At 47.9% G+C, this 1,153,433-nt stretch overlaps 6 protein-coding genes and 2 long non-coding RNA genes across 19 annotated transcripts; 3 read left to right on the top strand and 5 right to left on the bottom strand.

The window, feature by feature from the left end:
* Positions 1-345,183: 345,183 nt before the first annotated feature.
* On the bottom strand, positions 345,184-1,069,701 carry GRIN2A (glutamate ionotropic receptor NMDA type subunit 2A). Of its 7 annotated transcripts, none has more exons than XM_059155289.1 (16): positions 1,069,687-1,069,701; positions 939,213-940,663; positions 807,760-807,840; positions 716,074-716,264; positions 714,232-714,663; positions 499,200-499,792; positions 461,764-461,878; positions 425,003-425,208; positions 419,122-419,290; positions 418,860-419,013; positions 413,832-413,957; positions 410,137-410,366; positions 402,273-402,433; positions 382,158-382,345; positions 356,280-356,518; positions 345,184-349,305 (listed from the first exon to the last, which is right to left on the bottom strand). In XM_059155289.1, the coding sequence occupies exons 5-16, from the start codon at positions 714,643-714,645 to the stop codon at positions 347,506-347,508; spliced, it is 4,395 nt and encodes a 1,464-aa protein (XP_059011272.1). In that variant the 5' UTR covers positions 714,646-714,663; positions 716,074-716,264; positions 807,760-807,840; positions 939,213-940,663; positions 1,069,687-1,069,701; the 3' UTR covers positions 345,184-347,505. The 7 variants fall into 7 exon arrangements, with proteins under 7 accessions (XP_059011272.1, XP_059011274.1, XP_059011270.1 ...); XM_059155291.1 differs by lacking the exon at positions 1,069,687-1,069,701 and having other exon boundaries at positions 345,184-347,478; positions 347,592-349,305; positions 939,213-944,611; XM_059155287.1 differs by lacking the exon at positions 1,069,687-1,069,701 and adding an exon at positions 942,262-944,611 and having other exon boundaries at positions 939,213-942,117.
* ATF7IP2 (activating transcription factor 7 interacting protein 2) lies at positions 874,046-928,199 on the top strand. 4 transcript variants are annotated; one of them, XM_059155292.1, is made up of 11 exons: positions 874,046-874,212; positions 888,035-888,882; positions 889,980-890,104; positions 893,842-893,976; positions 894,749-894,847; positions 897,519-897,679; positions 915,689-915,762; positions 916,860-916,921; positions 917,498-917,567; positions 926,088-926,173; positions 926,745-928,199. In XM_059155292.1, the coding sequence occupies exons 2-11, from the start codon at positions 888,045-888,047 to the stop codon at positions 927,156-927,158; spliced, it is 2,064 nt and encodes a 687-aa protein (XP_059011275.1). In that variant the 5' UTR covers positions 874,046-874,212; positions 888,035-888,044; the 3' UTR covers positions 927,159-928,199. The 4 variants fall into 4 exon arrangements, with proteins under 4 accessions (XP_059011275.1, XP_059011277.1, XP_059011276.1 ...); XM_059155293.1 differs by lacking the exon at positions 874,046-874,212 and adding an exon at positions 874,437-874,535; XM_059155294.1 differs by lacking the exon at positions 888,035-888,882 and having other exon boundaries at positions 874,109-874,212; positions 926,745-928,198.
* EMP2 (epithelial membrane protein 2) lies at positions 944,757-974,883 on the bottom strand. The gene is made up of 5 exons (XM_059155301.1): positions 974,724-974,883; positions 953,479-953,621; positions 951,359-951,449; positions 948,897-949,043; positions 944,757-947,671 (listed from the first exon to the last, which is right to left on the bottom strand). Exons 2-5 carry the CDS (start codon positions 953,554-953,556, stop codon positions 947,484-947,486), a joined length of 504 nt encoding a protein of 167 aa, XP_059011284.1. The 5' UTR covers positions 953,557-953,621; positions 974,724-974,883; the 3' UTR covers positions 944,757-947,483.
* TEKT5 (tektin 5) lies at positions 1,019,658-1,055,906 on the bottom strand. The gene is made up of 7 exons (XM_059155297.1): positions 1,055,192-1,055,906; positions 1,052,364-1,052,447; positions 1,051,665-1,051,735; positions 1,047,487-1,047,630; positions 1,043,202-1,043,424; positions 1,022,474-1,022,628; positions 1,019,658-1,020,304 (listed from the first exon to the last, which is right to left on the bottom strand). Exons 1-7 carry the CDS (start codon positions 1,055,765-1,055,767, stop codon positions 1,020,088-1,020,090), a joined length of 1,470 nt encoding a protein of 489 aa, XP_059011280.1. The 5' UTR covers positions 1,055,768-1,055,906; the 3' UTR covers positions 1,019,658-1,020,087.
* LOC131819888 (uncharacterized) lies at positions 1,034,534-1,036,005 on the top strand. Its single transcript, XR_009349375.1, has 3 exons — positions 1,034,534-1,034,786; positions 1,035,056-1,035,159; positions 1,035,633-1,036,005. It is a non-coding gene; the product is annotated as an uncharacterized LOC131819888 (long non-coding RNA).
* A 1,221-nt stretch (positions 1,069,702-1,070,922) lies between the features above and the next one.
* Positions 1,070,923-1,090,597, top strand: NUBP1 (NUBP iron-sulfur cluster assembly factor 1, cytosolic). 2 transcript variants are annotated; one of them, XR_009349374.1, is made up of 12 exons: positions 1,070,923-1,070,998; positions 1,071,077-1,071,181; positions 1,073,918-1,074,051; positions 1,080,032-1,080,100; positions 1,082,418-1,082,450; positions 1,083,051-1,083,141; positions 1,083,808-1,083,962; positions 1,086,506-1,086,616; positions 1,086,898-1,087,000; positions 1,089,299-1,089,382; positions 1,090,024-1,090,162; positions 1,090,294-1,090,597. XR_009349374.1 is itself a non-coding variant. In XM_059155298.1 (11 exons), exons 1-11 carry the CDS (start codon positions 1,070,980-1,070,982, stop codon positions 1,090,080-1,090,082), a joined length of 963 nt encoding a protein of 320 aa, XP_059011281.1. In that variant the 5' UTR covers positions 1,070,923-1,070,979; the 3' UTR covers positions 1,090,083-1,090,249. The 2 variants fall into 2 exon arrangements, 1 of the variants encoding a protein (XP_059011281.1); XM_059155298.1 differs by lacking the exon at positions 1,090,294-1,090,597 and having other exon boundaries at positions 1,090,024-1,090,249.
* TVP23A (trans-golgi network vesicle protein 23 homolog A) lies at positions 1,090,176-1,123,769 on the bottom strand. Of its 2 annotated transcripts, XM_059155300.1 has the most exons (8): positions 1,123,516-1,123,754; positions 1,123,178-1,123,257; positions 1,093,685-1,093,829; positions 1,093,244-1,093,333; positions 1,092,913-1,093,041; positions 1,091,687-1,091,815; positions 1,090,989-1,091,048; positions 1,090,176-1,090,401 (listed from the first exon to the last, which is right to left on the bottom strand). In XM_059155300.1, exons 1-7 carry the CDS (start codon positions 1,123,522-1,123,524, stop codon positions 1,090,989-1,090,991), a joined length of 642 nt encoding a protein of 213 aa, XP_059011283.1. In that variant the 5' UTR covers positions 1,123,525-1,123,754; the 3' UTR covers positions 1,090,176-1,090,401. The 2 variants fall into 2 exon arrangements, with proteins under 2 accessions (XP_059011283.1, XP_059011282.1); XM_059155299.1 differs by lacking the exon at positions 1,090,989-1,091,048 and having other exon boundaries at positions 1,123,516-1,123,769.
* A 407-nt stretch (positions 1,123,770-1,124,176) lies between these two features.
* Positions 1,124,177-1,130,470, bottom strand: LOC131819889 (uncharacterized). The gene is made up of 6 exons (XR_009349376.1): positions 1,129,892-1,130,470; positions 1,129,553-1,129,702; positions 1,128,844-1,128,945; positions 1,127,047-1,127,199; positions 1,125,546-1,125,633; positions 1,124,177-1,124,298 (listed from the first exon to the last, which is right to left on the bottom strand). It is a non-coding gene; the product is annotated as an uncharacterized LOC131819889 (long non-coding RNA).
* Positions 1,130,471-1,153,433: the final 22,963 nt, after the last annotated feature.

Below are 1,153,433 nucleotides of genomic sequence, written 5' to 3'. Positions count from 1 at the left end.
TGATTTTAAAAGTGGGTGTAGGGCGGGCAGAGGGAAGGCTTTCTGGAGTCAGCCGGCCTGAGTCTGAGTCTCATTTGGTGACCTCGGACGAACATCTCTGAGCACCCGCGACTTCACCTGGAAATGGAAAAGACGAGAGTCATCATCATGGTAAAAACGAGAAGAGAGAATTCATGTCGAAGCTTGGCAGATTGTAAACCCTCAAATGTCAGTTACCATTTGGAAGCTAAAAATGCCTTCCCATTACGGTCTGAATGCGTTTTAGCTTTGGAAATAGCTCCAAATTCCATTTATGTTAAGAATCGCCTTCTGTTCTCCAGGCCTGTGTGTGCAATGGTCCCTGGGACTTGGGTGACCATCAACTGTGGCCGGGATGAGGTCCTGCGTGCTCTGGAGGCCACGGAGGGAGACTGGGGGACCCCGAGCGACTCCCTTCTGCTCTGTGCTAATGGATTTGGAGACCTGGAGGTCAAAAACCTGTGATGCTTCGACACATCTAATAGACACTCTTTCCGCATCTTGAGTGCGATGGAATTAGCCGGTGCGGATGTATTTCAGGAAATTCCTAGAATTCCCGGGTTATAGGAGAATATATTTGGACCATTCTAACAATGCTTGCGCATTCTTTGTGATAGTCTGCTGAAACAGTCATCCCTGTTTAAAAGGCCCAGAGATAGCAACTGTACTCTCTTTTAAATTAAGAAAAAAATGAATAGGTAATCCAGGCACATGGCGTAAAATTTAAAAGGGTTCGCAGCCTCCGCATGGCAGCTTCCCTGTCCAGAGTCAGCTACTGATACTGGTCTCTCCTATGTCTTTCCAGAAACAGCTGCACACGCGTGCGTTATCCGCTGCCCGCCCTCCCTCCCCCGCGCCCGGCGGACGCTGACTACAGTCACCATTCTGTACTGGCCCCCTCCCACCCTGGTCAATTTTAACAATATGTCTGGGCGATTGTTCTATATTGCTCCAAAGCAGTATTCCATTTCCAGGATGTACCATAATCTATCTACCCCAAAACTTATTTATAGCTTTTAGGTTATCCTTGCTGTTTCGCTCCTGCCAGCAATACCGCCCATAACCTCTGTGTTTGCAGCATCTCCCACGAGTCCGAGTGGGACTGCAGGATAACTTTCCCCGGGGGAGTTTCTGGGTCACCGAGTATGTGCATTTTTAATTTTGAGAGTTTGGGCCACTGTTGGTAGGACTGCAAACCGGTGCAGCCACCATGGGAAAGAGTATGGAGGTTCCTCAAGGAAGTAAAAATAAAACGGCCCTATGATGCAGCAATCCCACTTCTGGGCATTTATGTAAAGGAAACGAAATCACTCTGTTGGAGAGAGATCGGTAGCCCCCATGTCTACATTATTCCCAATAGTCAAGACACGGAGACAATGTCAGTTGTCCATCGCCAGATGCGCGGATAAAGAAAACGTGATAGACACGCACACAGAGACAGACAATGGAGTATAATTCAGCCATAAAAGAAGAAATTGCTAGGGGCACCTGGTGGCTCAGTGGGTTAAAGCCTCTGCCTTCTGCTCAGGTCATGATCCCAGGGTCTTGGGATCGAGCCCCGCGTCGGGCTCTCTGCTCAGCGGGGAGCCTGCTTCCTCCTCTCTGCCTGCCTCTCTGCCTACTTATGATCTCTCTGTCAAATAAATAAATAAATAAAATCTTTAAAAAGAAAGACAACATGGCTGGACCTTGAGGGTATGAGGCTAAGTGAGATAAGTCAAAGACAAATACTGTATGATTTCACTTACACGGGGAATCTAAAAAAAAAAAAAAAAAGCCAAACTTACAGAAACAGAGTAAAATGGCAGTTGCCAGGGGTAGGGGTGAGGGAAGTGGGGAGAGCGTGGTACAAACTGCAAGTTCTAAGATCAACGCCTCAGGGAATCTAGTGCAGAACACAGTGGCAACGGAGAAGTTCGAGACGAGATTCCAGCTTTGATGTCTATGTGTTTTATAACTTAGCGAGTGAGCGTATTTTCAGGTGTTAAAGAGCTATTAATATTTTATTTTAGTTTTTAGAGATTTTGTTTATTTATTAGACAGAGCTCACAAGTAGGCAGAGAGAGAGGAGGAAGCAGGCTCCCTGCTGAGCAGAGAGCCCGATGTGGGGCTTGATCCCAGGACCCTGAGATCATGACCTGAGCTGAAGGCAGAGGCTTAACCCACTGAGCCACCCAGGTGCCCCCTGATATTTTATTTTTAAATGAAGGACATTTGGTCCATTTTTTCATTGAGCTGCTGGCCTTTTTTGAACGGATGTACAGGATTTCTTTCCATTTAGCAAATGACCTTTCCTTCCGCTTTGCATAAATATTTTCCCCACTATGTCGTAAATCTTTTTAAACTCGGTGGCTTTTAAAGGCAGACATTGCTTATCTATTTGTTCAAAGGCATCTCTCTTTTATAAATGGATGCTAACATGTAGTAGTGCTTCATGTTTTCTTTTCAACAAGATTTTATTAAAAAAAGAAAAAAAGAAAACCCTTTATGTTTTCTGTTCGTATTTTAATGGCTGCATTATGTTATGTTTAAGTCTCGGCTCTCCATCGGGGATTTCAGTGCAAGGTGCGGAATGAGGATCCCCCTTTCTCTCTCTCCAGATGCTTTCCCAGTGGTTACCTTTATGGAGTAATCAGTCTCTCTCCCACTGATGGGAGTGTGATATTCGTATACGCTAATGTTCTGTACGTACTGGGGTCTGCTGCTGGCGTTTCTCCTCTGACATTCTCCACCCTTGGTCTCTACAGACCTCCCGTCTTTTCGTCCCGACTCCTCTAAAACACGAGAAAGGAAGTTCCTGCCTATTTGCCTGGATTCTGCCTTTGCGATGGCTTCTCTCTGGGACCCAACTCAGGTGAGAAGGGAGGACATACGGATCGAGAAATGCATCCCCTCCATTAGGCGCAACCACAGTCTCTCAGAATTCAGAGGTTCCAAACTGCTGCACTGGACTGGAAAGACAGGATGAAAAGCGGGCTGACCTCCTCTCTTGTAGAGAACCAGCTGATGATAATAATGATGACGTCAATGATTATAAACTACCATCCCGGTGTGCTCGGCAGGCTACATATGTTATTTCATCGATCCCTCGGGCAACTGCTAAGTTCGCGTTTTTGTATCCGCATAGTACAGAGGAGAGAAGTGAAGGGACGGGTGCCCAAGACAACGCGACATAGAGATGGGGTCTGGACGCAGGTGTAATGGATTCCAAAGCGAGGGTCTTCCTCTTTCTGGAATGTGGGATCTCGGTTGCAACACATCCAAGGAGATCACATCCCTTTACTTGTCCCCTCCTTCATAAATCTATCCCCCCCCCTTTTTAAAGATTTTATTTATTTGAGAGCGACAGAGACAGAGACAAGGACAGTGAGGGGGAGCACAGATGGGGAGGAGAGGGAGATGGAGCACAGTGAGAGGGAGCACAGATGCGACAGAGACAGAGACAAGGACAGTGAGAGGGAGCACAGATGCGGAGCAGGGAGCCCGACGTAGGGCTCAAGCCCAGGACTCTGGGATCATGACCTGAGTCAAAGGCAGATGCTTAACCGGCTGAGCCACCCAGGCGCTCCTTATGATCACTTTGGAGCACTTGGTCCCTACTGACAAGAGTCAGAAAATCATCTACCTTTGGGGCAGACAGGGGACGTAAATGAATGAAGTTGCCCAGACGGGATGAGTAGGGAGCTTTGAGGACCACAGGAAGGTGAGGAGAGGGAGAAGTAGGCTCCCTGCCGAGCATGGACCTGACACAGAGCTTGATCCCATGACCCATGAGATCATGACCTGAGCCCAAACCAAGAGTCAGACACTCAACCGACTGAGCTACCCAGGGCCCCCTCTAGATTTTTTTGTGAAAGCTCCCAATTTTTAGATGTCAGTGAATTAGAAAAACAATCAATGTATGTTCTTTAATTGGGGCGCCTGGGTGGCTCAGTGGGTTAAGCCGCTGCCTTCGGCTCAGGTCATGATCTCAGGGTCCTGGGATCGAGTGCCGCATCAGCCTCTCTGCTCAGCAGGGAGCCTGCTTCTCTCTCTCTCTCTCTCTCTCTCTCTCTCTCTCTGCCTCTCCGTCTACTTGTGATCTTTGTCTGTCAAATAAATAAAATCTTTAAAAAATAAAATAAAATAAAATAAAATAAAATGTAAAGCTTAATTCTGAAAGTTGCCTTGTACAAAGTGCATTAAACAAACATTTATTCCACCAAACATGACTCAGCAACGGAAGGGAACGAATTACTGGTACACTTAGAAAACGAATGACTCTCGGAAACAAAGTGCTGAGCAGAAGGCAGGCACATAAAGGGACATGTGGAGTACATCCACTTCTTTGAAATTCTAGAACAAGCAACACTCAGCAGCGACAAGGGCAAGGATTGACCGGGAAGGGAGAGAGGACCCTTTCAGATCTCCCGTATCTTCAGAGGGGTTTGGATTATGTCGATAGATGGTTTTGTCAAAGCCGAGGGAACGTATGCCTGACACGTGTCTATTTCAAAGGATGTAAATTCTACACACAAAAAAATGCAGAGACAAATATTAAACTCTACTGAATGACGATCGTGCCGTCGTGTTTAGGAGGAAGGATCCTGATGTCTGCAACTTACTTTGAAATGAACGAAGAATTAGAGGGACTCAGGGATGGACAGATGAATGGAGGGAAGGAAAGATCAGTACCAGATCACGACTAGGAGAATGTTAATGAATCAACATTGCTGTGCACTTGACATAATAACCTGGTGGGGAAAATGAGCCAAACGAATGAAACTACTTGTGGGCTGGTACGCACCCCTAAACCTCTCTGACTTTTCGCCGTCACACGTCCCCACCATCCCATGACGTTACGTCATCGCAGCAAGTTCATCACCCACGGACTTTCCCTGAAGCCAAGCTCTTTGTCCTTCCATCCACCTTGCACAAGGCTTGACAGAGCCGGCACGGTTCAGTGAGCGAAGGAACGAGAAAATCCATCCCCCGATCACATCACGAACGCTTCTCCACCACGACCTGCCTCAGACGGAAGCGAGCCCGGCCACCTTCTCATTCATCAGCGGGAAAGAAGAAAACCATTCTGGCCACAGCTCCCTAGCGCCTTCTGCTAACCCAGCTTGCCACATTGGCAGTCTCTCTCCATGGGGCATTTCAGTTCAGAGGGGACAGGGATGAGCCCAGAGCAGTCCCTTCGTTAGAGATCAGGGTTCAGGAAGAATGTCTGCTGGGCGGGTGTGGATGCTGCCTTCAGAGGTGAGCAAATGGGCAGCTTTTCGGGGCGAGTGGCTGTGTCTGTGTTGCACAGCCACTGTGTGTCCTGGGCCATGGTTGGGACAACAGAGACGACGAACAAGGAGTATTAAGAGTCTCATATCAGAGTCTCAGAGGTGCCGCCTTTCAGAGCCGAGGGGGGAAGGGAACAGGGGAGGAGCTTTCTGCTCTAAACACACTCTCTGAAAGTGGCAATATTAAAGATATTATTTATTTATTTGACAGAGAGAGATCACAAGTAGACAGGCACAGAGAGAAAGAGAGGGGGAAGCAGGCTCCTTGCCGAGCAGAGAGCCCAATGCAGGGGCTCGATCCCAGGACCCTGAGATCATGACCCGAGCTGAAGGCAGAGGCTTTAACCCACTGAGCCACCCAGGCGCCCCTGAAAGCGGCAATAATTTTAAAAGGCAATTTGCCGTCATCACAGTTGTTAAGGTTATGATGCACGCAGATCAGAGGCAGCAGGGTCGGTCTTGTAAATATGGGATTGATCGCCGGAGGTCAAACCTGCAGCCATCTAGCTTGTAGTCAGAAGGGAGCCCCTTTCTCTGTGCTTTCCCCCAAACTAGCTGCATCACTTACTAGCATCTTGGCTTCCTCGCCCTCCCCCAAAGATACCACACTTTGGACTTGCCTTGGCCAATGAAACATGAGTAGGAGTGCCCCGAGTCCCGTCCGAGCGGAAGGTTTAAGAGCGAAGTTCTTTTTTCTCCTCGGCCAAAAGACGGTGGCCAAGATTGTGCCCCAGATTGTGGGGGCTTGTAGGTCCTAGAGAGAAGCCACAGAACACAGCCCCGGCGGGCTCTGAGAGACACGGAACATGAGCGAGAGACAAATATTTTTGCTGTCAAGTCTTTGGGCTTTTGGGGTCATTTGTTTTTGCAGCATACCTCACGGGTCCTAACTGATACGCTCTAGCCAGACAAGACGGCTTCTGTCCCAGTGCCATGGACATGGTCCTCTAGATATTAAGACTTCCCCATCAAACTTCGGTCTCCTTCTGGAGTAATGAAAACTGCACAGAATAAACTACCTTGGATAAAGATAAAGATAAGCCAATTTGGGTGTCACGACGCTTTGGGAGGGTGGCTGTTAAGCAGAGAGACCAGGCGGGCTGGTGAGGACAGGATGGCTGTCAGAGGCCGGGGGGCCACGGGGCAACGTGGAGCCCTGGACATACTCGTCGCTAGCTGTGTAGCTTGGGCCCAAACCCTTGGCCTCTTTACTCCTCTAAACCCGCCAGACGGGGTGGATGTGAGCTCCTAGGGAAGAACTAGGTCAGCTGCAAGGCGTACTGTTGGGGTTCTTGTTGCTTTTTTTTCCCCCCTCCTTCTCCTCCTCCTCCTCCTCTTAATTGGCCTGGATAACACGGGGGAAGGGCAGGAGACGTAAGTGGAGCATCAACAAGGCGGGATGAGCTTGGAGACTGAGGGGGCCCTAGGAAGGGGCCCCGTGCTCAGAGTTCCTGGCAGACACATTCGGAAGGCAGCGTAGCCTTTCGCTAATGTTAACTTTTTTTTGGCAGCATGGGGCAAAGGTAAGATGGGTGAAGACAGATCTCTTCTCAAAAAAGTTCTTTTTAAAAAAAATACATAAAATAAAAGAATCAGAATCACATAGGGAACCAATTTTACTGCTGCTGAAGTATTTAAAAATACCAATTTGTGACAGAATTAATATACATACTTCCTCGCTAGTACATTAAACGACTAGATCCATTGACAGATCTAATAAATACCAAGACTTCAGAGCTGTACTGAGCACAGATGATGTTTTACAATGTCTACAACTATTTTAACGTGACGGGAAGGTGTGTTTGATTTCCCTTGGGAACAAAGTCATGATAAAGTAAGTCCTACCATGCCTGGTTGTCTCTGTTCAGTTGAAGGAAATGGAAACATCCAGGTAGAGGTCACTGAAAATGTTTTCCTAATTTGTTCCCATTCAAGTCCATGGACTCCCAAAATTAGAGCCAGGACACCTAGAGGCTCTGTGGATCCCAGGGGAAGGAACCCTGTTCTAGATGCATTTTCTCAAGGGGTTCACATCCTTTCTCTGAAGCCTCAAGGTCCTCATGACCAAGATGGCGTTCTCTGTTCCTGGTGTTCTTGTTAGGGGTGGAATTTATTTATCCTACAGTGAGCTGCCCTCGTGGGGCCTTATTCCCTGGCTCATCGGTTTCAGGGGATAGCACCAAGATAAGGAAGGAGCACACCCAGCCCCTCCTCCTCTTCCCTGAGGTCCCATAGAGGGACAAGAGACGGGGAGGGACAGGAGAAGCAGTGAGAGTACACGGAACAACAGACCAGGGAACAAGCAAGCGCGACACCCACAAAGCAGAATTCTTGAGGCATTCCTGACAGATCAAAACCACATCACATACTTCTGGAAGGCCAGCCATTGGAAATCACGGCCTAGAATATATTTCAAAGAATATCTAACAGTAGGGAGCATTTCCATCGCGCCAAAGCTTCTGAATTGGAATCCTCATAATAAGTCCTTTGCCTGAGATCACACAACCAGGCATCTTCAAAGCCCCATAATCTTGTCTCCTGCCCTCTGCTGGCAGGCAACTCCTGCATTTAATTCTTACTCAGGAAGAACCTTTCCTTTCTCCTTCTCTTATTTTTAAAAGTCCTTCTAGCATCTGGAGGCTTCAGAATGAGGATATAAACTCTTTGGGCTCCCTTCTGGGCTGGGAAAAGCTTAAGCAGCTCCATTCCATTTTAAGGGGGTGATGCTAATGAACCCCTCTCCAGGTCAGCACTGCAGGCTGGAGCCTACTGCCTTTGGGGACTGGGTATGTGGGGGCGGCTGGGGTGTTGAGGTAGGAACCCCCCGCTAATCCATTCGGGAATATCCACGCTTGAACACAATTTCCTCACAGTTTCTCTTCATCTCTCCTCTGAACACCATTTTCCCTAAAAATACTCCTTAACATTATGCACAAACATTGGAGAGATACTTACTTGGCCCCGACCTTTGCCTGCTTCCTGCTGAAAGAGATTCAGTGACACACAAATGGGGCTGAATTATTTATAGGCCTGAGGGGAAACCAAAGTTGCTTTTATTACTACGGGAAGTGTAGGAGGAAGGCCAAAAGGCACCAAATTAGCTCTGGCTCCTCCCAGAGGGACTCCAGCCAGGCCCAAGGGTGGCTGGGCATACTCCATGGCTGGGTCTTTGGAAACCCCCATAAATCCGGGCTGTTCTTTTCCCATGTCTTGTTGGGCGACAGTGGTCCACACCCTCCTTGGCCAGAAGGTACCAAGACAAGAGAGTAGAGGCCTCAAGAGTGTCTGGGAGCTCAACACGCCCATGAGGTGGGTCACTTATGAATGTCAAGTGATACGGATATGGATTGAGCATCTGCTCGAGGCTGGGTGATGGAGAGGGACAGAGAAGTTCTTCAACTCATCTGTCCAATGATTCAACAAATATTTCTATGGCATCTTCTCTTGTGAGGGACTGTTCCAGGTGCCTGGGAAGGTAGGGCAAGACTGATGAGGTCCTACGCTTGTAAGACACTGTTCCTGTCCTCAGGGAACGCAGCTTAATGATGCCTCCTCCTTCTCCTTGCCAGGCACCATCTTGATCCCATTCATCACCATCACCACCATCATCACCATCATCACCATCATCACCATCATTATCACCACCATCACCACCATCACCACCATCACCACCATCACCATTACCACCACCATCACCATCACCACCATCATCATGACCATCATGAACATCACCACCATCATCAACACCACCATCACCATCACCATCTCCATCATCACCATCATCATCACCATCACCACCATCAAGACCACCATCATCACCATCACCATCATCATGACCATCATGACCATCATCACCATCACCACCATCATCATGACCATCATGAACATCACCACCATCATCATCAACACCATCACCACCATCACCATCACCACCATCATCATGACCATCATGAATGTCACCACCATCATCACCATCATCACCACCATCATCATCACCATCACCACCCCACCATCATCACCATCATCACCATCATCATCATCTTCGATGTTTACTCAATCCTTACTACTTGTCAGGCCCCCGTAAGGTTCTTAAAAGGAATAAATGAGAAACCAGGACAGTCATGCTTTCTTGGAGGTACGTGAAGGCGGGGCTGAGGAGCCCACTCTCCCCCTCTCTCTGTTCCTCTGTGATGTGTTCGGTCCTGAGCCGGATGCCCCCCAGCATGCCACACTCAGCCTCAGATGCCAATCCTCTTGGCCAGCAGGGCTGCCGGGCTTTGCATGAAGATTCTGATTCTTTACCTGAGCCGTATGCGGAAAGCCCTAACGGGAAGACAGAAGGCACCCCGTTCGTGCTTTCTGAGTGTTTATTTCTCTTAGAAGCGCAGGGTGGTACAGAAATTTGCGACGGGATCAAAGTCTTGGCTCTGTCAATGGAGGGGGGGCCCTGACCAGAGCTGGACCGGGGCAGCGTCAACGCATGACTTTGAGCTCACCAGCCTGGGTGACCATTCTAGGGTAACCCCCTCTGACACCAGGTTTGGGCTTCATTCCATTTGGCTTTTTGGTGAACACAGATCAGAACAATGGGGGTTTCTTTCTGGAAAATCGCACTGCATTTCCAGTCATTTCAATGCACCAACAGAGCTTCCTGGGGAGGGATGGGGGCCGGCCCTGAGCTCCAGAGAAGTGTGTACGTGCAGACTCGAAGCATCAGTTCATGACAGAGACGGGGTGACGACTAATCCTGGGCTTCTATTTTGTGGGTGAGCAGCAATGTGAAGGGACAGAACTCGGGTCTTTTCTCCCAAAGCAGGAAGAGAACCCAAGTTCTTTGCATGGATGTGGGGGTACCTGTTGGGGTGAAACGCCACCCAGTCATCTTTCTGGGGAAACCCAGAGAGAAGGGTTTCATCCAGGCTGGCACTCCTTTGAGACAAGGGGTCTGAGAATTATGCCCGTTTTGCCCTGTTGCTTTTGGCCGAAGTACCAGGGAGTGGGAACTTCATGAGAGCTGGTGTTTTATGTGTGTTAGGGGTGGGGTGATGGTGACCCAGGAGAAAGCAGTTACCAAGGACCAGAGTGTGTAAATATGTATGTGTGTGTGTGTGTTGGTGGCAATTCCAAAATAAAATCAAGATAACACACACCGGGGGCGCCTGGGTAGCTCAGGTCATGATTTCAGGGTCCTGGGATCGAGCCCTGCATCAGGCTCTCTGTTCAGCGGGGAGCCTGCTTCCCCCTCTCTCTCTGCCTGCCTCTCCATCTACTTGTGATTTCTCTGTCAAATAAATAAATAAAATTAAAAAAAAAAAAAAGATAACACACACCGGGGCACCTGGGTGGCTCAGTGGGTTAAAGCCTCTGCCTTCAGCTCATGTCATGATCTCAGGGTCCTGGGATCGAGTCCCACATTGGGCTCTCTGCTCAGCAGGGGGCCTGCTTCCCTTCCTCTCTCTCTGCCTGCCTCTCTGCCTACTTGTGATCTCTTTCTCTCTGTCAAATAAATAAATAAAATCTTAAAAAAAAAAAAAAAAAGATAACACACACCAAGCTGTGGTCAAGCAACACTTTCCTGGGGGTGCCTGGGTGGCTCAGTGGGTTAAGCTGCTGTCTTTAGCTCAGGTCATGATTTCAGGGTCCTGGGATCGAGCCCTGCATCGGGCTCTCTGTTCAGCGGGGAGCCTGCTTCCCCCTCTCTCTCTGCCTGCCTCTCTGCCTACTTGTGATCTCTATCTGTCAAATAAATAAATAAAGTCTTAAAAAAAAAAAAAAACAAGAAACAATTTTCCTGGTTTCTCCTGGTACGTTGCAGGCATTCAAACATGTCTTGAATGAATGAATGGTTAGAACAGAGCAAAGGGATAATCACATTAGTGAATTAGTATTACAGTTCTCAGATGCACTAGGAATTGTGTAACATGCTCACTCCTGGGTGACCCCATGAAGCATTATTATCAGCGCCGTGTGAGAGACGTTGAAACGGAAGCTCAGAGACTTTACAGGCCGCACCCGAGGGCCACGGAGCTCGAGCGTGGGCTGGGTTTCCACCCCCGGCTCGTCTGACTCTGGAATTCTGCTCTTTGCTGCCAGGCCACAAGGCTGAACAGATACACCCGGAAACAGATCTAATTTCAGATGAATCGAGGAGCTACACCCAACATAAACACCCGCCTAAAAGCCCTTACCTGTGACTAGGAAGGTAAGAAGGAACTACAGAAAAGTGTAAGGAGGATTGTATGTGACTTAATTTATTTTTATTTATTTTTTTTAAATAAGCACCTATTTTGAAACTGGGAAAGACACAGCAGCCCATCCCCCCTTCCGTTTCTCCCTGTTGCTTTCTTCCGTTCCACTCCCTGCTCCTGGTTCTTCCCTCTTTTTCCTGCTTGCCTGTCCTGATAGGAAACGAGAAGCCCCCAGAAGCTCTGGGAGCGGGGTCTGGACACCGGCCGAGAGATGGAGCAGGAGGAGGGGGGCAGGGGGCGCGGAGCCCCTCGCTGGGTGTTTTATGCTTTCCTCATTGACGTCCCAACCCTGCAGTTTCCTGACCCCCTGCTCACAGCCCCCTTTCTTCTAGCAGCCGAGGGCTTGGAGGCTAAGGGTGGGACACCTTTCCGATGACCAGCAGAAGAGCCTCTGCACCCTGGTCTTGGCACCACAGACCCTGTGCTGTCCTCACTCCTCAAAGACTGACAGCCTTGGGAGCCTCTCAGTCCCGGCTCCTGAGAGCTGCGATCCTCCGGAGCAAGTCCCCCTTCTTCCGGCGTACACACGTGGTCCCTACCTGCCTGTCGGCGTCGCCCGTGCGATGTCCTGCTCCTCCTCCTCGAGCGTGGGGCTCCTGGATTTGATCCGACAGTTTGACCGTAATGTTTACATCTCAGCTAAAAATGAAAAAAAAAAAAAAGGTGTAAATCTCCCTGAACAGATAGTTGGCCTAGATTCTTCCAGGCAGGGACCAGCCCACATAGAAATGCTGTCAGAGATAGGGCCTGAATGGGAGCGACCGAGGGACTGGAGGAGAAACTGTCCCGCTGGCCGGGCGTGGGACCACGGGGAGGGTGGTTTCTGCGCAACGCGGGGGCTCATCTATTTACGGGGTGTCTATCCTTGATTGATTTACTGTCTGTGACAGCCGGCCACCACGGCCCGACTCCCAGCCTCTGGGGGAGGGTAGCCCAGTAACTTCCAGAAGCTTCAGGAAGCAAACCCACATGGGTTCCCACGGACCGACGACCTCCCTTCCCTCTTCGTATACATTTTCACTTCCCCGTCTCTGCTCAAGCTCCTGCCATCTCCCGGCCACCTCGGCACAACCGGGAGGAGACCCGGCTCTTCCCCTACTGGCAGTGGTTTCGGAATGAAATCTGTTCCCACCACTTGAGCTCATGTCCACGCCTTTGATCCCTGCTGGGGGACAGCGTGGTCAGGAAGGATGTGTGAAGGAAGAAGTGCCAAACTGGGGCCCCCGGCGGGGGTGGGGTGGGGTGGGGTGGGGTGGGGAGAACATTCTGGGCAAAGGCTAGCTCGTGCGCATGGCATGGGGAGTCTGCGGAACTGGAAGACGTTTGATGAGGGTGAGTTGGGAAGAGAATCCGCCGGCTTCCCCAGCACGTGATTCCCCATGAGTTCATTTTCCCCTTTCTGTTCGCCACGCACCTACCACGAGGGGCCCTGCGGACTCCTTCTGGCTCGTCTGCACCAGGAAGGGGACTTGAGATCCATGGAGTTCCTTGCTCTTCTTGGAGAGCCTCTTGTCACACTTCTCTTGGCATGCCCAATCCTAGGGTGCCCTTGACTATCGTACTCGGCTTGACTAAGCTTCTGCTGAATTTCTTCCCGGTATTTTCAGACACGCGCGCTCCTCATTTTAAGAAAACCACATTTAAGAAAACCACGTTGTGAAGGATGAGCCTGTGGAATTGGTAACTAGGCCTTAGAACTCTTTTTTACACACACTGAAGCAATTTGGGGACTGGAACACATTTTTACAAGGTGGTCCCTCCCGGCAAAGTGTAATATTAGTGCCCACTTCTGGCAGTGCTAGCAAATTATGTAAGCAGAGAGAGAGAGAGAGCGAGAGAGCCGAACTCCCGAATTTGAAAATGGGAGTGCCAGGAGACTTGTGGCCTGCAAGATAATTTTGTTGCATGAATAAGATAATTCTTTTCCTGGCAAGAGAGAAAAGGGATTTTGGAATTCATGCAAGATAGTGCAACGCTCTGGAAAAGTCCTCCAAATCACCTGTTCTATTAACACCACCAACAAAAGAGCCAGAAACCTGGCCGCCCATGGTAATTTTTTTTTTTTTAATTGATGTTGAATTGTTTTTGGGCTTTGTTTCTGCAGGGAAAACCTATCTACAATTTCATAAGAACGTCAACAGAGAAGCTGGATTTACTTTACAGATCACTTTCCGAAAATACATCTCTTTGCTAAGGCAACAACAAGCCTACACGGAGATGAATAGAAATCAGTTGCTCCAAAGTCAACATTATCGAAACTGTCTGAAGCAGTGTCTTTTGATTGTCACTTCTTCTCCAAGCTGTTCTGGAGACCCGGTGAGGGAACCAGGGCACTCCTCAAGGGGATGTCCTGTTGCAAACATCAAGTTATCATCTGGCTATGTTCAGAGATCAGCTGCTAAAAATACCTCCAGTCACCCATGTTTGGAGCGTGTCAGGTTCCTCTTCAATAACACCCCGGGCTTGAAGCGTGCAGGGGACAACTGAAATTCTACTGGTGGTCCAAGAACCAAGAGCCCAAGGAACCCAGGGAGCACCATTGCTGGCGCCCCCTGGAGGATGGCGTGCAGTTCTGCAGATGTAATTGGTCTCCTGTGACTTCTTTTTCTCCCCCCACTATGGGGCCCATACATAGGTCCTGCCTTAGAGCTCCCGTGGGATTTGATGATGTCTCCCACTGTGGGCTGTGAGCTTCATGGAATTTTGGGAACATTTTCAGCTAGGATTCCACTGGCCAATGAGCTGTTCACTCCTAGGGTGCTGTGCTTAGTATCTGATACGTACCATCCCGTTTAACTCTGCCTTGACCTAAAGGGTTAGCTGTTTGTTACCTCCGTCTTACAGACAAGAACATGGAGGGACCAAGAGATTAAGGACTGTGACTCAGAGGTACAGCTGCAGCTGGAACATGGCTCATTCTGACTTCAGAGAAAAGGTACTGCGTGTGTAGGGCTATCCAATTTTTCCATAAGTATCCATAAAGTGAAGTTGGCTGATGGCATTCTTCAAATCCTCTAATACCTTTGAAATTTCCTGTCTACTTGTCACATTAATTACTGAGAAGACCTCTGAGTATAATTATAGATTTGTCTATTTTTCTTATAATTCTATCAGTTTTGGTTCATATGTTTTGAGCTCCATTTTTGGGAATGATAGCTTAGTACTGTTATGTCCTCTTGACGAAGCAACCCTTCCATCTTTCTGGAATGAACTTTTTTCTCCTGGGTAATGGGCTTTGCTCTGAAATCTACATCGTGTGATATTCTGACTCTCTCCTTTTTTTTTTTTTAATTTTTTTAAAAAAGATTTTATTTACTTATTTGACAGACAGAGATCACAAGTAGGCAGATAGAGAGGGGGAAGCAGGCTCCCTGCAGAGCAGAGAGCCCTATGCAGGGCTCGATCCCAGGACCCTGAGATCATGACCTGAGCCGAAAGCAGAGGCTTTAATCCACTGAGCCACCCAGGTGCCCCAATATTCTGACTTTCTTGATGGAAGATCTTTTCCTGTTCATTTACCTTTATATTTATCGTTTCATTCTTGTAGGCAGCATGTAGTTAAGGTTTTTTTTTTTTTTTTTTAAACCCAATCTGATAATCTCTGCCCTTTAACTAGGGTTTTAGATTATTTACATTAATGTGATTATTGGTATTCCAGGTCTGTTCTATCTTCTATTTATTTTCCATTCAGCTCACCTAGGGACTGTTCATTTCCTTTTTCTATTTTTCTGCCTCACTTGGGGTACCCTTTATGATTTGATTTTATTTCCTTTGTTGGCTTCTTAGCTATAATGCTGTCATTTTATGGTTATACTTCTGACATGAGAACAGTCTGGTCTCCAGTAGCCGGAACCTCACTCTTCACCTTGACAATGCCCAGCGAGTGGCAGACTGGCTTCCGGTCCTGCTGACCTCACCCCCACACCCGCCCATGTACAGTTATTAAAATGTTGCCATGTTTCCTCTGAGTCCCATCAAAGCTCTCCTTTACGTCCTATGTTTTCACTGTTTTTTCTAGAGCGACTTTTTACCACTGTGACATTTTGTTTCTCCTTTCCCCCAGAGCCTTCCCTATCCTTCAGTTTTTTCTCTTTCATGGTTACACAGACTTTTCTTGGAACTTTTCCTTACTTCTAATGTTAAGGTATCTCTTATCGCCATCATTTTGTGGGGATCGCAGAGAACTCATCTTCTGTTTCCTTGGTTGATTTTTCTTGAAATTGATATTTTTGAAAAAGTTCCTTTCATCATGCACCCCCCCCCCACTTTTTTTGGGGGAGGGATAGATGTCATGATCTTTATTTTCTTATTGATTGTAAACTTGAACACCCAGAGCTGGATCAATGTGCAGCTCCGATTTCTTCTGACATCTCAAACTCTCCCATGAAAAACTCTGGTTGCTTTTCTACCTTTTGGCTCTGCAGCCGTGTTCTCCACCATGTTCTGTGCTCACTGCCGAGCTGTTTTGTTCCCAACCTCTCCGTGTGATCATCTGGGAATGTCTGTGCCTCCTGTGCGCTTCATTCACCTCCAGCCCAGCGGTGTCTCTGGCTCGGTCACGGGCCATGAAAATGGCCCATCTGCTACGTCTCACCTTCAACGTCACCTTCCTGACCACCTGGAAGGGTCCACTGGGTCAGCCCAGGACCCATTCTGGGGACTTAACCATTCTCCTGGGTGTCATCCTGATTTGAGATTTTGTATTTATTTTTGGATCAGCCCTTTCATATCTGTGACATTTATTTTCAAGGAAATTGGTTTCCTGCTCGATGTCTGAGAAGGTATTTGCTGAGATTCAGCTTCACCAAAAATAATAATAACGGCCATTGCGTCTGCCAGGTGCTTTGCCTACATTATCTCTAATTCCCCAGCAGCCTCGCATGGTAAATATTATCTCTGTTCTGCAGATACATTTTATTTATACCGCACCACGTTCCAGGAAGGCTTCTAGAAGACTTTATAAGGATTCATAAAATACAGCATCGTCATGAAAGGTAAAGGTAGAGAAAAGAGTTTTATAAAAAAAATCAGTGTGGAAATGGATTCTCATTGCATTTAAGAATCTCGCCTGCAACCACAGGAAATGTTAAGTAGGAGGATTGTGATTTGAACCTGGCTCTTGTGGCGGCTCAACACTCCGGGGTTTGTGCAAGGCTGGACTGATTCAGACTGAGTCACAGGAAGGCACAGGCAAATGTCGGGGGTCAAAGCTCATGGGGGACAGTCCGAAGGTGGGTCATGAGCCATGCGAGACGCGCTGGGGTGTGGCATCACTCTAGCACTGCTGACCACAGCCGTGAGCGGGATGGCTATTTCTCCTGTGCACTGGGCTGGGCTGGGTCTCAGGAGACCCAGCTCTGCACATCCCTGGAACGAATAATCTCCGAGTTCCTTTTTTTTTTTTTTTTTTTTTAAAGATTTTATTTATTCATTTGATACAGAGAGAGATCACAAGCAGGCAGAGAGAGGGAGGGAGAAACAGGCTCCCTGCTGAGCAGAGAGCCCGATGCGGGGCTCAATCCCAAGACCCTGAGACCATGACCAGAGTCAAAGGCAGAGGCCTAACCCTCTGAGCCACCCAGGCACCTCCCGAGTTCCTTTATAAAAGCCAGGCAACGGGGGCACCAGGGGGGCTCAGGTCATGATCTCAGGGTCCTGGGATCGAGCCCCGCGTCAGGCTCTCTGCTCACCAGGGAGCCTGCTTTCCTCACTCTGTCTCTGCCTGCCTCTCTGCCTACTTGTGATCTCTGTTTGTCAAATGGATAAATAAAATCTTAAAAAAAAAAAAAAAAAAAAAAAAGCCGGGCAACGATCGAGTGGCTACTGTGGTCTAAGCATGTGCTGACACGGGTGGGCTCCAGAGGTGAAGGCATCGCCTCTGTCTTCAGGGAGCTCATAGTTCAGTAGGTAAGACAGGTGGTAGAGAAAGAAATATGAGCACAATAAACAAGTTACAGGTGCTTATGAGGGAAGAGAAGTGGATTCGCGGGACGAACACAGGGCTGAACGGCGATAAGAACAGAGGTCAGGGGAGGGCTCTCTGAAGACATACCATAGGATTGGACTTTTTGGTTAACACCTAATTTTTGCTCGAACCTTCTCCCTTTCTTTGATAACAGAGGTTCTTTTAGGGAGACTCCTTCCTTCCCTGTGGACTAGGTGAAGCTGTCTCTTCTCAGCTGTAGGAATGTGACGCAGACCTGGTCTAGCACGATAATCCTCTGGCCATGGTGATGGTCCAGGCAGACACACATGGTCTGAGAGAAGTCGGAATCCATTCTAGGCTCTTCCTTCAGAGCCAATGGGAGAGGATGTTGCCTTTCCCCTGTGGTTCCACCATAACCATGGGCCTGGGGCTTCGGACAACAATCCTGGACCCACATGTCTGAGAGTCAGAGAAAAACCGAACACCGAGGGCATGCTTCAAATCCCCAAATCCAGCCTTCCCTGGAGCCTTTTTAGTTATGAGAACCAATGAGTTTCCTCTTTGGGGGGGGGGGACTAAACTACTGTGAATTGGGTTTCTGTTCCTTGTATCTGAAAGGAGCCTACGACAGATCTGAAGCGGCAGAGACTAGCCTTGTGGATATTAGGAGGAAGCATATCACAGGCAGAGGGAACAGCACGTGCGAGGGGCTGTCACGGAGTTGAGGAGGCCAGTGTGGCTAGAGGGAGTGGATGGTGGAGCAGGACAGCTGTTGGCCTTGCGCACTTTACAAGGCTGCCTGGGTAAGGGGCAAGGGGGTTGGTGGAGGTATGCAGGGTTGAATGGTATCCCCCCCCGCTGCAAATTCATGTCCTCTGCAGCCAGAGAGTGTCATTTGGCAATAGGTCTTGGAGATACCATTAGTTTAGAGAAAGTCACTTGGTGTTTGATGTGATGTAATTTTCGCTGTGATGTCTGGTGTTTGGAGGAGGCAGTGGGAAGACAGAGAGGGACTCATGGGGTGGGGTAGTGGGGGGTATGCCATGTGTCACAGAGACAGAGACGGGTGCGGTATGGCTGCATGCCAGGAACACCCAGAATTTTCAGCAACCGCCAGACCCTTGAAGAGGTCAAGGACGAGCCCCACCCCGCCCCCAACCCCCGGAGCCTCCAGAGGGAGAAAGGCCCTGCCAACAGCTTAACTTCTAGCCTCCAGAGCTGAGAGAGAAGTTGCTTTAAGCCACCATGTTAGTGGTACTTTGTGGGCAGTCCTAGGAAATGACAACGGTGGGTGGATATCCCAGACTCCTTGTGCCCTGGTGGGAGGACTCTGAGGCCCGGCTGGAGTCACGGTCATGGTCTCCAGCAGGACCCAGAGGGGAGCCTGCTCGTCACTGCATCTGATGCTGACTCTTCTTTCTTCTCCATCACTGTGTCTCCTGAGATCACTTCCCGAACAAATGACTCCTGTCCAAATCCTTGTCCCAGGGTCTGCTTTCAGGGAATCCCAAACTCAGAGTGAGGCCACGGAAGCCAGCAGTGGCCTGGTGGAGAGGGGCTCAGGAGGAAGCTTGGGCAGTTGGCAGGAGACACATCACAGACAGATTAATGAGCTTGGCTTTAATCCTGAGTGTTTTCAGGAGAGCGGGAGCAGGGAGGGATGTCGGATGCTCCTTCCTCAAGGAGCCCACTGGCGGTTATTCCAACAATGGCTTGGCGGGGGGGTGAAGCCTCGGTAGGAGACCAATCACACTGGCTCTTCTCCTTTTTCTAATTCAAGATCCAGGGTCAAGGTCCCCACTGGGGATGGAGTGAGATGCTCAGGAGGCTCTCAGCAGGATGTAATTTTCTCCCCATGAATCTCAGGGACCTCTCGTTCTGCCGTTCTGCCGCAGACTCTCTTAGTTAACACTCAATTGCTGAGTATTTCTCATCGTCTCTCCTCACCGACAACGGGCAGCTGTCAAGCTTGTCTTACAAAACAAGACAATTTTTTCCCCCTGTGAACGTGGCTTAGGATCGGAGCAAGAGGGGGAGCCCACATGGCCGTCATGAACCGCTCCTGCGGTGTCTCTGTTTTCAGGTGATGGACAATTTCCCTGCTGTCGAGGGGGCGCAGAGGGGACCTGGGTGCAAGGCAGAGGTGACCTTTTGGATCTGCTTCCCCGCTCTGGTTCCTGTTGCCCTTTCAGAAAGGAACCTCGTTGCAACCCCTTTGGAATTTGTGGTGAATTTGCATTTGTGGCCACATGGGACGTGTGGGACACACTTTGACCTGAGACTGTACTTTAATTGCAAGTAGATGGAAAATGGTCTCATTCAGTGTCTAAATCCGGAAGGGGACAGAAAGGTAATGCGGCCATCGACGGAGGCCCAGCGCACAGTGGGCACACAGTAAGTCCGTCTGTCTGTCCTTCTCTTCCTCTGTTCTTTGCTTTCTCCCCGCCTCCAAACTTTATTTCTGAGGCCTGTGCAATGGCATCCAGTCTCAGTTTGATTACTGCCAGTGACAGGGAAGTCACTCCTTCTCATTCCCTTCCAGTTTGGCTCTGACAACGAGAACATTCAGCTTTTAGATGCTGAGGGGTTATTTACCTCTCTGTATCTCCCACCTACTGGCTCTAATCGTACTTCCCAGTGGAGCCACAAAATAAATCTTGTTTCTCTTCCCTTAGTGCCACTCAGGCATATGAAGACAGTGCTTATATTCCTGACAAGTCTTTTTTTGTGGGTGAGGGGTATAAAAGAATAAGGACAATGCCTCAACCTTTCTGTCTGGTCTTCTACAAATAAATTCCAATCATCTTTATCTTTTTTGAAATGGTGGCCTTGACTTCAGGTGTAAGATCTCACAGTGCGGACCAGACATGGAATATAACCTCCTTTTTCCTGGACAACATACCTCTATTGATGCAACCCAAAATACACTTAAGTCTTTCAAATGTTTCATGTTTCGTTTCTATGTGGCAGCCACATTATACTGCTTAAATCAGGAGCTGAAAAGATCCTTGAATCTGGAGCTGAAAAATCAAATACTGTCAGAGGCCAAGCAGGTAAAACAAATGAGTAAAACATTATGCGTGAGGCCTGTGGTGACCTGAAGAATTCATCCCCCTTTCAAAAATGGGCAGCAGCTCTTAGCTACAGCTGATTGTTGCCATGCAGGGTGTAGGCTTGGTGTTAAAAATTAGGAACTTTCACATAAAAATCCAGACTTGCAACTTCTTTAAAAGGAATAAAAAAAACCAAAACACCCAAACATCTGGCAACTTGTGCTCAGATTCTAACGTGACTAGGGCTGAGCTGTGGCTGCCAGAGGCTCTTGGGCGATCCTTCAGAAACAGCCAAGACGGCACCGGACACTTGCATGTGACCACGCTGACCTCTTCTGTCAAATGGCGTGGGTCAAACTGTATACCCAGTCTCCCGGTGCAGCAAGGTTCAGATGCTCTGTTTTCAGAGGTCATTTATGGAAGTGATAACAAAGGGGGAGGCCCCATCTGGGAGGTTTTGGAGGCTTTCCATCTTGCACTATATTATGAAAACTTCTGCAAGCTCATTACTTCAGTATCTCTGGTACAAAAAGGTTTATGGAACACAAAACCAGAGAGGAGGAGGGAGTAGGGGTGGCGTGGGGGCACTATGCAGTTAGAGAGGTCAGGGAAGGCTGCTCTGACAAGGTGACTTTGACTAACTAGAAGCCTGAGTGAAGGGAGCAAATAAGCCATGACGATGGTGGGGGAAGAGAATGTTCAGGCAGCTAGTGCAAAGGTCCTGAGGTCAGAGTATTCTTGGCATGTTTGAGAAGCGGCGAGGGATCTGTGACTGTAGAGCACAAGGAGGGCTGAGCAGTGCTGGAGGATGAGGTGAGGGGAGAGGGTGGGGGGCTCTGTCATGTACGGCTGACGGGCCACGTGGGGATCTGGGCTGTCAGTGCGGTGTCAGTATTCAACAAAGATGCATGAGCTCCTTCTACATGCTAGGTATCGTGCAAGGTGTTAGAGACCTATCGGTGAACAAAATGGATAAAATCCTTGCACTCACAGGGCTTAAATTCTAGTGGAGGGAATGCGTGTGTGTGTGTGTGTGTGTGATATAAAATAAGCAAGGAGCTTATGTAGTATGCGCACGAGAAAAATAAAGCATGGAGGGGAGACCGGCATGACCTAAGGTCAGTGTTTCTGACTCTCAGAAACCCAGTGTACTAGTTTTTGAGAGTTTCCCCTTGCTGTCAGGTCTACCCGACTCTGAAGACTTGTGTTCATCCTTCCAAGATCCAGCAGACCTCCGAATCAGGGGTTCTCAATGGCGGCATCATTGCCATCTGGGGCTGGATCGTTCTCGGCGGTGGGGCCACCCTGAGCTCCGCAGGAGGGTGAGCAGTGTCTCTGGGCCACCCCGTCGATGCCAGGAGCACCTCCCCCCTCTGCGCGGACGACCAGAAATGCGTCCGTCTATCTCCATGTGTTCAGACGCGGCCGAAACCAGCCCCTTTGAGAAGCACCGGCCTACGGGGAACTGTTTCTGACTTTACACGGGTCATTATAAAATCAGGTGGGTCTCAAGTTGTCCACAGAGTGGACAGTACGTCCCCTACTCCTGCCTGTCCATGGAGAGCCTGGTGTCTTTCCAGGGAGTGGGAAGGAGATGAAGGTACCAACACGTCATCAGGGGGTTAACAAGAAAACAATTGCTTCTTGATTCGACATCCCGGGGACACTGCCTTCCCCATCCGGGAATGGTGCCTCTTCTAACGTCTATCGTGGAAACTTCCAAACACGCACAACGACGGAGCGAACATGGCCCAGCGCCGACAGCGATCATTGTAGGGCCAATCTTGTTTCGCTCCCATTCCTTCTCCGCCTCCCCCCCCACAAAGCCTTCCTCTCCCACGTTATCTTGGACTTTCATTTCAGCACTCGATCTTTTAATTTATAAAGCTTTCAGGACGGACCTCTAAAAGGTAAGGACAATTAAGAACGTAGCCACAATACCATGATCACAGCTAAGGGATTAATAATTCTTTAAGACCATCCAATATCCTGTCAGTGTCTAGGAGCTATAATTGCTTCCTCTTTCTTCTCCATCCTCCTACACGCAATCTGGGAGCCCCGTCATCCTGTCAACTCCAGACCCATCCCGAGCCCGGCCGTTCTGCCGCCTTTCGGCAAATGCCAAGCCAGCCTCGTCCAGGACGCTCTCTGGCCTCTGTCCACTTCCTGAGCCCACCTGCTGTTTCTGCTCCTCCCCCCCCCGCCCCCCGCCAGCCATACTGGCCTCCAAACACGCCCAGTGCTCTCTATCTCTCTCTCTCCTCGGGGCCTCACACTGGCTCTCACGTGCTCCCTGGTGCCCAAACTCTCTTCAATCAGGGTCTGTCCCCAGTTTATCCAGTCTCTAGAGCACGTCAGGGGTTCATGGTGTAAGCACCAGACTCTCCCAGGAAATCCATTGAAAAACGCAGTGGCCCCAACTGCCCCGCTCAGACACAGGCCCAGGGGACTCATGCAGGGGTCTCTGCGTGGAGCCGGCGCCCCGGAGCCTGCTGAGCTAAGTGGTCCCCCGACCCCACAGTGAGAAACCACGGACCGGAGCCAGTTCTGAGCGGGGGTCCCGTCTCTGTGCAACGTTGCCTCCCAGCAAACACAGGAGACGAGTTATGCAGTGCTGTCGAGACCTTCCAGAGATGCTCAGCTACCTTGTTAATCGAAGCTCAACAAAACTGGGGCCGGAGGTTGGGATAAAAATAGCTTTGTGCGGGTTAAAAGGTAAAATGAGCCTTTGGCATCAGGGATTTACTTCTCAAGTGTGGGGGGGGGGCGGTTGGGGGTTGGTCCGAGGTGTGAATACTCGTGTCCTAGTATTTGAGTTGGTCATTTGAACCAGCTACGCTGTGTCGCACACGCTGCCCTGACAATGAGATCATCTCAGCAACGTCACGTAGGAGTTTCCAGGGGCTGCCGTGACAAATGACCAGGAATGGCTGAGAGCAACAGAAATTTTTTCTGTCACAGTCGTGCAGGTTGGAAGCCTGAAAGAAGGGGCTGGGAGGGCCCTGCTTTCTTTGAAGCCTCGAGGGAAGACTGTGCTCCGTGTTTCTTGCTTAATTTCTGGTGCTGCTGGAAATCCAGGGGGTTCCTTGGCTTGCAGACACATCATTCACTCCAATCTCTGCCTGCTGTCCCCAAGTGGCTTGATTTATCCTGATGTGTTTGCATCTGTGTCCAGATGCCCCTCTTCTTGTGGGATCAAGGCTTTCCCTAATGATCGTGTCTTCACCTGATCCACTCTGTGGCAACCCTATTTCCAGCAAGGTCCCATCACAGGTGCGGGCGCGGGTGCAGGGTTACAGGTGGGGCTGTGTGTGGCGCCCTTATGTACACGGGGAACCTTGCTCAGCCCTATCCCCCTCACAGGTGGGCAAAATCCTCTGTCACACCCACCTGGGTTTGCAGCCACTTGGGCTCTGGTCCCGAGATCTTGGGAGTCTCAAAATTGAAGGCAGATGATTCAATGTCAGTGTCTTAGGAGATTTTGGTAATTACATGACAGCTCTCCCATCGGGAAACTCAAAGTTGGGTTCTGGACTAAACCATAGAGAAATAGGGGCTTTTCCAAAGACTGTACATTTCCAAATTCGGTCATTTCTCGGGTTCTCCCCCACCGTTCTGTGCCCTTCCCCAAAAAAGATCCTATGACGAGACCGGTGGGAGGTGTGTGTGGCGGGGAAGATGAGGGCTTGTCCGAACCCTCCAGCTACGTGGCCTTGTGTGATCTAACCCTTGTCTAATTCTGTTACTCTCTATTTATCGCTGAACTGACTCATTCAACGTTGGCCCAGGAACGAGGCGAGGTTTTGCTCTAGGCCACCTGCTAGGTAGCCACATGGGGGCTGAGGCTACAGACCAGAGTGAACAGAACACACCAAATCTGTCTACTTACGGAGCCTTCGTTACAGAGGACCAGACGGCGAACCAAGGAATGAATCAGCCGCCGCTGTCGGCTTCCACTGTGTCTTTTGGTTCTAAGAAGTCTGACATTCCAACAGGCCATGACCATGGGTCCCATATCGTCCAGACCTGAGAGGGGGGAAGAGACATGAGTCTCTTGCACACACACCTAGATGTGGGGAGGGCTGTGTGCCAGCCCTGTTCCAGCCCCGGGCAGGGCTGTCCGTGCAAAGGACAGCCAGTAGGCAGGGGCTCTCTCTTCGAAGCCACCTTTTCTTAAAGCGACTAGCAGCCATTTGGGAGCAGGGACTCAAGGACAAATGTTTTCCATCTTCTCTAATTTCACTATCGATTCTATTTTCCATCCCAGAACTCATTCCGATTCGTAACGTTCCAACCGCACAGAGGACGGCAGGCAGGGAGAGGGCAGGGAGAGGCAGGAGCGCACCCGCTCTTCAATGGGCCCCTCCGGGGCCGAGTGGAAGGTGAGGTGCGTGAGGCACTTGTCTGGGGTGCAGAATTTAAGAGGATGCTCCCAAACACAGCAATCACGGGAAGTACTATTTTAACGCGGTATTTTAACAGATCAATATTAACGCAGAACATCTCGAAAGAGAGACTGTATCGGCAAAACTCCTCGCCCCAGGCCTGGCACGTAGTAGGCATTCAGGAAATCAAACACAAGAAGGGGGAGACAGTAATCATGCTAAGTCCGTCCAGTGTTCTTTTAAAAACTCTGCTTCTCTATGTTCATCTAATCCCCATGATAATACCCGTGAGGTGACTTTCACCCCATTTTACAGATGGGGAAAATGAAGGCACGCAGATGGGAAAGGCTAATTTACATTCCTACAGTGAACAAGGGCTGGAATCTTCCTAGGTACAGGGGATTAGGGCTTTAATGTATTTTTGGGGAGAAGACACAAAGCACCCCACGGCACGAAGATTTTCCCTGGAGAAAGATGGGAATGGAACCCCGGGTCATCTGGTGCCAGCATCTGTGGGAAGAACCATTTTCACCGCTGACCCTCAAAGCGGAAGAAAAGGGACCCCAACGTTTCCACTGTTTCTCTGAGTCTTGTTTTGGGCTCATCTGAACAGACTAAGGCCTACGGGGACATTGCCTAATGCTCGTGAATAAATAAATCAGAGAAGCCATCTCTCTGGGACCCGAGAGCTTCAGAATACCTGTTCAACGTGGAAGGAAGAAAAACCAGCTCCTCGGCTCCTCTTGGGCTCAATGTCAGCCTCATTAATGACACTACTGATCTCCCCTCACTGGGAGGCCCATGGCAGCGGGAAAGATGACACCAGCCCGGAGAAGGAGGAGGGGGCAAAGCGGGAGAGCGCCCCGATGTCACCGCCCTTGACGGCAATTCCTGGGAAGACATGACCAGCTCTCCTCAGGAAAGATCCTTCGGACAACTCCGGCAGCCCTTTAGGTGGCCCTAAAGCAATGAGGACGAAAGAAAGAGGTGTCAGAACCAATAAGTCTCTGAGATCAATAACACGGCTTAATTTGGATGGAAAAATTCCATTATGGCCTCTTTGGAAAGCAGAGCGCTATGCAGAGCTAGGAGCTTAAACGGGATGTCCCTATCTCTCTGTCGGAGCTCCCCGCTTAGCAACTTCCCAGAACCCGCGGCGTTATGACTCAACCTAATGCGATTTCTTCACCTGCTTGCTGGTCTGCTGACCCCGCTACCTACAAGCGTCTTCCCAATGCTCTCATGGGGGGATGGGCAGCTCCAGACGCTGCCTGGGAGCCTTTACACCTTGGCCATTGGACGTGCTGCTGCTCAGGCCCCGCCCCCTTAGATGCCCCACCCCCTGCCGTCCATAAGGATGTGAATGATCCTTCCCTGGTTGTGTGACTGAGCTCCTGGGGAATGGGCAGCACATCCTCTTGTCTTCTGGGTGCTGCTTTGCCTCTGGCTTAGGGCCAGGCATGCGATCGGTGCTTGGGGACGTATCCAAGTCAGGGGGCTTGAAAAGGCCACTGGAGGAGGGTTTGGACCGTGGAGATCAGCAACCCGACAGATGGCTCATTTGGCCCTGCACATTCCCTCCCCACATCTGGCAAGGTTAGTAACCCAGTGCAAGTGCATCACAGCCCTGATGCTTCTGCACTGGGAACTGTGGCTTTCAGTCACCAGGACATTTGGGCAGCACAAAGACAAAGCCACACATATACGCACACACACACATATATATATACACACTGGCAGAACTCGCACACAAGCACATACACAGAAACACACACAAGAGATAGCAGGTCTCACGCTTTTTTGAACGGGCAGGGAAATATCCAAGGCATGACAGGAACAGTGAAAAGGGAGGCTCTAAGTCCAGGAAGACTCAGAGACGCCCGGTGGTGGCACTAAGCCTGGCCTTTGTCTTCAGGGGTGAGAATGTGATCACTGGGCTGGGGTTCAAGGACACGGCCTGGCTGTGCCAGATGTTATCTGCACCTGCCCCAGTATTGTGTAGCGGACTGGAATTCACACATCAAGGCGACTTCTTCCCAAGACGCCCTCAGTAAATCACAGGTAGATGGGTGGGCATGGAAAAAAAGAGAGAGACCTGTGTCTGGTAAGGTGCTGACTTCCCAGAGCTTTTCCCAGGGGCTGTAGGCACGTCTGGGTCTCCTTGGTGCCTTCCGTGGTCTATTTCTGTCTTCTGCTTAGAAAATGGGAAGTCGACAGCAGGGCAAGTCCCAGAGCACCCTAGATCAGGAAAAGGAAAAAAATAAAAAGCTCTTTATAGCCTAGTTCTTTTCCTACCTTATATAAATCAACTCCAAAGATTTGGTCTCCGTGATTTCTCGCTGGGGCTGAGCTGGGCACCTTGGCCTCTCATGTCTGGTCTTGAGTAAACAGGTCATCGCCACAAAGACAGAGCCCGTGCCAGTGCAGCTTGCATTTCTTCTCCTGGTCCCCCTTTGGCTGCCACCTCCCACACACTGGCACAAGGATCACGTGAGCCACGGTGCACAGGCATCCGAGGGCCTGGATCCAGTCCCAGCCCCGCTGCCGCCAAGCTGTGAGAATTTGGGTGATTCACTTAACCTGTCTGAGCCTCTGTCCACCCACTGGGAAAACAATGTGTCTACTTCACAGGGTCCTGGTTAGGATTAAATTAAACAACGAGCCATTAAACTGTTGGACGCAGAGCTGAGGCTCAATAAATGGTGATTATTATGATTACTGATAAATGCTTCTATCAATCTCAAACCAATTGCTTGGTGTAGTAGAAAGACACCACCACTGCTGTCAGATGGGCCTGAGTGAGAATCCAGACTCTACCATTTATTAGTTAGGTGAGTCACTTAATAACTCTGGACCTTGGTTTCTTCATCTGTAAAGTGGGTAGGATAACCTCTCGCCCCAGGACAGATGTGTCCCCTCACCTTCCTCATCACTTGCTCTGGGGAAACCAGCTGCCATATTGTGAAAAGCAAACAGGTAGCCTATGCAGAGTCCCCCTTGCAGAGGTGAGGAAATGACCTCTCCAGCCAGCTGGTGAGATCTCCAGTCCTGCCAACAGCCACGTGACTCATCTGGGAAGCACACGGCTTCCCAGTGGAGCCTTCAAATGGTTACAGCTCCTGCTGACATCTTGAACTGAAACCTTATGAGACACTCTGAGCCTCAACCACCCTGCTAAGTTGCTTCCAGATCCCTGCCCCACAGAAACCGTGAGATAGTAACTATCTATTATTTCAAGCTGCTAGGTTTTGAGGGTGCTTTGTTAGGCAGCAACAGATAACTAACACATGCACCCATTAACTTCTGCTTCTTATTGGTTGGCCTGTGTCACATGGTCATTCCAGCCTCAAGGGAGGCTGGGAAATGTAGTTTTAAACCAGAGAGAAGGCCAACGGGATCAAACAGAGGGCTCTGCTTAGCAAGGAAGAAGGGGAAAATGGATATTGTATCAGGCTATTTCTTTCCTGCTGCTTTATTACATTTCTTATAGCATAAAGTGACAGGGAGTTGAAATTTTCTCCCCCTCACCTTTTTTTCTTTTCCTTTACTAGTTTGGGGTAGAGAGGCAGTAATTCAGTTTATATAAAATAGGAGCATTATGGCTTCAGTTGCATTGTTTCAAATAAATTTTGGGGACAAGAAAAGTATGCAGAAGTCTTATCTCCCCCCTGTAAATACGTCAGTTACAAAAGACATCTGCGTCATCCATCAACCATTTAATTTCTTAAGAGGATGTTAATTTAAGAACCTTTCTACTGGCCAACTGTACGGCTGTGCACAGATTTGGAAGGAAGGATTTATAGTCTCTTAATTTTTCTAACTGGCACATTCCCTTTTATTCCTTTTCAAGAGGAGAAGACCAAGATGCCATCATAATATTTTATGTCATGTACTTGAATATCTGCCACAAGAACATTTTACTTTCTTTTCCTAATTAAATAAGGGAGTGCAATCCAGTTTTTAATGTTCTCATAAAATACATTCATCACACCAAAAGCCTTTTTTGTACTGCTTTCTAGTGGGAAGGAAACTAACATTCACTGAAGACCTACTGTGCACCAGGTGCTCTACGTGCATTAGCTGCTTTATATGCACATAGTAGGTCTACAATAGAGGTCACTATTGTTATGTCTATTTTGGGGGTGAAATTCACAGAATTTCTTGCCCAGGGGAGAGTTGAGGTTTGCATCCATCTGGTTTCTTTTTCTCTCTCTCTCTCTTTTTCTTTCTTTTTTTTAAAAAAGATTTTGTTTATTTGAGAGAGAGTGAGTGAGAAAGATTGCGCACAAGCAGGAGGAATGGCAGAAGGAGAGGGAGAAGAGGTCTCCCCTCTGAGCAGGAAGCCTGACGTGGGTCCTGATCTCAGGACCCCAGGATCATGACCTGAGCTGAAGGCAGACGCTTAACCGATTGAGCCACTCAGGTGCCCCAGAGGGCTCTGGTTTCAAAGTCTTTCCATGCCACTAAATTGTCACTTACCCCTGCTCTCTCTAGGCACCCCCCAACACTTAAGAAGGACAAATCGATCCTTCATGACTAACATTTAACTTCCTTCTATTTGTTGGTTCTTTGACCCAGTTAAAAGAAAAGTTAATGCCAAAACTTTTAGGCACTTACACAGTGCCTAATTGGATTTTTAATATTTGATGTGCTCAGAAATCTATGAAGAATTTGTGCTAATTCTGAGCTGATTATCACATTCTGACATGTTTTATGGTTTGTGAACTGTAGCCTTCAGGACATTCTTGAACTTTTCCCTCTAATTATCACTGTGTGACTGTGAATGATGCCACTGTCCAAGGATCCTATCAGGACTTCATTTTTCGTCCTTTTTTTTTTTTTAAGGAATTTAGGGGAAGACGGATCTGGCTTTTCTGAAGATGTTGGCTCAATGACTAATTGGTGGTATTCTGTTGCCCATGATGGGTTTTCACTGGATTCCATCAAAAGCCAACCAGTGACCACAATGAATTTGGGTGACAGGGTCATCTTCAGTCAAGATTTTGTTTTCTACTCTTTTTTTTTTTTAAATTAGAAATTGTTGGGGAGGTTATTTTAGATTCACATTCAGTTGTAAGAAATAATACAGAGCGATCCCTTGGATCTTCTACCCAGATTCCCTCAATAGCAACATCCTGCAAAAGTAGGACAATATCACGACCAGAATATTGGCACTGATTGAGTCCAGATACAGAGTAACTCCATCACCACGGAGGTTCCTCCTGTTCTCCTTTTATGGCCATATCCAGTGAAGGGATTTTGACTGCAAAGAATGAAGTCAACTGGGGAGAGTTTCAGTTAAAAAAAAAAATGTCTTGGACGTAGTTAATACCTGCTGTTGTCTGCACAGGATTTCCTGTTCCGTCTCTTCTTTTTCCATCACGTGACTCTGGTGCAGCTGTCGGTCACAGACCTTGGTTCAGAGACCAGTTGGGTGACCCCAGCCCAGCCAATCACAGTAGACCATGTCTCGGCTCACAGGGATTGGTGGTGGGCGACCACGTCTTTGATTCTGGCCTAAAGACGTTCCTTGGGGCTTTCTGATGTGGAGCTGGAAAAGGGTTTGCTTCTGGGGTCCTGGAGCTAAAATGATGGGGAGCTGCGGCTTGCAACCTATTTCCTACCATGTAGGAAAATTTTGGAGGAAAAGAGAATGAAGTCCCCCACACAAATCCTGGGGACGTGGGAGATGAGCCAGCGGTAGAGAAGGCGACATTGTTTCCTCTCTGGGCACAGTTCTGCCGGAGATCACCTCCTTCTCTGTACTTACTGGTATATAAATCAGTAACATCCTTATTTTAAGTTGTTTTGAGTTCTAGCACTTTCCACCCAAAGAATGCCATGAATGCTGGAGAGTCCCATGAAGTTTCCTGGGCCCAAGCACTTGAGGATTCTTGAAGGCTTGGAATCAGGAACTGAAGGCATGAGCACCCAGCAGGTCTCTCTACCTGGTTGTGTCCTGCTTCTTCTTCCTGGGTACCACTCTCTTCCCACCTTAGAGGGCTGCTGGGGATCCATCTGAAATTTGCTCTAGAGGGATCCCTACCCCAATCTTGGGGTACAGAGTTCTCCCATGTTGGCCATGCATATTAAAACCCATTGGGGAATCTGAAAATATTTATTTTGGTCACCACCACCAGAGACTCTCATTTTATTGATCTGGGCTGGCGTCTAGAAACCGGTGTTTTTAAACAGAACTTCCAAGATGATGCCTGTAGGAGGCCATGGCACAGAGTCACAGGGGCAGGTTTAAAGGGGATCCAGTGGTAAATCTGGACCTGGCCTGGACCACCTGGTAAAGCCACAGGGAGCCTGAGTGCATGCTCCTGGTTCAACTTTTCTTCTTTTCTCAGTTTAGAGGATGAACACAGATAACCACGATTAAAGATGGCCAACTGGTACTCCTGCGTCTTCTATAACTCCTTCTCCACGTCTTCTTTCAGCCAACTTGTGTGATTTATGTAATTTGGGCGTTCTATCTATTACCGCTGCTGGAACCAACATTTCAAGCAACATCCGGGTCCACCAGGAATGATGGGAGCTCAGAGGGTTCGAAGAGCTCATAAGAAGGAGAAATAAATCATTAGATGAGATTTCCAGGTACCCATACCCCTGAGATGAAAACAAAGGTCGTATTTCCAAGGTAGGGTCTTCTCTTCTGATCATGCCCCTGCTGGTTGTCATGGGATATTGGTTGTTATGGCGATGGAGCGCAGACCGAACCGGGACTGCGAGAAGTGGTTTTCAGAAACTGACGTGTGCCTTGTCCAAATTCAGCTCCCCAAGATAGGCATGGCCCAGCCATAGCTGGGCCTATGGTGTTTACTTACTTGATGTCTTCTATGATGGAGGAAGGACTGGGGTTCGTTTAGTTGTGTGACTCAGATGGCTGGGATGCCTTGTTTGAAGCTGTCTGTCTGGAGGGATGTACGTCTGAGGCTACGTGTGAGAGACAGGATACAGGTAGGGCTAGAATGCCCACAGGATGTCTTCAGACACTCATCTGGAGCCTGGGCCGGGCTGGATGGAACAGCAGGGAGCCTGGCCACCACTGCCCTCTCCCCACAGCCTCCCGACATGGTGAGGTCAGGACACCTGGACTTGTCACGTGGCAGCCGGCTCCCTCCAGACCAGTCATTCCAACACCAAGGAAGTGGAAGTTGCCAGTCTCTTCAAATCAAGGGCCAGAAACTGGGACCCTATCACCGCCATAATGTATTGGTCACATGCCCCCAGAAACCACCCAAAGTCTGGGCAGACACCTCCGATCTCTTGAAGAGAAAAGTGTGAAAGATTTTGTAGCCCCTTAAAACCTATCTTTAGTACTTAGGAAAGGACTTTCATAAAACACTCCTGTGTTTTCTGTTGAGTGGGGGATTCGGAAGGTCCACAAATGCCCCACATACTAGGAGCTGGCCTGGGCTTTATCTCTGTCATGTTAACTCAATCCTCCAGGAGACCACGATCCCCAAGGGGGTGGGGGAGTTCTCGTGCCAAAGGAGAAGGGAAGGCTTTGGGGTCTTATCGACCACGGGTCTGATACTTACTTCTCGCGTAACTTGGTGGAAATCACATCGGCACTCAGCGCCCCAGTTTCTTCAAAATGAAATGAAGATAATGATGGTGACCTCTCAGCGCTGTGTGGGTGAAGTAAGGTCATATACAGAGAGCCCCAAGCTTCTAGAATCTCTGGTGGGTTGAACACATCAAAGCCACTGCTCTATCTACCGGCTGCTTCCCAACAAGGCAAATGACTGGACTTCTCTGAGCCTCTGTTTCCCCATCTGCAAAACAGGTGTAGGGGGAGGGCTGCTGTGACGACAACGTAGGGTGGAATTTGGGGTGTCCCCATCCAGCCACACTTCTCTTTCTCAGTGTACCCTCAGCGCCTCTGCACCTCCTAACCTTGTTTTATAAATGGTCACCAACCTAACATGGTATTGGTTATCAAGAATGTAAGGCGGAGGGGCGCCTGGGTGGCTCAGTGGGTTAAAGCCTCTGCCTTCAGCTCACGTCATGATCCCAGGGTCCTGGGATCGAGCCCCGCATCGGGCTCTCTGCTCAGCGGGGAGCCTGCTTCCTCCTCTCTCTCTGCCTGCCTCTCAGCCTACTTGTGATCTCTGCCTGTCAAATAAATAAATAAATAAAATCTTTAAAAAAAAAAAAAAAAGAATGTAAGGCGGAAACTTCTCTTTCTGAAAATGGAGACTCATTAAACATGTCCTTGTTGCTACTGACTCCCTTGACACCAACTAGTAACTGACAGGCCATCTGGAGACTGGCCAAGGGGCACCTCTCTACCGCGGACTATGATATGCGGTGTTGGGTTCCACCAAGCCCTTAAAAATGGTCAGGTTCCCCTCCTTCTCTCTTTTCTTCCTCTCTCCCCTTCCTCCCTGCACCCCTCCATCTCTTTCCTCCATCTCTCCCTCTTCCTTCCTACTCACCCGTCCAACGAAAGCATCTCTTCAGCTGTCCTGGACATTCTGAGTGAGAAACAGAGTCCAGAAATGACAAAGGTAGAGGTGGACGGAGAAGGGCAGTAGAAGGACAGGAGGGAGACACTTGCCCATTTATTAGGGTGTGAGGACAAGGGCTTCCTTCTCCTTCACAACAAGAAGGAGCCCTTTCCTCACCACAGACATCCACTATTGCTATAAATTGATAAATTCTTTTTTTTTTTTTAAAGATTTTATTTATTTGACAGGCAGAGATCACAAGCAGGCAGAGAGAGAGAGAGCAGGAAGCAGGTTCCCTGAGAGCCCGATGCGGGGCTTGATCCCAGGACCATGGGATCATGACCTGAGCCAAAGGCAGAGGCTTTAGCCCACTGAGCCACTCAGGTGCCCCTAAATTGATAAATTCTTTAACAGAAATTAGTCCTTCCCTGGGTGCTCAGCGAGCCACGTATCCACTGGGTCCCCTTGGCTCTGGTGGGGAACTATTTTTATTTAAAAGAATCAAGTTGGGGGGGGGTTGCCTTTTCTCTGCTGTCCAAAGGAATGTGAAGCTGGCTTTCTAGTCTACTCCCGCACCAGGGATATAACTGGGTTCCATTCCTGATAAGGATATTTTAAGAAATTCTAAAAATCAGTAATGAAAACTGTTCCCCTTTCTCTAAAGTTCTGCAACGAACACAATTTTTTTTTTTTTCCTGGCCAACCAGACTACATGTGGCTGAGTTTGGGATTTTCTTATTATGCCCCAATCCCAGTCCTGTTTAAACAGCACGTTCCGTGTTTAATGGCAGCAAACACAGACCCAAAGCCTTCACACACGGGTGAGACTACATGAATCACCTTACCTCGGGAGGAAAATGCGTTAGTGCTTGGTGCTGAGTTTCAGAAATGGGGCCCCTGGGAACGAGGAGATGGCCAGAGGTGGGGCCTCCAGGCCTGGAGAAATGCCCACACCAGCCCTCTGCGCCCGTCTTCTTCCCAGGGTCACCTGCCCAGAACACCGAGGAAGCATCTTTCAGCAGAGCAAAGGCTAGGAGATGCCAGGCTCCTTTATCCCGCGGTTACACCACCAGGGGCAGCAGACACAGCGAGATACACGGACTTATGAGTATACACTCACCTACGATATGCCAGGCACTGTGCTAAATCCCAGGGATCCCCGGGAGGGACTCTCCAGCCTGACAGGCGAGACTTGGGAGGCAGGCGCTGAGTCTGAAAATGGACTTTGCTTGTGCTGTCCTCATGGCTGGCGCGCCCGCCCCAGTCCAGCCTAGGGAGCTTCTATTTACTTGTAAAACCTCACTTGACATCACTTCCTCCCGGACAAATTTCCCCTGACGCGGGGAACATTCCTCTTCTTCCTTCCTTTTCCTGTGTCCCACCACGGACTCGGATCCATTCTCTTTCCCTGTCTCCCTGTCTCTGTCTCTCTCTCTCTCTCACACACACACGGTGCCGTTCATACTCTGTGGCATCTGTTTGCTTACATGTCAGTCTCCGCCACGAGGCTTCCATGGGCTTTTTGAGGACAAGGCTAGTCTCTTATTTATTTCTGTATCCCTATTTTTAAAACTTGGTTCCTGGGATGTAGCAGGCACTCAAAAATGTTTGTTAAAGGAATGAATAAAAGTGTAATTTTGGACCCGTCCCATCCATTTCTGGATTTTTATGTCCTCAACTGCCCCAAATAAAACTTGTGATAATGCTGAGGCCCTTGTAAGGCCCAACATTCTCTGACTTTACAAAGTGCCAGCTTACAGGGCACTGTTGTGTGCTGGAGTCAACGGGGATGCGTTCGTGGATCCAGGAGGACAGGAGACATTTCGGTTTGTGATGGCGAAAAACAAAGAAAAAGGTGGTGCTGCGGGGTGACCTCAGGCTTAGCGATGCCTCCTGGTGCACGGGTTCCAACCTTGGTGATGATCCCAGGGGCACCGGGGGAGACACTGCTGGTGTTCCCCAATGCTGGCTTTTCTTTTCCTTCCTAGACACGGCGAAGGCCACTTTTCTAGACCCCTTGGAGTTATGTGGGACCATGCTGCTCATTGAGGCTGGAAAGGGCGTATGGAACTTCTAGGCTGGAGAGCTTTGGAGATAGAGGCTGCTTCTCTCTCCCAGTTGTAGTGAGGGAGGAGTCCTCCTGTCTCGAGGGTGCGGCTTCACGTTGGTGGGACCTCTGATGGCCCGAGTGACTGTGTGGAGCAGAGATCCCCAACGACCCAGCAGAACGTGTTGCACAACGGGAAATCAAATTCTGCTGTGTCAGACCACTGAGATCTGGGGCTGTTTGTTACTGTAGCAAGACCTGGTCTACGCTGACTGATAGATGAAGCTGTTTATTGGTTCTTAACTAATGGGCTTGAAAGCCCTGAGCCTCTCCAGGGGTACTCTTCATGCTACAGCTAGAGCATCTCTGAAGATGCCTTCATGACTTACCACCACCCTCTGTTGGCAAACTGCCAAACCCAGAGAGGGGAGCTTCTGATAGCTTGGGAGAGATGGACCAGGCATGATCTCTGAGCTAGTGCCAGTCCAACAGGGAGTTTTGATCTGCCCCCTGCGAGTCTGCTGATAGACGAGGACCATTCTAGCCAAGCATTGGCTTTATCTCTAAGTGGCTGTGGCATTCCTTATCTCTCCTTTATGAACAAGGAGGGGCGGACCATTTTGTTAACAAATGAATAAATCACCTGGTTAGTGAATCAGGGTTCCAGAAAACAAGATCCAGAATTAATGGGGGTCTTAGGCCTGGGTCTAAGCTCGTACCCCCAAATGGGAGTCCTTGCAGACTCTTAAGAATCAGAAGTAGGGAAATGGACTAGAGCCTCATGCTCCAGGGAGGGACCAGGGAGGGCAGAGAAGGCAGCACATGGTAGCAGGTATGAGCTGGAGTTCACGGTCAAATGACTCATGCTCAGATCTCAGGCTCCTGTTTCCCAGCTGTGTGACTTTACAGAAGCTGCTTCAACTCTCTGAGCAGGGTTTCTGCAGGCGTCCAAGTGTTCAGAGGATAAAACCGATGTGCTTGGATTGCTGTGGCTGTTGCCGGCGGTGATGTCTTTGTGGCAGTTGGAAATCCACAGCTGTGCTTTGACCATGCAGATATGTACCCTTTTCTCGATCTCAGTTTCATCTTCGTGACATATGCCTCATCATGGCAGAGTTTCTCCGCTTTTCCAGCCCTGACTGACATGCCTGTACTAACCTCATCTCAAAGGAAATCATCTGGCTATTTCCAGGGCCATGCTATGGTAGATGGGGGCTCAGAGGCAGCCTCAAGCCTCTGGCTGGGTACCTTTCATGCCATAATAGTTAACCTATCACTGCAGAAAATGTTGCCCCAAACTTACCAGCTTAAAAAAAAAAGGACTTGAACATGAATTATTATCATCTCATGGTTTCTGAGAGTCAGAAATCTGCATGCAGCTGAGCTGGCAGCCCCTGGCTCTGGCTCGGGGTCTCAGAGAAGCTGCAGGTGGTGGTGGTGGGGGGGCACTGCAGACACCTCAACCTCATCCGCAGCCCCAAGCCCTTGCCGGCTGTTGGCCAGAGGCAGTTCTTTGCACGTGGACCTCTGCAGAGGGCAGCTCTAACATGGCAGCTGGCTTCCATGGGCATGGGGAGGAGAGAACCCAAGACTGAAGCCACAGTCTTTTAATGACCCGACCTTGGATGTGGCATATCTTAGCTTCTGCTAAGTCCTATTCATTAGAAGCAGGTCAATAATTCTAGCCAGATTCAAGGGGGAGGGGCTTACACAAGGGCTCGAACTCGGGGACACAAAAATAGATGGCGGGGGGAGGGTGTTTCAGGACTCACTTTCCCCCAATCTGCACCTGGGGAATAAGGTACAGGTGCACTCTTATTCTCTCTCAGCTCCCCAGACCCGTCATCTTCCTTCAGGTCTCTCCCCTGGGACTGGACCTGGGCCAGGGAGGGATTCAGGGTTCTCTCACAGAGAGAGCCGCATCTAATGCTCCCTCTTCCTCGCCATCCAACTCCTTGAAGGCAGGAAAACTCACCCTGATTGATTACGAATTCTCCCCAATCTATTATTAATGACATCATTTCTATGCCCAGAGTCTGTCAGGGTCCTGACTTGTAATGCTCAAATCATCTGAAACTCAGAAAATGATTCTCTCCCGTTCTCGTTTCTGCCACGAGATTTAAAAGCTTGTCTTGGAACTTGAAAGTGGAGAACTGATTCTTCTCCCCGTCCTGGCTTTCAGCTATGACCTCCTTTTCCAGAAGCAGGGAACACAGAAAACCCTAGTATCCTGGGCGGCGGAGGGGTCGGCAGGAATTGGGGGAGGCATTAGTAGCGTGCCTGTTATTACATGCGAATATTATTTTGCTAAACAGAGGAAACCCTTAGCACACTGTCATGTGCTCAGCACATACATTGTTTCTTCTTTGTCATCTTTGTTGGAAGTTGGACAGATTCTCAGAGTGAGCAGAGAGGTCCAGAGTATGAATGAAACTTTAGGGTCTCATGTAATAACGGATTACTGGGCTTCTGTGTCCACAGGTAGGGGGTTTAGCTGATTGCTGGCAGCACGGTGGGCTGGCCAAGTGACGCTGAAGCCCACCTCCTCAAACTGATGACCAGCCCGAAGACGCCCCCTTTATGGGCTTCTCTCTTTCCCTGTCTCATTATTCTCTGCACCCCATTCCTATCCCCCACAGTCACTCCCCGAAAGAACCACCTACCGGAAAGCTCGTGTCTCAGGGTTGACTTTGGGGGGTGGCCTGGGAACCCTTGGCCAAAGCAGCTTCTTTTCGCACACAAGGTCCTACAGAAAGCTTTTACGCATAACAACAGTCCATTCAGTTGGCTATAACAAAAAATTCCATGGGCCAGGCTATTTATAAATAACAGAAATGGAGTCTTCCCAGTTCTGGAAGGCTAGGAAGTCGCGATGACATCTGCTGAGAGCCCCGCTTCATGGGTCAGAGATGGCTTCTTCTAGCTGGATCCTCACATGGTGGGAGAGGCAGAGGTGCTCCATGGGGTCTCTTAGAAGAGCAAAGATCCTGTGCATGAGGTCCCCTCACCACCCAGTCGCCCCCCACCTCCAAATATTATCCCACTGGGGACTCGGTTTCAGGATACGAATTTGGTGGGGAGGACACAAATATTTAGTTTTTAGCAATAGCCTATTCAGTCTCCATGACCCCCAATGCAATAGGTGTTCCATTTCACAGATGTGGAAGCAGAGGCTCAGAACGGAAATGACCTGGCCAAGGTCACCCGGCCGGCAAGTGTCAAAACTGGGTTTTGACAGCCTCACTCCGGAAAGCATTGCTCTGAGTCTGTTCTGCTCGGACTCCCATGTCCAGTGGGAGTCCAGGGGGTTCCAGTGGGTGCCATGATGTGCCCTTCTCTGGGCTCTCGAGGACCCTCTCGCCATGGCTGTACGTGATTGCTGCCTTTGTCTTACACCTGTGGCCTGCACCTGCTCCCTGGGACTTGATGTTCTACAATTACAGATTCAGGACCACAGCCAAGGGTTGTGAGGCTCCCACCCTCCTGAATTCTAAGTACTTTGAAACTCATTTGAGATTCATTGGCTGCTGAAAAAGGGGAAAATGTGCTTGACTTGCGCTTTTATTTTTCTTTTCTTAAAGAGACTCCAAAGTTATTCTGGTAGCAAGCCCGAGGGCCCCGGGCCCGGCACTTCCCACTTCCCGGCTGCAGAAAGGGCTGCTGGCGTCCACGGAGGCCGGCTTTGTTTTGCTGTTGCAAAGACCAAGGGAGTTTCGTTTTTAAAAGCCTCTTCGTGTCCTGTTCTTCTGCAGTGCTGACCTCTGGGATTCGAATCTCGTCCTGGCTAGACTTGGGATTCAGTCCTTGGCATCTGCCTTGGAGTGTGATTTAAAAGGCACCAGGAAACCTCCCGCTTCCCCGGTGGTTCCCTTGCGTGCTGCGGGGACTAGAATCCCACCTTTCCTTGAAGCAGAATATACCAGAACGTATAGAAGACATCAAACTGGCCAGGCACTGGGGGTTTTATAGGAAATTTCTCATTCCTGCCTACAATGTTCCCATTATACAGACAAGAACACAGAAGCCCAGAGGGGAGACCAGTGAGCCAGGGGTCAGCCTCTGACCTAGAACCCTCAGCTTTCAGAGTCTAGACCTATTCCACTTGCCCTCGACTTTGGATTAAGCCTTGCTCTCTCCCTGGGGGACTGTGAAGAGGAACTGACGAGTGAAGCCCTTTGAGGTCACCGATTAGGGAACGAGGATCCCCATACCGAGGCCAGTGGCTGGCTCAGCAATCGCACGAGGGGCAGGCTCAGTTAGCCTTTGCCGGCGCGCCGGTCCTGTTGCATTGCAGATCTTTCAAAGCCTGTGAGACAACGGCGGGCACTTTCCAGGAAGGGGTGATGCAATGCAGATAATGGATTGGAGCCTCGGGAGGGGTGAGGAGCCTTCTGGAAAGGAACCCGCAATGCAGACCGCTGATCCAAGCCCTGGGAGCGGGGAGGAGCGTGCTCTGGTCCCAAAGTAGCCGAGTATGCAAACACTGGCAGCATCTCCCTCACCTGGGAGCTTGCTAGAAATACAGACCCTCTCCCGAGGGCCCCTGACCCGCTGCATCAGAATCTGCATTTTAACCAGGCCCCTGGGTGACTTGAATGCACAAAAAGGTCTGAGATGCTCTAAGTGTCTGCACCAGCAACCCCCCGACCCCCGGGCTCCGGTCTGAGGCTGCGTGTGCTCCAAGGAGCTCCCGCACCTTGCCCAGCGGTCAAGGGCTGAGTCTACGGGTGAATTATGTGACACGGAGGAAGAACATCACACCCCGCCCCGCCCCCTTCCGTTTTTACTCCACTGGTTTGACCTTACGTACAATGTTAAAAGCACACACCGATGTGACGGTTCTAGCGACACTTTCTGCAACAACGTGTTTCAGGGAGCACATTCCATTAAGTCATTTTAATCCAGGATTTAATTTTCTCTACAGCTGGACTAAACGGTTTCCATTTTTTCCCATTAAAATCTGTATTTGTCATAAAACTGTTTTCATGGGATCAATTATTTTCGGTGTGAAATTTACAACCAACGTTTGAGCCATCCGTCTTTCCCCTCACGCTGACTTTCTGCTGACTGTCACTTCTGAGGTCTTTGGGTTTTTCGCCGGCGTCCTTGTTTTGTTCGGGGCCTTTGTGGGTGGTCAGTCTATCAAGTTCACATCCCCTGAACCAAGTCCGGCAGATTTAAATTTTGTTGGCAATGTTGTTTTACTTATTTCTCTATTTTCAGCCTCTTCTAAATTCTTGTGTGCGTCATTTCAGACCTGTTAGTTTCACTTGTCACTGATTATTTCTGCCAGGGATCTACAGTAGAAATCAACGCTAGGATGTGAGTGAGGGAGGCTTTCTGTCTCCTCTACCTCCTCCCCTTCCTCCTCCTCCTCCTCCTCCTTCTTCCTGCCTTAACTTCAGGTCCTAGAACAGTGCCTGGTACATAGCGGGAGCTCCCTAAATATTTGCAGGCAGCATGAATAATATTCACTCGCAACTGAATCACAGACGGATGGTTTGTCTGTGTTTGTAAGAAGCCCGTGAGCCGCTTTAAGGGAGAGAGATGGGCAGAGAGCGTGGGAAAGCAGAGGAGAGGGTGCAGAGTCCACGTGCATGTGCTCACACACAGGCTTGCACACACACACACAGAACAATGCACACGCCCTTAAAGGCATAAGTGTGTACAGAGGCTCAAGTCAGACATATTCACGTGTGTACAAACACACGTGTGCACAGAGACATGGATCTGCTCACAGTCACACACATGCACAGCCTACGTGAATACACAGGCGCACGCATTACCCATGTACACAGATGGGCAGACGTGGACATACAGACGTATAGAGATGCATGCACACAGACCCAGACGCTCACATACACATATGCACCCAAGCTCCCAGCCGGTGGATCGCTCATCTCTTTAATGCAGGGTAGAGCAAAATACCTCTGGTGCGAGAACAACCGAATGGAAATTCAAGGTCAAAACCCGCTTAACACACTCCTCTCTGCAGTGTTTGGTGTCTCTGTTCTACAACTGGTACTTCATTAAACATATATCGAGGTGAACCGGGTATTGGAAAACCAGCTGCCACCTTTGTGTGAATTAATTCAAAAACCATGCTCGGTCCTTCCGGTGGGTCAGAGCCTGTGAAAATCACAGGATCCTGGAGAGGAAGAGGGCTTGGCCCTTCTCTGCACAAGCCTGCGGTTGGCTGCGGGAGGAGGATGTGGGAGCCGAGCAATTAAGATGCAGCCCCGGTAAGTGCGAGGCAGGAAAATCCTCAGGGGCGCAGCGGGAGCCAGAGCAGGGCGTTTGTGCCGATGAGGAGTGCGGTTGGTGCTGTTAACTTCATGTCTGTGCCATCACGCGTTTCTGCCCGGTTCCTTTTGGCGTGTTTGTTACTTAATTATAAAATAATTCTAATGAACGCGGCGGGGGAGGCAAAGGCCGCTGAAAGGCAGGAGGGAGAGGAGAAGGGGGAGAGACTTCAGTGGCCCGCTCAGCCTGCAGGAATGGAGCCAGGATGCCCGGCTCCTCTGGACCTTGGCACCTCAATTTATAAAACAGGGAATAAAAGCATCTCCTGCATAGGTTGGTTGTCAAGGCTAAATGAGAAAATGCATCCAGAAAAGCTCTGGAAACCGAACCACCACCAGCAACGCCGGTGTTACTAGTATTCAGATGGGGCTGCAAAAGTGGGGTGGGGGTGGGGGGTCTGTTCTTCGAACCGTCTGTATCTGCCACAGCAGCAGCGTGTAACAAACATGCCCCAGATCTCGAGCATTAATTTCCCTCCCTCCTGAGTGTGCAGCTCAATCACGATTCGGCGGAGCCTGCCTCCAGACTGGGCACTAGATCCAAATCTTCTCTGCATGTGTCCTGGTTCTCCTTAACCTGGAATTTTCATCTCACGGTGGTGGGAGAAGTGTAAGAGGGGGAGCCAAACGGCACACTGATCATAGACACCGAACCCAACAAACCCGACTCAGGGCACGGAAGAACACGCGTCACCTCCTTTGGCTGAGGGAATGGCAAAGTCATGCGACCTAAGGAAGGCGGGAGGGACATGACGCCACCTACCACACCTCCCAGGAAGGACTGGTGATGCTTAGGCACCCGAGGTTGACAGACCTCATTGACAGGTCCTCATTCCTGGCACTTCTCCCCCACTTCCTAGCCCCAAGACTTCCGGTGAGTCGACCCCTCTGACCCTCAGTTTCTTCATCTGTGAGATGGGCATCATAACAGCTCCCATCTCAAAGAGTTTCGGTGAAGACCGATTTTTTTCCAAGAGCCTTGGATTGGGTCCCCTACCTTTTACCTGGGACCTCCCATACATAATCTCCTCTCCACCCATTAGCTGGGGACAGCCAGCTTCTGATACAGAAGTCATCCACAAAGAGACCTCGGGCCCATTTAAGCAGATAACTCGTTGCCAGTTATTTGCCAACTAGCTGGATGGGAGAAAAGAAATGGGGAGTGACTGGTAACCAGTAGGAGGTTTCTTTGTAGGGGGACGAAAGCGTGCTGACGTTGGTTGTATAACGCAGCGAATACGCAATTTCTCTGCCTGGCCCTCCCCTCCTCACCCCTCCCGCTCCCCGCGCCACACCCCCGCCCCACCCCAGTTAGTCAGCTCTAAGTGTCAGGACCTCTCCTCGTCCACCTTGACTCCTCACCGCCCCTCGCTGGCTCCTGCTCTACCTCCTCTAGTGTTTGTAACTATCTGACGTGCTTTCTAACTCGGTTCTGCGCCGTCTTTATTACCTGCTCCCTCCTCCTCCTCCTGGTCCCCGTAAGGCACCAGGAGAACGTAAACTTCATCAAGACAGGACTAATTATCTATTTGCTCCAGGGCTGACCCCCAGATGCTGCCTGGCACGTATCAAGCCCTCTGTATGTATCTGTAGAACGGGTGACGTAAACAGCATAATGCTTTCAAGTGCCCGGGATCCGGTAGGTGGGCAAGTTTGCTTTTGTCATCGCCATTTGCTGCCAATAACCTACTTTGTTGCCAAATTTTCTGTCTGAAGTGACTCCGAGCTTGAGTCAAATATATTCCCCCCACCCCGGGAATCCTTTCTTGCACACACGTGTGGGACAGGCTCCTGCCGTGTCTGTGGATGCAACTTTCCAGCCCCAGACTCCTTCCTGCCGGGCATAGCGAGCCGTGACATTTATAAATCTCTGGGCTCTTAATCTCCCGCTGATCCTCTGAGAGAAGCAGTGGTTTGTGGCTAAACACGTTCCCCCCCACCCCCCGCCTTCAACTGCAGGAATGAAGAGATATCCAGGCACTGATCCGGCTGCGGAGGGACTGAACCGGGCTAGGAAACAGGGGTCTGGGTGCTCCCACGGCAATCCGGAGGTTTTGGGCAGATCTGTTTGTTTCAAGGCCTTTCCCGTCCACTGAGCTGAGGTTAGTACCTCCTCTGTGTAATTCCTGCAAATTCTTCACTGTCTCGCCTCTGAATCCATCTCTGAAGCAAGATGCTCCGCAGAATGAGGCCCGGAAGCCCCAGTTAGCATGCAAATATGCTACTTTGGAGCACATCCGTGGTTGTAATTCACGGTGCACAGTGTGGAGCGTGAGCGTGTCGCGTCCCCCTACAATCAGTCACCGTTAAACAGGAACCGTGCGGCTGTGGATGGGCAAGTTAGGGCTACGGAGGGTGGCGGTCCCCAGTGTGATGAGGACAAGGGTGGGTGCCCTCGACGGGCAAACTTAGCCTTGTACAGGCTCCCCAGAGCCCACAGCAGTCACAGGAACCACAGCAAATAAGTATGTGGATACTAATGGACACACAGGAGCCTGCGTCTGCAAACCCACCGTCTATGGCAAGACCCAAGGCACATGTCCTTGGCCATCAGGGGATTTCCTCTCGCAGGACATGAAGCGGTGGAGAAAGTTGTTTTAAAGGGGGATCAGACCCCACACCGCCTGCCTGCGAGTGGCCGGCCTGTATCAAAGAGCAAGCCACCTGCCACGGGACAAGAGGGCCACGCTATGCCACAGGTTCCTTTCCTTTGTTGGCAGGAAGGGAGCCATCTTCAGGGCAGTTCAGCAAAACTTGCTGTGGGCCAGCAAAGGGCTGGGACTATAGACAAAGTCAGCTTCTCAAGCCACCCCTCCCCCCGCCCCGCCAAAATTCACAGCCCCCAACAACATAAAGACTTCCCAAAGGGACACCAGCAAAAGGACAGCGTGCTGTGACCACCACCGCCATCCTTTTTTTTTTTTTTTTTTTTTTTTTTTAACAATTTCCATCACCCCAGAAAGAAAACTCTCTCTCTCCTCCCTCAGCCCAAGGGAACCACCCATCTATGTCTTGTGTTTACAGATTTTGCTTCTCTGGACACTTTGTATAATGAAATGATACAACATGAGGCCTTTTGTGTCCGGTTTCGTTCACAGAGCCTAGTGTTTTTGCGTCCTATCCATTTAGACACTCAGAAGCAAAGTTTCCAGCATCAACGCAGACTTTCATTAGGTCCTTTTCCTTCACAGTTGAAGCATGATTAACTGCCGCAAATCCGGCGAAGCAGAAGACTTGTCGTGTGTGGCGTGCCCGCTCATTTCAATCTTGGGATGGAGATTTGATCCGTGATCCTTAATAATGGAGCTTTCACTTTTCTCGTTTCCAGCCGTTTCTCATAATGAGTCAAACGCGATGAAACGGCTAAACGATCATCTCAATCAAGACGGCCGTGGTGCTGGGGCCGCTGGTTGGCAAGCCCAGGGAACTTACCAGGTAACTAGTCCCACGGGGTGTGAAGTCGGCCTCTGACTTCAGGGTCACCGACAGACACAGTGGATGGAAAGGTGGCTTGCTCAGAGCTTGGAAGCGGGAGTGTTAGGAGACCGCCTGTCAATGTCATGGTCTCCTTTCCCCTCCTCTGTCGACTTCCTTGTTCTGTTCAGGCCCTCAGCAGATCAGATGAGGCCCACCCACGTCAGGGAGGGGTCTCTGCCTCCCTGAGGGCACTGGTTCAAAAGCTAAACTCATCCCCAAAGACCCTTGCATTCTCTCCCAGAAACTCTCTTTAGTCTGAGCACCCCAAGGCCAGAGAATCTGACTCACAAAATTAATAGCCATCAGTGAGTGGGCAGACAGGGGAGGGAAAAGCACTTTGGGCAGAGGAGACATCCTGGAGGTATGAGCCCGCCAAGGGTAAGTCTGGAATTACAGGAGGGTGGCCGGAGGGTAAAGGATGGGAGGAGCCAAGGGGATGACCCCGGGGGAGGTAGAAGCACGATCTGAATGTAATCAGACCCTGCTGAGGAGTGTACCTTTACCGTGAGGGCCACAGGGAGCTACAGAAGAATTTAATGTGCAGGCGCAACATGAACAGATTTGAGTTTTATAAAGATGAGTTCCAAGCGGGGATCCTGGTGCCTTGGATCAAGGGTAGCTATTCCAAGTAGCAGATATGGGTCTCAAAATCCTTCAGAGCTGTGGCCAGGTCTCCCCAGAAGACCGTCACGGTCTGGGGAGGAAGGAGGCTAAGACTTGCCATGGAGGTCTTCAGGCTTCTAGAATCCCAGGCGGACAACTGTCAGGGCAGAACCTGACAGGGAGCTAGGACTGGCTGTTCGACCGAGCAGCCTTCAGCAACAAACTCTCATTCCCTTAGCTGGCAGAACCTTTTGGTACAAAGAGGTGTTCCTGATATCTTTTATTAGAAGGGCACTTAGAGGTCCTGGGTTGGAACGGCAGGTGTAAGGAACGTGACACTCCTTTCCTTGTAAATGTTGAGGCCTCCTTCCCACTTCATAAATTGGCTCTGTTGATGACGAAAGGGAAATCGTCCGGTATCTTTGCCTTCTGGGACCTGCTACCTCCGTGAGCAAGGATGCATTCCAGTAAACGCGGGTGATCTCAGGGTTCTACGGTTTTACCAGGACTCTTCTCATGCACCGTGTGGCCTCAGGCACATCATTTAACGTCTCCAGGCCTCAGCTGCTTAGTCTGTGAGATGGAAAGGCGACCACGGCCGCCACCTGCCTCTCGGACGTGTTGTGGGCTTCTTATGAATGAATATTCACAGGGCATTTACAGTAGTGTCTTGAATGCAAGAATTCTAGAAGTGTTAGTTCAATCAAAAAATCAATAGATTCTGAGCCACAGATGGCTGCTGTTACAGAGAGCGAGTTAAGGACCCGGCGGAGGGACGTTGTGGCATTCCCTCCAGCTTCACCCCCTGGAGAAGGAGGAGGCTGGCCTGGGGCGTCTCCAAGACCTCTGGGTCTCTCAGCTCCGCCTCGTTTCTCCCACCATCCAGTGAAAGAGAGAAGGTTTGTTTATAGGCCGTGGAAGCCAGTAACAAAACAGACACAGAGAGGTAATAGAACTTGCCAGAAGACTGGGATCGGAGCCAGTTCGAGATGAGATTTCTCAACCCTTTCTGCACAACCCCCCCTCCCCAACAACAGAGAAACATTTTGGGAAGCTTCAAACACGCCGGTGCCTGAGCCTCACCCCAGAACCATTGACATAGCGTCTCCGGGTGAGGCAGGGCCCCAGTATACTTGGCAAAGGCACTCTAGATGATTCTAACAGCAGCCCGAGTTGGTTCTCGTGAGCTTGGATTAAAATCCGGGTCTGACCCAGCGTGCTTTCCTGCAGCCACGCATTTCTTGGGATCCGTCATGCCGGTCTGCAGCATGATGGCTGGTGCTGCCCGAGAGCTGAGCATTTCTCGGAGCGAGTGCCGCGCACCGGACCCCACCGTGTGCAACAAGCCTGTGTTACCTCCGAAGGAAAGACTGAGCGTTTTACAGATGATGCTCTGAGAGGGGACGCGCACTTCTCCGGGTCGGGGAAGGGGGGGTTAGGGAGTGGTGAGACCAGGTCCGCCTGACCCGAAGCTGCTTAGGGACTCATCACCTCTCACCACCTGGGCAGATAAAGCGGAGTGAGCCCCTTGGGGGCAGGGATCACACCCTTCACTTTTGGGCAGTCTGGGTTGCATGGGTATCTCCTGGGAATTTGTTAGAAATGCTGATTCTGGGGCACCTGGGTGGCTCAGTGGGTTAAAGCCTCTGCCTTCAGCTCAGGTCATGATCTCAGGGTCCTGAGATCAAGCTCCGCATCGGGCTCTCTGCTCAGCGGGGAACCTGCTTCCCTTCCCCTCTCTCTGCCTGCCTCTCTGCCTGCTTGTGATCTCTGTCTGTCAAATAAATAAATAAGTAAAATCTTAAAAAAAAAAAAAAAAGAAAAGAAAAGAAAAAAAAAAAGAAAAGAAATGCCGATTCTCAGGCTCCATCCAGGACTGCTGACTCAGAAACTCTGGGGGTAGGGCCCTGTGCTCTGTGTTTTGATGACCCTTCTGGGGAACACTTAAATACTGGCTGAAGTTGGAAGGCCACTGTTTCACACGTGGCTGCAAATTATAATCACCCGGGAGCTTCTGCACATACTCAGGCCTAGACCAGCTGGGATCTCGGAGATGCTGCCTGGGCACCGGAATTAAGAGAAATATCTCGGGTAATTTTAACATGCAACAAGTCTTGCCCAGCAATGGCAGGCGAGAACACCAAGAGTGCGCCCGTTCAATTTGAATTTCAGATACACAGCGGATGCTTTTTTAGTCTGAGGATGGGCCATGCGACGTTTGGAACAATGCTATGTGTCATCAATGGTAAGAACCGCCAGGCTCAGGATCTGAAGCTACTGAAACTTTAGAAAGACAGAGCTAGAGCATCAAAAGAGGAAATGCGTGAGTCTTATGTGTGCAGCTCAATGCATTTTTACTTATAAACCCCTGTGTAGGGGCGCCTGGGTGGCTCAGTCGATAGAGAGACCAACTCCTGATTTTGGCTCAGGTCATGATCTCAGGGTTGTGAGATCGAACCCCACGTCGGGCTCTGTGCTCAGGACAGAGTCTGCTTGTCCCTCTCCCTCTGCTCCTCCCCCTGCTTGTGCTCTCTCTGTGAAATAAATAAATAAATAAAATCTTAAAAACAAAACAAAACAAAACACACAAAAAAAACCAAGAACCGGGGCGCCTGGGTGGCTCAGTGGGTTAAGCCGCTGCCTTCGGCTCAGGTCATGATCTCAGAGTCCTGGGATCGAGTCCCGCATCGGGCTCTCTGCTCAGCGGAGAAGCCTGCTTCCCTCTCTCTCTCTGCCTGCCTCTCCATCTACTTGTGATTTCTCTCTGTCGAATAAATAAATAAAATCTTTAAAACAAAAAACAAAAAACAAAAAACAAACAAACAAAAAAAAAAAAAACCAAGAACCAAGAACTGGACTGCCCAAAATGGTAGCTAGTATCCCTGTAGGGCTATTTAAGTGAAAATTAATTAAAATGAAATAAATCTTAAAAGTTAGTTCCTCCACCATGGAAGCCATATTTTAAGTGCTCAGAAAATATGTGGCTAGGGGCTACCATCCTGGGCAGATATAGGACGTTTCCATCACAGTAGAAAGTTCTGGATGGCGCCGCTGTGGAAAAAGTCACCCAAAGTACTTTTGTTGTAGGCCCAAAAAAGACAAACAAAAGCGGCAACGGGTCAGAGAAGCAGAAGAAGCCGCCGTTCGGAAGAAACGCCTGAGTCATCTGGAAAAGGTGGAAGAAAACCCCAGAAACCTCCTCTCAGGATGGCAGAGCTCCTGGGCGAGCGTGTCCCCGCGTGGCTGGCGGAAGTACATGAGGGCCGATGACATCACATCACTACCCGATAAATTCCTTAGGACGGATACGATCACAGTGAACAGCGAATGAAGAGGCAGAAGTAGGACAATATTACTATCATGTGACACAAACACAGTAGTCTCACCCAGTGGGACGCCTCCCTCTGGCTCTCTTTGCCCGTCCGCAGGTGGCACGGGGGCAGGGAACGTATCCGAGGGCCGGCCACTGAAATGTCACAGCGCCTTGTTACGTACGGCGGGGACGTGAAGACGTTTGGAAACCCAAAAGGCTCTGGAGAATTTGGATCCCAGCCTCTGGGGCTACAGCAAGACGGCTGGGGTTGTCAAAGGGCAATGGAAACACGGAAATGCACAGCTTTTCATCCCATCGACCTCCCGCTAGGGCTCCTGGGCGGAGCGTTCCTGCAACGTGATGTCTGACTTGGCCCAGAGCAAGTGATCCAAGACGGAGCAAGGCCGAAGCTGCAATGCTTACTGTGTCCCGGCCCTGGGAGTCCCACTTGTCATTTCAGCCAGATCTTTTTGGTGACACAAGCTCTAGCCCCCCTAGGAGGGGGCTCCCCAGGCTGGTGAGTGTCAGGAGACAAAAGTCAGTGGGGCCATCTTGGAGGTTGGCTCCCTCCAGTAAGATGAGGGATTACACCCCTGCCCTCTTTTCGCCAACGAGACAGAGGTGTGAGGCTGAGTGATTTGACCCAAGGATGCGGCAATTAGCCATCGACAGCATTTGGTACCCTGCTGCCTCCTGATGAGCTCTCTCTTCTCCTTTCATTCAAAGTCATTTCATCAGGACAGAAATCAGGACAGAGGGGTAGCTGGAATGGCAGAGAACTCAGAATTCTCTGTGGGGCAGTCTAGGGCAATTACCACTCGCAGAAGAACATCTGATTCTCCTGCCCAGAAACCACGCGCTCAGACAAAACCCAAGTGAGAGGTTCAGAGGGCGGGTGGTCTGCGGGTCAATGTTCGTTTTTTAAAGGTTACTGTGTCACTGTTGATTTTCAGGGATTCACGAGGAAGCTAGAAAAAGAACCCGTCTCATTGTCTATCTGCGTCTACAGATGGCGCGGAACTCAGAGGAAACCCCGAATCGGGGTTACGTATCATAAAGAGGCAGCCGGCCACTGTTGGCTCTTTGTCAGTCCGTCTCCTGCCGCATCTGCCCTGATGGAGACACTCGGGCCTCTGCGCTTCTTCGTGCTCTCCTGCTCTGTTCCCTCTCCGGCATCCTTGCTAATCCCTCTGCCTGACATGTTCCTGCCCAGATACGGCCGCCTCCTCAGGGAAGCCTTCCCTGCCAACGTGGCTCAATGCTTCACCCCCAGTGGTGTACACGCACACACACACACACACACACGCAAACACACATCACATCACATCTACCTTATCCGTCCATCTACTGATGGACACTCTGGCTGCTTCCAGACCTTGGCTATGGTACCTCATGCTCCAAGAACACAGGGGCACATATACCTCTTCATATTTGTCTTTTCACTAATTTGGGGCAAAATCCCCAATAGTGGAATTCCCGGATCATATTTCTGTTTCGAATTTTTGGAAGGCCCTCCATTCCGTCCCCCACAGTGATGGCACCGATCTACGCCCCCACCGGGGCGCACGAGGGCTCCTTCTCCCTCAACTGTGTTTGGTTCGTGGCCCCAAGCCCAGCCTCTGGAAGCAGTGTGGCCGCAGAGTCAGCCTTCAGTCTTTATTCACCGAAAGGACAAACAAATGAGCAATTAATAATATTCAATTAATATTTACGTTTGCCTGCTCATTTAATCCAACAAATCCATGATTTATTACCATCCCCACTTTGGAGGAGGAAGCCAGAGTCTCGAGAGATTCACTGGCTCGTGGCTAAGAGTAAAACCCAACCCTGTGTGCCTCCCAGGCCAGTCTGCCGTTTGCCTCTGAGCACCCTGTGGCGTCGTCTGGGAGAGGAGACTTCTGCCTCTGGGTCGCGGGGATTCTGGGGGATTCTGGAATGCCAACTTCAGATTCTGATTTTTCCCCTAATTGACCGAGGTGTCAGAGAGGGGACAGCTGGAGGCAGCAGGGAGAGGAGAAAGCTGTTTACTCTGCGTTTCCTATTTTTATTCCACGGTCCCGAGTTTCTTACCGAACGTCCCCTCACCAGGCAGGGAGCAATGGCATTCCCCTCACGCACGTCGCCCCGAACACGCTTGTGGAGACCTTGCTGGCGGAGAACTGTCAGCTCCGGCCGCCTCCCGACGCTGGCTCCTCCTCCTCCTGCTCGGAGGTGACAAAGCCATTCAGCCTTCTCCATAGTAGCTGTGACACACAATCGCTGAGTCGCGGCTTTCTCCACTTTTCACGTTAAGGACGGCGTGACTGCATTCTAGAAAGACCTTCGAGTGGAGGGGCAAAGGTATTCCTAATTCTGCCCGGTATCTCGGCAGCCACGGTGAATCACAAGCACTTTCCGAGTGAGCAGATCTCTCCCTGTGACAGGCCTGGATGGAATTTTTGCTGAGCAGGGTCAGGGAGGGAGGCGGGGGTAAGAGATCACTAACGCACGTGTGCACACGCGCTCACACAATCTGGAACGCACGCCCAAGCCAGGTGGAGCCAGGACTGGTCTTACCTGGTACATGACTCCCCCCGACACAGAGAATAAGACAACAAGTGATTAATAGTAGCTTTTGCCCCCCGTCAAGATATTCCCACTCACCATCTCATGTAATCTGGCGCAGTAGCTAGTACTTCTTACTACCCCCATTTTACAGATGGGAAAACTGAACCTGACGAAATTAATTTGTTGGTGTAGTCGGTGGCTGAGCCGAAATTCTGTGGTTGCACTTGGCACGGGGAAGCCCCCAGACTCTAAACATCTGTGTCACGCGTGCGGTTCAGGTTCATTAGCAGCCCATTCTCTTGTGTTTGCAGCCTGGCTCTTAATCTGGGGAGGTTTTCTCCAATGTCCATGCCCGGGCCCCACCCTCCACGGTTTTGACGGAGTTAGCGTGGGTCCGGGCAAGGGTTATAGGTTGCAACGTGGAGGCGGTGTTGCAATCCACTGGGTTCGGTCTTCGCCAACCTGGAGAGGCCCCCGGCGAGATGCAAAGCCTCGGTCAGCTGTGAGTGTGGGTGAGGTTCCCGACACTTAACATTTGGGGGATTTCCTTTAGAAATCTAGATTTCGGACTTCTTCTGAAAATCTAGCAGCTCCTGCAGTCCTTGGCTAGAATTCCCAGTAGCAGTAACTGGTTATTACCATTTTTATTACCAACCTGGCATCTGTAGGTGTTTGTGTTTGAGCTTCCATGTGTTATTTCTTTGCGTCTATCTGGTCCCCTCAGCTCCTTTATGAAGGACGTATTCTGGGGCTCCTTTCTTCACTGGGCACTTGGCCCTCAGCCGGCTTGTTTCTCACCATCTCCAGGTGGTTGCGTCACACCCAACCCAGCATCTGACAGGTTCACTTGCCCCTCGTGGCATGTACCGTTGGGCATTTTGCCCAACAAACATTCCCTCATCTTTGTCGTTGCTGTTAAAGGAAGAGGCAGTGTGTTCAGCCTCTGAAGATGAGCCTCAATGGGTTCAAGTTATTTGTGGAAATTTCCTTTCCCTTTGCCTAGGATTGGCTTACGGGTGGGCATCTGACTCTGGAGATTCTGGCCAAGATATTTCTCCTTTATAAAAGACAGATTCTTTCCTTTTGTGAAGCTGTCGTGTGGAGATGTGATATTTGGAGATGTGGCAACCATCTTGTGACCATGAGGCAAGAGCTCATTCTCACACTGACAATAACAGAAGTCAGGAAGATCCAGGACCCTCATGACACACCGAACTGCTTAACCAAACGTAGGCCTCCTTCTTATGGACTTCTTATTTTAGAAGCCACAAACGCACTTATGGTTTAAGACCGTGTGGGACTTCAAAGAATATCAGTTAAAGCCAAAAATATTTCTAACCCTCACAACTCCCTTGCCAAATAGATTGTAAGCTCCAGGAAGGCAGGGCTACATCTGTTTGTCCGCCGGTATATAAGCGTAAGCTCCAGGAAGGCAGGGCTACATCTATTTGTCCGCTGGTATATGAGCTTAGCACATATATAAGTGTCTAGCATATGCCTGACGCCCTATCAATGTTTGTTTCATGGGTGAATTAATCCATTTCAGACATTTTGAACTAACTAGGTACGGAGAACAGAAACATCCAATTTATGTGCTCTGGTCCAAGTATATAATATACATAAACAAAATTCAGGTAGTAATTTCAGAGAAGTAATGTGAGGTAGCATTTTTTACTTCATTTCACAGGGGAGAGTTCCGGGGCTCAGAGAGGAGAAATTCTTGCCATTATCCCCAGCTAAAGCCGCAGCGGGGCATGGTGAGGTCTGGCTGATTGGAGTCCAAAATCTGTACTCCGCGGGCTCTGGCCAGCATGCTGAGCTCTGCTGCCTGCCATCCTCAGGGGAAGGCATGATGTCTGCAGCAAATGAGATCGCTCCTACAGGTTTTGTCTTGCAAAATCCAACAGATGACAGAACTACCCAGCCGAACTTGGTTCCCATGAGCCCTGATTCACCAGATGCTATTTTTGTGCCATTTATGAGCAGAGCCACAAAAACTGGCATCATGGAACCTGACAGAAGACGACTTTGGCTTCTATCCCTTTTAGCTGCCAGCCCACGAGCCCACGCTGTGGCAGCTAGAATGCAGACCGTGGAGGCCCATGGGCTTGATTGCAAATTCCAGCTCTGCCGCTCCGAGCTGGGTGACCTTGGTCGTACAAAGTCAGCCCTTGGAGCCTTGGTTTCAGCCTCCATAAAAGGCAGGGTGGCCATAAGGAGAGAAAATGTGAGGTGCTTTGCACCATACTCAACACACAGTAGGTGCTCAGCACCTCTAAGTTTCGGTCTGCTCCACTGTTCCATCTAGGTCCTGAGGTCAACTCAAGGTTAAAAAAATTTTTAAAGAAGATTTTATTTATTTGACAGAGAGAGACACAGCGATAGAAAGAACACAAGCAGGGGGAGAGGGAGAGAGTGAAGCAGGCTTCCTGCTGAGCAGGGAGCCTGATGCGGGGCTGGATCCCAGGACTCTGAGACCATGACCTGAGTTGAAGGCAGATGCTTAACAACGGAGCCACCCAGGCGCCCCAACTCTAAGTAAGTTTTTACTTTTAGAAAAGTTACTGCATTTTATACAGAAGGCAGATATAAAGGATGTGGAAAATTCTATGGAAGATTTCATAACCCTTCTTTCCAGGTTCTGTGCCAGAGAAGTAAGCCTCAGTTCACCCCACTGTAAAAGAGGAAGAACTAAAAACCACCTTCCACCTAACGCACAGCAAAGCTGAGAGATTCGGTGACTTAATTAAAAGCTGCAGACTATCTTTCTATGTGCAGATGAATGACATTTAAATAGAAACCAGTGTTCGGCAACATCATTACCTGCTTAGGTAACATGCCCCCAGACAGCACGCCTTCGTAATTACTGTACGCTTTTCTTAAATACTCTATTTACTGATTGTCTCCTAACAGGATAACATACATAGGTAATGTCATATTTATGGATAAGCGTTCTTTCCTGGCAACTTGAACATCTAAATCAGGCAATGCAAAATCAGATAATTGCAGAGAAACATTTGCGTCTGGCATGTGCGATCTCCAGGTAAACAGCATAATTATGCGGTATCTGTTTGGAATCAATCAAAGGTGGGTGGCTATCATTTGTGTTTCTGTCATCGTCTCGTTTTTGAAAGTGAAATTTGAATTTACCTTAAGGACCGACTTCTGGTTTTGATAGCTCGCATCAAACATTCATGCCCTTACTTTCATAACCGGATATTCTCGAGCCTGTGGGTACAAATGAGCACATTTCACTGATGTAGCTAGGGTTGAAACAAGACGACCCATCAGATTTCATGTGTTAACAAAGCTGACCAATGAGATTGTCGTGTGTCTCAGGTCTGACCAATCACTGCGCTCTATTCCTCAGGCATCACTAATTGGCTCAGTAAGAGAACATGTGACCTTAGTAGAGCCAATGAGTATTCTTCCCTGGAATTGATGTATAGATTGATGGAGCTTGCTTTTGGCTGGAAATATAAAGGGGGATGTAAATTGCAGGTACTGGCAGTTAGCTTTTCCCCATCATGTAGAGAAGACCTGTCTTAATGGGAGGTAATGAAAATAAGGAGAGAAGAGGGAAGTGATCAACTGATGGGGGAGGAGAGAGAGGGAGAAGGGGAGAGAGAGATGGATGGATAGATAGATTCTGGCAATGTAAGTCCAGGCTGGTCACCAGTGCCACTGCCTGGGGTCTTCATCCCTGTACTTCTGCTTTCAATGCTTTGCAAAGTATTCTTCCCAAACCACACAAACCAATAAATTCTGTTCTCTAGTACATGGTGTGAGTTTAGTTTTGGTCCCATTTCCTGCAATAAAAGGAAGTTCTGACTTCTCTCACAAATTCCCCAGGCCAGTTTGAGGGTGGGCGGACGCTCCTTCCACACTGCTCTCTGGGGGTGATCTGCTCTGAGCCCACTGGTTCAGAAGATCTTTGCATGGTCTGCAAAAACGCAGGATCAGCGGGTCCTTATTCATTTTCCCAGGGTCCCTGGCCACCCCTTGGGATGGAGCCTGGAGAACAGAAACGCGGCCCCTGGGACCATGTTGGCAAGGTCATATCTTTCCTTACAAGTCTCGCAGGGCGGGCCAAGGGCTTCACACATATCCCTGCCCCTGGACTCAGTAACTCTAATTCTTGGTCTCTATTCTGGAAACAGTGTAAGATGGAGCAAAGACTTATCCATAACAAGGGAGAGCAGGGCCCTACTGTGTGGCATATGGCATTTAACTTGTCCCATGAAGAATCTGAAACGAAACTGTAAATATTTAGCTATCCTATTGAATGAAAAAAGTAGGGCGGAGGAACTGTGACAGACACTCTACATTATGTAAGGAGCCCTGACAACAAAGCCTGGAAGGAAACGGGCTGTTACTTGACAGTGGCTGAACAGCAGGATGGAAATGCCTATGTGGTCTGGCTTCCTTACCTTCTCCGTCGCCTTTCAAACTTCCTCTAATGATGATGTATTACTTCTATAATCAGAAAGAGGAAATAAAGCAAAAATATAATAAAGCAGAACAAACCTTGGCTAGACTACACGCCACCTTCTCCCCTCTGGTTGAGCGAAGATGTCTGACCGCTTGCTTGTGCTTTTAGCTTGGGAAGGGGATCTAGGAAAGCAAATATCCTCTGTGACCTTTCAGCAAGCTCCTTGACATTTCTCTTCCTGGTCTTTTGCCTATAAGTGGGGTTATGAATTCCTTCATGATTACCCTTCAGAAACACCAGAAGAATGAAAAGGACCATCACTGAAATATGGAGCCTGAAGGGATTGCATTTTGGGAGTTGCTCTGCTGGAGGGGCTGGGACGTTTACGGTGTCCCCAAGAAGGTCGCTGGGCTGAGCAACAGGTGACATGTTTCCAGGATGGATTCTGAGGACGTTGTCAAAATACTCCCCCTGGTATGCGGCATGGCGATTTCACAGAGAACGCACGAGATGAGGACAGAGGGTTCAGACGAGAGAGGGGGGCAGGTGTAGCACCTGATGGCAGTTCCCAGCCTGGTCAAGGGCTCACCTGTCTGGCTGGTCTCCTGTTCATCCAGCAAACATTGACTAAAGCATCCGCTCTGTACTGGGGATGGTGACCGGCTCGGGGCTGCAGAGGAGCGAGATGGCCAGCACTCCCAAGGGCCGGCGGAGGACAACAGCTCTGTGGAAACCAACCGATCAGACCAGCACCGTCAAATAGCAATATCGAGTGAGCCGCAGATCTAATTTTACGTAATTATAGAATTACATAATTTTATATGACTTAAAATTCTCTTAGACACACGAAAAAAAAGTAAAAAAGAAACAGACATCAACATTTGAGTAATGCGTTTTATTTAGCTTAATATATCTAAAATATTATCATCACCACATGGAACCGACATAAAAACATTATCTTTCCTTCTCTGTTTATAGCGTTTTAAAAATAGACATTACTTTTTGGGCGCCTGGGTGGTGCAGTCGGTTAGGCGTCCAAGTCTTGGTTTCCGCTCAGCTCATGAGCTCACGGAGTGTGAGATCGAGCCCTGCGTCAGGGTCTGTGCTCAGCAGGAATCCTTCTAGAAGAGTCTCTCCCTCTGCCCCTCAACCCACTCATGCGTGTGATCCCTCTCAAGTAAGTAAAATAAACCTTTAATTTAAAAAGATCCAGACATTATCTTTTAGAGGCGCTTTGGGTTTGTAGCATTATTGAGGGGAAGGTATAGAAATCCCCCACTCAGCCCCTGACCCCACAAGGGCACAGCCAGCCCCACTACCAACATCCCCCACCAGCGTGGGGTCTGTTACACCAGATATCCCTATGTGGACACATCATAGTCACCCAAGGCCCCTAACTGGTCTCAGGTTCATTCGTGGTCTTGTGCGTTCTATGGGTTACTGTTCATTCTATCAGGCAGATGTAGAGTCACATATCTTCATTATTACAGCACCATACAGGGTCGTTCCACTGCCCTGAAAAGCCTGTGCTCCCCGTTTGTCCCTCCCCTAACCCCTTTATGAATGTTTTGCCTTTTCGAGAATGCCGTATGGCTGCAATCAGATAGTACGGAGCCTTTTCAGCCTGGCTTCTCTCGCATGTTGCTGTGCATCTAAGGTTCCCCCACATCTTTTTCATGGTCCTTCATTCTTACTTGGAGTAAATCTTCAAAATCTGGTGTGGATTTGGCACTCGAAGCCCATCTCCATTTGGAAGAGCCACGTTTCTAGGGCTTGAGAGCCACACGTGGCCTGTGGCTCCAGGACTGGACCCTGCAGGATGAGATGGTCCTTGTGTCGCCTCTGAAGGTTTGCTGCTGTGATGACCATGACAAGCGCAGGAGGAAAAAGACGCACCAGGTGCTGCTGTGGTCGCTGAGGGACATACGTGCGGTTCCTGGCCCCTGGGGAGTCTAGGTGGGAAGGCTAGCAATAGGTAGGGGCTTCCTAGAGGAATATTCTACTCTGCCCGCCTCAAATATGTCATTGGGCTCGCCATCCGCTCCCTCACCCAGCCAGGGATCCCAACCCCGTCCCCAGCCACTGGAGCCACTCTCATCTCCAGGAAGACCCGCCACCAACTGGCGTTGGAGTAACGGGTGGTGGACAGACCGACCCACTGGACGAACTTCTAACCGAGTGATGAAGTCAAGGGTCTTGAAATGGGGAGATGCTTCTGGATCATCTGAGAGGGTCCCATGTGATTGATCATTACGGTCCTTGTTAAGAGGAAGGCAGGAGAGCAGAGCAGAGAATGGGACAGGGGGCAGATGTGAGAAAGGGAGGGCAGGAGACAGAGGGAGAAAGAGAGATGGATGGGAAGATGCTTCACTAGCCCCGAAGACAGAGGAGGGGTGTGTGAGCTGAGGTATGCAGGTACCCAGAGATGCTCCAAAACATAGAGAAATGGACCCTTCCAGAGCCCCCACAAGGGGATAGCTCTGGTGACTGCTTGACTTCAGCCCAATGGGACTCATTTCAGACTTCCGACTGCCAGAACTGTAAGACAATACATTTGCAATGTTTTATTTATTTATTTATTTATTAAAGATTTTGTTTATTTGACAGAGGGAAACACAGCAGAGGGAGGGAGTGGGAGAGGGAAAAGCAAGCTCCCAGGGAGCCTGATGCAGGGCTCGATCCCAGGGCCCTGGAACCATGACCCGAGCCAAAGGCAGATGCTTAACGACTGAGCCACTCAGGCGCCCCACATTTGTGTTCTAAACCACTAAGTTTGTGGTCATCTGTGACAGTGGCCCCAGGACACTACTCCGCCAAACGAGCCTTGTGAATGACGGAACAAGCAGCCTTTGAATGATGATGGAGCTTCCTTGGGAAGCCTCGAATTCCTTGGGAAGAGCCGGCAAGACTTTGTTTTCTAGTTTTACCTCCTTCTGAGGTGACAGAGGTGGGTCTTCTGAAAAAGAGAGCCTCCAGAACTGGAAGAGATGAGAGTGGCTCCAGTGGCTGGGGACGGGGTTGGGATCCCTGGCTGGGTGAGGGAGCGGATGGCGAGCCCAATGACATATTTGAGGCGGGCAGAGTAGAATATTCCTCTAGGAAGCCCCTACCTATCCTCACGTTAATGCCTTGGGAACAGCAACCTTAACTTGACAATGGCAAGGCTTCGGTATCCTAGGAGTCTTCTTTAACATATGAAAATCCTTTTGAAAGCTCCCTTTTCCTTACCTTCCCTAACCCCATAGTATGTATATGAGCAGCCACTGCTCACAACCCAGGGGCAGTCCCTGTGTTTTAATAAACCACCATTCTGCACCAAAGACATCTCAAGGGTTCTTTCTTGGTCACTGGCTCTGGACCTCACCCCACTGAACCTCACCTATATTCCAAAACCCCATCATCGAAGACCAGTGGTCCTCTCAGGGTATCTCTGCAAAGGTGAACAGTGAAAGCTGTGGAGAGAGCCTGTGCGATCCATGCACAAGACACCCCGGGCCGTTGCTTCTGGAGACCCACCTGGGCGTCAGCATCCAGGAGCGGCTGAGAATGGGGTTCAGCAGGTGTCTTAAAGCAGAAAGAGCAGTGCAGGTTCCGAGCCCAACATCTGCGGGCAGGTCCCCGCCCCTCCCCCGTTTCCCAGGCACCTGGCAACGGGGAGAAATTCTCACAGAGGAGAGACGGCAGAACACCTCGAAATTTCATTTCTCGCTCCCTCGGCAAACGGGAGCTCAGAGTCCGATTCCGTTTGATTTGGAGAAAATAAATTTTTGTGACCACTTTGCCCCTGAGGTTGCGGAGCCTTTTCCAATGGATTTTGACATTATTTTCTGTCTGCCAGGCTTCTGTCTTGATAACCTGACACCGGAAGGGTTCGAAAGGGCATCCCTGGCCCTGTGCCTGCGGGTCTTCCCGGCAGCGCTAGGAAAAGGGCTGCGGTGAGTGATTCACTGGAGGGGCACAGGGGGCGTCTGAACGAGCATTTGCTGGAACAAAGAGGGAAACGGGTGTATGCTGTGAGATGATGGACTCCCTTGAAATCGCTTTGAAGACGGAGTCTAGTACCTCCCTGTATTTCCTGGCTGTGTGGCCTTGGGTGAATCACACCACCTCTCTGAGCTCCTGTTTTATTTTGTTATGCAGCCTAGAGGTGAAAAAATCTACTGTGGTGGGTCAGATTCTCTGGAAAAGACTCTGAGGTGGGGATCCACATGCAGGTTTACTGGGGAATGTTCTAGAAGTCTACGGTTAGGGAGAATGAGGGGAAGTGGATGGGGCACAGGGAGGAGTTCAGCCATTATTAGGCAGTTGTGACAAAAACCTCATCCTGTCACAACATCACCAGCTACTTGGAGCTGGGACACAGGCACTGGTTTCAGGAGGGCACCCCAGGGGGTGGGGTGGGACCTTGGGGAACCGGGTCCCTTCTACCTGTGGGGGGGGTGTGTAATTCCTGGGAAAGAGTCTGGCCAAGGGTTATCAGCCAGCAATACTCCTGGGAGCAGGAGCCATGAGGGCATCGGGCCCCAAAAGGAGAGACGTGGGCGGCACACCCCTGTATCCGCTACAAGTACCAGTCTCAAGGGCTACGTGGGAGGGTGAGAAGCATCAAAGACCTGCACATGATTGTCACAGAGCACGCACATACCGGGGTCTCAATTAATGGTGGTTGTGATATTGCTATGACGATGGGGATGATTCCAGTATCAAGACTGTTTATGAAGATACTAATGGATAAAGGTGAATACCAAGCAGCCCCGAGGTCTGGGAGATTCGGAGGAAATAATCATCCTGGGAGAGAGTTCACCGGCCTTTGCAAAGCCTCTAATCACCGAGGAGCTGACAGTCGATTTCTGTCCTGAAAAAGCCTGGAGTCTGCAAACAAAGGAACCGGCTGGCCTTTGAAGGAGAAAGCCAGAAGGAAGCGGAGGCTGGAGGTTTCCACAAAGCCGTTTTTTTGCAGGTGAAACCAGCCCAGGCTGAGGCTTCTCTGGAGACAGCAACACTCCTGCAACCAAACGGAATGTGCTGCTTGGTTTTCCTTGCAGCCGTCTAGCTCTGCAGCCTTGCCAGGCCTGTGCTGCCTGGGACGGGGCAGATGACTGGTGAAAGCTTTGCATCTCCGCAGGACACCTCGAGGACCCTGCCGCAGGCTTTGTCCCCCACTCTCCGCCCACTCCGTGAAAAGCTGCTGGGTCAGCAGGATTTGCTGCTGGAGCCTCTGGAGACCCAGAGAAGTCCGTGAGAGCCACTAGGAATATGTCCTTAAAGCCACTGCCTTGTCCCCTCCTCTGGGAGCTCCCAGGAGCCTGGCCTAGAGGACTGGGGGGAGGGGGGCGCTTGTCATCCATGGGGATGCGAGGGCTGACTGCGAGTTCCGGGAGGAAATACCTTGCAGGTTTGCTTTGCCATTTTATCCCCAGAATTATCTCGGGGCTTGGTCTATAGGAGACGCTCAGTGAATGTTTATGCATTAGATGAACAAATGAACCAAAGGATGAATTCTCCCCTGGAAGGTGCTGGAAGGTTCCAAACTCACCCTCCCGATTCTTGGGCCCTGGGGAGCTGAGCGTGCAGGCAGGCATGGAGATGTGACCGTCCCTGTATTTATGTCCTGGTGCTACACCTCCTGACTCCTTGCCCCCGGGGCTGGGTGTATTCTGGGTGGGGGGGGGGGGAGTCTCCCATGTGTGAGTGTTCTGTAGTGATGGAGAGCCAGAATGTTCTGTGTTCTTCCACGTGCCAGAGGCTTTATGCATCCCCCTGCCTCACCAGCTTCCCTTCTCCTCACTCCTTCTCACTCCGATAAGCCCTGATCGTCCTGGGCCCAGAGGAGCCCCTCCTCCCGGACCCCTCAGACCCTGGGTCTGTCTCGACTTCCCAACCCACACACATCTTCGGTTCTTTGAGGAGGGACAGACTTGGATTGATCTCAGAGGCCCAGCACCCCACAGAGGACCTGAATGGAGCGGGTACTCTGTAAGAGGTGTCCCCCTCCACCCCCCCTTCAAGGAATGCATGAATGAATGAAATCAGAATGGTGTCCGGAAATCCTTAACCTGCCAGTGATCTGAAAGGCAAGAGCCAGGGACATTCCCAGAGGTCAGAGACAAACCCTTCCGAGCACGACCCTAGCAAAACAGGACCGGGGAGGGAGGAGGTCTGTGGACCGCCCCCGCTTCCAGGAGTTCAGCGTCAGGCCTGCCAGCAATTAAAAAACGGTCCTTCCCTCTCGCTCATACTTTTTGAACTTAAAGAGTGAGTGGAAAGGGTTTAGGCTCCATCAAACAGGCCATCTTCCCAAACGTACTCTTCTGATGCTAGACAGCAGGAAGAGAGCAGATTCCTTGCAGGGAGCGCAGAGGGCACGTGGGAGGGACAGTCTGCCATGGGGGTGAGCAGGAGGGGGTGGGCCTGGCAGAGGGTGGAGGGAACACCCAGCCCGGCAGTTCACAGCGGAGAGAAGACGGGGACAGAGGTGCGGGGAGGTCTCGGAGCTGTAGAGTTTCTCCCGGACCCGGAGCGAGGTGGCATTTCCGTGTGAGTGCACACATGAGCCACATCAGAACTGCACAAACGGGACACAGACGCAGACATACCATGTTCACGCTGCCTCGTCTTGACCCAAGAACTGCTTCCCGTTCTGTCATCTGCAGTGAAACCCAAGGGGGTGGGGGTCTCTGGGACGTTCATATTACGGAAAGCTCCGCGTCTGTGCAGCCCAGCTCCCAAGCTCCGTAATAAACCAGTGAAGTCATCCCCCCATCCCCCCTCTCATCCTGCCCCCTGCCCAAAGAAGGAAAAACGACCTCTGTGCCAGAACGCACAGTGGGTGATCGGTCCCACTCCTGTGGCAGGCATTGCTGATGGACCATTGTCCCCAGCCTGATAGCCTTGACCTTGGTCCAGGCAGTCGCTCTGAAGGCAACAGATGAAATCTCTCTGCCTTCTCCCAGACCGAAAGCAAGGCGAGGTTCATACCCTGCCCTGTGCTGTACTGACCAGCAGCTACTGGCCTCCCGGGGACTCTGGACCCCTGCTCACCTTCACCCCATGCTCCCCCCCTCTCCTTTCTTCTCCTGTGGGACCTTGCCCTGGATCCTGTCTTTCCGCTGTGCCTTGGTCCCCTTGGCCAGGAGGCCACATGGCTGGGTCGTGCCTTCCTGCAGACTCCCTTTCAGCACGGCATCTCAGGCTTGGCCCTCAGGGGTGTTTGGGGCAGAGCATTCTCTGCTGCCTTGTGCCTTGGAGGCTGCGTAGCAGCATTCCTGGTCTCCACCCACTAGATGCCAGTAGCAGTCCCTGGCAGACTCGTGGAGATCAAAAACACCTCCAGACCTTGCCGGATATCCCGGAAGGGTTAGTTAGGCCAATATACCCCTGCTTGAAGTTCTGCTTCAGAAAGACTTCTCCTCGGCCATGAACCCCTTGCCGTCTGTGCTGTGAACACCCCGGGGGCCCACGCGGGCGATTCGCCGCAGAGGGGTCCCGCTGACGTTTTCCAAGCGCTGATCAGATGATGTCCGCTTAGGATTTAGAACCCAGCAGAAGCTTCCCGCTGCCCGCAGAGCCAGCTCCAAAGCATCACCTTGTCCTTCCAGAACCCTTCTGTCCTCCGTGTCGTCTCGGACCACTCTTTACCGGCACCATGTGGCATGGATCCTGGCGTAGGGTGTACTCAGGGCGGTGGCGCTGGTCACAGGTCCTTCTCGGGGAACCGGGACAGCTAGCAAGCAGATGTGAGCACTTGACCTCCTGTTGCAGAAGCCAGTGGCTTTGGCCTGGGTCCCAGTTCCCATGCATGCCAGCGCTTTCCTGTGATACCCAGAGGTGCTTGGGGGCCGCCCGCTGGGTATCCTACACCTGCGCCCTGGACGGGCAGGCATGCCAGGGTGTGAATGCGCAGGCGCAATCCCCGACGGGGGAGGGCTGCGGGGTGGTGGGTACGCAGCCAGCTTCCTTACAGCTTAGTGGGATCGTGGATGGTTCCCACGGGACGGAGCCCCCGATGCCCATCACAGGTCCTGTTTGAGCGCACTCCGTGTTGGTTTTCTCCCTGCCTCACCTCGCTTCTTAGCCGTCCCACCAGAGCTTCCTCTCACCCCTCATAAAGGATTGGCACTCAGGTCCTGTCTCTGGCTTGATGTGGACATTCGTCATTGAAGGGTGACAAATGCTGAGGGTCCTATGGACGTGACCCAGCCCAGCCATGGGGCTTGTGACCAGCAGCCCTTCAGGGACCCCTTCGCCCCCTGTGGTCCTAAGAATGACCTTGTACTTCTCCCGTGGGGCCCACGTGGCCCGGAGCCCTACCAGAGCCCTACCAGAGCCTCTTCCAAGGACACTGAGGGTAACTGCAGAAGGGGAAGTTGAGGCAAGGGTGTTGGGAAGGGGAGAGCACGGAGCCCAGTGCTGGGTGTGAGCCCTATAGCTCTGTTACATGATTTGAGGCAATGTTACTTTTCTCACCCCAATGTTTTCTTCTCGGGGATCATTACAGGATGTGTTCTCTGGACAGGGACATGGGGCATGTGAGGGGGACATTAAATCATTAAATAATTACATCAGAACCACAGGCATGAGCAGGGGATATGGGGTCCTCTGCCTTGTCTGCTGAGTGGCGGTAACGACACTGCCTTTGCGGAACCCGCACTCAGACTGTGTGACTATTATACTTCCTGTGCACACAGCATGAAGTGGGGCACCATCATCACCCCATTCGACAGATGAGTAAACTGACACTGAGGGGAGTTCACTGACTGGCCCAGGCTCCAGAACTTGCTCAAGTCCCGGTACATGTTTGGTGTTCTTGACCATGACGCAGCAACGGTGGGGGGAGGGGCGGTGCTGCTGGCCCTGCCTGGTGCCCATTGGCTCTCCAAGCTCTAGGCCACACTTACCGATGACGTCATCCCGGCTGTCCTCACCACTGCCCTAGGAGGTCCAGACGCGATGATCATCTCCACTTGGGAATTCCTCCCGGCATTCCTGGGTACGAGGCTCTAGCAGTGCCCGGGGCGGTGGTCTTGGAACCTTTTGGAGGAATTCTCGGGGCTCCCTGGAGTCACAGAGGGGACTGTCCTCACGGGGCATGTGGGTGGGCTGAGTTCACATGAGTCGTGCTTTCAATCTGAAGGTAGAAATTGAGCCTCTTTGAGTTTTCCAGGCGGTAAAACTATTTGTTTAAAATAGCTCCTGCTCAGCCCATCCTCACGGATAAACATAAATAAATCATACCCCTTTGTCATGAATTATGCATTCAATACGTATCTGTAAAGCTTCCCCGTCCATGGGAGGACTTCGAACATATGGGCTTTTAATTGGACACTAAATCAATTTTCCTAGCTCCATTGATGGAATTTAAAAACGATTCCTAGCTTTAGTTCAAATGTCTATCCTTGTTACACGATAAAAAAAAATAAATAAATAAAACCCCGCCTCAAATCCCCGTCCTCTGGATCCCCATGGGCGTGCGCTTACTTTCCATCATTCAAATTTCGGCCCAGACACTGATAGTGAGATTAAAACGGTTCTCGGCGAGCAGAGCGGCACAGCGTTCCGATAGCATCGGAGTGAGAGGTAGAAAAGCAAGCGGATTGCCGAGCAGTGCGCGCACGGGGTGTGAGCAGAGGCTCTGTGGTGGAAAAGTCTGGATGGGGAGGGAGGAAAGAAGAGCAGGGGGGTAGGGGAGGGACAGCAGCGGGCATGTGTTGGTGGGGGTGGGGGGCGCGAGATGGTCGCATCTTTGCCCCATTCTTCCACTACGGCAGGGCATTTTACTCATTCTTTCGTCCTATGAGGCGTTGGCTCCATTCCACAGATGAGGCAACTCAGATTCAGCAAGGTCATGGGATTTTCCCAAGGTCGCACCACCAAGTGGCAAAGCCAGGGTTCTGCCCCCGAGGGTTCTGGGTCCTGAGCACTTGCTTCTTCTCCAATGAGGAGGCCTTGATGCGCCATTGCGTAAAATCTTGTTGGAGCCACAGCCCCCTGGAAGAGGACAAGGTATCCCCGCTTCATGAGCTGTGGGGAGCGGATGAGTGAGAATCCACTTTGTTGGGGAGTTTCCTACGTAAATGCTATCGTTTCTCAGGGGATCTCTGGGGTGAGATATAAGATCTTCTATCTTGTGAGGGGATGAGCTCTCCGTCAATGGAAGTAATCAAGAGCAGCCTTCTGGTAACTCCTCTGGATATTACTGAATGGACTCAGACATCCTTATAAGTGCACTAACAGTAGCAGCTTAGGCTCTGTGTCCAACCACAGGGGAGAAAGACTGTTCTTCGGGGTCCCTTCAAATCAGAGCCCTTTGCACATCACTTAGGACATTTGTTCCATTCACCTTCATACTTGGGCGGCGTCAGGTATGTAAAGAACAAGCCAGAGAGTCAAAATGGTAAAGGCCCAGCTGTGACTCTCAGCTGTGTGACTGGAGACAGGTTCCTAGGCATCTCCAAGACTCAGTTTCCAATCTGTAAAATGGGGGGACAAAAGTACTTACCGTCTCTTACGACACACACATGTATCTCCCAAATTCACATGTGGATGTGAGAACCTCCCAGGACCTCAGATAGTGACTGTATGTGGAGATCGGGCCTTTACAGAGCTGAGTGAGGTTAAACAAGGTCATATGGGGGAGCCCTGATCCAATCGGACTGGTGTCCTTCTAAGAGGAGGAAATTTGGACGTGGTAGGCACCAGGATGCACGCACACAGAGAAAGAACCATGTGAGGTCACAGTGGGAAGATGGTCAGCCAAAGAGAGAGGCGTGAGGAGAAACCAGTCCTGCCAGCATCTTGAGTTTGGACTTCCTGTCTTCAGAGCTGTGGGGACATAAATTTCTGTTGTTTAAGCCACCAGGGTGTGCTCTCGCAGAAGACTCATATGCCATCTCAAAGGGCTGTTATGGGAATTTGGTAGGTCAAGGTATATATATGACCCTCTCCCGGGGAGGCCCAGAGAGGCAGAGTATCCGGACGTCACACAACAGGAGAGTGGCCAAGTTATGACTCTGAGCCCCTTGGGTCCCGAGCCTTCCTGCTGTACGGGTGTGTGTTCCTCTTATAGCACTGTCACTTGATCTGGACTCCTAGCTGCTCCCAGGCGGCCTTGAGGGCCTTTCTATCCCGGAGGTGGAAGCTTCTGGAAGTGGCTGGCAGGCCGGGCATTCACAGAGGAACCGGCCTGCCAGGGGCCCCATGCTTATCGTTCCTCATTATTTCCATTCTGAGCTTCTGCAAATTGAAGACTCAGCAGAATGGGGCTGAGGGAATTTTCTTGCCTCCTGAAAGGTACTTTCTCTGAATCGGTTCTTCCGAGACCATGACCTGAGGTCCCTAGATTCTTCCCGCAGGCAGGCTGAGGGAGGCAGCCTGGGCGGCTTCACACTGAACATGGCCCAGGGCTCCCTTCATCCTTTGCGTGGACTCACCAACCTGGGAAGGGGAAGGCAGAGCAGCAGGGAAAGTGGCTTCTTAGACCAGAGTGAGGGTCCTGCAAATGCAAACCTTCTGGGCAAAAGGTGTGCATTGAGCCCCCCTGGGCTCTCGCCTCTCGTCCTCCTAAAACCTCACGCTGACGCAGGCACTATCATGTGAGTTTTTCAACCGAATAAAACCGAGCATCGCAGAGGTGAAACAGAATGTCCCAGGTAAGCGAACAAGAGGTAAACTGCCTCTTTCCTCGTTTGGCACTTAATATAGATGGAGCCTTATCTTTTATTTCCCTGTTCTGGAGAAGCAGCAGGGTGCACAGGTTAACAAGGATAAGCTTTTGCATCGGGAGAGAGACGTGGGTTTGGATCCTGGCTCTGCTTCCTACTAACGTCACCTATTAGCTACTTCACTGCTCCGAGCGGGTTTCCTCTTCTGTAAAATGGGAATGAAAAGGCAACTTAACCTGTGGAGTCCTTCAGGGGAGAATGATGTATTTCAGGTAGGAAGAATATTTCCTTTAGGAGTGCGGAGCCTGCCTTGCGCCCGTGCCCATCTGCCAGCTCGCTTATAAAGAAGGTGGGGTTGGCTCTCTGGGTCTCGGATCTGTGGTTGCAAATACCAGCTGTGTGGCTTTGAGCAAGACACGCACCTTCTCTGAGTTTCAGCGTTTATGCAGATTATGTCCAATGCGGATAGGAAGTTTGGCTCTGCTAGCTCGACGGGAGGTTTGTGGGCGTTCCGAGGGCTCTGAGTGCCTGGGACAGCCCCCAGCGGCCAGGAGAGGTTTACTCCAAGTGTGCTGGATGATGGATGGATTAACTCAGTTTACGTGAATATTTCTTAAAAATCCCCAAGTGCTGTAGAGGTGTAAAGGACTTCTAGACCAACCGCCGATACCAGGAGGGAAGGAGGATTAGAGGAAATCTTAAGTGAGGAGAGGGACGCCTGCTTGAGCATCTCACGGTGGTCCCTGAGAGTCAGACCCGAAATCGGACGGTTTGGCTTGATTCCCCGAGTAGTCACTTTCCAACTGAGCTCTCAGATACACAGCCTGTCCTTTCTGGGACTTTGTTTCCCCAACTTGAAAAATGCACCAGGAATACTTCTATCAGAAGGCTGCCGTGAGGATTAAGAAGACCGTAACCATGAATTGTCTGCCACGGAGCCCCGTACAGAGCAAGGACTCAGTATCGTCATCAGCACCGTCACAGGTGCTGAACGCTGTGCCGGGGGTGTTCTTTGGAAACTAGCATTTATTAAAACTTTTTTTTTTTTTTAAAGATTTTATTGATTTATTTGACGGAGATCACAAGTAGGCAGAGAAGCAGGCAGAGGGAGAGGGGGAAGCAGGCTCCCTGCTGAGCAGAGAGCCCGCAGGATCCTGAGACCACGACCTGAGCCGACCTGAGCCGAAGGCACTGAGCCACCCAGGCGCCCCTAAAGCTTTGTAAAATTCGTATTTTTATTCACACATTTTGAATCCTACAGTAATGCAAGAAGGAGATGATGCCATGCGGATATTCTGGGTATTTACAGAGGAGGCTCCAAGGCTTAGGGAAATGGAGTAACTAACCCACGGAGGCACGAGTGGAAAGTGGGCGAGCCTCAGTTTGACCTCGGGGCTGTCTGACTCCAATGACCTTGCTCCCTGATGCAAGGACAGGAGCCGAGGAGAAGGAGGGCAAAGACGGGGGACCAGAACGGCCCACGCAAAGGCAGCTGCTGAGGCCATTCTTGGGTCACAGCAGAAAAGACTTCAATTGCTCCGAGCAAACTGCCAGATCTGTGATATTTTAAATGCTTTCCTTTTTTAAAAGAGTCAATTAGACTTTTGCAACTTTTTGACCTTGGGAAGGCTCCTACAAAGTCTTTGGAGCATGGCCTGTGAGGAAAAGATCTGCTTTTCAAGCCTCAGTTGGAATCAGGGAGACCAAGCGGTTCTTGGTGTTGGTTCGCCAAGAAAGGTCTTCCTTTACGGACCACCTGTCCTTGACAAGGTCTCCACGAGTGGATCCTGACACCGCCCTGGGCTGCCTTGTAGTCCCGAGTCAGGCCAACTGTTTTGATTTTTTCCCCCATAGCTGTTATGTATCAAGATTTACAATGACTGAGGGCTGTGGCCATAGGCATTATAACCTATGTTACAGTTTACAGTGACAGTCTTTTTGGAAGCATGTTTGAAAGCATAACAGGAGGCTGTTCCCCTGCTTTCATTCAGAAATGTAAACAGAGAATGTCCCTGCATCAAAGTGTTGAAAGAAGGGGATTTAAAGGCTCTGTGTCCACTTCCAAGAGACTGCCCCAAGCCTCGCTCGGAGTTCAAGTACGATGTTGCCACCTCCATGCGGCTGGGCCTTCTAGAGCGGAGGGACTGACTCAGTATGTAGGCTGTGTCTTCTTTGTGCCCGGGACTTGGGCTAACTCCCTGAAGTTCACGAGTCCCTGTAAAGAAGGCATTGATAGTCCCCAATTCCTGATGGGGAGACTGGCTTCTGGCGCAGGGAACGGACTTGCCCTAGGACACACAGTGGGCAAGGGAAAGACGCGTGCTTGAACCCAAATGTGGACGTAATGTTTCTTGGCCCTGCAAGGAACTGGCCAGGTGGCTAGCTGAGTGGGCACTAGGGCAGGGGTTCCGGCCATCCTGACCAGCAGTGACCTCTGGGGAACAACATTATACAGTGTCCTCTTTCAAGTGGGAACTGATTCTAGAAGCTGTGATTGGATACGAGGTAGAGAGAAAGGAGAGATGCATTGCTTTCCTGCCTGATCTGTAAATCCTGAATAGCTTGGGATTCTGGCGTAGGGTGCTGGAGGAAAACCCCAGTATCCTGAACAGTCGTAGCTGGGAGAAAATAGGAGGGCAGCTGCTGGGGCCATCTGGGGGGCCTGGACATCTCCATCGGAGGGTACGGTTATGCTGCCAGATGTTTTAAGAATAAGAGAAGGATATGAATTGTACCCCTAACAATCCAAGTATCCAATTTGTTTCTACCTAACTTGCTATTGGCTTTTTTTTTTTTTTTTAAATTGGATGTGGTTTTTCAGTAACAGGATTTGAGTGCATGGGGAGACGTTTTGAGACCCTAAGTCAATGTGGGTCAGAGTTCCTCTATGAAATCTTTGTAGTAAGTCTCCACGGAGTGTGTTGAAGGGCTTTGGTTCTGACACCGGAAGACCTGGGCTGGGATCTCGGCTGGTCCAACCCGACAGCCACACCTCCTTGGGCCAAATGCTTAATCGCCCCTGGCCTCTGTGACCTCATCTCTAAAATGGGTAGAATGGCACACCGCTCCCACAATAAATACAGGAAGGAAGGGAGAAAGGCATGTTCAATGCTGGGCTTGGCATCTGGCATCCGGTAAGATGAGCATTAGATGTGTTGGCTCTTGTTATTTTTGTTACTTTCAAGGACTCAGGTTTTAGAGTCAAGACGGATTTGTGTTCCGATAAAGCCGTGTCGTTTGCCTGGCAGCGGAAGGGTGAGTTAATGACCCGCTCTGAACCCCAGCCTCCCTAACGCGACAACAACAACTATAAACAGATCACTTATAGGCCTCTTGTTAATTTCCATGAAAGGCAGAGCTTGTTACATGCTTTAAAAAAAACTCCTTGAACCCTGAAAGGACTAAATACGTCACTGGTATTATTTTCCTTACTCTCTGGGTCTTGCTGGAGAAGGGGCCTAAAACCTCAAGGTTTAAGGAAGTACTGAGGGTCAGTAAACGTGCAGAAAATAGGAAGGTGAATGGTCTGTGTTCTTAGCACTGGCTGAAGAGCCCAAGAGACCTCCGGGGCGGTCCAGGGTCCTTACGGCAGCCGGGAAGACGGCGTGGGGGATACTCAGAGTTTGCTGTACGTACCTCAGTGGGGCTCCGGGGACTGGGAGGAGGGTCACGGATCTGAGGCACAGCGCGGAGGCCGGTTGGAGGAAATTCTGCCCATCTTCCACATCTCAGCTCAAGAGTCACCTTTGGAGGAGAGGAGGATCCCACCAGGGGGATGGATGGTCCTGTTGAGAAGAACAGTGCATCACGTAAATATGGGATCCTGATTAACCACCTGAGGATAAGGACATGACACAGGATGGAGCAAGGGTTCTTCTAGCTTTAAAGGGGCATGAACTCTCAAGGCCTACTCCAGGGCAATTATTTCTGGAATAGCCTTGAAGATTTTGGTCTTTACAACTCAACATCTGAACCGTGTTGAGGGTGTTGGTAGGGCGCGCGTGTGCGTGCGTGTGTGCACGTCTGTGCGTGCGTGTGAAAACTCAGTTATTTTCAATTCCTGCTCCCCGGAGCGTCTCCTCTCTTGGCAGGAGCCCTCAGGGGCCACTTGGCAGATGGCTGCTGGTCCTTATCTGCAAAGAGCTGTCAGTCACGAGGCAACTCAGGGCTGACAATGTTCCACGAGGGTCCTCCTGCCATCTCAGGGCAATCGGATCTAGGAGGCTCCAGAGAAAAATTCGAAAACGAGAAACGGACTCAGACACACTGTAGGTTCTTCATCTGACACATTTCCAGAAACCAGTAAGGTGGCTTCTGCTGCACGCGGGTCTAACAGCACTAATAACAGCACAGCGGCGCTCTCCCTGAATCCTAGGGTCACTCCCGCACGGCAGGTTCAGTTACCTTGGGATTGAGCTTGGGGGTCAAGGGCCTTCATCAGGGAAGGTCTGTCCTGCACGCGTTTGGGGATGGCAGAAGGGAAGCCAAATTTAAACGAGTTACGTTCAAGAGAGCGGAGAAGCAATTTTAACAAACAAAACAAAATCTCATAGAACGGGGTGCTGAGACCTGGGGTCTGAGGTCCCTGTAGGGCCAGTGGCTTTACGGCAATCACAATGGTGATTATTTACTCATCAGTTCACGCAAAAGAACAAAACAAATAAACACCCCCCCCCCCCCCAAAACCGTATGTTGAAAACCTGCTTTGTACCAGGTCCTGTTCTCTGCCCTGGGGTTGCAGGCGTGTGCCAAGAGCATGAGCTTAGTTAATCTGAAGCTTAACTAATGAAGCAGGCACTATCGCTGCCTTTCCTTTAAGACGAGGAGTCTGAGCTGGAGAGGGGGTACGCAGTTTCTTCAAGGTCAACAGACAGAACTGAGATTGAAACCTGGCTCTGATTCACTTTGGTGACTAAACCCTTAACGGGGTACATAAGGGCCGAATGTGGCCCTTGATTATGTTTGTTTGACTCTTTGTTTTTTTTTTAAATTATTTGCCACTAGCTCCAAAAAATGGAAGATTTTACAAAACTTCGATCTCATCACTCCTCCTAAAAAAATACGACTCTCGGCTAACACTGCATCTTTCCACCTGGCAACATGGTGTGGTCGCTCATCTATGTCACCTGCTTGGTCTCTGCAGGTCCCTGGGATTTCAACCTATGGTCAAAACCACTCTGGCATGTAGGTGGAGAGGGGGAAGGGGGATCCATGCCCGCATGTGTTTTGAACATTTTCCCCCTTTGGATCCTCCACGGTGGGCAACACGACCCAACTTGACCTTGAACTCGACCAACCCGTCCTTGGGCTTGAAGGATGGCAGACTTCATTGCCCATCCCTGGGACTTCAGAGTTGTAGAAAAGGCAGGAGTCAAGGCTTCCTTAGAAACCAGTGAAAAGGCTCAAGCCCTCTCTCCAGATCTTCCTTTAGCCGTTAAAAGGTTCTGAGTTCCAGAATTCCTGTAAGTATTGTGAAGCTGGATGTCGACCGTCTATCGCAGCCATGATTCTGGTGGCTGGAGGGAAGAAAGCCAGGTAAAGAGCCCCCCATCCCCAACCCCGTGGCAGAATTCTGACTTCACAAGGCTTATTTATGTCTCTGTGTGCTACAGGTTACAGGCTACAGTAGCATCGTCTTCTGTGTACATAAATAATGTATAATTTGTGTTAAGTCTCTGTGTGTGCTTTTCAGTCCTTGGGGAGGCGGAAGGACAAAGGAATCAACCTTACACAGATACTTAGAGGATACACATCTCTACCCTTCTTGCATTTAATGTAGCATCTGGCCCCATCCTGGAGAGAAGTCCTAGGAGGATGCTTTTACCTACTGTTGGGGATTCAGTGCGGCTGCCAGTTAAAGACCATAAACTCACTGCTGGGTGAGCTCCACCCCCCACTGGGAGCACCTGTTACGCCACTATGTTGGAAGCTTTCTATGCATCACCTCCAAACTTCCTAACAACCCTCGGTGGTTGGTCCTACTGTTTACACTTTGCAAGTGAGGAAGAGTTTATGTGCCAGAGGCTGCAAGCTTGAGAAAGAGTCATTGTTGCTATTCTAGAAGCTCCCACCACATATGTAGCTTCTCCAGCAATTTAAACTAAACTGTCTGGGCTGCCCAAGAGGACAATTTGGAAGAACTCCATCTACCTCATCTCCTAATTATCCAGTGAAAATCTGAGTCCAGGAGACTTCAAGCATTCATCACTGGAAAAGGTTTGGGCAGCTTCAAGAGGGAAGGTTTACCAATTCGTTTAGAATGAGCGTGGTGAATTAGGGAGCTAGTGAGCGGTGGTGGGCCATTCCCAGCTCCTGAGATCAACCTCCCACCCACTTCGTCCAGCCCCTGACAACACATAAGCCCCTCTCCCTGACAGTGCTTTAATTAGGCAAAGCACAGAGAATGCGTTCTGAAAATTGCTAAATGGTTTAGTGGCTGCTCTGTATTAAGAAATGTTAACCTTTTATCCGGAGGAGCTCAATTAGCACGAGTTAACCAGTGGTTAATAATAATAATAACACGGAATGATCGCTGAATGAAAGGCTTTTATTTTCATGTCTCAGAGATCATTTGTTAAGTGGGAAAAGGCTTTGGTTTCTCTCTAATTGAAGAGAGACGAGATGCCGTGAGTGGATCTCAAGATGACAGGGGAGTTGGGGAGGGCACTCTGTGAAATCTTTGCAGCTCAGGATGGAAGCAGGGGCTAAGTACATCCTTCTTCCTCGCTATTTTCTTCCCCTTGTGTATTTCGGATTCACCACACATGGCTGCCTCTCTCCAGGGCTCGGGGCATGAACAAACACAAGGAGTCTTGGCTCCAGAAGCTCAATGGAACGTCACAGTCTTGAGTAGCAAGATCTGAAGAGGGAGGGTGAAGAGTATGGGGCTTTCCTCGGTCCCGAACGGGTCAGGAACAGAGATGTGAGTGAGAGAGGTGTAGACGTCAGGCAGGTGAGGCTCCTCCTGACCCAGTCCTGGGGGGAAGCGAAAGGCTCCGGTTTCCTGACCACGTGCTCAATGCTGGGCTCTCCGTGTTTCAGAGACATGGTGCAAGGTGCTCTTATCCAGAAGTTACGGATAAGAAAGCGGAGACTGGGCGCCTGGGTGGCTCAGTGGGTTAAAGCCTCTGCCTTCGGCTCGGGTCATGATCTCGGGGTCCTGGGATCGAGTCCCACGTCAGGCTCTCTGCTCAGTGGGGAGCCTGCTTCCTCCTCTCTGTTTGCTTCTCTGCCTACTTGTGATCTTTCTCTGTCAAATAATAAATAAAATCTTAAAAAAAAAAGAAAAAGAAAAAAAGAAAGCAGAGATTTGTTTATCCCTGGTGTCTCAGCTAAAGAAAAATGGAGCTGGATTCAAGTTCAGGTCTTTTTCTGTGATTTAGTTCCCTTGAGCCTTTCAAGGGATGCCTTCAGCTAGAGCTGTGCCCTGTCCTAACCTCAGCCATAGAAGGCATAAAGTACATGGAGAAACAGGAGTGAATCTCAAAAACATCAGGTCGAGCAAAAGAAACCTTACAAAAAGAGTGCATGTGCACTATTCCATTTGTACAAAGTTCTAGAATGGAGATGACTAACCGAGAGGAGAAAGATTGAGAGTCGTGTTGGGGGTGGCTATGGACTGGGCGGGGGCATGAGAGAATGTTCCGGGGGATAATGATGTTTTACTTTTTGACAGGAGCTTAGTTACACAGATGAATGCATTTGTTAAACCGGGTGTATGGCTTTGCTGGGGCTGCTATAGCCAAGCAGAACAGCCCGAGGAGATTAAGCAACAGGAAGTTATTGTCTGGTAATTACGGCCGCCAGCAGTTCAAGATCAAGATGTCAGCAGGGTTGGTTTCTTCTGGGGGCTCTCTCCTGTTCTTGTAGATGACCGTCTTCTCCCTGATTCCCCTCTGTAGGTGACTGTGTCTTAATTTCCCTTCTTTTGAAGACACCAGTCACACCGAATCAGGGCCCATCCATAAGGTCCCATTTTAACTAAATTACCCCCTCCTTTTTTGTTTAACATTTTATTTATTTATTTGACAGAGAGAGAGAATGCACAAGCAGGGGGAGCAGCAGAGGGAGAGAGAGAAGCAGGCTCCTCATGGAGCAGGGAGCCTGATGTGGGGCTCAATCCTAGGACCCTGGGATCATGACCTGAGCTGAAGTCAGATGCTTAAGTGAGTCATCCAGGCGCCCCTAAATCGGCTCTTTAAAGACACTGTCCCCAAATACAGTCACATCTATGGAACCAGGGGCTAGGACAATTCAACCTATGAATCTGGGGGAGACACAGTACAGCCCTTAACAAGCAGCAAATGTACTCTTAAGATGTGTACACTATGCTGCATGTAAATTTTCATCATAAGAAAAAAAAAACCCTGAGAACAAATATTGAAGTTAATGATGTGTATGCTGAAGTATTTAAGGGGAAGTGTACTGATATTTGCAATTTGCTTTGAAATGCTTCGGAGCATAAGACAGATGAATGGATGGACAGATCACAGGATAGTTACATGATAAAGCAAATAAAATAACATTTTAACGGTAGAATCTAGGTAGCGAGTATATGGTTTTTGACTTTAAAATTCTTCCAACTTTGCTACGTTTGAGAATTTTTATAATGAAATTGGAAAAATGTTAATGGATTGTCTAATCTGTGTCAGGCACTGAGCAAGGCGGTAAGAACTGAAAAATAAGGGGCGCCTGGGGGGGCTCAGTGGGTTAAGTGTCTGCCTTCAGCTCAGATCATGATCTCAGGGTCCTAGGACTGAAACCTGCAACAGGTTCTCTGCTCAGCGGGGAGCCTGCTTCCCCCTCAGTGCGTTCTCTCTCTCTCTCTCAAATAAATAAAATCTTTAAAAAAAAAAGAGTTGAAAAATGAACAATACAGACAGGATTTCTGTCTTAATCCATTTCAACTGCTATACCCATAGACTGGGGGGCTTACACAATAAACACTTGCTTTCTCATAGTTTTGGAAGCTGAAGTCCAGGACCAGTGTGTTGGAAGATCCCATGTCTCGTAAGAAACTGCTTCCATCTCGCCGTGTCCCATTCGTGGGGGCCCAACCCTCAAGATGTCATCACCTCCCAAAGGCCCCAGCTTGGGGGTTAGGATTTCAACACGTGAATTTGGGGAGGACACAAACACTCCCTCTAAACTAGTCTCAATTCATCACGAGGCTTGCATTTTGGAGGAATTCTTTAGCACTTGTGTTTCCAGGGACGCATCCGGTGGTCCATTCATTCATGAGTTAGTCAGACTTGGTCTGACCTCCACGTGGACCAGACACTTCACATTTAGCCCCTCGGTGAACACCAGCCCATTGCTTCTCTGCCTCCACTTGGATGATGAATGTCACGGCAACTTCTAGCTGAGCAAAGATAAATCACTCCAGGTCCAAGTGGTAAACCACAGAAGTAACAGCCATTTATATACACTCCAGGAGTCCCCCGTGAGCACTCCTTGGCTATTTATGATGCATAGTGATGAAAGTTCAAGGCAAAAATGGGAGTGGCGGCTTTATTTTATTACCATCTGCACACCACCAAAGAAACCCACATGGAAATACACGTCGGAGAGCCAGTTGGGGAGGAAATCACCATGACGCCAAATTAATCATGGAGAAAAATGGGCAACCACACAAAGCCGTGGCAATATTTCCATTACTGGCAGACCGTTTCGGAATTGGAACAAAGGGATTTTTCAATGCTCTCTGATGACGTCCAGGCTTCCAGTCCACAACACAGTGAGAAAATGTTGCTCCACTCCAAGTCATGATAATAGGAAAGGAATCATTCTTCTGCCAGTGTTTACATTCAGGGGATGTGGAAAACCTGGGCTGGAAAAACGAATCCTTGCATGATGAAGTATGAGTTTTTTGTGATGTTGTAACCTATGGGTTTGAATTCTGATTTTCCCTAGGTGCGGTTAGGCAAGATGCTTTGTCTCTTTAAGTCTCTTTCTTTACCTGTGAAATGGGGATAAAACATACCCATTCAGAGTGTCCTGATAATTTGAAAGAAGGCATGGCAGATACTTACTGCATCCTTAGTTTTTAGTCTGGTTCATCATTAATGTTCATGCTAATGATGGTGATGATGGTGATGATGCTGCTGATGATATGATGATGATGAAGGCAAGGACGACGATGACGGTGAGGATGACGATGGTGTTGGTGATGATGACAGTGATGAAGACAGCGATGATGGTGATGATGGGGATGGTGATGGTGAAGACAAGGATGATGATGATGGTGAGGATGACGATGGTGTTGATGACAACAGTGAAGATGAAGGCAATGATGGTGATGATATGATGATGAAGACAAGGATGATGATGACGGTGAGGATGACGATGGTGATGATGATGATGACGGTGATGATATGCTGACGAAGACAAGGATGATGGTGATGATGATGATGGTGATGATATGATGATGAAGACAAGGATGATGATGATGGTGAGGATGATGATGGTTTTGATGATGACGACAGTGAAGATGAAGGCAAGGATGGTGATATGCTGATGAAGACAGTGATGATGGTGATGATGATGATGATGATGGTGATGATATGATGATGAAGATGAGGATGATGATGATGATGATGACAGTGATGATGACGACAATGATGGTGATGATGGTGATGATGATGGCAATGGTGATGGTGATGACCACCATGGCAATGCTGCTAATGGCACACACCATGGTGGTTAAGAAGACCAGGAGGACATGCAGTTGGAAATTGCCTGAAGCAAACAAGAGTCAGCTACTCTGTCTCTTGAAGAGTGAAATGGCAAGGCGCCAACCAAGCTAGTTCGGGCACCGGAACTGTTTTAAAGGCCTGAGTTTCGGCTGAAAAGAAGCAACAGAAGGAGACCATCTGATGGCCACGGTGCATGTGATTTCTCCTCAAACAATCATCGGTCTGCTTGACCCACAGTGTGCCGCATGCCATGGGTTGGAGCCAGCGGCGCGGCAACTTACGTGAACTTCCGGAGTCCACTGAAGGAATCCCAAGTGAGGTTTTGCACTGTGGATACTCTCCCAGTTTCATATTTTTGGGGGTGTCTACTTCTTAAAGAGAATGGGGATTTGTTACTTTAATATAAATATTAATAACGAGTTATTAAAACCTTGGTTCCCTTTTAATCTTCAGCACAAGGAGAATTCTTTGGTGCCTAGTGGATGTCAGATCAAATTAGAAACATCTCTCTGATATGATTAGTTAGCATTTATAATATTATGTTCTGTTTGGAGTGGCAGATGTTAAGAACAGTGAAACTTTCATTCCTATGCATGGATGCATGAGGGAAAAAGAACACGCCGCTCTATTTAAAAAATAATGTGGAGTGTATCCTGTTCTTTGTGCTTTAGCAGTGAATCTTTGTAAAGTCCCGGTAAGGTCGTTCCAGATGTAACCCAGTGACTGGGTTTGCCATTCACCTTCCCAAGCTGTTTATTTGCTTCTCAAAAAGCCACCGTTGTTCTAGGGGGAGTTTGACTCAAAAGGGGAGTTTTCAGTAAGATTCTACATGCAATAATGTTATAAGGTTTCCCAATTTCTTTCCAATCGTTGCAATCTGTGTGGCAAGTCGAGGGGGAATTGTTTATGATGCTGTTGTATCTAGGGGATGTTTATCTCTTAGCATTCAAGATTTACAGCATCATTAAGACCGAGGCAAGACCCTTCTGAAGGAATGTGCCCAATGCCCCACCCATCACGAGATGCTGCAGGCTGACAGGTAGCCACAGGCAGCATTTCCAGGCCTGTTTGTGTGTCAGGCACTGTTTTCTCTCATGCCCGGGAGCTCAGTGCCCAAGGGGACCCTCTGGAGATCTTTGGGGCAGGTCTCCACTCTCTGGTCTGTCCTGCAAACTTGAGCTATCTTGTATTTGTGAACTCATGACTCCATCTTTCAACTGTGAGTCCCTGAGGCTCTGCCTGGCTCCCCGTCCGTCAGGTCCATCCTGGAAAGTCTCTCAAGGCCATGAGGACCATAGGGCTGACCTCATTCATTCGTTTCTGGCCCCAGAGGGATTGTCAGACTTGATTGTCTGCTGTCCGCTGTCTCTAAAACCACTGTTTCTTATACCCTGTCTGGTTTTTACAGTTACTTCTGCCACAAGGGTCTATCCGACCTGTGTTATTCCATCTCGGCCAGAAGCGGACTCAGGAGTCACAGAGTGTATGAATCTTTTCCAAGTTATGGGCCAATAAAGATTTGTTGATTTGGTTACATTTTCAATTTTATTGAAACAAACTGCTTTGTGGATTTCTTTAGAAACCATCCCAGAAAGACAGTCTCTGAAGGAAGCTTCAAGGTCAGTGTGCCCTGTCCTCTGAGGAGCTCACAGACACATTATGAATGTTAGATTCTGCTGTTTGTGGCAGGCTTTTAAAACACACACACAAAGACGTCGGGTATAAAACAGTGGCTTCCCTTCTTGCCTTCACTGTCCTCATCTAAGGGATGGGGGAGAAGAATATGGAAGGAGTGGAGTGTGCTGTGATGCTAAAACACCAGGCTCCCATGCTAGTTCCTCTACTTAGGAGCTGTGCACCCCTAGACAATGTACTTAGCCTCTCTGAATCTCTGTGAGATGCAGAAAAAATGCCTCCTTGGAAGAGTGGTCAGGGGTTCCAGGTTTGAAAGAGGCAACGCAATCATCTGAGGCTATGCCTGGAGCATAGCGGGTTCTCAACAGATAGTAGCTTCTTTCTGGTATTAAAGTGAGATGGGGGGAAGCGGGGGAGGGTGGGGAGGTGCCCAGCCTGACCCTGGAAGAGTCTGGAACTCTGGAAGTAGGCAGATTGCTTCTGTGTGCCCTCCTTGTAGCTACCGAAGGGGCCACAGTACAGATGGTCTCTGTGAAGGAAACAGCCGAGTGAGTCAGCACCCCTCCTCGAGAGGGCAGGAATCGGGGCCCGGCCTAGCAGTAGGTAATGAGGGAAGCCAGGGAAAGGATGCTTCCTCGTCACTAAACTTCACAACTGCATCCGCCAAGGCAGGGAGCTTTAATAAGCTCGGCTGGATTGGATTTTCTGCTCCTGAGTCAGGTGCCCCAGATCTGGGGGCCTGGTGCCGCTGGCCATGCCTGGAACCTTTCTCTGGGTTCAGGGAAGTGAGCCTTTTAGCAATAACCCACACACGGGGTGATGTCAGATTGTGACGACAGTTACCTCTTCCCGAACTCCTACTACGCACTTCTGCCTCCCTCTGCTGTATAATCTATTCAAGAAGCATTACTGAGCCAATGCCCCCACGGCTACCCTGCAAGAAGTCAGATGATGTCACTTCCTCACTTCAAGACCCTTCAAAACCCCCTACAAACTGTTATACTTGAAATAAGATCCAAATTCCTAACCATGCCCTAAAAGTCCTTGCAGGATCAGACCCCTGCCCCAAACTCATTTTCTCCTGCCTCCCCTGTTTCAGCCGCACTGTCCTCCCTCGTTCTTGAATGCACGACTCTTTCCTGCCCCAGGACCTCTGCACATGCTGTCTCCTTCCCACCTGGGAAAGGCTTCCACGCGGCTCCGTATGCCTGACCTGGTCTCATCCCTCCTGTCTTGCTCTGGTGTTAACTGCGTCAAGAGGTCTTCTCTGGGCCTCTGAAGTTGCCGGGTGAGTTGACAGACACTGTGCTATTGGGAGCCATGGTTATTTCCATTTTACAGGTGACAAAACTGAGGTTCGGAGAATTGAAAGAACCTGCTGAAGGCCCCACAACTCCGGGGCATTGTAGTTGAGTCAGAAGGCAAGTGACTTTCCCATTTTTTTTTTTAATATTAGGCTTACATTTTTTTTTATTTTATATTTTTATTTATTTTATTTTTTTAAAATATTGTATTTATTTTCTCTTTTTTTTTTTTTTTTAAGATTTTATTTATTTATTTGACAGAGAGAAATCACAAGTAGGCAGAGAAGCAGGCAGAGAGAGAGAGAGAGGAGGAAGCAGGCTCCCTGCTGAGCAGAGAGCCCGATGCGGGACTCGATCCCAGGACCCTGAGATCATGACCTGAGCCGAAGGCAGCGGCTTAACCCACTGAGCCACCCAGGCACCCGATTTTCTCTTTTTTCTATTAGGTTTTATATCAGGTTTAATCCTCTTCCCCATGCTCCTCCTCTTCCGCTGAGTCACACTGAGTCTCCCTCCCCGAGTATGTACGGACGTACTCAGACCCTGTTGGAACACGGGGGTCAGCGAACTTCCCACGCCTCCTGTCCCGCCTGCCAGTGCGCCTGTCCCTTCTCTTATTACCGACAGGAACGGAACAGCTCGAGTCGTGGAGCTGCCTGCCTTCTAAAGCAGTCTGTGAAATAAAATGGGCAATTTCCTTCTCCAGGCCACCCCCGTATGGTATAAAAACAGATCTTAACTCCAAGTCCTAGGACTCCTTGACTCCAAACTTCCTTATCTGAGGGGCCATCACCGTAGGACCCCCATCCATTTCTGAGCCCACTCAAGCCCAGATGCCGCCTCTTCTCCACATCTCCTTACTGCTACCAAGGTGCGTCAACAGAGGAGACCGTCACTGCCAGATGCTGCAAGGAGGTACATGCAGATGCACGTCTCCTCTTGCTGGACCCCTGGGGCTGCTGGGCTCTTGGGGGGGGGCAGCGCGGTCAGAGTCAAGAGCACTGGATTGAGATCAGAAAAGCCCAAGTTCAAAGCTCAGTGCTTCTACGCACCAGGGGAAGAGACTGAGAAAGTGAATTTTTCCTCTTTCTTGGCTTTAGCTCCCTCATCTGTATTACTAGGTAATTGAAAGCGATAAAGGAGACATACATTTGAAATTTCCTGGTATATACTGTACTGAGATTGGGGGTCCAGAAAGGTGGCCAGAGGCATACGGACTCTACTTGTACTAATGAGGTTGGTTGACTATGGGCATTACTAACTTTCTTACCACCTTGGATAAGCTCATCTGCAAAGCTGGGAGAGCAACAGAACTTTTGTCATCAGGTTATTGTGTGAATTATATGAGCTAATGCATAGAACATCCTTTCAAGTATGTCTGGGATACAGTAAATATTATTATTATGGCGGATACCAACATTTTGCAAAAATGTCAACAAATGATTTTTTTGGTTGTCATTCCCTCTGATCACATTCTCTCTTGCCAGGAGGTCAAGATCTGTCCCCACTGCTAGGATGGAAGGAGATTTGAATGACAGAGACTCATGTCCCCTCACCAAATCTGGAACTCTGCCTAAGTACTCTGTTTGCTTAGGGTGAGTTGTTTCTCAGAGGACACCTTGTCCCCCCTGCAAGTAGACCCCAGCCTGACCATCCGGACAGATCCTGACATACCAGATCCCAACAGGGGCCTCCAACCTATAATACCGGTGCTCAACGTAACTTGGAAAGAGAGGGAGTGGCTTCTTTGAGAAGACTGCCTTCACCCTGAATCAAAATGTCACTAATCATTCCGCATGCAGCCCTGAGAGGAGGAACTAACTTGGATTAGCTCCCCTTTCTATACACACTATAGAACAAAACAAAATGTACGAATCAACTGCTTTCATGCACTTGGGTGCATCAGTATCCCAAGTCCGGGATGCCTGAGTACAGGCACGAATTCAGGAAGTGATGGTCTTACTCCACGCAGTGCTGCCTGTGGTCCAGAGCTGGCTCTTGGAGAGCGGAGTGGTGCTGCTGAGCCAATGAGGAGACATCAGAGTTCAGGGCGGCAGGAGAGGAAGCCGCACAGAGAACACTCCAGAAATCTGTGCAGGGATTCCCAAGACCATCTTGGGTGGAAGACAAAGCTATGCAAGATTTACCAGGATTCATGCCCTAGGCGGAGAGGAGAAGAGAGTGCTGGAGGTCAAGGAGTCCTCAGAGATGTTGGGATTCTGGTATGCCCAGAGGAAGAGACCTTGACATCATGGCCTACCAGTTAACAAACTAGGAAGTTGATTCCTCAGCAATAAAGAACACCCCCCAGAGTATGGTCTACTTTAGACCTGAGCTGACCGAACAAAAACCCAGCCTGCCCAAGATCTGCCGAGAAGTCCACATTTGGAAATTGGGTCCTTTTATGTTAGAAGGGCTCTAGAAACATCCTAAGCTTTTATAGATCTGTGCCTCTAGAGCATAAAACCAAGACAGCATGTGCTCAAGGTGACTAGTCAGCAAAAAGAGATGCTCCTTAGAGAGCGAAAAATGAATTCTGAGTGTCTAGGCTTTTCTTCTTTGATGTCCAGTGTGCACTATAAAATTATTAGGCATGCAAAGAAGTGGGAAAATGTGAACCATAATCAAGACAAAATGTAGTCAGTAGAAAGCAGCACTGAGACAGGATGGATACTGTGCAGAGAATATAAAGCAACAATTTCAGTATGCTCAAGGTCTTGAGGGGAAACACAGTTTTCATGAGTAAACAGATATGGAATATCAAAAGACAAGTGGAAATCACATAAAAGAATAAAATAGAAATTCTGAATTAAAGACGCAGTAATCAAAACTGAAAGTGTACCAGATGGGTTTTATAACAGATTGGAAACCCGTTTATGATTAAAATCACTCAGGAAACTTGAAACAGAAGGGAAGGTACATAATCTATTTGTTTAAAGGACATCTATGAAAGACATACAATTAGCACAATATTTAATGGTGAAAGAGTAAATGCCTTCCCCTCTAATATGAGCAACAAGAGAACAGTGTCTGACCAGTTCTACTAAATATTTTACTGGGTGGAGGAATTAGTGCAATAAAGCATCAAAACCAAAAACAAAAAATAAAGAAATTTGAAAGAGATAAATAAAAAAATTGTTTTTTCTTTCAGATGACATGATCATCAAGGTGGAAAATCCTACAGAAGGTTCTGGAATTAATAAATGAGTTCAGTGAGGACACAGAATTCAAGGTCAATATACAAAATGATCTTTACTTCTGGGGCTCAGGTCATGATCTAAGGTCCTGGGGTTGAGCCCCACATTAGGCCCTCTGCTCAGCAAAGAGTCTGCTTCCCTCCTCTCTCTCTGCCTGCCTCTCTGCCTACTTGTGATCTCTCTCTCACTGTCCAATAAATAAAATATTTTAAAAATATTCTCTACTTCTATTTACTAATAATAAGGAATTAGAAAATGAAATTTAGAATATTGGTTTAAATCTAACATAAGATTGTATGTTAACTAACTGTAACTAAAATGAAAACTCAAAAAAAAGTCTTAATATTTAAAAAAAAATACCAAAAACCCAAGTTTTGCTCACAGCTATGTGACCTTACGTATTTGTTTTTGAGATCTTTTATCATGACTTTGGTTAAATGGATAATTATTTTTTCATAATAAAAAAATGTTAGTTTCAGGAACATCAACAATAAAACACTTGGGAATAAATTTGATGAAAGATATGCAAAACTTTAGTGTTAAAAGTAATAAGCATTGGGCGCCTGGGTGGCTCAGTGGGTTAAGCCGCTGCCTTCGGCTCAGGTCATGATCTCAGGGTCCTGGGATCGAGTCCCGCGTCGGGCTCTCTGCTCAGCAGGGAGCCTGCTTCCTCCTCTCTCTCTCTGCCTGCCTCTCTGCCTACTTGTGATCTCTGTCTGTCAAATGGATAGATAAAATCTTAAAAAAAAAAGAAAAAAAGAGTAATAAGCATTGTTAGGAGGAAGAGAGGGAGGAGGAGGGGGAAGAAGAGGAGGAGAGAGAGATCCCATTCGAGGACTGGCATACCCAGCATTACTATGGTGACTCACTTCTAAGATGCTTCCTGGTGGTCTCCACATCCTGTTAAATCACCTAGTGTTATCTTCTTCCTTTAGTGTGGGCTGGACTTAGTGAATTATTTCTAACAAATAGAATACAGCAAAGGTGATAGGATGGTACTGCTGAGGTGAGGTTAAAGAAGAGAAGACCATGTCTTCTATTTCTTCTAACTCACCTCCTTTCTCTCTTGCTTATTTTAATGAAATCACCCACCATGTTGTGAACTTCCCCAGGGGATGACCCACATAGCCAGGAACTGAGGGTGGCCTCCAGCCAACAGCCGGCAAGGATAAGGTTCTCAGTCCAACAGTTTGCGAGGACCAGAATCTGGCCAACAACTATGGACTGAACTTGGGAATGGATCTGGTCAAACATGGAAGTGGCTGTGCCCTTGTGGGGGACCCTGAGCTGAGGACCCTGCTAGGTCACGGCCAGATTACTGACCCACACAAACTGCGGGATTAGGAGTATCGTTGTTTTTAAGTTTTGCGATGATTTGTTGCGCAGCAATATATACCTAATAAAATCATGTTTGTTCTCCCCAAACTTATCTATAGATTCAAAATAATCTCAGTCAAAACCCAAGCAGGCTTTTTCGAGCTCAAAAGGCCTAGAATAGCCAAAACACTTTTGAAAAAAGAAGGGTAAAATTAGAGGAATTATAAGACTTGATTTCAAGACTTATTATAAAATGACAGTAATCAAGTCAGTGCAGTATTGGTGTAAAGATAGAGTCCAAAAATAAGCCGCATGTATATAAGCAATTTTGGACAAAGGCACCCACATCATTCACTTGGGGGGGGGATGTTTTTTTCAAGAAACGGTGACGGTAAAGAAGGATATTTTGAACCTCAATCTCTGCCTCACATTGTACATAAAATTTCATTTAAAATGGACCACGGATCTGAATATCAAAGCTAAAATTATAAACCTTTAAGAAGAAAACAGGAGAAAAAAAATTCTATGACCTTGAGGTAGGCAAAGATTTCTCAAGACGGAACACAAAGAACATTGACCATTAAAAAGAGGAGAAAATCCTGGCAGGGCCTATATCTGATAAAGGATTTGTGTCCAGAATAGGAAAAGAATCCTTACAACTCGATATGAGGTAAAAAATCCAATTAAAAAACAGGGAAGCGATTTGAAGAGACACTTCTTAAAGAAGATATACAAATAGACAGTAAACACATAAAAAGGTGCCCAACTGTCTTACTTGGTGGAAATAAGCAAATGAGAATCACAAGCTGCAGACCTACCAGAATGTCAAGCATTAAACAGACTGACGGCACTAAGCGTTGGTGAGTGTGTGGGACAGCGCTAACTCAACCGTATACTTCTGGTGGGAATGTAAAATGGGTGCAACCACTTTGGAAAAGACTTGTCACTGCATTTAACAGTTCAACATACCCTGTCATAAGACTCAGCGATTCCTTCTTTAGCTATTCTTATAGGAGAAGTGAAAATGTGAGCCTGCAAACAGACTTCTACAGGAATGTCCATACCAGCCTTATTTATAATAGTAAAAAAAAAAAACCCCAAACACCTGTCAGCAGGTGAATGCAGAAACAAATTCTGGAGCATCGCTCTACAGTTAAAAGGTGCAAACCACACTCAGTAACATGGCTGGATCCCCAAAACACGCTGGGTAGAAGATGCGTGACATTGAAAAGTAAATACTGCATGATTCCATTATAAGAAGTTCTAGAGTAAGTCAAACTAATCTATTCTGATGGAATTAACACCAATGGTTGCCTGGGTGGAGGGTTGGGGAATCTTTTCATTTTTTGTTTGTTTGTTTGCCTTTTTCTAAAAAAAATTATTTATTTCAGAGAGAGAGAGAAAAGGAGAGTATGCAAGTATAAGGGAGGGGCAGAAAGAGAGTAGACTCCCCACTGAGTTCAGAGTCCAATGTGGGGCTCGAACTCACAACCCTGAGATCATGACCTGAGCCAAAACCAACAGTTGGAGGCTCAACCAAATGAGCCACGCAGATGCCCCTTTTTGTTCTTTTTCTCTTTTCTGGGGGAAGGGGATTCATTTCAAAGGGTCCCATGGCAATTTTCCAGAGAAAATATTGCTTACTTTGATTAGGGTAATAGTGACTGTTCAGGAAATACAATTTAAATCAAAATCTGATCCCAACCTAGAACACTTCTGCACAAAGGCAGAAGAGAAAGAACACGATTTTATCACCAAATAGCCACTAACCCAGACAATATACATCACAGACGATCTGTTAAGAGACTGCAAACAAAAACATCTCTCCGTGTTCTACAGCTGAGCAGGTACAACCCATGACTTACGTGTTCTCAAGATAAATGGTAACTATGTTCCAGTAAGAGGACCTGACGGTACCGTTTGTCACACACAATCCGTCCTAGATTCACTGGGAACTGAGGTGGCCATCTGGGTGTGCTAATTGGCTTTATCCAGAGGAAAAATGAGCTTCTTATTCTGAGCCTTTATGACAGAAGGTAGAAGTGCGCTTGGAGGCGGGCTCCTACCCTCCCACAAAAAATGGGGAGATGGAGGCTCCGTCTTCCTTGATGATGGGTATTTCAAAGAGGTGGTTCCCATGACTGTGAGAAGGACACTGATGCTTCCTAAAGCTGGCAAGAGACGTATTTAGTCAATTTACGCACGATTCAGAGTCCGAGAAGGAACGAGATTTCTGAAGTAAATTTATATGCTAAGAAAAGGGACTGGAGAGAAGTCCCTTATTTCTAACAGGGAGAATTAAGCCTCTTGGTTTTAACTGGTATTTGCCCTTACATGGCATATGTGTATGTGTTTGTCCAAATTATTATCAGATCGTACACCTCATGTACACGTATGTCGATGACATCGGTAATATACAGAAGTGTTGAATCACAATATCGTACATCTGACACTAACGTAACACTGTGTGTTCATTATATGGGAATTTAAAAAATTTTAAAAAATACATACTGTACCCTTACAATACGTACACATCTGTATATGAAAGTTGTATCTCAAAAAAGGTGACGAAAAATACGCCACAAATCATCTGGAACACGTGCCTGCTTTTCCCTAGACTAGAGCCCTTTATGCTTTCCTCAAAATGTTCACAGATTTCTCGGAGTTCTTTTCACTGTCGTAACAATTAGAGAAGAAACTGTAGCTGCATTAAGCCAGGTATGTATAACTCACGTGAAAGAAATCCCCTTACGATTTTGGGGTAATAGAGCCCAGATCCTTGAAATAACAACGCAGAAAGACAATGCAAAGGGAATATAGTGAACATTCTTAAAATAATACCTACAATCTGAGGAAACATACTGTAAACCGGGAGCTGTCTTTTTCTTTCTCCCCTAAAAAGAATTGTGTACCTACCATGGTCTAGCTTTTGGTGGGGAGGGAAGCGTATAGTGGTGAACAACGCAGATATGGTCTCTGCCCTCACGGAGTTTACAGGCCAGGTGCCAAGGTATACGGATATTAAATGATAGTTGTTCTAATACTTATTTGCTTGTACTAGAATAAGTGCCTGGAAGAATTTTACGGTGCAGTACAAGTGTTTAAAGTGTGTGTGTGTATGTATGACGGAGAGAGAGACAGACACAGAGAGAGAGAGAGAAAGAGAGAGAGAGAGAGAGAGAGAGACCGACCACCCTGGGAACTCTGAAAATCTCCCCTGAAGGACTGAGAAAAACGACCTTAATCTCGTCCTTGCTTACCTTCTCAACCTCCTCAAACCTCACTCTTTAATCCTGCTCACTCCCAGGGAATCCAGACACCACGTTTTCTTCTGGTCCTTGAACTCCTGAAGCTGTTCCTGCCACGGGCCTTTGCACATTCTGTTCTCTCCGTCTGCAAGACCTTCCACCTCCACTGGAACTCATCTCAAAGGGCCCAGGAAGGATTTCTCTGCCCATCCTAGGTGAAGACTTCCCCCTGGGCACTTTTGCCCTCCAGGCTACTTCCTTGAGCCAAGAGATGCTGACGCTGTCACACGAAGACCACAGTTTGAGTAGCAAGATTCCAAGGAAGTCTCTCCCCTGGACGGAGAGAGAGAAAGACATGAGGTTGGCACTTTTGCCAGTGGTTACTGTGACCACAGGACATGACATTGGGCTCTCATTTTGTGGGGGAATAGCTCCTCCAGTCTCCCAACACTTCCATCAAGTGTTGAGTGATGTGCTTTTCTTAGACTACTCTGTAAAATCCTCAGGACATCTCTCACTCACCCTGGAGAAATCCAAAGGTCAGAGAGGTTCAGAGATTTGCTTGGGATCTCGCAGCGAGGAAGAGGTTGAGCAGGGATTAATTCTGGTTTGGGTTAGGGTTAGGGTTAGGTTAGGTTAGGTTAGGTTAGGGTTAGGTTGGGTTAGGTTAGAACTTTCTTCTTTTTACCATAGTCCACAGTTTCTTTGGACGTTGTATTTTAACACTGCTTTTTCTCCTCAGAGTCAAACTGCTGAACAATCTTCCAGGAAACACAGAAAATATTTGGAAAACATCTCCCTGGGATTTACCAAACAGGGTCACACCTGTGCCTCCACCGGCAGGACAGCCTGTGAGGTGGGCTTGGACAGCAGGATCAAATCCCACCTGGTGGGCACCTGGGTGGCTCAGTCGGTTAAGCGACTGCCTTCCGCGCTGGTCATGATCCTGGAGTCCTGGGATCGAGTCCAGTATCAGGCTCCCTGCTTGACACGGACTCTGCTTCTTCCTCTGACCCTCCCTCTCCTTATGCTCTCTCTTTCATTCTCTCTCTCTCAAATAAATAAAATCTTTTAAAAAAAGTAAATCCCACTTGGTGAAAAAGTCACATAACTCTTCCATCTTGAATTCACCACCTTCAGAATGAGACTGCTAAGAGCCATTTCAAGATGTGCAAATATTAGGGTGCCTGGGTGGCTCAGTGGGGTAAGCCTCTGCCTTTGGCTCAGGTCATGATCTCAGGGTCCTGGGATCGAGCCCCGCATTGCATCGGGCTCTCTGCTCAGCAGGGAGCCTGCTTCCTCCCTCTCTCTCTGCCTGCCTCTCTGCCTACTTGTGATCTCTGACTGTCCAATAAATAAACAAAATCCTTTAAAAAATGTGCAAATATTAAATAGAAATGCGGGTCCACCATTAGGCCCAGTGTGGGCTTTGGATGGGGATTAGTGATCATTAACTTCACAGTTAATGGTCATCATTATGGTTAATGGTCAGCATCAATCCCACGCTCATTAGCAGAATCTCTCAGCCAATGTGCTGAGCGAGGAGGACCCCGGGGGCATGGGTCAATGGGAGGTGAGTTGACAGAGCCTGGGCCACCTGATCTCACTAGCCAAGCTGCACCATGGCTCAGATCTTATTTCCCTTTGGGTACCAGATGTCAACCCTTGGAACGAGACAGTCAGTCACACGAAAGAACCGCGATGCTCTTGTGTTGAATTTGCAAGACTCCGATCATTTCTGGCCCCCGTAGACACTACCACAATCTGTCTAAGTGAACTCTTTGGCAAGACGGTGATTTGTTCTCATCTTTGCCATCTGAATCAGAGGCACCCACGGATCAACCTGGCATTGTCTCAGGAGAAGCCGGGATGATTGATAAAGACAGCGACCACACAACCATCTCTACGACCCGACATGCCTCTCATCTCTTCTCATTTGTCAAACAAATTAATCTGGAAGTGTCTTTAAAACACAACAGCGATGCTCGCTCATAGAGGTGAGGATGGGTAAGATGGAGGAGATGTCCATTCTCCGGCAGGGGAGAGGGAAGCCTTGCCAAGTCCTACACCATGACGAATCTTTCCAGTCTTTTATTCTTCTCGGACTGTTAAAGGATGTTCACTTTTTTTTTTTTTTTAAGATTTTATTTATTTGTCAGAGAGAGAAGAAGAGAGAGCAGAAGCAAGGGGAGCACCAGGCAGTGGGAGAAGCAGTCTCCCCGCTGAGCAGGGAGCCCGATGCAGGACTCGATCCCGGGACCCCAGGATTCTGACCTGAGCCGAAGGCAGACACCTAACCAACTGAGCCACCAAGGTGCTCCCGTAGATGTGTTTCTGGCTTATTTTCTTTGATGGTCTTCTTCCCTCCTCTTCCACTCCCTGACAGTGTCTGTGGTTTTTTTTTTTTTTTTTTTTTTTTTAAATTTTCCTGATTTCCCAGCTTCTTCCTCTCAACATTTTTGTCAAGATGTCAGTGTTTAAGTTGATCCCAATTTCCTCCTGGCTGGGCTTGTGGGGGTGGAAAGAAGGAAGGAAGGGAGATCCTTCTAGTGCTGTTGGAAGAAAAGGTGAGGGTCTTTCCAGGTCAGCTTTGGGAAACTAATTTAAGACAAAGCTTTTCCCCAGGAATGACTGACCACCTCTTCGCTTAATTCCAGTTTTTCCCAGCCCTCCACAGGTCTCTGTCTTCTCTGCCTTCCCCTATGCACACCTCTTTATCTCAGTTTGAAGAAGGTCAGGAGCCCAGAATTCTACCCAGTGGAAAGAATTTCATGTACTGGGAATGGAATGAGTTGGGGAGCTGGAAGTCTTCATCATGTCCTAGTATAAGCTTTGGAAAATATGAAAAAGATTGAAAAGCAGAAAAAAAAATCATTCTTAAGCACAAAGCAAAGTGTTGGCCACTCTAGTAATTTCCTGCAGTGTATTTTCATTTCTTTCCTCTACCCAGTTGAGGACACAAGTAATACAATTTTGCATCTTCATTATTTTGCTTGTCATTGCTGAATAAGTATTTCCCCATGAAATTAAAAATGCTCATAAACATAATTTTAATGACTGCAAAACTGTTCACCACATTAATGTGCCCTCATTTGTTTAACCAGCACCTTGCTCCTGGACAGTTGGGCTGTTTCCCGTTCTCTATGTTGTAAATAACATGGTCTGCAAAACTGCCTGTGTTTCAGAATATTTCCTTATATTTTCTAGAGGGAGGGTTTCCCAATGAAAGAGTTCGATCTCATAAAATTTCTAGTTACTTTTGCCAAAGTGAAGCTCACATTTTGGTGTCTGTGGGCAGTATCCTAGTTGTATAGATACTGTAAAAGTTTGTTATAATCCCCCAATGGTCTAGATGAGCAAGAATGATTAAGAGGGTTGCCGGCATTGGGATAATGGATGAGGGACACTGGACCTTTCTTGAATGGAAAGGATAGCCAGATCCTGAGGTCCTCCATGGAAGCTCCTTCCATTTCTGGTTAAATGATTTCCTGAACTTGACTTCTGTTAGTTTCCTCTATGGTAAGCATGTAGCCAAAGGAGGCATGTCAGATCAATTCTGAAGTCATTCCCCATGTCTGCCTGAATCTTGACAGAAATTTTTCCTTCTTTCCTTCCTCTTTCCTTCCCTCCTTTCCTTCCTCCTTTCTTTCCTTCTGCAGGATGGTTTAGGCCATCGCCATATGTTGAGTGCCTACAAAAGGCCAGGTCTATGCATGGGTCTTTGCACCATTATTCATTCTATCCTTTGCACAATAGTATTGGGTGCCTTTCTCCAATCCAGTTTTATGTGCAGGGAAGCTGAAGCTTGCAGAAGTCTCCCAGCATGTGAAATGCAATACTTCTGCCAGGTGAGGAGAAGTGGACTCAACTTTCGGCTGGAGCCCAGGCTGGCCCCCCAAGCCCACCAATAAAACAGCCACAGATCCAGCCTGGGCTGGGTTAACTGACAGAGAGTTGCCTCTCATCGCTTCCTGGAGTGATGTGTTACCGATGGGTCTAGTACAGGGGATCCTGTCTGATCTCCCTGAGAACAGAGGCTTGGTGTTACCATTTCCATATCCAGCACGTAGTAGGTACTTTTAAATACATATGAAATGAATTCTGTTGGAGTACCTCAAAAACCCCACTCATCATGCCCTGTAAGCCTCTTGATTGATTGGTTGATTGATCGGTAAGCATGACGTCTAAAGCTTTCTGCTCAACAAGGCACATGGCAACTTCTGGAAGTTTTTCAACTTTTTTGCCTCCAGTACCAGGAAGACCAAAAATGCTAAAGACCCAGAATTAATGGGATCTTAGCAGCATGACAATGATAGACACATCTCAGTTTCATGTTTTACACCATTCCCCTTTCCTAAAAATAAGAGACTCTGGAATGCATTGGCATTCGCAACCACAGACAAAATCCTTCTATTTAGGGAGCACGCAGCAGTCAGTGGTGGCTGAAATGACTGTACATGCGCTTTTGATTTTCCTCCCAGATTTCTCCCAACAGGGGAGATCGTGAAGCTAATGCTGTCAGCTAGACTGTGCCTGGTGCACGGTCTTCGAGATGAAGCCAGTCCACGTTTAGGCTTTGTCACTTCCCAGAGTGGTCACCTTGGGACAACCAAGCCTCAGTTTCTTTATATCTAAAATGGGGACAAACATCTGTGGCTACTACCCAAAATCTATAAAGAACTTCTCAAACTCAACACCCAAAGAACAAATAATCCAATCAAGAAATGGGCAGAAGAGATGAACAGACATTTTGGCAAAGAAGACATCCGGATGGCCAACAGACACATGGAAAAGTGCTTCACGTCACTTGGCATCAGGAAAATACAAATTCAAACCATAATGAGATACCACCTCACACCAGTCATAAAGGCTGAAATTAACAAGTCAGAAAACGACGGGTGTTGGTGAGGATGCAGAGAAAGGGTACGCTGTTGGTGGGAATGCAAGCTGGTGCAGCCACTCTAGAAAACAGTATGGAGGTTCCTCAAAAAGTTAAAAATAGAGCTACCCTACAACCCAGCAATCGCACTACTGGGTATTTACCGCAAAGATACAGATATGAAAAGAAGGGGCACGTGACCCCAATGTTGATAGCAGTGATGTCCATAATAGCCAAATTATAGAGAGAACCTAGATGTCCATCAACAGATGAATGGATAAAGAAGATGTGGTATATATATACAGTGGAATACTATGCAGCCATCAAAACCAGAAATCTTGCCATTTGCAATGATGTGGATGGAACTAGAGGGTATTCTGCTAAGCGAAATAAGTCAATCAGAGAAGGACAAGTACCATATGATCTCAACGATATGAGGAACTTGAGAAACAAGAGAGAAGATCATGGGGGAAAGGAGGGAAAAATGAAACGAGATGAAAAATGAAACAAGATGAAACCAGAGAGGGAGACAAACCATGAGAGACTCTTAAGTTCAGGAAACAGACGGAGGGTTGCTGGAGGGGGGAGGGGTAGGAGGGACGGGGCGGTTGGGTGATGGACACCAGGGAGGGCATGTGCTGGGTGATGGACCCTGGGGAGGGTATGTGCTATGGTGAGTGCTGTGAAGTGTGTAAGACTGATGAATCACAGACCTGTACCTCTGAAACAAATAATATATTATACGGTAAAAAAACAAAAAAATTCAAAAACCTAAGTAAATAAAATAGATTATCTTTAAAAAATGTTGAATTACTGTAATACAGACGGGATGTAATAAATGTGATTTATTAGCAGGAGTCTGGCATTATTTATTGATATGATATTCCTACTACGGTATCTACCTACCTACCTACCTACCTACCTAGGCATTTGCTTCACAACATTCTTTTGGGTGGTTTGTCCCCCAATATTTTCTCTCCACTTGGTGGTATTTTTTTGCAGAGGGATAAACTCTGTCTATAGGTGTTAAAACCCGGTGTTGCTTACCGAGCTCCTAACCTCCTACTGGCACCTTCTTACATATAATGTAAAGAAATGACAAATAAATAGATCACATAATGTTATGAGCTGATGGTGTTATGGACCAAAAATCAAGACAAAGGGATGAAGGTGGTGGAGGATGAGATTTTATTTTATTTTATTTTTTGGAGGGTGGGTATTTTAGATCGCGTGATCAAAGAAGGCTTCTCAGAGGAGGCGGCCTTTGAGCAAAGGCTGGCATGAAGGGAGGGAAGCAAGCCAGGTGGCTACTTGCTGCAAGCCTGTTCCGGGTTGGTGGAATAGAAGACACAGAGGCACTGAGGCAGAAGTGGAACTGGGGGGGTGTTCTGGAAATATCCACGAGGCAAGCGTGGCTGAAGTGGCGTAATTAAAGAGGATGTCCGAAAGGAAGGCCGGGGCCAGATCCATTCAGGTTGGGTCTTGTAGGGCATGGGGAGGACTTGGTCTGCACATGAGGAGGGGCCGGTGAGGGCTCTGGGAGGGAGGATTGGGTGGGACTCTGTATGAGCGTGCTGGTGGGCGGATGGGGCCGAGTGGGTCCTCCAGGGATCCAGACAGAAGATGAGGAGGGGAGGGGCGCCTGGGTGGCTCAGTGGGTTAAAGCCTCTGCTTCGGCTTGGGTCATGGTCCCAGGGTGCTGGGATCGAGCCCCGCATCGGGCTCTCTGCTCAGCAGGGGGCCTGCTTCCCTTCCACTCTCTCTGCCTACTTGTGATCTCTGTCTGCCAAATAAAAATTAAATTAAAAAAAAAAAAAAAGAATGTGAGGAGTGGATCTGGCCACAGTGTTGTGATACCGCTGGTAAGGAGTGGTCAGGCTGGGCATCTGTTTTTGCTCTTTTGTGTGTGCATGTGTGTGAGAGAGAGAGAGAGAGAGGGAGGGAGAGAGAGAGAGAAATGTGGTGGGACTTGGAATCACACCACAGGAGAAGGGAGGAAGAGTTCAGCCAGTCTAAGGAGAGTTGATATTCATGAATCCAGAAAAATGAAGAAACCCATCAAACCATGTCTTCCCCAAAATGCAATATAAATTGAGCAAATGGATCAGCGAATGCTACTTTTGTTTTCTATTCAACGGGAGAACAATTATAGCTAAACACCTTGGAGAAAGTTACCCAGCCTCCAAGTTTGCTAATTCCGTTTCTAAAATGGCTCTAAAGTCTTCGCTCACTCGTGGTGGGGATAATTAAGTCTAATGGAGTGAATTTCGGGGTGTGCATCAGAGACTGAGCAGAGAGAATGTGACCGTGATTACAGGCGCGGTGGCTTCTTTGAAGGGAACTGTCGAGCAACCCTTCTTCATTTGTATTCACGGACACGAGGAGCCACCTCTGCGAGGCTGGTAAACATCTCAGAGAAGCCATCCACGTGTTACGTTTTGGAGTTTAGAATTCTTCATTACGTTTGAAGATTCCAGGATTTTACATACGGGTTACAGCGGACCAAGCACGAGACATACTGTGTCTTCTATCCTTATTCTGAGGATGGACTGAAGACATGAGAAGCCAGATGGGAAGAACCAGAGGGAGACAAGAAACCCATGTAGGGATCTGAGGTGGAAATATTTATTGAGCACTTACCTGCTAGACGCCACTGTGTGCCCGATTGTGTACAAGGTGGTGAGGACACAAGAAGAGCACGGAGAAGGTGCATCCTTCACACACTTACACTCTAGCTGGGAAAAGCACAGAGAGCAAGAATGCTGGTGACAGAGGTGGGCAGGAATAAGAAAAGGGAATGGCTCAGAGGGAGTGAGGTGCTCAGGGCGGTCCTTTCAGAGGCGGTGACTTCTAGCCTGAGATTCAGGGACGTGGAGAAAACCAGAGGCAGCTACCAATCAAAGGGAGAGCCTTGGAGGCTAAAGTAGGAGGAGGCGTGCCACCGCCCCCCCCATGGGGCAAGGGGACCTGAGCGCAGGTGCCAGGAAGCCGTGGCTGATGGAGAGCGAGTTAGCGCACGCGTGGACAGGATGAACGTGGCCTTGGAAGGGGAAGGAGTTTGGATTTTATTACAAATGCAATGACAAGGGGTGCCTGGGTGGCTCAGTGGGTTAAAGCCTCTGCCTTCAGCTCAGGTCATGATCTCGGGGTCCTGGGATCGAGCCCCGCATCGGCTCTCTGCTCAGCGGGGAGCCTGCTTCCCCCTCTCTCTCTTTGCCTGCCTCTCTGCCTACTTGTGATCTCTGTCAGTCAAATAAATAAATAAAATATTTTAAAAAATTGCAATGACAAGATGTGTTTTGTTTTCTGAAGCTCTTTTTGGTGTGGTGTGGAGGGTAGACTGTATGGGGCAGGGGCGGGGTGCGGGAAGACCACTGAGGACGCTCCCGCGGCCGTGCGGCTGGGAGGTGATGGGGTAGAAGCCACGGAGGGAAGTGAGCAGCCCGCGTCCCCGGCTGGAAGGTGGGGTTGCCATGGAAACCCCCGAAGTGTCCGTCCACAGATGAACCGCTAACGAAGATGGGATCTACACATGCACCTGTATTTATACGAATGTTACTCAGTCATTAGAAAGAGGGCAATGCTGACATTTGCAACAACACGGGCGGACCTCGAAGGCATTCTCTCCACTCATCTCCGTGAGATAAGTCAGACAGAGAAAGACACATACTGTATGACCTCGCTCGTATGTGGAAATAAGAAAGCCAAGCCGAAAAAGCTGAACCCATTAGAAGGAGAGAGTCTAACAGAGTTACCACGGTCAGGAGGCCAGGGGCGGGTGGGGGGGTTTGGAACTGGAGAGGTGTTGTCTAGGACACAAACTAGTAACTAGTAAACAAAAAATGCTGGGAAGCTAATCCCAGCTTGGTGATTATGGTCAACTATACCGCATTACAACAAGCAAATGTACTGTGAGAGGTTTTTTTTTCTTCTTTTTGAGAGAGGGAGACGGTGAGGGAAGAGGAAGAGAAACTCTTAAGCAGGCTCCACACTCAGCCCAGCCTGATGCAGGGCTCGATCTCAACACCCCAAGATCATGACCTGAGCCAAAACCAAGAATTGGTGGCTTAAATGACTGGGTCCCCGAGGTGCCTCGCTAAGAGATTAGATCTTCATTATTCCCGCCACAAAAAGAAAGGATAATAATGTGATGGGATAGAGGGACGCCTGGGTGGCTCAGTGAGTTAAGCCTCTGCCTTCAGCTCAGGTCATGATCTCAGGGTCCTGAGATCGAGCCCCGCATCGGGCTCTCTGCTCAGCAGAGAGCCTGCTTCTCTCTCTCTCTCTCTCTCTCTGCCTGCCTGTCTGCCTACTTGTGATCTCCCTCTGTCAAATAAATAAAATCGTTTAAAAAAATAATGTGATGGGATAGAGACCTTAGCTAAGGCTACAATGACAATCACATTGCAATGTATAAATGTATCGGATCAACACATTGGGCACCTGGGTGGCTCAGTGGGTTAAACCGCGGCCTTTGGCTCAGGTCATGATCTCAGGGTCCTGGGATGGAGTCCTGCATCGGGCTCTCTGCTCAGCAGGGAGCCTGCTTCCCTCTCTCTCTCTCTCTCTCTCTCTGCCTGCCTCTCTGCCTACTTGTGATCTCTCTCTGTCAAATAAATAAATAAAATCTTTAAAAAAAAATCAACACGTTGTAGGTCTTAAACTTATACAATGTCCCGTGTCAAATATATTTTAGTAAAAAGACCAGTGGAGTGGTCACATTTTGCTGATGAGAAAAAGAGGCATCAGGACAGTTTGTAAGTGTTTGGTGGTGGGTGTACAGTGGCAGGGGACCTCTGGGGAAAGAGCACTCTGGGGAGGGGGTATTCCAACCTTCCCCTCCCCCATCTGGGTTTGGTTATCTCAAGCCTCAGGTGCTACTTAGACATTCAAGTGGGCAAGGGGAAGCGAGACAATGGTGATTCAGAGTGACAGGAACACAAGGAGCAGAGAGGAAGAAAGAAATGAGCCAGAGACGCTAAGATTCCCTAAGCGCTAAGATCCTGGGGCACAGGGGTCCCTTGGCTTTACACTGCAGGATATAGCATAGAGATTTAGGCTGTTCCTTCAAAGGCTCTGTCTTTATTCTCCCCCCTAATATATTTAGTTCTTTCCTGGTAAACCCCACTCAGAAACCTGGCTTTGGTACCCTTGCAGCCTGGGTTCAAATCCAAAGATTAGCATTCACTAGAGTGAGTAATATAATCTCTCTGGGCCTCAGCTTCCTCATCTGCAAAATGGGAATAAGAAGAAGACCTACCTCCTAGGACTCCTGAGATGGCCTACCAGCCTTTAGGAGGCCTGTATGGCTTCATGTGTGTTGTTGCATGTAATTCTGCATACAGCGCTAGGAGGGAGGGGCTGCCTTAGCGCTGCCATGGTTCCCATTCTACGAGAGGAAATTGAGGCTCAGAGAGGTTGTGTGACTGATCCAAGGCTCCACGTCCAGAAACAAGGACAGATAAAGTGACCCTCCCAAGTTGACATCACGAGTCGGTCTCCGAGCTGGTATTCAAACGGGACAGTTCCTCCTTTTTAGCAGGGCACAGAATAAGGGCTTAAAACACAAGAGTTGCCCGTTTTTCATCATGTCATATGGAAAATGCACTGACGGGTTTGCTTCCCCAGCAGACTCAGCGACTGTTTGAGGGCAGGGGCTGTGACTTCCTCACATCCCCGGGTCACCGGCGCCCCGCCCTGGAGGTGGCACTCGGCAGGTGCCTGGTGGCAGATGTGGCGCAGAGGGCAAACCGGACGGCAGGAAGGACTGCTGCGCAGAATTCCGTCCTCCGGGTGCGTGGGATTTCCGAGCAAGTCAACTCCCTTTGTTCTTTAGAGAACGCTTCCTCCTTCCCCAGCTGGAACGAGCCGCACCAGTCTGCAGCCGGTGAGGCAGGCAATGGAATGTTCCAGCAAGTTCTTCCACCCCTCGGTGGAGAAAGAGTTTCCTCAAAACAGGAATGGAAGCAGTACGTAGCATGAGCCAAGAGCCCACACAAAGGCTAAACATAGCAGAGGGGAGGGAAAGACTCGGGGAGGCAGAACAGGAAACTCCTAATCCGTTCCGTTGCCAGCATGTGAGACAGTGAGGGTGTCGTGGGCAGGACAATGACACTGAAATATGGCCCAGCTTAGCATGAGAGCTGTCCTAAGGGGAAAGTCAAGAAACCTCAGGCCAAATTTCTGGGGGAGGTAGGCGGAATGAGGGCCTTGAGGTGAGTCTAATGATCTTGGCTGAGTCCATTTCAGACCTGGCGGCCGGCCTCGACATACCCCCAGCCCCCAAGTCCTGGTGAGATGGTTCTTTTTTTTTTTTTTTTTTGAAGATTTTATTTATTTGACAGAGATCACAAGTAGGCAGAGAGGCAGGCAGAGAGAGAGAGGGGAAAGCAGGCTCCCCACTGAGCAGAGGCCTGATGTGGGTCTTGATCCCAGGACCCTAAGATCATGACCTGAGCCAAAGGCAGAGGCATTAATGCACTGAGCCACCCAGGCGCCCCAAGACCGTTCTTTAAGAGTAAGAGGAATGGTGGTGGTTTAGAGCAGCTTTGCAATCTGTCTCTGCGTCCTGGACTGAGCCTGTGAAAAAGCAGGCCATGTCTGTGTGCATCTCTCCTCCTACGATGTGGAGGTCTAGGAGGATGGTGTTAGTTGTGTGTGTGTGTGTGTGGGGGGTCCTAAGGCAGGGAGGGGCAGAGTTGTGGCTGCCCCCTTTCTCTCGTCTCCCGAGATCCTTCAAGCACTTCAGAGAGGAAGTGGACTGCCCTGAAGCAGAGAGGAGAGCTTTTGAATGCCAGGAGTAGGGCATCGCTCTAACGATGACTCCTGGTGTTTGGAGACATGGGAGCACAGAAGCAGCAGGGAGAGGTACAAAGCTCAGAGATGCACCTGCTCCTTGGAAGAGAAAGGATAAATGTCTCTGAGGCCACTTGGGGGACACGCAGCCACCTGGTACTGGCTACACTCATCTGTTGCTATGAATTGCAAACTCCTACATGAGCCTCTTCTTTCCTCCCACACCCCACCGAGCCCCTACCAGGCTCGATGTGGGGATGAGGGAAGAGGAACAACTTGGTTGGTGTTTGGGGGGGGGGCAAATCCACTTGGCCTGGATTCTAAGCCCTTCCTGTTCCTGCCTCCCTTCTCTTTCCAGAGTCACACCACCACCACCACTGACTTAAAAACTGTTTTTCTGATGTTGTAGGATTTTATAGTATCCAGGGAGTTTAGAATGTGGTTCAAGTTCGCATCCAGCACTTGAACTTGGGGACCGTGACACGAGTGCTCACCTTCTGCTCGACTGAGAAAGCAGTCTCAGCCGGGGTGGTCTGGATCCCCCAGGGACATTTGGTGGCAGAATCTGGAGACGTATTTTGGTTGTCATGAGCGAGGGAGGCAGGAGGGCGGCTGTTGGCACCCAGAGGACAGAGACCAGGGAGGCTGTTAACCATCCTACAGTGCACAGGGCAATCCCCCACAAAGACTTATCTGGCCCCAAAGTCAATAGTGGTGAGGTTGAGAGGCTCTCCTGGGGACGGAGCTTACCACCAGGAACAGCACCCCCCACCCCTTACTTTCAGGTATTTCTAGTTAGTAAGAGGCTGGCAGGTGGAGCTCCGATACAAATTTATAAGGAGAAAGTCGAGACCCCACAATTCTGGGTATTCACAACAGGATCCAAGAGATCCCTACCGGTGATAGGAGAATGATACAAGACTGCCCGAAGCTATTTGCAAGGCAAGTATCCAAATGACACAGGATCTCTGGGAACACAGCTGGCCCCAAGAATGAGAAGCCAGTATCTGAAATCAGAAATGTGGTGGACAGTAGAATAAAAACAGCAGACAGAAATGCAGCTTTTCCTGGAGAACTGCACAGTAAAAGGATTACAAAATGAAATGACACGCATTGTTGAAAGCCAGGGTTTGAAAGCGGGGGCTCATGAGGAGATAGCTGATGAGAATGATCTGTACACCAGCCATAATTACATAATTACTGATTTATTATGTATTAAACGTCCCTGACATTTTTTCCTTCTCTCTTTCAGGTGCCGTCTTTATTGTCGTGTTTTGGTGAGTGTGAAATTTATTAGGAGCAAGATGAGATTTCCTCCACTCTTGGTGGGGAGGCAGTCTTCTGTAGGACAGGATAAAGATACGGAGGTGTTATTAACACGGATGTGACAACTATATGATGCTCAGAGAGAAAGTCAATGTTAACAAGAGACAGGTGGGTTCTGATTATCTACAAATGATTTTGTTTTTAAAAGAAAGGGTTATTTGTTTCTAGACCAACAGCCCCCATTAGATCGGGCACCCCATTAGAATTTTTTGAGTGTTCTCCCAAAATATTAATGATTATTTATACATTGTAGACATGTATTATTGTATTCATGTAGTGTATGTTTTATATAACAGATGCATAAAAAGAAATTAAAAAGGAATTAACAGATATTTTCTTTATGCATTCCAATAAACTGTCCCGCCCTACTCCAATCTCCAACCTAGTGTGGATGCTCACCTGTGAGTTCAAAGAGATGTTTGGGTTGCACTTACATGTGACAGCCACTGTCTTGAGACTATATATACATATATATATATGTGTATATATATATATACACATATATATATATGTGTGTATATATATATATATATATATATATATATGCATATAGGCTCATTTGACCCTCAAAACAACCCTAAGGAAGTAGGCACAACTGTCACTCCCACTTTGCAGATAAGGAAATGGAAGCACAGAGAGGGTAAGTAACTTTCCCAGAGTCACACAGCCAAATGCATGGAAGATCAGGGATTCAAGCCCAATCAAGCTCGTTCCAGAATGTTGGTTCTAACTGCTGTACTGACTGGTCTCACCTGAGGGCAGGGGAAGTCTTGAAGTCTCCTCCTATGACACAGGAAGGAATTCAGGCATGATTCAGAAGCTGAAGGCATTAAGGGCTTCCTTTATGGTAGAGCAAGATGCTGGCAGTGGAACACTAAGAACCAGGAGTTTGAGGGAGAGGAGAGAAAGAGGCTAGAGAAGAGGCAGACTCCCAGAAGTGGCTGTGAATATGCCGAAAGGTGTTTTTTTGTAGTCTTCTGTGCTTCCCAAGATGACAAGATTGGGGTGTAGTTTTTGCTGTTGTTGTTTTTCCTGCTAACAATCTGATCCTGTCACCAACTCGCCCGACAAGAGGGAAGAATCACAGCGACAGTGACGTGCACGAGTTTTCTCACAACCTTGATAGCACCCTTCCTGCTTTCAAAAAGATCTTGTTTATTTATTTTATTTTAGAAAGAGTGCATGAGCAGAGGGAGGGGCAGAGGGAGAGAAGTAGACTCTGCCCTGAGTGCTGAGCCTAACGAGGGGCTCGACCTCTAGACCTCGAGATCATGACCTGAGCTGAAATCAGAAGTCAGATGTCCAGCTGACTGAGCCACCCAGGTGTCCCCTTGACACCCTGACTTCTTGTTGTTCTTTTTCTCACATGATTTTGGGGTCCTCTACCACCTGCCCACTACCATGAAGAGCTCCAGAAACCAGCTCCTCACTCTAGCGGTGGCGGCAGCAGGGTTGGTGGGGGGGTCGGGCAACAAACTCATATTTTGTGTATAAATCTTCACAGATCCTTCGGGAGCCTTGAGTGACCTCAGAGCTAGAGCCTTAGCAGATGGGATCGTGGGTACCATGTGGTGCAATCCAGTCCTAAGTGAGGAATACGGAGAAGAGAGATACTTGGCTGAGATCTTATGCAGCCGGCTGGGGGTGGAGCCAAGACTAGGGCCCAGATCCCTGGTCTGCCGCTGTCTCTGCCTGTGAACAGATCTATGTTGACAAACTAGTCTTTCAGGTCAACCATTTTGCAAGGGTGAGCTCCGCTCTGGGCCAGTGGGAAGGCAAATATTTGTCTTCTCTTAACCTAGTAACTCAAAATATGAAGAGAATGAAGGTCTCAGTGGGAGGCTGAATTGCGCCCCTCTAAAATTCATACGTCAAAGCCCTAATGCCCAGGACTTCAGTCTATGTCTGGAGACAGGTCCTCAAGAGAGGTAATTAAGTTAAAATGAGGCTGTTAGCGTGGCCTTTATCCAAGCTGACCTGAGTCCTTGTAAGAGGAGATATGGACACAGAGGGGGCCCCAGAAAGGGGAGAGACCTCACCAGAAAGCAACCTTGCCAGGACCTCGATCTTGGACTTCCAACGTCCAGAACAGTTAGAAAGAAATGTCTGTCTGGTCTGTGGTGTTTTGCTATTGCAACCCTAGCAGAGACCAAGACCAAGACCAAGACCAATTTGCACAGGAATCATAGCAGGAGCAACCATATCCTTTCACATGGATTTCCCATTTAATATCCATAAAAACTCTACGATGCAGATGTGATGATTAGTGTCTTTCTCACACATGAAGAAGAAACCAAGGTTGATAGGAGTTAGGGCAAAGCAACAGTTTGGAACTGTTGGAGTTCCAAAGCTATGGGCTTTATCATTACTGGACTGCTGCAGTAATAATCTGGGTTAGAGGCTCAGGAAGGTTTAGAGCAGGGGGATCAAGCCAGGCGTCACTACCGGTCTTTCGGGAAGTGATGGAGGGCAGTGGAAGCTAGTAAGAGGTCTGGGCCATCAGTCTCACTCCTGCCAACTGCCCCCTTTAGGATCTTTAGTCAACTCAAGACCTTTTGGATCTTTTTTTTTTTTTTTTTTTTTTTTTTTTAGAGATTTTATTTACTTATTTATTTATTTGAAAGACAGAGATCACAAGTAGGCAGAGAGACGGGCAGAGAGAGACGGGCAGAGAGAGAGGGAAGCAGGCTCCCCGCTGAGCAGAGAGCCCGACACGGGGCTCGATCCCAGGACCCTGGGATCATGACCCGAGCTGAAGGCAGAAGCTTCAATCCACTGAGCCACCCAGGCACCCCTAGACCTTTTGGATCTTTAGTCAACTCAAGAAATGCTTCTGGCTACTACTGTGTGGCAAGCCATGTGTTGTGCCTTGGGGCCCCAGCAATGAACACAACCAAAATGGCGGGCGTTACTGTCACGGAGCTTGGGTCTAGGATCACTGCTGGTTTCTCCCGCTCTCTGCATTCTCCGAGTTCTTAACGCTTTTCTTTCCCCCAGTTAGAGGAGAGAACATGAGACAGCAGTCCTGCTACTCTGAGTGTTTTCCTTTCTTTCCATATTCTGACAGCCATACTTCATGTCTGTCAGGAGAAATGATTCTTTTCGACAGTGATAAATTTATGAGTTTTGACTGTTTGTGAAGTTCCCTAATTAATTCTTTATAGACTTCTATTGGCAACCAAATTTGTGTTTTGAGTTAAAAATGGGAGTTCAGATGAATTATCGTTGAACATTCTGCTCCCTTTGGAGAGCTCACCCCCCGCGCTGTATGTTGTTTATCTCTCGGCTTTCTAGTAGGACCATTTGTCTTGCAAGGACGCCTGGCAGGTGGTTACTGTGGCATGAGGTGAGTGAGCCAGCATTCACCCCGCCCTCGCTGAACCCCTGAGGCACCTCCTGAACAACCTGGAGAGGGCTCCCCAGCTGTCAGTGACCCCTCAGCACTACCAGGGTTGCTTCAACATTTCTTGTGGGTGGTCCGAGATCTAGCCCTGATCAGAAGGCCGATGTGGCTAAACAGATCTGGGGAAAGAGCTGCCGTGAATCCCTGTCCAGAAAGACCAGGAGTGAGAGGGAGAGAAAAGGGGAGAAAGAGAGGATATGGAGAGAGACAGAGATACACACACACACACAGTCAGAAATACAGAGAAAGAGAAAAGAAGACAATGCACCTGAAATAGAAAGATAGAGAGATCAAAGAAGGTAGGAAAAATAAATGATGATGGTGATGTTGGGGATTATGGTGATGACAATGGTGATGATGACGGTGGTGGTGATAATAATGGTGATAATGGTGATGATGATGGTGATGATGGTGATAGATGATGCTGGTGGTGATGATGATGATAGTGATAATGGTGATGGTAGTGATCATGGTGACGATGACATAGATGACGTGGGTGGTGATGATGATGATAGTGATTACGGTGATGGTAGTGATGATGGTGACGATGGTGATATAGATGACGTGGGTGGTGATGATGATAGTGATAATGGTGATGGTAGTGATGGTGACGGTGATACAGATGACATGGGTGGTGATGATGATGATAGTGATAATGGTGATGGTAGTGATGGTGACGGTGATACAGATGACATGGGTGGTGATGATGATGACAGTGATAATGGTGATAATGTTGACAATGATGATGATAACGGAGATAACGATGATGATGATGATGGTGATGGTGATGACAGTATGGTGGTGACAGTGATGGTGATGATAAAGGAAAGACTAACATTTATTGAGTGATCCATCTGTCCCAGGCACTATGTTAGGTTCTCTACCTAAATTATCTCATTTATCCTTCATGACAACTCCAAGACGTAAATTCTGTTATTTGCCTTATGTTTGAAGCAAGGAAATGAGCTCAGAGGGACTAAATGAATTGTCCATGTTCACACAGTTCTTCAAGTGGGGAGCCAGTCTGCAAATTCAGACAGATGGACCCAGAGGCTATCCTTTTAATTACTATGATTGAGCGAAGATTCTAGAGATACAGAGACACTGAGAGAATTTACACACACACACACACACACACACACACACACACACACACGGAGGGAGAGAATGGTTAGAAGAGATAGAGTTAGACACAGAAATCCCAAAAAAAGACAGAGAGGTAGAGACATGTGCAGAAACAGATTGTGGTAATTGACTGTGGAGACAGGGAGACACAGACAGAGGTGGAGAGAAAGGACATTCACAAAGAGAACACTATCCCTTCATGAAGGATGAAGATATCTGGGCACAGCAATAGCAGGTATTGTGTGATCCTCGTATGCCAGACACTGATAGGCACTTCTGTCTTCTTTTGATTCCACTCACATTATCCTTCAAGTTCTAGAAAACTTAAACGCACTGCACAGCTTGTAGAGCGCACGGGCAGCTTTCAGAGGCATGGGAGTCTGAATCCAGAGCTCTGACCCCACAGCACACGTTCCCCCGCTCCCCCGCCATGGTTCTGACTCTGTAGAAGGGAGGCCTGGGAGAAGCAGTATGACATTTTGCAGGGGTGTGATGGGTGATGGAGGTGAAGGAGGAATGGCAGGTTGGTCATCTGAGCTCCTCTTTCCCCTGCAGAGGCCAACCTAGCTGGTAACCAAAGAGCTCTGGGAGGCGGGGTGGGGGGCACTGATGGCCAGTCTACACGAGCACCTCATCTACTCCTCACAACAGACCACGGCATTTGGAATATCATCCTTATTATGTAAATGAGGGGACTGAGGCTCAGAGGGGTTAACCAACCTAGTTGAACACAGCTTGTAGGTGGCAGAAGTGGGACTGGAGCCCAGGTAGCTGAGATCAAGAGCTCTTGGCCATGAGCCTCCACTGAAGCCAAAGAACAGGAGCAACAGGAGGGTGTGTAGACCCTAGAGAAGCAGCCCCAGCACTTTTGGCCTCCCTGGCCCTGATTGCAAGAGACTCTGGAGGATGTGGGGATCTATCATGTCAGCAGGGCAAAATCAGAACGCAAACACTAGGAAATTCCTTTTTTTAAAAAAATTAATTAAGTCTTAGAGAGAAAGAGAGATGCAGGGGGGAACAGCAGAGGGAGAGGGAGAGGCAGAGAGAATCCTTAATAGGGCTCCCTGCTGAGCACACAGCCTGATGCAGAGTTTGAACCCAGAACCCCAAAATTATGACCTGAGCTGAAATCAAGAGTCAGACATGTAAGGGTGTTTGATATAATGAACCTTAGGTGTTATATGTAACAGATGAATCACTAAATTCTATCTCTGAGACTAACAAAAAAATTAAATTAAAAATTTGTTTTAAATTAAAAAAGAGAGAGAGAGACATTTAATCAACTGAACCATCCAGGCACCCGAACACTAGCAAATTTCTAATCTGCACCTACCAGGTGTAGCTCAGCAACACGGAGGCTTCCACAAATGTTGTCCAACATCATCCTTGACATCAAATGGAACAGACTGGGTATTGCCAGACAGTTTCCAGTTGAATTCTGTGATGCTGAATCCACAATGCAGGGGCTCAAAGAAGGGCAAGAATCCATTCCATGTGTACCTGACACTGACTGGAGACGTAATTGATCAAAAGGTCCCTATCATATATCAACATGGGTTTTGGAAACACAAGACTATCGTCATCATCAACAAGAAGAATGGGGCCCGATATTAAGTTTAATTAACCTACAACATACTAAGGAGGAAAGATAGATAGAAGGTGGGCACTGGGCAGTAGGAAAGACCTGTTCTTGGACTTGTTGGACTCTGCCACTTATTAGCTGTGTGATCTCTGACATGTGGCTAAACCTCTCTGAAATGCCACTTGGTTTCTAATCTTATGCTTTTAGCATCCCATGATACATGAAAGCTACCTGAAACACGGTCCTTGCTCCTGTGCAAACAGGTAATTATCTACTTAACTGTGGAGGTGAGGACCCCATCAAGGCCACCCTGAAAGTGAGCATGAACTACCACCTCTTGAATGTTCGTGATGGGCCACCATGACACTAAATGGTCCCCACTGTCTACCTTTCTCTCTCAGACCCGCCCTGAATTCTTTCTCTCACCTTATGCAAGTGGAGCCTGAAGCTCCAAGATGGAAGCTGCCCTCCTTGCTCAAGGTCACAGAGATGGAAAACAGGGGAGAGAAAAGTTCAGATCCATTTGTGAAGTTCAAGTAGACCTCAGAACACATGCTTATTCATTGCTTTACTCTCTAGCTGAACTCCCATGGTGTCTGGATGCCTTTCTGCCTTGAAATTGAATTGTACTTCACTATTGGCTTCTGTGATAATCTTGGAGATAATACATCATCATCACTGAAATCTCTTCAACTTTTGAACTCTCTTCAGCTTTTCCAGCTTCAGAGTGTGTTTGTGGTCACGGTGTTCTCTCGGCCCTTCTGCCAAGTGGTTAATGGTGTATAAACATGTTTAAGTGCGCCCGGGATCATGAGGATAGGTTTCCCCTTGGTGGAGAGACAATTTCCATTGCTCTGGAAGTACAGGTCCCTGAGTTATCAGAAGAGCAGGTCTATTTATCGAGGCCACATTTAACTGACGCCAATCCACCACTGCTGCCCCACAGGAGAACATTTACTGGTTCTCTCAGTAGAGAGGTCCCTCTACATTCGCTAATAAGATTCTTTACGGTTTTTTTGTTATTGTTGGTGTCGCTGTCATTTTGTTTTAGACTTTATGTGACAGAGAGGGAGAGATAGTGAGCACAAGTAGGGGGAGTGGTAGAGGATCCAAGAGAATCCAAGAATCCAACTGGGTTTCCAAAAAAAAAAAAAAAAGTGCGTTGGAGAATGGGCTACTCCAAGGACCTAAGTCCAAGGAGTTCATGGCTCCTTTTTCTTGAGTTCTGGAACAGAGTGAGCCGAACTGGGAGGGGTGGGCTTCTCCTCTGGATTGTTCAGTATTTCCTATTAACCCTCAGTCACATGCTGGAGCCTAGCCTATCCCAGTTCACAAGAACCAATGATTAAATTTTCCAGAATTTTGTGACTGTCATTACACCACTGCTGGCTTCCAATCAGCCACAGTGGGAGTATCCACACCCCAGAAGCTGGAAAATGCTATGAAGCAGGGCTTTTTCTTTCTTGGAGTGATGGTTTGTCAGCACTCCCTTCCCCCCAGCTATGACCACTATGTGCCTTAATTGTCCAGAATCATGTTTAAGAATAGGAACTTTGAGTCAGCCTCTGTGGGTTTGAGGTAAGCATGTTTCTTAGCCTGTCTGGACCTCAGTATCCTTACTTGTAAGATGCAGACAATAATTCTACACCAAGTGGGGTTTGTTGGGAGGACTGAGCGAGCTAATCCATGGTGCCTGGCACACAGAAAGCACTATGTTAGCTTTTTTCCACACTTTCCATGCTTGGCTGTCCTCCGTCTACTTGTTTACTCTTTTCTGGGGCCTTGGTGCCCTACACAGTTCTTGGTAATGGCAAACACTGAAAATCTTGATAGATGAATGAATAAAGATGGAAAGAAAGAGAGCACTGGACCATGGGACCATTGGAAATATGCCCATTTGGCTCAGTGGTATGTTCCCAGCTTCTAGAACATTTTTTTTTTAAGGAGTTATCAGGTGCATAAGCCATAAATCTTCTTTTGGATACTTTGTTATGTTCTTAATGTCAAGCGGACATCCTTCCCTTGTGTAAATTCTATTCATTATTCATGTTCCTGCTCTTTAAATAACATGCATCGGGTCATTTCCTATCTTTGCATATCTTCATGTTTTGATATCTCTGGGATGAGATTTCCAGGCTCCGTGCAGAGTCGGGGGAAGGAAATGTCGGTCTTTGAGGGTTGGACTTTGTAATGGTGCCTTCATGGCCTCGTAGATCTGGGCTTCCAAGGCTACATCTCTGGCTACATTGAGTCTACATTTCTTCACCCCATAGTCTTCCCCGAGGCCCGCTCATGGGGCCAGGTGGATGGACATGCAGAGACTTCTGATCTCAGCCCCCCTCCTTATCTGGAACTAGACACACAACCAGTGCATCCTCTCTGTCCCAGCGTGAAGAGCGAAGGCACATTTTGTGACAAAGGCCCAATGGAGAGGTTTCCCAGGAGAGGATTATAAACCCGGAAAGATGAGAGGAAGATAAGAAATGGACGTCTGTGGCACAGGGGTGTCACAGCTTCGAGCGCGTGACATGCCAGGACCTTTCCTCTCACTAAGTGGACTCTCAAGGCTCCTCAGAAACTTGAAAAGACCCAGATAAAGCTTGTTCATAATGGTGGGGGAAACTGACTATCTTTATCAAGTCTCTGGAGAGCCACAGGACGTCTTCACAAAGAATATTTCTAGTCGGGCGTCAGTGGATTCAGAAGTCCCTCTCCACACAGGCACAACGTGGGGGGCAGTTTGAGGTCATTCTTAGCAGACTCAGATCTTCTTTCCCTCAGTATGCTGCCTTTCCTGATCATCTCCGTCTTTCTGGGGCCAGGAGAGACATCTGACTTTTCAAGATCTCATTTAAATAAAAAAAAAAAACAAAACAAAAAACTTTTACAGACCTGGAAGACAAGTAGGACCCTAGTGGGGGCACAGAGTGCTACAGGTGAATAGGACATTAAACATTATTAGGGAAATCCTCAAACCATTAGGATGGAACAAAAGGAAAGCGTGTGTGCTGACCTCTGGGTCTTTGCGCTGGATTCCTTCATGTGCTGTTTCAGTCCCTAGGAGAACACTGACCAGGTGCTCAGTCTGGGCTGGGAACCTCCACCTTAACCTCCTTACCTGGTTACAGGAGCCCCATGAAGTCAATATTCCCGCCTCCATTGTATAGATTAGGAAACTGAGGCACGGGGAGTTTAAATAACTTTTCAAGGAAACACAGCCGGCACAAGGCAGAGCCAGACGCTGAACACAGACATGTCCGTCTGACTCTAAAATCCGTTATTTTTTTCTCCTCTTCCCGGCGGCTTCTCTGTACTTCCTACACCACCCACGTTCCAGAGAATTCTCTGACTCCTTTGATGAAGACCCAGAGGCAGACTCTATAGAACAAAAGAAGCGTGTACCTTCTGCATTCAGAGCTTTATACTCCAATGAAGCCTCGGGGTGGCTGTGGCTGATGTTTTTCCTTCCGTGAAGAATGGAGAGCCGAGATGCAAACACGGCGGCCATCGTGTATGACGTGGCACCTGTTACTTCCTGTGGGCAGCAGCTACATCTGGCATCATGCCGAATGCTCCCCAGGAGCGTCTTCCAGGGAAGCCCCTTCCACATCCAGAACTCAACCCGGCAGCCCCTTGGGACGTGTTTCCATCCAACGAGTAGCGATGGCAGAAGCAGCTCCAACACTCAGTGGAGAATCTGGTAGTGCGCTGGGGCTTGCGAAAGTGGGAAAGGAACTGCCACGCTGGCGACGGTCACCCTGATGGAAAGGACATGATGGAATCCTCCACCTCAGCCTTCTGGATGGGCAGCTGGGACGCAGAGAAGAAAGGTGGCCTCTGCTTGCTGAGGCGCAGTGTGAGCCCATGGTCAACGCTCGTCAAGTCAGTTACGGGTAGGACTTCCATGGTGATGGCGCATAGCCTTGCACGTGGCCCGGCGAGGTGCCACCCTGGTGCCTTCTTCACCGGTGCACAGCTCTGGGGGCCTATCCACGGTGCCGCTCTGGAAGGGCAGCCACCCGCAAACCAGGCATCCAGTCAGACTTGCCATCTTGCTGCTCATATTTATTCTTGGGTTGTCGCCTTGGAAATGGATTAGCCCGAGGAGGAAGGGTTTTGGTTTTGGTTTTTCTCCTCCAAAAAATGAACTTGTAGGCAACGAGGCAGGCCGCAAAGCTCATGTCAGCCTAGACTGATTTTTCTGGACATAGAATCTGGGCTTACAGGTGAGGGGGTGAAAATGTGGCGTGAACCCATGCCCAAACACGGGTTTGCACGCATAGGTCAGTCTTTAGGGGCAGAGCACGTTCTGCCTTAGCTAATGCTTCCTCTGCTCTCAATACCTCAAGGTTTAGTGGGATTCACTGAGAGACTGCTGTTCTGCCTTGTTCCGGATGGACAGGAGGCCACCATGGAATGTGCTGGAACCTACTGGCTCCAGCTTACAGAAGCCCACTGTCACCTTGTCAGGAGTTTTGTGAAACCACGGATGGTTTCACATGGACCACGGTGAAAGTCTGTACATTGTAGGGCTTGGCAAATGACACAAATTTGGGCTTCCTGGTATTGGCTGGAGAGGTGGTTTACTACCATTTCCTCCTCTGCTGAATATGAGTGCCTAAGCTACAGGGTCACGTTTAAGAATATCAGCTTTGGTACCTGGGTGGCTCAGTCAGTTAAGCGTAGCACTCTTGGTTTCCACTCAGGTCATGATCTCACGGCTGTGATGTTGAGCCCTGCACTGGGCTCTGCGCTGGGCATGGGGCCTGCTTGAGGTTCTCTCTCCCTCTCCCACTGTCCTCCCCCTGCTTGTGTGTGAGCACGTGTGCTCTCTTTTTCTCTTAAAAAAAAAAAATATGAACTCTGGGATTAAACTCTATGAATTTGATCCTTAGCTTTGGAGACATTAAAAAAAATGGGATTTGAGGATTTTTAGATATGGGGTTCATTATCTGGTGCTATCATTTAAACATGTGACTTCAGGGGCACCTGGGTGGCTCAGTGGGTTAAGGCCTCTGCCTTCAGCTCAGGTCGTGATCTCAGGGTCCTGGGATCGAGCCCCGTATCAGGCTCTCTGCTCAGCAGGGAGCCTGCTTCCTCCTCTGTGCCTGCTTCTCTGCCTACCTGTGATCTCTGTCTATCAAATATACAAACAGAATCTTTAAAAAAACAAAAACATGTGACTTCAGGAAACGTATTTAGCCTCGCCGAGCCTGTGTGTGTTCCACGGCAGGAGGGTACCGAGCCTTCAAGGGTGGTCGTGACGTCAGGGTGAAGTGACTGCCCAGATCCCCTTCTTGGCGCCAGGTACTGTTCCTGGGTCTTGAAGAATACCCAAGGAACACCTGATTCCTTTTTTCTTTTTTTTTAATTTTTATTTTTTTTACAGATTTTATTTTTTTGACAGAGAGACATAGCGAGAAAGGGAACACAAGCAGGGGGAGTGAGAGAGGGAGAAGCAGGCTCCCCGCTGAGCAGGGAGCCCAATGCAGGGCTCGATCCCAGGACCCTGGGATCATGCCTGAGCCGAAGGCAGACGCTTAACGACTGAGCCACCCAGGCGCCCCTGGAACACCGGGATCTTGCCAGACGTCCGGGGTGTTGGGAAGGATTCAGGGATCCTGCCCAAGGGCATCAGAAACAGGGCTAGGATTGATGAGCCATGTCTGTGTGGGAGGTGTGAAAAGGCAGGGACACGGGGCCCCAAGCGGCAGGCACAGTAAACGTAAATAAACGTAAATAACGTTTAGTAGATGCTTATGACATGCCAAACCCTCTTCCAAGTGATTCATCATCGACAGCATCACCCTGGCTTATCCTCGCAAGAATCTCATAAAGCTGCGGTTCTCAGGGTAATTCCGCCATCCCCCTGCCCCCCACCCCCACCTCATTCCCTCAGGATACTTAGCAACGTCTGAAGGCTTTCTTGGCCCTCATGACTAGGGGTTGGGGGGCCCGTCAGCGCTACTGGCATCTGGGAGGCAGGAACATCCTGCAACACGCCCCAGGCAGACCAGCACAGCAAAGGACCGTCGGGCTCCAAGGGTCACAGTGCCAAGGTCGAGAAAGCCTTGAGTGAGGTTATGAAGTACAATCACCCCCATTGCACTGATGGGGCAAAGTGAGGCACAGAGAAGCTAAAGCACGTTCTCTAGGCGATTCAGGCCACATAGCGCAGATGTCGGATTCAGACCCGAAGGTCGGGCTCTTCCCCTTGGAGGTTGCACAGCCTCTCGAGATGAGTAAAGCAGGAGATAGGGAGGAGGAACAGAAAGAGGAGATTCAGGGCGAGTTCAGGAAATGAAAGGCAGGCTGCAGCAACGGTGAGTGATTAGCATTAGATTTGCCTTGCCTGTACCTACATCAGCACCCCTCCCCCCAACGCTGGCTCCTCTGAGCCCCTGCTGAGAGAGCTGGGTTCTCTCTCAGATGTCCCCAGGCATCAGGGTCCCCCTTCCAGCGGCCCGTGGCTCTCCTTCCTCACCAGCAGGCTCGGGGGCCCTGAGTGTCATCTGTTCTGACATGCTGCTGCTTTCTGGGCGAACCAAAGCAGAGAGTTGCTGCAGCTTTGGGGGAGCAAATGAACATCGTGCTGTGCTTTCCCCCAGAGGAAGGCAAGGCCGGGCAGCCCTCTGGAGCCGCTCCTCCTCGTGGCGCCTCTGAGCAGTGTGGCAGGCCGCTGAGTGCAGGCCCAGTGAGTCCCCTGGGGTCTTGGGAGGCGGGAAGTGGGAGCCAGCCTCAACTTGGGGCTGTCATCAAGCTCTGAGCCTTTGCTCTATACCTTGCCCTCCTGGGGGAGCAGGCGGCTTTAAATATCCGCTGTTTTTAAAACGCACAGAGGAGGAGGCGTGGGATAGTACCTGGGAGCTGTGTGATAGTCCGTGAGCTGCTGTACCTCTCTGAGCCTCATTCTTCATCTGTACCACGGGGACAACAATGCCTAATATGGAGGGGGGTGCGGTTGTTGTGAGGTTGACAACTTGTTATGAATGGAGCTAAATGCAGGTGTCGCCAAAATGTGAGAAGGCATCTAGTTTCCTTAGTTACGAATGAAACCAATTCCCTTCTCTTCGTCACGGCTGCTGAACTGAGAAGGTCCCTGACAGAGATCAGGCCCAGCTCTGTCAGGGAAGAGTGTCTGATTGATTAGTGATGTCTGCCATGGGGGTAGGCATGGGGAGGGGAGGCAGGTGCATCTGCTGTGTCCCTGCGAGGTCCAGCCACAAGTTAATAGTCAGTGGAAACCAAATGACAGCTGCTGTTGGTTGTTTAAGTCACCATAAGGTGAAGGCAAGGGATACTTTCTTTAAGGTGCGCTAGGAATCAGAGAGGGAAGAGAAGCAGCCAATATTCTCTTACATTGGTGACTCCTCGTGAGGGAATGGCTAAGCTTCCAAGATGGCTTTAACACGTTTTAACAGTGGGTGATGGGGAGCTGTGTGAAGGCTGCAATTAGCAGCCTCCCTGACGATTCTCCTTTCCATGCAGGTTGGCGGGGAGGTGTCTGGCTGTTGCCTTAGGGACAGACGTCTGGTGTGTCCTCCAGGGAGGCCAAGGCTGCTGATCCAAGAGAAACTCTTCAGTTAACAGTTGGCTCATGGGGGAGGTTGTTGATACGGAGGGGACAGAAACTGAAGAAGACCCAGAGTTAGTGAACATGAACGGGGTTTTCTCGATTTCTGGGTACTGCTCTTCCGGTGAGGGTACCCACGTTTCAGCTGGAGACTGGCTCCTCTCCCAATAAGGTGTGGGCTCCTGGCGCAGGGCTGGCCGATCAGAACATGACATCCCTGGACCCTGGGACAGGCTGAGGGCCACAAGAGCCAAGTCAGTCTGAGCATCAGGTTCAGGAATTTTTCTGGAACAATGGGAAAGACAGTGACTTTCTTTCTGTCAGCTTCACTGAACTGGCACTCTTTTACCTTGGCGTTGCTAAAGGCCGTTTTGGTCAGTACTAGGGGAGACCGGCCTGAAAATTAGCCAGAGCAGAGCAAAACGGAGGTGAGGGATGGCGGGAAGCAGACCTGTGACAACGTTGGGCCTCTGGAACCAGCCAAGCCTGAAGCTCACAATAGCTGGGTTTTTGTGCTCTTCTGCGTTAACCAATTAATGATGAGTATTTTTTTTTTTAATCACTGAAAAAAAAAAAAGAGTTCTGCTGAGTTCTAGCTAGTGCAATATCCATGCTTGAAACAGCATTTCCTGAAAGCCAAGCAAACCTTCTACATTGGCGGGAGAGAGAAGGTAGAAACTCAAGACATAAATAAGACAAAATAGGGGCGCCTGAGTGGCTCAGTGGGTTAAAGCCTCTGCCTTCAGCCCAGGTCATGATCTCAGGGTCGTGGGATTGAGTCCCGCATCGGGCTCTCTGCTCGCTAGGGAGCCACTTCCTTCTCCTCTCTCTCTCTGCCTGCCTCTCTGCCTACTTGTGATCTCTGTCAAATAAATAAATAAAATCTTTAAACAAAAAGAAAGAAAGAAAGAAAGAAAGAAGACAGAATAATTCTAGGGTATTGGGGCACCTGGGTGGCTCAGCAGATTAGGTGTCTGCCTTTAGCTCAGGTCATGTTCTCAGGGTCCTGGGATCGAGCCCTGAGTCAGGCTCCCTGCTCAGGGGGGAGTCTGCTTCTCCCTTTCCCTCTGTCCTTCCTTCCTGCTTGTGCATGCTCTCTCTGCTCAAATAAATAAAATCTTAAAAAGAAAAAATTCTAGCATATTAACAATGAGAATAACTTCCACAAACCTAATACCTATTCCTAAGGAAGCCCGGGCCAGGTGATTTTCAGTGTTTACTATTTGAACAACCATTCCAGAGTGTGCTCTGTTTTCCAGTTAAAAAAAATCAAGAATCAGGGAAATTAATGAATCATGCCTCACGTCCAATAGCTGGTTAAGTGACAGACCTTAAACTCGGGGCTGGCTCTGTCTAGTTCCAAGATCTAGGCTTTTCACTTTGCTCTGTACAGCCTCTTGGCCAACCCGCTAAACTCTAAGAGACTTACTATGGGCTCCCTACAAGCCAGGAGCAGGATCGGGGCCCCGGGCTAGCTTTATTTATTTCCAGCGAGACAACACTCAGGCCCCAGAGATCCACAACACAAAAGATGAAGGAAAGAAAAAGCTGTAGGCAGGAAGCACAAAATCTGCTCGCCCAGGAGCATAGAGCTCCTTATGCAAGTTATATTAAAATAACTGATCAAATGCGTGTTATCAGCTGTTGGAAGATACAGCGAATACTAGTGGACCACGGAGCGCCACCTCCATTCCCCACAGAAAACTCCCGGGAAATGCACGAGGGGTGTTACTCCATAAAGCCACTCAAGGCATTCCTGGAGAGACGGAGGGCACGGAGGGAGCGGCAACCGTGTCCCCAGCAGCACTTTCATCGATCAGTTGGGATAACACCCACTGATAACCTCCCAGGGCGCACGCAGGCTGGAACCGCTCTTCACTCTAGAAAAAGCCTGTCTCCGTGGCTGGCCGTGACAGCTCTTTGACAGCTAACATGTCACTCCATGGTGAGTAATTTGTCCCGGGTTTGAATGAAAGCCAACCTTTCTTTCTTGAGACCTCCATTAAGCTCCAAGCACCAGTCTTAAAACTGTACCGGACGGGTTGGGAGGGGGGATTGTGTTACATGATGAATAGGTTAAAGCATCTTGAAGATTAGGAAACAAGTGATCTAGTTAGTATCTTCTTGCATTTCCTTTTCTCACCCATGTGTAGTTTAACTTCAGAGGAGACAGCTGTTGTGCACAGCGGAGGACGAGGGGTTCCAGGCCCTGGAGACACTGCTGGGTCATTTTTCCTCCTTATGACCTCGCCTCTTGGGGTCTTTGCTAGCGTACGTCCCTCTGCCTCGACTTCCCCTTCCTCCCCAGCTTCCCCCCACCCTCCCTCCTTCCTTTGCATCCATTCCTTCAAAGTCCAGCCTCATTTCCCAGATGGGCTCTCCCATTATGCATTTCTTAGTTCCTGCTGTTCCTCCTACATAGACAAATCCCTTGGTAATTACAGAATCCCGATTCTGTCATTTTTCGTTACAGCACGGGCTGCGTATACACATGGGTATGTAGGCATGGGTGTGTGCTTACTTATGTCATTTTTTTTTCTTTTCTTTTTTTTTTTTTTAACAATCGCCTGTGGTGACTGACGGACGTCCAGCCCCTTCTTTGGAAGGGAAGCTCCACAAGAATGAGCATTGTCATGTTTCTTGTTCACTATGACATTCCCAGGGCTTATCCGAGAACCTGATCTGCAATAAGTCCTCAATAAAAATTTGACAACACCCCTATCCTGTGCAATAGGCAGACATTACTGGTCCGATACTAGAGCGGAGGAAAGAGAGGCACGCGGAGAAGTTTGAATAACGCACCAGAGCCTGAATCCAGTTGTGTTTCCCACAGGCTCCGCCCCTCACCCTACACCATTCCACCTCCTTCCAGATTCCACCTCCTGTCTGGTAGCTGTCAAAGAGCAAGGTGGCCGTTGGTGGGCCTGGAGACCTATTGAAATAGGTCTGACACTATAACGATCTTCCTTGGCTCTAATTATCCACATGAGGTCAGAAGTCTTTTTTTTTTTTTTTTCTTTTTTAAATTCAAAGTCCGAGCTCTTTAGATTGCCAGTAAGACACTGGATACCCTGGTCCAGTGTTTCTCAACCCAGCGATTCACTGAAATCACCTGGAGAAGAGTTTCCCCTCGCTGCCCCAAATACTGAGTTCTTATCCAATGTAATACCCAAACTGTCTATGATATTAACAAGTTTGACACGCGAACAACAACAAAAAAGTGAGTGAATGAAGAAATACATGGAACGCAGGAATGATTTCATCTATTTGCTATTTTTCACCCTTTCCCACCTGAAACACATGTTCCCAACGTCCAGGTGTGTATCTAAGGCCACTGAGATAAAAGACTTTTGCAGAACAGCTCCCTCTACTCACGCATTCAAACAAATCTCCGAGCTAAAATCAGCATCTGTGTTTGGAAAGATGACCAGGGGCCCACCGATTATTCAGAAGGCATCTTGCCCAGAGACCTCATCTAGCGCAGTGGCTGGTTCCCAGACGGGCTCCCCCTGGAATGGGCTAGCAGGGACAGCGGTCACCATCCACCCAACGGCCCTACACACGCCCCGCGGGCCCACCGTGCACCATGAACCGTTATTTCATGAGTTTGCCGAGGAATTCCTCACTACACAGCCCGAGCTCCAACCATACCTTCGTCTCCTTTTCTTATCACACATCATCCTACAGACACATTCTAGAAACTGCAGTGGGCTTTCTTTTCAAAAATGGAAAAGAAAACCCCCACTCTGAAACATCATATTTTCTAGGTTTTTCTAACTGATTCTTTCTCATCTCCATATGCTAAACACATTCATCACGCCTTTCACTGAACAGCAAGAAAGGGAAGGAGAACTTTTTTTAAAAGAAAAAAATTGGATTTTTTCAGTTGCCGTCTGGCATAAATGTTTTGTCGCTGTTGTTTGGGGGATAAGACCCCAAAAAAAGTCAAGTATGGAAATATATTATTGATTCCTGCCTGTTTCTCAGGAGCATGCACTATTGATGAAAGCCCTCCACAGCCCTAACCTTTGCTCCCTCATCTCGAGGGAGCAAATTTGTAGAGCTGCCAATAACCAACGGAAACTCTAGCATGGAGATGTGGAGACTTCACAGGCCAGCTCGCCCGGAGATGCTCAGAAAATTCTTACCAGTGGTCTGAGAGGCCTCAGTAAGGAGACGTGAGGGGCATAGACAAAGCTCACAGAAAGTTCTCAGGTGCTCACAAAGCGTACTCCCGCCCAACGATGGCCAGTCTTGGGGTCTGGAGTGGCGGCGGTGTGATGCATAACTCCAGTCCCATTGAGGGCGACAGACAGTTGACTCCAGCTGGCCCTGGGGAAGTCAACTGGGACTTTCTTGGCTTATGTAACTAGGGATAACAGGCTACAGCCAGGTGCCTTAGGCACCGTTGGATCCAGGAATCTGAAGACCTCAGTGCTCTTTTCCCCCTTTCTCTATATTTTGATTGCATTTTCTCCCGCTGCTGACAGGCTTCCTCTAGCAGGGGTTCTTGCTTTATGAGACTTCCAGATGCAATCGTTCCGTCTCCTTGCTTGTGAACAAACCCCTCACTCAAGTCCTCTGCCTATCACGGCTTACCAACGACATCAGCTTTCTAACTGGTGGCTCAGAACCCATCTCTTTCCCTTGGGAGATGATGTACAAAGAGCAATGTCAGGTTCACGTTCTGGCATGGCCACAAATGAGCTCTGAACCACTGAGGGGGCCGCCTAACTTCTCTGGGCTTTGGTTTCCCTCTTTCTTTGCCCACTTCCCATGGCTGCCATGAGGATCAGGAGGAAACGCATGTTTGCAAGTAGCTTAGTGATGAAAACAAGAGATCTTCCTATCCCCTCCCAACAACTAACCTGGATGCTCGAAAAGAGGCCGTCCTTTGGGAATCAAACTATGTGATCGATGGACGGAGATCAGGGCAGAGACAGACTACAAAGAAAGAGCTCAAGTTTCTACGCTGGAGAAAGACTTAGTGAGGTTGTTAATAACTAAAGACAATGTGTCAATCAAACAATGCCCTGGTCTGAAATAAAAAAGTAAAAAAAGACAGTCAGAAAGGCAATCAGTCCTAGCGACACAAAAACAGGGTATAGAGTGTTCTCACTGGTAGACATTGAGTATTTGGGCTGGGTATGAAAATGGATGCAGTCACTCCAAGGGGGCCTGGTGCCATTACTTGTGGACAATAATGCAAGGGACCTGCCCATGCTTGCCTTCGACCTTCTGTTAATGCTCAGTCCCGGTCAGGCTGAGATGAAATGTGAATCTTCAGGCGTGGCTGGGAAGCATACACATCTTCCCAGAAGGACAATTCGCAATGTGTGTCAAAAGACTTGAAAATGTTCTTACTTTGTGGCCCAGGGTTCCACTGCTGGGGGATAGATCACCAACGGGGATGACAGTTTTATATGGGAGACCATCCATCACAGAGTCATTTATAACAGCAAAAAAGTTGAAATGATCTAATCGTCTGACCACTGGGGAATGAGTAAAATTCATTATGGGACAGTCTGAAGGTCAAGTAGTGTAATTTTGGAGAACACCATATGACATGTGGAGATACTCATGAACTATGCTACCTAAAGGTAATCTGTATAATTTTAATCCAAAAAAACCCCAAGTAGCAAGAATGTTAAGCAAATACAAGATAGATATAATCCAGCTGTATACCAGGATCTAGAACTTCATCAGTGATTTCCACTGGGAACAGTTAAACTTTTTGTTTCCCAAAGTGACCATCATCTACTGTCAGATGTCAGTGTGTTTATGTAGGCGTGTTGGTGTACAAATGGAAGGAAGTAACAACTTACACTTCTCTGTATTTGCCAGAATTTCTATAATGAATGTATTACTTTTGCAATAGAAATATATGATTTTCAATTGTGTGATTATAAACCTTTATGTAATTACCCCCTCAAGGTTCATGATTCTTTATGAGTCTCAGACTCATGTACTCTGGCTAGAATTCAGTTGCCCTCCATCAATAGCACCTAGATCTCTTCCTCCCCACCACCCCACAAACATTCTTCGATTCAGATGGGCTCCTTGCCATTTGATCTTTCAACACAGACCCTTATTAGACACACTTTGTGGTGTTTTCCCAGCCCAGAAACCACTGACCCTTTACTGAGAACAGCCCTCAGACTCACCAGTTGCCTTCTCCAGCCACAGTGTTGGTGATCCATTGGAGAAGCTCGCTGTATGAAAGGGGGGCTGTTGTCTCAATCTGGGCCAATCAGATTTACTCTGTTGGGAGCCTGGAGTTGCATGGAGAGGCAGCTGTGTTCCACTCTGTAGAACAAGAAGCAAAGGAAGCTTGTTTGCCATGAAATAACCAAGCAAGGAGGAAAGACAGAGGGTGCTGTCATGGCTTTGGAGCCCATGATTCCAATCAATGCTGGCTTTCCTGGTGCACTGTCATCTTGGGTAATCTTTGATTCTTATATTCAAATTAAAAGCCTATCTGTTTGGCTTCAGTTGGCGTGAGTTGTCTACTGTCCCCCAAAGTTCAAGAGACCCAACCATGATGAATCCCATGCTTAATGTTTTTCTCTCAGAGATGCAAGTCTAAAAAAGATTATTCCTTTTTTTTTCTTAGGCAATCCAAATCCCACTCTTCCTGCTGCCCACCTCCTCTGGGGAGTCTTCCCTGATTAACCCTGTTCACATTCATCTTCCCATGGCTCATGACTGCCTCCATCTGTCTACACATCCACCTACTTCATTGTGTGTTGGCATCTGCTGTTTCCTAACTGTGCACTTTGTAGGCATCCTGGGAGCTAAAAATTTGTCTTTTTCATTTCCTCCGAATGCCACAACACCTACCACTCTGCCAGGCAGAAATTAATTTCCTGAATGGGAATAAAGCTTCAGGGCAATAGCTGGGAAGTGGCGAGGGAAGACTTCAGCCTGTGCTGACAACCCTGCATAAGTCCTCTCTTGCTTTCTGAACACATATTCTGAAAGTGGTCCCTGGTCGGGGCTTCGGCGCGCAGGTGGATTCCCCACGCACAGGTGGGTATTGGCGTGACACAGTGGAGACACACAGTTTTTATGAGTCAGATTTCCCCATTTCCTAGCTTTGTGATTTTTTTTTTTTTTTTTTTTTTTTAAAGATTTTATTTATTTATTTGACAGACGGAGATCACAAGTAGGCAGAGAGGCAGGCAGAGAGAGAGAGAGGAGGAAGCAGGCTCCCTGCTGAGCAGAGAGCCCGATGCGGGACTCGATCCCAGGACCCTGAGATCATGACCTGAGCCGAAGGCAGCGGCTTAACCCACTGAGCCACCCAGGCACCCCGCTTTGTGATTTTTTAAAAAAGATTTTATTTATTTATTTGACAGAAAGACAGCGAGAGCGGGAGAGGGAGAAGCAGGCTTCCTGTCGAGCAGGGAGCCAAATGCAGGGCTCAATCCCAGAACTGTGGGATCACAACCTGAGCAGAAGGTAGATGCTTAACCACAGAGCCACCCAGGCACCCCTAGCTTTTGGATTATTTAACCTCACTGAGGTCCAACTGTTTTTTAAAAGTAAAAAAGAGCTACTAATGACCTTTTCTTTGCCTTTTTTTTTTTTTAAATTAAGTGAAATAATGTATATATTGTCAAAAAGCATGGTACTTAGGAATGCAAGTTCTGGGGGCGCCTAGGTGTCTCAGTCGGTTAAGCATCAGACTCTTGATTTCAGCTCAGGTCGTGATCTTGGGGTTTAGAGATTGAGCCCTACGTCAGGCTCCATGCTGGGCATGGAACCTGCTTGGGATTCTCTCTCCCCACTTCTGTCCATGCCGCTCTCTCCACAAAAGAATGCAGATTCTGGTGTCAGAATATCTGGATTGAAATCCTGTCCCCATCACTCGCTAGCTGTGAGATCTTAAATAAGTGGCGTAACCTCTCTGTGGCAGACCAAGGCACCGATGGCCCCAGTGTATTCAGGCTTCTCTCTCTCTTTCTCCATGCAATTAAGTAATCCCTTCTGCTGGGTGTCTGGGATTATTAGCCATGCATCTTGCTTTGGATAATGGACCACAGCAAGCGTGATGCCAACAGAGACTGAAGAAGTGCTGGTCCCCCCTTTGCTGCTTTGGGACATGGGTGTCACATGAAGGAGCTCAGGCTAGCTGGCTGCAGGGTGAGAGGGTCAGTATATTTTGTCCCTTGGCCAACAGCCTTCCAAATCCACTCACATCAAAGTGAGTGAGGCTGTTCTAGATCATCCAGCCATCAGCCAACCAAAGATGAGTGGGAGAGCCCAGCCAAGACCAGCTGAGCTGGCTTCAATCAGAAAACCAATGAGTCACAGAATCATGAGCTAAGTCAACGCTTGAGTTTTAAACCATAGTGGTTTGGGGATGTTTCTTAGCAGTCAGAGATAACGGATATGCTCTCCATGCCCCATTTTTCCTCATCTCAGTAAATAATAATAGTACTTACTATATAAAATTTTGTGAGGATGGAATGAATTACTATGTGCGCAAGAGAAAAACGGTGCATACGACATGTTACACATCATTCCATGAAAGCATGCACAGCTTGGGGTGCCTAGTGTCTACTCAAGGAGTATTCATTCCCTTTTCTCTTAAAATGTGTTCATCGATGACTCGAAGTCCAAGTTAAACCTCAGGCTGATCGTCTTCAACTCTTTTTAGCCTAAGAGAAACCATGGAATTTCCCCCAATGATGTTTAAACAAACGTGCTCTGAAAGCATCCGTCATCTTCCGACAAGACCCTTGAACCAAGATCTTGAAGAGAGTCTGATGTGATAAATGTCCACCCAGCTGTTTCTTCTCCTTGCTTCAGAGACGGCGGAGTGAAGTGTGTGCCACCACCTTGGGGCCTCTGGGCAGCGGGCCTCTGGGATGAGCGGAGGGGAGGTGTCAATCCGCCCTTTCATACCTCTGGTAGGTTTTCCTGGGAGAACGCTCGCAGTGAGCAAGAAGGACTTTTTTTTTTTTTTTTTTTTTTTTTTTTTGGTAACAAAAGATAAGGCAAGATAGCTATCTTAAAATCAAAGGGAGTTGACAGACAGGAAGCACAAGTGTCTTTGACCAGAGGTGTCTCCCTATAGGCAGAGGGAGACAATGACCACTGGAAGGTCCTGACAGATGCAGAGCTACTCCTTTTTCAGCCAACACACACACACACGCACGCGCGCACACACGGGGAGATTTACAACACCTTCTGTTTATTTGGTGGCTGTAAAGTCCCTCTGTTTCTGAGATTTAAAGTCATTGTTTTCAATTTGCCAAGAGGTCCTTTTCTCCAATGAAGTGTGGTGAAGTCGCCCCAGAAGAATGGACTATTTATAAACCATAGTGACATCAAGAAGATGAGGAAGTCTGTCTCCCTGACCTATGAAAGGCAGCTTCCAGTCAGATGCAGCTGGACAACAGGGAGACACAAGAGCTTGGACCTTACGAGCCTTGTCTTTGAAGTCTGACAAATCTAGACTTGAGGGCTGGTTCCGCCCTTCATTGGTTTAATGACCTTGGGCTACCCTTCATTGGTTTAATGACCTTGGGCTAGTTTGTTCAATGTCAGCAAGCTCTGGTCTCTCCATTTGTGGAGGGAAGAGGCAGGAGTTCTGACTAATTGAGGCTGTGTGCAGATTAAATAAGATAAACGTAGAGCGTGGAGCTCAGCACCTGGCAAACAGTTAGTGATTAATAAATGACAGCTAATAATACTATTACATCCTATAATTATAGCGTGCCTATTGGGTACCAGCTCTGACTTTACTGAGGACGTAAATAAGACATAAGTTGTAACTTCTGTCCTAAAGCAGAGAGTTGTTAATTTTTGTTCAATAAAGGGCCAGAGAGCAAATATTTTAGGCCTTGTGGGCCAGAGGATCTCTCAGAAATACTCAACTCGGACACTATAACAGAACAGCAGCCATAGACAACAAACAAATGGGCATGGCCGTGTCCCAATAAAACTTTATTTACAAAAACAAATGGGCATGGCTGTATCCTAATAAAACTTTATTACAAAAATAAAATAAATTCACAAAAATAAATGGATTTAGACCATGAGTTATAAATTTGCCAACCCCTGTTCTAGAAAACAGCACAGTTCTACAAATTGACTACAAGTAACAGGAAACCCCACCCTTACAAAATCTTGAGGTAGGCAGCTACTGGTGTTGGTTCACTGATCCAAAGATGTCAACTAGAATTTCTAGGATTCTCTATGTATGTCCTTTGTGCTTGTCAACCATATCACATCCATATTCAAGACAGGATTTGCTCTAGAGCACAGACTTTTTCTAAGATTTTCTTGCAGATTTCTGCTAGGTCTGACTGGCTGGACCGTGTCACACTCTTAGCCGCAGTGCAAGCTGAGGAGGTAAATCTTTGTCACCTCTGTCATTTACAATGAAGCTGGGCCGTGGAAAGAGGGAGGTAAAAATGGCATTAGGTAAGTCAATGAAACGGTCTGTTATACCACTAGGTAACGTCACTCATCCTGAGAGAGATGCACACAGAATTACAATTACAATACAGCATGCTTAATCATTTCTCTCTCTCTCTCTCCCTCCCTCTTACTCCCTCTCTCTCTCTCTCATACACACCCCAAAATGAAAGATATAATGGGAACTGAAAAGGGAGAACCTAATTCCTTGTTCGTTCACAATATCATAATTAAGTATTCATTAAGAAGTCTATTTGAACAAGGAGATGTCGCAGGTTTCTAAATGGACAATAAAACATTTGATAAGCAAAATGAATTATAGCAAGACTGAGCGTGATTGTGTTAGGTCAATGATGTACTGTTCAAAATACCCACTCCCTCCAGCTCCAGGGGAAGACGATGCTCACTGGACCCATTAATGTTGAACTTGGTTGTGTGGCTTGCCTGGCCTCAGGAAGCACCATGTGCACTTGGACCCTGAGCTCAGTCATCTAACTCGGTCAACAAGAGAGTAGCAGGTGGGGAGTCGTAAAAGAGACAGAGAGAGCTGAAATGGGTTTTAGAAGATAAGCTTGTCCTCTTGCAGAAGTGGGAGCTACTGGCCCTTCAACGTGGGCCCAGAATGAACGTGCCTAGAGTAGACCTAAGTGGAACCAGCACCGAGAAGTTGAGCGCATCTGAACCAAGGCTTCGGTCGAGTTTGATAAACTCCGACCCTACCTACAGATACAGATACAAGAAGGAGAATGAACGATTTTGATTTTAAACCGAGGTGGGGCAGTTTGTCACACGGCACCACCCGGCAGATGCGACCGTGGGAGAGTAGGCGAATTCCAAAGCCACGGATTCCAAACCCGTGTTAGTGCGGATGGCTCATTCCTTCGCCCTATTTTTGAGGGGCACATGACATTCTAGACCCTCTACTAGGGAAACTAAGATGAACGACATATTGTAAATTTCAACACACGTGGGGATGAAATACAGATCTCTGAGAAAAGAGAGAGGATTACTGATTCTCTAGAAAAGAGGAAAAAGAACCAGCCGGTAGGGAAGGCTTCTTCGAGGAAAGGAGCACTCTATTTGCCATCTGAAAGTCAAGGAGAAGATCACGAGGCAGATGAGAGGTGGGGAGACAGCGGGAGAGGGCCTTCCCAAGGAGAGGGGCCCGTGTTTTGCACAGACCAGAGGCAACAAGGAGTAACCTAAATGTGGGGGAACTGCTAGCAAGTTGGTATTTCCAGAAGGTCAGGGGTGAGGGACAAAGTGGCTAGGGAAGAATATCTTGAGGAGGGTCTCCTACACAATGCCAAGGAATGTCTGCTTACCCGTGAGGTAACAGAGAGAATGTTCATGTTTTCCCTTATTCAAATTCATAATAATGATAATAGCTACGACAACATTTGTTGAGTGCTCCCCATGGTGCTGGGCACATGTACTTCTCCCAACAACTGTTAAGTGGTAGGTGTCATTACTATCCCCTTTCCACAGGTGCGAACCGGAGGCTTTCGAGAGGTAAAGGGTCTTGTCTGAAGTCACAGGGTAACTCAGGAATGGGGATTTGACCAAGGCCTCTCAACTCCAGATTCCTCCTCCTGAACCACCGCTATGAGTGCTTTTCTCTGAACCAAGGCTAGGGAGGTCAGATCACTTAGGAAATTATTGCCAAGCACGCTGGAACTCCTATCCCTCAGAACCACAATTCCAACATGGCTTTTTGACTCCTGTTACATGACAGTCCCTGTGCTAGTCAATGACGGGTTCAAGTATGGACAAGACTTGACCCTGGCCCTTAAGAAATTTGAGTGACAGAAAACAACGTACAGCACCAGGACTTCGTATCTATTTGTGAAGGTCCCTTGCTTGAGGCCGTGGTTCCTGAACATGGCTCTGGGTCAAAATACTTGAGCGGAGAAGGGTTTGGGGGGGTTGTTTTGTTTTAAATACAGAGTTTTCAGGTGTCACCCCAGATCCACGGGAGCAGAATCTCTGGGATGTGAGTCTTGGAAACTCTCTCTCTGTCCCTCCCTCCTGCTGTCTCTCTCTTCTCTTCTCAGATGATTCCGTAGTTCCTATGGAGCTAGACCCTGCCGGGTCTACTCAGACTCCTACAATATGGCGTGCTTCCGGCCAGAGTCTCCTCCAGCACTGGTCATGGACAGCCAGTTGGACACTTTCTCTTGGTTGAGTGGGGACTAGCAGCGGATTATCATTCCAAGGCTCTCCAACAGATTCTAAGAACTGCCAAGCTTTACCCTCTTTCCCCGGACCAGTTCTTTCAAAGCGCCCACTACCGCAAGCCATGTCAAACCTACAGTGAGACATGCAGCAAGACGTTCCTCCGAGATTCACTTGCGGATCCTCCAGCCATTTCGGGTCAGCAGTGTTCACCAGAGGAGGGATAATGGTAGAAGTTTCATCTGCAGGGGGCGCTGGGGGGCTCAGTCGGTTAAGTGTCTGCCTTCGGCTCAGGTCCCCATCCCAGGGTCCTGGGATCGAGTTCTGCACTGGCTCCCTGCTCTGCGGAGAGCCTGCTTCTCTCCCTCTCCCTCTGCTGCTCACCCTGCTTGTATTCTCTCTCTGTGTCAAATAAATAAAATATATATTTTTTAAAGTCTCATATGCAGTGCCATGAACAGACAGAGCTGTATCCAAATTGAGGTTCGCCAAAGTTCACTGGACAAAGGAGGGACCAAATCCCTCTGGATGGAGATAACATACGCTCACTCTGTTATTCTGGTCCACTGTCCTAGAGAGGGGGGACTAAATTACCTCCGCTCACTTTCTGTCCATGACTGTGGTGGATTTGAAAGTATCTTCTTTTTTCATATTAAAATATTTCTGGGATGAATAGCTTACTAACCAGTCAGTATTTTCTAAGATCATCCTAAATGATGCAAGCCAGTACATGAAAACATCGAGTCTGCATTTTCTTAAAAACAGCCTCACAGCAACTAAAAGAAATAAAAGGCATCCAAATTGACAAAGAAGAAGTCAAACTCTCACTCTCTGCAGATGAAATGATACTTTATGTGGGAAACACAAAAGACTCCACTCCAAATCTGCTAGAACTTGTACAGAAATTCAGTAGAATCTCAGGATATAAAATCAATGCACAGAAATCAGGTGCATTTCTATACACCAACAACAATACAGAAGAAAAGAAATTAAGGTATCAATCCCATTTAAAATTGCACCCAAAACTGTAAGATACCTAGGAATAAACCTAACCAAAGAGGCAAAGAATCTGTACTCAGAAAACTATAAAGTACTTATGAAAGAAATTGAGGAAGACACAAAGAAATGGAAAAATGTTCCATGCTCCTGGATCAGAAGAACAAATATTGTGAAAATGTCTATGCTACCTAGAGCAATCTATACATTTAATGTAATTCCTATCAAAATACCATCAACTTTTTTCCAAAAAAAAAAAAGGAACAAATAATCCTAAAATTTATATGGAACCAGAAAAGACCCGGAATAGCAGAGGGATGTTGAAAAAGAAAGCCAAAGTTGGTGGCATCACAAGTCCAGACTTCAAGCTCTGTTACAAAGCTGTCATCATCAAGACAGTATGGTACTGGCACAGAAACAGACACATAGATCCATGGAACAGAACACAGAGCCCAGAAATGGACCCTCAACTCTGTGGTCCACGAATCTTCAACAAAGCAGGAAAGAATGTCCAATGGAAAAAAGACAGCCTTTTCAACAAATGGTGTTGGGAAAACTGGACAGCCACGTGCAGAAAAATGGAACTGGTCCATTTCCTTACACCACACACAAAAATAGACTCCAAATGAATGAAAGACCTCAATGTGAGACAGGAATCCATCAAAATCCTTGAGAAGAACATAGGCAGCAACCTCTTCGACCTCAGCCGTTGCAACTTCTTCCTAGAAACACTGCCAAAGGCAAGGGAAGCAAGGGCAAAAATGAACCACTGGGACTTCATCAAGATCAAAAGCTTCTGCACAGCAAAGGACACAGTCAACAAAACCAAAGGACAACTGACAGAATGGGAGAAGATATTTGCAAATGACATATCAGATAAAGGGCTGGCATCCAAAATCTATAACTTATCAAACTCAACACCCAAAGAACAAATAATCCAATTAAGAAATGGGCAAAGGACATGAACAGACATTTCTGCAAAGAAGACATCCAGATGGCCAACAGACACATGAGAAAGTGCTCCACATCACTTGCCATCATGGAAATACAAATCAATAGCACAATGAGATACCACCTCACACCAGTCAGAATGGCTAAAATTAACCGGTCAGGAAGCGACAGATGCTGGTGAGGATGCGGAGAAAGGGGAACCCTCCTACACTGTTGGTGGGAATGCAAGCTGGTGCAGCCACTCTGGAAAACAGCATGGAGGTTCAAAAAAGTTGAAAATAGAGCTAACCTCCGACCCAGCAATCGCACTACTGGGTATTTACTCTAAAGATACAAATGTAGTGATCCAAAGGGGCATGTGCACCCGAATGTTTATAGCAGCAATGTCTGCAATAGCCAAACTATGGAGAGAACCTAGATGTCCATCAACAGATGAATGGATAAAGAAGACGTAGTGTATGTATGTGTATGTACACACACACACACACACACACACACACACACAGGAATACTATGTAACAATAAAAAATGAAATCCTGCCATTTGCAACAATGTGGATGGAACTAGAGGGTATGATGCTAGACAAAATACGGCAATCAGAGAAAGACAATTATCATATGATCTCTCTGATATGAGGAATTTGAGAGGTAGGGCGTGGGGGTCATGGGGGAAAGGAGGGAAAAATGAAACAAGATGGGACAGGGGAGGGAGATAAACCGTAAGAGACTCTTAATCTCAGGAAACAAACTGAGGGTTGCTGGGAGGTTGGGCTGAGAGGGATGGGGTGGCTGGGTGATGGACACTGGGGAGGGTATGTGCTATGGTGGGTGCTGTGAATTGTGTAAGACTGATGATTCACAGACCTGTACCCCTGGGGCAAACAATACATTATATGTTAATAAAAAACAACAAAACAAAAAAACAGTCTCAGAACACCATCATTTCAGAAAAAGTCCTGTCCGAGAAGTTGAAATGGAGGAGACTTTCCCATTATTTCACCAGCTTCCTGAATGTGGGACTCACAGTTGCCTGACTGGTGTCTCCCCTCCCCCAAAATGTCCATGTCCGAATCCCTGAAACCTGTGAATTTCATCCTATTCAGGAAAAGAGGTTTTGTAGATATACCCGAGTTACGCTTATCTTGGATTATCTGGGGTGTCCCTAAATCCAATGACAGGTGTCATCTTATAAGTGTGAGGCAGAGGGAGATGTGACAGAAGAAGAGGAAGTGACAGGACCACAAGTCCAGGGACACTGATGGCCACCAGACCCTGAAAAACCAAAGAGCAGATCCTCTCTCCAGCCTCTGAAGGAGGCGTGACCCCGCTGACCACCTGGTTTTGGATTTCCAACCTCCAGAGCTTTGAGAGGACGCATGTTTTGTTTGAGCCACCCAATTTATGGTTATTTGTTATAGACACCACAAGAAACCTCTCCAGGGGCGCCTGGGTGGCTCAGTGGGTTAAAGCCTCTGCCTTCAGCTCAGGTCATGATCCCAGAGTCCTGGGATCGAGCCCCGCATCGGGCTCACTGCTCCTCAGGGAGCCTGCTTCCCCCTCTCTCTCTGCCTGCCTCTCTGCCTACTTGTGATCTCTGTCTGTCAAATAAATAAATAAAATCTTTAAAAAAAAAAAAAAAAAAAGAAACCTCTCCAGGAACTGAATGTATCCCATGTCCAGACCAGAAAGGGCTCAAAGAGTATACAGGAGAGCTGGGAGGGGTTTGGGGGTCCAACGGAGGCCCCCAATAATGATAAAGAACAACCAGACGAGGAGAACGGCAGAGTCCTTGATGGAGAGAGGATCTTCTGTCCGGCTGTGTCAACCCAGAGCTGTGTCAGACTTCTCTTGCACGGCCTCAGCATCCCAGCTCTGGATCCTGCTGCTTTCTCAAACAGGATCAAGTAGGGCAATCCGCTTCTGCCTGGATACTTCCATCTACGGTTAGGCCTGATTTCCGCTGATGCAATGAAAAACATCTCCGAAAGATCCCACATCTGTACTCGGTTGTATATTCGCAGGAGGATGGTTTTAGCTCGGGTTCAAGTGTGTGGGCCTGTGTTCAGTCAAGCTGAACGGGATTTTGCTAAATGTCTACTCTTTTTCAGTCCCTGCCCTGGAGTCCTAGAGCTACTGAGATGGGTAAGATATGGTTTCCGCTTTAAGTAACCCGCAGAGCGGTGAGGAAAGGGATCGCTCAGGGGGGGTACAGTACGTTAGAGGCATATCTGTGCATATAATACGGTATGCACACGTAACTACACGTGTGATTTTTGTATGTGTGTGTCTGTATGTGCAGTCACATACCTATTACCGCATGGCACACATCTGCCTGCCTGTGTGCGGACATATTCGTGCTTGGTGTGCAGACTTATGTGTATCTGCTTTTGGGCACGCAAGTGTGTGTACATCCATGTGGAAACTGCGTGTGCATTTACCAGGATGAATATTTGATCTGACCTTAGAAAAGGTTCTGTGGTCTGTGCATGAAGACTAATTGCTTTCCTCTTTTTTTCCCCCAGTACTTAAACTTGGTCCAACCAGAGCTGAGCACAGTCATCAATACCAGCCCACCGTCGGCGAGAAGTTCGCCTATAGAATGTTGCAGGAAGTGACTGGATGGGCTGGTTACCAGCCCTTTCTGGCCTGCTCCAGTGATAAGCCTCCCAGATAACCTCTTTTTTCCCCTCTTCCCAAGATGCCCCTTCACCTGCTGGTGTTTCTAGAAGGTGCAGAATCTACCTTTTGTCCCACTGTCCTCGCTGTGTCCTGGATAGGCTCCAGCATCTTTGCCCTTGGGATTTTCGTTGCTGCTGTTGTTTTGTTCTTTTGTGCTGTTGTTGGTTTTTTGTTTTTTTGTTTTTTCCCCCTGCTAATCTTCAGTTAGGAAGGGATGGATATCCTGCCATTGAACCCACGGAAGTTAGAGCCTTTGAGCCCCCAGCTCTGAGCCTATACATTATATTGTGGGTTGTTGGTGAAGGGAAGCCATAATGCAAACAAGGCCAGCCAAGGACATCCAACTGAGGACCCTAAGGTCACTTGTGGGTCTTTAAAATGCCAAAGCCACTGAAAGAACTTGCTGTTTGACATTTCAAAGTTTAAAAAAAAAAAAAAAGAAAAGAAAAGCAGAGGGGAGAGAAACCAAGAAGGAGCAGATCTTTGTCAGGAAATAGCACCAGCTAGAAGTCTGCTCTACTCTTGGCCCTGCTTTGCATTGCTGTGTGACCTTGAGCTCGACATATCCCTCTCTGAGCTTTACAGGGGTTAGGCTAACCCAGCTAAGCCACCTGTTAAACTGTTGGTTAAATAGAAAACTGCCTGGGTCCCACTCCAGGAGCACTGCATCAGAATCCTTGGGGATGAAGTCCAAGACCCTGCATTTTTAATATGCTTTGCCCACGATTCCTTTTGCCCTCTGGAGTTGGGAAACACATGGACAAGTCAGACTCTCAAGTCCCTTTCAGATCCTCAGACCATTATTCTGGGAGAGAAAATATTGGCAGAGAACATACGGGATTTTCTCAGGGAAAGGAAATGAAAACCTTGTATCTTGCAAGAAACATGGGGCGGGGCGGTGTGCATGGGGGGAATAAACTGAGGAAAAAAATCACATTAGGCCAGCAGGAGAGAGCCCAGGGCTGGGTGTCTGACCCAGAACAGTAAAGCCAGGCTGGCTGGGCTCCAGGACTGACAACACTGCCAGCCTCTCCCTATTGATCCATTTCCCCAGCTCCCAGATCAGGGCAGTATTCTGCTCCTGGAAGCATTTTGCAGCTATAAATTAGAAGCTCTGCCATTTAATAAACAGCTGTATCGTCCTGATTTGTGCAACATACCGAAGTCTCATTTTCCGAGTGCTGGTCTGCAAACTGGGTCACACAGGTGAGCCAGTCCCTCTGCATCATTAAACACTACTAATAATAACAATGACTCGAGATTTACTGAACTTTCTATCCTACACCAGATGCCATGCCTGGCTTTCTGCAGGAATGAACCCACTTAGTCTTTGCAACAATTCTTTGAGATAGGTGCTACTGCCATCCATTTTCCAAAGACGTGAATACTGAGGTCCAGAGAGTTTAAGTAACTCTCTGAACTGTGCAGGTAACCCAGCACAAGGCCTCTGCTAGCCTCTAAGAGCATACGTGCAAATCCAAAAAAGGCGTCTTCCCTTATGAACTGGAACAAAATGCCTTTCTGGGCAGGTAACAGCTCAATGGGTATATAGCTTGGTAAGTGATTAGCACCTTTCTGTAAGGGATAAGCATCCCCTTGCTTGGTGGAGCCAATATCAAGCCAGTTCACATAGCTTAGCAAATACAGGGCAAACTGGATATCAGCCCCCAGTCACTTTCTCATCTGTATGCATATGAGCAGTGTACAACCTGCACAACTGTACTGACTAGACCTAATACCACTATCAACTGGGGAAGCTGAGGTTTGGTCCTAAGCTGTGTGACTCAAAACCTAGACTTTTGACCATAACAAATTTCTACTCTTAGCAATATGTAAAAGCAATGGATACTTTTCTTTTACAACAGGGAGACAGAGAAGACTTTTTTGGTGCCTATGAGTTGGGCATGGAAGAGAGAAAAGATCAGATGGGGGTACTCATGCTTAGTCACCAGGTGGATAATCACTTGGCAATATGCTGGCTGCCAGAGAATTTGGCCATTGTAGTTTTAAATTGTGTGTGTATGTGCTTTTTAAAAATCAGGTATTTTTAAAGAGATACCCACTGGACTGCTGACTTCAAGTACGATATAAAAGAGATTCTGAGACTGAACTATGCATCACCAAGAGGCATGATAATTCTGCAAGGGAGGCTCCAACTGGTCTCTCCCAATGTCCATAGATAGCATCTGTCTGATCAGAATTCTGATTTGGCCCATCCAGGATTCCAAAATGAACGTTAGCGAAACTTTTCCTAAGAACTCTCAAACTCCACAGGAGTGAAACAAACAGTCCCATTAGAAAATGGGCAAAAGACCTAAAGAGCCATTTCCCCAAAGAAGAGATACAGATGGCAAATATGCTCATGAAAAGATGCTTGGCATCATTAGCTAATAGGGAAATGCAAATTAAAACCATAATGAGGTTTCATTACAAGTCTATCAACATGGCTAAACAAAAAATAGGGACAAAACCAAATGCTGGAGAAGATGCAGAGAAACTGGATCGCTCATATATTGCTGGTGGGAGTGTAACATGGTGCAGCCACTCTAGAAAATAGTTGGGTAGTTTGCTATAGACTAAACATACACTCACCTTTTAATCCTACAGCTGATCTATGGGCAATTATTACAGCGAAATGAAAATATGTTTATATAGAAACCTACATGTGAATGTTCATAGAAGCTTTATTTATATTAGCTCCAAACTGGAAACAATCCCATGTTCTTCAATGAGTCAATAGTTAAGTAGACTGTGGTTCACCCATACCATGGAATAGTATTCAGCAATAAAAAGGAATAACCTATTGAGGCAAACAACACACTGAATGGATCTTAAGAGAATTATACTAAGTTTAAAAGGCCAATCTCAAAAGACTATGTACCATATGGTTACATTTAAAGATTTTACTTATTTATCTAGAGAGAGAGCATGAATTGGGGGAGGCAGAGGGAGAGGAAGAAATTTAAACAGACCCCTCGCTGAGCACAGAGCCTGATGTGGGGCTCAATTCTAGGAGCCTAAGATGATGATCTGAGCTGAAATCAGGAGTCAGATGCTTAACCGACTGAGCCATCCAGGTGCCCTGAATGAAGATTTTTACGTATAAGTATAGAAAGTTGCCAAAGATGTCCTTGGGTGAAATAGAGGCATGATATTTTTAATTAAAGAAAAGTAATTTGTAGAATAAATTTTGTATGCAATATACATATATAGTTATACATAAATACATATTATTTTGCATACATAATATATAATTATGTATAACTCATATGCATAGATTATATATGTACAAAAAGGTATACATATATAATTGGTTTTTTTTATGAGAAAAGGAGGAAAAACACCCATGTGTGTATACCTGTCAGTGTGAAGGAGGAGAAACATTATCTGGAGAGATGTGCCTCAAACTGATAGTAAATATTCAAAGATTAGATCAAATATTTGCTAAGTACCAAGCCATGCACTTTACAAATGTTATGTCCTTCAATCCTTGCAACCACCCCAGGAAGCAAGCGCTGCTACTGTGGGAGGCCATTTTCCAATATGGCAGCATGGAGGTGGGAAGTACCACTCAAAGTCACACATCTGAGCTGGGACTAGTCCTCAAGTCAGTGCACGTATCTCCTCACCGCGCTGCTCCTGGACTCTTCTGTTGGTCAGTCCCGGGTCTGAGAGAGAAGGACTCTCCACTAGGTCCAATGTGGAGCTAGTTGTGGCAACAGGGGCTGAATGGGAGTCCGCACCCCCTCCCCCGAGCACTTAGGCCAGAGCTGCAGTGTGACAGGCTACCGTCTACTCAATGAAAGCCAATGACAGCACAGAGGTGTCCCCCTCAAACATCCCTGCTGAGGCTAGGACACTGATGCTAAACCGTGTCTGTGTGAAGTCTTAGAAGGGTTGGCGGGAGAAGGGAAAGCTCCATGCCTCTCCTCTTTGAAGCATTGCTCTCTAATGGAAACAGAGTCTCAGGAGGGCAAGAGAGGACAGGGGAGGGCAGAACGGAGGGGGTTTCTGTTCAGTGCTGCCATATGGGGGACTCCCCCCAATCTGGGAGAGGGGACAGAACTAACCAGTAGCTGGGTGTTCTTCGCAGCCAGCCCTCACAGCAATTCTCCCAAAGCTGCTTCTCTACAGCTAAGAAGCCAGAACATCAGGGAGATCAGAAGACTTGCTTTCTGGCACCTGGGTGGCTCGATCCTGGGATCGAGCCCCGCATCGGGCTCTCTGCTCAGCAGGGAGCCTGCTTCCTCCTCTCTCTCTGCCTGCCTCTCTGACTACTTGTGATCTCTCTGTCTCTGTCAAGTAAATAAATAAAAATCTTAAAAAAAAAAAAAAAAGAAGACTTGCTTTCTGAATTTTTAAAAGAACTCTCACCCATTAAAAAAAATTCCCCATTTCCCCTTCCCCGCAGCCCCTGGCAATCACCATGTTACTCTCTGCTCCCAGGACTCTATCTGAGATACAGAAATGGAATCACATGGTGTTTGTCCTGATTTGACTGGCTTGTCTCACTCAGCGTAATGCCCTCCCGTTGCATCCTTGCTGTCGCAAACGGCAGGATTTCCTTCTTTTTTAAGGCTGTATAATATTCCTTAATCTTCATTTTCTCCCCAACCCCCATTTCAGCTTCATTATTGTCTCACATGGAAGAAGCCTTTCCCCTCCAGGCCCCACCCGGCTCATCCTTCTACCGTACAGGCTCTCTGCCTAATGCCAACTTTTCCTTTGTAAACCTTCCTCCGCCTTAAACAGTAACTCAGAACGATAAGTGGAGTTAGCTATGTGATTCCTTTCTCTCCCTCTGGAATGTGCGCTCCCTGAAGACAGAGGCCAAATTTGCACTGCGAATTATGGAATCTCCAGGACCCCACGCTCAGCCCTCCACAAAGCAGGTACCCAACAAACACGGATACACAGATCCCACATTAAAAATAACATTTTCGGGGTGCCTGGGTGGCTCAGTGCGTTAAGCCTCTGCCTTCGGCTCAGGTCAGGATCTCAGGGTCCTGGGATTGAGCCCCGTCTCAGGCTGTCTGCTCAGCAGGGAGCCTGCTTCCCTTCCACTCTCTGCCTGCCTCTCTGCCTACTTGTGATCTCTGTTAAATTAAAAAAAAATTATAAAAAATTTATTAAAAAATAACATTTTCATGGTATTACCAGTATAATGAATATGAAGAAACATTTGATGATTTGGGGTCTTGCTTTGCTTATTCACCTGTTTTTCATCTTATTTACTCCCTACAGTAATCTAGGCTTCTCTAAGCACGGGAGGGCTGTGGTGACAAAAAAGACACCATCCTTGTCTTTAAAGGCAGAGCTCACCATCCAGGATGGGGGGGCCCAGGGGGGGGCTTCAGAGGCTGAGATCTTGTACAAACATTGCCGGGGGAGGTGCACAATCTGGTGGGTGGGCCGATGGGTTGCTGAGGCTGGCACCTGGCGCAGGGTCCACTGGGCACCTTTCCAAAGCCCCTCAAAGGCTCTCAAGAAAGCCCATGTCTAGTCCGCCTCTCTCCCCTGGTCCCTGATAATTGGAGCATTTCACTGCAGCCTCAAAGCCCCCCTCAAGGGAGCCCATTTGGCACCATGGAAAATCACTCAAGTTTAAGCCAGAGAAGACCCGTTCCCTGACCCAGCCAACCCCTCTTGGAGCTAGGTGACCTGGGGGAGTCACTCAGACCCTCGGAGCCTTTCTTTCTTCATCATCAGCAGAAGCAGACTCACATCTCTATCACAGAGTTTTTGTGATGATTAAAAAAGGCAACACACATGATGTGCTGGGCTCGTGGCGGAGCCCACGGAAACTACTCCATAGAAGGAAGGAGAACTTCTCTTTCCCTTTCTCAACTGCGCAATTCCATTAGGAGCTCTTGCGTAATTTCAAGCCTCAGGGAGGACCCCGGACATCCTGTTATCCACAGGATAATGAGGCTTCCGTGATTTCTGACAGAGTTCACTCCTAGATCAGCACTTGCCTAGGTTTTGAGAAACCGACAAATTCATGCATTCATTTGGCCACGATTTTAACCACCCCCGCCCCACCCTTGCCCCAGACGCTGACTTTCCCTTAGGACAAAGAATCACTCTGTCATTTGACTGTCTAAAGACGGTGTTTCTCTCCCTCCTTCCATTCCTCTCTTCTTCCTTTGTTCACCGGTTCATTCCTTCGTTTTCTCTGGTCATTTCCTGTCTCTGAGCTGCTTGCTAATGTCCTGCGGTCACCACCGCCATCGTCTTTGGCTCTTCCATTAGACACATTTTTCAGGGAGTCCCAGCACATAATACTCTACACGAAAGGCACAACTCACAGGTGGGCACGACCTAGATCAATCTGTTGGTGCATTTTTACGTTCCCCCCCTACTTCCCCCAGGGTTCACGAGGAGAGAAAGAACTGAAGCCAGGAACAAAAAGAAGAGAATTGAAGAAGACACCTTTTCCAGACTGCCTGCTTGGCATCTCCCCTGGGAGGTCCAACAGGTATAACAAGTACAAGGAGCCCCAAACTAGACCCCCACGCACCTGCTCCACCATGTCCTGCCCATCTTTGAGGGCAACCACACCTTCCCAGGGGTCTGGTCTCCCCTTTGATTTCACTTTATTCATATCCAACATCTGGCCCATTAGTGTGCCCTGTAGGCTCTACTTTCAAAATGGGATCAGAATCCACCTCTTTTCACCATTTTCTCGGCTCTTACCATTCCCACCTGCTCTTATCCCTCACTCGGGGTCCTAAAAGCCTCCCAAAAGGTTTCCCTGTGGCCTTCTTTAGTTCTTCCCTTCGCCTTGTTCTCGGCCCCACACCTGGAGCACACCATTGAAGACAGAAGTCAAATCACATTTTTCCTTATTACCGTTCCTTGGCTTAAAACCTCCCAACGTCGCCCCAACTCGCTCAGGGTGAAAACCCAATTTCTTACAACATCTGGTGCCTCATTATCTCCCTGACCCATTTCTCACCCTCTGTAGTCATAATAATAGAATAATAGTAACACCTAAAGTTTATCATATGATTATTATGTGCCAGGTGCGGTGCTCAATCCCATAATAATCCTATAATGCAGGGACTACGGTCGCCCCAGTTTTACAGATAAGGAAACAGAGTCACAGAGCAAGTAGGCAGCCTGCTTACAACCTACTTCTTGGAAGTGATGGGCCAGGAGCGACCCTCAACACCCGCACTATTTTTAGCACTCATGTGGTACACATCACTGTCACGTAAGAGGAACAGGTTTTGGGAAACCTGGGTGGTTCAGTGGGTTATAAAGCCTCTGCTTTCAGCTCAGGTCACAGTCCTAGGGTCCTGGGATCGAGTCCCGCATCAGGCACTCTGTTCAGCGGGGAGCCTGCTTCCTCCTCTCTCTCTGCCTGCCTCTTTGCCTACTTGTGATCTCTGTCCGTCAAATAAATAAATAAAATCTTAAAAAAAAAAAAAAAAAGAGGAGCAGGTTTTGAACACTAGCTTTGCCACTCACTCCCGGTGTGACCTTAAGCACGTCGCCTAACCTTTCTGCATCCTTCGCGCATACAAAAAGGTCTTATAAGAGGGTGGTATCACCACGATGATAAATGAGACCATTGGAGGAAACAGTGGTCACACATTACGGATTCCATTAATACAAGTTCTCTCTTGGCTCCTCTCTCCTTCTCCAAAGAAATGATAAAATGTTATAACCGTCCAAGAGACAAGATACTAAAAAGAACATCGTTCAGATACCAGCTGCCAGGGTGCATGGAGATTTCCAGACTTCCAGCAACACGAAGCACCCCCGAGCTGCAAAGAGCTGCAGGAGACTTCTCGCATCTTTGACAGGAGGACACTGGCGGCTTCCGGTCCGTGCACCATAACGCACATTTTCTAGGGGGCATATCAATTATGCATTCCCTCGCCTCCATTAATATTTCAGGCTTCATGAGCATAAATAAAACATACATTAATTACGAGTTTGCAATCAGCCCCTCCTTTCCCAGTCCTCTCCCACCACCAGGCTCATTTCCAAAGCCAAATACTTAGGCGCACGGTCCATGGCCATAAATCACGGAGTACTCTTCTTCTAGGACAGGGTGCGCTCCCCTGACGGGTCAGAACAATTGGTTCAAAGAACCTTGGTGTGCAGTCGCCAGGCACCAACAGCGACCGGATTCCACGGTGTTTCTTTTTTAGAAGAAATTAAAATTATTCACGAGGTGGCGCTTAGCTCAACATTTGGACCTTTCTCCCCCACAGCAGGGACAGGTCTCCTGGCCAGAACTTGGCTGCCGAAGAATTTCACATTGGTTAAAAGTGAACATCTCCTCCAAGGGAGGGGGGTATTAATACACTTAATGTTCCGGGGAGTCTTGGCGTCCCTCACGGAGAGGCGGCCAAACAAATTACATTAGGTAGGTACTTTTGTTCCTGATGGGATTAACAGGTGGCCAGGGTACGTCACGCACATTGATTCACTGGACGCGGGTGCAAGCAAGTGTGCACTATTCCCGTCTCCAAAGTGTGGACTGACCGGCATCCTACACAGGCCTTTGGACAATACATGCGCAGGTCACCAGGTACATCGGAACTTGGGCGTGGTTCTTACTTGTACTAACAAAGGTCTGGGCACCTGTCACGGTTTTCACCCAATTCGTGAACCTGGCAGAGGACAGGAAGGAGGCGGATTCTTGGACTGCTCTGGGAGAGCCCCGATGTAAGGGTTGCTAACTCGGATGCCCACAGGCACACAATGGGAGCGAGCAAATTAGGCCAAGGGAGGAATTCGAGAACAAGACATCTCAGGAAGGCAGAGCAGCCAGGACACCCTGACTGTACGTGATGGAGCTCAACTTTGAACGCAGACCTGTCTGGCTCCAGAGTTTTCAAGAACGCTTTTGTGCACGACCTGGATCATGAGATAAAGCAAGACAAGCTTCATCAATCAACAATCGGCCAGGGGAGCTCTGTTGTAAATCATTTCATGTGTCCCACTCTCTGTGGACAGATGAATGGTTATCTCCATTGCAGGAGAAAAAAGACAGGGTTTGGGGGACTGCGGGATGCATCCACGTTCTTCTGCTTCTGTGTCTTGCTCCTCTAAAGCTCTGTGCTCTGGGGATTCCAACAAAGGCAGCTCTGCCACCTGCCATGCTCTTTCCCTAACGGCCTTCAGACTTACGAACTCTTCCGTGCACAGACCTCAGCTTCAGTCAGTCCTGCACTGAGCGGATGCTGGATCGAGCCTGAAATTGCAAATTTCAGAGTTCCGGGTCTGACCAAAGAAGCCCAAGAGTCCTTCTCTGTGCACCCATCACACGGGAGGCAAAGCGTTTGGACAGCCGCCCTGCGCGCAGCCCTGTGGTTGGATGAAACCTGGGTGAATCCTTTATCATTTCGCAACCCCCCCCCCCCCACCGGTTGACTGACCACACGATCCCCATCTGCAGACCTGCCATTCCACTGCCCAGTGACCCACGCCGGTTGGCAAGGACCTGGCTAAAATTCTTTACAAGACGGGTGCTTTTAGAAATGGCCAGTGGCTGTGAAAATCGGCACAAACTTTTAGGGGGGAAAAAAGTTGGAATATAAACCAAGAATTCTGAAGGCTCTTGCATCACTTTTACTTGGCAGTCCTGGGAATCTATCTGAAGGGAATCCTTCTTATGTCCTTATGCTATTTTCGAGCACCTGTTCTGTGCCAAGCCATAGTTTACGCAAACATCTCGTTCATAACCTCAACACAGACAGGGGGTCAGATATAAATACCCCAGTTCCTGAGAGCCAAGGAAAGGACTATTCAGAGAGGTCGAGTTACCTGCCCAAGTCCTTCAGCTGCTGGGTAAGAAAGGAGCCAGGGTTCAGCCACCAAGCCCTTTCCCTTGAGACAGACTGCCCATGCATTTGGCTGCACTCCACAGCAATGCTATTTTGGAAGCTCCATTTAATAAGTTAAAATGAATTTTATGGGCAGCTGAGTAATTATCTGACTCGAACCCAATTAAAAATTGAGTCCATTCTGCCCGAGTTTCAGGGCTTCTTTTGATTGATGCTGGGCAAATGGATGTCTTCTTTTAACCAGAACTCCGAGGTCCAGATGGCCAGGCTGGCTTCAGCACAGAGCAGCCACAAAGAGGCTTGCGCGACGGACGCACGCGCGTCCTCAGGTCCACGTGACCACGCAGCATACGTGTCCACCGAGCAGGGAGAGGGCTCCCAACTTCTGCAGCCAGACATCTGATTTGCATTCTTAGCAGCCAAGGGGTTTAGTGCAAACACACTTCTTTCCAGGAGGTCAGCAAAGCTCGGAGCACATGGGGTACGGAATCCCCAGATCTGAGCTTATAGACATGCCTGGCCGCTTGGCAGCTGTGTGAACTTGGGTGAGTCACCTCACCTTCTTGGCAACATTCTTCCACTGGAAAGTGATGGAATGAGTGACGGGGACTCTGGTTTCAGGCAGCAGAAGCTAAGCACGGGCGCTGGAAGGAAGCTCACTACCAGAGGACCAGAGTCAGGTTCAAAACCGCACAGGTGGCATCACCTCCCCCAAACTCCCAGAATGGGTAGTGGTCACTCCTAGCATTGCACTATGTACGGCCTGCAGGGCCCCCAGTGCCAGCCCTGGACGAGGGGCGTGCTATTGCCCCAGCGCTCTTCCTGCCTGAGAAATCGGAAGAAGCTACCACCATGGCCACCATTCGTTTTCAAAATGATTGCAAAATGTTCCTTTTTTTTTTTTTTTTTTTTTTTTTTTTTGGTGCCTGTAGCCCCAATCCCACTCCGGAGCAAATACAACAGATTGGAAGAGCCTGGCAGCCACCGAGTCTGGAAAAAAGCAGGTTTTTAGCATTTTCACCTCGAGCGGGGTTGGACTTTGCTTCAAAAGGTGGGGAAAATGCACGTACTCCAGGTGGGAATAATCATACCCACCTGCGTGGTCCCATCATTCCTTCCCTCCCTACAGAAGCGCTCATTGGGCACCTATTATGGGCTAAGCACGGGGAAGCAGCCCAGGCCGGGGCTTATGCGGGAGATTTGCATTACTGCTCAGGTCGACAGCATCACCAGCCCAGACTCTGGGCTTCGAGCTCCCAGCTTTATGCCGGCACGGGGCTAGTCCCTGGACGCAGTGGGTCTCCCTCTGCAAGTTCACGAACGTGACGGCTCAAAGACCATGGCACGGTGCTACGGTGCCATGCACGAGACCTACTAGCCGACTGAAGTGAATTCTCTTTCTCCTAGGCCCGACGGGTCAACTTTTCTGGCTTTCCTTTGAGACAGCAATAAGCTCCCAGATCGAAACCCGGGAACCTGGTGACTGGGTCTAAGTGTGTGATGTCAGCCGTTCCGGCTCCGTCGCGGGTCACAGCTGCCAAGCAGGTGACAAACGGGCTGGAGGACACCAGTGGCGCTGATGCGAAGCCTGCAAAAGCTTGCCGCGTGCAGACTTGGATCGCCGGTCACCGGACCCCCTCCCTGTGCTGAGTTAAACTGATGTAATTACAGGCATGTTTCTGGTTCGGGAAGCGATGGACCCCGCTGGCTTCTGGGACTATCACCCCCATTGTCCTGGCCTGATGCTGTCTTGGGACCCGGGCTCTGAGCCCTGTTCTTCCTAAACCTTTAACCATACCAGGACACAGTTAACTTCTTCATACGGTCGTCCCAAGCATCAGTTGCCACAATTGTATCAAACATACGACTGATACCTCGGTGCTGTGGTTGATGAGAACTTTAAAGGGGTGGGGGGGGATGACCGCAGAGCGCCACTGGTGATTGAGGGTTGTTCCTGCAGCTGTCCTGACTATCACAAGTCTGTCTGTCCCCAGCTCTGCCTCTTGTGGTACCCGTACAGTCAAATCACTCGTCCCTTCTGTGCCTCAGTTTCCTCACCTGAAACCGAGATGCACCATCTAGACCATCTCAGAAACACCATCGGGACAAGCAGGGAAAGCGGGTAAGTCAACATCTAAAAAATTACCGTACGAGGACAAAGTTACTCCTCTGTGTGACAAAATGTGAAGGGAGAGGCTGCCTTGGACAGTGTCCTCACTCGAGAGCAGCTTGGTACGGCGGGTCACCTGCTTCCTGAGCACCCCTTTGCTCATCCATGAAACAGGGCTCCCTGCCTACCTCTTAGGTCACCAGGAAGACAAGTAAAGGGAACCCATGAGAAAGTTCCAGAAATTTCTGGGTGTTACCCTAAGGAAGGGCAGTTTGAAGTCTGTGGGCAACGCTGCTGCTGCTGCTTTTTTTTTTTTTTAAGATTTTATATATTTTTTAAAGATTTTATTGGGCTCTGCTTTTTGTTGTTGTTGTTTTAAAGATTTTATTTATTTACTTGACAGACAGAGATCACAAGTAGGCAGAGAAGCAGGCAGAGAGGAGGAAGCAGGCTCCCTGCTGAGCTGAGAGCCCCATGCGGGACTCGATCCCAGGACTCCGGGATCATGACCCGAGCCAAAGGCAGAGGCTTTAACCCACTGAGCCACCCAGGCGCCCCTGGCCTTACTTGTAAGGGTAGCAGTTTCCTGGAGCAGAAATGCAGGCAGCCCAGTGCGCGGTTTTCTGAACCTCGGAACCCAGCCCCTGGCCACCACAGAAGCCTCATCCCCACCCCTGCCTCTGGTCAGCCTCTCTCCCCAGATTCCGGGAGTGTTTGCCTTTTCCTGAACGCGCTGTGCTCTACGTTACCCTTGGTTATGCAATTCCTTCCACTAGAAAGCCTTCGCTTGGCACACCCCTCCCCAGGCCTTGCCCTCGGCACGGCACCCACCTTTCTGGGCCCACCTGCCCTGCTGGTTTCTCTCCTTCCAACGTGAGGCTGCCAGCCACTGGAGGGCAAGGTCCTTCCTCATTTACCCGAGCCAGGAACGCCACCCATGCGAGTCTGCGCAATCGATTGGTGGACCCCCCGCCCTGGGTTCAGAGTTCACCTTGCTCCTTTCTTAGCGGGTTATTCAAACAACCTGAACCTCACCGCAAGGGTGTCTGATTGGCCCCGCCTTCAATTCCTTCTTCAGTTCCACGAGGGCTCCTTCAATTCTATGAGCATCTGAAACACCTGGGCATCTTGGGGACTAGGTAGACTCTGGTTTAGGAAGTCGGGGGGGTGCCCTCAGAGTTTGCATTTCTTAGAACCTTTGAGTCAGGCAGATGCACAGGCCTGTGGACCATGGAGTAGCCTGGGGGTAAAGATTGGTGATGGGAGCATTGGAGCATCAGGGGGCATTTGGTTCGAGGGAACCCGCTGACAAAGGGGAAGGCCATGCATTCCAAGCCCGAAATCCACAGATCCTGGCTATTCAAAGCACTTCCCGTAGTAGCTGTCACTGGCCCGTTCGGGATGGGGTCAGGTAATGCAAGCAGGAAAAAAGGACCAGCGCTGTGTCAGGCTGATCGATGACCACCTCCTCGCTAATGAAAAGACCCCAGGGCTGTCACGATTCTAAGCTCACTTTCCTGCTGTTCTTTTTTAAACACCATCGATGTGATGGGAATGCTGATATTTACCACCGATAATGGTATTGCGGATATGACCAGGCTGTTTTGGACGCAAGCAGCCAGCCCGTGGTGGGTGTCCCACCGGGAATGCCATTTCTCATCCCACCTGGAACAACAGGCAGCAAAGGTATCAGGTTCTAATCCCTTGTAACCTGTAAATGCGACTTAAGTTGGGAAGAAGGTCTTTGCAGATGTGATTTAGCTAAGGATCTTTTGATAGGGAGAATGCCAGCGGCGGGGTGGGGGTGGGGGTGAGGGGACCTAAATGCAATCACCGTGTCCTTACAGGAGAGAGGCAAAGGGAGAGCACACACATAGGAGATGGGGGGCACTGTGACCCGGGAGGCAGAGAGATTGGCAGGTGTTGCCCTTGAAGACTGGAGGGGTGGCTGGCAGCCGCCACGGGGAGCTGGAAGAGGCAGGGGGGGATCCTCCCCCAGAGCCTCCGGAGGGAGCACGGCCCAGCCTGGCACCTTGATGTCAGCCCAGCAACATGTCCCAAAAAGCCCGAAAGTGTAAGAAAATGCATTTCTGTTGCTTTAGGCTACCAAGTTTGCAGTAACTTGTTAGAACAGCCACAGAAAACAAAGTATCCCCTTCTGTCTGGCAGCTTTCTGCAGCCTCACCGCACTGCAGCAAAGAAAGGCATGGGCGGTAAGAATGCAAATCCGTGGTCTCCTAGGAACGCGTGCACTGTAGGAGAGAGCGACGCTCAGCCCAAACAGGGATCCTTCTAAGTGAATATCTCAGATCTGAGATGTGCACGTGTTGAGTTTATCAGCCATAAAGCCCATTTGAAACATGTGCTGCATTGCCTGGAGCCACGGGCAGATACCGGGAAGATTCCTGGGATCTGGTCCAGGTAAAACCATCATCTGAGTCTGTCTTCATGACGGCGCTGGGATGGTGAGGCAGAGGCAGCATCCGGAAGAAGCCAGCTTGTTTACGGAATTCAGCTCCACCGAGAAAATACGAGGAGCGAGGCATGGAAGAAATAGAAAAGTCAGGAGGGAGAGGTCATTCCTAACATAATGGGCAGAATGAGGTTACCAGAGGTGGGGTAGTGTGCCAAGAAGTCATGCTCCTTAGATCATCTCATTTTTTTTTTTATTAAAGATTTAATTTATTCATTTGAGAGAGACAGGGTGTGTATGTAAGCGAGAGCATCAGCAAGGGGGATTCGATCCCAGAACCCTGGGACCATGACCTGAGCTGAAGGCAGATGCTTAACCAACTGAGCCACCCACGCGCCCCAGATCATCTCATTCTTAATTCTCTAAGGGAAGCCCGTTTCTCAATGAGGACTCTTAGGCTCACTAAACCCGCCCAAGGTCACAGAGCTGGAAGGGTCAGAGCTGAGATTTATACCCGGGTCTTCCAGATTGGAGCTGGCTCCAACTGGAGCCTGGGGGAAGGTCTTCCAGGTTCACCTGCCTGCGGTCACATTTCTGTGTCCTTCTGCTAGCGTGCACATAGGCTCTCTATGCAGAAGCCTGGCTCTAGTGCTAATATTTTCCAGTGTGGTTTATTTATTTTTTTTTAATGTGGACTCATGCCAACACCGAGGTCCAATTTTTTTTCCTGCAAGTCCTTTTGGGCTAATTTATTACACCTGAACAAAGGAAGAGCTCATGCGTGAGTGTGTATACATGTGCACACACATTCAGTCTTATCAGCTCCCTTGTCTGGGGCTGTGCTAACTACCGTCTTTTGGAAAAGAACAACATTGCCGCTCGGTGTCAAGCTGATTAATTCCTGTTGCAGCTATAATGAAAAACAAACCACATTTCTCTCCCAGCCTTGTTATATCCCGCCCTTTCTGTGATTTTTTTTCCCCCTTCTTAATCTAGCCTTGGAATCTTAACAGCTTGTGTAATCTTCATAGAATTCTGTTGGACCTGCCGATGTGGCTTCTTCCGAGAAAATGGGGGGAAAATTACATTTCCCTGGCTTTTTACAAATTCTCAGAGGTTGCACATCACTCCTCTAAATTATGGGCCATTTTGAAGGCAGTCTGATGTTATCATAACTTCCTAAACCCTCAGTCTCATTCTGGCAGCTCCCGAAGTAATTCATGCAAAAAGATTATCACAGCTCACCAAGTGTCAGTTGCCGTCACTGTTCTGTGCATTTTATCTATTTTGACTCATTTTTATTTTTCTAAAGCTTTTATTTATTTATTTGCCAGAGAGAGAGAGAGAGAGAGTGTGTGTGTGTGTGTGTGTGTGTGTGTGTGTGTGAGCAAGCACGAGCAGGGGGAACAGCGAGCAGAGGGAGAAACAGGTTCCCCTTCAAGCAAGAAGCCCAATGGGGGACTCATCCCAGGACCCTGAGCTGAAAGCAGATGATTAACCGACTGAGTCACCCAGGTGTCCCCGATATTGACTCCTGTGAAACGACACAACAACTCTGCGAGGAAGGTACTATTATTAACACCATATTAAAGATGATACAGTGGAGGTTCTGAGAAGTTAAGAAACTTTCCCAAGGCCACACAGTTATTAATTCTAGGATGGGAATTCAGGTGTTCTAAGAGTCCACACTCCTGAGCATGCAGTTAAGGTCCTAGGTTTACTCTAAAGCTGTTTTATTATATCATAAACCAGTTAACATGAGTGAGTCTTTATTATGTGCCAAATATCTTGCAGGGTGCTTTATATACATTTTGCAGTCAAATATTCTACCACTGAGCTATACCCCTGCTTTACATGCATTTTGGCTTTTCCAAATCTGGTGGATTTGGAATCTGGTGGATTATCATAACTACTAGGAACTAAAAAAAAAAAAAAAATTCAGATTCTCTGGGTTCCATTCCTAACCTCCTCAATCAGCTGGTACTAGTGAGAACGGGAGTCTGTATTTTGAGTTCTAGTTTAGCCTGCCTGCCAGACCAGTCCTGGGCAACTCAGGAGGGAGAATGACATAGTTTTCCTTCCTTCTGTTTTCAGGAAGAAAAATCATAGTCCCTCAATCACCCGCCATTGGCTTAACTTGAAGAGGCCACAGATTGAACACTCTGCCCCTGGCCCCTTGTGCCTCAGGGCCTTTGCACTTGTTCCTGCTCCTCCAGATTTCAGCTTAAACGTTGCATCCTCAGAGAGGCCTCCCTGGTCACTCTGCCTACATACATCCTTCCCCTGTTTCTTTCTTCTCCCTTCCAGGGGTTAGCAAATACTCTGCAAAGGGCCAGACAATAAATATTTTAGGCTCTGTGGGCTTTGTTCATGTTGCACTTTATTACTTTGGTTTGCAACCCTTTAAAAGTGGAAAAAAAAAAAAAAAACACCAAACATCATTTTTAGCTTATGGTTTGCTGACCCTTGGTTTGACTAATTCAGCATCCAGTTCATATTCTACCCGGCACGGCCCTTCTCCGCTTGGTTCTCTGAGAACTCATTACTCTATGTTTACTGCTCACCTTCCCCGCGAGACTAAGGGCTTCATGAGGGCAGACTCTGGGTCAGGATCACTCGTGAGCATCAGGCCTTAGTCCAATGTCTGCCTATAGAGGATGCTTAACAGATACTGATTATATAAAGGGATGGATGTGAGAATTTTAAATCTGCTGCCCTCCCCCCCCCCCAAACACCGATGGGAAGTTTCAAGCCAGGATGGCTTAAGTAACCAGAAATCTCTGTTTCTCTGACCCCCTTTCATTTCGTGCTAAAGGCCTTAGATACTCTATCGAACAAATAGGTTCCCAGCCTTCAGGCTCAAAGAAAGCTGCCCACCTCCGTAAACACAGGTAGAAGTGGGAAAAGGGGAACATAGACATCGGTCCCCCACCCACCCCTGCCAACACATCGATTTAGATGTCAACAACAAATTCTCAACTGACCTCCAACCTCCACGTATTTGAAAACCACACAGTCAAGTCCCTGACTTCCCCAGTGGCCTTCCTACAGTGGCCACCACTAGACTCCAGACGACCAACGCTGCCACAGATACGACAAAATTCAAGCATCCCAACCCTGGCACTAACTGATTTTCCTGGCAATGATGGAGAGAAGGATGATGGTAGTGACAGTAAGGATGAAGACTTTCCCCACCTTTGGAAGTGAAAATAACAATTTTTTATGACACAGATAATTTGGGGGACTTTTGGAAACTTCAGTACAGGAAAGAATAAAAAAACGGAAAAGTCACCCAGATTCCCATCGGACCTACATAACCTGTTGGCCACTTTCATTATTTCATTTTTTTTTTAAGATTTTATTTATTTATTTGACACAGATAGAGAGATCACAAGTAGGCAGAAAGGCAAGCAGAGAGAAAGGGGGAAGCAGGATTCCCACCCAGCAGAGAGCCTGATGCGGGGCTTGATCCCAGGACCCTGAGATCATGACCTGAGCCAAAGGCAGAGGTTTTAACCCACTGAGCCACCCAGGCGCCCCACTTTCAGTATTTTAAAGAGCGTATTTCCAGACGTCTTTCTAGTGCTTAAAGAGACCTACAGCTCTATAGTTTTCATGAGTGGGATTATATGATGTAAGATTTTCTGTAATTTTTTTTTTTTTTTGCTTTGATGATGGTGACTTTAATGGACAAGTAAAGCAGAACCGGAATAGGGGAAATATGTCCTCTATCAAAACGATGAATGCAAGCTCAGGGCTCTCGGTCTGAATAGAAGCACAGACCCCGCGTTGGGTGGGGGGGTGTCCATCCAAGAAGAAAAGGAATATGTGCCAATTCCCCAGACCATACGCTCTTGGTTGTTTGACAAGCCAAGTATCTGTACCTGCACAAATGTCTTCCCAGCTGCCCTCTCTCCGTGACCACACAAGCCCACATCCTATTTACATACAGCGTGAACACGGATCCTTTTCTTATCACGGCCCACAGCTTCCAGAATTACCCTGGGCCAGCAGAAGCTGGCATCAGAGATAAAACGGTGGACGTGACTGCTGTCCCTTCGACTCCGACGAAACCGCCACGGACCGCGTCATTGCCAAGTGTCAACGGGAAAGGTCAGAGGTGACACCAGGGAGGACCAGTCATTCAGGCCAGTCGCTGGATTCTTCTGCCTAACGCAATTCCTCTCTGCACCACGGTTGCATGGTTCACAGATCTGAGTAACCGATCTGTATTGCCACGTGGGCGTGGGGCGCTTGGAAAGCATCCAGCGTCTCGCTCCCAGGACAGCTGGTGTGGCGGCGGTGCCCTCACTTTGCACGCGGCACTGGGGACAACGCTCAGGCTAGGAGCAGGCAGGGGGCTTTGGGCTGGGCACCGGCCAGCAAGCGGCAGAGCCAGAAGTGGGGCTCAGGCCTGCGTGAGTCTGAGCTGCGCTAAGCTAGATGTTGTAGGTACGCCCTCAAGTTTCCCTCCCTTCCCTGTATAGTAGGACTCGATTCCACCTTGACCCGGCCATTCTGGCTGCTGTGTGTGTACGCGTGTGTACGTGTACGTGTGTGCACGCGTGTGGGCTGGGGCTGGAGCCAGGGCCCAGAGACCACCAAGGGCCCTACTGCAATTTCCAGAAGCACCACAAAGGGATCCGTGGCCAGAGTGTGCGCCGCGGGTGAGCCCTGAGCGAGAAGCGGTGGGATCCTCTTTGGACTTTGAAAAAGACTCCATGGGGATTTCTGGTAAGACGGTTGTAGAAAGAGAGGGGGATAAAGAGAAGATTTAGGTCTAAAACACTCCGCGGTATCCAGGCGCAAACAATAAAAGAGCGGTTTGATAGCCTAATCGCGGGAGCTACGGCTACGCCCCGTCTCCTCCGGGCCACAAGGCAGCCCTGATTTGCAGTTCTGTTTTCCTGAGACTTTCTCTCTCTGAACCATTTCTCCACCTGCTCAATCGGGGTTGGAATATCCACGGTCGCCCCCATCAGAGCATCTCAGTGTGGCTTCCATGAGACGGTGCCTGCTGGTAGCTTGGGGACACACCCGGTGCTAATTCTCCATCCTTTTTGGAGTCGTACAGGCCCATGCTTTGGGCACGAGCTGGACTCCCTCCCATGAGGTCCCGGCAGCCCCCAAGGAAGTGTCAGCCCAGCACCGTGGCTAAAGTCCACAATCAGAGGTGGCCCCGGTCATAACTGCTCAGCCGCTGGGTCAGGGCATTCGGGTTCTTTATGCCTCAGTTTGCTCACCTAGGAAATGGGAGAGTAACAGCTTCCCTGAGGGATGGCCGCGAGCATTAAAGGAGGTGACTTGTAACTGAGGGCAGAGCTATCCCTCCATCATGCCTGCTTCTCGTCTCCTTCCAGGTTGCCACTCTTGGTTGGCAAAAAGCTGCACTGAAATTTGCCCTCAGGTGTCGTGCCCGCTCTGGGTTCTAGGAAATTAGGCTCCTGTCTGCTTGCAGGCGGAGCTACAGCTACGCGGGGGGCACTGGGGACTTAGCATGTTTGCAGATGGTCCGATTCTGACACGTACTGTCCTCTGCTTGTCCTGGGCTGGTTCCCGTGTAGATGGACAGCGGCACACTGCCATGTCTTCATGTGGCGTAAGTGAGAGGAAGGACTGGGACTTTTTTTTTTTTTAAAGATTTTATTTATTTATTTGAGAGAAAGACAGTGAGAAAGAGCATGAGCGAGGAGAAGGTCAGAGGGAGAAGCAGACTCCCCATCGAGCTGGGAGCCTGATGCGGGACTCGATCCCGGGACTCTGGGATCATGACCTGAGCCGAAGGCAGCCGTCCAACCAACTGAGCCACCCAAGCGTCCCCTGGGACTTTTTTTTAAAGTCGCAGTAGTGAGTCCCCTCTTTCTCTCTCATCTGAATATTGTCTCTAGTCTAACTCTGGGTCCACACTGGCTCCTTCCATTCCCTTCCCCATACGGCTGCCAGACGTCTGGGGCACACGTGAAAACACCCGCTGGCCCCAGGAAGCTGCTCGCGGTCTTGCAGTGGCTTCCCCTGGTCTCAGATGAAGACATGTCGAGTCCCTCCCAGGGCTCACGGGGCTGGCTCCACACCTCCTCCTTCCCCTCTTCCAGCCCCCCTGGCCTGCCCTTGGCAACTTGGTTTTGCGAGCTTCCTGCCACCACAGGGCCTTTCCACGTCTGGTCTGTCTTTTGGTGGAGGTGCACCAGGGCACTTAGGATTAGAGAGAGACATACAGTCAGGGAGGTACGGGTGGAAGGGCTGCTGGCTGGCTCAAGTCGGCTGAGCGCTTGACTCTTGGTTTGGGCTCCGGGCATGATCTCAGGGTCCTGGGATCAAGCCCTGCATTGGGCTCCACGTTCAGTAGGCGATCTGCTTGGGATTCTCTGTCTCCCTTGGCTCCTCCCCCTGCCCTCTTGCTTTCTCTCCCTCAAATAAATAAATAAAGTCTTTTAGGAAGAAGGAAGGTACAGTAGGACATTAAGAGGCCCAGTGCCCTGAAAATATCACACTGTTGCCATATGCAATTTAAAATAAAATAATAGTACGGGGCCCCTGGGTGGCTCAGTTGGTTAAGTGTCTGACTTGGTCTCGGCTCAGGTCATGAGGTCTGGGTTGTGAGATGGAACCTGGGTATGGAGCCCGCTTGCAATTCTCTCTTTGCCTCTCCTTCAGCCCGTCTCCCTGCCTGTTCTCTCTCCCTCTCTTTCAATAAGGAAATACATAAATAAATATTTTAATAAAATAAAATAATAGTCAGCGGCACCGAGTAATTTTCTTTTCTAAATAATAACACACATTTCCGTGTCTCTCTGGATCTCTGCTCTTCTGGTATCTTGAACCTGTACTTAACTTGCCAGTTGGGAATTCCAGCAATTGGAGGCAAGCCTGGGCTTTTTAGAAGAAGGAAGGAGGCCTTAATTAAAGGAGAGCAAAGCAAGGAGTATTCAAAGACGACCGGAGGTCTCCAGAACATCACCATCATCTTCATCATTTTAAAAATAATGATGACAAGAACGGGAAATCACCCAGGCCTTAGCAGGTGCCTCAATGAATCCTTCCCAGAACTCTTTAAGGAAGTATGGATACCCTTTATTTTACAGGTGGGAGGCGCTAAGGCTCACAGAGATTGTGTTGCTGGCTCTGCGTCCAAATTTCCTCTTCTTAGAAAGACACGCCAGTCGTTGAACGAGAAGCCTCCCCTCCACGAGGTCACATCTACAAAGACCCAATTTCCAAATAAGGGCACGTTCGCCAGTACCCGGGGGTGGGGGTGGGGGGTTCAGACTTCCACAGATCTTTCTGGGATACACAATTCAGCCCACACCACACGGGGCAAGAGGGGATCAGCCTCCAGCCTGAGCCACGCGGAGCAACCATACAACCCAAGGACATCCGTGGCTGCCACGGCTACGGCCACATGAAGCCATCCTAGAGGACCAGTGGTCCTCGCGGTCCAGAGGCTGAGGGCAGCAGGGATTTCCAGCAGTTTGAGGACAGTTTCACCCCTGGTGCCACGAAGGGGGACTGGCAATACAGCTGTGGGGCCCCCCTGTCCACACCTCCTTTGAGGAGAACCTGCTTCCAGGGCCGTGGCTGGCGGACCGCTGCTAGCCGTGGCACCTGTGGAACCAGCTGAGGCCGAGTCCCCGGGGGCCCCCGTGCTCAGCCACTGCCGACAGGGCACGGCCACCAGCGCCAGCCCCACCTGCAGATGCAGGCTTCCTCCAGAAGGACACGCATGCTTGGAAGCGCTTCACGGGCCTGGCTGAGCCTTTCGGGGTGGTGGGGGCGCACTGTAGCCTGAGGGTCTCCCTACCCACTGCCCCTTCTTCTACTTCCCTCTCTCCTCTCACCGATGTCAGACCCAAATCACGTCTCCCCGTCTGTTCCTGCCCTGTTCTTGTTCTCCTATACAGGCATTTACCCCTGCAAATCTCCTGCACATCTTAGTCCATCTGGACACCTGCTTCTCAGAGACCCCGAACGGACACAAGCAGAAAAGAGAAGAGAGACAGGCATAGTCAGTTCTCCTGGAAGCCCTGACCTGGAAACTCAAGAACCACGGGGCCTGTGCTCCCCAGATCTACACGGACACTCCGGTCCCCTTTGGAAGCCGTACGGAAGGTGGCATGGAGGTTTGAGAGCCGATGCGCTGCTCCCCGGCTGTTCCCTTCCCCTGCTTCACTTCTTTCGGCTCGAGAGCCTGGAAAAGCCAAAGAGACAGCCGTTTGCTGGTCTCCTGGCATTGAGCACCACTTTTCTGATCAAAGAGGAAAGGTTGTACCCAGCACTCCCTTTCTCCCTTGTGTTTTCCTGCCTTCAACCGGGACAGGATGCCTAGATCCTGGGCAGCCACTTGAGAATGTGCGGGAACGATCCTGAAGGAAAGACTCAGGGAATCATGGGGAGCCCAGCCCTGGCGTAATCAAGCCACTGGATAAATGCCAGCAGCCGCTTAGCCCTGGACTCGCTGTGTCCTGAGACAAAGGGACCCTCATCAAGGGACCCACGGCCTGTCGCTCGCCATCGAAAAAGCATCCCTTAATGAAACAGATGATCAAACATCTCTGGATTGGGGGCAGCAGATTTTCATGGGCAGAAGGGCCAGCAAGAGCCCAGATCCCTGTGTACCTGACGTGCAGGAGAAAAGTATATCTGGGCTTGGGCCACCAAATCCCGCCGCCCTGCCACTCTCTGTTGTAGGGGATGAGAGAGGGATTTGGGCTCTGTTGTCTCTTCCTTACTGTCTCCGATGAGCAGGAAGACAAGAGAAAGCAGCGCGGTGAGACGGTGGGCACGAATGGGTGGGACCCCCAGGGGGAGCGGGTCGGGGAGATCCCCGCCAGGGAAGGCACGCAGGGCCCAGCCGCTCACTCCCGGGTCCCGAAGGAGTTAATCTCTTTTTCTGTTTTTCAAAAATATTCAAGTCCACTTTCCACATTTCCCCCCGCCAAAGCCCGCATCTCCACCAGCTGAAAGTGAATCACCCCACACGCTCGGAGTACAATGGGGTGTCATGTTCTCTCCTTAATACCAGCAGTAGTAACACTCGAGCACCAAAAAAGCCCAAGTAATTATATGTCTGTTCCCCCCGTTGTTATTATTTGCATGTAACCGAGGCACCTGTCACGTTAATTGTGCCCTTTTAATAAACATCTTCCCCAGCCAACCGACCAAAAAAATGCATCCTGGGGCTGCGGCATGTGCCGGAGGGGAAGGGTTCATCTTTACATCACATCTGCAGGTTTTCCTTGAGCTCAGGGATGTGCTCATTCACAGGCCAAGCCCTCACCCCGACTATCAGGGACAATGATTTGCTGAACTTGAGAAAAGCAAAAAGGGGAGCAAGCACATAAAGATTCTCGGGGCCGGAGAATCTCAAAGTCAACCAACGCCCCTGCCACCCCACACCACCACCCCTAGCCTGGCATTCAAAGTCATCCTAGCATCACCATCAGGAGGAGGTTTCCAGAAGAAAAATGAAAAATAGGAAAAAAAGAAAAAAGGTGCACGTCACAGCTATATCATTTAGGAGCTGTGAACTATTCCCTGACAGCTACCCCCTCCCATTTATACATAAAAATACAACATATAACAAAGGGCATGTATCTTAAGTACAATCTGACAACTTCTTTTTTGAAGATTCTTACCATGGTAAAAGGTCTAAAGCTACCTTCTGTCATTTTCACCATTTCTGCATGTCAAAGTCAGTGGCGTTCAATTCTAATCACCGTGTTGGACAACAATCACCTCCACTATTTCCGCAATGTCTCATCATCCCAGGCAAAAACCCTGTAACCATCACGCGTGGTTAAGTGTTACATATGCATACCATACGTAGTCCCAAACCACACGGAGATAGAGACGTTTCCTGCTTCGAGCAGGTTCTCTTATGCTCCTCCCACTTAAAACCCCACTGTTCGGACATCTGTCACCGTGGATTAGTTTTGCCTGAAACTTCATATAAATGGAATCGAACGCTGAGTGCTTTTTTGTGTCTGACTTTGGTCTCTCCACAATTGCCGTGAGGTCTAGCCACTCTTTTCCCTTGACCGTTGTGTCGGTTTGCTGGGGCTGCCATAGCAAAGGACCACAGACTGGGCAGCATAAGTAACAGGCATTTATCTTCTCATGGTTCCAGAGGCTGGAAGCCAAAGATCAAGGGGTCGGTAGGGCTGGTTTCTGCAGATTCTCCCCTTGGCTTGTAGATGGTGGTCATCTCCCTGTCTCTTCACGGAGTCTTCCTTCTGTACCTGTGTCTTAATCCCCTCTTCTTTTAAGGACACCAGGAGGACTGTACTAGGTCCCACCCCAGTGACCTCATTTAACCTCATTACCTCTTTAAAAAACCATCTCTCGGGACGCCTGGGTGGCTCAGTTGGTTGGACGACTGCTTTCGGCTCAGGTCATGATCCCGGAGTCCCGGGATCGAGTCCCGCATCAGGCTCCCAGCTCCACGGGGAGTCTGCTTCTCCCTCTGACCTTCTCCTCGCTCATGCTCTCTCTCACTGTCTCTCTCTCAAATAAATAAATAAAATCTTTAAAAAAAAAAAAAAAAAAAAAAAAAAACAAAAAAAAAAAACCATCTCTCCAATGATCATCACGACCCGGGGGACTGGGAGTTAGGACGTCAACATGTGAATTTGGGGGTACAGTGAGGGAGACACAATACAGCCCCAAACAGCCACATACCTAGGAGTGGTATCAGTCAGTCATCAGTCATAAAGGGGCAAGTGTTAGGGACACCTGGGTGGCTCAGTGGGTTAAGCCTCTGCCTTTGGCTCAGGTCATGGTCTCAGGGTCCTGGGATCAAGCCCCTCGTCAGGCTCTCTGCTCAGCGGGGAGCTTTCTTCCCCCTCTCTCTGTGCCTGCCTCTATGACTATTTGTGATCTCTGTCAAGTAAGTAAATAAAATCTTAAAAAAGGGGGGGGGGCAAGTGTTAACAAACATTTCAAGTTGTCCAAGGTAACTGTCCCAATGTCAAGTCCCAGCAACAGCAGGTGAGAGTTCTGGGTCCTCTGTATCCTTGACCGTACTGGATACTGTCAAGCCCTGCTTCGCGGTGGAAATTCTGGTGAGAGAGTGGCAGCCTCTCTTTGTGGTTCCCCAAGCACCTGTGTGTCTGATTTGGAACTTCCTCTCCAGTTCATATACTATTAGAACACACTTTGTGGTCATGCCTTAGATGCTATGCTTTCTTGCAGAAGTCTGCAAAGTTGGTCTTGGTCCCTGGAAGGACGAAGAAGTTGTGGGTGATCTCAATTTACACGTTTATGAAATTTCTCAAAGCTCCTTAATTGGTGTTACTTTCCTAAGGAGGGGAGGAGAAAGTCTTATTTTAAAAAAAGGAAGGGGGACAGGGCACTTGGGTGGCTCAGTGGGTTAAAGCTTCTGCCTTTGGCTCAGGTCATGATCCCAGGGTCCTGGGATCGAGCCCCGCATCGGGCTCTCTGCTCAGCGGGGAGTCTGCTTCCTGCTCTCTCTCTCTCTGCCTGCTTGTGATCTCTGTCAAATTAAAAAAAAAAAAGGGAAGGTGGAAACATCGGGAAACATTTCTGTGTGGGTGTTCCTGGCAGGCGCTCTGGAGAGGTGGGTCTTGGGTACAGTGATGAGCCAGTGACGGGTGTGCTTTTTGGTCCGCTTCCTCTCCTGAAGAGCTCAGTCATCAGAGAACATCGGGCTCACCCACATGCTGTTGGGGAAGCATCCGGAAGAAGACAGAAAAAGACGGAGCTGATGGTTTGAGATGTGTGTGCACACATATGTCTACACGCGTGATGGTTTGGATATACACACGCACACATCATTGTTTTCTTTTCCTTTTTTTAAGATTTTATTTATTTATTTGACACAGAGACAGAGGTCACAACCAGGCAGAGAGGCAGGCAGAGAGAGAGGGGGAAGCAGGCTCCTCTCTGAGCAGAGAGCCCGATGCAGGGCTCGATCCCAGGACCCTGAGATCATGACCTGAGCCAAAGGCAGAGGCTTAACCACAGAGCCACCCAGGCTCCGACCTCATTGTTTTCAAATGACGTATACCAGATGATAAGCTGAGAATCTTCTCAGCAACCTTCACAGCATTCCTAATGAGACTGGCGTTAGCGCCTCATCCACAATAACAGTAATCATCACCATTATGATTCATTGATATTTGGAGAGGTTTAATGACTCACTCAAGGTCATACAGCTTGTGGATGGCAGAGTTAGGGGTCTGAACTCAGATCCACTCTTATTTGTTCATAGCCTACTGAGTCCATGACGTGTCCTGGCCTTTCCCAGGCTTTACCTGCAGGATCTCTAAGGTTCCTGCTGCTGAACCGTGGGGTAGACTAAAGCCCATTTTAAGGATGAAGAAACAAAGGCACTTGCCCAAAGTCGTCCGGTTGGCTGACAGTGCTAGGACGCAAACCCAGTTGGTAGGACTCCCGGCTGTGAGATTGCTATTATTATTATGTTTATTTCAAGTCTCTATCCAGCTCTGGCCCAACGAAAGGTGGCTTTGCACTGCTCTCGAGGGACAGGTCCCTCCAGTAGAAAGTTGTCTCTTAGACTGAGCCGAAATTGGCCTTCTTGCAACTTCACCCAATCGCTTCCAGTCCACAGCCCAACACTCAGCACTTAATTACATCGTGTCTTCTATTATGTACTAATCGTCTCTTGTGGTTCCTCCCTTCTCCTGGGCTCCCTTGCCAACTCCTCCAGGGCAGAGAGCGGGTCCTGTAGGCTGAACACCTTACAGAGACGCAAAGTAAGAGCTTATTAGATAAATACTTGTTGATGGAAAGTCCCACCAGACATCCCCCCCCCACCCCCCCCCACCCCCCGCCCTCATCCCAGGTGTGTGGAGGACAGCACAGCAAGGTCACCAGGGATTTGCAATTTAAATATGCATAGAGTTTGTGTTTCATTTGCATACTCCCTCAACAGACTATACAGTCAACACTCAGTAATTTGCATTTAAAATGAAATTGCTCCCCCTCCCTCCCAAAGAGGATCACTTCTTCATCTCTCTCCTCTTCACTTTCCTCAATGCTGCATTTGGATCAAATCAGGAACTGGGGAGTGGACACCCTTCGGGGAAAGTGCATAGAGCCTCGGTGGCAGCAAAAGGTCAGGGTGAATTGCCTGGGCCCCGTTTGCCCTCTCAAGGGTAACTGTCGTCTGTTTCACCGGTGCCGGCAAACACAATTACTCACTCCCACATCACTTTGTTCACACCACCTGCAGGGCCTTTATACTGAAGATCTGGGCCAGAAACCAGCATTTGCAACACTGCAACACTGTCAGCCAACTGTTTCTATTGCAAGTGTTGCAAAAACCCTCCTCCAAACAGTTTCAGCAGGGAAAAGCAGCTTGAATTTATCGCCTTCTGTAAGTGAACCGTCTGGGGACTTCAGACATGGCTGGATCTAGGGGCTGAAGCGTTGTCACCCGGGGAGTTCTTCAGAGTCCCTCTCTCCTTTACCCCACTCTGATTCCAGCCCCTGTAGAAAGAGCTTCACTTGCCCAACGGATGAAGTTAAAATCTCAAGACTACACCTCACTGGTCTGACGCGGGTTCTGTGACCATCCTTCAACCAATTACCAGCGTTGGAGGGAAATTGATTGGCTAGATGTTGCATGAGCGCCCATCTACCCACCCCCACCTTGGAGAGCTGGGGAGGAGGAGCTTCCCAAAGTACAGTCTAGGAGTTTTCATTAGTCAAAGCACAGTCATACCCACGGACGCCCACCTACGGCAGGTCCTGTATACATTTGTCTCTGTCTCTCTTGCTAGCCAGGGGGTTCCTGGAGGGCGGGATGAAGGCGGGCGGCTCCTCGGGACATTGAATGCATAAAGGGGAAGGAAGAAGCTTCGAGGCACCAGAGAGCCCTTCCTTTCCGAACCATGTATTGAGTGACAGGTATGAGGATGATAATGGACGAAGAGACACGGTTGCTGCCCGCCATGGGGCTTACCCTCTAGCTGGTGAGGAATACATGTAATTGACTTTAACACAGACCCACGTACATCCCGCAGACTCACGTACATCATGCTCGACCCGTGAACAGAGATTGCTGTCTGCAGCCTAGAACGCCTGTGACGATAGAAGGATAAGAACAATAACACCTTATATCCTCGTAAAGCCTTTTCTTACCCCTTCACGGCAGCCTCTAGGGCAGCAGACGCAGTGCTCCCCCCTCTGTAGGGAAGGAAAGGAGACACTGAAGGGAAGCATCCCCATACCCTGCCGGTAGCCAGCAGCACTACCACCTTCATAGCAATGACCCTACGCCCATGAATCTGCCCAACGCCCCTGCAAAGTGTGATCTCACTTTCTAGATGAGGAAACAGCATCACAGAAGTGAAGACACTGATTCGCTACCTAGTGACACAACTGGGGTGCCCAGAGGGATGGGTTGACCACCTGAGCCCAGGGCTCCGAGACCAGTGCTCATTCCTCAGCCCCACTGGGGACCCCGTGCCCTCAAGCCGGGCCCCTCACCGGAGGTCACCCTGATAGGTCATGAAGTAATGACTCTCCCAACCGGGCAAAGAGCTCTGGGCAGCATCACTGTCCCGGACGGACGGAGGGGCCAGATGTCCTTTCTGTGCTCCTTGCCGGAGCCTTGAAGCCCTGCTCCAGAAACGCCAACCTCCTTTTCCCCGGGAGGTATTTCTGTCCCCTGCATCACTCATCGCTAACCCTGTCCCAGAAGCCGGGCAGTGACGGCAGCGGTGGCGAGCCGCCAGCCCCCACCAGGGCTTGGCTGGGCGCGTGTGGCAGCCGAGATCTGGCCTATTTTGTGCGTGTGACGAGCAGAGGCCTGCTTGCTCTCCTGCCGGCGTGTTGTGAGGGAAAGGGAGGGGGCAAGACGGACACCCACAGTTTTTGTCTCAACAACTACGACTTGCCCTTCACTAAGATGAGGAGACACTGGCCACAGCAGATTTCTGAACAGGATGGGGGTAGGGGCAACAAGAACTCCCTTTTGTACTTGCTAAGTGGAAGAGGCTCCTTGGCCGCCCAAGAGGAGACACTTTGAGGCAACTGGATCTGGAAAGGGGACAGACAGAAGGTGACAGCTGGCCAAGACCGCAAAGCCACCCACGGTGAGCCAGGGGTGGCGCCGTGGAGGCCAAAGCGAAAAAGGTGTTTCAAGAAAGGGGCGATTCACTGCGTCGTCCAACGCTGCTGCTGAATCAGGGTCGACGGGGACCGAGCGTTTTCCTTGGTTTTAGCCCATTTTGTGTCCCTGTGACCTTGGCAGGTGGGGCTTACTGGGGAGCTGGGGGACAACGCAGGAGAGGACTGGAAGAGACGCTTCTTTTGCAGGACAAGCAAAGCAGAGCAAAGCAACGGGCCAGCAGCTGGACAGCCCAGGGATGACTTTCCTCCAGCTGACGTCCAGCAGCCTCTTTGCGCTCTGATGGGAATGACACAGCCGAGGGGGACAATTTTTATGAGGCAAGTGCAAGGATAGTGTCCTTGAGTAGACGGGGGGGAGGGGAGTGGAGTGGCCAAGCAGGGCATTCGGCGTCCATACCTGGGCTCTCTGCTCTGCCAGGCGGCCTCTCTTCCCGCCATGCTGCATTCTCCGCTTCTCTCCCCAGAAGCGCTCCAGACGTGCTGCCGAATGCTCGGGTTGGAGAGAACAAAGCCTTCGGACGGAACGTTGCTATTTCTGCTAGCGATAACCATGAATTAGAGGGAAGAGAGAAACAGGAGGTGACAGGAGACTTTGTCTGAGCTGCTGAATTTAGGTGTGTGTGCTGTGAGCGCGCTTGCGAAATCACCTTGCTGGAGATGCTGTCAAGGTTGGAGGCAGTTTCAAAAGGAACTTGAGACAAAATTAACAAACACCACCAAAATATAAGCGGCAAAGTGATCTGAGATGTTTACAAATGACGCAACATTTACATTCCTCTCTCCAACTGAAGAGCAGCTGACACGGCATAGGTTGTTTTCAAGGTCACTGATGCAACAGATGTAAACCCAGGTCTGGGTGAGGCCCCGGAGTCCGAGAGAAGAGAGGGCCCTTGTCCTCGGGCTGCCGCAAGCCCAGAAGGATTTCAGCCAACACACAACAGCAGCCTGTGTTGTTCAGAGAGAGTTACAGAGGCACAGGGCAGGGGTAGGTAACCAGGTAAGGTGGAAGGAGGCAAGGCTTAGGCAAGTATCAGGGAGATGTGGACTCTAGGACTGGAACCATAAGGACAAGTGTGCTTCTGATACAGGGAACAGCATGTGCAAAACATTCGTGGTGTGAAGTACCAGGGCCTGATCATGAAACACCAAATCGCTTCAGATGGCCGGAGTGGGGACTTTCTCCAGAGCACCATAAGGAACCGCTGCAGGATTTTAATAGGGAAACAAGTGGAGTGGGCATGTTTAGAATTCAGAAGAGGTATAAAAGCAGCGGTCCGGTTCCAAGATGTTCCCTCATGAATGGTGACGCTAGCCTGTGTATCGTGTGGCAGAGTGGGATTCCAGTACTAGCCCGGGCTTAGGGGTCTGGGGACAGATGTGGGAAAGAGGAGGAGGGGTTTTCTGTTTCACAACCCTATACCAAGCTAAGGTCTTGTGCACAACTGTAAAACAAGCATGCGTCAAACTAAGATTTAAAATTAAGAACTGGGGCAGCACCTGGGTGGCTCAGTCAGTTGAGCCTCTGCCTTCCGCTCAGGTCATGATCTCAGGGTCCTGGGATCGAGCCCCGCATCAGGTTCCCTGCTCAGCGGGGAGCCTGCTTCTTCCCCACTCGTGCTGTTTCTCTCTCTCATCCATAAATGAAATCTTTTTTAAAAAATGAAGTTAAGAACCAAGTTTTCTAAGTATAAGTCTCAATCCCAGGGAAATGCTCTTAAGCACCTGCCATGAACAAAGAAAACAGCTACTGCACAGGGCTGATCTGGGCATGCCCTAAAAATGCATGACCGAATGAGAGCACTGTTCCCTTTTCTCTTGTCTTGCCATCATTTTGAAGGCTTCAAAGAGAATGGCTCAGCTTGGTGCTAATCAGTTATCTTCTTCTTCCAACTGTTCTTTTTTTTTTTTCTTTTTGGTTGCCTGTAGGACACATATATCTGGCCATACAGTGTCCACGTCCACGGATGTAAAACGTCCAGAGAAGGCAAAGCTGAGGAAACAGATCGGTGACTGCCCAGAGCCGGGGGGAGGCAAAAGGGAGGCAATGAAATGGTCATGGTGTTTCTTTCTGGGGGACCAGGAATGTTCTAAAAGTAGGTTGTGAGGACGGCTGCGTGACTCCATTAGATAGACCAGAAATCACTGACTAGCACACTTGAAGCAAGGTATTTTTATGATAGGTAAATTAGACTTGGACAAAACCATGTAAAAACTGGCAGAGTGAGAGAGAGAGAGAGAGAGAGAGAGAGTGTGCACGCGCGTGCAAGTGTGCATGCGCGAAGCCCTGGAGTTCTAGAGGCAGTGGCCATGACTGTAGGAAGGTTTTCAAACTGTGCCCCACACTGCTGCCCGTGTCGAAGGAGAACATAGGAGGCCTGTGGCCGATTGGGGCTGGCTCAGTACCGCTCTGACTTGTCCCTTCTTGTTTTACAAACAGATCACTTAGAAACATGGAAATTGCTAGAAATGAACAAGGCTCCCACCAGCGAGAAGGGTAGTCGGCCCTGCCCAGCGTCGGCGGAGAGCATCAACCATCACGTGGGGCCATTTCAAGTCTAGGTCTCATGGTTTATGTATGAAGGTGACTCATGTCTTATTTATGATAAAAAGAAGGTCAACGTGTAAACATCTTTGAATAAGACTTCCGTGGGCACAGGGCAAGTGAGCCTGTGGAACGTGGGTTTATTCACGCGGCTGCGCTTTTGCCATTTCTGCAATGTCAGGACGGCGGCACAGACAGACCCTAACCCATCTGCAGACTGCCGAGTCTCCGATTTGGACCCGAGTCAGTGATTTCGTGGGGAGGCCAAGGTCCCTAAGCTAAAAATGTCCGAGAACCCCGGGGCTAGACGAGGCAGGGCGGACACCACCATCCCCTGAGTTTGGTCGGGTTTTCTATACTTTCTGCAAATTGTAGTAATTATCATTTGTGATTTCGTTTATGGATAAGCAGATGAGGACTCTGAAAGACAGCTGAGCGAACGGCGGGGTAGGCCAGCCTCCCTCATGGAAATTCCATCTGCAGGAGGCCAGCCCCCAGTGCAGATGGAGGGAACGGATGCGGGGGAACTCGTCCCAGCTGTGAGTCTAGCCACCTCTGCCTGCGGGGCCCGGGGTTGTTCCCCGCGGCTTCTTGTCACTCAAGTAGAGCCTCTTCCTGGGGCTTTTAGGAGAAAACTCTGCTAAAACCAAGGCGATCCTTTGAAAGCAAATAAATGAAACCACAGGGCCCAAGTCCCCTCGGAGGCCTTCCCTTGTTAAGCATAAAACCCACGGAGTAAACGCCGCGCACTAAGGTTCTCCACGATCTCAGCCTGTGCCGTCCACATGGGACAACAGAACACTCCCCATATGCCTGGTTCTACATTCAAAGACACCCTATTTGAAGGATTTCAAGAGAATACGAAAAAAAAAAAAAAAAAAAAAAAGGAATGTGAAATAGCTCATTAATACTTTTAAATATTATTCCTGCTGAAATAAAAATATTTTGACTCTACTAGCTTAAATAAAATAGAGGAAGATTAATTTCCCCCTTAAAAAAAAAATGTGGCTTCTGGAAAATTTTTAAGATTGCGTTCGTGAGCATATTGTGTTTTCGTTCAGTGGCGCGGATCTAAGTCCCTGATCAGTCCCCAACGGCTGCTCGGGCCTCTCATTGCTCCTTGAACAAGGCAGTCATGCCCTGGGCTTCTGCACCTGCTTTGCACTAATGGAGGAGAACAGTGCATTTAGAAGCTCCTGCCTCTGCCGTATCCGGGTCTGTGTTCAAATTAACCTCATTGGGCAGGCTTCCCAGACTAGACTTTCTGGAGAAGAAGCCTAATTGTTCCCAATTACCTTTCTTTTTGGCTGAGTATCTTCCCAGCGCACACCATCGCTACTACCCTGTACATCAGTGTGTCTGTTCCTTTCCGTCTCTTCCTGCCCAAACATGAATTTTAAATCAAAGGGGCTTTCTTTGCTTCACCGCCACATCTTCCCAGGACCTGGCACGGGGAGGTGAGCTGCGTGTTTGTGCAGAGCTCAATCTCGGAGGGAGTTTTAAGGGGGAATGAGCGGACTTCCTCGTTGCGTTATGGTGTTGTGAGGGTGTGGCATGCTGTGGTCTGCAGGGAAGGATGCTCTCCTTCCTCCTCCTGCTATCATTCCCCATCCTCTTTAGCAACAGAATCTCACCGTTCCCCAGGTATCCACGCCTCCCCTACGGCCAACGGACTCTTGGGGCGGAGACCCCATCCCTACAGAAGGCCCAATTCTTCTCACCAGTGATGTGTGACCCAAGTCTGGCCAATGAGGATGGGAGAGCTCACTGAGGGGACTCCAGGGGAAAATGATGTTCTTTCCAGAAAGAAGAGCTGGTCTCTCTTTTGCTTCTGAGTGTTGTCATGTCTGCATGTGACGCCTGGAGCTTCTGCAGCCACGTTGGGACGGCCTGAGTTTGAAGCCAGTGCCAAGGACCGGCGGTGTAGAGGGACCAGCATCTGGGTCTCTGTGAATGTCACCGAGCCCATGCGCTGGCCCACGGGAAGCCTGTATTACTTTCGGAGTCTCCATGAGGGACGATGAAGGTCCAAATGCTTAAGCCACTTTGAGCAAAGACTTTGGCAATGTGCAGCTAAAAGTGGTCTCGACCTGCTGTGGGAGGAAGGCTTTGGTCTTCCATCACATTCTCCGAGAGGGAGACCCTCAGTGGGAGATTTTCGGGCAGGAAATGTGGCAGGGAATGCCCTGTTGGGGGCACTTGTTGGGGAACGAGGGGGATGGAGTAAGTCAAAGGAAGCGAACCATGCTGAACTAGCAACAACACAGCTCTGAAGCAGGGATGGCCCCAAGAGCTGTGCAAACCTGAGACGAGGGGGTCGGGGTGCTGGACGGCCACGCGCGCAACCAGTGGATGCGGACTGGCCCCCGAACGGCGGAGCGACTTTGGGGGAGGGCAAGTTCCCTTTGGTCCCTGGAGAGAGACCGTAGGTGCAGTCGTCAGCCACTGGTATCCTCGTCGTGGGAGGTGGGTCTGGGTTCCCGACCACAGCCGTGATGACGGCCCTGGAGAAAGCAATTATCCAAGCTACGACCTAGATAAGTAAGGCTGAGCCCAGGGGATGGCTGGGAAAAACGGGGGCCCAACCAAAAAACAAACCGTGGTACCCGAACATCCTGGCGATATCAAAGAGCGTGGTGCATTCTGGGCAAGGAGAGGTGATCCTTTTCCTCCCCACCCTGTAGGCTCCAGTTGGGTTTTCTGTCACTTGAACCCAGTGAGGCCTGCTTGGTACATGAGGCGTCTAGTCTAGCAAGGTTTGGAGTCTGGTTCTCCGGGACTCGGGAGTCCGTGAGCTCACTCAATACGTCCTATTGTCCCTCCCGCTAAAACATTTCCCTGCATCCGAGTCACCTGGAGCGTCTCTAGGTGGTCTTTGCAGGGCCACACTTCCAAAATAAGGTGAGATGAGTCACTGCCAATGTATCGAACCCTCCATTTTTTTTAGTCCCACATGTTTGCAAAGCAGCTTTGATTCTCGTCTCTTCTAAATTTAATTCCTGTTTGTGATGTGAGCCTTTCTTTTTCCCACCCCTGTGCAGCGGGAGTCATGGGAAGGAAGGGCCGTGGAGCAAGCTAGAAGGTCAGGCACCCCATCATAGCCGGAGTTCCATAAACGGATCCTAAAGATGGAAAGAGATTATTTCACTCACAGTAAATCCGTCACTTGCAGGCAGGGCTTTTGTCACCGCTGAAGGCCAAGTGTGTTTCTGGAGTGAGTTCATCAAGTAAAAGTAGCATCTAGAGACCAAGGAACATAATGTTGAGGGAAGCAAACAGCCTGGCCCCAGCTGTAGAATTTCCGGCAGGCCCATTAGCCAAGCATGTGCCCTCAAAGCAGCCACACTCCCAGGTCAAAAGCAATTAGGTCATGACCAGACAAAGAATATGGTCATCTCTCCAGTGCAAACCAGGATCCAATAATGTCCTGCCTCTAGACTTTTGTACACAGTGGTCCATCTAGACCGCCTGTCCTCTATGCTTAGAAAACTCCTAGACATCCTTCAAGACCCAGCTTGTAGAACACCCCCCAAGGCTCCCAACGGTAAGTCAGTTGTCCTGTCCTAGGAGCCTCCTCAGCAATTTGCACAGAACCTTTGTCCAGAATTTTCCCTTTGTACATGAGACAGCATATGCTAGCTCTCAGTCTGAGTATGTGATTCCCCTCTAGACTACAGACTCCTGTGGGGGAGGGACCTGGGCCTTTTGTCTCTACGATCCCAAGGTTGCCGGATACAGGATTTGTCCTCAGTAAGGACGGTAAGGATGAATAAATGACTGGATGAGTCCGCGACAGAGGAAGTAAGTGTGACAGTACACAGGCGAATGTGTATTGCCCTAAGGGTGGGGAGTGCGACCAGGAGTGAGTGGTGGCGTGTGTGTAAATGAGAGCTTGTGTTGAACGCCACTGAGGGGGCACAGGAGGAGTCAGGGGAGGGAGGAAGGTGTCTGAGTGAGTCCCAGGCGACGGAAGTCAGTCTTCACTTCTGACCTTTTTGTGGTCTGAGTTCTGTGCGCCCAGACGGGGGCACTCCCTATAACCACCAATCACTGCGCCGTTCAGCGTAATTAAGGCAAAACCAGTTATTTTGTCTAAGGACTGGAAGAGTCTGCTTCCGATGGTGAAGCGGGAGGCGCGGAGCCGTGCCAAAGTGGGAGCTACTGTGGTTGGAGAAAAGCAAAAAGCGCAAGCGGGCTGAGAGGATAGAAAATCTGGAAATAGCTCCCGAAGTCCTTCAAGAGAAGGGCAGATACACTCTTACTCCTGGATCCACCAATGCTTACATTTTCTGGGTTTTTTGGAGGCGGGTCTTTGGCAATAGGACGAGCTCTATGGGTCTTCTCACGAAGTACCTATGATCACAGCCACATACACACACACACACACACACACACACACACACACACACGTGCGTGCGCTCACAGTCATGTATGTGACTTTAGACAGTTCACGGCGCCCCTCCAACCCAGCTACGTGACACACCGAGCCTGACGCGGGGCTTGCACGTGTCTGTTTCAGCTTCCTCTGAATTCTGAGGCTGTGTCCCAGAGCCCAACGCATGACAGAGGGCAACGCACACGTCTACTGAATTGGGTCGAACTGAAATTATCTAACTTGAGACGCGCGGTGTGGACAGCTGGCGTTCCCCAGCCTCACAGACCCCGGGTATCCCTGCACAGCACACAGTGTGGCCCGGGGCACGGGCTCTACACCGCGAAGATGATCTTGCCAGACACTTTCCATCTTCAACCCTCCGCAGGACACGCGAGGCTTTCCTCCCAAAAGCCTCCGAGGGGAAAGCACGAGAGTGTAAAATATGATTCACACCTGGATGAGCAAACAGAGCTCCGTGTTGGAACAAGCTAATTAATGGTGATGCCAAGCCCATGGCCTTGTTTCTTCAGAGCCATATGCTCTGCAAATAACACCCAGGCCTCAACTCCGAGCCAGGACTCACGGAGCCCCGATCGAGAGAGGGTGGCCCAGAACGGTGAAAAAACAAACAGCTGAAGTGGAACGGAACGAGAATCCAATTTACCCTGAACCTGGCCCTTAATGAAGAGTGTTTAATCACATTAATACAGTTTAGAGAGTCTTTCTGTTCAGAAGGCTTTCTACGAGGTCGAGATGAGGAACTGTCAAGTCACCGGGGAGGCAGAATGGCAGAGATTGAAAATGACAGCCCTGCGCCGTCTGGCCAGGGTGCGGGGAAATGGGAGGCGTCTCGCAGGCTGCTGGAAGGAGTGTGAAATAAGCCAGTATTTCGGAGAGCTATTTCGTAGTATCTGTTCAAATGGAAAGCAAAAAAAGTGTATCCTTCGATGGAGGCAACCCAGCCTTAACATGTTCTCCTACAAATGTCCTCAGACCTCGGAACGGTGGAGACAGTCACTGCTTCTAACAGCCGAGACCGGAAGCAACCTGAGCGTCCAGCTATAGGGAATGGGCTAGAGAGCCCGGCCTCACAGCGGCACACAATAGGGCATTTGCAAAGGAGGGCATCAGCCCAAATGAAAGCCCGAATGAAGAGTAATATTCATGGTAGATTCATTCAGTGGATAAGAAACCAGGGACCTGGGGTGCCTGGGTGGCTCAGTGGGTTAAAGCCTCTGCCTTGGGCTTGGGTCATGATTCTGGGGTCCTGGGATTGAGCCCTGCATTGAGCTCTCTGCTCAGTGGGGAGCCTGCTTCCCGTTCTCTCTGCCTGCCTCTCTCTGCCTACTTGGGATCTCTGCCTGTCAAGCAAATAAATAAAATCTTAAAAAAAAGAAAGAAAGAAAGAAAGAAACCAGGGGCCTCACAATGCTTATTAGACTATACTTCTAATCACGAAAACAGGACTATGTACAGGCTGGAAGTGTCTCAGGAAGGCTACACACACAACACACACACCCCATTTTTATAATAATTACGTCAAGGGGGAGGGGCTCAGAGATGGAATTAATACTTTGTTTTCACGGTACATGCTTTGTCCTGTTTGAATTTTTACTATGTGCATGTGTTGCCTTTTTGTCCTTTTTTTTTTTTTTTAAAGATTTTACTTATTTATTTGACACAGAGACAAAAAGAGAGCGAGCGAGCGAGGGCGAGGGAGAAGCAGACTCCCCGTTGTGCTGGGAGCCCCATGCAGGGCTGGATCCCAGGACCTCAGGACCGTGACCCAAGCTGAAGGCACACGCTGGACAGGCGCCCTGTGCCTGGGATGCTTTTATCCATTCAAATTTGGTTTTTGGAAGAAGGCATTCATTTGAAAAACAAGCACTGATTTCTCCTATTCATTTGTTCATTCATTCCCTTCAACATGGAACACTCACCGGGGACTGAGATTTAGAAAAAAAAAAAAAAAAAAGCGACCCACGATTCACCCGCTGAAACAGTGGAGTGGAATGACATCGGAATGACAGGCCTTTTACAACGCTCCCCAGTCGTCACAGCCCAGGGCAGGCCTGGTGCATCCCCAGGTTTGTTGGGGGAGAGAATGGAGGAGGTCGAAGCTGGTGATGTTCTCTGAGCATCTGTCGGCGTCCAGACTCTGCAGACGGGACGCAGTTTCCAACCTTAGCCACCTTGCTCTTGTCATCCCCAAACCCCAAGCACCCAAGGCAGGCCCTGCATCTGATTGGACTTTTCCATAAAGCAATGAGCGAATTTAGATGCACGGGCCCTCTAGGATGAGGGAACACGCATGGCTTGTGGGAGGGCAGGCTGCTGGCTGAGCCTGAGGTTCAGCATTCCCACTGAGCAGCCGCGGGCTGATTGAGATGGGCTGCCTTTTGGGGTGCTACCTCTGGGGAACAGCGTGGAAGAACCCCCATCCTCCAACTTTCACGTTCAGGTGTTTTTTTGTGTTTGTTTGGGTTTTTTTTAGATTTTTATTTATTTGTTTGGGTTTTTTTTAGATTTTTATTTATTTACTTGACAGAGACAGAGAGATCACAAGTAGGCAGAGAGGCAGGCAGAGAGGAGGAAGCAGGCTCCCTGCTGAGCAGAGAGCCGGATGCGAGGCTCGGTCCCAGGACCCTGAGATCATGACCTGAGCTGAAGGCAGAGGCTTTAACCCACTGAGCCACCCAGGTGCCCCGTGTTTTGTTTTGTTTTAAGATTTTATTTATTTATTTGACAGAGATCACAAGTAGGCAGAGAGGCAGGCAGAGAGAGAACGGGAAGCAGGCTCCCTGCTGAGCAGAGAGCTGGATGCAGGGCTTGATCCCAGGACCCTGAGATCATGACCTGAACCGGAGGCAGAGGCTTTAACCCACTGAGCCACCCAGGCACCCCTGTCAGGAGATTTTTGATAACTGGATGAGTCCCCTCACTAGTGGTAAGTCTAGTCAGGTTCTGTATTCCTTTGAGAAATATAAGAAGTCTCGGTAGGTTTTGTGTTTGTAGAAATTTGTCCATTTCAGCGCCTCTGGGTGGCTCAGCTGTTGGGAGTCTGCCTTCGGCTCAGGTCATGATCCCAGGGTCCTGGGACTGAGCCCCTCATCGGGCTCCCTGCTTGGAGGGAAGCCTGCTTCTCCCTCTCCCGCTCTCCCTGCTTGTGTTCTCTCTTGTTCGCTGGGTCTCTTTTTTCAAATAAGTAAATAAAATCTTTAAAACATTAAAAAAAAAAGAATTTATCCGTTTCAACTAAGTAATCCAGCTTGCTGGTGTGCTGTTGTTCGTCATACTCTATGAGAATACATTTTTATTGTAGAGTCAGTAATGATGTCCCCGCTTTCTTTCCTGATTTTAGTAATTTGATATCCTCTTGAACAGTTTTTTTTTTTTTAAGATTTATTTATTTATTGGACAGAGAGAAAGATCACAAGTAGGCAGAGAGGCAGGCAGAGAGAGAGGGGGAAGCAGGCTCCCTGCTGAGCAGAGAGCCCCATGTGGGGCTTTAACCCAGGCATCCCCACACTCAGGTTCTGATGGAGGAAACAGCATGCAGTATGTCCCTAGGAGGCCTGATTAATATTTTCTTAGTATGCATTTTGAACATACATCCCTGCTCTACACTAGTCAGTTTCTCTCCCCTCTTATGGCAGCTTGAAACCTAAGGGTTTTTGTCTACTTCCTGGAACAGGTGCTCCTGTGAGAAACAGTCTTGTTTCTTCCAACAAATATTTACTAGGTACTTTCATTAAGAATATTATTTGAGGGGCACCTAGGTGGCGCAGTGGGTTAAGCCTCTGCCTTCGGCTCAGGTCATGATCTCAGGGTCCTGGGATCCAGCCCCATATTGGGCTCTCTGCTCAGCAAGGAGCCTGCTTCCTCCTCTCTCTTTCTCTGCCTGCCTCTCTGCCTACTTGTGATCTCTCTCTCTCTCTCTCTGTCAAATAAATAAATAAAATTAAAAAAAAAAAAAGAATATTGTTTGAGGGGCACCTAGTTGGCGCAGTCAGTTAAGTGTCTGACTCTTGGCTTCAGCTGAGGTCATGATCTCAGGGTTGTGAGATCGAGCCCTGTGTTGGACTCCATGCTGAGTGTAGAGACTGCATGGGAGTCCTTCTCTCCCTCTCCCTCTGCCCCTTTTGCTCGTGTTCTCTCTCTCTCTCAAGTAAATAAATAAATCTTCAAAAAAAAAAAAAGATGGTTGCTCTAGAAATCACAACAGACCCTTTCTCTCTTTAAGGAAGGCTTTATCCCCCCTTCTGGTCTTAGTGCTTGCTCAGTGTGACTGCGTTAGTTGCTTGTAAACACAGGGAATCATGGGAGATGTTGAGGTTCTCTTTTCCCATCAGCTACTAGGAAGCTCAGTGTCCAGCTATGTTTTGCTTCTAGCAGTTTCCATTTTATCTATGTAGCTGGCTCTCGGACTTTTCTACAATTTCACATGGCCTTGTCCTTAAACTTGTTTTACGTTGTGTTTAGTGAACCCTACGAAGACCTCCTGGAACAAGGCAGGTGTATTAATTTCCCATGGCTGCCATAACAAATGCCCACTAACCAGGGGGCTTCAAACAATACACCTGTATTCGCTCATGATTCTGGAGGCCAGAAGTCCAACGTGTGGGTGTTGGCTTGGATGGTTCATTCTGGAGATTCTAAGGGGGAATCCGTTCCCTGGCACTCTCCTGGCTTCTGGTGGCTGTTGGTGATCTCTGACGACCCTTGGCTTATAGACTCAGGACCTTGGTCTCAGGCTCCCTGTCTGCAAATGGGGAGAGTAGAGAGGCTATCCCAGAATCTTCTGGTTCTAAAGTTCAGCGGCTTCCACAACGAGGGCGGGCTAGTTGACCATCACTCGACTTGGTGGGCTCATGTCCTGGAAGATGGTTTGGAAGGCAGAGTGGGGAGGACTACCTGGACCAGATTCTGGGTGGGGGCTGTGACAAGGCACCCTGGTGGCCAAGGAATGTGGGTCAAGGTAAGCAGAGGGAGGGGAGAGACAGCACAAAGATCATAATGGGCAACATCTTCCTCAGTTTTTCCAAGCGCACGCCGCGCCGGATGATTTCCCAGAGCAGAGTCTGTAATCCCCAGGCCGAGGTGGTGTCTGTCGTGTCCCCAGCTGCGTGTCCCTCACATAAAGCAGGATTTCAAATGGTATCTGCTGGCTGAATGGCTGGGGGAGTCGCACAGATCGGGCTCTGCCCCCTGGACAGATGATCTTTTCAGCCTCAGGAGACACATCTGCAAAATGGGTTCCGTGATGGCTGCCCGACAGGCCCGTTGAAACCCCCATCTACGATGTGGATGGTCTGTGTTCCAAAACTACCTCTCGTGCTTACTGGCTGTTAGATTTTAAGCAAGACTTTCTGTGCCTTGGTTTCATTATCCGTAAGAAGATGATACAACGCCCCCAAGGACGAAATGAGATGGGAGTGTGGTGTGCCCAGCCCAGGGCCTGGCACCCCGGACGTGCTCAGAGATTCTCCTCTGTTCTTGAATTTCCCCGCAGGGGCGCAGGGTGTGGGTGCCGGGGAGACCTCTATGACGGCGCCACACTTAGGGGAAGCAGAGGGAGGCTTGTCCTCTCCTGGCCCCCAGACCCCAGCCGACTCAGGATCCCCACTCACAGCCAGTAACTCTCTTGCTGGATGGGGAGGCTGGGGTAACACCCTTTTAATGAAAGCCGAGAAAAGAAAGGCTTTTTCCTTAGATGGGCTGGCTTGCTGAAGAACCCTCAGAAACCCATTAACTCCAGTATTACTGAACATCTGAATGCAATTTGCAAGCTATAATAACATCTCTCTAGTTAGCAAATGTTTATGCCTCTCTATAATTTTCTTTTCCATATGAAAATAGACCTGTCATACCAACGTGGTCGGCCAGCTGCGTCTATAATATCGTTAATCAGCAGGAAGGATCATCCGTTCTGCTGTCTGACGGGCTTCGTACGTATTTCTGTTCTGGAGGGGGCTCAAGCAAGCACGGGTCTGCAGCTCTAGGGGCCACGGCCCATGGGTCACTCGATAGGGAGAAAACAAGGGGCCGGAAGAAAAGGAATTAGGAGTCCAAGGTCTAGTTCTGGCTGGCGCAGGAGAGTAGAATTAACATGTTCTAAGTCTCTACTTCCCATGGAGCACAAGACCACGCTTTTATATATTTCAGTAAGACCCCAAGTTGGGTGTGTGTGTACTAGTCCCCGGTGGGACCTCCTACAAATCCAGATTCCCAGGCCTAACCCCCGTCTCGCTGAATTAAAGACCCTATGGGTAGTTCCTCGGCAGCCGGATTTTAAAAATGTTTCTTTGACCACCTGGCGGTGTGTATGCATTTCAGAGTGGGAAGGTGGCTGAATTCTTACAGCCCAGGGGGAAAATAAAGTTCTATTGCAGGGGAAAGGTTCCTTTTATACAACAGATAGAGATCCTATAAGCTTCCCCTCAACACTGACTTCCCTTAAAAATAACGATAATTTAGATCTCCTAACTGATTTGTCAGCAACACTGAGCACCTACTGAATGCACTAGGGTTGGGGCTGGAGTATAATAAAGACACCCTTGCCCGTCTGGAGCTCGCCCAAAATGTAAACCCTGCAATGAATGCCCGAGGAGGAGGGGTGCTGACCCAGTCCCGGGGGGCCAGGGCGGGCCGCGGAGAGAGCGAGTGACAGCTAAGCTGACAAGGAGGACAAGCTGAAATTTGCCAAGGGAAGGGCAGGCGTGCCAGGTGGGAGGAACGCCATGTGACTGGGTCCCCGGGCTGGAAGGAGCTTGGAAGGTCGGAGGGACGGACGGCAAACTTTCTGCATGGCTGGCATGGGGAGTGAGAGACGGATGATGGTGAAAAATGAGCTCGGGCTGGAGAGGAAGGTGTGCCATGTTGAGGAGCTCAGACTCCACCGTGAGGGCAGTGGGGAGCCCTAAGAGGGCCCCGGCCAGGGTACAACATGGTCGGGTGCTTGGGTCATGAAGATGATGGTGGCCGCTCTGAGAGATGTGGCTACAGGGGCCAGACCCCACCTCCGGGCAACCAGCTGTGGGCGGATGTTGCCACTGTCCTGGTGCAAGATGAGGGGGACCTGGGCCCCAGTACTAGCGGTGCAGTGGAGAAATCTGTACAGGCTCAGGCCACACTAATGGGGGCACAAGTCCCCATTGTGGGCTCATCATCGGACACCGGACACTATGCGAAAATCATCAGGAAGCAAAACGACCAATTGAGACCCCTCCCCAAGGCAATGACTATGACCTCTACTGAAGTTCTGATTTTTTTTTTTCATTTAATATGGTTTTACATGAATTTCCCACACCATGGTAAACGTTGCGTCAACTTTCTAGAAACCAGCTGCGCAATGCTCTCCTGTGTGGCCCCACTAGAGTTTTCAAAAATAGCCTCACGAGGGCTTTGCTGATGTACCCAGAGCGACACACATTAGCGTGTACAATGCGATGAGTTCGGACATGTGCAAACACCGGCGGTACCATCCCTACCACCAAGGTCACGGGCATATCCAGCGCCTTCCACAGCTGCCTTGTGTCCCTCTGTTTTGTTTTTGTGGCAAGAACACTTGACACGAGATCTACCCTGTTAACGTATTTTTAAGTGTTGCCAACTGTAGGTACTGTGTTGTAGGACGGATCTCTGGAACATTCATCGGGCGTAACTGAAATTTCATACCCAATGAGCAACAGCTCCCCCTGCATCCGCCCCACCTCTACCCTCCTCCTGGAAACCACCAGCGTTGTCTCTGCTTCTGCGAATCTATTTTAAGCCCCTGATCTACGTGGGACCGTGCGATATTTGTCCTTCTGCCTCTGGCTTATTTAACTTAGAATAATGTCGCCTAGTTTCATTCACGTTGTCACAAAGGGCAGCATGTCCTTCCTTTTAAGAGCTAAACAGTATTCCATCGTGTGTCTGTGTATGTGTATGTATCTATCTCTCTCTATACACCTCAGTTTCTGGATCCATTTATGTGTCGATAAATATCTGTGTTCTTTCCACTTACCACTATAATTTATTTAAACAATCCTTGCTGCCGGACGCTGAAGGAGTTCACGTATTACGTCTTACTGTTATAAAAAAATGCTAGTTATTACACTGTGACTTAAAGCTTTTCCCATATCTTAGACTCTTTTTGAGCATCCTGAGTAGAGACTATCCGAGGTTTGTTTCTAAGAGGAGGGAGCCTGAAGGGGGGGCGGGGCTTAGCGCTGGTTTTGCGGGAAGGCAGGTTCTCAAGGCAATGACCTGGGAGTGGCCTCCCTCACTCAAGTCTCTGGGGTCTTTTTAGATTTTGAGCCGGGGGGGCGGGGGTAGCAGCTGCCCACCCTGACCCTGACCTGGGGCTCCTGGGAGGTCAGTCCAGCTGGCTGTCCTCTGGCCAGCAGCTCCTCCGCTGGCCCAGAGGAAGCACCTCTGAGCCTGTCTAGGGCTCCAAGCAGCAGAGTTGTAGAGAACACTCTGTACGGTCAGCGAGACATGAATCTGAATCTACTTGCTAGCTGCATAGCCTGGGTCGGGCTATTTCGCTTCCCTGCCTCAGTTTCCTCATCAGTAAAATGGCCATAAGGACAGGACTTACACGTTTTAAGAAGGAGAAGGAGCATGTAAAACGTCTGGCTGGGGCACCCCGATGGTCTCGTCAGTGGGGCAACCAACTCCTGGCTTCAGCTCAGGTCATGATCTCAGGGTCATGGGATCGAGCCCCAAGTCGGGCTTCATGCTTAGCAGGGAGTCTGCTTGCAGATTCTCTCCCTTTGCTACTCCCCCGCACTTGGGCATGTGTGCTCTCTAATAATAAAAAAATCTTAAAAAAAAAAAAAAAAAGCCTGGCTGATATCAGGCAACCCCCTATTGGGGCTCCTATACAGCCCCCTATTACCCGTTTTTCTGGTCGCAGTACCTCTAGGGGATAAGCAGTAAGTTCTTACAGTCCTCTATTTAAGTATGCAGACTCTGGGGTTCAAGTATGAGCTCCCCTGTCGCTAGCTCTGTGACCTCAGGCAACCTTTCTGAGCCTCAGTTTCCTCGGATGTAAAAGGGAAATGATAATGTACCACATTAAGGAGTGGTGGTGAATTTTGCAACTGGTTAACAGACGGGATGCCTTTGGAGGGCCCGCCGTACCCAAAGACAGCCAGAGCCGTGTTGGTCCCAACAATGGGCCTCCCTCTCAGCCCGAGTGTCGCCTCAGTGGCTGCTACTCGCTGGGTGCCCGCCACCTCTCAGGACGCTTACACGTGCTACTCACAACCTCCAGGACAACAAGCCAGGGCAGGAATCAGAGGAATGCTCTGACGTCGAGGAGCTCTGTCTCGTCGTACACTCTGTGTCCTTCCTGTGACATCCCGCTCCTGGAGATTTTTTTTTTTTTTTTTTTGACACTGACTAGGAAGCAAGGTGGAGAGCTGCCAGGAAAATGGTGCCCTTGGAGCCGTGATGAAAAATGATCACTTTTCGCTCTCCAAAGAGCCGGGATTCTAATTAAATTACCGGCTCCCTTTGCCCGAGGCTGGTCCAGAGAACACCTGCTTAAGGAAGGACCTTCTCCACCGGGGGGGGGGGGGGGGGGGGGTCAAGGGGAGGCTTGGAATGGGCTGGATCTTTTTTGAGGCGGCGCCCGTGGTCTGATTAGCGGTCACGGACCTCTTAATAAATGGGCCGGTTTACTCAGTCGCTCGTGAGGCTGCCAGTCCTGGTAGAAGGGGGAAAAAAATAACAAAATGGTCCCCATCTTCTGTAAAGAAAGAGTTGAGCTTCTCAGCTCGGCTTTTCAGGCTGCTGACAGCAAGAGAGAGAAAGCCAAGTAGAAACAAGGCAGAAGGAGAAGGGACAGGGAAGGAAGCACGTAGTGCCACCAATGAAGCTAGTTCGAGTCTTTATTTTTTTTTCAGATCTGCTACCAAAAAACTCTCAGATGAAGTCGTCAACACAGTAAAATAGCAGCAGGGGAGTTTTTCAGCGAGAGGACTGGGTCGGAGACGCGTTTTTGAGATTCCTGACACGAAAGCAGCTTCTGCCCGCCCGCCTCTGTCCCAGCACCGGGTGTTCTGACGAACGGCTCGACGTTCAGCAGAGATCTGAATAAAGATTCGGATCAGCGGAGGCCACGCCAAGAGAATAGCTTTGGAGTTAGGGAGGCGGATTCCATCCTGGCTCCGGGGCTGCCCGGCTGGCTGGCTGACCGCGGGGCAAGTGCTGATTTACATTTTCTCCTTCACAAACTGCAGCTAATCAGACTGAGCCTTCTGGGTTGTTCTGACAATGGCACTAGTTAAGGCAAATGATGCTTGTGGTACACAGCAGGTGCCTAATAAATGTTAACAGATACCCAGAGATGCGTGGGGTGGGAGGCATTGGGGGGGGCTGTTCCCAGTTCTAATTTTTTTTTTAAAAAGATTTTATTTATTTGACAGAGATCACAAGTAGGCAGAGAGGCAGGCAGAGAGAGAGGAGGAAGCAGGCTCCCTGCTGAGCAGAGAGCCCGATGCGGGGCTCGATCCCAGGACCCTGAGATCATGACTTGAGCCAAAGGCAGAGGCTTTAACTCACTGAGCCACCCACCAGTTCTAATTTTTAAACATGGGAAGGGGACCAGAAATTCTTTAAAATTCTGGCTCCAGGAATGCAGGAGGAACAAGAGAAATGAACCCCGGGGTCCACCATCTTCCAGCCTCCTCCACCCCCCTTCCTTAACCCTTGACTCTCCCGCCATAGGGAACCCATAGGTAACGGCTCCACAGGTAACCCGAAACCTATGCAGGAAACAGAAGTATCAGGACCCCCCCACCCCATACCCTCCGATCACCACATACCCTACCATATATGGATGTGAGCCCATGCCCTGCCTTGGCCCAATAGAAGACCCCCCGCCGACTCCCTCCCAGTGCCACCTCCCCCACTCCCCTTTTCGGAGTCCAGGAACCTCCCCCCCCCCCCCGAGGGTGCCCACCTCCTCCCGGCAGGACTTTCCTGGCTCCCCTTCTCCTGAGCCCTGAAACTTTGCCAGAGAGTGCCTTTCATAAATCTTGCCTTGTGCCTACCTCACCCGGTGTCACGTTTATCTCGCCTATAAAACCTTACACTACCGTCTCTAGAAATTTCAAGACTCCAGACCCTCCTCTGCTGAGTTTATGAAATATCTGTGAAAAACAGAAAGTCGATGTCCCTTCTGCTGCCTAAGGGGTCCCTCCTCCACCCATGTCTGCCAGGCTGAGGCCTCGGGCCGGAAAGGTGTGCCAGGGCACAGCTCTGGCTCCCGCAGGCAAAAAGGAACGCGCCCGATCGGAAGGGGAGCCTCCCAAGCTGGCTGTTAAGCATCCCTGGGGTCCCCGCTTACTCATCACTTCCTCAAAGTGTCACAAAAGCCGCACCCATGGGCCTGTTATAAATGCTGACTCCTGGCCCGGCCCCGCCCCGCCCGGAGACCCTGAGACAGTGTATGCATGTTAAGAGGTCCCCGCTGAAGCACACAGGTGCCGGAGGGCCGCTGCTTCGTGCCCCAGGGGCTGGCTGCCGACAGCCTCTCAGGGATCCTGCGCATGTCCTCTGCGGCGCCCATCTCTCGGGTAAACAAGCAACCAATCTGGTGTGATTTTTGCTTGATTTCACTGCTTTTCCTTACTAGACCGTTGACTCCCCCATATCAAACCCCACGTTTGTCTTACTCAGCTCTGTATCTCCAGATGGTCGTGTTCCTAAGGACACAAAAGGAGTTGCTTCACTATTGTGGAAGGAAGGAAGGACAGACAGAGGAACGGATGAAAAGGAGGAGAAAAGGGAGGGTTTGAGTTTCCGGAAATGAGTGAGATATTTACACTCAGAGGCTTCTAAATCTTCATCGGTGGTGGACAGAGGAGCTGCCAAGACAGAAAGGGACCCAAGAATCGAGCTCCTTCCTCATCTCCAACACATGCACCCTGGAAGGCTAGAGGGTCTGAGTTTATGTGGGTGTTACTGAGGAAAACACCAGAGGACAGGACTCCTGCCCTCTCCAGTATAAAAACGGTTTGCTGGGTTTGGTCAAGGATGGGTCATGTTGGGAGAGGACCCTTGGCATGGAGATAAAAGAGCGGACAGATTTCCTAAGATCTCGAGCACATCACACGCCCTGAGTTTCTCCCCTGTCAAAACGAAACCCACACGTGCCCCCCCAAAACTTCACATGATGTTTGCAAGGGTTCAAGGCTTCGTAGGCAGTGGCAATCCTTAGTACATATATTATGTTAATACTTAATCCTTAATACTACTTCCACGATGTGGCCAAAGAAAGGGAGTTCTGATGCCTGCGGAGGGAGGGGAGGAAGACTTCTTTCTTTGGCTAATAATTAAATTGACAAAGATTGGGGCACCTGGGTGGCTCAGTGGGTTAAAGCCTCTGCCTTTGGCTCAGGTCATGATCCCAGGATCCTGGGATCGAGTCCCACATTGGGCTCTCTGCTCAGTGGGGAGCCTGCTTGCCTTCCTCTCTCTCTGCCTGCCTCTCTGCCTACTTGTGATCTCTGTCTATCCAATAAATAAATAAAGTCTTTAAATAAAATAAAATAAATTGACAACGATCGAGGGGCGGGGAAGCACATTTTAATTTCCTACAGGAGGTTGCTCATAGAAATATGAGCCTCAAGGAAGTGACCACAGTCTGCAGCTTTCACACCTTTTGGCAAAGGAACAATACGTTTGTGAGGAATCGATAAAAGACAAAGAAGTTTGATCGTGGGCTAGTAAGCTGCTAAGGGAGTGGAAAAGGTTGTTTACAGAGCCTTTTCGGCTTTGAACGCTTGGTATCGCTGGCGATAAAGATGCCCCCCCGCCCCCGCCCCGGGAGGGCAGGATTCCCACGGGAGGTTGATCTCCTGCTTTCTCGGGGGTCAGAGTGTCCTTCTCCTACCAGCTGCCTCTTAAGTAAATTTAACTGAAGATAATCAATATGGCAAAGCAGCATATTTTGGGGGCAGCCTGCCCTGAACACTGTCACCGGCTACAACACAGATGAACCTTGAGAACATGCCAGAAAGCGAAAGAAGCCCGACGCAGAAGGCCGTATACACCGCATGATTCCATCTGCAAGAAATGTCCAGAAGAGGGAAATGCACAGGGACAGAAAGCAGAATGTAGGATGCCAGGGCCTGGGAGCGGGGAAGACGGGGAAAGCGACTGCTGATGAGTCAGGGGTTCCTTTTGGGGGGCAGAAGTGTACTGAGTGTGGAAAGAGGGGCTGGATGTACGGAGTGGCCCTGAATTGTACACTTACAATGGCTGATCTGATGCTTTGTGAAGTTTACCCTAATGAAAACCAAGAATCACATGATGGGCTTTTCAAAAACGCCAGATTGATGAGGGAGCAGGAGGCCGGCTGAGGACAAAGCAAAAGCTGGCACCTTGCACCCGCTCCCCGCTCCCCGCTTCCCTCGGTCATCTGCATGACATTCCTCAGGCACCCCTGGCTGCCCTCAAGGAAAAGCAAATAGTTAACAATCCTGCAAGACAGGATCTCCCTTGGTTTACCATTGTCCTAGACATTTGCAACAAAGAAGCTATCTTAACAATAGCACAATTTCCAGAGCCAAACAACTCAGTTCCTCAAGCCCAACAGCACACTCCCCTCCATAAAACAGAAGGAGTTGGAGGTAGCAGGAAATGTAAAGTTAAGTTTCTTCTATACCGAAATCTCACTAACAAAGATGCTTGATAGCAGGACTGTGAAATTCCACCAGGAATCTCCCTACTATCTTGATGTTAATGGCTTGCCAAAAGACAACACTGATCAAGCAGCAAGACTTCCTGGAACCCTGCACCCTGTAGGCCCTCTTTAGCATATGAAATCTTCATTGACACTCCACTTTTCCCTCACCTTCCCCCAAGCCAGGGTACATAACCTGCCATCCCTCACAACCTGGGGCAGCAGCTGTCCCTGCCCTAGGGTCCTGTCCCCGTGCTTTAATAAACCACCATTTTGCACCAAATTTGTCTCAAGAATTCTTTCTTGGTCATCGGCTCCGGACCTCAGCCCACTGAACCTCACCTAGGTTCTACAACTTCATCAAGATGACCAGGCATCTGTCTACCCCATAAATTTGGATTCTTTTCACATGAAATGAGGCCCAGACATTTTTTTTTTTAATTTTTAAATTTAAAAAAAATTTTTTTTAATTTTTAAATTTAAAAAAAATTTTTTTTAATTTTTAAATTAAAAAAAAAAAAATTTTTTTTAAACAAAGTTCTCCAGGAGCTGAGAATGGGCCACCAAGGTTGAGAACTGAAGGATGAATGACATACCCTGTGCTGAACAGAGCGTGACCTCGGTGTCCCACCCACCAGCAGGTCCCGGCCCCACCCCCACCTCCTGAATGCTACTCCCCGGAAACTGTTTCCTCCTCTGAGAAAATGCAAGCCAGGATATTTACTGCTGTGGTATGAAATCACACGAGATCATGTGAGCAAAGCACAGAGGATTGGCATCTAAAAGGCACACAATAAAGTATGGTGCTAATTATGGATAGTAAATGCCCACCTTGATTATAAAGGTTAGAAAGACCCATTTAATATAAGGTGACGGGATCTTTCACTATTATTCCAGGACACTGGGCTTCGTTGGGGCTGGGAACAGGGAAAGAAGAGGTAAGGATACAAAGTTACCTAGAAAATTCCCTTCTCTGCCTATCAGTGGGTTTGGATCACCAGATGCGTGGGGTAGAAAAAAGGTAGTAGCTCTTCCTTGCAAAAAGGTTCCCGCAGGAGCTTTGTGTCTTTAGAAAAATGAAAGAAAGGAGCAAGGAGAGGGGACTCAGACTATTTAGCACTGGGTCGGCTTTTGTTTTAAGGCAATTTGCATTCCATTTTTAACGTCTGCTTTCTTTCCTCTGCTTCTGGGTGGAGGAGTTCCGCGGCAAATCCATCTCTCCCTCCGCTCAGTCCGAGGGCTCGGGGCTGCTCTCCACGTGGCTCACACGCTGCCTGATCTGAGATTCTACTCCATGGGAAGACGGCGCCCAGACTACCACCCCTTGTCCCCCTCCAGGGCTATCCCGGGGGAAGCAGGGGCTTTCTGGGCAAGGTGAGGAGACCACCTAGACCTCAGGAATAAATACCTCTAGGAGGCTTTTGGGGGGTTGAATTCTAGACCCAGTCTGTTCGTGGCCTCTCTTCCTCCACTGAAAAGGGATTTATTAAGGATAACGATAGATCATACTTCCCAAGCACAGTGAGTGGGGGACCATGCTGAGGGCTTTACATAGAACATCTCATTTAAATCTCAAAGCCCAGCCCATGAAACCGGCACTTCTATGAATCCTGTGTTTTAAAGGCAAGGAAACAGAGGAGCTAAGAGTTGTTCCCAAAAGCTGCAAAGCAAATGCATTTTAGGATGGGTTTGAACCTAGGCACCTCACCCCAGAACCTAGGCTCTTAATTATCATGCTGAGCCAGAGACAAGGACAGACCGAGAGCCAAAGCTAGAACGCACGTCCTCAGTCTTGCTTTATTTTTGCCCCTTGGTATCATCTTGTGGCCAAGTTCCAAAGTGCTGTGCCTTTCTGTGGCAGTTCCTACCTTCTGGAAGTTTGCTCAGATACTCCAAGCCCCTTCCTTCTCTGACTCGTGCTGCCAAGGCCGTAATACGCAGACTTCAGATCCACGGCCTCATGTTTGGGATTCTAACCCATTTTCCTGGGACTCTTTCTCTATTTTTTTTTTTTTTTTAAGATTTTATTTATTTGACAGAGATCACAAGTAGGCAGAGAGGCAGGCAGAGAGAGAGGAGGAAGCAGGCTCCCTACTGAGCAGAGAGCCCAATGCGGGGCTCCATCCCAGGACCCTGAGACCATGACCTGAGCAGAAGGCAGAGGCTTTAACCCACTCAGCCACCCAGGAGCCCCATTTTGCGTTTGGGGCTTTATACAAGATATGATCTATCCCCCCAGATGCCATTCAAGATGTTCTCTTCGGTCATGCCTTCTCTTGGTTCCTCAAGTCCTGAGGATTAGTTAGGGCAGGAGCTGCTATAACCAAGAGATCCACGGTTATTTATTAGCTGAAATCCAGCAGAAGCTTATTTTTTCTCACATAGCGTTCAAGGAGATTCCAAATCCATGGAGAGGTTCTATTCCTAACTGTCACTCAGGGACAGGGTCCCCTGGGTCCCACTCAGGGACCCAGGCCGGAGGAAACTCTGCCTTTTCCGCCAAGGTGTTCCAAGGTTATTCCTCACCATGAAATTCAGTTGGGGGACAGGGAATGGCTGGAGAGTTACATGTGAGAATGTGGGGGGGTAGGCCTGGAGAAGACGTGTGTCACTCACTCCTGCTTGGAACCCAGTCCTGGGGGCATCCTAACCTTTGAGAGAGGCTGGGAGAAGTGGTCTGTTTATTTAGTTTTTTAAAGATTTATGTATTTATTTTTAGGGAGACAGAGAGAGCGCGCACACGTGAGCAGGGGGAGGACTAGAGGGAGGGAGGGAAAGATAGAATCCTCAAGCAGACTCCCCACGGAGTGCAGACCCCGATGAGGGGCTCGACACCATGACACGGAGATCATGACGTGAGCTGAAATCAAGAGGTGGGTGCTTAATTAACGGAGTCACCCAGGGGCTCCGGGGAAAGGGATTTTAGTCAACAGGACACGGTCACTGCCATAGAGAACAATCTTCTTTCTTTTCTTTTGAACCCTAATTCCCTCCCCTGCATGGCGAACACCCCCGTCTTGTGACATCGTCCATCCCCAGGATTCTAGGTAGGTGGTCAGAACAGGATCTTCTACTTCCTGGCAAGACAGTCATCTTTGCTAGCTTCTAGAATCTTCTCATGGGCATTTCATTGTCTAGCAACCAACAGAGCCAAAATTCTAGCTGGGCGTGCTAGGGAGGAGAGACTCCCAAAGACTAGCGATCTAGCTATAATTTGTGAGGTGGAAATCATAGAGCATCTCGGAGAACGTCAGGATTTTGGTGCTTTGGAGAAGGATTCGGGTCTCCCAGGTTCTGAACCACTCACTATATCCTGGATCGTAATTACCAGACCACTGCTGAGGAGGAAAAATTTTCCTGCACCCTTCAAGGTTGTTTCTGCTGGCCTAGGAATCGAATGGACAGGAGACAGATGAACGGGAGAGAATCAAATTTAATCACCTAAGAAGAGGCGGCCCCCAGGCAGTCAGGAAGTGAAGGCTTCTACGTCATCCAGAGCTGAGGAGAAGGCGGTAGGCCTCTGGGACTTCAAAGAGGGAGGAAGACAATTCACAGGAAGAGGTAAATGTTTGATAAACGAATGTTTGCTGGATTATCTGTGGGGATCACTTCCTTCCTACAGCCGGGCCTCTGTCTAAATTCTTTTAGGCATTTAGGGGAAAGGAAAAAATCTCTTCCAGAGTCTTCTGTTTCTAAAAGATCAGCATTAAAAAAAAAAAAAAAAATCCACATGCTAAGGAGACACATTTTGGGGTGGCCAAGTTTGCTTCCCTATAGGGTTTAACTTTCAAGACAAAGCCAGCGACACTGGGCATCGGCCCCGAGTACAAAAACGCAGTAATTTGCCACAGCTGCTGCAGCTGGGCCCCCACTCCCTCCCAGACCTGCTCCCCTCCTCGGCTACTGGGGAAGGGGCACCCAAGTGTAAGACAACCCTGCAGGTACAGAAACAGTATCAATTCAAATTCAGAACAGAGGCGCTCCCTGAGCACGCAGAGACCTGTCATCGACACAGATTTGGAAATGAGCTCAGACTGGAAACTTCAAACTCACCAGAGTTCCCGAGCCTCTGGCAAGCCTCATTAACCGGACAGCTGTGCATCGCAGTCAAGATTTCTTTTGTTCTTTCAACTGCCCACTTCAATTGTCTTAGAGCCCTCTATGGCGACCAGCAATCTCTCCCACCTTCCCCTTCCCCAACATATAGCACCCAAACCACTGATTTGTAAATTTCAGATAAAGCACTTCCTCAAAAACCACTCTGATCTTAAAAATAATCACAGAATGAAGGAAGGGGTGGGGGGAAGCAACTGGACATGATGTCATCAGAAATACACTTAAAATGAGAATAAACACCAATGAAAAATTTCAAATACTAATAGATATCTGTTTTTCTGTTCTGATTCCCGGGCTTGAAACAAATTTCCAAATATGACCTAAGTTGCTTAACTTTCAGGGCTAGTTTCATTCAACCAATAAAGCATGGTATTTCATTTCTCTTTACCTTCTTCGCCCTTGGGAACTCACGAGTCTCTTGGTTTGGAGGGGTGGAGGCAGCTTTTACGACTGTAAGACACTTGCTCCCTTCAGTCCGGGGTCTTATTTAGGACCATTTATACCGATTTGGAGTCTTCTGCCACAAAACGTGCACAGTTTGTATTCTGTGATCGTGTACTGACATTAGTTTTTACTCTTCAAGTAAGACTTGTCCTCGCATAAAGGAAGTGTTAGACTTAATAGTTTTTACGTACTCTTTCCTCACCTGGGAATGAAGGAGGCAGAGATGGAATCTGTCCCCTTCGTGCCTGTGTTCCATGGTGGTGCGAGGGCTAGAATTTAAACACTGTTGTAATTTTGATGTTGAATAAAACCTGGTCAGAGCTTTAAGTCATGTTGGGACATCTGATTCCACAGCACAAGGGACATCTTAGGGCCTCTAACACCTGACAAATATTCTTTGTGCTCCTGGAGGCTTCCCCGGGACCATAACAGTGTGTGGAGGGTTCTGGTTTCTAGACTTTCTAAAAGCAAGGCCACGGCCCTAAAGGCCAGGGGACTATGGCCCCATCGTCGACAAAAGTCACCAGGACAGGATTTGCAGGACATGCAGAGGGTGTCAGGCATAAACCTCAGCCTCAACCTTCCAGCAGGTGTGACATTTGGGGTCCCATTCTATTCTCAGGGCCCTGCAGCCCGAGCCTCGCACACTCTGTAGATAGCGGGAGTACATTGCCAGGGCCTCTACCGGCCGCTTCCTTGTCTCCTAGCTAGACCCATACTTCTCCCTCGAGGTTCAGTTCAGGCCAAGACCACTGCTCTATGAAGCCCACAAATGATCTTCTACCCTTATCAGGCCATTCCACTCACAGTGACCCACAGCCCAGAGACCAAATACATCACAATAAAACCAAACTTTACAGAACCATGCCTAGAACAGCTTTGCTTTGAACTGATTTGCTATTTACGGATCTTAATAAAACATTTTCTCACAAGTTAACAGAAAGACTGAGCTCACGTTTCGTGGTCACCAAGAGCCTTCCGTGTCCCCCCTTCTGGGTACATCACCAATCTCTTTCCTTAGAGCGCATCTTGTAACAGGACACTTCCATTTTTCATTCTCGACTCCTCTTGCCATCAATGCACTTCTGTGCAGACCCCGAAATCGCTAAGAATAAGACTCAGTGACTCTCCTGATTCCCACGTTACAGATGAGGGTCTTACAAATCTTTGGCCTTAGACATCACGGGACTCTCTGTGGAGAAGTCTGCTCGGCTGGGAGTGGGCTCCCTTGGTAGTTTCCAGCATGGGCTGTGGACTTAAACCGCCTGATTCAAAGGCCAGCATTGTGCTGTGTGGCCTTGGGCATGCTGCCTAACCTCTCTGAGCCTTGTTCTCTCACTAGTGAAATAGGGATAATGGCAAGTATTTACCTTTGCAGCCTGAGGATCAAATGAGATGACACATTAACGTCTGGAGGTTGACCCAGCATCTGACTCACCATAAGTACCCCCCAAACATCGGCCATCACTGCCCACGCTGAATAAGGCAATGGTTAGATTGCTAGATGAGGTAAGGAGGAGCTCTCTAATCTCCAACCAGGAATCTGAAAGATGTCCCTTTCTTCACCTTAAAAAAAAGTCCAGGGAGGTGTTTAATGGCCAAGACCCTAATTTGTTCATGCTTGGGTGGCAAACGGTTGGCCCCAAACATCAATCCTGACGCATGTTAACGCGCAGAGAAAATCAACAAACTTGGAGGGGAATTACGGAACCCTTGCTGGGAGGGGGCCCGGAAAGCCACTTGTTCCTTCTTCCTATCCCTTCCTTCACGATCACGGTGGTTTGCCTCATTCTAATGACGGGGACATTAATTTAAATGAGAACTAAGATTTTTCCCAATACCACAAATGGTAGATCTTATTGTCCTCCTACGGCCCACTAAGAAACGGAGGCACAGAGAGGGTAAGCGACTTTCCCTAGGTTCCACAGCTCTGACGCAGCCCATTTGAGACCAAGCTCCAGGTGGCTCTGCCCCCGTGTATTTCACTGCATCCCGCGGTCTTCAGACAAAGTAAAGCATCACTTGCTGAGCTGAAATGAATAGCCTTTTCTGCCTTTAGAAATGGAGGCATGATAGAGCCTGAATTTCAGTAGAATGTCATTTTTAATGTCCTCTCCTGACCCCATTTAAAGCTTCTGTCCTCCACTTGCCCAAAGGCCAGGGGAGCAGTTCATAAAGCAGCATTTTCCTGGGTGACACTTTCCTCAATATAGGGGTCAAAATCCTTGGTCCCTCGGAAATAACCTGCTAACGACAGTATCCCTCTAAAGCCCGGTGGATAATAAACAGCCTTTTGTCCTTTCTCTGCAGCTCCTGCCTCCTGGGTTTTTGAGTCAGATAGCAGCTGCCCCTGATAAGGGTCTCCTGGAACCTGCCCGGAGCTCCCTACTCCCTTTCCGTCCGGGTTGAGGCTGCCGGGAGAAGAGGGCATAGGAAGCAGCTTCCAGAGGATTTCTGTCCCAGCTCTGCTGTTTCCGGGCTGTGCATCCGTGGGGAGAGTCACTTTGGCCCTCTGAGCCTGGCCTGTAATACGAGGGACGATTTAACAAGTGTGCACGTGCCTGGAGCTGTGCTGGGGGCAGGGACTGACTTGAGCCAGGAGTGAATACAATATGCCCACCCTGTTTGCAAATGCCCTTTGCTCACGGGAGCAGAATTAGGAAGGAAAGGAAAAAGAGCCCCGCAGAGGAGCAGGTAAACTTGCAGCCAAGCCAAGTCCCACAGGCGGAAGCAACATCGTGCTACGAGAACGTGTACCAGGGACACCGGCCAGGTCTGCAGGAGGCAGCGTTCATGTCTGTGAAGTTAGGATCTCAGGGATGAAGAACAGTTCGCCAAGGGTGAACTGGATGGCTCAGTTGGCTAAGCATCTGCTTTGGGGTCAGGTCGTGATCCCAGGGTCCTGGGGTGGAGTCCCACATTGGGCTCCTTGCTCATCGGGTAGCCTGCTTCTCCCTCTGCCTCTGCTGCTCCCCCTGCTTGTCTGCTCTCTGTCTTACAAATAAATAAATAAATACAATCCTAAAAAAAGAGAGAGAACAGTTTGCCAAGATGAGGTAGAAACTGAAATCACAGTTTGGCTCTGTGTATCCCGGGTCCCTCTGATGAAGTTCTAGAACACAGGTGAGGTTCGGTGGGGTGAGGTCCAGAGCCGAGGACCAAGACAGAATTCTTGAGACTTGTTTGGTGCAAAATGGTGGTTTATTAAAGCACGGGGATGGGACCCGTGGCAGGAAGAGCTGCTGCCCCGGGGAAGAGAGTCTATTATATACTTGTCAGTTGGGGAGGCGATTAGGGATGGCGGAAGTCTCTAAGGAATTTTGGAAGCAAGGTTTCCAGGACCTTGAGGGGCTAGCTATTGTCTGGGGAAAAGGTCTTTCATTACCAGCGATAAAAACTTTCTTCTAAGAACCTTCAGATGTCTATCGGTGGGTCATGTGCTTGTGAATGATCCTCGACACTATCTTGGAGGTTTAGAGATAAAGTTTCCTAATGGCATTGTTAAAGTAGACTTACAGGATCCTGGTGGGGGATAGGGGGTCGGTCAGGCTAGGATTGTCCTTTGCCCTTAGCAAAGCCTCAAGGTGAGGGTAGTTGAGTCCCTAGAGGAGAGTCACTCTGCCTGTCTCAAGGGCTTGTCAGTAAGTAAGGAAATTTATTAATTCTTCTTCCGCCTCTGTTTCCCCCATCACCTCCACTCAGGGGCTCTCTTTCTCTCTGTCTGGGCAGACGTGGGTCTGCCTGATGCTCTCCCTCTGCGATGGGGATGTCCCACTGGGGACGCGTATCTACAGCGACATAAATCAAGCTCTTTTCTTCCTGTTACTTCCCACCCCACACAAAAATGGAGAGATGCCTTTCAACAGTGTGGGTTTTGGAAGGTGAGTTTGGAGAGGGTTTGACAAAATACAGGACAGGCGGTCTCCAGGGAGTTCCTGAAGAGAGGAATGGGGGGTGTGGGGGAGCATCTCAAAGAGGGAATAGTCACGACCCAGTCACCCACCAAAGGAAGAGTCTGAGCTGTAACCAGAAGCCCACATGTCTGCAGACAGGGGAGAAACGCCGTATGAGCTTGGTGCGACCTACCAAGGACGCCACTGTGGTTTCCGATGTGACCCCTAGTCGTAGGTCAAGGGCAGGCGTCTACACTATAGGGGGTGATCTGTGATTCAGCTGCTTCTCACTAGGGGATGTCTGGGTCAAGGCTCCAAGATGTGGAGCAATAAAGCATTTTTTATTTCACAATCCCTAGAAAAGGTAGCTAGTTCCGAAGGTGTCAAACCACAGACAGACTAACTCATTTATTGGACCAACTCTTGAGCATTTCCTATGTGCCAATCCCTGGGCTGAAGGTGAAGGATCTGGAAATAAAAAGACACTGTCCCCAACTTAAAGGAGAACATAGTTTGATTCGGATATGAAGGCATTTGCCCTTCTGGAGTTGATAGTGGGACTCAAAGTCCTCACCCTAAATGAGATGGACAGACTGTCCTCTATATGTGGCTAGTCCCTACCCTAAATCACATCATGTGACCCAAGGTCCCCAGGCAAACCAAGAAGCTATCAGGCATGCCATGGCAAGGGCTTAGAAATTACCCCTCAGGGGCGCCTGGATGGCTCAGTGGGTTAAAGCCTCTGCCTTCGGGCTCTCTGCTCTGTGGGGAGCCTGCTTCCTCCTCTATCTCTGCCTGCCTCTCTGCCTACTTGTGATCTCGGTCTGTCAAGTTCCTTATCTATAAACCAGAAATGAATCAGACTACCTCACATATCTGTGATGGTGGTAACACGAGAGAGTGGGTGTGAAGTCCCAGCACATCCCAGGCACTTCAAAAATGGAACCCGTGATGACGATGATGATGATGGCGGAGACCAGGAGGAGGAGGAAGCCATATTGAAGGTACTGATGATGTTGTTTCCAAGGCTCCCTCAGGAGAGAAGAACCTGGGTAGAAGCCACTTGTCACCACCCCACCACCATCCCTTTTAAGCAACATCATAAACACTTTTCTCATCCTTCTTGGCGGGGGTGGGGTGAGGGGGTGGGGGGGAGCAGGGGTGGGGGGGTGGGGGTGGGGACCCCTGCCGGCGGGCTACTCAGGAAGCTTCCCTCTTCATCTTCTCTTCACATAACGGTTCTGGAAAACGTTTCCTCATCATGGTTCCCTCCCCCTAAGGTCAGTGACAGCTCACCCAACAAAAGCCATCTCAGAGAAACGGTCCTGTACCTTCTCACAGGAATACTGCTTCCTTTTGCCAGCCTGGCTTATCGCAGTCCACTGTCTGGCCCACACAAAGAAAGCCTTAATGGGAGACACTCTTGCCAGAGGGATTTGTGCCCGAGTGGTGTCTTTCTCTTGTTTGAAATGGGTCTGAGGAGCAGTTTCAAAGCTTTTCCCTGGAATAGGCTCGAAGACAGTCTCTGTCTTAGCTGTTGATGACATTCAAGCCCTATCGACTCCCAGCATCCCCTCCCGTGTAGCTCAGAGGAGGCCCAGAGACCTGACCACGGAGCCCAGCCGAGGCTGAGACACATGATGGACACCACCCACAATGTCCTCAGCACAACGCCAATGCCACGCCACGGACGGTCGCTCTTCAAGCTGCCGGGGGTTGCAGAGAAGACAAGAGAGGAGAAGCAGCAGGAAGCTGGCAACCACGAGACATGACCAGCCTTGTTCGGATGGGGCTGGCTTCCTACCCAAGTTCTGTAAATAACTCACGGCGCGACACGGCCGTCACCTGGTCTGTCAAACACGAAGTGTCTCACAGCATAGTGTCAAACGCTTTGCGTGGATTAACGAGTCCCCGCATCAAATCTTCGAGGAGGTAGGGGCTATCATCAGTCTCCTTTTATACATTAAAGACACTGAGGCTAGAGAGTGAAGTGACCTGCCCAAAGGCACAGCCAGTCAGTGACGGAATCGAAATCTGAACCCCGAACTGTGGGACTCCGTCAGTCCCCATTACTTCTCACATCACCTGCCTTTCCTCACAGATTGGAACTCCTGGCTATGCCCCAGCAGAGAATGCACGTTGGGGCAAACTGTCAGCTGGGAGTTGCCACCCAAACCCTGTTTTAGGCTCTGAGTCTGCAGGGATGTTATCCAAGGGCAACAGGGACACTAAAATCCGGTCAAAGGAAGATTCTGTTATTCACCAACATCTCTAGAAGTTCCTCAAACTGACCTGTGTTTCTGTATCCATCAGGGTCATTAAAGAGGTCTCGGGGTTGGGGGGGGGGGCACGTAACACCATAAAATTTCATTATACAAAACAAGATGTGTCAAGACCCAAAGCTACCGTGGTCACCCTGGAAGGGGGAGAGAGTGTTGGGGTGTGTAAGAGTGCCCCCGTAGGTCAGTCAGAGCCTCCAGCCCCAGGGGGCAGTCCAGTCCAGAAGAACAGAGCTCTGCAGTTGGGATAATTTCAGAGTGACTGGCCCTTCTCAGAATAAATCTCCTATTTCGATCAATGTTCAGGGTGGGAGGTAAAAAGAGCCTGGACCGGGGCGCCTGGGTGTCTCCGTGGGTTAAGCTTCTGCCTTTGGCTCAGGTCGTGATCTCAGGGTCCTGGGATCAAGCCCCGCATCGGGATCTCTGCTCATCGGGGAGCCTGCTTCCTCCTCTCTCTCTGCCTGCCTCTCTGCCTACTTGTGATCTCTGCCTGTCAAATAAATTAAATAAATAAATAAATAAATAAATAAATAAGAGCCTGGACCAAGATGCTCAGGGAAACCTGGGCTATCCAGAGAGTAGAACAGTGTCCCCAAAAGCAATTCGCAGGACAGTGTGTTCAGGAAAGAGGGATGTGATATCCAAGGCTGGAACAGGTTCGGTTGCAACAGAGACTCCCTCTGCCCACCCCGTCGGCGCTCCTCTGTCATCTTCCTTGCACCCCCAACCCCCCACGTGCACCTGGTGGCTTGTGTCACAGGAAGAGCCTGAGCTCCCAGGTCAGACCCGGGGAGGGCTGTGGACCAGCTGTGAGATGTTCAACATGGACTGTAACTTCTCTGAGCTCAGCTCCTTCACAGGGAACACGAAAATGGTCATATTATCTGGGTCCGGTGGGGCTCTTTTGGTTGTGACCGAAACCGAGGTCACACCAGACTTAACAAACATCGGAGGACGTTTATCCGTATGTGTAAGTGCAAAGTGCAGCAGAGGCTTCAGATGAAGTTAGATCTTTTTGTTGGCATCTCTCTGCTTCTCTGTGCTTGTCTCTTACACACACACACACACACACACACACACACCCTTCTCTTCTTGTTGGCTCAATTCGAGACAGGCTTTTTCTGCAGGGCAGCAGGCACATCCCCGCTCAAACCCTGATTGGCTCAGCAGCAGTCACATCCCCAGCCCTAAACCAATCCCTGAAGCCCAGGTTGGAGCCCTGAACCAATCACTGGAGCCAGGTGGAGTCAGGTGCTCAGCCTTGCTGTCCAGCGATGGTCCAGGTGCCCCGAGTGGGGGATGGGTGGTTCCCAAGAGGAAGATGATGCAGTGGACAGTGCCTGGTCTACCGTAGGTGCTTAACAGCATTTGGTCTCTCCCTTCGGGGTCCTTTCTAACCTCTGCTGAAAGTTCCTCCTCCTGTGTCCCATTGCCTCATTCTTCCACGAGGATGCCAGCATCAGGCTGGGCTTCACGGGCATGCCACTTGTGTGGTCACTTAGGGCCCCGGGTTTAAAGGAGACCCCCACACAGCTCCTGGGTAGGAATTTATCATAAGGAAATAGTCACGAATAAAAACAAGCTGAACATACAGAAGCATGTTCGAGAAACATGCTTTATTTGTTTAATGGGGCTGGAACGATTCTCCACGTCCAATACACTAAGACAGTAACACCAAGGAGTATTATGGGATACCCATATGCCAGGATGGTATGCAACCACTGAAAATAAAGTTTTGAATCCTTTTTATGAGGTTGGCAGTGCTTACCAGCGCTGTACAACTTACGAGCTGTGTAAAAAATATGCCCCCTAATAAAACAGGGGGGTAACAGCAGCAGTCCAATGAGACAGTAATACACGGAAGGACTGTGGTTAGTGTTTTTATTTTATTCCTTCTGTGTGTCTTGATCGCCCAAGTTTTCTCCAATAAACATATATTATTGCTTTTGTAACTTAAAAAAAGAACAGGGGTGTCTGGGTGACACGGCTGTGTGTCTGACTCTTGGTTTGGGCTCAGGTCATGATCTCAGGGTCATGAGATCGAGCCCAGCATTGGGCTCTGAGCTCAGCATGGAGTCTGCTGGAGATTCTCTCTCTTTCTCTCTCTCTCTCCCTCTGCCTCTGCCCCTCTCCTCCAGTCATGCACAATCTCTTTTTCCAATACATAACTAAGATCTTTTAAAAAAGAACAACAACAAAAAAGAGCAGATAAACATAAAACCACACACATTTCGAGTTTGGAGGAGACTCCGCAAGTGGAAAAGACACATTACCATTTTGGATCTTGAAGCAGGAAAAGGGCGGACTACATCAGGAACCACGGGGCTGATTCCACACAAGGAGGTTCCCTTTGTAAGTGATGCTGAGAAGCTCTGCCAAGAGACCTGGGGACCGGGAGGGAGGTGTGGTTTATCTGCCCTTTTCTACTGAGTAATACAGGAGCCTGACCCGGCTCAGGGACTGACCCCTTAACTCCGATTCCTCATATCCATCCAGGCCCCCACCTACTCAACACTGCGTCCAGTACCTGCTTTGAATGTCTGATGTTGTCCAAAGCCCTTGAATTCATTTATTTTTAAGATTTTATTTATTTATTTATTTAAGAGAGAGACCGTGACAGAGATAGTGAGAAAGCACAAGCGGGGAGGGGAAGGGAGAAGCAGGCTCCCCGCCAAGCAAGAAGCCCGATGTGGGACTCGATCCCAGGACCCTGGGATTATGATCTGAGCTGAAGGCAGTGGCTTACCCAACTGAGCCACCCAGGTGCCCCCCAAAGGCCTTGAATTTAAATGGGGGATCACAGAGAGAAGTCCTCACAACATAGCTAACAAAGACTGCTTGGTTCCTAATAATAGTGACTTGTGGGTTCTTCACTAAGCTACCTAACCAGCTATACCATCCAGCACGATTATATTCTGCCCTTCATTCATTTAATCCACATTCACGGAGCGCACACAGTGTTGGGCACGAAGACAGCGTTCTCAAACGCTGTACGAAGAGTACATGAAGCGGTATGGGCAGTCTTACGACGCGCCTGAGGGGCTCCATGTGGGGCAGGCTGAACCCCCCCACCCCATGATAACAACAGAGGGTACCCTCCAGGAGCTTCGAGTCTAGAGAGACATATAAACCATTGTTAATTTTATTGGACAAACTTTACTAGCGTGAAAATAATGCCAATACCTCAGCTAGAAAATCCTAATTACCTCTGACATAAGACTTAGTATGAACCAGGAATTGTACAAAACCCGCTTTACCCCGTTTAATCCCTGCACCAGCTCTAAGAGTCAGGATTATTACTCCCATTTAAAAAAAAAATGAGGAATAAATGAATTTACCCATGGTGGACGGTCTAGAAAGGGCTGATCCAAGACACAAGCTCAGGGTTTCTAACACCAACACTGTGTTCTTAAGTCCAAGAGCCTGTGTGATGAACACACTATGCTGACAAATGGTTTGAATGAGGAACCCTGGGGGGCTGGGGAGCCCGAGGGTGCTGGGGGAGGCTTCGGGGCGCTGTGTCAAGTGCCTGAGCTGAGTGCTGACGATGAATTGGAACAAGATGGGCAAAGAAGGTTTGACTTCTTTGCCGATGTGGATGCCTTTAATTTCTTTTTCTTGTCTGATTGCTGAGGCTAGGACTTCTAGTACTATGTTGAATAGCAGTGGTAATAGTGGATATCCCTGCCGTATTCCTGACCCTAGGGGGAAAGCTCTCAGTTCTTTCCATTGAGAATGACATTCACAGTGGGTTTTTCAAAGATGGCTTTGATGATACTGAGGTATGTGCCCTCTATCCCTACATTTCGAAGAGTTTTGATCAGGATGGATGGGCAAAGAAGGGAGAGGCCAGATTTGTGGCGAGGTCTGAGCTTGGCCCATGTTTGAGAAGCTTCCTTGGGCTTGGAGAGAATTGTGTTCTGATGGTTTCCAGGCAAAGGCAGCTAACAGGCTGGAGAAAGTGTGGCAAGAGCTCAGGGTACCTTCTGTAAGCTACTGCTCTGGGGCTCTGAATCTTGTACTGTAGACACTGGGGAGCAATGGAGTGAAAAATCACCAATTTTAGGTTTTTGAAGGCTCACTGGGTGATCTATCAGGATCAGAATGATCTGTTATGGAACTATCCTTGTCTACAGGGAATGGGATTATCGGACCCCAGAAAGCCACCTGAAAACATTTCGGAACCAGTAAGAAAAGACTGCAAAATGACATAAACACACAGGAATCAATAGCTTTCTTACACGTTTGCAGTCACCTGTTAGAAAACACGACGGCCAATAAGCCCATTCCCGCATCGCAGCAAAAGTAATTTGCAAAAATAATTTGCTTTTGCACCCTTAAGGAATAAACTCGACTATATGAAGAAAACCGCAAAACTTTACTGAGGATCACTCACAAATACCTCGGCTTCATGTAGAAACACACCGTCATCTTAAAAGGCAAGACGCGATATTATAAATAGGTTTCTCTTTTAATTAATTTACTGGTTTAATGCAATTACGACATAAATCCTGGCGGGATGGTTTTGGGGAAATGGGACAAAGTGAGTCTAAAATGCATTTGGAGAACTGCATGGGCAGAAGGAGCCAAGGGTGGGGGGGAGAAAGTAACAAGGTGGGATTATAATATATTTAATATCCGTGAGTGCTGGGGGGGGGGGAGACAATAAATTTAAAAGGGTGTCACTGTTGCAAAAAGGTAGATTAATGTGACAGAGGGGAGACAGCGGCAGCAGATGCTAAAGCAACACACAGAGTAAATTTGTGATCAAAGTGTTTCAAATCGTGTGGCACAGAAGGATTACTCAATCAACAGTGATGAAGCAACTGGCTAACTATTGGGGGGAAAAATAGATGGTTCTCTACCTTAGCAGTGCCCCAAGCAAAACCCCTGGCGGCTGAGCTCACCATTCTTAGGGAGTTTCTAAGCAACTTCTTCCAGCTGCCTGAATTTGATGCAGCTCTATCCTGCTCAGTAAATTGTGCTGTGTGAAGGAGTAAATTATACATCTGCCTCCTTCTGGTCCATAAACTCAAGGAGGGAAAGATGGTTTACACTTGGCAATTCCCGAGTCTCATAAACCATGCCTTAACCGTAACTCTCAACAAATATTAATTGAGTGCAAAAATCACAATCACAGGACAGCTGTTCCTCCTTTCCCCAACTTCTTTTGAGCTTTTGTGCGTTGTTTACCATCTGACCTATTGCTCTCTCATCTCCTGGATGACTCTCATCAGAGCAGAGGGGCCCCGAAAAGAGAAAACCATTTCAGGATCTAAGATACATTCTCTTAGTTCTGCATTCGACAAATGCATGTCAAGCATTTAGGATGCGCTAGGCAGAGCTTTGAGGGCCAAGGAGTCCAAGTCGTGAGAGTCTGGGTTTGGGCCACTTTTTGTGTCTTTTCCCAGCTCTTTTCCTACTGGGTGACTTACAGACAATCCTCAGTATCCCCGAGTCATTTCTGGGATATTTCTCCTCTGTGTGCCATGAGAAAGAGGAAAATCACGAGGGAAGCTCTTCATGCAGCAACAATGTCTACGTGAAATGGCATCTTCTGGAAATTGCCCTGATGGGTGTGGAAAGGCCCTCCTCCTTCAGCTGGGGAGATGGCACGGATCAAAGCCTCCGAGCCACACGGGAGATGCTGGCCGGGAAAAACAAAGATTGGGTTCTACCTTCTCTTCTTTCAATCTGCAGATCCTTCCCTTGGTGTTGGTCTGACACAGCCTGGACACCCTCAGTCAGCATGGGCTTGCCCTCCAGCTTCCCACAGCAAGACCCCTTAGTGTCTTCACTATTACTGGTTCTACAGCTCCGGCTCTCTGATCAGATCACAGCGGCTGACTTAGCAGGACACACACAGCCACGGGGGTCTCCTTTGGCAAAATGGGTTCACGACAAGTGAAGTCATTTAATAGAAATTCTTCATGTGTCTACACCGCAGTCGCCTCTACCTCTCTCGCCGCCTCCAGGGACGAAACAAGGCACCTAGGGCTCATTCTTGGAGATTTTCTTTGTCATCACCGTCATCATCTCCACCATCAGGCCACGGGCTGAGCAGTCACGTCCAGGATGACCTTCAACACATCCAGTACTGCCTCAGGACATGGACTGCTCTTGAGGCCATTAGCTTAATTTGGCCAATCTGATTTCTGACCCATTTCTGTATTACATAATACATTCAGAGCAGTGTCATTTCCTCTGATTTCTATTTTTAATTTTATTACCCTTATTCTCCTCCAGATCAATTCTTCACATAAATACTGGCGAAAAGTGTTCAGCATCACCACGATACTCCCACTTTTGACCCTGTGAATATTTAACCTCATCATTCAAAATTTTGATGTGTGGGAAATCTTTCTGTATTGCTAAATATAGATCTTCAATTAGAATTATCCCCACGTGATCAATTTATCTTGATAGGGCATTTTCTTTTATGAATTTTATTTATTTATTTTTTATTTCTTCTTTTTTGTTTGTTTGTTTTATATTTTATTTATTTGGCAGAGATACAGCGAGAGAGGGAACCCAAGCAGGGGGAGTGGGAGAGGGAAAAGTAGGTCTCCCACTGAGAAGGGAGCCCGATGCGGGGGTTTTATCCCAGGACACTGGGATCATGACCTGAGCTGAAGGTAGATGCTTAACAACTGAGCCACGAGGCACCCTCTTCTACGAATTTCATTAAATCAGTTTACATCATCATTTTTCTATGCAGTGCGGTTTTTCCCCCGAGAATTTTCCTTCTCTCTTTTCATTCTTCCCTACCCCTTCTTCTCCTCCCTGATTTCCTCCCACTGGTTTGGACTGAGCAAGTGGGGGTACACTTGGTGAGAAGGTGCAACTCTTGTGAGGATCGGAGCCTGGGTGGGATGAGAAAGTATCCATTCCGTGATGGTGGGAGATTGGCTACATGCAGGGAGTTCAACCAAATAAGTAAATGTAGTGAGCATCTTTTTTTTAATTTTTTTTTTAAAGATTTTTTTTTTTTTTTTTTTTTGTCAGAGAGAGAGAGGGAGAGAGAGCGAGCACAGGCAGACAGAATGGCAGGCAGAGGCAGAGGGAGAAGCAGGCTCCCTGCCGAGCAAGGAGCCTGATGTGGGACTTGATCCCAGGACGCTGGGATCATGACCTGAGCCGAAGGCAGCTGCCCAACCAACTGAGCCACCCAGGCGTCCCTTTAGTGAGCATCTTATGAGCCAGTTTCCACTCTATCGGATAAAGGACTTACAGACACAGAAAGGGAGAAAACCAATAGGAAAAATATATTTATATGATTAGGTATTATATTCTGTGATATATTTATAAGGAAAAAATATATATCCTGATTCTGCCTAGGAATAATAACACTCCAACAGTAATCAGCACACTTCATGCCCAGATATTGATTTGCAAAAGCCGTTAGGTTAATATCTAAAATATAATGCACCAAGAGGGATAGATCTTCATTCCTACGGTATTCCTGCCAAAGACTCACAAATCAAATCTAGCAAGCAAGCAAGCAATCTAACAAATTATATCTAGCAAGATATAAGGAAATATCTGACAAACCCAAAATGAGGGAAAGTTTACAGAATTGGTTTATAATCCTCAAAAGTATCCAGGTCACAGAGAGTCAAAGAAAGACTTTGCAATTGTTCTAGACGGAAAGAGACACTGTAACGAAAATGTAACGTGATTTTGGAGCTGCAGTCAGAGAAAGACAGTTCCATATGATTTCACTCTTATGTGGAATTTAAGAAACAAAACAGAGGATCCTAGGGGAAGGGAGGGGAAAATAAAGTAAGATGAAACCAGAGAGGGAGACAAACCATAAGAGACTCTGAACTCTAGGACACAACTGAGGGTTGCTGGAGGGGGGGGTGGGTGAGGGGATGGGGGATGGGCATGAAGGGGGACACTTGAAGGAATGAGCACCTGGTGTGATATACAAATGATGAAATCACCGAGCTCTACCTCTGAAACTAATAATAGTTAATTAACTGAATTGAAAGAAAATAAAACTAAAAATAAATAAAAGTACACATACAAAAATAAAGGACATGATTAAGACAGGTGGCGAAACTAGAATGGCATCCCTTGACTAGATGGCAAAAATAGATCAGTATTAATTTTTAGGTTTGATGGCTATGCTGTAGTTATTTAGGAGAATATCTTTGTCCTGGAAGATATTTAAGTATTTGGGAATCAGGAGGCATTATGTCGGCAAAGTATTTACAAAGGGTTCAAAAAAGTCTTACTGGACCATCCCCGTAGTGTTTCTTTATGTTTAAAATAATTTTGAAATACAAAGTCCAAAATCTGATATTTTCATTGTTAAATAAAAACTATTACATATAATATATACATACATTATACATATAAAAGGATTATATATTACATATAATAAATATATTATACATATGATGGTAATATATTTTATATATTATGGTAATACATTGCCTTATTTGATCAAACTCCCTCTATATAGCCAATCTCTGACCATCACTGAATATAAACTGTTTTATATAAACCAAGAGAGGTGCCGACAGTAACTTCACAGACAGACAAAAAAGGAACCAAATGAAAAAGCAGGCGAGGGTCGCCTGGGTGGCTCAGTGGGTTAAGCCTTTGCCTTCGGCTCAGGTCATGATCCCAGGGTCCTGGGATGGAGCCCCACATCGGGCTCTCCGCTCAGTGGGGAGCCTACTTGTGATCTCTGTCAAATAAATAAATAAAATATTGAAAAAAAAAAAAAAGAAAGAGAAAGAAGGCAAGAGTGAAATACGTATCTGAGGAATGCAAACATGGTGACCAAATTCTCTGGGTTCTCTTTTTCCATGTGCCTTTATTAGCTGTAGGATCTATCTGGGCAAGTTTCCGGAAACCCGTCCGCCTGTTTCATCACTGTAAAATGAAGCAACATTAATATCCATCTTCCCGTCTAATTTGAGAACTGAGTAAGATCAATCACACACAATGTCTGTCACACTGGCTGATCGTCAGACAGCTCCGATTAGTGCCCGCCATCTTAAAAGCATCATTACCAATCTTTTTGTAACCAAATCCAATTTTCCCAGGCCAAATTCTGCATGTCTCCGTTGTGTCAAGAATATCTGAGTCTGTCAACAATTCTTCCTCAACAAAAGATTCCACCAGGCAGGACGGTGTGAACTGTGACTACCCGTACCTTCTTTTCATCGTTCTACCACGTCTCATTCCCACCCCCCCCACCCCCCCCCCCCCCCCCGCCTCGGGTCATCCGCCCTCTGCAGTTTGCCGTGTTCTTAAAAAGCTGTGATTCTTCAGTTATTCTGGTATCGCAAATTTCACCATGTGCGGATTTAACACTTGTCAGTTTTAGTTTGCATCATGAAATTTCGCGAGTCCTGCACATTAGGAGTTGCAAAAAAGACTGGTGGTCTTTTGTCCAACTCTTGCATTGGGAAACACTCCTCTAAATACTGGGTGTGTGGGGGCACCTGGGTGGCTCAGTGGGTTAAGTCTCTGCCTTCAGCTCAGGTCATGATCTTGGAGTCCTGGGATCGAGCCCGGCATTGGGCTGAGCTCTGCTCAGCAGGGAGCCTGCTTCCAGCTCTCTCTCTCTCTCTCTCTCTCTCTGCCTGCCCCTCTGCCTACTTGTGATCTCCCTTTGTCAAATAAATAAATAAAATGTTAAAATAAAATAAAAAAAATAAAAACCAGGTGTGTGGCCTTGGATGCACACAAGAGTCAAGATGGCAGGACACAAAGCTTGACCCTTAACCTACCACTCATCTGGGATGCAGAGGACAGAACAAGTGAACATCAAGAGTCTTGTAATCTGAGATTTCACGGTGCCCGTGGGAAATTTTGCATGATCAGTGAGAAGTAGGTGATTACTGCAGAAAGAGCCCTGGCTTTCAAATCCAACAGCCTTGATCTTAGACCCCAGCTCCACTGTGCCTAAGCAGATGCCACTGGGTAAAGCAGCGGACCTTCAAAGAACTAATCACCTGAGCTGTAAGATGGGGAGGGTGCTGTTAACCTTAAGAATTTAGGGAATTGAAGGAGATAATATATGGGATGCTTTATCCCTAGTGCTTGATAGACAAGAGGTGTTCGATGACTGAACAAGAAAAAGTCCTTAAACCATCAAGGTGAGGGGATGAAGTGACTAGAGGTTGGTGACAGTAAGACGTCCTGTACTGCCCAGAATTTTCTGTGATGATAGCATGTCCTATATCAGTATTGCCCTGTACTTCTCCCGTTAGACACAGGAGACTACCGAGCATTTGAAATGTGGCCAGTATAAAAGAGGAACTGAATTTTTAATTTAATATAAACTAATTTAAATGTACACAGCCACAGTGAATTGGCTACAGCACTGAACCGCAGAGTCAAAGACGTAGACGCTTTCCAGCTTCCCTCCAACACTCTTACATAAATAATCCCCAAATATATCTGTGCTGAACCACATAGACCCTGACGGAAGGGACCGGAAGTGCCAGACACCACAATTTTGGGATTCAAATTATTTCATGAAATACATACAATTCTGCCTCCCTGTTTTCATACACAGCAATATTTTGCCGTGTGCTTGCCAGACCCGCCACAAAGTTCCAAAAAATGCCAGAAATAAAACTCCAGAGCGGCCAACTATTTCTGGGGCGCCTGGGTGTCTCGGTCAAGTAAACATCTGCCTGCAGCTCAGGTCGTGGTCTCAGGGTCCTGGGATTGAGCCCCGCATCGGGCTCTCTGCTCATGGGGGGGCAGGGCTGCTTTTCTTCCTCCCTCTGCCTCCTCCCCACAGCTTGTGCTCTCTCACAAATCAATAAATGAATAAATAAAATATTAAAAAACAAAACCAAGGGGCGCCTGGGTGGCTCAGTGGGTTAAGCCGCTGCCTTCGGCTCAGGTCATGATCTCAGGGTCCTGGGATCGAGTCCCACATCGGGCTCTCTGCTCAGCAGGGAGCCTGCTTCCTCCTCTCTCTCTCTGCCTGCCTCTCTGCCTACTTGTGATCTCTCTCTGTCAAATAAATAAAATAAAATCTTAAAAAACAAAAAACAAAAAACAAAACTCTGGAGTGGAGACTGCGTAGGATATTGTGGTAAGAATTACACCTGCCCAGCTCTTTGCTTGAGATCTATGTTTTTCTCTGTTCTCATAAGACCCTTCTCTTGATGGATCGACTGATGGATTGATTCAGTCGTGGATCCGTCCAACATTCACTGAGAGGGGATTACGTTTCATGGAGATAAATCAGAAAACCAACGGAGAGAGCCCTGCCATCGTGAAGCTTACAGTCGACTGGGGACTCGGCTTTCACAAATGCCTTTGATGCCTTGATTCCACGCATAGCTCATGTCTTAATGACGGTGAAGGGTTGCCGATCATTTGAAAACTTAGTGCCTTAAAATCGTAATTTGTTCTTTTGTGGTTTCTGTAGATCAGGAACTAGAGTACAGCTGGGCTGGGCAATCCGGTGTGTGTGTGTGTTGGGGGGAGGGATGTGGGGGGGGCGGCAGGGGGTGATGATCTCTTATGAGTTGCCCTTAGGTGGGGACTAGGTTGACAGTCACTCCTTTGCTCAGCCATTGGTACCGGAAGGACTCAGAGTGACGGAAGCTCACATACAAGGGCTCCCTGGCCATCTTTCTCTAGCTCTGAGATTCTTCCTTGGGCAGCTGTAGGCTCAGGGTCCTTGGCTTAGGCTCGAAAGGCAGGAGTGGAAAGAGAGGGAGAGAGCAGCAGCTGGAAGCACCTTTGTCATTTATGACCCGGCCTTGGAAGCCATGCAGCATGCCCTCCTGCTTGTTCTACTAGATGAGGCAGTCAAGATGATCCACCCGCCATCTTGCTTTAAGGAAAGGAAATTTGGATCCCAGTGCTTGAAAGAGGAGTGTCCATGTCCCAGGAAGAGAAGAACATATGGGGCTGGAAATATATCCACGCGGTCATCTTTAGAAAACACCATCTCCCAGAAAGGGGAACCCTCCTACACTGTCGGTGGGAATGCAAGCGGGTGCGGCCACTCTGGAAAACAGTATGGAAGTTCCTCAAAAAGTTGAAAACAGAGCTACCCTATGACACAGCAATCATTCGACTGGGTATTTACCCTAAAGATACAAATGTGATCCAAAGGGGCATGGGCACCTGAATGTTTATAGCAGCAATGTCCACAATAGCCAAACTATGGAAAGTACCTAGATGTCCATCAACAGATGAATGGATAAAGAAGATGTGGTAGATACAGACAATGGAATACTATGCAGCCATCAAAAACCAAAACCTTGCCATTTGCAACCAAATGGATGGAACTAGAGGATAGTATGGTAAGTGAAATAAGTCAATCAGAGAAAGACAATTAGCATATGATCTCCCTGATATGAGGAATCTGAGAAACAAGACAGAAGATCATGGGGGAAGGAAGGGAAAAATGAAACAAGATGAAACCAGAGAGGGCGACAAACCATCAGACTCTTAATCACAGGAAACAAACTGAGGGTTGCTGGAGGGGCGGGAGGAGGGAGAGACGGGGTGGCTGAGTGATGGACGTTGGAGAGGGTATGTGCTACGGTGAATGCTGTGAAGCGTGTAAGACTGATGATTCAGGGGGCACCTAGGTGACTCAGTCGTTAAGTGTCTGCCTTCAGCTCAGGTCATGATCCCAGGGTCCTGGGATCGAGCCCTGCATTGGGCTCCCTGCTCAGCGGGAAGCCTGCTTCTCCCTCTCCCACTCCCACTGCTTGTGTTCCTTTCCTCGCTGTGTCTCTCTGTTAAATAAATAAATAAAATCTTAAAAAAAAAAAAAAGACTGATGATTCAGAGACCTGTACCCCTGAAACAAGTAATACATTATATAACTAAAAAAAAAAAAAAAAAGGAAGTAAACACCATCCTTTTAGCCACACCTCCAACGAATAGCTCTGTGTGACCTCAGAGTCACCTTGTGGTAGAGACATTCCACCTCAAGCAAGTACCATGTGGTTTTCTGCTTTCTGGCCCAGAACCTTCTCCATTGCCGCAACTGTCTGGCTCATGTGCAAGCAAAGCCCGGAAAAGTGGGCGGTTAACATTCCTTTTGGGCACCCTCAACCACTAGCGCAGATGGAACCGATGGCTAAAAACCCCGGCCGACGTTTCTTTCTGGAAGACATTCTCTGGAGTCTTCAGAATGTCCTGCTGGAAAGGTCTGTTTGAAATGCTTGGTCATCTTCCAGTGGTGCGACCTCCCCAGCGCCCCCAGGGTCCCCATCTGCCCAATGGGGATGATAAAATGATCTACCTCCTAGAATGGCCGGCAGATCAACGGGATGGTTCATGCAAAGCCCACGGCAAGGAACTGCTCAACAGGGCTGCTGCTGTGGTGTTGATGGCCCCTGGCCTCTGGAGGGATCCCCAGGATCTCTAGCAGTTGGGAACACAGCCGTAGGGTCTAAAGCCATGTTAAGTGAGGGTTCTGGTGCATGCCCCACTAGGAGGAAGAAAATGCTCTTTCCTGGCCCCCAGCCTGCCGACCTCAGAGCCCAAAGACGTGAAAAGGGGCAGGCTGGCTCACGGGAGCGACCTCTGAATCAGACTGGAAACTTAAGAGACGCACCACCCCCCCTTCTGCTTGCTGAGAAGGAAAAACATTTCTATAAAGCAGTAGTTTATCACAATGCCTGGATTCGACAAACTCTAAGTAGCTGGTTCGTCAGAGGATGCCGTCTGCACACACGCCGTTGAGTATTTCTGCGAGACCTCCGTGACCTTGGGGACATCGCGTGGCAGCTGAGTCACAGGATTTAGCCAGAGGACCAAAGTGGGCTTTGGAAACAAAAAGGTCTGGCTCAAATCTTGGATTTACATATATTCCAGCTGTGTGGCCTTGGGCAACATACCCAGCCCTCTGTGAACCTCCCACGTGTCAGCTGGTAAGCAGAGATCAGAACACCAACATGGAATGACTGCCTTGTGGCCGCAGCACCGGAATCCCACAGGAAAGCTGCGACAGCCTTTGGCACCAATGGGGGGCTCGATGAATGTCTATCCATTTTTTTTTAAAGATTTTTATTTATTTGTTTGACAGATCACAAGTAGGCAGAGAAGCAGGCAGAGGGTGGGGGGGAAGAACAGGCTCCCCGCTGAGTAGAGAGCCCGATGTGGGGCTTGATCCCAGGACCCTGCGATCATGACCTGAGCCGAAGGCAGAGGCTTTAACCTACTGAGCCACCCAGGCGCCCCATGTCCATACATTTCAATTCTCTTTCTCTTTATCCCTGTCTGTCTCTTCATCTTAAAAATGGGGAAGTGTCTACATTTCCTTGCAACCCCAAATAATTCTGGGTAATGCCTGAGGCCGAGCACTGGGATACAGATGGGCCACGAAGACGTGCAGGTACCCTGGAAGCAGGACGGGGTGCAGATGTTAGGTACATGCGAGTGTCAGGTTGAAAGGAGGCAGCTCGTAAGTGAACTGGATCAGACATGTGAAAATAGTGACTTTTTTTTTTAATGGGGCAAAACGGACCCTTTGGCTAAGGAGTTTTGGACCTAGAGGAATAGGTGAAACACGGGGTGGAGTGGGTGGCTCATGGTAGAATTATTACTACGTTATCATTACATAATTATGCAGGTGGAGTGGGGGTGGGTGCCCCATGGAGAGGAGACAAGGGCCTGGGGTCAGCATTCTTCATCGGTTAAGGGCTCCAAAAGGAGTCTTACCTTCACAAGGGTTGAAAACCCATGTCAGAACAAGCTAGATTCTTCCATGCATAGGTGAGGCCCTGGGCAAGCCCATGATGGGCATGATGTCATTCCTGCCAATCACCTTGTAACCCGAGGACCAGTACTGTAACGGGCTACAGGAGATGATGTGGTCCAGAATCAAGGAGCTTCCACTGGGGACGGTGGGGATTTGGATCTCCCGGCTCTGGGGACCCTGCCTTTAACCACAGTTTCTGGAATGCATGGGACCTGTGCCACTTTTAGAGCCACAGTGGACTCAGGCTCAAAAGAGATCTGCGTGGATACCTGGTGGTGTTCTGTGGCATTCGGTGGGCAGCCTCGGGAAGGGTGTGGCTGGCCACATGGGCATCCACTCGGGTTGGGGCATTTGGGCTGTATCCAATTATCAAGCCGTGACGCGCCCATTCAAGCAGACAGAAGGAAAACCTGTAACCGTACCTTGCCCTTAACCATTCTGTGGTGAGGGAAGCTTCTCCCTGGTCATGGAAGTTAGTTCTAGCCAGTAGTAGCGAGTATTGGGGGGTTAGTATCAGGGGGTCATCTCTAACAAAACCAAAGCCAGATATATGCTCCCCAGATGGGTCCAGTTTCAAAGAGAAGGACGTTACCAGGAGGCCTTAAGAAACACCCCCATTTGGAAGCTTACCCTACTCCCAGTAAAATTCAGAGTTCTCATCTGTGACAAAAGACCCAGGGGAAAGATCTTTCTCTAAGCACCACATCCTTTCTGAGTGAGATTTTGCAGGACTTCAGGAAGAAAATAAAATTTTATTTATTTTTAAAAGATTTTATTTATTTATTAGAGAGAGGGAGCAAGAGAGTGAGCGAGCACGAGGAGGGGAGAAGCAGAGGGAGAGGGAGAAGCTGACTGCCCGCTCGGCAGAGAGTCTGATGTGGGGCTCGATCCCGGGACCCTGAGAACACGACCTGAGCCGAAGGCAGACACTTAACAGACAGAGCCTCCCAGGTGCCCCAGGAAATAAGATTTTTAAAAGCAAAAGTAGGGGTGCCTGGGTGGCCCAGCTGGTTAAGCATCTGCGTTGGGCTTGGGTCACGGTCCCAGGGTCCCGAGATCGAGACTCATATTGGGCTCTCTGCTCGGCGGGGAGCCTGCTTCTCCCTCTCCCTCTGCCTGTTGCTCTGCCTGCTTGTGCTCTCCATCTCTCTGTAAAATAAATAAAATCTTAAAAAAAAAAAAAAAAAAAAGGAAAACTAACTGGAGTCCTAAGAAGTGGGTGTAAGTTCCCGTTCCATTATTTGGTAACACTGAGACCCTGCTTGACTCCCGAGGAGCATCTCCCAAGTCCGATGGCACATGCAGGTGGTGGTACGCAGAAGTAGGCAGACACCTGGGGAGCTGAAGTCAGCAGAGAGAAGCCAAGTGGGGCACTCTGAGTGTTCCCCGTCAACCCCTAGACTCTAGCAGAGACCAGCCCCTTCCATCAGCTCCCCTGCAGCCAAGCTGATGACGTGACCCCATTCCTGAGCTCAGACCGCACAGCTCTGATAGATGTCACCATTCCTGGTAAACGCAGAGCGGTACTTCTTAAATTTTAATGTGCATACAAATCACCTGGGGTTTTGTTAAAATGCAAATTCTGATTCAGTCAGTGTATTCATGTCCTCGGGGGCTGTCGTAACAAATTACCGCACACTTGGCGGCTTAAAACAACAGAAATTTATTCTCTCGCAGTTCCGGAGGCGAGAAGTCTGAAATCAAGACGTTGGCGCAGCCGCCTGCTCCCGGAGGCTCTAGGGGAGAGAATCTATTCCCTGCTTCTCTCCGGCTTCTGGTGGCTGCTGGCCATCCTGGGCACGCTCTGGCTTGTGGATGCGTCTTTCCGGCTTCCCCCCTGGAGTCCTCTCTTCCTTGTTTTTTTTCTCTCCTCTTCTAAGGACACCGGGGTATACGATTTGGTCTCAAGATCCTGCAGGTAGGACACCTGCCAAGACCCTTATTCTGAATAAGGTCACCTGCTGAGGTATTAGGTGGACAGATCTTTTGGGGGGACACTATTCTGCTCCTTTGGAAGGTCAAGCATGTGGCCTGAGACCGCAGTTTGGTATTTTTTTTTTCCTTAATATGTTATGTTAGTCACCATACAGCGCGTTGTTAGTTTCTGACGCAGGGTTCCATGATTCCCGTTTGCATGTAACACCCAGCGCTCCGCGCAATCCGTGCCCTCCTTAATGCCCATCACCGGGCTACCCCATCCCCCCCACTCTCCTCCTCTCTAAAACCCTTAGATTATTTCCCGGAGTCCATAGTCTCTGACGGTTCGTCTCCCTGTCTGATTCCCCCACTTCATTTTTCCCTTCCTTCTGCTAACGCTCTCTGTGCTATTCCTTATGTTCCACAAATAAGTGAAACCATATGATAACTGTCTTTCTCTGCTTGACTTATTTCACTCAGCATAATCTCCTCCGGTCCCATCCATGTTGATGCAAAAGCTGGGTATTCATCCTTTCTGATGGCTGCGTAATATTCCATTGTATATATTGTATATATAGACCACATCTTCTTTATCCATTCATCTGCTGAAGGGCATCTTCCACAGTTTGGCTATTGAGGACACTGCTGATATGAACATTGGGGTAGGATGAGGCCCTTCTTTTCACTACATCTGTATCTTTGGGGTAAATGCCCTGTAGTGTGATTGCTGGGTCACAGGGTAGCTCTATTTTTAACTTTTTGAGGAACTTCCATGCTGTTTTTCAGAATGGCTGCACCAGCTTGCATTCTCACCAACAGTATAAGAGGTTCCCTTTTCTCCACATCCTTGCCAACATTTGTTTCCTGTCTTGTTAATTTTGTCATTCTGACTGGTGTGAGGTGGTATCTCAATGTGGTATTGATTTGAATCTCTCTGATGGCTAATGATGATGAACATTTTTTTATGTGTCTCTTAGCCATTTGGATGTCTTTGGAGAAACAGTTGTTCATGTCTTCTGCCCATTTTTGGACTGGATTATTTGTTTTTTGCGTGTTGAGTTTGAGAGGTTCTTTACACATCTTGGATACCAGTCTTGTATCTGTAGTGTCATTTATAAATATCTTCTCCCATTCTGTGGGTTGCCTCTTACTTTTTTTGACTGTTTCTTTTGCTGTGCAGAAACTCTTATTTTGATGAAGTCCCTAAAGTTTATTTTTGCTTTTGTTTCCCTTGCCTTTGGAGACGTGGCTTAGAAGAACGTGCTGTGGCCGATGTCAAAGAAGTTACTGCCTATGTTCTCCTCTAGGATTTTGATGGATTCCTGTCTCACATTAAGGTCTTTCACCCACTGAGAATTATCTTTGTGTATGGTATAAAGAAATGGTCCAGTTTCACTTTTCTGCATGTGGCTGTCCAATTTTCCCAGCATCATTTATTGAGGAGACTGTCTTTTCTCTGTTGGACATTCTTTCCTGATTTGTCAAGGATTAGTTGACCATAGAGTTGAGGGTCCATATCTGTACTCTTTATTCTGTTCTACTGATCTATGTGTCTGTTTTTGTGCCAATTCCATGCTGTCTTGGTGACTACAGCTTTGTAATATAGCCTGAAATCAGGCAACGTGATGCCCCCAGCTTCGTGTTTCTTTTTCAACATTTCCTTGGCAATTCAGGGTTATTTCTGGTTCCATACCAATTTTAGGATGGTTTGTTCCAGCTCTCTGAAAAATGCCATTGGTATTTTGATCGGGATGGCGTGGAAAGTACAGATTGCTCTGGGCAGCACAGACATTTTAACAAGGATACTTTACCCAGAAAGGCTGTCATTCAGAATGGATGAGGAGACAAGGAGCTTCCAAGACCAGCAGAAACGGAAAGAATATGTGACCACCAAGCCGGCTCTGCAAGAAATACTGAGGGGGTTTCTATAAAAGGTGAAAGACCCCAAGAGTGACATAGAATAGAAATTTAGAGACAATCTATAGAAACAAGGACTTCACAGGCAACATGATGAATGAATAAAATCATTATTTCTTAATAGTCACTGTCAATGTGAATGACCTACATGCTCCCATGAAAAGGCACAGGGTTGCAAACTGGATAAAAAGACAGGACCCATCCACACGCTGTCTACAAGAGACTCATTTTGAACCTAAAGATAGATCTAGACTGAAAGCGAAGGGATGGAGAACCATCTCTCATGCCCACGGACCTCAAAAGAAAGCTGGGAGCTAAAGACTGTAGTCAGAGATACAGAAGACACTATATCATTCTTAAAGGGTCTATCCAACAAGAAGACCTAACAATTGTAAATATTTATGCCCCCAACATGGGAGGAGCCAACTACATAAGCCAACTGTTAGCCGAAACAAAGAGGCATATTTATAATAATACATTCATAGTAAGAGACCTCAACACCCTACTCTCAGCAATAGATCATCTAAGCAGAAAATCAACAAAAAAATAAGAGCTTTGAATGACACCCTGGGCCAGAACGACCTCATAGATGTATACAGAACATTCCACCCTAAAACAACAGAATACTCATTCTTCTCAAATGTACCCGCAACTTTCTCTAGGACAGACCACAAACTGGGTCACAAATCAGGGCTCAACCGATACCGAAGACTGAGATTATTCCCTGCATATTCTCAAACCCAATGCTTTGAAACTGAACTCAATCATGAGAAAAAATTTCGAAGAAATTCAAACACCCGGAAGCTAAAGTCCATCCCACGTTAGGATGTTTGGGTCAACCAGGAAATGAAAGAAGAACTTAAGCAATTCATGGAAATCAATGAGAAAAAAAATCCATCGGTCCAAAACCTGTGGGATACTGCAAACGTGGTCCTAAGGGGGGAAATACATAGCCGTCCAAGCCTCACTCAAAAATATAGAAAAATCCTGAATATACAAATTAACTTTACACCCTGAAGAACTGGAGAAAGAACAGCCAATAAAGCCAAAGATACACACGAGAAGAGGAAATAATTAAGATTAGAGCAGAGATCAATAATTAGAAACCAGAAATACAGTAGAGCAGATCAACAAAACTAGACTGGTTGTTTGAAAGAATAAGATCAATAAATCTCTGGCCACACTTATCCAGAAGAAAAAAGAAAGGACCCAAATTGAAAAAAAAAAAAAAAAATGAATGAAAGGGGAGAGATCATGACTAAGACCAAGGAAAAAGAAACAACTGTTAGAGATTATTATCAACAACTATATGCCAATAAACTAAGTAATCTGGAAGAACTGGATGCCTTCCTGGAAACCTATAAACTACCAAGACTAAAACAGGAAGAAACTGACAACCTGAATAGACCAATAACCAGTAATGAGACCGAAACAATGATCAACCCCCCCCCACCCCTGCAAAAAAACCCCAAAAGTCCAGGGCCTGATGGATTCCTGGGGAATTCTACCAAACATTCAAAGAAGAAATAATATCTATTCCCCTGAAGCTGTTTCAAAAAATAGAAACAGAACTCAATCTATGAGGCCAACATTACCTTGATCCCCGAAACCAGGCAAAGTCTGCACCAAAAAGGAGACCTACAGACCAATATCCCTGAGGAATATCGATGCCAAAATTCTCAACAAGATTCTAGCTAATAGGATCCAACAGTACATTAGAAGGATTATCCATCACGTCCAAGTGGGATATATCCCGGGGACGCAAGGTGGTTCAACACTGTCAAATCAATCAGTGTGATAGAACACATTACTAAGAGAAGCAAAAAGAACCATATGGTCCTCTCAATTGATGCAGAAAAAGCACTTGACCAAATACAGCATCCGTTCCTGATTAAAATGCTTCAGACTATAGGGATAGAGGGAACATTCCTCAGTATCATAAAAGCCATCTAGGAAAACTCCACAGCAAATATCATTTTCAATGGGGAAAAGCTGAGAGCCTTTCCGTTAAGGTCAGGAACACGACAAGGATGCCCACTCTCACCACTATTGTTCAGCCCAGTCCCAGAAGTCCTAGCAACAGCAATTGGAAAACAAAAAGAAATGAAAGGTATTCCATTGGCAAAGAAGAAGTCAAACTCTCTCTCTTCGCAGAGGACATGATACTTTGTGTGGAAAACCCAAAAGACTCCACCCCCAAATTACCAGAACTCATACAGCACTTCAGCAGTGCGGCAGGATACAAAATCAATGCACAGAAATCAGCTGCTTTTCTATACACTAACCATGGAACTGTAGAAAGAGAAATTAAGGAATCGATTCTGTTTACAACAGCATCCAAAACCCTAAGATGCCTTGGAATAAAGCTAACCAAAGAGGTAAAGGATCTACACTCTAGAAACCACAGAATACTCATGAAAGAAATCGCGGAAGACACAAAAACATGTAAAAACATTCCATGCCCAGAGATCGGATGAGACTGCATTCCTAAGAAGCTCCCAGGCACTGTGCTGTGGTGCCACAGATCAAACGTGCAGAAGCAAAGCTCTGTGAGGGCCACGGGATTTGTTTTTCAGCATTTTGGGTGGGTTACCTATCACATGGCTGCACACGCAGACCCACTGTAGGTTCCAAGTTCTGTTAGCCAAAATTCTAGAACTTTTAAGAGTGCGGAGTGAATGCATAGGACATAGGACAGCAGACACATGATCTGAACAGGGATTTCCCTAGTTCCAGGGCGCCCCCTCCCCGTGACACTGGGCTACTGATGACAGTGTCCAAACATAAAGGTTCCTGCCAAGCAAGCAAGCAAGCACAAGCATTTTTATGCTATTGTGTCTGTATTTTGGGGGCTCCACAGAAATCTCTCTACCTGCCAGAGCAAATGTGACAAAAAATGTATGAGTTTCTATTTAAGGGGATCTTTACAGATACCCAAATCTTCCCGTTATTTGACAGAAGTCGGGGTCGGCAGCCTGCTGTCTCTCAATGAACCCACCGCCTGGGTTTGGATCCCAGCTCTGCCACTTGTTAGCTGTGTTACATCGGGCAAGCTTATTGCCTTCTCTGTTTTACTCTCTCATTGGAGAAATAGGGAAATTAATAGTACTTATTCTGTAGAACTGCTTTGCAGGTTTCAGAGCTAATATATAGAAAGCATTGGGTATAGTGCCTAGTCCGTAGTAAACATTCTCTGAAATTAGCCATTGTTATTATTTGTTGTTATTATTATTCCCTTGGAGTTCACGGTGTAGTTCTGATGTAATGCCGCCTTCTCATCTGGGTGTTTTTTAACAGAGAGTTTTGGTCCAGGGCCCATGATAACAAAATCCATTTTCCTGCACCTTTTAATATTTCGTTTTTTATCTGTTGATTTAATATCTCTCTCAGCTTGTGCCCAGAAGGGAATGAGAACAGGAAGGAGCTCTCCAATCCATAATGCTGACTATTTAGGGCCGGCTCGTGATTGTTTCCCGACCTTACCCCTTGGCACGAGTGAGTTGCTCACGGATGTTTCATCCTGAGGGGTGCTACGTGGAAGAGATGACACCGTCCCCGAGTCTTAGGGTTGACAGTGAGAAATGGGAGAAATGGGACCACTGACCCCCAGAGAGCTGGTATGGGGGAAGGGCTGTGAAAGGCCTTCCCTAAAAATCTGTCTTTAGAGGAGTATGTCCCAAGTGACAATCAGGAAGCAGCCACGTTCCAGTAAGAAGTACCCAGAAGACGACCCCACATCCCAGCCCAAATCCTTCCTATCCTCCATGGTAAAGATGACTTTCAACCTGTTATGTGTTCCATTACCCAGAATTCCTCCTTCTGGATATCGCTCCTTGCAGGGTTGGGGTAGAGTGATGGTCCATTCTTTCTTTCTTTATTTTTTTTAAAGATTTTATTTATTTTTTTGACAGACGGAGATCACAAGTAGACAGAGAAGCAGGCAGAGAGAGAGAGAGGAGGAAGCAGGCTCCCCGCTGAGCAGAGAGCCCCATGCGGGGCTCGATCCCAGGACCCTGGGATCATGACCTGAGCCGAAGGCAGAGGCTTTAACCCACTGAGCTACCCAGGCGCCCCATGGTCCATCCTTTAAACTTCAAATATTGATAAACACAGGTAGGATTTCCATAATTAAATAATCTTTTGATTTACAGAGCACAAACTGTGTATTATGGGCAACACGAGACCTCTTATATATGGATCAACAATTCATGTTCATTACAACAGGCTGGATTAGGCATCACTGTGTTCATTCTGCGGTGAAATGAATGAACGGCAGAGCATACAATAATTTCCCAAGCTCGGAGAATCCGTATATGGAGGAGCCGATTTTTTAAAAAATTGATTACTTTTATTAACATATTATTTGTTTCAGGGTAAAGGTCTGTGACTCATCAGTCCTACAGAAGTCACAGCGCTCACCACAGCACACATCCTCCCCAACGTCCATCCCCCAGCCACACACTACAAGCCGGGGGGAGGGGCAGAGGAAGAAGGAGAAGCTTGATGTGGGGTTTGATCTCAGGACGCAGAGATCACGACCTGAGCGGAAGGCAGATGCTTAACCAACTGAGCCACCCTGGGGCCCCTTTCTTTTTCACTTAAAAAAAAAAAATCTCTACTGTCAATATGGGGCTCGAACTCACAACCCCAAGATCAAGGGTCTCATGCTCTACCGACTGAGCCAACCAGGCATCCAGGGAGGAACCTATATTTGAACCTGTTGCCTTTTATGTTGTAACAGATGATGTAGTCTATAGCACCCAAAATGCCATGTACAGTATCTAACATGATATACTCTGGAGATAGCATCTCCATCATAAACTCTACATGATCATGAGTGTGCCCCATTTGCTCTCAGGTCCATTTGTTATTTTTCTAATTGTATTTTAAATATAACATATTTGAGCACGTGTGTGTGTATTTACTTACATATTCTTTTTAGTAATATTTTAAAAACTTTTTAAGATTTTTTAAAATTTATTTGACACAGAGAGAGAGAGAGAGATCACAAGCAGGTGGAGAGGCAGGCAGAGAGAGAGAAGGAAGCAGGCTCCAATCCCAGGACCTTGAGATCATGACCTGAGCCGAAGGCAGAGGCTTTAACCCAATGAGCCACCCAGGCGCCCTTCTTTTTAGTACTTTAAAGCAGTAACACAAGGTCAATGTGACAAGAGATGATGATGAATGATAAGCTTTTCATAAAACTCCAGGCAAAGGAATTCACCTGTGGAATCTGGAAATAATCTGAACAGGCCATTGGGTTTCATGACCCGCTTGAAGTCAGCCTCACGGTGCATGATGGATGCTCTTATGTATCTGTTGTATATGAGAGATCACTGGCTAACTAGGTAGGAAAATTACCTGTCCGTTCCCCGAAAGAACAGATCTCAATAAGCAAACCATACTGCTGTACAAATCGAAACTACCAGAACTTACTAGGCATGTGTTAGACAGCTGCCTTCTCTTGGAACTATAAGTTTTTAATTCAAGTTGTATTTTTATTTGTTCCATCAGGCAGACAAGAAAGGAGGGATGAGAAACATGGTTGCAAACATTTATTGAGTTTTTCTTACATGTCGGACACTGTTCTGAGAGCTTTATATATAATAAAGCATTTACTTCTCAAGAAACATCTGCTGAGTCGCTACCATTCTAGTCCCAGTTTTATATACGAGAAGACTGAGGCATGGTGGGTGTACTCGGTAGTCTCTGCTCATCCCTCCGGGTTCATTCATTCTCTGTGTTTCTCCAGCCTGCTCTGACCTGGACATTGAACACTAGGGACCACCTCCACCAAGCTTCCCGGCCAGCTGGCTTCCGATCAGGTTCAGCCAATAAGAAACATCAGCTAGGGACTGGGGTGGGAAAGGGAAGAGTAACTGGAGGTATTTCTACCCCTGCCTCCGCCGCTGGTAGGCTGCAGGTCGGCAGCGACCAAATTCCTTCGCTGCAGACCACAGTTCACGCCAGGTGGTCCTTTCCGATGGTGCCGATGGCGCTGAATTCTGGGAAAGGCTCCCTCTTCCCACGCCTGCATGGAGGGGATGGCTCTCCACACTTGCTGGCTCAGGGTGTTTCAACAACCTCATCGGGTTTTCTAAACCTTCTCAGAACTTTGCACATGACTTCCATCATTACTCTTTTCTGTGGATGCCTTTTTCTGGCTACGGCCCCCATCGCAAAGGTGAGCTTCTAGAACCTTCCCACAGTAACACAGGGAGGAAGTACAACAGGGAGCCCTGGAGAATGAGCAGATTGGTATATGAGAGGAAAGCTGAGTTAGAGTTTGGCCATGTCGGATTTGAAGTACTCCCTGAACCTAGTCAAGGGTCCGAGAGCCAGGGTCCCGAGCCCTCAGAAGGGGACTGGGCTGATGGACACTGATGGCAATGGAAGGGAAGCCATGAGATGGTATGAGAACCTCCCCAGGAACACATTCAGAAGAAGAGTAGGCAGAACCAAGTCTAGAGAAAAATCAATGTCAAGGACCAGGGATCTCAAGGACCAGGACAGATGGGTGGGTCCCGGGAGAGGGTCATAACAGACACCTTCAGGTCCTAGAAGTCATGGGAGGAGATGACATCAAAGAAGTAGGGAATAACAGAGTGGGATGTCCCTGAGAGGTCAAATACAGCAGGAGATGAGAAGGTTCCATGGCATTTAAAAAAACTGTGGTAAAATACACAGACCCTGAAATTTACCATGCCAGCCACTTTCAAGTGTACAGTTCTGTGATGTTGTACAATTAGCACATATCCTAGTTCCAGATGCATCCGGCTTTTTATCAAGCTCTGGTATCAGCACAATGAAAGACATCTAAGTCAGCGGCGTGGTTTGGAGAGCTGGGAAACAGACTTGAACTGACATGGTCACAGATGCAAAAACGTTTCATAGGGAAAGAAAACCTTGGCCTCTTCTTTAAACCATATAAAAAGAAACCAATTTGGGATGGACCACAGGCTTGGGCATAAAAGGCGAAGGTATGAGGTTTTAGAAGAAAAGATACACAAGGGGTCCGCAACCTGGAAATGGTTAAAAATTTCTTAAGTAAGATCAAAAAAAAAAAAAAAAAAAGAGGGAGAGAGACAAAGAAATGATCAGCTGACTTCATCAAAATTAAATACCAAATACCAAAAGTGGCAAGGAAATAGAAATAGTTTGCAAAACATCGATCCAACAAGCAACTTGTGTAAGAATATAGAAGGATCTTCTGCAAGTCCACAATAATTTCCAGCTGAAAAAATGGACAAAGCCTTGAGCACCCTCTCACGGGTGAGACACTTCAAATAAGCACATCACAGTGGGCTCAGCACGGTCAGTCATCAGCCAAAAGTAAAGCCCCATTGACATATGCCTGAGCTCTCACCTGAACAGAGAAAACCAAGCCAGACAGACAACACCAAGTGTTGGCAAGGACGTGGAACAGCCACAACCCTCACCCATTGCGGGCCGACGTGTAAAATGGTACATCAGCTTTGGAAAGAACAGTCAGCTTCTTTCCTACAATGAAACAATTCCACCCCTAGGTATAAACTGATGAGAAATAAAAAATATATATATCCACGAACAAACCTGTACAAGAATGCTGACAGCAGCTTCGTCGGAGCCAAAAGTTGCAAATAGCCAAACGAGGCATTAACAGGAAAATGCATAAACCACTGTCAGCATACTTACACAATGGGTAACATCTCAGCCATAAATAGGAATGAACTATTTATCTATGAAAAAATACAGATAAATCACTTCGATACGCCAGGTGAACATACTGTACGATTCCACTTACATAACGTTTTAAAATCAGTAAAACCTGTCTATGCTGAAAACCGTCAGAAAAATGGTTACTTTTTGTGAAGAGTGGGCTAGAAACTGGGGCACGAGGGAGCCTTCTGGTGTGATGAAAACGCTGTATATATTGACAGGATTACACGGTACACCGACTTGTGCATTTCATTCTATGTAAATCTTAACAAAAAAAGAATTTAAGACAATATTTGAACTCTAGTTAATTGGTTTGCTTCTTATAGTGGCAAGAGTTAGCAGGTCTGGAAAGTACTTTTTTGTGTATCTTGGAATTGAGCAAAGGAGTAAATATTTTGAAGATAATGAGATCTAGGTTTCCGTTAAAAAGGGAAGAAAAGGAAGCTGTAAATATCGGGGTGGGGAACCAGAATGGTTTTTACTTTTTTAAATTTTTTTAAAGATTTTATTTATTTGACATAGACAGAGATCACAAGTAGGCAGAGAGGCAGGCAGAGAGAGAGGGGGAAGCAGGCTCCCCGCCGAGCAGAGAGCCCAATGTGGGGCTCAATCCCAGGACCCTGAGATCATGACCTGAGCCGAAGGCAGAGGCTTAACCCACTGAGCCACCCAGGATCCCCAAAACTTGTGATTTTTAATATAGGTGTGTGTGTGTGTGTGTGTGTGTGTGTAGATATGCATGTATCCTATCCTATAGGTCTAGGAGCAATAACAATCGTAGCAGTGTGCACACCCACACTCACACTTTTTCTTCCCTTAGGCTTTATTTAAATTTCAGTTGGCTATTATACAGTGTAATATGGTGATTTAACACTTCCCCAGACCCATGTCTTGGTTTCCAAAGACGATTCTCTTCTGAAAGGCACCCGATTCCTTGCAGAAAAAGCCAAATCCGGGGCTAGAAATCCATTTTGTACCAGAAGAGAAGGAAATGCTCCAGAGTGATGCGGATATGTACAAGACATGACACCAACATGAAGGGAGTTCCTGCTGGCTCAGTCTGGTACCATTCAAGCAGGGAAATGAATCACTCTAACAGATTACAGCTCACGGAGTAAAGTAAGAATCTGCAAGTCTGGAATGATGCAAATGATAAATGAATCAACATGTAAATGCAGAAAATGGGCAGAGTTAGAAGGCCATCAATTGAGGTTAAACCATATTTGGGAACGTTTGATAAAGGAACGGGATATATAAAGAATATATCTACGCACAAATGATGAATTTTAAAGGGAATATGGTAGAGATGCCGTAGAGATTCAATAAACGACCCTTGCTGATTGGCTTTGACTCATGTCTCTAGTGGTCTTTTAAGGTGGGGGTAATATTCAATTGGCATTTCAAGAGAAGCTGGTGGCTATCACATTAACCAATGACTTTGATGAACATGTTACAAAATAACCAATTAGAACTCTTCTAAAGAATTAAGGTCAAGAAAGAAAAAGACTGGGGCACCTGGGTGGCTCAGTGGGTTAAAGCCTCTGCCTTTGGCTCAGGTCATGATCCCAGGGTCCTGGGATGGAGCTCCGCATTGGGCTCTCTGCTTGGCGGGGAGCCTCCTTCCCTCTCTCCCCCTCTGCCTGCCTCTCTGCCTACTTGTGATCTCTGTCTGTGAAATAAATTAATAAAATCTTAAAAAAAAAAAAAAAAAGAAGGAAAGGCAAAGATTGAGGAACATTCCAGATGAAAGACCAAAAAGACACAGCTGTTAACAAAATCAGTGTGTGATCCTGGATTGGAAGGTGGGCTGGAGAGGGGAGGGGGGGCTAGAGGAGATGTCACTGGGGAAACTGACAGCATTTGAATACAGACTGTGGGTTTCATGAGACAATTACTGCTACATGTCTCAAATTTGCTCATTGTACTGTATTTATGAAAATAATATTTTTTTAAATTTATTTGAGAGAGAGAGAATGAGCAGCGGGGGAGGAACAGAGGGGGAGAGAGAAGCAGACTCCCCACTGAGCAGGGAACCCAATGTGGGACTTGATCCTAGGACCCTGAGATCATGATCTGAGCTAAAGGCAGAAGCTTACTGACTGAGCCTCCCAGGTGGTCCTGAAAAAGAGTATTCTTGATCTGAAGAGATACATTGTAACGAGTAACAAAGCGGTATGATGTCTCCAGCCTCTCCAAGGCCTCAAAAAGAATACTTATGTAGTGTGATGAATGAGATGGGACACAACTTTAAGAATATGGTTACAGAGGGTTGCGGGGGGGGGGGGGAGAGGGGGTAAGGGGTAGGGATGGGGTGGTTGGGTGATGGACACTGGGGAGGGTAGGTCCTATGGTGAGTGCTTTGAACTGGGTAGATCTGATGATTCACAGACCTGTACCCCTGGGGCAAATACTACATTATATATTTTAAAAATTTTAATTAGAAAAAAAAAAAAGCATGGTTACATGGTATTGGGATTTCTCTTGGCCTCATCTTGTAGCTTTTTTTTTTTAAGTCTGACATTATATCAGAATCAAAAGTTGAGGGAATGAAAGGGAGTATGGCCCGGGTCGTGATTCCAGAAGAACACGGCCTCAAGCCAGGCCGTTAAGCTCTTGGCTAAACAAGCCCATGCAGAGCCTGGGTTGGCAGATGCTGACAGGTAGACACGGATGATGAGAGCCTGTAAATCAGAGAGCTAGTCTAGACCATAAAATCAGAAGTTAAAAGAAATGCATGTTGGGCTCCAGGCAATGTAATTCCTTTGCGTATATTATTCTGAAGGTTACTTTCTAATTACAAGCATAACTAATAAAAAGTTACATACTTCGTGGTTAAGGTTTTTGTAGGGGAAGGAAAAACAGCAGCAGCTGGAGCCAGCATCTGCACGCCTGCTGCAGGCACCCACTTCTCGGGGTCTCCCTGGCACCCCTCTCCTGTAGATGTCACCATCGGCCTCTTCCGGAGACAGGCTGTGTTTGCAAACTGGCCCCACATACCGATGGCAGGGAGAGAAGCAGGCCACCCCAGACGTGGCAGGGTGGCAGGGTTAATGATCAAGGGACCTCACTTTGGAGGCTTGTCCCAGGTGATGGAAGAGGAGTGGACGTTGCACCTGCTGCTTAGAATCTTAAAAGTTTACACAGAGGCCTTAACGGGGTTCAGTCACATCTACCTCCCAGATGTTCCCCACCACACACGGCCATCTCAAGGCTGCACCCTTGGCAACGGCTTCCGCCGTGGGACCAGGAGGTGGAACACACCTTCCAGGGACAGGGGACGGGCTGAGGAGGCTGGCATTGTCCAGAGCGTTTCGCTCAAGCAGGGGTCGCACCCTCCCCACGAATTCCTCCCATAAGGAGAAACTGAGGCACTGAAGCGTGTCTTGCCCAAGGTGAGACGGCTCGAAAGCGTTTCGAGGAGGAGGTGGGAGGAGGGCTGCAGAGAGAATGGGAGAAGCTTCCGACCTCCATCCCTCCTCTGGGAGGTAAGCTCCACGGGCGTTAGGGACCTTTGCCCATTTTGTTCAGGAGCAGATGTCACAACCCAGAGCAAACACAGCTGCAAGAAATGCTCAGTACGTTAACTGCCGAAGGAGAGAGCAAACCGTTCCTTGGCTTGGCAAAACCCAAGTCATTGCCAACTTCTGGTGACAGTCATTTGCCACGGTGTGGCTCGAGGGGAAGACGAGAGGACATGAACACGGTGAGTTAGGGCAACTCCTTTGAGGAACTCTGCTCTGACGGACAGAAGGGAAATCCGGCATTATGTGGGCAGCATAAGAGTCAATGGAAGAGCATCCTACAGGGCGTTTTATATCCTCTTTTTGTATCTATGGGATGCTCCAATTAGGGTAGAAGAATGACAAAGGAGAGAAGGGGGTTGCCAGGACCAGATATAATTCCACACTGACTCAATCTGGTCCGAAGAGCCAGCAGGAGAGCCGAGCGCGCCCGAGATCCTACATACAGACTACGGTAGAGGGTGTGTTTTGTCGGTGCCGACCGCCCGCCAAAGCAGACAGACGACACTACAAGTCCTGGTGGGAATGTTCACTGTCCCTGGGTCCCATTACGGAATTCTGCCCCACAAGTCAGAAGTTTCCTGCACATTTTCTCCTGGTGGGGGGAAAAAAACCCTCACAAAAATCTCATTTCTCTAAGAAGCTTCTGGAAACTGCCCACAGAAAGAGAGCTTCCTTCCCGAATCTGCATTTTCCTGCCACGTGTCGGGGTTGTACCAGATGCCTCGCTGAAACCCCACAGGGGTATTAGGAAGTCTGTATTATAAATCCCACTTAACAGTGTGGAATCTGGGGACTACAACGTTTCAAGAGCTTTCTGAGCATTACCTCGCTAAAAGTAACATCTGGGAACTGAACCCACGTTGTCTGTCTGGGTTCACGCTTCTCCACCCCACACATCTTACTTGGCCTGTTTCTCCAGGGAAAACCCCCGGACGTATGCTTCCATGTCCCCAGGATAGGGCAGGACAGACCCAGTGAGTTTTAACATCCCAGCGGTGGTGACATCTTTGCTTCAACAGTACGCGCTTTCTTTCTGTTCCTACAGAGAGTGTTCCAAACACCCGCATTTCATCATCTAAAAATGTGCCTCCCCCCCCATAGGGGAAAGGAGGGACCCCCTTCAAGTACCTTCGTGCATGAGAAGAACCAGCAACCTACATATAAAAATATGAGCGGGACTCGAAAATGCTGCGTGGACCAAAGGAGGGAGGAAGACCCAAGAGCAGTGTGCTCTTTGATATTTGATATTGATAGGAAGTTCAGGGAGAAGCAAAAACGACTCTTCGGTGGTGGAAGTCAGAATCGTGATTGGTACCGACTGGCAGAGAGCAGGAATGCATTTCCCGGCATGATGGAAATCTTCAATGTCCTGATCTGGGTGGTGCTTTCCAAAGAGTTCACACCTGGGGAAATTAATTGAGCTGAGCTATTAAGAATTGTGTGTCCTATGGGGCGCCTGGGTGGCTCAGTGGGTTAAAGCCTCTGCCTTTGGCTCAGGTCATGATCCCAGGGTCCTGGGATCGAGCCCCGCATCGGGCTCTCTGCTCAGCAGGGAGCCTGCTTCCCTTCTTCTCTCTTTACCTGCCTCTCTGCCTGCTTGTGATCTCTGTCAAATAAGTTGATAAAATCTTTAAAAAAAAAAAGAACTGTGTGTCCTGTAGGTCAATTATACCTCAGTTTAAAAATATGTCTTCCCATGGGGCACCTGGGTGGCTCAGTGGGTTAAGCCTCTGCCTTCAGCTCAGGTCATGATCCCAGGGTCCTGGGATCGAGCCCCGCATCGAGCTCTCTGCTCCACAGGGGGCCTGCTTCCTCCCTCTCTCTCTCTGCTTGCCTCTCTGCCTACTTGTGATATCTCTCTCTCTCTGTCAAATAAATAAATAAAACCTATAAAATAAAATAAAATAAAATAAAATAAAATAAAATAAAATAAAATATGCCTTCCCTGAGAACATGGTCTTGCTGGAAGGGGGAATATTAAAAAACAAAAACAAAAACAAAAACCAACCAACCAACCAAACAAAAAAACCCACCTGGGGCGGACTGTGTTTTGGCAAAGGAGACAGGAGCCGGACAGGGGTGGTTGGGGGAGCAACCAGTAGGGTCTGGGTGTGTGTGTGTGGGGGGGGGGTCCTCTGCCAGCCACCAGGCACTCCCAGGAACCTGGATTCCCTGAATGGGGGCTGGGGGGCTGTCCATGCTCTTAGCTCCATCACCAGCGGGGTGGCCGTCAGAACCAGAGGCCGGTGGAAGAGCTTTTCCCTTGTTTTCTCGCCCCTGTGAATTGCTGGGGGCCTTGGAGCACGGAGCTTTGCAGAAAGTCTGCCAGGTTAAAATCCATGTCTGTGTTCAGCCGACCTTGCTCCTAGGAAGTCATGGAACTGCCCCGAGGGGAAGCTGGGGCAGAGTCAGCTGCGGGCGGTCACATGCCCACACCCGGCACACAAGCCCTGCGGTCACATGCCCCGGCACACAAGCCCTGCCCCGTCCTCTCTCCCTCCGTGATCCCTCGGTCACTGAGGTGCTCTGCGTTGGGGTTCTGGCCGACATTCTCTCTTCCTCCACCTGGCAGGGCCATGATGTGGGGCTTCATTCAAGAGTGGCTTTTACAGAGCATTTCAGACAAATGGCAGGCTGTGCCCCTGGCCTCCTGAGGGAGAGGGGAGGAAGCAGGGGGCCGGGGAAGCGGGAAGGAAGGGCAGAAGGCTGCCGGCCAGCGGGATGACAGGCAGTGAGATGGTCAGAGGAAGGAAAGAAGGCGCGTGGCGGGAGAGAACGCAGAGTTTAGAGACGCATCTGCCTTCCGCTCTGCCCAAGTCCTCTGCCCATTTCTCTCTCTAACCAAGGGTACAGAAGAACTGGAGCCCACAGACCATGGACAAGAATTTCAGGGACAAGAGAGGACATCTGTCATTTGCGATGACATGGAGGGGCCTCGGAGGGCTTTATGCTGAGTGACATAAGCCAGACAGAGAGCAACAGTTATCGCAGGATCCCACCTATATGAAGACTTAAGAAAGCCAACATTATGGGGCGCTGGGTGGCTCAGTGGGTTAAAGCCTCTGCCTTCAGCTCAGGTCATGATCTCAGGTCCTGGGATTGAGCCCCATGTTGGGTTCTCTGCTCAGCGGGGAGCCTGCTTCCTCCTCTCTCCCTGCCAGCCTGCCTCTCTCTCTCTCTGCCCACTTGTGATCTTTCTCTGTCAAACAAATAAATAAAATTAAAAAAAAAAAAAGAAGAAGAAGAAAAGAATGCAAACCTCACGCTACCTCATCACTACTGCTCTCAGGAACTAAGGAATGAATGGTCCAATTCTGCTTAACTTAAAATCTCCTCTCCCAACTGATGCTGAGCACCACCAGGTGTCCTCAAGTGTGTATCGATCTCGTGCTATACACAGAGCCCCGACACGTTTCGCTATGAGGAAGTACAAAAGAAATAAAAGAAAGAATAAGATACATAAATACAATGGGGTCAGTAATGACGATAAACTTAAGTAGACACACTTCTCTTTTATAAGGCAAAAACTCCTTATAAAAACGGTCTTAAAAATCCAAGTTCTGTTGCTCGTGTCTTCAATGAGAAATCAAGATGGCAAAGAAAAGAAAAAGCAGCAAGCAAACCTCGGGAAACAAAACTGAAGACAAAAAAGAGAGCGGAGTTGGCCGTATTACAAACCAGGTGCTTTCAAGAGTGTATCAGGGTGAAAAGAATTTGGCTTTTGGACTTGGACCTCAGCTTCTGTCTTAAACTTGACTGCCCATCAAGCACCTTATGGGAAAAGTTAGGATTAAATAATACTTACATTTCACGACTGTGATAATTAAAGTGAATGATAAAGTCTTCTGCGTAGACCTCACTAAAGTATCCCGGCTTGTGGCAGCTAGCTCAATAAAGGGAGAGAGATCTATCATGTCTATTGTCACTACCTCAAAACAGATTTCTGTTCTAGAAATCAAACGCAGTAGATCACGGAGAATTTCAAGATCTAAGTCCTGAAATACGTACGATTCCTTAAATTCACACAGAACCACCACCGGACAAGCAGCTCTTGTTACAGATTTCCCGAATGATCACAAACAGACCAGACCTCAAAATGACAAGCCCTCATATGTTACTGAGTTACTGAAATCGACTGTCTACACCGGGGGCTGAAAAATCAAATCCTTACAGAGGTCAAGCTGGAAATGAAAACAAGTGAAACCGTCTGGGTAAGATGGATGCTTTCAACACAGACATAGCGCAATTGCGTACTAAACACATATGACGTATTTCAATTCCACAACCCCAAGTTTTATTGAAGTGCATGGTCTTGTCAGTCTATATTTTGATAAAGATGGGTGTAATAAATATCTCATTTTCCCTTTAGTGATTCCCAACAGCAAAAGAAGCCAAACACAGTTATAAATGTCTAGGTGTACTTGGATTTAGGCTCAGAGAGGCAACAGGGAGTGGTGGGGAGCAGGGCAAATCAGTGAGTGAGAGACACTGTCCACTCCAACAGGTGGCTGACAAGAGGGCCTAGCATTGCTAGATTTCTCAAACTTTCCAAAGACACAGGAAATTGGGGTTTTAATGGGGGAAACATTCCAATATTTAAATAACATTTTTTTAAAAAAAAACATATGTGGGCTGACCATCTGTGGGCCAAACAAAACACATTGATGGATACGTGGCCAGCAAAGGCCCTTAATCAAAATCTCCCACCCATGGAATCATCCTGTAAAAATCACAGTTATTCATGTATCCTACACATATCTACTTCCTATGGAAATCAAAGCCTTCATGCTGAACACCAGAGGAGGCCTCAACTGGAGAAAAGTGGAGTGCAGCGTTTGCAGCTATGGGCTCTGGAATCACACATCCTTCTTTCGAATCCTGGTTGTACCACCTCTGAGCTATGTGCCATTGGACGATCTTCCCATCACCAAGATGGGGATGATTCCTAATTTCCTAGGGTGCTATGACAAGTGCCACAACGCAATGATGGTTCAGAATGAACCTCCACTTGCGGACTGCCCATAGCCTGGCACAAATAAAGGCTCCCTCTTATGATAATTAACAGCCCAACGATAAGCTCCTGGCATTTTGTCCTGTGTGTCTGGAATCTCCCATCCCTGGCCAGCTTCTGCCAGCTCTGGCCGGGGCTCCTTTTTTTTTTTTTTTTTTTTTTTAAATAATGTCTAGTCATCCAGCTACCACCAAAATTAACACAGCTGATGGAGATACAGATGCCTCTTCTCTGGCCATTTCAGCTGTCATGCTGAATTACCTGGCTTGAGACTCATGGTGCCACCGTGCCTGGTAGCACAGTGTTCTATCGAATGCCGTGAATCACCCGGGCCTGTTACACCCAATTTATGTCCAGCCGCACAGTGGTATTTTCTTGTGTCATGCCATGTTACTGATTGACTCAGGTGGTGGCGGTAAGATCCCCTAAATTCAGAGCCCTGGACCGTGCTGCCACACCAAAGGGGCCATCCTCTCCTGGCCCTGGGCCTCCCTCCTCTGCTTCCCTGGAAGACTCCACCCCTCTTCTTACCGAAAAGCTCACATTCTTACGACCCCTGATTCAGGCTAGCTGCCTTTTCGACTTCAAGACTTCTCCCAGCACATGTCCGATCTGCTTAACCCACTTCAGTAAAGAATGAGGGCTGGCTGTGTTCTAGATGACACACACCCTTACATCCCCCCGAATCCTCTTTCCTGCCCTTGTGTATTTTTTTCCCTGTCCTCTGATTTAGTTTTGAGGACTTCCAGAGCTCTGCTTCTTTTTAGGACATTCCTCACTCACACGGGGGATACGGATCATTTACGTACAGCACGGCGTTAAAGACAAGTCCAACACCTCTGGGGGCCGACGGCCATGCACTTGAGCTCCACTGACCTGCCCGCTGTTTGACTTTGGGCCAGCGACGTCTCCCCTAGAGTCTGAATGGACAGTGAGGTTGGCCAGGAGCATTTCTGGCACAAAACCAGCACTCAACGAATGTCTGCTCGTTCATTATATCAGAAAAAAAAAATGCTTATTATAACAGGCCGCAGGATTTTAACTCCTGAGGGTAAGGGCTAGGACTCCATCATTTCTGGACCTGCTGGAGTGGCTAGTAAGCGAAGGAAGAGATGAGTGTGTGGACAGGGGACCCTCCTAGAAGGCATGAGCCTCTAATGCAAGCCCCTTGCTTCCTGAAGTGAATCGAGCTCTCAGAGCCTTCCCCCCTGACCCCCAGCATCCAGGAACCTCCCTCCAAGTCTGGGCTGAGTCCTTGAGACACTCACCCTGGAGAGTCCGATCACCTAGAGGGCTTGTTCAAACACAGACTGCAGGTCCCAGCCCCTAGTTTCTGCTCAGTAGTTTTCGGGGAGACCAAATGATCTGCTTGTCTAACATGTTCCCAGAGCCAACTGCTGTTCTGAGGACCACACTGAGAAAGCAACTACCTTTTTTATTACCATGCCGCTCTGCCTTGGTGGTTCTCAACTGGGGATCGATGCAAGCACCCCCCAGGGGACACCTGGCAACCCCCGGAGATGTTTTTGGTTTTCACAGCTGGGTTGGGGGCAGGTACCACTGGCCCTGGGCAGGGGCAGCCAGAGATGCTGTTGCACACCCCACAGTGCAGAGGACTGCCCCCACAACAGAGAATTATATGGTCTGAAATGTCACCTGTGTCCCGACTGAAGAGCCCTGCTTGTCTTCTCCATCCCTGGAGGTATTCAGAATGATGACGGTCCACCCGGAAGTCAGCAGGCCTCCGCCGCGGATCCTGCCTCCCTCCCTCTGCCTTAAAGAAACCACTTCAGGGCCTCAGCCCTGCAGGCTTCACCAGTCTGCAGCGCGAGCCGTCCGATCACACCGCTAGCCTGCCTAGAGCCCTTCTGTGGTTCCTCGCTGCCCCTGTGACGAAGACTGAGAACCTGCCTGTGCTCATGGGGCTAGGTTGTCTCTTCAGCCTCCTCTCCTGTGCCCACCTCCCTGACTCTATCCATCAGCCACTCAGATGCCCTCTCAGATTCTCGACACTGTGAAGCTCTCTCTTACTCTGGACCTTAGCTCATCTGTTCTAGAATATTCTTGGTCTAGAATGTTCTTCCTCATCTCTTGGTGTGTTAGTCTGCTCTGCCTGCCGTAACAAAGTCCCGTAGTCTGGGTGGGTGGCTTAAGCAACAGAAATTTATTTTCCCATAATCATGGAGGCTGAAAGTCTCCATATCAAGATCAAGATGTTGATCCAAAGTCAATCTTGACTCCAAGACAAAGGTATGGACAGAAGTGGTTTCTTCTGAGGCCTCTCTCTTTGGATGTGGAGATGGCTGTCTTTTCCCTGTGTCCTCCTGTGGTCTCCCTTCTATTGTGTGCTTGTATCCTAACTGCCCCTTATAGACACCAGTCATGCTAGATTAGGGACAACGTAAATGACCTCATTTCAACTTAACTGCCTTTAAAATTTTTTTTTATGTATTTATTTGTCAGAGAGAGAGAGAGAGAGAACACGTATACAAGCAGGCAGAGTAGCAGGCAGAGGCGGAGAGAGAAGCAGGCTCCCTGCCAAGCAAGGAGCGCGATGCGGGACTCGATCCCAGGATCCTGGGATCATGACCTGAGCTGAAGGCAAGGGCTTAACCAACTGAGCCACCCAGGTGCCCCATTAACTGCCTCTTTAAAGACCCCCAAATAGTCTCATCTGAGGTACTGGGCATTAGGTACTGCATATGAATTTGGGGGCACACAATTCAACCCGTGACAGTGGGCCACCAAAATTTCCCCTCAGTTTCAACCTCTTCATCTCTCAAATAGGAATGATGATGCATGGAAAGCCACCGTACTGAAAAGAAATCTCGTGAACAAACACATCCTTCCTAGGACCAACCCAACGACCTGTCATCCATCTTCTCTCCCAGGGGGTCAGAGGTGGGGGGAGGGTCACAGGAGGGACCAATACCTCGGGCCACATCACCATCTGGAATCTTGCCTCTTGAAGTGTGGTCACTGGACCACTGGCCTCACCTGGGAGCTCGCTGGCAATGCGGAACCCCGGGCCCCATCCCAGACCTCCGGAGCCAGAAGCTGCCTTTTCACAAGGTTGTGGCGATTTGTGTTTACATTAAAACAAAGCAGCACGGGTCCAGACAAACAACGGAGTCACTCGAGCACTGCCCACTGCCGGCACACGCCCCCAGCCCTGACAGCCTCTCCCACATGAGAACTCCTGCCTGCCCCTCTTTGCCAGGCTTCTAGAGTCGTTATATGTCTTCCCAGTGTCATTTTCTCCAGCAGACAAGAGGAGGAAACATTTTCTCAGAAGGACAAGCTTCAGCCCCGACATCTCACCTCTGCGGTCTGTGGCCCCATCAGTCAGGAGAGAGCTGGAGGTCACCTTACCTGATCTCCGTGTGGCTCAGGCTTCCCGGTCTGCTCTTGAGAAGGTCAGCGTCGGATTTATGCAGCAGAGAAGCAAAACCATCGCAATGGGTCATTAACACACATCGAGCAGACAGTGTGGGTAGGAGATCGTGGTCCGGAATGCCAAACTGTTCTTCGACCTATCAGGAGAGACGCTCGATTAATTCTGTCCTTTAACATCTTCCAGAGAAAGCTTTGCATGCCAGAAGAACCCACACTTTTAGTTCTCAGAGCTCACCTGCCTGCTTCTGGCTTTGGCATCAGTCCCTAGAACCCGACGATGCCAACTCCAGATGCACCAAGCAACATCCCACCATGGGCCAAATGCTTTCAGCTGTGGCCATGCGTTTGGAACCAGGAGAGCTTCTGGCCCTAATTTTAAAAAGGCTGCCTCATTCTTCAGCATGGCTCTGGTCCCGCTGCACCCCAGGCGCCGCCGTGCTCTCTGTAACACAGCTAACCCCACAAAGCCCATTAGCATCACAGCCTGCTACCTTCTGCTTCCCAGACTTTGCCGTCTGTACCATCAGACCAACTGCATCCACGGCAACCACAGACGGAGCAGTTTAGGAGACAGCAAAAACCACTCTGTGTCCCTGGGCGGTGGGGGCGGGGGGGTGGTTGGTGGTTCTTATCTATCTAGACCAACGGCTGGACCATTTCCCGGGCTCCTCCGTCTGTTGCCCAGACACCTGGGGATCCCATCACCATGTCCTCTGCCATGCCTCATTTCCAGCAACTCACAACACACGCGCTGTTCAATACCCACGCCCAAACGTCAGCTAGGCCTGTGCCGGAGATCTGCACCTGACGGTTTCATCCTGTGCACCACCTTCTGGCATGAAAACAGCCTCCTGACCCAGAGGATGCAGCCCTTATATATATACTTAAAAAAGTATATATATATACTTTTTTAAAGATTTATTTGGGGACGCCTGGGTGGCTCAGTTGGTTGGGCGGCTGCCTTCGGCTCAGGTCATGATCCCAGCAACCTGGGATCGAGTCCCACATTGGGCTCCTTGCTCGGCAGGGAGCCTGCTTCTCCCTCTGTCTTTAGCCTGCCACTCTGTCTGCCTGTGCTTGCGCTCTGTATCTCTCTTTCTCTCTCTAACAAATAAATAAAAATCTTTAAAAAAAAACTTTAAAGATTTATTGGTTTGAGAGAGAGAGACAGAGTGTGAGAGTGGGGACAGAGGGAGAGGGGGAGAATCGTAAGCAGACACCCCACTGAGCACAGAGCCCGACGTGGGGTTCAATCTCCCAACCCTGAGATCAGGACCTGGGCCAAAATCAAGAGTCGGACACTTAACCGACTGAGCCCCCCCGGGCACCCCCGCATCAGCTTTTTAAAAAAGTAAATGGTTTTGATTGCATTTGAGTCCTCAGCCTGTCGGAAATGTTTTGAAGTCTCGTCCGTGGCAATCCAGGAACAGCAATGACAACGGGCTGATGCCAGGTGCTTCCCAAGTGAAAACGCTTCCACGCCACTTGTTGTTGTTGTTGTTGTTGTTTTTAAATTAAACTTTTCATTCTGGGGCGCCTGGGTGGTTCAGTGGGTTAAGTCTCTGCCTTCGGCTAAGGTCATGATCTCAGGGTCCTGGCATCGAACCCTGCATCAGGCTCCCTGCTCAGCAGGGAGCCTGCTTCCCCCCCACCATGCCTGCCTCTCTGCTGCCTACTTGTGATTTCTCTGTCACATAAATAAATTAAAAAAAAAAAAACTTTTTCATTCTGAGATCATGTAAATTCACCCAAAGTCCTAAGAATTCACGCAGAAAGTTGCAGTGCTCCTTTTATCCTGTCTCCACCAAGTGCATAACATCACGCAACACTGTGTACAACATCACAACCGAGCTCTCGACACTGATACAACTTCGATACAGAACATTTCTGTCAACACACACCCTTCCCAATGCCCTTTTATAGACACACCAGGTTCCCCACTCCCCCCAGGTGATTCTGTTATAATCTGCTTCTATAACTTGATCACTTCAAGGAAGTTTTGTAAATGGGATCCCATGGTCCCTAACCTTTGGAGATGATTTTTTTTTTTTCGTTTTTCATTCACAGTCACCCTCTGGATATTCACCCAGGCTGCTTTCATACATCATTTGTGCCTTTCTACCGCTGGGCGGTGTTTCATGGCATAGATGCCCCAGTTCGTTTAACTAAGCCACCCACCGAAGGACATCTGGGCTTTTGGCTATAATAAATGAAGCTTATTAAACATCTGTGTACAGATTTTGTGGGAACGCATGTCTTCATTTGCCCAGAATAAATGCCCAGCAGTGCAACTGTGGGGTTATATGGTAGCAGCAAGTTTGATTTTTTTTTTTTTTTTTAAAGAAACTGCCAAGTAGTGGTCCAGAGTGGCTGCACCATTCTACAGTCCCGCCAGCGATGCAGGATGATCCGGTTTCCCTACAGCTTTCCCAGCATTTGGTGTCGCCACTACTGCTTTAGCCATGTTGATAGATGTACAGTGATACCTCATTGTTTTCATTCGTATTTCCCTGCTGGATATTAATGCTAGACATCTTTTCATGTGTTTACTTTTACCTGTGTATACTCTTTGGTGTAACATCTCTTTACCACTTTTGCCCATTTTATATTTCTTTTTTTTTTTAATTTTTTTTATTTTTTAAAGATTTTATTTATTTATTTGACAGACAGAGATTACAAGTAGACAGAGAAGCAGGCAGAGAGAGAGGAAGGGAAGCAGGCCCCCTGCTGAGCAGAGAGCCCGACGCGGGACTCCATCCCAGGATCCTGAGATCACGACCTGAGCCGAAGGCAGCGGCCCAACCCACTGAGCCACCCAGGCGCCCCTATATTTCTTTTTTTTAACTGTGGAATTTTGAAAGTCTTTACACATTCTAGATGTTAGTCCTTTATAAGATGTGTGGTTTGCAAATACTCCCTCTCAATCAGTGGCTTGTCTTTTCCTCCACTTACCAGGACCTTTTATAGAGCAAAAGTTCTTAATTTTTATAAAGTCCAATTTATCAAGTTTTTTTTTTAATGGATGTTTTTGGTATCAAGTCTAAGAACTCTGCCTGATCCTAGAACTTAAAGATGGTCTTTTGTTATTTTTTATGCTTTTAAACTTCACACTGTAGTTCATTTGGAATATATATAAAATATAAATAACATATTATACATACAATAATTATATTCAATATATAATTTAATATATAATTATATTACTAATATAATTATATGTATGATGCTATTTATAAATACATATTTACATATGTTATTATACATGTTATTTATATCTAATATAAAATATGTTACATATATAACACATGTTACATAGCATGTAACTTAATATATATGTTATGTATATATTTAAGAAACTTAAATATATATAAATTAAATATATTTTATATATAAAAAAGAAGACTTAGGTTGAGGTTCTTTTTTTTTTTTAATTTTTTTTTAAAGATTTTGTTTATTTATTTGACAGAGAGAGATCACAAGTAGGCAGAGAGGCAGAGAGAGAGAAAGAGGAGGAAGCAGGCTCCCTGCTGAGCAGAGAGTCCAATGCAGGGCTCGATCCCAAGACCCTGAGATCAGGACCTGAGCCAAAGGCAGCGGCTTAATCCACTGAGCCACCCAGGCACCCCAGGTTGAGGTTCTTTTTTTTATTAATTTTTACCCCAGATGTCCAATTTCTCCAGAATCTTTCATTGAAGAGTTTATTTTTTTCTGCATCAAATGAGTTTTACACTTCTGTCAAAATAAGTTATGTGTATTTGTGGAAATCTATTTCTGAGTTCTCTGTTCTGTTCCACTGGTCTCTGTATTCATCCCTCCAACACCACCACCGATTCTTAAATACTGTAATTATTACAAAATAAGTATTATTTTTTGGTAATTATTATAGGCTGTAGCTATAAAACAAATCTTGAAATCAGGCTGACTGATTCCTCCCACAGTATTCCTCTTTTTCAAAAATGGTTTCAGCTAGCCTAGCTTCTTCTCTTTTACATATAAATTTTAGAATAATCTTGTCTCTTGTAAACTTGAACTCATTTATCAGTTCTAGGAGGTTTGTTTGTGTTTTGTGGGGGGTTTTTTTGCAAATAATTTGGGTTTACATATAAATTTTAGAATAATCTTGTCTCTTGTAAACTTGAACTCATTTATCAGTTCTAGGAGGTTTGTTTGTGTTTTGTGGGGTTTTTTTTTTTTTTTTTTTACAAATAATTTGGGGTTTTCTCTACAATCATGTCATCTGAAAATAGGGACAGTTTTTTTTTTTCTTGCCTTATTACATTCACTGGAATTTGGAACACTATGTTGGTTAAGGGGAGGGAGCCAGAATGGATGGTCTTACCTTATTCCCAATCTTGAAAAAATATTCAGGATCTTCTAAAAAAACTGTGAAAGTTTGTTTTTAATCGCTGTCTTTCTGAGAGTTTTTTTTTAAATCAAAAATAAGGGTTGAGGGAGACCTGGGTGGCTCAGAGGGTTAAGCCGCTGCCTTCGGCTCAGGTCATGTTCTCAGGGTCGTGGGATCGAGTCCCACATCGGGCTCTCTGCTCAGGAGGAAGCCTGCTTCCCCTCTCTCTGCCTGCCTCTCTGCCTATTTGTGATCTGCCAAATAAATAAATAAATAAATCTTTATCAAATAAATAAGGGTTGAATCTTGTCAAATACTTTTTCTTTGCCAGTTGATATGAACATGTGATTTATCCTTACTCTGTGAATATGGTAGATGACAAGATGACATTGTCTGACCTTCAAATACTACGCCCCTGAAATAAACCCCATTTGGTCAGGTGTGTAATTCTTTCTATATAGTGTTGAATTCTGTTGATTCATATTCTGTGAAAGATTTTTTTTATCTATATTCACAAAAGATACTGGTCTGTGCTTTTCCTGTTTTGTGCTATCTTTGTCTGGTTTTGGCATTCTGGTGTCAGGGTAATACCAGCTGCTTAAAAGGAACTGGTAAATTTTCGCTCTTCTGAAGGAGACAGCATAGATTTCATGTTGTTTGTTCTTTAAATTTTGTGTATTAGAATTCTTCAGGGAAAACATCAGGGCTTGGAGGTTTCTTTTTTAGGAACTTTATATGACAAATCCAATTTCCTTAATAGCTCTGAGGCTATTCACATTATGTATTTCATATCGAGGGAGTTGTGGTAATCTGTGTTTTTCAAGGAAGTGGTGCATTTCGTCTGAGTTGTCAGATTTATGTGTATAGAGTTGTTTATACCATTTCCTTATCCTTTCGATGGCGGTGGAGTCAGTGCCCCTGTTTTATTCCTGATTATGGTAATTTGCGCCTTCTTTGGTTTTTTCCTCTGTGTCAGTATCACTAGACACTTACTGATTGATCTTTTCAAAGAACCAGCGATTTGTTTCATAGTCTCTATCGTTTTCCTACTTTCAATCTCATTGATTTGCACGGTTCTATTTATTTCTTCTTCTTTGTACTTGCTTTGGGTTTACTTTTTTCTTCTTTTCCTAGCTTTATGAAGTTGGAGCTTAAGTGATTGATACTTACTGGTTAAATTACTGATACTGACCCTGAGACGTGCATCCTGTGCTAGAATTTCCCTCTCGGCACCGCTCTAGCTGTGGGCCACAAATTCTCATGTGTTGTATTATCGTTTTCATTGAGGTCAATATGTTTTCTAAATTTCCCTTGACACTTTCTCTTTGCCCCCCTGGATTATGTAGAAGTGTGTTGTTTGGTGTCCAATTGTTTGGAGTCTTCCCATTATCTTTCTGTTACTGATAACTATTTTGAGTCCACTGTGATTGGAGGATATATGCTGCGTGATTTCAATCTTTTTCAATTAATTGAGGATTATTTTATAGCCAAGGACATAGTTGTCTTGGAACATGTCCCATGGGTACTTGAAAAGAATCTGTACTCTGTTGTCAGGTGGCATGTTATATAAATGTCAGTTAGATTTGTTAATTGATGATACTGCGTTCTCCCATATCATTGCCAATTTTCTGTTTAACTGTTCCATCAATTACAGAGGGAGAAGGGTTGACGTCTCAGCTGTAATAATGGACTTGTCTACTTCTTCTTTTACGTCTATCCATTTTCACTTCACATTCTTTGCAACTCTGTTTCTTAGTGCTGACATCTTTAGGACTGTCTTCTTGTTGGAGTAACACTTTCATATTTTAATGTCCATGTCTGTTTCTGGCTTTTTTTTTTTTTTTTTTGGTTTTGTTCTGACTTCTACTTTATCTGATATTAATACTGACATTCCTCCTTTCATTAATTTTCATAGAATATACCTTTTCCAACCACTTACTTTAAATCAGCCTCTGTTGCTGTATTTAAAATGAGTTTCTTGGGCGCCTGGGTGGCTCAGTGGGTTGGGCCGCTGCCTTCGGCTCGGGTCATGATCTCAGGGTCCTGGGATCGAGTCCCGCATCGGGCTCTCTGCTCAGCGGGGAGCCTGCTTCCTCCTCTCTCTCTCTCTGCCTACTTGTGGTCTCTCTCTGTCAAATAAATAAATAAAATCTTAAAAAAATAAAAATAAAAATAAAATGAGTTTCTTGTAGACAGCATGCATTTGGTTATACTTTTAAATCCACTCTGCTGATCTAGGTCTTTTAATTGGTATATTTAGATGATTTGCATTTAATAGAATTATTGATTGGCTGGGGTTTCCGGTATGCAATTTTTTTTCCTGCTTTTTCTTTTTGCTTTAAATTTCTCTGTTTTCCTTTCTTTCCTTCCTGTACATTACCTGAACATTTAGAATTCCATTTGGATGTATCTAGAGTGTTTCTTTGTACAGATTTTCCAGCTATGCTGTTTCACTCTCTATACAAAACTTACCACAATCTCCTGCTATCATCATTGTATGGGCTTCTGCAAAGCACAGAAATCTTGCCTACCTTTATGTACCTTTACTATCCTCATTTAGAATATCTTTATCCTCTGGTTGGGTGTTTTGTGGATTTTTTGTGGGGGGGTCTGTGCCTACTAGCATTTCTGGGATGTCAGTTTCTTCACCTCTGTATCTGAAAATAGGAGACACATTGAAGCCCCAGAGAATTCAGTCCTGTGCCATTCCTCAGGCTCCAGAGTCCTCAGCAAGCTTGTCCCCTCGCCATGTTTCAGAATCTTCTTTTACTTTTTTTCTATGTAACTTCTAGAATTTTTATCTGTACTTAATAAGAGGAATAGGAAAAAGCAGGCTTACCCCATCTTTCCAAGAACAGAGGTCTACCCTCATTATTTTTGTCATATTTCGTCGACTCTAAGAGAAATTTGTCACATATTTTTATAACAGCCCTATTGAGAACCTGATTCACATACTATAAAATTCACTGTTTTTAAGTGTACAATTTGGGGGTTTTGGTACATGGAGAGAGCTGTGCAACTATCACCACTACTTTTAGAACATTTTCATCACCCCAAAGAGAAACTCCATACCCATTAGCAGTTCTTTCCCATTTCCCAGTACCCCCCACCACTGGCAACCAGTAATCCACATTCTGTGTCTGGGAGTTTACCGTTCTTGGACATTTCATGTAACTGGAATCGTACAATATGGAGTTTTTGTGGCTGGTTTCTTTCACGCATAATATTTTCAATGTTCATTAATGAAGCTGGTGTCAGTATGTCTTTCCTTTTGTGTAGCTGAATAATAGTCCATGTATGAAGAGCCTATCTAGCTGTTCTGCAGTTGATGGATGCCTCCATTATTTCTGCTGTTTGGCTGTTAAGAATAATGCTGCCATAAATATTCACCTACAAGTTTTCATATAGATAGAAGCTTTCATTTTTCTCGAATAAATTCTCAGCAGTGGGACCGCTGGGTCATATGCTGACTTTACATTTACCACTTTGGAGAAGTGCCAAACTGCTTCCAAAGCAGTCACAATCCTATTCTGCATTCCTATCAGGAAGGTCTGAGAACCGGTTACATCAGGCATTTTTTAACATCTCTGAAGTTGGGATGTACCTTTTAATCAATGACATGATAGGGGCACCCGGGTGGCTCTGTGGGTTAAGCTTCTGCCTTCGGCTCAGGTCATGATCTCAGAGTCGTGGGATCGAGCTCCTGCTTCCCTTCCTCTCTCTCTGCCTGCCTCTCTGCCTACTTGTGATCTCTGTCAAATAAATAAATAAAATCTTTTAAAAAATCGATGACACTGTAAAAGGAGAATGGGCAATGTCTCTCTTCTTTCCTAGTGGCTAATAAAATGACCCATTTTGCGATCCATAACATCTTGGATTTGCTGGTACGTGGTAACTGTTCATCACCGTAGAAACTCGGCCAGTCTGGATAATAACGCAAAAGCCCAGGTGACATAAATTGAGCGGTGGGGCAGGGAGCAGACTTGATAAGTGGAATTCAGATCTCACCTCTGGATGACAGAACAAGGGAAGAAGATATGTGAGGAAGATTTACAATAAAGGAATTTATAAATGTGATGCATTCGAGAGGAGGAGAGAGGTGAAAGAGTTTAAATGAAGCAAATCCTCATCTGTCACAGCGAGGAATCAATAGATACCGTATAAAACTCATTGATCCGTAAATAGCAGAACCAGTACGTCGCTCAGAAATATGGGATTAATGATCCTAAGAAACAACGAAGGGGGCACAAGGGTGACTGGTCGTCTTTGCCATCATGTTCCCTGGGAGTGAGGGAAGGATACGGGGTTGGCTATGGATAGGGGCTCCTCCGCCGTAAGCCCTCTGGTTCTGCCGGGCGTTCAGCCATGTATACGGCTCTAATAAAAATGTTTAAAATCCATTCTAAAATTAATTTTTAAAGATATCTTATTAAACTAAACTCCCTGTGGCTAACGCTTAGACAGTGTGCAGAAATGTTAAGACATGGACGCTGAGGAAGATTCCAAAAAGGATGCAAGTAATGCCCGGCAATGGAAGGCTCAAACCTGTCCATTTCACAGTTGCTTTTATCCCACGTGGGTTCCACTACACGCATTACTTGGGCTCTTTCTCCAAGACCCAAGGACAGCGTAAGCTCAAGAAGAGGAAAAGCGAGAAGCATAGTAGCACGTACTAACGACTCCAAGTTTCTATTTTTTTTTTTTTAAGATTTTATTTATTTATTTGACAGACAGAGATCACAAGTAGATGGAGAGGCAGGCAGAGAGAGAGAGAGAGAGAGAGAGAGAGAGGGAAGCAGGCTCCCTGCCGAGCAGAGAGCCCCATGCAGGACTCTATCCCAGGACCCTGAGATCATGACCTGAGCCGAAGGCAATGGCTTAACCCACTGAGCCACCCAGGCGCCCCAACTCCAAGTTTCGAGGCAGAGGGAGGTTAACACCGGGATTCTGATTCTGTTCCCCACGTGACCCCGGCCTACGATCAAACTGAGCTATTCAGTCTCCCTGTGACTCGGTCTGCCCATCCCCGCGAATGGGAAAATACTTGGCTTAGTCCACAAGGGCCGTTATGAGAATTAAACAAAAGCGAGGGTATAAAAATGCCTTGGCAAGTCTGGAGTGTGGGTAGGCTCAGTCGTCTTGCACATTGGCAAAACGGGTGCTGGCAATTACGACGTGGGACTCCCCAGGCTTTCCCCGGAAATTATTAGTATCTGGTGATCCGCAAGCCCCTGAGGTCTCAGATTTGCTTCACCAACCCCCTTCCTTGAAAATATTAAATACGCAGCCTCGAAACCCTCACTGGCCTTCTCTGGAGGAGTCATGATGTAAGAAGTTGGATGCGTCACATGCCGGGTGTCCCAAAGTGTGAATCTAAGGTCTTGCGCAGCACTTCATGTACCAGAACACACGCCTTGGGCATGTGTGAAATATTTTCATGTGGCAAATGACCGGGGGCTTCTGTTTACGTACGTATTTTAGGATACTCCATCTGGTTCCCTCATCCCAACCCAAATGGACATGGAGTAGTAGCACAAGCAATCCACCGTCGCCCACAGAAGACGGAAAGCACTTTCTAGATGATGATCACTTCACTGACTTTCAGAAACATATGTCATATATGAGCACAGAGTAAGCTCGTCCTCCATGCCCTCTGGGGACCCCGAGGGCTTAGGAATCAAAGTCTGTTGACCTGCATGGTGTGCATACGAGGGCTGGGCACTGAGCTCCTTGTTGGGCTTGTGGCCTCTCCTCTTACACAGATTTAAGGCATGGCATTCACGCTTCCCACCTTACACACGAGGAAGGAGGGTTAGAAAGATCGGCCAACTTGCTCAGAGTCAACGGACTAGAAAGGCAGAAGCTGGAAGTCAAGCCAAGTGCTACCTTGGAAGTCTGAGCTCTTGACCATGGCGGGCAGGGGGAGGGGTAGGGAATGCACCCCTGCTGTGCACGCCCCCCCCACACCCCGGGGTGTACACCAGGAACTTACAGGAGATCTGAAGTGGAAGATGCTTCTGGTATCTGTCACTTCAGCTTTGCAGCAACCCCGAGGAACTGATTGAAGGATCACTGCCATTCTTTTCTCTTCGCCAATGAGAAAATCGAGAAGCAGACACACGAAGGGGACACAAGGGAGGTGAAACAGAGGCAGGGTCAGAACGGACGGCCCAGCAACCCGTGGGGGTGGGGAGGGAAGAGGAGGACCAGTCTGTGGGTGGGAAGAAGCTCGAAGGCAGGTAAGGGGAGTGGACGATCCCGGTTCAATGGCTCCTTAGGGTGATGTGCTCTGGCCTGGACGTATCCGGAGCCAACCGAATTTTGGTGACGGCTGGAGCTGTCCATGGGGCCATGAAGCTAGAAGGCAATAAAGCTGGTGCCTGACACCTCTTTGCCACTATCTGGAAAATGGGTCAAGAAGCCAACGCAGAGGGCACCAGAGCCAGGAGACGGTGTGTGATGTGACTGCTACTGACGCCACTTCGGCGCCTGGATCTGCAGATGCCTGAAGTCCCCACTGGACTCTGTCATGTTGGCCGAGGCCATTCTCCCTCGTGCTGAGTCCGAGTTTCCATGAGTCTAATGGCAAGAGTCCTGAGAACAGACACCGACAGCTTCTCACGGCACAGATTGCAACTGTTCTATCCATGGGACCACGATGATCTCTGGGAAGCTGGGGTGGACAGGAGGGATCTCCCCCAAGGTCACGCTGCCGAACACAGAGGCCGAGATCAGAGATCCGGAAGCACACTCGTGACCTCCGGCTCCAGCCCTGGCTGGGACACGGCCCGGAGGCTTTCATGGGAACTGTTCTGTACGTCGCTCTTGTGCATCTGATACTGAATTCTTTAGGCCGTGTTCCATGACTAGGGTTTCAGGAGAACCTGAAGAGTAGCTCCTTTTTGCAGGCCCTGCTGGAACTCTTTTGGGTTATTAAAAGACGAGGCACTGTGTGGGCATTTGGGGGTATATGATTTATCTCTCTCTCTTTTTTTTTTTTAAGATTTTATTTATTTATTTGACAGAGAGAAATCACAAGTAGACGGAGAGGCAGGCAGAGAGAGAGGAAGGGAAGCAGGCTCCCCGCTGAGCAGAGAGCCCGATGCGGGACTCGATCCCAGGACCCTAAGATCATGACCCGAGCCGAAGGCAGCGGCCCAACGCACTGAGCCACCCAGGCGCCCCTGATTTATCTCTTTTATTTCTGACATTAACCCTCAGAGGACGATCCTCATTTCCACTGTGTGCACAAGAAATACTAAGGGTCTAAACGCCGCTGCTGGCTCCCTATCCCATACCTGTAACAGCTTCACTGGGGGCCTTTCTACACACAGTGACACGGGGACGGAGGGTCTGCTCCTGACGAGCTCCTGTGCCTTCTGTAAGACTCAGAGTCGAACGCAGACAGCCGCGAGATGAAGCCCAGCACCTCCTTCTCTCCGGTGTGATCTGGACGAGGGACGTCCCTTCTCTGAAACCGCTCTGTTTCCTATCTGTAGGTTTCAGATCAATCAAATACCCACCGGAGTGTTGTTGACAGTTCTTGATGAAATCCATATGCAGCCTCAGGAATCCTCACCGCCACCACAAAAATAAAGCAAGGGATATGTTAATTAACTTGATTGCGGTGATCACTTCCCAGTGCATGTGTCCATCAAATCATCGCGTTGCACACTTTAAAGATATTCAATTTTTATTTGTCAATTACACCTCGCTAAGGCTCGGGGGTGGTGGGGACGCGGCTTACGGAGCATCTCTTGTGTGCCAGCAGGAGAAGGTGGAGGGCTGGACACAATGATGGGGAGCAGGTGTCCCAACATCAAGGAAATCGACAGCCAGGCTCCGGCACCCATAACGGGGGTGTGATTCTGAGTAAATTACCTGATGCCCTTAGACTTCATTCTTCTGCTATGTAATAAAATACAGGGTCAATGGAAGTTGCTTGCTTTAGGACGGTTGTTGGATGAATGAAACAATGCGTATGAATTGCAAAGCCTGGGACACACAGCAAGGGATCTCTGTTCAGTGCTGCTGCTCCTCCCCGGACCTCAGCCCTGGATGCCAGGGACCTGGTTCTCCACCTTTGGCTGCTTGCATCTGAAAGCCGCCTGGGGAGCTTTTAAAATTTTGATTCCCAGCCATACCAGGCCAAATAAATCATCACCTTAAAGGATGAAAGCCAGAGATCAATATTTTGTAAAGCTCCCCAGGTGACTCTGAGGTATAGCCAAGATGTATCTCGTGCCACGGAACGGAAGATGATTTTAGGGACGCTCGCCCTCCCGCTGGGGAGCTCCTGGTCTCCATGAGAAGCCCGGCGTAAAATGAGACCTATACAGACGGTAATTCCAGATTTCAGGGACGCATAAGGCAGGAGGAGCAAACTGTAGGAGGAATGGTCAGTCCCAAGGTGTCTTTGAACCTCAGAGGCATAAAAAGTAATGGAAAAAAGGAGCCTCATACTCTTTTTCTTGTTTGTATATAAAGGAAGGGAAGTGCCCGTGACTCATATTCTGAGTCGATGTTCACGGAAGTCACTAGGGCACTGCAACCCAGTGTGACACCCGCCAGTGGCAGTTACAAAGAGGTCCTGGGTGTCCGTTAACCTCCCCGGGCCTCGGGTTACTCTGTCGTAAGATGGGCGTATAGCTATAATGCGCTTTCTAGGGCGCGCCAGATGGTGGAAAGAAAAGATGTGGTCGGCTGCCTCGAAGAAGTGTTCAAAGATGAGCTGTGGGACCCACGAGACTCAGTGCAGTCCGCTCACTCGGGGCATCCAAGATCAGAACCATCCTCTGTGATCAACGATGCTCTCCCACCAGCACGCCCGGATTCCTCTGGTTCTTTTGGTTGGAAGACTCTTGATGAGTCAGTGCTCAATTCAGAGTTCACTCGAAGGACACAGAAGCCTGGTAAGAACAAGTTTGGTGTCGTGGATTGAATTGTGTCCTCGCTCAAGAGATCTGTTGACGTCTTAACCCCCAGGGCCTGTGACAGTGACCCTCTTTGAAAATAGAGTCTTTGCAGAAGCAGTCCGGTTAAGATGAGGTCTTACGGGATTCGGGGGGCTCTACATCCAGTGCTAAGGTGAGGGAGGTCCCGAGGCTCATGGGGAAGGGGTCATGGGACAGCTGAGGCATAATCAGAATGATATTGCTTGTGCCTCGGGCTACAGACAAGAGAGACAGGAAGGACCCTCCCCCAGATCCTTCAGGGACACCCTGACTTTGGACTTCTAGTCTCCAAATCTGGGAGCCAATCCATCCCTGTTGTTTTAAGTCACTCAGTCTTGCGGGTCATCTGTGACTGCGGCCCTTGGAAACGAATACAGCCGCTGACTTTTCCTTTTTCAAACAGGAATGGGAACCACCTCAGGCCTGCAGCTCTGCCCAGAGAGCCGCAGAGCAGAAAGATCACGGTCCTGGGGACTGAGGTTGAGGATCTCCAGTGCCCAGAGCCTCCTAAGTACCCTACAGAGGGTTCACCGCCTTTCTTTTGCTCAAGGCAAAGCTGGAACGTGGCTTTCATAGAATTTGTCTAAATTAGTCAGATTTTTAGAGACCTTTACTTTTAAGAATGAAGATTTCTATTGTATCATCTGCCCATGGGGGCACCAATACCAAGACCCTCCCCACCTCCGCCGAGTAAAGAAGGTCAAAGAACCTTCCTTTCCTTTCCATTAGCTTCTGGAAAGCAGACCATTCTTGGTTTCAGCCAGACTCACCCAGCATTATGATATTATCTGCATTTTCTTCCCACTCCTGCCCCCTTCTATGATTATATGCGGCAGAGTCCTTCATAAAATAGATGCTTGTTTCCAGCTTTCCAGCACCTCCAGATTGGCAGGAAGACAGAGTTCCCGCACTCAAAATCCACAATCTAAGTCCTGTCATTCTATTTGCACCTGACACACCCCTTTTTTTTGTTTGTTTATTCAGACATACTTGGGATGTCTTTTCTCTGCCCAGAATGGGGGTAGGTGCTGGGGTCGGATGGAACAGAGCAGAGCAGACAAGCTCTTCCTCCTCCCGGAGCTTTGTCAGGAATCCTACAATCGCAAGCCTGCAGGATAACCAAGAGGGGCCCATTAGACGGATGGAACAGAGCAGACAAGCTCTTCCTCCTCCCGGAGCTTTGTCAGGAATCCTACAATCGCAAGCCTGCAGGATAACCAAGAGGGGCCCATTAGACCCCTGTTAAGAGAGCTTTCACACAGGAGATAGGAGGAAAAGCACAGGTGGGAAAGGTATTTTAAAGCGCTTAGCTGGGGAAAGCAAAGAGAAGAGAAGAATCAATTATGGAAATAAAGGATTTGTTCCTGAGGTGCGCAGAGACGCTTGTTAGAACACAAAGATAAGGGCGCCTGGGTGGCTCAGTGGGTTAAGCCACTGCCTTCGGCTCAGGTCATGATCTCAGGGTCCTGGGATCGAGTCCCGCATCGGGCTCTCTGCTCAGCAGGGAGCCTGCTTCCTCCTCTCTCTCTCTCTGCCTGCCTCTCTGTGTACTTGTGATCTCTCTCTGTCAAATAAATAAATAAAATCTTAAAAAAAAAAAAAAAAAACCACAAAGATAAGGCAGAGAGCGGTGGGTGTTTCTGGTCCTTCCATTTGGATCATTTCCATGATGTCTGAATAGTGTTCAGGCCATTTCCGTCATGTATGAACCGGATGGTTGGGGGGATTACAGCTCGAAGACGCTGGTTTTCACCCAGAGGGAGGTAGGCAAGCAAGGTGGACAGGAAAGGCCCAGTCCGGGGCCTCACCGCTTGCCAGCCCCGTGATTTCAACCATTTCCCTCACTTCTGGATACCCTGATATTCTCATCTGTATGCAGTTTTCCCAGAAGGACCTCCTTTAAAAGGAGATAGCAACAGCTGGGAAGGTTTCAAGGAGATAATGCCTACGAGACACACCTCAGGTGGTTGGCAGAGGATGTCGGACATTCTTCGCATGAGCTATAGATGAAATATTTACCACTCACAGCACTCCTGTCGGGCGGCTTTGTCGGCCATGGTCGGGTTCACCAAACCCCCATCTGTTTTCCCTGCAGAGGCCAGGGACCCTTCTGTTTCCCTTCTCACCTGACATCCGGGATTTGAGGCGGGGGCAGCTCCTCTACTGGGCTCCCCAGGCTCCTCCATGCTTCGGTTCCCTGACAGCCTCTTCCTGGGGCTGGGGACAGAGCTCCAGATGAAAGAAACAGAGTCTCTGCGGTCTTGCGGCTTAAACCCTAGGGAGAGATAACAGGAAAACATACATCAAGTAAGGACGGGGAGCGTTCAATGCTACAAAAGACATAGGAAGCCAAAGAAGCCAGTAATTGTCGGACACCACACCGCACCGTCAGGGGCTGTGGAGCCTGGGGGAGCAGCCCCCTGATGAACACAGAAGTGACATCACAAGCCAGACTCATGCTATAATATCGAACCATCTTCACGGGGCTCTTTGCAGCTACAACAGCGCAGAAATCACCCCGGGCTTGCTGGTCAACCAGGAAAAGCAATCGTGCACAGAAAGCAAGGACTCTGCCAATTGCTCCCGTCAATTCTACCCTCCTACCTCCAGTTACCTTTACCACTTTAGTTCTGACCCTCAGACTTGAGTTTGCAAGAAGAATAAGACAGGAGGAGGAAGAGGCAACGGTGGCAGCTAGCATGGAGGTTACGGAAATAAAATCGGCCTTGGTCTCTCTCAAAGGTCAAGGCGGGCTTTTCATTTATTCTCTAAGCAGGAAATGGAGATGAAGTTTGCTTTGAGAGTGTTGATTCTTCGTTTAATTTGGAAATTCCTGCAGAATTATTTTCAGTGGAAAAAAACTCAGTTAAGTATAATCAAGAAGAGAAGCACGCAGATCCCAAAGGAGCGGGGAACTCAAAGCATGTGGGTGGAGGGAGCCTCTCAAAGGGAGAGGAGCCTTGGGAAGACTCTCTGGGGACCCATGTCTGCCTCTCCTCTCCAGCAGCCCTGCTGTGCCAATGACTGTCATCTGTCAGGAGATGGAGAGGCCAAGGGGATCTGGCAAAACGACAGGGGCCAGGGTGGTCAGTCTTGCTAGATGGATCTTGACCTTGGTGATGGGTCTCTGGGTAAAGGGCCCCAGCGATGCTTTGCCTTGGCCCAGATGACTGGGCCCCCTTTCTCCCTACCACCCTCGTAGCCCCTGGCAAATATAAGATGCTGCTGCCCTTGGACACCATGTGCTGCAAAATGCCTTCAGACTCAAAAAAATCTGCTTGGTCGTCTCCTCTGCCCAGGGGCAGTGGTATGGCCTTGGACGGTGAACCTCTCGCCTTTTGGATGGCCACGTTTCCCCCTATGGTTGGGGTCTGACCATAGGGGTTAAAGATCAGCATGTGTGTCGACGGTCTGGCCCATAGTAGGTGCTCAGCAAATGGGTTCCCGGGTCTTCATTACTGATCTCAGAGAATGAAAGTCCAGGCACAGCTGGTGGGTCCTGAAATCAGAGAGGGACTCACAGCTCGGCTGGGGGTGGGAGGGGGGTGGAGGAGATCATCAAAGTGGGAAGAAGAGAGATGCGGGAATTTGAGATTCAGTCCTTTTGTCTCTCTGGCCCCGTGTCAGTCCGGTAAGCTGCTTTAGCCTGGGCCCACCTGCTCTCATAGACACAACGAACAAGAATAAGTGGAATGAACACCACCCCTTGCCTCGCTTCTCTGAGGCTGTCATCTGACATTCACCGGTGCCACAGAACCTTCAAGTTCAGTTCCAACAGTGATCTTGAGAGCAGGACGGTTTCCACAAATATCCTTTCACTGGATCATTGCAAACATTTTTTGACATCTCATTTTCCAGATGGGTCACTGAGGTTCAGGACCACCAACGGCCCTGTGCCAGATCTCAGAGAGATGCAGAGTCGGACTTGCCCTCAATTCTAGAGGCCAAGATGTCAACTCAAAAATCCTGAATGGATGCTTCTCTGTGATGGCTGCAGCTTGCTCCAGTACCCGGCAGGTGCAGACCTCTGTTGAAGCTGAATGATGCATCCTTGCAGGGCTGGGGGAGCCAACTCCAGAGATGTGCAGGACAGCCACCGAACAACATGGTGCAACACATACCCCTTTGTGGTTCTGAGGCCAGGGAGGGTGACCAGATGCTCATCTGGGCTTACCTGCTCCTTCCTCAGTACACTTTTCACTGGTGGCCCAGCTGCCACCAGGTGGCCCAGCTGCCACGATCCATGGCTTTGCCCTATGCTATTGGCTTTGATCAACTGCACCTTTCATAATTCACACTGCCCAACTGCTTTCTAAATGGGTTATTCTGGTTGGTAACCTCACGAGGGAGGTTTGTGGATCACCAGAGTGTCTTAAGGGTGATGTTGAGCTACAACTAAATGAGGCATGATCGCCTGATGGCACAAGATAGACACAGGAAGGACACTGAGAGTTCTCCAGAGCAGTCCCGTTCCACAGAACTTTCTGTGCTGAGGGAAATATCGGATGCCATCCAATAGCTGCTAGCCACGTGTGGCCACTGATCACTTCAAATGGGGGGGGTAGGGGACTTCATTTTTCATTTCAGTGAATCAGAGTTATTTTCCATTTATACGTAAAGAGCCACACAAGTCCGGTGGCCGCCATATTGGACATGTAGCGCTAGAGTATTAAAAAGATTGATTTTGCAGGAGGAGATTCAATACCCAGTTCTGCCCATCACGGCCTGCACAACCTTGGACACGCCAGTTAAGCTCTCTAAGCTTCAGTTTTCTCGTCTATTAGGTAGGCTAAGTCAATTTTTCCCCCTGCAGCTCTCATGATAATTTAGTGATATACTGTATAGGAAGGGTCCTGATCGGGGCCAGGCACATAAGATGGAAACCATTCGGTGAGAGCGGTTATGGCTATCGTTTCAATTGCAGTCAGGAGGGGAGCCAAAGCATGAAAGAAACTTGGGTGGTAAATCTTCTGTGTCATGAGCTCTCAGGGGCTGAAGAAGGAAAGAAGGAATCCGGACCAAGCTACCTGGGATTTATCCACTGGACACTATTCACACTCCTATGGAGATTATGGAGGAAAGCTATGAAGACAGCTTACGGCAGAGACTGTCACCCATGTAGAACACAGATTAAAGTCTGGGCATGTGATGGGGCCACAAATGCACCTTAAGAATGACCTGAGGAGGCATCAGCCTTGTTCTGGAGTCCCCGACCAGGCTTTGTGCCAGGTCCTATGGCTCTCGGCCTGCACCTGGAAGGCCTGGGTCTCCATGCCTTTCCTTATCTGCAGTGTTATGTTATACTCTAAACAGCACTCTGAGTCTGTCCTACTAATGTCCTCTCCTCTTGGATCTTCTTAAAGAACTCGTTCAAACACAGCTCCTCTTGGAAGTCTTCCTCTATTTCTTCTCTCGGCCCCTGAGCAAGCCTTTGTTGTACTACTGGTTGATGTCCGCATGCCCAGCTTCCTGTTACAGGACCCTAGCCTCCAATCTCAGAGAGTCTCTGAACCTAATACAGAACCTGGCACATGAAAGAATTAAGTAAATATTTGCCAAGACAATAATGATGACTAAAACAAAGATGATGATGATGATGGTGATAATGAGGACAATGTTATAGTGACGAAGGTGATGATGCTGGTCATAATGGTGATGATGGTGGTGATGGTAGTGATGGTAATGGTGATGAAGGTGATGGTGGTGATGGTGGGGAAGGTAGTGATGGTGATGATTATGATGGTGATGAAGTTGATGATGGTGGTGGTGATGATGGTGGTGATGATGGTGGTGGTGATGGTGATGGTGGTGATGGTGGTGGTGGTAATGATGGTGATGGTGGTAATCATGGTTGGTGATGATGATGGTGGTGATGATGGTGGTGTTGATGGTGATGGTGGTGATGGTGGTTGGTGATGATGATGGTGATGATAGCGATGATGATGATGATGGTGATGGTGGTAATGTTGATGGTTGACAACGATGGTGACAGTGGTGGCAGTGATGATGGTGATAATTGCAAACACATATATAGTGGTTGCCACATTCCAGGCACTGTTCTAAATGCTTTACACAGCAGTCATTTAAACCTCACAAGTCCAGGTAGTAGCTCATACTTTTGTTTCCATTTAACATATAGGTAGAACAAAGATTAGAGAATTTAAATACTTTTTCCAAGGCTGACTGGGCTCGGAGGTAGATCCTTACACCTCCAGAGTGCCGAAGGCTCTGTTCTCCCAGGAAATCTGACCCCTGGAATCTTCCCCCTGTGGACCCCAGCAAGCGAACAAATGTTGCCCTGACTCCCGCTGATTCATGAACTGAGGGACCGAGACCCTTGCATCTAAGCATAAAGTGCTGAGCATCAGAAATAGCCCTGTGTGACTCCTGAGGGTGGGAGCACGTCCCCACATCCCTTCCCAATTCCCGGGCACTTATCACGTAGACAGCTGCAGCGGAATGATTTACAACCACTCGCAGTTTTCCAGCAGGAAGCTGAAGAATGCCGCCTACCGCAGAACACCAATTGCAGAGCCTCTCACGGAAAGTGGCCACCGGTGACTTTCGACGGACTTGCCTGCCGTCGCCCGCAGCCCGCACATACTCTTTAATGAATGGCTCAGCTGGCCCGTGGCAGTGCTGCCTTGACTTGGCTCTGAGCAGCAGGCAAGGAGGCAATGGAAACCAAGGCCGTGCAGAATAAAATGTATACCCTGGTGCATTTTCTAAGTAATGCAATCTCCCTGTATCTCCACTGGGCTTCATGCAGCTTTTCAAACCTTCACATTCTCCTTCTTTTCTGTTACAAATAGGCTTACTTAACAAATACTTACTGAGCCCCTTTCATAGGCCAGATGCTGGGATACTGGGTTGGGAAAAATCCTCAGCCTCTGCTCCGGTGTCTCGTCGGAGGGAGGGGGATGGCGCCGGGCTGTGCTGTGTGATCCGTGTTATGGCAGAATCGGGATGGCATGGGACACAAGGTGGGGTTGAGGGCGGGCTCTCACTCTGCTTGAGGAAATCTGGGAAGGCTTCACGGAGGAGGAGGGGCATTTAAGTTGTGCCTCTACAGCTTGCAAAAGTGAGCAGGCTGGGAGGGAGACCCAGGCAGAGGGAACAGAGTGGGAAAGGTTTTGCTGGGATATTGGTTTTATGTTTCCACCTGTCCAGGCTGTGGCACCCAGTCACCTGGTCGAATGCTAATCTAGGTGTTGCTTTGAAGGTGGGCTGTCGGTGTGCTTACCATCAATAACCAGCTGGTTTAGGTAAAGGGAAGAGCTGGTCGGTGGGCCTCCTTCAGTCAGTTTTAAGGACTTAGGAGCCAAACCGAAGTTTCTGGCTGAAGAAATTCTGCCTCATACTAATACCAATCTCTGCCTGGGCTTCCAACGCGATGGGCCACCTTTCAGGTTTCCTATTTACCAGCCCTGAATTCCTCGAAGTAAATCTCTTCCTAGGAGTGTGTCTACACCTCTCTTTCTCTCTCTGCTCTCACTTCTGTGTCTCTGCAGAGCCCTGGTTCCAGACTCAGGTTGGCCACCAGCTCTGACAGCCACCAGCTGTGTGACCTACGCTCTCTAGGCTTCCGTCGCCTCTCGCGCACGTGGGGGTACAACAGTCCTCGCCTACAGGGTCGCAGCAAGGATGAAACAAGATAGGGCCTGGGCAGTTGTGCTGGGCATCTCCCTCCCCCTCCTCAGCCCTCTCTGGGCTCCGAGAGCTGAAACTCCTCAGACTACGGCAGCCTAGGCTCCCTCAAAGAACTTTCTGGTTTCTCGGTGGGCTAGTGCTGGAGTACTCCATCACACCCCTTAACTTACCCCCCATCCTGGTAAGTAGTTCTCTTGCCAAACTCTCCTCACTCACCTCATTGCTGCACGCCCACCCCACACCAAGAATCCAATACACAGTACATCACCTTTAGGTATTATTGCATTGTGAGACCTGCTAGACTCCCTGCATTGCTAGTCTAGCAAGTGCATTGCTAGACTCCCTGAAGGTCCAAAAGGAGCTTCTGTTTAGCGAGAGCCCTGTGTATCCTAACCGTTCATACCCCCGGCCAACTCCGTCCCTCATTATTGGTCTCATCTCCACCAACGAGTAAGAAAACCAAGGCACAGAGAGGTGAAGACATTTCCCTGAGCTGGCACAGCTAGTCAAGGGCGGACCATGGATTCAAACCCAGAACTTTGGGACTTGCTCCGTCCCGCAGTGACATGGCCTCTTTGCTCTGGCCAGCCTGGAACACAGGCGCTGTTCTACCCCATGCTGTCCTCGGTTCTTGCTTCATCAGTCAAGACATCTCTGTTTCCCATCGCAGCCACCCCCACCTCGGAGCAGATAAAATCAGACCTCAAGTTCATCCGTCTATAGAGGCCGGGGAGGAGGGGGGTGGGGGCGCGGGGACTAGGATGTGCCTGGGGTCAGGATGCGTCCGTCTCAGCCAAATGTATCATTTATCGCCGGAAGGTTCTCTCCTCCCTTCCCCAGAATCAAATCAGAACACTGTCTCCGCATCTCCTAGAACGTCCTCCTGGTCTGCCCTCAATCGCTTCAGATTCCTGGGAGAATCTGTCCGGCAGTCAGATGCATCAGCTCCCCAGGATGGGCGCTCAGGCACCCCAGGCCCCAGCTGACTGACTCAGGGACTGGGTCTCTCATGCAAATAGTGTGGGTCAGTCCTGCGCTGTCATCGATTATGGCTCAAGGCTGGGCACTGTGTTATCCACCTGCCTGCACCAGCCTGCTGGACCTGAGCTGTCGGGGCCCCTCAGCCCTCAGTCTGCAGTCAAAATTAATAAGCTTCTGCTCTACCCCATGATTTGAAATTTCCTTGCATTTGAATTGTTGGTATTTGTTGGGTTAGAACCTCCTAAGTGCGGAATGTCAGAGTAAAAGGATTTTGAGGTCCAGAAATTCCTTTGTTTCTTTTCTTCGGATATGTTCAGGACGAAACGTATGCATGAAGGGTGAAGTCCAACATGGGTCCTGAACTCCCCACCATGAGATCAAGACCTGAGCTAAGAGCCAGATGCTCAACTGAGCCACCCAGCAGCCCCAAGAAAAAATATTATTTCCAAAAAGTCAGGATACTAAGATCCCTTTTTAAAATAATTTTGGTTCTATCTGTTGACCTTCCATCTACTAGTATATAAAAGCTTAGAAAGGTGTCTGGAGTGACCTTCTTCAAACGTTTCTAGATGGTGGGATTTGGGGTAAGCTTGGCATTTCTTCTCTGTACTTCTCTCAACTATTTAAATGTTTTATAACCATGAGTTATCATTTCCACAAAGACTGTCATAATTCTCTGGAGAGAGAGAGAGAGAGAAGCATTGGAACTCAGAAGTAAGAAGAGGGCCCTCCAGACTTTCAAGTCCACACTTCCGTATCACAGATGAAGAAACAGAGGGTCAGAGTTACCGATTAACCTCAGATCACGTGGTAACTTGATTCCTGAAGCTACACTGGCACAAAGACCTAGATCTCAGTCTGGGCTTTCTCCAGTGTTCATTCATTCATGAACGTGTACTTAAAAATAAAATGAATGCAATGCCCTCAAGGAGACAGCCCTTCCTAGGAAATGGCAGCCCTTCCTGGAAAGCCTTCTCCAACTCCCTCATCCCCCCACTGCCAAACTTAACTTCATTTCTATTTCTTGGACATTCGTCCATTTATTTTAGCACCTATAATAATCTGTGTAGGAAAAGAGGTCATTTTTTCTATGCCGGTCTTCCCCATAAAGGGTCCAGCACACAGTAGGTGCTCAATAAAAGTTTGCTTAGGAAAAAAAAAAAAAAGGAACACACCTACGATTCCAAATCTTCCCTTCCAACTTACCTGGAGCCTTTCGCTACACCTGGCCAGAGCATCTAATAGTCTACGCACTACCTAAAGGGTTCACTAGGATCTTCGGGAAGGAAGAAGGATTCTTCTGGGATGGTGAGGGTTGCAGTGGGTACACATGGGTGCCAGCCACCTGTTCAGGAATCATCCCCCTTCTCTTGGTGACCAACACCTGTTTTCCTTTGGCGAGCTACCGATCGAATACAGTTTTGGTGGGACTGTCAGCCTAGGTGACCCACCCAAACCCAACCTGTGGTTGACCAAATGTCTGGGCCACTCAGCTCCTCCCTCTCAGGATTTTTAAAAGTACACAGAGCAGTGCAAAAGATAAATTTGGAATGAATTTGGAATGAATTCACCCCTAGGTGTTTCCCCATACTTATGCAGGCAGAATCTTGCTTCAGGAATCAAGGTACCACGTGACCTGAGGTAAACTGGTAACTCTGACCCTCTGTTTCTTCATCTATGATGTGGAAGTGTGCACTTGCAACTCTGGAGGGCCCTCTTCTTACTTCTGAGCTCCAACGCTCCTCACTCTCTCTCCCTCTCTCTCTCAAGAGAATTATGGACAAAGTCAATGAGATGGAGGGATGACTGAGTTTTTGGATGGGAAAATGAACTATCACATGACCCTCAGGGCCCCTGGGCTCTCCACACTGGAAAGTCAAGCTCCTGGTGTTCACGTAGCAGATCTGTGTCACCGGTGTGACCTAGCTAGTCTTGACCCTGGAGGTGACCACCTTCTCCTCTGAGGCCAGAGAGTCTATGATATCACACTGTTGTACTGGGTCTGCACGGGGAGAGGGTAATGGGGGGAAGAGGCATACCCATAGACACAGGAAGGGTCACTGGGTAAGGACTGAGCCCCCCTTCGGCCTCCTCCACTGGCACACAGGTCATCAACAGGTTCCAAATGTGACTAAAGGGGACTGGAGCTGGCCCAAGGTTATCAAGCCTGGTCATATGTCATGGTTACAGAGCTCTGGAGCCAGCCTGCCCGCATTCGAGTCCTGGCTTGGTCAGCCCTAACAGGGGGACTCTGGGGAAGCCAGTTAATATCCCCGCACCTCAGTTTCTCCCATCTGTATTGTTTGAGTTTTAAATCAAGAATGTTAAGCAGGGGCGCCTGGGTGGCTCAGTAGGTTGAGCCGCTGCCTTCGGCTCAGGTCATGATCTCAGGGTCCTGGGATCGAGTCCCGCATCGGGCTCTCTGCTCAGCAGGGAGCCTGCTTCCTTCTCTCTCTCTCTCTGCCTGCCTCTCAGTGTACTTGTAATTTCTCTCTGTCAAATAAATAAATAAAATCTTTAAAAAAAAAAAAAAAAAAAGAATGTTAAGCACAGGGGCACCTGGGTGGCTCAGTCGTTAAGCGTCTGTCTTTGGCTCAGGTCACGATCTCGGGGTCCTGGGACTGAACCCCATATTGGGCTTCCTGCTCCATGGGAAGCCTGCTTCTCCCTCTCCCACTCCCCTGCCTGCTGCTTGTGCTACCACTCTCCCTGTGTCTGTCAAATAAATAAAATCTTTTTAAAAAACGTGTTTAGCACAGTGTGTGGTATGTAGCAAAAATTCAGTAAGCTTTAGAGGTGATTGTCATAATCACAGAAACTCCTGCCGTTCCAAGACGGAGCTCCTTCACATTTTGAAGTACTGAATGTATCTTTCAATTTATGCATTTCCTGAAAATCTAAAGTTGTCCAAAATATAGAGTTTATTTAGGAACCGATATATTAATTTCAGGTGGTAATGGAAATTTCATTAGCTTTTTTTTTTAAATTAAATGTAAATTTTTTTCAGTGTTCCAAAATTCATTGTTTGGTCACCAGACCCAGTGCTTTTTAAAGAAAAATTATGTTAATAAACCAGTAGTGTAACTTATAGTCAAGGGCATCTTGAGTATGTTGGTCAACCATGGGGGGGGTGGATAGATCACTTTGACTTAAGTATCAAAGTAGCTAAGGATTATGGGACCTAATTATTGAAGGAGATACAGAATAGTCTTTGCATTGTGTACAGATGCTCATTGACTGGAACTACACTGGCTTCTATCAATTCTTCATACACACAATGCTTCTCTCACCACAGGACCTTTGCATACGCTGTTCTTTTGAGTTTTCCAACCTTCTTCACCTAATTAACACCTCACCATCCTTTGGTTCCCAGAATTAACATCATTTCCTCAGGGAAGTCCTCTCCAACTTCCCTAGCTAGGTTAAAACTTTCTAGTATCATTTGCTACTACATTATAGCCCTTATCACATTGCCATTTTACATATACTTCACAGACAGTCTGTTACTACCTGTTTCTTCCAATAGACTCTAAGCCCCATGGAAGGAAGAGACTGGATCTTCTTGTACTAATCACCAATATCACCAGTACCCAGCAGGGTGTCGCATACAGCAGGAGCAGAATAAGTATCTTTTGTAAGAACAAACAAATCAATTAATGAGTCTGGGACGCACCCAGAATCTACTCGGGTAAGTCTGGCACTTCAGTTTTTGGCCTACATTTGAATGATAATTTGATTCCTGTCTCTTAAATTTCACTGTAACTTAAGCTCTAGGAGGACAGTGTCTTTATCTGCTTTCAACTGTTCTAATCTAACACTTGTCATCTTTTAGACCAAATTATAATTATTTTTGTCCATGCCACACCTCCTGTCCCCCACCTTGGAGACTCATGGGAGGAGGCATCAGATCCTGCCCCCTTGTGTGACAATGAGTCATAAATCTGTACCCAAAGTTCAGTGATCCTGTCTCCCTGCTAGACGGTGCCGCTTGGAGCCCGTGCCGGCATCTAACGGGGACATGATACACAAAGCTGGACTCCCCATCCCCCACAGAGCTCTCTCATCACTCAATGGAGACACACAGATTCCTCTAGAACAGGCGATCTCCCTGGCTGTGTCACAAATGGCATATAAGAGGGCATGACCTTGCTACCCCTGCCACTGTGTTGTCAGAGTGGCAGAGCGTAAAGGCTCCCGGCAGCACGGAGAGGCACAAAGAACATGGACTGGGGGATGTGGGTTCAAGCCACAATGCTCTTCAACACTACTAAAAAGAAAAAAAGAAGGGAGCAAACAGAGAGCCGTCTACGTGATATTGAGACCTTTTTATATACGGTTTCATTCCATTTCTACTCCGTCTGTGGAGCAGGCGATACAATATCACTCAAGTGACTAGGAAGAGACATTCAGAAAAATAAAAATCACTTATTTGAGGTCACTCCACTGTTTGGTAGCAGGTGGAAAAGAGAACCCAGATCTGACCTCAAAGTGGGGCTCTTTCCCGGATACCAGCTTGCCTTCTCCCCTGGCTGTGTGATCCTGAAGAAGTTGCTTACCTCCTCTGATCCTTCCCTCCCACATCTTCGTTGGTGGGGGTTACCTCCGAGGGCTCCCCTGAGGGCCCAATGATAAGATAACGTGTTTTTAAAATAATATATGAATGCCAGTTATTACTGGGATCAATATCTGCAAACAGGTAAATCAAGAATAAATTCTTGCGTTGGTGTGTTTAAGACAGAAGAGAGCTCTTATTATCCCTAAAAGAGTTCTCACAGCGGGAGAAGCAGCAATAGGATTCTTGCAATAAAAGGGAATTGGGGGAGGGGGGGCGGGTGCTGGGAATCAGACAACACAGCACTCTCTCTTCCCACCTAGCCTGGTTTTTATTTTGCACTGAAATGCAATTTCAGACTAGACTGGTTATCTCCTTCATCGGAGGTATGAGCATTTACAGCCCAGCTGCTGGGAGTAACAGCAGGGTAGTTAAATACCTCTCTGCACAGTGGCCCTCTGCCAGCCACCCAAGAGACGGCTCAGCCCACTCAGCGCAACCCGCCCCCCCACTACGTCCCCATGCTGCCCTCTGCATAGTCCCAAGGGTCCTGCCTTTCCCTTGCCCTACACAGATGTTGCTTTCCTACCTGTTCAAACAGTCAAGCCCAGTCACAAGGCAGGCAGGCAGTTGGGCAAGAAATCCTCATCGTCCCTAATGGTGGCACTTTTGCCACAGCTCCAGCCCCCTGCCTTGACTCAGTTTACCTGCTTGCTGAGATCTGCTCATGCATGAGTTCCCCCGACACTGAACCTGGGGGAACGGATGGGGTGCGGGCTGAAAAATACTCCCAATGCTTGGAAACCCAGTCTCCTTTTTGCAGCAAAGGGAAGACAAGCGAGCAAATAATAAACCCCAGGGTGGGGTTCCGAGGGGAGGGAGCCACATCAGCATGCCTCAGTGAGGCGACAGTTTACAAGGAGACAGAAATGGGAATGAATAAAAAGAACAGCCATCACTTCTCAAGCTCCATGGGGTGGGTGGGGCAGGCACTGCCCTGAGTGAGAGTTTGCCACATTTAAATCTCACAACAGGGGCGCCTGGGTGGCTCAGTGGTTTGAGCCTCTGCCTTCGGCTCAGGTCATGATCTCAGGGTCCTGGGATCGAGCCCCACATCGGGCTCTCTGCTCAGCAGGGAGTCTGCTTCCCCCTCTCTCTCTGCCTACGTGTGATCTCTATCAAATAAATAAATAAAAATCTTTTTAAAAATAAATAAATAAATCTCACAACAATTCCAAGAGGAAGGTGCCATTATCGTTCCCATCTTACAGATAAGGAAACCGAGGCTAACTAAAATTGTGGCTAGAAGTGGCAGGAGCTGGAAGATGGACATCAAGAGTCCGCGCTCCTAACCACTATGTTACAGCTTCTGTAATGACTATACCTTATAGTAATATAGCTTAAGGGACTGGGGTTTTAAAGATTGTGCACGGACAAAGGTGTTTCAGTTGGAGGCAGCCACACAAGGAAAAGCCCCTGAGGGGCCAAAGAGCCTGCACATCGAGGGAAAAACCAGCTCATTGCATGGGAGCATAACAAGGGATTGGGGGTGGGGGAGATGAGAAGATGCAGAAGGGTGTTAAGACACATCATTGGGAAGGCAGAGCCCCGAGTGCCAGGTGAGAATCTCGGACTGTGACCTAGGAAGATGGGGACCCAATGGCATGTAAGAAGCGGAATGACGTGGGTAGCTTGGAGTCAGGAACGACCTGACAGGTAGTAAGTAGCATCAAGAATGGATCTAAGGGGCGCCTGGTTGGCTCAGAGGGTTAAAGCCTCTGCCTTCTGCTCAGGTCATGATCCTTGGGTCCTGGGATCGAGTCCCACGTTGGGCTCTCTGCTCTGCAGGGAGCCTGCTTCCTCCCCTCTCTCTCTCTGCCTGCCTCTCTGCCTACTTGTGATTTCTCTCTGTCAAATAAATAAAATCTTTAAAAAAAAAAAAAAAAAAAGAATGGCTCTAAGAGGGAGACTGGGTAATAGTAAAAATGGGAGAGACTGTTCCAGGATAGTGGTGGGACGGAAGGAGTCACCATTTCCTCCTGTCTCCTTTGTTTGGAGGGATATGGGGGCCCCTAAGGATCCCCACACCCCACGCGAGTCCATCAGCCTGAAGACCATGATCTTGGCAGCAGCATGTCTGTGAGTAATCAATACGTGCTCATAAATTGAATTCTAAGTCTTCGCAGGGATTACAGTTGGCCCATGAGACCACTGACAGAGAAGCTGGGTGCCCTTCCAAGTCTGCAAAGTCTAACGAGCAAGTCAATTTTCTGCACACCTGCAAAGGAGAGAGAGCCATCCCCAGCCTCAAGGAGCTCTGGAGGGCATAAGGAACTACTCATCCTCCACTGGCAGTGAGCTTCACAGCGGCACCTGCCTGCCCCACCTCCCCTCAATTGCGGGGGTGACCGAGGCTGGTCACAGACCTTCACTTCCCCAAAGGCGCACTTTGCAGGCAAGAAAGACCAAACGAAGGTTCTTTTGTGGCATCTGACTGTGCATGCTGGGTCGGAGGCATCGCCAGCATTCTAAACGCGCGCGTGGCGAAGAAGCCTAAAAATGAAACAACATTGAGGGAAACAGGACCAGAGACGGAAGATGACAGGATCTTGACTACACAATGGAGCTTGTTGACACTGTTGAGCCCCAAGTCAACCCCATCTGTCCGCAACTTCACATCTCTTCTCCAGCACCGCCCACAAATTAGATCTGAATCTCACTGGCTTATTCCTGAGTCAATCCTTGGGACCGAGGGGGTGGAATATATGCTGATTGGTCAGGTCAGAATCACGGGACCCCTCTGGGAGGCCCGTGCTGGAGTTTGAATTGGGCAAAGAGCTGGGGGCCATTCAAGTGTGGGAGCCTTGGGGGGCTGGGGCTGGGGTCACTGGGGACCGTGGGGACCTTGGGGGGCCGGTGAAGGTGGGTAGGGAGAGCAACCACATCAGAATCCCACCAATAGAAAGTCGGGGTCAGGGGCTTCCCAAGCAAAACCAAGGTCTTACTATGAGAAGACAGAGAAATGGTTTCCAGGCTGGCAAACAAACCCAATCACTTGTACTCTACAAACTTCTGCCATACAAACGTTAACATGACACCAGTCTTCCAAACTCGGGAGTCCCTAAGCCAGCGGACTTAGACAAGACGTTCTCCAAGGCCAGAGCAGGTGGGACAGGAGGTAGCACGATGGGTGGCTGTCTTCATGCCAAGTCCCGGTTTTAACCCCACCTCCTTGTCACTCCGCCATCAAAACCCACTGGGTCAGATAAAACTCAGAGTTTTGTTCCTGTCAGCCCCAGGCCTCGGCTTCTAACTTCTCCCGACTTTGCCCTCGCATTAGCATTCATGAACTCAAACTGTCCGAGAGTCTCGGGTAATTAGAGGCAATAAACAAATGCTAATTAGCACTCCGTCTGCACCCAGAGGCTGCTACAGGCATAGACCCAAGCCTGGTGTTTGTGTTTCCAGGATTCCTTGAATTCCCACATCGAAGAACACTTCAGGAAGCTTCTTTATGAAAGAAGAAGCTCAGAGACAGAGCATGTGGTGGAAGCCTTCTCCATCTCGGCTCTGTCGCTTACCGATGCTAAATCCTGTAGGCAAGTCAGTTCGACTCCCCGCGTCTCAGTTTTCTTCATCCATGAAATGGGAATAATGATCATCTCGACTTTAACACGTTTTTATGATGTGAACTAGAGAAGGCAGCCAGTGTGGGCGGTCCTGGTCACATGACATGGGTCATTCAGCAAAGATAAAACACAATGGTGGGGGGGGGGAGGGGAGGTTACAGGTGAAACTGTGGGTGGAGAGAGTCCTCTGTGCTCCCTCCGTCCCTATCACCACTCTCTGGCTTGATGCGTTCACGGCTCCTGTGTGGAGCACTACAGTGTCCTCCTGACTGGCTGCAACTGCTTCTCCATCTTCTCCTTCCAGTTCCTTCTGTGTTGGTTTCCCAGGATGGCAGGTGACAAACTGTCACCCAACTGACAGCTTATGATGACATCAATTTACTGTCTCCTGGCTCTGGAGACTAGAAGTGTGAAGTCAGGTCGTTGGCAGGGTGGGGTCCTCCTGGAGGCTCTGAGGGACATTCTATCCCTTTCTTCTCTCCCAGCTTCTGGAGGTTGCTAGCGCTCCTTGGCATTCCTTGGTTTGCAGATGGACCCCTCCAACCTCTGCCTCCCGCCTCCATGTGGCCTTCTCCTCTCTTTTGGGGTCTCCCCCCGTCTGTCTAGCCTCCTTTAGGCTTTGCCCTGTCATCGGTTGGGGCCCACCCAGGTAATCCAGGGTAATCTCAGATCAAGGTTCTGAAATTAGGGGGCGTCTGGGTGGCTCAGTGGGTTAAAGCCCCTGCCTTTGGCTCGGTTCATGATCCCAGAGTCCTGCGATCAAGCCCCGCATTGGGCTCTCTGCTCTATTTGGAGCCTGCTTCCTCCTCTCTGTCTGCCTCTCTGCCTACTTGTGATCTCTGTCAAATAAATAAATAAAATCTTCAAAAAAAAAAAAAAAGATTCTGAAATTAATTATATCTGCAAAGACCCTTTTTCCAAAGTAGGTCATGGTCACATGGTTCTTGGGGTGAGCCTGTGGACATTCCTTTCTCTGGGTTTGGGGGGGGGTGTCAACTTTCCACCTACTACACATCCCAAACCCCACAGCCCATTTCAAGGTCAATATTCCGCAAACCCATCTGTGTTCCTGGCATCACGCCACTTCCCTGCCAAAAGGCCCACAATGCCTTTTCATTTTTGACTTAAAATCATGTTAGTCTACTACCCTGCAGACCCCAAGCCTCTCCTCACTTCCCGTGCCCTCGGCTGGAGGTGTTAAGTCCTGCCTCCCCACTATGTCCTCTTCCTGCCGCTTGGGACATCCTTCCAGCCGAGTTTCCATCCTGGACTCTGAATTTGTTCTCTGTTGCTGCTGAGCAAATAAACTGCCCATGTCAGGGCTTAACACGACATGCATTTGCTATGTCACAGTCTCTGGGCGTTGGAGGTTCAGGGACAGCATAGCTAGGCCCTCTGCTCAGAGTTTCACAAAACCCCAAGATGGGGGTCAGCCAGGCCATGTTCTCAGCAGGAGGCCTGATCGGGAAAGGGTCCACCGCCAGACTCATTCAGGCACGGGTAGAAGTCATGGCTTGCACAGAGGATGGAGGGCCTGGTGTTTTGCTGGCTGCTGGTGGGAGGCCACTTGTAGTTCACAGAGGCCCCCCCTACTGCCTAGGATATACCATACGTCCTGCCCACGTTCAAAGGGAGAAGGTCGTCCAGGACATGACAACCAGGAGCCTGGAATCTTGGGGGTCTGCCTACCACAGACTCACTTGTGTTTCAAAGGGGACCATTCCTCTCGACCTCCCCACCAAAGCCACTGGCCACACACCCCCCAAATCCACCTGGATCATCTCTCCTCTTCCCAGTTCCTGGGGGCTTCTTTTTTCCCCCTCTGACAGCACCCACTGCTTTACTTAAGAGGCAGCCGCGTGGCAGGAGACAGGAGGAAAGAACGGGTCTCGAAAGTCAGAGTCTCCTGGGCCCTGGCTCTCCACTTCCAGCCCTTGATTAGAAACCTGCCGAAGAATCGCTTCCTGGGTGATTACAATGATTAAATGTGCTAACTTTTGTATCATGTAGTTAACAGGAAGGATCCAAGATGAGGTTATTTTGTAAGAGTCAGGATGGGCTAGTTTACATTGCAGTAACAAACAGCCCCTAACCCAGAAAAACTCCGAGGCTGCAAACAAGTCTTTCTTTTTTCCACCTGTTGCATGGCCTCTGAAAGTTAGCAGGGGAATTCTGGGGCTCCCATCACACTGAATGTCACTGGTTGCAGAGCTGAAGAAGAAAGAGACCAGCGGGAGGGGGGCGCGGGGGGGGGGGAGTCTTACAAAGCAAATGAATGGTGCAGCTCAGAAGAGAAGCTCATTAGCCAGAACGAGGCACACATGAGCCCATCAGGGGGCGTGGTGATAACCGCCCCCCCATGTATCTGAAAGGAAGGAGCCCCGTATGTAGCGGTTCCTCGTGTCACTTCTGTTAACTTAAAGCTCATTTCACCATCAGGGAGCGTATGTTCTCACCACCCTTTATGCACAGAGGCGCTGACCACAGTGCCTAGCACACAGGTAGGATCGAAGAACAAAACGTCAGAAAGCTTAACTTAAAAACAGAACAGTTCCAATGCACAGAAGAGAAGCCATCGCCCTCTTTATAATTTGAAGAGACAAAAGTTTCCGTCTACCCTTAAATATTTCCCTTCCTCGTGTGCTACCACGACTCCGATTTCTGCCATTAGCTTGATCCATTAGGGACTTCACAGGTGCGTTCTGTACAGCCCCACACACTGGACTATCCTGGCAGGGCAGGGTATTGGCTAATACATCATTTATTCACTTAGCAACTGTGACCGGGGCTGCCACGCCATCCACCCAGCACCTGCTGACCTCGGGGCCAGGCAGCGCACTCCACGCCACGACAGTTCCTAATGTGGACCCACTCCTCAAGGCTCATGTACCAGCCACGATCGGGACAAGGGGACAGGAGACTAAACGCTGTAAAGGAAGAAATAATAACGCCAGCTAATAATTATAAAATGCTTTCTGGGGGCGCCTGGGTGGCTCAGTCATTAAGCATCTGACGTCGGGCCAGGTCACGATCCCGGGGGGTCCTGGGATCCAGCCCCGCATCGGGCTCCCTGCTCAGCAGGAAGCCTGCTTCTCCGTCTCCCATCCCCCCCGCTTGTGTTTCCTCTCTCACTTTGTTTCTATCAAATAAATAAAATATTTTTTTAAAGAAAAAAGTATTTTCTGGGTGCTTGGCTGGGCAAACAGATTTGTGAGGCATAATCCTCAAGGTGGCCCTCAGGACGATGGAGGCTAGAATTTGCTTCTAGAGTAGGCAGACCGGAGAGGTAAAAAGGAAGAAAATTCTGAATGAATCATTTTTTTTTTAAAGATTTTATTTATTTATTTGACAGAGAGAGATCACAAGCAGGCAGAGAGGCAGGCAGAGAGAGAGGAGGAAGCAGGCTCCCTGCTGAGCAGAGAGCCCAATGCGGGGCTCGATCACAGGACCCTGAGATCATGACCTGAGCCGAAGGCAGCGGCTTAACCACTGAGCCACCCAGGCGCCCCTGAATGAATCATTTTTTAAAAATGCATTTCTGAGGGGTGCCCAGGTGGCTCCGTCAGGTAAGCATCTACCTTCCCCTCAAGTCATGATCTCAGGGTCCCAGGATCGAGCCCCACGTCAGGCTCCCTGCTCGGGGGGCAAGCTGGGGGGGGGGGCAGTCTGCCTGTCACTGTCCCTCTGCCCGTCGCCTTCTCTTTGTGTGGGCGCTTTCTCTCTCAAATAACTAACTAACTAAATAAAATCTTTTAATAACTTCATTTCTAAGACGATTTTCAAAGTATGTTCAGTGCCAACCAATAGCACCGATTCAGACTGGGAACACGAGAGACAAAGTTTTGGAAAACATAAGCTATTAAACTCTATTAAAGACCCCTACGTGCATTTTTTATGCAGAGAAGTAATTCCAACAGTTGGGGGTCGATACATGGACAGGGCTGGGCTCCAAGCACTCGGGGTGTTGGAACCAAAAGCCCTGCGAACTGCAGAAAGCGCATCCTGTTCACCTCGAGCGGCACGCAGATAATGCACGCTCGATTGTGTGGGACTTGGCGGCAAGGAGCAGTAGAAATAATTCTTTGGGAATGAAGAGAATCAGCAAAACATGAGGCAAAAAATAGACAAACGCAGAGAGAAAATGGAACAAGAGAAAGACGTCCGGGAAAGGGCCGATTTTTCTCTGCCTCACGCGGCTTTGGTGGCTTGCGGTAAATGAGTTTCTAATGATGTTCTTAAAGAACGGGTCTTATTTAGCGGGGCTGACGCAGCGCCTGTGGCTTCATGGGCTGTGTTCTGGGGAACTCGAGGAGAGCAGGAAGGAGAAGCTTGGGCCTCGGCTCTCATTCCCTCTGTCCTCACGGGAAGGGCCCCGGCCAAACACGTGTCCCGTCCCCAGCTCTCTGCAGTGGGTTGTCGACCAGCCCCTCCTCCTGTGTGCCAGAGACCCTGACCCTGGAGGATCCCAGGGTGCAGGAAAGACACACAGACATACAGTGAAAATGCCGTGCTAGTACTATGTGTTTCGTGGAGTGCCCACGGTGTGCCAGGCAAGGTTATTTTTTGAATGAATGAACAGAGGAATGAATGAATGAATGCAGTGAAGCACAAGGAGCCCTGGGGGCCGGGAGGTAGAGCACGCTCGGCTTGGGAGGGAAGGGGTAACAGAGAAGGCTTCCTGGAGGAAGTGACGCAGGAGGGTCCAGGAAAAGACAGCACATGTATGGGGGAGTTTGAGGCAGAACAGGAGACACGAATGAATTCACGAAGGCCTGTTAAGAAGCACATCCCAGTCCAGAAATCTCTTGTTACTTCCATCGGGGCAGAAGGTGGTGGTGGGGGAAAATGGATTTTCCCTCTCCTCTTGTAGGTTCTTGGCTGAAACCCACCCCCGTGATGAAAGATTAACAGGAGACAAGCAATAGGATTTCAGTAACTCTGTAGCCATGGGACCCACCCAGGAAATACTGAGTAAGTCCCCGGAATGGCCCAAGCCACTAGCTTAAACGCCGTCTCCAGCTCAAGACAAAAGATGATGCTGGGCGGCTGGAGGGAGCCAGGATGGGGAGGTTGTCGGGAAAAGCACGGCAAACAAGGGTGAGATTAGGGCGCCTGGGTGGCTCAATCGGTTAAGCATCTGCCTTCAGCTCAGGTCAGGATCCTGGGATCGAGCCCCACATCGGGTTCCCTGCTCAGTGGGGAGCCTGCTTCTCCTCTCCCTCTGCCTGCTGCTTCCCCTGCTTGCACTTGCTCTCTCTCACAATTAAATAAATAAAACCTTAAAAAGAAAATACAAGGGTGAGGCGGTTCTGCAGTTCTAGGTCCTTCTCTGTGGAGAATTCCTAGAGATTTAGTTAACTTTTTCTTCCAGGTACCAAGAGGAAGACACCTCTACAAAGAGAGATTTTTTTCCCCCTATAAATGTAAATGTCTCTTACAAAAGGGTAACTTCTACTTGGCTTTTCAGAACTTCTCCTGTGTCTGCAGTTTCTTAAAAATAATCAGCCTAGGGTGCCTGGGTGGCTCAGTAAGGTAAAGCCTCTGCCTTTGGCTCAGGTCATGATCTCAGGGTCCTAGGATCAAGTCCCACATCGGGCTCTCTGCTCAGCGGGGAGCCTGCTTCCTCCTCTCTCTCTGCCTGCCTCCCTGCCTACTTGTGATCTCTCTCTGTCAAAAAAATAAATAAATAAAATCTTAAAAAAAAATAGCCTAAAATGACCATTATGCCAATGAGGCATACTCTGGGGTGGCACTTTCTACTCCCCTTCAAGGGTCTGAGAGGCAGACAGGTGTTGGAAGCTGATAAGCATGGCCCTAATCAAGGATGTAGTGTGCTCTTGGGGATTTCTGGGGGAAAAGGCTACAGACAGTTTTTGGTTCTCACAGCTGAAGTGAGGAGGGGGTCGGGAATGCCTCTAAGCTTCCTTCAGTGCACGAGACCACCAGCTCCCAAAGCCAGGACTGCAGAGACCGAGGAACCTTGTGCATCTCCCAGCTCAGGCTTTGAATCCTTTCCTCCTTATCAGAGCCCCGTGAGTTGTGGGTTTATCCCCATTTCTCAGAAGATGAAAACGAGGTTCTGAGCACTTCAGTCATAGGGTATGAGGCAGAGTGTGGATTAAGCTCCAGCTCCCCGGGAACAATGACTGTGACTCAGACATCCGCGGCCCTGCCTTGAAGGTCTCTGGATGCACGTTTCAGGGTTAGGGCGTACACCTGTTCCATAATCCCTAAATATTTTTCACCTACCGATTCGTCACCTTCTCACTCACTAGCACACATTGCCCTTAAGGAGTGAGCATCAGAGGCAAATGCTTTTCCCATCTGTAAGCAGAGAGATGGACCAGCAGACTTTTCAAGGCGTTCGTGGAATCACCCGCCTCCCCCTGCCCGGCCTGGCGAGCTCTGTCCCATTTCTAAATACAAGGCAAGAGCAACCATCCTTGCTTATTCAATATCGTCAATGGAAGGCTTCCCCACGCCTTCAGGTTTTCCCTCCTGGGTGGCAGGATAACCGAGTCCTAGTGTGTTCTGTTATTGTGACACTTTCTTGAAACGGTAATCATGGGCACGGCCATTTCTCTGTAGGTCCTCGCGGAGACGCGGGATTCCAAAGCTCCCCTCCAATGAAGTCACACGGGCCGGCTCTCCCCTGAGCAGCCTGGGCCCCTGCAGCTTGGAGGAGAGGAAGCTGCCTCCGGCCTCACGGCAGCAGCGAGCACCTCGGGGCTTTTGCAAGCGGACATCTAGAAACAGGGGTTCAGGACAAGGATCACTCTCACAGCCTTTGATGAGATGCCAGCTTCAAGGCGGGACCTTCTGGGGCTAAGACCTCTCATCTGAGCCACAGTCTGGAATGGCAGCAATTAACCCTCCCATGGTACAGATTCGTCAACTGATGCTTCAAGAACCTAAGCCGTAAACATTCCGTGGGCACGCCAACCTGGCCACTTGACTCAGCACAGGCTATAATGGGTCACCAAGCTGGCCATTTGTTTGTTTAAAGGCAGAGCAGAGCTTCTCCTGGTTTTGCATCCTGATCTTAGCGCAGTGCCTTTGCTCAATAAAGATTAAATCGGTCACATAAAGCAAACGTATCATAGACAAACAACCCCTACAGGGAGGTTCTTGATTCTGGTTTCATTCCTTTTTCTCTGAATATGTACTTCTAATGGAATGATAGATAATGCCAGATTTCTCTCTTTCGCAAATCATTATGAAGAACACAGGCTCTGGTGATCCCAGGCTGTGTGACACAGGGTTAGTGAGTTCACCTCTCTGAGTCTCTGTTCTGTTACCTCTAAAAGGGAGACAACAACCTCCACTGCACTTACTGCCAATTTCCGAGCTGGCTATAAGCCAAGAGGAAATTCTTCTATTGAACTTCTAGCGTATACATGAGGTGATTACTTAATTCCCCAATCATGTCTTTCTTAACGCTCTTACTCATTTCAGCACCAAGTTTTATTTTCTCTTTGACAATTGAACAAAGTTAGGCTCAGAGAGGTTATATAACTTGTCTGGAGACCAGAGCCAGAAGGTGGCATAGTTGGGATCTGAATGCAAGGCAAACCTCACATGTGCCTCTTTTGGCTATGCCTCTCAAGGCCTCCTACAAGGGCTTGAGAATCTGGAATTTTTATTTCAAATGCAGAGGTTTTTGGAGGAAGAAGGGGCCAAGGAAATATTTCAAATAAGTGAGAAGTAGAAGAGGAAATATGTCTTTTAAAAGTGAGATAAAACTCAGTCTGATAGATCTGAGTTTCTGAAAAACTGATTCTGCTCTAGGTCTGTTGGATCTACAGCTTTACTCTCTTGAGGCAGCAAGTACATTACATCAAATCCCTTCTCTGCAGGGGAAGGATTATAGAACAATAAAAAGGGACAGACAAGGTAAGAATAGAAGTCTGTTATTTCCTGGAATGAAATACTGATGTGCAGTCTGGAGAAAGAACAGGCTGAGGAGTTAAATGACTGACCTATAGAAACCCGTACCCATCATATATAAAGAACTCTTACAAATCAATAAGAAGACAACCTGATTTTTAAATTGCCAAGATATGTGAATAGACATTTCTGCAAAGATGACACAGAGATGGCCCTGAATTCATGAAAAAGCTCAACATGATTAGCCATCAGGAAAAGGCAAATCAAAACTGTGATGAGATACCACTTCACACCTAGGAAGGTGTCTTAAAAAAAGAGGGGGGGGACAATAACCAGTGTCAGAAAGGATGTGGAGAAATTAGAACCCTCACCTGCTGCTGGTGGGAATGTAAAAGGATTTACTCTACTTTGAAAAACCATACAACAGCTTCTGAAAATACAAAATACAGCACAACCACACGACTTAGCAATTTTACTCTTTGGATGGACTGAAAACATATTCGTATGAAAGCTTGTCCATGAATATTTGTAGCAGCATCCTTCATTAACCCAAACATGGGAACAACCCAAACAAATGTCCATCAGCTGATGAATGGATCAACACTGCCGGGTCCATCCATACTGCGGACTACGACCCAGCCACGAGAAGGAAGGAAGTGCTGATACGTGCCACAACACAGATGAACCCCAGAACATTTTGCTATGTAGGAGAACTGGGGCACAAAAGACCAGACATTGTTTAATTTCATTTACATGATTTTTTCAGAAAAGGCGAATTTCTTGGGTCATAAAGGAGATGAGGAGTAGCTGCCTAAGAAATGGAGGGAGGGGAGTAGAGAGGAATGAGGAGATGGGGGGGGGTGACGGCTAATGGACACCAGATTTCTTTCGGGGGAGATGGTAATATTCTAGAATATTCTAAAATTAGTTTATGGTGATGGCGGCACAATTCTGCAAATATGCTGAACATCAATGGAGTGTATGCTTAGAGTGGATAGTACATATCCAGTGGATAGTATACTATGCAAATTAGATCATAAACCAGTGGGAGTCACCCTGTGTGACCCCATCTCTTGTCCACCACACAGCACAGCCTTACTTCAGCATGCGGCTAAATTCTGAACTTACTGGGTCACAGAAGCTTTTTCTCATGGGGCCCAGGAACCCAACTCGGGAAAGGTCTGGAATGACAAGCCCCCAGTTTGTTCCTAACAGACTCAGTCACCAGCCGGCCCAGAGGCCAGCGGGGACCCGCCCTGATAACATCTCCCGTGTGATGACGTTGGCAAGGTCCGATGTGTCTTTTAGATTTGTATCAGGGCTCCCCCCCCACAAGCCCCCAGACTGGCCGGCCACTCATCCAGGACTTTGTGGGATTACATGGCTGACTGATTCATCGCTGTATCAATAAAACCCAGGTCTGGCCACCTCCTGATGAATGACATTGTTTCAATGAACTTAACAGCTGCATTAGAGAAAGAAAGCAAGGGGAATCAATAAAGGAGAATTTCCTCCAACACAGAGTCAGCATTTCTCATGTGCTGGAGGTCAGTGTGGAGAGGAGCACTTAGCGTGAAGCCGAGATGCTGTTTGTCACCGGCAAGATGGTACCGAGCTTACACGCAGCATTGTAAACGGCAGCAGGAAAATGCCAGCGCCCAGAAGCTGTAGAATGTGGGTGGCACAAAGCCCAGACTCGGGAGTCACTGAGATCTTGGTTCAGATACAGATGGCTCTACTTCCCAGCAAGGGTTTGGGCAAACCCCCTAACCTGGGCCTCAGTTTCTCTTATCCGGAAAATGGGCATTATCATAGAGCCAATATCCTAGTGATGGAAACGAAGATCCCATTCAGGAAAACGCAGCACTTCTCGCTCAAGAGAGCTCAATGTTTGCCATTCGTTGTGTGACATTTTACTCTTGTTAAGATGCTTCCAGAGCAGAACGTCCCCTTTTCCATCTTCCTCTAGGACAGGTGACACGGTAGTTGCTTTTTCAACTGAATTTCTTAAATTGAGGTGCATCAACGTGGATGTTTTCGGCATGAATTCGAATCCAAGTGTTACATCGGTATAAACCACCATCCCAATTGCTGTGTTAGTCTGCTTGGGGCTTGAACAATAGACATTCGCTTCTCACTGTTCTGGAGGCTGGAGGCCCAAGGTTGAGGTGTGGATTGGCTCTGGTTTCTGGTCTCTCTCTCTGCTTGCAGACCTTTCTTCTCACTTTGTCCTCACCTGCCAGAGAGAGGGAAGCTCTGGGGTCTCTGCCTCCTCTCGTAATGGCACTAATTCCAACCCAGAGGCTCCACCTCCTCATACTCCATTCTGCAGGGTGAAGATTCAGATATATGCATCTGGGGGCACACACAACATGCCGTCCATGGAGATCAGTATACACAGAACATATGTAACACCTGATGCTAATTCTCTCCTGCTCTTCTGCAGTGACCCCTCCACCCTCTGCCTAGCCCAGACCCCTGGCAGCCACTCTCCATCCCCATAGCTCCGTCTTCTGGACAATGCCACCGAGATGGAATCCCACAGCACGCCACACTCTGAAACCCGCTGGGTGCATGCAGTTCGACTCTTCTGACTGCGGAATAGTGTTCCCATTGTGTGTGGATATACCACACCATTGATCTGTCCATTCCCTGAAGAACATTTGGGCTGTTTAAATTTGGTCCAGGGTGAATGGAGCTATTATAAATGTTTTTTTTTGGGGGGGCGCCTGGGTGGCTCAGTGGGTTAAGCCGCTGCCTTCGGCTCAGGTCATGATCTCAGGGTCCTGGGATTGAGTCCCGCATCAGGCTCTCTGCTCAGCAGGGAGCCTGCTTCCTTCTCTCTCTCTCTCTGCCTGCCTCTCAGTGTACTTGTAATTTCTCTCTGTCAAATAAATAAATAAAATCTTAAAAAAAAAATAAAATAAATGTTTTTTTTTTAAAGATTTTATTTTTTAAAGATTTTATTTACTTGAGAGAGAACACAAACAGGCGGAAGGGTGGAGGGAGAAGCAGACACCCACCATGCGGGGCTCGATCCCGGCATCCCAGCATCATGATCTGAACTGAAGGCAGTCGCTCAACTGATTCAGCCACCCAATCGCCCTGAAGGACAGGTTTTTGTACATATCTTTTTATTTCTCTAGGATAAGTACCCAGGAGTGGGACCTCTGGGTCACATAGTTGGTACATATTTCAGTTCATTAAAATCGACTGCTGTTTTCCAAACATCTTCATTGGCCCTAGCCAACTATGAGAGTCCTACCCCCCCCCCCCCAATGTTTAAGCCACTTTTTAAAAAAATTTTATTTTTAATAGGCTCATACCCAATATGGGGCTCCAACTCAAGACCCGGAGACTGAGAGTCCCATGCTCTACCGACTGAGCCAGCTGGGCGCCCTAGTCCATCTGTCTGAATCCCCTGATTTGGTACTGGCTGTTCTGTCCACCTCAGCCATCTCTGCACTGTTTAGTTGGAGCTCATGGTGCGTTTAGGTCAAATTTCCCCACTGGCTAATGATGTCGAACATCAGTTTCCTGCGCTTAGTTGCCTTCCATCTACCTCTTCAGCAAAGTGTCTGTTCAGATGTTTCGCCCATTTTGTAACGTGACTGTCTCCCGGCGGTGGGATCTGAGAGCTCTTCCTACGTTGTGGACACAGGTCCCTCATCAACAGTGCCATCTGCAAACTCACAGTCTGGAAGTTTGCCTTCACTCTCTTCACAGCAACTTCCACAAGCAAAGGATTTAAATTCTGATGAAGGGCGATGCGTCAATTTATCTTTTATGGAGAGTGCTTTTAGCATCTTATCTATTTCTCCTTCTATTTCCCTCTAGAACTTTCACAGCTTTGCTTTTTACATCTAAATCTATCCCCCACTGTAGGTTAATTTTTGGACAAAGTTGTGAGGTGCAGGTTGAGTACTGTTTCCATGCATGTCCAACTATTCCAACACCATTCTGGTGAAAAGAGAAGGCCCTTCTCCATGGAATGTCCTTGACACCTTTTTGAAAAATCGACCAGACACATTTTTCTGGGTCTCTTTCTGAGCTCTCTATTCTTGTTCATTGATCTACATATGCCCGCTCTTTTGCCAATCCTATAGTGTGTTGACAATTCTATTTTCTCCCAAGAAATCTTAAAACAGGGTCATACAATTCCTCTAACTTTATTCTTTGTTTTCAAATTATTTTGGCTCTTTTAGGTCTTTTGACTTTCCAATTAAAATTTTAGATTTGAGGGGCGCCTGGGTGGCTCAGTGGGTTAAGCTGCTGCCTTTGGCTCAGGTCATGATCTCAGGGTCCTGGGATCGAGTCCCGCATCGGGCTCTCTGCTCAGCAGGGAGCCTGTTCCCTCTCTCTCTCTCTGCCTGCCTCTCCATCTACTTGTGATTTCTGTCAAATAAATAAATAAAATCTTTAAAAAAAAATTTAAAAAAACATTTTAGATTTGAGTTGTCAGATTATTTGTTGGAAGGCTTTACTTTATTTAAAACTTTTTATTTTTAAACTATGGATTCAACTTCTTTTATACACCTACATCCATTATGATCTGTTTCAGCTTGGGGAGTTTGGTACCTTGCACTTTTTAAGGAAATCAGTCCATTTTTTCTAAGTGTTCGAATTTATGCATATACAGTCGTTTGTGAGGTTCTCGTATTAGCCTTTTTATGGCTGTGGGGTCTGTAGTGTTACACCATCATTCATCCCTAATGTTGGTAATTCGTGTCTTCTCCCATTTTTTCTTTTCCTGTCTTAGATATTATAAAGATGCACTGATCTTTTTCAAAGAACCAGTATTTCTTGGTCTCATTGATTCTTTCCCACCACGTTCTTTTTCTGTTCTCGAGTCTTTTGAGACTGCTACTCTTCTCTTAATCATCTCCTTGTTGCAAGCAAATATGAGCGTTATTCTATTTGTTTTGGGATGTGATGCTTGTTATTTTCAAATTTCTTAAAGTGGAGGCTTAGACAGTTGTTTTGAGACATTTCGTCTTTTTCAACACTATGAAGCTGCCTCCTGCGCTGCTGTTTCCATCTCAGCAATTGTGATGCGCTGCATTTGGTTTTCATTCAGTTCCAGGTATTTTCTGATTTTCCTTGATTTGAACCTTTTGAACATCCCATTTTCATTTACAAATTGTGGTGCTGAGTGTATCTGTTGTAAAATTTTGGCCTTCGCAGTGGTTGCTTTAAAAATGCTTTAACTTCACAGCATATTTAGAATCAATTTTTACCACGTCTGGTGGAATATAGAAACATTCATGCCACACGAGTCCCCCGTTCTCTCTTTATGTTGGTGTAGCTTATGTATTACATCTCCATACACTATAAATCTCACCAGACAATGATACTTTATTGGCTTTTGGTAAGTGTACTTTATTTTTTTAAAAGATTTCATTTAGTTATGTGACAGACAGCAATCACAGGTAGGCAGAGAGGCAGGCAGAGAGAGAGGAAGGGAAGCAGGCTCCCCGGTGAGCAGAGATCCCGATGCGGGGCTCGATCCCAGGACCCTGAGATCATGCCTTGAGCCAAAGGCAGAGGCTTTAACCCACTGAGCCACCCAGAAGCCCCTCAGTAAGTCTCCTTTAAAGAATTCAAGAGGAGAACAGCTTGTTTTATTTCACCCAGATATTCTCTGATTCTGCTCTCATTACCGATGTCCCCAATTCTTGTCCAGTGTAGTTCCCTTAGACTAAAGAATTTCCTTTCACAATTTTTTCTTTTTTGAAGATCTGCTGGTGGAGAAGATTCTCTTTTCCCCTCACATAAGAATGTCTATATTTCACCTTTGTTCTTGACGGATATTTTCTCTCTATATCAAATTCGTAGTTGACAGACCCTTTCGCCCATGTTAAAAATATTGTTCTTCCTTTTGGCCTCCATGGTTTCTGATGAGAAATTCAGTCACTCAACTTGTTGCCTTATAAATAATATACCTCCCCCCTCTCTGGCTCTGTTCAAGATTTCTGTTTTATTAAAAATCAATTGTTTTAGGGGCACCTGGGTGGCTCAGTCAGTGAAGCCTCTGCCTTTGGCTCAGGTCATGATCTCAGGGTCCTGGGATCATGCCCCTTGTTGGGCTCCCTGCTCAGCGGGGAGGCTGCATTTCTGTCTCCCTCTGCCCCTCCCCACTGCTCACTCATTCCCTCTAAAATAAATTCTTTAAAAACTGAAGTGTACCTGACACACAATGTTACCTTAGTTTCAGGTGTACAATCTAGTGATTCCCAGGGTCTATGCTGCACTCACAAATATAGTTACCTTGTCACCATACCTGACTGTTACAGTATCACTGACTGTGTACATTCTCTGTGCTGTTTCTTTATTCCCTGTACTTCCAACTCCCCTTCACCCACTCTGTCCACCTGCTGTATCTGGGCAAGGTGTTTTCGGGGTTATCCTGTTTGGAGTTCAAGGTTTTGTAGGTTTATGTGGTTTGGGTGGGGGAGGAGTTTTCAGTGATTATTTGAAATATTTTTTCCAATTCCCACATTCTTCTTTTTTTTAAGATTTTATTTATTTATTTGACACAGAGAGAGAGATCACAAGTAGGCAGAGAGGCAGGCAGAAAGAGAGAGGGGGGAGCAGGCTCCCTGCTAAGCAGATAATCCAATGCGGGGCTCGATCCCAGGACCCTGAGATCATGACCTGAGCTGAAGGCAGAGGCTTTAACCCACTGAGCCACCCAGGTGCCCCTAATTCCCACTTTCTTCTGTTCACGATGAGAATGGTACACACTTTAGTATTACCTGTGCCAATGTGTTCGGTTTTTAAAAATCCTCTCTGTGGCTCAGGCTGGGCAATTTCCACGGATGTGTCTGGGGGTTCATGGACTCTTTCCTTCATTATTTCCATTCGGCTCTTACCTCCTTCCAGGAAGCTTTTTAATTTTTGTTGAATTTTCAGGTCTACGGCTTCCATTCGGCTCTTTGTTATAGCTTCTACTTCTTTGCGGGCACTTTTAATATTTTCATTCATTTCAAGAGCGTGTGCCTATCGGGGCAATTTTTGTCACAGGCGCCTGAATGTCTTTTTCAGATCATTCCAGCATTTGTGTCACTGTGCAGTTGGCATCGCAGGGTCTTCTCCCCTGCAAGCTGAGGTTTTCCGGGGTCTTCCGAGACTGAGTAATTCTGGATTGTAGCCTTGTGTTACCTTACGAGACTGAATGTTTTAGATCTTAAGAAGAATGCTGATGTTCCTGTTTTAGTAGACCACTGACTCTGTTCGACTGAGACCACAGGTTCCTACTGACCCTGTATAGCTCATGGGTTCAATGTCACCTCCACTTTCAAAGGGTCTGCAGGGCTACGTGCAGCTGGCTCTTGTGTGCGCCATGCATAGTCAGTCCAGGGTCCAGGCAGTGGTCCGTTCCACGGTGAAGACCCAGATCCATGCGTATGCAGCTCGGCGATGAGCCCAGGAGCTCCAACAACATTATGGAGGCATCTCCCCCCTGCTCCTACCCTTCTGGGATCTTCCAGTACTTCTGAACTCCTTGGTTCTCTGTCTTTGGGTCCTCCAACCGGGGAGCTAGGCTTTGTTTTCCTCACTCGGCTGAACACTCCCATGGCAGTATGGAACTAGAGGGAAAGAGCAAGTCCTTGTCTTGCTGGCCTGGGACCGCAGTTCCCCCAAACAGAGGCTCCCTGCTGCTGTTGCAGGAGCCCCCATTCCTGTTCCTAGAGCCTGACCTAGAGGACGGGTCCTAGCACTGTCTTCACTGATGCTACCCTCCTGGTCTGGGGGCTACTTTGAGTCCAGGCAAGGGGATGTCCGCAGAAACAAGGCCAAGCTTCCTGAGGTACTATGGTACCATCCAATTAAAGTCTTGACTCCATTCTGCCTGCTACTTTGTACTTTTCAGAGTCCTCAAGAGCTGATCCACAGCAAAGGCCCAGTTTTCAGAGCTCTGTTCAGTGAGAGAAGCGGGGGGGGGGGTGTACCGCAGCTCCCCCAACCCAGCCTTTGCGTCACTGTGTGGTTGGCATCGCAGGTTTCCTACGACCCAGCCGCCACTGTCCCCATCCCACTCAGAATTGGAAACTTACAGCCGTTTTCAGAGCAGGGCAATATCCTTAGAGGCTAGAGGTAGTTAAAGGCTGGTTCATTAAAGTCAATGTAATTCACCTTTGAAACCTGGTTCTTAACCTTTGGGGTTTGCCCAAGTAACTTGTGAAATTCATTATAAAGAACACACTGATGGTCATCAGAGGGGAGGTGGGGAGGGGTGCACTTGTTGTGAGCACTGGGTGATGGATGGAAGGGCTGAATCACCGTAGCGAACGTCTGAAAACAGTACGCCTGAAAACGGTATTACATAGGTTAGCGACACTGGAATTAAAAGCTTAAAAAAACGGGCAGAAGACATGAACAGACACTTCCCCAAGGAAGACATACAAATGGCCGACACATGAAAAAGTGTTCATCATTAGCCATCAGAGAGACTCAAATCAAAATCACACTGAGAAACCACCTTACACCAGTGAGAATGGCCAAAATCAACAAGACAGAAAACAGCAAGTGTTGGAGGCGATGTGGAGAAAGGGGAACCCTCTTACACCGTTGGTGGAAATCCAAGTTTATCCAGCCACTCTGGAAAACAGTGTGGGGATTCCTTAAGAAATTAAAAATAGAGCTTCCCTATGACCCCTACAATTGCCCTACTGAGTATTTATCTCAAAGATACAGATGTAGTGAACAGAAGGGCCACCTGTACCCCAATGTTCATAGCAGCAATGGCCACAGTCACCAAACTGTGGAAAGAACCAAGATGCCTTTCAACAGACGAATGGATCAAGAAGATGTGGTCCATGTACACTATGGAGTATTATTCCTCCATCAGAAAGGATGAACACCCAGTTTTTGTATCAACATGGATGGGACTGGAAGAGATTATGCTGAGTGAAATAAGCAGATAAAGTCAATTATCATATGGTTTCGCTTATTAGTGGAGCATAAGGAGTAACACGGAGGACATGGAGAGTAGGAAAGAAAAGTGAATTGGGGGAAATCGGAGGGGGAGAAGAACCATGAGAGACTGTGGACTCTGGGAAACAAACTGAGGGTTTGGGGGTGGAGGTATGGGCAAGCCTGGTGGTGGGTATTAAGGAGGGCACAGATTGCATGGAGCACTGGGTGTGGTGCATAAACAATGAATCTTGGAACACTGAAAAATTAAAATCAAATAAATAAGTAAATAAGTAAATAAATAAATAAATAAAAACTTAAAAAATTTAAAAAGAATTGCACCTTTTTATGAGGGATTACCTAAATGAAACAAATTTCCTGGGAGCACCCAACTGGTAATGACCTATGAGCAGAATCTGAACCCGTTCGTGCCAGCCCACAGACCCACTGTTCTTCCAGTATCCAGTACAGCAATCACGGAATCCACTCTCTACCTGCAAGCCCGAAGCTCCTGCTATCCTTTCTCAGATAATGGTGACTGATGGCAGCCATTAAATGCTGCAATTGGATTATCAAGACCCAACAAAATTTTGCTCAATAAAACAATAAAAACCTATGACAATTCATTGCTTCCTGAGCCTTTGTTCTCTCCCAGAGACTTGTGGGCGGGGGGGATGACCACATTCTCTGGCTTTATGCCTTACCCTTTGAAAACACAGCAGCCCTAGAATCCCAACCCTTCACTCCAATTTTGCAGATAACCGTTTCTGGAAAAGAGACAAAGCCGAGGCATCTCGTGTTGAATGCAGGGAACACACTTAAGGAAAAACAGTTCCTCCTGTACTTGTGAAAATGAGGCACATGAAGCCAGCAGCTGAGACCCAGACAGTGAGTCAGGAGTTACCATGAGCTTTATTTCTGGGCAACATCTGCCCAGTAGTTCTGCTTCCTTTGGAGTGGAAGGGTCCGACAAATATTGGTCGGTTTTAGAAGAAAAGGTTTAAGCATCCTCCTGACCCACTGGAAATTCTCAGGAGTTGATACCTATTCATCTGATGTCAGGAAAGTCCTAGTATATGCAGACTACAGAGGATGATCCTCAGGAGAACTGATGGAAAGCTCTAATGTTCTTACAGAAGAGGATGGGGCCCTGAAGTCTCTGCCAGGAAGTTTTAAAATCACAAATGCCAGGGGCAGAGCCCTAAAAGAGAAGTCAGGAGACTGCATCCATTACGATTCTTTTAGTTGGTATCAGAAACCCAATTAGCCTAAGGAGAGGAACAGAAGGTATTGACTGAAAAAAAAAAAAAAGTCTCTGCATGTTCTAGGAATGGGTACTGGCTTCAGGCATGGCTCGATCAAAGCACTCAACAACATCTGGATTCCCTCTACATACCTTTCTTTGTGCTGGCTTTATTCTCAAGATGATTGTCCATGTACCATGGCAAGGATGGTCGCCTGCAGCTCCTGACTTCCAGCCTAGCTCTCCAGCAATCCTACCAGAAAGATGGCATGTCTCTCTCAGTAATTCCAGAAAAGGCTTTAGGGAAGATTCTCATTAACTGTTCTTGACCCAGCCTGGGTTATATGCCTACTTTCAGCCCATCACTGTAGTCAGGAAGATAGATTTCTCCGATGGGCTCTGCCTGGATTATCTGGTCATTTCTGTTTACTCCCTAGGAGAGAGCAGCTCAATGGGAAATCACGAGGACAAAGAAGGGAGAGGGAGGCATCCAAGAAAGACTGAGGTCTTGTTGCCAAGTGAATGGAGAGGGCAATGGGTGCCAGGTGGGAGAATAAGAGGGAAGGGAGGGGTGGGGTGGGGGGAAAAGGAAGACAGAAAACCCCTGTCTGCCACCTCTGCTGTCCAGGACCAGTGCTGCCACGTCCTACTTCCCTGTGACCTTAAGCAGATCTGTTTCCTTACTGAGCTTCCCTTTCTTCGTGCACAGAAATGAGGGATGTGGACAAATGCTTAAGATCCCTTCCAGTTCTAAGTACTCTTGGATGACGCCTGATACACACTCAGATGCTCCTCAAATCCCACATCACAGACAGTACGGGAGCTTGAAGGAGCGCCCCGCCTGGACCTTAAGAGGAGACGGTTTGGGGAAAAACAAACAAACAAAAGAAAAACACAAGAACCACCTTCGTGGCAGAATGTATTGTTTGGAGACAATGGAGCTGAAGGCTTAGACTTCCATCCCAGATGACTTCCCGAAGTCCTATGGGACATACTCCGGTCCCGGTCCCCAACGTGTCCAGCAGGCATCGTAACAGTACCCATTTCAGGGACGCCTGGGTGGCTCAGTTGGTTAAGCAGCTGCCTTCGGCTCAGGTCATGATCCCAGCGTCCTGGGATCGAGTCCCGCATCGGGCTCCTTGCTCCGCGGGGAGCCTGCTTCTCCCTCTGACTCTGCCTTCCACTCTGTCTGCCTGTGCTCACTCTCGCTCGCTCTCTCTCTGACAAATAAATTTAAAAAAACAACAAAAAAAAAAACAGTACCCATTTCAGCGAGTGGGGATGCAGGGCACGGCAGGCAGAATCCGAAGACGGCCCCGGGGTTCCCACAACATGACACCGGTTTCCCCTGCCTCATCCCGTCCCCTGAATGAGGAGGAACCCATGACCTGCTTCTTTTTCTTTTTTAAGATTTTATTTACTTGAGAGAGAGAAAGCATGAACAGAGGGAGCAGCAGCAGGAGAGGGAGAAGCAGGCTCCCTGCTGAGGCGAGAGCCCGAGGCGGGGCTCAGTCCCAGGACCCTGGGATCATGACCTGAGCCAAAAGCAGACACTTCACTGACTGAGCCCCCCAGGCACCGCACCCCCCCCCCCCTCCGTGACTTGCTTCTATCCAACAGAGTACAGTAAAGGTGATAGGACAGTCATTCCTGCGGTTCTGTTACATTACCTAAGACCCCATCTAATACGTAAAAAAGCAATAAATCAAAAATGTCATCCTTTGAAAGAAACCTCAAACTTAGGCGGTCCAACAGGTCTAGCCAACTGGGGCTAGCGGGGGTTCTCCTTTCTCGTGCAAAGAAGCTACTCTGTTAGGAGGGTAGGGGACCAGGACAGGGACTAGAAGGCAGCCTCCAGGACCCTCAAGAGGTCTTGGGATGACAGCCAGCAAGAACACGGGGACCTCAGTCCTGCCACCACAAGAACACGAGTTCTGCCAGAAGAGCCTGGGGAAGGTCGGAATTGGGTTTTTCCCCAGTCAGGACTCCAAACAGGAAGGCAGCGTGTCCAATACCTCGAGTGCAGCCTTGCGGAAACCCCGAGGAGGGGAGCCAGCAAAGCCTCGCCTGGAATCCTAATCCATGGAAAATGGGAGACAATACACATCTGTTGTTTTAAGCCGCTAAATCCGTGGTAATTTGTTATGTAACAACAGAAAACTAATACAAGGGATAAATGAGATAATGCATGGAAAATGCACCAACTTAGATGGTACACGGCTAAGTACTCAATATTAGCTATTCTTAAGATTATAATGAAAGAGTTGGGCTTTGTAGATGTCAAACATGACAAGGCTATAAACCTCTTTGCGACCTTCCGAGACAGCCTTCTGGGCTGGAGGGAGCCTACTCTGGGGCCCTCCGTCTGTACGCAGAACGCCATCTCTTCAGACTGCTGGCCAAGCCCCAGAACCATTATTTGCAATACAATTTATTATCATCCAATTTCAGTAGAAACTGGTTTAGGAGAGGAGGAACTGGTCCAGAACATTTGTGTTGGAGAGGCATTACCTGAATGAACTTAGACGGTAATGAGATCAGGTAAGGAGGGGCAGGTGCCTCCGACAAGCTCAGCCTAAAAATTCTAAAATAGGGTTCATCCAGGCTTTGCAGAGGAAAAGACCACAAAATAATATTCGCTGAGCACCTGCCAGATGGCCTCAAACGCATTATTGCCTTTAGTACGAATAGTCTGTAGGGAAGACATTATGGTCTCCAGTCTGCGGCTGAAAAGGTGAAGCAGAAGAAGGTTGACCCGGGGACGTTCAACGACATGCCGAGGGTCACCCGGGTCTCATGAACCCTTCTTGATGACCTTGACCACTGGGAGAGACCTTGACGCCCACCAGGATGGGATGAGAACATGCATTCGGGAAAGGCAACTAGCTCACAACATGGGGACATGACAACGCGCAAACAGAACAGGAGCCAAGGAGCCTGGATTGGAAAACTCTGGCATTTGGCTCAACTTGTACCAGATAGTTTTAAGGGAGACAGCAGAGAGACGATCGATCTATTCCTGAACCCTCAAGAGGAAGACGGGGAATAAAGAGCAGGTATCTCCCTCGTTTTTAATTTGACTGTAGAAGAACCCTTAATATGAGACGTACTCTGGGAAAGCTTCAGCTGTACAGGAAGTGTGGTTACGGACGTCTCTCTGTACAGACGCAGCGTGGCACAGATAAGCTCTGGGTCTTCGTCGCCGTGCCTAACTGAAGGCTTATACCCATTTATACCCATGGGAGTGCTGATCGCTCTGGAGGATCCTGGTTTTGATTCTTTCGGGTAAACACCCAGAAGTGGGGTTGCTGGAGCATATGGTAGTTCTAGTTTGCCATGTTTCGAGGACTCTCCATACCGTTTCGCCACTGTGTCCATAATACCTTGCATTCTTATCACCAGGGCATAAGGGTCCTCAATTCTCCCCATCCTCGCCAATACATCATATTATTATTTTTTTTAATACTCGCCATCCTAACAGGTGTGGGATGACACCTCATTGGGTTCTGATTTGCATTTCCCCAATGACTAGTGACATTCCACACCATTTCATGTACTGTTGGCTATTTATACATCTTCTTCGGAGGGATGTCTGTTCAAGTTCTGGACCCATTTGTGAATCAGATTATTAAAAAGGCACAGGCAACAAAAGCAAAAATAAAAAACAGACATGTGGGACTACACCAAGCTAAAACACTTCTGCACGGCCAAGCAGATAAACAATGGAGTAAAAAGCCAACATGTGGAACGCGAGAAAATGTTTGCAAACCATGTATCTGATAAAGGGTTAATTTTCAAAAGCCATTTTCCATCCTTAGCATGGAGACGCATCATTTTCTTGCTGGTAGCCTTTAGCCTCTCAACTGAATTTTCTTCTTCCAACTTTTTTTAATTGATCATTGGAAATTGCCAGAGGCTGTCAGGATCTTTTTTTTTTTTTTTTTCCTTTAATTTTGTATGAGGATGCTTCTCTCCCAGCTTGTTTCAGATGGGATTTGAGGCAGATATGAAAGAAAATACACAACATTTCAGATGTGATACATTGTAACTAATTCATTGTAACTAATTAAGAAGTTGCAAGAGAGAGAGAGAGTGTGTGTGTATGTACACACACACAGAACCCCAACCAAAAGATCAATAAAGTGAGGGACAACCAGGGGCAAGACCTGAAGATTTCCTATACAAAATCCACACCAAGGAGTCCTGGGTGCTTGCTGGCTCCTGGCCACAGACGTGCTTTGGTACCTCCCAGCACTGAGCGGCGAGAGGCAAGGACAATTATGAGTTAGGGCTCTAAGTAGAGGTGCCAACAGTGCAATGAGTAGTTATTGAGCACAGACCGAATCCCAGGGCTGCACACACATTACCTCATCTAGTCCTTACAACTAACCTGCCAGCTGATGGTGACTGTCCATGTTGGAAGAAGCCCAAGAGAGAGGCTCAAGTTCATAGAGCTAAAAAGCAATAAGGAGGAAATTCCTATCCTATCCAGGTCGGATCTCTCCAAGACCTGCCCCTTCCCGTTGTCCCGTCCCTGCACGTCTCCACCAGCGACTGCTCAGAAGATAGCTCTCCCCTCTACCAATAACCAAACAGACCTTCTCAGAGGGCTTCTCAGAGGGACGGCCCCGTGTCAGGGGATGAGCCCTGCTGCCACCAACCGCCTCAGAGCAAACATGGAAACAAGTGTAAAGACGTTTTCTCACCGGGTCCGGGTCCCTCAAGGCAAGTGAGTGGCATCAGGCCAAGGTCGAGTTTGGCAAGAAGGCGCCCCTCCAGGGGCATATTCAAGACCTAACAGGTCATTGCTATTTTATTCTTTAAACACTGATGTGAAAACGACTCCAAGAGAGAGACTTCTGGTCCGCTGAGCCATCACGGAGCAGCCCCCTTCCCGCCCCCCGCAATCAAGAGTCCATGTTCCACGTCTGGCATCTGACTAATGAACTCCTGAAGGGTCAGTTCTGCTTCGGTGAGCCCCTGCAGGAAGGTAATGAGCTGTGGTCGGGGCCCGGAGTAATTGCCCAGGTTAGAGGCAGAGGCTGAGCTGGGCCTGATGCGGCCGGACAGAGTTGCAAGAGCCAGACGGGCGTCGGCGAGAGGTGGGGTGGGAGGGGTATAGTGAGATGAGTTTGGGAGGCTGTAGATTTCAACCAAACACAGGCTTAATTAGAACGGAAACAGCTGGAAAAGTAAAAATCATCATGTACTCCCAGAAGTACCAGATGTGCGCTTCCCCATCTCGGCCCGATTCTAGACCCGGTGCTTCTCAATCATTTGTTTACAAAATGTTTACTGTAGCAGGACTTGACTCTGGGGACACAGAGTGAGCTCTGCCCTCATAGGGGTCCCCTTCTAGAGTGTCTGGGCTCTGTCCCTCCCCCAGGCAGCTGGGCAGGGAGGGAAGCAATCTCAGGAGGAGAGGACGGAGATGTACTTTGTTCCCCCCCCCCCGCCAGATGCAGATGGAGGTGTCTATCTTGCTCGAGGGCCGTGCACTTGGCATCTCTGAGCCCCTGAACCCCAAATCCTGGGGATGAGGGACCAGCCTCCGCACGGTGCTGGTGGGTAACCAAGGCTGGAACTGGACTCCAGTCTGGTCTGGCTGGAAAGTCTGATTCACTTCACAGCATCTCAGTGCCCGTGAACAGACGATGTGAGGTCTGGGTCACGACCCAGCACGTGCATTGACAACGGGTCCCTTGAGCTATTTGTAACCTTCTCTTGAGTAAATCTTGAGCCAAATAAAGACCCAAAACTTGTTACACACACATAATGTGTGCATCTCTCTCTTGGACTCTTAGAGCTAGAGAAGATTTTGGACACCATCTTGTCAACCATTGGCGAGTGCAAGGCAAGGAATGAAGAAATGCCACGGAAAGTGGCGGAGCTTCGACTCTGTGGGAGGGGTGGGGTGGGGGGGGGAGTCACGGGGTGAGAGGTGGGGAGGCCCTCAAAGGTCACCAAGGGGCTGGTGCTCGCCTTTATCCTGAAAGCTCAAGAGTCGTGTTCTCAGATTTGTGTTTTGGAGGGTCATGATGGTAGACTTGGGTAAAATAAAACCAGTTAAGAGACAGGAAGACCATTAAACTCTAAAGTCTGATCTAAGATCACAGAGACAATTTGGGATGCAGAAAGGCCCAGCATGGGTACAGGACTATGCTGGCAGGCTCAGAGCCACCCCCCACCCCAACGTCAACCTGTCAACTTTCATGGCTCTGCAACTTATATTCCTTTCTACGCCTCCCCTGTGACCTCCAAAATTCTCAATTCCTTGGGGGTTCTGCTATGAACACTGACCTCTTCCTGATTATCCCAAACCAGGACCTCCTGCATCATTTCTCTAGCTGGGCTCTAAGAAGTACATCTCTCTAACGTCATCCAGTGGCACAGGCTCCCACAACATTAATACAAACACACTAACCTTTTGGTTCTTCTGAGTGCAAAGCTCATTTCTGCCTCAGGACATTTGCACATGCTGTCCATATTACCCACGTCTGCCTAGAATGAACTTCCACTTCACCCTGCCTCTGCAAATGTTGCTTCATCCTTCGGGGCTCAACAAATATCTTTAAAGCAGACTTTCTCAGTTAAACCTCCCCACTTTCCCATCTTCTACCCCAACTGAATTAGACTATCCCTTTTTCTTCATAGCACTGTTCACAGTCTGAAATGATATTACTCATCCTACGTTTAATAGTAGTCCCATGTACTAGACTCTACAGGGCAGAGACTGTGTCTGTTTTGTCAACTCTGTACCCCTAGTATTTACCTTTGTGCTTGACGCAGAGTCGATGCCCAGAAAACAGCTGGGCCATTCCGCAGGGTGATCCTGCTCCTTCCTTATCCGATACACAGTCGGTTACAGGAAATATCTTCAAATGGTTTCCAAATATTGGAACAGTCCCTTTAGAAAGAAACCCTGTTTAGTGGACCTTTGGCACCTCCAAGACCCGGGTTCGAATCCCAGTCCCACCTCCGGCTGGGAACCTCACTTAATCTTTGAGACTCAGGGTTCTCCTGAGCAGAACGTGAGATCTTCCCTTTATTTGTGTGGTTTCTTCATCAAATAAAAATACACAGCTGTCCCCCAGACAGTGCCCAGCATCTATCAAACATTCAGGAAATGCGAGTCTCCTCCCTCACCACCAGGTATGACTGGACAGGAAAGAGCTTCTACTTAATAGAATTAAACCTTTTGTGATAGAACGCGAAGGCTGCTTTCCCCCCTGAAAATACAAGAGTATGTGAATTCGGTTCCACCTACAACATAAAAAGCAGTTTCCGGATTTCCACAGGAAGTGCCTTAGCCACATTTTCACACACGGAATCCTTAAGTCCATTCAATTCAGTGTAAAACGTGACTCTGAGTGACCCACGGACACTGACGCGAAACAGACACATTTACGTAATTGCGTGTACTTGTAACTTCAACATCGGGGCTTGGAATCGGACTCGGCCGCTCTGCAGGTGAAGGACCTTGGGAAATTTACTCAGCCTCTCTGAGCCTGTTTCCTCGAATGCACAATGCAGACAGTTACTAACCTCATCAAAGTCGATCCACACAGGAAGCAATGAAGCAAGGCCCAGCCCCTTGCGAGTTCTACATGCATTTCGGGGACAACCATTCATACACTTTGGGACCGTGCCTGGCGTGCAGCAAACACGGACTCACGTGAGCCACGATCGATCTGCTTTTGCTCGAGTCCATTGGAGGGGACCCAGGACCAGGGGGGAAAGGTCGGGGCAAGGGGTCTCCAGGTGGCTGGGTTTTGGAACGGGGATGGTTCAGCCACACGGATGCTGACGGGCTACTGCTGCTTTAAGGGAGGAAGCCAAGGATGCTTTTCCTCCAAAATCCACAAACAAGCGAGAATGTCAATGTTTGGGAGGGGTGGGATTCAGAGGCACACGTTTCACTTGACGTGACACATTCTAACCTCACACGTCTGAGCCCACATCTACTCGGTGGTGTATTATCATGGATATATTAAGACTGTCTATCCAGGAGGCTTTTTTTTTTTTTTTTAAAGCACTTGGAAAAATTTAAGTCTTTTATGCCAGAGCAGAGAGTCTGGAGTGAGGGTAGGAAAGAGTCCTTATTTTCTCTCTGAGATCTCACAGCAGCACCTCCTCAACAGAAATAAAATGGGAATGATTCGGTGGCCCGTGTTGAGTGCAGGGCACCTCCGTCTGGTTGAAATTGTTTTCTGCTTCTAACTAGTAAATTCGCACATGCTTAGGCTTCCCAGGATGTAATTCTCCGTAATGACTGGTTTTCTTGGGCACCTCAGAGTGGCTCCTCTGAGAGAAAAATCAGAGGCGCCCAAAGAACCCTGCTGTTTGCTGGGTTCTGCCATCTTGGGTGGGAGACGGTGTGCGGTGACAAAGAGCCATTTTTCAGTTTTGCGGGGAGGAAGCTGCAGCCCGAGAGGGCCACAGGGCAGGCAAAGCAGCCAGTGCCAGGATCTGAACTCAGGACACTGGGGTCTCTGGACCCAGGTCTATTTTCTCCCACACTTAGGAGTCTTTATTTTTTGACTGTCCCACTTACAGGGCATTACCATCCAATAGTGTTTGTCTTAGTGTGTGGTTACCTGGCCAATGACCTATGGAGCCTAAGTCCACTGGGGGTGGACTCTGGGAAAGCCTTCCTTTCACAGAGAAGAGGCACAGGAGACATTTACAATCTCCTTTTTTTTTTTTTTTTTTTTTTTTAAAGATTTTATTTATTTATTTGTCAGAGAGAGCGCGAGCGAGAGCGAGCACAGGCAGACAGAGTGGAAGGCAGAGTCAGAGGGAGAAGCAGGCTCCCTGCGGAGCAAGGAGCCCGATGTGGGACTCGATCCCAGGATGCTGGGATCATGACCTGAGCCGAAGGCAGCTGCTTAACCAACTGAGCCACCCAGGCGTCCCTACAATCTCCTTTTTGACCACAGGTGAGACTGCCATTGTGTGATGCCTGGGACCGCTGCAGCCATCTTGAGGCCATGAGGTAAAAGTAAATCCTGTCTGGTGAGGGTGTATTAGAAAGGGAGAGAATATGAACCCCTGTCATCACGCTTCTTAATCTTTAAGCCCTGGAAACATCTAGAAGACCCCGCGTCCTTGGATGATGGAACATGGACCAGATCTCTGCTGCGTGACTACCAGTGGGATAATGGACAGAAAAATTACAGAAGGAGTGACATACACATTATAAGCTCTCCAAGCCACACAGGGGAAGTCTGGTCCATATCTCACAAGGACAATGCCACCCAGGGGTAGAAAACAGTACCTCTGTGTGTATCCATTTCCCCAGAATACCCCAGCTGACTTAGCTTTGTGGCTTGGTGGCCGGCTTTAAGGCACGTGCCCGGATTACGGCATCAATCACTAGATAAAGAGTGTGGAATTTCCATGATGGTCTCAGATCAGTGGTTCTCGGTCCCAGCTGCCCTCGAGCACCACACAGTGATGCCCGAAAAACACATCTGTAAGTGGGTTCTCCCTGTGGACACAGAGTTCTCTCTCCTTGTCCCTTTTCCTGTGGTCTTCCTTTGGGAAACGCCACCACCCCCATTGTGGAGGGCCAGAGAAGTCCTTACGTTACGGACCTGACTTTGTGATACCCAGGATGGCTGGGTATAGCCACAAATCCCTCAGTCACTCTCCACTGAGATCCAGAATGGGGCAGAAATGCTCCAATTGTTGCAGACGTTGTTTTCCTCACTGAGACCGTGAGGTCCACGAGCTCGCTGAACTATAATCTTATTATATATTTGTAACAAAATGAAACAAAAGCAGGTCATGGAGGGCGACTGGGGATGCGCTGCCCATTTATAGAGAGCAGTCAAGGAAGGTCCTTTGGAGACAGGGACTCTGGGACAGGCAGCTGAAGGGACAGAGGGCAGTATGCCATTCTTGGAAAAGGCACCAGCTTTCCTGACCAAGCGGGAGCCAGGTGTGTTTGAGGAAGAGTCATGAGGCGGTGCCTGGAATGAACGAGCAAAGGGACCTCGGCAGCCTACGGCCAGAGAGGTTACAGTGGGTTGAGTGATGCCCCCCTTCATAGGATATGCCCACCCAGAACCCGTGCCTGGGACCTTACTTGAAAAAAGGATCTCTTTTGATGTAATTAATCTTGAGATGATATAAGCTTGGATTAAGGTGGGCCTTCAATCCGATGACAAGTGTCCTCAGAGGAGAGAAGAAGAGAAGGTACACAGATGAGAGGGTGATGTCAAGACTGGGGAAAGATTGAAAGGATGCATCTAGAAGCCAAGGGACGCCAAAGATTGGCAACAGCGCCCAGAAGCAGCAGAGAGCTGTCCCTCGAAGTCTCCAGAAGGAACCAGCCCTGCCGACACTGTGACTTTGGACTTCTGGCCTTCAGATCTGTGAGAGAGTAAGTCTCTGCTGCATTAGGTCACTGGACGTGAGATGACTTATTACAGAAGCCACAGGAAATTCACACAGGAGTTACGACTCACAGTTGGCTTGGAGAGCCCACCCCTGCTCTGCGCCGGGCTGGCGCTTTCGGTCGGCCCCCTGTCCAGCTCCCGAAGAACCAGGCCAGACCCCCACCAGCTCGTCCCCTCCCCGGAAACATCTGCCTCTCCCTTCTGAACGTTCTAGGAATGTTCAAGAGACCATCATCCCTTGAATTCACGCGCTTGGAAGGATGACATCTGTGTGTTTGCAAATTCATCTCCATTGTTGAGCCCGCTTTGGCAGCCATCCTTGCACGGAGCTTAAATTATCTTTCTGGTATCATCAGAATTCAATGGCGCCATTAATTGTGCTGGGTCCAGCTCTCATGGCTTCAAATCATTATTAGTAATTGCTCATTATGTATTTCAGAAACCCTAAATATACACCTATTTTTTAAGACATTGGCTCATCGGGACGGGAAAAAGACTTGCGTTCTCCAGAATGATGTGACTCGGGGCATCATCGGGGAAGCGGACGTTTCTGGGTTGGTGGAAGCCAATCGGAAACACTGACAGTTGGGCTATCAGCCTCAGCCTTCAGATGTGAAGCCCAAAATAAGACACGGGGGATAAGGGAACGGTTCCACTGTGTTGTCCGAGCCATCTGACTTTCTCTTGGGGTTGTGTTCCCCTCATTTGTCATACCCCGTGGTGTCCCACCTTAGAACGAACAAACAGGTCTCACAGACGCATCCACGGTCAGCTGAGTCCGTGGCAGGGGCTGGCCAGTTTTGGATGACCTCACTCACACGCCTTGCGGTTGGCTGGCTGGTGGCTGGCCGGGAAGCGGGGTAGGGACTGGGTCACATGTCACTTGTCATTGAGCAAGCTAGCTGGGTTCACTCAGCAGGCAGCTGGGTGAGTTTCCAAGAACAGGTGCGCAAGCCCCTGAGGCCTCCTGAGACCTCGGTTTGGAATTGGCACCGGCCGTGAACCCCACCGCACGCTGTTTACTAAGGCAAATCCTCAGGCCGGCCCGCAGTCAAGGGGTACAGAACGGGACCCCACCCCTTGATGACAGAAACTGCAAGGTTGCATGGCAAAGTTATAGGTACAGAGACTGGTCAAGACTTGGGGACAATTCTGGAATCCATCTAGCATATACACAAGTTATTGATTAGGAGGGCAGGGCTCAGAGAGGCCCAAGACCCTGGAATTCCGATCCGGGCAGTCTGAGCCCGGAGCTCAAGCCTGGAATGTGACATTATCCAATGGGCACACCACTTCCCTTTATAGTCCCTGTGGGTGGGATCATCATTGCCCAGGTGGCAGAAAGTACATAAAAAAAGCCACTGATTTCTTGGTCCCTGCATCACTCACTGAGAGTCTGCAAGAGCCTTCTGTCTTGGGGAGGAGGGAGAGAACAGCTTTGGGGCTTGAATGAAAGGACCAAAATCAATTTAGGGACCTGGGGCAGAAACAGACACTGTGGTTTCTGCTCGTCCAGCCTCAAATCTTGCATCAACTTCTGGGACCCTGACTTTCCTTTGGGAAGCACCCCTAGCACACATTCCATGTCTTATCCACACTGATAGATTTAATGAAGCCGGTCAGCACCACTAAAAGTCAGCCATGGGGCTTTGGACATCTCAGGGAGGAGACACTCTCTTTCAGGTTGTTGCTCAGTGGCTACATTGAGAGGCCGGAACTCTTGGTGGCATCTTAATATCTCATACAGAGAGCACATTTGCAGATGGAGCTAGCACAGAGGAAAGCAAGGACAAGAGATGGAGGGAGATGATGGTGCCTGAGCACCTGGATCCTTCCATGCCTGAAGCTGCATATTACTGAATTTGTCAGTTACATGAGCCAATACCATTCTCTCTGTCTCCCCCTCTGTTGGTCTCTCTCTCTTTTTCTTTCAGCTTCTGAAAGCACCAAAGTGTTTCCATCCACTGAAACCAGCCACCCTACCCAACATGGAAATTCAGCCATAATTCTGTCAATCTTTTCCTAACTGCTATTAACTAAAACTCCTTCTTTCTTTTCCTAATAAAATGGCTTTGCAAATCAATAAATGCAAAGAGTCTGGGAAGGATGGGAATGAACAAGGAGGGGTGTAACATCAGGAAGACACAGTCTACCATCGGCTGTGTCTGAGCCACCCCAAGCCCGTACTTCTCACACACGCACCCACGTGCACACTCACACACAGCTTCTTTCCTCTGGATACCAAGATAAGATGAATTGGAGCATCTGGGAAGGAAGCATGGTGGGGTCCTGAGGACACCTCTGACTTCAGGATCCGGATTCTCTCAAACCACCTCTGTTCCAGTCTTTGCTGAACAGCGTGAGATGTGTGCCCTCCCAAAGTACGTGTACACACACACACACACACACACACGGAGCACTTGTGACTCTCTCAGGTGAATAAATACAGAGAAAACTGCACACCCAAGTTTACACGAACACAGATCCCTGTTCTTCCAAGTGTCCATCCTCTCCCCAGAAAACTCCCGCTAGCCCAGAGCCTCACACGGTCCTGGGGACTCCTCCCCTCTCCTTCCCCTTCCCCCTCCCTTGTCCTCCGCAGGAGGAGCACCCTCCTCCCGGAACCACGCCAATATCCCCAAGCTCATCTTCTACACCAAATAGCTCTCCAGTGGCTGATTGCAGACACTAAAAGAAATTCATTGCAGATGAATCACAGATCTGAAGATACTATTTTCCCTTTATATCCTCACGGAGAAATATCAGATAGGAAACACTGCAACATATTAGCAGTGGTTGGTTAGATTAGAGGTGGGTTTTATTTTCTTCTTTTAAAAGCTAAATTTCTAACTTGCAGTAGGTGATGTATCACATTGTTGTCTAAGTGCTCTGGAACAGAAAAATAAATTAAGGGGTTATTCTTAGACTCACAGAATGTGGACTTTGCGGACAGTAAGAGGGCTCAGGGACTGGTATCTGAAACACCAGCTTCTAGCCTCACCTTCTAGAATGACTTCAAGGACGTGTTGTCCTGTTAAATGTGGACACTCAGAGCTCAGAGAGGGTAAGCAATTTCTCCAAGGTCACACAGCTAGAAAGAGACAGAGCCCAGACTCAGACTCGCACGTCTGACTCTGAAGACAGTGGCCTTTTCTTTTCTTTTTTTTTTTTTTTAAAGAATTTATTTATTTGACAGACAGAGATTACAAGTAGATAGAGAGGCAGACAGAGAGAGGAAGGGAAGCAGGCTCCCCACTGAGCAGAGAGCCCGACATGGGGCTCGATCCCACGACCCTGGCATCATGACCCGAGCCGAAGGCAGAAGCTTTAACCCACTGAGCCACCCAGGCGCCCAACAGTGGCCTTTTCACTGTTGTCTGTCTCTGCCTGCAGAGCCTGATGCTGGAGGTTCAAGGACCTGAGCTGGAGGTTCAAGGACCTGAACCCGTGCAGAGGAACTCATCTAAAGAGGTGGATAGATCATTTGTGGTTTCTCGCAGGGCTCTCCAACAAAACAGTGAGTGGAATGTGCTGCCAGGGGGGTCAGAAGACATTTATGCTTTACCCCCAGGCAGCAAGCCCGTCTAAGAAGGTATGCCCAGCATTCCTGATCACCAACAGAAACATTTACCTGTGTGACAGGATGCTGGGAAGGGCCTTCAGAACAATTACTTCAACAAAACGTCGGGACTGAAACATGGTCTTTTCAAAATGAATGTGATCAGGCTCAATTTGGCTATAGCCTTTCGAGATACTGACTCACCGCACTTTTATTAGAACCAGAAGATGGTCGCCATGGTTTTCTGCCTGCGCGTTTATGATGAGCCCCCTCCTCCAACATTCCTGCCCCATGCGTTCGAAGCGAGAACGTAGGCTGTGGATAACGTGTGTCCATCCACGTGAACATGTGCGGTTCTGTGCCTGGCCTGGGGGCCGAGGAAACCAATCCTACCTAGGAAGTCAGGCTCTCCCTCCCCAATCCTCCCTCCAAATTTGGGCTCGAGAAGGCAATAAAGCAAGCACCAAAGCCCAAAGAGATAAGGCTCTAATAACAACTACCGTTCAGAGGACAGTAGTGCTAAGGGATGAGAACTTGACTCAGACTGGCTCCTCTGATCGTTCATTTCACAAACATTTATTATGCTCCTGCTATGTGCAGGGCACTGTTTTAGGGGCTGAGTCTCTGCCAGTCACTAAGATAGCACCCTTGCTTTCATGAGGTTTCAGGTCATGTCAAGGAAGAGAAATAGCTTATAAGCAAGAACCTACCCGAGGGTGCTGAGGAACAAGGGGCAGAGAGGGTGTGATGTGGGAGGTGTGGGGGTGTGGGGCTCGGGGCTGGGGGGGGGGGTGGTCAGGGAAGATCCCTCTGCAGAAATGGCTTTCAAGCAAGAACCTAAAGGATGAGAATCAGCTGGCACGGGAATTCCAGAGAGATGAATGCCATTCACTCGTTGTGACCTTGGGAAAGCTCTGAACCCCCGCAGGGCTCAGTGTGCTCACGTATGAAACGGGGGTAATAAAAGATCACGGTTAAGACTAAACGCCGAGGTCCATCTGCAGCCAGGGAACCCTGCATGAGCCCGAACCCCAGGGGATTAACGACGCGTGTTTCTGGCCTATAAGACGGCACACGCTACACAGTCCAACCAGATCTGCTGAATTAATGACAAATATTACTATTCACCCTCACTGCGTACGGAGCGCTGGCTGTGTGCCAGACACAGTCTTGTTTACTTTTTCTGAATATGGCTTCTAATCTCTACAATTTAACAGAGTACGCACCGTGAGCTGCATTTTCTAGAATAGGGAATCGACGTTGGGGAGATACATAATTTGCCCAGGGCCACGGGGCCAGTAACTGGGACTGTCCGCCCACCCCCCCCAGTGCCATTTTATTTTATTTTTTTAAGATTTTATTTATTTATTCGACAGACAGAGATCACAAGCAGGCAGAGAGACAGGCAGAGAGAGAGAGGAAGGGAAGCAGGCTCCCTGCTGAGCAGAGAGCCCGATGCGGGGCCTGATCCCAGGATCCTGGGATCATGACCTGAGCCGATGGCAGAGGCTTAACCCACTGAGCCACCCAGGTTCTCCCCCAGTGCCATTTTAAAATAGCTACGAAATTTCCCGTAGGTGGCACGTCACACTAGGTCTAAGATGTGTGACAAGTCCAGAACAGAAGACTCGGAACAAGTCTCAGCCCTGTGCACACGGAAGCCATCTGAGAAGCTTGAAACAGTGGGGATGCCTAGGTCCCCACTCGAGGGAGGTGGATCTGACTGGAGCCAGGATGGGTATTTTATTAAAGTTCTCTGAAAGACAACACGGTCTTAAATAAAACGTGACCAAGAGGCATCTGGCTAGGCCAGCAGGGTGTCAGGCCACGGGGCTGCGTGGGGGGGGGAGGGGACTGTCGTCTTTCAACAGGACATTTATCTACAAGAGCCAAATTACGGAAGCAGCCCCAGGGTCCATCGACTGATGAACGGATAAGGAACATACTGTGAGTGTGTGTCCACACACTGGAGTACTACTCAGCCACGAAAAAGAAAGAGATCTTGCCACTTGTAAGAGCATGGATGGGGCAAGAGAGTTGGGTGCTAACTGACATCAGTCAGTCAGAGACAGATAGCATAAGATTTCACTCAGGTGGAATTTAATAGAATAAATGAGCAAAGGAGAAGAGAGAGAAACAAATCAAGAAGCAGAGTCTATACTATAGAGAGATGGTCATGGGGGGGCAGGAGGACACGTGAAACAGGTGATGGGGATCAAGGAGTGCACTTGTCCCAGCAAGCACGGGGTCACAGAGGGCTGAATCACTCTGCTGTACACCAGAAGCTAATATTACACTGTGTGCTAACTACCTGCAATTTATTTTTTTTAAAGATTTTATTTATTTGACAGAGAGAGAGATCACAAGTAGGCAGAGAGAGAGAGAGGAGGAAGCAGACTCCCCGCTGAGCAGAGAGCCCAATGGAGGGCTCGATCCCAGGACCCTGAGATCATGACCTGAGCCGAAGGCAGAGGCTTTAACTCACTGAGCCACCCAGAGCCACCCAGGCGCCCCACTACCTGCAATTTAAATAAAAACTTAAAACAACCCAGGATATTTACTGCAAAGCTACACCAGCTCTGGATCAGCACTGCAGAACAACGCTTGTTAGTTTCTCCTCCTGACTCTCCTGAGAGAAAGCTAGCAGAGGAGAAAACGGTAGATACCCTCGGTCAGGAGCAAGAACGTGGGCTGAAAACACGTGGGTCTTTGCTCTTTACCTGCTGTGGGACCATGAGCAGTCACTGATCCTCTCAGACTTCCATTTTCTTATGTGGATAATATGGCTGGTGAAGTCTACCCCATGAGGATACTAGTGTCTCTCTCTCTCTCTGTATAGATATACAGACACATGTATATTACATTATCATCTATGCTATAATACATCAACTGCAGTGTATGTGTGTTCATATATATCACATTTTATGCTTTGTAATATTACATATTTTACATAGGTATTTAATATATGACTAATATATAATTATGTAATACTACATTACATAAATATGTAATTATAAAATAAACTATATTAAATATATAATTATGAAATACAAACTGTACTACATACAGTACATAAACAAATATAAAACAAATACTATAATCTTATATATTTATAACTCATAATACACATTATATATTTATATTTTGTACATATTATATAAAATAAACATATTATATAAAATACATATTATATAAAATAAACCTATAATAAACCTTCCTCTATGTGCCTGCCTGACACATAGCAAGTATTTAAATAACAGATGTTATTTCTTAAAAGATACAGCAGGGGTGATCAGACAGCTGGCTATCACCTCATTTCACAAATAGGGAAACTGAGGCTCAGATTGGTTTACTGGCTGCTGAGATCACACGTCTCCCAGTGGGCAAAGCTGGAAATTGGATTCTGGCAGGACTTTTTTACCCTGCCACGGAGCCATTCAAATACTCAGCTTAAAATATAAAACATGAAAATTACTCCCTGAGCTGGAGGGCGGGGTTGGCTAACTGTTCAACCCCATCTCCTGCGGCAGATCAAGAGCATTTTCACTGCCTTGCCCGACCCCAATTGTGATGCAGGAAGGGGAGTCCCGGGTTTTTTTTTTTTTTTTTAAGGTTTCCTACCATGAAGGATAACACCAGAGGATGCCCCTCTTTAATGTCCCCCGGACCCAGTTCCTGCCCCAGGACACCTCAGCAGCTGCTCTGGATTCATTTAGGACCAGAGCTAAATCCAGGTGAGTCAGAAAAAGCACAGAATTATGGGGAGGTTGAGATTCATTAGAATCACCTGTGCACGTCTTCCATCTGCTTTTTAATTCTGCACTCAATAAGGTCTTAGAAAGAGATTGGCATTCAGTACACACAGATGGGGCCCACAAGGCTGTTTTTTCATGGGCACCCTGGGGGCCCAGGCGAACAAAGGCTGCCCCACGAAAAACACTGGGCTTTCCTCTAAAGGACAGGAACGCAGCACAGCTCACACCTTTCAGTTTCCTGTCACTACTCGTGTGTGTTTATGCGGCTGCATCTTAAATCACTGACCTGGGTTAAGTTCCTTCCTGGAGAACCCTTCATTTTTTCAGCCTCACTGATATATAAAAGACACATAAGAATGGAGCGTATTTAAGATGCCCAGCCTGAGGTTTTGGTGTGTGCCCACCTTACCGAACGAGCATAATGATCAAATTAATTAAGATATGATCACCTCCATCACCCTAGACTGTCACCTTTGTGACTTTTTTTTTTTTTTTTTTGGAGTGAGAACACTTAAAATCTACCCTCTTAGCATACTTCAAATACAAAATACATTATTGAGAGCTGTAATTATATTGATTGGGAAACCGGCCCGGCGCACACAGGGAGGGCAGGGCCAGAGCAAAGACAGAGAAGCAAGCCACTCCTGACCGACAGGCAGAAGAGTTAACAAGCAAGGGACTTACTCTTGAGGCTTGTTCTTGGAGCTGCAAGACCAGCGAATGTATGCACCTGCGGCCGGAATGCTAAGGAGCTTCCAGAAAGATCCCAGCGGGGCTCTACCACGTCTATGGTGGGGATGGTCACCACCAACCTCACTCTCCAGGCTCCTTCCTTGGACCGACTCCTGACTCCCAAGCTGGGGCAATGAGCAGAGCCCACAATCCCCCACCGCCCGGGCCGGCTCCCGGGTCACCAAGATCGTGCCCTCTTCATGACCTCCTCCATCCCGTTCCCTGGGAGCCCACCTCTCCGCGGCCTGATCCCGCTTTGCAGAGGGCGGCTGAGGACTCCAGCTTCTCCTGCTCGCCTGCCCCGTGTGCAGCTGCGGAGGCGCCAGGCCTTGGCTCACGCGGCCCTCCCGCCAGCTCTCCGACGGGGCTGCAGCCCGCCCGGAGCCCCCCGGGGCAGGGAGCCCCAGGAGAGGCCCTCCCGCCCGCGCCCCGCGCCTGCCTTCCCGGCGCAGTTCCAGAAGCGCGCAGTGGCGCGGAGGCCTTCCCAGGGTCCCGGGCCTGCCGGGTCCGCCCGCACCGACGGTCGCCTCCCTCCCCGCGCAGAGGTCGCGACGGACCCAGGCTGCCCCCGCCTGCCCTGCCACTGCCCAGCACCGGTTCCTGCCCCGCCACTCGGCTCGCAGACCAGCCCCGGGACGCAGGACCAGGGAGCCTGAGCCAGGCGGGCCGCTGAGCGCGCGCAGGTGGCAGGGATCCCGAGCAAGGGGACTCACCCGGGAGGCCTGTCGAGGACGTCACCAGAGCTGCGGGTCTCAGCATCCACCACCGGGACCGTCAGAGTCTATGGAGGAGCCTTCGCGGGGCTTGGCCCCGTCCGCCAGGAGCGCGGCCTCCGGCACACCGGACGCTCCCCGGGCCCAGCGCTCGCACCGACGCCGCGCACAGGTGGGCATGGCCCGTGGAGCGTGCGTTCCAGAAGGATCCAAGCGGGAGCTGTCCATCGCGGCGTGGGCCGGGGGCACGCCCTCTCCGTGATCCTCCGACAAATCACTGTGCCGCTTCTTAGATCGGCGGAGTTCATTGGTCTTGCGTCACCGAAACTCTGTACTTTTTCCACCATCTCCCCCTCCTCCCTTTTTATTCTCTGCTTCTGCGACTGAGAGAACAGGGAGTCTTTCCTCCAAGTGAGCTCAGAAGAGCCGTCTTCCTTCTGTGTCTGCCTTGTCCCACCGAGCAAACTGTCTTAGGGATCCATGCGTGTTGTTCAAACAGCAAGAAGTCCTGCTTGCAAAATGACTGTCTATATCCGTGCGTCTGCTGATAGACGTTCGGGACGGTTCCGTCTCTTGGCTCTTGTGAACCCTACTGTAGGGAACCCGGGCATGCAAATAACTCTTTGAAATGCAGAACTCCTTTCCTTTGGATAAATACCCAGAAGGGCAGCCATGGGGTTTGATGGTAACTCAATTTTTTGAGGAACGTCCATGCTTGTTCTCCCTGTGGACAAGGGCTCCTTTTTCTCCACGTACTCACCAACACCTGTGGCCTCTCCTATTTGGAAGGCAATCTTCCTAACGAGAAGGAGGGGATGTCTCCTTGTGGTTTTGATTTGCTTTTCCTTGGTGACGAGTCCTGTCGGGCACCTTTTCATCTACCTTTTGGCTGCGTGCGTATATACTGGACATTTTGGATGTTTTCTTTTGACAAATGTCTGTTCAGGTCCTTGGCTTCTCTTTTAATGGGATTAATTATTATTATTGGGTTTTTTTGCTGTTGAATTATTTGAGTACCTTATATGTTTTGGAGATCAAGCCCTTACCAGCCAGCCCCAAGGACAGTAGATGGAAAAGCGGGGGCCACGAGTTGTCTTGTTGAACCCTTCCACGGAGAAGCTGGGGGCCAGGGTCTGTCCCTGGAGCGAGCCACGAGGACAGGTCACACTTGCACCTGGACGTTGAAAACCGCCAGTCTGTTCTCTGTGACCCTGCGGGACTAGCAAGTGATGGGGTCACTAGCTTCAAGAGATGTGTGGCTTGGGAGCCAGCCCTTGGGGAAGAGCCCAAGATGTGGGGTCCAAACCCCTCAGTTCTAAGCTACAAGTTGGGAGTGGGGGATCCACTCCCAACAGACCAGAGGGTCTGTTGGCTGCCCCCGCCCCATGGTGCATGACGTGAACTGGTGCCGCCGGGGACGGGCGAAGGAGACATGGCCTTGCCTCTAGCAGCACGCGCTGGCGTGGATGGGAGAAGAGAGGGGGTAAGTACCTGCAAAATCCCCTTGGGCATTCAGGGAGGGTAGCAGACATTGCTAGGAAACTACACGGGATCGCAAGGTGCAGAATGAGCCAGAAGCGAGCAAGGGCATGGCCAGGCCTGGCCCCTTCCTCTGCGTGGTGGGTTAGCAACAGTATCTGAGTTGTGGCGGCAGAGTTAGGATTGTACGGAACAACAGATACCTGGGCTGAATCAGTGCCCAGCCCCGGAGAGGTCCTTCGTGATAACACCTCATCCCATCGTGTGAGAGCTGGCTTTAACAGATGGGCAGTGGTGGAGATGATCTATCATTTCCAGTTAATAGAAGTCCGTAAGGCTATTTATTCCCTGAGACTATGTCACATTCAAAGCAATAATCATTACCATTTCACATAATCACTCTCAGAGTTTTCCAGCATGTTCCCTGACCATCCTCTGCACAGCCGTACGCATGCACTGTGGGCCAGGTGGAGAATGGGGTGTGGCTGTGCTTTCCAGCCCTACTTCCTCCACAGGGCCTTTGCATAGACTGTCCTCCCCATGTAGCATGGTCTGCTCCAACCAGCTTTACCCAGTTAAGTCTGCTCAGCCTTCACTTCATTACAGATGATTTCCCTGGTCTCCTTATTTAGATCAGGTTTCTTTGATCATCTTCATTCTCTAACCACGTTCTGCAATTAAATACCAGTTAGTGAAATTGGTTCCTCTCGATTAAACTGGGGACTGTCCATGGGATCAAGGACAGTGGCTCCTTGCCCTCAGAGGAAGGTTCCCAGACCATGCATGGTATTCAATTCATAGAGGATGTTTAATAAATACCAATGGAAAGAAGAAAGGAAGGGGAGGAGAGAAGAAAGTTCACAAAAGCCCTGGACACTGGGGAGCAAGACCCATTCTTCTTGCTCTTTGTTGTTTTTTTGGTTGTTGTTGTTTGTCTTTTGGTTGTGGTTTTGGTTTTTTGTTTGCGTTGGTATCTGTTTATTTTCAAGTATAATTAACATACAGTATTAGTTTCAGGTGTACAATATTTTATTCTCAGCCAACATAGAGTACATCATTAGTTTTCGATGTAGTGTTCAGTGATTGAATAGTTGCATATAACACCCAGTGCTCATCACAACAGGTGCCCTCCATAGCCATCACTGGGCTAACCCATCCCCCCACCCCCCTCCCCTGTGAAACCCTCATATTGTTTCCGTAATCTCTCCTGGTTCTTCTCCTCTGAATCCCCCCCTTTTCAGTGTTCTCTTCCTTCCCCTAATGTCCTTTGTGCTATTCCTTATGTTCTATGTACAAGCGAAACTGTGTGGTAATTGTCTTGCTCTGCTTGACTTATTTCACTCAGCTTCATCTCCTCCAGTCCCATCCAGGGATATGCAAATAGTGGCTAATCATCCTTTCTGATGGCTGAGTAGTACTCCATTGTATATATGGACCACATCTTCTTTATCCATTCATCTGTTGAAGGGCATCTCGGCTCCTTCCACAGTTTGGCTATTGACATGGCTGCTATGAGCGTTTGGGGTACATGTGCCCCTTCTTTTCAAGACATCTGTATCTTTTGGGTAAATATCCGCGAGTGCAATTGCTGGGTCATAGGGTAGCTCTGTTTTTAACTTTTTGAGGAACCTCCATGCTGATTTCTAGAGTGACTGCACCAGCTTGCATTCCCACCAACACTGTACAAGGGTTCCCCCTTCTCCACATCCTCTCCAACATTTGCTGTTTCCTGCCTTGTTAATTTTGGCCATTCTCACTGGCGTGAGGTGGTCTCTCATTGTGGTTTTGATTTGAATTTCCCTGATGGCTAATGATGATGAGCATTTTTACTTGTGTCTGTTAGCCATTGGTATGTCTTCTTTGGGGAAGCATCTGCTCATGTCTTCTGCCATTTTTTGACTGGATTGTTTGTTGCGTGTTGAGTTGGAGAAGTTCGTTATAGATCTTGGATACCAGCTCTTCCTCTCTAGTGTCATGTGTAATTATCTTCTCCCATTCTGTGAGTTGCCTCTTTGTTTTGTTGACTGTTTCCTTCACTGTGCAGAAGGTTTCTATCTTGATGAAGTCCCAAAAGTTCATTTTCCATATTTTTGTGTCTTTCTCAATTTCTTTCATAAGTGTTCTGTAGTTTCTAGAGTAGAGATCCTTTACCTCTTTGGTTAGCTTTATTCCTAGGTATCTTAGTGATTTGGGCACTGTTGTAAATGGAATCAATTCACTAATTTCTCTTACTACGGTTACATGGTTAGTATATAGAAAAGCAGCTGATTTCTGTGCATTGATTGTTGTATCCTGCTACATTGCCGAATTGCTGTATGAGTTCTAGTAATTCTGGATTTTTCACATGAAGTATGTCATCTGCAGAGAGAGAGTTTGACTTCTTTGCCAATTTGAATACCTTTTATTTCTTTTTGTTGTCCGATTGCTATTGCTAGAACTTCTAGTTCTGTGATGAACAATAATGGTGTGAGGTCATCCCTGTCCCGTTCCTGACCTTAAGGGAAAAGCTCTCAGCTATTCCCCATTGAGAATGTTAATCGCTGTGGCCTTTTCCTAGATGGCTTTTATGATACTGAGGTATGTACCCTCTATTCTACACTTTGAAGAGTTTTAATCAAGAAAGGATGCTGTGTTTTGTCAAGTGCTTTTTCTGCATCCGTTCAGAGGATCATGAGGTTCTTGTCTTTTCTTTTATTAATGTGCTCTATCACATTGATTGATGGGTGAAAATTGAACCACCCTTGCATCCCAGGAATAAATCCTACTCACAGTACATTAAAAATCCTTTTAATGTACTGTTGGAGCCTATTGCTGGGATCTTGTTGAGTATTTTGGCATCAATATTCCTCAGGGATATTGGTCTGTAATTCTCCTTTTCGATGGGGTCTTTGCCTGGTATTGGGATCAGGATAATGCTGGCCTCATAGAACGAGTTTGGAAGTTTACCTCCCATTCCATGTTTTTGAAACAGCTTCAGGAGACTCGGTATTAAATCTTTAAATGTTTGGTGGAATTCCTCTGGGAAGCCATCTGGCCCTGGGCTCTTGTTTGTTGGGAGATTTTTGATGACTGCTTCAATCTCCTTACCAGTTATGGGTTGTTCAGATTGTCTGTTTCTTCCTGTTTCAGTCTTCGTAGTTTATAAGTTTCTAGGAAGGCATCCATTTCTTCCAGGTTACTTAATTTGTTTGGCATATAGTTGTTGGTAATAATTTCTTTTTTTAAAAAAAGATTTTATTTATTTATTCGATAGTGAGAAAAAGAGAGAGAGGGGTGCCTGGGTGGCTCAGTGGGTTGAGGCCTCTGCCTTTGGCTCGGGTCATGATCCTGGGATCCCGCATCGGGCTCTGTGCTCAGCGGGAGCCTGCTTCTCTCTCTCTGCCTGTTCTCTGCCTACTTGTGATCTCCATCTGTCAAATAAATAAAATCTTAAAAAAAAAGAGTGCATGCACAAGTAGGGAAAGTAGGCAGAGGGAGATGATGAAGGACTGAGCCACCCAGGCACCCCATTGTTGTTGGTAATAATTTCTAATAATTGTTTCTATTGATTTGGGTGCTTCCCCTTTTCTTATGGATAAGTTTGGCCAGAGGTTTATCAATCTTATTAATTCTTTAAAAGGACAAACTTCTACTTTCATTGATCTCTTATACTTTTTTCTGGTTTTTATTTAATTGATCTCTGATCTTTATTATTTCTCTTCTTCTGCGTGGTTTAGGCTTTATTTGCTATTCTTTCTCCAACTTCTTTAGATGTAATGTTAGCTTGTGCATTAGGGATTTTTTCTATTACTTTTGTATTCAATAAAACAATATTTTCTTTAATTTTTTTCAGTGTTCCAAAATTCATTGTTCATGCACCACACACAGTGCTCCATGCAATCTGTGCCCTCCTTAATACCCACTACCAGGCTCACCCATACACCCACTCTCCACCCAAAACCCTAAGTTTGTCCCTCAGAGTCCACAGTCTCTCATGGTTTGCCTCTCCCTCCGATTGTCCCCAACTCCCTTTCCTTCTCCCCATGCCCTCCGTGTTATTCCTTATGCTCCACAAGTAAGCGAAACCATATGATAATGGACTCTCTCTGCTTGACTTATTTCACTCAGCATAATCTCTTCCAGTCCCATCCGTGTTGATAAAAAAAAAGTTGGGTATTCATCCTTTCTGATGGAGGCATAATACTCCATTGTATATATGGACCACATCTTCTTTATCCATTCATCTGTTGAAGGGCATCTTGGCTCTTTCAACAGTTTGGCAACTGTGGCCATTGCTGCTATGAACACTTGGGTACAGATAGTCCTTCGTTTCATTACATCTGTATCTTTGGGGTAAATACCCAGTAGTGCAATTGCAGGGTCATAGGGACTATGACTATTTTTAATTTCTTAAGGAATCTCTACACTGTTTCCCAAATTGACTGCACCAACTTGCATTCCCACTAACAGTGTAAGAGGGCTTTCTCCACATCCTCTCCAACACACATTGTTTACTGTCTTGTTCGTTTGGGCCTTTCTAACTGGTGTAAGGTGGTGTTACAATGTGGTTTTGACTGCATTCTCCCTGATGGCTAGTGACAATGAACATTTTTTCATGTGTCTGTTGGCCATCTGTATGGCTTCTCTGGAGAAGTGTCTGTTCATGTCTTCTGCCCATTTTTCAACCTGTTTTGGGTGTCATGAGTTTGAGGAATTCTTTATAGATCTTGGATATCAACCCTTGTCTGTAGTGTCATTTGCGAATATCTTCTCCCATTCCGTGGGTTGCCGCTTTGTTTTCTTGACTGTTTCCTTTGCTGTGCAGAAACTTTTGATCTTGATGAAGTCCCCAAAGGTCATATTTGCTTTTGTTTCCTTCACCTTTGGAGACGTGTCTAGAAAGAAGTTGATATGGCTGATGTCGAAGAGGTTACTGCCTGTGTTCTCCTCTAGGATATGGATAGATTCCTGCCTCATATTGAGGTCTTTTATCCATTTCAAGTTTATCTTTGTGTGTGGTGTAAGAGAATGGTCAAGTTTCATTCTCCTACACATAGCTGTCCAATTTTTCCAGCACCATTTATTGAAGAGACTGTCTTTTTTCCATTGTACATTTTTTCCTGCTTTGTCAAAGATTATTTGACCATAGAGTTGAGGGTCCATATCTGGGCTCTCTACTCTGTTCCGTTGGTCTGTGTGTCTGTTTTTATGCCAGTACCATGCTGTCTTGGTAATCACAGCCTTGTAGTAAAGATCGAAATCAGGCAATGTGATGCCTCCAGTTTTTTCTTTTTCAACATTTCCTTAGCAATTTAGGGTCTCTCCTGTTTCCATACATATTTTAGGATTGTTTGTTCCAGCTCTTTGAAAAATGCTGGTGGGATTTGATTGGAATGGCATTAAAAGTATAGATTGCTCTAGGCAGTATAGATATTTTAGATATTTAGATATTTTAGATATTCTTCCAATCCAAGAGCATGGAATGGTCTTCCATCTTTTTGTGTCTTCTTCAATTTCTTTCATGAGTGTTCTGTAGTTCCTCAAGTACAGATCCTTTACCTCTTTGGTTAGGTTTATTCCCAGATATCTTATGGTTCTTGGTGCTCTAGTAAACAGAATCAATCCTCTAATTTCCCTTTCTGTATTTTCATTGTTAGTGTATAAGAAAGCAACTGATTTCTGTACATTGACTTTGTATCCTGCCACATTGCTGAATTGCTGTATGAGTTCTAGTAGTTTGGGGGTGGAGTCTTTTGGGTTTTTCATAGAAAGTATCATGTCATCTGTGAAAAGAGAGAGTTTGACTTCTTCATTGCCAATTTGAATATCCTTTATTTCTTTTTGCTGTCTGATTGCTGTTGCTAGGACTTCTGATGGTATGTTGAACAATAAGGGCGAAAGTGGACATCCTTGTCATGTTCCTGATCTCAAAGGGAAGGCTGTCGGCTTTTCCCCAATGAGAATGATATTCGCTGTGGGTTTTTCATAGATAGATATTATGAAGTTGAGGAATGTTCCCACTATCCCTGTATGTTGAATTGTTTTAATCAGGAGCAGATGCTGTATCTTGTCAAATGCTTTTTCTGCATCAATTGAGAGGACCATGTGTTTCTTCTCTGTCTTACGGATTTCTTCTATCACATTTATTGATTTGCAAATGTTGAACCACCCTTGCATCCCAGGGATAAATCCCACCTGGTCATGGTGGATAACCTTTTTAATATACTCTTGGATCCTATTAGCTAGGATCTTGTTGAGAATCTTGGCATCCATATTCATCAGATATTGGTCTTAAATTCTCCTTTTTGGTGGGGTCTTTGCCTGTTTGCAGATCAGGATAATGTTAGATTCATAGAAAGAGTCTGGAAGTTTTCCTTCTGATTCTGTTTTTTGAAACATCTTCAGGAGAATAGGTTTTATTTCTTCTTTGAATGTTCGGTAGAATTCGCCAGGGAATCTGTCAGGTCCTGGGCTCTTGTCTTTTGGGAGGTTTTTGATCAATCTCCTTATTGGATATTGGTCTATTCAGGTTGCCAGTTTCTTTCTGATTCAGTTTTGGAAGTTTATAGGTTTCCAGGAATGCATCCATTTCCTCTAGGTTGCTTAACTCATTGGCATATAACTGTTGATGATAATTTCTGATGGTGGTTTCTATTAACTTGGCATTAGTCGTGACCTCTCCCTATTCATTCATAATTTTATTAATTTGGTCCTCTCTCTTTTCTTTTGGATTAGTTTGGCCAGTGGTTTATCAATCTTATTGATTCTTTCAAAAAACCAGCTTCTAGTTTCGTCAATGCATTCTACTGTATCTCTAGTTTCTATCTCATTGATCCCTGCTCTAATCTTGATTATTTCCCTTCTTGTGTGTGGAGTTGACTTAATTTGTTGTTGATTTTCCAGTTCTTTAAGGTGTAAAGAGAGCTGGTGTATTCTGGATTTTTCAGGTTGGTTTTTTTTTCTTTGTTTTGAGTGAGGCTTGGATGGCTATGTATTTCCATCTTAGGACCGCCTTTGCAGAATCCCCTAGGTTTTGGACCGATGTGTCTTCATTCTCATTGGTTTCCATGAACTGTTTAAGTTATTTGATTTCCTGGTTGAGCCAATCATTCTTAAAGAGGGTGGTCTTTAGCTTCCAAGTGTTTGAATTCCTTTTAAACTTTTTCTTGTGGTTGAGTTCCAGTTTCAAAGCATTGTGGTCTGAGAATATGCAGGGAATAATTTCAATCTTTTGGTATTGGTTGAGCCCTAATCTGTGACCCAGTATGTAGTCTATTCTGGAGAAAGTTCCATGTGCACTTGAGAAGAATGAGTATTCTGTTGTTTTAGGGTGAAATGTTCTGTATACATCTATGAGGTCCATCTGGTCCAATGTGGTCTTTCAGTGCTCTTATTTCTTTATTGATTTTTTTGCTCGGATGATCTGTTACTGAGAGTGGTATGTTAAGATCCCCTACTATTAATGTATCCATATCAATATGACTATCTTGATTAACAGTTGTTTTGTATAGTTGGCTGCTCCTGTATCAGGGCATAAATATTTACAATTGTTAGACCTTCTTGGTGGAGAGACCCTTTAAGAATGATGTAGTGTCCTTCTTTATCTCTGACTACACTCTTTGTTTTAAAATCTAATTTATCGGGGTGCCTGGGTGGCTCAGTGGGTTAAAGCCTCTGCCTTCGGCTCAGGTCATGATCTCGGGGTCCTGGGTTCAAGCCCCGCATCAGGCTCTCTGCTCAGCGGGGAGCATGTTTCCCCTCTCTCTCTGCCTGCCTCTCTGACTACTTGTGATCTCTCTGTCTCTGTCAAGTAAATAAATAAAATCTTTAAAAAATAAATAAAATTAAATCTGATTTATCTAATAGGAGAATCTCTACCCCAGCTTTCTTTTGAGGCCCGTTGGCATGAAAGATGCTTCTTCATTCCTTCACTTTCAGTTTGGATGTATCTTTAGGTTCCAAATGGGTCTCTTGTAGACAGCATACATATGGGTCCTCTCATTTTATCCACCTGCAACCCTGTGCCTTTTTTTTTTTTTTAAGATTTTATTTATTTGACAGACAGAGATCACAAGTAAGTGGAGAGGCAGGCAAAGAGAGGAGGAAGCAGGTTCCCTGCTGAGCAGAGAGCCCGACACTGGGCTCAATCCCAGGACCCTGGGATCATGACCTGAGCCGAAGGCAGAGGCTTTAATCCATGGAGCCACCCAGGAGCCCCTCCCTGTGCCGTTTTATGGGAGCATTTAGGCCATTCACGTTGAGAGTGATTATTGAAAGACATGTTTTTATTGACATCATGTTGCCTGTGAAGTCCTTGTTTCTATCGATTGTCTCTATAAATTTCTGTTCTATGTCACTCTTGGGTTCTTCTTTTATCGAAACCCCCCCCCCCCTTAATATTTCTTGTAGTGCCAGCTTGGTGGTCACAGACTCTTTTAAACCTTGCCGGTCTTGGAAGCTTTTTATCTCTCCATCCGTTTTGGATGTCAGCCTTGCTGGATAAAGTATTCATGGCTGCGTGTTCTTCTCATTTAGTGCCCTGAATACATCTTGCCAGCCTTTTCTGGCTTGCCAGGTTTCTGTGGACAGGTCTCATGTTATTCTGATGGGCCTTCCTCTGGATGTAAGGAATCTCTTCCCCCTAGCTGCCCTCAAAACCTCTTGTCCAAAATTAGGATTCATCAGTCTCACAATCAAGTGCCTCGAGGTCTTTCTAGATTCGTAGGTTTTTGTGGGGGGATTGTTCTCTCTGCCTCTAGGACACGAATGCTGTTCCCATTCCCCAGATTTGGAAAATTTTCATCCAGAATTTGTTCAATTATATCTTCTAGTCTTCTGTCTTTCTCCAGCCCCTTAGGAATCCCAATAATTCATGGCACATTTCATGGCATCACTTATTTCCCTAATTTTGTTTTCATGGCTTCTAAGTTGTTTCTTCCATGCCTCCTCCTCATCCTTTTTCTCTATCAGTTTGTCCTCTAGATCACTAATTCTATCTTCTGCCTCAGTTACCCTAGCTGCTAGAGTATTTGGATCAGATTGGATCTCTGTGATAGCATTTTTAACTGCTTCCAGGACAGCTTTCACTTCTGTCCTTAGAGATTCTATATTGTCACTAATGGTTTTCTCCAACCTAGCCATTGTCTGGATAATTGTTGCCCTGAATTCTCTTTCCGACATATTGTTTATGTCCATATGCAGTAGTTCTGATGGAGAGGGCACAGTCTCTGAATTTTTCCTCTGTTGGATGTTCTTCCTCTTAGTCATTTTGGTGAGAGGTGGTTGAGGGGAATGTAATGCTGCATATATCAACCACGATCCAGGCAAGGTGCACTCTCGAATGCTTCTGAGCAATCAGAAGTCACCCCCCAAAGGAAAAAGAGTGATAGGAAAAAAGAAGATCCAGCCAGAATAAACCCCAAAAGTAAGATTTATATGGTATACAAACAAAAATGGACAAACAAAAAGGCTTGACAAAAGTAAATGACAAGAAAAAAAGAACCCAGCCCAAATGAACCCCAAGACTAATAGCAGAACAAAACAAATAACCGAAAAAGATGGGACAGTGGTTATAAGTCCTCGATGGGGCTTAGGAAGGTTATTGGGATTCTCCCTGGGTGTATCTTGATATCTTTGTTAAAGGGCTCAACTTTCCAGAGACAAAGGGAGATTAAAACTGGTGTACATATAGGGGTAGTATTGATTAGGGATAGAGGATTACCTTGAAGCTTCTATCTATATGTATGTTAAAAAAATAGAAAAAGAAAAACACAGATATATGTATGAAAAAAGATCAAGTTAAAAGGTTATTTTGGAATATGTTGTATGAAACCTCTAGTTGTAATGGTAAGTAGTTTAAAAAAATTAAAAAGAACAAGAATAGTGAGAACAAATTAAAAAAAGTTATATCTATGAAATATACAGTTTTTAGGGTAATAGTGGGAGCTTAATATATTGTTTTCCTCTCATGTTGGAGTTTTACAGTTTTATGGGGACCCTATGGTGGACCCTCTCGTTTCTTCACTAACTTTCTGGGGGAGGGGCCTGGCCCTTGGTTCATCAGTCAGTGTTGCTTGGGCTGAGTCCTCCTGCTCCCTTTCAAAGGGCTGGGCTGTGTGGAAACTGGTGTTTCAGGCTTCATTCTCTGGAGATTTTGTTCTTTGGCAGCTTTTTGCAGCTTTTCAGAGGTTTAGAGGAAAGCAAACCACACCCAGACCTCCATCTCAGAGAGAAGCCTCAGTCCACTCCCCTCTGGGTGGTCCAGAACACACAGACTCTGAAAACTGCACTGATCCGTGCAACCTCCCACAGGCAGTGCACGTCCCAGCCACTGTCTCCAGGGTCGCCCAAAGCGCCTGACTTATTCCTGCACCCCCGTGCTACTAAAACCGCGAGCGATATTGGTCCAGGGAACCCACTTCCATTGGCTGCCTTTGCTGGGACCGCTGTCTGGGGTGGTTCCTTCAAGTCCAGTCTGGGAGTGTCCAGACCCTCGGCTGATCCTAGAGACCACCGGCTGGCACCCACACGGAGCTCTCTCAGGCACGGGTCAGGAGTGCAGTTCAGACCCCAGTAGCACAGTGTGTGCAGAGTGCAAAAAACTCGCACCCACACCTGTCTTCTACACGCACGTGGGAGTGCACCCAGATGAGCCGTGGTGCAAGCCGTGCAACCCTGGGGACTCAGGGACCAGGAACTGGAGGCTCTGCCACACTGTCTGTGGCACAGGGGGTCACCAATGGTGACTGTCCTGGGTCATGGGCTTAGGCCTGTGCCTGCGACTGCCCGATGTCACCAGTTCCCCTTAAGATCTTTTGCTCTCTTTGAGTGCTTTTAACCAGACTCCGAGTTAATGCTGGTCCCCAATCACAGAGCATTTTCGTATTGGGGTATTACTTTCCAATGGGTCTCTTCCGGTGGCTCCCTCCCCCTTCTGTTTATTCTCCAATATCAGTCCCAACATTCCCACTCCGCGTTACCTCTCCACTGGTGTCTTCTGCCCTCGTAGAGATCCAGAAGTGTATAATTCTACACCTCCGGCTGATTTCATAGGTGTTCAGGGTGTTCTGGTAGATAATTAGCTCACTTTAGGGGACTAGTTGAAACAGGGTCTCCTACTCCTCCGCCATCTTACCCCTCCTCAAAATAGTATATTTTTATTAACATATAATGTATTATTTGCCTGAGGGGTACAGGTCTGTAATTCATCAGTCTTATACAATTCACAGCGTTCACCATAGCACATACCCTTCCCAGTGTCCAACATCCAGCCACCACATCCCTCCCACCCCACTCCCACCAGAATTTTAGCCATTCTGACTCGTGTGAGATGGTATCTCATGATTATTTTGTTTTGTATTTCCCTGATGCCGAGGGATGTTGAGCACTTTTTCACTGTTGTGAAATGTCCTTTGGCCATTTGGATATCTTCTTTTTTTTTTTTTTTAAAGATTTATTTATTTATTTGACAGAGAGAGAGAAATCAAAAGTAGGCAGAGAGGCAGGCAGAGAGAGAGAGGGGAGGAAGCAGGCTCCCTGCGGAGCAGAGAGCCCGACGTGGGGCTCGATCCCAGGACCCTGGGATCATGACCCGAGCCGAAGGCAGAGGCTTTAACCCACTGAGCCACCCAGGTGCCCCATTTGGATATCTTCTTGGCAGAAATGTCTGTTCATGTCTTATGCCCATTTCTTGATAAGATTATTCTTTGGGTGTTGAGTTTGTTAAGTGCTTTATAGATTTTTGATACTAGCCCTTTATCTCATATGTCGTTTGCGAATATCTTCTCCCATACTATCGGTTGTCTTTTGGTCTCCTTTGCTGTACAAATATTTTGATCTTGATGAAGTCCCAGTACTTCATTTTTGCCCTTGCTTCCCTTGCCTCTGGCGATGATTCTAGGAAGAAGTTGCAGTGGCTAAGGACGAAGAGGTTACTGCCTATGTTCTTCTCCAAGATTTCGATGGATTCCTGTCTCAGATTGAAGTCTTCCATCCATTTGGAGTCTATTTTTGTGTGTGGTGTAAGGACATGGTCCAGTTTCATACTTCTGCATGTGGCTGTCCAATTTTCCCAACACTGTTGTTGGAGAGACTGTCTTTTTTCCATTGGATCTTCTTTCCTCCTTTGTTGAAGATTAGTGGACCATTGAGTTCAGGGTCCATTTCTGGGCTCTCTGTTCTGTTCCATGGATCTGTGTGTCCCTTTTTGTCCCAGTAAGATACTGTCTTGAGGACTACAGCTTTGGAATAGAACTTGAACTCTGGGGGCGCCTGGGTGGCTCAATTGGTTAATTCTCTGCCTTCGGCTCAGGTCATGATCCCAGAGCTCTGCATCTGGCTCTCTGCTCAGAAGGGAGTCTGCTTCCCTCCATCTCTCTCTCTGCCTGCCTCTCTGCCTACTTGTGATCTCTGTCTGTCAAATAAATAAAATCTAAAAACAAAAACAAAGGACTTGAAGGCTGGAATTGAGATGCTGCCTGCTCTGGTTTTCTTTTTCAGTATCCCTCTGACTATTCAGCTTCTTTTCTTGTTCCCTATACATTTTAGGATTATTTGTTCCTTTTCTTTGAAAAAAAAAAATGGATGGTATTTTGGTAGGGATTGTATCAAATGTGTAGATTACTCTAGGTGGCATAGACATTTTCACAATATTTCTTCTTCCAACCCAGGAGCATGGAATGTTTATCCATTTCTTTGTGTTTTCCTCAATTTCTTTTATGAGTATTCTCTAGTTTTCTGAGAACATATTCTTTGCTCTTTGGTTAGATTTATTCCTAGGTGTCTTACACTTTTGGGTGCAAGTGTAAATGGGATCAACTCCTTATTTCTCTTTCTTCTGTCTTGTTGTTGGTGTATAGAAATGCAACTGATTTCTGTGCATTGATTTTATATCCTGACCCTTTATGGAATTCCCGTATGAGTTTTGAGCAGTTTTGGAGTGGAGTCTTTTGGGTTTTCCACATAAAGTATATCATCTTAAGAGTGAGAGTTTGACTTCTTTCCCGATTCAGATGGCTTTCATCTTTTTATTGTCTGATTGCTGTGACTAAGACTTCTAGTACTATGTCAAATAGCAGTAGTGATAGTGAACATCTCTGCCATGTTCCTGACCTTAGGGGCAAAGTTCTCAGTTTTTCCCTATTGAAAATGATACTTGCTGAGGGCTTTTCATAGATGGCTTTGATGATATTGAGATATTTACCCTCAGTTCCTACACTGAGAAGAGTTTTGATCAAGAAAGGATGCTGTACTTTGTTAAATGCTTTTTCTGCATCTATTGAGAGTATCATATGGCTCTTGTTCTGTCTTTTATTAACATATACATTGATTGATTTGTGGATGTTGAACCAGCCTTGAAGCCCAGGAATAAATCCCACCTGGTTGTGGTGAATAATCCTTTTATTGTACTGTTGGATCGTATTGACTAGTATTTTGGTGAGAATTTTTGCATCCGTGTTCATCAAGAATATTGGTCTGTAATTCTCCTTTTTGATGGGGTCTTTATCTGGTTTGGGGTTCAAGGTAATGCTGGCCTCATAAAATGAGTTTGGAAGTTTGCCTTCCATTTCTATTTTTGGAACTGTTTCAGAAGAATAAGTATTAATTCTTCCCTAAATATTTGGTAGAATTCCCCTGGGAAGCCATCTGGCCCTGGACTCTTGTTTGTTGGGAGATTTTTGATGACTGCTTCAATCTCCTTACTGGTTTTGTTTTGTTCGGGTTTTCTCTTTCTTCCTGGTTCAGTTTTGGTAGTCTGTACGTCTCTCAGAATGCATCCATTTCTTGTAGTTTGTCTAATTGTCTTCTAGTTGTCTAATTTGCTGGCGTATAGTTGCTTATAATATGTTCTTATAATTGTTTATACTTCTTTGGTGTTGGTTGTGATTCTCCTCCTTCATTCATGATTTTATTAATTTGGGTCCTTTCTCTCTTTTTGTTGAGTCTGGCCAGGGGTTTATCAATCTTATTAATTCTTTCAAAGAACCAGCTCCTAGTTTTATTGATCAGTTCTACTGTTCTTTTGGTTTCTTTTTCATTGATATCTGCCCTGATCTTTCTTTCTGTTCTCCTGCTGGGTGTAGGCTTTATTTGCTGTTCTTTCTTGAGCCCCTTTAGTTGTAGGGTTAGGTTGTGTATTTCAGACTTGTCTTGTTTCTTGAGAAAGGCTTGTATTGCTATACACTTTCCTCTCAGGACCGCCTTTGCTGTGTCCCAAAGGTTTTTAATAGTTGTCTTTTCATTTTCCCTTGTTTCCATGGATTTTTTTTAAATTTCTTCTTTAATTTCTTGGTTGACCCATTCATTCTTTAGTAGGATGCCCTTATGCCTCCATGCATTTTGAGTTCTTTCCAACTTTCCTCTTGTGGTTGATTTCTAGCTTCAGAGCATTGTGGTCTGAAAATATGGAGGGAATTATCCCAATCTTTTGGTACCAGTGGAGACCTGATGTGTAACCCAGGATGTGATCTATTCTGGAGAATGTACCACATGCACTAGAGAAGAGTGTCTATTCTGTTGTGTTAGGATGGAATGTTCTGAAGATATCTACGATGTCCATCTGGTCCAGTGTGTCATTTAAAGCCTCTATTTCCTTGTTGATGTTATGCTTAGATGATCTGTCCATTCCAGTGAGGAGGGTGTTAAAATCTGCTATTATTATTGTATTATTGTCTATGTGTTTCTTTGATTTTGTTATTTATTGGTTTGTAGAATTGGGTGCTCCCGTGTTAGGCGCATAGATATTTAAAATTGTTAGATCTTCTTGTTGGACAAACCCTTTAAATCTGAAATAGTGTCCTTCCTCTTCTCTTATTATAGTCTTTGGCTTAAAATCTAATTTTCTGATAAAAGGATTACCACCCTGGCTTTCTTCTGATGTCCCTTACCATAGTAAATTGTTTTTCACCCCCTCACTTTAAATCTGGAGGTGTCTTTGGGTCTAAAATGAGTCTGTTGAAGACAGTGTATCAATGGGTCTTGGCTTTTTATCCAATATGATACCCTGTGTCTTTTTATTAGGGCATTTAGCCCATTTACATTCAGGGTAACTATTGGAAGATATAAATTTAGTGCCATTGTATTGCCTGTAAGGTGACTGTTACTGTATATTGTCTCTGCTCATTTCTGGTCTCTGTTATTTTTAGGCTCTCTTGTTGCTTAGAAAACCCCTTTCAGTATTTCCTGTAGGGCTGGCTTGGTGTTTGCAGATTCTTTTAGTTTTTGTTTGTCCTGGAAGCTTTTTATATCTCCTTCTATTTTCAGTGACAGCCTAGCTGGATATAGTATTCTTGACTGCATATTTTTTTGTATTTAGTGCTCTGAATATATCATGCCAGTTCTTTCTGGCCTGCCAGGTCTCTGTGGATAGGTCTGTTGACAATCTAATATTTCTACTGTTGTAGGTTACATACCTTTTGTCTGAGCTGCTTTCAGGATTTCTGCTTTGTCTCTGAGACTTGTACGATTTACTATTAGATGATGGGGTTTTGGCCTTTTTTTCTTGATTTTTGAAGGGGGTTCTCTATGCCTCCTGAATTTTGATGCCTGTTTCCTTCCCCAAATTAGAGAAAGTCTCCACTCTAATTTGCTACAGTATACCTTCTTCCCCGCCACAGAAAGATCCCAAGTATTCTAATATTGTTTTGTCTTATGGCATCAATTATCTCTTGAATTCTTCCTTTCTGATCTAGTAGTTTCTTATCTCTTTTTCTCAGCTTCTTTATTCTCTGTCATTTGGTCTTCTATATCACTAATTCTCTCTTCTGCCTCATTTATCCTAGCAGTAAGAGCCTCCATTTTTTATTGCATCTCATGAATAGCTTTTTTTTTTTTTAATTTCAAATTGGTTAGATTTTAGTTGTTTTCTTTCTCTAGAAGGGGATTCTCTAGTATCTTCTATGCTTTTTCTCAAGCCCAGCTAGTATCTTTGTAACTGTCATTCTGAACTCTAGTTCTGACATCTTACTAATGTTTATATTGATTAGGTCCCTGGCAGTGTGTACTGCCTCTTTTCCTTTTTTTTTTTTTTTTTTTTTTTTTTTTTTTTTTTTTTGGTTAGTTTTTCTGCTTTGTCATTTTGTCCAGAGAAGAATATATGAATGAGAGAACAAAATGCTAAAAGGGTAACAATGACCCCAGAAAAAGATACACTAACAAAATCAGAAGAGACCCAAAATGGGGGGAGGGGGGTAGAAAGGAAATTTAAAAAAAAAAAAAAAAAGAATATAATCAGGTTGGTTAATAGAACAGAGCCACACACTAGATTTTGGGTGTATTTTGGTCTGTTAGAAGAAACTGCCTCCCAATATTTTAAATAAAGAAAAACTTACATATATAAAAAGAAAGGGTAAATACAATGAGATGTAATATGAATCTAAAATGAAAATTAAAGATTTTTTTTTTGTCCCAGAGGGTTTTTAAAAAAATTTCTTTTCAGTGTAACAGTGTTCATTGTTTTTGCACCACACCCAGTGCTCCATGCAATACGTGCCCTCCCTAATACCCAACACCTTGTTCCCCAACCTCCCATCCCCCATCCCTTCAAGACCCTCAGGTTATTTTTCAGAGTCCATAGTCTCTCATGGTTCACCTCCCCTTCCAATTTCCCTCAACTCCCTTCTCCTCTCCATCTCCCCATATCCTCCATGTTATTTGTTTTGCTCCACAAATAAGTGAAACCATATGACTGACTCTCTCTGCTTGACTTATTTCACTCAGCATAATCTCTTCCAATCCCATCCATGTTACAAAAGTTGGGTATTCATCCTTTCTGATGGAGGTACAATACTCCGTAGTGTATATGGACCACATCTTCCTTATCCATTCGTCCATTGAAGGGCATCTTGGTTCTTCCCACAGTTTGGCGACCGTGGCCATTGCTGCTATAAACATTGGGGTACAGATGGCCCTTCTTTTCACTACATCTGTATCTTTGGGGTAAATACCCAGTAGTGCAATTGCAGGGTCATAGGGAAACTCTATTTTTAATTTCTTGAGGCATCTCCATACTGTTCTCCAAAGTGGCTGCACCAACTTGCATTCCCATCAACAGTATAAGAGGGTTCCCCTTTTACCACATCCTCTCCAACACATGTGGTTTCCTGTCTTGCAAATTTTGGCCATTCTAACTGGTGTAAGGTGGTATCTCAATGTGGTTTTAATTTGAATCTCCCTGATGGCTAGTGATGATGAACATTTTTTCATGTGTCTGATAGCCTTTTGTATGTCTTGATTGGAGAAGTGTCTGTTTGTATCTTCTGCCCATTTTTTTGACATGATTATTTGTTTTGTGTGTGTTGAGTTTGAGGAGTTCTTTATAGATCCTGGATATCAACCTTTTGTCTGTACTGTCATTTGCAAATATCTTCTCCCATTACATGGGATGCCTCTTTGTTTTGTTGACTGTTTCTGAAAATTAAAGATTTTTAGAAAGGAACTGATAAGTTGGTTGAAAAGGGGGAAGAAAGGTTTTTTTAAAATGGAGAGAATGTGATCTGGCGGGGGACTAGAACAAAGGCATACACTAGATTTAGGGTATATTTTGGTCTGTTAGAAAAAACTGCAACCCAAAATTTTAAAGAAAGAAAATCTTACATATATACAAAAATTAAAGTTAAATACAATGAAGGAATAGAATAGGACTATAAAAATGAAAATTTAAAAAGATTTTTAAAAAGGTATTGATAAGATAAAATGTTGGTTACAATAGGAATGAAGAAAATTTTTTAAAAAGAAAAAACTTAAATTTTAAAATTTTTAAAATTTAACTTTGCATGACTAAAGCATCATGGGAAAAAAGCCATGATTTTTTTTTCAAAGATTTATTTATTTATTTGACAGAGAGAGATCACAAGTAGGCAGAGAGGCAGGCAGAGAGAGAGAGGAGGAAGCAGGCTCCCTGCTGAGCAGAGAGCCCGATGCGGGACTCGATCCCAGGACCCTGAGATCACGACCTGAGCCGAAGGCAGCAGCCTAACCCACTGAGCCACCCAGGCGCCCAAAAAAGCCATGATTTTTATTTGTTGCTTTTCCCTACCTCTGGAGTTGCACAGTTCTCATTGATTGGTGAACTTGGTCTTGGCTGGATGTTCTTGCTGACCTTCTGGGGAAAGGGCCTGTTGAAGTGATTCTCAAAAGTCTTTGCCTGAGGTGGTAACAAACATCTTATCAATACCTTTTAAAAAATCTTTTTTAATGCTAAGTAATTTGTTCGGGTTTGCTCTGGCAAAGTTTTATTCCCTTAAATCTTTCCTTAAAGCTCTGGAGGACGGGAATGCAAATGGCAGCCTCCAGTCTCTAGCTCAGAGGAGCTGAGAGCTCAGGGCACCACTCCTCAGTGCGCCCTCAGAGAAAAGCTGTCAGTCCCTTCCTGTCTCCCTGGTCTCTGGGCACACTCTGAGCTCACCCGGCCTGTGACCAATCGTTTCTCTCTGTCACACACTCCCGTTTGGAGTCTCCAGACCCAGCAGATCCCTGCAGCGCGCTCCTGCACCACTCCTTGCAGTGGAGAAGGGGGTGTCTCCCCGGATCTGCCATTTGCGGGGTTCCTGCTCGAAGAGTATTGGCCCGTGTGTGCTGTGAACCATGGCTTATGGCAACCCCGAACTGAGAGCCCTTACCTCGGCTCCGTCTTTGCAGCCAGCTTCCCCACTCCAATACCTGGGAGCTCTGCTGCAGTCAGGCACCCCTGGTCATTCTGTGAGTCCAAGGGTCCTGAGACCACTCTGTCCCAGTGAGGATTTTCCACCCCCTACCACTGGAGCAACATCCCTCTGCAAAGCAGACTTCAAGTTCTAATTTTGTGCTTGGCTACTCTATCCCTTGCTGGGAGTTGGCTGATTGTGGCTCCCTTCTCCCATATCTATCTTCTCATGTACCACATCAGATTGACTTCTCTGCACATCCTACCTTCCAGAATGTGGTCACTTTTCTGTTCATAGAATTGCTGCTATTCTTTTTTTTCAACCTCCTTTGAAATTGTAGGTGTTCAGAATGGTTTGATAACTATCCAGCTGAATTCCTGGGACTGGATGAAATTTAGTTCTTCAACTCCTCTTCCATCTTGCTCCTTCCCCAGTCATATTTTTCTATTTTTATGATTTAGGCTTGGGTGACTATGTATTTCCCCCTTAGGACCGCCTTTGCAGTATCCCTTGGGTTTTGAATCAATGTGTTTTCATTATCATTAGTTTCCTGAACTGCTTAAATCCTTCTTTAATTTCCTGGTTGACCCAGTCCTTCTTTAGCAGGATACTCTTTAACTTCCAAGGGTTTGAATTCTTTCCAGATCTTTTCTTGTGACTGAGTTCCAGTTTCAAAGCATTGTGGTCTGTTAATATGCATGGAATAATCTAAGACTTTTGGTACTGGTTGAAACCTGATTTGTGACCTATTCTGAATGACCATCAGAATGATGGTCTATTCTGGAGAGAGTTCCTTGTGCACTCAAGAAGAGTAAGTATCCTGTTGTTTTAAGGTGGAATTTTCTGTCTGGATCTGCAGAGTCCATCTGGTCTAATGTGTCATTCTGAGCTCTTGTTTCTTTGTTGCTCTTCTACTTATATGATCGGTCCTTTGCTGAGAGTGGAGTGTTGAGGTCTCCTGCTATATATATATATATATATATATATATATTTAACCCATTTACATTTAGATTGATTATTGAAAGATCAGAACTTAGTGCCATTGTATTGCCAGTAAAGTCCCTGTTTATATAGATTTTCTGTTTCTTTCTTGTCTATGTAACTCTTAGGGTCTCTCTTCATTTACAGAATCCCCCTTAATATTTCCTTCAGGGCTGGCTTGGTGGCTGCCTATTCTTTCAGTTTCTGCCGGTCCTGAAAGCTCTTTATCTCCCCATCCATTCTGAATGACAGCCTTGCTGGATAAAGTATTCTTGGCTGCTTTTTCTTTTCACTTAGTTTCCTGAATGTATCTTACCAGCCCTTTCTGACTTGCCAGATTTCTGTGGACCAGTCTAATGTTACTCTGATGGTCCTCCCTCCATATGGAAGGAACCTCCTCTCCCTGGCTATTCTCAGGATTGTTTCCTTGACTATAAAATTTGCAAGCTTCACAATTATATGTCAGGGTGTTGATCTACTTTTATTGATTTTTGGGAGGGCTCCTCTGTGCCTCTTGGAACCAAATGCCAGTTTCCTTCTCCACATTAGGGAAATTCTCAGCTATGATTTGCTTACATAAACCTTCTAGCCCTCTCTCTGTCTCCACCTCCTTGGTGACCCCAATAATTTTGACACTGAAACATTTCATGGCATCATTAATCTCTGCAATCATTTTCTCACATGTTACTAGAAGCCTATCTCTGCTTTCCTCCACTTCCTACCTTTCCATCATCTTGTCTTATAGATCACTAATTTTTATCTCTGCCTCATTTACCCTGGCTGTTAGAGTGTCCAGTTTAGACTGCATCCCATTCATAGCATTTTTAAAAAATGATTTTATTTATTTATTTGAAAGAGAGAGATCACAAGCAGGTAGAGAGTCAGGCAGAGAGAGGAGGAAGCAGGCTTCTTGCTGAGCAGAGAGCCCAATGTGGGACTCGATCCCAGGACCCCGAGATCACGACCCAAGCCCAAGGCAGAGACCCAACCCACTGAGCCATCCAGATGCCCAATCATTCATCGCATTTTAAAGTTCAGTCTGATTGATATCATTTCTGCCTTTAGAGATATTATACTGTCTCTAGTGCTTCTTTCAGGCTTAGCTATTGATTTCCTGAATGCTATCCTGAATTCTGATATTTTGCTTATATCCATATGTTAGTTTTGTGGCAGATGATGTTGCCTATGTTTTCTTTTTTGAGAGTTCCTTCTCCTAGTCTTTCTGCCAAGTGATGGTTGAGTGAATGAGTGGAGTCCAAAATACCAACAATGACCCAAGCAAGATGTACCCTAGGAAAATCCCAAATGCTTGGAAGCCACCACCAAAGAAAAAAGCCAAAATGAAAATCAAGAGTTTAATTTGTAAAATTAAAAAATCTTTAAAAATTAAAAAGGGGGTGAGGCGAAGGGGGTCTGTAATCTCTTAGTGTGGTCAAAGCAGGGTGTTTCAGTTGTTCCTGAGTGTTACTTTGGTCTTTTTATTGGAGGACATTACAAGGAGAGTAAAAATGGTTGAACTTTTTTTGTGTGTCTGTTAGCCATTTGTGTGTTTTCTTTGGGGGAAGATATTCATGTCTTCTGTCCATGTTTTTTTACTTGATTATTTATTTTTGGGATCTTGAGGTTGAGAAGTTCATTGTAGATCTTGGATACCAGCCCTTTATCTATAGAATCATTTGTAAATATCTTCTTCCATTTCCTGGGTTGCCCTTTCTTTTGTTGATTATTTCCTTTTCTCTGAAGAAGTTTTTTTTATCTTAATGAAGTCCCTAAAAGTTCATTTTCTCTTCTGTTTCCCTTGCCTTTGGAGAGGTATCTTGAAAGAAGTTGCTGTGGCCGATGTCAAAGAGGTTGCTACCTGTGTTCTCATCAAGGATTTGGATGGATTCCTGTCTCACATTGAGATCTTTCATCCATTTTTGAGTCTATTTTTGTGTGTGGCGTAAGGAAATGGTCCAGTTTCATTCTTTTGCAAGTAGCTGTCCAGTTTTCCCAACACCATTTGTTGAAGAGACTGTCTTTTTTCCTTTGGACATTCTTTCCTGCTTTGTCAAAGATTAGTTGGCCGTAGAGTTGAGGGTCCATTTCTGGACTCCCTGTTCAGTTCCACTGCTCTGTGTGTCTGTTTCATGTCAGTACCATACTGTCTTGGTTATCACAGCTTTGTTATATAGCATGAAATCAGGCAACATGATGTCTGGAGCTTTGTTTTTCTTTTTCAACATTCCCTTGGTAATTCAGGTCTTTTCTGGTTCCATACAAATTTTAGGATTGTTTGTTCCAGCTCTGTAAAAAATGCCAATGGTATTTTAATAGGGATGGTGTTGAAAGTGTAGATTGCGGGGCGCCTGGGTGGCTCAGTGGGTTGAGCCGCTGCCTTTGGCTCAGGTCATGATCTCAGGGTCCTGGGATCGAGTCCCGCATCGGGCTCTCTGCTCAGCAGGGAGCCTGCTTCCCTCTCTCTCTCTCTGCCTGCCTCTCCGACTGCTTGTGATTTCTCTCTGTCAAATAAATAAATAAATAAAATCTTTAAAAAAAAAAAAAGAAAGTGTAGATTGCTCTGGGCAGCATAGATTTTTTAACAATGTTTATTTTTCCGATCCATGAGCATGGAATGGTCTTCTATCTTTTTGTATCTTTCTCAATGTCTTTCATAAGTGTTCTATAGTTTCTAGCATATAGATCCTTTACCTGTTTGGTTAGGTTTATTCCTAGGTATCTTATGGGTTTTGGTGCTATTGTAAATGGAATCAATTCCTTAATTTCTCTTGCTATAATTACATGGTTAGTGTATAGAAAAGCAGCTGATTTCTATGCATTGATTTTGTATCCTGTCACACGGCTGAATTGCTGTGAGTTCTAGTAATTTGGGCAGTGTGACCCCGCCCACTGCCGAGGTGGGGGTGGTTTGTGGTCTGGGTTCCTCGGGAACTGGTCTTTGGAGCTCTCGTTCTCTGTGGCTTTCGATGCCTCTTTGCTGGGTCGGAGCAAAAATGGCCTCCCCCAGGACGCTGTCTTCACTAAACCCTCCAGAACACAACATCTTTGTTTCTCCATATGTCCCCGAAACCACCCTTCCGAGATGTGTATAACAGTGACTCTCTTGGAAGTCACCCCAGGGACCTGGGCATGGCCCTGCCCCTTGTGCCTCTTAAACCCGCGAGTGGGCCCCACCCCTAGATCCTGACTGTCTGGGGCTCTGGAGCCCCTGCCTGGCCACTAGGGCTCTGTGAGTTGTTGCCCAGTCCCCAGCACAGGCTCCGGATTTGTCCAGGCTGCCCAAGAGAAAAGCGATTGTTAACAGGTCTGGCTTGCAGTTTCCAGCCATCCAAGCTGAGAGACCCCTCCTGGGCTTGCTGACCATAACCCGCATGCCAGCACCCCTGCTCGAGCCCTCTGCTTGTCCAGGAAGCCCCTTTGGCTAGGAGGCTTCTCGTACCCTGAGACGACGGTGCTCTCTAGGATTCTCCCTTTTCATTTCCAGAGCCCCTTGCAGAGCGGGATGTCACTCCCTAGGGCAGATTTCTAACGGTTCAGCAATGGCGCTCTGGCATTCTACCCCTTTCTAGGAGCCAGCTACAGAGCCTCCCTCCCCCTTCTGTTTATCTTCCGATATCTCCTCTCACATTCACGTCTCTGCCCTTTCTGCCTCCCGAATGGTGGCATTTTTCTCTGCTTGTAGAGCTCCAGATCTGTATTCTTACATCTCAGGCTGATTTCATGGGTGTTCAGAATGATCTGGTAGATATGCAGCTCAATTCAGGGGACCGGTAGAAATGGGGTCTCCCATGCCTCTGTCAAGCTGCCTCTCCCCTCAGGTGTTGCTTCAGGAATCATCCTTCAGTGGTCTGTATCCCACGATATCTGAGCTAGAATGACTCAGCTGGCCAGAGTGGCCATCAGGAATTGGGTACCAGATGAACAGAGAAATGGTTTTATCATTAATCAGACATCTTCGGGCAATTCTGTCTGGGGTCAGGCAGTTGGCCCTGACCCTCTGCTTGCTGTACAGTCAGCCCATTATTACGGCACTTTCCATACTGTCTAGTAATTGTTGGCTTGTCAGTCTCCCCATCTGGACTCTTGGAGCACAAAGACCTTCGTCAAGAGGGTGCTGGGCTCTGTACTGAATATCTCTGTGTGCTAAATGAATGGGAACCAGAAGGCTCTGTCTATCATCCCATAGGGTAGCCATTAAAAAAAAAAAAGAAAAGAAAAAGGGCAACCTCTCAGGGAAAGAGCCCCAGAGAAAGAGCTCCAAGTTGTTTAGTAAATAAAGACATGGTACTCTCCGTGAGCTGCCTTTTTGAACAAGCTGAGAGTTTATCTGAAAAATTCCCAGTTCTTTTTACTAGCGTGGGAGAAATGAACAGAGCAGAGAGGGCAGGGAAGGCAAACATGGGATTAAGCTTCAAGTCCCTGAGTGAGGGAGAGGGGAATGAGAGAGACGTACCTGGCCTTGAACACCTGCCATGTACCCAGGCGTCAGGCTGGTACAGTGAACAGGGCATTGGTTCTGGGGTCAGGATGACTTGGTTTCAAGTCCTGGTTCCACGACTCCTTTGTTCTGTGACCCCCGGAGAAGTTAATGAGTGGCTTAGTTTTCTCATCAAAGAGGGAAAAATATAATGTGCCAATTTCACTGCGTCATTGTGAAGAAGAGTAATAGGTAAATAGTGAATGAGAAAACAACAACAGTGATTAAACCAGGCAGTACACGGAGAGTATCTTCACACTGTACATTATGCACCTGGGGAGGGGCTCCGGGACAAGAAGACCATTAGCTTGAGATCTAGAGGGTGAACCAGAGCCAGTGGAGAAAGCAGGAGGAGAGTGGTCTTAGGAGAGTAGACGCAGGTTGGGTGAAGGTCCAACACATAACGAAGCGGGGTGTAATCAGAAGTCCGACAGTGGCGGCACCTAGAGCCCAGTGAGGAAAAGGGCTGTCTGACTCGGTTCCTTCAAGGTCATTTGCAGAGGCTGGGTTGCATTCCAAGGGTCGAGTAGGGATTAGATTCAAGAGGAGAGCAAGGGTGAAGAGAACCCCACTGTTGCAGTGCACAAGCTGGTGGAAGTGGCCGGAGGGAGGAGGGCAGGACGGGGCCGCATGGTGTGCTCATGTGAGGCCGGGAGGGAAGAACGACGTGCTGTCCGCCCTGAGTGTGGAGGAACGGAGGGGAAGGCTGCGGGGTGAGTAACTGGGCTTTGGGGATGAACTCGGGATTTTAGTTCTTGGTTCGGAGAGTGTCAAGTCTGAGATGACTGTTGGAACTCCAAGTGGAAATGTCAGGTAGGCAGATGAAAATTGCAAGTCTGAAGCTCTCTAGGAAGGTCTAGACGAGAAATACGAGTTTGGGAGTTGTCAGCCTGTGGCTCCTGGGAATGCCATGAGAGGGAGGGGGGCATGTGGACAGGATACAGGCAGAAGAGGGCATTGACCTTCATGCTCTGTAATGAAACACACACACATACACACCATGAATGACGACCTTGGGGATGCGGCTATTTGAATTCTGCCTCGACTCTAATTTACAACCGTCATGGCTTTGGACAGGTTACCCCACCTCTGGACCCCCACTTCCCTCATCCACAGAAGAGGAGGCGGTTACATCCCGAGGTCTTCACGGGTTTAGAAGTCCTAGGCCAGAGCCCCTGGGCACAGCATCAGGGCACCAAAAATGAGAGAGGGTCCTCCTAGACCCCCTCCCCGACCTCCCTGCCTGCCTCCCCAGCCCTGCAGCTCCTTGGTTCCTCCCACACTCCCTCCTGATCTCATTCCGAACCCCCAGCAGCAAAAGGCAGACCATTGATAACTCTCTGTGGGGTTCCTGTGATTTCAGATAAGTCTCCAATTTTCCTGCTGCCGTGTCCTATCGGGCTCATCTGAGCAATCTCCAAACTCCTCATGTGGAAAAAGCGTAGACTTGGGGGAATGAGCCACTTTCTGAGCTGCATGCTAATAAGTCGTGTTCTTGTTGTTATTATATTTGCTTTGAAATCAGCAAGGTTCTGATGAGATGGTGTGGCTGGGGGACAGTGTTAGCCAGTGGGGTAAAGAAAATAAAAGCTATTCTTAGCAAATCTCTCTCGATGAGACCCTGCTGCTCACTGGGTCCCGGGTGGTGTCCGAGGACGATTGGGAGACACGCTTGTGGGGAAGCCGCCGGAGACGGATGAGGGTGGGCGGGTGCGGGCAGACCGGGGCACGGCCCTCCACAGGCCGCCTTGCCCCAGCAGGCCAGGGACTCCCACCAGGCGTGTCTTACGTCTGTCTGTCTGTATGTATGTATTTTTGAAGATTTTATTTATTTGAGAGAGAGCACAAGCCAGGGGTGTGGCAGAGGGAGAGGGACAAGCTGACTCCCTGCTGAGCACAGAGCCTGACGCTTGAGCCCAGGAGCCCCAGATCCTGACCTGAGCTGAAAGCAGATGCTTGGCCAATGGAGCCACCCAGGTGCCCCACCAGGCACGTCTTAAGTGTGGGGCTCAAGGCCCAGGGAAGACGGTGAAGGGCGCAGGCTGGGGTCCACACAGGGTGGGTTTGAACATGGTCTTGTCCAGTTTCTGTGACCTTGGGCAGGGTAGGAATCACCCAAGGTTTCTACATCCTTGTCTGTAACACGGGAGACAGGAGGCCCCCTGCCTCGCAGCCTTGTCGTAAGGATTAAAGGAGACGATCATGGTAAAAACTAAGGACGTTAGTTGGAATGTGGTGACTGCTCCGCGAATGTCCTTTTTTTATCGTCTTACTATTTAGGGTGGGGACAATATCCTGTTCCCTCCAATCCCATCTTCTCTCTGCCCAACTCACCTGCCACGAAGCTCCGAGACAGGACGGACTGGTTGGGAGATCCAGAGACGATCCAAGGGACGGTGCCAGACCTGGGGTTTGAATCCGCGTCTCCCCTCCCCACGGCCAGCAGCTTTTCCTCTGTACCCATAACCCACGTATGTGTTGGGAAACCAGGGACCGTGCCACGGTGGTGATGTGTGACAGACGGAGGGTTGTGTTCTCAGGTGTGTGCGATCTGCCTGAACCCAGGCCTGCCGTGCTTGACACACACATTCCCACACTCAGAAGACACCAGCGGCGCTCCCTGAAGTGCCCCAGCCGGGCTGGACGCTGAGGGGGTCCACGTGGGGGTTAAAAGCTCCTCCTGGAGCTTACGATTGGTGGAAGGGGCTTGTATGAGGCAGAAAATCACCAGATTAGTGCAGAATTACAAAGCAGATCATTTCTACACTGGGAACGTGTAGGGTCTCTCCTTTTAACACGTGTGAGCTCACACACACACACATACACGCACACACGCACGCACGCACGGTGTTCTTGACTCCCTGGCCCAGTCTGAGGGTTCAGGGAGGATTCTCCTGAGTAATTGGAATCATTCAGTACTAATAATTACTCGTGCACGTGTAGCATGACTGCGTGCCAAGCTATGGGTTTCCTCGTTCAGCTTTACCCACTGTGCTCACGGCAGCCCTGTCCTATGTTGCTACTGCGATGTGATGCCTGTTGTAAGAGACAAGGGAAGTGAGACCCAGAAAGGTTGAGTGAATTCTTTGCCCGCGGTCCCACGGCTGGCAGATGGCGGAACCAGACCAGGCGGTTGGCTCCAGTGTCGGTGTCCTTCGTCGTGCTGGGGTCTGAAGGACGTGGAGGCATGAGGCAGGCAATGGGGGGGGGGCAGAAGACGGAGTGCACAGACCCCCCCTGTGTAGCACGGGGTGCAGAGAGTGCCCAGGGCTGAGGGCATTGGAGGGAGCTCAGGGTGACAGCTGGGGACAGTGACGACAGAGGCCGGGGTGGACCACAAAGGCCGGGTTGGAGGTTTGGGTCTTTAACCCGAGAACTGTGGGTGTTCACGAAGGGTTTGCATTTCCCCACGTTTGCTCTGGCTGCGTCGGAAAGAGCAGGTTGAAGGCACAGCAGGAGAAGCAGCAGGGAGACCAGCGTTGGGAAACTCTTGTCCTGGTCCAGGCTCAGAAGGTAGAGGCCCAGCCGGCGGGTGACCGTGGAGCTGGGGTAAAGCCGACACATGAAAACCCACCGAAGGGTGACACGGACAGCGTCTGCGGGCAGCTGGTGCGGGGCTGGGGTGGGGTGGGAGGCATGAAGGAAGCATGAACACTTGCTTGTTGGATCAAGGGTGTGGCGAGCTGGTGATCAGAGCCGACGCAGGTCCCAGGGAAAGGAATGGGGGGACAGGAGTCAACAGTCGCTGATCTACAGAGACTCGGTTCTAGTTTAATGGGAGTAAGTTTAGAATCAGGCAGAGCACGTAGTGGAAAAGAGTTTGGGCCCCAAGTCAGCTAGGAGACCAGTGAGTCCTCTGTGAGACGTGAGCACCCGAAGAAGCCCTGTTGTCCCAGCTTGTCCCCCACGTGAGGCGGGGGGACACCTACCCCTGTCTCTTCTGAGATGATCAGAAGACACAGTGGGACACACAACCCCACGTGACACGAATCCAGGGAACCGCCTCGCCCTGCGGGTCGGGACGGCGTCCGGGATCCCGACGGGGACGCGCATCCCATCATCCGGGCTCCTGTTCTGTATCCGCATTCGGGAGGCTTCACACACTGGCCCCTAATCTTTCTCCCAGTCTGGTAACACAGCATCCCCGTTGGCAGAGGGACAGTGGCAGCTCGGATGTTTAAGTGACTGACGGAAGGTGGGGCATCTCGTAAGAAACGAAGGAGAAGCTTTGATCTGGGACAGCCTGACTCTGCTGCTTTTTCTCCTCTACTGTCGACCGCGGAAGGATTTTTAGCCGTGGAAATAGACTTGGTATTTATTTTCTCCTCCGTAGAGTGGGGATGAGAAGAATACTGAGCCCATGGGGCTATTTTATTTTATCATTAAAAAATATATATTTATTTATTTATTTGACAGAGATCACAAGTAGGCAGAGAGGCAGGCAGAGAGAGAGGAGGAAGCAAGCTCCCTGCTGAGCAGAGAGCCCAACGCAGGGCTCGATGCCAGGGCCCTGGGATCACGACCGGAGCTGAAGACAGAGGCTTTAACCCACTGAGCCACCCAGGCGCCCACACGTGGGGCTCTTTTAGGGATGACTGACGTAAGGCCCCTCAAGCACCGAGCCCTGTGTCTTGACATGTAATCTTCAGAAACGTGGATGTTTATTACCATCGTTATTATTATTGGCGGCGGTGTTGTCATTGTTGTTGAAAGGGAATTGAACTCAATCTCGGGGAATCCAAAAGATAAGATCGAGGCAAATGGGGAGAAGCTATGGAGACTTCGGTTCATCTCAGTGGGGCGAGGCAGGTCTTTCACACAGGTAGGGCCGACCCCCAGTGCAAGGAGCAGCCTCGGGAAGGGGTGGTGAGCTCCCCGTCATGGGAGCTGCCCAAACCTCGGCGAGATAGCTCCTCACGGAAGGACAGATGATAGATCTGCTCATCAAATTGGGTTCGACAACCCCCAGTGGCCCTTTAAATTGAAAATCTCATCCAACCTCCCCCCACCAGCTCTAAAGTGACAATTTTCTCGTGAGGTGGAGTAAATCTAGGGCACCCGTTCCAAAAATAGCCTCCGAGGAAGGCGGGAGGAGGGGCTGGGCTTGTGTACGTCACCTTCCCTTTGACTCCCTCCTCTGGTATGTCACAAGGCCAGACGGGAGCCGGGAACTGACAAGACAGTCCTTCTGCCTCAGCCTGTGACTCCCCACAGTGTCTCACCTTGGGCCCACACCTCTCACTCCATCTGGCCCTGGGAGGCCCAGATTGGCAGTGGCCCTTAAGGGATGTCTCCCCTTCAACTTGGACCAAGGCACCTGCCCCAGGTACCCCCGGCCTGCCCTCTCTGAGGTTCTGATTCAGAACGTCCAGAAGCCATCACCCTAAAAGGATGCCTGGCTTCTGCCCTTAAGAGCTTAGGGCTGATTCCCACCCTTAGGACTTCTTGAGGCTGCACAGGGAGGGTTAATGGCTATTAAGCAAAGCGTGGGTTCCTCAAAGACACGGGCTATATCGAATTTATCGTCGCACGCCTCACAGTTTTGTCTTGGGTGTGGCACATAGTACGTGCTCAGTGCGGTAATGAGTGGACACTGGAATGGGAGAATCTGTTCATCTGACAAAACACAGATCTACTGTCTCTGGACTCAGTTCGGTGCTGACAGCGGAGGGGTGCAATTTAACGCAAGGGGTGGCGGGTGGCTGTAGGCTCAGGCCCTCTCTCTAGGTGAGGAAGAGCCCCAAGACATTGAGGGGTCCAACGGATACTTCCATTTCCATGGGCAGGGCTGGGACGGATGCCAGATCTGTTCCCACGCAGCCAAGACGGGAAACAGAGCAAGAGTTGAACCCCCGTGAATAAAGGGAGGGCAGACATGCCTGGCCTCCCGTACCTAGCTTTCTTTGTCTGGAGACTGTGCCCACAGACAACCACCAATTCTCTGACATGCCTCATCTCCAAAAGGGAAGCTCGATTCCTTCCCCTCGAAAGTGGGTTGGACTTAGGGACTATGGTGTAGACGGGGTGCGAGAGCTGGGGTGGTGGGGGCCTCCTGAGACTGTACTACAGAGGGCGGCACAGCCTCCCCTCTCTCACACGTCGCTAGTGCACCCCGGACAAGCGGGGTTCACATCGGGAGTAGCCTCAAGCAGCCTACGGAGAGGGTCGTGGGGTGAGGAAAGACCTTCCGGGGTGGGCACCACCATCTCTAGCTTGGTGACTTCCGAAAGAGCTGCATCCTTTCCCTGGGCCTCATCTGGGTCACTGTCTTTCCGGAGAAACACTTGATTAAGCTATGACCAACACCTAGAGGGCTTCACATATCGAACTCGGAAGTCTGGGGATAAGCTACACCCGTGGGAAACAACCACCACCATCAAGGCCACGGACGAATCTGCAGCCTCCCGAGTTTCCTCCTGCTCCTGCTCCGTCTCCTCGTTCCTCTGCTTCTGCTTCCTGTCTAAACATTCCTCCTCCTCCTCTTCCTTCTTAGCATCGTAAGAACGCTTACATAAGAGCCACACTCCTCTGGGCGCTTGGGTGGCTCAGTTGGTTGTGGCTGACTCTTGACTTCGGCTCAGGTCATGATCTCGGAGTCCTGGGGTCGAGCCCCGTGTCGGACTCTGTGCTCAGCGGGGAGCCTGCTTGAGAGTCTCTCTCTCCCTCTGCCCCTCCCCCTGCTCACACACACTTTCTCTTAAAGAACAGAAACAACCACCCTTCTAGGAAATTCTAAGTACCTGATAGTGTTTTTAGCTATGGGCTCCATATAGTAGAGTAGCTGTCAGGAACTTACTTACCTTGCATAAATTAAACTTCCTGTCCTTTTGATAAGCCTCTCTCCATTTCATCCCCCACCCCCCTGCCAAGCTCCCCATGCCCCTGGCGGCTACCATGCTACTCTGGGTTTCTGTGGAGTTTGACTATTTTATTTTATTTATTTTTGTTTTTTATTTTTTTAAGATTTTATTTCTTTATTTGACAGAGAGACAGGGAGAGAGGGAACACAAGCCGAGTGGGAGAGGGAAAAGCAGGCTCCCTGCTGAGCAGGGAGCCCGATGCCTGGCTCGATCCCAGAACCCTGGGGTCATGACCTGAGCTGAAGGTAGAGGCTTAATGACTGACCCCCCGCCAGGCGCCCCAGTTTGACTATCTTAGAATCTACATAAAGTTGGGATCACACGGTATGTGTCTGCCTCTGGCTTATTTCACTCAGCAAATGTCATCCAGGCCCATCCGTGTTGTCACAGTGGTAAGATTCCCTTCTTGTTGAAGGCTGAGTGATAGCCGGTTGTGTGTCTGTCCACCACCTTTTCTCTCCCCATTCACCACTGACAAACATTCCTCTTGTCCCCAGGGCTCGGCTGATGGGAACAGTGTTGCCCTGAAGATGGGTCAGCAGCCGGCACTTCAAGACAGCGAAGTCATTTCCTTTGGATCTACACCCAGGAGCTGGACTGCTGGATCAGGTGGGCCGTAGCTTTATTTTGAAGGTTTTTGGGAACCTTTGAACTGTTTTCCAGAGAGGCGGCACCTGTGCATCCCCCCGCCCTCCCAGCAGAGATCCCTTAGCTCCTCATGCCCACCAAGGGTTACCCTGTTTCTTTTAGTAACTGCCGTCCTGACGGGGTGAGGCGAGACAGCTTATCGTGGTTTCTGTGGTTTCGATGTGCATTTCCCCGAGGTTTTGTGATGCAGAGCATGTTTCCATCTCCCCACCCAGGCTCTCAGGCCTTTATCTTTAAGGGGCCCCGCACAACAGGGGAAAATAAACACCTACGGAGACATGGGACCTCCTACCTTGGAGAAGTGCGTGTCCCCCAAAGTCAGGGTCGCTTCAAAACTGGGGCCACTCTGTCTGGGAGAACCGAGACAGGGTTCCCAGAGCTGGTGTGTGAGCTGCAAGTTAAAGGACACCTGTGTGTTTGCCAGATCATTGCATGTGCTTTAGGAAGAGGCCACGGTATTTTTTGAAGACCCACTTGAGAGGTTCCGGAGGTGTGTTTCGGCTGGATCTGTGTGTGTGCGTGAGGAAGTAGTGGGAGAGAAGGTTGGGTGGGGGGGGTGGCCGGTGTTCGCAACAGCAGACCAGGAGCCTCCCGGCCAGACGGGTCGCAGGTTTCGGTCTTCACGTACTAGGTGACGGGGCACCCTTAGAAGCGTTTCAGTTGGGGATGACACGGCCAGAATTCTATTTTAGTGCAATTACTGTGGCAGGTGCATGGAGGAAGAATTCAAGGTGGGTCTGTCCTGGAGGCCGGGAGACCTGTGACCAGACTGTCGCTATCAGTCCTGAGGGTGAAGGTCAGAGACGGAGGGCAGGCAGCGTGTGGGATATGCACGGGGCGGGGAAACTCAACCGAAGCCGGGGAGGGATGGGAGACAGGAGCACAAGGAGGGTCCAGGTGGGGTGGGGGGCGGCTGACGCTGCTCCGCTCTGACTCGGGGAGACCCTAGAGGAGAAGCAGCTGTTGGCTGCAGGGGTGGGGGTGCGGGGGAAGGATGGGTTTCAATTTGAGCATGTTGAGTTTGGAGGGCCTTCAGGACATCCAAGAGATGGCAGACGTGTGTATCCGGGGTATCATTCTCGTTAATCTCATTGTCAATGAACAAATGTGAGGTTTCTGGCAATGAGCTCTGTCCCTTACAGCCAAACGTCATAAATGCCCCCCAAACCAGTTAAATGCTTTCCCGCGCTGCGGGCAATACCAAGGTTCACGCTTCTTCCTCTAGATTCCCCTCCCCTGCAGCTTCTGACGGTGGGGGGCTGGGGGGGGGGTGATGTCGAATGGGGTCTGCAGGTCTGGGGCGGGATTTGGGACGCCTGGGACTGTAAAGCCTGTTGTGTGTGTTGGTTGCACGGAAACCCGTTCCCCGTTCTGGTATCGTCTGAACATCTTCAATTCCGTTAAACATGCTATGGTTCCGGGAGCCACACTGGACCCCGGCTTCTGTATATTGCCCTGAGCACGCAGTGGTGGGGGCATGGGGAGTCTCCTGCATTCTAATTTCCCAAGTGGGAAGCCCACTGGGCTTGGTGAAAGGGGAGACAGAGGGGGATCTGGGCGCCGACTGACAGGGGCTGGCCCCTCTCCCCTCGCGTGCTGGCTCTCCCTCTCTCTCTCTAACTGCACATTTCTGTTCCTCGGCTCTTGTGGCCACGAAAGGCCCCAAGCAGCTGCGGTGAGCACGTCTGATGTCTGATGTCGTCCATCCCTGGGGCCCCCGCCTCTGCCTCAGTGACCAGGATTTCTTACCTGCTGGGGAAGGAAGCGGGGGAGGAGGAGGCTGTTGTCAGAGGGCAGGCCCCCCTGCAGCCCCGTTGAGTTCAGAAGAACAAGGCTGCTAGCTGCTCCCTCCCCGGGTGGGAGCAGAGACAGGAGACAGAGAGGGGGAAAGAAAGGGGTGCGTGGGATATGCGCTGGCCTGTCCGCAGGGACTGGGACCCGGGAGACACTTGGGCTCTTCTTCAAGGGGAAATAAGGAATTTCAAATGGGAAAGTCACGGCGCAGTCTGTTCGCGGCGTCTGCTGCTGTGCACGCAGGGCAGACCTTCTTGCCAAACCAGAGCGAGGACGCCTTTGCATCAACAGCCCCAGAAATTTTAGTACCTTGGAGCTCCCAGAGGCAGAAACGGGGAGCGCTTTTTTGTCTGCTGTCTTGGGACAGTAGTGAAGGCTTTGCACACTGAGCGCCGGAATTTCCGGGTCCCCAGAGTGCTCAGGAGCAGAGCAGGAGGCCACTTTCCATCTGCCTCCTGAGGGCGAAGGCCTGACCTGTGACCTGTGGTGCCCAGGCCATCCTCCCCTATAGGGAAAGACACTCTCTGTCCCCCAGGAAAGCTGGGGCCCTGTGGCATGGGCTTCCAGCCACTTCTTAAGGAAGCTGCTTTTCCTTGGACATGCCCTGAGCACGACTTTGAAGTTCTGGAGCTAAAACAAAGTACAGACGGAAGATATCTTTTGCTTTGTCTGGTTAGCAGTGTTTCTGCACGTGCCCGACGAGGAGGGCAAGCTCACATCACAGATCGGCGTGAGATGGTCGTGTGAAGAAGCAGGGGGCGAGGGGCTGGCCCAAGGTCGCACGGCTGGGCCGTGGCCAAGAAGCCAGACCTCCTGGCTGCTCTCTCTGCTCCTTGTTTAGGAAATACTTCCGAGGCACTTATAGGGTATAAGGCATCAGGCATGAAGGCAGACCTGTCCGCTCTCTATCAGGGTCCGTGTGGCAGCGAGCACAGGAGTAGAGATGAAAGGTCATGGGGTGGGGCGAGGGCTCCCGCTGAGCGCAGCGACAAAGCCCCTGGGGGTCCCCTTGACTCTCTGAGCCTTGCTTTCTAATCTGTAATATGGGGATTGTGATTCCTGCGACAGAGGAGGGCTGTGAAGATTTTATAAAGGTTCCTTCCAAAGTTGGGTTGGCGTCATGACCTTAGGCACATCTCATCAGGACTCTAGGAAAAGAAGGTTAAGTGGTCCCCCAGCGCCATGTCTAGCAGGAGACCGCAGGGTCTCCCGAGAGAAGGAGAGCACATCTGACGGGGAAATGAGCGTTTTGCCCTCCCGCGGGGCTGCCTGTGCCTTAGGTTTGCTCGGCTGCCCGGTCATCTGACTCCAGCCGGCACGATCTTGGGGTAGGAGAGAAAGAACCGAGCCGTTCTGGAAAGCCGCATCCCTGGCAGAAGCCAGCGTCCCAAGTTCCAAGTATAAATCGGCTGCTAATTAGGAAATAATTATGCCCCCAAATGGGGCTAGATGGATGCGAAGCCTTTTCACAAATTGCCGATTAGTTTCATAGCAGCGATGGTATTTAGTCCTACGTCAGCTCGTGGAAAAATGTGTTGGAAATGGCCCATCTTCAGCTGCTCAAAAAAGAGAGAAAAGGTCGGGGACGAGAAGTTCAGAAGGCGGGGAGGGGGGTTGAGGAAGGTGGACGGGGAAGAAACTTTGCCCTTTTTCTTGGGAGCGGGCAGTCACGGCCAAGTGTGGGACACCGAGTGATAATGGAGACGAATTTTGATCTTATGCTGGTGGTAACGGAAAGGTCAGGCAGGCTCGAGGGCGGGTGGGAGAAGTGGTCTAAGTGATCTCTTTGAAGGATTGCCCTCCTCTTTCTGGAGAATGGCTACAGGTGGAGGGGAGAGCGGGCGCAGGGGGAGGGCTGGAGAACTAGGACAGTCCTGTGCGTGGCAGGTGCGGGCCTGGAGTGACTGTGATAGCAGGGATGAAAGGCAGTGGTTCCCGAGTGCACTGTTTTTTATTATTATTTTTTTAAGATTTTATTTATTCAGTGGAGACAGAGCATGAGCAGGGGGAGAGGCAGAGGGAGGAGGAGAAGCAGGCTCTCCACTGAGGAGGGAGCCCGATGCGGGGCCCGATCCCAGGACCCTGAGATCATGACCCGAGAAGGCAGATGCTTAACCCACTGAGCCATCTGGCTTCCCCACCCCGAGTGGGCTTTAAAGATCCCGTAGACCGAGCTGGCCGCCGGGCCGCCTGTGACCAGGAGAGAGGTGCGAAGGATAACCAGCAGGGCGTGGGGTCTGAGAACTCAGGTCCGCAGCAGCGCTGCTCCCTGAGACGGGAACGCTGGGAAGCGTCAGATTTCGATTCGGGGGGAGTGGCCCAGAGTACTTTCCAAGACATTCTAGAATCTGAGTGTCTGTAACATCACTGGGTGGAGAGAGGAACGACAGGTATGGATAGATGAGTTCACAGTGTATAGAGGAGGTTGGACCCAAATATAAAACTTGGGGGGTAATCGGTGCTTTTTAGAGTCCACGGATTGGGTGAGATATGGTAGATGAGGTAGAGAGAGAGTGAGGGAAACCAAGAGGAGGTCCCCAGGTCCTCGGTCTACCTGTCCACCCGTCAACCGTCTGGCTGTCCCTGTGTCCCTCCAGCAGAGTCCCGTTAATGCCCTCTTTTGGTCAGAGGCCGGGCGCTGGGGTTCAAAGGTGAACAGTTCTCTAGCTCCTGTCCTGGAAGAGCTCACAGAGAAGGAGAAGCAGCACACATGAAAGATCCAGCAAAGCCTGGTGAATGATCCGATAGACGTGTGTGCACGGGGCGGCATCCTGGAGAAGTCCCCTGTTAACTCTGCCGCCGGGCAGAGTTTAGAAGGGGTAAGAAGAGGCGTCACTGAAGACAGCTCTCAAAGGAGGGTAGCCAGAGCCCCAGGAAGAGAGAAGGGCATGTGGGAAGAGAGCTCATGGCGGCTCTTGGGGTGGCGGCGGGGAGCGTGAAGACCTTTGGTGCAGAAGTCGTGTGAGGTCCGTGGTAGGAGGTTAACATGCCAGCGACTGGAGGCTTTGTGTGCTGGGCTGCGGAATCCGGGCTTTCCCTGGGGGCCACTGTTTTAAGCTGAGGGTTTTAAAGGGGACGCAGCTGGATCTGGGTTTCTGAAATGTCGCTTGATCTGGGGAAAGGAGTTGTCCAATAAAAATCCAATCTGGATTCAGTAAGGAGAGGTTTTATGGACAAAACTTATTTCAAGGGAGAGGAGACAAGATCTATTGTAAGAGGGGGAGAGTCAGCCCGAGGTTTTCTTCCATAGGGCAGAGTCGGGAAGGGAGGAGAAGGGGGCTGGCCTGGTAGGACAGGGAAGAGGGTATGAGGTCAGCCTCGTCCTAGAGAGAGGGGGTGTGCTGGTGCCAGCCGACCCTGTTCCGGGACACAGGAGGGCAGAAGCTTACCCCGGGTTTGGTCGACAAGCCAGTTGTTCTGACGGATGGGTGGGGAGGGGAAGTTCAGCTCATCATTTACGAACAAGGAACGGGAAGCTGGAGGGGGTGTGTCTGGCCCTGGCGTAGGGAAACAGTGGGGGGTGTCGGTGCATCCCACCAAGGTCATGTGGAAAAGGGCAGTTCTTTGCAGGAAGCAATTTCCTGGAATTCAGAAGGGAGGGGAGGTCTTTTGCCACCACTTTTCCCCACCCCTCCGAGGCACGAGTCGCAGAAGCTCGGGGAAGTTCATTACCAGAGTCAAGGCTGCAAGTGTGGGAAGTGGGCAGGAAGGCCAGGACCACGGAAGGGACGGTGGCAAAGCTTGCCGCTACCATCTGGAAGCTGAGCGGCCGGTTCGTGGAGGTTCCACGATCCCTTCTACACTCCTGCACGGCACCGAGGTGGGGGGAAATCAAGTCCTTTACCCTTCGTACGCCTTCTGAGGCTGCCGGACACGTTAGCGGCTGCGTGCCCGCCACGGCAGCCACACAGACAACAGAGACCACGACTCTATGTCTTGTTTTCGTATCAATTGGCAGAAATTAGTTTTATTAGAAAAATGAAATTTTCCCGTATTTACATTTTTACACCATAAGACTGGGCACTTCTGTTGCCTCGGGAGTTCTGTACACATCAGTTTGCACACACATTTCAAACCCCATTCCTTAAAACAGTTGATAACACGTTGAACAGAAAGAAAAGACAGGCGACAAGAAGACAACCAGAGTATATACTTCCTCTATCATAGAAAGGTGTTAAGCAAACGTGTAATTTCGTAGCTATGCTTGGAAATATTGAATACAGTTATCAGCACTTCCTCATGCAGTGGATTAAAACAGGACAGGCAGAAACTGCCGTGATTGGTAGGTGAACGTCTGTCCCCCGATGAGGACCACTGAGCAGAGCGCGCGGCTTGCCTGGGGCTCACCGTACAAGAGATCGAGCCGGTTCTGACGTGGGTTGTGGACGGTGTGTGAGTGCGTGGCTGGGAATGGGAAGCCCTCTGCATATGGAGGTCAGTCCTGCCCAGGATGGCTGAGAGGCGGAATCAGACATGGGTCCTGACTGCTGCTTTATCCCGTGACTTCCTGTGGGTGATGACCAGCTTGTGGGTAACACGGGCAACAGGGGGTCTCCTAACGGGACCTGGAAGGTGACGAGTGGATGCCCTTTTGCTGTCTGAGAAGGCCACTGTTTGTGACCCTGATGACCTCGCTCCTCCTCAAACCACTGGCGAGACTCGCCTGATTCTTCCTGGATCTTCAGTTTGAAATACATGTACTACACATAAACACAGATGCACAAACACTCTGTTGTGATCAACTCCAGGAAAGTCTACTGACGAAATAGTTTGGCAAGCAGGTGCTTTAAGTAGGCTGGAGCCAGGGAATGATCAATATTCAGAGCTCAAAGGCAACCGATAATCTTTGGGGACCCTCGGGAGTGGAAGGCATTGGAACCCCACCTAGCCACGCAATGCGTGGTATTGAGTAGTTTCCTGAATTTGATAGGGAAATGTTAATCTTCACCTTCTCTCTGATTAAAAAAAAAAAAAAAAAAAGGCAATTGGCATCCTTTCCCAGTGAAAAATACGGGGAATGTGAATGTTACAAGTGCATCCTTCATCTTTGTAAATCCACTAGAATTTTCAAAGATGATCACCTGAATTTGACCCAGAGTCATCTGAAACTTCAGTTTCTAACCTGGAACATTTCCTTAGCGGCCATGGCTTCTGAGCTGTGTCTACAAACCTAATAAACTTAAAGTTTTGTTTTTTTTTTTTTTAAATAAAATGGGTTTTAAAAAGTCAATACCGCCCATTTATTTGAGTTAGCTTAACTGAGAATAGAAATAATTCAATAGGTCTTAGATGTAATGTAATGTAAAAACGTCAGTTGGATTCGAAAGGCTATGATTATTTTTCATGGAAAAACTGACAATGTTTTTGTATTTCTGGACCTTCACTATTTGCTCAGCTATCAATAGTCTTTGATTTGAGCCCTTTAAAAGCTTGAAACAGCAAAATGTCAGATCAATGAGAAGCATTTAAAATGCCAAAGACAAACTTATGTTTGCTGGAGAACAATTAACCTTATTAATTTAAAAGGCAGCTGTGGTATTGGCTACGCGTGACGATAATATTCTTCTGAAGGCTCATCTTACGTCCTTCCCAAAAGGTTGGGAGAGAATTAACTGGGGGAGGTTATGACCCAGGGCTATGGCTAATGAGGAATGTTCTAGACTTGCAGAAACGCTAACTTCTCATTTCACGGCCCTGGCACCTAGCAGGGGTTGATGAGTGATCGTCTCCGTTTTGTCTTGTTTGTCTCTGCAATACTGCGGACACCTTATTTGAAGAAGTTAATCTGAGAAACGACTCTGCTGGAAACAGTTTGGTTCTGGCTCCCTGGAGAGCTGCGTGCTTTGAAACACAGCCCCGGAGAAGAAAGCCTACTGGCCAAATGGTTCTTTTGAATGTTCCAGTTTCCACACAGCTCCACATCCCCGGGAGCATGTGGTCACGCACTTGTAGACCCAACGACGGGATCTTAAAATAGGTATTAAAGAATGCTAACTTTTCTGGCTGAAGAGACTTTTTTACTGCCAGCCTGAGAGATGTCAACAGCTAGAGAATTCCTCAGGGACAGTGACAAGTGACACTGACCCTCCTGAAGGACTGAATCACAGAACCTCCCAGAAAAACATTCCTTCAAATTCTAGCGCCCTTTCCTCACCTCTGGAATGGGCCTAACAGGGCCCCAGTTCACAGTAAAGAGAAATGCCTGGTGGTGGGGAGGGTGGCTCAGCACAGGAGCAGGGCAGGAGAGGGGTGCACGGGCTCCGTGTCGCGCCCCCCCATGTGTTACTAAGCCTCATGGAGACCTCTCAATTCAACAGCCATTAGTGAGGCAAACTGAACACGATAACAATGGTTATCCTGCCACCAGGGATGACCTAGCAGGAACAGTCCCTTGCAAATACCATGACCTTTCTGAAAGTGGGCCGCAGTATTTAGGACCGGGGTAAGGGGGCAACACACATGGGAGGGTATACTAGTTGGACATGTTGAATGGAAAGAACCCTGATGTCTATGGAGAAAAAGGAGATTTGCAAGTGGATATTTAAAATTAGGCACATGCTAATAAAGTAGGCAGAGAAACTCCCCAGCAACCAAAAAAGTGAATGCAGAGTGCAAGCGTATGGGGAGAGACACGAAGAGCCTTCAGGTGTCGGAAGGGACGTGAACAGAGGGGAGATCCCCAGGAGTTCTCAGTACACCCCAGACCAGACGACGAGGGGTAGGGCACTGAGGAATCTGCTCCCCTCAGAAGCGGAAACTCGAGAGCGAGCCCCCAGGGGACCTCAGAACAGCAGACCTCTCTTTCCAACTTTCATTCTGACCATCCTGCCGGAGATCAGGCACTTCAAGAATATGCCCAACAGGAGGGACTGACTAGCAAACTCCTGTTGCTGTTGAGGCTGAGACCAACCTGAGCCTCAGTTTCCTAATCTGTAAAATGGGAGCAACCGTACTTCTACCCTGTAGTCATTTCTGAGGATCTCGTTCTAGGTTGTGTCTAGAATATGGTCTGCACTCAGTGCAGATCCTTTCTGCTGCTTCCAGGCTCGGGGACTGAGCCCAGGTGTGCACGTGAGATCAGCAGAGGATCCCACATCCCCGGCCATGCCCAGGGCAGGATGGATGGAGAGAGAAGGGCTCCCTCTGCACCCACCACCCTTCGGAACCACACCTTGACTCCTTCTGCCAACTCTCTGCCCCATTTTATCTTTAGGGAAACCTGATGCGCTCGCTTTCGTCAGCCGCACACAGTAGGCACTTGGGACTCAATGAGGAATTCCCCCCTCCCTTCCCTGATACATGTGTACCCTGAACGATCCAAGGTATTCTTCCTAAGACAAAAAAAAAAAAAAAAAATCAAATGAAAAAGCTTTCAGGAAACAGCCATTTTTTTTTTTTTTTTTTTTTTTTTTTTTACATCATGGTCTGTTTTCTTATCCTTTGGGGGGATTCCTTTCCACCTTTTCTGGAAGCCCACATCATAAAGCAGGGCTGGAAGGAGGCTGAATCTGGTAAGGGCTGGGGAACTCGGCGGAACCAGACCCAGGCTTCCTGCGCACAGATGCGGGAGGGCAAGTCCGGTCACCGGGTGGGATGCTCCTGGGGTTCCCAGGTGCTGTCTTTGAACATTCCAAGAATCAAGGGTATGTCTCCAGGAGAGCCAGCTGTATTTCTCCGAGGTTACCTATGGGTCTACGGAAGGGTGCATTGGGTGGTTTGATCATGGAATCAGTGTGATTATCGCTTGTATTTTTTATACTCTGTCTGTGTCTGGGTTTTGCGGGCCCTCGGTTGCCCTTTGTGTTGGAGCTGAATTTCTAGATCCTGTGTTGCTGATGGGAAGGGGCCGTGTTTTCTAGCCCCTTTGCTTCTCCCAACCCCAGAGTGGCCTTAAAAGGAGAGAAGACGCTCGGTCAAGTACGACCAGCAAATCCGGGTCCTTTGTTCATCCTTGGCTCACGAGAAATAGAACTCTCATCGCCTCAGTGATCACCACCACTTGTCTTTGGTTTGAGGCTTTAACTCTATCCCTTGTTGGCTCTTCCCGGGGAATAGGTCCCTGAGAAGAGTTTTCTCTTCTCCCGGATTCTGAGGCAGGGAGAGTGTTGGGAAGCTTAAGGGAGGAAACCAAATCTAAAAGTGAGGGAGGGGGTGTGTGGGTTTGTATAAGGCAAGAGGCAAAGAAAGCAGGGACCATTCTGTGAGGTTCTCCAGCTCTTATCCCGGAGGGAAGGGAGAGCACTTCTGAGAGAAACCTAGAACCGAGTCAGCCTGGGAAAGGGACCCAGGCGAGGAATTAATGGGACCATGCGCCAAGGTCCTGCTTTCTGGGCTTGGCTCTGGCGGTCTCCCTCCGCGATCCCATACAGCTGACGGCCCTTCTGGGGCTGCGTTTTCTCCTCTCCCTTCCTCCAAATCTCAGCGTAGTGCTAGTTCTGTTTTTCTAAGACCCTCTGGGCAGGCACCTTTAGCTGCTGCTATACTGAGAGTACTTTGGGGCACAGAACGAATGGGGATTGGAAGAGCATAAGGACTTGAACCAGGGCATCTGCCCTCCGGTGGGTTCGCGGAAATCACCCGCGTGTCCCTGTCGGCTTCGTCTTCAGAAGTCAACACGAGAGGACCGTATTCCCCACCCCGAAGCCCAGACAGCTTCTTCGAAAGGAGGCCAAGAACACCAGCACCCAAATCCCACTGGGGCCCTGCCATCCTCCCTAGAAGCGATGTTGATTTAAAAAAAATAAATAAAACCCATAGCGTCCTCTCTTCCTAAAGGATCAGCCCGTCAATCAGCAGAAGAGCTTTTCCACATGTGAATGACCCTCATCACGGTTTAATTTTTAGCATAAGCTTTACACTATATACAACCATGTTTGGAGGACGCGCTGCACGTGTGAATGGTGGAAATCAAGCGTGGAGAGTATGTACACGTGTGCACGAGCACGGCCCGCGCGGGCGGAGGGCGCTTCCTCTCCTCCAACGTCCAGCAGGGGGGCCGGCTGCCCTATCGCCTCCGACTCGGCGCGAACACAGTACGACGGGAAAGCACACCGAGTGCTGGTGCAGACCTCACTGGACCCTCGCCCAGTGCTTCCGACCGTGTTGACCGAAAGAACACGGGGCATCCGAAAGGTCTCATTTCGTCTCAAGTGAAAACACTGCTTTTGCGCTGAAAACCGCTGTGGGGTGTGGAATCCTTAAGTCCTGTTAGACACCAGCCAATGAGTTTTGTTTCTGCGGACTCAGTGTTTTTTGCTCCCCCCCCTCCCAACCCTTTCCCCGAACTCCAGTTCCGAGCGCGCTAGCCGCGGTCCACACAGACGGCTCTGTCTTCAGAAACGACTCGTGTCCCCTGTGCAAGGACATCTGTGCGCACACGGCACAGGGATGCGCCTGCAGTGAGCAAACCCGTTCGGCTCTTCTGGAAGACACTTTGGTTTCTCCAATTTGTGTTTATTTAGGTCTTGCACTGTGCGGGATTTCAGTGCAAGGTGTTTATTTATGCAACAACTGATTATTAGATCTGCACTTTTTAGGTTTAAGGAAATAAATTTTTAATCACCATTTAATTAACACCAACTTTTTCTCCCCCCCCCCTTTTTCATTAGCAATTCTATTTGCAAAGAATTCAGGGCATTTGTCATTTCCTGAGCAGGACGCAGAATATTAAGTACACATCAGCGGCAGACTTATCAAACAGAATAAACAATGTGGGACTGTATGGCCGCTGTGGCTCTTTGGACTAATTAACTGCCTTGGCTAGAGTCCCGTTTAAGTGAAACTATTTCATTTGTAAACAAGGTGCAATTTCTTGTTTCTCCCTTGAAAAGAAGCATGAGTCGACGGGACTGATTTTGCTGCCATGGGTGAATTTTGCTGGTCTGCTCAGAGCAGCCGAGTAGGGCCAGCTCGCAGGCCCTCTGGGACAGGAGAGAGAAACCAGGTAAAATCCTCCAGACCCCCGTTGCGGCACTGCCCGCAGTTACGGAGGGAGATCTGCAGAGGACAGGAGAGTGGGGAGACTGAAACCCTGCACTTGTCGTGGGAGCCTCGCTGGCAGGAAAACAGACCCATCAGGGAGCTCTCTGCTCCGAGCACTGATGTCAGGAGTGGCCGGAGACCTGCAGGGAGAACCACTGGGAAGACCGTGTTCTGGGAACTCAAGGGCTGCAGAGTAGATTTCAAGCCCAGAAGACTCGCCTCTCACCCAGTTTTCAGCTGGGCCTGTGGGTACCATCACCCACTGACCGAAACGTGAGCATCTGCATTGAGCTGTTATCCGTCAGGCCCTTCTCAAGGGGAGAAAGTCGCTTAGGGTCCCTGCAGGGTCATTACGGATGCCAGCTCTGACTTGAGTCAGGTGAAACCCAGGCACAGTTTTGGGCTCAGAGATGCTGGCTCTTGGGCTCTCAGGCTGGGAGTTTAGACGAACCCTCTGTAAGGGACCCAGAGTTGGAGGGCTTTCTGCTTACGTCTTGATACGCTTTTTCCAAAGAACAGAACTGACTCGAATCACTTTTGAATAGCTCTACGTCATTCTCTTTCACTGGGGAGATTGCCTATCTGATCAGCGGTCAGTTTTTTTTTTCACGCCTGGCATCATCACAATGAAGAGTCGATGAATTTGTGGACGAGGAAAATGATGTGTTCATTATCGAAAGCATGCCAGTCCTCAGGGTTTATTTTTAAAATTGTGTTGGGTATTAAAGGAAGCACATCACCGTTGGGTCTTCCAAAAACCCCATTTTTAGTTATTATTATTTTTTTTAATCTAAAGAAGCACAGGGTTAACAGCAGAAATAATGCTGTTGTTAGAAGAAGGGGTTTGATCTGTGGAACAGTTCTGAGTGTAATTCACATTCTCCCTGGAGGTCTCGAGTCACTTTTGGCAGCCCCCCCCACCCCACCCGGGGTTTTGAGGACACAGGAGGAAGACAGACAGCCTCTTTGGGTTGATGACATGCCCCTGCTCTGTGTGCTGGGGGAGATTTTAATTCATCTCATGTCATGACATGCCCATCGTGTCGGGGAAATGAGGTGAATTCTGGCTGGGGGAATGTAGGTCTGGAAAGCAATGGGCGGGCAAAGGCAGAGAGTTCTGAAAGATAAGACAGCCAGGAATTTGCCAAAGAATAGAAATGGGGATGAGGCCCTTGGGTCTGGGCTTCTCCATTCCTGGGTCTTGGGGCAAAAGCACAACATCTGAGAAAGAAAATGCAACGTTTGGACGTGTTTGCTCGCAGTGCCTTAGCCGTCCCTTCCGCCTCTCAGCCGCACGGTGACAGGAAGATGTCCTCGCCCGTGGCCGCCTCTGCCTCCCCACCGAAGATCCTGAAACTACGCAACCGCTTCTCATCGTTACTGGGCGCACCTGCCCAAAGATGGGGTTGTTCACGGAGTCCTCAAGATCTAAGAGAATTGCTCCTGGCACCTGCCCACTCGCCGGAAAACACTACTGACAGAACAGAACGTGCCGTCAGGAAAAGAACCAGGGTGACTCTTCAACCTGCCACTCAGGTGCCCTTCTCCAGGAACCCAGAGCAAAATGCAGGAGGAAACCAGGAGACGGGCAGGCTCTTAGCCCAGGCTGTGCTGATTGTCGCCAGGACAATTCAGCGACTCCACCAGACTTGATGGCTAGTTACCCTGGCTATTTCCAGGACATTCGTGAAGTTAAAATACGCTAAAATTTGAACTCTTAAAAAAAGGGTTAACTAATGTGGTCTGTGGGTTTTATATTTAATTTTTAAGCTACAAAATTCTGGTGTGTGGCCGCAGAACAACTACCTCCCTTGCTTTTTTTTTTTTGGCACCTGGCGTGGGTCCCTCTGTGCTGCGAGCTTCCCGTGTGGCAGACACCCCTTCTGACCCCGGTGTTTTTAAACGACTCTCATTCCAGGTCATAGAGGCACAGGTCTGAGTCTAGTAAAAAAAGGACAGTGGGGGGTGACTCGGAAATGACAAATGCTTTGGGGAGTTTCTCATAGATTCCCGTTGGTGCTGGTGAAGCGGTTTTGACTCCAGAGAGCGAACATTTTGGGAGAGAGGAATCACTTTGGCCACTAAGGCCGATCCACCACTGGGAGGATGCTCGGGGTGGGGTCAGGAGCGCGTCTCCTGTTCTGGAGGCTTTCCATCTGAGGCTGGGGTGGAATCGCGCGTCCAACGGAATCTCATGACGTGGAGGAAGACAGACGCAAAAGCTAGGGCTAGCCTTGAGCGGACGGAGGGCCCTGAACTTCTTACAGATTGTGGGACACACACGGCTGCTGGTGCGAGCCACCGCGGTAACAGCTCTGGGAATAGCAACACACACCTAATTAGACGCCACCATGGCCGTTCGGGGACGGAACGAGCGAGGGTCAGTCCGGGAGGGAAGGAGGGGTAACAGATACTATACAACCCTGAGTCGCCACCAGAAGGGCGGAGGGGACGCAAACTTACGTACGCGGGAAGTCTTCGGGATAGACTACAACAGCCGCTGGGTCAGAGACGGGAGAGCCGCAAGTCAGAGATCGGAGACAGACACATGGGAGTCTGCGGCTCCGATCAGAACCGTCGAAGCCGAGGGGGACAGAGCGTTCCGTGAGACGCGCAGGCTGATGTCTGGAGGGGTCCTCGGAGCTCTCCGCCTGAGGGCCCTTCTGGCCGCTTACTCCAGACGGGTCTTGGAAATAGACTCTAACGAAGGTAGCTTAGTGACTGTGAACACACGCTTTTGCTATTCTTTGGGGGGAAGCCTGGAGTTCGGGGGCTGGGCCTGGGCAGTGATGGGAGGCGTAACATTAAAGCTGAAAACAGGTACAAGGCCAGACTCGCTAATCTCTTGCACGTCAATCTCGCTACAGTGAAGACGCTTTCGTCACTGTTGGGTCTGAGTCAGGGGGTCCATGCATACCGTACTGCTTATTCAGAACGAGAGCGACCGCTAGGCATTTCTGATGAGAGCACATGGCGGACGGGCCGTAATGGGGTTTGGAATAGAGGAAATCACCACCGGCATCCAACGCATTCTTATTGCCAACATACCTAGTGAGCACTTCCGGGAGACCCGCCCGGGTGTGTGTTTGTGTTTTTGGTTAAGGACTCACCCATCTGGTATCTGCCATGCTCCGCTCGCACCTCCCAAGATTCCTTGAGTGGAAGACGATGGCAAGGAGCCATGTGCAAAGAACCGACAGAAAAAAAAAAAAAAAAAAGGAAAAAAAAGGAAAAAAAAATACCTTCCTAAATCCTCTTCCTCTTTGCAGGGCACCATCGGACATCCGACATTTACCCTCCAGCACGTCGGCCGCTACGTATGTTTCCCTATAGATAAAACATCAATGGAAGGTTTTAAACATCAGATTCAATACTAGGCATTTTCTTGTACACACGTCTATTGCTGCAGGGGTTCAAAACCCTGGGGTTAGAGTACATACTGTTCTTGTTTGCAGCATAAGGCATAACATGCTCTGGAATGTACACGTCGCCGGGGCCTCTGCTGTCCCTGGAGCAGTAGGATGCCGTTGACCTCAAGGACGATCGAAGGTAGCTGTCGTTCCCGGCCTGGGACGGCAGCGAGTGTTTGTAAGGGTCCGAGGGGCATCTCCCGATGACTAAGCGTCGGTCGTCCCCATAGCAACGGAGGAAAGGGTTATCGGAGGCGTGGTCGGGCAAGAGGGACTTGCTCCGCTTGCTGTCCTCCAGACCCTGCGGGAAGAGGGCGCTCTTGTGTCCCGAGAGTTTGCTGGCGGGCACGCTAAAGAGACTCCCGTACAAATTCCCCTCCAGGAGCCGTTCCCGGTCCTTGAGGCTGATGCTCCTGGACGGCCTGCTGAGGTCTAGCTCCCTGGGCTTGTCCACGATGTTATCGTAGGAGTGCTGACGGCTGATCCTGAGCTTGTTTTTCTGGAACTGGAGGGTGCTGTTCTGCGCCCAGTCCTGCTGGTAGACCTCCTCCTGGGCAGCCGGGCTGCCCGTCTCCTGGAGCATCTGGTCTTCGTCAATGTCGTACAGGTTGCCCATCCGCAGGCAGGCGTCGCACTTGAAGGGGGACCGCACGGTGAAGTGGCCCGAGTAGGCGGGCAGGTTGGACAGGCAGCTCCGGCAGTGCGTGGAGTTCTGCCGGTACCGGTCGCTGCCCTCACTGTGAGGGGAGCTCTTGTCTTTCAGGGTGAAGTGCTTGGAGTAGAATTTGTGTTTGTCGTTGTTGGGGAGCACGTCCTCGTTGTGCAGCGTGGTCCTGTTCGTGGGCAGCCCGGGGTCCCCCTTGCGGAAGTTTTCGTTGGGGTCCTGGTAGGGGTCGGGGAAGTCAACGTTCTCGGGCAGGGCCACGTTTTCCACAAACTGGGGCGGGTCCAGGTGGAAACTGGGCTCCTTCTCGCTGTCAATGGTGTAGATCTTGTCCCTGGGGGAGCTGGCTTTGGTTTTCAGGTAGGAGCGCTCAACCTCGCTGCAGTCCTTGGGGAATTTGGAGGCCACGGACCTCTTGAAGTTGTCCTTGGTCTTGTGGTTCTTGCTGTTGTCGGGCTCCCTGTGGCACGTGGGCCGACTCGAAGTTTCCGAAACGTCCGAGTGGGCCACCTCTTCCGGAAGGTACCGAGGGCTCTTCAGGGAGTGGGTCCTGTTCTCCGCCGCCCCCTCGTCCCTCTGGGAGACCGGGTTCTGGCTCATCGAGTCCTGGCGCAGCGACTCCATGGATTTCTTCCACAGCTGCCGGGGCCTCGAGTTCGCTTTGGACTCGGTGCTCACGGCCACCTCCACCGTGTTGGGGTTGGACTCATTGAGAGTCAAGGGGTGCTGTCCCTGGAACACGTAGTTGTTGAGGTTGTCCTTGTGCCTGCTGGCCACAAACGTCTGCAGCTCGTTCATGTTGTCCCCAAAAACGTTGTCTTTCCCCTGAAAGGACCTGTTGTCCGAGTAGATCATATTTCCCTTATCAGAAGCCATGTCCACGATGAGGGAGCCTCTTTGGATGAAGTCCGCAGTCCTCTTGGGGGAATCCATTCTCGAGGAGTTCACGTTGGACACGTCGGAGATGTTTTTGGCCGACCGGAGCAGCTTTAACATGTTGCTCTGGGACCCGGTCAGGTTGAAGTCTGGAGACTTCTTCTTCTCCTCGATGTGCACCCCGTGGATACAGCTGTAAATGCCCTAGGGGAAGGAACACGAGACAGGGTCAGCAGCAGCAGGAGTGCGAAACCGCCGCACGCCGGCCTTTACCTGCAGAGGGATGTGTCCTTCCTGGAGGGGCCTTGGCGGGGATCCTGAAGTCCAGTCTGAATCCCGGGAATGTTTCCTAGATCTACGAGACCAGTAAGCTCGTCTCTCTGGCTCAGGATTATCCAACACTTGTGCCAAGAATCATGTGCGGAGTCTGAGAAAAGGTCCTTATCAACTAGTGCTCGTGTATCTGATGGTGGTCCCAGGGCCTCCAGACTGACAGGAGAGGATACTGAATTGGTAGCGGGTTGCTAGCTTACGTTTCACTGCAGTTTCCCAGGATCATCTCTGAAGTCTGGATACCAGTCAGCTATTACACTTGCATAAAAGAACCACAGGTTATGAATTCTTTAGGGGAACCTGCCCCTACCAACACGCTGAAGCTAGCAGTCAAGGCATGAGACCCCAGCAGGTGAATGAGAAAACCCTTTGTGGTTACTTGAAGGCTGGGCATAAAAATCTGTGGCTGATGAGACATTTTGGGGAAGGAAAGATGGAGAAGTTAGGCCAGAAGAAGCAGTTGCAAGGAACTAGTCTTGCCACCATGTGGGGACATTAACCTGAGAGTGAAACTGTCCTAGGAAAGAGCAGAGCCCGGGATGGAGAGACAGTCATCTTTGAACCCCTGAGGCCACTTGAGACTTTTCACAGATGTCACCGAGTATATCCTTTTGTGTGCATGTGTGTCTGTTTGACACAGAGTTGGATACTAGCCACGAGGAATGGTGGAGAATCCCAAGGCCACAGTAATGCAGCCCTGAAACCCACCCAAGGACAGAGGGACTTGGGTACTACTGGGTGTCTCAGACATAAGCACCCCCGACTGTGGGTCTCTGGTTTTCCACACCGCCTCATTCCTTTCGTAAAAATAGCTGTTTACTTCAAAGTAAGTCAAGAGAGGAGCTCCTGCTTCATGGCCCAACAGTAGGCAAGGTGGCTTCGGGAACACTAATTTGTGCCCCCCTTCCCCTGCTGTGGGCCCCAGATTTTGGCAGCCGTAAAGAAGATGGTCAGAACAAGGTCCTCCCAAGACCGACAGGGAGCCAATCCAAGCAGGGGTCTGTGGTGGCCGCTGCTGACTGCGGTATGAACTAGTGGAAAGGGTGCGTGGGTAGCTGTGGACCCTGATGACCGTGACCCCGCTGGCTCCCAGCCACGGGGATGCTCACAGAACTGCAACACCCTCAATCTGTTTGCACGGCTGCATTTTTCTTGGAGCTTTCTGGAGAATGTCCACTCCGCCCTCCAGGAGCAGTACACAGGGAACCCGCAGTAGTGACTCTGAGCATCTCTTTCCCTGACCCTCTGCACCCCGGGCGGCATGGCTTGGGCTCCCCAGAGCCTGGCATTGTGCCCTTTCCCGCCTTCCTGCAGCCTGGTCTTCTGTCCCCTCTGCCTTGCTTCCATGGCTGCTGGGCGTGGCAGTCACACCAGTGCGCTGTGGGCTTCACCTAGCACAGCACTTCTGGACGGTGTATGTGAACCCATGCCTGCCCTGCCCAGCTCAGTAACAGGGTCATCCTACACCCGGACCTGGGGAGGCGTGGCCTGTATGGATGAGAACTGGTGTGTCTCCTGCATGTTTGGGTCAGCAGAGGTCTGTGCCTTTTCTTCCTTTGGTTAGTAATATAAAGAGACTTTACATTTTTTCCCCCTAAACCTGCAACTGCTCTAATGAGCTCCTGGTGCCCTGCTATAGATTTTGAGAACTTTCCTCCACCCCTCCCCTGACAGCAGTATGCCCTCACTGGCCAAGAGGAGCTGGCTGTCTACATTGGGGAAGCCCACGAAGTGGTCAGGGAGTTGAGTTATGTCTCAGGAATGGGGGGATGGTCGCTGATGGCTGTCACCCCTGGCTCTCCTGGGACTCACAGGCTGCAGCTCAGGCAGCTCCTAGGTGGTGATGTGCCTGGTGAAGCCTCGGGAAGGGGAGACCAGGTGATGGACCGAGCTCACCCCCAGGCCTGGGTGGGGGGGGCAGCCTTCTCCCACTGAGCTGACCCATTTTCTTGATGGGCTGCTGAGGAGGGGGGTGCACAGCAGAGAAAAGCAGAGAGAACGAGAGCCTGGAACCCAATGGAAGTGAGTCCCAGCTCCATGTGTCATTAGCTCTGTGACTTTGGATAAGCCACTTAGCTTTTGAGCCTCAGTTTTCACATCTGCAAAGTGGGAACCACACACTCTCCAAGGGGGTAGAGGACAGGATAATACAATGCAGACAAAGCCCCAGGTTCAGGAGAGGCTCCATGAACGTGAGCAGGATGACCTGTGCCATGGGTCGTCCCCAATGTGCCCTACAATATCTCCTCCACCCCTCACACGCTAGCACCAGCACCCGGGGCCCATGTTCCCAAAGTGGCAAGAAGCGCCGTCTGCGGTCTGCTATAGAAGGTTCGCTTTGGTTAGGGAGCAGCCCAGACTCTCTCTCGGGAGTGGGCCCCAAGCTGCAGAGCGCTTGCTCATGTCTCGTCTTGTTACATGGAGACTGAGGCCATATCCTTCCAGGGATGGGAACGAGATGCCTTCCTGGCCGCACTGTGGCCATGAGGAGACTGCACTGTGTGCTGCCCCAGACAATCTGCTCTTCTCCCCTCAAGGGCTTCTCTCAGAATGTTCTACAAGGGTCGTGGGCTCTGCAGCCTTCCATGGTTGCCTGGAGTCTGGACCTGAACCCTGAAGTATATGCTAAGGCCTAAATGTCTGTACCCTCCTCCAAGTCTACATGTTGAGATCCTCACCCTAAAAGTAGATGGTGTGAGGAGGTGGGGCCTTTGGGAGGGGATGAGGTCCTGTGGGTGGGGCGCTCGTGAGTGGGATCAGTGCCCTTAGAAGAGAAACCCCAGGGAGCACCCTCCCCCCCTCCATGTTGTGAGGAAACAAGGGGTAGTCTGTGGCCCAGAGGACGACCTTCACCTGACCTTGCTGGCACCCCAGCCTCCAGAACTCTGAGAAGCGAATGTCTTCTGTTGGTGAGCCACATAGTTATTGTGGCGCTAACGGACTGAGGCAGTATCTGACTTCTGCTCTCTTGGTCCCGGGTGTGGCTGAGCCAGAAGCTCCCTTCACTGTCCCCAGACGCCCTCAGGGGAGCCCACCGGGCAGGCCAGGCCGCACAATTTCCATCCCCCTGGCCTCTGTCTTTGCTGTCTCCAGTTCCTCATGACCGAAAACCGAGGCAGTTCTTTCTGCTGGTGAGAGTGAATACTGTGTTGTATGTGAGAGGGAGAGCATTTTGGAGAGAAAAATTAAGAGCCTCCCATAGAGTAGAGGACAGTTTTTTTTGTTGTTGTTGTTTTTTAAAAAGTCAAAATCAAGGCAAAGGCCATGGCTGTGGGAGAAAGTGGGTTCTAATCACTTCTTGGAGCTCTCCTACGCAGGAGCGTCCAGGAGCATCCAGGAGCGGCCGTATGTCTGGTCTGTATTCCATTTTACGATCCAGCAGCTTCCCAAGGGACATCCAGCCCACAGGGAGGACTGCCCATGTCTGCTGCGGTGACAGCCAGCTTATGGGCTGGGTGTTGCAGCTGCCGCAGGAGCTGGTTCAGAGAGACCTGGCTCATGGGCAGATGGGAACGTGACTCGGGGGCAAGCGCATTTCAGAGCAGCAGACATCTCTGTCCCCCGGAAGGGAACCTACCCTCAGAACCGGCTTGAAGCCCAGGACCCAGCCCTGCGCAAGTGACAGGCTTCCCCTTTCCTACCTTTTTCTGGCCTGCTCCGTGAAGTAGGAAGAACCCTGTAGTTTCAAGGACATTTAAGGTGAAGCCAAAGGGTCCTGTTCCAGCCATTGTTGGGGCCTCAGTTTCTCCACATCCACAGGATGGGGGTGATCGTATCAGACTCACAGGGGTTGTGAGAGAGGATGGAGGAAACCTAACTGGTCTGGCCCTGATTCACATGTGGCCGTAATTAACTGTGGGGTTGTGGTCTTGCCTTTGTAGGAAGGTGGGTTCTTGACTTGGGAGATTCTGCACTGCAGGTTTGTTTAAAAAAAAAAAAAAATGATTGTGTGTGCACAACTAAGACGTTTTTGTCTGTGTTCTCTGTGTAAGGGATATAGACCTAAGGTGGCATATGCATGAGTGTGCCCATAAGACAAGCTTTAGAGATGTGTGTTAGCCTGTGATGAGAAAGGGAGAATTTTTTTTTTTTTTAAGCAATGCATGGCGTCAGGGCCTGAGCCGTTCTGAGTTCCCCTAACAAACGAGAGAGGCAGGAAAGTATATTAACTATGAAATCCTTCTATTCACACATTCAGGCTGCAATCATTTTAAGATACTCTCTGGGGAGAAGGGGAGTCATTGCTGAAGCAGGGCTCCGTGCAGCCTTTAAGGATACAGGAGTGATGGTGGCTGAGAGTCCCCAGAGGGGGCACGGGAGTCCTGGCAGTGCTCCTTTGAGACATGGGGTCCTCTCTCCCCAAGGGAGGGGAGACTGAAGTTCGGATTCCAGTATGCCTGGCTCCTGTGTGCTCCACCTCCCTCTAATCCTGTCCCTCAAGATGCTTGCAAGTGGATTTAGTTCATTTCTCATAACGTTAGTTCCTCCACTTGGCTTCCTTAATGGCGTCTCGGACAGAGGGAACGCTCTTCAGATACAAGCAGGATTTACAAGGAAAAGCAAAAGTGTGCATTTGCTCGTGATAATCCCAGAGTCGTTTGGGTACGGAAGGCCTTTAGTAACTGGTGGAGAGAATTAGCTTAAAGTTGGCATAATACCTAGCTATGTGCGCACACATTGTTATTCTTAAGGAATCTGTGTTTAGATGCCATCAAGTTAATTGGGAAATATGTATTTGCACAGAATGCAAGAGTGCCACTGAACAGAAAAATAAATCCTCCTCACTAAGCTAATCTGTGCCTTCTGAATCTCCAAAGTTCTTAAGATCACCAAATGCTAAAAATATACAAGTTCCTTTAAAAATGATTATTTCATTTTCCCCAATAACCATTAGCATACCTGAACCAGGTGTTTTCCACCAGATGCTTTTCATTAAATTCTTTTAAAGTGAAAACATTCCAAGGTGAGTATACAGGAGAAATAGGTAAACACATGGATGGATGAATGGAGGTGTGGGTAGATGGAGGAGATAGATGGGTAGATGGATGGACAGATGGGTGAAATGGAGGGATGGATGGATGGATGGACGGACGGACAAATGGGTAGATGGATGGGTAGGTGGGTGATGGATGGACGGACGGATGGGTGGGTGGATGGATAGGTGGGTGGAATGGATGGACAGATGGGTGGAATGGAGGGATGGGTGGATGAAATAGGTGGATGGATGGACAGACGGATGGATGGAAAGATGGGTGGACAGACGGATGGAAGGATGGATGGGTGGATGGACGGATGGATAGATGGACGGAAGGATGGGTGGGTGGGTGGGTGGATGGATGGATGGACGGACGGATGGAAGGATGGATGGGTGGATGGAAGGATGGGTGGGTGGATGGACAGGTGGTTGGGTGGATGGACAGGTGGTTGGGTGGACGTACGGATGGATGGACAGAAGGATGGGTGGGTGGGTGAATGAAATAGGTGGAATGGATGGGTGGATGGACACATGAGTGGAATGAATGGATGGGTGGGTGGACAGATGGAAAGATGACTGCAAGATACTGTAACATTCTATTAGAAGAGGAGTGAACATGTACATGTGATGCAACCAAGTGACGAGACTGCATTGACCATGTAAACATGTCCGTTGTGTGCACGTATGTGCTGTGTAGTATGATTTGTATCAAATCTCTTGGGTTGCTTGAATTGGATGTTGGTTTCTGTAAGAGTCTGTGCTCTGGCTGGTACCATGCCACCCAGATTCAAGTCCCAGCTCCACCAAAGACTGTGCCACCTTGCGTAATTCCCTAACCTCTTAACGTTGAGTCTCCCCATCTGTAATCTGGGGCCAGTAACGGGTACCCACCTCACAGAGATGGCTTGTGGCTTAAATGAGATGAAGAGTACACAGTCCTTACAGGGTGCCTGGCACATCAGGGGCCCCGCAAATAGAAGCACTTTCCGTGATTGTTGTCATTACTGATGAATTACAGGGACTGTTTTATGGTGACATACACATGCTGTACTGTGCACCAGGAGAGGGTTTCCTGGTGTAGGGTGTGTGCTCACTATATCAGGTGTGTTCTGGGCTGTCGTTTATGCTGGGCTGTGTACTTTGGTTTTCTATTTAGTGTGTGTGCATCTTCTCATAGGGAGTCATGTCTTGGTTCCGTCTGAGGCTCTGTTGCATTACACACGCTCCCTGTGCTGGGTTCGATGTGTGTACACAAAGTGCAGCACTGGACGGAGATTTTGCCGTGGCACACATGGCCCATTGGGACGTGTGCGTGAGCTGTAACATCCTATCCGGGGATTTTAGCGGTGGACCCCCACAAACAGCTGCGTTTGGCTTACTGGGTATTTTTTTTTAATTATTATTTGAATTAGTTACTAATACTTAAAAACTGAAAAGTTTTGCGTCAAGTCAGATGACTACTTTCTCTCTTAAAGACTAGAAGACCCAGTAATGTGGTCCTTTCGGTCCCATAATACTCTGCAAGACTGGAGGACAGACCCCTTCGCGGGTGGGGGGTAGGCATCCTCGAGTGCTCCCTCACCTTGACTCCCAGGGGCATTTGCTGGGTTTCAGCTCAACGTTCGGCTCGTGTTCATGCCCAGCCCGCTTCACCCCCATTCTCCTCCCCCCTCGGGCTTGCACGGTCATCTGGGCTTGCTGTGGCTGGGTTCTGAAGGCCCAGAGCCTGGATTCCTTTCCCACAGGCCCCAGAAGGGGTGGTGAGCCGGGGGGTGGGGGGGGGTAGGATGGGCCCCCCCCCCCCCCCAGGAGTCAGGAAGCCCCGGTTCTCTGGAAGCCGCAGAAGGGAGTAGCCGGCGGGGGTACTGACCCTGCTGATGGAGAAGAGCAGCCCCGGGCGGTCGGAGCAGACGCCGGTGAAGCAGAAGCGCAGCTTCCAGTAGAAGAGGTGCTCCCAGATGAAGGTGATGAGGCTGAGGGCCATGGCGGCCGCCAGCATGTAGAACACGCCCGCCATGTTGTCGATGTCCAGCTGGCTGCTCATCACCTCGTTCTTCTCGTTGTGGCAGATCCCCGTGAGCCACAGGGTCTCCAGCTCCTCCATCTCGCCTGCACGGGAGACAAGAGCCGCGGGCCGTGAGGAGCGGGAGGGTGTGCTGGGGGGTCTGGGGAGGAGCCGGCGGACTCGGAGCTGGGGGGTGGGGCGGTGCCTCACCAAGCGCTGCAGGCCTGCGCATGCGCGCGCGCACGCACACGGGGACGCTCCAGTGATGGCGGGACCCACCTAACACCGCTGTTGGGAGGGCAAAGAGGGCACTATGTCGTCGGGTGCAGTTAAATTACTGTCCTTTTGTTCTGCCCACCCTCCTTTCCTCGACCCCCGTCCCCGGCACCCGCGCCCGCCTGGAACAGGGCGCGGCACGAACTGGCAGCTCGCCACCACCACAGAAAGGCTCGCATCCCAGCTCGGACTTCACCCCTCACTAGCTGGGGGGCTGCAGGGCCACAGCTCTCCCGTCTGTGAACTACCCAGAGCGGCACTGCACGCGTCCTAGCGTTCTCACGAGGACCCCAGGAGCTCAGTCTGCAAACGCCCTACACGCAGGGCCCGGCTCACAGCCAGGTTTTCCCTAAATAGTAGCGTGCCCGGGGCTGTTCCGAAGGAAGCGCCCAGCACCGTGCCGGGCCCACGGCAGTCCGTTTCCTCTTGTGTTTCCCTTTAGGTTATCTGGGATTGTTCTAAGATGCCACCCACCGAGGGCACGGCACTGAGGGCAGAAAGCCCTGGAAAGAGGCATCCCAATCAGCTCTGAATGGCCCCTTGCAAACGCAACCCCTCCCCACTTCGGCAAGTAATTAAAGGAGCAGGTGGGGCTTTCAGGTGGAGAGGAAAAGGAGGCATGCTCTGCTAGCATGGCGTTGTCTTCCTGTGGATTTCATCCAGTTGCCATTTAGGAGGAGATTCTCTGATCTCGGTGTCTAGCAATTAAGCTGTCTAGCAATTCACTAAACTGTGGCACTTATACTATGATTCAGACTTCAAAAATTATCCTTCAGGGACACCGAAAATCAAACAGGACGCATACAATATGAAATGAAAAGTAGGACCATGTGTGTGTGTGTGCGCGCGCGCGTGTCTGTAGATACAATACAAAATGTGCCGAGAAAAGTAAAGGAAACACCCCAAATGTTTCTTTGATTTCTTGTTTGAAGAGGTGAGCATAATTACAGCTTCCATGATGCTCTTTTTTAAGTTTCATAAAATTAGCGTGTCACACTCTTGGTTCACTCACCTTTTGAATGATTTGGCTGAACAGAGAAATCTAAGTTGATCCTTATTTTCCCCGGGCCTTTTTAAGATGTTACTGAGTTTTCCTCTGATCTAGATTACCGTTGTTGAGAAGTTGGCTAATAATCTAACTTTTGCTACTCCCTGTGCGATCTGTGTTTTCTTTTTGATGGGGTTTGAGACTTTCATTTTGTCTTTGGTGTGGAATGTAGGTGTAGATTTGCTTTATTATTTGTTCGGCTCTGGACTCTGTCATTCTTCGAGGTGTGACTCAGGACTTTAATTCTGGAAAAATATCTCACCTTTTCCTGCTTTGCATGTCAACCTTCCCTACCCCCCCACCCTTTAAAAAAAAATCAGTAGACTGTATTTTTCTAGAGTAGTTTTAGTGTTACAGAAACACTAAGCAGATAGTACAGAGTTCCCATAACTCCTTCCGATTCCCTCCATTTCTCTTACTAACATGTGACACTGGGTGGTAATTTTTTTTTCCAATTTATGAACCAATCTTGATACATTAACTAAAGCCCAATTTACATTAGGGTTTATATACATTATATATATAATATAAAACATATTTAAGTATAATATACATGGAAAATATATATACGTATAATCTATATATATACATGTTATACATATTGTACATATATGTGTATAGATATATATTATACGTAAATACATATTATATGTAAATACAATATGTATATTTTATACATTAACCCAAAGCCCACAATTTACATTAGGGGTTTGTCCTGTTCTGTGGATTTTGCCCAATGCCTAATGCCATGTGTCCATCACTATAGTATCATACAGAATAGTCCTTCTGCCTCCAAAGTCCCCCATGTGCCAGCCGGTTTGACTCTCTTCACGTGTATCCTAACCCCTGGCAACTACTCATCTTTTAATGGTCCCTGTAGTTTTGCCCTTTCCAGAATATCCCATAGCTGGAACCACAGTGCACATGGCAGCGGTTTCAAACTGATTTCTTTCATGGTAACAAGATGTATTTTTTTTTTCCCAAGGGGAGCAATCCTCTGATTTGTAAAAAGATGAAACAATTCAAAATGATCCAAAGTATCAATTCAAAGCAACATCAAAAAGCGAGCGCACTTAACTTGCCTCAGTTCATAGCAGACCAAGCGGGTAAGTGGGATAATTTATGCTATAGCAGTTTGCTGTTTGACCTGGTTGGGGGACGGGGGGCACTGATCAAGGCAGAGGCACTCTAGCTTTGAAGAACTAGAATGGAGGGTTTCCAGAGTGATTTGGCATCCTCATTTACTCTTGCATTTATGGTTAGAAATGTACACGGTGGGAACTCCAGGTATCTTCTGGATCCTTCCTTTAAGTCCACAGTGTTAGGGCATGGGCTGAAAACAACGTGCACTTAAATTCCTCCACTTCTGTCCACAGCTTGACAGCTTTTTACTTGCGAGTAATTTCCATCGCATAGAGGTATGGTCGGTTTACCGTTCACCCACTGAAAGACATCCTGACTGCTTCTGAGTTACGGCAATTAGGAATCATTGGATGCTGTCGACATCCATGGGCAGGTTTTCCTGTGGACAGCCGTTTTCAACTCCTTTGGGTAAATATGGGAGCACAACAGTGGGATTGTATGGTACGAATATGTTTAGCCTTGTGGGAAACTGCCAAACCCTCTTCCAAGTGGCCATGCCATTTTGTGCCCCCACCAGCAATGAATGCGCGTCGCCGCTGCTCCACACCCTTGCCAGAATTTATCAGCATTGTCAGTGTTTTGGATTTTAGCCGTTCTAATAAGGTACATAGAGGTATCGCACCGTTTTAATCGGCAACCCCCTAAGAACACATGATCGTTCTATCTTTTCTCTTCTCCTGAAAATTGTGTTTAAAATATTCTAAACCTTCTCATTCTGTCCTCCAGGTTATTAACTTTGTTTTAATATTTTTCCACTCCTTGATGCCTCTGTCCTACAGTTAGATGCTTCCCACAGATCTATTTTCCAGCTCATTTATTCTTTCATTAATAATTTGAGCTTTCTGCTTTCATTTATCTGTTCTAATTGTGATACTCATTCCATCTTAAAATTCTGCCCATTCTTTTTCATCATAACATCTCATTCTTCTGTTACGAGTCTTAAAAAACTTCTCCACATTTAATAATTTCAAACCCACCATCTTTCAGATTAGTCTCTGCCCTTCCTCGTGCCCACCACCTTGGTTCCTGGGGTTCACACTGTCTGCTTGCTGCGTGTGCTGGCTCTCACAGTGGAGTTCTTCCTTGTGACGTTTGTAACTTCGGGAGATGAGCTCATCTTCAGCAGGGCTGCTGTTCCTCTAAACCCCACGAGGCCCCTGAGCACACTGGGCTGTAAAAACGTTCCTACAGCAGGGTGCTGAGTTTGCTTCTGCCTTGGTTCCAGAGGCTTCCAACGTACCTGCTTTAGTATGAGACACGTGGCTGTCCGTGCCACGGGTTCACGCTTGGACCTCCAGTCATCCAGGTTTTAATTCCTCCCTTGGAGCTTCAAACAGATGGCAAAAACTTCTTGTACTTTTTTCGTGTTGATGGACAGTTTTTTTCTAGTCTTTTCACAGTTGCGCTGATTCACTGGGATTTCTCAGATTCATGCAGGGGTATCATTTTTTGCTCTCTGCACAGTTCAGCCCCCACCCCCCCATTTGTAGATGCTAAAGCCTTGTGCCCTACACCCCCTTAGGCTGCTGAGCGTCCACAGAAGGTGATGTGAGATTGGCCCATTCCCCTCTGTCACCGGCACCCAAGTCTTCCCCATTGTTTTGATCACAGTGTGTGCAAATGTCTGAGTGTGCGAGCACTCCCTTCTGATCCTGTACCGGGGTGTGTTTGCAGCAGGAAAGGGGCTCCTGTCAATTTAGCCTCCCATCATACCACAACCACACAGACATGTCTACCTTTTGTTGTCGTGGCTAAAAATACATTCACATTTACAGGAGGGGAAAAACAGGAAACTTCTCCTTTCATAAATTCATCACCCGGCAGGAAGAATGGGGTTAATCAGCGGTGCAGGCATGGGAAGGGGCTTCTTGGTCTCCGTTCCTGTCCTTCCAACAGCCTGCGGGGGCTGCTGCGGGTCGTGCTTGTCCTGGGGGGGCTTCTGTGGTATCACATCACTGTCCAGCCAGCAGCCCTCGGCTCATGCCCTTGCTTCTGCCTGCCACGTGCCTCCTGATGTACAGCACGGCTTCCTCTTCCTAGAGACCTGGACGCCTTCCCTTCAACGCCCCAGCATGCTGCCACCGTCCCTCTCCCTTTGGACTCTGCAAGGACACAAAAGCGGGTCTCTGCACCTCGCTCTGTTCCCATGGGGGTCGTTCCAGACACAGCTGAGTTTGTAAGCCTAGACCAGGGTCCATCTGGGTGGGAGAAACCTCACTGGATTCCTTTCATGGGGTAAATGTAAAGCTCTTTCTGCCACCCTCTGACCCAACACCTCTCTCCCAGGAAGGCGATCTGGGAAACCAGATCCGTGCCATGCGAGGAGGGCGCATGCCCTGTCCTCAATCCCAGTTACGGCCTCTGCTGCCATCACTTCGAAGTCCTTTACTTCCTGCCTCGTGGTCTTCTCCTGGCACACAGAACTGTAGTTCAAATACGTTCTTATTTCGTTTTTAATTTACTCAAATATATTGTAATCTCCTCAGGGGCGATCAGGTGTTTTATGATTCTGATATTTCTCATGGTCGACAGCACACTGCAAGGACTGAATCTGTATTTTCTTTTCTTTTCTTTAGATTTTGTTTTTAAATTTATTTGACAGACAAGAGATCACAAGTAGGTAGAAAGAGAGAGGAGGAAGCAGGCTCCCCACTGAGCAGAGAGCCCCACATAGGACTCGATCCCAGGACCCTGAGATCATGACCCGAGTTGAAGGCAGAGGCTTAACCCACTGAGCCACCCAGGCGCCCCCTGTATTTTGTTTCTAGTTCTTTCCTTGCATCCTCAGATTTAAATTAGCCAGCACTGCAGACACGTTCATATCTGCTGAGTGAGTCTGTCTTCTAGGTAAGTAGAAGGAACAACAGATCCAAAGGGAACCTGCCACGGACTCAGGAGCAGGAGGCTGAGCAGCGTGTGCATCCTCGGCTTGGGTAAGGCGGCGAAGGCCAGCTGTGGAGGCAGCAGCTCTGAGATGCTCATTCTGCCGCCCGTTTCTTCCATGACAAAGAGGCCATGATCTCTGTCACTGTGGTCTTGTGAACTGGAGCTGGGAAGTGGGACAATTAACTCTGTTTGCCGGAGCAGACGCGATCTTGCTGGGAAGACCGAGGCTGAGTGCTCTCCGGGGAGCCAAGGCAGCCTGGGCCACTGAGAGTTTGCAGCTGGCCCCCGCTGTCTTCATCCCTGCGTGATGCTGAAGCTTCCTCCTCTGTTCGTACCTCAAAGGACGGGAAGCTCCTGCGTATCCGAGAGCACTTGTGCAGCCATGCACGTCATGTCCGATCAGAAGTCCTGCTGGGTCTGGTCTTCGGGGGGAAATGCTTTGTGCTCCAGGTATCCTTCCGGACCTCGGGGTTCTGTGCCAGCCTGAGGCAGGCGGGGAGGCCGGCTCCCAGAGCAGACATCCCAGCTCACCCTTCCCCGTGTTGCCACTAAAAGGCAGAGTCGGCGGGTGGGGGGGGGCATTAAGAGGTGGGAGCCAGAAAGATAGAAAATCTAAAAGGGAATATGCGAGAATAATTGAGACAGCGCCGTGCATGTGCCTCAACGAGCGGCTCGGGCTGTGGTGCTGCAGGAGGCCATGGGATACCCGTCCGGCTACTAGCTCACAAGGTACTAGCCATGCATTTCTCATTGGCGAGAAGGAATCAGTGAAAATGCAGACACACACCATCCCAGAAATCCCAGGTAGAGAACACCAGAATGAGCCGCAAAAGGGAGTGCCCTTCCCCGAAGGGTCTGGGGAGCACAGCTAAGCCATCCCGGCAGGTCCAGACTGCCCCAGGAGGTGGGGTGAGCCTCTCTGCCCACACACACCTGCCTTCCACACCTACGACCCATCTGACCTTGGCCCCGAGATTCTACTTACCTATCCAGCCACTTGTCCCTTCTATTTTCCTATTCTCTTCTTTAACGGAGTTGCCATAAATTCCGTTCCATTTTGCGCACTGTACTCGGATTTTAAAACACTAACCCACGTGGCCTTCCTCTCAACCAGCTGTGGCTGGTGTCGCTATCGTACCCATTTTACAGATGAGGCAGGGAGAGGCATTTGCTCAGCGTCTTGGGCATGTGTGTACCCAGCGGAGCACAATGGTATTTGGCTCAAAGGAGTCGTGCTGGAGTTGAATGAAGCTGCACAGACCCTCCCCTGGCAAACACTCATTACTCAGCACGCTTCCCTGCACACATGGTTCTTTGTTGCCTTGAGCGGGAGGGCAGGGTTGGGCAGGGGTGAGGGGTGTGGGTCGCTCACCCCTCCCTCTGCCCTGCCAATCCACAGAGCCTGCAGTTGCAGAAGGCACGTCCAGAGAGGAGGCTGAGCCCTGCAGGAAGAATCTGTTATGTCCAAAGTAAGAGGAATCAGCTCATTTGCCCTTGGACTCGTTCTCTGCATTTCCAGAGGGACGGCAGTAGCTTTTCAGATGAGATTCCATTCTATTCTGCAAGACGGTCAGAGCGCTAAGGGGATTGCTTCAGGAAAGGATTTTACAGCGCGCCACGTGTCGGGCCTTCAGACTTCCTGAGCGTTTCTCCCCTGAGGTCGGTTGTAGAAAGTCCACTGCGAAGCTCTACCCTTTAGGTTCTGTCAGGGCCTGAGAACAGGCTGCCATGCATCTTCTCGGATCAGCCCACTCACGGACCCTTGAGGGACGCGTCTACATAGTTTCTTGTGGTTTCCAGCCAGAGCACAGGACCCTACGTGGTGCTGGTATGGGGAGAGTCCGTGTGTGGTTCTGAGACGCTGGCTCTGATGTCCTGTGTCATTTCCCGTCAAGTGAGGTTTTTGGTTCTCTGAGGACTTCCCTTTGGTTTTGCCTCCCTCCCTTCTGCATTCATTCACTCACGCACTCATTCATTGAGAAAAACATTTCTAAAGCACTGAGCACACGGCCAGTGGCATCTCCGTAGTTTCGGAGACAAATAGCGCATCCGTCTTCGGGCTCCGGGAGGCTCAGAGGCTTGTGGGAGACAGCGTCCCGCAAGCCAGGCTTTCTGGCCGGATGAAATGACGGGGTGTGCACAGGCAATGTTTGGACATCAGAGAGAGGTTCAGAATTTGGGGGAAGGAAGAAGCAATGAAAGGAAGAGCCAACAGCCAAGGACTTGGCTTTTGTGCTCAGGAGTGGGGGTGTCGTGGCAACAGGGGGCCATTGGATGAGACCAGTTGGACCGAAGCCGCATTCTCACCCATCGTGTCGGGCAGGCTGTTACAGGTGCGTGCGGATGGCAGACGGGAAGAAGGACAGGGACACAGTGTGGCGGTTTCCAGTACATTCCATCCCAGTGATAAATTCCATCCCATTCCACCACTGGGGCCCTGTCCTGGTCTCCGAGGCGGGCAGGACATGCAGTTTAAACTCTCCTGCTCCCAGGATATGTGGTGACCCAGAGAGAAACCAATTTGCAGGGAGACACTGATAAGGGTCCACTGTGAATTGTAATCCTTATCACCACTGCCTGTTGCACTTTACTCTGGATATGCCTGCTGCATGCGGTCATGCTGAAATCTTGCCAATGGCTACCTGTGGAATGCAGCTCAGAGGTCTCCACTTCCAGGAAGTCTTCCCTGAATGCACAAGAATGGAGGTATAAGACCATGGTTTCTCCTTCTAAAACATCCGGGGTCTCTCATCAATAGGACTTCTGTCACACTAGAGTCTAATCACCATTGGCATCTAAGTCCCCATCAGGAGGTGACTTTATTCAGGGTGGGCATCCTGCCATATTCTTTTTGTATCCCCAGTCCCCGGCGCAAGGCTTGACCCACCGCAGGGGGTCCATACAGCCGTATTGACTGCCGATGGCAAGAGGCTCCTCTCCTTGATTAGCTTGTGATCCACTGTTTTGAGCATCAGCAAAAGCCCAAGAGAGGAAGGAACCTGGGAAGCCCCAAGCAGAGGGGGTCAGGAAGAATGTCTGAAGCCCAGAAATCAAGCCTGACTCTCAGGGCAAGTTAGTTCCAATCAAAGAAGTCAAGCGATAGAGTTTGGTGGTTCCCCAGCGGGAAGCAACTTCCATCTATAGCCAAAAGACGTCAGGATGAGCTTGCCGCTGATCCCGTCGGGGTTTGCTGTGAACACCAAGAGGGGAACTGACCCCGTTTCAAGCCCGTTTCATGTCTGGCCCAGGGACTGGGCACTTCAGGTTCCTCAGAAGCCCAAATGGAACTGGAAATGGCAAAAGAACAATTTTCTTTGTAGAGAATCTAGGGCATCATCATCGACAGGCCGGTGTTCTCGATGAGAACAGGTCTGGTGGCTGTGAGTTCTGCACTGTGGTCCCCAGAGCGAGGACAGCCCGGGGTCTGCAGGGTGGGGACCACATGCTCTCCTTGCCCAGCTGTCCTAGAAGGAAGCTGCTGGTCAGATTTGGGACTCTTCCAGTCCGTGGACTTGGAACAGAGTAAGGTTGTGGCGGTGGGGACAGTACAAGATTCTGGACACATGGAGACTAAATCTGGAAGATGTGTCTCTCTTATTGAAATGTCAGAATCTTCCATTTTTGTATAATGCTGAGAAGTCACAAAAGCAACATAAAAATAGGGTTAAGCCTAAAAGGATTCAGCTAGACGCAGAGACAGGCTCTCTTGGGCATCAGTGTGTTGCTACGACCTTCCAGCTGAGATCTCTGCTCTGTGGATGGAGCCCAAGGCCAGAGGAGGCCTTGCTGGGGGTCGTCATCGGGCTGGGGTTCCGCAGGCCACCGGATCAACCCAGCAGTTTGGAGTTGGGGAAATCTGTGCAATGGGTCCCCCACTCTGTGTCTCTTGAGGAAGGAGGAGGAGGAAGAGCACAGAGGTTGGGCCCTCCCATCAGACACCAGGCAACGCACATGGCCATAGTTTTCCAACAGAAGGCGGGGTTGGGGAGAACCAGTTCTCTGGAGTAAGGCTGCAGGAAGACGTCACTGGGGAATCCTGGGTATGCCCAGCACCTCTGGAGTCGGCTCCATCCGACTGCCTCCCACACCCCTAGATGGTCCAGCTGCCAGGACTCAGAAGGCATGTGTACTGGTGAGCATAAATGAATCCACAGTAACTTTTGGACAACTGCACATTTTCTCCATTGATAGTCCTGAAAATCCTATGACTCATCATGTTCCTACACGATGAGGGCTTTTTAATGCCACAAAGGGGTCCTTGCATTTGAAAAGGCTGTAGCTGTAAAGGGGGAAGGAAAAGAAAAGGATCGCGATCATCCCACATCCCACGGTGAAAACACTCGCTCTTTTAGCAGGTAAAACGGCGTCCCCACTTCTTGGCTCCTCTTGTTTTGGTCACCCGGCTTCCCGAGACTGTGGAGTCCTTAAGCAAAAGGATCACATCCATTGCCCATTTTTCTCTGCCTTCCCCATCACAATGCAGGGACTTAAAGGGTACTCAGGATTTGATTGTGGTGTGAAGGAGGAAGAGAAGGAGAGGCGGGAGAGGAAGGAAGGAGGAGATGAGGGAAGATGGAGAAAAGGAAAGAAGAGGAAGGGGAAATGAGACCTTTAGAGGAAGGACCTGATAACTGCGGGCAGTGCTGCCCATAACCGACACAGAAGGAAGATCCAGTTTGTCTTTTTATGGAGAGGGTGGGTTGCAACTTAGGAGAAAGCTCAGACCAATCCCATTTACAACTGCACCCCAAATCAGAAGATACCTAGGAATAAATCTAACCAAAGAGACAAAGAATCTGTACTCAGAAAACTAGAGAATCCTCGTGAAGGAAACTGAGGAAGACACAAAGAAATGGAAAAACATTCCATGCTCGTGGACTGGAAGAACAAATATTGTGAAAATGTCTATGATCCCTAGAGCAATCTACACATTTAGTGCAATCCCTATCAAAATACCATCAACTTTTTTTCAAAGAAATGGAACAAGTAATCCTAAAATGTATAGAGAACCAGATAAGAACTTGAATAGTCAGAGGAATATTGAAAAGGAAAACCAGAGTTGGAGGCATCACAATTCCAGACTTCAAGCTCTATTACAAAGCTGTCATCATCAAGACAGCATGGTACTGGCACAAAAACAGACACAGATCAATGGAACAGAATAGACAGCCCAGAAATACACCCTCAACTCTATGGTCAACTAATTTTTTTTTTTTTTAAAGATTTTATTTATTTGTCAGAGAGAGAGTGAGTGAGAGTGACCACAGGCAGACAGAGTGGAAGGAAGAGTCAGAGGGAGAAGCAGGCTCCCTGCGGAGCAAGGAGCCCTATGTGGGACTCGATCCCAGGACGCTGGGATCATGACCTGAGCCGAAGGCAGCTGCTTAACCAACTGAGCCACCCAGGTGTCCCTGGTCAACTAATTTTTGACAAAGCAGGAAAGAATGTCCAATGTCTCTTCAACAAACGGTGTTGGGAAAACTGGACAGCCACATGCAGAAAAATGAAATTGGACCATTTCCTTACACCACACACAAATGACTCAAAATGGATGAAGGACCTCAATGTGAGACCTCAGGAGTCCATCAAAATCCTTGAGAAGAACACAGGCAGCAACCTCTTCGACCTCAGCCACAGCAACTTCTTCCTAGAAATATTGCCAGAGGCAAGAGAAGCAAGGGCAAAAATGAACTATTGGGACTTCACGATCAAGATTTGCACAGCAAAGGAAACAGTCAACAAAACCAAAAGACAACTGACAGAATGGGAAAAGACATTTGCAAATGACATATCAGATAAAGGGCTAGTATCTAAAATCTATAAAGATCTTATCAAACTCAACATCCAAAGAACAAATGATCCAGTCAAGAAGTGGGCAGAAGACATGAATAGACATTTCTGCAAAGAAGACATCCACATGGCCAACAGACACATGAAAAAGTGCTCCACAACACACGGCATCAGGGAAATACAAATCAAAACCACAATGAGATACCACCTCACGCCAGTCAGAATGGCTAAAATTAACAGGTCAGGAACAGGTGTTGGGTGAGGATGCGGAGAAAGGGGAACCCTCCTACACTGTTGGTGGGAATGCAAGTTGGTATAGACACCCTGGAAAACAGCATGGAGGTTCCTCAAAAACGTTGAAAATAGAGCTACCCTATGACCCAGCAATTGCACTACTGGGTATTTACCCAAAGATACAAATGTAGTGATCTGAAGGGGCATGTGTACCTGAATGTTTATAGCAGCAATATCCACAATAGCCAAACTAAGAGAACCTAGATGTCCATCAACAGATAAATGGATAAAGAAGATGGGTATATGTGTGTGTGTGTGTGTGTATACACAATGGAGTACTATGCAGCCATCAAAACTGAAATCTTGCCATTTGCAACAACACGGATGGAACTAGAGGGTAATAAGCTAAGCGAAGTAAGTCCATCTGAGGAAGACAATCAGCATATGATCTCCCTGATACGAGGAATCTGAGAAGCAAGACCGAGGATCCTAGGGGAAGGAAGGGAAAAATGAAAAAAGATGAAACCAGAGAGGCAGACAAAAGACTCTGAATCTCAGGAAACAAACTGAGGGTCACTGGGGGTGTTGGTGGAGAGGGGTAGGGTGGTTGGGTGATGGACCCTGGAGAGGGTATGTGCTATGGTGAGTGCTGTGAATTGCCTAAGACTGATGAATGTCAGACCTGTACCCCTGAAGCAAACAATACATTATATGTTAATTAAAAGGAAAAACAAAGAACTCTCCGACCTCGTTGATGATCGCTCTCTCCCCCCCTTACAGGTGGTGGTGCTCCTTGGACCGCTTCTTCCTGCTCCCAAATCGGAAGTAACAAAAGGTCCCAGGTGAGACTACTGCCAAGGATGAGGGGGAGAGTGCAGGGCAATGGGGCGTGGTTAAATTCAGACGCCAACTCAGGAAAGTATGTGGGGGGATCACTACAGACCTCTTGCTCCCTTCTATATAAGAATGGAGATGGAGAAGGAACTCGGGTCTCTCAACTATGGGCTACGGTTGTACAACAAAAATCCAGCATGAACACTCCTGCCTAGAGTGACACTAGCCCATCGTATCTCTGTCCTGGAGGGGAGAGACAGGGCCCTCAGAAACTACGGGAACCGCACGCTCTGCTGATGGAAACCTACGCTGGTCATTCTTTCTCTGAAAAGTGTTTGGAAGTATCTGTTAGAACAGAGTATATGTACATTCTATGACCCAGCAATTTCATTCCTAGGTATATTCCCAAACCATTAAGTGCCTGCGTGCACCAAAAAGGTACAAGAGTGTTCAAAGCAGACAAAAGTGGAAAATACCACGAATGTTCATCATTAGCAAAGGTAAAAATAAACTGCTGTATATTCATACAACGCACTACCATGCAGTAATGAATAAATAGGAGTTTTAGTTACATGACTGATACGGATTAATGTCCTAAAAGGTACAAAAAAAAGATACAGTAGATGTTTATGATTCTACCACATATTTGAGATTCAAAAGGAGGCAAAAACTACCTATATTCATGAAGGTCAGAATGGTAGTCACCTTCGGGGGGACAGCTGGTTGGAAGGGAGCTTTCTGGGGTACTGGCCATGTTCTTGACTCTGATCGGAGTGGTGGTCACACAGTTGTATAAAAATTATTTGGACGTTGAGATTTATGCAAAGTAATGAATGTGTGTTATAACTTACAGAAGAAAAAAGAAACATTCTTCCATTTTGGGGATTAAGAGAGAAAATAAAGAAAGGGGGAAAAAAGGACTCTACCCCCAAAATTTAAAAAAAAACTTTTTTTTTTTTTACAAAGAAAAAGTTCTTAAAGGATAAAGAGGGATGAGTTAAGTTAAATTCTTCCATATTGTTGGAATTATTTCAAAAGAACATGCTGTCCTTTAATATTGAAGCCAAAAGCCACTGATCTTTCTGAAAAGGTCTAATCAGTAAATATTCTCAGCTCTGTGCTCTCTGTGGTCTCTGTCCCAACTACCCCTCTCTGCCCCAGCAGCACAGGAGAACCCTCAGACATGCGCTGTGAATGAAAGGACGTGTCTGGGTCCCAATAAAACTTTATCAACAAAAACAGCCTACAGGGCGATGTGGGCCGTAGTTAGCAGAACCCTGATTTAACGGGGCACCTGGGTGGCTCAGTGGGTTAAAGCCTCTGCCTTAGGCTCAGGTCATGATCTCAGGGTCCTAGGATCGAGCCCCACATCGGGCTCTCTGCTCGGCGGGGAGCCTGCTTCCCCCTCTCTCTCTGCCTGCCTCTCTGCCTACTTGTGATCTTTCTCTCTGTCAAATTAAAAAAAAAAAAAAAAGAACCCTGATTCAAGCAATTTTTTAAAAAATGAAAAAAAAAAGATTTCTTAAAAAAATATATACATGAATAAGAGAATAGATCCCAATTTAGGGAGACTCTTATGTTATATCTGTGATACTTGCTGAGTACCCATGGACGAGTACTATACTTAGCAGTTCTTGGATGTTATACCATTGAACTTGGTGAGGCCGGTGCCATTACAATCCCTAATTTAAAATCTTTTTTTTTTTTTTTTTTTTTTAATTTATTTGACAGAGAGAATGTGAAAGATCACAAGCAGGCAGGCAGAGAGAGGGGGAAGCAGGCTCCCCACTGAGCAGAGAGCGGATGAGGGTCTCGATCCCAGGACCCTGAGATCATGACCTGAGCAGAAGGCAGAGGCTTAACACAGTGAGCCACCCGGGCGCCCCTACAATCCCTAATTTAAAGGGGAGGAACATGGCCCTTACAAAGGGTAAATAACTTTCCCAAGACCACAGAGCTAGGAGACATCAGTTGATATATTTCAGCTCTAAGCTGAAATACACCCCATGCTGCTATATTTAGGACTGTGTGTGTGTGTAATATTACAATCAAAGTTTTAATAAGTTACTAAGATAAAGAAACTGTCCATTAAAATCCATATGTAAAAAGTTAAACGGCCAAAAAAGATGAAAAGACAACTTTTTTTTTTTTCTTTCATTTTCACTAATCCAGGGAGCTCTGAAGCAACTCTGAGATGCACCTTCTGAAACAGCAGAAAGAACACTAATGCTCAAGCCTTCTCGACTGTTTTAGAACCGGTGCATAGTACTTTTATATGGGAGCGAGTCTTTTGGGCATTAATATGATATTATAGGTCCAAGGCTCCTGAGGATGTTTATAGCCATGAACCCTTCAAATTCTACATCGAAGAGTTTGTTACAAACAGTTCAAAAAAAGAAGGGGGGGGGCGTGAATAGGTTCCTTCCATCATTATATCCTGTAGCAAAAAAAGGGACATTTTACTAGTAGGAAAATAATGTAATGAATTATGGTTTAACAATGACTATGATATTCTATGCACAAATTAAAGTCATTGTGAGGACCTGCTTATGTAATGGCCTGAAAAAAGATCCCAAATATAATGTAAGTTCAAAGAGTGGAATATAGAAAAAGTGTATATAACCACTTATTAAATGTATTTTAAGCAACACGTCTGCCAGAAAAAGGCCCAGAAGGTAATACCTCAACCGAAAACAATTATGTTAAGGTAGCAGACCAGGTGATATTATGTGGATATGACACTGCCTTTCCAAATAAGTGTTTACAAAATCATACACTGAAAGGGATCTGGGGCCGGTGTGTATCCATCCGGTAATTCCCACATCAGGTTCTGTGACATCAGCGTTTGACTTCCCAGCAAGTCATTCTTCATGTCTCATTTCAACGTTGACGGTTCTTTTGACATCTGACTTTCCCTGGTTGGAGCAATTCACTGCTTGTCGGGCCCGAATCTGGCACCGCTGACCTTGTTCTAATCCTGGCGTCAGGCTGGTCATAAACACTGCAGCTCTGGATCTCCGGGGATCGATCGGGAAATTCACTGCAAACTTGCGCCCATGAAAAACCCTCCGTGCTCTCCAGCACAGAGCGAAAGTCAATGGCCCTCCAGGATATTTATGGATTTTATCTGTTCCTTAAGTAAGTGCCATTCCATTATTATTCCAAATATGTCTCTAGTTAAAATTAGGAGGGAGATAAACAAGTCTAATTTTTATGGTACCATCTGGTCACAGGCCAATGAAGAAGCAGTTAAACCCTTTATTGCTAATCTATGCTTAGGACAGATTTCATTTCCTCCTCTCGAAACATTTCATTTCTCAGAGAATAGTGGGCTGTGGACATGGATTTTAGGTCATAGGAGGGTCAGAGTGACTCGGCTGCTGGGGCGTCAAAATGGTCACTGATCACCAGCCCCCTGTGGTACAGCGTCCAAGGTGCCGGGCTAGGTGGAAGGGGGGTTGGGCTGCCTGTCAAAGTCATGCACTCAGAGCGTCTCCAGCGACCCTCGCTGTGGTCACTGTGGACCACCGTGTGCTGATCAGCTGACGCTTACACGTTCCACACGATTTACTTCTTGTGTTTTCTCAACCTCCAAAGGTCTAGTTTCACGGAGCCCAGACAAGTGACCTGTTGGCCACTGGCCTCCGTGTCCTGTGCTTGGCAGTCAGAGAATAACGCGTCTAAGTGCTAAACAGCGTTAGTCTAGGGAGTGCTTCTTAAATCTTACTGGCCATTAGGGATTCCAGAGTGTTAAAAAAGACCCCATGGGGTGAAAAGCAGGGATCTGGACTTTCAACAGGCTCTCCAAGCGAGTCTGATGGACACAGACGAGTCGCGGCCCTTTGCAGGGAAAGGAACCATTAAGGGCAACAGAGCTTCTCGTCATTTTTACTTTCCCCCACCTGGAGCTTAGAAGCTGCCGAGTTACTTTTTGTTGCGTGAATGTCTAGAGGCAGGGTGAATGAATGAACGAACAAGTGAGTTAATAAATCGGGGGCCTCTGTCAATGGCGTCTGGTCTTGCTCACTTGGCCAGAAAGTCTGTGATTTATACAGTAGGTAGCCGGGCTCAGCCCAAACTGTGAGGTCTGCCTTTGAAGTCTCAATTTGATTAAAACCCATTTAGCAAGGAACAGTAACTTTCTGAAATGCCAGGGATTATGCAGCTCGGAGGAGCTCTGTGGGGAGCAGGCAATTCTGGCAGCCGGGATGGGTCTTTGTGAACCTGGAGAGGCCGCTCTGCGAGCCTGTATCCGGGCCAAACATCTGACTCCTCTTAATTACATTCTGCCCTTGTTTCGTTCCTTCTCATCTCTGGCTTCTGGGTCCTGAGTTTTCCCCAAACTGCCAGGGCTGAATGAGCTCAAAAATGAGGCTGGGCCTGTTCCCCTGATGCCAGGGCCTGGGGCATGGACAAATCTCCTTCTCCATGGAAAAATAGGAAAAAAGCATAGGTCACTTGATCTCCCACCCTCTGTCGCCAAGTTATTCTGCCCAGTATGACGCGCAGGGGACCAATGCTGTTCCTCCAGCGACAGAGGAACGGACACTGAGTCTGGATTCTGATTAATCTGCATTTCAGTCACAGCTTTGACCCTTTCCAGGTAGAGACGGAGAGACGTCTCTAAGAGTTACAGCAAACGGGAAGCAGTACTGCATCATGGTTAAAGCAAAGGCCCTGGGGCCCATCTGTCTACATCCCAATCTCAGACGTGCCCCTTAGGAGCCTGGACACATGACTTAACCTGCCTGTGACTCAGTTTCCTCAGCTGCACGCAGCGGTTAATGATCATGCCATGTAACCACTGCAAGCACCGAATGAAATTAATATGTAGGAAGACCGAAGCTATTCTGGGACCCACAGTTCTCCCTCAGTAAGCGTTACCTCTTGTTACGAACGCCTATAACAATAATAGTGAGCAGGTGGCGGATCCGTTTAGAGAAACGTAAACCATCTCTTCGGGGCACCGGGGGCTCTCCGGTCCTCGGCACCTCCTCTCGCCCCAGCCCACCACCCTCTTCCTTATTCTGGTGTTTATCTCTTTAAATGGGCCAAGGCTGCTGGTTGCAATAGGGTGCTGCTGAGTCATCCGAGGACACGGGGACCTATGTCACGAAGAACTGCCGGCAGAGAAACCAGCAGGAGACAGATGAGGAGGCCTCCGAGGCAGGAGTGAGTCAGCCCCTGGTCCCTGCCTCGCTGCAGCACGGAGACGGGGCGGTCGCTGCCTCTGAGGCTTTTCTAGTTTCTGCTGCTCTGAGGAACCAGGGTGGCGTGCTCTGTAGCCGCCCAGGCTGAGTCCCGCCTGCCCTGTCGCCCGCACACACCTCCCTCCGAGTCTGCTCTGCACCGCTCCCCTGGGCCGCCGCCTCTTCCTCCCCCATTCGCCCCTTCCCTTAGGAGAACGGGACAACCCCGAGTTTCAAGTCTGCTCTGCCCCTTCTGGTCTCCCCCAGATAGCCTCAGACCAGAGGCCATCATGCTTTTTCAAGGAAGGGCCAGACTGCAAAATTCGGGGGCACTTGTGGCAACTGGACGCTGCCCATGCGGGGTGACCGCGGCCCTGGGCAGTTCCCGAGTGGACGGACATGGCTATGTTCCAATAAAACATTATTTTCAAAAAACCAGGCAGTGGTCATATCCCGCGCTGGGGCCACACTTCGCTAAACGTGGAGGAAAACACTGGTTTTCCTGTTTACCCGCCTGACGCGGAGACCACAAACTGGGGAACCATTTATGAGTCATTTCAATGCTAAAAGCCAGGAACCGTATTTTCCTGCCGGTTCTATCCCTCCTAGAACATCGTGTTACCCAGACAAGGCAAAACCGATGTTGGGCCACAGGAGCAGGCAGAGTAAACCGTGGAAGGCGGCGCCTGCTTGTTCGCTCATCAGTGAGTTCCCTGTGAGCACCTACTGTGTGCCAAGCTCGGCTGCGACTCCTATGGGAGACAAAAGGCAACAAAAATAGGCCTGACAGTGTCTGCCCTCCAGGGACTGAGAACGCAGTGCCCCTCGCTGGGGAGGCTGGCCGTGAGCAGATCATCGAACACTTGCTCAACACTGGGCTCGTCTCTCTGCGTTCGTTTCCACGTTTCATCCCCAAACCACTCCGATGGAGGGATCAGAAAACTGGAATTCAGAGAAATTAATTCGCCTGAGATCATGCAGATAGGACTCTGCAGAACCTTCCATCTCGCCCCTCCACTGGCCTTGCTTTGCTGAAGGCCACAGAGCACCGAGCTCGGAGCTGAAAGGGTTTACGGCTGATAAACGTTACCTACTTTAGAGCTGTGGTCTTTAAGGAATCTTAAAGGGAGATGCACAGACTGAAGGATAGGTCCAGTACCAAATCGGGAAAAGGGCTTAGGAGAAGGAATTTTTTCTTTCTTTCTTTTTTTTTTTTTTTAAAGAGATTCTTTAACAGATCTATGTCCAGTGCAGAGCCCCATGTGCGGCGCGATGTCACGACCCTGAGATCACGACCTGAGCCAAAACCAAGAGTTAGACGCTTAACCGACGGAGCCACCCAGGGGCCCAGGAATTTCATTTCTAAAGGGAGTTGCATGGAAGATTCCAGGCTTATCTTGCTCCTCTGAGAAAACTTCAAACGGTGGAATTGCCGACAATATAGAAAGCTGAATGAGGGGAAACATTTAGGAGCGCCCCACCCCCACCGCCCAGTGAGCTCCTTGACCAGTGCTGCCCATGCATTCCTAAGCCAGCCTAAGAAGATAGGCTGCGAAGTCCACTTAGGGATGAGCCCACCCTCGGAGTGGGGGTACGGGCGGTCATCACCACCCAAGCTGCGGGGGTGTCCAGTTCTCCCCGAGACTCAGACACGAGCCCGAAGATATTAAGCTTAAGGCAGGGAGGAAGATATTAGCAACCCATGCAGCAGCTCCAAGCAATTTATGAGAATTCTAATGAGATACACAGAACTTCTGTAATCACTCTACTCTGGCCGGCAGCGTGGGGTCCCTCACCAGCCCAGCCGTCCTGCTTGCTCCACGGAGAGACATGGCAGCCAACAAAGCAATCAGGAACAGTTCACACTGACCCACTTGGAAGCAGGGAATGGGCTTCTCCACGGACTCCCCTCCAGCACGCCCTGCTCCACGATCGGTGAGCATAAGCGTTGCTAATCCTGGAGCCGTGGTTTCCAAAGCCCTTGAGTCCTACTGCAGAAAGGGCCTTATATGTACAAGAGCAGAGCTGCAGAGTGGTCCCGTCCACTGTGTTATCGATCTGGGTGAGTCTTTACAACAATTACATGCAAAGTTGCAGTGCAAATGGCCAGAGGGGCCCCCAGGGACCTATCCAGCTGAAATGACATATATGGTATCTTTCAGATATTTCGCATATGCTGTCATACTGCCCAAACAGGATATAACCGGGGTCACTAACTAGTTTTGAACGGGGCGCGTCTCAGCAAGAGGGTTTGGGCGAGTCGCCCTATTCCTACGACGTTAGCAGCAGAATGCGGGCGTATGGTACGTTATAAAGATATATGATACATACATACATTTGATTGGATTTGTTCCGTGAATTCAGATGAGCTACCAGGGGCAAGTAATGTATTTCTGTGTTTAAAAATAAACCAACAACCACGAAAACCGGGCAGAGTACAAAGAAGAAGATTAAATGCCTCTCAGGGCTAGAGCGTATTATTTATAGCTAAGGTGATCTGGCCACTAGCAACCAAGACTTTTTTTCCCCAGAGCATGGTTTAATGGAAAGATGATCAGAACTGGCGTTACATGAGCTGTAAAAACCCATACAGGGGGGCACCTGGGTGGGTCAGTGGGTTAAGCCTCTGCCTTTGGCTCATGATCTCAGGGTCCTGGGACAGAGCCCCGTGTCAGGCTCTCTGCTCAGCAGGAAGCCTGCTTCCTCCTCTCTCTCTCTGCCTACTTGTGGTCTCTGTCAAATAAATAAAACCTTAAAAAAAAAGAATACCCATACAGGGTGACATCCGTAGACTGGCAGCTTCAGCATCCCCTAGAGCTTGTTAGAAATGCAGAAACTCTTCTACGGCCGTACTACCCTGAACACGCCCGATCTCCTCTGATCTCAGAAACTAAGCAGGGTCTGGCCTGGTTAGTACTTGGATGGGAGAAATGCAGAAACTTGGGCTCCCCCACTCCAGAGGGACTGGAACAGAAGCTGGCGGTGGACACGATCCCCTCCACCCCCGATCTGGATTCCCGTTTACACCAAAGTTTGTGAAAGCTCTGCTGTAGCTCACTTAACCCAATGGAACCTCATTTTTCTGCTCTGCAACATGGAGACAGTAAGATGTACCCCAGAATACCGTACGAAGGTGTTGCTAAGAACATTTATGAGTTAATTGGCATCATGCCGGGCCATTGAGTATGGGTACAAAAGCAATGGTTTCCTTCCTTTTCCTCAGCATCACTTGATGCTGAATGTTATTATACAACCTTGTTCTCAGTATCTTTTTGCTGGCCTCTACACACCAAAAGGGCTTTAACCTCTATGATCTTTCTTCTGTCTCTTCAAATCCCAGGATCACATTTTTTTTTTTAAAGATTTATTTATTTATTAGGCAGAGAGAGAGAGAGGAGGAAGCAGGCTCCCTGCTGAGCAGAGAGCCCGATGCGGGACTCGATCCCAGGACCCTGAGATCATGACCTGAGCCGAAGGCAGCGGCTTAACCCACTGAGCCACCCAGGCGCCCCCCGGGATCACATTTAAAAAAAACTACAAAATCCTTGAGATTGATGGGACCTAACAGATCTCATTTAACCTCTCCTCTGAAGCCAGAAATGCCATTTATTTTTTAGGTCCCAGACTGACTCATCTCTGTGTTCTTCATCAAGTGTCACCTCTTAGGTGCCCAGGACATACCCGGTACTCAAGATAGATTGGCTGGTTTCTGGATGAATGAATGAATGATGCCATACGAACTCTAGCCCAATCTCTTTTCCATTGAACTCTTACTATCATTTTCCTCATGAGCTGTTCTGCCTTTTCATCTTCCATTAAAACCCCCTATATCCCACGTTTCTTCCTTTTTTTAAAAAAAGATTTTATTTATTTACTTGACAGAGATCACAAGTAGGCAGCGAGGCAGGCAGAGAGGAGACCTACTCTGCCTTTTCTCTTTCCATTAAAACTCCCTATATCGCATATTTCTTTTGGACTCCTCTCTCACCTACCCAAGACACCTAAGAATATCTATTTGTATGTATATATGAATTCATATATATAAATTATTATAAATATGTTATTTTGAGATGAGCTATTTAAAGGTCATACATTGCCAACCAACAGGACTGCAAATTCCTTGAAGGAGAGAGTAAAAAGACCACGACATCCCCCTCTTGGAACATCAGTGCCTAGAAAAGTATGTTTCTCAGTAAATACTGGATTCTGACACTCAATGCTGAAGAGTATCCATGAGTGTGGTTACTGAGGTACTGAGAACCAGAGATCCCCACAGTGCCCTCCATGGTCTCAGAAAGGACACAACAGTTAGGAAAAGGTAAGGTCAGGTCTTACTGGGATCCTGTGTGCCTCTTAAGGGAAATCACCAGTCCTTTTCCTAGGGAAATGCCTGGCGGGCTTCATGTAAGAGGTTCCTCCCATAACCAAACACTCCACTTAAAGGTTATATTTACACAGCTCATTAGGAAAATTTTTTACACTTTTGACACTCATTAGACTCGTAATCGTCCACCAAAGCTACTCTATAACAAGAGATAAACACTCCATTCTGGAGGATGAATAATAATGAGGTACTGCTTAGCACTGTGCTTTTTACAGGTCTAATTTTAGAGCATAATTAATCCTGCTGAAGCTGCGTAAGATAAGTGAAATATTGATGCAGCTGTATTAATTCATGTATTTACTCCTAGAGAGACATTCAGAATTGGACATGGCTTTCCGGAAAGATTAACTTAAGATGCCCCCTGGAGCAACGTCATTTTCTCTCCCAAGTCTTTGCTTCCAGATGGTTTCTAAAGATGAAGCTGAGAAGACATGTCTCCCAATCCCTACAGTGCGACCAGGGAAGCAATGAGCGAGTGCTGAAGATATGTGTAAGAACTAGGTGTTTTGCTAGTACAAGGAACGCACTTCTGGACTATCGGGGGCCTTTACTTTGTATTTTTTTATTTGCCACAAAGAGGCAAATAAAAATTCTGCCCAGCAAAATAAAGCTTGTTTCCATGATACTTTTATCACCAACACAACACTAAGTAGGCTCTGCTGAACACTGGAGTTGTGGATGAACAATGACGAGGTTGAGGTGGAGAATGGTAACGATGAAGACGGTGGTGATGATGATGGTGATGGTGATGCTGCTACTGCTGAAAATGGTGATAATGATGGCAGTGATGATGGTGGTGGTGATGATGGTGCTGGTAATAAAGATGGAGATGGTGGTGGTGGTAGTGATGGTGGTGATGGTGGTGGTGCTGGTGATCACGATGAAGATGGTGATCACGATGGTGGTGATGCTGATGATGCTGGTGATGATGATGGTGATCACAGTGATGGTGATGATAATGGTGATGATGAAGATGGTAGTGATGATGAAGATGGTGATAATGGTAGTGATGGTGGTGATGGTAGTGGTGCTGATGGTGCTGGTGATGTTGATGGTGATGGCAGTGATGTTGATGAAGATGGTGATAATAATGGTAGAGATGGTGGAGATGATGGAACTGGTGCTAATGGTACTGGTGATAATGATGTTGATGGTAGTGATGATGATGGTGATGAAGATGTTGGCCAAGACGATGCTGGTGGTAATGGTGGTGATGATGATGATAGTGGTGGTGATAATGATGGTGATGATGGTGATAGTGTTGGTGATCATGCCACGATGATAATGATGGTGATGGTCATGCTAACGATGATGGAGATGACCGTCATAGCCAACATTTATTAAACCGTTTCTATTTTCAGTTGCTGTGCTTAGCTCAGCTCTTTCCATGTATCCTCTCATTTCATCCTGGCACGAACCTTATCAGGTAACTATTTCTGCATACGCTCATTTACCAGTAAGTCAACAGAGGCTAAGAAAGATTACCCCCTTCATAGACGTATCTCTCAGTGGGACAATAGATTTAGTTCAGATAGACACTAAATTACTCCTTCCTAGAGGATCTATGTAGCCAACTTCCATAGGCAACCTAGGGAATTAATTGAAGCAGTTTTACATAATTGACCCACTTCCAGAGTAAGGCCCCTGCAGGAGAGGCTCTGCCATTTACTAGCAAGCCCTCTGCGCTTCCGTTTCCTCCTCTGTAAAATGTGCAGAAGCAACACTGCACTTCATAAAGTTATTACGAATAATAAAGAATCCCAGTAATATATCCAGTATGGGGACTGGCCTATCCTTCTCCCTAAATATGTTGCTGTTCCCGAGCAGATGCTGTCAGAATAAGAGCCAGGAGCCCCAGGAGGAGGAGAGTTAGAACTCACTTATTTGACAGCTGTCCACCATGTTTAAAATTGTCCTGTCAAATGAAATCTCTCTCGACCCCCCTGTTCATCCGAACATGTGTTTTTGCACTCAGTCCTTTAACGGCCGGTTATCAGATCAGGACAAGTTCAGGATTTTGTGATACCTACTGATGGAAACAAGACTCTCATTCATTGACTAGTTCAACGGGACTTGGGCAACCAGCTTGGCAGGTGGAGGAAATGGTCCCAACTCTTAGCCCCTCGCGGTGTCCACACCCCTTGTCCTGTAACTCCAAACCCCTCCCATAAAAGGCAGAGCACACTCTGATCTCTTGACCCTGGGCTGGGCCATCTGACTTGCTTTAGCCAGAAGGGTATTGGGAGATGTGACCTCGGCAAAGCAGAGATTCGAAACGCACACGTACAGTTGGGTCTCCTCCTCTGTGCCTGGGACACAGGCAAGAAAAGAACTTCTCCCAGGAAGCTCCTGCCCTTTTGGCCTGAGCCCCAGAATAAACGCATACGGAGCAGACAGCGCACTGGATCCCCAGGGGCACAGCGGGGCCCAGAGCCACCAAGGCCACCGCAGCCTGACACACAGCTCCTCCACACCACCTGCCCTCCCACAAGCAAAATAAACGCCTAGTGGGGTACGCCTCTCAGATTTCACAGCCAGAGCTGACCGACGCAGCCACAAATCACTCTTACACAACAGAGAACATGGCTCAGGATCAGAAGAAGGTACAAATGCCCTGTGGGGAGTTCGGAGGATCAGATGTTCTTATTTGGGAGTTAAATATAAAACACATTTAGATGTTTTGATGGCACTCTGAGCATCAAGGGCTTCATTCTGGGAGCTGAGAGAGAAGGAAAAGTTGCAAGGAAATATGCACCTCGTTCAAATTCCTACCACACTGTACAGGAACGTCTGGGCCTTTCAGTGTTGCATCCGACCGCAGCAGCTGCCGGATCTCCTCTCCGGGCTCCAGGAGGGACGGCCTATTGGGCAACCATCTCTGAACGTGACCTCCAGCTGTCCTTGAATGCAGCGTCTGCCCTGGGCTTGAGCTTTGGTAGCCCACTCACGCTTACTCACGTTCTCAGGGTTAACCTACCATCTGTGCTGGCTTTGCTTTTCCTGCCTCAGTGTCGGCAATTCGGAGGGAAACCAACAGGCCATTCGAGCCAGGACAGGAGCCTGAACACCACGTCATGGAACTCCAGGCACTGAGATCAACTAGGAACTGGAGGGCAATGGTGCTGGAGACATAGTCTGCCCTATCCCCAATACCGATCCATAAACGCCATAGTCCCCACAAACTAGAAGACCCGTGGGGGTGGAAATGCTCTTGTGGCAGGAGAAGCAGGCAGACTGTAGTGGAAAGCCACGGGATTCCTGCTCATATTCCTTTTCTAGAGATCGCCTCTCCTTCACTCCTGACAGGTCCAGGAAAGTCTTTGGTTCACAAGGCATCAGGAACCGTCCTACTGGAATTTGAAATTTAGAACTTAGAGAACAGAGTTTAGGACCGGAGCCTAGTCGTGTGACGTCATGATTTCTCTACCCCAGGGCTACCAACACCGGGGGGTCAGAGAATTCTGTGTTTTGAGATAAGGGGGCCGTCCTGGGCATTAAAAGATGTTGGCCAGCATCCCTGACCTCTCCCTACCCAATGCCGGTAGCAAACAGCCTCCCAAGCATGATAATCGAAGGTGTCTCCAGACAGAGCCAAGTGCCCCCCTGGGGACAAAACAGCCACTGCTGAGAACTGCTGCTCTGGGACAGGACCTGCGCATTGCTGCTGTCAAGCCCCAAGGATTGCTCCCGCTCCTGATTTTTCTCCTAAACCTATCTGCTCAACGCTTCCTAAATTCACTGAGATAGACACTTCTGCATCCTTAAAATAAGTTTCTTTTGAAAACTTCGTTGTCTAAAATTGGTCTCCATTATAAGCAGCCTAAAAAACCATGGTATCACGCGAGAGGCACCCAATAAATAGTGAGTCAAGGCAGGACACGAAGACCCGTGGAAAATCGAGAGAGAGTGCAAGGGTGTCGGGTCCCCTGGAAGTCAGCGGGGGTCCCCCGCGGGCTTACCATCACCCACAAACTGGAGCAGGGCCAGGTCAATCTGCCTCTTCCAAGGCGAGCCCTTCTGGAGGGCGATTCCGTAACCAGTGGTGGCAAAGATGTACCCACTGCCGATGGTCACGAGCTTACAGCCTTCATCCCTGCCAGCCTTGTAATTCAAGACTGCCGCATCGTAGATGAAAGCGTCCAGTTTCCTGCAATGACCAAAAAAAAAAAAAAGAAAAAAATAGGGAGTCAGGTGGACAGCAGGGTACCATTTTGGGGCCCAGCTCCCGAGGCCCGATCTAGAACCACACACTTTCTTTCACACTTTTACAGGGTGACTCATGGCCGTCCCATGCCCTCGTCATCAAAGGATCTATTTTTAATGACGAGATAAAAGCCAGAACCTTTTCTCTCCAAGTTGCAAGAGGCAGCTAAATAAAGACATGAAGAATCCTAATGCCCAAGTGAGTAAACAGTTGAGTTTGCTGGTCTGCTCCGTGTTTGCCCTTAGCACTCCCAACAGTGGAGGACGGCGGCCTACTTAGAAAGGTTTGCATCAGACCAAAATAAAGGTACAGGCGAGTTTGGTGGAGGGTGCGGGAAGAGAGAGTGAGCGCAGAGGAATGATGTCCTTCTCCCAACGGAAACATGTTTACGATCGACTTACATTATAAGAAATACTACATCATAATTTTAGAAACCCAAATAATATGGAACATATCAAAACCACAATTAAAATTTAAATTGCCTCATAATTCCATAATTCAGAGGCAATCTCTGCTAACACACCGGGGAAGAGCCTTCCAAGTTTCTTATTCACGCACGCGTGCACAACACACACACCCCTTTTAGAACTGGGGTTGGCACACTTTTTCCGTAAGGACAAGAGAATCGTATAAACTCTGTGGGCCATACGGTATCACAGCTCCTCTGCTCTGCTGCTGGGTCAGCCCAGATTCAGGTGTTGCAGCCCTAGCCCCCGGCCCCTCAGAATAGGATTTTATTTGGAGATCGGGTCACTGCAGATGTCATTAGCGAACGTGAGGTCACACGGGGGGAGGGGTCTCCAACCCAATGTGACTGATGTTCTCATTTTTTATGAGGAAAAAAAAGGGAGACTTGACCACGGATGGACACAACGCAGGGAGACCACTACCACCGTGAAGGCTGGACTTCACACGGCCACCAGCCAAGCAACTACCGGAAGCTGCGAGACTAGACCGGAACAGAGGCTGCCCTCGTGCCTTCCCAGCACGCAGAGCCCTGCTGTCACCTTCCTCTCAGAGTCCCAGCCTCCAGAACCACGAGACTGGAAATTTCCATTGCATAAGCCTCCCCGATTGTGGTACTTTATTACTGTAGACCTAGGAAATGCATACAGAGCACAGACGCAGCCCCCAAGAACCCATGAATGAATGAACTGAGCTCTGTGCCCATAAGAGGTTATTTACAAACACACACGGGCCCGTGGGCCACACCAAGTCCTTGTTTCAACCCCCCAAGCCTTCTCTGCTTGTTCCAGACCACACACAGTGAATGTCGTCCATGTCCAGAAACAGAGTGGTTTTCTCCCCGCATTGTTGATGTGTTTATTTTTTATTTATGTATTATGTGTGTGTAATAAAGTGTGGGATAAATTCTTACACATGTGTGCGTCCTGGAAATCACCATGCAGAATAAGGCATCGAGCCTTACAATCTCAGAAGTCCCGCATGGCCTTTCCCGGTCCTCACGCCCAAAAGGCAAGCATCAAATCATCCCCTGAAGGCATGGCTGTGACTCAGTCATGACCAAGGTCACCATCAGTGGGCCGGAGTACTGCTTCCAACCTCCAGAGTTATTTCGAAAGGCTAAAGTGATCATCCTGGCACGTGGGGATGGATGGCTCCGAGCTAGGTAGGGACAGGGTGCGGACGACCTAAAGGAGGCAGGAAAGCTAAAACGGAGATTACTCAGTGTCCTGGTACTTTCTCAACGTTACAGCTTTGCTTTCTTTAACAAGAACACATAAAACAGCGAAGCGAAGAAAAATGTAAGTGGCAGGGAGAGGAGGTAAAATGTTGCATCCTTTCGGAGACAGCTGCCGAAGGCCTCCCGATGGGAACAAAGCTATTTGGAATGTTTATGGCTACATGCGTCATTTTCATTTTTTGTGTCTGTGATGGTGAGAGGTGGGACAAGACTCCAAGGCCCATCTCACCAACACAGAGCCTCTGTGGCCTTTCTCCCGAGGCCGGAGCCCTGGAGGCTTGGGGTTATCCTGGGAGAGTATTAAAAGGAGATCAGATCGTCCAGGCGGAAGGGGAAGGAAACGAAACCTCCTGAATGGTGCTGGTAAACCAGAACGGACAACAGCCTTCTGGACAGCCAGCAACGCCGGGAGCCGTGGAAATGCGGAATGGGGAGCTGAAAGCAGTTTGTGCATGACGGCGGGGCCTGCGTGACAGGAGCAGTTGGGGGAGCGGGTAGAGGGGATCTGGTTTCTACTCTAGATCTGGACGATGGTGGGACCTCGGGAAAAGTCCCTTCCTTCTCTCGAATGGCAACTTCATCATCATCTGGGTGATGAAGTGATCACCGCGGGCCCACTGCGAATCTCACCCAGCTGTGCAACTCGGATATCGCAAGCCAGCAGTCACTTTCTGTGACTATCCACAGGGAAACTGAGGCTCTTTGTTTCCCAAAGACTTCGGGGCACGGATGGTCTGAAGCTTAGGTACTTGCAACATCAGTACCTCAACGTATCCACGTTGCTAGGGAGATGCTGGGAGTCTGGGTTTACAGAGACCTTTCCACTCCCTTCTCCTCGTTCCTCAAAAAAATAAACTAATACACACGAACACGTGCACAGAGACCTTTCCCTCTCCCGTCAACCTACCAGCCACGGAGGCATGTCTGGGATGGAATTCTAAACCTGCGCCCACAACGGCACCAGCACTGCCCAGCCCTGCCTTACGTCCGTATCTACGGCCAGGCGCTGATTTCTGCACATCATTACCGTATCTCCTGACAAAATACACGTGAGCTGAGATACAGCCAGATGAGCCGAAAGAAAAAAGCAAGTTTTCTCCGGGAGCCAAGTTTGCAAAGGTGTGGAAGGCCGTCACCAAAGACACGAGTGAAGCAATTACACAGGTGTGCCTGGGGTGGGCTGGTGGCCAGGAAGCGCCACTAGTGCGTCAGCTGGGCTGACTCTGGTCTTGGGGCCGCATCAGAACCAAAATGAGGACAGTTCATGACGGAAAACCTCGGGGCCATGGGATAGGGGTTTCTCTCCCTCATCAATGATTGTAGAGAGCTCCAAGTGCATGTTCAGAAACATCCCAGGGCTTACACAGCACCCTCTGATAGACATGGCTTGTCTGCACAGTGCTTTCCAAATGAGGGTCCAGTAGGGAGACATACAATTGTTATTATAAATATTTTCCTATGTTGTCTCTGAGCAGAGGAGGCCCCACAAGGCAGCCCGAAGGTCCTCGGTATGGCTTCCGAATTCTATACTGCTAGACTCCGTCTCGCGGAGCTTTCTGGAAGAAATGCTCTGTATCTATGCTAATACGGTTATCACACACTTGAAATGTGGTTAGTGCAAATGGGGGAACTGAGGTTTTAATTTTATTTCATCGCATTCATTTAGATTCTGACATAAATGGTCACACGTGGCTAGTGGCTCCTTAAGCAGATAGCAGCTGGGAAGGCTCGGGGGGTGGGGTGGGGGGTAGGGCTCTGAGTCTCCTCGCGCTCTGACTCCAAAAGATCTACCTGCTCTTTTCAACTGGAAGAACAATGTCCCCCTCGTTAAAGAAAAAACTAAGACTGGCTGATGTCCTCCACAGAGGGCCCTGGTGTCCTCAACAGGGGGCTCTGTGGTCAAGGGCTTGGAGCAGGGAGCCTGTGTTTCTGAGCCCCCGTCTTCTCTCTGCAAAGTGGGGCAGAGCATCTCTGCCCTCAGAGGGGGTGAAGAGACGTTATATAAGTAAGACGTGAGCACAAGCCTGGAACGAAACAAATGCTCAAAACACACGGACGCGGTCTGCTGAGCTCAGATTTTATGGCAGTGCTCACGGCATTTGCCACGACGTTCTACGCATGCTCTGTGACCCATTATCTCATCCCACTGGCTGTGCCACCGCCATCCCGACCGCCGGATGAGGAAACTGAGTCACCAAGTGATCATGGGATGCAACGCTACCACCGAGCTTATAGGGGTCACTGTCATATCTGGACTTCCACAGTCTGATGCCAGTGGCCATGACCGCTGTGACCATGACGTCCATGATGCTTATGGGGATAAACAAAGGGAACTCTGTCTATCGCTTAGGAAATTCAGACTGGGGGTTACAGCTCTAAGTCAAGCCCAGTGAAATGGAAGAAGGCGGCTGGATGAGAACAGAGACGCCAGGTTTGAAGAGCTTTGATGGGTCATTCAGCTTTGTCTCCTTCCCAACAGGTGCATGCACAGCCCTGGGCGGTCCAGAGGCACCCCTGCAGAGACCTTCTCTTGCCCCCAGCACATCCTACACCTGCCTTCAAGAGACCCTGAGGCATAGACAGCCATAGCTTCTTGTTGAGGGTGGAGGGTAGGGAGGAGAAATGAAAGTCCCACGCAGACCACAGGCATCCAGGGGCCTGGAGCTGAGCTCGCAGGAGACAGGGATGCTTCGGGCTGCAGTGCGGAAATAGACGGCCCCTCCCACCCCGGTTTGCAGCACCCCGGATGACAGGAGGGCCCTGCAGGAGAGGGAGCCTCGGAGCTCACAGCAGTCGGCTGGAAGCTCAGGGCTCCCAGGTTAAGGAAGCCGGTTCTGCTTCTCTGCTCCGAGTGTCCTGCTCCTGCTTTTCAAGAGGACACCGTCTTTGTCCCCAGCTTCCCAGCTCCTGCCCGTGTCCCATGGCTGTCCCTGGCTGAAAGCTTCTCCCACGGGCCAGGGGAGGCTCAAAGGAGGGGGCTGTGAGATCAGTGATGGGGACAGAGGGCCTACCCGGGCCCCTTCTCTGCCTCCGCTCCCCACAGAAGGGGGACTCTCCTCTCCAAACATCCATGACAAATGAGAGGACACCTCAGCTCCCCCGCCTCAGGGCTGGGACAGAACCAGAGACGGAAAGGGAGCCGTGCCCTGCTGTGCTGTGCCAGGGACAAGACCTGCCTACAGCCCCCGGCGGGCGCCGTGGAGGTGCCGTGGGTGCCATCACACTCCCTGCCACCTGTCACAGGCAGTCCTCAAGGAAAGCAAATGATTAAAAACGACAGTAATTCAGCAGGAGAGGGGGAAATCAAATCTGTCTGCAAACGTGCGGAGAAGCCAAGTACGGGGGATGGAGGAATCAGAGTCACGGGCGCCCCATGCGACGTTAACCCCGCAGTTTTTTGCTGGAGTTTTCGACAGCTCTCACGAGCTGCACCAGCTTTCCCCGGTGTCGGTCTGACCTTGTCACTTCAGTTGGTCTCTCGTGTACCTGTGTGATGGCCTGAAAGTTCACTCACAACCCCAAGGCAGTCTGAGGGTGAACCAGCCATCGCCCTGCATGAGGGCCGGCCGGGGCCTGGAGTCCAGGCATGGCCCCCTTCACGGGAAAGGGACGTGTATCCTGGGGCAGCTTGACATTTCCTAATCAAAAGTTTCCGGTTTTAGCTCATCATCTCCTTATGCATGTTTTCAGATGCTCTCTGGGGGGTCTCCGCACATTTAAAGGCTAATTATATAGTTAAAGTTAATTATTCATTCATTAACATTCAAGAAGCCTTTAACAAGACACTGACTTGTTCTGATGAATTAATGAAACTGGAGTGTGGACGAGCATGTGTGCGTGCGTGCGTGCGTGTGTGTGTGTGCGCGCGCGCACGCTTGTGTCTAAAGTGTCTATGGTCTAAAGTGTTATGAAAATTAAATCTCTTTTTGATGATAAGTGAACATAGTTTTCGAGGTCCCATCAGAGCCTTGTGGAGAAGGGAACGGCTTCAGCCAGCAATTTAAACCAATCAGCACGATGGGGCAACACTGGAGGGGGCTCGTGTCACTCTGTCAGCTCCGTGAAGGAGCCCCGGTCCTGGGACCTCTGTGAGTTTCGGTTCTCTCAGCTTTAAGACGGGGAACTGACACCTCTCTCCCGCGGGGACTAGGGGGGTGGGGAGGTGGCTGCTAGGTGGGTAAAGATGGAAGTATGACATCATCACTCACAGAAGCCGGGACCCTGTAGACCTGCCACCAGGCCCCAGGTACAAGGCTGTTAAGGGGTGGAGAGCATTCACTGACCCAATAAGGGGTACCACTGAGGCATGACAACCTTAGGAAGTGCCCGCCTGGGGAGGGGACAGCGTGCGCAGAGACCGTACCTGCCGCCAGCACGGGATGGCCTAAGTCTGGCTGTAGGAGAATGGTCTGGAGTCACATTTGGACTCCGAGTTCGTGGACACAGCTGTAAAATCATGGACAAGGATGCTTTTGGGGTTTTAGTTTTTGTTTCACAAACACCCTTAAGCTAAGCTAATTCTTAAATCGATGTCTCCCGTGGCCTAAATAGTGTCCAGCATTTTTTGGAAACCGTGTTCACTGGGACAGATTCCTTCGTATTTGAATTTTATGAGGATCTGACTCACTGATCAGCGTCGGGGCCACAACAAAATTTACTAGTTGATAGCTGCTGCCATTCGGAGTTTCTTGCGTGGTTATTATTTCCACCACGTTCCGTTCTACTGGGTCAGAACGGTGTAGAGACCCCAACTGGCTGAGGAAGACTGGGGTCACCTAGGGATTTTTAGTCAATAACCAGTTTCACCCTGTGTGCTTTTAATTGTTGTCAGTTTAATTTGCATCGATCACGTCCACTGGTAATAGTCGCTGTGAACTGGGTTTAGAAAAGACCAATGATTGGGCCTCTGCTTTCGGCTCAGGTCATGATCTCAGGGTCCGGGGATCGAGCCCCACATCGGGTTCTCTGCTCAGCAGCGAGCCTGCTCCCCACCTCTCTCTGCCTGCCTCTCTGCCTACTTGTGATCTCTGTCAAATAAAATCTTAAAAAAAAAAAAAAAAAGACCGATGGTTAATATTTATTTTTTCACTGAGAACCTTCTTAGTGAGACAGAGAAAGGCAGAGAAGAAGGGAGACAGAGATACGGATGGAAACAGGCACCAGGCAAAACAGGAGGACAGAGAGAAAGAACGAGAAAAGAGGGAGTCAGAAAGAGAGATGGGGAAGGTGAGTCAGAAGGACACACACAGTAAGAAACAAGAAAGGGGAGATGGACTTCATGGAGAGAGAGAGAGAGAACACGAAAGCCAACATGGGACACACCGTGCACCCTTTGCCTATGGAGTCATAACCTCAAAAGTAAGAGACAGTTTTAAAAAAATAGAGCAAATCTCTGCTTTGTTTCTGTTAAGTTTAACACTGCACCCAAACAAATCGCGTCGAAGGAGTTGGTAGCTCGTGTAACGCTGTCCTTCACTTTTTCAGAATAAGGAAATGGAGGCCCCAAGATCTCTACCAATGTCGGACGAGTCTGCGTCTCTCAATAACCTTTGATTTCCCCACCTGCCCGGAAGGAAGCAGTCTCTCCTGCGTGGCTGCGCCCTGGCTGCAGGAAGTAACGGCTATGCATTTGGTGAATTGTTAGGCACTAGGCAAATGCGATTTTCCTTCACCCTACAACCCGTTCAGACATTGGGAAAGTACTGATTCCTCCTGGAACATCAGTCTTTTCTACAGAGTTCCCTAGATGACACTCTTCAAGGGTTGGGATCATGCTAACCATTCTACTGAGGATTCCATGGTCTATGATAAAGAATGCTCAAGGGGCGCCTGGGTGGCTCAGTGGGTTAAAGCCTCTGCCTTCGCCTCAGGTCATGATCCCAGGGTCCTGGGATCGAGTCCCACATCAGGCTCTCTGCTCATAGGGGAGTCTGCTTCCTCCTTTCTCTCTGCCTGCCTCTCTGCCTACTTGTGATCGGTCTGTCAAATAAATAAATAAAAATCTAAAAAAAAAAAAATGCTCAAAAATGTTTGTTCAGATTTTTCTCGAATGTTCCCTTGGCGCCAGACACTATGTTGTTCCCCTGCATATCTCATTTAACCCTACAACGTTCTCCTAAGCAGAGGAGCCAAAATGAGAATCATTTTTTTAAATAGGAAAACTGGGGTCTAAGAGGTTTACTAACTTCTCCAAGGTCCCACAGCTGGACGTTAGCAGAGAGGGATTTGAACCCAGGATGTGCAGTGAAAGCATCACATTGTACTGCTGGTAGGAGAGCACAGGACCATGATCCTGCTGAACTTGTCCCACATCAGAACTGAAGGATGGGGGCATCTCGGAGACCAAAAAACATGAAAATGAAAGAAAGAATGGAAAAAGAATCAACATATGATAAAAAGCTAGCATGTGTCAAGATATAGTGCCAAGTACTTTCCATAAAGTCAATTTGTTTAATTCCAGGGGACAAGGATTGTACAGATGCGGGAAGAGCTCAGAGAGGTTATTCATTTCCCAATGGTCACACAGCTGGTCATTATCACCAGGATGTGAGGCTACTGATTTCTCCCTCCAAAGTTCACGTTGTGTACCAAGAGTCTACTCAGAAAATAACTAAATCGGCCCATCAGCTGAATAAGATTAACGCTGTTCAAGAAGGTATATAAATACTCAGACTCAGAAACTCTACTCCTTGCGATCGTGCCGAGGAACTACTTGCAGAACTGCGCAGAGAACTCGTCCGGATTTCTAACACAACCACATGACCCACAGCCCACATAGGGAAATGGTCAGACCATGATGCACATATACGACAGAAATCGTCCCTGCGGTCAAAGAGAATGAAGGCAAAAGCACACCGACGGATACTGAAGACCATTCACAGCGTATTATTAATTGAACACCAAACTCTGGTATTCTGCTCTGAGTCGGACAGCATCGTACTGGTAATTATGTGGGCACAGAGACATATATGCAAATGCGTCCAACAGAGGTCTGGGAGAAATGGCATGTAATACCAGATACCAGGGCCTACCTGGCTGTGTGTTGGGGGTGGGGCAGGAGTGGTGGTTTGGAACTGGGTCACGGTCAAAGGGAGGCTTATGTTTCTGTATGTGTGGTTTTTTACAGTGAAAATTTATTTTTCAACGAGAAGGAATACAGCCTAGTGGTTAAGAGCGCACGGGTGCTGGAGGCTGCTTGGATCCCAGCTCTGAAGCTTACCAGCCCCCGCCTCTGTGGTCCAGCCCCCCAGCCTCAGGACAAAGACGTCCAACTCTCCCAGAGCTGTTCGCTCATCAGGACAAGCAGAGAGTTAGCACTTATGGGTAGAAAGAGATGTTGGGTTAAGTTTGAACGCCAGCTCTGCCCACTCACTTAACCTTTGGATAAGCTGCCTCTGCTCTGTGAGCCTTAATTTGCTCTTCCGTAAAATGGGAGAGAAGCCCTATCTGGCCGAGTCAAAGAGGGAGGAAATGAGATTATACATTCAAAGTCTCCGTGTGAGTCCAGCAGGTGGTAAGAAGAGGCAGTCCCTGGGTAGAGAGAATCGGCCAGGGAGCTCACGCCCCGTCGTGGTCTCAGGGAGGAAGTTCTAACCATGTGTACCCCGATATAAGAAATGCATCCTTTTTGGGGGGTTGGTTTGGTCCGTGGATTCCTTTCTTCTCCGCCTCTCAATGGAAAGAGAAATATCGCCCCCTTTGAAAACAGCATTAAGATGTTCAAGGGAAACGAAAGGCATTTTAAGGTTCAAGTATGAATAAAACTGGTTCTGGGTTTTGGACACTAGTGGGCCATTAGAAAGCGACTAACCGGGCCGTGTGATGGGGATGTTCATATGTTCATATGTATTTTAACTTGTTCATATGTATTTTAACTTGTGGCTCAAAAAAGGGGCCCCAGAGCACATGTGACCCAGACAAGCTACCTACTCTCTGCGTGCCTGATTCTTCCTTTGTTAATGGGGAAAATCATCACAGTCATTGTCTCCTAGGGTTGCTGTGAGATTTAAATAATGCAGGCACAACATTTGGGACACTACCTGGCATGTAGGTAAGCGCCCCATAAATGTTATCTGTTAGTTAGAAACACCTCGCTTAATTCCCAAAGCAATTCACGTAGCTTTTTCCAACTGCGACACAATGAGGTTTAAACATACGGATAAAGCAGTCTGAGTTAAGGGAATTCAGAGGTGGGCTCGAGGCTACGGCCGTAGGGAAAGTCAGGAAGCAGACAGTCAGGACATACGCTCTCCCCGCAGCTGCTAACAGAGGATGCTACACTGAGCTCTGAAGCTCGGCGTAGCTCGAGGGAAAAAAAACACCAAGTGGCTAAGAGGGACTGTGCTGTCCACCAGATAAAAACATGCCTTAAAGTGGAGGAAAGCAGTGCTGTTCAGGGCACAGATGTTTGAGAGATGGCGGAGGACGGCGTTCTCAACAAATCGGTCTACAAAGATGGTATCATCAAGCTTTTGAAAAATAGCTCTTTCCTGTAGGGGCTCCAGTGCCAGCCCAAGGATAATGAAAATGCAGAGCAATGACAGTTAAATTAATTAATATTTCTCTCGCTCAGGGAAATCTCTCCCAGTCGTTAAATGTGAAAACAGTCCAGCGAAATGAGAGAGGCTCAACCGAGAAAAGCAAGGCATGGATTCTGCACGCACCCCGATTCGGGACGCAAGCTGTACAAACGGGGCAAGCCCCAGGAGGAAATGCAGTGGGGTGTTCAGAAGAAAATTTTTTTTTTTTTCCCTGAGGATTGCAAGTGGTACTCATGTTCTAGAACATCTGCTACAGGGGCAACCTGGGTGGCTAAGTCAGTTAAGGGTCTGCTTTCGGCTCAGGACCGAGAGCCCCACCTTGGACTCCCTGCTGAGGATTCTGCTTTTTCCTCTCTCCCTCCCCATGCTTAAGTTTTCTCTCTCTCTTCAAATAAATAATAAATAAAATATTTTTTTAAAAGATTATTAAAAAAAAAAAGAAAACATTTGTTATACGTACCAGCATAAAAAGGAGACCGTCTCATCATCTGGCAATATTTCTGATAACATTTTGGTGTACTTTATTATTTTTTTTTTAAAGATTTTATTTATTTATTTGACAGAGAGAAATTACAAGTAAGCTGAGAGGCAGGCAGAGAGAGAGAGAAGGAAGCAGGCTCCCTGCTGAGCAGAGAGCCCGATGCGGGACTCGATCCCAGGACCCCGAGATCATGACCTGAGCCGAAGGCAGCGGCTTAACCCACTGAGCCACCCAGGCGCCCCAGGTGTACTTTATTTTTGTCTCCTTTTTCTCTCTCTCTGTCCTTCTGTCTCCATCTCTGGGTTTCCAGAATTGGGACCCCATTTTATTTATTTATTTTTATTTTTTTTTTCCAAAGATTTTATTTATTCCACAGACAGAGATCACAAGTAGGCAGAGAGGCAGGCAAAGAGAGAGGAGGAAGCAGGCTCCCCACTGAGCAGAGAGCCTGAGGTGGGGCTCAATCCCAGGACCCTGGGACCATGACCCGAGCTGAAGGCAGAGGCTTTAACCCACTGAGTCACCCAGGCGCCCCTGGGACCCCATTTAAAACCCACCCCCATTCTTCCCTATTTTTGATGCTTTATGATCGGCTTTGAAAATCCACTAGTATAGTTTTAATTGACTTTAAAAAGAAAAAACTGCAGGGCGCTTGGGTGGCTCAGGGGGTTAAGCCTCTGCCTTGGGCTCAGGTCATGATCTCAGGGTCCTGGGATCGAGCTCCGCATTGGGCTCTCTGCCTCAGCGGGGAGCCTGCTTTCCTCCTCTCTCTCAGCCTGCCTCTCTGCCTACTTGAGATCTCTGTCTCTGTGTCAAATAAAAAAAAAAAATCTTAAAAAAAAAAAAATAACTGCAACCACACACAGAATGCACATCCACTCCAAACACTGCATGCACGTTCCTGATTTTTTCTTAAGGAAAAAAATCCCTCACTCTGATGTGGTAGCAATTACTTTTAAGCTTTATTTGCAGCGTGGGGGGTGGCTCTCAGAAAGCAGGTCATGGTGGATCTGATTTTCTCTGGAGACGACGCTACCCCACTTAGGACAAGGGGTCATCACACCCTCACGTCTATGCCTGCACTCGAACTCAGCAGCGGAAAATGAACCCTCTGGGTTTGATTCTTCTTGCCCCATAAAATGCAGTGAATGAAACCTGCCCACAAGGCATCCTGGAAAAAGCATGCTCTACGTAGCAGCTAACCGTCAGGGACAATCCTTATGCCTTGCCCGTCTACTTCTGCCTTGGCCATCTCTGCATCTCTGGACCAGTTTCTTTTGAGGATGCCGTGACCTCATCAGCTCTCAGATAGTTGGGTGATACACAGATAGTATACAGCAGATGCATATTATATGCAGTATTAAGTATGCATACACACACACACATATATAATTTCAGTCTCCAATTCTTCCTTGAGCTCTAACCACTTACACCCGACCACCTAGCTAGCATTGCCAAGTGGGGAACCAAACACACTGATAATCCCTAATAATTCTACAATGTAGTCAAATAACCTTTTGAGTAATTTAGTTAAAGTGTAGGTTCTTCATCTCATAAAAGAGAGAATAATGATACCCAGCACTTTAGAGTGCCGCAAGGAGGCGCGTCTGGGGGGCTCGGTCGGCTGAGCGTCTGACTGTAGATTTCAGCTCAGGTCATGATCTTAGGGTCATGGGATCGAGCCCTGCATTGGCCTCTTGCTCAGCGTGGAGTCTGTTTGGGCTTCTCTCTCCCTCTGCCCCTCCCAATTGTGTGTGCTCTCTCTCTCTCAAATAAAGAGATCTTTAAAAAAGAGAGAGTGCCGTGAGGATTAAATGAGATTATGCCTGTGAAGCACTTGGGGCCCATCTCATAGACTGTTAGGTTTCAAACAGTGCAGAGATGAGAACGGTCTACGAGGACACGGTCCCAAAGGCACTTCCAACTGAATGAATGAACATGCCCAGACTTTCTTCCATGCCTCCGCTCCTTCTGTGCCCTCCTCCCGAAACCCCCTTCCTCTTCCCTGTCCTATCTGCTCCAGGCGGAATGCCACCTCCCCATATGCAACTACGGAGCCTCTTAAAAACCACAGACGACCTGTATCTGGGGCACCAGATGCAGACGCTGTGCTCTGGAATAGGGGTTCAGCACCCCCTTGCACCACAAACACAGTTCTGACATAGGCAAGCAGCTGTGATTGCTTCCCTGGGTTTGTCCTAGAGACCCCAAGGACAATGCAAGCCTTGTAGCACATGGCTAAGGGTCACAAGGCAACCCTCCCTCCCAGTTCTTCTGACTCCTCCATGTTAGGGAAGCTGACAGATGCCCCTCAGTTTCCCAGCACCATTGGGCTGGGGGACCCAGAGGCCGAGGGCTAAAGGTGGATGCTTCTGAAGGAACTTAGGACGTTCCATAAACTTACATACAAATAACTGTACATGAACATCAGTTAAACATAAACCATACTCCTGTGTCTTAGAATATGAGGCTCATAGGAGTCTTGGGGATGTTGACTGTTTAATTCAAATCTGGCATAAGCACTTTGCTTGCACTTTTGCCCACTTGCCAAAACTGATCGGAGAACATCAGCTTCTGATGACAGAACATTTGTAGATTTTATTTTTTTTTAAAAAAAGATTGATTTGTTTATTTGACAGACAGAGATCACAAGTAGGCAGAGACGCAGGCAGAGAGAGAGGAAGGGAAGCAGGCTCCCCGCTGAGCAGAGAGCCCGATGTGGGGCTCGATCGCAGGACCCTGAGATCATGACCTGAGCCGAAGGCAGAGGCTTTAACCCACTGAGCCACCCAGGCACCCCCATTTGTAGATTTAAATCTGCCTCCACTCATCTCAGCTTCGGCTCTGTCTTCTAGAGCAGATGTTCTCAAAAGTGGATTACTGCCCCCTGAGAATCACCTGAAGATTCCACTGGCCTCTGGCCCTGGAGTTTGAGGATCTGGTGGCTCAGGAACCTACATTCTCATTAGCACACCCACCGACTGAGGCTCAGGCCACATTCCTGAGAAACCCTGGTCTAGAAAGCCACAGTCATGAACCACTTTGGCCCAGGAGAGCCCCACAGGTCCCAACCGATTTGTTCCTGAAAAGTCCTATCTCTGTCGACGATCTCACGTCAAACTTTGTTTTCTCATTGAATGGCCTGATCATTTCCGAGATGGTTCCTCTCCATTTATCTTCAATTTCAAGAAACAATGAAACTGCACTTGGTTTCAAGTTTCTCTCTTAAACTTAATGCTCTTAGGACAATTATGAATCCCAGAAACAAGCTACATGGTTGTATTGACTGGTCTACCTCTTATGTGTTGTCTCAAGAAAATGTGTTTAGGGAACGAGCTCCTTTAGAACGGTGGTTCTCAAAGTTCAGCATGTATCGAAATCACCAGGAGCAAGACGATGCTTGTGAAAATGCGGACTCACATTCCTCAACACTAGGGGGAAGGTCCCGTGTTGAGCCCAGGAACTTGCATCTAACGAGTAACCATGTGATTCAGGTGGAGGTGGCTCCCTAGCAAGGCCTGGAGACCCAGCACCTTTGGAGAGTTATTCTACATTCTTTCTGTACGAGGGACAATGTTTCTTTACACGGCTTACCTGGATTTTGTATCTCTGGAGAGTTCTAAATGAAGTGGTCAAGTGTTCGACACAGATAAGAGAATATCAGGACCATTTCAGAGACCAAAGGGTTCAGTGTGTTTGCTTTTTAGCTGGGGAACTGAGTTTCAGAGACATGATGTGACTGACCCAAGGTCATGGCTAGCTAATGATAGAACCCAGATGGAAACCAACCTGGGACTCTTGATCATAATCTAAGGCCTCTCTTGGGTTCCAGGCCCTTCCAGGCTCCATAAAGGGGCCTCCACATCCACTGACCCTGGGGTACACACCCAAGTCTTCATAGAGCAGCAGATGTCACAGACCTCTGTGCACCCAGGTGGGACCCAGCCACTGCGCTAAATGTTCTGGGATTTCTAAGACAGGGCTTGCTGGATTTTAGGGTCCGGGGGCCTCATAAAGGGAATGTCCTCAAGTTTAACAATTCAGGGGTATATAGGCCTCCTCTCTCTACCTTCCAGAGCTGCTCTGGTAAAGGAGGGGAATGACTGTATTTTTAAAGCTGGGTAGTGGGTACATGAGGAGTTCATTTTGTTATTATCACTCCTTCAACAGTATATCCCCATGATATTTACTCTTGTGAAATTATTTTCTACTATGCATCATATTCTAAAGTGACCTATTTTGTGATGAAAAATGTAAAAAGGAACTATACTCAAGGAACTATGAAACACTCATGAAAGAAACTGAAGATGACACAAAATGACGGAAAACATTCCATGCTCATGGATTGGAAGAATAAACATTGTTACAATGTCTCTGCTTCCCAGAGCAATCTATACTTTCAACAGCATCCCAATCAAAATACCATCGGCATTCTTCAAAGAGCCGGAAGAAAGCAATCCTAAACTTTGTATGGAACCAGAAAAGACCCCAAATTAAGGAAATGTTGAAAGAGAAAGACAAAGCTGGGGGCATCATGTTGCCTGATTTCAAGCTTTATTACAAAGCTGTGTGATCACCAAGACAGCACGGTGCTGGTGCAAAAACAGACACCTAGACCAGTGGAACAGAGCAGAGTCCAGATATGGACCCTCAATGCTATGGTCAAATAATCTTTGACAAAGCAGGAAAAAATGTACAATGGAAAAAGGACAGTCTCTTCAATAAATGGTGCTGGGAAAATTGGACAACTATGTGTAGAAGAATGAAACTCGACCATTCTCTTACACCACACACAAAGATAAACTTGAAATGGATAAAAGACCTCAATATGAGGCAGGAATCTATCCATATCCTAGAGGAGAACACAGGCAGTAACCTCTTCAACATCAGCCATGGCAACTTCTTTCAAGACACGTCTCCAAAGGTGAAGGAAACAAAAGCAAATATGAACTTTGGGGACTTCATCAAGATCAAAAGTTTCTGCACAGCAAAGGAAATGGTCAACAAAACAAAAAGGCAACGCACAGAATGGGAGAAGATATCCACAAATGATACTACAAAGGCCTGATAATCCAAGACCTATAAAGAACTTCTCAAACTCAACACATATAAAACAGATAATTAAATCAAAGTGGGCAGAAGAAAGAAGAGACAGTTGTCCAATGAAGACATACAAATGATTGACAGACACATGTCAAAATGCTCATCATCATTAGCCATCAAGAAAATCGAAATCAAAACCACATTGAGACACCACCCTACACCAGTTAGAATGGCTGAAATTAACAAGGCAGGGAACAACAAATGTTGGAGAGGATGTGGAATAAGGGGAACCCTCTTATACTATTGGTGGGAATGCAAGTTGGTGCAGCCACTTTGGAAAACAGTGTGGAGATTCCTCAAAAAACTAAAAATAGAGCTACCCTATGACCCAACAATTGCACTACTGGGTATTTACCCCAAAGATACAGATGTAGTGAAAAGAAGGGCTACATGTACCCCAATGTTCACAGTAGCAATATTCACAATAGCTAAACTACGGAAAGACCCAAGATGCCCTTCAGATGAATGAATAAAGAAGATGTGGTTCATATATACAATGGAATATTACTCGGCCATCAGAAAGGATGAATACCCACCATTTGCACGGACATGGATGGGACCGGAGGAGATTATGCTGAGTGAAATAAATCAAGCAGAGAAAGTCAATTACCATATGGTTTCACTTATTTGTGGAACATAAGGAATAGCATGGAGGACATTTGGAAAAGGAAAGGAAAAGTGAAGGGGAGAGAATCAGAAGGGGAGACGAACTATGAGAGACTATGGACTCCGAGAAATAAACTGAAGGTTTTAGAGGAGAGGGGGTTGGGGGATGGGCAAGCCTGGTGATGGGTCTTGAGGAGGGCACAGATTGCATGGAGCACTGAGTGTTAAATGCAAACAATGAATCTTGGAACACTATATCAAAACCTAATAATGTAGTGTATGGTGACTAACACATACAATACAAAAACATAAAACGGAAATGAGCTGTGAGAAGGGAGAGCTCAGAAGCAAGAAGACAGAGATGACATGACTTGAAGGACAGAAGTCTTGGAGGAGGAGGAGCAGACGTGACCCACATGGAGTTGGTCGGATCTTGGGATGGTTCTGTGTTGACATCTCGTCTCTCATCATCCCTCGAGGGGTTCGAATCCTAGCTCATGCTCTCCCCCAAGATAGCGTCCAAGCATGAAAAATAACTTTCTGCCTTTGGAGTGCAGAAGGGCTCAGAAGCCAGAAGACTTAAAAAAAGATTGATAAATCTGACTGTTAAAACAAAACAAAACAAAACCTCAGCATGGAAAAACAAACACCATCTGGAAGCTCAAAAGATAAGAAAGGTGGGAACACCATTGGTAACTGGACTTATTTCTCCAATCTGTAAATTAGGAAGAAAAAGACCAACAAACCAACAGAAAAAAAAAATAATGAATGTTTTGAAAAAAAAGGAACTGCAGAAGGCTTTTAATTACACCCTGACTGATCCGGAGGGACACAGGATACTCAGGAAATGTGGCCACTGTGGGGGGTACAAGATAGGAGAGAAACAATGTGGCAGGAAAGTTCTTCCCTGTTTCTCTTTTTCTACAACACCTTTTGATTTTGAATTATGTAAATGTGCTCTCTGTTCAAAATTTAATTTAATTAATTTACATAGTTAACTAAGCAGAGCTCGTTAAAGGAGGAAGTGGTTTTCCCAACCTCAACTCCCTCGAAACGGAACCTACTGGAAAGAGCATGGCCATGTCTTCACCCTGCTCTTTCTGTGCGCAGAGCTCTTTCTTTCACTCTTTTATTTATTTATTTTTTTAAAAGATTTTATTTATTTGAGAGAGAGAGTGAGAGCATGAGCAGGGAGAGAAGCAGACGGAGAAGCAGACTCCCTGCTGAGCAGGGAGCCCAATGCGAGACTCAATCCCAGGACTCTGGGATCATGACCTGAGCTGAAGGCAGACACTTTACCAACTAAGCCACAGAGGCATCTGCAGAGTTCTTTCTTTAAAAAAGACTCCTACCCCTCTAGCTCTAGTTTCTGAGCTTAATGTAACAGGACAAAACGTCCCCCACACGGAAGACTGCGTATAGGACAGACCCGCCATCTGCCCAAGTTTGCTGGGATGGATGGCAGAATTATTACATGGCTTCCCGAAAACAATTTGTACAATTTACGACCAGGAACTGTTTCCATTCCTCTGTTCCTTTTTGTTCGCATTGTTTTTTTTCTTTTTTTAAAAAAAAAGGGAAAAGAAAGAAAACAACGCATTTTGTGTGCTGGGAGACAGATGGATGGAGAGGGGGCAAGCCAAGGCTCCACCCGCTGTTTCTAACCACTGTTTGCATTCGCCGCCTGTCCCGAGCCAGAGTGTATGTTGATGAAAAGACCGCGGCAGAAAGAAACAAACAAAACCCATACGTGGGGCTCAGCCGGAAAGCCGTCGGAATTTTCTGGTATCTTGTAAAATCGAACATACGCGCATCTGTGGCTTGGCGAGTCCTGTCTCAGGTCCACACTGAGAAAAACATGTCCCCTCGTGCAGGGACAGAGCTGGCGGAGAACACCCCTAGGAGCCCTCCTCGCCAGAGCCCGGGATGGGACACCACCCCCACGTTCCCCAAGATGAGAAAAGCTGGATGGCCTTGGGGCCTGGCCCCTTCCTGAAACACCCTGCAGCGATGAAAAGGCGGGCCGTGGACGACACGCAAGGATGTCCCAAACAGACCTGCTCAGCTGAAAGAAGACAGAACAGAAAACGTCCGCTGGGATTTCACTTACACATGAGAACAGCAGGCCAAAAGCATCCAGAGCTTTAGACGCGAGACCGGCCCCTGGACAAGGGGGTGGTGGGCTTTCTGGGAACCGGCCAGGTCTTATGATTGGACCTGGATGGTCAGTTTGTGCCCAGTCTTCAGGCCCTCTATGCTACATGTGTATCTTTTCTGCATTTGTGTTATGCTCGAATACGATGTTTTTAAAAATCACCCCAAGCCAGTGCGAGCGGTATGTGCAGAAGTCACAGGCTCGGCTTCTCAAGTCCCTGCTGAGGTCCTAAAGAGATTCCACAGACACTGAAGAGACAAAATGCCACCAGCCCAAACTCCTGGAAAGCATGCAGGTAGGAGGCTTGAGGGTTCAGACGGGGCCCGTGTGCCCCACCAGGACACGAGGGAGCAGCCCCGGTGGGCTTGCAGGACGGCCGAGAGGAAGAGGCCGCAGACCAAGCTCCAGGGGGGCTCAGGACAGCCACGGATCACTGCTCCAGAATCCCCATCAGCCACGTGGCCCACGGAAATCCGTTTTTGCCCTCGTGAACGAACTTCAATCAGAAACAGACTTATTTTGAGTGGAACCCTCCCAGAAACACACCTCGCCCATCCCTGACATTCTGAAGCTCCGGGTACGAGTCCCATCTTGCAGATGAGGCTGGGAACAAGGAGGCATCTGCCCCAAGTCAGAGAAACAGCAGCCGGGGGAGGGAGCCACACTCCAGCTTCGCAACCTCAACTCTTTTCTAGACGGCTCCTTATCTCGAGCGTGCAAGGCTCTACGATGCCAACAGGTAGACGGGAACCTCAGCCGTAGCTTTTGAGAGAACGAGTTCACACGGCTTTTCTCTCCCTGTCTCCTCTGTCAATGCGATACTATCGGCTTTCACGCAAAGCTGCACCCCCAAAAACTCCTACCCCAAACCAGATAAGAACCCATAGCCCGTCCCTCTCAGCACGGTCAAGAAGCTCACAAACTCTTCAGATCAGTTCTCTTTGGCCGAAATCTCCCACAGAGTCGGCCCCAGCTCTTAATCGCTTTAAGAAAACCCTCTGGCTCTCTGCATTTCAAAGCGTCCCGGCTTTGCTTTTCCTTAACACAACTCCGAGGGAAAGCCCTTGATACATATCAGGTGCACAAAAGCAGCCCTCCACTGAGGTTCATCTTAACTGCAGCTGCTTTCCAGAAAATACAGAGCTGAGGGCAAATAAACACCAAGACGGAGGAGAGTCATTTTCTTGTGAGGTTTACAGGCTGGTAGGCCTGCGGAGGGAGAAAAAAAAAAAAAAAAAAAAAGGAAAAAAAACACAAAAACCAACCCATCCCATCCTTACCCTGTTTTCAAGCTGACCAAGGCATCCTCGACTCCCTTCTGATTGAATTTGGTCATGTACTGATGCATGTAGGGGTAGTTATTACGAATGTTTCTCTCAGTACTGCCGTTAGGCACCGTGCCAAATCGGAAAGGTGGGGAATAGTCGTGAGGTCTCTGAAACTGGAGAAAGAGGGAGACAGACAGACAGACAGACAGGGCAGAGACAGAGAGAGAAGAAGTCAGCCACCATTCTGTCTCGTGTCAGAGTTCAACATACGCATGATGTACAACATCCGCACAGGACGGCTGAAAAAAAAAACCCAGAGAATCTGTGGGCTTCCTTTTTTATTTAATCACTCCTGCCGCTGGCCTGTGAGCTCTAGGAGGTCAGGAACAGCATCTTTCTTGTTCCCACCTGTCCAGCAGTGCCCAGCAATGGGCCGGGCTGGGTGTGCTAGAGACATCTGTTGGATCGACTTTTTTGACCCCGTTATAGAGCTAGCCTTGTGGTGGGCACGTGGGCCATACTCAGGAGACACCAAGTGGGCTAGAATGAAGGTATTGCTTTACTCAGTTTGTTTCTCTACCTTCTAGTGAAATTTTCTGCTTTCCCCACCAATCGCTCCCTTCTCTGAATCCCACGGACAATTGCCGTCACCTCCCCCAGGAAATGATGAGCCGTGGAACGTATCACCCCGAAATATGCGTCCTTGGCATAAGAGGCTGGCTTCTTTGGCTGGCTATTTTTAAGAAACAGCAGACACAAAAGAAGCCCTGGAGAGAAGTTAACCCTTCCGTAAGAGGCCTTTATACGGATAAGGGAAAGCTCTACCTAGAGGGAGGTCTTCCCCTCAGCGCCCGGAAAAGGAAGAAGATTTGAACTATAGAAACTCTTTACCAGTGTTGAAGGCACCAACTTAAATCTGCCTGATAACCCCACCCGTGTTTATTTTATTTTATTTTGTTTTAAAGATTTTATTTATTTATTTGACAGAGAAGTCACAAGTAGATGGAGAGGCAGGCAGAGAGAGAGAGGGGGAAGCAGGCTCCCTGCTGAGCAGAGAGCCTGAAGCGGGACTTGATCCCAGGACCCTGAGATCATGACCTGAGCTGAAGGCAGCGGCTTAACCCACTGAGCCACCCAGGCGCCCCCCACCCGTGTTTAACTGTGCTTTTCCTGACAACCTCTCATCCCTGGCCACCCCACTCGGGCTTCCGGCATCGCTCTTTTGTGGTTAGCTGGAGGGGCCGCTCAAGCTGGAGGCTTGGGCCACTTCAGGGAGGTACTCGGTTTTCCTGGGCATGTCCTATGTCTACAGAAGATATCTGTGCTATTAAACCTATGTTTGTTTTTCTCCTGTCAATCTGTCTTTTATTATAGAGGAATCTCAGCCAAGAACCTACAAGGGTAGAGGGAAAATTATCTTTCCTCCCCTACAAGTTTGCCATTCTCTCTTTCTCCACTCACCCATTCATTCACACACGCATGCATCCAAGACTTATTGGGGGCCTGATCTCTTCCAGGCACGATGACAGGCTCCGTGAACATTTCTGGAGCTGAAGTTCCTCCTAACCATTAGCCTCCTGGTGATGCCCACGTCTTGCTTGGCTCTCAGGCCTCCAGAAAGGTTGGATGTCCATATTCTGCTTCTCTTCCCTGATTGACTGATACCATCTGTTCACGACATCACTGTTTGGGGCAACCCAACCAGATTCGGAGTCGAGAGTCCTGGGTCTGAGTCCCAGACACAGAAATAAAATCTCGCGCCAGCACAGGGAAGTAGGTACAAGTGTGAGCTCAAGTTCAGAGGTTAAAAAATCGGGTTCTGTCATTAATGAATGGTGGGACCTTGGATAAAGCACTTCACACTGTCCCCATTGGTTTCCTGTCCCTAGAGTGGAAAACACACCAGTCCTTCCCTTGTAGGGTCAACGGGAAGTTCTAAAATTATTATAATTTGTCAAGTAATTAAAATACTGCCTGCAACAGACTAAGCACTCAAAAATAGTTACTATTGGGACGCCTGGGTGGCTCAGTTGGTTAAGCAGCTGCCTTTGGCTTGGGTCATGATCCCAGCCTCCTGGGATCGAGTCCCACAAGAAGCTGAGCTTCTTGCTCAGCAGGGAGCCTGCTTCTCCCTCTGCCTCTGCCTGCCTCCCTATCTGCCTGTGCTCACGCTATCAAATAAATACATAAAAATCTTTAAAAAAAATAGTTACTATTATTTTTTATTTTTACTATTAACATGGGCAAAAAAGTAACCTGAGCTTCATTTTTCCATGACGTCTGACATTCTGGATCTATAAAGGAAGGATAACAATGGCCAGCCCTCTCCGAGGACTTGCTTGGGGCCAGCCATGTGCCAAGGACTTTACAAATGTTGGCTCTTTTCATCCTCATGATGAATCTGTCAGGTAGCTCATCTTGGAGGCTCCATTTTACAGATGAAGAAACTGAGGTTCCAAGAGATTAGCTGACTTGTTTAGGATCACTGCTTGCAAGCAGCAGCCCAGAATCCAACCCTTCGTATGCCTGTCCTCATGAACTCTGTCTTTCCTCACAGACCATCACTAGCAACCCCTCCTCTTTTAGAGGGAAGGACACCCAGCAAAGCCACAGCGGGACCAAGTCTGGGATCCACAGATGTCTCCGACTTGCAAGCCAGCCTGTCTTCCGTGCAGCTCAGAGCCGTTGGAGAAGGCGTCCGAGTTTACCCAAGTCAAACGAATCGAAAACATCATTCTTCCATCCAGACTCACACTTCACTTTACTGTTAATTAAAATTTCCAGTTGAAAACCGTGTCCCCTAAATCAGGCACGCCGCTGTGTAATAAGCAGCCACGACCGCATTTGAGGGAAGTGGCCATACCCTGTCCAAATGAGACGCTGCTGCAGGTGCCTTGCATTGGGAGAATGCGTGCGTGCGTGTGTGTCTGTGCGCACGTGCGCACCCACGTACGAACAGCAAAATGCTCTTTGCACTTAGTGTGGCAGGCAGTGCCCTAGCTCATCACCAAGTGGGGAGGGGGCGCCGGCATGGGCTCGTTGGCACAGCAGCCACCAATTCTGGGGATTGCGGTAATGATGCTCTTCGTAAATCTAGCTGTTAACAGCAGCCGCCAACCCTCCGGGGGCGTGGACCGTTGGACCCCTGGACCAAGCGCCTTCCGTTCCAGTCCCCATCCGCGGCACGGAAGCCACGTAGCACTTCAGGGTTCCTTCCGTCCCTGTTTCTCTTCACACAGTGATGGAGACAGATATTCAACCTCAGGGATGAATTTCCGTGCTTCCTGGGCCTGGACTGGACCCTCCCTGCATGCAAAATCCAGCCCAGCACCGAGATCCAAGAACCTTTCGCATTATGTAAAGGCTGTCAAACTTTTTAAAGGAGGGCTCTCAGGGCACAGTCCACAGCCCAGGCCACTCCTTCACGCCTACCCCCTCCACGCGCACACACGCACACGCACGTGGGCACCCCTGTGGGGCACTTCTCCTATGGGGGATCTATTCTAACGTCATCCGCTATGTTCTATTTTTTTTTTTTTAAATGGTCACAACCCCTGAATTATTTTCATGACTCACTCAAAAGCCAGGACCTATACGGAGAAAAACAGGGGCAAGCGCAGCTCATCTCTTAAATCCCGGGGCCTCCCACTGAGGACACAGTCCATGTACTTGACCGGAATGATTTCCAGCGCCACCTTCTCCCGGAGGGTTCCGTGTGCAAACAGAAAGAAAGAAACATGGGCTCAAGCAAAGGAAGGGATGAGGCAGAGAGGTCCCCGCTCAGCCTGAGACCACAGAGCAATATCATCACGATGCTTGGGGGCAGGAGAACTCCTTGGGGTTTCTTGTTCTGAAGGCAAGCCCTTTAGGGTAGAGGAAGTAAAGATGCAAGATACGGGAAATGAAACGTTTAGGGAAAACATGGCAACTGACCAGGACATTGCTTCATTCCTTTAACACACCCAAACTATACTCTCGTTAAAAATACCTGCCTTCGGGACGCCTGGGTGGCTCAGTTGGTTGAGCGGCTGCCTTCGGCTGGGGTCATGATCCCAGCGTCCCGAGATCGAGTCCCACATCGGGCTCCTTGCTCGGCAGGGAGCCTGCTTCTCCCTCTGCCTCGGTCTGCCTGTGCTTGCTCACTCACTCTCCCTCTCTCTCTCTGACAAATAAATAAATAAAATCTTTAAAAAAAAAAAAAAACCTGCCTTCTATGGCTATAAATGAGGGGCTTGGCTCCTGGGAGCCCCGTGTATCAGGTACGGTCTTCTCCCGCGGGAGGTGGGCTGCACCACGAAACAAGCAGGGGCCCTGAGCAGGGAGGTGAGGTTCAGAGGCCTCTCTGTTCAGCCAGTGACCACCCAGCAGTCTGGACGCAGCGCTGAGAGACAGCCCAGCTCCACGGGGACACGTGCCAGGGCTCCTCTGCCAAGGAGACTCCCAGAAAACTTTTTATCACCAAAGGCCCGCTAATGAAGCGGCTCGTGAGACCCCGGACGTGAGGAAGGGGCTCACCGGGCAGGGAGGCTGATCACGAAGGAGGAGGAGGAGGGTGATGAAGAGGAGGGGAAGGTGGAAGGAGGTAGGGCCCTTCTAATAGGATTATCCACCATGTGCCAGGCACGGGGTGGCGATGATTTCTAAGCCTCCTATCAACCTTGCCAGAGAGGTATTAATACCCACCCCCACTCTCGTTAGGAAATTAAGCCTTGGGGATACGGACATACCGAAGGCCCCATGACCATGTTGCGGCAAGGTCGAGATCGGACCGCAGGTTCACTGGACCCCGAAGACGACAGTGCTCTTCCCACATTACGCTGCTTCCCAGGGATGGAGCTCCGCTACCCTAGTCATCGCCAGCACATTGGAAAGGTTCCCCACCAACATTTCAACTTTCCTTCAGTAATTCCTAGGGGAGCATCTACCCACGAATCTGCTTATTTATAATTGAAGCCAAGCTCATCTAAGCACTGTGGGCTTCAAAGGTGCTTTTCCCAGCAAGCACTGAGGCTGCAAAATGCTTGAAAAGCATCATAAACCCAAGTTGTTCCATAGGTAATGGTGATTTTAAAAAAGTGGGGGGGGGGAAGCCCACCGTGTACAGTATTAAAATAAATTGATTCAGCACAGATTTTTGTTTTGCAGACTTTCTTGGGATATCTGCTATTAATCTTCTGGGAGCATTTAGCTTATGTACTCCAAGAATTTTGCTGTTTATCTAATTGTATCAAGCATTTAATTAAGAGAGCGAGCCGCTTGCCGCTAACGCTCTGAGCTTGGAGGCCGAGCTGTGTCACACGAGGATGTGGGATCTGTTCCTGGGTGTCTCCGAGTCAGGGAAGGTCAGTCAAATTATTAGTGCTTCTAATTCGTTTTCACAAGTGGTCATGTTATTTAGACCCAAAACTGCTTTCTCCCCTTGCCTTTGAACATGGCAACAAAAAGCAACATGGGCTGCCAACTACTTTCTTAAGAAACCCTTTGCTGCAGATGCGGCCCCCACTGCTTCTGTGGGACCTCCAGCTGCTTATTTTGGCCCCCACGGTGTGACGGCGTCATGGCCCGGTGCTTTGTAGCCGTAGGGGACTCTAGGGGCTACAAGGCACGATCACGGTGGCTGTCTCCTATCGCGCTCGCTCCAACCTCTTCTCCCACATGTAGGGAGAGGAATGAGGTGGCGGGGCCCATGCAGCCCACATGTGGCGGGTGGTGGAGGGGGACAGGGTGATGGGGACAGGAACACAGCCTTCTTAACTCGATCTGCTGTCTCACAGGTGCCATGAGCTTTAGAAGCTAACCTAGAGCCAAGGCTTGGGTGAACACCATATAGTAAGGAATGGCTCCCGGAGAGATCCGGAAGGGAACACGGGCAGGAGGTTAGGGATTGAGAGGAAGCCAACTGAGGGGTGATTTGCGGCAACGCCTCAGCTTCCACCTGATCCCACAGAGAGCTCCAGAGAAAGCGTCCCCTGGGCGCCTGGACGCAATGGAGTCGCTGGCGTTTTGGGCCCACAGTGGTTGGCTGCTGGTCACAGGGAACGAAAGGACTGGGGGAAATCCAATCTCCAGGCCTTTACTGTTCCAGGACACCAAGGTCAACACCCTCTGAAGATTTTTGCTAGGAGCCTCTGTTAGCAAATGGGGGATGGGCACACAGAGCTGGAAAAGGGGACACCGGGAGAGCTGGATGGGGCGCCCAGTGTCCTCCACACCGCGCACTTCTCACTCAACGTACAAGTATGTCCTGAGCACCCCTACACGCCAACTAACTCTACCCGAAGCACCACCTCTAATCTCATCAGTCTCACCTCCTTTATGATACTGGTCCCGCCTGAGATGTCCTCCCCCATTTCCGTTTACTTGCCTGTTGCTTATTACTTTCTACTAGGACTTAAGTTTCATGGGAGTATAAGCTCAGGCTGCAAAGCTTGCCCTAGTGGCTGAGAAGACCTCTCCCAGGAGGTGACATTCCCCCTCAGGCCTGAAAGTCAAGCAGGAGCCAGCCACAGATACTGGGGAAGAGCATGCGAGGCAGAGCCCGTGACCAGTGCAAGAGTCCTGTGGTGGAAAGATGCTTGGGATACTGAAGGAACATGGGGGCAGGAGTCGGGGGGCGGGGGGGCTCATGAGCAAGAAGGAGTGTACTCCTGGGGGGTGGGCCAGAGGATCCAGGGCTCTGCCGCCACTGGAAGCAGCCTGGCATTTACTCAAGCTGCAGTGGGAAGCCATCAGAGAGAGACCAACCCAGCCCCCGCCCCTCATCATCTCCCTGATGACAGGCCTTCTCTGCGCCTCTTTTAAGCACAGCGTATGTCACAGAAAAGCGGTTAGGGCTTTTCATGGTTGATTTTCTATTCAGCAGTTTGTTGATGAATGCCAAAAGAATATACGTAGACTTATGTCAGCAAGACACGCTGGTGAGATTTTATAAAGAGAGACGATCACCCACATACACGAGCTGGACAATCTCGGCCGAGCAGCAATCCCCACACTGCTGAGCGCAGCAAGTCAGAGTCTGTTTGCTGAACCCACAATTTCAATGGAAGGATGCACCCAGTTTATCTCTCTTCTTCCCCCGTGCGCCTTTCTCAATAGCCACTCACAGCCCACCCCCCTCGCAGCACTACAGCGGAGAATGGAGACGGCAGGTGTGAGTCCTGCCATCTTGCTGACTTGGGGAGCACAGCCCCATGTGGCGGGGCCTGGAGACACGCCTGAGTAAAAGGAGCCGGTGGTGAATGAAAAGCCCTCTCTGTTCCTTGTGTGTCCTCTGAGGAAATTCCAGGTGAGTCGAGGACACAGACGGTGGGGCTGCCCGACCACCCGGGTCAAAAGGAGCTGTCAATCTGGTCTCCGGATAGGCTTCATGTCATGGATGAGAAACCCAAGGCCTGGCAGGTCCTAGAGACTCGGCCAAGGCTGGAGAACAGGAAGGTGGCTACAGCTGAGAGCACCCCACTTCCTCCCTAGTTGTGCCCCATAGAGATTTGTCACCTTCTACACCATCACACACTCTCTTGAAGGGAGAACCCCAGCCTGGGCCCTCCCACGGGTCACAGAGCTTTGGGAACGGTCCCTGTCGTGATCCTGTAAATATAAGAAGGGACCTTTGGCGGAAACAGTGCTTCCTAATGAGATTTGGAATCTTTTCGCCCCTTCAGGGCTGAGCTTAAGGTTCTGTTTCTAAAGTTCTTAGCAATATGTCAATTTAAGTTCAGAGGCAAAACAAAAACGAAAACAAAAACAAAACCCATCAGGCTTTCAGCTTTAGAGTCAGTTGATGGGTTTGGATAATAGGAGCCCGCATCGCGCCCTTCTGAGGGGAGAGCAGGTAAGAGCCACTCCTCGGGCAGTGAGGAAAGCGAGGTGACCTTACCTTTTTGTCACTAAGGCCGGTCACTTGGTCCACGAATTCCTCCTGGATCATGAAAGCAGCCAGGTTGGCCGTGTAGCTGGCCAGGAAGATGACGGCGAAGAAGGCCCACACAGACACCATGATCTTGCTGGTGGTCCCTTTGGGGTTCTGCACAGGCACGGAGTTGTTGAACACCAGGCCCCAGAGGAGCCATATAGCTTTGCCAATCGTGAAAGAAGGCCCGTGGGGTGCTGCCAATAACAGAAAGGACAGTATCGTCTCCGAAGGACAACATGGCGACCATCCGCAGCCCTGCCGTGGGTCCAAAGATGGAACGGGTCTCTCATGCTCGTCCCCCATCACTGCCCAGAACCCCGACCGCCCCAGCTCCCTTTATCTTCAACAACGAGTACTCCTCCTGCATTTCTGGCCAGATTCTTGCCACATTTCTTAAAAGAAGGGGAAATCAAAAATAAGCAAGAAAGGAGAAGCAAACGGCCATGTAAAATGTGGGTTTGGATGAAACATTGCATTCGGGCCGGTGGTAAATTTGGATTCAATTTCCATTTGGGGGACCCAATCTCCTTTAATAGATAGAGCGCGCCTTACAAAAACGTGTGCGTGGGGGCGGCTTCGGTTCTCACCGGGTGATGTGTGGTATTCTAATCCGACTGTCCCTAGCAACTGCTCCTGCCCAAACTCAGATGGGAAAGAAACCAAATGAAAAGGAGACTAGAGGAATGAAACCACAGTAAAGGAATTCCACAGTAGAGGAATGAAACCAAAGGTAAACCCTCTGCAAATGGAAGACATCAAGGAGCCAAACAATAGAGCTTCATTCTTCCAGCAATTCCCAGATGGAAGACATGTGGCTGCAGGTCATGGACCATGAGCTTTGATATCCCAGCACTTTCTCTCCCTCGGTGTAGCCCTGAAACACCTACAGGTCCCTTTGAAGATTCTGAAATGGGCCTTGTATTCAGCTGAACTAAAGAGGCAGGGCAACGTGGCCCAATGTGTTGGTGGGGGAGGGTGGGCTACGCACTCTGGGAAATGCACGCCATAGGGCTTTCACAACTCTTTTGCACAAGGGGGGAAACAACCAATGTCTGCCCTCATTTCATAGGCAAAAGGTCTTCCTTTAACAGAAGGTTAATTTTTATGTCATTTAAGTAAATGAAGATCTGAAAAAATGATCTACTCAGACTTTAGTTGGCAACATCAGCAGAGCAGCAGAAGTGAATCACGGATCGAAGGTATGACGTTCCGGGCAAGGAGCCTGGGAGAGGCAAGCTTTCTGCACATTGGAGGCCAAACTCTGGCTACACCAATATTTATAACATCCCCCATTCGGCACATTAAAGGGAAGTCAATTAATTCTGGTATGCTCCATCTCATACTCTTACATCTCTCTTTGCCTAGTTACATAATAAATCTTCTGGGCTTATTCCCAAGATGCCAAGAACTCTTAGGAAAAAAAAATAATAATTAGAGCCCATCCAGTTAACTTCATGAGCTACTTAATTTTATTAGGGATGCATGCTGGCCAGCAGTGACGGCTGTATGGGAATCAAAAACAGGTCCTTGTAGGGGTTCTGTCCAAGACTTTTGGGAATTCCTGATTCATGAATACCATTACTGAGCCGTGCATAAAATCTTCCCCATAAAGTGCAGTGAAATGTAACAGAAAACCATACTGCACAAAGAAACAAGTCACTGGTCTTTCTGGAGAGCTGCCACAAGCAGATGAGCAGGGAACGAGATGCCTTGGGGCTAGGGAGGGGGTGGGCTGGGCTCCTCGCTTTACCATGGTCTTGGAACTCTGGGCTGCAGCCAAAGGAGGAATCACGACAAGTGACTGGCCTTGGGATCATGTCTGATCTTTCAAGATATAGCCCTGATTTACCTGCTCATCTCCAGCCAAGTCCAAACCACCATAATCCTTGCTCTCAGAAAACAAACATGTTCCTCACTGGGCTCCCTCTGTCCACTGCTGCCTGCCCCTCCCCTTGTCTCGACAGAGTAGCCCCAGTGACCTTCCCCACACTGGTCATGTTTCATCCCATCTCTTCCTTTCATCTTGTATCCTGTCCACCTCCCTCACTGTCTACTGTTTCATCGAGCTCGATTCCCCGACGAGGACTTTGCATTGGCTGGTCCCTCTGCATCAGATGCTTTTCCCTCCATTTTTTTTTTTTTTTCCCCCACATGACTTCTCATTCTTCTGCTCTCGGCTTAAATGTCCTGTCTTCTGAAAGTTCTTCCCTGCTTGGCCATCTTATCTAAAGGAGGGACCCCCCCCCCCCCATGTCATTTCATTTTGGTTTCTGTCCCGCTTCTCCTTGAAATGTATTACCACCTGTGATTACTAATGCATGTGTTCATGTGTGGCCTTTGCGACTAAATTCTCGGCTCTCTGGGGGTCAGGAAATCTCTCCCCGATTTAACATGTTATTCCCCTCTCCTAGCACAGTGCCTGGCACATAGTACCCACTCAGTAAATACTCATCAAAGAAATGCATAAACTCACAAACAGCACAAACGCTGATCCCACAAACATAAATATTACCACTCACTGAAAACCTTCTCAGGTCCCACTGCTGGAAGCTCCGTATAGGTTAATGACACTGGCCTCTTAGTGGAGGCTGACAAGTATCCCATTTAAACATAACACGATTATTCCCGGCATTTTCACCGTGTTTGGTGGATGGGAGATGGTTTACAGACAGTAGTCACCATTCTTCAAGGGTGAAGAAGTGGGGGGACCTCAATAAGTTCTTAACAGGAACCAGGAACTTAGGAACTAAGTTCCTAACAGATTCCCATGACCTGTTGGCTGCTTCCAGTACGAAATCTTCCCAGTGAAAAGAGTATGCGGCAAATTCAAGTGCCCCTGATTTTGGATGGATCTACGTCAAAGACCTGCTGTCTTCCAACAAGTTAAGTCATGTTTAATGAAAAAGATTTGGTCCTAACAGCAGCCTTTTGAAGCCATCCACCTAGAACCTGTTATGCATGGACAAAGAGTCACTCTAACTGATGGAATGTGCTTATGTCTGTCACATGAATACTGGTTCGCATAGGACCCTCTTCACAAGTTATAGGCAATGACTTTACGAACTACTTAATTTTATTAGGGATGTATGTTGGCCAGGTGCAATTTTCTATCTACTGATTGCAGCTTTATCGAGTATAATGCACTAACGTCAGGCACCGTCAAGAGGAAAATGCAATTCTTTGGAGGGAAAATACCCCCCCCTTACAATTATCTTTATTGTCAAATGAATGCAAGTGTGATTCAGTAATCCGCAGCATGTTCTGATACTAGGTTCTATAAAAGTCATTTTCTTTGCGTAGACGGAAGGCGAGATTCACTGCAATCTTAACGTTTCTTTTGACACAAATTTCAAAAGTTAATTGCCAGAAAAACTTCTTTTTAAATCTGCTCTCTCAACAAATTGTCAGTAGTTTCCACCTAACAGCTACAGACGTCACATGATAAAATGATGAAAACGCTTCATTTGGCTTTATCCCTTTTCGGTTGAGGCAAACATCCCACCAAGGGGCGGGAAGGAGGTAGGACTGGTCGCCCAGCTCCATGCCTATCGCAGACTAGCGAGACAGTATAGGGTGAGGCATTCTGAATGGAAAACCTTTGTAGAGAGTCAATGAAAGAGCGTTAACCTTGGGTCATATTGACGAGGGGGGTGTCTCACCTTTCCCTTTGGCTAAGTTTCTGTTGTATCCAACAGGACTGAAGTACTCGAAGACAAAAACAGCGATGGCGGACACGATGAGCAGCATCACGAACATCATGACCCAGACGGAGGCGCTGAACGGTTCTGCAGGGGAACAGGCCAGAGGGGCGGGGCATGGTCAGTGGCACATGGTCATGCAGGAACCAACAAAAAGACCAGAGGTTCACTGGCAGGCTCACTGAGAAACCCGCCCTCACGTGACTCCGACCATTCAGAAGAAGCTAGTCAGTGTGGATTCATACGTTGACACTGTCCTTCATTCTACAATAGATCTGAGGTATTTTATAAGGCTGCATATAATAGGATAAAAATAGACAAGAGCACATGACATTTTCCAAATTGGGTCAAGGAGTGGAGAAACAAATGGGAGAAAGAATGCAAAAAATGAGACCATCGCGTCCTGTGATCATAGTAACGTGCAGGGGGACCAACGCTCGAGGGGAAGCAAGACTAGACCCAAACAGTCAAGCCTAAGGCTTCTGCACATCAGCATGGGCTTTATTCTTGTTTTCATTTCTATCCTTAAATGCCAGCGGGACGGTGGGCAGGGAATTCCAGAAGGAAAGGGAACATTACAACCTGTTCGAAAAGGACCATAAAATCACGGAGTTGACAGCAATATTGGAAGGTCACCGTCTGCCCCCACCACTCCCATGCTTCCCACCTCACCCTCTGCTCCAGACAGATGAGATTTCTACAAGTTTAAAATCTCGTTGATGCTGGTAATGGGCTTAAATGCATTTGAAAAGTCATTTGAGGATATTACATTCACATGGTAATTCAATGAAAAACATCGCTGAGAGTAGAGGCAATGAAGTAGGAGATGGACAGATGGTTATTTCCCCACCAAAAGGAGTTTAGATCACGCTCATTTTCATAGGGATGTCTCAGAAGGGCAGGCCAAGTCACAAGGTTCTATATCTGAGAACACTCAAGAAAGTTAAGAGCGTTTATATTCAGTCTGATTGAGAGAGCCGAATGGAGCCATTGTATCCGTATGTGACACAAATTTGCTAGAAAATGAACAAAGGCTAAAATTTGGAGAATTGAATATATCTCCACCTGAATGCATCATTGGGAAGAAACTGCCCTTGGATACCAATAAATGTATAATTCTTTGCCTCATAAGCAAACATTTTCTGAGGGTAAAATATAAGAAGGCCAATAACACTTCTTGAAGAGCAGACATTTTATTATTTTTAAATTGTTTTTCTGATGGAGCTAGTAATAATCGTAAGGAAGTAGGCTGGTCGCAAGCCACCTTATCATTAAAGTCTGTGACTCCCTAACACAGCTAGAGGTCATCATAAATTCCAACTTAATGAGCTTACTACATAGCAAGAAACTAATATGTCCAAAGCTTTAACTACACTGGATAATTTAGAAACCAGAAGGAATGCTTTGCAATGCAGTTTTGACAGTGCGGATATGTTAAAAAGGAACAGGTAACAACACAGCCCATTCGGTCTGAATAGGACAAGATGAGTTTGAAGAAATCAACGAGATTGCAACAATGTATCTTTTCGCTGAAATTACTTTGGGTGGTAGCAATACCATGTCCTTGAAATCATTGCAGTTTGGTAGTGAGGTGTATCCACACAGAACAAAGTGGGTAATTAGGGGATTAAAAATACTGAACATTCAAGATAGAAAGAAATGGTGAAGTCATTTTCTGAGTTGGATATGTTCATGGGACAGTGTGTCTTTACTACAGGAGATCTCCGTGAGGAGTCAGCGAGCACGGACATGGAAAGTGCTGGGTGGCGGGTGGTGGTGTGTGTTGCGCACTACACACACAGTATGTGAAATGGAACAGTTGTTTGATTCCATGGTTAAAGCCGGAACCTGGAGCGGGGGCGGGGGTGGGAGTGGCGGGGGGATGCTCTTCCTGAAAAAGACATCCTGGTTTAAAACCTGCGTGTTTAGTAATATGATAACTTTTCTCTGCAGGTTGGAATAACATGACAAAAATACAAGAGGGCATCCTTTCTGAATTCTTCCTTCGCACATCAGTACCTATAAGTGTGCAGTGGGCTTAGAAGGAAGCCGGACCAAGCAACTGATCCCAGATGTCTTCCCACTTGGAAGCAACATCTGTCACTTGACTTGTGATCATGGCATGGGGATAAAAGGCTTCTGAGACAGTGTTCTGGTGTTAGTAAGTTGGGTACCTAGGAGTGCCCTGAAGGACTGCTGTTCTCACACACACACACCATCATGTGTAGAAAAGCGTCAGAGTAATGGTGAAACACCACCATTAGAAGTGTCTAAGGAGGGACCCAGAAATATTTTGGGTGGCTCTGGATTATGTCCTCTACTGGTTTAAAGCAGACGCATTCACATTCACGAAGGGACTTCAATCTAGGAGACTCTGGGTCAGCATTTCTTTGGATCGAGTGACCCCATCTGCTTGGCAAGTCTTCGGAAGTAACTGAATGGAAATATCACAAGAGACGCCACCTCTGTCCTTGAAGAGCCACCGGTTACATTTTTACACAAAAACTCAAGAGGCATTACCTGCTAGTGTTTCCAGCGGGAACTAATGGAGTTTGTGGAGAGAAGACAGGAAATACTGAAGAGTAATGCAATCAGATTTTGAATGTTTGGGCTCTTCCAGATGACTGAGCCAGTGAATGGAAAAATGTAGCTTAGCATGACTCATTATGACTTACAAAACCTGCCGATAATGACCGTAAATAAGAGGGTACACAATCCAATAGGGATGCAATTTAGTGAGTCGAAAAAATATGAAGGCTACTGACGTTAAAACAGCTTTGGAAATAGTTTCCTCTGGCTACAATGTATCTTTATTTTATTTTTAAAGATAGGGTAGGAAGAGTAAGGGTGGAAAGGAGGCTTCACTTAGCAAAACTACCTGGCTTTTTTATGGAAATGTCCTACCAAGGCAGGTAAGATAAAAATCCAGGGGAAACTGGGTTGAGGCCAAATTCGATATCAGCGACCCATTTTTTAATGAGCCAAGCCAGCTGATGGTACTTTCCCCCCCCCCTGATTGAATTGGGAAAAACAATTCTCTCTAGCTCACTATGGAGATATGGCAACAAATTGTGAAAAGAAACAAATCTCTAGGGGTGCCTGGGTGGCTCAGCTGTTAAGCATCTGCCTGCGGCTCAGGTCATGATCCCAGGGTCCTGGGATCAAGTCCTGCTCTGCAGGAAGACTGCTTCTCCTTCTCCCATTCCCTCTGCTTGTGTTTCCTCTCTGGCTGTGCTTCTCTCTGTCAAATAAATAAAATCTTAAAAAAAAAAAAAGAAAGAAAGAAAGAAAGAAAGGAAAAGAAGCAGATCTTGTGGGGCTCCTGGCTGGCCTGGTCGCTGAGTGTGGGAATGTCTCTCTCCCTCTGCCCCTCCTCCTGCTCCCATGCACTCCCTCTCTCTTAAAAACAAAAGAAAAGAGAAGAGAGGAAAAAAGAAGAAAAACAAAGAAAACAGATCTTTTCCCATTCTTTCCATGAACTCACTTCTTCCAACCTCTTCTTAACCTCCAGGGCCAAAGAGCCCTGTTAAAGGGCGTCCTAGGGAGTGGGAAACTGATTAGGACAGGCTCACTCACACCACCCAATCACTGCTAAGACTCCACCTGCGTTGTCCCTGTCGGTCAAGGCAGCATTTTTCCTAGTGTCCTGAGGCTCCCTACTTGAGCTACGGGTCATTATCCATATCAGACAAAGACGTGTATCTGTCGAGAACAGAAGCAGGGGTGCAACGTGAAATCCGGGCAGGGGTAAGGATTTCAACAGCTTCAGTGCACTATCAAAAAAATGCAAACAGCAAATCCGGGCATCTCCGCCAGTGAGGCACAATCCAAAATCCTTGCGGTCAGCATTCCGCTCAAGAGAAGGAAGCAGGGACAGCTTCCCTGGACGGCCCCACGACGGACCAGTGAAGATGTGGGGAAAGAAGACCACCGGCCGGGAGCCGCTGGCCACAGACTGGCTCTGGGCTGTGCGTGCGAGCTCTCCAGCAGCTGTGCGTGTATCCGGAAACGTGTAAGAAATCTAGTGGACTCTGATCTGCTTCCCCTCTCTTGTGCAGTTTGCTTTAGGGGTTGGCCTCAGCCTTCCCAAATCTGGGACAAACCCACGGATACGGGGGTGCCAAGGAGAAGGGAACGGGAATCCCACGATCTTCAAGGCAGCTGCTCTCAAAAGCTGTTGATGAGAACCTGATACGCCACATCAGACTTTCCTTTAAAGAAAAAACCAATCACGCATGGCTGCGTCCCGCGCGGTTTCTCCCTCTCTGGCCAGGCGACTATGTATACAGTGCTAAAGGAAACAGGATGATAAAAAGTAGAGCTCTACCTCGCTTTAAAAAAAAAAAAAAAAAAAGTTTTATGTCAAAACATGTATTTATGAAAATAGTTAAAAGGAGAGCAAGAAATTTTTCTCCCTTACAAACCAGTCCGCTGGAAGGATAGTCACATTTAAAATATGATTCCATTAATTTTCCATCAGTGTATGCTCTCCAGAGTACTTGCATTTTGTTTATCTGAGTGCCAGTATAAATTACGGTGCGGTCATCGTCATTTTACCCTGAAATCCAGTAAATAAACGGCTGTCATGCCAGTGAGGGATGGACCATGGGAATGAGGACGCAGAATAAAGGCTTATGGGCTGATTTAAATTAACTGTGGACAGGCAGGCTTATTTTTTAAAATGTTTTCCAGGCTCTGAGACGTGTATGTGCTAATCTCCATTCTGTACAATCGGGACCAATGCGTGAATATGCGATTGTGTGTTTCAGGATCATTCCGAATCCGAGATAAACGAAAGACATTAATGGGGTTGGCAGGGGGTGTGGGGGTACAGAATTGAGATCATTCAAATAGGACAGGCTCTGGAATGCGGTGATGTCATTGCAAGGAACTGACCAAGGTCCTGCCTGGTTCCATCCTTCTGGCAAACGAGACAAATGCGTCTAGTTCCCTGTTAGGAAAACAGTAGTGACCTTGGTGTCCACCTACCTAGAAAAGCAGAAGGTGAGACAGTGCCGTTGCTTCTTGAAACCATGACACTGATCCCCGTCTCCACAAAGGGCACGGAGAAGTCCACCACTTCCGAGCGCTCCTCGTTGATGGTGAGTGAGCCAACCGCCATGACCGCCCGTTGGTAGACGACCTGCACGCAAGGCAAAGTAGCACAGACCCTTTACCTGCCCTTCCCACCACCCCCCAGCACCGCAGGCGCGCAGTCCAGATTAGAGCCCACGGGAGGAAGGCCACTTACTTCCCCAATCATCCCGTTCCACACATTGTTGACCTTTTTGCCATGCTTCCCATTAGTCACCAGGTAAAGGTCATAGGTGAACTTCACAGTGCGGGAAAGCTTCTTCAGGATATCGATGCAGAAACCCTTGCAGCATTTTTTAACATTCATGCCCTCATTGGTTGAATTGCTGTAGGAGGAAAAAAAAAAACACCCCTGAGACCATAGAATATGAGCACGGGGAGATCTGCTCACCATCATGACCTAAGAAGTTTCCAGTGTTTTCCACGCAGGAATCGGAGGCTCAACAGGAGGGAAGGGCTTTTTCAAGGACAGGCGGTAGTTTATGTCGACAAAAGGACCAAGTGTTCTCATGGACAGTAACCACGACAACGGCTAACTTTTATTGAGTGATTATTATTTGCGCCACGAACAATGCTTCAGGATAATTGCTGAAATAAACTCCGTGGCATTTCTCTTAGTTAACAGTAACAGTTTCTCCATTACACCACCTCTTATCTTAATGTTCATGACACCGACAGCCCCTTTAGAAAGTTCTGGCACCTGATCTGAGCTGAACTATAAAAGCTTATCAGAAAATGAAAGAGAGAGACAGATGACGCAAAATTCTCAGCTGAAGGAAGGTTTTGCTTTATGCGATCACTGCGGATGGAGGTTTGCAACCAAAGAGAACAAATAAAGGGGTCTTCCTTAGGAGACGCACTTTCCTTCCGGAGGAAACCGTGACTGAGAACCAGAAGATGGGGGTCCACCTCGTGCCTGAGTCCATGAACTTAATGTATCTTGATGGAGTTATCTGTCAAAGGAGCGCTCCTTCCTAACACTTTCTCTCCCTCCCTACATCACAGAAGTAGAAAAGCTGACACTTTGAAACAGTAATGTCCTTGATCAGGAAAAAGCCCTATTAGAATACAGAGGGTACTGGCATCTTAAAAGCTGTCATCAACTACCAAGGTGACAAAGATGGCTTTGTGCCAGCCACCTTGCTCTTGCTTTATTCACCTGGCCAAGTCATATTCAAAGCACTATACAAATCAAAGGACTATACAAAAATATAATTCTTTAAAGGCACTATAAAGTGCCTTCAAAAAGGAAAGAGCGAGCGTCTTCCCAACTAACAGCTGCTACTTGGACAACTCCTGTCGGAAGATCAAGACCTCTCCAGGCGGTGGCCCAGCTGGTCCACACGAGCTCAGCTCCCTGAGTCACGAGTGTCTCTGGGTATCCCACGACGGGGCCATCCACACACCCAACTGTTACGTAAGCACTAAGTAATGCTTATGGAGATGCAACATCATAATAGGAAAATACTTCCATTTCCATATCACAGGGAAAAAAGTAGGTTACACAGTGTTCCATACAGAACAGTCCCAGCTAGATAAAAACAGATGAGCTTATGAAATATCTGGACAGAAAAACAATGAAATAGGAAGCGTAGCTATTTTTGAATGGTGAAAAATAACTTCTTCTCTTTTTCGTGGTTTTAGGTTTTCTTCCCCCCACAAATTAACTGCAGTGAGTATATACTACACATATAATTAGACACACACACACACACACACACACACACACACACACCCCACCCACCCACCCCCCAAGCACCACTGACGTTTGTCTCAGCCCAGGGACACGGGGAGATTTGACAGTGTGACTTCGAGTAATGGTAGGGGATTGCAAAATGCCATGAACATGACAGAAATGTGTCCTAAGTGCATTAAATCAATGGCATGTCCAAATACAATTTCCTTCTCAGTATCTATCTGGGGCTCATTGAAAAATATGGAAAAACCAATTCTTTATTTTTTTTTCCTGGCCACCATGGGCCACACATCAATGCCTCCTCTCAACCTCTTCCTATCTCTGTCTTCTTTGTCCTCTGCTCCCTACCTTCTTCCGTCAAAGGGTCTTCCTTCTCCTGGTCTGGATTCCTGGGAGAGCCTGGATAGGAGTTACGAACACCCCAAGCTTAAGATTCGGGGTCACAGGTGCACAAGGGTAATCTTCGGCCTCACTGAGAACCTCAGCCAGCTAATGAAGTAAGTACCTCCCCTAGTCTCCTAATAGTAGGTGTACATCTAGATTCAGGTCTACGTCTAGATGCAGCAGTCATTAATACATTCCCACATTACCTACCGTGTGCAAGACATGGAATTATACCCTGGGACCATGGGATGAAAAGACATGCAGCAGAAGCAACAGATGAATTTCTCCCGAGGATTACAGAAATACAGACCAGCTTGTAATTGGAAACATTTATGAGTTCTAATCACAGCCCTGGTGTACGGGCACAGGGGGGTGTGATTTGACCACAAAGACATCTGAGAAATGGCGCCCAATGCAATCTTTTCCCACTCCCCACCATCACCCAAAAGAAAAGTGACCCATAAAAGCCCATGTGGAGAAAGGGATCTAATAAGAAATCCAGTTCCCCAGCGTGGCTAGTGGATGAGATCATGGCCGTGGAGGTCGGACAGAGCCACTGAGAGATCCCAGGTCTGTGCCTCACCATCAGAAGACACAGACCAGTTTCTTCACTAACGAGCCTCAGCGTGCTCCCTTGCAAATTAAGAAGGCCGGTGCTTACCTTGCAAGAGAGTTGGGGAGATTAAATAAAATAAAGTAGCTACAGCACTTCTCACGTAAGTGCTTAAAAATACATTTCCTCTCTTCTCACCGACCATCTGACAGTTTGGGGGAATTAATCGACAGGGTGGCCATTTATCCCCGATGTAACAAGTCAGATCATTTTTTCTCAATTTTCTCTTCATGCCTTAAGACCCAACTAACAGATGAAAAGGAATGCTTGATTCCCCAGCTCATTTCCTGTTACATATGTTTTTAGAAGACTGATGTGTATCTTAAAGACCCCACCACTCACCAGAAGTGAGAGACAAAACGTTTTCCCTGGGAGAAAGTCACCAAGAAAAATAGAGCCATGTTACCTCCCAGAATCCTTCTTAGAACCGATCAGCCTGCCTCAACGGTATCACCTTTAGGAAATGCAATCGATCTGATCTGTGGGAGTGTGGAGATGAATAGGTCCCAGCGACTGCCTATGGCTTTCCAAGACTTTGTCACCTAGACATTCAGTAACCTTGTCCCATCGCCGAGTGGGAGAAGGAAGCTACAAACCACCACCTCCCACAGGAACTAAAAAATGTGAATTTGAACCTGTTGATCTGTGTATAGTCTCTACTAAAAATCTTAATTCTTTTAAAGAGAGTAATTTATTGGGGGGGGGGGAACGGTGGGTTGGTTATTTTCTCCATGCAAATGTGGCTCAGGACTCATTGACCTACTGTTGTCAGCTCCAAGGCTTCTGATGTTAAAGATTTAAAGCTCCCATGATTGACTGTAGGCTCTACTGGATGGCCCCATCGAAACAAGAAAGGCACCGTTGTCATAAAGGAGGTGCCCTGACTGAGGTAAGGATCCTCGTTGTGTGCCAACAGCCCTGCTTTCTTCATCTGACCAAGCTGTGCTCAAGGACCACCCACCCAAATCTAACTCTGGTTGGACAACTTTCCCGCATTTACCCCTTCTGTCTCCCACCCAGCGCATCAGTCTCTAGCACCTCCCTGGGCTTCCTTCTGTTTCCCAGATCTGTCCATCTCTTTCCTACCTCAGGGCCTTTGCACCTGCTGTTCCCTCCACCCAGAAGCCTCTCCCCCTGTTCTTCACAGGTTCATTGTCCTTTTTTGTATTGTCTCACATCTCACCTGTATGAGCTGAGGGAGCCCCACGCACCTCAAGTGACTCTTGCCTCACACCACCTTATTCTTACCCTTTACAAGGTTTATCGTAACATGGAGCTGTCTTGATCTTTTAGTGGCTGAGCTGTTTTTTAACTGTGTGCGCTCTATATGGTAAGACCCCCGTCTCTTGTCTTCTCTGTTTGCTGATGTAGCCTCCGTGCCCTGCACTGAGCCTCACACATGAACTGTACTTCATGTGTATTTATTCAATGACTAATCTATTCAAAATTTCAACTCTAATGAGGTTCCTCATTGATTAAAAAAAAGGGGGGGTGAGTTTTCTCCAATCTACAATGTACCTTCATAATCCATTTTGGCATCATATTTTTAAAAATGATCTTTATCTCAAGCAGTGGGCTCTGGGGATCTGAATCTTGCATAACGACTTCCGTTGGAATCTGGGATGCGGGAGGGCTGGTCCCCATTCACTCATACGTTTACACATTATCAACACTGGGGGGTCCTGTTCCGTGCTCATCACCGGCATACAAAGACTAGTAAGCCACGTTTCCAATATTTAGGCAGCTCCCACTCCAGGGGCAAAGACAAACTGTAAGCCATAGAAACAGGCGACAGAGAAATCTAGTAGTGGGTGCTGAACATTTAAGTTCCTTCAAAGTTGTGTGTTAAAACCCTAAACCCCGGGGCACCTGGGTGGCTCAGTGGGTTAAGCCTCTGCCTTTGGCTCAGGTCATGATCTCAGGGTCTTGGGATCGAGTCCCGCATCGGGCTCTCTGCTCAGCAGGGAGCCTGCTTCCTCCTCTCTCCCTCTCTCTCTGCCTGCCTCTCCCTCTACTTGTGATCTCTGTCAAATAAATAAATAAAATCTTTAAAAAACAAAAATCAAAACAACAACAAAAAACCCTAAACCCCAAGGTGATGGCATTAGGAGGTCGGGCGTTTGGGAGGTAAAGCCCTCAGGAATGGGATGCGTGCCCTTACAATGGGACAGGAGAGCTTGCCTCCTTTCTGTCTGCTCTCCACCACGTGCTGATACCAAGAGAAGATGGATGTCTGCACTCTAGACATCCGGCTGGTGGGCTCCCGGCCCTCAGAACCGTGAGAGATAAGTGTCTCTCTTTTTTAAGCCACACTGTCTACGGTGACTTGTCACAGTAGACTGAACAGACTAAGGCACAGAGACACACCCAGGGTTCTGCAGAAGAAGGGTCAGCAAAGCCAACTTGGGGAGGGATAGCAAGGACCGGGGAGAATTATCCAGATGAAAGGAAGGGCTTGGAAAATAGTGACAAAAATACTCCAATGGTAGGCCTTTCCCCTTCGCTTACATCCCCACGAGGGTGTGCTTTCCTTTCTGTTTGCTCTAGAAAGACTAGAGTCAGGGCCTTGGACCTGGTCACGAAGCTTTATGCTTTCCCAGAAGGGTGAGAGGTTAGGGACAAACTCCACCAGAAGCTCTCACAAAAATTGGCAGTTGTTACTTCGGTCGTTAATTTAAAAAAAAAAAAAAAAAAAGGAAATGGCACGGATGGGACACTGGCTTGCTGTCGGTAAGCTAGGAGACCCAGAAGGTCAGGTCCATGCCAATCACATCAGAGAGTCATACAGAAGGCGTACCGTGACCCCCCCCACTCCCCACCCCCCCACCCCCCGAGAGAAGTTTCCAGAATGTTTGAAGAGTGTGTGTCTGGGATATATAATAAAGATGGGATGGAGGAGATGTGCCGTACTGGAGGAGGGAGCAGTCCGAAAAATAGAAATGTCTATAAATTTTTAAGGAAAGACTGAAGGGGACAGTTCATGGAGCGCAGTGGTTAAGAATATGGCGGTGGGGGGAGCTGGACGAGCATCTGAGTCCCAGCACATCCGACGACTCTGAGCGTGTTTCTGAATCTCCCCATAACTCAGTACAAATATCTCAAGGGGCCAAAACCACTTCCCTCCTACTGCTGTTGCTGGAATTAAATGAGTGTAAACCACCTGTCATAATGCCAGTTATTACCTCTTTTTTAAAAAAAAAATCTAATATTACAGATTATAATCTAGTATCAGAAGAGCCTATTTTATATGAGATTTTATTACGGTACTCCAGGTGCCGCTGCCGAGGACAAGGGCTGGCTTGAAAGGGACCGGGCGCATTCGAGAGACGCCACCCCCGGACTCACTTGATTCGGACAAACTTCCGGCACGGCACGGTGTTCCTCACGCACGTCTCGGTCAACGGGTCTATGTCCTCCACGATGACAAAGGGGGCCTCCTCCAGGGTGACGATGCTCAGATGGTTGTCGTCCGGCTCACAGTCTGAGAAGGACTTGTACCTTGGCCACACGGCATGCCGCAGGCTCAGGGTCTGGTTCTCCCACTTGCCCACCTGCATCAGAGAGACAAAGGCACACCTGTGCTTTTTTTTGCAACACCGACTTCTAGAAAGGCGACTCCTTCCCTGAGCGAGGTCCGAGGCATGAACTCTACCCATCTTGAGGGCTTTTCTGTTACTTACCTCCACATATGCTTCTGAGTACATGCTAAAAGAGATAGGGATATGGGGTACCTGGGTGGCTCAGTCATTAAGCCTCTGCCTTCAGCTCAGGTCATGATCCCAGGGTCCTGGGATCGAGCCCCGCATTGGGCTCCCTGCTCACCAGGAAGCTTGCTTCTCCCTCTCCCACGCCCCCTGCTTGTGTTCCCTCTGTCACTGTCCCTCTCTGTCAAATAAATAAATAAAATCTTTAAAAAAAATTAAAAAGATAGGGATAGAGGGAGAGCAGAGGACTGGGCAGCCCCCACACCCTGGCTTGTCCCCCGCTAATTAATATGGCGATGGTGCCCACACGATGATGTGGGGGAGAGCTCCCCAGGTGATCTTAATGTCCTGCCAGACTTTGGGGCCACTGATGTCGCAAGAGCAGCGTGCACTTTTAGAATCAGAGAAGTCTAGGCTGGGACCCCAACCTGTGCCACTCAGTAGCTACACAAACCGGGCAAACTCTGGACCGCTGGGAACGTCTGTTTTTTCCTCTGTAAACAGCACAACTCCACCTACTTCGTAAGGATGACGTGGCAAATTAAGCAAGACAGTCTGGGAACAGCGACCCGCCCCGTGCCCACCACGTAGGATGGACTCCATACTTTCAAAGTGTAGGACAGAGACAAGAGAAGGAGAAATTTTTAAAAGATGCTAAGGGAAGGAGGTTGAAGAGAGGAAGATGATGTGGAAGACAAGTCAGGAGGACTGACTGGAGGCAGGAGAGGAAATCAGGAGCATCATTTCAAGCCCAGATATGCTTCTATTTAAGTTGCAAATTAAGGTGAACTGTTATTAATCTGGCCCGAAGCAGGGACTTGGAACGCTTAGCGTGCACCAAGACCTGTCAAAATAGAATCGATCTCTTCCCTCTGAGCAGCAGTCGGCATGTTAGCAAAATCAAATTGAAGGCTGTATGTTTTGAACCTTAATTTTATTTGACAGCGTATTGGCACTATTCGTACACCGCTCCGGGAGAAAGCTGCTCCCGGCCCCGCACTTCCTCCCTCCTCCTGCTCCCGTGCGCAATTGCTTGACACCACAGGTCAGTGCTTTATTGGTAATACCAACCTCAAGGAAGCACCTCGTCCGAAAAGCTAAGTGCCAAGTCCCGGCTTGTCTGTGTTGACATGACCCACTCACCTCCCCTCCTGTAATGTGAGTGTTGCCAGAAATGAATTTCAGGCCCGTAAAGAGAATTCAGACATGCCGGACACCCAAAGGGGTGACGGGGTGTCAGGAGAAAAGCCAGACGGGGCTCTCCTAGACTATCCTGGAAAACGTTCGCTGCTTATAGGGAAACATTGCAGGTAGCCAATTACAGAACTGTCCAGCACGGCCGATCCCTTCCTTTGGAAGACAGGAAGGCCTGTAGGAGAATTTGGTCCAACAAATAGGTTCGTCTACCACTGCTGTAATGTGTAACACAGGCCGGGGAGAATGCTGAACCCGTCAAATTCCTCATTCACTCCACACGGATTTCTTAACCAACTGTGTTGTTGCCACCAGCCCGGGAGCAATGATGGATAAAACTGAATGATGCCTGTCTTCTCGGAACCATCAGTCTGCTGCAGGACAAAGACTAGACTAATGGTAATAAACATGCAACTAGAAAAAAAGAGATGGCCATGCTTTTCCTTCTGGGACATGTTCCTTCCATTCATTCCTTTTCTTCCCACTTCTCTCAGAAAAGCCACACTCTTCAAGAGGGGCTGGGTAGTTCAGCAGGTAAGAGAATGGCTTTTGGAGTCACACAGAACTAAGGGCTCATTCCGGCTTCATCCATTTAGCTGGGTGGCCTCGGGAAAGTCACTGAACCTCTTGCGTTTTATGTTCTCTGTCTGCAAAATGCTGATAGCTACAGGATATGACCTTAAGGACTGTAGTAAGTTTCCGATGAGCCAAAATGCCTATGTAGCATCAAGCATAGAACTTAGCATGTCACGTGCATGGTAGCTGCCATTATTTTATTATTGTTGTAGTCTGCATTTAGGACTTAGCTCAAATACCACCTAATCTGCAAGGGCATGCCTCCTTTCCCTAGCAATATGGAACTCTGCACCTGTCCACCATAGCTCTTCAATGCTGGAATTATTCACAGTGTCAGTTTTGAGCTCTCCTGTGTTGTCGGGGAATGTACTGATATGACCCATGACTCTGATCCCCACAAATCCCACAGGGTAAGGGTTCTTCTTCCAACTTTGCAGTTCAGAGAACGGAAGCACAGAGACATAGAACCTGTCCAGACATAGCTGGGAAGCCGTGGAACCAGAGCCATACCACAGGGCTGTGGGAACCCAAAGTTGCTTCTAGTAAGTGATTCGCGGTAACCATGTCAGAGCTCCGAGACCCTGAGACCCTTCCTCCCTCGCAGATAGCCCCAGGGGAGCCCCAGAAACAGAAATCAAGGCAACGACTATTTAGCCAGCAGAATCTTTGGCGATGTCATTGGTCACATCACTATACCCTACACCATGAAGTCAGGCAAAGGTTCCCATCCAAGAATGACTCCCGGGGAGAGCGGCAGCGAAGGTGTCTGAGTTCCTAGAGTGTATTAACATCCCAAGTCTCCCCTAAGTTATTCTCTCCCTTCCCATGTCTATGTAAGCACCCAGCGGGTCAGCCAAGGAGGGCTGGAAGCAAGCGGTGGGTGGAAAAACTTGAACAGCTGCTTTGTCAATGCTGCCGGCATCATCAAAGCTCCCAGGGACTCCCCTGAGTCTGTGGGGTTGCCCTAATAGGCTTCCCAAGTCCCCAGATCCCCAGTCCAGGATTCTCCATACACACGGGGAAAAGAGACTCTCCCCTCCTATGTGCACTTTCACGAGGGATTCTAACTGAGTCAGTCCAGTGTTTGTAGACAGAATGAACAAAGATTCACTCGCTCCTTGGAGCATCTGCATGGCTCAGCTGGTTAAACAGCTGCCTTTGGCTCAGGTCATGATCCCAGAGTCCTGGGATCAAGCTCTCTGCTCAGCGGGGAGCCTGCTTCTCCCTCTCCCTCTGCCTGCCTCTCTGCCCACCTATGATCTCTCTCTGTCAAATGAATAAATAAAATCTTCAAAAAAAAAAAAAAGATTCAATCACTCTCTAAGTTTTTATGGGATGGCCATTAGACGTCAAGCCCGGCACTAGGCACCGAGGAGACTCTAGAACACGCGATTAAGCTTTCCCTTGCATGGAATTTTTACACTAAATGAGAAGACAGACGTGAGTCCAATATCACACAAAAACACATCCTACCAACTGGGAGGAAGAAAGAAAAAACTGGGTCTAAGAGAACTGATGGTGGGGTTGGGGAGAAATCACAGAGGGCTTCCCTGAGGGGGTGGCACTTGAGTGGAGATCGGAAACCCCAAGATGAGTAACTGGGGGGCTGGGGGAGTGACGGGGAGGGCAAAACCTCACGCAGGCAGGGGTTAGATGACACAAAGCTTTGCAGGTCCCCGTAAGGAGCTGAGATTTACCCTAGAAGTTCATCTAGTCTGTTGGCCAGGAGGGAAAGGCCGGATGGAAGTGACCAGGGATATATGTCCACATGTAACCTGCCCCAAGGGGGAAGCTCCGTGCTCCCTTAGTGCATCTTTGCTTCTCTTTCTCGATGGAAAATTTTAAACTCTTACAAAAGTGGGACAGTGTAATGAATCTCCATGTTCCCATTATCTCGCTGCGGTAATTACTAACTCATGGCCAACCTTGTTTCATTTATTTGCCACCCACTTCTCCTATACCACACTGCAGGAACTCCCAGACACGGCAACATTTCATTCATAAATCCTTAATTCGATTTAAATATCTAATCTCTATTTGCGTAATAACATTACATCTCAACAAGCTATGTGTTTCTCTGATTAGATTAGGATTCCCCTGCCTAGGAGGGATTTCCTACAGACACTGATTGGGCGTGAGGTTCCCCAGCTTCTAACTCAGGGCCTGGCGCAAGGGGGGACTTCATGGACAGTTACTGATGGAATGAAGGAACACGAGACCTGAATTTCTAAAAACGTCCGAGAGTCAGAAAATACTAGCAGACTGATCGATGTGTCCGTATCGGCCTCAGCTGTGGGATTTTGCGCCCCAAGCACAACACTGAAGTAGCAAAACCCATATTCTCTCCCTCGCTCGTGCTTTGCTTTCACTTTGACTTTAGCCCCCTCGGCGCAGAGCCATCGAGAGTGACTACGTCCTATTTTCCATATGGAGCCAAGACCATCATACCTAGGCCAATCAATTTAAAAGGGGCTCCGGCCACTCTGAAGCGCTCAAGAAGATGGCAAGCGTCAGCGGAATAAACCATGAAGTGAGAAGAAACATGTCACACCATCTCTACTTGCTTGCCTCAGTGTCCCTAGGCCCTAAATGGACACAGACTACGAATGCTCCCTGTGCCTTTCTCTAAAGGTCACGTCCAAGACAGAAGAACCCTGGGCCCTCTGAGGACAGTAGCCATCAATCTCTCCTTCCATGCTCCCATTTTTGAGCTGATGGTGACTGTCCTGCTATTCTTTAAAAGAGACCTTCTTCTGGCCCTCAGTCCCCTCCAGAATGGGGCACACCCCACGGGGCAGAGTCTGTAACATTAGAGCAGCAGGCCCCGCCTGCCCAAGAGAAGTTAGTGTGTTCCAAGGCTGCACCACACGTCCTCCTGGGAGTAAGTTTTCACGGCATCAGAGCAAGGGAAGTGTTCCAGTCTCTGTTACACACATGACCCTATTTCTGGCACTCCAAAGGAAAAGGGAGTTCCAGGAGGCTTTGCTAAACTTAGATCTCCACGTGACTGGGACAGGAAGGTACACTTGAGCACGTGTGTTGGATATGGGCATGTACTGATTTGTTCATTTTCCAAGGATCAGCCTCATCCCTACGGGACCCCTCTCTTCTCTCCCTCACAGGTTTACAGAGGGAGAACGTTTCAGAATCATCAATATCTCGAGCTTCGGAGTCAGACAGGTTCAAATCTCACCAATGCCCTTGGTCGGGTGACGGTGTGCAAGTCCCATGATCTTTCTGAAGGTCAGTTCCTGGCCCACAGCAAGTTCAGGCACTATTATCATTAATTCAACATCTATTAAGCTCTCTTTGGGAAAAAGGTAAGCCTCTGCAGCAGAAGCACTGGCTGAGTTCCCATCACAACATGCCCTTGACCTTTGACTTCCCTGGGTGTCAGTCTCCTCAGCTGCAACAGAGATGGGGTGTGCGGGTAGACCAGATGATCTCTAAGGTCTTTTGAGATCCAAGATTCTAGACAAAGTGAAAGAAAAGTTGCCTTCCCAGCTCGCTCCTTACTGGGATCAGGGTAACAAACGGGTCATTAGCAAGGGGCCAATGAAGGCAGCACAGCTCACAATTTGATGTTTAATTCAGGAAGGAGGCCTTGTGCCAGCAGAGGCCAGGGAAATGACATGCCCATCTCTGAAGAAGACAGGACGGTTCTGAGAACCAAGCTGGAAGACCAAGAAGAAAGAATGAGGTCGCCAGAGCCTTCCTGGTTGGGAGTTCTCTTCGGCAAGGAAGCCAGTGGCGCTCAGAGCTTAAGTTTCCCACGACGCTGACTCTTGCTCATTCTATACACAGGGGCGAGGGTTCAAATCCTGACTTGGCCATGCCTTAGCTGGGGTAACTCAGCTAACAAATGGGGTAACAATGATGCCAAAGTCAATCGTGGACATTTCTCAGGTGCTTTCCTATGTGTTTCCGGTAATGAGACTTTAATCGTGCATTACCCAACTTGATTCTCCAAGCAATTCCAGGAGGTGGGGAATGAGGACTAACCTTATTGCTTGGGGTAAACTGAGGCTCAGAAAGATGAGGTGTCCCGCTCAGATCGTAATGCAAAAGTCAAAGGAAGAATATAAACTTGGTCAGTGAAAATGCAGAGCATAGCTTAATCTCCACCTTCCTCTATGGAATTTGGTTTCTTTGTATTTTAAAGGTTAAGTAAGAGTCTCCACCTTACAGACTTCTTGTAAGGATTACAGATGATGACAAAAATAAGTCTTTCTGGGGGTGCTTGGGTGGTATACTTGCTTGAGTGTCTGACTCTTGATTTTGGCTCAGGTCATGATCTCAGGGTTGTGAGATCGAGCCCCACGTTGGTCTCTGCACTCATCGCACAGGGTGTTTGGGCTTCTCTCTCCCTCTCCCACTGCCCCTCCCACTCATGCTTTGTTTCTACTCCTCTGCAAGCTTTAAATATTTATTTGTGTAATTCTAAAAACAGACTTATAACTAAGATATTACACTACTATTACCCTATTTCAGAGATGAGGGGACTGAGGCATGAGGTTTAAGTAGCTTGTTCAGTCCCCATCGCTTGACAGTAGGACAATCAGGATCTGAACCCAGCACTTGCTTTTAAATCAATGAGGAAATGCAACTAGAAGTTTTTGCTGGGGCCAAAAAAAAAAAAAGAGAGAGAGAGAGAGAGAGAGAAAACTTTGATAATGCAGAAATCCAACAAACACCACCGGAACCAGATGACTATGGTCAATGGCAGTATGGACAGGTCATTTTGATAGTACGTCCCCTTGATATAATGTGATGACACTGTGTGGTCTTCCTCCCGAAACACATAACCTCGTCTGATCATAATAAAAATATCAGAAATATTCCAATTTAGGGGCATCCTAGAAAAGAGCTGACTGAAACTCCTCAAAACGGGGAAAGTCATCAGAATATAAGGAAAGGCCGGGAAACTGTCACAGCCCAGAGGAGCCTGAGGAGACCTTGTGATTAAATGTAGTGGGGCGTCCTAGAGGAGAAAATAGGATGGCACAGGAAAAAGACACTAGATAAAAATCAGGGAGGTGTGAATAAAGCACGGACATCGGTTAACAACCACGTATCAATATCAGCTCCCGGAATGGGATAAACACCACATTAATGACAGGCATAGTACTCGGAGAAGCTAATCAGCGGGGGAGGGGTGTGAGAACTTGCTGTATTGCCTTTGCAATCCATCTGTAAATCTAAAACTATTCTATTTTTAAAATAGATTTTTTTTTAGGGCACCTGGGTGGCTCAGTTGGTTAAGCAACTGCCTTCGGCTCAGGTCATGATCCCGGAGTGCTGGGATTGAGTCCTACACCAGGCTCCCTGCTCAGCAGGGAGTCTGCTTCTTCCTCTGACCTTCTCCCCTTTCATGCTCTCTCTCAAATAATAAAAAAAAAAAAAATAATAACATCTGAAAAAGAACTTTTTACTGATGTTATTTGTCAGCAAGAGAGAGAGGGAACAGAAGCAGAGAGAGAGAGAGGGGGAAGCAGACTCCTTGCTGAGCAGAGAGCAGGATGTGGGACTCAATCCCAGGACCCCAGGATCATGACCCAAGCCAAAGGCAGACTCTTAACAACTGAGCCACCCAGGCACCCCTCTAAAACTACTCTAAAAGACAATGGTTATTTAGATTTTTTCCTAAATTCAAAAGAGGGAATTTTTTTTTTAAAAAAAGCATACGTAGTCTCAGAGAGACAGAGTAGGGGAGTGGCCCAGAGTGTGAACTTGGGCGTCCTGGCTTCAGATCCCAGCTGTGCCACTTGGACAGACAGCGGACCCCGGAACCACAGGGGTCTGAGCTGCCGGGTCCTGTTATACACGGCTGTTCTTTGGTCAAGACAGCGCCGTACCATAAATGCGTTTTCTCATCCTTGTGATTCTCCTCATCATGTTTTCTTTTCTCTGGCTTCCTTCAGTCCGTGATACAAAGGGCAGACACGGTATGTGTTCATCAGCTGTTTATGGGGGGCGGGGAGCAAGCCCCTAACCCCTAACCCCGTTCGAGGGTCAGCTGTATTGCTTTGCTGTCTTTCTGCTTTGAGGGCATCACCAGAAAAAGGAGATGAGGACAGTCGTGGAACTCGTAGTTCTGCTGAGACGACGAAATCAGTTACTCTAGGGAAAAATGCACGGAGGCAAGCCCAGCACTGGGGGAGGTGCTGTACGTTGTTGTTTTGTTGTGGTTTAGATCCATGGAAAAAAAAAGAAAAGAAAGAAAGAAATGAAAAGAAAAGAAAAAAAAAAGTGTTGCAAGGGGAGTTCACATGGGGGCGCCCGGGTGGGGCACTCAGTTGTGCGGCGGACTCTTGGCTTGAGGTCAGGTCATGATCTTGGGGTCACGAGATGGAGCCCCGCGTCGGGCTCTGCCCCTCTTTCTCTCCTTCTGCCCCTCCTCCCTGCCCTCTCTCTCAAATAAATACATCTTAAAAAAATAAATAAGGAGAGGGGAGTTCATATCACTTCATGTTTTAATTCCATAAAAGCATTTCTTTGCTCTTTTTGTCACAAAAGCATTTCTTGATATAAACCTGAGTTGTTTCCCCCTCATCGGTGCTTCTGGCCACAAGTCACACGTTCTCCACATTCTCCCCCTTAGGGTTCCGTGACAGCCTTCTGCTGCGTGTGGGCCCATTGTCAGTGTCCCGTGTTTTTGGTGACAGCATGTTCGTTGGCCTTTGGAGAGATCCCGGGCTCCAAGGTCAAGAACAGGCACGTGGCCCTTATGTGGCACATCCGTGCATTTGGCCCCTGAGCCACAGTGACTGGCTCAGGAGTCTGCACGCGACTTAGGCTGAGCCAATGGGAGTTTCCCCCAGGACTCTGACCCGGATGATCAGCACAGGGTAGTTGTGGGAAATTTCAATGGCATTGCTTGTGCTCTCACAACAACAAAAGTTGACATTCAGTGGGCACTTGGTATGTATTAGGCACTATTCTTAGCACAATTTTAATTTTTTTATTTAATTTATTTGACAGACAGAGATCACAAGTAGGCAGAGTGTGTGGAAGGGAAGCAGGCTCCCTGCTGAGCAGAGAGCCCGATGCAGGGCTCGATCCCAGGACCCTGGGATCATGACCCGAGCTGAAGGCAGAGGCTTAACCCACTAAGCCACCCAGGCTCCCCAGCACGCTTTTAATTCTTATAAATACTCCAACCACAATAATTAGGTGAAGGCAGATGATTTTTATGTCTATCATGAATTTTTTTAATAATTAAAAACAGTCCCAAACTCACCCAAATGGGCTGTGTGGGAGGAGGAAAAGAAATCTTTACCTTCAAAATAAACTGAATTTTGGTGATAAACCTTTGAGTGATTTCCAGCAAAAATAGGGAGGTTTTGAGGACAAAAAAAAAAAAAAAAAAAAAAAAAAAACCTCTGATGGAGAAAAGCGATTTTGTGAAAAGAACTATAAAAAGAGGAAATTAACTTTGTAATGATTTTTTAAATCCATTTTTATTAATAAAATTTAAATACAGTGCCTTTAGAAAGCTAACTGCTCTTCAGCTCCTGGAAAATGTTTTTTGAAAGGGCAGCGATTAGTTATCAAAATGTCCAACCACTATTTTCTCAGAACAGAGATAATTTCATCTCCAGAAACTGTCGTAAGTTAATATTCACCCCTTCATGTCTGGGTCAATTCAGAGAAACCTCACAGAGGCCACAAGCAGCTGGGAAAAATTAGGTTAACAGGTGTTAGTGCTCGCTTTTCCAAGAGATGTGCTTGATTTTATTTGATCTGTACACGACATGCTTACCAGAGACAACTAAAATCGCCTCGTAACTGGTCTCCCAAGGCACCCCTTAGAACGCATCAAAACGCCCAAGTCATACATCAACCCTTATTCAGATCTTTCCAGAATCGTGCAGACTCCCCTTAACAGGGATCGGCCCTACACTAACCAGTGGATCTCACCATATTCTCTGCTCTCTGCTTTCGGTCAGTCTTGCTCTCTCTCTCTCAGATGCCCCATGCACACTCTCACACATGTACACACCTAACACGTACACACACACACTCCCAGATACTCATCTATGTATATACGTACAGATATGTATCATCATACCTAAACATTTATATGTAAACCTCAAAACAACCCACACCTCTACACACACACACACACACACACACAGGAACAACTACACAGCTACACAGACCTTGCACACACACTCACACCTCTACACACCCACCACACTAAGCCACAAAGTTGCATACACTTCTCAGGTCTCACCAAATACACTGCGGTCGACACCCACTTCTCTGCCTTCACCTGCACTGCTCCTTCTACCCGAAACCCCTCTGACTTGTCACCTCCACAAACTAAAATCCCACCCCCGCTTTCCAGATCCAGCTCAAATGCCACTTCCTCCACGCAGCCCAACTCTCCAGGCGGAATGCGTTTCTGCGTGCTCTGTGCTTCTAGAACCTTCTCTCCTGCCCCGGACTTGTCTCCCTTGTTCCTTCAGGGTTCAATCCATGCATCTGGTGCTTTACACTGTTGCAGGCACGGCAGGAGACGTGGAGACTGCAGGCATGAACGGCGCGGGGCTGGCCCCTAGCCTCAGCATTTCCGCTCCGGCTGGAGAAGAGAAGTCAAAGCTCAGTAGCAATAAAGAGATAATGGCCATGCGGGGAGTGAGCACAGGATGCTGCCCGAGAGAGAGCTTCTGGCTCTGGAAGGGGACCAAAAGATGCTTCCCATAGCACGTGACTTCTAACTCTTAGCCGGACCGGCAGAGCTGGTGTGTGGCTTGTTAAGGGGTTCCATCTTTATCCTTAGGGCAACCGAAGTGCAGGGATTTCGGAGTCCTTTTCATCAGGGGAGGGATAAAATCAGCCTGATGTATCAGAAGCCTTCTTCCCGACGTGGTGCAGAGAAAGGGTTTGAAGCTAATAGATTTCGGAGGCAGAGTGATGGGTTGGAAGTGCGTTCACTGTGTGAGCGGGACACCGGCCCGCGCTGGTGAGGCCGACATGAACTTGAGATCTCCGTGCGGTACCATTGAGAGAACTTAGAGACGGCCTGTAGGACTGTACAGGCATGGGGACCGACGGCCCGGTTTCCACAACCACGTGACCTCCCAGCAACCGCAGCACGGAACCAGCTCACCCAGCACTTAGCTCAATAAATATTTGCGGAATGGAAGCTGGTTTCGACTGCCACACACCCTCCCTTTTCCACTCAGAATTCCAAGTTAAAAGCAGAGAGGAGCCTGTTTACTCATCTCCTCTCCTTGGAGACAAGACAATAGGGATTGCTAAATTAAAAATCAGAGAGGAGATTTATTAAAACCGACAATGGGAGCAGAGTTCATGCGGCCTGTGTTCTGGCTGTCCGGCCCCGCTTAGCTCATTTCATAACCAAGGGGCAAACAGGCCTTAAAACAAACACTTGGCGTGTGCGAAACATCGGAGTACATTTCACTCCAGATAATAAGCAATGATTTACTCCCAAGCTGGAGAAAATATGAGTAATTAACTCTTCAGGAAGATGAATTTAAGGAGAAAAACAAAACAAACAGGAGGCCAATTTCTCTCCACCTGAAATATCAAGTCTTCCAAAGGACATGAGATAAATGGCCATGAAGGGAATTTAAAATGATTTAATGTCCATATTTAGCGTAAACAGCATCATCGATTAGCATCCCTTCTTGCCTCTACATGCAAATCTAATGCAAAAGCAAGCAGGTGGCAGCTTTACAGGCAAGTAATTTCGGGTCTTGGGGTGGCTGCTTGAAACCAAAAGCAGACCTGAACTTGATTGATCTGGAAATCACAACAAGGATGCCAGAGTCACGACCGTGGCCTGATAGGAAGGCGAAATGTGCTCTACCCGGAGCAGTTCTTAGTTGAGCCCCATGACTGTTGTTTTAAACCAAGAGCGGATACGAGGTTTGTCCAAGACAGCTAGCGTCTGCTGAAACCAGGGGTCATGCTGAGACCAGCTTTCTCCTGCACGGTGTATGCAAACAAGCCTCTAGAAAAATAATGCTGAAGGGCAGTCTGGGGCAAACCTACTTTGTCTTCGAGGCCACACGTCCTCCGGTGGCCACCGGCAGAATGAAACCAAGAGCTGCCTTTTAATAACGAGGTACAGCATCTGCTTCTTTTGAATGTCTGGTCTTAAATGCAGTTATCCAAGCTGGTAGGAGAGTGAAACTTCGGTGTGAATGAGAACCTCTCCTTGGGGGCTGGTCAGGAACGTAGACTTCTAGATCTTTGGAATGTCCCCATCAGTAGGTCTGGGATGAGGCCTGGGAATCTGACTTTTCAACCGGGATCCTCTGTCATTCTGCTCTAGGTGGTCGAGGACCACATTTTGGGAAGCGCCGAAAGGATCACAGCTCTGGCCACCAGCGGGATTAAATACGGCGTAAGTAAAAGACTGAAATCTTTCTTCTCGAGTTGCTTATGTAACCAGTGGCAATTGCCAGCAGATCTAAAATAAGTTTAATCAGCTATTAGAGCCTTAATTAAATTCCTCTCAGTTGAAATTTCAGAATTGCCTAATTGTTACACAGCTCATATTGGAGCAGTTTTTTTTTTCCCCCCTCCCATAATAACTGCTCTCAGGATAATCTAATATCTTTATGGATGGTAGCGTCAACTGTCTTGGAACCCAGCACTGATCTGGTAATTCATGGAGAGGAGTTTTGATCGCCGCTATTTCCACGAACCCGCATCTCAGCTTAGCCAATGGGAGAAGAGCTCAAGCCTTGTTCAATCACAAATTTAAAAGTGAAAGTATCTGGAACAATGAGCCACCATTGCCTTCAGAAGTTCACTTCCAATCCCCAGTCCTGCAGAGTCCTTGTGCTGCCAGGTCCCCAGGGATGGACAGAAGTTCTATTTCTTTGGTTTATTTTTAATTTTTTTGTGTGCTCTCATAAATGATGTGTCCTGATAATTAGCTCAACACTTAATCGCGTTTCCTTTGTCTTCTCTGGCTCCAGCATGGGGTACTATACAACAGCAGAAATGTGAAAATTCAGCAAAGCAGAAAAAAGCTCACTCACAATGACGAAGTTTTTGAACACGCTCTGGGGATAGATCCATCGGTCCTCCCCAGGCCGCGGTGACGATTATTCAGTAATTAATAACTTTAAGAACCACATTTCTTGAGCCACGGTGATCACCCCAATCTGCCTTTTCTCATCTCATCCTGACAACTCTGTAAGGAAGAGCCCCTCATTGGCCTCATGTGGCCAGCTGAGAAACGGGGAGCTCACGTGACTTGCCCAAGATCCAACAGTGATCAGGGTGCCTGGCTGGCTCAGTTGGCAAAGTGTCTGTCTTCGGCTCAGGTCACAATCCCGGGGTCCTGGGATTGAGCCCCTATCAGGATCCCCGCTTAACGGGGAGCATGCTTCTTTCTGCTCATGCTCTCTCTTGCTATCTCTGTCTCAAATAAATAAAATCATCAAAAAATATATTTAAAAAAAAAAAAAAAAAGACCGAACAGTGATCGGGTGCCTCTCGACTGTGACTTCAGAGCCTGGGGCCTCTGCCAGCACCCGCCCTGTTCCCAAGGCTGCCATCATCTCTGCTTCAGAAAACACTAGAATAAACAGGAGTGTGTTGCTCTGTTGAGGGAATATTCCACGGATCAATCAGAAAGATCGTGCTGCAGAAAGAGTCATGTCCTGGGGAGCTAGGACACGGAGGCAGAGGAGGGGAGACAGTAGTCAGGGGTGGTGGTCTCGCGGGTCTCGCCTGTAGGCCCGTTTTACTTCCTCAGTTTATCCGTGAGCTGATTCTTCTAAAGACCCTGGATTCCTCCCCGGGAAAGGCCGAACAGCAGTCAGCCCTTGCGGGGGCTTGAAGCCGAATTCCACTGCTACCAACATCGACATCCAAAAGGCGATTAGAATAATAATAGATCAGGGGGAAAAAAATCAACCGCTCAAATGTGAACTGAGTGACAATTAGGTAATTTGGGGATTTCAACCAAGAGGAATGTAATTAAGGCTCTAACAGCTGATTAGACTTTTCTTCGCCTCTGTGGTAATCTCCAAGTGTTACATAAGGGGCTGTAGAAGGGAGGGGTTGGTCTTCTGTTTGCACCACGGTGGACTTGAGATGCTGACCCTCAAGGCCAGCCTCTGTTTATGTTGCTGCACGTGTTGTAATCAAAACTGTTAACGTAAACTGGGTTGAAATCCTTGCGGGGCTGCTGCCTTGGAGAAGAAAACCCGAGTGGATGCCGGTCTGCTAAAGCAGCTTAGGAAGAGTTGTGAAGGGGGGGGGAGGTGGGGGGGGGACAATCACAGAACGTGGGCGGCGGTGGGGGCAGGGGGGCGGCGGCGCACATCACCCTGAACGAGAACCTGAGCTCAGGTCAGTCCTCTCTAACAGTCCTAGGGATAATCACTGCCATTTTTAACACCTTCGCAAAGACAATTTAGAAATAGGCTCACAGTTTCCCTTCTGACCTTCCAAGGTACTTTTTCTGGGTAAATTTCAGAGAGCGGTGTGTTTTCTACTTGCGAGAGAAATGAAATGCCATTGGTGATGTGGCCAAGTAAAGAGCTCTTCCTTGAGTGTTTACCTGAAGGATGTTTCGCCGCTCATGCTTCCTTGGCAGAACTGCCAGGAAACGTTAGGATGGAGTCAAGAGAGGCCTGCCCGGGTCTGGGCTGATACCTGGGGGGGACGGCTCCTTGCTTGGGATTATCAACTCCCTCTTCATTCTTACCAGCCTGAAAATTACACCAAGGCTGGGCGTGAATACAGATGGGATGCCTCCTTTTACTCTTGGGCAACTGTTTTTTGTTTGTTTTTTTTTTTTTTTAATGAAAACCTTGAAAATAGCAAACATTTTGGGCTGAGTGTTTAACAGTTTGTAAGAGGAGAGAAGCTCCAGCTAATTAAATTGCAGGCCAAGGAAGCAAGAGACTTCAGTGCATCAACCCTGACTTGGGGGATGGAACAGGCCAGAAGCCGATGGATTTCCGCACTCAGCGTTATGTAAAAAAGCCAATTCCATTTGGACCTTGGCCCTGAACAAAGTTAACCTCATTGACAGTGTCTGCAGAGTTTTAAAATAAGGTTAAAAGACCTGAGGGTATCGATTAAGCTGCAAAGAATTTCATCCCCCTTGCCGTGAAGTTCCTGGGTTGTCAAAGTCGGGTGATCGGAACTTGGTGTCACGTCTCTGATAGGCTTTGTGCTTCTGTATGTGGGGCAAAAATAATACATTTAAATCTTTGAGCTGCACGGTTTCCTCCTTCCAGATGAAAAGGGCGAGCCAGGGGTTGGTGCCTGAGGGTCTGCTGGTTACTATGAGGATGGTAACCAAAACCCCTCCACCGGGGTGAGCTCCATCCCTCTGATGAAATGCACAGGTCACAGAACCAGTTCTCCTTCGGTGAGAAGGCGTCTGACAATCGTTTCCTTTGCTCAGCTCAGACCCCAAACTACTTTGCTCCAGGCTTGTCTGAGCCCTCAAGGATTCCAGCCAGCCGATCCTTTGAAATACTAAAGCCAACAGAAGATTTAACGGTGAGGAAACAGTAATAAGCTTAGCCACAGCTTTGCCCACTATTAAAAACATGATTAGTAGGAGGCAGTGGGGGAGACGAGGATCCCCTTAGGATGGGCTAGATGAGACTCGCCATTTTAGAACACTGAACTACTGTCCATCCAGTTTTACCCAAACCGAACATCCTCATCTTGGACACTAATGAACAATTCCAGACCACTGTGGTCACCGGGACAAAATTCGGAGCTTGGCGACCAATCAGGCTGCTCCTCAGCATCTCCTGTTGAATTACACTGGCAAACTCATAGTTCAAAAACCTCCTGGGGTCGGAAGACCCAAGTTCAAGTTCAACTACGGTGCTTATGAGCTGTGTCACCTCAGTTCAATCAAGCTTTTCAGATCTCCACAACCTGTTTCCAATGACTCTGAGCATTAACAGTGGATAGGCGAAGCCAGCCCCTTGGCTTTCACCACGTAGGGGGGATCACATGGATTCATGGAGGAATTCATTCCACATATGTTTACTGAGTGCCCACTATGGACCACAGATGGTCCTAACAGTGGTAATACAGCAGGAAGTAGACTCAAAGCTGGGGGTCAGCAAACTGTGGCCCGAGGTACTTGTCCTAAGAATGGAGTTTACATTTTTAAGTGGTTGGGGAAAAAAACAAAACAAACAAACAAACAAAAAAAACAACGCGAAAGCATTGTATGCTGTCACACGTGAAAACTGTACGAGATTTGAATTTGTGTCCATAAATAAAGTTTGATTGGAACACAGCCATGCTCATTTCCTTATGTGTTGTTTAAGGTCATGTTCACACTGAGACAGCACAGAGTACTTGCCATCCAGCCAAGTGGCCCACAACAGCCCACAATATTTACTAGCTGCCCTTTAGAGAAAATGCTTGCCAACCCCTGATCTAAGTTCCTGTCTCCAAGGGACCCATTCTCTTACCAGAAAAATGACATAGAAGGCCCAAAGAATCAGTTATAAAATAAAACAGAGAATGACAAATACCAGAGGTGAAAAGTTAAAATCAACTGCAGGGGGCACAGGCCTCGGGGGTGGGAGAGGTGAGACGTTACAGATGGAGGGGCAACTGGGAAGGGGGTGGGTTGCTGAGGAGGCACAGAGGTGGGAAAACCAGAGTGGAGAGAAGTGACTTCTGGGATGAATGAATCGCGTGGACAAGAGCATCACAGTTGAGCCAATGGACATGCTTGTTGGAGGAAGTTCAACAGATTGGATGAAAGGAAGTTGCCTGAATTGGAAAAAAGACACAGGATACAAAGGGGATGAGAGAGAGAGAAAGAGAGAGAGAAAAGGATCCAACCAGGGCAGGATTACAGCAGCCCCTGGACGGTGGGCTCACATGCGTACCTGCTGCAATCTGGTTGCACACGAGTTCAAACTGACTATTGGTTCTGTGGTCCCCTGATGGTTTACTCCACACCAGGGACAATACGGTGACTTGATTCAGGGATGGCGGGCATTTATCATCTCCTACATCTTTTGGAACTATCCTATTTTCAAATAATCATATCATTTCCTTCTAAATACCTTCCTACTTGGCAGACGACACGGATAGAGTTAGAGGTCAGTTTTTTGTTTGTTTGTTTGTTTTTTGCCTTCTCTCCATCATCCTCTTCCAGCCCACTGTAGCTATCCTTCCTCATGGGGGGGGATTCTCTTAGAATTGCTTGATTTCAATGACTTTAAATTTAGATAACCCACAGGGCTCTCACTCAGCTACGTCCTCTCTCTACCCCGACATCCCTCTAGCCATCCGTCCCTGGGGCACTCTCCTTTTCCCCAGTCGGTCTACTCACTCATGCCTTCTCTTCCGCCCCGATCCGAACTAGACCTCTTTGTCCACCCCATCCCTCGACGCTTTGCTGTACACGTAACTATTCAACCCCTGCTCCGTCCCCCTGTCACACCTTCCTGGCTTCACCGCCAGGGCATCGATGCCGACCACTGCCTCGCCTGTGAACCAGCAAGTAGAGGCGAAGCTCATTACAGAACCACAGAGATCAGGATCATTTCAAACGCAAGGACTCCCTCTCTGGCCCCAAATCCTGCCATCCTTTCTTATCCCCTTCCCTAGAAACTATTTCAGACCTTCACACCTGCCCACGAGACTGCAGCCCAGCCGGCGCTGTCCTCGCTCCCAGCTGATGTCTCTCTTATTCCAGAAAGTCTTATGGACAACCCACATAGCCCACAGACGTACCTGCCTCCGGACACATGTCTTGCTTCTCTCCTTCAAGAATGAAAGAGGTCTGTCTCCTCTAGCCTAACTCCATCACTTGTGCTTGGGACACCGTCCTCTTATGCAAACAAGACCACCCAGAGCATTCTCACCATCAAACCCAAGCAGATACAGTACATGTGACATCGAGAGCCCCTCCCATCTTCCATGGGTCTCCTTGCCCTGGACTGTCATAATCCAGGCTATTTCCCACCTTTTTGACTGCTCTGGCTCTCCCAAAATGCAAGCTCCCCCTTTTTTTGCACATTTACACGTCCTGCCTCTCCCTCCTGGCCTGACCTCCACGCTCAGGCTTCTCCTACTTCCCACTCTTCTAGTATCATCTCTACGTTGACTACCCTCAGATCTATCTTCCCCCAGCGAATTCTCAGCTGCTCCAGGAAACCTCAAACTCAACAGACTTAAGATTAGAACTTAACATCTTCCCTTCAGTTAAAAAAAAAAAAAATGCATAATTTCTCCCCGCTAAGACAAATAGGAGTTCTGGAACTCCCAAGCCAGCAAACACTCCTTAATTCATCTGTCTCCCCACACCCCCACACATATTAAATCAATCGTCAATCTTTGACAGTTTTTAATGTTTGAATATTTTTCCTCATCCGCTTGTTTCCTAACTCAAGATCAGCACTCTGTTCTGGCCTTCACCACTCACTGGTTTCTGCCACAGCCTCTGGACTGGTCTCCCTGCCCCAGAGCGAGACTATCCCCCACGCAGCAGCCCAAGCCAGCACTCTAAATATCTCTGCATATGTGATCGGTCCTGATGGCTTCTCACTACACCTAGAATCCAGCAGAAATGCCTGACCACAGTCTGAACAACCTCGCCTGCTCTTCGGTCTCTCGTCGCTGGCTGCATTCACACCAGCCTCATTTCTGACAACCAAATCCCTCTTGCACCCCTGCCCCCCACAGGTCAACTCCCGATTCCCATAGAACTAATCATAGCCTTCTGAGTACATCTAGCTCCTCTCTTGGTAGTTAATAACCAACATCCGCTATTCACCCTGTAAAGAAAACCCTTTCCCACTCTCTGCCTTAGTGTCCCGTATGCCCAGCCCAGAGCCTCTTAGGGACCAGACACGTGTTTACACGTAAGCGATGGAATAAATAAATGATATCAGCATGACCTCCATAACCTTGACCTTCCTGGAATCAGTTACCAACTTCCTTTGGTCCCTTCCAGTAAAATGACAGAGTAATGTGGATTCTAGAGCTGGCTGAACCTGAACACCAGCTCTCTTGCTTACTAGCTGTGTGACCTGGGATACGCTCGTGCCCTGCCTTAGTTTCCTCCTCTGTGAAGTGGGTACAACACAAGTCACCATATCTTATGATCATCGTAAGAATTCAAAAAAGTAGGGGCGCCTGGGTGGCTCAGTGGGTTAAGCCACTGCCTTCGGCTCAGGTCATGATCTCAGGGTCCTGGGATCGAGTCCCGCATCGGGCTCTCTGCTCAGCGGGGAGCCTGCTTCCCTCTCTCTCTCTCTTTCTGCCTGCCTCTCCGTCTACTTGGGATTTCTCTCTGTCAAATAAATAAATAAATAAAATCTTAAAAAAAAAAAAAAGAATTCAAAACAGTAATGCGTACAACACCTCTACTACCCCACTTGACACATGGTCATAGCTTGACCAGTATCAGGTGTTTTATTACATACAGGGCTCTGGTGAGCATTATATTAATTCATTTATAGGACCCTCCCAGCCTGGCCCAGCACGGGTACTTGGTCAAGGTGAGCGCCATCCTGTCTGCAGGGTGCACGTCTTCCCGAGGCTGAAGTGAACCCCTGGATGGAACCCCAGAACAGGGCAGAGCAAGGCACTAATTTTATAAGAACTCTTATTTACAGAGATGACACTTAGGAAATGCACTTGCTCTTTTCCCCCTACGGGGAAACAAATATGCTCTTCCCTTACTGCTCTCTACTTCAGATGGAACTGACATGGCCCTATTAATATAATTCCGTGCACAGAGAAGAAGGTCCTGCCAAGAGCAGCCTGGTGTTATTTTAGCTCAATCCATAAATCCAAAGGCTTGACAATTACTTTTAATTCCACTTGCTAGTTTGAGGTTCTGCACAATTAATTCATACCATTAATTTCATAACTATAAATATAACCCAAGCTTTCTTGGATCCTTATGCCAAAAAGAGCAACTTATGAATACGCCTGTTAGTGTTCCACTGGCTAGGAATCTGTATCAGGAGGGAGAAAAGAGAAAAGAAACAGAAAGAGGAAATTTCAGATAACAGACACACTCGGGAAAGCATCCTGGCTGGAGTGCTGTGTGTCATTACAAGAATAAGAATATAACATCCCAAGCTTACACAGCCTTTTACAGGCTACCAGTTGCTGTTTATTTTCTCATTTTGTTTGAGTCTTATGGTGGATCGTCCCAGAAAGGGAAAGAGATAGTATTACAATTTTTTCAGAGTGGTACAAACTAACGGTCATTCAAGGAACGCAGACAAGCACATACGTGAAAGGACCGGAGACAGTTTTGTGGCCGCTGGCCCAGGACCTGTGTGATTGTGTGTTTTGGTATTCACCTCCTTGTGCGGGAAGCCAAGAGGAAACGAGTGGATCTTCAAAGTCTGATCCGGCTCCTCTAAGAAAAGAGAATGCTAGCAACAGGCTTCTGGAAAACCACTCAAAATGCAGGGGGGAAAAATGTCCTATAGGTGCCGTTTAAAAATCTGTATTGCACTTTGCATAATAGTTCCCATTTATTAAACTCTTTTTACTGTGTAGCAGGTCCTATGCCAGGTGATTACATTTGTTATATATAATCCCCACGAGTTACGGAGGGCCCTGGTGACCATGGGAACATGGTCACCAACATGAATTACTTTCGCAATCCTCATCGTTCCCATATATATAAAATAAGAAATAATTACACTACTTCCCATTTAGGGTTCTGGAGAACATAAAGTGTGATAAAGTGTGGAATATGTTGGGCTCAGGGCCTATGTCGCGGTCAACGCTCAGACATTGCGAGGCTTTTTGTTTTCACTATTTGGAACTAGATAAACTCTGTACTTTTCCTCACTTGACCCCCGTGCCTCTCACGACACTGAATGATATCCCCTGCGTGACAGACTTTGGCTGAGAAAAACAATGGAATTAGTGGTCAGAGCATGGGTTTCAGAATCAGACAAATGGACGTTCAAGTCCAGCACAGATTCTTGGAAATTAACCTTGTCCTCTCTATGCTTTGCTTTTCTCATTTAGGAGGTGGGGACGATAATAGCAGTGGTCTCGTAGAATTTACGTGTGATTTAAGAGAAATCTAAAAGCTCTTTCCGGTCACCGGAAGCATTAATATCCTCACAGGAAGCCCCGTGGAGTGGATGATATCATTAGCTCGGCCTGACGGATGGAGATACAGAGAATCTGAGAAATACAAAGAATGACAACTTTTCAGGGTGGGTTTGGGTTTCAGAACTTAGCGTTACCCACGACCAAACTCAATCCTACAGAGCTGATCAAACACCCTCTTCTCTAGGTCTCAGAGGCTAAAGAACGCCATTCTCCAAGAAGCAGAACAGACAGTCCCCACCCATTTCTGCTGACCATGGTGCTGACCTTGCTCTGCCTGCATGGACCCACTCTCCTATCTTTTGACAATGATTTGGGACTTGGGGCTCTGGGTTAGATATATCTTCTTCTCTAACTTCTGTCCTGATTGATTTATAGTATAACTTGATGAGTATTCCATATTTTTGGAAGGGTCATCCATTTTCAAAGAGATGACAATTCCTGAATGCCAAGCCTAGGATGTCATTTTGGTAATGAAATTCAAATCTCGCTGTGATGATTCAAGTTACCAACTCAAATGCTATTTGGGGACAGCGAGTGTTCGGGCCTTGCTGAGAAGCCTTCTTTTGCCTGAATCTCTGTGTCCTCACCTGTTAAAAGGAGGCAAATATTTCTGCTCCCCTTATAAAAATGGTGCTTGTTGGGAGTTGATGTCCAAATCTGATTCTTGCCCTCCTTTTTTCTACCTCATATCTGCCTGTCCTATTTTCTTTAAACACACTTTAATCATGGAAAGAAAAAAAATACACCATCAGCTGTAATCTGCTACCACACACAGAGGCCAGCGTGGTGAGAAATGATATGAAGAATCAGGATTCTTCCAACTCAGACCATCCGTTTCAATGTGAAAATTAAACACAACATAAAAGAGAGGCCATGGGTTTCTTCACATCACTCTACAATTCCCTTCAAGGGAATAAAAGTTGATTATCTTGTCTTTTCTCAGCTTCAGATTTTTCTCTCATATGCATTTCCAATGGAGTCTTTATTTGCACACTGAGAGAAACCTAGATGGTTTGGCCCCTACCTCCTTCCTTCTCAAACAGGTCCATTCAGTCTTTCTAATTTGCAGAATTATAATTCAAATGGAAGGAAAATAGACTCTAAGAACTCTCTAGATGTGATTGCAATGAGTTTTAAAACACATTTTCAAATGACAGTGGCTACAGATAAGGAGCCTTATGGCAGAGTAATGAGGACTGAACGAGCCCCACACTGCAGGAGGCAGAGGGGGAGGGCATTTACATCTTCAGGTCTGCAGAGGGAAGCTCGCTGGTTTTGCACAAAGATGCAAGAGACTGATTATGTGACAGATTTGCATGTGGCTCAGCAGGACGCTCTGAGCAAGGCTCAGGGAGATGCCTGGTCCAGCCGGGAATCTTGTACCTGTAATAGCTCTCCTTGCAAACATTGGGAGCACATCAACCACGCAGGGATGGGGGACTCCCAATGTAGCCTGTCATAATTAAAGCAATGACAACCTTCACTACCAGTACACAAAGACCCTCCATCTCAACCAGATGGTATCACTGAAATCAAATGGACTTTAGCAGCTAAGAGACAGGAGCCAGAATCTAGAGTTTGCCATTTACTTACTCCCTAACCCTGAGCAAGTCACCAATCCTCAAAGGGCCTCAGTTTCTTCAGATATAAACTAGGGGCAGGGCCGATAGTACTCAGATTGAATGTCTGCTAAAAAAGAATTCAAGGGATGAATACAAGGTCCTTATGCTATAACCAGGATACAATAATTATTTATTGTTATTATTATTATTAATTAGTGCATACAACATGGGGGATTATTTTGAGGTACAGTCAGCCAATTTCTTTGTCTTCAGGGTCTGAAAGCACCCGAAGTCTTCCACAGCTCAGAGATCGACACTGGGAATATTCGATCCCTCTCTATCTCCGCCTCTCCCTCTGGCCCACCCAGGCTCCAACGCCAAGAAAAACAGCGTAGCGGGGAGCGCAGCTTCTGCTGCCAACGGCACAGATGAGAAAACCACGCTGCAGCTACAGAAGGCAGCCCGACACAGCCACTTGTAGCCAGAAGCAGATTGCTGGGGTAGAGCACTTTACCGCTCCCCTCTCTTTTCTAACAGGCAAACGTCATCCCTGTCTGCACCAACAGCCCGCACACGGGGAAGGAAGAGAAACCGACAGAGACAATGCTGAGCAAGTCAAGAGCAGGTCCAAAGCACAAACCACGGAGAGCTGGCCGTTGTAGGATGGGGTGGCGGTGGGGGAAGCAATCCAGCTGCCACCAACCAGACGAACCGTGAAATGAGAAAAATAGGAGGCGCCTCTGATGCTTGTGATTCAGTTCATTAAGTGGGTCAGATGGCCCATGTACCTTGGACAACTCTTCTGTCCTTTAGGACTCAGGGCGTGTGTTAGCTCTTTTAGGAAGTCTTTGTTTGTCCCTTTCCTAACAGTCAAGCTGGGGAGATGTCCTGTCATGCCCGAGGCCTGCCTCTATGATTAGCACTCATCTTACTATGAGGATGTTATAACAGGAAGGTCACTGCGGGGCACCTGGGTGGCTCAGTCAGTTAAGGGTCTGACTCTTGGTTTCGGTTCAGGTCATGATCTGAGGGTCACGAGATCAAGCCCTGTGTCGGGCTTCACACTGGGCATGGAGCCTACTGAAGCTGCTAGCTCTCCTTCTCCCTCTGCCTCTCCCCAGCCCACTCTGCGCTCTTTCTCTCTCTCTCTAAAAAAAAAAAATGAAAGAAATTCATTTCTCTGTCTCTCCTACTCGACTGTGAGTTTCTGGAAGGCAGGGACATTGTACCGTTCATCTCTGCTTCACCCATGCCTGTCACAGGGTTGGCACAGGGAGGTAACAGGTAAACACCTGGCAAACAGATTAGCAGAGGTAAGTGGGTGGGTCCGAGAGCCGAGGACTCACATGAATGGATGAAAGACGGTCTGTCAGATGGGCTGACGGACGGACAGATGGTTTATTAGGTGACTGAACACTGGATAACTGGATGGATGGATGGATGGATGGACAAATAGTTCAATCGTATCAGACATTCATAGTTAGTATTTATGTTAACCCAAAGAGCAAGATTTGAATCTACATAAAGGACCACGTATCATCTCTCAACTTCCAAGGCAGATAACAGCCACAAGAATCTCTTGGCTCTTTGTAAAAACTGCCATTATTCATCCTAGAAACTGTACAAAATGGTGCAATGAGCACCAGACGTGGAAATGCCTCAGACCTAAATTTGAGTCTTGGATCAGCTGTTGATAAAAATGTCACTGAATATCTCCAAGTATTCCCTTCTCAAAAATCAGAGAGCATCACCTACTCCACAGGATTCTCACGCAGCTGAAAGCAAACTGTAAATACGAAAGCCTGTATTGTAAGGTGTGTGCTCCATTCAGAGAAGCCCTGAAGTCGATCTCTTTCATCTACCCATTTTTTAATTTGTTTTAGAAATATTCTATCTTTTCCCCAAAGGAGAGCTCACTTGGGATACCCATATGCCAATCAGAGAGAACATTACCACCTCTGGTTAAAGCTGGATCCTGTCTCATTAACCCCTAGCCACTCAGAGACCACCGCAGCACTCTGACTCTGGCATCCCAGAGAACACAGAAAAATGTTCTTTCCTATACGATGCACGGGAGTCTCATTCTATGTCCTGCAGTGCCGGGCTGAAACCCCGCTGTTCTGCTTTTCCTTCTCCCTCTCCATCTCTTCCCCCTTCTGTCAGAGGAGCCCAGGGCTTTGCACTCATCTATGCAAAGACGAGTTGATGACCCTGTCAGAAAATAAAAATGGTTTTCATCCGTCTCTTCAGGAGTTTCTAGAAATACTTCTGACTGAGAGGCTCTCTGAATAATTCACTCATCGGAGATCATTTAAATAATCTATTCACTCATTTTCATAATTGATGGCAATGGCACACTATCAAGGGTACAGCTTTTGTCTTACATTTATACCATCTGTCAGCTTAATCATGGCCCGAGCACCCTCAGATAGCTTCCTTATCAAGTTGGGTTTATGATTTCCACAGACATAGTTCGTCCAGATGACATCATGGTGGACTCTGGCTCTCCTGAGAGAGAGAGAGAGATACCAAGAGGGGTTCCAATCTCTCAAGGAGATTCTATGGTCTCCTTGGGCAAGTCATTTATCCTAGGTGGCTTCCAATTTCTCTCCAATGACATGGAACTCCAGTTAAATTGAAGCTGGCATTTACTGACCAGCTACTGTGTTCCAGTTGGTGTTCTCAGCGAGATCTCAGATACAGATATTTTTAAATTTTCCCACCAACCTAAGAGGTAGGTACTGTTATCCCCCACCCCCTGCTTTAGATAGGATAAAATGCAGAGAATGTTATGATATTTAAATGAGATAATGCCTTGAAAACATTCAACCGCATCATGGAATAGTAAGGAGCTAAACCCTCGGCACCTGCCACCATCACCACCATCATCGTCACCAAACGTCCTGATCATTAACATTCCCATCAACGCATGCTTCTGCAGAGATATCGTGTCTGTGAAAATATATTTTTTTTCCAACTTCTGGAATCGCAAAAACTTTTAGCAGAAGGTTGCCTTGCAGGAGAACACTGCTCTAACTGCTATTCTTTGGGGGGTTGGTTTGATGTTACAAATGCAAAAAGAGAGAGAGAGAGAGAGAACCAATGCAAGACAGAAACACACACACACACACACACACACACACACACATACACAGAGGAGACGGTACCACCTAGTTCAGCTTGCAGCGTTAATTTGCTAGAGATCTACTGTATTTTCCCCACGGTGACCTAACAGATTGTACTGTGTGGATCTTTAAAACAGCCAGGACTCGTGACTCTGGGGAAGTCAGATGATTGTTTTAAAACTTCTGTGATGGCTTAACTTTCCCTCTCCACGGCTCGCGTCATTTGAAAAACTTAATGATCATTACATAAGGAAACAAGTTAAATGTCACGGAGACTCTGCTAAGGTAGTGATATCACCAAACCCATTTTACAAAGGGGCCTTTAACTTCAGATGTGGGCTGGGGAGGAAAAAGGAAAGGAAGAGAGAGAAAGAGAGAAGCCAGGGTTGTCAGGGGAGGGGGCGTGGAGTAGGGAGAGAAGAAAGACGATGTCTTTTACGCACATGCCAGATTTCTTCTGGAACATACTCAATCCCAAAATGCCTAAGCACAAACCCATGCCTAAAAATAAAGAAATAAAGAATTGGACTGATTCTGCTCTGCCACAAAGCTCTCAGCAGATCATTTGGGGAACACCATGCATTGCCAAGCCCTTCTGACATTCTCTCAGATCCCACTTCCACTGTCTCTGTTTAAACCTTAAACTCCTCTTTGACCCCAACTACTTAAAGCACCCCTAAAAAAACATTCCCAAAGATCATCACTAATGACCATGGTCATTCACCAATGACCATGTCATTTTTAAAGAAGCAACAGAGTTTGTGTCTCTGAGAGCAGGCTGTAGGGTTGCTATCCCAGCTCTATGACCCTGCACAATTTTTTAATTTGTCTGGGACTCATTCCCTAGTTTATAAAAGAGGGTAACAGCATCTGTATTCCAGTGTCCATGTGAGGACTAGATGAGCTTATGTATTTGACCATTACTATTTATTATATTTTCTGTTTTCTTCTCCTTCTTCAATGGCATCCTAATGATTCCTGAATAAAGTCCTATAGCCTCAAATTCACACGCCAGCACAGCCCTTTCCTCCCATCATTCCGTCGCAATGATCCATATTCATTTGCTGTGGTCGTAGAACAAATGGTCTCCGCCATCACCGCCTGGAACAGCACCCTTTGACAACACCTCACAGTTCCACAAGCCCATGGTCCAGTGGAGCTCCACTGGGTTCTCCACTCAGGGTCTCCCAAGGCTGAAATCAAGAGGTCAGCCAGCTTGGGCTCCTGGAGGAGGACCTGGGAACAATCTACTTTTAAACTCCTACAGGTGGTTAGCCAAGTCCAGCTCCTTGAGGGCCGTGACAGTGAAGCCCTAGCTTCCTTGCTGGCTGCTGGCCAGGGATGGAACTCCGCTCCCAGCAGATCCCACATGCCTGTCACGTGGCCTCTCAATCCTCAAGCCTAGCAGTCAAATCCTTCCCATGCTTGAATCTGTCTGCCCTCTTCTGCTACTAGTTACAGAAAAGTCTCTACTTTTTAAAGGCTCATGGAAGGACATTAGGCCCAGCATGATTAACTCAACGTCAGCAGACAACCCCTTCTGCTCCCTAACGTAACAATCATGGAAGGCGTATCTCATCATATACACCCACACACCCTCTGACAGGGGAGGTTAACAGGGGGGCCATTCTTAGAATTCTGCCTATCACACAAGCTATGGTTCAAACACACTGAACTCCTTGTTTCTGGGCCTTCCCACACATACTTGGAAGTCCAGATCATGCTTATTCTCTGACACTTGTCCAAACGAGAAGTCCTCTGTACAGATGCCCTCAATCCTTCTCCTATACATAATGTCCATCTTCTCTAAATACTGTAGAGTTCTATCAGAACATCTCTTGTGGCACATACCACAAGAGCATCTCCTTGTGCCCTACTAGACTGTAGTATCTTTTTTTTTTTTAAGATTTTATTTATTTATTTATTTGATAGGTAGAGAGCACAAGTAGGCAGAGAGGCAGGCAGAGAGAGAGAGAGGGAAGCAGGCTCCTCACTGAGCAGAGAGCCCGATGTGGTGCTCGATCCCAGGACCCCGAGATCATGACCCAAGCCGAAGGCAGTGGCAAAACCCACTGAGCCACCCAGGCTCCCTTAGACTCTAATATCTTAAAGACTGGTCTGTATATTACTGCAACCCTCCACAATGACATGCACACAGTAGACATTCTAGACATTTTGTTTGATGGAATACATGTGTGAATGCATAAGGGTTATATCCAACCATCTCTGTTTATGGGGGACAGATTTAGCAAAAAAAGAAACCATTTAATAACAGGATCTATGGAGGATACACCAGGGGATAGGAACTGATCTACATGCACAAACATGATTTTATTTGGCATTGGTACTGTCTCACTCTGCAACAAAACTACTATTTGCTTATTTCTTTTTCTCCCATACCATTTCTCCTATGCTTTGCCACTAAACATTGCATTCCAAAGGAAGAAAGAGGCACAAAGTCTAAGAAACAAAAAGTTCTGATAACCAGGATGACATAGACGAGACCATTTTTTCAGGGTCACAAAGAGTCTATCTATGCTCTAAAGCCATGGTTCTAGGTCTTCAAGGGGCATGAGAATCATGAGGAGAGCATATGAAAAAAAGCAGAATCTGAAATGATCATTCCATACGTTTGAAAGTAGGGACAAGGCCTTCACACCTTTCCCCCAGTGACTCTGATACAGGGAGTCCTATGAACTACACTTGAATGGCCAACACTGAAAGATGTTCCTTATGTGGGAAAGTCCCTTGAAAATCAACCTTTCATCCATTCTTATATCCATTCTATAAATAGTAAATCTCAGCAATTGAGCACCAGAGATCGAACAGTAAGAGAAAAAGTGAAAACCTGGAAACAAACTGTCTTCCTTAAGGGCTAGTGATAGCCAGAGTTCATGGCTTCCTCAGTGAGCTGCCACCATCTTCCAAGCAAAGTGAGCACACAAGAGAAGCCAGAATGTCCTTCCACCTGCTTGCAAAAGGTGTCAACATTGCTCTTTCCTTTCAGCAATGCACACAGCTGTTCAACCAATTCATCATTTACTAGTGGTCTCTCAATGATCATTTTCTTCCATGACTTCCTTCACATAATCATTGGAATATGTGTGTGCAGAAGCCAAGTACGATGCTTGCATAACTACTTCAGCCCTTTCTCAGGATGAACCTGTTTGCAGATTACTGTTATCATGCACAAACTCATACAAGCAAACACACACCAGAGATCTTCTGCACGTTCACATCCGTTCTTGAGACTAACAGAGTCATTCTAGGCTACATATGGTGGGGAAGTGACGAAGGGGTACTTAAAATGCAGTGATCTAGAAAGAAGGGAGTGACAGCAATCTACAAGTAGAAATCATGTCATGTTACAACTGTACCCCATGCATACACCATTGTTGGGGAAAGCCTTCCTAGATCTGATCACATGCTGATGGGTCTCATCAGAACTGTACGTTCCAGTTGTCAGTCCAAGCTTTCTCAAAGATCTCCTGTATCATCTCTGCACCAGGAATTCCTTCCTTAAGTGGCATTTTCTTAATTATGCACAAGAAACAAGTGACAAGGGTACGATCCTAGAAGATGGAACTGCTACAGACCAGAAAAGACATGGTCTCTGAAGTATGATATTTATCCCCCAAGCTCCAGTGAGTTGGCTTTGGGTGGAATCTGCTGTCCCCCATGAGAAAAAGAAAGTGGATGCCATTCTAAAGGTGGGAAGAACTCTCAGTTTCTCTAAAACATCCCTGTCCCTCTTCTAGTCTTTATGTAAAATGTAGTGATTAGGAATGCAGCCTTTGGGGTCAGGTAGCCTTCTACTCACATCCTGATTCCTCCGCCTACTAGCTGGGGCATCTGAAACTGGTCACTAGTCTGAATTTCTATTTGTGAGGAAGAAATCAAAATGCCTCCTTGAGATGAGTTGTTGAAAAAGCTACATGAAATCATGCACATAAAATTCTTACCATAGCTCTTGGTCCAGAGTAGCTCTTAATGAATGGTATCTAAAGTCTGAAGTCATCATGCCCAACAGCTTGTACAGAGACCCTTCTGGGAACTAGAAACAAAGTCCCATGGCAGATCTAATGAAACATGAACGGAACTGACCTTTTCCCAAATGGGGCTCATGGTCTAAGTGTAGATAACTATGCAAGCAAAGAGTGACAATCTCAAGTGTTAACACTCTGAGGAGTTAGTATACAGGTCTGTAGAAATAAGGTGGAAACGACCTAACCCACTTGAGATTATCCAGGAACGGTGTCCTTAGAAAAATGGGGAAAATGCTCAAAGGAACAGGCATATCAAGGAGCAGAGGATGAGCCCATGACAACCAAATATCTTCCATTGGGAGGATAAGAATGAAGATATCTACGCTGGGACAAAGGACAACAACCATATTTGGGAGGGACAGATGATGATTTTGGCTTTAGACAGGAGGAAGTTGGAGGATTGTGGGTTCTCTGCATAGGGGTGTTCTGCAAGCAAGCACGGAGATTGGGAGGTCTGGGCTGGTGTGTGAGGGATGTAGGAGTCATCCCACGAGGAAGGCAGCTGGCACCAAGGGCACCAATGAGAATCGAAACAGACCAGAAAGGAAAAAGGGAAGGCGGATGCATCAGAGCACTGGAGCAAGACTCTTGGTTTGGGAAGACATGATGGGTCTCTCTCATGTCTTCTGGGGCACCTCTATCATCCTTAATCATTGCTTCTCTAGAAAACAAAAGGGTCATTTCATTTTAGTATGTATGGGTTTTGTCCTATTAATGCTTGTGGTCAAAAAATTCAAAACTGCTTTCAAAATCTTTCTTTGAATCTCTCCCTTTCTGTGTCTCTTTCTAAATTGATCTCCATTTTAAAGCTAGTCTGTACGTACGTGTGTATCTGTGTGTGCATGTACACATATATAATTTCATTTTATACCTAGCGTAACCCAAAAACGGTAAACAGAATTATTCCCAAAGCATTTTTACTCAGGTAAAGAGAAAATGATTCAACTTGGAGAAATCCAGTCTATGCTCAAACCCTAGCTTCGAAGGCCCTACCATCTTGGAGCTTACCCCAACTGGCTGAGTCAAGTTCATCCTTCTCACCCCAGCAAAAGCTAGCTCATGAGCTACTTGAGGAGCAGAATGGTTTCTTACTCATCCTTGGAAAAGCCCCACTGCCTGCTAGAATGGTGGGCATAGAGTTGATTCCCAGGGAGTTCTGGTTGCACTGGTCTGGGCTGCCAATTGCCTTGCATCCATGGTACTGTTTTCAAACATCTCTGGGAGGCCTTGTTCCAAAACCCACCAAGCTCCAAGGCAGAACAAAACTACTGGGGTAAAGTGGAGGCGAAGAGGATGGGAATCCTGATTTGTAAGAAGAAGACTGCTTGGCATGGAGTTTTATGTCTGCTAGACACAGGCAGGCAGTGGTCATGGTGTTGGAATAATCCACACCAGCCACACACAAGGACCCGGCAGAAAGCAAAGGCCCCTCCAAGGGCTTATCACAATTTCCAAGACTCCCTCATTACATGCTGCTGCTTCCAGTGACGCCACTGGGTAACCTCAGAGATAGAAAGTCGTCATCTCTGAGTCCCAGAATATCAGTTCCTTCCTTCTGCAGGCCATCCCGTCTGATGACCCACTGTACCCTGCATGCTGCCGGCATACAGACTGAAGGATAACATGACTGGTATTTACCTGCTCCACTGGCTTCCTCTTTCTTCAAGACAGAAGCACGAGGAGTTATTTCTGAAGAACTGGATCCCCCGAGTGCCAAGAGAATAGACCAACGACAGGAAGCATTTGTACATTCTCAGCTCAATTTAGCAGTAATTCCCTGAACTGCCTTTTTGAGAAATTGTCGTATTTCAACAGGAATTTGAAAAAGGACACACAAAATATTAAAAGGGCATTTTCTGTGTCTGGAAACGGAGGAGATCAAGGGCAGCTTTCTTTTATGGAATGTTATCACCTGCATGGCAGTGACCTCCCCGTAAACACGCTCCCCAGCAAATGAGCCAGACCTAAAGGCAGCACTGAAAATTCATAGGTGTGAGCCCAGCCTGACCCAGGACAGGTGAAATCCAACCAAGGAGAATGATTTCACAGTTCCACAGTGATCCTCAGGTTGTATAACTTCAAACGGTTGAAAAATAACCCCGAAACACAATCACAGAAAGCAGAAAATGCCCACGTCCCCTATCTCCTATTAAGAATAGGAAAAATAATTTGCATGTTGGCTTTGCATTTCTAAGAGGAAAGAAAACCCAGAGCGTGAAGGATGGATAAAAGAAGGTGTGGGTATGGAAAAACATAACAGGTAAAAACAAAAACAAAAAGCAAGAACAAAAACCCAGCCTGTTCAGTGTGCCAGATGCACAGAAGAGCCCAGCTCAGTGATGGAGATGTGGGCCACAGGGTAGACCAGAAACCAGTCCACTAGAATCCAATGCTTTCCTCAAGTATCACAAAAAACACAGACTCCCACCCCATGCTCCTGCACATGCAGACTAGAATCTAAGTTCCATGAGTGCAGAATTTTTGTTTTTTTTTTGGGGGGGGGGTCTTTTTTATTCACTAATAGATTCCAAGCACCAAGAATAGAATAGTGCCTGGCACACAGTCAGCCCTGAATATTTCTTGGATGAATAAATGAAGTGTGATTTAGTGCTTGGGTGTACAACCTAGAGGAGAAATAGAGTAAGTGTTAAATGAACAATGGTTATTGTTGACATAACTAGTATTCGGGTCTGGAAGTTAAATACAAAATCTCAGTAAACACTAATAGTTAATTGTGCTGGGTATCACAATTTGAAGGGTTTTGAAAATTATTTTGAATTAAGGTACAATGACATGCAATAAAATAAATAGATCTTGGGTGATGGTTTGACACATTTTGACAAATGTTCAGGATAGGAATCATTGTCATCACTCTAGAAAGCTCCTAGGTCCCTTTGGAAACATTGCCATCACTCTAGAAAGCTCCTGGGCCCCTTTCCTATGGATGGCCCCCTGTCACAAAAGCAATCATTATCCTTGTATCGAACTGCATAGACTGGTTTCGCCTCTTCTTGAACTTCACATAAATGGATTTATACAGTATATTCCTCTAGGTCTCTGGCTTTTTTGTTCCATATAACATTCTGGCAATTCATCCGTGTTCTAGGTTTAGGTATTACCAATTCATTCCTTAATATGAGTAGCATGCCACTTTATGAATATGCCATAATTTATTTACCCATTCTTTGTCGATGGACAGTCGCACTCCTTCTGATGTTTTGCCATGATGAGTAAAGTTGTGATGAACATTCTTATACGAATATTACTTTTGGGATATATGTTTCTATTTCTTTACAGTAAATACCTAGGATGTAATTGCTGAGTTGGAAGGTTTGTGTATGCTTTTTGCTTTATAAGAAACTGCCCAACACTTTTCCATGGTGGCTGTAATTTTACATTCCCACTGGAAATATATAAGAAATTCAGTTGCTCCATGTCCTTACCAACACTTGGTATTGTCAGTCTTTTTCATTTTAACCATTCAGTGGGTGGGAAGTGATAGATCATGATGGTTTTAGTTTGCTTATCTCTGATGGTCAACAGTGGTAAGCATGTTTTCACTTACTTATTGGCCATCTGAGTAATATCTTCTGCCACGTGTCTAACTTAATTTCCCAATTTTGTATTGTTTTATTTTTTATTATGGATTTATAGGAGTTCTTTATATATTCTGGACATGAGCCCTTTGGGATATACACAGAGAGTTAGTATTTTTTCCCCAACCTGTGGCATCCCTTTTTCATTTTCTAACAATGTCTGCACATGAGAAAAATACAAAAAATTTTAAATTTTGATGGAGTTCAGTCTATTTATTTATTTTTAAGATTTTATTTATTTGAGAGAGAGAATATATATGCTTGTGTGTATGTGTGAAAGAGAGAGCACAGAGGGACAGGGAGAAGCACAGTCCCCTCTGAGCAAAGATCCTGATGCAGGGCTCGATCCCAGGATCTTGAGATCATGACCTGAGCTGAAGGCAGACGCTTAACTGACTGAGCCACCCAGGCATCCCCAGTTTGCTATTTTTACTATACACTAAATGCCTTTTGCATTCTGTTATCTCAGATCACACTGATATCCTCCTAAATGTTCTTCTCAAATCTTCACAGTTTTAGCTTTTACATTTAGGTCTGAAATGTAAGGAATTTTTATGTATAATGTGAGCTATGGGTCAAGGTATTTTTTTTTTCTCTATACGGATATCTGATTAATTTAGTGCCATTTATTAAAAAGACTTTCCTTTTGAGGTGCCTGGGTGGCTTAGTCGGTTCTGTCTGACTCTTGGTTTCGGCTCAGGTGATGATCTCGGGTTGTGAGATCGAGCCCCAAGTAGGGCTCCACACTCAGTGTAGAATCTACTTGAAATTCTCTGCCTCTCCCTCTGTCCTCACGCCAGGATCCTCACTCCCAACAAGCTCTCTCTCTAAAATAAATAAATCTTTAAAAAAAAAAAAAGACTTTCCTCTCCCCCATTTTCATAATTATTCCTCAGAAAGCAATTGAAAGCATGCCTGTAGATTTACTTTCATCATTTCATCACTCTAGGAGATGTGAGTTATAGGAATTTCATAGATAACCTTGATCAGATTGAGAAATCTCCCTCCTGTATCACAAATGGATATATCAGATTTTGTCAAATGCTTTCTCTGCATCTACTGAGATTACATTTTTCTCCTTCATTACATTAATATGGTAAGTTACATTGATTTATTTTTTGAATGTTAAACCAATCTTGAGTTCCTAGGGTAAACACTATTTATCCATGATATATTATTTTTTAAATATATTGCTTGAATTTGATTATTAATATATTGAAACACCATGTAGACTGGTGTTATTTCTTTTTAAAATGTCTGATGGAATTCACAGCCAAGCCATCTAGGTCAGGAGTTTTTATTGTTTTTGAAATGGGAAAGATTTCAGTTATAAATTCAATTTCTTAGCAAGTTTAGAGTTTAGAAACTTAGAGACTTCAGACCTCCATTTCATTTTTAGGTCATTTTGGAAATTTGTGGGTTTTATTGTTTGTTTTACAAAAAAATGTACCCATTTTATATACATAGTGGAATTTGTTGACATACATTATTCATAATTTTTTTATCATTTTAGTGTCTGCAGGATCTGTAACGACTATAGTGATATTTCCTCTTGCATTTTTAGTATTTTTTTCATTAGTATTTGTCTTTTATCTGTTTCATGTGATCACTCTTCCTAGAAATTATAAATTTAATTAATCTTTTCAAAGAACTACCTTTTCGCTTTGTTGATTTTCGCTATATTTTGTGTTCTATCTTGATTTTTACTCTTATATTTTTGATTTTCTTCAATTTCATTTGGGTTTACTTTGCTCTTCTTTTTCTAGCTTCTCAATGCAGAAGCTTAAATCAATGACTTTACACATGCCTTGTTTTTTTAAATTATTTCAAGCTATAAACATCCCCCTAAGCACAGCTTCAGCTTTATTCTTCAAATATGCTATGCTGTGTTTTTATTGTCATTTCATTCAAAATATTTGCTAATGTGTTTTGATTTCTTCTTTGACCCATGAGCTATTCAGAAGTATTATCTATTTTCCAAACATCTGGGGATTCCCCGGATCTACTTTTTTTATAACCTTTTATTTTAACACTGTGTGGTCCAAAAATGTATTCTCCATTATTTCCATCCTTTGTAACATATCGAGACTTGTTTTATGCTCCAGGACACGGTCTGCTTGTGACTTTTCAGACTGCTGGTGACTTTTCTAAGTATGCTTTAAGGTAAGTCTCTTTTGTAGCTGATGGGTGTAGCAAGCAAAAATCTTCCAGAGCTTTCTTTCTATCTTTCCTTCTAGGAAACCATCCCAGATCCCCCAAAGTCAATGCTTCTGTTTCCACAGTACTTTCTTCTGATCCTAGTTAATTACAGTACGGCTCCCACCACATATCCCACATCTTCCTATCGTCTAGGATCTCTCAAGCTCCGTCTGATGTGCAAAGTGAAATTTCAAGTTGCTTGAGGTGGTTCAGAAGCCATGCTTTGCTTGTCAAGAAAGACAAGATAATGACCCAGGCTTCCTTTCACTATCTTTTGTTCTGCTCTTTATGTGATGGTGTGGCGAGGAATTTGGGATTTGGTGGGGAGAGAGGGCAAGTGGGGCGGATACTGCCATAGTTTGCATGTGGTTGTCTATAAAACCCCTGTGATATTTCCCCTGTCTGACTCAGGACACGGCTTGTTGGGGGGAGCAGTGTGATGATTTTTCCTGTAGAGTTATGTTTTATATTTTTCAAGAGTTAATGTATATGTCCTAGAAAATGTGCCTTATGAAGACTATAACCTTCTTCTCCTATCTGTGATTTACAGAAGTGATACACTTAAGTTTTGGGAACTAGTTGATTTAAAGTAAAAGACAATGTAAGCGAAAATATAGGGGTTTAGGTACATGGCAAAATGTGTAAACACGGTACTTAATATGGGGATAGGCAAACTGGTGAGATTGCTGCTCTATGGTAACCCTTTGCTATTCCAACAACGTGAACCAACCTTTAGTCTTTAAATTACTTATCCTAAATCCTTCAAGGACCCTTCCCAATGAGATGGGAGAAGCTAACACAAGGAACAGCACACAGTTACCAAAGCTGACCCAGAAAAAGCATTCCAGCTACACCTTATGATATTTGGTCCAACTCATGCCAAGAAAGATCTGCTCCTAGCGGTGGCATGGGATCTGGAGCGACTCAGCAGGAAATGTGCTGGGGAAAGGAGCTGCTGAGCCCTTCCACGCCCACGCTTTCAGCCTTCCCACCCCCAGCACTCCACATGCAGAAGGATGCTCACCTTCTCCCATTCTCGGTCCTTGTTCAGCACAATCACCACCAGCCTGGGGTGCACCTGATAGCCTTCCTCAGTGAAGGACAAGTCTTTGCCATCCCATGTCACGTTGACCATGAATCTATAGAGAAGAAGAGAGAAAGACAAGTTTTTAGGGAAGAAGGAAAGAGGTCAGATGAGTGGATGGCACCATCTGGGTAACTCACAGAAGAGAGAGGCTTACATGGCCATCATCGCCTGCGACAAGTGGCCTCTCTGTGTGGGAGTACTGGTACCCATGCTGGCACTGCTAACTGGCCAGGCACTCGTTTCCAGGAGCCTCTACTCACTCTTGGAATCCCCCACTCTATACAGATGTTAGCAACGGACTGTCATTAGCACATGCGACAGTACCTTTTGGCCCTGCCGCACCCAGAGACCTCTGTTCAAATGACATTACAGGAGATCTTAAAGCATGTTCTATTACATTTTAACAAGTTTCCCTAAAGGAAGCTGCTGGCTCTTTGACCATATGGGATGCAACTTCAAAGAAATGGTATTCCACTTACTCTTTACTCATCCCACTAATCTTACTAAACGCTTGCTACATGCCAGGACTCAGACACTTGACCCAGGATAAATAAGGAAACAAACAAACAACAACAACAACAACAAAATAAAGGAAACAGACATGATCCCTCCCCTCATGAAGCTTCCAGTCTAGAGGAGAGAACGGGCATAAATCATTTACAGATCTATGACAAGCGTTATCAGAGTAACGTGGGTGGCCTGTCTGGAAGTGAAACAGGGGTCAGGCAGGGCTTCTCTGAGGAAGTCTGGCTTCACTGGAAAGATGAGTCAGCATTAACGAGGTTTAAAAAAAGACATAAGTAAATTCGAGGTAAAAAGGGTAGTAGGTGCAAAGGCCCTGTGGCTGTACACACACGAGACTCTCTGCAAACCAATGAGACCGAAGCAGAGAGAGACAGAAGAATGTGGGATGTGGTGTGGCTGAGAAGGTGAATAGGAGAGATGGTGCCAAGGTTTTTATGCCACATTTAAGAGTTCTGTCCTTGTTTTATTATTATTTTTTTAAGATTTTATTTATTTATTTGACACAGAGAGATCACAAGTAGGCAGAGAGGCAGGCAGAGAGAGAGGAGGAAGCAGGCTCCCTGCTGAGCAGAGACCCCCCCCCCGCCCCCCGATGCGGGGTTTTATCTGAGGACCCTGGGATCATGACCTGAGCTGAAGGCAGAGGCTTTAACCCACTGAGCCACCCAGGTACCCCATCTGTCCTTGTTTTAAAACATTAAGGCCACACTGAAGATTTTAATCAAGGAGTCGAAACAATCAGACTTGACTTGAGGGCTGTGTAGAGAGGGGGTTGGAGGTGACCGGAGTGAGTACGGAGGGGTGGGTTACAGTGTGCTTGTTCTCCAGGTCAGAGATGATGTTGGCTTCGGCTCTGCCGTGGCCCCAACGGAGGAGGACGAGTCGCCCCAAACAAGATCAGGTAGAGAATATTTAGCAGGTAATCAGTGATGTGAAGGTTGGGGAGAAGCAACAAGGACAACATCTCAGCATCTGCCTTATGGAACATCCGCGTGGCCAACCACTGTCCTAGCACTTCTGTTGCGCAGGACGTCTGTCTGCCTTATGACCATCTTACCTCCACCCCTATTCAAAGGCTGGATGTGGACGAGGAGGGAGGCATGGCAGAGCTCCCCTCCCAGGATTTGGGGGGCAGGATCCCCAGGAGTCCACATCTTTTGTAGCTTGAGAAAAAGGTGATATTGTTGGAGACTTCCAAGGGAACACATCAATTAACAGAAACTCAATGAAGGTAGTATGGTGGGTTGAAGTATTTAGAGATCCCAGAGAGACAGGGAGGGTATCTCGAGACCACGGCATTTTCTTGGTTTATACACCTTTAATTCCAAAAGTAGCTGAAGAAGTAAAATATTAACGAGGAGAAAAAGAGTATGAAAAATTCAAAAGCGAGACACTGTCCTAACTGGTCACATGTCTGCCCTGGGCTGTGTCATATGGGGGGGGGAAATCAGGTCTCCCAGGACAAGGTAAAGAAATTGGGGAAAAGGCAAAAAAAAAAAAACCCAAATATTGTGTATCCACTCAATAAACTATTTGGGGTTTTGAAAATCATATTTTCGATGACAAGTTAATGGAGAGGAGAAAATGCTCACTCTTTCACATTAAATAAGCAGGAGAGGATAAAAATAAGGTTTGTCTGTGCATAGAAGGATTACAGGTACCTTTTATTTTCTTTTGTGTATCTTTGTGTTCTCCAAATTTCCTGCAAATAGTGTCTGTTAAAAAACAGAAAAAATATATCACTGCAATTCCAGAAGGAGCAGAGAGTAACCACTCTCCTCCTGGGGGCACGCGAGGTGCCTGGTAGGATATTTTCTGTTGATTCAACAACTATTTGCTGTGTGTCTATTATGTGTCAGGCCCTATGGGGAGTCCTATAGATATGGAAATAAAAACCACAGTGCCTGTCCGCCCTCCTACCCACACGTTCACCACCCAGTAACACAGGCACATTAACAATGACAGCACGAAGAACACCGCTCATGGAGGGATGCTTAAGAGTGGGAGAAGCAGGAATGCAGAGGGAGGCCCCTCACTCAGGCTAAGGGCTCGGGAGGTGGGGCTTCCTGGGGAATCTTGCAGAGAAAAGGAGTTAAGAAGAGGCGAGAGACAGGTGATTGGGTGGCTCTGTTGGTTAAGCGGTTAGGTTAAGCGTCTGACTTGATTTCAGCTCAGGTCTTGATCTCAGGGTCATGAGTTCAAGCCCCACATTGGGCTCAGTGTTGAGCATGAAGCCTACTTTAAATAATAATAATAATAATAAATAAAAAAAAAACGAGGAGAAGGAGAAAAGAATTCTGAGCAAAGGCATCACCTTGAGGAAAGAAGAGTCAGCAAAGGTTGGCAGCGTGGCACACACTGGGGAAAACAGGGAATAGCTTAATAAGCTATTAGGGCAGTGGGATTCCTCTGGTGTGGATCCCTGAGGCCGGATCCTAAAGGACCTTGAATGCTACCCTAAAGCATTTGGGTTTTGTTCAGAAGGCTGGAGAGATCTACGAAAGATTTTAAACAGAGGAGGGATGCATAGATTTGCTGGCAAGAGAAGCAGAGATAAAACTGCTTCTTTCCTTCTCTGCACTGAAGGACAACTTCATTTTTGTTTATGGCTTAAAAAAAGTCATTAATTGTGTGTGTGTGTGTGTGTGTGAGGGGTGTAAATTAAGTCGTTTATATTTTCCCAGTTGACTTTCGGTTTTGTTTCCCGTGGTTATTTTTAGCCTTATTATATTGTCTGGCACACCATAGGGCTGGGGTTCATGTTTGGTGGTTGAGTACATTAAGATATCCTCACCAGAAGCGCCAGCCAGCCATGCCTACATCCGTCTGTCTATCCTTCTGTCCATCCATTCATCCACCTACCCATCAATACATTCATCCATGTACCCATCCAAAAGACACTGGCATACCTACTCCCTAGAACTGTGGTGGGAAAAACAACAAAGTAAACACATACAGTTCTGTAATACGGAACTGCAGTTGAGAACAGCGAAGTGTAAAATCAGAGACACGTACTAAGTAGGCTGGTCAAGAGCCTGAGGAAGAAGGTGGCTGATTCTACTGCAAGAGGCACAGCCGGCAGCAGGAGACACAGTGCAAGGAAGAAGAAGTGCTGGCTGGGTGAACTCGGCCAGGGGCGATGGGTGGCGATGCCCCGCAGGGGGGAAACCACCAAGCCAATCGCACAGAACCATGGAACAGGTTGGAAGACTGGTCACGGACTCTCCCATGATCGGCCTTTACCAGGGCTAGTCCGGTATCCATGATCAAGTCTCCGTACTTGCTGCCCCAAACTCAGAGGTTTTTAATGTATCGTTCTGGTTGATGTTGCTCAATCAAATTAGCTACCAGGCCAGGGTTTGAATGGCCGACACTTTGGGATGGACAGAACTCGGGATGGATCTACCCCATGACCCAAAGGCAGGGGGAACTGAAAATTCCAATTATCAAGAGATTCAGAAATATCCAGTTGGTTATCTTCTTTGGAAAAGGCAGACCAGAGAGGAAAGGCTGTGGTTCTGACCTAGATGCGTGGCCATGGCGAGAGCCATTCTCAAGGTTATGCGGGGCGCACAACCCGGAACATCACAGTTGCCATTTGGCTCAAGGAGCGAGCGTGGACTCATGAACAACCAGATCTTTCGATGCGCCGGCTGAATTTACTCAAACCTCCCTCTTCCTTACTTCCCATCTCTACTTCCTCTACTCACTCCCCTTCTCCCGTCTTGCGGTGAGATCAGGCGGCACGAGCCGGGAGAGGAATTAGACGCGATCACTCCTCTTCCGATTACATGGAAACCACTAGACAGATGTTCTCGTGCCCCCTCATTTTCTGTGTTCCTTTAGGATTCACTATTTTGGACTGATGAGTCTGGATACTCAACACTAACATCGTTTTATTGTTTTTCCTTCTGTTTTTTTTATTAAAAGTCCTTCCTCACTCCCTTGGGCAGGTATGGGGTGGTGGGTGCGGCACGAACAGAATTTTTTTGCTGAACAGTAATTTCATTATGAAGTTAGCAGGATGTGAGCACCGACTACCTTCAATTCCCCCAACCAATGTCTAGGAAAGACAATTCATATTTTCTCAGACTTTCTCCCCATCTAAACCGGCTCCCAAGCAGAATTCTTTACCTAGGGAAATCCTATTACACACCCCACTGCTTGGTCCCCATTAACACCTGCTGGGTACTTGTATTAAACCGTAAAATCTTAACACTGTTTTGTTTCTCTCTCCAAAATGGATTATAAACTTTTAGTGACCAGATGAAATATTAGAAATTCCGGGAGGCTTCTGAGCTTCGATTTCCATCCTTGCGATTTCCTTCAGGAGCTGTAAATAGCAGGGAAGCAATGCTGGCAAAATGTGGCCGGATGGGGGTGCTCTGGGGGTTTGCAGAAGGGTCCAACCACTGTGTTATTACCAACCACTAATGACAAAGCCAAGTAGTTGTTTTTTGGTTTTTTTTTTTTTTTTTTTTTAGATGTCCGTGACATACACAATGCTAAACTAGAAAATACGTAAAGTTATGGGCCATACACGCGGACAAGTTTCCTTCGGTATCTGCGTAGGTGTGTAACAGACACCAAGACCAGATGAAAGGAACACTTGCCGACTGCTTGAACTCTGTGCCCTGCAAAGGGCAGACAGGAGGCGATCAGAAAGAACACTGAAGAACAGAGAGGCAATTTTTCCTATAACAGGACTGCCATGAAATTCGGCCTGCATTGTCAAGTCCTTCCTAGACCTGCGCTGCCTGGGGTTAACAGCCACCAGGACACGTGACCGGTGCGCACCTGCACATGTCAGTCTGAACGAGAGACACCATAAGGACGGAACGCACCCCGGAGCCGGAGACTCCGGAGGGAAAAATCATGCCAAAAGATCTCCTGCGTCATTTTAGACTGATCTCGTGTTGAAACACTTCAGACGTCTTGGGTGAAATGAGACGTATTATTAAAATTAATAGCATCTGCTTCTTTTTCCTTGTTTAATGCGCTGCCAGAAAGTTTAAGATTACACGAGGCTTGCCTTCTACTGTGATTGGTCAGCTCTTCTTGACTGTCCTGGGTTTGGGTTTTTGCTGTTTTTTTTTTAACCACTAGACGGGACTCATCATGAAGGCAGGGACTGCGTCCGCCTTTAGCATCATGTTTCTAGTGCCAGACACAAAGCCTGGCACAGAGCTGGTGCTGATAAATAAAACCATGAATTTCTATTTCTAGGATACTAGAAAATGGAACAGGGATCCAAAGCCTGGCTCTTTGCTCCCACCTGTGTCATGTTGGGCACTGTATTTAAAATTCTCTGAGCCTTCATTTCTTTCCTTGTAAAAAATGGATCAGGTTCAACTGTGTGAACCAGCCAAGACATTCTCACATGGTTTCAGCTCACCGTTACCTAACTCCTGGGTTCAGGGCAGCCTTAGGGCCAGTGCCCTTAAAATGCCCTGCACTATGCCTCCTTTATGGCTGTTACCTAATAAATAGTAGCTAAGATTTATGGACATTTCCTGTGCATTTTTTTTTATTTACCATTTTTCCACCCTGTCATACTCTCTAACACCCCACCCCAGAGGCAACCTGTTTTTTTTTTTTTTTTAAGATTTTATTTATTTATTTGACAGAGGAAGATCACAAGTATGCAGAGAGGCAGGCAGAGGGAGAGGAGGAAGCAGGCTCCCCACTGAGCAGAGAGCCCGATGTGGGGCTTGATCCCAGGACCCTGAGATCATGACCTGAGCCGAAGGCAGAGGCTTAACCCACTGAGCCACCCAGGGGCCCCCAACCTAGTCTTTTTAAGGCCATGCTTCTCACGGCTGTGACCAGGGGTCTCTCTGCCCTCTGGTGAAAAGCCAACCATATATGGGGTGTCGAAGTTCCTTGAACTCTCACTTAAAATGTCTCATTCCCTCTGATTTCTCCTTCTTCTCTTTCATCTTTATGGGCATAAGTCTCCTTTAACTTCCAAAATCTGATTATTTAAAATGTTCTCAAGACATATTTATTATTCACCATTCCCCTTCAGACTAATTCTCTTACTGTCTCACAAATGCCACTATAACACATTTAGTGTTTCTCAATTTTTGGTTCATTTCCCACATCCCCCTCAGGGTTTGGGGGGGTGGAGCCCCCCCCGCCGCCGCCGCCACCAAATCACATTCTCCCTGAAATGCCTCCTCACCCTTCTTCGTCTGTCGTGTAATTTACATGTTTCTGAAAACGGTCACTGTTCTCTTAAGCCTCTTTTCGCTCCTCGGGACACTCCCATTCTTTGAAAACATTTTTCTGCTCTCTGTAGCCTTCTCGTGGTCCTTTGGGATCCCTCCAGTTCTGATGCGTGTCTGAGCACCACCCCGCCACCCCATCTTTCCTGAACCGGTCCCTGATGGGCATCAACCCTCTCCCCTCTTAAGCTCCCAGCCCGAGCTCGGGCCCTTCCCCAGGCGCATGCGTGCACCGCGTCGTTGCACAAGCCCCCAGCTGACTGTACCCCCCTCTTTGCCCCGGTGCTCAGTTTCACAGGCTCGTCAGTGCTTTCCCATTTCCCCCAAACAATTGCCCAAGGTATGACCCCAGAGCTCACTCAGACTCAAAGGTCAGGACAGAAGTATAATTACTCCAACACACAGATCGCCAAATTCGTTCTTTCAACTCAAAACCGTTGTGGCCCATTTCAAAGATAGTAATATAGATCGCCAAATTCGCTCTTTCAACTCAAAACCATTGTGGCCCATTTCAAAGATAGTAACGTCACTTGCCTTGACTGGGCAAGAATGGATTTTTTAAAAATGAGAACAGGAGATGGTAAGTTCCACAAAGGCAGGGATCTTTGTCTTATGACTGGGCTTCGAAAACACCTAGAAGAGGGTGGCTTGCAGCATGAGCTTAGAAGTATGTGTTGGGTAAGGGAACAAAGGAATGGCCAGACCCAGGCATCCAGGACCGTGTTCACTCAAGGCTCATGTCCTATGCCACTGCCTGACCGAGGTGCATCTGTGAGACAACCGTTTAGTTTCAAATCAGCCTGAGTTAGAATGCTGTGCTGCTGCTTCCCATCACAGGTAAGTAACCCTAAACTCTCAGACCATCTGTCTCCCTTTCGATAGAAGCAAGGTTGTAACGGCCACACCACTGTGTAATTATAGGGCTGAGCTTCGATGGAACGTGATAAGGTAAGGTGTGTGCCGTGGCCAGCCGAGTCTTCGGCACGTAATAAGGGATGGGGGCAGTAACAGGAGTTGTCATGGTTTCACACGATTATCTTTTCTCCTCCGAAAATGTGAGATTAAATGGCTTTCATCTTTCAGATGCTGGAGGACTATTTTGGTTGCTAATCCCAGGGCTGCAAGGGAGGCGATGTGCTTCCTTACATCCCAACCCCCAGGGAAGAGGAACTAGTCTTGTTGCTCAGAGCCCACGGGATCCCCAGGCCAGGCTATGGTGCAAGGACATAGACCCCTTCACACCGCCTGGCATCCCCCTCTCTATTTAGTGAGCACATCAGAGCCAAAGGCGGCTTTGGGGGACTAGACACACATGCTGTCTTTTGTAACGCAACCTTATGGTCTAAAACTGTACTAAGTAAGTTAGGGCAAAGCATTCTCTGTGAATAGGACCGTTCCTCCTACGCATGTTGCCAAACAGCATCACTGAACCATTTGGCCAAAGTTTCCACTGGGAGAGGGACATACAGACTAGGATCTAGGAGACATGCCCTAATTATACTTTATCAGGAGTTGCTGGAAGCCGTTCTCGGGATCCCACGTGGGCTCTTGTTCCTTCTACATGCGGTTCTCTCAGGAACCTGGTGGAGGTTCTGGAAATGTTTGCAATTCTGGATCGTCTTCTGTACTGCCGCCCAAGCAGCACCAAATACATCACCGTTAACCTCTAATGGCTCTGCCTCACCTAACTATTCAGAACGGGCTGGCACAGGGGTTCATGGAAAAATCCCATGTAATAAGCATCAATTCCAAGAGAGCCAAAGGGGTGGGGGGAACAAAACCAGGTCATGGGACAAGCAGTTTCCATGAGCTCACTTGATGACCTGTATCTACGTAGCTAAGCTCTTCACGATCTCAAACAGGCAGATGTACATGGAAGCAGCCCCCTACACCCCGGAAACCCCTCCACACACACAGTATGCAGAATGAGGTGATGTACACTAATTCAAAGGGTGACTGTATCCAAGAATTTCCAGATACACCCCCACCCGGGAACACGGGCCCTAAAAGGATAGGGCATCCATTTCTCATTTTCTGCTGCACCCCATTTCAGAACCGGGAACTGTTCCTGGCATAAAGCGAGTGCTCATCACCTACTTATCGAGGAACCGAAAGGCCTCGGTTCGGTCCTATTTTCTCTCTCTCTGACAATGACCCCTCCTTTATCTATCTGTCCAGTGGGGGTCTACTTGTGCCCAGTGGGTCATCACTGGGGATCTAAGGAAGGAACTCAAAGGCAGAGGAGAAAGGCTGGGGGTGAAGAAGGGAAAGCCCGTGGGCTTCTATATTCCCATCTCTGCTTGAATCACTAATACCCAGCATTCCCTTATGCACTGTTATTGGAAAAACGTTCTACTGCTCACATCAATCAATGAAATCAACAAGCCAGAAAACAACTGAGGGGCTGTTCCCTGACAATGCAGCATACAAAGACCCTGGTCTTCAACTGGGCAGACCAAGGATCTTGTCCACTTCCCCAGATATAGTGAGTAATAACAATGACCTTAAAAAACAACAACAACAACAACAAAAGGAATGAAAACATATTTAGCACCAAACAGGTGTTAAATGTTGGACCAGAAACTTTCCATAGGCTACTTGAATTTTTACCCCAAGAACTAAGTATGGATTATTCCATGTTCCAGGGAAAGAACAGAGGCTTGGAGGGTTTTCTGATGGTGCCAAAGGCTCTGCAGGGTGTCAGATACTCCTGGGTCTTCTTTAATATCCTCTCTCCTCTTCCACTTTAGTAACTGGAAACCCCCATTTTTAGCTGTGCACCTAGTTTTGTATAATCAAGTTCACATTTCCCAGCCCTCTGCGTAGCTAAGTATGCCCATGTGCCTTCGCTCTGGCCGAAAGCAAGGGAGAAGGCGTGATATTCATAATGTGTAAGAGGTATCATATATGGAAAGGATGGATCCTTCTTTGATGGCAGGAACACTGTCAGCCAGTCTGGACTGTGAGGTGGAAACCACTGGTTAGGGATGGCAAAGCCACGAGGCAGAGAAGCCGGATCCCTGGCACCACGCAACACCACATAAGCTCTGGACTACCTCTGGACTTGTTGACAAGACAGACAATTCAATGCCTATCCTACTGAAAAGCCACTCTTACGTTCTGGGCTTTCTGTCACTTGAAAATGAAATTGATTCTGTCTGGTTTAAGTTCCAGAGTGACTATCTGAACCAAAATACAATCCAAAGCCTTTGAAAAAAGTGGGCATGGTACTGTGTATTTGTTTCCTTCCTAGCTCTTCAGTCTTCAATCCTCTCCCCTGACTCTCCCCGCCCCCTACTCCGTACACAATGCGTTTGTTCCCAGCCCCCGTCTCTTAGTATATGCTGTTCCTCTCACTCAAAATATCTTCCCTCCCCATTACCTTCAATCTAAACCTAACACCTTTTGGGGGAGGGTAAAGCCGTGAATCAAGCTCTGTTTATCCCATTTGGCCTTTCCCGCTAATCCTTCGTTTCCTTAGTTTCATTTTAATCCACACCTCACTTTATAGCACTTAGCAATCCAGCATCCCCGACTGTTCCTTAAACATTTCACATTCACACATTTGGTCTCAACAGAAGCAGAGATCAGGTTTTGGCTTCGGCCATTCATGTTTATCGAGCACCATGCTGTCGGGCACAGTGTGCTCAACCGTTATTGACTTGATTTGCAAAGCAGTGCATTAATCTTCACCTCAGGACGGCGTTTTCCAGACCGAACACCAAATCCAGCACCGAGTGGTGACAATAAGCCAAGCCACATGCCTTTGTCCACACAATACCCAGTGGCTGTAATTCCTTCTCATCCCCTCCGCCATGTTTATTGGCTGCCCTTCAAGACCATGCATGTCAAGGGGGAATGGCTCCCTGATAAAGGCTTCTCTGATGCCTCCAAACTGGATACATCCCCTGTCAGCTTTCCACCCCGACTGTTCATGGGCTGTGCTCCCCTCTTACAGGACCTCTGTTATCTAGGTCACCTGGAGTAAATTTTTTAAAGGACATCTCTTTCTGAAGACCTTTGTAATGGTGACTTTTATGTGACTGGGCCAGGGGATGCCCAGACAGCAGGTAAAACACTCTGTTGAATGGGTCAGTAAGGATGTCTCTGGAAGAGGCTGGCACTTGAGTCAATAGGGTGAGTAAAGACCAGCCTCACCCGTGCAGGTGGGCTTCATCCAATCCATGGAGTTTAAACTGACCAAAAAGGCAGAGGAAGGAGAATCTGCTCTCTTTGCTCAAGCCCAGACGTGCATTTTCACCTGTCTTCATGGATCTATGCACCTGCTTCTCAGGCCTTTGCACCACAAGCCATGGCACTGGTTTCCCGGGCCTCCAGCTCACAGGCAGCAGATCGAGGGAGCTCTCAGCTCCATAATCACGTGAGCCAGTCCCCATCATAAAGCTCTGACCTTAGAGCTTCTTGGTTCTGTTTCTCTGGAGGACCCTGGCTAATACAACCTCATACTACTATCTGCCAGGAAAAGAGAATACAGGTCTTTGATGAGTGTGATGTGCAAGGAGGTTCCCGGCCTGGCGGTCACCATAACCTGCATGACTTTGCCACCTCTGCTAGAGAATAACCTTCTTGAAGACAAAATTCATAACCCAGGACTCTGAACTCTGAGAACATCAGGTGCAGGGTAGAGGAGCTTGAGTTTTCAACCCACCATTACTGGCACTGTCCCCATAATCAAGGCCTCTGAGATTCAACTCAATCCCGTATCTAAAAGGGGGTAACACCACGGGCTTAGGCTGTTTGTGCTGTTCTAACAAACTGCCATAAGCTGAGAGGCTTAAATGATGAGAATTTGTTTCTCACAGCTCTGGAGGCTGGAAATTCAAGATGGCGCCCTGGGAGATCTGGCATCCGGGGAGAGCCTGCTTCCTGGTTTACAGATGGCCATCTTCTCGTGATGTCCTCACATGGCAGTGAGCAAAAGCACGCTCTGGTCTCTCTTCCTCCTCTTACAAGGGCACTAATCCCATCAGATGAGGTCTGACCCTAGTTACCTCCCAAAGACCCCACCTCCAAATAGCATCACGTTGGGGATTAGAGTTCCAACGATGATTTTGGGGGAGGACACCAGCACTCAGTGCACAGCAAGCACACAGTGAACCCGAGAACTTTCACGGCAGGACTACTCCGAGTGTGACAAGGGCCTACAATTCACGCATCTCTTGACTGACTTCCATTAAGTAACGAACTATCCCAGTTTCCCCAGCACGGAGGCGTTTCCTGGGACATGGAACATTTGCTGCTAAAACCTGGACCATAGATTATGGATCAGGAATTCAGAGCAATACCTCCAAAGCACATCTACTGAAATGCTTCGAACCCATTCCTTAGCAAACGCATCAATTCAAACACCTACTACAATGCCAGCAACACGCAGAAGGTAAGATGGTGAGAAAACAACTTGTAGTCCTTTCTCCAAAGTCACTCAGAGTTTAGGGAGAACAAATAATCATGACCAGGAAGTAAAGATGGCAACATCAATAACTACAACAGGTGATAATCTATTTGCAGCTGAAGTTCCTGATGCTAGAGGACTATCAGCAGGAGGACCTAACCTGTTTAGTCTTCTATTATTCCATTTCTACTTTTTTTTTTTTTTTCCAGGGCAAACAACAAGTGGAGCTCGTAGGGGGATCACAAACTCTCACGCTTCCTGGGACAGGGCAGGTAAAACCCAGGAGTGAAATGGGCAGGTGCAATGTTATCTACTAACAGTGATAAAAATCCCAGCTGGATGCACTCAAATTCATGTAAAAATAGTATTTTCAATGAAATAAAACCCATCTGTGGACCCTTCATGTGACCTCTGTCCTAATTTCAAGCTTAAGAATATGCACGTTCCTTCCCCTAGCAGAACCCAGGATTCCCCCCTAGGGTGGCTTAACTGATATGCAATACACCCTCTTCTTTGGGAAAGGCATCCTATCTGTATACCTGAATGTCTATTCTTCCTCTGGACATAAAAAATACTTCTGGTGGGAGAGGAAGGGGTGCACCCCTTCCCAAGCTGGATCTATCAGATTCTCTCTCCTAGGAATCTGAAGCCTAATAGATGAGACAGAGACTGGGAATTGTCCCATCTGGACCAGGATAATAGTGACTTTCTTCCATCAATGACTGAGCCTCCCCTTCTGACTTTTCCAAATCTGGGCTGTTCAACTTTTACTCTGATTTTTTAAGATGCCCCAGTAAAGCCCCAACAGGTTTTCTATGATTCCTTCTTCATTACCTCCTTTTGTTCAAATTAAGCGAGTGGGAGTTCATTTCCGTTGCTTACCACCAGAACACCTCAAGCAGGGCTCACTCTACTCTGGGTGAACTGTTCCAACACCTCACCTGGCGTCCAGATTCCCTGTACATCGTCCCCCACACTCCTAACAAGTCTACCTGCCAGATCAATGTTCCTAAACCTCAGTCGTGATTATGTAAAATTCTGCTCCAAAGCCTAAAATGGCTCCCTATTGTCCAGAAATAAAATCCATGCTCCTTAGCCAAGTTTAACTTCCCACCTTACTTCCTAAAACTGTTCCTTACATATCCTGTATTGGAGCAAACCCAAACTGCTCATGATGTCCTTGTGATTTCGCACTTCCTGGCTTTTGCTCCTACACTTCCTTCCACTGGGAAAGCAGTCATAGCTGGTTGTTTCTGGCTACTTCCATTTCCTTAGATCTTCCTCTACATGGCCAAAGGGAGTATCTCTGACCATGGTGACTGGTTCAGCAGTGGGTACTTGACTTAAGCTCATCCAATCAGATTCCTTCTCTGGGATTTCTAATTACAGTGAAAGGGGATAACTGTCTCTACCGACTTAAGGAGACGTGACAATGAAAATATGTTTATCCACACCTACATGATGCTCTTCCCCATTTCACAGTGGGAAACAGTGAACCATAATAGACAGAAACACAAAAGAGAGCAAGAGAAAGAGAGAGATCTGAAGACATCATCAGATCCTGGATCTAGATATGCCAGATCACAGACACACCCCATCCATTCCAGCTGAATGGGCCACTACATCCTTCTGGCTTTTTCTTTCATTATTGCTGAAGTCAATGAGAGCTGGTTTCCCGTGACTTAAAATCACAAAAGTCTCAATGAATACCAAGATTTTTATCCCCTAAATAGTTGCCCATTCAGCCCACCTACCACTGAGTTCACCTCTTCCCAAAAGGCTCACCAAGTTTCCAGCCTACGTCCCATTCTGAGGACTCCCATCACTTCCTCGGCACCTCCCTTTCCACCTTTTATAGTTTTTCACACACTCGTGCATGCAAGTGTACGCACACACACATATACTGTCCTTTGCTGCAGGCTAAACTCCTGGGGAACAGAGAAACCATGTCTGAATTTTCACCATGCGTCCCACACCCTGAACACAGCGTCCAGCATATGGTACGGAACCAGTGACCATTTGCTGAATGAACAGGACAGATTTTCATCTGGCCAGTGCTGGAGTCCTCAGCAGCGTGGAGAATGTCCCGTGGTGCTGGCTGACACCTCAGAACCATCAACGACAGAGTTGACTATGTCCTGGTTTAAATAGCGGTCTAAATGCTGCCCAGTCGCATTATGAAACTTGACAGCCCTGTGTAAATTCAGCAATAATAATGGCTCACGTCCTGCCACGGATTTCTGGTGTGGAAATGTGTCCCCCAGAAGACTCAGCTTTGCAATCCCAGCCACGGCCCTAATATCCATATCTCCGCCTACCCTCGCTAGGCCACTTCCTTGATGGAGATGAAAATTATGGATTTGCTTCCTAAAGAGCCGAGAACTGTTAGGCCAACGAGGGGTTTGGCAACCTTTGGATTTCCTGCATAAATCACAGCCTTTCCTCCTATTTCCTTTCCAAAGAGTTCAGGGCTAAGTTTAGAACTACAGGGAAATAAATGTGAGGAGAGTAGAAGGAAGAGTAAAAGGACAAAAGAAGGAAGAGAAAAGCCAGGGAAAGGGAGAGCAAGACAGACAAGGCAGAGTAGAGAGAAGTGCGGAATTAGGAGGAAGCCATGTCTTCTCACACTTGATGAACAACACAAAATGGGAGTGTGAAGCAGAATGGGGCCCTTCAGGAAAGCTGGAAAGTGCTATGTGGGAGGAGATCCTCGCCTCAATAGCCCGAGAGGGAGAGAGAGTGGCAAGATGGCGGGAGGCCAGAGTTGGCCGAGCAGCAAGCAGGAAGGGGAGCGGCGAGAGGAGGTCCCACGCTGTGGTTTGGCACCAGGCCCTCCCTGGTGACATTGGAAAAGTAGGTCAGTTTCGGAGCTGGCTGGGGGATGAATGGTCAGCCAGGAACAAGTGACGAGAAGTGAGGATGCTGAGTGAGAGATGGACTTCAGCACGGGGTGTGGAGAGAGGGGGCTTCCCTAGTTCGACAGGAACAACCAAAGCCAACTCTAGACAACACTGGCCAATGGACCTTTCCTCAAGGATGGAATTGTCATCTATCTGTAAAGTCCGAGGTGGGGGTCGCTCGTCACCTGGGGCTACTGCACACTTGAAATGTGAACAGTTAGACAAAGGAACTGAATTTTAAATCTTATTTCATTCTAATTAATTTAGATTTAAATAGCCACATATGGCTAGCGGCCGCCATATTGGACAGCTTAAATCAAGGGCAAGAAGCCATGTGGACCACATTCAAGAAGGAACTGATTGCCAAGAGGAACCAAAGGCCGTTTTCCTAAATGTCATTGGTGTAATTCAGGTGGTTCACAGACAGGTACATTTAGATGGCACAGGAGTTAACTTTTTATTTTTAGAATTGAATTTGCTTTATCTAATGTATATTTTAAAATGGAACTAGCATATCAAACCCATTGTTTCACAGATTTCCGTACCTAGGAAGAAACGACAGTGAAATTTTATATCTCTAAAAAAGTAAATCAGTGTAAATAAAAATAACTATGTGAAAAACACGGCAGAGGGGTTACAGAGATGACAAAAAGTAATGAACAGGGGCACCTGGGTGGCTCAGGGTCATGGTCCCTGAGTCCCAGGATCAGGCCCTGCATTGGGCTTCCTGCTCAGCAGAGAGCCTGCTTCTCCCCCTGCACCTCACCCCGTTCATGCTTTCTCTCTCTCGCTCTCCCTCTCAAATAAATAAATAAAATCTTTTTTTTTTTTTTAATAGTAATGAAGATATTTCATGTAACTGGAACCATACAATATGTGCCCTTCTGTGTCGGACTTCTTTCACTGAGCATGTCTTCAAGGGTCATCTAGGTCGGGGCAGGTACGAGCATTTCATCCCTTTAGAGCTGAAATATCTTCCACTACATGAATATACTTTAGCTTATTCATTTATCTGCTGATAGACATTGGGGTGGCTTATACCTCTGGATTACTGTTAATAGTGCTGCTATAAATATTCATGCACCAGTTTTTGTTTGAATACTTGTCTTTAATTCTTTGGGGGATGTAACTAGAAGTGGAATTGTTTGGGGTAATGAAAAAGGCAGTAAGGGACGCCTGGGTGGCTCAGTTGGTTGGACGACTGCCTTCGGCTCGGGTCATGGTCCCGGAGTCCTGGGATCGAGTCCCACATCAGGCTTCCAGCTCCATGGGGAGTCTGCTTCGCTCTCTGACCTTCTCCTCGCTCGTGCTCTCTCTCACTGTCTCTCTCTCAAATAAATAAATAAAATCTTTTAAAAAAAAAGAAAAGAAATAAAGAAAAAAAAAGAAAAAGCCAGTAAAACTAGGTATCTTTGAAACCACTATCTGGAAATACATAGTGGCAACAGTTGTAGAACATTATCGAATGTACTTATTGCCAATGAATTGTACAGTTGGAAATAGTTAAAATGGAAGATTTTCGTTCATATGTATTTTGCCAAATTGTTTTTAAAAAAGCAATGAAGACAGTAAGTAGATGGCTGAATAGAGAATGAACTAATTTGAATGACACAACAAGGAGACTAAATTGGGATATGAGGTTTACCAGAGATCTGAGTTAGGTGGATTCAACATTCTACCCAAGACTCCCTTCTACCATACCTCTGATGGAAAGGTGCTCCTGGCCACCAGAAGGACAAGCAACAAAAGCAACTAAAAAACAAGAGGGACCCCACTGAACTAAAAAGATTTTGCATAGAGAAAAAAAATAAGTCCAAAAAATGAAGAGGGAACCTACAGAATGGGAGAAAAGTCTTTGCAAGCCATGTATCAGAAGGGGGTTAATACCCAAAACATACAGGAAACTCACTCGACTCAAAAGCAAAAATACTAATACTCTGACTTAGAAATGGGAATAGTCATTTCTCCAAAGGAGACATACAAATGGCTAACAGGCTCAGGAAAATTTGCCAAACGTCCGTCATCCTCAGGGAAATGCAATCAAAGCCAAAAGACACCCCTCACACCTGTCAGAATGGCTGTCATCAAAAAGACAAGAGATGGGAGCTGGCAAGGAGACAGAGAAAAGGGAACCATGGCGCCCTGTTGGCGGAAATGTAATTGGTACAACTAGCCCACTTGTGAGTAGACGTCCAAAGGCAACAGAAAGAGAATCTCAAAGAGATCATGCACGCCCATGTTCATCCCAGCATTAATCACAACAGCCAAGACAGGGAAACAAGCTAAGTGTCCTTTCACAGATGAATGGATAAAAAACAGGGGAGACACACAACAGAACTGTTATCCAGCCATGAAAAAGAACGAAGTCCTTCCATTTGCGACAACACAGATAATCTCTGATGGCATCATGCTAAGTGAAAGGAGTCAGACAAAGACAAACACCATAAGCTCTCACGTAAATGTCAAATCTAGGAGAAAAAAAAAAAACAACCCACAATACAAACTTACAGACCCAGAGAACAGGATGATAGTTGCCAGAGGCAAGGGGGTGGGGGTAAGAGGTGGCAACATGGGTAAAGGAGGTCAAAGGTACAAGTTTCCAGGAATAAAACAAAAAAGTCCGGGGGCCATAATGCTGCGGCATGGTGTGGCATGGTGACTACCGTCCACATAACACTTTATTGCATATCAGAAAGTTGCTAAGAGAATACATCTCCAAAGTCCTCATCACAAGAAAAAACAATCTGTAACTATGCATGGTAACAGATTAACTAGGCTAACTATGATGATTTCCATATATATATATATATATATATATATATATATATATATATATATATAAAATTGAATCATTACATTGAAATGAATACAATATGTTAATTATCCCTCGATTAAACATAAATACTCATGGGGGGCGCTGTGAGTATTAAAAGAGCTGTGTACACAAAGCACTTTGTGTCCGGGGCACCTGGGTGGCTCAGTGAGTTAAAACCTCTGCCTTGGGGGGCACCTGGGAGGCTCAGTGGGTTGAGCCTCTGCCTTCAGCTCAGGTCATGGTCTCAGGGTCCTGGGATCAAGCCCCGCATCGGGCTCTCAGCTCAGCAGGGAGCCTGCTTCCCTCTCTCTCTCTCTGCCTGCCTCTCTGCCGACTTGTGATCTCTGTCTGTCAAATAAATAAATAAAATCTTAAAAACAAACAAACAAACAAAAACAACAAATCACTTCGTGACGATCAGGGAGTAGAGTAACCAAAGAGTAACGAGTAGTTACGCTGGCATCAATGGGCATGATGGAATACGGAGTGGTCTGGGTCAAGGAACATTTCCTACTAATTCCATATCTAAAGAGCAGTGAGAGCTGTCAGAGTGGACAGGAAGATTCTAAAGCAGAGGAATTAAAGGACCAATGTGGTCTCCACACAGAAGGGGTTTAAGGTTGTTTCATCTCAACTGAGGAACCCCATCCCTCCATACGTTGTCCAACACCTGCCTGACGGACGTTGCTCTACCTGCCGAGAAGTTCCCAGTGTCTGGGTGCTCTCTCCCCAGTTCGGAACAGGGTCCTTTTCCCTGACAGCTCAAAGTGCTTAGCAAAGACATCCTTCCAGATTTATTTCCTTGGGAATGCAATCGACTGGCTCTAGGTCGCTGTTATCAGCGAAGAAATCTTATGACAAACCCTTACGATGCCAAAGACGACTCTCCCGTCACCCCTTAGAAGCCTCTTCCGTGGAATCCTCGACCCGTTCCTCAGACAGGGATGCGTGCTTCCCATGCATGGGGACATGGTGCTCCTTCCCACTCCAGAAACTCACTTGCTGATTCTTCTCCTTTTTGTCGAGACAGGATGTAAAATTTTCAGAACATTTTCAGAGTGAGACCCTATCCCAGGGACCTTTCGGATAAAGACCATAGGCATTCATTGCCATCAGCTACACAGTCGTGTATCCCTGGTCAAAGGAGTACCCGGGATGGCGTGCGCTCTGTTTCACTCTATGTAGGACCCATGAATAATAATGTTAAATTGAGGGTCCAAGCCGTGCTGGGCACAGTGCTGAGTGCTTCTCCTAAGTTATCCCATTTCATACTCCAACAGCTCCATAGCTAAGCTGCAAACACAATCAGTGGAGAGAGTGTTCACGTGTTTTGGAAATTGGGTCTCGGCTTCTGGAAAGGGGCTCTGTTCTATACCTCATTTGCACTTCACTCATAAAAACACCCTTTGGTAAGAGCCATTTGATGTACAAGGTCCCTTTTTTTAGCTTTTTGGCTTTAACGAAGAGGTCACGTTTTGCATTCTCTGACTCAATCCTCAAAGGCTCGCAGCCTGCTTAAAATGTAGAAGGCGGATCACACTGGTGTGGGCTTCAGGTTTGGGAAAACAACTTTCCCCCATCTCTGCTTTGGGAGGGATACTGTACTTCAACCACAGGGGTTCTTCCTACTTGTTGCTGATTTTTGGAAGAACAAAGAAAGAAAAGAAGGAAGAAAAAAAAAAAACACCCCGAACTCCATGATGTGCAGGCATTAGCATCGAGTGTGAGAAAACAATTTAGGACAGAGGCTCTTGAGAACCAATGATTTAAAGGGAGATAGAAAATAATTCTTGCTCAAGAAGGTGATGCGCTTGCGATATGAACATAAAATCGGAGACTCATCCTTCTTGTTGTAGCGGAGCCAAGAGTCAAAAATGCCCAGTCATCATTTAAAAAATGGCAAACCCTCCTATCTCTTTCTCTTTGACACAAACACCTAGAAAGGCAATAAAACTTTACAGAACTGTCAGTTTCCAACAAGCTGGCAGCCAAACCCAGCAGATGCACCAACAAGAATGGCAGACCTCACCAGCCTAGCAGGGGCACCATTTGGCAAAGGGACAGCCTGCCACCATATTGGCTTCTGTTTCAGACAACGAAATTGTCCAACGCCGTCTAATAGAGTTAACTCAACCAGCTGTGTGGCTGACAGGTCTGCACCTGCTTTCAATGTCAGATCTGGCTTCGGAACAGCACGGTTTATTCTCGTTCTTCTCACCATGGTAAAACACAGTACAAAACTGCCCGGTGCACAGATTCAGGAACGAGCTCAGTGCCTCTGATGTGCTCTGGCGCAGAAGTGAGGTTGATCAGAGAGGCACAAACGGCCCCAGAGTGAAAGGTGCTGGGGACTAAGGGGCTTTCAGACCAAAGACGGAGGGAGAAGTCAGTGCCTTGAACTTGCCGTGGACGCCGTGTTAGTTCCCTCACCTGGCTATGACAGCAGCGGTCAGACCAGCCCTCCCCCCCCCCCCGCCCCCCACACACACCGAGAGCAAGAGCCTGAATTGGAAGCTAAAGCTTCCCCCTTGCAAAGGCAGGGAGGCGGGAGCACAGCCAACAGCGACATTTCCCACATGCAGGGAGGTGCATATGTTTCCATTTATTTGCATCCTATTGACTATGCAGAATTCTTAATAAGGCAAGCGGAAGAAGCAGAAGCTGACAGCAAAATACAAGTCAAGAAAATAGGAATCAACCAGTTAAGGAACACATCAAAACCAGGAAGGCTGGAACAGAGGCTGCTTTCCCTAACAAGAGGAACCCCCTTTCTTAGGAAGCATGGCAGGGACCCATGCAACTGCCCAAACATTCTGATTCCAGTGGAAAATACACAGGAACGAGTTTTTCCATGATGGCAGCTTCACAGTCTGATTATTTATCAATTTTTTAAAAGATTTTATTTATTTATTTGACAGAGAGAGCGAGAGAGAGAGAGATCACAAGCGGGCAGAGAGGCAGTCAGAGGTGCGGGGGGAAAGCAGGGTCCCCGCTGAGCAGAGACCCTGATGAGGGGCTCCATCCCTGGACCCTGAAATCACGACCTGAACTGAAGGCAGAGGCTCAACCCACTGAGCCACCCAGGCACCCCAAGGTAATTGCTTCTATGACTTGTTTCCATTTGCTTATGTGGAAAGAGCATAAAGCCATCCTGTTCCTAAAGCTTCTACCTTTTAAAAATAAATTATTCATTTATTTATTTGAGACAGAGAGAAAGTGAGAGAGCAGGACCGGGGGGGAGCAGCAGAGGGAAAGGGAGAATCAGGCTCCCCACTTAGCAAGGAGCCACATGCGGGGCTCAATCCCAGAACCCTGAAATCATGACCTGAGCTGAAGGCAGATGCTTAACCTACTAAGCCACCCAGGCACCCCTTCCCTTTTTTTTTTTTTTTTGGTAACCAAGAGCAAGCCAAGAAATCCACAACCAGGAATATGTTCAGTACAACGAATTGGTGTGATGCCTATAAAACAAAAGCATGTCCTCAGGAGAAGCAATGTAAGTCACCACTAACTGTTGGGGTCTGTGGATTATCTCTGTGAGCCTCAACTTCTTCATCTGTTAAATGGACAAAATAACAGCACCTACTTCATGGCGGTGTTATGAGGCTTGAGTTGGTTAATCAGTAGGAAGAACCTAGCATAGAGGGCCAGGCACTCTATAAATACCCATTGCTGTAGAGGTGATTCCATAGTTCCTCTTACTCATTGACATCTCCACGTCCCCTGGGTTGAGAGAGGTAGGACCACAGTCCACGTCCACCGCTTTGCACCTTTTATCTCCCGGATTGAGAGGCAGAGTGTTGGGTCACTGTCTTTGTGTGATCTCGATGACAACCCGTCACCTCTGTGAACTTTATTGCCCTCACCTGCTACTTGGGAATGTCTAACGTGTGACTTATAGAACTGTTACAAGGAGAAAGGGACCTTTGTATTTGAATTGCACGCGCTCTAAGTAATACTATTGTGACAGTTATTAACCGTGTCTATGCAGAAGCAGAATCAGGCAGAATGATGGTCCCATTAGTCATAGATCCTCCCACACAGCACAAAGTTTCAGGATGTGAAGCCTTGGGAAAAGCAGAAAGGAAAGTGACATTAAAGTGCCACCCAACCTCCCAGGGGGTCCAAGGGGTTGAGAGTGGGAGCTTTTCCTATACTCTGAATCTGCAGCCATTTGTAAATCTGGGCCCTCTTGTTCTTCCCGTATTTTCAGCACCTCCTATTGGGAACAAAGGTGCTGGAGGAAACCATTCGGGGCTAAAAGGCACAACTTTAAGAACCACAGGGGTAATGTGACTTCCACTCAGTGGATTGACAGCGATATCTCGTGATCTCGCGGGGAGCTGGGAGCTAGCCCAAGAAGCAGCTTTGACTAGCAGTTGGCTCAAGTCAACAAGCATCATTCACCCCAACCTCTTCTTTCGCCATTTTCTCTCTTCCAACCCCTTTAAGGCAGGCTTCCCTCCCCCAGCACATCTCCTGTGGAAGCTCTTCAAACACCTCTTCCTGCTGTAACCGTGTGGGGTGGGGCTGGTCAGGGAATGGCTGAAAGGAATGATCTTCTGAGGAGTAAGTTCTTGATGTCATGAGGCAACAGTCTTTGCTCCATGGTTCCCTCATGCCCTTCACTCAACAGTCCCTTCTGCGGAGGCAGTGTGGCCTCGTGGTCAAAATGACCCAGAACTGAGTCTACCATCCTCACATTTTTTTCTTCATTTCCTTATATGCACCAAAGTTTTTCCCAGCTCAGAGACTTTGCACACTCTGTTCCCTGTTCCTGGAATAACTTCCTCTGACGTTGCTTATTTTACGTATTTATTTGAGAGAGAGAGAGAGAGAGAGAGAGAGAGAGAGAGATAGCATAAGCAGGAAGGGCAGGGAGACAAGAAAAAATCTCAAGCAGACTCCATGCTGAGCACAGAGCCCAACACGGGGCTCCATCTAATGACCCTGAGATCATGACCTAGGCTGAAACCAAGAGTCTGACACCCAACCGACTGAGCCACCCAGATGCCCCATGTGTTAACCTTTTTCACATAAATATCATTTTAAAATTGCTTGGGTCTTAGATTATGTACAGTATAGTAACATCTCACTCTTATGAAGGACCCAAGTGCTTCTGGCATTTAACAAAGTCCTCTGGAAAGCTATGGTTCTGTGGTTCCGTGTAGACATTTATCATTTAAGAAGGAAGTTAACACCAACACTAATGCATTCGACTGAACAATTCCACCACTGCCTCCTCGTTTCCCCTCTAAGGACAGCCTCCTCCCTACTCTCTTAATGAGATGACTCTCCCCAATTTTTAATAATCTATTTTTCCTTCAAAAGCCCCAGGGAGTTAGAATAATGAAACACACTTAATTAAGCTATGCAGAACAATCCTGCCATCTAGGTGGCATTTTTCGTCCCACTTTTGTTGGTCGTTCCAAGGATTCTATTCTTATGCAAGAACATTCACATCATCACTGAACAAGCACAAGGCATCAAGCTAAATGCTTTTCATGCCTTACTGGATTCTCAGAGTCCCCACCATGAGTGGGGACCAGCACAATCTCCATTTTATGTATGACAAGAATGGGGTCCAGATGTATTTAGTTATTTGTTCAAGGTCCCATAGCTAATATGTGGCTGAAAAAGTTGGGATCTGATTCCAAAGGCTGTGGATTTATACGCTGGAATCCCCAAAGGCTATAAACATATGCCAAGCATGAATCCTGTCCATCAAGGGGTTTTCTGTTTGCAATTATAGAGCCACTGTGTTTTGCGTAAAATAATCTTTCTAAAATTTTGATTTATAATAATCTGCTGTTGGTCAAATCGAGCTTTACCAAAGGCAACCACATTAATTTAAAGGGTATAATATATGGATTAATTAGCATAATACTAGAGATTAGCTGCCAAATCCATATATCCATCAAAATGATTTTGGTTCCAAATAGGAGGAAACAAACTTGAACCAACTTACACTAATAGGCAGTCTGGCGGTCAACATCTGAAAAGATCAGTGACAGGGTGGACTTCAGGTGTGGTGTCATCATGGCTCTGGTTATCCGTACTATACTTTTCTTAGTTGTCTTATGTGTGAATCACCTCTATCCTCAGCCTGATTTCTTTAACGGTGGGAAATGGCAGCAGAAATTCTAGGCTTGACATCTACACATTTCCCATATTATCAGATGGAAATGATATATGACCTATTAGACTACCTCAGATCTCATGCCTACTCATCAACCTACTGGCGCAGAGAGATGGAGGGGGTATTTTTTGTTGTTGTTGGCTGTGGCCAAATAGAGCCTGCCACCATAGGCTGCATAATGGGGGAGGAAAGGAATGGAATCTGGAGAAGCAATTGCCTTGTTTCAAAGCAAGAAAAGAAATGGCACCAGAAAAAGAAAAAATGAATGAGGCTCAGGGTTTGCCCCAGGGAAGCCTACTTCACTCTCCTGCTAAATCTCTCCAGCACCTTCCCGTAACACTTGAAACAAAGCCCCACACCTTCACCATGGCCTCCAAGACTCTACAGCTTGGTCTACCTCTCCCAAGGCATGTTCTACTCATCCATCCTGCTTCTGCCACTTGGAACTTCCTGCTGTTTCTCAAACCAACCCTCCATCCAGAACATTCTTTCCCCAGATCTTCACATAGATTTCTTACTCGCTTCATTAGATATTGGCCAAAATGTCACCTTCCCAACCACTGTATCTAAAATAACCCCTTTGGAGGGGTGCCTGGGGGGCTCCCTCGGTTAAGGGTCTGCCTGCGTCTCAGGTTGTAATCCCGGGGTCCTGGGATCGAGCCCCACATCAAAACTCGCTGCTCAGCGGGGAACTTGCTTCTGCCTCTCCCACTCCCACTGCTTGCGCTCTTTCTCTCTCTCTCTCTTAAATAAATTAAAAACATATAAAAATAAAATAACCGCTTTTGTGATGGGCTTTAAGGAGGGCACTTGGTATAATGAGCACTGGGTATTGTACGCAACTGAAGAATCCCGAAATTCGATCCCTGAATCTAATAATACACTCGATGTTAACAAAATCGAATTTCAGTTAAAAATTTTTCAAAAATCAATATTGGAAAAGTAAATAAAAAAAGAAATACGATAAAATAACCTCTTTCATTATCTATCCCCTTACCCTACCCTATTTTTCGTCCTATCCCATGTCAACCCTAACTTGACATCATACGTGTCATCATTGATTTCTGGTCTCCCCAGCAGCACCGGAGCTCCCGGGAGAGCCCTTGCCTGCTGTGATCACGGCCGTCTGTGTCTCGTTCCTTCTACAGGGTTGGCCACACGGACGACTACGTGAACGGAAACAAAGGCACACATGAATGAATGAACAGACAGAGGGCAGAATGAGGTGCAGGCAGGAGACAAATGTGGGTAACAGGTGCCAAGGGACTGCTTTTGTTCTGTTTGTTTTGTTTTTTGTTTTCACCTAGTGGGCAGAAGACAAGCACGTTCTCCTAGTCCTGTGTTCGGAGCTCAGAGTCTATTTAAGAAAGGCTCTGTTTGGAAAGCGGAAGCTTCCTTCAACTCAAGCTCTGCAAGTGGTTTAGAGGCCGGCCCGATGGGTTCCTCCAGCAGCGTGGCCCCCTGCACAACTTAAAAATCAAGGAAGGCCACCCCATTACAACGTGCCGCGTGCCGAGTGTCAAATTGAATAGGGGCTTCCCTTTGCCCTTCAACCTTTTATTTCCTTCCTTCTGCTTCATCAGAATTATGGAGGCTCCCGTGCTAATGTGTCTTTGTTCAATTCTTTGCCTCCAGTTAGTATCTACTGACACTCCTCAGAGATGCACCAAGTCTGAAGGGACTCCTTCTAGAACTAATTTAAAGGGAGCTGATGACTCGGCAATTAAGCCTTTGACTATTCTCATAAAAATTCTCCCAGGAAAGGTCAACCTCTCCCCTTTGTTCTCCACTCTCTTTTTTCTTGGCAACACTGATGCGATCTCTAGACGAATGACAATAACAATAATTGATGTTGATGGTAACAGTATTCACGTTTTCAGGAAGGTTTGGTGATTTATAAAATGAAATCCCATACAGTGATTGCATTCCTGTGACAAGTTAACTTGCAAGACACGCCAAGGACTCCTGCCCACAATGGGCAGATCTTCATTCCCGCTTTGCAGCACTGCCAAGACCCCCGAGGGCCTCCTGAAAACACACCTCGAATGCCGTTTCCTGGGGCTGCCAGAGGGTGCTCAAGTCAGAGAGGCAATCTTGGTACTGTTTCCACCACTACGGGACCCTGGGAAAGTCATTTTTCTCTCTAAGATTATTTTTTTCTCATGCAAAAATGGGAATAACAGTACCATGGGTTTCAGGACGTTGTTGTGAGGATAAAATAAAGTAACGCTTGTAAATACCCTTAACACAGCATCACGATCAGAGCCAGTGCTGTGTTAGCAACTATCGTTACCCACTAACATACGCTTACATATGCTTAAAGTGCCCACGCTATGCTAGGTAGTGGTGAAGACAGATCAGATGGATGAGGTCCTGGAGTTGGTTCATCTCCATCATCATCACCACCATCATCATCGCCACCACACTGTTATTAGAAGGAAATAGGCCTGGGGTACCTGGGTGGCTCAGTGGGTTAAGCCTCTGCCTTCGGCTCAGGTCATGATCTCAGGGTCCTGGGATCTAGCCCTGCATTGGGCTCTCTGCTCAACGGGGAGCCTGCTTCCTTCTTTTTCTGCCTGCCTCTCTGCCTACTGGTCTGCCATTTATTTGACAGATTTAGAGATACTGCAAAAAGCAGGACCCCTGCCCCATCACCACCCAGAACACAAGTATTTTCTTCCAGCGTTAGAAGAACATCTACAACCTAATCCAAACTGATGGGCGAGAACTCCCCTTGGGTTATTCTCTAAGTTCCTGTCTTTGGGCAAAGTCACCGCGGGCATAAACAATTCAAACCCCCATCTGTAAGTTGAACAGAAAAGTAGGTTTATGACCCAGGGCTGCCTGGAATGACCAGTTAGTCCCTGATGACTGTATCCTAGGCACCCCCAGCCAGAATTTAAAAAGCCTGTTTTGCTTTGAGTAAATGCAAGTGAGAGATTAGAGGCCCCTCTCCAATCCTACAGGGCCTCCGGTCACAGAGAATCACACAGCAGTAGTTTTTTAATGTGATCTCACCAGAATGTCTGTCCAGCCACGAGGAAAGCATACAGAGTGAGAGAGACCTACGATGTCCAGAGACCAAGCTGTACAGACCGGAGCATAATGATCCTTGAAGGCAAGATACCAAAACTTCCTGTTATCACTCATTCTAGTATCTACCAGCCTTAAGGTTCATCAAATTCTTATTTTGGTGATGACAATAAATGAGAATGATCACGATAAAGTTAATAAAGCAAAATACAAGTTACCTTGTGATACAGGAGAATGCTTAAAGAGGCCATGGATGAAGTAGGAATACGTAAGTGGTCCAGGTGGGGACTAAGAGGAAATGGACTGGCATTCCTGACAACACCTAGTTTACCATCTCTGGGGAGGAAGAAAGTTCCATTAAAAGATAGCAGTACAGGAGGGTTCTGAACTCACCTTTGCCCATATACGCCAAATCTAGAACTATACTAAAAGAAATCCAGAAACGAACTTCCTGATTCCTTCCTATATATCAAGTAAGCAAGAAAAGGCCCACATAAGAATGGGTCGGAAAGGCCGAGATGCTCTTGTCATAAACCCTACCCTCTACAAAGCAAAATACAGTCAGGGTGAGACTCACGACTCCCAGCTTCTCCCGGAGGAGGGAAGAAGGGTTTGGATCTCAACTCCAAGAGCCCCATCCTCTAAGACTTTCAGATAGGAATGTGGAATTATCATCATGGGTTTTTTCATATTTTCTGCAACATTAGCTGAAAATGTATTTTTTGTAACATATTTCAATTTTTAAATGCTGGGAGTTATTCAACTTTTGCAAACAATAAAAATATCCTAGGGGTCAAACAAAATAGGAAAATACTACAACTTCAGGTCAATTTGCAACCACAGGAAGCAGTACAATGAGATTTAGATCCAAACAAAACTAGATTTGAATTCTAGCTTTATGTTCTATTAGCTGTGTGGCTTTTGTCAATTGTGGAATTTCTCTGATCCCCAAGTTTCCTCTTCTGTAATGTGAGTTTTTATGATTTATAACTTGGCCTGCTGGTAGTCTCTCTGGTACCATTTTCCTCTTCCTTTTTTTTTTTTTTTTAAGATTTTATTTATTTATTTAGCAGAGAGAGAGAGATCACAAGTAGGCAGAGAGGCAGGCAGAGAGAGAGGGGGAAGCAGGCTCCCTGCTGAGCAGGGAGCCCAGGACCCTGAGATCATGACCTGAGCCGAAGGCAGAGGCTTAACCCACTGAGCCACCCAGGTGCCACCTTCTTTCTTGTTCTTAACAGAATTTATGTTGGTTGAAACTTCATGCTTCCTTCCAGACTCCATAGGCTTTGGCAGTAACTGACCCCATCCCCAGTTCTTAGAGTAGGTCTGGTTTGGTTTAATGCAATCCCATTTGCTTTTTCAGTGATAGGACTGGGAATCCAGAATTAAGCCAGTTGGTACATGGCATTTATAAAATGGCTGTTATTGGCCCAAAGATGGGCACATGACCTAGTATGGCCATAAACAAAGAAGTCAGGTGTTGCTGACAGCCAGATTAAGGTCACAAAGGAATAATCTGATAACAAAGATTCTATAATTTCCAAAGAACAGAGTTAAGAGATCATAGGAAAAAGAGCCAGAACCTTGATCATACTGTATCTGAAGTCCACCCTGCTATGGAATTCCAATCAGATAATTCTATCACATAACTGAATTTAACTGATTGTTACCTGCAGCAAAAATAGCCTAATTCATCTCTAAGGATTAAAGATAATGTATTTAAAGTGACTAGCACATAGGAGGCAGTTAATACATGACAGGTTGTATCATTAGAGTACTTTAAAATTTCCATTAGTCACATTTTAAAGTTTATACACGTCTACCATGTAACTTATGCAACTTGAAGTTTCTCTCCCCTCCCCAACACACACATAATGATGTACTTAATTTAATTGTTAAAAGTTCCTTTTACTAATAGTGATGGAAATAAAATGGAAGCGAGTCCATGTCTCAGGAGAACTGTTCTCCATCACACAGGAAATGGAGTGGTGTGTGCATTTATTCCTTGTCTTTGGACAGGACTTAACTGAATGAAACAAATCCTCAGGAACGGGCCATGGGGATTTGGAGAAGAGTCCACCAGGCATCAACAGATCAGCCAGTTTAGTCCCCAAACTATGGGCCCTGGAATATAACATGGCTGGCCTCCTGTGCCCGTGCCAAACTTAGTTAGCACCACAACCTAACAGTGACTCCTAGTGACTCGTCCATCCCTGGGATCCAGGACAGGTACTGAGGCAATAGGAGGCTGCAAAAGGACTCAGTCACACCGGCAGGCAGGCAGCCTCTGTGGGGAAGCTGAGAAGCAAGGGGATAGAGGCAGACAAGAGGTGAAAAGGCCCACTCTGGCTGGCCAGCTCCCGCCTGGAAGAGATGACAAGGAGGGCGCCTATCCTACAGTACACACAAGAAGATGCACAGATGCTCTGCCAGGACAGCAAACAAAAGCCTGTAAATAAACTAGCCCTTCATGCTATGTCACTTCTACCTCCCTTGTGGTGGAAAGAATTTTTAACTTACTGTTTTGTGTGATATTGCATGTTTTCCAGATCACGTAAAGAAGGAAGCAAAGCAGAGGTGAGTTTTTGTTTTCCCCCCTCCTCCTTCTAGAAGTGTCACCTCCTCACCTCTGCTCATCTAAAGCTTGGCTTGTCATCTGTGTTGTGGCTTCGGCCGAGCGTGGTGCTGGTTTCCTAGGACTCCAAGACTAGGACTCCTAGGACTTCCTCGCTGCTCTCATGACAGGCCTGTGATAAGTTTTATCATGTGGTAAGTTTTACTTTCTCCATGTGTTGATTAAAACTGCTGGTAGGATTATTTAAGTCTCCTCGGGAGCAATAAATCCAGGTACATTAGCAACGGCCAGAGATGACAGATGTTTGCCAGGCCCACTGTAGCTGCCACGATGTCTAGCATACAGCAGACACTGTACAGACACCCACGAAACTCCGTAACAGAAGCGGGGGATAGACAGTCTCCATGGGGGAAAAAAAAAGGCAGCTGAAGTTTCCAGCCCAACTCTTTCTCCCCAGGATTCTCCTTTCCCTTGGAGGTTATTTGCCAATGACTGTGACGTCCCACATGGTCTGAGTCCAGTCCCTCTTCTGATGTTTCATCCCCCTCCCCCTGCTCGGTGACGTTACTCAATCCCGGGGCTTTAACCACCACTAATAAGCTCCCGCCCCGTGCACTGTGTTTTGCAGTCTGCACTCAGACTCTCCTCTTCAATTGCCTACTTGAGATTTCCATTTAGATGTGCTCCCCTGAGCATGTTCAAGGCTAGATGTTCTTCCTGACCTCCTCCTCCTCCCCAAATTTGCTTCTTCTCCAGTTTTGTGAAAGGCACCGCCATCTATTCGGCTGTACAAGTGAAACATTATTGGTTATCTCATCTCTTTTCACACTTCCTATTCATCGGTTGGGTCTTGCTCATTTTACGCCAAAACATGCATTAAGCCCAGCCACGTCTCTCTGAACACACAGCCGCTACTCCAGTCCAAGCTACCACCTGCTCTCTCCTGGACTGTGCCACGGTCCCCTAACTGGCCTCCTCACACATTAAGAGCCTCTGTCCCCAGTATACTCTCTGTCAGCAGGCACCAGAGTAATGAACTCGGTGTTTTTCTTTGCTTCATCTTTTCACAGAAGGGAGTTGCAGCAAATTATTACTGGATGTCACCAAATTAACAAGTTTCAAAATAAAAACTCTCCTAGTGTTCAACCCACGACACATCTTTTTGTGAGGCATGCCAGTCCCTAAATCCAAACACTCGCATCTGGACTGAGGCAAATGTGAACAACGGGCGTGTTTCCTGCGTGACCTCAAAACAACCCAAGCCACCTTCCCCTCAAGGTAGAGGCAGGGCCAATTTCTGGTCCCTTCAGGTTGCCAGCATCGGGTTTCCACCATTTGTCGAGCTAGTCACTGGGTGCCAGTTGGAAATGATTGACTTGCATGGCAGGGTTGGCATACGGTCCTTTTGACTCCCGGCCAACAAAGAGACGTCTGTGTTCCAGGAGGGAGGCCACAGACGGAGATGAGGCTGAAGAGAGGCTGTTCACTTAGCTGTCAGGCTGGACGCCTGGGGTGCACCGTCCACCTCTCACGGGTCCACCAGGACACAGTGGGGGGCTCATCAAGCTGTGTCTCTGGCTCAGGGAAGGAAGACAATTAACATCTGTGGGTGCCAACTATAACATAGATGTTTGGTTGAGAATATCACATGCATTTGAATGTCACCATGGTTCCCTAGGGATGCAACAATCTGTCTGCAGTCAAGGAAGCAGGGGCTCCATGAAGTTAAGGAACTTGCCATTGATAACCCGGACATGAGGGGTGAACAGGGGACCATCCAAAGCCATGTTTCACAAAGTCACACGGCCTTCTGGAACGTGCTTTGGGCCCTCCATGTGGCACATGCCCCTGGATCTTATGCTATCTCACTTCGATACGTCTCTTCCGGATTTACTTTGAAGGTCAGCCTTTCCCCATACCGTTGCCAAGCGGAGTCCCAGATTGAGAGCACAAGCCACAGGATGCCTTGGTCTCCTGGGCGCCTGATGCCACTGCCAGAAATGTTTGTTGAGCCTCCGGTGATCCCACAGATAAATATTTGCAAAGAGTTATCTCATTCGCCCAGGGAAGCTTTAACGCTGGTCAAGCTCTGAGATTTAACTGAGTGGGCTCTTTTCCTGGCATTAAAAAAAGAAACCCACAGTGATAATTCTGACTATCAAATAAAACCACGCCAACCCGGGTTAGTGCAGTCTCTTAATGGGTCATTAAGCCAGGAACTTTTCCATGATTGTTTGAGAAATGAAGGTAGGAGAAAAGTATCAAAGATGTATACGTGCATGTCAATTAAACTGACACGCACATATATATCTTCCTTCAATTTCCTTTCCTGTCAGGGCAATCATTTGCTGTGTTGTTGCTTCTCGATGTAGAAGCCTCACTTCATAAATCAAGAAGTTAATATAAAATACATAAGGGGTCAAGCCAGATATCATCAATCAAAGCCAAATAACTTCTCTTCAATCCAAATCCGTAACTCTCCTGGGAGAAGATATTCTTTCCCCACTCATGTGTGTTATATACATGTCCTTGAGCACCTGCCTTCCAATGCACTCACCTCTCCACGTCCTGGCCCCTTCACCAAAATGGGAGCCACAGGACACACGTCATCACTCCACCGTTAAAAAATAAGAGAGAAATCTATTTCTTCCTCCCCTGCCCGTGAACAGCCTGCAGTGTAACAAGTATATATACATCAAAGAAATAATCATGATGACCATCACCATAGAGATGACAATAGTGACATGACTGTTTTTTGTGAAATGTCTGTTACACGTTGGGCACAGTGATGCTCTGCATATGATTTCACTTAATTCTGGTACAATGAGACAACCACAACACACACACACACACACACACACACACACACACACACCACTCACAACACACATGTAATGTTCCGTGCCCTATAGAACTGTAGGCCTAAAATGTGACAGGAACTTCTCTCCTGGGTCTACAAGCTCAAACCCAGACACAGCAAGATATGACTGAGAATGACCAGAGCTACAGCACTGGGGGAAGAAATAAAAGCTACCAGGAAGAAGTGTGGGACGTATTAGTAGAGCATTGAGTCGTCCCAATTGTAGTGCTCTTCTTCTTAGGGGTTCTGCTTCCCCAGGAGGACCTCTCCCCTTTCCTCCTGTACCTCCACCTTGTGCGAGGAGCCTCTACTATGGAACGGTCGGTCCCCTGACCTGCACGTCTCAAAGACAGCAAGACACGTGGCAACACTGACTTCCCCCGTATTCCTACGGGACTTTCCCTGCTCTGCCATCTTTGGAGAGCTGGCATCTAGCTTACATAGGTACTAAATACCTTTCTAGGGAATGAATGACTGGCAATGTTGTGGACTATAGCGTGCGGATACATCAGTCTCACTCCCAATTTTATATTTGCAAGTTCTGCCTTAGGAGTAAAGGTTTATAAACTCCTTTCCACATGCCAGGCTCTGGGGTAAGACACATACACTTTTCTGGTCCCCATGTTGTATCTCAGGAGGCAGACTTGGAGGAATTAAGGGGCTTGTCCAAAGCTTTGGATCTAGAAGAGTTCTGAGCCAGGACTCAAACCCAGGCAGACCAGCTTCAGTGCCAGATTCCTCACGCTGAGGCTACACTGCCTCCCAAAGGGCCCTGTCCACCAGCGTCCTGGAGGGACGCTTGGGACAGGACTGAACAGAACAGCCTCTATTCTAGATATTGACCTACGTCACCGTTCCAAGAGTTAACAGCAATACACCTGACACTCGGGGAAGGGACAGATGTTTAATAATTTCGGAGCAGCAAGAAGGAGGTTACATAACACGGCTGAGCTATTTTTGAACTTTATAAAATGCTGACTGCTCTTTTCAAAGTGCCTTCTGTAAAACCAGGAATATTAAACATAAAGAACATTTCCCCCTTGTCCCCACCTTTTTTCTCCCCTGAAATCCCAGGGACAGAAACAGGCCCACGTCATCCTCAGCAAGCTGGCTCTCCTACCACGTCCCGCATCGCAGGCAGGAAGTCATGGTTACGGCATCCTGTGCACACAAGCTCTGGGTGGTCCCTGAAGACCACAGAAGGACATGTATCACTACTTCCAAGATGGCGCACTCAACCAGTCCAAGCCAGACCCCGGATCCCGCAGCAATGTACCAGGATACCCATCATGTGAATTCATCTGAGCTTCTTCTGAAACTATGTATATCCTCCTTTCCACAAAGTGGGAGTAATGAGCGCTACCTGGCGAACGCATGGCTTGGCAGAAGCTGGAACTCGAGAGTCCCGGGCTTCCGCTGAACGATCTCATGGATCCAATAATGAAGACCCCTTACCATCGGCCACGCAAATGTCCATCATGGGGGTGACGATCAAACAAACAGGACAACACTTACACAATCGAGCACAGAAGCCCAAGCACGATGAATATGCGAGAAGGCCAAGTGTCCTCCGAAATCTATCCTGAACCCCAAGGTTGAAGCCAAGGCAATTTGAACATATCGGACATCATTTATGGGCATTAAAAGGAACTGTGCATTGGATCTAAGGTGTCACAGACATCTAGATGAGAAGTACAAGACACACACACACAGATCTGGTCCCTACCAAATTCCCGCCAGTGTTCTTTCCTCCTGAGACGAAGGGAAGAAAGTGGAAGTCGGGAGAGATATAATCAGGACTGTTACCTCATCAGGAATGTTTTCTTTCTTTTAAAATTTTGAAACAAAGGTGACACATTCACCTTTGTTCTCGGTGATCGGTGTTGGGGTGGGTGTTTTATCATACTTTGTACTATTCTTTTTTATTTTTTTCTTCCCCTAGTATTTTTTTTTTAAGAGTCCCTGTTCCCAGAGTATGCCACGAGACAGATTTCTTCCTTCTTCATTCTTTGAGAAATTCTATCTTCATTCCTGTCCGTGCCCCAGGGGCCAGCACAGGGTCCACTGGCTGGAAGGAACGACGGATGGAGAGAGAGCACGGTCCTTAATGCTGTTCTGGAAAATGGCCAATTGGGACTTTTTCCAGTTCCCGGTCCCTTCCTTGCCTGGCAAGCATCTCCTCTTCCCCGGGGGAGTTTAAGAAACACTGGGACAGTGGGCAAGTGTGGTAAGGAGCCACTGTTGGTGCCACGGTCCAGCCTCACACACGGGGTGAGCACCAGCAGCGGCCCACGGAAGGAGGGACGGTGGATCCACCAGGCAGTGGATGACGGCTCACCCCACCTGATGCCCCGCTACTCTAGGGCTGAAACACCGTCCACGAAATTGCTGCCTTCAGAGCATAACTCCTAGAAATAGCTTGATAGCATTTCACAGCAGAATTTTTTTTTTCTTAAAGAGTGGAATTCAGGGTGGTCACTGGAAGGAGCTCTGCATGTCTGAACAATCATCCTTCTCAAATTCCTCTTCCTGTATACATTATATCTCAATTGCTGCAAAATTGAGTTATGTTTTCATCAAAATTATACATTTGTGACTGTTCCAGCTGTAGGGCACTTCTTATGGGAAGGAAGCATTCATTAGCCCAGCCCTTGTCACTGGGCTGACAGCAATCCTGCCTCCCTAAGAGGCTTCCATGCTTCATACTGATGCATCAGAGTTGCTTCCTGATACTTAGACAATTATTTTGAGACGCTGGAAGTGGCAGTGTAGAAAGAGGATCCCTAAGGAGGGAATGAGGAGAGAGGAAGGGAACACTGCAAAGGACCACGATTTCTTAACTCAAGAGTTCATTTTGCAGGTGTACACCGATTTTAAAGACCCATCATCCTTCTAGCGCATAAACACACACACAGACGCACGCGCTCGACATGTCTCCAGACTCCGCTCAGAGATAATCCCTGAACTGTAGCAGATTCAAAGTCCTAAAATCTTCCAGAGACATTGGGGAGTGACGTATTATTCTGCTGATAATAACCCAACCGCACCGGCTGACTCCTAAGTTCTGATGACCAAAACCCACTTCTCTGGTCATTCTGACGGTCAGTCGGTCACCACCGGGTGCCAGGCCCTGAGCTACACAGTACTCTCCCAGTCATCACCTTATTTAATAGTGAGCTCAATCCACAGAACGCTGGTTCTCAGGGCACAATCCGCAGACCAGCAATCCCAACATCACCCAGGAGCCCTGCTGGGATTCCAAATTCTGGGAGCCCTCCCCAGGGCTCCTGGATTACAGACTCTTGAGTGTGAAATCCAGCCACCTGTGGTTTAACAAATCACCCTCCAGGTGGCGCGCCGCCTAGAGGCAGTAGTGCTATTATCATCCCTTTACAATGAACCCGGAGGCCTAGAAAGGCAAGGTGACCGGCCAAGGCACACCGGAAGTGGACAAGATTCAAACCCTGACAAATCTACCCCGAGAGTCCCGTGCCCTCCTCGCAGAGCCGTGCTGCTTGTCATCTGAGGAAATGAAAGCATGCGCATTCAATCATCGAACATCAGGCAAAAGCATGCAAAGTGGGGGTGCAGGAGGGATCATTTTAATTGTCAACAGCTGTGCTATAACCATGGGCACGAAGACCAATGACACTTCGCAGCAACATGAAACTGAAATGCCCACCAAGACGGTTGGAGTTAACTACATTAGGATACATCCATAGGATGCAACACACTGCCGCCTTCGAAGCGTTATTTGCCAAGATTTCCAATGATCCACAAAGACAGGACAGAAGAAGGGAAGACATTGAGACACACAGTCCAACAGAGGATGGAAGGCCCAGCGTGGGCAGTTTTCCCAAAGTGTAACACGCTGGTGAGGATGTGGGAAGTCGAGTGACTTGTGTGAATACAGATTGGGACAGTTCCTTGGCAGGACAGTCTGCCAACAAGTACTTCAATGTTTACATGCATATGTTCTGTGACCCTCAACTTGAGCTGCCTAGAACCCAGCCTGGAGACCTGTGGGATGACCATCACTGTCACTTCGTTTCTCAAGGGGAACCAAATCTGAGACAATTTAGATTTTCTATCATTATGGAGACTGGGTAGATAAATCACGGTATCTCCCTGTTGAGAAATGCAACATGAAGGTTGCAAAGAACACGCCCACCCCCTCCCCACATCTACACGTATTTATTACCTACATACCTTCATGTATCCATATCTGTGCATATGCACGTACACATACATACATCTATGTACATCCATCCATTGATGTGTATGTATGTGCATATAAAATCCATCTCGAGGGGCGCCTGGGTGGGTCAGTGGGTTAAGCTTCTGCCTTCAACCCAGGTCATGATCTCAGGGTCCTGGGATCGAGCCCCACATCGGGCTCTCTGCTCAGCAGGGAGTCTGCTTCCCCCCCACCCCCCACCTGCTGCTCTGCCTACTTGTGATCTCTTTCCCTCTGTCAAATAAATAAAATCTTTTAAAAAAATCCATCTCTATGTATGCATACACACACAGGCACACTTGAGCTGTAGCTACAGACAGAATATGGAGAGAGAGAGACACACACAGATGGGTACAGACACAGGTCTCGGTTTCCAAGGTCTACTGTTGAGTTAAAAAAAATATAAAGTTGCAGAAAACAAAGTGGGATGTAAGTTATAAACAGAAGAGGAGTCGGGGCGAAGAGAGGAGGGGAGAGCCAATCGGAGGGAATCCCATAAGCACACACAGGGCATTCGCTCTTTGCAGGTCACGTTCTCAGCAGGGAGTATATGTATGTACTGCTCTGAGTTTTCAAACAAACAAACAGGCACAGAAACAAACAAAACTCTGGTCCCGTTTCGGGAGACAAGCAAAGATGGCCTGCTTACTGGTGCAGAGTGTGCGGCGGGGTGTCCAGCTTCTCCGTCTGCCCATAGCAGCTGGCCTTGGCCTCGGGGATGTAGGAGAACTTCTCCAGCATGGAGTACGCAGCCGTGGTGAGGATGCCCAGGCCGTCCCTCACCCGCGCCTCCAGGCTGTAGTCCCAGTCGTCGTAGGAGACCGAAATGAGGCCTGACGGGAACTCCTTCGGGATGAGCTCTGTGTTCCCAGAAACCAAGCTGGGGACGATCCAGAAGAAATCATATCCAGTGAGGCCCAGGGAGCGGGCCTCACTCAGGATGAGGACAGCCTCGTCTTTGGAACAGTAGAGCAGGATGACGGAGGAGTGAATCTTCTTCAGCTGGACCTGGGTCTTGGCATCCTCAAAGGAAGTGTCCAAGGTGATCACGTTCTGCATGTCCCAGCCCACAAAGCTGTTGTCCACGGTGGTCTTGATGAAGCTAATGAATTCCCTGTACCCGGGGAAGATGGTGGTCACCAGGGAGAAGACGTGCCAGTCATAATCCTGCATGATCTTCAGCATGACCGTGGCTTGTTGCTGGATGGATGCTCCGAACTGGAAGAAGGTTGACGTTGGGTCCTGCCAACAGGTGTTAAAAAAAAAAAATCAATCAAAACAGAGGATGAGGCAGAAGGTGGTTTATATGCAACCATCTGTCTTTATAGGCTTAAAAAACGCCTTTTTAGAAGGGAGGGCAAAACCATCACACACCTATGTGTTCGCAAACATCCCTGAGCACCTACTATAGGCCACACTAGGGAACAGACACTAGAAAGAGAGGAGAGAGACCCTGAACCAGGAGCCTGCAGCCTGACACATGAAGGGCGCCTGTTGTTTTTGCTGCTGGCTAATCCTGTTTCCTCTCTACCCTCTGGGGCCCCTGTGGTTTCAACACAATGAACTCTATCTGGTCCCAGGCTGAGAACTGGAAAATGAAGCCAAAAGAGGCAACATCAAAACACCGAGACACAGTCCTGATGATGTGCTTGGAGCACCTGGAGTCTGCCATGCCTGAAGCCCCTGACTCTGGACCTGTTGGTCATAAGCCAACATAAGCCGTGGTTGCTTGAGCTAGTCCAAGTAGGATTTGTCGCTTGGATTCTACACTCCTGGGTACTATAAAGTATAATACATGCTCACTGGACATTCTACCTAAATGTCTCTCTGGATCAACCAGTACTTGTTGACCCCCTAACTATGCAGCGATACCATTCTAGAACATGGGGAAATGATATGGAAGACAGACACAGGCATGGTCTCTACCTTCACAGATCTGGTGGGAATTTGGGGAAGAGCAATTTCCTGGGACTAGAGGCTGAGAGAAGCATAAGGGGATGCCAAGGGAGCATCCGGGTGAGGAAGAAGGGGAACAGCGGGACACGATACTCTCAGAGGCCCTACAGATACATCTCGAGTATTCTAGAAGCCAAAGGTAAACTCATTATTGCTCATGAAGCAGGGGGATGAGAAGACGGTGAAGAAGTTGGCAGGAACCCCACCATGGGAGGCCTCAGACTTTATTCAAGCATAAGGGGGAGCTGCTCAATGTTCTGACTCTGGAAAGGCACGTGGCAACTTGTGTTGGGTTAAAGGGCCTCTGATAGCTCTAACATCTCCCTAAGTCACGATCTGATCGTAAGGACAGAGTTCCATTTAGAAAAGGCAGGCAATGCCTACAGTTGGACAACTTATAAACTACCTTCACACCCCGTAACTCCTCAAATCCCCATGATGATTCTATGGAGATGGTGGTGTTGGCAGGGTGGGGGTCATGAGGCCCGAAACAACCTTGGGACCTGGTTCTGTGACCAGCCCCCTTTCCAGAATACAGCCACAACTTTCTTAGGATCAACTGAAGATCTGCAGATAGCAGGTGCGTAAACCAGGCTGCTGACTGATGGGCAAGGTGCGCAAAAAGCCAGCTAAATAGAAGGTGTGCCTCTGTGTTGGAACAAAACACAATGTGACAAGTGCTGAGATAGAGTTTTCTGTCCCCGGAAACTAAAAGAATTCTCAAGGGGTCCTTACTATAGTGAAGCCATGCTTTCGTTTTGCATTCTGAGCTATGGGATTACATTCCCATAGTCTAGAATCCAAGTTACGGGATATGCATTCACCGCAATAGTAGGAATATGGGGGTTCCGTGTGTGTGTGTGTGTGTGTGTGTGTGTGTGTGTGTCTATATTAAGAGTGGATGGTTCCCTTTGTCTTTCAAAAAAATACTTTGTAGCCGTGCATGTCAACCCTTTCAAGAAGTCTGCCAAGTTTTCCCTGGGGTGCTCACTGAATAGAAAGTTTTATCTGAATGGGCCAAAAGCCATAGTTGTTCAAAATACTTCCATTTTCTGAAATGCATGGGTTTGGGGGATAATTCAAGTGCAGCTCGGCTTGAAGGCAGAGAGGGGAAAAAAAAACAAAACCAAAACAGAAAAACAAGAATAAATGCCTCTGGGCTCCTTCCAACAATACAGCTTTATGAATTTTACCTAATTAAATCAATTAAAGTGGGTAACAGATTTAAAGACTTTGGATAATTATCTTTTTCCCTATAGTAGCTTTTGGAGAAATCCAATATTCTTGGATTGATTAATCATTTTAAATCATGCCTCAACAAGACCATGAACGGCTCAAGAGCAGAGATCTTGCTGTCCTCATGTCTCTGTCCCTAGAACCTGGCAGAAGGCTGGGCACATGACACATCAGGAAATGCAGGATGAGGGAACGTGTGAGTAAATGAATGTGTGAATGAAGTCTAAGAGCAATTTCCTTGGTTTAAACACAAAGCAAAACAGAAGAATTCGGTTTATGGCTCTTGAATGTCATGTCCAAAAAAATTAAATCTTTCAACATCACCAACCTACCAGTCCGCCACCCAATCTCTGAAACATACAGAGTGACCTTTTCTGATCAGAGAAGGAATACAAAAGTCCTCCAAGCCTCTAAAGCTGCCCATAGAACCTTGTTCGATACCAAAAACCACAATAACCTAAAGACCCCAGCAAGAGATGAAGGCAGAGAAGTCAAGTCTCAAGGCAGTTACGTCTACCACCATGACACACTGCCGGGTGCTTCTGGGGATGGCAATGAGAAGCTCCAAACTTAATTACCAAGGAAGTGTAATAATTCCCACGGAGCAAAGATGGCTCCAAGGAAGCTGCTGGCCAGAGTCACATCGGGACTGCAAAAGGCAAAGGGATCAGCATCTTCTTGTACTGAGCACACGAGGCATGGAGAAAGATCTCAGGAGGGCAGAGGCTAAGCAGGGCATGGTCGGAACTCAATAAAAAGGATCTCTGAGATGATCCTATGTACACACTTGCTGGGGATAATCGGAATTAGCGGAGAGGTGGAGATCTAGCATGCTAGATGTCGAGAGAGGGGGGGTTGTCTGGGATGCTCCCACGCCCCAGCTCCTTGTGCTATGAGCCAGACGTTACTGTATCCACGAGCAGCTCTGTGCACAGAGCAGAGCTATAAGCTCTGTAAGTGCAGCGTTACCTAACTCCCCATGTGGGGAGGAGGGCACGGCTGCACTGTGAACTTCGTGAAGGAGAAAGATAATTATAGGGACGGTAGTTCATTAGCCACAAGCTTGTTTGTCACAGCCGTCTGTGTAAAAACATGTGCAAGCTCCTTGCCTGTGCCATTCCCACCCCACCCCACCCCCCACCCCCCCGGGTCTTCCGGTGCATTAGTCCAGGCTGAATCTCTCCTGCTACTCTCTTCTAGTCCACATTAGTATGTTCTCCCCAGGAGGGACAACAGGGTAACTTCTGGGGTCATGCTGTCTGGGGAGCAATCTTAACTGGGTGGCCTTGGGGGGGAAAATTCACTTCGCCTTTCCCAGACTCAGTTTCCACATCTGTACAATGGGTACAGCAATGTCAATGATTATACTAGTTAACGCTTCTATGAGAGTTATGTAGCTCAACGCTTTCAGTGTAGTAGCTCAGTTAATCCTACCTCCAACCACCTTCCTCAACGGATCCCAACACGATCCCCGTCATACAAACGAAGAAACAGATTCAGAGCCAGAGTGACTCCTCCAGGCTCATACGGGCAGGGAACTCAGACTGGCCTGCCTTTGAGATTCTAAGGTTTTCAGCCCTGCACGACCCTGCTGGCGACGACCACACTTCCTCACTGAGCAGGAAGGATTCAATGACCTCCTTGTAGAAAAGCATCCAGGGCAGTACCCATCACCTATCAAGTCCTCAACAAGTCGGCGTCACTGTTATTTTTCCCATGGGTCAGATGTAATACCCGCTCTGGACTCGAGCATCCCAACAATTCACCGGGTCATGATTGCCTGATGGAAGTTCCTGGTTGGACACTGCTTTAACCAGGCCACTCCCCTCCTCTATGGTCAACAGTGGCTCCCCTAGACAATCACATTAAGATGAGACTCCCCAGCCTACCCTTTTATGCACACCAGTCGCTTTATAATTGAAACAGTGTGGGCTCTGGGGTCTACTAGACTGGAGTTCAAGTTGTGGCTCGGCGTAAATGAACCACATGACCATGGGTGAATTCTGAAACTTTCTGCATCTGAGTTTCTTTGCCTAGAAGGTGGGCATAATAAGCACCATCTCAGGGTGGGCGGGGGCCAGGGGCTGCCAGGAAGAAGGGCTGAAATGGTATGGCACGCTCATCCATCATCTATGCCTGACTCCCCACAGTGTAGAGATGCCTCTCCACGTCCTCAGTCCTCTACACAACATGGACAGAGCCAGAAACCTAAAGGGATCCTAATCCTAATTCAGAAACTGGTATGTCCAGATCTACTGACACAGCAGCGACACACTGCCTGCCCCTCCTCCTCACCAGCCCTCTGCAAATCAGCCCACTCACTCTGAGCCCAAGGAGGCCACATGAAGAGAAGGGACTATCTTTCCTCACACTGATGAATCATGCTTTGGAGAGAAACCATCACTCTTGTCCTTCATGGACCTCCCGCAGTTACCCTGAACCACCATCATTTCCACCGGCATCTGAAACTTCAAAACCCATTCCAAACCCAAGGCTCTGTATGCCTTACGGAGGGATGAACGGGAGAAAGTATTTGCAAAACAGAACTGCACAGCGAGACACTGAGGAGGCTCACGTTTAGCCCCGGATTTTTCGAAGGTATTTTTACGGACTGGCAGGAGGTGACGGAGGAATCTGGCCACACTCCCAGGGCCTGGCATCTGATATGCCACATGGCCCTCTTTTCAAGGCCCTGAACATTCTTCCCGCTCCCTACCTGAGTGGCAGAGGCTGTTTCTCCCGCACTCACCACCTCCTGCCATCCCTCAGCCTGTCCTTTTCAGATTCTACAGAGCAGTCTCTGACCACCTCTGGCACCGGCTTCCTCAGCAGTGCGCAGCCGGGGGAGAGGAACAGATTTCAGACACCCACTTTGGTTCTGCAGCAAGAGCAGTTCTCTCCCCAGGCTCACTGCTCTGCTGAAGACAGAACAAACTGTTTTAAACACAGAGCGAGGGAGGCAGGGGGTGTGGGATTCTGGGTGTCTGCTCTCCACTCTGTATTTTGGTCCCACCCTAAACTGAGGTCTCATTAGATGAGAGTTCCTGATCTCATGTTCTAGAATGTTCCAGAGCTTGCTGAGTGTTCAGGGTGAGACCTGACTCTGTGGGTATCAAGGCATGATGTCTAACAGAGTCGAATACCAACTTTCATTTCACTTACCCACCTACAAAGGCTATAAAGAACACTCCTACCAATTAGCTCTTTGAGTCTAACTACTCAAGGGATGAGGTATTTCAAGTCATTAGAACCGTCATGGATGACATTTCTCATAAAGTCACAGGAAGAGAGGTTAAGTGATCTCCCTAAAACCCTCACCCTGCTAACAACAGCTTTGGTACAAGATGCAACGTCATCCAATGTTCCCTCATGTACACCAGTGGCTCTCATTCCTGGCTGCACAGGGGAATCATTTGAGGGTTGTTTTTAAAAAAAAAAAAAAAAAAAAAAATCCCAGTGCTTATGCCCCATGCCAGCACAAGTGAAACCGAATTTCTGTGAGCTGAGTATCTGAGCTCCAGTGCTGAGTTGTTAATTTTTCTCGGGCTCCTCTCAACAGCAGCATGAGTATTATTCAAGTTAGTATTGGCAGAAAATAGCTCAATGTCTGACATACAGCAGGGGCTCAATATGTACTCGGTGAGGAGATAAAGGAGGAGGAAGCTCATCCCTAGGAAGCATTGAGAGAACTGCTCACTGTTGTCAACTCTGTACCCATTTCCATAGCTTATTTTCCTTCTGCCTGCCAGGGTGGGCACCAAAACAAAGATAATGATGCAGGTGACCCAGCAAAAACTGAGAGAGACTCCTTGGGAATCTTCTTTTTCCCATAGGAGAACTGTCCTGGTAAACCCTGGGCTGTTCCTGCCACTCTGACTGCGTATTAACTGAGCTTTTAGATATATTTGATTTCTGCTTCCATGGATGAGAGGAAAGCTAAAGGCACCAAATTTGGTAAGCATGAGAGTTTAGAAGAATAGCATTCTCACAAGCTAACTCTGTGCCACTGAAGGATCTCTGTCCTATCATCAGTCATTCTCCTCCTCCTCCTCCATCACCACCATCATCACCATCCATTGTATCATTTACCACCATCATCATCCACAACCATCATCTTCTACCATCCCCATCCTCACCAGGTACCATCACTATCATCCACCACCATTGTCATCTACCATCATCTACCACCATCATCATTCACCATCATCATCCACCATTACTATAATCAACATCATTATCCACCCCCATCATAATCTGCCATTATTCATCATCTACCATCACCATTATCACCACTACCATCATCATATCATTATCACCATCACCATCATCCATCACCATCATCATCCACCACCACCATTATCTACCTTCATTCATCTGATCTGTCATATCCATCACCACGACAATCCACTACCACCATTACCTACCTTTGCTCATCTGATCTACCATCATCATCACCCACCATCACTACCATCATCATCATTATCAACCACATTATCATCCACCATCCTATCCATCTTCCTCCTACTCCTCTTCCTCATCATCCACCACCATCCATCAACATTGTCATCCACCATCATCATTCATCAACGCCTCCATCTATCCAACTCCCTTTCCTCCTCATCAGAGTTACCATCACCATGGTCCTCACCCCACCTAACATTTACAGGGCATATGCAATATGCAGTACAATGTAGTATGTAGCAAGAGGTCTTATCATCATCCCTGTACTAGAGATTTCAAAACCCTGCTTCAGAGAAGGTAACTTGCCCAAACACACACAGCTGGTACGTGGCAGGGTCAGGATTCAAGATCAGGCAATCTGAATCCAGAAACTGGATGCAAAGCTCCTGGAAAACGCTGATAACAAGGTGTGCAGAACAGGGAACAGAAGTGTATGTGTGTGTGTTTGTGTGCGCGTGTGCATGTGCGTTTGTGTGTGTGATTAATAACCACCACTCAATCATTCCTGAGGCACCCAACTAGAAAAAAAAATGCCCCAGAAATAGAAGACCAACGTCCATAATCTCACATCAACTAGCAATCAGTTGATGCAGAAGACTGAGGCTAAGAGGGGAAATTGCACCCAAAAACCCATCAGCTCCATCGTCCACAAAATTTCCCTCCAGGAAACCTCCATTTATTGCAGTGTTCTATGATTTACGTTCTATCACTCATTTTTCTCCTTTCGGGATAGGAGGGATCTCTTCCCACCTTCACTACTGTGCTTACCCGCCACTCCAGCTTAGGGGCACCCATTATTTCTTCATCATCCCAGAGGATTATTTCTTTTTCCTTTCCCTATTGTACCTGCCCATGTTCCAGACCCTTGGAAGTTCTCTCTCAAACCAGAGTGAGAACCTCGTGTACAGAGTCCCTGCCCAAGTCTTGTCCCTCTCCCACCCACCTTCCACACTGCTGCTCCAGTTACTTTTTTTAAAGTTCAAACTGGAGCATGATGTCCTCCTTCTTAAATTTTTTTCTCAGCAGCTCTCACAACCTTCAGGATAAAGTAAAAACACACACCAGCCCCATCATAATCTGGACTCACGTGTTTGGGACTCAGAGTCCATGTCAGTACCTGAGAGGAGTCAGGGACTCCAACAAGCATGTGATCAGGCAAACTGCTGAATGAGTTAATGAAGCCAAGTAATGTGTGCTTGGGAGGAAAACCAAAGGAAGGCTTCATATTTTACCCCATCATCCCCCATTACGGCCATCATTTCCCAAAAGCACATCAGCTCCTTCCCCCACAAACACAGAATTCTACTCTAATAACCCCCATTCATTGGACTGTTTCATGATTTACATTCTGTCCCCCACACTTTGCTTCTCCTGTGACCCAATCTACCATCATTCTTCTAAAATAACCTAGTAGCACCTTTCTCTCCTCTCTCATCTCTCTACAAATGAGAAATTTATTTTAAATTCAATTAGCCAATGTAGAGTACATCATTAGTTTTTGGATTTAATTTTTTTTTTTAAACGAAAAAAAAAAATGAGAATACCTTAAATATCTGGTGACTGGTGGGCTCCCAAAAAACGAGGGTGGCTCCCATGCTCTGAGCTGGAGACCAGGAGAGATCCTCCAGTTTTAACTCAGAGTCTGAGCACTCGGGTTTCAGACTAGGATGCAAGAGACGGACATCATGTAAAATAATTTCTAAGAGAAGCTCTGTGGTTGGGGATGGAGCAAGGAATGGAGCCTCTTAGAATGACCAAGCCTTCAATCTTATGCCTGCTTGGGTTTCCAATGTAACACCTACGGGCCGCACAGGACTACATAAACTCTATTTAAAAGCAATAAATAAAATTAATTATTTGGGTTCTCAGTCACATTAGCCATATCTCAAAAGCTAGCAGTCTTTAAACTTTAAAGCCAATCTCTTCCCACCAGCCCCACACCTAAAGATGCCAAGTGACTGGGTCTGGGATAGGGTCCAGGACTTTCTGAAAAATTCCCTGGGTGAATGTAATACACAGCCAGGGTCGAAAACACGAATCTAAGTCTTCAGTATCCATCCCTGTAGCTGTGCTCCCCTGGGGGGATTTCTCATACCCTCCGATTTCCAGGCTCCAGGTCACCCCCACTGAACCAGTGTCTTTGCTGAGGAGTTCTAGAATACATATGTTCTCCAGAACATGCTCATGTTTGGAAGAGTCTGTACTGCCAAGTCCAACTGCTCTATCTTCAAGGTGAGGAAAGAAAGACTGCAAAATCTAGAATGATTTGCTCCAAATTTCACCTGAATCAGTGGGCACCATAGGGACAGCCACCCCTAATTCAGCGCTACCTTAATGTAGCACAATGCCATCGAGTATAAACCATTTTCTACACAGAGAAACCACAAGCAGCAGGGGTTGTGTAAGAGGAACATGGCTTTGCTGGCAGCCTCAGCAGGACCTGCTTCGTCCTGCCAAGAAGTTATTTGACCTAAGCCTCTGTTTCCCCGTCTGAAAAATGGAAATGACAATAGGAGGCATCACACCTTGGAGAGCTGCTGCGCATACTTTGAGAGATGGGGCACAGAGAGCCCTTGGCATGGGGCAAGGGCTTGGTCAACCTGAGCCGGCCATGACAGTGGTGAAGACAGTAGCCTTGACCATCAAGCCCCAGCTCCTGCATCCATTATGGACTCGTTAGTTCTCCCACTTCTGAATTCCCAGCACCTCTGCCTTTACTTCTTACTCCTCAGCCCTGACTTGTGTGCAGGAGCCCAGTTACTGAGAGCCATGCCTCTTGCCTGCTGCTCAGACTAGAATTCTTGAAGGCAGGGTACAACGTTCTTCGGAGTCCCCCCTCAGCACCTCAGCTGGCATCAGGCCACTGCTTTGGGGATCAAACTGGGGGCATCATTCTGAGTCTGCAAGGATGCCTGTGGGTGGAAAGAGAGACTAATGCTTGATGTCTCTAAGCAGACCTGCCAGATCTACTGCTGGAGAAACATTCATCTATTGATTGCTTTTCAACCACTCAAGGAATTTAACAAATGCCGGTGATGTGCTGGGCATAGTTCCAGGGGAGTGGATCTAGGGAAAGAGGCTACCAAAAGCGAAGGTCCCTGCGCTTATGAAGTTGGCATTCTTAAGAGAGCAGATAGACAAGAAAGAATGAACTCGACACACGGAATAAGTTCAAGGAGCTCAGAGGACGTAACAGTTCGGAGCGTTGTGGAGAGGAGCACTGTTTTAGAGCAGCTGGTCTGCAACACTGGGGCTGATCAAAAAGAATATGAAGAAATCAGCCAGGCAAAGCGGAGGGGTAGGGCGGCATAAGGAGAGCCATCGGAGAGGAAGGAGCAGCATGTGGTAGGAAGGGGCTTGGCAAGTTCGGGGAACAGAAGGAGCTCAAAACAGCTCAGGTTTAATGACTGAGGGAGGATGAGCGATGAGGGAGGAGTTAGGACAGGAAGCAGAGGCCGGATCACATAGCGGAGGTGTCCTGACAGTCATGGTAAGGGGTCTGATTTAATTCCTAAGTCAACCTTATTCCAAACAATTCATCTACTAAATGCACTTCCGGCAGGGAAGCTGGGAGAGGGCCCAGAACTCTGGGGATGATAGGGCTTTACATGAGCAAGCTTTACTCTTCCCTTTGGAATTCGGATCCGTGCCAAGACAGGAGCCTACATTGAAGGTGCAGTAAAGCACCTGAATGTTTGTGCTATCGTTCAATCCACTGGTATATGAACGTAGAACAGTGCGCCTAGAGCTACCCCCATCAGCCTGGGCATTCCAGACCTACTTCCCCAGTCCATCATCCAGACCCAAGCTCTCCCTCTGGCAAGTTAACGCAATACTGGAAGGGAGAGTACACAAGTGCACGGAGAGATGTATTCCTCGAGCCTCGAAGAAAAGAGTTGATGACAGCCCAACACTCCGCATTCATTAAAACCACACTCTTGAACCCAGCCCTGCTTCCTCCATCGTTAGCAGCCTGACCAAGAAGAGACACCTGCTGAGACAGACGCTCTTATTTCCATGCAGGGACACAGCAAAGCCCCAAGCTGGCTTCACCCCGTGCTCCGTCAACCTGCAGGTGATCGTCTGACTCAAGGCTTCTAAACAGGGTCATTAGTGATGATGGATTGTCTGAGGCTGGGTCCAGCCAGTCTCACATAGAAAGCCAGAGGGAAATTCTACCTGATCAGAGATCACAGAATCAGGTCTCTGAGCTGCTGATAAACCCAAATCCTGGGGATCTTTTTTTTTTTCCTGCCAGTCTTAACTGCAACTGTCTACTGGCCTTGCTCTATGCACCAGAGCCATTTTTTTTTTCCACATTTCTTTTCTTAGAGAAGCATAAGCCTCTGTGGGATACCTCACGGGCATTTGTTACTCTAAACACTGAACATCCTTTCTTTCTTTCTTGGTAATAGTGAATCCTTTCCCCTCTGTTAGTCAAGCCTTTTGGCTCATCCAGTCCCCACAGTGTCAGCAAGTTCAAGGGTAGGAATGTATCCTAACAGGTCTGTTGAGAGTGACTCTCAGAGTTTCGGGAAAAAATGACTAGGAAAAAACAGTTTCCCTTATTGTTAAACTTGAATTCTGGAAGGAGGTTCAGCAAGGATATCTGGCAGCCTCATGCCAACAAACACCATCCTGAAGAGGAAACCATAAGAGATAAAGGCAAAGCTTAAAGATAAAGAGTTACCAAGACCTGATACCCTTGTTGAGCACCTTGTTCAAGCCACACCTGAAGCTATCTTGCCCTCATTGTCACTGCATGTCCCTGTTAATCATCTCATTTTCCTTAAGCCAATTTGAATCAGCTTTTCTGTCCCTGGCAGCCAAAGATTCCTGATATCACTTTAGCTAAGAAAGAAAGTAGAGAATGACAGGGTTCATTCTTCTCTCATCTTCTGAGCTTCGATTGGAAAAACTCAAACAATGGAGTAGCGTACTTCCATTCCCGTCCTCCCTTTTTCTGGTCCATGCTTCTTCCCCAGGGGCCGCTGCCTCTCTCCACACAGCTCTGTCTTCTGTGCATAAGTTCTTCATCCTTCCTTTCTGTTTTGTTTTTCTTTAATATGCCACCAAGATTGGTTTCCTCTCTGGGAGTCTGACAGCCACCACTGCCGTGACCCGGACGAAAGACATGACAAGTAGCCGCCAATAATAATCGCTTGTCATTAAGCTGTTCCAGCGAGGAGAAAACGCAAACAGGTCCTGTTCCTTAAGTTTTTGTCTCTAGCTGTCACACACACACACACACACACACACACACGGGGGCCACTGCTGGACTGAAGGAGGCAGCTTTATTTTTGGAAAAGGGAGAATTGCAGGCTGTCCCATAACCCTTGCAGGGGGCAGGCCCTGGCAGTCAACATTAGAGCAGCAACGTCCTCCTCAAAACAACCCTGTTCTCTAGGAAAGGTCAACAAACAGCTCTGAGAGTTGAGCCTCGGGAGGGAACAGAGTCTCCCCTGGGGAGTCTGTATATCGCTGTGATTGAAAGCACAGATGCTGGTGTCATTCAGACAGACGGTCCCGTCTTGGCCCCTCCTCTCACTGATGTCTGGGCTTGGGCAAAAGAGGCGGTATCTGTAAGGCTCCACTTTCCTAAGTGTACCGTGAAGGGGATCTAGTCCCTCCTCAAAGGAGGATGTTGTGATGGAGACAATGTGAGTGCTGCTGGCTCCCACTGAGAGCTTGATTCAAGAGAGCTTGGGATTACGGGGGTTGTGCTGTCCTCACGACAGAATCAACCACGCTGGCAACAAGGACACCCAAAACACTACAACCCGCCGGCTCAGCATGAGTGCAGCTACGGACGGTTCTCCCGTGGCTCTGCCCCGCATGGTTCCTGAGTGTCCCAATCGCGGGAGCGCGGACCGAGTGCCAGGCACTAGCTGCGTCCCCGGGTTGGAACTCCAAGTCCGGCATCCTCAGAGCCCCTTGGTCCTGGGCAAACCCGGACAAGCCACCAGCTAAGCAGAGAGTTCCACATGTGTCTCATGTGCTCGCTGACCTGCCAGGGGAAAGTATCTGTGTTCCCATTCTACAGGGTGGGGAAGCTGAGGCTTAGAGAGAGGTGCCTGTTGATGTTAAGGAGCCCAGGGATCACAGAGGGGGGGATCTTGCTCTGCCTCGGATTAAGATTCAGGATAGGCGGCCACAGGATTGCCAGGCAAGCTCGCAGGTCACACCGAAGCTGCTGGTCCCCGGACTGAGCTGAGGAGCGGCACCAGAGACGTTCAGTCACGTGCCCACGGTCCCCCAGCATTTGGCAGAGAAGAGGTTCCAACCTACAGATCTACCCCACAGCTACCTCTGGCTTGCAGGGGAGGGAGGCCGGATGGGCTCTACTGTCTGTCACCCCCACCTCCGTGTGCTTCCATCCGGCCTCTCCAGCTGATGAGCCGGCCGCATGTCCCAGCCCGTGAGCCCCCTCACCTCATCCGACAAAGCGCTTTGGGGAGAAGGGGGATGCTGGGAGTCAGAATGTACTACAGGGGAGCAAAGGAAGAGGGGCCTCGCTGGGGTGAACCTCTCCACTCCCAGGACAGAACCAGAGCCACCCAGGAACCAGGCGGGCAGTGGCCGCCACCCAGACGGTGCCCACACCCATGTGCCACGTGAGAAAGGACGCCCCTGGGCGTGGCCTCCTGCTCTCCCACACACTGGCCCTGCCGCTGAGTCTCCCCGCACCTCCACATTTTCTTCTGTAAAATGGACCTAGTGCAACTCCCGTTCCCCGGACGGTGAGGGGGACCCAGGGCTTGGGGATGACGCTTGAGAGCTCTGGAATCAGAGCGTGGACCAATGCCAGCTCACCCACTACGCAGCAAGTGGCTGCCACCTCTTCTGTCCTCTCTCCCCCACTCCGCCCCCACGGTGCTCCCGGAACACGCTGTCCACGCCTCTACTGTCGATCTCGTCAGCAGGTATTTTGAGTGTCTATTTAAATATCTGTCTCCACGCAACTAGACTCGTGGTAAATTCATCCCCGCAGCAACAGCACCCAGCCCAGCCCCTCGTCGCTGGCGGAGCTCAGAAGACGTTCGCTGAAGGTATGAGTAAGCGGACGCATGAATGAATGACAGAGTCGAGGAAGGAAGGAAGGAATGTTCGGCGAGAGAGAAAATGCGGCTGAGTGAGGGGCACGGAGGGAGCTGGGGAGGTGGGAGCAATGTGCAAACGTGGGCGTTAGGAGGAAGGTGCCCGAGGCAGATCTCCGTGTCTGAAACAAAGGAACCCTTTGCTGCCCCAACTCTGACAATGTGCAGGCAGGAAATAAAGGCACGATTTGGGGGGAATGACCGGGCTAGGATTCCTCAGGGTCTCAAGGCTTGCTATGTGCCTTCCAGAACTCAGGAATCCAGCTGATTCGGACAAAATGGTACCCCTGTCCATCCACACCTGGGAACAGAACCTGTGTCCACACTGCTCGGGACTTCCCCGGTCCACCCCCCACTTCAAAACCCCTCCCCCACCACATGACCAGCACAGGAGGCCAGACACATTAGACTGCCTACTGCAAGGCTCCAAGTACAGGACACGTCCAGAACAGGCAGATCAGACCGGCGGCAAGGACGGCAGTGCTTGCCAGGGGCTGGGCAAGGGAGAGGGAGGAGAAAGATGGCCACCGGGTCCGGGGTTTCCTTTGGGGTGATGAAGAAGTTCTAGAAATAGATGGTGGTTGTATAACATCATCACGGTACTCGATGCCACCAAACGGTACAGTTTAACATGACTGCACGCTAAATTTTATGTTATGTGGATTTTTAATAGAATAAAAAAAAATCAAGCAAGCAGGTTCCTTCAGTCTTGCAGGCCCCCTTTGGGATGAAGGGGTCCCTTAAGGAGCCCTTGAACCTCACAGTGGCCTGAGGGACTGGCCCATGGGGAAGGAAGGCACTCCTTGGGGTCTTGGAAAGAGCCCACCGCCGCCCACATCATTCTGTTTCCCCGAGTTTGCCAAGTTCCCCACGCAGCCCTGTGCTCGTCAGTCACCCCTGACCTTACACTACCTCCAGCAGGAGTGGACTCTCCCACCAGCCTCCTCCACAGGGGGCCACCAAGCCCTTCCCCTCTGTCAGGATGACTCTAGTTGCTTTACCAGAGCACAGACCCTCCCCCTATCACCCGAGGCGGGACAGTAGGGAGGAAGCGGGTGCCGTGGTGGGAGGCACACAGATTTGGGGATGAGACATCTCTGAGTTCGAACCTATGTTCTCCCACATAGCAGCTCTGTGGCCTTGAAAAACTGACTCAACAGTGTTAAGCCCCTGTTTCCTCCGCCGTGAGACAGGAAAAGCAACTGCCACCTACCTCCCTCGTGGCGTCGATGAGCCTGGCCCACAGCCCGTCGGGGCCGCGCCTGACCCACTGTGGCCACCATCTACTGACTGTTGATTACAGGCCACTCACCAATTCCACGGTATCTCATGGCACCATCCGTCTGAACACAAGGAGTCGACAGTATTCAGGCCCAAGCACATTCACTCGGATTTTGCTGGATCCCAGAGCAACAGACTCACCATCCCTGGGCAACCCTCCTCTTCTTCAGTCTTAACCTGCCTGTGCCCTTTCGTGCTGCGTGGATTCAGAAAGCATCTAAAGATCACCTCCTGCCATTGTCTTCTTCTTGAGGTGGTGTTTCTGGGTAGAAGAATGAGCCCCGGGCCAACGCTGAGAGACTGAGCAGCATCAGGGGCCCCGTTTTGCAGGGACATAATATTCTGCTTGCTAACGGCTCTCCCCATGAAGCCCACAGAACATGAAGCCTCCATCCCATGTGCAGACCTAGGAATTTGAAGAACCTCAGGTATGTTCATCTCTCTGACTCTTGAAGATGAGCAGACCAAATGAGGAACACCACCGACCCCTTGAATAGGGCAGCGCTCAACTCTCATGTGCGTGCTTGCGCTCCGTGTAGACACACACGGCAAAGAGCAGTTCTAAGCCCGGACCCACACAAAGCGCAGCAAAAAAGAGGCTGGACTCATCGTGACCGGAATGCGCCGTTGTTGTTGATCTCTGAGCACAAAGGGCATTAGAAAATGTACACAGGAGTGGGAAGGGAGAGATTTTAACAGAAAAATTGATGGTTTGGGTGTTTTCCTAAGAAGCGGCATAAAAGGGAAAATTGAATGTCAATTCAATGTGGATTCAAAATGACATGCAGCCTCTGAAAAGGGTTCCAAATGACCGTTTGAAAGGAGAAAACCAGAATCGATAACGGTCCATTGGCATCCCTGCACAGCCCCCGGGCGTCCAGTTCCGGCCACACTCAGTGCTGGCTCCGGGCCAAGACCCGGTCAGCTGCCCAGCTCTGCAGGCTCAGGCTGGTCTGTCTTCTCCAGAGCTGTTGAGCACAGAAGGGACCCTTTTTTTAGGGTCTCCAAGCAAGGAGGACCCCGACACATCACCCACCGACCCAGCCCTGGCGATGCCCCTCACCTTTGGGTAGCAACTATGAGCAATCGGTGCATGGCTCTCCTTCTCCTCCGAGAAAACGGAGGCCAGACGGTGGGGAGGGGCCGGCCTCCTAGATACGCTCAGAGAGAAAGCGGCAGAGCTCGGCCCAGCCTCAGGGGGCCCACAGTCCAGAAGGGGTGACAGCCAAGCCCAGAGAAGGAATAAGGAACCAGGGGTGGGATCAGAAAGAGAGAATCCACCCAACAAGAAGGGGCAAGAAGGGTCCAGAGCAAGGTGACGCCTAAGCTGTTCCCGAATGGAAGGCAAATGGGCGCAGGCCGGAGAGGTCTGGAGAGCATCCCACGCACGGCAGGCAGTGTGCGAAGAGGCAGAGCGACGATGAACACGTGTGCGCTCAGAATGGCCAGCAGCGTGGCGCCAAAGAAATGGACGCAGAAAAGCCAAGGATAGGGGAAGCATGTGGCTCGGGGAGGAGGTGGGCCTGGGGAGGAAGGGGGGCCTGCTTCTGGTTCGGATGCGGGGCACGACAGACTCTGGATCCAGAGTACTTGACAATTTAGGTTCCATCTAATTCATCTGATTTCATTATTATGCCTGTTTCCTGTCTGCTGGGCCCTGATGGAGTGTAAGCTCTGGGAGGTCAGGCGTTGCTTGTGTGATCTCTCCGAGGTACGCGTGGCGGAGCCTGCCATGCAAGGGAACTAAATGGATCTGTTTCTGGAACCGATTCACGTCAGTGCTGGAGGGAAAGAGGGAGTGGTGGAAGGGGGTAGAAAGAAGGAAGAGAGGGGTGGGAAAGGGGAGACACAGAGAGAGAGCAGAAGAATGACAGACAAGGAGCGAAGGTTTCCTGGAGTTGGTGAGAAGATTCCTGAAGAGGAGCAGCGATGCGACCTGAGCAGACTTCTGTTGTTGGAAAGCAGCGCTCTGGCTGGAGCATGGAATGACTGTGGCAGGAAAAGTCGAGAGGCCACGGAAGCCATCCCATGACAAGGAGAGACACCTGGACCTGGGGAGTGGCGATGGGGATCAAGAAGAGGAGAGTCAGGGGGCGCTTCGCAGAGGCCATCTGTTGGCTCTGGGTACCTACCCCCTGAGGGGACGGGCAGGGGTTCTCGGGTGCAGAGCGGATGGGGATTCGAGAAGGCTGGCTGGGTGACTGGCGATGTCACTTAGAAAGGTGGAGAACAGGGGCGCCTGGGTGGCTTGGTGGGTGAAGCCTCTGCCTTCGGCTCAGGTCACAATCTCAGGGTCCTGGGATCGAGCCCCGCATCGGGCTTCTCTGCTCAGCAGGGAGCCTGCTTCTCCCCCTCCCTCTGCCTGCCTCTCTGCCTACTTGTGATCTTTGTCAAATAAATAAATAAAATCTTATTTAAAAAAAAAGAAAGAAAGGTGGAGAGCAGGTGAGGCACCTTGCTTTCATCCTCAAAGCAGTACCCCTGGCAGCGAGCGCCATGCCTGGCATAGAGCGGTGGCTCAGTGAGTGAGCGAGCAGAAAGGCCAAGAGGACCCAGGGACGAGGGGCGGGGGTGCACATGGGAGGCGGCATAGGAGCATCTGCTCGTGAGGGTACGAGGTTTGGGGGGAGGGGGGAGGACCAGAGTTTGGGGTCTGGGAGTCACGCACCTGCAGGACGTGAACGACTGTAGCTGTGGATGACATCTCCTAACACGTGTGCCATGAGAAGAGCCTCGAGAGCTTGCAGAGAAGATTAATGGTGGGTGAGCCGGCAGCCGGGCAGAGAGCACGGAACAGAGGACGGGGACAGGTGCAAGGAGACGGCAGGGAGCAGAGTGCTGGATGTCAGAGGGAGGGGGAGGGGGTCTCAAGGGTCTAGGAGCGCAGAGACGGGAAGGTACGGCTGCACAAGGTGGGGAAGGGGTCCTTCAACAGGAGTGGAGGGGACAGAAGCCAGATCTCAGAGTGACCCACAGCAGGGAAGGAGACACTAGGAAGGAAGGCGATCACAGAAGAAGGCCCATCACTCCCCACCGGAACCGTGGACCATGTTTCTTCTCAAACACAAATGTCTTCGGAGGCAGAGAAGACCGCTCTCCACGCTGGGGTTCCAACCGAGGCCAGGTGGCGGTTCCACCACCTTGGTCTCTTTTCCCATCCGCCAGCCCCTCCTTGTCCTCCCTCCAGTGCTGGGAAAGACACGCATGCGAGAAAACATAAGAAGCCCTACAGTAACTCCCTACAGGGTCAAGGACCATGGGCTGACTGCTTTTGCTTCTGTTGAACCCCCGAACCATGCTCGCACTACCCCTCCAGAAAGCTGAAGAACGCCAGCCGTTACATCCTCTCTCTGCACGTCCTTCTTTCTCTGCAGAGAAGAGAGACAAGCTGGGTGTGCTCTGCTCTGGAGAGCATAACAGAAGTCAGGATGGTGCACGGTCTGCGGACTGAGATGGGTCACAGACACCTTCCGAGGCCCCACGTGCCACATCATCTTTCCATGGCTGGCCCCTTGAGGGTTGCCAGCACCCCGGCATCCAAACAGGACAGACAGAACGGAACACCGAGAGGCCGCTGTACAGGGAGTCCATTCACAGCTCACACAGGTGCCTCTTTCCTGAAACTCACGTGAAATGGACATCCGATAACATGGACAGTAAAACCCAGCTCTCTCTCGGGCAGAAAGCAAAGCTAGGTGCTTAAAACAAAACAAAGCAAACAGAAAACCCAAGACCTCAAACTCAGCTCTCTTCATTTTTCTCATCCTTGGCCATGCAGAACTTTCAGCCCACAAATTAGAAAAGCGGAGGCACCGCAGGCATCAAAAAAAGTTGAGATTTTAATGAGCCTTCTGCCTCTAAATGAATCTATCTTCCCGACACTCCAGTACTCTCCATGCCCAAATGAAATGCCTCCGTGGCACAAGCCAGGCTGTGCCCTGAGCCACAACAACAACTCCCCCCACTCCCTTCTCCAGGCCAGCACACTGTTTGTTCATCACGTCAACCAGTGAAGACTTTGTAGCAAGTGGTAATGGATTTACTTCACAGTCATTATGCAAACAGTGACCTTGAGGACGGGGCCTCCCTCACCTAGGATCCTGAGGTCCTTATTGCGCAGGCTGTTGGGTCAGGTCCGGGGAAGGGTTTGGTATTGATCCTCTATGGACACTCAAATTCCTACAGCCAACTGTCTGACTTAGGAGAGGGTTTCACCCTCTTGATACCAGGCTTCACCTCCACGGTGGCACTGACCACTCATTGTCACGTGGCTCTTAGAACTAATACCACCAGCCTGTGGCCTGTAGAGTCCAGCAGGGACTGAATCCTGTTACCTTACAGGCTTGTCTCAGACTACACGCTGCCTTGCTTTCTCTCCCCTCCCACTGCAGTGACCTCTCATCCCCTGGTGACTGCCACAGGACCTTTGCTCATGCTGTTCCATTTCCCTTGGAAAGGTCCCTCTGTAGGCAGATAAGGCTAGGGATACCCAGAGAAAGAAAAGAGGAGACATAATGATCTGACCATAACAGAAATCATTTTAGGCCTCAGCATTTTGTGACTGATGCCTGACTGGCACTACTGATGTAAGCAAATTTCTTTCAGAACTTCCTGGGATATGTTGCAGAAAAACAGACTTCAGTAGTTAATAATTTTAAGGGCACAAAAAATGTAGGAACAAACAGGACTACCAGGCCAGGAAATACTCTAACCGTATCAGCGATGGTATATCAGTGATAAAACTCCCAGTGCTTTTCAAAACTAAAGACTGACCTAACACATAGTTTTGAGTCATTTTTGCAGGATTTAAATCCCTTTGAGCATTCAAACGCAACTGGACTAAACACAGCCGGTGAACTGATGACGCCAACTCTCGCCAGTCCCTGGCACATCCATCCACCAGGACCTGGATGCCATCAACTTACTGGATGACTTCTGCCCCGATCCTAGCCTTCCCTTGCCAAGCCCATCACCAACACGCATGCACCCTTAGACTACAACTTCCCCGACTTTGTTGTACAGGGAGGCGGGACACTGCTTTGGGGAAAAGCCCTGGTGGTCTCGACTTGTTCCATGGAAACCCCTCCCTCTTGCAAATGTTTGTTTGGCTCGGTTGTGTCCTTTGGCCCCACACTCACCAAGAGGGGATCCCAGGTTCCGGTTACACCTTCTTCCTTGTCCTTCAATTCACTCCTAAATCTCACTTTGTAAGTGATGCTCCTCATGCCCTCCTCGATCAGGTCAACTTCCAACCTTCTAATGCTCTGCCTCGTATTTTCATAGCACTTATAGGGCTGATAACAGATTTATTCCCAGGCATCTTGAGTGTGTGTGTCCCCTGCTGGAACATGCACAGAGGCAGGTACCACATGTGGTTTTATCTTGTTTGTCCCACTTTGTTTTCCTAATCACTGTATTCCCTGCACGAAGAGGGCTCTGATGCAATTTTTGCTTTTGTTTGGGTTGACTGGTTTGTTTTGAATGAGGCTAGGAGCCTTGCCCAAGTCTGTCGGCGTGGATTAGGTCCTCAAGTCATGCAGCCAAGGAAGACACTTAATTCGGGCTCTCTCTCCACCTCCAACTTCAACAAGCCAGGAAGCTTAGGAGGCTGCACGACCTTTAGACAGAAATGCCCGGCGGTTTACGTACCCATGACTGTGCTGACAAATCTTAGCCAGCCGTTGGGTGCTGGCTCCTACCATCACTCCATCATTTTCCACCTTGTTCCTTAAAGTCACTTGGAAGGTTCCTTTGCTCAAGCTGGTGATCGAGATACAGAACTACTCCCAGGATAGAATCAGCCCCTCTCCAAGGTTTGTTCCAGGCAAGTTAAAGGCAACAAGAAGACTTTCTTCAAATGTAGCTGAGCCAGAAGTAGCTCGATCAGAACCCATTGTCCCGTGGGCTTTGTTGTCTGTCTTTTGATTTTTGTTTTTGCTTTTGTATGCTTATTTCAATCTCAGTGGTTAAAACTTCTACTTTTACGACAATCAACCTGATGCCTGTATTTAGAGCAAAGAGGAATAAACTCTCAGACTCTCCAGGATTCTATACGAATTCCAGTCTATGAGGTATGCATCCTAGAAAAGTTGATTTGTGTCACTGTCTCCAAAGCCTCAGTTTCTTCACGGGAATGACAAATAGCACCAGGTTTATCAACTTCCTAGAACTGTACAAAGGACTGGATGTCAAGTATCACTTAACTGTATCTTTAATTAATTAATTAATTAATTCCATTTATTTATTAATCTCTGTAGCAGGCAGAATGCCAAGGCTGGGGATCCAGTGATGGGAAAAAAAAAAAAAAAAACAGCCATGGAATCTGTATCCACAGATGTTATGGTCTCAAAAGGAGAAACAAGGATTAAATAGTCACTCAAATGTGTAATTTGTGCTGACATTTGTGTTTTGAAGGAAAGCTGTATGGTGCTTTCAGAATCCACAGTGAAGGAAACTCAACAACCTAGACAGTCAGAGATACTCCCGAGGAAGTAGGAGTTATGGAGGCAAAGAGAAGAAGAAAGAGCATCATGTGCAAAGGCCCTGTGGTACCAGACAAATGGGAGGGTCTAAAAGGAAGCCACCGAGGCAAGGGTGGGAGAGATCCATTCTCTGCTTATAAAAGGTATTTTTATTCCTTTATACACAGAGTATAGGCTATTACCTTTCTCTCACTTCTCAGTTACTGAGGGATCTTTTCACAGTTTCTATTTAATCTCTTTCAATAATATTCCCTGGCTGGTAATCAGAGAAAAGGTGCTAATTACCTTATTAGCACTCTGCTTCTCTGCGATCACAAAACGCTCTTAACTTTTTCCGCCATGGGAACACCACCAGCTTGTCACTCTGGCCCTGCATGCTCCCTGCCCTGGGCCTGTTCTCATCCAGGCCTGTCAGGACTATCTGGCACGAGATCCTAGTTTTACTCATGGGGAAGATGAGTTAAAGGACCTGCCCCGCGTCAGCTCACGAGGGGTGGATCCAGGCCGGCCCTGCAAACCCAGGGCTGCTCGCACCACATGATGCAGCCACAGCTTGCCCCATGGGCCATCCAAGGAGGGGCAGGGCCTTCACTTCCAAAAGCACTCTTCAGCACTTGGATCCAAGACTCTGGTTTCCTTTAAGGAACCTTCTTTCTCTGGCCTCCCCTTGTGGAGCTCCAATTTACCTTATAAGACATTCTTAGGAACAAAATTGCAACCCAGTTACCCTCTGCTTACACAGGGGGTAACCTGAGGAGGAGAACGGAGGCAAACACAAACCCGAGAGGCAGCTCCTAGAGGAAAGGAGGCTCCCAGAACAATGCAATCCTAGAGATGGGGTGAGAAATCCCAACCACGGGAAGCAAGAGATGGGGCCATGTCAGATCTCCTCTAATAGGGCAGTCAGACAACATGGAGATGATCAATGACGACTCTGAAGGTCTAGGTGGCTCACAGAGATAGTCCATGGACCTCTCTGAACCCCACCTAAGAACTGTTCTATAAACGTGGGCAGGAGAATATCGCCGGCACCTCTTCCTGGAGGTTTCCTGCAATACACTCCAAGAGCTCCAGAGCGTGACGCAGACATGAAAAACACTTATCAGTGAGATCAAAGTCCTCCCCAAAGGACAGGCTGGCTTGGTTTTCACATTTATGGCACGCACTTCTCTTGTCCTCTCTCTCACTCATGCTGGAGGGAAGGACAGCGATAAACCGCACTAGGATTCCAACTCTGTGATCTCCAAACTGGGTGACTTAGGGCCAGTTGCTCAACCTCCCTGGGCCATGGTTTCCTCCTCGACAAGTGGACATAACAATGGTACATTCTGCAGAAGACACTATGAGGATAACAGGTGTCAATGAGACAAAATCACCTGGACTACAGTGAACTCCAAACACACTGAGCTGTGACTGTAATGGCCTGTAACCGCCACTACATGTCACCCGGTTGTCCCCCCCAACCCCACCCCTCGGGGCTTCCTCCCAAGTCCATCCCCCTTGAACGCTTACTGGCCACAGAACCATGGCTTCCCTTGCTGAAATGGGCAGTGCCGGGTCCAGACTATAAGCTGCCAAACTGATGACTAAGCACTCTTCAAACCTGTCAAGGGCCACACATGCGCGTGCGCGCACACACACAGACACACACACCTAAGTTCAGCGTGCCCTCCACAGTTTTATCCGTGGTCCCCTACAGCCTTATTTCCGTAGATTTTATCTGGTCTGAGTAGCCTGAGGTGCGGCACAGAAATCCGTATTTTAAAAAGCAGATTCTGAGTCACCTGATCTTCACACTGGCCTTAGGCCAGACCGCGTGGGAGAGCAGCATCCTCGTCAAAATGTGCAGGGACTTGGGAAAAGTTGCTACGTGGGAGGTATCCGCTGCACGTTTTAATTTTCTTACCGGATTGCAAGCTCCTTGAGGGTAGAAATTGGAAACTGGAACTTGGAAGAGCTTCCTACGTCTACCTCCACCGAAGCCTCAGAGAGCCGTTGCTCAGTAAATACCTAAAGTATTTATCTAGGCAGTTAGTTGTTCAAGCCAAGCAGACTACAAAGTCGACACAGGCATGGCCTGGCTCACAGCTGTAGTGGCTTGAGTGGGCATACAGGGAGTGTGCGAGACATTTTACTGAAAGAATTAATTAGCGGATGAATATAGAGGAACTGGTATGAAAAAGGCAGGAAAAGAGAAGAATCAGTGCCAATTTATGTTGGTACAGAAAAATGCTCAATTATGCCCGTTGGCACACATTTTTATGGCCATCAGGCCTCTAGGCAGCCTTGTGAGTACCTGCTTCCATTCAAATGTTTGGGCTTGAGTATCACAAGGACGAGCAGCAATCCAGATCAGAGAAATAGGCTGGATTTGCACTCGTCTGCAACACCCCAAAAAACTCTGTCTCACAGGACTCACAGCCCTCTTGAAAAGATCTTCTTCAGCCCCACAAGGGATTAAAAAGTCTAGCCCATCCCGGACCCACCCACCAGCTCTCATCTCTGAATGTAGGGATAATTATCTGACACTTGTCTCCGCCTATTCCAACATCTCATGCCCTGCACGTTCCCCAGGAAGAGCTCATAATGGGCCTGCAGATGACGCCTGAGTCTGAAAATCGAGTTATGGCACTCGGGATTTGGAATCTCTTCAATCGAACTGCAGAGCAAGCCTTGTTAGTATTTAAATATGCAACCCAAACTCCCATTATGCGACATCTGAACTCCTCACCCGCGATGATGTCGTCCAGAGTCCCTGCTCCAGTTTTTACGCAGGATTCCTGGTGAGCAGAGCAAGGAGCCCAAGGAATCTGCAAGGAACTGCTGATGGTGTTCTTGTGGTTTTCTTCTTTTATTAATTAAAAAAGTAACGCAGAGCAGCAAAACTAGGAACCCATGAAAAGCACAAAAATCTAGTGATGCCAACAGTCTGAGAGGAGATGGTGTGGCTTCCTAGTTGGGACCTAGCTACACTGGCTCAGATAGGGGACACCAGAGCCTAATGATAAAGAATAGGAGTTTTGCATAGTACCCTGCATAGAGCAGGGCTCAGTAAATAACGGCGCACAGCGAGTAATCCATAAACATTAGCTGAATGAATATTGAACGAAATTCCTCATAGCCACTGAGTCTATAACAGGCCAAGGACAAAGTTACATGAAAAAGTAAGATAAAACAATGAAGATGAGAGCAGAAATAAATGAAACGAATGAATGAATGAATGAATGAATGAAACAGAAACCAAAAAAAACCCACAACAGAACAGATCAATGAAATCAGGAGCTGGTACTTTAGAAAGATCAACAAAATTGATAAGCCTTTAGTCAAACTCTTTGGGGGAAAAAAAGTATTCAAATGAACAAAATCAGAAATGAAAGAGGAGAAACAACAACCGACACAATAGAAATACAACGGATTATAAGAGAATATTATGAAAAGTTTTATGTCAACAAACTGTACAAAGTAAATGAAATGGATAAATTCCCAGAAACGTGTAACTTCTCAAAACAGAATCAGAAAGAACAGAAAACATTCCATGCTCACGGACTGGAAAAATAAACATTGTTAAAATGTCTATGCTGCCCAGAGCAATCTACAATTTTAACGCCATTCCTATCAAAATACCATTGGTACTTTTCAAAGAGCTGAAGCAAATAATCCTAAAATTTGTATGGAACCAGGAAAGACCCCAAACGACAAGGGAATGTTGCAAAAGAAAAAGAAAGCTGGGGGCATCACATTGCCTGATTTTGTGCTATATTACAAAGCTGTGATTACCAAGAGAGCATGTCATTGGCACAAAAACAGACACATAGATCAGTGGAACAGAATAGAGTCTCTAGAAATGGACCCTCAACTCTATGGTCAACTAATCTTCGACAACTCAGGAAAAAATATCAAATGGAAAAAAGACAGCCTCTTCAATAAATGGTGCTGGGGAAACTGGACAGCTATATACAGAATGAAACACAATCATTTTTTTACACCATACACATACACAAGGATAAACTCTAAATGGATCAAAGACCTCAACATGAGTCAGGAATCCATCAAAATCCTAGAGGAGAACATAGGCAGTCACCTCTTTGACATCGGCCACAGCAACATCTTTCATGACACATCACCAAAGGCAAGGGAAACAAAAGCAAAAATGAACTTTTGGGACTTCATCAAGATAAAAAGCTTCTGCTCAGCAAAGAAAACAACCAACAAAACTAAGAGGAAACCAATAGAATGGAAGAAGATATCTACAAATGACACTACAGATACAGGGCTGGTATCCAAGATCTATAAAGAACTTTTTAAACTCAAAACCCAAAAAAGAAATAATCCCTCAAAAAATGGGCAGAAGACATGACCAGACATTTCTCAAAAGAAGACATACAAATGGCTAATAGAAACATGAAAAACTGTTCAACATCATTAGCCATCAGGGAGATTCAAATCAAAACCACACTGAGATATCACCTTATATAACAGCAAAAAAGGCAAAAATTAACAAGGCAGGAAACAACAAATGTTGGAGAGGCTGTGGAGAAAGGGGAACCCTCTTAGACTGTTGGTGCAAAAGCAAGTTGATACAGTCACTTTGGAAAACAGTATGGAGGTTCCACAAAAAGTTGGAAAACAGAGCTACCCTATGACCCAGCAATTACACTACTGGGTATTTACCCTAAAGATATAGATATTTCACAAAGTGATGAAAAGAAAGGGCACATGCACCCCAATGTTCATAGCAGCAATGTCCACAACAGCCGAACTGTAGAAGGAGAAAAGATGTCCTTCAACAGAGGAATGGATAAAGAAGATGTGGTCCATATACACAATGGAATATTACTCAGCCATCAGAAAGGATGAATACCCACCATTTGCATCGACATGGACGGAACTGCTGAATGAAGTAAGTCAAGCAGAGAAAGACAATTATCATACGGTTTCACTCACACATAGAATGTAAGAATAGCACAGAGAACATTAGGGGAAGGATGGGAAACAGAAACAGGGGGAATGAGAGGAGGAGATGAACCAGGAGAGGCTATGGAAACAATTTGAGGGTTTCGGGGGAGGGGGGTGGTTGGATGGAGTAACCTGGGGAAGGGTATTAAGGAGGTATGTGTTGTGATGAGCACTGGTTGTTACATGCAAATAATGAATCACGGAACACGACATCAAAAACTAATGATGTATGGTATGGTGACTAACATAACATAATATAAAAAAAGAAAGAAGAGAAAATTCGAACAGACCCATAACCAGCAATGAAACTGAATCAGTTATCAAAAAACTCCCAACAAACAAATGTCCAGGACCAGATGGCTTACCAGATGAATTCTACTAAACATTTAAAGAAGAATTAATGTCTATTCTTCTCAAGCTATTCCAAAAAACAGATGAGGAAGGAAAGCTTCCAGATACATTCTATGAGGCCAGCATTGCCCTGATACCAAAACCAGATAAAGACCCTAGAGAAAAAGAGAACTCCACGCCAATATCTCTAATGAACATAGAGGAAAAAAGCCCTCAACAAGATATTAGCAAACCGACTCCAACAATGCATTTTAAAAAAATCATTCACAGCCATCAAGTGGGAGTTATTCCTGGGATGCAATGGTGATTCAGTGTTCGCAAATCAATCAACATGATACATTACATCAACAAGAGAAAATGATAAAAACCAGAAAAAGCACTGACAAAGTACACCATCCATTCATGATAAAAATCCTCGGGGCGCCTGGGTGGCTCAGTGGGTTAAGCCGCTGCCTTCGGCTCAGGTCATGATCTCAGGGTCCTGGGGTCGAGTCCCGCATCAGGCTCTCTGCTGAGCAGGGAGCCTGCTTCCCTCTCTCTCTCTCTGCCTGCCTCTCCATCTACTTGTGATTTCTCTCTGTCAAATAAATAAATAAAATCTTTAAAAAAAAAAATCCTCAACAAAGTAGGTTTAGAGGGAACATATCTCAACATCATAAAGGCCATATGAAAAAAACTCCACAGCTAACATCAACCTCAATGGTGAAAAACAGAGAGCTTTTCCTCTAAAATGAGGGAAAAGACCAGGATGTCCACTCTCACCACCGCTATTCAACATAGTACCGTAAGTCCTAGCCACAGCCGTCAGGCAACAGAAAGAAAATAAAAGGAATTCACACTGGTAAAGAAGAAGTAAAACTTTCACTATTTGCTGACGATATCATACTACATCGTAAGAAAAACCTAAAGACTCCCATCAAAAAACTACTTGAACAGATAAATGAATTCAGTAAGATTGCAGGATACAAAAGTAATACACAGAAATTCATGACAGTTTTATAAGCTAATAATGAAGTAGCAGAAAGAGATGTTAAGATAATAATCTCATATGTAATTGCAGCAAAAACAATAAAATATCTAAGAATAAACTTAGCCAAGTAGTTGAAAGACCTGTACTCTGAAAACTATGAAACTCTGATGAAAGATACTGAAGATGACACGAACAAATAGAAAGATATTCTAGGATTGGGAGAACGGATATTGTTGAAATGTCTATACTACTCAAAGCAACCTACATTATCTGATGCAATCCCTATCAACATACTAAGAGCATTTCCACAGAACTAGAAGAATCCTAAAGCAGAATCACAGAAGACCCTGAATAGCCAAAGCAATCTTGAAAAAGAACAAAACCGGAGATCTCACAATCCCAGATTTCAAGCTATAACACAAAGCCATAATAATCGGAACAATACGGTATTGGCATGAAAACAGACACATGGGTCAGGGGAACAGAGTAGAGAGCTCAGAAATAAACTGGCAATTACATGGTCAACTGATCTTTCACAAAGGAGGCAAGAATATGCAATGGGAAAAATTCTCTTCAACAAATGATGTTGGGAAAACTGGCCAGTTAAATGCAAAAGAATGAAACTGGACTACTTTCTTACACCACACACAAAAACAAATTAAAAAATGCACAGAAGACCTAAATGTTCCACTACTGGGTATTTACTCAAAGAATATGAAACACTAGTTCAGAAAGACATATGCACCTGTGTGCTTATTGAAACATTAGTTATAGTAGTCAAGTTATGGAAGCAACCCAAGGGTGCCTTGGGAGATGAGTGCATAAAGAAAATGTGGTGTGTGTGTGTGTGTGTGTGTATGTGTGTGTGTGTGTAAAGAATATTACTCAGCCGTAAAAAAGAATAAGATCTTACCATTTGCAACAACACAAATGGACCTAGAGAGTATTATGGTAAGTGAAATAAGTCACTCCGAAAAAGACAAATACTGTATGATTTCACTCATCCACTATGGATTTTTTTTTTTTTTTTTAAGATTTTATTTATTTATTTGACAGAGGGAGATCACAAGTAGGCAGAGAGGCAGGCAGAGAGAGAGAGGAGGAAGCAGGCTCCCCGCTGAGCAGAGAGCCCGATGCGGGACTCGATCCCAGGACCCTGAGATCATGACCTGAGCCGAAGGCAGCGGCTTAACCCACTGAGCCACCCAGGCGCCCCGAACTATGGATTTTTTTTTAAGATTTTATTTATTGATTCGACAGACAGAGATCACAAGCAGGTAGAGAGAGAGGAGGAAGCAGGCTTCCCGCCGAGCAGAGAGCCGATGTAGGGCTCGATCCCAGGACCCTGGGATCATGATTTGAGCGGAAGACAGAGGCTTGAACCCAGGTGCCCTCCACAGTGGAATTCACGAGACAAAAGAAACAAAGAAAAGAGGAGCTAAACATGGACTCTTAGCTACAGAAAACAAACGGATGGTTACCAAAGGGGAGGAGCGTGGGAGAATGGCTGAACTAGATGAAGGGAATGAAGAGTACATTTATCATGATGAGCACTGAGTTATATATGGAACTGTTGAATCACGACTGCACACCTGAAAATAATATAACACAGTATGTTACACTGGAATTAAAAGATATTTAAGAAGAAAAATACGAAAAGCAACAGGAAAAAAATAAATGCAAACTTTTTCAAGCTTTAAAAAAAAAAGGAAGATGCAATTTTATAGATGCACCATGATCATATAACTACATTTTTGAAAAGTACTGTGCTGTGCATAGAAAATAATATAAGATGTAACATAAACAAAATTAATAGTGACTGTCCTGCAGAGGGGGGGGGTGTCGACCCAGAGGTGTCTCGATTTTTTTTTTCCTCTACTTTTCTCAAATTTTCTATGATTATCCTGTTTCCTTTACAAAGGAAAATCCCATATCCTTTACTTTAAAAATAGACAGCCCAGGGGCACCTTAGTGGTTCTGCTGGTTAAGCATCAGCCTCTTGATTTTGGCTTGGGTTTTGATGGCAGAGTCATGAGATCGAGCCCCGCATCAGGCTCTGTGCTCGGCGTGCAGTCTACTTGAGAGTCTGTCTCCCTCTCCCTCTGCTCTTCAATAAAATCTTTAAGAAAATAAAAACAAAAATAGCCCTGACAGGTGAGGGGAACATATTCATTGCAACCAACCAGTCTATCTCTTTTTAACAGAGGACCTGGGCGCAACCTGCCACTTTCTCGGTCTCAATTTCCGGACTTACATACTACGGGTCATAACGTCTACCATTCAAGTGAGTTGTTGTTTTCATTTACATGAGACAATGAATGCAAAATGCTCAGCACTTCAGTGCCTGGTTAATAAACACCCAATAGATGTTAGAGCTTGCTCATGTACTCATTCTTTTAATGGCCCTTCATTAAGCCTCAAATATGTACCAGCAGCCACTTTCCCACTGAAGCTGTCACCCATGAGCAAGACATTCAAATCACCAGGTACCATTCGGATGTATAGAAGGCGCCATAATCCAATACGGCACTCACCCTCCATACTGGGAGCTCATCGTAAGAGTATGGGAGTCACTGGGAGAAAGCAGAAATAAAGAGCCTTCTACACACAACATTTCGGGTGAACCTCTAAAACACTACACTACATTTTTTTAAAAAGCTTCCCACAAAAAGAATGCATATTATACAAATCACTTATAACAGAAAAGGACAGAAACTTTATATAAAGCTCAAGAACAGTCAAAACTAATTTATGGTGACTGAATTCAGAGTAGTAGTGCTCTTGGGTTTGATGGGAAGGGAGCAAAAGAGAACTTCCTGGGGCGCTGGAAATGTTCCGCATCTTGAAACGGGTGGGGATGTCATGGTTATACACACATGTAAAAACCCACCGAGCTGTATGCTTCAGATTTGTATATTATAGTATATGTAAATTATACCTCCATAAAGTATCACTGAGAAAATAAAGAAAAGGCTTTTAAACAATTATTCCAGGTTCACTAACTCCCATTCTCTGTACATTTATTAAGAAGGTGCTATACACTAAGTCACCCATTCAACAGGCATTTGTTGTGTACCTACTATGTGCCTGGCACTGTTCTAGGCACTGGAACACCACAATGATGGGTGGGCCAGATCTAGTGCTACATCCCAGTAAAGAGAGGTAGTGCAATCTGCAGACTGGGAGAATTTAGTCTACTGGGAAGATGGACACAGGTGATGCTATACTATGTAGAAAGTGCATTGATAGGGTGTGTGAACTTCGTTGGTATTACTGACGCACAGGAGGAACAGGGTCTGTGGCCTGACCACACCTTTGGAGACACAACACAGCCCAAGAGTTGAGGGACGTAGTAGAATTTCCAGGTGGATCTTTGGAGGAGAAGGGAGTATTCTCAATGGTCCTCAGTGGATCTAAAAGATCCATGTGAAGGCAGAAGCACAGCTGTAATGAAATGGTGGGGAATGGATGCTCATGGGTCCACATGGAGTATGTGATACCAGGCACCAACATGACGTCTCAGTATAAGTATAGCTCTGGGACCACCAGTCCAATCCAGTGTCTACCACTGGATAAACATGGAACGTTGGACGATGACTCAGTCTTGGATTCCTCTTCCTTAAAATGTGACTAATACTGTAGTTAACTCACAGGGATCTTTTGAAAATTTAGTAAGGTCAACCATGGTGTATTAGTGTCCTCTTGCTGCTATAACAAGTTGCCATGACCTTGATGGCTTAAATAGTACAAGTTTGTTATCTTTCACTTCTAGAGGTCACAGTCCAAAGAGGGTGTCTCTGAGCTAAAATCAAAGTGCCAGCAGGGTTGCCTTCCTTTCCGGAGGCTCTAGGGTAGAATCCATTCCCATGCCTTCCAGCTCCTGGATTCTTTAGCCCAAGGCTCCTTCCTCTACATTCAGAGCCAGTTGTATACCATCTCTCTGACCATTCTTACATCATCACATCTTTCTCCATCACAGCCTGGAAAGGTTCTCTGCTCTTAAAGATCCATGTGAAAGAAATGAGGCCCCGCTGGCTAATCCAGGGTAATCCCTCCATCTCAAGGTCCTTAACCTTAGCCACAACTGTGAAGTCCCTTCTGCCATGTAAAGTAACAAATTCACAGATTCCAGAAATGAGGACATGGACAGCTTTGGAAGCTGTTACTGTGCCTACCACATACCATATTATTGAGCACAATGGCTGGCTCAGAATATGTGCTGGAGGTCCACCTGGGTGGCTCATGGGGTTAAAACCTCTGCCTTCGGCTCAGGTCATGATCCCAGGGTCCTGGGATTGAGCCCCACATTGGGCTCTCTGCTCAGCTGGGAGCCTGCTCCCCCCCATCCCCCGCCTGCCTCTCTGCCTACTTGTGATCTCTGTCTGTCAAATAAATAAATAAAATCTTAAAAAAAAAAAAAAAGAATATGTGCTGGAGAATGCTTCATTGCTACGATATTGCTCTTGTTATGACAGCAGACTCAAAGAACTATGGCAGGAAATGCCAGAGCCCCTGGGGCCGGCAGGCATGCAAATCCAAACCAGACTAGTTGTAAATCCTGGGAATGCTCAGGTCTTAAGAAGCTGCTCCAAAAGATGCGCAAATCTGGAATTTCCATTTGGACAAAGTTTCTAATAAAGTAAGACTTTCTCACTCAGTACTCTCCACTGCATGCTCATCTGCTGGCAGAACACTGATGGTGTTTTAGCATTTCCATACCAACAGCAAGAACAGATTCCTCTCCTAACTCCCTGTGCCGGATCAACCAGCTGGTCTGGTCTGACTCAGAAATGATGATGGTCTGGTGGTGGGTGACGACAGTTATGTGAGCCATTTGCAAAGAACCCCCAGCAACTGGTGGGGTGGAACTGAGAAAGCTCCCCTAAATTGCCTCAACTGCTTTAAAAGTTGGGCAGCTAGGAAGCCAGGCAACTGAGTGCAAGCATACAGGGCTGGGCTACAGAACAGAGGCTCTTCAGATGGCTATAAACTCTCTCCCCCATGTTATAATGAGATGTTGCAATCGACTTGGGCACTGTTTAACTCTCCCGCCCCATACACACACACCAGATGAGACCGCGAGCTCCATCAGATCTTGCCTCGAATCAGTAGTCAATTTCAATGTGTGCATGGTTCAGTGTCAGGCACACGGTTGGGATGCGACAAAAAGTGCTGAGTTAAAGAATGAATGGATGGACGGATAGACAATGACTGAAAGAGGAGCAAACCAGGATCACACCCAGGGGTGATACTTAGATGCTAAAGTGGGAGTTGACAATCTGTGGCCCAAAGGCCAAACTAGCACGCAGCCTATGGTCTATGGCCCCCAAACACAGCCACACTCGTTCTGTAATATATTGTCCCTAGTTGTTCTCTGCTACAACAGCAGAGCATGTGATCTCTTTGTCTGCCAAGTCTACAATATTTACTGTCTGGCCCTTTACAGAACACATGTGTGGACCCCTGCTTTACAACATATTACGGCAGCTCAACAGGATAATTTGGGGACATTTTAAATGTGCAGTCACACAGGGCCAGGATCTGTACTTTAACTCCTCTTGCAAGTTTGAGGACCTTGGCAATAAAGGGGCACTGAGCTGATTTCATGAGGACAGGGTTCTAAATGCGGACATTGAACCAGAATCACCCAAAAGCCTTGCTAACATACAGGTTGACAGGCCCTGCTCCCAGAATTTCTGATCAGAGTAGGACTCGTAGGGACCCAAGAAGGCGCACTCTTTAGTCCTGTCCCCAGCTGCTGTTGCTACTGCTGCTGGTCCAGGGACCACACTTTGAGAACCACTGCATAACGATAACCCAATACCCATCACTGTTCAAGAGTCATTCATGTCCCAGGGTCAGCTGTAGATTCTGGGTTGGGTGGGGGTGACATGTGGGGTGAATTCTTCTCACAGCTCTGTGGCCAAAAAAAATGCAAACTATGAATACATCAGGAGGGTGACAGCAAACTGTCAGTAGGGTGCTTGGTGACTGTGGCTGAACCACTTTCGCACCATGTTTCATCCCCTTCAAAGGTGATCTTCATCGATCATCTCATTTAAACCCCAGAACAACCCTGTGGGGAAGGATTATTACTGTACGATCCCCCTCCCCATTTTTCAGGAGAGAAGAATGAGGCGAACAGGGTGGAGGGTCGAGATGAGATCCTCTCCCTTGCATGCCACCCACGTGATCACTGGCAATCTTTCTAGGCCTGTCTTGCTTGGTTCTTTCTTCCTGCCTCAACTACCACTTCTTCTCTATTCACCCTTTTACCCTTGGCCTCAAATACGCCCAAGTCCCCTTTCCCAAAATTAAACTCTGGCGCGCTGCCTCTTCTCCTAAGACGACAAGAAAAACATATCGCCAGCCACATATGGAATTTTACATTGTATTCCACAAACAGGTGGAATCAATTTTAATCATGTATCTTATTCAACCCACTCTATCCAAAATATTATCATTTCAATGTGCAATCACCAAAAAATGATTAATGAGATATCTCACGTTCTTTTTCACGGCAAAACTGAAATCCAATGTGAATCTTACATTTACGACTCATGTCAGCTCAGTCAAGTCATGTTTCCACTGCCAGGAGCCTCACATGGTCCGTGGCCATCGTGTCGAAGATGATCTTTTGGTAGACATATCGCACGTCTACCAGAACCCTTGTCAGATGCAGTGTTAGTGAATCTTTCTTCTGATTATTACCTCTTTCTTCTCTCTGTCCACTCTCCTCTAGTGCAGACACTGGAGGAAACACCTTTTTTCTGAGACCCTTTTTTCTCCTTGTCCCCGAACATTCCTTCTTACGGGACCTCTTCCTTCACTCACCTCTTAAAGAGTTGGTGGTGTTCTCAAAGGTTCTATTTCCTATCCATTGCCCCTCTCTCTGTTTCTCATTTACTTGGAACTTGTATCCATTCTTTACCATTTTAACTATATGCTGATGGATCACAAATCTGTATCACTAGGAAATCATAGTACCCTGGAAGTCCACTGAATTCAACAGGCTCTAAAATGGACCTTATAATCCATTACTAAAACCTGTTCAGTGAAGGACAGATACATCAATCCATGGGCCACCCAGAAAAGAAACCTTAAAGCCATGGTCCTCAGCAGTGGGGGAGATTGTACTCCTGCCTCAGGGGGGCATTTGGCATTATCTGGAGGCATATTTAGTTGTCACAGCTTTAGGGGAAGGGGTACTACTGGTACTAATGGATAAAGACCAGGGTTGGTACTAAACACCCTACAGTGCTCCACACAACACAATTCTCCAGTGAAATTGTGTTCTAATCTTACAGCATACACAAAAATCAACAAGATGGATTAGAGGCTTAAATGTAAAACTTGAAACTGTAAAATTCCTAGAAGAACATAAGGGAAAATCTTCATGACATTGGTCTTGGCAGTGATTTCTTGGATATGACACCAAAGCACAGGCAACAAAAACAAAAATAGACAAGTAGGACTACATCAACCTAAAAACCTTCTGCACAGCAAAGGGAAAAAAACCAACAGAGTAAAAAGGTGATCTCCAAAATGGGAGAAAATATTTGCTAACTATATATCTGATGGAGCCAACTTCCAAACTATATAAGAAAGTTCTACAGCTCATAACAAAAAAACAAATAACCTGATTTTTAAAATGGGCTAAGAACTTAAATAGACATTTCTCCCAAGAATACATTTCTCCAAAGGCCAACAGGTATATAAAAAGACACTCAACATCACTCATCATCATGGAAATGCAAATCAAAACCACAATGAGACACTGCCTCACACTTTAGTTAGTGTGGTTATTACTGAAAAAACAAAAGATACCAGGTGTTGGCTGAAGAGGATGTGGAGAAAAGGGAACTCCCCTACACTGCTGATGGAGGCAGAAATTAGCGCAGCCACTGTGGAAAACACTACGGTTGCTTTACCAAAAATAAATAAATAAATAAATAAATAATAAATTAGAACTACCATTATGATCCAACAATCCCACTTCTGGGAAACAGAACAAACCTATTGAAATCAGGATCGCAAAGAGATTATCTGCACTCCCATGTTCAATGCAGCATCATTCACAATAACAAAGATCAGAAAACCACCTAAATGTCCCTCGGTCGATGAACAGGTAAAGAAAACGCAGCATCAACGTACAATGGAATATTACTCAGCCTTAAATAAAGGAAGTTCTGCCATTTGTGACAACATGGAAGAACCTGGAATATTGTGCTGAATGAAATAAGCCAGACACAGAAGAACAACTACCCCGTGCCAGCCCTTAAATGAAGAATCTAAAATTCTTCATTTAAGAATGAATGAGTGGTGGCTCATTTAAGAATAAGTGGTGGTCATTTAAGAATGAATGAGTAGTGGCTGTCAGGGGCTGGTGGTGCTGGGAAATGGGGAGTGGCTGTTTGGCAGCTATATTCTGTTATGCAAGATGAGTATGTTGTAGAGATCTGTTGGACAACATTGTGCTTACAGTCAGCAATAGGGTAGAGTGCCCTTGAAAATCTGTTTGAGAGGGTTGATCTCATGTTAAGCATTGTTACCATAATAATAATTTTAAAAGGTTATCCAGCCTAAAATGTCAAGAGTTCCACTGTTGAGAAACACTGCTTTAAAGCCTTGTCGCCTGAGGAGTTGCTGAGGGACCTGCTGTTTTAGCATCATATGGGAGCCTAGTGGACATGCTTCTTCTTGGGCTCCACCCCAGACTTACAAGATTAGAATCTCTGAAGTGGGGCCCAGAATTAACTTTTGAACAAGCTTTCCAGATGCACACTAAAGTCTGAGAGTTATTCCTTTAGGTGAGACGACCTTTATGTCAAAGACATCTACTGAGTTAGGGTTAGGGTTAGGGTCCCTAATCCTGGGACCAGCATCAGGACACTGATACAGAAAAAGAAGGCCAGATTCAAAATCTGAGTGGATGCATGACTTCAGCCTTCAGGATCCAACCTCCAGGACCTCCAGGTAAAGAATTTAATTCTTTTTTCCCTTTATTAGCATTATTCCAGAAGGAATCAACCTGTAAGTTTCATGGTCCAAGGCAACTAGAATTGGATGCACAATTTGCTTCTTGGTCATGAGCTTAGAGTTGATTTCTTCAAGTCGGAAACCAAGAAACAGAGCAGTGTTTGGTGCACTGCCCATTACAGAGACCCACGCAGGAAAATCCCCAATCCCTTCTACCCTATTAAACTCAGTTTATCGTTTATGAAAGGATGTGCTCTAAGAAATAGGATAAAGATATAACAGGGATATACTAAGGCAAATGGACCTTAAGGACTGTTTAGATTCACTCGGCTGCCAGAGAACCCTAGGAGGAATTAACTTACAGGAAAATAAATCTGGAATCTACTTCTGGTTCTGCCAACTGACTGTGCGAACTTACAAAAAAAAAAAAATCATTCTAGCTCAAGAAATGTTTATTAAGGGCACGTGGGTGGCTCAGGTCATGATCTCAGGGTCCTGGGATTGAGTCCTGCATCAGGCTCTCTGCTTGGCAGGGAGCCTGCTTCCTCCTCTCTCTCTCTGCCTGCCTCTCTGCCTACTTGTGATCTCTGTCAAATAAATAAATAAAATCTTAAAAAAAAAAAAAAAGAAATGTTTATCAAGCATCTCTGATGAGCCAGGCACTGGATATATAATCAACAAAGTACACATAGTCCCCAACCTCAGAGAGGTTGCAGTCTGGTGAACTCGCAACTGAAGAAACGTTGGATGCATCAAATATGGTCCCTGCCCCTGAGTAGCTCAGACTAGCTGGTGAGGAAGGCAAACAGATCTTGTAATTGTAGAACAATGTGGTAAATGCTGAGGTATGCACAGAATGCTAATGATAACAGAGAGATGGAAAGTTCGTTCACTCTGGGGGATTAAGAAAGGCTTTCTCAAGAAGGCAAGGAGTTGTGCAAATAGACATTTGAGAGAGGCAAAGAGGAAGGAAGGGTAGGAGACAAGTCAGTATTTCAGGATCCTGTAAAGAGATGATGGGTGCCTGATCAAAGCCATGTGCTAGGGATAGGGAGGAGCAGTCAGTGACAAGTGGAGTGAATTCAAGACGGCCACATGTTTTTGCCACCCTCCTTACTGACAGGTTATCGGTTTCTTTCTCCTCCTCTTGAATCTGGTTGGCCCTGTGACTGTAGGACCACTGAAAAGTATCTGACCTAAAGACTGATACTGGATATGAGAATGAGGATGACATAAGAAAGAATCAGAGAACTTGAAGGTGAAGCAATAGATATCACTCAACCTGAAAAAGAGATATTTAAAAATTAGATGTTAGCCAGATGGCTCAGTTGGATAAGCATCTTGCCTTCAGCTCAGGTCATGATCTCAAGGTCCAGGGATGGAGCCCCAGATTGGGCTCTTTGCTCAGCAGGGAGTCTGCCTCTCCCTCTGCCCTCACCCTCACTCCTGATTTCCCTCTCGCTCTACCCTCCCCCCCCTAATAAATAAGTAAATAAATAATCTTTTTTAAACATTAGCAGAGCAATGTCTAACATACGTGTGATTAAAGTGCCCCAAAAGGCAAGAATGAGGTGGAAAACAATATTGAAGAATAATGGCTAAACCTTCCCAAATTTGGCGGAAGACATAAATTTACAACCTCAAAAATCTCAGAGAACCTCAAACAGAACACATGTGACGAAAACCATGCCAGGCACACCAAAGTCAAACTAATGAAAATCAAAAGAAAAAGAAAATACTGAAACTCACAAGAGAAAAAGGACACATTATAAACAGAACACAAGGTTCCAAATTTTCCACAGACTTAGCATCAGAAACTATAGAGTCCAGAAGACATTGGAACTAGATCTTTAAGGTGCTGAAAGAAAACTAAATTTACTATATTTCGTGGAAATGCTCATCAAGAGTGAAAGCAAAAACCGGGGCAAGCTGGGTGGTTCAATTGGTTAAGTGGACGACCCTTGATTTCGGCTTGGCTTTGTGAGATCGAGTCCTGCATCAGGCTCCTTGCTGGGGGTGGAGTCTGTTTAGGATTCTTTCTCTCCCTTTCCCTGTCCCCCCTCTCAAATGAATAAATAAATCTAAAAAAAAAAAAAAATGAAAACACATTAAAAACTTCTCCAATAAAAGAAAATGAAGAGTATTCATTGCCAGAACCCCATTCCAAGCATTCCAAGAAATGCTAAAGGAAGATCGTCAGGCTGAAGAGAAAGGATCCCAGAGGGAAACCCAGATTCCTCCAGGAACAAATGAAAAGCATTAAAACTGGTAAATATCTGAGTAAGTGTAAAAGACTATTTGTCCTCGATTTTAAAAAATACATATGCATATGACTGTCTAAAGCAAAAATTCTTACATCGTCTCCTGGGGTTTAAATGAATGTAGATGCAGTGCGTATCACACTACACAGTCCGAGGGGCGAGGGAGGTGGTCATGGGCTTATACAATGGAAGCGTTTTACGTTTCACATTTCACTTACTCTGGTATAGTATTAACCCTGTGTAGTCCTATGAAAATCTAAGGATGTTTAACATAATCCCCAGGGCAGTTCCTTTAAAAATGCAAGACATATGGCTAAACCTGATAAGTAAGTTAAAATGGAACTCTCCAATGTCCAAAAAAAAGTCTTTTAAATTCACGGCAGATGTTGTAGATAGAATAGTCCTCAAAGATGTCTCTACCCTAATGCCTAGATCCTATGAATAAGCCATACATGGAAAAAAGACGGCAGATATATCCAAGCACCTTAAACACAGGAGATTATCCTATTGTGCCTGATCGAATTGCGTGTGTCCTTAAAAGCAGAGAGCTTTCTCCATCTGGAAGCAGAGACGGGGCAGAGAAGTTGGAGAGATTCAGAGATTCCACGTGGGAGAGGAACACCACCAGCCACTGCTGGTGGGGCCGCAGGGAAGGAAGCAGGCGGTTGCCAGAGACCAGCCCCCAGTCCCGCAGCCAGCAGGTGAGTGCGGATCTCGGACCCACCGCCTTTCGCCAACTAATCTGTTACAGCAGCCATAGAAAATACCACAGCAGGACAGGGAGAAGGAAGGAATGAAAAGACAAGTCATAAAATGGTCTATCTAGTCCAAACACATCAACAATCCCATTAAAAGGCAGTGGATGAAAAAGGCAGAAATTATCATAAGGGATCCAAAAAAACCCACAAGAGTGACTCTTTGCTTTCTACAAGAGACGCACTTTAAATATAAAGGCACAGATTAAAAGTAAATTAATGGAAAAAGATATGCCACCCCACAAGCAAGGCATCAGATAAAACAGACTTCAAGACGAAGAGTCGAACCAGAGGGACGTTTTGGAATGAGGAAAGGAAGGTGTCACAGTCACAAATGTGTATATGCACTTAACAACAGAATCCGAAATACAGAAGGAGAAGAGACCAGTCCTCTTCAAGTTCAATCGCAGACGTTTGCCATTACCCCTTTGTTTATAAATCAGCTCACTTTTTAAAATATAATTAAGATATTTTAATGTAAATTTTATTCCCATGCATCCATGGGAGACTGTGTCACTTAACTCATCCAAGTGAAAACAAAGGACACGGTATTCCTAGGTCCCAGTGTTAGTGCATGATCCATCCCTGCTCTGTGATCCGTGTTCTTTCTCTGGAGCTGTACCCCCTGAAACCGCCCCACTCACCGGATGTAGCCCACATTCTGGGAAACGCAGATGTAACCCAACTCCCTCACTTGTGCCAAGTGGGGGAATAACTAACAGAGTTTGTGCCATAAAACAAGTTACCGCCAGACCCCCACCTCCCCATCCTTTGCTGGGTGCTCCTTCTTCTGCCCTGTTCTGTTCGATCTCCTTCCTATTCATAGTCAGTGAACCCTAAGACTCCCCGCCCTTGAAGTCAGTATTGAGAACCCAGCAGAAACCCCAGGCTCCCAGATCCAGAACCAACTTAAGAGTCCGCTCTGGGTACCGCGTATACTTTTAATTTTCTGTATCTTAGGAGGCTTTGCCATCTTAAAAAAGCTTTCTGGCTCAGAAAAGATTGTGCTTCTTGGGCTAACCAATTCCTAGAGATGACCCAGGGCTCGGTGGGATGATGGCTTTAATAGTCAGGCCTGAGTTGGAGCTCCCATCTGGGCAGGACACCCTTAGGAGACAATAGTCCTCTGCCTTAATCATCCAAGGACTAGTTACCAGGCAACTGGTACCCCTGCCCTTGTGGTTTGGAGGCCAGTCCTAAACTGTTTACCCCATCCTGTCCTGCCTTCCCCCCAGAAGCCCTAATAAAGGCTCTGGCCCTAATTTGCCACTTCTGTTTCCAGATCAAAATCTGGTGGTCCTCCCACAAGTTGTGTGTCTCTGTAAGTAACATGCACACTTTCTTTCAATGGCATTCCCCTCCTGACGTTGTCACTCGGTCACCTTTACAAACTAAGACCAGTAGGGGAAGTGCTCCAGAGGCGCCCTCCTCCCCGTCTTCCCATTCCTCCTCCTCCTCCTCCTCCTCCTCCTCCTCCTCCTCCTCGGGCTCTGGGCTCTCCTCCGTAAAGGAAGGGTCTACTCTCAGCGTGCGGGTAGCAGCTAGCACTCAAGAATACTCAGAACCAAGTCTACATTGTCTTTCTAATATGACTGAGGTCATCCGCGGACTTACAGAAAACTGGGAACCGTCACTCCACTTCCAGGAATGGACTCTCAAGTAGGCAACTCCCCGCCAAAGCCTCCCGACATCCCCGCGAGAACCTTGCAAATGATGTTCCGTCTTCTTCCAATGCTGTTCAGCTGCTGTGACTTGTGAGCTGATCCTTGGGGGTGGGGAGGGGTGTCACTAACCATTAGGCAGCCTGACTGGGGACACGCGGGGTGAGGAATGAGTCCAGGGTCCAAGCCTGGTCAGACAAAGGGTTACCATATCCACGGAGCACTAAATGGTTTCTCCTCCCTACGCTCGGCTCCCTGCTCTGAACGACCTTTGTCTGAGGCCCGAAACACGGGAGCTCAAAGCAAGTTTGCTTTTTCCAGCAACAAAGAGGGAGTTAACTCTCCAGGTTCCCAAACCGACCGATCACGGGGACGAATCTGCAATCAGCCACTCTGTTACCTGGCCCCACTCACGGAAAGCCGGCACACCAGGTGCCGATCTCAGAAATTAAACAGACCCAGGTCTGAGTCTTGGGCCTGCCATTGGCTCCCCGTGTCGTTTGGGGAGGTCAGCACAATCGGTCCATCCCAATGTCCTCATCCACAAAGCTAAGGCAATGTTATTTGCCTCTCTCAGAATGGGAAAATTAATAAAGATTAATCACGATCGTTGCGTGCCATCTGCCAGATGCTATGCTGAGCCTTTCCTGTGTTCCTGGAGCGCGTATGCGGAACGTCAAGAGCAATGGCCACACGTCCAGGCACTCGCGGTCCTCAGCCCACGCCAAGCCTGAGTGTCGAGGGCAGAACTCAAGCATGTGTTCAGGCAAAAGTCACCGAATTTTAACCAGGGCATGCGTAAATGTGCCCACGCCCCTCCCTACCCTTCACTGTGTGTGCACGCAAACACACACACACACACACACACACACACGCCCCGGCTCAGCTGGCTGGCTTTCCCAGAGTAGACCATGGTGACTCTGTACCTCTCTTAGCCTCAGTCCCCACGCCTAGCAAACTGAAAATCCTTTCCAATTCACAAAGGAAGGATGCCCTTAATTCCGTTGACCCCTGGAGCTTGACCCCACGGGGAACAAAGATAAAGACCTTTGGCGAGGACAAGGCAGCCGCAGTGTGAGAAGGCAGTGCGGACGTGGGGTTAGAACTCGGGATCCTGGCTCTCCGGCTGACTAGCTGGACGAGGGTGGACACCCTGTCCGCCTCTCTGAGCCTCCCCTGGCGTGCAACGTGAGACAGCTGGGAGCGACGTTTCTAGAACAGTCTGAGGCTAGAGCGTCAGCAAAGCACCAACCCCTCGCTTCTCAGAGCTCTCGTGCAGAAGCTGTGGGATGCAGGGAAGCGGGTGCAGAGTCCTGGTTCCACTTCCTCCCGCCTGTGCCAATGTGGGCGGGCCACTAACCTCACGGAGCCTCAACTTGTAGAAAGAGGAGTACCAATGCCTAGCCTGGCTGGGGTTTTGTGCGGATTCATGGGAGTACGGGAAGTGCTCCCGAGGTGTCCCCCTCTCCGTCCTCCCATTCCTCCTCCTCCTCGGGCTCTCCTCCGTAAAGGAAGGGTCTACCCTCAGTGCTAACATCACACGTCTCCCGCTCCGTGACCTGGGTCAAGTTCACCATGGAAACAACTGTGTCAGTAGAAGCACCCTCCAGAAGGCTTTCTGTCGCTTTTCCCTTTGAAGAAAAGCAAAGCCAGGGACCAACAGTTGGCACCTCTCACAAGGATAAAAGTCGCTCCGTATCCCGGGCTGAGGCTCCCCCGGAATCAGAGCGATGCCTTCATCTCTCTTCTGACGGCGACACGTGGCTCGGGGATCTTCATCTCAAATGGCAGTTTACTCAGCGAGACAGAGGGAGAGCAGCAGATGGATGTGACAGTAAGTTCTGCTATGTACCCACAGACGCTTCTAAGACATTAAAAAGTTGTACCCACATTTCCTACTCCCACAGCGCAGCCCGTGAAGAAATCCTGATGTCGGTGTGAGGCGCACGTGGCATCCTGCTTCTCTCTAAGCGCCTCCGTCCGGCTACGTCACGCCCGGCTCACGCTGGCCTCCCCAGCTGGGAGAAAGGGAGAGCCAGAGGAGACCCAAGGCTTAGAGGGCTTATCGTATCTGCCTGGTGAGCACGCCGGGAGCTCTAGGAAAAAGATTCCAGCTCTCTCCTGTTCTGTGACTTACTAGCAGTGACAGGGACAGCTGCCTTACTTCCACCATCTGTAAACGGGGAGGAACAAGAGACCAGCCCCACGTCGTTAGTCTGAAGGTCAAATGAGACCCCATGCCTTGGGCCACCCTGTCACTAATGATGCTCTACCCATAAAAGTCCTCAAAAGTTTGCACACTGCAATCAGCTCATCCCGGCTCAGCGGCTTTGCACTGGCTGTTCCCTGTGCCTGGAATGCTTTTCCCCCCAGCTCTTCCCATCACTAACGGCTCCTTTCCATCCTTCAGGTTTTAGCTCAAGCGTCACCTGCTCTGGGAGGTCCTCCTTTTCTAGAGCAGGGCCTCTGCCCCCTTAGTCCTGGACACAGCTCTCGGCTTTATTTCCCAAAATAGGTTTCCAGATCTGTCATTAATTTACTCCCCTGCGTATCCACGTCTCCCTACATGAGAAGTACACTAGAATCCAGTCCCACCTCAGCATTTTGTAAATATTCACTGAGTGCATGAATGTACTAGAAGGCATTTGGGAGCTGTCACGTCATACACACCCCCACACAGCGGACAGAGAGTGACAGCACAGACTCGTGCTGCTGATCCTGGAAGACCAGAGACCATCTCACCCAGGAGTCAGTCCCTCAGCCGAGGCTAACTCAGAGGAGGAAAAGAGACAGTCATGAGCTCCCGACTGAAAAGACACCAGTCTCTCTGCCTGTCATGCACCCACCAGGAAATGCACAAATTAGCATTAGAATAAAAACTGAAATGCCATCCGGGCTGTGTGTTATTAACTTCCTGACTCCCCGGATTCTCCTCTATAATCTGAAGGCAGGGCAGGGCCATGCTGTTCAGAGTTTCCAAAGATGTTTACAAGAAATCGGGTTGGTAGATTTTTCCCCATCTGCAAGGCTTCGTGGTAGCCTAGTTAAGTCGTTTACAGGAATGTTCATGTAAACTCGGGTCACTATATTCTTTTTAAACTTGCCATGAGGAAAAATGGCAGACAGAGGCAAGAGAAAGGGTATTATAATGAACTCCTTTCCCATCACCCAGCTTCACTGATTTTCAATTCCTGACGGTCCTGCTTCATCCATATTCTTACCTATGTCCTTCTTTCCCTGGATGATTCTGAAGAGAAACCCCAGATGTCATGCTGGTTCACGTGTCAGTATTTCAGAATCTCTAAGAGCCAAGGACTGTCCTTTTCAGACATCATCATCGCACTAGAACACGTTTTTAAATCCTTAATATTATCAAGTATATTTTCTGTGTTCACAATTTCCCGGATTCTCCTATTATATTTTTAAAAATTGGATGGTGCCGTTGGTCAAGCATCCAACTCTTGCTTTCAGCTCAGGTCATGATCTCAGGGTTGTGGGATCCGGCCTGTGCCTGGTTCCGTGCTGGGCACAGAGCCTGATCTCTCTCTCTCTCTCTCTTCCTCTGCTCCTTCCCCCACCACTCTCTCCCTCCCCGCCCCAACCCTGCAAAATAAATAAGTAAATAAACCTTTAAAAATGTTTATTTTTAAATTAGACACTAACAGGGTCCATATAGTATGACTGGCTAATAGGACCCAAAGCTTCTCATGTATGTATAGGCTTCCCTTCCACCTTTGCATTTTTTTAAAGATTTTATTTATTTATGTATTTATTTATTTATCAGATAGAGAAGGCGAGCAAGCACAAGCAGGGGGAGCAGCAGGCAGAGGGAGAAGCAGACTTCCTGCCAAGCAAGGAGCCCCATGGGACACTCCATCCCAGGACCCCGAGATGGTGACCCGAGCCAAAGGGCAGCCACGTCAACACTGAGCCATCCAGGCATCCCCACCTTGGTATTTCATCGGTCAAGAAAACTAGGTGTTCTGTCTCCATTTCCAGCAGTCTCTGGACTCTGCCAATGGCATTCCCATGTAGTGTTAAAAAGAAAACCACAGGCCCCAAACGGGAACACTCAGGCCAAAGCACCAAACTGGGGCTCAATGGCTATTTGAAGGGTAATTTCAATCACTCCCAGAAATGTAGTCTTAACTGATCAGTCAGGAATTTTCTGATAAGCACCAGTGTGATAAGGTACCACCAGGCCTTTCTAACCTCCAGGAGAGGAGGTCCTCTGCTTGGTAAAACCCCTCGACCTTCCCACCTTCAAGGGAAGCTGACTTTGCCTTGAGCAATTCTTTCTTTCTTTTTGCTAATACCTTCCTTGCCTCTCCCTCCTTCCTATAAAACCCTATTTTCTGTAACCCCAGAGCTCCCCTCTGCTTACTAGATGGGACTCTCCTCAACTCAGTGAATCACTTAATAAAGCCAATTCGGTCTTTGAATTTATTCAGTTCAATTTGTGTTAACAGTGTCATTTATCAGATGTATGCCCCCTCAGGTATTTGTTGGAAATTGGTAGTTTAATCTAAAGCTTTGCTTGGATCCAGATTTCATTTATTTTTCCAAGACTATCTCATAGGTGATCTGTGTACTTTAAAAGATAAAAATTTCCTAGTCGTCTCCTTCTGTAAAATTAACAAGCAAGGATGATCAGTGCCCAGATCCCATTCATTCATGAGTAGAATCAGAAAGTCACTACATTGCAAACTCTATCTCCTTCACGTGTGACCTTGAAACGATGCCAACTGTCACCTTTGGAACAACGACAAAAAGAGAAATGCGCCCCTCACCAATGATCTGGTTAGCCTTTTAAGAAAGGCAGAATAAGGGGCGCCTGGGTGGCTCAGGGGGTTAAGCCTCTGCCTTCGGCTCAGGTCGTGATCTCAGGGTCCTGGGCTCTCTGCTCAGCAGGGAGCCTGCTTTCCCCCTCTCTCTGGCTGCCTCTCTGACTACTTGTGATCTCTCTCTCTGTCAAATAAATAATAAAATCTTAAAACAAAAATAAAAAAGGCAGAATAAATGCTGATTCTTTCCCTTTAGGTAGGTTTTTAAAAGCAAGGGGTTGGTTTCTTGGCTTCCTCCAAAGGTTCTCTGTGAGTTATATATTTTTTTAATATTTTACTATAAACTCGTGAATGATTATTGGAAACTTACAGATTTTCTGGCTTCTGTCCCTTGCAGCCAATACCCGTACTGATGCCCACATTGGTCCATCTCTGGACAGCAGGGACTTCATGTTTGCTTCAAATTCTTTTACTTGACCAGTTCCTTTGGTAACTGCTATTATGGGAAGGAAATCTGTTCTAAGAAGGATCAGCCCCTCACCTTGAAACCCTCACTTCTCCAATGGAAAAATGTTTCTCAGTGGTAAGTAGTTATTTAAAAACCCAAATCCGAATGCTATGGAGTGGTTATTGTTACTGGGCTGGTCACTTCTAGAGTGAATGTATTTTAAGTCAAAATACATCCCAAATTCATACTGATACTTTTTAATGCAAGCTCAGGCCTCAGCCCCACAGATCTCTTTTTTTAGGACAAAATGTGCATTCTTAACGTCAAAGGGGAACAAAGTATATGGCCCCAAAATATGCCTCTTTGGTATACTGATTACACTGGGCTGGTTATTTTCCAGAAACAACAGGCATTGGAGAAGCTCTGAAAACTGAGTCAAGAGTAAAAAGTTACTCTTTTGTGAAAGACACTTACATTTATAAGGAAGTTTGTAGGGGTGTGTCCCTCCTGTACCAGGAGGATGAGGTAACAATTTCTAGAGAGAACAAGGACCTAAATCTGTGTGACAACCTCACCCTCGTTCACTGGGCTTTTCCTGAGAACCTCCCGGCACTGGCCTCCCCACCCCACCTCCCAACAACTCTTTGGTCTCTAGCCAGAGATGGTGCTGAAGCTGGTGGCTTGAGCCATTCCAGGGAGTTCCTTGGTTTTCCCATGTCTGTAGGAGGTATACAAGTTGTTCAACTCCTGTCTGTTTTTCTCCTGTCAATCTCTCTTTTATTCTAAGGCCATGTGAGCCAAGAACCTAAAAAGGACAAAAGCATATATAGATTCCCCTCCACTCACAGAGAACGTGGTAGTTCCCGAGTGTTTTCTAATGCATGTCCTCATATTCTAGTCTGCATTTGTATGGGATTCAACTATGATCCCTTTTTTTGTCGCTTGTTTAAAAGGCAAATTCATTGTCCTATACCTTCAGGAGGGAGAGATGGGCCAAGGTAGCTTCTTGCCTTCCTGGCTCTAGAGTCCCCTGTTCTGTTTTTATCATAAAGTGATTAAAATTATGGCCTCTAGTTTTTGAAGAGTTTCCTCTCTGCTCCTGTGACTGTTTTTTGTCTGGACTTCTACGACGCCCTGCTGTCTCTGTCCTGCCTGCTCTGGTCTCCATTCCAGCCCTCTGTCCTTGGTACAGGGGTTGGTCCTGGGAGAAGTCTCAAGTCGGTCACTTACTGAGAGATCGTAGGCCTGACCCACCAGACTCTTCCCATGCCTGCAGCTCTGCCTACAGCTCCCATGCCCTCGAACTTGATGAGAGCCTGCGAGATACTCCCTTCCCCGCCAACTGTCACTTCTGCTGTCATCGTTAATGACCTGCCTAGCTTTCCAGGAGGGCCTGATGGGGATTTTGGCCTTCTCGAGGCTCAGCATCAAGGTAAGCACCTGTCCTCTCCTTTCTCACACACCCTTTCGAGTGCTAGACCTTTCCTCACAAAGCTCTGACTGCTTTTATCCACACACTCATCTGGGATCCTGGCGGGGAGTCCTCTCTCATCACGTTTTTGTAGATACGACCCATGAGCATTGTGTGTTTTATTATTTCCGATGCTCTTTTTATGAAGAGTGGGTTCAAAGTGGTTCACAAGCCAAGCTACCACTCCCCTCCAGGTTGCCCTGGATGGGATTCTCTTCCAGCTCCAGAAGCACAGATACCAGTACGCCCTCCTTCTACCACACAGACACCCACCTACGTGCACGCGCACACACACACGTGCACACGCGTCCTTCAGAGCAACACCTCTCTGTGAGGCTCTTCCAGAAACAACTATGGACCAACGTTGCCTGATTCATCAGCTCTGACTGTGCCCCGCAGCAGATCTCCTAGGGAGATCTATTCCCTTGCCATCAGTATAAACCAAATGGTGTTATTGCAACATCCAGTTATGGGCGGGTACATATCATCTGTGCGTTCATGTCTACCGGGTTCTCCCTAAGGAATGGGAAGAAATTTCAAATTATCCTTCTGGTTCCTATCTGCCTCCATCCTCGGGAAGTAATGTTAAAACATTACTAAGGGTTTGAAAAGGAAAATATATCGGAATGAGGCTGTCACCTGGACAAAAGCATACGTAATCACAGTCACCTGGCTCCTGGCAAACGACGCGATCTCAACCATTTGGCGGGGAAAACTTCGAAAGAAAATAGAAGCATCCAGCTTCCTTTGGAAACAGAAACCATCCGCAACCCCGTCCCTTCTGCCTGGGTACTAAGATATGCTGATAAGAAAGATATACCCCAGGAAAAAGGAATTCTACAACCAAGAAAGGAGTGTCGGTGGAGAGGTGGTAATAACACAGGAAAGGCTAAGATATCAGGGGATGAAAAGCAGGTCACAAAGTGTATGTACGAGACAATCTTCCAAGTTAGCAAAAAGAAACACTGGAAACTGGACCAAAATATTACAACAGTGATGGTAGGAAAAGGGATCTTTTTCTACTATATTTTATAGTACTTCCTATTTTTTTTAAAAGATTTTATTTATTTACTTGACAGACAGTGAGTGCGAGAATCAGAGGGGGGCGGACAGCACAAGGGGGAGAGGGAGAAGCAGACTCCCCGCAGAGCAGGGGACCTAAGCCAGGCTCCATCCCAGGACCTTGAAATCACGACCAGAGCCAAAAGCACCTGCTTAACTGAGTGAGCCACCCAGGTGCCTCAGTACTTTCTATTTTTAACAACACACGTTTATTATAACAGACAAAAGGCTTTTTGAAAGAAATAAAATACGCCAATTTTGTCAACACCTTGTTCATTCTTCAAGATTCAGAGGTCACTTAAAAAAAAGATTCAGGGCGCCTGGGTGGCTCAGTGGGTTAAGCCGCTGCCTTCGGCTCAGGTCATGATCTCAGGGTCCTGGGATCGAGTCCCGCATCGGGCTCTCTGCTCAGCAGGGAGCCTGCTTCCCTCTCTCTCTCTCGCTCTCTCTGCCTGCCTCTCCATCTACTTGTGATCTCTCTCTCTGTCAAATAAATAATAAATAAAATCTTAAAAAAAAAAAAAAATCTTAAAAGGGAGGAAAAAAAAAAAAAAACTTTAAAAAAAAAAAAAAAGATTCAGAGGTCACTCACCCTCTTCCATAAACCCTACAAGCCCACACAGGGATTTTCCATGCTCTAAATTTTGAGAGTGCTAAAGCATTAATTTGACAATTCAATGAGCATTAGAATCACCCAAATGAGCTCTTTAAAAGGCATATATACGTCTGAGTTCCACTCCCGACCCACCGAACCAGGTCTTAAGATGACACCCAGGAATCTGTCTTTTGAACCAGCATATCTGTTGTTTTTTTTTTTAATTTATTTATTTGTCAGACAAAGATCACAAGCAGGCAGAGAGGCAGGCAGAGAGAGTGGGAGAAGCAGGATCCCCGCCAAGCAGAGAGCCCGATGTGGGGCTCCATCCCAGGACCCCTGGGATCATGACCTGAGCCAAAGGCAGAGACCTAACCCACTGAGCCACCCAGGTGGCCCCTATATCTGGTATTTTTGATGCAGGTGTTCCACGGACCCCACTTTGAGACACTGTATTAAGGACCTGACTTTGTACTAGGCATACAATTAGATACGGGTATGGCTGTCTGCAAAGATGGAGTGTGTCTAGGGCTTTCAACCAGGTTAGTAATTACGAAAGAAGAGCCACAACTTGTCCCTGAACCGTTTAAAATGATTCTGGGCAACAGACCAATACGGATGACCCAAAAATGGGCTTACCTCTTCCTTTTTTTATGGAGTTGCATATCAAAGTCTATTAACTTCTATCTGTGATTCAGAAACTAGCAGAGTGGGGGCAAACAGCTAGAATGATGTGGCTCTCTTTGTATTCCTTTAGGAACCTACATGGAAATAGTATCTGTCTCATAATGGCTAATTTATGCTCTGTCCAGGTGGGCATGTGAAGGTAAACAAATACACCCACACATATATTAAAAGTGGCATTCTAAAAATACCTAGTCACCTCCGCCGGGAGCTAAGCTGAGAAAACAAAACCATTAATCCCAAAGAGAAGCAAATTATTAGACATTCAAGTTGTATACATCTGGCTTACATAAAAGCAAGCAGAAAAAAGAGACGTCGATCACATAAGATCTGTTTATTCTGCTGAGCCCAATTCAGAGGCAGTGGTCTTAGAAAGTTCTAGGGCAACCTAGATGAACTCCGGTCTACACTGAGTATATACACACCCATTCTAGGAGGGGACATTTCCCAAGCACAGAGCCAGTTAAAGAAACAGCAAGAAGTTGTGCTATAAAAGCTGATGTCTTTCCAGACTGGGCATAGGAGGTTGAGTCGACCCATTCTTAAATCCAAAAAGTGTAAGACTAATATTTCAACAGCCAGCACTGTGCTGAAGGGTTTACCTGAATCATCTTCAACCCTCCAGCAACCATTCTGCAGACAAGAAATCTGAATCTTGTACAAAATAAACCCCAGATTGGAACGCTGGTTCTCTAACTCCCAGGTCTACATGGCTCCCGCTACCCCAACGAACCACCTAACAGAGGCAGCGGAAGAATGCTGCATCAAAAGGAAGAGATGAGCCTAAGTCACATCCTTCGTCAGGGGCAGGGACCAACAGTGGAAGGAAGGAGGCGCCAAGATGTTCTGGGATCTTCTCTCTCCTGGACACCGAAAGAAAGAGACCCAAGTTACAAATTTGCGTGTGTGGGTGTGATAACTCTCAGAGATGCACATTTTTAGTAAAACTGTAGTACGTGAGGATAATGGACAAATCATGATGGTACACCACTCAGTTAATTTTCTACAATGTGAACATACCCTAATAATCACTTCCCAAAGCAAGACACAGACAGACACTTGCCTCTCCAAGTCTACTCCACCCAAAGGTTGTGTGATGCTCTCTGGTTATACCTCTTTCGCTCTCTCTCTCTCTCTCTCCCCCTTTCAAACACACACACACACACTTTTTTTATAAGGACAAAGAATATCTCAAAAACACCTTCAGTTTCTCTCATCTGACAACAGCCTTCTGAAAAAGCCATTGTTACCTCCAATATGACCAGGAGGGAAATTAAGGCTCAAAGATAGCAAATAACTTCCCAAGGATGACACAGCTAGAAATGAGCCAAGGCTTGATTTGACCTCAAATCAGACTACCCCCAGCCCGTGGTCTTTCCACACCACGGAGCTCCTAGCACACCCTCTTTTGAGATAATATAGCCAACAATCCCCAAGAACCAAATGTTGCCAACCAGAGAGATGAGAAGCAAGAAAGATGTCATCAACATACCTACCTAGCTAAGCGTTTTCATCCTACAATCAGCCTTAATTTTCACCCAAGTCAATGTTGAAAACTTAGTGTGTTGGTCCATTTCCCCACTTTAATAAGGAGATGAAATCTTAACGGGTATGAAATCTTGAGGTGTGATGGGGGACTCAGGCAGGGCTCTCGTACTCTTAGTCTGAACACCAATGATCTTTGGCGAAGGATCGAGAATACAGGATCATGTGAGAAAATGGGTGCGGACGCTAGATTCTGCTTAGATGCAGGGTATTGACTACGTTCGTAATATTGGCATTTCTTTCACCTGCCTTTCTCATAAAGGCCAAGGGTAGGAGAAATTTTGCCTAACAGAGCTTGTAACGTAGGTGTTAGATAATACGGTTTTCTTGGTTTAACAAATAACCTGGTATTTCTAAGATGCCAATGTCCTCATTAAAAGGAAAAAAGGAAAAGGCAAGTGCCTGGCATTTCTTAATGAGGCTCTCCACTCAGCAGATCAGGGAAGATCTCAGATTTAATGCTCACAATAATCTTTTGTTTTTTAAAAAAATTTTATTTATTCATTTGACAGAGATCACAAGTAGGCAGAGAGGCGGACAGAGACAGGGGTGGGGGAGCAGACTCCCCGCGGAGCAGAGAGCCCCACGCAAGGCTCGATCCCAGGACCCTGGGATCCTGACCTGAGCCAATGGCAGAGGCTTTAACCTCCTGAGCACCCCAATGTTCACAATATCAGGTATTACTAACTCCATTTACAGCTTAGGAAACATAAGAAACAACATGCCCAAGGTAGAGAAACAACATGCCCAAGGTAGAGAAAAAAACTGAACCTTGGTTGTCAGACCCTGAAACTTAGCTCTGAATTATTCAGTGGCCCAACTGGTAAAAAAAAAAAAAAAAAAAAAAAAGCTGAAATTTTAAGTTGCGATCGTAAGTTCTTAGTATGAAGGCTTCTCAGATATTAAGACAGCTTCTAGAGAGAGCTGGAAGACAGGGACGAAGGTGCCTAGAGGCCCTCGGAGCTCATGTTCACCTGTGAAGATGGAACAGGCAAGAGAGATTCTACCTGCTCAGCAGAAAGAGGGCCAGCTTCCCTGTTGGCCAGTTAACTGCAAAGTGTTTGTGTCCTATGTCTTTGTGCCACCAAGGTAAGAAACAGGTCAATCTATCTCTTGGTTCCCAAAGCGAAGGAGACGGTATCTGTGGTGGGAACAACCTGTTTTGTTTTAGCTCCTTCAACAGGACCAACCAACTCACTTATTGGGAATAATGTTCTGGGTATGTGCTGATGGCGCAGGTTATAAATTGCCCTTGATTTTGCACAGAGGTTCACTCTGTGTCCACAGAGCCTAATAAATCAGGCCCGAGAAGAATCTAAGCAGCCACACAAAATGCAGTTCGTGGGGAGATGTGGACACGGGGCAAAGCAGACACCAAGAGGCAACGTGTCACCAAGTAAGAGAGGGGAACCCGGCGGGAAGTACAAAGCGAGCCACACCCGCGCCCGATCTGTCCCCTCTCAGTCTTGCTTCCAACACTACTTTTTCCTGCAATAAAGAATGACGATAAACTCCTTTTTTAAAATATTATTTTCTCTAGGAGTGGAGACTGTTCCACTTTGAATTTCTCCCATGCACGGAACATGTCTCTGTCCTATATTTTAGGTGACGACACGAAGACACGGGGTAAATGGGTGACTTCCCCAAAGGCACCAAAAAAACCCTTGTCAATGGGCGAACTAAGGGCATAACCTACACCCACCCCGTTGCCAACCCTTCCCCCGCTAGTAAAGACCCCAGGCTCCACATCAGCAGAGGCAAGAGGCCTCACGGTGCACCAAGCATGGCCCGTGGGAGGAAGAGAATGCAGTCCTTGTCCTCGCTGTGGTCTCACGTTTCAGAAGCATCATACCGTTGTCTGGTGCTCTGTTGCATTATCATTGCTACTTACTTGCAAAGAGCGTTTGCTATGGTACAGGAATTGCAGGAGAACCTGTTCTTGAACATTCTGGAGCAGGGGAAGAAGAAATCCCTCACAGGGGATACCATCCAGCATCCTACACCATCACATCTTTAGGGTAAGCACCCAGCAGTAAGGGTTACACAGTGAAATGCCTCCTTTCCCACTTAAAAAAACAAAACAAACAAACAAACAAACAAAAACCTCTAGATCTTCAACTAGGAGATTCATTTTCCCAATTTCCAAGGCAAACCGCCAAAGGGGGCCTTGAACTTGTCAGCATATGAAACCCATCTGTTGGCTCTTGGATGATTCCCTTCAGTTATTTGAAGAGGTGACTTGGGTTCCTCATCTCATACTGCCTGTGTCTGTGTCTAGGATCTCCTTCTCTCCAAGGCAATAAAGCAAAATGTCATTGTTTGGGGGACCGTGGAGCCCTCCACGTCCCCAGGTGAGAGGTGGAATGGAAGGTTCTCCGCACGGGGATCCAATCAATTAGGAGGAAAACATTCTCTTAACTGAGTTCTGCCCCAAGGACCCACTTCCCAAAGATGCTAACCTTTGGGTGCCAATGCAGTTGGGAGACTGGAGAGCTGATCTGTTTCTCTAGATGCAGGAGCAAGATGAAAAAAACTATTGATTTCTATCAGCAGAGACAAAGAGCAAATAGGAGCGAAGACTATGGGCAGGGATGGACTGGAATACCAATGGAAAATAACACTGCGAGTTTCTGGACTGAGTTCCGTTTCAGGCCAGGGGCACCTACGTCACCAGAACACGAAACAATATTAAGCAAAATGCCAGGCTCAACATCTCCGGGTCATGGGATTTCCTGTATCCTGAAAGTGCTTCCCACTGCCTGCGGTTGCTATGGTAATGAAGGTGTTCTTGGCCAGGATCTTGAGGTCAATAAATAAGCAAATTACCAACCTAGTTCCCGCTGGTTATAAGGGTTAAGAAGCAAATACATCAAGCGGATGGCATGGGGTGTGACAAGGGAGGAGGGGTACTCTTAGAGCCTCATCGGATGGTACAGATGATCCAAATGTCCAGGGATGGGCTTCAGGGAGTTGAGAAATCCCTTGAAACTGGGGAAAATGAAAATTCCTAAGCGTACGTGCATGTTCCCATGGAGGGAATCCCTGGATTTTATCAAGTTCTTCAAGATGGCTCCTCTCTGTCCCCCAGGCCCCCCAAAAGCTTAGGAATAACTGCAAGAAAGAATCCTGAGAGATGGTCCCCTGAGGACCCAGATGACAAGAAGAAACCAGGCGGAGTTGGGGGAAATGGAAGAGAGAGCAAGGCTAAGCGTACAGAGTTGATAAAAGGGTGATCAGGAGAAGTGGGGGAACAAAAGAGAAATGAGAGGCTTTTAAGCAGGTTCGTGGAGGGGCCAGAGGCGGTAAAAGGATTTCAAAAAGACTTCCTAGGTGTTCACCCCGTTGGGCAGTTCAATCAAGACAAGATCGCACAAGAAGGTCCCACTTTTTCCAGCTACACTGGCCAGTGTCAAGAGGGAAGGCTAGAACCCAGAGCGAGCAAATGGAAGAAGGGCTCCGACCAGTCTGACCCACGGCCAGAGTGCCGCCCCTTCAAATGGATAAATGTACCCGAGCTTCTGGTCCCCCAATAACACCCCCCACTGTGTCCTTGTACGCCCAGCCCTCGCCCCAGCAGCACAATGAATAACATTGTGCTTACAATGTTACGGATTCTTTTAATCCACATTCCCCAATGTTCTCCCTTTTCTTTGACTCTGTCCTCAGAACGCTTTTTCCAAGCAAGGGTAAGTGGTACCTAGAAACCTCACTGGGTGGCTCAGTGGGTTAAGCCGCTGCCTTCGGCTCGGGTCATGATCTCAGGGTCCTGGGATCAAGCCCCACATCGGGCTCTCTGCTCGGCGGGGAGCCTGCTTCCTTCTCTCTCTCTCTGCCTGCCTCTCTGCCTGCTTGTGATCTCTCTGTCAAATAATTAAATAAAATCTTTAAAAAGAAACCTCACTGCGACCCAAGTAATAACGCTCGCAGGGTCCATGTAGCACCTTCAATGAGTTGAAGATAAGGGGAGTGGGGGAAGCAAAGATAACCAAGAAACCCAGAGTTAGGCAAGGTGGAAGGTCATCTCCAACAATTACATCCAGCCGGGGTCCTTACGTGCTGTTTTCTGCTTCGGGGAGTCACCTGCAGACGGAGGACACCAGAGCCTCCCCTACAACACTGTACTGGGTCAGACCACCACCGGCACGCATGCTCCTGTGCCCCCCAAACAGCGACTCACTCCGATTCGGGCATGCACAGAAACGGAGTTCAACTAAACGGGCACCAGTCTCCAAAAAAATGGTTCCTGCCGTTACCGAAGTCATTAAGAGAGAAAACTAATTGGGTGCCTGGGTGGCTCAGTGGGTTAAGCCTCTGCCTTCAGCTCAGGTCATGATCTCAGGGTCCTGGGATCGAGCTCCACATCTGGCTCTTTGCTCAGCAGGGAGCCTGCTTCCCCCCCACAGACCCCTTTCTGCCTCTCTGCCTACTTGTGATCTCTGTCAAATAAATTTAAAAAAATAAAGTCTTGGGGCGCCTGGGTGGCTCAGTGGGTTGGGGCCTCTGCCTTCGGCTCAGGTCATGATCTCGGGGTCCTGAGATCGAGCCCCTTGTCAGGCTCTCTGCTTGGTGAGGAGCCTGCTTCCCCCTCTCTCTCTGCCTACTTGTGATCTCTCTCTCTGTGTGTCAAATAAATAATAAAAATCTTAAAAAAAAAAAAAAGGAAAACAGGATAAAAGTATACTTCTCATTCTTCTGGTTTGATTTGTCTAACAGGTTTTTTTTTTTTTCTTTTCTTTTTTTTTTTTTTTTTTTTAATCTTACAATTATTGGGGCGCCTGGTGGCTCAATCGGTGGAGCAACCTGGTCTCGATTTCACTTTCAGCTCAGGTCACCGTCTCAGGGTCTTGAGATGGAGCCCCTTGGTGGAATCTGTGCTGGGTGTGGTGTCTGCTTAGGATTCTCTCTCTTCCTGTCCCCACCCCATGCCCCACCCCCACCCCCACCCCGGGCTTGCTCATGTCCTCCCTCTCTCAAAAAAAAAAAAAAGGGGGGGGGCACCTGGGTGGCTCAGTGGGTTAAGCTGCTGCCTTCGGCTCAGGTCATGATCTCAGGGTCTTGGGATCGAGTCCCGCATCGGGCTCTCTGCTCAGCAGGGAGCCTGCTTCCTCCTCCCTCTCTCTGCCTGCCTCTCTGCCTACTTGTGATCTCTGTCTGTCCAATAAATAAATAAAAAATCTTAAAAAAAAAACAAAAACGAAAATTATGTCTCCCACATTGAACAGTTCATCGCCAGAAAGCTGCAAACAAAAGGTGCCAATCTTTACACAATTCCTAAAGCTAAGCTCTTCCATTCTTTTAAGCAAACCGCAGTTTTCTATTTTTTATCACCACCGTCCCCAAAATTTATCATCCTGACAACACAGAAAGAACAACTTGATTAAACTTGGAAAACTTGCTCGAAAAATCGAAACACTGATTGTTGGGTCGGACTCAAAACAGGACATGTGTCCTGAACCGGCCTCTAGACTTTCTAACGCTGGAATAGAGCGATAATCGCCAGCGCGGGGGATGCTATAATTAAAGTCGGATTTTACAATGGAGAGAAGGCCGGATCTAGAAATCTCTCACTGTGCGACACTCCCCCTTCTCGTGCTGTTCCGCTCCAGAGGGGAGAGTAATGTTGGGATGGATGGTTTCACCCAGATTCCACCCCTGGGCGTCTCTGCCTCTGTGGGCTCCCCTCTGTGCCTCTTTGTTGGTTTCTTTCTGTCGTTCACTCGGTCTTTTTCTTCGCAGTCTGATGCATTTATACATCCACGTTCCTTATAGAAATACGTTCTCCTTCAGCAAATCCAGACACTGAGAAACGAAGCGGACGTCCCCGACCACCATCCCTCATCCCGGGTCCAGCCCCCACCCCCACCACCCCCAGCAAACCCCGTTGTGTTCTGTATTTATATCCTATATCCCTCCAAACCTCAGGCTGTGCACTTAATGTTCCTGTATTTTTGGAGAGAGTTAAATCACCCCATTTTATAACTTTTTAAATAAATAATGGGATATGCATTTTTTGTGCTGTAACTTGCTGTTTTCACTTAAAATGGTGTCTTAGTGAACTCTCTACATCAGCACAAGACTCTAGTTCATTCTACCAAGTTTTTTTATTCCCTCCCCGCATGGTGCCGTGTGTCATAGGTTAGCCAAGGCCCTACAATGAATAGCCAGCCCACAGCTAGTTGTTGTCCTCAAAAACATTGTGCTAACGTGAAAGCCGCCAGACACAATGCTGTATGATTCCGTTTATAGGAAATGACCAGAATAGGTCAATGCCTAGAGCTACATCACAGACTGGTGGTTGCTAGGGGCCGGGGGAGGGAGGAAATGCGGAGGGACCTCTCTCTGGCATAGGGTTTCCATTTGGAGGTGAGGCAAATGTTCTGAAACTAGAGAGAGGAGATGGCCGTACCATATGGTGAATGTACTTAATGCCAGTGAATTATACCCTTTAAAGATGGTTACAATAGTAAACTATTCTATTTTAAATTTCACAATAGTAAATTTTACAATAGTAAACTAATTCTAGTCTATTACAGGTATTTTAGTAAAATAAAACCTGCTGGATTGCAGACTAGAAGTTCCTTTAATTTGAATAAAGATTGGCAAACTGCTGGGCAAAACCTTTCTCCTTTTCTCTGGTGTTTGTAACCCTACGTATCCCTTTTGATGGATCTTTCTCGGTTTATTTCAGGGTCTGCCACTCCCTCTCCCTTTCCCCTGTCCCTCTCTCTTCCTCCCGCCCCGCCCCTTCAAAGCTCTGATCAGGGAACAGCCCCCCCACCACACACACACCTTCCTCTCTCACTCTACAAATAGTTCTGACCCTAGTCACATAGTCACAAACGCTCCCTCTGCCCCACAAAACACCCCGATGACATATCGGCTGGAATGACACGGCTGGGCTTCCCCTTCCTGTGGTCTCCAGGGGGCTCCCTGGATGGCTGGACGAAGAACATAAGCATGGTGAGGACGCAGGGAAACCTCATCCCTGTCGTCAGGTCAGACCCAGCAGAAATACTGCATCAGTAGAACAGGCCGGGGGAGGCCAGGGGCCCCAGTATGCCAGAATCCCTACAACACAGGTGAAGGGTTTTCCTAAGAATAGCACAACACTTGGCATGTAAGGCAATCTCTCCCAGGCACCTGCTGGCCCAAAAAGGACATTTCCATGTCTAAGACTTCTAGGTCTATTAATTTACCTCTCTGAGCAGTATTTTATCATCTTTACAATGAAGCATGGGTGGAAAACTAAGCCAGAATGCACGTCCAACGTTGAGCTCATGCCTTGCCAGCTGGCCTATCAGTTTCCAGCTGCTGCTGTAACAAATTACCATAAGCACAGTAGGGGCTTAGACCAACAGTTACTTATTATCCTACCACTCTGCAAGTCCTAGATTAACAATGAACTGCACCAGGCTAAAATCAAAGTGTCGCCCCACTGTATTCCTCTGGATGATCTAGGACTGAATCCATTTCCTTGATTTGTCTTTTTCCCAGTTTCTAGGATTTGCCACATTCTTTGGGTCCTGCCCCACGACCCCCAGCAGTCTCAGTATTCAGATCTTCGCTTCCTCTGCCTCTAACCTTCCTGCCTCCATTGTTCATTTAGAAGGTCCCTTGGGATCACACGAGGTCCACTCAAACAATCCAGGACCATCTCCCCATCTCAAGACCCTTCACTTAGTCACAACTTCAAAGTCCCTTCTGCCATACGAACTAACATATCCACCGATTCTGAGGACTAGAACATGGACATCTTTGGGAACCGATGACGGTGCCTACCATATATGGTAAGACGCTTGTATTAGCCACTGCTGTTTCTGTGTCCCTCCTCCTACTAGAGAGAAAGAGGACTTCTTGTCCTCCCACAAGGAAGATGAGAAGCAGTCTTGATAGCTGAGCTAGCAAGAAACAGTATCTTTCTCTCTTACCCTCTCAAATTACTTAATAAATCATCTTCCTTTTTGCCAATAGGCCACCTGTTTGAAGTACTAAGCACTGAGTTAAGTTCTACAGCACGATCCAGTGGCCCTGAAGTATTTGAAGGGACTGTGGCATAAAATGTGCAAGGAATAAGAGAGGAGGGAAAAAGCCTTCTGGGTATCTCAGCCTAGCTGAACCATGCTGACTTCACTGTGTTGAAGAGAAGAAAGGCAAGGATGCTTCTTTATTCCCCACGCTCCGTCTTAGGCAGCATCTCATGAGCACCTGTGTCCTCTCTCTCTGGCCTTTTTCTTCCTTTTCCCCTCCCACTGTGCTCATGGACTCCCTCCTCTTTCAATTTCCAAAACCTGCTGCAACACTGGCATCTCCAGCTTTCCGTCCCCACTGCTCTGTCTGGACAATACGATCTCACTGGTCTCTTTCAGCTCTGAAACGCTGTGATTCTATGCAAAGACGGTCTATCCAAACCCAGCTAGGAAGAGTAGAAACGGCATCGGTTTGTGGACTAGATGGCCCTGGGTTTGAATCATGGACCCACTGTGTACTAGCTGAGTGTATCCATTAGTCAGGATTCATCTGGATGCAAGGGACAGAAAATTCAAACCATCTTAAATAAAATAGATCATCAGCTCATGGGACTATCACGTGATCGTGTGACTTTCAGTGCATACGGCCAAATGACCAGCAACAAAGAAGGCTTCCGGATTATTCTGAGTTGGTAGACCAAAGAGGCCACCAAGATTTTGTTTTTTCCAGCTCTTGTGTTTTGCACGTCTTATGCTAAGACAAGGCTATGGACACAAGACGGGAACATACCAACCATTCTAGGAGCCATGTGCCTGCTCCTCCATGTCCTGGATAATGATAAGAGGGTCGCTTTGGAAGGTTCTCAGAATCCCCCTGACCAAATCTTCTCCAAGGTCATTGCTTTAACTGTGGCTCATACTAAGCAATGAACCAGTCGCTGAGGTCAGTGAATGGGAATTTCACTGATTGGTTTAAGCCTGAGTCCCACGGTCTGCTGTCCCCGGAGGGTATGAACTGCTTGGGGCGGGGAGTGGAGAACCAAAGGAAAATAATGGCAGCTCCCAGAAAGCAGAGGACTCCTGGAGAGACAAACACAATGTCTACTGCAATGGCTTCTGAGAATACATTTAACTGCTCTGAGCCTCAGCTAACTCATCTATAAACGAAGATAATACCTACCTTTAATTAGGGTTAGACACAATGATGCTTGTGAATCACTTATCCTGGCAAAGGGTTTACCCTGGCTGCAGTTTTCCAATAAAAGGTAGCTACTAATAGCATTAAAATTACAAGCACCATCATCGCTATAGAAACTAACACATCTTCCTTTAGGTCCTGCCAAGTAAGCCTTAAGAAATCTCTCAGATGGCCACACGCATCAGGCTGCCACTTTCAAATGGTATAAAATAACTAGAGAAAGAACGTGCATCCCCTAGTGCTTTATCATCAACACAGTGCAAATATTTATGCTGAATTGCAGCCCTCAGTGGGCCTGAGGCCTTGGCAATGCAGTGGGAATCAAATTCGGGAGGGTGCCGTAATCTACATCAATGCCCCGTGACTCTACATCCAACCAAAGGGTAGAAGGCTTAAGAGATGAAAATGAAGAGATGAAACTTCCATCTGTAGGAGAACTTTCTCCCAGGGAGAGCTGGTGATGGGAGGAACAGCTAGGTGGGACAGTGAGTGGGTCAGTGGAGGCTTGATGATCAGATGTGAGGTGTAGAAAGGGACATTCAGGGGGCACCTCGATGGCTCAGTGGGTTAAAGCCTCTGCCTTCAGCTCAGGTCATGATCCCAGGGTCCTGGGACACAGCTCCGCATTGGGCTCTCTGCTTGGCCAGGAGCCTGCTTCCCTTTCTGTCTCTATGCCTGTTTGTGATCTCTATCTGTCAAATAAATAAAATATTAAAAAGAAAAGAAAAGAAAAGAAAGGGACATTCAGGGACCAGGTGGGAGAGGGAGGGATCAGTGTCGATGTCCGTATGGAGTCGGTGAGCCCAGAACTCCCTACGAGAAGGCGCAAACTCATATGCCTCTGTCAGGCAGCTAACGTGACGGAATAACGTAGAGTAGATAAAAACAGGATCAAGATGAACCAAAGATTGCTGCCTTATCCCTGCGGGCAGCCACTGCTCAAATCCAGCCGTCTATGGCCACGCAAAAATACAAGCGTCACGTTGCCAGATCTTTCAGTATTTTAAAGATAATCCAGAAATCAGGGTTGTGTGTTTAATAGTCCTATTTTTAAAGGTCGGCAACTCACTCATATTTCAGATCTCATGTAGGTCAAAGAGAACCGAGTGATGAACCAGAATCATTCCATAGACCACCCCCCACACATCTCCCTCTTGGGGCCTCTTAGGGAAAGATAATTTCCATATATGCCACCATGAGATCTTTCATTCCTGTCAAAATTCATCAACATTTTATAAAACGTGATAAACTTTTCAGCATTAAGTACTAAAAATGGCTGGCACCTTTCTGCTGAAGGAGCATGTAGCTGCGGGAACTGGCCCTATGGACGTTAAGGCGCAAACTAGCTCTGAAATAAAGAATATAGCAGTGGCTGCAAAATTAGAACCATATTTCTTGGGAGCCCTCCATGTGTCTGTTCATGGGGAATATAGAGCCCCTGATCCTCCGTCCATGTCGACTGGTGCAGTCTAGGTGTAGAGAAGCAGAAAAACAGAAATCTCGGATGCCGATTCCAATGGCAGAGGCACAGAGTGGTCAAGAGTGGAGAGGAAGAAAGAGAAAAAAAGCCCATATTGAAGATGGCGGAGGTAATTATCACAGAGGGACTTTAGAGAGCAAATCTATTACACAGGAAAAGGAAAAGACAGGATTAGCTAGGAGGAATTAGAGAACTAAGTCAGTAGATTCAGGAAAAACGGTATAAGACCCACTAAAGCATTAATTAAAAAGAGAAAAAAATGAATGGGCTTGACCATGGAATGGTTTGCACTATTTCAGCTCCAGGAGATAGGAAACACAGTGGGAGCGTACCAAGTAGCGCTGAGTTTTTGGACAAGACTGGAATTGTGCATGCTTGCATTTCTGGTTGCCTTGGCAATGAGACTCCTACTTTATACTAATGACATTAGAATGAGTAAAACCCATGCAAATGAAGTACACCGTGATTAGAGGCATGGCCACATGTAGTCTCGATCACACCGTGTCAGAGGAAAGCTTAGAATACAGTTTGGTGGGGCCTGTCCGGCAAAGAATGAGGTCCTAACAGCAAAGAAATTGAGTTATGAATAAAAGGGAATATGCTTGAGAAAGACTGAGGTTTTTCTGGTTTGTTTGGTTTTTTTTAAGATTTTACTTATTTGTTGGGCAGAGAGAGATCACAAGGCAGAAAGACAGGCAGAGAGGGAGAGGGGAAAGCAGGCTGCCTGCTGAGCAGAGAGACCATTGTGTGGCTCAATCCCAGGACCCTAGGACCATGGCCTGAGCTGAAGGCAGAGGCTTAACCCACTGAGCCACCCAGGCACCCTGAAAGACTGACTTATTGACTTGGTTCTCCCATTGATTCTGGTCATTATGGGCAACAGATCATAGAGTCATGTGTCCACATTGCCTCATCAGCTCTATTTTTCCTGTGTCCCTCCTGGGAAGGAACCATGGAAGGGGGAAAGATGGTGGTTTACTGTCCCGGTTCCCTGGGTGAGTGCCATCTCACTGGTGCCCATAAAAGAGAATCGAAAGAAACGTGGGAAAGTTCCACAGAGTGGCTGATCAGCACGGAGCGAAAGAGGCTGGTCATGGAATGTAATAGTTTCTCACAGCTGCTATAACAAATAGCCACCAACCTCATGGCTTAAAACAACACACGTAGATTCTCTTACAGTTCTAAGTGTCAGAAGTCCTACATCAACGGCCCTGGCTCGAAATCAAGGTGCCAGGACTCCCCGGGCTCTCAAGGAAGAGCCATTCCCTCGCCTTTTCCAGCTCCCAAAGCTGTAGCCCTTACATTCTTTAGTTGCAGCCCCTCCTTCCATCTTCAAAGGAGTCTAGCATAAAACTTCGGCCATCAAATGCCCTCCTCTGTTCCCACGGTATCGTCTCCCTCTACTTTTCCCCTTGGTAAGGTTATTTGCGATTGTATTTTTAGTTCACCTACATAGTCCAGGATAATCTCCCAGCTCAAGACCCTTAATTCAAACACATCTGCGAAATGCCTTTTTGCCATATTAGGTAACAGGTTCCCATATCCACAGAACCCAGAGATCATGACGTGGACATTTTAGGGGGTCATTATCCAGCCTACAACATGGGACAAGAGAGAGGAGACGTGGAGAGGGGCAAGGTGATTTTATGAATCCTTACCTGAAGTGCCTTATAAGTTAGATCCCGTTAATGTTGTTGGAAAGATACAAGTAAAGATGGGGATTTCTTTTTAATAACTGTTAGCTGTATTCCTCTGAATGTAATACAGATCTGATGCTGGACCACAAGGAGCACAGGCATGTATGCAGGTTACACACACTGACCAATTAAAATAATCATTTGGGGTGGGGGGGATGGCATTCAGCCATATGCATCATTAAAAGTCATCATTTCAGGTACGACTGTTCACCAGCACTTATTTTAAACAAGTATTGATGGGCAAAGTAGTAAGAGAAGCTTCACATATCGAAATAAGCGACTTAGCAGCTAAGCCAGCGTAATCTAAAATGTTGCCCCTCACCTGCTCTCTCTCTCTCCCTCAGAAGTCTGCTGTGTGTACTGGTGAGCTTGGGCAATTCTATCAACAAACATGGATATCTTGGTTTTTTATTATTTCACATGAAAGCGATGTCCCATTCTGAATGGATGCGAAATTTCAAGATGGAAGTCACAAAACCAAATGCTACTGGAGCCGAGCATGTGTCGTGAAGTCCCAGAAACAGTGCAGGTGGGAGGCGTGGCCAATGGGCGGTGTGGGGTAGGAGTGGACACCAGCCCCGCCTGGAGAAAGAAGCCAGAGCTCACCTCTATCTTGCTATTGCCATTTCAGAAAGCAATACCTCCAGCTTTTAAGTAGTTGAGAGACATTAATAACCTAGAATTTCATGCAGTATTTTCCGGCTGTTACATGTTGGAGACGGATTCAAAACACCATGGGGGCCAAAGCTTGTACAACCTGTAGCTTGATACTCTGTAAAATCCAGCGTAAATTCTGTTGAACATGTTTACTTTCCGACCTGAGGATGCAAAGGTTTCACCTCGTGGCAAGATAGGGCCATATTTGTGTTGACTTTGCTATTTCTTAATTTAAAAAAAAATTTTTTTTATAAACATGTAATGTATTTTTAGCCCCAGGGGTACAGGTCTGTGAATCGCCAGGGTTACCCACTTCACAGCACTCACCAAAGCACATACCCTCCCCAATGTCATAACCCGACCACCCTCTCCCGATCCCCCTCCCCCCAGCAACCCTCGGTTTGTTCTGTGAGATTAAGAGTCTCTTACGGTTTGTCTCCCTCCCAATCCCATCTTGTTTCATTTATTCTTTTCCTACCCCCAAGTCCCCCACATTGTATCTTCACCTCCTATTATCAGGGAATTCATATGATAGTTGTCTTTCTCCGATTGACTTATTTCGCTAAGCATGATACCCTCTAGTTCCATCCACATCGTCGCAAATGGCAAGATTTCATTTCTTTTGATGGCTGCATAGTTGCGAATGCAAGCTGGTGCAACCACTCTGGAAACCAGTATGGAGGTTCCTCAAAAAGTTGAAAATAGGGCTACCCTATGACCCAGCAATTGCACTACTGGGTATTTACCCTACAGATACAAACGTAGTGATTCAAAGGGGCACGTGCACCCAACTGTTTATAGCAGCAATGTCCACAATAGCCGAACTACGGAGAGAACCTAGATGTCCATCAACAGATGAATGAATAAAGAAGATGTGGTATATATTGACTTTGCTATTCCTAATGCAACAACTTGCGCACACACACACTTAACACACCTATACCTACATAAGCCTATGGTTGTGTGACTGAATGACTTTTGAAACAATAAATTCTTAAAGGATAGCTTTTATTCTCCTCTTACAGGTTTGGCCAGCACTGCCCAATCACTGGTTTTCGTACAGTGACGATCTATCTAGAGCTATTGGTTGTTGTAATAATAATCTACTTCATGGGAGAGAAAACAATCCTCCCGAATACCCAGCCTCAGAGACCACGCTAGGCAAAATAGTTCCAGAAATCTGCAGCCAGAGAGGTCGCTGGCCGTGTCCTCCTGGCCTATGGTTAGGTCTTGAATGGAACTATCCAAGACTTACAAGCATTCACCCAGATTTCAAAACACAGGTTTTGGTTTTGTTTTTTTGAAGCGACTCCAAAGCCCACACCAACAAATAAAACACGTGAGCATTGAAAGTGATTTATTCAGATAGTGAGGGCTCTGGGCAAGAGAGAACAAGGCTATAAGAGAAGAGTGCGATCATAAGGGTAGGTCAAGAAAGATACATCACTCCTGGGGGGGGCGGGGGTGACATTCGTGCTATGGAAGAAACGAACCATATAAAACGTAGGGGGCTAAACATTCTTGGCAGAGGGGAGCAAATATGCAAAGGTCCTGTGGTAGGAATGAACTTGCCGACTGGCATTGCAGGAAGAAGGCACAGGACCTGGAGCGAGGTGGGAGAGGAAGCGGGTGGGGTTAAGATGAAGTCACGGCCACTGGCGGAGACCGGGTAAGAACAGAGGAGCGCTTTCAAGTGGACAGTCTTCAGCAGGAAGTGATTTTTGTCTTCCCTCTGGTTTTGGAAAATGCCCTCTGGCAAGTCATTCTACTTTTTTGAGCCTCTATTATACCCCCTCTAAGATATGGCTAAAATCCATGTCGATAGGACGCTTTAGATGGTTAAATTGGATCTTAGGCAGAAGGCATCCGGCAGAGAGTAGGCACGCTATGGAAAAGGGCTCTCCTGATCCCCGACAGCCCCGGCTCCCCCAGAGAGACTGCGATGATGAGGCAGTGCCACCCCCACCCCTGACTCGATGTCTCACGCCAACGTTACAACTGTGCCCCAACAAGCATCCTACGGCGGCTTCCAACAGGAAAACTAATTTGATTGTATCACGCTGAGATATCCATCTTCTAATACAAATGTAACAGGTGAGCAGGCAAAGAATGGCCTGCTGGTGACCACGGGGGCCAGCGGGACAGTCTCGGGAAGGCTGAACTCGGTGCGCAAGCACTCTCCCCCATCCCTGCCGCTCTACGGAACCGGGAAAGCGCGGGGAGTGTTTCTAACAGTAATCACCCGCACACAATGAAACAACGAGGCAGTGACCACTCCAGATCACACCAATGACCCCGGACAACACAAGCCAGCAGTGCCCTTTGGAGGAGGCGTCCTCAATGTGCTGAAATCTATACAACGAGGTGTGTGCAAAGATGTTCGTGGCACTCTAATAGCAAGAGAGGGGGGACAACCTAGATGGCCATCAGAAGCGGAGCGGTCCCATGGGTTAGGGGACCTCCTCATCATGGGTGCACATTCTCTGCAGCTGATTAGAAAGCAAAGCAGATTCACATGTGCCGGGCAAGAGCTATGGGAGGAGCGCAGTGCTAAACGAGTAAGGCATGGACCAAACTGGCATCACCAGACAGTCCCATTCGTCAGAAGAGTGAGCGGTCTGTTCACCTGTGACTTCGAGAGCCTTTTTTGGTGCCAGGCACTGGGAGGGGAGAGTGGGGGGAACAGCCGTGAGCCAAACAGGCTGTGGCTCCGTGGAGTTGACCATCTGATGGAGAGAGACAGGTAATACACATGAAAATATGTTCTGTAATAGGCGGTGAGAAAATACAGGTATCCTCTTTTTGCTCAAATTCAACGGAACCATGTGAAATCACCAGCGCGCGACAATTCTGACCTAGAAGGTAATTTCGGAAGGTCTAACCTCACACAGACATGACAAGAGGAGACAAAAACAAACAGCGGGTCCTCTAGGTTAAGGAGGAGAAAAATGTTCTTTTCATGGGGTGGGCTGATTAATTACTTGATCACACGCATGCAATGCCTATTCACAACAAATACTTGAAAATAGGTAATCACAGGAGCAGAACAGAGGTGGCACACAGAGAGGGAGAGGTAGATAGGGACGGAATGAGGATTAAGAGCTAAGAACAGGCAGAATTTCTTTTTAATGCAAAAATCAGCCAGTACAGTGACACAGGGTGTGCTCAGCCGGAAACTTAAGAGTGGCCTTTTATCTGTGATTCAACTCGGTCCCTAAGGATGGCACAACCCCTGGACACAGATCGGGGGAGATCAGTGGTAATTGAGGACAGACCCGGGCAGGATGGAGCGCAGGGGCTCTGTCTCTGTCCCTCAGCTCACAGCACACCTGCTCCCACTGATGCTCGTCGTGGGTCTTTCTGACTTGCCCTGGATTCTCTAGTCCCAGCAGGGGTTGCAAAAGGTCAGTTCCCACTGTCACCCTCCACACATCCTCAGTGCCTCCCCAGAATGGGCAAACCCACTCACCGATCCTTCCTGCAGGAAATGAAAACCAACATAAATGACTCCGGCACAGACCAGAGAGGAGTCCAGACAGCGCGGTCTTGGGACCACAGGCAAACTCAGCAGGGAGAGGATCTTACGGGACAGAGTGAGCAAGAGACCGAAATAAGACGAGATGACGGCCAGCACAGAGAGACCGGACGCGAGGTTCCTGAAGATGCGGCCTGGCAGGAGGCAGACACTTATCGTGGGCCAGACGCCAGCCCAGTCCCCTGTCCTCTAAGTGCGGGTGGCGAGGCCTGACGAGACAGGCATTAACATTGAACTCCATCTACAGTCCCCTTCTCTACGTCCTAGCTTTGTGCCCCGGGGGCACAGCAACCAACAAGTCTGAGCCCCCAGCTGCAGACGAAAAGATAGATCCACACAAGACCTATCAGACTGGCACCCTCATTTTATTACTTAATGACCTGTAGGTCTAGCCCTTCACGAGACTGAGCCCTCCTTGGGCCTGGCACTGGGCATGGAGCCGGCTTGGGATTCTTTGCCTATCTCCCTCTGCCTTCTGCCTGCTCATGATCAAAGTAAATAAATAAAATCCTTTTTTAAAAAGGCGGGGAGGGTAACTAACTAAAAGCGCAAACTTGCCCACCAAAGGCTCTTATCCTGGTCCCAAGCCCTTTGTGTTTTTATATCGTGCTAGTCTCTCGGCCATGATTTACCACTGTGCACAACTGTAGGGGGCAGCACTGAGACTATAATCCATGAGCATAGTCTCCCACTGGCATCTGGGGGTCGTGCAACATGGCAACCCTTCCACGTTCAAGTTTCGGGTGTGCTGGGTTATCAGAGTACCATCTGCTTCCAGGGGACCTCGGCCTCACTCTTCATGGCCATCATGGAGGCCACACTCCTTCCTTAGTGACAGTCACTCACCAGCTCCCGGGCAGATACATACACCCACCTCTCCCCCTGATTTTCTGATTTCACGAATTAATTTGAAATTATCAGGAATATCTGTGCCTTTCCTGTGAAGATGGCTCGTAACATTAACTGCAGAAAAATGTTAAACTAACTTTTTGGATGCTATGATGATTTGCCCTGGTTTTATGCCAGACAGAGTTCTAGGCTGGGAGGTGGCAGGGGGGAGGGGGAGGCATGTCTTAGAAGATGCTCCACGCTGTGCTCCCTACTTGAAGAGGAGAAAGTGAAGCCCAGGAAAGAAAATGGGTTCGACCAAGTCCACGGAGCTCACTGCGACCCTCTGTACTGTCACTGCCAGCTCACCCTTCCATACTCAGTCAGATGCTGAGGGATCTCTGGAATTACCTGGGTCTCAACCTAGAAACTGTTCCAAACAAAAAACTGACATGAGTAGCCAACCTCTTGGACTAGCAGCAACATCCTATTTCCCTATGGGGCTTATCCCCCAGCCACACTGGTGAGGGCATCAACCAAGGCTCCTGCCCTCCCCGGGGCAAGGTGGGACCAACCAATCAGACTCATTCCCCCAAGAATTCACATCTCAAGGGGAAGACACAAGCTCAGAGCCGATTTGCCCTGGCTGCTCTGTGCTAAAGCGACTGCCCATCAGATCCTGCCTCGGTGGTCCCCAGAGAGTCCCTCCTTCCTGTTTCTTTTTTAAGATTTTATTTATTTGAAAGAGAGTGTGTGTGTGCATGAGTCACAGTAGCAGAGGGACAGAGAGAGAGGGAGAAGCAGACTCCCTGCTGAACAGGGAGCCGGACATGGGGCTCCATCCCATGACCAGGAGATCAGAGCCTGAGCTAAAGGCAGACGCTCCACCAACTGAGCCCCCCAGGTGGCCCCTCCTTTTGTTCTTGCAGAGATGTGCTTTTCCAGAGCATCGCTGAGATCAACCTATGAATTACTTTCAATTTAATCTTTTCAATCTAATCTGATCTCAATCTAATTGAAATCAATTTCAGTCAATCTAATCCAAGTCCTTTAATTCAGAGATCACAAGGGCAAACGTTTAGAGAGGAGAGGTAAAGGAACTGCATAAAGCCCACTGGGTACTCTACGGGGGTGGCCATGTGGGGTGCATGGAGTTACAGCCCCCGAAGATGTCCATGTCCTGATCCCTGTTACCTTACAAGACACCCTTTGCCACGTAAGATAATACAGAACAGACCCAGGCACAGAAACCTGCGACATACCCCCAGAGACTGCTTTCTGGTGACTTACTTCAAGTCAGTGACAATGACTCACTCCATAAACGTTGCGGGGGGGAGGGCTTGGCTTCCTGCTGATTCTGAAAGCACTTCCAATGTCTGAATAGACTCACATTTGGAAAATCACTTTGCCCTTCTGCACGCCATGCACACTACATTAATCTGCTACATTTAACGGTGTGGTCTAAGCGCGCTAAGCCCTTCACCTGTGCCATCATCCGTTCACTGCATTCCTTGAAATTTACTGAGCACGTACTATTCACCAGGCTCCTGCAACTGCAGCCTATGGGAGGTTAAAAAGCACTCAGCCCCTGCCCACAGGGAGCTCAGGGGGAGTGCGGGGAAACAGACACCCGAAGGGATTCCTCCATGGTGATCGAGCATATAAAGCAAATACCCAGCACAATGCCCAGCACATGACCAGGGTTCAATATGCGACAGCTATTGCTTATTTTCTTTTCCAATCATCTCTATTATCATCACTATTGGGCTCTGAGGATCAGAATTAGATCCTGCGTAGAAAAGATCCATCACTGTCTGACACACGGCTGGAGCACAAGAAATGGCAGGCATTGTCATAAGGGTGATGGGGAGGAAACAGAAAATCTGGGAGGCACTTCAAAGAGGAGAGTGGAGATAGTATTTCCAAGAAGAATCTGCAGGCACATGTCAACATAAAGACAAAATGCACTTCAGGACACCTAGGTGGCTCAGTCGGTTAAGGGTCCAACTATTGATTTCAGCTCAAGTTGTGATCTCAGGGTCAGGGTCAGCCGGATCAAGTCCGGCTAGGTGCTGGTCATGGAGCCTGTTTGAGGATCCTCTCTCCCCCTCTCCATCTGCTGCCCTCTTTCTCTCCATTTCTCTCCCTTTCTAGGAAAACAAAATAGAGATACAAATTGCATTTGTAATTGGCAACATTATTTACAGGTAAGACAGCTTATCTATCCAAGGCAAAAACAAAAAAAAACAACAACAAAAAATTAGTTTGCTCTCAAGTGGATTAAACCACCCCTGCCCATGCCCCAATTCCTCCTTTCTTTTTTTTTTTTTCCTTAAGATTTTATTTATTTATTTGAGAGAGAGAGCATAAGAGGGGAGAAGGTCAGAGGGAGAAGCAGACTCCCTGTGGAGACAGGAGCCCGATGCCAGACGCGATCCTGGGACTCTGGGATCATGACCTTGAGCCGAAGGCAGCTGTCTGACCACTGGGGCACCCACGCACCTCCATTTCCTCTTTCTGCTCATTTGCTTGGCAAATGCTTTCCTGAGTCTGCGGCCAGATCCATCCTAGCCTAGCCCAGAAAGGTTTCAGAACCACAGGCATCAGAAGTCGTCGCTCGTGGATTTGCCTCACACCGACCCCCACGCCAACTCAGAAATCACCCCCAAAGAAATGAAAAGTCTCCGTAGCTCCATGCTCAGGGTCTAAAACCACAACATTGTACTTTTTCCCCACAGGTGGCTGGTTTGAGACATTTAGTCTCCCATCTTGAAAGAAGTTTGTCACAGATGCTATTCTAGGCCATAGACTTGTCTGGGACATAGTCTGGGAGATGGTGCTACACAGCGGCGACCTCCATTTTTCCTGTGTTGGAGATAGTTCGTCAGTAAAGAGGAAGGAGAAAAAAGCAGGCTCATGGCACCAAGGCTACTGAGATCAATGATACTGGAATCACAAAACTGGTCCAGCTGCTGGCTGGTCCAAGCCCTGCTTCTCAGCAAGGCCCCGAGGGTGCCCACAAATTCTCCCTACCATTTCCGGTGCAGCCCGGCCTCCAGAGGCTGGTCCGACCTGTCCTTCCTGCCAGGTACTAATTTCCCCGTCCCTTGTCCCAACCAGGGGTCCTGCGAATGCACGAGGACGGCCCACGGAAACCAGTCTCCTACTAAGAAGCAGGGGTGCCCTCCAGGATCCTGCAGGAAGGAGATGAGCTACTGGAAGGAAAAAAACAATAGCCTTGAGCTGGGACTGTAAACAGTACGAGATCTGGCTCTAGCATGAACCCGATCTCTCTGGCCCTCAGCTTCCCGGTCTGTAAGACATGGGGAAAACCGGCAACCATCCCTGTCCGCTGCCTTCCAAGAACTGTTCCAGTGAAATCCCAGAGGGACACATTCAAAGGCCATCTCCATTTTCACTGCAGATTAGCTCGATGAAGGGTATTCATTTTTTAGGGGGAAAAAAAAGTATTTATTCATTTGAGAGAGAGAGAGGTAAGAAGAGGAGAGGGCCAGATGGAGAACACGAGGCACAGAGTCCCAAGCAGTGCTCAATCCCACAGCCACGAGATCACTACCCAAGTGGAAAACCAAGAGTCCAACTTTTAAACCGACTGAGCCACCCAGGCGTCCCCTTGGGTCCTTTTTAAAAATTCAGATTCAGGACAACTAAATCAGAAAGCTCTAGGGCTGCTAAGGGGTACGCGGGGTCAGGAGCCAGCGGGCAACAAGATGAGGTCGTGGACAAGCGAGCGCTTCTCACGGGGTGGTGCTCCAAATGTGGTCCCGGACCCGTTAGTTACGGGTCCCCGACAAGATGGTGCAGAAACTGAGAGTGAAGTGTCTAGAAACTTTCATAAATAACTTGGCACTGCTTGGCAGCGTCCAAGGCTAGGGTCATTCGTGTAGTAACTCGAGGTTACTGCGTTTTACAAGAGTTTCTGACAATGAAGGATTCATAATTTAAATAAAAGTGGACCCCCACGCCCATGAGTGTGTGCACGCGTGCACAGACACACACACACACACACACACACACACACACACTGCTATTGATTTAGAAGCGCTGCTGTAGGGCAGACTGGCCAGCCGTAGAGTCAGGTGAACCTCTATCCAGACCCAGGTTTGGTCCTTCATTCCCGGCATGCACTTGCACTCACGGACGCTCTTTGAGTCCAGTTTCCTCATCTGGAAAATGGGAACATACCTACCCACCCTGTGTTATTCTTCTGACAAGTCCAGGACCCATCTATGTAGAAAACACCTTTCACACGTAGGAGGCCAATAAAGAGAACACTGAAGTTCTGCCTATGACTATAGTACAAGAAAGAAGTTAAAAGCATAGGGCACACAGTAGGTGCTCAATAAATGCAAGGTTAGATTTTTCCCTACTGAGCTGCTGACTAACCAAGGAGAGCATGGACTCTGGAGCCAAGAGAGCAAACGTGCTTCCCAGCTCTAGGATATAAGGTGAATTAATTAACTGTTCCAATCCTCAGCTGCAAAAGGAGGGTAAATAATCATGGTGTAACCCATGACATTCTAAGGATGAAATAAAATTAAGTACATATAAAGCACCAGGCATCGTGCCTGGCCCCAGTGACAGGTTGCGTAAATAGCGGTATTGCACTGCAATAACCACCATCAGCCCTATTGTCCTTGCTCTGCTCCTGCCAGGTGTGGCGGGGGTCCTGCCTGTGTCAGCCATGCGCAGGGGACCGGGGATGCAGTCTGGCAACGTCACTGGGAGTTGCTATGGGTCTCAGGGCGCCTGCTCCTTGGCAGCCTTTGCGCGGTGCCACCCCATGGGTGTCTCTCTCGCACCTCTCAGTATGTGCAAAACAGCTTACCAAGCAGCTTCAGACTCATTAACATCTCATCAGTCATAATTAGCTGCGATCCAGCAGGCTGGGCTCTGGGAGAAGTTCTTCCAGGGAGCAGGTGGCTGCCAGAATGCCCAGATACCCATGGCCTTGGCGGGGGCAGCCACTCGGGCTGGGAGAGGAAGACCAGAATGAGGTCCTTTCAGAAACCTGTGCCTTCCCAGCTCTGAGGCAGCCACAGAACACGCGTGAACGACACAGTGACCAAGCATGAGTCCATTCAAATATACTTATGGAGTACCCACTGTCTATCGGGCAGTTCACTAGGTACTGGGCGTAGAGCCATGCATAGAACAGAGGTTCCCTGTCCCCCCCCCCCCCATGGAGCTGAGAGTCTTATGGGGGAGATAGATCAGAAAGCAAGTGAAGAAACTCAACAGGGCAGTCAGCATTTCTTGACCACCTGTTGGGTGCCAGGCTCTGCGCTCCTGGAAGGAAAGATCTACTGGTAACCCCATCTTCAAGGAGAGGACAATGGAGCCCAGGCAGTTGGCCGCATATCCCAGCAGTGGGTAAGTGAGGAAGTCAGGAGTCTCCCCTCGGAAATATGCCACAGAATGAGACACCACCAGACATCAAGATGGGAGATTCCAACGAGGTTGACCTTATGCCATACGGTAAGCAAACTAAAGGCTGACCACTGGCTGGTCTCAGGATTCCAGGTGTGTTCCAAAGCTAGGTTTTCCCAAATCCAGAGGAAGTCAGCCAAAAAAGCCAATGGCTCTACAAACACCACCAGGAGCCAAGGAGAAAATATGGGGGAGATATCACAATAGCCTATTCGCTATTTCTAGTACTGTGATTTTTCATAATGACTCTCTGAACTCTGTATCATGATCAGAATTTTACAGATGAGTAAACTAAGGATGATATTTGTTTAGTAATCTGGCAAAGTCTTAAAACCACTTTAAGGGGACACATCAGGATTTAAGCCCTGACACAAGCTCATTTTCCACTATTAGCACTGACGGCAGAGTACAAAATATCCTCAACACCCAGAGATGGAAGAACTGGGGATGATGGAATTAGCGGGGCAGAGAGAGCCTTCTGGAACTTCCTCTTACCCAGGTTCAATGACCTCTCCTGGGAGGGCAGTGTGTTGATATAAATGGGCCTTGTCTTCTTGCTGGTTGAACCTGCAGACAGAATTAACAGCTGTGGGACCAAGTCCACACATTTCCACAGGCATTCCTAGGAGGTCTTTGGTATACAGTGCCTCAGCTAATCCCCCAGTGGCCCTGGGGGGGTGGGGGCTTGTGCCATCTCACAAAGGAAATGAGATACCCCAATGGTGAGAACAGTGATCACAAAAGTGTATAGAGCATGTGCCTCTGGCAGGCACTTGATGCATAATCCATTGAATCCACTCCTGGGAAGTTGTCACCGTTTAGAAGAGCAGACTGGGGCTCAGAGACGTTAAAGGACTCACCCAAGGACGGCCAAGGTGGTCGTCAGAGCTAGAACCCTCACCCCAAGACATGCCGTTGACCAGCAAGGCCTCCTGCCTCTTCCCAGCACAGACAAGGGCTCCACCAGAAACCACAGACACCTGCCAGTTCATTTGGATTTGCGGCTCATTAGAGACTTTTGTGACATATCTAGGATGACACACACTGTTCTGAGCAAAGACGCGTTTCGGTCGCAGCCAACCTGGGTCCCTGCCGCCTCTTCTCTGTGTCCTGCTGCCTGCTGGAAGCCACACCATAGACCATGGGCAGGCGTGGCCTTCAGGGACTTGCCTGTGGCAGTCCCGTTGGAGGCCCAGAGTCAGAGCGGTATGAACACGAGAGGCCTCAACACTTCTGGGGAGGCCCGTGCTCGAGCAACACCCCCGACTCCCCCCGCTCACCGGAGAGGCAGGCACAACAGCTTTCCTGCTACTTGGCCTTATTTTATGTCGAGTGAGAATCATCGAGTAGCATGAGACCACTTGTAGACACAGAACAGCTCTTCGGTTGGCTGGCTGCTCATTTTTTGAGGAAACGGAAAGAGCTTTTAATTTAAACACAGCCTCCAACCGATGAACCCAGGAGTGAACGACGAGGAGGTGACAGGGGACGTGAGGGGGATCTGGGGCGACCCAAGGATCTGGCTGGGTGAGGAGGGGAGAGCGTGGGACAAGATGGGGAGGGTTGGCAGGGGGCAAGAGGGGGGAGACCATGCAGGAGAGAATAAAGAGACACGGCAGATTTGGGGAGGCTGGCAAGGACAAGAAGTGATCACTGGTGCAGCTGAATCGTGAAACTCTCCTGTTTATTAGAAACGTGGCTCCAGGGCTTCACAAAAGGGGTCATGCCTCAACCTGCCCCACTGAGGAGGCAGCAGCACTTCTGGAATCCGCAGAACGAAGGAGGCTGGTGTGCCTTCTAATCTGACTCCAGGAAAAGGACAGTTTGCCCCAGAGGTAAAAATAAGGAACCTATCGGGCAGGGTCCACCCAAGGGTACTGAGAAGAGCCACCACCCGGGTCCTGCCTGGCTGTGACAGGCAGGCAAGTGGAAGCAAAGGCTCACAGGTGGGCCAGAGGCCTGGCTCCCGAGGAATTTTGCTGCAGACCCAGGAGACTCCCAGACCGGGGCTGTGGACACGGTTGCACCGTGACGTTATGTATTGCAAGCAGTGGAAGTTTCCTCCAAAGGAACAAGGGAGGCAAGAGGCTTAATCAAGCCCCACAATGCACACTTTGGTGGCCAGAGTCCTGGACTCAATGACTCAACCCCCAGGCCACTGGTCCGACTCAGGGCGCTATCTGGCTTCATGGCATCGCTGTGCTCAGCCCTGCCTCCTTCCTGGTTGTACCAGCCCTGTGCGCTCAGACAGAGCAGACACAAAGGCAGAAGAATGCGGAGAGGTCCGGAACCCTGGACCCAGGGGCAGCCACCAGGACACAGCTCGGCGGGTGGAGAGCTGGGCTCCTATCCAGACTTGGATGCTCACCAACTGGGTGATCTGGGGAAAAGGCACTGCACCTCCCTGGGCCTGTCTCTTCATCAGCTCTCGACAGAAGTGACAAAACGTGGAAAAAATGAAATGCCTGATGCGCGGTCTGGCATGTACAAGAAGCTGATGCTGTTACTGATTACGGTCCTTGTTTGCACCTGTTCCTCCCTCTCTCGCAATGCCCTTCCTCCAGCACCTGCGGGGATCACGCCTGCTCCTACCTGACCCGTCCGTCCGGTCTCAAATGGCTCTTCTCAGGGAAGCCCGCCTCTGATGGCTCTAGTTAGAATCCAAACACCCAACACCAGCATCCTGAACTTCCCCCGAGCCCCTCCCTGCTGTTTCTCCCTAGTGTTTCCCAGCTCCCGGATTATGCGTTCTCCTTGCTTAGGTCTCTCTTTGCCTTGCCCTCACTAGCCTAGAGCCAAAAAGAGAGATTTTTGCCCATTTCATGTACCCACAGCACTCAGGTCTGGAAGAGAGAGAGAACACAGGAGGGTTTACGGCTCCCCCTTCATGCAGACCTGCACGGCAACCGCAGGAAGATGTATGGGACCTTATAAAGCAGCTGTCCCTATTCCAGAAGAGGAAAACCAACACCTAGGAAGGAGAAGGGACTGGTCCAAGGTCTCACAGCCAAGGTTAGCAGTTCAGTTGGCGAGAACACCCCGATACCAGTGTTAGAACACAACGCATTTCCTCTCAGTGCTTAGGTCTCAGAAATGACGTCCATGATCACTGCAGGAGGGCGGGAGCCCAGCTCCAAGTCCTGGATCTGGCTCTGGGAGGTTGGCGTGTCCCTCAGTGATTCCATCTGGCCATCTGCACAATGGAACAGTAAATTCTGCTCTCACCACCAACCCGTGCTGCACTGAGCACCAGTTGAATAATTTGGAGAGTTTCTTGCCTTCCGTGGTGGAAGAGAACCCCCAGTAAGACATGGGGAACGCTAGTTGGTAATGCTATAGGGAGTGCTAAAGTCAGTGTGCTCCCAGCAAGGGCCGGCCCCGTGCCGTGGTAACTTCCCATTCAGACACTCCCCTGCCACTTGTCACAAGCAAGGGGATGTTGTCTCAGTAAAGAACAGAAGCCGGGATGCCGCCATGCCCACGAACCAAGCACTCTCTCTGCTTGGGTGTGCCTCCCCTTCCCCGTCTCTCCTTAAACATTCCCTAGACACTGTGTGGCTTGGACAGAGGACATCTTCCAAGGGACTGCCCTTGGCCTGGACAAAGCTCTCCAGGAAGCATACCCTTTCAAACCCACATGGCTTCCACCCAGAAAAGAGCTCGACTTATTACAGGACACTCTACAGATGTTGCTCATATGCCTTTGGTTTCTGGGCAGTCACTGGAAATGCCACCATGATCACTGGTGACCCACTTTTCTCTCTGTCTGCCCCAGGCCAGCCCTGCGTGAAGCGCTCCATGCAGCATGGAGTGTCACTAGCTTCTGCAACAGCTCTATGAGGCAAGCACTGCAGTTATGCCCACTTCGAAGATGTGGAAACTGAGGCACAGAGTATTTAATTAAATTCTCCAAAGTTCCCCAGTCAATAAGTGGCCATGATGATTCAAAGCCAGGCATCCAGCAATCCAGCATCACCAGAAAAGAGTAAGATGGTGGCAGCCACCTGTCCAAAACAAATGTGTGCTCCCCTTTACAGAAACAGTACAGGCCTGTCACTGGAGGCAGCGGCTCAGCCGCGGACTACATTTCCCAGCACTCTTTGTACCTGGGTGTGCCCATGTGACTAGATCTGACCAATAGGATGCAAGCCAGTTTTAAAAGGTGAGAATTTTAAAAGGTGAGAAGACTTCTGCTTCCTTGCTCCATCAGCTAGGTGTGGAACACTCTACGGTATTGGAGGATGACAGAGCCACAAGATGATGGGGACTGAGTCCTTAAATCCACACATGATGGAAAGCTGCCTGCTGCCCAACACGAGACCACTGGATGAGTAAGAAATAAGCTTTATCATTAATCAGAGGTCAGCAAACTTTTCCCTGTAATGGGCCAGAGAACAAATATGTTCACCTTTACGTTTCATTCAGTCTCTGTCACAATGACCCAACTCAGCCATCGCTGCCATGGTACCATGAAAGCTGCTTTGGGCAATCTGTAAAGAAACAAGTGTAGCTTTGTTCCAATGAAACTTTGTATACAAATGAAACACACAGCACACCAGATGTGGCCCACAGGCTGCAGTTTGCCCAGCCTTGTGTTAAGACATGAAAATTGGGAGGTGGGGGGAGGACTGGTCTTTGCAGCTAATGTGAATCAGATAGTATGAGGGAAGGGAGAGGAATGATCACGAATAGCTCTCATTGGTCCCCTGATCATCCACGACCCTACACACTGAAAGGGATCTCCCACTATGGCCCCACCTTTCCTCCCCAAACCTTGAGCAGGTCCTGAATCCAGGCCATAGGCGTCACTGCCTATGGAGAACCAGAAGGAGTAGTCCGCAAAGAGGGCACTCAGTTTCCCACCCCATTCGCACCTCTTCCCAAAGGCTGCAGTCATGCAAAGTCAAATGAAAACGAGGACAGAAATGCTAAATAAAATATCAAATAGAAAAACCCAATGTAGCACTTACAAGTTAACGTCCCAACATTAATTTAGGCGATGAAGCATATTCATGTGTTTCCCCTGGTCTGTGACTAGAAAGTCCCCTGCCTTACTCCTACAGTGGCTTTTTGATTGTTTGCAAAATGTAGCCAATGAGAGCACAAACCACACGCACAAGGACTTTGCTGCCAGTGATGGAAACGGAGTGCGGGCAAGGGGCTGCCCTCACTGCCCACAGGCGGGAAGAAATCCTTCCAGGCGCTCTCCAGTTTTCCGGGAAATGGAACAGGCACCTGCTGAGCTTCCCTTCCCCTCTCTGCTCCAGATGGTGACACGGCTGCCTTTGCGGCATCTGTGCAGCTGGGATGCCACCTATCAGGTCTCTGCAGCCAGGTGCTCCATGGGCACCGGGACTGTGAGACCCACAGGTATGCGTTTTGGTCTCCTGCCTGCACTTGTTCTTCTGCAAATCTGTGGGACCTGGGGAAGGTCCTGCGCAAGAAACCGGGCATTCCGTCTCAAGCCCAGGGCTTTTCCTTTTGCACTTTTAGAGGGAGGAATTACAGAAGGGTCTCTCTCCTTTCCTTGTCTTCTTTCTCCCTATCTCCCCCCTCTTTCCCTGCCGAACCTCCACTCTCGGGCCCGGAGGCATTACCTAGACACGTTAAGTGCAGGGTGACCGTCTGTTCGTCTCAGCAAATAGTCACTGACGTCTACAATCTCACAGACGACCTCAGCCTCTGGAGACACAGTGCTGAGCTCATCACAGTCCCTAGCAAGGTGTCTACATTCTAGTGGGGAAAACAATATATGTATACTGTGTCACCCCCAAAATTTGAAAGCAAAGCCCCTCTGGTTTTATGTTCTCTACACTGTTCACAGGGTGGGCTCTGCCATACTGGCTTCGGTCGTTAAGAAATGTTAGGGAGCAGAGAGAAATCTGAACTTGGGAAAATGGTCTGGGGGGGTCTCAGAATTAGGGTTCAAATGGCCTCAGCGGGAGTCCTTCTGACACTCAGGTCATGTCGTTTCCAATTTCCATGGGCCTCTTTTCACTCCCTGAATAGCGTCTACGTCCTCAAGGTGGACTTTAAGACCCCGAAGTGATAGGCTTCTGCTACTTCTCCCTACACACCTCTATTTCTTCTCTTCAGACCACTGGCTTCTTTCTTGTTCCATACAGACAGAGCCTGGCCCTACCTCAGGACCTTTGCACCTGCTGTGCCTCCCCCACAGCTGCTCTTCCCCCAGATATTCACAGGGCTGCTCACTTCAAATGTCAGCATCTCAAGAGGTCTTTCCTATCTCAACAGCAGTCAAGAAGCTACCGTCTTGCCCTGCTACCATGGACTGAATGTTTGTGGCCCCTGAAAACACATGCTGAAATCCTAACCCTCAATGTGATGGTATTTGGAGGTGGGAGATGATTAGGTCCTGAGAGTGAAGCGCTCATGAATGGGGTCAGTGTCTCCAGGAAAAGACAGAAAAGCTTTCTTTCTCCCGGTGTCCCTCTTGCTTTCTGCTCTCTGCCACGTCAGGGCAGCCATTTGTAAATGAGGAAACGGGTCCTCACCAGGATCGGAATCGGTGGGCACCTTGATCTTGGACTACCCAGGCTCCGGAGCAGAGAGAAGCGCTTGTTGTTTGAGGCACCCAGTCTACTGGAACTGGTTGCAGTAGGCCTGAAAGGGCTGAGACACCAGCCTCCAATTCTTCTTCCCAGCTCGCACCACCCCTTGACGCGCTGTCTGCGCACTTGCTGGCCTCTGTGGCCCATTCTCCTTTTCTAGAGCATCAGCTCTCAGGGGCTGATCCGTGGACGGTGCGTGCCACTCAGCAGCTGTGACTCACCGCGCCCACTCTGCATCAGAGGGAGCTTCCAGAAGGCACATCTGAGGCTCACTGCCACCCTCCATCACGGCTCTGCAAATCTTCAGGACACAGAGGCAGCTTCCCATGGTGGCCAGCACGCCCCTGTACCTGCCCTCCTTCAGCCTCACCCTCCAAGCTCCAGAGTCTTCTGCGGCACTTTTTCAGACTTTATATTTCCTCCAGCCCCTCCTGCCACAGGGCCTTTGCCCAGGTCACTCCCACCACCTGAGACACTCTTCTCTCCTCATTCACTCACCACCTGCTCGTCCTCATATGCTGGCTTCTGTCCATGTCCTCAGGCAACGTCTGACCTCCCTCATGGGTCAAAGCCCCTATCACCTGCTCTCATGGTGCCTGTGGTTTCCCACGACTTGCTCTGGGTACTGCATTTGTATTTGGGTGATACTTTTATTCCTATCTGCCCCCTCTTCTGGACTGTCAGCTTCAGGTGAGCAGAAAGAGCACTGTTCTTACTCCCTGTTTGACACTCAGAGCCTTGCACATGGTAGGCATTCTAGAAATGCATGAACCAACAGCTAAAGGAACATGATATTCAAACAAGCTACTATTGGCTTGCCAATCCTAGGGCAGTAATAGCAGGGATGAGGGGCTGCTGAAGAGATAAAACTTACAAGTCAGAACAAGGCTTTGTCAACAGAAATGGGCATGTGTCACACAAACGAACAGGTTACTCAAAGACATGGGCCCATCCACCTCTACATCTCTCATCGGAGCCACTGAATCTGGAAGCTTCCATAACACGCGTGAACCGAAATACCACTCAGTCTTATCATTCCACTGCACTATTCAAAGTCAGTGTTTCAGAGGATCTCCTGGGACACCTCCTTGGTTCAGTCAGTTAAGCTTCTGACTCTTGCATGATCTCGGGGTCCTGGGATCAAGCCCTGATTCTGGCTCTGTGCTCAGCACAGAGTCCGCTTATCCCTCCAGCCCAGTTTCTCTGCCTGCTCACACACTCTTTCTATTTCTCGAAAATAAATAAAATCCTTTAAAAAGATTTTTCAGAGGATCTCCTCACCAAGCCAGTAAGTTGGGCATTTACTACGTGTTCTATATAATATATATGTTTTATATATTATTATATAATATAAATATATAAATATGTATATTTATATATATTATAACATTTTATATAATGAACACATTCAGCACTTGCAACCTATTCCCTTCGTTGTACAGATGGGGAAACTGAGGCACGGAAGAGCGAGACTTGCCAACACATACACAGGTAGAAAGTGGTGGATTCGGGGTTTGAACCTATGCCTTTTAATACCAGTCTATGCTCTGAACCAACCCCCAGCAGCGATGGAACCCACATACAAATGACAAGGAAACTGAGGCCTAGACAGAGTTGGCCACATGTTCTCTCTGACTCAGAGTATGAAGCCACCACGCCCATGAAAGAGACCCATGTCCAATGTCCTTGCCAATGGGGAGGCCCCTGAGCCCATCACCATGCCATCCTCCCTCCCACACCAGGCTCCCAGGATACCCCCGATGTCCCACCTAGGCTGCACCTATGGGTACAGATCCCCTGCCCTCCTGGACATAGGTCGATAGCCATATGGGGTCGCTTCTGTGACTTCCCCAGGTACAAGGACCCGGTGCCCCCTCTGGTCAAGTCAATCGCAGGCAGAACTTCCACTCCAACAACATCCACCAGGATTCTACCACACAGAACTGGGCAGAGAGCAAAGGCTACCAAGTGAGGCTTTAGTCAGGCCTGTGTTCAAGTAATTCATTCTTTCGCTCCCTCCTTCATTCATTCTGTTGCAGAAGCCTGCCCACGCGGTGGGGCTCCGGGACGCACTCATAATACCAAGGTGAACCCGAGAGACCAGGGAGCTCCTTCAGGAATTCAGAGCCACAGAGACACCCCACCCATGAAGACACAGGAAAATTGGCAGGTGCACCGCTTACGGTGAAGGAATTAAGCCAGGAGATGTGGCCGGAGGACACCCGAGTGCGGAGGGTTGGGGAGATCTTTAAATCAAAGCCGGCATCTGCCCTGGACAAGATCGTGCCCTTGGCTAAGACTCTTAACCCTTCAAGCCACAACTCCCAAACCCAGGAGTGGGGATGGTGGTTATCGACCGTCTGTGTCAAATGGCCAGAAATGAAAGCTTTGCTTTTATCAAGCCAGGACCTGGCATGCAAGGGTGAACAGGCCGCTGTCTGCAACCCGGGAGGGGAGACCGACCACAGGAAGCCATGTGCCAGCAGCCACAATCAGTCCTCCCCAGAGCCCTGTGCCCCGCTCCTCCCAAGGCAGCCTCCTGTGTGCCTGTCTGTCCCCCACTGGAACTGGCGAGCTTCTCCAGCCCGACGCAGCCCCGCAGCCAATGAGAGAAAGGCAGCGAGATGCACCTTTGTTCCACCACCTTGCTGGGTCATTGAGCAAAGAGGAGACAGAGGAAGAGGGGCCCACGTTCTGCCTCTCCCTTGTTTTGTCCTCTCGCCCCAGGGCCAAAAAGCCAGCAAAGATGCTCAGAGACCTCATGGGAATAGGCCAGAGCTTGGCATAGATGGATGTCTTCATGGAGCCAGGCTGCCACGAGAGCCGGGATCAGCAGGGTGGCGGCCAGACAGCAGCACTGCGATCTATGTGACCAAATCCTTCTGCTCCAGAAACAACAGCAGCCCCTCGTTCTCTTGCCTTCCGGCTGGGTCAGGGATCAGGGGAGCTTAGCAAATCCGGTCAAGACTGACTCAGATATGATAGAGCCAGGCTCTGGGGGTAGGGGCTGGGGGAAGGATCCTGATTTGCTGGCTAATGGTCAAGAGATAAAGGGGTCGCTCACCTTTTAACAGCCCCAGGTGGGACAAAACAGGTACATGGACTTAAGAGATCTGTTGGCTTGTGGCATTCTTTTTTTTTTTTTAAAGATTTTATTTATTTATTTGACAGATCACCAGCAGGCAGAGAGGCAGGCAGAGAGAGAGAGACAGAGGAGGAAGCCGGCGCCCTGCTGAGCAGAGAGCCCGATGCGGGGCTTGATCCCAGGATCCTGGGATCGTGACCTGAGCTGAAGGCAGAGGCTTAACCCACTGAGCCACGCAGGCATCCCGGCTTGTGGCATTCTTAAAGATGCCCTGAATGAAGGTGTTCCCGGCATCCCTGCTGCACACATACAGACACACATATATGGACACACGTGCATGTACATAAAGAAAGACACACAAACATATACGTATATATACAGTGTACACAGAAATGCACATTGTATACAGACGTATATGCAAACATGTAAACATATACGTGTCCCCACATATCAAGAGGTACATATATGCAGAGACATACGTATACATAAACACACCCATGTAGAGACAGACACACGTGTACGCACACAGATGCACGGGTGTACAGACGCACACGCACGCGGGCTCTGCGATCACATCCCATCACACTCACCCAGTGGTCCTCCACGAAGAATACGCTTTCCGTGGCCGAGACCTGCCCCATCTGACCTCACCCTCCTCACGTCCGACCATTCCCTTCTGTGACACTGAATGCTTCTCTTTGCATCTCCCACCCTGGTATCTCTCCAGCGTCCATGGTTCAGAAACCATCTCTAGGATCTTGGCCATATGCGCAAACCACCTATTGTATTAGCAACTTACTGTTTTTTTTTTAAACTAAGTTGGGCTGCACCTAAATCAATTTATGTTGAGAGACAACTTGATCTGCAGCACCGTCAGTGAAACACCAGTGACATTCACCAGGACATCAAGGCGGCCATAAAAACAATGAACCACGAATACAAGACAAAGCGGGTGAATTCCAGCTGCTGACCGCAGGGAGCCAAGGCCCTCGGTCAGAGATCTGCTGATGGTCTGTTAAGAAGGGAGAAGCCAGTGCCAGAGGCAGGGCAACCTCCAAGTACCATCTTCTCCTCGGGGCAATCCGGGAAACTGGGAAAGAACTGGTCTGTGGCTTTGCGATTTTCTCTGGTGTGGGCATGGCCCTTCCCTTCATCTGGCCAAGCACCAGGCCGTAGCCCCTGCTGGGAGAGATGGTGGCCCAGGGCGCGTCCTTGGGGACCTGTTGGCAGGAGCCTCCCCACGTGTTCAGCCAGGGTGAGTGTCACTTACACAAAGTGCCCATCGATGCTTCATCCCACAGAAGTTGTCCTAAAACTCCGTCAGGGGCTCCCCGTTAGGTAGGGGCTCTCCTGGCTTTCAAATCCTTGAGGACATGACAACTTCGGCTTCGTCCTCACTCCCACCAGGAGCCTGTCCTCCTTTCCTGGGCCCCGCCCCCAGGCAAAACGGGGCCACTCACTTTTCCCTTCCCGTGTGTCCTGCCTCCACTCCTCCTGACTCTGCACCGCCTGAAACGTCCTCCCTTTCTGAAGCCCCACCCATCCCTCAGGGAGCATCACCACTAGGGAGCTCCCCCGCCTTCCCCTGGGTGTCACCGACCTCAGGCCATTGGCTCTCAAGCTTGAGCACCTGGCAGTACCCCTGGGCGTTTCCGATGCCAGAGGTCTGGAGGGAGGTCTGAGAACTTGCATGCCCCGGGGATGCGGATGCTGCTGGTCTGGGGACCAAACACTGCACTAGGCAATCCACAGGTGTTGTGGAATTTCACTTCCTTTCTGCCTCCTGCTTCTGGATGACAGTGGTGACTTCTCTGTTGTTAGATGGCCCTGCTAACAACCCCCCGCTTGTGACACTGAGATCAGGGGGTCTCTGACATACCCCAGGACCTTCCTATCTGTGCACCCCGACATATTCTGTTCCCAGGGCCGACACACCAAAGATCTACCAGCTAGTGACTTCAACAACAGACCCTTGTTCTTTCACAGTCTTGAGGCCAGAAGCCCAAGGTCAAGGTGTGGGCAGTGTTGGTTTCCTTCTGAGGCTAGGAGGGAGAATCTGTTGCAGGCCCCTCTCCCAGCTTCTGGGAGCCTTAGGCGCTTCTTGGCTTGTGAATGGTACTCTCCTATTTAGGCCATAAAAATATTAGTACTTGCCTATTTTTTTAAAAAATTACCTATGTCTTCACATCATCTTCCCTCCATGCGTGTCTGACCTTGTGTTCAAATCTCTGCTTTTTCTAAGGATGCCAGTCATTCTGGACTAGGGCCTACCCTCATGACCTCATTTTAACCCAATTCCCTCTGTAAATACCCATCTCCAAATAAGGTCCCATCTGGGGTCTTGAGGGTTAGGACTCCAACATATATGGGGGGGGAGTGGTCATAAGGGGACCCATGATAGCCCGTCGGATCACACCTCCAATCCCAGGAGATCCAGGCCATGGAGACAAACCACTCATTTGCTGTGATGCCTCATCGTCACATAGGCGTCCCTGGTCACCAGTCCGAGTATCGGGGTCTGGGCTACTGGAGAATTCTGCTCGGGTTAGCAAAAGCAAACTGCTTGTGTTATTGTGAAATGTGCTGACCCGGTTGCTAACTTCAATGAAAGCCCGCTGGCAGCCATGCAAAACGTTGGATGTACATCTCACCAATGCTTGTCTTTCCAGAGCTTTCTTCTTGAAATATAAAAACGAGCCTGTTATGTAACTGCATTCCACCGCACGGAGTTAACTAAGCCGACTCTAAGCCCTTTTTCTGGGAACAGTGATTTCCTCTGGGCTGGGCCCGCAGCTGGGCTCTCTACCCTCCACCCCGGGGTGGTGGTGGGGGCGGCCAGTGCAGGGGGCAGCCCCTCCCCCTCCATCTCATGGGCCAATCCCACTACCCCCACCTCCCCCACCCCCCGCCAGCCCACAGTGCAGTGATCTTTCTAAAACCAAACCTGACCATGACACTCCCCTGCTTCAAACACTGTAGCAGACCCCCCCCAATAAAGGGACAGTCGAGGGTCTTCCTTAACCTGCATATGACACCATCTCTACCCCCATTTCCAAGCCCTCCCCCACATCTAGTCCTTCCAGAAAGGACCAGCTCCCTACAGCTCCTATCTCCTAGTACCTGGAATGCCCTTCCCTCCTGCTCTGCCTGAGCAGAGAGGTTTCTAAACTCAGCCCTGTTGGCACTGAAGGCTGGATACGTCCGCCTGGGGAGGGGCTGTGCTGGGCCCTGCAGGACGGTTAGCAGCTTCCCAGGTCTCTCTCCCCTGGAGGCCAGTGGCAATCTTCCCCTGCTTCTGGTCTTGACAACCAAAGATGTCCTTGGACATGGCCAAACTCCCCTGGCCTGGATAATTCCAAATGGTCCTCTAAAAATCAGGGCAGCATCACCAGCTCCAGGAAGCTCTCCAGGCCCTCCTCCTACTCTCAGCGTGCAGTGTCCCATTTTACTGTGCCTACCACACTGCTGGGTGTTGACTTTGGGTCTCCCTCGAATTAGAACGGACCAGATCGGTGTCTCTTTCGTGCCCCTGATGCTAACCCAGTGTGTGCCTAGCAGGACCTAGCAGGTGCTGTGTGTGGACCCAGCATAGGAAAAAGCCAGTGAGTGGGAAAGAAAAGGAGAGGAGGGGTTTGCTCCTGCCCCCAGGCGCCAGGCCCTGGAGAGGTCTCACTGTGTCTAGGAGGTCTTCTCAGTCCTGCTCAGGTTCACCATTCACAGGCAAGTAAGGAGGCAACTGTATGAACCGCACTCGGAGCCGACTCCAGACCTGCCCTCTTAATCCCTGGGGTCTCAAATATACATTGCCTTCTTTCAACTCTGCTCACTAGGGTTTTTTTTTCTTTGCTTTTTTAAAAGATGGGTTTGGGGTTTTACTTTTGTTTTGTTTTTTTAAAGGCAAGAAGCTAAAGTCTTAAAGGCTTTTTTGCTGAAGCTGATCTCTCCAGATGCAAAGATGGAAGCAAAGTTGATCAACGCCGCCGCCTACAGAACAGTGCAGCAGGCAGGGGCGCTGTGGGACAAGGAAGGGGCTGGAGGGGCCAGGCGAGGGCACCCCTCCAGGAGAAGGGTGTGGGGGAGGGGTCAGCGCCTCCGAGGGGCCGGCTCCTGGCCCACCACTAGTGGGAGGAGACTGCCTTGCAGAAAAGCTCTGAGAACAGGGAGCTAGGCAGAAATCAGTCCCCTTAGTGACAGAGGAGCCAGGCTAGAGGGGAAACAGAGAAGCCCCTTCTCCCCACTTACTCAAAGCAGGGGTGTGTGGGCACCAACACACACTCAGCACACAGTCAGACTCACACACACACACAGACACACATATCACACACTTCTGCACACACACATGCAACACACGCTCACATTTGTACCTCTCATTTTCTTTATATCGGCTTCTCAGTTCCTCAGAAAGCCACTTTAGAGGCAGAGGTAGGACTGTGGGGTGAACACAGCCATCAGAGGGCTATTGGGGGGGGTCCCCCACTGCTCCAGGTGTGGGGTCCAGGGGAGGTCTGACCAGAGCAATCATAGCCCGTAACTTTCCCTTCTGGCTCAGGTTGTTTGGGTTTGGACTGCAGCGGGGGAGGTCTCCACGCTTCCTGGGAGCCCTTCGCAGCCCCTGCCTGATGCGAGAGCATCCAGGTAAAGCAATCCCAGGGAAACGCACTCCCTCCTGCCTCCAATGTTCTACTCCCATCTGCAAGTGCTGTCCGAATGAGTGGGTGGAGTACCAGGTATTAATTAACAACAATTAATGGGGTTTTCACTTCAATAAATCTTATCATCTTTACATTTAAAAAAAAAAAAGAACTTAATTTTTAAGACCTCACTTCTGCCATGAGACCTTCCCAGTTTTACAAGCTAATTTTTCCAAAGCTAACTGTTCTCATCCACAGGAGCTATAACACAGAGGAGGAATTCCGGGGGGAGAGATGTGCGAAGTAAATCTTAATAAATTCTGAATCATATTTTCAATGCCCTGGGTGGGGTGTGGGCTTGGTAATTAGGGAGAATCTCCAGTAAAGGCTCAATAAAATGACAAATTCTTTTGTAAAGAAATTACTCACTGCTGTACCTACTCCCTAAAACTTAATTCTTCTATAAAAAGCCTGGCCTCAAACAAGCTAGTCACGTTTCGGGAGGCAAGACGCTGGCTTGCAAGTTGGCTGAAACAGGATCCCAGAGGCAAGCCTTGAGTGCAGCCTCTCGCTAGCAACTGGTCCTCAGGGGGGATCACTTTAAGCCAAGGAGCTTGTTCCTTCATCTGTAAAATGGGGATAATATTGCCTATCTCCCAGAAGTGTTGTAAGGGTTAAAAATATACGTGGACAGGGTGTGGATGCATTAGGTGTCCAATAAATGCTAGCGAGCACCTTTTGTATACATAGTCCTGCTCACCAGCTCCAATCCCCATGTCTGACTATAAATCCGCCAGGTGAAATCCCCCCTCCTCCGGGAAGTCTCGCCACGCATGTGCTTAGTTGAAGTAAAACCAGTTCTTCTATAACCCAGCCTTTACCCAATGCATCCTAACCAACAGACAGACCTCAACCTCAGGAAACACCCAAGCCAGAATCTGCCAACTACGTTGTTCCTGAACTCCGGACCCGCAGAATCTTGAAGATAATAAATGTTTGTCGTCACAAACTGCTAAGTTTGGGGGTTATGTGTTATAGGCACTGGTAGCTAGCTAACACCTTCCATCAGGACGTAGTTTGGAAATCTGATCCGATCCTGGACTGTGATGCCCTTAGAGGAAACAGGTAAGGGAGAGGGATCTGGGAAACGCTTTTTTACTCATTCCCATGGGGCCCAGAGGGAGAGAAAGTCTGTCTTCTGCTACAACAGATTTGTGTCTGGATATGATGCCTTTGGGTACCAGCCTGTGAAGGAAGCCAACACCAAGGACGGGAGGGTAGAGAGAAGGCAGGAAGCTGGTTCTGGATGAAAACACGGAACCATAGAATCCACCAATCCCAAAGCCTGATCTACGATCTACGTCACTTTCTGGTCACATGAGACAATAAACAGACACACTGGTGGAGCTACTTCAAGTCAAACGTCTCTCACTTGCAAGTAAACACATCCCAAGTCACGCGACGAGCTACGGGCAATGCATCTCCCATACTTCGTGTTCAACGATCCTGTTCTTGACACTTCCTCCAGATTACTTCTAATCTCTGCAGGATCCTACAATTTAGGTATTACCATCCCTATTTTTTTTTTAAGATTTTATTTATTTGAGGGAGAGAGCATATGAGTCGGGAAGAGGGGTGTGTGGGAGTAGCGGAGGGGAGAGAGAGAGAATGCCAGCAGACTCCACGCTGAATGCAGAGCCCAACGCAGGGCTCGATCACACAACAGCGAAAGCGTAACCTGAGCTGAAAGCAAGAGTCAGACGCTTCACAGACTGAGCCACGAGGCATCCCTAACATCCCTATTTTAAAGAGAAGGATATTAAGGCCCAAAGGCGGCACTAACCTGTCTGAGGTCACACAGCCAGGGGGAGGCACAGATGGGATTCAGTATACGGCTTTACGGAAACCCCAGTTTTGCATTCTTTCCAACACACCACGCCAGCGAACAAATGGAATGCTGAGGCAGCTCCCCAAGATTCACCCAGACAGGCAGCCAGGACTTCATCCGCGGCAAGACTGAGCCTTACATTTCACTCCTTCTCTCTGCGTAGAGCTGAGCATTGCCCTCTACCAGGCAGCCTCCCGGACAGGCCTTGATGTGGTTTTCCACTTCTCACTGTACAAGCTATTATTTCTCAATTTCCTACAAAGACACCACCAACCTTCAATTATCTCAGCTGGGTCCGATTCCATAACCACTCTAGCCCACGGAAGGCTCCCTGCTCTGAACCCCTACTGTATGATAACCCAAACTGCGTAGTTTCGTGCTGAAAGGGTTTTCAAATTGCTTCAAGCATCCAAATCTGCCTTCCATCATCCCAGCTGTCTGCTTCTTCGGATCAAATGCCTGGGCCAAACTCTTCTCTGTTTGGCCCCCAAGTCTAGGCATCAAAGCATTAGGCATAATGGGGGTGACTGACATACGCTTTCACACTGATCCATGGACAGGGGCTGCCTTGTAATTTTTATTCTTAAAGATTTTATTTATTTGTCAGCGAGAGAGAGAACAAAAAGGAGCAGCAGCAGGCAGAGGGAGAAGCAGGCTCTCCCCTGAGCAAAGAGGCCAATGTGGGCCTCAATCCCAGGACCCTGGGATCATGACCTGAGCCGAAGGGAGGTGCTTAACCCACTGAGACACCCAGGCCCCCCTCCACATTGTTTTTTAAATACACGGCTCTTTGCTGCATCAAAAACTTTGGTCTTCCTGCCCTTTGTTATGCCTTTTCTTTTTCCCCTTGCCTTTGTTAAGTCTGTTCTAACACCATCCTCAACCCCCAAATTAAGTCAGTTTCCTTCTAGGCAACCACTGGGTTCTATATATATATATCTTTAATAAAGCAAGAATCCTATTGCTTTATGATTATCTGCCCTTGAAAAGCTCTTGGGGAATCAAGTATGTGAAAAATATATTTTCGGGAAGCCTGGATGGCTCAGTCTGTTAAGCGTCTGCTCAGGTCATGATCCCAGGGTCCTGGGATTAAATCCCACATCAGGCTTCTTGCTCAGCGGGGAGCCTGCCTCTCCCTCTGCCGGCTGTTCCCTCTGCTTGTGCACACTCTCTCTGTCTCTCTCTCTGAGAAATAAATAAAATCTTTTAAAAAAAAGAAAGAAAGAAAGAAAGAAAGAAAGAAAGAAAGAAAGAAAGAAAGAAAAATATATTTTCAATTCCCAAACACCAAAAAGGTTGGTATTCAGTAGATGCTTAATAAATGCTGATGAAACAAATGCATTTATGATTCAAACAATATCCAGAGTCTTTCCTGCCTCTATAACCGAGACCGTCTTCTCAGCCTACTATACTGCAGTTGTGTGTTTGAGACGGTCTCTTCTACTGGGGAGAGTTTCCAAGCACAAAAAATGGATTATTTTTCAATCAAGCATAGGCCACAAGGCAAGCATGCAAGTATTTGTACACGAACGGATAATGGTTGTTACGTGTTTAGCTGAGCATAAATGGGTTACTGCTCCTCCATCGGTCACCAGCAAATTATCAGACAATACAAAGAAATTGGTCTTGAGTTAAAAACTTACTTTACACAAGACCTGGAGGGAAAAGTTCAAATTTTTTAGAAAATATTGGGAGAGGGACCATGAGTTGATATCACAAACTTCTTTGAGTTGGTGACAGGTTCTTGTCAAGTGACCAAACCCTTCCTTAGTGCCTTGCATTGGAAGGTTGCAGACCTGACCCAAAGTTTTCTGATAAGTCCTGCCTACGAAAATGCATCCCAGGATTCAGCATCACAAAGAGGCATTTGAAAACATACAGATAACCCTCTGCCAGGAAATGATTATTTCCTTCCCTGGGAAAGAAGTAAGTTAAAAATGTTCTTCCTGGGACACCTGGGTGGCTCAGTCGGTTAGGCACCTGCCTTTGGCTCAGGTCATGATCCCAGGGTCCTGGGATCAAGTCCCACACTGGGGTCCCTGTTCAGCAGGGAGTCTGCTTCTACCTCTCCCTCTGCCTGCTGCCCCGTGCTTGTGTTCTCTTGCTCTACCTCCCCGGGCAAGTTAATACATAAAATCTGTAAAGAAAAAGAAAAAAACAAAAACAAAGTTCTTCCTTACATTCCAGAAGACCCCTTGTGTTCACTAGGGGAATCTAGCTGGACCATGGCCTTCCACACAGGAAGATCCCCCTCAGGGCTCCTGGAAACTGGTCGGTACTGCTCAGGCTGCAGAAGAGAGAAGTTCAAAAGGGGACACAGCTTCACCACCAATTAGTCCTGACTGATCTCCTGCCAGAGGTGACGTCCTATCCTCGGGGTTTGGCAGCAAGCCTGATGGAGATAAGAAATGCCAGACTGGGTCAGACCAATGGTCTGTTCAGGCCACAGCAGTGTCTGACAGAGACATCCAGAGAGGTTTTGTAGAAAAGAACTCTATGTGTCTCCTGTGACATCAGTCATCAAAAATGTGCAAAGTGCCTCTGCAGCAGACTCTCCTGGTGGCCCAACCATCTTCTATGCCTCCCTCCTTCCATGCCAATGGGGCCCCCGTTCTGTTCAGGGGTCCACGCCCCCGCCACGAAGCTTGGGATTCGATCCCTTTTGCCCCACACCACAGTTCGTCAACTTCTGTACTACTGATATTTTGAATCTCATCATTTTTTGCTGTGGGGACTTTGTGGGATTGTGCAATAACAGGATATTTTGTAGCCCCCCGTCCCTTTGTGCTACATACTGATACAACCCCCCATCCCCAACACCCAGTGGTGACAACCAAAAATAGCTGAAAACACTGCCCTTCGGAGAAAGGGAAAAAAAAACCACTGTTCAAAGCCACTATGGCAGCCCCATTGGCTTAGCCAGTCACTGGGTGGAAGGTAAACACGTGCCCCAGTTCTGACAATGAAACACGAGAGGAAGGAATCTTAAGGGCATCTTATAACCATCCTGAATGCAGCCAGTGAAAAAGATGAGAAAGTTATTTTTTAAAAGCCACGGCTCCTCCATTGACTCAACCAACCTGAAGGTCACCATAGCTTAAGAACTTGTAACGTGAAATAATGTAGTTACTGATAAACAAACCTGAGTTGATTTGTTACTTGCAGCCAAAAGCACACTAATAGATGTACCTTCCTGTCTTCTCCATCACAAACCTACTCTGCCTCTCTCATGTCTAAGCAGATCAAAAGGTCACCTTTGAATGTACTCAAAAAAGCCATGTGGGAGAGTTTCAAGGGCCCAGGATGCAATGTTAGTCATCACATGGTAAAATACAAATGTATCAAACCAATGGGTACATGGGGAATATTCACAATGTTATGGGTCAATTTTATCAGTTAAAAAGAAATTTTTTTTAAGGAGCTCTGGATTCGGAGTCAGCCAGAGCTAAGTTCAAGCAGCAGGTCCACACCCAGCTGTGACACCTTCAGAAGTCACGTAATTTCCATCATCTTTATGACAGTGATAATACCCTTAATTCTGTATCTCTTTGGGATTTCATGATGGTCCAAAGATGTAACACATATAAATACGCTTTTGGTGAGCTCTAAATCCTTCCTGAGTATCCTTTCCTTTTCAATTCCATCACCCAACACTGAGATGTTCACCTAACATTTATGAAGCCCGTACTAAGCACCGTGTAGATCAGTCTTCCAACCACAGCACTGCTGACATTTTGGGCCAGGTAATTGCGATGGGTGAGGCGGACTTGTGCACTGTGGGGGATTCAGCAGCGTCTCTGGCTGGGCCCTCCAGATGTCAGCAGCACCCACTACCCCCAGATGTCTCCAAGACCCTGCCAAAGAGGGGACATTTGCCTCTGAAAGACAAGATGGCCCCTCTTTCAAAACCCCGGCGTAGATGATGGTGATATACAGAGGAAAAGATCTGTTCCTTGACCCCGAGGAACAGACACTCTTGGGTAATTCAGCATTTATTTTCATACTATAAAGCCACCACAACCATTACCTGGGAGCAGACAGATCCAAGATCTAGATCCAAATGTTGGCTCCTCTCTCTACTTTCTACTGGCCTGGGAGATTACAGTCTCAAACTCAGTCTCCCTATCCAGAAAATGGGGACAGCCAGGCCTACCTCAGTGGATCGTTTTCAGACTTAAATCAGATACGGTGTGAAAACTCCTAACAAAAATGCCTAGCATACAACCAGTACTTAATATACATTGGCTCTGCTTATTATGACCTCTGTTCAAAGACCGTCTGGTTTTAGGAATGAGGAGTTAGTTCCTATTAACTTTCTATACTTCATTCCTCAATTTTACAGACTTGGGTCCCACACCTGATAAAACAGATGTTGTTGGTGCTCCACTGAAGATGTTCTCATTTCCACAAGGCTGGCGTGACTTCTACTAGCCAGGACCTGCGTCTTTGCCAGAGGGCAAGCCTGCAGATGCTGGGCCCCACATTCCCCAGGCCCTTCGGACCCCCATGCCTACTCCACCCTCGAACAGTTTTGAGCTGATAAATGATAATGGGTATGGGAGTATAAATACCCCCACTCACCTCATTACTTGGCATGCGCTCACAGGTTCCTAGAATTTCCCTGCATGACTAAGCTTTAGCTGTCCACTCTGCTACCTGGCTTAGTAACGTAACCCTCCTTTCATCTTCTCTGCTCTCCCCTGCTGGTGCCTCTGTTGGCCCCAGATAAACCAACCATGGGCACTGGCATTGGTCAGGATCTGTTTCTAGGGGACCTAGACTCTTCCTTCAATTTAGGGATTAAGAGTCCAGCCTCTAGAGCTATACAGTCTGGTTGGAATCCCATTTCCCACATTCATTAATTCTGCAGCCTTGGGACAGCTATTTAACCTCTCTAGGATGTCGTTTTCTCTATGTGAAATGGAGAATATAATACCTATTTCACAAAGTTATGATGAGGACAAAATGGGTTCACATGTATTAAATACTTTAAACAGTGCTGTATATGTAGTAAGCCCCACATAAGGAATTATTCCTTTAAATGCCTTCGTAATGAATCTCTGTCTCCTTGGCAGTCTAGGTCAAGTTTCCAGGGCTTAGGATTGCTTCCTCCCATCTCAAGCCAAACACACTAGGAGCCCTTTGAGAATCTAATTTTCAAACACAATCAACAGCAAGAAGGAAGCTTCACCAACTTTGCCCCAAGCACAATCCCAGTCTTTGCTGGTGGAGACATATGTGGGGACATGTTGCTTGCAAATGGCCTCAATCTCTGAATTTCAATTAACACTCAGGAGATATGCCAGGTTAGATCTGCATCTGATGAAAAATCCCTCTGACCTGGGGAAGACCAGAGGTATCCGTGTCTCCAAATGCTGACATACCCCAGCACTGTGCCATGCAGACACAGGCATTCATTCCCCAGGTCATGGGACGGGAAAGCAACCATCCATCCTGTAAGAGACCAACACAACCACACCTGGTGTTTCTTAGGCTGGTGCTGTAAGTGGCCCCAAATGTTCCGATCCATTAAGGATTTCTCTCCCTCCTTCCACTCTTCATTTTCATCCCGTAGGATTTCAATTTCCTGAAACCTTTCTACCCTGCATCTGGGATCTCAGTGCAAGTTCCAAGGCCAAGTTCTACAAGTCCGTTTCCTGCTGACGCAGGGGAAGGAGCAGGAAGAGACTTCTCTGGCCCCAGCCTGTTCAACAATCTTGCCTCAGAAACTTACTTTCCCTCCTCCGAGCGATATACTTCCCAGTTGTTGCTCTTCCAAAGGGGGGCCGATGGGGAGGAAAATCTGTAAAAATATTTTAACTTTCTAGCATACCATACTCCATACTGACATAGCCCTTCCCAAGTTAACCCAGTGAACTTCAGTGAGCGTTACCATGCAGAAAGGCCTGGATTTTGTTTTATGGGTGGTGGGGTGAAAATAAGGGGATGGTTTGCCTATTTATGCATTGAACTTAATTTCTAACCTACTTTTAAGAGTGCTTACTCTGTAGCAGGCACTGTGCTAAGCACTTTATGTTTTCTCAAATGCCACCTTCTCAGGGAGCCCCAGCAAGACTAGCTCCTTTAAATGGCCAACACCTTTCCCAGCACACTCAGCACCCTCCAATACAATACATCATTCATGCCTTTGGGGTTTTTTGGCTTCTTTAAAGATTTTATTTATTTATTTATTTGAAAGACAAAGATCACAAGTAGGCAGCAAGGGAAGCAGTGGGGCAGAGAGCAGAGAGCCCGATGCGGGGCTTGATTCCAGGACCCTGGGATCATGACCTGAGCTGGAGGCAGCAGCTTTAACCCACAAAGCCACCCAGGCGCCCCTCCTTTGGGGGTTTTTTAACTTCAAATTTGATTTCATCAACTTATAAGGTGAACGAAATGTGTATTTCAGATCTTATTAAAGTCATTTATCTGAAAGATGTTACCACAGAGAACAAACAGATAACAAGATTTCAAGTAACTTATGGTAGAGTCCATTGCGACTTTGAAAATCTGCTTCTTTCTTCCACAACAAATTCTGTATTGAAAGGGGGGGAAAAAACACCAAAAATCTTTCTTTTATACTGCTTAAGAACTAGATGCAAACTTCTGACGTAAATGTATTTCATTGTTAACTGTGATGCCGAAGCTGGGAGGCACACATGTTCAGGACTCAGTTAAATGATGCCAACAAAAAGCTTCTATTTCTCGGGACGTCTGGGTACAGAGTCGGTTGAGCACCCGACTCTTGGTTTTGGCTCAGGGCATGACCTCAGGGTCATAGAATCAAGTCCCACATTGGGCTCCCTGCTCAGCAAGGGTGTCTGCTTGGAACTCTATCTCTCTCTCCCCCTTCCCTGAGCTCATAGGTTCTCTCTTTCTCTCTTGCGCGCGCTTGCTCTCTATTTATTTATTTGACACACAGAGAATCTTTAAAAAAAAAAAAAAAAAAAAAGCTTCGGTTTCTCTTAACACAGATCAGAAGCCTCCATTCATGCATGTCTCACAGTAGAATCACATATTTGATTCTCATACCAGGGCACGTCTTTTTTCCCTCCCCTTTCTCACTCCCCTCTCCTTCCTGAAGATTCTGGCTACCACCTCGTGTCTTTTGGGGTCCTTGTTTTTCATTGAGGTATCATTCCCACGGCATACAACACCATCAACTCATGATGGGAACCTTACAAGGAGGGCGGATGACATCTTCCTATCTGAGCTGGATCAGGACTCTATCCCGGGACTGAACACAATTCCATTCTCTTGAGTACATTTTCTTTTTTCTCAAGAAATATATTAAGTACAACGGTTGAGCATGAGTCTCGAATTTCTGCAGCTGCGGGATTTCAACAGCCTTGCTTACAGGGATCTGCCTCCCCTCTCGGAGCGTCTTCTGCTTATTTACATAAGCAGGATAGACACAAGTGATCTGTCTGGGTCAGCGCACACCCCGTCTTCACCAGGGCCCCCGCTGCACCAACCCAGAGCTAGCAGGGAAAATAGTAGTCCTGACCCTTTCTTTTGCCGGTCTATTTCTCCTGATTAGAATGGAAACACTATGAAGACAGGGAAGTCTGTATGGTTTTTGGTTTTGGTTTTGGTTTTTTTTAAGATTTTACTTATTTATTTGACAGAGAGAAACACAGCAAGAGAGGGAACACAAGCAGAGGGAGTGGGAGAGGGAGAAGCAGGCTTCCCGCCGAGCGGAGAGCCTAATGTGGGGCTCGATCCCGGAACCCTGAGATCATAACCCAAGCCAAAGGCAGACGCCCAATGACTGAGCCACCCAGGCACCCCTGTATTTTTTTTTTCTTTTATGAGCAGTGCCCAGCTCATATGAAACATTCGATTAGCATCTGCTGAACGAATGAATGAATGAATGAATCAATCAATCAATCAATCTCCTGGCACGCTTCTAACAACCTGGTAGAAAAGCCAAGGTCATCCTCATACCATACTATTCACAGGTGCCAGGCAGAAGACACCCCCTGCCCCCCACTACAGATGCCCATGCTCTAATAGCAGAAACCTGTGAATGTTCCCTTACATGGCAAAGAGACTTTGCAGATGTGACTAAAGATCTTGATATGGGAAGTTTATCCTGAATTATCTGACCGGGCCCAATGTAATCACAAGTGTCCTTGTAAGAGGAAGGCCGGAGGGTCAGACAAAGAGAGTTATTTGAGGACACGAGGTGGCTAGCTTTAAAGACAGAAGGAACCAAGCATGAACCAAGGAATGCAGCAGGGGCCTCTAGAAGGTGGAAAGGGTAAGGAAGCCCGTTCTGCCCCAGTTACAGGACACGGAGCCCTGCTGTTACACACCTTGATTTTAACCCACAAAGACCCATTTTGGACCCCTGTCCCCTAGAACACAAAACTGATAGGAAATAATAACTATGTGTCACTTTAAGTTGATGCATTCGTGGTCCCGTTACAGCAGCCAGAGGAAACTAATCCACCCATCACTCAGAGGCCGAAGCCAGGACTGGGGATCATGTCCCAGTTCCTTCACTCAGCTGGGTGGTAGCTATTATTGAGGTGTAACGGATGAATACGTTTGTATACATCTAAAATATACAACGTGGCCTGATGTGTATACACTGTGAAATTACTGCAATCAAGTTAATTAAAACATCCATCACCTCACCCAGTAACTTTTACTTTTCCTCTTTCTGTCAGAATATTTAAGATCTACTCTCTTAGCAGATTTCAAGTACATAATACACTATGATTAACTACAGTCACCATGGTTTATATTAGATCCTCAGAATGTAGTCATCTATTTTTTTTTTAAGATTTTATTTCTTTATTATTTGACAGACAGAGATCACAAGGAGGCAGAGAGGCAGGCAGAGAGAGAGAGGGGAAGCAGGCTCCCTGTTGAGCAGAGAGCCCGACGTGGGACTCGTTCCCAGGACCCTGAGATCATGACCTGAGCCGAAGGCAGAGGCTTAACTCACTGAGATACCCAGGAGCTCCAGTATTCATCTTAGAATTAGAAGTCTGGGCTCTCTGACCAACATCTCTCCACTGCCCCCAACCCCCAGCTACTCTCTCTATTCTACTGTTTCTATGAATTTGACTTCTTTTGACTTTTTTTAATTTTTTTTAAGATGCCACGTGTAAGTGGCCCCAACATAATATTTATCTTTCTCCGTCAAGCTTATCTCACTTAGCAGAATGGTCCCCTGCCCTAGTTCATCTATCTGAGTATTTTTCAAGTGCTCTGGGCATGCAAAGCTGGAAGAGATTAACTGTGCCCTGGGTGTGCTGTATGGCTACGGGCACAGAAGAGGAGATATCAAGGAATGAACCCTTTGAAATGAAATTTCCAAGACTCGTGAGATTCGTCCAGGAGAAAGGCCATTCCAAGCACAGGACCAGCACAAGCCCAGAGCAAGGAGGTGGGAAACTGCCACGGAAAGCAAAGCATTCCAGGGCAAAGCAAAACTGGGCAGGTGTCCGGAAAGACGGGAGACAGGCTGACCAGGTCGTACTTGACGAGCCGGGCTGACCTGGTCCCGTGAGCCCTGCGGCCGGCACAGACATTCAAGCAGGAAAGTGACCGGTATTTTACAATAAAGAGAGTGTGCTTGTAGCACGGTGCACATCAGAATGATGCATTTTTATTTCTCAGATTACAGTGAAGTACTTTATTTTTTTTTTTTAAGATTTTATTTATTTATTTGACAGAGGTCATAAGTAGGCAGAGAGGCAGGCAGAGAGAGAGGGGGAAGCAGGCTCCCTGCTGAGCAGAGAGCCCGATGTGGGGCTCGATCCCAGGACCCTGAGATCATGACCTGAGCCGAAGGCCGCGGCTTAACCCACTGAGCCACCCAGGCGCCCCTACTGTGAAGTACTTTAAAAAAAAGAACAACAAAAAACTCTTTACTTCATGCTGAGAGATCCCAAGCTACCTGATTTACTGAAGACTTAAGTAGAAAAACTGCAGAATCATAATGGGCTGGAAAGTAAGTCCCTGCAGGATGCGGATTGAGGCCAGAAGACATCACACATGCTGAAAACAATGCCATCAAGAAACATAAGAGGTGATTAAATCTCACCGTGGAGGAAAATAATGGGAAGATAATCTTAATGATAGATGTATTCTTGCGATAATTTAAGCTATTCCCCATTTGGAAGAGGGGAAAAGAAAATGACTCTTCAAAGAGCCTATGATGTTCAATCTTTCCCTGAACACCAACAAGGTGGACACAGGTATCCGCGCTCTGTAGTTAAGAAGCCTGGGCTCCGGTATGGAGAATAGCATGGTGGTTCCTCAAAATTTTAAAATAGAACTACCGTATGATCCAGCATGTCCACTTCTGGGGAAGAATCCAAAGGAAATGAAAACAGGATCTCAAAGAGATCCCCGCACCTTGCCATTTTCAACACGGATGGAGCTTGGGGACATAAATCCGAGAAAGACAAATCTGTACAATATAGCATTTATATGTATAGTCTTTAAAAAAAAAAAAAAAAAAAGGCCAAACGTGTACAGAGAACAGAGTGGTGATTACCAGGGTCTGCGAGGTGGGAGAATGGGGGATAACAGTGTTGTTGAAGGGCACAAACTTGAACCTCGCCAATAAGGAAGCTCTAGAGACCTAAGGCATAGCTGAGTGATTACATCCCACAACCCTGTGTTCTAAACTTCAGAGTTGCTAAGAGACTGATCTTAATTGTTCCTACCACAACAAAGAAATGATAATTATGTGATGGAACAGAGGCATTAGCTGACAACATGGTGGTCATCAAGGAACAGTGTGAAGTAATTGGCTCCCCACGTGCGAGTCAGTCCCTACTTCACACCACATACAAAAGATGTTCCAGAGGATATCAATATCTCAACGTGAAATGCAAACCTTTGAACTTTTAAAGGGCCCATCTTTATGTCACCGGGGTACGAAATGAGTTCTTTGAAAAGATGCAAAAAGCAAAACCCATGAAGAGAAAGTCTGATCAATTCCTTTTTTTAAATTATGAGACCCAATTCATAAGTTTAAACGACAAACTAAAGACTGGGATTAAAAAAAAAAGAAGAAAAAACTCTACAATGATTATAGGAGATTCAAAACTTAGTATCTAGGATATATTTTTTTAAAAATGCATGCAAATGAAAAAGAAGAAAATAAACAGCCCAAGAGAAAGGAAACCCAAATGGATAATAAACGGGAAAATATGTTCAATTTCCCACGTAATAAAATAAACACAAATTGAAAAACACCTCACGCCTATCCTATAAGCAAAAAAGGGTAAGACAAGATTTGAAAAGAATGTGAGGACAAAGCATCGTTCATTCTTTGCTGTGGGAGCGAGTGCAACGCGACTCAAGTCATCTTTTTTTCTTTTCTTTTTTTTAAGATTTTATTTATTTATTTGACAGACAGAGATCACAAGTAGGCAGAGAGGCAGGCAGAGAGAGAGGAGGAAGCAGGCTCCCTGCTGAGCAGAGAGCCCGATGTGGGGCTTGATGTGGGGCTCGATGTGGGGCTCGATCCCAGGTCCCTGAGATCACAACCTGAGCTGAAGGCAGAGGCTTTAACCCACTGAGCCACCCAGGCGTCCCGATGACTCAAGTCATCTTGCAGAACAAACTGGCAATCTCCAGTGGCGGCAAAGACGCCATCCCCTGTGTCTCAGAAACTCCATGTACGGATAGATTTGCCTGAGAAAATCTCTCAGATGTGCAAGGATCTTCACTGCTCCATGGCTCGAAATCACGAAAAGGTGCCCAGCACGCAGCTAACGCATAGATAAAACTTTCACACATCCATACAACAGACACTATAAAACAGCGAAACCAACTGACCTAAACAGCAATGAAGCTCAGTAACTTCCTGTCGAGAAACATACAAGTTGCGCAAGGATCTGTCAAACAGGATACTGTTGCTAAAATGCTTTATGATACTAGTATCACATACTGTTGCGGTCTGCACACATATGGAAAGATTGGTCTCCTCTGAGGAGGGAGACAAGAAAATGGCATGACAGTGGAGGGTTTCAATTAGACTTCTCTTTGTATTTTTAAAAATCTGAAAGAAATGTGACAAAAATGGGAACTTCGGTTCCATCTCCATAATTGATTTATAGGTGTTTGTTAATCTCTGTATTTCTCTGGAGGTCTGAAGCAATCTAGCATTTATAAATCTTTTCTCGTTAAACAGAAAACTTTCAAGCACAGCGATGGGACTACTTCTGAGACTTCTGAGCTCATGTATCTGGACCAACGCTGAGGAATGCTTCGAGCAGACAAACCATGGGAGATCGTTGGCATGGGATGAAGTCATCCATCGGGCACCAGCCAGAAAGCCTCCTACTAAAAGAGTGCTGGCAAATGCAAACCGCTTCTATAGACAACATCAGAGGAGGTGCTTTTAAATCCAACTAAGCCCTTCTTCAGACAAATACAATAAAGCCTGCGCCAGAAAACAGCACCCAGACTTCGGAATCATCAGCACCGTAACATGAAATGTTGTCGGATCTGAACTCATGAGAGCAAATGCGCAGCCGTATGGCGCATTTACCTGACATTGGGTTTAAGATTTTAAATATATGATAACGAGGCTCTCAGTGTGTCTATATATATATATTTTTTAGTTCCTAAACCACACAAATTATACCCAACATATAATGTCTTAACAGAGTTGTTCCAGAAGCTAGAAGCACATGCCAGCATGGACAGAAATCCAGATGGACATCTAACCAGGTGAATTCACACACAAACACAGACACACACACACACACACACACACCCCTTTCCTATGGAGGTTCACAGACCGGGAAAGCGGTCAGTAGCCACTCCAGTGAATTTCTAAATGTGGAGAAAACAAGTCAACTAATATTTAATGAGCACTTCCTAAATGTCAAGTATCATACTAGGTAATAAAGACAAAAGTTAGACATACATGCCATGAATTCTACTACGAAGTTCATAATCTGATTCATCCATCCATCCATCCAACAACCAACCAGCCATCTCTCCACTCATTACCACTCATTCAACCCGACATCTTTCTAGTCATCCATAACAACGTCTTCACCCACGCACCCTCCCTTATGACCTCCACTCACCTCCTCAACTCCTCCCACTTCAACTCTCTGACCATCTGTACTGGGTTAAATAGCGTGCCCCCAAAATTCACATCTACCCAGAACCTCAGCATGTGACCTTATCTGGAAACAGGGTTTTTACAAGTTAAGAGGATGTCATGCCGGGGGCCCTAATCCAATGACTGGCGTCATTGCAAGAGAAGAAAACAGACACAGACACACACACAAGGAAGATGCCATAGAACATGGAATGATGTGTCTACAAGCCAAGGAATGCCAAAGATTGCTGGCAACAACTAGAAACTGGGAGAGGCCAGGAAGGACCTCTCCTTGGAGTCCTCAGACAGAGCACAGACTGGTCAACACCTTGATTTTGGATTTGTGACCTCCAGAACTCTGGTACAATGAATTTCTGTGGTTTTAAGCCACCAAATTTGTAGTACTTTGTTTCAGCAACCTTATGTGACCCATATACCACTCTTCCAACCAACTACTCTTCTAGCTCTCCAATCCCCAACCAGTAACTGTTCCAACCATCCAACTCTCCACCATCTATCCAATATTCATTCCATCAACCAATCCATCTATCCATCCATCCTTCATTTCATTCATTCTCCCACCATTCACTCCATCTGTCCATCCATCCGTCCGTCCATCTGTCCTTCCATCCATCCATCCATCCATCCATCCATCCAACCAACCACAGTCTATTTAGGGTCTCTGTGCCAGGTCTTGTTCTGTGTGCTAGGTATACAAGTAACAGTGGCAGTAGCAAGATGTCATGAGTTTTGCCTCCCATACATGCTAACATCCCCACAAACATCCCCAGAACCCAAGTACAAATACAAACTAAGTAAATACCATGGCTTGTGGAGCAAACTGTGTTTCAAGGCAAGTCCCCTAGTCATCCCTGGCACTCACAATCACAACGGTGGCACTGAGACCTTTCTGAAATTAAAGGTCTCAATCTTCCACTAGGTGAGGAGCAAAACCCCCATGTCCTCGCTCCTACAGAATAAAGACATGAAATAAATGATCCTACAAATAAATGCATATTTGCAAGCTATGCTAAATTCTGTGAAGGCGAAATCCCAAGCCTGTGAAGAAGACAGCAGTACCGCAGGGGCCAGGGTGCTAATGATAAACGGGAAGGCCTCCAAGGAGCAGGAAAATGTAGACAAACTCATAAAAACTGACACATCCTCTCCCAAAGGGGCTTAATGCAGGATCGGGGGCTTATTGGGTTTGCCAAACATATGGGTAAGTACTACACACTTTTAGAGGAGGAGGAATCCGCTGCAGGAGGCAAAGGCTTCTCGGAGAAAGATCTGCCTGGTCCCTGAAGGATAAATGAGTAACTGGGGGAGGGGGAGTGGGGAGAGACAGATGTTCCTGTTCTTGGGGCAGCCCTTCATAAACTCAAAGGCAGAAATTATTTATCCATTTTAAGGGATCTTGATGTTTTTGTACCAAGGACCACACTGGCAGGCTGATGAGACCTTCAGATTCTTTTTGAGAACAAAGCCACTGGGTGATGAAATACATATCAAATTACAAAGTTAAATCAAAATACAGTCCTATCAATAATTTAAAAAATAAGGGTGCCTGGGTGGCTTAGTGGGTTAAAGTCCCTGCCTCTGGCTCAGGTCATGATCCCAGGGTCCTGGGATCGAGCCCCGCATCGGGCTCTCTGCTCAGCAGGGAGCCTGCTTCCCCCTCTCTCTCTGCCTGCCTCTCTGCCTACTTATGACCTCTGTCAAATAAATAAATAAAATCTTTAAAAAAATAATAATAATTAGAGGCATCTGGGTGGCTCAGTGGGTTAAGCCACTGCCTTCAGCTCAGGTCATGATCTCAGGGTTCTGGGATCGAGCCCCGCACATTGGGCTCTTTGCTCAGCGGGGAGCCTGCTTCCTCCTCTCTCTGCTTGCCTCTCTGCCTGCTTGTCATCTCTCTCTGTCAAATAAATAAATAAAATCTTTAAAAATAATAATAATAATAATAATTAAAAGATAATACATCTGTGAAACATCCACATCAATATTAACATGTTATATAAAAAGATCTATGCTCTGTCTACGAAAGACAGTGACTACAAAGTAATTTGATGAAGGTAATAATTCTGAAGCCTCTACAACAATGGTGTTATGATACGAAAAAGTGATTTCTCGTGGTGAAAAGAATCGAGAACTGCTTCTATCCCTGGGGTCTGTTGCTACCATTCAAAGTAAGAGGAATTGGGAATTTCAGTTACAGGCGAGTGGGAACAGGTGGTTTCCCTCACATCCAAGTTTACAGACCACTGAATTCTATCCATGGACCCCTTGAGGAGGCTGGAGCCCTGATTAAGCATTTAAATATTCATCCCATGATCCATTCATGTATCCATTCATCTGTTTCCCACATCCTGAGTGCTTATGGCATGCCTGACAACGGGATAACGTGCTTGGAACACACTGGCACCAAGACAGATGGGGTCTCTGCCCCAGGCAGCAATAGTCGAGATGCAGGTAAATACACAGGACAGTTACAGAATGTGGTAACTTTCAGCAAGGAGTCCTCAGGTGATGTGGTGGAGACAAACTACAGTGGGGAAAGGAGCAGCATGCTGGGGTGAGAACCCATGAGGCCTGAGCCATGCCAGAGGTTGGGCAACCATCACACACACACACACACACACACACACCCCACAACCATCACACACAGGGAAGAATGCAGAACACAGAGGCCCGACATCAGGAGAGGAGCTTGGGATCCGAGGAGCAGGAAGAAGGCTCGTCTGGCTGGAGGGAAGACACCAGCCGACCCCTGAGTCCTTGGAAGAGGACTGGGCTGGCTTGGAAGTGCAGCGCGCAGCCAATGAGGTTAAGCAGGGAAATAAAAAGACCTGATCAGGGGCGCCTGGGTGCCACGGTCGGTTAAGCTACTGACTCTTGATTTTGGCTCAGGTCGTGACTTCAGGTTGTGAGATGGAACCCTACATGAGGCTCCGTGCTCAGCGTGGAGTCTGCTTAAGATTTTCCCTCTCCCTCTGTCCCCCACCACCCCACACTCCCTCTCTCTCTCTCTTAAAAAAAAAAAAAAAAAACCCACACAAAAAAAGGATCTGATCATATTGCTTTAAAATACTTCTTTGGCTGCTGAATGGAGAATGAATGATAGAGGAGACAAGATAATTGGCAAGAGTGACCGGCTTGGAGGGATCGCATTCATCCAAGGGAGAGGCAACGTGTGTTGGGCTGGGGCTGGGGCTGGGGCTGGAATGAGGCGGGTGAGGTACCCAGGGTACAGAATCCCAGGAAGCACTCACTTTCCGGGCTGTGCAAGTGCAAGGTCAGATAGCCCTGGTTTGTACTGGTTGCAGAGATAGAAAGACGTGGGCAGTTGGAAGATATATTTTGGAGGTAATGGGCAAGACAGAAAAAAAAAATTATTCTGGGAATCTAAAGTTCAGAAGTGAGTAATAATTTTAGAAAAGAGCTTATGCAACAGTCCGTGGAGGGTCTTGAAAAACTGAGAAGGGAATTCTGACTTTCTCCGGCAGCTAAGGAAGGCTCACGGAATGAAAGAAACGGAATTACTTGAAAATAAATGAAATATGTCGTTCTGACAAAAGACCGTGGAGCTCCAACAGCCATTCGAGACCATGAAGCAACTTCGCTGACACAAACCATGTGCTTAGGAACACGAGAAATGCAGAAAGGACCTGCGTCTCGGACAACACCATGAAGCCACCAAGCCCTCAAACCAGCCTCCTGCACCTGCCTCCAGGCTGCTTTGAACTAGGAGGAAGCAAACTTCTGCTTCCCGTAAGCAACTCAGACCTGCCCACTGGCGATCACAACCTCTACCCCATGCAGATGTGGGCCCACAAGGGCTTACTAAAACCCAAATGAAGAAAGAACCTCATATGCCCACCTCCACTCACTCTCTCTGATTTAAACACAGTCAGCTGTGTGTCTCACTTTGGTTGATTGGGTGCCATCAAAAGGAGACCCTTTCTCCCTTGTTGCTCTGGAAAGAGACTCTCCAACCCAGAGGGATGGAACTCTGGGGCACGGAGAAGCAGTGTGGTATTACATACGTCATCATAAACTCGAAGTGCCTCTTTTGACTCGGACAAGGTCAGTGGCGACAAAAGCACCGACAAGTCGCAATGATGAATGGATCGTGTTGGAGAGTGGCGGAGAGAAGAAGGGACTCAGGAACGTCTGCTCCGACAAATCCCAGCTGTCAACCCAAAGCTAAGAAAGTAAAGAGTCCTCGCTAAGGCTGGGGAAGGGGACCTCACCCCGAGCAGAACACAAAAGCAACTCCAACTCCCTCGCCGGGTGATACGTACTAGCCTGTGCCTGTCATTTTGTCAGCCCGTAAAATTGGCTTCTTGCTGAAGTCAGGCAAGGTCCGCCAGGGGCTTCGGAAATCAGCTGCTCGGTGTCCCCATTCTGTGAGGCCGCTGAGGCCCAGACAGGTAACAGCCTGACCAAAGTCACACAGAAAAGTAATGGACTAGGACAGGAATCTGGGTCCTATATTTACCACTTCCCTGTTGACACACTGCTTTCTCATGGATTGCGAGACTCTGCTTTTCCCAAAGGCAGGGTCTGCACACCCCACTGTAGGGGGCGCAAAGAGCAAATTACTTCAGGTCCACAAGCCCCAGGGTCTCTGTGGCAAGTCTCAACTCTGCTATTGGCGTAGCACAAGGAGGAGAGTAGATAGTGACCAGCGGGCGTGACTGTGTTCCGACAACACATATTCACAACAACAGCTGGATTTGACACCCCCCGACACACCAGAGGTTGCTGTCCCCTTACCAAAGTCATCGTATCCACGTGGTCCCTGAGCCAGCAGCGTCAGCAGCACCTAGAACTTGCTAAAAATGCAAACCCTCAGTCTCCCGCCTCCAAACCTACTGAATCATAAATTCCAAGGGTGACGTCTAGACATGTTTTTTCACAGGCTCTCCAGATGATTCTGACACCACACCAGAGTTTGAAAACCATCAAGCGCAAACAGAATCATAGCAAATCACTGCCCTGCATAGCCATTCAGAGTACACCGTCTTGTGTGTGGCTTGTGGTAGGTGCCCGAGACAGCGACTACTAGCTTCCCATCCAGAGAATCTATTCTACGCTTCTCTCTTATTGTTAGAATCCCCAGCCTCAACTGGACTTATGGTTGCTCAGAATAAAGCCTATGTTTCTACGCTTTTCAGGGTCCCTTACCAGCTTAGTTTTGCCAGAGAACAAAATTCTGACCACTGAGATGTAAGGTTAAGAACTGAGTGGCAGGGGCGCCTGGGTGATTCAGTGGGTTAAAGCCTCTGCCTTTGGCTCAGGGGGATCAGGCCCGGCATTGGACTCTCTGCTCAGCAGGGAGCCTACATATCTCTCTCTCTCTCTGCCTGCCTTTCTGCCTACTTGTGATCTCTGTCAAATAAATAAAATCTTTAAAAATAAATAAAGAAAGAAAGAACTGAGTGGCAGCTCCTGGAGAGCTCCATTAAAAGACTGCCTTTTCCTCCCCTTTTCTCTGTCTGAAATGTAGACGTAATGCCTGGAGCTCTAGCAACCATATTGAACCATGAGGCCACCTTGGGAATAGAGGCCACTTAGTAAGGAACAGCAGAAGAAAATTGTACCCTTGTCATTATGTGGCCAACTTATAGGAATGGAGCTTTTTGCCAGATTTCCTTTACATGAGAGCAAAATAAAATTCTGTCTTACTTAAGCCACTGCAAATTTGAGTTTTCTATCATAAACCACCAAACCTAATCCAACTAGCTCATTGTCCGGTGAATATTTGTTGAAGGAGTAAATCAACCGCAAGCAAATTTGAAGAATCTGGATTGCAAGTTACAGGGAGATTTGATTAACAGCAATGATTTTTCCAAGCAGAAGATCCAGAGGGGCCAAAATAAGAACCACATTTGGGGGTGAAAATACGGGAAATTTCTATGCATATGGTAGCCTTCATTTCTTTCACTACACAGAGCCAGGCTGGTAATGGAACAAAATCCCCCTCCCTCAGGCTCCCAAAGGAGGTGGTCACTACATCCCCGACTCAACAGTCCCTTCATCCTGGAAGCCTTTCCTAATTAGAGCCTTCCTTGGCTTCTGGGGTTTTGTGTCTCACAGCAACACTTTAAGACTGTTTTCTCCTGCTTCGTTCGATTCCCACTGAGCTGTCATTTTGCAGTGATTCTCAAGCACAGAGCTTTTCTAACCCATGGTAGGCCCTTGATCGATACCTGTAGAATTCACCTATCTTTGCTGGGGGAGTGTTCTGTTTCTCTTGCTAGAACAGGAATTCCTGGAGAAGCAGAGACTGACAGTCACATCCACAAGCTCTGCCCCCACAGGCAGGTGAGGACTGCTCCTTCCTGAGCCCCAGGGACTTCCCTTCCCCTGCCCATTTTCACGCCCCAGAACAACTTCCACAGACTTCTCCTTGATTCTGCTTTCTGGAGACAGAGGCCAGGCCTGACCTCCAAAGCCCGGCAGCAGAGATCCTCAAACATTTACAATGAGGACCTTACAGAACAACGAGAAAAAAAATTAACAGCTTCAGTCTGTGTCACCCCAATCAAATCAAACCAATGCTTCTATCTACTACTCACGCCTTTACGTTAGTGTTTCTCAAGTTTTATAACCCATGCCCCTCTGATACACAGTTTCAACAGCTTTATTGACATACCCGTGATATACAACCAACTGTTTGTACTGAAAGCTTAAATGTTGAGTCTGGATAGATGGTATACCCAGGAAACTGTCACCACAATACTAAGACAATGGGCCTATCCATCACCTTGGTGTTTCCCTGTGTCTCTGTGTGTTTTGTTTTGTTTGCGGTAAGAACACTTAACATTTTAAGACGACGGAGCTCAGGTCAAGCACAAAATACAGAACCACTAACCGCAGGCCTTATATCTCTAGAATGAATTCATCTTGCATAACGGAAACTTCGTACCGGTTGGACGATTTCCCCCACCTCTTGGCCCCTGATAACCACGGTTCTATTCTCTGCTTCTATGAATTTGACAATGACTGGCTTATGTCACTTAGCACAGTGTCCTCCAGGTTCATCCATGTTGTCACAAAGGACAGGATTTCCTTCTTTTTTAAGGCTGAATAGTCCATGAACTTTTCTTTATTCGTTCACCTTGATACCCATTTCTTACTTGCATCTTCAACATTATTTGGAATTTCAAGATAAATTAACGTTGTGACTAAAACGTACCAACTCATGTGCAGCAGCCTCTGCATCCCCGGCCCAGGAATAGGAGATACATGTCGGTCTCAACTGAAAAGCTTTGCCATGTATGTCTCTGACTCCCGCTGGCTCAGTCCGTTTGGATCCACAGACTAAAGCAGGGGAAAATCTCCAATGCTTCAGGACAGAACTCAGACCCAGCCAGTTGTTTGGTGGGGGGTTCCATTCATTTTCTCAGTGCAATCATTCAAACTGACCAGTACCTACGTGTGATCAATTACTGTAACACATTAGAAGGTTCTCCACACAAAGGGTGAAACAGATCTCTAGCGCAATTGTGATTCACACAGCCTGTAAGTTCTGTGCTTTATTTTAGCTTTTTTTTTTTTTTTTTTTTTAAAGTAGGCATCATACCCAGCATGGAGCAAATGTGGGGCTTGAACTCACAACCCTGTGATTAAGACCAGAGCTGAAATCAAGAGTCAGACGTTTAACCGTCTGAGCCACCCACGCACCCCGAGTTCTGTCCTTCATTTTAAATAAATATAAGCTGGCTACTACCCACCCGGGAGCCTGCTGTGTGGAGGTACCCACATAGGAAACAACTAGTTAGCAAAATAATGCCCCCGCAGCTCAGAGCATCTACCCTTATGACTTTCTATTTCCGGCTCCTTGCTCAAACTGCTGTTTCTTTCTCTCTCACTACCTACCTCTCCAAGGCGCCTTCAGGATCCACCTATCCCCCAAATTCATTTTTTTTTTAAAGATTTTTTTTTTTTTTTAATCAGAGAGAGAGAGGGGGAGAGAGTGAGCACAGGCAGACAGAATGGCAGGCAGAGGCAGAGGGAGAAGCAGGCTCCCTGCCGAGCAAGGAGCCCGATGTGGGACTCAATCCTAGGACGCCGGGATCATGACCTGAGCCGAAGGCAGCTGCTTAACCAACTAAGCCACCCGGGCGTCCCTCCCCAAAACTCATTTAATGCACATTTAGATCACTGTCCTTTGCTCCTTGTGTGACCTTGGGCAACTTACTTAACCTCAGTTTCCTCATCTGTAAAAAGGGGCTAGTAATAGCCTGTACCTCTACTTCATAGGGTTTTTGAAAGAGTCCAGTGGGATCACGGACAGGAAGCAGCACCTGGCATGGGGCGTGGTGTGCAGCAGGAGATCAACAGTGTTGGTACTTCGGGAAGATTTCGTTGGCCACCCAGTAGAACACTAAACTTGAAAAGGGTTGGATATACTATTTACTGGAACCCCAGCCTAAAGCAAGACCCTACTAACAGCATGCTGAAAGCTACCTGCCCATTCCTTAAAGGTGGCTCCTTGGGGAGCTTTTAGAAATGGATGGAGACATCATGACTTCAACAGCCAAGAAATCATTTCTCCTCGTAACTTCTATCGCCCCGGACACCCCAACCCCATCTGAGGAGTTGAGTGAAAACGTCCTTCAGGCTCTGAAAAGCAGATGACCCTCTGCCCTGCCACAGGATTTCTTATCTCCCAGTGTGGAAGCAGGAATCTGACAGCCTCTGGAGTTCAGGATGGGTCTCCCCCTCTGTGCCTCTCAGGGGTCTTCTGCTACACTGCACTTCTGGCGAGGGTTGGCTGAATATAGCTCACAAAGCGGCCCCTGGGGTCCTTCCCTGATTCAGATCCTGTCTCATCATGTCCTTCCTCTGAAGAGATCGCCAGCTTACTTATGCCCCTGTCATAAAAAGGACAGAGGGAACAAGTGGCAGAGAGTCTCAAGGTTAGCCAATGTCTGTGGGGTAAAGATGGTAAAGGAGCGTGTGTGCTGTGCAAATATGGGGGGGCCCTTCCTCAGACTACGCTAGCCCCTATGTTTCCCTCTACCCCACCATGTGACATAGTGTGTCATAATGTAAGAAGTGTTGACTTGTGTGTCTTCCATAAAGACACCTAGAGAGCGGGAACAAATGTGTACCCAGCCCCCAGCACCACCAAGGTCCCTAGCATAGTATGTCTGATGGATGAACAGATGGAAAGACAAGCAAATGAAGCAGATGGATGGATGGATGGATGGATGGATGGATGGAAGGAAGGAAGGAAGGAAAAGTGAAAAGAAGAATGAACACAAGGATGGATGGACGAACAGATGGACAGAATGATGGATGGAAGAATGGACAGAATGATGGATGGATGGGTAGATGCGGGGATGGATGAATGAACCAAAAAGGGAGCTCTACCCTCTAACCGCATCCCCTGGCTAGGAACTCACTCACATTCTCTCTCTGGCATACATATTCCTCTTCTATGCCTTTCTTCATCCCTTGTACTTAATAAGACACTTGTGTTTGGGGCGTCTCCTGAAGCTTCATCTCTTGTTGGCATTTGGGAGCTTTCATATGCCCCCAAATTAGGGAAGAAATAAATCCTTACGTTAAATGCACATAAAACACCCAAGAAAAAGCCACACTCGTCTTTGAATGAAGGAAGGCTAGGAGGCTAGGCTGTTTCAGCGGTGGAGCCACGAGTCTATTTTGACAAGTTATCTCCTCATAAACACCCTGGGTTTACCTCTTGCTAAACAATCAGACGTGCCATTGAGGCAAAGGACAAAAAATACACTGCACATTTTCTAGACAGTCTGCTAGCGTCCATGCCAATGACACAAGCATCTGAACAGAGGGTTGATGTTAAATAAACCAGAAAAACAAATGTTCATTGCAACACTTGGAACACAACATCCATTTGCGGTGTTCCCAGAGGGATGCACAGAAAGGCTGCAGAATATGATGGGATATGCAAGAACCCACAAGAAAAACAGTGGCTCTCGAAAAGGTCCGGGACAGGTAGCTATCGAAGTAGGGGGCAGATGAGAGGCTGAAATTATCCACAAGCTGAGCTAGTGATCCACAAGGGTCTGATGTGGCCCCCAAGGGCTGCTTGACAATGTCTGCAGACACTGTATTCATCGTACGGTGGAGGGCACTACCAGCATTGAGAGGGTAGCGGCCAATGTCCTATAACACACAGGACCACCTCTCCTACCCCATGACAAAGAATTACTTGGACCCAAATGTCGCAAAGCCAAGGTCAAGAAGCCCTAAGCTAAGAACAAAGCGGCTGCAAACCGACTCTGTTGCTCAGTGGCTGGGTAACTTGGGCAAGATGATCCAAGTCTTGGGGCCACGGATGAATGAAACAGCCATCGGTGGGAGAGAGAAAATGAGACAGGAGATGTGTAATGCACAGAGTAGGCGCTTCGATAATGTGAGCCTCCTGAGAGCACTCATCCTTGTCCTCCGCTTTCCCAAAGCTTATTTAGTCATGAATTCACACTCCTTTCATCATTCTGTGTTGAGTGTCTGCTCTGAGCCTAGATCCAGGCACTGGCGATTCAAGAGTGGACAAGAAAGGCAGGATCCCGGCGCTCGTGCAGCTGGCAACCAAGCAGGAGAAGCAGGCTGGCAATCGATGATGCATAAACCAGATTTCTGGTTAATGCCAGGAGGGTAAGCTACAGGTCTGAGATGCACTGCCTACAGGGAGGTCAGGGAAAGCCGTTCAGGAAAACAGAGCAGAGTTCTGAAGGCGGCAAGAGCTAGCAGTAGAGAGATACTTTGTGGGGGAGGGGGAGTGGTTGGTTCTAGGCTAAGGGTACAGAATATACAAAGACTTTAAGACGACCACAAGCGTGTTTGGAACTGAGAGAGAGCCTATGTGGTGGGGCACAGCTGGTAAAAGGGAGAGGGGTTAAGAAAGGTGAGGCCGTGAAGGTCAAGAGTAGGCACCTGGATTCCAGCCAAGAGGTCATGAGAAGCTTTTGAAGGCCATTAAGGAGAGCAGTGACCGGACGGCTGTTGGAAGGATGGACTGGAGAGGGGCAGACGTGGGGACAGGGAGACCACAGAGAGGGCGATCCCAGAGGTCCAGGGGCAGGGGGAGGGGGAGGATGATGGTGGTGGCAGTGGCAATGGAGAGGAATTTGAACATACATTTGAAAGTTAATAATTATAAATTGCATTAGACTGGGTATGAGGGAAGAGAGAAAGGGGATATCTCACTGTTCAGCAGGTGGTCAGGCTGTGTGACCAAGGTTGAAGGGTTAAGTGTCACCCAGGGAAGAGATGAATGCATGACTCAAGGTCACGGAGAACGGAAAACCTGCACACTGGGCTCAAATGGCCCAGGGTTTACTTACAGCAAGAGGAGAAAGAGAATATACAAGATCCAGTCCTTCCCAATACGTCAGACCCCATGGGGCTCTGTCCCGGAGCCAAGGCTGCAGTGTGGCTGCATGAACCCACTTCATGCTGCAGGGAAGGATCCCAGTCCCTCCCCGCTGGGAACAAATACAGCAGAGGGGGGTGGCTGGGTGTCGTATGACACAGACGCATAAGCAGAACAAAGAAGAACACATCAAGCCCCAGAACTGTGCAAGATATGCCCAAGCAAGGGCACCTGGCTGGGTTCATTGGTTAAGTGTCTGCTTTTGGCTCAGGTCGTTATCCTGGGGTCCTGGGGTCGAGTCCCACAGTAGACTCCCTGCTCAGCAGGAATATGTTTCTCCCTCTCCCTCTTCCTCTTCTTGTTCTCTCTGTGTCTCAAATAAATCAAATCTTTAAAAAAAAAAAAAAATGTCCAAGCAAGGAAACAAATCCAGCATAGGCTATGAAGGCCCTTTCTCTCTTTGCAAGGAAATGTTCCAGGCCCAAGGCTGCTCTTACTCAGCCACACACAAGGAGTGCAAGCTTCCTAGCAGAGAAAGGAAGACAGCTTCCAGGTCTCTGGCTTAAGCAGTTGGGTGAATGGTGGGTGCCAATTACGGAGCAGAGAAAGACTTGCAAAAAAATAATTGGGGGCAGGAATAAAGAAGACAGTCACAGATCTATGAGTTCCTCCTCCCTGGCCACGCCCTACTGTCCCTCTCCCCAGACCACCCTCTACCCTCCCCCTCTCTAACCACTTTCTACTCCCCCTTCCTCCTTCACCATCTCCTACTCCCCACTCCTCCCTTGCCCTAAGCTCAGCAGCAATGTTCTCAACTCCAGAGAGATTTCAAGAGGAACTTCTTCCTCTTCTGAGAGAAAGCCACAGAGGCGGACTCTTCACCCTCCCCTACAGGGTTCTCCAAGCCCTCTCTCCCCTAGGCAAGGGCCCCAGGGAAGCCCGCAATGGTTTCTAGGTACCCCAGCTGGTTCCATGTCCCCAGGAGGCACCTCCACTCAGACCCCGGCTTTCCTCTAGCCTCACTACTCACGGTGCGGTCCATGGACCCGCCAGCACCAAATCTCCTGGGAGCTTTGCACAAATGCAGAGTTCCAGGCTTCGTTTCAGTCCTGCTGAACTTGAATCTGCATTTGAACCAGATCCCAGATCCGTGAGCACACAACAGGCTGAGAAGCGCTGGTCTACGGCTCAGAAGCCAGCCATCTAGAACATTCCTGTATGTCAGCTGTTTATAATTATGGTAAAAAAATGCTACCAGTGTGGCCTGAGATGATTTGTTCTTAAACTTAGAGCAGCACCGGGGGCCCAGGATCCTGGTGATGTGGACATGTTGATGCATTTCCCCCTCCTGTGTTGTCTGAGCACTAATCAGCAGACTTGCCAGATAATAAATTTTAAGCAGTCCTTCTTTTTCCCTCTGCTCCCGTCTGGCTCTCTGAGGCTCCTACCTGAGATTCCATGAACTGGCTCAAATCGTTCGGTGGGGTGGGCCAGCTCTGCGGCCACATCACGCACATACCATGTGGGCCTGATTTTAAAAAGTAGACATGTTCCAAGGGTCCTCTGTCCTTCGTCTGCTTTTCTCAGGGGAACGTTCCCCTCCAAGAGGTCGCCTCACTTCTGCCAAATCAGGTTTGCCATTTCTCCCCCTCACCCCCACATCTGGGATAGCTACTCGCATCAACACAGCAGCACCCTGAGAACCCCAGGCATGGAGATCGCATCCTCCTAGAGGGACGACCGTCATGTATCCAACACTTTCCCGATGCCAGCGACGGGTGGCCTTGATCAGAAGGGGAAATCCAGCATACTGAACCTGGGAAACCAGTTAATGTAATCGTATGTAAAAGAACCATGCTCCGCACATGGTCCAATGTTGAATACTATTGAATGGCAAGTGGGGCTTGCGGTTGGGCGTTTTGTAAAGGCAGAATCGTGTAGATACATAAACCTGGAGATATTCTATAAGCTATGTTAGGAGAGGTGCACTGTCATACATTTCTGGGCTCGAAGACAACATGTCACTGTCAGTCACTTGGATGCGAGCCTGGTGAGGGGAAGGAGCCCTAAGAGTGTAGTCTCCGTCTACAAGACAGTCCAACAGGCTAGTTGGGAGTCTGACCCGGTGAGGCATGACCTCACCAAGCAGAGGGTGACAGATCCCTTCCAGCAGCCTCAGCAGGAACAGCCCCTCCTCACGCTGAAGACATTAAACTGAGCAGAACTCGCAGTGCGTTAGATAGCCAGGATGGTGTTGGACAGTGAGACCACAAGCTGTGCCTTCAGAGAGGGACTGAGGTGGAGTCTGGGAAGGTGTGAAGTAGAGGGCAAGGGTGAGTCTCACCCGCACGGCTGGCGAGGGGGGCAGTCAATGAGCGGGATCTAGCACGCGTGTGCCCTTGAGAGCATTCCGGACGAGGTACCCGGCCACTAGCTGTATCCCCGGCACAGCCATCCCCAGGCACCCACCCTGCCTGTCCACACTGCTGCTTGGAAGGTAGCCCCAGAGGAAGAAAGAGTTGGCATCAGCCATGGGGCTAAACATTTTAGAGGGCTCATCTTGTTTCATTCTTAAGACAATTTTTTTCGGGGCGCCTGGGTGGCTCAGTGGGTTAAAGCCTCTGCCTTCGGCTCAGGTCATGATCTCAGGGTCCTGGGATTGAGCCCTGCATCGGGCTCTCTGCTCAGCAAGAAGCCTGCTTCCTCCTCTCTGCCTGCCTCTCTGACTATTTGTGATCTCTATCAAATAAATAAAATCTTTAAAAAAAAAAAAAGACAATTTTTTCATTTCTTTCCAGAAGCTTAATCACATTCACTTATTTCTCTCTTTCTTATGTTTATTTTTATTTTACCGTGGAAAGAACACTTCACATGAGATCTACCCTCATAAGACACAGCACAGGGGTGCCGAGCACAGATACAAGGCTGTCCCCAAACTCTCTAGAACCTCTTCCACCTGCTGAACCAAATTTGATTCCCCGTGATTAGTAACTCCCCACCTCCCCTCAGCCCAGCTCCTGGCAATCATTCCACTCTCCGATTCTACAAATGCGACTACTTTAGGTTCCTCGCATCACTGGAATCACGGACTATTTGTGACTGCCTTGTCTCACTAAGCATAATGTCCTCCAGGGTCAACCGCGTTGGCGACTACAACCTTTCCTTCTTTTAAGGCTATTAACCCATTACACAGATATACAACACTCTGCACCCATCTTCTTAAGACTACTGTTCAGTATTTTTCTATATCCCACACTACACAGAAGAGAAAACAGAGGCTCAGGGAGGACCAGCAGCTCACCCATCTAAGCAGCAGAGCCAGAATCCAAACCAGGCAAGCCTGACTCTGAGGCCCACACTCTTGACCCATCCCCAGAAAGACCCTTGTGCCACAGGGTCATGATCAGAAGGGACGAGCCCTTTATTGGGGGGCTTGCGCCATTTGTGGCTCCCTCAAAAAGTCCAGGTCCATCGAGCGCCATCATGAGAACGAGCGACCATGTGTTCAGGGTTGCCCCAGGTGGTGAGCCAACCTCTGCTGTAGGAACCCGGAGACGTGCACCCACGCCACCCCTTACAATTCTGTGCCCTCGGTCTGCAGCGGGAGAGTAAGGAAGGAATCATCGCACAGGGAAACAAGAAGGGTCATCTCCAGAGTTTGGCCTAGCGGAGCGGGTTCGAGGGCTCAGCGAAGGGAAACAGCACATCAAATTCTACGGCTGCTGGTCGAGGCAGATTACATAACCTCGGATTCTGAGCCTTAGCTGCATCTGGGAGCCATCAGGGAGCCCGGGTCCCACGCTCAGAGACTCGGACAGGGCCAGACAGTGTGGCCTGGCAGTCGAGAGGTTTTAAGGTTCCCCAAGGGATTGAACATGCAGCGAAGCTCGAGAACCACTAGGCTTACCATCTCCGAGGCCTCAGGGCAAACTGGGGCGGTGCTTCTCATTTTATGTGGCCTGTGGACCCCAACATCCGAGTCACCTGGGAAATTCGGATTCAGTGTTTCTGGGGGATGGTCCAGGCAGCTGCAGGTTTATGAGGGCCTTTCTGGGGCAGGAGGGTTCTGACATACCCTGGGGTTTGGGACCCCCCTCCCCCAAGACTGAAGCGCAGCTGATGCCTGCAGCCGGCTTCATGGAGGCGGCGGTGGGGACACGGAGGACAAATGAACCGTGAGAGACGCAGAGGCAGACCGAGGAAATGCAGGCACAAGGCCCCGTAACTCCGGAGCAGTCCTGACATCCAGGGAGGGAGAGGGAAGGTGCTTGCCCATGAGGCCCATAGGAGACAGGGAAAACCAGCCACAGACAGGTGCTTCCGAAGACCCAAGGAGCTGCTCCGTCATGCACTAATGTCAGGTGGGGTGGGCCTGGGGACGGGTATCTGACGCCAGGGAGGTGACGGAGGCTGCGAGGGGCCAGCCTCAAGGGACCACACGACCCCGCCCAGCCCAAGTCTGGGGTCCGCCGAGACACAGAGGGCTGCTTTTCTTCCTCACCCCAGCACCAGCGTACTGCGCGAGCCAATGTCTAGACAAGAAAAGGGACCAGAGCGGGAAATGGATCCTAAACAAGACGAGGCAAGCGTCATCCAAACTAAAACGTTTCCTACATCAAAGGGCGCTGCCAAGAAGTGGAAAGACAGCTCACAGAATGGAAGGGCATGTTCGAAAATCAGACGTCTGAGAGCAGCCTGCTATCTAGAACATACAAAGAACGCTCACAACTCGACAAGAGAGAGACAAACAGACCAACTGAAAAACAGGCCAAGGGCTTCGGTAGACTTCTCTCAAAAGCCAAAACACAAACAGCCCAAAAGCACAAGAGGAGATGCTCAGCGTCCCTGGTGGTGAGGGACGGGGCTGTCCCACGTTCCCGCCGGCGTCATCCACAAAGGCCGAGGTGCGGGGTCGAGCTAAGCACTGGCGCTGGACGAGTGGGGAGACACAACAGAACATCACGTAGACTTTAAAAAGAGGGAAACCCGGCCATTTGTGACAACGTGGCTGAACCCGGAGGACATTATTCTAACTGGGCTGAGCCCGACAGAGAAAGACAAATAATTGCTTCTGTGTGAAACCTAAGCATAATTATCATGAATAATAAAACTAATCAAAGCTGAACCCCCAGTGACAGAGGTGTGGGATAAAAGGGGAGATGAGAGAGGGGGGAAGGCAGGCGAAGGAAGAGGGGGAGGAAGGGGGAAGGAAAAGAGGAAGAAAGGGAGAGCGAAGGAGGCGGGCAGGCAGGTGCAGGGCCCTGGAGGAGGAGGAACAGCGAGCGAGTGTCTCACGGGCACCGGGTTTCTGCGGGAACAGGAGTTCTGTGGAGGCTAAGGGAGGCGACTACACAGAAATACAAACTTAATACCACGGAACCACACACATCATTAAGTGTATTTTATGACCATAAAAAATCCGACCAAAAAAAAAAAAAAAAAAGCCCTCAGCCCCGACCTTGCTGGCTGTGGGGGTGTTGCGCTGGCCACCTCCTCTCTCTGAGCGTCCGTCTCCCATTCTGCATACTGGAGGAGACCTTGGTGTCCGGGACCTGGCACGCAGTCACCATCTAGCGAGTGCTGGTTATTTTCACAACCACACCCGATCGGGCGAGGGATCAGACTCAGAGAGAGGACGCGGCCAGTCTACGATCCCGAGGCTAGCAGGGACAGATCTAGGCTCTGAATGAAGGTAGTGGGACCCCCTCCCCCACCAGGAACTGTTCTTAGCCACGGTGCTTCTAGAAGGGCCGGGAGAGAATTCACACGCCGTGAGGACGTTCACCCCGGACCCACCAGCGGAGGTGAAGCGCATGCCCAGCGTCTTGCCATCTCTGCCCTCTCACTGCACTCGTGGTCTGGAGCTCGACGAGCACAGAACACAAAGTGTGTGTCTGGAAGAGCAGGGAGCACTGTGTCCCCCTCCTCACCCCCGTCCCCCAAAAGCTGTAGCTTCAGCTACAGCTTCCCCTTGAAATGCAGACTCCGAGACATCCAACCATCCCCCAGCATCCCCACCTGGATCCGTGTGTGGATTGGCAAGGTAATGACCCCAGCCAGGTCCAAGGCCAAGTCCCTGGAACCTGTGCATTTGCTACCTTACATGGCAAAGGTGAATTTGCAGCTGTGATGAAGAAGGAAGACGCTATGAAGACAGTCAAAAAGAAAAGAAAATACGTCGACAGTACTAGACTGTCTTTGAAGAAAAAAAGCCCACCTATAGGGGACCCACACAGTTGAAACCAGGTCCTTCCAGGGTCAGCTGTAATCACATGGGTCCTTAGAAGCAGAGGGCCGCTCCCAGCTTTGGTTGGAGGGAGACGAGGCTGTAGGAAAAAGGCACAGGGACACAATGTGTCGGCTCTGGGGAAGGAGGAAGGAGCGACGGGCCACGGGCCAAAGGAGGCAGGCGGAAAAGGCAGATTCTCCCCCAAGAACTTCCAGAAGACACCCAGATCCTTGATTTCAGCCTCATGAGACCTGTGTCGGACCTCTGACCTCCAGACCTGGGAGACAGGAAACAGATGTGTTTTGAAGCCACTGGGTCTGAGGTACCTTGCTCAGGCAGTCACAGGAGATAAATACAACATCCAACGGCTTCTCAAATCTATCATCCCTCCACCGTCCGTTCCTGAGCCCCGTGCTCCCAGCTGCTCAGCCCAGACATTCTGGAGGCATCTCCAACTCCTCCCCTCCTCTGGCAGTTTGCATGGCATCCATCAGCAAATCCACCCAACATCTGGTAGACCCCAGTGGCCTGGTCTATGCTCTCACCTCTTCCTGGATGACTGTCCCATTTCCACCCATGCCCTCTCACAATCCAGTACCAACAGCCAGCTTGGCAGCCACGATGGCCCCAATGGTCAGTCTACCTCCCTTATATGCCCCAAACCCTTCAATGGTTGCGTAGGCAAGACCTCGTGCCATCCTACAAGACCTTCTAGAGTCGAGCTACAGTCCTACCTTTGTGCTATTTATTATCTCTTTCCCAAGCCATTCTAGCCTCTTTAGTGCTCCCCAGACATACCTGAAATGCCTCCACCTCAGGGCATTTGCACTTGCTGTTCTCACTTAGAATCTGAATGGATTATTCCTTTGCCTCTTTGGGGTATTTTATTCAGCTATCATCTTCCTTGACATCCTATTTAAAACCACAGACTCATCTGTGACATTCCTAATCTCTAAGATGCATGTCTTAGGGTGTCTCTGAGATGAAGATAGAATTGTCCCCACTGAGAGGTTTCTGAGTCTAACAATGATTATCCTGTAACAACAGACCGAAACCGGGACAGAACCCCCCAAACCTCCCCCGATTCTGTTTACCTCCACAGCAGCTTTACACCTTTTTAACTACGGATTTTACTCGTCAACCTTGCTTATCTGCTGCCTCTTCCCCTTCCTCCCACTCAAGCAGAGAGCCAAGGGCAGGAGTTCTGTCCACCCTGTTGGTTTCCCCAGCACAGAGTAGTTGCTCAGTCAATACCCGTTGACGATACGAAGGAAGGGGCCTCGGGAGAGGGGCTCTCAACCCAAAGGGTGGGTCATGTCAGAGAAGGTTTGGAGAAGGTAGTGGAATGGTCCACATAGAGGAGGAGGTGGTGGCAAGAGGACAAATTAGTTTGAGAAGAGGGACCAGCTGGGCAAACATGTGGAATTAGTAACAAAAACGGCCACCAACAGCAACGACAGCGACACAAAGAGCGTGGGGACTCTGCTCTGGTCTGGACACATACTAAGCATTCATTGGGTGTTGCTGCAAATCCATGCATAAAACACACACAGACACACACACACACACAGACACACACACACACACTCGTGGTCAGCACAACTGACATCCTTACTGATGAGATGTAGAGCCCGAAGATTAAGTTACCCATCCAAGGTCTTCAACTTAGCAAGCAGTAGAGGTGGAAATTAAGCCAGGCAGCATGACTCCATGGAGTAGACAGGTCAAGGAGATGGAGCAAGAGGTGGTGGCAAGAGGGACCAGGGGACCTGGTCGGGGCAGGGGACGAGGGGTGCAAAACTGTTTAGACAAATGCATGGAATCTAAGGAAAACTTCCAAAAACTACGTAGAGTTTGAGTTGAGGTCCACACACAGGATTTGGGGGAGAAGGCAAAGTGGACAGGGACCAGGTCTCACACCTTTGCGGTTTCCAGGACCTCTGGACCTTCCAGAACCTTCCAGGACCTCCGGAATGCAGGTCCAGGCAACTGAGATACGACGTCTAATAACACCTGCAGGGTTTTCCCAAGCATCCCCATATGCGACTGAGTTGAGGGGCCTGGATTCAGTCTGTGGGCTCCAGACACAACCAGCAGGTGGATCAGCTCCTGGAAAGCTGGAAGCTGTCGATCTGGGCAGCCTGACTTGCTGAGACCACCCGCTCCCCTTGCAGAGCTGTCCATCTCATTGCAAAGCGGGCTCAGCGACACAGTTTCACGCTTGTAGGCGGTAGCGTTACAGGCCAGGCGACCAACTAACACAACCCAGATTGCTGTGCTCTTACTGCCACAGACCTCCAGGCAGGAGCAAGCCATCGCCCATCCTGTGACATCACCAGCCCAGAAGGAGGCAGAGGTGAGGGGCTCAGATGCAGATCAGGCAGCTCTGCCTCTGGCCACTGTGGGATCCAGGAGAAGACGCTTATGTCTCTCCATGTCCGTGTTCCTTATCTGCAGTGGGAGGACGCAGGAGGTGCGGGTAACATAGCAGTAATGGTTTCCTCCGTGTGCATGTGTGTGCATCAACACTTGCAAAGCTGCACAATTCTCTGCATGGCAACGGTGCTTCAGGAAAGCTGTTAAAACCACAAACGTGGGATGCCTGGGTGGCTCAGTTGGTTAAGCAGCTGCCTTCGCCTCAGGTCATGATCCCAGCGTCCTGGGATCGAGTCCCACATCGGGCTCCTTGCTCCGCAGGGAGCCTGCTTCTCCCTCTGATTCTGCCTGCCACTCTCTGTGCCTGTGCTTGCGCTCTCTCTCTCTCTCTGACAAATAAATAAAATCTTTTAAAAAAAAAAAAACACAAACGTTTAATAATACTGATAACCTACTTATTCCAATACCGGAAACATCTTCGTGAAGCGTGAGATGCTAATTTGCAGTTTTTAGTGGGATGTACCACAGACCTTGATTGGCCAAGAATCCCAAACGGCAGCATGTAATCCTCACGATGGTGCCGCTGCTCGGCGTCATCCCCATGTCACAGAGGAACAAAGTGCAACTCAGACGCCACACACGTAGAAAGTTCTAGAACAAAGTCCTATTTCTGGTAGGCACTAGTGACAGATGACATAAGGCTTAAAAGAAGGAAACAAATCAAGGGGCTGTGAGGGAGGCAGCCAACAGCATCAAAGATTCTCTGAGCACCAGATGGATCCCCACCTCCTGAAGTGATGTCCTCAGGGACGATGCAGCCTGCCCCCAGGGCTCCCGGCTGGGTCACTGCTGTCATGCGAGGGACCAATGTAGCAGGGGACCACTCCCTGTCTCTGCCTGCAGAGCTGCTCAGGACCCAGGACAGCACCCCCTCCACGGAGGGAGGGAGGGAAGCTGTGCGGTGGTCAGGGTGGGGGCCCGCTGTCCGGAAGGTGATGTCTCCGTCACCCATGCATCATGCAGAACAGAAACCCACCGACCCACCCCGCAGCTGGCCGACAGAGTCTGGTTCTTGTCACCTCGGAGGAGGGGCACCTGTTGACGAACTTTCACGACACTGGTTGTGTATTGTTCCCAATGTCCTGTCACACCTTCAGAGTGTCCTGCATCTCTCCTCTTCACCAGCCATGGTAATGACGAGAATAACAAAGCCACACAGCCTCACCGTCATGGCTTCATCCATCCCAACAACGAGGCCCCCACGATTAGTTCTGAGATTAGTTCTGTGCCTGTGTCCCTTCTCTGACCACCCCGTGGATATTTACCGAGGACCCTCCCTGGGCCAGGATCCATCATGGGGCTGCAGATACGAAGGTCATCAAGATGTACAAGGCCCATGCCTTCAGGAGTTTAAATGCTAGTGGGGATTGGTGGGGAGGGACAAGTGGATTAAAGCAGACAGACCCGAAACAGTCACAATGTAGTAAGGGCTGGGAAAGAAAGAAAGTGCTGAGTGACAGGACAAAACAGAAGTGCTTAGCAGTTGCATGGGGGCAGATCTGCAAAAGACCTGGTCCTCAAGCTGAGACCAGGAAGACAAGAAAGAGCCAACTCAGTGTTTTGGGCCATGCAAAGGGATGTGCAAAGGCCCCGGGGTCGGAAAGAGCTTGGCCTGTTCTAGAAAGAAGTGACAGAAGGCTGCTGTGCTGATGGAACAGCATAAGCATGACAATTCTTACAAGGTTTGTATCAGAGAATCCTGGGTTCAGTTCCTGACGCTCCCACGGACCGGCTTGCTAGAGTTTCAGCAAGTTACCCTATTGTTCTCAACCAGCAAATGAGGTTCCTAATGGCACCCAAGTCCTCCCATCGTTGGGAGGATTGATCTAGTTAATTCAAGGGAAGGCTTAAACCTAGGCATGCAGTAAGCGCTCAATAAATGTTGGCTATTATTTCTAACATCTTCCCCCGTGCCGCCCCCCACCACCACCACCACCGTGGCCTGGAGGCAGGGATTGGATACCAAAGAACATGTTCGGGGCTCTGCACTTAATTCCAATTCACCTCTGCATGATTTCCCCACTGAGTTCCTTGTTGTGGTTCTCACTTACGAGGCAGTCAGCAAATATTTGTTGAATGAGCAAATAAATGAATGAGTGGGCTTCCTGATTACCTTATCTCTATCTAAGCCACTGAAATGCACTGTCAGGCCTTCTTGTGACAGGGGCTTCCTTTGTCAGCGGTGGGGTCTGGCCTGCAATTCTGTGCTGCTGGAATGCGCAGGGAGAAAAGGTGGAAGGGAGACGGTGATTAGCCACCGTCTCCGCAAACACCAAGCCATCTGCAGCCCATTACCTAAGCAGAGACCTCCGTGGGCGCCGAACTTCAGAGCCCTGAAAGTTGGAAGGGATTCCGAGCTTGGATCCCTCGGGCTAGGCTATTCTTGGAAGCTGAGCGCTGCGCCTGCCACAGGGAGATGAGTCATGCACAGGGGAAAGGCTTGATGGATTTCTGCGCAACCAGGCAACTATTTACCGGGGCAGATCTGGAGGCCACAGAGCACCAGACCGCCAAGGGTGGGGTGGGTTCCGGTCTGATGATGCGAGGACAGTACCAGCCCCCACCTGCCTCCTTGCATCGTATCCAGGCAACGTTGGGGACCCTCTCCCCACGCAGATGCCCACCGCAGGAGGCCAAATGAGGTCCTGTGACCTACTGCTCCTCCCCTGCCCCCCGTTATAGATGCACAGTCCTTGGAAGGGCTGGAAAAGCAATCCACAGCCCCCTCCCCCGGCTCTGTGCCCGAGGAGCCATGCGTCAATTCCTATCTCGTGGGTTTCTTCCCCGTGAAGGGGCCTTGCTTCCCTGTGGGGCTCTCAGATCTCAACAGGTCTTGTATGCAGAGTTCACCGTGGCTCCTAAAACTCTGAGTTGTGCCTGAAGGCAGAGTAACAATGGTTATTCCCGTTTTGTTTTTGCAAAGTCCCAACTGTGGAAGCTAGTGACATGCCTTCAAGAGCTTAAAATCCACGGATATCAAGTCATGGGGGGCAGTTTCCGAAGATCCACAGGCTGTGTCATGGGGCAACCACCCCACTGCAGAGGCTTTGCACACTTGTTACAGGGACAGCGGGCTGGGACCGGGACAGACCAACCGGGAGCCGGTGCCCGTGATGCGTCTCGGAGATCGGCCTCCGATGGCACTTCTCCACTCCTGCTCCTTACTTACACGCTCCCAGAAAGTCGCTGCAAGTGGAAGGAGCTTAATTAAAAACCACATTCGATCAAACTGTCACCTTGTTTATGAAAAAGTGTCGAGTGGCTGGAAATGGCAGGAACAAGCACCGAAGATGAATGCTCGAGGTTTGTTCTGATTAAAAGTCCAATGGAGGCATGAAGAACGCAAGCCCAGGAACCCAGGGGGCCCCTGAGCCTGACTCTCCGCTGTTTCCAAATACAACTGGGGAACAGCTGTAAATACAAAGAAAACATTTCTCTGCCAAGAGGGTTTCTCTACCCACACGAAGACAAAGCATCTCGCTGGGACTGGTTACTTTTAAAGGGCAACATGCCTGAGATGTGCCCACAGGTACCTCTCCCCACACCTGCCCGCTTCCGAAATGGCACATACTCCAAGGCTGAGGTTGGCCACATCCAGGTTAGGACAATCTGGAGGAAGCTCGCGCCCCCCTCGGATCCCACTCCCTCCCCTTTCCAAGTGGGAAGCTGAGACCTGTGGACAGACGCAGACCTGGCCTCGGGAGGCCCGAGGTTAGCTGCCCCTGCAGAACTGGTCAGCCTCCAGAACCCTTGTGATGATTCCACCACGAGCTAAAGGAAGAGGTTCATGCATGCCACGAAGGGCCTAATCGGTCCGCTTTGAGCAAATCAAAAGGGAGAGTGACCCAGGTGGGATGGATGTCCTCGGGGGAGTGCTTTACCAGAGAGGCCAAACGTAAAGAAAGGATGAATGCCCACCGTTTGCATCGACAAGGATGGAACTGGAGAGGATCACGCCGAGTGAAGTAAGTCAAGCAGAGAAAGACAATTATCGTAGGGCTTCGCTCAGATGTGGAACAGAAGGAATAGTGTGGAGGACTACAGGGCAAGGGCGGGAAATCTGAAGGGGGAGAAATCAGACAGGGGGACAAACCATGCGAGGCTCTGGACTCTGGGAACCAAACTGAGGGTTACAGAAGGGAGACGGGATGGGGTAACCGGGTGACGGGCATGAAGGAGGCACGTGTTGGGGTGAGCCCTGGGTGTTATAGGCAACTAATGAATCGTTGAACGCTACATCAAAAATTAATGATGTACTATATGTTGGCTGATTGAATGTAATAAAAAAATCAATTAATCTCTAAAAATTAAATGAAAGAGGGCTAGAGGGGCAGCTGAGTGGCACAACTGGTTCAGCGTCTGACTCTTGGTTTCAGCTCAGGGTCATGATCTTAGGGCTGTGGAACTGAACCCCACATTGGACTCTGCACTCAGTGTGGAGTCTGCTTCAGGATTCTCTCTCCCTCGGTCCTTCCCTGCCACCCCCCACCCTGCAAATAATTGAATAAATCTTAAAAAAAAAAAAAAAAAAAAGAGGGGCTAGACTTTCCTCCTCTTCCCGCTCGCCCCCCACTGGTTTTGAACAAGGAAGCCTCAATGAGTCCCACACCTGCAGGGAAATGATCCCTGGCCCCTGCCAACCACCCTGTGAGCTTGGAAAAGGACCCGAGCCCCAGAAGAGACTCCAGCCCCACCCACCCCTGGACAGCCCTCAACAGAGACCCCAGCTGAGCCACGCCCAGGCTCCTGACACAAAATCTGCGAGATAATCAACAGGTGTTAACCATGACGTCTGGGGTAATTTACGAAGTCTGGGGTAATTCACGACCTCTGGGGTAATTCACGACTCAGCAATACAGAGCTGAGAACCTACAGTTCCTAAAGAGGCCGAGGTGGGGATGACGTCAGCAGTACCCGAACGAGGAATTTGCTAGCACCAGGTCCCCTATGCAGACCGCCTTCAATTATAATAAAAGAGAAAAAACTTCAAAACCCAACTGGCCCATTTCCTTTACCGGAGGTTCTCTTTTTGAAAATTAAAGGCTAACACAGGCACCCTGGGCTGACTTGATCCCAGCAGGGGTAGATAAGCCTCCCCTAAGAGTTAAGAGGACTTTGTTAGCACAGGAGGAACAAGTTGCTCTTTGGGGGGGGTGGGGGGGTGGGGAACATGTTTTCAAAGGAAACATTTGAGTCTCAAACCTAAAAAAACAACAACTTCAGCCAAGAAGAAACTCCCACCATTTGGCATTTGCAGGAGCTAGAGGCGATGATGCAGAAGGGAACGCGTTCGGCGTGTGCAAATTTGACAGGTGTGCAAGGCACAGCACTGCCTGCACCACGCGCTTCTCATCGCAGGCGCCTGACAGGTGCCCGTGCACGCGGGTAGACAGGCCTGGCTGCTGGGAGGTGGGATTAAATGCGCGAGACAGGATTTAATGAAGTGTCAACTGCTGGTCACTGGGTTTCAGCGGTGACCTTTGTGCGAAGCCAGTTCGACCGTGGGACACTTCCGTGCCAGCAATTATGTGTGCAGCTACCCTGCGCGGTTACCTGATGCCGTCAGGCTGGAAGTCCTACGGGAGCGCGGCCTCCAGAACCCCTCGGGCTCCCCACCGCGCCCGGCTCCCCGCCCCCACCGCCCACCCTTCCGTCTGCTTTCCCTCCTGCAGGCCCTCCACGCTGTCTCTCCTGAAGCGGCTTCTGCTACTATCTGTCCCTCGAGACGTGCTGCTGTCACTGCCTCCAGGAAGCCTTCCCTGACTCTTTCCATGGAACTTTAGATATCTCAGGAGAACCTGGGCTCAGATTCCTGACCTGTCCAACAGAGACAAGAACAGCACTGCAGCTGGAAATATTAATAAGTTAACACCGATCAAGTGCTTTCTACCTGGCGACACGTCTTCAGCATAGAACAAGCCCCCGGTGACTATTTCTATTCTTCACTGAGCACCTACGAAGTACAGAAGATCCTGCAGGTCGCTGAAGAGCCAAGTGGGCACTGGCCCTTGCCCTTTCTCCCAGCAGCTGAGGTGTGGGCCCAGCACGGTCCCCTGCACGGAGCCAGGGGACGGCTCTGGGCCTCGGGTCACGCTAGCAAGCTGGGGCGTCCTCTCCAGGAATGTGAAGCTGGGACAAAGGCCTTCTGGGAAGCCTAACCGAACCCCAATGTCGTTACGTCACGAAATAAGCCCCGGATCGTGGTGTCACTGAGAATCCCTGTTGATGGGCGGGGAGGGGAAAGAGAACAGGACAAATATGGCTCCGCAGGAGATACCACAAGGTCTGAATGAAATCTCTTTTGGGGACTGGATGCTGTGTGCAAGCATCTTTGGCCACCAGCATCCCCATCAGGGAGGTCTGTGTGTAGCCTCTGCTCATTAGGAACGAGTCTCTCCCTCCTCCGACTTTTCCAGAGTCTCTTTTGTGTCCATTTCTCCTAAGCCTGCATCACCGGCTGATGCACAGGATATATTTACTTTGTTTTCTGCCTCCATCTCTGAACTGGAAGCTCCACAAGGTCAAGGGGCTGGATGTGGCTCACTGCGGTGGGGCGAGGACCGAGGTCAGACCTTGGCCTGTAGAAGACACTCAGTGACTATGGACCCAAAGACAGGAGGAGGAGGCACCGACACTTTGAGAGTCCTTCCTCTGGACCACGAACTGCTCTGAGGGTCTTTTGTGTGTTTTGTCATATAGTGATATTAGCTCACGGTCCATGCAACAACTCTGGGAGCAAGATATTGTCAATAGCTGAACCGCAGGGCAGCTCAGTCGCCTGTCCTGTTGCATGGTTAGAAGAAGGATGCAGACTTGGGCAGTCTGGCTCCAGAATTTATGCTCTTAACCACACACTGCAAAGAGGGAAGGGCGGGAGGGAGCGAGGAAGAAGGAAGGTTTAACAAGTTAATGTCTATCACATCCTACAAATGTGGTGCCCGGGGTTATCGGGGGATGTGCTTTTCTGCACCAGGTGTCTTCTGGAACATTCCAACCTCTACACGAAGCAAAATCCTATGCCTTATACAGAGGAGGCATTCAGGAAGCGTTTCCTGAATTGGATCACACCTGAGTTAGTGCTTTCAGTGTTCTAAGTTCCTTTCCATGCAAATCCCCAGCTTTCCACCCCATGGAGATTCACAACACCTAGGCAACCGGATGCGGTGCCGCAGGTCCTTCTCCGGAGCCTTGGACAACAAGCAAACCAACGCCACCACACCTCCCAGAGACACCGCCACCGGTTTCTGGAGCATGCGAGCGTTCTATCCTTGCAGCTGATTTTGGAGGAGCAATGATGCCAAAGGAAATCATCACTTCCTGAGCTTTCTGAATCCTCCCATTCTCCGGGAGCCAGAACGTGCACTCCGCCTGCCCAGGAGGGTAGGCGAAGCTGCAAACGCCGAAGATGCCTATGGCAAGAACCAGCAGCTTCCTGGCCAGACCTGACTGCAAGCGAGCAAATGCTACCATCTCCGCTGGCTCCAGAGCAGCTGCAAAATCCTGGTGGGTCCCCAGGAGAAGCTACACCGTACAAAGGGGAGGAGGAACTCTGAGGAGGAGGGAAGCAGAGGGGGAAAAAAAAAAATCTGGCTCCAGATCTACCTGGGACAATCTGTTTTCCCAACAGCGGAGAGGACTGTGTACCAGGAATAGGCAGGCAGTACAGCAGGGGGGCACCTGCCACTCCTGGGTTAATCCACGGACTGTGGAGAGGAGCAGGCGGCGTGGCAAGGCCGCCAACGTCTAGAAATACGCAGTACCTGCCCCCCCCCACCCCCAGGGCACAAAGGGGAAGCGCTTAGTGGGCAGGAATCCTGCCCAACCAGTGCCTCGCCGGACACTCCAGCGCGAGTCGCAGGGCTGGGGACTATGAAAACGTGCAAGCCAGCTAGGGAAGTGGTTTTCTCTTGCACACGGTCAGGGACGGACGGAGGCTGAGGACACTGGTGTGTCTGGAGGGCCCTGAGCTGGAGGAAGGGAGGAGGAGGCAAGGGGAGAGGTCTGCGTCCGCTGGGGCAGGGGGAGTCAGGGGCGGGCAGGGGTTAAAGCCACAGGCTCAGACAGAGTCCACTTCAATGTGGGACCCACGCCCCAACATTACACCCAGCTCGAGAAAAATCTACCCCCTCTGAGCCTGCTTCCTTATCCATAAAAAGGGAACGGTAGTAGTAACACCAACTACCTCACCGATTTTTTTTTTTTATAAGACTATTTGAGAGAGAGAGAGAGAGAGAGACAGTGCGAGTATGAGGAAGGGCAGGGAGAGAGGGAGACACAGTTCCAAGCAGACTCCCCACGGAGCATGGAGCCGGATACAGGGCCCCATCCCATGACCCTGAGATCGTGCCCTGAGCCAAAATCAAAAGTCAGATGTTCAACTGACTGAGTCACCCAGAAGCCCCCACCCCACTGATTTCTATAAAGAGTTCAGGAGATTACACTGTTGTTCAAATACTCACTAACCCTCTGTAAGATCCCTCTGTACTGGGCAGCGAGAGTCCCCCCTGATGTCAAGCTCAGAAGCCAGTGGAAGTGATGTGTGCCACTTCCAAGAAACATTTTTTTTTAAAGTAGGCTCCACACCCAGCATGGAGCCCAACAGGGGGCTTGAACTCACAGCCCTCAGATCAAGACCTGAGCTGAGATCAAGAGTTGGATGCTTGACTGACTGAGCCACCCGCGCACCCCTAAGAAGAACCCCAAAGCTGCATCTCACGGTCTATACCCTTCTCTTTTTTTCCTGTGCCCTGAGACTAGCGATGACCCAGTTACTACCTGTTCAGCCTGAGTTCTGGCTTTAAGATACTCAGCAGAACAGCAGCTAATCTAACATAACCCGTGAGAGCAAGAAATAAACCTTTGTTTTGTAAGCCACAGACATTCTGGAATTGTTTGTTACTGCGGCATAAGTAAGCTTCAATGGACTGATCCCGGGATTAAAAGGGATAATGTACCTAATGCACTTACCACACATCTGGCTTTTTTCTAAGCACTCAATAAAGCCCACTTATCGTGACTATTATCCGTATTGTCATCCCTGATTCTCAACCTTTTGGAGACGCTGCATACCTCGCTTGGGAACTAGTGAAGGCTCTGGACCCTCTCCCTTAAGAAATGCACTTGCAGACACAATCACGCACAGGTCCCAGCCCCTGGTAGAGGAACCCAGGTTGACAGACACAGGTTGCAGTCTTGGAACAGATTCCCTAAGCCTCAGCATGGAAATGGGCATCACAGTGTGTCAACGATCATGGGTCCAGATGGGCAAAAATGCCACAGGCCCATTTACTGTCCGAGGCCAACAGGCCGAGACTGAATCAGTCTCAAAGGTATGACTAGGAGGCACGAATCCATAGGTGTGGAAGAGAAATGGCTGTGCTAGTCCTTACTACTGCAGTCGGACAGTCAGCGAGGACGGCACAGAGAACATTCCAGATATCCCTGAGACCTGTGGCACCTCTCGCTCTGTTCCTGCAACATGGCTTCCGGCTCCCAATCCAGGTGTCCAGAGCTCACTGAGGAATGTGCAGCTCCATGTTTAGATACCATTAGCTATCACTAGCTACTGTCTGTCCAATTTCAAAGGAACCGTTCTTCCCTGGGGGAGACTATCCCCAAGTGGTGGCCACCACTGGCTCCTCCCTACTCAGCTTTGTGGTGGGAAGCCAGCACTTCCACGCACTCCATCGCAACCCTCTCCATTATCCCTCTCTATGGCCAAAGCACTGGAGTCCAAACAGATTCCCCAGACCTCTCCATAACCTAATAATCCCATCCTCCCGCCGAAGAGGCAACTCAACACTGTGCAGAAGCCCCGTTTCCAACTTGAAACAAAAGGGATCACTTCATTCATTCCTTATCTGACTACCTATTTTCAAAATAAATATTTATTGAGAACCTTCTATATGCCATTACATATTGCCTATGTGACTTTGGGCAAGCTATACAATCTCTCTCTCTCTCTCTCTCGCTCGCTCTCTCGCTCTCTCTCTCTCTCTCTCTCCAAGCTTCAGTTTCTCACCTCAAAGCCAGTGAGGTACAGTAGTGATGAAATATATTAATATACATACAGGACTTGCTTGACTGATATTTTGCAAGGCACTGTACTAGGGCCTAAGGATAAAAATAATGAATTAAAAACAAATACAAGTCCTCCCCCTATGAAGTTGATGATCCCCGGGGAAAGATACACGTTAATCAAATAATCATACTAATTCCTATTTTTAAATGTAACTATCCTTAAGTGTTACTCAGAAGTACATGGTTCTGTGAGGGTATATGGTACACGGGCTTATGATCTAGGAGATTCTTCTGTAAGGAAAGGATGATGGAACTGAGGGATGCTTACAAAGTATGTATGCGAGGGTTTGGGGGTGGGGGTGATCCCGAGAGGAGGTGGGTAGGCTGTTACAGGCAGAAACAGCAGCATGAACTCGAGTACCACATTTTCAGATATATAAAACCTTCTAACTTACAGCAATAACCAAACACAGATCTAAGTGGTAAACTAGAAGAGATCACCAACAAGGTATCCTGATAAAGTTCCTTCCTCTCTCAAAAATGTATAATCAATACCACTGCAATAATTTCCCAAATCCCTGGTGATCAATTCCAGCTCCTCCAGCAGCTGTGACAGGTGGGAAATGAAACTGAAAAGGACGTTCCAGTATTTTCACATGACAGCAGATAAGAATGTTTGTAAATTTCACTCTCTCTGGTTTGGGCCAGAACCTTGGCTGACTCCCAAGGTATAAAGGATGCTACACGACCAAAAATGATCTTGGAATATATTTATCCATTTCCTTAACAGACATGTTAGAGTATCTGGGTTCTAGCAGACCACATATGAGATGATAAGATGCAGAGAGGACCAAGACCCACAATGCCAGAGTCTCTATCTCCCTGTCCTCCATTTTATCCTACCTATCCCCAACCCCTTAACAGATGCCAGGGGAGGCATCTCCAAGAGCTGCCACAAAATGAGATTAAAAGTAAACAGCAGAGGATAACTTCGAATAAAAATGAAGGTAATCAGAAGAAGTGAGGGCAAGAGGTGGAGACCACTATCCCCCCATGAGACGGAGGAGACATACAGCACCGACAAGTCACCTTTTCTCAACAGCAGGAAGATGGGGCTCAAGTTGGATAATACAGTTCCAAATGAAATTTAGGATATTTTTCTATTTCTGTGAAAAATGCCACTGGAATTTTAATAGGTGTTTCAAATAATCATTTTGGGTAGTATGGACATTTACACTTACTGATTATAATGTGTTTTGGGGTAATCTTTTTTGGATTGATCTTGCTTGGAGTCCTTTAAGCTTCATGTACCTGGGTATCCACATCCCTCCCAAGATGCGGGAAGTTTTCAGCTATTATTTCTTTCAATAAAGTTTCTGCCTCTTTCTCTCTTCTCCTTCTGGGACTCCCATGAGGCAACTGTTTGTTCACTTGATGATGTCCTATAATTCCCCACAGCCTTTCTTCACTGTTTCATAAAAGTTATTTCTTTTAAAATAACCTTAACTAGACTGACCAAGAAAATAGGAAAATATTTCAAATTACTAAAAGCAGGAACGAGGGGCGCCTGGGTGGCTCAGTGGGTTGGAGCCTCTGCCTGTGGCTTGGGTCATGATCCCAGTCATGAACCCAGAGTCCTGAGATCGGGCCCCACATGGTGCTCTCTGCTTAGCGGGGAGACTGCTTCCCTTCCTCTCTGCCTGTCTCTCTGTCTACTTGTGATCTCTGTCTGTCAAATAAATAAATAAAATCTTTAGGGGCGCCTGGGTGGCTCAGTGGGTTAAGCCGCTGCCTTCGGCTCAGGTGATGATCCCAGGGTCCTGGGATCGAGCCCCGCATCAGGCTCTCTGCTCAGCAGGGAGCCTGCTTCCTCCCCTCTCTCTGCCTGCCTCTCTGCCTGCTTGTCATCTCTCTGTCAAATAAATAAATCTTTTTAAATAAATAAATAAATAAATAAAATCTTTAAAAAAAAAAAAAAAAGGAGGAACGAAAGAAGATAATCCTACCAGCCATACAGAAATCAAACGGATTAAAAAGGAACAACACTATGAACAACACTATGGCAACAAATTTAAAAACTTAGATGAAATGGACTCATTTCTAGAAGGACACAAATTATGGAAACTGACTCTAGAAGAAATAGAAAATTGTAATAGACCTATAGCATGCAGAGAAATTGAATTAGTAACGAGGCATTTTTCCAGAAAAGCCTAACTCTAGATGGGCTTACTGCTCAATTCTATCAGTTAGTGAGAGAATACATAATATTAACCCTTTGCAAACTTTCAGAAAACAGAGACGGGCACACTCCCCACCTTATCCTATGAGGCCTATGTTACCCTGATATCAAAACCAAACGCTGACAGTAAAAGAAAAGCCACCATCCAGTATCTCTCAGGGACATCAATGTAAAAATCCCTAACAAGATACTGGCAAAATGGATTCAGCAATATATTACAAAGGATTGTACACCTCCACATCTTCATAGATTTGGGAAAAAAATTTAATGAAATCCAACAACCATTCTGATAAAGGAATTCTCCAAATAATCCACATCTAACACCACAGTCAATGGTTTTTAAAAAACAAACAAACAAACAAACAAACAAAAAAAACCCAAACTAAATGTTTTTCCTCCTAAGATCAGGAGCAAGGCAAAACTTTTACCATTTCTATTCAATATTGTCCTAGAGACTGCGGTCACCACAATTTGGTAAATAATCTTTAATTAGTTAATAAACTAAAGCCATCCAGATAAGAAAGGAAATAGAACTGTTTTTATTCACAGGTGGCCTTATGTAGAATATCTGATGTAGAAAATCCCAAAAAAGGGCGCCTGGGTGTCTTAGTGGGCTAAACCTCTGCCTTCAGCTCAGGTCATTATCTCAGGGTCCTGGGATGGAGCCCCACAGAGCCCCACATCGGGCTCTCTGCTCCGCAGGGAGCCTGCTTCCTCCTCTCCCTCTGCCTGACACTCTGCCTACTTGTGATCTCTCTCTCTCTGTCAAATAAATAAATAAAATCTTAAGAAAAAAAATCCCAAAGAATCTACAAAATGCAAGTTGCACTCATGAATTAATACTAGAAACAAAATTTAGAAAACAAGTCCATTCGTAATGCCATCAAAAAGAATAATATATTTGGGAATAAATTTAACAGAAGCACAAGATTTGTACCCTGATGACTGCACAATATTCTCTGAGAGAATTAGAGACTATTGAACTAAAATGAATCCCCAAGGTCATGAATTGGACAATGACATTCCCAAGGTCATGAATTGGAAGACTATTAAATCCAATACAACCCCCATCCACAGTCCAGCAGTTTTTTTTTATAAAAATTGACAGATTCTAAAATTTACATGTAAAATGCAAAAGATATCGAATAGCCAAACTACCTCTGAAATAGAATAACAAAGTCAGAGGACTTACAGTACCCAATTTCAGACTTAATAGAAAGAAAGCTACAGTGGTCAACCAACTGTGGCATTAAAGTAAGGATAGACATGGGGCGCCTGGGTGGCTCAGTGGGTTAAGGCCTCTGCTTTCGGCTCAGGTCGTGATCCCAGGGTCCTGGGATCGAGCCCCGCATCGGGCTCTCTGCTCGGCAGGGAGCCTGCTTCCTCCTCTCTTTCTGCCTGCCTCTCTGCCTACTTGTGATCTTTCTCTGTCAAAAAAATAAATAAAATCTTTAAAAAAAAAAAAAAAAAAAAAAAAAAAGTAAGGATAGACATGTAGGTCAGTGGAATGGATCTAAAAGTTCAAAAATAAGCCCTTGCATTTATGTCAACTGATTTTTGACAAAGATGCCAAGACAATTCAACGGAAAGAGTAGCCTTTTCAGCAAATGATGCTGGGAAAATTTAGTATCCATATATATAAATATTTTTAAAAAGTGATCCTAATGCCTTATCTCAAACCACACAAATTTTAAAATGGATCACAGACAAAAATGGAGGAGCTAAAACTAGAGAGAACTTTAGAAAAAAAAGGACTGGAAAAAAATTTTTATACCTTTGGGTTAAGTAATGACTTCTTAGAGAGAGCACCATATTGTTTTTATGAGCCATAAAAGAAACACATGGATAAACGAGACTTCATTAAAATGAAAAAACCTTTGCATTCCAGAAGACATCGCTAAGAAAATGAAGACACACTACAGACTGGGGGAATCCAGTTGTTCCAGCAGCCTGTGGGTCCCAGAAGAAACTGTATCCTCTATTTCTTGCCTGGTTAGAACCCAACTCTCCCAGGCACATCCCCAGGGAGGGGTCTGGGGGGAGGGGAACAGGGTGCGGGGGTGTCCTGTTTCTCACCATGTCTTCCCAGCTACTGGACCCTGTTCAGACCTGACTTATGGGAGGGGCCGGGCATCCACAGGTTCCAAAGCACACAGCTAACACTCAGTGTTACTCCCGCATTTGCCACACAGCTCTCGCCCTGGAACGCAAGTGCTGTATTAAAATCAGGTGGCGTCAACCAGCTTTATATTTCAGACCAACAGTCTCTGGTTATTTTAGGGACACCCTGGCAACCCAAAAAGCAAAGGCGGAAGCCTTTTGTGGAAGATTGTATTCTCAGCTCAATCCTTCACTCCTTACGGTAAACGTCCCTTGTCATGGGATTCTGTGTTCCCTTCCACAAAAGGGGAAGGCAGGCTGCACTTCCTACCCCTTTACTCTGAGGTTCATCATATAACTTGGCTTGGCCAATAGCACGAGGCCAAGCCTAGGCGTTAGGAGACCTCGCATGTTTCTGCTCTGTTCTCTTAAGCCCCAATTAATTATCAAGAGGACCTTCCCCAGAGAGCTGCTGCCTGCTCATCTAAGCCAAAGAACATGCACACCAGAGCAGCCTTGAGCCCAGGGCTGGCGGAGCTGCTAAGCCCAGCCAAGATCAGCAAATTCCTGCCAACCCAAAGGTATGCAAGTGATGAAAGGTCAGTACTGTTTTCAGGGTGGTTGGTTTCACAGCAATGGTTAAGCAATGCACTTTGTTACAATGTGGCTCTTGCTCAGGGGGCCCAGGGTGGGGCTGGCCCTAGGGACCACAGACCAAGACATCAGCACAGTGCTCAGGCAGTCTGGTCTCTCCCCTTTTATAAATGAGAAACATGGCCCGAAGAGGTGAACTGATGCGTCACCCAGTCATCCATGATGAAAACCCACAACCATCCTCTGTTTTCCTAACCTAGGTTTCCAGCATCCGAGATCCCAGATGTCAATCAAATAATCCGAAACCCCAGGATGTTACTCAGCAGTATACTCCTTTGCTAGGGCTGCCAAAACCAACTATCAGAGGCTAGAGATCCTCAACAACAGAATTTACTTTCTCACAGTCCCACAGGCTTCAGTCTGAGATAAAGGGCTAGCAAGGTTGGTTTCCTCTGAGGCCCCCTTCAAGCTTTGCAGGAGGTTATCCCCTTGCCATGTCCTCACACAGTCCTTCCTTCGTACACGTCTGTGTCCCCATCTCTGCTTCTTAGAAGGACACCAGTCGTAGCTGATGGGGCCCCCACGCTCCTTGGCTTCATTTTCACTGAATCACCTCTTTTTTAAAGACCCTGTCTCCAAATCCAGTCACATCCCCATCCACATCCACATCCACTCCACATCCAGGGATGAAGATTTCAACATATAAATCCGGGTGCAGTGTGGGGGAGGGGCACACCAGCCCTGGAACAAGAAGGTACCATCTGCTCAGCGCTGGGACAAGTGTTTGGAGGGAAACCCATTCTAATCAGAGACCTAGTCGTGCTCTTGATTCGTAACCCCCAGATCATTTGGCACATGAACCTGTGACGGAGCACACGAGTCCTACCCCTGAAAGACGGAGACAGCGACACCCAGAGCAGTTAGGGGGCAGCGGGGTTTGGGTTTTGACAAGTGCGGACCTGGGGGAAAGGATGTAAGATGGGCTGTTGGCTCAGTTCTGCCATTCGCCCGCTATATGGGGCTTCAAACGAGTCCCTCCCGGTCTCTGGGTCCCGCTTCCTCATCTACATGATGTGGGCGTGCATGAGAGGGCTGCTTTAGAACTATAACTCTTGATTCTGGCTGCATTTTATTCTCACCTGGGGAGCCTAGTTTTTTAAAAAGGAAACTAGACGCCTAGAGAAATGGCTGACTGCTGACTCCAGGGTTAATGCAAGGCAAGTACAAAATGAGCCTGAAACACCTTGTTGCTGCAGAAAGTAAGTATGCAAGAAACCAAGGGGAATGCTAGGAAATGAACGGTGCCCACCCCCCGCCCCCACCATACTCTTGTGTTTAAGCCTTAACCTCTAATGTGATGGTATTTAGAGATGGGCTTTTTAGGAGGTAAAATGAAGGTTAAATGATATCATAAGGGCAGGTCCTAATTGGACAGGATTAGTAGCCAGATAAGAACAAGAAAATATTTTTTCTCTCTCTCACTCTCTTTCTCTCTCTCTCTCCCCCACCCACCCTCCCTCCTGCCAGCCTTGCACCCCTGTCCATGCACAAGTTCATGTACCCTGGAAAGGTGTGAACCACAGCAAGCCGGACTCCAGCCATCCTGGAACCCTGATCTTGAACTTCCAGCCTCTAGAACGATAACAATAAATTTTTGTGGTTTAAACCCTCGCCCCTGGCTAAGAGATTTTTGTTATGGCAGCCCTAGCTGACTAAGACAGGAACATGGCAAAAGAACACAAGGACCGGGCTGAAGAGGGGCGGATCGGCCAACCTGGGGCACGTTTAAGCACTGAAACTGTGCCCATTAAAAAACTTCCCATTTCCCCCTTCCCACAGCCCCTGGTAACCCCATCCTAATTTGTGTTTCTATGAATTCAACAACTCAAGATACTTTATATCAGTGGAACCATATAGTATTGGCCTTTTTCTGATTGGGTTAGCTCACTTAGGAAAACACCCTCACGGCTGATCCATATTATAGCATGCAACATCATTTCTTTCCTTTTTTAAGGCTGAATAATATTCCACTGTTTGCAAACACCACGTCACATTTGCCTATCCATCTGTGGATGGACCCTTGGGCTGTTCCCGCCTCTGGGCTTCTGTGAATAATGCTGATACGCTCATCGGTGCACAATCTCAACCGTAATGTTTACACAAATCACTTGTGAAGAGGGTGACACTTCAGATCATGATTCGAGAGAGCCTGGTGAGCACCCCCAGAGTCTGCATTTCTAATAAGTTCCCAGGTGATGCTGATACTGGGGGCCTGAACAGCAAAGGTCTAGACCCAATGAGAGCAGACAAAGGGGCTCAGAAAAGTTTTAAATCAGGGTAGACGGCAAGCCCCAGATTGCCCTTCCCAAACACCCGCCAAAGGACAAAGTCCAGGCACAACCGGGCAATCGTGCACTGAGCCTCCCCTCTTCCTACTCATGCCAGATTCCCTCCTACTCATGCTCGATGTCCCCTCCTTTTTACTGCCCCTGCGAATCAGCACCCCATGCACCACCCCTGCTACAAGGACCACCGACTCCTTGAAACTAACCAATCCACGCCATCACTTTCATTCCAGGCTCCCCCAGCCTCCTCTGGAAACAAAGGACCAGTTGACAGAATCAACCAGTTCAGGGTTACCTGCTGGAAAAGCCTAGAGCCCTTTCCCAAAGCGTGACAGAATCAACCAGTTCAGGGTTACCTGCTGGAAAAGCCTAGAGCCCTTTCCCAAAGCCTGAGTCTGTAACACTGGGTGTTAACGGTCATGGTTTTTAGGGGACACAAGGATACAAAAAGTAACATTAAATCATGGTGAGAAAGCTGCTCCTCCCTTTCAAGTCCATTTCATCCTTCTGAAACCGTCAAGGAAAAAGTCCCAAACACCCTCCAACACTTGCTGATCTCCCCCTTTCGAACGGAGATCAGGCCTCGGGCTCAGAGCCTCAGGCAGCCGGCAGTCTCCAGCTAGAAATGAAAAGCATGTTTGGTCTTTGTTGTGTTTATTTTTGCACTTACTTTCTATTTGTGGGAAGTGATACTGATTTTCCATTTACGGCTCTGATGCCAAGTTGCTTTTTTTAAAATAAATGTACTTAAATTTAAAAGCAAATGATTTAAAGCACACATTAAGCAAATAACCGTAGAGATGTTTGAAGCTGGAAATCTGAAGCGAGGAGGACCTGAGCCTCTTCCCTGGGCATGTTCTCAGCACACACAGAACCCTGAGAGATGGCACCGTCCCATGATCTAACACACGAGGCAGCATGGAAGGAACAGAGCCTCCGGCCAGCCCGGAGTACCCGTTCCAGGAGAAGAGACAGCAGACCCTATCTCTGCCCTTCCTTCTCATCCTTGAAACTCAGAAGACCCTGGATTCTGCAGAGCCACAGTTGGACAGCAGAGGACACGGGACAGGGCAGAAGCATGTGGCCAGATCCTTAAACTACACGCCGGCTTCCCGCACATTCTCTCTTAAACTCCCCCACCTACAGGAATTTGGATCAAAGCAAAGAGGTTTCTAAAATTCTCTGGACCATGTGCCTCTGACCAAAGATTTCCTCCTTGACCTTAAAGACTTAGAAAGGGCATCATTATGGCTAATTGCAAAACCATTATGAAAATCAACTACCTATTTTGAGACAACTCCACTTGTTCAGCATAAAAGATACTTACTCTAAAGCTTTTGGTGTTCTCATTCCAAAAGGAACTTCTTTTAATGCTGCGAGCAGCACTACAATTTTAAAAGAGAGAAACATTCTTAGTAATTAAATGCAAATCACCAGAGCTCCCATTTCAAGGCCCTGTCTCCGGAGCGAGTGGAGCGAGTGAATGCACCACTCCCGGGAAACAAGGAACTCTCGGGGACAGGAAAAAGGATGTTATCCTTCCTCCCTCTCTCCTAACCCCCTCCTCAGCTCACTGATGCTCCCCTGGCCCAAGGAAAATGCAGAAGCAGGTGCTCCTTCACGGGCCGTGCTAGCTGGAGTCATTTTCTTCCAAGAGCAGGAGGAGTCAGGAGAGATCTGTTCACACTCTGCTTCTCAGTCCTGCTCTCTGTTCTGATTTGCGGCCTTGTTTACGAAGGCCAAGAGACAGAATCCAAGTAACTTGCTTCAAAGGCTGGATGTCCGTGCCACTTCTTCCAGCACGCCATCAGGACCTTCCCTCACCTCCCCTGAGAGGGACTCTGCTTTCCCCTGGCGTGAGGTCCGAAGGTTTCAGCTCAAGCCCAGGGCTGGAACATCTGTCCCTTCGACCATGCTCTTGTGCACCTGCTAGGGGCAAAACCCCAAACAGGGAAGAAAGACAGGTAATTCTCTACCCTCTGGAGCTTAAGAGTACAGGGAGACAGGAGCTACTCAAATAATTCATCAGAGTCACAAATCGTAGTGAGTGCTATCGAGGACAAAGAACGAGGAATGCCAGGTGCCAAGGGTCTGTGTCAGAATAGAGTAGGGGACCATCTGCAAGGGACCCAAGTGGGACTTGTGCAGGGAGCGAGGGGAGAGACGTGGCTGGGGCAGTAGCTGAGACCAGTCCCGTGGCACCTGGACGACCACGGAGGACTCGCTGCTTCCAGTCTCCATAGCAAGGGGGCCACCCAAGGGGGGGAAGCAGGGGAGTGACAGGACAGGTCTGCGTTCGGAAAGATGCCCAGGTGTCAGTGGACAGGTGGGTTTGAGAGAGAGCCAAGATGCGTGGGGGAGGTCTAAGGACCTGCCACGGTTCTGGCAAGAGCTGCTGAGGGGCTGGGCCACCCAGAGGATGGCGGGGACCGGGACGAGTATTTGCACGGGCTGTGCGAGGTCAGTCTAGTCACTTCTCTCCACCCTCTGCTTCCCCGACCATAGAGCAGGACTAACAACACCCACACCCCCTTATGAAATGAGCTGACCTGGGGCAGCTGGCCGGTCGTGAGGACTCAAGAAATGCCAGCAATCATTACAATGATGTTCTTCTCTGCACCTCCCATGAGACCCTTGTCTGTTACACCTTGTCAGTGATAGTCTGTCCGCACTTCTCATTTCATCTGCGAGGCTCGAGATTCTTCAATGGCAAGGTCCCTGCTGGATTCCCTGGACAGCCAAGCAGGCTGCCCACCAGGGTGACCAGCATCAGGGCAGAGAGGGACTCTCTGGGCAGGGAGTGCTGCCAGCCTCCCTAATCTTTTGAGTTGATCCGTCGTGGACCGGCTGGCCTCCAGCTACGCCTTCGGTCAACACTCACAGCTCAGATCCACCTTCCAGAACACGTGGTTCCGCCAGACCAGCACAGCCGACTCAGCTCTCCAATGAGACGCCTTCCAGATCATTTCCGCTTTGGAGCTGAGGCTAGGCTCTCCTGGGGCAGCCCCCAGCTAGTGACTGAGCACAGCGGAGACACTGGGGCCTGGCCATTCCTGCCCATTGTAGGATTCCTCCAGTGGGTGACCTCTGGCCCAGAACTTTCTCTTGGGTTGGTAGAGGCTTTGTCAGATCCCCATCTCATTCTCCCCCAGCCCAATCCCCCTTGCTCCCTCCCTCATCTTACTGACCCCCCCCCCCCCAACACACCTCTGGCACTCCTGACCCGCAGCCTCTGCTTCCTGGAGGCGGCAACCAGCCCACCAAAAGGGAAATGAACCGTGACCACATGACAGACCCAGGAGGAGATGAGCTAACGAACTCAGCACTGTCTGCTCGCTCAAAATATTAAAAACTCCAAGAGCTATAAAAGAGAACGGTCTAATTAATTAACTTGGCCCAAATTACCAGGAAGCCTTCTGAGTGATAGCAGATGTTGGGGTTCCAGGAAAGATGGCTCCCTGCTTTTGGCCAGAATCCCAGGGGTCATTTAGGGCTGTGATTAGGCAGTTCTTCTCCCCTCCTGGCCAACACCTCTTGATCCATTATTCTGGATACTAATACTAACCGACTGAGCCTCCCAGGCACCCCTAACAGTTCATTCTTAGAGGAGTCCTGCATCTCCAGTAGGAGGCGCGGAAGTTCTGTTAGAGATTGGGGTATGATATGTGTGTATGTTTTTTCCTTTTCCCCATCTGATTTCTCTTAGCCTGAGAATCTCACTGATTTTCAAGGCAGGGAGAGGTAGAGGTAGAGGAGATGGACGTCCCTGGGTTTTCCTTGCTGGAAGATGAGGTTTTTGTCCCGGGTTTATAATTTGGCAGGTTTGGGGAAATCCACTCAAAGTTTAGTTTCAATTTCCAGGACATCAAGTCACCTTCGACAGGCAAAACTGGCAACAGAAGGGAATCTTAAAGATAATGTTGGCAACTAGTATTTCTGGAGCAGCCAATGTGTTCCTAGCACAGAGTGGGCTATTCTGACATAATTAATTCATCGGCTCATCACAGGACTGTCCTGTCGTCGGTGATCCTATCACCCATTTGTTCAATGAAGACACAAAGGCTCAGAGAGGGGAAGTGACTTGTTTGAGGTCACAGAGCTAGAAAGGAGCAGCGCTCGGATTCCAATGGGGGTCTCTCCAGAATCAGAGACATTTCTCATTCTTCCCCCAAAGTCCTACAGCTCTCGTTCGCTGGGATTTCGCTCGCTCTCTGAGACAGTCCCCCATGCACAGATGTGCACAGGTGCTTTGGCTGCTGCGTCATGTGACAAACATTGATTGTCTACTCTGAGCCACACCTTGTGCCAGACAAGGAAAAGAATGAATGATGCTCGACGCCAAGAAGGTCTGTGAGCTTCTTGGCGTCAAGCATCATTCTGTGCAACGGTTTCTCTCCTGCTCTTGCACTGGAGACCCACCCTCAACGCCCAGGGGCTACATTATTTTGAGAACTGGAGGACACAGACTTATCCAAAGATGAAGCTCAAGTCAGAGCAAAGCTCCAAGCCCAAGCCGGGTGGGCCGACGTATCACAGCCTCTAGATCCCCACCGCCCAAAGAAACAACCCACATGGGGACAAGGGAGGGCTCCCCTTGCACAAATCAGGATGCAACTTCCAGAGATTTTGTGGGACAGAAAACACAGGGGTCTCTGAAGGTCAGTGATCAATTGTTTTAGCCTTGAGTGGCCTAGAATAGATCCAAAGAGAATCACAACGACCCATCATTCTAACAGTCAAGGGTATTAACTAACCTCCAGAGAATTTCTCCTTGAAACTCTATGGCCATGGTTGGGGGGGTGGTGGACAAGGAGACACTAGTTTAGACAGCTGAAGCAATACCCGTCCATATGCTGGGACTATGGCCAGACGACCTAATAGCCTCACGGAACCTGAGGGACCGGAAAGGTAACACACACGCAAGTCAAACCCAGCACAGAAACACCCATTGGAGCCTCTGGGACACACGTTCCTTCAGCCTGATGACCCTCCGAAGACAAAGACCTCTAAACCTAATGAGTCCACTCATGGCTCTTCTCTGTACTTTTCGGAACCAGACTGGGTCTCCTCTGCGCTCTATTCCTTCCTTGAGATTCTAGGGCACCAAGGAACACATCTAAAGCCTCTCAAACAATCGAACAGAACAAGCTACTAAATCCTCTCCCTCCCCCATTTTTCTCCACTCCCAGAAACACACGCATTTATCCTCCCGTTGAGGTTCCGAGGGAGCCGTTTCCAGCAGCCCGCGCTCCCCCCAAGACATTTTCCTCTGAACAAGCTCAGTTTATCACTGTCCTTAAAATACAGAAGCCAGAAACGAGCCAAAGAAAACATATTTGTGAGGGAGCTTTGAAAAACTATAATATATTAGACAGAAGCAAAAGCATTCCCCATCCCCACCCCCAACCCGGAGCGAAGCAAGAATAATAACAACAGTTCTCTTAGTACAAACCAGTTTGAACCAACTATTAAATCTGCCCATACATTCATCCGCTCATTCATGTCGCAGATCTGTGCTGGTTCTACAACGGTGGCCTAAGGAAAGAGCAGGTCGTGGAATGGCCAAGAAACTCAATTGTCATCATCAAGGCTCAGTCCACAACCGTCTTCTCTTCCCTCCCTCCCTAAGTGTGATCTTACCTACTTTCAGTGAAGCTTCCAGAATGCTCAGCAGCCCCCCACCCTTTCCATCAGATCACCTGCAGCCTCCTCCAACCCAACAGGTTCAAGAAAAATACCCTCACTTCCCCCTCTTTAAACTAACCCCGACTTCGGTCCATGGCACCGCCATCCTTCCACGTGCCCAGGTGGAAACTCTGGGATTCTCTCCTCCTTCCTTTCCCGCACACCCATGCCCCGTCACTGTGCCTCTCACATACCAGTCATAACCATCCATCCATCCATCCATCCACCTTTCTCATTTCTCTCTTGGCCCAGTTGCCTGTAATCCCGGAGCTGGACAAGTTCTGACATCTTAGCCTTTCTTGCCACTCCCATGGTTGTCCCCTATAGTTCATTCCCTACCAGGAACCAGAGATTATTTAAGATTTTATTTTTATGTATTGGAGAGCGCAAGAGAGCACAAGCAGGGGGAGCAGCAGAGGGAGAGGGAGAAGCAGACTTGCTGCTGAGCAGGGATCCCAATGTGGGGAGATCCCGGGACCCCAAGATCATGATCTGAGCCAAAGGCAGATGTTTACTGGACTAAGCTGCCCAGGAGCCCCCACCTTTTAAAGAACAAAAATGCTCAGATCATGATCTTGGGAGTCCTGGGATCAAGTCCTCCATCAGGCTCCCTGCTCAGGAGGAAGTTGACTTCTCCCTCTCCCTCTGACCCTCCCCTCATGACTCATTCTCTCTCCCAAATAAATCAATAAATTTTTAGTGGCACCTGGGTGGCTCAGTAGATTAAAGCCTCTGCCTTCGGCTCAGGTCATGATCCCAAAGTTCTGGGATGGAGCCCCACATCGGGCTCTCTGCTCAGCGGGGAAACTGCTTCCCTTCCTCTCTCTGCCTACTTCTCTGCCTACTTATGATATCTCTCTCTCTGTCAAAGAAAAAATAAAATCTTTAAAAAAATGAATTGTTAAAAAGACAAGTATGATCATGTATGCTTCCGGCCCAAATAAAACCTTCATGGATCTCCCCAAAGTAGCCCACGTATCCCTACATGGCCTAGACTCTCCAGAGTCCACCAACATCATTCTACTCCTCTACTCCCACTCCCTGATCTTCAGCATCATTATTCTGACCTTTCTGTTCTTTAAACGCACCATATTCCTTTCAACCACAGGGCCTTTGCACATGCTGGAATGCTCTGCTCCACTGCCACTCTCTCCTCCAGCCCATGTCTGTAGCTAAAGTCCTCATTACCCTTCACATCACTTCCTTGGAGAAGCCTTCCTTGAGCACCACTTTCATATGGCAATTACAATTAAATCATTTATTGCATTCTTCATAATGTAGTGTTTCTCTCTGATGAGATTAGAAATTTGATAAAGGCTGAGACTTGCCTTCCTACATATCCCTCATGACTAGTACCTTGCACTGTATAAAACCGGTGATTGATCAAAGTATGAACAGGGATTCAAAGTCAGAAAATATAGGTATGGCAGATATACGGAAGAGAACAAGTGGGACTCAACTCCAGCAAAAATACAAAAGCTGCCTAAAAAAGCGGAGTTCAAACTTTTCCTTTTAACCAGCTTATGTATATAGACACAAGCATGATTCAGACATAGTTATGAACTATTTATATTTCAACCTCGGGCTCCCAAAAGATTCTTACCAAATATGATGCTCATTTTCCGTAACTCCTGGAGAAACGCTCTTTCCCGCAACCTCTCCCGACCCCGAAAGAAACAGAACCGGAGGTGGGCAGGCAGGAAGAGAATCCAGAACACGATGTTTGCTGGTGGACTTTTTGTTTAAGATTTGTGTTCCGCTTTGCTTTTTTTTTTTTTTCCTCAAAGATTTTATTTATCTATTTTAGAAAGACAGAGACAGCAGGCGAAAGAGCAGAGGGAGAGGGACAAGCAGACTTCTCACTGAGAGCAGAGTGTGGAGCCCGACTTTGGGGCTCCATCTCACAACCCCAAGATCACGACCTGAGCTGAAATCAAGAGTCAGATGCTTAACTGACCGAGTCACACAGACGCCCCCCACGTTGCTCTTTGGCCAAGAACCCAGTGTGATAGTAATGCTCCTACCATTATCCCCTATTTCCCTACTGTGGATGAGAGTCTGTGAGTTCCATCCTTCCGGTTTACTGAAGTATCCCCACCCCCTCAAACCGCAGCAGACACTCAATAAATACACATTTGATACGAACGACTTCCGATGTGAGAGTTGCAGGAGCATGGAACAGAGGGTTTCCAGTCGTGTAATCCCCGGTGCCTCGCAGGGGGGCCCTGAACAGCACAGGAATCCCAAACACACCGCTGGGATAGATCGTTTCATGAAATAACTAAATAATAAGTACATAGGCTACATTAATTCTCCTTTGCCACTGGATTTCCACTTGATGAAATGCATTGTTTTACTCGGGGAGCTTACATGGGTATGACCTCTGTAGGGAGGAATGGCGTCCCCTGTGGGTGTGTATATGCATCCACAGGCATTTTTTTTTCCAGTTACCGCCTGCTTTGGGTCGCCCACATAACAATAACAACTTTTTTTTTTTTTTTTTAAAGATTTGATTTATTTATTTGACAGACAGAGAGAGATCACAAGTCGGCAGGGAGGGTGAGAGAGGGAGAAGCAGGCTCCCCGCTGAGCAGAGAACCCGGTGCGGGGCTCGATCTCAGGACCCTGAGATCATGACCTGAGCCAAAGGCAGAGGCTAAACCCACTGAGCCACCCATGTGCCCCAGCAATATCAACTTTCTACACCGAATCCTAAGTCCCTGGAGAAAAAGTGCAAAGAATACTTACAAATACATACATACGTACATACTCAGACTTAAAAATCAATAAAATGATCCCGTGGCCCTGGACAAGTCAACGTGACACACCCTACCACGTGTACAAGTGCTCCAGCTGGTGCCAGGAATGGAAGGGAAACAGGCCACATTCCCAAGTCCTTTGTGAGCCCAAAGCTCATGAGGAAGACTGCTGGGCAAGCCGAAATAAGACAAAATGAAAAGACAACACCATGTGATAAGCAATATCATGCTCAGTGTTATGAGAGCACAGAGGAGGCATAAAATAAAAGCCTGAGGTCAACTTTTAACTAATTGCCAAAAAAAAAGGTCTTTGCTCTTCTCTGCCAAGATTAAAACAGTGTTGCCTAGGGTCCATGGCCCATAGCCATGGTCCCAAAGGAGCCAGGGTTCATCCTAAATCTTTTCTGTAGATGAAGCCTGGAAAAGTTGTTCATCAGAAGCAAGGTTCTGGAATCCTGATAAAGGGCCTAGGGACCTTCACCCAGCAACCCTGACAGCAACAGTTAGAACTTGAAGACAGTCCTCCAGAGAGGAAAACCCTGACCCTTTCGTGAAGCTTCCAAAACCTCCAAAGGTAGCAATGGGTACTGTGTCTTTCTATAGACACAAAAACTTAAGAGGGGAGACCTAGGGGGGGCTCATGAAAGCCAGGAGAACTTTGGCCTGTGAAGCGGGCATCATCCCGGGCCTGGACCTTAGGACCAGATGACCCAATGTTAACAGAGATATTAAAAATATACAAACAGAAGGAAACTCCATTTTCAAATCACAATGGGGGCACCTGGGTGGCTCAGTGGGTTAAGCCTCTGCCTTCAGCCCAGGTCATGATCCCAGGGTCCTGGGATCGAGCCCCTCGTCAGGCTCTCTGCTCAGCAGGGAGCCTGCTTCCCTTCCTCTCTCTCTGCCTGCCTCTCTGCCTACTTGTGATCTATCAAATAAATAAATGAAATCTTTAAAAAAAAAAAAAAAGAAAAGAAAAGAAAAAAATTTTAAAAACCCGATCGGGGGTGGGTAGGTTAAATGCAAAAGAACCCAGCCATAAGATGCGCCTGCAGCCAGGATAAACCTAAGAAATCTCAATGCCACACAAATTCCTTATGACATTCTAAACAGATAAAGCAAGCTCACAGTTACATAGCAGACCACTGTGTTAAAATTTTTTCTACAGCCGCCTCATACACATGGAATTATGAATGGGGCAAGACCTTCACTCCCAGGAACTCTGCCTGCAAAGCGAGGCAGCCCTACATGCCCATCCAAAATACCGGAGACGATAGGCATTCTACAGGAAGAAATTAAAGGGGAAAATAATTTGTTTTGGATTGGGGTTTTCTTTTTCTTTTTTCTAAACTCCTGTTAAAAAATTCTTTTTAGGGCGCCTGGGTGGCTCAGTGGGTTGGGCCACTGCCTTCAGCTTGGGTCGTGATCTCAGGGTCCTGGGATTGAGTCCTGCATCGGGCTCTCTGATCAGCAGGGAGCCTGCTTCCCTCTCTCTCTCTCTGCCTGCCTCTCTGCCTACTTGTGATCACTATCAAATAAATAAATAAAATCTTTAAAAAAAAAATTTCTTTTTAGGGGCGCCTGGGTGGCTCAGTGGGTTAAGCCTCTGCCTTCAGCTCGGGTCGTGGTCTCAGGGTCCTGGGATCAAGCGCCGCATCGGGCTCCCTGCTCAGCAGGGAGCCTGTTTCCCCCTCTCTCTCTGCCTGCCTCTCTGCCTACTTGTGATCTCTCTCTGTCAAATAAATAAAGAAAATCTTTTTAAAAAATTCTTTTAGTATTATTTAAAAGTAAGACCTAGCCCTCCAACGCCAACCACCTTCACAGAGTCACGCTGACCACACCAACACCCAGGGGGTGATCTGTAGTGCCCTGCTCTAGGGTGGACTCTGCGTTCCTCGAGGGCAGGAGTGTGGCTAGTTTGTCTCTGAATCCTTGGTGTCTGGAAGCAGTCTGGTGCCAAGAGATGCTCCCATGATACTTATTCAACGAGCAAATGTGAACGAACAAGAGATGTGCTTTTTTAACAAAGTTAAAGGCATTCCAAGAAATGTCAGGAAGCCTGTTCCTTCACTTCAGGAGAGAGGAGAATCAGGGGCAGAAATTCTAAATACTCTGGTCCAGAGCCATGCAATGGGCAGGGAGGGTGAGGGGGGCCGTGAGGGGAGCCAAGGGAGGAGGGGCAGGCTGTGTATTATCCCATCCGCAGAACCCTCAGAGGAGGACAGGCTGTCACCTCCAAGTTCAAGTGAAGAAAATAGGACAAAGGAATCAGAGTAAAAACGTAATGTTCATAAATGGACACGTGGCGATCGGAGCCCAGGCTTCTACCCCTACAGGAGCACCGTGAAGCTAGAGAGCATAGGGCAGGGAGATGGCGGGGCGGCAGGGGGCAGCAGGTGGATGATGCGGACCACACTTCCCTAGCGAAGGGACCCTGCCCCAGGCAGGTGTGCTACCCTCTTCAGCCCACAGAGCAAAGTTCTGCAGGTGGAAAGGCGGGTGGGAGAGGTCAGCAGTGTCTTCCGCACAGTTCCAGCCCCTGCTCCTTCTCCCAGAGAACAGAACACGTTGGTATAGGAAGACGGAGAACGGCTATCTGCACCAAAGGAGACCGCAGCACCCACCCAACCCCTTCCCCGAGAACAGGACACCTATAAACTCTACTCTCTCCTGCATTCTGGGACAGAAACCGCCAAGAGCCAACTTGAAATTGAAGCTAGTTGCATGGAGAATACTTACAGGACCCCTGCTGAGTCTGTGTGTACTTTTTATCACTTAGTCTCACAGCCTGGGACTAAATGACCGTGGCTCCTGCCAGGCCAGGTTAGCAAACGGCACAGTGCCACGCCTGGAACCAGCAGACCCCGGGCGGGAGGACGGTGGGCACGCTCCCGCCGAGGGGAACTGCTCTCCTGGGGTTCCCAAGATCGCCCGAAGTTCCTGCCTCTGTGCAGGGATCCCAGCCATCTAGAAGATTCCCAAGAGGAAAATGAGCGGCTCACCTGAGACCAGCAGGTGCCGGCGAACGTGACCAAGGGCTACTCTTTACCTGCTGAGCTTCGGGGCACCGAAGTCGGAGCACAGGCTTCATGAACAACAAGAAGAATCCGTTTCACAAGTGCTTCTGAGTGCCTGCTCTCTGAGCACACCGTTCCAGGTGGTGGGGACACACAGGTGGGGAGTACACATCAAGTGTCTGCCACCGAGACATTCACCTTAGCGGAAGAGCTGATGCCCCCCAGGGGAAGGAGTCTGAGCGAGGGCTCCATGCACACAGACAGATGCTGGGCTAGATCCGCCTTTTGCAGGTCTCCCAACAACCCCATAGTTAAGTACTCTGTGCAGGAAATCATTTTAAAGAAAAGAAAACTGGGGCTCAGAGAGGTTAAGTGGTACCTCCAAGGTCACACAGCCGACCAGCAAGCTGGCAGAGACAGGACTCAGCCCCCGGGCCTCCGGCTTTCAGAGCCAGTGCTTTCCGCTGCCACACGGAACGGCCCTCATCCCAGAAAGATCAGAATCCGTGAGAGAGGACTCTATGATTCACAACATTTGTAACCTGCATTGTCGCGCACAATCCTTGGCATTAGCATTCTGAGATGGGAGTAAGGGTACTACTTGTGGCTTGTCACAAAGATCATGAGATGCCCCAAACTGCACCAGTCTGGCAAGCTCTGGGAGCCCCACTGGGCTCCCTCGGTTGCAAGCTTTTAGCAGCAATGATTCAGAGGATCTCGTGCCATTTTTGTCAAAAATCATAAACATTCAGGACAAACATCTATTTCCCCAAATGTTCGCCATACCACTTTACTCTGAAGATGCTCCCCAAAGAGGTTTTTTTTTTTTTTAAAAAAAAGGCAGCTCAGGGCACCTGGGTGGCTCAGTCAGTCAAGCTGACTCTTGATGTCAGCTCAGGTCATGATCTCAGGATCCTGGGATCAGGCTCTGTGCTCATCTCACTGGAGAATCTGCTTAAGATTCTCTCCCTCTTGGGGCACCTGGGTGGTTCAGTGGGTTAAGCCTCTGCCTTCGGCTCAGGTCGTGATCTCAGGTCCTGGGATCGAGCCCCACATTGGGCTTTCTGCTCCGCAGGGAGTCTGCTTCCACCTCTCTCTCTACCTGCCCCTCTGCCTGCTTGTGATCTGTCTGTCAAATAAATAAATAAAATCTTAAAAAAAAAAATTCTCTCCCTCTCCCTCTGCCCCTCCCCCAACACATGCTCTCTCCAGTGCTCTCTCTTGAAAAGATAGATAAGTAAATAAAGGTAGCTTGCATTTATCAAGCTCTTGCTAAAAGCACATTAACTCCCATCTCTCCCATACCCCCGGGAGATAAGCACCATTAGATCTCCATTTTCCAGAAAGTGAGGCTGACCAGCTCATCTAAGGTCACACATCTAGTGAATGGTAGAATGGTAGAGCCAAGATTCAAGTCGGCTGTAGCCAACTCTAGAGTCTGTATTCTTAACCACTGTAAATAGTGCTATTCCAACATGCTCAGAAACTGTCCTGTGTGTCCTTGGAAATCTGCAACGCACGTTAGCATGTTGTGTAGAAATGTAACTTCATGAATATCTGAAAATTATACAAAAGCAAGGAAGGGACACAACGAAGAGATTAAGAGCAAATGAAAAAATTACGCACACCACCACAGGCAGAATGGAACCAGTCTTCTGCAAAGACATTTAGGCAGAGAAGTAAATGAAAAAAGTAACAGGAAAATACCAATGAAACCCAAAGGTGGTTCTTTGGGGGAAAAAAAACAAACAATAAAACTGATAGAGAAATATCTAAAAAGATAATATCTATACATTTGGAAGTATCTAAAAAGAGAAGACAGTAACAAAAATAAAACAGACATCACTACAGACCTTTCAGATATTAAAAGGATAGCAAAGTTATATCATGAACAACTTAGAATGTTCTGACAACCTAGATGAAATGGACAAAGTCCTTGAAGGACACTCTTTTGGTGTTCTGGGTCCAATTTCAGTGTCTTTAGCAGGAATGGTCTCCCCATTCCAACAAGCAATTCTTGGTCACCAGTAAGGTGCCTGAGAATTCAATTCAACTCAACCCAATTTTACTTCTATCCACCTGCAGACTACATCAGGTTCCACATGTGAAGGTCTCGGTCCCACACAACTGCCCCTCACTCCTTCAGACACTGGTCATGAGTCTAGATTGTGACTCGTGCTTCACACCAACTGACTAAAAATCAGAGGTTCCCACAACATCCTCCCTCCGTTGATTAACTTGCTAGAGCGGCTCACAGAACTCAGAGAAACTTACTTACTCGCTTACTTACTTACTTACTCGATTACCGGTTCAGCTCCTTACAAAGTTCCTTTACAAAAAAATGTAACTCAGGAGCAGCCAGATGAAAGAGAAAGAAGCATAGGACAAGGTCTGGGGAAAGAGCTCGGAGCTCTCATACTCTCTCTCCAGACATGTGTCTCACGGAATCACTCCTCTGGAAGGTCTTTGGCATTTTTTTGGAGGCTTTAATACACAAGTATGAGTTTAAATCGCTGGTCACTGATAACTGATTCAACCTCCATCCCCCTTCTCACCTTCCCAGAAAGGGTGAAGGGGGGGGTGGGACTGAAACTTCTCCCCCTCCAATCACAAGGCTGGCTCCACAGGCAAACGTTCCTCCCACCCCCCCACCCCCCCACCCCCACCAGTGCTTTCCAAAGGTCACCTAATTAACATAACTAAAGATACATTTATCCCGCTTAACACTTAGAAAATTCCAAGGGTTTTAAGAGCTCGGTGTCAGGATTGAGGTCCAAGACCAAAAATATATTTCTTCTTATACATCACAATATCTCAAATGCAAATTACCAAAACTCTCCCCAGAAGAAATAGAAAAGCTGAACAGCCCTATACCAGTTTTAAAAATCGAATTCATAATTTAAAATATCCCCACAGGGGGGCCTGGGTGGCTCTGCTTGTGATGAGGGAGCAGGAGGCTGGCTGAGAACGGAGCAGGGGCTGGCACCTTGCACCCCCTCTCCACCCACTCCCCTTGGTAATATGTGTGACATTTCACAGGCACCCCTGACTGCCCTAAAAGAAGAGCAAATGGTTATCTTGCAGAGATCACAATCCTGCAAGGCAGGAGTCTCTCTTGGTTTACAAATGTCCTTGAGATTTACAACAAAGAAGTTGCCTTATCAATAGCCCAATTTCCAAAGATACATAACTCAGTTCCTCAAGCCCTAATGTCACCCTCCCCTCCATAAAAAAAAACCGAAGGAGATGGAGGTAGAAGGAAAAGTAAATAAAGTTAAATTTCTTTTAAGACCTAAATCTCACTAACAAGGACGTTTGATAGCAGGAATGTAACATTCCACCAGGAGACTCCCAATTGTCTTTATGTTAGTGCCTCATTAGAGGGAAAGTGGCCTTGGCTTGATAGTAACCAGGCCTTCCATATCTTGACAGTCTTCTTTATCCCAATAGCCCTTCTGAACAACCCTTTGTCCTCACCTACCCAACTCCTGTGTATATAACCAGCCACTCCTCACAACCCGGGGCAGCTGCATCTCTGCCTGCCCACGGGTCCTGTCCCCGTGCTCTAATAAACCACCTTTTTGCACCAGAGACGTCTTAAGAATTCTTTCTTTAGCCGTCGGCTCCGAACCTCACCCCACCGAACCCCACCTGGGTTCAGGAACTTCATCACTTGGACAGCTGCTTTCAGCTCAGGTCATGATCCTGGGGTCCAGGGATTTGGGCTCACTGCTCGGCAGGGAGCTTACTTCTCCCTCTCCCTCTGCTGCTCCCCCTGCTTATGCTCTCTCCCTCAAAATAAATAAATAAAATCCTTTAAAAAAGAAATTAAAAAATAATAAAACATTCCCACAAAGAAAACTTCAATCCCAAATGTCTTCCCTGATGAATTTTTATCAAACATTTAAGAGGGGAGGAAAAAAACCAATTCTACACAAATTATTGTTTAAACCAGGGGGCGGGAGGGGATACATTTCCCAATTCATTTTATGAGGCTAGTGTGACCCTGATTCCAAAACCAGACAAGGCCTTGATAAGAAAATGAGAAACTGATGAGGGAGCAGGAGGCTGGCTGAAGACAAAGCAAAAACTGGCGCCTTGCACCCCCCTCTCCATCCGCTCCCCCTCAGTCTTCTGCGTAGCATTCCTCAGGCAGCCCTGACCGCCATAAGAAACAAATAGTTAACTTGCAGAGATCACAATCCTGCAGGACAGGAAATCTCCCAACTATCTTGATGTTAATGGCCTGCTGAAAGACTACAGCGGTCTCCCGGCACCTCTTTAGCATATGAAACTCCGTTGAACCCTCCCTTCCCCTCACCTTCCCCCAACCGCAGGGTACACAACCTGCCGTCCCTCACAACCCGGGGCAGCAGCTCTTCCTGCCCACGGGTCCTGTCCCCGGGCTTTAATAAACCACCATTTTGCACCAAAGATGTCTTAAGAATTGTTTCTTGGTCATCGGCTCCGGACCTCAGCCCACCGAACCTCACCTAGGTTCTAGAACTTCATCAAAACCAATACCCCTCATGAACACAGATGCAAAAAAGCTCCACCAAATATTACCAGACCAAATCTAAAAATATCAAAAGGTGATGCATTGTAACCAAGTGGGTTCATCCCATGAATGTAGGCTAAGAGGGATGAATGAGTCAAGGTGTACTTTGAAGACAAACCAGCAGGGACTAGATGTAGAAGATGAGACATTGCATAGCAGGCCTGGCTAAGTGATACAAAACTCCCTTCCATTCCCCCCTGGGCACATCTGGTCCTTATAAAACCTCCCGTGATCCTCCACTTCCATACTCAATGGAGAGGAGCCCAGTGGCTTCAGAAGCCACTCAGGAGAGCAAGCAGAGGCAGGAAATAGAAGGTAAGTTCGAGTAAGTTCCTAACTTGCCACTAGGTAAAAAAACAAAACAAAACAAAAAAATAAAAACAACAAAAAACAACAACAAACCTGCCCTCTGAGCACAAACACCCACATCAGACTCAAGGGAGCAAGAAATAAACTTCTACTGGGTTAAGACCCTGATGTTCAGGGCTTTCTGTGCTAGGTCAACCTACTGAATCCAGAGAGAAATGAAGAAAGACTAGTTTACTGGGCTGACCAGTTGTACCCTGGCTTCAGCTCTTACAAGAAGAACTGCCTGAATTTATCAGAAGTTAGACAGTTTGGGGGCTCCCAAGAGACGACTTTGATCCCATTTTTAAAAGGAATCTATGCTGAAAAAAAGGATGAGGAAGGTAAAGATAGATGCACAGAGAGGTTTGTGACAGTGTCACTTGTATTTAGTTACAGCATCCGTGAAAACAGCCGAGACGTCCAACACTGGATAAGCAGTTAAACAGCACCATCAGGGTATGGCCTTAGGCAGGCATTAAAAATGATGCTTATAGAGAATTTGATAGCAAGTGAAAAAGGCAGACACAAAATTCACGTATAAACTATTCTCGATGATTGGTATACACATAGCTATGTTTATGTGTGTGTGTAAACACACACTTGTGCATACATACACACGCTATGAAGTGTTTCTGTTCCCCCAGAAATCATGTTGAACACCTAACCGCCAAGGTGACGGTATCAGGAAGTGGGGCATCTGGGAAGTGCCCAGGTCAAAGAGCAGGGCCCTCAAGAATGGGATTAGTGTCCTTATAAAAGAGGCCCCAGAGAGATCGCCCGTCCTTTCCGCCATGTGAGGACACGAGAAATAGACCACCATCGAGGAGGCATGTCCTCCTGAGATGCCGATTCTGCCAGCGCCGTGATCTTGGACTTCCCAGGCGCATCAACCGTGAGCAGTGTTTGCTGTTCATAAACCACCCAACTCATGGGATCCCTGTTGGAGCAGCCCAATCAGAGTAAAACACAACCATACACACACGGACACACGCATCCGCAGAAGGAAACAGAAGGAAAAATGCTTTTGTGTTTAATACTCGTGGCAGGATTATTGATCATTTTAATTTTAATTTTACTCATCATTTCCCAAAACAATGAACACATAACGTTCTTGGGACCAGATGAAAATAAACTGAATACAATGCATATCATTTTTTAGCTTTTTTTAAAACACCATCACGTGACCTGGAGTAGAATCCTGACGAGCATCCTAAGGACTGGGTCAACCCTTCATGAAACTATACCTCCGGACCTAATGTCCCTGTGTCTCGCTATACTGTTGGCGAAATGTGCTCCTGGGAAAGCCCCTGGGGGAACCTGCTTGGACACCTGAGAGCGAGCTGAAGGGGTTCTTTACCATCTGCCCGACAAGGCACAGGTGTGCAAAGCCCAGCAAACTCCAGACTTGGAAGTTCCAATCTGGATGAAACGAGTCCAAGGAAGCAGAGCAGAAAGGAGGCCGCAGACCAGTAACCCACAGAGGAACCATAACCTTTGAGAGGCGATTGTGTAAACACAGGACAGAGAGGAGGAAGACGTAGCCTCTGTGCCCCCCAGCTGTCCCCTGGCCCCCGCCACATCGATCCCAGCACGTCCAGGGCTAGTCCGTTTTGGGGAGCTAAAAACACTGCCCACTCAACCAAAATCAAAGTGACTTCTGCAAACAGTTAAGCAGGCATCAATTTCTCCAGCATGCATTTCCCAAACGAAATCCAGACCCGCGCTCACAAATCTGGTGATCTACCCGAGGAATCGCAAATGAACGTGTCCTACAGGAGCCCAGCCAGCATCACGGCCGAGGATGAAATCATGCCCCTTTTCAGGAGGCCAAGTCAGGCTCCTGATCTATCAGAGCATCACACTGTTTTTAAAGCTTCTTTAAATAGTTTTTATGGAAAAGTAAGGTTTTCATGTACTTCCCTTAAATATTTATATTTTAAAAATATATATTGTGTATATATATATTTATATTATATATACATATGTATAATATTTATAGATCTCATTTAAGAATCCTCATCTCCAGTTTTTCCTGAAACACTGGAAGAGGTGACAACGGCGGGCCCAGATTCCCAGTGGCACTGACCAGGTGACTGGCTTCTTGTCCTCAATTCTCAACTGTCTGCTTTAATTACTGAGTTTACAGCCCCGACCATTGGTGTTCCCCACTGCTTACAATGTGGTACTTCCAGTCCTCTGCTGGAATGGTGTGTCCAGTGAGAGGATCCTCCTTTGAGTAAAGCACGTAGACTTCAGGACTGCTGTGGTCCACGAGATCTAAGTTTTCCTTCCTTCCTTCCTCCCTCCTTCCTTCTTTGTGATTTTCTTATGGGTGCAAGGTGCCACTTAACTGGTCTCCAGGGTAGTCAACCTTCAGTGAAAGTTAGGGACCCTTCGGTGAAGCTGCTGGTTTCATCACCAACTTAACATCTGCAAGCACATTTTTATTCGTGAAGAGTAGGAAAGACACCTCTTTAAAGATTTTATTATTTGAGAATGAGAGAGAGAGAGAGAGAGAGAGATGGCGGGGGGGGGGGGAGGCAGGAGAGGGAGGGAAAGAGAGTGAGAGGGAGAAAGAATGAAAGAAATAAAGGGCAAACAGTGGAAGGAGAGGAAGAGCGAGAAAGAGAAGAAGACTCACCTCCCGCTGAGCAGGGAGCCCCAAGCAGGACTCGATCCCAGGACCCTGAGATCATGACCTGAGCCGAAATCAAGAGTCTAACATTTAACCGACTGAGTCACCCAGGCACTCCAGGAAAGGGACCTTTTTAGAGGATCACAATTCTTGGTCCTCAGGCACAGCAGCTCAAAGGGGAAGAAGATGGGCTTCTCAGGATAACACTCAGATCACCCCACAGCTAGCTGAGTCCTCTGAAGTCAAGGCAGAGGCTCTCGTTCTCTGTGCCTGTGACCATGGCAATCAGGCAGCTCTCTAGAAACTCGGGAACACAAAGGCACAAGCTCATCGATTTCCGTTAACACCAACGCAAATGAAGGCACTGGCTCAGCCCAGCCAAGCATCCAGAGTTTCCAGGCCACTGTGCCTGAGCTGAAATCATCACGCATGATCTTTCATTGCACAGGAATGGGGGGGGGGGGGATCCTCTTAACGATGACTCATAGCAAAGCACCCAGGCAGACATGAAGAGAACCCATCTTCCCTGGGGAAGGAGGTGAGCTAATATTAAAACTTTTGACACTGGGGGTGAAGGAGCAGGAGGCTGGTTGAGGACAAAGCAAACTCACGTCTCTGGTGGTCTTTTAAGGTGGGGGTAATACTCTATTGGCATTTCAGGGGGCGTCTGGGTGGCTCAGTGGGTTAAAGCCTCTGCTTTCAGCTCAGATCATGATCTCAGGGTTCTGGGATGGAGCCCCGCATTGGGCTCTCTGCTCAGCAAGGAGCCTGCTTCCCCCCACTCCCCGCCCACCATCTGCCTCTCTGCCTACTTGTGATCTCATCTCTCTCTCTCTCTGTTGAATAAATAAAATCTTAAATTTAAAAAAAAAAAAAAAAAAAAACTTTTGACACGGATACAACACTGGCCTTGGCTAACTTGACTCGGGGATGAAAGATTTCAAATAAAAGGAACTGGGTCGGGCAAAAAAGGCAGGGCGAGGGGAAAGCTGAATGTGCGTGAAATCTCCTATGGCCTGGCAAATGAGAGGCAGCATGGTTTAATTAATAGAAAGGTAAAGGTTGTTCCCAGGCTCCTGAGGACCCTTTCCACGAGCTTCGAGTCAGAGGGGCTTCCACGGGTCATCCAGGGGCAGAGGCCCCACTGCCGTTCACCTAACACCTGTTCATTCCAGGCACTGCCAGCTGTCGGACTTGTAACCTACTGAGGAACGGGTTACTTTTCCAGCTGCAGCCATCCTCGGGAGCTTAAGCAGCAAAACTCCCTAATAATACTTGGCCCCGAGTCAGAAGGCATTACACACCTCCTGTAGCCAGAGCCAAAAGCTCAGAAACCTGGCACGGTGCAAAAGGTCCCCTTTTAGCATCGGCTGTCCGCTTTGCAGTCTGTTTAAGCTGGAGAAGTATTAATCCAAGTAAAATCTCTTTCAGGAGACTCTTGGTAGAGAAGCTACAACGGGGGGAGGGGGGAGCACAGGGGGCCTCTGCAAAGTGAAGGAACATTACAGCAAGCGAGGCTATTCAAACGAGCTATTTTCTCCCAAATCCTGTAACTGCCTGGAGCACGTGATCTCCTCAAGGTCATTAAAGACATGCCACTGTCAGATTGCTCCCAGAAAGTTTCTGCTTTGACTACTTTCCTGATAACTTATTTCCTGAAAGACTCTTTTTGTCCCTAAAAAAAAAAAAAAAAAAAAGGAAAAGAAAAGAAAAATGAGGAGCATTCACATTTTGAAAAAGGATTTCGATGAATAACCTGCTAACTGGAACTTGGCAAGATGAAAGGAAACAGCCACGTAATATGGAAATGGCTCGGACCTTGCTGGGGTCCCCTGCTGGCCGGCCAACCTTCCAGACGCAGACGCTGGGTCAGCATAGCCCAAAACTAAGGTGCCTCAGAGCTACTTGACCTGAATCATCCTGTCCACAAAGCACCCATCTTTTGACTCCAACACGATCACATACATCCTTGGTAAACCTCACGAGGCCTCACAGCCTCTGGGGCATTTATAGATTGGAAAATATTTTTAAAAAAACAAACAAAACAAAAACAAAAACAAAAAACAAAAAACAAAAACCACGTCTCCTTGTGTGTAAGGATGCAGGGGTCTCAGAGCATCTAGAAGGACCTGGTGAAATAATGAATCGGGAGCTCAGTGACTGACCACTAACGGTGATTAAATCTATAGCTCGCAAAGCCCATGTCCCGAATCAAAGAAGGAAATCAAAGTATTTCCCCCAACACAGTAACACGAAGCCAGTTCCTTTTAGATCAAAGGCTCTGTTTGGGCTCACCACATTGGCAGATTTGTGAGTCACAGGCAGACCCAGTTGTGATGGTTACCTTTCCAGTCCGTGGAGAGGCCTAGAGGCCGTTTGCCAAAAATTCACCGCTAATCCAGACCCCTGCAGCCATCCGAGCTCAGGGGCTCCCTGAGGACCTGGACGGAACAGGGTTTCAACGACAGCAGCCTCCTTTTATTTATTTATTTTTGTAAGTCTTGGATCAACTCTGCAAGTTCGACTTTGCTTTTATTTTTTGTGGAAGGTACTAAATTAATTTGTCCTCACTCACGCCTCGAGCAAAGGAAGCCAGTGCTCGGTAATGCCACCATTTGTAAGATCGGGAACTCCATGGCTGTCTCCAACAGCGCACAGGCCCTAAATCTCCAGCTTTTGGCTTCATGAAGGCCTCGCTTCCTTCCCAGTCCCACGGCTTCCGGGGCTGCAGACAGATCTCTGACGTCACCGGAACACCCAACGCCGCGAAGATTCAATGAAGCAGTGTGTGTAAAGCAGTCATCCCAGCCCGTGGCCCCCAGTAAGCACCCCCGATGCAGGCTGTTACTGCTTGCCATCTCCCCCCCCCACCCCCCGACCCCCCCCAGGTCCCCTCGTTCCTGGCCAAAGGAAATCAGGAGGGGCCCCAAGGCGGAGAAGTGAAATTGAAAGTTTCTGACCCTCACATCTCAAACCACCAGCTTCATCTTTTCAACAAGGAAGGTGCTGCTAGCTCATCAGAGCATCCTAGTTAGACAAGGGCTGTCTGTGTGTGTGTCTTCCAGAAGACAGGCCGCACCATTTAGTAGACAAAGAGCACGGCTTTGGAGTTCCGAAACACCCTATGCAAATGAACATCTGGCTGCTTCAGTTTCCACACCTCTGAGACAGGGAGGGTCAAACCTTCCATCCAGGAAAGCTAGGGGGAGCAGGGACAATGCAGGCAAAGCGTCCGCCCCCACGTGCAGCCGTGCAGCCGACACTCAGGAACTGGAGGCTGGTGACATGCGTCCACCGAAACCCCACATGCGCAGTGACGAACAAGAGAGAAAACCAGTATGTGGCCACACAGCCGGGATGACTCTGTCCACCCAGGACAGGCAGAAGCTCTTGGCCCACCAGATAAGGCTGACAGGATGACAGGACTGCTCCGTGCTCGGGTATGGAGCTTTTCCAGGACCGGAGATACAGGGGTGCTGAAATGAGCGGATGCGAGTGGTTTCTCCTGTGGCCCGGGTATGGCAGGAAAGATGCCCTCATAATTGCTTTCCAAGAGAGTTACCATTCTTTCGTGTCATTACAAGTTGGCCCATGGGCCAGCTACGCTACCCAATACCCAATGGTGAACAAGGCAGAGGGACCATCCTCAAAGAGTGCCCATGTCATGAAGGAGACAGAACCAAACAAAGGAAGAGACAAAAGTCGGAGCTGTGGTACAGGACTCATAGGACAGTGAGCAGAACGGTCATGGAGAGCCTCTGGGGGAAAGAGGCGAAAACAAGACAGGGAAAGGATGAGTCTTGAAGGATGGGAAGGAACCAGTCAGGTTAAAAAGTAGCGGAAGAGCCTTCTGGGCTGAGGGAAGAGCAAGTGCAAAGGCCCTGGGGTTAGAAAGGAGGAGGAGGATGGTAGGAATCAAAGCCTAATGCAAGTTTTTTTTTTTTTTTTTAAAGATTTTATTTATTTATTTGACAGAGAGAAATCACAAGTAGATGGAGAGGCAGGCTGAGAGAGAGAGAGAGGAAGAAGCAGGCTCCCCCCCCAGCAGAGAGCCCGATGTGGGACTCGATCCCAGGACCCTGGGATCATGACCTGAGCCGAAGGCAGCAGCTTAACCCACTGAGCCACCCAGGCGCCCCCCTAATGCAAGTTTTAAACAGAAGAACGCCATGCATCTGTCCTACGAACCCACAGACTGAACACTGCAAACATCAATCCCACAGTGGACTGAAACCACAGGGTGTGGGCCTTCTAAAAGCCCCTACCTCCAGCTCAGGTGGTAGGTTAAGCATCTGACTCTTGACCTTGACTCAGGTCTTGATCTTAGGGACATAAGTTTGAGCCCTGCTTTGAGCTCCACACTGGATATGGAACCTACTTTAAAAAACAGAAACAGAGGCGCCTGGGTGGCTCAGTGGGTTAAGTCTCTGCCTTCAGCTCAGGTCATGATCCCAGGGTCCTGGGATCGAGCCTCGCATCAGGCTCTCTGCTCAGTGGGGAGCCTGCTTACCCCCTCTCCTCTTTCTCTGCCTACTCATGGTCTCTGTCAAATAAATAAAATCTTAAAAAAAAAAAAAAACAGAAACAAACAAAAAACCTCTATCTTCCTCTAGAAACTGAAAGCCCTTGACCTTAGGGATGCCATCCCAGTATGGAATTTTTTTTTTTTTTTAAGATTTTATTTATTTATTTTTTAAACAGAGAGCAATCACAAGTAGGCAGAGAGGCAGGCTGGCAGGGAGAGAAGAGGAAGCAGGCTCCCCGCTGAGCAGAGAGCCCAATGCGGGGCTCGATCTCCATCCCAGAACCCTGGGATCATGATCGGAGCTGAAGGCAGAGGCTTAATCCACTGAGCTACCCAAGCAGCCCCCTTCCCTGCCCCCATGGAATTTCTTAAAGCCTTTTGCATTCAATTCGAAAGAACAGGAGAAGCCAAGTGTATTTGCAAGTCCCAGCTGATGCTGGACAGATCTGTCCCCAGGGCTTGTTTGGTTAGTGAGCACCCTGGGAGAAGGTGCTGAGCAAACAGGCCATGTCTCCACCATGTCTCCACCATGGGCTCTGCACTCCAATGGAGTAAGTAAATCCTACCATCAATTGCCCTGGCAGCCTCCTCCATTATACAAATCCAAGACATGACAGGGAGCTGCGGAGATTCTCCTCCAGTGACTCATAAAGGCCAGAGCAAAGCATAGAGGCTAAAATCTAATCCCCACACCGCAAACAGCCAGAAGGAAGCCGGGCTCCCCAGGTCCCCTGGCCCCTGGCTGTTTAGCTCAGCCTTAGGTCTGTCTATCCGAGGCTGGGTTGTCAAAGGCAAAGCGGCTGCCTTCCCCACTACAGCGATGTTTCCGGCGTCCTGGGAAAAGGGAGGGAGGCTACTTCCTCCTCTGCCGGGAAACTTGGGCATCCCGCAGGGAGCAGGCCTAAGGGAAGAGGCTGGGGTAGGAGGAGGCTTGAAGGCGAGTTGTTCCCTGTCCTCAGCTCACTGGAGTACAGACATTTCTCTCCCACGCAGAACAGAAGGGGGTCTGACACACACACACACCTGCTAGGAAACCAGGGGGCAGGCAGTGGGAGACAAAAGCAGGGCACAGGGAGGGAGCTAGACCTCCCTCCCCTACCCCTGCTTTCCACCAAAATGAAGTACGAAGGCCTGGGAGAGAACTCCTTCCAACTGCCTTGATTTGCGTGCTTGTGATTTTGCTGTCCTGGAGTTATTAACAGAAGGCAGAGCCCTTCTTAACACTGATTGACTCTGTTACTTTATTTATTATTATTATTTTTTAAAGATTTTATTTATTTGTCAGAGACAGAGGGAGAGAGAGCGAGCGAGCACAGACAAAGAGGCAGGCAGAGGCAAAGGGAGAAGCAGGCTCCCTGCCGAGCAAGGAGCCCGATGTGGGACTCGATCCCAGGACGCTGGGATCATGACCTGAGCCGAAGGCAGCTGCTTAACCGACTGAACCACCCAGGTGTCCCTCTCTCACTTTATTTTGAAAATCTCACATTATCAGTGGGCTTTAACATTTTCTTGCGGGGGGATGGGGGGCGGCGTTATTTAACCTTTGTGTTTTTATTCTCTAACGGTGTATTAATGTTCCTGGACTGTTCTTCTTTCCGCACATTTGCCTTTTTCTTCATTTGTAGGTAAGCTTTTTGTATAAACAATATTAACCCTTTGCTCAATACTGCCAACCTCGTCCCCTCCTGTCGGCTGGTTTCGATTGATTTTTCATGGCATCTTGAACTCTCTGAAAGGACCACAAAGCAGCCATCTAATTCTGCCAAGAAAATACTGTCTTTGAAATATGATAATCACTCATCATCAGGGAAACACAAATCAAAACCACAATAAGATACCATCTCACATTTGTCAGAATGGCGAAAATCAACAACATAAGAGGGGTCCTGGATGGCTCAGTTGGTTGGGCGTCTGCCTTTGGTTTGGGTCAGGATCCCAGAGTCCCAGGATCGAGCCCCACATTGGGCTCCCCACTCAGACGGGAGTCTGCTTCTCCTCTGATCCCCTCCCATGCTTTCTCTTTCCCTCACTCTTTCTCTCAAATAAATAAAATCTTTAAAAAAAAAAAAAAAAAAAAAGAACAACAACATAAGAATCAACAGGTGTTGGGAAGGATGCGGAGAAAGGGGAACCCTCTTACACTGTTGGTGGGAATGCAACTCTGGAGTGGCTCAGCATGGAGTTTCCTCAAAATGTTAAAAATAGAGCTACCCTATGACCTAGCAATTGCACTATTAGGTACTTACCCAAAGGATACAAAAATGCAAATTCAAAGGGACACGTGCACCCTGAGGTTTAGAGCAACTTTATCCAGAATAACTAACTATGGAGAGAACCCAAACGTCCACCAACTGATGAATGGATAAAGAAGATGTGGTACACACATATATAATGGAATATTACCGAGCCATCAAAAAGAATGAAATCAGGGGGCGCCTGGGTGGCTCAGTGGGTTAAGCCGCTGCCTTCGGCTCAGGTCATGATCTCAGGGTCCTGGGATCGAGTCCCGCATCGGGCTCTCTGCTCAGCAGAGAGCCTGCTTCCCTCTCTCTCTGCCTGCCTCTCCATCTACTTGTGATTTCTCTCTGTCAAATAAATAAATAAAATCTTTAAAAAAAAAAAAGAATGAAATCAGGGCACCTGGGTGGCTCAGTGAGTTAAGCATCTGTCTTCGGCTCAGGTCATGATCCCAGAGTCCCAGGATCAAGCCCCATGTTAGGTTCCCTGCTCAGCAGAGAGTCTGCTTTTCCCTCTGCCCCACCCCACTCGTGCTTTCTCCCTCCCATCCTCCCCCCTTCTCAAATCAATAAATAAATTCTTAAAAAAAAGAAAAAGGATGAAATCTTGTCATTTGCAAAGACAGGGATGGAGCCAGAGTCTATTATGGTAAGTGAAATAAGTCAGTCAGAGAAAGACAAATAGCAAATGATCTCACTCATATATGGAATTTAAGAAAGAAAACAGATGAACATATAGGAAGGGGGAGAAAGAAAAAAAAAAAAAAAAAAGAGAGGGAAACAAGCCCTAAGAGACTCTTACCAATAGAGAACAAGCTGAGGGTTGATGGAGGGAGGTGGGTGGGGGATGGGCTAGATGGGTGATGGGGACTAAGGAGGGAACTGGTTAGATGAGCACTGGGTGTTTTTTTTTTGTTTGTTTGTTTGTTTTTTTTAAAGATTTTATTTATTTATTTGACAGGCAGAGATCACAAGTAGGCAGAGAGGCAGGCAGAGAGAGAGAGAGAGAGGAGGAAGCAGGATCCCCACCGAGCAGAGAGCCCGACGCGGGGCTCGATCCCAGGACCCTGGGATCATGACCCGAGCCGAAGGCAGAGGCTTTAACCCACTGAGCCACCCAGGCGCCCCTGAGCACTGGGTGTTGTATGTAACCGATGAATCACTGAATTCTACTCCAGAAACCACTATCATGCTATATGTTAGCCACCTAAAATTTAAATTAAAAAAAAATTTTTTTTTCAAGAAATATGGTTTTAGAATCTCCATGAATCACCTGCTCCCATGCCCAAAATGTCTTAGAAAGCCTTTGCTTTTACAAACAACCCAGAGGCCCACAGCACCAATCTACTCTCTTCCTCCACTCTAGAGCCTATGCCCAGACCTAGGAAACTTGTGGTTCAAACTCTGAAGTCCTGAGGTCACCAAAGACCGAGGACAGTTTCTGGATGGCTTGGCGATGCCCCGACATCCATGAGAAACCACAGCTCACCTCAATTGTCCCACTCGACCCCTATTCCCCTCCAATGTTTTTTGTCTAGAAGACATCCTAACAGCCACAGGGCCAAGACTCCCTCGCAGAAACCCCACTTTCTGGATTTCAGAACCCAACCGCACTGGCTCTTCGATGGTGTCTGCTGACCCTATGCTGAGTATGAGTCACCTGTGAGCTGTAGCACCCCCAAAAATGTACACCTCGTGCTCACCACATGCCTTCCCACGCCCACACCTTGGCAGTGATCTTCCTCTACCTAAACACCACCTCCCACTCCCATGCACCACCTGGGTTGGCCACCTCCTAGTCATGTGTCCAATCTCACCTTAACCACCGCAGCCTTTGGAAAGCCTCCGCCCCCAACGAGGCTGGAATAGCATCCCTCCACCAAGAAGCCTTAGAATCATTTCTAGCACCATTATTGTATAATTATGTTGGAGCATAATTGCCTGTTTACCCATCTGTCTCCCCAGCCTTTGATGGCTTGAACTATGTCTTTCCTGCTGTATCCCTAGCAACTAGCAAAGAGCCGGGCTCCCGGCTCACGATCAATCTCCATTTGTGGAATCAATGGATCTTTTCAAGTGTTGGAACAAGAAAAGGGGCTAGGCCCACTGCTATCTGCAAAAGCCCACACCAGGAATATCAGGTTTATCTTTTATAGAGTAAAGAATTAAATTGTGCCCAAAGGAGATCTGGTCTTTCCCTTGGCTTCTCAAAAAGCCCTTGGAACATCATGGCTGATGGGAGTGTTTTTGTCTTCCTTGGCTCATGCTGGATAATCTGTCTAACAATACAGTGTGGGGACACTGTAACAATACAGGGTGGGGACATTGAGTCCCAGAGTGTCGGCACAACTGGAGACTGAGATTAGCCATGTGGGCCGTCAATCACTCTGGGTCCATACTCTGGGCACCACGGCTCAGGCAAGCTTCTCTGGTTGGCCATACTGCATGCTTACTGCCACACTGCTTCGCAGGAAGAGGAGCGTGATTCATGACTCCTTAGGAAATAGACAACCAGAGACTCCACGTTTCGAACTTCCCCGGACCCCATCCCGTGCACTTCCCTTGGTCCATTTTAGTCTGGATCTTGAGCTGTAATAACACACAGCCATGGGTGTACCAGCTTCCGGTGAGTTCTGTGGGCTTCCCGTGAATGGCTGATGCTAAGGGTGGTCTTGGGGACTCCCAAACTTGCAACCGGGTCCCAGAAATGGGGGTGATTTTGAAGACTGCCCCCTCTAACTTTACAGTTCCTCTCCTAAGGACGTGCTGAAGACGGTGCCTGTGACAACAACTCATCTGGAAAATGTGAACCACAGAGGGCAGGCCCAATGTACAGAGCATCAAGACTGGCAAAGCCACCACTGTGCATGCTTCATTCATTAAAACGAGTCTTGGAATGCAGACTGTTCCTCTGGGTCCCACCCTTCCAGGATCAAGATGGGCAGCAGCCTCCAGGCAAGAGAATGAATCATGAGTAGCTAGTTCACACTGCTCCCCCTCTCTCTGACAGATGACTGGGCAAAAATAGATGAGAATTCCTCCTTTATAAATATCTTTACATGCTAAATGTCTCCAAAAGGCACCATGTGCCAAGCTAGTCTGCTAAGACACAGATGCACCACAGATGCAATGGCCCATCAGGTAGCTGAGAAGTTAAAGGATTTTTATTCAACAAGAGGCAGAAAAGTTTCCTGGGAGCATGGCGTGACCCAAGATAGCCCAAGGCAGCCAGTGAGTCATGGAAATTCTGGCTCGCAGCTATTAACATAGCCCATCTTACCATGGCAGCTCCAAAACATATACGAGTGAGTGTGTGTGTGTGTGTGTGTGTGTGTACTTTTATTTCATACCTGTGCTCATTCTTTTTTTTAAAGATTTTATTTATTTATTTGATAGACAGAGATCACAAGTAGGCAGAGAGGCAGGCAGAGAGAAAGGAAGGGAAGCAGGCTCCCCGCTGAGCCGAGAGCCCAATGCGGGGCTCGATCCCAGGACTTTGGGATCATGACCTCAGCCGAAGGCAGCGGCTTAACCCACTGAGCTACCCAGGCGCCCCCCTGTGCTCATTCTTTATCCATTCTTTTAGTAGGTATTTATTAAGTATCTACTATGTGCACAACTCTCTTCTTAAAATAAAGGTTTAGAGATATACAGGTGACCAAGGCAAGTAATTTCCCTGGTCTCAAAGGACACACATTCTAATAGAAGGAATCAGATAAAAATACAAACAGAATAATGCTTCAATAGACCTAAGCTAGAAAAAAACAAAAACAAAAACAAACCCCAAAAAACAGAGCAGATATTATAGTCATGCTGAAGGAGGAGGCAACTTGAACTTGAGTGACCAAGAAAGGCCTGTCAGAGGCAGTGACATCTGAAATAGAAACCTGAATGATGAGAAGAAGCTAACCAAGATCTGGGGGTAGAATACCCCGGCAGAGGAATCAGCAAGTGCAAAGGCCCTGAGGTAGGTGGTAGGGCTGTTCCAGGAAGACAAAGAAGGAACAGAGGAAAAGAGAATAGGAATTGGTCTGGTATGTGATCAAGAGATTATGGCAGGCTTTCCAGGCCATGGGGAGGAATTGATTTTAATTCTTGGCAAAATGCAAAGCTGTAGGAAGGTTTTAGTAGGGTTTAATGTGATTGGGTTTATGGATTTTGTTGTTGATGTTCTTAATCACACAGGCAGCTAGCACATCATCGACTACAGAGTGTCAAGGCTGGAAGCCAAGACCCCTTAAAGATGTTGCTGTCATCAGATGTGGCTTAAGGAACTGCATTGGAGAGGCAGAAATGTTTTACGGTTATGTCCTGAAGACAGAGCCAGCCACACTTGCTGATGATATGGATGTAGTGAGTAAAGGAGAAAGCAGTCAAAGACTCCTAGGTTCCTCTGAACAGCTAAATGGAAGGGTAGATGGAGGTCTAGGTTTGGGAACAGACTCAATAAGAAGGGAGACTCAGAAAAGCCCAGAGATCCGTTCAAGGTCACACAGCTGGGACAGGATGGAGGCAGGGTTTGAACACCGGTGGACAGGCCCCCTGGGCAAAATCCAATCGGCAAAGCAAGCAGAATTTCCAAACCAGGTTCAAAGAGGACTTGAAGGGAGAAATCAAATAGGTAACCCAGGCAAATTCAGGGCACACCACGTGGCTGATCTATTTGCAGCACCCACTCTTGTGAGAGGGCTACTTGTAGAATCGTAGAATTAATAGAATTTTCGAGCTGAGCAGATCCTTAGGCTCAAAAGGGCACCTGCGTTTTTGCAAACATGATTCACCCGAGCATCCCCTGAGTAGGCAGATGGGTCAGGCTGCTGAGTAGACTTTGCCTTGAATGGAGCTCTGGACACAGACCCATCTTCCAAACGAACCTATCCGCTTCCTCCCCCCTCCTCCCCCGCTGTCAAAAGGAACAGGACATTATATAAACCTTCTGAAATGCCAAAAGGAGGAATTCTATATTTAACTCCCCTCCCAGCATCCAAACATCACGTGATGGAATGTTGAGGATCCAATTCAACAATATTGAGTAACAAAGAAAGAACCCAAGGGACTCTCCCCTTCTCCCTTCTCCTCCGACTTCCTGTCTCCAGCCACCCACTGTCACATCTTCATTAAGGAAGTTCAGGAGCAGTGTGGCTCTGGCAGATCCCCAGGAAAGCAAACAGCTGGAGGAGTCCAAAGGATTATGGTAATAGACATGCTATTAACACAGACAGAGCTACCGGGGAGCTGGAACTCGGAGCCGATCCCAATCGTGGGCTCTACCTCCTTGTCAGCATTCCCAAGGAGTGTGGGGACTGAGAAATAAGACGGTTAAGAGGCTGCTATATAAAAACCAAGCCCTCAAGGCTCGGGAGACCAATGGAATGAAACTTCAGTGACTGCGTCTCCACGGCTGGGACCTCAGCTAGAGGTCAAAACGAAACAAAACAAAACAAGTCAAGGCAGGTCTGCAAGGTTGCAAAGAGCCAGGGAATGGAGGAAGGGAAAGGAGCAGACGGTGAAGGCATGGAGAGAGGCTCCCTAACACGCTTAGTGACCAGCCTACATGCTGTGGGAGAATTGATAAATATTCAGCACCAAGGCTGGTAAGAGAACAGGGTTTAACAAGGCCAGGAACGCAGAGAGAGAGTGGGCTGTGGTGGTAAAGGGCCATGGAGATGCTAAGCAACAGCCACATCTCTCGGGGTCCGTGTCCACGCCTCTCCCTGGGGTGCTCTTTGTCACTAAAGGAAAAGCAAACCAACTCTGAGGAAATTCATGGGGAAGCTGGAAGCTGAGGGCACCTCCCCTCCCTGGCACCGCTCAGGTCTTATCTGGTCATTCATTCCATTAAAAATAAATAAATAGGGCGCCTGGGTGGCTCAGCGGGTTGAGCCTCTGCCTTCGGCTCAGGTCATGATCCCAGGGTCCTAGGATTGAGTCCCACATCGGGCTCTCTGCTCGGCAGGGAGTCTGCTTCTTCCTCTCTCTCTCTCTCTGCCTGCCTCTCTGCCTACTTGTGATCTCTGTCTGTCAAATAAACAAATAAAATCTTTAAAAAATGATGATAATAAAAATATAAATAAATAAAAATCCGCATCCCGAGCAATACACGAGAGACTGAGGGGAGCTCTACCCTCAGGGAGCTTCTATGCACCTGGGGGAGGCGTCAAGCATACTGACAAACATTCGGTAGGAACGTACATCCGAGCTGTAAGCCCACCGGGCAAGGGCAGCTACTCCGGCCAAGGTCAGGGAAGATGTACACAGCAATGTACACATCAGAGAAGGGTGGTCCGAGAGGGCAACGTGGCATGAACAATGGCTTGTGGAACTCGCCCTCCCCGTCGTTACCCGTGTGTACCCTTGGCCTGCCAGGATCCTGTGTTCTTTCCCCGAAGACCACTTTGCCGAGACACCTCTAACAGGAGCGTAACTGGTCACTGTCAGGAGAACTCTGCCTTGTTATTAGCACCACGACCACCGTCGTTATTATGATTGTATTATGTGCCAGGCAACGTACTAGGCATTTTTAGCCACATTTTCTCTGTTAAGCCCCACATCCCTGTAAGACAGAGAATACTGGCTTCCCACCCCATGTAGAGGTGAGAACAGATGGGGGCCAGAGAGGTGAAAGTTCCCCTGGCGGAGCTGGATTTGAGTCCGGCAATGTGACTCTAGGGCCCTAGACCTGGGTCTACCACTTCCCACTGAGCACCACACACGGCCTGTGTAAAGCCTCCCAGTGAACTTGGCCCTCGCGGCCTTCCAGACTGCCTGTGTGTGCCCCTCACATCCCTCTGCATTTATCGCTTGGGACCTAGCCCGCAAATGCTGGAATCATTGGGGGTGGGGGGTGGTTAAATCCCAGACCTACAAGCTCCACTGTTTCAGGCAAGGTTGCTGGACTCTCAAAAGCTTCCGTTTTCACAGTCACACTGTGGGACCACTATGGCCATGCCTGAAGGGCTGCTGGGAACATTAACGAGGTAGCAAGTACAGCAGAAGGTCTGGGAAGCTGCATTGGCCTCCTGCCTTTGCCGTAAGAAAGCATCGCCACCTAAAAGCAACGGAAGTCTGTTATCACGTTCTGGAGGTCAGGAGTCCACAGTGGGCCCGTGGGCTTCCAAGACCTTCCCTCTGAGGGCTCTTGGGCAGAATCGTGCCTTTTCCAAGCTCTAGAAGCTGCCTATATCCCTTGGCTCATGGCCACGTGACTCTGAACTCTGCCCACACCGTCATAGCTCCTGCTCGGACTCTCCCCCTCCTACTTCCCTCTAAGGACCGCTGTGACTACACTGGGTCTCCCGGATCATCCAGGATATACTTCCCATCTCAATGTGGGAAGATTCTTCCCTCTGCCATAAAAGAGAATATATTCTTAATTCTGGGTTTAGGAGGTGGAGATCTTTGGGGACCCATGATCCTATCTACCAGAGTCCACACTGTCTGCCCCCGAAAGGATCACAATGGTCCCACTTGCAAAATACATCCACGCCATCCCTGAAAGTTTCAACCTGTTGCAGCATCAACTCAGAGTCCGTTAATCTCATTTTAAATCTCATCAGCTCCATCATCTGACTTAGGTATGAGACTCTGGGGTTATGCCTTCCTGGGGCACAATTTCTCTCCATCTGTGGACTTCTGAAACTAGAAGATGAATTATCTTCCCCCAACATCCAATTATGGGGCAGCCATAGCATTCTGGCTATAGGCACTCCTGATCTGAAAAAGCCAAAACCAAAAAAATAAAATAAAATAAAAATTTAAAAAGCCAAAATCACAACAATAATAGAAAACCGGAAAGAAAAAAACTAGTTACCACCTCCAAGCAATGTGGAAATCCAGTTCGGCAAAGTTACATCAGGGTTTCTGGGATCATCCACGGGGGCTCCTGGCTCTGCCTTCAGAGTGATCCTTCCTTTCCCAGGAGGGGCAGCAGGTGTCTGCAGCCTCATATTTAGGAAGCCCATCTCCTGCCCATGGAATGTGGGGAGCACCCCGTCTTCCTTCATCTCCTCTTTTCCCTGTTTCTTTGGTCCAAGTTGGCAATGTTTCTGCTGGTTTGAGATTTCAAGAACCTTGTGGGTCTCTTGCATATTTCACAGGAATTCACCGCATAGGACAAGAGGCTCTGCCAGAGAACCTTCCTAGATAATTCTATCTCCATCCTGGCTTTTAGAGCGATCGTTGATGGGTCCACAAGTCACACGCGTAAACTCTTTCAAGACCCGTCTGTAGGATCAAATGCTGTGACTTTCTGATCCTGTCCAAGCATTGGCAAAAATGTTATCTAGCCACGCTTTTGGCCTTCTCTCCTGACTGCCTCTCCTGGCAGTGAGTCCCCTATTTTAGCATCTTCTACAACTTGGGGAGGCTGAGAAATGTCCCAAGTCAGCCCTTCTGCCTTACCAGTTCTTCCCTCGATCTATCACTTACGTCTCACATTTTCCTAAAAGCGGCAAGGAGAAATCAGGTGGCACCTTCCACAATTTGCTCAAAAATCTCTTCGGCTAACTACCCAAGTTCATCGCTTTCAAGTTCAGATTCCTCCATAACTGTAGGACCCAATTCAGCTACATTTTCTGCCACTACCCAACAAGGATCCCCTTTCCTCCAGTTTCCAAAAACACGTTCCTCACTTCTGTCTTAGCTAGCTTGGTAGTCCTCACGGGTAGGGCCTCTAACATCCCTATTTCTACCAACAACGTGTTCCTGATGATTTAGGTCATCTCTAAGGTGTTATGTGTTTTCCCCGGTTTTTTCTAGTCCTTGATACTGGAGTTGTTGGTGCTCGTGTTTCAATGAACAATAGGTTCAAGGAAATCTCGAGTTTTTCTAGGATGGGTCTCAAAATTCTTCCAGCCTCTGTCCACTTCCAAGGCCACTTTACTCTCCCACATATTTGTTACAGCAACAATGAGAGCTTGCCTCAGGCTCTAATATCTGAGTCAGGGTTTAGTGGGAGGAACAGTCCAGTATGCTGTATAGATAAGCGGATTTATCCCAAGGAATAATTGCTCACATCACTGCAGGGAATGCTAGCCATGTCTGCCATCTGTAGGGCAGGCCGGAACCCGGGACAGGAGCGGAAGCTTCTATCCCCTGGTGGGATTCCTTCTGGGAAGCCTCAGCTCCACTCAAAGCTTTCCACGGATTTAAGATTGAAATTAAGGCCACCCAGATTATCTAGGACAATCTCCCCTAAAGACAACTGATTACAGACCCGAATCATATCTATGGAACAGCTTTACAACCACACCTGGATTCAGGTTTGATTAAAATCACCTGCAAATGGAGCCTGGCCAAGCGGACTCATGAAACCAGACCTAAGACCCATCCACAGGCACCAGCTTCATCCTGTTACGTTCTTAAAACTCAAGACAGCCTCTCAGGCATTTCTCAGTCCCCTCCCCATGGTCTGGGGTCCAGGATAAGAACACACAAGTCCAATGAGCAAGTTTATAGGCAAAAAAGCTTCCGGTATCACTCTTGCTCCACCACCCAACCCCCTGGTTTTATTTTATTTATTTATTTTTTTAAGATTTTATTTATTTATTTGACAGAGAGAGATCACAAGTAGACAGAGAGGCAGGCAGAGAGAAAGGGAAGCAGGCTCCCCGCTGAGCAGAGAACCCTATGCGGGACTTGATCCCAGGACCCTGAGATCATGACCTGAGCCGAAAGCAGTGGCTTAACCCACTGAGCCACCCAGGCGCCCACCCCCTGGTTTTAAAGGCTCCTCATTGTCCTTCCCTCCCAGGTGGTGGTATATTATTTTACAGGCTGAGAACCCAATACGGCAAACACCAGAGCATAATAACCCAGGGCGCAGACCCTACCCTCCCGCCTCAACAGATAGAAGCTAAAAACAGTGAAAATCCACGAGCAAATTTTTCTGGCCCCCAACAAGGGCTGCAAGCTGGAACACTAGCAGCAACTTCAAAGACGAGGTCTGTTTCCAACCAGGTTCTAACGAAACCAGTTCTTGCAAGAAAAGCAAAACGGGTGATTCGAGCGACCAATTCAGATGCAGGAAGTTCTTGACTAATCGTACTCGACCATCGACCGGCTAACTGCGGTGCCGAACGAGGACTGAAGGTTAAAAATCCCGATTAATAATTAATAACCTGCCTCCTTTAAAAAAAAGAAACGATTTCAATCCTTTGCCGCACACACGCTGGGTGACCTTTTCCTTCACATTTTTCTTCATAATTTTGGGTATGAACTTATCTGTCAATGCAAATGTCTTGAAAGGGTGAGCTCGTTTCTACCTGCAGGACGGCGACCACGGTGGTGATGGCGGGTGCCATCCAGCTTGGGCCAAGCGACTGTGCTACGCATTTTACATACGGTATTTATTTATTTATTTTTAAAGATTTTATTTATTTATTTGTCAGAGAGAGAGCGAGCGAGAGCGAGCACAGGCAGACAGAGTGGAAGGCAGAGTCAGAGGGAGAAGCAGGCTCCCTGCGGAGCAAGAAGCCCGATGTGGGACTCGATCCCAGGACGCTGGGATCATGACCTGAGCCGAAGGCAGCTGCTTAACCAACTGAGCCACCCAGGCGTCCCTTACATACGGTATTTAATTCGGTCATTTTTGTAACCTGGGATACACTGAGTTCTCCCAGCAGGAGACCCCGACACAAGGATACATATAAGACATCTGAGAAATGACCCCGGAAGATGCTGGGAGGGCCACAGGGAAGTGAGACAGGGAAGGAAAAGCGAGTGAGAAACGCTATCCTGTAAAGCCAGCTCTGGGCCACTGAAACTTACGACGTCTGGAATCTAGCACAGAACATCGGCATCACGGTCATGTCACTTAAAAGACCAAGGACTGCCTACTTACCCACAGCTCCCTCTAAAAGTGGGCACGGCACCGACCTCAGGGCGGGAGCAAGACCAACAGACCCTCGTGAGATCCTTGCCTCACGTCTGACTCACGCTCACATGTGTCAGGGTTAATAACGCAGACTCAGAAGTCAGGGAGGGCGGGGTTTGGATCCAGGTCCAATCACTTACCCGCTGTTTGCATCCTTGGTTTCACGCTGGTGAGTCTCAGTTTTGTCCTCTGCCAAATGGGGCTAAGAATACCAACAGCATGGCAAGGTCAGTATGGGGATTAAAGGAGATATTTAGGGCACCCGGCACAAGGTCTGGCACATAGTTAATTTCCAGTTCATGCCAAATATTATCATCATCATCAGTATTAGCATGCCGTCATTAGCGGAAGGCCTGAATGAATGAAAGCCGTGAAAGAAACATTATCAGCTAAGGCCTGGCAGGGCCTGGATTTCAGAATTCTTCACATGGAAGTTCTCCACTGGGGAAACAAAAAGCCTCGCAATTAAGGAAACCGAGAGAGAGAACAGAACAGGCCTGGCCAAATTGCCTAAGCCCAGTCGGGTGTGAAAGACTTCAGAACACTTGATGGAGACCGAGCAGAGCAGCCTGCGCCAGAATTGAGATCATGAGCCAGGCCTGGGGGTCTGGAATCTGCAGTCGGAGGAGCCGGGGCTCATGCCGGCCTTCTCTAACAAGGCAAGATCTGCAGCTGTTGGGGTTCTTTGGCTTCCCAGAGCCCCTTTCCCTGTCTCTGAGCCGTGGAAGGTTGGGGTGAGCATCCCCCAGGAATGGGGCAGGTCTCTACTAGCATTCAGGTGGGGGGAGGCAGGAGGCAAGAAAAGCTGGGGTGAGGGGGAACCTTACTAAAATGAAAACAGAAAAGAGGTCAGATCAAAAGCCAAACTACTACACTGTTCAAATGCAGATTCCCATTGTGGTTCTGGGGTAGGGCTGACAGGGGTGATCTGAACAAGACACTACTCCGGGGGTGCCTGGGTGGCTCAGTGGATTAAAACTTCTGCCTTTGACTCAGGTCATGATCTCAGGGTCCTGGAATCAAGCCCTGCATCGGGCTCTCTGCTCAGAAGGAAGCCTGCTTCCCTCTTTCTCTCTGCCTGTCTCTCTGCTAACTTGTGGTCTCTGTCTGTCAAATATAGAAATAAAATCTTTAAAAAACAAAACAAAACACTACACCCCAGGCACTGCAGATCCTGTTAGTCTGCACTCTGAATAGCAAGGCTTGGCCATTGTTTCCCAATCTCCTTTATAAGAGTCACCTGGGAGGACCTGGTTAAAAAGGCAATTATTTGGGGGATGGGGTAGCCGGGGGATGGGTATTAAGGAGGGCTTCATGAACACTGGGTGTTATATGCAACTAACGAATCATTGAACGCTACATCAGAAACTAATGATGTATCATATGTTGGCTAACTGAACATAATAAAAAAATTTAAAAAAAAATTAAAAGGCAACTACTCAGCCCATGCAAACCCACTGACTCAAAATGGGGAGAGGGATGGGGGGAATAGTCCAGAAGCAAACCCCAAGGGCACTGACATGGCTCAGCTGGTTGAGTGACTGACTCTGGCTCAGGTGATGATCTCAGGGTTGTAAGATCAAGCCCCACATGGGCAAGGCATCCTGGAGTCTCTTTAAGATTCTCTCCCTCTGCTCCTCCCCCACTCTCGCGCTCCCACGAGCAGGCTCTCTCCCTCTCTCTGTCTCCTAAAAAATTTTTAAATAAGTAGGGGCACCTGGGTGGCTCAGTTGATTAAGCATCTGCCTTCGGCTCAGGTCATGATTCCAGGGTCCTGAGATGAAGCCCCGCATTGGGCTCCTTGCTCAGTGAGGAGCCTGCTTCTCCCTGTTTGTATTCTTTCTCTCTGTGTCAAATAAATAAAACTTAAAAAAAAAAAAAAAAAAGGCAAGTAAATAAATAAATAAATAAATAAACGAACACCCAATATTTTTGACATGTGGGAGGTTTATAAAAGACTAATTTGGTCTGGGCCCGGCAAAGCAAATTCAAATACCCCGAAAGCCGTGATGTAAACTGTCCGGATATAACAACAGAGACTGGAATTGGTTCCGAGCTGCATGTCTCGGCTAAAGGAGGCCGCGAGTTTTCTGCTCACATCGGATGCTGCCATGAGGAAATTCAGGTTGCCTATTTCCAGATCTTTTGATTTTTCAGCAGCAACTCCAGATTCCGATTTTTCGGTGAATAGTCTTGACATATTTTAAGACTCCTGCGTGAGCAAAACAAACACATCTGCAGGCAACCATCTGTAACTGCTGGGGCTCAGTAGATAAGAAATAGGGATCCATGGTTATGTTGAATATTCATAAGGCCTGGCAGCACTCCGGCTGCCCCTGGCCAGTCCGGCTGCACTCTGTCCTTTGGTCACGGTGATTGGCTCAGCTATGGTCACATGATATAGAGGAGTCCAATCAGACTCAGCCCTGGCTCTTTGGATGGAGCTACCAGGAAGGAAACTCTGCATTCTTGTTTCTCTGAGTCATTAAACCGGTGGAGGGAAGGTCCAGAATTTCTGGCAATCATCTTGCCTCCTTGAGAGCTGGGGTGAGGGGTACTCCCCAGGGGAATGAAGCCAATACAGAGAAGAGCCAAGCTTGGAAACTGGAGAGACCAATGACATGGGGATTCCTCTAGCCAGACTAGAAGGTGATTCCCGGTGTTTCCGGATACATCACCCACCTTGTCTGACTTTGTACAGTTGCCAGCGGTGAATAATAACCGCAAAACTGGGTCGTTGTTGTTTTTTTATTGTACGGAGATTGAGATTTTACAGCTAATGTTCGTTTGCATTATGGTGTGTCATCCTCAAAGTGGCTCTATGAGGTAAACAGGCCACGGGCAGTTTTCCACATTTTACAGAGGAGATGCCAGGGCAGCGAGGAGGGCGATGCCTTGTAGAAGGTCACAGAGCTCACTCACGGTGGGACAAAGGACAATAAATCTAGTCTTATGACTCTAGTTCAGAGTGTTTTCCACCTTGCACCCCTGCCTCAACTAGGAGATGTGTCCATCTCTCCCATAACACTCAACACCCGATGTGTCTGGGGGGCTGGCTCCCACCCCAAGCTCCACTGCAAAATTCCTCCATCCTGCTTGTTCAGAGATACGGAAAGAACAGGACACCCCCCATACCTATTTCCACACGTTCCAAGGAGTCGAAGGGCACGAGCCCGCAAGGATAAACGGGGAGAATTAGTGAATCACAAGAAGACAACAACAGAGTGCTACAGAAAAGACAGGGCCCAGGATCAAAGTCAGCATAGATGTTTATGTTTAGAAAGGGGAGTAAATTTTCAAAACAAATAAATAGTAAGGATCCAGGGCGCCACAAAGGCAAGAGCCCTGACTTACCTCAGCCACCCAGGCTCAAGTTCAACCCTAAGCATCCAAATGGTCTCCAGTTCCCTCCCTGGTGCACACAGCCCCTGCCTTGGAATCAGACCCCCTTGCTCTGACGGTCCTCAATCGTGTTCCCATGTAAAATTCTCGGGTCTCGTCTTTTTTTCCAATTAGGTACTTAATACAACTTGGATCCTTGTGCCACCACATAATAATTTACACAGAACACTTAATTAGCTTCTTAGATAAAAATAACATGTAATTTGTTTGGTAATTATATGTTTCCACAACTGCTGAAAGCAACTCATTATAGGAATTTGGTACACTTAGGATAGATTACCTTAATTCTATTTTCTGTTTATCCAATTATATCCGTCGTTCCTAATTGTATTGTAAGTTGTGTGGAGCTCCTGAAGGTGACTCGAAAGCTGTTGTTCCTTCAGATGTCGTGGTTGGTTTACATGTCCCTGGTGTTCGCTGAAGGCACTGACCGGCTCTGCCGGCACTGACCATGATGAAAACAAGGACATGCTAAGACCCCTCTCACGAACAAAGCAGAAAGTTGGCAGAACTTTCTACCAAGTGCCTCCTTGACAGGTTCCAAAATAAGGGTACATGGATACATTTTCCTTCCAAGTTTTTTTTAATAATTCAGTAGTTATTCTAATGTGTACGAGGAAAAAAATATAAATAGCATTTCCAAACCATAATTCCAAGCAAATCGTTGCTTGGAATGAAGCTTTGGTAGGTATTTATGCTTAAAAACATTGAGGCCGTTTCTGAGTAATTGATGATATTAGGGATTTATTATCTTTTTAAATGTAATAACAAAAGCATGTTTATATTCAACAAATGGAGCCCTTATCTTGTAAAATACATACCGAAGTTTTACAATAAAATGATAATAATCCCTGCCATGTGCTTTAATATAATTGAGGTGGTAGGTATTAAGAAGGGTAGGATATTAAGAAAATAAAATTAGGGGTGCCTGGGTGGGTCATCAGTTAAGCATCTGCCTTCAGCTCAGGTCATGATCTGGGGGTCCTGGGATTCAGCCCTGCATTGGGCTTCCTGCACAGTGGGGAGTCTGCTTCTCCATCTCCCTCTGCCCCTTCTGCCACTCATGCTCTCTCTCTCAAATAAATACAAAAAATCTTAAAAAAGAAAAAAAGAAAGAAAGAAAACAAAACAAAATCAGCCATAAGTTAAAGCTGAATCGAGGGTACATGAGGGTTCATTTTATCTTCTCCCCACACCTTTGTGTTTGATAATTTCCATAATAATTATTTAAAAATCAAGTCAATTTGGGGCGCCTGGGTGGCTCAGTGGGTTAAGCCGCTGCCTTCGGCTCAGGTCATGATCTCAGAGTCCTGGGATCGAGTCCCGCATCGGGCTCTCTGCTCAGCGGAGAGCCTGCTTCCCTCTCTCTCTCTGCCTGCCTCTCCATCTACTCGTGATTTCTCTCTGTCAAATAAATAAATAAAATCTTTAAAAAAAAAAAAATCAAGTCAATTTAAAGAAAACATAATATAGCCCAGGATCAATATACTTTTCGGTAAAAGGCCAAATGGTAAACATTTTAGGCTTTGGGAGTCATACAGACTCCATGAAAACTACTCAGCTCTGCGGAGCTATTGCAAAAATAGCTATTGCAAAAACAGCCATGGCCACTACGTACATGAATGGGCACCGTTCTGTTCCAATTAAACTGTATTACCAAAATGGGAACAGATCCTTGATTAGGTAATACACTGATACGGCAAAAATCATAAAGGTAGTTTAGAAAAGGCTGGAACAGGGAGAAAAGTGTTCAATTCTTGGAACCCTGAGACTCTTTGCCTTAGGGTAATCGGTTCTTACCGACTCAATCTGAGAGGCAACTACCATCCAGGCATGGGCTAGTCAGAGACACAGATAAAAGGGAAAGAGGGATAAGGTGGGAACAGAGAAGTATCTCCATCCAGTCGCTGATTCAACAATAATTTATAAAGGATGATGCCATGTCAGGACACCACCAGGGGATGGTGCAAGGGGAGGTCCTTTTTTTTTTTTTAATATTTTATTTATTTATTTGACAGAGACCACAAGTAGGCAGAGAGGCAGGCAGAGAGAGGAAGAGGAGCAGGCTCCCTGCCGAGCAGAGAGCCTGATGCAGGGCTCGATCCCACGATCCTGGGATCATGACCTGAGCTGAAGGCAGAGGCCTTAACCCATTGAGCCACCCAGGTGCCCCAAGGGGAGGTCCTTAACCCAGTCCTTGTCATCTCCAGTTCCCGCTGAGACCAGCTCACAGATGTCCCTCCACTGTGTCTAACAAGTGTGGGAATAAAAGCTCCACCCCTTCGTATAAATTGGTACCGCTATTTCAGAGTAAGAGCTATTAATATTCTTACTGTTCTGACTCTGGAAGTCCACTAATTTGGGGGGTTTCTGTCCAGAGGTGAAGGACAGGCCAGTATTGGGGAGGTGACTCCAGGAGGGTTCACGGCACTAGCCTGATTACTAGAACCCTCAGTTAATAGTCACACTTAAAGAGCTTCCCGGGGCACCTGGGTGGCTCAGTTGGTTGGGTGTCCAACTCTTGATTTCAGCTCAGGTCATGATCTCAGGGTCCTGGGATCGAGCTCTGCATTGGGCTCTCTGCTCAGCGGGGAGCCTGTTCCCCGCCCCCCACGCCCGCCTGCCTCTCTGCCTACTTGTGATCTCTCTCTGTCAAATGAATAATAATAATAATTAAAAAAAAGACAGCTGGTTGTGGTGTCCCCGTGTTGATGATGACACAGCCCACTCAAGGGCCAGGCAAATCCTGGATCCCCAGCAAAGATCAGATGTGCTGGGCTCTTCCCTGCAGACCTCCCCTCCTTCCCGCTTGCACCACCCGGGGGTGAAGTGGCTTTTTGTCATCAGATCATCAAAACACCACTCACTCAACCACATACTTATTGAGCCCCTAATATGCACCAGGCCCAGTACTAGGGAGAACAAGAAGAATGCTTTGAGTCCCTGCCCTCCCAGAGCTCACCTTGTAACTCAATGGTTCTCAACTAGGAGCAGTGGCATCCCTAGGATATACATGACAATGTCTCAACACATTTTTGGTTATCATAACCAGGTTGGTGGGGGGGGGGCTACTATAGTCATCTAGATGCTTCAAAATATGGCCCCCACGGCAAGGAAGTATCCAGCCCAAAATACAAATGCAGCAAGACTCAGAAATCCTACTCATAGAAGACACAGATTTTTTACAAATGGCCATGTGAAAGAATCAATTACAGAAGCGTGTGCAGGATACAAGAGCAGTAAAGGGGAGAGATCGGTTCTGAAATACAAACGTAGCTTTGACCTTAAAAACAGAAACAAAAACCCCTATTTGATCCCATGACCCCCTCTGGATAGTTCATTTCTCTACTGTCTTTTATAGCAAAAATGATCTGAGTTGTCTCTAGCGACTGTGTCTGCCTCTTCAACCACCATTCTGTCCCCTGCCAACTCCAGGCAGGTCTGGTCACCACCACGCTGCTCTAAGTCTGTCGTGAAGGGCTCTGCCACCTCCAAGCTGTGAGATCCGACTGGACACGTGACCCTGTGGATTCCTTCTTTCTGTGACTTCCTGGCCACCTACTGGCTCAGACTCCTTGCTGATCCCTCCACATCCTCCTGACCTCTCAACACTGGAGACAGCTAAGAGTTTAGAGCCTGGGGGCCAAGTCCAGTCCACCACCTTGTTTTTGTAAATGAACTTTCATTAGAACCCATGACCATTCATTTAGATGTTGTCTAGACTGCCATCTCTACACCACAGAGTTGAGTCATTTCAAAAGAGACTGTATGGCCCACAAAGCCTAAAGTATTTTCTATCTGGCCCTTGTACAAAAGTGTGCTGGCCCCTGCCCTATGTTACTATTAAATTTAATTATTATTGCTTAAATTGACTTCATTTTTTTAAAAAGATTTTATTTATTAATTTCACAGAGAGAAATCACAAGTAGACGGAGAGGCAGCCAGAGAGAGAGAGAGAGATAGGGAAGCAGGCTCCCTGCTGAGCAGAGAGCCCGATGCGGGACTCGATCCCAGGACCCTGAGATCATGACCTGAGCCGAAGGCAGCGGCTTAACCCACTGAGCCATCCAGGCACCCCAAATTGACTTCATTTTAAGTGAATTTTTCATTAGAGACATTATGGAATATACAAGAGAAGAGAATTCTATGATGTTAAAGACCATGTAAATGCAGACAGCAGTGTCTATAACCCAGGCTCTCTGCTGACTTCCCAATTCACATATCCAGCCAACTTACTTGACATCTCTCTCCATGTAGATGTAAAAATGGCAAGATATTATGGCCCAAGGAGAACTAGAGACATCCCGTCTTCTCTACGTCTTCCCCCATATCAACAACTAGCAACTCTATCCAACCATGTTAATCACATTAAAACTCTGGGGTTTGGGGACACCTGGGCGGCTCAGTCGGTTGGGTTGTTCGACTCTTGGTTTCAGCTCAGGTCATGATCTCGGGGTTGTGGGATGTGGCTCACGCTGGGCTCCGTGCTTGGCACAGATTCTGCTTGAGATTCTCCCCCGCCTTCCTCCCCCTATGCTCTTCCCCTGCTCTTTGGCTCTTTCTCTCTAAAATAAATAAAGGCTTAAAAAAAACAAACAAACAAACTCTGGGGCTTTACCTATTAGGGAAAACTGGCTGAAGGGTATACGGAAATTGTCTGTATTACCTTCACAACTTTTCCATAAATCTAAAATTTCCCCAAATCAAAAAGTTCACGGAGTAAAATTCTCAGGAGTCACTCTTTCTTTCTCATTCCTGATGCCTCCTTCTTTCCTTCCTCATATTCAATCCACCAGCAAGTAAAAGTAGTCAACCTACAAGCACATCCCAGATCTGATCATTGTCCCCACGCCCACCGGCACCTGTCAGCCCGAGTAATTCTCCCCAGCCCCAGCCTAGTCTCCCACCTGGATGATTACAACACCCACCCAGCTGACCTCCCTGGTGACCCCTTGCCTCCTCCTCTTACACTTCTAACTACCAACGCGGCAGCCAGACTAATTTTAAAAAGCATAGATAAGGTTATGTCAACCCTTTGTTGAAATTCCTCCAATGGCTTCCCATCACACTTGGAATAAAATCCAAACTTCTTTTCATGGCCCACAAGTCTCATGGGAGCTGCCTCTGCCCGCCTCCCAGAACCTGTCTCCTCCTACTTTCCATCTGATCACTCAGCTCCAGTCACCCGGGCCTGTTCCCCGAATGTGCCAAGCCTTCCCACTGCCACCCCAGGGGCGAGACACTTGTTGTTATCTTCTTCTCACCCTCCACACAACTCACTCCCCCAATTCAAGTCTCTACTGAGATGCCACCCCCTTCAGAGAGAGCTTCCCTGGTCAGTCTCTCTAAGGTCCTCCACCTAGCCATCTCCAGTGCCCTCTCTCATCTTACCCTGCTTTATTTCCTTGGCCAGCACTTCTGGCTGGCTACCTGAGTTTATCTTAAGTGGTTATTCATTTCTTCGTGATATATCTTCCCACCAGAGAGTAAATTCTCTGTTGGCAGGGGCCTTATCTATCTTGTTTACTGCTGAATCTGGTTGCTTTGAGCATACCTGAAGCATAGCAGATGCTCAAATATCTTCCCAGGGTTACATGTTGAATGAACTCTGCCTAGAGAAGTCAAAGAAAACTTCCAGGAGGAGACGACCATTGAGCTGGGGCCTGAAAGCTGATGAAATGTTCATATGTTAATTTCTTTGCCAGCACAGCAACCACAGCTACCATGAATGAACGCCTTTGGGGAATCTTCACTCTTACCACCTGCCTTCTTGGTGAAAGAATCTATTGCATGCCCTCCCATGGTCAAGATCTGAGACACAGGATTGTGAGGGAGGGGTGTGAGGGTTTTGAGTCATTTTTGTTTCCCTAACTTCAGGAGCTTTCTTGGCCCTGCCCCTTCAGCCTTTCCATTTTAGGAGCTAATCAACCTCTCTTCCACTGGCCAGAGTATGTGCTTACAAGTGACTTTGCCGACTGGCTGCAGAGGGACATTCTAGACACAGGAAACAACTAGAACCAGCTTCAGTAAGCATAACACAAAAGGAAACAATGAGGCATGAAAATCCAATGTTCCTTCAAGGTACAGATGTACTGTACCCAAACTCGGGAACTCCCTAGAGACTCGATTCGAAAGCTGCAGAGCTATTTTCCTATAACATCTCTTACCTGCAGGAAAACAGGACAATTTCTGCAAGATCAATGTTGGGGCAATGTCATCAGCTTCCATTTTTTCATCCTTAAAATGAAATCCACTGGATAGCAGAAACTTTCCTCTTCTCTTTGCCATAACTACTCTAATATTAAGTCACTCCCATCCTGTGTTTGTCTAGTAATTTCAGCTTTTCAAAGAGTTCCCAAATCCACTAACACAGAGGCACCCCCAAAGCCTCTGAGGTCAAGGCATTAAAGGCTTTCCAGGTAAAAATACCAACACGTATAACTAAAATCTTAAAAAAAAAAAAAAATACCAACACGTTAGGGGGAAAAAAAAAAAAAACTCAAAGTGACTAAGGTGGCTCAGGCCCAATGTGACCCCTGACCCTTCTCATCAGGCATTGAAGCTTTTCTCAAGGAAGCTGCAGGTGACACATTTATCCGCACCAGCAGGAAGAGAAATGCTGAGCCTGCGTACTTAGAACCTTCTGCTGACTTAGCCTCATGCCAGCAGAGATGCTGAACTTGTCACTCATTCTGAGAAGGAGTCGCTGCATGCCCAGGTGAGCCTGTCTCAGGCAGCTTCTCCTGAAGCTGGCAGTGGCCACCAGGGAAGCTGGTATGATGGTGGTCTGAGCAGAGAGGCCCATAGGACTGAGCAAGCTATTCCCAGAAAATCAAGATATCTGGCAGATCCAGGAACACGGCTGGTGCCATTTCCCTTTGCCCCAAATTAGAATCAAAGTCAAGAAGAGTTAGAGGTAAGAGGCAAACCCCCCATGCTCCAACCACAACCATCTACATATGGTTCCCCATACGCGTCATGTACTTGGCCGCCTACATCTTTATTCATGCTGTTCTCTCTGGCTGGATAAGCTCAGGGAAATTGCTTATTTTTGCCAAAGTCAGCATTTAATATGGACATAATTATGGTCAAACACCATGGCTCCCATGTGGAGACCTCCATCTCCTCCTCCAAGCTCCGCCACTGAAATTCCACTCATCCATCAGGTCTGCTCTTCCGCCCCACGAGCTCTCGCTCTACCCTGGTTTGTTTCCCTGTGGCTGCAGCTAATTGTTCTCAGGCTTCATCATCCTCCTTGACTTGGTCTTCAGCTCACCATGGCTCTTCCTAGACAAATTCACTCTTTCTTGAGTTACAACCATTTCACCAGTCAGCAGGCAATGGCACGGAAGTCAGAGCTCTCTCCATAGCCAAACCCTGAATGATGCCAACCAGTCTAGGTATTAGAGGTATTGGCCATCCATCGCTTGCCAGGCTCTAATCTAGGTGCCGGGGATACTCAGTGAACAAGACAGACACACTCCTGCCTTCTTGGAGCGAACCAGGGAATCTGGACTGTGATAGGCTCACTACAAAAGATAATAAACCCATCAAGTATACATATGAGTAAACATTCACTTTCCTTTTTATATGCATTTAGTACATATTATGTGATTAATTAGAGTGACTTTACCGGTTTCTGTCTTGTTTCTTCGCTAGAGCCTAAGATCCTTGAATTAAAAGCCCTCAGTCAAAGGACAGGTCAAAATAAATCACATGCCAGAGACAAGTTCAGTAAACTGACTAATAATCTAAGTCCTTTAAGTAAAAGACACCAATATCAAACAAACATTGTTTGGGCTGGTTAGATGTTTTGTTCCTACAAATGCACCTACTCAGTGCTAAACCTTGTGCTGAGGGCTGACGGGTCAGTCTCTGCAAGTGTGGTTTCCCCCACCAGGAATGCCCCTTCCCCAGTACTCCCATGGCTCCTTTCCTCCCCCACTAAGGGGCCTGCTCACATGTCCTCCTATCAGAGAGGGTTTGTGTGTGTTCATTAATGGTGTCCACCAACCGCTCTAGTTTCCTCTCTTCCCAGGGACACAAGGAGGAGAGCGCTTTCCTCTGCCCTTGACTTAGTTGTGGCCAATCTAATGGAAGCTGAAGCCTTTAGGAGCCAGTATGTGAACTCATCACGCCCTTTCTCCTCCATCGTGATAACTGGCTACAGTCCATGTGGCACTGGCCCTCACCAAACAGGTCCCTAAGTGAAGGCATGTGGAGCAGAGGTCCTCACTGAAGCTTGGTGGGCACACTGCATAAATTAGAGCTACACCTTTGTTGTTATGAGCCACCGAGTTATAGGGGTTATTGTTTCTGCAGCAAAACCTAACTCATCCTAGCTGATGCAAGTTTTCTGATATCTCTAAGCCCAAGGATATCTCCTGTCACCCTCTGTCTCTTTCCTGGCTTTTACCTTAACCCTTACCACAATTGGACATTATCTATTTGTCCTAAGTTCCTATTTTGTCCCAATCCCCTTAAGTGTAAGCTCTTGGAAGGAAAGGACTTTGTCCCCCCTGGGATCTGGAGTCCCTTCAACAGTGTGCCGGGATGCAGGAGTCACAATATGTATTTAAGGAATGACGCAGTGAGTGAATGAACAGAAATAGATAAGACATGGTTGCTATCCTCAGCGAGAATATTCTCTACAGAAGCTACAGAAGCACAAAAGCACAGCAAAGACATCTCATCCCCTGGGGGTTAGAGGTGCAACTTTTCCCAAAGGGCATGACTTCTCAGATGAGTTCTGAAGGATGTGAGAGAGGCAGGAGCAGCAGCACGGGCAAGCACCAGAAAACGTGAAAGACTTTCAGACTACGGAAGCCACTGGGGCATCAGGTTTTCTTATATTTTAGCAAGCCAACAAGAATAAAACATTGTATAATTGTATAAAAAACAAGTTGGGAGTTTTATGATCAAATTGATTTAGGAAACAATTTAAAACATAGTTGAAAAGACATCTGTAGTGCAGGACTTCTCAGAGCCTTGAATGGGCTGATATGTTTTGTAGATGTCTGAGGGTTTCATGTCGTTCAGCATCCTCTAAACTTATTCTGGTGTACCTCTTCTCTGGAGGGAACAGCTTCCAGAAGTCTCTCTGGGAAATGCTGGACTACAGCAAACCGCAAAAGGGGGAGAGAACTGAGTATAGGCGAGAGAGATGGGCAAAAGTCAAAGATCAGGGAAAGAGGACTTCTGTCCTCTTTCACCAACCCCCATGACAGAAAAAGGATGTCACTGCTGTCCCTTTCAACAGCACCAGCCAACATCTGCTGGGCCAAGAAGCTCGTGAATTGGGACTCAGGAATGAGGGTGCCTTACCATGTCCCTGCACCTCTCTGAGCCTTGTCTTTCACATCTACATGATGACCCAGCTAAATATATCCTTTCTGTGGACTCTGTGGATTATGATGTTCGATAACGGGACTTTGATACCAGCAATGATTACAATGTGGGGTATAAAGGTCTAAGGAACCATCTTTCCCCACTGAAAGAGCGCAGAGGCTCAAAAGACTCAAAAAGGAACAGAGAGTGAATAAGTATGCAGAAAATCCATTTCAAGTGGAGGGGACCCCAGACAACAAAAGGGATGGCTTGGCCTAAGGCCAGAACTGTGTTTTCGTGCCCCACCTCTGCGCCTGCACACACACCTGCCTCCTTCCTCCCCAGGGAAGCTCGGGCCACTCACAGGGACCTGAGGTTAGCTGGTTTTCAACACTCCTGTCACTCATGGGATCAGCCATTCTGTGGCTCCGCCCAAATCTTTGATGCCAAGAGCAGGAGGGAAGGAATCCTGCCACAAGGCGGGGCTACCTGCTCATTCTGTGTGATCAGCTGTGTAGTACGATATAAACTTTTCAAAGTCCAAATGATTAAACTGTCACTTCCTATTAGAGGAAGCACATTCAAAGGTGCAACTGATAGGGGAAGAAGAATCGGGAAGGAGGATGGAGCTGGGGCTGCTGCTATCTTCCTCTCCTCCTGGTTTAGGAGACAAGATGCTCTCGCACTGGTGGGCACAGATTTGTTCTTTCAAACCACATGTACTGGGCACCGGGGGCGAGAGCGGATGAACACAGCTGTGGCAAGGGCAAAGAAGAGGAATGTGTTTGGCCATGTGGGGAGGCCACTCTGACCATCACGTAGCATGAAAGATACCGAGTGCACAGGATGTGGGGAAGGCAATCGCTTCGAATCTATGAAATGGAAAAAGGCACCTTGGAGCCCCTAACATCGAAAACCTAAGGACTGAAGAGAAAACAGGACGGCCAATGACATGTTTTGCATTTGTATTTCCTTTCAGAGGGTTCAGGGTCTCCGTAGGCCCCACACATCATTTGATCTTTGTAAGAGCCCTGAGAGTTAGGTCAACCGAGATGAAGATCAACACAGGTGAGGAGGGCTGGGGAGGGCCCTTGAGGACAGAGCTGGAACAGTGGGGACAAACTCTAGTTCACCTGATGGGGACACCACAGGGGAGAGAAAGAGCTGGAAGGTGATGAGGAGCAGACTGCCCTGATTTCTTGGGCACCTGGCGGAGGGTGGAGACTTGACCCTGTAAACAATGGAGACATCACCAAAGCTGTGAAGCGTCAAGGACAATATGCTCCACGCCCTGCCTTGTCTGGTGGGAGCAGAGGCTGATGGTGAGCACGTGAGCAGGGAAATGAGAAGACTCAAGGCAAAGTCAGGGTCCGAGGGAGAGGTGATAAGGACCGGGTAACAAAGACAAGGAAGGAGGTCAACCAGGAGGTGGGGGGGTAGAAGAATGGACGGAACCCGAGGGCCAGATGGGCAACCAGAGATGCTTCTGTCCTATGAGGCATGCAGTAATATGAAAGCACAGAGAATCAAAGCCCTGATCCTCTTTCGATCCTTCTAACTAGTTGACAAGAAAGTCTCATCTTGCAGCTAATAGGTCTTCAACACCTTTCTAACACTTGCTAATCTCCTTTTTAAGGCGCACATAACGTGCTGAGCCTGTACTGGGAAATGGTACCTTGTTATATTTTAACAGCACGATTGTGTTTCCTCTTTTTTATCTCTTCTTTGACTTTTTTTTTTTTTTTAATTTCCGTGATTTTATTTATTAGTTTACTGCGTCTATTAATGGCAAGGGAAACTGGTTTCTACTTTTGGTGACAATATGGCTTTTCTTTTTTAAATATATTTACTTTTCTTTTAAGATGTGAAAAAAACCACTGCAGGGAAAAAAGAAAAGCTTAAAAAAAAAAGTCAATCTCCAATGAATTCAACATAGCACTACCATTTGATCCAGCAATTCCACTCCTGGATATATGCCCAATAATTGAAAATAGGTGTTCACACAAAAAAAATTGTATGAGAATGTCCACAGCAGCACTATTCACAGTTGTCAAAAGATAGAAACAACATAAATGACCACCAAGGGATGAAAAATTATGCTAAATGTGTTCTTTTCCCACCGTGGAATACGCTTCGGCCATAAAAGGGAATAATGCACTGACCCTTGTCATAGCACAGATGAACCTGGAAAAACATCACGCTCGGTGGAAGACGCCAGGCTCAAGAGGCCACAGAGATATGATTCCATTCCATTTGGGACACGTAAATCCATAGGGACAGAAAGTCTAGCAGAAGCCAGGACAGCAGGGAAGGAAGTGGGGGTGGGGTGACTGGTTAAGGGTTAAGGGGTTTGCCATGTGGCGTGATGAAGACGTTTGGAACCAGAAAGAGGCGAAGGTCGTACAACAGTGTGAAGACACTAAATGACGCTGAATCGTTGACTCTAAAGTGCTAAAGTGGTTACGACAACATCTTTTAGTGTTCTGTGCATGTACCACAATTTAAAAAAAAAAAAAAAAAAAAAGTCAAAATGGCCAAAAAGTTGTGAAGGTAGCATGGGAAGGACTGAAGCTTAACAAGCTCTTGTGAGAGGGCACCTGGGTGGTCCGACTCTTCATTTTGGCTCAGGTCATGATCTCAGGGTCATGGGATCGAACCCTGCATGGGCTCTGTGTTCAGCACGGAGTCTGCTTGGGTTTCCCTCTCTACCCCATCCTTACCCCTCCCTGCACATGCTCTCTCTCTCTCTCTCTAAAAAAATACATAAATCTTAAAAAAAAAAAAAAAAAAAAAAAAGGAGAAGCTCTTGTGGGAAAAACCACAGGCTGTGGAGTCAGAAGACCTGAGTTCAAGTCCCGGGCCTGTGACCCACTAACAGTGTGACCAAGAGCAAGTAGTTACTATCCACTGGGTTTCACCTCCTTCCACACAGCAAAGGTGGTGTTCCTCCAATACTGGCCAGCAGCACAGCGCCTGCACATCTAGGAGCTCAACAGATACCCACCCTTCCTTCCCCTTCTGAGAGCAGATGACTTGAACGGCAGGGACATCAATGACACAGAGGGGGAACCTAGGAGGAGGACAAGTCAGGAGGGGACAGGTTCTAGACAGGTTTGGTTTGAGAGGCTCATGGTTCAGTGGCTCAGTGATCACTACACAGAATGTTCTACTTCATGTCAAGGGGAGGAGGCCAGCAAGCAGCTGGAGGAATGGGACATAAGCCAGGGCAAGAGGCCGGGACTAGGGCAGATTGTGCCCCTAGGCAGCTCCAGCTAAGGAAGACCACATCTGGACAAGAGTAATTGTCAGAGTTGCTTTTAGGGAGGACCTGTCTCACCTGTTGGGGGGCACAGGTCCTACCTTCTACCAGGCAGAAGGCAGATTATCTTCAGCCAAGCTGGAGTGATTCCTGACCTCCAAGAAGCAGCAGACCCCCATTATCAACGAGGGACCCTAAAGCCAATCCCAATCCCATTTTGCAGATGAGAAAAGGTGAGGCCCCGACAGGAGAAAGAAAGAATAAAGATTATATTATCGATGTATGATCTCATATATATAAAATTCCTTTATGATGGCGAACCTGTTGGAGCTCAGGTCAGCCTAACACAAAGCCCCCAGATTTCCTAGTATGACCTGTGGTTCTCACCCCACAGCTCACCCAGAGGAGGAAAGATGTTAAAGCTGGAATAGCACCCAGCCCAACCTTCTCTCCTACGAAGGAGGGAACTGAGCCCCAGAGTCTGCCCTGCCGGCCCACCCAAGCTCACTCTATCCACACGGGGACGTGAACGACATTTCGCTAGCACCAAAATGCGGTGCCCCTGTGCTAAGTCACTTGCAATGGCCCCAAGACACCCAGGCCCTAAATCCCTGGAATTTGCAAGTGTTACTTTAAATGTCAACAGAGATTTTGCAGGTGTGATTAAATTAGGGATCTTGGCGGTGGGGGGGTGCTCAGCTGAGGGAACATGAGACTCTGACTCTTGATCTCAGAACCTTGAGTTCAAATCCCACATTAAGCATGGAGCCTTCTTAAATACATACATACATACATATGTAAATGTACATCTGTTAGTTTATAAAAATAAATAAATGAAGAGTTGTGGGATGGGGAGATATGATTGTGGGTAGTCAGTCGGGTGAGCCTTAAATAAAATCACAAGGGTTCTTATGGGAGACACGATGAGGGAGGCAAGGTGCCGCACTGCTGGCTTTGAAGATGGAGGAAGGGGCCACGAGTTCTAGAAGGTGGGGAGGGCCAGGAAGCAGATTCTCCCATAGACCCTCCAGAGGCAGCACAGCCTCGTCCACACCCTGATTTCAGCGCAATGAACCCAAATTCTGATTCCCTGTTCCGATCCTGGGAACAGGGATCATAGATGGGGTCATACATGTAAGTGGGGCACGGTCCCCACAAACCAAATAAGAGGGAGCACACCCCACAGGGGGAGGAGACCTAGAGCAGGTGAACCGTGGATGGGACGTGGACTGGAGCAAGCCTAGGTCCCCCTTCTAAGTTCAGCCCTAGCCAGGATACCGGATGTGGCAGGATTCCTCATAACGGGTGGGACCAGCGATCTGCCTAGATACGTCACATTGTCACTGTGTATCTGAGGATTCGTATTCCTTGCTACAACTGCTTGGGGGTGGACGTATGGTCAGGGAACAAAAGCCTTCATGAGTGCAGGCGAGCCAGAGATCTTGGCTGCTTTAATGAACTCTTCCAACCAATCGCACTAACCCAAATCACCCATAAAAGTTAACAGATTTAAGAAATAAAATTTGATCTCAATGTATTTTGGAGAGATGCCTACATTCACAGAAAGCTCATTATTAAAATTTTTTTTTTCTTTTCTCTTCTCCAGGTATCCCGAATCTCTTGACTCTTTTTTCCCCCCGCCCAGGTCCAACAGTGATAGGGAAATCGTTCATGAAGAATTCGGCGGACGCACAGGAACTGTTCAGACAACTCCCCGTAAGGGCCTGTGTGAGTGACATAAATCATCCCTCTCAAAAGAATATTAAGCGCTATCTATGTGCACAAGTGTCCCTGCCTTTTGCAATCTGCTCGCTGCCCTTACTCATTCTGCCTCAGCTCTCCCAGCTGCCAGAGAAGCCAGCGAGAAGCTAACACCCTTGCACAAAACGCCTCTCTTGGTCTTGACACCAGCCCCCAAAGAGGGGAGTAGATTCCCCAGGACACCGGCGAGAGAGAGAGAGAGAGAGAGAGAGAGAGAGAGACAGGAACAAGAACCGCCCCTTGTCCGTTCAGAGCTTTGCAGGTTTTAGGAAACGTGGAGTCCCACGTGTGATGACGACTAAACACCTGCTGTGTGATCCGACCTCAAACCCGGGATGAGTGCAACTCCCAGGCAGCGTCTGGAGACATTCTGGGTTGTCACAATTGGGGGCGGACGGGTGGGGGTGGGGGGGTGGGGGTGCTCCTGGAATCTAGTAGGTGGAGGCCAGGGATGCTGTTAAACGTCGTGCAAAGTACACAACACCTTCCGCAACAAAACATTAGCCAGCCAACGTGGTCGGTAGTGCGAGTTTGAGAAACCCTGCGAGAACGCCACCCGAGCTGGGTTCCTGTCCCGGCTCCCCCCACCTACCGCCTCTGTGAATTCACACACATGATCTAATGTCGAAACCTCCCGCCTCCTGCTGTCACAGGGATGAAAGGTGTTAATATGGAGAAGAGATTTGTATCCGAGCAGGGGCTCACCGCATGGCGTCGTCTACCTTATGCGCCGAGCAACGCACTGTGTACTTTTCACGGGTAATTACTGGTCTTCCCAACACCCTTGCAAGACAGATGTTACTATGAACCCATTTTATGGATAAGGAAGTTAAGGCTCAGGGTGGGTCAGTGACTTGCCCAAGGATACAGAGCTGGTAAGTTCAGCAGCCAGGGTTTGGGTCATCTGGATTCAAGGCACACACTCTCCAGGCTTCACGGACAGGGCCGTGCACAGCCCAGCAGTGCACATGGGCAGGGAATGGATATAGTAGCATGTCCTAGGGTATTACTTTCGCTTGACTACTTGGTGAAGGGATAAATGGACACATCCATCTGGTAAGTCATTTTCAAATTATTTTGGCCTTAATACCAACACAGTTACGTTATGAGATGGGATGCAGAAACTGCATGAAATTCCAAGGTCAAGTGCAGAGAGAAGACCATTTTGGGCACAGCCTGGCCTCCAGCCCATGTTTACCAGACTCTTCCCCATACTGGTTTTCAACAAATTGACACAAACGGAGTGGCTTAAAGCAACACACATTTGTCTTCTTATAGCTCCAGAGGTCACAAGCCTGCAATGGCCCTCGCTGGACTAAAATCTAGGTGTCGATGAGGCTGTGTTCCCTCTGGAGGCTCCAGGGGAGGATCTATTTCCTGGCCTTTCCCAGCTGCTGGGGCCACCTGCGCTCCTTGGCTTGAGGCCACTGCCCCCGTATTCACAGCAAATCACCCCACCCTCTGCTCTGTCATCACCCCTCCTTCTCTGGCTCTTCTAGGGATCCTTGTGATGACACCTGACCCACCCAATAAACCAAGAGAATCTCCTCATTTGAAGATCCTTAATTTACTCCTATTTGCAAAGCCCCTTCTGCCATATAAGGTAATGCATTCACGGGCCCAGGGACTGGGACATCTTTGGAGGACTGTTATTCTGTCTATCATAGCCCCTGGAGTAAAAGATTTGAGGCAACACTGAACCTAGATGTCCTAGACGTGTTCCAAGAAGGATTCCAAAACAAGGACTCAGTTCCTCATGCAGGATCCCTGTTGCAAGAATGGAGACCCTGTCGTGAGAAGGATGAAGTCGGTTTTAGAGCAGATGAAGGTTGGAATTCTGAGGTGGGGTACCTAATCCCTCCCAGTTCAGCAGAAGAAGAGCACTAAGGAGCCTTAGAACCAACTTCATGTACCTTCCAGCTTCTCTGGGCTGGTCCACGGGGGCCGCCGAAACAGAGCGCCACCCACTGGACAGCTCATACAACAGTTCTGGAGGCTGGAAGTCCAAGATCAAGGCTGGGTTCTCCTCAGGCCCCTCTCCTTGGTGTATAGATGGCTGTCTTCTTCCTGTGCCCCAAAACGGTCTCTTTTCTGCGCATGTCAGTGTCCTATTCTCTTCAAATAGGGATACCGGTCATTTTTTTTTTTTAAGAGAAAGACAGAGAAAGAGGGCATGTGTACACAAGTGATGGTAGGGGGAGAGAGAGAAGCTTAAGCACATTCTAGGCCCTGTGTGGAGCCCAGTGTGGGGCTCCGTCTCACAACCCTGAGTTCATGACCTGAGCTGAAAGCAAGAGTTGGGACTGAGCCGACTAAGCCATCTGGGTACCCCACACCAGTCCTATTATATTAGAGCTGACTTTACCCTAAATTATAACCTCATTTTACCTTAATTAACTCTTTAAATACTTCAATTCCAAGTACAGTCACATTCTGAGATACTGGGTGTTAAGACTTCAATATGTAACTTTTAGGGTGACACAATTCAGCCCATAACCTTGCAAACAATCAATTCCAGCCCCGGGCTTCTCCCAGCCTCAGACAAAGCAAGAGATATGCCCCTTTCTCCTAGAAACCACTAGAATTCGAAAGCCTCTGTACATAGGAGATAGAGAATTTCCCATTCTGAAGGAGAAAGGGAAGCCACAGACACTACCGGCAAATCAAGTATGTGGTTCCAGCTAAGGCACATCCATGGTCCTGTTTTGAAAACGGATCTTTAAAAGTCTCATTAGGTTGCTGAGTATTCCCACTGAGTTGTGAGATTTTTTTTTTTTTTTTTTTTGGCTTCTGCAAATGGCCACCTCACACTCCAAAACCAGAGACTGAAACACACCTTTTCATCCAACCCCAGTGAAAACAGCAATTCCTTGGGAAGGTCCCGCTCTGCAGGACAAGAGGGTAAGGGGCCGAGGACTGAAGCTGGCTTCAGCTCCATGCCTGCCTCTTTCTGGGAAGGGAGGCATGATTGTAGGAAACGGCTGAACAATGACATTGCACGAGAGAAGGGAAGAGTCCTGGGCTCAGAGGTGGAAGCCGATGAAGGAGGTTTTTGCTCCATATTTTAGGGAAAGGAGCTTCAGCATGTTTTCAGCCCTGCCTCCCCATCTCAAGTGACCTATAGCAGGGGCGACTACGGCAGAGGAAACAGCCATCCTCTGTCCCTCTGTCCCGTTCTGGACAGTTCCAGGGGAAACCCGCTGCCCACGATTTGGCACAGAAGACATTAGAGGTATCAGTCGTGTCCTAGTCCTGTGTCCAGCTGATACATGTGGGAACAACCATTCTGATTGATACGACAAACGCTCTGATTTTGATAGTGAACAGCCACAGCCTCCTGGGTCTTCAAGTCCCTCTGCCACTCAGCCCCTCCCTCAGGAACCCACCACCTTCTCATAAGCAGCGTTACAGGACCGACAGCTGACCCAGCAGGGGCTCCAGGGGTGTCTGCTCTCCTGGGGGGTGACTGTCGCGGTTATAACCGGATGTCAGAGAGGGGTGCGTGGGGGAGGGATCATTAACCGCAGACATCTATGTCTTATAGTGCTGGAGGCTAAAAGTCCAAGATCAAGGCACAGGCAGATTCGGTGTCTGAACACCGTGGACAGCCCACCTCCTGGTTCACGGATGGCCACGTTCACACCGTGTCCTCACATGGCAGAAGGGACGAGGGAGCCCTGTGGGGTCTCTGTAATCGGAGCACAAATCCCATTCGTGAGGCTCCATCCTCGTGACCTCATGACCTCCCAGAGGCCCACCTCCCAATACCAGGTCACTGGGATTGGAATCAAGACATATGATTGTGGGAATGGGGGACACAAACATGCAGTCCATGCGAATGGTCAATCTTTACGAATAGTTAAATATTTTGAAGATTGCCCCCACGCCTGTTCGTATCAGCCCTGAATCCCTTCTAGTTTCGTTTAGAAATTCATTTCACTGCCCTCACCCCCGCCACGGGAAGGAACACCTTTCCATGGCGCCCACGCGCTATCCCCTTCAGGTCACAGGGATGTGCTTGTCACATCACCAACCTGCCTTCGCTCCTCTAGAGAAAGGAACAGCCCACCGTTCCACATCCCCACGGTTCACCACGAAGCCCACGACTCGAGCCCACCCCAGGCCCCACCAGGACCGGGGTCTCTGTCGCACCTCCTGGCCTCCCGCCATCGTCAGAGCCCACGAACTGATTTTCTGCTGGGAACGCTTACATTGTAAAGCAATTTTCTGAAGCAACATTGATACAGACACAATGGCGGAGCGATGCCTGGTGACTAAGAATGAATAATCACAGAACTCCCTGCCAGGCTTCAAAATATTTATTATTTTTTGGGAATTCAAATTATTTCACCGTACTTTATATCAGAATCCATCATTTTCTGAGGTTTTCCACTTACACGATGAGAGGTATCAGAGAGGTGAAGATGTGCAACACCTAGGAATGTAGAAGTCTGGCTAAATTAAATTAGATTCCGCAGCTGGTGCCATGAAAGGGACGCACGTTAAGACAATGAGGTACCATTTCCATGGAACCAAGCGGGACAACTTTTGTTTCCAAGGCAGGCCACAGGTAGGTGAGGGAGGGACTTCAGCATAGCTACTCAAAGTGTCCAGGGGTGCAATCCTTCCAGAAACCAATTAGCATGATGGCTCATGAGCCTTAAAATTCTTCGTGACCAGGGACGCAGTGATTTCAGACATCGGATTCAATTCAAAACCCATAATTTGGGGTGCCCGCGTGGCTCAGTCAGTTAAATGTCTGACTTCGGCTCAGGTCATGACCTTGGGGTCCCAGGATCGGGCTCCCCCCTGAATAAGGCTTTGCACTTGGTGGAGAGTCCGTTTATCCCTCTCCCTCTGCTCTTCCCCCCTTCATATAAATAAATAAAATCCTTAAAAAAGGGACACCTGGGTGGCTCAGTTAGTTAAGTTGCTGCCTTCAGCTTAGGTCATGATCCCAGGGTCCTGGGATCGAGTCCTGCATTGGGCTCCTTGCTCAGAGAGGAGCCTGCTTCTCTCTTAAAAAAAAAAAAAAAAAAAAAAAAAATTCCTTAAAAAAAACTTCAGGGGGTACCTGGGCAGCTCAGGGGGGTAAGGCCTCTGCCTTCGCCTCAGGTCATGATCCCAGGGTCGTGGGATCGAGTCCTGCATCGGGCTCTGCTCGGCAGGGAGCCTGCTTCCCCCAACCCCCTGTCTGTTTCTCTGCCTACTTGTGATCTCTGTCTGTCAAATAAATAGATAAAATCTTTTTTTTTTTTTTAAGATTTTATTATTTATTTGACAGACAGAGATCACAAGTAGGCAGAGAGGCAGGCAGAGAGAGAGAGAGGAGGAAGCAGGCTCCCTGCTGAGCAGAGAGCCCGATGCGGGACTCGATCCCAGGACCCTGAGATCATGACCTGAGCCGAAGGCAGCGGCTTAACCCACTGAGCCACCCAGGCGCCCCTAAATAGATAAAATCTTAAAAAAAACAAATAAACCTCAGTAATCTGCAACTCAGACATTTTGTTGTGAAGATGCTCACTGAGGTGTTGCTTTTAACAAAAAAAAAGTGAAGAAACCTAAATTATGAAGGAAATCACAATGTGTCCACAGAATGGGAAAGGTAGCAGGAGGGGCGCCTGGGTGGCTCAGTGGGTTAAGCGTCTGCCTTCAGCTCAGGTCATGATCCCAGGGTCCTGGGATCGAGCCCCACATCGGGCTCTCTGTTCAGCAGGGAGCCTGCTTCCCCACTCTCTCTTTGCCTGCCTCTCTGCCTACTTGTGATCTCTGTCTGTCTAATAAATAAATCTTAAAAAAAAAAAAAAAAGAAAGAAAAAGAAAAGGTAGCTGGTAAAAATGCTAACAAGTAATCTGTAATGCTCATGAGGGAACGGGAAGTAAGTCAGAAGGCAAACATGCAATTATATAACGGATACGTGTATATGCTTATAGAGCGGGTACAGAAAAGACTAGAAGGAAACACACGAAAATGCCGACAGCCGCTGCCTGCGGTTGGTGATGTCAGAGGGGATGTTTATTTTCTTTCTAGGTCTTTCCATCTCTCACATGCCCTCAACTTACATCCGTAAGACTACTTCCATGTTAGCCGAGACGTATACTGACATATTTGTAGGTGAAATGCACCAGGTCTGACCCCGCCGGGGGGGCTAGAGTTGAAACAACAGCAGTCATGCTTTGGTAACTGTTGAAGGCAGGAGATCGGGACGGGAGGGCTCACAGGATTGTCTCTATTTTTGGATGTGTTTGGAATTTTTCATGGTAAAAGTGTTGCTTTGAATGCTGCCAAAGAGCTTTACGAAGGAAAGAAAAAAATAAGGAATGAAAAACAGTACCAAAAATGAGTATCAATTAACCCGGGCAAGACCAACGGCAATTAATTCCAGTGCAACTGGACCGTGAAGTTTGGGTCTTCATGGTGCGGGAAGAGGCGGGGGGGTGCTGGGAGGGTAGGGGGCGCTGCCTCTTTCAGAACCCCGGGGGTGGGAGCCTTGCCGGCCACCTGGCACCGGGGCCCCAGCAAACCTGTCAGTTTCTTGAGCTCAGTGCCCTCTCCCCGTGTTCTGGCTCCATTCACCCAAGTCAACCGATATTACGTTTCCTCGGTCCGACAAATAGCTTTAAAACAATTCGTCTAGAAAAATATGTTGCTTTCCAGCCCTTGGACTACAGACATGCAAGACAATATGGATTTCAAGTGCCGCTCACTCTTTCTGGCTAGAGTTTCCTGATTTGGAAGAGACAAGATAGAGCAGGAGACATCCAGCCATTTGTGACAACAAAACAGAAATCGGCGAAAAGCTCAATGTTTTGATTGTGAGAACTGCCATCCAGAGGAAAATTCAGGAGCTTTCAAAACAACAGTCAGGGCTGGCAGCCTGGAGGAACACGGCAAGGGGAGGGAAAGGCCTGGATTGTGAGCCGGCACTGGGGCTTCCGTGAGCCAGTCTCTTACCCTCCGCAGCTCACCCTCTCCCGCCGCGGACGGTTGGGACCTGCAGGGGCAGACGCGTGGGAGGCCAGCCTCTTCTGGCCCCAAGTCCTCAAACGCGACTCTAGACCACAGCCCTCCAGGGCACCTTCTCCGACATGCCCCCGCCTTCCCAGCTCTGGATGAGTTGCCCCCTCTGCTAGATTCCCACATCCCCCCTCCCCAATCGCCGGAGTTACCCCAATCCCAGATGCATCACTCTGGGCTCTACCTGCCCACCTCCTCCAGCTAGATGCACATCAAAGCAGATAACGTGATCACAGATACAGCTGCGGAGCATTCTGGCACAGGGTAGAGGCTCAATAAATGTTTGAAGAATGAACCTATTAATGAGCCAATAAATAAATCAATTCCAAAGAGGTCGATGAATGGGTTTCAGAGAATCTGTGGACCCCCAACAATTGCACGCGAATGAGCCATGCGTGTTTCTGGACGTGTATTCCTCGGTGGGGGATGGGTGGTGGTGGGGAGGGTCCATAGTTTTCATTAGTATATAAAATGATCATGACTCCCTCCCTGACTCACTCCAGATTATTTTATATTCCTTGGGTGAGTATGTGGGCCTAGCTTTGAGGTGCCAGTGATTTTAAGAAGTCACCTTATATTCTAGAGTGAGTGAGTTTTTATTTTGTTTTGGGGAAACAAGCACAGCTGGCGACCAAGGGGAAATGATTGATGTCTTCTCACCTCAGTGAGACTTAAGAAGAAAAGATCCTCGGAACATACCAACTCCAGCAAAAATTACAGATGGTGACAAACTGCCACTCCCATGTCGTGTTTCCTCCTTGAATGGGTCACAGGGTCACCTCCACAGAGAGGAACACGTCTGAGGGGCTGTCATGCACAAATTGAGCAAATATTCTTTCTCTTCAATTCTGTATTATAATTACTTGGATTTTTTTTTTTTTTTACCTACTTCTAATAAATAAATAATTAGAAGAGAGCCATTTCCATCACCTGGAACATTGTAAAATTGGAATGCCAAGACAGAGCGTTTGGAAAGCAATTCTGGATTTTTTTTTCCCTTGGGAGATATGAAGAGACACAGGAAGTAAGTAAACTTAATGACTACCATCCGGAGCCATTACTGCCATAAGGAAATGCAAAATGCAGTGGGGACAACAGACAAGAAAGAAAAAATTGACAACTGGAAATTCAGAGAGGCTTTGGCTCTCTCTCTTTAGAGTATGAAAGTATCCTTATACAACAACGTGTACAAAAACATGAATATACTTCAGGAAGTAATCACATTAATTGGATGCAGTAGCAAAACTCCTCGTTTGAAGATTGCTGGCAATTATTCTAAACATTGTCTTTGGTAGCTGTACTTCTTAGCCAAAAGCATTCCCACTAGTAAATATGACGCCGGCTGACCTACTTATGTTTATATTTATATATGTGTGTGTGACTTGATATATACATAGGTTTTCTGCTTTTCAAATACCGTCTACCCTTCAAGATGATGTAAAGTCCTTTGGGGATTTGAGGTGATGGTGCCGGGATCATAAATTCCTCCCCCATGCCGGGCAAATTTATACTGAATTACTCACACGCTTGCAGAAAGTGAGGATGTGGGTTTTCAGCCAAATCCAAGGGCCTAAAGTACCGGGACTTGGGGATTTAAAAAAAAAAAAAAAAAAAAAAAAATTCAAGGATTTGAGAAGTGCAGAGTGACTGAGTTAGAAAGAACCTCAGAGGTGACCCCAATCCAATCTTGCCACTAGGAGTCCAACTCGCTGCCCCACTCCTGATAGACGGGCAGTCACTCTCGGCTCAGCCACATCTGACAGACGTTGTTCCATGAAACATCACGGCCTGCGGTAGGACCTAATGGCCAAAGCTTAGCCCTCACATCAAGCTGGAACTTTATCCCTGATAATTTCATCCTCTGGCCTTAGCTCTGTTCCCCCAAAAAATAAAAACAAAAAATAAGACTAAGCCTTCTACCCCATAACAGCCCATCTCTCCTGTCGTCTCTGAGACTTCTCCAGGCTGGACCTCTCTAAATATTTTCTTCTGAGACTCTTCCTATAAGTCATTTAGATCCATGCAATCCTGAAGGCCCTGACCCAGGACGCACTGTAGTTTTCCAACATCCATCTTTAAATATCATCCCCCAAAACAAAGTCAAGTCTACAGATCATGGTGTTTTGTGTTGCTGGAGACATCATCAGTTATGCCACTTAGCCATTGCTTCTACACCCCTGCTAATAGCAGCAATCTTTGCATTGTTGGCAATTATCCATTCTTGAAACAGAATCTTGACTGTTGAACTTTTCCAGTGATGTTCAAGGGTTGGTATGGGACCCAGTTCTGGCCAATGATATGTAAGGGGACATCAACTCTAATGGAAAAAGAGAGGGCCTAGAAGAAAGCTTCTTCTCCCCCTTTTTGAATGCTGGCTTATGAAGATGTGATGGCTGGTACAGAAGCAGCCATTTTGTGACCAAGAGGAAACAATCACTGAGAGAGGCAAAATACAAAAATAGAAAGGACCTGAGTCTTTGATGGGTTACTGAGTCACTAAATCAGACCTTGTCACTAAATCAGGCTCCTAGTTAAACAAAAAAAACAATGTGTCTTAATTGTTTAAACCACGACTGGTCAAACATTCTGTTACTTGCAGCTAAAAACACTCCTAACAATAGAAAAGGTATAATGGGGCTATTATCTCCCTTGATTTGACATTATATTTGCAGAAATGTGGCCTTCACTTTTTTACGGGCCATCTCACTACCTAGAATCTGCTGTGCATCTGGTCTAAAACAAGCAAATAAACAAAATCCCTGTGATTGGAGATCACAATCTCAAATGCTCGCAGAGACCATGCAATTAACATAACTGGGTGAATCTGGACAGATGGGAGATAACAGGGAGCAAGGGCATTGAAATTCAAGCATTTTAAATAGTATATTAGTGAAATAAAATACTAATGTCTCTCTGAGGCAGATGCAGCAGGCAGTCCCCCAGTTCATGACCCTTGCAAAAATCATTCTCAGGTTTAGAAGCTACATCTCCCCCTTCCTGCAAGAGTACCATTTCTTCTGAAGTCCTCCAGTGCACCCTGTAGCATGGGTCCCTCCCTTCAATCCGGAAAGACAGTCCTGAATTCTAATTCCATCAACCAACATCTTAACCAATCTGGATAAGCCAACCAAACTATTAACATAAAAATCTATTGTCCCTCTTGAAACTAAGCCCCTTGTCTAAACCAGCTGGATTCACAATCATTAACTTAAGAAGGTAATGAAATCAGAGCGTAAATAGAACCATGTAAGGATTCTTTAATCAAATACCTCGGGGGCTGCCAGGTTCCCTGGGCTATCACTGAGTTGTTTTATCCTTGGCAGAGACAAAATGAAAAACTGTGTCTGTCCACACCCTGAAGCCCTAAGCCCGGGTGCAAACATAAGGTCTGATCAGGGGAGTTATTTACTGCAAAGCTCCCTGAGACCGGCTCCTCTAGAGGTCACTTCTGCACTGGCAACATTTGCCTTTACTTTGCCAGGATAAAACCCCCAGCAAGTGTGCAGAACTAAAAGCACCTGGCTGTCCCAGGAAATTCATATTCCTCTTCATGTTCATATCAAGGAAATGTGCGTCAGTTCATGTTGGACTGTCCACTTCTCAGAGTTCTACAGGGATTCATCCCCACTTTCATATCCCTACATGGCCCTTCATCATTTCTCTAGTGATTACAAAGCACATACACATTTGACAAAAATAAATGCTACAAAACACAGGAACAACACCAAGAGCATTCCTGGAGTAAATACTTATTATGAGCCAAGCACTGAGCTACTCTATGAAGTAGGTACTATTTTTTTTTTTATTTTTAAGATTTCATTTATTTATTTGACAGAGAGAGAGAGATCACAAGCAGGCAGAGAGGCAAAGAGAGAGGAGGAAGCAGGCTCCCCACTGAGCAGAGAGCCCAACTCGGGGCTCAGTCCCGGGACTCTGAGATCATGACCTGGGCCGAAGGCAGAGGCTTAACCCACTGAGCCACCCAGGTGCCCCAGTAGGTACTATTTCTGCCTCTGTTTGGAACATGAAGACACTGAGGTCAGGCTGGGGTCAGAAACAAACAAAAGACACTGAGGCCCAAAGCCTTTGAGGGGTGTCCCCAAGATCACCCAGCTGGTAAGTGAAAGCCTGAATTTCAACTCAGACAACCTAACTCAAAGGTTTAACTTATTCACCATGCCGGAATGACATTTCTTCAAAGACTGACGTAGCCACGAGTCTACCACTCAAAGATAACCACTGCTCACTTTGTGGGATGTTACTTGTTGGTCTTTTCTTGAAGGTGAAAAAATTTTCAGAGCTGGAATAGGCCTTAGAGATGATACCACTCCAACCCTTGTTTTGCAGGAGAGCCCAAGGCCCAGAAAGGTAAAGGGCTTTTCTCCAGGTCATACTATATTTGGAAACGGAATATAGGTCCTCGAACCCTTTGTGCAAGGTTTTCTGGGGCCTTCGGACTCAAGTTGCTTGGTAGGGGCTTCGTGGAGTACTGTGTTGAGAAGGGTCTAAGGCCTGTGGGCTCAGAAATGCTACAGCAGATTAGTGACGGCAGCAGGGAACACAGCAGCCTGGCCACGTGCCCATCAGGAATTTGCCACCTACCAAGAAGTAGCCCCTGGAAGAGAAGGAGAATGCCAGGGGAAGGCTTTCTTAATAAAGACCAGCTATGCTCTTCACCTGCATGGGGGATCTCAAACCCCAACGCCTTCAGGGCCAGGTCTCTAACATGAATGAGTCAAGTGGGCAAGAGGAGAAATGAACAAAGGAACAGCACCTGCCCTAGGGGGTGGGGTGCCAGTCACCTCCACCCAGCCGCTGGCTGCCAAGGGGAGAGATGGGGCCGGTGTTCCCCAGCCTGCTGATTTTTTCCAATAAAGCACGAAATTCGGATTTCTTAAAAACCGCGACGTCTCCTAACGTTAATGCTGGCAAGCCGTCAAATTTGAATAATAAACAGGCAGTGCAGGACAAGCAAAATACACCTGCTAATAACATTATAATCTCTTATTTTGATGATGGCCTGACCGAAGCCATCACTCTATGCTACAAACCCAAGATTCTATTTCTCTTCTCTTCTCTCACTCTCTCTCCCTTTCCGCCCCTCCCTCCCCCCTCCATCACTCCATCCAGAGAAGCATTTCCCACCTGGGGCTACCATAAAGAACATACACACTGCCCCCTCCGAACCCACCAGAACACAGCTATCCAGAGTCCAGGTGATTACCAATGACTCCAAGGGCCACTTGGGAAGTTAGTCATCCTCTCAGGGTGATGCCTTTTGCTCTCCGATGACTTACGTAAGGAGGAGTAGATGATTGCATCTGACATGCCTCATCGCAAAGGCTAAAGATAGGCCTCCCCACTCTCTCAGGAACTACCTGATGCCTTCATGGCAGGGGCTGAGTGGGCTCCACCAATACTGCCATGTGCATGTCTGCCCTTCCCATGAGCTTTCAGTGTTTCACTCAAAGCCAAACTCGGGAGCTGCCAGGTTATAAGAGAAAGTTCCACCTCCTGCTGATGACCTATTACTCAGCAGCACCATCCAGGCCTTTTGTATGGAACCCCCCAGTTTCTGTTAATCTAAATGGTGGCTAGTAATTATCTGCCCATGAGAGAGTAAGAGGAGACTTGGCACACACCCATGACATCAACCGGCATTTAGGGAACCAACACTGCACAGAAAGCCCTAAACCACAGTGTGGCAAGTTCATCTGGAAACTGGAGCAAGCTGGCATCAGAACCAACACCTTGATTCATTCAGTCAACAAACATTTACCAAGAAACAAATGCAAAGGGCAAGATCAGCACAAGGTGCCAAGAAGAACACACAGGTGAACCAGAAATCAACCTTACTAAAGGTGGAAAAATAGAAATATTAGTTTCAATGAATGTGGTAAAAACAGAATACTCCACAGCCCTTTAAAATCATATTTGAGGAGCGCTTGGGTGGCTCAGTGAGTTAAGCGTCTGCCTTCAGCTCAGGTCATGATCTCAGGGTCCTGGGCTTGAGTCCTACATCAAGCTCCTTGATGAGCAGAGAGCCTGCTTCTCCCTCTCCCTCTGCCTGCCACTCCCCTTCCTTGTGCACACACACTCTCTCTTCCTCTGTCAAATAAATAATTTTTAAAATTATTTTTAAAATAATAATAATAATAAAATAACATTTGGGAAGTCTACTTAATAATAAGGGAAAATTCCATGAATACATAATCAAGTTTGAAAAAAATAAAAGCAGGACGTGAAATATAACTGGGTCAAAATCAGAGTGAACACCCTCAGTAAACTTCCTCTTCTCCTAAGACATAGAATTTATAGATAAATCTTTAGATGTTTTAAAATTTACATAGTACTGCTTGGAAATAGGAAAAGGGAATCACAGATCAAAAATGAAGAGGACTCACTGAAAATAAGGGAATCAAAAGAATGGGACTCTACAATTTCACGTAGGAATCAAAGTCACATGGTTCATGGGGGATGGGTTCAAAATGAGCCATGGAAGCAGAGGCCCCAACATCTACCCAGGGTAAGAGGCAAAACTGTACCCAGAATCATGCTGCTAGGAATCATGGCCAAAAAGGATGCCCCTGTCTGTGGCAAGGAGCCAAAATGAAGCAACTTACATTAGACTGAGATCCAAGCCTGCATGAAAGGATGTATAGAACAGGGAGAAAGCTCTAAGCTTAGCTGTTGACATGAGATTTACTATCCTTGCAGACAAAGGGCAGAGGGAATCATAAAATCACCTTAAAAATTCACAAACAAAAATCAGAGGACATATGAGGACATCCAATGATCAGAATCTACAAAATGAAAGAATTCATACCTGAAGAAACAAAGACGCTAAAGCAATCAGAGAAGAACTTTTCAGTCCTTTTATTTTTCCCCTCTAATCCTCAAAGGGACAGAGGAAGGATTTACATTCACAAAGTGAAAAAGAGTTTTGTTATAAAACAAAAAAAAGCAAGGAGGTATAAAAAGGGGCCAATCATTCATCTTGGAAATAAGATGAACTACTGTTGAAATTAAAAGCTTAACGGAGGCTGGGTGGCTCACTGGGTTCAAGCCTCTGCCTTCAGCTCAGGTCATGTTCCCAGGGTCCTGGGATGGAGCACCGTATCGGGCTCTCTGCTTGGCAGAGAGCCTGCTTCCTCCTCCCTCTCTCTCTCTCTGCCTATTTATGATCTCTGTCAAATAAATAAATAAATAAAAATCTTAAAAAAAAAAAAAAAGCTTAACAGAGAGGCAAAATAAGAGACCAGGTACAAATAAAAAGAGCTGGTTAGGGGTGCCTGGGTGGCTCAGTGGGTTAAGCCTTTGCCTTTGGCTTTCGTCATGATCCCAGGGTCCTGGGATCGAGCCCCACATCGGGCTCTCTGCTCAGCAGGGAGCCTGCTTCCTCCTCCCTCTCTCTGCCTGCCTCTCTGTCTACTTGTGATCTCTGTCTGTCAAATAAAAAAAAAATAAAATAAAATAAATAAAAGAGCTGGTTAACTGGAATACAGAACTAAGGAAACCTTCCCAAACATTGCACAGGGAGACAGAGAACTGGGAAAAAAAAAAAAAAAAAGTTTAATTTAAGATACCTGGACGATTGGGGTGCCTGGGTGGCTCAGTGGGTTAAGCCTCTGCCTTCAGCTCGGGTCATGATCCCAGGGTCCTGGGATCGAGCCCCACGTCGGGCTCTCTGCTCAGCAGGGAGCCTGCTTCCTCCTCTCTCTCTGCCTGCCTCTCTGCCTACCTATGATCTCTGTCAAATAAATAAATAAAATCTTTAAAAAAAAAAAAATACCTGGACGATGGATCAAGAAACTACATATGGGGGGCGCCTGGGTGGCTCAGTGGGTTAAGCCGCTGCCTTCGGCTCAGGTCATGATCTCAGGGTCCTGGGATCGAGTCCCGCATCGGGCTCTCTGCTCAGCAGGGAGCCTGCTTCCTCCTCTCTCTGCCTGCCTCTCTGCTTACTTGTGATTTCTCTCTGTCAAATAAATAAATAAAATCTTTAAAAAAAAAAAAAAAAAAAAAAAAAAAAAAAAAGAAACTACATATGGAGAGAACAGAGAAAATGTTGGAGAGGAAAGATCCAAAACATAATGGCTGAGATTTTTTCCGGAATTAAAGAAAACCCTGGATCTTCTGACTAAAAAAAGCCCACAGAGTGCAAAGTACAAAAAAAAAAAAAAAAAAATCCCATATATGCAGTATAATCCTGAACTGATAAGTAACTAAATAGAGCTCAGAAGGAAATAGACCCACGTGTCCAACTGTGGTTACGCTGGTGACAGAACTTAGAGAGGAGAACTTTATTTTTTCTTTAAACATTAATATACTTTCTAAGCAGTCCACAGTGAAACATTAGGTTTATAAACTGGGAGAGAGAGTATTCATTATTTCAAATACACATAAACACACTTTTTAAAAAAAAGGTTTGTCCTCAAGGAACTTACATTCTAGCAGAGAAGATGAGGTATGGATAGAAATGTCATATAAAACAAAGTTCATGGACAGATGTAGCTAAAATCTAAGCAAGCCTTGCCTTTTCCCCAAAGAGCCATTAGAAGTGGAGAAGAGGGTCGAGGATGTGAGGACACTGAGCAGAAATGTGAACGTCTAGGGCATATGCCTGATGTATTAGGGACTATTGCAGCAACAAGAATGTATTCCATTTGGAGAGGATCAAAATGGCCAAACCAAGATAAGAGTAGAACTGTATCTCTACAGCAACCATTACTTTCACCTCTAACTTAATTATATTTCAAGACCACCCATTGATAGAAGGAAACATTAACATCTGTCTTGTAAATTAACACCACAAAAATGTGCCACTTAACACATTTCCATTATTATAAGGCTTTGTTCTTTTTTTCCTTGGGTTAAGTAGACTGAAGGAAAGGTAAAAATGGTGTGTGTGTGGCAGGGTGGGTGGGGGTGTGTGTGTTCAATTTACCTGATAATCAAATTAACTACCATTCTTGTCCACAGGGACACTAGTAACTATCATGTTACCAATTTGGAAGTGAAAACAAACACAAGTATGTTCTGGGCTTTACCAAATGAACATCATGTTAGGGGAAGACAGAAAGGCCTTTTCCCTTTGGGGAGATGCAGACTTTGTGGCCACGGCACCATGGGCACACTCAACCACTCAAGGTAAGTTTTAGGCAACATCTCATGGCTGCTTCTTCCAAACAAACTGCATTCAGCATTCAGCTCCCAAAAAACAGGTGGTAAAGGCACAAGCCAACTAGATGTGCTACTAATGGAAGGAAGGGCTGTTCACATCTCAGACAATCTCTTTCCCTTTTTTAACACATCCAAGTTTCTCAAAATACCACTCTTTAACCCACCTCCACTCAACATCACCTGCTCATCCCACACGTGAGGCCCAACATATACCCCAACATTATCTGCGCTAACTTCTTTGATTCCCTGCAATTAAGACCAACTTGGAAAGCCCCAACGATAATGAGGAGTAACCAATTCTCTTCACCATCTTTGAACCAATGTATATTTCCTTCCTCTCTTTGTCAGCTTTTAAATCTCTCTCTAATCTTGATTCTCTGAAAATGTCCTTTCTCATCTTTCTCTTGCCATTTCCTGATTCCCTTTTCCTTCTGTACTCTTCAATGGGGTCATGCTCTTGTCCAATCCCCATTAGGCAGCTTCATTCTACAGAAGAGGAGGATGCTTCTGCCCATACCCTCAAAACTCCCCTTCTAATACTCCTTTAAGGAAGGAGCAGCTGCTGGTCCAGTAGGTCCAAGCCTGACATTCACAGTGGGCAGGGTAGCTGTATATCAAACAAGTGCTCAACTATGAGCCCACTCTCTGTTCCTGCTCCTTTGCCTCCAGGCCAATGGGTAAGTCAGGTAAGAGCCTGAGCCACACACCTGCCAGCTCATCCCTCCCAGCCTCAAGACTCCTTCTCCAAGTCAGATTTCACCATATGTCCCCGCAGATTATGCTGGCCCTAATCAATCCATTAATTTCACTTTCAACATGGCTACTGTCTTTTGCATGTTGCTTCTTTGGTCAAAACTTCAGATCCCCAAATCACACTCCAAACCCCTGCTAGAAACTGTAGTTCTTCTTCATGCCTTCGTCAGAGGGTCGGTCATTCCTTACGCACAAGCCCTAGGCTCTGATTCATTGCACCTCTCCATGGCTTAGAACCTCCTATAAAATGAGACTAATTCCCTGACCCTCTTGAAGATAGGATGACAATGTTAGAGCATAGGCTTAATTTGCTGGAATGTGAGATCACAGCTGGAGAACAAAACACTGAGATCTAGTTCCGTTTCCCACCATGTGGGCCCAGCCAAGTCATTATCTGCCCCCCACACACCCCCGTGCCTCAGGCACTTCATCTGAAAGTTGTAGGATGATCTAAGAGACTCCAAGACCCTTCCCAGCTTGAGAAATTAGTGGCAGGGCCACCTGTTCCCTACTCTATTTCATCCAAGAAAGGAGCCCCCCCAAAACCGAGAGGTGGCTGGGAAAAGGCTCAGCCACACGTAGAAATTCTGCTAGGCTGCAAACCAGTTAAAATGAATGTTTAATAAGATACTGCATCGGTTGTATACTTCGGCTGAATGTGCTGCAGCCCAGGAGACCTGAAAGAATTAATACGGTTCCCAAAGGAGCTGGTGGGAATTGCTGAGGCAGAGGCAGAATCTGATTTGATGAATATAAAAGTGCTTTGAGAGCGTCAGAAAGAAAGTGCCCTGACAAATGTCTGCTTGCTCCATGTGGATGTCTCCTGCTATCTAAGGAACACACTCCAAGATGCTCTCAGGGCTGGGGACCATGGCATCCGAGGCCAAGCACCCCCTCCTCTCCTTCCTACCCCACCCCAGTCCTTCCGTGGGGCTTCGAGATACAGTGCACCCATGAGTCTAGTTTTTTCTCCTTCCTTACTTTGGTTCTCCCTTCTGGCCCTCTTCCGTCCCTCGGCTTCTGCATGACCCTCAAATCAGGCTCTCGTAACGTCTCATTCCAGTCTGGAAGTCTCTCTCTCTACTCTTCCCCAAACCAATACTCTCAGGGGGTCCACAGAAAGACCTTATCTCTCATTCTAAGCCAAGAGATGTGGACACACCTTTCATTAGGACACTCTGCAACTTCCTACCAAAACCCATCCTGGGGAGGCAACCCCTCCATTTACCCCTGTTAGCCCCACTCACGGAACATGTAGGGAAATGCCAGGACCTCCATGCTCAGGGTCTGTGCTCAGTTCTCTCTACTCAATCCTTAGAGGAACACCCTCCTGGGTGCCTCTAGCCCAGGACTTCTCAAACCCTCTACCCCATTTTCCCCAACAGCAGACAGTCTGTGGAAACATGACATTTCTCTGCCCTTTTGTGCTTTACCTAAAAACTATGCATTCTATTCTGTAACATACCCACGTTTAATCGTTTTAAAAATAGTTTTAGACACTTACCACAGAGGGAAAAATTGACATTTCCCCACAAATCGGGTAAAGCTGATATTCTAGAAACATGAGCCATAGCATTGCAAGTATCCCCAGGATCACCTCTGGGCACTGTTTGGAAAGCTCCAAGCGTTCCACCACCCCATTACACATTACACATCTGCATTTTCTGAGTTCTTCCTGGCACAGCCAAAGTGCCTCTGAGTACCCCACTCTCGGAACCAAGGAAAAATGCATTTCCATTCATTTCTGGGTTGGAGAGGCAGGACCTGGCTCTCACCAGGACCACGACACTCTTTCAGATCAAAACAGATGCCAGGGGCTCCCAAAGACCTGTGGAGGCTGTGTTATGATGGCACACTTCTGGGTCCTGGCAGCGTATCACCTCTCCGACTTACCTTGTCAGCCATGATCATAGACGCGCCCCCGTGGATGCCCAGGATGGGTATGAAAGTCTGCGAAGAGATAAAATCCAGCATCTGAGCCACGGCCTCCTGGTCGGTGTCATCCCCAAAGACAAGGCCATGGATGCGCGCCCCAGACATGAGGTCGCACACATGCGTAATGAGGCTCTTGGGGTCCGTCCGGTTCATCAGCAGGGCTACCACGTTCACGTCCAGGGGCAGCCCTGCTGCCTGCTCTGGGCCCCACAGGTTTCGCAGTTCGCGCTCCGTCACGTCGTGGCTGTGACCCAGCAGCACCGCAATGTTCAGCGCCGGGGTACCCTTCTCCGCCGCCGCGCCCTGCGCCGGGCCGCGCCAGACCAGAAGGGCCGGCAGCACCAGCAGGGTCCAATAACCCAGTCTGCCCATAGTCGCCACTTACGGTCCCTGCAAGGTGGAGAGGGAGAGTCAGCACCACAGGGAGCAAGGGTTCTAGAGGTAGGGGATCACTGACCCAGGCCCTGGCTCTAGGAGCCAGGTAAGGCACCCATCCCCGGAGCAAGCTCACAGAGTCCCTGCCTCCATTCCCCATTCCCGATGCCATCCACATCCCTCCGCCCAACTCTATCCACAACTCCCGTCGGAGCTAATTCTCCGTCCGTCCCCAAGTTCATCTTTGCATCCAACCTCCTTCTCACCCCGTCTCCAGCCTCTTCTCCATACGTAACTCTGCCCACATCTCCCACCACATCCCCAAGTTAGCTGTGGACCAGAGCCCCCTGAGCGTGGGCGCCCAGAGCAAACCCTCCATCCACCCGTCTCCCACCTGCCTAGTGCAGACCAAGTTACCAACCCCGCCCCCCGCTGACGAGGAGCGAACTACAGACCAGCCCCCGTGTGCGGAGGCGGTGCTGAGACTCCGCAGCCCCGCTCCCGCGCTAGGCTATTCGACCCCGCCCCCTGTGAACCTGCGGGGCGCAGCACAGACCTGGCTCCACAGGGCCCCCGCTGCAGACCCGGAACCCCCACCCCGGCCCCGTGCATGAGAGTGAGGACACTCGCTCGTGCGCCCCAGGGTCCCGGGTGCCTAGGGGGAAATAAGGGTTCACTCTACCTCGCGTGGAACCACTCAACAGAAGGCGGGCCTCAGGGCCCGCCCCCTACTCTCGCGCCTGCACACACACGCGCGCACACACACACACACGCCCTCTCTCACGCGCGCCGCGTGCAATGCAGAACCCCGGAGAGGAGGGAAGGCGCGTCCCCCCACCCCGTGGGCCGGCGCGTGGGAGCTGGCAGAGAACGTGCGTGGGGGGAAAGGTAGGCTCCTAAGCAGCTTTCCGACGGACGCGAACTGTACAGCCCTTCCCCAGACTTCCCACCCCAAATCCTGTTACCAAGTCGTAAGGGCATGTGGGCAGTGGGCTGCACAACCTCACAGGCACGCGCGCGTTTCTGCGCACAGCCGCAGGCCGCCGTAGCGGTACCCACAGCCATCCGGAGTTCGCACACGTCCTCAGTCGGTGCACACACATGTATCGCGCTAGGTGCACAACTGCGCGTGCCTGCAAATATCAGCACAGTCGTGCACGCGTGCCCAGGCGCGCGCCCCTCGGGCCCGGCGCTGCCGGAGCCAGGGGAAGTTGAGGAGAACTCGTTCTGGCCTTGGCACTCTTCGGGTGAGCGTCCCGGAGCACGGAGCCGCAGCGCCCCCTGGTGCTCCTCCCGCGCCTCGCTAACAGATGCTCCCTCTCCCGCTTCCTCTCCCTCTCTCTCCTGATCCTTCTCCCGCTCTCTCTCCGGTCGAGTCTTCCTCTTCCCCAGCCGGCCGAGCCCAGGTCTCCCGCTGGGACGTACCTGTAGCCGGAGAAGGTCGAGGATGCAGTGGGGCGCACTGCGCGCACGAGCATCTCGGCCGCCTCAGCAGCCACCGGGTTTAGCGGGTTCCCGCATGCTGCGGCCCCCGCGCGCTCCCCTGGCTGTCCCGCGCTGTCCGCATCGCCCCCACGGGGGGCGGCTATCCCAGCCGGAGGCTCTGCAGCAGGGCTCTATCGGGGTGAAGAAGAGACAGAAAGGCAGGGTCAGCCTACCGGCAGGGAAAAAGGCACTGGGGGGCAGGCTCAGTCCGCAATGCTGACAGCCCCCTGTGCGCACAGGGGGCTAGACCGGAGAGGGGGAGCTGAAGCTCAGTGCCCAAGACCCCTGTGCGGATCCTCAGACCCTGCGGTCGATATGGAGATCTCCGCTTCGGGGCGCACAGGAGAACCGGAGCCCCAGGTTGGCCACGCACGAGAAGCTAACTAGGCATCTCCACCCTCACCCCCTACCACCCGGTGCCGGCTGCTGGGAGTTGTTCGGTCAGGAGCTGCTGAGCGAGGGGGGTAGGGAGAAAAAGATGAGGGAATGGGGGGGGGGGGGCTGGCTGAGTTTGCGATGAGCCGGCAGGAGAGGGGGAGGGAAGGACTCGGCTCCCGCGGTCCCGGATCCCCGAGGGAGGTGCGATCATTTCCACGCAACGACCCCCTTGCGGTCCTGCCGCCCCCTCCTATTCAGGCCTCCCACCGTCTTTCCCTCAAAGGGGCCGCCCAGACCCCGCGTCCCGCGCCAGCACTCACCGCAGCCTCTCTCCACATAGTTCTCAGCAGTGGCCGCTCCTGGTCATCTCCAGGGCTGATGGCTGCGGCCCCGACTCTCAGCGCTCACCCAGCCCCATGCTCCGGCCAGCCCCGCGGCGCCTCCCTCCAAAAGCCGGAGCTCGGCTTCCAGCCCTACTCCGGACAGCAGCTGCCCGGTCCTCTGAGCGCGCCCGAGAGCCCTCTCCGCAGCCCAGGCTCCGGGCTGGTGGTGTGTGTGAGGGCGAGTGTGTGTGTGAGTGAGTGTGGGAGCGCGCGCGCGCGTGTGGCCGGGGATCCCCGCGGTCCCCGCCAGAGAGAGGCGCGGGCGGAGGATAGCAGCTCCCTCTGGGCCCTTCGCTGCGGGGCCAGCTAGCCACCAGGCTTTCAGCTCCTCATTTCCCGACGGGAGTCGGAAAGCGCCTAGCCACCCTGGCTCACAGCACTGGCAAAAGCGGGCTTCTGGGGCGGGCTTCTGATGCGGTCGCCTCGGAGGAAGAGGAGGAGGAAGGCAGGGGCGCCCCCACGCCAACTTAGGGACTTGTTCTCAGTCGACTAGACGCAGCAGCCCCCGCGACAGTCAGAGAGGCTTGGAGCTCCAGTGGGTGAAAGCATCTCCCGCCCGTAGCCGCCCTCCCCGGAGGCGGGCCGAGGCAGACCCCGCAGTCCCTCGGCGGCGGCGCGGAGCACGGCCACCGGTTCCCGGAGCGCACGGCAGCGATAGGCGGTAGCCTGGCGAAGGGGTGCCTGCGGCGGCGTGCCGCTATCCGCGGTGCTGAAGCCACGCTTTCCGCCCGCTCCTGAGCGTCTGGTGCGGCTGAAGAATCAATTATTCAGATCTCTGCTACCGCTTCCTCCTCCCCCAGTGCCTCGCGCTGGGTACAGCAATCCCCCTCCACGCACAGGCGCGCCGACCCACACACACACACGCACACACACACACACACGCACACATACACACACACACACCACAGAATCTGCTTCAGTGCTTCTCCCAGTGCATCGCCACCCCCGGAAGGGAACCCACTCCTCTCCTCTTGGGGAGCCAGAATCCTAAAAGTAAAGACATCTCTACATCCCCCACTTGCTTCCTTCTTGTTTTCTAAGTTATAGCAAACAAAAGTCGCCCTGAGGCTGCCACTTCTAAGCTACCAGCAGGGGTGAGCCAGAGAGCATGGGACTGCCTGGGTGTTTTGAGGCCTGGCTGGTTTGAATTCTGGCAATTGGGCATGAAAAACATTGTGCAGTGAGGAACTCTGCCCTCTTTACACTCAGCTGTATCTCTCCTTCCAGCTCTTCGGTCCCCACTTTCCTTACCTCAAGGCCTGGAAAGAAAGAGGCCTTAAATTACACGAGGTTTTTGTAATCACTGTACTTTTTAACCCTGCAATCTCCACTCATTAGTTTGATGTCACCTTTGGGCTTGCTCTACCTTTATCTTCCCTTATCAATTGCTACTCTGGAAAGTGAAGACAGTAAAAATATCTATTTCTCACAGTTATTGCAGAAAGAAAATGAGATAGCCTTAGTAAAGGAGCCAACAAAATCTGGCACATAGTAGGTGCTCAAACAACACGAGGGCCCTACAAGGTGGCCTAAGAAGGAAGGGCCTCTTTCCAGGAATGCTGAATACTGACTACTGGAATGGAGACAGGAAAGGGACAAAGTTTAGAGAACTATAGTTTTATTATCAAGCTGGCTGTTGTATGTTAAGTTCTCTGGAGTTTTATTATTCAAAAGATGGAAAGAATGGAAGAAATTCTGGAAGGTAAATGAAAATGGTGGGTTGTGTGGAAGACAGCAAAGAACAGAGAAGCATTCCATTTCTTGAGGCTGTAATTGGGTTGAGCTGGATTGAGTGAAGATGATCATTTCCTGGATTCTGACACAAGTATAGGACCCTAGTTTGGAAACTTCCAGGGAAATGAGGCTCTTTTGTTTAAAGGATGTATAAATTATGTGCAATAAAACATACATCTCTTAAGAATTCAGCTCAAGTTTTAAAATTATAAGCATCTGTGTAGACCTTCAACCCAAAAAAGTTATAAACTATTGCTATCACTCTCGGAAAGTATCCTGTGTCCCTCTGTTGTTAATCCCACATCCCCCTAGTAGAAACCACAATTTTTTTCTAACGTGATATATCAGCTTGGCTTATTTTCAAACCTCATACGAATGGATCCTACGTTGTACATTTTTCGGTGACCGGCTTTTTTCATTTAACCTAACGTCTGGGAGAGTCATCAATGTTGCTCTATGTAACAGCTACTTTTCCTTTGTTGTTGCTGAGTACCATCCCACTATATGAATAAACCACACTTTGTGTATCTAGTCTCCTACTGATGGCCATGTGGATTGTATTCATGGAACTTTTTAAAATACAGGTGGTTGCACCCATTTTTAGATCTTCCCCATCAAAATCTTCAGTGGTGAAGCCAAGGATATGTATTTGATTTAACCCAGAGATGACTCTGATGATGCCCTGTTTAATAACCCACCATACTTTCCATACTTGTACATCAACACAGACTCCACAATAGTCTTTGATAACAATTATTGGCATGGAGAGTTTGAAGTCATTCATGACCAGACTCATAGAAAGGTAGATCAAACAGGTGTGGTCTCTTCTGAATCCAGAAAGAAGACAGTCCTCCATCTGAAGGACAGGCAGTTAGAGTTGCCCCAGGCTAGACACCTCCCCCATGTGGACAGCAATTTAGGGTCACACACCTTGAACCCCAGCATGCAGGTAGAGACTGTAACAGTCATCACAAGGAACCCCGTGTTGTCTGCAAAAGCTAAACCAACTACAGAGCTTAGGACCCTGAGCAGGATTTGCTACTCAAGACTTTCAGATGGAAAACCTTCATAGCAGGGGTGCCTGGGTAGCTCAGTAGGCTAAGCTTCTGCCTTGGGCTCAGGTCATGATCTCAGCATCCTGGAATTGAGTCCCACATCGGGCTCTCTGCTCAGCAGGGAGCCTGCTTCCTGTCTCTCTGCCAACTTGTGATCTCTCTCATTCTGTCAAATAAATAAATAAAATCTTCAAAAAAAAAAAAAAAAAGAAGAAGAAGAAAGAAAAACCCTCATAGCAGCTAAGCTGACAAAAACTATGTGCGAAGAAAAAAGGAAAAAAAAAAAAAAAGAGCCCCTAGTCACACTATACTGCAGTCAATTTTGCCAATTGGTTTTATTGCCAGTCACATCATTAAAGAGACTGAAATTACCTAGTCTAGTCTTTAGGAACAAACTGTTTCCGTTGTTTTCAATCTGATTGATTTATCTTCAAATGCTTCACTAAAGAAATGACCCCCGTGGTTGCCACTTGCTTTGAGGCACATGAACACTGTGGTTAAAAACCAACCACTGTATCATGTCTATAGTAGAGAAGTAAAATGAGCCGATCATTGATTGTGTTTTTCTTAATATCTCTATTCTCAAAGGAAACGAATAAAGAATGGCAGCATTTACCTGAAAGACCGTTAGAGATGATCTTGTAGTGTGTGTTATGTTTCTAAGTAAGTTTGGGGAACTCTGCCTACCTGAGTCACTTTAAAGTGAATTCTTACATTAGAAGAAGTCCTGTAGATGAATGTGCTTATTAATCCAGCAATATTGCAGAAGAAATTGATCAAGGAAACCTATTTTATTCCACAGAATAGCTGCTGTCATCCTGTGAAACCAATGTTTCCCTGAACGCTTCTTGAGAATTTCAGACTGAGCCCAAAACCTTTATTATGCATATGGGGAAAGTAAGACTAATTAACTTTAGTACTGTGAGACAAGAGGCCAAAGGCAAGATTTGGACCAGGACCCAAAATTTTTGTTTTATGTGTCTGCTGTGTAAAAATCAAGCTTTCTACAAAGCTTGATTTGTAGATTCCAAAGCAGTATAATACAATCCTGAGAGAAAGAGAGAGTGAAAAAGACACTGAGGGTGGCCAAAACCCTGAAACACCAGCCCAGCCACCACTTTAGTCTTTGTTTTGTCAATGGTGATCTACCTTCACCATCCCTCAAAATTCCAGCCTGTGAGTCTACCTTGCATGCTAACCATGGTCCCTTCTTGATTGTCTCTTTAACATGGTAGCAGTTCCATAAGTAGAAACAAAGGTTTACACTAGCCGTGAAGACCTCAGAGCTGCCTTTCATATTTTATGTTCAGTGATTCTGTAACTTTTTTTTGAAGGTTGTGACCTTGGGATCAACGGAGATGCTAGTTAACCCTCCCATAATATCTTATTCAAAAGGCTAAAACTCCTTACCTGCTCCCATAACCCATTCAGGTATCAATAGTTCTAATTAGAGCTTAAGGTTTTTTTCTAAACAAATCCACTGCTATTCTTAAGAACTGAAATTAAGACAGCGGCAAAAGATTTTGGATGTTGTTGGTCTTCACCTGTGCAACACAGTGTCCTCCTTAGATCAGACGGGAGCTTGGGAGACACCAAAACATACCGTTGAGAAAAGAATGATTGTACATTCTACCACTTTGAGGAAAGTCATTAACCTTTCCAGGCCTCAGTTCCTTCATCAGTAAAATGGGAGTAAAATCACTGTCCCTCCCCCAGCGCTGTAGCGAATGTTGTGTAAGGGTATGTTTTAGTATGGATCCCTCCAAGAGCGGTAAGGGTTCTGTACCCAATTCCAAAGTGGGGGAGGGGTCCCCACACCACCAAGCAATCTTTGACACCAGCTGGTTGTCTGACCCTACATGGAGATACCATCAGACTTCATAGGTTAAGAGCTCACTCAGTCCCACAAGACTTCCCTCTACTTCAGATGCCAACGGCCAGGTCCAAGCTGTTTCCTGTGCTTCTGACTGGCTATAAATCAGAGGTTCTCACAACCCCCTCCTTGGGTTTGAGTTATTTGCTAGAGCGGCTCACAGAAGTTAGGAAACCGGCTTACAGATTAGATTATTGGCTTAGAGCGATAGATATTAAAGGATGCAAATCAACAGCCAGATGAAGAGATTACATATATTAGATATATATCTAATACATATAGATTAGAGATATGTAAATACATAGAAATAGATTAAAGATTATCATATATAGCAAGGTATGGGGAAAGAGTGCAAAACTTCCACACCCTCCCCGGATGCACCATTCCCCCAGAGTCTCACGTGTTCACCAATCTGGGAGCTCTCCAAACCCTGTCCTTTGGGGTTTAATGGAGGCCTCATTTCGTAAGCACGATTGATTAAATCGTTGGCCACTGGTGACTGAGTTGACACCTCCACTCTGTCTCCCCTCCATGGAGATCTAGGGATGGGACCGAACAGTCCAACCTTCTAATCACGTGGTTGGCTCCACTGGGCGGACAACCAGCCCCCACCCTTGGGTGCAGGCCAAAAACCACATAACAAAAGACACCTTTTGCTCTTTCTCTTAGGAAATCCCAAGGGTTTTAGGAGCTCCCTGCCAGAAACAGGAACAAAGACCAAATTACATATTTCTTATTATAAATCACAATACCTCATGCAGACCCCAAGATGAGGATTTGAGAACCTTAGTTTGTTTGGGAGGTGATCTAGAAAGCACAAGAGGAAGTGAGACAGGAGGAAGTCAATACAAGGCATGTTCATAAGAGAGGCGCCAAGAGGGTCAACTTAGCCCCAATCCAGCTGAAGACCAGTTGAGACTATACAGAATACACCTCCGGGTTATCCCACTCGGGGGCAAGAAATGGGGCCTGGGGGTCAGTATTAACTCACCCCCTTACCCATCATTGGATGAAACTCATAACTCCCCACCCTTGCAGGGTCCACTGGGCGCAGACATGCAGGAAGCCACTGGGGAGCACATAGGCTTCCTACTGGGCAAGGGAGATGTGAGTGGAGCTGGGATCACACTGCCCAATCACAAGGGTCTGGATCAAGTGAAGGCACCACAGTGAGTGAGACAGAAGAGAAGGGACAGAGGGAGAGAGTGAGTCAAGCGCCTGATGTGAACGAGCCCGAGCCTTTTAACGACCCGGGCTTCCGAGAGGAGGAATTCAAATAGGTGTGTCACCTCTCAACAACCAGTCACCCTGCTCACTAGGAAACATGGCTCCGTCTGTGTTCTGGCATCTGACCCTCGGGACAGTGCTCTGTGAGCCCTGCACGCAGCCAGACCATTCGAGGCCAATTTCCCAAGGCCAGGAATACTCAGAGCGTCCCACCACGCACCCCACAGATAAAGAGGGAGACTCAGTCAATTATGATTCTGCCTGATTCACGAGTCTGCGTGCAGGGAGAAGACTTCTTGGAGAATGTCTGACTGCCAAGGACAGAGGTCATATTTCCTGGTGCCGAGGATCACTGAAGCATACCATCTCAAAGCTGGAGAGGCCCATGGGGGTCATCAAACCTCCAATACCGTTCTTTGAAGCCTGGAGACACGAAGGAAGGTGCTGAAGGCCACACAGGTATTACGGGACACACACAGACTCTTATTTGTGTTTTCTTGTCATCGGGATTTATCTTTCCCCATCTGTGAGCACAGACTCTGTGGGGCATATACTCCAGTAGAGGCTGCCCCACGGAAAATCACTACAATTATTTCCTAAGGTGGGCAAAGTCCTTGGGCAGCCCTGGTATCTGCATCTAACTGGGCAGGTCCAAATGCTGGGCAGCATTTGAGCTAGAGGTTGGGGCTAGGGGTGAGGCAGGGAAGGAACGATGATGGCCCAGTCACTGAGTTCTTTCTCCAGAGAAGGAACACGGGGCATTACCACCCCACTTGGAGCACTTAACAGCAATGAAATGGTGCAGGAGTCAAGAGCTGCCTCTGACCAAGAACGCCAAGTAGTACCGGGCAGATCTAGCGCTTGAGCCCGTTTGTGTCAGGCTCCAGGACCTGCACTTGGAACCACTACATCATCTAAGTCACCCATTTGCTGGACCTCTTTCGATGGGCCCCTTGCCCTCTCTGGGGCTCCTTTTCCTCCTCTTCTAGGGTAAAAGAATGTCAAGTCGGTAACTGCCAAGGCTCAAACTTCTATCTTAAGCAGCAGAACCCCTTCTGAATACCATCCCTCTCTCATTAAACCTCACACAGGGTGTGAGCAATGGAAAACGGTGCTTTGATCCCCATCCCAGGCTGAAAGAGGGGAAGGAGGCTGGAAGGTTCCTCGCCCCCTCCCAGCTCCAAGCCCACGCACACACAGCTCCTGAAAGAATGCTGGGATTCTGATGAACCCATATTGAGAATGGGGTCCAACGCCAGCACTGTACAGAAGAGACCAAAGAACTGGAAGGCGCGGGGGGGGGGGGGCACACGGAATTGCTCATCAGCAACTGACGGGGCAAAGATCAGAATCCAGGACTCACGAGTCAGCCAGACATTGAGAAACAGACTGTGAACGCTGGCTCTTAAACTTATAAAGCTGCATGACTGTGCGTAAGTCTCTTGGCCTCTCGGTGCCTCCGTTTCTTCATCCATAAAATGTGAATAATAATAATAGTACGTAAATGTAGGGATGCATCAGAGTAAATTCAGTGGGACAGAATTCTGGGGTAGTACATGTAAGCAGTCAGCATAGCAGGCAGCCATAGGGAGGGTTTAACCAATGTCCGTGATTAGTATGCTCGTTATTGCCTGATAGGGCCATTAGGGGCCTAACGAAGAAGCTCCCCTGACAGATACTTCCCTCAGCTGAACGCTTGCCGTGTGTGCTCAGGGACGTGAGGCCCACAGGGCGGGGGAGGACGCCATTGGCCGGCCCTGGCTCCCCGGCTCAGTACATCCCAGATGGTGCCCACAGGGGAGCTGGCCAGTGACACGTTGGCAGAGTGTCCCTTCCTTACACAGTTCACCGAGCCACGCAGGGCCCAGGAGCCTCGGGCTGTAGCCCACTGTGCCAAGGAGGCAGGCTGCCCAGGCCGGACTGAAGGAAGACAGGCGTGGTGAGCCCCAGGGAGCAGCCTGTGCCTCCAGCCTCTGGAGAAGGTACAGGTAAGGCACTCGTCCAGCCAGCTCCCCAACCTCCTCCGGCACCCCAGCTTCTCTCTGAGAGGGAGAGGGAGGGATGTGGTCAGAAGCCAGCCCCCACTGCACGTGACCGGAGACCATGCCTACTTTTACCCTTCTGCCGAAAGCCGCAGCTCTTAGAACACAGCCATGCCGCGGAAGGCATGAGCCTCTCATTAGACTAATGAGAAGGAAATTTCTTCCACTGGATATGGAAATGATCGTGATAGCTAATTCAGGGGCGGGGATTAAGCGCTGTATTCCATACAGTGCACGGAAGACTGTATGCCACACAGAAGATACTCAATACACGGTAGCCACTGTCTGGGTCTGTGTCACATTCCCATTTGTATCAAAATTCCTGCACAGTGATAAAAGCACAGACTGCAACTCCTCTGACCAGGGCCAAATCTCGGATGTATCTCTTCCGATGTGTGTGGCTGCTGGCTCCAAGCCTGAGACCTCAGTTTCCTGATCCACAAAATGGGGAGGATATCTGTACCCTCCTCCCCAAAAGGGCTGCTGAGATGAGACCAGGTAATACACATGAATTCTTTAGCACAAACAGAAGAGATGGACAAGTAGAGGCTTTCCCTATTATTAATGAGAATTAATATTATGGCTGAACGTCACACAGCCAGTTAGGACTAGAATCCGTGCCTCCTGGCTCCTTCCATGCCCTCTTCCTCACCCCCACTGCCTCCCCCACCCCTGCCCCCCCCCACCCGGGGCTATTTGGTGCTAACTCTGCTACTTGCTGCTCCTCTCCCCAAGCTGGAGTTTCCAGCTCTGCCCTCTGAGAGTCACTGTTCCTAAAAAAGAACTCCATTTTTACTGGGAAGTCAGAAAATACATTGTCGCCAAGTCCAGCGGTCAGGTCCAAATTGCATAAAGAACATTTCTTTTCATTAGGCAAAGGTGCCCAAGGATCCTGGCTATGGGGAGGGGAGGAAAGCCTGAAGTCCCAGTAACCAGACACAGGTGCCAACAGACCTGACTGCAACCACACTTCCGTGCCTCCCCTCTGGCTGTGCAAGTACAGGCAAGCCGCCCTGCCCTCTGGGTCCTCAGTTTCCTTGTCTGCAAAATCACAGTTGCAGCGGGAATGAAATGAGGCAAAGCATCTGGCATGTACTGGGTCCTTAATCAATGGTAGGGATTATTATTATGCTTCCTGGCTTTCTTTGTTGAGTGCGCTATTTTGTTTTTTGTTTGTTTGTGGGTTTTTTTTTGTTTTTTGGTTTTTGGGTTTTTTTTTTCCTCGGAAGATTTGTTTTGTTTCGCTCTTAGTGAAAGGTGAGGGGTTTTCATGCTTTCTGCCTCTGGATGTGTTTCACTGTCTCCAGGATTCCTCAGCCCCTAGCAGACAGCTGGATCTCTTTCCTTTGAAAGAGATGGGGCAAGTCAGGCAGAATGAGCTTCCTCGGGGATGCTGGGGAACACGGGCATGTTGGAGCTCAAGGCCCTGCCTTGGCCCCAGAGGCTTCCGTCAGGGCTGCTGCTTTCAGCCCCTTGGCCCCTTTGCTTCCGTCAGGGCTGTTGCTTTCAGCATATCACCGATGCCTGCCCTACGACCGTGAGCCCATGCAGACGCACACACTCGCCAACACGTCCACCAACCACCCCTTGCCATCTTGGCCTTTTATTCATTTCATTTTTTTTTTTAAGATTTTATTTATTTATTTGACAGGCAGAGATCACAAGCAGGAAGAGAGGCAGACAGAGATAGAGAGAGAGAGAGGAGGAAGCAGGCTCCCCACTGAGCAGAGAGCCCGATGTGGGGCTCCATCCCAGAACCTTGAGATCATGACCTGAGCCGAAGGCAGAGGCTTTAACCCACTGAGCCACCCAGGCGCCCCTTTTATTCATTTCTTAAACAGAAGGTAATATATGGGCACATCAAAGACAAATCAAGAGTTACGGTGGTGAGAGGGAGTTCTCCTCTCTCTCTTGTCTCTCTGCTGTCCTTTTCTGGCTCCCTCTTTTCCCTGCCCCGGGCATCGAGCTTCCCTCCCCAGGGGCCCCCGCCACTGCCATTTCCCCATCAAGAGAGCTTCAGGGTATGAAGCCTTTTTTTTTTTTTTTTACCTCCGCAAGCCAACACGGCACAGAACAGGTGTCGCTAAGCGACTTCTGAGCCTAGACTGCCAAAAAGCAGTGTTATTCCACCTTGTTCTCCTATGTTCTTGGAATGTGTAGCTGCCATGCTGGGAGGAAGCTCTAGCATCCAATGCGGATGGAGAGCCTTCCACAGGGAAGCACCACGGCCCACAGCCCACAGCCTCTAGCCACCACCCAGCGCACCGACCTGCCAGCCACGTGAGTGAGTCACTTCGAGAGCGGACCCTGCAGGCTCCAGCTGAGCCGCCCCAGCCAAGAGAAGCTGTTCCTGCTGAACCTTGCCTGAGCTGCAGATTAATCAGCAAATGAACTGTTGTTGTTTTAAGCCACTAAGACTTGCGGCAGTGTGTTACACTGCATTTTTAACAAGCCTGCCAGCTGATTCTGTCCCAGGTGACCAGAAGTTAATAGTTCGGGATAGAGGCGCTTGGCCAACCTCTGTGAACCTGGGAGGCACAGGGTTTATAAACACCAAAGCCACCTTCGCAGGGAAACTTCAAGAATCCCTTTCTCTATCATGGGGTGGATACGCAAAACCTGGGCCTCTTTTGCCCTCGTTATGTTTGCACCAACGGTTTTCCCAAGGATGCCGGCAGCTCTCCCCACTTCTGAATAAGCAATGCCAATTTTCCACCCATATTTGCTGAGGTATTTGTTACCTAAGCAAGAAGCAGCCTTGCAAATTCTTGGGTAAATAACACAAGTCCAAGAACAATACTCCCATGCCAGTAGCCACGAGATGCTGGAAATGACAGATCTCTTGGGGCTGCTCAATCTCACTCCCAGACTCAGCAAGGCACTGGCTCCAAGGGCGGTGTGGTCACGGTTGCAGAAGAGGTAGAGCAGGAAGCCGAAGACCAGACAGAGCTCCACGGTTACACACCAGGACTTGGGTTTGCATCCTGGCTCTGGGACTCACTAGCTGTGTGACTTCAGGCAACCTGCTTGACCTTTCTGAACCTCAGTGTTCCTCTATGCAAAATGAGGGGGAAAAAAAAAAAACCCAAACAGTTTCCTCATTGGGTTCCTATTATGAGAGTGCATGAGAATCCCATCACCTAGCGCAGGGAGGAACTTAGTACATACACGTAGATAGAAAGAGTTATTATTTTTTAACATGTTTTATTATCAAATGCTACCCAAATAAAAAGTAGGCAGAGGAGGTCCTGGGATGGAAGTCAGGAGGCCTGGATCCTTGTGTTGGTTTTGCTACTTCCTTGCTCACATACCCAAGCAAGGTGGTGAACAGAGCTGGACGGTAGTTGCAAAATGAGGTTCAGGGGTCAGGAGGTGACCTCTAAGCTCTGGGTACACTCTAGCTTTCTCCTTCATCGGACTACCGAGAGGGCCCTATTGCCTAATCTCTCAGATACCCTTTCAAAAGGGCAAACACAACCTCGAAACCACTGAAGCCAAAAACAAGAGAAGGGGGTGGGGGAGAAGGGAGAAATGGTCGGCTCAGAGAAGCCAAAATGGGTTGAACAGTCCAACCCTGGGGATGCGGTTTGATCCCAAGAACAGCTGGAGCCCGGCTCTCACGTGTCTCTCCGCCTCTCGCTCGCTCCCTGGACTCAGCCTCCCTCACCACAGCGCTGCCTTCTGCTATAGCCAGACAGCGTATCAGGGCCCCTTGTTTCCAGTGAAACCTAAACCCAGAGCAAAGAACGGCTGGCCACCCTCCTTCCCCAAGCCAAAAGAGCCCAAGGCCATGCTTCCTTGGCCCAGCCTGGCTGGATAGCAGACACCTTGACCCATCAACTGTGGCACTGGGGGTAGGGTCGTGTGAGAACACAGCAGCTCTCCAGGAAACCACGTGTCACCACTGCCCCAGCCAGAGCAGCACATCTGAATTTGCAACTCCTGCAGGGCACCCTGGAGGGGGCCCTTATAGCCCCATCATTACTTTTCAAAACGTTTCCATTTGGGTTCCCATATAATCTTTAGGACAACCTCGCAGCGGAAACAGAGTGAACAGCTTTAAATCGGACATACTGCAGAAGGACACTGGGGCTCAGGGAAGCCGGGCCTGTCTGTGGCAAAGGCAAAGCCAGCTAAGAACCCAGGTGCCTGCCCTCTCCCCGTGTCCTTTCCCAAATACACTGTGTCCTTCGCCTGATTTTTCCAGAACGAGCATGAATGCAGCCCCAGGGAGGGAAGAGTTGGTGATCCCACGTGTCCTTTACTCTGGCAACTGCAGAGGCTCTCTCGAGGGCTGCTTTCTGGGTCTGATGTCTCCCTGCCTATATATAGCAGACTCGGGGACTCTCAAGCCCAGACAAGGAAAAGCACAAGCTTCTTAGGGCCCTTCCCACCTGCTAAGAACGGAAGGAAAGGAAGGGAAGCAGAAGGAAACCCTGGAGACGTCCAGAACGGCTCCAAGCTCTAGCTGAAGCAAAGACTTCATCCTTGCAGATGCCACTCTGTCCCCTCCCTCCAGACTCCTCCCTGGGTATCATGGCAGGGTTCCCCCCGGGGGGATGGCATTGAGCATCCTCAAAGGAAGGCACAGTTGGCCGCCCTACCTTCCTCCGTAGCTTTCAGTGCCTCTTCTAGCTATTTTTACGCCGTATGGCACAGAAGCATGCTGGCTTGAGAGCAGGTCTGCCCAGCAATCCGGCCCTGCCAAGTTATTTCACTTCTGCGCCGCCATCACTTCTAGAATAATTGATTTAAAAAAAAAAAAAAAAGGTATTTATGCCTTGGGTTTATGACATAAATTAAGTAAAATTAATCGAGCGCTTAGAACTTGCCTGCACTGCACGTAGCATGCCGGGGTGCTGTTGTTGCTTTCTGAGTTGGCAGAGTGGCTGGGAACTACAGAGAGGGTATTTTTTGTATCCCCTTGTTGTCATATTATAAAAAGCGATGCAGCCGGAAAGGAAAAGGTAATGCAGAAGGTGGGACATTCAGGGGAACGGCTGGCTTGGTCTGTTCAACGGTCAGAGAGATGGATAAAAAGGCAGGCCTGGGGGCGCCTGGGTGGCTCAGTAGGTTAAGCCTCTACCTTCGGCTCAGGTCATGATCCCAGGGGCCTGGGATCGTGTCCCGCATGGGGCTCTCTGCTCAGCGGGGAGCCTGCTTCTCCTCATCTCTCTCTCTCTCTGTCTCTCTGCCTATTTGTGATCTCTCTCTCTGTCAAATAAATAAATAAAGCCTTTAAAAAAAAAAAAAAGGCAGGCCTGTGTTGTGCTTGATTTTTCTTTTTTTTAAGATTTTTTTGAGAGAGAGTGGGAGGAGAGAGAGGGCAGAGAGAGAGAGAGAATTTCAGGCAGACTCCCACCTGAGTGTGGAGCCTGATGCTGGGCTTGATTCCAGGCCCCTGAGATCAGGACCTGAGCCAAAACCTAGAGCCTGCCACTTAACCCACTGAGCCACCCAGAGCCCCTGTTCTGCTTGATTAAAGAGGGTGACAACCAAATGAAACTATGGCCCTTAATAAATCCTGGTTTCAACAAACGTACTGTAAAAAAATTAAAAAACTGAAGTACAAATGGGGAAATTTGAATATAGACTTTGTATTGGGTAACATTAGGATTTATTCCTCATTTTATCACATGAGATCATGGTATGATGGTGAGATAGGAAGCTATTCTTGTTTTTTTTTGAGATACTTAACTAAAATCCTTAGGAAGAAAATATTATGAGATCAGTAACTTTAAAATATTTCACCCAAGGGGCGCCTGGGTGGCTGAGCTGGTTAAGCCTCTGCCCTCAGCTCAGGTCATGATCCCGGGGTCCTGGGATCGAGCCCCACATGGGGCTCCCTGCTCAGTGGGGAGACTGCTTCTCCCTTGACTCCCTCTGCTCCTGTTCTCTCCCCCGCTCACACTCTCTCTCAAATAAATAAATAAAATCTTTTTTTAAAAAACTGTCACCCACAGGAAAGAAAAAGATGAAGCAAACATGGCAACATGTTAACAATCATTAAATCTAAGGGATGGGTTTATGTTCATAATACACATTTGTAACTAGCCTCTCTATTTTGGGGTATGTTGGGAAATTTTCATAATAAATGAAACGTACTTATGCAAAAAATTAAAACCTACAGAAACAACACTGAAGAAAATAGTAATTTCACCATGGAGGCAAAAAAGAAAATCCCTAAAAATATTTCGTCGTATCTCCATCCTGTTTTGGTCTGTTTTAACATCACAGCAATCACAAACACGTGACATCCTTCAGTCTGCTTTTTGTAAACTTATAACACGAGCATTTTCCCCGGCTATTAAAATGCCTTTACAAGCATCCTTTTTAATGGCTGCAGAATATTCTTTTGAGGTGATGAAACAGGAAACCTTTACAATCCTCCACCTACAGAATTGCAACAGTAAGGGTAGAGACGTTATAATTTTCATTTAAGTGATACTGATAATAATAATGAAAATGAAGATGATGGTTAATATTCACTGAGTGCTTACTTGTGTGCCTGGCACTTTAACACACAACATCCCTTTTAATCTCTGCAACCCATGAAGTCTCTACTATTCTTATCAACCGATATGCAGAGAAGTTCATTGACTTATTCACAGTCACACAGCTAGGAAGAGGCAGAACCCAGACTCCTATTCAGAGGTACAAATGTAAGCTCGCTCCTTTAATTCCATTCATTTATTTATTCACCAAACATTAAGAGGGTCAGGAGGGGATGGCCCACTATTTCCTGCCTCTGGCAGGAATGCTAACAATTTAAATCTGTCGGGCCAAAAATCTCAAGAACAGTGAGTCTACGGTGCCTGAACTCCCTCTCCAAAGATGAAAAAGCGAAATCCCAGCCTTGCAGTAATGACTCTACCTGCCCCGGGAAGAAAGGATCCCTGATTGCCAGACAGCGGGTCGGGGTGGGGAATAATTTACTATTGATAATCCATGACACCAGAAACCTTTTAATATTCGTATTATTTACTCTTCGTCCTGCCTGTCTTCCGCAGGACTCACGGTTTGTTGTTAATGAGACTGAAGCATTTTTAAATCAACTTAATTGACATGTTTATGGGGTTTGGGAGGCCCTCAACACCACATTTTCAGTGGGAAGCTGAATGTGAGCGATGGGAAGGGAAGGGGGCCCCACGGAGCCTGGTGCAAAGGAAGGTCACGAAAGAGCAGCCCAAGGGGGAAGGAGTCTCATGGCCCCCCAACTGGATCCAGGAATTCTGTCCCGTGGGTCCTTCTTGGTCCTTCACTTCACCCCCGTCACAGCCATGCTGCCCCTCCCTCCCCAGCCCTGGAGGTTCCACTAAGCTCTGCGGTGTTGGGCCTGGAACTCTGACTGCCCGGTGTTTCAACTTCCCCATCTGTAAAATGGGAATGATAACAGTCTCATCTGTAAAATGGGAACGATAGCAGGTTGTTACAGGGGTTCAGTCGGTTTCCCTAGGGAACGGACTTGGCACCACACCGGGTACTTCGCTACTGTTAGTATTGTTATTGTTTATAAAATGAATGTTATGGGGGCGCCTGGGTGGCTCAGTGGGTTAAGCCGCTGCCTTTGGCTCAGGTCATGATCTCAGGGTCCTGGGATCAAGCCCCCCATCGGCTCTCTGCTCAGCAGGGAGCCTGCTTCACTTCCTCTCTCTCTGCCTGCCTCTCTACCTACTTGTGATCTCTCTCTGTCAAATAAATAAATAAAATCTTTTAAAAAAATAAATAAATAAAATGAATGTTATGAAGTCTCCACGGTTGATTTTCATGATGCTGGCCAAGGATTCTGGGTTACCTCCTACAAGGGTTTTATGGCCCCACCCTGTCGAACTCAGCAGTGGCCACGTGACTTTTTCTGGGTGCTGATCTGCAGGTGAAACGGACACGTGTCACTTTTGGGCAGAATTAACATCACTCACTTTGTTTCCCCCTTGGCTGTGAAACTGGCAGTGTTCCCAGGGAAGGCTCCGCCATCTGCCAGACCCCAGGGTGAAGAGAACACGGAGAGAGGCCACCGGTGAACATGGGATGTGAGGAAGAAATTAACCTCTGGGGTTGGAGGCCCCGAAGCTTTCAGGGTTGTTTGTTACTGCAGCAAAACCCAGCCTCTGGGAACCGACACAGCATGTTGCCTTAAGATGCTCTTGGTCCAAAGGGGAAGACATCGTAAACAGAGAGGGCTGTGACAGTGGAGGGCAAAGGGCCTGCTGAAAGTCCCAAGGGAGAACACGAGACCCAGCCAGGAAGGACAGAGTGGGAAGGGCCCTGGAAACACACCATCCTGCCAATTTGAGCTGGGAGTAAGGATTACATTACAGGACAATACACCCATGTTTATCGATTGCTTGCTCTGGTCCGGATAGTTTTTCATGTTCTCTCAATTAATCTTCAAAATAGCCCTATGAAGTCGTTATTGTTACTACGATGACCACTTTTTCTTTAAGTAGGGGTAATGGAACTTCGGAAGTTTAAGTCACTTGCCCCAGGTCCCACAGGAGAGGATCTAGACCTGGGTAGCCTGCGTATACTCGCTACCACGTTGTACTATCTCCTGGACAGGTCCACACTCTCCACCTGCACCTGAACCACTGGGCACATGGAGGGAGTGGGAGCATCACAGTGAGATTTACAAGCCCACCTCAGGTCTGCCTTATAGGAAGAATTTTCAAAAGCCCCCCACGATCTCCACACCCCGGTGTTATGCCCCGCATAGTCCCCTCTCCTGAATGTGACCAGGGCCTGTGATGCGCTGCTTCTCCATAAAATACAGTATCTATAACTGGGTAGCTTCGTGTTTAATCTGGAAAGGAGGGACGTAAGGCTAAAGCTGTAATTGAGGACGACGCCGCGGTCACTCATATTAGCCAGGATGGGGGCTGATGGGTCGCTTTTGTGGTCTGGACACTGTTCCTGTACTGGCTGTGTTCAGAAACGACAGCCTAGGGGTCTTCTCTGTCTTACCCGTCACCACCCCAGAGAAGCCTTATCTGTTGTTGGTGATCTGGGAAACCATTTCTGCTCAACAGACCGCCAGGCCCCCTCCCAGCCAGCAGGGGCTGTGCTCCTCTTTCTCAGAAAGGTTGAAAGTGAGGAACCAGGAAGGTAAACCTGGAGAGGGAGGCAGAAGCCAGGTGCACAGGGGCTTCCGCATCAAGACCTGGCCCCTTGGAGGCCTTGAAAGAGACAAGGGCTAGCTGGTCGGAGGCTCTCACTCCAAGCTCAGGGCGCAGAAGGGATGTCTCCTTCCTCCCCTTCTCCCCCGTGGCTAGCAGCTGGCATCACTGAGGACACTCAGGCGGGGAATGACGACCGTGCTGATGCCTGAGAAATAGTGGCCACCCAGCTGGGCTTTAGATCCCCGCCCCCCCTCCCCTGCAGACGGAACAGTCCTTGATTCCTTAATTCATGTATTCATACTTCAATATTAAATGGCTACGGAGTGTCAGGCACTTTGCTTGAGCATTATGGACAGAACAGAAAACATGACCCATGATTGTATCAGCCAACTGGTGTTCAATAAAATCCCTTTCCCCCAAATCTCGTGCTCTCCTCCTCTAGCCTCCAGGGCCCTCCCTTGTCTCCACACCCTGCCTGTCTATGAACACCCCAACTATCACTTGTGATCCATCCCAGCAGCTTCCTCCTCCATGAGCCTTTCTAGATCCATCCCAGTCCTGAACAGGACGCTTCCCCCTAAGGCCTGTTCCCCAGAACCCTTTCATATGAAAAGATGCTGCACGATAGGGTCTGATGGTCTTGGTACTGGCTGAGTCTGAACGACAGACAGCCTAAACCAACAGGAGGAGAGAGAAAGGGCCCAAGGGATCAGCGAGGGCCGAGGGACACTGCTCCTTAATGAGGATGGACAGACTTCACCAACCCAGGAAGCCTCCAGGAACGGGGCCAGAAGAGCCTGCTCACCAGGGAGCAGAGATCCAGTGAAATGTGGTGGGGAGCGGCCCACCTGCGGACCCCACGAGATGGAAGCGAAGACTCGGACCTGAACGGAAGGACTTCCTCGTGCATTCTCCCGAACACTTCAGTCACAGAGACTGTTAGGTGGGGCCCTCCTTTGGGTGCAGAGCTGAGTTAATGATACTCAGAAATCACGGCGGTTGCAGGGTCAGGTTCCTGGCGTGCACAGGGCTCCAGGCAAGACACCGGACAAGACGAGATGCTGCTCCTGAGAGCAGAGACACTCGCGGGAGGACTGGGGCTCCCCAACACACTTTAAACAGGTTCCTTTTCTGCTTCATCAGCCCAAGCTGGCTTCTATTAAGAACTCTAATGGGTACACCCACGACCCACCTACTCAGGGATGATCACTGTTAACTCCATGGGGTTCAGGCTTCCAAATCTTTTTCTGGTCATATATGAATTAACACTTTTTCATAAGGGTGGAACTGCATTTTATAGAATGTTGTATAACCTACCACAATTTATTTGAACAATTCACTGATTGTTTGAAGTTGAAGCTTTTTCCGACTAATCCTCTATTTTTGAACAATTGGATGGTTCTACCCAATGCTTGACTGTTTCCAGCGCTCACACAGAGGAGCACTGTTTGACTGATAACGGTTCATAGAAGAAGAAAAGCTCCTCCCCACCCCTGGTTCTTTGAGGCCGACAAAATATTAATGGCTGATTTACCATGTACCAAATATTTTTGTTTACCAAAATAAGCATTTTGAGTGTTTATTATGTACCGGGCGCTGTTCTAAATTCTTTATGTGTATTAACTCATTTAATCCTCACCCCGAACCCCACGGGTTGTGAGACGTGGGTCACTGTCCCCTTTCCAGATGGGAAGCTAAGACGTAGGGTAGGTCTGATGCTTGCCCAAGGCCACACAGCCTGAATATATATATTCAAACCTATATATTTTAACCAAAAAGCTCCAGGCGCACTGCAGGGGGGAGGACCCCCATCTCTTGTGGATGTTTCGAAATACCCACATAAGAACAGCTCTTGGGCAGCCCTGACCCCCTCCACCATTTGCTTCAAATACCCGATAAGGTCTGACCGTACACTGCTCTAAATTTCTTTTTTTTTTTTTTTTAAAGATTTTATTTATTTATTTGACAGACAGAGACCACAAGTAGACAGAGAGGCAGGCAGAGAGAGAGAGAGAGAGGGAAGCAGGCTCCCTGCGGAGCAGAGAGCCCGATGTGGGGCTCGTTCCCAGGACCCTGAGATCATGACCCGAGCCGAAGGCAGAGGCTTTAACCCACTGAGCCACCCAGGCGCCCCACTGCTCTAAATTTCTTACTAGCCCTGCCATTCTCTCCTCTTTTCCTCTCCGGGACTTACTCAGTAGCACAGAGAGCTGACACTAGACCTATATGCCACCTCTCGCTCAGCAAAAACCCACCACAGACATCGCTAATGGAGCATGTGTTGTTTTTATCCCCCCCACCCCCCGATGGGTCTGAACAGATCCTCAGAATCTTTCTTAATACAGTACCCCAAGCACGCTTTATCGATTGGTCAGAGTTGACATACTAGATAGAGCCTCTGGGCCATCTCCGTTCTAGGCTATGATTGTTTCCAGTACAGGAACTGTACATTATTCAACCCTTTAATACAATTTTTTCAAAGATTTTATTTATTTATTTGACACACAGTGACACATCACAAGCAGGCAGAGAGGCAGGCAGGCGGGGGCGGGGGGAAGCGGACTCCCTGCTGAGCAGAGAGCCCAATGCGGGGCTCGATCCCAGGACCCTGAGATCATGACCTGAGCCGAAGGCAGAGGCTTAACCCACTGAGCCACCCAGGTGCCCCCTTTAATACAATTTTTTATAAAAATAATAGCAGCAACAACTAACATTTCATAGGCTTTTAATATAGTTCGGACACCGTTTTAGTGGTTTATATATAGCCTCTTTTAATCCTTCCAAGGGAGATATTTATAATGCCCATTGCTCAGAGGAGGAAAGAAAGGCACAGAGAGCTTAAATAAAGCATGAACACTGTACCGCTTGCTAATAAATGCGGGAGGCGAGACCACAGCCTATGGCGTCTGAGCAACAGAACACACTCTTAACCCATCTTGCACCATCGCCACTGCTCTATTTGCAATGTCCCCAGGCTCCACACAGAGCATGGCGTGCAGTCAGCGCCGAATCAGCATTTCATAAATGAATGCATAACACACATAAATAAATGGACTGGATCTAAGTCGGGCTCAAAGGGGGAAGGGCAAGGTGGGACCAGCCTCTCTAGAAGGCTGGGCTGTGGGAGATGGTTTCTGACTCAGACCCAGCTCCTCAACTGCAGGAAGAACTGCCTCCCTGCTTCTCAGCCTGAGATCCAAAACTTCCAAGATTATAATTATCTGGCTCGCCCCGCCCACGGCCCTGCTTCTCCATGGAGCCACCGCTCACGGCCTGGGGGCTCCAGAGGAGAGGGGATGGCTGAGGGTTGGCAGAAGGGGGGGCCTCTGGGGTTCTCTTAGTCAGAGAGGGGGTGGAATGAGCAAGAGGGCTGCAGCCTTGGGGTGGGGGAGGCAAGCATGGAGAAGGAGCCACAGGTCACTGACCCTGCTGCGCCCCAGAAAAGCATTTTGACTGTTCCTTTCCGCTAGGCAGGGCTCCCCTGTCCCATCCCAAAAGTGGCAGAAAAACAGCATCATCTCAGAGGTCCTCTGAGCCAAGTGTTCTCTAACTGGCTCATTTTTCATTGCATAGGAAACACATGTGCTTCGCCCTCACACCCCGACCCGGGCTCTCTGCTTGGATCCAGCCTGGCACCTCCCCACCCCCATCCCCTTGCCTCCATCAGCATTTTCACCACCCAGAGTGGTCTCCAGCCTTAGTCGCTGCCCGTCCCTCCGTCACCAGGCACACACAGGGAGGCCATAAGGTCCGGCACCGCACATTACCTGGGGTCCTATTTTAATGTTAGTAAATCATCCGTTAGACATTCTCACCTTTGTTTCTGGACTTGAAGGCCTCCCTGTACATAGGTGATGGTGGAAATCTCATGGGCTTTTCAACCCAATAGGCTGAATTCCAAACCAATTCCCAGACTGATCCTCTGTGTGGCTTTGGGCAAATCTCTATCTCCCAGAGTCTCAGCTTCCCTCGGGAAGGGGGACTGGACAGGTACAAGAAGAGGCATTTATTGCTAACGTATAGTAACTATCTGGCTTCATTTTGCAAAGTAAAGTCTCTTGCTAAGAGGTTTTTCCTGCTTGAGCCCAGGCAGGTTAGCCAAGGGCCCCCAAGGAACAACATCTAGTGAAACCCTGAGCTGCCCCCTTGGGCATCTGGGCACACAGAGTGTCTCGAAGAGGCAGATGCACACCTGCTCAAGGGAGGGGAGCAGGTGACGTGGTGATGGCTTGAAGCCCAGGTACACCTCATGCTTGAAACCAACTACCTCTCTGGGTGTCCCATGCCTCACCTGGACAACAGAATGTTCTAGCATGGGGGTAGCTGTTAGAATTGAGACAAGGTGGGCACCTAGCAGAGAGCCTGGTTTGCAGCGAACACTCAAATAATGTCAGCTGTAACCATCATTAAAGGGGGGACATGAGCCTCTGGGCCACCGGACGGAGCAAACAATCTGGCCACATGCTGTGCCCACAGGATGTGTAAGTGGGTTATGAAGAAGCAGCAGGAGAAGAGAGAGGGGTCCTCAGACCATTGGTCTAAGCCTGAAATGAGCCTGGAGGAGTCAGGCTGCCAAGAAGCTATAGCTTTTCTGGGACTTCTGTCTGCTCATGGCCAGCCACTCTCCATCTCCTTTTCAGCTAACACGAAGGGGAACAAGCAGAAAATGCAGAGAGAGCCTTGGGAGACACGAGGGAGAACTCCCTGGCTGCAAGGGAAGGCATGGGACTCCAGCACAAGGGCACAGACCCTTCTGCAGCAGACCCTCCCTCCGCTCTAGCCTCCCTCCGCCACGAGCTTGCGCTGCAGCTGTTCCCTCACACCCTCCCTCCTCGGGCTTCCGTGTCCTTCCTTCCGTATTTCTGTTTCAGGACTTTTTCCAGAACTATAGAAGCTCACCCAGCTGGGAGTTGGGTCTCTGCACACAGGGTCGTCTGGACTCCTGGAGGGGTTACACCCTGGTGTGACCGTCAGCCATCGTCAACCAATACCCAGGCTTCCGTGCTCTGGAGGGACAACTCTGAAGGATATTTTGGGTCCTGGAAGCAACAAGGCCCAGTTGCTCACAGGTCAATAATACACTTTCACTGACCTCCCTTCCAAGACACACCCTCTCATGTCCTTCTGTCCTGCCTCCTGGGGTCCTCTCCCAAATGAATCTCCCACGCCCACATCCTTGACCCAGGTTCTATTTTCAGAGAAGCTTGGACTAGGATTAAACCTATAGTGACAGCACCCCTGTCCCTGCTCCAGGACACCCCTGCTGACCTCAACCCCAGGCGGACTGCATTTCCTGCATTTCCTGCTCCGTCCAACATCTGGGCAGACAGCCCATCCCCACCTATGGTCACGGGGCATTTGGGCACTCGATGCCTGGACACTGAGACCATCTCCTCATCAGCATAAAGTCTAGTGGCTGAAGACACTCCTTATTCTGTCGCAGTGATCATCACAATCGACAAACGTAGGGGCTCTGGCGGCCTCTACATCGATACTTTGCTTTTCTACAAGGTGATGTGGTGCTAGATGGAAAAAACAGGCTTGACAGTTAACTTGATTCCCCGATTCTTAACGGTTACCTGTGGATTCAGTAAGTAATGGTTACATGAAAAATGACAGCAATAGACCACTCCACCACCATTTATGATTTTTTTTTTCAAAGATTTATTTATTTATTTGACAGAGAGAGATTACAAGTAGGCAGAGAGGCAGACAGAGAGAGAGAGGAGGAAGCAGGCTCCCTGCTGAGCAGAGAGCCCGATGCGGGACTCGATCCCAGGACCCTGAGATCATGACCTGAGCCGAAGGCAGCGGCTTAACCCACTGAGCCACCCAGGCGCCCCCATTTATGATTTTTAAATGTTCTATTATGATCATTTTTGCTGAGCACTTAGTATATACTACACACCGAGCTAAAAGCTTTCACATGCATTATTTTATTTCATTTAACCCCCACATTAAGCCTATCATACAGGTTCTGGTATTATTATTATTATTATCCTTACCATCATTGCTGTCACTCGCAGGTTAGAAATGAAGAAATTGAGTCTTTTATAAGACCGTCAACTAATGCTCATAATGTAATGTTGAGGTAAAGGGTAGGATATGAATTTATTTGATATGTTAATTCTGTTTAAATATATATGTGGAAGAGAAAAAAAGACTAAAAGGTAATTTATTAAAATGTTAGCCATTGTTGTCTCTGGATAATGGGATTATAGGGAACATTTCTCCCCTCTGAGTGTATCTAGTTTGGTGATTATATACAATTGACGCCTTTGGGTTGGGTCCCAGCAGCTCCATCCCCTACTCCCTGATGTGTATGTAGGCTGGGTCCCCAAGACTCCTTCTTCTCCATAAGAAACAAGTGCCAGAGCCTATGTGCCAGGATTCCACAGTTTTGGTGTCCAGAGAGGAAACTGCCAAGGAGCCAAGACCCAGCACACAAGAGAGGCCGGGTCAGACGGCTGAAACAACTCACAAGACTCCCAACAAAGTAAGAGTCGCGAAAGGTTCTGTTACGGGGAAAGGACACTGAGCAAGAGAATAAGTAGGCTCAGAGGAGATACTCAACCTCCATGAGCAGTTGCTAAGGGCCCCTCTCATTCACACAGGACTAGTTTGATCCCCGGACCATTATCACCTCAATGCGTGTGGAGGATCTGAGCCTCGAGGTGCCAAGGCATAAGTTTCAAAGAGACGTTTGTTCATTTTATCTCCCCAGACTAGGCTGTGTTACCCAGCACAGTCCCTGAAGCCAGGTGCGGACCATCCATCCTTTTTACAGTAAATTTTGTAGCAAGTTTGTACGCACCTGCACCTCCGGGCAATTTGGGGCTTCAGACAGCACACTATAAATCACTGATGAATACATCCTATCCCTTCTTGGCCGAGTCTGTGGTTCTAGCGTCTCGAGATAAGCAGAGAGTTACACAGACCAGGTACAGATATCACTACAGAGGCCAACACGGAAAATCAGCCTTCCTGGGCCCCTGGAAGTCACACCCAGCTAGGCCCCAGATAAGAACAGTGCCAAGTGGGAGAGAAATCTCCTGGTCACAGGGAAAACATTCGAATACGTCCCCCTGGAGGCTGGGTCCGGACTGGAGTGTCCCTTTCCGTGACCACTGATCCTCTGGTTCTGGCCAAGGGGGAGCAATGGAGGTGAGGTACAAGCTACCTTTCTGCCTCTTCCCTCAGGCACCCTCTCCCTCTATCCCCCGTAAAAGCTCTCTGCCAACGTGCCACAGCCTGATGGAGCAGAGAAAGCTTGGGATGGAGTTGGAACTAACCAACCTGATTTCCATTTTCATTCAGTAACTATTAACCATCCCCAGCAGGTCAAGGGATATGCCAGAGGCTACTGAGCCCCTGGGACTAGGCAGAGGCCATCCCTATCTACATGGAGGTCACAGACTACTAGGGAAGACAGACATTTAACAAACATTCAACTAACTATACAACTTCAAATCCATACAACGGAAAGGAAACAGGTTATCATAACAGAGAATGGAGGAGGTTGGAGCCTGTAGGTGCCCAGAGGCCAAGGGCAGTGATCTTCTCTAAGGGACTGACATTTAAGCTGAGACCCGAAGGACTGACATAGATGAAGAGTGATGTAAGGGCATTCCAGTGGGGGGGGGGGCATCATGTGCAAAGGCCCTGCAGAGGGAATGCTTGTTAAGTTAAAAGAAGATGGATCGGGGGAGGGGGGCAGTGTGGCTGAAAGGCAGCAAGCAGGTGCTGGGGATAGAGGTAGGAGGGAGATTGGAATGATGAAAGCCCACCATGCCTGGCCCTGCAGCCACAGTGAAGAATTCAGATTTTACTTCAGGCCTGAGGATGTCATGAATCGGGTTCCCCCAAAGCAGAGCCTGAGACAAGAGTTTGGTGCAGGTGGTTTACTGGGGAGATGATTTCAAGAAGTAGGAATGAGGCTATGGAAAGATTTGGGAGGAAAAGCCATATATATTCACCAGTGAGGATAATAGAAGCTCAAAAAGCTGTTGGGACCTCCGAGAAGTGAGCAAGGAGCCTCCCAGAAATTTCCTCCTGAAGGAGGCGGGGTAGTGCATTTACCCGCCAGCTCCCTTTCCCCACTGGTTAATGGAGGCCTCCTGGGCTGTTTGCCCTGCACTTTTGCACAGGTTGAGCAGGCTCTGGCAGCACCTGAGAAGGGCGCAGGGCAGAAAGCTCAAGATGCTGGACACACCCTTGAGATAGACAGCTGTGAGCAAGCATGAGTCTCAGCTCAGAGGAGGACCACAGGGATAAGATGCGGACACCAGGGACTCTCTTCCACCAGTGGGGAGTCTCAGAAAGCCTTGAAGCAGAAGAGGCCCATCTGATCTGCAAGGTAGAGGCATCAGCCCAGCTATGGAAGCAAAGGAAACTGAAAGAATCTTGTATGGATTAAGCATCTACTCGACGCACCAGTATCGGGACCTTCATATACATGATCTTGAATTCGCCACAATAGGAATATTATCCCCATCTTAAAGATGTGGAAACTGAGGTTCAGAGGAGTGAACTGATTTGCAGGAGGTGTCACAGACAAGGAGCAATGGAGCTAGGAGCCTGTCCCAGCCCCCAGTGTCCTTGTTTGAGCCTACTGCAAGGCCAGGGGGCCTCTGCCTCTCTGTTCTCCTCTGAGGGGCTTCATTCCCCCACAGATTCTCTCCAGCCCAGGTAGCACCAAGAAGCCAGCTCCCCAGAGCCCCCGGGGCCCTGCATTTTGACTTTCTGCCCCTGCAGGTGTTGCCTCCCCCACATGCAGAACTGTGCCGCCAGGAAGACTAATTATAAATGCCGGATATTTATAGTGAGTTTCTCCACCCAGTGCTTCCAGCACCTCGAGGGAACTATATACAGAATCCTCCCAGCACCTCGGAGAGAAAGGCAGAGCCTCGGAGGGGAAACTGAGGTGAAGCCGAGGGGGTAAGGTCTCCCCAAGGAAGGACCCCTGAGCCGAGGCGAATTCGCAGGTATCCTCTGAAGCAGCTCTGGGATTTGACCGGACAGCCACAGGGCAGAGAGGGCGAGAGGAAGCCCATGACTGCCCACTTGCCCACGGCCGCAGGCTGGGCCCTTCCCAAGCATGAGCCCTCAGCCTTGATTTTCTCACGTGCGAAATGGGGCTGTCATTGCGCTGCCTCATCGACTCATGAGATCTAAATGAGTTTAAACAGGTAAAGAACAAAACCTGGCGAGGATTACATTTCAATAAAGGTTAGCTATTTATTATGGTCATTAGGATTATCCTTACAACTAACCCGACAATGCAGGTAAGCACTATGTAGAGGCTGTGAGTTTCAAAAAATTAATCATCATAATTAAGGTTTCCAATTGTTTTCTCTACAACGTATGGTTGTGCCAGGAGGCTACTTGGGAACCAAATTAATAAAGGCAAAGGCAGGTGGTTTCTTTTTCTTTTCTTTCTTTTTTTTTTTTTTTTTTTAAAGATTTTATTTATTTAGTTGACAGAGATCACAAGTAGGCAGAGAGGCAGGCAGAGAGAGAGGAAGGGAAGCAGGCTCCCCACTGAGCAGAGAGCCCAATGCGGGACTCAATCCCAGGACCCTGAGATCATGACCTGAGCCGAAGGCAGTGGCTTAACCCACTGAGCCACCCAGGCGCCCCGGCAGGTGGTTTCTTAAAGCCTCCACCCAGAGCAGAGGAAAAAGAAAAGCAAAAGAGGGGGTGGTCAGGGGATACATAGAGACTCGTTTTGGGTTCTACGCTGACGGTCAAAGTACAGTACCCACACAGCACAGGACAGGAGAGCTGGCAGAAACAGGAAATCGGGACAAGAAGTTTGGGGGCTTCCACACACCCACACCCCCCACCTTGCATCAGGCACCAAGTCAAGAGCTAACCTAGACCACTCACATTCTCAGCTGCCGGCTAGGCTCCAGTGCTTGAACCACAGAACTCTGGAGACCCTCGCCCAGATGTGCAGAACAGAGCCATGACCATCTCTGGCCTGGCAGAGCCCCAGTGAGGCCTGCCCGATAAGAGGCGTACAAAGTTACTGGTGCATGGTGTAGCTTTTCCAAAAACGGACACCATTATTTCCTTTATGATTTGCTTCTTAACCAATCTTTAGTATTTTCTATATTATGAAAACTACAACATGCGGGATATTAAGAACAATTCAAACTGTAAAGGGGGATTGAGGGGCCAGGGCCCCTCTCCCCTCTCCAACCCCAAATTGTCACCGATGGTGTTGCTATTATTTTCGCTTCCCTGGGTAGGGGCAGAAATCCTCAATCCAGAAAGGCAAGAGGTTGACTCTTCTCCTGGAAGAACCAGCAACCCTGCGCAAGTCATTTTCACTTCCTGGGAAACGTCCTTCTCTGCGCAAGGAGGGAGCTTGACTGGACCAGCCATTCCCAAACGGTGCTGCACATTAAAATCACCGGGGAGATCTGAATGGTCCCAAAGCCCAGGCTGCACCTCAGGTTGATGAATCAGATGGGACCCAGATGGCAGTGGGTTTTTAAAACCCTCTAGGTGGTTTCAGTGAGCAGCCATGGCTGCAGGGTACCACCCAGGGCCTTCCCAAACTGTACAGACTGTCCTAGGTCTGGGCTAAAATGTAGATGCTAATTCAGTAGGTTCTGTGGTAGAGCCTGAGAGTCTGAATTTCTAGCATGCGGCAAGTGCTGCTCGTGCTGCTGGTCCAGGGAGCCGACCTGGAGCAGTGAGGGACTAGGCTCCTGGTTGAAAAACTGCTATTAGCCTCAGACATTTTTTTAAAAGGTTTTATCCATTTATTTGACAGATAGAGATCATGAGCAGGCAGAGAGGCAGGCACAGAGAGGGGGAGAAGCAGGCTCCCTTCTGAGCAAAGAGCCCAATGCAGGGCTCGATCCCAGGACCCTGAGATCATGACCTGAGCCCAAGGCAGAGGCTTAACTCACTGAGCCACGCAGGTGCCCTAGCCTCGGACACTTTAAGGGAAGGAAATTGTATATGGAAAGAGCTTTAACAGAACTGGTCTAGAGGAAGTAAGGGATCAGAAACGGCCCAGCCTCCATGTGTGGCAGAATTCTGGTCCCCGAAAGATGTCCTAATCTCTAGAAGCTGTGAATATGTCCTGTTACTGGGCAAAGGGGAAACTGAGATTCCAGATAAAATTAAAGTTGTTAATCAGCTAACTCTAAAATAGGGAGATCATTCTCGATTACTGGGGTGACCCCAGTGAATCAAAGGAAGTCCTTAAAAGTGGTAGAGGTCAGAGAGAAGAGATGTGAGAGCTTGCCCCGCTGATGCTGGCCTCAAAGATGGAAGTGGCCACCAGCCAAGGAGCACAGGCAGCCTCAGGAAACCAGAAGGGACAAAGAAATGGATTCTCGCCCAAAACCCCAAGAAGAGAACACCTTGATTTTAGCCAAGGGAGACCCACAACAGACCTCTGACCACCCCCCCCAAACCCCAGATACTGTAAGGTCAATGTGCGGTTTTTTTACCAGGCAGTCAGCGTTCATGTTACTTGACTCCAGCAGCAATAGGAAACAAACACACCCCAGCAGCATCTCCTGCAAAGTCCTAAAGCACAGAGCACAGCTGGACTAGATGACCTTCATCAGCACGGATCCGTGCCCAGGGCTGAGATGCGCTAAGCTTGCCCTACACTTGCCCTACACAGCCACCTCCTAGGCGGGCAGTGTTCCAGGCCTTGCTGACACGTCCTAGTCCGGCGGTATCCGCTTCCCTGGGACTCCAGGGCCCCCACTGCCCCTCTTTCTGGCAGAAGGGGAATCCCCAATAGCATCGTCATCAAAGTGGAAGCTATTTTCAGCTCAGCCGTTGAGCATTTTGGCAAAAACAAACAAACAAACAAATAAAAAAAGCTTGGAAGTGTCTCTTGCCCCGCCCCCTGCCCCTGGAGGGGAGACCTCTGTTCCTCTCCTTGTGGTATACATGCCAGATTTGGCCCATCACTTGCCTGCCCCCCTCTGCCATGCTACCCAGAGCATCTCTGATCCAACCAACCAGCCCGTGGCAGGACAGGGTAAGGAGGAGAGCCTGAGTCTGCCCTAGTCTGGTCTCTAACCCGGAAGTGGGTGCTGAACTGTTCTGCAGAGTGGACGGACAGGGGTCTCTGGTTGGGGGGGGGGGGTGTCTCCCGGAACTAGAGCAGTGGTTCTCAGTCCTGTGCACGCTCAATTCACCCATGGAGTTTTCACACTGATGACATCCATGCTGTGGCACCCCAAACCAGTTAAATCAGAATTTCGGTGGGTAGGGTCAAGGTGGCAGGTTTTGTTGTTTGTAAGCTTTCAGTGTGCAGTCAAGGGAGAGACCTGCTAGATCAATAGTACCAACGTCACCGGGAAGCTCGCTGGAATTGTAGGGTCTCGGACTCCACGCCAGACCCATCAGGATCAGACTCTGCATTTTCACAAGGTCCCTGTGAAAGTCCTTGGGACAGGAGGGTTGAGAAGCAGGACTGCGGAACATGCTAGTTCAGACTGCCGGCTCTGGGTCAGTCTGCCTGAGTCCCTGGAGAATCTACACCATCTCTTAGCCACAAGGCCTTGGGCACACAACCACCTCTCACCAACTCTGTTCCTGCTTTTGCCTTTTCCCCACATCCCACAGTGGGGTTAAGCCAGGAAACCCCAGGAGTCCACAATCCTCCAGGGAGCCGGGTGGGGAAAATCCAAGAGGACCCACAGCCTGTCTTGGCGGAAGAGATTCAGGTGAACCCTGACACCGAAACAATCTGATGGCCCTCCTAGAGAAAACGGATATGAAATTGCAAATATAAAATCAGAGGCGTTAGGAAATGGGTCCAATTTGAAATATTCTGCCCCTCGAACTCTAAATGAGCACCCTCATCGGATCCTAAATCCTGACTTCCGGTTTCCAAAAAACAGTCCTTGGGTATGCGTGGATTTACGATCTCGGCCTCTTGAAAAATTAACAACCCATCTGTAGTAGCCGAAAAATACCAGAAGCTTCAGGATGTTCGGGAGAAGAAGGATTACGGAAAGCACTTAATTGAAGCTCTTCCACTGATGTCATCGGAGACCTGGAAGAACGTTGGAAAAGCCAGTGCTTCAGAGGGAGAACCAGGCAGCTCTCCGAAGAAATTTTTAAAACAGGAACAAGGATTTCTCAGTTTGCAGGCTTCTCTGGAAGCGGGCCCTTTCGGATGAAGGCAGGCAGGCTATACTTAGAAAGAGACGCATGGTGAAGAGCGGTTCTGTTACTATAAATTCATCTCCAAAAGCCAAACATATGTGTGTGCACACACATAAATACCATATATATGCAGGAGATAAATCAGCGTATGACATTTAGCCCTTCCTAAATTGGGAAATATATAAATTACTACTTTTTTTTTTTTTCTCTAAGTGTGGGAATAAGAAGGAAGACCTCTCACTCCTGCAAGATCGATCGGATAGGGGTAGAGTCCATTATTCCCAAGTGCAGCTCATTCACAGACTCATTCAGTCTGCAAGGAGTCGAGGGCTTCCGGGTCCCGGTGAGGAACAAAATGAACATGATTCCCGTCTTCGTGAAGCCCGCAACCTAGTGCCCACCTCTCTAAGTGTGGTCCTAGACCCAGCAGCGTTGGCCTCTTCCGGGAGCTTGTTAAAAATGCAGATTCTCAGGGCCCATCCCAGACCTACTAAGTGAGAATCCGTATTTCATTTTAGCAAGATCTCCCAGGGACTTGGATGCACGTTCAGTCTTGAGAAGCCCTGATCTAGTACAACCCAATTTCTAAATCGGCTTTTAGCCACAAAGGAAAGTCGATTTCACCCAGGACCCACAGAGAGGGTGTCGTTAAATGGGAAGATGAAGAAAGTCATCTCTATCCAGCCCCCACCAGTGCCGATTATGAATCCAAGACGCTGCCAATTTATATCATTGCAGAAGATGGTGGAAATTGGCAACAGGGATACGGGAAGGCAGGACGTATTATACAACTGTTTCATGACTCATGGGTCCAGGAACCCTCTCAGGAAGGAAGAGACGGGTTCAAGTTGCAGGGTGAGAGGGTTTGGAAGAAGAGGCTGCTTATCTTGGTACAGAAACTGAAAAGTGTCAGATTCCAACTCCAACACTCAAGCCCACTAATGGATGGACGAGCTCCAAGATCGGCAGGCTAACAGATGGAAGTGGAAGGAAAAAAATATCATTTCCCCCAAACTTGCTGAGTCCGAGGAAGATGTTGGAAGATTTGGATGCAGCCAGCATGATTAATCTTACCGACTTTACCTTGAGTTTCGTTTTTGGCGGGGGAATGGCATCAGCTTAAAAGTTAATTACAAGCAAGGAAACAAATCAGGCAGCTGATGTGCACATTACAAACAAATTAAGTTCTTAAAATAGGCCACACACCACTTGGAACAATGGTTTATGAGCCCAAGGGTGCATGAAAATAATTGTGGAAGGTGAGCAAAGTAATAGCGGATATATATGAATTAAATGAGGGCAAATTGCAGATATTAACCAAAAAAGAAAGAGAAACACGGTTAGCCTCTCCTTTGGTAAACAACAAGCCAAGCGAAATGATCCAGAATGCAACCCCCATGTGGAAAGAGGAGGGGGGCCCCGACAGAGACAGGGCTCCCCAAAGATGCAGAAGCAGCCAGGGAGCTGTGAATCAGGGCGGGAGGAGGGGCCGGCAGCAGAGAAAGCTCAGACTGGCGCTGGCAGGCAGCATCCCACCAAGGGTAAATTCAGAGGTGTGTGGGAGAGAAAGTTTCAGTCGTACAAAGTTGGAAATTAAGCCCAAAGTCCTCATCATGAAATGAAACCAGGCACGGAGAGGAGAGAGAATTTCCCAAGGTCATGCAGCAAGTGTTAAGCACCAGGACTTGAACTCTAGTCTCCCCTCGTCAAGCTATATACTTCCTTCTTATTCAGTAGGGGCTGCAAATTCATGTGCCTAGTAAGCCTGGCAGACAGCAGAAGTGCAAGAAGCTGGCCTGATTGGGGAGAATGCAGGCTAGCACTGTCCCTAGGAATCCAAGGGGAATTCAAGGGCAAGAGAGCTCTCTGGAGACTTGTTTCTAAGGCACTAATCCCATCCGTGAGGGCTCCATCTTCATCACTTGAAAGTTCTCGAAGGCCCCACCTCCTAATACCATCACCTTTGGAGGTTAGGATTTCAACAGATGAACTGGGAGAAGAGGGGCCACAAACATTCAGACCACAGCGCTGTGCGAGCCAGAACACATCTGAGAAACATCGTGGGGGCCACCAAATTGCAACCTTTATCTTACAGCTGGCTGCCTCAGAAGCAAAGAGCAACTTCATTAAATAATCATCTGAAGCATCCTTAGGAACCTAATTAATCATCATCAACCACGCTTATTGACAAGTTCAAGTCTGGCCCTGTCACTCCTCCACTACAGGAAATTTGGTGGGTTACCTTCTCTGTGCTTTCGTTTTCTCTGAGATGGAAATAATGTCTTTCATGGGCATGTTTTAAGGGACAAATGAGAACATTAAAAGGAAAAGCAACTCGCAAGTGTCAAAACACCGCACAAACCTAATGATCACTACTGGGACATTCTCAGAGAAGAGGGGCATGGTTAACCATCAGTGATGCATCTGAGACTGCGCCTGCCATCGTCACTGGGATTTCTAGCCCTGCCTGTCCACGCCCCATCCCTGAAGTACACAAGAGCCTTCTTCACTAAGAGTTTTCTGCCCTTCTCGTCCCCTTGCGCACACCTTAATACATACAGGTATGAAATCTTGGACACTGATTCACTTGTTCATTCACCAAACAGACATTGAGTGCCCGTTTGGCACCAGTGGTTCTGGGAACAGAGGAGAGAGGGTGTGTGCACACTGCTGATGTTCTGCCCAACCCCTTTATTCATTCTCTGCTCCTCTGCCAGCTTCTGTGTGCCCAGCACACTCCTGTGACCTTCCTCGGAGGACTGCCTTTGAGCTACAGGATCACCATCGCCCACTTCCCCGCCATAGGAGGGCCTGTGAACTGACATCCCCAATGACTCACGTGGGCAGGTGTGTACAAGCCCAGCTGTTCCCTGGCTCCAGATGGGACAGACTTTAAGATGTCACTGACGCTCCAGAGCTCCCCACAGATTAGCCTGAACTTGGTCTGAAATCGCGCCCTTTCTGGCTGCATCTTCTTCCCTGTCCTGTTTCCCTGCTCCCTTGCTGTCAGTTTCTCTGGGGAACAGGTTCCTAATAAATCACGTGTTCAGGAATCCTTGTCCCGGGATCGGACTCTGAGAACGTAACAAGGACACAAACGTTCACAGCCAGCTCCTGCCCTCAAGCGGCTCTTCTGCTAACCAGAGAAGCTGGCATGCCACGATCTGGGAAAGGTTTTATTCACCAGGATTCCTTTTGGGGGAAAGTGCTATATCTGTTTGTCTTAAGAAGTTCACCAGGGGCAAAACCGGTTCCCTATGGGCATAAGCGCTGCTGGTGCCAAGACTTCAACAGAAGACGATGAAACTGTTCTGTGAAAGACCACGAGAAGCACTGGTTTGCTCCCCAGAGCAGAAAAGGGAGGAGGGTGCCAGGCAGGGCGGGGAGACCACAAGGAAGCAGGCCCTTGAGAAATCATGGGGAGGGCTTTGAACCATCACACGCCATCCTATCAGGGATCTTTGAGGCAAGCTTGCAAGCTGCCACCAGTGCCCACCAGGAAGACTGCAGTAGGCTCCTACGTGGCCTCCTTCTTCTATGCCTGCCCCCTCTCACACTGTCACTTCTCCACCAGGAGCCAGAGGGAGCTTTTGAGATGCAACCAGGTTTTGACATCTACATTTATAAAGGCCCTGAGTCCAGGGCTGTTTCCACCCCCCACTGACGGCTTCCTGTTGCATTTACAACAAAATCCCTATCCTGGCCTTCATGACCCTGTAAAGTCCATCTTTCTGTTCCTTAAAAAGACCCGTGTTGCTACCGGCCCAGGGTTATCTGTTCTGCCTGCACCCCTCTCTCAAATCCCAGCCCTTTCCAGGGCCAAGTGCTTCTCACCAGTCAGTTTCCAGCTCAACTATCACCTCCTCACTTAAGTCCTTGCTCATCACTCTGTGTACTTGGGCACCTCCTCTCAGTCTATACCACGTGATTCTATATCCATGTCCTCAAGACTCACACCATCATCCGGACTTGCACTGTTGGCTCATGCATTCTTTATTATCTCTCTGTCCCCAGAATATAAGCCTCATGAAGGGCAGAGACCTTATCTTATTTACCAATGTGTCTATAGGGACACATAGTAGATGCTCATCATTCACTCGCTGAGTAAGAAAATGAGTTTCTCAGGGACAGGGGAGCCCCAGATGGTTTTTGGGTGATGCAAACAAGTGATACTGATATAGCATACATAAAGGAAGGATGTACCAAGAGGTACAGGGGAGCCAGAGAAGGGTCCCCAGAAGAGAGGGTATGCGAGCTGAGCTGTGGCACGCCAGTCTTTACCTTGTTCAGACTGTTTCTCGAAAGCAAAGAGCTCCTTCTCATGCAGGCCTTTTCACAGACACTGTTCCCTCTCTGTTCCCTCTCTTCCTCTGGGAAGTCTTCTCTGTTCTTCACCTGGCTAATTTCTGACCACACTCCAGGTTTCAGTGGGAATGCCACTTGCTCAGCCATACATTTATTCCTTGACCCACTCCCATCCAAATTAGGTCTCCCTACTGTTCTCTCTCCAAGTGTCCTGTCATCTTTATTCTCTTTAATGCCTGCCTCTCCCCACTAGACTGTAAGCTCCATGAGGGCAAAAACCCAGTTGTCTTCTTCAATATTGTATCCTCTGCTCCTAGGGGGCCACATACCACACAGGAAGTGTCCAATAAATCTTTGTGAGCAAACAGATCAGTGGAAGGAGGCATGCAAGACAAGGGAAAAGGAGATTCCCAGGACAGTTAAGAACATATGCAAAGCTAGTAAGTAAGACTTTGGAGAGTCACGCACTGTTGAGTGTGCCAAGAGAATAATGTGCACATGGAGAAAGGACACTTGAGACAGGGTAAGAGAAGGAAGATGGGAGGCCAGGATGGAAATTTTCCATCACCTCAGTTTCCATGCCAGCTAGGCAGGTCCCTACAATTACTGGCTGCATCTGTACCTTTGAGTGATGATGGAAAGAGTGGGTTTGCATGTCCAAGTTCTCCTGAGATAAAGGAAGAACCCTTGTGGCTACTAAAGGAAAGAAACCTCCCATGTGCCAAGAAGGTAAAGATACAGAAAGAGTAGTAAGCAGCCAGCTTTTCTAAAAAATTGTAGGTCACCCCGAGTCTGGACCAATGGGACCAGGCCACACACTCCCATAAAAGAAGGGACCGTGCAAAATGTGATCCAGATGAATGTGGGTCAACCTGTGCAATGCTGGATCATCTCCTTTTCTCCTGTGATGATGCTTTCTGGAAAGTAGTCAGTCTAAGGTTGGGGAAGATGACTGGATGGGAACTGGGTGACAGGACATCTTGAGACAAGTATTTGTAATAACCCCTGTCAGCGAGGATTTGGGTCCCAAAGGTGCCTGTTGAGGTCATCAGCACTGTTTCACAAGATGTTCTCTGGTTTTCATCTTCTAGGTTCATGGTAGGATAATAGTTCCTATGCCTTTGCCAACGAGTGGGACTATGTGATTAGTTCTACACAGTGAATCATGCACAAAATGACATGTGTCAGTTCTGGACTGGGACATTATAACTGACACCACAGACCTTCCAGAGCTCTCTTTACCTTGGTCTTTCTCCAGAATGCACCATTATTTCTTCTAAAGTCCCCTCTCCCCACCCCCCACCACTCACAAGGGAGAAGTCCTGCTCTCCTTAAACTCCATTCCAGCCACTTGGGAATTCTTCGGAATCCTTTTCATGCCCCCAATGGCTGAGATGTTTGAACACCAAACACTAGAGTCAGGCACTTGCAGACTTTCTTCTTTATACAGTCCCATATAATTTTTATACCCTGCTATTCGTCCACCTAGGAAATAGCCCAGCCATCAGCTTAGCTTGGGGTGGAAGAAGCATGAAGAGAAAAAGAAAAAGAGAGAGAAAAAGCACATCAACTAATTCTTCAAAAATACCATTGATATATTTTCAAATTCACTGACTCTTTCCTCTGTTATCTTTATTCTGCTCTTAACACCTTGCCGTGGGTCTTTTATTTCGGATATTATAGATTTTAGAGCTAGACTCTCCATTTGCTTTTTTCCTATCATTTCTATTCTTGGCTGAGATTTCTTATCTTTTCATTTATCATGAGCAGATTTTCCTACACATGCCTGAACACAGTTACAACAGCTACTTTAAAAATCCTCATCTGCTAATTCTCACATCTGGGTCATCTTAGGCTCAGCCTCCACGGATTGTCTTTTCTTTTGAGAATGAGTCACATTTTCCTATTTCTTTGCATTTCGAGTAATTTTGGATTGTATGTTCGATATTTCAAATGCTATGCTGTCGAGACTGGATTCTATTTCCCCCAAAGGGTGTTGATTTCTTAATTTTGTTTTAGGAGCCAGTGAACTTAATTGGACTCAAACTGCAAATTCTACCAGGTGGGCATCAACGGAAGTTTGTGCTCTTCTCTTTTAGCTGTTGTCTGGGCTGCTTAGGGTTTTCCAAAAGTAAGGATGCTTCAAAAGTCAGCTGGAGTTTGGGGCAGAATTTATCCATGGATTTAAGGCTCCCTTCTCTGTCTCCATTCCTCTGAGGGGCAGCTGTCCAGAACTCCGTCCTCTGTTTCTCCAGGACAGAAAGAGTGCAGGCCTCCTATTGGAGTTTCCTGCGGGGAGTTGCGTTTTTTCTTAAATCTTTTTTTTTCCGGAGTTGGCATTTGTTATCTGTGGGAAGATCAGTTCAATCAGCACTTACGTAGCCATTATTAATAGAGCAAAATTCCATATTTCACGTAAGAAAGGATTTTAAGCTCAAAAACAAATCAAAAGTGCAGTATCTCATAATAAAGGACAAGCCTTGAGAGATATACGTGCCTGTATTAATAACCACCTACACATTCATCTGGGATATACAAGAGTCAGAGAAGAAGTACAGAAATGATCCTGAATTTGTAACCATTTCCCACCACCCTGGCAGGTGTGGCTCCTCTTTAGAAACCAAAGGACAAAATTATTTCTTTCCAGAGTACCTTCTAAATGTCACGGCCTTTGCTAGATGATTTGCCAGTTTAAGACGCAGTCTTTTTTTTTTTTTTTTTTTAAGATTTTATTTATTTATTTATTTGACAGAGAGATCACAAGTAGGCAAAGAGGCAGATAGAGGGGCTTGGGCGGGTGGGGGGGAAGAGCAGACTGCCTGCTGAGCCCAATGTGGGGCTCGATCTCAGGACCCAGAGATCATGACCTGAGCTGAACGCAGAGGCTTAACCCACTGAGCCACCCAGGCGCCCTAAGACATAGTCTTGCCCTCATTATACCGATGACAAAACCTGGGCTTTGAGAGAGTAAGTGGATTGGCTAAGTCTCGAAGTTACACAGTGATGGACCTGGGGCTTGCCCTCAGGTGATAGGGGTGTTCCATAAAGGCAGGTGTTGTCATCAAAGAAGACACCTGCCAGGCACCGCCACCGCTGTTCTTGAAAAAACCAGATATGTCTATCTATTCAAAACATTACCCAAGCTCAGCCAGAAATCACACAGCTAGGGGGGGCGAGGCAGGTCAAGAGTGTTGGGATCCCCCAATGCTATCTTTAATGGAATTCCACACGATTCCAGGTTGAGGGTCCTGTGTAAGCCAACTCAAAGACATCCCGGTCCCAGTCTCCCTGCTTGGAAATTTCTCCAGTGTTCCCTTATACATGACCAATACCTACACCTTTCTCATTCTGCTGGTGGGGCTATAAATTGCCTTTTCTGGGGGACGTTTTGGCAATACCTTATTAAAACTGTCCAGACCTTCTCACAAAGGAATTTTACTTCTAGGAACATAGCCTGGGGGCACAATCATAGAAGCACACCGAGATTTATGTACAAAGATGAACAATGCGGTACCGTTTATAATGGTGAAAAATGGCAAAAAATCGAAATGTCCAAAAGTAGGGAATGGCTAAATAAAATATGATACAGCCGTACATAGAATATTAATATGCAGCTGCTAAGAATCATGTTCCTGGAGAATATTTAAGGACATGGGGAAATGCTGATGGTATATAGTGTTGAGCTAAAGAAAATAATGCAGAACACAGGTTTCTGTGTAATATGATCCAATGTACGGGGGTGTGTGCATGCACACATATGTGTGTGTTTATATGTGCATATATACGTATGAAGCCATCTATCTCTGTATGCATCTGGAAGGACATACAACAAAACGTTAACAGTGATTATCTCTGGGGGTTAATATTACAGATAACTTAAAAACTTTCTTTCTAGTACCATATCTTGAAGTGAGCAGGTATAGTTTTAAAAAGAAATATTTAATATATTTTTAAATATTTTAAAATATGTTTTTAATATATTTTTAAATATTTTTAAAAGATTATTATTTATTTTTATTTATTTTTTTATTTTTTAATATTTTATTTTTAAAAGATTTTAAAGATGTTTTAAAGATTATTTATTTATTTATTTGACAGGCAGACATCACAAGCAGGCAGAGAGAGAGGAAAGGGGCTTGATCCCAGGACCCCAGGATCTATCATGACCTAAGCCGAAGGCAGAGGCTTTAACCCACTAAGCCACCCAGGTTCCCCTTAAAAAGAAATATTTAAATTGTAAATGCTATCAAGAGAAACAAGACTGTGACTTTACTGTAATTCAACTGTTCTTTTATTGTCTTTACCAATCACTGTGTGTGTGCGTGCATGGACATGTGATGTCATTATTCTGACCTAACTAGCATGATCTCCTTTCCAATTGATCCCTCATGCTGCCTCGGAGAGTGATTAATCTAAAACAGACACACAGAAAAATAAATACAACAAAATAAAATACTAAAATAAAATAGACATGCAAAAAAAAATAAAATAAATAAAAAAGTGAGAGAGAGAGAGAGAGAAACCAGAGTGTCAAAGGGTAGAGAGGAGAGTAATACAGACCCTTAAATATTGGAATTTCAAATATTCCTGGGGAATAAGGGCATTTCAAATCCAGTAATTAACAGCCATGTATCAGTTAACCTTTGCCACAGAATAAGCGCAAAATCTCCGTGACATATGACAGAAGGCATTCGTGACATTCACAGGTCTGAGCTGACTGGGGCCGGCTGGTAGAGGCTGAGCTTGCTGGGGTTCCTCTGGGCTGGCTGAGTGTGGATGGCCGAGCTGCAGTGGCTTCAGTGGGCAGCTACAGTGGCTCCCTTCTCCTTGCCTCTCGTCCCCTCTACAGGACCAGTGGGCTAGGGCCCTACAAGTTCTTCCTACGGTGATGGGAGTGTACAAGATGGCAAGTCTCTTCATGCAAGCACTTTCTGACTCTCTGGCAACATCACACATGTTGCCATTCCATTGGCTACAGTGAGTCATGTGACCAGACCCAAATTCAAGGGGGCGATCCTCCCTCTTTAATGGGAGGAGCTGCAAAGGCACGTATCAAGGGTCATTAATTTCACTCACAAGTGGTCACCACCCTATCTGATAGATGCTTCTGTGTGGTGGGAGTCAGAGACCACGACTTGGGAGAGCCATCCTGCCCTACCGCCACCAAAGCCACCCAGCTGACACTTTCTGTCCCGTGGATATCAAGCACACCAAGTTTCTCCATAACCCGTTGTTTGAGTTTGTTTGTTGTTTGGTTTGCTGGTTGGTTGGTTTTGGCTTTTTTACATCATTCAAACCATTAATTATCTTTGAGGTGCCTGTGAATTTGTCGCATTGCCTGTTTCACTGTAGCATTCCCGGTGACACAAAGACAGACAGCAGTGTTCTGAAAGTCACGTGGTGTGCCCAAGAAACACAGATGTCAGAACCACAACGTTTAGCCACAGGCTGGGCACTGCAGGACTCCGGAGCTGTGCTGTCCAGACAGCGGCTGCTGCTGGAACTTAAATTTTAGCTAACTAAAATCAGGTGAAATTTCATTAAAATTAAATATAATTTAAAATGCAGTTTCTCAATCACACAAGACACATCTCGAATGCTCTACGCCCTCGTAGACAGTGCAGACATAGAGCAATTCATTGTTTGCAGAAAGCGCTGATGGACAGCACTGCTCTAGATGGCAACACAGACATAGACCATGAAGCGGATGGCGCCCCCCGGGAGTTGCGCGATGGAGCAGTCCTGGTCCAGTGACCCGGCTACCTTGTGCCTGGGTCTCCCGGCACGCAGGGTAACTGCCTGTGCTGTTTTAAAGCAACATTTCTAAAGGCACTGGCTTCTTCCATCCCTCAACTGAACCAATATGTACCTGCTGTCCTTTTTATTTAACCATTTTCTGCCAACCCAGTTCATCCTGGATGTTTTTCAGAGAATAAGGGGTTTCTCTGACATTCTGGTTGCCCTCCACTTGGCACCCCCAGCCCTGGACCATCTCTGGTGCTCGTCCCCAACACTCCCTGCCTCGTGCCCTTGCTCCAGCTCTCTGTGCTGCAGCACACACAGTATACTGTCCTGTGTCGCTGGACTTGGGGACGTTGGGACATCATGTCCCTATAGCTAGACTGCCTTTGTCTCACTCGTCACCTGGCCTTTTAAGACTGAGTTCCAGCCTACATTCTGGGGGAGCTCTTCCTAACCACACTGACTCAGATGCTTCCCCGCCCTCAGGTGCCCACAGTCTCCTGGGCTGGCCTTTATCTTGGCCCTTTGCTCCACTGCCTGGCTTCCTTTCTAGAATGTGAGCTCCCTTGAGACAGGACGTTCAGATTATTATTATCTGTCCAATGCAGATGATTAAAACGGCCTGGAACCAGACCCACCTGGGGATGAACTGCTATTCCATCGCTTGCTGACTACTGAATCATAAACAAGATGCTTTAGCTTATCTGTGTCTCACTGTCCTCATCTGTAAAATGGGGGTAATAACAGGGTGTTTCAGGGATGGCATGCGATAACACCAGCTGAAAACGAAGACCAGTGCTGTACACACACTTCAAGGGCCTACTGAGTGTTAGTTATTTATCCTTATATGGCAAGAATCGGGCATACAAGAGGTGCTCAGTTATTGCTGCTTGAATTCCTAAAATGATAGGAGACCCAACTTTCTTTAAAGTAAGTACCCGCAGGTTATCATGGTGCTACGGAAGAACCAGGCCCTTTTAAATAATCCCCCCAAGAAAAGCTGAAAGCTTTCCCCCTAAGGTCAGGAACAAGACAAGGATATCCCCTCTCACCAATCTTATTCAGTATGTACAGGAAGGTCTAGCCAATCAGACAACAAAGAGAAATAAAAGGAATCCAAACTAGTAAGAAAGATATAAAACTTCCACTATTCGCAGATGACATGATACTATATATAGAAAACCCTGAAGACTTCACCCAAAAACTGCTAGAACTGATAAATGAATTCAGTAAAGTCACAGGATACAAAATCCATGTTGCAGAAATCTGTTGCATTTCTATGCACCAATAATGAAGTGGCAGAGAGAAATTAAGAAAACAAGTCCATTTAGAACTGCACCAAAAATAATAAGACACCTAGGAATGAACCTAATCAAAGAAGTGAAAGACCTGTACTCTGAAAATTACAAAACACGACTGAAAGGAATTGAAGACAACACAAAGAATTGGGAAGATATTCCACGCTTATGGATTAGAAAAACAAATATCATTAAAATGTCTATACTACACAAAGCAACCCACACATTTAATGCAATTCCTAGCTAAGTATCAACAGCATTTTCCACGGGACTAGAACAAACCATCCTAAATTTTGTATAGAACCACAAAAGACCCTGAACAGCCAAAGAAATGTTGAAAAAGAAAAGCAAAGCTGGAGGCAAAACAATTCCAGCCTGCAAGTTATACTACAGAGCTCTAGTACTCAAAACAGTATGGTATTGGCACAAAAACAGAATAGAACAGAATAGAAAATCTAGAAATGAGCCCACAACTCTATGGCCACTTAGTCTTTGACAAAGCAAGAAAGAATATCCAATAGGAAAGACAGTCTCTTCAACAAATGGTGTTTGTTGAATGAAAGAAATGAAAGAATGAAACTAGACCACTTTCTTACACCATGCACAGAAATAAAACTAAAAATGGGTGAAGGACCCAAATGTGAGACCTGAAACCATAAAAACCCTAGAAAAGAACAGAGGCAGTAACTTCTTTGACATCAGCCATAGCAACTTCTTTGTAGATAAGTTTCCTGAGGCACAGGATACAAAAGCAAAAATAAACTATTGGGACTACAACAAAACAACTTCTGCACAGCAAAAGAAGCAACCAACAAAACCAAAAGGCAGACCGCTGAATGGGAGAAGATATTTGCAAATGACATATCCAAAAAAGGGCTAATATCCAAACTATATAAAGAACTTAAAATGTTCGACACCCAGAAAAAACAAATAATCCAAGTAAAAAATGGCCAGAAGAGATGAACAGACATTTTTCCACAAAGAAGGTATCAGATGGCCGAAAGACACATAAAAGGATGCTTAGGGGGCCTGGGTGGCTCAGTGGGTTAAACATCCAACTCTTGATTTCCGCTCAGGTCAGGATGTCAGGGTTGTGAGATCGAGCCCCGTGCCGGGCTCTGCACTGATCAGGCAGCCTGCTTAAGATTCTCTGTCTCCCTCTGCCCTTCCCCACTCACATGCTCTCTTTATTTTTCTCTAAAAACAAAACAAAACAAATAAATAAAACAGAAGAAAAAAAATGCTCAACATCCTTTATCACCAGGGAAATTCTGATGAAAACTACAATGAGATACCACCTGACACCTGTCAGAATGGCCAGAACTAACAACACAAGACACAACAGGTGTTGGCGAGGATGTGGAGAAAGGGGAACCTCTTTGGCACTGTTGCTGGGAATGCAAACTGGTGCAGCTACCGTGGAAAACAGTACGGAGGGTCCTCAAAAAGTTACAAATAGAGCTAGCCTACAATCCGGCCACAGCATTCCTGGGTATTTACCCAAAGAATAGAAGAACACTCACTCAGAGGGGTACCCGCGCCCCTGTGTTTGCTGCAGCCATGTCTACGGATATGGAAGCAGCCCAACTGCCCACTGACTGAGGAACAGATAAAGGAGACGTAGGCTGGGGTGCCTGGGTGGCTCAGTGGGTTAAAGCCTCTGCCTTCAGCTCAGGTCATGATCTCGGGGTCTTGGGATCGAGCCCCACATCAGGCTCTCTGCTCAGCGGGGAGCCTGCTTCCCCCTCTCTCTCTGCCTGCCTCTCTGCCTACTTGTGATCTCCGCCTGTCAAATAAATAAATCTTAAAAAAAAAAAAAAAAGACGTAGGCTACACACACACATAATACACACACACAATGGGATATGACTCAACCATTAAAAAAAAAAAAAAAAAGAATGAAATCTCACCACTTGCAATGACCTGGATGGATCCTCAGGGCAAAATGCTAAGTGAAATAAGTCCATCCGTGAAAGACAAATACTGTATGATTTCCCTCATATGTCCAACTTAAGAAACAAAACAAGCAAGCAAAGCGACAAAAAGAGAGAGAGAATGACAGACCAAAGAGCAGACTCTTTTTTTTTTTTTTTTTAAAGATTCTATTTATTTATTTGACAGACAGAGATCACAAGCAGGTAGAGAGGCAGGCAGAGAGAGAGAGAGGAGGAAGCAGGCTCCCTGCTGAGCAGAGAGCCCGATGTGGGACTCGATCCCAGGACCCTGAGATCATGACCTGAGCTGAAGGCAGAGGCTTAACCCTCTGAGCCACCCAGGCGCCCCAAAGAGCAGACTCTTAACTAGAGAGAACACATTGATGGTGACCAGCAGGGGTGGGGCGGGGGGAGAGAGGAGGGAAACAGGGATGGGGTTGAAGGTTGTCCTGATGCGCACTGGGTGATGGAGGGACGTGAGAAGTCGTTATATTGTACATCTGACACTAATATGATGCTATATGTGAACAAACTAGAATTAAAATGAAGACTTAAAAAAATTCAATTTAATTAAAATAATCCCCCTGAAAGGAACTGGGGACAGAAACTGAGGATTATAGCCCGGGGAAAATCACAGCTCTTTGGGATGGTTTTCCCTTCAGACCACCCTAGCCAGGGAGCAGCTCCAGATTTCCTCCAAGGTTGTAATCTTGGCTGCAGAAGATGTTAAGGAATTCCAAAAGGGCTTCAAGCAGCCCGGCTTTGAGGTAGCGTAAGGGCCAATCAGAGTAATAATCATAAAATGCCTGTCATGTAACGGGCACTTGGTTCGCGCCGGTGATTCTCAAGTGCGGGCAATTTCTTCCCCACAGGGGACCTTTGTCAATGTCTGGAGATATGTTCAGTTGTCACAACTGGGAGTGCTGGTGCTCCTGGCACCCAGCGGGAAGGGTGCAGGGGACAGCATCCCACCACGAAGAACAATCCCATCCCCAATGTCATTGGTGTCAAGGTTGAGAGACCTCGTTATGTTCAAGACAATGAGCACCAGAAGCACCGTGTTACTGAATCCTCACGATGACAATTTATCGGAGAGTCACTGTTGACAGCCCTTCAGTGTCCCCACATGCCGGCAAGGAATCTGAGACTCAGTGAGGCCAACTAACTGCCCACAGCCCCCAGCCAGGAAGCAGGAGGGACTTGGTTCAGACCCGGGCGGTATGACGCGAAGCCTGTGCTCTTAGCATCTACCTCACAGTGGGGGCACAACACGCTCTGACCCCCTGTTAGGCAGTGAGAACCCCGATCTGTCATCACACTCAGACCCGGTAGGAGGCCTTACTCGGGCCCGGAGATCGGGGGCACACCAGCTGGGAAGCCATTGAAGCTTCTCTTTTCCCACCTGTACAATGGGGGCAGGTGCCCACCTCCCAGGGTGGTTTGAGGCTTCCCTCTGATGATGAGTGACAAGTGCCTGGGGAAGAGTCTGCCACTCATTAGACCGTAGGTGCTTCTGTCACAGTTGTCCTTGTCAACATCACTATTATCAGGCCTGGACTCCCTCCCATCCGATCCGAAGGAAACAAGAACTCGGTTTTGTAGCTGGTCCCAGTGCGCCAGCTGGCGTTCCGAGACCAGTGGGATGCTGCCTCCCCGGCGCCAGATTTCTCCCCTGGAGAAGGGGGCCTGTGCTCTGGGAGGCGGCAGCCGCTTGAAGGGAAAGAGACATGCTGCTCACGTGCTCAGGGCACTGGGACCCCCAGCAGGTGGCTGGACCCCTAACGTGGCTCCCTCTCTCCCAGGCAGGGGTTAGTTCTTCCTGGTTCCCCCACTGGGAAGCACTAGGGCCCTCCTACCTGGGACGTGGTGATCCTTGGGCCCTGCCCCCAGACTCATGCTGCCCTCGGTGACTCTACTCCCCAACACGGGGAGGGAAATTGGTGGCCAAGGGAGGAGATCGCGACTCTTGGAAGACAAAAATAATTTCTCTGCTGTCTGGGAATGCCTGTAGTTTGCAAAGTGCCAAGAAAATACAGCAGCCAAACTGGAGAGAAGATGCTAGAAAAATTCCCAAAACATGGGAGCCGGGGTTGATGAAGGCAGTGCTTCCGTGAGAACTGGCAGTCCCGGGGCCAGCTTCCCTTCAGGTCTCCGTTAATAACAGTGAGAAGACCTGCCGTGGCCCACTGGGTATCGGGAACTGTAGTGATGGCTTTCCTTACTTCCGTCATCTTTAACCCTTCAGAGGACTGTCGTGTCATCACATAGAAGAAGCCTTCGAGGGGGCAAACGCGACAGTGTTCGCCAACAGCAGCATCATCACAGCTACTGCTATTATCACTGCCTGGCAAGACAGATGTGGTCTCTGTGGACCAGCAGGGCTCAGAGACGCTGATCTGCCCCAGGCCACGATCGAGGCAGGAACGCAGGTTGGTGAACCCGACATTCCAACCCTGGCCTGGCTGCTTCAGTAACCACGTGCCAACTTGGGCAAGTTATTTCCCTGTCCGAGTCCTGGACGTCCCTCCTACAACATGAAGGCACAGAATAAAGGCCAAACGTGGTGATTCAACCTGTCTGTTTCATCATGGAGACTCAGATCCCCGGTACAGAAAGTGGAAATTAGACTTGTGTTTTGTGAAGCTTGGGCCCTCCCTGCCTTATAGAGAAAAAGAATGAGATTTTTACAGCTGATATTATGTGAGCACCACTGTTCATGGGCAGGAAGGATCGTGCTGCCCTACCTCCGACGAAGGCTACCGTGAGAGACAGGGAGGAAGGCAGGACTGGGGCTCGCAGGATGAAAGGGTGAGGGGTTGTGGGGGGAGCCCAACGTCAGAGGCCCCGCACCAAGAGAGGCTTGGAGTGGGGCCAGTTCCCAGGAAATGCCAGGTGAGCAGGACTCTCTCTGCTAGAGGAGAGGCTCACCTGCTGCCCACCCTCTCCAGCTGACTCCCTAGGGCAAGAGAGACATCTGTCCCAGGGTCAAGGTCTTCATTCCTGCTGTGTGTAGATGGCCCAAGGGCACACAACTCCCCACCCCCTGACAGTCATAAGGCCTAAGGCAACCTCTGGGTGCTTAGAAGGGTAGTGAGAAACACACTAAACGCATGCGCACAGGCGCACGCATGAACAGTAGGTTAAAGAGATCCTGCTTGCGAATTCTTAGCTGAGACAATGGTGAGTGGATGTCACCATCCCATTAGCTGCTGTCATTGTCACTATCACTCATCATCCTCCCAGGCCGGGCTGCAGGTGTTGGAAGAATCCCCAGAGCTCTGCTCTCAAGTCCCTCCCAAGCCTTTGACCCTCCAGTGTTGACCTCTTTCCTCGGCTCCTCCAGCCACCCGGGAGCAAATTCGTCCTGCTGTTTCTCTCCCCGGCAGCTCTGCGGGCTGGTCAGCAAGCCCTCCCCTGGCAGGGAAGGGGAGTGCAGGAAGTAGCCTTGGGGCCCTGCTTGCTCAGCCTCGGAGGCAGGGGGTGGTGCTGGGGGAGGACAAGGCTTTTGGACACAAAGCAGATGCACCAGAAACTCAGACTCCCCGGGCACAGACACTCCGGGGGAAATGCTGCCGATTTTACCCACTCATTCCTCTGAAAATAACTGCACTCACTACCTGCCAAGTTTCCGGAACAGAACAAGTGCTGAGGAATAGGGACCTGATGGAGAGATGGAGTTTGGGACGATAGGAAGTCAACCACACTGCTCTGCCCAACTGCGGGGCTCTGACAGAGGAGAAGGATTTGCAGTGGACTCTAGGATGTCAAATGTTCTTAATAGCAGTGATGCTAATTGCTACCGTTCTTAAAGCAGCTACTCTACTGTCCTGGCTCTATACTTTACAAACTTGGCTCTGTTTAATGCTGGTGATACTGGTAGGGTCCGCATGTTTAAGGATGAGCACAGTAAGGCTCAGACAGGTTAAGTAACTAATCCAAGGTCACACAGAATAAAACAGCAGAATCATGACTCAAAGGTAGGCCTTTCTGACTTCTGAACTTGTCCCTTCTAAAGCTGCTTCTCAGACAATTCATTCACCTCTGTTTCTCAATAAATGGATGGATGGATGGATGGATGGTTGGATGGTTGGATGGCTAGAAGTGAAGACAGAGATAGATAAAATAGAGATAGTAGGTAGGTAGGTAGAGAGATAGGCAGGCTAGAGATGGATGGATATACAGACGATAGAGAGATAACTAGCTAGCTTGCTAGAGGAAAGAGAGAAAACTGAAAATACCTGTGATAAAATGGAAGACATATCTCTACCACCCATTTTCCTAGATGAGGCAACTGAAGTGCCTAAGGGTTGAATTAAACCTGCTCTAAGTCACATAGTCACCTGAAATCAGAATTCATCGGTCTTATATTCAAGGACTATGTGTTGAGGGTCTACTGCGTGTCAGGCACAGCGCTAGGCACTAGGCCTGCTCCCACGGAGCCTAAAGTCTGGCAGAATGGACAGAGTGAATCGAGCAATAAGAGCAAAGATGAGTCAGTGTTGTCATAGGGAGAACATCTCTGGTGGTCCAGAAAGATGTCCTTAATGAGGAAGGGCCTAGCGTGATAGCCTCTAGAAGAACAAGTGTTGGGGAAAGAAAGAGGGGCTAGAGACAGGTGTCAGCTAGAACATCAGCTGGTTGGACCAGGGGCAGCAGAGAACACTCAGTTAGCCTCCAGACCACACAGGACTATAGGGGCCAAGCATATGCTTTTGAACATGATCCTGACAGCACTGAATCCTTACTGGAGACAGGCAGCAAGGGGCCAACCATGACCGGTTTGTGCTTAAGAAAGATCCCCTGGGCTTCTGGGTGGCTGCAGAGACCAGTTAGGAGGCTGCTGGAGTCACCCAGGTGCAACACAAAAGTGGGCTGGACAGTTTGACAGCTGCACAGAAGGAAGTGGGAAAACTGGAAAATGTCTAGAGGAGGAGAATTGCATGATGGGGTTGGGTATGGGGTCAACAGTGACCAGATGTCCTAGACATCTGAAGGCCTTCCTACGCTGAATGCAATGTTCTGTTATTTGACCTTATTGGCCTGATTTTTGGTTCAAAATCGACGAGCCCCTTAAACAGTTACAGGTGGTTATCCCAACCTCTAGTTTGGTGTTTATTCCTATCCTATTGCCCATTTTTGTATGAAGGGATGCCCTCCCTAGAGAGAGATCTTTTGAGCATGTGTGAAGGCAGCTCATCCTCACTATGGTCCCACCATGATGCAGAAGAATCTTGCCCAAGAGGTTCCCAACCCAGTCCCCAGGACATGTACGTATCTTACCTTATCTGGCCAAGAGATTTAGCAAATGTAGTTAGGTAAGGATCTTGAGATGCAGAGATTATTCTCAATTATCCAGGTGGACCCAGTGTAATACAAGTTTCCTTGTAAGAGTAAGGTGGGAAGGTTGGAAAAAAGAGGAATGTTGGGGGGAAGCAGAGGTCGGGGTGATGGACTATGAAGATAGAGAAGGGGCCAGGAGCCAGGGGGATGCAAGCAAGAAGCCTCCAGAAGCTGGGAAAAACTAGGGGACAGATTCTTCCCTGGAGCCGCCCCACCTGACCCCCTGACTTTGGCTTCCCTAGGACTCACTTAGGACTTTTGACGGAACTGTGAGGTAAAAAATTTGCGTTGTCTTAAGCCACTAAATTTGTGCTAATTTGTTATAGCAGCCCTGGAAAAATAATACAATGGGTTTCCTGGCTTAAAATAAAAACTGCATTTCACAAAATAGCAAATAAAAAGCTATTTCAGGTCTGCATTATACTCAGGCAAGGGGAGATGTAAAGAAGCAGCAGTGTGGGAGAAGAGTCCGAAAGAAACAGAGAGATGCCATCACAAATAGAAACGAGAACAGAGTACAACCGATACCTACTGTTATGGGGACTGAGCTGCGTTCCCCCAAAAGAAGTATATTGAAGTCCTAACCCCCAACGACCTTACTAAGAAATAGGGTGGCTATCCCCAAGTCTCACTGGAGTAGGAAAGGCCTCTAATTCAATAGGACTGGTGATCCTATCAGAAGAGGGAAATTCAGACACCGGCATAGGTACTGGGAGAAGGCCATGTGATGATAAAGGCAGACACTGGAGATATACAGTAGCGAACCAAGGAAGGTCAAAGACCACCAGCCACCACCAGAAGCTAAGGAGAGTCAAGAAAGGACTGCTATGGGTTTCAGAGGGCATGTGGCTCTACCAAAACCTTGACCTCAGACCTCCAGCCTCTAGGAACCCATGTGAGATAACACATTTCTGTTGTTTCGAGCCATCCAGTTTGTGATCCTTTGCTAGGGCAGCCCTAGCAACCAGAAACACCCACTTTCATCAAGTCCCACCTACCAGATTTTTGGACTACTGTCACTAAATATGTTGCACCTCTGTAGCTCTAGGCATTTTTTTCAGCAACCCCCCCCCCACCAAAATCAAAATTTACCATCCTTTCACAGTTCTGAAACTTCTTACTCTAACTACTTACAATGAATATGGACCATCTTTCTTTCTTTTTTCTTCCCTTCACTTTCTCCTTTCCTTCTCCCCGCATTTTTTTTTTTTTAAAGATTTTATTTAGTTAGTTGAGAGAGAGACAGTGAGAGAGAACATGAGCAAGGAGAAGGTCAGAGAGAGAAGCAGACTCCCCGTGGAACTGGGAGCCCTATGCGGGACTCGATCCTGGGACTCTGGGATCATGACCTGAGCTGAAGGCAGGCGTCCAACCAACTGAGCCACCCAGGCGTCCCTCCCCCCATTTTTTTAATTACCAAAAGTCACCCTTCAATTAGTGGTACATCTTATTATCCAAGCATTTTAGAGTCAAGAATACAAAATAAGTGGATATCCAATAGACCTTAAGCCACATGAATGCAAAGATGCTTCTGGATCCCGGTACTTAGAGCAAACACTGGCAGGTGGTAATCTTGTTGGATAACTGTGCATTGAAAGAGAGGCATGGAGGAAGGTCAGGGGGACTGGGGAGAGAGGGAGTCTGGACAGTTTCCAAAGGATTGAAAGGAACTAACAAAAAGGCTGGAAGAGGCTCCTAGTAGAAATATCCCCCACCTGTATGAAATACTGGTTTCTTCCCTGAGTCTCATTAAACTCTTTGACTCTATAATTCTAAAGGGCAATCCATTCCCTATTGAGAAGTCCAGTGTGTTTAAATAAACTCCCTTTAAATTTGGGGAAATCTTCTGGAGCCATATCAGTTTCTGAAGAACACTGCCTGGAAATTGGGGGAAATGACAAATCTCCCAGAGCTGGGAGAAGGGCCTGGGGCTAGGGAGAACAGTAGCTGGAAAAGTCTCAGGGGTGTGTAAATCCTGGGGGACATCCCTTGGGATGCGACCCAGGACAGGAGGCAGTGTGTGCAGATGGGTGGTCAGCTGAGGCTTGGCTCTACTCATAGCCGGGTGGATGATGACACCCACTGGAAGCCTCAGGGTCTTCATGTGCACAAGAGGTGTTCAAGACCAAGTTCAAGAGTAAAACTGGGGCCATGCTGGGAAAGTAGGTCAAATGCGAAACTGGTAGTCCTGGGTGGCAATGGAAGGTTAATGGCCCATAGCAGAGGTTCTCAACCAGGGATAGTTGTGCCTCTCAGGAGATACTTAGAAATGTATGGAAGCACTTTTTGGTCGCCACAGCTTGGGGAAGAAGTGTTAATAGCACCAGCAAGACGGGTAGAGGCCAGGAGGGTAGAGGCCAACATCCTACAATGCACAGAACACTGTAGAACATCTAGATGACAAGGAATTATCTGGCCTAAGATGTCAGTAATGCAATAGTTGAATAATACTGGTTTCAGTCTAGTAGCATTCAGATTCGTTTTATTATAAAAAAATGAACGTGGAGGGGTAGGTAGAAGATAAAATCGGTAAATGGATAGATGGATGGATGGGCGGGTAGATGGATGGATGGATAGGTGACTGATAGACAGACAGACAGACAGACTGAAAGACACAGATAACCCCTGTGCCATCAGTCATGTTTGTAACTGGGACAGAGAAACTATCTCACATTCTACTTTGAGGACAAGCACATCCCAAGTAAGGTTACGAGACCTTGCACAGGAGAGTAGTGCTAACCCACAGTAAGGAGCTGCTGGGAAGCAGGTCTGATGGTTAGGTCATCACAGCCACCTCGGCTTTGTGGTCACATCTCCATCTGCCTCAGTTGCATGTGGAAAGGATGCAGGGTCAGGGAGTCGCCCAGACCAGTCCACAATTGGGCAGTGAATGGCGAAGGAGACACACTCCCTGACAACTGCCCAGCTTGACTCAAGGCCCCCTTTTAAGTGCCCCTACTCTTCCGCATAGCACTTGTCACAGTGTGATTCCAACTGGTATTATCATTTAAGGGTTTATATCATTATATTTATATCGTTATATCATTTAAGGATTATCTTCCTCCTGCCATGCCACGCCACACCATGAGTTCCACGACACTGACACCTACAGTGTTCTGCCCCCTGCAGCATCTCCAGCAAGGACTGGAACGCTCATCAGCTATTGCTTGAGTGAGTAAGTGATCACAGGTGATGACTGCATTAAGGGAACCAGATCCCCATGAATGTAGCTCTGACAAACAAGATGCCCAGAGAAGGGCTGTCCTCAAGGCTGCCTACCAGGATCTGGGTGGTCACACCTCCAACCTGTGGGGGTCACCTTTTCTTCTGTCTGCTTGGCTTCATCATCTGGTACCCCAAAGCCAAGGGGCCCACTTGGGGTCTCTCCCATTTCCAGCCATATCCAAACCAGGGAGGAGTATGGAAAATGGTGCTGGAGAAAGCAAGTCAGAACACTCTGGGCCACGTGAAACTAGGGTCTAAAAAAACACAGGTCACTAAGACACGTATGGACATGTCTGCTTGGAGTCTTTATTCTCCTTCTAAGTACCAGTTACTCATCCTGGACCCAAACAGTGGCAAGTTCCCTTCCCAGGGGGACAGACACCAGAGGACGGGGGGCGGGCAGTGAGGAGGGCACAGGGTGGGAAGACTGGACGCCACCTTTGCAGAGGGAGGATGCCACCTTTCCAGTGGTGGGAGTGGCCACTTTGCCAGGCAACCTCTTGCAAGGTTATCTGTAGCACAGGCTTGAAAGCGACAGGGCAATAAAAGTGAGTCATCGTCACCCAGCAAGAGCCAACTCAGCCGCCCAGGGCTCCGTGAAGCGTGTCCCCAGATGCAAAGTTACTCAAATGCTGGAACGAGTTTTGCCTGAATAAAGGGCATAAAAATGTCCGTGCCCGTAAAGACCGGCTGCTGTGTATAGCCAGCGTGGCTGACGCGACCAGGGTGATCAGCTGACATGCACCACCTGAAATGCGCCTCATGCTGGAGACAGACAGGGTTATAACCTGTACAGACATCTGTCCTCGAGCTCCTAACCTAGCTCCCCGGCAGCCTAGCTGTACGACCTTGGGCAGGGATATCTGCTGTCTGATATTCATGTTCTGTAGCCCTACATGATCACTCCAGTGCCCATCATACTCTGAGGCACATGTAACAGCTATGAAGCGCTCGGGGCATTATTCTTCCCAGGGTTGATGTCTGCATTCTCGCCAGAAGTGTCCGTCCTCTCCAGTAGCCCACTGGTGAGTCATGATTGCAGAATCCATTTGTCCAGGGTCAAAGCCTGGCCTCATCAGCGGTTAGCTCTGTGATCACTCAACCTCTCGGAGCCTTTATTTCTCTGTGCAAAAGAGTACATAACCAATGGAAGGGCAGGGAGTCTTCTCCCCAGTCCCCATCTTCTGATTGGATTCCTCATGATCTAGCATCTTCAGGCTGAGGTTTCTGGGCCTTAGTGTTTGGGGCAGAAGCCAGAGCATCATGATAGCCATTTGCTCCACAGATAACAGCTTGCAAAGGCCTCGGCCAACGTGCTTTCACTCTCTGATTACTCTGTTATTTTTTTCTCTGTATGCCTATTACCACTCGGAATTATCTATGTCATTTATTTACTCATTTGCTATCCACCTTCCTCCACTGGATTTCAGCTCCGTGAGATCAGTGTAGTGTAGCTCAGGACTATATTCCCACCACTAACATAACAGCTGGCACATAGCAGGTGCTCAATACGTTACCTGTCGGTGCATGAATGAAGGAATGGAGAATGAATGGATGAATTACCATTCACCAGTTCCTTCTCACATCAACCTTCCTGAAGTAAGTTTCTCTGTATCCCCACTTTGCAGATGAAGGAATGGAGCCTTGTGGGGTGGGAAGGACCCAAGGTCACCTGGCAGTGACTGACACCCAGGTCTGCCTGACTCCAAACTCCAAGTGTCGGCCCCTCCCAGAAGGGTGTTTACACTCTTACCGAGAAAGTTTTGGCAAAGGCAACAGCACCAAACAGGTTAAGGGCATGAGCTTTGAGCCTGCCAGTCCCATGTTCCTTCTTAGCACTATGGTAGACTCACGTGGTCAGGAGACTTAACCTGGGCCTCAGTCTCCCCATGTTACTGTTAATGCTGTTAATATGTTCCTTTTAAGGCTGGGATTATCAGGAAGATGAAGCCCACTGTGCACAATGCACATAGTAGGCACTCCATAAATGTTAGCTCTTATGCATTACTGCTTAGACTATGACCTTGTGGAAAGCCCCCCTCCCCGGGGTTCTCCATACACCCTACCCAAGCACATGTGTTCCTGCTGCAGCCCACACCACGTTGCTGTCCACATCAGGCCGTGCACACCCGAGGCCAGCCTCCTACCCCCCACGACCGCCTCCAGCCTCCCCTGCCACCTCCAGCACCCACCTGCCTGCACATGGCGTGCACGGCCACCTGTGCTCCCATGAGGCCCACACCTGTGGGAGGAGTGCCCGACTGCCAAAGCTGAATCAGGAGAGCAAGCCTCACTGCCCCTCACTCCTTAATTCATCACAGTCTGGTTTCCTCTCTGAGCTGTCCAGACCTGCCTGAGCTGCAGCCATAATGCCTCTCCCACACCACATCCAGCAGCTTTCCTAGGGTCTTGCATGTCTCCTAGGAATATTTAATCTTGAGGACAGTCACCTCCCCACGACCTTATTCTAACTTCCTCCTCTCTCTCTCTGTTGCTCTGACCCTGCACACTCTGGCTGTTCTGCCCCTTCCTGCTGTACAGGAAGTGTACTCACTCCCACGATCTTCCACTCAGCACATAATGCGGTCCACCCCTAAGCCAGACACTGCCGCGACAGGATGAAGAATAGGGCAGACCCTTCCAACAGCATGCTTCTGTGGTAGGAGACTGCACCAACATCACCTGGGATCAAATCCCAGCTCTGCCAGCCTGCAAGCCGTGTGTCCTCGGGCAGCTTGCTTACCCTCTCTGGGCCACTACTAAACGGATGGAGGTTTCTGGGATTTCTCCTGCATACCCGACCGCCCAGACCTGCACGTACGCTAAGAACATTGTTCGTGAGACTTGTGCTGCATGAATGACCTCAGGAGACTGGTTGCTTGAAATATATTAGCTGGCCTCCAGGTCAGAACTGGCCCTTCTGTTCTGGATGCCAAGAGCGATCAATCTTGCCTTCCATCGCCTCCCACTCCCGGCTGGGCTGGCCCCCCGAATGGAATCTGGGAGGGGAGGCAGACCCTCAGAGCCCACGCTCCTTGAAAATGTAAAAACATAACATAGAAATGCAGCTCACTCCAAACTGGATGTGGGAGAAGAAATGTTTAACTTCAGACCCCATCATTTGTGCTATAATTCCGGCCGTTATGGGGATGGTCGGCCGGCAGTCTCCGCTCGGGGGAGGACGCTCCAGCCAGGCCTCACTGGGGACTGGAGCCCAACTGTCTCCACGGGGCTTGCCCAGCAGACGAGACTGGGTGTTGTAAGTATCTGATGCGATGTAATTTTGCCTTGTTCTCATTTATTGCCTACTGTTACCTTCATTGCTGTCATCTACATGAAGATCCTTTCCTCTTCTGTTCCTATTAGCTTTTCATAATATCAATCCAGGGTTTTTCCCTTTCCAAACAGAAAGTACAGCTATCGTGAGTCTTTTCTTTAGAGTGGGGCCTCGGTGACCTCCTCTGTAAAATGGGGATCAATTGTGGGATCCGCACGGATGCCTGGGAAGTATCTGGCATGGTGGGTTTCCATTGTGGTCCCAACTTCATCTGTTTCCTGCACAGCAGCGAGCATGATTTTGAAGCATAAATTAGGTTTTGGCAATAGCTCACCTAAACTCTCCCATGCAAAGGCTTCCTGTGGCTCTAAGCATAGAACCCAGACACCTCTCTACGGCTTGCGCGGACCTGGTGATCCTCCCACCGCATGTTGGGCCACACTTGCTTTGGTTCAGAAAGTTCCAGCCACACAAACTCATTCCTTCATTGGAGCTAAGGCGGTGCTCTTCCCTCTGCTTGGAACGCTGAGCCCTGTCTTCCTGCTTGTCCGCCCCCTGGGTCTCAGCGTTAGTGCCACCTCCTCGGGGGCCTTCCCTGACCACTAGGGAGCAAATACCGTTATGTCCCATCTAGATCCCTGTCACCAGGCCCTGCAGGTACTGGCCACTCCCGGCTCACACCCACGCCCTCCTCCAGAGAACTAGTCCTGGCCTCAAGTAGCTGCCTCACCCAGAAACGTTGGCAGGTAAGGCCCTCCCTATGCCCGTGACTTATGGGACATGTGGGACCGCAGCCTTCTTGCCTCTGGGCAGGAGCCCAGAGTTCCCATGGGAGCAGGTCAAAGCTAGGTTTTTCCTGAAGTTGCGTCTTCACGGAGCTCCTTCCCTGCTGTCCCTGGCTTCCCTCAGAGTCCTTTGTCCCTCAATAAATCCCTTACATGGGGATCCCCAACTCAGTGTCTGCTTTTGGGGAGTCCAATTTAAGACTTAAGTCCAACTTAAGGCTCTTGTTTTGTACTTTGGTCTCTTTCAGAGCACTTACGTTCGTTACTAACTACACAAAACGTGTGGTACATGTCTTCTGTCTGTCTGCCCCACTACAGGGCAAGAATCACATCTGTACAACCCATCACTTGGTCCGCCGCATTTCCCTTTAGGTGACCTACCAGGATCTGAACTCAGGGGGTCAAGGGGATGGTTCACCATCTGGGAGAGGAGCACTACCCCTGACTTCCCTAGCTCAGTCAGGAGCACCAGCTCCCGAGGACCGACAGTGGAAGTCCGGGGGTCATCTCGCTCAGCCCACCCTCCCCAAAGCCACTGGGGGCCCAGACACGTCCGAGCCAGCATATCCTCATGGTCCTCTCCCCCAGGCTCCATGCTCAAGCGCACTCATAAAAGCCTTGATGGTTCACAGAGTCACGGCCCAGTGCCTTGCCTTAGCCTGGCATTCAAGGCTCCCAATAATAAATCCCCAAAGCAGCTCTTCCAGCCTTGTCTGTAATACTACTGGAGGAGAGAGTCTTAACAGTGGTGTGATAGAAAAGGTGGATGGAGCTCTACCCTGTGCCAGGTGGGGCCGCACGCCCCCTGGGGCCCCGACAGCTCCTGCCTCTCCCACCAACGCTACTTCACAGATACACCCTGCAGGAGCAGGATCACCAGGCTGAGGGATGCACAAGTGCACTGGGCATATTCTTTAGATTGTACGTCATCTGGAGGACAAGCCTACAGGCTGAGGACACGGAGGCTCAGACACATGATCCCTTGCTTCCAGCCACATAGCCAGATAGAGAGCCAGGGCCAACGATGCCGGGAGCTGGGCACCAAACCACTATGCTCCCAGCCACAGCCTCCCTGCCCTCTGGCTGCCGCAGAACCCAACTGCCCATTCCCTAGCTCACACTCTACCCAACATTCATTCCCGTGCCTTCATAACCTTTGGTCCAACTGGGCCTTCACTTGGAATGTCCTCTATATTCCTACATCCTCAGACTCTTCATGGCCTCACTTGAAAGCATCATGTCCATCAAGAATTCTGTCAGATCCATTCCTAGCCATTGTGTCTTCCATCAGATCCCCAATGGACATCTACCCAGTCCTTGTTCATAGACTCACACACTCGTTCGACAAACATTATCTGAGCACCATGCCGGCTGCTTGGCATCAGTCATAGTCCCCTGCATTCAAGAGCCTCACAGTCAAGCTCAGATGTCCGTCTGTCCATCCATCCATCTAACCATCCACCTTTCCATCCATTCAGTAAACAATGACTGAGCTCCTACTGTATGCCAAGCATTGCTCAGGTTGGTGGACAGCAGTGACAAAAGCGGTCACAGTGTCTGCTTTCACAGAGCTTACATTTTAGTGGGAAAGACAGATGATAATTACCCCTAATGTGTGTGGAGGGCTGACGAATTTCTAGGCGTTCTACTTCTTCTTTTTTTTTTTTTTAAGATTTTATTTATTTATTTGACAGACAGAGATCACAAGTTGGTAGAGAGGCAAGCAGAGAGAGAGGAGGAAGCAGGCTCCCCGCTGAGCAGAGAGCCCGATGCGGGGCTCGATCCCAGGACCCTGGGATCATGACCTGAGCCGAAGGCAGAGGCTTTAACCCACTGAGCCACCCAGGCGCCCCTATACTTTTTTTAAAAATGAATGTTCAAGGACATTCTGCAGCGATCCTTAGAAGCCACAGGTCACGGAACAGAGACAGATGGATGGACAGATGGATGGAAGATTTATAAATCAGTAAGTTGTGGGGCACCTGGATGGCTCAGTCGGTTAAACGTCCAACTCTCGATCTCGGCTCAGGTCATGATCTTTGGATCATGAGCCTGAGCCCCCCCATTGAACTCCGCTCAGCCAGGAGTCTGCTTGAGATTCTCTCTCTCCCTCTTCCTCTGCCCAACTCCCCTCCCCCGCACTGTGCACTCTAAAATAAATAAATTAATTTTTAAAAAGTTGTAATGATGAATCCCAGAGCTATGCCCAAGGAGCTATAAAAGCACAAAGGCCCTGCAACTCTCTCTTTCTGGGAAACCCAGGAAGGCTTTCAGGAGGAGGGGACTTAAAGGGTGAGTAGCTGGCAAAGTGAAGAGAGGAACGAAGAGGGCCCCTGGGCTGTGGCAAGAGACGAGCGTCAACAGGGAGCCATGGCCACGTTAGGAGCCAGCGAGGGGTGCAGGGGGCAGGCGGTGCGGGGGAAAGCCAGAGTCAGGGCAGGGAGGACCTGATGGGGAAGGGCGATGGAGTCTCTGAGGGGGCTGATGTTTGTCCTCAGGGCCCCAGGAGGCACCCCCAGGTCAAGCTGGGGGCTGGCTGGAGTAGCTGCCCTTGGCTGGGAGCCGGCCCCGAGTGGGGTTGGCTGTGGGGGTGCTAGAGTGGTGAAAAGTTTAGAGAAAGGAAAGGGCCTGAACGAGGGCTGTAAAGGCGATTTACAGCTCCCACAGCACGGCTTTCGGCCTGCATCAGGATGAGGGCGTGCGTTTGTCACATCTCTGCCTAAATTGAGACTCAAGTGGAACGAAAACCTGTATCGTGTATCCGCTGAAGCAGGGTTTCTCGACGCTGGCACTAACGACATGTGGGGCTGCCAATGCTCCGTTGTGAGGGCTGTCCTGTGCGTTACAGGATGACTAGCAGCGTCCCTGTCACACCCACCGGATGCCAGCAGTAATCCCATCAGGGAAAAAAACTAGCGTCTGGCAAAAAACGTCTCCAGACATTGCTGCCTGTCCCCCTGGGGATGAAGTCACCCTTGGCTGAGGACCTCTGGGTCAAAGGGAAGGGCCAAGCGTTTCTACCCAATCTTGGCTCTGCCACTTCCCAGCTGCATGCCTCAAGCACAGATGTCCCCATTCAATAAATGAGGAACATGAAGGTCACCTCTCTGTGCCTCCGTTTCCTCATCTATCAAGTAGGGACCATAAAGGATTGACATGGAAGTCACTCTAAGAATGAAAGCCAGCGATTCACCGGAAGTGTGCACGTGGGGACTGTCAGCTGTCTGCACCATTCTGTCTGAAGGAAGTGAGCGCTTGGCCTCAGGCTGGACATACAGGGAACCCTTGACAAATGTGAGTCATATACCCCCTAACCCAAGAATTTCCTAAAGGTGCATTCCAAGGAATACTAGCCTTGAAAGGCATTTCTCCTGGAAAAGGTTTTCAGGCCAGAAAATGCCAGAGACTTCCATTCCTTTTTGAGCCAGCTAAGCGTGTTTGGTGAATAAAGGCTCTGAGAGGCTGGTTTCCCTGACTCTGGGAAGTCAGGGGCTAACCCTAGCTCCCTACAGGATCCCTGCTCCTTGAACAGTGTTGAAGGAAACGAGGAGCGTATGGCCAGTGAATCCATGAAACAAGTATCTACATGAATGAGCTTGTTCATTAAGGAAGCCAGCTTGGCTGTCCCTTAAGCAGCGTCCCCAAACATTTTGGGTCACTCCACCAGGGAGATCCCCTACCACCGGAGATCCCCAGACACGCTTTGGAAAATGGGGCCCCTCCCCAGGATGGTGAGGAAAAGGTAAGAGACCACACAGGCAGGGTACCCGCAATGCTCACTCCTGGCTTTTATGGTTCCCAAGGACTCCTCGAAAGAAACTGAGAACATTTTATTTTCGTTCCAAAAGGAGCCCAGAGAGACTGGAAAGAAAATGCACTCTTAGAGACTCTTGACAAAAGGACAACTTATTTTAAGAAATGGGGCACTCCGTGCGCCATTTTGTGTGCAGTGAAGTGGCAAATCAAGTGATAGCCCCTCACTCCCCCCATCCACAGAAGCATCTGTCGTGCCAAGGCCATGGCTCCTACCCCCCGGGAGGCTGTTCTTCCCAAGTCCTGGTTCTATTCAAGGACAACTCTGTCCCGTGGCACTTGGGACAAAGGTTAAGACAACTGCCAACTGCAAACTCAGTTCCAGGTTCTGGTTTCTCAAGTATATGTGGTTAGACAAATGCCCATCTTGTCTGTGGCTAAAATATCCACCTGGATGAACAGTAAGCAAAACAAACCACTGTGGTCGATGCGCTCCAGAGGCACAGAGTCTGCGCAGTGGAAAAGGGAGAGGATCTTCGTTGACCTGAGAGCTGCCATCTGCCCTGTGCTCACTGTCAGATCCTGTTCCAGGTGCTTCGTGGCACAGGCTCAGCCAGTCCTCCCAGGAGCCCTGCAAGGGTGGGGTCCTGGGATCCTTCCCACTTTAGAGAGGAGCCCATTGCAACTCTGAGAATAAAGTGGGCTCAGGCGGGAGCTGGCCTTTGCATCAAGGTCAACATCAGTTTCTGCAGCCTCAGGAACGTGCACGCATCACCAACGCTATTTTTGTTTTTAAGAAAAGCTTTAACATGCACTTATACTACTAATGCCTGGCTTCATTATCTGCTAGGAGTATGAAGCGTGTGGAGAGAAAGAGTCCCTGTATCTCCCCAAGACGTACTAGATTCTTTCCAGTAGCTCCACTCCCCTCTGACCTGGATGACATACAAGGCGAGGGGTATGTCATAATAAGAGGGAGTTACCAAATCTATCCCTTTCTGGCTTCTTTCATGCACCTTGTATGGTCCAAAAAGGTTTAAAATAAACAGGAAACATCTGGGATGTCAGCTCAGCTTGCACAACTGAAATGAATCAGTTCCCAGAAACATTCAGAACAGTAACATTTTCACCTCACCCCCGGCCTTCCCCCCACTCACCCCCAAAATTACTTGATCCCTTTATAAACATCGGTGTAGTAACACTACCCATAGTATCTCATTTAATCCCTGGCTTAATCGAAAAAAGCAGAACAGAGTCTACATTTTACAGAAAAAGAGACTGAGGTTCAGAGTGGTCGAATGCCTTGCCCAAAGTCACAACAGCTAGGAAAGGACACCATGGGGAGGGTTCTAAACCAGGTCTCTGTCTTCAAAAAGTCTAGGTCCTGCAGCCTTATGTAATTTAAGATAAATTCACCCCAAAGCCCCAGGGGAAAAAAAACACATTTTTTTCTGGTCACATGTCCTCATGAGGGCTGGAGATGTTATAAATGTTATTGAACTTGAGGTTCTGCTAGCTGAGAACTGTGACTATTTGCAGAGCTGTGTCTCTGTCCTGAGCTCCATCAGGCTTGCTGATGAGACTGGCAGGTCAGCAGAGAGAAGGTAATAGTAACTCTATGCATAACGGGGAATGTATATGGAGGAAGACAGAGACCAGATCACCGAACTTCATATGGGTAGCGCCCAGTGCAGCTGTGAAACTGTAACCTGTAAACCTGTAAAAATACATTAATAGTAACACTTCTGATATCCTTCCCGCCAATGAGAATGCTGTTATGTGATGTATAAAAAAAGTGATATGTACCCCAAAAATGTATTCTCTTTTGCACATTAATACAGATCAAGCAGAGACATTAAACCTCTCTGTGAGTTTCATTTCTTTTGGGTCCAAACACATTTTGTCATATTCAAACACAAAATCTCGGAGGCTGTTGCTTGCTTTTGAAAAGCTAATAATAATGCATCGATTGCTACAAGCTCTTTCTTGCTTTGGTTGAAAATATTCAAAAATCTCGAGGCAGGACCATTTTTCCCAGGGCTTTTTCCAAGGTTGCTGCTGTTCCCAGGGCACAAGTCCTAAACTGTGGGAGGGGGAGAGAGGGTAGGGAGGCGTCAGTGGCAGAACTTTCATCTGAATATGAATGTAATCTGAATATTATGAATCTGAATCTGCATCTAAAACTTATTTATTAATTCAACAAACGGTTTCTGGGCAACTGTTTTGTGCAGAGAACGCTGCTCCTGACCCTGAGGCAGGGCAAGAACAGGACCAGGGCTGTCTCCATGGAAGCTTATCTCAGAGGGTGAGAAATAAACAAAATAAACTCATGTCTGTAATGGGTAGAATTATGTCCCCCTAAAAGATAAGTTCAAGTCCCAACACCCAGTACCTGTGAATAGGACTTTATTTGGAAACAAGGTCTTGGTTTATGTCAAGTTCAGGTGAGGTCTTACAGGTTTAGCGTAGGCAATAAACCCCGTGGTTGGTGTCTTTATTTTTTTTTTAAAGATTTTATTTATTTATTTGACAGACAGAGATCACAAGTAGGCAGAGAGACAGGCAGAGAGAGAGTGAGAAGGGGAAGCAGGCTCCCCGCTGAGCAGAGAGCCTGATGCGGGGCTGGATCCCAGGACCCTGAGATCATGACCTGAGCCGAAGGCAGCGGCCTAACCCACTGAGCCACCCAGGCGCCCGGTTGGGGTCTTTATAAGAGGTGGGAGATTGGGGCACAGATGCGCAGGGGAGAAGGCTGTGTGAAGACAGAGGCAGAGACTGGACGGACACATCTGTAAACCAAGGAATGCCAGGATTTCTGGCCGCCACCGGGAGCCAGGGAGAAGAGAAGCAAGGACGGACGGTCCCATGGAGCCTCCAGAGGAAGCACGGCCCTGCTGACACCTGGACTTCATCCCTCTGACCTCTGGAACTATGAGAGAATAAACGTGTGTTGTTCTTAAGCCTCTCTGTTTGCCGTACAGCCCCAGGAAAGGAAAACAACCCCTAACAGGGTATCAGAGAGTGACAGATGGTCTGGAGAAAAGTAAGCAAGAGAAGGGGATGAAGGGTAACCGGGGAGGGGGCTAGCTCCAGTAACAGATAGGATTGCCAACTCAGTGCCACAGGATGCAGACCTTATCCGAGCTCTGGCTGCCATGACAAAATACCACAGACCCGATGGCTTAAAGACAGGCAGATGTTTCTAACGCTCCTGGAAGCCAGAAGTACTAGCTCAAAGGTGCTGAGAGGTTAAGTTTCATCTCCAGGCCTCGCCTCTTGGCCTGGAGGAGGCCGCCCACCCCTGGGTGCTCACATGACCTCCCCTTTGTGTGGAAACGTAATGTAACTATTTCCTTTACCCTAAATACAGCCACACTGGGGGGCTTTGGGGGTGTATGTATGGGTGTTGGCTATACATACATTCAGCCCGTAACAGAGATCTTACCCAAAAGCTGTCTCTACGAATAATGCAAAAGATATGGTGCCCCTGAGAGCCAGCTGAAGCCAGGGGGAGTCTGGGGTCGCCAGTCCAACTCCTCAGACCCTGCCTTGTGTATTAGGACAACACCAGCCGAGGAATTACATCCATGGCCTCTAAGTGATGCGGGCAGGACTACAACATGTCCATTTTATACTCCAGTCATTATACGGCTGACTCGGACATTTGCCAGAAGTCCGTTAATTCCAAGTTTGTTTAGCATTCGTAAATTCAACCGGCTAGGTGCAACCTGCTGAAAGCATTCTATACCAACAACAAGGACCAGCATTGGCAACACAATGCCAGACCCAGTACAACAAGAAAATGAGGGGTGCCGTGTCCAAAAATGAATGAAGCACTTCATGATGATGATACGGAACATTAAACTGAGGTGGGGAGTTCTAACCACAGAGCCCTGTGTTACTGATGAGGACCGGCCCTTATCTCTCTGCGGCCAATGCCAGCAGGAGGAGAAAGGAGATAGTTCACTAGGAGATCTGACCTGATCTTTTCTTTCTTTTATTGTCTTCTCTCCCCTGGCTTCCGCGGGTGAAGGAGAGCAGAGGACAGGCCAGCTGGGACCCTTCTTTCCCAGAAGGCTCACTGGGTGAGCTGCTGTTGGACCATACACTTCTGAGAAAGAGAAGGGTAGGGATAGGTCCCTGGGGCCTGGCAGACCAGAGGAAGGACTTTGCCTCTGTTTCCTGGGTGAAGAGACCTTACTGGCAGGCTCCCAGCGAGGGAGTCACACGATCTGACATTTCTGAATAGCACTCCGGCTGTTGTTGTGAAGAAGAAAGAAAGTAAGACACTCCTTGTGATCCTGAAAGTTATAATCAAGGCAGCAATGGCCAGAATTACCATTCCACTGTAACATCAGGTAACAAAAAGGTTCTGTGCTAATGACCTGACTTTCGGATCATGCTTTCATTCTCGGGGCTCTCTAGGTACCGTCTGCCTCCCCTAGTCAACCATTAGCTCCCAGAAGAAAGAAATGACTCGCACGGAAGGTCTCTAGGGCCCGGCACCATGTCTCACACACACTAATGCTCAACAAATACTTGTTGAATGAATCATTCCTTTTGAAGCCAAATGTTTTTGCTGTTGTCTTCTTCGTAATTATTATCAATTGTGGTAAAACATACATATAACATAAAATTTACTCTTTTAACCATTGTCTAGTGGCTTGAAAGAACATTCACATCATTGTCCCTAGAACTTTCCAACAGCCTAAACTGAAAACTCTACCCCCACTAAAAATAACTCCCATTACCCCTCCCCTCCTGCCCCGGGTAATTACTGCCCTCCAGGTGTCTTTATGAATTTGGTTACTCTGAGTACCCCATATCAGTGGAGAATACAATGCTTGTCCTCTTGTGTCTGGCTTATTTGACCTAGCAAAGTGTCTTCAAAGTTCATCCACGCTGTATCCCACACCAGAATATTCATTGTGCGGATCGACCACATTGTGTTTATCCATTCATCCATCGATGGACGTCTGGGTTCTTTCTACCTTTTGGATATTGAAAATAACGCTGCTAACATGGATGTGGAAAAATCTGCTTTGAGTCCCTGCTTTGGATTCCTTTTGTGTATTTTTTTCATTAAGTTTTTTATCATGAAAAAACATCAAAAACCTAAGAAAAATTGCAAAATGTCACAATGAAACCCAGAACACTGTACTTCTATATTTCATGTTAGATTGAAAGCAAGTCTTTTTTTTTTTTTTTTTCAAGATTTTATTTATTTGTCAGAGAGAGAAAGAGACAGCAGAAGCAGAGGGAGAAGCAGGCTCCCCACTGGGCAAGGAGCCCGATGCAGAACTCGATCCTAGCACCCTGGGATCACGACTCAAGCCAAAGGCAGGTAGATGCTTTACCGACTGAGCCACCCAGGCATCCCAGATTGGAAAAAAATCTTAATAGCTTTTCTCAGTTACCCTGGATCCGACTGGGGGTGAAGAGGAGATTGGTAAGAGGGAGAACACTGAATAGTTGTTATTTGAAAGCAAGGACGTTTATGTTCTTGTGCAGAATGAGAATGGTCGGCTAATGGGGGCAGCATGGGGAGTGACAGAATTTCTCTGAGCCTCACTTTCCTGGACTGTAGAATGGGAATGACTCATAGAACCTAATTCACAGCGTCATTGAGAGAACCAAGATGATGTGGGTGCTGGTCTGATCACAGTATCCAAGTACCTGTTAAGTGTTAACCATCCTTATCACTAATAATGATTAGAGAAATGTTCCTATCTTCCACCTGCTTTCATCTGAGGGCTCAGCAGAGTTGTAACTTTCCAAAGTCACAAGAGGCAGTCTGGGGTTGGAGCAGAGGTTCAGATGGTAGAAGGGGGCTAAGACTTGACTGGTTTGCTCTGGTTCTTTCAACATACTCTTGGCATTTAACCAAGAAGGAGCTTTATTTTTTCCTAAATTCTGCATCCTTAAATGATATCTTGAATGGATTGGAACCATCAAGCAGGACAAAAATGATACATGTACAAGACAGAGGTGCTAAATATGACATATTTTCTTTTTAGAACATGAGAATAATCAAAATAATAAGTACTAATTCCCTCCTTCATATAAGCATGCATCCTGGAATCCAGAGTTTGTTTTCAACTAATCAATAACTGCAGGAGATTCAGAAAGTCACCCAAGGCCCCCAAGAGTATAAAACATTTCTTGACATCCACATTAATTAATCAGACTGATCAAGGGTGATTGACCAAATTAGATAGGATAAACAATCAAGCAAATTGAGTTTTCATACTGGGAAACCACAAAGCCAAAATTGCTTCCTTTGAAGACAATGATTCGTACCCACCACTGGGTACTCCTGATTAGTCCAAAACCAACTCAGAGCAATTAGCAAGCCACAGCTGATATATCTGGGCTCTTCCATAAGAGAATGTAACATGTGCACATCTATCTTGCTTGTAATTTTTAATCACTAGTTAGGATTATGTTAGATTAGCTGTGTGATTCACATGAGTCTGACTTGACACGTCAACTCTTTGTGCTAACAAAATTTTCTCAAGGAAAAGTGAAATTTACATAAATTTCAAAGTGAAAATTACATAAAATTTTGAAACTGAAACTTTTTAAGATTCAAATTGATTTTTTGGAAACTGAAATTTTCGGAATGAGAAAAAAGGTTTGCACCCTTAGAATTCTGCTCCATGTCATCAAGCTGTCCTTCCTTCGGAGCCTTAGGCACTTTCAGGGACACCTACAAAGCACAAGCATGTCCCCTTCACACAGACCCACACTCCAGCTCTGGGTTCACTACCACCTTTGCTACTGTGATCCATAGAAAGCAAAGGTATATCATTTCTGAATGATGGGATAGTCTGGGGAAGAGAAATCAACCAAGTCTTCCTAAATTTGGATGCCACTTCTTGGAAGGACCAGAAGAACTTACCAACTGTAGATCAGCCATGTCCCTGTATCTGCCTTCCCAAAGGACCTAACCAACGACACCTGCCAACCACCTATCTCAACTGTACCCTGCAACAACCCTTGGAAACACCAGACTTTCAATGGGAGTAGAAGGCTTTGGGGCAAGTTAGTGTCCTGTGTGTATAGAAGCCAGAGCCCTAAGCTATGGACAGGAGCCCTGGTTTTTGCTCTCTTGGACATGCCATTTCATTACTCCAGGATATAGAATTCCAGGGACCATAGGTCATGTGGTCCAATGAAATGGTTCAAATGAAATGCATTTCAGAGACAACTCTTCAGGTCTGCAGTATTATAAAGGAGGAAACTAAAGCTCAGAGCACTTTAAGTTCATCTCTTCTTCACTCAACAGGTATCTGTTGACTGACTAATCTACTCAGTGGCAGGCATTGTGCTAGAAGATTGGGACAGAGAGGGAAACTGACCTCAAAAGACTCACAGTCCAGCACCTCAAGAGGGATGGGCCTTTACATAATTTGGGGTCAAGGACCACTTGGAAAATCTCATGAACCCTCCTCTCAACAACAAAAAAAATTGAATTAAATAACTGTATAGGCACATGCCCTTACATAAACACAATTCAGCCTATGAATTCTGGTAGATGCACTGACTCCTGGGAGCCTATCCACAGATTCCCAATTCAAAGTCATTCATTAACATGAAACACTCTGTCTTTGCCCTAAACCTTTTATTTTGAATCTTTACACCAACCCATCGAGGAGGGATTCGTAATCTCACTTTACAGGGGAAGAAACCAACAAACAAGAGTGTCTGTGAACGTGCTGGGATCCTGTTGCAAGCTGCTGTGACATTAGTTATGTCATTTGGGTGCAAGTAATAGAAATTTGCTCTGGTGAGCTCATGCCGAAAAGGATGGAGAAGATATCAGGTAACTTGGAGAATCAAAGAGAAGGCTATGGAATTGGGCTCAAAACAGTAGGAATTGGGGCAGCTCTACAGCTCCACATTTCCCCTCCCCCCCAATCTTTGTATTACTGTTGTTGAAAACAGGACAACAGGCCGAAAGTGGAGTTACTTGTGCTAAGCCCCATGTAACCAAACCACTTTCATCACAGTTTTGGCTTTTCCCAGAAATGGAATTTTAAGCCAGTCAATCAGGAACCACCTGGTCAGCACTAATAAGGTCCTCTGCCCGACACACCCTGCCATCCGCGGAAGGAAAGCGATCTTGCAATCAAGAACCTGCTTTTTGTCTAGTATCATGTCCTTGTTCCTTCTCCCTTCTGCCTATGAAAGCCTTTCATTTTGTACAGCAACTTGGAGTGCCTTTCTGTCTGCTAGACTGGATGCTGCCTAACTCAAGTTTTAGCTCCAATAAACTCTTTAAATGTTTAATATGCTCAGTTTATCTTTTTTTTTTTTTAAAAGATTATCCATCTGTCTATCTGCCTATGTAAGAGAGAGAAAGAGAAACAGAGAGCACATGGTGGAAGAAGCAGAGCGTGATGGACAAGCAGAGTCTGCCCTCAGGGACGTGGGGCTGGATCCCAGGACCCCGAGATCATGACCTGAGCCGAAACCAAGAGTCAAGGCTTAATCCGAGAGTCGGCCACTCACCCAGGCACCTCATTATGCTTCAGTTCACCTTTGTTCCCCCCTTTTTTGAAAGATTTTATTTATTTATTTGAGATAGAGAATAAATGTGAGAGGGAGCATGAGTGGGGGGCAGCAGGCAGAGAGAGAAGCAGGCTCCCCACTGAACAAGGAGCCCATCATGGGGCTCAATCTCAGGACCCTAGTCTTGTGACCTGAGCTGAAGGCAGACATGTAATTGACTGAGCCACCTAGGCACCCTGCTTCAGTTTATCTTCCAACACTGTCCTCAAAATTTAGAGCCCTGTGCCGCTGACCAAGGCTCTGTCCTTAACCAAACTGTAGTCAGGTTCCTCTGGGCCCCAACCTCTGCGTGTCCTTGCTTATCACTGCACTGCCTCATTTGAGCAAAAATCCCGTCAAGTAAGTTTAGCCCGAATCCACACCTCCCACATTTGATCAAATTCCTCACCTACCACCTTCCGGGGATCAGGGGGGTAGGGTGGGGAGGGTATCTGCTCACCTTGGGCTGCCTTCATCAAGAATCCCCTTAGGTTGGTTTAGCAAGAATTACCCTTTCTTCAACCCACTTCTTGCTTTAAATCTCCACATTTTGTGCTGCCTTTGGAGTTGAGTCCAATCTCCCTCCCCTACTTCCAAATCCCACTGCAGTGGTCCCTTGAATAAAGTCCTTGGTACTGTTTTTCTTTCTTTCTTTCTTTCTTTTTTTTAAGATTATTTATTTATTTATTTGACAGACCGAGATCACAAGTAGGCAGAAAGGCAGGCAGAAAGAGAGAGAGAGAGAAGGAAGCAGTCTTCCTGCTGAGCAGAGAGCCTGATGCAGGACTTGATCCCAGGACCCTGGGATCATGACCTGAGCCAAAGGCAGAGGCTTAACCCACGGAGCCACCCAGGCCCCCCGGTACTGTTCTTCAACAAGTATCAGAATCGTTATTTTTTGACACCATGGAACAGATTCCCCTGGGGTGGATCATACGTGCATCTGTGGCCAGGGGCTGGTCCTCACAAGGCTGTGTACTATGGGGAGGCAGATCTCTGAAAGGAAAGTGTAATGCACTGACTGAAAAAAAAACAAGGAGGCCAAAATCACCAACAAACTTACAGTAAAAAAGAAGGCATGTATAGAACCATGCGTATGCTTCGATGAGGGTATCTCCACCCTCCTTTCAAGATTCTCTAATTTGAACAGAAGTCAGTCTCATTGGTAATTAGTCATTGTATCTGACTTTTCTCTCCACCCTGAATTCATAATTCAATTATCCTAATGATAGTCCAGAAATTTTGAGCCATCCCTGACCTATGAGCTCTCAGAAAGTAAATCTAAAGCCAAATGGATTGTTAGGCTGTGTCCCAGGCCTTGGATGAGTCATGAATGCGCAGATGTCATGGAAGGATGTAGTTCTGCCTTCCCAGCATCTATCCCTCTTTCTTCTGATAACAGTATCCTGATTTTCCCTGTTCTGTACTCAAGAGGGAATGTAGGAACTAGGCAGAAATAATCAGCATTAGTCCCAAGACTGAAAATATTTGCCAAATTATTGGGAAATGCATATTCCATCCCCCCCGGGTTTGCTAGCCTGGAAGGCTGACTAATGGGTCTTTATTTCATCATTTAAGCACCTAGATCCAGCCATGCCTGAAGCTTTATGAACTTTTTAATTTCATCATTTGATGATTTGTGTGTGTGCATGTGTGTGATTGAATATCAGTTAAAATAATATATAATAAATATACGTAAATATGTATATATACATGTATACATACATACATATATACATATATATGTATACATATATAAACACATACATATATGTATGTGTATATAGGCAAATATAAAGGTGTTTCACCATGTCTAATCATGTAGTGATACCAATGATTTTAGTACGTTGGTATAGCTATTTTGTTTTGTTTTTAAAGATTTTATTTATTTATTTGACAGAGAGAAATCACAAGTAGATGGAGAGGCAGGCAGAGAGAGAGAGAGGGAAGCAGGCTCCCCGCTGAGCAGAGAGCCCAATGCGGGACTTGATCCCAGGACCCTGAGATCACAACCCGAGCCGAAGGCAGCGGCTTAACCCACTGAGCCACCCAGGCGCCCCTGTTTTGTTTTTTAAATTAGTCACATAATATAGTATAGACGAAGAACAGAAGGACAAACACAAAAAAGCAAACAGAAGGCCAGATTACTCTTCCTTTTCCATTCCTCTCTATGTCCAGGCTCCTTTTTCATAGGCACCCAATATTATCAAGATGCTGGGTTATCAACCAATCATAACTTTGAACCATGGCAATAGACCACTGATTTTATAAACTAACAAAATTAAATAACTAAGGACCCAAGATTTGAATGTATTTTTGTCACTAGGGTGGTTTGCATTTTAAGAGGCACCTTTAAAAAAGGGCAATGTATCATCCAGTAGAATTGATTAATAATGGTGGGACTTCAGCTGTGCCTGGGTGGCGCAGTCGGTTAAGTGTCCAACTCCGGATTTCAGCTCAGGTCATGATCTCAGGGTCCTGAGACTGAACCCCATGTCAGGCTCTGTACTCAGCACAGAGTCTGCTTGATATGTTCTCTCCCTCTCCCTCTGCCCTCCCCTTCACAAGAGTGTGCACGTGCTCTCTTGCTCTCCCTCAAGTAAATAAATTAATTAAATGATGAAGGAATTTCAGGTATTTATCTAATGCAACGGACTGAATGTTTATGTCCACCCATTAAATTAATATGCTGTGATCCTAACCCTCAATGTAATGGTGCTAGGAGGTGGGGCCTTTGGGAGGTGATTAGGTCATGTGGATGACCTTGAATGGGATGAGCAACTTCATAAAAGAGACCCCAGAGAGCTCCCTCGCCCCTTCCACCACGGGAGGACACAGCAAGAAGATGCTATTGGCGAACCAGCAACAGGTTCTCACCAGACACTGAATCTGCCGGCAGATTCAAGCCTCCAGAGCAGTGAGAAAGAGGTTTGCGGTTTCCATGACCCAGTCCAGGGCATCTTTGTTATAGCAGTCCAAACAGACAAAGATATCTAATAAAGATTTCCTGAGCAGCTACCATGTGCTACACAAGATGCCATGACACAAGCGTATACGAGGGGTCTCTTCTCGCAGAGAATTTGCAGACAACTTCCGGGAGCAGCTCCGTGTTCAGATCACACTGTGGAAACATCCCCTGGACACCTAAGCTCTGGCGGAGGGAGGCGGCCGCCAAGAGATGCTTCCTCCAACCCCACATGTTAGTTCTAGCTTGGTCAGTATTAACTATGCAACAGAGTGAGCTGGTGTGAGTCTTAGGGTTGGGGCTGCCCCTCCAGCTCTCCCCAAAGGACAGCCCATCAGGCCAGCCAGGGGTCTCCTCAGCCTCGGAGGGGCTGCCAATCGGCTCGCTTTGCTTCCTCATCTGTAGTCTCTCCCTCAGTCATCACCATCCTATTGTCAGGGTTGTAGGCTTTGGAATCCCAGCAATCAGTCAGAGAGCTCTGCCCTGGATAAACAAACAGGGGACTCTGTAGGGCCACTCTGGCACTGAAAGTGACCGCGTGATTTTGAAGGCTCCAAGAGGGGCAGGTGAATGGGGTTGAGCTCTGGGACTGGCTGCAGCAAAGGAAGCTGAGAAGGAAGAAACGTGGGCCAGCAACTCCCTAATGATGTTGATCAAAGTGAATGAATTATGGTGAAAATGCACTTCCCTGGGCCGGGAGGACCCCGTGTGGATCCAGCTGGCGGTACTGGTAGTGTCCGAGAGCAAATCCCACATGCTAAAAACAGCGTCCTTCAGTACTGCCCAGCAGAGGAAACAGACTTGTGGGCAGATCGGCCAAGACTCAAGGAAATAAAAAGTCGGAACACTCGTGGAACTGGACAGAAGCTTCAGGTGTGTAACACAGGCACGTGTGTGTTGTGTGTGCGCGCACGTGTGTGTGTTCACTCACTGTGCCCAAGACAGGGCAGAATTCCCTGTTAGGCACAGTGGCCACCTAGGGCCTGCGATACATTTAAGTATCATGTTTCCATTTCATTTTAAAGTCAGAAGAAAGAAATGAATATGGCAGTAATTATCCCAGCTTGGATTTTATTTACCTTTGTACCTGCAGAGCTGCAAAATATGATCTTCTTTTTTTTTTTTTTTTTTTTTTTAATGGAGGAAAGGGCCCCTGACGGCCAAAGAGCCTGGAGCCCACAGAGTCTGTACCGTGGCCATGGCCCACCTGTCTAGAACAGCCTTCTCATTGTGATTGTCTGTTACCCTAATATTCGTTTCCTTCCCCGGCGACATCCGCTCCACCTCCACCAGATGAAGACATTGCTGCCCTGAAACAGACAAACCCGAGGTAACAGAACGAGCCGGGGAACCCAGGTCCCCACCTCCCGCTTCAAGCTCTAACATGCTACGCTATCCGTCAGAACTACAGTACCTGTCAGAGAGAGCCCTGAACAGAAATCACTGGTGGGAGCAAATATGTCTACAAATCAAGCAGAACGGCTTCTACGAGATGATTCCAGCGCTGTGCCAGGAGGGTAGAAGGCATCTTTATCACCAGAGACAGGGAATTTAGGGCCAAGAAGTCTGTATAAACAAACAAAACCTGTTACTTCTTCACCATTCTACTACCCTTTGCCCGAATCCCTTTGTCTTATCAATTCTTCACATGCTGTTTCTTTGTCTAAAATGTATAAAACTTCTGATTGGGTCACGTCTTTGAGTCTTATATTTTTGTGGGGCTTCCATGCATATGTAATTAAATGTAGCTTTCTCCTGTTCATCTGGGCATGTCTCAGCCAAGAACCTAGAAGGATGGCGGGAAAATATTTTTCTCCCCTACACTTTCTGCAGGAAAGTGGGGAAAGTGAGTGGAGCCCCTCCTCTGCCTCTTTCAGCTCTCTCAGTGAATGGGTTCGAATCCTGCCTCAGTCACTCATTTGGAAATCTGGACCAGGATGCTCAGTCCCTGGCATGGCCTCTTTGTCTTGGGAGTTACCTCTGATTAGTTCCCTAAACCCCCAACCCACCTGACAGAGTCTTTCCAATGAGCATTCAACTCCCCAAACCCCTGTGATTGCCTTCTGTGTCTTGGACCAGTATTTCAGTGTTACATTGCATCTGGCTCCCTAGAATAGACTTGAAGGGGACCTGGGACCCCTGTGGGGTGGGGAGAAGCTGGGGGATGAAGAAAAAAGGCCTCTTACCCAGTTTAAGGCAGAGCATCTACACATCAGTCAGACCTCCCAAGAGGCCAGGTGGGGTCTCTTCCCAACACCTAAGCTTCATCATGCTATAAGTGCATCTTTCTTTTCTCCTCCTTGAGTTGCATTATAAAAGACCTCCTGCTATCATGGCTGGGTAGGGACTGACTCAAGGAACAGAGATGGGGCTGGAGGTGGAAATGAGGGATGGAGATTTCTGCTTCATTCTCTATCACACAGCTCCTGGCACGTACAATAGAGGCTGCCTTAACAGATTTGTACTTTGAGCCAGTTATGGCACTAAGAGCCTTCATGTAGTTGTCATCCCAGCTCCACTTTGAAATTGGCTCTATTCTTATTTTCTTATGAATGAGCCCAGAGTGATTAAATGACATGCTTCTGATCATACAGCTGAAGTGTCAGACCCAGTCCTCAAAACCAAGAAAGCTGAGGCCAAAGCTTATACTCCATCAAAGAGTAAGTCTCCGAAAGACTTTTTTAAAACTATAATTCTCATTCAGATAGATACTATGCATGTGTCCAAGTCTTATTTAACTTATTTATGAGGGAAGCAAAATAATGACAAGACTATTTCACTGTGAGAAACTGAAATGTTGTAAACACTTAAAAAAAAGAAGCTGAGGAACGCCTGGGTGGCTCAGTCGGTTAAGCAGCTGCCTTCGGCTCAGGTCATGATTCCAGCGTCCTGGGATCAAGTCCCACATCAGGCTCCTTGCTCCGCGGGGAGCCTGCTTCTCCCTCTGGCTCTGCGTTCCACTCTGTCTGCCTGTGCTCGCTCTCGCTCGCTCTCTCTCTGGCAAATAAATAAATAAAAAATCTTTAAAAAAAAAAAAGAAAAAAGAAGCTGAGATAGAATTGCTATTACCAAATGAGACATACAACTGGTTAATATCCTACAGGGCAATAAAGCCATAACCTTTGGATTAACTACCTCTATTAGACAGAAAAGAAAGTCATTACACCTTACTAATTCTATAAAATGATGAGATATCTTGGCACTCATCAGTTGTGCTAATAGAGTTGAGTTATCCCAGGGTGTCAGCTAAGTTTTAGGTAGGCTCTTTAGATGTTCTAGCTGGTTATGATCATCTTTTTGCCTTATTTCCGAGTTTTATATGGTTCTCCTTAGCAAACCTTAATCCCCATATTAATAGTGTTGTTGTACATGGTAACGTGTCCCTGCCCCTTGGTCCTCTCAGTGAATCCTCAACTATCCCTACGCCGGGGCTTTTCTGTGGTCCCATTTCTCTACTGCTCCCAAGTCCGGTCAGGACAAAGATGGGGAACTTCTCACCAGGCAATAATCAAGTCTGACACTTGGTCCGGAGCTGGGGACATGAACTTCTTTCCAGCTTTCAAGGATGTGACTCATAATGCAAACAGACAACAGGGAAGCGTACGTCCCAGGATCTTCACCCTTTCTGCTTTGGCCACTCTTGTATTTAAAATGTCTTCTTCTTGCTGCCTGTCTCTATTAACCTCAGTTTCTGTTGGAAAGTCAAATGCCTCCAAGGAAAGTCACCGTGTTCAGAGGCAAATGAGCAGAAAATCTGCTACTGGCTAAGTGGGAAATGTACCATAAGCAAAAAGTCTTCTGTTCAAAGGGGTCCCTCTGGTCCTGTTCTTGTTTTCTGAAGAGGAAACTAAAGATGAAGTTGGGGGAGAAATTGATTTTTTTCTCCCCTTTTTAAAGTTCACATTTTTTCCCTTGGAATTAACCTCCCCAGAATAATTTTAAAAACCATTCATGTGATATGAATTTAAAACATTCATAATTTAATCCTGATGTTGTGGGGCTGTCAAGCACAACAGCCAAGAATGAATTCTTGAGACATCACATGGTGTAACTTAGTAAGTTTATTTAAGTAGCACAGGGACAGGACCTGTAGGAAGCTGTATGAAGCACCTTTGCTTAGTACTCGAGAGGAAGGGGACATGCAGGGAATATTAGACCATAAATGTCTCCTTCGAATTTCTACTCATAAAACTACTTTCACAAGATTTCTCTGTGCATATCATTCAGTCTGATATTAACTATTGGTGAGATGTAGAAGCGGCTGTGAGGCCCTTTAAGATGTATAAGCAGCATGTACTCGACCCTCATCAAAACTATGCAGGCTACTGGTGACCCTGCTGGGCTAAAGCTAAAAATTTTCTGCTTCAATCCTCCTCACCGGTGTTTCCTTTCATTCAGAAAATGGGCCTATGGACAGGGAAATCGTATCTCATAATAATGCTCACAGTAAGGACAGACACTCACCTATGAATAAAATAAACTCTAAATTACAATGGCTTGTAAGAGCAAACACACAAGAATATTTTTCTTTCCCCCCGAAATGCGAGCAGCTATAGCAGTTCTGCTTTGCAAAGCTGTCAGGACCTCTGGAGGCTTTCATTTTTATTGTGTTTTTCATCTCTAAGGTGTTATCCTTGTTCTCCTGGCCCAAAGTCCACATTCCAATCAATAGAAAGGAGAAAAAAATGACAAAAGGAAGAAACACAGCTTGCTTCATAAGGCAAAACCTAGAAGCTGTTCACCAGCACTTCCTCTCACATCCCATTGGACAAAATGTAGTCACATGCACACACCTTATCACAAAGGAGCCTGGGAAATGTAGTTTTTATTCTGGGAAGCCTGTCCAGCAATGACCTAGCAGACCTCTTAATAGAGAAGAGGGGGACACCTTTTAAAGAAAGGTAGGCAGTTTGTGCCATGGCTAGGTAAATGAGCATTTGACCATTTCCAGACCTGACTATTTTATTGCTTTGCCAGGGGCTTCTTTGAGAGAAATTTACCCAAGACAAAGTTGTTAAATACTTGGAATTCTTTCCAGTGAATTATATAACAAGTGAAAAAAGTGAGTTCTTTTTATGGATGTGTGTGTGTGCATGCATGCGTGCGTGTGTGTGTGTGTGTGTGTGTACATATATATTTATCTGCCCTGGAAATTTCTGAAAGGATACTCCATAGACTGTTAAAAACAGTTAACTTTAGAGAGTAGAACAGGCTGTGAAGAGGAGGGAGGCTTTACATTTCATTTTATTCCCTTCCATGCTGTTAAAGACACTTACCATGTATATGGATTTCCTTTATAATAATGAGAACTAGTTAATAAAAATAAGGGAGCTTCTGGCTTTGATTCAGAAGCATACAATTTAAAGTTGGAAAAAGGGATTCAGAGGAAACTCAAGTCAAGATGTACTATCAAATGGGGGGGATAAAGCAATTGAAGATTCATTTGACTACTATGATCCTGTTTGGATTTTTAAATTATATGTGGGATATAAATATACATATGTAGGTGTGAGTATAGATAGACATAGCTTCATAAAAAAAGAGTAATGAATTGGAGGAGTACACATCAAATCATGAACTGTATTTATCTCTGGAGGTTAATGATGTGAAGGAGTTTACTTCCTCTTTTATTTATTTTTGTAATAACTTTATTATTATATTGGCTCATATCTTAATAAGCACAAATAAAACAGCATAGATAAAATGGAAAGAGTCCAATGAGTTTTTTTTTTTTTTAATTCCTTCTACAACAGCTCTAGCATTCAGGCTCTCATTAAATAATTTCAACAAAGGAGAATTCATTCATTTATTAGAGAGAAGCATATGAAATATGTGCCACCAGGTTGGGTCCTTGGAATACAAGGATGTTATAAATAGAGGGGTCTTTGTTTTGGAGCCTCAAGTACTCAGAGGAGGGTAAGGATGGAAGAGGAAGTAAGCAAAGAGAACACCATTGGAGGGATCACACCTGTCTTTTCATGGCTGCATCCCACTTCCTAGATTAGGGGCTGGTCCCTGATAGGTGCTCAGTAAATATTTTTTTTTTTAAAGATTTTTATTTATTTATTTGACAGAGAGAGATCACAAGTAGGCAGAGAGGCAGGCAGAGAGAGAGGAGGAAGCAGGCTCCCTGCTGAGCAGAGAGCCTGATGCGGGACTCAATCCCAGGACCCTGAGATCATGACCTGAGCCGAAGGCAGCGGCTTAACCCACTGAGCCACCCAGGCGCCCCTCAGTAAATATTTTTTGAACGAGTAAATATTTTTTTAATTTTTTGAACAGTAAACATCTCTTGAACAGAGGAGGGAGAGAGAGCTAATAAGCTGATTTGTCAGATGGCAGGATCATTCTGTCCTCAGTGTAAGGAAGAACCAGGGATAGGATAAACCAAAGCAGCAGTGATGGTCACTTGGCAAGGGGGGGGGGGTGACACAGGGAATGCAGATCTGGATCTCTGAGAAAACAAATGGAAAAAAATAGAAGGGATAACCTCTAGTTTTCAGGCTGTCTGTTCATTTGTGACATCTTCCTTCCTGTGCCTTCCACTTACCAGTGTTTTGCTACATAAATAAAGGTGTTATGCCGGTATGGTGATTAGAAAGTTAATGATAATTACAATTGCTTCCTTTGGTTCTCTAGCAATTTCATTCGTTATATACATTTTATTCAATTATACTGAGCCAGCTTTGATGATGGAAAAATACAAAAGAGTTCACTGTTAATTATAACAGGATATTTACATAATTTCCAAGCAGTCCCAGATTTAGTTCATCTTTTTAGAGTGAACCTCAAAGGATGATTTTTGAGTTTCCTTATAATTTTTTTTTTTTTTTTTTTTTTTTTACTTCAGCAATCTCTTTACAGTGAAATTGTGTTACCTGTATAATAACACTTTGTGGAAAAACCTGACTGATAAAAATAAAGCCACTGTAGATTTTATTTCTTCTGTTGTTATCACTCCAAAAGTTCTGGGGGCATTGGGTATCACCTGCAAAGGGGCAAAAAAAAAGAATTTTCCAGGCTGCTAAAATGGGAAGTGACGACTTCCCCCTTCCTCTTGCCAGAACGTTTCCATGAGAAACCTAGAGGTTGTAAATCCTTTCTCTAACCTTTCAGTATGGATGTAAATCTCTTTAAGGTCAGTAAGCCTCTTGCCTGTTTTACAGCAGAGAAACATTCTTGCCAAGTTCTGGAATTCATCCCTTTTGAACCGTGAACTTCTGAGAAGGTAAGAGCCCAGTCTCCCTATCACTCTGAGTACCTCGCTCTGAGTTAGCACAGGAAGAAGACAGGTTTTACTGTAAATCTTCAGCCCACTCAGGCAAGAAAGCTCAGTGTCTTCACCTTCTATCTGAATAAAAGAAATACTCTTCAATCCCTGAACACACTGTCAGACTTGCACGTGCTCAGTGCCACTGGATATAGATGGGATTTTCTACTCCGCATCTAGGGGTTAGGTCTTTCTGGCAAACCAGGCAAGACTTCCTTCATCTGAACTGGGAACCAGGAGTCTCAGCTCCACCACTGATGAGAAGAGAAATCACCTCTTAAAGGTATCCTTTAATTTCATCCCCCATACAGGGGAAGTGCTAAATCCTTTCCACTTAAATTACCATGAGATTCATTCAGACTTAGCTGGGCTTTTCCTCCCCCTTAAAGGAAGACCGTGGATTGAATCCTCAACCAACATTAATATCCCACAAACCTCTGTCAAGAATTTGATTAATGTCTGCCCCAAAGTGCTAACGACAGCCGGTACAAAAAGTACATTCTGGAATGCCTGGCCAGCTCAAAAGAATCCTCCTCCTCTGGGCAATGTCTTTTTGAATACTCTGGGCAAATAAGGGATTTATGACAAATAAGATGATGGTTTTCCTTTCTTGTCCAAAACCCTAGATGGTAATTATTGGCCAAATGACTTAAAAAGAATGACTGACTGGGTTGCATCATCAAGGTGATGCCAACAAAGCCAGCAACTGGTGTTGAGTGGGCTGGTTAATGCTGTAATAAATATTCATCATGTTTCTGGGAAATTCAATCTAGGAGAAACACAACCACCAAAAGCAAAAAAAAACAAAACACAAAATCCACAGTCTTTTCATTTTTCATTTATCTCTTATCTCAGTTCAATGGTCTTTGTAAATAAAGAGCATAATTTGGTGAAATGAATAAATCTAATACAAAGAATGAGGTAAGACATATCCTAACCCAACAGGTGTTCTGGAACAGGGGCCAGATCAGGCCTCAGATGTCACTGCATGGTGATATTTGGAATAATATAAAAGAAACAGGAGGTCTGTAAGATTCAGAGTTAATTAGATTTGGTCAACATTTACGCAGCCAACAAATAGTTAATGAGCATGTATAACGCACCAAACGCGATGCTTGGTGCCGGAGCAAAACCAGTCATGCCTCCTGTCCTCAAGGAGCTTACTGTCACCCAAGGGAGACAGACATTTATCAGACACCCAGACAAAGGTTTCCTCTCATAGGTACTGAATGAAAGCGTCTCAGACAGGTGGTTTTCCATCCAGAAAGAGAGAGAGCAGAAGAGGCTCTCCTGACGAGATGATGCTTCCCAAGGATGAGACTCAGCCAAAAGCAGCGAGGAAGCAAAAGTGATTAAGTTGAGAAGACTGGCAGTGCCAAAGTCGTGGCCAGAGGGAGAGGGGCCAGTATGGGGGGGGGGGGGGACTAAAGGAGCTCAAGCGTGGGCAGAACAGAAAGAGCAGGAAGGAGGAGAGGACGGCTGATTTGCATTTTAAAAGAACTCTCAAAGGAGCTACCAAGCCCTGAAAAGACACAGAGGAACCTTAAATGCACATTATTACCAAGAGAAAGAAGTCAGACTGAAAAGGCTGAGGGGAAGGCAGGGAGGAGTAGAGGGAGCACAATTTCTAGGGCCGTGAAACTGTTCTGTAGGATTCTGCGATGGTCACCACCTGTCATCATGCCTTTGGCCAAACCCAGAGAACATACAACAACAAGAATGAACTCAAATGCGAAGTATGGACTCTGGGTGATAATGATGTGTCCATGCTGGTGTCAAAGGACGTGAAATCCTGCCCTCTCAAAGGTCCTTCTAGCTGGACTAAGAATCAAATTGGTATGAGATAGATTAACAGGAGAAAATCAAATTTAAGAGCACAGGGACAGGGAATCCACACAAACAGGGACATTCCCAAGATAGTCACGCAACGTAAGGTATAAATATATATGGCGCCCTGAGCTAAGGGCAAAGGGGAAAGGATCTGGGATTTCAGAGGAAGGGAATGCATCTCACAGGGCAGTGAAGGTAGATGTTTAGTGGTAAGATGTTTGCCCTGCCATATAGATGAGACAGATAAAATTTATTTCTGGGGGGCGCCTGCATGGCTCAGTCCGTTAAGCCTCTGCCTTCGGCTCAGGTCATGATCCCAGGGTCCTGGGATCAAGCCCAGCGTCGGGCTTTCTGCTCAGCAGGGAGCCTGCTTCCCCATTCTCTCTGCCAGTCTCTCTGCCTACTTGTGATCGCTCTCTCTCTGTGTCAAAATAATAAATAAAATCTAAAAAAAAAAAAAAAATTTATTTCTGGTAATAACCTTTCTTCTGGGAAAGACCCCCAATTTAGATTCTTCTAGGTAATTAAGAGAGAGGCAAAATTTTCTCTTGAGGGGGGTGCCTGGGTGGTACAGTCAGTTGGACATCTGACTCTTGGTTTCAGGATCTCTGGTCAGGATCTCAAGGTCGTGAGTTGGAGTCCCGGGTCAGGCTCTGTGCTCAGTGGGGAGCTGGCTTGAGATTCCCTCTCCCTATGCCCCTCCCCACTGTGCTCACGTGCACTTTCTCTCTAAAGATGAATAGATAAATCTTTAAAAAAAAAAAAAAAGTTTCTCTTGCACCCCTAAGATACCGATTGCCTTCAGCTCAAAATAATCCACATGCCAAAGGAGCCCACTGCAGGAAAAGGAGACTGTCCTGACCTTCTTCACAGATTCATCAACTGTAACAAATGTGCCATCCTGATGGGGGTGTTGATAACGTGGGAGGCTGTGCATGCATGTGGAACCGGGAGCGTATAGGAAACCTCTGTATCTTCTGCTCCATTTTGCTGTGAACCTAAAACAGCTCTAAAAAATAATAATAATAATAATAAGGTCTATTTAAAAAGAGAAAGATACCTCTAGCTTCATAATAAAGAATGGAACAGGTGGGAAACATAAGCAAAATGAAAGTTAGAAGGGCTTCTATAACCATCCAGGCAAGAGGTGGTCATGGCTTAGACCAGGAAGGTGGAAATGAAGATGGAGAGCAGAGTACTGATTAAAGGAGATATATAGGAGATGAAATCAATAGGCCTGGGTGACGGACTGGATAAGGAGGTCGGGGAGGGCCAGGGGGCATCCGCCATGGTGTGCAGGAGCTGATCCAGATGGTCTCACAAGACCTGATGCTTACACTTCCAGAAATTCTGCAAGCTGACTGCTAAATAGCCACTATTAGGAGCGCCTAGGTGGCTCAGTGGGTTAAAGCCTCTGCTTTTGGCTAAGGTCATGGTCCCAGGGTCCTGGGATCGAGCCCCGTATCTGGCTCTCTGCTCAGCAGGGAGCCTGCTTCCCTCTCTCTGCCTGCCTCTCTGCCTACTTGTGATCTCTGTCAAATAAATAAAATCTTTAAAACAACAACAACAAATAAATGGCCACCATTAGAAGTTATTACATTACAAAAATTATATCCCATGTTAAAAAACAAAAGTAATACTCAAACTTTATCCCTTTCTAGTTATTTCACTACATTTGACTGTTATCTATACTCTTGAAATCAGTTATGCCCACAGCATCTACGGTATCCATGTGGTAGGAGCACTGCATCATGGGTAGCTTCTGCACGCTTCTTCCCAGTTCCAACTTGCATAACATCACGTCAGGAGCTTGAAACTAGCTACGGTGGAGATATTTATGCCACAAAAGTTGGCAAAGGACACAAACCGAGGCTTTATTTTCCCTAAAGAGCAAGTTGTTGAACATTTACTAGCAAACCATGGGTGAGGGAATAAAACAGCAGGGAGGGTTTCTGCAAATCCTCAAGACAGAAGATCATGATAAAGTCTCTGTACCAGAAATCAGTTATTACTATGAATGATGGTTATTCTACCACCAAACATTTACCAAGCTCTCGTCAGGTGTCAGTGTTATATTCACCATTCAACATGGAGTCTCTGAGTCCTCACGGCAACCCTAGGAGATGGGCATGCTGGGTATTCTCCACGGATAAGAAAACCCAGGTTCAGACCAGTTAGGTGACCTGCCAGGGGCAACATGGTGAGTAGGCAGCAGAGCCAGGACCGGAGCCTGAGTCTGTATGCCCGGAGTCCTGTTCTTTCTCTGAAGGGGATTAGAACCCAACTTGATGCTGAAACATCTTGAAAACAGATCTAGGGCCCCTTGATTCAGAGACAAGATGTGTTCTAGAGTCTTCTTCCCTCCTCATCTCTCTCTCTGTTCTAGGTCTTCCTCTCTCCTTTCCTCTCTCCACTCCTTCCCCAAATCTCCCCACTTCTGTCTCCATGCCTCTATGCCTTAGAAAACAGCTAACAGTTTCTTTATGGAGTAACTAAGAAATAAATGCAGACTATCAGACTATAGACTATCAGACTATACAGACTATCATTCTTTTATTCCATTAATAACAAGTATAAATTATCAATGCAAACAACCCTGAAAACAACTACACATCACAGAGGGTCAAACTTACTTCTGCTTAAAAATTGACAAATGAATCACATTTTTCTCCGCAAAATGTGCATCTTTGCTAAATTTATCCTAGGAAAACAGAACTTGGCAGAAATAATGGTCTCAAAATGGAATCAATAGTAAGTTGTAATCAGTATATGCAATGTGGGGGAAACAGTAGATTAAGTCAAACTTGTTGTAAAAGTTAAGTGGAAAACAATTCCCATGCCACTAATTTCAGCAAAATGAAAAAATAAGAAGATGTATGGAAAATTAAGAATAGCTTAATGACTCATGTAGATCACTCATCACAGAATTAAATTGGTTTAATAGAATTCACTTTAGACAATGCTTTCTCATTGAGAATTCACCCCTTTGATACCATTCTAATACAAATATTTGTATTCAATATACCTTTGCATCACATTGGTGTGTGAGAGAGGGTAAAAACACTTCCCAGGCCCTGAGGCCAGTTCTATGCTGACCATCCTTGCTGATTTCTGAGTCTCTTTCATCCCAAAGTGTCCTGACTAACCCAGAAGACAATGAATACTTTTGGGCTTCCTGTAGAAGTATGTTTCCACAGTCAACACTAAGTAGGAATGGCAAACCATCCTAGGATCTTGGGAATCCACTTGGGAATCAAGCCCATTGTGCTTCTGAAAGTCGAAGATGAATAAAGATTCTGCCCTTATAAACAGTAGCTGGCATATAGGAGCAGTTCAAAAATGTTAGAAGGATGGATGGTTGGATAGTCATATTACATATTTACTGGGGAAACAACAGGTCTTTAAAAATCCATTTTCTGTCTTCTCTACTTGTCTTACCATATAGTTTTAAGTTTTAAAGTTAAGTATGGCGGTACTGAGACCATCCAATCTAGCCAATAAAGTAGATCCCTTAGATGTATCAATGATTAGTGTAGCTAAAATGTCTAGGCTGCTGACATTTCACACACCAAGAGAATTTGAGAATTAATCAACACAAGGGACTTCTGGGGAGACCAGCATAGGCACAGTCAGCTCTAGACTGGCCAGAGGGAGGCAGAGAGAGCAAATGGGACCTCTATAGTGGCTAAGGGGTGAGGCTGGGGGAGTAGGGGAGAGTTCCTATGCACAGACTAGAGATTTGTGAAGTCTGAATTTCCTACCAGCATCAAAACAGGAAAGAAACAAGGGCTTTATTGACCTGTCCAGATGTGGGCCAAAGAAGAAATGGAGGGTGAAGTCAAAAGAAGCCACCCACCTGGGTGGCTCAGTCAGTTGACAGTCCAAGTCTTGGTTTCAGCTCAGGTCAAGATCTCAGGGTTGTAAGATTAATCCCCATGTCAAGTTCCATGCTCAGCTCAGAGTCTACTTGAGATTCCCTCTCCCTCTCTCTGTGTCCCTCCCCTGACTCATATATACTTTCTCTTTCTCTCTAATATATAAATAAAATCTTTTTTGAAAATGCATTGCTATTTTAAAAAAGAAGAACATCAAGAACTGGACTCCATATTGCAATCAGGGCCCACGGGTGCAAGAGCACCTGGAGTCCTAAACAGACCAGGTTCGGCCACCCACCATGGATAAAATCCAAAGACAGAGAAACAAGTGGTGTTGAAACAAGGGATGTATTTCAGGGAGGCCAACACCAGGAAGACAGTGGACTAGAGTCTCCAAAGACTGTCTCTAAAGGGCTGAAAATTATTTCTAGATTTATACAAGGAGAATGGGGGACAAAGGTCAGTGGGTATGTGCAGGTGAGCAGTAAAGGTCAGATAGATCCTTGTCTTGGAGTCAATCAAGCAGGGTATTCCTGGGGTCAGGGCAGTTGTTATTGTGAGACAGGTAGTTTAAGAGCCCATCACGGATGCTTTGGCCACCAGTGTCCTGCCTCTTGCCTGAGTTAAGAGAGAACCTATAAAGAAGAACTTAATCAGAATGTGGAGACTGAGGTCAAAGTGGAGGCAGCTTAAGTCCTCTTTCATTATTACAATAACATATCCCCTAACCTATCACACCAGCTATCATGAAGATAAAATGAGAGAACGTAGGTAGCTTTCATCTTTTTATGGAATCTTTTTTTATATCATATTTGTGTGCGACCTCATTGTTACCAGCAAGGCAACACATTAAGGGTTACCAAATTTTTCTGTAAAGGGTCAGATGACAAATTTGTTAGGCTTTGTGAGCTGTTCAGTCCCTGTCACAACTACTCAGCTCTGCCCTGTAGCACAAAAGCCACCGTGGAAAATACCCAGCAAATGGGTGTGGCTGTGTTCCTGTAGCTAGAAGGCAACAGAAGTTCTCAAATAGAGAGCTCAAGGTTATGGCAGAAGGGAGGAGAGGAAGGGACAAAAGCAGGGAAGGAATGTGTTTGGTTTGCTGAACTAATAGTTCCAGCCAGGGAGTCGCACAAGTAGGGGTCACCTGATAGCACCTTATGTGAGCCAGTTTGAGCCAGCCTGGAGCTGACGGTCTGCAAGGAAGCCCCCCTGAGCTGACTTGAAGTTGCCTTCAGTTCTTTATAATACTAAGATCTCCTCCTATGGGCAGAGTTATCTGCCATTATTTGAACATACAATGTAGGCCCTAGCATGTTGACACATTAGGCATGTGCCATTGAACCAAAAATGCCTCTCCAAGCTCCCTGCCCCTGCCCTCTGAGGCACTGAATGAAAGCTTCCTCTACTAACCTCAGGGGGAGACAGTGCTTTGAGAGCTACCTCCCTGTCTCCTGACTTATAACAAGCAATGAAAGCTCTTGGCTTTCATCACTTCCTTGGGTTGTTTTCAATTTGATATATGTAAAGTAATGAACCTCTTGAGTTTTGTTACATTCCTATAAAACTGAAGGGGTTCAGAACAAGTCTCCCCAAAATGTACCACTCTGGCAATGTGGATTGTTTTGAGCTGAAGATGACCAAGATCCAGCCGTTTCAAGAAAAACTTTTACCTCTCCCTGTCTAAAAGAATTTAGATAGAGTGCTGGTTCAGAAAGAGAACTGCCACCCGAGATACCTACAAAAAATATGGACTAGGTGTAGGTAAGTTGTGGAGAGCTCAGCAGGGCTTGGAAATGAAAGTCCTCTCCATACCGCACTGCTTCTATATAGCCCAGCAAACACTTGTTTATCAAACATTTACTTTTTTTTCATCTTCCTGTGAATTCTCTCTCTCTGCTTTGAAGTCCCAGACCCTTACACCCTTCTCCTCAACTCTGGATGGCATACAAGCCTCAACTGCCTGGCCATCTGTCTAGTCTTAAGAAACCCTAGAACTAAATTTTTCTCCTGTTAATTTGTTCTATGTTAATTTGATTATTAGACCAGCCAAAGAACCAAAAAGGGCAGAGTAAAAAATATTTTCTTCCTAATAAAACTTGATTCACGGACACTGAAGTTTGAATGTCATATAATTTTCACACGTCATAAGATCTTCTTCTTTTTATTTTTTCAACCCTTAAAAAAATATAATGTGGAGACCAAGAAAAACAAGGCTGTCTACCTCAAGTCTAGCCTTGACATAAGTACAGCCATCTTGGCCCGGCAGCCATCTTAGGCCTCCGTGACCGGTAGATGACCCCTGGCTCCAAGAAGACTGACCAGAGGTTTTGAAAACAAAACACCATACCAAAAACCAGTTAGGAATAGGATAACTTAATGAGGTAATAAGTCATGTCAGGAGTAGGATAGCTTGACGTTGTAATAAATCATGTCAGAAATAGGATAGCTTAACACTGTAATAGATCACAAGAACATAGGGATGCAATCATGGCCCAATCACCTACTGCCAAATCCATCCCTACTCTGTTTTTAAAAACTGACTGTAATCTGGTTCGGGGTCCAAGTCTCTACTCCTCTGTGTCAGGTATACTTGGGCCCAAGCTTAAGCTTGCTGAATAAACCCTCGTGTGTTTACATCGGTGTTGGCTCCTTGGTGGTCTCTCAGACACGAAAACTCGGGCTTAACAATAAGAACCGTTCATAACTCATAGGCCATACAAAAACCGATAGCATGGTTGAAATCAACAACATAAGAAACAACAGGTATTGGTGAGGATGTGGAGAAAAAGGAACCCTCTTCCACTGCTGGTGGGAATGCAAGCTGGAACAGCCACTGTGGAAATGACACAGAGGGTCCTCAAAAAGTTAAAAATAGAACTAGCATAAAATCCAACAATTGCACGACTGAATGTTGACCCAAAGAATAGAAATACACTCATTCAAAGGGATACATACACCCCTATGTTTATAGCAGCATTATTTATTTACTTATTTATTTATTTTAAAAAGATTTTATTTATTTATTTGACAGAGAGAGATATCACAAGCAGGCGGAGAGGCAGGCAGAGAGAGAGAGGAGGAAGCAGGCTTTCCACGGAGCAGAGTCCGATGCGGGGCTCGATCCCAGGACCCTGGGATCATGACCTGAGCTGAAGGCAGAGGCTTTAACCCACTGAGCCACCCAGGTGCCCCTATAGCAGCATTATTTACAATGGCGAAGATACAGAAGAAGCCCAAGTGTCCATTGATAAACGAGTGGGTAAAGAAGGTGTCTATCTATCTATCTATCTACCTATCTATATTACACACACACACACACACACACACACACACAGAGGCGTATTACTCAGCCACAGAGCAGAATGAAATCTTGCCATTTGCAACAACATGGATGGATCCAGAGAGTATAATGCTGAGTGACGTAATTCAGAAAAAAACAAATACCACGTGATCTCCCTCACATGTGGAATTTAAGAAACAAAATCAATGAGCAAAGGGAGGAAAATAGAGAGAGAAGGAATAAGAGAGACAAATCAGGAAATAGATCCTTAACTAAAGAGAACAGATGGTTACCAGACGGGAGGGGCTGGGGGATGGATGAAACAGGTGATGGGGATTAAGAAGTACCCTCCTTGTGACCAGCACAGGTGATATGTGAAAGTGTTGAGGGGCGCCTCAGTCATTAGGCATCTGCCTTCCGCTGGGTTGTGATCCCAGGGTTCTGGGGTCGAGCCCCAGCATCGAGCCCCCGCATCGAGCCCCCGCATCGAGCCCCCGCATAGGGCTCCCCGCTTAAGAAAGGGCCTGCTTCTCCCTCTCCCGCTCCCCCTGCTTGTGTTCCGTCTCTCACTGGCTCTCTCTCTCTCTCTCTCTCTCTCTGTGTCAAATAAATAAATAAAATCTTTTTAAAAAAAGTGTTGAATCACCGTATTGTACACCTGAAACCAACATAACACTGTATGTTAACTAACGGAAATTAAAATATAAACTTTAAAAAAAGAAAGAAAAATAAAGAAATGGGTGAATGGCTTATGAGAGCAAAGTGTACAGCTGGTTTCAAATAAAAAAAAGAAGCTTTGTAATTAAAAATAAATACATTGTCTCCTCCTCCACCATTTCCATTGATAGAGTGCATTTCCCAGCTCCACTGATGCTAGACTTGGCCATATGATTTGCTTTGGACAATGAGATGGCAGCAAATACGATGGATGTAAACAAAGATAAGAAACTGTGATTTATAATAAGAAATATGTATTTTGGTCTTTATCCCTGTTTCTGGCAAAGAGCCCCTAAAACCCTTAGAATTTCCCACATGATAAAAGAAATAAAGCTTTCTTTTGTTATTCATAACAAGCCTCTTTCAATCACTTTGGAGTTTATGTTAATGAGGTGACTTTTAAGAAAGCCCAAAGAATGGGGGCTGTTGCCAGGAGGATCAAGATCATAAAGGTGGAACTTTCACCCTCAACTCCCACAGCCTCCAAGGAGGTGGAGGTGGAACCCATCACCAATTGCCAATGATCTAATCAATCGTGCCCACAAAATGAAGGTTCCATAAAGATCGCTGATTATGGGGTTTGCAGAGCTTCTGAACTGGTGAACGAATAGAGATGTGACAGGCCCAAAGAAAGCATGAAAGCTCTGCACCCCTCCCACATACCCTGCCCTATGCACCTCATCCATCTGGTTATTCCTCAGTCATGTTTTTATGATGACCCACTAATCTAGCAAGTAAATTCTTTTCCTGAGTTCCATGAGCCACTTTGGCAAACTAAGTGAACCCAAGGAAGAGTTCATGGAAACCTCTGTTTACAGCTGGTTAAGTCAGATTAGCCAGTCAGCTATTACAACCCAGACTTGTAACCGGTGTTTGTAGGGGCATGGGATGGTGGGGGTTCTTTGTAGGACTGAAACTGTACGGGCCAACAGCAGGCCACCCCAAGATGAGTGACTGTGGCATCGTGAACTAGTAATTCATTGCTTGTCTTTCAAGTCTTAACTCCCCTGAGTCCTCCTGGCCTCCTGTCTGACTCACAACTCTTTATCCCCACTGCACTTGTTCAAGATTCTTCCTGACACCAACCAACTCTGACACCAACTAAGCGTCCGGCAAATCAACCCAATTCTGACACTAACTCCAGATCCCACAGGTTCAAAGGGCTGCACCCCACAAGACTGCCCCCATTTCAGATGTTAGTCATGCTAGTCATGAGCCCTGGGCCACCTGTATTTTAGACCAGCTATCAATCAGAGGTTCCCATAACTTCCTTCTCAGGTTTGATAATTTGATAGAATGGCTCTCGGAACTCATGAAAACACCTTACTTATGTTTACCAGTTTATTATAAAGGATACAATTTAGAACAGCCAAAGGGAAAAGATGCAGAGGGCCAGGTATAGGAGAAGGGTGCAGAGAACTTCCATGCCTTCTCTGGGTATGTCACCCTCCTGGTTCCTGGAAGTATTCATCAACCTGGAAGCCTCCTCAACCTCATTCTTCCAGAGCTTTTATAGAGCTCACTCTTAGCTCTGCCTCCCCTCCCCAGCGTTTGAAAGCTCCCATCTTCTAACTACTGGCTCTTTCTGGTGACCAGCCCCCTCCCGAGGCTATCTAGGGACCCCATCCTAAGTCACGACACAAGCATAAACTCAGGTATGACAGTAAAGAACTCCTTATCAATAATAAGCCATCCCTGTCACTCGGGAAATTCCAAGAGTTTTAGGAGCTCTGTGTCAGCAACCAGGGACAGAAACTAAATCTATTTCTTATTCTACCTCAACGTGGCTATTTGTTTCTCTTCCCCCTAGACTCTGAATGCCCACGGGATGAGTCTAGTGACTCTGAATTCCCACAGCATGGCACGTAATTAGAATTAATACACAATTGCTGGTTTTATTAATCCTGCCATTATGGTTGTTCTTTTATTAGTAGTATAAAGTCTACCTCATACTTGCTTAGTTCTTTCAGTGACCTGAGCTCTGTGAAGTTATTTAGCGGAGGATTTAATGAATATTTTTCAGTATCCTTTCATCCAAGTCCAGAGAAGGCTACTACCGTCCTGGCCAAGGTATCTAATTCTTTAGGACAGAACTCAGATCTCTTGACTCTGGAATACTGATTTCATCTTATCCTCAAAGATACCCAAAGAAACTTGTAGCATATTGGCCAGTGAGACAAAAGAATTTCCAACCCTAGAAATCTAGCTTCCTAATTCCCCTTTTTCTTTTTTTTTTTTTTTTTAAGATTTTATTTTCTTTTTGCATTCTCATATACACATGCACAAGCAAGAGAGAGAGAGAGAACACAGGTGGGGGTAGGGGGAAGAGAAGCAGACTCCCCACTGAGCAGGGAACCCAATGCAGCACTTGATCCCAGGACCCTGGGATCATGACCTGAGCCAAAGGCACAAGCTTCACAGCTAAGTCACTGAAGCACCCTCTCTTTTTCTTATTATCTTCCCAGGTCATCCTTTCTCTATGGCTGCATAAAATAGAATCAAATGGAGCCCCACCATATTCACTCCACCAGGACCAAGAGCATCCCAGCTGCACAGCTCCCGCTGAAGACAGATAGTGGTCAGAACGCTGTACTTCTTCTTCCTTAAAAAAAAAAAAAAAAAAAAAAAAAAGGCCACCCAAGGTTGCAGAGAGACTTTACTGTGACTTTAAAGTTGCAAGAGTAACTTTACAGTGAAAAACCTCACAAACAGGGTCAGAATCAACAGTGATGAGTCACAGTGGAATAAAAAATAGCACCGGGGTACATAGCTGGCCCAGTCAGTAGAGCACGGGACTCTTAATCTCAGGGTTGAAACTTCAAGTCCCATGTTGGAGGTGGAGACTACTTAAAAATAAAATCATTAAAAAAAAAAGAAAGAAAGAAATGAGACTGTACCTCTCCCCCAAGAACCCAAGAAGCCTAATCATGAGAAAAGCATGAGACAAATCCCAATGGAGAGAGAGTTCACAAAATACCTGACCATTACTTCTCAAAACTGTCACCAAAAACAGGGAGTCTGAGAAACCCTGACTGCCCAGAGGAGTCTAAAGAGATGCATCAACTAAATACAATGTGGTACCTTGGATGGGTCCTCGAACAGAAGAGGGACACTAGGCAAAAACTAAGGACGTCTGCATACAGTATGGACTCTAGTGACACATCCATACTGGTTCATTCATTGAAACAAATGTGTTGCACTAATACAAGTTAATGATGACGAAAACTGAATGTAGGGTATAGGGGCAGCTTTTAGACAAGAGGCTTGAGCAATGGTTCACAGCGACCACCTGGCTAAGTACAGACAAGCCCACCAGACAATCTTTCTCAACATATCCAGAAGCCCTAACTGACCAGTGGGCTACTTACAACCCAGCGCAATTGCCAAAACAGGGAAAATTCGATACATCGCCATACCTCCTCATCTTCCCCCTTTAAAAACAGTGCCTCCTTGCAGACAGCCTCCCCCTGCGTTCCTGCCCTCTGCTTCCCTCCAATGTATTCAGTAAACTTCTCTTTTGTTCTGCCTCAGGTGAATCCTTTCGCTGTCCACACCATGGCTTCTACCCCCCATTTGGGGATCCCTATTTGATCAAGAAACAGAAACCATACAGAGTATATGGGAACTGACTGTACTATCTTCACAATCTTTTTTTAAATCCAAAACTGTTCTTAAAATATTAAGTTTATTTTTTTTAAATGACCATTTTCTTAAATCTCTCCAAAGTATGATATCAATGTAAAACATTTCTTAAAATATTTACATTCGAGAAGGAGCTTCAGAATAGACCACATGAATAAAAGATAGTAAAAGCTGCAGAGAAACTGATTTCTCTAGAGAGTAAGAAAATAATAGCCAGGCCCTATTCATCAATACAAGGGATCAAAGAAAGAACATGCCGGAGGAAAGGAAATTATTCCGATTGGTGTCCTCCTGCAGAAACCATAAATATAGAGATGAAATTGTGCTATGAATCTCTCTTTGCAAAAGGGGAGGTGATCAATAGCTTACATCTAGTTTCACTGCTCTGCTGAGATGACACTGTTTCTAAACGGGGAAAAATGAGTTGCCAATGAGAAATCGCTCCGATGACTAAGAGAGACATCGTCTTGGGAACTTCTAAATGGAGTCTGACTGCTGGTCTCTGTGAAGAACAGTTGTTATATGTCAGTTCTTCTCCAGAAGATGGAGCCTTAGTCTAAAATATGGACGCAAGACAAGTTGGCAAACAGAGCCCAGAATGATGAAGTTCAAAGAAAATGCATAAAAATGCAGTCTATATCAAGGAGGGTTTCAAAAGGATTTTAAATCTCCTTGGAGATGAGTTCATTTGCCCTGATTCTCCTACCCATTATAAACATCCATTTCTTCAACTGTTTTATCCAGGCAAAAATGAAAATTGCAGTGAGAGTCATAAAAATAATTACGTACCATCTTTTCCTGTGGCATTTCTCTTCCCTGAAGTCTAAAGGCTCAATATTAACTTGTTGTGCACTTTGTATGTTGACGGAGGTGACATTTAAGTTCACTGTTCTGGTAAATTTATGACAGTTATGAATTTTCTCCAAAATATTTAGATGTGAAATTCATCTCTCATGCTTTATTCTAAAATAGATCAATCTGACCTGGCCCATATCTCAGTCATATTTTTCTCATTTCAAACCTCCACATACAACACCCTAGGGATGAATTCTGATTGGTATATGTTATGGACTGAATGTTTATGTCTCTGTAAAATTCATAAAATTCACCCCAACAGGATGGTATTAGGAGGTAGGGCATTTGGGTAATGGTGGAGTTCTCATACTGCTTTCAAGCCACCCAGTCTTTGGTATTCCATTATAGCAACCTGGATGAAGTAAGACACGTATCTTGATTCACTCGCTCATTTCGACTCATCACAGTGGCCAGGGGGATGGTCCCAGGAGGAGCGAGGAAGGATGGCTACTGCCTACCTTCCTTGAGGCCAAGGAATCTGAACAAAATTTATATTCTGTTAGTTGGGAAGAAGAGAGGGTAAAAGATGTTTTTACACAATAAACAGTTCCCACCAGGTTCCATGTATCAGTTAGCAACTGCTGCACAACAGACTTCCCCAGAACTCAATGACTTGAAATAACAGGCATTGGAGTCTATATAGGTCAGCTGGGTGGTTCTGCTCATCTCAGTTGGGCTCACACAAACATCCATGCTAGGTGTAGGTTAGGTAAGTGGCTCTGCTGATCTAGGCTGGGCTCTTACATAATGGAAGGTGCCCTGACAACAGACTGAGGCCCTGACTCATTTCCCAACATGGCCGCCTTCTCTAGCAAGCTAACTTGGGCTTGTTCACATGACAGTCAGGGTTCCAAAAGGAAGTATAATAGCTAAAAGGCTCTCTTGAGACCTTGGTCCAAAACGGGCACACCCTCAATTCTGTTACATTCCACTGGCCAAAGCAAGTCATCAGGCCAGCCCACACTGAAGGGCCAAGGACATGGGGGGCCTGGGTGGCTCAGTTGGTTAAGCATCTGACTACTGATTTCAGCTCAGGTCATGACCTCGGGGTCCCGCGACTGAGCCCCACATTGGATTCCTTGCTCAGTGGGGAGTCTGCGTCTCTCTTTCTCGCTCTCCTTCTGCCCACCCCATACTCGTGCTCTCTCTCTCTAAAATAAATAAATAAATCTTTGAAGGGCCAGGACCAATACTCTGTCTCTGGATGGGAGGAGCAGCAAAGTTTTGTTATAAAACAGAGTTAGAGAATAAGAATTATGATTGTTTAGGCAATCAATCTACACATATGTTCCTTCACATGATTTTTTTTATATAAACTTTGAGCATCTTTGACCATATTTATAAGTGTAGATGGATCACAGATGAGTTGAAAGATTGATCAAGCAAAAGGGAATTTTATTATCCTCACAACCACACCCACCCCCAATCCAAACACACACATTTTATGTAATCATATCATTTGGAGCATTTGCTCCCCATTTTGGTGGGGGTTTTACTGCATTTTCACACCATATACACATAGTATATAAAGACTGGCCATCAGCTCTCCAAAGGTCTCAGAGAAAACCTGTTGGTTGAGCAAAGCTAAGTTTATTATGTCCATTGCAGTAAGGAAGAACACCAGCTTGACAGGATCTTGGTAGTATCTCAAAATGGAGAAATTATTATCAGGGAGGAAAAACTTATTCTCTACCCTCTTAAGTTATTTTTCTGTTTTTGGTTTTGTTTTGTTTTTTTAAGATTTTATTTATTTATTTGACAGAGAGAGCAAGAGAGCACAATTAGGGGAGTGGGAGAGGCAGACTCCCCACTGAGCAGGGAGCCAATGCAGGGCTCTATCCCAGGACCTCAGGATCATGATCTAAGCCAAAGGCAAGACACTCAACCAACTGAGACACCCAGTCACCCCACCCTCTTTTTTATCTGGGGCCTGTGAATTAAACTAGGGGAAAAGTCATATATTTTATCAATATTTGTATGCATAGGAGTTCACAGAAAGTAGGAAAAACTTTTCTTAAAAAGATTTTATTTATTTATTTATTTATTTGACAGAGAGGGAGAGAGAGATTACAAGTAGGCAGAGAGGCAGGCAGAGCAGGAGGGGGAAGCAGGCTCCCCGCTGAGCAGAGAGCCCGATGCGGGGCTTGATCCTAAGATCCTGAGACCATGACCTGGGCCGAAGGTAGAGGCTTAACCCACTAAGCCACCCAGGTGCCCCAAGAAGGAAAAACTTGAAAAAGCTCTTAGACTCAGGGCTTGTATACCCTTTTAACAAAGGAAAGAGTGTTTGGGCTCCAAGGGACAATAAAGTATGGGGAAAGGACAAGGAAATATGTGGAAAGAACTCATGCAGCAAAGAGTTATTTTAGTAGGATCTGTTTCTACAAACCCATCTTGTTCTAGACTTCCCATCTATAATGATGAGGGTTGCTTTACTCTCTCTGGTACTGTGGGAAAGGGAAGGGTAACTTCCTCAAAGAAATGCCCATGCTCTGCTTTCAGTCAGCTTAGGGGAGGGTGGGAACTTTTCCTGCATTTGTTCTTTTTTTTTTTTTTTTTTTTTTTTTAAGTGATTTCTCATGGGACTCAAACTCACAACCCCCAGATCAAGAGACACATTCTACTGACTGAGCCAGCCAGGCACTCCCATTGTTGATTCTTAATTGACTTGAGTGCAAAATAATCTTAACACCAAAGTGGCATGTTTGGGGGTGACATATTCTGATACCCTTCATTAGCAAAGGGCATTCATGGGATTTTAGAGCTTGGGGGTTGGGTGATTCTCATATGGATTTCACAAGGTAGGGAACCATCAAGGATTGGACATACTTTATGGCGAAACTGCTCTAGGTAGGGAGAAACAGTGATTGAAATTCAAGCAAATCCTGAGGAGCAACCTATTTACTCTGGTCCACAGCCTTATCTTCCAAGAGCACGTATTTCCCGGAATCAGCAACTCAATGTTTTATGCCTGGTCTCTGTATTATTTAATATAAATATGGCAGAATACTGGTCCTGGTATGGTTTAATTCAAGGACAGGAAATTATGTCAGTTTCCATTCTCAAATACATTCAACATGCTTCACTGAGCCCCGACTTTTCTTTCGCTCTGGCTGTCTCTGCATAAAATGTCCCATGACCTTACTTCTTAAAAGCATGAGATGATTTTGAACTGCAAACAAAGTTTAAATTCAGGCAAAACAGTCAACAAAATACTGAAAAAGCTAGCTCAGTTCCAAGTAGGGAATTAGTTGAAAGGCCTGATTTCACTATTTTTGCAAACAGGACACAGACTCCCACACAACCTCTTTTAAAAATCACTTCATCTTCAGAAAAGCCAATTTTCTCAACCAAGGTTCAGTACATTTTTACAGTAACACTGTAAAAAGCTCTAACACTGGCAGATTCCAAAGAAAATGAGGCAAGATATAAGACTTAGAATACTACTCCTTGAACATACGGCTAGACACTTTATTTAAAGGAAAAGACAAGGCATTCGAAGAGGCTATAATTAGAAGATGACTTTACGTACTGCTCACAAGAATAAGGAGCTTTCCTAGGACCCCGAACGTTGGAGAAAATGGCCTCTGACATTTTGAAGAATGGCCATATCTTCCCAAGTCAATAAACATGAAAAGACATACTCCATGAGCAGAAAGCTGTGTAACGGGATATACTTTCTGTTGTCCATTGATGGAGTAAGATGATGGACTTTATTTTCTGCTGTTGCTATGGCGCTCATTTCCCTTTCTCGGATGGACAACTGCACCATGATTTGGTGAGGTCAGCCAATGCCCAAATAAGCTAAGCTGGGTGGCAATTAGCCACCTTTTGCTGATACAATCAAGAAGGCTTTCTGTTCACCAGTTCCACTCCATTCTTCATGCAGCAATAAAGCTATCTTCAACGAGATAAATCATTATCTATATAAGTCACACTCCTATTTACAAACCCCAGCAATGCTGTCTCCATGGATTAGTCTAACTCTGTTACCTGGCCCCTGGCTCTCTCACCAATTTTTTACTTTGTGCCAGTCTCCCTTGAACCAGTTTCTAACCATTGGGAGGTTTCTGTCTACCCTGGCACACCTGTTCCTTCTGCTTGGAATGCTCTCCCCCCAGACCCCTACATGGCTGACTTCTACTATTCCCTCGGCTGGCAGGAAATTTTGCCTTTACAGAAAGGACTTCCTAGCTACCCTAAAAATGTATGTCTTCCCCAGCGCTTGCCCCTTTCAACTCTCAGGTCTCTGTTTTTATCATAATTACCCCCAAATTGTAAGTATATTATGTATGTGTCCGTTCACTTATTTACTGTCCTTCTCTCCTAATACAACGTGGCTCCCGTGAGAATGCGCACACTGTCAGTCTTGTTCATTGAAATATCCCCAGTGCCTGCCACATCTAAACTCAACAAATATTTGTTGAATAAAATGAATGATAAAGGTCAAGCCAGCAGAGAAATGAATGGGGAAGGGAGAGAGGAAGGAGAAAGAAAGAGTTATCTGATCACATGATTTGGGCTGTACCAGAATGCGGTACCTGTAGGCTTTTCAACTATAGGGAGTCAAAAACTCTCTATTTATTCCTCCAGCCAGTTTGGCTGGTACTCCTGTCCTTTACTATTGAAAAATCACTCTAAACACATATTTTTGTTGGTGGTAGTGGTGGTGGTGTGTCCTTCAATTTTAATATCTTGCTATAGATTTTGCTTTTGAAATAACTGCTATTGAATTCCTACGTGCAACCCAGTTTTTTGTCAGGTTATACGGTCTTTCCCCATTCTCCAGCATTGGTTATGGAGGATGATCATAGCTATAGATTTTTACTAATTCTGATTTTCTCCACAGTAAAACACCTACAGTCAGACACAGGGTGGGTGCGGGGAGGAGGGCACTCAGGGGAGAGAAATCTGTGACAAATCTGAAGGCATATGTCTTCCAGAAATCCCTCATCCACCTGAAAGCAAAAACTCCAAAAGGAACATAGAACTGTTATAAAGTCCTTGGCTTTCCCCAGACTTGAAAAAACTTATTAGAAGGGGTCCCCAGGTATATGCCTTTTCTGTCCCCACTTCTCTCAAGCCCCTTTCCATAAAGCTGCGTGAGAGTTCAGTTATTTTATTCAGGGGGAGCTGCTCTGCACAGGGAAAACGGATAATGAGCACTGTCTTTGGGGATAAGAAATGTGGTTGGCCTTGGGTAGAAGGGAGTGGAGAAGATAAAAGTCCTTGAAAGAGGAACAAGGAGATAAAAGTTCTGTGTCCTTGGAAAAGCGAGAGATCATTTTAGAACAAGATAAGTAGACTCGCTTGGAGCCTGGGTTGGGATAGAAAACAGGACCTCACCTCTTGCGCAGGGAAAGGGGGAGGTGGAGGGGGGGTGGTCTGCATGCCTGGGGAAGGGCATCTTAGAGAGAAGGGCAGGGGGTTCTGTAAGCCACGTCTGCAACTGCTTCTTGGACTGCGGGAGCAGGGCTGTGTCTTTACTCCATCGGTTGGGAAACTGCTGTAAAAGGCTTCCAAATTAATAACAAAACTAAGCCACACAGGACTTACTGTGTGCCAGGTTTGATTTTCAGTGCTTTCCATACATTCACCCATTGAACCCCATCAAAGAAAATCCAGAGCTGGACAGTGAAATGGCAAAAACTGATACTCCTCAGAAACTATTGCCAACAGCGTGGAGAAGGGGTCAGTGGAAACCCAGGCTTGATTGAGAGGACAAGGAAGGGGGAATTGGTCGGTAGCTCAGGAGCAGGATGGAGGTTGGTGGGTGGGAATGTTCTAAGAGGGACCATCAAGGGTCGGGGGGCTTTCTGGCTAAACTGACCTAACAGGATTCTTGCCCAGCGCAGACCAGGGTGTCAGTGACCAGACGGAGGTAGGAGGGGTGGAGAGATGTGCTTGGGATCCGCGAGGATCAGATACTGAGGGCATGGATTCTGGGTCAAATGATTCACTTGACGGGATCCTTGCTGAAGGTGGAGAATGCAGAGAAGAGCTTCAAAGCCCGAAGTCGAGACCTCGCTGCAAAGAGTATAGAGGAGCTTGACTGAAGTTTGGTCAGGGAGAGAAGTCTCCCTCAACCCCTTCAAACAACTCCCTGGAATAGAACACTGTCACTTTTACACCCTTCTACATATGGGAACACTGAGGCGTAGACAGGCCTGCCGGCCATGGATTCAGCATCCCATGCTCGGCAGGGGACTTTACAGCAGGCATGGAGGGGGCTGCTGTCGATCTGCCGTGCACGGGGCTAGTTTGGGCCAATCAGCAGCCCATGATCCCCCTCTTATATCTCAGTGTCAGTGGCTTGGAAGGTGACTGCCTCCTCGAAGGATCCCTCCAAGGCCTTCTGAAGTAAAATCCATATATTCCATACTATCTGTTTTTCAAGTGAAGGGGATCCGGATACGTCACCCCAAGATACGGCACTTTGGCAAGAGGATGGAGCTGAAGGTATTTGTCTTCCAGAAATCCCTTACCTACCTAAAAGCAAAGGTTTCCAAAAGAACTTACCTGTCCTAAGAACCCTCTCAGTCATACCCATCTCCCATCTTATCTCCTAAAGGCCCCTTTATCTTCCAAAAAAGTCATTTGCTTTCCCATAAAACCCCTATCTCCCCCTTTCTTTTGCCCTGCAAAGTTGGGTATATAGACCCCACATTCTAACTACGTCTGTGAACTATCCATCTGTGGGTACTCCCACGTGTCTGTGCCATGCAGGGGCTAACAAACTTCTGTTAGATTTTTCTCTTGGTTTTCGTCTGTTTGTTTTTTTAAATTTTTCTCTTGTTAATCTGTATTTTGTCAGTCTAATTCACAGGGCCCCAGCTGGACAATCTAAGAGAGAGAGGGGGGAAAGATTTTTTTTTTCCACTCCCTTCTACAACTCAGACCATCTTAAACACACCCTCCGCATTTGGTGGAAATCATCCAGGCTTTTTTTGCACAATGAAGCAACAAGCATTTTTGGAGCCTGGTTTTATCCACATAGATGAACTCTCTCACATCACAGCCACATTCCCTGATGTCTCAGCTCTGGGGGTTGGAGCCTAGAGGTTTGAGAGAATCGATTATACTGGGTAATACAGTTTATTTTAACCCAAAGTAATTTTATGATGCCTTTGCATTTTAAACAGTCTTAGCAGAACTGATCAAGAGAACTGACTCAGTTAGTTACTGATGTCTAAAAAGACACCCCGAAACTTAGTGGCTTAAAACAGCAATGAGTTAGGATTTGTCACTTGTTCCTAGCCGAAAGGCCAAGGAGTGGTAAGTTATGATTTTTCATGATTCTGTGAGATGACCGGGCATTTCTTTCGGCTGGCCTCACCCGGGGTCACTCGAGTGGCTGCGTTCACCCAGAGGGTCAACTGGGCGAGTCAGGCGTGATGGCCCCACTCAGGCGTCGGCAGTCCGTGCTGCTGTTAGCCAAGGCACCTTCGTCCTCCTCCTCCTCCCGGCCTCGTCACCAGCAACCCCCTAACAGGCTCCAAGCAAGCCATAATAATCCATTTTTCTAGCCCTGCTCACAGGTACTGCTTGTCTCAGAAACTAAAACCAGACCCCAAAAGCCATAAGCTCCACAGAAGCCCCCAGTGACCCTGCTCTTGACCAGTTTGATCCAGTTCTGATGCTGCTAACCCTCTAGATGACCTTGAGATCCTTACTATCTAACTGTAATAACCAACCCCCCGCTCCCCCCAGCAGTGCCATGACAGGTCCGATTGGACCCATCTGCGGGAAGAAAAGAGGTAACACTGATTCCCAGAAGTCTCCTCCCTTTTCCCTCGAAACCCCCCAAATCAGCTTTCTTACCAAATCCTTCATTACCCTCGCCCCGTAAGACCCTGACCATGAGACCACATTGCAGAGAGGGGGTCTTTAAAGCATAAGCTCTGCTTCTCCATTCTCTGCCCACTGAATAAATTACTTCCTTGTCACCAAATACTGTTTGGGTTTTTGGCAAACAGTATGAAGCAGGAAAAGAACACGCCACTTTGGTAACATAACCCTACTGTAGGCTTCGTGGGCTTCCTTACATAATCTCAGGAAAGCACTCAGAGAGAGCCAAGGCAGACTGGGTGAACGCAACATCTCTTCCATTACCTTCTATCTGATCAACGGCAGTCACGGGCCAACCCCCATTCAGGGACAAGAGAAACAGACCCCACCTCTGGATGCAAAGAGGGTCCAGTTGCCAATGGGCATATACACAGCAAGGGGAGGAACGGTGGCAACCATTCTCGCAAACCACTGAAAGCACGCGCACACTTACATTGTAGTGGACTTATTAACAAAGGGAACCAACAGAAGCAAAAGGTTTTCCAGTCATAAAAAAGGATAAAATCCTGCCATTTGTGATAACACAGACGAACCACGAGGGCATTATGCTAAGCAAAGTAAGTCAGAAAGAGAAGACACATACCATAAAATCTCACTTATATGTGGAACCTACAAACAAAACAAACCCCATAAAAACCAAGGACATAGATATAGAGGACAACAGATCGGTGGTTGCTGAGGTAGACTGGGGGCAAGCTGAGAAATGGGGGAAGTGCCTCAAAAGATGAAAACTTCCAGTGATAAAATAAATAACTCCTGGGGATGTGATGTGCAGCACGGTGGCTGCAGTGAATAGTGATGCGGGAAACAATGGAAGAAGAGAAATTAAATTTCCTGACTACCTACAGCCCATTGACAAGGTCTTGAAACAGGCGGAGAGACATTCCTCTAGGAATACAGCTGCCTCGACGTTAATACCTTGCTAAGGGCAAGAAGCAGTCTAAGTCCAACCCCCAGAATCCTGTTAAGTCTATTTTAACATATAAAAATCCCTTTGGAAAAGTCCTTTATCTCTAAACCCCCAAAATACATGTTGGCAATCATCCCCCAAGCATATGACCCATCAATATACATCTGAAGGGTCTCATGACTACAGCTTTATTAGACAGTCATAAATGACTTTGTCCCAACAATAGCTAGCCCCCTCAAGGTCCTGGAAATCTTGCTTCCAGAATTCCTTAGAGACTTGGGCTATCCCTAACCCACTCCTAACTTCCAAGTATATACTGGGCCACTCCTCATGACTCCAGGCCAGCTCTTTCTGACCACGGGTCCTGTCCCTGTGCTTTAATAAAAACCACCTCCCAAAAGGAGCACCTGGGTGGCTCAGTGGGTTGGGCCTCTGCCTTCGGCTCAGGTCATGATCTCAGGGTCCTGGGATCGAGCCCCACATCATCAGGCTTCCTGCTCCGCAGGGAACCTGCTTCCCTCCTGCCTCTCTGTCTACTTGTGATCTCTCTCTTTCTGTCTGTAAAGTAAATAAGTAAAATCTTTAAAAACAAACCAATTTTTTGCACCAAAGACATCTCAAGTATTCTTTCTTGCCTGCCAGCTTGGGACCCTAGCATCTTTCCCTACATCAACAGCACTGCACTGCGTATTTGAAAATAACAAAAATAGTAAGTCTTAAAAGTTCTCATTGTAAGAAAAAAAATGATGTCAGGTGATTGGATGTTATCTAGACTTATTGTGGTGGTCATTTCACAATGTATGCAAGTATCGAACTGTTATGTTGCACACCTAAAATTAAGATAATGTTATGGGTCCATTATACACAATTAAAAAAAAAAAAAAAGGAAAACGGTGCTTTAACTTTTTGAACAATTTTAATCTTCTCAGCACACTGCCCTCCCTCCATCCCCAGCCACTTCCCACATCTTGGCTTCCTGGAAAAATATACCATTGTGAAAATTAAAACCTGTTGAACAAAAAACACATAAACTCTTTCCCCTTGAGAAACTCTATTTGCAACATTTTTCAACTCTCAACAGTACGTAGATGTAACCACACACATCTGAATTTGAATCATAAGTCCCTTGGCTCTCTGGCTTTTTTCTTGGGTTGTTTTTAGTGGTTTTCTTGTCATGAGGTCAAATGTAATGGCTGCAGGTGTCAGGATCCTTTGAATAGCAATCAACAGAGACCCTTATCTACTCTCTTAAAATATAAGCACAATGGGGACACCTGCCTGGCGAAGTTGGTAAGGCATGTGGTTCTTGATCTCAGGGTCAAGAGTTTGAGCCCTGTGTTGGGGGCAGAGTTTACTCTAAAAAATAATAAAAAATCAGAAGAATGTACTGCCCCACAAAATTAGTAAACCCAGTGACAGAGCAAACTTCAGCTGAGACCTGAGAGAGTAGCTCAGCCAGCGTTCCAATGATCTCATTCCTTTTAAACTCTCTTTTTAAAAAAAAAAAAATATATTTATTAAATTGAGCTTTGCACCAAATAGCATTATGCCACAAAATCTCTATGTATTTTCTTTTGAAACCTGTGTTGCATAATTTCTTCTTTTTAAGTTTATTTATTTTTTTTAGTAATCTCCACACCCAACACGGGGCTTGAACTCACAATCCTGAAATCAAGAGTCATACATGCTTCTGACTGAGCCAACCAGGTGCCCCTCTTTTGAAGTATCTTTGTCTTCTCTAAAACCAACTTCGAACCAAGTCTGTAGAGGCATTCAGAACACGACACCCCAAAATATGCTGCTGCTGGAGTGGAAAATTTTTCACTTGACCCTTCTAGGTTCTTTGGACAGTCTAGTAATAAAATGACATATAAAGAAGATTAAAAGGAGAAAAACAAATTTAATTTTGTATGTACAGGAGTCCCATTAAAAACAGGGGACCCCAGGCCTGCCTGGGTGGCTTGGTCAGTTACGAGTCTGGCTCTTGGTTTCAGCTCAGGGTCCCGAGACTGAGTCCCACATTGGGAGTCTGCTTGGGATTCTCTCCCTCTCTCTCCCCCTCCACCCCGTCTGCTTGCACTCTCTCTAAATAATAAGTAAGCTTTTTTTTTTTTCTTTTTTTAAAGTGAGACCCCAAAGCAGCCAGGCAGCTGAGACTTATATGCCATCCTGAGCTAAGGAATGCAATATGGGCCCAGGGCATCAAGAGGGAGAATGATTCACAGGAAAATAAGAAGAGCAGATGTTTGGTAATCAGAGAAGCTGGGTAAAAATTCATCTCTGGTAATAAGCCTCTTTCTGGGCCAGGCCCCCCATCTAAATTCTTGTAGGCAGTCAAGGAAGAGGTAAAAGTTTTTCTTGAGTCTGCTAGGTCTTGATTGCCTTCAGCTCAAAATAATGCACCTGCCAAAGTGGCACCTTTGGAGGTGGCATATTTCACTCCAATTCACCACGTTGCCATATTGATTACCTTGCGCTGAAGGCACTTGAGAAGCAGCAGATGCGGGAAGAGCTCTTTGACCTCTCTTTCTACCTAAAACCAAGTCATAAAATTTTGCATGGGAAAGGTACCCTCTCTGCACCAGGAGGAGGAGAACATTCTTATCTTATAAACTGGGCATCAGCACCAATGTGGATCTGCACAAACCAACCTGCTAACATCACCCCTGTCTTCCAGTAGCTTCCTCTATAGTCACTGTCTCACACTTTACTGCCCCTAGCCTGAGCCCCTTTGTCTCCTGTTACATACCCATAACTTACTGCTTTTTGTGAACTTTTGGGTCTAATGGCTTCTTGGGGTCTTCATCTTCCTACTGAAGACTCCCATGGGGGTGCCTGGGTAGCTCAGTCATTAAGCGTCTGCCTTTGGCTCAGGTCCTGATCCCAGGGTCCTGGGATCGAGCCCCGCATCAGGCTCCCTGCTCCACGGGAAGCCTGCTTCTCCCTCTCCCACTCCCCCTGCTTGTGTTCCTGCTCTTGCTATCTCTGTCAAATAAATAAATAAAATCTTTTAAAAAATAAAAAATAAATTTAAAAAAGAATCTCATGTACGCATAAAAATATTACATACAATGTGTATGATTTTCTCTTATTAATCTATCTTGTGAGAATTTAATTCTTACAGAACCTAAGAGGGTACAGCAAAGTACCGCCCTCACCCCAAACACATCTGCCTCCAAGTGTGGTCACAAGATGGCTGCCAGGATATCCAGGACTACAGTCTTTGTCCCAATTCAAAGAAGCCACTTTGCCTGCATTTTTTTGGGAAAGGGGAAGAAACCTCTTTCCCAGAATTCACCAGCCACTAATTGCCTCTTGTAGGTCAATTCTGGTCACATCTACATATATTCTTAAGATAATCAAAAGTCCTGGGAAATGAAACAGTTTGGGATGATTATGTTAAACTGGATGGGTACAACCCCCAAATCTGTAGGTGGGCTCCATCTCACCTAAACCGTCTGGCTAATTTTGATCAAGGAAATCCAGTGGGCTGAGGCCAGTGGGAAGGCATGGGTGCTGGGTAATGAGCAAGAAGTTCAGTTATAATAGCTCAACTTTAACAATTATGAAATTCTTTAGACCGTATCTCTGCCTTCTAAAACATATTGGGACAAAAAAAACTTAAATATTGGTAGAAAGCTTTGTAAAAGTACTCCCATTCATATCACATGTGAATGAGGGAGAAATGCTGTCCTTGTTTTACCATAGATTGCCTCTCATTTCCTCCTAGAATACGCAAGTCATAAAAAAGTCTTTTTTTTTTAAGTCATCAAATGACCCAGCTGGTCCTGTGCCCTTTTCCCCTCTTAAATCTGTTTCAATGCCATGTGGTCACAACTCTTTTCACTGCTTTTCTTCTTAATTTATTTGGTGGAAATATCTCAAATCATTTCTCATTGATAAGAAAGATTAGATGGTATCTTGGCTAGTCCGGGGATGCCAAGAATTCAGGATGAAGGTGAAAAATGAGTTTATGGGCATTATTGAGAAAATATGGGTAGGTGGCTGAACTCATAGGCACCAAGCCTGGAACAGTATTTACTAGGAGAGACCACAGATTTGGGGCAATGACAGATGTGTGACTTTTTTCCCCTCCAGCCCTCATTGACTACTCAAAGCCAGATAGGAGACCAGGAAATGAGCCCTAGCCTCTGGACTTACCAGTTTTGTGGCTGAGGATACATTAGGCTTCCCCTTGATATGTGACCTTGGGCTGTCCTTTAAGTCTTGTGGACATAGCCCTTTGATAGGATATACTACCTCAGCCCAGTTCCACCACATCAGCATTCTGCCAGTTTATTCTTTTCATTCTTAGCTATAATCAGTTTCTGTAACCCAAATAGACTCTTTCCACAGGAAGCCAACTTCCTCCCTAGGAGGCCAGTCTATGAAGGAAGCAGTCTCTAGACAAGTTTATCCTTGCCTCTCAGTCCACCTGATTTCAAAGGATAGATGCTTTGTGCCATATTCTCTTCCACCAGTGGACTTGTATGCATACCCGTTGAACCCATAGGATTGCGAAGCTATTGTCTGGCTTTGCTGTAGGAGATATTGGAAAATGATTAGAAAGGCAAGTAGGAGAAGGAAGATCCTAACACTTGAAGTCCCCCCACAAAAGCCAGGGATCCAGGGATCCCAGAAGAGACAAGAGAAGAGGTTCTAGGCTGATCATCAGTCATTCTACCTGTTTCTAGATAAAGGAATCCAACTGCTCTACCTTGCTACCTGTGTTGAATCAAACATAATACAGTTTGGTCAGGGTACAGTCCACCCCTTGGCTGGCCACCAAAAGATAGTAAGAAACAATTCTGTTGTCTAAGATCACTTTGACCAAGACATCCAGACTGGCTTGCTTGGACCCTAAGACTTGAGCCACTTCACTGGCAACTTGGTCTAACGGAGTCAGAGTTCCCAAAGGGATCTCACTAGTTAATTAATACTCCCCAACTGCCAACCCAGAAATGAAGCTCCACATGAAGTTGCAGTATCATATACAAAAACCAATTCCAGGCCTGAGGATGTTTGTAGATCCCTGGAGGGCATCCTAGAAAACTTGGAGAGCTCACCACAGAGTAATGAAATGGATGCCCCAGAGTAGTCACTCCAGAGTGATGATCAGATGCACTAAAGGAAGCCTGGAGTTGACTATTTTCCAGATAGTTAAAACTGCCCAAGGATACATGTTCCATTCCAGGAAGTCATAATCATTCATGACCACTGCTTCTGCTGGTTGGCATAAGATCTGAGTATAGCCAGATAAGACTGAATATGTACCTGTGACTGGGGAGTGTGTAGGCCTGGAAAGAAGACAAGGTGCTCTGAAGAACCCTTAAGGCCCTGGGACTGAGGTCCATTCTTGGTGTTTTCCCTGATAGGCAGTGGGCAGGGTGGCGCAATGAATTATGGCAAGGAGCCAGGACAGCTGGAAGCTGACCCCAGCATGGTGGCCAACTTTCTCCCTCCACGTGTGGGTCCAATCTGATGTCCCACCTTGGAGACCAATATCCCCTCTCTCAAATAATCAATACAGTGAGTTTTCTATGTTTGGATTAGGCTGTACACTCACATACACCAGATAAAGCATTCAGCTTGTGTTTGGAGGCATGCCAAAGAGAAATGGCTGCTTTTCACATACGAGAGCCCCATTCTGGGCAACGAGACAGGCATTCTGTGACAAGTGAGGCCTGGGAGAACAGCAGATTCCTATCTCCCATTCAAATTCAGGACAGACGGAACATAGGTCTCATAGGTTTCCCTGGTGGAAATCAGGGCAGAATCTGATGAGGAAAAACACATACTAAAGCCCTGGCATATAAGGGAAGCCATTTCAGATTTAGAATTCTTTCTAAGTCAGCATGACTGTACCTAAACTTTATTTAAACCAAGAGCCCACTTGATGGCTGGCCAAGCATGCGTTGTACATCTGCTTTGCAAATGAGTAGCTTAAGGGAAACATCCTGTCCTTCAGACACTGATCAATACCCCTACTCCTTGCATTCCATGACGTTAAAACTTGTGATTCCTGCCTACATGTTAATCTATAATCTTTCTGAACTTTTACAAGAATGTACTCCTGACATGTAGACTTATGGCTCTTTCTGTAGAAAGTATATATAGCCTATAAAAAGTGTTCATTTTCTGGAGCACTTTCTTCTCTCTGAAGATTGTATTTCATGGGCAGCTGTCCTATCTGGGCTCAAATAAAACTCTGTATTTTCTTATATTAGAGTTCTTTTGGGTCAGTTCACGTCAACATTTCTTGGCGTACTCAGCAGGATATCACAGAAACCCACCTGAGGCCACCTGAGGTCCTCTGGAATCTGGCACATGGTACCAGCATGGTTCCCGTGGGCCCTTCCAGCTTCTCAGCAACCTTTTGGTAGATTGGTAAGCTCTCCTGATATCCAGATATCCTTATTTCAACTTGATGGTCTTGACTTTTATTTGAGCCATTTTTAGACTGATTTGGTTTGTACTAGTTTAGACTGATTTTTTGCATAATTTTCTAACTAGGAAATTTGGGGGGGGAGCTAAAACAGGGGTTGGCTAATTCATATTTGGTTTTGACTTGGCAAGAAAACTTCAAAGACTGGACAGTGCCCACTGGTTGAAAAATGAGAGACTGAATGATTCAGCTCCAAAGATAAAGGATACTGGCTCCTTCCAGTCAAAAGTTGTCCTTGGGTGACTGAGAACTTAGTGGAAGGGTCTGAGGTTATTCCTGAAGACAAGCAGTCCTGTAGGGAATTCCATCTTCTACACACAGTAAATAAAGTTTGGTTCATGCAGAGATGCACATATAGGGATGCGTCATCGGGTGCTCAGAGCCCTCAGTTTGATTTTGGATGACAGACGGGAGACACTGAGGTACCTAAGAGAGTGTTTCACACTCATAAACAGCATGCTTGGATCCATTACATTCTTCTCCACTCCCAAGAGAACTGTCCAGATTTTATACTAAAACTAAAACCAAAAGAAGACAGGGAATCATGCCTCCAAAGCTGAACAGCTCTCAAACGCACAACAGCCACCCACAGAAGCCCCGGCACATTTTACGTATAACACATATGGAATTTCTACTTGCAAGTGTTTGACTGAACGGGAAAATTCAACAAAAGAGAATCTAAGTGCTAGATGGCCAAAATGGCCAAAATTTGATTTACCAAAAATAGTTTTCTCGAAAGCACAACTGGAAACAAAGCCAGCTATAAAATTAAACAAATGGAATGAGGAGCTTATTTTAATTGGTATTTAAAATGTGGCAATGATGTCTTCCTTACAGGAAACTAATTAAAAAACTTTTAGAATCCATTGCTAAATTGAAGAAAACTTTGGAAACACCTGCCAGTAGCTCTTTTCCACCTTCACTCCGCTCTGCTCCTTTAGATCCGCTTCTTATTTTTTTAAAGATGTTATTTACTTATGTGACACAGAGAGAGAGAGCACAAGCAGAGAGAATGGGAGGCAGGGGGAGAAGCAGGTTTCCAGATGAACAGAGAGCCTGATGTGGGACTCGATCCCAGGACCCTGGGGATTATGACCTGAGCCAAAGGTAGACACTTAACTGACTGAGCCACCCAGGAGCCCCATTTATGTACTTATGTACTCTTCTTTCTGAACTCCTCTATCCTTGATGTACCTACTTGATTTCCACCTCCTTTCTCAAAGGAAGAAGTCCCCAAAACTCAAGGGATTAATATGGAGAGAGAGAAAGAGAGAGCACACAGGGGCAAGGGGCAGAGGGAGAGAGACAGAACCTCAAGCAGACTTCCCTGTGAGTGTGGATTCTCTACATGGGGCTTGAACCCACCATCCCACAATCTGGATATCACAGCCCGAGGGGAAGCTAAGAGTTGGATGCTCAACCAACGGAGTCTTCACAAGACTTTACAAAGGAAAGAAAAGAGAAAAGCCATTAAAGTTATGCATGTACACTTACAAAAGCTTAATGGTCCCACTGAGAGGCCTTTCCAAAATCCAATTAAAGGCTTAAGAAGACCACCTCTGCTACTATTGTAAACAAACAAACAAACAAACAAACAAAAAAACCCTGGGCATTTCAAGGGAGACTGTTTCACATTGAAATGGAACAGTGAGAACAATAAAATAAAAAAGAATAGGGATGCTCCCAGGGAAACCAGAGGGCTTTCCCTTTTCCCCTCACTAATACCTTAGGAGAAGACAAAAATCACTACCGGAGGGGAAACATCCAGGGCCCTAACAGACACTGGGGCTACCTTAACCTTTCTCAGCCTTACCTCCCCTCACTGCCCTCTACCTGGAGTAACAATTCAGTTCAAATCATAGGGATTTCAAATCTGACAATTCAAGCCTTTGAATCAGAACCAGTAATTTTCCAGTTACGAAATCATGTCTTTTTATGGGCTGATTGTGTGCCAAATCATCTTATAGGGTAAGATCTTTTAGAAACATATAATGCTCAAACATTTCTCAAAAAGGTGAAATTCTTTTAGATTTTTAAAAAAATGATTTTATTTATTTATTTATCAGAGAGAGAACACAGGAGGCAGAGTGGCAGGCAGGGGGAGAGGGAGAAGCAGGTTCCCCGCCAAGCAAGGAGGCCGATGTAGGACTTGATCTCAGGATACTGGGATCACGTCCTGAGCTGAAGGCAGCTGCTTAACTGACTGGGCCACCCAGGCTTCCCTGAAATTCTTTTGGATTTATAAGACACTGATGAAGACCACGATCCGGTTTCTGAAAACTTAATTATTACAAAACAAGCAGATCCAACAACCCAACAGGAAGATAACCACTGATTTTTACAAATCTCCCCAAAACAATGGTCTTCTTCTCCTTCGGATATTGGAAAAATTAAATCAACAACTCCAATTAAAGTGACTGTTGATAACACTAAACCATTACCTAATATTTGACAGTATCCACTCAAATGAGAACAAAATGCTTCTGTAATATTCCCTGATTTATTTTGTAACGAGTACTTTTTATTATAATGCTACTGCTATACGGTATAATACTAGCTTTGCAATTCGAACTGCCAGATGCTAAAAAAAAAAAAAAAAAAAAAAAAAACCTATACTAACATTGATACTGATGAGCAAATATTTGCGGAGACAGAATTACAACCACTATAAGATGTCCTTTCTATAGAAACTAACTGGCCAGAGAAACTGCTACAGATAGTAACAGAAAATTTATTTACCATTTTAGCCAATCAGCTCAAACAGATCACAAAGCACAAATAACTAGATAAAGGAGGCAAACAGATACTCAAACTAATTAAAATAATCAAAATACCTGTAATAGATATTTTGGATTCTATTCTTTCTAATTCTGTATCTACTTCCCAATTGTTTGCTCCAGGTATTATTAATTGGATTTTTACTACTATTTCTAAATTTATGCTAGAAATGTGTTGCTGGGTAAACTGGGGAGACCCCAGGAGCCCTGAGGCCTCGACCCAGTCAGTTGCAAAGACATCACCAAAGGCTCTTGGTCTTGTCACAAGAAAGAACTCAATGAGTGGTGACATGGCAGGGGAAGGACACCGCAGGAAGGTACACTCTTGAGGTGTGTAGAGCAGGGGACGCAGGAGAGAGGAAAAGAAAGCTGCATGCCCTGGGGGTTGGGTTTCTATCTTTTACGGACAGTTGTTAAGGAGAGGCTGGAATATTCGTTACTCAGGGTGAGGATTTCTTGGAAGCAGAGTTTAGTGCTTTTTCTTCCATATTTGGTCAGGGGCTTCCGCCCACTTCGTCAGCCACCTTGCGCCTGTCCGGTTTCATCTGGCTACTTCCGGTTTTATTTCAGACTGCTACCAGGACAAGCCTCTGACTTTCCTGGATAGCTGGCCCTGACTTCTTTTTTGGCCTCCAGGCAACCTGTGAGAACCGAACTAACTGCCTCAAACGGATGTTACAAAAATGCAAAGGCGAAAACTCACCACAAAGCACACATAAGTTTGCATTACAATTCAGTCTCGCTGAAAAAAATGTATCATCAATTGCATAGCCTATGAAAGACCACACTGTTGACTCCCCAACGTACTCCTGGGCAATCTACGCCGGGCCTAGCGGGCAGAGCAAGATGGAGTCACTCATGTCAAGCAGTGACTTCAGTCAAGCAATGACACAAGTAACAAGGACACTGCAGCTAAGACCAGAGGTGGTGCTGAAACTAGCACCAGCCAAGGACACACTCAGAACCGGTCAACCAACAGAATCAGAGGAGGTCTGCAAAGCCCAGGACTGATTAAATCCCTTTGAAAAAGGGAGGATTTATGCAGGAAACTGGCAAACACTCTAGACACTGACCCTTTAGCATCTGACCACATCAAAAAGGCAGCTGAAGGTTGTGCCCAGGTGATCTCTGAACACAACAGAGATCCTCTGTTGCCGGACCACCCAGACCAGCCGAGGTTTCAGCTCAATTACGTGCTCACAGACCCACTTGGAGTTTGGTTCGTTAACTTCTTATCCGCCCACCCCGCTCTATCTTATCTTCTTTGTTCTGTGACTTGTCCTTTGCTTTGCTTTGTATGATGCGTAAGAAGCCAAGTGAAAACACCCCGCGAAAGTCACTGAGATTGGAATGCTGGACCTACTTTATAATCACGTTAACCTGGCTATAGGACTGAATAAAGCTGATGTTGTGGAAAGATACAATGTGTGTGTATGTGCGTGTGTGTATGTGTGTGCGCGCGCACGTGCGCCTTCCTAGATAGCATGCAGTGTGTGTGTGTGTGTGTGTGTGTGTGTGTGTGTGCCATTCTAGATAGCATACTCTTGACAGCCAGCATCAAGGGACACGATGCAACCAGGGCAGAAAAGCCATCATCCTGGCATCCAAGGGGACCCACAGTGACTGGCGCCAACGGGACTCCTTTGCATATACTTACTTTACAATTAGAAGAAGAATATAGACTGCATGAAAAAGCTCCCCAACCTAAGGGGGACATAAAATCCTGGCTCTCATCCTACCCAAATGCCTGGGCGGAAACAGGAGGAATGGGATTAGCTATCCAGCAACCCCCCATTCACATACAATTGAAGGCAACAGCCATCCCTGTCAATGTTAGACAATATCTTATGTCTAACGAGGCTTATCAAGGCATTAGACCGCACATACAGCGGCTATTAGACCAGGGCATTTTGGCCCCATGTTGGTCTCCCTGGAATACTCCTCTACTACCTGTCAAGAAACCTGGTACAGGACCTAAGGACCTAAGAGAGGTCAATAAACAAGCCTAACCCTTATAACCTACTTAGCACCTTTTCCGACCCACTCCTGGTATACCGTCCTAGATCTAAAAGATGCTTTCTTCTGTTTAAGATTAAGTCCCCAGAGTCAACCCATTTTTGCATTCGAGTAGAAGGACCCAGAATTGGGAATCTCAGGTCAGTTAACCTGGACAAGGCTGCCACAAGGATTTAAGAACAGCCCCACGTTATTCGATGAGGCCCTTCACCAGGACCTGGCCGATTTCTGGGTAAGGCATCCCTCCCTGATCTTACTGCAATATGTCGATGACATCTTACTGGCAGCAACAAATGAGGAGGACTGTCAAACAGGTACTGGGGACCTCCTACGAACCCTTGGCCAAATGGGATATAGGGCATCCGCAAAGAAGGCCCAGATTTGCCAGACTAAGGTCACCTACCTAGGTTATGAATTGCATAACGTCCAGCGATGGTTAACGGCCGCAAGGAAAGAGACTATATCCAGCATTCCAACGCCCCAAACCCACAGGCAATTGCAGGAATTCCTAGGGACGGCGGGCTTCTGTAGACTATGGATCCCTGGGTTTGCAGAAATAGCGGCTCCCCTGTACCCCTTGACCAAGCAGGATGCCCCTTTTGTCTAGACCGAACAACAACAGCAGGCATTCGATCATATTAAGCAAGCGCTCCTCAAGTCCCCAGCGTTAGGCCTGCCGGACATGACTAAACCCTTTGACCTGTTTGTCGATGAAAAACAAGGGTTTGCTAAGGGGGTTCTAACTCAAAAACTAGGGCCTTGGAGACGCCCTATCACCTACCTCTCTAAGAAGTTAGACCCCGTGGCAGCAGGATGGCCACCATGCCTAAAAATGATAGCAGCCATAGCGGTCCTAATCAAGGATGCAACCAAATTGACTTTGGGACAGCCTTTAACAATCCTGGCTCCACACACAGTGGAATCTTTAATTCGCCAACCCCCAGACCGCTGGCTATCTAATGCTCGCCTTACTGACTATCAGTCCCTCCTCCTGGACACAGACAGAATCCAGTTCGGACCTGTGGTGACTCTCAACCCCGCAACTCTCCTACCCACCCCTGGGGAGGCCCCCTTGCATGATTGCCACCAGATCCTTGCGGAAATGCATGGGACACGACCTGACCTAACTGACCAGCCCATGAAGGATGCGGACCTGACCTGGTACACGGATGGCAGTAGCTACCTGCAGGATGGAGAATGACGGGCAGGAGCCGCCATCACGACCGACTCTCAAATTGTGTGGGCAAGTGCACTACCAGGAGGCACTTCAGCACAACGGACGGAGCTAATCGCCTTAACCCAGGCCCTCCAACTGGCAGAAGGTAAGAGACTTAATGTTTACACAGATAGCAGATACGCCTTTGCCACCGCCCATATTCATGGGGAAATTTATCGGAGGAGGGGACTACTGACCTCCGACGGAAAAGAAGTTAAAAATAAAACTGAAATATTGGCCCTACTAAAGGCCTTATTTCTTCCCAAAAAGCTGAGCAAAATGCACTGCCCAGGCCATCAAAAAGGAAATAGCCCAGAGGCCAAAGGAAATCGCTTGGCCAACGAAGCAGCCCGACGGGCAGCTTTAGGGCCTCAACTATTGACTGTTACCATCCTCACTGGGACAGAGGAAACCAATGACGCCCCCGTTTGGAATTATGAAGAAACTGATTTAGACATCATGCAGAGGTTGGGGGCCAATTACAACCCGGCCCTAAACCGATGGGAATATCAAGGAAAAGCCATAATGCCCATTAAAATGGCAAAGGAACTAATAAATCACCTCCATCGGCTGACTCATCTAAGTGCAAACAAAATGAAATCTTTAATGGATAGGGCCAATTTAGAAAACTATTTCCCCAAACGAAACTTCCTCCTTCGACAAGCGGCCGCAAATTGCACAGCGTGTGCCCAAGTCAATCCTGAAAAACTAGTTTCGGACCAGGAGTCCGAGTACGCGGTCACCGCCCTGGCACACATTGGGAAATTGACTTTACCAAAATCAAACCTGGCATGTATGGATATAAATATCTCTTAGTTTTTCTAGACACATTTTCAGGATGGGCAGAGGCCTTCCCCACCAAGAAGGAGACTGCCAACATAGTTGCTAAGAAGTTACTGGAGGAGATTTTCCCAAGGTATGGAATGCCTGAGGTACTGGGGTCAGACAATGGGCCTGCCTTTGTCTCCCAGGTAAGTCAGTCGGCGGCCAAGCTTTTGGGGATTGATTGGAAATTACATTGTGCTTATAGACCCCAAAGTTCAGGACAAGTAGAGAGAATGAATAGAACCATCAAGGAGGCTCTATCTAAATTACTGCTTGAAACTGGCTCTAAAGATTGGGTCCAGTTCCTGCCTTTAGCACTCTATAGGGCCAGAAACACTCCTGGCCCTCGCGGTCTGACACCCTTCGAAATCCTCTATGGTGCTCCCCCTCCAGCTGTCACATTCTTTGAGGCAGATATCTCTACTCACTCCCCTTCCCCCTCCATACAGGCCCATCTGCAAGCTTTGCAGCTGGTGCAACAAGAAGTCTGGAAACCCCTGGCAGCCGCCTACCAGGAAGAACTTAACATCCCGTCGCGACCCCATCCCTACAAATCGGGGATACTGTCTGGGTCCACAGGCATCGAGCCACGAACCTTGAACCCCGCTGGAAAGGACCTCATACGGTGCTCCTAACAATGCCCACGGCGCTAAAAGTTGACGGGATTGCAGCCTGGATCCACAGGCGGCACACCCGGACGGCACACCCGGACGGACAGACTGAACATATCAGAACTCGGAATGGACCGTCCAACGCTCCCCAAACCCACTAAAGGTAAGACTCGTTCGCCATTAGTTCTATTCTTTTGCTTATTCTCTCTCCTTTCCCCTATAAAAGGTACCAGTCCACATCTCTCCAAGCAATTAACCTGGCAGGTTCTCTCCCAAACGGGGAGAGTTATCTGGTCCAGTACGGCCCAACACACCCCTAATACATGGTGGCCTACCCTGTATCCGGATCTCTGTAAACTGGCTATGGGGTCTTGGGACATAGGTCAACACGATGATCCCCATAATCCACCGACATCCCCTACAAGTAGTGGAATGTTACCCCCTAACCGGGGATGTGGAGACGGACCACGACGCTCCAAACTTAGTGCACTCCCCTTTTATGTCTGCCCCGTGCCAAGAAATAATGCTGCTAGTGGACGGGCCTATAAATGTGGAGGCCCTGGTGACTTCTACTGTGCGGCCTGGGGATATGAAACTACAGGTGATGTCTATTGGAAACCCACCTCGCATTGGGATTTTATCACTATAAAAGCCAACTACTCCCATGAGGTGGGAAATTTCTGGGACCGAGAAAACGACGGAAAACACTGTAAAAATGCATGGTGTCACCCCCTTAAGATTACCTTCACAGAGTCTGGAAAGAAAGCAGTCCACTGGACAAAAGGGTATAGCTGGGGCCTTAGACTCTATAAAGAAAATTATGATGAGGGACTCATATTTACTATAAAACTCTCTATTGAATCCCCCTCTGCCGCCATAGGGCCTAATCCAGTCCTGCCAGATCAGAGAGCCCCTAACCCTCATCCCAAGGGCCCCCGCCTACCACCCGCCATCACCATCATCCCACCTGGCACAGCACCCCCCATGCTTCCTCATCAATACCATCAGTTTCGGACAGACCTTCTCCTGGTACTGGAGATCGACTCCTTAACCTGATAACAGGGGCGTACCAAGCCCTCAATTATTCTAATCCCATTCTTGCTAAGGATTGTTGGCTCTGCCTAGTGTCAAGCCCCCCTTCTTATGAAGGTGTAGCTACAGCTGCTAACTTCATCAATCATACTTCCCCCACCACCACCTGTTCCTCTTCTCCTAGCCACAAGTTAACTCTCCCTGAAGTATCAGGTCAAGGACTATGTTTAGGCAAAATACCAACCTCCCATCAGACACTATGCAACATGACAACTACCATCACTCCCGGTAACTACTATTTAGAAGCCCCCAACGGAACCTATTGGGCATGTAACACCGGCTTGACTCCCTGTATTTCTGCCCAACTCCTAAATGCCGCCACAGATTACTGTGTATTAGTCCAATTATGGCCTAGAATCACCTACCACAGTTTGGAGACTATCCTCAACTTCTATGAGGGTAAAAACAGATATCGAAGGGAACCCCTTACCCTAACATTAGCCATATTACTAGGAATTGGGGGAATAGCGGCAGGTATCGGAACGGGAACCTCTGCCCTACTCCAAAGCAACCAGCTTATGCATTTGCAGGCCGCCATGACTGCTGATTTAGAAGCTATAGAAAAATCAATCACTGCCTTAGAAAAATCCTTAACCTCCCTCTCCGAGGTGGTTCTACAAAATAGGAGGGGACTAGACCTATTGTTCTTAAAAGAAGGAGGATTATGCGCAGCCCTCAAGGAGGAATGCTGCTTTTATGCTGATCGTACTGGAATTGTTAGAGAAACCACGGATAAACTCAGAGAAAGACTAGCCCAAAGAAAAAAAGATTTTGAATCCCAACAGGGCTGGTTTGAAAGTTGGTTCAATGGATCTCCTTGGTTCACCACGTTACTGTCCACCATTTTAGGGCCCCTTATTATACTTCTACTAATTCTTTCAATCAGCCCTTGTATCTTAAATAAACTCGTACAGTTCATGAAAGATCGCTTGTCAGTAATCCAGACAATGGTGCTGACACAGCAATATCAACTAATTAAACAGACCGGCTCTCAAATTGACTTACTTCAGGAACAAAGAGAATGGATATAAGATTCTATCCATGATAAAGAAAAAGGGGGGAATGAAAGAGTCCTCTCCCCTTGCTGAAGGCTTGATTAAGTAACCTATTGTCCCCATAGCTGGATGGCAACACATACCAGGATGTCTATGGTCAACCGGCCTGTCCAAAGGGAAGACAAATGAGGAACAGAGTGAACCTGGGACTTTCCAGAGTGCTGAGGCAAGGCCCGCCAGAACACACGGCTGTGTCCTTGCCTTGACTATGCTTGATTTAAATTAACCAATCAGATCCCTGTAACCATGCATCTGCTTCTGTAAGCACGCTTCCCGCCACCCCAACCCTGCCCTATATAATCTGCTCCCCAACTTAGCCCGGCACGCTCAGTCCACAGGAGGCTGATGCGTCCGCAGGCGCCTGTGTAAACGATAAATCACCTCTTGCAACTTGCATCCAGTGGAGACGTGGTGTCTGGTTCTTGGGTGCGGAGTAAGGGTCTTTCAATTTATGGCTCTTTATGTTAAAAAAAAAAAACGAAACAAAACATTATAACGCCATAAAAAGTGTTCATTCTTTCTTTCCTCTGAAGATCCTATTTTGCAGGCAGCTGTCCTATCTGGGCTCAAATTGAATGCCCAACTTCCGGGACCCCCAAAGACGACCACCAAAGTCCAGAGTCAAAGCCAAACAGCAAGGGTCATTTATTACGAGTTCGAACCCGGACCTCCACGCACTCGTTACCGGTGACGCTAAGAGGTCCCAAGCTCGGGATCACAACACCTTTTATGCATTAGTTTTGAGGAGGCAGGGACTTAGCATACATCATAGTATCTTGTAACAAATCACCACATACCATGGGAAAATCATAAAGCAACTCTATAATATGACTGGCGCGCTACAGAGCGGGAAAAGGCTGGGAACAGATTACTGGTTAGGTCAAAGGGCTGTCGTTCTTCAAACTGTTTGGTTGGCGCCGCTAGGGTATGTGTCACCTCAGGATTGCCCGGGGTCTCCCTGTCAAGCCGCGGGGCGCCAGATGGTTATTATCTCTTGCACCCAGAACTGGGTGGGGGGATCCGGGAGCGGTCATTCTGTCATGTCCAATTCTGGGTGGGGGTTTCTCTGGCGCCAGATGGCTGTTATCTCTCGGCCCAGAGCCGGGTGGGGGGTCCGGGAGCAGCTACTCTGCCAGGTTCAATTCTGGGCAGGGGTTGTGTGGTTACAGAGTGCCTATAGAAAGTCTGCTGGTATTTTTCCATCTCCTCATGGGTTTGCAAGCGAAGGTACAGAAGCAGAAATAGTGGTAATGGTCATGATTTTATTCCCTACGCTTCTCAAAATAAAACTCTGTATCTTCTTCTTTTTTCTTCTTCTTCCTCCCCCTCCCCCTCCCCCTCCTCCCCCTCCTCCTCCTCCTCCTCCTCCTCCTCCTCCTCCTCCTCCTCCTCCTTCTTCTTCTTCTTCTTCTTCTTCTTCTTCTTTATTTGATGGACAGAGATCACAAGTAGGCAGAGAGAGAGAGAGAGGAGGAAGCAGGATTCCCGCTGGACAAAGAGCCAGATGCAAGGCTCAATTCCAGGACCCTGAGATCATGACCTGAGCCAAAGGCAGAGGCTTTAACCCACTGAGCCACCCAGGCTCCCCTGTATTTTCTTCTTATACTGGGAGTTCTCTCCAGCCAACTTGCATCGATACGTCCTAATGCGGAATGGTGAAGAGGTTTAAGAGAGGCAAGAGTTTTCCTAGACCTTCTTAGTGATGAAGTTTTGGAATGTAAGTGAGGTTCGGTGGGGTAGAGTCCAGAGCCAACGCCCAACAAAGAATTCTTGAGACGTCTTTGGTACAAAATACTTTATTAAAATGTGGCGACATGACCCCTGGACAGAAAGAGCTGCCACGTAGGGGTTGTGAGGGGCAGCTGGATATATACTGTGGGTTGGGGGAGGTAAATTAAAGGGAGGGTTTGAAAGAACTTTCATATGCTAAAGAGGATGGAAACATACCAGAGACTTTGCCATTGTCAGGTTAAGGTTGTTTTTCCCTCTCTAGCAAGGTATTAACATTAAAATAGTTGGGAGATTCCTGGAAGAATGTTACACTTGGTGGTGGGGGGGGGGGTTCCAGGTCACAGGGGATCAGCTTCTGCTTTGCCCTCATCTAGCCTTCTGTTTCCTCTCATCATCAGAGCCGTTGTCTGGCTGGATCTAAAAATGTCCTCAACACAGTGACAGCATACAAACTGCTGTCACATCTGTTTTACACGAGGCGGGAGCCTTCATAGGGAAATGAGGACCCCGAGAAACAGACCTGAGCACCTTTATGCTAAGCTTCATGAAGAGCGGGCTTCGCGGAGCAACAGGACAGGTTAGGGATCAGGAGGAGAGTATGATAAACGGAGGGAAATTAACAAGATCTGTTTGTTAGGATTCTTCTCTGTGTCCCTCTACTTCAGAGAAGGATGCTGCTTTCCTCCAGAAAGAAGGAGGGTGTCTCTCACAGGAAAACGTTACGGCCTGCTTTAAGGAAGAAGGGCCGGCAGGAGAAGACCAGAGTGACCTTCCTGTTTCGCTGTTCTCTCAAACTCCTCCAGTGTAAAATATTCAGCACATGAACGGGCCATGTTTTGGGGGTAGCACATCCTGAGCTCCATTAGAGGCTTCATGAAGCAGAGAAAGTCTGATCGCCTTACCCCGAAGTCCCTCGCCTTGGCCTCTACTTTCCCAAACCCCGATCAAGAAACTCACTCCAGGCAACTCTTTGTGCAGAAAATCTAAAGGGGGAACTGAGGAGGAAATCCTACATTTCCTCAGTGAGCCAAGGAGTCAAAAATACAGCAACAGTTATTGCTAAAGCGACTGCTATTAATCATGTTGTAAGACGAATCATAAGAAAATTGCCAGAACCGGTTTTATACAGTGCATGTTTTTTTATATATATTTTCAGAATACACGCAATCAGAATACTGTGGAGGCCAAGAAAAACAAGGCTGTGCCCACCTCGAGTCTAGCCCTGACATAAACGCAGCCATCTTGATGTTCCAGATTATCACAAAATATTCCTTGGGTTCTGACCTACTCAAGTTAGCACTTTAAACAGTCCCTCTCTCCTTTAATGATTGCTTTAAACTCCTGGACTGGAAAAGGGTGTTTTTTTTTTTTTTTTTGTCAAATAGCAAAAAAAACTTATTTGAGCTTCATTTTCTTTTTGTTACACTAATCATGTTTTGCTATTTTCTCCCATGTCTCCTCACCTGACTTCAATTCCTTCCCTGTCATAACTTCCACAGATGATCCTTTCCACTTGGGAAGATCACCTGAGCCGTCTCCCCTAGACTCAGCTGCCTCCGTCTTTCCTAACTCCCCTACACACTCCCCAACTGACCAGTGGTGACCCGAGTAGGTGGGGACAACTCTATGCCCCTGTTCAGCAGGAAGAAGTTACAGAAGATGAGACCTTCCACCTTCAACTACCTTAAAGATTTAAGGGTCAAAATTGTTCAGGGGGGAAAGATGAGGGAGCAGAAGCCTGGCTGAGGACAAAGCAAAAGCTGGCACCTTGCGCGCCCCCCCCCTTCCGCTCTCTCCTCGGTAATACGTGTGACATTCCTCAGGCACCCCTGGCTGCCCTAAAAGAAAAACAAATAGTTAACTTGCAGAGATCACAATCCTCAAGAAGGGGGTCTCCCTTGGTTTACAAATGTCCTAGTAATTTATGACAAAGAAGCTATCTGATCAATAGCCCAACTTCCAGAGACAAATAACTCAGTTCCTCAAGCCCTAATGTCACCCTCCCCTCCATAAAACTGAAGGAGACGGAGGCAGAAGAAAATGTAAATAAAGTTAAATTTCTTCTAAACCTAAAACTCACTGTCAAGGATGTTTGATAGGAGGAATGTGACATTCCACCAGGAAACTCCCAACTGTCTTCATGTTAGTGCCTCATTAGAGGGAAAAACAGCCTTGGCTTGACAAATACCAGGCCTCCAATATCCTGACAGTCTTCTTTACTGTGACAGCCCTTCTGAACATCCCCTTTGTCCTCACCTACCCAACTCATTTACCCCCGGTTCAAGGAAGGCTGACCAAAGGTTTCGAAAACAATACGCCATACCAAAGATCAATCAGGAATAGGATAGCTTAATGTTGTAATAAATCATGTCAGAAAAAACCAGGAACATAGGGCTAGCAGTCGTGGCCCAATAATCACCTACTGCCGCGTCCACCCCGACTCTGCCTTTAAAAACTCTGACTGTAATCTGGTTCAGGGTCCAAGTCCCTATTCTGCTGTGTCCGGTATACTTGGGCCCAAGCTTAAACTTGTCGAATAAACCCTCGTGGGATTGCATCAGTCTTGGCTGCTTGGTGGTCTCTCGGACACAAAAACTTGGACACAACAAATACATTCCTGTAAAGTTTTTCTAAAAATACATAAATATGTAGAATTACAAGATAGAATGTCTTTTCTCCCCCCCAACTCCCATCTGCACCCCCCATCCCCACTTCTGCTTCTCCCTTCAGAAGAGACTGGGGGGCCTTTTTTATGCATAGCAAGAAACAAAGGTCAAAGTGGTCTGACAGGTTGGGTAGAATCCTCTGGCTTTCTGGATCTTTTGCACCTCAAAGCTGGTCTTTGCCCTCAAATCAAAGCCTTCAGGGCACAGAAGACTGTGTCTGGTGTGAGGATTTTTATTTATTTATAAGGAACTTGACCCGAAAGGCAGACCTGGCCAGACACAAACCTCCACTCTTTGACCAATGATTCACTGTCTGTGGCGGTAGGATGGGGTGGGCAGCGGCGGCAGGGGGTCTGGTCAGGATTCTGGGCTTGTTCAGAGGAACTGTGATGAATTTAAAGACACTAAGGATGACTCTTTTCTTCCCCTTCTTTATTTTCTAACCTTTTCTCTCCCTTCTTTCTGAAGACCTAACTGGCCAAACTCACACATTGCAGAGATTTCAATGACCACCTTCGTGCTATGACCCCAAACCTTTGCCCTGTGATCTGACCGAACAGCCAAGAGTGATCGTGATGTGTTTTACCAAGAGTGGCGCCACCGTCAACCCTACCGTCCAAACAGAAGCCGGAGCATCACTCCCATCTCCCTCTGCCATGTCCCCCAATCAGAGCAGCTATCAAGCCCACAGGCTTCTTCCTCCCTGACAGCTCTCACATCCAGAGCTCCCCATCCAGCGGGCCTGCACACTGGTATCCCCTGACCTGGGTGAGGGTTACTGATGGGGCAGCTGGAGGGGAGGGGCAGTCCTAGGGCTGGTGGGGAAGGTGGCATCCATCTTGCTAGTTCAGATGGAAGAACGAACACTCAAGGTTGATGCGGGAAACAAAGGCAGAAGAAAAATGATTAAATTTCCTTACTACCTACAGCCCATTGACAAGTCCCTAAAACAGGCAGAGTGACATTCCTCTAGGGACTCAACTGCTTCAATGTTAATACATTGCTAAGGCAAAAGGCAACCTTGGGCCAACCTCCAGGATCCTGTAAGTCTACTTGAACATATAAAAATTCCTTTCGAAACTTCCTTTATCTCTAAACTCCCAAGATACATGTTGGCAATCATCGCCCAAGCACAAGACCCACCAGTATACACCTGAAGGATCTCATGACTCAGGTTTTATTAGACGGTGATAAACGACCTTTTCCCAACAATAGTTAGCCTCCTCAAGGTCCTCAGAAACCTTGCTTCCAGAATTCCTTAGCAACTTAGGCTCTCCCCACCCTCTCCTAACTTGCAAGTATATACTGGGCCACTCCTCATGACCCCAGGACAGCTCTTTCTGCCCACAGTCTGGTCCCTGTGCTTTCATAAAACCACCTTTTTGCACCAAAGACGTCTCAAGAATTCTTTCTTGGCCATCAGCTCAGAACCCTCAGGTCTTTCCTACATGAAGTTCACATCATAACCCAGGCCCAGCCAGACCTGCCAAGGAACACAGAGGCCTAGGCTCAAAGAGGGGGTTTCTTGCTTATCATTCAAAGGAACACGTGGGAGGCATGAAACCTCACTAGCTTTCAAGTGGTCAGCACCACCCTGAAGATATGATCACCAGATGCACCTAATGAAATCTCAAACATATGGAACAAACATATTTTTCAGATTCCAAGTCTCTCGAGATGAAACAGAGCTCCTGATCAGAGGTGAAGCTGTGCTAGAAGTTACTGAGGAACAGCTGAGAACATGACCTTCTAGGTCTCCGAATAATGGCCTCCACCTTCTCAGGAGATCCCTGCCCCAAGTTTTGCTTTTAAAAGCCCTCACTTGCGGGGCACCTGGCTGGCTCAGTCAGTAGAGCATGTGACTCTTGATCTTGGGGGTTGTACATAGGAGACCCATGCTAGGTGGAGAGATTATTTAAAAATGAAATCTTTTTTAAAAATTAATTAATTAATTAATTGATTAATTAATTAAAACTCCTCACTTGCAAGTCATCAGGAAGTTTGGGACTTCTGAGCATTGGCTCCTGCTTCTGGGCGATACCATGCCAGTAAATAGCCCACCCTTCTTGGCTGCAAAAGCTCCATGTCTGTTCTTTATTGGCTTCCTGTGCATTGAGGGAAGGAACCTTCCTTCGCTTTCATTACAGTGACCTCAGTCTGTGAGCTGTGCCCCCCAAGTACCCCAAACATATAGGATAGATATTATCATTTTTCTATGTGCTCTACCACTTAAAAAGATGTGTCCAAGGGGCGCCTGGGTGGCTCAGTGGGTTAAAGCCTCTGCCTTCAGCTCAGGTCATGATCCTGGGGTTCTGGGATGGAGCCCCACATCCGCTCTCTGCTCAGTGGGGAGCCTGCTTCCCCCTCTCTCTCTGTCTGCCTCTCTGCCTACTTGTGATCTCTGTCAAATAAATAAATAAAATCTGTTAAAAAAAAAAAATGTGTCCTCTCTTCTCTTCACAGTTACTGTGACTTTGGTCCCCAACATGTGACATCTCTGCTTCAGGATGGCTGGCAACCCATGCTCTCCACCAGAGCCAGCATCCTTCCCCTGACCCTGATGGCCACAGGATTAAACTTCAAAGTCACAGGCCACTAAATCAGGTTACCTACTCACCCCCTTTCTCTCCCTACACACTATTTCCGTGCTTTCTAGGCGGGCCAAACTACAGGCCCATCAATCATCCCATAAGTGCAATATCGAAATTAAAATCCAAAATAGTCGTAAGAACTAAAAATTTTCTTTTCTTTCACAGCAAATTCATTTGGTAGCAAAGCCTGACTTGGGGCTATTTATGGTCTTAATTGTCGTATAGAGTGTGAATATTTATACATTTTTCTACGGGGTAAGTTAGCATTTTGCATTACTCATGTTAAAATGAACATCACAGGCTCAAAATGGAGACATTTATGCTAAGGCTCATAATCAAAGTGGGGCTTATAACTAAACAAATGACACTTTTACCTCCCCTAGAAATGTAGTCATGACCAGTCAGTAAGGAATTTCCTGGTCAGAAACAATAAGGTAAATTTTTAAAATTTAAAAAATAAAAAAGGAAGAAAGAGAGAAACAATAAAGTAATCTGTCACACAGGCACTCCCTATTCCCCAAAGAAAGCTGAGGCAATCAACCTACTAAGACCTTTTGTCCCTAAAGAAAGGTGACCTCCCTTGAAATAATCTGTTTTTCCTGTTTATGACTTCTCTATCCTGCCTTTTATTTTTTGTTGTTATTTTTTATTTAATATTTTATTTATTTATTTGACAGAGAGAGACACAGCGAGAGAGCAAACACAAGCAGGGAGCCTGATCCCAGGACCCTGGGATCATGACCTGAGTGGAAGGCAGACACTTAACGACTGAGCCACCCAGGTGCCCCTATCCTGCCTTTTAAAACCCTTCCCTTTCTGTGATCCTTTGGAGCTCTCTTCTACTTTCGAGAAGGGATGCTGCTTGATTCAGGAGTTGTTTATTAAAGCCAATTAGATCCTAAAAATTTCAGTTGATTTTTTAAAAAATACATACTGTGGATGTTATGAAAATATGGTATAAGCACCATATCAAAAATTCCGAATCCTAAAGTCAAAAATCCTGAATTCTGACATATAGCTCACCCTAAGGGTTTTAGGTAAGTGTGTGTGAGCCTGTACCAGCTATTAGAACTTATGGGGGCTCATAAGTTCTTTTTATCTGATTAACTGATCAGCAGTTACTGCTGCAGAACAAACCACCCTAGGGCGCCTGGGTGGCTCAGTGGGTTAAGCCACTGCCTTCGGCTCGGGTCATGATCTCGGGGTCCTGGGATCGAGTCCCGCATCGGGCTCTCTGCTCAGCAGGGAGCCTGCTTCCCTCTCTCTCTCTCTCTCTCTGCCTGCCTCTCCGTCTACTTGTGATCTCTCTCTGTCAAATAAATAAATAAAATCTTTAAAAAAAAAAAAAAAGAAAAAAAAAAGAACAAACCACCCTAAAGCTTGGGACGCTGAAACAATCATTTCTTCAGCTCACACATTTGCAGTTGGGTCAGGATTCAGCAGAAAGCTTGCCTCTGCTCCAGACAGCATCAGCTCGGGCAGCAGGTACAGGTTCCGGAAGACCCATTTCCAGGATGGCAACTGGGGCTGGCTGCCGGCTGGGAACTCGGCTGAGGCTGAGGAGTGGGGGGACCCTCAGCACCCTTCCACGGGAGTCTCTCCACCTAGCCTTCTCCACGGACCGCACTGCGCAGGCTTCCTCACAGCATGGCAGTTGAGTTTTAAGAGGGTGTGTGAGGGACAGGAAGTAGAAGCTACGCACTTTTGAAGCTGCGCCCAGAAACTGGTACAGCATCCCTCCAGCTTATTCTGGCGGTCAGGGCGTACGCGGTACGTGCTGGCTGGCAGGCTTCTGCAAGCATACCCCGAGCGCCCCTGTTAATTACGGTTTTGAGAATGTATGGGTCTCATCCTTCCTCTGTATTCCCATCAAGCAGGATATGTAGAAAAACGAGTTTTTCCTTGTTCAAGGTCAAGGACTCTAGGGGTGGCCAACCTGGACTATCTTGGCATCAAAGAGTGCCCGCATGGCAGGTCTTGATCTCCTTGGAGGGCTGGCCATGCAAGGAAGGAGAGGCTTGCTGCGTGCAGATCCCAGCTGCGGAAACTGGGTCCAGCCTACTGCTTCCAGACCCCCGTGTCCATAAGCTACCCCAATAAACCTCTGTCTCGGTCACCATCTCCAGGCCATTTCTTTGGTCTTGCTGAGTCCTTGACCACCCATGGTTTGGTGTCTGTGGGGGGGGTGGGGCTGCTCACTAGTCACAGGTCTTCAGGGGAGGAGTGTCCCAGAATTTTGAAGCCTTGCTTGAAATGGCCACACTAACCCCCTCATTCTTCAACGAGCGGCTCCACCATCATTGTGTCTGAGACAATGCTGGCACTCGGGAAACAGAACAGAGCACCCCTCCTCTCTATTTGCCTACAGTGTTCAGAGAATTTCCTTTTTCACATCAACTTTAATGAGGTAGAATTTACATACAAGAAAATTTCCCTATTGTAAGTCTAGAGTTTGATGGGTTTTGACAAATTGTATACACCTGCGTAATCACTACCCCAATCAAGATACAGAATATTTCCATTACCTTGAAAAGTCCCCTCGAGCCCTACAGATTTCTTAAAGAGCTCTGTTGAGACTCTCCTTCCTGTCTGTTTGCTAGTTTGTTTGTTTCTGGTTAGGAAAGGAAGAAGTGAGTGTTAAAGAAAAACTGATTAGAAATTACACTTCTGAATCATGGAAGTAGATGTAACCATGTGCTTGTCAGCTACAGCTAACCACAAGAGTTTGGTGGTTCTGAGAGTTGCTATACTTTGCCTCAATAAGGGAGTCCGGTAAAGCAAGCAATGATAAACGAGGCCCTCCTCTGTGGGCACAGTGCGAGTCAGAACGAATCTCTGCTTATGGTACTCCGATGGCGTCCCATTGCCTTTAAAATGAAATCTAATCACCTTGCTCCAGATCATACTGCTGGGATCTGGCCTGTAGGACTCACGATGCTGTGGTCACAAGGCCTTGTTCCCCGTCCTCTAAATGCAGACTGGTAGCTGCAAGGAAAGGACTTTCGGGCAGCCCCCCAGACCTGGAGCTGTGGGGTGGTGAGTGCAAACTGGGGGCAGCCCACAGTTTTAGGAACACAGAGGGCAGAAACCTGCCTGAACCTGGCAGTGAGGCTGGGAATGCTGCTGTGGGGTGCACAACCCAGAACATTCCAGTTCTTAGCAGCACAGACAAAAATGGAGTTAGTGTGGCTTGGAGGGCTCCCTGGAGAACACACTGCGATCTGTCCGTTGTGAGATAGAAGATTGGATATGGTCTCTTCTGCTCTGACTCTTCAAACAGACTGTTATGCCCCAATAATGGGTCTGTGATTAAAGGAGCGAGACTGATACAAAGCGAAGGTCAGGCAAAGCTTTATTTCGCACCAAGCATCAAGAATCTAACCGAACGTTTTGGGCCGCGCCTCTTACGAGAGAGGGCGACCCTTCTCTGTTTCACAGATTAGCTTTTAAGGACAAAGGCCATGCGGTCGGGCCTGGCCACACACAAGTGGCCAATGAGATTGTAACACACACAGGAAACTCCAGTGATGCTAGGTGACCAATTGAGTTACAATTTACCCTAGTAGACATTTGAACCAGCCTATTACACCTTGCTTGGCACCCAAAAGGCTCCCAAAGGGCAGGGGCCCATACTCCTTGGTAACCAGGGAGACAGTATGCATCCCCCCCACTGATCTGATGTCTCCACCTGGCCTGACCCACCTTTGTACCTGGGCTTTGTTACCTGAAGCTGGTTTCCGGGACTTATCTCCAAGTAAATCCCCTTGGGGAAAGGGAGCAGGGACAGTTTCTAAATAGGTCCTTACACAGACGGGAAAGCTGCCAGGGAAAAGCCCAAGACAACAAAAGCCCCCTAAAACCAGTTTTCACTGAGCCCACCCCCCGCCACAGGGGGCAGAGCAACTATGCCCAAAAAGGGCTGCCTGAGTAACAGCACGACAGGCCCCTCCCCAGAAGACAGGCTGGAAAAACAAGAGGTCGACAATCCTAAGGTCCCTATAAAGCAGGTGCATCTTGCTTCGGTTGTGGTCAATAATCTGGACTCTGTACATTCCTTCAACTACCTCTCAACAGGATGACTAAGAGGAGGAACCCCCAACTCAAGAGAAATTCATAGGCTGACCTCTGCCATAGAACTAATGGATATGGATACAAGTAAGACGTTGGAAATAAACTTCAGGGTAACAGTTATACAAATAGCTAGGATGGAGAACACCATTAAGGGCAACATAGATTCTCTAAGGGCAGGATTGAGAGTTGATCTGGCAGAACATAAAAATGCTACCAATGAGACCCAATCTAATCTAGATACTCTAATAGCTAGGGTAAATGATGCACAAGAACAAATTAGTGATCTAGAAGACAAACTGATAGAAAAGAAGGAACAGAAGGAGGCCTAGAACAAATGGCTTAAAATCCATGAAAACAGAATTAGAGAAATAAATGACACCATGAAATGTTCCAATGTCAGAATTACTGGGACCCCTGGGAGGGGTGGGAAGAGAGAGAGGACTAGAAGATATATTTGAACAAATAGTAGCTGAGAATTTCCCTAATCTGGGGAATGAAACAAGCATTTGTGTCCCAAAGGCAGAGGGGACCCATCCCAAGATCAAGGAGAACAGACTGATGCCCAGGCATGTAATAGTAAAACCTGCAAATCTTAAATTCAAGAAAACCATTTTGGGGCACCTGGGTGGCTCAGTGGGTTAAAGCCTCTGCCTTCGGCTCAGGTCATGATCCCAGGGTCCTGAGATTGAGCCCCACACTGGGCTCTCTGCTCAGCAGGGAGCCTGCTTCCTCTTCTCTCTCTGCCTGCCTCTCTGCCTACTTGTGATCTCTCTCTGTCAAATAAATAAATAAAATCTAAAAAAACAACAAAAACAAAAACAAAAACAAAACAAGAAAACCATCTTAAGGGCAGTTAGGGGAAAGAGATTCCTTATGTACAGACGGAGGAACATCAGAATAATGTCAGACTTGTCCACAGAGATCTGGCAAGCTAGAAGGGGCTGGCAAGATATATTCATGGTACTAAATGATAAGAACGTGCAGCCAAAAATACTTTACCTGGCAAGGTTGTCACTTAGAATAGATGGAGAGATAAAGAGCTTCCAAGACCTGCAAAAACTGAAAAAATATGTGACCACTAAACTGGCCCTGCAAGAAATATTAAGGCAGATTCTTAAAAAGGAGAAAGACCCCAAGATTGATATAGAACAGAAATTTACAGAGACAATTTATAGAAACTAGGACTTCACAGGCAACATGATGACAATAAAATAATATCTTTCTATAATCACTCTCATCATGAACAGCCTAAATGCTCCCATAAAATAGCACAGGGTTGCAGATCAGATAAAAAGGACCCATCCATATGCTGCCTACAAGACACTCATTTTGAAGCTAAAGATACATCCAGACTGAAAGTGAGGGGATGGAGAACAATTTTTCATGCCAACCGACCTCAAAAGAAAGCTGGGGCAGCAAGTCTCATATCAGACAAATTATATTTTAAGCCAAAGACTGTAGTTAGAGATACAGAAGGACACTATATCATTCTTAAAGGGTCTATGCAACAAGAAGATCTAACAATTGTAAATACCTATGCCCCCAACATGGGAGCAGCCAACCACATAAGCCAACTGTTAACCAAAATAAAGAAACATATTGATAATAACATGTTAATAGTAGAGGACCTCAACACTCTACTCTCAGCAATAGATCATCTAAGCAGAAAATCAACAAACAAAGTTTTGAACAACACACTGGACCAGATGAACATCAGATATATACAGAACATTCCACCCTAAAACAACAGAATACTCATTCTTCTCGAGTGTACATGGAACGTTCTCCAGAATGAGACCACCTACTGGGTCACAAATCAGGTCTCAACCAATACCAAAAGACTGAGATTATTCCTTACATTTCTCAGACCACAGTGCTTTGAAACTGGAACTCAATCACAAGAAAAAGTCTGGAAGAAATTCAAACACTTGGAAGCTAAGGATATCCTGCCCAAGAATGTTTGGGTCGGGGCGCCTGGGTGGCTCAGTGGGTTAAAGCCTCTGTCTTCGGCTTGGGTCACTTCTCATGATCACAAGTAGGCAGAGAGGCAGGCAGAGAAAGGAAGGGAAGCAGGCTCCCTGCTGAGCAGAGAGCCCGATGCGGGGCTCGATCCCAGGACCCTGGGACCATGACCCGAGCCAAAGGCAGAGGCTTTAACCCACTGAGCCACCCAGGCGCTCCAATAAATAAAGTCTTAAAAAAAAAAAAAAAAAAAAGAGAATGTTTGGGTCAACCAGGAAATCACAGAAAAACTTAAACAATTCATGGAAACCAAGGAGAACGAAAACACTTTGGTCCAAAACCTATGGGATATGGCAAAGGTGCTCCTAAGAGGGAAATACATAGCCATCCAAGCCTCACTCAAAAAAATAGAAAATTCCCAAATACACAAACTGTCTTTACACTTTAAAGAACTGAAGAATCAACAAGTTAAGCCTAATCCATGCACAAGGAGGGAAATAATTAAGATTAGAATAGAGATCAATGAATTAGAAACCAGAAATACAGCAGAACACACCAACAAAGCTGGTTCTTTGAAAGAATTAATAATATTGATAAACCACTGGCCAGACTTACCCAAAAGGAAAGAGAAAGGACCCAAATTAATAAAATTATGAATGAAAGGGGAGAAATCATCACCAACACCAAGGAAATAGAAACAATCATCAGAAATTATTATCAACAGTTATATGCCAATGAGTTAAGCAACCTAGAAGAAATGGATCCATTGCTGGAAACCTACAAACTACCAAGACTGAAACGGGAAGAAATTTATAACCTGAATAGACCAATAACTAGAACGAGACTGAAGGAGAGATCCAAAACTTCCCAAAGAACAAGAGTCCAGGACCTGATGGATTCCCTAGGGAATGTTACTAAGCATTCACAAAAGAAATAAGACCTATTCTCCTGACACTGTTTCAATAAAAAGAAACAGAAAGAAAACTTCCAGATTCTTTTTGTGAGACGAGAATTACATCCCAATCCCCAAACCAGGCAAAGACCCATCAAAAAGGAGAATTTCAGACCAATATCCCTGATGAATATGAATGCCAAAATACTCAACAAGATCCTACCCAAGAGGGTCCAACAGTACATTAAAAGAACTATCCATCACAAGCAGGTGGGATTTATCCCTGGGATGCAAGGGTGGTTCAACATTCGCAAATCAATCAATGTGATAGAATACCTTAATAAGAGAGAGAAGAACCACATGGTCCTCTTGATTGATGCGGAAAAAGCATCTGATAAACTACAGCATCCTTTCCTGATTAAAACTCTTCACAGTATAGGGATAGGGGAACATTCCTCAACTTCACAAAATCTATCTATGAAAAACCCACAGCAAATACCATTCTCAATGGGGAAAAGCTGAGAGCATTTCTCTTAAGATCAGGAACATGACAAAGATGCCCACTCTCACCACTACTGTTCAACGTAGTACTAGAAGTCCTAGCAACAGCAAACAGACAACAAAAATAAATAAAAGTATTCAAATTGGTAAAGAATAAATCAAACTCTCTCTCTTCACAGATGACATGATACTTTATGTAGCAAACCCAAAAGACTCCACCCCCAAATTACAAGAACTCATAAAGCAATTCAGTAATGTGGCAGGATACAAAATCAATGCACAGAAATCATTGCTTTGTTATACACTAACAATGTAACTGTAGAAAGAGAAAATAAGGAATAGATTCCATTTATAATAGCACCAAAAACCATAAGATACCTTGGAATAAACTTAACCAAAGAGGTAAAAGATCTATACTCTAGAAACTACAGAACACCCATGAAAGAAATAGAAGAAGACACAAAAAGATGGAAAAACATTCCATGCTCATGGATTGGAAGAATAAACATTGTTAAAATGTCTCTGCTGCCCAGACCAATCTCTATTTTCAACACCATCCCAATCAAAATACCAACAACATTTTTCAAAGTGCTGGAACACACAATCCTAAAATTTGTATGAACCAGAAAAGACCGCGAATGGCCAAGGAAATTTTGAAAAAGAAAAGCAAAGCTGAGGCCATCACATTGCCTGATTTCAAGCTATATTACAAAGCTGTGATCACCACGAGAGCATGGTACTGGCACAAAAACAGACACATAGACCAGTGGAACAGAGTAGAGAGCCCAGATACGGACCTGCAGCTCAACGATCAACTAATCTTTGACAAATCAGGATAAAATATCTAATGGAAAAAAAAAAAACTCTTTAATAAATGGTGCTGGGAAAATTGAACAGCTATATACAGAAGAATGAAACTGGACCATTCCCTTACACCCTACACAAAGATAAACTCTAAATAGATGAAAGACCTCAATGTGAGACAGGAATCCATCAAAATCCTAAAGAAGAACATAGGTGGTAACCACTTCAACATCGGCCACAGCCAATAAAGACATGTCTTTATTCAAGACCTGGATCCAAAGGCAATGGAAACAAAAGTGAAAATGAACTTTGGGATTTCATCAAGATAAAAAGCTTCTGCACAGCAAAGGAAACAGTCAATGAAACAAAGAGGCAACCCACAGAATGGGAAAAGATATTTGCAAATGACACGACAGACAAAGGGCTGATATCCAAAATCTATAAAGAACTCCTCAAACTCAACACCCAAAAAACAGATAATCATGTCAAAAAATGGGCAGAAGACATGAACAGACACTTCTCCAAAGAAAGCTAATAGACACATTAAAAAACGTTCATCATCAACAGCCATCAGGGAGATTCAAATCAAAACCACATTGAGATACCACCTTACACCAGTCAGAATGGTAAAAACTGACAAGGCAAGAAATGACAAATGATGGAGAGGATGTGGAGAAAAGGGAACCCTCTTACACTGTTGGTGGGAATGCAAGTTGGTACAGATACTTTGGAAAGCAATGCAGAGGTTCCTCAAAGAATTAAAAATAGAGCTACCCTATGACCCTGCAATTGTACTACTGCGTATTTACCCCAAAGATAGAGATGTAGTGAAAAGAAGGGCCATACGTACCCAAATGTTCATAGCAGCAATGTCCACAATAGCCAAACTGTGGAAAGAGCAAGATATCCTTCAACAAATGAATGGGAAAGAAGATGTATATATAAATATACAGTGGAATATTACTCAGCTATCAGAAAGAATGAATACCCAACATGGATAGGACTGGAGGGAATTTTGCTAAGTGAAATATGTCAAGCAGATAAAGTCAATTATCATATGGTTTCACTTATTTGTGGAACATAAGAAATAGTATGGATGGACAACTTTAGAAGAAGGAAGGGGAAAATGAAAGGGGATGGGAAACAGATAGGGAGATGAACCATGAGAGACCATGGACTCCAAGAAACAAATGGAGGATTGTACGGGGGTGGAGGGATGGGTTTGCCTGGTAATGGGTATTAAGGCGGGCACGTATTGAATGGAGCGCTGGGTGTTACACACAAACAATGAGTGACAGAACACTACATCAAAAACTAATGATGTACAGTATGGTGACTAACATAACATAATTTAAAAAAATAAAAGCATCTGATTCTTGGCTTCGACCCAGGTCATGATCTACCCCGAGATTGGGCTCCACAGCCCTCCCTGAGAGTATGCTTGAGATTCTCTCTCTCCCTTTCCATCTGCCCTTCCCCACACTGTCTCGCACTCTCTTGCTATTTCTAAAATAAGTAAATAAATTAAAATAAAATAAGAAGAAGAGAGAACGCAGAGAGACACATGACAGAGGCCATATGACAATGCAGGCAGAGATCCAAGTGCTACAGCTATAGCTAAGAACTCCAATGACTGCCGGCAACCATCAGTAGCTAGGAAAGGAGCGGACCTCAGTTCCTCCAGAAGACACCAACACAACCAACACTTTGGTTCTGGAACTCCGGCCTCCAGAACTGTGAGAAAACAAATTTGCTGGTTAGCCACCCCATTTGTGGTACTTGGTTATGGCAGCTCTGGGAAACTGATCGACCAGCCAAGGCCAGCATGAGCAAGTAAGTGATTAGTCTTTGTTGTTGATCACTGAGATGTTGGTATCTTATTATAAGTTGTTAAAAAGTTCATGTATGCATTAGAGAAAACTGAAAAACCCAGGAAAGAAAGAACACAAACCCCACCAACAATCATAAGCACTTGAGACTCTTATGTGTCCTGCTAGGTCCTATGTGAATATACACAGAACTAAGAAAATGATTCTTTTTGGTTAAGATTATACAGTATGTGTCTGCATTTTCACATATCATGATCATGAATAGTTACCAATACCAAGTCAAAAAGCCATGAGGGGATGCCTGGGTGGCTCAGTTGGTTAAGTGACTGCCTTTGGCTTGGGTCATGATACTGGAGTCCTGGGACTGAGTCCGGCTTCGGACTCCCTGACTATAGGGGAGTCTGCTTCACCCTCTGGCCCTCTCCTCTCTCATGCTCTCTCACTCTCTCTTTCCTCTCTCAAGTAAATAAATAAAATCTTAAAAAAAAAAGCCATGAGTATTTTGATAGCCAAGGATATATTATACCAACTGAGTCAGGAAAAAAAAGAAAGAAAGAGGGGCACCTGGGTGGCTTACTTGGTTAAGCCTCTGACTCTTGATCTCAACTCAGGTCTTGATCTCAGGGTCATGAGTTCAAGTCCTGTACTTTTTTTAAAAAAGGAAGAAATAAAGAAATCCTGATTTTCTTGTTATGATGGATTATTTTATGTGTTAACTTGACTGGTAATAGGGTTCCCAGAATAAACATTATTTACAGAACCAATTCCAATCATTCAAACAATCAGTCAGTCCTGGTTCTCTTCCTCTGGAGTAACACTACTACTAACAGTAGTCATTAGTAATTCCCTAATACACTTGGGAACAAAAATGTCATAAAATACATTTTTTTAAAAAAGTCAACAGGCCTCTATTCTCCAAAGAAGACATAGAGATGGCTAAAGACACAAGAAAAGATGTTCATTGTCACTTATCATCACGGAAATGCAAATAAAAACTACAATTCGAATCACCTCACACCTGACAGAATGGCTAAAACCAATAACACAGGGAATAGCCAGTGTCAGAGAGGATGTGGAGATTATACAGTATGTGTCTGCATTTTCACATATCATGATCATGAATGGTTACCAATACCAAGTCAAAAAGCCATGAGGGGGTGCCTGGGTGGCTCAGTTGATTAAGTGACTGCCTTTGGCTTGGGTCATGATACTGGAGTCCCACTGTGTTGGTGGAAATGCAGACTGGGACAGCCACTGTGGAAAACAGTATGGAGATTCCTCAAGAAGTTAACAATATGACCCAGCAATCACACTTCTGGGTATTTAGCCAAAGAATACAATAACAGTCATTCAAAGGGATACACACACCTTGATGTTTATTGCAGCATTATTTATGATTGCCAACATATGGAAGCAGCCCAAGTGTCCACTGACTGAGGAATAGATAAAAAAAACAAGGGGACAATGGAATATTAGTCGGCCATTAAAAAGAATGAGATCTTACCATTTGCAACAACATGGTTGGAACTAGAACACATAATGCTAAGTGAAATAAGACAGCCAGAAAAACACAAATGTATGATTTCACTCATATGTGGGATTGAAGAAACAAATGAGCAAAGGGGAAAAAGGGAGAGAGACAAAACAAGAAACAGACTCTTAACTATAGAGAACAAACTGATGGTCTTCACGTCGGGGGCGGGGGGAATGAATAAAATAGGTGATGGAGATTAAGGAGGGCAATTTTCATGATGCGTGCTCAGTAATGTATGGGATGATGGAATCACTAAATTGTATCCTTGAAACTAATTTAACACGGCATGTTAACTAACTGGAATGAAAATAAAAACTTAAAAAATGGCAACAAGCCTTTAGATAAGTGTATTAACAGAATTACAATGAAAATACCGCATTCCCAATGCTCAGTATTAAGTGAGATGTAAAGCAATAGAGTACAATGACGTTAAGAGAATTATCAGATATTTTATTAAAATACTATCAAGAAAGTACATTTCCTTTGAATTATTTAACAATATATTCCTGCTGTATAGCTGAAGGAGTTATACACATGCACTAATAGTTAGGATCCAAGTGTAAACATGATGAACACACATGCCTATGTTTCTCCCTGCCACTGACCTAATGCACAAGTCCCAGCATTCCCGGCCTAGAGGGGCCTCCACAATTCCATGTCCAAGATGGTTCTGTTCCAGTAGTTATTTTTAGAAGATATATACAAATTGTTTAATTCACTAGTCCTACTTTTTCTCATATATTGTCACCTTGCGACATTCAAAAAGCTGCAAAGTTGTGAAATAAAGACTGAACTTTGTCCCCAGTAGCTGCAGGCACTTTATACAGGACACACATACAGTACGACAGACCTAATCCGAAACTGTCCTCCAGATGCAGAGACAGTAGCAAAGCACCCCTCTCAGCATCCCTCTCCCATCACTGCAATGACTTAAGGACAGAAACTCATCTAGTGCCCAAAGGGTGGGTTAACCCAAAATCCAACTCATAACTCCACTTTTGTCACACAGTCTAACACCTAGAAAGACTGGATGTTGTAAATTGGGACGTGTTGATCCTTTACGTATATGATGTACACAGCAAATTAAAACAATGCACGGAACAAGAGGATGATGGTTACTCCCGTCTAACTATAAGCAGACTGACATCGAGCTCTTGGCACTTTCCTCTCTTCCCTGGACTGGCACGAACACAATGTGTCCTGCTCAGAGAGGTAGTCTGACCGTTCCATTTCCAAAATATACCATTTCGTGTGAATTTTAACAAAAGGATATTTATAAAATGTGTTATTTCACTACCTCTGCTTTGAACACACTTTATGTATTTCTAAGCATCTAGAAAAGCTACGTGTCTCAAATAAGGACTTAAATTTATCCACTGTGTACACAGTAGTGTTGGATCAACTACACTCCGGTGACTATGGTTAGATCTGAAGGTGACTTCAGATTAGGGATGCTATGGTCTGGAATCCTTTAATTCCTTTTCTCCAAAAACAACCTAACGAACGAGATGTGGTTTTACAATTTCACTCCCAAAACCCTTTCAGAAGACAATCTTTCTATGGACTCCTAACAACACAGTGAATAAAATGTGTTAGGTTACTAACTCTACTGTTGTCACTGTTGGGGAAACAGAATGACAAACAAAATTTCCTCCCAACCCAGAAATCCTCTCCATGAAAGTTATAGAGAAGGAAAAGAGTTTAATGACTCAGTAAGGATGCACCTAGGATGCGATGCTCGTCACAGAGCATCCACAGAGAGCCTGAAAAGACAGGAAGAAATCCTACCCTGTCTTCCTGGCGTCCCTTCTCATACTGAGCAGATACAACCCATGACTTACATGTTCTAAAGATAAACGATAATTATGCTCAAGCAAAAGGACCCGACAGCACCATTTGTCACACACAGTCCATCCTAGATTCACCTGTAATTGAGGTGGCCATCTGGGTGTGCTAATTGGCTTCATCCAGAGGAAAAATAAACTTATTTTGAGCATTTATGACAGAAGGTAGTTTTGCAACTTGGTAGGCGCCCACTGAAGCTAGGCTCCTACCCTCCCACAGAAACTGGGAGATGTGGTGTGAGATCATAGAAAAAATATATATTGGTCTCTGCCCCCAGTTCCTGGTACAGAGCTCCTAAAACCTTTTCGTTTCTTAAAGTGGTGAGAACATAAGAACATCCCTTGTTCTAAGATTTGTCTTTAACCCTGTCCTTGACACAGAGCTCCTAAAACCCTTGGAAATTCCTAAGTGACTCTGGGTGCCCTCCCGGAATGCTCCTGCATGGGGCTGGCCACCAGAAAGACAAAGCCAAGATCAGAAGCGTGGAAGACCCAGCCCTATCCCCTACCCTCCAGAGAGGGAAGAGTGGGTGGAAATGGAGTTAATCACTGTTCATGCCTATGTGAGGCAGCCTCCATGAGATCCCGCTAGTGTAGGGTTTGGGGAACTTCCAGTTTGGTGAATATATCACATACTGGGAAGATAAAGCAACCCAACTCCATGGAGGCAGAAGCTGCTGCTCTTAGGACCCTCTCAGATCTGGCCCTTTGTATCTTATCACCTAATTATTCACCTGTAGCCTTTATGGTATCCTGCAATGAACTGGTGAACATTAATACAGTAATCCCCACTTATCTGCTGGATATATGTTCCACGATGCCCACTAGGTGCCTGAAACCCAGAAAACACAGAACCTGAAATATATTATGCTTTTTCCTACACATATTTACTTACGGTAACGTTTAATTTATATATTAGGCACAGTAAGAAATTAATAATAACTAATAATATCATAGCACAATTATATCCATAACAGTAATATAAGTTATGTGAATGTGGTCTTTCTCTCCAAATATCTTAATGCACGGTATTCGGCCTTTTCTTGTGATGGCGTGAGAGGATAAAATGCCTACGTGAGGAGATGAAGTGAGGGGATGGCTGAAGACATTGTGGTGTAGCCTTAGGCTAGCACTGAGCTTCTGGTGCTCCCTCAGAAGGATGCTCTGCTTGCCTACCGTGGTTGACCATGGGTCACTGAAACTGCTGAAAACAAGGGGACAATTACTGAAAATGCTTCCCTGAATTCTGTGAGCTACTCTGGCAACTATCGGAACCCAACGGGGAGGAGGTCACGGGAACCTCCAATTTGTGGCCAGCTTGTGCTGAATTTGGAGGTAACCTGGGGACCTATCACTTGCCATTGGCATCTTAATTCCGAGGCAGTCTCCTAAGACTGAACCCTTAACCTGTGTGATCTGATGCTAACTCTAGGTGTCAGAACAGAAGTGAATTGTAGGACACCCAGCTGGTGTTGCAGAATTACTTAGTGTGGTGGGGGACCCACAATTTGGTGACCAGAAGTGTCGTGACAGAAGAGTTCTTTGTGAAAGTAAAGGTTTAAAAGGACATAGCAGGAGAGCTGGAAGGTTTTCTGATACATTGGGGCTACCACCCATGAAGGTTATGTTTCGGATGGTTCCCAGGCCCTTGAGGAAGATATTCCTGGATGAACACACAGTACGGCAAAGTTAAATGAAATGTACATAACATACTGGGCAATATGAAATATGAAATCTTCTAGTACATTCTAGGAAAACACCTCTTGCAATTTCTTCTCTCCCACGACCCTCAACCCAATAAATAAGTACAAAGAGTCTATGGTTCACAGAGGTAGTGTAAGAATCCCATTTGCAAAGATGATGTTTTCCAACAATTTTTTAAAAAATGCTTCTTGTGGTAAAATACACATGACATAAAATTTGCCACATCTTAAAAAAAAAGTCTGGCGCACATGCTGACTCAGTCAGTGGGGTACATGCAACTTCTTTTTTTTTTTTTTTTTAAGATTTTATTTATTTATTTGAGAGAGAGATCACAAGTAGGCAGAAAGGCAGGCAGAGAGAAGAGGAAGCAGGTTCCCTGCCAAGCAGAGAGCCCAAAGCAGGGCTCGATTCCAGAACCCTGAGATCATGACTTGAGCTGAAGGCAGAGGCTGAACCCACTGAGTCACCCAGGAGCCCCATGGAGCAGGCAACTCTTGATCTAGGGGTTGAGTTCCACACTGGGTAGGCAGATAATTTAAAAATAAACACTTTAAAAAAAAATTTGCCATGTAAACATTTTTAATTCTCTAGTCCAGTAGCCTAAGGTGAATTCACATTCTTGTGCAATCATCATACCATCCATTTCAGAACCTATAACCATCCCAAACTGAAGTGTTATACCCATTAAGCAAGAATTCCCAGCAGCACACACCCCGAGCCCCTGATAACCACCCATCCTACCTTCTGTCTCTGTGAATCTGATTATTCTAAGTACCTCACACAAGTAGGGTCATCTAATATTCCATCAATCTTTAAAAGCTACTTATGGGATGGGGGAGCTATTTACAGGCGTTCCTGAGTGGCTCAGTTGGGTAAGCATCTGACTTTCGATTTTGGCTCAGGTCTTGATCTCAGGGCTATGAGTTCAAGCCCTGAGTTGAGTCCCACACTGGGCATGGAGATGAAATTACATGAAATGATGAAATGAAATAAAATGAATTAATGAAATGAAATGAAATAACATAAAATAAATTTTTGAGTGCCTGGGTGGCCCAGTCAGTTAAACATCTGCCTTTGGCTCAGGTCATGATCCCAGGGTTCTGGGATTAAGACCTACATCAGACTCCCTTCTCAATGGGGAGCCTGCTTCTCCCTCTTCCTATGCAGGTCCCCCTGCTTGTGCTCTCTCAAATGCTCTCTCTCTCTCTCTCAAATAAATAAATAAATCTTAAAAATAAATTTTTAGGGACACCTGAGTGGCTCAGTTGGTTAAGTCGCTGCCTTTGGCTCAGGTCATGGTCCCAGAGACCTGGGATTGAGACCCCCACTGGGCTCTGTGCTCCGTGGGGAGTCTGCTTCTCCCTCTCCCTCTGCCTGCTGCTCTGCCTACTTCTACTCTCTATTTCTCAGTCAAATAAATAAATAAATAAAATCTTCAAAAAAAAAAAAATAAATTTTTTAAAAAGCTATTTACAAATATTATTCTACTACTTCTAATTTTAGATCAAGTACTTCCAAACATCCAGAAACATTAGATATTTCAAATAAGGACTTAATTATACACTATATATACATAGTACTATTAAATAGAAGTGCACACATACAGCAATGGTTACAACTGAGGTATCTTCAAAATATGACCATTTGGGCCTTGAACCATTCCCTCTTGACTTCCTTCTCTCCACATCAATCCAGTGGACAAGTACAAGCTTAGAAGTGGTTGAACAAATTCATATCCAAAAGTTATTTAAAGAAGGTAAGCTTTCCTATAAATTCCAACACAAGCTGTATAAAATGTGCTAATTGTAACCTCTTTATATCTAAAGACTAGACAGCACAGAATTAGGACTCATTTGTCTATTACACACACTTTGTACACAGCAAAACAAGATACATACGACATATAAAAAACAGTCTTGTCTGCAACTATCCAAATACGGACATATTTGCATATGTCATATGCATATTACTTTTTGTTTTTCATTCCCTCCTCAAAACTATGAAACAAGGATAGACCGTAATACACTACTCACAGAGGTAGTCTGGCAATTAAATTTCTAAAAGACAGCATTTCCTATGAATTTTAGCACAAAGATATTTACAGAGTGATATTTCACTACTTCTACTTTAAGCATATGGCATTGGACACTGCAAACCATTCACACAGACTAGCTGTTTCAAAGAAGGATGCTATTTGGCCACTACATAAAGCAGTTCTGAGTAAAGTGCACACATATAACAACCTTTATAATCTGAAAGTATCTTCTAGGTTCTGACCTAGGGCCCTTTGTTTTTCTCCCTCTCCCCACCTACCCAGTATATGGTAAAAGCTAGATGGCTGATTTGTACAAGCCTACCCTGGGCGCCCCTCTTAATTACTGTCTTGAGAATGTAAGTATCCTGAGCTCCATTTATATTCCCATCAAGCAGATTATGTAGAAAAAGATGTCATTCACGGTTCAAGGTCAGGAGCTCTGGGGGTAGCCAACCCAGAGCATCTCCTTTGTAACAAAGAATGCCCAGATGGCCGGGCTTGAGCTCACTGGAATGCTGGCTGGCCATGCAATGAGGGAAAAGGATACAGATAACTTACAAGGCTAGTTGTTACAGTATAAAACTTGCTGCATGTAGATCCCAGCAGCAGATTTTTTTTTTTTTCAGTCCGCCATCCCTCGATTCCCTGTACATAAATTCCCCCCAATAAACCTGTCTTCGTGGCTGTCTCCAGGTCACTTCTTGGGTCTCGCTGGGCCATCACTCACTCCTGCCTTAGAGGACACCGGAGTGTGCCTCTAAGTGGGCTCTAATGTTCAAAATCTCAGGAGATAATCTCTCCAAGGAATTTTAACACAAAGCATACAAAATGTATTAGTCTAACATCTATACTCTTGTCATGAACTGCCAACCTCTTTAACAGCCTCAAAGACTAGATGCTGTAAACGAGAATTCATTTGTCTGTTACAGGCACTGTTAACATTTACGGCAACGCAGAACATAATGTCTGAACCACAGGGATGTTGGTTAATCTTGCCTAAGGATAAAGACACTTGCATAGACGACTTTATATTTCCTTCCCCTCTCTCCTCCAACAAACCAGTGCACAAACATAGTGTGCACTCAAGGAAGGGTTTTGGCCATTCCAAAACAACCAACCAATATTTCTTATTGTTAACCTGACAAAAAGCCAGCCAGTTTGCTTTTTTTTCCCCCTTTTCTTTTACCAGCAAAACAGGTTTATTCAGGAATAGCAAAGAATTACAATCCAGAACTGAAAATAGAGCTACCCTATGACCCAGCGATTGCACTACTGGGTATATATCCTAAAGATACAAACGTAGTGATCTGAAGGGCCACATGCACCTGAATGTTTATAGCAGCAATGTCCACAATAGCCAAACTATGGAAAGCACCTAGATGTCCATCAACAGATGAATGGATAAAGAAGATGTGGTATATATACACAATGGAATACTATGCACCATCAAAAGAAATGAAATCTTGCCATTTGCAACGACATGGATGGAACTAGAGGGTATCATGCTTAGCGAGATAAGTCAGTCGGAGAAAGACAACTATCATATGATCTCCCTGATATGAGGAAGTGGAGATGCAACATGGGGGCTTAAGGGGGTAGGAGAAGAATAAATGAAGCAAGATGGGATTGGGAGGGAGACAAAGCATAAGTGACTCTTAATCTCACAAAACAAACTGAGGGTTGCTGGGGGGGTGGGGGGTTGGGAGAAGGGGGGTGGGGTTATGGACATTGGGGAGGGTATGTGCTATGGTGAGTGCTGTGAAGTGTGTAAACCTGGTGATTCAGAGACCTGTACCCCTGGGGATAAAAATATATGTTTATTAAAAATTAAAAATTAAAAAAAAAAAGAATTACAATCCAGGACACAGCAAAACCATAGGCAAGTCTGACAAAAAAAAAAAAAAAAAAAAGGAGAGGAACTTTATTCTCTGGAGAAGAAAGGGCAATTGGGAAGGGTTGTTTTGAAAAAAGTCCATTGGAGAAAAGCAAGAGTTCTGGGTGAGGACAGTTTCTCATTGGTTGAGTAGTTGTGGTAGTCTATTTCTTTTCTTCTTCTTCTTTTTTTAAAATTTATTTGACAGAGAGAGAGATCACAAGTAGGCAGAGAGGAAGGTGAAGGGAGAGGGGGAAGCAGGTTCAGAGAGCCCGATGTGGAACTCAATCCCAAGACCCTGAGATCATGACCTGAGCCGAAGGCAGAGGCTTAACCCACTGAGCCACCCAGGTGCCTGCATAGTAGTCTATTTCTTATAGGAGAGGAAATGACGTCTTTTCCTGTTGGGGCCTCTAATATAAAGTCCTCTATGCAAGTGTCTTTATATTTGCCTCTAACTGATGATTCCTTTCTGCTGACAATTTTTCTGTTGGGGTATATAATTGGCAATTCCTACTGTAATCGACCTGGAGTAATACTGAACCCACCTGAAGTAATACTGAACCCAACATCATCTTGTTAGTTCAGCCTCTAGAGGTCTGTTGTCCCTAGGCATAGCTAGACTAGCCAAGGAACTTGTAGGCCTAGGTTCATGAGGCAGGAGTGCTTGTTTAGAATGGAAAGGAACATGAATGAATGCAACCCCACTAGCTTATGGATGTAATCAACACTACCCTAAAGATATAATTACCCCATGTACCTAACGAACTCTCCAAAGAACAAAGATATTTTTCAGATTCCAAACCTCTTTAATTTTTATTTTTTAATTTTTATTTTGAGAGGGAGAGAGAGAGAGAGAGAGTACAGAAGGGGAAGGGAGGGGCAGAGGGTATGGGAGAGAATCTTAAGCAGACTCCACACTGAGTGCAGAGCCCAACTTCGGTCATGATCTCAGATCCTGAGATCATGCCCTGAGCTGAAATCAAGTGTCAGGTGCCTGACCGACTGAGCCACCCAGGCACGCCCAGATTCCAAGCCTCTTGAGATGTAACAGACGTCTCTGTGACCAGATGGAAGTGGCACAAGGAGTTACGAAGTCACATCTGTTAACATGACTTCCAGAGCCCCATGGGCTCAGGAAGACTGCTATCATGGGCCTCAGGAGACTGCTATCCCAAATGGTGCCTTTAAAATCCTCACAAACCATTAGGGAGCTCAGGACTTTGAGCACTAAATCCCCATTCTTCTGGAAGGCTCCGCACCAATAAATAGCTTTTCCTTGTGGCCAAAGCTCAGTGTCAGTTTCCTTTTTTTTGGCTTGCCATGCATCAGGCAGAAGAATGCTCCTTTTGTTCGGCTACAGTATGAGCTCCCCTGTCTAGCTTCTTGTCTCCCTTTTACTGAGGTTTCATTTTATTTTCATATTATAAATCTGAACCAGAAAAATTGACACAATGAATTATTGCACAAACTTTAGTCTTAACCTTTATTAGGCACTTCCGGACATCTAGAAAGAGAAGATATCTCAAAAGAAATAATAAACTACTTAGTGCTGTCGATTGTATACAGTGAGGAATAAAATGCGCTACATACAGAACAATGGCTTTAATGTGACAATGTTTCCTGAATATAGCCTGCCTGACCTAGAATTTTCTTCTCTTTCTCCTTGCGGCCTTTAGCTCTCTGTCCTCCAACCAGGGAGTGACACGGAGGAGTGTCCCAAGGGATGTCGCTTCTAGAGATGGTCTAACAAGGCCTGGAGGCAGCAGAAGCTTTCTTTTAAAAGGTGGGGAGAGGGGAGGGGAACTGGAAGAGCTGGTTTTTCCTGTTTCAGGCACATGCCTTCTATAATCCGCCAGTAGACCTTCCTGAGGACAGTGGCCCTCCCCACGGGCCCAGGGTGCTACCTTCTTCTGCCACCTGATGCTACCAATGGTTCCAACGGCTGTTGCCATGCACCTGTTTGCCTCCCGCCAGAAGGCGTCTATCCATGCTATCTATAAAGAGGTTTGTTTTGTCCGAATGGGACCAAGGCATCAGGCCAACAAGTTTGGCCAGGTGGCCCAGCTCGTGGCCCAGATCCGTGGCCCAGATCCTCTGTCCTGCATTCCCGTGTCTCCATTAAGCTCCCGGCCACACACGCCATCCAAAGACACCGAATCCCAGGTGGCCCAATACACACGAGCAGCCTGTGGGGGGGCCGTGGGGTGGAGGGTTGGCCACCGAAGGCGCAGGCCTCGCGTCCCACTGTGCTGTGCGCCCAAAATCAGCATCCTTACTGTTCCTTTTTTTCAACTGCAATAGAGCAAACAACACTCCGCTGAAGTTATTAGCATTAAATGACCTTGTGTGTCTATCCCTACGTTTTTAGAGTTACTCTGAGTCCGCAGGATCTGAGTTACTACACTGGAGAAGTGAAAGGAAGTGAAACTAGCATCCACGTGGTCAGACTGGAGGAAGGAACGAACACTAAAGGTCATGTTGTCCTCAGACTCAACAGGACCTGCCAAGGAACATGCAGGCCTTGGTTCACCAGACAGGAATGCCTGCTTATTTTAAAGGAACATTTAGGAATGCAACCCCACTAGCTTAGGTATGTATAAATAGTTAGTTAGCTTACCCACTTAAGTAATCAGCACTACCCTAAAGATAATCTGCACATGTACCTAATGAAACTTCTAACCTAAAGAACAAAGATATTTTTCAGATTCCAAGTCACTTGTGATGGAACAGACCTCTCTATGACCAGATGAAGTGGCACCAGAAGTTATTAATTAATATCTATTAACATGACTTCAGGAGCCTCCAATCAATACCGTTTACTTTCTCAGGAGACCCCTGCCCCAAATGATGCCCTTAACTCTCACTTGTATCCTTTGCCTTTGGAGACATGTCTTGAAAGAAGGGAAACAAAAGTGAAAATGAACTTTTGGGATTTCATCAAGATAAAAACCTTCTACAAAGCAAAGGAAACAGTCAACAAAACAAAGAGGCAACCCAGGGAATGGGAGAAGATATTTGCAAATGACACTAGAGACAAAGGACTGATATCCAAAATCTATAAAGAACTCCTCAAACTCAACACCCCCCAAAACAGAAAATCATCTCAAAAAATGGGCAGAAGACATGAACAGACACTTCTCCAAAGAAGACATACAAATGGCTAACAGACACATGAAAAAATGTTCATCATCAGCAGCCACCAAGGAGATTCAAATCAAAACCACATTGAGATACCACCTTTCACCAGTTAGAATGGCCAAAATTAACAAGACAGTAAACAAGTGTTGGAGAGGATGTGGAGAAAGGGGAACCCTCGTACACTATTGGTGGGAACGCAAGCTGGTACAGCCACTTTGGAAAACAGTGTGGAGATTCCTTAAGAAATTAAAAATAGAGCTTCCCTATGACCCTGTAATTGCACTACTGGGTATTTACCCCAAAGATACAGATGTAGAGAAAAGAAGGACCATCTGTACCCCAATGTTCATAGCAGCAATGGCCACAGTCGCCAAACTGTGGAAAGAGCCAAGATGCCCTTCAACAGATGAATGGATAAAGAAGATGTGGTCCATATATACAATGATATATTATGCCTCCATCAGAAAGGATGAATACCCAACTTTTGCATCAACATGGATGGGACTGGAAGAGATTATGCTGAGTGAACTAAGTCAAGCAGAGAGAATCCATTATCATATGGTTTCACTTACTTGTAGAGCATAAGGAATAACATGGAGGACATGGGGAGAAGGAAAGGAAAAGTGAATTGGGGGAAATTGGAGAGGGAGACGAAGCATTAAGGACTGTGGACTCTGAGAAACAAACTGATGGGAGGGGGAGTAGGGGGATAAGTGAGCCTGGTGGTGGGTATTAAGGAGGGCACAGATTGCAGGGAGCACTGGGTGTGGTACATACACAATGAATCTCGGAGCACTGAAAAAATATAATTAAAATTTTAAAAACTTCTCAATTGTAAATCATTGGGGAGTTTGTGACTTTTGAGTATTAGCTCCCATTGGTATGGTACCACAGCAATAAATAACCTACCTTTATTCACTGCAAAATCTCAGTTTTCAACTTTTATTGGTGTACTAAGCAACATGGGGCAGGGGGAGGGAGGTCTTATTTGGTTCAATTACAGAAACACTATTTTGTAATTACTAAGTTTTTCTAGATTTCCGGTACTTTGGGTTGTTCTTTGTTACTAGCAAAACATCCCAGCTGATAAAAATCTGTCTTTTTTCCTGGAACAACTTCCCTTTTGGAACAACTTCCCTTTTAGAGCAACTTCCCATGAACCCATCATTTGGCAATTCCTGTCAAAATGTGATGCATAGATAGCATTTAACTGAACACTTTTATCACTCCTAGGTCCTTAATTTCCAGAACTAGGACAAGACTGAAAAGATACTTATTATAATAGAAAAAAGAGAGAGAGGGTATCATTTCATGTCCTCCAGGTTTGGTATCATTTCAAGTCCTCCAGTAATTGGTTAAGTAAATTATGCTAACAAAATAGAACAGAACACAATGCATTTTTTAAGAAGAATGAGCTACCTCTACACTCTGACTTGGAAGGAGCTTCAAAATATTGCCTTTTTTTTTCCTTTTTTCTCAGCAAGCGAGATAGAGAGCAAGAGCGAGAGCAAGAGAGAGAGAGAGAGAAAGAGAGTACAAGCAGACAGAAACAAAGCAGACTCACTGCTGAGCAGGGAGCCTGACTTGGGACTCAATCACAGGGCCCTGGGGTCATGAACTGAGCCAAAGGCAGATGCTTAACAGACTAAGCCACCCAGGTGTCCCAAACTTTTTTTTTTTAATATTATGTCTTGATTGATAAATAAAAGGTAAGATGAGCCCATGGAATAATAAAAACTCTAAATTTGTATGTGTCTATGTATAGAAGTGTGTGCACGTATGTAAATAGCAAAAAGTCTGGAAAGTCATACACTATTTTGCAATTCCTAACTTTTTCTAAATTTGGGGCACCTTGGAGTTTTTTCTGTTACTTGCAAAACATCCCAACTGATAAAAATCTGTCTTTCTTCCTGGAAAAAACTTCCTTTTTAGAGCAACTTCCCATGAATCCCATCATTTGGCAATTACTGTCAAAATTCAAAGTACAGATAACATTTAACTGAACAATTTTTTTTACTCATAGGTCCTTAATTTCTAGAACTAGGAGGAGAAGACTGAAAAGATATTTATTAAAATAGAAAAAAAGAGGGCATTATTTTATGTCCTCCAGTTAGTAATTGGTTAACTAAATTATGTCAACACGATAGAACATAATGCAGTTTTTAAGAAGAACTAGCTCTACATTGACGTGGAAAGAGCTTTGAAACATATTTTGTGTCGACTGATAAATAAATGGTATGACGAGCCCATTCATGCAATAATAAAAACTCTAAATTTGCATGTGTCTACGTATAGAAGTGTGTGCGTGTATGCAAATAGGAAATTAAGTCTGGAAAGTCATCTGGAAGGTTAGGGTAGGGGTGTGGGTAAGTTCAGTGGTGAAGAAGGGATTTCAATGTTTTTTCATATAGAGTGCTATATAGCTTGCATTTCATAAGGATGCATATGAATAATAACTAGGAACTTTAAAAAAAATCAAAGGCATAAAATGGACTTGTAGTGGTTTTAAAATAAGCCTACGGGATGCCTGGGAGGCACAGCTGATTAAGCGTTCAACTCCTGATTTCAGATCAGGTCACAATCTCATGGCTGCTGAGATCAAGACCTGCATCGCCTAGGTGCTGGGTGTGGAGCCTGTTTGGGACTCTTTCTCTCCCTGTCCCTCTCTACCCCTCTCCATGCTCACTCCCCCTCTCTCCTTGACTCTCTCTAAAGAAAAAGAAAAGAAGCCTACAAATTCTAGACTATTCCATTTAAAAGGTAAAATTTAATTTCCGTCATGAATATCGGATGATTCGGGTTAAAACATACTCTTCTGCATATACCTGGAATCAGCTATTTCTCCAAGCTCTGGTTTCTTGCAGTGGGAAATTATAGAATGAACACTGGATTGATGGTGTTCGTTCTAGAATGCCACCGGATTGGTCATTGTTTCTTGGCTTTTCTATGGGGAAATTTAGAAATTCATTATTTCTTTCATTTTCAAAAGAAAACATTATGAATTCATTTTGTACAAAAAGCTATTTGGACGAAGGTGCTTTCATGAGGTAGATGAATAGGCAGTTCCCCACTCTTTTTTCAATGGTATTTTTAAAGTTTAGTTGCTAAGGACACACCATCAAATAATTTTTTCTTGTGGTAATGAATCTTCTATTTTAGTTGGAAAGACAGAAACAATTATCCTCTCTTTTTCTAATATAGTTACTTGTCTCTGAATCATTCAAATTAAATTGAGCTGTTGCATAACCAAAATTAGTATCTTTTTTTGGTCTAGCTAAATATTTTTAAAATAATATTTTTGAGACAGAAAAGTAAAAAGAACAAAAGTATTCTATAATCCTGGCACTCAGAGGACTACTATTACTATTTTTAATAAAAATTATACATATACATGATAAACAGTACTTGTAAAGGCATTAACTACTTATGGTTGGAAAGACTCGATATGGTTAAGATGTTAATTTTCCCATATTTGCCTATGTATTCAATACAATCAAAATCAAAATCACTGCAGTATTTTTGTTTTGTTTTGTTTTTACATAAAGTAACAAGTGGATCTATAAGGTTTATGGACCCAGAAGAGGCAAACAATTTTGAAAAAGAAGAACAGATTTTTCAGGATTTATACCCTCTATATTTGAGGTCTATTATAAAATCATAGCAATCAACACCGTGGTATATTGGCAAGAGAATAAATACATTAATCAATAGAAACACAGAGTCCACAAATAGATCCATATACATAGAGTCAATTGCATTTGATAAAGGTGCCAAGTAATTCAAAGAAGGAAAGAACAGTGTTTTCAACAAATGTTACTGAAACATGAAAAAAGTCTGAACAAAAAAATGACCCTTGATCCTAATTTCACACCATCTACAAAAATTAACGGAAAATTGATCCTGATCTAAATACAAAGCTACAGCTATAAAATGTCTAAAAGAAAAGATAGGAGTGTATCTTTGCAACCTTGATTGCCAGGGTTCAGCAAAGTATGGACTACAGACCAAATGTGACCCACTACCCATTTCTGTTAATAACATTTTATTGGGACACAGTCATGCGCATTCAATTCTGTACTGTCTAAAGTTGTTTTTACATTACAATAGCTGACTTGAACAGTAACAGAGACCATACGAACCACAAAGCCTAAAAATATTTGCTTTCTGGCCCTTAGAAAAAACTTTTGCTGATCTTTGAAGTTAAGCATGTATTTATTATATGACCTAAGAGTTCCACTCCCAGATAGGAAAAAAACAAAAAACATATTCCCTGAAAGACCTGTATGCAAATGTTCCGGGCAACTGTATTCATAATAGATGAAACTGGAAACAACCCAAATGCCCATCAACAGGTAAATGGATAAACAAAGTGCAGTTGGTCAATACAATAAATGCTATGCCCCATTAAAAGAGAAAAAAAATATTAAATACAAACAATGTGGATGAATCTCAAAAACATTATGCTGAATGATATAAAAGAGTATATACTATGTAATTCCACTTATATGAAGCTCTAGAACAGGAACAACTAATATATTTTTTATTGAAAGCAAATCAGGGGTTTCTTGGGACTGGGGATCAGAGTTAGGGTGTGACTGTAAAGAGCACAAGGCAATTCGAGGGAGTAGTGTATTCTTTTTTTTTTTTTTTTTTTTTTAAGATTTTATTTATTTATTTGACAGAGAGAAATCACAAGTAGGCAGAGAGGCAGGCAGAGAGAGAGGGGAGTAGTGTATTCTTGACCATGGTGGTAGTTACATATCTCAGAACTCTCTGTAACTTAAAATGTATGTATTTTATTTTGTTATTTTTATACCCATAAAGTTGATTTTAAAAGTTAAAAAGGGGGTGTCTGGGTGGCTCCGTGGGTTAAAGCCTCTGTCTTCAGCTCAGGTCATGATCCCAGGGTCTTGGGATGGAGTCCCGCATTGGGCTCTCTGCTCAGCAGGGAGCCTGCTTCCTCCTCTCTCTCTCTCTCTCTCCCTCACACTTGCAATCATCTATGCAGAAATGGATTTCAGTTCTGAAACCTTGTGATATAAGCACTTTGGAGATTAACCTTCGATTTTATTAAGACACTGGTCAGGAATGCTGAGTTGCTTTGTGCCAATTACCAACTGACAAGCATAAAATAACGTAAATGTTTTGGGTTTTGCTGTATAGGTTTGTCATCAAACACACTGGAGATCAGAGACAGAAGCAGCAAATGGTAAACAGGCAGACGTATAATGTAAGTCTTCCTTCTAGAGAGGGCCATAAGGGTATAAAAAGTCTTTCAGGTGAGGAGAGGGGAAAAGAAAAGCCTGGCAGAATCCTCGTTCTAGTGGGGGCCTTATCCTTCACAGCCATACGACCCCAGGAAGGCCAGGGAAACCAACACGTGGTATCTTTGCCTGTTTGCGTGTGTTTCCAAACACTTTCTCATCAAAGGTACCTTACATTCTGTAACACTATCTGTGGGCATCTTTTAATGCCATCACTCTCCCTAACTCTGATACCCATGTGTAATGAATCCCCCCGCCCCCAAAATGAGAACTTTGACAGGAATGGAATAATTTTGGAATTGGCAGGCTGAATGCATCCTAAACATATCTAAGCTCATTCTATTTTAGTTGCTAAACGGATCATCCTTGATCAAGATTAGACTTGAAATATGTAGGCTTTGTTGTCTGGGAAGTCAGAAGGAAAGCATAAGAGTAGGACAATTCTATGGCCCCAATACTCTTGTATAATTCTATTTTCTCTTCTCTATTTCATCTATCTCTGCTCCAATTGTTATTATTTCTTTCCTTCTGCTGGCTTTTTATTTTAGTTTAGGAACTTCCTCCAGTTCTTTAAGGTGTAAAGTTTGGTTATTTATTTGAGATCTTTCTTCTCTTTTCATGTAGGCATTTAGAGCTCCAGGTTTTTCTCAAAGCCCTGTTTTTGCTGCATCCCCTAAGTTTTGGTATATTGTGTTTTCATTATTACTCATCCCAAGGTGTTTGATGATTTCTTTTCTGATTTCTTCTTTGGTCCATTGGTTGTTTAAGAACATGTTGGTTAAGTTCCACATATGTATACATTTTTCCAGTTTTCCCTCTGTTACCGATTTCTAGTTTTTTTTCCCACTGTTGCCAGAAGAGATACTTTTGTGATTTCAATCTTCTTAAATGTTTTTGAGGCTTGTATTGTGGCATAACATCTGGTCTGTTCTGCAGAACTGTTCCACGTGCACTTGAAAATGCTTATTTTGCTGTATTGGTATGGGATACCCTTAATAGGTCTGGATTAGGTCTGGTTCCTTCATACTGTTGCTCAAGCCCTCTAATTACTTACTGACCTTCTTTTGGTTGTTCTATCCATTGTTGAAAATAGTGTATTAAAGTCTATAGTGATTCTTGCAGGATTTTCTATTTCTCCCTTCTGTACTGCTCATTTTTGCTTCATATATTTTTTTAGCTCTGTTGTAAGGTATGAATATGTATATGACTGTTCCATCGTCTGGATGGATTGACCCTTTTATCAATATATAATGTCCTCCTCTGTCTCTTGAAACAGTTCTTGACTACAAATCTATTTTGTCTGATATTATTATAGCTACCCCACTTCTCTTTCGGTTGCTGTTTGCCTAGAACATCGATTCTTATCTATTTTTAATACACTTGTGTCTTTAGATCTCAGCTGTGTCCCTTAGACAGCATAGAGTGAGATCATGGTTGTTGTTTTCTAATCTGTTCTGTCAAACTAGCCTTACTTTTTTTTTTTTTTTTTGAAAGACTTTATTTATTTAGAGAGAAAGTAGGGAGAAGCCAAGTAAGAGGAAGAGGGAGAAGAGTCCCAAGCAGACTTTCTGCTGAGCACAGAGCCCAACCTGGGACTCGATCCCATGACCCTGTGATCATGATCTGAGCTCAAACCAAGAGTTGGACACTCAACCAACTGAGCCCCCAGGCACCCTAATCTACCACTACTTTTAACGAGAGTTTAATTCATTTACATTTAAAGTGGCTACTGACAAGGAAAATCTTATTGTATTGCTCTCAAATTGCTCCTCTTCTCAGCTTGCTAGTTTTTCTTTTTTTTTTTCTTATTGTTCTTCAATATCTCTATTCCCTTCTTCTGCATTTATACGATTTTTTTTTTATGGTGGACCATTTTTATTCCTTTCTCATTTCTTTTCCCTGGAAATGTTAAAAGTTATTTTCTTACTGATTACCCTGGGGGGATTACAATTAAACTCATACCTATTACAGTCTACTTTGTATTATTATCAATTTAACTTCAGTAGTATACAGAAACCTTGCTCTTACACAGCTCCTTCCTTCCTTCCCCCTGTATGTTAACACAAATTTCATCCTTACACATTGACTTTACCTGAAGTCAACTGATTCATAGCTGTCATTAAATCTAAAAACATATTTACAGCAACATCTAGAATAGTATTTGACAAAACAACTGGGCACACAGCCTTGCTAAGTTGACACATAAAATTTAACCATCATAATAATCATATTCAAAACAAAACTTCAAGATAATAAGAGACTGTCTAACTCCAGAGACATTTTTCACAATTGACAGTGCTGAGAACTATAAATAATCCTGACTTCTTTTTTTTTTTTTTTAAGATTTATTTATTTTAGAGAGAGAATAAGAGAAAGTGATAGACTGAGAGCATGCAAGAGTGGGGGGAGGGACAGAGGAAGAAGAGAATCCGAAGCAGACACCCCACTGAGAGTGGACCCTGATGTAGGGCTTGATCTCACCACCCTGAGATCATGACCTGAGCTGAAATTACCAGTCCAACATCTAGCCAGCTGAGCCACCTGGGTGCCCCTATAATCTTGGCTTCTAATGTTGTACTTTACGCCTGCTAAAACTCTCCAAAACACAAAGTAGTGACAATATGTTTATGTCTTTTTCTTAATCTTCTTTTTTAATTTTTTTTTAAAGATTTTATTTATTTATTTGACAGAGAGAGATCACAAGTAGGCAGAGAGGCAGGCAGAGAGAGAGAGAGAGAGAGAGAGAGGAGGAAGCAGGCTCCCTGCTGAGCAGAGAGCCCGATGCGGGACTCGATCCCAGGACCCTGAGATCATGACCTGAGCCGAAGGCAGTGGCTTAACCCACTGAGCCACCCAGGCGCCCCAATCTTCTTTTTTTAAAAAGACATTTTAGACAATTAAGACAATTAATTGTCATAGAAAGAAGGCTCTACACTCAACGTGGCATTCAAACCCACAACTCAGAAACCAAGAGTTGCATGCTCTACCAATTGAACAGCTAGGAGCCCCAATGTGTATATGTTTTTAAGGTAGGAATGTTGATGGCAGGTTAGGAAAAAGAGAGACTAAACTGGTTTTGGTAGTACCCGTTTGGTAATCACCTGAATAGCCATTTACAAAAAAACAGAAATAAACATTTATTGAGCACCTTCTGTGTGTTAAATGCTTTATTAAACACTGTACATGGACTCAACTCGTGTAATTTGATCCACGCAATAATTCTGAGGTTACTTTTTTTGTCTTTTTCTAAAAGGTTACTTTTTACCATGTTTCTTGTGTTATTGGTAATTTCCACTCTACAGATAAGGAAACTGAGGTATTGGTTAGAGTATAATCATGAAAATAGAAACCAATGTAGATATTTTGAGCATAATGTTATTTAGTACAGAGAATTAGGGGCTTAAAAGCCTTTTGGGCTGGGACGAGAGGGTGGAAACCCTATGGAAGGGCTGGAGGAACTATTGTCACAACGGTTTTCATTTGTGCCATGGTTTCTGCAGTCCAAAAAGTAGGGAAGTTGCTGCTGCTGTCAAAAAAGTTCAGAAAAAAACACTGTTGATTGTCACAGCTGCCTTATATCACTGAAGCAGGGACCGGCAGGGAAGAGAGCCAAAGCTCAAACAAAATACACAGAACAATAATTTATGTCTTTCTTCTTCCAAATCTCAGGAAGTACATCCGACTTGGCAAAATATCAATGAATCCAGAACACTGGCCATAGGGCATCTGGGAAATGTAGCTCCCAGGATTCCAGGCCAGCCTTGGGAAATGCTAAGAGGAGTATGAGAAAGAATGCTAGGATTCATTTTCTACTTTTTCCACAACAAGTTTCTACAAAGTTAGCAGCTTAAAACAACACTCAGTTGTGTCATAGTTTTATAAGTCCAAAGCTCAAGGGACTCAGCCCATAGAGCATGCAGCTCCTGACCCTGGGGTTGTGAGTTCCAGTCCAACGTTAGTCATGGAGCTTACTTTAAAGGGAAGAGAAGAAGAAGAAAAAAAAAAAACACGCAAGATAATACTATTACCCTAAATGAAAATGACATTTCTAAAGTCTACTTCTCACTGGTATTAAGTCTAAATTCTCATCTGACTCCAATTCACTTGCCTCCTACACCCTTTCTCTCAGCAACTCTATGTATACCCTTCAACCATGTTAGAAATTATTTTCCAAGCAAAAAAACTTGTGTAAATACTGGCATTTACATTTTTGCCAATTTCCTTAGTGTTTGGCTTCATACAGTTGGATTCGTGTATCTGTTTCTGCGTTTGACATGTTGCAATATCAGAGTGACACTTTTCCAGAAGTTTCTGGAAAATTCCAGGAACACACCTGAGACCAACAGAATGAAAAAGGCAAATAACGTCTATTATTAAAATAATATTAACTTTGCGGACCCCTCAAAATTCCCAGACCACAGTTTGGGAACCCACTGGGTACATTATTGTGTTCATGGCCGAGTTTTCTGGAATGTGTGGCCTCGCCTCATTCTTCTCATAGCCAACAGCACTTACAAGGCCTGCAGCGCTCCCCTCAGCAACCAGAAGGGCTTTATCTCACAACTGACGGTTGAGTTCGTTCCCTGCCTTGAGCACAGAGAGGGCACTCAGAACTGACTGAACACACAGCAATCACTACGCGGGCCAGTATGTGCCTCACGAAATCTGACGCAGCCCAAGGTGACAGGATCCCAGGACAATTTAGGAAAACTCAAGAAAACACAACTGGTCTAGGCCCATTCGCCTGAGTCGCAAAATTTAAGGAGTCGCCCCCAAACTCCGTAATCCAGGTAACTGAGACTTTAAAGGCAATATTCTGAAAATTCAAGTCGGTTTTTGCAAACAAAGTTTCCCTGGTCATGACTTTCGGAAAACTTTCCAACGCGTCGCGTGAGTCCCTCAGAGCAACGGCCCCGGCTCGCGGCGCCACCACCGGGCGAGCGCGGGCGACAGCCGGACAAAGAGGCAGCGTAACCGCCAGCGAGATCTCCGCACCCCGCAGCCGACGGCCACTTACCGGCCGCTTTTCCCCGCCCCCGCCCGGCCCACTCCACCAGGGCGCCCCTGATTGGCTGGGCCGCCTCATGTTCACGCTTCCATTGGCCGAGAGGCCGGCGGGGGCGGGCACGGGCAGACTTACCTCCACAGGTCCCCGCGGGAGCGTTATTGTGCGCGGCGGTTGCTGTTCGTTGAGCTTCTGTTGAGAGAAGCGGCCGGCGCGGCGCCGCCGGAGGTACGTTGGGGCCGGGCGAGAGCCCCGCGCGAGCGGCGGTTGGTCGAGTCGGCGGTTGCGCGGCGCCGCGCGCCTGAGGGCCGAAGCCCCGGGACGCCGCGCAAGCAAAGCGGTCGCGGCGGCGGGGCCGACCGAGAGGCGCCCGCAGAGTGGCTCGGGGGCTGGGGCCGGGAGGACGCCCGCGACGGGCGAGAGCACGCGTCCGCGGCGCTTCCCAAGGGGGGCGGTGCGGGGAGCGGCGGCGGCGGCGGCGTGCGCCCCGCGTGGGAGTCGCGGCTGCGAAGGGACACGGCGACGGCCGCCACGGGGTTTTGTCCTTCCGTGTAAGTACGGGATCGGGGCCCGGCCGGACTACTTTTAGCGGCTCCGGGGTTAAGTGGGACCCCGCACGGCGCTGAGCGGCTGGCTGAAGATCCGCGGGGCGGGAAGGCTGTCGTGGAGCGGGGGGCCCGGGGACAGAGGGGATCCCCAGAGATCCAGCGACCCAGGTCCTAGGGGGGCCCGGCGCGCAGACGTGGGCCGGACACCTGTTGGCGCCTAGGGGCGCTGGGGATGCTGTCGCCGAGTCGTCCCGGAGGTGGCTTTCCCTCTCCGGCCCAAGCTTGAATATAGGTGCGTATCTGCTTACGAAATCGTCTTCTCCTTCTGACCGGCTTTCCCTCCTATTTGGGCAAAGTTGGAGGATGTGTGCGGTAGAGGAAGCGTTTAGTTTGCTTTTGTCTCTCCGACTCCAGTCCGACTGTACTTGGAAAATTGACCTCTTCCAGCTTTGCCTGATACGGGGCCGGACGACCAAGCTGCGGACGTGGTGAGCCGGCATCTGCCGTGGGCTCCAGGACGAGCTAGCTTTCACTGCCCCAAAGATGTCACATGGTCAAGATCTAGAAGAAGGAGGGTGCTCGGTGGCCCCGTAAAGGAAAACGTTGGACGAATTTGCGTCTCGTCCACTGTAAACTGACTTCGTTTACGCCATCCTGGGATTCCATACACTTACGGTGAGGATTTTGTCCTGTGTTTACCGGTAGCCAGGAACCGATCCGAGACATGGGTATTTGCAAAACGTGGTGAAGAGCAGTCAAGACAAAGGTAACTTTTGTCACAGGAGAGCTACTGAAAAATGCAAAAATGAAGCCTCCGAATCAAGGAGTAATTACGTCGAGTTCAGCGTTTGTCAAGTGTGCCTTCGTAGTTTATCCTTCAGTCCGGCGTTTAGAGACGCTGGGTCTGACCCTGATCAAACTAATCTGCTTAATGCTCAGTCTTAACCTGCAGATTTGTACAGACCACATCCCAAGACTGTCTTCTGCCTCAACAGAAATGCAAGAACAGTGCCGTATTGGAAATGATTTACGTCTCTTAAGAACTGGTGTGTCTACGTACATCTTGAATATTCTGCTCTGTTTGACTCCCGTACCTCACCTCAGCTCTCAGTTCACTGTATTTCCTTGATCTTTGTATCTTGAATTCCAGGATTAAAATACTGTGTGACTCTCCCTTCTTTGTGCATATCCTGTAATTCTCTTTTAGTGGGTGTTTACAGATGTATTTCATTTCATGTAATCAAATTTTAAGTAATATACTGGGTAGTTGTTACCAATAAAAATAAACTTTATAACTTTAAATGTGCAAGAGTGTTCTCATTGAATTGAGTGAGATTACATTAAATATAAAACTATCTTATTTTGTCTCATATTATTGCACCATTTAAATGCTCTGCTCTCTGAGTCTTTTTTTTTTAAGATTTCATTTGAGAGAAAGAGCACATGAGCCGGTTGGGGGGGGCAGTGACAAGCAAACTGCCCACCTAATGCTTGATCCTATGACACGGAGATCATGACTTGAGCCAGAGTTAAGACTCTAACTGACTGAGCCACTCAGGCACCCCTGTTCTAAGAGTCTTAAACCTTGATAGATATACCTTTAAAATGCATTACTGTAGACTCAGGTACCTAATTTCTTATCATTCTTCAGCTTTATCAATCTCAGTAAGCCAGAAAAATTGTAGTCAGGCTGTATTTGGAGAGAAATAACACTCTGAGTAGGGCAGATACTCGGATGTAGTTTGCATTTTTAAACTTCTGATTAAATTTCTTGGGATGTAAGGGATGTTCCTATGAACAGATCTTACTAAATTTAACAATTATGTAGATGCACTAAATGTATCTACTAAATACGGTACCATTAATGTACCTCTGTGACACTGTGTATAGTGCTGCTGATAAGAAATAGCTTAGAGATAACTATTGCAAAAGTTGCTGAGGCCTGTTTTGATACTTTAAGGAAAGAATGACCCTGGCTGGCTTTCCAGAAGTTAATTTTTGTAAGCTGGGTATACATTTAAGTGGCATCTTATATAATACGAAAGTCCTCTTCCTGAGGATATAAAAGTAAACACACATCTCTGCCCTTAAAGCTCATCACTATAAATAAATGTTTGTAATAGGGTATTCAGATAAAGTTGTTCTCTTGAGGGAAAGCTTTTTTAAAGAGGTGATCTTTAAACATGACCTTGAAGGAATGAGGAAAAAGGGGAAACACCGATAGATGACAGTTCCGATGAATTAAAACAGTGAAAGGTTTATAGGAAATGATAAGATAAAATTCAATAGCTTCAGGAAAAAGAAAATATAGGAAAGCTAATCCAATCATGCTAGTCTGATTATGTAGAAAATACTTGCCTGTTACAAGTTAAATATTGATTTAGCTACAAATCTGATAAAAAGGTATAGAGAGCTAAATTTCATCTGTAAGTATAGAAATTTGATAATGGTTAGAATTTGTAACAACTAGTGTGAACATATTACTTTAAAATGCTGATCTATTAAATAAAAAAAACCAAGTTGCTAAATTAGTTAAAATTGACTGCCACTAGACATTAAGGAGTGCTGATAAGCATCTACTTCCTTTCATTATGAGCACTTTATAATGTTTCATTTTATGGTATTCCATTGATAAAAATGATTAAAAGCAAAATTGTACTAGCACTTAGAAGGTGGCTGATGGCAGCTGGCCCATGGACCACTTAGAGGAATAAGGATTAGTTTATTCTCATGAGATTATCACCTGGCACATGATCAGGTTTTGTCATTTTGTTGATTATTTATATACCTCTGAAGATGACCCTGTCTCTTCATAACTGCTTACCTGATTTGTACTTGTGGTACAAGATTTCTTTGTGTCTTAAGATCCTGAGTTTAAATGCTGGCTCCAAACTGTGTTTCCTGGAACAAGTTATATAACCTAGTTCTGGCTGGTTTTTTTTTTAAGTTTCACTTTTAGTAAAGGTAAAGTAAAGATCTGGTTCACTGGATTTTTAAAAAAATATAACAAGAATTGCCATTTGTTTAGTGCTTACATGTATTAAGATAACCGTCTCAACAAGAAGCATTATGAGAGATTTCATAATGAAGAAAACCAGTCCATCACTAGGAATAAACTCAAATCAGTATCTACTCAAAGCTTCAAACTATATATAAAGAAAAAAGCACAATGATTAAATTAAAAAAAATAGACAAACCCACAATCAATGTTTTGAATAGCTGGAAGATTGTGAACAGCACAGCTAAAAACAATCTGAACTTGTTAGCATTTTCGTATAACACCACCACGCCCAACAGTGTTGAAGGACATGTTCTGCTCAAGTATACGTGGAACTTTTGGAAAAATTGGCCATGAAGCTAGCCTCAACAAATAAAAGACTGAAATCACTTGGGAGGATATTCTCTGACTACAGTGCAACTAAGCTAACTTCCAACAAAAATATAAATGGGAATCTGCAATTGCCTGGATATGAATGTTTTAAATAATTCACAAGTGATGGAAGGAATTGTAATGGAAATGGGAAAAAGTTTGAACTAAATATTAAAATTGAGGTAGGGTTTATCAAAAGGTATAGAATTCAACTAAAGCAGAACTAGAGGAAAATTTTACAGCTTTAAATGCAAAGTGAGAAGGGGAAAGGAACTGAAAGTTAAAGATCGGCATTTTCATCTCAAGCTGGAAAACGAACAACAAATCAAGCCTGAAGAAAATGGAATTAAAATGCCAAAAGGAAATGATGAACACTAAGTACAAGAGAAAGTCAGAAAAGCCAGAAGTCAGTGCTTTAAAAACACTAATTCAATGGATAAATTTCTAGTAAGAATGATGAAGAAATCACTGATATCAAGATTAGAAAGATCACTACACAAGGCTCAGTGAAGCCTGGCTGGCTACAAGGGAAAAGAAGGAGCGGTGGGAGCAACAACAGCTGACAGAGTCCCTGTGCCAGGCAGCCATGGGCCAGAGTAACTTTAGCCTCCTGGACCACTGGTGCCAGGCTTGCTGCAAAACCAACTTCCAGTGCCAGTGGGTGCCAATATATTTCACCCACCGTTCTGACATCTGCCCAGATGCGCTAAGAAGCTGGTGCAGGCGCTAAGACATCTGGAGGCTGAGCCTGGCCTGAGCTGCCACCACCCCCATATATATTCTAAAAAGAAAAGTACTACAGATCTTGCAAATGTTACAAATATAATTAGAGAATACAATGAAGAACTTCATAAATGTGAAATTCTGTTGAAAGAAAAACAACTAAAGGTAACAAATGTAGAAAATATGAATGGTCCTGTGTCCATTTTTAAAAATTCAGTTATTACTGAAAAGCTTTATCATCGCTAAGTTAACTCCAAACCCAGATGGCATTATGGTGAATTATTTCTAACCTTTAAGGAAGAAGTAATACCATTTGCAAAGAAACTGAAAGAATTTCCAGTTTTATGGGGCCATCATACATAACCTTGGTGTCAAAACATGATAAAGGAAAATTATAGGCTTTTCTCTCCTAATACTGATACAAAATCCAATTGAATTGAACTAAAAATTGAATCCAGAACATGGAAGAGTATCTAGGAATAAGCTACATTAATATTTTAAAATATCAACATGATGCAAATTAATAGAAAAAAGAGATTATGTGCTCTTCTAAGTACATATGAAAAGACATTTGATTAACTTGAAAACACAATCATGGTAAAATCTTAACTGGGAATGAAAGGATAATTATTAATCTAATAAAGTGTATCTCTAAAAATTATTACAAAAATCATATTTAGTGGTGGTATAATGAAATACCACACCTTACCCAAGTTTGGTGATGAGAAAGCATGTGCACTAACAGCATACCTACTCATATACTGGAGGTTCTAAATGTAGTAAGACAAGAAAAGAAAAAAATAAGGATTAACAAGAAAAATCATGACATTGCCTTCATAGAAAATTCAAACAAGTGAATCTGATGACTTAATTGGAGATGTGATCAGTTAAAACAGTGCTTATATTTCTCTGTAATAGGCAGACGTGAAATTTTAAAAATGTTTTATTCATTTGAGAGAATGAATTTGTAAGAAGAGTACAAGTAGGGAGGGTAAAAGGGAGAGGAAGAGGCAGACTCTGCGCTGAGCAGGAATCTCAGTCCAGTGCTTGATTTGATCTCAGGACCCCAGAATCATGACCTGAGCCTAAGGCAGATGCTAAACCAACTGAGCCACCCAGGTACGCCATAAGTATGAAATTTTAAAATGCCACTTGTAAAGCATTTTAAGCTGATACCTAGGGCATTAAAGGAAGGAATAGAGGATCAAAAGATACAAGGCTTATAAAGTAAAATGTAGACATAAATTGAACTATCAATAATGTCAAATATGAATGGATTAAACGATCTAGTCACATAAGAGATTTTCAGACTGGAGGAAAAAGAGCATCCAAGTATGTGCTGTCTACAGGAGATACACCTTAGTTTGAAAAATATAAATAATGTTGAAAGTGAGAAGATAGAAAAAGATCTGTCGTACAAAGAGCAGCCGTAAGAAATTGAGTGGTTATACTGATGTCAAACAAAATAGACTTTAGAATAAAAATTTTACTAAAGGTAAAGAGGGATGTTTTATAATAAAAGGACTAGTCCCTTCCGGCGCCTGGGTGGCTCAGAGGGCTAAGCCTCTGCTTTCAGCTCAGGTCATGATCTCAGGGTCCTGGGATCAAGCCCTGCATTGGGCTCACTGCTCAACAGGGAGCCTGCTTCCCTTTCTCTCTCTGCCTACCTCTCTGTCAAATATATATATATTATATAATATATAATTATATATAATATATAATTATTTATATGTATTATATATAAAATTATATATAAATATATAAAAATTATATATATAATACATATATTATATATATATATATATATATATATATATATATAAGGACTAGTCCCTGAGGAAGTTGGAACAATTACATATATGTCCATATATGTGTGTGTATGTATATATTATATACACCCAATAGCAGCACCAAAATACATAAAGCAAATATTGACAAGAATTGAAGGGAGAAATAAACAATTCAGTAATAATGGTTGGTGACTTCAATACAGTGCTTTCATAATGGATAGAAAACTAGGCAGGAGATCAGTAAAGATTTGAGTAACACTGAAAGCCAAGTAGACCTAGGAGACATCATGTAGTCAAAATAACAGCAGAATAACACATTGTTCTCATGTACATAGAACATTCTCTGATATAGACATACTAAGCCATAAAACAAACTTCAGCAAATTTAAAAGGATTGAAATCAATGAAGTACATCCTCTGATTACAGTGGAATGAAATTAAGATTCAGTGCCAAGAAGAAATTTGAGAAATTCACTACTGTACCTAAATTAAAGAACTGCTAAGTAACCTATGGGTCAAAGAAACTCCTCAAGAGAAATTAAAAAATACTTAATGACATAACATTCCAAGACTTTGAAGTGAAATTAAAGCAGTTGTTTGAATGAAATTTGTAGTCAGGGAGCCAGGATAACTCAGTCAGCTGAACGTCCAATTCTTGGTTTCAGCTCAGGTCTTAATCTCAGGATCATGAGATTGGGGCCCAGCAGCGGCTCCACAATCAGCAGGGAGTCTGCTTGAGATGCTCTTTCTCCCTCTCCCCTACTTGTGTGCGCTCACGCTCTCTCTCGCTTTCAAATATTTTTTTCTTAAGCAGGAAACTTGTAGTGATGGACACCTATTTTAAAAAAGAAAGTCTTGGGGTACCTGGGTGGTTGAGTGTCCAACTCAGTCTCAGCTCTGGTATTGATCTCAGGGTTTTGAATTCAAGCCCAGCATGGGGCTCCTACTTTAAAAAGGATAAATAATAAAGAAATAAAATCTCAAGTCTTTAGTCTTACTACAAAAAGAAGAGCAAACTAAACCTAAGTCAGAAGAATGAAGGAAATAATAAAGATTACAGCAGAAAGTAATAAAATTAAGAAAAAAAAAAAAACCCAGAAAATCAAGGAACCCAAAAGTTGTTTTTCAAAAAGATTGACAAACCTTTACCTAGACTGAATATGAAAGAGACTCAAATAACTGAAATCAGGAATGACAGAGGGGAGCATTACTACCATCCTTCCAGAAGTTAAAAAAAAAAAATAAATTGATGAGAATACTATAGAACAATTCACTTCATACCAATCAAATAAATGGTTGAAATAGACAAATTTTTAAAGAGACCCAAATAACCAAAACTGACCCAAGAAGAAATAGAAAATCTGAACAGGCCTATAACAAGTATAGGGACTGAATTAGAACATAGAAAAGGCCAGTATCAGATGGCTATATTGTTGAATTCTACAAAACATATAAAAATACCAATTCTTTTTTTTTAAAAAGATTTATTTATTTATTTGACAGAGAGAGAGAGAGATCACAAGCAGAGAGGCAGGCGGGGGTGGGGGGGAAGTAGGCTCCCCACTGAGCAGAGAGCCTGATGTGGGGCTCAGCCCCAGGACCCTGGGATCGTGACTTGAGCCAAAGGCAGATGCTTAACCCACTGAGCCACCGAGGTGCCCCCAAAATACCAATTCTTTGCAGTTTTTTTTTTAAGAAACAGAAGAGGAAGAAACACTTCCCTAATCATTCTGTGAGGCCAGGAGGCCAGTATTCTTCTGAAAACAAAATCAAAGACCTCACAAGAAAACTGCAGAACAGTATCTCTTATGAATATAGATGCAAGAATCTTCAGCAAAATACTAAAAAATTAAATCCAGCAACCCAGGGAAAGGATTATACACCATGACTATGTGTTATTTATCCCAGAAATATGTATATGGCTGTTCTATCTTCTGGATGGATTGACCCTTTTATCAATATATCATGTCCTTCTCTGTCGCTTGCAAAAGTTCTTGACTACAAATCTATTTTGTCTGATATGATTATAGCTACCCCACTTCTCTTTCAGTTGCTGTTTGCCTGGAATATATATTTTTATCTATTTTCAATCTACTTGTGTCTTTAGATCTCAGCTGAGTCTCTTAGACAGCATATAGTGGGATCACTATAGTGTTGTTTTCTAATCTGTTTTGTCAAACTAGCTCTGCTTTTTAAAAAAATATTTTATTTATTTATTGAGAAAGGGGGGTAGGAGCCAAGTGAGAGGAAGAGGGAGAGAGTCCCAAGCAGACTCTCTGCTGAGCACAGAGCCCAACCTGGGACTCGATCCCATGACCCTGTGATCATGACCTTATCCCAGGAATGTAAGGCTGATTTCACATCCAAAAATATATTAATGTAATCTACCAGATCAATAGAATAGAAAACAGAGCCATATGATTTTGTTAATAGATGCTAAAATATTTTCTAACAAAATATAATGCTCCTTTACAATAAAAATACTGAACAAAGTAAAGATAATTGGGAAATTCCTTATCCTGATAAAGGTAATCTGTGAAAAATCCACTGCTAACACCATACAGAAGGGTTAAAGACTAAAGATTTTTCCCCTAAGTTAGAACAGGACAAGGATGTCAACTTTTGCCACCTCTGATATATTTCTGTTCAGAATAGGCAAGAAAAATTAAATATAAGGCATCAAGACTGGGAAAGAAGAAATAAAACTACTGACATGTGACAGGCTTTTGTTTGTAGATAATCCTAAGGAACACCCCCCCCCCAAAAAAAAAACTAGAGATAAAAATAAGGTCAACAATGTTGCATGCAAGATGAATATAGTTTTCTATTGTATTTCCATGTATTTGAAATGAAAAAATCCAAAAATGAAATCAAGAAAAATAGTTTCATTTACAACAGTATCAAAAAGAAGTGCAAAACTCTAAATACTACAATACACCTTTGAAAGAACTAAATATTGAGGTAAATGGAAAGACTTCCATGTTCTTGGATCAGAGTACTTGATAAAACCGAGGTAGCCAGACACCCTAAATTGATCTATCTAGGTTCAACAAATCCCTATCAAAGTCGAGTAGGCTTCTTTGTGGAAATTGTTAATCTCATCCTGAAATTCACATACATATTTAAGGAACTCAGAATAGCCCAAACAATCCTCAAAAACAAAGTTGAGGACTGCTATCCTAAATTTAAAACTAAACAGAAAGCTATAGTAATTGAGACCTACATATCAGTGGGATAAAACTGAGAATCCTGAAGTAAACCTTAAGATTTAAATTAATTGGTCTTGACAAGAGTGCTATAACAATTCACTGGGGGACAGAGTAGCCTTTTCAAATGGTGCCGGAACAACTATCCACATATAAAACAATAAATGAATGATCTTATAATTATTAAAATGGATCAAAGCTATAAACTTTGAAACAGGAGTAATCTTCACGACCTTGGATTAAGCAGTGGTTTTGTAGATGTGACTCCAAAAGCTCAAGCTACAAACACAGAACTAGGGCACCTGGGTGGCACAGTCAGTTAAGCCTCCGATCCTTGGTTTCACCTTAGGTTGTAATCTCAGTGTCATGAGACAGCCACTTGTTGGTCTCCACACTCAGCTCAGAGCTACTTAAGACTGTCTCTTCCTCTGTACCCTACCTAAGATAAATAAGTAAATCTTCTAAAAAATGAAAAACTGTAATTTTTCAAAGCATATGACCAAGAAGTAGAAAAGACCCACAGAATGTGAGAAAAGGTTTGCAAATCATAAGTGAAAAGGGATTGAAATCTAGAATATATATATATAATTCTTACAAGTCAATAATAAAAAGGCAAATAATTCAATTTTAAAGTGGGCAAATGATCTGAATAAATAAGACAAGTGGCCAATAAGTAGCATCATTAACCATCAAGGAAATGCTTATCAAAATGACAGTGACGTACCACATCACTCTCACCAAGATGACTCTACTGGAAAGACCTAATAGTGTTGATGAAGAAATTAAGACAAAATCCCTCATACACTCCTGTTGTGAATGTAAATTGGTCCAGATGTTTTTGAAAACAGTTGTTCCTCAGAAGGCTAAATATGGAGTTACAGTATGATTCAGCAGTTCCATATAGGCATATAACCAAGAGAAATGATCACACAGAAACTTACAAGTAAATGTTTATAGCAGATTTATTAATAATAGCCTGTTTTGGCTCTGAAGTAGATTTAAATATCCAAAATTATTCTTGGAAGTATATCTAACATAAAAGTAAGGTAAAATCTGAGATGTAAAGTTCAAATCCTTTTTGTTTACTTAAGTAATTTCTATACCCAATGTGGTGATCCAACTCACAACCCAGAGACTGAGTCACGTGCTTTTCTGACTGAACTAGCCAGGTATCCCTTGAACACTTTAAGATAATATATATTTAAATAATCTTGTTTTACTCTTCAGTAGTTACTGAAACATTGGCTGAAATGCTTTTTTTTTTTTTTTTAAGATTTTATTTATTTATTTGAGAGAGAGAGAGAGAAAGCATGAGAGGAGAGAGGTCAGCAGGAGAAGCAGACTACCTGCTGAGCAGGGAGCCTGATGTGGGACTTGATCCCAGGACTCCAGGATCACGACCTGAGCCGAAGGCAGTCTCTTAACCAACTGAGCCACCCAGGTGCCCTGGCTGAAATGCTTTTAGAAAACTTCTAAATATACTAGAATTCATGGAATCGTGAAACATATGTAGACCATATAAAAAGGACATTTTCATGTTTGGGTAAAATGTGGAGATAACAACCAATAGAAAGTAAAATATAATAGCAAAAAGCTGTGAAAATTATAAGGCATAACACCAAGTATAAGTTAAAGCTTTAGTGGCAATATTAAATGTAAATGGATTAAATTCTATTAAAAGATTCATTAGGCTAAAATATTTTCAATAACTTACAAGAGACCTCTAAAATTGATGGGATGGACAACAGTATGGTCAGCAAGATTTACATCATCAGATAAATGAACGATAACATTTTTAAAGTTCAAAATTAACAGGATACGGTCTAACAATTAATTATACACCTGAGGGCAAAATGAAATTAGATCCCTTCTTCTCAGTATATTTTGAAATCAATTCTAGATGGATTAAGGACTTAAATTATGAAAGACAGATCTTTAAAACTTGAGAAAATATAGATGACTTCTCTTTCCTATCTTGTGCTGCTGGACAGTACCATGATTCTAAAGATCTGTGTGACATGTTGCTTATTTGACAGCAAAGGATTCAAGCTGGCTGGAGAAAATCAGAAGTTCTGATGATAGCAGGGATCCCCAGTTAGACTGTCTTTTTCTTTTTATTCTCCCAATAATAAATTTCACTAAACCTCTCTACAATATGTAAATTGTCATTTGTCTTTTAGGCACTTACCAGTATTTAACTTCCCTTTTACAGGAAGTTTTACTTATTTTTCCCTAAGCCTACCAATGCAGAGGTTTTCCAAGTGAAAGACCTCTCCATAGTGCCCTGGGTTTTACCAACTAACAAGTTGTATGCTGTTATGACCAATTTTCTCATGTTTGTAAACTTAAAAATAATTTTCTCTGAGCAAGTATTCCTATCAGAGATTCACTCATGTCTGCTTTTATGTATTTTTTATAATTGCACAACAGTGGTGCAGGTCTGTGTCCTGAGATAACTTAGATCAGAAGGTTTCTGTACCACCAGTCGGCCTCACTATTTCACATATTACCTAGAGGTGGGGAAGGATTTCTCAAGAGAGATTAACCTTTAGCCATTAAAGAAAAAAAAAAAAAAAGAAATCTCTCTATATTAAAATTAGGAAGATCCAAAGACAAGCCACAAATGAGAGAAGATACTTGTAACTCATACAACAAATGATTGACAGAGGATTATTATTCATAATAAGTTCTCTTAAAAAGTAAATGAGAAAAGATAACCCAATCAAAAACAAAATAAGTAAGACGAAACCAAGAATTTAGCAGATACGGAAATATGTATAGCTAATAAACATAGGAAGATGCTACTAGTTAGGGAAATGCAAATTAAGACTGTGAGATATTTATCTATATCCAAGTAGATCTGTAAAAATTCAGTCTGACAACACCAAAGGCTTGAGAGCATGTGGATAATGTGGTAACTCAAACATTGCCCATAGGGATGTAAACTAGTACACCTGCTTTGGAAAATAATTTAACTATCTTGAGAATTTGAACATTTGCGTATCTTATTGCTACCCAACAAATCCACTCAAAAAATATTTGTAGACATGCTCCTTGAAACAGTAGTCATAGCAGTAATGTTAGTGAGAAAAAGAAAACTGAAGTGACTCAAATGTACTTTATAGAGAACCAGATAAGTACCTTTTTTTATACTGGCCCAATGGATCATTATGATGCCATTAACATTGTATGAATTACTGCTATACACAGTTTTATGAATGAGTCTGGGGATATGTGTGAAGACATGTTAGAAAACTCTGTAGTTTGCTCAAAAGTAAGCAGAATAAAACTTGGTTGTTTACACATCACATTTATAATGAAATTAATGTAAAAAGTAATAGAAGTATAAACTCAAAACTCTTGATCTGGGCTTAGGTCTTGATCTCAGGGTCATGAGTTCAAGCCTTTCATTGGGCTCCACACTGCTGGTCATGGAGCATACTTAAAAAGAAAAAAATTAATCAACCATGCCAGAAGAAAAACTTTTTTTGTTCATTCTCTCTATGGGAAATACTGCAAAAATTGTGTTCATGAAGAGGCAATCAAATATGTAGTCCTAGAGGGAAAAACCTTATATTGAGTCAGGCCCTTAATTAATGAAGGTATGCTATTTTTTTGGATTTTTGATTTTCATTTTTAAGAAAAATTTTTTGGATTTTTGATTTTCTTTTAATTTTGTTTTTGTTTTTCAGAGTTAGGCTACAAGCCAAGCATGGCGCCCAATACAGGGCTTGAACTCATGACCTTGAGATTGAGTGTCGGTGCTTACTAGCTGAGTCACCCAAACACTCCTAGACATGACAGACAGGTTTCTAAAATTTGAATTTTTTGTGATTTTTTTTTCTTGTTCTAAATAAATATTCACTTCAATTTCAGGTCTCACAAATCTTAGAACTGTTCCTGATCAAATGACATGGTAAATTAAAAAGATATAATAAAGGAAAGCTTCAAGTAAGATATAGTGATAAATGAAAAAATTAACATTAGGAAAGCTTTATGAAGGTGCCACTAGGTGTAGAAATGCAAAACTCTTCACAAAACCTTGAGTTTTGTTTTTATGAAGAAATGCAATTAAATCTTTAGGTTATGTAAGGTATGGCCTGCTTGGATAATTGAAACCAGACTTTAATGGTTATGGCAGTGAGGTGATACAAAAAGTGGCCAGATAAAATTAACAGGCTTAGTATCAAGTAGAGGCTTACTGGTGATATAAAGTGTGAATTTATATAGAATAGATTTATCGAAAAAAAATTAAAATTACCTGTACATTTTCAGTGACCCATGAAAATGGATGTAATTTTCAAGAAAAATAATTATCTAAATCTCTAGAAATAATCTGAACATTAATATTACAAATAAATAAGCTTTTGTCTGTTAGAGAAGTGCATTTAAATGTGACATTTTAAATTCTAGGGTATAAAAGATGGCAAGTCCAGATAGAAGTAAGCGGAAGATACTAAAAGCCAAAAAGACAATGCCTGCAAGTTGCCGGAAGCAAGTGGAAATGCTGAATAAGTCAAAGAATGCCGAAGCACTGAAAACAGCAAATGGGAGTAATGTGTCAAGTGGTAATCAGAATTCAAGTACTGGTGTCATAAACAGCAAACGTGGACATTCTGAAAATGCTTCTTTATTGGACTCTAACAAAAATTCAGTATGCTCAGAGGAAAGTAAAGCATCTTCTCAAAAAGTAATGAAACCACTAGAAATTGTTGATTCAGGAACAAGACTGGAATACACTGAAGAACAAGTTGTGTGCCCTTACCAAAAGCCAAGTAAAACAGTAGAATCTTCCAAGAAACTTTTTACACAAAAGGCAAAAGATTCACAGAACACTTCTGAAAATGATACTGAATGTCAGACAGATGTAACAAAATCCTGTTTTGAACAACACAAAGAAGATTGTAATCTGAAATCCATTTGCTGTCCATCTAACATATTGAGCGGTATGGTTCAAATGCCCAAAACTATAGTAAACAATACTTTGGATGATAAGAGAATTGACAAGATAGTTTCCTATTTACAAACAAATTCCAATTCTGAGTCATGTGATAAAAGACAAGGTGACATTTTAAGTCCAGATACCCGTTTTGTGTCTGTTGATAAAATACCCAAGTTGGTGAATTCAGTCCTTTCCACTAACTGTGCTACCAACATTTTGAAAAGTGAAGAATCCCGTAGAACCTGTCATTCCAACATTTCAAATTCTGAAAGTATAGACTCAACACGGCTGTCAGCACTTGACGCTGATAGTAATAACAGTAAGTGTATACTTAAGCATCTTTTGGGGAAACTAAAATAGTCACAGTCAACTTTCCTTTTGGGATTTTTATTTTTTATTTATTTTATTTTTTTTAGCCTCAGATACAGAAACCATAGAGTATATAAAGCCAGGAAAAAAGTAAATGATGACAATAATTGTTTTGGAGTATCTTGTTTCCAGACCATTTAGGGTGAGGAGGGGGAAAAGGTGTCCTCCATATCTGAAGGGAACTAAATTCTTCCAAAGAATCAGTCGTTTTCCCTTGAGAGTACAAAAAATCAAAGTGTGACTTACGGCAATTGTTTGATTTATTTCATCCTCATGTCTTCTGATTTTGAAGTTTTATTTATTATATTAATAAGGAGGCTAGCTGAAAGAGTGAGTTTTTTTAATTATGGTAAACTCATTTCTTTCCATAGAATTGACCTGTATCATATGCCAAGTGTAAGCTGATAGATAATATGTATATATATGTATATATATGTAAACATACATACATGTAGGCTTGGAGTGACAGAAACATCAAATAGTTAACCAATGAAATTCTAGACTTATGAAATCATTAAAATAGAAAAAATAAATTTCATTCAAAGTAGAATATTTTTTGTAAGTTAATGATATATATATAAGATACATAAGAAAAAACATTTCATAGGATAAACTTTATTTGTGTTCTTTCTAGGCTACATAGTGATTATTTAACAAGATAGATTTAAAATTGCTTAAAAATAACAGCATCACCTATTAAAAATATGTCATACTGCCTAAGTAACTATATAAAAATAATGTGAGAACACTTAAGTAACTAGAGGTCTAAGTGCTATAAGTTATTCAGTTTTTGTCAGAATTAAATAGGTATTAAATAAAGTTGAAAGGGAGGTGTATCTGATACCAGAATCCTACCTATGAACCTAAGATAATAATTTTTTTAAGGTTAGGTTTATCACAATTTTTTAGACAATTTTATTTCTAAAAAATGCTTCCTTGGTCACATTTTAGTTTTTCTGTTTCCTTAAAGAGTCCCTGGATTAGAGAATTCCCAAATCTTTCCTTAGAAGGAATATTTTTACTTTCTGATCTTTTCATTTCCCCAAGGCCATAATCAAAAGAAGAGGATGTTTTCAGAAAGCAAAGAAAGTGTTAAGCGCGTGAAAACTTCAGAGCAAATTAATGAAAATATTTGTGTAGCTCTGGAAAAGCAAACAGCATTGCTGGAACAGGTAAAACACTGGTGCTTATATATTTGCTTCAGAAACTTCTGATTAGTATAAAATGATTAAAGTTCATTGATCACGATGATTTAGTACAGAAGATTTTCACTTGGTGCAAAGGTGATGCATGAAAACTGAATCAACCGATAGAGGTATTAAAGAAAGATAATTGTTTACATTACTAACACATATACAGCGTAACCTAGAGAATCATGTCAGGTAGAGTGCTATAGTAGAAAGAGAATGGACTTTTTAGTCACTATTACATTTAAATCTCCCAGAAAGTCAGACACTGCATGACCTGAAGCTTTGCTGAATAATTCAGTCTCTTTTGTTCTGGTCCTGGGGTCCTCTGATCTGCAGCTACAGCCATTTGTGTATCTCGTCACAACTGACCTCTACTTCATAGACTCAGACAACCAGAAGTCCTGCTGCATTCGGATTTACTTGCCCTAACTTCCAGGTTTACAGAGAGAGGTTGGATTTTCTGATACTTCACTTTATAGCATCATCAAATGCACATTTCACCCTGTTTTATTTCATTGTCAGACAACTTCCCATGTTTGATCAACTCTTGAGTTTAAGTGTAATGAACTTCAATTTTAATAGGTCCTGTAATGAGGACCTGTTTTAATGATCATGTTTTGCTATTTTACCACCACTAGAATTATTCAACTGAAAGTTATTATGTGGTAGATTAATGTCTTATCAACATTATATAATGGACCCAAATGTCTGAAGCCAAACCATCCTGCTGTTTCAGAAACAGAAACACTACTGTTTTCTAAAGCAGACCATTACAGTTATATAGTTACATATTATATGAATATGTATTCACATAATAATTAAGTGGAAACCTTTTTGAAAGAGTCATGCAGAACCAGCATGAAAGGTGAGTCAGCAGTTTTTCCCTTTCTACTTTGTCTTTTCTTCCAGGAAGACCAAAGAAAATGCTAATTTAAAAAGATGTAAATATTGTGTTATTGGCAGGAAAGGGGTAGCAGAATTATGGAGAGCATAGATTTAGCTTAAGAAAGAAGTTGGGGATTCCAGCTGTGTCTTATTCCCATTGATTAGTAGTTGAATTTAGAAATAAATTCTGATAGGGACATATAAAGACAGCATTTAATCTTTGAGTATTTTGGTGTCACCGGCATGGAAAAATCACACTTTTCATTCATTACTATAATTTGTCTCACAAAACACTTGGTCTGAGTTGACAGAGAAAATGGTCCCTCCAACAAGGTTTGAGGAATATGGTTTATTTTGTTTTCTCAACCACCACCTTCCCCGTCTGCGAAGTTTCTCACACATCCTCAGAGACATCTTGGTTTTTAGCTGATTACTATGGTTTTACCTATCTCCAAATAGCTAGCTTCCCATCATTTGATATTTTAATTCCTATGCAGTTAACTCTCTAAACCACATCTATTTGGGTTTTGTTTTGTGGTTTTGTTTTGTTTTGTTTTTTAGTTTAAATCCCAGTGGAATAGGCCTACCATTCTGACATTATTGTTCCCCTAAGAGTCCCAGAGCCGTTGACTGTTCTTTTTTAAGGTTTTTATAAGGATCTTGGCCTCGTTGATTCCAATTAAATAACTGAAGTGGAGGAGTTTTTCTTGAAAGTCCATGTTACTCACTCTACCTACCATCTTAGAAAGGTGAGGCAGATTGAAAATATATACTTGCTAGTCTTTCTCCAATCTTTAGGCTACTTTCACTGCCAACTGCAGATTGTATCTAGGATTTCCATCAGCTACCATAATTTTGGACACAGTACCATCACCAGAAGACATTTACGAGGTATTTGGTGGAGGTTATTGTGTCTTCCTCTATTGTGTCTTCTTCCTTCCTTCTTCCTTCTATTGTGTCTTCCTTCCTAACACTGCCACTAAATGAGAACACATGTCCACTCTAACCAGAAGGAACAACCTATGGATGGAGATTTAGTCCTTTTAAATAACCAAGTTTTAAGAGTCTGCCTCCATCTGAATCACCCAGAGTACTTACTTGTTTAACTTGTGGCTTACTGAGCTCACTGATAGTTGAAGACTGTTGTTTTAGGCTACTCTTTTCTCAAACTTACCTAATAAAAATTACCGGTGGTACCTGTTAATTAGACAGGTTTCTAGGCCTTTTTCCAGGGAATTCTGTTTGGTGAATCCAGGGTAGGGCCTAGAAATCTGTGATTTTAACAAATACCCCATGTGTTACCAGGGAAGTTTCATAAACCCTGTGTGATCTCTGCTTGTTAGCAAAACAGTATTTCCACATTCAAAATATTTAGAAAGTTTCTCCAAGACTCATCTGAGTATGAGCTTTACATATTGAGCCCAGCCACTGAACTGGCAAGCCTGTAGTAATCCATAAGAAACACATATGGGTCACAGGTGTCACCTGTCAGTAAAAACAGTATGTTATTTTGAGCACTTACTAGTTGAATCAAATATTTGAAAGTTTGACAGTAAAAATGGTGATCATGTCTAATGTTGAGAAATCACTGAAGAAATGTTAAGCATTACAGAAAAAATCAAGTAGATGATAATGTTGAAAAGCAAGAACAATTGAAAATGAGAAGGAAAAACCTGGGGAATAATCAAAATTGCTGAATACCCCTAATCATCCCAATGACTACCAGTATAAAAGAGTTAGAAACTTTGTGTTCCAATTTCAAACACCGAGAAGCAGGAATTTAGGGGAAGGATACAAATACTGCTAATAAATACCTTGGGTGTATCATGACAGGTTTTGTTATTAAGAGACATTACCTACTATGTTACAAAAGCAGCTTACTGGAGAGTACCAATTCAGCAAAAAATTACAGTGGATATTTCTGAATAGATGGCTCAGGGGAGCTATTCATATCATTGGGCATTGAGATTAATTATGTTTTCTGAAAACAGTCCCGTCTGTTCTCTAAAACACAGGCAGATAATGAAATGCATTAATGTTTCATGTGATCACTACTACACACTGTTAGAACAGTGTGCATAATACCAAATAGCATTAGTCACTACCTAATTAGTCCTGACTTCCCTCCATTTTAGCAATAAAAAAGTCACCCCCTAAAAAAAAACCTATGCAAGTAAAGCAGATTATCTTGCACATTTATTTCCTTTATATTAATTCCCTATTTTCTATTTTTTGGAGCTCTTTCCAATATTAACCTTTTATACTCTTACAAAAATCCTATGAGCATCACACGTTCAAAATGTTGTATTACCTCCCCATATGTGGACAAGGAAGATGAAGTGGAGAGATGTGACTTCCCAAAGGTCATAGAGCTTTGTTAATGGCTAGGTCAAGGCTCAGACTTTCATAATTTGCTTCATATCTACTATAGGCCAACCAACCATTTTCACTGGGCTTTGGCTTTTGGATAAGTGGAGCTCCTTTTGATGGAATATTTGGTTTCAATTATGCTCATTAAAAAATACAAATGCAATATAGGCTTTAACCTTTTCTTTAATACATATTATGGAATTAACTGAAACAGTATCAAATAAAAATTAGCACTGGGAGAATAAATTTATGTTCCAATGTATCCATATATTTAGATACTGGGTGTTTTTCACTATATTTGATATTCGGACTTCTGGTAACATAAACATAAAAATGTGAAAAATGTATATTTTATCAATTACAGTAAATCCAGAAAAGAACGAAGCTATTTTTAAGGAGTAGAAAATAAAATTGCTTTTAAATTTGAAACATAGGGTGTTCTGGTTTTTATTTTAAAATTCTAGGTCAAACATTTGATTCGACAGGAGATCTGTAGTATAAATCACAAACTATTTGATGATAAGCTGAAAGAATTGACTGAACGCATTGGGAAGACACAGTGCAGGAATAAACATGAAGCCATAGCTGATGAACTCTTCGTAAGTTTCTGATTTCATTTCAAGTAGAATCTGGTGATATTTTACGTGTTAGGAAAGGAAAACAATAAAGCAAACCCACATCATCCCTGACGGCAAGCTTGATGTACTATGCCGTAGGTAATAGAGGCTATTAGCAATATTTTTAGCAATACTTTTGGACCGTGTTCTTCTGTTATCATGTTCTGTGTCAGTTTAATAGGCTTAATATATAGACAGTTTCTTTTAATTCGAAATGTGTTCTGTATTAGAGCTTGTATGGTGTATTTCAAACTGGGGGTTTTTGTTTTGTTCTATGTTCCTAGGGCTACTCACTGACTGGTGTTTCCACCAACATTAATTTTATTATGGCTCAATTAAAAGTTTGATATTTTTATCTTTCATTCTTGTATGTCATACTGGCATCAAACATTTAAATCGTTGCTTCTGTAAGAAGTTCTCATTTTTAAAAAAGATTTTTATTTATTTATTTATTTGACAGAGAGAGAGATCACAAGGAGGCAGAGAGACAGGCAGAGAGAGGGAGAAGGAAACAGGCTCCCTGCTGAGCAGACAGCCTGATGCGGGACTCAATCCCAGGACCCTGAGATGATGACCCAAGCTGAAGGCAGAGGCTTTAACTCACTGAGCCACCCAGGCGCCCAAGATTTTCTCATTTATTTGGGTAGATGCCTAAATCTTACAAGACTCCTTTGGCAGATACATAGTTTTTCCTCCCTCTCTATATATTATTTAGTACTCTGGTTTTGTATTTGTTTTTCTCTTTTTCTTCTAGGCAAAAATATCAAAACTTCAAAGACGTATTAAAGCAGTATTGCAGTCTCAGAAGAACTGCTTGGAACCAAATATATTAACCAGTAATGCAGCCTGCAAGGTTGGTATAAACACATAGGAGTTTTTGTTTGTTTGTTTGTTTGTTTGTTTATCAGAGAGAGAGAGAGAGCAAGCACAGCCAGACAGAATGGCAGGCAGAGGCAGAGGGAGAAGCAGGCTCCCTGACGAGTAAGGAGCCCGATGTGGGACTCGATCCCAGGACGCTGGGATCATGACCTGAGCCGAAGGCAGCTGCTTAACCAACTGAGCCACCCAGGCGTCCCAACACATAGGAGTTTTAATTGCCTCATTGACCCACCGTTATAGGTAGTTGGATTTTAAGATATGAACTATATTTCCAAACTAAGAAGGCTTTAAAACTTTATATTCAGAATGTCCTGTGATGCTGTCTCTGGAGAAGCTCAGCTTAGGTGGCCAAAAGTAAATGCCACTTGTATTTCTTTCATCAAGAGAGTAGAGAGGTGATTTGTGATTCCCACAATTTTATCATGATAAAATGTTTTGAACAGATACTACAACAAAGTTGACAAAATTTTACAGTGAACATTTGTATACCCAGCACCAAAATTCTACCTTTACTTTTTTAATATGTTTAATATTTTTGTCATATATCTATCTGTTCATCTCCTAAGCCATTTTTATGTTTGGTGCATTCACAAGTACTAATATATTTTTTGTGTCAAAATACACTTTGCAGTATACACGTCTAAAATATTTCAGCAGGGGTATTATTAGAGTTTGGTATCTGTTAATATTTTTATATAAAATTTAAGTATAATCTTTATTATACATTCACTGAATTTTTTTCTCGTAGTGTCTTTATTTGCTTTGACATCATATTTATGCTAGCCTTAGTAAATGAATTGGGAAGCATTCTCTCCCCTGTTTTTTGAGTCTGTGTAAGATTTTCTTACTTCTTTAAAGGTTTGATAGAATCCATGACTGAAGACTATCTGGGTAAGGAGCTTTCTTTGTAGGAAGATTTTTTCTTGAAATTCCGTTCTTTAATAGGTAAGGGGCAATTTGGATTTTTCTATTTCTTCTTGTATCAGTTTTGTAAATTATCTTCACAAGGAATGTGTCCCTTTTATCTAAGTTGTTGAATTTGTTGACATAAATTATTGACAAAATTTTCCTGTACTTTTAACATTTGTACATCTATAGTGATAACTATTTCATTTCTGATACCAGTAATCTGTTTTCTTTTTTTCTTGATCAGTCTTGACTAGGGTTTTAAAAATCTTACTCTCTCTTCCATGTCTCTTTTCTGTTTTTTATAATTTCCTTACTTTTACTTACATTGGATATGATTTGTTCTTCTTTTTCTAGCTTAAGAGAAGAGCATTAATTTTTAATCTTCTTTTCTACTAGAAAACATTTAAAGCTATGAATTTCCCTCTAAGCACTGCTTTTTCTAAGCATCTTCTCGGTGATTAGACATTGCACTTTTTTTTTTTTTAAGGTTTATTTATTTAGAGGGATGCCTGGGAGGCCCCGTCAGTTAAACAGCTGCCTTCGGCTCAGGTCCCAGAAAGGATACAGCCCTGCCAGCAATGCTGGTACTGCAGTAGTCCTTCCCCCTGGCTGTCCCAAATGAGGGATGATGGTCCTGCTGCTGTTTCAGGTGTGGAGTCCTGAGTCTTGGTCCCTGGCTGGGCTTGGCCGATACTGCTACTGCAGCCGGGTACGTCCACGGCTGCCCCACGTGTCCGGTGGGGACCAAGATGACACTAGCGCTGCAGTGAATATGGCTGCTGATTTTGCAGTGTGGAGTGGGGCTTCAGCCACCCCTGCCCTGGGTTTGGGGAGAAGAATGGGTCCCTGGCATTTGTGGCACCTGTTGTAGAAGATACATGGACAACAAAAAGAAAGCCGAGGGGGCTCCCTGTGCTCCCTCCCGCAATCTCTGGATCCTCAGGAGTCTGCCCTTTTCTTTCCACCTTTCAGAGGCATTTTATGATTATCTGTTGAATTATTTCCAGGGTTTTTCATTATGCTTAGATGAGAGTAGCAGGGAAAAGTGAGCCACTTTGTGCTGGCACTGAAAGGATACCACATTATTTTTTGCTATTGTTTTCCAGAACCTACTTCTACATATAGAATCTGCAACCTTAATAACATTTCAGAAGTCTGTCTTTGTGTACTGGCCCTTTGTTCACATTATCCACCAGAAAAGCTCATGAGTTGGGCAACCAGTTTGACCTTTTGTATTGTTTAAGATACACGTATTTTTAAAATACTGCACATTCTCAAAGCATAGACTAAAATGTCCAAGTTTTAAACAAAACTCAACTGGAAGATCAAGTTGGAAGTTTGATTTATTTCTGGTCTTCACTCATTATTAGTATAGTGAAAGTAAAAGTGTGCTTATTACAGTCTAATGTTTCTGAGTTCCTCAAACAGTCTCACAGGAACAAAATGTTGTCTAACTGGTTCAGTATTTGTTTTTCCTTTCCACCCAAGCTAGGAAGTTGATTTGTACTATCATTATTTTTATTTCTTATAAATATTTTTTAAATTCATTTTGGCAAAGACGCTGCCCGCATTGTCAACAACCATTGAAATACATATAATTTAACATATGTTTTGCCATATGTGTTCAAGAATATTTTGAGAACCTTTTCCAAGTGAAATTTTACCTATCAAATTTGTATGGAAGAACACAAGTGGTAACAGCCCCTTTAACTGTATTTTCTTCACCCAATTAACAGGCTACAAGTTCAGAGACCATGAATTTGGATAAGAATTCAGAGTCAGTCAGTAGTCCAGATGAAGGAAAGAATTCTGTGAGCTCTGAACCTTCTAACCCTTCAGAAGAAGCAAGTAAAAAGGTTAATTTATCACGGGATCATAATGAGGCTGTTTCAGAAAGGTAGGCCTTTCTACAAAAATGCATAAAGTTACCTAACTATGTGCTTGTAAACATACCATTTCTCAGTTAAGAATGAAACAGTTAAAAAAAAAACCAAAAACAAACAAAACAAAACAAGAATGAAACAGTTTAAAGGTTCATGCTCATTCTTGTCTGTTATGAAGGAATGGAATTGGTTGTCCAGAGCTTATATCACGATGGTTTTAACAGTAACGAATAGAGGCGCCTGGCTGGTCAGTCTGTAGAGCATGCGACTCTTAATCATCTGGGCAGTGGGTTGAGCCTCACACTGGGGGTAGAATTTACTTAAAACAAAAACAACAACAACAAAAACCCCACCAGTACTAAATAAAATTTTGAATTGGCTAGGGGATTGGGTTTTCCATTGTGGTGTATTCCAACTTTGGTATGGTAATCAGAGTGATCCCTTGGTCATTCCCATGGTTTGTGATCTATACATGGAAAAGTCAAGGTCCTATAATATAGTAGCTTACAAAAGTTACAGAGGAAGAGTAAGGCTAGGAAAGTAAGGTCAGAAAAAAAGTGCCTACAAGTATTTGATTCTTAAAGGTTGAAAGCATTATCATGAATCATAACTTTAAATGACAGAGAACAGGTTAATTTATTTGTTTAATTGAGTCGAAAAGCAGCCAAGACCCCTAACCTCTGATCTAGTCTAAAAGATCTAGGGCTATTAGGGAAGAAGTCATTTAGTTTAACAAAGAAATAGGAGTGGTGATTCCTGCCTTGATTAATGTTGGGGGAGGGGCATTTTAATGAGTTCTTTTCTTTGGTCTGGTGATTTGCAAGATTTGGAGCTTTAGAGTATTATTTTATTTTTTTATTCTTACCATTAACTCCTTAAAATGTCCTCAGGTTTTCCTTTTACGTGTTCAATTATACTCCAGCTTTTAAAAGGGGAAAAATACATAACTCAAAATAAGAAATTATTTGAAGAACACCACCCTTTCCCCAAATAGCTATGCATACTCAAGGAGGCCACAAAATGAAGCAGAAGCATTACAAATCTGTACCATTTGCAGTGGATCCTTGGTTTGGGGGAATTTACATGCAGTTTTGACTCTTTGAAGAAGCCCTAATATTGCATGATAGTGAGTCCTGCATTTTAGTTTTGAACCAGGAAGCTGCTATGAAGAAGGCATTTATTTAGTTTGTGAATGCAAGAGTCACATTTCAGTGAGTCTTCGTTGTTACCACTCTTCATGTGTGTGCTGAAACTCATGAAGTGGCAAAAAGGAAAAATAAAATGGTAGTGATAAAAGTGAAAAAGTGTCCTGATGATTCACGGGCCTGTACCTCTGGGGCAAATAATACATTATATGTTAATAAAAGAGTAACAACAGTAATAGCTTACCAAAAAAAAGTGAAAAAGTGGAGACCCCATGAAGATAGCATTATTTAGACTACTAATAAGTCAAATTTATCAATGGCTTCTATCTATGACATGAGCAATCTACCTTATGTTCTATAATGAAGGAAGAATTTATGAAACTTTTCCCAGGCAGCCATGCTAACAAGTATATATAACTTGACCATGATGGGTGGATTCAATGGTGAGTTTTACAAAATACAGAATAAAGAAACAACACCAGTTTTAAACAAATTTTCAAAAAATAAAAGAGGGAATATTTTCCAGTTTGTTTTATGAGACTAGATACTAAAATGTAGTATGATTGTGATATTCTGGTATTAAAATCAATTTTAACATTTTACAGAAATGGAAAATTATAGTCCATTTTTACCCATAAAATAGATGCAGGTATCCTAAACAAGATACTAGTAAAGCCAAGTCCAACAATCTATAAAAGTTGAGTTTGTCTCAGGAATGCTACAGGGCTAGTTCAACAGTTAAAAAAATCAATTACTGTAATTTACCAGAATAAGAATCATTATTAACTCACAACGGAGGTAGGATTTGATAAAGTATCCTGTTTATGATTAAAAACAAATTCTTTGCAAACTTGGAATAGGTAGGTAACTTCCCTAATCTGATAAAGAGATCTACAAAAACCCTAAAACAGATCTGATGGCCAAATATTGGAAGTATTTTCTTTGAAATACAAAATAGAAGGATGCCTGCTCTCGCCATTTTAACATTATACTGGATCTCTTGGCTAATGACAGAAAAAGAGGTCAGTATAGAAAGGATTGAAAAAGAAGGAAGAAATATTACTATTCTTGGATGATTGGGGTAGGTATATAATGTAGGAAATCCAAAGTAACTTACAGATAAATTATTAGATTTAACAAGAAGTTAATAAGATTGCCAATCTCAGATATGTAAGAAATTATATTCTTGTATACCAGATACAAACAATTAGGGAATTAAAAGATATTTTAGAAGATACGATACCCATCCAGCAGCACCAAACCTAGGAATATATTTAATAATATTTTAATAATATTTAAAATTATTAAATATTTTATTTAATAATTATTAATATTATGTTATTAATTTATATTATTGTATTATATAACATATTGTGTATTATTAAATAATTATTTAAAATTATTGAATATTAATATTTAAATATTATCAATAATATTTAAAAGTAAAACATTTTAAAATCTGACAATACTAGGTGTATTGGTGAGGTTTTGAAATATGTATAATAACTAAAGAAACATAAAATTTTGAGAGTAAAGAAGAATTCAATGGAAAATGAACAATGTTTATGGGTTGGACAATGCAGTATTTATTGAATATTTTCACTTTTGTTCAAATTAATTCATAGAATGCAGTTTCAATCAGTTTTCCAGTCTATAATTTTGTGGAACTTGACAAGCTGATTTGATTCTAAAATGCGTATGTAAATACAGGGGATTAAGAGACCAAGACACCCATCAACTAGAAAAACAAGAAGAAAGGAATTTACCATCAGGTATCAGGGTACTACAAAACCGCCGCACTTATTATAATGTGATGTTATTCAATTCAAGTGACAGACAAATAGAGCAGTGTCACAGAGAATCCAGAAACCCATGCATATATGTATATGTGATATGTGATGGAGATTTTATGTCACACCATCTGGGAAATGATTGACTTTTAGTAAATGGTGCAGTTACTCTGCTATTCATGTTGAGAAAAATATGAAAGACATTGGCTCTCTGTCAGACGGCACATAAAAATCAATCTCCTGTGGATTAAGGAGCTTAATATGTAAAGGAGAATTACAACACTTTTAGAAGGGAATATAAAACGTCCTCATGAACTTAGGGTAAGGAAGGATTTCAAAAATTCACAAATACCTTTGCAATAAAATAATAAAGACCTGTTTTACCATATTAAAATTAGAAACTTCTTTCAAGCCACTAAAATTTTAGTGAGAAGATAGTCCATCAAGTGAGAGAAAACACTTGCAGCACACAGAACCTCTAGGGGCACAGTACCAGAGTAAGTAGAAAGAACTTCAGATCAACGAGTAAAAGCCAGATAACACAAAAGAAAAATGGGCAAAAGACTTGTACATCTGCTTCACCAAAGACGAATTCCATGACCAATACTAAACATAGAAAAGGTGCTCAACTACATTAGTAATCAGAGAAATGCAAATTAAAGCCACAAAGAGATACCTTTTCATATCAGGTAAGGAAAAGTAAAACATTTTAAAATCTGACAATACTAGGTGTATTGGTGAGGTTTTGAAATAAAGGGAATTGATTTTTTTAACATTTTGTTGTTATAAGGGTAAATTGGTATGATGCTTTAGGAGAAATCTTGGCATTATCTAAAAATACTGAAGATCTGAATATCCTTTGACCTCACAGCCCCATCCTTTGATATGTACCCTCTAAATGTCCAATGGGATATATGTAGAGGAATGTTTATTAGCGTTTTCCGTAATAGTTGAAAACCAGAAGGACAAAAAGCCCATCTACAGTTGAAAATAATAAACTGCAGTAAATCCATACAGTGGAATTCTGTGTATTAGTGGAAATGGAAAAACTGCAGTCACGTGCAGCTATACAAGGTACTCCCACAAAAATATTATGGAAGAGCAGATGCAAATAGTAGGATTCCATTCAAATAAAGCTCAGAAATAGCCAGGAAAAAAAAATAATATAGGAAGTCAAGGGTAGATAGTAAATCTCAAGACTAAAACAAATTAACACTACAAACGCCATTTATGGAAGAGACTTATGATATAGGATAGAGGCATGTGGGTTTCTGAAATGCTGGTCATATAAAATGTATTTACGTGAGCAGCGGCTGCATCCTTAGTAGTTACTTATTAACTATGCATGGTTTTTCTTAAAAAAGATTTCTATTTAATTTATTTGAGAGAGAGAGCGCATGAGAGGGGAGAAGGTCAGAGGGAGAAGCAGACTCCGCTTGGAGCTGGGAGCCTAATGCAGGACTTGATCTCGGGACTTGGGGATCATGACCTGAGTGGAAGGCAGTTGCTTAACCAACTGAGCCACCCAGTGCCCTACACATGTGTTTTTAATCTAATTCGAAAATAGCTAACTACCTACTAGAAAATTTAGGGGATTTTTAAAAGATTTTTTTAAAAAATTTATTTATTAAACAGATAGAGATCACAGTAGGCAGAGAGGCAGGCAGAGAGAGAGAAGGGAAGCAGGCTCCCTGCTGAGCAGAGAGCCCAATGCAGGGCTCAATCCCAGGACCTATTTGTGTCTGTGTGTCTATCTCTATTTTAGCCTTCTTTTGGATTAATCTTTTTTTTTCTTCCCCCATTATCTTGCTAATTATACATCTTTCATTGTTTCATGATTTAAAGATCATGATTTAGATTCTTGACCCTAATAATTAGAATCCAATATGGATTAGTACTTTTACCATTTTTGTAGGTAATGCTTGACCCTAGAACCCTGTAACTCCACTTACCACTCTCCCTCCCTCTTTTGTGTTTTCACACATTTTAATTTTACATTACAGTTGACTATCAAATAATGTAGCATTGACCCCATGCATGATCAAAAATTGACACATGACTCTTGACTCCCCCAGATTTAACTATTAATAGTCTACTGTTGACTGGAAGCCTTACTGATAACATAAAGAGTCAATTAAACATTTTGTATACATATATTATATACTATATTTTTACAATAACAAACCTAGAGAAAAAATGTTGTTAAAAATCATAAGAGAAAATACACTTAAGAATACTGTATTTATTGGGGCGCCTGGGTGGCTCAGTGGATTAAGCCACTGCCTTCGGCTCAGGTCATGATCTCAGTGTCCTGGGATCGAGCCCCGCATCGGGCTCTTTGCTCAGCGGGAGCCTGCTTCTCTCTCTCTCTCTGCCTGACTCTCCGCCTACTTGTGATTTCTCTCTCTGTCAAATAAATAAATAAAATCTATAAAAAAAAATAAATAAAATAAAGCTTTAAAAAAAATACTGTATTTATTGAAAAAAATCTATGTGTAAGTGGACCTGTACAGTTAAACCCTTGTTGTTCAAGGTCAGCTGTACTATAATCTCACAAGATGAAACCACTATCTTGTAGAGGCATTATTTGCTGAGAGCTACCCACATATTTACCCCTCCTGTTGCTCTTCCATTTATTCCTGTATTTCCATCTTCCCATCTGGGAAAATTTTCCTTCTGCCTGAAGAACTTTGTTATTTCTTTTTTTAGTTTTGCTCAAGAAAAATTGTCAGGTTTTTTGGTCTGGAAATAATTCCTTTTTGTCTTTATTTTTAAAGGATATTTTAACAGGAGTATTGAACTGTAGGTAATTTCCTTTCAGAACTTTCAAGATGTCATTACATGTCTTTTGATTTCTATAATTTCCGCTGAAAAGTTAGCTTCAGTCTTATTGTGGCTTCTTTGAAGATAATGTCTGTATTTCTGCTTTTAAGACCTTCTACTTCTTTTTGGTTTTCATTAGTATACTATATGATGCTAGTTGTGGCGTCTTGGGTTTAGTGTTTGTTTTTTAAGTTATCTTGATAGGCGCTCACAGTTTTTCACGAGTCAGGTTTTGTGTCTTCCATTATCTCTGAAAAATTCTTGGCCATTATCTCTTAAGAATTCCTTCAGCACCATTCCATCTCTTCTCCCCTGCAGTTTTCCCATTATATGCATCTTGGTACACACCATCCTCCAGTCTGGATATTTTCTACCAACCTATTTTCCAGTTTATGAATCCTCTCTTCAGCTGGATCCAAGTGGCTGTTCAACCCATCGTATCGAATTGTTCATTTCCGTTTGCTTAATTTTCAGTTCTCCCCTTTCCTTATTTTTTAGAGAGAAAGGGCATGTACATGCATGAGCAGTGAGGGAGGGACAAATGGAGAAGGGAAGGATTCTTAAGCAGGCTCCCACCCTGTGCTGAGCCCGACACTCAGCTCCATCCCCCAACCCTGAGCTCATGACCTGAGCTGAAAGCAAGATTCGGACTATTAGCTGAATGAGCCACACAGGCACCCTGACTTTGTGTTATTTTCTGTAGACAGAGGTGGTGAAAATCTTTATCTTGTTGTCCATGTGTTGAACATTTTAATCACTGTATTTTCTGATCCATTTCTCATGACTCTTGTATGCAAGTCACTTTGAGCTCTGTTTCTATTTGCTGTGTTGTTGTTGTTTTTTAATTTTTGTCCTGCTTGTTATCTTAATTGCTAATTTTATGTGTGAATCTTGGACACTGTGTATTGAAAATTTTAGAGATTCTAAATGATGTTATCTTCCATCAGAACAGATTCACCCTACACTGTGGCAGGCAGCAGAGAGAGGGACATAGGCTCTGTTGATGGTTTTAAAATACAGACACATATTCTTCAATATACTCTTCCTTTAAAAAAGTGGAGTCTAATTTTTGTCTTAGGCTATACTTAGTGACAGCAAATAGAATATGGCTAAAGTGGCAGTATGTAACTAAATCATAAAAAGCATCATAGCTTCCTTTCTTTCTCTTGGATTGCTTGCTCTGGGGCAAGTTAACTGCCATATTAACATGGCAGCAAGCACAGTTTAAGAAGACATCAAGCAGCCTGTGCAGAATCCCATATGGTAAGGCGCCCTGCCAACAGCCATGGGAGTAAACCATTTTGGAAGTAGGACCTTTAGCCCTCATTGAGCCTTCAGATGACTGCAGCTCCTGCCATCATCCTGACTGCGGTGACAGATCCTGAGCCCAAACCCCCAGCTATAGTGCTCCATACTGCCTTACCCACAGAAATGGAGATAATAAATGTTTATTTTTTAAGCCATTGTGTTAGATAATATACTTAAATCTAATCAGGAATTGAGCACAAATGAGGCTTATTTGTAACCCTTAAAAGACTTGGTCTGTTTTGATTTTACTCCATCCATGGCATAGCCCTCTAAGACTTCCATCAGAAAGATTGGAGTGTTTCCTATGGTTCCTTTTGCTCGTTGTATATTCCAATTTTTGTCTCCCTGATACAATCCACTGTGCTATCAGCCACCTTCTGCTTGGCTTCTCAGTATTCCCAAAAGGTTTCATTGACAGATGCCCTAAGAGGAACACCACTGGCGACTGTCTAGCCCACTTCTGTATACCCTCTTTCCTTCTGGGATCTCAGTTCCCTAAGTCCTGGCTTCTACCACAGCTTTCTGATGTCTGCAAAGATATATATATCAAGCAAATATATGTGTGTGTGTGTGTGTGTGTGTGTGTGTGTGTGTGTGTATGTATTTATTAAATTTCTTAAGATTTTAAAAAAATAATAGCTTCTCAAATTGTTCAAGTGGGGGGGTTCTGTCATAGTTGTTCTACATAGCAGTTTATGTACTTCTTTATACATATAATTTATTTAAAATTTTTCAAAAATATTTGAGAAATAAAAGAACGTTATTTTTTTTTAAAGATTTTATTTATTTATTTGACGGAGAGAGAGAGAGATCACAAGTAGGCAGAGAGGCAGACAGAGAGAGGAGGAAGCAGGCCCCCCCGCTGAGCAGAGAGTCTGATGTGGGGCTCGATCCCAGGACCCCAAGACCACGACCCGAGCTAAAGGCAGAGGCCCTAAACCACTGAGCCACCCACGTGCCCCAGAAATAAAGGAACTTTAAAAAAAGAAAGCAAAAACATGTTGCTCCCACCATTATTAAAACTCTAAAGAAAGCCAGGAGGTTTTATAATTGTTTTTTTCTGTTAATCCCAAGTATTGAAGGAATTAGTGCCACAACTAACTTTCTATGTCTATAGTAATGGTTGGATTTAGAAGTTTAAACATTTTTCTTTTGAGAATGTGTAGGAAATGGGAAAGGCAGTAACAGCTGAGCTGAACAAGTTCATAGAAGAGAAGGCTTATGGACCAGAACACATGTTTGAAGAAAAGGAACTTGTTTAAATAGATAGAAAATGCCGTTATGTGCAATCATTTCCAAAAGGGAAAGGAAGCTTCAAGTTGTAAGGTGCCCAGGAACAGACTATTCCACCAATCGTGATTGAATGAAACATTAATTATGTCTAAAACATAAGCCTGGCATTGAACTTCATGTGAAGAACTATTTGTAGAGATCAAAGGGGGAAAAGCAGTTACCAGCCATGGTATTTTAAGAAATTTCCTACAGTGTTGCATGTGCTCCTTCCTACTCATTCCTCATTAACATTAATTTAATCTTATAAAACTTCTCTGTCTTTTCTAGATGAAGAAACTAAGGCAGGGTTTCTTGCCCCCAAAACCCTGTTAGTAAGTAACCAAGCCACTAAAGCCACCAGTGGAATTTAGACCCAGACCCAGACAAGTTTGTCTCCAGAACCCATAAACTGAAATTACTATAACATTACCTGGAGAATTATAATTAGTAATTTTAGACACAAATTTTTTTCCAAGGGTAAAATGCATGTAAAAAAACATAGGTTAGGTACATCCAAATGAACATGAAAATCATCGATGTCTTCAGTTTCCTCCCAGATATGGTTCATTTAAAAAACAGCCATCACTGGGGCAACTGGGTGCCTCACACTTGATTTTGGCTCAGGTCATGATCTGAGGGTCGTGGGATCTTGCCCCCCATCGGGCTCCAAGCTCATGGGGGAGTCTGCTTGAGATTCTCTCTCTCTTGTTCCTTCCTCCTTCTGTCCCCCTTTCTCTAAAAGCAAGCTTTTAGAGAGCTTGCTCTTGCTCTCTAAGATAAATTTTAAAAATCTTAAAAAATAAAACAAAACAAAACCCAGCTATCTTTGGTAGCAACCAGAGGAACAGTTTTATAAAAGTAATGTATCAATAAATGCTCACAGGGCGCCTGGGTGGCTCAGTGGGTTAAGCCGCTGCCTTCGGCTCAGGTCATGATCTCAGGGTCCTGGGATCGAGTCCCGCATCGGGCTCTCTGCTCGGCAGGGAGCCTGCTTCCTTCTCTCTCTCTCTCTGTCTGACTCTCAGTGTACTTGTAATTTCTCTCTGTCAAATAAATAAATAAAATCTTTAAAAAAAAAAAATAAATGCTCACAGAATTTCAATCTTTAGTTTGCAGAGAGATGACTTTTTCACGGTAAGTGAAACTTACCTACTTAACAACTTACCTACGTAACAACTTTACCTACACAGACATGCCCTATCTATGTATATATAAAATCTTTAAGAAAAAGTTAAATGACATAATGCCCACTGAGAACTGCACAAACAAGTGTATTGCTTGGCAAATTTGGACAAAGTAAACACATTTTGTAAATATCTTCCAGATCAAATCAGTGGCATCCAGTCCACCTCATGCTTCACCCTTGGTCACTAATCCCACCCCTAACACACTGACCTGAGGAATCACTATCTGAACTCTTAACACCATAAGTTGTTTTTGTTTGATTTTCATGTTTATATCAATGGAATCATACTCTGAACTCTTCGGTGTCTTGCCTCTTTTGCCACCGTTAAACATTGTGAGTTTCACCTGTGCTGTTGCTTATCCATTTATCCATGTATTCATACTTGTGGCTGGTACGGTGCTCCTCACATGAGTGTACCTTATTCTACTTACAACTGTTAATGGGCATCTGGGCTGTTTGCAGATTGGGGAAATTATGAATAGTGCTATTATGAACATTCCTTTACATGTTTTTTGGTGAATGTACATACATTTCTGTTGAACATTTGCTTGGAAATGGAACTGGTTAGGTCATAGAGTGTATGTATTTTCAGGTTTAATAAGGTATTACTAAACACTTTCCCAAGGAGGTCCCACCAAAGCTACATTCCCATTAGGAAGTATAATCAGGTTTTTGTTCTTCCGTATCCTTGTCACCACTTGTTAATACCTGCCTTTTTTGCTTAACCACATGGGTATGTTTATAGCATCATGTGTTGGTTTTAATTTTGTATTTCCTTTTAATAATGAAGTTTAGCACATTTTTAGGTTAGTTAGCCTTTTTCATACCTTTTATGAAGTTTCTCTAAGACTTTTGCATGCTTTCCCTTTGAGTTGCCTGGCATAAGTTTTTTGTCAGATATGTGTACTATAAATATCTTTTCCACTCCAAGTCTTTCCACTTTTGTAATAGTGTGTTTGTATGAATGGACTTCCTAATTTCATTATAGTCTTTTTTTCATGGTGTCTACTTTTCTGATGAATGATCCATGTGGTTTAACTATATCCATCTTTCCTTAATATTCTAAAAAGTATTAATCATAGTTCTTTTAATGTTTTTGTTTTATAACCCCAGCATCTGGGTCATCTATATAACTGTTTCCATTGTTTTTCTGTCAGTTTCTGATCATTTGGCTCTGTCTTTTGGCCTGTTTGATAATTTCTGAAAAACTGGTGAGGCTCTGGAATAATATCATCCTACTGTACACAATATTTATTCTCTCTGGCTGAGCAGGACCTGGTCACCTGATATACTCAGAGACTGGTAGAGATTGAGGCTTGTTAATGTGGTAAGGCTCCTTCTGTCTCTAGTTAGTTCACTGTGTTTCTTAAGATACAGACCTCTGTGGATTCCTGGCTGAAAGCCTGGAGTGTTCACTAGGGTCCCTCCACCTTGGTGGGTCCCAATTTGTAATCTTTACTGCCTCATCCCAATGAGAAAGCCAAAAATTCCACTCTGCTTTTTAAAGTCTTTCTGCTTGGTTTCTTAAACTCCTAAATAATGCTATATTTGATGTACTATAGCAGCAAGGAGAAATACTTAAAATATTAAAAATATTGGGATGCCTGGTTGGATGCCCGATTGGCTCAGTCGGAGGAGGATGTGACTCTTGATTTTCGAGTCATAAGTTCGAGCCCCATCTTGGGGGTGGAATTTACTTAAATACCTGAACTTTTTAAAAACAAAAAGTTAGAAATATTTTAGAAATGTTAAATGAAGAATTTTGAGATTGATAAGAGATTTGGACTCTAGTGTAGTGAACATCTGAAAAGAACTGCTTATGGTTAAGTAACAAACTAAATACAGTTATCAATCTATGATGACTATTACTAGTAGGAAAAAATATACAAAATAAACTCTTTAGGTTTTGTTAGAGACAAAAAAATGGAAAGAAGAATGAAATATTCTCGATAAAATTTAGATCTGAACATTTGTTTTTGTTTACTGAACTTAGTAATAATGGCTGTTAGAATCTCTTATTGATAAATTTGGGGAAAATTGTTGAATTAAATCTGTTCTAAAATGTACATGAAAACAGTTCTAAAATGAATGTGTAGGAAATGTCTGCTTCTGCCCATGAAGTATGAATTGCTACAGGAATTGTTCTTTGGTTGTCAACAAACAGAAGACCAAACTAAAAAAGAAAAAGAATTGTGAGCAGACATTGTTCAACGGGGAGCACAAGACTCTCCCTGGGAGAAGGGAAACAGGTGGAATGCACCCTACCATTGTTCAAGCTTAATGCCTGGAGGCATTTTGCAGGTAAAGGGCAGGGGCAGGAGGAGCTCAAATAGCCTCTAGAGGTCTTGCTACATTTAGATCAGAGACTGGGGGCTCTGAGTTGGCTAGAATTTATGAGGCAGAACAATAAAGAAAGCAAATTGTGTAAAGATAGAGCTCTGATGATCTGCAGAGGGAACCTCTGAATGCAGATCTGTGCCGGCAGAGGATGAAATTATAAGAGGCAGGGGAAAGACCCACTGGAAAGAAGACCAAACATTTTTGGATATTGTACAGGGATGGGAACATTTTGCTTTCCCACTGACTATAATGAACAATGGAATAACAGGTAGAGAGTCCTTAGGTGGGTGTAGCTGTAGTGAGGCTGGCTTGGTCCTAGACTAAAAACTTCAGTGGGCCTGCTCTCAAAAAACTAAAAGGATGCGAGTAATCCTGAGTAATTTAACTTCATTCCACAGTGGTCCAGCACTGTTTTTCTTTTCTTTTTAAGATTTTATTTATTTATTTGACAGAGTACAAGCAGGGGGAGCAGTAGGCAGAGGGAGAGGGAAAAGCAGCCTCCCTGCTAAGCAGGGAGCCCAACTAGGGGCTTGATCCCAGGACCCTGAGATCATGACTTCAGCCAAAGGCAGACACCTAACCAACTCCAACTGAACCACCCCCGTACCCAGGGTCCACCACTCTTTGAAAGAATGGAACATCATCCATCATTCAACAGTGTAAATTTTACAATGTCTGACATCTAATCAAAAATTAGCAGACATGCAAAGTAGCAAAAAATATAATTCATAACTAGGAGAAAACTAAAATGCTAGAAACAGTATGTCTGATGGACAACAACAACATAAATCAGCTATTATCGTTGAGTGTTCATGTCCCAACAATATAAAGGAAAATGTGAAAATAACAGATTTAAAAAAAAAACCCAAGTTGAATTTCTAGAAATTTGAAAGACAATAACTGAGTGTGAAGAGTACACTGATTAGGATTAACATTAAAATTAGGATAATTATTGATTTTAAAAAAAGACAGTAGAATAGCAATAGTAACTGTTCAAACAAAGGCATGGGGAGAAAAAAGACTAACAAAGAAGATGAACAGAGCATCGGAGACCTTTGGAACAGTATTAAGTGGTCTAATATATAGATATATATATCGCTGAAGTTTCACCAGGCTGTGGGGGTGGGGAGGGAGGAAAGATGTAACATCTAAAATTTTTCCAAATTTGGTGAAAATTCAAAACCCATAAATGTTTAAAAAGGAAAAAAAAAGGTGAAAGTAGTGACTAGAAAAACTTAAAAACAGCCAGAGGAAAAAAAAAACCTCATTACATAGAAAGGAACAAACAAATAAAATTAGGAGACTTCTTGCTGTGCACTATGCAAACTAAAAGGCATCTCTAAAGCTTTGAAATGCAGAGGCATATCTAAAGTGTTGAAAGAAAAACTATGTATTAAAATTTCTACACTCTGTGAAAATATCTTTCAGATTTTAGGGGAAAACAGACATTTTCAAACTAAAAAAAGTTGGGGTGGGTGTGGAGAATATATCAGCAGCGGACCTGCACTGCAAGAAATGTTAAAGGAAGTTTTACAGGGAGAAGGAAAATAAAACCAGAGGAATTTTGGATCTGTCCAAAGGTAAAGAGATGAAAGTACTGGCTATAATAAATATGTGCATAATATAAAATATTTTTCTGTCCTTTTACATAGGGTACATATGTGTATATATCTCATACTGTTCCTCTTATGTTGTACATGTGTGTAAGTATGTGTGTGTGTGTGTATATATATAATAAAGTCATACTATTTATAGTGTTTCTGCATATGGGCAACAAACAGAATTTCAGATTTTAAAATCAATACTGTTTACAATAATGTCAAAAAACATGATATACAAAGGGATATGATGACCAAAACATCTGTAAGACCTAACTTCAGAACTACGAAGTACATTTCAGAGTCATGATCTAGCATGTAATTTCAGAGTCATCATCTAGCATGATCTAGCATGTTACTTTCTAACAAGTAAAAAAGCTCAACAAACTGAAAAAAATCAACACCTCTTCTTACATCCATTAGAGAAGTAAGGCCACAGGGCAAAATACTGCCCCCCAAACCGGAGAGGCAGAAGTGGTAATCAACAACATTGGGGAACTGGAGCAGAAACCCAGAAGCACAAGCTTCCGTGGGAACCAATGCCAGTTTAGGAAAATGTAAATTGTAATTGCTGGAGGCTCAGAACAGACAAGTCAAGAGTTAAAAATTACACAGGAAGACTCATAATTTTGTGTTGTACCTCCAGGAGCTCTACCAGGTCCTGATGGTGAATATTGGAGAAAGTCCCTTCATGCTTGCAGCAGCCAGTTGGCAAAAGGAACCTTTTCGAATATTCCAGACCACTCTGTTCTTAATAAGGCCTTGTCCCAGGGAGAAACTACTACTAAACCGACCTGGCTGAATGAAATCCCCAACTCCTGCTCCCTCTAGATTTCCATATGGAGGAAGTGAATACCCAACTTCAGCTGCTCTAGCCATCTGTCCCACCTACAGTGGGTGACTGACTAAGAAGTGCTAGTGAAATTCACACTCCAGGGGCACAGGTTTACTTGAAAGACTGAGAGCTAGTCATAGTGTTAGTAAAACCACTTGTTTATCACGGGTCCTTTTACGCAGTACATCATGTCCACCTGTCAACAACAACAACAAAAATCACAAGATGTACTAAAAGGCAAGAAACACGATTTGAAGAGACAGAATAAGTATCAGAAACAGAGTCAGATATGACAGAAGTGTTCAACTTAGCAGACCAGGGATTTTGAAAAACTATTTGCTAAAGGCTTCAGTGAAAAAAAAAAAAAAAAAGTAGAAAAAAATGCAAAAACAGGTGGATAAATAAGCAGAGAAATGGAAATGCTTGAGACCAAAACAGTAACAATGAAGAAGGCCTTTGATGGACTTAGTAGAATAGATGCCTCTGAGGAAAGCATCACTGAGCTTGAAAGTCTGACAACAGAAACTTCAGAAAAGTAAACAGACACAAGACAACAGCAAAATAATACAAGAACGTGGGACAAACTACAAAGGAAATAACAAGCATAATGGGAACACCAGAAGGGGAAGGGGTACAGATGCGCAGAGAGAAAGGAACAAAAACTGTTTGAAGCCATAATTACTAAGAATTTCCCCCAAATTAATGTTAATACCAAGCTCAAAGAACACTAAGCAGGGTAAATATCAAAAAAGTACATTTAGGCATAAGATATTTAAAATTCAGAAAATGAAAGAAGCCAGAGGGAAAAACACCTTACCCATAGTGGAGCAAAGGTGAAAATTGCATCCAGCTTCTCCTTAGAAACTACGCAAGCAAGGAGAGGGTGGAGGTGAAATATTTTAAAGTATTGAGAGAACAAAACCACCAGCTTAGAATTCTGTAATCTATGGCACTGTCCTTCAAAAGTGAAGGAGAAATACACTTTCTCAGACAAACAAAAATTTAGGGTATTTGTTGCCTGTAGACCTGCCATCCAAGAAGTGTTAAAAATTCCTCACAGAGAAGGAAGGTAAGTCAGAAAATCAGATTTACATAAAGACAAGATCTTCAGAGAAGGAATGAATGAAAGTAAAACAAATACATTTCTTTTCTTGATTTGACAAGTTTGTTCAAAATAATAGCAGCTCTGTGTGTGTGTGTGTGTGTGTGTGTGTGTGTGTTTAAATGAAATGAACAACAGCAATGATACAAGGAACAGAAATTCCTAAAAAATTAGGAATATTTTGTTTTTATAAGGTACTTCCACTACTTGTGAAGCAGTATAGTATTATTTGAAAGTGGACTTGGATTAGTTATAAATGTATATTGCAGACGTTAAGGGAACCACCTAAAAAAGAAGTATAATTGGGGCGCCTGGGTGGCTCAGTGGGTTAAGCCGCTGCCTTCGGCTCAGGTCATGATCTCAGGGTCCTGGGATCGAGTCCCGCATCGGGCTCTCTGCTCAGCAGGGAGCCTGCTTCCTCCCCTCTCTCTCTCTGCCTGCCTCTCTGCCTACTTGTGATCTCTCTCTGTCAAATAAATAAATAAAATATTAAAAAAAAAAAAAAGAAGTATAATTGATAGGCTAAGAAGAGAAAATAAAGGGGCACCTGGGTGGCTCAGTGGGTTAAAGCCTCTGCCTTCAGTTCAGGTCATGATCCCAGAGTCCTGGGATCAAGCCCCGCATCAGGCTCTCTGCTCGGCAGGGAGCCTGCTTCCCCCCACCCTGTCTCTCTCTGTCTGCCACTCTGCCTGCTTATGATCTCTGTCTGTCAAATAAATAAAACCTTTTAAAAAAAGAAGGTGGAGAAGGGAAAATAAAGTCATATACAATGCAATTTTATTCATAATTGCCAAAATGTGGATGCAACCAAGATCTCCTTCAGTAGGTGAATGGATAAATAAATCATTACATTCAGACAATAGGAATATTATTCTGTACTAAAAAAGAAATGAGCTTTGAAGCTAGGAAAAGAACAGAGGAAACTTAAATGCGTATTACTAAATGAAAGAAGTCAGTCTGAGAAGGCTATATACTGTGTGATTCCAACTACATGACATCCTAGGAAAGGTAAAAACATGGAGACAGTAAAAAGATCAAATACTGCCAGGGCTGATGAGTAGGGATGAATAGGCAGAGCACAAGAATTTTTAGGGCTGTGAAACTATTCTGAGTGATACCGTAATGATGGATATGTATCATTATATATTGTCAAAATGCATGGAATGTACACCACTAAGAGTGAACTGTGTTGTAGGCTATGGACTTCGATTGTGATAATGATGTGTCAGTGTAGGTTTATCCTTTATAACAAGCATACCACCGTGCTATAGGATTTTGGTGGGAAGGCTGGTTAGGGACAGTAAGTATAAGGGCAAATTCATTATTAGTGTCACTTCACCCAAATCATTCTGTACATTTATTGCAGTCTCACTCAAACTCCTGGCAGCCTTTTTTTTTTAATAGAAAATAACAAGCTGATTGAAAACTTAAGTGAAATGCAAAAGACCTAGAAGATGAAAGCAGTTTTAGAAGAACAAAGTTGGAAGACACACATTACCTAAGTTTCAGATTTCTATAAAGTTATAGTAATTAAGACAATGGTGTTGTCTTAGGATAGGCCCATAAATTGGTGGCCAGATTAGAGACTATTCTATATCGTCTGTTGGGTTTCAGCAAAGAGGCCAAGGTAATTTATTGGAGAAGAGACCGTCAACAGCTACCACAGGAATAGCCAGAGGGGAAAAGTGAACCTGCCCTCTTTACCTCACACCATATACAAAAATAATTTGAAATGGAACACAGACCTAAATGCAAAAGCTGAAAATTAAAATAATCTATAAATAAAAGTGGTATAACTGTGCATAGAAAATTCATTTAGACATTTTATGGGCTCAAAGAAATATGTGTCAAGAAATATAAGAAAGATTTTGATGTAAAGGTCAAACTCGTGAAAGAGGAGTCAAAGTCATAACCATGATGAGGGTCATTTACCATATTTTTCAGTTTAGTCAATGTGTGGCCAGTTTTTTTACTACAGTGATGTAATGTAGGATCGTGGCAGGACTAATTTTTTTTTTTTAAGATTTTATTTATTTATTTGACAGAGATCACAAGTAGGCAGAGAGTCAGGCAGAGAGTGAGAGGGAAGCAGGCTCCCTGCTGAGCAAAGAGCCCGATGTGGGACTGGATCCCAGGACCCTGGGATCATGACCTGAGCTGAAGGCAGAGGCTTTAACCCACTGAGCCACCCAGGTGCCCCGAGGACTAATTTCTTAATAGCCTTATTTGTCACAGTCCTGTATCTGTAAATGTCCAAGTGTCTTCCTGGTGTTTTTTTCAGTTATACTTTTCATTTTCATCAAGGCAAGTATATGTTCTAGAATGACATTTATATATTGTATATTTATGTATATTATATACTTATAGGTTATATATTTGGATTCATTGTAAATGGGTCTTTGGTAAGTTTTAAGGATCCATTATTAGACACTACGGTCATGTAACTGGCAACACACAGGGTTTCTTGGGTATTCGGTTTTATCTCCAGTTCCTGCCACAACTGTTAGATTAAACATGTCAGTTATGAAATGTTAAGTCAGAGAATTCTAACCATTGATTGCATGTTTCAGCCTGATAATGCATATTTAGTTTATTTTTGTTTTTAATTTTCTTTATCATTTTAGTAACAATGATGATGTTATGTTGATTTCTGTGGAAAATCCTAATTTGACAACTCCAAATACATCAAATCCAACAGGTATCTTAAGTTGATTAAAATATGATCTATGAAATTAGAAAGCCTCAAATCAGTATTTGTATTAAAATGGAGAACTGAATATTATCTTTCAATAAAATAAAAATTTTAATTCTACTTTCAAAAATGTTTTTATATCCATAATTAATATTATCTGAATAAATAAGTGATTTCTTAATTTAACTGAGGTTTCTTTTTAACCTCATGATTTTATTTAATTTATGGCCTTTTGTTTGTTTTCTGTATTTAATAGATTTGTAAGTTACAAAACTACTTAACCTTTCATATATTTCATTATATGAAATATTTGTTTGCCCTGGCATGTGTTGGTGGTAGTGATTTGGTTTTTGGTTTTTTGTTTTAATCTTAAGATTTAAAGTTGGGCTATTCTTTAGCATCTTTGATTTTTTTTTTAACTTTTTGGTTTTTTGAGTTGTTCCTCTTTAGAGTTGCTGTTTTATTCAACTTAGGTAAAAATCTTTACCCTCAGATCTCAAATAAAGTTCCTTTCTCTTGAAATGGCTATCTTCTTGGCCTGTAAATTCTCATTCCAAAACTCCGCATTTCCTTTTCATGTTTTACATTTTAGTGTATTTGCATCTTGATTTCAGAAAGCTTTGCCTTCACTTACACAGCCACTCAGTTGCCCCCAGGGCTCAGACTATTCAGATTGTGAATCAGATATTTACAAGGGACAGTAAGCATTTATCTGAGGTTTTCTCCGGTTCTGAATTGAATTCTCCTCAGTCATCTCCAGAGTCTGGGCTAGAGGTACTGTGAATAAAGAATATGTACATTTCTTTCCAAGTCTGTTTCCTCAAATGCCATATCTATTTACAGATGGATTTTCAAAAAAGTTACTAATAGTTGTAAAGTTACAGAAGGACAAAATCTTTTGAACCCAAATTAGATTTTTTTATTATTTGGATTGGTTCCTCGGTCTTTGGAATGGGTCATGTCAACTGAGTTCCTTTTTTGTGATTATGTAATAATAAATGGTTAATGTGCATCCTCATTGTGTCTGAGCATTCATATGTTACAAAGTTCATAAATATCTAATAGTTTAATACATTTGTCAAATGTTGGTATTTTTCTTTCAGATACTGGAAGAACCAAATCAGGAAATTCTAGTACTTCACCTGGTGCTAAAACAGAAGTTACGGTAAGTAATAAATTTTGTCTCTGAATGTTGTTCATCTGAGTATGTTAGTTCTGTGAACTTAGTGTTGCTGCCTGGTGGGGATGGGGGTGGTGACTTAGTTTTGTCATTCATTCTCTGTAACATTAATGCCTGATTAGTTTGCATACCCAGATTTCCAGTCTAGCTTAAATATTAAAACAGTTAGTGACAAACATATTTCACAACCCTACTTATTTACCAAACTAACTCGGAATCTGCTTAGTTATATTCTTAGAAACCACGTAGTATTTCCTCAGCCCCTCTCTCCTAATAATAGAGTTCAATTAAGCTATAGTGTTTTCTTTTTTAAAAATATTTTCTGCAGGGCACCTGGGTGGCTCAGTGGGTTAAGCCTCTGCCTTTGTTTGGCTCAGGTCTTGATCCCGGGGTCCTGGGATTGAGCCCCACATCGGGCTCTCTGCTCAGCAGGGAGCCTGCTTCCCCTCTCTCTCTGCCTGCCTCTCTGCCTACTTGTGATCTCTGTCAAATAAATAAAACCTTTAAAAAGAATATTTTCTGCTATGGAGGCAAAATCTTAATTTTCTAACAATTTTTCAGGCTGTAGAGAAGAAGAAATTCGATTCTGTGATTGATCTGACGAAAGAAGCCCTATCAAACTGCAACACAGGTAAAGGATTTGTCTTTCCTTATTTTTTTTTAATTAACATATAATTTGCCTCAGGGGTACAGGTCTGTGAATCATCAAGCTTACACATTTCACAGCACTCACTATAGCACATACCCTCCCCAATGTCCATAACCCAGCCACCCTGTCCCTGCCCCCCTACCCTGTCTTTCCTTTTTAAGAGAGAGGGAAAGTAACAGTCCAGAAAGCGTTTGACCCATTTATAAAGTCTGTTTTAGTGTGTTAGTGTGTGTGTATAGCTCTATGCAATTGTATCATGTATTCACGTGATGGTCACTACAGTCAAATTACAATTATGCATGGGTGTAATGTGATGATACATTATGTATCTTTTTGAGACTGACTTCTTTTACTTAGCGTGATTCCCCTGCGGGTCATCACAGCTGCCTATCAGTAGTATTGCTTTTTATGGCCGACTGGTATTCCATAATGCGATGTATAATGTTTGATGTTTTCACTCGCTGAAAGACAGCTGGGTTGTCTGGGGCTGTTATGAATCTCTTTTCCAGTACACACCTTTCTTCTTGGTATCAGTAGCCCTGTGAGAGGGTATTAGGGCAGAGCATGGAAAGGTAGAGGAAGAATGACAGCAGTGCCCTCTTTCTCAGATTTAAACAGGAAGAAGTAAAATGTAGTCATCTGGGGCTAGTCATCAGTTACAAATAAGTTTCAACTCTTAATAACTGCACTTGAATGTTTTGTTTTGTTTTTTTAAGATTTTATTTATTTATTTGAGGGAAAATGAGTGAGAGAGAGCATGAGCGAGGAGAAGGTCAGAGGGAGAAGCAGACTCCCCAAGGAGCTGGGAGCCCGATGCAGGATTCGATCCTGGAACTCCGGGATCATGACCTGAGCCGAAGGCAGTTGCTCAACCAACTGAGCCACCCAGGCACCCTGCACTTGAATGTTCTTGTTACTCTTAATAAAATCTGGGAATATAACTTATTTAAGCATTAGAAAATTATGTACTATTTAAAAATGGGGAGTAGCATAGTAAATATATAGCCAGTTCCTTCTCCCCTTTCAACTGAGATCCAAAGGTTAGAACAATTGGAATCTCCAGGTACCCCATGATAGAATTAAAAAGTCCTTCCATTTCCAGTTCCAAGATGAAGATTAGAAATATAAATTTGAAAGATGAATTGGGAACCTATAATAATCAGTTACTTTTTAATTAAGATTATTAAGTCATTTCTAAACCATAGGGTACAGGATTTGAGATACAGTAAAATAAAAAGAACACAGATTCATTCAGTGCTTTAGAAAGTAAGTCAGACCTCTAAGTTGGGGGGGCTTCAGTTTGAAATCTAGCAGTTGGACAGATGGACCCTTCTCGTCTACACTGCCGACTGATGATAATGTGAATCTGTTCATCTTGTAGAGTGTCCAGTTCTGAATAAAGGTATCAGGTCAAACCTGGACTGTTTCCCATTATTCCCAGCCTTAATGAATGGTATCACCAGCTCACCCAATTTCCCAAGCTAGACATGAGTCGCTTTTGACTCTTGGGTCTGCCCCATTCTCCTGGGGTATGTCTGATGACCCTACTCTTCATTTTTTCATATTCACTTCACACTCTTGGGCTGGACTTTTCCTTCCAGGCTCCCCTTACCATTGGTATTTGGGGCACACCTGTATTATAGCTGTATGGCATTGCTCTGTCTTTGTTTCTTTACATTATCACTTCCTGAAAGGACTCCATTCTCTCCGGCCAGCGTCAGTGCTTTATTAATCTGTAAGTCTCCATCCTCTTAGCACAATGCTTAACACACAGTATACATTCCCCCCCAAAATACTGAATTAATGCATATTTTCCACTGAAGAGTTTTAAAGGAAATGTAAGTTCACATACTGTGAATGGGAGTGTAAATCTTTCTGGGAGACCTTTTGTCAACATCAAAAGCTTTACAAATAGGCAAGACTTTGACCCTAAAATTCTGTGACTAGTTACCTAAAGAAACTGAAGTTAAGTATATAGAGAAGTATGAAAATGCTCATGGCAGTGCTATTTGTGAAAAATAAAAGTCTGGAAATCCTTAAATTTCTAGAAATGAAGGATTAAGTGCACTAATTAGATTCATAAAGTATAACAGTATTCAGCCATTAAAAAGAATGTAGTAGAAGAAGTGTTAGTAGTGTAATGCAAAACAGGTCATAAATGCATTTAGAGAGAGTAGTGGTGGAGTCAAGGGCCCAGGCTTAACTCTTAAAAAATGCCAGATACTGCAGTGTAGGACTACAGTCCCTTAGAGAGGGATGAGTGAGATGAGCTGTACGGACTGCGCCAGCTTTCCTCCTAGACCGTGGTGCAGCGCAGGAACTCCCAAGCAGAGGATGGCGTCTTGCCATTCCAGGTGAGGAGACGGAGACTCATTCGGAGAGGCTGAGGCCACCAGAATGAAGGGGAAGACTACAGCGGCAGAATGAGGAAGCCACTCAGAGAAAGGGCTCCGGACTCTAGCACAGAGTCCTCTTGAGTCCTTGCTGAAGCATTAAGCCACACATGAGTAGGGTGAAACCCTGTAAGTCTTGGCAAAGAATGACCAAAGAGCCTTATGCTCAGAGGTGGGAAATGTTTCAGTTCTGACCAGCTGCAGTGACAGCTGTAGTGACAGTTTCTTACGGACCATCTGGGTATAAACTCGTCTTAGAACAAAGGCAGCTGTAGCCTTACCCTAATAAAACCAAAAAGCTTTGAAAGGATTGAGCTGAACTACTATAACTTGATAGCTTATCACATAAAGCCCACTGTGTTCTGTTAAAAGAAGAGAATGGAATTCAACACACAACTATTTAAAATTTATAACACCCGGGGCACCTGGGTGGCTCAGTGGGTTAAGCCTCTGCCTTCGGCTCAGGTCGTGATCCTATGGTCCTGGGATCGAGCCCTGCATCGGGTTCTCTGCTCGGCGGGGAGCCTGCTTCCTCCGCACTCCTGTCTGCCTCTCTGCCTACTTGTGATCTCTCTCTGTCAAATAAATAAATAAAATCTTTTTTAAAAGTTTATAATATCCTGGGACACCTGGGTAGCTCAGTTGGTTAAGCGGCTGCCTTCAGCTCAGGTCATGATCCCAGCGTCCTGGGATCGAGTCCCACATCGGGCTCCTTGCTCAGCAGGAAGCCTGCTTCTCCCTCTGCCTCTGCCTGCCTCTCCCTCTGCCTCTGCCTGCCTCTCTGTCTGCCTGTGCTCACTCTCTCTGACAAAAAAAAAAAAAAAAAGTTTATAATATCCATCATTCAGTAAAAAAGAAATCATGAGAGATACAGAGACCAAAAAATGGAATCCATAACCAGGAGAAAAATCAGTCAATAGAAATAAACTTAGAAATGACAGAGATGACAGAATTAACAGACAAGGACTTTGAAGGAACTTATAGAAATATTCTCAAAGTGGGGCACCCAGCTGGTTTAATCAGAAGAGCATGCAACTCTTGATCTTGAGGTTGTGAGTTTGAGCCCCACAATGGAGGCAGAGATTATATAATAAATTATTACATAATAAAATTTTTAAAGTTAAAAAAAAAGGAAAGGAATATGCTCAAAGATAAGAAGTGAACAGGAAAGAATAATATAAATAATATGAATAAAAGATACAAAATAGAACCAAATTTTAAAAAAGAGAACACTTAAAGTTCCGTGGATGGAATACAAATAGCATATTATACAAAGAAGAAGGAGAAAAAAATGGTACACTGGAGGAAACAGTACCTGACCAAATAGTTTGGAAAGAAACTACCTTAAATCCTTAAAAAAAAAGACTGAGAAAAAGGAATCAGACTTTCAATGAACTATGACATGGTGTCAAGTGGTCCGACATCCACATATGGTCAGAAGTCTTCTAAATTTAATGAAAAGTACAAGCCCACATAATTAAGAACTACAGTAAGTTCCAAGCAGGATAAATACAAAGAAAACCGTATCAAGGTATACCATAATTCATTCCTGAAAACCCGTGATAAAAAGAAAAATCTTAAAAGTGAACAGAAAACAAAACACAATGTTTTTCAGGAAAAAAATGTTTTATATCATAAAATATAGAGAAGAACAAAGAATGCACAGTATTCTCAGTTGGAACGATGCAAACCAAATGTCAGTCAAATGACATCACTGAAAGGCTAGGGTAAAAAATTCCTTAACCTAAAATTCTATATCCACCAAGTATCATTCAAAAGTGGAAACAAAATTAAGACTTTTTCATATAAAAGTTGTTGTGGGCAAACCTTCATTATCAAAAAGGGGGGCCCCTGGGTGGTGCCATTCGTTGAACATCCAGACGACACTTTGCTACAGAAGACGTGGGGATGGCGAATATTTTACATAATCCAAGAGAAGCCACAAGAAAATTCAAAGAACAAATGAGGCTAATGGAGAACAGAGGCAAGTCTGTAGATTTAAGCCCAACTAAACTGATAATTAGAAAACCATAAATGGTCTAACATGAAAAAGCAGACACAGTTGGACTGGATAAAAAAGCAAGACCAAATTATATGATACTTATATGATGCCCTTTAAATATAAATATACGGGTAGGTTAAAATTAAAAGGAAGGAAGAGGACAACTGTGCAAAAGCGTGCAAACACTCATCATGACAAAGCTGGAGTGACTGGATTATCATAAAAACCTTCAGAAGAAGGAACAGTACCAGAGGCAAAGAAGACCATTTCAGGTGGCCATGAGACATATGAAAAAGTGCTCCACATCACTCAGCATCAGGGAAATACAAATCAAAACCACAATGAGATACTACCTCACGCCGGTCAGAAAAGCTAAAATGAACAAGTTGGGAAACAAGAGAGATTGGTGAGGATGCAAAGAAAGGGGAACCCTCTTAACACTGTTGATGGAAATGCAAACTGCTGTGGCCACCTTGGAAAAAAGTTTAAAATGGAGCTACCCTGCAACCCACCAATTGCACTGTGGGGTATTTATCCGAAGGAAGCAAACATAGTGATTCAAGGGGGTGCACATACACCAATGTTTATAGCAGTAATGTCCACAATAACCAACTATGGAAAGAGCTGAGATGTCCCTCCACAGATGAATGGTAGAGAAGATGTGGTCTATATCTATAATGGAATATTACTCGGCCATCAAAAAGAATGAAACCTTGCCATTTGCAATGACATGGATGGAACTTAGAGAGTATTATGTTAAGTGCAGTAAGTAAGAGAAAGACAAATACCATACGATCTCACTCATGTGGAATTTAAGAAACAAAACAGATGAACAGAGGGGACGGGAAGGAAAAATAAAATAAGAGGAAATAGAGAAGGAGGCAAACCCTAAGAGATACTGAACTCTAGGAAAAAAACGGAGGGTTGCTGGAAGGGAGGTGGGTGCGGGGAAGGGATAACGGGGTGATGGGAATGGAGGAGGGCACGTGATGTGATGAGCACTGGATGTTACATGCAACTGAAGAATGACTAAGTTCTACCTCTGAAATTAATAATAGAAAAACCTATTTCATAATGATAAAGAAGCCATTTCATCAGGAAGACCCAAGGAAACCTACATGTGTAGGCATGTTATTGTAGAATTTCAAAATTCCTGATGCAAAAACTGATAGGATGAAATGATTAAAAAATAAACGGTTATAATTGGAGGTTCCGTCACTCCCTTCTTGGTGATTGATAGGGCATGTAGACAGAAACAGAAGGTGTAAAACCCGAGCAACACTACCAACCCAACTGAACCTAACTGACATTTATAGACTGCTCAACCCAGCCACAGCAGAGTACACATTCACATTAAATGCACAGGAAAGGAGCAGTAAGATAGGTTGGGTTCTGGACTGCAAAACTAGTCTCTGTGTGTGTGTGTGTGTGTGTGTGTGTGTGTGTGTGTTTGTGTATGTGTGTGTGTGTGTGTTTAGAGTGTAAGCGAGCCAGTGGTGGGGAGGAGCAGAAGGAAAGGGAGAGAATTTTAAGCAGGCTTCACAGCACTGATATCCGTTGCAGGGCTCAATGTCAAGACTGAGGTTATGACCCAAGCTGAAATCAAGAGTCAGACACTTAACCTACTGAGCTTCCTGGTCGCCTCTAGTCCCAGTATATTTAAAAGGTCAGTTATCCTACAGAGCATACTCTCTGATACAGCAGAATTAAATCAGCAGTCAATAACAGAAATAGCTAGAACATCCCCAGGTATTTGGAGGCTAGACACATTTCTAAATAACCCATGAGTTAAAGCAGTCAAAAGAGAAACTGAAAAATATTTTTAACAAAACGAAAATGGCAAAACAGCAACATTTGAGGGATGTAGGTAAGGCAGCACTTAGAGGGAAATGACTAGCATTACATGTTTATAGTAGAAAAAAAGAGAAAGTCTAAAATGAACAATCTAAGTTTCTATCTTAAGATGCTAGGAGAAAAAAAGGACAGATTAAGCCTAAAGCAAGTAGACGATACTTTGCTATCAAAGACATGGGGACGGCAAATAGGCACAAGAAACCATCATCCTCATCCTTCTTACTCATGAGCAAAATGAAGACAATAGAGAGACACCAAAACATAGCTATTTGAATGCCTACAAGTGAAAAGAACTGAAAATACACAAAGTGTTGGCTGGCTGTGGAGCAAGCTGGCATTCTGGTGCTTTGGCGGTAGGAACGTAACATGGTAACCACTTCGGAAGTGGCTCAGCAGTTCCTCCAGACGCTCACTGTACCCTCAACCATGAGACACGGTCATTGCAGTCTTAGCTAGTCCCCCACGAGGAATGACAGCCTGTATGTCCACAGACTTCTACGCCACTGCCACGGCGACTGGATTCATAATGGTCCCAAACTGCAAAGAGTGCAAACATCCATCAGCCGATAAATGGATAAATGGGTTGTGGCGTATCTGTACCAGAAGGTCCTTACAGCTCCAACAGATTCTTTTACCACCGGCAAATAAACTGACTAATGAAACGACTTGCAAACACAAGGCAGAATCTCGATTATGCTTGTCAGAAGAAAAATACACACAAGAGAAATTTTGTTGGGGGAGATTCAGAGGGTATATTAATCAGTTCTACCATTGCACACACCGTAGATCAAAATGGTTTTGACGCTTCATAGACGTGCTCCAACTCAGGAATGTTTCAGCTCCCTAGCCCTACTACTTTGCGCCAGGAGGCCCCATTTCTTATCACCTCCCAGAGGTAGCCTCTCCTTGGTTGTTTTCAGACCATTCTTAACAGCTGCTTACACCCTCTTCCTTCCCCGTGGCCCGCACTTCCTCTTCTTCCCTTTCCTTTCTTGCCCGCACCGCCTCTCCTGACTCCATCCTCCTGTCTGACCCCCCTCCTTACCGCAGTCCACGGTTTACCGCTGACCCTGAGCAGTGTGGGCATGGTAACAGGACACCGGCCCCACATGCTGCTGAAAATGCCGTGACTGTTCCCTCCCCAGACCTAACTACTAACGGCCAACTGCTGACCAGACACTTCACCGACTACATGAACAGTCAACACCGTCTTGTATGTTACACGTATTCTATGCCGTTTTCTTATGATAAAGGGAGCTTTTAAAATCATGAGGAAGAAAAAATAGATTTACAGTACTGTACTGCATGTACTGAAAAACATCCGCATGTGAGTGGACCCGCGCAGTTCAAGCCTGTGTAGTTCAAGGTCAGCTGAGCATGTGATCTCCAGGCTAACACAGCCTCAGAAACACAGAGTCCTTTAACCCCCAGACTGCCTGATACTTGGTTTGAATTCCCAGGTCTTCCATGTGTCTCGTATTTATACTGGGTTGTAAATGGCTCTGTTGGCAAACATCCTGTTGACCTAAGAGAGTGCAAGGAACCGCAGAGAACGCTGCCCGATGATCCCTCTCTCATGTATGGTTTCTCCTAGTTAGGAAGTCTTACGTGTTTATCTTAGGGCAATTTTTGTCACATTAAAGGGAAATTCTCTGTATTTGACACCTTTGAGTCTTGAAGTATTTTTTTTTTAAAGATTTTATTTATTTATTTGACAGACAGAGATCACAAGTAGGCAGACAGGCAGGCAGAGAGAGAGAGGAGGAAGCAGGCTCCCCGCTGAGCAGAGAGCCCGATGCGGGGCTCCATCCCAGGACCCCGGGATCACGACCCGAGCCAAAAGCAGAGGCTTTAACCCACCGAGCCACCCAGGAGCCCCTTGAAGTTTTATTTTAAGGTTTTTTTTATTTACTGAGAGAGAGACAGACAGACAGAGAGAGAGAGAACGTGCGCACAAGCAGGGGGAGGGGCAAAGAGAAAGGGAGAAGCAGGCTCCGCACTGAGCAGAGAGCCCGATGCTGGCCTCGATCCCTGGACCCTGGGATCATGACCTGAACTGAAGGCAGAGGCTTAACCCACTGAGCCCCCCAGGTGTCCTGGGTCTTAAACTTTTATCAGAAGTTTATCTTATTTCACGGTTTTATGATTTTAGTTCACATTTAATTACCACCTAAGGCAGAAACTAGTTTTGCTTAAAGGCTATGGAATTGATTACCGCAGATAGATTTTACTTCTCAAATCTTGCGTTCACAGGAAGTTCAGCATCCGCCATGGATTCACCTGCAAAAGCTGCTTTGATCTCAAAGGAGACAACCCCCGTGGCACAAAATGCAGCCCAGGTATGGACCGGAGCCGCTCTATCCAGGAATACGCATTCCAGATTGAGTGGACGTACCCACCGTAATCACACAGAAACACCTGGGTCACATTTCAGCTTGTACTTTTTCAGCATGTGCTATTGTGCCTCTACTTACTTGTGGAACCAAAATAATTTAATTGAATTTTCCAGAAACTCTGGAGGTTAAATATGTATTTTTTTTTTTAAACCCAACAAAAGATTTTTAAGAGTAGCAGCCATGATCAATGAGGGTAGAGGGGAATGGACAACTCACACTTTTCAGGCAAATTAGCACAACATTTGGGGACACAATTTGGAATTGATGGAATATTTATCCAGCGTGTCTGGGACCTAACCCTTTCTGGATCGGTGGTTCCAGAGCATGGAGATCCTAATGCCAAAAGAAGCTGATGGTTAAGAAGACTGGACCCAGCCAGGCCCACATAGTCTTGAATGTTCTCGTGATTCCGGTAAATGGGTCAGAGAACACGCAGTGTATTTAGAACTGCAGTTGAGAACTTTAATCAAAAATGTCCACTCTAGCTTGCTAAACTTTATAAATGTCTTTCTAGGTTCTTGAGTCCTTTGAGCACTTGCCACCTCTCCCAGAGCCGCCACCACTACTCCCTGAACTGGTGGACAAAATCCGGGACACGCTTCCTCCCCAGAAGCCCGAGCTCAAAGTGAAACGGGTGCTGAGACCCAAGGGCATTGCCCTGACTTGGAACATTGCCAAAATCAACCCCAAATGCGCCCCCGTGGAAAGCTATCACCTCTTCCTCTGCCATGAGAACCCTAGCAATAAGTTGATTTGGAAGAAAATTGGAGAAATTAAAGCTCTGCCCCTCCCCATGGCCTGTACTTTATCTCAATTTTTAGCTTCCAACAAATATTATTTTACTGTCCAATCAAAAGACATTTTTGGGCGATATGGACCATTTTGTGATATAAAATCTATCCCTGGGTTTTCTGAAACTCTTACCTAAAAAAAAAAAAAGGCTTTGGTAATTATATTGTACCACATTGTTGTTTTTTTTTTTTTTTCACGTTTGAGTTGTTGGTTTACGATGTTCCTCTAACACTGTTTGCCATCTTCAAGGGCCAGTCCAGATTGTGAACCCTTTGTATAGGGCAGGCCTCCTCCCTGTGTCAAAAGTGGCCTCTAGTTTCATGAGTTTCTGATTTGCACCCCGTAAGTACTCCCAGTGGGAATGTTCTACAACGTACTGTCGCTGGGCAGTGTCGTGCACAGTACCGCTGCCCACGGACCCTGGCGCATGAGCTGCCCCCGGCGCCTCGGCCAGCAGTCCGCTGCCGGGCACCTGCGTCTGTGGGCAGTGCAGGTTGGTGAAAAACCCGCTCTTCGGAGGCAGGCTCGTCTGTGGGGTTCATCTCCCCAAGATCTTATGTAAATAAGTGTCTTCTCATTCTGTTCAAAATCTAAGGGCCATGAATTTGCCCTCTCCATTGTTTTTGTTTTTTGGCTACCCAGTCACTTGGAAAACGAGTCTGGAGGTTTTCCCTAAATCTGTTTGTATATTTAGGTACGTAATAAAATCAGTTCAACACCGTGTGCTGTGTACACAAAACCCGGAGTATGTCTTATAAAACCGTCATCCAACCCACTGTTTCAGCTCTGGACAACGGAGAGGCTTGCCGTAGGTTTAAGGCTTTCACGTGTTGATTCTTCCGTGCTGCTCTGTTCTTCTCCTGGTGCCCCTGTTCCTCGGAGGAACAGAGCAGTAAAGGCCCCGAGAGCAGAGTCCCGGGCGCACGTCTGTCTGCGGTGCACGGGAGGGAAGCTGTGGCTAGCCCGGCTCGCCCGGGAACTCAATGGGCCAGCAGACTGGGTGAGTGTGAGTCGGGCGAGGGGACTGCTGAAGCAAAGGGACGTCACTGCTAGTGGGAGGGACAGTCTGCTCCCCAGAGGAGGGCTTTCTGGGTCCATGGTGAGAGTGCAGTCCTCGGAGGCTCCGAGATTGCAAAAATTGAACGAGGAGCGCTTTTCTTTGGCATTTTATGAATACCTTCACAGCTTCAGTCCGAAGTAAAGCTATTATTTTTCAGTCTCCTGTGTCTTTCTCTTCTAATACACTGCCCCTGGAAAAGCCAGATTCCGACTGAACGGATGAGACGAGCTGCCCTCCACGAGGCCCAGTTTCCAGCTGAGAGCAATGGTGAGCCCCCTGCGGCTCAGGACAAGGGCTTCACTAGGGGGACCACTGCACCCACGGAGGGGGGTGGGGGGACGGACACAGACCAGACACTCAGGTACGTGCCAAGCGAAGCCCGAAGACTTGACACCTTAAACAAGATTTGGATGTGCATCACCAAAGTGAAACTCCATCCCCAGCCGGCCCTCTTCTGGAATGCGGGTGGGCGCACAGGTCTTACGAGCTTTCAGGATACCAGGATAGGGGAGGAAGGCTGACAGTAAGCATTGGGGCTGGTGCCTCAAGCAGCACTTTTTCTTGCCTTTTGCAAAGTGTAGGGGCAAGATCCTCAAGTGTTATCCCCTCAGCGGCACCGGCAGAGAGCCAGCCTAAGGACGACACAGATCTGGTACCTAATACGACTGCATCATACATAAAGGGAAACGGATGCCCTGACTTTGGGCAGGAAGCGTGGCCTTTGACTCAACGTGACCCTCATGCCCAAGCACATCTGGACTTCCTCCAGCAAGGGTGGAAATATCAGGTAGTTGCATCTCTCCCGACGGAACTCTCCTATGAGGCCGAAAGACAGGAATGGATGGAATTGGATTGGCTGCATGACAGGCTTTTTTTTTTTTTTTAAGTCCAATTTCCCTCCATCCTCTGGATTTTGGTGGTAGTGGGTCAAGTGTAAAAGTGTCGATCTCTGAACTTCTGTCACCTCAGCTTTTGTAAAGATTGCAGTAAGGCCGAGCTCAAGGGACACAGCTGTGGGCTGCTGTTAGCAAGCCCTGGGCCAAGGACCCATCTGGAAGTTCTTTTCCTTTACTTCGAGACAGGGAAATAACATCTGATCTGTGAAGATAATATTTCTATACTCAAGAGTAATAGTTAAAACTATTTCCAACCCAGTTCTCTCTCCCTGGATTAGTGTGTGCAGTTGGACAGGGGGCCTGGAACGGATTTAGCCAGGATAACACAAGAGGCAGAGGATACTTAATTTTTGCAATCGCACGCTTTCACTCCTTGGATGCAGGGGAGTACTCAGTTTGGGGGAGGGAGTACCTACTGGTAGGCATGGCCTGTGGGACTGATGTCCACAGTGGCCTGAAGAGAGGGTACAGATACAGCAAGGGGTGGGGGGGGCACACATGGGGATAATTACTTGGGGTCATGGGGTATTTTCTGGCCTGTCTGCAAATGAAACCGATCACCACAGCCCAAGGTCAGCTCCATGGGTGAACTATGCTCTTTTTATCCATGAAAACAGGGACACACCTGTCTCTTGCTTGTAGATGGGGACCCACGAGTGGCAAGCAGAGATACTTGGGTAGTTCAGCGGTAGGATATGACTTTGTTTCAGCCCAAATGGGCTCTGTATAAAGCCAATTTGGTAAATTTATGGGGAGGGGTTATTCCTCTGAGCAAATCAGAGGGCAGACATAGGTAGGCTGGGCGATAGCCCAAGACAGAGTAGAAATTCTTAGCAGCTGTGCCAAGAGGTTTATGACATGGTAAAAAGGTTTGGGACATGAAGCTCAGCCAACCCAAAATCGTTTTCCCCAATTCGTTAAATTTTCCCCATGAAATACTCATGCATTCATTCATTCAAGGGATCACTGAGCATCTGCCGTACGCCAGACACCCGGCTAGGAACTAAGAAGGAGAACAAGCAGATACTTTCCCGGGCACCTGGCTTCTGCCTGGGACTCCGTCATGATCTCAGGGTCCCGGGATCGAGCCCCGCATCGGGCTTCCTGCTCAGCGGGAGTCTGCTTCTCCCTCTCTCTGCCCCTCCTTCCCACTCGTTCTACCTCTCCCTCCCTCTCCCTCAATCTCAAATCATAAAATCTTAAAAAAAAAAAAAAAAAAAGTAGATACGGTCCCTGCCCTTTTGGAACTGACCTAAGGATATTAATAAGTAAAAAGTAAACACACAAGATTTTCAGAGAACAACACAATGCGATCCATAAGGAAACTGAGCAAGAGATACGGTAAAGCATGATGGGGGGGGTGCGGGCGCTGGTCAAGCAGAGTTTCTTGGAGAGGGAGGCACTTAGGCCTGAAGGATTAGAAGGATTAGAAGGAACAAGGCATGAGGATGTGTGCAGGAAGGGTCTGTGCCAGGTCGAGGGGTTTAACCCTCACTCAAGAAAGTCTTCTAAAGCAAGAGAATTTGGGTGTAACAGGGGATCCCATGGGCCAGTGAAACCCACTACATGATTCTTAGTGGATCCTGATTCAGAAAAAACAGCTCTAGAGGCCATCATCTGGACAACAGGCGAAGCCCCAGCTACAGACGTACAGGTAATAGCGCCACGTCCACGTTAAATGACGGACATTTGACTCCATGCCTTGATGCCTGTGACTCACAAATGGTTCAAAAAAATTTGCGTGCACGCACGTGCGCGTGCACACACACACACACACACACACAGAAAGGCCAAAATAAATACTGACCACAACGTTGTTAGTTGGAGAATCTAAGTGAAAGTCTGTGGGTGTCATGTCGCAACATTTCTGTAGGTTGAAACTTTTCAAAATAAGTTGGGGGACCAAACAATGGGTCATTGGACTCTTACAGCCCGTGGAGGGTCTGGAAATCCTGATTCAGGGGAGATTGGCAAAACGGGTAGAGCTCACCAGGTTAAGAGCACAGAGAACATGTGCAAGAGGCAGGGGCATCAGGATAGTTCAGGGAGGCCCACGGAGGCTGTGGGGGGCTAGCCCGTGGACAGCAGAGCATAGAGGACCTCACTGGTCTCCTGCAGCTCAGCCTTGCTTCCCTTCTCTGCTCCCCCGGCTCCACACTGCGAGGGACAGTCTGTCTCTACCCCTTCGCTCTGGCAGGTCTAGAACTGCTCTGACCAATGAAGCATAGGGAAGCGACGCTGCAGCAGCTCCGGGAGCTGGCCTAGCAACTTCGGCTTTCTGTGTCTTGGAAGCCAGCCACTGTCTAAAAAGTGCAAGCATCCTAAGATCACCTTGCTGCAAGAAGCCCATTCGGGAGACCCTGGAGGATATGATGTCACATATGGCAGGTGGGAGCCCCCCCATGAGTGAGGAAGCCGTCTTTGAAGCAGATCCTGGGTTTCAAACGCCCCAGCAGAAGCCATGGGGATCGGACAAACAGTTCAGCTGAGCCCTACTCACTCAAACTGCCAACCCACAAAACTAACCAAAACGAAAGTTATTCGAGGCCTCTAAATTTGGGGCTTGTTTTTGAGGCAGCAACCGCACCTGGGACCGTATTAGAGACTGAAGCTGGGTCGTTATTGTAAGTAATGCTGCTAAAACCTAGCGGTACCTGTATCCCTCTGAATTAGTGTTTGTATTTTTTAGGTAAATACCCAGTAGTGCCATTCCCGGATCACAGGTAGTTCTATTTTTACCTTTTGGAGGAACCTCCTTACTATTGCAGTGTTATTTTCAACAGGCGGACTGTGCAAACAACCCAAGTGTCCACTGATGGGTGAATGGATAAAGAAGATGCATTTTTAGGTATATAACAATATTATTCAGCCATAAAAAGGAATGAAATCTTGCCATTTACAATGACAGATGGAGCTAGAGAGTACAATGCTAAACGAAATAAATCATCCCAAGAAAGACAAATACTGTAGGATTTCACTTGTGTGCAATTTAAGAAACAAACAAGAAAAGAAAAAAAAAAGACACCAATCAAGAAACGGACTCTTCTTCACTATAGAGAATAAACTGATGGTTCCCGGAGGGGAGGTGCTGGGGGGATGGGGATTAAGGAGGGCACTTGTCATGATGACCACTGGGTGACGTATGGTAGTGTTGTATCACTACACTGTACACCCAAAACTAATATAACGCTGTATGTTAACTATACTGGAATTAAAATTAAAACTTAAAAATATTTTTTAAAAAAAGTAGGTCAGTATCTTGGGCATTATGGAGAGCCAGTGAAGATTTCAATCAAGATGGTAATAGGGGAAGACAAGGCTGAGTTCACTCCTGTTGCCATGTAGAAACTAACCTAGAGAACGGGTAGGGGTGACGGGTAGACCAGGGAACCGGGGTCTTGTGATTAGTCAATTACAAGTCTACTGCCATGTTCAGAACAAGAGGACAGCAGCTGGGCTGGGGTCCTGGAAGTGATGTCCAGGGGCAGGAGAATCAAGAACCCTTTCCTGGGAACCCTGAAAGCACATAACCAGGCAGACCTCAGGATCCACTTACTCTGCCCTGAGGCCAGTAAGGAGGGCAGAATAAATACACACACAGTCCGTCCTCCAGGAAAAATAACTTGGCAGAGGAAAATGCCAAATGACCATGAAAGAAATCACTGGAATCATTTCTCTTCCTTGGGGACTACCTGATTTTTAAAAAAAGAATCTACCAGACCAAACCAAATTGTTTTGGTTCATAATGAAGATTTTAGTTGAATATAGAGATGTATCTATCCCAGGTCTAGAGCCAAGGTCTGGATGCCCAGGTCTAGGGCATTGGAATTTTTGCATTTCACCTCCTACATTCAATGTCACAAATTTCTTCCCTAAAAGGCCCCAGCAAACAATTTGGAAAATTGGCCACCAGGTGGCAGTAGGCCTCTTTCCCACCTTTCTGAAACAGACGTTAAACTTTTTTGTCCTTTTCACGTTGAAGCCAAGAGTCCACACCACTACAAAATAACATACTTGAAATATGGTGCCAGTGTGGCAAGTCTCTTACCCAATATCTAGATACAGGAGGTAAGGACATGGTCCTTACCTCCCAGACCTCCACATTGATTCTGCAGGGGTTCAGAGCAAATCTCCCCCAAAATGTGCCCCTTTGGCACGTGCACTATTTTGAGCTGAAGGCAATCAAGACCCAGCAGACTCAAGAGAAACTTTCACCTCTTCCTTAAACGATGTAAGAGAATTTAGATAGGGAGCCTGGCCCAGAAAGGAAGCTACGGCCAAGAGACAGCTTTGTAATCAGAATGACCTATCAGTATAGCAAGTCAGCCACCTAATTACCAGACATTTGCCCTTTTTGTCCTGTGAGTCACCCTCCTCTGCTTTGAAGCCCCAGGACCCTTGCTCATCCCTTAGCTCCAGATGACATGTGAGCCTCAACTGCCTGGGGTTGTCCTTGGGTCTGACTGTCTTTGGGGGGCTCCGGTACATAGTAATTAAATTTGTTTTGCTCCTGTTCATCTGTCCTATGCTCATTCGATTATTGGACCAATCAAAAACACACCGAGAAGGGCAGAGGGAAAATGCTTGCTTTCTGGCAGTTTTCAGCTGATTTCAATTTTGAACTTCATTCACAAATTACCAAAAAAAAAAAAAAAAAGCCAAAGTCAGTTGGTTTTTCAAAAACCCTTCCCTGACTGTTTTCGATTTTAGAGCTCCAGTTCTACTTAGAAATAAAGCCCTGGAGGGTGGATTCTATCATCTTTCCGGTCTCTTCCTCCTCCCCTTTTGTCACATTAGCATTGATTGATGTAGATTAAAACTAATTACCTTAAGCTGAACCCAACACCAGGGGAAGAAGACTCATCTCAGGAAGATTCTAGAAGCAACTTTCTCTATGTTGTCTGCCATGAAAATGGGACCCTCTTCCGGTGGACTATGTTGAATAGGGCAGAGGAATCACACAGCAATGATTCCCATTATCATCCCCACCCCAGCTCCTCCCCTTTCCCACGACAAGATTAAAAACAAAACGAAGCTTTCCAGAACTTTGCAGCGGCACCCAGATAGAGATAACGAGAGAGACCTTCAGAGTTGTCAAGCAGATCAGAACTTGAGGAGGGGGATTTCCAATTGGCTCAGTTGTGCTGTCGAATTAGGGAAGGCTCAGAAGGGGGCGAAGATAAAGACCCACCTGCTCCAGGGAACAAACACCGACAGGGTTTTCCACCCTCCCCGAGCCCAGGAGAGTCTGAGAAAGAAAGGTTGATTGGTCTGGTGTGGGTCCCATAGCACAAGACACCTCATTGACTTGCCCATCAGATTTGCCCACAGGGAAGGAGAGATGATTCTCCAAAAGGAATTTGGGGTGTTATTACCAAAGGGAGGGGGACTGCAAACTAGCCACCAAAAACAAAAGGGGGGGCAATAAATAGCCACACAGTAGGTTTTTCGACCATCAGCAGACCCTGCATTGGAGGGGACATTTCCTTTTTTTCTTTTTCTTTTTTTTTTTTTTAATTTCTCAGTTTTGGTCGGACCATGCTGAAGTCAGGTCATGGCACATCCAAACCACCTTTAGGCCCCTTCTGCATTGCTCCTGCTCAGTGAGAGCAGAGACCCAGCAGAGAAGAAGGAAATTCTGGGGGGCTGGGCCGTCTCACGGCCACAGCGCTGGCTGCCTTCGCAGACGCGGCTCAAGAGCCTGTGAAACACTCCCAGTTGATCCCCACCACGGCCCCCCTTCCCCCCTTCCATCGCGATCCCTTTGAGCTTGTCAAGACAGCGGATTCCCCGGGCCCCACTCCTGCAGGGACAGACTCAAAGCCTGGGGTGCAGCCCCCGCATGCTCCACCACCAGCAGGGAGTTCCAAGCTAGCAAGTCTGCACTTCCCCACCTCCCACCCCCAACTCCCCCAGCCCCACCCCGGGCCAGTATAAAGACTTTTTCCCATGCACGGAGGCAGATGTGAGCCCAAACTTGAGATCAGGGGAGCTGCAGGCACCATCGGGCTAGTCACACATCTTGCCCCATTTGGCCCCATCTTGCCTCCTGGGCCTCTGCCTCCCTTGCTGAAAACCAGCGGAGGAAGATGGAGGCTGGAGGGCGAGCCTGAAGCATCACCCTTCATTAGCTACTCTGGTTACTGTGTCAACTCACCCAGAGGTGAGGAGGTGGGACCCGCAACTCTTCGGAGCTCCCATGTCTGGGTTCACACCGACGACTCCAGATCCCTGCTTGGAGCTCCCAGCAGCCCGCTGCTCCCATTAATTCCCTGGGAAAGCTTCCACTCCAGCGGCTGCTCGGTATGTTGGCTCTACAGGTTCTTCCTCTCCCCGGGGGTGCCTCTCCTCCCTGAAGGTCCATCTCCATGGTCAGCTCAGCCACCACCTCCTCCAGGAAGCCCCTTCTGATTCATTCAGTCCTGCTCTCTGGGGGCTCTGCCCACTCGGGAGACTTTCACACTTCTTTGAACCACCCAACTGTTTAATCGTGGTGAAAAATGAAACAGAGGAGATCTACCTCCTTACGGTTTTGAGTGTCCGCTATCATTCACCATAAGCACGCCGGCGTTCAGGACATCTCTAGAACGTTTTCCAAGCTGCATGAGCGCCAAGGCCGTACCCCCTTCCCCCAGCTGCTGGCAATGCACATTTCACTGTCTGTTCCTGAGTCTGACTCCTAGAGGTCAAGTGATATCAAGAGGCGGTAATAAAGTAAAGACCCATCAGCAGAGCCCGGTGGATAAAGCAAAGACGGGGTGTACACGCAATGGAGTATAATGTGCACGCCAAGGAGGAGACGTGGTCACAGGCCGCATTGTGCGTGAACCCGGAGGACGTTAGGCTAAGTCACACGAGCCAGTCGCAGAAGGTCAAATACTCTAGCATCCTGACTTACTACCTCACACCTGGGTTACAACGTGGACCAGAGATAGGTTCCCAGCCCCGGGCTACCCGTTAGAATCACCTGGAGAACTTGAACAACTTCCACTCCCAGACTGCTCCCCCAGACCAGTGAATGACCCCTTCTGTGGGATCCGGGCTCAGAAGCATCCCAGGGGGGCTCTGGCACGTGGCAAGGGCAAGAACCCGGGATCCGGGGTCAGACAATCTAGCTTCAAGCCTTGAATCGACCATGCACCGGGCAGGTGGCCTTGACAATAGTAAGAGATTAACAGCCATCAGTGAGCACCAACGTATGCTCCCTGCAGTTGCTGCCGCCATCAGGTCCATTTTAGAGGAAGCAGAGGCCCAGAGAAATCCAGCAGCTGGCTGCAGGGCACACAGCACCGAGTGGCTGGGATACGGTTGAGACAGAGGCAGCCAGCACCGCAGGGTCACCCCAACCCTTGGTCCCAGAGAGCTACTTTCTAATGATCTGGTTGTCACACCTTATCCGAAAAATGGCTTGGGGGCTTTCAGGATCCTTTCTCCCGGACCCAAGTCCGCCCAACCCAGGCAGCCGCGGGAGGACAGAGGATGGGGAAGGAGGGAGGTGGCTGGTCTTCTGGCAGAGCTCTGGTCTCCAGCAGCTCCCTCAGCCGCCACCCCCTCCTGGACGAGGCAGCAGCCTGTCCTGGCAATTTAACTTCTCCTTCTGGAAAAAATTGAAAAATCTGTTTTTCAAGGTAACCTTGTGCCAAGGTCAGGTCACACCTCCCTTTCCTCACATGTGTCCAAGCCTCCAGTGAAATTATGCTCTTTTCCTTCTACAAACACGGAGCAGTAACTTCTTCCTGGTTCCTCCCGTCTCTGTTTGTTTCAGCTGATGACAAACACTGAGCAAATGTGCAGCTGCAGCCTGGGCACCAGGAACATCTTGTGCTGTTCTCCTGCGGGTTCAGACATGCCAAGGGCCACAGTGGGGCAGGCTGTCATTGGCTTTGCCTTGTTGTCCCAGGAGCAGCAGCAGCAGGGCCAGCCACCCTCAGAATTTCCAGCAGTGCCCTTGCAACCTCCCAGAGGATCGCCCGTCACCGTATTTCCTGGTATATAAAACCCTACAGCAGTAGGGAGCTCCCATCTGAGGGCAACTCTGCCTCCTCAGGGGACATTTGGCAAGATCTGGGGCCCTTTTTTGCTGCCACAGTTTGATGTGTGTGGGGGGGGAGTGTCTCTTGGCATCTAATGGGTGGAAGCCAGGCATGCTGTTAAATGCCAGAAAGGTGTAAGACAGCCCCTGAATGGAGAATTATCTGGTCCCCAATGCCCACTGAGCCAACGCTGAGAAACTTTGGTCCATACTAGGGAGCTCTTACAAGGACAGATTTTGAAAGAAAACATTCACAGGTATTTTTCATAACAATTATTTAAAATGACTTCAAAGTGGTTTTGCACTGGAAAGATATTCTGGTCTCATGTAAGAAGAGGTAACTTCGTGTGGAGCAAAAACAATGAATACTGTTACACTGAAAATAAATTTAAAAAAATTTAAAAATAAAAAAATAAAGAATTTAAACCTCAAAAAAAAAAAAGAGGTAATTTCTATACTGACATCCGGTTGTAAGCAGCAAATCTCTCTTAATGTGGTAATATTGTGCCAACTAAACATGAGGGTACAAAAATCACATGGCTGAGAACACGCAAAGAGCCCAGATGTGCATCGACAGATGAACGCATCGAGAAGAGGTGGTCTATATACACAATGGAATACTATGCAGCCACCGAAAAAAACAAAATCTTGCCATTTGCAATGATACGGTTGGAACCGGAGGGTAATCTGCTCACCGAGATCAATCAATCAGAGAAAGACAATCGTTATACGATCTCACTCATATGTGGAATTTTAGAAACGAAAACAGAGGAGCATTGGGGAAGGAAGGGAAAAATGAAACAAAATGAAATGAGAGAGAGAGACATACCATAAGAGACTCTTAATCATAGGAAACAAACTGAGGGTTGCAGGAGGGGACAGGGGTGCGGGGGTGGGGGTAACGGGGTGATGGGTATTAAGAAGGGCACGTGATGTAATGTGCACTGGGTGTTACATAAGACTGATGAATCACTGACCTCTACCTCTGAAACTAATAATACCTTCTATGTTAATTAATTGAATTTTTAAAAATCACATGGCTAAAAATTAATGAATTGAACTAATGAAAATCGGCACATAGCAATGTTCTGGTAGGATAAATTTAACTGTTCAGTAAGGAGGAATACTCACACTACCTTTGATCAGCTGTGTAGGATTTGACTAAACTGAATGTTGAAAGAATCTATCCTTGCTGGGGGCGGGTGGTGTTATTGTTATGTGGTTATGCGGCCACTCACCACTAGGGGGTGGTAGTAGTACCTGCTTTTTCATTTTCTGGCCACTGCGCCTCCTGAAGTCTGTAAAGCAAACGCACTGGAAACAGGATACATTTGGGATACACATTTTTTTGGAGGGGTGGAGGAGATACTCATATACATGTTCTAGCGTTTACCTCCAAATGTAAAATTGAAACTCATCTGCTTTATACCTAGATCTGCTCCCTGAAAATGAAGATCTGCAAACTTCGGAATCACCCGAAAAACCTGGAGTCCCAACATTCAGATACTGGGCCAGTCCCTTTGAGATTTAACAGATCCGGAATGTGCATTTGCACAAGTATGCCTTAAATGGTGTGTGCTCTGGGTGGTTCCATTCACACACACACACACACACACACACACACACACACATTCTCTATTTTATGGCCCTGAACTGAAGTCTGTGCTAACAGATTGTATTAATGGCCTCCAGCCTTTGCTGCCTCCCGCCCTCACCTTCTCACCCCCACCCTCCACCAGGTGACTGTGTGGTCCTCTCCCCGAAGGAGGGAGCTGGTTTCCCCTCCTTGCACCCAGGTAAGATCTGTAGCCTGTCTGGCCCGTAGGAAGCAGCAGGAGTGACATCCCAATTGCAAGCCCAAGAGAAGGTCTATGTTTCCCCTTCGCTCTCCTGCATCTCTGCCATCACCGTGAGTCTATACCTGAGCCAGCCTGATCCAGGACACGAGAGCTACGGAACACAAAGCTGAGTGCCCCCGCCATCTCAGACAAGGCCAGTCTTCATCCGCCAACACCCAGATGTGGGGACCAAGTCCACCCAGTATGAGCAGAGCTGCCCAGCCCACCCCCAGCTGAGCCCAGACCCACGAACACCAAACACTAGATCATCCACTCCCGTCTTGCAAGGGGCCACCATTAATCAAAGGAGGTGGTTTGGGGGAGAAGAGAGACCAAAGGAAACCGCTTTGCCTCCATCTGGTACTTACCTGCTCTTCTAGCTTTCCCACCAGTAACAGGAGTGCACGGTGTCTGCTCTGTGTGACGGGTTGCCATGAAAATCAAATGTAATGATACAATTCATGGGAAGATGGTCTGTCAGCCAGGGTTCTGGGCGGCTCTGCGAGCACTCAGTGTCCTCCGGACCGTGTCCCACACGTGGGCTTCCTCACTGAATCCCCACAACCCTGCGTAACGGCGGGGCCGTAGCCCTGTCCTTTCCGTCCTCAGACCCTCCTAACGCAGGTCTTAGTGTCGGCGTCACGCCAGCAATGAGTCCTCGTCTCCCGAGTTGCTGTCTTCCCATCACCCTGCCTCCTTCATGGGCTGTATCCCCATTTGTAATTTTATTTTTCTTCCTTGCGGTCTGTTTGTCCTTGCTACAATGAAGTCTCCATGAGTGTGTAGGACCTGTCTGATCCATCCTTGCGTCTCTGTGCCTACCCCACTATATGGTGCATAGTAGGTGCTCAACACACAAGGGCAGAACAGGAGACCAGATGGCCGGAGCATTACCCCATTTGCAGATTAGGACACGAGCATCTTAGTCACTTGGCAAAGCCTCCATGCAACTAGTTGCTGAGTCAGATTGGAACCTGGGCCTGTCTGGTTCTGAGGCCCAAGTGTCTTAGGTGGCCTGGCCTTGCCTTCCCGGGAGGGTTTGGTTGTTCGCAGAAGACGGGGGCCATGGCCTTGGGTGGGAGGGAGAAAGGCAGCCATCAGAGAAGACAAAACAAAGCTCCGGCCCCAGAGGCAATGAGTCAGAAACCTCAACCCCTTAAAAAGCCAGACACGCTCTGTAATTAGCCATCTGCGCGGGATTACACATCGCCCTCCTCGGTCGCTGCCGTCCCAGAAGCTCGAGTGGGGCGTGTGGTCAGAAGCGGGGGTGAGATATGGGGCGTGCCGGGCTTCCTCGGAGGCTGGAAACCTCTGATCGTGCACATGCAGGTATGGCCTCACTGACATCCGTGTGGGATTGGGCCGTATCACGAGACCAGCTTGGAAGAGGAGATTCAGGAAATCGTGACCGGGAGGAACCAGGCGCCCCTGTGAATTCCCTCACACCAGCAGGAGCATCGGTTTGTGGGTTTTTTACATTGCCATTACGAGGCAAACACCCGCAGTGCACTTCATAGCATTCTCATTCTAAATCCCATCCAGGTCACTTGGGACAACCGATGCTGGTTTTCAACTTACCCGATACTTTCCTTCGGAATCAATGCATTTATGTTAAAAGATAGTTGCTTGGAAGAACAATGTTCGGCAAACAATAGTGCAGACTGTACATGTCTACGAGCAAGGACCCGTGGCTGAGAGACGCGTCCATAAAGCGTGGGAAGCACGAGCGGGTAGATGGGGAACGGGATTCCGGCAGGATGCAGCAGGACCTTCGCACCGGGTTCGACCTCCCGGCCTTGGAACTTCCTTCCTCTCCTGGGGAAGTCCCTTCCTTCCGAGTCTTGGTGGGTGGCCGCCCTGACCTCCCCCTGCAGACGCTGACAATGCCCGCTGCCTATTTCCCAGCCTCCCTTGCAGCAAGGGCGTGGTCACATGACTCCCATGCAGCGAGGGCGTGGTCACATGCCTCCCTTGCAGCGAGGGCGTGGTCACATGACGCAGTCTTCACCAATCAGGTGGACGCGGCGTGCCGCGCTCTGCACCGGAAGGAGTGAGGCTCGCGCGGATAGACGGATGTCTTCCGGGGTGCATCAGCCGGAGTCACTGCGGCTCGCGACTGAGTGATGGGACTACACGTGGGCGCTGCGAGCCTCAGACGCTCTGCGGAGCCGCTGGCCGGCGCAGGCGGCAGAGCCGAGGGCGGTGGGATCCGCGCTTTTCAGGCTGGTCTGGTCTCTTTGACAACCAGATCATCTCTGCCGCTGTTCTTTTGTTTGGGTTTTTTAAGATTTTTATTTATTGGGGAGAGAGTGAGTGACAGCGCGAGCAGGGAGAGGGGCAGCGGGAAAGGGAGAAGCGGACTCCTCGCTGAGCGGGGAGCCCGACACGGGGCTCCATGCCGGGACTCCGGGGTCCTGACGGATGTCGTCGTATCAGGGAAGGTTTGAGAAACATGCCGGGGCTGGTGCCCTGTGCAGCTTCCTAGAGTTTCCACTAAGCTCCTGCGAGAAAACGTCTCTTTGAGCCGAAAGGTGGTTCATCTAAAAGCAGAAGTGGAAGAAAATACGGCTTTGCTGAGATTGTTTCTGCCTGAAGCCCACAGTCTAACGTCCAAGGATTCAGAGATGGGCAGGGATGGACGACTCAAGTTCTAAGCCAGGAGTCGGCGCCTTGGCCTGTAAAGGGCCAGACGGTAAAGGGTTTAGGTGTCCCGGGCCGCCTAAGGTCGTTGCTGCATTCTTCTCCACGTTTTTTTTTTAGCACTCTTTAAGAACCAAAATGCGTTCTTCGCTCTGGGGCCTTAAAAAAAGCAGGCCTTTGGCCGGCGAGCCGGTCGTGTTTGCCAAGCCCTGTGCTAAACCACAGGTCAGGGGCGTGGAGGCTGAAAGCGGAACAGAATGGGGGAGATAACTAGAAAAGATAGGCCAGGTCCTAGCCTTTTCACCAAAGGGCCAAGCCCAGGGATGTAGCTACGACGATCACAGCTTGACATTCTGGCCTCAGGAGACACAGCCACAGGATGAGGAGACAGATGTTCTCCAGCTCAAAGTCTACCCCGCCTCATAAAAGACCATAAGGCAGAACCACCCAGCTCTGCTGCTACCAGAACCTTCAGCCACTGGGGATTGATTCTGCTTCTGCTCATGCATTTTCCAAAGAGGATCGTTTAGGATAGACATCCTGTTCCTTTCCCCCGTTACATGTTGGGGACATCGGGCGTCTAGGACTTAGCTTCCTGTCACAGGTTGCCAGGCCATGAGGTGCCACATCTGATAAAGAGGATAATCCGTGTCGCCAAATGACCCCCCCCCCCCCCAGTTGGAAGTACTAACTGGTTTGGGCTTCAGGCTGTTTACCTCTTGGGAAGGGGTTAGTTCATTTCATGAATATATAAGAATCTTAAAAATTCTTACAGAGTTATGTGTGCATGTGGGGCAGCCCAGGGATGGACTGGGGCACATAGTGTCCGTCACTTCTCTTCTCTTTTCTAAGAGCGTGCTTCCTGAGTATATCCCTCGCTGAAGGAATCTGATCCCCGGCTAAGATGTCAGTGCTCAGCGTGGTCATTTTAATGACCTCTGCCAGTGTCTGGGTTAAGCATGAAATCTGGAATCCTCAGGCCAAGGGCATTGGGAAGAGTCTGCCAAAGGGTTCTAGGAAAACTCTTCTTGTTCCTAAAAAGAGACAGACACACAAAGAGACAGTTCCCTTCTTGTATTAGACCAGGGGATGGCAAACATTTTCTGGAACAGGCCACATCGTATTAGGGCTTTGCAGGCTGTGCGTGTCCTACGGTGACTCTGCTAGCAAAGCAAGAAGGCAGCCAGTGTGTGATAGCGAGACAAGAGGGCATGGCCGTGTTCCAATAAAACCTTATTTATGGACACTGGAATTCGAATTTCATGTAATTCTCAGGTGTCACCAAGTATGCCTCTTTTCACTTTTTTTTTTTTTTTTCTGATGGGACTAAGGGAAGTGTAGAGCAGGGCTGAGACAGTACTAACATCGAGTACAATGCTTAGGCTATAATATACACATAGTTGGTGAATAAATATTTATGACATCCTCATGATGAAATGATCCCTTTACCGTAAAAATGAACACACCATCATTAATGCAACACCAGAGTACCTAGCAGTATTAACGAAGCAGTATTAACAGATCCCAAGGGAGGGATACAGTAATAGTAGTATAGACTTCCGAACCCCTCCGTCAGCAAGGGATACATCATCCAGGCAGAAAACCCCTAAGGACATATTGGATTGGAACCAGACTTTAGACCAAGTGGACCAGACAGACATCTCAGAACATTCCCTCCGAGAGTAGCAGAATACACAGTCTTCTCAAGCACGTGTGGAACATTCCCCAGAATGAATCAGGCTAGGTCACCAAGATTTAGTGAATGAATGAATGACAAGCTTTCTTCCAAATGGAAGAAATAGATAAAATTGAGTTCTCTGGAGAGACCACCATCTACCTGCTACGTGGACCAAACCCCAAGCCAAGCCAACCAACAGGAAACCCTAGAAACACCAAGAATACAGACAGTAACTACTGAAGGTTTTAGTTTGCAACTCACATGTAGAGACAAGGGAACGTAGGTTCCCCAGATAGATTGCTTTTACTACCTTTGGCATTCCTTAGGTAAAAATTCAAGATCTCTCTCTCTCTCCTCATTTATCTATGTACCTACCTACTGACCTACCTTCCTACCAACCTACTTATCTACCTATGTATCCAGCATCTTCTTGTTTCTGGCTGCACTTTTCATTTTTGTAGCAGAGTGTTCCGTGAAGATAGTCTGATTTTCATCATCACTCAACCTCTTTAAAGCAACAGTCTTTATCAAGCAAACTGGAGAACAGGGCTGTCTCTGTAATCCTTGGAGACCACTGCAAATACAAAATGGGGGACTGTTGGCTCTGCTATCGTGGAGGACTTTCAGATGGTACTACCAGATCACTAACCAAGCATGGAGTCCTGAGCCCCTGCGGGTCCTTCCTCCAGGAATCCGGTTCCATGAGAGGGAGAGGGCACTGGAGGCTGTCCTGTGATGAGTTGTCAGACATCAGTTGCTCCCTGCAAAGACCTCACACGATTGTCTTGATGAGAAATCACATGGTGCCTGTTGCTCGAAACGGCAGCGTTGTCCCCTGACTGTTGGGAAGGTTGGAATACTAGAGGCTGATGGCCTGGGTAATCTGGTTCCGAACTTTGTCGCGTACAGTTTCACATTATATAAAATATAGAAAATAGACTACTTTAAAGGCACATGAAACAGAACGTACCCAACTATCCTAAAATCACAATTTGTCCCCAAACCAAGATTCAAATTTAGCTGAGGCCTTTCCCTCACATTACCCCCCAAAACCACTGCCCCCCCAGTACACAAAACTGTCACCTGTTATATTATGAAGTAACCTCTCAACTATTAGCAAGTTATTTCCCCATTCAGGCAGAATTTTTTAAATAAAGATTTTACTTAATCATTTGACAGAGACACAGCGAGAGGGAACACAAGCAGGGGGAGTGGGAGAGGGAGAAGTAGGCCTCCTATGGAGAAGGGAGCCCGATGCAGGGCTCAGTTCCAGGACCCTGGGGATCGTGACCTGAGCTGAAGGCAGATGCTTAAGGACTGAGCCACCCAGGTGCCCCAATCCAGACAGATTTTAAACGAAGCCACAGCTCCTGTGGTTTTTCCAGCTATGTTTAGTGTGTGTGCCTACGGCCTCGGGATCAGGGTTTCTCCATCACCAGTAAATACAGAGCATATCAGGACTCCCATACGCACAGGCACACAACCTACAGCAGAAAGGATGTGGCGTTGGGGGACATCCCCAATTCTCCAGTATTCAGGTCTGAATATACACATTCACTCAGGGCAACAAATCAGTCCTCCAAACTCATCTGAACAGAGACCCAAAGTAATTTTAATGCAAATAACAAAACAAGTTAGTCTGTCTCCATCCGTAGCCCCTCCACGTGAGAATTACAGTACTTATAAAAATGTTCTAAAAGGCGCAAACTACAGTTCCTTCAAATACGGTTATTACGAGTAACATGTTTGGTCCTAATATTTGCTTCTTGGGTGTCTCAGCTAATTTGCTGTGTTGGGTAACTGATAACAAGCACCGAGGGAGGGCTGGGTCTGCCTACAGGTCAGAAATTCGGACAGTTTTGTCCTCCCCGCTTTCCCGGTGCAGGTCACGCCACCGGTGGGGTCGGGGGGTCGCGGGGGAAAGCAGCTCTCATATTTCACAAAACCTTGGTGTCACAGATGGGTGTGGCGACCAGCTAGAAAAATCCATGGGGTCGTCACAGATGCTCAAGTTCGGGGGAATGATATTCACACACTGCCTGGCAGAGTAGGCTTTCCAGACCCCTGGCTCTAAGATTTTTTGTTTGTTTCCACTGTGGCTACAAGAAAAATCTAGAAAAGCCACAAGGGTGAGAAGCCCTGGGGCACGTTGCCCCACCTTCCTCCTTGAGGCTCAGGTAGCATCGTGCAAACCCCAGGGGTGTGACCGACCCTCCCTACCCACAGCAGGGCTAACGGGGGTTTTCCGTGGAGGCACGAGGTGGCCACTGGTCCTGTCTCTGTCCCTAGGTCACCCTGCACAGTGTTGGGGTCCTGTCTCAGAGAGTCTGTCTGAATTCGCTTGCCCTGTGTTTTGAGAGCCTCACCCAGCGCCTGGCACATAGTAAGCACTGACTAGTCTGTTGAAAATGAACGAGCAAGTGAATGACTGGATGGAGAGAGATCCCAGTCCTGCTCTGGTGTCCGTGGTGGCCCTAAATCACTCAAACCAGACATCTTCCCAGCTCCACGGGACCCGGGCTGATGAAGGTCAGGGGCAAAAGCACATACATGGCACCAGCACTGAGAGGGGGTGGGTGGGTCCCCCACACAGCCCCAGCAGCACACTCAATAACTGGGAGGCTACAGACAGCGAGGTGCGGAGAGCTTCTCCACGGGCCTTTCCTGGGGTCACCTGCCTGGCCGCACATGGAAACACTGCTCCCACACTTAAGGACAAACTACCCACCCCCCCGCCCCGCCGCCACCACCCTGGCACCCCATAAGATGGTCTCAGAATCGCCCAGAGCACCCTTCACCCAGACCCTGCCGAAGCATGTTCCCTGGGGGGGGCAGTGTGCGCACCAAAGTGGAAAGCCATGGCCATCTGGAAGCTTCTCACTGGCTTTGTTTGCAGTCAGGACACCGGGCCCCTCCAGATCCAGAGACGTGTCCTCTGGAGGTAACCCAGACCACACTGCCCAGTGAAGGCACTCCGTGTGGCTGGCTGGAGTGGTATTTCAGCCCATCTGAGTGCCTCTGGGATTTGCAGGGACAGAGCAGTCTCCCCCCAACCCATGAGCTTCGCTTTTGAACCCCTGGTTGTGTTCTCTGCCGCCTTCCTCACTGTGCGATTACTTTTCGTAAGTATTCAGCTGCCCTCTCCACGGGACGGCGAGCCCCAGAAGAGCCTGCCCACATGGCATCCCCGGTGCTGGGCAGGCACCAAGCCCTCTGCAATTTATGCTGTTGAAGGAACGGTGGGTGGGTCCACTGAGGCCAGCAAGCCTTAGAAGGCAGGGCAGGAGGAGGAGGGCGGGGCCTTCCTACTGAGAGGAGGAGGGAGGCAGCAGCACCCCTGGGCTGTCTGGCTGGCTGTGGGGGTGCGGGGCCGGGGTGCTGTTGGGAAGGCCCACCTGTGAGCAGCTGCAGGACGGATGGGGAAGGCTGGGGTGATGGAGGCCAGCAGAGGCCGGCATTCACCATCTGGACACAACAAGATCTTTAACATTTATGAGGCGGCTCTGCTTGCCTGGCCCCAGGGCCGTGGTCCTCAGCTTCAAGGAGCTTCGTGTCCCCAAGGAGCTTGTTAGAAATGCAGGTGCTCAGGCCCCATCCCTGAAGCCTCTAATTCCGTAGGTCTAGGGAGGGCCCCTTACTACTGTTTGCTGGGGATCACGCTGAGATTCTTTGCCTTAGGAAGGTGAGCCTAAATCCAACCCCAAGTTAAAGATTGCCTCCCCTAAGGCAAGCCGGTAACAGTGTCACAAAAGGTGGGTGGCACTTTCTTGACCCAGCCCAGCACAGGAGGCTTTGGTCTGGGTATAGACACAACACAGGGGTGACACCTGTTTCTCACATGGAACTTGGCTAAAGATCTGAGCAGGCTTCACCCCTCACCCCACCTCCAACCCTAACACAGACTGAAGGGGGAGGGGAGGTTGAGCTGGGGGGGTAGGGGCTCAGCGCAGCTCACACCTAGGGAAGGATGTCCCCCTGAGACCTGGAGTTCTTGGTCTCTTGTCACATCACATCACATCCCCAGGGTTAAGAAACTTCCTGCTGAATGTTTTTGGACTTGAGCATCGCTGGATTGGGGGCTTGGTCTCGTTGAGACTTTCAGATGGGCAGGAATTCTGCACCCCAGCCTTCATGGTCTATTCTCTGATCTCAAGAATGCAAAATTCTTCTCTCTCTCTCTTTTTTTTTTCTTTTTGGCTTTTAAAGGAAACAATATGTTTGCTAGAAAAACCGCACACAAAAAATTGATTATATACAAAACGGTTATCTGAACGTAGATTTTTGTAGGGCAGCAAAAGCGACCTCACTCCAGGGCTCCTATTTGCGTTTCCTTAGGATCAGGTACATGAGGCCGCTGATGAAGGTGAAGGCGAAGGCCACCCACGCCAGGATGAACGAGTAGCCGTAGCTGCCTTCCTGAACTTGCCGGTAGAATTCGAAGTTGCTCTTGTGCAGGTCTTCACGCCGGTCTGTGTATATGGAAGCCGCAATCATGACACAAAGGCCTGCCGAGAGCAAGCAAATAAATCAGACACCGACCGCGTCACAGCATGGGCCATGAACCCGAGGGGACCATGGCCAGAGAGGAAGCACACTTGAGCTCTGATTATTGGCGGGTGTTTATTTTAGTCCGGGTGAAAGAGCACTGTTGCTATTTCATCGCAGGGCAGAGCTGCCCACTCTGTATGGCTTCACTTCCCGCTTGCGGCTAGCGGAGCCCGATTTTGCCTGGGCAGCTGGAAACCCAGCCCATAAGTGGTCTAAGGCCACGGGTCAGCCAGACAGAGAATAGTTCAGGGTCTGTGCGCCACATACAACCTCTGTTCCAACTACTCAGCTCAGCCGAGGTTGCGGTGGCTGCGAGGACATAGCCGCAGGCAGAATGCAAATGAATGGGCGGGGCTACGATCCAGTAAAATGTTACAAGACCAGGCAGTGAACCAGATTTGGCCTGCGCACCATACTCTGCCAACTGTCTCCCACCCCCAGGCAATCCTGTTCCTGTTTATTTCTAATATGTTCCAGTTCTGGCCACAGAGAAATGCTTCAGTGAAAAATACTACTCCCTGGAAAAAGACAGGGAGGATAAAGCACTTTTTTTTTTTTTTTTTTTTTTGGTTGCTGTGCTTTCCCTTGTTAACTGCTTCAGATACTGTTAGGTCAGGAGGAATGTTTGGAGCTACAGCAGCCTTTTGGGGGCCATGAGGAAGTCATTGCTGACACTCTGAGGATGAAAGCATCCAAGGGTCAAGTGGAGGTTCTTGCTGCTGCTGCTGGGCTGTCAGACCCACAATGGACCTTCCACCTTCAAGCTTTTTGTTGTTTCAGAAAAGCAACAGTCTTTGGGGCTGAAGTCATTGTTAGTTGGATTTTCCTCTTACTTGAAGTCAAAAGCATCCTGAGTGAATCACCAACGGACGTTAGTGGCAGGATGAGGTCAAGTACCCTGATCTTCCCTGGGGAACCTGTGCCTCTTCCCTCCGTACCAAGATAGCCCATTCTTGATGGCAGCTCCTGCTTACCCTGCAGATCTTGGCTGAGGCTTCCTGTCTCCAGCACGGCTGCTCTGATCCTCTGTCTAAATCCCGACTCTGAGGTATAAAATGTTAGGCCACAGCATGTCGGCCGGCTTCTCCTTTCCAAAGCCTCACCCGCTGCACGGCTCCTGGCTCCTGCTCACGGTGGCCGGGAAGGGAACGCTTATTCCAGGAAGCCCGTCGCTGTACTTACATGACATGAGCTGGATGATGGAGGTCAGCACGAACCTCTCTCCCTGCTTGAGGCGGAAGAGTTGGAGCACAAAGATGAGGAAGGCGATGCAGCAGAGAATGGTGGACAGGATCATGGTGGCCTGGACCGCCTGCATGGTGGGGTAATCTGTGGGGAGAGGGCAAGACAGCAGGACTGAGGACCGCAGACCCCTGGGCCCCTCAGGTGGGCAGAGTGACGGGACAGCTCCAGAGTCGGGGATGATGGGAGGCAGAAGTACGTTTGCACAGTATGAGCACCAGAACAGCCAAGGGGTCGTCCCAGTGTCCCCTCCCCCAGTGTCTACCTGTGCACTGGACCAGAGGGTCTCCAACGTCTTTTTTGGTAAAGGGAGTGAGAACCACCTGCTCTGTCATTCTTCTCAGCACATGGTTGGGGATTTTTTATTTATTTATTTTTAAGATTATTTATTTATTTATTTGAGAGAGAGCATGAGCGAGGAGAAGGTCAGAGGGAGAAGCAGACTCCCCATGGAGCTGGGAGCCCGATGTGGGACTCGATCCCGGAACTCCGGGATCATGACCTGGGCTGAAGGCAGTCGTCCAACCAACTGAGCCACCCAGGCGTCCCATGATTTTTTATTTTTATTTTTTAAAGTACAAACCCTTGGGTTCCAATCTGGCAACCTCTGGTTTGGGAAGTCAGGATGGACGGGTCAGGATTAGGGGTCTCCAGAGGGACTCTGGGGAATCTGGGGCTCACAGGGTTGAGTGACCTTCAGAAGTGCTCTGGGAACTACCTTATATGCCCTGAAAAGAAGAGAGTTACCCTTGTGACCACTATTTAGGAAAAAGAGAAAAGGAGGAGCTCCCTTTTGGAGAGCAGGGGTCTGCAGAGGGAAGCCTCAGCAGAGAAAGGAGCCGGTCTCAGATGGAGGCCACGGCACTCAGGGAGGACACAGTGGAAGCCCCACGCTGCGGGTGTAGAGAAAGGATCAAGGACACAGACTGGAACGACCTGCATGGCTCTCAGTTTCCTCCTCCAGAACACAGGGATGATAACAGCTCCCCCCGCCTCAGGCAGGGGAAGTGGAAGGAATTCATCCATGCAAGGATTTTAGGGGGTGCTGCCAAGAGGGGAGTCCCGGGTAAGGGCTGAAGGTTATCACCAGGATGCAGCTAAGAGAGGTGAGGGGACAGTGGCTGAAGTTGCCCAGGAAAACCTACGAATGAGCCTTCTCCTTTTTTCCGACTTTTGCCTGAAATTGACAGGAGGGAAGCGTGATTCCTAAATCCTTCACGAAATGCTTGGAGCAACAGGTGCTGGTTCATCCTGGCCACATGTGGGGATCACCCACAGGGCACCCAGGCCCTTGGCCCATTCCTTATGCTGAGGAAAGAAGCTTGACCACCTCCCGCCGACACACACACACACACACCGTATGACTCTGTTTACACAAAGTCCAAGAACAGACAGAAGGAGACGAAGGTGACAGAAGTCAGAAGTGGTTGCCCTTGGGACAGGGCCTGTGGGAAACCAGTGGAAATGGGCCCAGGGGAACTTTCTAAGGTAGCAGGAAAATTCTCTATCTTGCTTTGGATGGTCGTTATGTGGGCATATATGTAATTGTCCAAACTCTATAAGCTGAGACCTTAAGAAGTACATTTCTTATTTGTAAATTATAGCTGCATGAAAAATACAAATCCAGCACACTACACAGAGAGGATGTGGGTCAGAATCAGAATCTCCGGTGTTGGAACCAGGCACAGGGGCGAGGTGGGTAAGCTTCCCCCAGGCAAGACCAACATGGGCCCAAGGCTGGGACCCTCTGGCTAAGAGTGGTGTTTCCCAAATTGGTCCAATCTCAGAAATCACCTGGAGGCTTGTTAAAAATACAGATTCCTAAAAAAAAAAAAAAAAACCCAAAAAACAGACTCCTAGACCCCTCTCCCGGAGATGAGGGCACAGTGGTTCCAGGGCGGCCACCAGAAATCCGTATTTGGAATCCCCCAGGGGCATTCCAAATACAGCTGCTGCAGATCCTTTCCATCTCCTTAAAATGAGGCTATCGAAATCCTATCCCCCGACGGGATGGCCCCGGGACACGGAGCCTCTAGGGGGTAAATCAGGTTGTGAGGGCGGAGGACCGGTTGGGCTCTCTACCCTCCGCCCTGTGAGGCCAGCGGCCGCGCACCAAGAAGAGAGGCTTCACCGGACGCCCGATCTGCCGGCACCTCGAGAGACACAGAAGCTCTCCTGGGTCCAGGAACAGGGAAGGGAAGTGTGCCCCCAACTCCGCTGGGCCCAGCACGCCCCCAGCCTCTGGGTTCTGCACACCCCTCCTGTCTCCAGCTTGCACAGAGCCCTCGGCCAGGCCCCTCTGGGGGACCCCAAGAGTGCAAGGGCGGGCGTGAAAGCAGCGAACGGGGTGTTCACTATCCACAGGGAACAGCTAAGGGGCGCTGCACCGGCTCACCACTCACCCTGATAGCTCGCATCGATTTCTGTACAATTCGTGTTGTTGACACACACTCTCCAGACGTCTGCAAAAAACTCTTCTCCTACCCACCAGGCCTGTAAACACGGAAACACAGTACAGGCCGTTGGTTAACCAAGAAGACACTCCTCCTACTCGGCTTCGAGGCACAGTGGTCGGTCAGTACTCGGGACCCGCGCTTCTGTGTCTGCCCTGTGCATGCAAGTCACCAGGAGTCGGTTAAAATGCAGATTCTGACTGAGAGCTCTGGGTTGGGGCCTGGGATTCTGCATTTCCGACAGGCTCCCCTGTGTGGGGGGTGGCTGAAAAGTAAGACACGGGCCGGGGACCGGGCCCTCCCAGGGCACAGGGGCACAGACAAAGTTCAGAGGGGGGTCACAGGCATGCACTGCGGTTAATCCAAAGACTTACAGGGGTGAAGTCTCGGGGGCAGGTGGTCAGAGAGGCTGAAATCTAGGGGCAAGGCCTAGTACAGAAGGAATGATCAAACAAAACCCTCCTCTTTCTGTCCAAGTGTCTGCTTCTTCTTTGTGCTTCTGAGGCTCCCTGCCCAGTGGGCCCTCTGTACACCATCCACCCACCCAAACACAGGAATCTCCCTCTCCCATCCTCCCGTCCACCGACGGTCGCTGAACTCCCACCATGTGCCAGCTACATATCAAGTGCAATTCCTAACTCCTAACGACACCCGCTGACTCCCTGAGAGGCAAAAACAGGGCTTGTATCTTCTCAGGAGTGCACAGCAGCACAGACACCCAAGGGCCCCCGAAGGATTAACGGGGGGATTAACGCGGGCCTGGGCTGATGCTTTTTGGCCCCTGAGGTCTGTCCGTCCCTTTCGCCGTGTCTAGGACCCTTTCAGGATCCCACAGGGGTAGAGGCAAGGGACACTGAGAGGGGGCTCGGAAAGAACATTCACAGTAGTGAATTTATGTCGCAGACCGTGGGGTCCTCTGGGTAATGGCAGGCCCAGTGCCTCGAGCCACAGTATCAGTGTGAGAGCTCTGCCCTGGACACTCACTTCCAGAACCTTCAGGAACTGAAACTGATCACTGCATTTACCTGCCTGATGAGATCGAGGGTGGGGAGCGGTTCGAATCCCAGCTCTGCTGCTTATGGCCGCCTGCACTCCACAGGGCTCACTCCCTACAGGGCAGGTGTTGTGATGGTCTGTTTGTTATGTGATGATAAATTAACAGGGGTCCCAGATGTAAGCAGAGCTGGTGGCCACTCGTGAGGTGCACCTGGGGGCTCTGGGAGCTGTGTTTCTGACTCTAAATGCCCCTGAGGCTTAACTGATCGGGATTGAAGCCAGGCTTTTGGATCAAGTGTGGGCCACTGAGGACCTCGGTACAAAGCTTCATTTCCTGCTGGGACAGACAGTAATCTATACCAATAGATTTTATCAAATGCACCCTTGCCATATGGCTGGAAGCTCAGTACTTACGTAAAAAGTTCCATTTTTCAGGGGAGCCTGGGTTATCGAGAAAGTTCCAAGCATGAGCTTTGCTAGGGAGGACTCTCAATTGGGTTCCTGATTTGCAAGGGCAGGAGGGGCAGAGATCACCTGGCATGGGTCACCTAGGGGATCCAGGGCAGCGGTCGTCCACTGAGGGTGGTTTTGTTCCCCCTCAGGACATCTGGCCACGTCCAAAGGCATTTTCGGCTGTCACAAGTAGGGGTGGGAGTGCTTGCCATCCAGTGAGCAGGGATCAAAGATGCTGCTAAGCATCCTACAGTCCACAGGATGGCCCCAGAGCAAAGAATGATCCATCCCCAAATTGCTGAGGTTGAAAAATTTATCTAGAGGAGGGTTTAATCCAAGCAGCATCCTCAAAGAGCTCCCTACACCCCAGCCACCACGCCAGGCTCTGGGGGGGGGGGGGGAGCATCAGGGATGAGAGAAGCTAGGTCCCTGCACACCCACACTTGATCATGAGAGGCTCCCAACCTCCACACGGAGGCCGAGTCCTTGGGCCTGAGCAGAGATGTCGTCATAGGGAGGACAACCCCATATCCTAATCAACTAGGGGAAGTTCTCCATCCTGCTTCTATGGACTGCAGGATCCAGGGGTTGTGGGATGACGGGAAGGAAAAGGAACTCACATTGTCGATGGTGGCGACGAACAGCAGCGCAGCAGAGGTGATGTGGAAGATGATGATGAAAGCCAGAAGCACCAACATTTTCACCGGGCGCAGCGGGGCGAGGAGTCGCGCTTAGAGCCCAGAGAGACAGAGAGAGAGACACGCTAAAGGGGGGTGCAAAAGAGAAATACATTCGTCAATGACAGAAAAGAATTAAATAAAAAACAGGCAATTTTTAGTGGGGTTTTAGAAAATCAAAAAATGGGGCACCTGGGTGACTCAGTCTGTTAAGCATCTGACCCACTCTTGATTTCCACCCAGGTGGTGATCTCAGGGTCATGAGACGGAGCGCCGTGTAGGGCTCCTCACTCAGGAGGGAGTCTGCTTGGGAGTCTCTCTCTCTCTCTCTCTACCTCTCCCCACCCTCGAACTCACTCTTGTTCTCTCAATAAATAAAATCTTAAAAAAAAAAAAAAGGCGAAAACCACTCTTCTCATCATTCCTCATCTGGAGAGGATTTACTGCACAAAATCTGGCAGGAGGAGCTGCCCCTGGTTGCATCTAGAGCCAAATATTCCTCGCGGTGGAGGACAAGGGAGGACCAATTCGAATCTCGAATTCAGAAAAGCATCGGACCTCTTTCATAGCTTCGTGCTCCGTAAAGGCGCCAGGGCAGGAAGGAAAAGGACTGCATTTCCCAGCTTCCCCTGCGGGCAGGGTGGAGCCTTGTGACTGACTCTGGCCAATGGGCTGCAAGCAAGGCAGGCAGATATCATTTCCAGGCTGAAGAGCAGGTGTGAGTTCTCCCACATCCCTCCCCTATGACGCCGTTAGCATGGTGCAGCCCAATTCCTCGAAGTCTTCCACTTTGGACAGATAGAGTGATGGACAAATAATTCCTCTGGATGTTAAACCACTGAGATTTGGGGGTATTTTTTTTTCTTTTTTCTTTTTTCTTTTTTTTTTTTTAACTATGGCTAGACAGTCTCAATAATATGCAATAGGAAGTGACTGCAAAGTGAGATTGGAAATCTGGCTAAACAACTGGGGTTGTAGCTGGTTTTTAGAAATGATGCTGGAGAGCTCTTCAAAGGGTGCCAAAGGCATTCATCCATGAGGGCTTGTCCCATGTATGACCATGCTTATTCTCACTCGTGGAACTCATTATTATTCCTTCATGGGGATGGACTCTTGTGGGCTCACACAGAGTGACTCCATAAGACCCAGGACTCCCTAACACCCAATCAGGAGCCTTGGCTGCAGAGCTCAGCCTGGGCGGTCCCAGCTGTGATTCTGCACGTCATCAATTAGAAGAACCCAACGAACCAGCTCAGAGATTTTTCCAGTTCTTCTTAAAAGGACAAATACTCTTTTATTGATGCCTGCATCATTCTTTTAAAAAAAAAATTTTTTTTTATTAGAGAGAATGAGTGGGGGGAGGGGCAGAAAGAGAGGGCGAGGCAGACTCCCTGCTGAGTGTGGAGCCAACATGGGGACTCAATCCCAGGACCCTAAGATCATGACCTGAGCTGACAGCAGATGCTTAACCAACTGAGCCACTCAGATACCTCACACCTGCATCATTCTTAAATGTCATCATAGGCTGCTCCCAAACAGATTTCTGACCTTTGTCAAAGAGCCAACCTCATCGCGAAGAGCTATAAACGCCAGGGTGATAACAGACCTCATATGTTATCCACTTCAGATGACATAAAAGCATATGGACACATAACCAAAACTTTCCAGAAGAGGGGGGAAAGGCTGTAACTCAGTTTTCTCCAAAGTGTGGAACTCAGATGCTATAGGGCATGATTTTTGGTTGGAACATTGGTTGATACGGCATTAAATAACACTGAACCACAGAGTGAGAAAGTCCTCTTCTAATCCTTCTGAATCCACCAAAGAAAAAGACCCAGTTTGGTGCTGTCTCAAACACCTGCCATTTAAAAAAGAAGAACAAAAGAGAAGAGCAGAAGAGAGAAGGAGAGAGAAAGAAAGAGGAAGGAAGGAAGGAAGGAAAAGAAAAAGCAGAACTTTAGGTAGGTCAGTGTAGCTAGAATTTAACAATGTCGTTTAGATTTTAATACGTTCATTTTTAAGGTTCTTCTTATAAGAAGTAAAGCTATTTATAGACAAATTTGAAATTTTGAAAGTGAGTCATTTGAGAAAAATATTATGTAAATAAAAGGAATGGTGGCCTTTAACGTTAACAAAAATCCTGAGGCTGGTTCTCAAACGCCTAATTCTGCGAGGCACTGCTTTAACACCTGGAATTCCAGACATTAGCAAGGGGCTCCTGCAGAGAAAAGAGTTAAGGTTTTACAAGAGGTCTTGAGCCCAGTGTAAGAGAAAGATCGAGGGGGGCATACAAGGGTGGCTACAGATTGGTTTGAACTGGTAGATGTCCAGGAAAATGAGGACATAGAGAAGCAAATGCCAAGTACTTAGTGCTCCCCCACGATGACGTCTGGACCTCCTGTAAACACAAAATGCGGGTAAAAAGATAGAACTTGTGCACCTAGGACATTGCTCGTGACCTCATCAGGGGCTTTGGAGGACATCGTTCATAAGTAGAAGAGATCCCCCAAACCTTTAAGAGGGGCCCTTTGCTGCTGCGTCTTTACACCAGGCGTCTCTGTAGCTACTATCCCGGAGGCGACTGTCCCGCCTCCCTTCCTCCAGGGAACCAGTCTGCAGGTTTGCCGTGCGTCCCCCCAGGAATAGGGGCTGGGTGGGAACACTAATTCCCCACTCTTCAGGTTTCCGTGTGGAGGGAAGAGCACCAGAGTAGCACTTCTGGCCTCATGCCCCGCCCTTCGCTCCTGATTGGAAGGGGTCCCACTGTCCCTTTCTGGATTGGTGGAGCTCGGGGGTTAAGGGCGCGCTGCGGGCTGTGCTCTCCCCCACACCTCCTCCCTCGCTGAGGGACGCGGGAGCGTTTGCTCGCGCGGAGCCTGGCGTCTCCCTTTCTTGGGGGCAGGGGGTGTCCCCCTGGGCTGATGGCGGGCGGGGTGTGGAGCCGAGAGCCCGTGCTCCAGTCCGGCTTCTCCCCGCACCGGTACCCCTCCAGCATGACTCCTTTTCAGCCGCTGCACCGCCTCGCCCGAATGGCCGCCTGCCTGGCGCCGGCCTGTGAGGCCGAAGCGGCGGTCGGGGGCTCGCCGGTTCCCACGGATGGCCCCTGCGGTCCGCTCCGAACATTCTTCGACTTCAAGCTGCACTGCCAGTGGACATCCTTACGTTTCTTTTTCTTCTCTTTCACGTTTTACTTTAAACGATTCTCTGCTCCCAAGGTGGGGCTCGAACTCAGGGCCCCGAGAGCAGAGGTCGCAGCTGCACCGACTGAGCCCGCCGGGCTCCCCCGCTTCCACTCACGCCCCTGCACGCTCGCGTCCGTGCATCTGAGGGGCAGAGTCCTAGAAGCGGGGGTTGCCGGGCGTTAGGACGCGCACCTGCAGCTGACTTGGCTTTTACCCTTTTTGTACTGGGCGTGGCCTCACGGGGTGACGCTGTGCCATCTCCGTTCGCAAAGGTGACCTAGGGCACCCACGTCACCTCTTTGACCCATTCCCGCCCGGAGTTCCGCAGGAAGCGCGATCCTCGTGTCTACACACCAGCCTCCGCCATCTGCTGGGCCCTTCCCAGCGGAGCACCCCTACCCACGACACCACCCCCACCCCTGTGCACCCTCTCTGCAGACCCTGAAGACACGCCGGGCCCTGGGCTGGGGGGGGGTGGTGGCATGAACACCGGTCCACCAAACCCAAGGTGGCACGGAACTGAACCCTGCCGTTCACAAAGATTTATTTTCCCTCCCCGCAAAAATGTCACACTGAATGCCCATCCCTCTTGGTTCCCTTGTCCTTGTGGGCTTCCGGCTCGGTCTCAGTTCCCCGGAGCAGAGTTCCCTGGAGGACTCCCTCCTTGCCACCCTCACCTGGCTCTCCCTTGCACGGTCTAGGTCTCAGGTCAGCACCCCCTCCTCAGAGAGGCGCCCAGATCACCTGCCGTGAAGCACCCATGTGCCCCCCCCATATGGTCTCTCCTGTCCCCCTGGCTTATTTTCTTCCAGGGACTTCCATGGGTTCAAAGTATCTCCTTTGTTCCCACAATCCTCTCTCTCCCCGTTTGCTGCCGTGCTCGGTGCACAGAAAGCTATTTCTCATCATTTGTAGTTTTAGAAAACGCATAAATGTGCCTGCTCTTGAGAAGCCCAAAGCCCTGTTAGACCAGAGGCAGGAACTGAAACCAGGGAGGGCCACAGCTTGCTGCGATCCCACAGCGAAGCAGGAGCAAGGTCAGGATGGGATCGTGCCCTGACCTCTCCCTCCAATGGCTCTTTCAACCTCACTGGGGGACCCCTCAGAGGACGGGAGACAGTCTGCCAATGTCAGTGAGCATTTCCCAGCGGCCTCTGCCCTGTGCCCCCCAACCCTCACCAGGGAGCACCAGCCGCCGTGCCATTCCGTGGGCCACTTCTTCAGGGGCTGAGCCAGCCCAGGTTCGGAAAGGCCGCCTGGATTTGGGCACGGACCTGGCTGCGTTCGGTGAACTTTCCAAGCTCCTGTCTAGAAATCAAAGTCTTTTTTTTTTTTTTTTTAACAGATTTTGTTTATTTATTTGACAGAGAGAGACACAGGGAGAGAAGGAACACAAGCAAGGGGAGTGGGAAAGGGAGAAGCAGGCTTCCCGTTGAGTGGGGAAGCCCAATGTAGGCCTCCATCCCAGGACCCTGGGATCATGACCCAAGCCAAAGTCGGACACTTAACGACTGAGGCCCCCAGGGGCCCCTAGAAATCAAGGTCTTAAGACTTGCAGAACTTCTCTCTTCAACATACATGTTGAGGGGTGCCTGGGTGGCTCAGATGGTTAAGCTTCTGCCTTCAGCTCAGGTTGTGATCTCCAGGTCCTGGGATGGAGCCCTGCATCAGGCTCCCAGCTCAGCAGGGAGTCTGCTTCTCCCTCTGCCTCTCCCCCTGCTTGTGCTCTCTCTGTCTCTCTCTCAAATGAACGAATAAAATCGTTTTTTAAAAAAATACGTTTCGAATTACATAATACATATGATGACAAAGGTGGGGGGGATAAAAAACCCAAAGATAAAAGAACCAAAAGCATGTGGTGAAAAACTACAGCCTCTGCCTACACCCCAGTCCAGGCCTCCGGACACAGTCACTTTTAACCCCTTCAGCTGGGCTTTTCCCCAGAGTTCCACATTTCCAAACAACATTCCTGTACTTCTATTTCCTGATTCCTCTGCTGTAAACACTGATTTCCTGTCCCCAGGGGGGTTTCTTTGTCACCTTCACCCCAGGGGGGAGTTTCTTTGTCACCTTTGCCCCAACCCCCACACCTGCCCACTCCCTCAATCTCCGCACAGTCTGGCTATCCCCACGTGGATCACCGCCCTTGACCTTATATGACGATGCAACTGTTACAAACTACAGAGCACATCGTGGGGCTGTGAGGGCTTCTTCTCTTCCCCGAAGAACCCCTCTTGTCCTTGGTGTGGCTAGCTGGGGCTAGCAGGGGCTCCGTGGGCTGTCCACACATCTTTAGCTCTCTGCAAAATTGTATCACTCTGAGCCCTCAGTCGCTGCACAGCAGGTGCTAAGCAAACGCACTGTCTCGGTTACAAGCCCGTGGTCGGACGTCCCGTCCCTCGTGGGGCACCCGATCCAGGCAGGCCCTCCTCTCTCCCAACCTGGTCCCCTCTGCTCCCAGCCTCAGCAGCTGCTACTGAGGACCAGCAAAGTCGCCCTGGACTGGGAGCAGGGCGCGGGACCTGAGACATGGAGGAGGGAAAGCAGGTCCCCGGCGGCAGGAAAGGGGGTGCTCCGAGGGCTCACCCCACAGGACTCTCCAGGATTAAAGGCGGAGCGGCAGTTAATCATGGCATGTCTTGTGTCGGACCTTCACATCAACCCTGTGAAGCTGGCGGGGCAAGGTATCATTATCCCCACTTTACAGATGAAAGGCTGAGGCTCACAAAGGCGTCAGGTGATTTGTCAAGGTTGGCAGAGATGGATTCCAACCCCCGGATTTTCCAACTCGGGCTCCGGGACATTTTCTGCTACCCTCCCTCCTGCTCCCCATGTTTATGGCGAATGAAAATCACACGGGGGCCTGATCTGCATCAGGCGAGAGGTCACAGGCTGTGTCTGCACCCTTGACCTTCGGCGGGACTTTCCCCAAGCTCTGTAGCAGGCCAGAGGGATCTGGGAAGGCAGCGTCTCTCTGCACTTGTCCGTGAGCCCAGGCTGGGATATGACCAGAGCGTTATTCGAGGGGACCTGATGGAGAACCGCACATAGGTCTCCATTTGCCTTAAAAATAGCGCTTCCTGTATTTTTGATCCTGGTAGCTCACGGGCCCACTGAAGCCAGCGTTGTCTTTCTTGATCTGCTTGAGAGATGGGTCTGGATCCTGGAGAGAGCTTTTCCTTGATCACTGAAAGGATTCATTCAGAAAGGACACAGACTCAGCTGTTTGCTACCTTTATCCCAACACAACCTGTTTCCACCCGGAAACTCAGGTGGGTCTCGCAGACCCCTCAGCCTTGATTTAAAAGATGCACTGGGAGAACCACGAGACAGTGTCTTGAGACTGAAGGCCTACATGCTCTCCATTCTAGAAAATACCCACAAAAATAATCACATAAAATAATAGCGAACGCAGGACACGAGAGAACTTGAGGTGCAAAAGAATTTTTTTTTTTTTTTCAAAAGAAAAAAGAACCAGGAACGGGCAGAGGAAGAGCAGCGAATGGGTCTCTGTGGGCCAGTCCCCTCTGGGGGGACCTGAAGCTGGGGGGGGGGGGCGGTGAAGCATCGGGAGGTGACGGTGGGACTCTGGGAATTCCGTGCACAGAACAGAGTATCTGCAGCTCGGTGAGTTTTAAGTTTGGATGGTGGACGGGATGAGGGACAGCACTCCCTGAAATGTCCAGACCTCAGGGACCAAACAGGACCTGCCAAAAACTGGCATCTCCTTGCTGGCTCTAGGGAGAGATGCTGTCCTGCTTTGCCTCGGCCCGATGTTTGCCTGACGTTGTGTGTGTGTGTTTGTGTGCGTGTGTGCACACTATGCATGTCTAGTTCCAGGTGGGGACAAGCCCTTGCTGGTGACTCATCGGCCCTCCCTCCCCTGGGAGCGACACCTCGTTTGCTGCTGATGGTGGGACATCACCATGAGGTCTCACGGGTGACAAGAAGGTTATGGGGCCTGCCCAGGGCAGAGGAAGGGGCCCTCCTCTCCTCCCCTCTGTAAAAACACCGCTCCCCACTGCAGCCCTGGCTTCTGAGGCTCAAAGGAAGGGGCTCTAGCCCTTGCTGGATTCCGTGCTAGGGAACCACAGAGCCCACTGGCCAGCCTCCCGTGGGGACAACCACGCGGCCCACCCGCTTCCACTCCCACCCTCGGGAGTTCTTCCTACCATTTAAACCACGGCCCATTCTCAGGCTGAGTTGGAGCCCGTTCCCGGAATTGTAAGCAGGGGGACAATCCGGAGGGGTGGAACTTGTCAAAACAGACCTGAGAAGTCTGGCGTCTGGAGGTCCGGGGTCGTTCCCTCGACCCAGAAGCACTCCACCCACAGCTCTGGCTTGAAAGGCTGAGGAGGCTCCGGGTTGAACCCCGGGGGGAGGCTAGGAGGCCCGCTGCAGAGCTGGAGGTGCGCCCCCTGAGCTGGCTGGCAGAGAGCCAGGCTCCTCCCACCACCCACGGTGCTCCGAGGGGCAGCGGCTCTGGCCTTGGTTTTCAGGAAGGCAGAGGTCAGCTCGGCCTCCTGGCCTGGTATCTGGACACCAGCCATACTGGGATATCCAGGCGTCCCACATGCCCTCGGGCTGGCGGAAGCCCCTTTGCCCTGGGCGGCCCAGCTTTGCGCTCACTGTGGCTGGGGCTTCTGGGCACAGCGCCAACGCTGGGCTGGCGGCAGAAAAGGCAACAGGCAGGACGCTGGGATTTAGCAACGCTCCGGGGCAGAAACCACTGAGGCTGACCCTGCCTGTGCAGGCCCGAGTCTTTCCGTCTACTGGAATAATCATGACCACAGCAGCACAGCAGCCAACATTCAGTGCCTCCGAAGCTCCTACTCATTCCTCACCAAAACACTGTGATGTCCGCGCGACAATGAGCCTCCTTGAATAGGTGAAGAAAAGGCTCAGAGAGGTTATGCAACATCCCCAAGGTCACACAGCTAGTAAAGGCTGGATGTGGGACTGGAACCCAGGCAATCTGGCACTAGAGAAACTACCACGTTGCCCACCCGAAATCTGAATTTCTTTTCTGTCCTGGGGTCCCAGTCCTTTAAGGTCTGATCAGACGGGTCGGAGATCCCGGGGCCACAGGTGGCTCTGGATGCTGGCCAGCACTGCATAGCTTTACTCTAGGTCCTACAAAGTGAGGCACAGGTCACCCAGAGCTCCCCAGGCTAAAAGCACCTCTCTTCACAGCTCACAAGGTCAACACGTGTCAGTGAGGTGACAGCCCCCCGTCAGAAGGGTGGGCACGGGCTATGATCCCCTTTGCAGCCTAGAAGTTGAACTTGGAGGATTTGCCCAGATCGTGAAATTAGCAGGTGGCAGAACCGGGCTCCAACCCCAGCCTTTCGCTCACTGTTTTTAAAATGGAATGATGACTCCCACAACAAGCACGTATCGAGAATCCACCATGTCCCAGGCCCCTGGTGATGCACAGAAGAGTCAGGCAGGCCCGTGTCCCCTGGGCGCGGCCTGGTCGGTGAAGAACACCAGGGCGGGTGGGTACATAAGCCGACGTGACATGATGCCAGGCGTGCTGTGAAAACACGGAGGAAGCAGGAGCAGCCCTGCGGGGACAGCATCCGAGTCTTCACCGAGGAAGTGACATCTGAGCTGGGTCTCCAAGGGGAGCACGGGCGGTTTGGCAGGAGAGCCATGGGGAGGGGCGTGCTCCGAGGCGGCGCAGCACAAGGGTGAGTAGGGTGTGTGCAGGGCATGGCCTGGGGCTGGGCCAGAAGCGTGATAGGCCTTGGAAGCTTGCACATTGTCCTAGGGCCCGCGGGGAGGGGCAGAAGGCTCTTGAGGAGGAACATAGTGAGACCTGCCTCGGGAAGGAACGCATTCCACGGTCAGAAGATGGGTTAGGAGGCGGCAAAGGGGGGCGCCTGGGTGGCTCAGTCGGCTCCGCATCTGCCTTCGGCTCAGGTCGTGATCCCAGGGTCCTGGGATCAAGTCCCACATCAGGCTTCTTGCTCAGCGGGGAGCCTGCTTCTCCCTCTGCCCCTTCCCCTCCTTGTGCACCCTCTCTGACAAATAAATAAATAAAATCTTAAGAAGAAAAAATAAAAAAAGGAGGAGGAGAAGCAGGCAGGAAAGGGGCAGGTCCTTGGTGAGATACAAGAGCAGGAGCTCTCCAGAGGAGTCACAAAGCCTGGCACTGGGTTTGGGGATCGGGGGCCCCGGCGCGAGCACAGTGGATGCTGGTTCCCCTGATGTGCGTGGGTTGGAGCAGGAGGAACACATTTGCTGGGCAAGGGTGAGCGTGACGGCCCACTGGGAGAGCCAAGTCTCGTAACAATGTGGAAATGTGCCCCGGCAGTGGGGATATGGGCAGGACCTTCCCTCGAGCGAGAACAGGAGCAGCCAGCAGAGCCTCCCCGCCCCAATCACGGGCGTGCAGGTGGGGTATGTAGTTGTACCGGGAAGAAGACTGGGGAGGGGGGCACCAGATGGGGAGAAAGCCTAGAACAGACAGTGGGACGCAGAAGCGGAAGCCTCGAGAGGAGTGATCAGAGAAGAAGGCGTTGAGCAAACTTGCTGAGGAGAATCTTACGGACGTGAACTGAAGCCTTTCTCTACTCTTCTCCCATAGCACCTATCCTGGCCTGATGCTACGCTGTCGCTGTCATTGTTTACCTGCGTGTTCTCGCTTCCCCTGCCACTGACCCCTTGTATGGTGCACAGACGGTCCTCCCAGTAGTCGGAACAGTCCCCAGTTTGTAAACGGTGCCCAATAAATATGTGTCCAAGGGACAGCTCACTGGGCCAGATTTCAAGGAGCTGGAGAGCTCAGAAGCAGAAACAGAGCTAGACGTTTCTCTCCAGTTTAGTACTGGAAGGAAAAAGAGATACTTATTGAGGGGTGGGAGCCCCTTCCCAAAGATAAAACTCCAGGCCCAGATGGCTTCACTGGTGAATCCTGACAAACATTCAAGGAAGAATAATACCAAAAAACAAAAAACACCTATACAAAAAACACCTCCCTAAAATCGAAGGGGCGGGTTCTCCCCCACCACACCCACACACGCGCTCTCATTCTACGAGGCCGGCACGGCCCTGATTCCTGAAGCAGGCAAGATATCACAAGAAAAGAAGAATGCCCACCGACATCCCTCAGGTTCACGAGTACAAAAGATTTTAACAAATTTTTTGCAAATCGAAACCTCCCTTTAATAAGGAGAATCCAGGGGCGCCTGGGTGGCTCAGTGGTTAAGCCGCTGCCTTCGGCTCAGGTCATGATCTCGGGGTCCTGGGATCGAGCCCCGCATCGGGCTCTCTGCTCAGCAGGGAGCCTGCTTCCTCCTCTCTCTCTGCCTGCCTCTCTGCCTGCCTCTCTGCCTGCTTGTGATCTCTCTCTGTCAAATAAATAAATAAAATCTTAAGAAGGAGAATCCAGGGGTGCCTGGGGGGCACAGTCAGTTGGAGTATCCAACTCTCGGGTTTTGGCTTGAGTGGCGATCTTGGTGTCATGGGATGGAGCCCTGTGTCGTGCTCCCACATTCTCTCTCCCTCTCCCTCTGCTCCTCCTGCTCAAGCTCTCTCTCTTAAATAAGTAAATAAATCTTAATCCCCCCCAAAAGGGAGGTGGAATCTATTTCTCCACCCACTGAACCCTGGCTGCCCTCGTCAGTTCTTCTATCAATAAAAGGCAGTGGAAATGACTTGAAGCCAAGAGGCGTCACACGCTTCCAATCTCTCTGCTCAGTGACCGCAGGTTCAAGCCTGGCCTGGCCTGCTAGAGGGTACGAGACTGCACAGAGCCCAGAGGAGCCTTACTGGCAAAGACCACGCTGGACCAGTCAGCCCCGGGCCGACCGCCAGCTGACCCCAGACACATGAGGGAGCCCAGCTGAACCCAGCCCGCATAGCCTGCCTGCAGAATTGTGAACTAAATCAGCGTTTTCTGTTTTAAGTCAGTATGTTTCAGAGTGGCTTGTTACACGGCAACAGCTAACCGGTACAGCGCTTTAACAGATTCTAATCTCAAGGACAGAGATCAGGCCTTACCCATGTTCCTACGCCCAGAGCCCAAGGCTACTCAGCAAATATTTGTTGAATATCTGCTAGTTCGGGCAGCTTTTGCAGAAGAGCTAATAGCCGCCATTCTGCCAATGACCATGCCTGAGCCCTCAGTTAAAGATCTCCCTGCTGGCTGCTGTCATCTGAGGAGCTCCCTGTAATTACACCACCCAGCAAACCCACACCCCAGCCCAGAGAGGGTTGGTGGTGTCCCTGCGGGCTCACGTGTCAGCCTGGGGGTGAGGCGGATTTGGATTCGGTGGCTAGGGGTGAAGCAGGTGTCAAACACAGGGCGTCACGCATCCTCACAGCCATTAGGCTGGGGCTGTGTTCTCCTTCACAGAACAGTCTGTATCAGTGCCTTTCAAGCAATCCCTGGGGGATCAGTGGTGTTCATGATCACAGCCTTGTTATCTCTCCTAAGTGACCAGGAGCTGTCCTTTCCGTAAGTGCATTCTGCTGGCAAGTCCGGGACCAGAAATCACTTCCTACATCTTCACCAGGCTGGAGGAACCTTAGACCAATAGGGGATATTTCGGGCACCATCCCAACCCACCAGGCTTAGGTCCATTTCCCCAAATCCATCACTCCTATTCCCGCCTTCAGAATCCCAGGGTTATCCCCATACCCCCACTTGCTCCGACAGGATTCCTCACCTTTTAAGCTCACATCTTTATAAAAGGAGACCCGGGACCAAGACTCACATGGAAAGTCAGCCTTGCCTGCCCTTAATCGAGGGTGCCGGGAAAAAAAAAACACAATGAAAACAAAACAACGTGATCAGATGCCCAGCTAGAAACAGTGGCCGCTGAAAACTCATGACCAAGGCCAGCTGTCTCTTCTTGCTGAAACAGGATGTCACATGTGTTTGGGAAGTGTTAAAGACAGGCCAGCACAGCACTGAGACTTTCTCCTTGGAAGGCGAGGAGGCAACTCTTAAAAGGGGATGATTTTAAAGGGGTTCTATTTTATGTCATGCTATGTGTCTGTTTTCCCTAAAGCAGCTGCGATCGTCAGTTGGGTGTGTCCACCGTGTTGAGCCACCGTGTGGTGGCGTTCTTTGCAAGGGACTGACGTCTAAACTGGTGGGCTTTGAGAAAAGCAGATTATCCTCCCTCCCACGGTGGGCCTCATCCCATCAGGTGAAGGCGTGAATAGAACAGAAAGGCTGACTTTCTCCGAGCAAGAAGGCATTCAGTCCATAGATGGCCTTCGGACTCGAGCTGCGGCATCAGCTCTTCCCCAGGTCTCCAGTCCACCAGTCCACTGTGCAGACTTTGCACTCACCAACCTTTATAATGATGTAAGCCAATTCCTTAAAATAACTCTCTCTCCAGATGCACGTCCTGAATTCGTTCTGTTTCTTGGAAAACCCTGACCAGCACTGCATCTCCCCATCTCGGTTCCCCACCCATGCAGATTCATTAACCTGAGAGCTGGCAGGCCAGGCCCCTTAACTGGGGGGTCAGGAGAGGGAGAAGGACAGGAAGAGAGTCCCTCCGTGAAAGACTCAAGATCAGGGTAGATGCTGAGCCAACTGGGGAGTGAGCATGGCCATGAACTTGGAATGGCAGAGTACCATTTCCCCGCCAGGATGCCGGGTGCCGGGGGGCGGAAGATGGGCTGTGAATGAAAAGCCATCCCCCAAATCCCTTGCCCTTCTGACTGGGGCACCTTTGATGACGTGGCGTCCACCGTCGAGCCGTGGAATTGGAAAACTGACCCCATGCGATGAGAATCGCGAACTCACGCAATCTCAGTGCAAAGGCGCTGGGTCATCACGCGGCCTCCGCCTGCCCCCTCCTGCATTCTTCTCCCAGCGTCCAGTTCCCATCCGCACATGTCCCGGGACTGGGAACCTCGCTGCTTCCCGACCCCGCATCTGATTACTGGGCCCTACAATTCAGAACAAGCTTTTCCGAGACTTCATTTGCCTGTCCCCTTCTCGAGGTGGGCAGTGGGATTCTACCGCCTATTGGTCCTTAAATAAACCCACTCTCTAACAGAAATAAGTGTGTTTTTAAAAGCTGAAGCGGAAAATCAGCATCATTTGCCACAAATAGAGATTGATTGAGGAAATAAATACCTCTCCCCCCGCCCCCCACAAAAGCCCACAAGTTCTGGCTTCCATGCTGCTGTCTGTCAAAGGGCTGAGCGGGAGACCCGCTCTGTCTGGTTGAAAAAGGCACATGAGGTCGGAAAGGCATGGAACATGTCAGCCCCAGCTAAGATGTGCTTGCGGTGGAATCAGAACCGTTGAAAGAGAACTGAAAAGGGGACTACGTTCTCACAAAGTGCTTCAATACCATTGAACGTTGTGTCCAGAGCCACCCGAAGTCACACAGAAATGCTTGGGTAGCCCCTACCTAGGGGCCAGCAGAGCATGCGCCCCCCCCCTTCCTTCCATACACACCCCCCTCCACCCACTCAGCTGGACCAGCCGGTTCTAGAGCCTTCGATGGGTCTAAGGGCCTCAGCCCCTGGGAACCTGCTGGAGATGGATAGGCACCTCACCAGCACAGGCTCCCAAGGCGCCAGCCGGCAGGGACATGACAAGATGAAGCCACTTGGTGCCACTTTGCATGACAGTCTGGTGGCTCTTCATGCAACTACGGCTACCATGGGACCCCGCAATTCCACTCCCAGGGATTCACCCAAAAGAAGGGAAAACCCATGCCCAGATGGGGACGTGAATGTTGACAGCCACGCTCTTCGCAATGCCCAAGAGATGGGAGCAGCCCACATGGGACAGGCTGGGCCGGGGCTCAGACCAAGTTCCGGGACACAGCTGGGGGGATGCCCTGGGGTGCGGTCCACCAGCCCTGAGGCCAGGAGCATGACCTTCCGGGTGCCTCCAGAGGGGTGGGGGTGGGGGTTCTTGAAATTCTCTGGAGCAAGGGAAGCTGTGTATCGTCAGCAGCCAAAGCTCATGGCATCAGGGGGGGGGGTGCCTACCACGGAGGAAAGGGCACGTGCATGGGTCCCCACGGTGCAAGGACACCGCCGCTCTCATTCCTGCCCTGTGTGTCAACACCTGTACTCCACATGGCCCGGCACTGTCTTTACAACCATTAGCTTAGATCGATTGAATCTTTAAATGGGTATTACTCCATAAAAGGGAAATCAGTACCCTTTGCCAAAGGACTGACATTTCAGTAATCCACTTTAAAATAAACGTGAGCACACCCCAGTTTTGAATGCCTGCTCGTGTGCTTGTAGAAACCATCGCCAGAGGCCCGTGGGTGTGCAGACCACACTCTGGGCGTGGCGGTGATGAAGCCACTTTCGGGCTCCGGCCTGGAAGAATGTGACCCCGTGTCACATCGATATAAATGGATGCTGACCGTGCCACCCGGGCCTGACCCGGCTCCAGGCAAAGCCAGCTGCGGGAGGGAGAGAGAACAGCTGCCCAGCCCCAGTTAATCCCTCACACCCTCCCAAATCTCTCCCCTCCCTTCTCACTCCCTGTAGCCCCGAGCTGGCTCCCCGCCCACCCAGGGGGCCCTCCTTTTGGGACTCCTCCCCTGGGGCCGGCTGAGATGCAGGGAGCCCAAGATGCCAGGTGCCTCTCTCTCTCATGGGACAGAGCTTACCGGGTCCCTACTGTGTACTTAGCTCTGGGCTGGATGCCGGGGGTACCTGGTGAACTCAACAGATGGCGGTCCCTGCGTCCACCAGCTGTCGCCTCCCTTAAGACAGAGGGATCTGTCCTCCATGAGACAGGTTGGGGGGGGGCAGCAAGCCCATGCCCGGGACCCTGGTGGCATAGATGGCTAATCTTGGAGGAGGAGCGCCCACCTCCCAGACACCCAGCAGAACATCCGTAACAAAGGAGCTTTCCTGGCCCCAAAGGCCAGGATTATTTCAAGAGGACACAGATGCTGTAAAGAGAGGAAAGAGATGGGATACATCAATTGTAACGTGGTCTGTGGGGTCCACGAGGCTTGGATTCAAAGCCAGACACGGCCATTGGTGGTTTTAAGCAAAAATGTTAAGGCTCTACTCTTCCATCTATAAACGGGAATAATGACAGTCCCTACCTCATAGGTTTTTGTTCATTTTAAACAAGATAAAGGCTATAAAGCCCACGGCCCAGGAGACTGCTTTGCGCCCTGCAGATCCTGTAATAACAGCGCTGCTAATTATTATTCTTGCTCCGGACAACACTGGCAGCATCGAAGTCATTTTTTCCTACCCTCAGATTCCGGCCGACAACACAGGTCCAGACCTGGGTCCTTGTGTGTCTCTGAATGCCCATCTCAGCTCCCGACTCCCAGCCCCCACGGTGTCCTGGACACCTCGCTGGCATTCTCAGAATGGCCCTACTGCAGCCACGTCCTCACTGTGGCCCCCCTCTGCTGCTCCCAGCTCCCGGACAGGAAACCCATCCCACCCACGTGGCGTTCACAGCAGGATGTCCCAAGGGCACCTCGAGGGCTAAGTCCCCATGACCTCAGCCCCCAGCTGACTGCCCAGCCCCGACCCCGACCCCTTTCTCTGCCCGCAGAGCCTCCAGCAGGCCACCCCCCAGCTCCTAAAGCTCCCCTCTCCCAAAGCTGCACAACGCAAGCCGCTTGCGGAATTCAGGGAAGAACATTTTACTATTCTTGAATTTCAGGTACGGAGGAAGCTCTTGGGTCTAGTCTCTGTGGTGTGGATGAGCCTGGAGTCCCTCTGTGCCTGCCTTCCACTGCTGTTCCTCCCTCCGCGTGCCCTGCACTGTGGGCGCCCCTGCCAGCATCTTCTGCTTCTCTTCTCTGTGCCCGGCTGCACACCCACCACCAGCCATCACTGCTGGCGCATCTCCTGTCCTACGGGCTGCAGGAAAGCCTCACCTGCCGCGCGACCACGGGCTTCCCTGAAACCTCATCTCTCGACCCGGCTCCCGGCACGCGTGTCCTTGCACTCATGGTCCCCTCACTAGACGGCAGCCTCCTTTAAAGAGAGGAGATCTCCCTTTGCTCCCTGCACAGAGCTGTTCAATAACACCCATCGAGATGAAAGCGGGCTAGCCAGCCTCTCCCTCAGCCTTCCCCGAGATCAAGCAAACCGCTTCTGTCTTCATCAATGCACCAACTTCTCCAATACCTAGAACAATGTCCAAGGTCATCTCAGCAGCAAAATGACGCTCCCTAAAGATGGAGAGACTCCCTGGGAAGCTGAGGGGCTAGGAGCGGAACACAGGGGTGTCTCTGCAGAGGAGAAGCTTGGGCAAAGAGATCACAGCTGTTCCTGGATCGGATGCGTTGTCTTAAGTGTGAACTATTCCGTCCCTTATGCTGACTCCGAAATGTCCGTCACTCCAGACCTAAGATTTTTGCCCCGGGTCACCGCGCTGATTCATGAAATCCCCTGATTACTTAAAGGGTTTTAAAGTTGGGACGCCTGGGCGGTTCAGTCGGTCGAGAGTCCGACTCTTGATCTCAGCTCAGGTCTTGATCTCAGGGTCATGAGTTCAAGCCCTGTGTTGGGCTCCGCCCTGGGCATGAAGCCTACTTAAAAAGAAGAAGAAGAAGAAAGAAGAAGAAAGAAGAAGAAAGAAGAAGAAAGAAGAAGAAAGAAGAAGAAAGAAGAAGAAGAAGAAGAAGAAGAAGAAGAAGGAGAAGGACTTTTAAAGTTGAAAGCATCCACTTTAGTTTCACTCTACCCAAAAGTATCTGGGATATTATGGGTCTGGGCGCGGTTTATGTTTTTTTTCAAAATACCAACTGAGAAAAAGACATTAATTGATCACAAGTAGGCAGAGAGACAGGCAGAGGGCGGGGAGGAAGCAGGATCCCTGCTGAGCAGAGAACCCGATGTGGGGCTCGATCCCAGAACCTTGAGATCACGACCTGAGCCGAAGGCAGAGGCTTTAACCCACTGAGCCACCCAGGCACCCTCCACTGCAAATTTTTTAAATTAATTATTATTATTTTTATTTTTAAGGGGAGGCCGTTTGCCACATAAGCCGGTGATCAGAAGCGTCAGAACAGGAAATCTTCAAAGTGCCTTCTCTACGGGAGTCTGCACTGAAGGACGGAACGGTCCATCCCTCCATCCTCCATAGCGACAACTGATGAAGTCACGCGTGTATTTCTCCAGATCACCTTGATGCTGAATGTCACACTGGTGACCCTTCCCCCAACCCTACACCTAGGAGTACGAGGAAGCTTCTAGAAACTGAGGTCATCCAACTTGTCCACAGGGGGTGGGAGTGTGGGCCACTTAAGTTCCTTTTTAGGTCAACAGAAGCCCTGCTTCCCAAGGACGGTGAGGGCCAGAGCAATTCAATTATTCTAGTTAATGACGACTCATTAGGTAGACGAGATACTGCGTGAAAAAAACCAACAGTGTCTTCAAATGGGAAAGAGGGAGGGACTCATTTAGCTGGTTCGCCCCCAGTCCCCTTCCTCGCTACATCCTACCCCAGGATGGGCCAACATCTCCAGAGTCTGCAGCTGTGCCCGAGAGTGACCCAGTGCCCAGTGGGAAGTGACCCACTACCTAAGCATGGCTTCCTGCCCACCTTGCTCCCATTAGTACGTAATCGTGGAAACCCAGCATCCCAAGTGGGACCCTGACCCTGGGGACCTGGCCTGAAACCCCAAGGACCAGTCCTAAGCCACTGGGCTCCTGGACACTGAGTCCCTAAATCCAGATATAGTCCCGGTTCTACTGCCAACCTCCTGGGTGATCTTGGGTGACACCCCACACCACCACTGTGGGTCTCTCATTGTCAGACTGGGACTTCCTAAGGTTCTCATGCCCTTAAAATCCCCCCCGATCTTAGCCCATGGCTGGCCTGAATGCAGAGAGCTCTTACAGCCAGGCCTCACCCCAGGCCTCCGCCCAAGGCTTGGCTGCCTGGAAGAGCCCAAGTGACTGGAACAGAGCTCCGCTGGTTGTCCTGCGTCAGAGACACCCCCTCAGCCCCCACCCCGGGTATCAGGTTACTAGCGCAGCACTTTCTCTCCCTGGGTGGCAGCTCAGGCTCTGATATTTTTAGACTCCCCCCTTGGCCTGTCCCTAACGAAAGCCAGATGCATGTGAACAGGACTCCACTCTTTGCCCTCTTTGGGTAACTCCTGCAGGAAGCCAGACTCCATCCCTCCTGGGGCAAAGAGGGGAGCCTCATCTTCCCGCCACCCCTGGGAACCCCACCCCCATCCTTTCCCCGGAGGAGCTGAAGCCAACCTCCAAGAGTCAGGCCTCTAGTCTGTCCACAGCACCAGCTGCCTCCTGTCCCCAATTCCAGCTGCTGATGCCAACTGCCTACTTTCCTAAGCCCTGTCATGCGTCCAGAGCCAGTTTTTCCTCCCAGGAGGCTTGTCACGGACTTTCACCTGCTTCTTCCGGGAGGGTTCTGCTCCCCAGTCCCAGCGCCTGGGACCCCAACCTCCCTTTGTCACCCCTTTGAGGGATGGCTGCCACCACCCTGCTCTGCAGCTCTCCGTGGCCTGTGTCAGAGGCCCCAGCTGTCCACGGAGCTGGACAGTGGCCACAATCCAACGCCATCCCATCTGGCCTGGAAGGGCATTTCTGTATTTTTGTCTCGACAGACTTCCCCTCCTGGTCGTGTCTGGCCGAGTTTACTATAGCATAGGGCTGGCCTCTGCTGGGCTCCCCATCCACCCGGAAGGCGGCAGAGCCGGACAGGAGAGTCCCCAGGGATGAAAATCGGCCGGTCGAGTCAACCTCTGAATCACCTGTTGCCGTAAAATGGAGAGTCTGGGCGCACACGCACGTGGGTTGAGCTTCCGCCTCGAATAGCACAGGCAAGGCAGAGAAAGGAAACCTAGGTGAAACTTTTGCTTCCACTCCAGGAAGAAAGGGCCTTAAAAACACACGTGTGTGCAGGGTGGGGTGACCAAGCAGATATGTCCTGTGCTTACAGTCACATGCCGGGGGCCCTGCTTGCCCCTCGTGAGCTGTGCCATGGACACGGGACCACGCCAGCCAGACACGGTGCCACCTCTCCCCCCCACCCCCGGGCGGGGTGCTGCAGCGGCCGCCCCAGAGCGTCCCCACCAGGCTGGCCACCTCTGTGCCTTCCACCACCAACACCGGTCCCCAGGTCTTACGTGGATCTGTTTCCCCGCTTTGGGGGCAGAGGGGGCTCCAGGCTATGTGGCCGGCTCTCAGACTCTCACTCCCACTCCCCAATTCCTGGCGGGGGTGGAGGCCGAGGATCACAAATCCCTCAGTGGGAAAACAGGTTTGGCGCCTTCCTGCCACCCCCATGCCCCTCCCTCCGCTGTGGGCTTGGCATCTGCCAAGGCCCCCCCTGGGCATTTGAGCCCTGGTTTTCTCCAGAAGTTTCTTCCCCGCATTCCAGGAAGCCCACCAGGGCATTGCCAGGTGGATAAAGGGAAGGCTGGGGAGAGGCTGATGGGGGCTCAAAGTCTGGCTCTTGGTACTTACTGGCTCAGTGATCCTGAGAAACTGACTTCATGTCTCTAGCCTGGCTCTCCCCACCTGCCACCTGGGAGTGGGGATGGAGGCAGCTGGGTGAGGCTTCCAGAAGGGGAGAGTGTGGGTGCCCTGCACACTGCCAGGGGCCCTGCAAATGCTCCATTAGCTTTGGTTCTCATCTTGGTCCCTTCTCGGCTCCTGGGGAAACCCGGGCTCCTGCCCCGTCCTCAGCCTCCTTCCTCTTCCTTATACTGAGGCCACATTCTGGGCAGAGGTGACCTGCAGCGGTCAGTACCTCTGGGACTCCTTACTAATTCAGCTGGAAGCAGGGAGGGCACTGGAGACTTTTTAATTTTTTTTTTAATTGTGGTATGATATACATAACCTATCAATCATTGAACCACCTATAATTGTAGATTTCATGTACATTAAATACATCGAAAACGTCACGTAACCATCATCTCTCTCGACATCCCCAATGTTCTCACCCAGCAAAAACTCCAGACCCAGTAAGCAACAACTCCCCACCCCCTGCCCTACGCCCTGGTAACCTGTAGTTTCTGTTTCTGTCCCTACGAATGTGCCCTCCTCAGTGCCATCCGCGGGATCACACAGGATCTGGGCTGCAGGGTTTTCAAACCCTTCACTTCTCTGTGCATCCCTTTTCAGGCTGGTCTCTCCACAGCAGACACAGCCAAGGGTAAAGATCCACACCCCCCCCCCGCCCCCATCTTTGGGAGGATGTAGTGAAGCTTTTCCCAAACCTGAAACTGGGCTGTCTGCCTCATTCCAAAATAAGGCGTTGGGTTCTTCGCCCTGCGGGGTGTCTGTCCTATCCAAGTACCCTCCACTGGCCCCTGGTTCCCCTGCCAGCCCCAAATTAGGACCTCCCTAGGGTGAAGTTTAGGACCCTGGATTTGGAGAGTGTGTAGTCCCTCTATACACGAGCTCTGGCCTCCCCTTTCTCTGGAATCCACGCGTGGGGTCTTCAAACACCCCCCAACCCCAACCAGAGTGGGGAGCGAGAATCAGTCATCCCAGCGTCGCCCCCAGACTCCTCCAGCGTTCCAGACCTAATGAAGTTGCTCCTCATCGCTGGGGGGCGCAACGGAGCCGCCGACGGGGCCGAGGAGGGGACCCGCCGGTCCCGTCCGCTCCGTGAGGCTGGGGACCCTGCGTCGAGGTGCCCGGGACCTTCCCGCGACGCCGGACTGCCCTGGACTCCGAGAGCCCTCGGAGCGCGGCTGGCGGGGGCGAGGGGAGCCGCCCTGACTCCTCCCCAAACTTTTCCCGCCCGCCTCGGCGCAAAAGGCGCAGGAAGCAGTCCGGGGGTGGGGAGGTGGAATTCGGGGTCCGGGGCGAACTCGGCGCAGTGGTGGGGGGACGTCCGCGCCCTGGTCGTCTGGCGGAGAACCGGCGGGTTTTCGGTACGGATGGGCCTCGGCTACTCCCTACCTCCCCTCAAAGGCAGAGACCTCCCTCCGTGGGTGCGGGGGCTCGCGGCCCGCTCCCCAGGACGCACGCTGCTCGCAGCCCCCCGACGTGGACCCCGCGCCCTGCGCGCGCCACGCGGGGAGGGCGAACCCCACTCACCGGGCGCTGGCGGCTGGACGGACGGACGGGCTGGGGCGCGACGCGCAGCCACCGGGCTGTTTTGAAGCTCTGGGCTGGGACTGCGCGCTCTCCCTCCTCCCTCGCCGGGGCGCGGAGCCTCCTCCCCGAGTCCCCTCCTTCCCGGATCCCGCCTCCCGGGGCGTGATGTCAGGGGCAGGGAGAGCCGAGTGGGAGGGACGGCGGCAGGCGGGAGGGGGACGCTGGCGGGAAAGGCCGCAGCCCCGGGAGCGCCCCCGGTCCCCCCTTGCCGCCTCCCCGCTTTCCTCGCGCCAAGTTTGGGGCGGAGTCGGTCGCGGGGCTGGGGAAAGAGGGAGAAAAGCGCCGCTCCTTCGAGCCAGGAGTCTCTCCCCCGCGCCCTCTTTGACGGGTGTCCACTGCCCCCCCTCCCTGGTCCCAAGGTTCCCCCTTTCTTCTCTTCCCTTCCTTCCCGTAAGGGTGGAGACCGAGGGTTCTGGAATCCGACTCCCTGCTTCAGAACCCCTTCTCGGGCGCTCTTCTTCGTGATCCTGTCTTTCACGTGTCCCGCCTCAGTTTCTCCATTTGGAAACCGAGAGGATTCATGTGCTCTGGAGGCTGGGGGGGGGGGGGTTAAATGGGGAAGGAGGCCAGAGGGACCCAAGCCCCATCCGTGGAGGGGAGGCAGCGGTCAGTATATGGAAAAAGCAAAGAAATTCCAAAACCCGGCCACCACGGGACAGTGTATTTTAAGCTTTTAATTTAACAGGTTAATGCTATATGGATACACCCCGAAATACAAGGCAGAAGATGGTGCTACAGAAGAGAGAATCAGAAACACCTTTAGGAAGTAACTAATTCATTGTGCACTAGCTGGTGGGGCTGGAATGCCATGTTTAAATTGGCTGGTGCAGGACACAGGGGTGGCTCAGATGGCTGGGCGGCTGCCTTCCGCTCAGGTCCTGACCCAGGGTCCTGCGATCGAGCCCTGCATTCGGCTCCTTGCTCTGGAGGGAGCCTGCTTCTCCCTCACCCTGCCACTCTGTCCCTGCTTGTGCTCTCTACTCTCTCAGACAAATAATTAAAATCTTTAAAAATAAATAGTCTGATGCCTCTCTTTTTTCAATCCTGCTGGGAAGCTCTGCATGGGAAAAGCCTCCCTGGGTGAAAATTAGAGATCTTTAGGATATCCGGGTCCCCCTCTAAAGGGCCACCCCACCCCCCAGGGTCCTGAGGTTCCCCAGCTGCTCCAGTGGCTGATCTGTTATCTCTCTGTGAATTCAGGAATTTACTGGCTGCTCAAGACCGCCATTCCCCAGGCAGGGGACTTTCTGGAGGGCTGGAGCAGGGCCAGAAAGACAGTCTTCTGAACTGAGACCCTGCCTTTAAAAGGGAAGGGGAATGGGGTCTGGCTGTTGCAGAAGAGGCTCAGGTTAGGGGCCCACGCACCAGCAGGGGCAGCGCAACCTGCCGTCCCATGGCCCCCTGGAGGACAGAAGGAACTCAGAAGCCTCTTCCAGAATGGACAGTCCGGGTAAGGGCTGGGGCAGGTGGGTTTCTACCCTCTGGGGAGTGTTTACTGTGTCCCATCACTTTGCAAACATTACCTTTGATATAGCACATGAAGAAACTGAAGGAGAGAAGCTACTTAAAGCACTTGCCAAGAGCCCCATGGGACACGTGGAGGGTGGATTTGAACCCAGAGGGACAGGGCCAAGCCCCACTCTTCTGTTCCCACCACATCACTATTTACCAAACACTAACCATGGCCAAGCCGTCATTCCTGCCCTGTTGCCCTATCAGACATGGTGCGTGAACAAGCATTCACTTATTTTTTTTTCTTTAAATCAACTCTGTTTATTTAGCTATATTTATTTCAAAAGGAAGCCCTATAACATCCCAGTAAACAGGACACCCGTGCCATTCACCAGAGAGGACAAGCTTAACAGACATAAACATTACCCCCCCCCCCCAAAAAAAAACAATGTTAGTATATCCTAGCCAAATCCTGTGGCCTGAAAGGGTCCGTGAACCTGGGATCTATCAGCCAGCCTGGGAGGTATCGGGGACTCGCTAGCCCAGAAGGAGACTCCCCTTGTCCTCAGAATGGTTGCAAGATCGCCAGGAAAGGGAAACTGGCTCTCACTTTGATTCAAAGGTAGGAGGTGCCTCCTCCCCGTATCGTTATCATCCAAACCACCTCCCCTGCGCCCGCCGGTGGGGCGTGCCTCGCGGTGGGAAGAACCTGGCCAGACACCAGAGAGCCTCTCCAGGACCCAGAGAAAGGAGTGGATCCACTGCTCCTCTCTATTGTTCCCAAAGCCACTCCAGAGCCCCACCTAGCCTGCCTGTGATCACCTGTTGCCTGTGCCGCATTGTTCGGTTTCTCTAAATACAGTCCTTTCTCTCCAGTGAGACTCGAGGCAGAGACCTGCCTTTACCCACTTGGGTTTCCATTCCAGGTGCTTCCATAAGCTTGAAACCTCAATGCAGTACAGGGAGGGATGAAGAGGGGAATGAGCATCTGCTCCATTGACTTCCCCAGCCTCACAACCAGCAGAGCATACATCCCCCCCACTTGACCTTGAGCTACACCATTGACAGGCTTTGGCCAAAGGGATTCTCAACAGACAGGACATGCAGGCAAAGGCTGGGAATGTGCTTAGGCACCAGGGCTTGCCTTCTTATGTTCCTGCCCTTTCCATAAGCAGAATATACATCCAGGAGGCCCGCTATTCCCAGAAAAATGAAAGACTTGATGACGTGCAGAACTTCCATCCTGGACACAGAGCTCCTCTAGCCAAGCTGCAGACACGTGAATGAGAAACGCCTGTCTGCTGTTGTGTGCATCGAAGCCTCCTGGTTGGTCGGTTCATAAGAAAAGGCTGGAGGTTGGGGGTCGGGGTAGAGGAGACAAGGTCTCCTGAGAACTCTGTCATCTCTTGTGTATCCTTTCTGGCTGGAAGGTTTTAAGGTTCTGCCACTTCTGCTGACTCTGTTCTTACAGGGAATGACTAGGGGCTGCAGCAGGATAGGTCATGGAGAACGTGTGGGCTTTTGTCAAAAGGATCGAGACCTGAAAGAAAATTACCTCAATCTAGAAACTTAGGATGGGAATGGATCAAACACGAATGTGATCTGACCATCGAAACCTGCTTTTCGTTGGCGGTCCTGTTTAAATTTGACGGATGGCGGCGGGGGGGGGGGTGTCTCTAACTCCCAATCAATCAATATTTCCTTCGAAAACAAACTGGTGGATAGGCCGCTAGGACAGCCCCACAGGACACACACGTGGCTTAATAAGACAAACACGATGGGTGTCACTTCTGTGAGTAGGTTAGAAGAACTGTGACTTCTGTCCTGCTAGCAGACCGTCTCTTGCCTTCTAGGCTCACGTGCTTCTGTGAAACAAGGAGCACATTAGAGAGGCCCATGGGCTAAAAAACCGAGGATGGCTCTGGCCAACAGCCAGCTAGGAATTGAGGCCTTCAGCTCCCCAGCCTCTGAGGACCAGAGTGCTGCCAACAACCACGGGTACTTGGAAGCAGATCCTTCCCCAGCTGACCCTCCAAGTCAGACCCCAGATCTGGCCAACACCCTGACGGAAACCTTCTGAGAAGCTCTGGGGCAAAGAACCCAGTTAAGCCATGCCCAGATCCCTAACCCACAGAGAGACTCTGAGTTAATACACATGTGTGGCTTTAGGCTTCTATGCTTGGGGGTAATTTGTCAGGCTGGGATAGATAACTAACACGCGAAGAAAAGACTTAATATCTACCACCTTGGATGTGGAGGGACAGGGTTCTGGTTGTAATCTTTGTATCGGTCAGGATAGGCTGGGAGATGCCATGGTAACAAGCGTCCCCATGATCTCTGGCTTGCAACAGAGGTAGTGCTGTGTCTTCCATGTGCATTACGGGTTGATTGGGACCATGCCCCTGCATCATCTTGACTTCCGGCTGCAGGCTGATGGAGAAGCCACTATGGGGACCATTGCTGGTCTCAGGGAAGTGGGAAGATACGGGGACAGATCACACACTGCCTAATAAAACCATCTGCATGCTCACATTTCATGTGCAAAGCAAGTCACACAGCCAAGCAGGAAAAAAAAAAAATCTCCCACTGGCCATGTTATCCTGGCAAATCATTTCGTCTCCCAGGGTCTAACTCTTATCTTTGACCTTGGCTTACAACTCTATACACCTCTGGAGGTCAGAAAGCAGCAAGCACGACCATAGAGCTCACAAGCTACATTTTCTCTTGGCTCCTCTTCCAGAAGCAGGACCTCAGACACAGAAAATCCTCAGACCCAGGGAAAATTCCAAGCATGAAGGCAACAGGCAACTACTGTTGGGCCAAGACCTCCCCACAACCTTCGCTAACCAAATACCCTGCCATCAGCCCTTCTAGGCTGGGATCAGCTGCCTGCCCATCTTACCATGAGGGAGACAGCTGGAGAAGCCACTAGTGCTGCTCTACGGAGAGCCAGGGTACCTGAGTTCCTGGAGTGGGATCTGAGAAATACACTCCACCCCACCTCCACAGACCAGGCAGGGGCAGGATGGAGAGAATGGTTTCCAGCAGAGAAACAAGGGCCTGCTCCCCACACCCGCCCCATGCCTGAGGCCTCCAATGACAGCTCAGAGCTCTGGATCTCATTGCTCTTCCCAGCCATAAAACCTCCTGCAAGTCACGGGACAAATATTGCCCGTTTCCCTTCAGACAGAGAGATTCGACTATTGTCAAAATCAGAGGGGGCATCACGGCATTTCCAAACCTCTGGAGATACAGCCCATAACCGCATCATAATGGGCTTTCATGTCTTTTCAAGACACCACGTGTTTCATGAATGCAAATGTTCGGTGAGCACAACACACCTACAGGGGTTGGGTCTGGGTTTTCCCCACGATGGCAGTGTCTGGCACTCAGCCCCAAAGCCTCTGGCTGCTTCACTGTTGGCCCCAGTTTCCCCCAGGAGGTTTGGCACCGGAGGGCCAGAGTGTGGGAGCCCCCCCCACATTTGAATATCCCCGAAGTACAACCAGAAAGCGTAACAGGAAGTGGCGGGGGTGGGGGGGTTGCTCTCCCTCGGCCAGCATCATCACCACCCAAACATCTGGAGCCCAGGTAGTCCCGTGGGATGTTCTTGGCACGTCACAAGAGAAAGCCGTCCAGTGTCTCGCTGCGTGCCAAGGCTGGCTCTCCTGGATCATCTTCTGCAACAGTGGCGTCCAGTTTAAAACCAAAAAGGCAAAGGAGATAAGAGCACCGGTTGTTAATAGCGTCCCAGGGTGTGCTCTAGTTTTCCGGGGATCTTAAGCACGTTTTCCTGGGGATCTTAAGCACGGTCATAAATGTTACTCTTCAGGGAACGAGAGCATCGTTGGTGCTTTTCTAAATTTATTTATTTATTTATTTGACAGAGAGAGAGATCACAAGTAGGCAGAGAGAGAGGAGGAAGCAGGCTCCCCGCCGAGCAGAGAGCCTGATGCGGGACTTGATCCCAGGACCCTGAGATCATGACCTGAGCCAAAGGCAGAGGCTTTAACCCACTGAGCCACCCAGGCGCCCTTCTAAATATTTTTAATTAAAAAAAAAAATACAAAACCTTTCCTTCCTGCCAAAGAACAGCTCGTGGAAATAATATTTTCCCAATCACTCACTTCAAGTATACACAAGGTGTGAATGTCCCATGTGCCAGAGACCGCTTGAGGCCCTGGGAATACTGTGTTGAATAAGCAAATCAAAGAACACTTGGTCTCAAGGAACTTTCTAACCAACACTGATCTGTTCTCTTCATTACGCTGCTTGACAGGATACAGGTCTTGTGTTGTATTTCTTCCCAAGATTCCTGGATATCTTTGTGTCTGTATGTGTGTGTGTGTGTGTCTGTGTGTTGGGGGGGCAGTTGTCACTTAAGCTGTAAGCCCACGGAAACATTCCCCCAAGCTAAGTACCCCTCGGCCCCACCAGGCAGACTCAGGTATGGGCTTTGGTTATGAGGAAGTAAGGATGTCTTCTCTTTCCAGAGGAAGTCTCTCTCTCTCTCTCTCTCTCTCTCTCTCTCTCTCTCTCTCACACACACACACACACACACACACATACCACTCATGGTGCCCTAGTCCCAGATTCAAAGAATGACAACTCAGGAGGGAGGAGACGTAGAAATTCTTGGCCATTCCCGTGCTCTGAAACTCTCGAGCTTGAACTTACACTTTGAACAGCCTGGGAATTCCCTCCTTATGTGGGATTCAAATTTTTTGGACACAGCCCATTTCTGTTTGCTCTTTTTGGTCCCTCAGCTGCAGGACATACCCTGAGTGCTGGTGGCCCTGGGAAGGCAGCGTCATCTCCAGACTCTGGCCTCTGCCTCTAGCAACCAGCAAAGAGTAGGGGGTCAGCAGATGGGTTTTCCCCCATAACCCTGTTTACAGTCTGTGATTATTATTTTTTTAATTTTTGTCTCTGCACATCTGCAGTCATTGTCTTCATTCCCCCAACAGAACTCAAGCTCCTTAGGAACAGAGGCCATCTCTATTTTGCCCAGGGCTTTTGTGATCGTCTGACACATAGTGGGGGATGAATCTGGGTTTCTGTTGGTCTTTACAGTGCCTTTATGAAAATTTGAAAAAGCCTCTTCTTCTGAACCAGTGACTTGGAAAAAGGCATCCTTTCGGTGCAGACAGCTTGGCACAAAGATGTCACCTTTATGCAAAGGAAAAACCAAACCAAAACACACCCCATTCTCTAAGCAGACACAACCCCAAGCCAGGCATGTGGCTGGGAGGACCTGCCTCTCAGTAGGAAGACTTGTGCCTTGCCCAAACTATGTGACAAGAGGCAGGAACCCTGGAACCAAGAAATATTTGATGAATAAATTAACAAAATCCAAATCCTTGCAGATAGGTGGTAGTTTTAAGACATCTTTGCAATTTCTCTGACACTCAGGTCCATTGAGAGCTTGGGCTCACTGACGGGCATCCAGTCTACCATCTGAATATGGTGGAAGCGATGCTGTATCATTCTCAAGGGTAAGCCACAAATAGCCATGCAGGATCTGTCTGGTTATCTGGAGCCAGGTGCTGGGAGCACAGTGATGAGCAGAAACAAGCAAAGGTCTGGTCCTCATGGAGCACACAGTCTGGTGGGGTGGCTACCACGGGGATGGCCATGTGACTTACCATCCAAAATAAGACACTTTGGAGAGCAAAGAGGGTGCTATTAATAATTTCAATGGGACAATAATCATAAATTGATCAAAACTGTCCCAGGAAGCCTGGGGTACACAGTCACCATAACTATACTGAGTTGATGAACTAAGTAATCACTCAACTAAATGTGAACATGCTGGCGTGACAAGCATGCAATGAAGGAAGGGGTAGACAGTGCTCAGAGAGCCTGCAGGAAGGGGATTTGACCTAGGCAGAGTTATCAGGGAGGGCTTCCTTGAGGAAGTAGTGCCAGAGCTTTGACCTGAGATCTGAAGAGAACCAGGAGTTGGCTTGGCAAAAGAGAAGGGAGAGGGCCCCAGGGAGAGGAAGCAACAAGTTCAAAGGCACTGTGGTTGGGTGGGAGGATCTGAAAGAAGCCAGTGTGGCTAGAAAGGGGGAAGCAAGGTTGAGGTTGTGGAAAGCAGTGGGGCTAAGGTAGGACTGGGGGCTTCATTCCAGCTGTGGTGGAAAGAAGTGAAGGGGCTCGTCCTCCCTGTGCTGTTGGGGGGAGATGGGTGTGTGTCACATTGAAGGAAGGAGTTATTCTAGTGGTACCCACTCTGGTTTAAGCCTTCTGCATTGGAGGAAGGAGTTATTCTAGTGGTACCCACTCTGGTTTAAGCCTTCTGCATTGGAGATTTGAGGCTACATGGTATACTTTGTAGTCATAATCTGATGTGGCTTGAGAATTAGTATTGAATTTATAGCATGCACAGAACAGTGAAGTATTTTATGCATGTCCATAAATGGAAGGCCTGTTCTTGCTCCACAGAGAACGGAAATTAGAAGTCAAACACCCTTTGTATTCTAAAATAAAGTCTCAAGATATTCTGAAATTTTCATCTAAATTGTTAGAGGAGGCTTGGTGCCCTTAGCTAATCTATCTTCCAATATGCTGTCTAATACAGCATCGAATCAATGAGGCAAGTTCCCAATGGGGAATGATCAGCCAATAACTCTGCTAGTAAATGAGGTATTTTTCTTCAATACAGTTGCTTGAAACTAACACAAGAAAAAGCAATGACATGGTCGGCCTGACTGCTGTGTGGAGGTGAAGGAGGGAGCCAGCATGGGCTCAAGAAAAGACATTATGAGGTGAGAAAGGATAGGGACGTGGAATGCAAGACTGCACTCACACTTTAGAATGGCTCTGGGTCTCGGAGAATGAGCCAGAGGGGACTCGGATGCCCCTTTGGGGACATGTGTAAGGCAAATATCATCATAGAGAAGCCTGAAGAGTCTAGGGCTCAGAAGAAATGGCTGAGCGTGTAGGACATGGTTTGGCTCACTGGAGTATTTGCTGGTGCCGATATGGACTGCAAAGATGGTCTGGTCTCAGGGGACCAGTTGGCTTGATGTGTAATAGGGAAGGGTTCACTGGGTTGCTTCTATGTGGGCTGCACTGGGATGGCGGGTTCGCTGGCAAGAGGAGCATCAAAGGGGCAGGGTGACTCCCTAGGACACCTAGTTGCGTATAAAGGCTGGTGTATTTACTCTACTCTCTGGCTTCCAAAGGGGTTTGAGGTGGCTTATGGGCTTACGATCAAAGACGCAACAATAGAGCTGACACAAAAGGAAGTAAAAACCATGTATACAGACTGAGGAGGAGACAAATATATGAGCCCAGAGACTTTGAAAGGGAAAAGCACCTATGAATCATCTGGGGAGCCTATGAACCATGTAAATTCCTGGGCCCTGCTTCCAAAGGCACTGGAACAGGAGGTCTGGGGTGGAGTGTGTCTGCATATTTTGCAAGATCTTTCCCAGCTCCCCAACCACAAAGTGACTCTGATACCAGTGCTGTGGTCCACGTTTTAACACTGTATTAGTCCTTTAAGCCAAACATGGTCAAAGTCCCGGAGCATCCAACACTAGGGATGTGTGGTGAGTTGCCCTCTTGGCTGGTGGAGGGCCACCTTACCTTCCCACCAATGTGAGCCCCTAGGGAACCCCATCGGTTCAACTGAACTACCTTGTCCTACTGCTGTACCTTTCTGTGTCCAGAGAGGGCGCTGGTTGGGTCCACAGGTAGGGTGGAGACCAGATATTGTCACCACTGGCAGTGTGGAGGACCCATCCCTGGGACAGCCAGGCCAGGTGCTTTACGCTGGGGGCTGGGTGTAGTGAGCTTTGCATTGAGAAGGGAGGCAACCTGGTGAGGCGGGTCTTAACCTATCACCTTCCAGGGAGAGACCCAGGGTGGGACCATCTCTGTTCAGACTTCAAGATCAGGTACACTGGACACCTCTGAAAGCCAGCTATGCCATTCTCAGGTATGCCGATGAAGCTTCGTTAGTTCTGAGCTCCTTGAAATTTCTCCTCCTTCTTTATGAATGCTTTCTTGGGCTTCAGGAGTCCCTTCCTTGCTTCTGAAACACTGGATGCCTCTCCTCGGAAGTTGAGCAATGAGAAAGGGGACGGGGTGGGGGGGCGGGTAGGAGGGAGAGACTTTACCTACGACATCACTCCCCAAGGCATGATCCACAGACCAGCAGCATCCCTTGAGAACCCTTGAGAAATGCTCAGGCCCTACCCACTCAGGGAATCAGAATCTGCATTTAAAAAAACTCTCCAGGGGAAATCACATGGGAGTTAAAAGTTCAGAAGCACTGCTATCCTCATTTCTTCATCCAACAACCGCTTACTGAGGGCCTACTGAGGGCCAGGCTCTGTGCTGGGTGCTGAGAGATGAATGAAACACACAGGTCCGGGAAAATGACATGGTCCCTGACCCAGTGGAGGGTACAGTTTGGCGATGGAACCCTGAGATAAACAAGTGAAGAAACAAACATATAATTGTAAGTTGTGGCAGCTGGTATTAAGGAAGTAAAGACAGACCAGTGGTCAGAGGGAAAGGTCAGTGTTCTTCCAAAGAAAGGACAGACACTCTGAAGAGCTGTCTTTTAATCTTGGAAAGGTAGCTGATCCTCGGAGAAGGAGTTGGAAGATTCTAGAATGGATGCCCAAGGCTTGCCCAGGATCACTCAGTGAGCTGGAATCAGTTTGTGATCTCAGGGTTGTGGGATCAAGCCCCACTTCTGGCTCCATGCTCAGCACAGAGTCTGCTTAAGAGTTTCTTTCTCCTTCTTCTTTTGTAACCCCCCGACCCCACTCTCTCTCTCAAATAAGTAAATGAAATCTTAAAAAAAAAAAAAAAAAAAAGTTCAAGCAAATCAGTAGAGCCAAGCATTGACCTGAGGAGTCTCAAGATGCTTGAGAGTCTAGGAGAGCTGACCTCTGGGCATCCTGGGCCCATGGGCTGTCATGGACTCAGGCTGGTCCTAACTGGTCAGCTTTATAGTCCCCAAAGCAAGAAGCACATACTCTGGCAGTCAGGGAGATGGTTTCAGGCAATACATAGGCATAGAATAAATACCATTAAGTTATGGAGTAAGAATGCTATTCTCTTCCAAAGTCCTCTTCAGTCTCTCTGATAACCACAAGGAGAGAGTCTCAGTTGGGTGCTAGGATGCCTTCAGCACCTACGGATGGAGCTTGGTTACACCTGGGCTCTGCACCTCCGTGTGAGTCAGCTCGGGCCACCCCAAGTACTACAGACTGTGTCGCTTGAACAACAGAAATTGACCACCTCACCGTTCTGGAGGCTGGAGGTCCAAGATCAAGGTGTCAGCAGGGTTGGTGTTTCCTGTGGCCTCTCTCTTTGTCTTGTTGATGGCCATCTTCTTCCTGAGTCTTGACATCATCTTCCCTGTGTGTGTGTCTGTGCCACCATCTCCTCTTAAGAGAATGCCCATCAGATTGGAATAGGACCCACCCTAACAACCTCGTTTTAATGTTAACTACCTTTCTAAAGACCTTATCTTCAAATAGAGGCACATTGTGGGGTACTGGCGGTTAGGACTACATTGTATGAGTTGTGGGGACCACAATCCAGCCCCTAACACCCTCTTTAGTTGTGTAACTTTCACAGATCTCTCAGCCTCTCTGTGCCTCAGTTTACCTATCTGATAAAGGGGATGATGGTACGTACCTCATAGGGCTATAGAGTCTAACAAACGAGCATGGATGAAATGCCTAGGACAGCACTAGGCACCGAGCAAGTCCCAAAAGGGCAAGAGCCCTTTAATGCCTGGCATACAGCTGGTGCTCAATAATGACCTGCTGAATGACTGAAAGAATCTTATCCTTCTAAAGAATGAGTGCTCAGGTCACAACTCAAAATTTGGTTAGAAGCAGGAGAACGGCGGGGGACAAAACAGGCAAAGGGGATTAACAGGTATAAACTTCCACTTATAAAATAAATAAGTCTTGTGGATGTAACATACAGAACACAGTAACTTTGTAGTAACTTTGGCAACAGATGGTAACTAGACTTATTTCATAATGTATACCAATACTGAAGCACTATGATGTCCACCTGAAACTAACAGGATATCCTACATCAATTAAACTTCAATTTAAAAAAATTGAAACAATAACAAACAGTGAAAAACAATTTTAGTTAGGCAAGAGCAACTAGGTAGAAATGAAAAATATTCTTTTGCTTTCATTACATTTATTTTCTCCAGTGCTCTTGCATTCACAGGTAGGGAGGCTGATTTTCAATTCATAGCAGTGATAAAAGTTTCTTTTTCTTTTTCTTTCTTTTTCTTTTTTTAGAAAGAGCGATAGCAGGAGAAGGGGTAGGCACAGAGGGAGAGGGAGAGAGAGAATCTTAAGCAGGCTCCACGCACAGTGTGGAACTCGACACGGGGCTCAAATCCTATGACCTGAGATCGTGACCTGAGCTGAAATCAAGAATCAGACACTTCACTGACTGAGCTGCCCAGGCACCCCAAAAGTTTCATTTTAAAGTTAAGTCTATGTAAGTCAAAAACACATGTTGATTTTTTTTTTTTTAAATGAAGCAAAATCAAGAGTTGGCAAACTTTTTCTGGCAAGGACCAGATGGTGAATATTTTCGGCCCTGGGATCCCAGACCTCACAGGGTCTGTGTCTCAGGCTCACAGCTCTGAGGCCAATCCTGGATGAGTGGACATCCCAATAAAACCAGTTACCAAAGCAGCCATGGGACTGCATTTGACCCCCAATGTTTAACAAGCTTTCAAATGACTGCATAGGTCAGAGGTACAGAAATGGCAGTGAGGTTGAAGGTGATACTCCGAGGAACGGATTCAGGGAAACTTGTTCTAGAATAAATCCAAGTAATTAGGAACAAGGACTCAGAAAGAGAGGGACTCTCAGGGCCTCTTCCTACATGCAACCCCCTTTTCCTGGCATAGCCTTTTTGATCCTGTCCCTGTGTAACCCTCACGCAGTATATCACTGGGATCCCCAAAGAAATGTTATAGGAAGCTTTACTGTCTCCCCACTTTCCTCTGGCCAGATGTATGAGCGCCCGCCCATCCAATACCCTCAGGGCTGGATACTAGTGCTCCCAGGAGATGTAGGAGAACCTAGAAAGCCCCTTTGGGCCAAACTTCTCCAGTCTTAACCCCACTCCCACCCTGGACTCTGTGGAGAACGTTCCTTTGGCTTCTCCAGTTGTCACTGATTGATATGTAAATATTCCTAGACAGGGAACCTCATTATGCCATTACCCCATTAGCTACAATCCGCCATTAACACCTTAGCTAGAGCCATTACCCAGGAGTATTCCAAAGTGACAGGACAGATTACGGAACTGGAAGAGTCCAGAAGGGTGGGGCCCTTTCCTACATATCCCAAGCAGGGAAAGTAAAACTCTGCCAGGAGAAAAAGCAAGAGTTATGGGAGCAAGACTGTGCTCAGTAGTTCACCCCTAAGCGCCTCTTCATGCTAATTTTATTGAGCGAGTACTGAGTGCTAAGCACCTTACCTGTCCTAGCCATGTAGTCCTCACCCCACCGTGAAGAAGTGGGCACTGTGATCCCCATTCTACAAACGAGGAACCCGAGGCTCACGCAGGTTCATTAAATAGGTGGCAGAGCCAAGATTCAAAGGTCTTTGGGAACCTGGCGATTCACAGACCTGTACCCCTGGGGATAAAAATATATGTTTATAAAAAATAAAAAATTAAAAAGAAAGGTCTTTGGGGCTCCAAACTCTCAACTCTCTTGTTTCCCCCACTGAGGCTTCTCTCCTGACTGCCTCTTCCTTCATCGACTTATCTAGAGCCAATCTCTATGCTCCGGGCCATTCCATTCCAGCCCAGAATGCTTCCTCCTCGCCTTGTACCCGGATGAGACACTCTTGGGAAGCCCTGTTTGGGTGATCATCCTGGAAGGATGCCGGGGAGACTCCGGTCTCTGGTGGCGATGGTCCCACACCAGAGCCAGTGCTGAGGAGCTGGAGATATACTGGGAGGTCAGCTGTCTTCCCAGCATGCCTCTCCATCTCCAGGATGGGGGTGTCACAGTTCACTGGCACCTTCGCCAGCCCACACCCCGCACTCACCCAACCGGTCGGACCACACCACCCACATGCCAGCCGGATCCGTTTGGATGGCTGTATGGCAGGACCCAGCTCGCCTGCCGCCTGCTCCCACCCTCGCAGGGTTCTAGGGCTCCTCTGTCCACACCAGAGGGCTTGGTGTTTCTCACAAAGAAGAGACACAAAGACTCCTTCCTGGAAGCTTGGGGAGAGGAGAAAGGGAGGCTGAAGGTCAGGGATTCTCTGCCCCTGGGGGACTTGGCTCATGACCATAGGAAGTGACCCCAAAGTTGAGGCAGTCCTGCTTGCACGGTGAAGGAAGGCCAGGTGAGTCCTTGATAATGGCCTCCTCTCCTCTCCCTAAGGGTCAGCTTTCCCCTCTGGAAATAGCACAAAGGATTCCCTCACGAGCTCTTTCAAGTACTCCCTGCGAGGATTCCCCAGGGTCAGGCTTAACGCCATTGCCTCATTCCTTCATTCAAACATGATTTCTTGAGCACCTGCCAGGGGCTCAACCATGCTGGGGGAGGTAAGACACACAGAGAAGGGCTCTCACGGGGTTTACGTCAAGTGGGAGAAGGCAGACAGAAAGAACCCAACAAATAAGTCAGCCAAAGGACCCAAGCCATCATTGTGCACCATCAAGCAAATACAACTAAAGGATATGGTAGGACACTGGCCAGCCAGGTGGGGCAGGGGCCTGGCTGGGTCATCTCTGAAGGGCTCTCTGAAGACCCCTTCCGTGAAGGCTGAAGTGACAAAAAAAAGAGGCCAGCAGTTGGAAAGACGATCTGGAATGGAATGTTCCCAGTGGAGAGAACAGCAAGTGCAAATGTCCTGGGGTGGGGAGTTTGCCCTGCCCGAGGAGTAAAAAAGCGCCAGGGTAGCCTGACTGTGGTGAGTGATGAGCAAAGGACTGGAAAATGAGGTCAGAGGGTTGGGAAGGGATTTCCGGGGCTTGTGAGCATAGCAGGGGGCTCCACTGCTACCCCAGTGGGCACCATGGAAGGAGTCTGGAAGTGGGCATTGCCTTCTTCCTTCCCTCCTGTTTCCCCAAACTGAAATTCCTATTTGGAGAGGAGATTTGACTGGCTCCAATCGGGCCATGTGGCCACGAGTGGCACCTTGTTGGACAGCCCCCTCCCTTCCCCTGCCCTGGTTCAGCCAGTTCTGCATGGGATGGCCCAGGGGTAGTTCCCAGAAGAGAATGGGGTGCTGCGAGCAGAGGGAGGGGCCCAACACCATGTAAGCAGAAACTAAAGGCGTGCACTCCACCCTACCTGCAAGTTCTCTGACCTAGACCCTCGTGCCTTTCCCTGCCATCCGAGCCCCATGCCCCGTCATCGCCCCCGCCCCCACCCTGGAGTCTGGGTGACACTTGTTGGGGACACTCATTTGTCACTAGAATCACATAAGAGAGAGGAAGGCCCATCTCCTTTGCACTTTGGTAATGGGGAAACCGAGTCTGGGGTGGCAGGAAGCAGTCGGGGCTGCTGGTTGACCCCGTCGTGGGATTCTGCTCCTCCCCCTTTCAGGGTTTGCAAGAGAACGCCCCTTGTTCCCCTACCCCCTGCCCTCTGCAGCCTTATTGTGGCTGTGTGGGAGTGGCCACAGTATAATGGACTGGATTTCCTCTGCCTGTGCAACCAAGCCAGCTCAGCGGTTTGCATCCTACCTCCTGCCTCCCCACAGACAGCACAGCATGGGGAGCTCGCTGCACCGGGGTTTGGCCAGCTGTGTGGCCTTGGCCAGGTCACTAACCTCTCTGTGTCTTCATTTTCTCATCTGTAAAATGTGAATACTACAACTTCGTAGTATTCAATGACTTCACAGGGTATTTGCAAGAGTAAGTCTCCCCTTAGAGCACCCCCTGACCCGTACTGCATTTGGGAGGTATGTGCATTCTACGAACCCCTACCGTACCTTCCACACTCCGTGCTTTGAAACTCTGTCAATTTCTCTTGTTCATTTATTCAGCCGAAACCTACTGAGCATTTGCCAGACCCAGAAACTCAAAACAAAAAGGCCAGACAAGGTCCCTGCCCTTGAGGAGTTTACTTTCTAGGGGTAGAGAAAGACCATGAAGAAAAAAACTTAAGTTAATATATAAGACATTTTTAATAGCGATAAGTGTTGGGAAGAAATAAAGCAGGGTGACAGACAGAGTGGGGGGGGTGGTATTTCAGGAAGGGTGATCTGCTCTGGGAAGGCTAGAACAGAAGAAAGACCAGCCACAGGAAGAGTACTTCATGTAGAATAAATAAGTGGTAAGTCCCAAGGTCCTGGGGTAGGAAGAAGCTGAGTGTGGACAAGGAGGCTACTGTACAGGCAATTCGCAAGGGTGAGGGGAGAAATCAGAGAGGTTGGGGCCACATGAAGCAGCTCTCATGGCCTGTAGCAGGAGTTTGGATTTCTCTTCTGGGCAGCAGGAGCCCAGGGAAAGTTTAAACAGGGGCGTGATGGATCCAGGTCAGTCAGTCCAGCCGTGGCCCCATCCTCTGTTCCTTCCCACCTCCGGGGAGTGCCCGGGGCAGAAATCCGGCCCTGCCCACCCTGGGCTGTGCTCTGATAACCTTCCCAAAGGGGAAGCCGATTGTTTGGAAGGAAATGGTGCAGAAGGAGGCATGCAGTGGCCACGTTGAAAACAGGGCTGGGACCTGTTTCTAGGGCTGAACTGGGAGCTTGAAGGCTGACATCCCAGGGGAGAAATCAGGAGGACTTCCGGGGGTTGTGGCTGTGGGACTCCGAGAGGCACGTGCTCCGGTTGGCCCCAGGGGGCTCAGAGCCACTGAGCTAAGTGATGACGGACATGATGGCTCTTAATCCCCAGTTCTGTGAAGTGGGCTCTGGGGAAATATCCCAGGCCCATGGAAGGATCCTTCGGGCTGACCCAGGGGCCAGGTGAACCCTCCCTGCCCTGCCTCTTTCTGCAATCTGGCATTTTCCTGTCCGCATCCCACCCGGAGGAATGGAGAAAAGAACCGGATATGGCAACTATGGTCTTAAGAACGCACGTTGGCAAACCCCAGAGAGATTTTAAACGGGACCCTACCTCCACCCAACTCAGTGAGGCTCCAGGGTAGGGCCCGGGCTCAGGTCTTTTAAGAAAAATCTCCACGCACACCCCCCTCACACACACACACAGAAAAAACTCTCCAGACTACCCTAACGTGTAACCAAAGTTGAGAACCTCTGCGTCAGAAAGTTTCAATACTGTGCTTCTCAAACTTGGGCCAGCCCAATCTCCTTGGCGGTTTGTTTTGTTTTGTTTTGTTTTAAAGAAACCCATGTCTGTGCCCTTCCCCCGGGCCCCTTAGGCCAGGGTCCCTGAGCAAGGGTGCAAACACCATATTTTTTAAAGCCCCCCCCCACCCCAGATAATTCCTAAAGGAAGCCACAGTAGAGCCCCTCTGATGGGCCCATCTCCCAGGTGTCCAGACAGGAAGACTGAGGCCCAAAGAAAGGTGACTGGCCCACGGTCACACAGCCCACTAGTGGCAAAGGCAGAGCTCCAAACCAAGACTCCAGCTTCTCAGGCTAGTTTGCGCCCTCCACCCGGATGGGGGAGGTCTCAGAGGACGTCTGTGCGGCACTCCTGGGACCAGCGGCTTGCCCAGGTTGGCAGAATTAACAGAGTGGACCCCAGGAACCCTCACTCTGGGGGAAGCCCTTCCTTTAGGTGTGGAGGAACCACTGGGGGGGGGGGTCTGTCACCTCACATGGCCATTTCCTTGGAGTTCATTCAAGGGGCCACTATCCAGATGAGCCTAAGTGAGTCCCACGAGCCCTTGGAAGGCAAGAAGTCTCCCCCCGCTGGCAGCAGAAGGGGAACTCAGACTCAGGCGGGCTGTGGAGGACCTGGTTTGCCACTGCTGCCTTGGGAAACGGGCGCCTGGTGAGGAGGAGCCGAGGGTGCCCACCGACAGCCCTCAAGGAGATGGGGACCGGACAGCCACAGCCAGGAATGACATTCTGTGGGCGAGCAAGCAGGAGTGGAAAAAGATTCTCCTCCAGGGCCCCCATATGAGAGGCGGCACCCTGAGTCCAGACCCCTGAGGGCCAGAGCAGAGAACCTGGCTTTCTGACCTGCAGAATGTGCAGCCCATAAATGCGTGTTGCTTCCCGCCGCAAAGTGTGCGGGGATTTGCTCCGCCGCCCTAGAAACCCAAGACGCTGGCTACGGCTGAAGGAGCAGCCGTGGAGGCCTGGCTGAACCCCAGCCCCCCGAAAGCAGGCTTTCCCCAATGCACCTGGGAAAGAGGGACGTTCCAAGCAGTCAGAAGGAGGATGGAGCCGGAGGCCTGTTGCCAGAGGCCAGGCAGACGGAGCAGCCAAGGGGACGGGCACCAACAGGTGGACATGGAGCCCGGCCAGGGCCCCGCGCAGAGACATGCCATGGCGCCCCCACTCCTGCGGGGGGCCCTCCCCCCGGGGTCAGCACATCTCAGATCTCACGTGGGTGCCTGGCTCAGAGCATGAACGCTGTGGTCTGCGGTGGGGAGGGGATGGTGTGCGCAGGGGTTTGGACGCCAGCCAGGGACCACTCCCATTCCAGAGACCCCACCCCATGCCTGGGGTGAGATCTGGGGCCCCTGGGAATGTAGCCCCCTACAGGGCAGGACCTGGCCTCCTGCCTCCTCTGGCACTTGGGAGGTAGAGCAGCTGGGCTCCTCCAGCAGGCGAGCAAAGAGACAGCAAGGCTGACCTTGAACTTGGGCAGGGTCCAGGCCCCTTTGGGAAGTTTCTTCTTTCTCTCCACCTTTTTGTCCTTCTTTCTTTCCATGAGCATTCCTAGGATGCCCTCCTGTGCCTTGTTAAGCTGTCTAAAACCCTACCGCCTTCTGTGGGTAGCATATTGTCCCACCTTCATATACTACACCCCCAAGCCCACCCTCCCGGGGTTCCCCAGATGTCCACCAGACCAGACCTACTCCTCGCCCCTCAGGGAAGCTCTGGCAGGTCCCTGATGCTCCCAGGGATCTGAGCTCAGAAACTAAGGGAAGGAAGGTAGGCAGCCTGTGGCCCTGACAGCTCCCAGGGCAAACATTCCTGCTCAGCAATCCTCAGAGCTTGGGGCTTAACGAGCCATTTTCGGTGAAGGACCAGTCTGCTTGTTGGGGGGAGTTCCAGGCACCACAAACCCATTCCATAACATACAAGAAAAACAACAAAACTTGCCACATGCCTGCAAGTCACAGCGATGGAGAACAGCTCCCTAGATTTCGGAAGCTGACTCCCGCTTTGGTGCTCAGCTTCGTGAAATGTGCAGATGGACCACGCGCTGTCTGGGCATACAGACGATGGACGACGGCACGAGTGCATGGGTGCTGCCTGCTCCAAGGCCCCAGATGCCTGCCCAGAAGCTGGGGACACCAGAGGACCGAGAACCGGGGAGGGAAGGCCCTAAGGTTCACACAGTCTGTGACCCAGACAGGAAGGAGCCAGGAGAAAACCCCAGAAGGCGGGGCTGGGGAAGCAGCCTGGTGGAGAGTGGGCTCCTCCAACCCAGATGGGTCTTTGTCTCAGGGGAAGCTTCCGCAGGGGAGGAAGCAGCAGAGTTGCCCAACTATGGGCCAAACTTCTCTAGAGTTGTTTGTCAAGCACCTTCTGGCTCAGATTCCAGTCGGAGAGGAATGCTTACTAACAACTGGAAAGCAGGGTCGGAGGGCCTCACAGTGGCGTCTCTAGGCCCAGCCTGGGGACAGCTGTCTTCAGCCTGCCTGGTGTCAGGTCCCCCTGGCAGGGTGGGGTGAAACACCGGCCCTGTGTCCCTGCCCGGTGTGCACACAGAGATGGCACCTGAGATCACCCCGCCCTGCCCCTCCCTGGGCTCTGAGGAGAGAGGTGAGATCGAAACTGTCCCCACTCCTTCCAGAGGGGGCTGAACCTGCACCCCGCGGGCTGGCTGCCACGGTTTCTGGGCAGGGAGCACAGGAATGCCTCTCTCCTACCCCCATCTCGCACACAGTAGGCGCTCTCAGAGGCTCTGCCCAGGTCTGCGGGAGGTCTGCAGCCAGGCCTGGATAGAACCCAGCCCCGCCCGGAGTCACCTCCCGAGCCTCTCAGTGCATGGCGGCTGCATTGTTCCAATTCCTCCAGGTTTGGAATGTCTCTGTTTACCATCAAAGTCAACCTGACTCCAGAACGTCCCGCTCCAAGAGGTCTGCGGGGAGAACATGGGGCTAGGCGACAGGAGCAGGCCATGCACGCAGCCCCCAGACCCCTCACGGTCTGCAATGTTAGAGTCCCCCACCCAGGCGCAGGCCACTCTGGGCCTTGGAATGGGGCAGCCAGGTGGGATGCAGCTGCCGGCGGGAGTTCGGTGGGTCCTCACAGTTCCCTGCCTGGGCTCCCAGCTCCTATTCTCTTCAGTAGGAAAGAAAGAGTAACAGCTCTTCCTTCAAGCTCTGCCCTCTCCTTCTGTGTCTTGGATCTCACAGGTCTGCACGTGACACGACCTCTCACCTGTCCAAAACCTCCCACCTGCGTGAGAGCTCAGCTCTAATTGCTAGCTGCATTGGAATGTGACTTCCACCATTTTAGCTGTGTTGCCTTGGGCAAGTTACTCAACTTCCCTGTGCTGCCATCTCCTCATCTGTAAAGTGGAGTGCCGGGGTTGTGTGTTTGTTAAAGGGTCCTCCCCGATGTTATGTGTAGCCGTGTACTATATAAACCTAGTTTGTCTCCCCAACCCTGAGTTCGTGGAGCTACCTAATACTTTTTAAGGAGAACCTTTTCTGGGGGCGCGTGGGTGGTTCAGTCAGTTAAGCGGCAGACTTAGTTTCGGCTCAGGCAGTGATCTCAGGGTCATGGGATCAAGCCCCAAGTCGGGCTCCACGCTCAGTGCAGAGTCTGCTGGAGATTCTCGCCCCCCTCTCCCTCTACTGCCTACCCCATACACACGTGCTCTCTCCCTCTCTAAAATAAACAAATCTTAAAAAAAAAAAAAAACACCTTTTTTGCTTAAATTAGCCAGAGTGCATTCTGTTACTTGCAACCATATAACAATGCCCGCCCATATAACTTGCAACCAATAACAGTGCCCGCCTCCCAGGGCAGTTACCAGGATTAAGTAGCCCAGAAGGAGCTAGTTGAGCACCTGAGTGTGTCCCTTGTATCTGGGGTGTGTCCAGCTTCACGGTTTGGAGACAGTGTGCTATGCCTGTGTCCCGAGGCACACCTTCCTCACAGGTAGGTTGGCTCTCCCTGACCCCCCCCTCCCCCGGAAGGCCAAGAAATCCAGGGCAGAGGTACACATATGACCATAAGCTGAAGGACCCCATTCTCTGAATCCAGCATTGAAATAAGACCTATTTTCTACAAGGTTGGGGGAATAGCCCCCCATCCCCATGGAGAGGAGTTCAGTGGCAAAGGAGAGGTGCAGAGTTTCCTGACCCAGAAGCACAGTTCCCTCTCCCAGAAACCACTGTCTGGAGTAGGATTGGGATCTCAGGGTCCTAGCAAGGTAGGGACTCAGTCAGTCCTTGCACAGGGTTCCCACACCCATGGTCATTTCCCTGGGGCAGCAAGCAAGCCATGGGGGGCTTGCAGGGGGCATTGCTTAGAACCTCTTGTCTTGTGGTCCTGCATCTATGTCCCCAACCTTCTATTCACAGGCAGTTGCTCCCACACAGTCACTCTGGGGCAGGGCTGGCCTCCCAGGCATCCTGAAATGACCTAATAGTCATTGAAACAACTGACGGAAACCCACATCAGGGGCTATGCCCACACTGCTGCTTTCCCCTTCTGCTTCTTTTATTCACTACAACAGGTCACCTTGAAGACCTCCCTTGCCCTACGCATGGAGGTCCCTGTCCCGAGCTGGCCAGCATCCCCCCTAAATTCACGTCTACCTGGAGCCTCACAATGTTACCTTATTAGGAAACAGGGTCTCAAAAATACAGATCAAAACCACCACGAGACACCACCTCACATCCATCAGAATGGCTCAAATTAACAAACCAGAAACAACAGGTGTTGGTGAGGGTGCGGACAAAAGGGAACCCTCCTGCACTGTTGGTGGGAACACTAACTGGTGCAGGCACTGTAGAAAACAGCATGGAGGTTCTCGGGATCTTAAAAATACAACTACCCTAAGACCCAGCAATTGCACTACTGGGTATTTACCCAAAGGATACAAACATAGTGATTCAAAGGGATACATACACACCTGTGTTTATTGCAGCATTACCTACAAGGGCCAAGTTTTGGAAACAGTATCCATTGACAGTATCCAAGTATCCATTGACAGATAAATGAATCAAGACAAAGTGACAGACACACCCCCTGGACTATGACTCAGCCATCAAAAAGATACAATCTTGCCAGATGCGGCAAGATGGATGGAACTAGAGGGTGTTGTTCTAAGCGAAACCAGTCCGAGAAAGACAAATACCATATGATTTCATTCATATGTACAACTTAAGAAACAAAACGAACATAAGGGAAAGGGGGAACAAAGAGAGGGAAGCAACCCGTAAGAGACTATAGAGAACATGCTGAGGGTTGATGGAGGGAGGTGGGTGAGGGATGGGCTAATGGGTGATGGGGATTAAGTCAGGGCACTTGTGATGAGCCTTGGGTGTTACTCGGGAGTGATGAATCACTACATCTACTCCTGAAATCAATACTACACTATATGTCAGCTAACTAGAATTTCAATAAAAACTTGAAACAAAAAGGAAACAGGGTCTTTGTAAATGTCATTAGTTAGTAATTAAGAAGGGTTCACCCTAGGGGTACCTGGATGGTTCAGTGTGTTAAGCACTGGACATTTGATCTTCAGCTCAGGTCATGATTTCAGGGTCGGGGGATTGAGCCCCAAGTTGGGGCTCTGCACTGGGCATGGAGCCCGCTTAAGATTCTCTCTCTCTCCTCCCTGCCCCCAACCTACAACTTGCTCTCATGCTCTCTCTCAAAAAAAAAAAAAAAAGAGTTCACATTGGGAAAGGAATCGTAGATACACACACCACGGAGAAGACCATGGGGTAGCAAGAGCAGATGATGGGGTGACACAGTGCAGGCCAAGGGACACCGAGGACTGCTGGCTGCCTGCAGAAATTGGGAACAGACTGTCTCCAGAGTCTGGAGGAAACTGCTCTATCCACAACTTCATTTCTGACTTAGGGCCCCCAGAAAGAGAGAGAACAATACACTGTTGCCCTTTTCAGCAGCCCCCACGCCCACGTTGTAGTCATCTGTTACAGCAGCCCTGAGAGACTCATACAGTTCCTCTTTTAAAAACTAATAGTTAGGAACAGCACAGGGGGCACTGGGGGAGAGGGAGCATGCCAATGGTATTCTTGGTATTTTTCTGATGGGGGCTCTGCAGGTACCTGAAGATGAGTCACCCACCCCTCTCTCCCCGGGATGTGCATAATTTGAAGATGGCTAGGATACAGCTAGGAAAATTTGCATTAAGGGATTTGGATTCCCTCTGGGAAGGAAACAATGGGGGTGCTGTCCAATAAAAAAGGAAACAGCAATCATATCTACAATTTTCTATTTTCTAGTAGCCGTGGTAAAAACATGGTGAGATTAAATTTAATAATATATTTTCTGTAACCTCCTAGATCCCAAGTAGTATCATTGCAGCATGCAACTGACATGCAACATATCAAGATATATTACATCTCTCTCTCTCTTTTTTAAACTAAGTCTTCAAATTCACACTAGCTGTACTTCGGGCACTCAGTGGCCCCCTCCGGCTTGTGGCCCGTATAGTGGACCTTGTAGCCCGATTCCTTGTTGCAAATGGAGTGTGTTTTGTCTGCGGTGGATGGGACATTCCTTCTCCACGCTTGTGTGCATGATCACCCAGCGGCCCGTGGGGCAGGCTGGTAGTCTGACTGTTTATCAGCACGCCTTGGTACGTGATCAAACACCAAGTGTTGTAAGAAACTGTGCACGGGCTCCTTCCCTTAAAACCCATCCCCCCGCACCAAGTCTGTTTCATCCAAACCTGTACAACAAACAGGCAAACAAGTTCCACACACACCTGGCAGATTCAGCTGCCTGTGGGAGGGAGGGCAGGTGGAGAGGGTGTGGAAGGGGAGGGGCTGGGGTGTCCTTTAGGTCCCAAAATGCAGGTATGGGAGTCTGGACTACATGCTCTGGGAAGAAAAGTCCCATGCACCGACCGTCCTGATGTTGGAAGACGTCATGCTGGGTGAACTGGAGATGGGTTTGCCTGTGGTCACTTGGGACCGAGGAGAAAAACTGAGCCTTTAGACTCCCCAGTCCAGAGCTGCTTGCTAGCATACCACCCCGTTATTCTGAGCACCCAGGGACTAAAGCAATGCTTCTCAGAGCATCTGCCCCAGGACTACCAGTGAGGGAATCCCCCTGTGTGGGGAACAGCGGAGTGCCCATTAGAACATAGAGTCTTGGAATCTACAGCTGTCCCACCTGGACAGTTGCTGCCGCGTGGGAATGTGGGCTCAGGGCACCAGCTCTTCCGATTTTCCAAGAGGGAGCCGGGAGCCGGACTTTTCTATAAACCTCCTGATTCCAAGATTGCATAATTTCTAAAAGTCAGCACTTTGCATGTAAAACTCAAAAAAACTGGAGAAGCCAGTTTGCGACCTATCATTTTCATGAAACAGCTGGCCTGAAATTAATAGTATAACCAATTTCCAAGCCATAGATAGGTAGCTTTCCTTGTTTATACTCAGCCAAAGTCTCCCTTCCTTATGGGAGCGGTTTAACCGCTGACCCTGCATCAGGGACCCAAGCCCTTCTATGCCTCTCTTCCCTCATCTGTAAAACAGAGATAATAAAGGTCCCTGCCTCACAGGGCTGCCATTGAGATGAAGGAAATTAATTTCATGAAGTGTTCACAAAGTAAGCCCTTGGTAAATATTTGCTCTGTTATTGTTGCTATTAGTAGCCAAAGCAGCTTGGAGTGGGGACGTTCTGTGTCACACACAGGACCTGCCCAGTTTAGCCCACTTGGAGTCCTTGGCTTTTCCTCTCCCTCTGGAGGCTCCACCAGTGGAGATCCTCCTGACCCCCCCGCTACCAGTGTGTGGGAACCTCAGCAAGGCGCATGTAGTCTTGTAAGGAGAGAGAAGACATCCTTTCCAGACTCTGCCCAAAAGCTGTATTTGCAAACGTACTGCTGAAGACTAACAGTAGGGATGCTGAATGGTTCTGGGTGGTCCCGGCTCAACAGTGGAGGAGAGGGGTCCCTGGCTTCCCAGAGGTAGGAGAAGAAAGGGCTGTGAGCAAGTGAGAGGTGTGGCTGGGACGGAGGGCTGGCAGAGGTGGAGGAGGGGGGGAGTGAGAGCTCAGGGTCCGGGCCAGCCCACTACACCCCCACCCCAAGGAGACCACCGGTCAGTTTGGCGGTCTGCTCCCTTGCCTGACGTCATTGAATACCTCCTAGAGCTCTCAGGTGAAGTCCACATTCCTCAGCATTCAGGACTTTCCTCGGTGCCCCCTCCTCTCTTGTGCCACTTGTGTCCCCTGGCTTTGAACTTGATGCTGGAGCCTCCTTCATAAGACACCCTCTGGCACACACACCAGTTTGCACCTGCTGTTCCCTACGTCTGCTCAAAAAGCTCTTCCCCAACAGGTCTCACGTGGCTGGGATTCCTGTGTTCCTTACAGCACCTCTTCCAGGAAGCCTTCCTGACCCTCCCCACTAGGGTCAACACTCTTCTATGATGAGGAGGCAATTTTTGTTCTCTTGGCCATTTCCCCTGACTAAGCTGTCAGTATCACAGAGGGCGGGGGAGGGGGGAGTTAGTGTCAGGGTGGGGCTGAAGAACCCTGAAGGGACAATTTCCATTCCCTGCCCCTGAGTCTCCTCCTTCCCACCCGCCCCCTCAGCCTGCACTCCAACCTTGACTGTGAACAAAGATTATCTGAGAATCTCTGCAGGGGAAAGGGGCTCTCCCTGCCTCTGAGGGGTGTTTTAAGCCTAACTGTGCTCCCCTCTCAAATTCATCTGCGGAAGTCTCAGGTCCCAGCACCTCAACCTGGGACCCTATTTGGAGACAGGGTCTTTGAAGGGGTGAGTAAGTTAGAATGAGGTCATGGGGTTGGGTCCTCATCCAAGATGCCTGGAGTCCTTACAGAAGAGGAGTTTCAGACACAGGCACAGAGGATGCCCAGGGAGGAGCTGAGGAACCGATGTGGGTCAATCGGAGCATCCCCGGATTAAAGAACTGGAAAGGCCACTTGGGTGTCCCCTTACCTGCTCTGGTGAATGAGGAGACTGAGGCCAAGAGGGGGTAAGGGACCTGCCCAAGGTCTCCTGGTAACAGGAGAGCCTCCGGGGCTAGAGCAGAGCCTCCAGGCTGAGCTCTGGCCATACCACCCTGCTGCTTGGTGGGTGTTGACATTAAATAAAATTTACTCTGGTTCTGGGTGGCCCTGCTTGCCCTGGGCCAACTGGTGAACACTGGGCCTCGGGCTTCAAGGAGGAAGCTGTCTGGCCACTGGGGCGGGGGACATGGTCCCAGCTTTGCATCTGCTGAGATACTTCCTCCAAGGGCCTCTCCATGTTTCCAGGCAGCCAAGAACTTCTCCCATTTGGGAGCTCTACCCAGGATCCGGGGCTGAGCAGAGAGCAATGATGGGGGGCTCCCTTAAGACATTGGGGGCTGCAAGGAGAAGGGAGACCTCATAGAGTTGACCTTGAGCTGCTCTAAGCCACAAGGACACAGAAGGCAAGCACGGCCCCATCCTTTCTCTGGCTAGCCGCTGCCCCCTGAGCCAACATTATGTCATACTGGACTCCTATGCGGAAGAGCTGGGTCCTGCTGGGCGGGAGGGAGGACAGCCTTCTAGGTCACCTGCAGGTGGACAGTCATGGTCCGCTGCCTGTCAGCATGCACCGGGCTGCAGCCCCAGGAGCCCCTCTATGGCCAGGAGCCCAAGAAACCCACAAGTCCCTAGCTCTGTGTCATCCTAAGCCACCCCCAATTCCCCATCATGCATCCTCGGCTTGAAGCCCTCTCGGGATGGAGAACTCACTACCAACAAAGCATTCTATCCCACCGTTGCAGAGTCCTAAATCAACACCACGCAACAGAATTACAATGTGAGAACAATCATGTTGCTGCAATCAACGCTTTAAAAAAAGTAGTGTGATGTTTTACATTCTGTTTTTCACACCGAGTCTTGGAAATCTGGTGTTTTATTTTACATGGAAGCACTTTTCCACCACCAGGCTAGCTCTTCCGGTGCTCCGAGGTCACACAGGGCTGGCACTCGTAGGACTGGACGTGAACTTCTTTCCTAGGTTGCTTTGAAATAGAACATGCTGCCCCTGGTTTTCTTTCTGTTCACTGTGCATACAGGCTGATTGGCTATTTGGTGACAATGAGGAGCTACAAATAAACTGTTATGCTCTTAACTCCATGCCAGCCAGTAAGCCAGATGCCTTCTGTGAATTCCATTTAAAACCCACACAGCCCAATAGCGCCATTTTTCAAAGGAAGACGTGGAACATCAGAAAGGTCACATAGTTCGCAAATGAGAAAGCCAGGACATGGTCCAGGTCTGTGATCCATTCACTTTGTCAGTAACCCTGGGCTGCCCAATGTGGACGCTGCCACCATCTGTCACAGTAGAGCATCTGAAACGTGGCTGGCCCAAGCATGACATAAACCTAATATACACGCCAGATTTCCAAGATGTAGTACCAAAAACCAATAAGTAGTTTTTATGTTGATAATGTGCTGAAATGACACCATTCGGAATAAGTAAAATATGTCATTAAAAATGATCACACCTGTTTCTCTTTGTTGTTGTTGTTGTTTTTAGTGGCTATTAGAAAATTTAAAAATTTCTACGCATCTGGTTAAGTTATATTTTATTGGACAGTGCTACTCTAACCTGCTTCCTTCCAGTCTAAATATTTTCCTTTCCTTTAAGAGTCCGGGCGCCTGGGTGGCTCAGTGGGTTAAGCCACTGCCTTCGGCTCAGGTCATGATCTCAGGGTCCTGGGATCAAGTCCCGCATCGGGCTCTCTGCTCAGCAGGGAGCCTGCTTCCCTCTCTCTCTCTGCCTGCCTCTCCATCTACTTGTGATCTCTCTCTGTCAAATAAATAAATAAAATCTTTAAAAAAAAAAAAAAAAAAGAGTTCACGCATGACATCATTTCCAATCCCTTCCCTGAGGAACCCCTTTGAATCAGAGCTTCTTGCCATGAACAATGAACAGCTTCTTGCCATCCGACCATTCTTCCATAACTTGCCTGTTCATGTCCTTTGCCCAGTTTGGTTTTGAGACTTGTCATTAGAGGCATCTACGTCTATCTGTCCCTTGCAATACTGCAAATATTTTCTTCCAATCACAATCAGCCTTTTGACTTTTTCTGTGATCTCTTTGGCTACATAGATTTCTGTTCTTATGCACCCCATCTGCGAATAGTTTCCTGTGCGGGGGCGGAGGGAGGCTTTAGGATTCTCACAGAAATCCAGGGAAATCTAAGATTTTTGCCCATTCCCAAATTTATCAGAAAGTAGCCTGCATTTTCATCTACTACATCCACTTCTCAATCCTTTTTTCTTTCATGCAACTGGAACTATTTCTGTTTGTGATATGAGGAAGGGATCTGACTTAATTTTCCCCTAAATGTGTAGCCAATTGTCCCATTTAGTGAATAATTCATCTTTTTTTTTCTTTATGAAATGCCATTTAAAAAAAAAAAATCATCTTTGGGCTGTGTTTTCCCTCTGTTGGCAGGCAAGTCAGCTGCCAGCAGCTCCAAAGTTATATCTGATCAGCTCAACAAGCTCAGCAAACAGATGTCTTCTCTAGGTAGTTCCAGCAAAAGTCCCAGGCTGACTCTCAGTCAGTGGACAATTGACCCAATGTGGTGGCCAGGAACGGATTATGCTAACAGGCCAAGTCTGACCCACTTGGGTGAAGGACACTTGAAAAAGTGGGGGAAGGGGGTCGTTCCTCAAAGGGAAACTGGGATGCTGGAGACACGAGGAAGAATGGATGCGGGTCATCAAAAACATGCCTAGCACAGTGTGGAAACTCTTAGCCTGTCACTGGGTGCCCCAGAGCCCCGGCAGTATAACTATTTTGAGGGGAGGTCCTCAGGTCCCCTCTGTTCTTGCCAGGTTTCCCCCTCCAAGATCAGGTAGGGTTGTATCTGCCCCAGGAATTCAGATCTGACTCCAGATGCCTCTGCAGGGGGATCCCCACCGGCCTGGAAAAATCGGCCCAGTGGGATTGGTGGGGGTTGGAGACTCTCTTGCTCACTCCTGCCTCAGGACCCTGGGCCAGGTCCCTTCTTCCTGTTCAAGGGAGTAAAGCTTGCGGAGGGCAGGAAGAAGGAAGGGTGACAGCAGGGCATGGCCACCATTTACAAACAGAAAGTGGCTCCTTCCTGCCCACTCCTGAGAATGGTGCTGTCTGGGCTGGCTCAGGAAGTCAAGCTCCTGCAGGCAGGGTCCCCAGAACGCCTCTTCTGGCTTCCCTCCAAGGGCAACCCCTCGGCCACTAGGGAACAAACAGCCTAGGCTGGAAACCCAGAGATCAAACTCTTCTGCAGAGAGGTTCTGCAACACAGGCCAGCATGTTGACCTTGGGGAGCAGAAGCCTGTGTTTCTGCATAGGGTGTCCCAGCCCAAAGTGCATCAGGCCACAGAGGCGGGCACTGCGAGCCCCGCCCTCTAATCCTACAGGGGAACAGGGCGTCCAGGAGTCCTCAACACAGGAGGCCAGAATCCAAATTCTCTTGGTGGCTCCCCATCTCCATTGACTTCTCCAAAGCAACCATCCTTCATGATAATCATACACTAACTACAACCATAGGAACCAAAAACACCATATAAAATGAGAATAAAAGTTCTCTAAAGAGAACTTTGCCCTGTTGGACGACATGGAATGTTATCAACTCAACAAAATCAGGCTGCTTGCTACACAGAGGGAGGACACCCAGGGTCAAAGCTCAGCATTGCCCCTTGCTGGCAGCAGGCCTGGCAGCTTGTTTAATATTTCGCACCTTTGTTGACGCCCCTTCAAAATGAGGCTGAGGACTGCCCAGGTCCTTTGAGGCTCTGCAAATCAAATGACCACCATAAATGACGGGGAACAGGAGCAATGTGTTGGGTGACTGGAGCACCTAGGAAGGGACCTGAGAGGCAGCCATGTCGTAAGGGAGGGAGGAAGAACGTGGGAAGACTCCATGAAGCAACAGAAAGTGGACGGAGATTAGCTGTCAGTGTATATTGCAAAATCTCTAGGGCAGCCACTAAAAGAAAATTTTTTAGAAGACTGATTTATTTTAGAGAGAGAGCAAGCAGGGGGAGGAACAGAGGGAGAGGGAGAGAGAGAATCTCAAGCAGACTCCTTGCTGAGCACAGAGCTCTAGGTGAGGGGTTCGATCCCACAACCCCGAGGTCATGGCCTAAGCCGAAATCAAGAGTCAGATGGTTAACTGAGTGAGCCACCCAGGCGTCCCTAAAAATATTTTTAAATGAGTATAACTGATACACCAGGAGAGGAGGGAAAAAATGGAATCACATAAAACAATTGAAAACAGAAAAGGCAGAAAAGGAGGGGAAGTTTTTGTTTGTTTGTTTGTTTGTTTTTTTAAGATAGAACAAGTGCTCTAAGTACCTTTGCAGACATGGTAAAGAGTAATCCCACTGTATCATTATATTAAATGTAAATGGTCTAAATTCATCAGTGAGGAAACAGAGATTATTGGAGTGTCAGAGTGGATAAGAAACAAGACCCAATTGTATGCTGTCTACAAGAAAGCCCCTTTAAACACCAATGAGTGGGGATGGGAGGTGAGGACCTGGGAAGCCAGGTTGCCCAGGACTGACCCAGCCGCATCCTCGACCTCGCCAAGACTCCATTTTCTCTGCTGCGAAATGGGGATCGGAGTGGTTCTCGTCACACAGCGGTGTTGCAAGGATGAAATGAGTTAATTCATAAAAAGCAATTAGGACGATGACTGTCCTAGAGTAAGCACTATAGGACTATAATGTCTTCAGCAGCATCACTATTATTATCCAAGAGCAGTCTTAGGACTTATCCAGCTCTCACTTCCAATCAGCCTTTCACTGAAAAGCATCCCCTAAATGGAAACTCTACACCCACCGCTGTTTCCTAGAGTTTTAAGACCAGGATCAGCCACATAAATTTCAGTGTCCAGGGAGAGCTGAAAATGTAGTGCCCCTGGTTCAAACTAAGCGTTTCGAGAATGTGCTTGGACAGAGCATGAAATGGAGCACAGGGCCCTTGTGAAACTCAGAGCCTAGTGATGTTGCACAAATCAAAAGGGTAAAGTCAGAGTCTAGGACGCCAAACACAGTGCCCTTCCCCCCTCTGCTGGCCCAGGCTGCTCTTCCTCATCGCAGCAGGAATACACTGACCTCGTGGCTGGGAACACAATTCACCCCTCCAGACCCATGCAATCCCAGCCCAGACAAAACCCCAGCGCCTCTTCCGAAAGCAATGCTTTGCTGCCAGCTTTCTTTAGAAATCCCAGAGTGACCCAGGATTTCAAAGGGAGCCTCCCTTCTGGATCCACCAGAGCTGGAGGCCAGGTTTGTTAAGGGAAAGGAAGGGGCTAATACTGTTTCTGGGATCCTTGCTCAGGGGTGGGCTGGGAACCCCTGGTCCACATACTCCTGACCCTCCTCCCCTACTCCAGGGGCTTGGGGTTGGCAGAGACCAGAGGTGTTTTTTTGCTTGTTTTGTTTTGTTTTGTTTTACCTCTGAGAGCTCTGTTTACCAGGTCTGGCAAAGTCCAGGGGCTCAGCTCGCTGTAGTCCATCTCTACCCTGTCCCAAAGGTCACCACCCAGGGGTCCTTGCCCTTTGGGGCACTCTCAGAGTGGCAGGGGGATGCAGATCTGGAAGGGGGGGGTGTCTCCTGGCCCAGGCACTGGCGTAAGCAGCAGTCCTGGGTGCCCAGCCTAAGGCGATTCCCAGCGAGTGTGGGCAGGAGGCAAACAAGCCTTCAGTGTCAGCAGGGCCCACCCAGCTCAGAAACACAGCCCTTCAGTCTTCGTGCGGGGGGTGGGGTCTGATAGTAACCCCTCCAGGCTCAGCGACTGCAGGGCAACCACCCCCCAAAGCCTGCCTCCCCCACACTACCCCTGTTTTGCATACCCATCCCTCCCCTGCTGCCCCAGTGGGGAGGGACTCCCTGCAGGCCTGGGCACCAACCAGCTGGGTTTTGATCTGGAAGATACCATCCTTCCCAGCCTGGGCAGGGCACTGGGAAAGCCTCTTGCTCCTCCGCCTCTTTCCATTCTCTGCCCCCTCAGAAATGAACCTCACAGGCGTCCTGCCAAGCTCAAAATCCTGAAATGCAAGCAGCTGTCCCGTGGGTGCCCGCTGCAGGGTGGGAAGCCAAGACAGAGGAAAGCCAGGGCAGGGCTGGCTCCCTCTGCTGTACCCCTCCCTCCCCTTCATCCCTACATTTGTGCATCCAAAGGAGGGTACCCCATTCTGGGGCCATGGTGATATTTCCAGAACCCTGCACCGAGGGCTCTGTGGGCCGTGTAAGCCCTTCCCGAGAGACTGGCAGGCAGAAGAAGCAGTTTGAGCTCTGAATCGGGAAAGAGCTGCCCTCATTCAGAGCTTAACACCTGGCAGAGGTGAGGATGGCGGAAGGGAGAGGAAGCAAGTGCAGCGCAGGAAATGAAGGTGCTGTCTCTGCCCAAGCAGCTACTGGGTTGCAAGAGTGAACTTGTATCATCTCGGAACAGAGCCTGGCATTATAGGGATGCCAAAAATGCATACCTTAATGGTTACTTACTGTTACAGTTGTTGCTCCCCTGGCCTGTTTCCTCACTTCCCCACAGGTGTCCCCATTTCCTCTGCCCCCACCCTGTGTTGGGGTGGGTTTGGGGGAAATGAGCCCCTCACTTAGCTACCTCGAGATGGCCTCCAGAATGTCTCTGACCTCTGCTGGGGCTCACAGCACAGGCAGGATCCTCTTTGAAAACCTGCCTCGATCTCAGACCCTAGCTAGGATTTATTTATGTCCTGTTCATTCCAGCTCTCTCATACACACACACACACACACACACACACACACACAGCTCAAATTCCCAGGGGGCCCATCAATCCATTTGGGATTCCGCTAGTGAGCTAGTCTTGTGTAGGCTCGGTAACAAGTACACTTGAAATTGAATTGAAGTTCATCACTGGAACTAATTTCACTCATTCTGTAGCCATCCACTCACGTAACAGATATTACTGGAGACCTATCACTGGCCAGACGCTGTGCTGGAGGTAGGCTTGCAAGAATAAAGAGAAAGATGGTGCCTGGCTCCTGGCCCTGGGAGCTGAGCAGGGGTGCGGACCACGACCACCCACGGTGTTGGACAGAATCACCTGGCAGGGTGCGGTCTCTGATGCCGAGGCTGGGGAAGGTCCAGGTATCTGCATTTTTAAAATGTACTTCCCATGATTCTCCTTATTGTTCGCCCAAGGAATGAGAACTTTAAACAGAGCTAAACACAGGGAAGGGAAGGAAGCTGAAGAGCACCCAACGCAGGGCAGGTAAGGCTATCCTGGCGAGTCGACTGAGGGGTAGGTGCCAAAAGAGGGAACAGCATGTGCAAAGGCCCTGTGGGCGAGAGTGGGAGGCCAGTGTGGCTGGAGCACAAGAGGATGGAGGAGCCAGAGAGGTGGAGCAGGCATCCCAGGGGCACTGGGGAGCCCTGGAAAGGTTTTGTGCAAGAGGCGCTGACGTGCTTGGTGCTTGAATGACTTTTCAGCGGATATGCTTGCTGAGCTCCACAGCCAGACTGGCGAAATCAGGCTTCCCCGCAATTCCCCTCCTTCTGTGGGGCCGTTGCAGAAGGAGGAGGGGGAGCCCAGGAAGCCTGCAGGCCAGCCTTGGCAGACTGGAAGCTCTGGACTTGGTTTTTGCTCCCACCTTCGGAGCCCACTTCCGAAGCTCTGGAGGGACGAATTTGTTTTCCAGTCCCATTGCCAAGATCCACCCCTGGCTCCCCTGGCCCTCAGAAGCCAGTGCCAGAGCCAGTCCCCATTCCACCCACCTCCTCTGCCCCCTAGGGTCACCTGCCAAGATGCTAACAGGCCGCAAGGGGAAGGAACAGAAAAGAGCAGACACTCAGCCCTGCAGGGCACGCTCCTTCTCATCTGTGTACCTACCTGACTGAGCCCCTTCTCCCACACCATCCCGCCTGCGGTGTGGCTGGCAGCCAGGAGCTGGGGGGTCCACAGCCCCTCCTCAGTCCTGAAGAAGCTGGTGGGTAGGAGGAGGCAGTTGGGGAAGGTGGGCAGTGCCCACGGGGAATGGGCTGCCAAGGGTGGTTGGCACGGAGCAGGCTGTTACCTCCTGTTCATGAAGGGACTGGGGGGCGTGGCGCAACTCCTGGGGCGGGGCCACAGACGGGGCCTTATTTACATATGGCCATGAGGGGGCGGGGCCAAACCTCTGCCTTAATTCTTCTGCTGCTGCTGCTTCTTCTTCTTCTTCTTCTTCTTTTTTTTTTTTAAAGATCTTATTTCATTTATTTGACAGAGAGACTGAGAGCACCAGCTGGGAGACAGAGGGAAAGGGAGAAGCCGGTTATCTGCTGAGCAGGGACGCTGATGTGGGACTCAATCCCAGGCCCTTGGGATCATGACCTGAGCCAAAGGCAGCCACCCAACCTACTGGGCCACCCAGGAGCCTCTCTACCTTCATTCTTACCAGGTGCCCTCCCCCCTCAACTCCATAAGGGAGGGAGAGGGGCGCCTCCACTGCCTCCCCAGCATCTTTACTCCTCTGATTAAATGTAAGGATCCTAGGCCAGTTAGAGGGGGAAGGAAGGGAGGAATGGCCTCCATTCTGGGAGCCATTTCTGGGTACAGCTAAGTGGGCTGGGGTTTCCCTCCAATCCCTTCCTGGGGACCTCAAACCCTCTCCCCATCCTCCTGTCCCAGGGACAGCACCCAGGGCCTCTCACCAAACTTACTCCACCATTTGCTACATCAGAGAGTCCTGTGCTAGCGAGGCCTCTGAAGTGAAGCTCCATCCCAGCCCGTCCCCCCAACCCCTGCTGCTCTCTAAGTGGTGACAGGGCGGTCCCTAACTAATAACTGGACAAGCAGGACCAGTTAGCCAGCCCCTACCATATGCCAGTCTCCGTGGCCCGCAATTCACAGACCTAAAATCCAATAACCCTGGCTGAGCCCCTGTGCATAGAAACAATGGCAACACTGTCCCCATTTTACAGATGAGGACATCAAGTCCCAGCCTACTGAGGAGAGTTGCCCACGGTCACCCAGAGCGTGAGCTGGAGAGCCCAGACTTAAATCCAGGGAAGGGGGCTTCAGACCCGCCTTGAAGTGAGTACTTTTAACCCTCATGCTGACTCACAAAGAAGGTGAAAGGAGTGAAAGGAGACAGAAGCCCAGGGCACCTGGGCAGGTGACTGGAGGCGGGGCAGGGACCGGGTAAGGCAAGCCAGGAGCAAAGTGTTAGGAGGCCCACAGTTCCTGTGCAAGGGGACCCTGTCCTGGCAGGCCCCTGAGTCCCCAAGACCCAGGGCCTCCTTATATCTACGTATGCGCAGCAGTTCATTCCACGAGATGTCAAGACACTGTCCAAGTTTCCGTCAACATGTTTTCTTGTATCTAGTGGAAATGTTCCAGGTTCACACAGACATTTACTTAGGAAAATGAGGTTGGAGGGAAGGAGTGGCCATAACTGATTCTCCTTCTCTTGCTCTTTAAAGCTGAGGTGAAACTCACAAAACCCGAAATCCCCGAATCCCTGACATTTTGCACATCAGCCGTGTCGTGCACCCACCATCCCTGCTGGTTCCAGAACCTTTTCATCGGCTCCAAAGGATGCCTGTGCCCTGGAGCAGTCACACTCCCCTTGCTTCCCCCCAAGGTCGGGAAGAGCAAGGCGAAACTAAGAGAGAGCACCTGCTTGCAGCCCTGCCCTGCTAGGGCGCGAGGCTTCCCTGCCTGCTTCTCAGTTCCCCATCAGGATGACCCCTTATCAGGACAAGAGGCCACACACCTCTTGGGAAGGCCAGATCTCTGACTCATATCCTGGGCTGATGGGTCTCCCTCATCTTCTGAGACGGCCAACAGCCCCAGGGGCCAGACACTCCCTCTCCCCTCCCCCACTGCCAGGTTCAAACCCACCAGGCACGGGTGGTAGTGGCACGGGGGAGCCCAGCCAGCAGCCCCCTGGATGTCCCCAGGGCCCTGGGCTCTGCTCCTCATGGGTGCCCACAGCCATGCCTGCCCCCAGAGGAGCGCCAGGAATCCCAAGCAGCATAGTTGGGTAGGGAGGAGGGAGGGACCAGCTGTCTCTGGGACACTGAATTCCTTCCTCCCAGGGAGCCTGTCTGCAGTCACATGGGACCCAAGGAGGTGCAGAGAGAGGCTTCAAGTCCAGCCCCCAGCCCCATACAGAGATCAAGAATGTTGTATGTGTTTTTAGGGGAGGAATAGAAGGACTTCACATAGTTCCTTAGGAATTTTAATTGCGTGCTTTGAACCTGCCTCCCATTCCTGCCCCTCCGCCCTCAGCCTCCGTGAGGGGACACTTGTCAGGAGGGCCCCGGGAAGGACAGGAGCAAACAGCCAGGACTTTGTATGATGGTGACGCACTGACATTTCTGGACAAGGCCAAAAATGCAGCCGCCTCCCTCCCAGCGTCTCGCTGCCTGATGCTGGTTGATGTGTGTGTGTGTGTGTGTGTGTGTGTGTGTAGGTAGGGGTGGGGAGCACCACTGGGGAGCCACCTGGGGGCCAGTGCCAGTTCATCCTGTGTCCCTGTGGGTGAGTGACCTAGCCGCTCTCTGCCTCAGTTTCCTCTTCTGTAAAATGGGGACAGAAACAACAGCTACTCTGAAGGAGGAGTGTAGGCTTCCTTGGGATACAGGGTCAAGTACCCTGCATCTCATCAGCGCGCAGAAGATGATTTCCAAGTCTTATTACTTCTGCTATACGTCAGCAGGGCTCTTCCCTCAGGGCAACTGCTGGGCGAGAAAGGCTGGTGGGACATTCTGTTCCTGTGGGACTGGCCTTTGCCAGTGGCCTTGCCAGACCCGTCCCAGACTCATGGGCCCCCTCAGCATAGCTTTCCTTCATTTGGAAGGCTGTGGTCAGCAGTTCACACCCTGACGTCCCACCGCAGGGCTTCAGGCCCGTCTCAGCCATTTATTCTCTGTGTGACTGTGGGCAAGTTTCTTAACCTCTCTGTGCCTCTGTTTCCATGTCCACAAAATGACGTGTCAACAGTACCTGTGTTCTGGGGCTGCGTGAGGGTCACATGGGACAGCACGTTGATAAACTGTCTAGCACAGAGCAGTGCTCTGTAAATGTGAGCTGTTTTTGGAAAAATAGTACTGGGGGCGCCTGGGTGGCTCAGTGGGTTCAGCCTCTGCCTTCAGCTCGGGTCATGATCTCAGGGACCTGGGATTGAGTACCACATCAGGCTCTCTGCTCAGTGGGGAGTGTGCTTCCCTTCCTCTTTCTCTGCCTGCCTTTCTGCCTACTTGTGATCTCTGTCTGTCAGATAAATAAAATATTTTTAAAAAAATAGTACTGAATACCCTTCATGCACAGAGTTACACTTCGTCTTAACGGTCAGCCGTAAAAGGGTGTTTAGGCAACAACAATGGAAGAGTCTTATTGGACCCATTTTACGGATGAGAAAACAGAAAGGTCAAGCAGCTCTCCCAAGAGCAGCACAGCTAATGGAGAGTGGAGTCCACATTAGAATCCGGATCCACCTGGAGAGCCCAGCTTTTAGCCAGGACATCACATCACCGCCCCTTTTAAACAATTAAGAGGCCTCTTTCCTTCTACCCATGACAGATAGTCCTTGTTTCCAGGATTTGTGGAGAAAAATCCGTAACAACAGAAGCGGATGACGGTTCAATAAATGTATTGGTCAAACACAGCAGAGTCTACTGACACGTAAACAGTTGTTTAGATGCTGTTGGAGATGTATTATGTGTCTTTTCTGCCCATGTCTTGATGCTCACGTGGGCTCAAGGAGCTGCTCCGCCCCAGTCTTGGCCTCCCCAGGGATCCTGACGGAGGGCATGCTGGGCACGGAGGACGGGCAAGGATGGGATCCCCTGTGCTTAGGGAAGGCAGGTCCCACTGGCTTATGGAGCACTGGGTTTTACCAGAACCACAAGGAGAGGGACAGTGGATGACTCAGTAGTAAAGAGGAACCAGCTACAGACGCTCACAACACAGACAAATCAGAAAACAATTATGGGGAGTGCAAAAGAGGAAAAAGAGAAAGAGAGAGAACACAGTGTATGATTCCATCTACACAAAATCCTAGAACCCACAGCTAATCTCCAGTGACAGAAACAAATCAGTAATCAGCCAGTTCGGGGGCAGGGGTATAACCAAGGTGGGGGCACAGGAAACTTCTCAGGGTGATGGGTTCATTCGCAATCTTGGCCATGGCTTTGGCTTCTTGGGTGAATACATAGGTTAAAACTGATCACGCTGGGGCACGTGGGTGGCTCAGGTCATGATCTCAGGGTCCTGGGATGAAGCCCCTGCCTGCCCCCAACTGGCTCTGTGCTCAGCAACCAGGCCGCTTCTCTCTCTCTCTTTTCCCTCCCCCACCCCGCTCCCTCTCTCCCTCTCTCAAATAAATAAATAAAATCTTAAAAAAAGAAAAAACTAATCATGTTGTCCTCCTTAAATGCAGGCGGTCTGTAACTGGCCACAGCCTTCACTGGGGCTGGGGGAGAGAGATGGTACGGGGGAAGCCACAGGGGAAATGCAGGGGTGAAGCGCGGAGGTGTGGGATGGGCAAACACATCATGGGAAGGGCCTGGCTTGGAGCATGACTTGGGGGTGCCAGCAAAGGCTGGGCAATCCCCGTGGAGAAGTGGGGGAGGCAGAGCTGGCTGCAGGGAGCAGGAGTGAAAGAAGACGCTGGAGAGAACGGAGAGGACAGGCTCCACCTCGAGCTTGCTGTGTGACACGAAGCCAGTCACTGTGCCTCTCTGGATGGATGGGGCTTTCTCTTCTCAAAAATGAGGGGTTGAAAGTATCCTTCCCGAGGCCCTCAGCAGCTCCGTCCATTCATGCAAACAACTTCCTACGATTCTGAAGCTTAAAACCAACAAGGGGCCTCTGGGATCACCTTTGTTAACCAGAACATGAAAAATCCCCAGGACTTCTGCATACCTAGGGCATTACTACTGAGGGTTTACTCTATTTTCCTGGACTCAGTTTTGCGGAATGACTGAAGCGGGACTTGGAAAGAGAATACACACAATAGCGTCCAAGGTCAAAGGGTCCTGGCCTTCTACAGCTCCAGCCTCCACATCTTAGACCTCGTGCTCCTCCTCTAAACACATCCCCACTGGGAAGTGGACTGCAAGGAGAGTCCGTGTGGGTGTCTGGTACAATAATAACTGATAAAAAAATGCCCACAGTGGGGAAGCAGGGTGTCGCAGGAAGACAACGGGACAGGTGTCAGGCATCTTGCTCCCTAACCTAAATTGACTTCCTCTGTAGTCGTGTCACCCATGTTTGAAGTCCCTTGTCTTTCTCTAGCCCCTGAGCCTCAGTTTTGTAGACTGAGTCAAAGGCTTTTTCAGGGAGATTCGACAATGTAGAGGGATAAACCAGTTGCCTAAGTGGTCAGCGGGCAAGATATGGGGGTGAAGCCAGACTGGTGTGAGGCAATAGGGCATAGTGGGGACTGTGACAAAATCAATGCTGTGAGCTCAGTGGATGAGCTACACCAGGGGAATGTGGGTGTGGAGTAGTCAGATAAGCCCAGCTTTAAGAGAAACAAACAAAAAAAAAAAATCGTAATGCAGAATTTGTTATTGAAATGCTAGTAATGAATTCAATACATTTTTGAAAGCTTCCAACAAATTGAGACTTAGGTCTTACGCCTATCAACCCTGTCAGTTCCTACGTCTTCAGTCCCATGTCCTTTCTCATGGCTTCTCTCTTTGCCTCCAAGGTCTGCTGGGTTTCTGGCACTTGCCTGGCCTTCTGAAAAATGCTAAAATGCTGGGTCAGGCCATGGAGGCAGGAAAAGGCTAGAAGTGTAAGCACATGCTTGCACACACACACACACACATACACACACAACCCTGTTTAGGGAGTGGTACGTCCCCTGGAGCCCAGCTGGGCAGTATCTCTTCTGAGCGGACAGGGAATGCGAGTCAACTGGGAGAGCCTCCAAGTCCTCCCAATTTGTTCTTAGGCCTGGCAGGGAGCCAGCACTCGTCTCTGGGATTTCCTGCCTGGGCTACAGTGGGGAGACACCCTGTACGGCTGGCCAGCGTGCCAGCTTCTGAGGGCCACTCTGGGATCCCACATCGCTGGCCTCTTGGGTTGTAAACAGCAGATGGATGGGAAGGCTTACTTACGTTCCCCACATCCAAACACAACCACCCTCGTCTTTTTCTCCTTAAACTCAGAAACAACCCACCAGTCCATGATGGGTATATATGCATTCATATATGCTTATTTGAGCATTTATCATCCGCTCAGTAGAATATGTACGGGACACCCTCTGTGTTCAGGGGCTGAGGGTACAAAGATGACCAGAATCTCAGGGCATCCCCATCCCCTTCGCTTCGCCTCCTGCCCCAATCACTTCTGGCAGTTCGCCCAAAGCCTCCTGGGCTCCAAACCTGGTAGCCCTTCTTTACCTCTTACTACAAAATTTTCTTTCCAATGAGCCCGCCCAGCATCACTCATTATTAGGGAGACGCAGATCAGAACCACAGTGAGATGCCCCGTGGTAGCCGTGAGGACAGCTATTGTCAAAAGCCCAGAAGAGACCAAGGGTTAACCAGGATGTAAGGAAATAGGAACGCCTGGGGGGGAAGAGCAAGGCAGTTGCTCAAAAGGTTAACAATGGAATTACCAAAGGACCCGCAATTCGTCTTCTGAGTATACAGCCCAGAGCGTTGACAGCAGGGTCTCAGAGAGATGGGTGTACACCTATGTTCACTGTGGCATCATCCCAGCAGCTAAAACATGGAAGCCACCCAAGAGTCTACTGACCGAGGAATGCGGAAACGAATCATAGTAGACCCATACAGCAGATTACCATTCAGCCTTGAAAAGGAAGGAAACTCTGACAGATGCTACAACACGGTTGACCCTGGAGGACACGATGCTAAGAGAAATAAGCCGTCAAAAAAGACAAATGTCGCAGGATTTCACCTGGATGATGTCGAGTGGTCACAATCATACAGGCAGAAAGGAGAAAGGCGGCAGTCGGGGTCGGGGGAGCGGCGGGTGTGTAACGGGTGCAGAGGTTCAGCTTTATAAAATGAAAAGTTACACAGAGACGTGGTGGTAAAGGTTGCACAGCATCCCTAATGCACCCATTCCCCGCAGATGTACATTTCAAAGTGGCTGTGATGGTCAATTTTATGTTAAGCGGATTTTGTCACCAGAGAAACTTAAAAAAATTTCTGAACAATCAGCACACCCAGCACCCAGACCTTGGTTTCCTTTTTTTCTTTTTTTTTTTTTAATTTGTCTCTTTTTCTTTTTCTTTTTTTTTTTTTTAAGATTTTATTTATTTATTCATGAGAGACAGGGAGAGAGGCAGAAGGAGAAGCAGCCTCCCCACCGAGTAAGGAGCCCGACCCGAGGCTCGATCCCAGGACCTCAGGATCACAACCTGAGCAGACGGCAGACACTAACCAACTGAGCCAACCAGGGCCGCCCCCCCCAACTTTTTTTCTTTGAGTATAGCTGATGCCCATTACCAGACCTTGGCTTCTAATTATTAGTCTCAAAACAAAACAAAGCAAAGCAAAAACAACCAAAACCAACCCAACAACTAAAACAAACAAAAACCAAACCAGGGCTCCTTGGAGAAATGGCTGATTTGAGAGACGGAGCAAGGGGAAAAAAAAAAAAAATCAAGAGGGGCCTGGAGCATCTTGTAGGGTTGGAAAGTGAGGAAGTGCCCAGAAGACAGAAGGGGGGGGGGGTTGTGTCAAAGGGTCAAAGGAACCAACCTGAAAGAGAGCTCCAATGGCCAAACGATTGGAGCGACAGAGTAAACACTGCAGTATTAGATGATAACTCAAAGCCTAAAATAAACGCCCATGAGTGCAGCCGTGCAAATAAATGATAGAATGAATAAGGGACAAGGGACATACTTAGGGCAGAATTATGAAAAATATATAGAAATACTCTCCCTCCAAGATGGGGGGCCCTTACTCCCTCTGCTCTTGAACGTGTGAGGGCTAGACTTAGTGACTTACTTCCAGAGCATGGAAAGGAGAAAGCAGGAACATAGGGTGGGGAATGCCTGGCAGACACGACCTTCCCCAAGGGATCGGTCACCATCACCAGGGTCAACACCCACCACGGGGATGTCACCAATGCTCTGATACGAGGGGACGAGAAGCGCACTTCACCTCAGGGGCCTCCCCCCGCCCAAACCCGTAACCCCAGACTAATCATGAGAAAAACATCACACAAACCCCAACTCAGAGACATTTGATGAATCCCTTCAAATCCCGACAAACACAGGAACTCTTCAAAACCATCAAGGTCACGAAAAACGTGTTCTGCCCGAGAAACTGTCAGAAAGCAAGAATTAACCACTAAACACCATGTGCTACCCTGGGTCGGATCTTAGGACAGAAGAAGGCTGAGCCATGGAAACACACCCCGGAGTTTGTTAACATGAACGTGCTGACGTTCATGTCTTAGTTTTGGCAAATGCACCGTAAGGACCCTTTGGGAAGATGCAGACATCAGGCCAGGCAGGCGACGGGCACACGGGAACTGCGCGCGTCCTCTTTGAGACTTTTCTATAAATCCCAAACTACTGCAAACTACGGTCTATTTACAAAAGCACTTCCTCCCGATTAATAAAGGAACACATGTTCACGGCAGATAATTCATCCTATAAACAAGTCACCAGCGCTTGCTTACCATCGACTGTGAGCAGACCAGTGTGTTTCAATACAATCTTTTTTCCTGTGCGCTTTTGACGCAATCGTGGACCAGTTAAGAACACAGTTTTGTCTCCTGGCTTTCGGCCTTACAAGCACATTCCCCCGGCATTCAAGCACTTGGCACCAGTCTCGCGGCTGCTCAGTATCCCAGGACTCGGCTCTGCCGTGGTTTGCTTAGCTGCTCTGTTCCTGCTGCTGGACCCGGCGCTCAGAGGTCTCTTACGAAAAATAAACTCTAGCGCACACAGCTGGGTCTGCATTTGGGATCGTTTCCTGAAGAGAGTCTGAAGAAAGACGTTCCTAACTGGAAGGGTGTGGACACATCTAAGGGTCTTGACGCACGTGGCCAATTTGCTTTCCCAAACAGCGTGCTCGTGGGTGTCCTGGCCAGCCAGATATTGAGAACACCTGCTTCTAAAGCGTTTGCTTTATTCTTTGGAACATCCCCACGTTTGCATCTGTCTGTGATCCCCAGGACACTGCTTCCCCTGGACCCTGCCTGCCCCACTCTGTGCTCTCTGGGCCCCTTGGTCCCCTGCCGGCACTCCAGCAGCACCCCCCTTTCTCATTCTCGGGATCTCCCTGTGCCAGCCCACCTCTTCCTGAGACCTCCCGGCCTCCAAGCCCAGCCTCGGCTAGCCTCCTTCTTGAGCTCCAACACCACATTCCCACTTGCCTTTCTGATATTTATACCAGGACATCTCTTGGGCGCTGATCTGGACTCTTAGTATAAAAGGCTAGTTATGACTTCTCCCTGCCTCTCCTACCCCCTCATGCTGCCGGGAAGGGCCTTCCTCTGTCCCATCCTGACCGTTGGCCTCCTACAAGCCACACTCTGCAGCTTCGGCCCCACAAACGAGGCACGTGCCCTTCTGCCTCAAACTCTAACAGATGGGTTCTCCACCCCACTCCCTCCCTCCAGCTTCTCTCTCCTCCTGACTCCTCTGCATGGAGGAATTGTTTTTAAAACACCAATGTGGTCATTTCGCATCCCCACGTTTAAAGATCCCCGCCCCCCACCACGGCCGGCAGACACGCCTAGATTCCTGCATTCAAGGACTGAAACAGGATTGAAACTCATTTGTACAAAAACGGACCCTCTGTCCTCTTTCAAGCAAGCTTACCTCAAGGGCAGCCTCCGCGGGGATGCTGGACGGTAGATGGTCTCTAACACCTCTGCAGGATTTGCTGATCTCCCTTCTGAACAAAAGGACAGAAACATTCAGCCAAGATCACCTTGGGCAGACAATTCTTCCTAACCAGACATTAGCAACATTTTGCTTCGTTCGGCCCTGGGCGTAGATACAGGTCTGCAGTCATGCTACAAATTTGCCTTTGAAATGAATCTGTAATTGTTTTTAAGTGCAAAGGTCTGAAAGATGGAGTAACAGTAAAGGCGGTGGTAGCTTAGGGCAGACTGTCGAGGTGTTACTACTACTCCCAGCGAGGTCCCTGGACTGTGAGCTGCATCTAGGAGCTTTTCAGAACTTCAGACCCTCAGGCTCCTGCTCAGCCCTCGGGACTCAGAAACCGCAAGTTAACAAGGGCTGGGGGAGCTCCGCGCATGCACAGTAAACTCTAGGAAGCACGGATGGGAATAATGAAGCCTGGGAAACACAGGCCTTCCAGACAAAAAGTTGAAACTATTTCGAGATGATTCACATGCCTCTGCAAGGGCTTCTGCATCGGGAACCCTAGCTCCCTGGCTTTATTCAGGCCTCTTCTCTCACCCAAAACCCACCCTCTTTCTGCCTCCACCTCCTTATCCTTCGTGACTTTTCCTTCTCTGGTTTAATTGAGGTGAATGTCACGTGACATAAAAATTGACCACGGAAAGGCCCAGCAATCTGCCAGCTCGGGGGTTTGCCCATTCTGGACATTGCATATAAACGGAATCACAGGGAATGAGGCCTTCTGGGTCTAGTTCCTTTCACTTAGTGTGATGTCTTCATGGCCCACCCATGTTGAAGCAGGTGTTTCTTTTACGCGGAACAAAATTCTATTGCAAGGACAGGCTATGTCTTGTTTTTCCATTCACTGATGGGACATTTGGGTTGTTTTCCCTTTTTTAGCTATTGTGTTTATTAGCACACTGCTGTGAATGTCCATGTACCACTGTTTTTTTCTTTCTTTCTTTTTTTTTTTTTTTTTTTGAGTATCTGTTTTCAACACTCCTGGTTATACACAGAAGTACAATTGCTGCATCATGAAGGAATTCTGTGTTTAATGTTTTCAAGCAATGTCACATCCTCATAGAGCTTTTCCTCCACCCTCACCTGCCTCCCCCTGCCCCACCCACAGAACTAATTTCATCTCCTTTTCTTCCCATGGCAATTTCAGAAACACCCCACAAAGCCACACCGGGATTCAAACCAGGACTCCTGGCTTCAAATCCTAGCTTTTTGCCCCTGCCCCACACAGCGGGACTGTCACCTCTCCCTGGGACTGACCTTTCACAGATGAGGGGGCTCAGGTCGGGAGTCTGTCCAAGGCCACACAGCTCCTGGGGGACAGCTGGGCTCCAGACTCTCAGCTCTGGTGTCCCATCTTTGGATCCCATGGTCTATAATGTGCTCCTAAATGGACGAGCAGGTTTCACAAAAATGTGCCCCCTTCCATTTCCTGGGGATGCCAAGAACCTCGCAATGCTCTGTCCCCGAGAAATCGGTATCTGGTCTGGGATCTGCCGCCAGGCTGGTTCTGCAGCAAGGAACGAGCTCCGGGATCTTTGCTTTGGGCATGTTTATTTTAGCTCTTAATATATGTATTTATATAATTTGGTTTTTGTTTTTCCATGATAGGAGGAAAGGGAGAAAATGACACTTTATTTTGTTTTCCTGCCTTTTTCATTTTTATGCCGGGCACCCGAACAGGCGTGGGGCTGGACGCGGGGGCCGGCCACCGAGGCTCAGGAGCAGCCCACCAGGCGCGGCACGCACGGGAAGCTCTTGCGCATGCTCATGCACTTGTCTTTGTCGATGCACAGTGTGTTGGCCTTGATGGCCAGCTCGTGCTCCAGCCGGCTCTTGGTCATCACCAGCAGCTGCAGCGTGTCCTGCGTCTCCCGCAGCCTCAGCTTGAGGGTCTGCAAGGTGTCGTCGATGGTGAACACCTCGTTCACGAGCCTGCGGCCAGAGCAGAGGGGAAGGTGCGGTTCATGGAGTGGGTCAGCACTGACACCTCTATGAGGTGCCAGGAACTGTGCCAGGCACCGGGGACCACCGTGAGCAAGCAAGAAAAGGCTCAGCTGTCGGGGGAGACAGAGGTAGAACGGGCAGACAGGGGAGCGGCCCTGAGCACAAAGGAAGCACAAAGGAAGGTACAGGGTGTTTAGGGAAACAATCTGGCAGTTTCTCAGTAAGTTAAATGTAGACTTAGCCATGTGACCCAGCAATTCCGCTCCTGGGTACCTGCCCATGAGACCTGCAAACAGATACTCAGATTCCTGTTACAGCGGGCCTAGGGAATGAATTCGCCCAGTGAGCTGTGATGGCAGCTCGGTGGCGGGGCTCTGTCTGGGGTCCCACTCTCGGCTCAGGCTACTGGAAGGTCTTGATTTAGATATCAGGGCGGGCTTCCCCATGGCAGGTCTGAGCTAGAGAGAGGTCACAGAACAGGTTGGAACCTCTTAGCTCCTTGGGGCTCTATCCCAGAGCTGTCCAACAGAACTTCAGAACTTTTCACAGCCGCGGAAATGTTCCATGCTGTCTAGTAGGGCAGCCTATGACCACCTGCTTGAAATGTGGCTTGTGGATGTAAGGAGCTGAGCTTTAACATTTGTCTCTGTTAATTAATTTATATGTGAATTTAAACAGGTGTTCATTTTCAGGAATGGGCATGGATGGGACCTGACTCATGGGAGAGGGGGAGGGGTTATCTGTAGAAGGAACAGGAAAGAAGGCCCCACGGTGGTAAAGGAAGGATGGCGGGGTGAGGAAGTAATGAACGGACGGGGCAGCTCAGCTGTTGGAAAAGGCAGACGGCTTGTCCTCCTGTCTGCTCAGTTCCCAACACAGTCAAGTCAAGCACACGCGTGTGTGTGTGCATACACACAGACACACACAGAGACACACGTGCACACTGCCTGGGCCCCTGAGCCAAACACGACCCATCCATGCTCCCCATTTACCCTCTTCAGCAGCACAGCTGGTGCACAAAGAGGCGGGGAGCTTGTCCTAGAGCAGTAGGACCTCCAGGACAAATCTGGTCCCCAAAAGCCCTGTTCCGTGTAAGTCCCCTGGGATGGGTTATCAGAGAGCCCTCGGACCCAGAGGGTGCTGGGATCCAACCTGAGCATCTGAGAAGCAGGGGACGGGTGCAGGAGGACTGGGAGAGCTTCCCCCAACCCTCCGTAGGGAGCTGGACCCCTTGCAGCCTAGCTGGGGTGGGACCTGGACACTGCCCCCCCATCTAGGGGTGAAGAACTTCCAGACCAGCAGCAGGCCAAGGAGCAGGTAGCCAGGCCTCCAAGATCAAAGCCTGGGGTCACTTTCCTGCCCACTCCCTGCCAACACACACACACAGCTTTTCCGTTTCCTGAGTGACTATCTGGTAGTAACGAGGCTGTGTGAATATCACACAGCGTCACCTGGAGCCATTTTCTCTCCGAATATTCTTCCTCCCTCTCTTTACTTCTCCGGCTCTTCTCACATCTCCACACATCTAGCTCAGGACAAGGACAAGCCACTGACTCGTGAGCATTTATCGGGCTACAACAGGGAGCTGGTACAGTGCCCCAGCATGGAGGGCCCACACAACCGAGGGGCCCGCCCCTGGTCACACAGATTTTCTGATAGTCTGTTCCTTCTCTGCCTGGCCCTCAATGCATTCCAAACCCCACCCCCAAGCTCACAAACCCCAGCTCTGGGGCTACATGAGCCTTTTACCCCCTCTTCAGTGAGGAGGCCCTTTGTGCACAGAAGCAGCCCTCCTCTTCCAGCATTCACAGAGAACTTTCCAAGATGGAGATGGAGACCAAAGCGGTGGTGGGAGCTGGCGCCTCTCTCCTGGGTGGGCAGGGGTCGGGGAAGCAACCCTGGGACACAGACCATGTCTCTGGCCTGAGAGGCTTCCTCTCCTTAGTTTTCCAGTGGAAAGCTGGAGGACGCCCAGAACTCAAGGTGGGGGAGGATATGGAGGGGGCCCGGGAACTCCAGACCTTGCCCCATGTCCTGCTGAGTTGTGGGGGTACCTGTCCTGATCGGCAGTGGTGAGGGAGCAGTCCATTTTTCAGACCTAGGTTTCTGGGGAGCTCTGGAGACCCACCCATCCCCGTCCTGGTCTCCCCCACTCACTTGAACTGTGGGATGTCCCTGCACAGCTCCACATTGGGCCGCCAGGTTCGGCACTCCAGCCGTGTCTGTGCCACCTTCAGTGGGCACTCCTTGGCCATGATGGACCTTTCCAGAAGCATGATGGTATTCTCCGCCTGGAAGATCTCCTGAAGCGTCTGTGGGGAGCATGCAGGGGTGTGTCAAGGAAGCAGCCAGCTCCGGGCTGGGTGCTTAAATGACTCCTTCCCCAACCTAGAACGCCCGTGGCAGGGGGGCTGCGCTCTTCCTCAGACAACCCTGGAAAGCAGCTTGAGGACCCTGTGAATGTGGGGGAGGGGCAGCTGCCAAGGCTGGCTGCGTTTCCAATCTCCAGAGTCCACTGGAGTCGGCCAATGAGTGTTCCGTGGGAGGGATGGAGGCAGGAAGAGAAAGGCCTTTAAGATTAACACAATCGGGGCGCCTGGGTGGCTCAGTGGGTTCAGCCTCTGCCTTCGGCTCAGGTCATGATCCCAGGGTCCTGGGATGGAGCCTCACATCGGGCTCTCTATTCTGTAGGGAGCCTGCTTCTCTCTCTTTCTCTGCCTGCCTCTCTGCCTACTTGTGATCTCTGTCTGTCAAACAAATAAATAAAATCTTAAAAAAAAAAAAAAAGATGAACACAATCGTCCAAAACAATCCAAAAAGCTTATGATTGAATCCACTTGAATCTGAATTAATCTAGGTTGTTCTAGATCTTTTTGTAATCCAAAATTTACCTTTCTAGTAACTAGGTCAGTAAATAAACTAGAAGGAAGGAAGGGGGTGGGGGAAAGGGAGAACACGGGAGAGAGAGACTCAACATTTTCTACTTATGTGTAGAAATATTTCCCCCAGTATAATGCCCTACAATTGATGGGAGTACAAATCCCAGGAAGGGACAGGAGAGAGCCTGCCGGGGACCGGGAATGCTCTATATCTTGATTGGTATGGAGGCTCCCTACGTGTAAACACAGGCAGAAAAATCTTTATCCAAATTCATCAAGCTGTATACTTTACTGCAAGAGTTTTATACTTCAATAGAAAATAAAGCGAAAATCAGAAAAAGGTCATTACGAGAAAAGATTGGCAAAACGGTGATATTCGTGCTGGGTCCATGGGGACCTTTTATAGGATTCTCTCTACTTCTGTGTGTTTGAAGTTTTCCGTAATAAAAAAATGAAAGCACGAGAGGACGAACGGAGACGAGCCACGCTGGCGCCGTACAGGAACAGAAGGAACCCGATCTTGCACTTGGCTGACCGTAAGTACGCCGGGACCCAGAGTACTCCACGCACGTCCACTCCTGTCCCTAACAGCACTGTGAGCAGTTCTAGTCTTCATGACCCTCTCCTGCCAGGGGACTCTCTGTGGGTCGCTCACACCACTTTCAGACTTGGCAGGACCCAATGACGAGGTCCTATGTGCTCTCTTCCTGACAAGCCTGGACGTGGACCCCTGCCACTCCGACTTCCAGCATCCCTCCTTCTGCTAGCTGTTTGTCCGCCTCCCTCACAGGCACGTGCACTCCGAGAAGGTGGGGGCCTTACTTTGTCCACACGGCATCCCCATCGGCAGGGCCAGTGCTTGGCACAGACTGAGGGCTGCCGGATAAGACACAAGATTCTCTTAATGAATCTTAATGTGAATTTCAGATCAACAACAAGGCCTTTTATGTGAATGTGTGTCGGCTACTGCAAATGACACACCAACACCAACAAAATGGTCTGTTGTTGCTCTGAAATTCAGGTTTAACTGGGCATCCTGTGTTTTTATTTGCTAAATCGACCAGCTCTACTCATGGAGCTCAATAAAGAGTCATAGAATGAATGAATGAACATATGACTGAATGAAGGAGTGAATCACAGTGGGATCTGGAGGTCTAGATGTTTGGCTAGCCCTTCCACGGTCCTTATCCACACTGAAGTTTGGAAACAGTGTGCCCAAAACTTTATATGGTCAGGTCCATCTCCAAATTTCGGTATCAGGGAAAACTGCTTGCACACGAAAATGCCAGGGCTCCTGAATGGGGCAGGGATTGCAAGTATGAGACCCAGGCCCCACCTTCCAGGACATTAGATTCATGTTTTTCATATGTTCTTGGGCTAGGAGATATTCACAGATCCTAACAGGTACCGGGATGACTATTTTAGCTGCGTTGAGCCCCTATACTATGGGCACCAAGAAAGTGCTTTAAAAACCTGGCTTCCCTATTAGCTTAGGGGGAAAAAAAAAAAAGTCTAGAAAGAGAGCATTTTTCTATTTCAGAGTAACAACAGGAGGCCTTTTCCCTACTGGGGTTGAGACGGGCAGCAGGGCCACGGGAGGGGGCAGGGGGACTGCTCAGCCTCCTTCAAAGCCCATGAGGTGGAAGGCTGGCCCTCTCTCGTGGTCCTCACTGAGCCACCCAGGACCAGAGTGACGCCGCCAACCATGTGTCGGTTAAACATTATCCCAGAAGAATGTTCGGTGCTCGGCACCTGAACTTCCATGTAAACACTCCAGTGGTGGTGGGCGGGGGGCGGGGGGAGATAGCTCTCTTAGAAGTGGGTATTTTCCTTAGAAATGTGCCCTTGTGTGTTGGGGGAGGGGGCGGCTGTCACAAATCTCAGGAGGCACCACCCCAGCCTCCTACAGAAGAAAAATTCAGCTTTCTAGAGAGGAAAAACGCTTCTTGGCATCACACGGCCCCGTGAGAAAACAGCTCCTCCCTCTACCGTCTACGTGTCTGCGGCCTGTTGGCGTGATGGGGTAGGAAGGACACACATCACGGAGGCTCGGCTGCGGGAGGGACCTGCCAGCCCTGCCCCAGCCGTGAAGGCAGCTCCCAGCGCGCTCCCCTCTGCCGCTAAAGGAGCCTTGAGAGACCACCGGCCAGCGGCCAGCGCTCTGAGGCTGGGCTGCTTTGGCTTTCCCCATCTGCTCTCTTCACCCGCTGGTCCCCAGCTCAGGGCTTGCAACTGGGGGGCCTGCAACTTGACAAAAGGCCTGGCTCTTGGGTCTAGGGATAGTGCCGACTCTTGTTCAGGTGCCCGATCCCTTCTTCGTTCACTCACTATTTCACGGTTTCATGGATTCCCGCGTTGCCCTTCCAAAATGTCCACGGAGCACCTATGAGGTGGATGCAGAAGTGACCACAATAGATGGAAAAACCCCATGCCGGTGGAGTTTACGTTCTGGCGGAGAGTTCACTCGTTCACCTGCTCCTTGTGCAACACACATTTCTAACACGTAACACACATTTCTCACTAAGCACCGACAAGTGCTTCGTACAACCACAAGTGCTTTCTTCAGCATCACACACGTTCAAGTTCCTGCCTCCCTTTCGGTTAAAAACAAAAACAAAAACAAAAAACTTATGGGATGTCTTTCGTGTAGAAGACATTGGTGGGGGGGGGCGGGACCACGCGTGGGTGGGTTCATCTCCGTTCTGAGGCAGACCTCTCGTGAGCGCGGTGGAGGGACCGGGACACAGTCCCGCGAGGAGCAGCAGTTCCAGGAGGAGGGAAATTCATCAGTTACTTTCCAAGCCTGCTAACCACGTCCAGGAAGGGGTGCCGGGGTGAAAGAATCCAGAGGCTTCTGCGGGCCAACAGGCTGAAGCTATGTTTCAACAGCTTTGCTCTGCTTTCCTTCCGTGTGTCCTTCTAGCTACCCCCCAGTTAAAGCAGGTGCTGTTGGTTCTCTGTTGATACCGGGGACATAAACACATCTTACATGAATGTGCTTTTAAGCATTTTTTTCAGGGACCCGCGTTACACCGAAATAAAAAAGTCAATACTAGCCCGGGTGGCTCGTCGGCATGGTAAAACTGGGAAGGTGGCCCTGGGGGTGACCGGATTGGGGAAACCCTGTATCACACTGTTTCCCGGGTACAGATACAGCAGGTGAGAGAATGGAAGGCAGCCGGGGACCTGGGCGGGCCGTCACAGCCCAGATGAGGATGCAAAGGGTAAGGGACCCCTGTGAAGTCCCCTGCCTCCTGTCCCCTCTGGCCTGGCATCTGGTGGTGATGGGGGAAGGGCTGTGTGTGCTGGGACTGACTGGGGTTTGTTTCTCCAAGTCACCACCTCCTGTCTCCCGTTGGCATTTCTTGAGCAGGCCCGCCTGTGGATTTTCCAGAACGGTAGGGGTTTTCCAGAGCATTCTGGCATTCTAGAACCGACTGATGACTCACACCCAAAGCAAATCTGCCCAGGTGAGTGCACTCTGTCAAAATTGTCCCCCATAACCTCGTGTCTAGCCTCTGTCACTCGCAGCCAGGGTCCTTTTCGTTAGAAAGGAGAAAAAAGCTACACACACACACACACACACACACACACACACATGCATTCTGTCTTGGGGACAGCCCCTGCCACCCACCCCAGTCCTGCCAGCCTATGCAGCCCCAGAAGCCCCGTGTGCAATGACACAGCCTCCAGGAGTTTGAGGATTACAACCCAAGGGCGGGAGGCAGAGACCAAGTGGACTGACCAGGGACAGGAGCTGGAGACCAGCATCCTTGACCTTCATGCTCAGGAGGAAGCTAAGGGTTTGTTTGGTGCCAACATAGGCTCCAAGGTCTAGCCAGGTCCCTGGACCCCAAATTCCATAATGTCCCCTAGAAGAAGAGATCCGAGTCTGAGAGGGTGCCCCACATATCCCAGTACACCCGCTCCTGGGTATGCACGGTCACATCCCAAAACTACCAGGAGTATCCACAGGTCAAGAACGTTGAGTGCAGTGTCACTTGTAATGGGCAGTGAGCTGGCAAAGGATGCCCTTGACCATGGAGAAGAACAAGTAGTAGAAAGCAAATGGGCACTGCAGTGGACCTTTGGGGCCCATTAGGGCAAAGGATTATGTGTGGGGAGGACCAACGCTGGGTCTTTAAAACCATGCAGGGCGAGAAAAGAAGGAAACAGACTGAACTGTATTACACAATCCCTTTTGGAGAAAATTTTTTAAAATCCCCACACCTACAACAGCCGTATACATTTAGTAAGAAGACATCTCAACCGAGAGATCATGCTTAACAATTAGCCTGGTCATCGCTGGAAATTCATCTACTGGAGAAAGGGGGGCGCATGTCAAGTATGGGGATAAAAGGAAGCAAACGAGAAGTAAGGAAAGGGCCTTTTGCAAACAGGATGTGCCAAGAAGTGAGGAGTGTGATAAAATCCTCTCTCTTCTCTGGATCAAAAAATGAAAACGTTCCCACAACCCCACCAGATTTAAGCTTCCTTTTAAAATATCTTTAGTTTCTGGGGTGCCTGGGTGGCTCAGTGGGTTAGGCCGCTGCCTTCGGCGCAGGTCATGATCTCAGGGCCCTGGGATCGAGGCCCGCATCGGGCTCTCTGCTCAGCAGGGAGCCTGCTTCCTCCTCTCTCTGCCTGCCTCTCTGCCTACTCGTGATCTCTCTCTGTCAAATAAATAAATAAAATCTTTAAAAATAAATAAATAAATAAAAATAAAATATCTTCAGTTTCTTCTTTTTTTTTTTTAAATGAGAGAAAGCCAATTAAAGAAAAAGATACCATCTGATAGGAAAGGGTATTGTTTCTTCAATTGCATGTTAATTATTATTATTTTTTCTTTTTTTTTTAAGTAATCTTCACAGCCAGCATGGAGCCCAATGCGGGGCTTGAACTCACGACCCCAAGATTAAGACCTCAGCTAAGATCAAGGGTTGGCTGAGCCACTGACTGAACCACCTGGGTGCCCTGAATTTGGCTGCACGTTAGAATTACCAGGAGGGTTTTTTAAAAATACAGATGCCAGGGCCCCTCCCCCAGAGGTTCTGGTTTCTGGGTATCTGGGTTCTGGGTCTGGGTATCAAGAGGTTTCAGGAGCCCCCTGAGTAATTCAAAAGTGCAGCCACGGTCAAGAACCACTGGGGCACGTGATTCAGAGACACCCTAACATTCAGAGTCTCCGAGGGAAGGAAACGGGTTAATGACCACAGTCAGGGACTTGGTGTTGTAAATCAGAGCTGATTGTCCTGGCAGGAAGCTCCAAGTAAGGTAAAGGGACTCAGTTCATCCCCAACACTCACTGAGCAGGTGGAAGATGTTTTCTTTTTTTTTTTTTTTGAGCTGTGCATGCAGGCTTGGGCTTCCAGAAAGGAGTCTGGGGAAGGAGTAGCTGCCTCATCAAGGGTTGAATCTGATGCCAATAACTTTGCAAACCTGGTATTGCAGTGCCCCAGCCCAGAGCTGTGCCCTCCTTCCACCATGGCCGGGGGGACATCCATACCTCAGGGAGGAAGGAAGGCAGGGAAGAAGCTCAGAGCACAGGCAGCCTTCCAAGGTGGAAGGTCTGGGCAAGCTGAATACCCTTCAGGCTCAGGATCCCTCAGATTCAAGGCACCTGTTATATGCACACATGTGTGTGCGTGTACATGTGTGTGCGTGTACATGTGTGTGTATACATACACACACACACAAAATGAGTGTCCCAAATACCCCCACCTCATTTTGCAGTCATCTACCCACTCACCCACCCACCTGCTTCCAGAGATAGTGTATTCACACACCCACATCAAACCCAACACACGCCTACCACAGGGCCTTTGCACAGTCCCCTCTGCTTGGATGCTCCTTCCCCAGACATCCACGTGGCTCATTCTTTCCCCTCCTTCAGGTTGTGGCTAGAATGCCTAGAAGGCCTTCTCTGACCATCTCCTTTAAAACTGCAACCCACGAACTGGCCAGTGCTCCCAACTGCCCAAACCCCTGCTTAATTTTCTCTGGAGTCCTTACACCAGCAGACATACTATGTGTTTTATTCATTAACTTCCTCATCTCCCCCAACCAGAAAGTAAGCTCCAAGAGAAGAAGGAGATTTGTTTTGCTCACTGCTGAATCTCCAGCGCCTATACCAATCAACGACCAGAACATAACAGTAATAATAACAATAACAATAACAACAGTAATAATAATAATAAATAATAAACAACATCCAACTCTTGGAATAGCACTTACTGGGTGCCAGATACTTTGTGGGGGGCTTTCGTCGGTGCTCAAAGAACACTTGCCCCCACCATGGACTAACACACACCACGGGGTGTTGGGTTAAAAAGAGGACAGAGGTTGGCACTGGCCTGCCTGAGTCTGTCTAAAGCCTAGCCCAAGCTGGTTGACCTTTAGCAAGTGTCCTAGGCTCTCTGAGCCTTTCCAGTGAAATGGGGACGGTAATCACTGGCACTGCACGGAGCGGAGGCTGGCCTGGGACAAGCCCCTCCACTGCCCGGCACACATGCGGAGCTGGGAGACACGCACATCTCTGGAGCCACATGAAGAGCACAGGTGCCACAACCCGCACTTCCCAGAGCAAGTGTGTGCACACGCGTGTGTGCATTTCTTCTACAAATGTACCCTGGAAAGAGCCACACAAAGGTCATCAAGCCCCTTCCCCATCTTTCCTAGGCCAGGAAGAGCGCTCTGTCTCTCTTTCGCCTTCTCTCTTCCTCTCTCCTCTCTCCCGGGACCCTGACCTCTGAGTTCTGCCCGGAGCTCCAGAAGCATGCCCTCTCCCGCAGGCCCTGGGGTGTTAGCCTTTCTGCTCCCACAGAGCCCAAGAAGTAGGGGGAAAGAGGCTCCCAGGCTCCCGGGGCAGGGCGCAGCCTGGCTCACACGAGGCTGGGCGGGTCGCTGCGGGATTGGCCCAGGGGGTCACCCCATGGGAGGAGCCTCGGCAGCTTGGGCCCAGAAGCTGGATGGGAAGGAGGTGGTGACTGCGGAGGGCTCACCGCTCCCCAGGCCCCAGCTCTGGGCTCTGGGAGCAGCTGCTGCCGGCTGCCTGCCAGTCAAGGCTGGGAGACTGGGGCATCTGGGGGGAGTCCCAGCAAAACAATAACCCACCCATAAGGTGCTTGTGAGCATTAATGAGATCATGAGTGGGACGTGCTTAGTCCAGTCCCTGGCACACGCCACGGGACTGTCCTGCACCCCCGCGTCATCTCCAACCCCCATCCTATAATGTTCAAGTTGTTAGATTTTTCCTTTGGGATCATTGCTCTTTTTTTTTTTTTTTCCCCTTTTACTGTAAGACAATAGGAAACAGAATCGTTTGACAGAATTTGTCTTCCCCAGCAACGTAAATTCCCTCAGACATCCACTCCAGGGCTCAGACTTCACCTCCATCAACCCACTTATTTGGATGTAAGGGGTCAAGGCGGCCTGTGCAAGGGAGAAGGAACGTCCTCTTCCGTAGCCTCTGGAATGCGGCTCGGAGAGGAAGCCAGCCCCAGACAGATGGCAGCCCGCATCCTCCCAGCACCCCCTACGACCAAGATTTGTTTTGTTAAACAACCCCCCTCCAGGCAGATGCCCAGCCGCTGGGCCTCCATGCGGGTTGTCTTGGAGGTAGGAGCCCTGGGCGGGAAGGCAGGAGACCCAGGTTCCCATCCAAACCCTAACACAAACCAGCTGCGAAACCCACACCCCCATTCAGAGCCCTGGGCCGCTTGGGCGATCTCCTTAGATGGGGAACAGGGCCCATGCTCCCCTCACTGGCTAGGGTGCTGCATGGTCTCCCGGACCAGGCGATGCGCTCTACCCCTCAAACCGTTGCCTGTCTCCCTGCATGCCTGGGGCCACGTCCCTGGGACCCAGCCCAAGACCTGTCAGGCAAAGGGATGGTTCTGGTGTGCGTGATTTTGTGTTTCAGTCTTCAAGTCAAACCCTCTAGACGTTGGTGGTTGGGGTGGGGGAGGGGGTGGTCCTGGGGCATGGCCATCTTAAAGATGCTCTGGACAGTGGACAGACTTTTCTCTAAGGGTCTGTGCGGTAGATATTTCAGACTTTCTGGGCCATCTGGGTCACCGTCACAACCATGCGGGCACTTCAGTGCAAAAGGAGCCACAGATGATATGTAAACGCACAGAGGTAGGGGAGGGATCCTGTGTTTCAGTAAAACTTTATTTTTTATTTATTTATTTATTTATTTTTGTAAAGATTTTATTTATTTATTTGACAGAGAGAGATCACAAGTAGGCAGAGAGGCAGGCAGAGAGAGAGAGAGAGAGAGAGAGGAGGAAGCAGGCTCCCTGCTGAGCAGAGAGCCCGATGCGGGACTCGATCCCAGGACCCTGAGATCATGACCTGAGCCGAAAGCAGTGGCTTAACCCACTGAGCCACCCAGGCGCCCCTCAGTAAAACTTTACATACAAAATTGAGCCCTGGGGCAGCAAGTTGGAGACCCTTGCTGTAACCCATCACAGTCAAGTCCTGATTACCCTAACCAGCCCATGTCATGCAAGGCTGCTGCTCCTCTGAGTTCTCCGGCATTCGGAGAACTTCTCTGCTGCCTTCCTACTCGGAGTGCCGCCTGTGGACCAGCATCCCTGGACTCCGAGTGTGTTATTAGAAATGCAGGGTCTCAGGTCCCGCCCCAGACGTACCAAGGGAACCTGCAGTTTAACAAAACTCTCAGGTGATCACACGCACATTACAGTTTTAAGGTGGGAGAATGGGCTCAGGGTTGTAGTTTGATGCCGATCTCTCTGGCTGCCTTTGGGGGGAGGGGATGGGCAGTAGGGACAAAGGTGGGAAGCAGGAGGGCAGGGAGCGATGGAGAGGCAAGGTGGGAAGGGACAAGGTCACCGGGTATTCACTGGTAACAGACGGGAGCGTGCCAAGTGAGGAGAGGCAAGATTTCACAGACCTCTGCCTGCCCAGCCCCTAAAATCAGGAGGCGCCTTCTAGAAGGCTGCAGAAGGGAAAGAGGATGTAACACAAGAAGAGCACTGAGAACACTGGCTCAGCTTGGTCTTTAGGGTGAACCTTTTCTTTCTCCTTCTGCTTGCAGTCCCATGGCTGCCACCAGCCACTCTCAGCCTCGCAGGGGACCTGCTGAGGGCCAACCCCACCCGGCCACCCACCCACCCCAGCCCCTGTGTAGGGAAAGGGTGAGGCCCCCGCTGGAAATGGGCTCTGGCCATGTATGAGGTGTGAAAGGCAACTGCCAGGCTGGCCTCCCCCGAAACCAACGTCGCACTCAGCGGAAAAGTGCGCCGATGTTCCTGGCTGGAACAGAAATCCACCGCTTTGGGTCTGGCGGGATTGTTTGCCATGTAAAACTATCTGCCTGCGTCTTGTCTTGTGACAGCAGAGAAAGCTTCTGAGGCCAGGAAATAATTTTTGATGTGGAGGGGAAAATGGATTTAGCCGTTCCAGCCGGCCTTTGGCTTGTGGGTGCTTTGTGCAAGCTTGCGAATTCATTGTTTTCCAAAGTGCGCGAAGCCAAGGGGTTTCCAAGGAGGTGTCTGGCTCAGTGGGGTGTCTGAGTCTTCCCAGCTCAGGAAGGGAGAAGGCAGCTTGGAATCCTTTCGCTGGTCAAATGGTGGAAGGTTTTCAAGTGCAGCCAAGCCCAGAAGCAAGGAGACAGGGGACAGGAGTGCTCCGGGCAACCTCACCAGAAACTCAGGTCGCGAAACCTCGAGGACATGGTGTTCCAAACTCGGCACCCTGACACTTGGAGACAGACGCTTTGTTGTTGCGGGGGTGTTCTGCACCTTGCGGGGTGTTAAGCAGCAGGCCTGGGTTCTCCCCACTATCTGAGAGTAGCTCCCTGCCCCCCTAGTTGTGACGATCAAAACATCTCCAGACTTTGGCAAATGCCACCGAGGAGGAAATTCGCCCCAGGTGAGGAGGAGGCTAGATGTTGACTTAGCCCAGCTCCCAGTCATTGCTGTCCAGAGGTGGCCAGCTGTCTTCACACAATGCCAGCCAATGCAAGCACGAGCTGCTGAGAGGCCGTCTGAGGTCAGGGGTCCTGCAAGTCCTGGAGGAGTTTAGAGTTTAGAAACTGGTGGAGGCTCTCTGCCAGAGGGGACAATTGACTGAGTGTGAAAATCCATGGTAATCCACTAGGTCAGGTCTTTGAGCTTCTCCTTAACGCGTATGACAATTTTTCATTGTGTTTCTTTTATCGAACTAGTCTCCCGCATTAGAACATAAGCCCCCTTGAGGGCAGAGACCTTGTCTCCTTCATGTCTTATCCTCAATCACAGTCCAGTACATAAGATGATCTAACTGAGTATCTGTTTCAGGGAGAGAGGGAATTAAACATTTGTTGCATGCCTACACCTGGGAGACACACCTGGAGGACTTGTCAAAACGCAGACCGATGGGCCCTGCAGTTTCTGATTCAGAAGGGCTGGAATGGAGCCCAAGAGTTTACATTTCAAACATGCTACTGAGTGATGCTGGTGCTGTTGGTCCAAGGACCACACTCAGAGAAGCACTGAACTCAGAACCTCTGGGATCAGGGAGTTTAAAAGGTTGGATGCCCAGGCCACACCTCAAGCACTTAAATCAGAATTCCTAGAGGCGATACCCAGGCATCTGGGTGATCCCAGGGTGTAGCCGAGTTCGAGAACTGCTCAGCAGCACCTTCCCCTCTGATCTCACAGCCGGCAGGATTATTCCTGCCTTATGCATGAAGACATGGAGGTTCGGAGGAATTCGGTTTTTTCCCCGAGATCCCTCAGTTCTGCCAACATTCATCCCTGGTCTTCCGACTGCAGACACGCTTCTTCTTCCCGCCATCTTGCTTGCTCCCCACTCCAGCTCGGAGATGAGACCTCGGTTTTTTACCATCTTTACAACCGATATTCATGAAGCTGTTGCTGTTCTCACAAATATCTCTCACTGTCACTGCCCCCATTCTGCAGAGGGGGAAAACCAAGGCGCACAGAGGTAAAGCAAGCTGGCCTCGGCCACGCAGCCAAGAAGTGCTAGAGTCAGAATTGAACGCAGCCATCTGCTCTGCACCGTGGGTCTCACTGGTGGGGGGACAAGGAACGCGGGGATGCAAGGGGAATCTGGACCGAGACAAGACAGCAGATGCAACGACTGGGGGTGTACCCGAAGCTGGGGGCCCCGAATGGGCAAACAGCCAAGGACCCAGAAGTGAATGAGCCACAACCTGGAAGAAATTAGGAAACTGCTGGGACCCAGGTGAGGCCAAGGCAACCCTCTACCTCTGCCAGGCGGCATCTTACAGTCTTCCTGTCCCAGCCGCAACCAGTCCCAGCGACGGCCCCACCCTCGGCTTCCAGTCAAAGCATATGATTGGCCTACCCCATCTCCTGTTCGCTCCCTCCAACTTCCTGCGTTTGCTGGCTACCTTCCTAGCTCTGGACCTTGGCTCGCTCTTCCAAATTCCAGCAGTTTCTCTCCCATTTGTTTGGTGTCACAGCGGACAGATAATTGGTGAGGCAGTCCATCTCCCCAACACCCCGCCCTCAGAGCTGTCCGCCCACGTGGCCCAGGTACAGCAAGGAGACCTATGCCCACGTGACACGGGTGAGCCTTTGAGTCCTTTTGGCACAAAGGTGAGTATCAGGCGGAGCCCCACCGCATGCCACCCTGAGACTTTCCCTGAATTACCCTGCCATACCCGCATACCAGCGGGACAACGATTTCCTATTTTTCTTCAAATCAACTCCCTTTTCAGCCTTTGACACATGTATTTAAAAGGGGATCTTTGTTTTATTGCCACAAGTAGATAAGGAATCATCCTCGCCATTAATAGAAGGAACCACAAGAGAGAAAATGGGGGGGAAAAGGTAAGTCTCACTAAGTTCTTTTCTTTTGTCTTTAGAGGTATGAAGTCTGCCCCAGACTCGATGCTTTGCTGCCAGATAGAAAGACGTTAAGGGCAAAGTAGCATCACTTCCAGTCTTGACACTCTCCGAAAGCCTGATGGTGAGCACTTAGAAAGTGCTTTCTCGAGAACTTTCTCGCCAAGCAGCAACCATGTAGAAGGCCTGGCCCCTGCCCACCCCCTCACCAGACTGCCCATGGCCACAGGGGCAGGCGGGCGGGCTCCACTTCCCCTGGGCTGGGCCAGTTTTAGAAAGGGCCGTCAGTAGCTTGGCGGCGGGTACCGGTGCTGGATGGGATCCGGCTGCTTGTGAAGCACGAAAGTATTTCCCACTCCACAATAGGTTCCAGACCTCCCTGGACAAACAGAGGGGCTGGCAGTAGGAGCTGGGGCGCTCAGATCGCGAGCTTTGGGTCCTTACCCCTCAGACACTGTGACTTCCTGCCCTGGCACCGCCTCCCAGGGAAAGGATGCTCTGCTGGTGTTAATGAGCACTTGGAAAGCAAAACCCCAAAGCGAAGGCTTTCCAGGCTAAAACTCACAGTCCCTCTGTGTTCTGTTAAACTCTTCCCAGGCCCGACTGCTTTCTACATCTGCTTTCCTGCATTTCCTCCGACGCATGGAGAAAAACGTGTCTAATGCACGAGCCTACTGGAACCCAGGCAAGAAATGCAAACGAATGCGGTGGTCCATGACAGGGGTGCTGGGGACCCAGGCAAACTGGAGGGCCCGGGCCCTGTCCAAAGAAACGTGGTGCCCATTCAGCTCCTGCCCGCCGCTCCCCCCATAGAAACCTGAGCTCCGAACTGCTGGAGCCACCCATTTCTCTAGAGATTCTGGAAATCTGAACTTTTCTGTAAAATCTCCATTTTTTTTTTTTTGGCCAAAATATTAAAACAAAATGAAACAATCTTCTATAAGAGTGCATACAAACATGTAGACATGTCACTTTTTTTTTTTTTTTCTACAGAAAGAGCGTTAGCATCTTTTTTTTTTTTTTTTTTTTTAAATTTTATTTATTTATCAGAGAGAGAGAGGGGGAGAGAGCGAGCACAGGCAGACAGAATGGCAGGCAGAGGCAGAGGGAGAAGCAGGCTCCCCGCTGAGCAAGAAGCCCGATGTGGGACTCGATCCCAGGACGCTGGGATCATGACCCGAGCCGAAGGCAGCTGCTTAACCAACTGAGCCACCCAGGCGTCCCTAGACATGTCACTTTTAAAGGTGACAGCCCAAACTGGAAATAACCCTCCGGTCCTTGAGCAGGTGAATGGATAAGCCACTTCAGGTGTGTGGATATGACATATACTAGTGGTTTATACGTACAATACTATACTCACACAACACGTACTGCTCATCAATGAGTAAACCAGGACTCTTGATTCCGCTGAGTGAAAGAAACCAAATGGAAGAACCCAGTGCACACGAGTATGTCTCCCTTCACAAAAGAGTCTAGACAACGTAAACGCCTCTACAGGGACAGAAAGCAGTCGGTGGTTGTGGCGGGCTGCAGGGGTGGGGGGTGGAGAAAGAGATGAGAAAGAGCCACAAGGAAACCTTTGATCTGTTCACTACCTTGATTGAAGGTACCTCATGACATGTATTTGTCAGAACTTCTCTAATTGGGGCGCCTGGGTGGCTCAATGAGTTAAAGCCTCTGTCTTTGGCTCAGGTCATAATTCCAGGGTCCTGAGATCGAGCCCCATGTCAGGCTCTCTGCTGGGCGGGGAGCCTACTTCCCCCTCTCTCTCTGCCTGCCTCTCTGCCTACTTGTGATCTCTGTCAAGCAAATAAATAAAATCTTAAAAAAAAAAATTCTCAAATTGTACACTTGGAAAACAGGCACCTAATGACATGTCAAGGATAAATAAAGCTGTTCAGAGGAAAATGTGAGGGGCCAGAGAATAGGCAGGCCAAGTTCAGCCCACTGGCTACTGGTGTTTTTCTCTGGATTTAAACCATGCAGCCAGCATTTACGTGATGCCTGGTGCACCGTGCATTTCGTGAGGCTCTGGGTTTGCAAAGGTGAGGAACTTTGCTGAGTTCTCCAGACAGCAATGGTGCAAACAGGACCAGTCCAGGTAAAGATGGGGGACCCAGGGACACGGGCTGGTGCTACCCAGAGAGACCTCGTCACCTGCACCTTTGGGCCAAGCTCTCAAGGCTTTCAGAAGGATCTAAAGCACTTGAGCTTTTGTTCCCTGTAAATCAAATGCCCTCTTATCTAGCTGCCAGCAAATTCATGGGTACTATCAAAAGCAAACAGAGCACAGGGAGGCCACAGTGGTAATCCAGGCAAGAGATGGTGGACGCCCAGCCAGGGTGGAGGCAGAAGCAGCAGTGGGGAGCAATGAGATTCTGAAAGTAGAACTGACCGGATTTACTGATGGAGCCGACTTAGGGTGTGGGAGAGGAAGAGAGGCGTCCAAGTGGGCCCTGATGTCTGGGATTGAGCACCTGGAAGCCAGAGCCCCTGGAAGCCAGTGGAAGCATCTAGAAGCATCTGGAAGCCAGAGTCACAGAGGAAAATGGTGCAGCAGGAGGCAGGGTGGAAGTCCTCAGGGGAAACCTGGCTCCTGTTTGCTGCCTCTAACTACAAGAAAGTTCACACCACGTGCAAGGAGAGAGCAGTTGAGAGGAAGTCAAGAATCCAACTTGTCTCTCAGACAGCCTGATTGAGGCTGTGCTTTGGGCTTATCCTGACCGCATCTCCTCCCCGCCCACCCCCAGCTCCTGGTGTCCTCGTTAGCTCCAGCCACATTCACGTCCAAGCTGGGAAAACGGGCTTTGGACTCAAGAGCTCATAGGACCAAGGGGTGACAGAAACCCCAGAGGGGCGTCTGCTTTGCCGCATTCGGGGCCGACCCAGGTGATGGGGTAAGCTGGCCCGATGCATCGCAGGAGGGATGACCCGGCTCGGCTTGGAAGCTTGGAAACAAAATGCAAGTGGGCAGCTCGGATTAGATCGGATGCCTGAGGTTTGCCTTTTGGAAGGATTTGGTTCCCCCAATACTCCGAGTCTGGAAGAGGGGAGGAGAGAGGGAGGGAGAGAGAAGGGAAGCAGACAGCTGCTTACCCAGATGTCTGTCAAAGCCGATTCTGCCCTCCACGCAGAACTTTGTTATCGCTCTGATTGGTGGAAAATGCGCATCATTGGCCTTAAGTGCAAACAACCGTAAAAAAAAACAAACATGAAATGAGATGCGCGTAAAACCGTGTTATTTAAACTCTGGCTAGATGCTGCCGGCTGTCCCAAGTTCTTAGCCTGAGGCTGGCACTCTCTGTTGAAAAGAGGAGAAGAAGGTATTCTAGCCTGTGATCAGGGCTTCCCCTTGAGATCATTTCAAGGACTGAAACAGGACTGAAGGCAGACACACTTTCTTCCTTGCGATCCACCCACTGTCACTTGCCTTGGCCGGGGCCTGGCTCCCACACTTCAGGAGAAACACTACTCTGTAGTGATGTCCCCATACCTCCCCACTCACGCCTTTCCCTCACCTTAAGAGTCCACCCCCTACAAGGCTCATTCAACTGGGTCACTGGTTACAGGTGGGGACTTCTGCAGTTCTGGAGTCCTGTGGGGGAGAGGAGAGGCGGGGAGTTCTCAGGAGGCACTGGTTCTCAAAGACAGCAGCCTGCTCTCAGGTCATCAATGGCTTGAGCCCAGAGAAGTCACCAGCCTCTCCTCTAGGAGAGGTCAATGTGACCGGGACACACCCCAGGCTCCAGAGTACAAGGATCAAGGGCATGGACAAGGTCCAAGCCAAGTTCCAGGGTTTGGGGTGTGGCCTTGCAGATGGAGCCCGAGAATCACAGTGAACATCTAAGGCTTTCTGTGTACCTCCAAACCCCTGCTGGATTCGAAGTCTGCATGGGGAACTGTATAGACCCGGCCTTTCAAAAAGGATTCGTATGACCATCTGGGCAACACTTCCTTTGCAGCACAGGTGAGGACTGAGGCCTAGAATCCTCCAGGAATGCTTCTTGCCAAGGGGAATGAGGCTGAGCTCAACAACTAACAGTTAACATTTTTAAAGGGAGCATTTCCAATTCTTCAGGCTGACGCAAACCGTGGAAAGGTGAAAGGGTTGTTATATATTTATTTTCATTCCATGGACTTCTTTTATTGTCTTAGAAAAACATGATGTGGCGTCATCACCAACCAGAAGACAAGTCCTCCCTCAGGGAGTGTGGTCACTGGTGTCGGGCTGGGGTTTGGGTGTTTCAAATGGGCGCTGGCTTATTTGCAAGGCAGCTGGTCATTAGATAATGAATATTGATAAAAACCCACACAGTTGCAAAGACTCTCTCATCAGCAGCAATGAGACGGTTAGTAATAATTCCAAGCTTCCCTGGAGAAATTCAGGGAAAGGGCTTTGCTCCCCATCGCCACCCAAAAGATCCTTTTTCTCCTTATTGATGAGAATATGAATGCTCAGTTACCTTTTCTTAAATGTTTACCATTCGCCAAGCACTGAGCTAAGGACGCCGCAAAAACACAAGCATTTATCAACTCTAAGTAACATCATGGATTAGTTCTCATTCCCTGTTTCATGGATGAAAAACCCAGCTGCTGAGACCTACCAAAGGAGCTTCCTGAATCATCTCCAGGCCTCTGATCTCGTGCCAAGAAATGTAACAAGGCACTGCGTTTGATCCACAATATGAAATGCCTCAAGAGAAAATGCTCACTCTTCCTCTGGGGCGCCCGGGTGGCTCAGTCGGTTAAGCGTCTAACGGTGCGGCTCAGGTCATGATCTCAGGGTCCTGGGATGGAGCCCTGTATCAGCTCTACGCTCAGTGGGGAGCCTGCTTCTCCCTCTCCGTCTCTCAAATAAATACAATCTTTAAGAGAGAGAGAGAAAATGCCTGCACAATAACCAAAAAGCCATCCCACGTTCCCCCTGGGGAGGAAGGAACACACAGCACCCATATCTGATATAATACTGTCCGGCCTTGCAAAGGAAGGACACTGTGACGTGACCTGCTACATGGAGGAACTTTGGAGACACTGCGCTCGGGGCAATCAGCCCGTCACAAAAGGACAGTTAGTGTAGGATTCCACTCTTGTGGAAGTGTGACCCGCAGGGGTCAGTTCGTAAGGGACAGAGAGGACGGGTGGCGGCTTCCAGGAGGACAGGGGACTGGGAAGTGGTTTAGTGGGCATGGAGTTAATTAAACACAGGAGTTCTTTTCAGCTTGGGAAGATGGAGAAACGTTCTGGAGACAGATCGTGTGTGATGGCTGCACAACAGTGTTAAGTACCTTACACTAGTGACCTATACACACTTTGCAGTGGCTGCTCTGCACTGAATGTGTGTGTGTCTCCCAGAATTCATGTTGAAACCTAATCCGCGCTGTACCAGTAAGAGGAGGTGGGGTCTTGGAGCTGGGATGAGGTCCCCAGCAGGCTCACTTTGAATGGGATTAGCGCCTGGATAAGAAAGACTGCGGAGAGCTCCCTCCCTGCTGTGCCACGTGAGGACACAGCAAGAAGACCATGTCTTCTCGATGACCAAGAAACGGGCCTGCCCCAGACACCGAATGTGCCCATGGCTTCATCCTGATACTTAGCTTACAAGAGGTAAATGTCGATTGTTTATAAGCCACCAATCTATGGCATTTTTGTTACAGCAGCCACAACAGACTAAGACAATGGTACATTTTTTTGCTATGCTTATTTTGCCACAGTAAGAGCACATTTCTTTTTCCCCAGAAGGAAGGAATGGATGGAGGGAAGGAAGGAAAGAAAAGAAAGAGAGAAAAGGTTTGAAATTAAAAGCATTAACTCATTCACGGATAATTCCTTTAAAAAATATCAACAGGAGGGGCGCCTGGGTGGCTCAGTTGGTTAAGCCTTGGCCTTCAGCTCAGGTCACGATCCCAGAGTCCTGGGATCGAGTCCCGCATCGGGCTCTCTGCTCTGCAGGGAGCCTGCTTCCTCCTCTCTCTCTCTCTGCCTGCCTCTCTGCCTACTTGTGATCTCTGTCTGTCCAATAAATAAATAAAATCTTTAAAAAAAAATATCAACAGGAAACTCAACATTGTAGATTCCTCTCATTCACTGAACAGAGATGTAAGAGGTGTTGACTATGTGCCGGGCGCTCTACGAAGCAGGGGGGTTATACAGCTGAATCAGGATCAATGTCCTGGAGGGACACGGATGAGTAAACCCACCAAATCCATTAAATCATAACCATCGACAAAGTGCTCACTCTGGACAGAGGGCTGTGGTTCAGATAATCCTTCTGGCATCCCGGAGGTCAGAACCATTATTATCCCCATTCTACAGATGAGGAAACTCGGGCACTGAGAGGTTAGGGAAACTGTCGAGGGTTGCAGAGATGGTGAGCCAGGATTCCCACCCAGGCAGCCATGCTTTGTCCGTGCTCCCAACCACACACTATGGTGTGGAAGGAGCGATGATAAACTATGTAAACCTGCATTTGTAGTCAGCAAACTGCAACCTGCGGCCCACGTCCGGCCCACTGATGATTTTTGTACATAAAGTTTTATTGGCACACAGCCGTGCTCATCTGTGTGCATACTGTCTACGGCTGTCTACATGAGCAGAACTGAGTTGTTTTGACAGAAGCCGAATGGCCTGCAGAGCTGAAAATGGAACCTGGCCCTTTGCAGAACAAGTTTCTTAACTCCATTTTGGGAAGATTCATAGGAAAATGTTCGGTAAAAGAGGGAGGGAAGCTCCATCTGCCAACTCTGCCTTCTCGAGATGTTTCACATCTCTCCCTTTCCCCTCGCATCTGACACCACCACCGTGGCTCAGCCAGCCGTCCTTCTCACCCAACACCTTCTAGAGCCTCTTAATCACTCTCCCTGTGTCCACTCTGGATCTCTGCAACCCTGTTCCACCCAGGAGGGAAAGAAAGCCACCTAAGGATGAGAGTAGATCTGCACGCCTTCCGCTTAAAACCCTTCTAAGTCTCTCTGGGTTCTCAGCATAAAATCCGGACTCTTCGCCAGGACCTACCAGGACCTGTATGACCTGAGCCTGGCCCCTGCTCCCACCCCATCCCACACACGTCCGTTGTGCACTGACCACCCTCAGGAATACCCTTCCCACCATCCCTTGACTGCCCAACTCCCTGGTGACCTGCCCTTGATGCCACCAGGTGTGAGGTCCCTATGAGAAGCCCTGATGCATCTCCTTGGTCTTCCCTCATCCTAGAAACTTCCATTTCCTCGGCCCCCTCCATACCTGAGGCTATAGGGTGGCATATGTCGGCGGAGGCTTACACCGCCCCTGTCTAATTGCCACTGAACCTTGCTTGCAGCCCTCTAACTCCCCCGCATATATATAGCATATCTTTGTGTCTAGAACTCTGTTTTCTGAATGCAGGTTCAAGGCTCGTCCCCTGCCACCACTCCCCCATCAGACTATCATCCCTAAGTCCTTCCTGTGTGCACACGTCAAAGCCTCCACCAGAATGCAAATCCCCTGAGGACAGGGACCCAGGGAATTGTTTGCATGGCCCCTCCTTTCATTCCTGGTGGCCAGCAAGCATCGGGCATGCTCACTGAGCAGAGGCAGAGCAGGGAGGATAAGTTCCATGCAGAGAGGCCCCCTCACCCCCAAAGGTGGGAGACTGCACATCGCCTTTGCATAGGAGCAGCAGAAAGGACGGGGGATTTGCAGTAGCAGGAGACAGGGACACAATCAGGCAATCCTTCCCCCCTGATGCTGTGGAAGCCTTCGAAGGCCAAAAGGATTCCATCTCCAAAGATGCTGACGTGGACGGAGAGCTGCTCAGGCCCATTTCCTGGGGCTCTGATAATGGCACCCAAATTCACTTGTCATATTCCACCACAAGGCCCTTGTATGGAGTGAAGGACCCTGGGGGCCGTCAGCCTCTTGGGGGACCGTGCTGACAGCCACGCTGAGCTCCAAGTTCCATCATCAGGGGAGAGGGGAAGGATCTACCCCAGATGCTGTACTCCCCCTGTGACACCCACGGCTCCTTCCCCTTTCCGGGAGGACAGGCTACTGGATCTGGGATGGTAGGACCGGGTCAGCATCAGGGGTGCGTGGGCAGCTTGGCCAGCCAAGACCCCTGGGAGGCGGATGAGGACTCAGCCCAGCGGGCGGCAGCCCCCCCCCCCCGCCCCCCGCGCGCATCTCTCTTACCTTCGCCAGCTGCGTCTGCAGCTTATTCTTGGCGTCCGTCACCTCGGAGATGCGGGCGCTGAAGGCCAGGTTGGTCTGGGTAAACTGCTTCCACATCTGGTCCGACAAGATCTCGAAGAGGTTCTCGGCCTCCTCGCGCAGCCGGATGGAGTTGGCCCGCATGTTCTGCGAGTGCCTGATGTTGTCATTGCTGAACTTGGCCCAGGTCTCGGGCACGGAGATCCTGCAGGAGGCACAGGGATGAGCTTAACACAAGACAGCAATCGGGCGGTGGAAAGAAGGCCTTGGAGGATCCCCAATCCAGAGTCTCACCCTCGGCACTCTTGACATCTGGGTCGGGACCATTCTCTGTTGGGGGGGTCACCCCGGACCCTGAAGGAAGTTGAGCAGCGCCCCTCTGCCTGCTAGATGCCAGCAGTACCGTCCCTCCAGTCGTGACAACCCAAAGATGTCTCTAGACATTGCCAAATGTCCCCTGGGAGACGGGGAACAACGGCCCCCCACTGGGGACCACTGGGCTAACCCCACCCCCACCCCATTTTATAGGGCATGCAATAGCATCCTGGCAAGCACTAATCTTCCAAAGGGTGCTTGGTGAGTTGTAGGGGAGAAAATGGGTCCTTTGAAAAGCTCTCTCACTACCACCACCAGAATCACAGAGACAGGCTGGGAAGCAGGCACTGGGGTTCTGTGCTGGCCACAGAGCCCCTTCAGTTCAGAAATGAGCACGTGGTCAGGCTAATGGCCCCGAATTCCTCATTCAACGAATGTTCTCTGAACACCTACCACATGCCAAGCATTGTTCCAGGCATCGGGATCGAGCCAGGCCCAAGAACATCAACAGCCCTGTCCTCACCGGGCTAAGCTTCCGGCAGAGGAAGACGGACGTCAAAGAAAGAAGATATTTACACACGGTATATGTGCTAGGAGGAACTTTAGCCCGGGAAGGACGGGCTGATGGAGTGCAGGCTTTATGTGCTTGTTAGGGTCCTAAAAGGAAAGAAAAAGGATCGGAGGGTGCTGAGGAGCTCCAGGATTAGCAGAAGTGCAAAGCCATCACCACTGAGGGCCAGAGGAGGGCCAAGAAGAAACCCCCAACCTCCTTCTCCTCCTGCCGTCCGCCTCCCATGGGCGCCCCTTGCCTTGGTTGAACCCCAGTGGGAACCAGATGGAAAGATGGTCTTCCTGGCCGAGGGTGTAACCCTTTGCACCACACAATTGATGCATGGCCTGGGGTAGGGGGGTCTTCTCCTCTGGGGAGCCTCTGAGGAGGAGGGACATGCATTTCCCTGATCTGGCTTCAGTTCCTGGGTAACTTTTTAAGGTCTCTTCTAGCTGGGAAATCTCCAGTTCTTAAATAAAACATCTATCTTCTCAGGCAGTGGGGAAAAAAAAAAAAAAGGGATTCGGTTTTCTGAAATACAAGTCTCTTTTCAGACATTTTAAAGCACACTTAGATTGCATGGTGACTAGAAATTTTTAAAAAGAACACATCATATGTGGTTGGCTGGTCTGTCTTTGGCAGGAATTCAAAAATCAAGCAGTAATGGGGGTCTCGGGCTTCTGGAGATGGGAGAGGAAAGATCTGAATCAGATCTTTCAGACAACAAATACTCGAGGCTCAGAGAGGTGAAGCATCTTTGTGAAGGTCACACAGTTACTCACCATCCATCCAGGAAGGGGGAAGCACAAGGACAGCAGAGAGAGACTGCACCTGACTCAGGAGTGTGCCTCCTGCTGCTGAAAGGGCACCGTCAAGGTCAGGAGCGGCAACCTCTAAGGCCCCAACCTCCCCTGGAGCAGACAGCTGTCCTCCCCAGAAGAAAGAACCTGCTCTGTCACACTCTCCCTGGGCTGGGGGAATGAGCCCGAGGCAGCTTGTCCACTGGAAAGTGGTGTGCCTCCGTAGGGGGGATGTGCTTTGGGGGCCATGTGTCCTCTAAAGAAGGGGCCAAGATAAAACACACAGGCTCCGTGTCCAGCATGGGCTCAGACTGTGGCTCTGCCACCAGCTGTGTGAGCTTGGTTCAGGCGCTTCAACTCTCTGAGCCTTAGTCTCCCCATCGTAAAATGGGGATAATAATGGTGTCGACACCCCAGGGTTATTGAGGGACTCAATGTGAAACCCTGTCTTGGCATCTGGCAACAGAGAGCACTTAATAAGGGTTTAGGAGTCACAAGACGCTGTTTGCAAAGTGCGGTGCCTGCAGCACTCAGCCAGCATCAGGTAAAAGGCACCTGCTGTCGCCAGGGGTCACACCGTCGGCTGACCCATAGGAGCGAGAACTTGGGCGGGCAGAGCTCCTGCGGTTCAGTCTCCCAAGTTTCCTTTCACCTGCCTAGACATGGCCCTGCTTTAAGAAAATGCCCAGGGTGCCTGTGTGGCTCAGTGGGTTAAGCCGCTGCCTTCGACTCGGGTCATGATCTCGGGGTCCTGGGATTGAGCCCCACATCGGGCTCTCTGCTCGGCGGGGAGCCTGCTTCCTCCTCTCTCTCTGCCTGCCTCTCTGCTTACTTGTGATCTCTCTCTCTCTCTCTCTCTCTGTCAAATAAATAAATAAATAAATAAATAAATAAATAAATCTTAAAAGAAAAGAAAAGAAAATGCCCAATCCAGAGCCCTGGGCTAGCACGGCTGGTGAGCGATCAGTCACACACCCCAGCACTTGCTCCCCAGCTCGAGACCCCGGACGGGGGAATTTGACAGCCTGTCCTGACTCTCCCCAGCCCCCTGGCTGCAAGCTTTCAGGGAGGCATCCGTTTGGGAAGGGAACCCTCCAGACTTCCACTCCAGATGAGCAGCTACGGCCCCCGAAGTCCTGGTTATGTAGCCAGGGGCCAGGGGTGTCGCCTTGTCAGGAAAGAGGAGGGGCCCCACAAGTTGGAGGCAGCCCTGGGCTCTGGCCAAGGAGACCACCATGAAATTCCTCTCTTCTCTCTCTTCCCTATCTCCTTTCCTCTTTCCATGCGTTCGCTTATTCAGCAAACACTTCCTGCACACCTACTATGTGCGAAGCACAATTACATTGTGCTAAAAGTTTTCTGGGTTGTTTTTTGTTGTTGTTTTTTGTGTTTTTTTTTTTTTTTTGTTTTTTTTAGATTTTATTTATTTGTCAGAGAGAAAGAGAGAGCACAAGCAGGGGAAGCAGCAGGCAGAAGGACTAGCAGGTTCCGGGCTGAGCAGGGACCTGCCCTCTGATGCCGAACTCGATCCCAGGACCCTGAGATCATGCTCTGAGCCGAAGGCAGACACATAACTGACTGAGCCACCCAGGCACCCCCACCCCCCGACTTTTTTTTTAAAAGAGACCAAGATAGATACCACCCTCTCCCTGTACCCAGAGCACCGCTCTGTCCGGCCCTCATTGTTTTGGGCCTTGTCCTGCCTGCGGATTGGGAAAGCATGCCTTCCTTCTGCCTGAAATTCCAGAAACAGGGACATGTCCATGACAGAGCCAGGCACACAGAAGGCACCCACCTCGGAGCTGCTGTGACAAGCAAATGAGGTCACACGGCAAGCACTCAACACAACTCAGCTGCTGTCATTCCCCCACACTAGGCTCTGTGCTCTGCACCCCACACGCCTACCTCCTTATACTCATAGCAACTCTGGGAGGTGGGCACTATTTTTATTCCAGTACAGACGAGGCGGTGGGGGGGGGGGGTACAGAGAGATTAAGTACTTTGCCCCAAGCATGAGTGTAGAGGCTGAACGGGAAGCCAGGCAGCCTGGCTCCAGCATCCACTTTTAAACCACTACCGGCTCTGACGGCCACCCGTTGGCTCTCCCAGCTGAGCTTGGATCTCTCCTCCTTCTGGTTACAGTCATTCTGTTGTGGATTTGTTTAGTGGAATTGCCCATCCGGGTGCCCGGCCTGCCTTGGCCCCACGGCGGTGGCTGCACGACCCTCCCTAAGCCGACCTCTTGTACCCTCTTGCTGGAATTTTCATCTTGGGCAAAATGGGGCAAAATGAAGAGACACCCGTGCTCTGACACTATAGATGATTAGCTCCCACTTCCTGGCTCATTCAAGCTGCCAGAACCTTCCCCTCTAGCCTTCTCCTGAAGTCTGTGGCTCCCCCACAGCCTTCCAGTAAATTCCGTCTTGTCTTAAGTTCGCTAGAATTGGATTCCGTGGCTTGCAACCGAGGACCCCTCACTCAGCCACTTTGTTTCTTACTTGACTGGTGCGTGATGGCTTCATGGCTCCTTGGCAGGAGCAGACCCAAGCCCTCACTCCCATCAGGCTTGGCCAGAGATGGGGACCAAGAGCCCAGTACTCACGTGCCATCGACTTTCTCCATGCCATGGAAGAAGCTGATGCAGTCTGACGTGTTCCTCAGGTTAAAGCACTTCTCGTCGATAAACTGGGCCGAGGTTTTGTCCTCGAGGTCCCTCTCCAGAGCGTGCTGAGCGTCTCGGTTATCCCTGTGCGGTGCAAGGATTTGCCTGGTGATGGTGCACCTACCCGGAGTCCCTCGCACAAGGTCATGCGGGAGGGAGGGGCAGAGCCAGGCTCAAAGCCAAGTCTCTGGACTCCCCCCAGGGTGCTCTGTCTACCCCCCAGTAGTTTCTCGGTCCTCTTCCCACTGTGACGCCCCCACTACATACCCACGACCTCCCCACACTTCCCCTTCCCCCCAATCCAAGCAGATCTGTTGTCATTCAAAACAGGAGCAGGCAAACATTTATCATAATGGGTCAAATACTAAATACTTTGGGCTTTGTGGGTCATAGGGTCTCTGTTGCAACTACTCGACTATGCAGGAAAACAGTCTTGGATAATATGTAAGTGAATGGGCGTGGCTATGTCCCAATAAATCTTTATAGAAACAGGTGGGGGACCAGATTTGGCCCTCCAGCTGTACTTGGCTGACCAGCTTTAGAAGACGTGAATTCTACTTTGGACAGAGCCTGGTACTGAAACATGCCCTGGGCAGAGTCGGGGATTGGCCGCAGTCAGGAGCTAGGCGGAGTCAAGAACTGGACAGAATCAGGGGCTCGAGGAGCCAGGGACTGGGCGGAGCCAGGGATTGAAGAGTCAGGAATGGCCAGTCAGGGATAGGTGGAATCAGGGACTGGGTGGAGTCAGGGGCTGGGCGGAGCCAGGGATTGAAGAGTCAGGAATGGCCAGTCAGGGATAGGTGGAATCAGGGACTGGGTGGAGTCAGGGGCTGGGCGGAGCCAGGGATTGAAGAGTCAGGAATGGCCAGTCAGGGATAGGTGGAATCAGGGACTGGGCGGAGTCAGGGGCTGGGCGGAGCCAGGGATTGAAGAGTCAGGAATGGCCAGTCAGGGATAGGTGGAATCAGGGACTGGGCGGAGTCAGGGGCTGGGTGGAACCAAGGATTGAAGAGTCAGGACGGATGGAATCAGAGACTGGGCGGAGTCGGGGCAGAGCAGAGGTGAGCAGAGGACAGTGGACAGGGACAGTGCTTGGCGCCTGCAGGGCTGGAATCTTGGCTGGAAAGCTTAGACTTAAAAGCCACCATGTGCCAAACTCCAGACCCTGGAGAACCACTTTCATGATTGCTGCCATATTTTCAAAGTACCGGCACTGTAAGTTACTTACTACTTTTTGAAAATCACCTTTAAAATATAAATAAGTGTATTTTAAAGGGAAAATCTACATCGCGGTCTCTAAAGGATCATCAGTAGCACCTTCCATTAAAAGGTCACCTCACCCATAAATACTAATTAAACACTAACAGAATCCCAGCTAGAATCTGTTGCCTCCAGAAGGTTCCAAGCCTGAACTTTCCTGTCTCTGTCTTGATTGAAACAAGATTAGTCAGTGTTAAAGATATATGAGCATCGACTGGGAATGTGATCTTGAAGTGCTTCGAGGGGACAGGGAATAAAGAAGGGAAGGACCTTCGCTACACCAGCTGATGTCCAGACACACCAACTAAAGTGAAGGGTGCACATGTCACATGGATGTGTGTGTGTGTGTGTGTGTGTGTGTCTTTTTCTCTTTCTGCCTCATCTTTCTTGGTTTCTCTCTGTCTTAGGGACTTCCTGTCTCTTTCTCTGTCCCTCTCCCCTGTCTCTGTTCATCATTTTGCCACTTTTTTTTTTTTTTTTTCTGATATGAGTACTGGATGTTGGTGATGGATTTCAAACAGGCCAGAAGCAAGAGAAGTAGATCCTGGTGGTGGACCCCCACCTATGGGAATGCTCAGGGAGTCATGTTGGGACAGGAGGACCCATCCTGAGGCCCCTGGGGCCTTCTGAATTGGCAGAGCCCTGGAGAAATGGGGTCCTGTCCTGCCTAATGAACTGGACCATGAAGACCAGACTGTAGAAAAGAAACAGGTCAGAGCATTAGAGCGGACCCAGGACCTCAGCATCCCTGGCTGGCTGGTGCAGCTTCCTGGCCCTTGTTAATGAGCCTGGACAAAGAGGGTGCAGCCCCTGTCTCCCCTCCTTGGCCCATGACATAAAGCCCAGCCAGTGCCAAGGCTCGCCTCGCTGTGGGCCTGTGAGGAAAAGCCCTGTTATGGCTTCTGCCCAGCATTTTCTGCTTTGCTGGTGCTCCTGGTGAGGTAGGGACACAGCTCTGCCCAGATGCAGGCCTGAGGCCTCACCCAGAAAACCATGAGTCAACAGCCTAGCGCCAGGGAGGCCACCGGACCGGGTCAGCGGTGGAGCTTCCCCGCGGGGGCAAGGGCACACTGAAGCTCTGTGGCCGGTTCCAAGTTCATCAGGGAGCCCTGGCAACAGGAGCTGCTTCCTGCAAGACGATGGGCACCGTCAGAAAAGTGGGCCACTGCCCAAGGTCAAACAGCCTCTACTGAGCATGGCTCAGCCTCTGTCCTGGCAAAGGGGAGGGACGCCTGTCCACCTGCTCTCGTTCTCTCCCCCCACCCTCCCTGCCTTGGCTGCCTCCACCCCTTGGTGGCTGTCCCCCATGTCCCTTGCTTTTCCTCTTGCTCTGTATCTGTGCCTCTCCATCTTTCTGTCTTTCCTTACTCTCCCACATCTTGCTTCATGGCCGGGGTTGCCCGAGCGGTCCCCGCCCGCCCCAGTCCCATCTTGGGATGATTTCCCCTCCAGGGTGCAGCTCCCCAATTTCTGGTCTGGGACTCTGTTCACTCTGGTGGCTCAAACTGTCCTAGTTCCCAAACCCCAGCCCTCCGTCACCCCCACACCACATTCTGCCATAGCCCCGTGTCGACCACAAATGGAAAACCTCTCTTTCTTGCCCAAAATAGGTGATCATAAAAATAAGGGCAAGAAAAACACAGTGAAGACATTGGCCCGCCCAAAGCACTTTCTTTGTTAAAGTGTTCTTTTTTAAATGCAAGTATATAAAGTTTTTTGTTTTGTTTTGTTTTTTAAGCAAATTAACTTGTAGACAAACAGGAGGCACACAGTCCAAGTGGGAGGTGGAATTGTCAGCAATCAGGTCAGAGGCACACCCATGACACAAGTCACCGCTGCGTTCGGTAATTCACCTGTCCCCACGCCACTGCTGTGTGCGCCCCTTCCAACACCTCCACCCCTGCGGCCGGCCTTGACCTCACCCTTAGACCTTCAGGGAGCTTTTCAACATGGCCCTGGGTGATCCCGTCCCTGGGCCCAGTCCTCAGGGGAGGTGAGGAGCTGCTCTGTGGGTGTTGGGAGGGCAGGAGACTGACGGCTCCTCCTGGGGAACGGCCAGCCGCCAAAGCCTATCTGCGAGATGCCTGACCCCCCACAGCATCCCTCATCTGTTACCCACAGGCCCTGTGCAGCTAGAAGGGGCAGCTGGGGCGAGGTGACCAGCCCTCCTCTCGCTCTCTGGGTCTGAGGAAAGGAGGAGAACCCACAGAGCAGCATGCCCTGGGAGAGCTAAAGGCCATGGCCAGCCCCAGCCTCTGGAGGGCGGCTATCTCCAGGGGATGTGAGGACCAAGGGCTTAGCTAGGGGCCTCAAGCCCCATAAAACTCGGGCCTCCCTCTAATTAGGCAGGGAGCCTCCTGGCTTGTCCTGATACCGGTTAGGTCATCTTCCAAGAACAAAAGGCTGATTGCTTTTGAAGACTCCGGGCTCAAGGCATCCACCAGCCCCTCTCTGGAGATGCGCTGGCCCCTCCCTTTGATGCCTGATGTCAGCTGTTCTCTGCCATCTCCCCAAGGTCGGAACTCCCACGGGGAAGCCCCAGCCTCAGAGGAAAATCAGTGAGGCCCATGGCTTTTGCGGAGGCCCTGTGTGCGAACGAGTATAGCCAGGGAAGGGCTGGGGTCACAAAGACCGACGGTGTGCTCCGGTGTGCCCCGGGAAAACAAGATCCCCATTGACCTCGACTGATGCTGCAAATAAGATCTCATTGTCTTCCCCGGAGAGCTGGTTGTTAGCACTTGCTGGCACACCACTGACCGAAAGAACCGCCAAGAGACGGACAGCCCATCTGCTTGCCCCCCGGAAACTGGGGAGACCCAAATCAGACCCCGAGAAAGGGGAGAGGAAGCCGCTCTTACCGCATCTGGATATCAATTCTTTGAGCTAGTTTTCTCATCTGTTCTTGGCAACATTTTAGCAAATCTACTTCCTGCAATGAAAAAGGTCAAAAAGAGCCATGCTCCTTAGAAAGTCACCACACCTGGCCTCCCAGGTGAGTGACCCTACCCCTACCTCTCACCGCCCACTCTTGACCCCCTCCTCCCCCCGCCCCTGCCCTGTGCAATGTCAGGGAGGGAGTCCATCTCCTGCCTCATCTCCACCCAACCCCCGCCCCCCGTCCCCAGGCCGGACGGGTAAGGGTCAGCGGCGGGGGCTCCACATTCTCCATCTTATTTTCTTTCTTCTTCCTTCTTCCTAAATTGTACACTTCCCCTACTATGTGCCAAGAGCTCATCTGTAGACTGTGTTATCGCTATATTCAAGAACGGGTGTGAAACAGTGCAGTGCGTGACATACATTAGGCGCTCCATGGACACTGGCTTTTATTGTTGTTATTATGCCTATGACGGTGAGATGCTGAGGGTCCCACGACTTCCCTTCTGCCTGTTCTCCACGTAGTGTAGCCCCCCCCCCCCAATGCTTTCCGAGCCCTGACTCTGCATGGGGTGACACGTGGCTTCTGCTCCTGGGAGGAGCTCAGAAACCTCTGTGACCAGCTGCCACCCCCCCACCACCACCACCCCCAGGGGGCTGGGCAGACCCAGGAGGCCTCTTACCTGGATAAGGTTTTTCTCCACATTGTCATGGACCAAGTCGATCCCGATCCTTTTCTCTCGATGGTACAGACACTCCAGAGCCACCTGTAGGGAGCAGTGGGAAACAGCATGTTTTCCCTGCGCCTGTAGGCAGAGTCTGACCGCAGGCGACTCCCATCCATCTTTGCTGGGATCGGCTTTATCCCCCAGGCAACCTGGATGGCGCCCGTGTGGCCTCGTCACTGTGCCCGTGAGTGGGCTTCCTCCTCCCCTTTTCCCTCCGTGGGGACCCCGGAATGCCAAGACTGCCGATGGGTAGAATACTGGGGCATACTGCAGAGGTTTGCTGCGTGGATTAAGTCGGCCGGACACGTGTGAAACACTCCCGATATGGTCAACGAATTATTTCTTATGAATATATGTGAAAACGCCTTTTTGAAGATCTGTAAATGGAGTGGGGGTGGGGCTTCGGAAAGTGCCCAGGGCCAAGTGAGACTCAGGTGACCCTGTCACACAGCCATGCACCTTGCAATGGTCAGGGGGCCCGTGAGCAGCGTGGAACAGAGGACAGGGAGAAGTGTCCGCTCAGGGGAGCTCCTGAACCGAGAAGCTGAGAAAGGCACATGATTAGGCCACGGGCTGGTGACGGCACAAAGAGCAGCAGAAGGGAGAAAGCAGCAGGGGAGTGCCCCATCTTGGTGCTGGGAGGGGTGCTAGGGATACCACAGTCAACTGATCAGAGGGTCCCCGGGATAACGGGGATCTAAGAGACAGGCGAGAACACACACAAATAAACACACAAAGAGAAGTAATCGTTTCTGACTGTGAGCAGGACTTGGGTGCAAAGGGGTGCAAAGAGTAAGGGTGAGGCAGGTGGAAGGGGGAAGCAACTGGTGGGGGCTTGGCCAGGAAGGACCTCCCTAAGGAGGCGAGAGACCAAGACCTGAATTATCAGAAGCAGCAGAGACGAATGGGAACAAGGTGCCAGGGAGAGGGACAGCAGGTGCAAAGGCCCTGAGAGAGAGGAGGAGGAGGAGCCGACAGGAAACCCCTGGAGCTGGAGAAGGGGAAGCTGGAGCCGTGAGAGGGGCCTGGGCTATGCAGGAGCTGGAGCTGGTGACAAGGAAAATCTGGATGTTAACAGGGTGCACTGAGGGGGGTTTTAGTGAGGGAGCATGGAGATCCAGTTTAATATTTAAAATACCAACTCCCCCACCACCCCCACCGGGGGCTGGAAGTTGTGTGGGAGGAGGGCAGGAGTGGGGAGGGCAGGGAGAAGGGGGGCAGCCCTGCAGACAGGAAGAAGGGGGGCAGAGAGACCTCTGGTACCCCCAAGCCATGTGGGGGGCCAGAGAAGCCGCCAGCAAGCAGGCAGAGCCGGGTTTCCCAGGTAGGCTGGAGGATCGAGGCGAGCAGGAGAGGACTGCACTAGGTTTCGAGTGTTGTCTCGGGTCCCCCTGCCCACTCTCCTCTCAGGGGAGAAACCTGGGGGCTGAGGGACACAGCAGAAGTCCCCATAATGGGGTAGGGGGGAACCCGTGCCATGTCTCCTGGGGGATCTGGAGGCGGGACCTCTCCTCTAGATGTCCCCACACCAGGGACATGGCCCAGAGACGGCTGCCGGTGGCATCCAGGGAGGAGGTCCCAAGTCCCCACCTGCTCCAGCGGGGCAGCCCAACATCGTCCGTGTGACCCAGATCAGCTCCCACGGCGCAAGGCAGATAAGCCAGTTCCATACCCGAGGCCCACTCCGGGGAACCCCAGGAAAACCACTCACTCGCCCAGACTCCTCTGCTGCCACAGAGCCTGGGAGAGTTTTAGCAATGGGCTAGGAATGGAAACACAGGATGTGCCCTTCCAGGAAACTGACATACCCTGACACAGTGGGGACACGGGGTCCTTTGCCCGGCCCCTATCTTCCTGCCTCAAATGAGAAGATCAAAATGTTCCTTGCAAGTAGGAGCCTGCAACAGGAGATAGGAAATCTCCCCATGAGCAGTAGGACAAAAGCCACAAGCTGAGGACGGCAGAGCAGAAAGACGGGCGCCTGGGTCCCCCCTCCGGCATCGGGTGAAGGCTGCAGTCGTCCGCTCTGTTTCCTTCTGGAATTTTCCTCATGACTTGGCGGAGCCTTGACTGAGCTGCACGTAACAGGGGTCCCTTACGTGCCACCAAAGTCAAACCTAACTGATCCGGGATACAATGGGAGACCAAGGAGCATTGAGAATGTCCACATTCAGATACGGGCTCATCTACTCAGCAAACGTTTACTGAGAGCCTCCTGCTTGCCACGCACTGTGCTAGGCTGGGGAGACATTCAGAACACCGGCCTGGACGGCAGGCGGTCGGCATAGACACGGCTCCCGGAGGGCCGACACAGACGGGCTGCCCAGCACAGCTGCAGATCAGTCTGGAAGACGCTGGCGACAGTAGACAAAAATCCCCACCCTTGCGGCACTTAGATTCTAACTCAGGGAGCGAAATGGTAACTAAATAGATGTGCAAGTTAGAGAGCACGTTAGCAGGTGTTAAGGGCCATGGAGAAAAATACAACAATTCTTCTAAGTCTATTCTTTACCCAGCAGCCCGTGTGCATGCGCCCACACACGCACACAGGCACGTGCAGAAAGTCTGGACAAAACCTCTGCCGTTTGGATGCAACCCCAAAGAGAAAAGGAAAACCGATTCAGGCTGAGGAAACCTGATCTGACTGGGATAATCCTGGGCTGCAGGAACTGACAACGGAAGATGATGCGAAGTTCCCAGGGCCTTGACCTTCACTGGGGAGGAGCAGAGCGCCCAAGGCTGCCCTCCTGGCCGCTGCCACGCCCCCTCCTTCCCCAGTTCACCTGCAGGGGACAGTCGAGCTCCTCGGCAGCACACTCCAACCGCCTCTTGACCGTGTCCAAGCTGTGGTTCTCTTTCAGAAGCCTCTCCAGCTCGTAGCCCAGCTCGGACTTCCAGAAGCCGATGTCCGACAGCCTCTGGCCCAGGTTCCGGCTGGTCCCCTCCTGCATCTGGCGCGTCAGCTGGTCCTTGTCCTGCATGAGCCGCATGGAGTCGCCGGTCAGCCGGCTGGCCCACAGCCGAGAGGCCTTGGCCCCGCGCACCTGCAGCTCGTTGGACCTGTCCCAGTCGTGGGGGGTGTAGCGGCAGAAGAGGGCAGAGCGGAGTGCCGGCAGGATGGTGGGCGGCCTCAGGGGGCTGCGGCTCGTGGCCCCCTCATCCATGCAGGTCTGTGCATTGGAGATCTTGTAAAAGAGGCTGGGTCTCCATGAGTTGAGGTAGCGGTACCCAGACAGGTAATACGGCTGGTAACATTCCTGGACCACCGGGGCGGGCACAGCCGGGGGCAGCGCACTGAAGCCACAGGCTTTCTTGGGGCCGCAGTAACTGGCCGTCTGACTGGTTCCCAGAAACTCCATCCTCCCCCATCAGTTGCCCTTGGGCAAAACTCTGAGGGGCCGAGGCATGGCAGGATGGGGAAGGATCTTCTCTTAGGGATGGGCCGGACCTCTATGACTCGGCACTGTTGTCATAAAGCCTGAAGGAGCAGGGCTTTATTGGGGCCCCGGCTTGTTTCAGGCCAGCTAGGGCCATATTGTCCCGATTAAAACCCATGCCAAAAGACAAAGTGAAGGTGAGTTTCTCCAGCCACAGAATTGGGGGAGCAAGAAATGGCATTGATCCACTTTTCCCTAAGAATCAAATCGGCCTTTCACACCTAACTCTGCCCCTGGGGGAAAATGCAACGTAGTCCGCTCTGGTAGACTCAGTCAGCTCAGGGAGCCCCAGCCAAGGTTAGTTGTCTTCCTTCCCTCTCTGTCCCCAAGACATCCGAGGGCTGAATACTACTCAGCAGGAAAAAAGGAATCTTGAATGGATGAAGCCAAGTAGAAGTCGTTAGACTCAAAAGACCACATCCTGGGGCGCCTGGGTGGCTCAGTGGGTTAAGCCGCTGCCTTCGGCTCAGGTCATGATCCCAGGGTCCTGGGATCGAGCCCCGCATCGGGCTCTCTGTTCAGCAGGGAGCCTGCTTCCTCCTCTCTCTCTGCCTGCCTCTCTGCCTGTTTGTGATCTCTCTCTGTCAAATAAATAAATAAAATCTTTAAAAAAAAAAAAAAAGACCACTTAGATGGCATTCTGGAAAGACAGACCCATGTGGGCAGAAGACAGACAAAGGGCTGCCAGGGGCTAGGGGCAGAGGGAGGTGGACTGACTACAAAGGAGCAAAGGAGCATGGGAAAACATGGGGGGCGTGAGAGTAGTGTCCTCTGTCTTCACTGTGGTGGGGTTATACAGCTCTACATGGATGCCAAAACCCACAGAGCTGTCCACTAAAAGGGGGGGGGGGATTTTACTGTATGTAAGTCAGGCTTCAACACACCTTAACTCAGTATAGGAGGCGGGGGAGGGATTGTGAAGAAGACACCATGTCTGTCCGCCTCACCACTAAGTCCCAGCACCCACCACACTAATGAAGGAATGAACGGGCGTCCTGAATCAAGATCCTGACTGTGCCGGGAAGACTATTCAACCCTCCCTTCTCTACCACTGGTTTTAAACCATCAAGAGACTTGACCCCTCTTTGGCTGGTGGGATCAGCAACGTGATCCCAAGGGACAGAACAAGAGGGGTGTTTAATGTGCAGAGCCTTCCCCCTTCCGATTTGGGGAAAAGAGGAACCTAACCCTCAAATAAGTTGTCCTTGTTAGTGAAGTGTGATGGTCAAGGGAAATTCTCTCCCTAACTACGACTGAAAACAGGGGCTATCGAGGACCAAGGCAGAGGAAGATGCTATTAAGCACCTTGTATATATCTGATTCTTTCTATATACTCATTGAACTCCACCACAAACCTAGAACGAAGGGCTTGATACCCACCCCCATCTTATAGGGTGGTATCTGGACCCACTCCACCTCTACAATGCTTTCCTTTGTAAGCCCTTTTAAGATGAGACACCACACGCAAGAAGTGGCAGCACATCTGGGGACATCAAGAAAGGGGTCCAGGGGTGCCTGGGTGGCTCAGTGGGTTAAAGCCTCTGCCCTCGGCTCGGGTCGTGATCCCAGGGTCCTGGGATCGAGCCCCACATCGGGCTCTCTGCTCAGCGGGGAGCCTGCATCCTCCTCTCTCTGCCTGCTTCTCTGCCTACTTATGATCTCTGTCTGTCAAATAAATAAATAAAATCTTAAAAAAAAAAAAAAAAGAAAGGGGTCCAAAAGATTCGGGGTATGTTGGAAGCACAAAAGGTTCATGTCCAAAAATAACAATGTGACCGATATCTAAGGGTATAAAGGAAGGTTTACATTCAGCTGGTGCGTGAATGTAGAACCATACTTGAAGTAATGCGACTCTGAAATAAATTCTAGGAGGGAAAGGACCTTGTTTGGATTTTCCTTGTCATTGTACCCACAGCACTTGGTAGATTCTTGCTACGTAGCAGGTGCACAAGTGGGGGTTGTTGAATGAAGTAAAAAAATGGAGGAGTGGGTGGGTGGATGGTTGGGTAGACAATGAAGCAACAGAACGTCAGAAGCCATCCAATGAGAACAGTTGATGATAGCTCAACGGAAAAAGGAATGGTAAGCAGCGCACCCAATCCAAAAGACCCAAGGAATCAACTTCTAAAAATTCAGCAAGTGAAAAGTATTACAGCAAGTGGAGTAGGACTTTGACTCTTAGCAGTGCCTCGCCGTGGGTGGGGTAGTGGCATTTCCAAGGTTCAGTCACATCATAGCTGATGTCCGTACTCTAGTCCTTTCCAGGGCGTAATAATACTTCATCGTGGGATGGACCGCTTGTGTGTCCATCCGTCTGTGGATGGACGTTTGCCATTACGAATCATGCTGCTATAAACATTCATGTCAAAATTTCTAGTCCTCTCAAATATAGAGCAGGGATGGGAACTGCTGGGTCCTGTGATAGTTTTGGCTAAGACAGTGTTGAGTTATGTGCGCCTGGGTGTCTCAGTCAGTTCAGCATCTGCCTGCGGCTCAGGTCATGATCCCAGGGTCCTGGAATCGAGTCCTGCAACCCCTTCCTGCTCAGCGGGGAGCCTGCTTCTCCCTCTCCCTCTCTACCTCCCCCCTGCTTGTGTTCTCTCTCTCTCAAATAAATAAATTAAATAGTCTTCAAAATAAGATACTGTTGAGTTTTAATAAAATGTAAGTTTCAAATTAGCCAATTTTTATTGCTTACTCTCTATTAAGTAAAGTACACATAGAGGACTCAGCCTGGGGTTCAGTCAGCCCCAACACATGCAGACTCTCTGCACTCGATTTTGACAATAAGTTCCTAATGTCTGGGAATCAGTGGTGTTCTCTTTGGTTGCGATTTTCATCCCCAACCCTTTGGGGTGCTTGGCACCCCTGTTTTCAGACAGTAGGCTGGAGATGTACGAGGAGAGCCGAGATGGGAAGAAACCAGAACCTGGTTGCTTCCATTCCATCATTCTGCGTGACCGCCCATGCTCAGAATGGACAATGGTGGAGAGCGTGACCTTTGTGGTGTGATTATTTTTATTTGGCAAGTTGGCATTTTTGTTCATATGAAAAGCTTGCTGACTTCTAGTTCTTAAAAGTGAAAAGTAGGGGCACCTGGGTGGCTCAGTGGGTTAAAGCCTCTGCCTTCAGCTCAGGTCATGATCCCAGGGTCTTGGGATGGAGTCCCGCATCGGGCTCTCTGCTCAGCGGGGAGCCTGCTTCCTCCTCTCTCTCTGTCTGCCTCTCTGCCTATTTGTGATCTCTGTCTGTCATATAAATAAATAAATAAAATCTTTTTTTTTTTTAAGTGAAAAGTAATCTCTGTATTTGCCCATTGTATCAAAACTAACCTGGAACAAAACTATTACCCAAAATCCTGTTGTAGGGAAGACGGGGGGGGGGGGGTGTTAAAACAATTATCTACCTAGGTAGCCACTGCTTAGAGACCTCTCTCACCATAAGTTTTGTTCTGGTTTGTTTTCTTTTATTTTTTTTTTTTAAGATTTTATTTATTTATTTGCCAGAGACAGAGGGAGAGAGAGCAAGCACAGGCAGACAAAGAAGCAGGCAGAGGCAGAGGGAGAAGCAGGCTCCCTGCCGAGCAAGGAGCCCGATGTGGGACTCCATCCCAGGGTCCTGGGATCATGACCTGGGCCGAAGGCAGCTGCTTAACCAACTGAGCCACCCAGGCATCCCTGTTCTGGTTTGTTTTCAATCTCCTTTAAAGCATGCTGATGGAAGGGGCGCCTGGGTGGCTCAGTGGGTTAAGCCGCTGCCTTCGGCTCAGGTCATGATCTCAGGGTCCTGGGATCGAGTCCCGCATCGGGCTCTCTGCTCGGCAGGGAGCCTGCTTCCCTCCCTCTCTCTCTCTGCCTGCCTCTCCATCTACTTGTGATTTCTCTCTGTCAAATAAATAAATAAAAAATCTTAAAAAAAAAAAAAAAAGCATGCTGATGGAAAATGCATTCTCTTTCTGGAATCTCTGTAGGAAGTGGATGGGGACAGTCACGTGAGTGACACCCCCCTCCCCAGTGGGGCTCCCCGTGGTCCGCCAGCTCTGCCCCCCAAATGGGAGACACCACATTCAGCCCCAACTATTCTACCACAATCACTGCCTGAAACCTGCTGTTTTGAGGTCGCTGCCTGACTCCCACGGGCTGTGAAGGGGACAGCTTTGCATCTGGGAACTTAATGGGAAACCCGACAGCCTACGGAATAAAAGGAAGAAAAGCGTAGAGACCGTCTTTAGGTGATGGCTGGAGCCACTGTCTCACAGAACTTTCGGCAGTGAGCAGATCAAATCAGCAAGCATTCCTTGGGCGTCCCCTACGGGTAGGCAGGGGTCTTGCACGTGTGCCTGCTCGGCCACCGAAATAGGGGACTGGAGGTGGCTCTAAGCAGTGCTCAGAAAAACAGCAAAATAGGGACACACGCGGGGGAGACCAGAAAATCTGGAAAGAAGCTGCTTTCAATTCAGCATCTGTGTCAGATTGTGTCGTTCAAAAACCAAAACCTGCATTTTAAAATAAAGCACATCCCTCCCATCCCTGCACTTGAAAGAGGGTATCTTTTGGGAGCTTACAGCACCAGCCTCGGCAGGTGTCTAATAACCCAGAAATCTTTCTGGACGTCTCCCTGCCGATACGTGCCCCCATGAATGCTAAGTGTGTTCACTGCTACAATGATCATAGCAGCGAAAAAGGCAGAATGAACTTCTGTCCCTCGATACAGGATGGCTAAAATAAAAACCCATCTTTTCATGGCTTTGTGTGCTGCAGCATAAAAAGAAGATGGACCTGTGCTGGTTGAGAAGAATCAACTTCTAAGATATAAGTGAAGAAAAGCAAAATACAAGACAGGTTACATGATATGATATACATGTAACTTACATGGATGTGTATGCAACTTGTACACACAGAAACACTTCCAGAAGGATGCAAGGGAACCAGCATTGGGGTGATTACCCCTTAAGGGATACACGAGTGGAACTGAGGGGTGAGGGGCACAGAAAGAGGCTTTGACTTTTTGGTTAAGCCTTCCATACTAACATATTTATAAGTATACACGTTCACATGATTTTATTTTAGCATATACATAGTATGTATTTCACATATACTAATATATATAACATAGACAGTCTCGTGGGTATTATATACATCTCCCATACGTATACCCTAATAGGACTTCCACTTCTGGCCAAGATTGGATAATAGAGATTGGCTGTACCCTCGAACTGAAACAATTCAAAAACACTAAAATATATAAAGCAAGGATTTTTGAAGTCATTGGACGTCAGGCCATGAAGGAGAGTCATTCCCGAGAGACGAGAAACAAATGAAGCAAGTCGTACCCTTACCCCCAGCTCACAGCCTGGACAAAGCTTCCAGGCCACGCACAGGGATGGGGAGCCCCTTGTGTCGAGGAGACGGAGCTGGGAAGGTAGGACGCCGGTGTGGCCACAGTCGAGCTCTGGAGAGACGCAGAGGGGCCCTCTTCAGCAGAGCATCCCCAGTGCTGGCATGTGAAAAGACACAGCCCTGGGCAGGCGAAGGAATCATCCCGCAGGGTTAGTGGGAACAATCCCCAGAGCTCCCACGGGGTTGGGAAGAGCTCTCCCTCCCACCAACCACAGTAGACAATGTCATAATTTTGGGCAGCATCGAGTCAAATACTCGGAAGAGTTTTTGCCTCGGTGTTAGGGCAAAATTAGTCCTGGACTCAAGGCCTCTCTGGTGCCGTCTAGAGAAGCTGAAAAGCCAGATCTCAAAAGAGGAAAGAAGTTTCTGGCCACTTAGCCCTGCCCCAGAGAAAAGATCAAGAATACTTGTAAAAAGAGAAAAAACAAACCAACAAAACTTCCAGTGCTCAATAAGGGAAAATTCGCAATGCCTGGCATCGAACAAAAATTACCAGGCAGGGGCGCCTGGGGGGCTCAGTGGGTTAAGCCTCTGCCTTCAGCTCAGGTCATGATTTCAGAGTCCTGGGATCAAGCCCCACATCGGGCTCTCTGCTTGGCGGGGAGCCTGCTTCCTCCTCTCTCTCTCTGCCTGCCTCTCTGCCTACTTGTGATCTCTGTCTGTCAAATAAATAAATAAAATCTTAAAAAAAAAAAAATACCAGGCAGGCAAAGACACAGGAAAATACGAACCACGATGGGGGAAGGGGGAGACATCAATCCAGACCAAACCGGCACTGACACAGATGACATCATTAGTAGGGAAGGACACTTTAAACATTATAACCGCATTATATGTATTCTAGAAGCTAGACCACATTTAGGACACGATGCGTGGAGACATGGAAGATGTGCGTGTGTGCGCACGCGCACACACACACGCGCACACGCACACACAGGCCTGAATCGAATGTGGGGAGATGGAATGGACAAAGTCTAGATGAAAAATAACGTAAGATAGGGTTATAGGCGGTTGCATTCAGCCGGGGCTGCAGAAAGTACCACAGACTGGGGCGCTTATAAACAACAGACACATATTTTTATTTTTAGATTTTATTTATTTATTTATTTGAGAGAGAGAGAGAGAGCGCACAAGCAGGGGGAGAGGGAGAGAGACAAGCAGACTGTCCACTGAGCTCAATCCCGGGATCCTGAGATTAGGACCTAAACTGAAGTCAGGTGCTTGACTGACTGAGCCCCCCAGGTCCCCCCAGGAACATATTTCTCACAGCTCTGGAGGCTGGAAGTCTGAGATCAGGGTGCCACTGTGGTGGGCTCTGGTGAGGCTCCCTTGCTGGCTGAGAGACAGCCCCCTTCACCTTCTCTGTGTGTCCCCACATGGCCTTTCCTTGCGGGGAGAAAGGGAGCTCCGCTGCCTCTCTTCTTCTAGAGGCACTAATCCCATCACGAGGTCCCGGGGGACCTCACAACCACTCTCATGGCCTGCCCAAGGCCCGCCTCCCACGCCATCACAGGGGAAGTCCAGGCTTCAACATACGAACTGGGGGTCGGGATGGGCGTACAAACATTCAGCCCGAAACGAGGCAGACTAGGATAATGAAGAAGGAAAAAAAATCAGCAAAGCTGAAGACACAACAATAGAAAGCCTACAAAAAGAAACAGACGATGGGGGGTTGGGGGGCAGTTGGAGAACCATAGAGTATTGCTGAGCGAAATGTAGAAGCAGCTAAATAGAGAGCTATCTTACGTGTGTGGACGGGAAACCTCAATAGTACTAAGAGGTCACTTGTTCCTCAGCTGAAGGTCAGAGTCAAAGCAAACCCCGGTGAGAATACCAGCAGGCTATTAATCTTTTTTTTTTCTTTTTTCAGGTGGAAACTAGTAAACTGGTTCTAAAATTTAAATGCAAATTCAAGGACCTAAACTAGCCAAAAACAACTCTGAAAAGCAAAAAGTAGGAGGATTTAGACTTTCTGACTTCGAGATTTATTAGAAAGCTACAGTATGGTATCGGCACAAAGACAGACAAGGATCGACGGAATAGCACGGCCTTCTGAGAGATGAGTGCAGAACAAAGAATCCAGAAATAGACCCACATATTCACAGTCGAGAGATCTTCAACAAAGGCACAAAGTTAGTTCTGTGGAGAAAGGATAGTTTCCTCAACAAGTGTGGCTGGGACCACTGGATATTCATGTATTAAAAAAGCAAATCGCATCCCACACCTGACACCGTAGATTGACATTACATACAAAATTTAACTCCAAATGGGTCACAGACCTAAACAAACAGTCTGAAAGTATAAAGATTCTAGAAAGAAACAGAAAATTTTTGTGACCTTATGTTCGGCCAAGATTGCTGTAAGTGATGCTAAAAACACAACCTGTAAAGGAAAAGAAAACGGACAAACTGAGCCTCATTGGAATTAAGACATGCGTTTAGAGAATGAAAAGACAAGCCACAGACTAGGAGGAGATGTTTGCCAAACATATAATTTATTGATGAAGGACGTGCCTCCCAAATTTATACTACACTTGAAATGCAATATGAGACAGCCAGAAATGTTTTTAAATGGGCTTAGGATCTGAGCAGACGTTTCAGTGAAGAAGCTAGGCTAACGGCAAATAAGTGCATGAAAAGCTGTTCGACATAATTACACACTGGGGAAATGCAAATTAAAGCCACAATAAGATACAACGGTCCAGGGGCGCCTGGGTGGCTCAGTGGGTTGGGCCACTGCCTTCGGCTCAGGTCATGATCCCGGGGTCCTGGGATCGAGTCCCACATCGGGCTCTCTGCTCGGCGGGGAGCCTGCTTCCCTCTCTCTCTGCCTGCCTCTCCATCTACTTGTGATTTCTCTCTGTCAAATAAATAAATAAAATCTTTGAAAAAAAAAAAAAAGATACAACGGTCCACCTACTGGAACACCAGCATGTTCTATTCCCCCAACAACTAACCCTTTGAGGTAGTTCATATTATTATTGCTATTTCACGGAGGAAGAAAGCTGAAGCATGAAGAAAAGACTCCAAGCCTGGTAAACAGAGAACTGGGATTTGAACCCAACACCAGGCATTCAAGAATCCTGGTGCTTAATCAACATGAGTAGACTTCTCTAGATGTAATCGATCTGAACCTTATTTTTTGACTCATTTTTATGTTAAGTGTATATAGATAGCTCTTTGTTAGATGTTTTTGCTGGATCCAGGGAAAGAGGTGGACAATTCTCTCCACTTAAAACTTAATTTTTCGGGCTTTTCCGCACCACTTTGATCATAGGTGGGGGGAGCGCACCACCTCCCGGTGAAAGGCGGAACTGCAGGCACCTCCAAAGAACGTGTTTTCTCCACCTGCACGGGTTTAAAATGCTCTCGTCCCGCTGAATCGGCATCTATGTGTTTAACCAGCTTACCCCAGGTGTAGTCTTGTTTCATCCACTAACCCGCCGGGTGATTTTGCGCAACTTTCCCGGTTTAGGCCTCCGATCCTGCATTCGTAAATAGGGTGCAGGATTTCACCTGAGTTTACCTAAACAGAAGCCTGTATTGGATCGTTGCTCTCTGGATGTTCTGTTCCGCGATTTCCACGAATTACAGTGTTTTACGCCCGCAGCAACCGCATGGGGTGGGGGTGGGGGTGTGAAATGCCTTTATCATCCCCATTATACAGGTGAGCAAACCGAGGCCACAGATGAGAAGGCACTGGCCCAGTGGCATTCAGCTCATGAGAACTGGAATCAGGATTTGAACACGGCCTCTGACTTCAGAACACGGGCTGTAGAGCCGCGGGTCATCTGCCCTCACGCATCTCACACATCCGCATCCAGGGAGTCTGGAGGGCTATCGCGACAGACCCTGAAGAGTTTCTAATTTTCTGACAATTTTATTGTCTAAAACTGTTACATTTGACCTACAAAGTCATTTAAAAGGACCCTGAGGGTTTTTAAAACATGATGTGATGATGCTGTGATTTATAATAAACACGTTTGGTTTTCTTCCCCCTTGTTGACACAGAGCTTCTAAAACCCTGGCAATTTCCAGAGAGTGAGTTAGGTCTTTCGTTATGTTATTGACATGACTTTAGGGCCTTGGCTTGGGACACCGGCTGGTTGCCGGGGAACCAACCCTGCGATTGGAGGGTTGGAACTTTCAGTCCCCCGCCCCCACCCGGGGGTTGAGCCAATCAACAACGGCCAATGATTTAATCAATCCTGCTGGTGTGATGAAGCCTCCGCAAAATCCAAAAGGCCAGTTTGGAGAGCTTCCGGTTTGGTGAACTGGGGGGGGTTGGGAAGAGTCGTGCCCAGTGCGGGCAAGCGAGCCCTGCACCCTCTCCCCGTGACCTTGCGCTAAGCATCCCTTCCACCCGGCTGTTCCGGAATTCTCTCCCTTTACAGCAAGAAGAGTCATCCGCTAAGTGGAAAGTTTTTCTGAGTTCCGTGGGTCGCTCTAGCGAATTAATCGAATCCAAAGGGAGAGAAGGTCATGGAAAACCGATCTGTAGCCACTCGGTCAGAAAACAGTCGACTTTGACAGGCGTCTGCAGTCCACGGAGGGGGGTGTGTGTCACTGGAACCCCGAAGTATAGCCGGGCAGTCAGGACAGGTGACAACCCGGAATTGCAACTGACACATGAAGTCGCGCGCGGGGGGGGGGGGGGGGGGGTCCAGTCCTGTAAAACTGAGCCCCTAATCTGTGGATTCGAACGCCATCTCCAGTGAAGAGCATCAGAATCAAGGAACCCGGCTGAACTGTAGGACCCCAGCGCTGTTTGCTGTTTGGTTTGGAGAAACCCCACACTGGAAACCGGGTTCAGAACCCCTTTGGGCACATGCCAAGGCTCCCTGCCTGAACAGGTGCCTATCCTAAGACCCCCAGGGGATCATACTATGTACCCACGTTGAGAAAGCAAGCTACAGGGGATATGTGCACAAGTGTCCCAGCACCCTTTATGCACATTTAAACTCTCATCACATCGACGGTATAACCAAACTTAGAAAGAAAAAAAAAAAAGACTTTTGTTTTCGGAGCAGTTTTAGGCATATGGAGAAATGTTATCAGGAAACTTAAGAGACTTCCAGAATATTCCCTCTCTACCTCTCCCCCCCACACCCAGCCCTGGGCAATTTCCCCCATTACTAACATCTGGCGTTGGTGGAGTCATTCGTTACAATGGGTGAACCATAATAGTGAATCGTTATTATTAACTAAAGTCCACAGGGTGAGTTAGAGTCCCTTCTTGCTGGTGCAGGGCCTGGGAGACGGATACGTGCACAATGTCAAGTACTCACCATCACACCTGACCGCGGGAGAGCTGCCCTGCCCTAAAAATCCCGGGCTCTCCGCCGACTCCTCCCTCCCTAACCCAACCCCTGGCAGCCACTGAGCTTTCTGCTGGGTCTCTACTTTGACAAACTTATTTTTAAAAGCTTTTAAAAACATAGCTAATTAAATCTTTTGGCACACGTACTGAGTTTTTCCACATTTGAAATGACAACATTTCTAGCTCTCGCTTTGTTGTTTCGGTCTTCCTCGCCACCTTCAGTCAGGGGACCGAAATAAAAACTTTAAATTTAAAATCTATCAAACTCCCTAAACTAAATAAATGTAAAGGAGATGTAAACAGAAATAGACTTTCAAATGCTGATTCTGGTTAGGTTTGCAGCATTCACACTTTCTGGGTTCCTAAAACGGAAAACTGGGCTCAGACTTCTGGAACATGCCATGTTCAGGAAAAGGAGAAGGCCGTGGATTCCATGGGCCTGAACCGGCTTCCCGTGGGATGATGCGGAGAGGTGACCTGTCCCAGAGGAAGGCCCAGAGAGGCCCAGAGTCGTGGTGAAGGACTGGTGTGAGCCGCAGAGCAATGGCTGGGGTACCAAGGAAAAGCCTGCTATTTGGTTTTAGATCGAGCTCGGCGTGCACAGTGGCACAGAGCAAAAATGGGGTGGCAGGGGTAACCCGAGTCATGGGGTTGAAGTGGACTGAAAACCATATCAAGATTGCTGCTAGCTTGGGCCATAGGGAGCCAGGGAAGGTGCATGAGTAGCAGAGTGACCCATCTGAATTGTGAGGGGAAAGGACCATATGACATGTAGCAGAGGAGCCCCCTGGGGAACCATGAGAGACAGTCCAGTACCGGCCACTCCCTGGTCTCTGCTCCTTTCAGGGACTGCACTCCCTATGCCTCTTTTGGGTGTGACCAATTCTCTGGATAGAAGGTGTGCGCATAGGGGTTGTTTCTGGGGGGGAATGTGTTGAAGAAGCATTGTACAAGTCATGTGCTCCAGCTTTGAAGCGTGTGCTCAGACCATAGCAACGTGAGATGGTAGGGCCTCTTTCGTGTGTATCCCCAAGGAACGACGAGCAGGTATCTGCCCGTGAACCTGTTCGGTAGCCGAAGCCAAGAATGATCTCTGCTGCCTCGAGCCTCTGCAGGCTGGGGGAGGCTTGTTGTGGCCACATAGCCTAGTGGGGCTACCCAGAAACCACTGTAGGCCCAGGAGAACCAGGGTCTGGATGAAGGTCACGGGATGATGATGTCATGTAGCATCAGCTGTCTGTTGCCACCCTGAACTTGGGGGCTTAACACAGTGAAGTGTTTGTTTAGCTCCTGAGTCTGTGCGTTGGCTGGATGGTTCTTCAGGACTCACATACCTGGTAGTCACCTGCAGGTCTGGATAGGGGGCTCTGGACTCTCCCAGGTCTCAGGGTCCCTGTTTTGGGATGGACTTGGCTGGGACCACCCCAGGTGGCTCAGCCTGGCCCCGTATGTCCCCTCCTGCGGGCTAGCCCACAAGGTGTTCTCATAGTGGGGGCAGAGGGGCAATTGAGGGTGAGAGCAGCCTCGTACCTGTTTTTTGTTAGCTCACTTTGGCTAACATTTCACGAGCAAAGTCAGTCACATGCCTGAGCCCAGAGTCTAGGGGTAGAACAGAAGCCTTGCTCACAGTGGGGTGACCAGTTAGGGACCAGTTAGGGAACTACACCATCATGTCACACAGAAGTGAGGCCAGGGGACTTGATGGCTGATTGGACATGGAAGGAGACATCATGAACGTTTCTAGCAGTGACTGCCAGCCTGTACCGCCATCTCTACACACGCCTGCCACTCTGCCCATCTAGATGTGGCCTCCGTTTCCCTGCCCCTGGAACCCAGGCCGTCCTTGGGACTTGCTTTGACCAGTATGATATGAGAAAGAGACCCTGCAACAGATCTCAGCCTTGTTCAGCTGCCACAGAAAGGCGCTCGGGCTAGACCACTGAATTTTTTGTGGAGAGACAGTGGTCACATGGAGGGAGACTGAGGCACACACAAGAATGAGAATCTTCTACTCCGTTCCTGAATGATGCCACATTAGTGAGCCTGGATAAAACCAGAAGACTCATGAGAAATAATAAACCTTTGTTTTAACCACAGTATATATATGTGTTTGTGTGTGTGTGTATACATATATACATACATATACATGTATTTATGACTTGTTACGCAGCAGGTGCTAACTGATACAGGGAGATGGTATGAAGGAAGCAAGTCCAATGCTCACATTTCAGACCTGAGTTCTTAGGGCAGCGGGGGTACCATTCTCTAAGATAAGAACTCTGGAAGGAGAAAGTGGTTTGAGGGAAGAGTTGTGGATAGAAGTCTGTTAGGCCTGAAGGTGTGAAGGATGTGGAAAGGGTGACTACAAGTGGACAGAGTCTTGAGATGTACTCCTCTTCAGAAGTGGTTCTCAAACTTTAGTGCATAAAATTACTATCTGGTGAGAGCGTAAAGAAGCCGATTCCCGAGCCCAGCCCCTGAGTTTATGATTCAGGAGGTCAGGATGGGCCTGGAAATCTGCTCTGTAGCCTCACTCCTGCCCTCTGGGTCTCACTCCCACAGATGGAAAATTCCATCCCCGGTGAGAAAGGAAGTTTGGCCGGGGACCGCAGGACAGAGATCTGGAGCAAAAAGCAGGGAGGAGGTTTACTTGATTTTACTTTCTAGTGTGGAATGTGATGGTTTTTACAGCCTTATGGGGAGGAGCACGGAGGGAGGGACTGAGGAGTGGAAGACCTTCCTTCCCTGCCTCGGAGCAGAGAAACTGGCTGAGTGGGAGGGCCCCTGGGTAATTAGAGCTCACAGGGCTGCTGAAGACAGCTGGAAGCAACGTGCCGGAAGTGTCTTAGGGGACATCAGTAAGGAAGATCAGAAGCGGGCTGGCCTTGGGCCTCTGCTTTGTGGCTGAGGGGGTAAAAAGAGCGTGCGGTCTCAAGAGTTTGGTGGAACCTTCTGGCTGCAAGCTCCTGGGTAAGCCACTTAACGTCTCTGAGCCTCACTTTGTTCAGTGAAAAGAGAACAGTTTGCATCCTGCCTCCCGGTGTGTGGCACAGTGGTCAAAAGCGCAGGCCCTACAACAGAATTCTCTGGCCTCCCAGCTGTGCTGCTTACTGGCTCTGAGACCTTGGGCAAGTCCCTTCCCAGTGACCTTGTCTTCCTACCTGCAAACTGCAGATCACGACAGTCCCGGCCTAACAGGGGGACTTTCTCTTGGACCTCTGGGCTTGTTCATGTGGTTCGTTCCGTCTCAAACACCACTCGTCACCCCCGCCACCACCCTTTAAGGACTTCTTCCCTAACACCCCTGTTGTCTAATGTCATAGCTTTTAGAAAACTAATTACCTGTTTCGCTATCCACTGTGGCGGCCAGGCTGGGTGAGCCGTTTGGTGGCACCAGCGGTTCGTACGGAAGCACCTGTCACTGTGTCTTACGGGTGACCCGGCAGGCTCACAAGCCCCACGGCCCAGGTTCATCCCTCTGGCTCCCTCGCTAGCAGCGGTGTGACCTGAGGAAAGGAGTTCAGACATTTGGACCCTCTGTTTTCTCACCCAAAGGCACAAGTTTGGGAACACCGCTAGAAGGGGTTCAGGCAAGAACAGTGCTAACACCGCCAAGGGCAAGGTTGATGAACAGGATACTCGCATGACCTCCACGAATCATCATCTCAGAATCCTTATTCATTACAGACGGGAAAGGGTACCACTCGCTGGAGAGGCAGGGCGGGCGGACGCCGCCTTCCCCAAGCGGCCAAGCCCTCGCCTTACCAACAGCGGGACCCAGTCATTCTGTGCCTCTCGCTGTGACACCACAGTTGTTCACACGACTCGGGGGCCTTACGCCAAAACCTTTTTAACCGGAATCTAATCATGGCGGGGGCGGGGATCGCACGGAACAAGATCCTGGAGTGGGTATCGCATAAGGCGAATGGCCTGGACTGTATCCAAATTCATTCCTGTGCTCAAAGACTGAAAATGGCAAGGAGGCAGGAGAGGAGGACTGTTCTGAATTAAGAGCCTGATGAGGACCAACGGCAGGTGCGACTTTTGACGGGATCCAGGACGCGGGGCGGGGGGCGGGAATCTTCTTTGGGACAATTGAGTACGTTTGAATATAAAGTGCACGTTAGCTAATAATTTTGCATCCGTATCCGATTGCCTGGGTACGAAAGAGCACTGAGGTCACGGAGAATAATGCCTTTGTTCCTAGGAGCTATATACTGAATAATTTACGAAAGATCTCCACAGCTCGGCTCTAATAGAAAAGACCAGCCCCAAGCCCCGGGCACAAGGTCCGCGCGTGAGCAAAGCCCTCTGTCCGAGACTTACTTCGCGCGGCTGCAGAGTCAGATTGGGCGCGGAGAGACGGAAATACGTAAAGCGTATTCCGGTGACCGCGTAGACTTCGAAGGCAGCCGAATGGAGGAGGTGCCTCAGGGTGAGCGCGCGGAAGGGGCGTGGGTGGAGAGGCTGAAGGGACAGGAGCCACTCTAACTGTGACCTTGTGCTCGCGCAGGCTGTCCCGGGACCGGCAGCGCCCAGGCGGGCCGAGGGGCCTCATGTCAGGGCTGCCCCAACCAGCGGCTCTGCGCTTCCGGAGCCGGCGCCGCTCCCGACCCAGGTGAGGAAGGGGCAAGGCCTGAACCGGAAGTGAAGGGCGCCAGCCCGGAAGAGGTGGGACCCGGAGGCCTTTTAGGAGGAGGGGTGGGCCTAGAGGGGGCGGGCTGTGGAGAAGTCCGAAGAGTAGAGGGAAGTAGTGGGATGGGGCGGAGCCTGAAGGACCGGGGACTGACCTGCCAGTCTAAGGGAGGGCGTGTCTCAAGATTAGCTGGTCTAGGGGCGGGAGGGAAAGGGTGGGGCCAGAGGTTTGAGTGACAGCAGTAGTCCGTGGTCGGGGGGAAGGCAGCGTCCTAGGGAGTAGGGTATAGACTTTGAACTGGGGGTTGCTCTGGCTTATTGGCTTATTCTTGGGCAGCATTGTCTCCCCCCCCCTTTTTTTTTTAAGATTTTATTTATTTATTTGACAGAGATCACAAGTAGGCAGAGAGGGGGGAAGGGAAGCAGGCTCCCTGCTGAGCAGAGATTCCCCATTCTGGCTCGATCCCAGGACCCTGGGATCATGCCCTGAGCCGAAGGCAGAGGATTTAACCCACTGAGCCACCCAGGCGCCCGAAATTGTTTTTCTTTTGAGAAGGAGCATTTCTCCTGTTCATTTAACAGAAATACATCCTCACCTGCTAGGCACAGAGTGCTCTGTGCTGGGGATACAGTTGTGAATGAGAGAGAAGAGGTCGCTGCCCTAGTGGATGTTAGTTTAATAGGGGAGACCCCCCCACCATTAACCAGTGAGCAAGCATTAAATCATCGCAGCGATAAGTATGACGAAGGACACATTGGAGGGTGGGACAGACTCTGGGGATTTACCAAAAGGATCTTAAAAAGCAGGAGGCTGGGGCGCCTGGGTGGCTCAGTGGGTTAAGCCGCTGCCTTCCGCTCAGGTCATGATCTCAGGGTCCTGGGATCGAGTCCCGCATTGGCTCTCTGCTCAGCAGGGGGCCTGCCTCCCCTCCTCTCTCTCTGCCTGCTTCTCTGACTACTTGTGATCTCTGTCTGTCAAATTTATTTATTTATTTATTTATTTATTTATTTTGTCTGTCAAATTTAAAAAAAAAAAAAGAAAGAAAGAAAGAAAGAAAAGAAAGGAGGCTGAGAGAATCGTGAAGGAGTTCCAAGAGAGACTCGGGTTTGATTCCTGGTTCCCGCAAACAGTATGGCCTTGAGCAAGACTCCTAAAATCTCTGAGCCTCCATTCCCTTATCCAAAATGGGGCTCAGGGTGCCTGGCTGGCTCAGTCCATAGTGCATGTGACTCTTGATGTCAGGGTCATGAGTTCAAGCCCCACATTGGGCTTGGAACCAACTTCTTGTGTTGTTGTTGTTGTTGTTGTTTTAAGGTTTATTTATTCATTTGAGAGAGAGCGTGCTCACAAACAGGAGAGGGGCAGGGGGAGAGGAAGAGAATCCCAAGCAGACTCCCCACTGAATGTAGAGCCAGACCTGGGGCTTGATTCTAGGACCCTAGGATCATTGTCTGAGCTGAGCAGAAACCAAGAGTCTGATGCCCCTTGTAACCTACTTTTTAAATAAGGGACAGGGGCTCCCTGGTGGCGTAGTTGTCAAGCAGCTGCCTTTGGCTCGGGGTCCTTCTAACCCAGGGTCCTGGGATCCTGCTTGGTGGGAAGCCTGCTTCTCCCTCTGCCACTCCCCCTGCTTGTGTGCTCTCTCTCTCTCTCTCGCTGTCTCTCTCTTTGTCAAATAAATAAAATCTTTTAAAAAAAGTTTATAGGGGCACCTGGATGGCTCAGGGGGTTAAGCCTCTGCCTTCGGCTCAGGTCATGATCTCAGGGTCCTGGTTTCAAGCCCCGTATCCGGCTCTCTGCTCAGCGGGGAGCCTGCTTCCCCCCTCTCTCTGCCTGGCTCTCTGCCTACTTGTGATCTCTGTCTGTCAAATAAATAAATTAAATATTTTTTAAAAATTATAAATAAGGAGCAGGTAGAATAGTTACTTCATGGTGGTATTATAAGGAATTGAAGCGAGGTGAAATGTTGAGTGCACAGCAAGTGTATGATCTGTGATAGTTATCTGTGACTGGTCCTTATAAATTCCTGCTCTTTGTAAGGGATTCTCAACCTTCGCGCTATGGACATTTAGATCTGGATAATCCTTTGGGGTGGGGTGCTGTCCTGTGCATTCTTAGGCATTTTTTTTTTTAGGAATTATATGAGAGAGAGAACACGAGTAGGGGGAGGGGCAGAGGGACAGGAAGACCATCTCTAGCAGGCTCCATGCTGAGCAGAGCATGAAGCCCAACACAGGGCTCAATCTCATGACCAGAGCCGAAACCAAGAGTTGAACATTTAACCTACTGCGCCACCCAGGTGCCTGGCATTGTTAGACATTTAGCAGCATCTGTGGCCTCTACTCACTACATAACAGCAGCACCCCTTCTTGTGACAATCAAAGGCTCCCCAGGTGGATTTTGCCCCCAGGTTGGGAGCCATGACTCTGTGTGAAGCTCTTCTGAAGCTGGGAATATGGCTGTGAACATTTCAGACTGTCTGTATCCTCGTGGAGCTTGTGTTTTAGTAAGAGACAAGTAAACCAATAAACAAGAAAATTTCAGAGATGATGAGAACTTTATTTTCTTTGTAGTGCTTGTTATTGTCATTGACTAAGTGATATTTCATACACAGGCTCTTGAAATGTCCCCAAGGATTTAGCTCCTGCTGGTCCATTGAAAAAGTGACACTTGAAATTTAGTTCAGGGACTAAATCACCTGATTTGCTTTCTTTGCAGCTATAGAAGAAATCAAAGAAAAAATGAAGACTGTGAAACACAAAATCTTGGTATTATCTGGGAAAGGTGGCGTTGGAAAAAGCACATTCAGTGCCCACCTTGCCCATGGCCTAGCAGAGGATGAAAACACACAGGTGAGGCCTTGGGGAAAACTGGGAGAGCATCCTATATGAGGATGTGTGATGACTTCTGGAGAACTGATTGCTTAGACTAAATTGAATTAGTCTCTTGGGACTCTAGATCCTTGCAGAGAGGAGGAGGAAACGCGTGGCCGCTATGCAGTGAGATGAAATGTTTCCTTAGGTTCCCTACCTGTGACAATGGATAGCAGGTGTAGATTTCGTTTGGCATCGCTGATCATTTTGTTAAGTTCAGAGTTCTTCCTCTCAGTCCCTTTCTGCCTCTTTCTAAGCCAGAGGTCTGCAAACTATAGCCTATGGGCAAATTCAGCCCCTCTCTTGCCTTTTTACAGTCTATGAGCTAAGAATGATTTTTACGTCTATAAACAGTTGCTTTTGAATTGTTTTGTAGTGTCCTTGATTTTGCCCACAAAGTCTAAAATATAGATGATCTTTGAACAACATGGGTTTGAACCACATGGTTCCATTTATATGTGGATTTTTTAAAAAATATTTATTTATTTGACAGACAGAGATCACAAGGAGGCAGAGAGGCAGACAGAGAGAGAGGAGGAAGCAGGCTCCCCGCTGAGCAGAGAACCCGATGTGGGACTTGATCCCAGAACCCCGGGATTATGACCTGAGCCAAAGGCAGAGGCTTTAACCCACTGAGCCACCCAGGTGCCCCTGGATTTTTTTATAGTACTATAAATGTGTTTTCCTTATGATTTCTCTAAATAACATTTTTTCTGGAGGTTACTGTAGTATAAGTGTACAGTGTATAATACGCATGTGCAAATATGTACTACTCCTTTAGCAGCCCGTAAGACTTTCCAGTCAACAGTAGGCTATTAGTAGGTAAATTTTGGTAGAGTCAGTAGTTATACACGGATTTTCAGCTGCACAGGGGTTGCCCCTAACCTCCGCCTTGTTCAAAGGTCAAATATATTTTTGTTTGACTCTTGAGAAAGAAAACATTTGCCAGCCCCTGAACTGTGCCACTCGCTGGTACCCCAGCCCACACATGAGCACGAAAACTCCAGTTGCCCAGTAAAAGTTCAGCTGCTCTCTGGATTTCAGCTTTAATGAAAGGTATGGTATGATGAGGAAGAAATAACTTTTCACCACAAAGCTCGATTGGAAATTCCCAGTACCTGCGATTTTAAAAATACATTGAGTTATTCGTGGGACTCAGGATAATTTTGCAGACCTTAGAAAAGCGATCCCAGTATTCACGTTGATTACCACTTGATATACCTAATAAAACCATGGATACTGTGGTTTCTTCTTTTTTTTTTTAAACACAGAACATATTCCATCTTTGTTTTCCTTCCAAAATAAAATTTTGTTCAAAATTCCGGTGGAAAACATGTTTCCACGTCAGAACGGCTAGAGCAGCGTGCATGTCTCTTAGAATCCTGCTGTCCAATGGGTTGACGCCCGAAACGAGAGACCTGGCTGAGGACTTGGGTGCCGGCGCTGTGTGTGGCCTGGGTTAGAGAGCCTGGGCTCGCCAGATGGAGATCGCCACCTGCCCTCTTGCGACCCAGGACACTGTTCAGGGCCTGCAGAGGAGTTAGGAAAACCGTTGTGTGTGTTTTCATGTTGAAAGCTGTTTTTTCCCATTTCAGTTCTTCCTGTGGTCATCATGCCTTCTTCATACACTGACTTATTCCTGAGCGTTCATTTTCTTTTCATGCCTTTTGAACATTGAGTTATTTTTATATACGAAGGCTGAGGTTGAGATTTCTTTTCTAACTGATAAACGGCCTTTCACTGTTGTTTGACTTAAAAAAAAAAAAAAAAAGTGCTAAAAGGGACTGTAAAGGTACATTTAGCCTAGTGTTGAAATTTCACAACTGCCACACATTGTCCATTATATTTTAAAACTCCAAAAGCTGGATCAGTGTTGTATACCTATAGTGAATAAACCACTGTACGTAAGTAGGAAACACCACCATAAGATCTTGACATAAGGCTTGATACTTCTTCACAAAAAAGCCAGCTACAGCGCACAGAGGATCTAACCTGAACTGTAGGACACACAGGCCACTAAGACCCCATGCCAGTATCCGAGGACTCTAGGAATACAGTTTTCAAATCGCTGGATTAAGAAATTAAAATTTGCTTCAGGGCTGGGCACACCTCTTGTGTGAAGAGCCAGATGGTGAATAATTTAGGTGTTGTTGGCCCTGCGGTTTCTATGGCAACTGTTCATTCCTGCCCTCAAACAGGAAAGCAGCCATAGGCAGTCTGTAAACAAACTTGGCTATGTTCTAACGCAATTTTACTGTCACTGATGTTTGAATTTCACGTAATTTTAACATCATGAAATAGACTTTCTGAAATGTCCAAAGCACCCCGCCAGCCTTCTAAAAGTGTAATAACCATTCTTACCTTGTGGGCTGAACAAAAACAGGTACCAGGCTGGGTTTGGCCCGCAGGTTGTAGTTCACTGGTCCCTAGTTTGGTTGGTAGCACCAGAAACACTGGTGCCGGCTAGGGTAGTGCATCTTTGGAGCAAGACTGAAACCTTGGGCAAGGCCCAGCCTTCTCGGGAGGGAAGAGGCTGGAAGATGCTCAGCGTTCCTCTCGCGCACCCAGGCTCTGAATTCTCCCTTATTCCTCATTTCTGTTCTGAGCATTTTAGAATGCTGGCCTGCCAGTGGCTGTGGTGGGCTTCTCTGAAATCTGACATCCACCCTCGGAGATGTGCTCTAGGGAATCTGGGACAAGGGAAGGAAGCCAGGGAGGGTCCCCTGGGCTTAGAGAAGGCAGCCTCTGGCCTGTGGTGGGGACGGATGGAAAGTGTTTGTGGCGGGCAGTCTGGTGGGGCTTCTCCGGTGAAGGGGGCCCGAGGAGGGGGCTGGGCCAGACCGGGGAGGCTTTGAAGGACTTGCTAAGGCATCTGGAAAGCAGAGAGGCAGGGTTGGAGCATTGCTTGAGGAGCCTCAAAATGACCATCAGCCGAGTGTGTGATTGGGTGTCATTAGAGGGGACAGGAAGCCAGGTGGGAGACGGTTTTCGGGTCTCTGTGAGCAGCCATGAGGGCCCAGATGAGGGCAGTGGGTGTAACAAGTGCCAGGGGACAAATGAGGCCGGAGTCTGATGTCTTCTGCGTAGTAAGTGTTCAATTAATGTCTGTGATAGCAGCCGATGTTCCTTTACCCACTAACTGCAACGCCGGGAGCAGGGTGATTATTTCTGCTTTAGTGCCGGGCTTGTGGCCCACCCCCACCAACTACAGTGCTGAGCAGGTGCAAGTCCACTGACTGATCTGCTCTGTTAACCATCTCCTGACATTTGAGGGTCAAATGCGTATTGGCCAGTTGGTTAGCCAAAAACTGATTATTTCTCTGAGACAGTATCCATACCATCCAGAGTGTTCTTTGCTTTTAGAAGCCGTCAGGCATATTTTATTTTGTGTGTGCATTAATTTTTTTTTTATTTAAAATCAACTAATTAACATAGCGTATTACTAGTTTCAGGGTAGAATTTAGTGAGTCACCAGTTGCCTCCAACACCCAGTGCTCGTTACTTGCAATGTCTTAATCGCCATAGCCCAGGTACATCCCCCCCCACCCGACTGCCCCCCAGCAACCTTCACTTGTTTCCTAGAGTTACAAGTCTCCCTCTCTGATTTCATCTTAACTCATTTTTCCTTCCCTTCCCCTATATCCCTCTGTTTTGTTTTTTTTTTTCTTAAGCAGCCCTCTGAAGATGGGCTTTAACCAGGCCAGAAGCAAGTAACCCCTTGGAAATAGCTGTTTATGTAAAATTGTGCTTTTATATAATTCTGTTGTGACGTAGTTGCCTGGATTTGGCAAGTGAAGGAAAATGCACCGTCCAGTATGGAAATCAGGCTAGAGAAGCTGGATTTGTTTATGTGGTGGTGGCTTACCAAAAAAAAAAAAAAAAAAGTCCACACCGAGAAAAGTGTATTTCCTCCAAGATCCCACTCGTGACTGGGAACGACCCTGTCTCCAGAGGGTGCGGGATAGTGACAGACAGTAGACCCTGAGTCTGGCTGATCACTCTCGGTTAGCACACATTTCTTCCTTGCCTAAATTCAGGAGGGAAACTCCTGGTCCCTTTCCTGTCTGCTGTCCGGTGGAAGCCCATCCCTGCCTCTGAGCAGGGCTCTTCTGCTCAAGGCAGGCATGTGTCCAGCAGCTCGTTAGCAAAGGGCATGAGCCAAGAGGGAGCAGAATTGGGAACCTCCTCCCTGGTTCACAGGCAGGTCGGGCATGTGTGAGTTGTGGGGAGGGGAGCAGGACACCGGAACTGGGAGACACCGCAGACTCACGTCCTGCTTCTCCATGGGAGAAACAGGGGCACCAGCTCCCATGAGTGACCAGGAGGTCATCCTGCCTTAGGAGCTATAGCACGCCTTGCAGATAACAGGTCTGCTTTGGGGGCTTCCGGACTGAAGTGTTTGAGGCTCATCTCTGGGGCTAATAGACTTTGGAGCTGGAAGGGGCCTGATGGTCTCCTGAACGTTTGTTTGACAGAAGCCATTTGTATGAGGTGACACAGCCTTGGAGTGCCAAGAGTCACCTCCCAGGACCTCTTCTTAAGGGGGAGTTTGGGTGTGCTGGGTATGGGAAAGTTGTGGATCCTGACAGTATCCTGTTCCACCAGTCTCTGGCTGGGAGAGAGGTGTGGCGAAGTCTGCTTGTCTCATCAGGGTTCTAGCACCTTCCCCAGAGGCCCTGGTAGGATTTCCTCAGGCACGTTTCTCTGCTCAGGTTCTCTAGCCTGAGCAGAAAGGGAGTCCAGTTGGATGGATATTAAGGTAGGGACAGGTTCAACAAGAAGTCTGAAAGGGACAGGACACAGAGCCCCTCAGGGATCTGAATAGCAGGGCCATTCACAGCCTTTTTGGGTACCGCCAGGGGCATGAGTGCCATGATATGTTTCCTCCCTCCTTGAGTCATTTCACTCAAGACTCACCCCCTTGGGGAGTTTAGTTCCTTGAAACATTAAATTGTTCCCGGAAGAAAGGGCACAGAGACAGAGTGGCTAGAAACCGAAAGTACTGTGAAGTCTGTTAGGGTCATAGTAATGGTGTAGTTTCCTGAATCGTGAGCCTCCGAGATAGAGTGTTTGTGCATCATTAACACACACCGGCCTTGCCTTGCGGTGACGGCATCTTTCTGGTGCTTTCTTCAGCTGGTCCAGCAGAGGGCGGGGGAGGCAAGCGGCTGGTCTCAGGATGAACAGTCTTCGTGATCACGGGTGTGAGGAAGCAGGAGGTAGGGGTTTGCAGGGGCCTGTGAAGCGGGAAGCAAGAAACCAATTCAGGGCAAGTTAAAAAGTTACCCAGACGTGCTGCACTTTGGATGCTTAGTATCTGACCTTTCAGGATGAATATTAACTCTGCTCTTCAAATGGCTCCCAGAGACTGTCTCAGACCTTCTCATTTATCACCCCAAGAAAGCAGGGTGTTTGGGGTGGAAGGAGTGGAGGTTGCACAGATCACCAGCAAAGAGCTTTTCTAGACTTCCTTCTTATTTTAGAAGTTGAGGCTAAGCCATCATTAACTTTCGGGATCACAGCACAGTGGGGCTCGGTCAGAGCTTGGTGGGAGTTTCCACTTGGGCCCTCCTCTCTAGTCCTCCTGGGCTAACGGAAGGAGCCCTGGTGGGGGAGTTGCCAGAACTCGGGCTAGGTCCTGGCTCTGCCGCTTGCTTACTGAACGCATCCCTGGGCCTCTCCAACCTCCATTCCCTCTTCTGGAAAGCTGGGATCACAATACCCGCCCCCCAGGCCCGTGGTAAAGGCCATGGTAAAGGCCAAATAGATGGTGGCTAGGCCCCAGAGTTAGGCTAGACATGGGGGGTGGGGACCAAGACTCTACTCGGTCCTCATTTGACTCTATTTCTTTCCATCTTCTTCCCTTCGTCATTTCCTCCTTCCTCCTTCCCCACTGGTGCACATCTGGAAGATTGTACATTCAGTTGCATCACTGTTCTGGTCTCTTCTTTTTTCCCAGGTCGCTCTTCTGGACATTGATATATGTGGGCCGTCAATTCCCAAGATAATGGGCTTGGAAGGAGAACAGGTAATAAATCTAGGAGGAACCGCAGGAAAGTATTCTCACGGCATGCCGTGACCCCGGACTGCAGTCCCACACAGAGGGGTCGGCAGAGCCATGCGTTTTTACACGGCCATGCTGAACCCAGATGCACATTCAAGCAGTCTGTCTGTCTGCCTCAGCGGCCGCTGTGACCTTAGAGGACTGAGACTATCTGTCAAGTGCGCCTGCGCCATTTGAGAACCCTCAGTTTCAGTGCCTTCTCAGAGGGGAAGGGAAACAGCAAGTAAAATGTGGAAGTAGGGCACAGAGACGTCGTGATGCCTGGGAAAGCTAGACCAGTCCTTGCCAGGTGTCTGTACTCTGGAAACGAGGGAATGTTTTTGCCCCTGTTGTCACCCCTGGGGAACTGAGACTGTGAGTGGCAGAGTGACACGGGTTGGGGACATGGCTGCAGCACCACAGCAGTCCACGCAGGTGCTGGCCACCCCCTCCTGTGGCAAGAAGCTGTTCTGGAAAGGGACCCCCTCAAAGACAGTGCACTGAAATGGGGCTGGAGGGCTAGGATGTTCCCAGGGTGTCAGACGGGCTCATTCTCGATGTGATTGCCAGGCCCTGCTGGGTTGGGGTACAGTGGTGAACGAGGCAAATGAAGCCCCGGCCCTGGGGGACAGTAGAGGACGAAGCCTGGGTAAGGGGATGGGGCGAGTCAGGGTGCAGCCAAGGGCACCCTGCTGTGGAGAGTGGGCGAGGAGCCTTCAGGATGGCGCAAGTACAGGATGGCGGAAGCAGGTGTGTCCTTCACACAGTGACTAGTGGCAGAGGGACAAAGGGAGGGGACAGGAGCCAGAAGCAGACAGTCTGGGCCTGTGGACTCTGCTCGGGGCTTGGGATATGCTGCCCAGGATGCTGGGAAAGGCGTGAGGCCGTTGGGGGTGGAGGCCAAGCTGCAGGGCGCACGTCTGCCCGCGCACCCATTGGTAGCAGGCCCCGTGGTGCGCACCCACTGCACAGCTGGGCTTGCTGGCCTGCGGGCTCTGGGCACCCACCACGCCATCCACGAGGTTTCTGTCAGTACTGACGGTTCGCACGGTGCAAGAGAGCACAAGTTCTGCCGTTTTGTTCTCCTGCACTATGGCTCGTTTCATTTCTCCGTCTTCCAGGCCTGCCCCTGTGGAGAACAAGTTTCCATAGGCATGAAGGGTGGCTGTCGTTAAGAGCTGGGTGAACTAGGTGCCGAGGACTGAGCGCACCGCTGGGGTGATGAGCGTGGCCTCAGCGTGCAGGCGCCGTGTCACCGTGACGTCCCTCCGAGACGGAGGCAGCGTTGCACGTTAACTGTACTGGAATTTGCGAAGTACATAAAAATCAAGAAGACCTTAAAGCCGGGCACCCAAGTCAACGTGTTCTAGGGTTGCATTTCTGTGAGGTGTCCAGAGCAGGCACATCTGTGGACACAGAGCAGAGATGGGGGTCACCTAGGATGGTGGGTGGCACGGGGGACATGGAAGGATTGGGCGTGACCGTCACGGGGCATAAGGTAGCTTCCTGGAGTGATGAAAACGTTCTTCAGCCGACTGGTGGTGGGTGCCCAGCTCTGGCAATAGCCTGAAAGCCACGGATGTGTATGCTTTGAACAGGAGACTGGTGTAGTATGTGAATTAGGCCTCTGTAGGGCTGTTGAGAAAAGAAAACGGGTTCTGTTTCAGCTTTGGGGTTGCTGTAAGGCCCATGTGCTAAGACCAATGTGTACTTGGCATATGAGTCAGTTCTAGTCTCAGGATGAGGGGGCAGCATGGGGCAGGATGCTGGCTATTACCGAGCACCTACTGGAAGGACAGCATCTGAATCTCGGGGGGGCCCTGTGGGCTTCCTGTTGCCCCCGCCCTCGGGAGGTGCAGCAGACTGGCGCAGACGCTCCCCCGGGGCAGGGTCTGGTCCCCCTGGTTCACTGAAGCCAACACCTTCACTCCCGGACGTGCACCGAGGCAGCCTGCCCCGTTTGCTCAGCAACCCCCGCCCGATTCCTGCCCTGCTTATAATACACGTTACACCCCAAATTCTGTATGAGCTCGGCCAAGCTTGCTTCCCTGCCTGGACTCATCTAAGCATTTCAGAAAAACCCAGCCCGAGGCATGGCGGGGTGGGGGGCGGGTAGGAAACACAGCTTCTGTTAACCCACGGCCTCACCCCAGCTGCTGACTCTCAGAACTGAGTGGTGGCATTTAAAACGATGAACTGTGTTATAAAATCGTCTTCCTAACGCGTAGATCTGAGTGCGTTAGAACCATGTCCACAGTGCCTCATTTCTTACCGGCACACGTCGGTGTTTGTGTCTCTGCAGGTTCACCAGAGTGGCTCGGGCTGGTCTCCAGTGGTGAGTTTTCACATCTTTGCCTTATTTGCCAGGCAGTGTGCCCTGGGCCATGTGTTCAGAACGGACACGGTTTGGGCATGCAGCAGGTCCTCAGCCCAGCTGTTTATCTGTCAGCAAGTATTGACTGGGCCACTCTTCTAGACTCAGGGAACACAGGTAAGATCAGGGATTGGCAAAGCATTTCTATAAAGCGTCAGACAGTACGTATTTTCACTGTTATGGGCCACACGCTATCCCATTATAGTGGGAAGGTCATCGTACATGAACGAATGAGTGGCTCTATTCCAGTAAAACGTTCTAGGAAACGCGGAGGTGGGCCAGGTTTGGCCACAGGTTGCCAGCCTAGGCCAGGACAGCCAAGGACATGCTTGGGCCGCGCTTCCCGCACTGCCGCACGTGGCCCCACGGCACCCCGTGCAGGTCCCCCAGGATGGTAGCCCTTCTTCCCCCACAATGATTTGTGGAATCAAAAAATGTATAGACCCAGTGATCCCAGGGTCATTTTGTTCTCAAAACAGCTTTTTCAATCTGAGCTCCGATAAACGACAAGGAAGTGCCCTGTGCTGTGGTTTTAAGTGTTCTCTGCTTCATCCTCTCCAGTTCGTGGAAGACAACCTCGGGGTGATGTCGGTCGGTTTCCTGCTCAGCAGTCCTGATGACGCCGTCATCTGGAGGGGACCAAAAAAAAATGGTTTGCCCCTCTGCTTTCTCTCTGCAAGCACAGTCTTCTGAGAGCAGAACTACTTTAGGTTTCCTTTGCACCGTCTCCCGTCACGGTGGCAACGGTCCTCTGCCGGGCTTTCCGGAGCATCGCGGTGAAGCATCCGGTTGCCTCTGCACTGGCTGGAGAGAGCTAATAGAAGTAGCCAGGGAGCTAACAGACGCTGTTTTATCATTTGTAACATCTATGGCGACTTTCTGTCTTTGAAGGCTAGGTAACCCTCAGGCTGTTTCACTGTGGTTTCACAGTATTTTGCAGCAGGAAGCATGTGAGGTAACTAGCAGGGTGGTTGAGCAGGAGGCTTTAAGAGAAGCAGGAAGGAGTGGCCCTTACCGGGAAGGGTTGCTCGGCCTTGGCACCGTTGCTGTTGGGGGCCAGGCAGTCCTTGGTTACGGGAGGGCAGGACTGTGCTCCAGGCTGCAGGATGCTGGCCGCACCCCTGCCTCTACCGTCTGGATGCCAGTGCCTCCCCCCCATCCCCCCCAGTCATGACGGTGACACGTCTCCATCGTCAAAGCCACTGCTGACAGACAGCACAGGCCGGGGGCCCGTGAGAATCCAAAAGTGCCTGAGGGGCTGTAGGTCCGGAGAAGGGAGAGCCGAGGCCTCAGTGGCTCTCTGGCGCACTCTCTGCAGGCATGATCAAGCAGTTCCTCCGTGACGTGGACTGGGGAGAGCTGGACTACCTCATCGTGGACACCCCGCCCGGCACGTCGGACGAACACCTGTCGGTCGTGCAGTACCTGTCGGCGGCGCGCCTCGACGGGGCCGTGATCATCACCACGCCTCAGGTGAGCGGGTGCCTGGGGGCCGCTGGCACCGGACTCGGCCGCATCGGAGGTTTGTCTCTGGGACCCAGGCATTTGCTGTTCACAAATAAGCATTCCACAGTTCTTTCTGTCCCCAGGTGAAAGCCGCAGTGGCTCACAGTGGCCTTTCCCGTTTCCCTCACAAAGCCAGCGAGACCCCTGTGCTGTTAGAATCCAGCTTGTCCCTCGTGGTCCTGTCACCCTGACTGTGCTCACGCAGCAGTCCCCGCGGCCTGCGTGCTGCTTCCTTGCGCCTTGCCTGGCTTCCCGTAGAGCCAGCCTGGGGTATAGACCGATTTCTGGAGAAGCCGCTGTGGTCCTGGCCCCTTCTCCAGCAGTGCCTGCCCCGGGGACCTGGAGGCCGTGCTGCGCCCAGACTGAGGAGAGCGCAGGGGTGTCCTCTGGAGTGAATCCAGCAGTGAACAAACGCAGTCAGGTCTGCAACAGGCTTTACTGTCGTTGCCAAGAAAGTAATAGATTATTCCGTTTAACCGGACCTTCTTGTCACAATACTCTTCTCCACTCCTAAGAAAAAAAGGCACATGAGGCTTTAGTCTGTCCGTGGATCAGTCCGTCCCACCCTCAGGCCTCACCAGACCTTCACAGACCACCAGCGTGCCAGGCAGCAGGGGAGAAACAGGCCGGCTCTCCCTCACGGCCCCCTGTGCCTCCCTGTGCGGCTCACAGAGGAAGGGGGCTGCTGGACGCAGGCACACATGGCGCTCCAACCTGTGACAGACACCAGGGGCCACGTTAAGGTGCCCGGGTCAGCAAGTGCTGGCACAGGATGTGTCTGACCGCACTCTGGTGCCCTGTGGAGAGGGTCTTGGGGTCACGGGGAAGGGCAGGACACCACTTAAGTGGCGAGAGGTGAGGAGCACCTGGCCCAGCGGGTGGTAGTGAAGATGGACTTCACAGTGGTTTTGAGTTTTTACCAGCAGTGTGGTCATGGGTGGGTCCCAGCCACGTTACCTGGCAGGAAGACAGTCTGTCTGGAACGGAGCACTGTGATGTGGGATGTCGCTGGTGGGGAGGTTTATGGGTGTGGGGGCAAGGGGCACACGGGAACTCTGGCTGCTGGGTTTTGCTGTGAGCGTAGAACCACTCTAAAATCGCTGTTAAGAAACAGCGACAATGCAGATGGTGCAAAGATGGCCTCCCCGGAGCCACATTTATTGTGAAACCGAGCATGACGTCCCCTTTGGGGTCTGGAGGGAAACAGACTGAGCAGTTGCTGGCTCTTCTCCAGGAAGCCGTGGGAAGACGCTCGGCATTTGTGTCCTCTTTGTGTGGAACTTCTCTGGAGACTGTGACTTAACAGTAGGGTCACCCACCTGCTCAGAGTCCTTCACGGCTGCGGGCACAGGCAGGCGGCTCTCTTTGGGGGTCCTTTTTGCCAAAGCAGGCCCTTTTCTTATAGGACCACTAAGGAGAGAACCGCAGAGTTGCTGTGACCAGTTGAAACCAGCTTATTTTCTAGCTAAATGCCTTTTTGTCTATACCTCAGTCTCAAAGGGACTGAGAACCAAATGTATGCCGCAGGAGAGGCTGTTTGAAGCCTTGAGCCTTTGGGAGCCCGGTTACTTGACAACAGCAAGCTAGGAATAGTGTGTCTGTGACTCCATGACCTGGGGGAAGGTAGAGAAGATTCCAAGCCAGGAGGCTACACTACTTATCACTGTAAAAGGAGGTTTTAGAGTTCAGAGGTGAATTTTATCTGAATATGGGAATATTCCTTATTCTCTTTTTGTCCATAAAGTTGTGGTTATAATAGTCTAGATCAGAGGTTAGCAAATTTTTTCAATAAAGGGTCAGATAGTGAGTATTTTACCCTTTGTGAACCACACTGCCTCTGTTCCAAACACTTCCTTGTTCCACTGTAGGACAAAAGCAGGCCCTGATAACATGTAGAGGAAAGGGCGTGGCTATGTCCAGAAGTTTATTTAGAAAAAAAAAAAGTAAGGGCACCTCCGTGGCTTAGCTAAGCATCCAACTCTAGGTTTTGGTTCAGGTCATGAACTCAGGTCATAAGATCAAGGCCTGGGTCAGGCTCCATGCTCAGTGTGGAGTCTGCTTGAGTTTCTCCCCCTCACGCATCCCGCCACCCCCCACACACTCTGTTTCTGCTCCCATATCTAAATCTGAACAAAAATAAAAATAGACGTCCAGATTGGGCCCACAGGCCATACTTTCCTATCCCCCAGTCTAGAAAATACTGCACAGTTTGGCTCAGTGTAGTATATTGATGAGAAAAATAGAATGTGGGGATATTGTAAAAGGTCACTTTTCTGTGCATTAATTGTAAGTTTGCTATCTGGCCGTTCACGTTTATCCTCTTAGGGTTTGGGGGAAATAGCCCCTAGGATAGGGCTCAGCCCATGAATGGGACTAGAGAGATATTTGCTGAACTAGTCTCCGAGGCTGTATGGGGAACCCAGTGCATCTCACCGGCCATCCCTGCAACCGCACAAACGTTCTTTCTTCCACTTTGACCTTGAAACAAACGGTCTTTTGAACCTTGACAGGAGGTGTCCCTCCAGGATGTCCGGAAGGAGATCAGCTTCTGCCACAAGGTGAAGGTGCCCATCATCGGAGTGGTGGAGAACATGAGCGTCTTCGTCTGCCCCAAGTGCAAGGTGGGGGCGCGGCCGCCTGGGGCGCAGCCGATGGGTCCCTTCCTCCGTGGAGAAGGGAAGCCTGGAAGGGGGTCTCTGGGACACTGTTTCTGCTTTTCCCCATCATTTGGGGAAGTGGAATCACAAAAAACTCTATTGCTGATTTAATGAAATTTCTTCTGGTGGTTAACGTTTCACATTCAAACAGCCATTTTTTTTTTCTAATTTGCTTTAAAATGTGGTCCATTTTTAACGACTCTGAAACAAAATCCTAATTCTTCCCCTTTTGACTTGCCTCCCAGAAAGAATCTCAGATATTCCCCCCAACAACGGGGGGTGCGGAGGTCATGTGCCAGGATCTGAAGATCCCGCTCCTCGGGAAAGTGCCTCTGGACCCACACATAGGTGGGTGAGTCCGTTGCCAGACGGGGCCTTCACAGCCCGCTCAGCCACCGCGGACACGGTTCTGGGCAGGGGAGCAGCAGACAAGGACCCCACGCACAGGAGCTCCCCTGCAGCCCAGAGAGACCATAAGCTGTGCCGGCATGTTGCCCTGGGAGCGAGCAGCCCTCAGTGTGAGGGGCATGTGGGGTGGGTCCTGGAAGGTGGGGTGCAGATGGCTCAGGGATGTGCTGGGAGGTCCCAGGGTAGGATTTCAGCAAGGAGAAGGGACAGGAGGTGGAAATAACAGGCAAGTATGCTGGTGTCCCGTCTCAGACAGGAATTGGCTTCTGAGGTGAAATTCATGAACAGAGTTAGCCTTGAAAACCCCTTAGGAAGACATCCTACCTCCCGGGAGGTCCAGCCCGGTGCAGACGGCCCTGTGTGTCTCGGCAGTAGAGGGGAGCCTTGGCCTGCTTACAGAGGCCCCGTTGCATGAAAAATGCTCCCTTTTCAGTACCAGAGTCCCCAGGTCCTCTCCAGATGCTGCACGGGTGGCAGCAAGGCTGTGGGAGGAGGTGCTATAGACCCTGTCCCCATTCTGTGTTCACTCTCGGGTGTCAGCTGCTGGGTGGCAGGGTCAGGAGGGCCAACCCCCACTCCTTAAAGGACACCTGCCTCTAAATTGTTGTTTCCCTGAGGTAGAGTTCAACTTGCTTAAGGTAGCCAAGCAGAAGTGGTGGGACAGTAAGGTCCGCTGCAGGGCCTGGGCCACAGAGAAGCCCGGGGAGCAGCCTGGAAGGTGGGCTGGAGCCCGGGTGTGGGCGGCTTTGCAGCCAAGCCTGGGAGCTGGGCCTTCAGGGGTTAGGAAGTGGGAAACCGAGTCGGAGCAAGGGCACGGGGGTGAGTGCCGAGAGGGAGGCCTCCAAGCGGCCCTGCCGGGGAACGGGGGTTAGGAGGCCTGGGCCTTGGCAGGGAGGAGGGACACAGTGAGCGGGAAGATGACGGGAGTTTTGATGGGTGAGGAGAAGGCCGGCAGTTGTTCGAACCATCTAGAAGATGGGGACCTCTGTCAGAAAGTGACCACAGGACCCAGTGTTGAGAGGAGCGCTAGGTTCCCCCTCGCATGCTGGGTCTCGAGGCAGGGGAGGCCCATTGCCGGGGGCCTATAGAAAGGGAGGGCCTAGAGCATGATGTGGGGGTGCGGCCTAGGGGGGCCATGTGGGGACGAGCAGCTGCCGGAGCACCCTGGCTCCCAGCAGATCCGGAGAGCCTTCCTCACGTGTGCTCCCCCAGCCCGAAGCACTGCCCTGCTCCGTGCTTTCCCACATGAGACACGGACAGCCCGCTGCTGCTTAGCAAGGGTACGAACCCCCGGCAGATGAACCTGTGTGTGCTGACCAGACGGGGTGCTGAGTCTGCCTGCATTCTCCCTGCAGGCGAGGGAGCAGGCGTCTCCTGCGCAGAGGCCGCTCGAGGCAGGAGGACACACAGGAGGGGTGCGATGGGGTGGCCAGAGGCATCCAGGCACACTCTATGCCGTCAGCCTCTGGGTGTGCGGCTGCCTGCAGGTCCCTAGGACAGGAGTGGCGGGCAGGAGATTGGGGGACGCCTGGCAGGGAATGGAAGGAGAGAGGAAGCGGGGCTGGCGGAGGGGGAGGAGGGTGTGCCCTCCTGCCTGGCTCCAGCTTCGGCCAGGTTTTTCTTTTTAGGGCCATTTTTCACAAAAAAGCCAAGATTTGAGCACTTCGCGGTAGATGATAGCAAAGCTGCGGGCCCCGAGTGCAGCTGCGCTCAGTCCCAAGCCCAGCGAACGAGGTGCCTTCTAGCGGGCAGGCCTCGGGACAAGTCACGAGGCCTCAAGCCTCACTTCTCGCTGCAATCACGAGGCCTCCCCAGACCTAGTCCAGTCGTCCAGCATATTCCCAGGGTAGCCTGGGCTCTGCCTCTGCTGCCCCCTTCTCCTTGTTCTTGGTTTTGCTCTTTGAGGGGACAGCTGGCCTTGCCAGGACCCTCCAGAGGTTGGGGAGCAGAACCGCTGACCTGCTTCTGTCACCGTGCTGAGCAGGGCGCCGGGGGCTCCGCTGAGGCTCAGGGGCACGCGGAGTGGAGGGAGGAGCAGAGGGAGGAGGGACGACAGCACCAGGCGAGGCGGTCTCGTCCCACGCGGGTCTTCGTGTCCCATTCATCTCGTGCGAGTCCTCTGCTTCGCTCTTCGCTACAGGGCAGAGGGGCTCAGGGTCTCCATGTCCCAGGCCCCAAAGAGCCCCTGCTTCACCTTGCCACTATTTTCTTCACAAATTTTTTTTTCATTTCTCTAAGGTAAGAGTTGCGACAAAGGACAGTCTTTCCTGATGGACGCGCCAGCTTCTGCAGCCGCTCTAGCCTATAGAAGTATCATTCAAAGTACGTGTGCCCGCGAGTCCCTTGGGTCCAGAGGGCTGCCCGGCTAGGTGCGAAGGTCCCACTCAAGCCATTTGTGGGTCATCAGGCTCACCGCTGCTCGGCCGCGGCTGGAGACAGTAGTGCTCGTGGGGGCTGGAATGACCCCTCAGCCCAGGAAGCCAGGCATCTTTGAGAAAGCCGTTGAGGGGACAGAAAAGAAAGAGAAAAAGAAAGGGCGGGGGGGAGAAGGGAGAGAGAAACAAAGGAGGGAAAGGAAGAGGGAAGGAAGGAAAAATAAAACCACCACGTGCAGGCCTGGAGCGTGCTGGGGAGTGGCCCGCGGGGGCCCGGCCGGCATTTTAAGGCCACTGGAGTAGAGCAGGTCATTGAAGCTGTCAGCTGGTGGGCTGTGACAAGTTCCTTTTGCCCAGGAAAACGGTGTCCAGGGCGGATACCAGCATGCCGGGCATCTTGATCTGTGGAATGCGCCCACGTAAGGTCTCCAGCTGTGCACTGAGGCCCGTGGACAGAGTCAGGGCATCGGCAGAAACAGGGCCTTTGGGGGAGTGGAGCCATTGGGGGGTTCAGCCCTCGCCCGCGGAGGCAGGGCTGCCGTAGAGACGGGCACAGCCTCACTGCTTCTGTGTTGTCTCCTGGTCCAGAGATCCAGGAGTTCTGTGGTCACCATCAGCCCAAAGAAGAGCACCTCGTTGGTTCCTGAGACACGAGCTGCACGTGGAGCGCAGCCTGAGCAGCCCGGGGACAGAGCGGGGGTCTTGGGCAGAAAAGGACCAGACTCTGGTAGGGCGTGAAGTCATTTTTGCAGACACTTTAATCATATTATTTGTATACTTTTACACATATATATAAAGGCATTCTTTACAAACACGCTGTCTTAAGAATAAAAATGTCTCCTCAAACCTCTCCCCAAGGCCTGCTTCCGGAAAACGGACAGCTGGTTGGTCAGGGAGTTCTTCTCTGCTGGAAGCTTGCGGAAGGACAACCTCTTGCTTAAGCCACTGCGGCCTCAAGAGAGACGCCTAAAAAAGAAGCATCTCAAAATCCAGTCATGGTTTCAAATAACACGGTCCAAATGCCGCTGCTTTAGATTGAGGGGAAAATGCAACCAGCCCCGAAGAGCCCTTCAGTCACCCCTGTAGACAGAACAGGGGGGCCAGGCCCGTGCCCCATGCGCTAAGGTGCGTTCACTGTCCAATAATTTCTGCCGTCCTATGAGACCGTTTACAGAGTTGGTTTTTTTTTTTTTTCCCCATTACATAAGAGAGACCGACATAAACTCCAGAATTCTCGCTGTGAGGAGATGCACAAGAACTGACACCAAGGGGGTGGGGGAGAGGTAACTGCCATTTTCCAGCTCCCGCTGGGCATCCTGGAAGGATGGGCACATCCCTCCGTTCGCTCCCTCTCCCCTCATTCGCATCCCCCCGCCTCTGGCCTGCACCCGTGGTGGAGTCTGTGTGTGTGCCATGTGAAGAAGGGGAGGGGGTCCTGGAAGCCGGGGGTTAGGCCCAGCGGCCAGACCCGTCCGGCTAGCTCCCTCCTCACTGTGCACCCTAGCCGCCCCGCACAGCGGAGCCCCAGCCCCCACCTCTGTCCGGCCGCTTACCTAATGCTTGTGAATCTCCAGCCCCTCAAGGCCAGGCTTCTGGAAGTCACCTGGCCTGGCCTGCAAGGAGAAAAGTCAACTGGGGCTTTGAGGGGCCTGACTGCTGATACAAGGCGCAAAGCAAACCCACAATATAACCGAAAGCCCACAGGGCTCACTGCTCAATGTGGTGGCATAAAGTAGCATTGTTCAAATTTTAAGATGGCTCAAACCATCCATTTGAAAAGATCTCACACTTCTGGAAATATATGCTAGGTTAAAAAAAAACTGCGTGTGTGTAGTACTTAATTCTGTAGTTTTTAGATCACTCAAAACTAACAGTGGCCGTCACGAAAGGACTCGTACTATAGGATCCCCCTTACACAAGGGCCCTGCTGGAGTCAGATTCATAGAGCAGAGTAGATGGTGGGACGCTGGGGAGGGAGACCAGGCATGAATGTGTCATAGGGACGCTCTGGAGAGGGACCGTGCTGAAGGTGGCGTGACCACACGAATGTACTTAACACCACCGACCTGAACATTTAAAAAACGGTCCAAGTGGTCAATGCAATGTTGTGCCGATTTTAATACACACACGCACCACTGACCCCGGCAGCCTAGCTGATAGGGAACAGGTTCCAACAGCATTTGCCCAGAGGCCACCCGCGCTCGAAGGGTGTGGAGTTCAGGGGTCCAGGAGGAAGACTAAAGCAGCTCACCGTCTGGAACACCGTCTGGGACAGAAAACTGGCTGCGACTTTGCTGATGTCACTCTCGCCTCCCATCTTACAAAGGATGTAGCCATACAGGTTTGCGGCTTGGAGAGAAATCCCAGCTATCACCAGGGCCTGCGGGCAGACACAGCAAAGGCGGTTCTTCCAATAGCACATACGGGAATGTTCCTCCCAAGCCACGCAGCAGTGGCTCGGGCCTGTACCACATAACAGGCAGCCTCTGGCGAGCCTTCTCAAATCCTCAGGCATCTTTTAGTCAGCCGCCACCGGAGTGGGCGGTGCCCTCAGCATCCCAATTTGTAGGAAGGAAACTGAAACCCAGAGAAAGGAAAGTTGCCTGAAGTCCCAGAGCTGATGCGTAGCTGGGCCCGCAGCCAAACTCTGGAGCCCCCGCTTCTGATTACACGTCTGTGTAGACGGCTGTGGAGGCTTTCTCCCTGAAGGAGCCTGATCACAGCCATGACATAGAGTCCTAAAACTGAAATAGGGGCGCCTGGGTGGCACAGTCGTTTGAGCGTCCGACCCTTGGCCTCAGCTCAGGTTTTGATATCAGGGTCATGAGTTCGAGCCCTGGGTGGGGCTCCAGGCTGTGTCTGAACAGACTCACAACCTGTAAAACAAGACTTCAGAACTCAGACTTGCTTATTCCTACTTAGGAACATTCTAGGGTCAGAAAGCACTTTGTTTTGCTTACAACTCCTCTCTCAGCATTACTCCTAAGAGTCCAAAAGAGACAACCGAAAGGCCGTCAGTGGACAAGTGGAGAAACAACGCAGCAGGTCCTTACGATGGAATATTATACAGCCGTGAACATGTACCAATAAATGCTACAACACAGATGAACCTTGAAAACCGGCGTGCAGTGAAAGAAGCACACAAACGATTCCAGTATAGAATTCCAGCTACAGGCAACGCCTGGATTGGTAAGGGTTGGAACAGGAAGAGGAGCGTGCCAGGCACTAGAGATGGCGAGGGCTAGAGGGTACAGGGTTCCTTTTGGGGGTGCTGAAAATACCCTAAAATGGGCTGTGGTGATGACTGCACACTGAATATACCAGAAGCCCACAGTTATAAGTGCCCAAGGGGTGGCTCGTGAGGTACGTGAATGACCTCAGCAAAGCGGTCTCAAATGAGCAGGTACCAGAAGCCACCTCCGCAGCCCTGGCCCGTGCAGACGGCAAAGCACCGTCCGAGCTGGGGTGTCGCCTTACCAGCCACTTGAGCTTCAAGGAGAATAAGGTGCTAAAAAAGAACACGATCCAAATGAGCGGGCAGATGATGAGGCCGAGCCAGAAGATGCGAGCTTCCGCCTCGGTGGCGGCGATCTGGTTCGGAGAGGCCTGTGAAGGGAGGAGAGAGTCCGTTTTCAGAATGAGGGAAACTGGTTGCAGAGGGGCAGGCGGTATTCTTGGCTTCTTGTCCAAAGGCTTCTGCAGGCCTCAGCCCAGGGAGGGGCTCTGATCTGCACAGAGCGCAGCAGGGACCTGTGCAAACCCTCCAGAGCCGTTTTCCTGGGTCGAGTTTGACTTGTATGGACAGTACCTTTCTGGCTTCAAAAATCCAGTGGCTTTTCCCATCTTCGTCTATCTGGTTCCACCAGCGGAGACCCACCATGAGTCTCCCAGTTACGTTCTGGGGGAAAGAGACAGGAGGGCTCTAAGCACACCACAGGGAGAGAAAATCACCTTTCCACTGATGCACAAAATAAAGTCACCAATTTGTATTGAACTTGCCCTGGGAGCAGGAGGAGTGGTAAGCCGAACTACGCTTAACGTAACCAGTGACCCCCCCCACCCCCACATGCACGCCCTCCCCACAAACAATATGTAGCATCCATATTTTTTAAATTTATGCAAATTTTACAAAAAATGCAAGCTGTAGGGAGTTGCCACCCTCCTAGATAGCGATCTGCAACCGTGGCAGCTGAGAATTACAGCCCTCGTGGGTTCAGGAGCGACGGCATCACGAGCGAGGCGGCCTTACCTTCACAGACCAGAAGTCAAAGGACAGGAGGAGGAGCACAGTGACAAAGCAGCCCACGAAACTTCTGCTGAACCAGTCGCAGCACACATAAGTGACAATGGCGCTTACTCGGAAAAATAGGTGGAAAAAGGTGGCCAACGGGTGTCTAGGAAAGAACCCAGAAGCCCCCTCACTGCAGAGGCCAAGAGGGCGAGCACCAAACTCACCCTATGGGTTCTGACTTTGCACGCTATTCCCCGTGCACTTCAAGCCCCGCCCCGCCAGGCTGCCGCTCCGAGCACGCCAGCACATCAGATGTCCTGAGACACTCATTATCCTACCAGCATCTTTCCCCTCTCGAAGAATCCAGTACTTTCCCCTCATTTGATCGCAAAGATCATGGGCCCTCTTCGAAACTCGGCCACCTTTGAAGTGAAACAGGACAGTGGTCACTGCCTTCCCACCTGATAGCGATAAGGACCAGTTCCCTAAAGATAAAGGTTGGGTTATTCCACCAGTAACTGGGCAGTCCACGTGCAGCCCACGAGGGCAGAATCTCGTGTCAGCAGGGAACCCATGTACCTGGATAGAGGGAAATCATGACTCATTCCACATCGGCTGTTTAAAAGAAAAGTCTAGGAAGACCAGAGACCCAGGGCTCGCTCGAGCACAAGGGCCGCCCATGTATCCAGAGCAGAGAGAACACCTGCCCATAGGGTTCCGGCAGGCAACAGCGGTGGGGGACACGGGCCAGGTAGGAGACCCTCACGCCATCCCGCTTTTCCCTTCGGAATCCACTTTGGGAGAGCACAGGTGGAAACAACGCAGAGCGAGAAAGCCACTGTGCGAGGCAGGGGGGCGGATGACAGTGAAAGCACCAGCCTGTGCTGGGAGGGAGGGGCAACTGCCAGACCCACTGTTTGCACGAGAAGCCAGAAACTCAGAGTTGTGACAAGAGTGCTTCTACGTGACGACAAGTAATGTCAATAGGATAGCGCGGGCTGCTTCACGAGGGCCCATGAGCCTCTGCCTCCCAACCGGTCGGGTGCTCAGAGAGGGAGCCAGCAGACCTGGGAGCTGCATGGGGGGGGGGGGGGGGGGGGCGCCTGCTTGTCCTCCCAAGAAAGGGCCCTTCAGAGAAAGTAAACTGGGCTCCTAGGGACCTGGGAACTCCGAAGCAGGATTTATAGTGACTTCTGCCTTTACTCCCGATGTTCCCAAGAAGAAGGAGCAGGGCCCAAACCCCAGCTGTCTGCCGCAGTCCTTCTCACCCGTGCCTTTCAGATGTTGAGCTCTCCTGGCAGGCTAGCTGCAAGCCAGCCTGGGACCCGTACCCGGCCCTGAAGAGTCAGACATGACCCGTACACCCCCCGCATCTGGAATGTTCCCGAAAATCACACCCTTAGGGTTCTCACATACTTTTTTAAAAATAAATGTTTGCTCCTTTTATTGTTTTTTGGTTTGGGTGTGGTTTTTTGGTGTTTCTGTTTGTTTGTTTGTTTGTTTGTTGTTTTTGAGAGAGGGAGAGAGAGTGAGCACACAGGGTGGCAGGGGTGGGGCAGGGGGAGAGAAAGAGAATCTCAAGCAGACTGCCCGCTGAGTGCAGAGCCCAACTCTGGGCTCGATCCCGTGACTCCAAGATCAAGACCTGAGCCGAAACCAAGAGTTGGACGTTCAACCAACTAAGCCACGCAGGCGCCCTTTCTCTTATACTCTTTCAACCTTAAATCTTCCCGAGGATCTTTGAACTAAATGTCATAACACAGTCCTACCTCTTCGCCTGGAAGATGAAGGTGTCCTCTATGCACTAACCGAAAATTCTTTGAGGGCCGAAGCCGTGTCTGAGATCATTTTATGTCCCCCCTAGTCCCTGGCATTTCAGTTCCTCGGCCAATAGTTGCGCCAAGCCTTGTAATTGGGTCTGTGTTGTAGAGCAGTCTTGACTTGTATGAGACCCACATGGCCACTGTTCCAGGGTAAAACCTGGAAGTTAATGCATTCGAATAAATCCCCTGCCTACCCACTTTTTTTCAGCTGTGGTTTCCTAAAATAAAAACCATAGAAATTCCCATTGTTGGAAGGTTCTGCTTAGTTGGGTCCCAGTTAAGTGATGTCCTTAACTTGTCATGGAAAGTACCACTACCATGGCCGCTGTCATTACTCAAAGCCTAGAGTAGACAAGGATGCCGATGGCACCCTCAAATACTGTTCCCATCCTGTTTGATGCAGGCTGTCCCCTGGGCCACCTATCAAACCCTCCTTCAGTCCGCCTCTGGAGTTGGCCCAGCCTGTGTCCCCCGCCAACACTCACATGGTCTCAGACCAGTTTCCTGGTTTTGAGAGCTGTGAAGGCCATGGCTTACACCTGTCCACCCTTCCCTGTCTACCACCTCCGCGGCCACAGAACACATACACACACCAACAGTCACCTCCACTTCCCAAAGCCACCGGCTTCCAACGCCACCCTCCCAGTCACTCACCTGTCCTCTCCCCGCTGCCCAGCCCTCCACCCCGCCCTGAGAGGCAACCAGGACTGAGGTGCCAGAGTGAGTTTCGAATCCTGGCGCCAACCTCAGAGCAGCTCTGCAGCCCGCCTTCAGCCACCCAACCCCCGAACACCTTGGTCTCCACTTCTGTAAAGTGGGAATGCCGACAGTCGCCACTTCCTCGCTGCGTGAAGGTGGCACGTAGAAAGTGCCTAAAACCCAGACCGTGCTCGGGGACCGTGACAAGCTTACCTCAGCCCTCAGTCACTCGAAACTGATGCACCTCCAAGGAGCCTGACGGCGAAATTTCCCCGCCTGGCCACAACTTTCTCTCTCACTCTCTTCACCTCTGCAGGGACCCCCCCCCCCCACAGTCTCCTGACTTCTCCGTGTTCCCCCGCTCCCTTCCACCTCACTGAAGAACCTTCCTTGATCTTCACCTTTGACAGTGCTTTCCACTCGCCGGGCAGGAAGGGCCTGCTACTAGAGATGGACAGGTGGTGAATGCCAAAGGAGCGGACTTCAGTGGTGGTCAAGGTGGGGAGAGTCGGCCTGGGCTTCTGTTTGTTTTAATCCATTTTCACAGTCCTCGGCCCCACAACTGTGGTCTTCCTCCTTGGAGGAAACTCAGAAAGTTCTCAGCTTGGCAGGCACATAAAGGCCACCGGAGGAAGCCCTGGGAGGTACGCAAGGCCCCCCTTCCCAGGGCATGCGGGGTCAGACCTGGAGCGTGGCCCAGGGCCGGATTTTACAAAGGATAAGCCCTCTTCTACCCTGGATTCAAACTCTGGTCCACGAGCCAAATCTGGCCCACTTCCTGTTTCTATAAGTCAAGTTTTATTGGAACAGAGCCACGCTTATTCACTCCCTGGCCTGCAGTTCAAAATATTTACCTGGAAAGTGTGCCAACCTCTCCACTCCAGACCGGCATGAACAATGAGGAAACAAGGCACTGCTCAAAATAAAGCCAAAACAAAATAAAGCATACTGCTACTCACGGCCCCTTCCCCAGCCATCCCCCAAAAAACCTGCTTTCCAAAGCATGGTGGAAGCTGGCTGACGGGCAGAACCGAGGGATGGTGCTAGAAGTCCGAGTAGAGTTACCTCTGGGGTAGGGGGTGGGGGAGGGACACACTGCCCGAGACAGGACACAAACACAGGTGTTGGACACACTCCGTATCCTGATCTCGGGATCTGGACATAGACATGTCCGGAAGTTCAAACCATCCACCAAGATGAGTGCATTTCATATACATCACACCTTCAAGTTTTGACTGAAGCCGCTGACCAAAAAGAGATCCTGGCAAATCACCCTAAAAATTCTCTATGTGGTATAATCCAGCAATTGCACTACTCAGAATTTACCCAAAGGAGTTGAAAATTCAGGTCGCCGCCCACAACAGGGACAGATATTTACAGCCACTCTAGGCATCACTGCTCCTAACTGGGAGCAACCAAGATGTCCTTAACAGATGAATGGGTCAGCTGTGGTCCTTCCACACACAGGGGCACATTATTCAGCCCTAAAAAGGAAGGAGCTCCCCAGCCAGGAAAAGACAAGGGGGAACCTTAAATGCTTATTACAACATCAAAGAAGCCTGTCGGAAAGGGCTGCATGCTGTAGGACCCCAACGCTAGAATGTTCTGGAAAAGACTGAGAAATGGACACGGTAAACAAAACAAAACAAAAAAAACGCAATGCTTGACAGAGGTTAGCGGGGGAGGGAGGGATGAATTGGATGAGCACAGGGGACTTCCAGGGCAGTGAAACCATTCTGACGTAGTAATGGTGGACTGATGTCATCACACGTCTGTCCGAGCCCAGAAAATGCACATGGACAAAGCTTCATGTAAAGGAGAGATTACATGCTAACAACTCTGCATTCACTCATCACTCGTAACAAATATAAGACACTAATGCAAGATGTTAACAGGGGGAACTTCTCAGGGGGAGGGACTTACGGGAACTCTGTACTTTTTGCTCAGTTCTTCTGTAAACCTAAAAGGACTCTTAAAAATGGACACAGGCGTTGGGCGCCTGGGTGGCTCAGTGGGTTAAGCCGCTGCCTTCGGCCCAGGTCATGATCTCAGGGTCCTGGGATCGAGTCCCACATCGGGCTCTCTGCTCAGCAGGGGGCCTGCTTCCCTTCCTCTCTCTCTGTGATCTCTTCCCTTCCTCTCTCCTACTGTGATCTCTCTGTCAAATAAATAAATAAAATCTTTAAAAAAAAAAAAAAAATGGACACAGGCGGTAGCGGGGGACTGGGCGGCCTGTGTCTAAATTGAATCAAGAGAGTAAAATCGGGGGAGAACCATGTCCCACAGGCATACATATCCCCTTTTCAATAAACTTCTAAGGCAGGTCTGATCTGACCGGAAAAGGGTGGTTTAATCCTAAACTCAGCAGGGATGGAAGAGTATCTTAAAAAGCCATCCTTTGTTTCACTGTTTAAATTATTTTAAAAACGGTGCTCTGGGGACGCCTGGGTGGCTCAGTTGGTTGGATGACTGCCTTCGGCTCAGGTCATGATCCTGGAGTCCTGGGATCGAGTCCCACATCGGGCTCTTAGCTCCACCGGGAGTCTGCTTCTCTCTCTGACCTTCTCCTCGCTCATGATCTCTCTCACTGTCTCTCTCTCAAATAAATAAATAAAAAATCTTTAAAAAAAAAAAACGGTGCTCTGGTTTTTAAAGACGGTCTCCAGCTTGAACTCCTCAGCAAACAGCTCCTTTTAGGCTCTTTTCCTTTAAAACCTCATCCTTCTGGACACCTGGGTGGCTCAGTAGTTTAAGCATCTGCCTTCGGCTCCGGTCCTAATCCCTGGGTCCCTGCTCAGTGGAGAGTCTGCTTCTCTCTCTCCATCTACCTGTCTCCCTGTCTACATGTGTTTTTGTGCTCTCTGTCAAACAAATAAATAAAATCCTAAATAAATCCTCATCCTTCAGACACACTGGAAAGCTCTCTGCTTTTCGTTGGAACACAGGTTAAGGAAAAACTATCTTTCCTCCTTGACTTCTTTTGCCCCTAAAACAAACAAAAACAAAAACAAACAAAAACAAAACCCAAGTTATCTGAGACGACACCCAGGATTTGCTTCACAACCAGCTCAGGGCTGGACCCAAGGCGGGGTGTGAAGAGGACCCGGCCACGTGGAGGTTATGATGGAGACTCATCATTCCCTGTACTTTTATGGAAATCTGAATTAAAAAGTAGAAGAATCAAGAAAGCAGAGGCAGCCTCCACTTTGCATGGCGACAAGACACCTTTCAGAATAAACCAAGCCCGCGGGCTGATATTCAGGGGGCTATCTGTGGCCACATAAAAATCCAGACCTAAAAATCCCCAACTGAGTAATTGACCATTACCGTTGGATGCATGAGGAAAATTCCAGAAAGTGGGTCCTTTCTTCTGGGCTTACCAATCTCTCAACCAAAAGATAAATGTGGGTGGGGAGGGCACCTCTCCTTGGGACATAAATGCTCACCCAGCCCCCACCAGGACAGAGCCAGAGCACCTAGATACACACACACACACACACACACACGCACATGCCATCTTTGCCCATGCTGGGGACACGATCCATTCAGAGCCTTGGTTTAGTCATCTATCAAATGGGAGGACAGTAACCACCCCAGATGCCGGCGGTTCCTGGAGAAGAAATACCTCGGACCCCAGACCAGAGGGGGCCTCCGGTAGCGGTGGTCATTCACTTCGCTTACGGTTTCTCATTCATGGTCAGGACTTTCAAGAGGGGAAGAAAGTGAAAACAAAACAAAACAAAAAAGCCTTGACCAGTGGTGCTCTTTTTGGACGTCCTGTGTCAGATGTGTTTTTGCCCCACTGTTAAAAAAAAGAATAGGGCGCTGCTATTTATTACTTCAGTCCTGACGCCCACTTCGTCAGGTGGCTCTTCCGCTCACGGCCATGTGCCACCATCAAGGCGTAGGAAGAAGGGGACCCCCACGCACAAGGGGGAGACAGTGAAGACGCCACCGGCCCATCCCTCAGTTGCTGCCCTTGACCACTGGGACCTCTTAGAAAGGCGGGATCAGGGGAATCCCCCCAGACCTCCCGAGCCTGAATCTGCATTTTAACAAGACCACAGGGGACTCGCGTGCTCCTCTCCATCAAGGGGCCCTCCTCTAACCCATGTTCAAGACCAGCTCTGCTCCAGGAGCCACGCAGAGAGAGGCTGAACCTGAAACCCCATGGGCCTGGCTAGCCAGGGGGCAGGGGGAGCATCTGGGCAGAATCAGATTTTTCTCGCCTAGAATACCCCAGAGGCACCGTGAGTACCACTCGGTCCTTCAGACTCGGGCTTCCCGCTTCCAACGACAGCATGTCCCCCTGCACCCCTGGTCTCTCAGCCCGGGACAGGCAGGTTTGCAGACCACTGGGATGTCAGCATGGGTGGATGGCTAGGTCCTCATAGCTTCGATTCAAAGGTCAGCCCAATAGTCAGTCTGAGCATGGAAGCAAAAAACAAAACAAAACAAACAAAACAAAAAAAAAAACCACCAGACTTCCCTCTGGTCACCAAGGTTTTAACTCTTGTTTCTGTTCTTGATTTCTTCTTAAAGAGACATCCCAACTTCAGAGGCTGGACAGGCTTAGCGAGCAAATTAAAGTGAACCCCCCGGGGACACATCGGTGGGCCCATGTTGGGCCCTGTGTTTGGTGGGGACCCCCCTCTCTCTCCTGGGGGCACCCAGCAGGACTCCCCGCAACACGGCTCAGAGTTTCAGGAACACCTGGACACAAAGAAGCTAAAAACCTCTTCCAACAAAAACGTGTCCACGCATGTTCCTAAGGACAACACAGACAGTCACCACAAAGTGGACACACATGTCCATCGCCAGAAGCATGGACAAAATGGGACCTACCCCTACAGGGGGACACGACTCAGCCACAGAAAGGAATGAAGCAGAGGCCCCCCGTGGACGAGCCCAGAACACGGGAGTCAGACCCAGAGGCACAGAGAGAGTAGGGCTGCATGTAGGAAAGACAGACAGGGAATAGGTCGGCGAGGGGACGGGGCTCTTGCCTCATGTGTCGGGGCTTCAGATGAATGGAATAAAAACGTTCTGGAGATGGGAGAGTAGAGACACTGGCACAGGAGTGCGAACCTACCTAAAGTCGCCAAACTGTCCACTTGAAAATGGTAAAAAAAAAAAATGGTAAATTTTAGAGTATGCCTGTTTAACCATACTAAGAAAAATACAAAAAAAAAAAAAGGGGAGGTGTACGAAGGAGTCCTGGCCCTCACCACAACACAAAGGAACCTGGAAAACAGGACTGTGAGTAAAAGCAGCCAGGTCACGTGCTGGAGGACCCCATTCTGAGCAAACACCCGGAACAGGCAGATCGAGGGGGCCAGCCAGCACCTGAGAGGTTGTCGGGGGCCAGGGGACATGGGGCTGAGTGTTTAGTGGGTACGAGTTTCTTTATGGGGCGAGGGAAGGGTTCTGGAACCAGGCAATAGGGGTGATTGCACACGTGTCTCTGAACTGTTCACTTTAAATGGTGAAAGCCATCAATTTCACATTACGTGTATGTTACCTCAAGTTAAAAACAAGCAAAAAAGGAAGGGAGGCATGGGAGGCTTGGGGAGCTCTCCTGCAGAAAGAAGACAGGGCAGGGAAAGTGCGAGCCCAGCCCAGCCCCAGCCCGAAGACCTGTGTGACACTGAGCGGGTGACTCAACCTCTCTGTGGGTCCCAGGGTCCTCGGCTACGAAACAGGATGGCTGAGACTCACAGCTGTCAGGGGGTTCTAGTCAGTCATCGTTGGCATGAGTCATGTGTGTGCCCGCCAGTGGCGCCAAATGCATACACGGAGTTTCGGGGAAAATCCCAGGAGACTAATCAGTGCACCTCCGGGGTTAGGGTAGAGCCTGGTGGGCAGCAGGAGTTCCTTGAGTGCCAGCCGGGATCAGAAATGGTGCATCTGCCCTGGGGAGTGGTCCTTCCAGCACCTTCCTTTGTAGACAGCAGGCCCCTCCACACACGAATCACCTGGATCTCTGGTTAAATCCGGATTCTGACTCGGGAAGGCTGGGGTGGGGCCCGAGAGCCAGCATTGCAGCAAGTACCTGGTGATGCCAGTGCTACTGGTCCTTGGACCAACTCTAAGGAGTAGAATCACCTGCTGTGCCGGTTTCCCGGGGCGGCCCTAAGAGAGCACCACAAGCAGCGGAGCTTAAAACAGAAATTTCTCTCGCGCTCTCTCGGCCTGCAGGCCAGAAATCCAAAATCACAGTGTCAACAGGGTTGGTTTCTGCTGAGCTCCGCATGGGAGAATCTATCCCGTGCCCCTCTCCTGCCTTCTGACGGCAGCTGGTACCCCTCGTGGTCCTTGGCTTGTGACTCCTCACCCCGATCTCTGCCCCCAACGTCACACAGCGTTCTCCACGTGTCTGTCTTCACAAGGCTGGCTTTCTAGAAGGACACCAGTCAACACTGCATGAGCAGCCCATCCTGCTCCCACCAGAGTTCAGCTTTACTAATTAGCTCTGCAAAGACCCTGTTGCCAAAGAAGGTCACCTTTTGAGGTGCTAGAGGTTAGAACTTCCACATACCATTTTTTGAGTTTTTTTTTTTTTTTTGGAGACAAGCCAACCCATATCAACTACCTTGGGACAAATGAGCCCGAATAAGGCAGGTAAGAAGGAGATAGACATCTTGCAGGTAAGGAAGCGGGAAGTGTGGTGGTGAAGGGAACGACCCCAGGTTGGAGCAAAGCATCATTTATGAAGGTGCTGGTGGCCGGAATCGGGCCCCACCTCCCCTCTCCAGCTGGATCGTCCGGTCTGGTTTGCATGAAGGTGCACTAAGAGCTAGCAGTGGCCCTGAGCTGGAGACTGAGCACCAGAGCCAAGTCCTTCACCTCAGCCCTGAGCCTCCAGGCTGCCCCACCTGTGGCTTCTCCCGCAGTGAGCCACAGATCAACAGAAAGGGATCTGCTGACAAGGGTGACTCCCCCAATCCCAAATACATCCACTAAGAGATGGCAGTCCAGGCCCCACCTGACACACGTCCTAGCCAGTGGGCCTGGGAGCTGAGGCAGGACACACGTCCAGATTGTGGCCTCTGGATGCCACACAGCCCATTTCAAGCACAGATGGGAGAAAGCCGCAGGATAAGGCTGGGTCATCTGAGCACTGCAGGTAGCAGGAAGGCTTTCCGAGACCACGAAAGTCAGGGCAAAAGGCTCAGAGGCCAACTGGGAGCGGCTCCGGTGGGTCAATGGTGGGCCCATCTGTGTAACAACAATACACCTTAATCCGTAAGTCATCTGAAACTTACAAGCAGCCCTCTGCACTCACCTATGGGAGATGCGAGCAGATGACGGACTCATCGCTAGAACACAGAAGAGTGAAGGGCAGGAATCTAACAGGCATCATGTCTTTTCTCTATAAAGTACACGTAGCAATGACTACAACATTGACCGGGGAGAAGGAAGCTTCTAGATCACTTCGGCTCACTAATGAAGACGGAATGACAGAACTGGAAAACGGCCAGTCTAGAACCCTGAAAGGGCTCGGGGATGGAGGCCACGGAGGACCCTAAGGCATCAGGAGCCCCTGGTGGAAGGATGCCCCTCACCCCTTGAAGCTGGGACCCAAGCAGCCACACCTGAATTTCATCAAGCCCCGGGCTCCACCTACTGATCTTCGAGAAATGTAGGGCCTGAAGGAAAATCCTGACGGGCACTCCAAAATCCAGCCCGTAGGAAGCTCTATAGAAAACCCGCATGACTACAACGTGGAAAGAAAGACAGGAGGAGACTTGGGGCACTTACAGGTTAAGGACCCAAGAAATCCAGCAACCAAGTTTTAACACGTGCGTGTTACTCAACTGCGAGTTCCAACAAGTAACACATAAATAAAAGTATGAGACCATCAAGCAACTTTGGACACAACTGTGGAATGCAGTTTCTTCTAACAAGCCAACCAAAATACACACAGAATCTAGTGTATTTCTCTGTTCTCCTCATTTGTCTGATCATATCTCTTCCCTCCTCCTCCTCTTTCTACTCCTTCTTCTTCTTCCTCTTCCTCCTCCTGCTCCTCCTTATCCCCCTCCCCCTGGATATTTCACAGTATTTGGGAATTATTCATTATTTTCAAGTGAGAAAATGCTATTATGGATTTGCTTTTGAAACTGAGCTCTTGGGGCGCCTGGGGGGCTCCACCGGTTAGGCGTCCCACTCATGATTTCAGCTCAGGTCATGATCTCAGGGTCATGAGATCTAGCCCTGCATTGGGCTCTGCACTGGGCGTGGGGCCTATTTGGGATTCTCCCTCTCCCTCCACCCATCTCTCCCCCTACACCCCCCTCTCTAAAATGAAATAAAAAGTAAAAATACAACAAACAGTTCTTTTCAAGATATCATATCCGTGCATGTTTAAAGTGGCACGATGTCTGGCGGTTTGCTTCAAAATAATCAGTATAAATGAAAGCTCGGTGATGAGTCCATCATGAAGCCATGATGGGTACATGGGGTTCATTATTTTCTTCTATTGGGCATGTGTTTGGAACTCTCTATAATAATTTTTTTAAGTAGTCAAGGAAGCAGATTACTGCCTTGTGAATTTCAGTTCTGCTATTTACTGTGTGACCTTAGACAAGTGACTTAACCTTCTTGGTCCAGCTTCCCCACCTGCAAAATGGGAATAATCACATCTACCTAACAGCAGTGCCGGGAGCACAGGGGCACCCTGTGGACACTCATGCATCTGTCCCTTCCTTGGGCAGGGCTCTGTCAGTAGCCAGCCTCTGAGATGATCTCCAGTGACCTCAACCTCCTGGTGTGCACACGCTTGTATCATAACCTCCCACGGTGAACCAGGGCTGGTCTGCATGACTAACAGAATACACCATCTGACCATCTGTCACTTTTGAGAATGGGCTAAAAGACACTTTGGCTTTCCATCTTAGTTACTTTATCTTGCTCTCTCCCTCGCTCTCCCTGAGGGAAGCCAGCCACGGTGTTAGGAGCAGTGCTGTGGAGAGGACCGCCTGGCAAGGAGTTCTCCAACCAATAGCTATGTGGTTGGCCTCCAACCAACAACCCCCAACACACACACACACACACACACACACGCACGCACGCACACACACGAGCCCATGGGAGCATTCCCTACTTATCCCCCAATGAACAATCCAGAAAAACCTGCCTCAGTGTCTCCCCCACAGGGGAGCAAGTCCAAAACTCAGCTCATCCCTCCAAAGCTCAGGGTTTTCCCAAAGAAACCAGGATCAGTCTCTTGTTTTCAACGATTTAATCGCATCTTACTAAGTGAAAAAAGACAATCTCAAAGGGCTGGATGCCAGCTTTACAACAATCTGGAAAAAGCAAAACTAGAAAGACAAGAAAAAGATCCGTGGCTGCTGGGGGTTGTGAGGAGGGAGAGATGAAGACAGGGAGCACGGAGGATTTTTAGGGGACTGAAGCCAGTCTTTATGATACCCTCAGGAGAATGCACAGTACAGGGTGAACTGTAAGGTAAACTGCAGACTTTGGGTCATGACGTGTCCATGTGGGTTCGTCAACTGTAATAAAAGTTGTATCTGGGGGGGGAGGTGAGATGGGCCAGGCCGTGGGGAGGGGCAGGAGGACATAGGGGACATCTCTGGACCTTCTTCTCAGTTTTGCTGTGAACTCAAACTTCTTTTAAAAATAAAATCTTTAGGGGTGCCTGGGTGGCCTCAGTGGGTTAAAGCCTCTGCCTTCAGCTCAGGTCATGATCCCAGGATCCTAGGATCGAGCCCCGCATCGGGCTCTCTGCTCAGCAGGGAGCCTGCTTCCCTTCCTCTCTCTCTGCCTGCCTCTCTGTCTACTTGTGATCTCTGTCTGTCAAATAAATAAATAAAATCTTTAAAAAACAAAAAAATAAAATCTTTGAAGGGCACCTGGGTGGCTCAGTCAGTTAAGCATCTGCCCTCGGCTCAGGTCATAATCCCAGGATCTTGGGATCAAGCCCTACATCAGCCTCCCTGCCCAGCGGGAGGCCTGCTTCTCTCTTTCCCACTTCCCCTGCTTGTGTTCCCTCTCTCGATGGGTCTCTCTCTGTCAAATAAAAAAATAAAATCTTTTTTAAAATTTTAAAAATAAAGTTTTAAAAAATAAAAATAGGCACCAATGTATTGAGGTGAAATTCACATCCTATAAAAGTAACTATTTTAAGGCAAACATTTCAGTGGCACTTAGAAATTCACAATGCTGTTCTAAAACTCCCTCACCATTCCCTGGTAAAACCCCCATCCCCTTCGGGCACTTTTTCCTCATTCTATGCTCCCCGCATCCCCTGGTGGCGGCCATCTGCCTTTTGTCTTCAGTGCACCTTCTCTGAGCAAGTCAGGTTTGTAATGTGACCTCTCCCAATTTTTTTCAATTTAAATTCAAACTCATTTAAAATACTTCCCAGGCCTCAGATCGTGTGTCTGAGGCTTGGAATCAGCATCCTGACTCTCCCTTTGCAGTTCTTATTCGAGGGTATTTTAAAATCCAGGGGAGACACACATCTGTACGGTAATGCAGGCAAACTGTAAGGACCTGTTACCACCATCTGTGGTCGTGTCTGAGTCATCCTGAGAGTGACTCGCTCCTGTAATGATTGAGGAAGGACTATGGTGGTGGGACATGCAGGGCTGAGCCCCTTTGTAAAGAGGATTTCCTCAGGGCTGGAGAAGGGCTTGCCCCGGGGCCAGTCCCCTCGGGTTCCAACCCAAATTCATTGAATTGGTCTTTACTAAGAAAATATCATGAGTATCACTCACAAGAGTTTATGGCTAAGCTTTGTATCAACACATGCACCCCCATGCCAAAGAAAGTAAACACACGCACACATACACACACGAGCCAATGGGAGCATTCCCTACTCATCCACAAATGAACAATCCAGAAGAATCTGCCAGAAGAATCCCCAGCGTTCAGCCAGCCCAGGCCACCAGCTTTTTCTGCCTATACCCTGGCTCCATCAGCCCCAAAGTACACCTCCTACCTCTGGACCTTTGCACCTGCTGTTTTCCTGCCAGAACTCTCCTGCTGTGCATCTTTCCTCACCTGGCTCCTCCTCCAAATTCGGGTCCAAATGTGCCTCTTCCCAGAGGACAACTCTAAATACCCCCTCATCTAAAGGAGCCCCCCTTCCCTCACATACCCCTTCCTAGTGCTGACCACTCTCTGAAGTTACTTTGTTTATAGATATTTACTTAGCGGCTCACTGTCTTCTCCTTAATTAAAATGTCAGCTCCGTGCAGGCCAGGACTAGCCCTGGCTGGTTTTCTCTGTGTCCCCCAGAACAGTGTTCAGCTCACAAGTCTTGAAAATTTGTGTTGATTTATTTTTTTTTTTTAAAGATTTTATTTATTTCTTTGCCTGAGAAAGCACAAGCAGGGGGAGAAGCAGGCAAAGGGAGAAGCAGGCTCCCTGCTGAGCAGAGAGCCTGATGCAGGACTCGATCCCAGCACCCTGGGATCATAACCTGAGCCGAAGACAGATGCTTAGCCGACTGAGTCACCCAGATGTCCCGAAAACTTGTGTTGATTTAATGAATAAATGAAATGAGGGCACAAATAAAACAGTGGTTCTCAAAGGGGAGGTGATTTTGCCTCTGTCCCCAGCAGTATCTGGAGACATTTCTGGTTGTCACCACAGGGGGATGGCTACCATCTAGGGGGTACTGCCAGGATGACTGCTCAGAATCCTGCAGCATCCTGAGGGACAGCCCTCGCCAACAAAGAACATATTCCCCAAATGTCAATAGCATCAACCCTGGAATGAATGAGCGAGTAAATTAATCACGGGTCCACACAGTCAGCTTGCCATCCAGTACCAACCATCAAGGAACCAGACCTATGTCCCCAAGTGCCTTCCCTTCTTGTGTGGGTCACACTTCAGCAGAAATCTCCTCTTGGTGACTTTATTGGAGACAAGGCTTATGCAATCGATTTCAAGTTAACGAGAACTACATGCAAGGGGAAGTTAAGCCGTAGATGTAAGGAGTTAATTTCAAAACATGTAATTCAGTGCCCTAATCAAAGAGAACTGAAATTCATCTAGTTCCCTGATTCTGTGGGTTCTTTTCCTTGGTAATCATGGACCTTCCTCAAAATTAAACAATCAGCTCTTGCTGGGACCTGTTTGTGTGTTGTATTTCTATATGTTTTAAAATAGATTTCAGAGTGGAGAGAGGAGCCACAGAACCTCCCCAAGATGAATGGGGACAGGGTGGGTTCTGGGGGGAGGGAGCCTCACTTATTGTGGGGAACAGACTTCCTGGAATAATAACAAAAAAACACCCAAAATTCTTCTCCTTAGTGTGTTGGAGCATGGTGTGTGTGTGTGTATGTGTGTTTGTGTGTGTGTGTGTTTGCATAGTGACTGGAGCTGCCCCTGTCTGGATTTCTGAGAATGTCAGGTGACCACCAAGGCTCTGTCTGTGGTCATCTGCCCGCTGCTCCTTCCTTACCCCCTGGGAATTGCTGGGAATTCTCAGAGTCCCCTCGAATGCAAATTTAACTTACCTATAACCTAACCCCACACACAGAGAGAGGGGATAATCTCATCAGAATTCTCAATGGGTGATTTTGCCCCTAGGAGACATCTGACCACGTCTGGAGACTTTTCTGGTTGTCATCAGGGTGGAGGTGAATGCTACCACCATGAGAGTCCTACAATGCACGGGACAGCCCCACAACAAAGAATTACCAAGTCTAAAATATCAGTTAGTGCTGAAGTTAAGAAACCCTGCTCTAAGGGGCACGTGGGTGGCTCAGTCGGTTAAACAACCAACTTTTGATCTCAGCTCAGGTGGACTTCAGGGTCGTGCATCGGGCTCTGCACTGGGCATGGAGGCTGCTTTAAAACAAAAAAAAAAAAAAAAAGAGGGAAAGCCGCTCTAAAAATGGGGAGCAATTCTGCACTCCCGGAGACAGGGGGAAAAGATCAAGTATTCCCCCCAGGGAAGCATAAAATGGGAGCCTTAAAAATCCTATCCCCATGACTCATCCCTAAGTGTCCCTCCTTGTGTGAGCATCTGGCCCACCAGGCAGAAATTCAGACTCTCGAGATTCAAATTCCCATCCTGCTACCTGCTAGTTGGGTGACCTTGGGCAAGTCACTCGAGTGAGTGAGACTTTGGGCAAGACTCTCCATCAATTTATTGGCTCTTCAAACCACTAAACATCATAGTATCCCCTTCACAGGTTTGCAATATGGGTGAAACAGACCGTTGTAACACGGAGCACGCACGGAGCACGTGCTGGTCAGGTATTTGCTATTGCTACTAAGCCTTTTCCATTCGCTATCACTTCCCCTCCAACGCGGCCAGCAATTTCATCTGTGGCTCAAGCTGAGGAACCACTTTGGCACCCACTTTGGCATGGGACGATAAAGCGACGGTGGGAGACTTCCTGAGAGACAGAATGTTATTCTGCTGGACAGGCAAGTTGGGGATTTGCGGGGGTAGTTCTGATTTCATGTGGCTTTTGCGTTAGGGCCTGCCCCACCCCACTCCCATGTGACGCCCTGGGGCATCTGGGACCAAGGAACAAGGAGTTTCTGGATTCACGATTCTGGCCTGGATGAAGTCCCACCAGCCCGTCGTGACCGTTAAGCTCAAAATCAGACCTAAGAACGCTATCCGCAGCAAGAAGAAACCAGCCTACTTCGGGGGAACGCCCCTGCACCCCATGACCTTTGGGTCTAAATGAATTTTGTGAAGACAGTGCCTTGAAAGTATACATATAACTTTCAAGAGGATAGAGTCTCGGTCTCCCGTGTGACAGTCTCAAGTGATAGGTGACATCCTGTTCCGACTGAGGACGTGCCTCCTCCTTGGCCCCGCCCACAGGAGCAGGACACAGGAGTCACAAGAAGGCAGGTACGAGGTACCGTTTATGAAGCCCCTACAAGGTGTCAGGGGGTCCCACTCAGCTGGTTCGATACATTTGGTACCTCCTCTAGTCCTCTTTTGGCAACCTTACGATGGAGCAAACATTATCCCCATTTTACAGATGAGAAAATGGGAGATTCGGAATGCATTCTGACTCGTTCAAAGTCAACATCGAGAGTACAGGGTCAACATAAGGCCTGCCTGGGAATGATTTCGGTCTCCCACAGCAGTGTGGCCTCTGCCCACTCAGAGTGTGGCACTGCCCTGGGTTGGAAGAACTGGACCTCAGAGAACAGAATCACAGAAAAGGTTGGTAGGACATACCCTAACATGGCCCATGTAGGTGGCAGAGCACAGGGAACTGTGTGTATGGATGGTAGCTGAATCTCGCGATGAAAGGAAGACATGGTGCCTCACGTCCTTCCATAGGATGGGTGAATTGATGTAGTTTTAACTGAACACCTATTGTGTCTTGTGAGGCTGTCGGTCAAGGTGAACCCTTAACCAAGTTAAGTTGGCTAGAGAATGGTGAAACCAAGATCCAAACCTGGGTCTGTCTGATCTTGAGTCCGGGCTCCCCCAAAGCAGCTGGGAGCCCAGAGTATTCACTCAAAGTTGGTCCACAGCACAGCATGGCGAAAAGACAGTTTATTCTATGGCTCAGCAACCTCCCTCTTGCCCAAGAGAACTGGAAACATATGCTCACAGAAAAAATTGTACAAGGACGTTCAAGGCAACACTTCTCATAAGAACCAAAAAGCAGAAATAATGCAGATGTCCATCAACTACAAGGGGATAAATAAATTGCTCTAGCCATACGATGAGATACTATCCAGCCATAAAACAGAATGAAGAAATGTCAAAACACAGACAAACTTAGAGAACGTGATGCTCAGTGAAAGAAACCAAACAAAGGGCTACATGTGGTGTGATTCCAACTCTATAAAATGTCCAGAGCAGGGAAATTCATCGGAACAGAAAGTAGATTGGTGGTTGCCAGGGTGCTGGGGGAGGGGCATGTGGGAAAAGCGACTGCTGAATGCGCACAGGGTTTCCATCTGGGGTGATGAAAAAATTCTGGAACTAGACAGTGGTCATGGTTGCACAACCCTGTTAATACACTAAAAACCACACTGAGCTTGCATTCTTGGAAAGGGTGGCTTAGGGTATATGAGCTATATTCCAATTTAAAATACACACAACACAATATGGCACCGAAAGCAACAATAACTAATGTATAAATAGGCATACAGAACTACGTCAAACTAAGACACTTTCATGTATCAAAGGATATAATCAGCAGAGGAAAGGTAACCTATGGGATAGGAGAGAGTATCTGCAAATTGCATATCTCATAAAGGGTTAATATGCAGCATATATAAAGAAGTCCTACAACTCAACAGCAAAAAATCCAATACCTTGATTTTAAAAAATGGGCAAAGGACTCTGGTCTCTGTCCCAGGGCTTAGCCCAGCACCTGGTACCCAGCAGATGTGAGATAAATATTTGCTGAACAAGTTGCTGTAACAACTACGTGGTGAGATCAAGTTGGTACCATTATCCCCATCTTATAGACAGGCTAATCAAGGCTCAGCAAGGCAAGATGACCTTTCTAAAACCACAAAGCCAGCTGATGGTAAAAGGAGAGGGGGCCCCAAGATGCCAGACTCCTGTCAGATGACCTTTCTCTCATACCATCTCCCTTCAGAGTCAATCTGGCACCCATTTCAATAGGAATTCCCAAATAGTAATTCTGGCCCTATACTAGTGGGCCTTAACTTTTTTAGCTCATGGGCCTAATAGAGTCCTTTTCCCAACGGCACACACATATGAGACTTAGAGAATAGTTTCCTGAGGGTTCCTGGACCTCCTGGAGCCCCTCCATCGAGCTCATTAAGAACCCCCTTTACATCCTGCTTTCCCAGGGGAGGGAGCCTTATTTATCCTCAGGATTGTTGAGCCCTATCTACATTCTTGAGCATCAAAGCTAAGGAAAGATGCTATTTTAAATGCACACTCCTGGATGGGAGGAATCAAGATGGCAGAGGAGTAGCAGACTGAAATGAAATTGGGTCCCACGAGTTCAGCTAGACAGTTATCAAACCATTCCAAACACCTACAAACTCAACAGGAGATAGAAGAGGAAGAGCAGCAATTCTAGGAACAGAAAAGCGACCACTTTCTGGAAGGTAGGACGTGCAGAGAAGTGAATCCCAGGCAAAGGGAAGACAGACCGCAGGGGAGGGGCTGGCTCCCAGCAAGCCACGGAGCAGCGGAACACAAAATCAGAAATGTTCGAATTCGGGACGCCTGGGTGGCTCAGTTGGTTAAGCGGCTGCCTTCGGCTCAGGTCATGATCCCAGCGTCCTGGGATCAAGTCCCACATCGGGCTCCTTGCTTGGTGGGGAGCCTGCTTCTCCCTCTGCCTCTGCCTGCCACTCTGTCTGCCTGTGCTTTCTCTCGCTTCTCTCTCTATGACAAATAAATAAATAAAAAATCTTTAAAAAAAAAAAAAAAAAAAGAAATGTTCGAATTCTGCTCCACTGAGGAACATCGCTCCAGAGGCTAAGCGGGGGTGGTACCCTCATGGGGACAGTGAGGTCTCAGGTCCCACGGGGTGACAGAAAGATCAGGGATGTCTGAGTGTGGCAGAGTTCCCAGGTACGGCTGGGTCCCCCAATAATGGGTCCATGGCCAAAGGAGCGAGACTGATACAAAGCAAAGGTCACGCAAATCTTTATTTCGCACCAAGCATCGAGAATCAAACTGACCGGTCAGGGCCGTCTCTTGCAAAGAGGCAACCCCTCTCTTCTTTACAGACTAGCTTTTAAGGGCAAGGGCCATGTGGTTGGGCCTGGCCACACACAGGTGACCAATGAGATTGTAACACAGAGAAAGCTGCACAGTCCTGCTAGGTCACACATAAGTGACCAATTGAATTACAATTTACCCTATAGTAGATATATGAATTAGTCTATCACCTTGGTCAGAATTGGCGCCCAAAGGGCGGGGCCCATACTCCTTGGAAGTTAGGGAGACAGTATGCGCCCCCACCGATTGGATACCTCTACCTGGCCTGACCCACCCTTGTATTTGGGCTTTGTGATCTGGGACTAGTTTCCGGGACTTGTTTTTCAGTAAGTTCCCTGAAGGGGAGGTTGGGGGGCAGGGTCAGGATGGAGCTGCTCTGGCTAAACAGGCCCTTACAGTACGAGAGTGGGGAAGCCAGCTACAGAGACGGAGCCAAGGAGGGGTCTCTCAGCTTGGGGTTCCCTTAAATCGTGATCCAAGGCACAAGCCACTGCTCTTCAGGCAGGGACCCCACAAGTGGCAGATCTGGGGAGACACCCCCTTCCTCTTCTGGGAAAAGCGTTGCGGGAGTGTGCTGCAGGAATCAGCTGGGTTTGGAGACTCCAAATGGGGCCATGTGCCAGAGAGAGAAACACTTGGGCACAGGCTGGGGGAGCTCAGAGTGTGGCCAGAGACCAGGGAGGCAGGACGGATTGACTGCTTTTCTCTGAGTGTGCACTGAAGAGTGGGGCCTGAGCTCTCGGCTCCTACAGGGCTGGAGAATGGAAGACAGCCATTTTCATTCCCGCCTTCCAAAGTGGTACGGAAAGCGTTCAGGGAAAAAAAGCTCCTGAGCACAAACTCGAGCAGATTACTTAGCCTGGCCCCTGGCAAGGATGGTGTAATTCCACCTTGGGCAAAGACATTGAAGAATCACTGCAACAGGCCCCCACCCCAGAAGATCAGCAAAAACATCCAGCCAAGAGCAAGTTTACCCACTAACGAGAACTGCAGAATTCCAGAGCGAGGGGAAAGTAACACTGAGAATTCATGGCTATTTCCCCATGATTCTTTAGTCTTGCAAAGTTATTATTTTTTTTTAAAGATTTTATTTATTTATTTGACAGAGAGAAATCACAAGTAGGCAGAGAGGCAGGCAGAGAGAGAGAGAGGAGGAAGCAGGCTCCCTGCTGAGCAGAGAGCCCGATGTGGGACTCGATCCCAGGACCCCGAGATCATGACCTGAGCCAAAGGCAGCGGCTTAACCCACTGAGCCACCCAGGCGCCCCGCAAGGTGATTTTTAAAAAATTTTTTTCTTATTCTATTTCTTTAATTTTTCCTCTTTCCTCTTTTAACATTTTCCAACTAGTTTATCTTAACAATATGGTTTTTTTTTAAGATTTTTTATTTTTTTATTTGACAGAAATCACAAGTAAGCAGAAAGGCAGGCAGAGAGAGAGAGGAGGAAGCAGGCTCCCCGCTGAGCAGAGAGCCTAATGTGGGGCTCGATCCCAGCCCATTTAGCCACCCAGGCGCCCCCTTAACAATATGTTAAAAAAAAAACTTACTAAATCTTCATATTATAGCCTTTTTTTTTTTTTTTTTTTAGATTTTATTTATTTGGCAGAGAGAGATCACAGTAGACAGAGAGGCAGGCAGAGAGAGAGGAAGGGAAGCAGGCTCCCCGCTGAGCAGAGAGCCCGATGCAGGACTCGATCCCAGGACCCTGAGATCATGACCTGAGCTGAAGGCAGCGGCTTAATCCACTAAGCCACCCAGGTGCCTCTATTATAGCCATATTTTATCCCTTCATTGTATTTAACCTTATTTTTTGTATACATATAGGTTTTTTCTCTTTAACATTTTGGGACACAATTTCTTCTAATAGATCAAAATATACCCTAAATCTAGCACATGCCCCTGTTCTAGTCTCCAGCCCAATTAAATTCTCTCCTCCTTCTTTTTCTCTTTTTCCAACCAATTTATCTTAATTCCTTTTTATCCTTTTTTAGAATTTCTTAAAAGTTTTTCATCTTTACAGTCATCTTCCAACCCTTCATGGTGTTTATCCTTATTGTTGTATATATATAAGTTTTCTTTCTTTAAAATTGGGAGGTAGTATCTTCTGAGACCAAACTACACCCAAATTCAAGTGGATAGCTCTGTTCTATTCATCAGTCTAATATATATATATATATATATATATATATATATATATATATATATATGGAAAAAAGAAATAAAAATTAAATATATATATTTTTTTATTTCTTTATTTCTTTTTTTCCCCTTCTCCCCCCGGTTTTCAGTCTCTTCTGATTTGGTTAGCATACATTTTTCTGGGGTCTTTGCCACCCATTTAGTACTTTATTCTCTCATTCATATATTCTTATCTGGATAAAATGACAAGCCAGAAAAACACACCAGAAAAAAAAAGAATAAGAGGCAGTACTGAAGGCTAGGGATGTAATCAATACAGACATTGGTAATATGTCAGAGCTACAGTTCAGAATGATGATTCTCAAGGTGCCAGCTGGGCTCAAGAAAGGCATGGAAGATATTAGAGAAACATTGTCTGGAGAAATAAAAGCCCTTTCTGGAGAAATAAAAGAACTAAAATCTAACCAATATGAAATCAAAAAAGCTATTAATGAGGTGCAATAAAAAATGGAGGCTCTTACTGCTAGGATAAATGAGGCAGAAGAGAGAATTAGTGATATAGAAAACCAAATGATGGAGAATAAAGAAGCTGAGCAAAAGAGAGACAAACAACTACTGGACCACGAGGGGAGAATTCGAGAGATAAGTGATACCATAAGATGAAACAACACTAGAATAATTGGGATCCCAGCAGAAGAAGAAAGAGAGAGGGGGGACAGAAGTCATATTGAAGCACATTATAATAGAGAATTTCCTAATATGACGAAGGGAACGAGCATCAAAATCCAGGAAGCACAGAGACCCCCCTCAAAATCAATAAAAATAGGTCCACAACCTGTCATCTAAAAGTAAAACTTATAGGTCTTAAAAGAAAATCCTGAAAGCAGCTCAGGACAAGAAGTCTGTAACATACAATGGTAGAAATATTAGATTGGCAGCAGACTTATCCACAGAGACCTGGCAGGTCAGAAAGGACTGGCATGATATATTCAGACCACTAAATGAGAAAAACATACACCCAAGAATACTATATCCAGCTAGGCTATCCTGAAAATAGATGAAAAGATAAAAAGCTTCCAGGACAAACAAAATTAAAAGAATTTACAAACACCAAACCAGCCCTACAGGAAATATTGAAAGGGGTCCTCTAAGCAAAGAGAGAGCCTAAAAGTAGTAGACCAGAAAGGAACAGAGACAATATACAGTAACAGTCACTTTAAAGGCAATACAATGGCACTAAATTCACATCTCTCAATAGTTACCCTGGATGTATATGGGCTAAATGCTCCATTCAAAAGACAAAGGGTATCAGAATGGATTAAAAAAAAAAAAACACACATCAATATGCTGTCTACAAGAAACTCATTTTAGACCCCAAAACACCCCCAGATTTAAAGTGAGGGGGTGGAAAACTATTTACCATGCTAATGAACATCAAAAGAAAGCTGGGGTGGCAATCCTTTATAACAGATAAATTAGATTTTAATCCAAAGACTATAATAAGAGATGAGGAAGGACACTGTATCATACTCAAAGGGTCTGTCCAACAATAAGATCCCATAATTTTAGGTATCCGTGCCCCTAACATGGGAGCAGCCAACTATATAAACCAATTAATAACAAAATCAAAGGGGTGCCTGGGTGGCTCAGTGGGTTAAGCCACTGAGCTCGGGTTGTGTTCTCAGGGTCCTGGGATTGAGACCCGAATCGGGCTCTCTGCTCGGCGGGGAGCCTGCTTCCTCCTCTCTCTCTGCTTGCCTCTCTGCCTACTTTTGCTCTCTCTCTCTATCTCTCTGTGAAATAAATAAATAAAATCTTAAAAAAAAAATCTCCCAACAAACAAGAGCCCAGGGCCAGACAGCTTCTCAGGGAATTCTACCAAGCATTTAAAGAAGAATTAATACCTATTCTCCTGAAAATGTTCCAAAATATAGAAATGGAAGAAAAACTTCCAAACTCATTTTTTGAGGCCAACATTACCTTGATCCCAAAACCAGACAAAGACCCCATCAAAAGGAGAATTACGGACCAATATCCTTGATGAACATGGATGTGAAAATTCTCACCAAAATACTAGCCAATAGGATCCAACAGTACATTAAAAGGATTATTCACCACGATCAAGTGGGATTTATTCCAGGGCTGCAAGGTTGGTTCAATATCCACAAATCAATCAATGTGATACGATACATTAATAAAAGAAAGAACAGGAACCATATGATACTCCCAATAGATGCTAAAAAAGCATTTGACGAAGTACAGCATCCTTTCTTGATCAAACCTTTCACAGTGTAGGGATAGAGGGCACATACCTCAATATCATCAAAGCCATCTATGAAAATCCTACAGTGAATATCATTCTCAATGGGGAAAAACTGAGAGCTTTTCCCCTAAGGTCAGGAACAAGGCAGGGATATCCACTATCACCACTGCTATTCAACATAGTACTAGAAGTCCTAGCCTCAGCAATCAGACAACAAAAAGAAATTAAAGACATCCAAACTGGCAAAGAAGAAATCAAACTCTCACTCTTTGCAGATGATATGATACTTTATATGGAAAACCCAAAAGATTCCACTCCAAATCTTCTAGAACTTGTACAGGAATTCAGTAAAGTGTCAGGATATAAAATTAATGCACAGAAATCAGTTGCATTTCTATACACCAACAACAAGACAGAAGAAAGAGAAATTAAGGAGTCAATCCCATTTACAATTGCACCAAAAACTGTAACATACCTAGGAATAAATCTAACCAAAGAGGCAAAGAATCTGTACTCAGAAAACTATAAAGTACTCATGAAAGAAATTGAGGAAGACACAAAAAATGGAAAAATGTTCCATGCTCATGGATTGGAAGAACAAATATTGTGAAAATGTCTATGCTACCTAAAGCAATCTACACATTTTGTGCAATCCATATCAAAATATCATCAATTTTTTTCAATGAAATGGAACAAATAATCCTAAAACTTATATGGAACCAGAAAAGATCCCAGATAGCCAGAGGAATGTTGAAAAAGAAAGCCAAAGTTGGTGGCATCACAAGTCCAGACTTCAAGCTTTATTACAAAGCTGTCATCATCAAGACAGTATGGTCCTGGCACAAAACAGACACATAGATCCATGGAACAGAACAAAGAGCCCAGAAATACACCCTCAACTCTACAGTCAACTAATCTTCAACAAAGCAGGAAAGAAATTCCAATGGAAAAAAGGCAGTTTTGGGGCACCTAGGTGGCTCAGTGGGTTAGAGCCTCTGCCTTCAGCTCAGGTCATGATCCTGGGGTCCTGGGATTGAGCCCTACATTGGGCTCTCTGCTCGGCGGGGAGCCAGCTTCCTCCTCTCTCTCTGCCTGCCTCTCTACCTACTTGTGATCTCTATCTGTTAAATAAATAAATAAAATATTTTTTAAAAAAAGAAAGAAGGAAAAAAAAGGCAGTCTCTTCAACAAATGGTGTTGGGAAAATTGAACAGCCACATGCAGAAGAATGAAACTGGACAGCTTCGATACATCACACATAAAAATAGACTCAAAATGGACGAAAGACCTCAATGTGAGAAAGGAATCCATCAAAATGCTTGAGGAGAACACAGGCAGCAACCTCTTTGACCTCAGCTGCAGCAACTTCTTCCTAGAAACATTGCCAAAGGCAAGAGAAGCAAGGGCAAAAATGAACTATTGGGACTACATCAAGATCAAAACTTTTGCACAGCAAAGGAAATGGCCAACAAAACCAAAAGACAACTGACAGAATGGGAGAAGACATTCGCAAATGACATATCAGATACAGGGCTAGTATCCAAAATCTATAAAGAATTTATCAAACTCAACACCCAAAGAACAAATAATCCAATCAAGAAATGGGCAGAAGACATGAACAGACATTTCTGCAAAGAAGACATCCAGATGGCCAACAGACACATGAAAAAGTGCTCCACAACACACGGCATCAGGGAAATAAAAATCAAAACCACAATGAAATACCACCTCACGCCAGTCAGAATGACTAAAATTAACAAGTCAGGAAACGACAGATGTTGGCAAGGATGTGGAGAAAGGGGAACCCTCCTACACTGTTGGTGGGAATAAAAGCTGGTACAGCTACTCTGGAAAACAGCATGGAGGTTCCTCAAAAAATTGAAAATAGAGCTACCCTGGGACCCAGCAATGGCACTACTGGGTATTTACCCTAGATACAAATGTAGTGATCTGAAGGGGCACGTGCTCCCGAATGTTCATAGCAGCAATATCCACAAAAGCCAAACTATGGAGAGAACCTAGATGTCCATCAACAGATGAACAGATAAAGAACATGTGGTATATACACAATGGAATACTATGCAGCCATCAAAAGAAATGAAATCTTGCCATTTGCAACAACATGAATGGAACTAGAGGGTATTATGCTGAGTGAAATAAGTCTAGCAAAGAAAGACAATTATCATATGATCTCTCTGATATGAGGAATTTGAGAGGCAGGGTGGGGGGGTTGGGGTTAGGGAAGGAAAAAAATGAAACAAGATGGGATCGGGAAGGAGACATCTCACAAAACAAACTGAAGGTTACTGTGGGGAGGGGGGCATGAAGGGGGGGTTGGGTTATGGACATTGGGGAGGGTATGTGATATGGTGAGTGCTATGAAATGTATAAGCCTGATGATTCACAGACCTGCATCCCTGGGGCAAATAATACATTATATGTTAGTAAAAATAATTAGTAAAAAATAAAAAAATTAAAAATAAATAAATGTACACTCCCAGGCCCATCTCCTAGGGATCTGGTTAAGGAGGTGCAGGGCTGTGCCCAGAAATCTACAGGAGGCACACTGGAGAGTTCTGGACGAGGTGGCTCTGAGACACACATGGGTCTGGGAGCTACTGCCTCCCAGGCCTCAGAATGCGGCCCAGAAGATCCCCTGAGCTCTCAGCCTCTCTCCCTAGCTGTCCACCAAATCTGCCAATTAGACATCCCAGCACAACCCAACAGCGACCTCCTGAACCCAACATGCTGACTCCTTTGCTGGGATCACTGGGCCAGAAACCTGGCCATCACCCTTGTCTGTCCCTGTCCCCACCCCACATATCGACCATCACCAAGGCCAGCAGATTCTATCCTCTATGTGCCTCTAGGCATCCCCACTTCTCTCTAGCACCCCTACCAGCACCATGGTCCAAGCTCATAGCTTCTCCTCCTTGCTTCCATCTGCTGCCACCATCCATTCTCTGTCCTGCAGATCTGATCCTGTCACTGCCCCGCACAAAACTCTCCTGCACTGAGCGGACTCTCAAACTGCCCTGTCCAATATGGTAGCTGCATGTGGCTATTTGAGTTCTATGTCCCAAGTTCTGCCCAAGTTCACACTCATCACATATCAATGCTCAAGAGCCACACATGGCTGGTGGCTACCATATTGGCTAGCACAAGTATAGCACACTCCCATCTTCACAGAAAGTTCTAGTGGACAGCAGAACTCTACAGCTTTGCTTGGGATCTCTTCGGGGTCTGGCCCCAGGCTCTGCTCAGACCACTCCCCAGCATCCCTGGCCACAATGAACCACTCTCATCTCCCTAAAGTCGTGCTTTCCCCTCTAAATCTTGCACATCATACCCTTCCTGCCTTCCTGGCTTGGTTAACTCCTACTCATTCTTTGGGTCTCAGCTGTCACTTCTCCCCTACGCAGGACAAGTACCCAAACTTTGTTCAATCACAGCATGTAAAACACTGAGTCATGAGAGCCATAGACACATCTACACCCATTACCCCCATACCAACAATTTTCAACTAGAGGCAAGTTTCCTCCAATGCCCAGGGGACACCTGGCAGAGTCTGGATTCATTACTGGTGAGGCGGTCCTGGCATCCGATCCTAAAATGCCCAGGATAACCTTCGCAGCAAAGAATCACCTGGCCCAAAATATTGGCAGTGTTGAGTTTGGCCATCCCTGCTCTGGATAGGACAGCTCCATAAAGGAAGGGTGCATGTCCTGTATAGTGTGTGTCCCCTCCGACCACAATCTAGAGTGGAGCATTTAAGGAGCCCAGATGTTCTGTAAGATTTTCCCCCACGATTTCAGTTCTCTTACAGTGCCTTACAACGACATTCACTGGTCATGACAGCAGACTGAATAATGGCCCCTCAAAATATCCAAGGCCTAACCCCTGGAACCTGTGAATGTCACTTTATACAGCAAAAGGGACTCTGCATATCCCATGCAGTGAAGGATCTTGAGATCTTGAGATGGGGTAATTATCCCGGATTATCCCGATGGATTCTAAATGCACTCACAAGCAAGCCTAGCAGAGGAAGACCGGGACATTGACAAAGACAATGCAATGTTAAGACGGGACAGAGAAATTCCAAGATGCTACGACGCTGGCCTTGGAGATGGGGGAGGGGCCCCAGCCAGCATCCACTGGAAGCTAGGAAAGGCAAGGGAAGGACGGATCTTCTCCTACAGCCTCGAGCAGGATGTGGCCCTGCTGATGCCTTTTCTTTTTTTTCTTTTTTCTTTTTTTTTTGTGCCAGTGAAACTGATTTTGGACTTCTGGCCTCCAGAATTGTGCGTTCTGAACAGAAAGACGTTTCTGTGATTTATCCCGTATTACCCCACTCCTGGACCTGCACAGAAGCAAGCAGGCAGGCTACAGGATGATGTTCGGGAGAACTCGTGCTGCAAGAATGATCTCGGGAGCGTGGTTGTTTCCCATACATGATCTGGCCTCCAGCTCGGAACTGGCCCTTCTGTCCTGGGCGCCAAGGGCTATGAATCTTGTCACACCTCCCCTCCTGGTCCAGGCTGGGCTATGTCCCCCCGGAATGGAATCCAGAATCCAGGACGGGAGACAGACATGCATAGCCCAGGCTCCTTAAAAATATAGAAACATGATAACACGGAAATGCAGTTCACTCCAACTGCAGATAGGCAGACAAAGACTCAATTTCAAACCCTGTCATTTGCCCTATAAGTAATGGCCTTTATGGGGATGGTCGGCTGGAAGGCTCAGCAAGGGTAGGAAGCCTCTCACTTGGGACTCCAGTCCGGCTGTCTCCGCGGGGCTTCCCCAGCTGGTGAAGCTAGAAGCTCTAAGAGCCTGATTTGATTTAACTCTGCCTTATTCTCATTTATTGCCTACTATTACCTTCATCTGTGGGTAGATTCCTTTCCTCTCCTGGCACTATTAGGTTTCTATAGTAATAATAAAGTTGTCTTTCGTTTTCAAAACCCAAAGAGGGCTGTTGTGAATCTTTTGCTCGGAATACCGTAGAAGGATAAATTTCTGCTGTTTCTAGGCCAACGATTTTAGAGTCATCTGTAACGGCAGCCCTAGGACACTCATAGGGTCATATTCCAATGTGGGGTATATTGGATTTGGGTCAGAGAGCTGGAAAGGAAGGGCGTTTAGGGGAGAGACCCCCACCCTGCTGGCTCGGAGGGTGTGAAAGTGAGGTGGTAAGGGTACCTGAGGCATGCGTTTCTAGCTGCGGTGGCCACCCAGGTCAACAGTAACGGTGTCCGTGGGTCATTCCTCACACCCTAGTCCTGCTGCCTTCTGGGTTGTGGAAGGTCTCTGGAAGGCAAGGGACTCAACCCAGGATGCTAGGTCTGTCCGGCACTGAAGCAAGGATTAGAATAAAAACAGAAGCTCTCGCCCAGCTCTCCAGCCTCCCTGCCAACCCTTCTCCCTTTCCCCACCAGCCTCCAGACATAGGAGCCTTTCTCTGCCCTTCCAACACAGCCTCAGGGCCTTTGTACCTGCTATTCTTCTGCTTGGAACACTCTCCCTCCAGAGTCTCCCATGGCTGGCTGCTTCTCATCATTCAGGTCTCAGTGCAAATACCAGCTCCTCAGAGAGACCCTCCCTGGCTGTAATCGGGCCAGCGGACTTCCCATCACCTTCTGTCCACCACCTGCTGATTTTTCTTCCCCAAAATCTTCTCACACTGTGTAACTATCTCAATACTATCTTCACTTGCCTGCAGCCCAGAGTGCAGGCCCAAGGATGGCCTGGGATCTTGTCTGATCTGCCCACGGTATGTCCCTAGACCCATGCCTGGCACACACTAGATGCTCAACACATTCTGAATGAATGAATGAATGAATAAATGGGCAAGTGAAGGAGAATGAATATGCAGCTTTGGAGAATGCTTGCTAAACGCCAGGTCCTAACGCACCTGATCTTGGCTTTCCGAAAGGCCAGCTCCTCTTCATTACCGAAGTCCAAAGACACATCCTCAGTATCATCCACCAGGGCCTGGGGGACACCAAGCACGGATGGCAGGCGGTGGCCATCCCCACCCCTACCCTCTCTGCTGGAAGGGCCACTCCCCCCGCGGCTGCAATCCGAGGCCTTCTGTCCATCTGGGGTGCGGCCCAGGCCCCCGTTCGCCCATCCTTCCTTCAGTCCTCCCCTCTCCCTCCTCCTCACAGCCCCACTCCCTTGCCCGGAGCTCTCGCAGGCTCCTCCCGTCCTCTCCCCCATCCTTCCGCCCCAGCATCCCCGCGGCCCTACCTGCTTCATGCTTCCCAGAGCGCACCTGGAGCCCACAGCCCAGGCTCCGGCTCCGGCTCCCGCCTGGCCGGAATGCCCGGAGACTGGGGAGCCGCGGCCCCCCCGCCCAAGCTGGCGCCCTGCGGTGCAGGTCTCGGGTGGGGGCAGGGAGCGCAAGGCCTGCGGGGCGCGCGGGGCCCAGAGCGCAGTCGCAGGCTGGGGAGGTGGGCTCGGCGGCCCGGGAGGGGGCGGGGCTTGGGAAGGTCCCAGACCCAGGGCTCGCTGGGGAAAAGCGCCTGAAAGGGAAAGACCTGACTCCCAGGCTGGAGGGACGGAGGGCCTCCATGGGCACGGAGTGGACGATTCGGGCTCAAAGGTGCACTCGGGGACCGTGAACAGTGATCCAGGGAGGAACAGAGCGGGGGTGGGTTGGTGAATGAGGAGGATGTCCCGTAGTTGCCGGGCCAGGTGAGGGAACGAATGAATGAATGAATGAATGAATGCCAGGGTCGGATAGCCTCATTTAGGGTTTGGAGAAAGCCAGTGTCTCCCAAGTCGCCGGTCCCAAGAATTCCCTGGGGCCCTTCTTAAAAAGCAGATTCCCAGGCCCAGCTCTGGAGATTGGGAAGGCCTGGAACGCAGGCAGAGGAATCTGCCTTTTAATAGGTGAATCTGCTGACCTCAGTGAGATCGTCCCTCATCCGGGCGCCAGACACACACGGAGCACGCAGTCACTATTGTTGGCGGTAACATCCAGGATGGTAAGACCTTCCCAGGTATCTCCGGGGAAAGAAGGCTTGCCACCTGCAAGTGTTGTTTGCAAGGACAATGTCACTCCCCTCCTTTCCGTCTTCTCCCTCTCCTGACCCCCCTCTTCCCCCCACCCAGGAGCAGAAGGCTGAAAGTCTATATGCCAAGGCCACTAGTTCTGCCTTTGCCCTCTTGTCATGGGCAGTAGGGGCTTGTCCCCATCTCCGGTGACCTGCAAAAAGGCCACTGGTCCACAATCTCCTGACACAATTCATTCACTGGTGGCCTCCTGAAGAGATGAATGACCTGAGGGTTGCCAAGGAGGAGTAGGAAACAGCTGTCAGGAGCTGCCTTAGGTCTGATCCGTGGGTGAGCACTCCTCCCTTTCCCCCCACTGACCCTACAAAGGGCTTGGCAAGTGCATGTGCGGGGAGCATGCTTTCTTGGGGGGACAGGATGCCACCTTTGGGGTCAGCAGGTCTGGGCCTGCCTGAGAAGCATCTCTCTAACAAGTTCCCAGGAGATACTGATGCCACAGGCCCCCAGCCTTCCTATGAACCCTAACGATCTGCACTACCAAACCCCAGATTCTAGAAAGGCCCGTTGTCTCTTCCAGCTTGAAGCTTGCTCCAGGCATAGGTGAGTGTCACACTGGGAAGCTGGGGGACCCTAAGCTTCCCCTACCCCACTAGTCCCCAGCTGTCTGGGATGCTCAGGGGAAGGGCAGGTGGAGGTTGAGAAGCCGTTGCGAAACATTTAGGGGCTTTTCCTCTAACCCTGCGAACCACCAGCTGTTGTTAGCTGTTAAGTTGGGGCTCAGAGAGTCCCCAGGGGGGTGAGAAGGTAGGAAAACCCCCTTGGAAACCCCATGTGGGGACAAACTGTCATTCTTGGCCATCAGGTTGGGCGTGCTGAGAATTAGCCATGGCCTTGCCATGTGGAAGTCACCCCACAAACACAAGGTCACGCCACTCTCCCCCTTCCTGACCACATCAGAGCACAGGCTGAGGATACAGATGCCCGGGCCAGACCTGGGGCATTCCTTCCCCAGGAGACAAAGCTGTCTCTGAACATGCACCCAATTGTCCCTCTGCAGAGTCAGCCAATAGAATTTGGGTGTGGGGTGGGCAGAGAACCCATCAGTTCTGCAGGGAATAATACATCATTACCTTTGACATGCGGTGAACACTGACTCACACTGCTACCACTGAACATGCCCGCTGGGATCGTAACCCTAGTCACCTTTTGCTGGTCATGGCTCAGAGGACCTTGGGAAGCAGAGTTTCAAAGAGTAAGCCCACCTCTGATCCCTGGTCCTGGGGCTCCTGGTTCAGACAGGCACCAGTCCCTGGACGGCAGTTGGAGGTCAACACACGGAGTTGGGCAGGCCTGGATGGGAACATACTCTACCACTTCCTCTCTGGGCAGCCTTGGGCCAGGGACCTCATCTCTCTGGCCTCAGTCTCCACATCTGTAAAATGGGGCCACACCTCCCCTTTCCCCCATCATCACAGATGACGCAAGACCTGGAGAAAACACATGGCAAATGCCCTCCTCACAGCTGGGGTTCAGGAGATAGCGGCTCTGGTGATTGTGACTTCAGTCACCAGCAGGGCCAGTGAGCCCCATGTCAGAGTCACTCCTTCCGTCAAGAGGCATCCGTCCTAATGGGGGAATAGGAACTGCCCTTTCCCAAACACCTACTGTGGGCCCAACTCTGTGTCCCCGGGACATATGACAGCTGGGACAGAAGACCCAGCATGGCCCTTTCTCCCACATGGAACCCCAGGAGCCCCAGGGCAGAAAGCAGGGAGTTGGGTGTGAATGGACATGGCTGAAGGCTGGGGCCTGGAGTCCAACCAGGGAGGTGTGGGCAAAGTAGGTGCCAGCCTGGCTGGACTGTTCCCATCCTTACGCCGCGGGAGGACAGCTGGCCCAGGGGGTGGGCAGGAGTTCAGATCTGAGCTGCACTGTCCCCCTGCATCAGTCAGGGCCATAGCTGCAGCCTCCGGGCCTGTCTTCCCCAGGCCTACAGTTGCCCCTTGCCATCAGCCCTGCCTTGCCACTGGCTGGACTCCCTAGGGTCTGCCCTGACCATTGTCCTGCCGTTCCACCTCTAATAGGGCCTTGCATCCCACAAGCGAAAAGAAGGAAGCCCAGTGAAATGGAATTTGAGGGAAACAACAAATCATTTCTTAGTGTAAGTATATCCCACACACTATCTGGGATATACTTATGCTTAAAAAAAAGTATCAGTCTCTCACCCCAAATTCAAATTTACCTGGGGTCCTGTATTTCAGCTGGCAACCCTATGCCTCCATAGGATTGTCAGATGAAACCCCGTGAGGTGGGTGCACCCAAGTTCACAGGTCCCAAAGCTCCCACCCTGACCCTGGGCAGCTATCCCCGTGCCTCTCCCCTTCCTGCCTCCCACAGATGCTCCACCCACTTCACGGGGCTCCTCCCACCTGACCTCCTTCATGCAGGCTACCAGAGCAGTGTGGCTAGGAAGCCAAAGCATGGGGCAGAGGGAGGAAATTGGGTCCCTCCTGTGGGCTGTCCCTGGGGGCGCCTGTCTTCCTTGTTGGGGTCAGGTGGTGCCCAGGGCTACCCTGACAGAGTCAGCGGTGCCTGGATCTCGGTGAGATGGGGAGAGATTCGTGACCCTGCACACTCCCGGGGTCCTTCATTCACTCACTTGCCTACTCATCCACCTCTTCTGTGCTGATCTACATCTAGACACAGGGCCCTACCCTCACCAAGCTGAGATTCTAGTTAAGAAAGAAATAACAATTAGCAAACCTAGGGCCACCTGGTGGCTCAGTCGGTTGAGCATCTGCGTTCAGCTCAGGTCGTGGTCCCAGGGTCCCGCATCTGGCTTCCTGCTCAGTGGGGAACCTGGTTCTCCATCTCCCTCTGCCTGCCACTCCCCCTGCTTGTGCTCTCTTTCTCTCTCTGTCAAATAAATAAATAAAATCTTAAAAAGAAAAAAAGAGTCAACAGAAGAGAACAAAGGCATAGAGACACTGGGGGCTTAGTGGAGGCAGGGAGGGCCACTTGGAGCCTCTGCATTTTCAGCTCATGAACTTCGATGTGTGTGCTGGGGGGAGCATGGATGTGGAGGAAACAGCAGGTGCAAAGGTCCTGAACAGGGCAAGACCTGGGTATGTGCCAGCCATGGGCAGAGTCTGGCCAGCTGGCAGAGGGTAGCATGTCCTGTCCCACACAGCTTTGGGGGCCCAGATGGGAGTGAGGTGGCGACCCAATGGGTAGGGGCAGCTAGAAGCCACCTGGCTGAGGACAGAGGCCCAGCTCTGCTGTTCCTCTCTCTGTGCAGGCCCAAGCACAACCCTGGTGGCTTTGGGGGTGTAGGGTTCCTGCCAAATCCATGCTCGGTGGAAAGGTAAGAGAGCCTGGTCAGGGTCTTGTTAGCTGGAGACCTCTGGGTCTCTGACAGCCACCACCATTCACCCAGCAAACAGTTTACAGATAAGCCCTCGCCCTGCCTGTTCCCTGGCTCTGTCCCCACCCCACCCCTATGGCGAAATATCCTCTGCGGTCTCACGAGCTGCCCCTGGGGCTGCAGGACGGTGGCCAGCTCAGGGCTGCCAGGCAGGCCGAGAACGCGGCTTCTGCCACCCCAGGGACACAACAGAACAGAGACCGTGGGAGGATCCAAAGGAGTGACAGCCTGGGTCCTTCCACACATTGCCAGGAAAGAGGGAGAAGAACCTTCTGGTTTAAACACATTGACCCACGGGTGTGGATCACACGCAACGTGTGCACCTTACTACGGTGAGGTTCGAACAAGTATGGGAGGGCGTCTGGGGGGCTCAGTTGGTTGGGTGTCTGCCTTCAGCTCAGGTCGTGATCTCGGGGTCCGGGGATCGAGCCCCACATCGGGCTCCCTGCTCAGTGGGGAGTCTCCCGCTCCTTCTGGCTCTCCTCTCCTCCCCTGCTCATGCTCTGTCTCTCTCACTCATACTCTCTCTCTCAATAAAATCTTAAACACACACACACACACACACACACACACACACAATGGGAAATAACACTCATGGGACAATCGGTGAATGAGTCCTGGAGGGGTAGCGGCTAGCAGGTGAGACCCCTAATACTAAGGATAATGATTCATTTTTTTTAAGGCATAAGGATGATGTCGTGGCTTTTATTTTTTGTTTGTTTGTTTTTTAAAGATTTTATTTATTAATTTGACAGACGGAGATCACAAGTAGGCAGAGAAGCAGGCAGAGAGAGAGGAGGAAGCAGGTTCCCTGCTGAGCAGAGAGCCCAATACAGGGCTCGAACCCATGACCCTGGGATCATGACCTGAGCCGAAGGCAGAGGCTTAACCCACTGAGCCACCCAGGGGCCCCAGTGTTGTGGCTTTTAAACGTTGGGATATAATTCACATACCATAGCATTCACACTTTTAAAGTATAACATGTGGTGATTTTCGTAGAATCACAAAGCAGTGCAACTGTCACCTCTATCTAGTTCCAGGCATTCTCATGACCCCAATAGGAATTATTATATAATTTTCGGTCATCCCTCACTGTCCCCTCCCCAGCCCCACCCCAGCCCCTGGCAACTACTCACCTGCTTTCTGTCTCCTGGATTTGCCTGTCCTGGATGTCTCATAGACACAGAATCATACACCATATGGTCTTTTGCTTCTCATGTGCGAAAGGTGCATTCCTCCTGCAACAGGTGTGAGAGGTTTGGTCCTTTGCGTGGCTATACAGTTCCCTGTATGGCCATAGGGCCCCTGGTTTAGCCCTTCGTCAGTTGATGGACAACTGTGTACCTTCTGGTCATTGGGAGCAATGCCGCTATGACATTCCTGCCCGAGGCTTTGGGCGGACATGGGTTCAGTTCCCTTGGCCTCATAGCTAGGAGTGGAATTGCTCGCAGCTTCGTGTTTCAGAAGAGTCCCTCTTTAGAGCTACATACCAACATAGTAAGGTGAAATGACAAGACATTGAGGCTTGCTTCAAAATCATATGGGGGCTGGGAGTGGGGTACCTGGGTGGCTCTGCTGGTTGGGTCTCTGACTCTTGATTTCAGCTCAGGCCATGATCTCAGGATCCTGGGATCGGGCCTGCTTGGGGTGGGGTGGAGGGGGGGTGTGGTCCTTCCTCAGCAGGGAGCCTGCTTCTCCCTTTGCCTGCCACCCACCACCACTTGTGCTTGCGCTCTCTGTCTGACAAATAAGTAAATAAAATCTTAAAAATAAAATAATGTTTTTAATGTTGAGGCATGTTTTACAGCGACTTTTCTGTCGCCTTTCAAATTGCCACGTAATTACCTCTGGCAGTAGAAAGGTCACCAAAGGTGCCTCTGGGAGGCTCAGTCAGTCACACCTCTGACTCTGGATCTCAACTCTTGATCTCAGCTCTTGATCTCAGGCTCTTGAGTTCAAGGCGGATGTTGGGCTCTGCCCTGGGTGTGGAAGCTCCTTTAAAAAAAGGGGGGGGGGGGTCAGGTGAGCAGTGTATGTCATTTTATATCTCATAACCACATCTAAAAAAGCAAACAGAAAACAGAGAAAATTGGTTTTAATCGTACTTTTCTTGAACCCACTATTTCCAAAACACAATCATCTTAACGTATGAGCAATTAAGAAATTATGAAAAAGATACTTTACATTCTGTTGTCCTGGAGGACCTTCCAGCCCTGGGTACACCATGTCCCCATTTGGCTCCGCCCTTCTCAGGGGCTCCATGGTGATTCATGGCTCCAGATGGGACAAGGCGGCTTTGGATCAGAGCACTGATCCGAAAGCTCTTGTGACTTCTATTTTAATTGGTTTTGTCCATCTACAATGAGAATGTGTGCCCACAAAGGCAGACACCCTTTGTGCCTTTCTAAGTGCTATACTGTGCATTGCCTAGAGATGGTGAGTAGGTAGTGAATGAAGGACCCCGGGAGTGTGCAGGGTAGGGAATCTCTCCCCATCTCACCGAGGTCCAGGCACCGCTGACTCTGTCAGGGTAGCCCTGGGCACCACCTGACCCCAACAAAGAGGAGAGGCGTCCCCAGGGACAGCCCACAGGAGGGACCCACCTTCCTCCCTCTGCCCCATGCTTTGGCTTCCTGGCCAGACTGCCCTGGCAGTCAGCATGAAGGACAGAGGCCAGGTCAGGTGGGAGGAGCCCCGTGAAGTGGGCGGAGCATCTGTGAGAGGCAGGAAGGGGGAGAGGCACAGGGACAGCTGCCCAGGATCAGGGTGGGAACTTTGGGCCCCATTAGCTTGGGTGCACCCTGGCCTGCAGGCATAGGGTTGCCAGCTGAAATTCAGGACCCCAGGTAAATTTGAATTTGAGGTGAGTGACTGATACTTGTTTTTAATGTAAGTATATTCCAGATAGTGCGTGGGATATACTTACACTAAGAAATGATTTGTTGTTTCCCTCAAGTTCCATTTCCCTTCTTTTTGCTTGTGAGGTCCTCAGTCCTGCTTGAGGAGGAACGGCAGAACTTCTGCCAGGTTCCAGGCGGGCAGATCTTAGGGCCAGCGAGATCTTCAGGAGTACCACCCGCAGGAGTAAGGGGTTGATCTGTGTCTAGTGCCTGGCATGGAGATCTGTGTGCTGGCTGTCCTTCCGGCAGCTGTCACTCCTTGTCCCCTCTGCGCATTCTCTCCTTGCTGAGGACTCCTTTTCTGAAGTCCTGTGAAGCTTCCTCTGTGCCCCAAGCTTGCTTCCTATCCCGTCTGCCCTTGTCTGGTAGGGAGACCCTTTCTTGGGGCCAACCGGGCATTCCCCCAAGAGGGGACATTCTGGACCGTGGGGCCAGCTTCGATGTGCTTGATTGGCTTCCCAAGGAACTGGCAACCTGGCCAGGCCATGGAGGAGTCAGCATACGGGCCAGAGAAAGCCTCTTGTCACTCAAGGGCTGGGACCAAGGACAGAGATGGCAGGTCCACAGTAAGGCTAGCCTTCTTGTCCAGAAGCTGGGAGAGTGGGCAATGGCTCTTACCCATCTTACAGCTCTGGCCTCCTCTTGGAGCAGCAAGAGCTTGCAAGTCCCCGCCCCAGGTCCAGTGCTGGGGATATCATAATGCTGGTCTCTCCCCCAGAAGCAGGAGGTCCAGCTGGGTTGCCCCCTGCTAGAGAAGATGGTTTCCACCACCATGCCCCCATCAGGCCCTGTTTGGAAGGGACCTGAAGCCTTTTCTACCTCACCTTCTGTCACTCATCATGTTCTGATAACATGGGCCAGACTCTAAGATTTCCAGAGACACCCAAGCTTCTCCCTACCTCAGGTCCTTTGCACCTGCTGTTTTCCCTGCCAGGACTTTTTAGGACTGAAAATATGAGGACTCTCTCCATGAGGCTTTCCCTAACTCCTGGCTCAGGTTTCACCTACTTGCTCAGTCCCTCTTTAGGGTCTGGGACTTAGGCGTGGCTTGTCCTCTTTCTAGCATTGTCCCCAGTTTCAAATCATCTTGTTTATTAGTAAAGCAATCTTTCTCCTCCCCACCCACCACTAGTAGTATCTCCATCAAAGCAGGTGCCCCTTCTGATAACTTAGCCAGCGCATACTGTGGATATTTGAGAAGTTTACAGTTTAAAGTAAGTAAATGAAGAGTGCACAACTCTGGGAACTGTGCTGTGCTGCAAATCTCTGCCCGTTGCTTGGACAAGGACTTTGGAATCGAGGTCAACGGTGGCCTGGATCCACACCTGGAGGAGTGGGTCTGGATCCAGGTTTTTCTCACACACACACACACACACACACACACACACACACACACACGTGGACCAGGTCCCATTTGGGAAGCACTGGCCCCACCGGTCTGGCCTGGCCCTGTGGAAGGCGAGCCCAGACACCTCCTGACTATGGGCCAGTCTGTGCTCCAGCAGGCAGGGAGCTGCTACTTACGGGAAATGCTCTATTGAGGAGAAAGGGTAGTGCATTGTTTGGCCCAGCGCACTGGCCCCGGTCCAGACGGGTCAGGAAGACTTGCCGCTATGTCAGCCCACGCTCAGTTCCTCCCAGGAACAGCAGCTGCCCACGGAGAAAAAGCATGCTCTCCAAGAGCACCCATCCGTCCTCTCCTCCCCCTTAATAAAAAAAGAAAGGGGAAAAGCAGCTTGGAAAGTATTTTAATGTCTCCCAAGAGAAAGCCAAGTGCGTTGGCTAAGAGCACAGACTTGGTAGTCAGCACACCCGGACATGAAGCCCAAGACCACTGCTGGTCAGCCAGGGCATTTTTAGCAAGTCACTTAACCTCTGGGCCTCAATTCTCCTGGGTGAATGAACTAGGGTCATCGTGGCACCCACTTCTGAGTGCAGGTAGGACAGAGTCAAAGCCTTACTCTTTTGCCACGTAGTCAGAACACTGCTGGTGCACAGTGTTTGCTAAGTAGATTATGTCCCTCTGCCTCATGACCACCCCAGGAGGGAAGCAAGGTGTGTGAGGTGGTACCCATTTTATGCATATGGAGACTGAGGCTCGGGGAGGGCTTTTGAAGCAGGTCTGCAGAGCTCATGCACGGTAGAACCTCAGGTGTCCTACGCCCGGCTCGCAGCTCTTGTCGGCACGAGAGGCTGTGGGTGGGGGGCACAGTCCCCCCCAAACTCTTGACCTGGGGTTGCCAAGCGGGGCCAGATCTGATCCCCAGACCTGTTTGAGTTGGCTCTGAGTAGATTAAAAGGACAAACAAGAATGGAGTCAGTTGCTAATATTTTAAAAATCGGATGTCACCATTTATTTCTTTGGAAAACCTCATTTCTGGGCTTATTTATTGTTGTTTTTTAAGGTTTTATTTTTAAGCAATCTCCAAACCCAACATGGGGCTCCCACTCACAACCCCAAAATCAAAACTTGCATGTTTTCCTGACTGAGCACAGGGACTGTCCCCCTGGAGATGGGGTTCACCTTCCTCAGTCTTGAGTTAGCTCATTTATGGTCTCTGCCTCTGGTAAATTTGCGATCGCTCCTTAAACTCCCACTGTTTTTGGCGGTACTGCCCAGGAGCAGACCCCGAGCCTGTGACAAGGACCCATGATCAGGCACTGTCCCCAGGGAGGGGGGGCCCCCGCAGGCACGTGTTGCTAGGCAAAATCCCACTGAACCTGTATGAGCTTCCTGAAGGTGCCCTAATAAAATACCACAAACTGAAGAGCGTGGACAACAGATTTTTTTTTTCCCTCACAGTTTTGGAGGCCAGAGGTCCAAGGTCATGGTGTTGGCAGGGCCGTCCCTGCTCCAAAGGTACTAAGGGCGGGATCTGTTCCAGACCCTCCCCCAGCTTCTGATAGTTTGGGGGCAATGTAGCTCCAAACTTCACATGGCATCTCCATATGCATGTCTGTGTCCCATTTCCCCTTTTTAGGATTCCAGTCATGTCGGAATGAAGGCCTACCCTATTCCAGTAGGAACTCACCAAAACTAATTACACCAGCCGTGACCTTATTTCCAAGTAAAATCACATTCTGAAGCGCTGGGGGTTAGGACTTCAATGGATAAACTTGGGGTGCAGGGGACACCATTCAGCCTGTAACCGAAGCTAGCTGCTGGTCACCCAGAAAGTCCTCCCTGGGGAGGGAGCAGGAGGCTTTCTACACCCCCACCCATCAGCCATTGCTTAAGGGCTGCCTCAAGCAGGGACAGGACTTGCCGGGGGCTCTGGCTCTGGGCACACACCGGAAAAGCAAGTCCTGGCAGACTGGGGGTCGTTCTCCCTCAGAGGCACAGGTGGTACGTTTGGGAGGGAAAGTTCATGGGGAGGGCCCGGCAGGCATGGAGGTGGGAGAGGGATCCTGGGGGGTGTGGACCCCGCTGCCCCCTCCATCGAATGCATGGAAGGCATAACCTTTACCCCACATCGGCCACCCACTAGCTGGGCTCGGAATGACCCTACATGAGTCACTGGCAGCTGAGCGCCTTCCGTTTTCTACATACCAACCACATTCCACATTTGTTGGCACTGGAGCTGCCAAGGACAGAAGTGGATTGTACCCACCCACCCCCTTCCCCGTGTCCCCAGAGGTGGCTGTCACTCAAGGATGGTCAGGCAGTGGTGGCATGTGGGACCCTCGCACCTGTCGGCCTCATTGCAAGAAACACGACCCCTGCTCTAGAAGCTCTCTCCTTGGTAGGTACTCAGGGCATCCAAACCAGCATTCACTAGCATTCACCAGCTGGTGAAAATAAGCATCTGTATGCAGGACGGGCATCCAAATGAGGCCAAGTGGTGGGGAGGGGGGAGTCAGAGGGGAAGGGTTGGTGCAGGCACCACACGCGATGGTCCCAAAATCCGTCCCTACTCCGGCTGCCTCAGCATGTAAGTGCAATGTGTAGGACGCATGGGACCCCGGCAGCCTAGCTATGGGCACCTGCTAAAGAGCATAGCTCGAAGAAGGATGAGTTCACATCCCTGGGGTTTCATTTCCTATACTCCAAGATGGGAATGATGACCATCCTTCCTCAAATACAGGCTTTGAGTACCACCCAGCAAGTAGCAAACCCTTGATGAATGAGTATTCGAAGTTATTGGCTACTTGAAGCCACACTTTGGGCGGGGGCGGGGGGGGCTTGGCAATCCCTGGGGAAGAGAATCGTGGACGGGCTGGACTCTAGGCAGGTCCGGGCATGGTGAGATTTAAGGCATTAACTGAACATAGTCACACTTGGACTCTATCCGGAGAAACCTAGCTGCTTCTTAGGGTTCAGGATTCAATTCAACTTTCCTCTTGGTCAGCTGTGAATGCCAAGTGACCTCCATGGAGCCAGTTGCCGAGAATACTCGGCCATAGCTCCTGCCTCCCAGAGCCCCACACGAGATGACCAGCCCACCCCAGGGCTGCCTGCACATTGCCAAGGGACCCTGAAGACTCAGTCTTCACTTCTCAGACCCCCTTGGTCTTCACATCTCCAGAACATGGCACTCATAATTCGGACTTATAGCTCAAATCACTTTTGGGGACATTCAGCCAGTAGTGGAGACCTTGAGAAAGGCCTCCCCCTGGACTTGACTGATCCAGGCATGGCCCCTTCGGCCTGTGGGGCTGTTTGCCCCCAGCGCCGCGGGGAGACCCTCACCCAGCTGTGCCCAGGGGTGAGGTGCTCTCTAGAGTCACCAAACGCCCTTCGGCAGTGACGAGGCCAGCTTGAAGGGACTCATTTTTCAGATGGGAAACTGAGAAGGAAGGGGCCCGAGGCCAGGAGGCTGCTGGCGGAGACAGAGCCAGGCCCTCCCCAGATTGGTCTCTCCCTGTACCCTTACACCACCACTCCCTGAAATCCATCTCCGTGTCTGGATCAGGCTGTTGTCAAACAGTAACCAGATCCAGTGGGACTCCTGCTTCACACTCAAAAAGGCTTCCCCTTGTCCGCACAATCAAATCTCAGCTCTTGACCCTGCACGGTGGGCCCTGAAACCTGCCCCCCTGGGGGGCTCGGGGCTCCGGGTGTCTCCCTGGGGCTGCACCCAACTTGCTCCTGCCTCGGGGAGTCTGCCCCTGCTGTCTCCTTGTTGGACAAGCCCTCCATGTGCTCGGGCACACTTGTCACATGGCCCTTCCGTGTAATCTTGCAGGCATAGCTCAAATGTCCCTTCCGCAGCAGCCATGGTCGGGGTCCCGCCAGGACCTCTCAGCACTCATGGTTCCCATCACTGCAAGCTCCTTCTCTGCCTGGGGGCTCCCTCTGTCCTCCAGAAGCTGCTGGGCCCAGCGTGGGAGGTGGGTTAGTAGAGTCCCCACCAGTGACTTTCAGGAATTGGTGTCTCAATGGTGCATGCCCTCACCCCCACGCGGTGGGGGGGGGGGTACCTCTGAGGTTCCTAAAGTCCCCCATAGGACTGAGCCCCAGCTGACCACAAGGGTGATCTGCTCCAGAGAGAACCCCGAAACTGGCCCCTCCTGTCCCCTGGCCTCACCTCCCTGTAACTGTGGTTGAACATGTCAGAAAAGATGTGTCCACATCCTAACCCCTGAAACCTGAGACTGGGAACTTATTTGGAAAATAAACATTTTGTGGACGTACTTAAGGGTCTAAAGGTGAGACTACACTGGACACCATGGGTGGCCCCCACACCCAGTGACTGGGGTCCTTATGAGAAGAGAGAAGACGCAGAGAGAAGGGTGGAGAGTAGGTGCAGACATGGAAAGACACGGAAGAGAAGGCCACGTGGAGGCACAGGCAGGGGTTGGCGCCGCTACCAGCCAAGGAGCAGCACGGATCCGTGGCAGCTCCCCAGAAGTAGGGAGAGCAGAAGGAGACAGACTCCCCCCACCCCCCGCCCATCCCAGAGCCGCCACAGGGAGCCGGCCCTGCGCGCTCCTTGACTTCAGACTCTGGCCTTGTGTCGAGGTTATCCCCATTAGTGGAGACCTGGGAGCCCGAGGGAGCAAACACTGCATCAGGGTCCCTGAGCCCTGCATATCCCACCTCCCTGGACACGTCACTCCATTGACCATCTTCACCTGCAGAGATACAGGTGACTTCTTTGCTTCCGGTCTGTCCCCCCCCACCCCAGAACGGACTGCTGGGTCCTGACTGCCCTCTTCCCCGCCCTGTACCTCCAGCCCCCGGGAAAGCACTCAACTTGTGACTTGTGACAGCCCCTCTGTATACAGCGGGTGAATGAATGAATGCATGAGCCATGAGCCCCTGTTCAGTGCTCCTTCTCCCTCCCTCCTCACCTCCTAGCTGATCGAGATGGGAAGGAAAAAATAAAAAATAAATATATATATACATATATATATGTATATATATATATATATCTTCCTCACTGAACTTGGCACAGATCCCAGAGCTCTCAACCCCAGCTGGGCTGTAGAATCCCCCAGAGAGTTTTTGTACAAGATCCGAGCCCCGCCCGGTCCCAGAGACCCCAAACAACCTGGTCTGACGTGAGACTCCGGCGGCAGCATTTTTCTGAAAGTTCCTCCGGATGATGCCAATGCGCGGGCAGGGTTGAGAAGCCCTGGTTTGGAGGGAAGGCGAGGGGACAAGACAAGGTTAGAGTTTTGTGTGACGAACCAGCCCCGTCTGCCCAGCCTGAGGGGGGAGGGTCCCCAGATGCTGGACTTGCAACTGTTAAACCCAGGACCACCCCCAGCAACCCAGGTTGAGTCGGACCCCTAAGCGTTCCCCAAGCCAGCTGGGTGGTATTTTACTCCCACCTTGGGCACTCTTAGAGGAAAGGGTCCCCGCTGTCTGCAGGAGAGGCCGTGGGGAGCCTGCTCGAGCCACCTGGTCCTAACAGAGGGGGCAGGGCTGCAGCTAGACGGGGGGCCCGGGGTCCAGGTAGCTGGTGCTAAGGAAGGATGGGCAGACCCTGTCCCCCGCCCCCCGGGCAATCATGGTTCTAACAGAAGGATTTTCCCCTGTGGTTTGTGGGCACTGCAGACTCATCGCGAGAGTCTTTCGGGGTCAGGTTGGGACTGTTTTTCCCTCAGGAGCCCCTCCAGGGCCTGGCAAAGAGTAGGTGCTCGGTACACAGAGGTTGAGTGAACTGGGGTATACAACACATCGACCACCGTGTCAGCCAGGAGCACCCAGGCCTTTCTCCGCTTCCTCTTGCTGTTCTAGAAGGACCCGAAGCAGATGCTTGACGCATGGATGTTGACTAATAGGAGGAAAATATTGACTGCTTTTCCCGAGGTGCTCCTTTCTCACTCTAGCCTCTTACCCATTACCTTGCGAGGGTTTTGGGTGGGGGGTTTCTCCTCACACCACTTGATGTGTGGGTTCACCCAGCCACACAAATAAAATTACTCTCTGTTCTTCTGTTTGATGAGTGCTAAAACCACCAGCGAACCCCGAGATCTTCTTACACTGAAAGAAAATTTTTAGCTGCTTCAAGACTGCCTTTCTTGGCTTCCCCCACAGTTAGTGGGGTCATGTGACCAAGCTAGTAAGAGTCCATCGTGCCACTTCTGGGATCTGCCTTTCCCTCTGATGGAATACAGTCGTGATGACAGGAGCTGGAGCAGCCACTCTGGATCATGAGGTAGAAGCCCTGAGCAAAGATGAGAAAGCCAGACAAGAGAGGGAGCCTGGTTTCTGTCCCTTGGAGCCATGTGGCTTATTCTGAATGGCTGACAGGTTTACGGTTACATGAGAGAAATACACTCCTACTGGTCTGTAAAAGCAGCCATAACTCTGTCTTGTCTCACACACCAGGTCATGCATAAATGGCTGGATGGATGTTCATCCACTGTGGGGGTTAGGGTTAGGATGGTTTGACTCAAAATGGTCTGTGACCCAAGTTAGACCTACGGGCAGTTCTCTAAGGTCCAGGGAGCAGAAACTGGGCACAAACAGAGATTCTGGGGATTGCCATGTGGGGATTAAGGATTAAGATGCTAACCACAGAAGACAGCGGTTTCTATAGGAGTCCTGGTCTAAGAGCCACAGGGGCCAAATCTCCAATACGCAAGGGCTACTGTGTATCTCTGCCACTTCTCCCAGGGCCCAGAGAGGTGAGGCCAGTTGGTCAAGGTTCCAGGGACAGAGTAGACTTGAGTCCAGGTGTGTGGGACCTGAAACCTGCACTACCTCAAAATCCAGGTTCTCAGGAGTGAGGGCTCACAGACCTATCTCCAGACCCCAGCATTGGTCCTTGTTTCTGTCTACTGCAGGCTCCCTCGGCTCCTTGTCCAGACACTCTCAGCCTGTGCGAGCAAGAGGGAGGCCTCGAATGCTCCAGGGCAGCCCTGGGGGGGCGGGGGGCGGTGGGGGAGTGGGGAGGAGGAACGCCCCCGCCCCCCCCCCCCCTTGCAGTGGGACTGACCCTCGGGTGCTCATCCCCTGTCAGGCTTCCTTTCCTTCCTGGGATCCTTCCTAAAAGAAACCATTCCCCCACATCCTTGTCTCAGGATCCCTTTCTAGTACCTTTTGAGGAACCACACTGTTCTCCAAAGCTTTACTGAACAACAACAACAAGAACTTGTTCATAGAAGCATAACATAGCAAACACACCAAAAAAGTGCAAAACCAGGGGCGTCTGGGTGGCTCAGTGGGTTAAAGCCTCTGCCTTCGGCTCAGGTCATGATCCCAGGATCCTGGGATCGAGCCCCGCATCGGGCTCTCTGCTCAGCGGGGAGCCTGCTTCCTCCTCTCTCTCTCTGCCTGCCTCTCTACCTACTTGTGATCTCTCTGTTAAATAAATAAATAAAAATCTTAAAAAAAAAAAAAAAAGTGCAAAACCAAAACTCAGCTTAACGCATTTTCCCAAACTGAGCATTCCCACACAACCAGCACGGGGTGACGGGGGTGGGGTGGGGGGCGCGGCGGCGTGGGGGAGTGGGGCACAGGTATCAGGAGACGAGATGTTTCCAGTCCACCCGGCCCTCCCTTGGGGGAGCCCCTATCCCGCCCTCAAAGAGCCCAGTTTCATTTTCCTTTCTGGAATTCAAATAGTCTATCCTGGTAAGGGATCTCGAGACCCACTCAAAAGCATGACTCCAAAAAAAAAAAAAAAAAAAAAAAAAACCAAACAAACAACATGACTCCATGCCCTCTTCCAGCACAAGGAAACTTTCCCAGGTCTGAGCAATCCTCCCCGCCCCGTGGCTTCTCCGTCTCTGTTTGCTATAGTGGGAACAGCTGGGCCAGATCCAAGAAGGAACAGACCGCCTCCCCTCTTCAGGACTCCTCCTGTTTCCGTGCCCAGAAGGAGGAGGCAGGGAGGCCAGGAGGCTGCCCTGAGGGAAACCACACTCCCAGTTGAGAGTGAGGGAGGTATGTGGGGCCTCCAGTACCACCCGCTGGGAGTTTTAGGGGGTTTCCTGAAGTTGCAGAGCCTGGAGACGTCTTATGCAGCGTCTTTAGGCTCTGCTTGGGCTCCACGCCTGCACTGCGTCCCAGACGGCAGCTTGGGCTCTGTCTGGGTTCCTACTTCCCTTACTGGGATCTGTGCATGGGCCAGACCCAGAACTTCAAGGCCACGGCCACAGCGTGTGGCCCAAGAGGCTTGGAGGGTGTATTTGACATCAGAGATCACCTGGAGAGCTGGACGTCTCAGCGTGGCCAACACAGGGCTGGGTGGGAGTGCAGGTCCTGGTGTTGGGAGCATGTTCTGCAGAAGTGGGGGGGTGCTTCTCGGGGCTGTGCCCAGGTAAACTGGGGGTGGGACCTGTGACTGTCGTCAGGCCGCAACGAGGGTGCACTTGCGCTGCCCTTCAGATGCCGTTGAGCTTCCCAGCCGCTGTCCACATAGGCTGCTGACCCGCCAGGACCCCAGGCAAGATCTGAGCCCCCCACGTACCCCTACTTCCTGGCCAGTGGTGGAGGGGTGGCCCCAGACAGGAGACCGGGCAGTGGAGGAGACTGAGTTTGAGGTCCTTACTCCTCTGGCTCCCTCCATCCGGGACCAGCACAGTGGGAGGCTGGTTAGGAAAGCCGTGGGCACAGGTTTATTCATTCCGTTCTGCTAGAGCAATCAAAAAACCTCCCACCCCCATGCGAACTGGATTCCACTAGCCTGAGAAAAAGGCTTTCGTTAAAGGAAAAGGCACTGAGCTTTTTACACTTGGCTGGGGGAGAAGCTGGCTTCTGCTACCTTTATGCCAGGAGGCGGTGTGGGGTAGGATAGGAAGGTACCGGCTGACGCAAGGTGACCGCAGCATTTGGCTCTTGACCTTCCACCTGAACTGGGAGAGAACTTTCTCACCCTGAATATCTGCATTTCAAAGAGATGGCTGTCTGGGTCCTACAGGAAAGAGTTTGTGGTGGTAGATTTACATCTCAGAGGGCGGAGAAGGGATGTAGGAAAATCTCTTCCGCATTCCAGGAGATTTCCGTGACACCGCCCCCCCCCCCACACCCCTACACACCCAGCCGTAGCTCTTAGGGATAATCTCCAACGTACTCACTGACATCTCCTGTAGCTCTTAGGGATAATCTCCAACGTACTCACTGACATCTCCTGCAGCTCTTAGGGATAATCTCCAACGTACTCACTGACATCTCCTGCGAGCTTGCTGGAAACACAAGATCATGTCCCATCCCAGACCCAGTGAGTGCAAATCCGCATTTTAACAAGGTCCCTGCGTGATCCCTGCTTGGATAAACAGTGCTTTCCACCATCCCCATCAGTGAGTCTCACCAGGGCTGCACACAGCCATCACCTGGACGCCCGGGTCCCACCATGCGAGTTTGATGTGGTCTGGGTATCAGATGCTCTAAGGACTCCTTAGATGATTCTGATAATGCAGCAGGAGGGGGAACCAGCCATCTAAGTTACTGTCCCTCCCGTCACGCCACCACTGGCATTCAGGGCTAGATGATCCCTTGTCCTGGGGTTGTTCTGTGAGTGCTGTTGGACCTTTAGTGTCATCCCTGGCCTCCAGCCACCCACCCACAAGACCCCAGTAGTCCCACCTCCTGCAGTTGTACCGACCAAAGATGACCCCAGACGTGGCCACAAAGCCGTCTCTGATTGAAAGCCACTCTTCTAAATTCTCTGCTCGCTCCCTCCCAGTGGCTTCCCTGCTTCTTCGCTGGGAGCTCCCTTCTCTCAGCTCTTTGTAGTTTCCCATGTCTCTGGAGTTGATTTTTTTTTCTAACCCGCCCAGTTCTGGATCCTCTATAGCGAGGGTCCTGAGACCAGTAGCATCTGCCCATTCTCAGGCCCCGTTCAGATCCAGAAAGAGAGGGTTGTGCGCCAGCAATCTGGCTTTCACAAGTCCCCTAGGGAGTTCTGGGACATGCCACAGTCCAACAGCCCTGTGACAGAGATATTCTTATCTCCATGCCTGCTGGGGGAAGGGAGGCTGGGGACGAAGATGTCCTTGAGAAGTGGAGTGAGCTGTTCAAGGACACATGAGTTTGCATCTAGCTCTGACTTTAGCTTCTTCCAGGGCTGGGTGGGTCCTAACCACAGAAATGGATTCCCTCAGTTCTGGAGACCATTAATCCCAAAGTAAGGTATTAGCAGGGTCGTGCTCCCTCTGAAGGCTCTAGTGGAGGATCTTTCCCAGCCTCCTCCAGTGTCTGGTGCTTGCCTGCCACCTTGGGTGTTCCTTGGCTTATGGTGGCATCAATCCTATCCTTCTATCTCTATATGGTCATCTCCCCTGTGTTTTCATGTCTTCCTGTCCTTTGTCATATAGGGCCTTGTCACTGGATTTAGGGCCCGCTGTAACTTTACACCGAGCCCATTGCAAGATCCTTCATTACATCTACAAAAATCCTATTTCCAAGCAAGATCAAAATCACAGGTATGGGGGTTAGGAGTTGGGTGTATCTTTTTGAGAGGCATAGTTTAATCTAATACACTCTACCTGTTCCTATTCTTTCCACCATTCTGCTTTCAGTATAGAAGAGAGAGGCCAGCCAGGGGCAGAAAACCTGAGCGGGTATGTGAGTCAGGTGGGCCTCTCCCTGTTCTCCTTCTGGGGAGGTCTCTGTGAACGGGCTTTATCACTTTATCCGCATAACTTGTATAGAAATGGACAAAAGGACAAAAGAGAGGGGGACAGAGAAAGAACATGGAAAGGAGATAAAAATGGGCAAAAGAAATCAACACATTTCTAGAATGCAAAAGTTAATATGGTGGGGCACCTGGATGGCTCATTCGATTGAGCATCGGACTCATGGTTTCAGCTCAGGTCATGATCTTCTGGTCATGGGATTGAGCCCTGCATCAGGCTCTGCACTCAGCATGGAGTCTGCTTCAGATTCTCTCTCCCTCGTGATCTCTCTCCCTCAAAAATAAATAAATAAATAAATAAAATTTTAAAAAAAAGCTAATAGATAGGGATGGATTGGCAGGGCAGGGTAGGAGAAACCATGAGAGCTGGCAAGAAAGGACACAGATGCAGAAAACAGGAGAGAAAGGGCACAGTCAGGAGAGGGTCAATGCAGGAGGGCTGACGTCTAACCAGAAGGGGTTCCAGAAAGAGAACCGAGAAAACTGAGAGAGGAAATTACCAAACCAATAACTCAGGAAAGTGTCCTAGAACCGAAGGATGCAGAACACCAGATGAATAATGGCTCTTAAAATAGTTTGCTCCAAAGAATGGGGTGAGGGAGCATGTTAAAGATGGCGCTTTGGCATTCAGACAAGGTGAAGAACCAGAAGTAATTATCAAAGCACTTGGTGAAAGTCAACACCCTTTCATGATAAAAGCACACAACAAACTAGGAATAGAAATATCATAAGCATAGTAAAAACTCTACATGAAAACCCACAACGAATATTACACTCAATGGTGAAAGACTGAAAGCTTTCCCTCTAAGATCAGAACAAGGCAAGGGTGCTCACTTCGACCACTTCTGTTCAACATAGTACTGGAAGTTCTAGCCAGGGCAGGCAAGAAAAAGAAATAAAAGGCATCCAAGTTGGAAAGGAAGAAATAAAATGATCTCTTTTATGGAGATGGTATTAACTTATTGTAGAAAACCTCAAAGATTATACACATACATGCGATTAGAATTAATAAATGAATTCAGCAAATTAATGTAATACAAAGCCAACCCACAAAAGTCAGTTGTATTCCCCTACACTAACAATGAACAATCTGAAAAGGAAATTAAGAAAATAATTCCATTTCTAATGATATTAAAAGCAATAAATACTGAGGGATTAACCAAGGAAGTAAAGGACTTATACAGTGAAAACTATAAGACATTGCTGAAAGAAATTAAAGCATACATAAATAAATAGAATACAGGGGTGCCTGGGAGGTTCAGTCGTTAAGTGTCTGCCTTCGGCTCAGATCATGATCCCAGCATCCTGCTTCTCCTTCTCCCATTCTCCCTGCTGTGTTCCCTTTCTCGCTGTGTCTTTTTATGTCAAATAAATTTTTTAAAAAGCTTAAAAATTTTAGAAAAAATGGAAATACAGTCCATGTTCATGATCTGGGAGATTTCATATTGTTCAGATGTCAATATTACCCAAAGTGCTCTACAGATTCAATGCAATCCTTTATCAAAATCCCAATGTGGTTTTTTCTTTTGTTCTTTCTTTTTTTTTTTTTATTGGCAGAAATAGAAAAATCCATCATAAAATTCGTACGGAATCTCAGAGCCAATCAATTGATGAGTCAAAACAATCTTGAAAAAAGAACAAAGCTGAAGGACTCATACTTCCTGATTTCAAAACTTGCTACAGAGTTGCTGTAAACAAAATGTGGTACTAGCATAAAGGCAGACATCTAGATCAATAGAGTAAAACAGGGTGCTCAGAAATAAACCCTCATATATACAGTCAGATGATTTGACTGAGCTCCGATTTGGAGAAGCACATTAAAGCCTTTAGTGGGAAAGGAGAACTCAACCCCAGCGTTTCTCCGTCCTATGAGGAAGTTTACAAAAAAATAAACAAAACTTGCTTCTGAAACACTTTCTCCCAGAATACATTGGATACTTAGAATTACCACCGCCACTACCCCTCTCCGCCAGCTGGGATCACGCACAGGGGAACACAGCGGAGGCAGGCTTGGGGACAGGAGAATTTGCAGGGTTGAGTGGGTCTACGGCCACATCTCACCCCACCTGGCCCTTCTCCCATCTCCCTTGGCGTCTTGGCAGGTAGCATCACTCACCTTTATCCTCACCCACGCCTGGGGGTGTGGCGTGGCTGCTGAAGCCACAGCCCTCCGGTGGCATGGGGGAGTGGAAAAAAGAAGGCGTGTGAGTTAGTGGAGGACAACATGCTGAGCTGGTTCTAAGGACAGCTTTTCTGCTCTTTTGGCTGTGAGGTCATGAGTCATTGATTTGGCCTCTCTGAGCCCCCGTTGTCCTGTCTGCAAGAATGAGGATGTCCCTTACATGCCTTGCAGGTGGCCGGGCAACTCAGGTGTGAAAATCTAGGTGAGTGTGCCCTCGGAAGCCACGAAGGCCTGGGAGGCACAGGGCGCTGTCGAAACCAGACCGCCGAGAAGGATTCAAAGATCACACGTGGCATCAACACCCGTGAGCGTAATGTGAACCCCCAGAAACGAGTCCCTTTAAGGTGTGGTGAGGTCGAACAGAAGGGCAGGAAATGGGGCTCGAGTCCCATCATGCTACTGTGAGCTGCACAGGTCACCCCATTCTTGTGTTCCTCTATATACCTTGCAGGGTCATTCTGAGATAATAATAATAATAAATACTAATCTGGACTGGACTTTCACTTTGTGCTGGGCAGAGGGGTCTTGTTTACCATGTGTTGTGTGAAGCCCATGGCAACCCTAAGAGAGACGGGCTTATTTCTATGTCCACTTCACAGACGCAGCTCAGAGAAGTCAATCAACTTGCCCAAGGTCACACAGCTTGGGAGAGGTTTCTCAGGCTTCCCAAAGGGTGCTATGTGATCTGTGAAAAAATATGTGCGATGTCAAGATTCAAGAGAAGCTGCAATGTGGCCAGCAGTGGTGAGTGGACCAGGAGTGGAGGGGAGGATTATAGGGAAGTGGTGAGCAGTGGACAGGTTAATCCGAGAAGGCTTCCTGGAGGAATCGTAAGTGAAGGGGTTTGGGCTATCGGCAAGTAGAGAGGAAGGGTGAGGGGATTCTAGGTGGAGGGACTGAGGGCAGCAAAAGCGAGGAGGGGGAATTCGCAAGCTCTGTCTGTGGGTGGGGAAGCGGGTGGGCTCTGTCTCAGGGAGAAGGCTGAAGTGAATAGAGTTGGACTTGAAATGGTAAGTGGGGAGAATGATAAAAAAAAACTACAATAGTGTTAATAGAAGGCTTGTTCCTTGCTGGGTACTCCACGAAGCCAGCTCTAAACTTCAGTTTTCTTATCTGAATATAGTTTAAGTGCTTGTCTATCTCCTAGGGCTGTTAGATTATATGAAAAAAATACCTCAAGATCAAGAGTTGCATGCTCTTCTGACTGAGACAGCCAGATGGCCCAGTGCTAAGCTTTTGTAAGCCTGGAAATAGATTCCGTACTGGAGAATCCCCATTTCCCATCTGCTTGGGTGTTCCCAAGCATGACCTGTGTGTAGTTCTTCGGCTCATCTGTTCAACAAGCATTTACTGAGCAACTGGTAGGTTGCCAGGGCCTGGGGATTAAACTGCAGACGAGAAAACCACCCCTGTCCCTATAGAGCTCACATTCAGGGGAGAGACACACGCTACAGAGAGAAATAAAGCTGAGGAGGGCAGAGAAAGAGAAAACCACAATGATAACTGAGAGGAAGAACATTCCAGGCAGAGACAACAGCAAGTGCAAAGGCCCTGAGGTGGATCGGGTATATCGGACTTGAGGAACAGCAGGGAGGTCAGTGGGAACAGAGTGGGCAAGGGAAGGTTGGGAGGAGGTGAGGTCAGAGAGCTAGTAGAGGGGTGGAAATGTCAGGGTCTTACAGGCACAGGGAGGAGTTGAGGTTTTCATCTGAGCAAGATGGGAGCCATTGGAGCTGTGAGCATGTAGAGGAGCACCTGCTTCTCCTGCAGAAGAACCTCTAGCTGCTGGACGGAGAATATACCGTCATGGTGATGGGGTAAGACAGGTGACACAGACTAGTGGCTCAGACACAGATGGTGGCAGAAGTGGTAAAGAAGTGTTCTGATTCTGGATAAATTTTAAAGGCAAAGCTGACAGGTTTCACGGATGGCTGGGAGGGAGGGTGTGAGGCACCAGGAAGTATACCGAAGAACGCAGGGGGCGCTGAGTAGGTTTGGAGGAGGAAATGATTTGTTACGTTAAGAAAAAAAAAAAAAAAAAATCAGGGGTGGCTCAGTTGGTTAAGCATATGATTCTTTTTTTTTTTTTTTTAAGATTTTATTTATTTATTTGAGAGAGAGAGATCACAAGTAGGCAGAGAGGCAGGCGGGGGGGGGGGTGTGTGGGGGGGAGCAGGCTCCCCGCTGAGCATCAGGACACATCATGCTCTCTGCTCAGCAAGGAGCCTGCTTCCTCCTCTCTCTCTCTCTCTGCCTGCCTCTCTGCCTACTTGTGATCTCTCTCCGTCAAATAAATAAATAAAATTTAAAAACAAAAAAAAAGAGTCACACCCTCTTCCGATGGAGCCAGCCAGGTGCCCCTGTCTGTGTCACTTTTTTGAGGAACTGCCAAGCTATTTTCCCAAGTGGCTGCCCCATTTTCCATTTCCACCCCTGCCGCCAGCCCTGTAGGAGGGATCGCATTTCTTCAAATCCTTGCCAACACTCCCTATCATTCATCTTTTGGATTACACGTCACACTAGTGAGTGTGAAGTGGTTTTGGTTTGGATTTCCCTGATGACTCAATGTTCCCGCTCGCGACCGAGCGTGTTACATTTGTGCCAGTTTTTTTGGACATCCAGGTGGAGATGAAGCAAAGATCGTTGGACATGCAGAGTTCATGCTGGAGGTCTGGGATGGTGACATACCTACAGGGGTCGAGAGCATATGCTGTTTAAAGCCAGGGGACTGCGTGTGATCACCCAGGGAGGAAGTGTGGCTAGGGTGGAGAAGAGGTGTGAGGGCACAGCCCAGGGGTGTCTTAATTTTGAGAGCTGGGAACGTCAATGAGAAGTGACAGTGAGGAAGGTGTTTCACAGAGAAGGTGGGGGTGCCTGGGTGGCTCAGTCGTTAAGTGTCTGCCTTCAGCTCAGGTCATGATGCCAGGGTCCTGGGATCCAGCCCCGCATCAGGCTCCCTGCTCAGCGAGGAGCCTGCTTCTCCCTCTCCCTCTGCTTGTGTTCTGTCCCTTGCTGTGTCTCTGTCAATTAAATAATTAAAAATCTTTTTTAAAAATTCAATGAGGGGCGCCTGGGTGGCTCAGTGGGTTAAGTCGCTGCCTTCGGCTCAGGTCATGATCTCAGGGTCCTGGGATCGAGTCCCGCATCGGGCTCTCTGCTCAGCAGGGAGCCTGCTTCCTCCTCTCTCTCTCTCTGCCTGCCTCTCTGCCTACTTGTGATCTCTGTCTGTCAAATAAATAAATAAAATCTTTAAAAAAAAAATTCAATGAGAGGGAGGTAGACAGGGCCACATGCTGCTGGTTGTTCAAGTGGGATGTGATCGCTTGTTCTAAAGTCTCACTTTAAAGGGAGCAAGAGAGACACCACCTCACACCTATGAGGTTGGCTGTCTTCACAAAGACCAGAGACAACAGGCATTGGTGAGGCTGTGGAGAAAAGGGACCCTGGTCCCCTGCAGAGGGTGAATGTAAGTTAGTGCAGCCACTGGGGGAAAGAGTATGGAAGTTGGTTCCTCAGAAAAACTAAAAATCAAACTAACAGAGGCTCTAGCCATCTCATTTCTGGGGCTACATCAAAAAGGAATGAGATCAGAATATTGAAGAGATACCAGGTTTGGGTGCCTGGATGGCTGTCAGTTAAGCCTCTGCTTTCGGCTCAGGTCATGATCTCAGAGTCCTGGGATCGAGTCCCGCATCAGGCTCCCAGCTCTGCGGGGAGCCTGCTTCTTCGTCTGACCTTCTCCCCCTCATGCTCTCCCTCACTCTCTCTCTCAATTATATAAATAAAATCTTTAAAAAAAAAGAGAGAGAGAGATACCAAGTTCACTACATTATTCCCAGTAGCCAAGCCACGGAAACAAACTCAGTGTCTGTCAACAGATGAATGGACAAATAATATTGTGTATATATACAATGGAGTGTTATCCAGCCACAAAAGAATGAAATGCTGTTGTTGCTGTTTGCAACAACATTGATGGTCCTTGAGGACATTATGCTCGGTGAGATGAGTCAGACAGAGAAAGATCAATGCCGTACAATCTCACTTACATGTGGAATCAAAAAAAAGCAGAACTCATTGAAACAGAGAGCTGTTGGTCAAAAGGTACAGGCTTCCAGTTAGAAGATGGATATGTTCTGGTGATCTAATGTACTGCAGATACCCAAAGGTTGCAAATACAGTAAATCTTTTTTTTTTTTTTTAAGATTATTTATTTATTTATTTGATAGATCACAAGTAGGCAGAGAGGCAGGCAGAGAAAGGAAGGGAAGCAGGCTCCCCGCTGAGCAGAGAACCCGATACGGGGCTCCATCCCAGGACCCTGAGATCATGACCTGAGCTGAAGGCAGAGGCTTAACCCACTGAACCACCCAGGTGCCCCAAAGACAGTAAATCTTCAACAGTCTCATCACAAAAAGAAGTGCAGTGTCGATGGCAGGAAAGGGGCGGGGAGCTAGCTAACACCATGGTAGCAATCATATTGTTAACTGGACGGAGAACGGATTCCAAACTCAGGTTTGGTTGCTTGCTGCTCAGAAACCAATCCTTGAGAGACAAGTGATGGAGAATAGAAGGAAAGGAACGGCAACTTGACTTAGGAAGCCAGCAACCTGGGAAAGGTGGTGGACTAATGTCTCAAAGACCGCCTTTCCTGTCTAGGCAAAGCCAGAGGGTTTTTAAGGGCAAGGCACTGGAAAGGGGAGAGGGGCTGTGTGCAGGAGAAGCAGGTGCCCTGGAGGCTAGGCACATGTGGACGTGACCCTGAACAGACTACATCAGTGGCAGTGTTTTAGAATGCAGCCAGGCCTTATCTTCTGGGAAAGTCCAGTCCTTCACTCCCCAAGGCCAGCAGACTGCAAATCTCAAGGAAAGGTTGACTTGGTTTACTACAAACCAAGGGAGTTAGGTCAGCAAGCAAGGAGTGCATAAGTTTGAAGCAAATTAATCCTTCAGGCAGCTTAGAGCACTGTCACAATACCGAAATATACAAGCATATCAAACCTTAAGTTTACACCATGTTATAGGTCAATTCTATCTCATCAAGCTGGAAAAAAATTAGAAATAAAGGGCATTGATGGGGCGCCTGGGTGGCTCAGTGGTTTGGGCTGCTGCCTTCGGCTCAGGTCATGATCTCAGGGTCCGGGGATCGAGCCCCGCATCGGGCTCTCTGCTCCACAGGAAGCATGCTTCCCTCTCTCTTTCTCTCTCTGCCTGCCTCTCTGCCTACTTGTGATCTCTGTCTGTCAAATAAATAAATAAAATCTTAAAAAAAAAAAAAAGAAATAAAGGGCATTGAGAAGTGACACAGGGGCTGGAGGGGACTGCAGCTGAGCAAAGCATCTCAGAGGACTGCCTTCTCCTGGCCATCACACCCTCCTGCCCCCCCACTTGGCATCCAGCATGAATCTTGCACAAAATGTGCGTTCACTCAGTAATGATCATAATAGCAAGGCCAGTCCCCAGTTGCACAGTCCCCACCGGGTAGTTAGGGGACTGAGAGTACAACAAACAGAAACAACAAAATGCCAAGCAAGCATAATCATCGTGGGTAACAGGATTTCTTTTTCTTTCAAAAGCCTGGGCTTCAGGGCCACACACTACAGGTGGGAGTGTGAAAACTGATGCCACTCTCAGCGAGGGCATTTTGGGCAATAGCCAGCACCATGTGGGCATGCAACGGTGTGCGGCCATTGCCATGCTATGCAAAACAAAATCAACATCAATGCCCATCATTAGGAGAACTGCTTAGGTGAGCAATGCTTTAGCCCTTCTGTGCAACATGACAGAGCTGTGATGAACAAAGGAGATTTGCACACAAGGGCATAGAAAGATGTCCAAAATCCAAAATGCACTAAAACAAAAATAGGAAAAATGAGTTGCCGACCAGCAGCTATAGTATGATGATAGAAAATCTCCCTAGACTGCCTCTATGGAGAGGGACAAGCGTGGGTAGTGGGATTTATCTTTTTTATCAGTTTCAGGCAGAAGATAAGAAGAGGCCAAGAGTGCTGGGGAGGTGGGGGGCATTGATACCCCCACCAGGCAGATGGAGGTGTTATTTCCCAGGAGAACAAGGCTAAGTCTCAGATACCGCCTACTGAGCCTGAGGCTGAACAGTGTGGGGAAGAGTTGGTTTTTGCTGTGGGGCACCTTCTGGGGGCCACTAGAGGTGGCTTTGCCCTGAATTGGGCTTTCCCAAACACACCATCACTGAAAGTCCCCAAGCCCTCCTCACTGATTGGGGGGTGCCCAGGAAAAGTATGTGGGCAAACACCACCTGCCTGGGTCTACGGAGAGAGCAGAGTAGATCATTCAGGTAGGTTTCCCATCCCCTGGGGCAACTGTTGTCTGAGACTCAACCCAAATCACCTCTAGAGGAAATGTCTCCACCATCCTTCCCAGGGCTGAGCTAGGCTGGGACCACATGAGAAACCTCATCTTTTAGTTTTTTGTACATGTTTTCATTCATTCATTCATTTACTCATTACGTTTTTATCGGAGGCTTAATCTATGCCAAACCCTATGATGGGCACTGGAAACAAAACGAGGACTAAGATTTACTTCTAGGCTTGAAGGAGCTCACAGTCCAATGGGAGAAGGTAGGTTACATAATAGTCACAATTCCATGGAAAGATTTTAGTGAAAACCTAAGTATTCAGTGAAAACCCCTACTCCCCACCTGATGAAGAGACTGCCTGGGGAGAAGAAAAATGACCATTACAAGAAAATTTAATGATGGGACACCTGGGTGGCTCAGTCATTAAGCATCTACTTTCGGCTCAGGTCGTCATCCTGGGGTCCTGTAATGGAGCCTCACATTGGGCTCCCTGCTTGGCAAGGAGCCCGCGTCTCCCTCTCCCACTCTTCCAGCTTGTGTTCCCTCTCTCGCTCTTGCTCTCTTTCTCTCTGACAAATAAATAAATATTTTTTAAAAAGAAAAGAAACTGTTAACGAAGTATCTGGCCACTTGGAAATTTAACTTACGAGTTTAGGTCTTCCGATGCATTTAGCCTCTATGTTCCCTTAGGCTCCTCTTGCCCATATTATTTTTGTAATATGTTTAAGTTTTCATTTTGAAGTTATTATAGACTCATAGATGTTGCAAAAATACTATCAAGCAGTGTGCTGTGTCCTTTGCCCAGCATCCCCCAATGGCAACATCTTATGACTGTATCAGAACCAGGAAATTGACATTAGCCTATAGAATTAGCTACTAACTGAACCCTCTCACTGAACTCATTGTCTGGTTCTGTCCCTGACATCCACATGGTCTTTCTTGGGTGTTGGTCAATCTCAGTGTTTGCCACATTTGCATCATAAAATTGACATCCTGGTTTGTAACATTATAGAATTTCCCGAAGTTGGTGTCACTGGATGTTGGAGAAGGGATCAGAACACACTGACAAATGAGCATCTGGTCCATCCCATTGGTTGACAAAGGAACAACTAAACAAGAGGATACTGAGAGGAGACAGGACAGGTGTTTACAGGAACATTATTATTTCAGTATGAAAAGGCTAAGAAAAGCCTGCTGGGAAGCTGATAGCATCTTGTCTTTTTTCTTTTTTCCCAAAAAGTGACGAAGTGTGATCATGGTATGAAACTTTTAGAAAAGGATGTCATATCATGACTTTTAAACGAATTTTTGTCAAGAAATCATACCAAGCAGAATACACACACACACACACACACACACACACCTTGGCTCTGTAATCTGATCTAAGAATTAGTACAGAATTTCTATTGTAATTTTCTTAGTGAAAAATGGAATAATGCCCATAAATGTTAGTTTCATTTTTTTTAAAAAAGATTTTATTTATTTATTTGACAGAGAGAGATTACAAGTAGGCAGAGAGGCAGGCAGAGAGAGAGAGGAGGAAGCAGACTCTCTGCTGAGCAGAGAGCCCGATGCGGGGCTCGATCCCAGGACGCTGAGATCATGACCTGAGCCAAAGGCAGTGGCTTAACCCACTGAGCCACCCAGGCGCCCTAGTTTCATTTTTTAAAGGTAAAGCATCAATCAGATCCTTTTTTTTTTTTTTTTAATTTTATTTATTTATTTGACAGAGAGAAATCACAAGTAGATGGAGAGGCAGGCAGAGAGAGAGAGAAAGAGGGAAGCAGGCTCCCTGCTGAGCAGAGAGCCCGATGCGGGACTCGATCCCAGGACCCCGAGATCATGACCTGAGCCGAAGGCAGCGGCTTAACCCACTGAGCCACCCAGGCGCCCCAGATCCTCTTTTTTTTAAAACTCAGTATTTACTATGAAATTTTAGTTCCATTCTAGCCAGATTTGCTTTCGCATGGATTTTCTGGGTACTAATGATCCTCAAAGGTCAAGAATTTCCTGCCAAGGTATTATAGCATTAAGTACACAATGACTAGTTCTGCCTGGGGGAGATCAGAAGGTGTTCCACAAAGTAACATTTGGGCTGGGTATTCACGGATGTGTAGGAGTTCACCGAGTAGAGAAAATGTGTGCAATTAGACGGCAGTGGGAATTGAAATCACCAAAGGGTGGAAGAGCCTGACCTCACTTCTGATGCTGTGAATGGGCTGTGATGTGGCCACAGCAGGGTGGGCTGAGGGGTGATTCTCTGTAATAGGAGAGGAGG

This window comes from Mustela lutreola, chromosome 17 (genome assembly GCF_030435805.1).
Source record: "Mustela lutreola isolate mMusLut2 chromosome 17, mMusLut2.pri, whole genome shotgun sequence".
NCBI classification, from domain to species: Eukaryota; Metazoa; Chordata; class Mammalia; order Carnivora; family Mustelidae; genus Mustela; species Mustela lutreola.
The sequence above is the reverse complement of the archived record's forward strand: the minus strand, read 5'-3'. Positions and strand labels throughout refer to the sequence as shown.

Excerpts from the sequence above, each read along its gene's own strand:
- GRIN2A (XM_059155289.1), bottom strand. The coding sequence starts at position 714,645 with ATGGGCAGACTGGGTTATTGGACCCTGCTGGTGCTGCCGGCCCTTCTG. Across the intron at positions 419,291-425,002 it reads CGGAAGTTTGTCCGAATCAA|CAATTCAACCAATGAGGGCA; the intron begins GTGAGTCCGGGG and ends TTCCTCCTACAG. Across the intron at positions 410,367-413,831 it reads AAACTTAGCCAAAGGGAAAG|CACCCCACGGGCCTTCTTTC; the intron begins GTGAGACACCCC and ends TGTTATTGGCAG.
- ATF7IP2 (XM_059155292.1), top strand. The coding sequence starts at position 888,045 with ATGGCAAGTCCAGATAGAAGTAAGCGGAAGATACTAAAAGCCAAAAAG. Across the intron at positions 897,680-915,688 it reads AATGAGGCTGTTTCAGAAAG|TAACAATGATGATGTTATGT; the intron begins GTAGGCCTTTCT and ends TTATCATTTTAG. Across the intron at positions 915,763-916,859 it reads AAATACATCAAATCCAACAG|ATACTGGAAGAACCAAATCA; the intron begins GTATCTTAAGTT and ends TTTTTCTTTCAG.
- EMP2 (XM_059155301.1), bottom strand. The coding sequence starts at position 953,556 with ATGTTGGTGCTTCTGGCTTTCATCATCATCTTCCACATCACCTCTGCT. Across the intron at positions 949,044-951,358 it reads AATCGATGCGAGCTATCAGG|ATTACCCCACCATGCAGGCG; the intron begins GTGAGTGGTGAG and ends CTCTCCCCACAG. Across the intron at positions 947,672-948,896 it reads CATCATCCAGCTCATGTCAT|GCCTTTGTGTCATGATTGCG; the intron begins GTAAGTACAGCG and ends TGCTCTCGGCAG.
- TEKT5 (XM_059155297.1), bottom strand. The coding sequence starts at position 1,055,767 with ATGGAGTTTCTGGGAACCAGTCAGACGGCCAGTTACTGCGGCCCCAAG. Across the intron at positions 1,051,736-1,052,363 it reads TGGAGAAAAACCTTATCCAG|GAAGTAGATTTGCTAAAATG; the intron begins GTAAGAGGCCTC and ends TTTTCATTGCAG. Across the intron at positions 1,022,629-1,043,201 it reads TGCAGACGCAGCTGGCGAAG|ACGCTTCAGGAGATCTTCCA; the intron begins GTAAGAGAGATG and ends TGCTCCCCACAG.
- NUBP1 (XM_059155298.1), top strand. Across the intron at positions 1,074,052-1,080,031 it reads CAGAGGATGAAAACACACAG|GTCGCTCTTCTGGACATTGA; the intron begins GTGAGGCCTTGG and ends CTTTTTTCCCAG. Across the intron at positions 1,083,963-1,086,505 it reads TGATCATCACCACGCCTCAG|GAGGTGTCCCTCCAGGATGT; the intron begins GTGAGCGGGTGC and ends GAACCTTGACAG.
- TVP23A (XM_059155299.1), bottom strand. Across the intron at positions 1,093,830-1,123,177 it reads TTTCGGAAAGCCAAGATCAG|ACACCCGTTGGCCACCTTTT; the intron begins GTGCGTTAGGAC and ends GTTCTTTCCTAG. Across the intron at positions 1,091,816-1,092,912 it reads CCTTGAAGCTCAAGTGGCTG|GCCCTGGTGATAGCTGGGAT; the intron begins GTAAGGCGACAC and ends GTCTGCCCGCAG.